The sequence below is a fragment of the Macaca nemestrina genome, chromosome 3 (genome assembly GCF_043159975.1).
Source record: "Macaca nemestrina isolate mMacNem1 chromosome 3, mMacNem.hap1, whole genome shotgun sequence".
Classification (NCBI taxonomy): domain Eukaryota; kingdom Metazoa; phylum Chordata; class Mammalia; order Primates; family Cercopithecidae; genus Macaca; species Macaca nemestrina.
In genome coordinates, this window is record NC_092127.1 from 75764270 (window position 1) to 76732241 (window position 967972).

Sequence of the window (967972 nt, forward strand, 5' to 3'; positions counted from 1 at the left end):
CAGCATGGTACTGGTATAAAAATAGGCACACAGACCAATGGAACAGATTAGAAAACCCAGAAATAAAGCCAAATACTCAAAGCCAACTGATCTCCACAAAGCAAATACAAGCATAAAGTGGGGAAAGAACACCATATTCAATATATGGTGCTGGGATAATTGGCAAGTCACATGTAGGAGAATGAAACTGGATCCTCATCTCTCACCTTATACAAAAATCAACTAAAGATGGATCAAAGACTTAAATCTAAGACCTGAAGCTATAAAATTTTTAGAAAATAACATTGGCAAAACCCTTCTAGACATTGGCTTAGGCGAAGATTTCATGACCAAGAACCCAAAAGCAAATGCAATAAAAACAAGATAAGTAGTTGGAATTTCATTAAACTAAAGAGCTTTTGCACAGCAAAAAGAACAGTCAGCAGAGTAAACAGACAACCCACAGAGTGGGAGAAAGTCTTCACAATCTATACATCTGACAGAGGACTAATATCCAGAATCTACAATGAACTCAAACAAATTAGCAAGAAAAGACAAACAATCCTATCAAAAAGTAGGCTAAGGACACGAATAGACAATTCTCAAAAGAAGATATACAAATGGCCAACAATCATGAAAAAATACTTGACAACACTAGTGATCAGGGAAATCCAAATCAAAACCACAATGTGATATCACCTTACTCCTGCAAGAATGGCCATAATCAAAAAATCAAAAAATAATAGATGTTGGCATGGATGCGATGAACAGGGAACACTTCTACACTGCTGGTGGGAATGTAAACTAGTACAGCCACTATGGAAAACAGTGTGGAGATTCCTTAAAGAAATAAGAGTAAAACTAGCATTTGATCCAGCAATCCCACTACTAGGTATCTACTCAGAGGAAAAGAAGTCATTATATGAAAGAGATGCTTCACACACATGTTTATAGCAGCACAATTTGCAAGTGCAAAAACGTGGAACCAACCCAAATGCCCATCAAATCAATGAGCAGATAAAGAAACTGTGGTACATATATAATGGAATACTACTCAGCCATAAAAGTGAATTAATGGCATTTGCAGCAACCTGGATGAGATTGGAGACTATTATTTTAAGTGAAGTAACTCAGGAATGGAAAACCAAACATCGTATATTCTCACTTAGATGTGGGAGCTAAGCTATGAGGATGCGAAAGCCTAAGAATGACACAATCGACTTTGAGGACTCATGGGGAAAGGGTGGAAAGGAATTGAGGGGTAAGAGACTACAAACTGTGTGCAGTGTATACTACTCAGGTGATAGGTGCACCAATATCTCACAAATCACCACTACAGAATTTACTCATGTAACCAAACACCACCTGTTCCTCAACAACCTATGGAAATAAAAAATTAAAAACAAACAAAACAACCCAAATGTAATGAGGGTGGAATAATCATCACCCTGCCCCTTTCAGGTGAGTAAACATGGCATGCAGCTGTTCACTGTATCTGAAAGTCTCACAGAAGAAATATAATGCCCTTGCCTCCTAGGCTGATTTGGAAACCATATTGGCAGACAAAGTTGCCTGGTCTCTGAGTCAATTACGTTGTGTAATAAAGTATATTGAATAAGTTCTGGTCAGTCAAGCTTCTGTTCATATAGCTGATGTAATTGCTTCCTAAGCTAAAAGCTATTTTTTGGCCAAGTAATTTAATTGTTCTGGGTCTCAGTTTCCTCAAATGAAAAAGAGGAAGTTGTGCCAGTTTGTAAGAGTCCTCAGCTCCATCGGTCCACACTAAGCTGCCTGAGAATGACAAGACCCAGGGTTTTTGTATTTTGTCCCTAATATTTAACATATGTTAATCATATTTTTATTTTCATTGTTTATCAGAAAATTTGACTTCAACTTTTTGAGTTGTAACCCGGTCTATTACATTTATATGCCCACTCTTACTTTCTATCAATTCATTTACAAAAACAAACTTGCTTAGAAAATTCAGTCATACAGAGCAAAGTTTTCTATCTTGATAGCATTCTGATTTGTTCTTTTTAATTCTTAAATATAATTTTCAAGAAATGTATTTTTTCCTTGGGCTGCCATAACAAAGTACCAGAAATTGGATGCCTTAAACAAGAAAAGTGCATCATCTCACAGTTCTAGAGTGGCTAGAAGTGCAAAAATCAAGGTGCTGGAAGGATTGGCTTCTGAGCTCTGTGAGATCTCTCCTAGTTCCCAGCAGCCTCGGGCACTCGTTGGCTGTAGATGGCCTTCTCCCTGTGTCTTTACATGTCTTTCCTTTATCCATGTCTATTTCTGTGCCCAAATTTCCCTCTTTTAATAAGGACGCCAGTCAGATTAAGGCCTACCCTAATGACCTCATCTTAATTTGATCACTGGCAAAGACCTTATTGCCAAATAAGATCACATCGTTTCAACCCATAAACAAGAAGGAAAAGAGGCAAAGTGATTCTAAATCACTGGTTACAATGTCTCCCTTTCCAAGTTTGACCTTTTAAAAATGATACTGCCACCTGAGGCTTCCAGTCCCACCATCTGCTTTCTTTTCATATTTGCATAATTCTCTCTCCTCTCCTCTTTTTTACCCTTTCCCCATCACTCTCTCTGTTTTCTCTGTACAATGTGAACATCTAAGAACTTGATGCAGACTTTTGAGCCCTCTGCTTTTTGTTTTTCAATTATCTCATTCATCAAATTAGCTTTAGCCACTGTGGATTATAACCTGCAGTTACTTGTTTAAAAGCAGGGACTTCTAGGAACATATGGTCCTTAAACTCAGGGAAGAGGGAAGGGGCTGTGAAGAAGAGAAACATCCACATCAGTGATGAGATGAATAGTGGCCAAGGAGAGGTGGGATTCCAAATCTGCAAGTCCATTAACCCAGGTTTGGACAATTGAGAAAATTCCCCATAAAACTGCTGATAAAATTTGTGCAATTCTTCCTGGTTGAGACAGGATACCCCCTCATCCCAGATCCTGGCTATTATCGTAGAGTAAAATTTGCCCTGGTCTGAAATGTATATTTATGCCAAGGTGCCACTGGTGCTTCTGAAATAGTCCCTCAACTTACCCCTAGCAATATATACATAGTACAAGAGCCAGGAAAGCCCACTAGAAAATTAATCTAAAGCTCCTGGATCTAGGACTAGTCAGCAATTAGCATCTCTGCGGTTGGTGCTTTTTAGCAAGAAAAATCTAATTGTGTTTTAATGGTTTCTGGGACTGCAATGTCATGAGTATTATTCCTTCTCTTTCAATCTACATTTATTACCATTGATTAAATGTGTTCTCCATATTTCCCTCTGTACATTCTTGCTTTATATGTATGTCTGTTCCAGATTGCATTCCAAGATTGTAAACTGCCATCATAGTGTTCCTCAAACCGTGGCATGCATAAAAATCATTGAGAAATTTATTTTTAAAAATGCATATATAGGTCCAGGCGCAGTGGCTCATGCCTGTAATCCTAGGACATTGAGAGATTGAGGCGGGTGGATCACCTGAGGTCAGGGGTTTGAGACTAGCCTCGCCGACACGGCAAAACCCCGTCTCTACTAAAAATACAAAAATTAGCTGGGCATGGTGGTGCATGGCTGTAATCCCAGCTGCTCAGGAGGCTGATACAGGAGGATCACTTGAACCTAGGAGGCAAAGATTGCAGTGAGCTGAGATCAGGCCACTGCACTCCAGCCTGGACAACAGAGTGAGATGGAAAAAAAAAAATCTTGTATAGGTTCACTATTTAAAGGGATTCTGAATCAAGATCTGGAAGAGGGATCTTAGAACCTGTATTTGTAACAAGTACCCTCTATGGTTCTGATACAGCTGATCCTTGGATCCCATTTTAAGAAACATAAACCAATAGGGTGGGAACTGATTCCTTTTAAGATGACATATCACTCATTCATGAGGATTGCTGCAGGCCGGTAGATATTTAACCAACTCTAGTTGTTGGCTGCTGATGTTAATTGTCTGCTAAGTACTTCTTATGGCCAAATTGCTGTACAGAAATTGAGTTTCACGTAGTCTATTAGGCACTAAGAAACAGAATAAAAGCCTGATGGATTTTCTTCGTGAATGGTAGAGATGAGCATCAATTCTTAAACAAGCCCGGAAAACACCCTCTTTTCTTTGATGCCCTGTAATTCCTTTATTACAACAGGTCTTGTGGATTGCTATTTTGTATGGATAACAACATACAGATGAAAAAGCATTTGTACATACAGAGATGTACTCATTTCTCCCTCTCTGTGGCCCATCACACTGTCACCTCTCTTCACATTTACCTGATGTCAATTGAGGAAGATGCATTTATTTTATCAATCAGAAAAATATTGCCCACAAAGAGAAGTACCTCATTAGGGCCAGAAGCACTGTGCCCTAGCTAAATAAATGTTCACCTAGTAGGCAAGGAAAACTGAGAAATACCAGCCCCTACTAGGGCTAAGGTTCCAGCATAGACAGAGCCCTAATTTTCATGCCTCCAGCAGACACTTCCTCTGACTCCCCTTGGGGAAGCATAGCACCCCACGCTCCCCTCATCCCATGACAGCCCTTATCTAGAACTGCATCATTGACAGCTCACTTGTCTGAATCTCATTCTCATTTCTCCTTGAGGGGTAGGAATTATGTCACAATCATCTGTGTATCCACAGCTCTTGGCAAACTGCCTGACCTAAAGTAGGCAATGAATCAATAAACTAACCTCCTGGAAAAGCAGAGCTAGTTCCCTTAAATGCTTCTAGGGAAATTCCTAGTTTCTGTGGTGGTGTTGGGTCCATACCAGAACTCACCTGGCAGCCCAGCCAGTTCCCAGTGTCTCCACCTTGCGTTGCATCTGCTTCACTAGATTTGTTCTAGAAGAAATGGCTGGAAAGAGATTTTTGTTTTTCATCGTCTTAAACTCCCAAATATAAAATGTCCAAGGTAAAGAGCAGGTTTAGAAACATGAAGGAGTGCTGCGTGTTGTGGGGTTGAAAACATTTTCATATCTGTCAAGATTCTGAATCTCACCCTTCACAACTGAAGTTACGTTTGGAAACCACATATAGATTTGTTCAAAAACCTACAAATATTTTTAAAAACATTTTCTCTTTTGTTTACCCACTGTTTCTCTTCTTATAATATATCTGTATTTTTATTTATTTGATAAAATATGAATCAGGTAAAAGTTGGAAGAGGAAATCTGATGATATGGCAGAGCTTATCATTCGCCATCTCCTAAAATGTGCCTAATGCATCTGGACACTGGAAGGAGGCAATAAGACATTTTCTCAACCCCACGAAGAAAATGGGGGGGAAAATTCTATCCCCTTAGAATCTTCATGCTCCATCTTCCCCATCCATGGCACTTGCAGCTGAGCCATTTTCTACCTTTGATGCATCCTTGGTAGAAAAAGAAAGTACGGCCTTTATAACTAAGAGTCTGTAAATAAAACAGAATCTAAGCTTTGAGGTATAACAGGAAATGGAATGATTTCATTTAAAATCTGATGACTCTAACACCTGGTGGTTTAAAGCACTGATGTATAAAGAAGGAGGCAAAACCTTTAAGAAACCAAAAAAAGAGAAACACTGTTGAATTTGCTCTTTGGTACAGATTCTCTCTTGATATTAATACTAAGAGTAGAGCACCAAGGTTTTCTCCTGCTTCCTGTTTACAAGATGAAGTGGCATCATGATTCAGGGCAGAAATTTTAGAATCAGACAAAACTAGATTTGAATGTTGCCTGGACTTGGAAAAGTGATTTCAGCTCTGAAAATCTCAATTCACTTATCCAGGAAAATGATTAAAATACCTCATGGAAATTGATTGTATGAATAACGTCTCTTTAGACAGCATATATAGGCTATGTAGAAAGAGCACTTAGCATAGTGCCTAGCTCATTATAAATGCTCGGCCAGAGTGGTGGCTCACGCCTGTAATCTTAGCACTTTGGGAGGCTGAGGCAGGTGGATTGCTTGAGCCCAAGAGTTTGAGACCAGCATGGGCAATATAACCTTACCCTGTCTCTGCTAAAAATAAAAAAAAATAGCTGGGCATGGTGACATATTTGTAGTCCCAGTTACTCGGGAGCCTGAGGTGGGAGGATCACTTGAGCCCAGAAAGTTGAGGCTGCAGTGAGCCAAAATTGCACCACTGCACTCCAGCCTTGACAACAGAGTCAGACCGTGTCTCAAATAAATAAAATAAAATAAAAATATTCCACAAAAGCAAGATATTATTAAATTTTGAACATAGGCAAAAGAGCACTCAGAATGGAGACTGGCCCCTGATTGCTGAACTGTCCTATTTTATTCTTACACATCCCTTCTCTTCCACTTCTCCAGGTCTTTGCATGAGTCTAGGTTATTGTATTTTTTCTTCTTAATTTCTCCTGTCATTTTTAGTATACTATTTTAACCCTATGAAGTTGCTGATATATTTTGTCATTTCAGACCTGCAAAAACAGCTGTTTCATAGGATCCAACCAAATATCTTTCCACAGGTTAAGAGTCATTGTCCATTGTTAGAACCTTTTCTAAATGAATAAACAGGCTGGGAAAATTATTTTCAGCAGACTCAAATCATATCATTATAATTGGTTCACCCACTGAACTTAAATGGACCCTAGGACACAGTACTTAGCTCATAAAAAATCTCTTTAATATAAGCTTTACATTAAAGCATCTGTGATTAGTTCCATTAAAAGACTCTTCTGTGATTCACAACAAGAATTTTACAACAAATTATATGCTATGTAACTGGGGATTTTAAAGATAACTTTTCTACATATAACCCAAAACTGTGTTCTTTTTTACCATCTATGAAATCAAGAAAGCATAGAAAGTGTGGTTACAGAAAATAAAAACTTCCTAGGCAACCACCTCACACAATACAAAAATAATCAAATGCTGGCAGAAATGGTCCCTGGGAAATAGTGGCTCATTTGTTTAGAGTTCTACTGTTATTAGCTTCTGGTGATCAGGGAGTGAGAAATGGAAAGTATGCCACAGAGAGTCATTAAGAACAACACACTAGATAGAGATAACCCATTTAGCTGACAAGCCACACAATGCAGTTTGAATTAAAAGCAAACAAACACACGAAAACCAAGAAAAAATGTAAAACCAGTAGAGAGCATGAAGACCCTGAAAATCCTGACAGATTCCTAAAGTCTCCACAAAGATTTCAGTGTTATTGTCCTAAACCAAGAAAAAATGCCAAATGTGCTTTTAAAAGCTATGAAAATGAAAAGAAGACAAATTCCGGGTGGAACCCGGCAATGTTAAAATCAGAGGTTTAAAATGCTTGAAGGGTCCCTGCCTCTGTGGCTTTAAACAACCAGATGCTTCTGCAGAGGCAGCACCTCCACAATCAGTCCTGATCCGAGTGCAGAGCCCAATCTGGAACCTTCCGGGCACTGCCAGAATTCCTGGAGATCATTCATTTGGCTTTCCTTGTGCTGTCACTTACTCAAAATAATAGAACCAGACTTTGACCTCTGAAGACTGAATTAATCATTATGTCCACTTTGAAAAGTTTTCTAAACGCTTGCTGAATGCAGAAACTGTACTGATGTTGAAAGAATCTGAGAGTGTGATGTGCCCATTACAGGCCCAGAGCAGAGTGGGGTCCCCTCTCTGAATGCACAGGATAGACTTGGGGGATGCTCAGCTACTCTCTCTGGGCTTTTGGCACTGTCATCATTGAGCAAAACCTGCTAAAGGGTTACAGCATCCTTGCTTTCTTACCCTTTCCCACACCTACAGCTTCTCATATTTGAGAGAAGGAAACTGATTGCATAAGCACGGAAGAATTTCCCAGTGGGGTTATTGAGATATGAAAGGGATGACCAGAATTTTTGCTTTCACGTACACACAAAAGTGTTGAGGTATATTCTTGATTAATAACAGCAAAGTCAGAGATGTGGATCATTTCAGGCTTAAAAAATGAAATGCTTTCAAATTATTAGATGTATTTAACTGATAAAAGCTAGAAAATCAAGTCAGAATTGTTTGCCGTCGAAGGAAGACTTTTACCTGAATTTATCTGATCAGTGCCTCATACCTTCTTGAATTTTTCTCTGTATGAGTAACCTTTTATGTTGCTTATCATAAAAATAATTGCTCCAAAAAGAAACATGGTTAAATCAACTATTTGATAAAATATATTTTATCTTCTCTGAATTCAACTTTTTACAATAAAACAGTCAGATCTGTTTATACAAACATGGCCATTTAAGACTAAATGAGTTCTTCACAATATTTTATTCACCCAAACCAGTTAGTTAATTGTATAGGTTTTAGTCAGAAGAAAGGCCAGTCACTATACAGCTGTGTCCCTTTGCAACACCAGGATCAAAAGGAATCCTCCTAGATGCAAATCCCCACACTCAGGCTTCTCTTCGCTCACACTCTCCTCGCCATTGGCCAGGTGACTGCAAGGCTGTCTCCCTCGACCCCTTCAGGTCTTTGCTAAGAGTCACTTTGGTGAGGCCTTCCCTGCCCACTTCTGTTCAAAACTTCAAGTCTACCCCTCTGCTCTGGTTCCTATTGTACTTCCCTGATTTGTTCATCTCAATGGGATCTTTGTCCTCTTCATTGTTATATATTTCATTCATTTTTTTAATGAAGATTTCTCCTTTCTGTAACGGGAGGCAGCTCTTGCCTCTTCTTTGTTGCTCTATTTTCAGGACCTAAAAGAGTGCCAGGCACATTGTGGGTGATAAATAAAGACTTATAAAATAACGGAAAGAGACACTTGTGTGATTGAAAGTTTGCTTTGCAGCCATCTCTGTAGTCACTCACTATGAATGGAATTAATTTATATATCTAGGAAAATATATCATAAAACGTCTCTGCAGGGCAAATCAAACGTGCCAAAACAAATAGTGGCAGTAAGTGTGATACATTATTTTGGGGTATTACGAAACCAAACACACAAAAGGGCAATCTCTGAAGAGGAAAAACACCACCAAAAAAGTCTGTTTGAGTAGAGAGACACATTCTCAAAAGTGCTTTGCAATGCTTAGAACAGGACAACAATAAATAGTGCGCATGCCTGGAATGATTATGAACGGGTGAGTTGGCTGCCTCTTACCGTGGATTTTTAGCTTTATAATGTTCTGCAGAGGTTGCCAAACATTATGAACTGAAACCAAAGTAAAGGTTCCCCTGAGCTGCTGACAGAGCTACCTGCCAAGAGTTTCATGTTTCTGAGCTGGAGGTGCAGTTGAACAGTGAAAGAGGCTTCCTGGAGCTAATGAGCCCTTTTGCAGGTGCTCTGCATTGCTGAGGCCATACAGAAGTCAATGCCCTGTCAGTGATTGCTCAAGGGAACTCTCTGGAATTTAATTGGGCTTTCTGATATTATCATAAGGCGCAGCTATTGGTGTGTCCCCAGGTGACCTGAGATGCCTGCTCGGTAGTTGTTGCTCCCTACTTTGGCACTTGCTAGAGGAGTGTTTACCATTTGTTAAGTTATAGAACAGAAAGGGCAGAAGAGGATTTAGTACAACACGTGATGGCAGCCCACAGTTGCTAACCTTCACCTCACAGGAGGTGTCCTTCATAAACTAATTCAACAGCGATGGCACAAGCAGCACCTATTCTGCCTCTGGATGGAGGACAAGGGTGATGCTATGGTTTCTTCCCTCTGCTTCCATTTTCATTTGCTGCTAGCTTTCTTCTCCCCTTATTGTAGGCTGGGGGTATATGGGTGGTCTAAATTCCATGACATTTTATTGCCCAGTCATTTGGTGAAGACTGTCCAGGGAGAATTGCTTTAGTGGCTGAGTCAGCAACATATAATGGAATTCTTCACTCCTGGCTAGATACTTCATTCTATTCTAATGATATGGAGGCAAGAAGGACTTCACAGATTAATTCACTTTCTCAAAAAAAAAAAAAAAAGTGCACCCTATTTTCTTTAGAAATGAGCATTTAGAATTTGCTCCTGCTGTAGGGAGGAGGAAGAGTGCAAAGGTTCAACCCCCGAGCTCTGCCTCTGAGCACTGCCTCGCCACCGAGTAGGTATGCACACTTGGTGAGTCAGGAAGCCCCTTCGTGTCTCAATTTTCTTGTCTATGAAAAAGAGATAATAAAAGTATCTACCACCCAGGATTGTAGAGAGAATTTAATGAAACCATGTACCTAAAGCATTTAAGATCATACCTGACACATAATCTTTCAATAAATCTTCACTGTTATAATTATTTCTGGTTACACATTATACAGAGAAAAATGCATTAAACTCTTCCTAACATGAATATGTGATAAATTTAGAGCATTGTATAATCTTCCAGACACCTCTCAAGTATCAGTGCTTATGAGACCAGGAGGAGATAAAGGATGATTATCCACAGTCTTAACTACATTTCAGCTGCAACCGGTCAACTCTATTTTCATCAGGCTTAAGAAGTAATTACCAAGCTGATGTTTGTTTCATCATCTCTATCTCCTTCTTGTCACCACCTGGTTCAGGTGCTGATCAGCAGTGCAACTTGTCTGGGAAAAGAGAAGAAACTAGGGAAAAGGAGAAGCCAGTAGCCTGGATGATCCCCAGCAAAGCAAAGGCTTCGAGTTAGTGAGTGGGATCAAGCCACACCTTCCCATCTCAGGACGTTGGTGATTTACCCGTGAGTTCAGGGTCTGCTTGGAGCCTGAGGAGCTGGCTCTTGAAGACCTACTGGCCAGTGATAAGAAGGTCCACGTTGTACTTTTCTACTGTTACAAACCTAGGCTGAGCCACAGAGAGTTAAAATGATGTTAGTAAATTTGAAAACTTCTGGGAATTCATTGCATCAGCAGCACTGGGCTTCAGCTTAGGTAGAGGTGGTGAGTAGCTACAAGACACAGTTGAAGGCACATTAGGAAGAAGATCATCTTCCTCTTTGTCTGCACCCCTCCCAAGCAACAAATCTCCACACTCTGGGCTGGTGATTTGGGCTGAGACAGTTGGTTGGCTGCCAAAATCCATATTCCTTTATTTCCAGAATAAAACAACAGCAACTAGCAAAGGGGGAGACCATGTGACTAAGTTCTCTCGGTGAACGATCAGCCCAGGTGGTTATGCTTCTCCCGGATCTGAGCTCTCAAGATAGCAGCTGGGCTTCTACACTCTCCTTCCCCTCCACTGCTGGCTGCATAGACCCAGAGGCCTCACCAGAGGGGCTTTGAATGACCACATAGAGGAAATCCGTCCAATAACCCAAATATCCACACTGGACTGTCAGGTGCACGAAAAATAAAATTCCATTGTGTTTGAATCTAGGATGACAGCTTAGCTTATCTTAACACCCTGCCTGAAATTTCACTTTTGAAAATATACTCCTTTGAATTAAGGCTTTTTTTTCTTTGTTCAGCCCCAATAAAAGAAATATCTATCTGGGATATATAAAATATTATACTTTCTTAGTAATTTGTTCTTAGATGATTCAATCAGATTTACTGAGAACTGATTACAGCATGGGTCAGGAAGGAGAGGACATTTGAAAAGGGAGGAATATATAAACAGAGAAGGGACCAGGACCCTGAAAGACTGGGCGAGAGTGACCTTTTTGTGTTTCACAACTTTGCATGAATGATGACAGACTTAATAAGGCCAAATTCAATCTTCCTCATGTTTACACGGATGGATGGGTTGGCTTCTCTCTCCTCCTAACTGAGGAAACAGCTCCCATGGGTGTTTGCTGTTCTCTGGGGCATGTTTCAGGGAGCTCCACTGTATGGTCTGGGCACCCACCATGTTCTGGCACATGTACACGATGTAATTTCTCCTCCAGGGGTTAACAGACCTCGGATGCTTACAGCTGGGCTTCCCACAGAGTGACGTGGAGCTCACATCTGGTAATCAAGCTCTGGGTCACTATGGCCATTGGATCCTACTGGACAAAGTGATGGTGGTGGATACTTTTCAGATGTGTAACCTGCTTCTAAATGAGTTTTGATCTTTGGACTAATTTGGGATTTGCTGCTCACTCTAATTTAAACTATTTCATTTTAGTTTAGTGGAACTATTTCAGTTTAGTAGAGTAGCATTTATTGGGCACTCACTATACGCTGGGCATTAGGAATTTTCTGGGGCATAGGTGGAATTGTTTTTCCTTTAAAATGAACTCTACCTCCACATACACATCTGGAGTTGCCCATATTCTGGGAGATTTGAGTTCAGAAGGCTGAGCCGACCTCCTTTACTGCAGGAGCTGGGGCTGAAAGAGAACATGAGCTATGGCAGAGAGGTAGAATAGAGATGCCTTCTTCCTCATCTTCTCTCCTATCCTTCTTCCCCAGTGAGAGACCACTGAACTCTCCGCAGCGTGTAGATTTTCATTCGCATTGGCTCCTAATACAAAATCCTGGATCAAACAACAAATCTTTGTTCTCTGCATAAGGTCTGGGACCATTATTGAGGAATCTGGGCCAGAAACAAATAAGACCTCTATTCATCAGTTTCCATTTGTCGCGGGACTCAGGTTGTTTCTGGGATAGCTCAGTTAACAGATCTTCCTTCGATAGGAAAGGGGATGATGGCATATGATCTGTTTACTCTATTCATTCCTAAGCCAAATAGGAAGACTAAAAAACATTGCTGTGCTGTCCTCCTGAAACTGAATTCTTATTTTAAAAATCTTCATGATCCACTCTCTTCATTTTGATGGTCATTAATTCCACTCATTTAATCTAAAAGAAGAAAATAAATCCTTAGTAAAGCACTATTGAAATAACCACCAGAGGCACTGAGAGAGGCAATCCACCAATTGCCTCATTTTGTCTAGAGACCTTCATTTTTAGCAACAGGAAGAAAGATTTCAAATGTGTTTGGTAGTAAGAATGGTATTTATATGTTCATTCCTCAAACTGCCAAAGAGAGGAGCTCTTGGCATGGGTGGGAAAGTCAGTACAAAGAAGTGGGGAAGGAGAAGGGATCCCAATTTTGGTTTCAAATCAATGCCTAATCCAATTTTTATTTACTAAAATGAAGCTGATACTTCCTCCTAAATCTTTTTTCCCATTTGGTTCAGAACTCAGCACAGGCGATGTGATCCGTTATCACTGTCAAACCCCATAGTAACCAGAATAGATAATTAAGAAAGACTATTCACATTGAAATCTGTCACAGGAATAGAAAAAAATATAAAAAAGAAAGAATGTTAACATCCTTATACTCAGGTTCAGATGTGGTTTATAAAAATTGGTTTCAAAATGTTTTTTGAAAGTGAACGTTCCAAATATGCACTTTAATTATTTGTTCAGTTTTTTTGTTGTTGTTGATTAAATTCAGGGTCACCAGTGGGTGAATTTCATAAGCAGTGACAAGGTGGAAGATTGATACATCAAATCAAAATTGTGATAATATTCAGAATCCCCGGTCTTGCAATAGGAAAGAGATTTTGTTAACGTGTGATTCACATATTTTGTTGATATGTCTGTGATTCAGGGGTTATTTTGTAGTTATCTGGAGGAAAAGAAAAACATTCATGCATTAATCAGGTTGTTTTTTTTTTCCAGATGGAATCTTACTCTGTTGCCCAGGCTGGAGTGCAGTGGCATGATCTCAGCTCCTTGAAACCTCCACTGCTCGGGTACAAGCAATTCTCCTGCCTCATCCTCCCAAGTAGCTGGGACTACAGGCACCCACCACCATGCCCAGCTAAGTTACAAAACTTAGTAGAGACAGGGTTTCACCATGTTGGCCAGGCTGGTCTCGAACTCCTGACCTCAAATGATCAGCCCCCTTCTGCCTCCCAAAGTGTGGGGATTACAGGCGTGAGCCACCATACCTGGTCAATCCGATTTTCTAAGTAAGTATTTAAGAACCAAAACAATTTCTAATGCAATATAATGCCCCAAATTGAACTTCAACCAAATGTAAATCAGCTCATTTGTAAAGTCTCCTTTTTAATACATACTAATTTAAAATATATACATATTTCACTGATTTTAATGTACAAATTAGTAAGTATTTTTTGCAAGATAAAGAACAAAACTATAAAGTTTCACAAACAGAAATGGATCTAATGGGTCATTTAGGGAGAAAGTAGTCTCTCGCTAAGAAGTTTTATTAGAGTAAAGCATTAGACGTGTATTAGTCCGTTTTCATGCTGCTGATAAAGACATACCCGAGATTGGGAAGAAAAATAGGTTTAACTGGACTTATAGTTCCACATGACTGAGGAGGCCTAGGAATCATGGCGGGAGGCAAAAGGCACTTCTAACATAGCAGTGCCAAGAGAAGATGAGAGGGATGCATACGCAGAAACCCGTGATAAACCCATCAGATCTCGTGAGACTTAGTCACTACCATGAGAACAGTGGTAGATAAACCGCCCCCTTGATTCAAATTATCTCCCACTAGGTCCTTCCCATAACACATGGGAATTACGGGAGTACAAGTCAAGATGAGATTTGAGTGGGGACGCAGAGCCAAACCATATCATTCTGCCCCTGGCCCCTCCAAATCTCATGTCCTTACATTTCAAAGCCAATCCCCCAAAGTTCCCCACAGTCTTATTTCAGCATTAACCCAAGAGTTCACAGTTCAAAGTCTCATCTGAGACAAGGCAAGTCCCTTCTACCTATGAACCTGTAAAATCAAAAGCAAGCTAGTTACTTCCTAGATACAATGCGGGTACAGGTATGGGGTAAATACAGCCATCCCAAATGGGAGAAAATGGCCAAAACAAAGGGGTTCCAGGACCCACACAATCCAAAATCCAGTGGGGCAGTCAAATTCTAAAGCTCTAAAATGATCTCCTTTGACTCCATGTCTCACATCCAGGTCATGCTGATGCAAGAGGTACGTTTTCATAGTCTTGGGCAGCTCCACCCCTGTAGCTTTGCAGTGTAGAGCCCCCTCCCGGCTGCTTTCATGGGCTGGCCCTGAGCGTCTGTGGCTTTTCCAGGCGCAGGGTGCAAGCTGTCAGTGGATCTACCATTCTGGGGTCTGGAGGACGGTGGTCCTCTTCTCACAGCTCCACTAGGCAGTGCACCAGTAGGGAGTCCATGTGGGGGCTCTGACTCCACATTTCCCTTCCACACTGCCCTAGCAGAGGTTCTCCATGAGGGCACATCTCCTGAACTTTTGCCTGGATGTCAAGGCGTTTCCATACATCTTCTGAAATCTAGGTGGAGGTTCCCAAACCTCAATTCTTGACTTCTGTGTGCCCGCAGGCTCAACGCCACGTGGAAGCTACCAAGGTTTGGGGCTTGCACCCTCTAAAACCATTGACTGAGCTGTACCTTGGCCCCTGTTAACAATGGCTAGAGCAACTGGGACACAAGGCACCAAGTCCCTAGGCTGCATACAGCATGGCAACCCTGAACCTGGCCCACAAAAGCATTTTTTCCTCCTAGACTTCCCGGTCTGTGATAGGAGGAGCTGCTCTGAAGACCTATGACATGCCCTGGAGACATTTTCTCCATCATCTTGGGGATTCACATTCAGCTTCTTGTTACTTATGCACATTTCTGCAGCCAGCTTCAATTTCTTCTCAAAAAATTGGTTTTTCTTTTCTAAGGCATCATCAGGCTGCAAATTTTCTGAACTTTCATGTTCTATTTCTCCTTTAAAATGGAATGCTTTGCTGCTTAGAAATTTCTTCTGCCACATACCCTAAATCATCTCTCTCAAGTTCAAAATTCCACAAATCTCTAGGGCAGGGGCAAAATGCCACCAATCTCTTGCGAAAATATAACAAGAGTCACCTTTGCTCCAGTTCCCATCAAGTTCCTCATCTCCATCTGAGACCACCTCAGCCTGGACCTTATTGTTGATATCACTATCAGCATTTTTGTCAAAGCCATTCAACAAGTCTCTAGGAGGTCCCAAATTTTTCCACATTTTCCTGTCTTCTTTTTAGCCCTCCAACCTCCAACTGTTCCAACCTCTGCCTGATACCCAGTTCCAAAGTCACTTCCACATTTTTGGGTGTCTTTTCAGCAATGCCCCGCTTTACTGGTACCAATTTACTGTAGTAGTCTGTTTTCACGCTGCCGATAAAGACATACCTGAGACTGGGAAGAAAAAGAGGTTTAAATGGACTTACATCTCCACATGGCTGGGGAGCCCTCAGAATCATGGTGGGAGGTGAAAGGCACTTCTTACATGGTGGCAGCAAGAGAAAATGAGAGAGATGTAAACCCAGAAACCCCTGATAAAACCATCAGATCTCTTGAGACTTATTCACTACCATGATAACAGTATGGGGAAAACTGCCCCCATGATTCAATTATCTCCCACTGGGTCCCTCCCACAACACGTGGGAATTGTGGGAGTACAATCCAAGATTAGATTTGGGTGGGGACACAGAGCCAAACCTGATCAGATGTATTATATAAATGTATTTTACTTATATTTTCTTATATTTTGAAATATTTACTATTTTGTTACTTGTACAAGTAATATATTTTCAAGGGAGAAAACTTGGAAAATACAGAAATACACAAAGAAAAAGCCTAAGAACTAATTGTTGTGCTCAAAGATGACTACGGTTCATCTAGCCTTTCTATTGTGTTTGTGTGTGTGTAGGTGTATGTGTGTATTTATACGTGCATTGTATGTGTTTACATCGGTGTGTGTATGTATATGTGTGTGTCTGTGTATATGCAAGTGTGTATGTATATGCGTATTTATGTATATGTGTACATGTATGTGTGGAGTATGTCTGTGTGTATACATGTGTATGGGTAGGGGTGTATGTGTGTATGTATATATATGTGTAGGTGTGTGTATGCATAGGTGTATGTGCATGTATATGTGTATTTGTGTGTGTGTGTATGTATGGGGGTGTGTGCATGTGTAGGTGTGTGTATATGTGTAGGTATAGATGTGTGCATGTATGTGTGTATATGTGTATGTATAGATGTGTGTATGTGTAGATGTGTGTATGTGTAGATGTAAGTGTGTGTATGTGTATATATGTGTAGGTGTGTGTATATGTGTACATATGTGTAGGTGTATGTGTATATATGTGTAGGTATGTGTATGTACATATGTGTAGGGTGTGTGTATATATGTGTAGGTGTGTGTGTGTGTGTGTGTGTGTGTTATGTGTATGTGGTGGTGGAGGTGTGTATCAGATGCTAAATGATACTTTTCCTGTTGACTCAGAGTCTGAAGCTTTTGTGGAGCCCTGAAGGTTAAGAATTCTAGGTGCTCAACCATTCCCCCTTGCAGGACAGGCTAAGAGTTTGTGAAACCAGTTTGACAACCCTAACTCATCAATCACATTGGAAGAACCTAGTAAAAAGAGGAAGGTAGGGGTAGAGCCGGACCAGGTGGTATGGAGTACTTTGCAGAGATTGCTGATGTCCTGTGAATTTCTCCTTCATGCCCCCAGCTAAGCCTGTAGAGCTTTGAGGAGGCCACATGCAAAGATAGGCATGTGTCCCCTGGGATTTGGGAAATTGAGATAGCCTGACTCAGGCCAGAGGAGTTCCAAGTGGCCTGTGGTGGCAGAGCAAAGAAAAGAGGCAGGTCTACTTTGGTATGGCCTGAGCTTCCAGATACTTACAGGTTAAGAACGCACAAGAGTCAAGTGGACAAAGCAGCTCAGGGTGACTGGTCCTGAGCTGGCCTGCGAAGGATTCGATATGAAGACACGGCGAGGAGAGGCTGCCCCAAACACGGAGTGTTGGTGAGCCAGCAGCCAGCCAAAGGCCTCCAGAGAGCCAGAGGGAGGAGGAGAAGAGGACGGGTGAGGGGTCCTGGTCAAATCTCTCTCTCTATCTCTCCTACACACACACACACACACACACACAAACACACGCACTCTCACATGGCAGTGAAGGTGACACTGTATCTCCGAATCCCCCTCACTTCATTTTTTTTTTTAAGACAGAATCTCACTCTGTTGCCAGGGTGGAGTACAGTGGCGCAATCTCGGCTCACTGCAACTTCTGCCTCCTGGGTTCAAGCAATTCTCCTGTCTCAGCCTCCCCAGTAGTTGGGACTACAGGCCATGCCACCCCACCCAGCTAATTTTTGTATTTTTAGTAGAGACGAGGTTTCACCATGTTGACCAGGATGGTCTCGATCTCCTGATCTCGTGATCTGGCCACCTCGGCCTCCCACAGTGCTGGGATTAGAGGCATGAACCACTGTGCCCGACCCACTTCATTTTTTGAAAACATTGATTATGCATATATGTTCTTACATGTGTTTCTCCTTTGCAAAGTAACATTCACTTCACCTATAGTAACACTCATTTAAAAATTTCAACTGTGTGTAAAGCCCATGTAGAAACACATTTCTGAATACCAGTTACCGCTTATAGTAATAACCCCTGTCCTTGGTAAATAGCAGTCTGTTTTCCAATAATCTTATTTTCAAGAAGTTTCGTCTTAATAACATCATCAGGCTTTTAACTTTCTTTTCAGGGTTGGTCAGGGCCTTCTTCTTAGACCACACTGCAGTTTCTGTGTCTCCCATCTGAACCCCTTAAATCCACTCCACCCAGGGCTTTGCTGAGCACATTTCTGCGTGGTTGTACATGGTCAAACACATAACATCCAAACTCCACAGTCTGGCATTCAAGAATCTCCATAGTTTAAGTTTTAAAAAAATCTTTTCAGATTTACCCAAAACTAGATCATTCGCCAAAACTAACTTCCTCCAGCAGCAAAGCTTCCCCGAACGTGCCTTACGTGCTCCCTCCTCCCTGGTTTTGCTCACGCAGTTTCTCATTTCTCCAGGCTCTCCCCACTATCCAGGAATGTTAGTTGAAAATTCTGGCATGAATGGAGACAGAAATGGAATGTACTTCAGGGAAATACCGAATTCTACTGAAGGTTATTTCAGTTTAGGTTAGAAAAAGTTTAAGCATATTTTTTAGGCAAAGAGGAAGAAATTGATGTTTTAAAGAGATAAAAGGATTAAGAGGAGGTGGGATAAGATGCTATTAAAAACATAGGTCAAGGAGACATTTCTAAATGTAGAAAATTTGGGGGTTAAAATATTTTGAGTATTGATGCCATGTATCTTGGTGAATAGAAGGGCACCCATTTTAGTAAGACACTTTACGAAAAAAGCACCAAAGGTTGGAGGCAGATCCAAAGACTGGTTTGAAACCAGACAAAAACCAGCCGAGCTGACTTTAGAGGGGTCAGTGATTAACCTTCAGGCATAATATTAGCCTGAATCCCAAGCACCTGTGAAAAGAAGCAAAGTTTTGGCATCAGCAAGAGTGTTTTCAATTCAGTGACTCCCTGGTATATACAAGGTGTTTCTACGTAAAAGTTACATGACTCTGACTTTAATTATTTATTCAAAAATTGATAAGTAGGCCGGGGATGGTGGTTCACAGTTTGCTTGAGCCCAGGAGTTAGAGGCTAACCAAAACCCCATCTCTACAAAAAAAAAAAAAAAAAAAAAAGTTAGCCAAGAATGGTGGTGGATGCCTGTAGTTTCAGCTACTCAGGAGGCTGAGTGAGGCAGGAGGATCACTTAAGCCCAGGATGTTGAGGCTGCAGTGACTATGCCACTGCACTTCAGCCTGGGCAACAGAGTGAGACCCCATCTCAAAATAAATAAATAAATAAATAGCTACTCCTCTACTTTCCCATCAGCTGTTAATGCCTCCAGTACATAAAAGGACTCAACCACACAGTATTGGTTTTGGCAATCCCACCCCTCTTCTATTAAGATCTAATTCTCGCTCTCAGAATTACCTGGCTGTACATAAAGATGGTTAACAAAATTTTCAGCATCCAACAGTATCTGGGAAAAAATGACTTAAGAGATAAAAGAATTGTCAATGCAAAGAGTTAAATGAACCAAGTCAGAGAATTATTTGAAGTTATCCAAAACCATTAAGGTCATTGGCGAGAAAAAGAAATAATCTATGTAAAAGGCAGATTGGTTAAAAGTCTTCAAAGCAAAGGTTTGGAAAGTTTGCATTCACGCTTTCATGTAACGTTTCAGTAAATAATTATTATTTACTATATTCCAAGTACTACGCTATGCCTTAGGGTACAAAGATGAAAACAGAGAAAGGATCTGATCTAAAAGAGCTGAATTCTGATTGGGAAAACAACAAAGTGAATATACTACAGTGAGATTGTTGCTGAGGTAGAGAGAAGCAAGAAAGAGCACCTTAGACGACCTCGCAGAGACAAAAAAACCTGTGGGGAGACCACACTCCAGGTGTTTCTTGGAAGGGCTTCCCACGGGACGAGGAAGAAACATTTCAGGGAGCAGGTGTGAGAACTGCAGTGGAGCCGCGGCAGCTGTGGAGGGGAGGCTGCTTGAGGCCACACCCCCCGCGGGTGGGGTTTGGGAGGTGGGGGATGGGGAAGGGGGGTGATGGAGATTAGCCCAGAGATCAACAGTGCTTGTAAATTATTATTTGCTTTTACAGTAAGAAAATAATACTTAAGTAACAAGGTATAAGTAAGATGCAATTATGTGATTATGTACCCCCAAAAGCTCCCAAGAAAGTCATTTTCTATAAGGGCAAAACTACGAATTGCCAGCCAGATGCAGTTATTACCATTTTCTTAGACATTTTACTGCCTTTCATTGCACTAATAGTTCCTAGTGTAATGGAGCAGTTACAAATGTGATCCTACCATTCTGGACCTATCTTTCTTACCGTGAGCCCTTGGACAAGTTACTCTACCTCTGTGTACATCACCAACCTCATCTGCAAAGTGGACACCAGAACCGCACTTACCTCTACAGGAGTGTTGTGTAAATGAAAATGCCAGCAAAGCGCTTAGAGCAATATATGGCTCGTAAGAGTCTCTCAAGAACTGTTAGCGATGTTTGAAAGAAGGAAGAACATCTAAACACATTTGAACTTAGTTTTTGTTTGTTTAATGGTTGAACTTCAATACAGTTTAACTTAAAGGTCACTATGAGAATACAACTATGTGTTAAAATCGCCGCCTGTTAAAGCTGGCAAAGGTTTTAGATTCAGCCAGTCCACAACTCCCTCCACAATTTACAGGTGAAACTGTGATCTAGAAAAGTTCAGCAGTGTTTCCAGTTGTAAAGCTCCGAGGCTCGGAAAGTTCCAGTATAGCGTGGCCCCCACTCCTAAGGCAAATGACTGATTGTCTGCTGCCCTCTAGTGGCAGACTTGGGAAATTATCTTCTGTACAGTAAGAAATGACACAATACCACAAGAGCCATTTATTTGCAGAAGGCTCACCAGGCGTGTTACAAAGTCTGTATATATTGTCTCTATAATGCAGTGAAAGTCAAAACTACTAGATGTTTTTATTTATATGTACAAGTAGCTGCATTTTTTCATACAAATCATGTAAGGTATTGCTCTTTGTGAGTATTCACAACTTTCCTATGTTTAACTCACCTCTCCAATTGTTTAAAACCAAAGTGTTGGTTATATATTAACAACATTTCACTGCCAGTATTGATTTCTGCTTTTATTTGATTATTTATAATAACTAGATCATCTACCCCTCCTTTAAATAGCATGTGATTAAAGAGAAGATGGAGAAGAAAGAAAAAGAAAGAAGAAATGAAGGAAGGAGGGAAAGAGGAAGAAAGGAAAGGGGAGAAAGGGAGGAAGGGAGAGAGGGAGGGAGGAAGGGGCAAGAAAGAAACTACATGGTACTTGATGAGTCTCCCTTTTTATAGAGACCTGGAGAACAACTATGAATAAATCCACGTGTTTACACAAACATATATAAATTACATTTTACACAAATGTGAGAACGTGCTCTGCCACCTCCTCTGGACCGACCTTACTCATATAAGACATATCATTTTTTTTTTTAGATGCTCTGTTGCCCAGGCTGTAGTGCAATGGTACGATCTCAGTTCACTGCAACCTCTGCCTCCCAGGTTCAAGCAATTCTCAGGCCTCAGCCTCCCAAGTAGCTAGGATTACAGGCGTGCACCATCACGCCCAGCTAATTTTTATATTTTTAGTAGAGACAGGGTTCCACCACATTGGCAAGGCTGGTCTCGAACTCCTGAGCTCAAGTGATCTGCCCTTCTCGGCCTCCCAAAGTGCTGCAATTACAGGCATGAGTCACGGCACTTGGGCCAAGACATATCTTGAAGATAACAGCTATACATGTTCCATTATGCATCCTGTTATAGATATGAAATTTGAATGTTTTTACTATGATTTTTTAAAAGGTACGATATCTTCCTTTTACATGGAGATGATCAATAAATTCCTTATAGTAGCATTGTTGAATCAAAGGAGTTTCTAAATATTTAATTCTAAAAGATGTTGTCTTTGTGCATTATTTTTCATTCCCTCGGGCCTACAAGTGCCCTGTTTTCCCACTCTTGGGCGAGAACTTGGTCTTATAAAAGTTGTAATTATTTCCAAATTGATAGGTTAAAAAGTTGCATCTTATTGTTTTGATTTATGATTTCTTTAATTATCGGTGAGACTGGAATATTTTCCCAGGTAAACAAGTCATTTGAATGTTTTTGTTTGCCTATGTGAACAGCTCGTTCATATTTTCTGCTTTTTTTTCTGTTAAGTTGTTGGCATATGAGACTTTTTTGGACAGTAAATTTATGCTTTTCTATTTATCTTTTAATTTAGCTTATAATATTCTTTCTGCATGAAAGTTAAAACACTTATATAGTCGAATGTATTATTTTTTTCCACCCATGATTTTTTTCTTGTCTACAAAGATCTTCCTAACCAAAGGTAATAAACCGTTTGCCTAAACTTTCTTTTACTACTTTTAGGGTTCTTTTTTTAAAAAAATTTACATGTAAATAATTGAGCTATCTATAAGGGATTTTGGTGAAGGTAATGCATAGGCATTCAGCTTTGTTTCCTGCCCCGAATTATTAGCCATTTGACCTAACACTATAGTGTCTAGGCTTCATTTGAAAAGCTGTATTTATTATGTGCCAAATTTCCATTGACTTTGGATCATTTATTTTTCTCTCTGGATTCCCCATCCTATTTCATTGCTCTCACTGTCTCTTGCTACTCTAGTACTAAACTGTTTTACAAATAGTGGCTTAAAGTATATTTTAATATCCGGTAGGGCTACTGAGTCAGGTGACAACATTCCTTTTTTTCTTACCCATAGAATCTTCTTGATTAATTCACACGCTTGTTTTTTTCTTCCTATCAACTCAAATTAAAAACCTATAAGCAATTTTATGGTGATCTTATTAAATTAAGAAATAAATTAAGAAGGAATTGATGTATTTAAATTGTTATATGCCTATATATATGTTAGTGCAAGTCCATCCATTTATGGAAGTAAAAACTTTAAACATTTTTAAATAGGCTCTTTCTAAATGTACAACCAGGCATTTATTCTCTATTGTAAATGATATATAAAAGTCTCTTCATTTTTATTTTTAATTTGGAGGAGCGTGTGTGTGTGTGTTAAGGAAGGTTAGACATGTTCTATGATGTGTTGAAAATAGTGACCAAATGTTTGACAGTAATTTGTCTTTCAGTTGATTCCTTTTGGCTTTCCTGATTCACAAACATCGTTTGCATATTGACAAGGTTTACCTCTTCTTTTTTTTTCATTTTTATACTTTATTTCTTGTTTTTTGTCAATTGTATTGAATTGATTAATACTTCCTTATTAAAGTTATGCCTTTAATACTTTGCCTTTAACGTTATGCCACTAAGGACATAGTGGACTTTATTGTCTTATTCTCAGTTTTAAAACAGAAATGCTCCCCATGTTCGTCATCAAGCAAGATGAATTTTGGTGTGAGGAGCATATGTCCCCTCCTTAGTTCCCGTAATTCAATTAAAAAAAAAGTTACAAGGCAAAAAGGCATGAAGTAGAAGGTATTCCTGATGAAGCACAAATTCTAGTTAAAATCAAAATCAATTGTGAACTACATCCTAAAAGTAAATTCTTTCTAATTGTATTATGTGACAAACAATAGAATCTTCAATTTGCTTTTCGTTTTTCTTAATATATTGATTTTGACCTTTTTACAAGAGAGAATTCATAAATACTCCCTAATTGATATCACCTTGTAAACAGATGAGCCAACAATTTACATCCCAACTTTAAAAGGAATGGTAGGCCAGGAATGGCTCACACCTGTCATCTTACCACTTTCAGAGGCTGAGGCAGGTGGATCACTTGAGTCCAGGAATCTGAGACCAGACTGGGTGACATGGTAAAACCCCATCTCTATTACAAAAAAAAAAACAAAACACACACACACACACACACACACACACACACACACACACACACACACAAAATAAAAATGAACAGTTTAATTGGTGATGCTGAGGGCCAGCACAAGGCAGGCAAGGGGAGAGATGTGGTTGTGTTTGGTGAGAAATCAGAGAAAAGGTTTTTTCTGTTGTTGCAAATTATTGCAAAAGCTACGCTAAAATGGTTGTAACTTAAGTTCTCTTAACATAACGTTATTTGATCATTGTAAAGGAAAATGCAATTCATACATACACATACACATACATAATTTGATTGCCTTCAGGAAGAATACATCCCTTCCTACTTTCTTAAAAGGACATGAAATGGATGCTAAATTTCACCAAATGCTTCTTGGCCATCTGTGGAAACATTGGTATGTGGTTTTCTCTCCTTTAATCTTCCAATGTGAGGAATTTCATTAATAGCTATTGCTAATGAACTATTTTTGCTTGGAATGAAACCATTTGTTTATAGTTTGTTTTTAAAATGCATTCTCAATTATATTATATTTTATTTGTAATTTTTGTAAAGAGATTCCTTAGTGAAATTGGTCTAAGAATTTTTGTTGTTGTGTTATTTCGAAGTTCTTTTGATGTAATTTGCCCAGTTTGGGTACCAATGATATACTTGCTGTGTTAAAACAATATAAACTAGGAATTTTTCTCCTGGGGCTCTCTGGTAGTTTCAGTATTAAAATTATCCGTGTGTTGAAAGTTTAAGAGAATCCATCTGTGACAGTACCTAGATCTCATTCTTTCTTGTGGGGTTAAATATTTGCTCACTCAAATTATTTTATGGTTATTGGGCTTTACCTTTATTATCTCTTCTGTGGTAGGTTTTAGTAATTATCATTTAAAAATCACCTCTCATTGAAGTTTTTATATTTACTTAGAAAAAATATAAGGTAACATTTTCTTACTATTATCTATTCTTTCCTCTCTAATTATCTCTCCTTTTTGTTTGTTTGTTTGTTTTTGTTTGTTTATTCATTTGTTTTGAGACAGAGTCTCGCTCTGTCACCCAGGCTGGATGGAGTGCAGTGGTATGATCATAGCTAACTGCAGCCTCAATTTCCTGGACTCAAGCAATCCTCCTGCCTCAGCCTTCCAAGTAGCTGGGACCACAGGTATGCATCCCCACACTTCATTAATTTTTAAATTATTTTGTAGAGATGGAATTTCACCACATTGCCCAGGCTGTTCTAGAACTTCTGGGCTCAAGCAGTCCTCCCACTTTGGCCTCCCAAAGTGCTGGGATTACAGGCATAAGCCACAGCACTCAGCCTCCATTCTCTTTTTTATCATTGCATATTTCTACTTTCTCTTTTACCTCTTGATGATGTTACTAGCCATTATCAATATTATTATTTCAAAAGTTAACTCTTAGATGTATTTTGCATTTTCAAATTTTTATTTTCTACATTAAAACCTTCATAAATTGAAGATTTCTATTTACGTCATTATATATAATACGTGGCATGTTCTCTTAAGCTTGCCATAGGCCAGCCCCTCTCTTCATTTTCTATGTTCAGACAATTCACCTATTATTTTCCTGTCTGGCCACTCTCAGCACAAGAATTAGAACCTAGTTTGAGGCTTTTAGTTTTCTTCTGACCTCTGTTTAGCCATATCTCATAGTTTCTAATATGTTTACTGTTCAGTTTTTTTTTGAAGCCACAGTGCAGGAGGATTGAGTAATGAAAAACTAGGAAAGCATATGTAGAAAAAAAGAAAAAGGAAAAGGAAAAGGAAAAGAGAGAAAGAGAGCATTAGTTAGGTGTAAAGACAGGATTCAGGGATAAATCTGTTTTTCTCGTAAGCTGTGCTCGTATGCTGGGAGAGAAAGCCAGTGGAGAACATCATCAGTGAGCACACAACGACAGACCAAGGCCACAGGAGACGGAGAGGGGACAGCAGGAATGTCTTTGTCCATTTGGGATGCTGTAAAAAATACCATAAACTGGACAGCTTATAAACGTAGACATTTATTTCTCACAGTTATGGAGACTGTGAAATCCAAGGTCAAGATGCCAGCAGATTTGGTGTCTGGTGAGGGCCAACTTTCTGGTTCATGGATGGCACCTTCTTACTGTGCCCTCACATGGCAGAAGTAACTAGCTAGCTCTCTGGGGTCTCTCTTATAAGGATGCTAATCCAAATCATGAAGATGAAACACTTCCAAAGGCCCCACCTCTTAATACCACCACGTTGGGGGTTGAGGATTTCAACATATGAATCACCTCCCAAAGGCCTCACTTCTTAATACTATCACATTGCAAGGGTGATTTTTTTTTTTTTTTTTTGAGACAGAGTCTCACTCTGTCGCCCAGGCTGGAGTGCAGTGGCGCGATCTTAGCTCACTGCAAGCTCCGCCTCTTGGGTTCATGACATTCTGCCTCAGCCTCCCGAGTAGCTGGGACTACAGGGGCATGCCACCATGCCTGGCTAATTTTTTTGTAGTTATAGTAGAGACGGGGTTTCACCGTGTTAGCTACGATGGTCTCCATCTCCTGACCTCGTGATCCGCCCGCCTTGGCCTCCCAAAGTGCTGGGATTACAGGCATGAGCCACTGTGCCCGGCCTGCAAGGGTGATTTTAACATACAAATTTTGAACATAATATTTAGACCATAGCAAGTACACAGGCCATAAATCCAGGAGACAAGAGAGCATTCTTTGTGAGAACAATGAGTCGTGGGGTTCATGTAAATACAGATGATTTTGGAGGTAGTAAGAGGAAAGGTGTTTGTGATGGCTAATTTACGTGTTAACTTGACTGGGTCATGGGGTGCCCAGATATTTGGTTAAACCCTATTCTGAGTATGTCTGTGAGTGTGTTTGTAGAATGAGATTAACATTTGAATGAGTGAACTGAGTAAAGCAGACTGCCCTCCCTAATACAGGTGGGCCTCATCCAATCAATTGAAGACCTATAGCGAACAATAAACAAAAAGAAAATAAAAGAAACTAAGAGGAAACTTCTGCTTGACTGCCCTGTGGCTGGGATATTAGTTTTTCTTGCCTTTGGACTCAAACAGAAGCACTGGCTCTTCTTGGGTCTCAAGCCTGCCTTCAGACTGAATCTCTATCAGCTCTCCTGGCTCTCCAGCTTGCTGACTGCAGATCTTGGGACTTCTCAACCTCCATCATCACGTGGAACAATTCCTTACAATAAATTTCTTTATATATATGTGCACATAAACACACACACATGCATGCATGCATGCACACACACACTATTGGTCCTGTTTTTCCAGAGAATCCTAGTATTGTAGTAATTTGTGCCCATTGACATCTACTTTCTTATAAGACAGAGTCAAGTTCATCTGCCAAATGTGAAGCAGATAAGGAAGAGAAAATGGAGTTGAGAAGCGAGAAAGAGATTTTTCAGAATAGTCAAGACAAAGTTACTGAATAAGGTCTGTTTCCTTGTATAAAAGGTATTTTTCCAGAAGAAGAAGAAATTTTTCCAGAAGAAAATTAATGTTTAATTAATTGTTAAATGATCAGTTCAATATGTCTCTGCTGCAATATTATGAATTCAAAGGGAAGGGTCTGTGTTTTTCAGAGATAGAGTGTTGTTTATTGTTGGTGCCATTTGCTTGAGTTCTTATCCCAGCTTTGTCATTTTCTATCTGCATGATTTGTTGCATGTTGTTCAATTTCTTTTCCCCTCAGTTTCCTTACCTAGATCTGTTTGATAGGATTGTGATGGGGATGAAAGAAGTGCATTGAATAGTAACTGGCAATAGTGAAAACTCAGCCAAAGTGATCCACTGGGAAGATTTTGGCCCAGTCTACCCTGAGCACTTAGCACAATGTTTAAAATCTAGTAGGTCTTGAATTGCATGCATTAGTGGATGGATGAAGTCTGTTATTCTGTGGCTCAGCCACTGTGGTTGATTGTTAGCAGCTGAGCATAGTTTTGGACCTATTCTACATTCTTCCCTGCATGTTGGGGGAAGAATCTCAGGTATACATTTTTTGGAATCCCTTTCCAGTGGGGTTATGTATTTGACTTTGCCAATGAAAGTTGTTTGCCCAAGATTTGAGAAGGAAAGAGAAGACAAATAATTATACCTTTGGGAGCAGCTGGGGAGAGGTGCATGGACTCTGGCAGAAGACACATGGAGTGTTTTTGCAGCCACATCTGGGCAATCTCCTAAGAAACATATGGTTTGCTGCTACGTGAGCCCTTCAGTGGCAGCTTGGATTCCTGATTTCTGCACTGGTGGATTTCTTCAAAGCAGTAGTAGCTCCTCTGTGTGAAAGGGAAATAAAGCTTCGACCCCCCAATTCACTATGCCACAAGGAAAAAAATTAAGTTGAAAGTGGAGTCAAGCAAGACACTGACTTTCCTTTTGTTTCTAAGCGGATAGCTACAATAAAAGGTTAAAAATCCCCACGGGTAGCTACTCTGTGTAAAGCACCAATTTACTGAGTGCCAAACGAATACATAATTGAGTATTCCCCTACCTTCGCCTTTTCCCTTGCAGCATGTGAATTTAGTAGTGTGATCATACCCTTCCTTTTCCCCCTCCAGCCTGCTTTTCCCCTTTCAATACTGAAGCCCTCAAAATTATTTTCAAAGAAGGCACAGACCTATCTCCCAGGCATGTCCTCAATTTCGGCAAAATAAACTTCCAAATTGATTGCGACCTGACTCAGATCCTTTTGGGTTTACACCTGCCTTCATTGTTGTGGCACTCCCAACACGGGTGTGAGTTTCTAATCCCCTGCATTAGATCCCTTCCTTCTTAAAATACCTAGAGGGCTTGCCTTTTTTTTTTTTTTTTTTTTTGGATTAAACCCAATTGTTATGGGATGAATTGTGTCCTCTCCTCCAAATTCATGTCAAAGCCCATAACACCCACTACTTCAGAATGTGACGCATCTGGAGATAGGAGTCTTCAAAAAGGTGATTAAGTTAAATGAGGCCATTAAGGTTGGCTGTAGTTCAGTATGATTGGCATCCTTATAAAATGCAGAAAATTGGACATACACAGAGACATACGAGATGTGGGCACACACAGACAGGAAAGTCCATATAAGGACAGCGAGAAGGTGGTGGTCTACAAGCCAAAGAGAGCGACCTCAGGAAAAAAAAAAAAAAATCTTGCCTGTACTTCAGTCTTAGACTTTTAGCTTCCAGGACTGTGAAAAAATGACTTTCTGTTGATTAAATCATCCAGTTTGTGCTATTTTATTATGGTAGCCCTAGGAAACTACTACATTAATCTGAACACAAATTGGATTGTTAGAACAATAGACTCGAAATTGTCCCCCTGACTCTTTGAGGAGAAAGGGTATACCATGGTGGTTCTCTAAGGCTCCAAGGTATCACCTATCTGTGAGTCACTTGAAAAATTCACACAAGGCACCTTTCATCCAGAAGTTGCTGCTGTACCAGTGCCATGTAAGTTCTGTAGCATAGCCTAGACGAGGTCTGAGTTCTGATCAACAGCCAGGAAAAATGGGCACAATGTGTATTTTTTGTGGATATCATGATTCAGTTGTTTCTGCACATCATAAAGACAGCCAAGGTGTCCACAGCCACCTCCAGTGAAGCCTAGGCCCTGCCCGCAATGCTCTGCAGCAGCTGTGGAGGGCTTGCTGGTAGTGGGGGCACAGCCATTCAGTAGGGAAGTTTGAGTGACTCTCTCCAATTCTGTAGTCAGTTTTGACAGACAAGGGGGAAAAAAAACACCTCAAAATTGAGAGTGTGGGGGAAGAAAAAGGAATGGAAACCAGAACTCAGTTATAAGGGCCTGTGATGGTTAATACTGAGCGTCAACTTGATTGGCTTGAAGGATGCAAAGTATTATTCCTGGGTGTGTCTGCGAAGGTGTTGCCAAAGGAGATTAACATTAGAGTCAGTGGGCTGGGAAAGTCAGACACACCCTCAATCTGGATGTGTACCATCTAATCGAGCCGTCAGCATGGCCAGTATATAAAGCAGACAGAAAAATGTGAAAAGACTAGACTGGCTTAGCCTCCCAGCCTACATCTTTCTCTCACACTGGATGCTTCCTGCCCTCTAACATTGGACTCTAAGTTCTTCAGCTTTGGGACTTGGACAGGCTTCCTTGCTCCTCAGCTTGCAGATGGCCTATAGTGGGACCTTGATATCGTGTGATTTAATACTCTTTAATAAACTCCCCATATATATATATATATATCTCCTATTAGTTCTGTCATTCTAGAGAACCCTGACTAATACAGGGCCCACTGAGGAAACAAAAAGAGATCCTGAAGAATCCTTCCTCTGAATGGGAAGTGAATCGAAGGGCTTAACTGACAACATCCCTGTGATTCCCTAATAGGAAAAGATTAACTGTATTTTCTAACCTAGAAGGGTAAGCTAATGCCTTTAACACCTACCCCGAGGCTGACTCCTACATAAAGAGGCAGAGGGTCACAAATGGGTCCACAATGAATGGACATCAAGGACACTTGGGTGACAGGGGCTCTTCTACACTAAAGAGTGACAGAGAGGCCAGGGCTGCCTGCCCTTCCCTGCCTGGAGCAGTGAGATACATCCAAGGCTAGTAGCAGTGTCTCCTATTTTACTGATGAGGAAATTGTTATCCAGTGGGTAAACCTTTACAAAGTCATGGAAGGGGGCTAGATAGAGCTGGACTGATTCCACTCCAGGTCTTACTATAAGATAACACACTTACCAATTTGTCACATTGCCTCACAGAAACATTTCATGAACTAAACAACTGAAGGTCTCCAGTGACTGAAGACATCTCTTGAATTATTACATGTACCACTGTCAAATGTCTCTGTTTACCATAGATGAAAGCTCCATCCAAAGTCTATTCATATGCACTGCTTACTTCATACTGTGGAGCTAATTTAAAGCCAGGGAGAACTTTTGTTTTTTCCAGAAAGCCTGAGTGTAACCCAATAGGAGTATTTTAATTTGTGTGCAGGACATCACCACCCCCATCCCCGCCACACAGATACCTAAAAGATTTTCTTACTTTGGTGATTCGTTCTATGATTGTAATTCTAGCTTCAATTCGATTAGAAGGAGAAATGATACCTTAACTGAAGGAAGGAGCATATAGTTTTTAAGCAGAGGTGGCAACCAAAGACATAGACTTTGAAACATTTTCTTTTAGAGCATGATGAAAGCAAGCAGTTCATTTTTATTCTGTTATTCAGGAAAACCTCATAGTGATTTTGGTTCTCACTAGACCTACGTTTAACTTGTCTTTATCTGATTTATTCATTTGCCTGACTACTTGCCCACGCCCAGACTCTTCATGCTGATATAAATCAAGTGACTCCACGAGCAAACTAATTTCAAATTCAATTCAAGCCTGTTTCAGAGTGCTTATATGTCTCACTTTCACCTCTTTATGACTAATACAAGTGATTTATGAGTTGTGCATAATCTTCTCTCAGTCTGGAAGTTTCCCCCACCCTACCTTTAAATATATTTCTGTAAAACGGCATATGAGTCACTAAAGTTCTTTTACAAAAATGGGTTTTGCATAGCAAATAATTAAACATGAGAAGACACTGAAACTTCTCTGATGCTTTGATTTCCTTAATGAAACCCAAAGTTACAGAAGCCCAGAGTTGCTCTAAGTAGAAAGTACAGTACATTAAACAAATGAGAGGGAGAGAGATGATCACACAGACACTCCTACTTTGGAATTATTTTTAACTTTAACTGTTTTCTTTGAAAAATGTCAAGTATAATTGGTATTTTAATTTCAGAAGACCTGTAAATCCACCAGGGATAGAAATCAGATCCAGTGAGCTTCCTGTCTCATACCAGGTAAGATTTGACTAAAACCTACTTTTTTTTTTTTTTTTTTTTGAGATGGAGTCTCGCTGTGTCTCCCAGGCTGGAGTGCAGTGGCCTGATCTTGGCTCACTGCAAGCTCCGCCTCCCGGGTTCACGCCATTCTCCCGCCTCAGCCTCCCAAGTAGCTGGGACTACAGGGGCCCGCCACCACGCCTGGCTAGTTTTTTGTATTTTTAGTAGAGACGGGGTTTCACCAGGTTAGCCAGGATAGTCTCGATCTCCTGACCTCGTGATCCGCCCGTCTCGGCCTCCCAAAGTGCTGGGATTACAGGCTTGAGCCACCGTGCCCGGATCATGTCTTGTTTTGTTTTTACTGTAAAAAATATTATAGCAACAGTAAAGGGATTTTTCAAAAAATGAAACAAAACTCTTCAAACACAACTGATTTTGATTTTGCATAGTCCTGCCCTGTCTTTATTTATATTAATATATCCATTTAATTTTAAATTCTCAGGTTCTAAGACAGAAAGAAAACTCCAGAGCCAACTGCTATTCCCAAAGGCAGAAAGTGTTTAGTGACAGCCATGGCCTCATGAGAGAGGACCAAACCAGTCTTGCTGTGCTGCCAATCGCACTTGCCCTTTCTCATCTCCTGCAAGTCTCCAAATTCCTATTTTCTTTCATTCAGTAGTGATCCAAAACAAAAATCCTTATTTTCTCCTTTTGCATAACAAGAACAATAAAAATTTCTTGAGGGCAGAGGCAAAATCTATTTATCCCAGTGCTTAATCCAGTGCCAGGCATATAGCATATTCAGCAACTAAATAAAAACCTTAAGAAAAAAAGCAATTTGTGTCTTTCTATTGGTTTCAAATCTAGCTCATCTTTTTAAAACCTCTTATTCTCCTGAAATCACAGATTCGTGATAAAGAAGAACAAATCACTGTTGCCACATTTAACACTTGTACATTTTATTTAATTAAATCAGCCATTGTACACATTGCAGCTATGTATTGTTAGTGTTGTATTTTTTTTCCATTAACTAATACATGCCCTCATAGATATATTCAATTAGTGTTATCACCATGGGAACAAGATGCTGATTCGTCAACTGAAAATTCACTTCTTCTCACAGTATTCAAGTTTTTGATAACACAGCAAAAATCAAAATCAAAAAAGGGTGAATAACCATTATGTTGTTACACAGACATCATCTGCACTGCAAATAACACAACAGAAATGCTTTTCTTGAGCTCCAGTGAAGGTTTTGACAAGAAGGCCATAGGGTGTCTCAAAAAGTTTCACCATCGGCCTCTCTTATTTTGGCTGCCAAAGAATGTTTCATTTCCTATCCAACTGCCAAAAAGTGCTAGCATTTGAGGCTTGGGAGATTTGGCTTGTGGGAAACCTCCCTCCCAGGAAATTTTTTCTCTTGGCAACATTACTTTAAATGATGAAGTGCCATTGTTTGTCGCATTTGTTTTTGACATTCGGAGCAATGAGTCATTTTTGCACAACAGGAAAAGACCAGATAATTGGAAAATGTTCAATCCCTGGAGGATAGACTCTGTCCTTTTTTATTTAAATTTCATCTTCATTGAATATACTTTTCTTTAACAAATGACTGATTCAAAATGTATACTGTTTATATGAATATATTTGTGAATATATATATGTTAAAATGCTACACAGCTTCAACCACTAGAGGAATAGGAAGAGGACATGGAAATTACTCAGATTGTTACAGTCCCTTCTTTGAGACAAACAAACAGAAGTGCACAAATGCACTTAAGAGTTTCCAAGGGAGTGTGGATTTCAAATAAATAAACCAAAGATTTTAACCAAAACCAAATTTTCAAGGATTTCTCAATCTCGTCTGCAAGCTGAAAAACAGACCTAGCTGGAAAGTGAAAAGTGCTCACTCAGGGTAAAAAGAATGGAAACAATTAATGTGATTAGAAGAGGGGTTTGACCGTGGTCTTGATTTTTAAATGCCACATGCAGGTATTAGAGAAGATATAAACCTGAAAAAAAAAAAAAAGAAAAGAAAAGAAACCACTCCAACATACTGAAGGAGTTTAACCTTTTATGTAGTGAGTAAATCTTGTTTCCAATGAATTATCTACAGTGCAGTGGCCAGAAGAAAGTACCACCAGTAAGACAGCGTGGTTTGCTAAAGCAGCAATGAAAACTGGAAAACTACAGTAGTTATAGCTTTTAAAATACCCTGCCAAAACTTGTCCAAAATCTAAAGACCTGAAGATGCTAGAATGCCACACAATGTAGCTGCTAGCAACTGAATACCCCATCGTTTCATTGTGTGGCCTCTGCTCCCTTCTCCCCTCCCTCAGAGTGGCTGTTGGAGAATCCTAAGCCATGGCTGGCCAGCACCAGCAATACTGTCTCAGGACAGTTCTGCAAGGCTGTTAACCCACCTTTAACTGGGAGCAGTGGCTACTCTGGAAGTTCTAAGGACATAATAGGTCTGAAGTGCTTCTTTTGCAGTAAAACTATATTATCACTCGATTGTGTTAGCAATATCTTAATTAACCATTGTTCAGCAATTTCTAGAGGCCTTTTATTCTGATGCCCAGTGTAGTTACAATAGGCAGTGGTTTTAATTTTAATATGTTGTTCATCTGAGCATTTCAACTATATACATTGTACATAGATATCCCTTGGAAGGATTCCTATATAGTGTCACTTGAAGAGGTCTGCAGGTGAAGTTCTTCTGATCAATGGATTTTCATGGATCTTGTGCAGAAGCAAAGAACAATGGAGGTGGCCAGTTCCCAGGTTAGCACAGACACAACAAAGTATTGGATACAGCATCCAGTATGAAGGATGCCATCTTTGGTCACAAATTAGCTTTATAGTTAAAGAGGATGGGGGAAAACTAAAACAAAATGCCGTATATTTGCTAACAGTGGAAATGTCGGGGTATCCCATTAATTAGGCCAGTTAGGTCACTCCTCTACTGAAACAGGAAGCTGCATATTGAGTGAATGTGTGGTTTCTGGTGTGAGAACTGGGCAGCCCCTCACTTGGCCTCTTGCTTCAAGTCCTCCTTGCAGAAATGCCGAAGGAGCTGCTGGAGATCGCGCTGGAGGTCGTCCTGGTCTAGTGCTTCTGGTACATCCTCCAGGTGCTCCAAGTCAATGCGTTTTCCATGCTGGTCCTTCACCACAGCCCTCTTCTGTGTAATGGCTTTACTCATTGTTGTCCTGGAGAAAAGCAGACAAGAGAGAATTACACTCTTTTCACTGCTAGAGGGCAGCTGTTAGGTATGAAAGTAACCATTACACCGAGTACTTAACGTATTACCTTTAGATATTTCCACACCAAACTATCAGCATAACAAACTATAGATATCTTTTTATGTCTTTCTTTTAAACACAGCTCCCCTCTCTAAAATGATTCGTGAGATTTTTTTAAAGAGTGTTTTGGAACAACGAGTATTTTTTAATTCTTTAAGAAAAATTTTAAATAAATGAAACCATGCTTTAATTTGATCTTCTTGAAAACTAGCCATAAAATCATTCATGGTTTGATTAAGTAGCCCTGACTTAATAGAGTTTGGTTCATTCTGAAATAGTACCACAAGTACCTTTTGACAGGCTAAAAAAAAAAAAAAAGTGTTTAATTTATTTGAAACACCTTAGCTGCCAGCTTAAACCTCACAGTCACACCCTCACCCAAACTTCCCAAAATCCTGTTTTCAGAGAACTTTTCTATGAGGCATCGGTCTTTAAAAACTAAAATATTAGTCTACCAATATATAAGAAGGTGGCTACCAACTAAAGATGATCTGCCCAGCTCTCTAAGGCTTCATCTGGAGATGGTGGGGGAGGAAAGGGAAAAGAGAAAAGCCACTGAGAGACAACTGCTTCCTCCGGATTCTCAGAGTCTCACGCTTGTTGCTCATTCTATGTATTTCTTGCCATTTAACAGTCTGTTGTTTACTTGCCTCCCTTATAGACTGGTGGTTACTATAACTCCTTTTCTTGAGACAGAGTCTAGCTCTGTCGCCCAGGCTGGAATTCATTGGTGCGATCTCAGTTCACTGCAACCTCTGCCTCTCGTGTTCAAGGGATTCTCCGGCCTCAGCCTCCTGAGTAGCTGGGACTACAGGTGCCCACCACCACATCCGGCTAATTTTTTGTATTTTTAGTAGAGACAGGGTTTTGTCATGTTGGCCAGGCAGGTCTCAAACTCCTGAGCTCAGATGATCTGTCCACCTTGGCCTCCCAAAGTGTTGGGATTACAGGTGTGAGCCACTGCATTGGGCCAAGAGCTATAACTTTTGTATAGTCATACTAATTTTAAGTCATACTTATATTTTCCTGTAACTGTACTTAAAAGTAATTATATTGTAATTTGCTCATTCTCAGCTCTTTTCACTTTCTTCTTCTTCTTCTTCTTCTTCTTCTTCTTCTTCTTCTTCTTCTTCTTCTTCTTCTTCTCCTTCTTCTTCTCCTCCTCTTCCTCCTCTTCCTCTTCTTTCTTCTTTCTTCTTCTTCTTCTTCTTTTTGTTTTTAGAGTAAAGTAAAAGCAAGTCTATTAGGCAAGGAAGGGAATAAAAAATGGCTACTCCATAGGCAGAGCAGCCTTCTTCACTATATACTTCTAAATGCAGGTTCTCATTCCACAAGTATTTGATGAATGTGTTTTATGGGCCAGACACTATTATTATAACAAATAAGGAAATTGAATCTTAGAGAATTTTAGCAATAGTCCAAATAAAAAATAACAGAGTTAGCATGAGTGGGGCTGAGAGTCAAAGATTCCAGAGCCTGAGTCCCCATAACCATACACCATGCATCTTCACTTAAAACCTCCGTAGGAAATGATCAGTTTTTGTAGCTTTACCCAGCATTTTCCTTATAGGTTCCCAGTGTTAAGAAGCTGGAAGTTCTGCCATTATCCAATACCTCTATGTATTTGTTACGATCATCCTGATTTTTAAAAAATAACTTACTTCAGCCAAAATACTTTCAGCTTTTTTTGGACATCCTTGTTTCCGTCTTCCTTCTTCCCTTACATTCTTCTACTCTCCCTTTTTCTTTAATACTATATGAATTGTTCTGCATCTGGAAGCAAACTTAAATTTGTTCTTGCTAATGAAAAGGTCAAATTTGATTCCAATGATTGAAATCTGATGTTTTCCTAAATATTCAGCAACCATTTTTTTTTCTTCAAAAAGGCACATTTCTAACTATTTCTGCTAAGAGTTAGTAGAAGCCCTTATAGCATTGATGCCAGGGGTTAAGCCTCCATTATAGGCCATTTCGTGATATTCTGTGCAGGCAAATGTAGGCCAATGTGTTTCTGAATATACACATGTATATGATGTCTTTAACAATGTATATAAAAAAGCATTGTACATCACAAATAGAGTTCCGTAACTAACTAGCTTCCACAACTAACTAGCTGTGGGAACTCTATGGAGTTGTCTATATTCCTGGCTTCAAAATCACCAGCCATAATTGAGAACTTTGGATTAATTGATCTCTAAATCTATTCCAGTTTGAAGAGCTCATGATGTTAGGGTATGTGTGGATTATGTGGTTTCATCTGAATAATTGAATAAAAGACTTAAAAGTTGAGAGTATAAAAGGCATTTTATCCTTAATTCACGTAGCATTTTTTAAGTTCTGTGAGAGCAATTACACTCTTTTAAATTCCTAGCTGCTGCTCTTTTCCCATTTGATTGGAGAGTGGAATTGTGACAGAACCTTTAATTTTGCTGTTCTAATTATTATGTTCTAAAGGCTTAAAATAGTTTTGTAGCATACTCTGAATGACAATCTTTCTCCCCTTTTCAATGAAGTGAAAAGCACGATGGTAACTTGGATTTCCATTGTGTCTTTTCACTGAGAAGCTGAGCACATTTTATTAATCTCAATACTTACAGTGCTGTTAGAGGACCAGTGAGAAGTGAGAGTAGATCTATGGAACAGTGCCCAACTTTATACATCAAATCCGTAACAGAGACCAGGGCAGACCAGTGTGCCTAAGAGTCAGCCCCCTTGTATAAGCATAAAAATGTACTGCTTACTGCTTTCATGACACTTGCTTAACTCACTAAAGCCCTAGGTTTCAGCATTGCTAGGTACATTCGTTTCATGGGTATCAAACTCATGCTTATGTTATTTGCCACTCACATGCAGAATCATACAGCAGCCGTTAAAAGAAACCACATACCATTCAAAGTAATGATTTACTAAGATTGAGCTGAATATAGCTGGTCACAAAATTAATTTGTGATCTATCAATTAGATTCTTCTTCCTATGCTCTCTGAATCTATCAACACAATGGAATACCAGCAGGCTGGCTTCAACTAAGTTGATGACTTGCTAAAACCCAAGGAGTCAGACTGTATAAGCTTGAGTCTCATTCTTGCTATGACTTAGTATTATGTTTAAAGTATCAAGAGGATACTACAGGGATGACACTTTGATAGATCCAGTACTTGACCAAAGCCTTATGATACAGGCAGTTCTCTATCCGCTTTAGGGTAGATGTAGGGATTCTCTCCTTCTTTTCTTAAAATTGGAAAAAATTTTATGGTGTTAGTTGGCAAAGCATCACCCCATGCTAACCCAAACCTTTTAATTATTGATCCATCCTCCTTCAGGATTTCATTCTCTACTAAACTGGGTAAGTGGACTTTCATGTGGCTACCTGTGTAACTCAAAGCCTGAAGTAAGAAGAAAAGAAAAGACAAAGCTCATCATAAACTACAGACTTTCAAACGATCTATTGCTTTGCTTTACTCATAGTCAGTATGAAAATATATACATGAAAGGATAAATAAATACAATTCCTAGAAGCAGATTTAAGTTTGGAGTTTTATTTAACAAGTCCTTCCAGTTTCTCTCATTTGTGTGGGAGATTTGTTATTTTACTTTACAAAAGCTGCTAACTAACATCCATATGGATTGACTTTCAATTTCCTCCTTGCTTCACCCAACTCCTTTCTACAGTGGAGATTTTAATGATAAATATAATAACCAGAGGCAAAAATAAGCAAACAAGGCCCAAACGGTATAACACAGATAATTCATTTTTGACCATTCAAGATTGCTAGTTGTCAAAATGTGAAAACTGAAAGTATTTTTAAAAGTTTGCTTTTAATACTCCAATGAATTCATATATGATTTCAATATATATTATGGGTATAGTAGAGGACACACATACAGCATTTAGTGTCAAAATGTTCCAATAGCGAAAGTACTTTGTAGATGTTTGCACATGCCCAGGATCCCTTAGTCAAAACTTTGGGACCAGATGTGTTTCAAAATTTAGATTTTTTTTCCCTTTTGGATTTTAGCAAGGTAATATAATGCATATGCAGTCACATGCTACATAATGACATTTTGGTTAAAAATGGACTGCATATATGACATGGTCCCATAACATTATAATGGAGCTAAAAAAATTCCTGTCACCTAGCAATGCTATAGCTGTTCTAACTTCATGGTGCAATGTATTACTCAGATGTTTGTGGTGATGCTGGTGTAAATAAACCTACTAAGCTGCCAATCATATAAAAGCATAGCACATACAATTATGTAGGGTACATAATACTTGATAATGATAATAAATGACTATGTTACTGGTTTATGTATGGTAAATACATTTACTATGTATAGCAAATACATAAATCAGTAACAGTCACTTTTCATTATCAAGTATTATAAAAGTGGTACTTTTTATCACTATTTTAGAGTGTACTCCTTTTACTTATTAAAAAACAGTTAATTATCAAGGAGCCTCAGGCAGGTCCTTCAGGAGGTATTGCAGAATAAGACACTGTTTTCTTAGGATATGACAACTCCATGTGTTATTGCTCCTGAAGACCTTCCAGTGGGACAATATGTGGAGGAGGAAGACAGTGATATTGATAATTCTGACCTTGTGTAGGCCTAGGCTAATGTACATATTTAGGTCTTTGTTTTTAGCAAAAAAAAAAAAAAAATTCTTAAAAAGTAGAAACAAATAATACATTTAAAAAATTAAAAGCAGAAAAAAGTGTATAGAACAAGGATATGAAGAAAAACAATTTTTAATGCACCTGTGCAACGTGTTCGCACCTTAACTTGTGTTATTACAAAAGAGTCAAAAGTTAAAATAAATGTAAAAGCTTATAAAGTCAAAGTTACAGTAAGTTAATTTATGATTGCAGAAAGAAGATTTTAAAAACTTAAAGGAAAATTTAAACATAGCCTAAGTGCACAGTGTTTATAAAGTCTACTGTAGTGTGTAGTAATGTCCTAGGCCTTCACATTCACTCGCCACTCAGTCACTGACTCACCCAAAGCAACTTCCAGTCCTGCAAGCTCCATGCGAAGTATGCTATACAAGTAGAACACTTTTAATCTTTTATTTTGTATATCTACTAAACCTTTTCTATTTTTAGATAGGAAAATACTTACCATTGTGTTATAATTGCTTACAGTATTCAGCACAGTAACATGCTGTGCAGGTTTGTAGCTTAGGAGCAATAGGTTATACCTTACAGCCTAGGTGTGTAGTAGGCTATGCCATCTAGGTTTGTGTAAGGACACTCTACAATGTTCACACAATGACAAAGGTGTCTAACGATGTACTTCCCAGCACCTATCCCTGTCAGTAAAACCCACTTATGCCTAGTGAACGCTAGGCATGTGGAAGTTATTTATATCCTACTGCTCAAGGTCATCACCAAGGTCTGATTTTTCACTCATGCAAAAATTTTAAAAATTGCAACCTCTGGCATAAGTGGGTTAAGCGATGCATGACTGTACTGTATAATACTAACACCCCAGAGGAGGTGAAGATGACATCCTGCAATCAAACGCATTTTTATATCACTAAACATTCACTCTAGGTAGAATAAAAAAGCTTCATGTCAGAATAGCTCTATGCCAATTTATTTCAAGTTTTACTTCCAAATTAACTTACAAAATTTGTTTTGGTTTTCAGAATTTGGGGATTTTAGTAAGAGTTTGTGGATCTGTTACTGTGGACCCATTTTCTAATTGTTGGAAACCAGAACTTAAATAATTGTAAATGCTTTTAAATTTTATGGACATGGAATATATCTGAATTTTCTTTAAGGTCTATCACAGATAATATCTGAAAAGATTGGCTAGCAAATATAATTTGCAATGTCTTTATTTCTTTCCCTTATTAATTGACAAAGCAAGACACTTCTGTGACTTTTAAACAAGATATATAATCATATCCCAGCTCCAGAGATTCTGAGTCTGATTCGGCAGAAGCAAATCCTAGTTATCCGGACTTCTAAAAGCTGTTAAGGTGACACCAGTGAACACCACAGTTTGAGGAAACATTGCTCTGCAAGTTATTCAAACAGGAGTTCTACCCTCTTGAATTATTCTGTACCTTTCCATGAATTCATGTATGGAATTACACAATGACAAACGATTTTCTTTTCAAATGCAAAGCAACATAAAACACACACACACAAAGACAAAATGATGATGCTTCTATACCTCTTCAAAGTCATCTTTGGCTGAAGGAAGATCAGTGGCTAAACTAGAATCCCCCAGATGTTTCTCCATCCTCTCTCCACGTACCACAGTTGTTTTAACAACTTTGCTGACTCTACGGCCTTCCACTGGCTCAGCCTGAAATTGTGAGGTACTGGACAAAATGCTGGGCTCACACAAAGTGACCTAATGATCGAAGGACACACAATAGACAATGTCTGATTGCCAAACGTAACTATGATGAATTTTTTCTATGTTAAAAAACAAAGGACAAAACTATAATGTTACATACTGGCTTTCCAAAAAACAGCAATGGGAAGCAGAGTTAGAAAAAAACAAACTATAACCTATTGGTAATATGTACATCATGACTGTATCTCCACAACACCAAAGCAAACTTAATTAGTTATTTGAACAAAAAGTTATCAGTTTTGTGAATAAGAAACTGCTCAGTGTAATACAGACATAATAATATGAAAAAACTCTTCTCACGTTTAAATAATTTCTTTTGGTATTATGAAGATAAAATTAGCCCCCAAAGGAGGAGCTCTAAAAGCTATGAGAAACTGAAAAGTAGATTTCTAGAGAATCTCATGTGTATAATATAAAATTTTGAGGATGTGAATGAATGGAAAATAGTGAGAATTTCACAAATTGTTGTCGAAGCAAGTAAATATGTCCCTGAAAGAGGGAAGTAAAACAGAAATAAATAGAAGTATAGATTGCCAGGTGCAGTGGCTCATGCCTGTAATCCCAGCACTTTGGGAGGCTGAGGCAGGTGGATCATTTGAGGTCAGGAGTTCAAGACAAGCCTGTCCAACATGGTGAAATGCTGTCTCTACTAAAAATACAAAAATTATCCAGGTGTGATGGTGGGTGCCTGTAATCCCAGCTACTCAGGAGGCTGAAGCAAGAGAATCGCTTGAACCCGGGGGTGGAGGTTGCAGTGAACTGAGATCATGCCACTGCACTCCAGCCTGAGTGACAGAGTGTAACTCTGTCTCAAAACAAAAAACAAAAAGCTAAAAGGATAAATCAAAGAGTTTCTAGATCCTGATTTTAGTAACTCTGCAATGCAGAAATCTGAATATCAAATATTTATCTAGAGTGACTTTCAGAAGGCTGGTGTGCCAAGCACAAGCCCCACAGTGCATTTCTACACAGTCTCTCCACAGCGTACTGCTTGCCCAGCAAATAGCATCGTATTCTTTCAAAATTTGACTTTTGGATTTCTGCAGTGGTCAACCATGAATTAAATAAAGAATAGATATTTTTAAAAAGACCAAACAAAAACAATGAGTATAATGCCTAGAAGTCTCCCTGATGGCTGTCTTAAAATCACACAGAATCATGAAAACAAAAACGGAACGTGCAACTAAAAGCAAACTGCCATATAAAAGGGATATGTGAGGAAAATGTGAATAAACAATCTCATTCATCTTTTTTGAGTTCTATTTTGTTCCTCTCCATAAAATGGGTTTTAGAGAATCAGGTTGTCTCACCTCTGACTGCTCGGTGTCACTCTTCAATACAACACGCTTTATAACTTTGGAATAGCCATCCCCTTCCTCAATGTTGACAGGTTCCTGTGGCATTCCCTGCACCGTAATCTCTTCTTTCTCTGTGCCTTCAGAGGATACGTACCGCCTAATGATTTTCCTAGTAACCTGAAATGTATTTCATTTGTGTATCTTATTTTTGTGTGACAGTACCATGGAATTGATACATTTTAAACAGGAAGTTTGTAATCAAGCCTGTTGGATTATACTAGACAATACCTTCTTTACCACGGTGTGTCCATGCTCATCAATGTATTCTTCTTCTGTGACTGTTTCTGGGGGTATTTCGGGCATATCGTCTCCCTAAACAGTTGAGAGAAAAGGGTCACTGCACTGTTTGGCACCAATTCTGAGGAACTACTCCCAAGTGCTTCTAATGTGAGGAATGTTAGAAAACCAAAGGCGATGTTGAGAAGCATTGCTGAGATACAAAATCCTGTCAACTAGTTTGTTTAAAAGAAAAATGCAGGTGGGTAATAACATGCTTAGGAGAGTATGACCAAAGTTAGATCAAACTTCAACAAAAATAGTTAAGCGAGAGGTGAGGTGGGTGGAAGTGAAGAAGCCAAGTCTTGCTCTTGCTTGGTGGCTCTCTTGGAGGAAAGCTCGAACCACTGAGTTTCTTTGCAAACAGAACTTATGAGCATTAAGGAGTCTGCTTTTGAATGGCCATGCACTACCTAAGGAACATGCCAAGCCTTCATTGATCCAGGCTGATCACTCTCTAAGGGTATGGGGACAGGACTGTCCCTGACGTGCAGTAATTTAACAGCGGGTACCTGAATAATCACTCGCCGGCGGACAACCCTGGTAGTTACCATCGCCTCCTCATCTGAGCTGGCCTCCAGCTCCCCTAATTCCTCTGTTAGCTCCTGGTGGAAGCATGGAAGCATTGCTTTGTTTAACATGCTAAGGAATGACTTCACTACTGGTTTCTTCTTTAGCTTACATTGTATTGTGAAACTTTTATTCACAGAGTCTTCGGTGGACACGTTGGTAGAAGTGAAAACAAGTATGTGCTGGTCTCAGACATCAACAAAAATAGAGTGTTTTGGTTTCTTTTGTTTTTTTGTTGTTCAATGAATGAAAAAAAATTCTGGAATTCTGAGAGTTATTGGAGAACCCATCTGTCAAAATCTCTCCAAAATAATAAGCAGCTTACTCACGTGACTTTTTTTACTTAAACTCCTAATAAAAAAGCCTGACTGTAAATATAGAACCTAAGCAGTTCAGTAAACACTTATGAGCCACTGACGCTTGTGCTTAGGCTTGGAATTATTCACCCAAAGGTATAGGAATATCCCCTGTTTCTAGCAGAACTTTTTGCAGGAAGTCAAAGTTTCCTGTAGCTATTATCAAACCAATAGTGCATCTCCCTGGCATCAAAAAAGGCAGACTCTGAATAATATTAGAATAATTTTGCGGGGAAGTTGAGATAAAGTGATCAATAGTATTTTAGGGCTCTGGCCAAAAGCCAGAGATAAAGCAAAAAACATAATTTTAGCTTAGCACATATTACCTTAGGAGTCATATATTGAATTACTGTTCCCTAAATAAATTTTGTTTTTAAAAAAGACAAAGCTCAAGTAGATCTACTTAACATACTGTAAAACTCAAGTTATATGTTTACATTTGTCTCTGCTAAAGGAAGACATGTAAATTCTAAACCAAATTATGTTTTAAATATAATCAGGAATCTACTGCCCAGAAATATGGTTGGCAAGAAAAGTGATTAAAATTGGATGCCCAAGTTAGGGTTATGAGAAATAAGGGTCCACACGGGAAACTTACAAGAAATGCCTGATACTCATCAAGAATAAGTCGAACAGGCCTGTATAAATTATGTGAAATTCAGAATGATTTACACAAATGTATTCCTTTAGTATAGATTAAACATATGTATTATCCAGATAATTGTTTCAAGTCTAACTTCACTAAGCCTATGGATTCTTAGGCTAAATTTGGTAACTTTTAGCCCAGATAACATGTATGAAACATTTTTAGTAGTACTCATTCAAGCCAAGAATTTGAGAGATGAATAATTCTATGCAAAAGCAAACTTGGAATAAAAATTCATTCATGGCATGAATTTATTATTTAAGAAAACTGCCAAAAATCAGGACACAGTTCTCATCCGCCTGGATCTTTCCTAATTTTAGTTATGATTTCAGACAATTCCTAGCAGCAGATCTCATTCTTACAGTGAACAAAAACACATGTGTGTCTTCAACCCAAAGATATGCTATTTCATTTTATTTTCCCCAAAATTTCAATTATTTCACTTAACTCTTCTTTTACTGCTAAGCTGCTCGAAAAACTCTTTGAAATATAAAGTGTTTTTGAATTCTATTACTTTTTAAAAGAAAAAACAATATCTAATTTAATTTATATTAAATTAAGTTTAATTCAAACAGATTCTCATACTTTTTTTGTGGCTGAGAATCCTCTTGGGAGTCATCTAAAAGGCAAATTCTTGTTCTCTCTCCCTACGCTGGGATTCATTCTAATTCAGGATTTCTGAGAAGGGATCAAGCTCTCCAATCAATTCTGAGGTATGTGAACTATATAGACCATATTTTGAGAATAAATGGTTGATTAATTTCTTTTTTTTATTTTTAAAATTTATTAATTAATTAATTAATTTTTTTGAGACGGAGTCTTGCTGTGTCGCCCAGGCTGGAGTGCAGTGGCTGGATCTCAGCTCACTGCAAGCTCCAGCTCCCAGGTTCACGCCATTCTCCTGCCTTAGCCTCCACAGTAGCTGGGACTACAGGTGCCTGCCACCACACCTGGCTAATTTTTTTGTATTTTTAGTAGAGACGGGGTTTCACCATGTTACCCAGGATGGTCTCGATCTCCTTATCTCATGATCCGCCCGCCTCGGCCTCCCAAAGTGCTGGGATTATAGGCATGAGCCACCGTGCCCGGCCAATGGTTGATTACTTTCTTAACATGGTCCCCACCCCTTTTCACAATTTTAAAACTCACTTAATGACAAAGGAAGCGCTATGAAATATGCCACTGTCAGGCATTTGTACATTTAGAAACTGCTGTAAGTTTAGGTACAATGTTTTTTTTCTCAGTCATTCCCAAAATAAATCTTAAAAAAAAAAATCTAACTTGGAAATCATCTTGCATCTAATGAGAAAAATTTATATTGGCAGCTAAACCCCACCCAATATCCACAGTCTGCGTGCTCATCACCTGACAGGCCAGAGATCTAACAAGCCTGCTGGTCCCAGCACATCCCATGGCAGACTTACCTGTTGCTGTTAATCTCTGCCACCAACTTTCATGCCCAACTTTACTAATTTTGAAAAGCTCCTCCAGATATATTGTTTCACCACCGTGTTCATTTTTCTTAGCAAAAGACTTTCCAGTGATAAGATCAGGGCTTATGATCAAATCACTAGCACTGGAACTGTGCACCATTTCTTCTAGATTAATCGACTCTCAGATTTTAAAAGGGATTGAGGATTTCCATGTGCCAGGTTAATTAATTTGGTTAACTTTTTTGTTTTGAAGTGAAAAAAATAAACCATCAGAGAAATGGAAACTGGAAGATTTGTAGCTTTGTTACAGGTGGGCGAGAAAGTGGAGAGGAATGTCTTACCTTTTCAAAAGCTGCATCTTCATCGAGTCTTTCACGGGTCTCTGGCTGGTTATCGGCAGACTCCACTATTACGAGGCTGGTTTTCCGCGGAGAGCTCTCCTCTCTGTGCTCTGAGGGCTCTTCGGGTTCTTGTATGATGGGAGAGCCTCCCCGCTCACTGGATGTTGGGGTCTGGAGGTACAGCCTGTCCTCCTCTGGAGGGGTGCTAACTTCCTCAGGTGTCTTGCTGGGAGAGCCAGGTACTGTCGTAGCCTTCTGAGTCTCTGATGCTTCTGTTCCTGGAGTTGTCACACTGGAATGAAAAAGTCAAATGAGACTTCAGGGACATTTGCATTTCACCTCCCGCTCAAGCAAGCAAATTGAAAGGTAAGATGGAGCTGGTTTTTCCATAGTCTATGAGAGTCAAAATAGTTTTTGTACATTTGGCCAAGAAAGGCATTTGAAGAAAAATAATCTGATGAGATATAGAGTTGTAGCTCATTGAGATCTAGCACTGGCAGAGAGTGATGTATCATTCTAAAGATGAAAATTATCCTAAAATGTATTACAGTTACCCAACCTCTACAATGTATGTAAGTTATAGTTTCATCTTTTCTTTTATAACTCAAGGTGATATTGAGGATGTGATGAATTTTACATAAGTATTTGTAGATAATAAGGCTTTTGAAGCAAGGATCAAAATTTGGCAGAATTAAATAAATCCCCATGTTAATATAGTTATCATAACTATAAATACAAGGAAATTCTTATTGTACCTCTGAAAAACTGTTTCATTTAATAATAGAGGCATCTGTTGACATGGAAACGTTTTTCATTGATAGTCTGGAGTTACTCCAGTATAACTTTGATAACCTCAACTGCTAAATAAGATTATTTGCCTTTTCTGTGCCTTCTTTTGGTATTTAGTGCAATCTATCACTCCATAGATATTAAATGCCTAAAATGTCTCTCTCTTATCCTCTCCTCTTCTTCCCATCTTTTCCTTAGTCCTTCTCCTTCTTACTTATATTTTCTTTATGCTCACCCTTAAAACCTACAGGTTGATGGGGCAAGGGTGGCTCAGTACAAGAAAAGATAATTTCATTACCCATTTCATCCTCTTCTCATGTCAGTGACCATAAAACTCACCAAATGACAAGTGAAATGCTTTGATACAATCTCATGACACCCTATTCTCAGACTTCAGGTTTAGGGATATGTTGGCCTTTCTCACAATTTGTTTTCTTTTTCTGGATAATCAATGTCAATTACACAACTCTTTCTTCCTTGGCTTCCATAAAGGCTGGAATTTAAATTCTGAGCTGAATTAGGCTCTGCAGCTTCCTTCAGCCAGAAGCTCTTCATAAGACTTATCTTTATTCCCACCCCAACTCTATTCCAACACATTTCAATAGTCTTTTATTCTATGTGGCTAGTTTGCATTGCATTTATATTTTTATGGCTAGTCCCCTCATATGCACCTCATGGTGCATTGGTTGAAATGCACCATTGGCTGTGGTAGCTACATCATCACTGATCACACTCCTAACCAGCAATGGCATGATGAGCTCCATATTTGAAGTGTTACAGAGAAAATGAGGTGCAGCAATATTATAAGTCATAGCTGTGTCATCTACAGGGAATTTTACAGTTTAGATGAAGCATTCATAAACACACTTTTGACCCTGTGAGATGAGTCAAGTGTGTATTATTACTATAATTTACAGATGTGGAAATGGAGATTCAAAGCACTTAAGGACTTGTTCAAAGTCACAGCTCTGGAAGTTGGTTCTTGTAGGTCTGTGCCCCAAAAACTGTCACAATTATGTCTCTTACATGTTAATGCTTTTGTTTTTCCTTTAGCTCTGGCACTTGTGATTGGTAGGGTCATTTTAAAATTATTTAAAAACTAGTCATGCTTATATATGCCTGGCATCCACATTAGCCTGTTTCTTTGGTATTACATTTGACAGGCCTTCTTTGGAAACTCACAAATATTCCTGCCGATATTCCAGAGATGACTCTTCAGGCAGGTCTTGCATTTTCCCTGAGAAATCTTGTTGAACTTGCTCCTTGTGAGTTTGGGGAAACAGTGCTGTTGCTGAGCTGTCCCCTTCAGTTTTGGGGATGCTATCCTGAAAAGTGGAATAACCAACAGAAATGTCTTCCTCTGAGACGATAGGAGGGTGATCGCAGGTCTCGCTTTCTTTAGAAAGAGCTTGTTCCTCTTTCTGCTTGTGCTGTGCAGTGCATAACTCCTCTTGAAGTACCGAGAACCCTAAAGGGAGAATTATTTAAGTATTTAGTTGAAGCTTACCTATATTGAATGGATATTTATTAAGTAACTACTATGTGTTACATCCTGAGATGGGCTGATGGATTACAAAGACGAAGAAGACACTGCGTCCGCCTTCAAGATACTGATCATGTAGAAGAGTCTATGCAAGTAAGAGTCAATTCCAATGCAGAGCAACTGGGTCATAGGTGCCAGTCAATGAGTGTGGGAGCACCTAACATGAGGTTAGAATTTGGAAAGAAAATACAGAGTGTGTTACATGCCAAGGAGACGTAATGGTAAGTGGGAATGGACTGAGATAGTCAAAGCACAGAATCTGAAGAGTAAGAAGAGTACAGTTAATAATCATCATAAAAAATAATAGCTAATACATACTGAAAATTTATTCTGTGTTAGGCACCGTTCCAAGTGCACTGCAAGTATTAACTTGATTAATCCTCACTCTAGCCTATGAGGATAGTACTCTTTTTACGTAGAGTCTTTTATGACAGGCTAAGGAATTTCATTATATCCAGGGAAATGAGGAGTCATTGAAAGATGTTTAGCAGAGGAGTGACTGGCATTCATCTATTGACTCACTTATTCAACAGATATATATTGAGCATCAACTACGTAGTATGTGCTCCTTAGATGCTGGATATATAGCAGTGAACAAGATAGAAAAAGCTTCTGTCCTCACTGAACTTGCATTTCTGCAGGTATATATTTATGATAAATATTGGGAGAAAAGCAAACCAGGATAAAGGCAGACGATAAATGGGGCTAGTATTTTAAATAGACTTGTCAGGAAAGGCTCTGCTTAGGAGGTGACATTTGAGCAGTGACCTAAATAAAGTGAGAAAAAGGTATATGTTGATCTGAGGAAAGAACATGCTAGGGTGGAGGAAGCAGAAAATACCAGGGCCCTGAAACAGGAGAATGCAGAGGAATGGCAAGGAGGCCAGGCGTGCAGGACCAGTGCAATAAGGAGAGAGGTGGGAGATGAGGACAAGCTGTGAGGCTCTTGCCCAACACTAAGATACATCATCATTCATATCCATGAGAAGTAAACTGCCACAGAAAAAAAAAAGTGAGGAGAAACAGCCAGTAAAGTAGAAAAAAAAGAAGAAGAAGAAGAAGAAGCGAGAATGTCATGAAATTTAAGTAAAGAAAATGTTTTAAGAAGAAAGGCTTCACTATTCATGCCAAATGTTACTCAGTGGCAAAGTAAGTTGAAGAATGAGAACTGCCTGCTAGACTTGACAATGAGGAAACAATAGGTGAATTTTATAAGATTGATTAGAGTGAATTACAGAGAGTTTTAGAGGGAATGGGAAGAGAGGAAGCAGAGACAAGAAATTCAGACTATTCCTTTAAGAGGTTTCCTATGAAATGGATGGAGTAACAGCAGTAAAACAGGGGGGACATATAGGGTAAAAGGAGTTATTTGCTTTGTTTTGTTTTTAAAGATGGGATCTATTAAAGCATGGTTTAATGCTGTTGGGTATGGTCTAGTGGTAGGAAGCCAAAATGGATACTTGCAGGAATGGAGTCCCTGATTGGGTAAAAGGAGATGAAATCTAGTATAAAACAAGAGATGATAGCTTTAGCAAAGTGAGGAAATTTTATCTATTTTAATAGGATGGAAGGTAGAGTAAGTACATGCATTGAGATGCACTCACATTGGTAGATTTGTGGTGGAAAAATATAGACATTTGCTTCTGATTATTCCTACATTTTCTAAGAAATAGGAAGCCTGGTCATCAGCTGGGTATAAATAAAGAAGAGAGACAGCGTTGGAGGTTTGAAGGAAGAAGATAACAAGTAAAATAGAGATAAGAGAGAGAGAAAAAAACAAAACAAAACAGTGTTAGAGACCACAAACGAATGAGAACAGGTTAGGGAAACTTTAATACTGAAAATGTGGTAGGGCCAATGGCTGGAGGTCCCCGAGGGTCTGAAGCACTGTCGGTGCAGAAGTAAAAGAGGAAATGTACAGTCATTGGTAGTGATATAGTCCTAGTTGTGAGCCTAGAAACACGTGGCTAAGGTAGCGTAAAAAAATACAAGTGTAAGAAGTGCCACCATGGAACTGAGGAAAGGGAATTCAATGGATCATTTTGTTATCTGTGAAATAACAAAGAATGAGCATGAAGTGGAGGTGGGAGGGTGTGTAAAACAGGGAGGAAAGCTTCAGGGTAGCAAGGAAAAGAACATATGATCACCATAGGCCACGGTCTCCCTTCTGAAAAACAAACAAACAAAAAAAGACAGTAGGTCCAGTGCCTCAATTAACCACACACAGACACAACATATACACACACACACACATAGACACACACACACAGTTTGACCTTCACTATGATCCAGTGTAATGGTCTGTTCAATTTCTGCATAACTATGACTGATGCGCTCCTGGAGAGGTTCCATGTTGGTCTCCATGAGATGAACAATATCCATTCGGTTGATCTTGGTGAGACATTCAATGAGGTTCGTATCTGACACATTAGAGAAAGAGCATTTATTACTTCTGAGAGGTACTCTTAGAAATCTCTTTCACTTAACTGCCTCACTCAATTTTTGATATCTGTACAGAAAAAAACAATCAAAGCCTAATTAAAAGTCTTTGTAAAAATAAGCCAACAGACAAAAGAGATATGCATATTAAAAAAAGTGGCACAGCATGGGCACAAGTCCTAAAAGTAGAATCGTCAGATAACATACAGGACACCCGCCATACCTGAATTTCAGATAAAAAACAAATACTTCTTTAGTATAAATATGCCCCAAATATCACATGGGACATGCTTATGCTAAAAATGTATTTGCTGACCACTTGAAACTTAAATTTCACTGGGCGTCCTTCTGTTTTTATTTGCTAAATCTGACAATCCTACTTAGAAGAATGTAAAGAAAAGGAATGATAAATATAGACTGGATGTTATTTATGAGTAAAGGAAGCAGAAACAGAAGGTAATGCACTACCAGTGAAACAATGCTAAATAAAGCAATTGTGTCCACTTATCAATATTTTAAAAATATTGCGGTTTGAATAACATTACTGTTAGAAGTGACAGCTGTTATTTAATGCTGTTCATACACATATTGTGCAAGAGTTTTTATGCAACATGCATGCTTTAGAAGTGACAGTAGCTTGTTCTCATTTGCTTACAGTAGTTCACTAAGTTCTCACTCAACATCATTGATAGATTCTTAGAAAACAATGTTCTGGTCACAAAAACATGGCCAAACTTCAAAATAAAACCCCAAATACTTCTAATATTAAACACTGAAGTGAAAGTGAGTTACACATACATTTAAGAAAGACTAGTAAACACAAATAAGATAATTATTCAATTTTTGAGGAACCAGTGAGTGATGGCGGTCATAGTGGTGGTGGGGTTCAATCAAGGAATAAATCTTCGCAAAGTGAAAATTGTAAGGAGCACCTCCTCCCACCATGCCGTTCGTAAACAAACAATAACAAATATGGTGGGCTCGTTGAGTACTTTCCTAAGGCATCATTTATTTCATGCACTTGTATAATTATCATACACTGTACACATTTTTATTTGACAATAATTTGTATTAATTCATTCATTCTTTTCCCAATCCCCTTATTCAGTTCAGGGTCTCAAGTGGCTGGAACTTAACCCAGCAGCTCAGAGCACTTTGCATGGGAACCAACCTGGGAGATGATGCCATCCCATTGCAGGGGGCACTCACACACACCCACACTCACTCAGACTGGGATAATGTAGAAACACCAGTGAAACTGATAAACACATCTTTGAGATGTGGGAGGAAACTGGAGTACTGGGGAAAAAGCCACACGGACATGGGGAGAATACATAAACTATACACAGACAGTGGCCTTGCTGGGAATTAATTCTTTTTTCTCATCAACGTTATAAGGAGATGACATTGAACAAAATGATATTACTCAAGGACCTGCTGTACTGTGGATTAATGGCATTTGCTTCTTTACTGTTTTACTGAATTTGCAAGATGCGGTTGTTGAGCAAGACATGTCCAACTTTAGCCCAATACACATATAGTTCCCCACTTACCTGTAGCGTGTTTCCCATCCCTCTCTAGCCAGTACTTCAACAGTGCATGACTCTGGTCTTGAAGAGAGTTGGGATTTTCAATTCGAATTTGATGAATTTGCTCCTCAGTGAAATCCAGTTCTCTTGCTAATTCTAGAAGATAAAATACTACTTTCTAAACACAGTAACTTCAAGGTTTCAGTCTCTACACCTTGTTTTGTGATTTTGTAAAATCACAAAATCATGATATGTTCATGATTGTGTTCTTTATATTGTGGTGTGAGTATTTGGGTTCTTTAATTTCTACATATTAGAAGTGACTCTTAAGTGCCTTTACTAATTGTGGATTTTTTTCCCTAAAACTGGGTATAGAATTGATCACTGCATAGTGAAAATAAGTATGAGGCAGTGATGATAAGATATGCATAATTCAGGCCCATTTGATTTCAAAATGCAAACGAGATCATTAATACTTGCTTAGGCTTTTAAGCAAGATAATGGAAAATAAATGAAGGATAACAAGAAAAAGAAAACATTTCTCCCTTTAATTAACATAAATGATGTTTTTGAGTATTATAAATCCTGTTTCTGGATACTTTGATAAATACTAGCTGTAGCTATATTATGGTGGTTGGATAAATGCCTGTCTTTGACTTCATGTCAGGTGAATAAGAGGTCGAGGAAGCATTAACTGATCCAGGGAAGAAGACACAAAGTTTTCCTTTGAATTCTACTATTAACATTCCATATAGGTTGGGTGGGCCCAGTAGCTCATGCCTGTAATCCTAGAACTTTAGGAGGCTGAGGTGGTAGGGATTGCTTGAGGCCAGAAGCTCAAGACTAGCCTGGGCAATATAGTGAGACCCCATTTCTACAAAAAATAATTTTAAAAAATTAGCTGGGTACGGTAGTGTTTGCCTAAGGTTCTAGCTACTCAGGAGGCTGGGCCAGGAGGATCACTTGAGCCTGCGAGTTTGAAGTTACAGTGAGCTATGATTGTGCCACTACACTCTGGCTTAGGCAACAGAGCATGATCCTGTCTCAATAAAATAAAACAAAACAAAACAAACAAAATAACAAACAAAAAAACCATTCCATATGGATGCTTATACATTATGGGGTGTGTGTATGTGTGTGTGGGTGTGTAAATGGGGTGACTTCTTTTGAAAGCAATTTGACAATATCTTTCAAAATTAAAAATATATGTACCTTCTTCCCAGCAATTCTACTTCTAATATGCCCTATAGATATACTCACAAAAATATACCAAAGCACAAGAATATTTACTGCCATCACCAGGAAACCACCTAAAGCCCATCAACAAAGGCCATTGATAAAATTATGGAACCTCCATATAGTGGAATTAAATACCCTCTTAAAAGAATGAAATACATATGCATATGTTAACACTATTTACGAGGAATATTATTCAGTAAAACTTTTCTTACTTTTAAATAATAGGCATAAATATAGGCACTGTATACTTTTTCTAAAAGCATGAGAAGGTATTAGCAGTTATTTCTGAGGCACACGGCTAGAAGACAGACGTAGGTGTGAGAGTCATATTTACTTTTCATTTTATGTCATTCTATATGGCGGTAGGATGTGAATTTTTACCAAATATATACATATTGCATTTACTATGTAGGTATGGATACAAAGATATTTAAAGAGCAAAATAAATAATTCTGAATGTTATCTAGTAAGTCAGTCAGGGATAGTTTGGTATCATTTTCTTCCCTAAATCCCCAAATTAGTTAAGTCTGATCAGTATGTAAGAATTACTTTAAGATTATTAAAAGTGAGAAAGTGGCCACTTCTCCTGTTTTCAGTCATGTACTCTAAATTATCAGTTATCTTTATGAGTATTATGGGCTCCTATTCATCACCAAATCTGAGTAATGGAAAGGAGAAGAATATTATTTTACAATGTTTGTCTCTTTGAAGTAGTCACAAGTGATATTAAAAAAAAAAAAAAAAAAAAGACTAAAACAAAAAAGCCAGACTGACAATGTTGTTTTAATAGGTTAAGTCACAGTTAGATGAAAATGTATAGTTTTTAAAACCTACAAATCATAATGTGTAAATAAAGTATATTGATTTTAGAATTAACTTTTCCTTAATAAATTATTAACATAAAAATTCTACACATAAACACTCTCATCTCTCAAAAATATTAGTGAAATATCTCATTCATGTGTGTTTTAACACTTACTCAAAGCAAATTTTAGTGTTGTTTACTATGAAGATTTTTGACATAAGGTATATAAAAGAAGGAGCCCTGGTTAAATCTCACATTAAATATGGTAAAAATTACATCTAAAAATTATTTTGAAACATAATAATCTCCCCCAAATTTAGATATTCACAACTGCCAAAGGAGGTTCCTGAAGGTGGGTATATTCTCTAAATCTTCTAATGGAAAGTTATATTATTCTAAATCTCAGAAATGATAAAAGGCCTGCCCTGGGCTGTATATACCATTAGCTGATGCAGAGCCCAGGTTTTCTAGTACTTAGTTCATTCTTCTTTTCATATATTCTTTCTCAAGAAAGCGACACTTTCTCAAGTGTCTCAAGAATGACACTTGACTGATGCATCTATGTCAGGTTTTGTTGAAAACCTGGGTCACATTCTTTTTACCTGTCCAGCTGAAGCCAAGGTGATCAGCAATATAAGCCAGCCTTTCCTCGATCCGTTCCTGCTCATCCTGTGGATCTGGAGAAGGTCAAAAACAGAATGGCCAAAGGTTGTCTATGACAGGAGAGGAACCACAGTACTGATTCATTCAAAGAAAGGAAGTCACTTCTCCAAATATTTGAAAGCACAAACTAGATAATACATTTCAGATCATATTGCATGTCTGATTTCCGGGGTGGAGTGGGGAATAGATCTAATATGAATCATGAAAACCATCTGCTTCCATATCTCTTTAATCAAGACTAGTTACTAGACATAATTATATAAGTTGCTGATTTCTACTAATCTTATGACTTTTCTTTTAAATTATTGGAGAGAATACTGCCCACCAAGAAGACCACCATCTTGTTCATGAAACACCAGAGAAATCATAAATGGGATGCAGAAGGGGAGCAATTGGCTAGGACCTCCTATTATTGCTTGTGGAGGGATAGATCATTTCCAGGTCATTTCTGAAAGGAAACACAGCAGGGATTCACAAGAGATGTTGATCATGAGTTGATCAGGCCATCCTGATTAGTATGGCCAGAAACAGCATTTGGTCCTGGTGACCTTGGAGAAACAGGGATAAAAGCATATGCATTTATATGTGTATATTGTATCTGTATGCATATATGTCTTTGGGGCAATGTTTCTGCCTTCTTGCTATTAAGCTTATATACTACTCACTCCTATAAACTATAATTTTCCCATTCATGTTTAACTCCCACTGATTGATGGGCAGCATTTTAGACCATGGTATAGGAAATTTTGTATAACCTCAATTTAAGAATGGCAGTCTTCATTGTAGAGATATTGGAAGAACACAGGCTACTTTTCAAAGCCATCTATGGTTTCCTTTTTCATAAGTCAAAGAGCCATCATCCCCTCACAGTCAACTTAAACTGTGCAAAGTTTGAGTTTTTGTTGTCTGCTGCATCTAATTAGAGTACATTCTCCATTCATCTACCACATAAATGAAAAGCATATTTTTACCTTAGGTTTGTTTGCTTAAAGTATTTACCAATGGTATCTGAAATCCAACCTTTCTGAATCAAAAACAGATCCACAACAATTAGAATTTCATGTTATGTGAAATCTTCTCAAGCAAATGGCTTCCTAATGATTACAAAATTGTAAGTACAAATTATTTTAAAGTATGCAAAGGTAAGAAGAAAAGCAATGAGTCTTCATACTATGAAACAAAATACAATATATTCATGTGCAAAAGTGCTTAATTTGAGTCTAAGCTCGGGACTTCAGAACAACAAAACTCAAAGCTCGCATGGCCTTATTACGTGCAGAGGCTAAAGAAAGGCAAGATCACTGTTGCCTGGTTATTATGTTTATGTTTTCCATAAGCATTCTCATTACTCAATCTTGAGATTGTTTTCTTAGACAAGAGTATACAAAGAAAGCACAAAACACAAAGGGCTTACACAAACACATTAGCCACTACAGAAAGCTTAAAGAAAATGAGACACAAATCATCAAATAAAACAACATACAAAAAAACTATATCAATTTTATGACATGCGTAGCACAGGGAATCCCAGTGGCTGGCAAATACCTTCAGCATGGTCATGGCCATTTTCATCAGGGATGCGTTCAATCAGAGTCTCAATAGACTCATCCCAAATGGGCCTTGTGTCAAAGATGTCCTCAGGAACTGAGTGCTCGGTCTCAACAGGTGGCAGATTTTCAATTACTGATACTTCCAGGGCACTACTACTTTCATCGTCTGAAACTAGTTCCTGCTCCCTCTCTGACTGTGTCAGCCTATCCACTAACTTGGAAGCCTCATCACTAATCTCCTCAAAGAATTCTATGGAATTTCTGTAAAGGTCAAAGAAATGCTCTTTACTTTCTTTTGTTGGGCTCATGCCACCCCTGCAGGAAGATGTGGTGCTTCTGCTCTTAACTGGCAATCGGGATGTAAGTATCTTTGGTCTTGTGGCCCCTTCTTCTGATTCTAACTCAAGTTCCTCTGCCCTCTCTCTGCTCTCTGTTTCTATCTCAGTGTAACTTCTGGTTTTTACTGGGCATTTGGTCTCTGAGTCCAAAGAACTAGCATCAGATTCAGATTTGCTTCTATTATCTGGTGCGATGCTTGTCATGTCCTGTCCCTGAGGAGCCACTGTCTCCTGGACAGGGGTGTCTAGATCTGACAGCTGCTGTTCAACTCTTTGGAGGGGTACTTTGACAGGGAGTTTGGACTTTGGTTTTGCTTCATCCTCATTATTTTCCTCATCTACACTGGATAGCAAATCTTCAGAAAGGGAACTCTCATACTCTGCAGATGGAGGTGCTGGGGTGTAAGTGGGCATAGTCCTTACAGGAATTTTGGATTTGCTTTCAGTAGAAGGCACATTCTCCATGGGTGCAGTAGGAATTTCAATTACTGATTTCTGTTCTTCTGGGGAAGAATCGGGAGAATCACCACCCCTATCTGAATAAACAGACCTGGTGACTGTGGAAAAATCTAACTGGACTTGTGCAACTGGTTCAGAAGAGTCGGGGCAGGATATCTGCTTTACACCAGACAGAGGAGGCATATCACCCGTTTGCATGGTGGGGAGGTCCTTGGTCCCTACACTAACAGCCTCTTTTGTCGGTGTTTCAGGGGAGGCTGAAATCCCCATTTGGGGGTTAAGTTGAGCATCTGAAGCAGGTATTTCCTCTACTTCTTCACTCAGGTCATCTGGAAGTAAGTCTCCCTCATCATCCACTGTTTCTTTTGATTCTGGAAGTGCTAGTGATTCAGTTGATGTCTCCAGCGGTAGGGGCTCAGCCCCAGTAGCCCCTTCTTTCACATCTTCAGAGAGAGTCTCTTCCCTGGATTCTTGACCAATTTGGAAAAAGTGAAAACTTTCATCTGCATACGACCTTTTGGTCATATCAATGGCACCACTTCGGGTCATTTCAAACAATTTTCCTTCCTGAAACAGAAATGGGTTTTGCTCACTTGTTGGGGTCCCCTCTTCAGTTGGGGTCCTAGCAGGAGTGGTGTCAGGGGTGGTACCCTGTGATTGTCTGTCTACCATCAAACCAAATATCTTTTGTTCTTCCTCTTTCACACGAGCCTCAAAAGCTTCATCATCTTCCCGAATTTCACTCCAAGAATCAGAATCCACATCAGTTTTTGTGATGATGACTTTGCTTATTTGTTCACCAACAACTGCTGTTGTAGCTGACATAGTAGGCTCGAAAGATGAAGAGGCATTATCTGATTGCATTTCCCACAAGGTACTTTCTTGTTGGGATTCCACTTTTATGTCCTGGACCTCAAAATTAGATTCTTTGCTTAAAACAGTTCCACTAGAGGAGCTTGCCACCACAACGTCTTCAACAGGGGATGTGATGGTAACAGAATACACTTCAGAAGAGTGAAAACTTGTGGTGTGATTTGCATCTGTTTGGGTTTTGCTTTCTTCACTAGAGAAAAAAGATTGGGAAGGGACATTTTCATAAGGGCTAGTTATTTGGCGATCATAGATTTCATCCGTCTCAGCTAGGTCGGACACAGGAACATCCATGGAAAATCTATCTGTTTGAGTAGTAATGGATGAGTCTTGAGTGGGGCAGTCCTTTGGTAAGTTCTCAAATGTTTCATCAGTTTTTGTGATTTCTGTTTTTTGAATAGAAGATGTGGTGGATATGTCTTCATCTAATTCTTTTCCTTCAGATACCAAACAATGAGGCAAAGAGGACGAAGGCGAAAAGCCTTCACTGGGGCAATCTACTCGTGGAGATTCTGCTCTAGAAACATCAAGCTCTTCTCCTTCTGTGTCTTTTTCATGACTGCCTTGGAGAGCTAATGATTCTTTATAGATGACTGGCTGTTCATCAATATCATCATCAGTTGGACTCTGCAGACCTGAAGAGACAGGAGCAGCTGAGCTGCTAGGACTCATGGCCTCACACCCATGGCCACCACAGATTTCTGGCTGATCAGTGTCTCTGTTTAGCTTATCAAAAGAATTATCTGCAGCTTCAGTGGAAACAGCGTGACTGTCTTCAGCTAAATGGGATTCAGAATCTTTTTCTCCTTCTGATTTACCTGGCTCTTCCTGAATCTCTTCATTCATCTTGAAAGTATATTGTTTGGAAACAATAGGCTGGAATTGTACTTCTTCTGGACTAGAATTGGAGTCCATGCTTGATGGAAGTGGTGAAGGAGGTTGCACTCGAATCACTGGTTCTGGTAAGAGGCCTGAGTCAGCACCTTTTTTTAGCTGTGTCAACTCAGGTTCACTTTCTGAGGAGGAAGACACCTTCCTGCTCTCTGAAGTTACTAACCCAGGGACACCACTTTCATCCTCCCCACTGCCTGTACATTTCGGTTCATCCACGTCTACTGAACAGTCTGCATCTGGGTCAGAGGATGAAGAGGATTCTTCTTGTTTGGGTTCTTTTTTGTAGTCCCTTTTCTGCTTTGCTTCTTGTTCAAGTTCATCGAACATTTTGATTTTGGTTACCATTTTAAACATCTCCTCTTCAGGTGTGAACCTCTTTTTCTCCCCGTTTTCTGAATCATCCTCCTCTGCACATTCATGAATCACAGCTGGTTTTGGTGTAGTTACATCTGAGGTTTTGGGTGTAACCTCATAGCTGACTTCTTCGGAGCTGGGAGTGTCGGGAGAAAGGGGACTCTTCCCTGAGCTCTCCATGAGCGATGTCTGCTCAAGACTGTCATCCTCAGCACTGCCGTCAGGGTCTCGGAGTAGCCGGGACCGCACAGAGGCTACTTCCATCAAGAGTTCTGTTTTGGCAACAGCTGCAGGAAGAGGAAAGTGACTTGGAAAAATTCCAGCCTTCATCTTTGGTTCAACAGGGCTGCTTTCCAGAGAGTCACGGCAAGGGGATTCTTTCAGAGGACTTGGCTCCAGAGAATCAGGGGTTTTGTGTGAAGAGTTATCTTCTAGCACAGGGCTGGCTTCCAGAGAGTCTTTGTGGCTCACTGCTAATGAGTCATCAGCCACAGCACTGAGGACTTCGCTATCTCGGCTAGGGAGTGCAAGTTCTAACCCTTGGGGACTTCTAATGACTCCCTGAGGCTTTGATTCAGTTCCTGTATCTGTCTTTACAGAAGCCTCAGGCAGCGGTGAGGCCTTTGTCTCATCTGAGGTGGCTGTGGATTCCTGAGCCTCACTATCAGCTTGTGTCTTGTGGTCTGAACTACCAAAGGTAGGTTGACCTTCATCACAGGCTGCCTCCTCAGTCAGTCCTGTGGGTGTCTCTTTAGCTAATGCTACACTACAGCTACCTGTGCAATCATCTTTTCTTTTAGCGCTTGTGTCTTTGGGAGAGCCTAGAGTGGCCTCTTTCTGAAAACCCTCAGTAGAGGTCTCCGAGCCCTCAGTGACTGTGGCACCTCGCTCTTCAGAGCCACTAGTAATGTCTTTGGTTGTGGGATGCTCTTTTTCTGAATGAATTTCTGTGGTGGTTTCTATCTTGGTGCTTTCCTTTGTTTCGCCAATTTGCTCCTCACTTTTCTTTGGTGAGAAAGAAAGGCTTTCTGGGCTTGTCTCAGGGGTCTCTGCTAGGCCCTCATGCTTATAGCTTTCTTCCGAACTAATCTGAGGGGTCCCCTCCATCAGACTGCCGCACGGAGAGCCGGCTACCCCCTCATTCTTTAGGCTTTCAGAACTGCCATCTAAAGCACCGCTTTGTAAAGACAGAGCTGGAAGGAACTCATCTTTCATGTAGTCGAGTGGAAATGTCGTATTGAAAGGACTAGTGAGTACTTGGTCTAAATGAAGCTGTGCCTTTTCTGTCTCCTCACTCAGGCAAAATTGTTGGTATTTGTCATTGTCTTCCAACTCTTGCTTAATGACCTCAGAGAAGTCAGTGGAGGTTTTCCTATCTGGGCTGATCTGGAGATCCATGTCTCCCTGCTCATCAGCCATCTTTTCTTTGGGGACTTCGCTCTCTCTGTGGCTTTCTCCTTCAGGTGCTGACTGAACAGGTTCAGGTATTTTGCGACTCAGAATTTTCTCCTTTTCTCCAGCTGCATCTTCTTTCTTAACTCCTATAGAGGAAGCACGAACTCCTCTTTTGGATTCCGTCGTGCCCGTTACCGGGAGTCTCTGGCCTCGTTTGATTGTCTGATTCTCTGTTTTCTGAGTTTCTCTCTGGGTTAGTATCGGCCCCTTTTCTTTTTCTATCCGAACTTTACCTTTCTCTTGTGGCTGCTTTTGTTTTGCTGATTTGTGCTCAAAGAGTCCAGTTTTATGTTTAGAAGGGTCCTGACCTGACTGGAAAGCCTTCATCAGCTCCCGAACAGACATGGTTTCTTCGATCCTCTCTGTTTTTGAAGTGGGGGATACAGGTGGTTGCTTTTCTGTTTTGCCAGAAGGTGACATAGGCAGGTGCTTTTCGGTTTTCCCAGCTGTTGATACAGGTTGGTGCTTGTCCGTTCTTCCGGACGGTGAAACAGGCAAGCGTTTTTCTGTTCTCCCAGGCGATACTGGCGGGTGTTTTTCTGTTCTCCCGGAGGGCGATACGGGTGGACGTTTGTCTGTTTTGCCTGAAGGTGAAACGGGTGGGTGTCTTTCTGTTTTTGTAGATGACACAGGGGAGTGCCTTTCAGTTTTAGTCGAGGGTGACACAGGTGAGTGTTTCTCAGTTTTACTCGAAGATGACATAGGTGAATGTCTTTCCGTTTTTGCAGAGGGAGACACAGGTGAGTGTTTCTCAGTTTTACTTGATGGTGATACTGGAGGGTACCTTTCAGTTTTGGCAGAAGAGGAAAGAGCAGAGTGTCTTTCTGTTTTAGAGGAGGGAGACCCTGGCGCATGTCTCTCTGTCTTCAGAGAGGGTGATGCCGCTGGATGTGTCCTGTGAGTGGTCTTTTTTGGCACGTCCTCCTTGCCTTTGACTCTGATGGGCAACTTGCTTCGACCTTTCTGTTCATCTTCCACTCGCTTCTGAAGGGCCTTTACTTTGTCCTTTATGGAACCAATGGGAGTTTCTTCTATCAAAGGAGATGTGGCCTTGACAGTGGGAAGAGGTTCAGGGGCTAAACCTGGGTCTTCATCTAATGACTCTTCTGAACTACCTTTTTTAAGTTCAGCTTTCTCTGCACTAGCTTGTAAACCTTCCTCTTTCTGTTTCTGCTTTTCTTTTAATTTCCTTCTTACTGGCTTCTTTATTCCCAAGCTTGGTTTTTGCTGTTTCTGTGTACTCTGTGTCTCATCTGGGGGTATGTCTTTCCCTTCCTTTTCAGAGCTCTTGCCAACAGCCAGAGCCTCACGTTTCTTCCCTGCCTTATCTTGAACTGTCTGTAGCTGCTCTGAGTCTTTCTCTACTTTTCCTTTTATCTCTTTATCTATTCTAACTTCTACACATGGATATTCAGTGATTTCTAAAGGTGCTTTTTGCCTAGCCTCTTCTATTTCCTCATCACTGACAATAACCCATTCCTCTTCCACTAATCCTCTCTCAGACCGAGAGCTCTGCACACTGCCTTCATCTCTTGTGCAGGTTCCACTTCTCAGGATTTCATTCACTTTCTCTAAGTCCTCTTTAACTCTTTCAACGATTTCAAAAGGCTCTCCTGGCTCTTCCTCAGCAGCCTTCACCAGCTCCTTCACTTTAATAGAACCTGCCTTATCAGACACATCTGTGGTCAAGATGGCGGTCATTTTGATCAAATCTTGTTTCATCTCAGAAACTTCAGAGAGCAAGTCCGGACTTGCTAGGACAGGAACTTCATTAACGAGGTGACTTTTCAGGACAGATGTTTCTGTAGATTCTGTCTCATCATCTTTGATGTGAATGAAAAACATTGAAAGTAAAATGGAAATCAAAAAATATATTGGCAAATGTAATCAGGACTGAAACGACACAGCGTCTTTTCCTGTGGTGGTGGTGGGAGGGGCAACAAAATGGGCTGGGAATGGTAGATCCACAAGGCCTCAGGGTACAAGAGCAAAGCAAGGCTAACGGAAAAAAAACAACTGAAAAGGAAAAATGAGCAGGAAATAACTTGCTTAATTTTTCTCACTTGTAGCACATCCACACATACAACAAAGCTAAAACAAGACATACGCACACAAAAAAAACACTACGTATCAAAACAAAGAACGCAGTGAAATTACACAGAGGTATCTCAAGATTGTTCAGACGTTACAGATCAATGTTGAAAAAAAAAAAACCATGAAAAAAAATAAGAAAAAAAGCATTAGAAATTGCAGAAAGTTGATTTCCTCTAGGAGAAAGCCAGTAGTAGCAAGCTCAGAAAAACATCTAATGATGTATATACATTTTTAATCATATAAAAATCTGAAATTCAGTATGTTTAGTTCTACCAATATACAAAGACTATATAAAATATATCTGAATCAGCTGCAAACCGGCATTTCATCTAAGGGAAATTCACACCTAACAATGAAACAAACAGTCTGGTGCTAAGAGGCATGGTCCTTTCCTTGGAGCAACCTCCTTGTTGAGACACAGAATGGAAAGACCAAGGAGGGAAATAAAGGAAAGGAAAGAAAAACAACAGAAACAACAATTGTGATTAAACTTATAAGTGAGTCCAAAGTTAAAATGTGATGCATGGCAACCCAAGTCAGAGACAGTCACACAGGACACACACACAGTTTATGTAAGCCAAGTTATTTCCATGCAAAGCAAAGGTGGAGTAAAACTGCTGGGAGAGGCGGCCTTGCTGAAACGCATGGGCAGGAGGATGGCAGGAATTTAGAACAGATATGTAAAATGTTACTGTGGCAAAGTGTACTTATTTCTCTACGAGTCCATGCATAAGCTGCTGAAGGTGGTATATTGGAGGCTTAGGTTGTGGGGGCTTATACCCATTAAAGGTAAGGAAGAAAACTCAGTAAACTCTTCTAAAATGTGCTCATAAAAAGACTTCAGGTAAGAGTCCCTTCCACAGAGCCCTTCTTTAGAGATCAGTTTATACATAGATGAAAATAATCTAATGATTATCTTTAAAAGAAAAGCAAACATGAGTCTGTATTTAAAACTTCTGAAACACTCAAAACACCTAGAAATCCTTCAGGAAAATCCATGGCATTATAGCAACATGGTAACATTTTTTATCTTTCTTTTCTTTCTTTCTTTTCTTTTTTTTTAACAATTGAGCCATATGGATGAATTAATTTTTAATTCTTACTAGTTTGTATCGGGGAGCAAAGTAAGAGGCCATTTAAATAAATGGAGTAGTTCTGAAGAAGAAAGTGAGAGAATAAAGTAAAATCACTTAAAAAAAGGAATCAATGAAGGCAATGTGACATGTCATATAAACAAAAGTGCCTTCTCCTGGGAGAATCTGTGTTTGTTGAGGAGATACAGTATGTGAATATGTGAATATTCCAGATCTGAATAATGCTTTAACATGAAGGTAAGCCTCATTCAAAGCAACTTCAAAAACCTGGTAGTAAATTACATTGTCCTAGGACTTTTTAAAAAAAGCCCTCAGATCATTGTATAGGACCAAATGAGCATATTGAACATGGTTCTAAGTTTTCTCATTTTAGGACTATACTCTGAAATACAGCAAATCAAAATAAACCCTGAAATAAAATTTACTGATATTCAATAAACTTTAAAAATCATATTTTTAAAAAGCATTTGGGGCACGAAAGCAGAAATCTGTAAAATTCAACTGGAGCTTCCACATAAGAAGCCAGAGAGTCACTAGAAACAGTCCAACAAACTAAAATGTTAATTGGCTATTACAAACCTGAAATGAGTTCTACGACAGCTCTTTTAAGGTCTGTAAAAAACAGTTCTCCCTACTAGATCAGGTTTGGGATTTGCATCATTATTTAAAATTAGCCCTATAATAATATGCTGTTGTGATTAGTAACTTTATCCAGGGGGTTTTAATTTTTGCATTCTTGGCCCTTCATTTTTGTTTATTTTTGTTTTGTTTTGTTTTGTTTTCAGAAAGTTTTCACAGAAGTCTGTTAGACCTCAGCTCTATAGACGTTGGTTACACTTCACCACAGTAAAAAGTGCAAGAGTGGGATGGGGGAAGGGGCAGGCATTGGATGGGGTTAGCTTCAGCTAAGAACTATTAGACAGTATCACTTTTGCAGGTGTATCCTACAAAAATAATGAGCTCTCTACAGAAGTCACTATTGCATTACATACAAAGTGATACTGTCATGTCAGTGCTTAAAAAATAATGAGATGACAATGTTATGCTAACAAATGGACAAAACGGTAGGGTGGGTTTCTAAACAAGCATAACAGCAATACCAGGGTTAACAAGGATGTCAAAAGAAAGTGAATGCTTAGATGAATAATCATTGCATTTTACTGCTAATTAGCTCGCAAATCAGGTATATTTGTAATTTAACTGGCCAAGCTGCTTTTATAAATATATTAATGATTAATAAGGATAATATAAAAATTTAATTACTATAGTGGTTAGTAATAGCAACTAGCTTGCATTTTAATTCATGCTTCTTTTTATGGTAGCCAGCTTTCAGACAAACTCAATTTTCTTTAAATTCTTACTTTTTTCTGATGTCATATCGATCTGAAAGAAAACATACATAAATTGAATGGTTACAAATACTGCCTTGGCTGATAGCCCCTGGTGTGCACAAAAAGCTCCTATCCGTAATTATACATGTTGGTGACACCATAGCTATAGGAAGGACAGAGTAATTTGCTACAGTTTTTCCTGACAGTCTCCATGATTCTTATCCTGACTTTGGAAAAAAAACTTCTGTTTTCTAGACACTACAGGTAGAAAGTCCTTTCTAGCATGTTAATCCTGGGAAGATATGACCCAGGCTGGTTTTGATGTTGGGATACATATTTATTAGGGAATAAGTCAGAAAAAGGGTGAAGTCAGTATTAAATAATAAGTTTCCATTTAGTGGAGAAAAAGGAAAGGATGAGAAACAGCAATGCTAGGGTGATATGTTCTACAGAAGTAGTTTCATTATCATTAATAATAAGTCAGCATTCCAGATACTGAAAAGAATATGAACTGGATCTATTGCCCTGAATAGTTCCAGAAAGTATTCAGTAGGAAAATCATCTAACAAAAAAAAGTGATTTGTGAACAGGGCAAAATTGGCTTCCCTATCATTTTTAACAGCTGTGGTGGTAGGGTCACTGAGTACAGGAAGGAAACGGAGTATGTGAAGCAAAGAGTGACTGTGCAGTTGAGGGAAAGAATGACTTCAGTCTTAAGTCGGTTGTGTATATGGCTATGTACGGCAGGACAGTGAGTCTATAATCACCCTTCTCACCCTGCTCCATTGCCAAGGTATCAGAAAAAAAGTGAATCCAGGGGCATCTTCTGAACTGATAAGGTCTTACATTTTAAGCTGGTAGGTATAAGTGTATTTATTATATATTTTTATATTTTTTATTTTGAATGCATTGGAATAACATTTAAAAAAAGAAAACTAGTATATTTGAAAACATTTACATAAAACTAATAACATATGCATCTGTCTGTCTTAGAAACAAATACATTATTTTAAGTTTTCCAATTATGTTTTTCATTTCTATTATAATATTTGGGCATTTGCAGATCTTTATAATGGAGACAAACACACATTTGCTTTAAATATTGAAGCAGGTTTAATTCATATAGCTATTTATTCAAGGTAACCTCTCTAAGACTTGCTTTCTTCATCTATAATGTAATATTTAATAACAAACACCTCATAGGTGGTTGTGAGAGATCAATATTGATGAGGCATGTGCAACACTTAGTAAAGATCCCACTTTATAAGAAATTCTTATTATTAGCATAGTTCTGCATTATAATATTATAGCCTAAGGAATCAACTATATGCCTCTTAAAGTTTTTTGGTCTCAGTGTTTATCAAACTCTTTGGTCTTAGGGCCCCTTTACACTCCCCAAAAGTACTGAGGAGTCTGAAAAACTTCTGATGGTGAGTGATATGTATAAACAGATACCTGTATTACAAATGAAGGCTAAGAAAATGCTAGAACCTAAGAGTATGCAAGCATACATTCCACTAATTGCCAGAGTGGCAATGTCATCACATGTAGTATAGACTCTGGAAGATTCCTCTATAGTTTGTGAGGATATAGAAGTTTAAAAGGCAAATAATGTCTTAGTACATTAAAAATGTAAATTTTACTAAATGTAGTCAATTAAAAATTAATTAATTAAAAATTAAGACATTAATAACATCTTAATATAAAAAGAGTTTCAACCACTAGATGTCTTCCGACTAAGAACCCCTGAGATAATGGTTTAGCTCTCAGTAGTTGGTGGAGAAAGATAGTGTTGCATAGAGACATGGCAACAGTTTATAGGGAAACTTTGCTGTTCCCTTAAGTTGCTCCACAAGATGAGAAAACAGAGGCTTAGAGAGGTTAAGTGAAATTGTGCCCCTTTAAATACTAAGAAGAACCGCCTACCCCTTCTAAGAACACAGGTTAACTATGTGCTCTTATTAGTGGTTACAGCAATGACACAGCCGTTAACAAATGACACTGTCATAAAATTACCTCTTCCTCCTGTTCTTGATCTGACTCTGATTCCTTTCCGCCCCAAGATGCCATGCAAGATGGAAAAAAGAGAGAAGGAAGAGTAGAGAGTATTTAGAAGAAAAGGAAAGAGTAAATAAATACCCTTTCAACAAGCATCAACAGGCAAGCATACAGTCAGCATACTCTTTTTTTCTTACTAACAGTTTATAGAAGACAGGCAGAAAAGAGGATTGGCTTAAATACAAAGTTTATAGATTCAAGAGACAAAAGAACCAATATTATAAATTTACTAATTTCAGATACTAGGTCACCACAGCAGTCTCAAAGTTTGATCTTAAATGAAGTGGATGGCATTTGTCTTTAGAAATAGTGATGATAATATCCCAATCATTACAGATATTGGTTGAAAATATTAAAAGCTACAAATAAGCGTGTATATTTATATATATGGTGAAAAATTTTCAATACACAGGTAATATTTAGAAGCGTTATTCTAACAAAGAGCTACTAAATTCTTTCTTTTCTTTCTTTCTTTTTTTTTAATAGAGACAGGGTCTTGCTATGTTGCTCAGGTTGGTCTTGAACTCCTAGACTTAAGCGATCCTCCTGCCTTGGTGTCCCAAAGTGCTGGGATTACAGGTGTGGGCCATGGTGCCCAGCCAAGAGCTACTAAATACTAAGGTATATTTTCAATATACAATCTCTGGCATTTTTTTTTCTTTTTGAGTTACAAATTAGAAAATTGTACTGGACTATCACAGCATTAATAGCTGTGTCCGCTATGTCTTGACTTAGAAATAAAATGTAATAATAAAGTTAATGCTTTCTCTTAGAGCACACTGAAAGCTCACTGAAATCAGCCAAAGCTCAGTCATCTTTCTGTAACACTCAGGTGGCTTGCCCGCAGCAGTACATATTTCTTTGTGGCTCTTATTGGCATACTGCCTCCGCTGACTCACTACTAATCAGCAATACAAACCCCAAAACACATTCTGCACCATCAAAATGCAATGAAATTATGCTCATTTGGGTTGACATACCCATTTCTATATTTTAATTCTTGGAATAAAATGTATATTTACATATATAAATAATATTTTATTTTATTCATTTAATAAAATGTTACAATGTCAAACCTAATGCTACGAGCTTTTCTCTATATGGTTGATCTCTATTTACAAAGAATAATTCATTAAGCAAATATAAAATTTGACAATTGTGGTGGGGAAAAAGAAATATGGGACATTTTTTGTTTTCTGATGTCAAGATTTAGGATTTTAAATATATCCCTACTTCCCCTCCAGGTCTCAGCAGCCACCACTCATCACCCTGCCCAACCTGTTATATAGACACTGACAACTTCTGCATCCACCTATAGATTGCCATGTGGGAGCTTCCTATTCAAAAGAAATATTGGTTAAAAAAAGTTTAAAAGAATGAAACATAAATTATCCACAACATTTAATTGATTTAGTTGTCTTCTTTGATTTCATCAGAGTATTCAAGGAATTATGTGATGGGGAGAGGTTTGAAAAGAAAATAATTCCTGTAGGTAGACTTGGGGTCAGAATTAATGTATTTTTTCTTTTCAACAATGTTTTAAATCTACTCCTCATAACATGGCGATATGTTTTTTACTAATCAACTATTTCTACTATTTTTTATTCTAACTAACAATTTACACAAGTTATGTTGCCTAATCTGCCCTTGAACTCCTAGGCTCAAGTGATCTTCTCACCTCAGCCTCCAGAGTAGCTGGGACTACAGATGTGCACCAACACACCAGTTTATACACTCCTAAAATATGATAAGTTAGAAAATTAATAATTACTTAGAAAAAATAAAATATCACGGGGCAGCTCTGAATTTAATAATATGTAAGCCACCTGTGAATTGGTAGTAAACAGAGGCTGATGAACTCTAATATTTTCATAGGGCCAAATGTGCTAGTATGGTTTCAGGAAAGCACATGAAAACAATAATGAAGAAAAGCCAATTAGTTTTAAAAATTTCTTCAAAAAGTTAAATCTGAAGTCACATTTTCTTACTTCCATGCCCATTGTGTATTAATAGAATTTTTGCATCAAAGTGCATTTAATGTGAAATCAGGTGGCACTATGATTTTTCTTAAGTGGAAATTGTAAATTTGACAGAGAATCAAACGTGATTATTACATGTGCTTTCATTCAGTCTTTGTTTGTATTCATTTTCTTGGTCAGTGCAAAAGTAATTGCTGTTTTTGCCATTACTTTTGCACTGACCTAATACAAGATTTAAAAATCAATTCCTACACTACCTGAATTGCACTATAGCAGATTTTACAATACCTTTGTATAAATCGGCAAAGTGATGTTTAAGTTGCAAATAGCTTGATGCACCAGGCCTCTTGTGGATTTTGGCTCCTTCATAAATGATAGTCGTCCGCAGGGTTCCTGAGTCGTATCGCGTACCTTGAACAAGACAGACATACATGCTTCACCCATATTTGACGTGCAGTATTTACTTTAACTAGATGATGCTTGAAAAGGGAAAGTAAAATTCATTTGTTAACGCTAGGTAAGAACTCTAAGGATTTCCTTTCTCTTTTCCTATTACCATTTGGAAAGCCTTTTTAAAAATCATTCAGCTTTCTTTTTCAGTCTTATTTAAGTACAGTAGACAAAAATTGCATATATTTAAGGTGTACAATGTGATGATTTGATATATGTGTACATTGTGAAATGATTAGCATATCAAACTAATTAACATATCAACCACCTCAACCCCCTTTGTGTGGTGACACTTGAGATCTCTCTTAGCAAATTTCAAGTATGTAATACATTACATACAATTAACTATAGTTCAATGCTGTACATTAGGTCTTCAGAACTTAGCTCTTAAAATAATTGTGGTAAAATATACATAACATACAATTTGCCATTTTTACTATTTTGAGGCAGAAAATTCAGTGGCATTAAGCACATTCACAAAGTTGTATAAGCACTACCTCTATCCAGAACGTTTTTCATCCTATGCAGAAACTGTCCCCATTGAACAACAGCTCCCCATTGCCCTCTTGCCCAGCCCCTAATAACCTCTATTCTACTTTCTGTCTCTATACGTTTGCCTATTCTAGGAACGTGTAGAAATGGAGCCATATAGTATTTATGTCTGCCTTACTTTACTCAGCATAATGTTTTCCAAGTTCATTCATATTGTATCATGTGTCAGAATTTCATTCCTTTTTTAAAAAATTGTAATAAATATATGTAACATAAAACTTATCATTTTAATAATTTTTAGGTGTCTAGTTTGGTGGCATTAAGTACATTCACATTATTGTATAATCATCACTACCTTCCATCTTTGGAACTTGTTAATCTTCCTAACTGAAATTCTAGTATCTATTAAACAATAATTCCCCATTCTCCCCTTCTCCTGTCTCTAGCAACTACTCTTCTACTTTCTATCTTTATTTCATTTCAAGGAGAGGTCAAAAAAATAAATTAAAAAAATACTTTCTCTCTTTATGAATTTGACTACCCTAGGTATCTCATATAAGTGAAACCATACAATATGTGTCCTTTTGTGTCTAGCTTATTTCATTTACCATATTGTAGCACAAATTAGAATTTCCTTCTTTTTAAAGGCTGAATAGTATTCCACTACATGTGTATACCACATTTTGTTTGTGGACGTTTGGACTTCTGGGTTGTTTCCATTCTGGCTACCATGGCTAACACTGCTAAGAACATTGGTGTGCAAGTAATTGAGTCTCTACTTTAAATTCTTGTCAGTGTACACTGAGAAGTGAATTGCTGAATCATATGCTAATTTTATATTTAACTTTTTGAGGAAAAACTGTAGTGTTTTCCAAAGTGGCTGCACTATTTTGCATTTCCACCAGCAATGTATTAGGGCCCCAAGTTGTCTACATCCTTCCTAACATTTGTTTATTTTCTTTTTGTTTGTTTTAATAATAGCCATCCTAATGGGTATGGAGTGGTATCTCTTCATAGTTTTGATTTGCATTTCCCTACACTGTTGAACATCTCTTCATGTGCTTATTGACCATCTGTGTATCTTCTTTGGATAAATGTCTACTGAAGCACTTTGCTCATTTTTTATTGGGTTGTTTGGAGAATGATTCTGCACACCAATGATATCAAACATTAGCTTAATTATATAGCTGTCTATGTTAAATGGATCTATTACCCCAAGCAGTTACTGCTTAATGTGGTGATCTGTAAGAATCTATCATCAGTCAGGCAAAACAATTGAACCAGAAATGGCACAATGAGAGAGACTCAGTAGAGATCTTTGGAAAACTCAATAAGAGGTTTGCAAACACATGTTTGGAAAGAAAATAAAGGGTTAAAATAAAAAGAGTCATTGCTGATGAACAATTGGAAATGAGTAGGTGAAGTAGGACTGGAAAAAAAAAAAGACAGAAGCCAGCCTATATCTGATAGGATTGAGCGTTAGGACCGCTAGATTAGCGAAATAAATTGTGAGAAACAAGAAAAATGAGCTTGGAAAATAAAGCAGAGTAGAATTATTACCTCCTTTTTATTTCCTGAATCTCTTATTCATTCATTTGTGATCCCTTATAGATTGGAATCTAAAATGAAACTTGCATATATCACCTCAAATCCCTAACTTGGATTAGGGATTTGTTGTCTCTGTTTAGAGATGCACACACATGTCTCCATGCTGTTTATTGAATGAATTTATGAAAATATATCAAGTCTATAGCTCTATCGGAGATAATTTCTTATTAGCTTAAGTGAGACCTGGGTCTTTTGAGAGATTTTATTATAAAAAGTTGCCACTTAGAACTCTTTTGATCTCCACACTTGTGAAGTTCACATATATTTTTAAATCTAAGCATAAATATTTAAAAGTTTTAATAGATAAATAGACTTTCCTTCAAATTTGGAAAATACTGATCACTGTGCCTAATTAATGAGTTGGCTATTATTTGTCCTGTTCTCATCCTTAAATATAGTCTATAAAAATTCAGGTTGACTTTGACCCTCAAAAATAAAAATGATTGGTTTCCCAGGGCAGTAAAACATTACAAATATGGTTAAAAAGAAAACTCTGAAGATGACTGAAAAGCAAAAGTTTTCTGTTACTAAAGAAGTCAAATTCTTCCTTGATCTTGAAAAAAAGACATCACGAAATTCCATATATGTATTACCTTGACAAATAGAGGAAGTCTATTTTCTTTGAAGGCAAAAAAACTGAATATATGATGCTGGCCACTTTTAGTTAATGGCACCAAGTTGCCGAAACAATCAACATAGATGGGTTTTCCTTCTAACACCTGAGTGAAAACAGAGAAATAACAATAAAGTAGCTGCAATTACAACTTGTTGTTTACACAAAGAAGTGGTAGTACTACTTGGAACTTCAAATTCTTATAATACACATACAACAATCTTTAAATTGACAACTGACATTCTATCTGTGGCACAGCATGTCCAGTGCTTTTTCTTCTTATTAGTAATGGGAATCATTAATGCATGGTAGCATATAATGTTCTCATTGTAAAAACTGTATCCCATTATTCCACAAACCCAAAATACATTTAAATCCTAAATTTAACTTAGGCTTGGGTAATTTTTTTTTTTTTTTTTTTGAGATGGAGTCTCACTCTGTTGCCCAGGCTGGAGTGCAGTGGTGTGATCCTGGCTCACTGCAACCTCTGCCTCCCGGGTTCAAGCAATTCTCCTGCCTCAGCCTCCTGAGTAGCTGGGATTACAGGCGTCTACCACCATGCTTGGTTAATTTTGTATTTTTGGTAGAGATGGGGTCTTGCCATGTTGGCTAGGTTGGTCTCAGACTGGTGACCTCAGGTGATCCACCCACCTCGGCCTCCCGAAGTGCTGGGATTACAGGCGTGAACCACCACGCCTGGCCTGCTTGGGTAACTTTTGGCATTGTAATGAGTCAGGTTACTGGACTTCAACACCCAAAGACCTACACTGATGGAAAATTCTGAAATAAGAAAAAGTAATGTAGAAAAGCACTAGACATCCTGCTTCAACATTTATGCAAAAGGATATACTTCCCAGACTGTTTTAGTTACTATTAAAAAATAAGGACAACAAGGAAAGCTAAAAACATCTAAAGTACTACAGTCACTTACATACTTTGAGTTTATCAATAACTCATAATTTTTCCTCAAATAATCTTTAAAGGAATCATCTTTTACCTTCTCACATACACCAATCAGTCCCACTGAATAGGTCCAAAATGACTAAAAATGGGAGATTTTGGATATTGACCTTCTAACTGATCAAGATGTGCACTGGTCTTTCACTTTTTAATTATTCTATTTATTAAATTATATTTGAAATGTAAGCTATTAATACAGGTATAACAGCATGGCATAAATTATTATTATTATTTTTGGTACAGTACCTCCACATCCCTGCTTCTGGCCACCTCAGCAAAATTTTCTTGTTGTTCAAGGGTCTTATCTACTTTATCATCAGTCATGCAGAAACATCTCAACCTGGCTTCAATTGGGTCATGTGACTTGGCAAACACTACAAATTTGGCCATATAAGGTACGCAGATAATTTCTCTATATACTTGTGATGCAAAAGTGACGGATTCCTGGATCTGTCGACAATCTATCAGCCAGAACCTAATAAAATAAATAAAGTCGGTTATCTAAAGTTCAAAGTATACCGTGTGAAAAATCAGTTCCTTCAATATGATCAAAGTAGTCAACAAATGCTTCTTGGAAATAAGGAAGTGAGAGAGGGAGATAATGAAAGAAAATCAAAGGAAAGCAAAAGCAAGACAGGAAAAAAAGGAAAGGTAGGAGGATAGATGGGAAGGCAGAAGGGAGTGAAGAGAAGACAGAAAGACATCAGGTTTTTAAGATCAACTATTAAATATTGTATTTCTAATTTTCTTTTTTGGAAACTCTTCTGAATATTCAATTTTCTGAACTATATATTTAGTGTTTTAGAATCCTTTAGTGGAGTGAGCTCAATAGCAGACAGAAGACAAGGATCTCACTGCACGGTTTTCTATTTTCCTTGATTCCCCCTCCCTAGCTGTCATTTCATTTCCTGAAACTCTTTTCAACAAAATCTATCCAGCTTTTCCTCCCCTCATTATTCTTTTCCAAGGAACTCTCTAATCACCAAAGTGGAATCAACCCAACCATTTTTAAAAAACTGCTCCAGAACTCCTAAGTATTGCTGAATATAATTCATAGAAGAAATTATTGGCTCTAATTAATGACTTGATGATTTCCAGCCTCAGCTAAGTCTGTGACATTGACTGGCAATTTTTTGCTCACTATAGTAACGTTACTAAATCTTATGACACTCTTTAAGCTTCACCCCTCACCACAGGCCGTAAGAGAGCTAACTTCACAAAGAAAGTCAAGGTCATTAGATGGAAATATTTTCATTTTGTTATTTTATACTTCCAAAGGGTTTTTTTTTTAGACGTTGTCGCACTCTGTCACCAGGCTGGAGTGCAGTGGCGCTATCTCGGCTCACTGCAACCTCCGCCTCCCGAGTTCAAGCAATTCTCCTGCCTCAGCCTCCTGAGTAGCTGGGACTACAGGTGTGCACCACCACGCCCAGCTAATTTTTGTATTTTTAGTAGAGATGGGGTTTCGCCATGTTGGCCAGGATGGTCTCAATCTCTTGACTTCGTGATCTGCCCACCTCAGCCTCCCAAAGTGCTGGGATTACAGGTGTGAGCCATCACACCCAGCCCTTCCAAAGTCTTATTCTATATTCTTATGCTTTAGAACATTTTGCCCATGATTACTGTCCTTCCCCGGCCCATTTCCCATAATTTGAAATTATCATTACTAACATTTTTTAATTTTGTTTTTTGATTTCTGCATCTTAAAGTCATGAAGTTTTCTTATGCTCTTACCCTCTCTTTCTTTCAAGTTCCTGACCCACCTGTCTTTTATTCTTACTATGCTAAAATATACATAACATAAAATTTACCATTTTAACAAATTTTAAGTGTACAATTCAGTAGCATTAAATACATTCACAATGTTGTGCAACCATCATCAATATCCATTTCCAGAACTTCTTCATCACCCCAAACAGAAACTGTACCCGTTAAATAACTTCCTATTTCCCCCTTACTTCAGTCCCTTTAAATCTCTATTAAACTTTCTTGTCTCTATAAAGTTGCCTATCCTATGTACCTCAAATAGGTGGACTCTTGCAATGTTAGCTCTTTTATGTCTGGCTTATTTCAATTAGCAGAATGTTTCTAATGTTCAGCATACTTCCTAGCTCATGGCGAGCACTTGGGTACCTTCCTCTTTCTACTGACCTAATTCTGTTCACTGTTTCTTCAATTGTTTGGTAGTTAAATTATTAGTAAAATAACATAATTCCTCCTCATTTTTTGGATACTTTAATTGGCTTTATTTTATTTACTTATTTTTTACATGTTCTCACAAAATAGCTGACTTTTTAAATGCAACTGCTTTTTTAAAAATTTTAATATTTATTTATTTATTTATTTTTGAGAGAGAGCCTCACTCTGTCCCCCAGGCTGGAGTGCAGTGGCGCGATCTCGGCTCACTGCAAGCTCCGCCTCCTGGGTTCAAGCTATTCTCCTGCCTTAGCCTCCCAAGTGGCTGAGACTACAGGTACGTGCCACCATGCCTGGCTAACTTTTTTGTATTTTTAGTAGAGATGGGGTTTCACCGTGTTAGCCAGGATGGTCTTGATCTCCTGACCTTGTGATCCACCTGCCTCGGCCTCCCAAAGTGCTGGGATTACAGGCATGAGCCACCATGCCTGGCCTTATTTTTTTATAGTATTTTTATTTTCATGTAGTTCTGGGGCTTTTGGTAATCTTTAAATTGCCAAATAAAAATTGTATATATTTATGGTGATTTATCACTTCTTATTCTACCCTGTAAGACCTTTCATAAAGTGTTGCCAACCAATAGTCCTACATTTTGTTTGTTGTTTTGTTTTGTTTTGCTTTGCTTTGTTTTGGTTTTTGTTTTGAGATTAAGTCTCTGTCACGCAGGCTGGAGTGCAGTGATACAATCATGGCTCACTGCAGCCTTGACCTCCCTGGGCTCAAGAGATCCTCCCACCTCAGCCTCCCTGGTTCCTGGGACTACAGGTGTGCGCCACCATGTCCAGCTAATTTTTGTTATCTCTTTTGTGAGAGACAGGGTTTCACCGTGTTGCCGAAGCTAGTCTTGAACTCCTGGGCTCAAGCGATCCACCTGCCTTGGCCTCCCAAGGTGCTGGGATTACAGGCATGAGCCACCAGGCCCAGCCTCAAGCATTATTTTTGAATTATAGACTACATGGATAATTGTTGCTATCCCTCACTACACCTTCTCATTCTATCTTTGCATCTTTGCTCATGTTATTCTTTTTTTCACTTTTATCTGCCTATTAGGTTCCAACACATGTCTCGAGTCACCTCTTCTCAGATACCCTCTCTAGCTATCCCAATTCGAACACCCTTCTCTCATTCTTTTACTCCCTCTGGTCTATACCTCTTATTCAGAACACGTCATCTTCCGGATTACAGTATAGATGCTAAATTGGCAAAACACATTGAAACACAGAACTGTAGACTCAATAGTTGAGTCTCTGGGTGGCTGGAACTATAAACATGTGCCACCACACCCAACTATTGCTATGCCATTACTTAACTATTCATGCACTTTTATCTTTTCTCCCTCACCCCAAATAGGAATGTACATTTTAATTACTCTCAACTTCAGTTTTCTCATCTGTAAAATGGGCATAACGTCTCTTGCCCTTCTTAAGTCACAAAGTTGTTGTAATGTCAAGTTAAAGAGCAGTAACAATGCTTATCAATCAATTAAAGACCAAACGAATGGGAATTAACTTTAATCAATTGAGTTAATGTGTGCATAAGCAATAAAACTAGATTGCTTCACCGTTTTAAAGATGCATAATACATAAATAAGAAATGTATATAAGAGCCACTGAAGCCTCTAAGCCTTTTAGAGAAACCATGGTGAGATTTGTGCTGCTATGATTCTGTTGGAAAAGTAGTTCAGGCTATTTTGCTGACAACAGGAAATTATCATTCCTAGGGACTTTGGAAGTAGAAAAAGCAGCAACTGCTACTGACCAAGAATCATACAGGCAAAGCAGACAATCACTTCTTTTCCTTAGATTTTAATAGGATTGGTAGTACTTTGTTACTGTATTATCACTATTCTATTTGCTGACAGATCTAGTTTAAAATATTAAAGCAAAGGCAGGCCATATTTAAAATCAAATGAAAAAATAACTTTCAAACAATAAAGAAACAAAACAAAACAAAGGGCGGTTTTTTTGGGAGGGAACATATCATAGGGGGCTTTTCTGTGCTATATAACGATACCTGGCAGACACGTTTGTTGTAAAGGAAACACATTCATTGACAAATGTTAATGGCGTAGTTCCTGTAATATCTTCCCACTGAGCAGGGGTGGTTCCACCTGAAATAATACGATTGTTGAAAAAAATCAGGCAAAACTCCAGACTCTAGATTCTAAAATAAAGTCTTTGTGGTTCTGTCTGTGTTCACCAGCCCAATCCAACCCCTCAAAATGACACATTGAAAACAAAATGACTAAAACCTACATGTGAAAAAATGACACATTGAAAACAAACAGCAGACTAACACTCAAGACACTAAGCTTTAGGGTAGTTATTTAAATAAGTGTTTATTAAGCCTTCTTTTTACTTCTATAATAAAAGCAAAAAGCTTTTATTATAATTGCTAGGCTCTGAAGATAATTTTGAATTGTATACAGTTGATTATTTTAAAATATCCTTTGACCAGCTAAGGAGCTGAACACTTTGTTAAAATAGTGAATATTTTAACTATTCTAACTAAATATTCTTTTGTTCCCATACTTCATATTTTAAGCAATTGTTTTCAAAAAATTTCCTCTCAGTGTGCAATAAAAGTTTGGCCCAAAAAAGTTTGTAAAATAGTAAGAGCTCAATAAATATTGCAAGGTAAATGAAAAAAATAAATGAATGACCCCTTTACATTGAAAAATTACCATGAAGGCTGATGGTGACTGCCTGTCTTTCATTTCTACTGAGAAATTAAGATCACATAGATAAGGACAAAATTTTAGTTCAATGGGCTGTAAGAGGAATATATGTTTGAAATGAAGGAAAGTCTTGACTCTAAAGTTTCTTAAAGAAGAGAACAAGTTATCAAAGAAAGGTTATGGAATTTTATTCCAGTAGGCCTTTAAAATACATACTCAGCATAACTATATGACACAGAAGAATACAAAAACTCAAATGTCTAGGTATTTAAACAATTAATACATTAAATTATTTGTTAATTTTCAAAATAATTTTAATTAAATTTCAGAAATGTTTATGAGAAACCTGTCTAAAGACATTGGGCTGGAATAAATAGAGTAGATGGTGTCTAGGCCCCTATAGTGTCTTTATTTAATCACTATAAGGGCAGGGCATATCACAGATATTCTTCTGCCTCACCTGTTTCACATCCATGACATTATATTGCACATTATAGAAGGTTAACCATATACCTATGGGGCAGGAATTATGGGAAAGATACCCAGAAATGATAGTAATAACCAAAACTGAGCAATTGGGAAAGAGATCATAAGTGAAGCATATGATTTCCTCCCACTCATTAGAGTATATATATTTTTAAATTTTGTCTTATTATTAAACTTATGGAATAATCTCGTGGTTCTCTATCATAACTACAAGAAACATATTAGTAAGAAGGGTGAATTAAAGAAAACAAAATAAAGGTGAACAGTCCACCAATACAAAAGAGACATGAAAAATATAATTCTAACAATACCAAAACATCCAGGGACGACTACTGTTCTTACTAATAATAGTACTAACATTTACTGAATATCAACACCATATAATTGTTGATAAATAGAGAAATTATCAGTTAAATTATTTAGCCCTAGAACACATTATTCATGTGAATTTTTTTGCCTCTCACTATTTGTAGTGGCATTGTTATGAAGAGACTACCAACGTTCTGGGAGTGTCTTTGGAGAGTTTGGTAGCTATCTGAAAGCGACTATACAACCACCAATTGAAAAGACCAAAAATCGGTTAATCATTGAAAATCTTTAAGTTGTTTGTCTAAAGTTAGTTCAATAGATCAATGATAAAGACATAACCAATTCCATAACATAATACTTTGGTTTGAACTATGGGGTATAATTACTCAAGACACTTTTTTTTTTCTTTTTTCCAGCAGATTTAGTGATCTCTTCAGTGAAGACTTGAAGCCTGAACTTTGGAGACATATGGGTATGGTTTCGAATCCCAACACCACGAAATATTTATAGTGCAAGTTATAGAACTTCTTTCAACCATGGTTTCCTTTTCAGCAAAATGGGGTTAAAGTTTCCTCACAGGGTTATTGTGGAAATTAGAATGACAACACATATAAATATCTAACAGTTTGGCATACAGACTTTATTTAGTAAATAATAGTTGTTTCCTTTCACCCTTCATTTCCCTAGTTAATTAAAATGTATTCCCTGAATTAATGCATGTGACCCTGCAGACATCTTATGACAAAGGTAATTTAATATTTACAATGATCTAAGTTTCTTTATTCAGAACTCTCTACTAACACAGTCATATGTGACTCACCTGTTATGCTGCATAGTAATCTTAAGGTTGGTGCATCTCCCCCAAAACCATTCAACATGACATCACTTGAAGCTTTGGGGACAGGAATGGTCATGGTAATTGGTTTGTGGAATTTTCTTCTTCTAGGTTCCAAAGTGACTATAGGGCTGAAGGTAGCTTTATTGCCTAGGATCTTCTTAACTAGCTCAGTGTGCATAGGTTGAGCCTTTTCAAAGTAAAAACATAAAAAACATATATATATATATATATATAATGAATCATTATATTTAATTTCAAATTTCTTACCCAATGTATTTTTTTAATCTTATAAATAAGCTTGGTGGATGTCAAATATGGCAATCATAAGTTCAGTATTATTACTAAGCACTCATATAAAATTTTCTAAGATCCACGATCTCTGATGGCAGCTCTTGCTTACCAAGAATAATCTGATTCTTTAACAATTTATTTCTCATTTAAAAGCTAATTTCTTTTCTCTCTTTTTTTTTTTTTTACAAGAAGAAAACATTTATAGCTAGAGATTAATTTTGGTTAATTGTCCAAATATAAGGTGAATTTTTAAATAGATTAGTAACCAATAAACATGGATTTTGACTTTAGCTCTACTATTAACACTACCTTCCTTTTTGGTATGATTATAAATCAAGGGTAACAGTCCTCGACAAAGCTAATTTTTAATCATTAGAATACAATCCTGTTAGGATCACTTGCCTCTAACACGGGCATACCTGCAGGCCTACGCGGATCCGCTTGGTGAGTGCCCCCTCTGGGAAGACGGCTTGCACCTGGGGCACCACTGTGCTGCTCAGCACACCTCCTTCTGGGCCAATCAGATTGCTGTCCTGTTTGATACGAGACACCACTGCAAAGTACTGTGGGAAGTCTCGGGTGATGATGCGGCAGATTCGTTTCTTTTCTAGGTCTTCCGGGCTATCCAGTACTGAGACAAGAAATGACCCACCTTCATTCATAAAGCAAAGATTTCCTTCTGACAGCATTCTAGCCAACTCATTGACTTGGTTCATAATGAACAGAAATGCCAGCACAACACATTTTTTGAAACAAGAGGAAAATTTAAAAAGCAAGGCTATCCTAACACCACCAGAAAACAAAAAATTGCAATATTTCAAGATCTGCCAATATTTAGCTTGCATGTTTCCTTTCTTTGTGAAAATCAGGACTTTCCAGGTCACTGAGAAAGAGAAACATTTAGTTCTAGGTGCAGCATTGCAGGGCCACCTTTGAAATGAGGGATGTGAGGGCAAATATGGAATGAAATGAACCTGTTCTATTCCTGGTTCATGTGATGGAGAGGAAGTTGCTTCTGGACTCCCTTTCTTTGCAAATTTCAAAGTTAGCTCAAAGCCAAGTTATCGTGGTTTTAAGAAGTAACATAGCCCTTTGGGTTTTCAGGGGAATAGTGCAGGAATAAAATCTATCTTGGAAGAGTAAGATTTATGTTTATGTGTTTACTCCAGTGGAAGGGTTGTGTCTGAGATACTCACTGTGGATATTAAAAAAAATCAGTGATTATGAATTCAGGGTTTCAATATTCCCCTGATGCCATTAACTTTTCAAATACATAATTTAACATCAAGAGGATGGGATCATGGGCTCTTTATAAATTGCATTCAGGGCAATACAAAAAAAATCAAACTAGTGTAAATGTAGAAAATTTGTACTATGTGGATCACTGAATTTTAACAGGCTATAGAAAGTTGTTTATTTTTAGAAATCATTTACAATTCATTATGAGGCAGGAATAGCAACTATGTTTTTCTTGACTATTGGGCATAGCTAGACAGTAAAAGTAAAAAGTCTCAGTATCTGATTACACATGATTGAAGACTGATGCACTGGCAAATACTAGCCTATATTTATTTTTTAAATTTCCAGACATACACAAATCTTTAACTTTCTATTAATAGATTAATTAATCTATTAACTTTCTATTAATACCCATGTAGAAAGCTCATTTTAAAATAAATAAAGAGTGGACCCCCATCCAAGGGCACGATGCCAATGCTCACTGGCAGTGTTATTGATAAGTAAATATCCCAGAGGAAAATATCCGAAACCTAAATGTCAGCAAAAGGAATGGTTCCAAGAAGTAGAAGCAGCTAAATATTGTAGGGAACAATTTTTATTAATAAAAACCCTGATCTTTTTACTTTGCTTAGAAGATACTGACTTAACACATCTAGAGGGAATAATTTCTTCCTCCATCCACCCCTTGGATAAGATAAGCCTGGCCTCTATTCTTATTCAAACCTTGGTAGGATGTAGAAAGAAATAGTAAAGAAGCTACGGTCAGGCTACTCTTTCCTATCCACGAGCCATATCTGAAACTAGTGCCAGAAGACTCAAGAACTTGATAAACAGCTATACTTGCTCTTGAGTATCTAGCTCTATACAAAACTTGGTATGTTCCTGACATGCAAGCAAAGAACTTGCCCTATTTCTGTAGTTACTTAAAGTTGAATGTGAATTCTACTATTAGGACTAGGACCTTTTCTCTGTGCAACTATAAGAGCTGCTTTCCTCTTTTCATACTGAATTATTACAACCTTGTACAGCCCAAGACAAATTTGAGATTTACAGCGATTGAAGTTCTAATGGAAAACTAAGTTCCTAAACTAGATGTGTATGTATGTGTATGCATTTCAACCCTGGCTAACTTCCTGTTTGAATTATAGGTAGAAGATTGAATGAACTTAATTTTCCTACCCCCTTAATAATAGAAAGTTTAAAAATTATAGTATTCTATAACATACTAGTTATGGGTAGATGTAAGTTTTCCAACAGAATAGCTTAACACTTTTTATCAGTATCTTAAATATCTAATGTTTCAAGTTAGGCATTTTTTTAAATAATGGATTTATTATCCAGTATCAGTTCATTTAGTTATGAAACAACAATATCTATTCTATCTCATTTTTGGCTCAAGTTTACACTAAAAATGGAAGCATGCTGCATCTCTTTAATGAGATGTTTAATATCTTAAAGGCTTTTATTTTCCTGAATGTAACCGGAATAAGATTAAGCAAAAGTATTGTGCATTCCAACTCATCATTACAGGAGCAAAGCAGATTACCTGCTGTAGTAAAATACCACAAGGGACACACACACACACACACACACACACACACACACACACACCCCTAGGTCATAAGAAAGAAATGAATCATTTTCATGCTTCCAGTTTAGATTTCTTTTAAAACGCTTCATCTGAAAGTACCTTCATCCATGCCATTAAGAATTTCATTCAACTCATCTTCAGTGTAGTCACAGAAATGCTCTTTCCAGCTGTCCCCATTCTCACTGCGCAGGACCACCAGTTCCCTTTCCTTTCCTCGAAGAGCCGCAAAGTGAGGGATCTCCACGATCACAGGCCTGACATAGCAATGCAGAACATTCAGTGTGGACAGGAGCTAACCAAGAGCAAGACAGGCACCTCGACTCTGTTGCAAAGTGACCTGGAATTCTTCTTTTGCTGGGGACAGGGACATAGTGGGCCATCCCCTGAAGCCCACAGGCTAGCAGATGGTCACACAGTAGCACTCCACCTCAGGGGCACCAATCCTCAGGTACATGCTGCTATCTTAAGCCAAATAATGTTTCCCTGTGAGTGCATGTGGCATTCTGGAACTTCTCCTTTGATAAATGTAAGTAGAACACATTTAACCAAAAGAAACGTACATGCATATCTATGATGTCTGCCAATCTCCTAAAACATTTTCGACAAGGTGTAAAATGACGAAATGGTTTAAGAGGAAAATGGCTTACACATTGCATAATTTGATGTGTCGTAAATGAGGAGATGTCAGAAAGTTGACTACTTGTGAACTAAAGAGCCATGCACTCATGGTTTTTGCTTATATTTCCTTCATTCAAGGAAACAATAGGCATGTGTACACAGTGTGGCCCTAATTGAGCCCCTCAGCAGACAGCCCAATTGTGTCCAATGCCTATTATATTCAGGATCCAGAGCATGCACTGCCCTATTATTTTTAGGTCACATTTGTTTTCAAAATATATAGAGGGTTTTGATTTTTGGGTCCAGGTTGCTTTGATACAGACTCCAAATTCATCATAACAACATCATAACTAGCACATAGTACAACTAGGCAGATCTCATGCTTAAACGAAAATGAAGGTCACAGCACTTTAAGGGGAAAGATATAAAAACATCACTCAAAAATAAAAGTCACATACCACAAGGGTCAGAAATGGTCCACTAAAGATAGGTTATACAGAATTTAAATCATAGAGAGGGACATGTCATGGGCACAATGACAAAAAAAGAGAAATCATATTGCAGAAGAAGGAGAAGAATGGGGGGCCAGCAGCCATCAATTTGTTTTAAGTCACTCCTACCCAAGGAATTTGGTTCCAGGAGGCCCCAGCTGAAGAATGCGGCTGACCAAACTTTCTCCCTCATTAAGTGGGGGAGGAGCCGTTGGCAGGTGAAGTTTACTGAGTACATCCAAAGCAGCAGTGAAAGAAAGAACATAGGTAAGCTTCAGGTATTGTTTTCTACAGAACCCCAGCGTCGCCAGCTGATCCACAGGGTGAACTTTGGTTTCACACTGCATTTGGTTCTGCCCCCTCCATTGGTCACAAAGAGCAAGGAACCGAGACCCAGAGTGTGCAATGGAGGCGCGTCTGTGCAAGGAGAGCACTTAGCTGTCCGGTCTGTCCCTAATTAGGTTCACCGCCAGGGCACTAGCCAAAAAGGGGGTAAAAATGCTCCACAAGAAAGACAAGCTGTTGGGAATATGATGAAAACTCTGCCCTGTACAGAGGCCAGATGTTTTCATGAATATTCCCCAACAGATCTGAAGATTATTAAAAAGCCTAAACTACCTGAGCATGAGGGGAACAGGGTCTGACACAGAATATGAAAAGAATCATTGGGGAATTACTCCAAACATAATGGCATTTTCTGATGCAACCCAGAACTTCACAGGCTCCTTGTAAAGCTCTGGTCTGTCTGATTGGAGGACATGAGAGGTGGTTGCTATAATTGGGAAATACAAACACACCCCTTTTCAGGTGTGTGAACATAATTTGGAGCAATCTGCTAATAGTTTGGTCCAAATTACAAAGCTTTAGAACATTTCCTGAGTTCTAAAGCAAGAAATCCTCTTCCCAGCATGACATCGGCAAAGTAAAAGAGTTCACAATTATTAGGATTTTCTCCCAGTATTTCAAGCACCAAGACTTAAATACAATTGATTTGTTTCAAAATATTTTGAAACTTGTCCCCCACCAAAACTTCATCCTTGTGTTAATTTCAGCTGTAGCTATTCATTTCTGGGCACATTGAAATGCCACTTAATATAACAGCAGCCGTACAAACAAACAGAAGAAAGAAGAAATGCTAAATTCTGCTCAAAATTGCCAAAATGAGCATGGTTGAAGTTAGTCTTGATGTATTTGTCTTAATATAAACTGTGACTAAATAGCCAATGTAATGATAAGGCTCAAGGTAGCAATTTTGATAGCTGGAAAAAAAAAATAACATTGATTAAATTTGTAGGTATTCTGTAAAGGCAACATTGCTTTCCAAAGTAAAGATAATGATTCTGTTTCATAACTACATGAGAATTTACATTTATGTTTGGAACAGAGCAGAATTTTTTCTTTGTGGCTTTACCACTTAATTCTCAGATGAGAAAAAAATACCTACCATCAGCTAAAATATTGGTTATTCACATTGGGGGTCTGGCAGCTATTATTACATCCAAAAAGAAGAAGTGGTATTCAACCTGAATGTTTAACTCATTAATGCCTTAAAATAAGAGGCGTGTAAGTGGAGTCAAGCATTGAGGTGCTACTTCCAATTTTAAAAATTTCACTGGTGCTGATCCTCTTTCAAAATGGTTTGACGTACCTTTTTCCATGCCATCCTAGTGATTTCATGTAGAGGACACAAGCTCATCGGTGACTAAGTGGGAGGTTTATCAGAAACCCTTACCCAAGGAACTGAGCACCAGAAGGTCCAACTTCGATCAGGCGACTGGCCAGGCCTTCTCCTTCCACCATTGGAGGCATTGTTGCCAGTCTGTGGCGCTTGACCAGTCGACAGGTGACTCGTGTTGGAGCAGTACATTTCCGAGGTGGAATAATGATCCGGAGCCCATTGTGTCTGCATCCTCGCATAGCACCACCTCGGGCATCCACCATAAAACTAACCAGGAAACTAAAAATTAAAATAGAAGATTAGATATGTTTGGAAATATTGGGCGCAGATGAACAAGCTTTGTCAAGTTGTTTTCCATAATGCTTTGTCTCAAAATCTCTCTTTTTTATTTAAATGCATGGTGGTAAAATGTTTGCTTTTAAAAGTTATTTTATTTTATACCAATGCCTTTAATTCTGTTTTGTTGTTATTCTAATTTTTATATTATTTTAATCTGTAGAGAAGAATTCTAATTTTTGCTGACAATGGTGATATTCAATATAAACTGTAAATTAAAAATAAGCCTAATTGATTTTGAAGGAAAATGGAATGAAATTACATAAAGAACAATTGACAAATTTCCTTTTGTTATAAATGGAAAGACTTCCGCTTCCTTACGTGTATATCCTGAAAAGTCTACATGTTGAAATAATACAAGGACAAAGCAGAGAGGAAAAACCAAATTGCAGTTTTTCTGCATCCTGTTCCAACATCATCTTACCCAGGATGTAGATTTTTAACTGATTATATTCTAAAGGAGGAGAAAAGCAAAATAATTAAATGTTTTTAATTGAACCAATTTGCTGGTTAAAATGTACTTTTTTACTTATTGAGTAGGAATCTCTCTGCCATACCATTCTAATTTAAACGAGGAGCGGGTGGATAAGGAACAAGTAGACTCCTCTATACACCATTTTTGAAGTGAAATTTCAGGCGTGGGAAACCCTGGGCTCATGCAGATGGAGGATATCCGTATCATCTGTATCATGATTTTTCTCAAACTGTAATAAATTGAATGTAAAAATTATAGCTAATAATTTAGAAATGTTAACAGCATCCCTATTAATTTTTCTCCTTTTCTTCTAGGCTAATGGTTCATGAAAAAGGAGAACTATAATCCAGGATGACTTGGTTTGTTTAAGTGTACCAAGAGAATGGGTTTGTCTTAACTTTGAAGTTGTTTCCTTTGGGATGGTCTTAGCAGATCCTGATTCAGGTTAATTTGAATGCTTGTCATTTGGTTAGTATTAACACTCATTAAAGTCTCCCAGGCACTTACCGTGTCAAGGAGCAAAAATTAAACAGCACGGCAACCTAAGGGTTGTGTACATGTATACAAAGACATACAAACTGTGTGTATGCTCTTTCACAAATTACATTAGCGTCTTTTCACATTTTCATTGCATTTGCAAGATCTTTACACCAAAATTGGAAGAGGAAAGCAACATATAGGTGTATCATGGCTCCGCTTATAATCTGCTCAGCACAGAACCAACTGGATTTGTCCCACCTAGATATTGCCTCCACGACAACATTTAAAACATTTGAAAGGTATTTTATCAAAGTAAGTTATGGGATATAAACACAAAACATTTATGTTATTTTTTAGATAAATGAAGAAAAATATCTTAGCATCTTCTTCAAAGCAGAACACACAACTTATTAAACATGCCATTAAACACAAATCCTGTTGCTAGTAATAAAAATGGGTGCGAAGGAGCCCAGAGTGCCTGTCTGAAGCACGTCATGCAGGATGAGACCACAAGAGGCAGCACAGTCCTTCCCACATGCAGGGGCCAGGCTAGACCTTCCATTCATACCTAGCCCGCTTAAGTTTTCAGGAAGGAGTAAAAACTAGGAAGTACAATCAACAGTTCAGTACTGAAGTGTTGATGTTTCTGGTCTTTACCAAAACATAATGAGAAAATATTTGCCACTTTTCTTATTACTAGTCTTCAAGTATGAATTCTTTAAAATTTTCTTTTTCATTTGACTTTTAAATGAACTATTTGTTGCTCAAAAGAATGAAAATACTGGTAACACTTCTAGACAGATATAAAGTTTTCCTTTCCATTTTATTGTTCTTATTTGAGTAGGATACTTAGATTGGTTTTTGTAAAAAAGTAGCAAAAAGTGACAAGTTTAAACTAGTGCTGCTTCCAAATTCATTGCAATATTTTTTACTCACTGATAATTAAGATTAATATTTCCTTTGTTTGTTTGTTTGTTTGTTTTTTTCATCTTTTGGTTACTGCCTCCATTGGTGCACAGACAGGAACTCAAACCTAGTAAGTAATTATTATAATACATCTGCTTGATGTTATCAATCCTCAGTACTATTTATACCTTTGAAGCCATTTAAGACGTTTCCACACTCATGTTGTGTGCTATAACCTCTCCACTACATTTATTCCATTGATGGCTTATGGCCTATATAACATGGAGCCTGGATCAAAGAACATGTAGAGTATCTTCTGGTGGCCCATTCTCTAAAGAGTGAATTGAAGTAGCTAAGTTCCTGACTGTAACAATGTTTAAGTAACTACAGGTTAGATTACTTGCCCTGATTGTGTCATTGACTGTGTCTCTTGAAACCCTCTTTTTGTTCTCACTTGCTCTATAGTTCCATTTCTATGCTCCTTTTCATGCAATATTTGTTAATCTCCTATTAAGTGTCAAGTGCCCTGCTAAGAACTGAGGATACAGAAAGAAAAGACATAGCAGCTGCTGCCAAAAAGTTTATGGTCTAAGCCCCAGATGTCACATGATGGTTTTGTCATTACTTGGAACTGCTTACTTTCCTGGTCACTGAGAAATGACTAAGTCCACACATAGGAGCCATAAAAGTGCCATAATAACAGTGAGCATGTTCTCCATATTTCTTCCTGTGTCCTCTAGAGCCTGGCACAGTGTGGATGGAACACTTAGCAGGCAGTCAATAAATAACTGTTGAATAAGCGAATGTACAACACAGTGAAAAGGGCAAGATGTGAGGAGCTGTATATATTTATATCTAAGGCTAACATAGGAGAAAATTTAATTCTTTAGTCTCTGGACAATCAGAGCAGTCAGAATTCATTCGAATCACTATATTCAGAGGTAGGAAAGCGGTTGGGAATGACTATCCTTAATGTTAAATATTCTTCTACAGGCGTATTCCTGCTCTAATATATATAGAGAGACCTAATAAATTGATTTCCTTTGATAGAGGACTGGTGGAAAATGAGAGTAAGCAAAAACCAGAAGTTTGAATTTAACAAAATAAACTGTTTTAATAGAAGTGAAAATTAGATGAAGAAAGACCAAAAATGGGAAAATCAAAATAAAAGCACTTAAAGCCTGAAGCTGCAAGCAGATAAATTTACCTATAAGAATCTCTATGTCATTGTAAATCTGGAAAGTAATATTTAAATATTGCACAAAAATCCAAAGCAAATTGGAAAAATTAAGGTGCCAATATGCATAATTCAGAGAAAAAATAATTTTTGTTTTCCTTGAGATAGGGTCTCACTCTATTACCCAGGCTAGAGTATAGTGGTGTTATCATAGCACACTGTAAACTCGATCTTTGGGGCTCAAGCGATTCTCCCATGTCAGCCTCCCGAGTAGCTGGGAATACAGGCAGCATCACTGCACCTGGCTAATGTTTGTTTTTTTGTTTTCAGAGATGGGGTCTCCCTATGTTGCTCAGGCTGGTTTTGAACTCCTAGGCTCAAGCAATCCTCCTGCCTTGGACTTTCAAAGTGCTGGGATTACAGGTATGAGCCACCATGCCCAGCCTAAATTACATTTTTAAAGAAAACAAGGCTTCATGTTTTTATCAAGTAACTAAAGGAAGAGACACAAACCAAAAAAAACCCACCAAGCTGTAGCGAGGAAATTTTCTTTAGAAGAGAAAGGGAAGAGAGAGAATAAAGTAAAACAGAAAGATGTCAAGAAAGAAATTAAAATATTGGAAGATATGAAAAAGCTAAATATTAATAGCCAAAATGAGTAAAACTGTTGATAAAATCTAGCATGAAAATACTCTAAACAAATTAGACTCAAATAATGCAATTGCCAAACAACTGATAAAAATGCTAAATTTACAAAATTGCATAAAAAAAGAAGTCTTTTCTTTAAATAAGAAGGAATAGGAAAAATAACTCAAGTTTATAGCTAGGTGCTGATGAAAAGTCTATTGACAATAGTCAGTATGCTTATCAGTTAATCCCAATAGTTGATAATATAAAATTAGGTAAGCATCTGAGTATTTTCATTAAAAATATCAGAATACTCAAAAGCGCCACTATTTGGACAGGTAGTAGAGTTAGGAGACAGGTATTCTACCACGTAAAACACAACTGCAAATAAGCAAAAAACAAATTGTAAGCAAACGTACTTTTATGTACCACAGGAAAATGAGAAAGGTTAGAAGGTGTGAGTCGCGAGATGCGTCGTTCACATACTAGAGTTGACTGAATCAATATGATTTTTCTCATGTTTGCAGGAGATTAAAAATGGGACAACATAATCCCTATAAACATTTGGAGATGAAAATAATTGAAGTAAAAACATATAATTAAATATGTTTAGAGGAGGTGGTAATAGAGATTGATGGCTCTGCCTGTCATCTATGAGCTTTAAGATTGAAGCCTCACCTGGCAATGAAAAATAATCCTGTTACCACTTAAGGTTGTGGTGAGAAATCTTGTGTGGGTAAAGCATACAGAATTCAATAAATGCCTGTTCCTATCATTTTCCTTTCTCTACACTTATAGGATTTTATGTATTTTAAATATCTTTAAAATAATACAATATACCACTTGAAAAATAAATGGGGAAACTAACCTTTACCTACAATGAACCTGAAACTATGCTAAGTAGTTTAATATGATGATGAAGTTTGTATTCGTTTATGAAGTTTACTTAAATAAGATATAAAAATACCATTATCACGAAGCACAGGAGAATGCAACAAGTACCGTGCTCTTCCCTGGGTCTAGATATATCTCTATCTTGAATTAATGTTGTAACCTCAGGTAAGTCACTAACGTCTTTAGGTTTCAGTTTTCTTATCCATAAAATGGGAGACTTCTACTAAATAGACTCCAAGTTGCCTTCCAGTATTGAAATTATATGCACAGTTTACTGTTAACTAGGTTGGGAAACCTACTTAAATCTTTCATTTCAGATGCACTGAAAGAATTCCTAATTGGAAAATAAACTGCTATTACTTCAGGAAATATATATTATTTTTGCTTTATGGTTAAAACAGCTGTTTTGCAGAAAATGTGTATACACACTGCACTAAACATTGACTTAAGACTGTACATATAAAAAATATCATGTAACACTTAGCTTTGATTGCATCTCTTACTCTCCAAATGAAATTCAGCAATCATGCAAAGTAGAAACTCTTAAAAATTTTCTAAATTGTGAGATACAATGTTATCACAATTTAAAAAGAATAAAAGCGAAAGCAACCATTATTATGCAGATGACTTGCCTACAAATACACAATTTGATTAGCTAAACAGTACATGCTTCAGAGGAGGGAGCAGAAAACCATGATCCAGTCTTTTGAGGACTACATCCTCCACCCCCAAAGTTACTACTCCTTTAGTTTTATTTTTAATTCATTGAGGACCATGGGATGGGAATGGGGAGGAAATTGCAGCATTCAGAGTTAGTTGAAAGAACAGGAAGAAAAAATCATCAGAGTGCTTCAGTGATCCTCATATACATAGCAAGAGGGCCTCAGATTAAATCCGATTTCTGAGGTACTGTGAGAAAAACCATAGCATGAGCTCTTTCTCCTCTGTAATTCCCTTAATTCCTTCCTAATCCTCCAAATTCTATAAACTTAAACATTGCTTGGATATGGCTTTGAAAAAAGTAGTTCAAATTTGTTAAAATCACCAAATAATTATTTATCAACCACTGTGTTCATGTATGGAAAGACAATAGCGTGCATTTGAGAAAAAGTATAAGGATGTATATAAAAGTTTTCAAAAATAAAAATATAAAACTGTATTTTTTATAGACTGATAATTTGTAGTACCATAATGGACGACTGTATAATAAAAATACTATAATTATCAGTCTAATAAGAACCTTTAAAAATAACGTTAAATAAATAACAGAATAATGGGTATCTTCAGAACACTGACTAGAGTCATTCTGCAGTACAATTTCTAAAATATCAAAAGGTTGCATTTATAGCAGTATTAGCAAGGAAATGCACTATTAATACACTTTCAGCCTTTGCCTCACCTAGAATATGGTACTTAAAATAAAACCCAGAACAACAAAAAACCCCTCTGCTAAGTGCCACTTAAAATCATAACCTTTAATAAAACCTTAAAATAGCTCAACCAATTTGCATAATTGTGGGGAACAACATTTTTCATCTCTATGTAGCACTTTTTCTCACAAAACAAGCTGGAGATGTGGAGACCCGTGACCAAGACAGGCAGTCCACAGTAAGTCTGGGACAGCCTCACTTTATCTCCACTGAAATTAAAAATACCACTTTCTCTTCATCACAGAGAAAGGGGAATTCAGCAATAGCCACAATTTGGAGAACATCAATCTTTGTATCTCTTTGGCTAGGTATCTTCACACTAAAGCATCCTGAGGCAAGGAATACGCAGAAGGAGATGGCAAAAGGGGGAGAGGAATAGGCAACATGTTCAGAGAAAGAATTATGCAGTAGTTCACCTGCTGTTGTCACGATCAAGACATGGAGAGGCGCGGCTGCAACAGAATAGATACTTTAGCATAGAGAAGGAACGGATAAAGTGAAATATAAGGAAGGAAATCAGAAGTAATTTATCATTTATACACCAATACAGTATTCATTGAAAACAAATGGAAATCCAAATGAGATATAGCTCGAGAAGAGCAAGGTATGGGGGCTTTGTGGCAACTCCCAGTTTAGGGAACTGGGGATGTTATAAAATCACTGGATAGGGGTTTGTAACCTTGGTCAACATCGGCTTGTGAGGGCGTTTAACAAAGTCTGGGTGTCCAAGAAGCTACAGAAACATCAAGGGTTATTATGATGAAAAACATAAAGTCTTTGATTTGATGAATACAGTTTTGATGCAAAAGTTTTTGTTTTATACATTTAATACTTTAAAAATAATGATAATAACTTTTTGGGCTATCACAGAAGAAATGCAAAAAGAAAAGGTACAATTTAAAGCATAGATCAACAACAAACACTAGCATAAACCATAAGGCAGGGTAGGTAATATCAATTACCTACTAGAGTATAGCAAAAAAAAACTACGCAAACAAAGTCTTGGTGCTTCTGTCAATACTTTATGTCCTGCTTTAGAGATTGCTGTCCTCCTCATTGGTCAAAATGTCTAATCCCACATTATAGTTCTACCTTTCACGCCTTTTCTACCTATGAGTCTGTTCTTCCGTAAAACCCTGCATAAGCTTTCACAAGATTCTCTTGTGTTTTCAACTCTAATGACATACAAAAGTATACATGCTTAATGGACCAGAAATCCAACCTTACTAAACACTTGTTTTGCTACTTATTATGCGAAAACTTTCTTCATCTAAAAGAATTTACCTTCGTGTATCTAAAGAAAACCCCTAGGGTGTTGTAAAATACATGAATAACTAACTTAACTGCCGTACATATTAGATAAACATTAATATTGTCAAGTGAGAGCCTTGACTTCCTTGCATTTCAAATATCCCATTATTTGAGAGAATATCTTCAAGATGATTTTTAAAATATACTGTATTTTTGGAGCAATTTTAGGTAAACAATAAAATTGCCTTCAACATGTTTTTATGAAAAGAAATTCTTTAAAAGACCACCTTATAGACCTCAAGTTAATGTAAGACTATGTAGGACATTTTAATGAATTGACATTTAATTGTTGGCATTTGACTGTAATTAAAAGACTACAAAAACTAAAGTCCTTTGGAATAACAATATTTAAGAAGACTTACAAAGCTAGCTACTGCTAAGAATTGTGCCTTACATCTTCTAATTCCTTATGCACTTATGAAATGAAGAACAATTGTAAAATTAAAATTCTTGCCCAAGATTATGTTGTTATGATCATGACTAGGATACTAGAAATAACTGTTGATCAGAGTCATTGCAAATGTGAAGACAACACTTTAAAATAAACAGCAAATATTAGTCTTTCTTTTGTCAGGTATGTGCTGTGTGTATTGAGCAGAACAGATTTTTTTAACACTGATACTGATTTTTTAATCACTGATACCTATTGTTCTCTAATCATGAACATTCATCATTGGAAACATAAAGTAGAGGTAAAATAAAATCACCAATACTGCTTGTTGGTAGAAACGGTGTCTTCTATTAATGTAAAATCCCTTTATTAAGTTTAAGAGAACATTATATGTACAAATCAGTGGCATGTGCATAAAAAGTTAACTTTATTATCACCTCTATCAAAATATCTGTTTTTTGGCTGGGCACGGGGGTTCATGCCTGTAATCCCAACACTTTGTGATGCCGAGGCAGGTGAATCACCTGAGGTCAAGTGTTCCAGACCAGCCTGGCTAACATGGCAAACGCTGTCTCTACCAAAAATACAAAAAATTAGCCGGGCATGGTAGTGCACGCCTATAGTACCAGCTATTCGGGAGGCTGTGGCAGGAGAACCACTTGAACTGGGAGGTGGAGGTTGCAGTGAGCCAAGATTGTGCCACCGCACTCCAGCCTGGGTGACGGCGTAAGACTTCGTCTCCTTTTTTTTTTTTTTTTTTTTCTCTTACATTTTGGGAAGATCTTGCAGTGGCTTAAGAATCCACCCAATTAATTAAAGAGAAACTAAGTTTTTCAAAAAATAAATGAAAGCTACTATTTAGGAACCTGATGTATAATGAATAAAATTACAAAAAATCTTGCCACATGACATGATATGATGAGTGTTACTCATATACATTAATATGGTGGTAGCTTTCAAATACCAGGACACTCAGAATCATTGAGCTTTCAATAGTAATAACCCATTCTGTTAGAGTCATCAAATGCATTGTGTTTGTTCAAACACTGGAGACACTAATAGAGAATAATTTGCCTGATTAAAAATAACAGTAAGTCAAACATTACTATTGTGAATTGGACCACATTGACGCTGCCATTTAGAGGAGTCATAATACATTTTCCTTAACTGATTTGCAATTTGTGAAAGATCTGGAACATGTGTATGAGGATTGTACACAACACTAATAGCTATAATCTACTGAGCACTTATTATTTCCAGGCAAAGTGCTAATTATTTAAAAAGCATTTAGTTATTAAAGCTCCCCTATGGGATCAATAATATAACACTCGTCTTATAGATATGGAAACTGAAACTCAGAGATTTTTATATAACTTATGCCTGATGTCACATATGAGTGTGACAGGATTTAATTCTGATAGGTCTGACTCCAAAGCACACTATTAACCACCATGTTTCTCTCTCTTTACAGATTAAGTGTCTTCTAACTTTCAATAACAACATATAGTGTGTTTCCTAAAGGCAGGGGCTAGATGTTACTTAGCTTTTTTCTTAGTACCTGGCACAATGTCAGGTACTTTGCAGAATTACACAAATGTGTGAAGAATGAATACATAAGTAAATAGAAGAAACAAAGAACATTTGAGAGAACCAGGTATACCTTAATTAACTAGCTCTCTCTAATAACCAAAGCCTTATTAAGCAAAGTTTTTCCTAACAGTTTATATAAAACATCTGTACTATTGGTGCTTGTAGAAAGTATCAATGCCAGGCCTCCAAAGTATTGGTCTGGGTTGAGGCCTGGGCACTAGTTTTTTTTTTTTTTTTTTTTTTTTGGAGATGGAGTCTCACTCTGTCACCCTGGCTGGAGTGCAGTGGTGCAGTCTAGGCTCACTGTAACCATCACCTCCTGGGTTCGAGTGATTCTCCTGCCACACCCTCCTGAGTAGCTGGGATTACAGGCGTGCATCACCACGCGCGGCTACTTTTTGTAATTTTAGTAGAGATGGGGTTTCACCATGTTGTTCAGGTTGGTCTCAAACCCCTGACCTCATGATCCGTCCACCTTGGCCTCCCAGAGTGCTGGGATTATAGGTGTGAGCCACTGCGCCTGGCCGGCACTAGTATTTTTTAAAGCTCCTAGATGATTCTAATGCGCAGCAAAAATTGAGAATTATCCAGAGTCAATATTAAATGCTTGAGATTCATAGGAAAACTGGTTTATTAAAGACTATGAATTTAAAGATCTTTATCTTAACACATAATTCATCTTTAACTACTGGATGCTGTTGGTTAATCGTAAGTAATGCACCATAATTACTTATAGGTGTATCTAGTTGTACACAATTGGGCTGTAATTGAGGTACTTAGACTATTTTACTGCCCTTCAGTAATGAAAGAACTTCTTTTAAAAGTTCCTTTTTCAAAATATAAATGATTTATTTTGAAAACTGAAGTATTGCCATGCACTGATTCTTTTGTAAATTCAGTTATTATTAGTCAATTAAATTTTACCTAAAACCATCTCATCACTTTGTAGGCTGCATATGAGCTTTAAAAACCTCATTATGATTTCTAGATTCTTATCTATGATCCTACAACACTCTACATCCAGGTCTCTTCCTTCTTACTTACCACTGTGAAGAAGTTCATCAGCAGAATGTAATGTTGTATGTTTTGAGTAACTTATAACTTTTTAAAAAAAAAAAAAGTAAGTAAATTTGAATGAAGTGTAATTTGTTTTTTATTCTCATGAATAAATCTTGTATCAGGAACTAGTCTCTACTTATTTAACAAGGAAAAGAGTATTAGGATTGTTTTCAATAACTATATAACTAATGTTATTGTATGAACCTTTACTTAGTATACGATTAGTTGAAGAAGTCTAAAAGTTTTAACTAAAATATCTTGGAACTCTTTCCTGAATAAAGAATATTTTAGAATAATAAAAATAAGAAAGAATCTACTTTTCAAAATAGTTCTGGGATTTATGGATAAGGATTTGAGGATAATAATTAAAACCAAAATATTTCATTTTGATATATAGAATATAAATATGGCTTAAAAATAATTAAATAAAAATAGAAATTTTACATATAATTATGATATTACTATATTATTGCCAACTACTAATATGTAAGGAAGAAATTGGAAGACTGTTACAATTTAAAACTCCTTAAGGAATTTATATTCCACATACTTGAACACCTTAAGAACAACTTTAAGTATGTTTGAAAGTATGACTCAAACTCCTATTTTTTAATGAGTTAATAAAAACAGGCAGCATTGCTTCAACAGTGATGTGTATACTCTCTGAATGACTTTAAAAAGATAACTGAGAACCTGACTGGTTGCATTCAAATTCCCTTTTTGTTTATATCCCTACTTCAAAAAATATATAAACTCCTCCTTATATTTGTGTGATTCAAGCTTCTGTAACATTATTTTAAAAGCATTAGAAAGGCATTTATTTCATTGAACCAATCAGTTAATCTTAATAAATAGAAACTTTCTAGAAATCAAATGATTCGGCCCCTCTTTTTAAGATGGCTTAAAGACAGTATGTGAATAGTAGGAAGGCCACCAGTATATTCCAGTTAGGCAGCAAGCTCTTTGACGCAATTCTACTAGTTGTTCTAAAACAATAGTCAGTTTTTTTTAATACTGAATTCAATCTTTTTTGCTGGTTTGTTGGTGTAGATATAGAGTCCATGGTGGATAAAGCAATGTTATTTACAAGTTTAAACAAAGGGCACCTCCACTGTAAAGCTAGCCACCAGCTAAAGCTACTGGACAAAGCTGTTATTTTCACTCCCATCTCTTTTTACCTCTTGATCAGGATACATAATATTGATTTACTCACCCTGAATGAATAGGACTGGAAGAAAGAGCCACGTTGTCTAAGTTCTCAGTGCCCCAGCTTAGGCGATAAGAATTCCTTTCTGCCTCCTTGGCTAGAGTTGACACCTAAACACAAAGAACACTGGATTGAATAAAAACACTTTGCTTCACTTAAAGTAAAATATAACGAAGTACAAAAAGTGGCATCACTGGAAAGTGGTATAACCTAGAAAAACTTCCACTTAAAAATAAAAAACCAATGTATTTACAATGAATCTTTTAAAATGCATTCTCTTTTAAACTGCATTATTTAAATAGATTATATAAGATTACATTCACGTAATTGTCTTTGAAGAGAGTAGGTATCCATCTATTTCCCTATACCCAATCCACCAAAAGTGATAAAATCATAACTAAAATTAAAATATTCCAGAATAAACTTTAAGCCTTTCTGACAGCTAACAATTTTAAATATTGAAAGATATAAGTTAACATTTACCATTCATCTTATACCTTAAATGCACCCTACCTCACTTTTTCCTTTAATGGAGATTTTATTTTAAAAATATAATGTTCATATATAATCTCCACAGAAAAATTCAATATAGCTGAAGAAATAAGCAGTATGCTTTTTCAGAAAAACACTGCTCATTGAAAAAATCTAGTGAACATTTTTCATGTTTTAGGAAAACCTTCAAATCTCTTATGCTAGCTTGTCAATTGAATTAAGAATGATTTTGGGGGGATTAAAAACTTTCTCAGGCCATTTCTAGCATCCAATAATGTTAAAAAGCTCTCCAGAAAGCAAAGACATGAAGGCAAAATGTCACATACCTGGTGACTGGGAATCACAACTGAGTCATCCATCACGGCACTGTCCCTCAGGTAGGAGGCATGGCTCAGAGTGTGAGACCTGTCGGAACTGAAGGATCGAAGGCTGGTAGGTTGGCAGGAGGCCATGGCATATACCAACAGCGGTAGTAGGGTTGGGATGACAAAATGATGAGCCGAGCAGGAGAGTGAAAAAAGCGTGCTATTAGCTAACAGCGCAACTTCCAGGGGGACACAAGTCTCTGTGTTGTCCTACCTTTTTGTCCAACAGCTGAACTAACACATCCTTTGACAGGCTCCTACCGCTCAATGGCAAGAGCACAAGGGAATCCAGAAGTTAAAATTTGATACTCCTAATCTGATTCATTTTCTTCCCAGAAATGTTTGAAACCAGCAATTGTAGTTTATTACTGCCAGTACAAGAAATTCACACAGGAAATAATTCCAGGATAGATTGCTTAAATCTGTGTTAAATGTCAATCTCCCTGCAACTAAGAAAAATATTAGAGGAAAGTAGACAGCCCTCAGAGAGAAGAACAAAATGAAAGCCCAGTTTCATTTTCGCTCATTATTTTCCATTCTCTCTCCATGCCTCTTTCTTCTCCTCTCTAAACTGTGAATGACTGAATGTTGGTGCATTCCCCTGGAAGGTACAGAGTGAAATGAACTGTGGCCAGATGCATGCTTCCTGCGGAAGTGGAGTTCCTCTTGTTTGTCTCTGGTGACTCCAACAATGTTATTATTTCAAACGAGAGCACTGTCCCCTTTGCATGTCCTGTGTGTGGTGAGTGAGGCACCAGAGTGTTGGTTGCCGTGGTGATGAGATGCATGAGCACAAGAAACCGTTTCTAAGCTCCAGCTCAGAACACAGACACACCTGCCAGCACAAAGACAAATTGCCAATGGCCACTGACCAAAAATGAGGTTTGGCTTCAAAATGGGATTTAGGCCTTGATAAACCATGCATTACATTTTCGAAAAATCTGAATTTCAAAGTTCTAAATTACATACTCAAATATAACAGGTAAAACTTGACATTTGCATAGATGCAATCTCATTCCTTTTAAATCACTTTGTAAAATCAGATGACAGATTGATATCTTAAATAAGTTATATTTTATACACTGTAGTTCAAGTATTAAAGATCTGTGTTCAAAGTATTAGCCCAAAGCCCATAAGGGAAAAAAAGAGATATGCAAGCTTTCACAATATTTATAAAAGCAAACTTTCATTTACTTTTAGCTAGTAGGTGTTTGGCCAGTGAAGCACTATAGAATTATGGACTAAATGTTAAATTAGCATATTTATTAGTATAAACAATCTTCATTTTGCAAGTATATTTAATTTTGTAAACCATGTACTATCCTATCTATGAGGTGTCAATATAGACCGCATCAATTGTCTTTGAGGAAATCATCACTTTGCAGGTAATTCATAGTAATCCAGGACCTCCTCCTTCTTATTTTACATGTAGGTATATTCCAAAAAAAAGTCTTAAAGGGTAAATGACAATACCCTTTAAGTATTGGGTATATAAAAAGAGTTGGTTGTCTGATCCTTGTGTTTATACATATATAAATCTGTGTTTACAATAAAACAAAATCTAAATATAACTTGAGAATTAACTATTTTATGTTATGTAGACTCTTGGAGAAGATTGAGGCTCTTGACAGAGCCTTAGAAATTTCATCAAGAGTTTTAGCTCCAGCATTTGGAGGCTACTTGTATTACAGATGGCTTTACATTTAGCTTTTGATGGGGGTTTAGATTACTGGGAAAAGTTATCTCAGCAAAAGCTTGTCTCGGTGGAATCGATGATTTTTTTTCCTGCTGTAAATCACAAAGATAGCTAAGATCCACTTGGATGTGTTTTGTACCAGGTGGCACTAGATCAGCAACTCTTAAATTCTATTCACCTTTATTTTGTTTTGAATTTGGCCAACGAAGGGAAAATAGTAGAGGAGCCAACCTGTTCTATTTCTAATATGGCTTGTCTATGGGCTCAACTGTTTTCTGGAATAGCAGAAACACCGGTCTCAAAGGGAAAATGAAAATCTAGCTTGAATGAGAACAAACTGAATGGTAAATAATGGTACCTCAAATAAAACCTTGTGACGTGGCTGCCAGATTGCAAAGGTCTAAGCTTTGAAAGAATGAATCAGGTCTCAACTGCCATTCTCAAGGAGTGACTATGGCTAAGTAGACAACTCTATTTCAGGAATGTGGTATTAAAGAACCCACTGGGCTATGAAAGTAGAGTCACACTTTGCAATCAGTATATCAGTCATACAAGTGAAAATCTGATATCAATTTAGTTGATACCTGAGTCTACCTCTCAATTGGTTTTGTACTGAGAGGAATAGAGAGGTGTTGGTGTTTTTTTTATCTTTCCTAAAACCCCGACAGGAAAGAAATACAGAGGGAGAAGAAGAGAAAGAAGGAGACAAAGTGATATATAACCACAAAAAATTGATGAGAGAGAGAAAGATATTAGGATATGTACACAGAGAGTGAGAAAAGTTGGACAGAGAGAGGAAGCAACAATGAATAAATCAAAACCATATATCGGAGTGTCTCTACCTTTCTATGGGTTGTATTCTAGCTTCCTCTACTTATTTATGCCTTCTGAAATACTAATTGGTTGTTTAATCAATGTGTATCATTTCTAACTGCTTTCTAAAAAATGATGTCGTATAATCTACTTAAATGAAATAAAGATGGACTATTCCAACACCGGAGAAGTTATTCTCTCTAAAAAAAATTCTCTCTAAAGTAATAATAACTGAAGAATTATTCTCACTAAAATATAACTGGCATGACAAAGGTCTGGAATAATTTAAGCCCTTGGATCAGAAATTGTTCACTCTGATTTAAGACATTAAAAACAGGTTTAAATATTTTCCAATACAGTTGCCAATTTTTCATTAAGTCAAGGGTTCTGCTATTCAGTTAATAAATGTATAATAACATAGCCATAGAAGTGTAAAGTTTTACTTGCTGTTCAACTAGGGGATGTGCTAGGGGTTTTGTTATGGTCTTAACTTATACTTTTTATTTTACTATGGTACAACTGCTTTATGGACACATAACAGGTGGTATGAAAGTGTAATTTTATTGAAAAGTATAATAATTACTATCTTGGTAAACTGTATTTATTAAACATTCAATTAATGGAGTGGCAAACTTTACTGAACAAGTAGAAATCCACAATTTTCAATAAATTTACTTTAAAATATGAAGAAGCCTCTGTGGTTCGTTGTTATTTAGTATTTTACATCAAATTTGGAAAGCATTTTTAATTTGTAAGCTACAATAAAACAGACACAAAATCCAACTAATCATAACTTGGTTGTATTTGTATTTAATGTACATTAAATTGTATGTATTTGAATTCTTCCATATCTCTACATATTTTAGGCATCAGAATATTTTTTCTATCTTCTCCAACTACACATAGGCTAATTGGGGTTGTCTGGGGGAAGCCGCGCTAATGTGTTATCAACCACAGGTGTAGCTGTGATTGTTGAAACAAAGCCATTCTTGGGTCATGTCACAGATTTTCATTTTAGTAATATATTCAACTCTTCTAGCTCAGCTAGTTATTCAGTTTAATATATAAAAATATTTATTTTAGAATAAATCCATAATTCTAGAACATAAGCACCCCCTGGCAACACACACACGCAGGTTGAGCAGTGAGCAGGGAAATGTGGATAAATCTAGGAAGGGCTTGTTTCCATGCTCTGTTAATACCTACCTGGGCATGGTGCTAGTGAAAGCAATTCAAATAAAGAAATAGTGCAAAGGAAAAAATGGTCACTGAGAAAAGGTAACTTATATTGAACTGCCTAAGCAAAATTAAAAATAAAAGAAGAAGACCATGAAAATGAGATGCTGCCTGTAATTCTATTTTGGAAATGGTGACTACATCTAGTGATCTAGAAATGCAAGTGGAGACCTGGAGAACACAGTATATCTTGTTTGCTTCATGTCCCCTGATCTTATGTGCTGAAAAGTATTGAGTTTAAGTAGGAGTATTCAAGCCATCCATCCTGTTTTATAGAAAGTATTATTCTAAATTCTTCCTCAATCTAAGTACTTTGAAAGAAGAAAAACAGATCAAATCAAGTACTTATTCTTAATAAGGGAGACCATGCTAAAAACAGAAGCTTTATTGTTGACTGTAATATGACTATTCATAGATTATCATTAATTTGTACAATGCCATAAACATTATACTTTATTCAAATTTGAAATCTTTTAAGAATCTCAGAGTATAAAGTCTAAATCTACCAGTGTATCAAGACAGCTTATGGAACTCCAGAGGGGTTCCTCCTTCTGGGAGCACCCTTTATCTGAGTTATTGAAGCCAAGGAGTCAATTTAATCTCCTTCCCCTTCTTCACCTAACTCGTGAAATTCATCATGAAATCTGACTAGTTTTGCCTCCTACACATGTCTCAAAAAGCTCTCAAATTTTTTATTTCTGAAATTCTCTCCATGACTATCACCAAGGTTAGAGTGCTAGTCCTCTCATGACACCTGCAGTTAATACAAGCACAATTGCTTCTCAGAATGGTTGCAATCTCCAGGTTTAGCCCTTTGAAACTCTCCTTTAAAATTCATCCTCTTTCTCACTGGCAGAAGGATCCACCTGCTATGCAAATATAATTCCCGTCCTCCACACTTACACTCCAGCAACACTGCACTCCCTTTTTTCTCATACACCCTGCGAGCCTTTGCTCAAGACCTTGTTAAGGCTTCAAACGCCCTCCCCACGTTTCCTCATCATTGTTACTCATCATTTGGTCTCAGTTTGGTTTCATCTGCTCCAGGAAGCTAGAGCCTCAGGGCTTCAGTGGCACTCTATGTGTACCACTAGCTTATGTCCTCTCCCATCTCATCAGGCTATGAAGTTAGCAAGCCTATCTTGCTAAAGAAAAAAAAAAGATAGTGGAAGAGGGCATTGGTGCTCGAGGAAAAAGCCCAAGAAAAGTTTGTTTTTGCTAATTATGCACTTAGACTTCATTACTCTTTAAGGTATTTATTTCTTAGACTCTATGCTGGATATTCATAAAATAGCTTACAATAGTACCAACTTTAAAACTATAAACCTGAGATTATTGGTTAGCAGAACACATTATACTACATGGACAAACTTACTCTTTTTTTTTTTTTTTTTTTTTTGTCTTAAGAGAGTGTCTTGCTATGTTGCCCAGGCTGGACTTGAATTCTGGGGCTCAAGTGATCTTCTAACCTCAGCCTCCCAAGTAGCTGAGACTACAGGTATGTGCCACTGCACCCAGCTATGACATCCACATTCAAGCCTAACTTATCAGTCATACTTTCGATGAGGAACCACAGAATGTCATTACCTAACTTGCACACACAAAAAAGTGCCAGTTGTACTAGTTAATAATAACAAAAAGTAACACTGATTATATATCTCAGAATATTATATAAACCTCCCGGATTTGTCTATTAACGCTAGGCTCCCTCAGATTTTGCTCCGATTGTTTCTTGTATCCAGGCTCTCGTGGGATTCTGTTCGGATTCTTTTTCATGAAAAGTCAGTTCCAGGCAGTTTTGTTCTGAATGTATTTTTTTTTTTTTTGTATTTCAATAAAACTTTATTTATTTATTTATTTTTATTATTATACTTTAAGTTCTAGGGTACATGTGCACAACGTGCAGGTTTGTTACATATGTATATATGTGCCATGTTGGTGTGCTGCACCCATCAACTTGTCAGCACCCATCAACTCATCATTTACATCAGGTATAACTCCCAATGCCATCCCTCCCCGCCTCCCCATAATTGGCCCCGGTGTGTGATGTTTCCCTTCCCATGTCCAAGTGATCTCATTGTTCAATTCCCACCTATGAGTGAGAACATGCAGTGTTTGGTTTTCTGTTCTTGCGATAGTTTGCTGAGAATGATGGTTTCCAGCTGATGGTTTCCATGTCTGAATGTATTTCTTTTTAATTCAGCCGCACAACATATTTTATTCACAGAAACTATGTTCCTAACAAAAAAGTGGGGGCAGGAGAGTATTCAAAGTGTCTGTGATGCCGCTCAGTATGTCTATAAGGCAAAATTGTTCTTTTAATTTGAGAAAAAAGTGGCCAGTGATGAAAAACGCCACATTTAAATGATGAGAGTTCTTATTTATGATGGTTTTGCTTCTTACTAGTTGTTTGATTTTACCAAGTTATTTGATCTCTCTAGGCCTCAGTTTTCTGTTCTTTAAATGGCCATATCTTAAAGTTGTTAGACAATGAAATAACATAACATTCTAAATGCTGAGATTAATAAGGTACCTATTAAATGCTCAATAATTGCATCTACATTTTTATCATCATCATAAAAAATATGTTGCAGATATTTCTGGCTGACATCAAGTATAAGCTTTACAAGATACCTGTCAGATCGTCCTCCCTCCAAGCTGTATCGCAGGTAATTCATACCATCCAGGAACTGACTGCTGGGTAGTGAGTCATCACCCAGTTCTTTTAGGTCCTCAGGCCTAAGGTATTCTCCCCCATCACCAGTCATTGTGTCATCACCTTGAAACAATCAGAGGAAGAAGCAGGATTATTTGCTGAATGTATGTCAACTACAAAATATGATCATGACTGTGAAATGCATCAACATCATTGCCTTGATATTGATGAAACTGCACTGCACACTAGAACACAGAACACCAGCAAACAACTATACAGTGCTAAAACTTAGAGAAATAACATTTGATTCATTTTCTTAGCACTTACCAAGAAGAAGTAATCACTTGAATTTTAATTCTTTTAATATTAAGTTTGGATATCCCTTGTTGTTTACTTCTAGGAGAAAAAACTTCTAAGATGAATTCTAATTATAGATTTATCAAAACATAGGCATAGTCTGCTTTAGGATTAAGCCTACAGTACTTTCAGAAAAAAATATTAGTTTTATTAACATTTCAGGAGACTACATCTATTCTTTTTCATGAAAAGGTGAAGGGGATGGTTGAATACAGAATCTGTCACATAATACAAGCACAGTGCAAGCTGCATATTATGGATCCCTTGCAAAAACCCAAAAAGATTATTTAAAAACCAAAAGTTGGCTGGCTGCAGTGGCTCAGGCCTGTAATCCCAACCCTTTGGGAGGCCGAGGCAGGTGGATCACCTGAGGTCAGCAGTTGGAGACCAGCCTGACCAATATAGTGAAACCCCATCTCTACTAAAAATACAAAAATTAGCCGGGCATGGTGGCGCATGCCTATAGTCCCAGTTATTTGGGAGGCTGACGCAGGAGAATTGCTTGAACCCAGGAGGTGGAGGTTGCAGTGAGCCGAGATTGCACCACTGCACTCCTGCCTGGGTGACAGAGTGAGACTCGCCTCAAAAAAAAAAAAAGTCTGCTTATATACTCTTTCTTTCCCCCAGATTCCTACCCCACCCCTACTCCCAAAAACTCCAGCACCAAATTCTGAATACTACTCAGGTTCGAGCATCCTGTCCCTCCTCAGAGTCTGTTTGCTTTTGCATTTCATCTTGCTTCTCCTAATTTGCCAGTTCTCACTGCGGTCTCTCAGCAGCCAAGATGGTCACAGGGAATAAACACAACTCAAAATAAGCTTTAACTTCTTGGTTCTTAAAAATGCACAAAACTCCTTAACAAAATAGGGCCTACATTTCAAATTTTCTTATTTCTCCCGTCTATCTTTCCCTCTTGTTACACCTTGGTAGGGTAAGGAAGGTTTATAAGGGTGAAGAAAGAAGAGGTGAGAAAGGTAAAGATAAAAGAAGAGAGTCTGGCTGGAATGACTCCGTGTCTGAAGGAGCAAGACACAGTGTTTGATCAGGTAGAACATGCCAATCAACTACAGGAACCCAGCCTTCCTCTCTCGTGTGAATAGAATCTTATTAGAAGATAGAAGGACATTTGAAGAGTATATTTTTAATCAAATATATCAAAATTTTATGACTCTGGTGACAAGACAAAAATTTAAAGCCTCTGATTGGTCAGGTACAGTAGTCCACATCTGTAATCCTGGCACTTTGGGAGGCTGAGGCAGGAGGATTGCTTGAGCTCAGAAGATTGAAACCAGCCTGGGCAACACCTAGACCTCATCTCTACTAAAAATTTTTAAAACTTAGCAGGACATGGTGTCATGTGCCTGTATTCCCAGCTACTTGGGAGGCTGAAGTGGGAGAATTGCTTGAGCCCAGAAAGTCGAGGCTACAGTGAGCCATGATCGCACCACTGCATTCCAGCCTGGGCAACAGAGTGAGACCCTGTCTCAAAAAACAAACAAACAAACAAACAAACAAACAACCACCTCTGATTACACTGAGTTCATGAGTGAATGTCCTTTACGTTCTCCCTTATTTTGCGCATGTTGATGGTTTTGTTATGATGCCATCTGCCTAAGACAGCTGCTAGGTTCAGTGCTACTTAAAGTGAATTTTTAGCATTTTTATGTACACCTATGGTGGCCCTAGGTATATAGCCAATGTCTTGATTATGTCTCAGTGAGAAATGACCCAAAGAAGCACAGTCCCTAAATGCTGAAAGCAGTGTCTAAATCCTATCCCAGTGTTGGCATTAGCTGGAAAGTCACCTCTCTGGGGACTCATCTTGTCAGTGCTATATAAAATTTCTCTCAAAGACAGTTAGTTGTATATAAATCATGCTATTCAGTAATACATACCAGCAGTAAAAGATGGAAAGTGAATGCAAGCAGAAATTAACAGAATGTGAAAAATCACTTGGAAAAAAATTACCCAGGTTGGTCTATAACTGGAAAATTCTGCATACAAATCAAAGCTTTAAATGTATTTAATGAGCCCCTGAAATACTTTTCTTGCTTCCCTTAGTGGGTGAGAAGATTTCTGCTAGTGCAAAGCTGGCCCACCCCTGCCTCCAAAGCCTCATCCCCTCCCATCTTCCTAGATACCTTGTCTGCTAGGCGCTTCATCTTCAACCTTCTCTCCTCTGTTACAGATTCTATGGAGGTCTTTCCCCTTCCATGGATAAAATATCCATATTTCTGCGATCTCTGAAATATGGTAGCTTCTTTCCCAAACTCTTAGACCTTCTTTATTTCACATTCTGACTCCTCTTTGTTAACAATTAAACTTATCAAGCAGATGTTTGCTAATTTCAGCAATTAATCAGTGGCTGAGAAGTGACTTATTTGGTAAACTATTCTCCTTGATTTCTCTGACACAAATCTCTCCTGGTCTTCCCCCTACATTTCTGAGTCTTTCTTCCCTGTCTCTACTTCTCTTAAATGTTGTTATTTTCCATCTGCCCCTTCTTCTTATTTAACATATTATCACATGGACTTAGAGGTCCACTAACTATACACAGACCTGTATTGGTCCCAGACCTCTCTCATGAACTTTGTGTCTATATTGCAATTGCCTTCTGGACTTCTCCATCTAAATTTTCTGTAAGCATCTCAGATTTAGCATGTCCACAGCAGAACCCATCTTCTTTACCCATCCCCTTGTCAATATGCTTCTCTTTGAAAATTCCCTACATAAGCAAATAGCACAACTACTTCCTTGCCCAAGCCAAGCGGAGAGAAAAGATGATTTAAAATAATATTCAGATTAAAAGCTTTAGCTCTTATTTGTTTGAATAGAGTGCCATTAGATTTGGAAAGAATTTTGTACAACTCAGACAGCTTTAAGACAATCATTATATACTTTCTTTGTTTCAACTTACTTATTCAATGTGAAAACAAAACAAAACCAAAGCAACCTTTAGTTTTTACATTATAGAACAAACCTAAAATGAATTTCTTTATTATTTCCTACACTTGGAATAACTTCCTTCCGATTGTTACCTATTTACTCACTGAATAGAATGATGATTCCCAGGTTAATGACTTAGCTTTTTCTTGTTGTTTTATTGTCCAATGTTTCCAAACAATTTTGTGAAAACTGTTTTGTACTAACTGTGAAGCATCAGTGTACTGCAGGCTTTTTATGTACAATTGATGTTTTGATACCCGGAAAACACAGATTCCTCAGTGACAGTGAGTGGTGTATTTAACCCCTGTAGGACACAGGTGACAACAGCACGGGACTAACTTAAATAAAGTGGAATGGCAGCCAGGCACAGTGGCTCACGCCTGTAATCCCAGCACTTTGGGAGGCCAAGCCAGGTGGATCACCTGAGATCAGGAGTTCGAGAGCAGCCTGAACAAAATGGTGAAAACCAGTCTCTACTAAAAATAACAAAATTAGCGTGGTGGCACACACCTGTAGTCACAGCTGCTCTGGGGCTAAAGGCAGGAGAACCTGGGAGATGGAGGTTGCAGTGAGCTAAGATCACACCACTGCACTCCAGCCTGGGTGACAGAGCAAGACTCCATCTCAAAAAAAAAAAAAAAAAAAAAAAAACGTGGAATGGCTCCCCTTCCTGACAACCTCACACAATGCTGGCATGGAGATTCTCTGAAACGTTACAGAACCCACTCCCTCTCAAGCAAGTGTTATTCCTGCTGAGACATGGAAAAAGGGCTGAAACCTGAGATGAAGAGCCCCACTAAGTGTTAAGTGTTCACAACAGAAGTGAGCGTATCAAAGGAGAAGGCGCCCCTATATCTCATCCCAACATTCAGCCAGTCTGGAGTTCTCTTGATTGCCAGTACACGTCATTCCAGAGTACTAGCAGAGATATATGTACAAGCCACCCACTCATGAATTCATGAGAATAAGGCATACATAAGTCACAATTCTATAGGCATTTTGCTTATACAGATGCCAAAATCTCCAAGCCCCACCTCATCATTTATGGCTGGGAAGCCGAGTCAGTGAAGACAGGGATCAACTCATGATCCTACGAAGACTTAGTGGATTACCTTCACATCTTTGGTTAAATCTGGATGCTATAATTCTCTTAGACTGAATTCCCATTTCTGTCTTTTCCTTGCATTTCACTGCCATATTCTTCCATAAGGATGATATTTATATCATGGCTGTGCTATTACAATACTTTTCATACTAGGTTTTGATTCCACACCCACCACTTAATAGCTGCGTGCCATTGAACAAACTACTTAATGTCTCTAGGCCTCATTCCCCCAAAATAAGCCTTTCCTTAACCGAAAAAAAAATATATATATATGGAACGATATCCACAGCCTGTGTCACAGGGATGGTATAAGGATTAAATGAGACATGTACCTAGCATTATGGAGGTTTTGTAAATGCTTTCTCTTTTCTTAGATTTCTGCTTCCTTCCAGGTTCTTCCCAAAAAACTCCTTCTATGTACCACTGCTGGTTAAATCTTTGTAAAAACAGGTTTAAATGTTTTCATCGTTAATTGAAATCTTTAAGGTATTGTGTTTCCCAGACTTTTCAGCAAAGAATTCAAACAGTCCACAGCTGAGCCCGGTATGTTTTCATGCATCAGCAAATCGAATGACTGAAGAATTCTGCCACTCTGTGTCTCTCTCTTGTACTTTCCTATCTCAAGATTTTCCCATACTGTTCCTTATCTAATCCCTAAAATCTATGCACCTGGTTATTACTCTCTCATTTCTCAGCACGTTCATGAGACGGTGTTAAGTATATGTAGCTCCTGATCTCCCCAAGTGGATATGAAAACCTGACAACACAGTGCCTTCCATTATGCTGCTTTTAATATACACATTATTTCTCTATATAGTCTCCTAAGGCCTGCCTCATGCTCACCTTTGATTCCACTGTGGCACCAGTTACAGAGCTTTCCACACAATAACATCACATTCATTATTTGTTAATTGGATTCATGAGTGGATATTGTGGATTACTTTAATATGTATACAGCAAGTTAGCCTGATAGGATACCTCAGTGTAAGAATATCTCAATGTAAAGTCTTACCTTATGATTTTTTTAATTTATTTATTATTATTATACTTTAAGTTGTAGGGTACATGTGCATAACGTGCAGGTTTGTTACATATGTATACTTGTGCCATGTTGGTGTGCTGCACCCATCAACTCGTCATTTACTTCAGGTATAACTCCCAATGCAATCCCTCCCCCCTCCCCCCTCTCCATGATAGGCCCCGGTGTGTGATGTTCCCCTTCCTGAGTCCAAGTGATCTCATTGTTCAGTTCCCACCTATGAGTGAGAACATGCGGTGTTTGGTTTTCTGTTCTTGTGATAGTTTGCTAAGAATGATGGTTTCCAGCTGCATCCATGTCCCTACATATGATTTTATCTTGAAGAACCTAAAGAAATGTCTTTAATATCCTTAAAAGCTATTAGTATTAAACATAGTGGCATTCTTAATGGTAAGAGTTTGAATACTCTTTTTGGGTATTGACATACTATTGCTACTAATAAAACAATAGACTGTAGAGAAAACAGGGATTAGCTAATAATTTTCAAACACATGTGGCTGCATTCTGTCCACGTGGATGATAGCAGGTTTCATAAAAACATATTAACTTCACAAAACATTAAAGGGTTGGCATTGGCAATGTCAACCAGCCAATTTCCTTCACACTAATTCTTTCTATGAAAAATTTACTTATCAATACTCAAACAGATCCTTTACATGAAAATTATTCAACTTGAATTTTCTTCTAGGAAAGAAATATTATTAAGTTTTGGCTATTTCTAAACATGGACTTCTCTTACCACAAAAGATAATCTTGGTCATTCACCAATATTCTTCACAAACCAAGAATTCTTATCACCAGTAATATTTAATATATAACATTTTAAATAATGAAAGTACAGAATGTTATAACTCATCTCATTTAATGCAATAGGCAGATCTGAGAGGCTATTTTGTATAAATTTCTTTTATAAACTCAATATTAAATACTTTAAATGAATTAACTAATAGAATTCCCCAGCAATTATTTTGTAAATAAAGGGCTATTTTTTAATTAAATAATCACTATTCAATTTATCTGATTTATAAATTTAAATTTTCACGTAATACAGTTGCTTAAAGTGGTACCACATGTACTTTGGAAACTTCTCACTAGATAAAATATCTTACATTATTCATTTTTCCTTATATGCCAAATTCACCCTAAACAATTTTTAAATGTTACTTTACTTCTATTCTTAGCTATATTTAAAAATCATATAACTATTAATATATTTTTAATCACACCTAAAATATATCATCAACCCAGAAGGTGATATAAACTGCATTTATTTCAAGTGGTCTAACTTAGTTATTATCATGTTCATGCTAGCTCAGTGTCGACTAACAAAAGAATTACTTTTCTCTAAATTTATATTCTAAGAAAAGATACTAGCTGTGGAAAATATTTATATAATGTTCACTAGATTATAATTATGTTAGCAGGTCTCAATAATAGTTGCAAAATCATTAACAGTACAAACAATTCATGACTTTAAGCTTCTAAGTTAATAAAATCTGCACACTCAAATGCACACATATACAATTCCACTCATATTACACATGCTATTTCAAAAGAAATAGATTAGTGTTAGGCACACAGATTTAAGCAAGTTGTTCTATCCAGTTAAGAAAAATTAAAAGCAAAGAAAAGTTTTCACTCCAAAAATTTCCTCCAAGGGTACCTGAATCACTAAGTGCCTCCCCATCAATAAAGTGGTCACCAAACTGTTTAAGAGCTGTTCAACATACAAGTAGAGATAAGAAAGATGATCCCACAAAACAAAATACGATATGCATATAGGAATGCTGAGAACTAGTTGGCAAGATAGAACACAAAATTATACTAAATATTTGGAACTGCTGGCTTTGGGAATACCTTTGAATTTACTCAAAATAATACATTGATCCAACATTTGTTCATTCTTGTCATAAATTCTTATAAAAGCTGAGAAAACTCAATACCTATTACCAATAGGTGATTCGACAGGTTGGTTCTAAATAAGGACATCTCAATGTGAAGTTTTATCTTATGATTTTATCTTGAAGAACCTAAAGAAACATCTTTAATATTTCTCTGTAAAAGCAATTAGTATTAAACCTAGTGCCATTCTTAATAGCAATAATTTTTCAAACATACATTTTCATGTATATATATGACAGTAATTTTTCAATCATGTACAGTGGATGACTCGCTGCACTATTGAAACTTGGTTGTGTGGTTTTTTTCTTTCTTTTTTCTATCTCCTCACAAAAAATGCTTTAAAAAATTGTATGTGCTGCTTTCATGATTTTTTAGTAGCAAATTTTTTTTTTTTGGTCCAAGTGGAATATTACATGGAAATTCAAAATACAAAATGAAGAAAAGTCAGCTACTCTAGTTGAAGTAGAGATAGGGAGCCGGACACCCTATTGGCCCATCTCCAGCTCTGGCCCAATGTCACACACCCATTCCAGACAGTCCCCACTGCTCCTTTTAGGAAAGCAGACTTCCCGGGACTTAGGAAGCCATTGCCTGAGATCATTTTTTATCAACTCTAAAATTATAGGGGGGATATTTTCTGACTTAAATAATACATTCTTCTGTTGAATTTGTACTACTTCCTGCTGTACTATTTTTAAACCTTCTCTAAGGCTCTTTTCCTCTGGGCTTAAAATATATTCCGTACCTATGAACCAACCAGAACGCAGAGCTCTCTTGGCTGAAGAAGAACACTCCTTGATGGAATATACTTTAAAGTCTTTACTTAAAGGCATTTGAATAAAAAAAGATTTTTAACATAATTCAAACATATTTAATAATAATTGTGTTAATATATAGCTATTTTAATACATGGCCAGTTTCCAGGTTTTCCCCTTTTCCAGTCATATTATTTAATAGCCATTAATTATAATGCTAGGAAAAAGAGATAATACCAGAAAAAAATATACTAATCAGAACTGCTCCTTGGCCCCCGCTGCCACGGCAAAAGTAAATGTATTGAAACAAAGGTGAAAAAGTGACTTTAAATGTTAAGATTCTGCCATCCACATAACCAGCTTGGTCTCTGAAAAAAAAAGGGTGACTTGCCCTTGTGTAAGAACATGACAGGTGTCATAGAAGATTGAATAGAAGTCTTACCCTCTTCATCAGAAACATCAAGAACCTCAGTCATCGTCTCAGGAACATTTAGTTTGTGTTTTTCTGTAATAGTCTGGAAAAACAAAAATCATTAATGTTCAAGTTGAAACCAAAAGTAAACAAAAGATGAAAAGCATCACATAGGAGGCCACGCTCAACAGCAGCAGCAAGCCATTGAGCCTTGACTACGGCATCTTTCCCATGTGTATATTTTGGAAATTTGCTTTCATGAAAACTCATTTGTTCTTTTTGAAGATAAATGATCATTTATGCCAGAGAAGTTGTACAAGAGACAGTTCATTATTTTGAGTTCTCATTTGAAAAATAAATTCTTTAGCAATTGTATTATTAATAATAATTAGTTGTATTGAGAAGGCAGATTGATGTTTTCAAAGCTTCCCTAAAATGAACTAAGCGATGTTTCCAGAAAAGCTTTAAAAAGAAGCAATGAACATACGCAATGTATTAGAAGGAAAGCCATTAGAAAAGAAGCTGTAAATAATGTGAAAGATATAAACTATTTGGGCAGAAAATATGACACATCTTTTCTGGGATCAGAGGATCAAATCATTTCTTTAATATTTCACTGGGTTACAGTTCTGGTTTGTTGCTTATTTGCCTTACGCAATAGCACTCCAAGGTTGTCAATCCACTGCCTTTCGTTCCTAATGTAAAGTGTAAGGTTAGGAGACAAGGAACTGAGTCTAGCTGCCTGGGTTCAAATTCTAACTTCATCACTTATTACTTATAAGGCTTTAGCAAGTCCCCTAACCTATCTGTGCCTCAATTTCCTCAACTATAAATAAAGGATAGAAAAGTACTTCATAAAATGGTTATGAAGATTAAATGATGTAATATATGCAAGAGCTCTAAAAATAGTGCTTGGCATATGGTGGCACTCCATAAATATTAGCTAGCATAATTTATTATGATTATTGTAACTCAGTATTAAATGCATCTTAAAAGTGAAGAGCCTCTGGACTTTTATAATCATTCATGCACTCAAGGAAAATTTTGAATGTCTACTGCATGCTTGGCACTATTTTAGACATTAAATGTATCAGTGATTTTTCAAAATAACAGAAGTAAGTTAGACATAGAGACAAATACTGCATAATCTCACTTATATGTGGAATCTAAAAAACTCATAGAAGCAGAGAATAGACACCTGGTGGTGACCAGGTGTTGGAGAAGGAAGGGGGAGGAGCATTTGGGAGATGTCGGTTAAAAGATACAAAATTTTAGTTAGGAGAAATAAATTCAAGAGATTTATTGTAAAACATGGAGACTACAGTTAATAACAATGTACTGTATACTTGAAAATTGCTGAGAGTAGATTTTAAGTGCTCTCATCACAAAAAAAAAGGATATGTATGTGGAGGTAATCGGTATGTTAATAAGCTTGATTTAGCCATTCCACAATGTGTGTGTGTGTGTGTATGTATGTATCAAAACATCACGTTGTATACCATAAATATGTACAATTTTTATTTGCCAACTAAAATAGATAAATAAAAGATGTATGTACCCCCCAAAAACATAAAAATCCAAATCTCATGATTTTGAGCATCACCTAAAGACTATTGAGTCTCAAATTCAAACCTTCAGTTTCTGTAGTGAAAATACATTAAGGGCATCAATTGACACTGTCATGGAAACTTTAAAAGAAAATGAATCCCTTGACATAAGAGTAACATCTTCAACTAAAGCCATCAAAGTACAAAAAATAGGTTGTCTAGTTGTTTAAGCTTTGACATAGACATTAGAGAATTGTTTGAATGGCTATAATGAACCTATCATCAATTATTTTCTTTCCAAAAGCAGTAGATAACTTCAAATATATTTACAAAGAAATTCACTGGTTAATCAAATTTCACTGAGCAACTCTGACTATATACATATATAATATCTGTGTGTTAAGGGGAAGTGATCATAATGTGATACTGCATGAGCTTTTTGGTGGCTCTTCATTTTCTTCAGAAAACTGACTAAACTGGCTCAGAAGAGCCCTGTGATTCAGTAAAGAGGGAGAGGTAGCAAGGCCTCATCTCTCATTCCATGCTACGATCGTGTTGAGCTGCCTTTATTTTGACAGGTCATGTTCTCTCATGCCTCTGACTTTTTCCACATATTCTCTCATTTACCAGAAATCTCCTTTCCCCTCTTCTCTTGGCTCACGTTAGATGTGACTTTCTTGGAGAAACATTCCCTGATCCTCCCCAGTGAATGTCTTTGTTTAACTGTGTTTATCTGCTGCTATGTACTCCTAGAGCATCGTGTGTGCTGTGTCATACACTACGCACTGTGTGTGCCCTCTCTGCTTATCTGCCTCCACACAAGAGTGTGAGTCATTTAAGAGGAAGATTGTTTCCACAGCACCTGAAACATAGCAGGAGCTTCTCAAAGTATATCAAAAACTTGGTAATATCAAATTATGCAAAAAATAAATTTAAAATCCACATCATGATGAAATGGATTGTCTTTGGGTGGAATTTTAGTTAAAAGACAGGAAGAAACAGAGAAAGTAAAGAAAGTCTCCTGCTACTCACATGAAGGCACCATTGGAGACAAGGGTTGTAAATTCAGCTTGCCTGCATATTTCTAGAGATGTTTAAATAGTTTTATTCAGTGTCTTATTCACTGAAAGCAAACTAAATGCTGCAGGAAAAACAAAAGTATCCATCCAAAAATCTGGAGAATAGTGGTGGTTGATAAATATTTGTTGAATGAACAAACTCAAAAAGACTATTATAATATACAATTTGATTATTACTTTATTATAAATTTTAATTTAGAAATTTAACACCAATAAATTATAGTCTATGTTCTGGATCAGTGGTATTCAACTATAGCTACATATTACAATTATTAGAAAAAATTTTAAAAATATTGTTGCTTGGGTCCCATCATGGACCAATTAAATCAAAATCCATAGGGATCGGGTCCACTATCATAGGGACCAGGGTATTTTTTAAAGGTTCCTTAGGTGGGTTTATTGTGTAGCTCAATTTGAGATTCATTTTCCTGTATTAGGGAAAGTGTATAAATTGCAGGAAAATGATTTGCATTTAAAATATAACATAGAGACTACCCTACTATGATACCTTATTCAACATTTTTTTTTCTTTTTTTTGAGATGTCGTTTCACTCTTGTTGCCCAGGCTGGAGTGCAATGGCGCGATCTCAACTCACTGCAACCTCCGTCTCCCAGGTTCAAGCGATTCTCCTGCCTCAGCCTCCCAAGTAGCTGGGATTACAGGTGTGCACCACCACGCCTGGCTCATTTTTATATTTGTAGTAGAGATGGGGCTTCACGATGTTGGCCAGGCTGGTCTCGAACTCTTGACCTCAGGTGATCTGCCTACCTCAGCCTCCCAAAGTGCTCGTATTACAGATGTGAGCTACTAAGGCTGGCTTTTATTCAACTTTTTGGGAATACTTAAAAATGTAAAGGATGTCTACTACATTAGACTGTATTAGAAAGTAAATTTTTGCAGAAATGTTTTAGAGTATTTGTCCTTCATAGTAAACATTTCATAAGGAGATAATTATCTGTTCGAAAACAATTGCTGGAGATACTTTTTAAATCATTAAGTTTCATTGCCTGGTCATCTCAGTTTCTATTTTCAGGTGCTGATAATGGGACTATATTTTCTTTGTACTTATTTGTAAGAGTGGAAATCATAATCTACTTCAGTTTGGTAACTGAATGCTATCAGAATTATCAGCAAATATATGCGGCAACAGAAAAAGTAATACACTTTGATCACATTGGTGACTGATATTTTTCTGTATAGATATTAAAAATGGCCTCTAATTACAGTGTCGTAAATATAATACCATTTATACATGAGAAGGTATTTGACCTTTAGAAGGCCATCAGTAAATATTTGTTGAATGGATGGCAAATAAGTAGTCCTACATATGTATAATGTAACAAGAAATGAATACATATTTTCCTTTTAAACAAAATGTCCTTTGAAAACTTGATTATTTAAACATAAACATGGTTTTATGCAACTACCTCTGAATAGTACATAGAGAACAGAGCTATAATGAAATTATCATGGACATCTCTTTCAGCCACAGAATCCAATAGACTATGGTCAAGATTAGAAACTACTTTAGAAGTTAAAATGAGTAGGATACTACGTACAAGATTAATGGGATATAATTAAATCAGATAATATGGCAAAAGAAATAGTATATAATAGACGGAAGAGAGATTTAATAATGAATTTATATTGTTAATCACGATATGAAAAATGTAGAAAATAAAGTAGGAGTTTTTAACATTCTGCTTTACAAATAGTAGTCAATATCTGATTTGTTCTATGCAAAAGAAACTGTGTGTTTAACTGATCTTCACTTAGCCAACCCTCACTCAGGCAATCCTCCTGGTCAACAATTGCATTTATATCACATAATCACTGAGCCACTACAGCATACTGAGTAATCTTGGTTATGATGCCACCTTTTAATGCTCACATCCATGGCTTCCATCAGTAAAGTTCAAGCTAAACTTGTTTTTGTTTCTAAACATATTTATACCAATCATACATATTAATATAACTTTAATAACTAAATTGAATATTATGTAAATACTGTTTTTTTTCTAGAAAAACTAGGGTAGATGCTTTTTAAAGTGCCACCACTCCTGGCTAATTTTTGTGTTGTTTTATAGAGACAGGGTTTTGCCATGTTGTCCAGGCTAGTCTCAAATGATCCACCATTTTGGGAGGCCAAGGCATCTGCCCACCTACCAGTCCCGAGTAGTCCCTGTTACTCTGGAAGCCGAGGTGGGAGGATCACCTGAGGTGCAGTGAACTGTGATAGCACCACTACACTCCAGCCTGGGCAACAGTGTGAGATCCTGTCTCCAAAAAAAGAAAGAACAGGAAACTACACAGGACATATAAATATCATATAAACATACACATTATAGCATGTAGATATACATAATATAATATGTATTGATATTGTTTGTGCAAGAATGGCAATTTGACTTCTAACCGATGACCTATATTTGCAGAACAATTTTGGCTCTGCCTCAAAAGGTGCCAAACGACTTTACAAGTATTTATTGTATTGCCATTTTTATGGGTCCTATTTTTAAAATTTTTAAATTTTTATGGATACATAGTTGTACATACTTACGGGGTACAAGTGATATTTTGATATAAATATAAGTATAATGATCAAATTAGGGTAATTGGGATATCCATCACCTCAAACATTTGCCATTTCTTTGAGCTGGGGAAATTCCAAATCCACTTCTCTAGTTATGTTGAAATACACATTTTAGTTAACTCTAGGTAGCCTGTTGTGCTGCCTAACACTAGATCTTACTCCTTCTATCTAACTGTATTTTTGTACCCATTAGACAACTCCTCTGTATCCCCTCCTCCCCTGATTTTCATGTGAACTGACCTGTGGCAACAGGTAAGATTTAGGACTTAGAATATTCACATTTTCTGCAGTTTACTTAAATATTCCCTAATGATCAAGTAATAACATAATATAATATTTTTATTTTACTAACTTATTCAGTAATTTATGGTCTGCATACCAATTATATGCAACATAAAACACAATCACTTTAAGATTATACAAATATTAGAGATAATTGATGATGGTTGATCGATTAGTTGAAGGGTGAGTCATATGTCACAGTTCTTCCAAGCTGCGTTAGTGAACTGGCCTTGCTGGCTTCTGTCGCCAGAAGTGTGTCTCTACCATTCTGATATCCATTCTGGCAAACATATAGTGATTGTAATCCCAGGAGAATGCTAAACTGTCTCATATTCCCTGCTGCATCTCACAAAGTAAAGTTAGAAAAGCAAAGGTTAAGGAAACAAACCACAATTCCAAAATGCCTCAGAAGTTTCTACAGAAGTGGTTTTTCCTTTACAAACTACTGTGTTACTCTGGTCTCTACACGATGACTTTATTCATACTTTGGGGTAAAGAACTCAAAAGGAAGAATAGGAAAGGAAACTTTCTTCGATCAAAAGGACTACATGGTTGCTCATATGGCACATCACACAAATCCAATACATGTTAAATTAATATGTCAGTTGTGCAGGTGTAATGCAACTGTTGCATTTAAGCAATAACAACATTAACATTTTTTAATTTAATTTAACTATTAAGTTGTCTATTGCACTATCATTAGTTTCAAATTATTTTTAGTGACTGTAGATTTTAGAAAATGATACTGAATGTGAAACTCCACAAAAATCAATAAAGAGCACTATTTAAGTGGTTTTCTTTCTGTTGAAAATTAGGTGAAAACAGTTTCTTCACAAAATTCCTATTAAGCTATTTTCAGCAAAACCAAAGTCAGTTATATCAGAGAGGTTAAGAACATGGGATTTAAAACCCGACAACCTAAATTTGAAGCTTAGATCTGCTCTCAATGCCTTACATATTTTAAAACTTAAATATTACTGTTTTTTAATATCATTAATAACACATTGTGTGGAAAAAATATTATGTGGGAAAAGAATGATTGAAAATCTCTTTCCAAAGAGAGGAAGTTTATTGTAAGAAGACTCTCAGAATAGATGAGAATAAGTCTATTCTTCCAATCCTTACCCCAAAATTCCATTTCACAAAACAATTAAGATCACAATTATAAGAGAAACCAATTCAAAGAGCAGCAGACAGTGAAGAGAGACCAGCATCAAAACATGTAACCACTAAAACTATCCATTTAGATAACAGAGTTACTTGTTGAATTCAAGTGGACAATGATTTCTTAGTGTCCTAACTGAAAGCAGAAATGCTGTTATGTTTTCTATTTTTATTGGCTTTTCATCTAGAAACTTGAATTCTAAGTATAGCGACTTCTGATGGAGCAATGCTCAGCTACAGAATGTAGAGAATAATAGTTACCAGAAAAGAAAGCTCACAGAGGGTTCTAAAAGGAATTTCCATCCCCCTGTCTTCTCCAGAGCTAGATGTGGTAGAGAGATGATCTTGTGTCTGATTTCTGACAAGGACACTGAGAACTTACTCAGAGACAGCAATTACAGTATTTAGAGACAAACCAGAGAAAGTTTATTTGCTCTTCTTTTTAAATAGAGATCTGTGAAGTCATTCACCTGAGTAATATCTATAAACCCAAGATCTCTTTGAAACCAGACATATAAGTTTCATAGTTCTGTTGTGTAAAATATGAATTTATTTTCTTACCAAGCCTGATTCTCATTCTCTACTCTCATGACACTGAAGTTGCTGGTGGGAAGGAGTAATGTTTTCACCACTGATAACTCTTTAGCACTTAGCACAGAATTTAGCACATATTTTATGCCCAGTAAATAATGAAGGAATAAATCAGTTAATGAAATGAATGGAAGCAAAGTAGGTACAAGATAACAAGAGATACAAGCTTGCCATCTAGTGATAACTTGGTAAAATGTTTATACATTATGTATAATGTTTATACATTATTCCCAGAGCAGGGAAAAAGTAATAAAGTTGAGATAAAACATGACTTCTAATGGCCGAACAGGTGTGCTTGGCCAATTTTGCCACTAGAGGCTTCATGTATTGTGATGTACACATTGTTTTAAAGATATCAGATGAAGTGGTATATATGTGTAGGCCCTTAATATGAAGATATTCCTGGTATAAGAAATCATAAAGTAAGAAAAAACTATTAAATATAGTGACCTACAAGTATGGTGCCAGGCAGTGACAAGACCGGTTTTTCTCTTATATAATTTATTAAAGCTATACTTTAAATCTTTAAAAATATTGTGGTGCACTGGCCAAAGGTTTTAAGATTCTGCCTCAGAAAACAAGCAGTGCCATTCTCTCCCATCTAAATTCAGTTTGTGTCTTGAAGCTCATTAATAAATCATAGGCCACTCTGCTTAAAACTGCACATTAAACCAACTGTATTCCATCACTTCGATGTATGTCAACAGGAACGTACTGTCAGCCTGAAGAACAAAATTCCTTTCTTTTTCCTCACATCTGTCAAAAAAAACAAGCATTTCAAACTCTATATGCATTTTTAGTTTGGAGCATTTACTAGAACCTCCTTCAGAATTATTTATTCATTTGTGGTCTTACTGTCTTTGAAGAGCTTCTCATGTCTTACTGTTCCTCTACTTTTTTACTTTACGAAGATAAATTAAAGGGCCATTCTTTAATTCATGCTTAAAGTAGAAAGTGAGTGAATGAATAAATCCAAATGTAACAGCACTTCCACTTTCAGGTAGGAGTCCCCTCTCAAGAGGCCTCCTTTAAACTTTGCTCCCACTGAATGGTACAGGAGCATTAGGACTCAGTATTATCATGGTCTTTACTCTTCTAGAGTTTCTCTAGCAGAGGCCAGTAATAATCACTGATTTGTCATGAAAAGTCAGCAGTGTATTCAAAACAGAGAAAATAAAAAATTTTAAAATATATGTTTTTACTATACAGGCACAATTTAGCTAGTAAGCACAAGGAATTCTCTTTTTGAATTAAAAAATAATAATCAGAAATAAGATGCAAAGTAAGGATGAACTGCTCTCACTGGGAGTTCATGTGATCCAGTCATGAGCACAGTGTTGGGAGGAGCAGGGTCTTTCCAGAGGCTGGCCTGACCTCCTGGCTAAGATAAGAAGTTTGCAGTGGAGTGTGGTACCGCTTTGCCAGCGGTAGGTGTCATACACAACTAAAGGAAAAGGGCAGAGGAGCCAGAAAGTAAGAAACCAGTCACAGAAAAAGGAATTAAATATTATAAAACTATATTCACACATTTTATAGGGATAGATGCTGAGTAAAGGAAGCTGAAGCCCTGTGTTCCTTGTGTGAATTCATTTACTTCTGCATACTCCTATGTATGTGCTACAATACATTCAACAAAAAGAAGTTCAAAACTAAAAGCCCCAAACATCTTGTGAGTGAAAAAGTACTGTACGTGTATTTAGTTTGAAAACGAAGATAACAGGGCTGAAGCTAATCAGTCACTTATACTCACTGTGGTGGTGGTGGTGACCTCCTCGGTCACAACCTTCAGGGTGTCGACCACGGAGATGTAGCCCAGACGCTTAGCAATCGCCAAGGCAGTGTTGCCATTCTGAGGAGAGAGTGAAAGAAAGAGAGTGAGAAATAAGAGAGAGGACTGCGATGTGAGCCAATGAGCTCACCCGCTGCTCTGCATGAGCCAGCATTTCCTTCCAAAACAAGGCACAGCTTAGGAAAATCACTAGTTTTTACCATTACGTCTAAATCTGTCTTTGTAATTTCTTCAGACTATAGCCCAGGTCACCATGGTAACACAACAAGCTTGCATCTGCTTGCTCTTTTTAATAAGAAGCACTTGACGCTTTAACCCTAAGGTTGTCAAGTATCTTCTACAAATATTGTATTGCGCTTAAGATAAGTGCCTCACGACGCCTCCAAAACCTGTTAGCAAGTACCAGGTACACTCATCCCTCATCAGAGGCCAGGCCATCTGCTGCAGGTAAGATGTTACCTTAGGGAACACGGTAACATATTTAGCTACAGCTGTGCAGAAACTCACTGTGCAGCAAAATAACACAAGCAAGCAATTCAGGCTGCATCCAACCCAGGCCACTCGGGATCCCAGTTCGTTTAATTGCACCGCTTAGTTTACATTTCAATGGCTCCACAACCCAATGAGCTTTGTTTAAGCCAGCAGCTCCCTTACTGTGCTCCCTTAAGAAGGCGAGGGGGGTCAATTCGTGCTCACATCTGAGAACCAGCTGTAAGCAGAGCACGTTCCAGCAGCCCAAGCGGAGGGCCCCCCTCTCCAGAGAGAGCCAAAGAGTCAGGCTGACTGCTTTTCCTCCCAGGGCAAGCACTTCTGGGGAAGTCACACTGACTTCTGGAAAGTCTGCCCAAAAATCTGGGGCTTTCCAGAGTCCAGGGGGCTTATTTAAAGAGGAGGAATCTGACCTCACTCAGCTCAGACACGAAGCCACCAGGTCAAGAGAGGAAAAAGAAGAAAGCGTGGTGAGGGGCAGTGGCGTCTGCCTTACCGCGGTGGTGGCGTTGGGCTTGGCCCCATGCTGGAGCAGGACGTTGATGATGTGCGTGTGACCCTGCTGCGCGGCCTGGTGCAAAGGCGTGTAGCCATTCTGTGGAGGACAGTGGCGGCGGGCCCAGCACCCGATTTGCAGAGGGAGAGGAAAATTAGGTTAGCCTTCATTGTGAATAGTCTTATTTACAACAAAACCATCACGGATGCTTTATTTGGAGCCCAAGATTATCAGCAGCCCATTTCTCAGCAGCAAACACTCCCTCACACCTTATGGTCTGCTAAGCAAAGAGAAGAGACCAGCTGATGAAACAAGCTTAACAGACTCCAAATGATAAGTATTAATACGTTTTAACCAGTTAGCATTAAAAAGGAGGGCTCCCTTAAGAAGGTGAAGGGGATGGGTGCAGTCGACTTCTGCTCACATCTAAGCTGGGAGGAGAGATTTAAAATAAGAAAGAGCATTATCCCTGTGATTTCTTCCCTGGGAAACAAGAGTAAAATTGTTTTTAACTGAAGGCTGCAGAGGGTCATATAAACCACTGCTTGTTCATCATGACTCTCCCAATTATTAACCTTTGGCTTAGCTTTAAGGATTCTAAATCATTGAAAGTAAATCTAAATCTTACATTCCTTTCCAAGAACAGCTTTTCTCCCCATTTCAGACATGATGAAACTGAAAATAAGAAAGTTAAGTAATTTCCCCACAATCGGGCGAGGTTCAGATCCTGTGCAGAAGACCATGACAGCCAATGGCTACCAGACAATGGCTATTATTTATTAAAATCCACCTGCTTCACTTCTCATAAAATGTTATCTATATGTTTCAGACCCAATTGTGCTGGGCTCTAAGTTCTGAGTGGCGCTTTCATACTCTAAGCTTTTAAGTGTACATATCCCTTTCATCCAATGTCACTGCTGCCCTGTAAGCAACATACATACTTGCTTGTCCTGTCTACTATATATGTGGGTGCTACATGATTTCTTCTATAAATTCACTGCACTCTGTCTGCCCATAGGAACATGCCCATATGTATCAGGGTCTACCTCAGTGTCTCTAAGTGTGGCACATCCTCAGCTTTGTCATGTTGGAAGTCTTACATATCCTTATAAATTCCTACAATGGGATGACCCCAGGAAACCTGAAAATATAAATCAATTACAGGGACTCCAAGAAGCCTTTGGCTATTACAGGGACTCTGCTGTCAAATCAAATAATCCATGGACGTTTAAGGAGAATACACTAGGTGACACTTCTTTTCGTAAAAATTCTTCCTTTTCATTGTGTTTACATCCATTAAATCCACTGAATTTAGTTCATCTCTTTAGTATCAGCCAAGTTAATTCATTCAACACCTTTTACTAATCACACACTATGTGCTAAATAACTTAGCATGTAAATTAATAAAATAATATATCACTATAATATATAAATAAATGTAAATTCTCTATAAATATATGTAAATTAATAATGCCAAAGCAACATTCTTGCCCTCAATAGATCAGTGGACATTGTGGCCACAAAAATGTTCCCCAGCCCTGATTTAATCTAACCTTTACCTGAAATCTCCAGTGAGGATATTTGCCAGGGAAGTCTGGAGCAATTCAAGTGTTTACATAAACATTTGGTTGATTCTTAATCCACTGTCATAGGCCCATCTGGCCAGGAGCTGTAGACCCAGTGCTACCAATTATTTGCAGACCCTTAATCCTCTCTAAGCCCCAGTTTTCTCATTTGAAAAATGAAAATGGCCAAGATTTCAAGTTTGATGAAGGATCAGACAAGTTGCTCTTGAATATGTTTTCTTTTCTAGCTTTGAAAATTTTAGCAAACACTTTCGTGTGTGTGTATGTTTTTTCTTTTTTTTCCTCATCGAAGAGCTCTATAATCTTCAGTGTCTTTATTTTCATGTGCTGTTCTAAACCCTCTTCACAAATTAAATATATGATTAACCAGGTCTGGTTTGTCCCAAGCTGCTGTAACAGGGTTTCATTCTAATTTTAAGCAATGAATAGTCTTATAAAACAAGTTCATTCTGCCAAATCTTTCATACCACATCATGAGAGTTTACAGAGTAAAGTTAATATATATGTTTACATTTTTAAAGCAATGAATCCATTTTTAGTAACTACAGCTACACATAAGATATGAGGAAGAAAACCTAATTCCTTTCCCAAAGATGCCATTTTCATGTGAAAAAAAAATCTGAAGAGTTTGTTAAAAGACTGTCTTTTGAGGTTTGTATCTATTTTCCTGAAGATATGTGGTTCCAAATGTAACAGTGCAAGCAACTCAGTTCACTTAAAAAACAAAACAAAAAAAAATGAAATGATAAAATGAGATTTTTCTTTCAATCAAATCTTCATTCAATGCAGGTCAAACTCCAGGGAGACCATTGATATTCTCTAGACAATATAGTGTTTGCCTTCTAAATATTATAACCATTTAAACAATGAAACATTTAAAAATATGATAAGCATTTTCAAGCCCTGCCAACATCTCGCTATACTGTTGCATTTGTTCATTTCAAGAGAATAGTTGGATTCCAACAAAAAATGTCTTTCCTGGAGTGCTTATATGCGAGCTGGCTCAGCAGAAAAGGCTTTAGGAGCTAATGCCTGAGAATTCATATTAGAGGTTTTAAATAAGTCTCAAAGTACAATTTCATGAGAACTTAAGAACTGGCCAGAAACTAGGCAGCAGCTATTCTTGCTAGAGTTAGGTTGTAGGTTTAAATCTTAAATGTTAATAGTATTATTTATAGTTTAAAAATCAGTTAATTTTAAATTAGCTATAAACATGCTTATGTATAGAAATGATTTTGTTTCTGCTTCTAATATAAAGACTGACTTATAAAACTTCTGTATATTTTTAATTTGTAGAATCTTGAATTGATGGCTTTGAAAAGTCCTGAATGTTCTCACACTAATTTACTTGAGCTCATTCAAATTGCTACAATTAGAAATTTCTGGGTCAGGCTTGGTGGCTCACACTTGTAATCCCAGCACTTTGGTTGGCCAAGGTAGGAGAATTTCGCTTGAGCCCAGGAGTTCGAGACCAGCCTAGGCAACATAGTGAAACTTCATCTCTATAAAAACTTTTAAAAATTAGCTGGGCATAGTGTCACGCACCTGTAGTCCTAGTCAGTACTGAGGCAAGAGAATCACTTGAGCCCAGGTTCTAGGCTGCAGTGAGCTCTGATCGTGCCATTGCATTCCAGCCTGGGCAACAGAGTAAGACCCTGTCTCAAAACAAAAAGAAAAATAAATTTCTGATATATGAACTTAAATAAATGTGCAAATAAATATTTCTTTGGATCAAAGAACTTGGAGCTGCAAGTTATATTATGCATAATGGCCACAGTTATAGTATGAACTTCTCTTCACCTTGAACCAAATTGAGGGCACTGAAGTGAGGTGTTATGTTCCAAGCTTGCTTTGCTGAACAGGACCTTTTGAATGCCACTGGGGAAACTATTGGGATCAAGTCAGCTCTGCATTATCCTTGAGAACTTCCAGCCCAGGCCTTATACATTATTGCCTCACTGAGCATGTCCACGTGATGTTCTGAATGTGACAGAGTTCATTAAAAATGAAAGGCATGCAGTCTAGGCTGCCTGTCTGTATTTCTTCATGAGAGGATAAGAGGTCAGGGGAGGGGGGCCGAGGTCCTCAAACAATGTAAAGGAAATCTGGCAGAACATCAAGATGTTCTAGCAGGCATCTATTGTATCCCTCAGTAAGTTGTTAAATTGATGTCAGCTACTTTAACTTTATAATAGAAATAGTTCTGAAGCTAACCTGCATGGCTGTCAAAGGTTATCAGAATGAAAATTCTCAAATAATTACAAAACTACATCACCTCTTCAAAATCACTTTAGAAGAACTAAAAAGGAAGAAAAAATACACTTGTAGCTTTGGTAAACTAGTGAAGCATCCAGATGGCTGAACCTTTTTGCTTATAGTAATTGAAAATGACCACAAGTACTTTACCTTGGTTTTTGCGTTAACATTTGCTCCCTGCTTCAGAAGAAAGTTCACCATTTTCACATTTCCATAGTGACAGGCCACAATTAAAGGTGTGTAGCCAAGCTGTAAATAATAATAAAAAGTTAAAAAAAGAAAAAGTAGAAACTTTACTACTCTAGTGGTTAACATCCCAGAGGAGAAGGACTGGGTAGAGTATCAGTTATTGTAGGATTCAATTTGACTAAAGATATTATTTAGCAGATTATACATGTACCCCTGACCACAAGGAACTTCATATCAGCGAGAGAGATCAGATGTGGGTGACTTAATCTGCAAAGAACTAAGAGAGGGGCACAAATAATATCTGAAAACAGCAAAGACAGAATGACTCTAATAGGAGATGCAGGAAATATGTAGCTACAGCAGGCTTAAAGAATGGGTAAGAATTTTATGGCTTAGAGACAGAAAATCCATTTCCAGACCAAGGGCATGGAGACAAGACAAGGAGGAACACGGCAACTCATGTGAACTAGCTAAAGCAGTAAGAGAGAGGGTAGACTTAAGGTTGCAAAAATTGGAGTCTTTCTTCAAAGGGTCCTGACCCCATGCTATCCACTGGACTTGATTCCAGCAAAAAATGGGGAGCCATCATAGATTTGTGCATAGGAGAGGGTTATGATTAGTTTACATTTCAGAACAGACTCTTGAGGAGGGAAGACCCTGGACATGCGGTGACCCGAATGGGGGCTACTGGGAGTCATCCCATCCCGAACCCGTCACAATATTGAGAACGATTTGCTTTACCTTTGTATGTGCATCCTGATCAGCTCCATGCTTGGTGAGAATATCAGCAACATTCACTTTATCTTCCTGGGCTGCAAGGTGTAAGGATGTGAGTCCGCTCTATAGAAAGAATGGAATCAAAGGGATACATTTGAAGAAGAAAATGCATTGCATCATCTGTAATATTATGAAAATACATTAAAAATATTGAAAAAATCCTGGAAAACTCATAGCCTCTTCCCAGAAACTGTATCTTCTGATATTTAAGGCAAATTCTCTAAATTAATGACATTTCATCTAAGACATGTCCTCCAAGTCAATCAACACATAAGGCAAATTATTTTCTATATTAGGTTCTTATATTATGATGTGAGACTTCAAACTAGCACAGCTAATAAGCTTTCAAATGATATTTATTTCAAATCCATCTGGATCTCCTGCTGTACCAACTTCTTTATTTAAATAACCGATCAACCAACTATTACACCTATAAGCATAATAATCATCTACAGTTTATCAACAAAATATTACATCATTGTAAAAAATGGACAGTTACAGGAAGTGAGTTCAGAAAAACCTTCTCTAGCACCCAAAGAGAGTATACTTTTCAGGAGGTTCTGTTAAACGTTACCTTAAAGTAACCTCATTATTTACAGAGCACCACAAACTGCCCAGTTTTATGCCACATGTTTGGTATACATACATCAAGTAATTATTTTGTTTATTTGAATATCCAATTAAAGTACAGTTATGAATTAATAATAAAAAAAGGAAGGCATGGAGAAAAGAGGGAAGAAAGTGGCTTATTCAGTCAATGCCACACTCGGGTAGCCTTACTACATCATTTACATGTTTAACAGGTGTGTTCTTGAGTATGTTTCATATGTCATGAAGTGTTCATATTCTAGGCACTTGAATACAGCAGTGAACAAAAGTTTCTGTCTCTATAGAGCTTACATTCTAGCCTACAGTATATTTATACTGTATATTTCTCTCCCCTCACTATTGTTCAAATGCCTACTATACTTATGCTCTTCCTGGACATCCTGCAGCTATAGACTGAGGTGGCTACCTGGACTCTGAGTCAGCACCTCTTCCCCACTTTACATCTGATTAAAATGGACCAGCCCTGTTGGCCACAACTTTTCAGGCCCACTCTCCTGCATTAGCACTTAGGCTGAGAAAGCTAAGCCATGTTCTTCAAAATTCATGATCTCCAGCCATGGTGCTCCTTCTGGAAATCAAAAAGTACATTGACCTTATTTCAAAAATGTAAGTGAAACCTACAGAGAGAAAACCATTCTACAACTTGAGAGGAGGCTTTTTCCTTGTGGGCCTGGGGCTTTTTAATCCTGAGAGCTCTGGGTGAGCTCAACTTTGAGTTTCATAAAACACAGGGTGAGATAGAAGGTGTATCATTTTCTATTAAAATTTTCATCTCTTCTAAACAAATATTATTTAATCCTAATGTATAAAAAATCTGAATATTAGGATAAAACAAGAATCTTATCTTAATTTTCTCCTTACTAAAATAACAAACATAAGAATATTTCTCTTTACAGAGATAGTCTGTTTAAAAATGTTATTGAAGTGATCATTACATGCAGTGATCATCAAATCTCAAAGATATTTTTGATGACTTTTTAAATATGTATGCTTCTTTCTACTCTATTTGCAGAATGGATTTTCTGCCATGCAAGATTACAAATTAACAACCAGCATGAAAATCTCTGCAGTTTATTGTGGTAAACTTGCATATCCAAATCAAAGGATGTAAACTGCAGTGAATATAGGTTTTTGTCCACAGTTGCTGCCTCATAACTCCCATAGCCCTTACTATAGTCTTTTGTTATAACGTTGTGCATTTTAGGCCTCAGGGGCAGGCCTCAGGAAACAAAATATCTCCCACCTTCCCTAGTCTCCTTTCGCTTTCCCCAAGGCTAGGCTCTAATCTTCTCCGCAGCATTCATGGGTCATAAGACCCTCCTGAGAGAGAGAGAGAGTCCCACCCTATACCCTGGGGGAATGAATGCTGACATCATGAAGCTTCCATAAAATCCCAGAGGACAGGGTTCAGGGAGCTTCTGGATAGCTGAACACAGGGAGCTTCCTTGTGCAGGGTGGTGCTCCCAGGGAGGGCATGGGAGCTGTGTACCTCCCCTCATGCCTTTCCCTATGTGTCTCTTCATCTTCATCCTTTGTAATAGCCTTTATAAGAAACTGTAAGCACTGTAAATGTAAGTGTTTCTGTGAGCTCTGTGAGCCACTCCAGTGAGTGAATGGAACTCAAAGGGAGTGTCCTGGGAACCCCAACTTGAAGCCAGTCGGTCAGAAGTTCAGAGGCCCAGACTTGTGATTAGTGTCAGTGCAGAGGGCAGTCTTGGGGACTGAGCCCTCAACTGAAGGGATCTAACACTCTCTCCAGATAAGACAGTGCTGGAACTGAATTGGAGGACACCCAGCTGGTGTGTGCTGCTCAGTATGTGGGGAAAACCTCTACACATTCGGTCCCAGAAGCCTTCTGTGTTGATGATTGTTGTGCGGTAGTGTGAGAACAGAGGAAAAACACTGTTTGAAAGGTTTCTGGGGGGGAAAAAAAAACTTTTCTAATAAATCAAGAAAATAGGAAGTGTTGAAGCAGTTCTTTTCAAAAAAAAGTAATTTATTTCCTAAGACACACTGGCGGACTCAACAACTGATCTTTTTTGGTTTTGTTTTATGATAGATGGTGATTGGATAATGATATCATTTCTATATTATAGTTCTTCACATGAAAATATGAAATTATTGTTCTTCATGTGAAATAATCATTTGGAGAATATGAAATTATTGATATCAGTTGGCCTTAAAAAGAAAAGAATATATGTTTTCTTCAGAAGCAATGGGAAAGTTTTTTATCAGTTTTGCTTCTCCTCTGAGATATTTTTATAGTTGCTTTATCTTATAATTCTAACCAAAAGGCAAGGTTATATGTTTTATATGTAAATTTTATATATTGTATTATTATTCAGATATATCTGCACAAACTTACTAAAGTTTTACTTTAGTGATAAATATACTATGTGTTTAGGACACCACTCAAATGTACTACTGAAATCATTGTTATAAAGATAACAAAATTACTTTGTGATTCAAAATTGAATGTTTTTCTTCATTGCTGAGTGTGCAACTCAAAAATACTCATTAAATATTTGTTAACTGCTAAAACTCTCTCAAAGAAAGTAATGTATTTAGAAGAATACCGTAAAGGAAGACGTAGTGAACTGATTTCAGATATGTACCTGTCATTTTTATACATTAAAAATAACACCATCAGAAACACTGTAAGATCCATTTCATGAACTATATGAATTTTAATCCTACTCACAATACTGCTGAATTGTTTATGGATTTCTTTGGCTTATTTTCAAATGAAGATTTATTTGTTATTAATAAACATATGCCCCCTTCATACACTAATATTAAATAAAATATTCTATGCTTCAAGATCAGATTTTTCTCCAACAGGGTAAATGACCACCTGAATGACATGACATCAATAGTCACAAGGACGTCCATGCCCTAGATTGTAATGATTGTCCATCTAATACACTGAATTTCACTATAAGGCTTTATCGTGTTCATTCTTGTAAAAATGCAACTATCCTTTGGAAGACTAACCCTATAATTTGCTCTCATTATACTTTAAAAAAGGATTTATGGGGACTTTTTATAAAGGCCAGAGAAGTAAGTAAGGGCAGGGGATGTACAGGAACACTTCCGAGTGACAAAGAAATAGACTAGGACTGCAGAAATATTCAAGGCAACCTGCCTGTTTCATAGCTCTTCCTAAAGGATGCATGCTACATAACCTATTTACGAATGTCGTTAAAACCAACTTATCACTGATACTTTAAAAGTAGCAATTAACAGTGACATGTAGAAAACACAGAGTATTTGTATATTTGTGGAAAGAGCTAAGAAACTTAATTTTCACTAAGCCCATATAACGTATTACAAAAAGCATCAAGACACCAAATGACAAACTAACTTAATAAACACAGTTTCCAATACTGTGTTTCTCAGCAGCTGGCTATAGCAGAGTATATGTATATAAGTGTAAGATAGAAAGTTAGATAGATCTATAGATCTTTATGTAGATGGATGGATAGATGTATCAAAAGACATATACTTGTAAAAAAAGTATATTTTTATATGTGAATTTTTTCCCTTGTATCTTTGACTGCCATTCTATTATAATTAATGTGGAGGTCTACAGAGGCCAGTCCATGGAGAAAGGCTAAAATGACTGATGTGCTTTATTAAAAAAACAAAAAAGATTTTCTCACCACCACTACCAAACCTCTCAAGCTAGGCTTACATCGACTCAAAAAATCTGTATTTTATTATGTTTCCTCTCTACTATCCAGAGGTGCCTCAGATGCCCAGCAAGACTAAAGAATGCCCTGGGTAGTGGACATGGGCCTTCCAGCTTAGAGGCAGTTGTTTAAGCTACAACCCCAGATGGAACCATTCTTCCTCTATATATATATATATATATATATATATATCTGAAATTTAGAATGAGGAGCAACAGACACTGGAGCAATTATAGTGATGTTAACATTGGGAGCTACAGGGTAGCCTCTTTAGACACACACAGAGATGCAAGGAAAGTGGGGCTATAGAGATGAATAGAACTGACTTGCATAGAAAAGTCAAGAAGCCAAAATGTTGCCATACAGAGAGTCTCTCTCCCTTGCTTCCTTACGGTTTTCTAATCTCTCATAAGGCTTGACTCCCTTCGTGTCCTTGGGATCTGTAAGATATCCCTGTTTCTTTTTAATATATTGCTCCTTTTTGTTCCAAACTATCTGTGATTGATTACTGTTTACATGCATCCAAAACACTCTTGATTGAAGCAAGAAATGACAGAATACCTTGGTTGACATGTGGATATTGGCGCCCTTATCCAGAAGCAAGGTAACCATATCTGTGTGCCCCTCCTGCGAGGCCAGATGGAGTGGAGTTACTCCTTGCTTTGTCACAATGTTTGTCTCTGCTCCATAGTTCAGGAGTGTGGAAGCTATCTGCATTTGATTCTTCTTGGCAGCAATATGTAAAGGAGTATAGCCATTCTAAAAAAGACAAAAATAAAACACATGCATATAGGGTAAGATTAACAATTGCTCTAATATGTATCTCTAAAGGAAATAAAAATCTCTAATCAACAGAAGAGTTAAAAGTGAGTTTACAGTTAATCCAAACTCTTAGTCATCCCATTTCCATTCAACAATAACCAAATCTCTACAATAAAAGTCACAAGGTACTCCATTCTACTGTAAGACAGATACAGACATCAAAGCTCCAAAGCTGAAAACTCTCTCCTTATAATATTGCTTCTCTCCTGAAGAGCAACATAGAGTAAGCCAGGTTTCTCTTCTACATGACCATCCTTTAAATATCTGGGGATGATTTTCATATCCACCTTTAGTGTTCTGTTTTCCAGGCTAATTTTCTCCATTTCTTCAACCATTCCTGATGGAAGTGCCATTTCTAGATCCCTCCTTATAAGGATGTTCTGTTCTGAGCTGATTCTAGTTTGTCAATATTGCTCTTGAATTGTATGTGCTATCTGGAACCAAGGCTACACTTCACATATGTTTATAACATAAAGAATCAAATGGAATTATTTCTATTATCTTATTATAACACTCCAACTAATACGCTTCTGTTTGGATTGTACTTTAAACTGGTTCAACAAATATTACTGAGTGCCTAGCATATGCCAAGCAGTGTGCTAGGTGTGGGAATACAATGGTGAACATGACATGATCCCTGTCTTTAATGGATTCAATTCTAATTTAAAATATATTCAACAACAAAATTAGCTTATATTAGTTTTGTGGTCCATTCAAATCCTAGATCTCCCCTTCTTCATAACTTGCTGCTTCAAAAGTAGAAATATGAGGCTACTCATTTCGGGTGGGAGTTTGTGGAGAGGGTCAGGATAACTATACTCTGCTTACAAGAACAAAACTCTAAACCCCATACTTAATTAAAAGAAAAAAAAATGTGGAACAACTGTAAGTCTGCAATATATATTGTTTCATTTCCTTTTCTTTATCAAATCTGGTAGAATTTTCCATTTGAAATGTGTGATAGAAATTAACAACAGCGTCTTTGCCATTAACTGTGGCTTTTCCCCTCAGCGACATGCTGAAGGGAAAGACAGCATAATGATCAAGCGCTTCTTGTGAGATTACCATGAGATGATTTATTTATGTATTTGTTGAGACAAGGTATGGCTCCATCACCTAGACTGGAGTGCAGTGGTGCCATCTCAGTCACTGCAACCTCCACCTCCTGGGCTCGTGATCCTCCCACCTCAGCCTCCTAAGTACCGAGGACTCCAGGCACACACCACTGTGACTAGCTAATTTTGTTTGTATTTTTGGTAGAGATGGGGTTTCACCATGTTGCCCAGGCTCATCTCAAACTCATGAGCTCAAGCAATCTGCCCACCTTGGCCCCCTAAAGTGCTGGGAGTACAGGCTTGAGCCTGTAATCAAACATGAGAGGTATTTTTATGTCATACTATTTCCTTAAAGCTAACTGCAAAGTGTACCAAAAAATAAAAAAGTGTTTTGAGAATTTAAATGTCTTTATGAGCCATCATCAAATCTTGATTCTCACACAACCCTACATTATCTACTCTGTCCCCATTTCTCTAAGCAAGAATAAGTCTCTTTCATTTTTGACAAATAATGTTTCTCCTGAAGCAACTGAAGGAAATTCAGCTTGGAAGCCTTTTCAGGGTTTGATCAGAGGTCCCGGATGCTTCAAAATATTGTATTTGTGTCCATAGACTCTATTGAAAAAAGGACACATAGATTTTTGTGGACCAAGTAAGTTTAGTCAACTTCTTTTTGCTACAATGTGTTTCTTTAGTCTCAATTACCCCCCCTGCCTACAGCATGGGCTCTACTAAGGTCAGGTAAAGGGACATTTTAGCAAAACAACATAAGCGACCATCAAAGAAGGTGTCAATTCTGGCAATGGAGGAGGTTTGTCTGGTAGATACTCAACATACAAGATCTGAAAAGCCCTCTTACTCCACAAAGAGGAAACATTTTGGGACTCAAATAATTGCAGCACTCCCAATAAAGACTAAGAGAAGGTTCTGGACTCTGGTGGAAAGAAGCAAAGTTCTCGTGGCCAAAGGACCATGCGTGTTGAGGAGAGGGGACATTATAATGAGCAGAAAGAGAGTCTAAAGTGGAGACTACCATGGGGATCTTACCATCTGGAGACCTCTAGGAGTTGCCCCAAAGATGAAGGGCTCATGTTCATTGACAGGCTGGGGCAGATAAGTGAAAGACACTAGAGAGGCATTCCCAGAATACCCATCCTACTGTGGACTCTGGAGTAGAGAAATGCTTTATGTCATCGTCTGAACTCAGTATATGCATGCCTAAGATTAAGGACCATACAAGGTAGAGGATAGAAATCAAGGCTATGCTTGTCTCTTTAGGAAAACCATACACATTAATTTATAATCTAGGTCTTCTCTTGCAAGTAGATTGAGAGTCCCTTGTGGAAAGAGAACACACGTTTTACAATTTTACCTCCCATTGAGTACCTACAATCCTTTCTTTGCACATCATAAGAGTTCAATGAAAGTACTCATGAGTACTGAAGAAGTCTTTTGTATCTACGTTGAGAATGGTCAGCCTGGAAAGCTAACGAAAAAAAAATGCTGCCATGTTAAGTGAGCAGGTATATTTTTATTCCATAGTTGCTCAATCTTCATTCTTTCATGCAAATTTATTGGGAACTCACATATGTTATTAAACACCTCATAGATATGCAAATGAATATGATATGAACACTACTCTAGTAGTGTGAAGAAAGACATAAAATATGTGTAGAATTGATGAGGTTGTAGAAAAAAGAGGAATAAGAACACTGTGGATAATTATGAACATTTGGCATCCTCTTTTGACAGTTCAAGTACTTTATTGTAAACTGTTTATTGGCATCAAAAAGATATAAATATATATAGATGTATAGGTATGTATGTGTACAAAGTTATATATGTATATTATATATAACATATTTATATATAAATATATATTATACAGAACATATTTTTGTATATATCCTATTTTATATTTATAATATGCATAATTTAAATAGGCATATGAGTATATATGTATATACTTGTATAATAGAATGGAATAAATCTCTTTCTATTGCTTTGGGACACAAAGGACCTAGTGGTTAAGAGCATCAGCTCTAAAGTCAGTCTGCCTGAGGTCAAACCCGGGTACAAGCTCTAACACATATTATTCAGATAACTTTGGAAAATTAACCTACTTAAATCTCACTTTCTCATCTGCAAAATGGAGATCATTAGAATACCAGTCTCATGGGGTTATTATGAGATATTGCTGTAAAGTGCTTGGCATAGTGTTTGGCAAATAAATGGTGGCAGTTGTTTTATTATGTTGTCTAATATAGCATACATATTTTCCCATTACGATCAATATTTTTTAAATAAACCCTGACGTGTTCTCAAAATAGGTGTGCTGAGTTAATGAACGAAAGGTGCAATGAGTACTTTATGCATTATACGACATTCATATATATTTTCAGTTTAATAAGGGGCCAACTAGAATGGTGGAAAATGTCCTGTCCGTAAGTACAAGTCTTAGTTGGAGCTGTTTCGGAATTTGGTGCTAGATGTACACCAAAAAGGAATCCCCCCCCCCGCCACCCCCGAGTCTAGGGACTTAGAGGGATCCATGCTACAGTTAACACAGGTAAAACATTTAAAAAAAAACAACAAAGAAACAAATAGAAGTTTGAAGTCTGAAAGAATGAGATTATAAAAGGACATTTTAATCACAGCATTTGGTTTATAGGAGAGAAGGGAAAACATGTTAATGACTTTATTTCTCATTTCTCAAAATTCAGACTTCATTCTCTAACACACAGAATGTTAGCAATAAGATTCATGTCTACTGGTTTACAGGCACATCCCCTGAATATTTGCTGACTCTTTAAAAATCTTAAAAAAGGTTTTCTAGACGCAACTGGTGGAAATACAAGGGGAAAAAAAGGGTCTCAATACCAAAACTACTAGCGCCAGAACTAGTCGCAGTTATACTATACCATGTGTTTAAAAGACAATTCTCATGTGTTTTCAGGTGATAGTTACACCCTATGTCTATATATCCTTTTCTGTGGTCCTCACCTTGGCAGTGGCATGAGGGGAAGCACCCTTCTCCAGTAACAGCAGCGCCACCTTCTGGTTGTCATAATGAGCAGCAACATGGAGCGGGGTAAGGCCATTCTGTAAAGGGTGTGTTTAAGTTTCAGCATTAATAAATTAGGGTTAGCTGCCCTGAAGCTACCAGGATGCCTGGAAACTGATGCTGATTACATTCATGTTAATGAATTAATATAGTCAATAGAAAAAAAGAATGAAAATAAAATCCCCAATAATTTTCATATTAAAAACATAACTAAAATTGAAAATGTGCATACCACCAGCAAAGGGCATCTTGATGGTCACAATGTATAAAGGTCTAAACTGCTATGTAAGAAAGACTACATTAACATTGCAGGGATCCTTCTTAATATAGAGACTTCTGGGGCTGTTGTGACAAGACTTTGAGGCACAGCTCAAAATGCTTTCTGAATCAGTGTGTACATGGACGGTCATGGAAGGCATCGCCACCATGTCTATTTGGTATAGTTTCATCAGGTGCTCTCACATTCCTTTCAGAGAAGTGAGAAAAATGTCTTTACAGATCTCCTAATCTATCACCTTGACTGCTACATAATTATAACGTATAGAAAATCTTTACCTTCCCTGCAGAATCTGCGGCAGCACGGCGTTGCAAGAGAAGTTTTGCCACGTCCAGGCTTCCATATTTGGCGGCTACATGCAAGGGAGTAAAACCCTTCTGAAAATGTGAGAAAAAGTAAAATCGTATTTATTATTGTAACGCCTCACAAAATATTTTTATCTGTTAACATATTAAGCAAACTATACTGATTCTTCATTTGGAAAAAATACTGGTAGCATTATATCTGTTAGCCATGAACAAGGACAAAGAAAAAGAATAAAATTTAACATACAAAAGTTTGGCTTGATAGACTGAACGAAAGAAATTTTATTTTAAGGGCTTGGAGACCGAAATCTGACTTTATAGGTTTGGGATTTTTAAAAGCCACTAGTGTCAGTAAACTGGCTCCAATTTGTGAATGGGGGAAAAAAATCTTTTTCCTGCCTCTAAAATTAATAGACTTGAAACAACAGCTGCCTTCTCTCCAACCCTCCTTCTCTTTCTTGCAATCCTTTTTGTAACACCTGAATTCCAAATTCATTTAAATTTTAGGATATTTTGGCAGCCATAGTAAAAACAAGTATTTGTGAATTAATTGACATATTTTCTGCAGAAATGGCAAGATAAATGGTCTATAGAACAAAAAACATGCACTATTATAAAGCAACTCCCATCCTGACTTGTCCCCTTTCCCAGAAGACTCACACTGCCTAGAAGACCAATTGCTTTTGTAAAACACATTCTACTTCTGGCATGATGTTGGGCTGATTAACACCAGAGTTTAAACACACCAAAGCTTTAAAGCTTTTTTTCAGAGGGCTGCTCTCCTACACATGTTGATATGTGTACATTCAGTGTCTTCCGTGCCTAACCAATGGCCTTACTCTGTAATTAGCAGTGTCTTATAAATACAGATAAGTCTCTGGACTAAGATCTCAAGGATGGCACAGTTCCTACACCATGATGTCAAATCCATCCTCTTGGCCAGACAGTTTAACCACATGCTCTTCTGGCACTACAGTGGGAGTAGGGGAATTCTAACACTGACCAGGGCCTGTAAAACACATAGCAAATATGGCTGGATTAGGTGCTGTAAGCTATGGCTTATCCTGGGACCATTTAAGCCCCCATCATAAATACAGAATATCCCCCAAGAAGCAATATTGCCCTTTCGGTGTCTCCAGACAAATTATTTTTAAATGAGATGACGTTTTTCTTTTTGCTTCTTTTTTGAACATTTGGTATTAATAAATTCTTGGAAGAGAGTGAATCTTCTGGTTTTTTCCAAGTGTGGGACAAAGGTAGGAAGTATTTCTTCTTTCTTGAATTGTCCATATAAACCAGCACTTGTGGTTAGAGCTCTCCTCCCCCCACTCAAGGCACACAATGATTAGGGTGATACTCAGGATGAAACAGAGTTCTTTGAGACTAACTACGTGATGAGGAAGAAAAAGTAAATTCCTTATCTTTAAAGTCTTGCTAGAATAGTGATCCAACTCTTATAAGTTTGGAAATGATTATTAGACAAAACTACATAAAATCTACTGTAGAATAACAAAACCAAAGTCAGAAGGCATCTCTTGAGTCATACATCTACCTTCTTCTTTTATGTTAATCTCACCAAGATTTCATTTACCCTCTGATATTTAGAAACACTTAAATGGCTTTAATAATGATGAATCAACCACTGTTCAGCCCTAGTCAGCTGAACTCTTAAAATGATGTTTGGCCAGGTGCAGTGGCTCACTCCTGTAATCCCAGCACTTTAGGAGGCCGAGGTGGGTGGGTCACGAGGTCAGGAGATCGAGACCATCCTGGCTAACACAGTGAAACCCCGTCTCTACTAAAAATACAAAAAAATTAGTCAGGCATGGTGGAAGGCACCTGTAGTCCCAGCTACTCAGGAGGGTGAGGCAGAAGAATCGCTTGAACCCGGGAGGCAGAGGTTGTATTGAGCCAAGATCATGCCATTGCCCTCCAGCCTGGGCGACAGAGCGAGACTCTGACTCAAAAAAAAAAAAATGCTGTTTAACATTTTATTCTATTTTATTGCCCTAATTTACCATGGATATAGTTATATTTTTTAAATCCTAAATATCTTTGAAAGATAAGACACTACGTTTTATTTTCTATTTCTGTATTTTATGTATCTTAATTTTGATGATTTACACCCTCCTCTGGTAAGACAATTACCGAATCTCTCGAGTTATTACTACATTTGTTGCTTAGTTTCTTTTTTTTTAAAAGAACTTTTAAAATCCTTTCAACTTTTCAGAGTTCAGAACTTCAATAATTGTCAATTTCTTATATCAAAGTACTTTTCACAGCCATAGGCAACCAGGTAAGTCATAACAGGCAACCAGATAAGCCATAAGAGCTAGTGGGCTGCTCCTACTTATAAGAGGACAGATGCCACATCACTAGCTCAGTTTATATTTGCAACTTTCCCTCTCCCTGGATGCAGTGCTTATGCCTACTGATTATGAGAGAATTGAAATTATCCTTTTGTTAATCTGAATCACTGTTATATTTGTGGGAATTATTTTGCTCCATGACAAATTCACGTGTGCTGGCTCAGTTTTGCTCTCATTAGCTGAGTATATTCATGTTTTATTCTAAGTCATCTCCACATTGTGAATGTCAAATAGCATGTATAAAGCATACGAAAAATTACTCTGCCTTGTCATGAAACTTGGAACATAAGTCAAATTCTTTGTTCAATGTCAATAACAACTAAGGAAGTGTGATTTTCCAGCTCAGCTCTGTTTAAACACTGTAAATACCCAGGCAAGAGTGTAGCTGGTAACGTTGGAAACTAATATGGGAATGAGAATGGCAAATAAGTGGTGGCTAATAGTAGGGTTGCAAAAATGCATAAGTAAAGTGAGCTTCGATCTGGTACTACAACTCACAACAAATATAGTACTGCCAATCTAATGTAGCACCCTCTTCCTCATTAGTATTACCAGTTCAATGTATATAGGAATTTCATTTATCTTTTTCTTAAGAACATATTATAGATTTTATAATAAAAAGAGAAGAAAAAGTAGTCCTTGCTTTATGAAAATCGTCTTAGAGTACTAGATACCTGTCCTAGAAACATTGGCATTAATTAGAATGAAATTTAGCACTCTTTATTGAAGACATATGGAATCTCACAATTCCCTTAAATCGTTTAGATAATGAATCTTTCTTTTTTTTTTTTTTTTTTTTTTTTGAGACAGAGTCTAGCTCTGTTGCCCAGGCTGGAGTGCAATGGCCGGATCTCAGCTCACTGCAAGCCCCGCCTCCCGGGTTCACGCCATTCTCCTGCCTCAGCCTCCCGAGTAGCTGGGAGTACAGGCGCCCGCCACCTCGCCCGGCTAATTTTTTTTGTATTTTAGTAGAGACGGGGTTTCACCGTGTTAGCCAGGATGGTCTCGATCTCCTGAACTCGTGATCCACCCGTCTCGGCCTCCCAAAGTGCTGGGATTACAGGCTTGAGCCACCGCGCCCGGCCTAGATAATGAATCTTAAATATGTAGAGAAAGAAGTAAGTCAAGGCCTAAGGAGATCTACGTTCTTGATTCTGTATGTGGTAGAGTAGAAAGACCATGACTTAGGAATCCTCTTGGTCCATGTTGTCATCATGTCATTCTCCTTACCTTGGTAGCTAAGGAGTGGGCTGCTCCTGCTTCCAATAGGACTGACGCCACATCCACCTGGCCCTCCCGGGCAGAGATGTGCAGTGGTGTGTACCCATTTGTAGTGGCTGCATCTGGATGAGCCATATGTTGTAGAAGCAGCTGGACAATTTCTGTTTTACCCAGGCGGGAGGCAATATGTAAAGGTGTCTGTTCCTCCTACAACTCAAGTCAAGTAAAAAGTTAGTGCCAGGCAGACAGAACTTCACTGGTGATATGTTTCACTCACATATATCATGATATCTTCTTGGAATCTCTAGGAACCCCACCCAAAAGAAATCATCACTGCTTTGACCATGGCATATTTTATATTTTGCTACAGCAGTGACCTGGTTGGTCACAAAGTACTCCCTTCAATTTTTAAAAAGTATATACTTCCATGAACTTCATCATTGCTTTCTGGGCATCCCAAAATATTTCTCAACTCATTAAGTCTTCAGGCCTCACTTATGTTTAAATATAAACTAACTGATGGTTTGGAATAAGAAGAAAATCTAGTCCAAAACTCCTAAAAACCCTTATTCTCATCCAAGAGTTTTCACTTAGAAGCAGGATTTATTCTGGGAACTCTATCAAGAGTAGAAGAACCAGGGATGCTGGAAAATCTTTGATTTTACTCCATTCAGCAAGCCAAGGATAGAAATGCTGGTCATTTTCTTCAAGGAGAAACGGTGCACAAAGGAGATATTGTAATCTGGTTTTAAAAGATGTTTCAGAAAATGCTGCAGATAGTTCTGGAACTTGCATCCAGAACTTAAAAAATGAAATGGGACTCTGGCAAAAAGCAAATAGGGTTAACTATTTGCCAAGTGCTTTCCATTTAAAAACAGAGGATGTAGCTGGGTCTAAGGGACAGGAAGGACATGTTCCAGAAGGCTCAAGAAAATCACCTGACTCTGATGTGTAGCTGGAAATAATGTTTTCAGTGTTTAGAGAACCAGGCCAAACCACTCTCTTGTAAAAAGAAACTTAAGTGTAACTTTAGCGATAAAAAGAGGTTTATCTTTACTATCTGCCAAAGGGTATGTCATAATAAAAGTGAGGAAGGGAAACCTTGGCTGACTTCCAGGGCTAACAATGAATGAAGAAAAGTATATAGAGGAAGGAAGATCTATCCAAAAACAGTCAGGATCTTAAAGTTATAAGAAAAAAGAAAGGGAGCTATAGTAAGAAATAAAATAGTACTGCATGAATTCCAAGGTAGTAAGAAGTAAATAAATAACAGTAATATGATTATTTTAAACTAGAATTGAACTTTTGTGAACATTTGCAATTGAAAAGCTATCTTCATGTATGATGCGTATGTGACCCGTCCCCCTAATAGAGTTAAAAGGAAAGCATGAAATGTATTATTAGATCATTTCCTAGATCAAGATTAAGAAAAAACAAACGAGTTCTCAAAGATTATCCAAGGTTACTCAACTATTAAAACAGAACTTGAATTCAGGGCATTGGATTCTAAAGACGTTTCTCTGCCTATACATTCTTTGGAAATAGATACTACAATAAGATGGCCACTAAGAGACCTGTCAGAACAAAGTGACTCTCAGTAAGAAAGCAGACTGATATCCCATTAGAAGATAAAATTTCTCTGCAATACAGAGGAAAAAAAAATAGAGGAATGGGGAGAAAAAACATTTTTTGTTTATAGATAAAATGAACATATTTTCATTTATAAAAATAAATGGTTAGCAAAACAAACAACAACTTAAAAACCAAGGAACTTGAGAATAGCTATGATGAACATTTGTTGTTTCCGGGGTTCCCTTCTCAGATCTCTGTCCTGCAAAATTTGATAGAGGTGGGTGAGTATTGCAAGCGACACACTCTAAGAGTAAGAGGGATAGTTGGAGCGATGATGACTCTTTAATCCATAGCTGAGAAGTGGCAATCATTGGCTAGAGGTAGCTACATAATTGGTTCATTATTAACCATTGATCCTTGGTTCTTAGGCTATATAGCAATTAAGTTCTTCCTTTAAAAAAAAAGTTAAAAAATAGGATGTCTTGCCTACTTTTTTCCATTTTTGGTAAAGTTCTCCCTGAAAGTGTAAAAGGAAAGAACATACAAATTTTGCAAATAAAATCTTTCAACCTGTAACCAGGGATATAAGACTTTTTGAGGTTTGGCCAATTATTTCCCTGCTGAATTGCAAAACTTGAATTTACTGCCTCAGGGTAATGTTAATTCAAACCAGGGAAAAGAATTGGGAAAGTGCAGAAGAAAAGATTCATGGGGAAAGCCTGATCACACAGACCTCTTCCAAAAATGAGAGGCAACAATTCCCTCATCATAAAGTATCACTGGCTGATGCAGCCTCGACTGGAAGTAGATGAGCTCTGCTTTGCCACTGCAATCTACCATTTTACTTTGTAGACTTGCTGAGTTCCAGCTCCCTTTACAAAGAGAAAACTAACACTGGCTGAGATAAAGTTCAAAAATTTGATTAAATTTCTGGGAACTAACAGGGTTCCCAGGAGCCACATCTCCTAGTATCTAACTAAAGTTCTAAATGAGCTAAGTTTCAAGGGAGTTTAAGTCTAGGACCCCTGGGATTGCTCGATCCCTAACGCAAATGCCAAGCCCTGTAATTCTGCCAATTGAACTAGCTCCCAGATGGTCAGGCTCTGGTGGCCCTCTCAGTAATGTCCATTGAGGACACTGGACAAGGAAGAACCTTCCTGAGAGCATAACCTGGGGTCAAACAAATTGGCTGACACAGGAACTGAGGCCACTGTGGCCCCTGCTCTCCAGTCTGTCCAGCAAAATGTGTCTTATGCTCTGAACTGGTGAATAGAGTGTGCTGCGTGCACTTTAAAAATCACAGATGTTATTATGAGTATATGGTTTTTCTTCTGTTAAATATTGTGAATAGGCAAAACATATGACTTAGCCCCATGATTATATATCCATGAAATATTATTTCTAAACTTGATTGAGAATATTGTGAACTATCTAGCGATCTTGACCTTGTAGCTCGATACAGTGGCTGGGCACAAATTTTTTTACTATCTCTTCTCTGGGAGAGGGTGAATTTTCGAGCAATGTTATTAGGTTTAGAGAGGAAGTTTTCAAAAGTGCGTGTGTGTGCGTGTGCACGCGTGTATGCACTGGAAAATCAAGAGGTAAAATAGCAGATACATGTTCATTTTTCTGCCCAATAACCCCTGCACCCTTCTTCTGGGACAGCCCTCCCTCATTTGGGGAAAATGGACATTCCATAATCCATGTGGTTCTAGAAGGGCTGCTGGTCTTCTTAACCCACCTCGTAAATGGGCCGCTTGAATGGGCATGAGCCCAAGCTTGATCTGATCTCCTGATCATAGTCATAAGCTCAGGGAGAGAATGTGACTAGTTAGAAACCAGTGGTTTGTTCAGGATGGGAGAGAAAAGGGCTCTCTTTACATTTGAAGTGGGAGGTAATGATGTTAGCAGAAAGAGTTTGGAGAAAGATGCAGAATCAGAGGAGAAATCTTTTCTTGTCTTAACTCTGTCACCACAGGTTTATCAGCAAAATCTTGAATTTCAGGACCCTAAGCCACCCTACAACACAGGATTGCTCTGGGTATCAAATGAGATACTGTGTGTTTAAATGTTTGGGGAATTCTAAAGCACCGTTCAAATGTTAACTAAATCAAAGAGTCCCAGGAACACATTAAAAGGATTAAGCGACAATAAAAAAAAACTCACGGTGAAAGTACGCCTTAAAATAGGACTTATGAACAGGAAAACCCTAACTCCTTCCTGCTTGAAACATAATCCCAAAATCGGGAGCCCTGACATTCCATGAGAGTTTGTTAAAGATGCAGAACTGAGTTACAATATGCATTCTAGCAGGGTCCCCAGGTAATTTGTATGCATATTGACCTTTAGGGAGCACTGCTTCACAAGGCTAAGATATTTTGTTTTGTTCACGATAGAAAATGCTATAGGGAAGGGATTTCGGTTGTAGCTTAGAATGGGAGGTAGAGCTGAAAAGAAAAAAAAATAACATCTGAAATTTGATATTTAAATTAGAAGGAATAAGGAATTAAGAGATATTTTTATATGTATACGATGATACTAAATGTAGTTGCAAAAGAGAAGTAAAAAAGTAGAATTGATGAAATCCGTGTGTAAAATTAACGAATTAATATTTCAAAAGACAGTCTATTGCCAGTGGTGCTTTTAAGGAAGAGGCTTCAGAGGGTATCCAAAAAAGATAAAAGTCTGTAATAATGGGTTATATCAATAGAGAAAAGTTTGGCAGAGATACACAAAAATGAATAAATTTCCATTAAAAGTAGAAGTTTTAATTTTAATAATAGATAAACATTAACGGGTTTTACTTTAAGAGAGAGAAATGGGAGACCCTTTCATTATTAAATATGAATTACAAAAAAATTTACAGGAACATCAACACAATTTCCAGTAAAGTACACAATACTCAGAGTGCACTGGTTGATCATAGAAATATTTTTTAAATAGCTGAATACAAGGTAACCTTAAAAGGAAACCAGAAAAATGTTATGGCAGGGGAAGTTCATGGTTGAATAAAGCTTTAAATAGATAAGAATATAACAGATCAATGATGATTACCAAAGAACATAAATTTCACTATGTGGACAATGGATAGAAAGGCAGATGAAAACCAAGACAAGAGTAATGTTAAGGCTGCCCGTGTATCACTGGATTCTGCATGAAGATCTGTGGAACCCGTTACAAGAAAATGTCTATTAAATTCATTGAATCAAAGAATGTTAAGAAAGTCTGGAAAGGAGTTTTGAGTTTCTGAGTCCAACCCTCATATTTTACTGATAAAGACTTAGAAGTGGCCCCAGGCTGGAAAGACAGCTGAATAGGAACAGCTCCGGTCTGCAGATCCCAGGGAGATCAGTGCAGAAGGCGGGTGATTTCTGCATTTCCAACTGAGGTACCTGCTCATCTCATTGGAACTGGTTAGACAGTGGATGCAGCCCATGGAGGACGAGCCAAAGCAGGGTGGGGTGTCGCCTCACCCAGGAAGCACAAGGGGTCAGAGAACTCCCTCCACTAGCCAAGGGAAGCCAAGAGGGACTGTGCCTTGAGAAATGGTACACTCTGGCCCAGACACTATGTTTTTCCCATGGTCTTCGCAACCTGCAGACCAGGAGATTCCCTTGGGTGCCTACATCACCAAGGCCCTGGGTTTCAAGCACAAAACAGGGAGGCCATTTGGGCAGACACCAAGCTAGCTGCAAGAGTTTTCTTTCATACCCCAGTGGTGCCTGGAATGCCAGTGAGACACAACCGTTCACTCCCCTGGAAAGAGAGCTGAAGCCAGGGAGCCAAGTGGTCTAGCTCAGCGGATCCCGCCCCAACAGAGCCCAGCAAGCTAAGATCCAGTGGCTTGAGATTCTCATTGCCAGCATAGAAGTCTGAAGTCAACCTGGGACGCTCCAGCTTGGTAGTGGGAAGGGCATTCGCCATTACAGAGGCTTGAGTAGGTGGATTTCCCCTCACAGTGTAAACAAAGCCACCGGAAGTTCAAAATGGGCAGTGCCCACCACTACTCTACAAAGCTGCTGTAGCCAGAATGCCTCTCTAGATTCCTCCTCTCTGCGCAGGGCATCTCTGAAAGAAAGGTAGCAGCTCCAGTTAGGGGCTTATCGATAAAACTCCCATCTCCCTGGGACAGAGCACCTGGGGGAAGGAGCAGCTGTGGGCACAGCTTCAGCAGACTCAAATGTTCCTGCCTGCCGGCTCTGAAGAGAGCAGAGGATCTCCCAGCACAGCACTCAAGCTCAGTTAAGAGACAGACTGCCTCCTCAAGTGGGTTCCTGACCCCTGTACCCCCTGACTGGGAGACACCTCCCAGCAGAGGTCAACAGACACCTCATACAGGAGAGCTGCGGCTGGCATCTGGCAGGTGCCCCTCTGGGACAAAGCTTCCAGAGGAAGGAACAGGCATCTATCTTTGCTGTTCTTCAGCCTCTGCTGGTGATACCCGGGCAAACAGGGTCTGGAGTGGACATCCAGCAAACTCCAGCAGACCTGCAGCAGAGGGACCTGACTGTTAGAATGAAAACCAACAAACAGAAAGGAATCGCATCAACATCAACAAAAAGGACGTCCACACAAGAACCCCATCCAAAGGTCACCAACATCAAAGACCAAAGGTAGATGAATCCATGAAGATGAGGAAAAACGAGTGCAAAAGGGCTGAAAATTCCAAAAACCAGAATGCCTCCTGCAAAGGATCACGCCCCTCACCAGTAAGGGAACAAAACTGGAGAATGAATTTGACGAATTGACAGAAGTAGGCTTCAGAAGATGGGTAATAACAAACTCCTCTGAGCTAAAGGAGCATGTTCTAACCCAACGCAAAGAAGCTAAGAACCTTGAAAAAAGCTTAGATGAATTGCTAACTAGAATAACCATTTTAGAGAAGAACATAAATGACCTGATGGAGCTGAAAAAGCAGAAGAACTTCATGAAGCATACACAAGTATCAACAGCTGAACCGATCAAGAGGAAGAAAGGATATCAGAGATCAAAGATCAACTTAATGAAATAAAGCATGAAGACAAGATTAGAGAAAAAAGAATGAAAAGGAACAAATAAAGCCTCCAAGAAATATGGGACTATGTGAAAAGACCAAACCTACATTTGATTGGTGTACCTGAAAGTGATGGGGAGAACGGAACCAAGTTAGAAAACACTCTTCAGGATATTATCCAGAACTTCTCCAACCTAGCAAGACAGGGCAACATTCAAATTCAGGACATACAGAGAACACCACAAAGATACTCCTCGAGAAGAGCAACCCCAAGACACATAATTCTCAGATTTACCAAGGTTGAAATGAAGGAAAAAGTGTTAAGGGCAGCCGGAGAGAAAGGTCGGGTCACCCACAAAGGGAAGCCCATCAGACTAATAGCAGATCTCTCTGCAGAAACCCTACCAGCCAGAGGAGAGTGGGAACCAATATTCAAAATCCTTAAAGAAAAGAATTTTCAACCCAGAATTTCATATCCAGCCAAACTGAGCTTCGTAAACAAAGGAGAAATAAAATCCTTTACAGACAAGCAAAGGCTGAGAGATTTTGTCACCACCAAGGCTGCCTTACAAGAGCTCCTGAAGGAAGCACTAAACATGGAAAGGAAAAACTGGTACCAGACACTGCAAAAACATACCAAACTGTAAAGACCATCAACACTATGAAGAAACTGCATCAACTAACAGGCAAAATAACCAACTGGCATCATAATGACAGGATCAAATTCACACATAACAATATTAACTTTAAATGTAAATGGGCTAAATGCCCCAATTAAAGACACAGACTGGCAAATTTGATAGTCAAGACCCCTCACTGTGCTGTATTCAGGAGACCCATCTCATGTGCGAAGACACACATAGGCTCAAAATAAAGGGATGGAGGAAGATTTACAAGCCAATGGAAAGAAAAAAAAAAGCAGGAGTTGCAATCCTAGTCTCTGAAAAAACACACTTTAAACCAACAAATATCAAAAAAGACAAAGAAGGGCATTATGTAATGGTAAATGGATCAATGCAACAAGAAGAGCTAACTATCCTAAATATATATGCACCCAATACAGGAGCACCCAGATTCATAAAGCAAGTTCTTAGAGACCTACAAAGAGACTTAGACGTCCACACAATACTAGTGGGAGATTTTAACGCTCCGCTGTCAATATTAGACAAATCAATGGGACAGAAAATTAACAAGGATATTCAGGACTTGAACTCAGCTCCGGATCAAGCCAACCTAACTCTCCATTCTACATCAACAGAACTCTCCATCCCACATCAACAGAATATACATGCTTCTCAGTACTATACCGCACTTATTCTAAAATTGACCACATAAATGGAAGTACAGCACTCCTCAGCAAATGCAAAAGAACAGAAATCATAACAAACAGTCTCCCTGACCACAGTACAATCAAATTAGAACTCAGGAGTAAGAAACTCACTCAAAACCACACAACTACATGGAAACTGAACAACCTGCTCCTGAATGACTAGTGAGTAAATAACGAAATGAAGGCGGAAATAAATAAGTTCTTTGAAACCAGTGAGAACAAAGACACAATGTACCAGAATCTCTGGGACACAGCCAAAGCAGTGTTTAGAGAAAAATCTATAGCACTAAATGCCCACAGGAGAAAGCGGGAAAGATCTAAAATTGACAACCTAACATCACAATTAAAAGAATTAGAGAAGCAAGAGCAAACAAATTCAAAAGCTAGCAGAAGACAAGAAATAAGACAAGACAAGAATAAGATCAGAACATAACTGAAGGAGATAGAGACAGGAAAAACCCTTCAAAAAAATCAATGAATCCAGGAGCTGGTTTTTCTGAAAAGATTAACAAAATAGATAGACCACTAGCCAGACTAATAAGGAAAAAAAGAAAGAAGAAAATAGACACAATCAAATATGATAGAGGGGATATCACCACTGATTCCACAGAAATACAAACTACCATCAGAGAATACTATAAACACCTCTACACAAATAGAAGCAATGGATAAATTTCTGGACACATACACCCTCCCAAGACTAAACCAGGAGAAAGTCGAGTCCCTGAATAGACCAATAACAAGTTCTGAAATTGAGACAGTAATTAACAGCCTACCAACCAAAAAAAGCCCAGGACCAGATGGATTCACAGCTGAATTCTACCAGAGGTACAAAGAGGAGCTGGTACCATTCCTTCTGAAACTATTCCAATCAATAGAAAAAGAGGGAATCCTCCCTAACTCATTTTATGAGGCCAACATCATCCTGATACCAAAACCTGGCAGAGACACAACAAAAAAAGAAAATTTCAGGCCAATATCCCTGATGAACATCAATGCGAAAATCCTCAATAAAAGACTGACAAACCAAATCCAGCAGCACATCAAAAAGTTTATCCACCATGATCAAGTCAGCTTCATCCCTGGGAGGCAAGGCTGGTTCAATGTACACAAATCAATAAACGTAAGCCATCACATAAACAGAATCAATGACAAAAATGACATGATAATCTCAATAGACGCAGAAAAAGGCTTTGATGAAATTCAACACCCCTTTATGCTAAAAACTCTCGATAAACTAGGTATTGATGGAACATATCTCAAAATAATAGGAGCCATTTATGACAAACCCACAGCCAATATCATACTGAATGGGCAAAAGCTGGAAGCACTCCCTTTGAAAAGCAGCACAAGACAAGAATGCCTTCTCTCACCACTCCTATTCAACATAGTATTGGAAGTTCTGGCCACGGCAATCAGGCAAGAGAAAGAAATAAAGGGTATTCAAATAAGAAGAGAGGAGGTCAAATTGTCTCTGCTTGCAGATGACATGATTATATATTTAGAAAACCCCATCATCTCAGCCCAAAGTCTCCTTAAGCTGATAAGCAACTTCAGCAAAGTCTCAGGATACAAAATGAATATGCAAATATCACAAGCATTCCTGTACGCCAATAATAGACAAACAGAGAGCCAAATCATGAGTGAACTCTCATTCACAATTGCTACAAAGAGAATAAAATACCTAGGAATACAACTTACAAAGGATGTGAAGGACCTCTTCAAGGAGAACTACAAACCACTGCTCAACGAAATAAGAGAACACACAATCCAATAGAAAAACATTCCATGCTCATGGATAAGAAGAACTAATACCATGAAAATGGCCATACTGCCCAAAGAAATTTATAGATTTAATGCTATCCCCATCAAGCTACCATTGACTTTCTTCACAGAATAAGAAAAAAACTACTTTAAACTTCACATGGAACCAAAAAGAGCCCAAATGGCCAAGGCAATCCTAAGCAAAAAGAACAAAGCTGGAGGCATCACGCTACCTGACTTCAAATTCTACTACAAGGCTACAGTAACCAAAACAGCATGGTACTGGTACCAAAACAGATATATAGACCAATGGAACAGAACAGAGGCCTCAAAATAATACCACACATCTACAACCATCTGATCTTTGACAAACCTCGCAAAAACAAGCAATGGGGAAAGGATTCCCTATTTAATAAATGGTGTTGGAAAAACTGGCTAGCCATATGCAGAAAACTAAAAGTGGACCCCTCTCTTACACCTTACACAAAAATTAACTCAAGATGGATTAAAGACTTAAATGTAAGACCTAAAACCATAAAAACCCTAGAAGCAAACCTAAGCAATTACCATTCAGGACATAGGCATGGGCAAAGACTTCATGACTAAAACACCAAAAGCCAGGGCAACAAAAACCAAAACTGACAAATGGGATCTAATTAAACTAAAGAGCTTCTGTACAGCAAAATAATCTATCATCAGAGTGAACAGGCAACCTACAGAAAGGGAGAAAATTTTTGCAATCACTCCATCTGACAAAGGGCTAATATCCAGAATCTACAAGGAACTTAAACAAATTTACAAGAAAAAACAAACAATCCCATTGAAAAGTGGGCAAAGGATATGAACAGACACTTCTCAAAAGAAGACATTTATGTGGCCAACAAACATGAAAAAAAGCTCATCATCACTGGCCACTAGAGAAATGCAAATAAAACTACAATGAAATACCATCTCACACCAGTTAGAATGGTGATCATTTAAAACATGAAACAACAGATGCTGGAGAGGACGTGGAGAAATAGGAATGCTTTTTTTTTCTTTCTTTTTTTTTCTTTTTTGAGATGGAGCTTCACTCTTGTTGCCCAGGCTGGAGTTCAATGGCACGATCTTAGCTCACTGCAACCTCCACCTCCTGGGTTTAAGCGATTCTCCTGCCTCAGCCTCCCGAGTAGCTGGGATTACAGGCATATGCCACCATGCCCAGCTAATTTTGTATTTTTAGTAGAGACAGGGTTTCTCCATGTTGGTCAGGCTGGTCTCAAACTCCCAACCTCAGGTGATCTGCCCACCTCAGCCTCCCAAGTGCTGGGATTAGAGGCATAAGCCACCACGCCCGGCAGAAATAGAAAAGCTTTTACACTGTTTGTGGGAGTGTAAATTAGTTCAACCATTGTGGAAGACAATGTGGCAATTACTCAAGGATCTAAAAACAGAAATACCATTTGACCCAGCAATCCCATTACTGGTATATATGTAAAGGATTATAAGTCATTCTACTATAAAGACACATGTACACATATGTTTATTGCAGCACCATTCACAATAGCAAAGACTTGGAACCAACTCAAATGCCCATCAATGATGGGCAAAGAAAATGTGGCACATATACATCATGGAATACTATGCAGCCATAAAAAAAGAATGAGTTCATGTCCTTTGCAGGGACATGGATGAAGCTGGAAACCATCATTCTCAGCAAACTAATACAAGAATAGAAAACCAAACACTGCATGTTCTCACTCATAAGTGGCAGCTGAACAATGAGAACACATGGCCACAAGGAGGGAAACATCACACACCAGAGCCTATCAGCGGATGGGGGGCTAGGGGAGGAATAGCATTAGAAGAAATACCTAATGTAGATGACGGGTTGATGGGTGCAGCAAACCACCATGGCACATGTATACCCATGGAACAAACCTGATTCTGCACATGTATCCCAGAACTTAAAGTATAATAATAATTTTTTTAAAAGACCTGGAAGTGAAGTGACTTGCCTGAAATCACTTACAATTTACATGACCGTAGCCAGATGCTTTCATTCTAATATAACACTGTATTATAGTGGTACGACTCAAACTGAAATGAGTTCTAACTTGGGTGTATCAAATATTGAAGAAGGAGGGAAATTGTTTAATGTAAGAATCTCAGTGATGCCAATGCAAAAGTTAAATAACAACATGGAAAAGGAAATACAAGATACAGTATTTTGACAGTGTATTCAATGTAAAGGAAGATGAGAAAATAAATTGGGGAGTAAGATTTTAAAAAAGAAAAAGAAGGAAAAAGCAACTTGTGAGGGAATTAGAAGCTATTAGAAACAGGGCAAGTCTGATCAAGCAATCTTCAATGCCCAAATTCTATTTTGGAGTAGTGGAAATACAGAATGTATAAATTTGTAAAATCAGAGTAGGAAGAAAAGTAAACATCATAAAAAGGAGGGAAGTCAAACAGATGAAGGGAAAACATTAAAACTTTGAGAATAACTTGCTTTTATGTAACTAGTGAGGGGTAACTGTGGAAATGTGATTGGTTTAGGTGGTAATAAATAAATTTTAATATGTATAATGTCTAAATACTATAGGTTACATTTTAAAATTCATGAAAATAAAGAGATATGAGAAAGTGCTTTCCGAGGTTAAAAAAAGTATTAAAATATTAGTCAATGCCGTATTTCTTAGATGAAAGTTGTACATTTTTTCAAATGTTAGTGTTTCTGAAATCCGGGTGCATTTTTCATTGCGTGTAATTGCTTATATAATGTTTCTCTTTTTTCCTGGAAAACTGCTATTGAATTGATCCTTTCACTTACAGTCCCTGGTATTTCCAAATCAAGGAACTGAAGGGCAACACCCTCTCTTAAGGTTGAAACTCATGCGCTGAGATAGAAGAGAACCTCAGGGCACCAGCACCTACCCTGGCTCTGGCATCAACAAGGGCACCATTTCTCAGGAGGCATCGGACCACTTCCACCTGCCCGGCTCGGGCTGCCATGTGTAGTGCCGTCTCCCCACGCTGCCAGGGAACAAAGATCGTTAAATCATAAATTAACCCACTGCTCTGGATGGTAAATAATAAAGTTGTCCCTTTTGTGAAATTCAGCAATATATCCAAGGATTTAAGAAACCTATGAAAAGGCATAGTCTGGAAAACATAGATTTGTATCTTCTCCTTTTTTTTTTTTTTTTTTTTTGAGACAAAGTTTCACTCTTGTTGCTCAGGTTGGAGCACAATGGCACCATCTCGGCTCACCACAACCTCCATCTCCCGGGTTCAAGCGATTCTCTTGCCTCAACCTCCTGAGTATCTGAGACTACAGGCGTGCACCACCACGCCCAGATAATTTTTGTATTTTTCTTCCCCATCTTTATAAGGAAAAACAAATGTTTATTTTATTTTTTTAAGTCCGTGACAAACTAGTAAATGTACCCGAACATCCAGGATACTCTGAGTTGTTTAACTTCACAATCAGCCAAGCATCCCTTTAAATTGATTTTGGTGATGAAATTATCTTTTACCCTAAAAACCTAAAATCTGTCACTGTCTCACTTAACTATGTGATCACAGCTTGAATCTATTTCAGTGAGAAACTCTACATGCTGAAGATCAACACGTTGCAAAACATTAACACCACCTGTACCATAAATAAATCACTTCTTTTCAAGATTCAAAATTTACTTCTGAAATAAACTATTATTTTGTATCTGATTTTTCTTTGTGTTATGAGACTAGACAAAAACGGATCAGATAAGAAATCTGATTTGCCCAGGAGGTCCCCTATTTAAGATTAATGAGCATATTTAATTATAGACAGTTATTTGAGAGAGCCACTGAAAGATGAATAAAGTGACTGTCAGCAGTGTCATCTGTTGAGGTAGGCCGTGCATCACGCCTCCAGTATCTTTGTTCTATACCAAAATATGACACACTTGTCAGGAAAGGGTGCTTTAGGTGTGGCATGAAGAACGAGGGTGTAAGAGAATTTTCTCTTCAAGAAGCCGGTTACTACTCTACTGTCTCTAAGAGAGAGGGCTTTAAAAATCAGCATATTTTAAAACTATGTAGTTCTAAAGAAGGCATGGTTTCATTCACTCAAGTAATTTTAAGATATTGAAATAAAAATTATTACAGATTGATTTACCACAACTGTTCTAGAAAATAAGGCTAATTTCAACCAAGTAAAGTAAACTATTCCAAATAAACTAAATTGATTTTAAATTTGGTTGTGCTAATGACAAACTCCAGTGAATTATTCTGATTCCTTGTAAAACAAACCCTTAAATCTAGAAACTTTAAGGTGAACTTTAATTTGGCACATAGTTCACAGTTAATTTTTTCTCAGTATTTTAGAGACCATTTCTTTTGAAGTTATGAGAAATTCATGTCAAATGATTTGATTGTGAAAGCACTAAATTTGATATCTACTCTAATTTTCTCTTCTTTGTTGATGACTCATTTATCCTCTAATGGGCTTATTTTCTGATGACAGATTTAGACTTTTGTAAAGTAAATGTATCTGGAGCATTTTGTTTTATAAAATGAATGCTAATATTTATCTTCGGATTTTAGATGTATGGCAAGATTTTTCCTCCCTGGACAACCATGATTTCTAACTTGTTTTCTCTATCATTTAAAACCTGTCTCTAAATAGATGAGGCTAAGATCTTCTAACTACAGTTGTCCCTCTGTATTGTTGAGGGATTGGTTCCAGGCCCCCTGCTTCCCCCACCAATACCAAAATACGTGGATGCTCAAGTCCTTTATATAAAATGGTGTAGTATTTGCATGTAACCTATGCACATAATCCTGTATAATTCAGCTCTGCATTAGTTATAATACCTAACAAAATGTAAATGCTATATAGTTGTTATACGGTACTTTTTAAAACTTTGTTATTTTTTATTGTATTTTTTATTTTTATTTTTTCAAATATTTTCAATCCAAGATTGATTAAATCCATGGATTTAGAACCCACAGATACAGAAGCTGCTGATACAGAGGGCTGATGGTATTCAAACAAAACAAAACAAGACTAGGTACAGGGGCTCAAGCCTGTAATCCCAGCACTTTGGGAGGTCAAGGCAGGAGTACTGCTTGAAGCCAAGCATTCAAGACCAGTGTGGGAGACATAGCAAGATCTCTTCTCTAAATAAATAAATAAATAAATTAGTCAGGCATGGTTGTGCATGGCTGTAGACCTAGCTACTCGGAAGGCTGAGGCAGGAGGATAGCCTGTGCCTCGGAGGTTGAGGCTGCAGTGAGCCATGATCTTGCCCACTGTACTCCAGCTTGGGTGACAGAGCAAGGTTGTGTCTCAGAAAAACAAAAACAATACTCCTCAAATCTTTATGTTATTTCTAGGTCTGATAAAAGGCTAGCAATTTTACTAATTTTGGTAGAAATTAAGATAATAATAAATTTCCTTATAAGAAGTTAAAAGTCAAAGAGGTCCCAGGAATTCCTACTTAATGACAAACTTTCATATTTATTATTTATTTATTTATTTAGAGACAAAGTCTCACTCTGTCCCCCAGGCTGGAGTGCAGTGGTGCAATGTCAGCTCACTGCAACCTCTGCCTCCTTGGTTCAAGTGATTCTCCTGCCTCAGCCTCCCAAGTAGCTGGGATTACAGGCATCCACCACCACGCTTGGCCTTCGTGTTAACTTTTTAAGCCAAGCTTTATCAATAAGAGGCTTTCAAAATCTGAAATGTTTCCAATACTGGCCAATATTTCTGAAACTTTATTTTATACTTAAGTTATTTTTTATGGGTTTTACACACTTGAAGTTGATCAGTTAAACATAGAATCTAATTTAAAGCACTAAAGCTTAAATTCAAACAAAGGTTATGTATAAACACACACATGGTCTCTCCACTTTATAATAACGGTCTTGTTTAATTCTTATCTAATGCCTCTGGCATAATAGACTTCTACTGTAAGTTGCCCTTAGTAGTCTTTTGATTTAATATTACCATTGTTTATATATAAGAGTAAATAAGAAAATGAACGTCAGGATACATTGTTTTAATAAATAACTTCCATTTCTTGATTGTCAGACACCCTATTTTATTTAATAGCCCTGTCTTTCTTATCTCAAGCTAATGAAATTTAAGGATTGGGGAAAATTTTTAAGCACAATATAATGTGTGAACTTTACCATTAGTCCACTGATTTCTTATGGGAAGGAAGATAAAACTTTGTAAGACCTTGCATTCTTTCTTGATAGTTGTTAAAATGCTTAAGTTTTCTATTCCTATAGTTATTGATGAATACTTTGGATTATGGATATGTCGTAATTGGCAGTTCGCATTCTAGATTTCAAAGTGTATTAATAAACCTTCTGGAAAAGGAGATTTTCAGTTAAAAAAAAAAATGTCTATACGTGATTGAGTTACTGGTACACCTCACACTTGGAGTGAATTCTCAGACAAAAACAAGAATAGCAAGAGAATGAGTATGCTCATGTCCAAAGCAGGTATTAAATTTCATGCCACTCTTCTCAGTTGTTAAAACTGACTCTGCTGACAGGGCTACATTGACTTCCACTTCGGGCGCATCAAGTTGAAAAGCATCGAAGCACAACAAACAGCATTGCATTCAAAAATGCAACATGATTTCAGGCAACACACAAAGGCTCCAAGGGTGGGGTATTTTAGGGTCAGGAAGTGACCAACTCTGACACAGCAAGCAGGCAGTCAGTGTTCACACGGTTTCTTCATCAACTTGCAAAGAATTTTGGATCCAGTAGCTATATCCTCATATTCTGAGAAAACACAACTTCACAGGCATCTCACTGTTAGAGAAAGTTAAATTCCTCTAAATGTAGGATTGCCAGATTTAGCAATTAAAAATATAGGACAGCCAGTTAAATTTTAATTCCAGACAAACAACAAATAATTATTTTACTATGTCTCAACTATTGCATGGGTCATATACAAAATTTATTTTTCATCTGAAATTTAAATTTAACTGAGAGTCCTATAATTTACCGGGCAGCCCTATCAATAGGTATCTGCTTCCTGAAGGATGTATCTTACAAAACATAACTAGAAAACACGGAAATTATATTGGCATATGCCCCTCAAGAATTTGTTTTGAGGGAGCTGAATGGAAAGATAATATAATGGACAAATGAACAGATAAAATGAAGAACTTTAAATAACCAACAGTTGGAAGCTAAAGTTTAATGTAACAATTGTCAAATTTGAGAGTCTTCAACAACCTGAAAAACATGTCAAAATTGCTTATTTCAATTAATATTTTATTTTTATTTGAAAATATACATGTACCCTATATAACTTTTTTTAATAGAAGGGAGTATATTATAACTCCATAACCATCTGAAGATTTGGAATTGCTCAGTGAAGAAGCAAAGTAAGAGTGGCCACAAATTCCACAACCATTTTATAGGGATTATTCTTTGAAGATTTTGTAAAAATCTCCCCTAAAAGAGGTTAATTTAGGCGATTGCAATCAAGCAATCCACAGAATATTCTTGTACATGTTATCATAATAATGTGACAACATATTGTAACATAATGTCACTATTGCTCCTCTAATCCCATAGGCATTGGAATGCAAATAAGAAAAGGTGGAGAAAACAAGGAAAAGGCGGGCAAGAACACAGAGGGTGTTTGTTTGTTTGTTTTCTTTTGTTGTTTGTTTTTTGTTTTCATGTTACTGGCCTGTATGTAAGTCTGTTCAGGTCTCAATTTAAAAAAGAAAAAAAAAGGTAGTCATCTCAAAAAAAAAAGGGGGGGATGATGATTACTTTTAAAGTTCCAAGAAGTGACTAGAAATTAAACTTACGTTGGCACATTGTGAAATTACTCTTATGTCTAATGGAGTAAATAAAGATTAGCATATAATATTATGACCTTAGGACCAATAAGCTATAATTAAGAAAACTTATAAATATAGGCTTTAAATTCTTCAATGATTTTATGCTCCAATTACTGAATAATATGAAGAGAGAGTATTAAATAATTTTTAAAATCAATTAAATTAACTCTCACAGTGGATTTCCTAGCCATCAGAAACTTCACTGTGGAAACGGTGTGTGAAACACAGAAAAAAAGAAATATGAGAGGGAATACAAATAAAAAATGAAATTGGACATTCTCTTTCACAACTTAAATGGAAAGAGATGCAAAAAATTAGCAACAAGTGCCAATCAATTGCTTTTGAAAACATAGCTCATTTTAATAATAAGCACTAATATTTATTTTGAGAGAGTTATTTCTGGTGCACACGTGAATCTCAATACTCTACTAGCCCTTCTTGAACTTCAAATACCTGCCTGCACCTTGTGCAAAGAAGTTCTCTCGCTCAGGAGAAAATTTGCGTTCAATGATTTGTCATGATACAATGACCAAAGTTTAAAGGGGAAAAATCCAAGAAAATGAGAGATACACAAAGAAATTAGAAGGGGAAATTCTAATTTAGATTACACAGAAAAATTCTGAGACATCCAGTACTTGTTGACTGAATGAAAGTGGTCTGGAGACCAACATTCATTCCAGGACACATGGTATAACTTTCAGCTAAGAGAAGCCTCCACTCTAGCAAATCAGATCAAATCAAAAGTAAAAATCAATGTAATGTTACAAAATGGGAAATCCATGTAACTGAAGAAGGAAGAGTTTGATACCAAGTAAAAGTCTCTGATATTGATCTATCTCTGGTTAATCTTTTGTTAAGATTAATTATGGTACTGATTTGATGTTTTTGTGAAAATTGCCTGGAATACAATTCCCTCAAGCAACTAGGTTGAGCCCTGAAAATTCTATTCCAACCAATTATCCATTCACTTTCAGAGGAGCTTTTAAAATGTATTTTGTTTTAATAAATGCATTTAAGAGGCATGTTCAATCCACCTACACCCAGAATCTTAAGCTGTCTCACTTCATAGCTTCCATTTTACCTCCTACCCTATCCAGGTTCTTTTCAGTGAAGTTCTGGCGATTATTTCAAAAATATGTTATTACAAGGGCCCTTCTCAAAGCCTGGTGGCTTACTTTGATGACGTACACACAAACACACGTACACACACCCACAGTCTCTGTTCCTCTCACTCTTCCTCCCTGGGGTTATTCTGACCCAAGCCATACTCACAATGTTAGTGACATCTGGAGAGGCTCCGTTCTGCAGCAGAAGGAGGACAATGTTCAAGTGGCCCATGAAGGCAGCCACATGTATTGGTGTGAGGCCAGACTGCGAAACAAAGCAACAGCAGTTTTACTCCTCTGCACCGGTGGGGCTTTGGGGCTTCTTCAGATAAATAAAACTTGAGTGAAGAGGACAGAAGATGAGAAAAAGGAAAGGGAGGAAGGAGTAAGAGAAGGAATGCTTTGTGACTAGCTAAAACATTTTTCTACCTCTGTTATAGCTTGGATTGAAGCCCCATATTTCACCAGCAGTTCCATGACTTTGATGCGGTTTTTCTTGCAGGCAATGTGCAGTGGAGTAAAACCATTCTGTGCAAAAGACAATCAAGTTAGTTGAAAACATGCAGAAACAATTCTCACACAACTCCATGCTGGCACATTGCAGGCAATAATATTACGTCATCACATAATGTTACCATTTCTTCATTCCCTGTAGGTGTTGGAATTTGGAAAGAAAAATGGTGATGTGTTCCTGTAGACACTGAACTTCACTTATGTGTGGTGGGCCTGTACATAATTCTGTTTGTGTGTTTATAGAGAAAACAAAAGTGAAGATAAATACATGGTCCTTCCCTTTAAAGAAAGACAAATAGACAAGCAATTATATTTTAGAAGTTCTAAGATGTTTTAAGGTATATTGATTGTCCTGGTTTGTAAATGACTTGAAGATGAATTGAAGATAAGCATATATTCTTCTGAAGGGTCATTTCTCAGAGCATAAGAATTATTCATCTACTTAAAAAATCTAAGAATATGCTGCCTTTCTAAGAAATATTTCAACTTTGCTACCACTTTCTTTATAAAGGGTGTATTTCAAGTCAGCAGAAATCATTATGTTGATCAGTTTTACATATAGAAGCTATATTTTTACATCATTTTTACAACATATATGCCTATCAGATAACTTTTATTGCATAAAGAAATGACTGTTAAGTTCCTGGATATTTTCAAGAAATGTATGGAGAATTTCTGGGATAAATGCAATGAGGTAGCTCTAGGAGTAAAGAAACGTGGGGAAGAAGCCTGTCAGGTACTTGCTAACTTGGCGAACTAGGCTAATGCCCAGGAATTGGGGCACATCAAGTAAAATTGTTAAATGGCCCCATGCTTACTCATCGTGTATTATATTTTTTTTATTTCAACAGTGTTCCTTTGTTACTTCTATTCTGACAGCTAACATTTTTGCATGTCCCAACATGGACCAATCATCAGTCAATGTTTTTACACACTAGCAGTTTTCAGGAAAGCATATGGTCTTACTTAAGCTGATGACTTCTTATTTTTCACAATAGAGTGACAAACATAATTAATCGGTTAAGTCATTTCCCCTGTTTATGAGCTATACAACATGCCAGATGTAAATAGCCACATGCACACGCAGCACTTAAAATATTTGCAATTAACAGGCTGTGATATTTTATAAGCTTATTGACCACTATCCAATTAAAAAATTAATGTTTTTGACTCCCTAGAGAAAATGAATGTTTTCACATAATTACATATAATCTGGAAAATATATTCAATTCCCATGGAATTATCCATAAATTGATTCCAATGGAGAAATTCTCATAAAAATCATATTTAATATTTGATGATTCTAATGAAGGTCTCTCAGCTTAAATATCGATTGTCTGAAGACCAATTTTCACAGACACAAACCATGTAAACACATAGAAAAAAGGATTTACTTTTAGTTTGAGAATTAGGAAAAAAGAGGCATAAATTAGTACATGTCTAATACTTCCAATGATTCTTGTTAGAAAATAAGTGAAGCAAGAAAGATTTATTCAATATTAAAACTGGGGAGACATAAAATTGCTCTAGGGACAGCCTCTTGCAGTTTTCTCTCCAGCAATTCCTGAAATGGTGTATATAAAATGCTCCCTGAAGCAATAACACACCAGGCATAATGTTTCTATTAGCCTATGGTTGAGTAATCAAGTCAACAAGGAAAATTTTCAAGTGAACTCTTCATAGGCTTACATTTTATACCCTCTTACATAGTCAAATATATTCACCATTAATTTTTTTCCAAAAAGAGATTAATAAATTCAACTTTTCACCCTCGTGTCCTAACTTTATCTAGAGGTATCTAGAATTTATTTTGTAATTTTCTATTTTTCAACTTCTATTTTCCATTTAAAACTGCTTATCACTCCAAAGGTTTCATATCTATCTGTTTGCAACTCACTAGTTTCAGAAATGTTACACTGGTGTTCTCTTAAATACATCTTTGCTCACCAGCATTTGCTAGCAAACTATAAAGGTATGAAGTAGACAGGCCGATTGTGAAGGGTGACAGATTTACCAGCATTAACTACATATCTGTAACCATGCATTGCTGGTGTATGCACGTTGGTCAATGAATGTGGGTTTGTTTGTCTCAATCTGTATTCAGTTAATGTGGACTGGGCCAAGTTTACCAGGGCTCTGGCATTCGGATTGGCTCTCTTGTCCAAAAGGAGTTTGGTTACGCGGTAGTGGCCACAGTGCGCAGCAACGTGGAGGGCTGTCAGGTAGTCTAGGGTGACATCATCAACAGGAGCCTTGTGCTGTAACAGGTGCTTCACACATTCCACGTGGTCTCCCTGGGCAGCCATGTGTAGTGGAGACAGCCCATTCTGCACATTAAGAGAAAACAAAATAATGTCAATTTTTTTTTTCATTATTTTCAGGTTCCAAAATATAGCAAAGTTGATTCTTGATTTCTAACACAGTTAGTGGCAGGGGAAAAAATAATTTCCATTTGACATCAGAATATACAGCAGACTATATTTGGCAGAGATGGGCACTAAGAGAACATTTAATTTCATACTTATACTACCATAGACAAAAATGCAAATTAGTATGTCTGTCATGAATGGTATGTGTGGCAATTTAGTGGCAATTTAGCCTGATTTTACAGTTATTAGGACAATATTAAATACAGAAAAATAAATAAGAGCTAATGCTTAACTTGATATCCAACTCCATGCATAGCAGTCTGCATTCATTTAATCTCTCTGCCTGCATTTCTTATAAATACAGAGGGAAGTGGGTGAATGAGAAGCAAGTTCATTTACAAGACGTCAGGGAGGTATGGAAACTTTGATCATCTTTTAGATCCATGTTGCTCTGAAATTTTACGATCCCTTTTTCCTATAGTATCAGGAGACTTGAATTGGACTTGGAGAAAACAGGCCGGTAAGAGCTAGAAGAGTGTGAGACAAATGTGGGCCATGTGCCAATGACCTCACAACTTTTACATTTGAGGGTAATCTAAATTTGTCTTCATTAATATGGACCAAAACAGCTTTAGTCTTAATTCTAGAATAACGTCAACAGCAGGAACACAAGAAAGCAGCGTAAAGCACTGTTTATCAGACTCAGTAAGACTCTCATTTCTTTAAAGCTAAATAAATAAACTTTCAGGAAACAGTATGTAAACTTAGGAAAAAACTAAATTTTAAAAAACAATTTGCCTATTAAAGAGATGGGACTATTGTCTTTTCTTAATAACCAATGCAAATATGACCACTAGAAAAAGGATTGTTGGCCAGGTATCCAGTTTGGCAGTAATTACATTCAACAAAGCAGAAACTGTATCTGGATAAGTTACCAGAAAAGGCCCCCTGCCCAATATTCTCAACAAGGAAGGTGATTTCAACAGTGAGGGACCAAAAAAAAAAAAAAACCATTAATTCTTAATTGTGGTAAAGTATATGTGACTAACAAATTATTCATATATTTTGAAATAATCTTCATTCATAATTATGCTTTCATATTTAGAAATTCATTAAATAAGTTTAGAAAAAGAGGAACAGGTTGATGAGAAGCCATTTATGCATTGAGGGGAAGATAACTGTCAAGGGCAAAGTGTAGAAGAAATTCAAGCCTTGATGAAGTTTGGACTAGATTGTTGCATGATTTTTTTGAAAAATTGCCATTCATTGATGCTGTTTTACCTATTTGAAAGTTATTTATATGGAAAACAAAATATTTATAATCTAATCTTTTGTTCATTTTACACATATTTACTTAGCACCTACTCAAGCCCTGCTCAAGTACTGTGGATACAGCAGGGAACACAACAGACAGGAAACCCCTGTCTTCAACAAGGTTACATTCTAGTGTGGGAGCCAGACATACAATTTCAAAATAATAAGAATTAAAGTATATAGTATGTTGGATGGCCATCAATGGAAAGGAGAAAACAAAAACACAGAATGGCCTAGGGAGTTTGTGTACATGAGTGCAATTTTGTTAGGATGTCCAGAAATGGCCTCACTGAGAAGGTGAGTTTTGATATGAAGGAAGTAAGAGAGCTAGTTTTGTTGACTTGGGGGAAAAACACTTGAGACTGAGAAAAGGCAACTGCAAACATATTGCATTGGGATTATAACTGGCATGATTGATATCAATAATCACTAAGGAGAAGAATGTGGTTTAAGGCGAGTGAAAGAGGAGGATGGATAAGGGGAGGAATTCAAAGAGGTAAGTGACTTTTACTCAGAGAGACATGGGGTGCTGTTGGAAGGTTTAGGGCAACATTACTCTTGCTGCTGTGCTGAGAATAGACTACATGGACAAAACACAAAAGAAGGGAAGTCAATTAGGGACCTCTTACAGTCCTCCAGGTAGGGTTGATGGTGACTTGGAACAGAGTGTTGGTAATGAGATTGCTGGCAAGCTGCTGACTTAGTGACACATTTTGAAGGAAGAGGTGACAGTGTTTGGTGACAGAATGTGGAAAATGAGAAAATGAAGAGTCCAACATGGCATGAGGTATTTGGCCTGAGACCTGAGAAACTGAAAAAATGAGACGGCCATTTGTTGAGATAAGAAAGCTAACAGGAAGATTAGGTTGAGGGGTGGGTAATTTTGAGCTTACTAAATTTGAGATGCCCAGGAGACATCCAAGTGGCAATGGTGAGCTGACATCTACATATGGAATTCTGAAGATACACACTCGTGGCACCAGCATACAGGTACTATTTAAAGATAGAACTGCATGAGATTTCATAGTAAGTGAGTGCCAATAGAGAAAAGATACAAAGACTGAGCTCTGGAGGTTCTAACGTTCAGAGACCTGAGAGATGAGGAGGAACTAGTAAAGGAGACTGAGAAGTGGCAGCTAGGAAAACAGAAGGAAAGTCAGAAGAATGTAATGTCCCAGAAGGCAAATAAAGAAAGTGTTTTGAGAAGACAGAACCAAGCAATCACACCATATGATAGTAACAGGAGAGAACGTAGACTACATGGGTTCCAAGTCATGTCACTGGATAGATATGGAGGTGAGAGTGTTTGGAAATTATCTTCCAATTGCTTCAATTCTCTCAGTGTTGTGGGAAATGAAGACAAGGAAAGAAGTCTAAGAATTCTGAAGAAAATATAGAATGGTCAGATAGCAGGGATTGACAGTGAATAGACTTAAAAAACAGAGCGTGATTGTCAGGCAGCATTACCAGCGCACTTGAGGTTAGCAATCATGAATGTAAAGTGAGCACAGTTAGTGTGGCTGGGCGTTTCCTGTAGCCACATTTGGTTGCATGAATATGAGTTGAATTTAATTGAGTGAAATGTAGGTAGTATGAATATGTAAGAGCGTAGCATAAATGACTATGAAATTTGTGCCTGGCAGAGGTAAGGGCATGATGTGAATGAGGAAGAGTGAAACTATGACTGAAAGTCCCAGCAGAATAAAAGAATTTCGGAATTGGGGTTCTGAAGAGAGTGAGCTGAAACACAGGAGGGGCTGGCAAGAGGGAAGTTAGACACAGAAATTGTAGAAGGTTTACAGTTACCAAACTGAGAGGCCAACTTAAAGAATTATCCACTGCTCTAATCAAAATCAGTCAAGTCACCAAGAATAAGAAGGGGTTGTGGTGAGGAGTCACAGTTTGCTGAGAGCTAGAATTGACAAGGAATGAGTGGGGTGACACTTAGATAGTTGCTTCAGAAGAAAGAATGGGTGATTTAAACCTAGGAGTTTTTATGGAAGGTAATATGGTTTGGCTGTGTCCCCACCCAAATGTCATCTTGAATTGTAGCTCCCATAATTCCCTTGTGTTGTGAGAGGGACCCAGTGGGAGACAATTGAATCATGGGGGAGGTTTCCCCCATACTATTCTCGTGGTAGTGAAGAAGTCTCACAAGATCTGATGGTTTTATAAGGGGAAAGCCCTTTCACTTGGTTCTCATTTTCTTCTCTTGTCTGCCACCATGTGAGATGTGCCTTTCACCTTCCGCCATGGTTGTGAAGCCTCCCAGCCTCATGATTGTGAGTTCCTCCCCAAGTGGAATTGTGAGTCCATTAAACTTCTTTGTAAATTGCCTAGTCTCAAGTATGTCTTTAGCAGTAGCGTGAAATGGACTAATACAGAAGGGGAGGAAGAATAGTCTAGCATTAAGCACCTATGCCATTCCCAGGAGAGCAGTATCCCCTCACTCTAACCTGATTAATTCATCTTCTCTGTGTTTTTTACCCTATACATATCTCTATTTTTTTATAATTATCTTTTTTTTTCTTTCATGCCCGCTAAATTCTGAGCTTCTTGCAGCTATAGATTGTGTATTATTCATCTTGATGGTGCCTTAGTGACCAGAACACTTGCCTGGCAAATTGTATCTACTCAGTATTATATAATACTTGGATGCATAAATACATGAATATAATTGTACACTCAGAGACACTTTATGCAGGATCCTTACATCTGAATGATACTTGATTATACAGGAAGGACATTAAAAAATTCCATCTAGGTAACCCACCATCTTCATCAGTGATATGACAATTACAAGCAAACTTTGCAGATAAGATTATTTTATGGTTTGTAAAGCCTATCTGCCTATTTTCAACTTGATATTGGTTTTTGTATTGGTTGTAACATGATTGGTCTGAAATTTTGTTATTTCCATTTAAATTTCAATGTTTCTTTATCAAAACTTTCCATAATTGTCTCTGCATTACCCAGCCCAAATTGCTGCATTTTAAAGACAGATCTATACAACATTCACAGTATAGGTGTGAGAATAAAAATAATGCGATAATTATTTCTCTTCTTCATATATTACTGATTTGAAGCCACTCTTTTATGGCATGTGGGCACATCTTTACAAACTGAGTTCATTCTACACATGTCTTAAACATATGGGCTAGTTTTGTTTCAAATGATTTCAATTATATATAAATTGAAAAATATTTGTTTGTGTCAATTGCCTTAGTTTCTTCAGCTTACCCTAGTAATAGCATTAGTTGATACCAACTCTGTGGTGGGGGGTATGAGGTGGAATGGAATAGGGAGAAAATATAAGAAGTGCTCTTTGTCTAAATTTGTGTTGTATTTAAGGATCCAAGGTTGCTGCATATCACATTAATCAGTTCTGCATGAATATCTTCAATTCGTGTCTCAAAATATTTTCTGATAACCCAATGTAGGGTTGGATAACAGAGAACTATACAATAATAAAAGCACTTAAAATACATTTGATATTGAAAAATCTTCAGCAAACCAACTCACAGTGTGGCGTTCATGTATATGGAATAGTGCTTCTCCCACATTTGAGCATATTGATAAAATGAGAATAAAAAGTGCTAGATGTAGTATGTCATAAAGAAAATATGCTTGTTTAATAGTTCTTTGTAGGTGGCCTATTGCAACTTGTGCTTTCCAAATCACCTCTACTAATCTTCAACATAATCAATCAATAGCACTGTTGAGTAATTATTTTTTATTAGTATTACCTAAGAGATAAAGAATGGATGAGCAAAAAGATTCATCTTGTGTTGCTAATTGTGCTGCTTTAAAAGATAATTTTATATATATTTCATAGTCATCTGAGAGGATTATAAAAATCTAGACTCAGAATCTAAGAGATATTCTCATTTATATTTAAAATACAGATGTATTCAGAATTCCATCTGCAGTAAGAATAACAGATAAAAATATAGAAAAAACTTGAAGGTACACATTCAATACATCTTAATGCATATATCTGTTTATTTTAATATTTTTAAGTGGTTTGATACATGTTCCTATTCCTAGCACACAATTATTAAAGAACTAGAAAATGCTTGGCTGATGCTTCGATTTAAAAAAGAATAGAGATAATATATCAAGTGACTTAAAGATTCCTTAGGATCCCATCTTACTCATAATGACTCACCTTAGTCCTTGCCAGCAAGGGAGCACCCCGTTCCAACAGAAGTTCCACCACTTGGTCATGCCCACTTCGTGCAGCACAGTGAAGTGGTGTCAACCCATCCTGCCAAAAGAATTGAAGAATTAGGCCCAAGTTCACTTTAAAAAAAAATCCAAATTTCATCTATTGCAACCATAAAGAGGGAGTTCCTAAACTCAATCCTGATCACTCAATAAATCTGTAATAGAACTGCAATTTGTTAAATGACCAGAAAGAAGATGAGTGACAGAGAAAACAAGTCAGAAAGACATCTTGACAGTGAACAAGAGAGAGAAAGGAAACGACAAAACAGAGACAGGGAGAAAGCAAGAGAGATCCCCTGTGTGGACGGAGGGTCAATGCAATGAAATTGGCTTCTGGTCATGTGTTTGCGTAATCAAGAAGATGGAAAAGCACAGTATGTGGCATTCGTTGAACTTTAAAACCCTACTCACTGGAACCGAAAATAGGGATTATATTAGGTTATACTGTTTTCATTTTGTTTGTTCTAATATACTTTTACCTAAAAATTTTTCTTAGTGTAATTTTTTCATATATGTTCTCTTTTGAATTGTCACCACTTACATAAGTTCTCCTAAAATGCTCCCTAATGCTTGTAAAAGTGAAAGGTCATTTTTTAGACTATTTTAAAGATTTTCACACATATATTTCAACATTTTGGAAATCACATAATTGCTTCCCAAAGATGAGCTTTATTATTAATAAATAGAACTCTAACTTAATCAAATAAAACATGGCAGAACTGTATGCTATCTTATTTATAAAACTTTCTGATCTTAACACTTCTGGGATAGCCTCTGATTCCAGAGCAATCCCCAACGCCTTCTGTCTTTTATATTTTATTTCTCTTTAGGGTGGCATGGCCAAAAAGCAGAGCGGGTGGGAAATGTGAGGCAAAATGTAATTAACGGTGGGCAAGAAGCGAGAGAGAAAATGAAATACTGAGTATGTAAATTTACTGGTGATTTGAGGCTGAAGGAAAAAAAAAAGATTGTCCCAAGGACAGAGGTGGAAAAGGTGGGTAAATCATAGAGAATGGATGATGAGCAGTTAAGAGGATTTCAGCAGTTTCTAATTTATCCAGAACTCGAATGGCCTCTTGTTTGTGTCTCTACTTTCAGGACCATCTCTCCAGGTTATGCTTTACTCCAAATAAAAATAATTCCTCTGAATTGCAACATTCTTTCTGACTCGACGCTGGGATTTCTGTGCAAGATGTCTTCTGTTTGTCCCTCCAGACCCAGCTCTACCCTTCTCTGCTCTGCTCTGTGTCCCAACACACTGGCCGTTCCAGGGGGCATCAGCGAGCTGTCTTGTCCTCTGGCTTCCAACTGGGTTTGGCCAATGCAGCAAGACATGAAAGGTACTTCGAGAGACCTCCCAAATTTGGCTGTGTGTCTTTACCAAAGTTGACCTTCCTGCCAAAGCAGCCTTTCCACACAATTCTCTCCTTTGAAGTTCTGGGGGCCTCCTGTACTTCTCACTTTTTAGGTCTAGCATTGGTATTGAGTACCGCTATTACTAGTCCCTGGGATTCTACACCATCCCTTGTCCCTTTCCTACAGACTACACAATATTATAAATAGACCCTTCAATAATCTCTAATCAAATGATCAAATTTGGGCCTCTGTTTATGGCTAGAATCTTGACTGATAATGATTCTTTGCTTTGTGAAATCCATTTAGCTAGTATGAAGATATTGAATGACCAAAACAGATTTTGCAGTTTTGGGTACCTAAGAATTAGCATGAAAAGACTGCCTTCTCAGAAAAAATTTTAAAAAGTATTTAACTACTGTAGGTGAAATGCTACATTATTGTAAAATTTGCCAGATAGGAACCTAAAAGAGTTGTTCCGGCAAAGTGATGACAATGATTACACTTTTGTATCCTGAAAAAAGCACCCTGTGGTGGAACTACAGAGCATTAGTTGCTACATAACTTACCTAACAATTAGATATAGCATAGTTTCTCAAATGTATTCTTGGTGAAGCTTTGTGGAGACCTAGGGTTTGAGAAATCCCACATGGTGAATAGAGGCATCATATGTAACAGTTCACTGTGTGGACTTCGGAACTGTGGAACCCTGCAGCGAATCTCAAATCGGCCACCATGGGTGAATCTCTCTAAGCTCAGCTTCCTGATACATAGAGTGGAGATGATGTTTCTCACCCTATTTAACTTGCAAGCCTTGTTTGAAAGATGAAGGAGGGAATGCCACCTTACATCTTTTTTAGAAAAGGCAGCATATTGCTTTCTGCAAATTACATGAAATAGTCTTTGTATAATCATGTTGAAACCTCTCAAATACTCTCAGAGTAACAACAGGAGCTTTATGGAGCACATTTAATATACCCACAAGAACATCAAGGAAAAATGAGGATTAAATTAGTTCTAAATCCTACATTTAATGATGCAAGGTGTCTGTCCTTATAAGATGTGTGAATGATGACATCAAATTCAAGTTACCCAACAGGCTCAATTTGATTAGATATTGAATATTTTCTACAAAGCACATTATCAAGTTAATGCCCCCAAAAAATTACTTTCAAGCTTTTGTATTCTAAAACCCTTTTACTTAAATTCTTAACTTTGTAGTTGCAGGTTATGGGTTTTTCCCCTTCCAGAGACCCCTTGTGTTTTCTCTGTTGTTTTTTTTTTTCTCTAGAATCAATTCATCACACTGATGTACTATCCACCATGATGTGAATAATTTTGATAAAGGTAGATCAATCAACACTGGAGGGATGCCACTTATGTAGTTTCTTTATCTTTTCATATTTCCCCCCCTTTCTGCTTAGGTCATTGTTTCAACAATGTGTCCTAAAGTTTGTGTATTCACATGGGTAGGCTCTGCTGATTACCAAGCTGTGTGTCCTAGGTCAAGTTACATAATTCTGCTGAAATGCATTTTTCCCTTTGGTAGTCTCATTTCTCAAATGAAGACCTCCATATATTCTCAACAATAAAATAATACATACTTTATAAGTTGTTAGGAAGATAAAATAAGATGATATTTGTAGAGTACTTAGCAGGGTGCCTAGAACAACACATTTATATGACAATTGACAGCCATTATTGTTATTGCTTTAATTATTACACCTAATAACAAGTAAGAAGGGTGTTTCCTTTTCCCTATATATTTTTTGTTCATCATCCTTTAATGTTTTTGTACACTTTTTATTGTTTGTATTGAAATATGTTTTTTAATATTTTAAACATAATCCTTATATGGGGTATCACCACATTTAAATAATAAAGAAGCTTAAAAACAACAACAAAAAATAATGCCTTAATAAAGCCTAAATTTATAATTTCATTTTAACTAGCTATAAAATTTATATTTTCACATTGAAATGAGGTCTTTCAGATACCAGCAAAAGGCTCTGGTGCAAATGTCTTAGAGTTTCACATTAGATAGTAGTCAATGATGAGAATGCCAACAATATGGAAAATGTCTCAATGATTGCCAAAATGGTGGTGAGAGCCAAGAAGTAACTGTGGGTAATATTTGTTTTTTAATTATCTGAAAGCCTCTATAGATCTTGCTATTCTCTAGATAATAAAAATCTTATGAATGAGAAAAATAATGAGAAGACCAAGGTAAGATCCTTGACAGAATATACTAAATTCAGAACATTTGTGGTTAATTTAAATGCTGGGGGAAATTGAGATGTCAATGACAAAAAGAAACAAAAACAAAAATAAAAGAAAACATAATACTTTAAAAACATTCCAGCCAGGCGCGGTGGCTCATACCTGTAATCCCAGCACTTTGGGAGGCCAAGGCGGGCAGATCACCTAAGGTCAGAGTTCGAGACCAGCCTGACCAACATGGAGAAATCCTGTCTCTATTAAAAATACAAAATTAACCAGGCAAATGCCTGTAATCCCAGCTACTCGGGAGGCTGAGGTAGGATAATTGCTTGAACCAGGGAGGTGGGGGTTGCGATGGGCCGAGATTGCACCACTGCATTCCAGCCCGGGCAACAAGAGAGAAAACTCCGTCTCAAAAAAAAAAAAAAAAACCATATATAGAAGTTTTCTTATATTATCTAAAAATATAGTCAAAACCAAATTAAACATTGATATAGTTTATCAATGCTTTGATTTAGGCGTCACCACCTCTCATCTTGAATTCTATTTCCCATAATCCCTATGTGTGATAGGAGGGACCCAATGGGAGGTAATTGAATAATGGGATGGTTGCCCTCATGCTATTCTTGTGACAGTGAGTTAGTTCTCATGAGAACTGATGGTTTTATAAGGGGCTGCCCCCTTCACTGGGCACTTATTTCTCTCTCCTGCCACCATGTGAAGAAGGATGTGTTTGTTTCAGCTTCCACCATGATTGTAAGTTTCCTGAGGCCTCCCCGGTCCTGCAGAACTGTGAGTCAATTAAATTTCTTTCCTTAATGAATTACCCAGTCTCGGGCAGTTCTTCATAGCAGCATGAGAACTAACTAATACAAATATTTTTTCCATTTTTAAATACTTTTCAAAAGGCAAAAGAAAAAGCAAAACATATTCATTTATTTTGGTAATCAAATATTATAGTTCCAGAATTGGCCTCCCAGTTCCAGCACACAGTCCTTGATTTCAGTATTTACCTCCTACTTGATTTTGCCTCTGATAAGAGAGATATAGGTCTGTTAGCTGTAGCCAGAATGAAAAGAACCCAGCAATACTTTTAAAATCCTCCTACTTACAGATGAAGACGTATTTCAACTTATGGGGGGAAAGTTTAGTGCTAAAAAATTTCAGTGCAACCCTATTCACAATAGCAAAAACTTGGAACCAAGTCAAATGCCCAGCAATGATAGACTGGATAAAGAAAAATGTGGCACATATACACCATGGAATACTATTCAGCCATAAAAAAAGGATGAGTTCATGTCCTTTGCAGGGACATGGATGAAGCTGGAAACCATCATTCCCAGCAAACTAACACAAGAACCGAAAACCAAACACCACATGTTCTCGATCATAAGTGGGAGTTGAACAATGAGAACACATGGACACAGGGAGGGGAACATCACACACCGGGGGCTGTTGGGGGATGGGGGTAGGAGAGGGATAGCATTAGGAAAAATACCTATTGTAGATGACGGGTTGATGGGTGCAGCAAACCACCATGGCACATGAATACCTATGTAACAAACCTGTATGTTCTGCATATGCACCCTAGAACCTAAAGTATAATAATAATAATAATAATAAAGTTCAGTGCAACCATTCAATATTGTAGCTAATCCTGGGGTGTGCTGGAACCAGTTCATATGAAATAAGGAGAGCTACTTTTTGCACACCTCTTCCCAATTCTACATTTAGTGATACCATGTTGCTAGCTCTAAACTGACCACTGTAGAAGTATTTATACCATGGAAACTAGCAAAGGCAATGCTACAAATCAAAGTTTTTGTTTTGTTTTGTTTTGTTTTGTATTTAAAGAACCTATTATTAAACTTTTACAAGAAGACTGCTAACTTAATTCCTTGAACTGTTGACTTGCATCTCTGTGAGTCTAGAAACCTACTCTGTCTTGTTAACTGTTGTATCTTCAGGGTTCACAACACCAAGTAGGAACTCAATAGTTATTTGTTTAAGGAATAAATGAATGGAATGTTTATACAATGTATACAATTAGAAAACCTATTTTATTCTTTTTAAATCCTTGAATGAAATTTAATTTATTTGCTGTATCTAAAGGCTGCACTATGACAGAACTAGTATAAGAATTCATTTAATTTCATTTCTTAGTACTATTTTTATGAAGATACACTGCCTATTTGGAGTTAGAATTTTTAATTGTATACCCAAATATATGTAAGCCCCACATATTAGAGTACTTTTATTAAGTAAATATTGTTGATTAATAAGAACAAAATCAACTATCTCAATAATGAGTGAATACTCCAAAAAGCATTAATAAAAGCAATGTGCATCCCCAAGACATTGGCCAAGATAAAAATTTTTTGCATTCCCAAAATGCTTTCTTTCCAGTGGTAATCTCATAAAGGCAGTATATAGGAAGAAATTATGTTAGTAAAGTATGCTTGTAATGTAATGCATTGGTAATGTTAGGAATTATGTTAGTAATGTAGTAATGTGCGAAAGCTCATTCCTTTAAATATAAAGAACAAGTAAGCAAACCATGCAACGTAACTCATACTGTTCCAAATTCTGTATACTCACAGTATGCTAAGGGAAAAAGGCATGCCTACTAAGCAAAAAGGAGAAACCACATAAAACTCTGATGCAAAGACACTGGACACCACAGCAAAGATTTGACAGAACGCAAACCTCGTCAGAACTCCCACGTGTTGTGACGTAGCCACTCTGGACCAAAAGCTTTAGAGAAGTGAGATTTAAAAAGCAAGGTTTCCTGAGGTCATTAAAAATCATAATTTATAGTCTGGGACTGGTATAGATTCTGGAAGCTTACAGATGATGAAGTTTATTAAACAAAAGTGTTTAATTAACAAAAGTGTTTAAGAGTTGCCCCCAGATTTGCAAGGAAACTAGATTTGATCCTTACTGCTGGCACTATGAAAACATGAAGTCTCAGCATTAAACAAAGTGAAGTTCAATACTATGGGACATATTCTATTTATCATCTTTCATAGGCTTTTTATACCACATATTAACATAGATTTTTTTATACTACATATTAACATTTTTGTATTATAGGCACATTTGAAGTTTTGCCGAAGTCTATGATTAACAAATCTACTCCAGATAATTAATACTGAAATACTCCTTACATGTTAAAGCAAGTAACTACATATTGTATAACGTCAGTAATATTATCAAATATTATGAAGAGCTAGGTAACTTACTCTGCCTTTTCAAAAACGGTAAATATAGCTAAGAGTTCATTCTCACACAACTTTATGAAGTAGGTGTGTTGTTATTAGCCTAAGTTCAGAGAAGGTAAGTAAACTGCCAATATAATACAACTTATTAATAGTAAAACTAGGATTTGAAATCAGGTAGTTTGCCTTCATTCTGTACTTTTAACAACTGCACTCTACTGTCTATCATGTTATCTATTTAGAGTGTATTGCAAACTTGAAATGATATTTTACCTAAGTTCAAAACAAATTAAGGATAGCACTTCTACCAAAATGACATAAATAAAGGTACAGTATACTAACTGTATGCTTTTCTCCATAATAGCAAATCCCCTGCTCAGGTCAGGATAGCATAGCCGCTTAAGAAAAAAGAATTAGGAATTGAATACTTAGAAGCCAAAGATTGTAAACATGTACTAAAATATTTTGTGTAAAAGCCACATTCTCAATCTCAGTGTATGGTAATTAGTTCGGGTTCTTGATACTTATAACTACCCAAAAGAGAGTTGTGTAAACCTAATCTTTGATCTTTGGTCCCAGAAAATCACTAAGCAAAAACTTCAAAACTATCTCATTGAGGGACCAACATTTCGCTTCTCTGGGCACTTATGAGCAAATATTAATTTCACTTTATGGTATGAACCCTTTAAATGTTGTATGAGATTTAAATCAATTCCAGTAAAGCAATTTCCTTGAAAACACATTGCCTATGTTAATGACCTGGTGTCTCGAGGTGCCTTCTATGAGGATTGAAAGAAATAATAATAGTAGAAAATTGAAAGAACAGAGACACTCACCCTAGTTTTGGCATCGATCTGACCGCCTCGATCCAGTAAGAGTTTCACCATGTTTGTATTTCCCCTTTTGGAAGCCACATGCAGAGGAGTGATTCCATTCTATACCACAGAAAGACCAAACAAGAGCTGTTGGGTATGACAGGGCATGATGGCGATGCCTTTGTGTTAAAGGCCACAAAGGAGGTTGTGACCTATGTGGTAATTTGATCCACAATTTCTACTCTTTCTATGTCTTTGATTTTTAAGGAACAAAAATCACACAAACCACAAAACAATATAGTTAGAGAATGAAAAACGGAATGAAACTGCATAACTAAGTTAGTCAATAACTACAAAATATGTATAGAATGTACAAGTTACAGTCAAGAGACAAAGGGACCACTTTAGTGTAATATGAACAAAAATTTAAAATCTACCTAAGATAGGGCCCTAGTGTAAAGTCTTTCTTTCTATAACATCCATGCACTTAAAGAGTCTGGAATCTTAAGTTTTATGCTGCTTAAAAATAGAATACAAATATTTTTATTAATATTCAATATAAAAATGATTCTTAAAAACATTTCTTTCAAGTTGGGCATGGTGGCTCATGCCTGTAATTCCAGCACTTTGGGAAGTTGAGGTGGGAGGATTCCTTGAAGCCAGGAGTTCAAGACCAGCCTGGGCTACATAGTAAGAGCTCATCACCACAAAAAATTTTTAAAAATTGGCCAGGCATGGTAGTGTGTGCCTATAGTCCTAGCTACTCAGGAGGCTGAGTCAGGAGGATTGCTTGAGCCCACGAATTCAGGGCTTCAGTGAGCCATGATCGTGCCCCTGCACTACACCCTGGGCAACAGATCCAGACCCTGTCTCTAAACAGCAACAACAACAAACAAACATCTCCTTCAGAATAATTCAGTAAGAAAAACAGCTTGAAAATAACAGAACATAGTTTCACTGCACATGACTTCTTAGTACAAAAACATTACACATACAAATTATATTTATTTATTTTATTGGCTATCACTTGTCATCATTATGGCAAGGATATGTACCTGATTTTTTTTGTGCTGTAATTTTTGAATATTCATATTCTGCATTAACTGTATATTAAGTATACTGATGTATACCACTATTATGTAAGTGAATTCTTTCTAATAAAAGCATACCATGAAACATGTAACAATGTGACACCTTTTATGTATTTTAGTAAGACTTCATGGGAACAAATTCTCAATTCATTAAAAACAATTCCCTATCAAATTGTGTGCCCCACAGTCATCATAAGACATTCTACTTATATATTTTATAGTTAACATTTTAACAGTTTAATTATTTATTGACATGACTTATCAGGATTCACGGCATGATCATTAAATATAACTGTTCATACTGGTCAGAATTAATGTCCTCTTTAACTATTGGAAATGATTTGTGCATGAATTTACAACATTCTTATTTTCTGCGTAAGCCAAGATGACTTCTTGTGATTTAAAGAAAGAAAATGAAAAATCTAATATCTCCAGCACAGACCCAGGTAAGGAAAAAGAAATAAAATCTTTAAGACAGCCATTGGTGTTCCTTTTTACTTTCTAAAGGTACTTATTTACTGCTATCTAGAATGAGAAACTATTTTAATCCATACCCTGGCTGTGAAGTCCACAGCAGCTCCCCGGTTTAGAAGAAGAGTTGCCACGTTGACATTTCCATAATGTGCAGCTATGTGCAAAGGGGTAAAACCACTCTATGAAAGCAAAGATATGATAGTCAGTATAGCGCTTCACTTTACTATGTTGCAGCCATTGTATTAGTGAAGAAAGTCACATGGTAATGGTCTACCTAACATATAAGCAATAATAAATGCTTTAGTAAGATCTTAAATCTTAACGTTATAAGGTGGTACATAACTAAACATATAAAAAGTAAATAAATATTCTACATTTATTGGCATAATATTCATGGCATATTTTTAATTATCTTAAATATTTATGAGATTTGTTGTTTATACAAAACAATGTTTCTTAAATTGGTCTTGCATATTAAAGAAAACCAGAATATGATTAAACAACATAAAGTTTCAGCCATAGGATTAACATATCAATGAATTTGGTTAATATCGTTTCAGAGAAGATTCAAAACCAGTGTTTTTGTTTTACTTTTGTTTTAAAAAAGCAGTATTGGTTGGCATTATAATTTTGGAAGCATGAAAGTATGTTGAAAAATTCTTACAAAGGATATAGAATTTGTTCCACATCATTTACACTGTCATGATATTCCTATACACTTTTACAACTGTGTAGCAAGATTATGTTATCATGATGAAATAATTAAAAAACAAAAAATAAACAATATACTTGGCATAAATAGGAATAAAAAAGGAAGAGAAAAGTTCAGCTCACTCCAATTTTGAATGTCAAACAGATTTTATCAATACAATAAAATGTAGTTTAACCAACCAGGTTAAATCAACTCAATGGGCATTACAGAACTGTTTACTCTCTGAGTCTGAAAATATCAAATGAAAAAAATATATTTCCTTTTCTTTCTTTTTCTGATGAAAATCTAGTTGAAAATTGTTGCCATTTTCACAATAGAAGCATATTAACTCTTTTCTTATTAAAGTACACAAAGATCTGATAATTTTTCTTACTCTCCATAAGTTTCACTACTTAACAAAAGATTATGGGAAAAATAGAAACTGTTATTTGCTATCACATTCTGCAGATTTTGGGTTACTTGGTATCACTCTCTTTTAGTTGAAGTGAATTGTTGACTGTATTGTTTTTAAGAAATATTTTCAAAATTACAACCATTTTTTTCTATTGAGTTGATACATAGGCTTTGGTGACTTTGTTTTAAAAACACCCTAATCAAGCATTCAGATACCTTAGGTAATGAAAATTTGTGCTATTACTGTAGCAACATTAACTACAAATAATTTCTCACTTAGAGAGAAGTAAGACACAAAATAAGAACAGTAACTATTAATCAAAATCCCACATCTATGATCAAGATATTTTTATTTTGCATTTACATCATGCCAATATTCACGTCAAAATGGAGGGGGAAATCAGCCCTCAACCTGGCTGTTATTTGATAAAATGTCAAATTTTTATATTTTAGGAAATAATTGACTAAATTTGTTTCATTTTTATCATGATATTTCCTGTCACTCAGACATATCCTGAGTGTGTGTCTATTATTGATGTCACAATTTAGTTTCAGAAAAACATACTGAGGCTGGCTGAATCATTTTCAAAGTCTTTAAATATAGTAATATCATTTGCAAAAATAAACTAACTTATTGTCTGATATAGCCTCACTGATCATTCATAATGATACCCAGGCTGTGAATCTTGGATCAGCACAAAACTCGTATCAGCCCTTCAGAGGAACTCTTCCCTGATTAACATGGAAGCAGGAGGCAGAGTTCACATTTCTACAGGATTAGACAAAGGGGTTTCTATTCTTTTTACTCTATTGTCTTCAAGGAAATATTTATAACTCAGTAAAAATTCACCCAAACTTTTGCTTTCACAATGTTTAGAGCCAATACCACTTTCAAAAATGTATATTAAATAATCATCAAAAAGCATCTAAGAAAGTAAAGGTATTGAAACTAGTTATTAAGATATCAATTTATATGGTTCTAGTTGTGAACAAGTTCACCAAGCAGTTGGGCTTTCTGTTGTCTCTGACCTAGGTTCCATACAAAGGCAGGGAACAAAGGAAATAACACAAATAATTCAAGTATACTCTGTGAGAATGCTCATAAGTCCACAACCTAGTCATCAAATGAGATGATAGTCTAAAGAATCCCCTCAGCAAAACAATAACGGATCTACATAAATAGTCACTTGTTTTTGAGTATAGGTTAATTTGTGTAATATACATCAACAATGTTTGTGTTAGTGTCTCTCTGTAGCAATGGCCAAGGAGAGACTACCAAATACATACATATACAAACACACCATACTGAGAGGCTTCTGAACTTAATGTTCTTATTGATTGAAGTGACTTATTTTGGAATGTGGAAAATATACGATTCTATGACAAGTATTTTAAGACTTAGAAGAAAAAGCAATTGGTCTGCTCTTGATACGTTCAATAATATTTATTATATAAAATGTGGTAAAGAAAAAGAGCATACAGGAAAAAAAGGGCAACTGCAATTAGATAAAAAGACAAAACACAGTGGCAGAGAAACCTCCCAAATTTTCACTTCGTAAAAACTCTAACCTGAGAATTCTCATTAAGGAAATAAAATCATATCTCTTCTTGACAATAAGTTAATAGTAAAGTTCACTCATTAAAATATATGTTAAGAAAGAGTTTCATTTCATTCTCTAATAACCTATTTAAATAGTTTTACTGATAAAATAATGCTTCTATTATATGTTACATTGAGTATCTTTGAATTATCAGTTTGCCTTCATTATGGGAAAGGTTTCCAAATTAATTTCCCATTAATGGAACTTGTAATCATTAGTATGAATTAGTGAGCATTTATTCTAATTGGGCAAAAACTAAAAATAAAGACAAGGTAAATTTTGGTATAACCACAATACTGTACCTCAGTTGTCCTATTCACCATCATCTGAAGCAGTGTTGTTTGGGAGAAAGAGGGAAGATATTACACAATGCAAAATTATGGTAACAGTCAATATGCTCACTGCAATTGGGTATACTGTTCCAACATGCCAAAATGCATTCTACTGAAAGAAGACATCCCCAAGCACTACACAATACAATTTTATCTTTTAAATTCTATTATTTGTGACTAAAAACAGAATAAGAAAGCAGATTTCTAAAAAGCTCAACCTTGTCTTTTAAAGAAAATTGTCTTGCATTTAATTTTTTTAGATGGTCCCCTTCTTTCTGAAATACCTCTGAAAGTCATTTATATCTTTTTATGACCAGAAATAATTTTGCATTATCACCATGGCCTACTTCTTTATCATCCCCCAGGAGGAGTCTGGCAGCCAAAGAGTTCCTTTCCACAAATGTGTTCAGCTTTTACCTTGGATTGTACGTCAGCATTGTGGTCATTCTGAAGAAGGAGTGCGGCAGATTTGGTGTCGTCTTTCCTAGCGGCAATATGCAGAGCTGGCAGTCTCACTTTCCCTTTGGTGTCATTTTCCAAGAGGATGGCCACTGCCTGGTTGTGTCCTTGCTGGAGTGCCACAGCTAGAGGAGTAAAGCCATCCTGGTAAAACAGAAGGTAAAAATTGTCGTTAACATCTTTAGATGCTAGAGATTTAGTTCTAAGCAATGATGGCTCTAATCTTTAATGATCAAGATTGACAACCAAATATTACTGGGAAGATTAGAAGCAGATTATAACCAGTTATCCATCATATTATGGAATACTTTAATCAAACGGCTTTCCTAATTTCTATTCTATACATTTTGAAAAACATCCGCATTCTTTAACAAACATACTACATACAGGATGTGCTCAAATGTATGGTTGCAATCGAAAAATAAAACTGAGAACCAATCCTAAATAATGCCTCTGTAGGTAAAGCAGAAAAGTGGGAAGGGTAGAAAGAATGGAGACCAAGTCTGACTGGGAATCGAAGATATGGTAACTGAGACAGGGAAATAAAATATATGATTGACTATGCAGGTTACTAAATATCACTGAATGGTTAAGGAAAACAGCCCCTAGGGATGGAGTTGTCTATTACCAATTCAATTTTGGAAGTTTAGGGAACAATACGATCTAAAACTCTGGCAAATTAGGCTAATTTATTAATTATGCCCTTAATAGTTGAATTTTATATTATTTTGACCATTTAGATATAAAATTACATGTGCTAGGTAATGTAGAAAAACCTGTTTTCAATTCTAAACTTAAGAAGACAGTAAAAAACCAGTAGCATGGGGAGTGAAAAGGTAGAGAAAACTTAGTAGTAGATAATCATGCTAGAAAACTTGGAAAGCTATATTTTTCTCTCTAGAAACAAGTATTCAGTTCTTGGAAGGGTGACAAGTACATCAAAAAATAATATATTTTAGGCTCTACTTATGTGAAAGAAAAAAAAAAAACACCCTTAATCCACAAAAGTTGGAAAACAAGTCTCAAAGTTAGAAGTTTCCATTCACATAGAGAAAAAAATATAGACAATAGAATGGTAAATTGAAAGACTGCATTCTAGGCCGGGCAGGGTGGCTCACATCTGTAATCCCAGCACTTTGGGAGGCCGAGGCGGGTAGATCACCTGAGGACAGGAGTTTGAGACGAGTCTGGCCAACATGGTGAAAAACTATCTCCTCTAAAAATACCAAAGAAAAAATTAGCTGGATGTGGTGGTGTGCACCTGTAATCCAAGCTACTTGGGAAGTTGAGGCAGGAGAATCGCTTGAACCCGAGACTGCACTCTAGAGACAATGGTAATTTATCACAATTTAACTACTCAATTTTTTTCCAATAATAATTGTTTTAAAGTCACTGCAGACTTTTGAGGAAAAAATAGTTTTCCTCAAGTGTATTGTATCATGTATGCAGTACCAGCAATAATAATTTTTTAATAATAGCTGATTTTTAAACATAACACATTAACAGAATGGAAGAGTAAAGCATGTAGTATCTTAAGATGAAAAATAGTAGCCTGAATTTAGAACTTTGTTTGGCACATATTAAATGCTCTGTGAATGAGAAAAGCACAGACTCATTATCACATACATATTTAAATGTATTATCTCCTGCAGCACTGTGATAGTTTATATTAAAAGAGTGTGAAATTAATTTTTTTCTTGGAGATGAGGCATTTGCTCACAGAACAGAATGTCGTTAAAAAGTTTTTGGCCTTTAATTTTGGTAACATTTAGGAAGAAGGAAGAGAGTAGAGAAATACTGTATAAAAATGGTAGTGGAGAGACTGAGAACTCCCTTCTGAGAATTTAACCTTGGATCTTCACCATGTAGATTTCACTCTAATCTATACTGCATGGGATAAGGCTAAACATTTGGAATGATTTGTTCAAGTACCTCAACTAAAAGGAAATGCATATGAAAGTTCAGTAGCTTCATTTTTCATCATTCATTTACCAATGCTAAGTGCCATAATTATGGGAAATTTAAATATTTCTTCTCAGTCATGAATTTCATTGCCACATTGAATAATCTCACAATTATTTGATTTTAAAGTGGTCATAATATCTTGATTAGTTATTAATTTTTGCAAATTAGCTACCAACCAGCTCAGGGCAAGTCCCTTCTTTAGGTATATTCACACATGTTCACATAAGACTGTAGATGGTATTTAGCAATATAACACAGGATATCAAATGGCAATCAACCATACAGCCCTGTAAAAACATTATTTTTTTTTTTTACAGAGTGATACACTAAAAAGGAATACGTAAAGATTTGTCCATGTGTGTTTTTTGATAACCATTAGTGCAGACAATGAGAGTTTAACCAATTAAACTTATATATTCAATAGGAAAAAAGCAATTTTAGCTATTTAAATGAGTTTCTAAAATGAAACAAATAATAGGTATATAATGTGTCTAAGCTAGAATTTAAAACCTCACATGATTTATCTGCAAAAGACACATTTCCTTGTGGAATCAGAGAGGATTTTAACTTTCTGGGGATCAAAGTATAACATAGCCCCTACTGATGCAATGTACATAAAAGGGTATTTTTGGAATCAAACGGGAAATGCTACAGAGGTCTAGACCAAAGGAGCCAGAAGCCATGAGACAGCTGGGAATGCCAGCAAGCTCAGTTTTCCTAAATCCTACACTAGAAACCTTAAGTCTATTTGGTAAATAGAAGCACTCTAGAGTAAAGGTTTCATCTGGTAAATGATTCTGCTTTCAAGAAAATCAAAATCAAATAAAACAAACATAGATGTCCTTATTTTGATATATTTCTCAGAGGCCCAGATGCAAAGATGCAGACTCATATTGTTACCTGAGCTCTGCCCGAAGATATTCACATGGTACTCATGGACAGAACTAGTGTCTGAGGAAAGAAAAGGTCCCAAATCATAAAAATCACACTATATCCAAGTGGCAAGAGTATAAAATCTGTGTGTATTGAATACAGAACTCAAAAACATTTCATACTGGGCAGTTGTGTTTTCCAGTCATAGGTAGGCAACATGGTCTCATTCATAGTGTTTTCTTGGATTTTTTTTTAAACTAATGAGAATAAGCTGTCAGAAAGTCGTTGCAATTGGCTCCATAAAAAGTTTTCTCCCAAAGGGACTGGAAAAGGATTTATTATATTTTAATAACCTCTCCTTCTAATGCAGCATAGAAGGGAGTTCATGTCCTAAAGACTTAATTGTCCAGAAAGGAAGCCACATTAAAAATTATCTTAAGATAGTTTCTGGGTAACAAGAATCCATCAGTCTTCTTTCAGTTCAGGCCAGGAGTTTTGAAATTTTATCAGTGGGGCCACAAAATATGAAATAGGAAAAGCCAAGCCCATATACTCTGGTTGAAAGAGGTAAGGAGAGACATGTCTCAGGCGAGCTCTCTTCCTCTCCTCTTGCATGTGGCCCACTCCCAACCTTTCAGTGGCCCGAAGCACAAGAGCTTCTGGAGCATCACTTGAAATCACTGCCCCAGACAGCCCTTGAACTTGCTGCTTAATCTGCCTACCTAAGCAAAAATGAGAAGGAAAATACAAAGCAGTTTCTACTTACTAGGTGAAATAATAAGTGCTTAGGAAAGAAAACTGATGTTCTCAAGGCCCCTGTCCACTCTCACTTATTAGGTCCAGATGTCCTGGAACTCTTTAAAACTAGACTGATTTTGAACATTCTATTCAATTGTTGCCATAATCAGTCACACAACCATGTTTCATAATTTGTGCTTCAATAAGGTACAGGGTGTTTTTTAGTGACATTCCTCATGAAACTGTGCTAACACAGATACTTATGAATTATTTCTGATGGTAAAAAAGTTGTTCCATTAAGGACTTATATTAGATCCTAACAAAGATAAAATATTGGTGCAAAGAGATGAGTAGAATTTACTGTAATTGAATTTTAGAATGGTACAAAGCTCCCAAAAGGCCAGAGGATGGAAAACTGATGGAGGCATGATTTTATGTAAGAATAAGTAGACACGAATCCAAAATGAAGGCATAAACTGATGGAACTCCGTGCACAAGCCTGAGTCATTTGTTCATAACCACTGTTGTGATTATAATAGTAACATGAACGTTCCTAGCATATTTCAGACAAAGTAATGGAGATTATTTACAGACTGATATAAAGAATATGGACATTAGGATCAAAGAATTCAAGACTTTAGGGCTGACAGTCTTACCTCTGTAGCAGTGCTCTGATTAGCTCCATTTTCCAACAAATATTTCACAACATCAATGTGATTCTCTTGGGCAGCCATGTATAAAGGAGTAAAGCCATTCTGAGGACAAGAAATAAAAAAAAGACATCTTCAATCATTTGTATAAGAGAGAACACGAGGAAGTAAACCTTCGACTTAGTGAAGCTATATAAAATACTTTCATACTGAAGAAATTATACACATTTTTACCATTATAAAGCTAGACAAAATTGCAGTGAACCAAGCACCATACACAATTCCTAAAGCAATGAGGAAAAAGAGTTAAGGAAGATAGTTTCCCTCATTTCCTGTCTTCATTTCAGTACCAGAGAGTCACATTTCTCATCTGCTAACACTATGTTAAAGATACTTAGTGGCCAGGCGCAGTGGTTCATGCCTATACTAGAACTTTGGGAGGCCGAGGCGGGTGGATCGTGAGGTCAGGAGCTTGAGACCAGTCTGGACAGTGATGAAACCCCATCTCTACTAAAACTACAAAAATTTGCCGGGCATGGTGGCACATGCCTGTAATCCCAGCTACTAGGGAGGCTGAGGCAGGAGAATCACTTGAATTCAGGAAGCGGAGGTTGCAGTGAGCCGAGATCCGGCCATTGCACTCCAGCCTGGGTGACAGAGTGAGACTCTGTCTCAAAAAAAAAAAAAAAAAAAGTAGATATCTTAGTGTCTTTAGCATATTTGGTATCTCAGTGTCTATATAATTCTATAACATACAGAATTATCACTATAGCATCTTTATAAAATAACATCTATATAATATCTTCTGTATTTATCATTCATAAACTATTTAAACAGACCATGGTTATCTTGAATATACACAGTTTAGTTAGCACCCTTAGTGAAGTAATTTACTACTCACAGCAGAATAGTCTAGGAGAGACTACAAATTTGATTGAGAATTTAAAAGTCTATATTTCAGTGTTCTGATTGAGGCAGCATGGTTTATATGGAACATCTTTATATTGCTTTTAAAAGCCATTTTGAAATTCTATCACTCATTCTCACATTCACTTTCTCAGTTATTTGCTAAAATACAGCCACTGGTGGCTAGACTATCGCTGAGCTACAGTGATAAATAAGACAGACACATGCACCCTAGTGGAGCACACACTATAGTAATATTATAACATTATTATAATCAGAGATTTTTAAAATTACTGAAATTGTATAATATGAATTTTAAATCAAATTTAAATGGGCAAATTTTCTTTTCATCAGAGCCTTAGGAATATGTAATGTCTCATTAAGGAAAAAATCTACAAAACCTTCTTGTGAAATAATTCATAAGCTCTCCAAACTATGTAGACCTTAAACATAGATGATTCCTTAAACTTTCCATGCATTAACAAGAATAAGTAAAAACACAGATCAGAGTTCAGAGATTTTTTAAAACTTAAGAGAAAACTTTTTTTTTCTTTTGAGATGGAGTCTCGCTCTGTTGCCCAGTTTGGAGTGCAGTGGCACAATCTTGGCTCACTGCAACCGCTGCCTCCCAGGTTCAAGCAATTCTCCTGCCTCAGGCTCCCGAGTAGCTGGGACTACAGGGAGAAAACATTTTTTAAAGATACTTTTTTGGAAATATAAGTTCTTCTGTATATATAGTATAAGTGTGGAAACATTATTTAAAATGGCCAACATCCAGCAAAATATAAAGAGAGAGTATACAAGTAGACCAAGTAGAGTGATTTTAAATTAGATTATAGAAGAAACTCTTCAGGCTCCAAATGTTGGAGGAAAATTTAGAACTAAAAAAGAAATATAAGAGGAATGAATTAACAATGTTGTAGGATTCAGGAATAACTTGCTAGCTGGATAGCATATTTAAAAAAAAACACACACAGCAAGCAGGTGAAATCTTGTGTATTTTAAGAACACTGAAGAGGTGGCGGAAGGATAGAATTAGAGATTCAAAGGAAGGGAAAGCCAGTGAGGATGGTAAAAACAATGAGTGGGTGTGGAATGGGGCTCTTTCATGACAAGCAAAAGGCAGGGATGAAAATAAAAGAAAAAGAACTTTTGATACAGTAAAACAATTTGCTAACATGCTTTTCTCTGACAGTCTTATAGAGAGATCAAGAGAAAGGGAATCAGACAGAGGTTGCCAGATCAGCAGGAGAAAGGAGATGTACTATGCTGAGGTCCCTGCCTGAGAAAGGACCCTGCCCTGGGTTCTGAGCTTTAGAGGGACCCCCTCTGGCTGGGCAGGGCAAAGAATCCTGAGGGCCAAGAGGACATGCTCACCATGACCCTACAGCTCCTCCATGACCAGAATCCCTGCCTAGGTGTTCCCAAGTGTGGCTCCAATGCTCACTCACACTTCTTCCTTGGGTTCATCCTCTCAAGTGTCCATTGGTATGCACACCCTTTGGGAGACAGAATGATGGCCCCCACATATGTCCACATCCTAATCTCTGGAACCTGTAAATGCTACCTAATTTGGCAAAAGGGACTCTGTAGATGTGATTAAGTTAAAAACAATTGAGACGAGGAGATTATCCTGGATTATCTAAACAGGCTCTGTGTAATCACTGGGGTCTTTACAAGAGCAAGACAGAAGGCAAAGAGGAGAGAAGATGCTACGCTGCTGGCTTTGGAGATGGAGGATGGGACCATGATCATAGAAAGAAGTGTTAGAAGTTGAGAAAGGCAAGGAAAGGGATTTTCACCTAGAGCCTCCGGAAGGAAACAGCAATGCCAACATCTTGGTTTTAGTCCTGTAAGACTAATTTCCAAAGCTAAAAAATAATAAATTTGTGCAGTTTCAAGCCATTGGTGTTGTAGTAATTTGTTACAGTGGCAACAGGTATATAATACACACCCTTCAAGCTGTTTGCTAGGGAAGGTAGAAGTGGGAGATGTACAAAGCTTGAATATGTGCAGGTTTGTGTGTCCACACCCTTACATGTGATGCTCCTGTCAGACAGATGGAGTCAGGGACAGGAGTAGAAAGGGGACTGGGTGGTAGGGCCCCAGGATTGGCACTGCCCTCATCACAGTCCTGTGTGCAACTCCAGGCATTCCAGGATATCTAACTTTGGACCTGTCATGATTAACCTGTCAAAATAGGAGACACTTAACCATTTTTTAGCTTGATATGTAGCTTTTAATTTTAAAAAATAAATTACAAGCGGGCCTCTTTGCATTCCTTGTCCTGGGACCTACAAAGAGATGAGCTAAAGTGGTAGAGGAGAAAAGGAGGGGAATATCAAGGCTTATAAAAAATATCAAGGGAGACTACTGGGTGTCTACCCAGAAGAAAAGAAGTCATTATATGAAAAAGATACTTGCACACGTGTTTATAGCAGCACAATTCACAATTGCAAAAATATGGAACCACCCCAAATGCCCATCAATCAATAAGTGGATAAAGAAATTGTGGTATGTATATATACCATGTACTAACACCCAGTCATAGAAAGGAATGAAATAAGGGCATTCGCAGCAACCTGGATGGAACTGGAGACCATTATTCTAAGTGAAGAAACTCAGGAATGGAAAACTAAACACCGTATGTTCTCACTCTTAGGGGGAGGTAAGCTATGAGGATACAAAGGCATAAGAATGATACAATGGACTTTGGGGACTTGGAGGAGAAGGGTGGGAAGGAGCTGAGTGATAAAGACTACAGATTGAGCACAGTGTATACTGCCCGGGTGATGGGTGGACCAAAATCTCAGAAATCACCACCAAAGAACTTATTCATGCAACCAAACACCACCTGTTCCCTTAAAACCTATAGAAATAAAAAATTAAAACAAAACAAAAACATCAAGGAAGAAAGTATCAAGTATATGGGGAGAAGGGTAGTGACAGACGAACATTCAAAATCTTGGTTAGAGCATTTCGCAAACATCACTTGAGTGCCTTGTGCCATGACCTTGGTGTGCTACAGCTTCCAGCAAAGTAGGGGAGCAAATGTGAAGAATGATAAAAATGAAAGTGACTTATTGAGCTTCTGTTATATCCACGGTAAAAAATGCTTTGAATAGATCTCCTTAAATTATAGTGTCCTGGTTTGTCTGGGACCGCTCAAGTTTATCATAGTATCCTGGAGTAATTATTAATAGTGCCTCAGTTTGGATGATAAATGACCTAATACTACATCTAATACTTAGAAGAGTGCTGCAACATTTGTACTAGCATTCTCATTCAAACTGAGGCAGCTGAGGCTCAAATACCTACATAATTAAGCCAAAGTCTTGCAGCTAATAAGTGATCTGGGAGTGACAGGCAGGTGGCAGTTTCTGAATAGTCTCTTCCCTGTAATGGTATTAGAACTCCATCCTGTGGATGAATTTTCCTCAGTCTGGCTGTGTGATAGAATCTCCTGTAAAAGTTTTTAAGAGTGCCTAGGTACCACTCTACCACCTCGTCCCTGCTGAATTGGAGTCTCCATGTGCAAAGCCCAAAAATGAGCATTTTTTTAAAAGCACATTTTTTAAATTGCCTTGAAAAGTTTGCTACAGGTGATGCAGAAAAGCTGAATGTATTTTGGTAGGGAGCACCATAATCACATTTGCATTTTAGAAAGTTCATTCTGGTGAAAACAGATGCCTTGGCTTGGGGTGCTAGGACACAAGAAAGGAAGTAGGTTGTCAATCAGCTCCTGCAGTACCCTTTGCAGTAGTGTACATAAAAGATGAAGGAAGCTTTGGTTCAGAGATTGGAGAGTTGTTTATTGTTACAAAACATGTGAAGTAAGGCAATAAAGATTTACTACAGGTCCTTAAAATGTGGAAATTATTCTCTCTTAACTTACTGGTATTTAACAACAAAAAATAGCCCACTGGAGAATGTAAAACATGCCTTTGGGTAATTAGGACAAGGCATGGCAGCACTTTAACACCACTCTACTGTAAACTTTATAGGAAAGCATTTATCATCACATATTAATAGCTTAAGAACATAACTGTATTGGCTTCTGCGTACATGCATCCAGGTGCTTTCCAACACCTTTTGTCTCTGTGTGTTTCTAAAAAGTCTCTGGTTGCATGTAGGTACGAAAATAGATGCATTTTCTCCTTTTTGGTATAAAAAAGTCAAAGATATCCACAGCCCAGGCTGATACTGGGTGGGTGAAATAAGAACAGCATTACCAGTTGTTATAGTAGTTCTGGTGTGACCAACAGGTGCCCCTAGCAACTGGTTATTAAATATTTTGAACATTACCCCTGTGTATAGAAATCTATGAATTATTTGTTATTCATTATATTTACTCAACAAAAATATGTTTGGTGCCGGGCGCGGTGGCTCACGCCTGTAATCCCAGCACTTTGGGAGGGCGGATCACAAGGTCAGGAGATCGAGACCACGGTGAAACCCCGTCTCTACTAAAAATACAAAAAATTAGCCGGGCACGGTTGTGGGCGCCTGTAGTCCCAGCTACTCGGGAGGCTGAGGCAGGAGAATGGCGTGAACCCGGGAGGCGGAGCTTGCAGTGAGCCGAGATCGCGCCACTGCACTCCAGCCTGGGCGACAGAGCGAGACTCCGTCTCAAAAAAAAAAAAAAAAAAAAAAAAATATATATATATATATATATATGTTTGGTGACTTTTCACTGCTATGCATTGTGTTCAGTTTTAACGATTCAGAGACAAAATGCAAGGTTCCTGTTTTAAGAATTCACAGCCCAGAGACTGAGATGGACAAGTTAGCAAAATTCTGTATTACAGTTTAGTGAACACCTATATAATTAGTTTTTTAAAAAATCATGTGTTGGATATAAAGAGAACACAGATGAAAGACCCATAATTCAACTAGATAAGGAAAGGATATCTGAAAGAAGTTACTGGGAGTAACACTGAAGACACAGAAGCAGGAAAGGTATTTGAAAGAGAAGGAACACCGTGCAATGAGACAACACAGAACATATGGAAACTTACAAATAATGCATTGTTACTGGGGAGAAGCAGCTGAGATAGGCAGGGATCAGTCCCTGTTTGCCTTGCTGAGGAGTCTGAATTTTATTCTGAAAGCCTTGCTAGGAATTGTTTTTTGTACAGGGGTTTGACACAGATACATTTGCTTTTTAAAGATATTACTTGGTGAGGAATGGGGAGGATATATTGGAAAACGGAGGCCAGACTATAGTCCAGAAGAGTGGAAAGCAGGTTTTTGTTAAATCCCAAGAAGTGAGAATTACAAGTATTAATATGATTTTAGTATTTTAAAAGGTAATTTACTCTTCATTTGTTTATACTCTGCTTCATGATTAGGAAGATTAGCAGTGCATTCCGTCTGTATTATTTATCAGTCATTGATAATAGTTCTCAGGTTTATTAAACAGCTATAATGCTTTTCTTCAAATATAGAAATCATGCTGTATTTTAGGGAATTCAAATACTTATTACAAAAATATCTTCCTATTTACATTAGTTATGTAACTATAAACCAGTAATCAGGTTTTAGCCAATGGTGAAAATTCCTTTTGGTAATTGGATTATCTTGGGAAATTGAATGTGCAAGAGCTAATATTTATATTTTTACATATCGGATGTAGATTTAATGAAGCTTTTGGAAAATCTTTAAAGCAAGTAAATTTATTGATATTCGTAAGTCATTTCAAAGAAATTATACAGAGAAAAATACTGTTAATATACAAGGTAATTAATGGTTTAGCACCAATGTTTTAGACAAGAACTTCAACTCTAAGAATTGTCATTACTATTAATTTTAAAGAATCTTAACTTTTCAGCCTTAATTTTCCTGGCACGCATAACTTTATTCTGCTCTTACACAAGTGAAGATTCATCACTTGGTTGACTTTAAAAAAAGTGATCATATAAAATTACTTTTATCTTAATATAAGGGTCAATGTTACTATTCCTTTTCAACAGTCTTTATAGCACCAGATTTGTTCTAAAAATTATTCCTAGGCATGGGGCTAGGTGTTCTGAAAGTAACAAACGTGAATACAATATTGTTCCTGCTCTCAAGAGTAAAAAAAAATGACAATTCACAGAATACATCTATATAGAATCATTTAAGGCTACAGACATACTATAATTTCGAAAAGAGAAACATGAATAAAATGCTGTTGGAATACTAAAGACTGAGCAATTAATTCTGTGAAGAAGGTATATTCTGGCCTATGCACACAGATCAGAGAGAACATTGGGAGGTCTAAATGAAATCAGGATGGCAGATACAGAGAAAGTGGAATGTTCGTTATTGTTCTTTTCTCTTCTTGCTCCATTGTCTCTCAAAAGATGTAGTGTCTGTATGGGAAGTATGAGTGTCTTTGCTGCAGACACATATTTCACTTGGGGGATTTTTCCCTCTAAACCTGAGTCTAATGAATAGTGAAAGAACAGTAAGAGAAATTACTAGTATGGGTAAAAGCCAAAGCAAGAATGCATCTTGAAAAGAATTCTTACAGGTCTTAAAATTAAAAAAAAAAAAAAACCTTCAAAGATCTCTTAGCCAGAACTTAATATAGAAAACTACAATTCATTATATTACCACTCAGCTAAAGATAGACCTTAGGTAATTTCATAGATGATGCATAAGCTAAATCACATTCTCTAAAATATATCACAAGAGTGGAAACTGATCATGGAAATTTCAAATGATTACACAAAATGTCTGTGTAAACTACTCATTTTATTTGTTCTTACTTTCAATCTTACATTGCTAAGCTTAGTAAATATATTTCAATGATTAAAAGAGACTGCCCTATTTTCCTAGATGAAAATGTTGTAGCATTTTCATCTAGGAAACAGATGTCACCATTTTACAGTTGAGGAATTTTTAACCCAGAGATTGAGTGACCACCAAGTAGACTGGCCAGTTACAGAGGTTAAGGAGAGAATAGGAGGTGAACAGATACAGCAAGTGCAGAGATATTGCAAACTCTTACCATATCTTCTTCATCTTTCAGGCCTCGACATAAGTGTTACTCTCTCTGAGAGGCTTTACTTAGTGCCCACAGAAATGCTTAGCACATAGTAGGTGTTCAATAAATATTTGTTACATAAATGAATAAAGTAAAACAGAATTCAAATACCTCTAGCCCTAGAAAAGCCTTCAGGTGAATTCAGCTCTGGTTAACATCTTCACTACAACCTTATGAGAAACTCTGCACAACGAAGCCACCACTCCACAGTGACTGTGATGATAATATTTATTGCTGTTTTAAGCTAACAATATCCCCACTAAGTTTGGGGATGATCTGTTATGCAGCAATAGTCAACTAACATAAAGTCTAATACAGTCCTACATAATCTGGCCCTCACCTACCCTACCAACCACATCTCTTACAACGTATATGCTTCCTTTCTGTTTGGAAAAGAAACTCATATCTTAGACATTTATTTGCAAATTTTGTAGTAATAAGAATGGTTACAGAAAGATCTGGCTTCAAATACCGTAAGTAGAATTCCTCTTTGGAAGAAGCACCCCATTTTTGCAGGCAGGTCAATGTCAAGATTTATGTTTCTTCATAGAGCAGAACTCTTCAGCAGCCTTAACCATGACATGCTAGGAGGATCTTCACAGACTCAGTTAGTACTGGTTGGGAAATACTACTCTAGTTCCCATCCCAGACACTATGCATCTTCTTCTTCCTCGGAATCAGCATTATGAGAGATTAGCGGGAAAACATCCCCAAATTGTCATCAAGCTTTAAGGTCAGGATGATTCAAATTATTTCCCTAAATATGCTGTGAATGCACAGCTGCAAAGGATGTAAAAAACCAATGGGTACTAATCGTTGTCACAAAGACAAAGACTACTTTGTGTACTCTGGGGGAGCATTTAAGGGAAAAGGACAAAATATATGATTATATACATGTTTAGTATTAATAGTTAAGAAGGCATCCTATTAATTAAAGTACATATACATTTTCGCAGATAATCTGAAGTTCACAATTCTTACCCAGGGTTAGGATATTATAAATTATTTTAACTACTTTCCTCTCTCCAAAGATGATTAAAAGATTAGTTCATAGTTAAACTATCCAATGACATTAAAATGACTAATGTCCTAAATCTTTCTAGGGAGGTTAAGTTTTATCAAGTGTTTTCTGTGTCATCCTGTTTTCTGTCCACAACTATGCTATTAGGCCACTTTTATGATGGGACTGTGGCTCACAGTTATTCACCCAAGGACACACCAAGTGGCAAGACTAAGATCTGAACCCTAAAGGGATCCAAACTCAGTATTCTCTTCACTCCCTCAGCTACCCTTTTTCAATAAGGATCAAAGTGCCTCAGACTCAAAAAGGTTGAGGCAGGAAAATCACTGAAACCAGGGAAGCAGAGGTTGCAGTGAGCCAAGATTGCACCACTGCACTCCAGCCTGAATGAGAAAGCAAGACCCTGTTGCAAAACAAAAAAAAAACATTGTTTCAGAGAACACCTGTACTTTTATCTAGTAATTGGACAATTAACTTTCTTCTACCTTCACCTAAGCTATGTACTAGGGATGAGCTGGAAAGCTCTGCCTTGTGACATTATGGAATTTCTATGACCTGCTTGATGAAGAATGTTCAAATGTTTTCTTAGGCATAGGAATTCTTCTGGTTTTTTATTTCCAGTGGGTAAGAAATTTGGGTAGTGTTAGTAAGAAGAGAGAAGTCTAAGCACTTTACATTTGTTATTTAATGCCAGCAGTCCATTGAAACAAATACTGTATCTTTATATGACTCAAGGAAATTAGCATTCACAGGGATTAAGAAGCATGCCTGAAGTTTCACATTACTTAAAACATGGAGCTGGGATTCGAACCCATGTTTAATTCCAAAACTCATGTTCTTTCAACTACACTGTTCTGCCATGTGTTTTAACAGCAAATTCCGCAGATGATATACCATGTCTGGTTATCGCCAGCAAACAGAAAGAAAATACTGTATTCCCTCTGGGTCTACCATGATCCCTGCTTTCAGTTTCTCATGGATAAATTATCAAGAAAGCATTTCAACTATTTTGCTTGTTTCCATTTAGTCACTCCAGCGCATCCTATACATGAACTTGAACTAATCTTCCTAAAATCTATTTTCAACAACCTACTTATCTATATTGTCATCTTACTGACTGTGACTGGAGATCAGTTTTCTTTTTTTTTTTTTTTTTTTTTTTTTGACTCGGAGTCTCACTCTGTCCCCCAGGCTGGAGTGCAGTGGCATGATCTCGGCTCACTGGAACCTCCGCCTCCCGGGTTCAAGCAATTCTCCTGCCTCAGCCTCTTGAGTAGCTGGGATTACAGGCCTGTGCCACCATGCCTGCTAATTTTTGTATTTTTAGTAGAGACAGGGTTTCACCACGTTGGCCAGAATGGTTTCAAACTCCTGACCTCAAGTGATCTGCCCACCTCTGCCTCCCAAAGTGCCGGTATTACAGATGTGAGCCACCGCACCCAGCCCTGGAGATCAGTTTTCATAGACAATAACTGAAGATCAAGACCTTTTATATCCTTTCCCCATTTTACTCAGTAAGTTATAATGAAAACAAACCTTTAATACATATTGTGATGTTGCTGCAGACCAACTTGTCTCACCACTATTTCTACACTCACCATGCTCAATTCTACCTCCTCACACTGTTGTTACTAATCTTCCCATCTACAAAGTCTTCCATTTCATTTTCCTGTCTGCAGACCTTATGTACGAGTCAATGCCTGGCTCCTGTCCTCTATGAGTTTTTCGTTAACAAAATCTAGGCTATTCCAAATCTTCCTCTCCAGTACATAGTCTGTTCCATATAATTTAGTACCAAATCATATAGTGTCTTCTGTTGTTTGCCTTTGTTTCTTATGTGTTCATCTTGACTTTGCATGTAGCCTATACACTTCTTGAAAGCAGCTTCTTCTCTTACACTTGATTGGAATCCTCCATAGGAATCAGCATCGTGCTGAGAACATAGTAAGTGTCCAATAAATAGCTGTTGATTGACTAAAAGTTTACTTTTAGCTTTATTTTCCTTTGTTCCTGACAATTATAGACGACTTAGATTTGTGCCTTTCTCCTTTATTCAACATTTAAATTTAATAGCTGAATTACCATTACCCCATTCTACAGAAAAGTTGAGATGGCTAGTCTCAACTTTATTGTAAGAGTAAATAATGTTTTTTTTACTCTCACATAACTCCAAAATATTTTTCTCTCTCTATTTCACTTTGCAAAAATGAGTAACTACCTTGCTAAACTGTTAAGCTATGATGGAATAATTCTGTTATGTCTTTGGATTTTTAAATAAAAAAATAAGAAAGCAAATGAATATTTTAAAAATCATAGAAAAAGTAAACAAATTTAAAAAGAAAACAAATATTTTTTTTTTAAAACAGAAAACATACGACTTTTTAAAAATGGAGTATCCAAGCTATAGACATGGGTAGTTGTAGGTGCCTACCCAGGATCCTCCTTCTTTCTTGGAAGTATCCTGTTTTTTCATTAGAGTACCTATGTTTCCCCACATAATTCCAGTAAAGTTCACGTAATTACAATAAAGCTGAACTTCTCTCCTTATCTTCTAGGCCCAGACAGGTTATCAAATGACTTAAGCCAATCAGCAGATTACGTTCTCTTGGTAATGCTGGTATAAGTTTGGTCAAGATAATTAAGTTGGTTCAATCAACCAAACTCGAATTCTCTTTTGGAAAACTAGGACAGACATGTTCCCTTCTTTTGACTCTGAACAAGAAAATGTGTGGTTCTGATCCTAGGACCACAAGGAAAGCCAGATGAGGATAAACTGGCACTGCAGAAATTATAGCAAAGAGGAAAAAAGATTCTGAGTCCTTGGTTATGAATAAGCCACCGGATGGACAGGAGGCAATCTTAGAGTTCATTATACCCATTTAAATTTTTTATTTATGAAAGCCAGGAAAACCCCCTTTTTGTTGTTTATCTAATGAGGAGCTGTGTTTCTTATTTGCGATTGAAGGTATCCTGGTTGGTATATCCTACTTTGGTATATACCAAAATATAGTTTGTACCACTGCCATTAGTTCATAAGGAAGCATTTTCCAGTAAATCTGAAGAGTATCATAAAACACATCACAGAAATAACAGTAAGAAAAACATTATTTAATATTATTATGGTTAAAATACATTATTTAGTGACCCTGAGACACATATGCAGAGAAAATCTAAAATAGATTTTCAAGCACGAGGTTAACCTACACAAAAGCAAGTGGATCATTTTCAGTAAGAAAGTAAATTTGCTCTTGCAAGTGATGAGATTTTAAAATACTTTTTTCTGTGTGAGGGGAAAACACAAAGTAAGATACACAGCAGTAGACTTTTCTTCATTGTTATTTTTGTATATATAACGCTTTTATTTAAGTTGTCAGTAGAAATGTTAAGTTTATGTTAGATTAAGTGCTGCTCACTATATCACATAAAATTTTATAATAATATATGTCTTTATTTTTATATGCATAATTAATTTAAATAATAAAAATTAAATTTTACAGTTGTACCCCATTTGTTATAAATGTAATGAAAATGTCTAAATGTCAGAGAAGAAACTTTAGTGTAAAGTTAATAAATATTTGAATATTGAAATTGGGTAGAAATTAATTCCCTGGTACATTTCCTTAAAGAAACATTTCTAGACTTTCAAATTATCTAACAACATAGATTACTAGATTCAGATCTTCAGTATGTAGTATAATTTGCTCAGCATGTAGCCAGTGCATTAAAATAGGTATACTGAGCAATTTAATACATGACCTAGTAACTTAGAAGCAAGAGAAAATGTGTTACCTCCAAAAGCAAAAATGCTGACTACTTTGTATAGGACTATGGCATCAAGAAAATTAAGTCAATAACAATCGCTATAGGGTGCTTTTATTTTCCCTCAACAGAAGAAAATCCATAAACCTGAAATAATTATTTTGCGTTAAGCTACAGTATTAACTTAATTGGTTATTGTTCTACCATTTTGAGGTTGATTCAATATAATAAGGATAAAAAAATGGCTTTCTAGATTAAACCACTCAGAATAAGCTATAACTCTTTTACTTATCTCAGGCATTATACCCCCCAAAATTATTTAAATGAATGACTACCAAATAGTTTTCTTATTTCTACTTAACTGTCTTTGAGAAAATAAAATGCTGCTCCAAGTTTTTAAAAACACATCTAACATCAAAACACTGTGTGATCTGGTTAGACCAGCTCATCTAAAGCCACACTTCCTATACTCCTGTCAATTGCAGCTAGTAGCCTTGGCTTTGTTAATAAATACAGAAGGTAGCAGTATAGCACTTTATATCACCTGAGATACACACCCAGAAAATCTAAATCTCCAATCAAATGAAGTTATTGCTTTCTTCATCAATGTCAGTCATTTTTTGGGGGGGAGGTCATTTAATGATTACTGTTAAACTGACAGATAACTTTGCAGGGCAATTCAAAAATTAAAACATGCCATCTGACACACATATAACAACACCTTCCAAGGGAATTCCAACTTTTTAAAAATTTTCCAAGTAAAAGGTTCATTTTTTTAATTCTAAAATAGTTGCTATGTTTTCTCAACAGTCGTCAGAATTATAATGCTATTCTCACTCTATGTCTGGTATTAACAGTTTTGGAAATAATCAAAGTCTTGTTTCATATCATATTACATGTATAATACCAATAAAGGTTAGAGCATTAGAACAAGACCTGGGGTTATAAATAGGTTTTATAATGTTTGAACAACAGAGCAATTTAAGCATAATGAAAGTCTTACTATAGAACTTGTCCATTACTAAGTGTGGGTTTTTGTCTGTGCTGACTTACCCTTATCCAAGATCTTTTAAAAGCTGCTAGGGAGTTAAAGCAGGCAGTGCGCCCAGACAGTGCGGAGATGGAGAAGAAAAATATACTACACAAAAGTGATATACTCAATGTTTAGCAGCTGCTTAACAAATTCTAATTCACAATTTGCCAAAGATAAAACCTCAAAGAATGAACATCTTCAACGCATTGACTCAAAACCTCACGTAGACAACACACGGAACCATTCAGTTCCATACTGACACTTAGTGTTCTTTAGAGCAGGTGTCCCCATGCCCCAGGCCATGAACCAGTACTGAAACTAGGCCGCACAGCAGAAGGTCAGTTGGGGGTGAGTGAGCATTACCGCCTGAGCTCCACCTCCTGTCAGATCAGAGATGGCATTGGATTCTCGCAGGTGCACGAACCCCCTCATGAACTGCCTGTGAAAGAGATCTAGGTTGTGCGCCCCTTATGAGAATCTGATGCCTGATGATTTGAGGCAGAACAGTTTTATCCTGAAACCATCCACTGCTCATGGATAAAATGTCTTCAACAAAATCGGTCCTTGATGGGCCGCTGCTTTGGAGTATTTAGTTATAATTTATATCTTGAAATGTATTCACATTCAAAAATTTAAGGCTACTTGAAACACTTTATATATATGTATGGTTAAAATATATATCTACAGTCAAGATAAGGCTACAAGTGCAACCCTGAACAAACTTTAGTTGTAGTCCTCTAGTGGTGGTAACCAGAACTCAGAATGAACGAGGTACAGTAATTTAACACTTTGGCAGCCATAGAAAAAAGGGAAATGTGATAGAAATGGGAGTTCTCATATTTTGAGAAAGGAGAACTTGCTTTTTTTTTCTGGTCATCTAGAATGATGATTTCATACAAAGGACAGAGAACACACAGTTGGGTGTCTACTGTACCTGTGGCTGCTCCTTGGAAGAATTCTCATATGTGTCAAGGGAAGAATCACTATTAAATGAAGGTAAGTTTTCATCAGAGGAATGATCTCTGATTAGCATATGATGTGGCAAGGTTGATTCATGCAAATCATGAAAATTGTAGAGTGTGATGCACCCTTACTGACACAGAGGCTGCCTCATTCCAACAAAGTCGTTCTATAGCTAGCCTTTCCTCTAAAAAAAAAAAAAAAAAAAAAAGTGTTTGAACGGCCTTAAAAATCTGGATGGATGGAATTCTTGATCCCAAAGTACAAAAGCTACAAATTGGGCCCCGATAACTTTAAGGGAAGGTGTTATTCCTCAAAGCTCTTACTTAAAAGGACCTAAGCATGCTCTGCCCACTCCTCATACTTCTGTTCAGAACCAGATTTTAAATAAAAATATCTTCTGATTGTTGTTCTTCCTGCTTCAAATTGGCTTCAAAATGTACCCCCAAAAACTGATGAGGATGATCTGTTGGATGTGTTTTCTGGAGCAAGACTGCACAAAACAATAATTATTGTGGCCTCTGAAATGATATTTATTATTGTGCTTTCAAATGATGATGCCCTAACAGGCCTAATTGCACTCATAAGGCCTTTCATTGGCAATCAACAGGATTCTTACATCTTTATCTTTCTTTTAGCTATGGCAAGTGAGTATTCACCAATTCTTCTAAGTACAGAATCAGGGTGTTTACACGTAAGCACCTTTAAAAGTCTAAAATTAGAATCAGATATGTCAATATATAGTGCTTCCCCTTCCTGGCGTTATAAGCTGTGCTACGCATAGGCTGTGAGAAAGTGCTTCTTGTCTGAGGCTGCTGAGAGTATTCTGTGGCTTGGCCTCAAACAGTTCTTGACTATAAAATCAGGAGGTAACAATAAACTGCCAAATAATGTATGAAGTTTTATACTGTTGTAGTCATTTTCTCAGTCAATTGAAAGATGATGATAAATATTAGTGATGAAATAGTTATGCCAGAAATGCTTGCTCCTACTGTAAGGTGGAAGATTAAGAATCTGCAACTTGAAATACCACAAGAAAATGATGACAGAGTAGCTCGATTTAACAGCTGGGAAAAAAAGGCTTTTCCTAAGTAGATAATCCTTTATTTCCAGCCTTTGAAATGTGCTAAATACTGAAATTAAAAATATTAGTTATGATAAAATAATAGAAGATAGAAAAATTGTAGATGAAGATAACACAAGAAAAAAAAGTGGGTTTTTTTGTTTTTGTTTTGTTTTTTTTAGTTTGACTGTTTAACTACCAAAAGTTAAGAAAGCAAAGTAAAGACTATATTGTTGCATCCTCAGAGCTAGAACAGTGCTTGGCATATGGTATATACTTAATGAATATATTCATTTTTTTCTGGCTGTTTGTAGCAAATCCTTTTTGTAATTATTCACATTCATGCCATGTGTTCCAAAACTATGTTATACCAAGGTAAAGGTAATATGCTGCTAATCACACAAGATGAAACTTTGGTACAATCTTTTCTCCACTCCCCACTCCAGAAAATAATAATCTCTCAGTCTCTCAATGGAGAATTAGCCATTTTGGGCAATAATGTCCTCAACTCCAATCAATTTATTTCATCAATAACTTAAGTAGATAATGCAAATATATCTAACAATTAGAAGAGTGGCTAACATTTATATTGCACTTATTACATGGACTATAAGTGTACTAACCCATTTAATCTCTGTATAAACCCTATGTAGTAAACACTATTATCCCTTCTTTACAGGTGGGGAATGGAGTCACTGAGAGGTTAAGTAATAAGCCCAAGGTCACAAATAGTGGATTAATGAAACATATTTCATTGCCTTTCCTCTCCTATTCAGAAGTAGAGTGGGATGTGCCCTGCTCCTGCATTTACCTCACTTAGTAATGTCTTTATTTTGCTTTCCCATGTTGTTTTTTATTTTAATGTGAAGGTTTTATTATATTATGTATGTTTCCTGCTATTCATGTCTGTCAGTTAATATGTTATTTAAACATAACATGCTTAAGGGGTATGATTTAAAAGACTGTACCCATTTATGTTCAGACAACATACAGGACAGTGTCCTGTACAATAAAATAGTTAATGAATATCTTTTGATGGCATTGTTGGTTCACATATGTTTCGATTCCTGCAAATCCACAATTCTAAAGGGCCACTTTTTGTAAGTGAAATAATATGTACTTTCACAGCAATATGATTTCATGGCATTCTAAAATTATTATACAAAAATTTCCCAGTGATTTGAAAAGAATAAAAAATATAGTTGAAGTTAGTCATGCAAGTACACTCTGATGCTTTAACCTGTGCCTCACGAGTCTAATTTCAGATAGGATATTTAAAGTCCTAACTTACCATGCTCATATATAAAAACTTACTGCTTAATACTCTTAGTAATAAATTTTTTACAGAATGATTCATGTCGACCTTTAGGCTGAAGAAAATCTTAGTCAAATACCATGACAAAACAACTCCGTGATGCATGGTATTGAATTTTATATGCAGCAGGCTCTTAATAAATTAGTGAATGTAATAAATATTTTATTAATTGATTTGTAGATTTTTCCAGATTGTCTATTTAAATAATCATAAATTCTGTATACAACAGCATTTTGTCTTTTCTTTTTCCATTTATATTCATAGTTCTCTTTCTTTTCTCATTGCATTGGCTAGGGATTGATTGCAGTGTCAAATAGTATCACAAACAGGAATCCTTTTCTTGTTACTGCCTTTAATGAGAATACTGATGTTCGCAGTGGTTTTTGGAATGTTTCCTCTGCAAGGAACCTGATATTCCTAGTTGGATAATTTTCAATAATTATTAAAATTTAATCTATTGATCTATTTAATCTGGAATTAACTTAAAAATTTTAAAACTAGCCAACTAGGAATATCAGGCTGATTCCAGAGGGCATATTTGAAGATTAAAATTTAAATTAAATCAATGTAAATTATATACATATATAAATGAATCACTTAAATATTAAAATATCAAATTAAAGATTTATATTATAGTGGAACACTACACTAACCCATGACCAATTAGCCCTTCTCAAGACTTATATTTGAGACAGCTGCCCACACAGTATTTGCCCAAATAGCAGGTGTTGCATGGAACTTTACATTTATAAAAACCTAGCCCATATAATCAAGAACATTAGATATCTTTTAAATAGCAATTTAAAGTTGGTTCTTCACATTTTTATACTAGTGACTTTAGCCTCACTGATACTTCATTCTAACTAAGGTATATTGTATTATAGATGCTTCAAAAATCATTTTACTATTGTGACACAAGCAAATGTAAACACAATACATTTTAGGTTTGTGATATTCCATTTAGAATTTTCCAGACTTAGAATTACCTTCTGAAAGTGATTTTCAAAAATAATATTTGGTTAAAACACATTTTATTAGTTGGACTTCTATTTTCACCATCCAGGCTATCTAAAATGAGAATCCCCATTCTTTTTCCCATTAGCCTGAAGCTTCAAGTGTCAGTAGGAGATCAATGTCTATACTATAGTGTTTTAACAATTAAATTACTTAAAGGTCTTTAGGCATCGTGTTTAGGGGAATGCAATTTCATATACTCAAATTGACAGCATTCTAAGGAGGTTGCAAAACAAGCCAGTCACACAAACCGACTTATGTTCTTCACTGTGCCAGAAAAAGGCAGCAGTGGGCATACAGAGTGGCTGGTTTTGCATGGCTGCACTAGTGCTGAATTTGGTCACAATGACAGCTAACAGTCATTGAGCTCTTAAAATTGCCAGGCATTAAAGGATGAGTTCGTGTCCTTTGTAGGGACATGGATGCAGCTGGAAACCATCACTCTCAGCAAACTTTCGCAAGAACAGAAAACCAAACACCGCATGTTCTCACTCATAGGTGGCAATTGAACAATGAGATCACTTGGACTCGGGAAGGGGAACATCACACACCGGGGCCTATTATGGGGAGGGGGGTGGGAGGAAGGATGGCATTGGGAGTTATACCTGATGTAAATGATGAGTTGATGGGTGCTGACGAGTTGATGGGTGCAGCACACCAACATGGCACATGTATACATATGTAACAAACCTGCACGTTGTACACATCTACCCTAGAACTTAAAGTATAATTTAAAAAAAAAAATTGCCAGGCATTGTTCTAAATGCCGAACATGAATTAATCTCACAACTGTTTGCTGAAGGTACTGTTATTATGATGCCCCTATCAGAGATGAGAACTCTAAGACACATTTACATGAGTTGAAAGCAGAAGAGCTGAAATTTGACCTCTGGGATTTGACCACCTAGCATCAGAATTTGCGTTCTTATCCATTTTACTATGCTGCCTAGCAATGTCAAAAGAGATCGCTGGCCATTTCAAAGTCTTAAGAACTTCTTCTTCATAGCTTTAAGAGTAGAAATAAAGAGTAGAAATAACCAGAGGATTCCAATTATTACACATAAATAGGTATTAATAGCTATAGTGAACTGTATTGTACATGCATACAAATTTATATTTACCATGTTTAGTCAATTATTGGGCTTTGCATATCTTCTCAATTAAGAAAGGAAATAAATACTAAAGAATAATATCTGAAAAAAAGTTATTAGTAATTGCACCAAGTACGAAAACTTTGAAAAAAATAAGATATAATACAGATTCCAATTTTCATCTTTCAAGAAGGATTATGTAATTAATCAAATTTTGGGGGTTTAAATCAAATCACTTTTGGTACATAGGTAGTTACCTAAACCCTCAGTTTCCTCTGCATAAAATGAAGAAAGCAATGCTGACATTTATGCAAATTATGTATTAAGCTATAATAAAATATTGTCAATAAATTCACTCATGCTTTTCAGGATTTTAGACGTATATAACTGGATAACTCCATTAAGGAACAATAAAGATGTAATTGTTTATAAAGCATGATAATATAGTATAAAGAGAATTTAACTGGGTAGAAATGAACAAAAAAATACTTCTGAGAAAGGCCATCGTACTTGAAAGTTGGGAATGGAGAATTAGGTTTGTTCTCTGTATACTTTTGCATTGTTTTGATTGCTTAAAATAGAATATATTCATGTTACTTGTGAAGTTAAGACAGACAGATGATAGATAGATAGATAGATAGATAGATAGATAGATAGATAGATAGACAGACAGACAGACATATATTTAAAACATATGGAGTATTTAGCCAGATATCAGAAGACATGAATTTGGATGAGACACGTGACCCTGTGAATTTCAAATTCCTGTAATAAGTGTTATGGACACAATGTCTGCAATAGCCCCTTCCAGTTATACACTGAAGTGATTTAGTTAAGAGTATAATATGTGAAGAATGCAAGAGGCCCACACTCTCCAAGTAAAGCAAAATATTTGCATTTATTTATGGAAAAGTTATCTTCAAAATAGTTAAAACACTGTCTACATTTTATTGCTTCTACACAACACACAATGCTAACCTAGAAGGTTGAGATCTTTCTTAAAAAACTTCGGAAAATAGGAAGAACACCAAAACATCCATCTTAGATGATGTTGTCTGTGGAGCCTTACTCCAAAATGCAATCAATGGCACATTACGAGAAAGAAGGAAAAGAGCTGTCACCTCTCAAGCCTTTGCACCTGGTCCAATTGTCAAATGTTAGTGAGTTATCAACAAGAATGATGCACAAATTATCATTAGCTCGATACATTGTGCTCACATTGATGCAAGAATCCCTTCCTAGTCTGGCAGATTATAATTGGCTGTGAATAGAAGTTTCAAATCTCTGATCTGACTATCTTGATACAGTTCAATGTATAGAATTTGGTTTATTCTTCATCTCTCTTCTCCATCAGTTAAGTTACCAGGCTTCTATCAACAGTCCTTATAGATTTTGTTGAGCAATACTTATTTCTACTGCTCTCCTCTGCTTCTTTCTGATATTCTTTATTTGAATGCAATATTCTTTATTTAAATGTAAATTTAGATTTGAATTATTTGAATGAAATTTAGATTTCCTTGTCCTCTTATTCCTTAGAATCAACACATCTAATAAATAGGGAGGGAAAGTAATTCAGGACCTAAAGAATCAACAAAAACTGATCCCGTGCTTCCCACAAAGGTAGTATAATAGCCTTCCCATGCTCATGAAGCTAACAATGAAAATAATAAATGTAACAACAGCAACTAACGTAGAGTGCCCCTATGTGCTAAGGACTGTGTTAAGCGCTTTACATAATAATTTCTTTCAACCCTCACAAAAACTCAGTTTTATGTACTGTAATTATTCCTTACCTGTTTTACAGATAAGCAGATTGAAGCACAGAAATGGGAAGTAACTTGTCCAAGGTCACAAGGCTAGTGAGTGATGGAAGCAGGATTTAAATCTAGTTTATCTGACTCTGGATTCTTGCTGCTAACCATTGCTAAACTCAAGACAGTCCAGGTTTAAATCAAATGCTGATATCACTGGACTTGATTAGCTCTCATTTTAATTCTTCCAAGCCTGCTATTTTTTACTCATTTTATGCTAAGGACCCTAAGTCCTCTGGTCAATTATTACAACTTTTTCAGTTTTTTGAACATATGCCTCAAATTTTCTTCATCTTATTTTCTTCAATGTGAAAATTGTCCCTAAAACATAAACCCTCTTCTATCTCTTGCTGGTAAAGGAAACCAAAATATTTTTTCCCCAAAATATGAGACAGAGCAGGGACCCCTTCTTAGGGACCTGCAGGCCCCCTAAGCATAGAAATAAAGGACAATCTTGAGTTCCTTCAAGGGAAATTCCAGGCACTAGCTAGCCCTGAGAAGTAAATAAGAAACCTGATGAGCAAGAACGTAATAGCAGCCAAGGAAGCTAGAATCATGAGATGTTTGGTGCTCCTATAGGCACAAAAGCTAACATCTTAACATATGTCTCTGAGTTCCTTTCTCAGAAACCCAGACCCACACCAAATAAACCTGCTGGCACAGAAGCCCCCAGTAAAGGAGAATGGGGGACTGAACTCTGGCCAACATCCTTTGTTTTACATTTCCTCCTGAGGGGCCTGAAAAAAGTCACACCCATGAACCCAGGTTAACATTCTTTTCTACTGACCCGACATTTTTAAACAAAGCTTCTCTTCCTTACCCAACTGCAAATTAGAAAATCTATTACCTATAAGTCCCCCGCTTCAAGATACCCTGACCTTTTAGGCCAAAACCAATGTGGAACCCCCATGTTTTGATTTACAGTTTTGCCTGTAACTTCTGCTTTCTGAAATTTACCACTGCCTTTAAAAATCCTTACCTGCAAGCCATCAGGGAGGTCAGGATTTAAGCATGAGCTGCCTGATCCTCCTTGCTAGGCACCCTGCCAATAAACACTTTCCTTTCTCCCACTGCAAACCTCGGTGTGGATGTCTGGCATTACTGTACAGGGTGAGTGGGCCCCAGTTTGGTTCGATAACAAATATTCTTCTTTGACATATTTTGAGATGGCCATTCAGAGGGCCTGCAAAAAGAAGTAGCCCTGCAAAGGGGCTAGATTTGCAACTGTAGAGAATCTGCATTGATGCAGCCAGGCTTTCTCTGCAGGCCCTCCCTTGTCCGGATCTAGAAAAAGTGAACTGAGTGTCTGCCATCTTCAAAGGTCTGAGAGAAACATTCACCATCTATTTTCTCCAAGGGCTACTACTACTGGTGAAGTTTCATCTGTATAACAAGACCTCCTTTGCTAGCCAGACCTCGTCTTCTCTCCCTCCCATAACTTGTTTTGCCATGCTCCAGGCCGCTATTCTTTCTGTATTCTCAAAATGGTACAAAAGTATCAATCATCTGGCCATTTATTTGAGTTGTTATAGTTTTGTATGGCTCCCGTGTACATTAATACACTTGTATTCCTTTTCTCCTATTAACCTGCATTTCTGTTAGTTGATTTTTAGCCAGTCTTCAGAGGATGAAGGGGAAGTATACCCTTTGCCCCTTCACTGGCTTCACTGCTCTGGCAGTCTCATTCGAGTCCACTGCTTTAATAACCACTTACATCAAATGATGTAATAACCACTTAGATTTCCTTTAGGAATGTATAACAAGCAGTTCAAATGGCATTCATGATCTCTTACTCTCCTCACCAAACCAAAAACAAAACCAGAAACAAAGTGGCTCATGCCTATAATCCCAGCACTTTGGGAGGTGGAGATGGAAGGATTGCTTGAACCCAGGAGTTCAAGACCAGTCTGGGCAAGATAGCAAGACCCTGTCTCCATAAAACATTTAAAAATTAGTTCAGCATGTTGGCGCGTGTTTGCAGTCCTAGCTACTCAGAAAGCTGAGGTGGGAGGGCTGGGAGTTTGAAGCTGCAGTGAGCTATTATCATGCCACTGCACTCCAACTGGGTGACAAAGTGAGATTCCATCTCAAAAAAATAAAATAAACAGAGAAATCTTTGTCTTTATCCACTGTTTTATATCATAGTGTTTCATTACCATCTATACTGTTAGGCAAGGGAGAGATCCCTTGACATTATCCTCTTCCTTACCTCCAAAGGCCATCATCATCAAGTGCTCTGAAACTGATCCTTAATCAGTCTTGCAACAGTCCCCTTTTCTCCATCATCCATTCCAAGCTAACATCGCCTCTTATACGGAGTAGATCATGACAACGGTCTCCAAATGATTGGCTTTGCGTTGCCCCTGACTCCCTTCAATTTGTTCTTCAAGCTGCACCAGGGTGATGTTTTCAGAATCCAAAACAGAATCCTGAGCTTGTTCCACCCCCAAGCCAGCCTCACATTGGGATTAGGATACATGTCTTAGAAGGAAAACCTTAATATGGCTCATAAAGTCTTGCAGGATCTGACTTTCTTCCTCAGGCTTCATTTCATACACTGCATTTCCCCTGGATGTTTCAGCTTCCAGATAGCCCATTTCTTTTAGGTTCTTGCATGTATGATTGCATTTGACCATAGCACATTTCATCCCCTGACCCCTGATGTGTGCATTAACACTTTCTTTTATAAAAGTAGTTCAGTTACCACTTCCTAGGTCTTCTTCCCCATGCCCCCTGCCCACCTCATCATTGTAGGCTTAGCAAATGTTCGAGGGCACACACTGGATGCTCAAATACTTGCTGAGTGTGTGAGTGTGTGAATTACTTCCAATCAGTTTCTACTGGAAAGTTTTAATTAGTGTCAAGTTTTTACTTTTTTTTTTTTTTTGGCTTTGTGATCCTTGCCTCAAAGGATTATCATTTTGGTTCCTGATGGTTTCACCTAACATCTTAGTTGTTGTGGAACATACACATTAATGCTGTAAGGTTCGAGGTAACAGGCAGAATGCTACAGTACTATTTTAACCATTTACTACTTGAGTAGCTTATCCTTCATTTTAACTCAGAAGGGGAGAAAAAGAAGTAACTCTTATCTAAAATTTGAAGTCTATTTCTATTAACAGAACTTGGAGACTATTTACTTTTCTCCCTACAAGTCTTAACTGACTACAAATTTAGTTCTTTTAAAATGCAATAACATTGAACTTGGATAGGCCTGTGTAGTGATAAGTAAATGAAACATCTACCAAAGATTTTAGATGTGATGATGTCTTCTATTATTCATTCAAATTTCAGAACAAAATGACAATCAGGATTCAGCCTTTCCATACAATCTGACCCAAGAAAATGAGCATAAAGGCAAAACATAATTGTATTAATTTTATTTCAAAAGTTAAAAAATCACTTTATTATAAATGAAAATATTGTCTTTTAGGATGTGTGAGAATGTGTGTGTGTGTGTGTGTGTGTGTGTGTGTGTGCATGCGCTTTGTAGAGTAGTAATTTTAATGTTGGAGTTCTACTGGAATAGGGAATAGTAATGTCTTTCTTGGCAATTTTTTTTTGAGATGGAGTCTCATTCTGTATCCCAGGCTGGGGTGCAGTGGAGCGATCTCGGCTCATTGCAACCTCCGCCTCCCAGCTTCAAGTGATTCCCCTGCCTCAGCCTCCTGAGTAACTGGGGTTACAGGCACCCACCACCAAGCCCAGCTAATTTTTGTATTTTTCGTAGAGATTCAGTTTCACCATGTTGGTCAAGCTGGTTTCGAACTCCCGACCTCAAGTGATCCGCCCACCTCAATCTCCCAAAGCGCTGGGATTACAAGCGTGAGCCACCGCACCCAGCCTGGGCAAAATTTTAAAGACATCAATTCTCATCTTTTTCCCAAGCATATTGAGGAATAGAGAACTGGAAAAAACATATTTCCTTTAACTTGGAGTGCTGAGGAGCACAGATGCCTCCGCAAATTTGTAATTACCCAGTGGCCTGATTTTCAGAGTCAAAAACACAAGTGTCCTGACTTCTTTTTTATCCCTTGTCAAATGCAAGTACCTGCTTTCATCTGAACTTCAAAGGATTTGTATTACAGATAGTAATACTCCCAATGGAAAAAGACAAGACGCTTATTAAGAAAGATACGCCATGGAATACTATGCAGCCATAAAAAGGAATAAGATCATGTTCCATGCAGGAACGTGGACGGAGCTGGAAGCTATTATCCTCAGCAAATTAACACATGAATAGAAAACTAAACACCACATATTCCCACTTATAAGTGAGAGCTGAACAATGAGAACGCGTGGACACAGGGAGGGGAACAACACACACTGGGGCCTGTCAGGGAGCAGGGGGAGAGAGAGCATCAGGAAAACTAGCTGATGCATTTTGGGTTTAATACCTAGGTGATGGGTTAATAGGTGCAGCGAACCACCATGGCACACGTTCACCTATGTAACAAACCTGCACGTTCTGCACATGTGTGCTGGAACTTTAAATTAAATTAAATTTTTAAAAAAGAGAAAGAAAGAACCATATGCATATATTTTGGGGGGAAAACCCTGAAACTAAAACCTGTTTAAAAAAATCTGTGACTATGGATCCTATTTTATACACTGTGTGTGTATGTGTGTGTGTGCATATGTGTGCATCTGTGTATGTGTGTGTCTCTGTGCATATGTCACAGAACAGAATGTTCCATTACAAGCTTTTGCTTTCAGAGCCAAGGATGGCTCTACGACCATATGGAAGCAATTCAAGGTAATGGGCATGCTGGCCAACTGTGTGGGCTTCCTTCCTCTTCACAGTTCAATTCCATTATCTGTGACAATGGGTTAGGGCCAATGAAGAAAAAACTCTTGGTAGCCACACCTGAAAAGACATTTATCATTGCATATAGTGGGTGTATGCACCCCCATAAATCTGGGGGTATAACCAATGGTGATATAATCTTACAACTGGCATTAATAGTCGTGGTCTGTAGAAATACAAAAGCTAATAAAATAATCATATAATCATGCTCAAGTTATAAATAGGAAAGCCTTCTTTTGAAACAATATTTTCAGGATTGAAAAAACAAAGAGTATTAATCACAAAACAGGCAAAAATAACCAATAAAAATAGAAATAAATTTTCATAAGATATGATATCAAAAACATCAAGTGAGAACATCTTATTTGAACTCACTTGACATTAAAATAAGATGAAAATGAAAAATATCTGTTTCTAGAGTCCTTATGAGAAGACGGAAACAAGAAATTCCAAGAACAAGTAGAAGAATGTAGAGACAGATAAGAAAAATGAATTGAAAAGGAAATCACCAAACAGTTTCAGAAATTATATTTAAGTCTTACACATGTTAAAAATTTTGTTTGATTGAAGAACAGTCTAAGAGGTGGATGGTTGAATGAAGCCCAGATTATGGATACACCCTCCCAGTACACCTGACTCTCTTTACTCACTAGTTGCCCAGCTTTGCGGAAGGCTCTTAGTTATAACAGCATCTAAGTGCCTAAAGAAGCAGGGTTTTGGACTTCCCTAGTTAAAGTAATTTAGTGGGAAAGACTGAGATATACCTAGGATTATTTGAAGGAAGGTGTCCGTACCAATGACCATAGGTTTGTGGCTCCATCACTAACTGTTATGAGACGTTGTTTTTCCTACCTGTGCCTCAAATTGTTCTATGTCCAAAATGAGACTATTCATTGCTGATTCACATAATTATAAATGAGATTAAATAAATAAAAATACAATTTAACATTAAGGGTCTGAATGCAAGATATTATTACTGGGCTGTAGTTTGGTGACAATGAAATTTCTCCAATGCAGACTGACTGCCCCAGACACAAACTTCTTGAGGAGCCTCGTGAGAACTTCTAGTCCTTCCCTTCTTCTAAAAAAAAGCCACATTTTCCTAAACGAATAGGAAATTTACCATACCCATTCTCCAAAATTTTGCTTAGCTTCTCATGTTTGATGATGGTGTCTAGTCCAGGATCCAGTTTGCCTTTTCTTCTCTTTATCATGTAACAATACACATTATATAAACCAATTTCCTTTGTAATAATAAAAAACAGATATTTTAAGACAATTTTGCCTTATTAGCGTGCTCCTTCTGATTAATGATTTTACATTTAGAGAACATATTCATAATTAGTAACTAAAGAAAAAATTCTCTTACATGAGAACTAAAAATTACATTTTTTTGTAGAGAAAATAATAATGGGGAAATCCTAAAGGCAGATTTCCTTGGTGGTAACAGCAGAATATTTTTCATTTTTTGAACATTTTGCAAGGTATTTATAGTTCATAAAAAATATTAAGTGAGAAATTCCATCTTAAACCTTTTACATAGATTCTACTTTAAGAAAATCAGCTTATTTGGACCTGAGTAGGCTCTGGGCTAGAAGAAAAATGAATTTTAAAAATTATTCTTTGAGATCTGTAGAGAAGGTAGAACTGTTATGGGAACTATGAGAACCAGTGTTGCCTGGGGATGAAGATTATGGGCAAGTAAATGAGCCACCTGAGTCTCCATTTGTCATCAATAATGATAAAGTAAAGGAAGATCAAAAGAGATAATGTACACAACACACTAGAGACAATGCCTGGCAGTCAATGTTATTACCTGTATTATTATTAATATTATTGTCTACTGTTAAGTGTGATTGGAATACACAACAAAGCTAAGATTTATACATAAAGAGTATACATGCATATTTTCATCCTCCAATCATATATGTGCAAGGTATTATGCAAAATCCTGAAACTATAAAGAAGTGTGAGAAAAAATTATCTGCTCCCAAGAAGTTTACCAGCTTGGAGAAATTATAGATGTATTTTTTTTTTTTTTGCAATCAGAGATAGGTAAATATCAATAGGCAAAATGTCAACAAAGAGTGCTACAAGTATTTAAAGAAACTCATGATTCTAAGAATACTTTTAAAAAATTTTCTAAGTAGAGTTTCTTTGATAACAATATAGAATTTGAACAATTTTTTTAAAGTCATGTCTCTGAGTCTAACAGACTTGCAGGTTATAAAAGTGATCAAATAAATGTCCCATACAGCTTAAATGGAAATCACCCCTACATCACTTATGTGGGATTATTTAGAGGGTGAGATGCCTACTAAAGATTTTCTGCAAGTGACTGTGTTTTCAGAAAGCAAATAATCATCTTCAAAGCAAATAACATTCCTCAACTCTATAATCTGACTTCTAACTCCATAATTCTGGCACCATGAATGAGACCTCCATGTCACTGAATCCAGGACACCACAGAACCAAGCCAGAGAGCTACATAGTCAGGGGCAATACTTAAAATCACACCAAGAACTGGCTCAGCAGGGGCCACACTGATACCACTGCTGAACAAAGAAACCAAAATAATTTTTTCAACTATTTCAACTAATTATTTCAACTAATAATTTTTTCAACTATTAATGATGGGCACATAAATTCAATACAGGAAATAATGTCATAGGCCTTATCAAAGGCTTAGAAAAACATTTAGAAAAATGTTCATTGTTACTAAATCAATTGTACTATATCATTTAAAGTACTGAAGTTGATCCAGCTGGTGTTCTGGAACTCTTAATGAACTAAGGACACCCTCTACCAAAATTGGCACCGTGTCATGTGGAGGTAAGCCTCACATGAATCTCATAGTTTATATGCAAAATGCAGAAAAATCCCTAAGTGTGTATTTCCCCATAACCTATAATTCGAAAAATTTTACTGAATATATTCCTTGAAGGTTTTTTCAGAAAATTTTTTATCTTCCTAATTCAAAAATAACTTTAGCAGTCTGTTTCCAAATAACTCGGAAGTTTGCCAAAGGCATAGTACTATGCAGCTGCCAATGTTCCTATAATTTCAGACTATTCTGCATTTCAATGGTTTAAATTATGTTCTTAGAAAGATGTGGAAGAAGGTATCACTTGAATACAAAATTCAGACATTATGTTGTACATTCAGGATCCCTACGTCCTTTTTCTGGTTCTCAAAAGGAAAAGACTGTTTAACTGCCATGAGCATGTCTCCCATCCATCCACTTGACACCCGATATTGTCACATAAAGAACCCTGTATCTTACGTAAGACAGTACTGAGAGAAATAACATCTGTGGAGGAACTCAAATCAGCCCTCAATGGCCCTGAAACCATCAGTTTTGGGATTGGCTCACACACAGGGGCAAAATAATCAACCCTCTTATATAATTTCATGTATTTTAATTTTAATCATTATATTATAAAATATTCTAAGTAATAATAATTTTTTTCAACTATTAATGATGGGTACATAAATTCAATACAGGAAATAATGTCATAGGCAGCATCAAAAGACTTAGAAAAACAATTAGAAAAATATTCTAAAATTTAATTTTTAATTTTTCTTACTCTAAAACGTCGCACAATATGAACGTCAGTTTGAAGCTATTTGTCAGAATCCTCTGTAATATAAATTTTAAATTGACCTAATAGTATAAATAACAAATGGGATTATTTTAACATCTTAATAATGATACCACCCTTCTTGTAAGATCTGTTATAATATGGCATGATTACGTCTTATAAAGAAAAGCCTCAATGACTCTGAAAGCAAGTTATGATTAAATGGTTTTAGCTTGTTCTCCTTGAAAAGCCTTCGAAGTATATATGTTTCCAACAACTACTGTGTAATAACTGGTATCATAGCTTTAACAAGCATTTACCTTGCAGCATTTACTACTAGTCAACTTTTATAACAACACTATGTTCGTCATTTTGAGAAAAGTAAAATACGCTCTTCACAGATTTTAACAGCACCGATGTGTAGGCGAATTTCCTGTCAAAGTTAGGAGAACCTCCAGTGAACAACTGAATTTAACCAGGCCTTCATTTTCATGCTTTATGAGTACATTATTGATTCAGTCATGTAGTTGAATCTATACCTTGTGAATCTTACTGCAATATCTTGCACCCAGTTTTCCCTCATGTTTGCTAAAGCAGTTCACAAATGTGGTCCCTGGACTAGTAACATTAGAATCATCTGAGAACTTGTAAAAAATGAAAATTATCAGGTTCCACTCCAGAACCGAATCAGAAACTCTAGGAACCTAGAAACATGGGTTTCAACACACCATGCAGGTGGTTATGATGCAGAGTAAAGTTTGAGAACCTCTGTCTAAAGCAAAAAGATGTTCTCTTGATATAAAGAAAGGTTTGCCAGCATTGGGATAGCTCAAAAAACTAAAAACAGAACTACCATTAGACCCAGCAATCCCACTACTGCTTTGGGTAACTACCCAAAGCAATACCACTTTTGGTATTTACCCAAAGGGAAAGAAATCGTTACATCAAAAAGACACCTTCACTCTTTTTTTATTATTATTATTATACTTTAAGTTCTAGGGTGCATGTGCACAACGTGCAGGTTCGTTACATAGGTATACGTGTGCCATGGTGGTTTGCTGCACCCATCAACCTGTCATCTACATTAGGTATTTCTCCTAATGCTATCCCTCCCCCAGCCCCCACCCTCCGACAGGTCCTGGCATGTGAAGTTCCCCGCCTTGTGTACATGTGTTCTCATTGTTCAACTCCCACCTATGAGTGAGAACATGTGACACCTGCACTCTTATGTTTATTGCAGCATTATTCACAGTAGCAAAGTCGTGCAATCAACCTAAGCATTCATCAATGGTTGACTGGATAAAGAAAATGTGGTACATATACACCATGGAATACTAGCCAGCTATAAAAGAGAATGAAATTACATCCTTTGCAGCAACATGGATGGAGCTGGGGACCATTATCCTACGTGAAATAACTCAGAAACAGGAAGTCAAATACAGCATGTTCTCATTTAGAAGTGAGAGCTAATGAGTTCACATGGACATAAAGATGGAAATAATAGACACGAGGGACTCTAAAAGTGGGGAGGGGGATAGGGGACTGAAGGTTGAAAAATTACCTATTGGGTACAATGTTCACTATTTGATTACATAATATATCCATGTAACAAATGTGCACATGTACCCCTTGAATCTAAACAAAATAAAGTTTAAAAAAGAAAAGTTTTGAATAACTTATGGTGGAGCAGTAGCTTCTGCAGGGACCTTTCTCTCCAAGCCTAAAATGCCATTATACTTTATAAAAATACAGATGTTCTTTACAGAAGGTACCAAATTATAAAAATTTCATCTAGTAAGGGTTTTAGACTAAGGCATATTCTCAATACATGTTAAAACATGGATATGCATCCAACTGAATGTTTGAGTTGTAAGGAAAAAAATGTGACTAATTAAAATAGCATGATATTACAAAGATAAAAATAATGTCTTATCTATCATAATTTCAACAGATTTTTCCCAAAATTAAAATCAAAGAAAATAGGGCTGATTTAACCATTGCCTTTTGTATTTTCTAGGTCCAGAACTTGTGCCATCTATAGAACTAGAGCCATGCCTAGGTAATGAATGAATGAACTATATAGTTAATACATATTCCTTCAAAGGCAAGCTGGTGAGGTTATCCCAAAGAACAGATGGAACAGAGCTGGCGTATTTTGCTAATACCCTCCATGATATAGTCTGTGTTATCAGAAAGGCAAAAGAGAAAACCCTAAAAATAGAGAGAATGAATTTTATCATAAAGATATATGTCTCAATCTCCACATGCATACATGGTATAATAGATATCAAGAGTAAAGTTTTGGGCAAAACAACGTTTTCTCCCCTTTTCCACCAGAAAAAAAAAAGGGGGAGGTGGATCAAGCTTATAGTATAATTTTGATTAAGTAATTATTGTGTAATTTTTTTCTTAATTTCATTTTAAAACCATACATTTCCTATTTATTATTAGTAAAGCTCACATTGGGGGTGTAAAGTGACCAAAGTAGTGTTATTCCCACCTTATAGCAGATTTTCCACTGGAATGTAAATCTTTCAAGAATATTTTCAATTTACGGAAAGAGAATACTTTTATAGAGTAACACCAAACTTGCATGAATAATTCATATTTCTCAGATGTCACTGTCATTCTGAAAAAAAGCACTTTATATTCTTTTGAAAAATACTTAGAGACGATGATAGACTTACATTTGTCAAGTGCTAAGTTACATTAAAAGGGAGATTATATGTTGAAAAAATAAACTTCATCATAAAAGTTAATAAAATAATTTGGCTAAAATAAATAACAAAGCACTTATAATAAATTTATCAGTAAAACAGCTAGTTAAACCCATTAAATCAATTTCACAAAACTGTTCTAATTTAAATGTATGTACATCAGGGAAAATCTGATGGAATACCTGAGACTGTGCATTAATATTGGCTCCTTCCTTAACAAGAACTTTGACAACTTCTGCTTGTCCAGCCAAAGATGCAATGTGAAGAGCGGTATTTCCCTTCTGTTTTGGAGAAACAAAATAGAAAATGTTCAAGGTTTCTGAATTTTGCAGAAATCAAAATGTGCAGGCATTTTCAACTTCGCTAATCACTTTAACCAACTAAAATCTGTTATTTTATCAAGATAGTAGGCCACTTATGAAGAGATTATTTTTTACCATCAAAAAAAAAAAAATTTTTGGCCACCTCATATAGTGTCTTCCTTTTCTATTTTCACAATATTGGTTAGTGTTAACACAGAATGACTGTTTTCAATGAATCAAAAATTTGCAGGGGGTGTGTGTGTATGTGTCAGTATCTCATGAGATTCATGCAATTTAATCAACAACTAAAGAATCCTACTGCAAAGAAATATTAACTAAAAAGAAAGTTTACTGAAACATTGAGTTTCTTTCACCTTGCAAAGAAACCTAGGAATTTTTAGTGGTAGAGAAACGAACGGCTTCTCTCTCTGCATCTTCCACAGCCATATTATCACAGTCAAGGCTTGGTCAGCAGGCTTGGCTCTGATTAGCACTGTATTTTTCCAAATAAAATTTTACCTTCAAGAGACAAAGATTGTTGCCATTGATGATAGTTTTTTAAATGTATGTTGTTTATGAAATGAATCGTTGACAAGTTCAAATATTTTTTAGCAAAAGCAGCATCAAGGAACAGTTTCTGGTTTACCAAGCATTCCGTGCATTTCTTTAAAAATGAGTCCAATTTCCTTACCAAACACATTATGATGATAAAATCTAATATTACCCTGATAATTCAATCCATGACCCAAAATCTCTTTTCTTATTAGAGTATAAAGGATTCTGCATAGTCTCATACCAAACTGAATATATACATTTAAAATTACTTGTTCAATTTCCATAGAGAAATTTCCCACATCAGTTTCTTTTTAAAAAATGAATTAACCATAGGAAAACAGGTGCTGCTGTCTACAAAGGATTATGTGAATCGCATCCTCTTTGTAAATCAAAGGGGGAAAGATAAAATTTTAGAAACCAGGTTTACAGATTTTTCAGACTCATGTCCCATAAGTCTTTAAATGAAACAATTCACTCTGCAGAGTTTAATGGAGAGGGTTTTAATTTTAATTCTGCAGGTTAAGAATCTTGGTATTCTAGCCAACCTCTGAAATGTACAAGAGGGAAAAGAAGCTTTAAGTGGGTGAGGTGTGGCGGTTCACGCCTATAATCCCAGCACTTTAGGAGGCTGAGGCAGGAGGATCGCTAGAGCCCAGGAAGGCAACATAGCAAGACCTCACCTATACTAAAAAAAATTTTTTTAATTAACTGGGCATGGTGGTGCACGCCTATAGTCTCAGCTACTCAGGCAGCTGAGGTGGGAGGGTAACTTGAGCCCAGGAGGTGGAGGTTGCAGTGAACCGTGATTGTACCACTGCACTACTGCCTGGGCAACAGAAAGAGACCTTGTCTAAAAAAATACATGAAAATGAAAAGCTTTAAATAATTCTCACTTTTCTAAGGAAAAAAATATTCTACCAGCATGAATATTACCTTAGTGGCAGAATCCACAGAGGATCCTCTTCCCAGCAGCTCCTGCACCAGCCCCACGTGGCCTTCCTTGGCAGCCAGATGGAGAGCGTTGAGTCCATTCTGAGAGAAGAAACAAACAAGGTTTTAAGAAGTGAAGTAATGAGGCAAACAGTGTCCTGCCAAGCATATAACCCAGAGAACAGACAGACTCTGATCACTTCTTTTTTTTTTTTCCTTTTTGCATTAGAATCTTGAATCTATTAATTTAGGAGAGACTAATTTCAGTGTTTTTGATTCAGAGAGGCAATAAGGTAAGTATTCATTAGAAACATGGATTTTGGCAACTACATTTCAACAAATTTTTTTTAAACTAAGAAATCTCTAAATTTTTTAAATGATTTAAAGGAACAATTTTATATCATTTATTGTATTGGTGCAAAATTAAATTCTGCCCACTTTCTGGAACATGTACAGCTTTAGATTTTTTCAGTCCTTTTGTATCTCAAAGCAGCACTCTGCTAAGTGCTATTCACACTTACGAAGATGTACTCCACACCTCCTAGGATTTATAGACAACAGTTATACCTTGATTAATATTATAACTAACTCACTCTAACTAGCTACTCAGTGACTCAAAATACTGACCAACAATTTGGAAGAAACTTAGAAGAAAATTAATATGATTTTAAAAATCAAGAACAAATTTTTAAGAGGAAAGTATTAAGTTAATTCAACCTGGAAAACAGAATAAATATTAGTTTCTTCATCTTCAAAACAAGGATTAAAGTCTTCAACTGACACAGTAGTAAAGCTTAAACAGAGCAATAGAAATAAAGTGACAATTTAGCAGCTGGTTCATGGTGCCAGTTATTAGCTTCCATAGCCTACTTGTCTTATACAGATGGTATTCTAATATTGATACTGAATAAATTAACATTTTTCCCATGCAAATTGAAATACACTGTTTTACACATATCATATAGACTCAAGTAATGCTACAAAATGTTATTTCATAATAATCTCAGAAGCTAATCATAAATGTTTTTGGATGTTGAAATGGAATATAGAAATTATTTACATTATGTAGATTGTTATAGAAGAGTACTTATCTAAGAATGACCATGAGTCATACTTGTAATGTAAAAAAGAAAAAGTTGTACTAAATATGAAGGTTATAGAAACTGTCCTTCTTCTTATATTGTAACATTTAATAGTAATAATAATAATATTTCATTTTTAATTCCTGACTACTGAGTTGAAGTCAGTCAATAAAATGATCTTATTATGATGCTACAGTCAGAGAACCAAGACAGTCTTGATATTCTTGATAGGGCCTCCAAATTTAGAGACAAAAGGCATGATAATGATATGTAATATGATCAGATTTATAGTTCAGAGATGTGCTATCTAACAGTCTTCTACTGAAATGTAAATTTATGAGGGAATAATTTTAACATTGTAATTTGGGGAAGCTGCATCACGGTATAGATTCACTTCCAGCGATGTTCTATATATCTATCAGTTTCACTATGTCAGACTCATTTCTAGCAATGGTTTAAGTATCTCTCAATTTTATATATACTGCATACCAAATGGGAAACAACAAAGCAGGCTACTGTTGATAAGTCATTGATATTGACTTTATGTAAGTTAATGTTGATAAAATAATACGAACTTAGTCTTTTGACACAATCGGCAAATATTTATTGAGTTCTTATTGTGAGCTTGATGCTGGGCTTTGCAGATCTGTGAGTTCCAGGCGTGATATCATCTTTGATACCACAACTTCAGAATAATGCTATTTCCATATAATACCATTAAAATGGCTAAAAATATCAGGTAGATTTTTTTAAAAGATGATAATGCTACATTGAAACAACCATGCGCACATTAATCCTAAAGAACAAAGTTATCTTTTTTGTTTAGCACTTCTATCAAATTTTATAAAGAGTATTTTAACATTTTGTTCATAATCAGATTTATAATAAGCTCTATTCACTATTTCTCTTGCTGATTTTATGAAATATTTTCTCCATTGACTGCCTTTGTATGAGCATATAAAGCTAGTGGATGACCCCAGGTAGAACAGATAGCCAATAAAAATGTTCATGGAACCATTTGAGTGTTTCTGATATATACAGAAAAACCACACAGGAGTCCATTTGGAGAAGTTAAGGAACAGATTCAAGAAGATACAGCTAAACTTACATGAAGGTTAAATGTTTGCATCATCATCCATCAAACTGTTTTTCACCTTATTATAAATTCATAATTAATACAAACTTATTTGTTAATCCGTAAGCATTTGCTAGGTGCCCACTAAGTGCTCAGCTCTCAGTGCTGGGTTCCAAGGGAGAAGTAAAGACACATTATGTAATTTTTGTCCCCATAAATATTTGGCCTCCAAATACTTATTATTAAACAACTGAAAATCAACTACACAGTAGCATATATTGTCAATGATTTAATTTTCAGATCTCTGGCTGCCCTGCTTTGCAAATGTTACATGTTGAATTAAGAGTTTCACAGTCTAAGTCTTTTGCATATCAGAAAAGTACAACTAACTTATATAACATTTTTAATTCTATGAAAATGTAAATATTTGAGAGAAGCCAACTGAAATATATGAGCTCTTGAAAGTTTTTGAAAGAGGTTAGAAGAAAGAGATAGAGAGAAAATGGGCATATCCAAAGGCAGTAATTGTGAAGGAAAGTGAAACTTGGCCTCTCAGTCCTCACCACCACTCTGAACGGACTTCAGTGTCAAGATTCCCCTAAGTCAAGAACTCTTCTCAAGATGAAATACGTGCCACAAATGTAGATACAAATAGTTGTGAAATATTACTACAATTTCACTGTGCCATTAGTATAAATGACAATGGCAAAAAAATAATTTAAAAAAATGACAATGGCAAAAGAAATAATCTATACAATGAAGAAAAAAATCAAATTAAAAATGAAAATGACACATTTACATGTTCTCTATCCATTCTCACTCCTTAACACCCATATATCTTTTATCTGCACTTTTCCCATCTCTTCCACAGTAGCTTCTCTAAACCAAGGGTACTTATTCACTGTGGTGGGGTTAAGGATGTATTTAGTTTTTTATGAAGATCAGGAAAAGCAAAGTACATGATGCACCAACTTTGTCAGACACAGTTTAACTGAACTGACTGTGTCCTTGGCTGGTCTCCACAGGTTCCTGATTTAACAAAGTAAATCAAACTATAGGTGATACAAGAAGATATTTGTTTTATTAGTTACTCTCAGGTCTTCAAGGGTTTCTTTTAAATTCCCAAATGATAATTTAATGTGGTATTTACTAAGCCTTCATTAATTTAAAAATATTTACAATGAGATTTGGAATTTGGCTGTTCAGGTTATTGGTTATTTCACAGTGAAAGAATAAGAACGCTTTGAAGATGTCACTCTATATAGTCTGCTTCGTGATCTCTACTTCATCCATAGTGGGGTCCCGTCTAGCACCTCTGGATAGTAAGTCCCTTTTTGGCCACTGATCTTTGCTCTCTGTCTAGCCCTATCAAGGGCTTTTTTTTTTTTTTTAAATAATACAATCCCTAAAATATAGGGAATGACACTGAATATGGTAGTGAATTAGCCTGAGAGAAGAAAAAACTGTAAAAATTGGTCTTCGGAATCTTACTAAAATCAAGAAAAATGAAGAGGTTATGAGTGCTGAGAAATATTTGATGAATGAAAGAATAAGAAATGTTAATGATGTAAGAATCACTATTACATTTTACATATATTATATTACAGCATATTTTATTATATTTTACAGATGATGACACTAAAATTCTCAGAAGTCAAGTGATTTGCCTCAAAGATCATTATAACTTATAAGAGGAAGAGCAAAAAATTCAAACTCAGATCTATCTGATTTCCAAACCCATGCTTTTTTATTTAAAATAATTAAATGCTAAACCAGTATTTCAGACTGTAGGTCATGATGCATAAACTGGTCATAAATTCAATCTAATGGACTGCTAATCAGCATGGTTCAAATCATGAAGTAGCATAAAGAAAAACAGAGTGCACTGTGGGTGGCAAGTATTGATTTTGAGGGGTTTCTGGTGAAACTTTTTATACACACACATCTGTGTGTGTGTGCACATGCAGGCATGCTCTGGGTTACAAAAAAGCTAAAGAAGTTTAGTCAAGACCTGAGACAGGAGGTCATCTTGGGGAAACTAGATAACCTTTTAGATCAAATAAATAAAACATTGGCACTCACAAAGATCACTTAAGGGAGGATAATGGATATTTAGAAATGGTTTTGTTGGACCTAGATGACAGGTTGATAGGTGCAGCAAACCACCATAGCACATGTATACCTATGTAACAAACCTGCACGTTCAGCACATGTATCCCAGAACTTAAAGTAAAATTTTTTAAAAAAGAAAAGAAATGGTTTTGTTGGTAGGCTTATTTGAGTTTTCTGAACTTAATTTTCATTTTAGATGGGTGTTGTGATGCAAATAAGAGGATTGACAATGGGATGGAGCAGAATTCTTCATTTTGAGAATATTGGCTAAATCATGTCCATATTTGGGGTTCTGAGAGGGACAGTGGCAGAGTGGGGAACACAGGCATTGGGCAACAGGAAATCTGAGCTCCCATGCTGGCTCTCCAGTCCTAACAATAGGATTTAAGGTTTCTTCAATAGTAAAAAGGGAAAATGTCCTACTCTGCCTACCTCAGATATTTCTTTAAGAGTATAAAATAGTGTAAGTTAATTCTGTTTGTAATGTATGAAGTAATAAACAAATGTAAGGTATTATTATTTCCTAGTTAGATGCAAACAGTAATACATGTATATATTCCTGCTCTCCCCATCCACAGCCCTGCCAATGTTCGTTCCATCACTAAGATTTGGCTAAATGTGATGAGATGAAATGAGCATTTTTGAGTTCAACATACGTTTACCTAGGCTAGCAAACGTATTAATGTATGCAAAAGTGATTTATCTTTTAAAAGTATTTTGAATTACAATAAAACCTAGGAAGCAGATGGGTAAAAGGAACTTGGTTTATTAGTAGTCACCCTTGTCAATAATTCAGACAGTTGCAATTTTACTACTGAACTCTATTTCAACTCTATGTATTTATTTATTTAATTTTTTGAGATGGAGTTTTGCTCTTATTGTCCAGGTTGGAACGCAGTGGTGCAGTCTCGACTCGCTGCAACCTCCGCCTCCCGGATTCAAGTGATTCTCCTGCCTCCGTCTCCCGAGTAGTTGGGATTACAGGCGCGTGCCACCACATCTGGCTAATTTTTTTCGTACTTTTAGTAGAGATGGGGTTTCACCCTGTTGGCCAGGATGGTCTCAAACTCCTGACCTCAGGTGATTCTCCTGCCTCGGCCTCCTAAAGTCCTGGGATTACAGGCGTGAGCCACCATACGCAGCCTCAACTCTCCTATGTAAATGCCATTTTCATGCAGTCTCTCATTTCTTTGGTTAAATTAATTTTATAAGATTATATAGGTAAATTATTTCTTTAATAGTTGGCTTAACATGTATAAAAACAAAACATTTATATAAGGCTCAAAGAAGAAAAATTATTTGAACTACTTGTTATAATAGTTATGGTTTAAAGGAATGTAAAAACTAAATTTAAAAGTGAGCAGCAAATCATTTAAATAATAGCTAAAACGTATCACAGTTTATTCTTCTGTGTAAGGTTCTGTTCTAAGCGCTTAATTGCATTAATTCATATAATCCTGAACTGAACATTTTGAATTATCAACTAGCTGGTGATTCTGGCTCAGAAACTGCACTTTGAGACCTCCTCCCCTTTATGTCTCCCTGGCCTCCGTAACACAAAAACCAATGGCCTCTGCATTATAATCCTATTTTATTTTCTTTAGACCTCAACTTCTCATTAGCTCTATTTTCTAATAGAAAATATCTCAGTCTCTAAAAATTATTTCTTTTAGGTTTGCAGATGTTTAATGTACAAATACATCAAAATTAGAAAAGAAAAACCATTAAAATGAATTCTAGAATGTTATGATGTCAAAATCATGCCAAGTTTAGCATTTAGAAGTGAACTCTAGGCAGGTGCAGTGACTCACGCTTATAATCCCAGCACTTTGGGAGGCCGAGGCGGGAGGATTGCTTGAGCCCAGGAGTTCAAGACCAGCCTTGGCAACATAGAGAGCCCTATCTCTATGAAAAATAAAAAATTAGCCGGACTCAGTGGTGTGCATCTGTAATCTCAGCTACTTGGGAAGCTGAGGCTGCACTCCAGCCTGGGTGACAGAGCAAAACCCCTTGCCTCAAAATAACTATATAGATAGATAAGTAAATAAATAAAAGTAAATGCTAAGTAAAAATGGAGGAAAGGGTTTAGAATGGTTTCTCCCTTAAGCTTTTTTTTTAAAGTAACAAAATTCTGTGTTTCTAAGATCAGATGACAAGTAATGAGAGTATAATTTCCAGAAGTTTTTAAAGATACAACCCAAAAGACTAGGTCTTAGTTCTGCATGTTTATCACTAACTCATTTACCATTTCAATGAACCCATCTTAAAAGAGGGCATTAAAAACCTGAACTTTCTCCTACTGACATAGAATTTATCAAGGTTGGCAAGCAGGGGAAGGAGTATGTACCATGAAACAAAAGAATTCTCTAGTGAGACACCCAGCAGTGGACATGCCTCCAGGCACCAAGGATGAGATCAGAATTGAGAAGAAAGAGGTGGCAGGACCTCGAAGGAAAGGAAGCAAAATGGGAGAGTAGAACTAAAGAAATTCCACAGCGGATTCCAGTGTGTGCCCTATCCTCCTGCTTCTAACGAGGCACAAGTGAAGAAACATTTTTTAACAAAATATTAAACTCAGATAAAACATGATACAGAGTTTTCAAATTAATAGACTAGGGGTAGCTTATATTCAATAAATAGTAACTAAATTCAAGTATTCACATACTAAAACATTTGTTGACTATTGTATGCTAACATTGTGCTAGAAACCAAGTCTATATTTCAATGTATCCATATAAAAGTTTGGTAATATTATTAGAGAATTACAATGACTTCTGATCTTCTCCACATTTTTTACAATTTTAATTAAAAACAAGCCAAATTTGGCATGGTGGATTCTGTGGGAAAGGAGAGGAGGGAGCATCAGACAATAAAAGCTTTGCCGAGTCTTCTAAATAACACCCTGGTACTCTGTTTTTCTTCATTATAAAATAATTCCTATAAATGGCATTTGGTATCAATTTCAGGTATGTCTGAGACACACAAGCTGGCTTAGTCACTTTCTCCTCTGAGCAATCATAAAATTTGGTTCTTTTCACCAATTTATTGTATTTGCATGTTTCCTGTTTATCTTCCCAACAAGACTTTTCATGGGAAATGGTCAAATTCTATTCATATTGGTAACCTCTACACCTAATATAGTACCTGGCACAAAAAAGGTGCACTTCAATAATATTTGTACAATAAATGGGCTAATTAATAATGTGTACAGTATGAAGGTAAACAGGAGTTTGCTTAATTCATCCAGGTACTCTACATTTTGTCAGCAAATGCAAGTCAGTGCATGAACAAGTCAGCTATAAATATATCCATCTTTGGAAACACAATCACGAGACATTCACTCTCTGAGGCCTGTATTGGTTACTATTAACACATACAAGAGGGAACTAGATTCTGAAGGAACGACTTAATTTAAATAGCCTTTGTTATTAAGGATCTCAGAGTTCTGTGATAATTTTTAAATTTTACATGTTTATTTTAGTGCCAATCTAAAAAACATTAATAGAAGCATATTCTGGATCATCTGGATAATCACATTTAATTAACATTTAGTAATTTTTTGTTCTTGGTCATGTTTCTAATTGTGTTGATTTCAATGAATCACTTAAAGGGAACATTCAAATTTTGATGCAGTTTTTCTCAAACTGAGGCACACAGATGTATTTTCTTATGGGACCAAAAAAAGTTCCCCCCCCCCCCCGATAAGTAGAAGAAATGCTGCCTTAAGAGATGGTTTGTAAACAGAACTTGATAATATGTGGGTCTTTCCATCTAGAAAGCAGAGTGGATGCGTAAGGAGGCATGACTAGAACCTTCCTAAGTATTAGAAGCTTTCCTGTGTCCCACGGGACTATAAATTATCAAAAAGAAATTATAACAATTTATTAAGAAACTTTATAGCCAAAATCAGTAGGAATATAGCCAAAATTAGTACTTGTCCAGAATTTGTCCATCCAGCTACTCTCATGTGGCTGAAATAATCATTTGTGGCTAGCCTAACTTTGTTAACCAAATTCTATCTAAATATAACCATCAGAGTCATAATTTGGTCTCCCAAATGAGTGTGCACAACACAATTGATTTTCATATGTATCACTTGAGGCCCCAATCATCTCCTTTTAAAGTAGAGAAGTATGTTGTGAAGATTATACATACGTACATATGTATATACACACACACTACATCACACACACACACACTACATCACACACACACACTGTAGCACAGTGATGAGGATGTAACAGGCATGCAATAAAGGTAACTATTATTTGATATAACACGTATTATTATTTCCCACTTCATGAGTGGATAATTTGAGATTCAGAATGATTTAAGTGGCTGGCCTAATGTCCAGGGCTCACTCATTCATTTATCAAATATTAATTGGACATCTATTATGTGTCAATCCTGGGTCTTGTTCTTTCCAGCACTGCTCCTGTCATTATACGACACTGAAGCTTAAATTCTAGTTTATAAATCATTCTTTGAAATTGGTTCATATATGTCAGCGATAGCCTCCCTCCCTGGTAAGTTTAATTTTAACCCTGTTTATATTTGTATACTCTGTGAGCTTTTCTTTTTAAACCCCTCAATTTTCCTGTGCTGCTAAAATTCCAAGTTCCCAGTTTGTGGGACTTGCTTTCCTGTCTGCATACTGCAAAATTGTTAGCTGGGGACACAATCAGTTAATAAGAAACGAGTGCCTTCTTTAAGACACAAAAATTTCACTAAAAGTAGAGTTGTTAAAAAGGGCCAAAGTGACCATCATTAGCTTGGCGTCCAAACTTATAATTCCAAGGGAACTTGAATAACAGATCTCTTGAAAAACTTCTGATGGTTACTTTGGAAGAGAAACTATATTCTCAACTTTCTGATAAATGGCTTTCTCTGCCTGCTTCCCTCCTCTAACTCCCATGGGCACTATTGCTGTCTTCCTTTATTCCTGAAAGGAAACATCACACTGCAAATTCTCTTTTTCCCAAGGGCAGTAACAGCCTTCACTGACTCCAGCAATGACTGCATACCCACTAAGGTGCAGGGATTTATTTCAAACTGTCCCCTCTGCCCGCTTGACCATGCATAAAGAGCTTTTTGTTTTTTTTTTTAAGTAATGACAGTTTAGGGGGTGGGGTGGGGTGTGGAATGGGGAATTGTCCTTATGCCCATGGTGTGCTTTATGGGCTCTTGCTCATCTGCATCTTGGTCTCTTTTATTCTACCCTGAAGACCTTTCATTTCTGAGGAAAAAGGTAAAAAACGAACTGAGTGTGGGGACTAAAAACAACTGCCACATGAGGCTCTACACTTACACATATGCAGGTTCATTCACAGACAGTTGCCCTGATCATGCCCACATCAATCTGACAACCACTGCTTAATTCTACACAATTTCCTTTTTTTCTAAGAAGAGAATCCCCAATTTGAAGAAGTTGCCATTTTAAAATAAGGTTTCCTTTTTCTTTTCTTCTATGTATTCCATAAGATAAGAGACCTTGAAAAGACTAGAGATCATAGGATTTGTTTACTTCTTTACAATCAGAGAGAGAGAGAGGAGGGGGGAGAGAGAGAGAGAGGAGATATCCAGGGGGGCAGAGAGGGATGGGTGGAAAGTACTGAGAAACCTCTACAGAGCGAGGAAAAGACTGTTTAGAATCTTTTTTCAGCCTTTTCGCCCTGGTTTTTCTTCATCTTCGTGGATTTATCTACCTTCAGTCTTTGATGTTGCTGACCTTCAAATGGGGTTTTGTGTGGACATCCTTTTTGATGAGGTTGATGCTATTTCTTTATGTTTGTTAGTTTTCCTTCTAACAGTCAGGCCCCTCTGCTGCAGGTCTGCTGGAATTTGCTGGAGGTCCACTCCAGATCCTTTGCCTGGGTATCACCAGCAGAGGCTGTAGAACAGCAAAGATTGCTGCCTGTTCCTTCCTCTGGAAGCTTCGTCCCAGAGGGGCACCTGCCAGATGCCAGCCAGAGCTCTCCTGTATGAGGTGTCTGTTGGCTCCTGCTGTAAGGTATCTCCCAGTCAAGAGGCAGGGGGGTCAGGGACCTCGCTGAGGAGGCAGTCTGTCCCTTAGCAGAGCTCGAGCACTGTGCTGAGAGATCCACTGCTCTCTTCAGAGCTGGCAGGCAGGAACATTTAAGTCTGCTGAAGCTGTGCCCTCCCTATTTAATAAATGGTGTTGAGAAAACTGGCTAGCCATATGCAGAAAACTGAAACTGAACCCCTTCCTTACACCTGATATAAAAATTAACTCAAAGTGGATTTAAAACTTAAGTGTAAGACCTAAAACCATAAGAACCCTAGAAGAAAACCTAGGCAATACCATTCAGGACATAGGCATGGACAAAGACTTCACGACTAAAATACTAAAAGCAATAGCAACAAAAGTCAAAATTGACAAATGGGATCTAATTAAACTAAAGAGCTTCTGCACAGTAAAAGAAACTTTCATCAGAGTGAACAGGCAACCTACAGAATGGGGAAAATATTTGCAATCTATTCATCTGACAAAGGGCTAATATCCAGAATCTACAAGAAACTAAAACAAATTTATAAGAAAAAAAAAATGCCATCAAAAAGTGGGCAAAGGTTATGAACAGACACTTCTCAAAAGAAAACATTTATATGGCCAACAAACATATAAAAAAAGCTTATTATCACTGGTCATTAAAGCAATGCAAATCAAAGCCACAATGAGATACAATCTCATGCCAGTTAGGATGGCTATCACTAAAAAATCAGGAAACAACAGATGCTGGAGAGGATTTGGAGAAATAGGAGCACTTTTACACTATTGGTGGGAGTGTAAATTAGTTCAACCATTGTGGAAGACAGTGTGGCAATTCCTCAAGGATCTAGAACCAGATATAGAACCAAACCATTTGACCCAGCAATCCCATTACTGGGTATACACTCAAAGGATTATAAATCATTCTACCATAAAGACACATGCACATGTATGTTTATTGCAGCACTATTCACAATAGCAAAGAGTTGGAACCAACCCAAACGCCCATCAATGATAGACTGGGCAAAGAAAATGTGGCACATATACACCATGGAATACTATGCAGCCATAAAAAAGGATGAGTTCATGTCCTTTGCAGGGACCTGGATGAAGCTGGAAACCATCATTCCCAGCAAATTAACACAGGAACAGACAACCAAATGCTGCATCTCACTCATAAGTGGGAGTTGAACAATAAGAACACATGGACACATGGAGGGAAACATCACACACCAGGGCCTGTTGGGGAGTGGGGGGCTAGGGGAGGGATAGCATTAGGAGAAATACCTAATGTAGATGATGGGTTGATGAGTGCAGTAAACCACCATGGCAAGTGTATACCTATATAACAAACCTTCACGTTCTGCACAGGAACCAGAACTTAAGGTATAATAATAATAATAATAAAAGAATCAATGGTCAGCAACAAAAACAGAATATGTGAACATGAGTTGGCAAAATCTCAACTACTGCAAAAGGGCTGGATGATTCTTAAAGGCACAAAGAAAATAACCAAGGAGAAAAATGATTAGGCAGGAATGGCAGCTTCACCTCATCTCACACACCACCTTGTGTTTGTAGTGCATACTGGAAGAATTGCAGCGAGTATAAATTCCCATTAAGATCTTTCCTCTGTTGGTCTCCAACAGCAAAAATCAAGATGGAACTCCTGAACTCTACAGACTCCTGGATAGATTCCCCCCACTTCTTTCTCCAGACAATCTCTACAACGTCACCATTGCTATCTGCTTGGGACTGTCTGAGCTAAACTTATCACGTCCTCTATCCTTGTTTGTGGTAGTCACCAACTCCACCATCATCCCTGAAAATCTTATCCCTCTCCGCCTCTGTATACCTCCTTTTCTGATTCTATCTCCTATCACTTCCCGTTTCCCAAAACTCCCACACTGATCCTTTAGAATGCATGGGTGTAGTCATTAGCAAAAAGTCTGGGCTAAATCTCTTCTCTAAATATCCCTTTTAAGCTTCTTGCTCTAACTAGAATCCAAAGACACTGCTTCCCTGAAGTCTACTCAAATGATGGATACTTGAGTAGAAGCAAGAAGCAAAATATAGCTCCCCCAAGTTCGGTGATTAATAGGAATATGGATTGATACTAATAGGAATTGATATTAATAGGAATATGGATTGATAGAAATATAGATCACTGACATTGGGGAAGCTATATTTTGCTTCTTGCTTCTCATCGCTCTTTTAAACTATTTTTCTTCCTCCTTTTTTTAAACCTCCTGATGTCATCAGCCTGTATCCTCTTGATGCCATCCCATGTCCCTTGAGAATTTTAGCTTCTAGCTCACTGCCACTTTCTCCTACATATACATAGGTGACTTTTCCAAAACTCCAGGTTTTCAGGTTCTTGAATTCCTCTCTGCCAATGATTTCTTCTTTTCTCTACCTTATCCACTCCCTTCCATGGTCACATTCTAGACATTTTCCTTTCCAATAATTGTAAACTTCCTCTAGTATTTCAATTTTAAACATCCAACCCTCTGAACACTACTTACTCTCTTGCTAATCCACTCATCCAACTCCAGCAATCCTTCAATCCTTAACAGTTAGAGTCTATTCATCTTTTCACGGTGCCCACTTACCTCCTCACTTGGCATGAATTTTATGCATAGTCTTTATCGTTATTTTATTCATTCCCTTATATGCATCCTCAGTTCCCTTGTGTTTCTCTAGTTCTGCCATATATGTTTAGCTAAACCACATTCCTGGCTATATATAACTCTCCATGTGATCCCACGTCTGAACGTAGCTGCAGAAGAACACACACACGCCACCTAGATTCGCTTTAAATTCCTGATCATGATGCTCAAGCAGACCCTTCATGCTGCCTGGCAATCATACTGTCTTACCCTCAATTGCTATCTCTCTTACTCTCCTGGATTATTTCACACCTTCTCCCTCTTCCACCTCCACCCTCTCCTCTCCTATCTTTACTCTCAGCTGATAACCTAGAATCATATTTCACTGAAAAAAAAAACAGAAGCAATTAGAACTTCCACCCCACATCCAGCTCCCAGCATGGCACCCACACTACTTCCTGCTCCTCTGCCCATACACCTTTCCTTTACCTTAACTATCCATGATTCTGGCAAAAGCCAGTCCCTCCACTTGTGCATCAGGCTCCATCCCCACTTCTCATCAAGGACACCATCCAGTAATTCTCCCATCTCTCTCTCTCTCTCTCAAATTATTGATTTTTCCTTCCCTGTTGATTATTTCTCCATCAACAAAACAAAGCTATTATTTCTTTCCTATTACAAAGAAATCTTTCTTAATTCCACTTCTTCTTCCAGCTACTTTTCTTATTCTTTTCTTTCTTATATAGAAAGAGCCCTTGAAGCAGTCCTTGGTCTGCCCGTCATCCATTGAATGAGCTCCAGTCCAGCTTTCACCCCTCCACTCCACCAAAATTGCTTTGATCAAGTCACCAGTTTCCATCACATTACTAAGGCTGTTGTTCAGTTCCTCAGCTTATTGGATCAACAGCATTTTACAGAGTTTATCATTTCATCCACCTGAAAATAGGTCTTCTAAGAAATCACATTCTTCGGGTTTTCTTCCTACATCCCTGGACACCCTTTCCCATTCTCCTTGGTGGCTTCTCATCTTCCTGACCTTTAAATATTGTAGTACTCCAGGGCCCGGTCCTTGAACCTATTCTATTTTCATAAACTCTCTCTCTTTTGGTGATCTCATGCAGTACCACGGTTTTGAATACTATCTATATACTGGGTATGCCAAAATGTATACTTCAGGCCAAAATCTTTTCTCCGGACTCTAGAAAACTCACATATACAACTGCCTACTCAATATCTTGGATATCACACAGACAAACCAAACTTAACATGTTCAAAACTGACCTGCTGAGTATTCCCTCAAACCTGCTCCTCACACAGTCTTACCCACCTCAGTTAATAAAACTTCAGCTCTCATTCTTTCCATTGTGACCTCAACCCTCATGTCTAATTCCTCTTTTGCCTTCATCCTACATTAACTCCATCAACAAAATCAGCTTTTGAAATGTATCTAGAATCCAGCCACTTCTCACCAATTCTCCTGCCTGTTGTCCTACTGTAAAACACCTCACTTCTCACCTAAAGTATCACAAAAGTGTTCCCTGCTTCTGTCCTTGTTCCCTTTCAGCTTGAGCGTTACTATTAAGACTCATCAGTGTATGTCACTCCTCTACTAAGAACCCTCTAATCACTTCTCTGCTCATTCGGAATTAAAGCCAAAGTTCTTAAAATAGCCCACAAGGCCTTACATGACCCGATGCTGCTTTCTGCTCTCCCCAACCTCCTCCTACGCTTCCTCTCCCTCATTCTACTCCAGGCAGGCTTGCTTCCTTGCTGGCCCTTGAACATGCCAACATGCTCCCTCTGTGGGGTTCTCTCACCTGTCAAGCCGTCTTCTAAAATGTGCTCCCTCCACAGTGTGCATGTCCTCCTTGCTCAATTTCTTCAGGTTTTCTTCTGCCCATCCCCTCTAAAGTGATGCACCACTCCCATTCCACTCCTCTCTCCTTCTCCCCGGCTCTATCTTCCTCCATATCACTCACTGCCTTTTCTCCTCTCAGGTTGTAGATTGCGAGCTTTATGAGAGCAGAGTTTTTGTCTCTCTGCACTACTCCATCCCCAGCACCTAGGACAGAGCCTGCCACTGAGTAAACACACAATACATGTTTGAGTAAGTAGATGAACAAATAGTGTGCCTGAGTCCAGCCTGGCAGAAAAAAAAAATACTGTGATTCTACTGTCCGAGATGAGCTAGGAAGAGTCGAGTGGCTGCTTGGAGTCAGGTATTAAAATCCATGTCGTTTAGCCATAGAAAGAGAGTGTTCAAGAGAATTTCCAGAATATAAAGTGTCCTGTTCCAATCTAAACCACTACAGTGGAGTACTTAAGAATACAGCCATAGAAATAATTTGCATGAAGCTACTCCCAGCATTTTTAAAATGAAAGAAGAGGCACATTTTTAAATCTTCATAAACCTGTCTAATTGTATATAGAATGAAATTTTGAGAGCTGGGGGCAAGTAGTTGATGAAAACTCTCTATTGGATTTACTTTACATTGAGCAAATATCAACAAGTAAACTAAAAATTCTAAGTACTCAAAATATTAGACAGGTGTTACTCAATTCTAACCTGAATCACCACTACCCAGTATAGAGCAAGGACCAGCACTGACGCATCAAAAGAGATTACAGGATGGTACAGAATCCAAAACCACATAACCAGAACCAGATGAAAAAACATCACCTTTTGCTTCTTCTAAATGAGGGGTCAATAATAAGCATTTAGCTATATAGTTATATTTTTGCATATATATTTGTGCCAAATTTAACTGGTTAGGAAACTGTACATAGTTCATTCCATGTTCCATTAATTCCATGAACTTAATTCTCCCCTATTCATTTTTGTTGTTTTTATAAGGTCCCAGGCTAATAGAATTGTTTTAGTATTTTTAAAGAGAAGTCTAAACCAGATGAACCCAAATGGCATTTGTGAAAAAGATTTTAGTTCCAGATAAATATTTTAGTTTAATGCAACCCAGATAAATAGTAACTTTACCAAATTGCTACTAATCATAATTTTTTAACTATTTGGTGATACAGGCTATGGCAATACCTTTTATGTTCTGTCCTGCTTGTGCGAATCAGTGCTACTTTTGCTAAAGCTTAGGTTGAGAATCAATATTTTAAAAATCACATTATTATAATAGGCATCATTTTCACTAGTATTTATTGAGTACTTGCTCTGCCAAGCTTTTTGCAAACATCTCACTTAATCATCAAAACTACCCTAAAACTTCAGTGTTGTTATGCTTACTCCAGTTGAGAAAACTCAGGCCTGCAGAAGTTGACAGCCAAGGGTCATTCACCTGGTAAGTGGGGAAAACTAGAATTTGGTTTCCAGCATCCACACTGTTAATGTGACTTCCAAATATGCTTCACAGTCTGAGTCATACTGTGTGAGCATATGCTAAAGTCATTGTTGGGTGTATCTTCTTGTTGCTAAAGGTCTGCTATTTGAGGAACACTAATATTGTTTTGAAAATGATGCTTCGACCTTGCCTTCTGTTTATAAAAAAGGAAACACAGGATTTAACTGATAATTTTGCACCTTTAAACTCCGATGGTAAAAGGCCAAGACCAAAAATCAGGGCATTTTAAGACCTGTTAATCACTGGTATCATATCTAGGATTGTATTAAATAAATGCTAAGTGATAGTCTTTCATTTTGAAGTCACTATAGTGAAATGAATAAATTGCATACATGGTGAAAGTATCTGAAACTACTGGGGTTTTTATTGGCTTGTAACTGGCTATAAACTTTTATTAAAATATTATACAGTTTATTTTTAAGGTCCGCATGTTAATCTTGTTTGTAACAGTATTAAATTATGCAGAATTACTAAATAGGTAATAGGTAAGAATGTAAGCCTTTATGAGTTTCAGAAATAAATTGAATGCTAAGATTTATTTTCTCTTCTAAATATACAAGAGATAACGTGGTAAATAGATGACTGGTGTAATCTTTTAAAGAAAATAAAAGTTAACCATATTTGTAATCATTTAAAAAAGAAAAATGAAAACGACATCCTTTTAGAGTATTTTCATGTGCCAAATTTATGAATTTTCTGCATATCATTTAAATGATTAAAAGCAAAATAGTATTTGGGAATTATACTTTAAACTTCTCATGGTAGTTGTGAAACCAATTTTATAAAGAAAAAACATTGATTCAAATTTCAGTTTAAGGAATCTTAGCACGCCAACACATGTGATATTTTTGGAAAGCTGGTGCAGCCCAGATTGCCTTTCATTGAGAAATACAACAGAGTACAGAAAGTCCTGGTTTCTATATTACATGTTGTAATGCTCCCTAGAAACTAAGGCTTAGTAGCAAACTGGAGGATACATTTTCTTTTCTTCTTTCATATGCCATATTAGCTTTGAATATTGTATATTTGGAAATAGCAATAGTTTGGCTGAATAGTTGTCTCTTTTACTTTTCTGGGTATTTGGAAATCATTTCCTGTTCTATATTGTATTTGAGTTTTAGCAGTAATCCTGGTGGTGGTGCTCTTTGACTTAAAAGATCTTTTAACTACGTATGAATAAAGTTCTTTTTATATTAGCAGTAGTAGATTAAAAATAAGTTTTCAACTTTAAGATAAAGGACATCACCACTGTATTACTTTGAAGGGCAGCTCCAAATAGCTACTCCAAAAGATATCCTGCAGCAGAAAAAAGCTTGGACATGGGAGACAGACAGATCCATGTGGCCCTGGGAATGTCACTTAACCACTGTGGGCCCAGTTTCTACATTTGTAAACTTGAGCTAATCCCTATCTCACAATATTTCATCTCAGTTGACTGATAAGACATCACATGTAAAGCCCCAGCACAAAGTCTAATACACAGTAGCTAAGTAGGTAACATTAGTCACTGTATTTCCCTAATCTTTATTTAATTAATATACTGTCTCGAATACTATTAATAAAAATACAGAACCAGCAAGCCCATCAGACCACATTTACTTTGGGGAATTTTTTTTTTTTTTTTTTTTTTTAATACGGAGTCTCACTCTGTCACCCAGGGTAGAGTCCAGTGGCGCAATCTTGGCTCACTGCAACCTCCACTTCCCTAGTTCAAGCAATTCCCCCACCTCAGCCTCCTGAGTAGCTGGAATTACAGGCGCATGCCGCCACGCCCAGCTAATTTTTTTGTGTCTTTAGTAGAGACAGGCTTTCACCATGTTGACCAGACAGGTCTCAAACTCCTGATCTCAGGCAATCCACCTGCCTCCTGGCCTCCCAAAGTGCTGGAATTACAGGTGTGAGCCACTGCACCCGGCCTGTTTTATTTATTTTATTTATTTATTTATTTATTTATTTATTTATTTTAAGAGACAGGGTCTTACTCTCTCACCCACTCAGGCTGAAGTGCAGTGGCACGATCATAGCTAACTGCAGCCTGGAACTCCTGGGCTCAAGCAATCCTGCCTCAGCCTCCCACTTTAATCCCAAAGTGCTAGGATTAGAGGTGTGAGTCACCACACCTGGCCTTGCATTTACTTTATAACTGGTGAGTTCGGGGAATTGAGGAGAATCAACCTCATATTTTGAGTGTAAGTCAATTTTAATTTGTATAATTCTTGGTTAATTATATACTGTAATTGTAATTAGAACACATGTACCTTAGAAACTCCTTTTACATTTCATAATTTAACTTACATTGCAACCCAGGGATATAAGCATTGAATGTATTGTTTTTATCCTGTTTTACAAGTTAGAAAAATGTCACTTTCTGAAGTGAACTGACTTCTTAAAAGTAGAGATGAAACTTGAATTTGAACCTGTGGGCTCTAAATTTTGTGTGGGCTTCATGACATCATGTTGCCTTCTCACAGAAATAAATGTTCTTTCCTTTTATAGTGACATGTTAGTGGATGGCTGGCCACTACAAGAGAAAGCTAACTCAAGAAGCTAAGATTGTCTATAAATATAAGAATTGAGTATTTACTGTTGAGAGATTATTGTTTCTCAAAATAATCCTAAGACCTTTCATACAATTAATGTATTTGTTATACTTTAGTGTGAAGTAGATTTGGTTTGAAATGAGCTTTACTTTCCTTGGGTTCTCTTTTTTGGCATTATTTATGATAAGTTTACCTAAATGAACTAACAGTTTCATTGCTTATTCTCTAGAATATTGCAAATTTAGAAAGTTAACAAATAGATATTTAGGGAGTGCATTTAATCTACTTAAAGAAACCTAAGTTTACATCAAAAGTATTAAATATTTCATATTCAACTTCATAAGTATTATATAGAATAAGTCTATATATCCATAGGGAGTTTGAATCCATAGGGAGTTCTTTCATTTCTTAAGGTAACTAATGTATCTAAAGTTCAAATTATTTGTCCAAAGAACACAAAAAACATATCAGATAAAATGATTCATAATGAAAAATAAGATGAAGGAATGTAGGCGCAACACACGAAGATTTTACATATTGGGATACAGTAATGTGGGTTTATTCCGTAAGTCAGTGTTAAGAACTATGTAACGTTCTTGAGATTTATCTTACCAAAGAATTAAAAGCTAAACCGTTACTGTTTCATAATGCTAGTAGAAGATACAAGTCTTCTGGGTCAGAAACAAAGGATGTTGTAATTCAGAGCAAAAGCAGTAGCCAAGTGTCAGCCTGTTGCTTATACCAGTTTCCTATCCCTTTCTTCCCGCATATCTAACAGAGTTGACACAAAGGACCAATGATGGATGCCCGTACCTGTGGGTTGTGTTAAAAGAGAACACTGACCTTGGGGGATTCATACAGGCCTGCTTTGTAGCTAGAGGGAGATATCACCTAATCCCTCAAGGTTGCTTATTGCAAACACCACCCTGAGAAATGGCCCAGATAAAAAGCAATCCCAAAGTCTTTTATTCTTGTTATTCCCAAGAGTATCTGCAGGACTGCTCAGGGCCACAGCAGAATACCTTTCCCAACATCAAGTAGCTTTCAACATGTTTTCATGATAAGAGACACACTTCCCTAAAATATGAGAAATATTGACATCAGTGACAATGCTCTTTATGCCAGTGACTCTGAAGAGGAAGGAGGGAAATCCTGTACCCTTTGCAAACGCCTGCAGATGATTTTGATAAAACCACCTCACTGATCTGGGCATTGGTGGCCATATAGGGTAGCCATAGAAGTTTGGGGAGGAAGGAAGTGTTGTAATCTTTTTATTTTATTTATCACTCAAGGCATTGTGTGGAGAATTGATCAGAGTAGACAAGACTGAAGACAGAACCCAATAAAAAGGCTTTTATGACAACTCTGTTAAGTACCTCAAGGTGATCCAAGCTTATACAATCTGGATACAGAAGGTGAAAAAGAGAGGAGTGCTGGGCTGGAGAGGGGGAAAATGAGGAACGGGAAACAGTTGGGTTGGAATGGCACATTGTTGAGGAAATCAGCAGGTAGGAATTAGGGAGTACAGTAAGTTTAAGGATAAGATACCAGGTTCAGTTTTTGAAAAGTTGTTATTGAAAGATTTATTAATTTCAATTGTCTATAAATTAAACATAACTGGGTTCAATATATACCAGGATGTAGAAAAAGGAATTTATATATAATTTAGAATCCAGTAGTGACATTTACCTCCTTTTCACTTAAAATTAGCCAGAATTTTTCACTTCGTAGTTAGGTCTCTGTCAAACACACACACACAAACACAACACAACATTTAGCATTAAAGTGAATACTGCAGTCCACTAGACACTTTAGTTCATGATGTAAAAATCTTAGCCAAAAATAGCACAAAAATGTCAACATTGGCACCAAATAATATCCAAAGTGTATAATACTCTCTAAAGTCCTTATCAAATGGGCACAATGAATGGACATATCATTTACAATAATAATTTCAAATTATTCTCATTATAAACCATATTTTAAAATTAATTAGGAGAAAATTTTATCCTCTTATTTCTCTATACTAAATTGTAATAATCAGTTTCCTCTGAGTAAAGTACATATAGTCAAGAAGGAAAGAAGCCAAGGTCTGGATTACTAGATGATAAATGAGAAGTAAAACATCATTCTTGGTCAAAATTTCAGCTAAAGGTGGCCCAAATCATTGCATAAACAAAATTGGCATTCAGTTGTTGTTTTTAATCTGTCTACTTTTTCAGCTACATATAGCTCTAGATACATCTGATGCTTGAAAAGTTGGTAAGGGGGCAAAAATGGGGTTTCAGAAGTCTGAGTCACTGATATTTTAGTATTTTTAATAAGACAAAAATAATCTTGGACTCTGAGAATGTACTGAGTGTTTCTTCGTTGCACAACACAGAGCCAGCTGTCATGTTCTTACCTGATTGCAGGTATTGATGTCTATGCCCCCCTTCAGATATTCCACGACTTTGTCCAGGTTGCCTGCTCTGGCAGCACGGAGGAAGCTCGCGTTGCTGTCAGACTGCGAGAAAAATAAAAGACCTTTAGTGAACTATTGATGACATAGAAATGTATCGAATACAGAAAGACAAGAATGTTTACACTGAAGTCAGAAAAGCTGTAGTTGGAAAAATTTCAATAATACTGAGTTTAAAACATTGAATAATCATTCACTATATAAGGTAGCAACCTCACAATGTTTCTAGAGAGTTGTTTAGGTACATTAAAAGTCAATATTTTAGGGTATAAAAGAACCATTAAAATGGAAATAATTATTACTGCTTTATTCTAAATCTTCAGCCACATTTGAAGACGTGTTGACGCTAGCCTCAAATACTGCTATTACTCATTCATTTTAGCTTCAAGATTCTAGTGACTTTATACTGAGCTAATGTCAAGTCAAAAAAGAATCAGAAAGCTAAAGAAATTAAAGCTACTGGGTTTTTCCTTTCTCTTTCTTTCCTGTTGGTTTTCAGATGCTTCTGAGAGAGAACACTGAGTATGGGTCACTTGGCAGTCATCTGGTCTCATTAGAAGGGAATAACAGAAAGCTCCAACCGTGCTTTGAGGAAAGAGGATAGCACTACTTGGCAGGTGTGGACTGGGCTGATGCAAATTTTGTGATCCCAGTGATTTTGGAAAAACATGATTCAATTTAAACCACCTGACATAATACCAGACTAAAATCTTTTGGTAAAGATGATCACTCTGGATGGAAACTGCTTTTTAAGTTTCTCATCTTCCCACACTCCCCTCAAAATTGGATGCTGGGAGACTCAGCTGAATTCTGCCTGTGGCAAATCCTAAGGAGAGTTGCTCCAGATGCACAGTTACAATCACGCGGCCCCTCTGGCTTGGTTATAAAGTCTGACTTTTAAACCATAACATAATAATGATGATAAACTTTTGCTGGGTTCCAAGACACCTGCATAACTGTTATAATTTTTTTGTGATACAATACCTGACTAAAAAGAAAGTGGTGGCATGAAAAGGGACATACTAGGAAGTGAGATGAAGGTTTGATGACTCTTAAACATTCTCCTCACTAGGCTACATTGCCTCCCTCCCTCAAAGAAAGTATTTGGCAAGAACCTCTTGGCACGCTCAGTCAGAGCTATTTATTATGATCCGTGATGATGTACAGAGATAGAAATGGAAGTATTTTCTCTGGGAGTTTCAAATATGGAATTACTTGCATGCTGTTAAAATGATTTACACATGGGAAGACTGAAAACCATAGAACTAAATTACCTCACTTTTAACCCAAACACCAAGTGGCTTATATGTTTATAAATGAGATAGATTATTTATTGAGTTGAAAGGTATGACTGAAATCTATACATCCAGAATTTATGCCCTGATTCTTTAGAACTGCATCATCTTATGATTAATATCACACTGCTCTTCACTCTTCATCCTTCCTGCAGGCTGCACCGATGGCAGAGTGCTCCAAGAATATCTGCAATGCTGCAGCAACTGAACTGTGACTCATTTTAAATGCCTATTCTATGAAATTTATTTTGCTGTTTGCGGCAAATGCTGAATTCCAGGAGGATTTCCTACCTTCAGGTTTGTTGTCACAGCACTTAAAAGTGAGCTATAATACTGTGTATTATGTTATGTTAATATCTCACAAGAAACATTCATTTTACTGTAAAACAACGAAAGTTAAATAGTATTGGGTTGCAGATATAAAACACGAACATATTATTCCTCTATATAAAGTTTTTCCAAAACAAATCTGTGTGCTATGTATTATATCAGAGGTTGTTCCTAGAAAGTACTTTCCAATTTGTACATAAAGCAGATGCTTATAGGTAACATTTACTGAGTGTTTAGTGGGTCAGGAACAGAGCTAAAGGAGTCACATGTATTATATCACAAATACAACAATACTATGAGAAAAAAACTATTCTTACGCCCATTTAATAGATGAGGAAAGAGATTCAGGAAGTTTCCAAAGTCACATATTTACACAAATTTATTTAATGGAAGACCTGAGATTTAATTTATGTTTATCAGTTCAGAGCTGTAAGTTTTATCTGCTATCCTATCCCACACCTTCAAAGTATCACGGTGGATATTACTACAGATTCCTAGCCTGTGAGCTCTAGGTTTATTTCATCTGCGTTAACCACAATTATGCCTTTGGTCTACATATTTACTCTGTAAATCATGGCACTTGCTAAATAAAGTGCCTCAGCTGGAGAGAAAATTCTTGACTTCCATCCCTACCCTCACAGCTATCACCCCTCTATATGCACCTAGAAAACTAACTCTGTTAAGTACCAACCTGAGACGAACTACTTAGAAACACATTCATCTGAGAATGAGGAAACAGGTGATAAAGAATGCTTTGCATTAAGAAGCCAATTGTCTGTCTCCCTGTAACATGCCTAACATGATTAAACTCAGCAAAAGATCAGGTTGCTCTATTGTTCCTATAAAAAAGAATGCTGTGAACAGGTGGAGCCAGAAGAAGAGCCTAACCCCGAAGGGATGAAGAGACACCTAGAAACACAACTGCAGAAGCCTAGAGCGGTGATGATGGTCTGATGGGGCCTCAGGTATTGCTGAGAAATATGTAATAGACCATCGTTGAATCTTCTCTGGGGATTGGACACGACATTGAGGATTGCTTTTGCCGTTATAGAGTAACGAAAAGTTTTTATAACTGGTTTTCTCTTTTCTGAACCAAACTTTTAAAAAGTGGATGCATGTCAAAGTTATAGCAAATCCTTAGAATTTTAGCAAACAATGCTCCCAGTGTCCTGAAGGGTCTGGGTCCTATGGAAATATAATATCCGAGCCATTCTGCCAAGGACCACTTCAGCAGTTGAGTCATAGGAGACTTTTGTATAAGTTGAATTCTCCAAGAACCGCTTTAAGGGATTTAGTTTCCCCCAAAATGAGAAAATGCATTAAATGGAAATATTATTATAAAATAGTCCAAGAATGTAAATTTCAAGGATGGAAATAAAATGAGGTTTTAAAAGTTATATATGAATATTGACATTATTGAAGCTCAAATTTATATACCTGCATAGAAATATATATTCTTCCCCCCTTCCACACAGACACAAGCACATCATACCCTACAATGAGGTCAATCTGTGATTAAGGCCCTTGACACAACTGCTTTGGATAAACAGTGGTTAGCCTGGTTATCTTCAATCAATACAGAGATGAAAGAGGATTCAAACATTCATGGAGAGAGATACAGCAATTTTTACCATGCTGTGTTTCCCAACTGATTATGATAAAAGCAAGGGTTTTGAAATCAAGTGTAAGTAGGAGGAAAAGCATGCTTTTAAAATAGACTGTTTCCTTTGCTCAACCAGGAGATTTCACACGTAAAAGCATAATAAAGAGAAAAATGAGGCAAAAGCAACTTCTTTGGGAGAAAGTCTCAGACAAATGTAAGACTATCCTCTCTCTGCTTTGCTGCTTATGTCCCTAGGACTCTCAAATCCTAAAACCAATTGTACTTACGCCCATAGTCAAACTCTGGACAAGGAATTCCACTGCTGAGCCCCACCTATTTTAATCTGCAACAGATGGATGTCATTAAAACTTGCCCCCTTTATAACCCTGGAGTGACATCTCAAGCCAAGAAAGAAAAATTTCGCATTAAATTCTTCTTGACACAGTTCTGTATGTTGTCTTGTATCTGAATGTTAGAAAAACAGAACAACTTTCTTAGCACCCAGCAGTGTGGACATGAAAGGCAGGGAGGAATGTGCATTCACAGAGCCACCTTATATCCCCAAGGAGTGCTGATCCAAAGGCTCTAGGGGCATATCCACAGGGCTCCATGAGCTTGCTACAAGTTTTTTAATTCTTTAATTCTGTGCTTATGTTTCAATAATAACCTAATAAAGAAGATATTAGCATATTCCAGGTCCTCTACAGGGGTACCCTATACGTGAGTATAACCATATAACTTCGGTATATGTCTTTGTGTTTGTAACTCAGTGCATAACAAGTGAAGTCCAAATGATATACAGATGCATAATAGACAGAGCATTTTGCTGTAGTACAGAGACAAGAATGGTCAGAGAATCTGCTCATCATACATGGCAGGACATGACGAGCCAAAAGCACCTGAGCAGCAGCAGTCAGTAGCATATTAACATACGCTCAGATGCTGTCTTCATATGGTCCAACTTGCACTGACCATTAGCAGTGAGTGTAATAGAAAATCCACAGTGAAACATTTTTTCAGTTTTTAATTTTAGCTTTTATTGGTTTGCGTACACAACTCTATCCCAATAGTAATTTCCTCTCCAAGCAAATAAAGAGAGCTTTCAAAGATTGTATTCTCTTAAAGCTATTCTCTGATAGCTTCAAGTTTTATTAGCTTGAAGTAGGTAACACCACCTTAAAGTTATTAAGAATAGTTTGTACAACATACTTACAAAAAAGGTATTTTTTATATTATTTTTACTGGAGTCAAATTCAGAAACTAATTAAATACAGAACTCTGAGGTTATATCTTTTTTATTACTAAACATAATATGTTAAATTTAGTTTTAGACATTTCCATTCATTGTATTAAATTGATGTCCTTTATTTGAATAATACTATAAAACTTACATAACTAGTTTTACTTAATTTGTCAAAGTTTCTTTTTTATAGTAGCACAAGAATTTAAGGAGTTTTATGTGGTTTTATGTTTTAATACTTAACACTATAATAAAAATAACACTGGAGGTCATAATTTTTATATACTTTAAAAGAAATCAATAGACTATTCAAGTTTGAGAACCACTTGTCTAAAAGGGTGGCCCAACCAGCAGTCCCTCCTAGCCTTAAAAGAGTGACACCAAACACCTCCCCTGTCACAGTCTCTGGCTTATGGTGTGCCCTGCACACATATTTGCTGACTGGTTAACCTTAAGTAAAGCACATGCTCCTTGTGGAATTTGAGGAATCTGCCTATTTTCTTAGGAAGCAGTCATTCCTTTGTAAAAACTGGGTCATTTACCTGGCTACTCTGAGATCTGCGTTTTTATAGCAATACAAAATAAATAAAACTTAGTAAAGTAACTCGAAGGGAACAACTTTAATAAGAATACCAGGAAAATAAGGGACATTTTTAGTATTTTAGGTCTCTTCCTAGGAATGTAGGATCAGTTAAAATCCATGTCTAGCAAACTGTGACTTGTCAGATCTTGGGTCATTGTATCTCTCAACTTCCTTATCAAAAAAAATGTACTTTATAGAATTGCTAAGGAAAAATATGATGATTTGAGCATGCTTAGCCCAATGACAGCACAGAGGATACTTACCGAGTTTGTTTTATATTAGCGGCTTTTCTTGTGAGGGATAAATGCAAAATAACAATAATAAATCAAATTATCGATGCACACATGTGACTTTCTTTAAATGTGAAGGTTCCTGGTGTTACTGTGTTGCCAGCAGGCCTAAGCCATACCAGAGTACTTAAAAATACACTGAGATGTACAGGTGTAAAGGGACAAAATGAACCAGAACTGGGTGTGGTCTGTCACCAGTGATGAAGATGCTGCAGAGAACTCTCTTTGTAATATCTGAATGCTTGTACTTGCAGATTTATAATTCTATCCAGGGACTGCTCTATTGTTTAATTAATTCAGCTCTTTCATTAGCTCACATTATTATTGCTATCTTGTCAAAACCAACAATTTGGGTTCAACCAAGAACCGCACGCTGGATATACTAGGATTTTTTTTAGAAAGAATTGCAGAAGTTATTTTCTTGCAGTCAGAACACATTAAGTGATATAAAACACTTTACACTGCAAAATCCCACTTGACAATTTCTGTTCGGCTGCTACCGATTTATAAACCATACATTTGTACACTCTGGCTCAAGCATGCAGGTTAACCTACATTTATAGTGTCCTTCAACAGTTCTTTAGATTGCTACTAAATAAAAATTTCTGAAAGGTCCTCTAATCTTCAGAGGGAGTAAATGCAACTTCCCAAAAGAGTGTTCTTAATCCAGTGGCCTTTGTGTTAAGAAAATTGGTTCAGACATAAAAGTGAACTCTACAAATGCTTCAGTTAGGGGAAGAAGGTAGAGTAAACTTAAGTGTTTATATTTTTACTTTTGAATGTTATTTAAGATAACTATTAACACAAAATTGAGAATTGGAATCACAACAATATCTAAGTTTAACTAAATAGATAAACTCCACCTAAATATTTTAAGCAAGAGATTATTTGAAATTTCATTTTTAAATAAAGACAGCAATTTTTCCCTTAACTTAGTATTACATTTTAACATTAATTTTTGCTAGCACACTAGATAAATTATATCACTTATCAATGCTTTCCCTAAGATACCAACTATGAAAAATAAGAACCACCTACAGCATACCAATTCTATCTCTTTCAAAGCACTAATTAAGATTATTTTGCAATGTTGTGTTGAGATTCATGAATTCCTTTCTAAAATTCTTATACTTTAAAGAGAGTAAAATTTGAATATTTTACAGCAGTGGGAATAGGAATGAATGAACCATATCTATATGCACCATTGATAGATCTCACAAAGATAATGCTAAGCAAAAGAAGTCAGACACAGAAAAGGACATATCTTTTATTCCATTTATTAAAGTTCAAAAATTGGCAAAACAAATCCATAGTGTTAGAAATCAGCAGTAGTTTCGGAAAGAGTCAGAAAGGGGCCTTTGGTTGCTGATAATGCTCTAATTCTACATTCTAGTTCTGGGTGCAGTTTAACAGGTATGTACACTTCCTACATAACAAGATGAGCATTTATAATTTACACATTTTTCTGTATGCTATAATTTAAAAAAATATTTACTTTAAAAGATGGTGACCCAGCCGGATGCGGTGGCTCACACCTGTAATTCCAGCACTTTGGGAGGCTGAGGAGGGTGGATTGCTTGAGGTCAGGAGTTTGAGACCAGCCTGAACAACATGGTGAAACCCCATCTCTACTAAAAATACAAAATTAGCCGGTCATGGTGGCAGACGCCTGTAATCCCAACTACTTGGGAGGCTGAGGCAGGGGAATCCACCAGATCCTGGAGGCAGAGGTTGCAGTCAGCCGAGATCGCCCCACTGCACTCCAGCCTGGGCAACAAGAGTGAAACTCTGTTTCAAAAAAAAAAAATGGTGACCCTAGTTTAGGCAACAGAATGAAAACCCATCTTTATAAAAAATTTAAAATTTAGCTAAATGTGGGTAGTCCTGAAAAATAAGTTATTCCTAATTTATAAACTGATGACAAAAATCACAGAGAAGTAAATAGATTTAATATTAGTATTTAAAAGCATTATCTTTTCTTCATACTGGAGGCAATTTTTAAATACAGACTATATTATGTGAGATTTTTAATGAAAATTGTATTGTATATTCATGTTACAGTGTAAGAGCCAATGCAGATTACTAAATACATAGAATTTGTTCTTTAGCTCAAAAGAATGCTTACTAAGAATCAAACTCTGGAGCATTTTTTATTAGTTGTTCTGATATTCATGAGGCTTTGTAATTACAAACATTACATAATTCTCTTTGATTATACATGAATTATACTCTTCACTTAGCATTAGTGAAGGTTATTCCACTTTTATTATCCTTGGTGTATATTGTATAAATAGCATTACTCCCCTGTTCTTCAACATGTTTACTACAAATTCAAGAAGACCAGATCTGGTTCAGAGATCTCAGTTGTTAAATTTTCTGGTATAAGTGAAGTAAGTTATCAGAGACAATTTTATACACTAAAAATTCTGAACACTCATTTTTTTATGGCATTTACTTTTCTGAAAATTGAATCAAAATATTAATAATGTGATGCTATCCTCCAGTAGATGAGAATTACTGCCAAAACAAAACAAACAAACAAAAAAAAAAAACTAGTAGGAACAAAAACCACAAACCAGAAAAGATATTTCTGATGAAATATCTTTGATAACTATTTGATAACTATTTTATACTTCACATTCTCTATGTGCTTTTAAAACTTTAGAAAGTGCTTATATATATGTATATATATACATACACACACATATGTGAGCGTAAATACATGCTCATTTTTTAAGAAATATTAAAGTGAAGATTTATGAAATCTGTAGCTGGTATTTCATGACATAATAGAAGTGTGACTTAAAAGGTAACTTTGTTGTGTTGATATTAGTTTGGCTTCATAAAATGTCTCCATAACTATGCCAGTTACTAAAATGTTTATGACAATGAAGCAACCAAAACTTTCACTAAAATGGGAACTTTAACAAAGATAGATGAAAACTTTCTTAGGTGTTTATTATTTTGTTGGTTTCTCATTGAAATTTATGGTGAATTTAAAATTTAAAGTTATTGTAAGGAACAAAATCAATAGTTTTTGATTACTTGTACTCCGGGCATGATAACTCTGAAATGCCTACAGAACTCAGAAGTTCCAACACTGAACACATGTATTTTCTGAATTTGAATAGGAACATGGTAAGTTTGTAGATGAAAATATTTGTGAGTTGTATCACAACATTTCCAAATTTCTGCTAAGAAAATCAGAGTGATAGGGAAATATTTTGCTACAGCTTTAGGTCAGATGTCAGATTAAATAACAGTTTGAGGTCCATGTTAAAACTTAACACACCTATCTAATGCTTCAGATTTTTTCAAGAAATAAGATACTCTTTGAGAGGCCTCAGCTACGCAGATTTAAGACATTACTGCTTCAGTTAGGTAAGCACCTTAGTTTCTTTAGCCATTAAACTCTGTAGCAAAAGTTAATATTCCTTCCTAAAGAGTCATATCATTCTAGAGAATAACATATGAACTAGAAGAATATGATTCCCTCATTTTTGTTACTGGTTCCTCTTGGTGTGGAGGTATCTTAAAACATCATAGTTGAATTCCACATACAACCTCTAACCATACTGGTTGAACAGATATATTTGAAAAGTTCTGCTTACTGTTTTATGTTCAAAATGCTGACAATGTAAAGGAAAGTAAAATATTATACAAGTCCTATGTTGACTATTATGGTTTCCAGATAATTTGCCCTAATATTTTTAATAACCAAAGTAACATGGAAATATGTACTTCTTCAGGCCAACAATGGAAATAATCAAATCTTAGAGCTCCACATTGGATGTTTAATAATGCCCACAGCATCTATATATGATTGAATTCTAAATAGTTCTCAGTTATTGCTTTAGGATCTCCAACTGGTATTAATTGTGCATAAAATAATGAAAAACTTATTTTTAAAACAATTTGTATCACAGACCTAATCTCTTTCCCAATTTTCGGCTAGCTAGATGGCTCTGTAAAAAATGTTCTGCCAGCTTCTAAAAGTCAACATGCCCCAAAATGAATACAGGCCCAAGCACGGAAGAGCTGAGAGAGTTTTTACATATCGTACACAAATTTCCAAAGGAATTTCCTTTTGGATCATCACTGGTCATCAAAAAAAGAGTTAGTTTTATAAATGAATTACAACCACCTATAACAACATTTGGGTCAAGGGAAAGGAGAGATAACTTTTGAGATCATTTGGTAACAGTAGTTTATTTAATTCTTTCTTTAAGAAATACTCTCTATACAAAACTCTTTTCATTTCCTAATCAGTATGTTAAAATATTACAGGATGTTTAGAGAAAAAGATGTATTAGAGTTCATCCCACTGCAATACTTAAGGATTAGGATACATGAACCTGAATTAGGTCTTAGCCTCCTTCAAGGCTTTTAGAACTGTCAGGATATGAAAAACAAACTCAACCAAGTGAAAAAAATCTTTCATCAATTTTTCATTATGCTACGCATCCTCATCCTACAGTGTTAATTTACTATTGCCCCCTTGAGGTAGGCACCACATTTTTAGCCCCATTGGTCTCCTTATTCTTCAGCTTCAGAGATCATCTGCTCTGAAGCAGACATCACTCAATCAGAAGCAGCTCCGTGACACAACACAGACGAGGTGCTGACCGCACCCCATGGGCTGCACACACTAAAAAGTAGATTGCTTGTTTAGCATTAAATTGTTCAGGACTGAACAAAAAATAGATTCTTAAAAGCTTCGCAATTACTTAGACTACGGAGATTATTTTAAAAGAACTTGCAAATATTTTTCTATCATGGTACATTTTGTCACACTGTTGATCTTACCATGGCCCCATGAAGATGCACATGGACACACAGGTTTTTCATTTGTAACAGTCTAATATATATACATATGTGATTGATTTTCCTAGGAGATATCACTTAATTATAGCTTAACCACTCTGTGGCCATCTGACTCTACTTGCCTAAATATCTCCCGCCTCAGCCTCCCAAAGTGCTGGGATTATAGGCGTGAGCCACCGTGCCTGGCCTAGTCCCTTTTATTAAACTGTTATTTAAGCTTGTTGTTGATAATTTAAAATGTCCAGAATAGACAAACATACAGAGATGAAAAGCAGGTAAGTGACTGCCTGGGGCCAAATGATGTCATGCGGAGGACAAGGGGGAGGGGGTAGAGAAATGGAGAATGACTACTAATGGTTACAAAGTTTCTTTTTTGAGTGATAAAGATGTTCTGAAATTTATTGTGGTGTTGGTTGCACAACTCTGTGAACATACTAAAAACCATTGGATAATATACTTTAAATGGGTGAATTGTATGATATATTGAATATATCTCCATAAAGCTGGGTGTTTTTTTGAGATGAAGTTTCACTCTTGTTGCGCAGGCTGGAGTGCAATGGCACAATCTCAGCTCACTGCAACCTCCACCTCCCGGGTTCAAGCGATTCTCCTGCCTCAACCTGCAGAGTAGCTGGGATTACAAGAGTGCACCACCAAGCCTGGCTAATTTTGTATTTTTAGTAGAGACAGGGTTTCTCCATGTTGGTCAGGCTGGTCTCGAACTCCCAACCTCAGATGATTCACCCGCCTCGGCCTCCCAAAGTGCTGGGATTACAGGCATGAGCCACCGTGCCTGGCCAAAGCTGGGTTTTTTATTTTTAAAAAGAGTTCACTGTCATCTGTAAGATGACAAAAGTCCATTTTTCTAATGTGTATATAATTTTTGAGAACTTACTCATTCACTCCATTCTCCAAAGTATGTGGGTCACAAATGGGAATGCACAGCTTTCAGCATCTTTTGCATATTTGTGACAATTTACATGGATACTAAGTGCAAATGGTGAGCTTCAGAAGGAAAAATTCCAATTCTAATAAGTCAGCATTATGCTAAAAGATACATATAAAGCCATTTTGCATCACTCCCATCATGCCAGCCCAGTGGTGCACAACAGTGTCAACAAATCTTTTTAACATAAAATTTTTTAAGAGACTAAAGAGTATGTAGTATGTGTACTGTATAAGAAGAAAATTGCTTCCCAGTTTATCTCACTGAGTTGACTTGATTAAATTACTGGAAAGATCTAGCTGTATCTATCTAAATATGTAAACATACTGGAAAAAAAATTATAGCTTTCAATTTGTCACGCGAAAATAAATCAGTCAAAAGCAGGTTATTTTATGATAAATAGTTGAAATAATTTAATCTGTCCTTAACAATGAGTTATTTAGCTGAGATGAGAATCAAAGAAATATTTTTGAAGTACCTACTATGTACCAGGCACTGTGTTAGATGCTAGAGATTGAATGTGGAAGAAATAAACATGATTCATTCCCTCAAAGATTTTATGATATTTGAAGTTTAAAAAAAAAAAAAAACTTTAGCTACAAGATAGACCAGGAACGGAAGTAGGAAAAGTAGATTCAGGGAGCTCCATGTAGAGGCAGTAGTCTAAGCAATAGGTGTTTGTTTGTTTGTTTGTTTGTTTTACAAACTTATTTTACTATTTACATTTAGAATAGAGATTGCAATATAGTGTTTGATAAAGATTCCTGCTGATAAGTCAGATGGAAAACATAGCCAGCCCAGGGAATAGCAAGTGCAATGTCATAGGGGCACGAAAGAACACAGTATGGAGAAAATTATAAATTCAGTATAAGTGAGTTAAAGATCATATTGGAAACAGGAAAGAAGTAAAATTCTAAAAGTAAAGTAGGGCCCAGACCATTAATGTTTTGTACGTCCTAAAAGGGAGAATGAGTATTACAAAGACAGGAAAAGGCAATATGAAAATGTCCATTTTAAAATTACCACTCTAGCATGTGATGAGGATAATGATGGAGGATGAGTTAGAGGGAAAAAGGCATGGTGTTCAAGGCAATCTTAAGCAAAAAGAACAAAGCTAGAGGCATCATGCCACCCAACTTCAAACTATACAACAGGAATACAGTAACCAACACAGCATGGTACTGGTACAAACACAGACACATAGACCAATGGCACAGAATAGAGAGCCCAGAAATAAGACTGCCTACCTACAACCATTTGATCTTTGACAAACCTGACAAAAACAAGCAATGGGGAAAAAAAGTGCCTATTTGATAAATGGTGTTGGAATAACTGGCTAGCTATTTGCAGAACACTGAAACTGGACCCCTTCCCTACACCATATACAAAAATTAACTCAAGATGGATGAAATACTTAAATGTAAAACATGAAACAATTAAAACCCTGGGAGACAACCTGGGCAATACCATTCAGGACACAGGAACAGATGATGATGTCATGATGAAGATGCCAAAACCAGTTGCAACAAAAGCAAAAACTGACAAATGGAATCTAATTAAACTAAAGAACTTCTGCACACCAAAATAAACTATCAACAGAGTAAACAGACAACCTACAGAATGGGAGAAAAATTTTGCAAACTATGCATCTCAGAAAGGTCTAATATCCAGCATCTATAAGAAACTTAAACAAATTTACAAGAAAAAACAACCCCATAAAAATGTGGGCAAAAGATATGAACAGACACTTTTCGAAGGAAGACATGCATGCAGCCAAGAATCGTATGAAAAAAAGCTTAAGGTCAGGGATCATTAGAGAAACGCAAACCAAATCCACAGTGATCTAAGATACCATCTAATGCCAGTCAGAATGGCTACAAAAAAAATAAAAAAATAACAGATGCTGGCAAGGTTGTGGCGAAAAAGAAATGTTTATACAGTGTTGGTGGGAGTATAGATTAGTTCAGACATTGTGGAAAGATGGTATGTGGATTCCGCAAAGACTGAAAGACAGAAATACCATTCAACCCAGCAATCCCATTACGGGGTATATACCCAAAGGAATATACATCATTCTGTTATAAAGACACGTGCAAGTGTATATTCATTGCAGCACTATTCACAATAGCAAAGACATGGAATCAATCCAAATGCCCATCAATGACAGATTGCATAGAGAAAATGTGGTACATATACACCATGGAATACTATGCAGGCATAAAAAAAGAATGATATCATGTCCTTTGCAGAAACATAGACGGAGCTGTAGGCCATTATCCTCAGCTAACTAATGCAGGAACAGAAAACCAAATACGACATGTTCTTACTTATATATGGGAGTTAAATGATGAGGACACATGGACACAGAGAGGGGAACAACACACACTGGGGCCTTTCACAGGGTGGAGTGTAGGAGGAGGGAGAGAATCAAGAAAAACAAGTAATGGTACTAGGCTTAATACCTCGGTGATGAAATAATCTGTACAACAAACCCCCGTGTCACAAATTCCTATGTAACAAACCTGCACTAGCACCCCTTAGCTTAAAATAAAGGTTAAAAAAAGAGCACGGCAATCATGAGAAAATTTGGGATACTATTTTGATAGTCCTGGTGAGCAGTGTCATCAGGGATGTGTGAAAACAAAGTATTAGTCATATACAGAAAAAAAAAAAAAAAAGCTGAAAACTTGGGGAAATTGACTTTGAAAACTTATCAAAAGAAGAAACTAGGGAAAAGTTGGAGACTTGTAGCTTTTGCATGTAGTAAGTGACACTTTCAATGAAGATCAATAATTTAGGGGAACAGAATACCCTAAAATTGGAAAGAAGAACACAGTTTGGTTTTGACCTGATTGAACTTGAAGTGCTGTCACTGTAAAGTAGGGAATTAAAAATGCAAGGCTAAAAAGTCCAAGAGAGGGGCATGGACTAAAGATAGAGGCCACAGAGTGACCTCTGGGAGATGGCCCAGTTTTTCTGTAGACACTGGATTCTGCTTCACTCCTTCCCATTTCTCTGCTCATGAATGTCCTAGGAATAAGGAAGGGCCTCTTGTAATGCCCCTGGAAGGGAATAATGCTGACCCATCAACATATTTAATGAAATGCCAGGCAGTGAGAATAAAATAAGAAATTGCAGTGCATACACGCACATGCACACACACACACACACACACACGACACACAAACACACACGAGACTGAAACAAAGTTTTGTACAGGAGTTTTCTCATGAGCTCAGAATACAAATATCATGCAGCTGACATGTTCCCATTTTTCCCATAAGACCAGGACACAACTGAAATGCCGCTTTATCCTCATTGGATGTGACCTGCTGTAACTTTCTAAATTTACCATTGTGCTATGAACTGTAATTGTCAGGAATGTTGGGCTATTCAATTTGAATTCTATGCAAGGTACACCATTTACATAATTTTACACTAAAATGTAAAAGATAGGATTGGCTGAAAATGTAAATATTTGATTAATTATAGTACATAGCACATGGAGTAGAAAAAAGATGAGTAAATCAAGTATTTGTAGCTTGCACTGCCTTTAAAAAAACTTAGCTTATATTACAAAATTCTTCTGTTGGAACTCTGTCAATAAAATCCTTGTAGTTATTACTGCATTTCAAAGAATATCTGAACTTCTTCTGAGGCAGCTTTCAAAACAAATTCTTGATTTGTTGGGGTAAGAGTACTGGCATCAACTCTAAAGAGAATTTTGAAAAGTAAGGAAATTCCTCATTTAAACATAACTAAAAACAAAAGCAAGGTTAGTTAATTCATCTCATGGAACTAAACTTTAGCCCAGATGCCCAAGATCTTCTTTTAAAAGAAAAGTCAGGCTTAAGCCAGGCTTAAGGAACAATGAAGAATTCTTTACTAGTTATCTTTTATTATTTGACTTCTACAGGAATTTGTATTAAGTGGGCCCTGTGAGTCTATTTCCTAGAGGCAAGGATAGCTTCTTCAGGACCCTGCCTTAAATCTACCCTCAAGTTTGACCAAGTCCATTTACTCCGGGGTCCCCAACACCCTGAGCATTCAATCATTTATAAACATGTGTTGACAATGAGTTATAAGCATAGCACTGTGCTAGATGTTGTGCATGGCTCAAGTGGGGTCCCAGATTTCTCTGTTTACATGTCTATATCCCCAATTGGCCTGGCCCTCCAAGGTAGAAATAGTCCATTACTTATTCACCTTTATTTCCACTGTCCAGCACAGTACCTGACACAGAATAGATGGAGAAGTATTTGTGGAAATGAAACAATATAAGGGAAGATGTTCAACAGGGTGAAACTGGCCAATAGGAATGTCAAGCAGCATTGATCGATATGAATTAAACTAGTGAAAATTTGTGGGATCAAGTAAATTTTTTGCAGACTTACTAAACTTTAACACTTGGTTTCAAACCTTGATTAGCAAAATTTATATCTGCTCTTATTAATTCACCTGAAACTCATTGCCTAAGATTAAAATTTTTTATCAAAGTTTCCTTTACCCTCTGGATGTGGTGACTCATGCCTGTAATCCTAGCACTTTGAGAGGCTGAAGCAAGAGGATCCCTTGGGCTCCAGGAGTTCGAGACCAGCTTGGACAACATAGTGAGACCCTGTCTCTATTTATTCATTTTTTTAAGTTTCTTTTATAGTTCTATCAAATATCCCCAATAAAATCAAAATGCTTAACTCTTTCTAAGGGTTAATGAGTAAAGTGTGTCTGTATCATTACTATCATATAGCTGAAGTCATGGATAACTAATGAATTTAGTAATATACTTGACTAGACAGGCTCTGCAGCTCGACATTCTCTAACTTTAATTAGGCTAACAGATAAATGACAATTATGACATTACTAAATAAATTAAATACAAAAAGAAACTAGATTCTTGCTGATACTAACTATATAGGAACACTAGTTTTTTTTTTTTTTAGAAATAAACTATAGGCCAAGTGTAGTGGCTCATGTCTGTAATTCCAGCACTTTGGCAGGCCAAAGTAGGCAGATGACCTGAGGTCAGGAGTTCGAGACCAGCCTGGCCAACATGGTGAAACCCCATCTCTACTACAAAAAATACATACATATATAAATTAGCTGGGTGTGGTGGTGGGTGCCTATAATCCCAGCTACTCAGTAGGCTGAAGCAGAATCACTGAAGAGAATTCTGAAGAGAATCACTTGAACCCAGGAGGCAAAGGTTACAGTGAGCCAAGATCGCGCCACTGCACTCCAGCTTGGGTGACAGAGCGAGACTCCATCTCAACAAAAGGAAAAAAAATAAAGAAATAAGAAACTATAATTTTACTCTTCTCTGTGAGGAAAAAGATTTTATATGAAGCAGTATATAAGCTTTAATTATGTATAAATTATCCATGAAAGGGGAATTACTGACTACTCAGTATTTTTTAATGTAAAACATGCGGTCATATATTTCAATATCCCCTGCAATTACAGTAAGATTAATTAACCTTCTAAATGAAAGAGATCATTGGTATGTCAAAATTATTCTGGCCAAGATACAAAGGAGAGAGGTTGTTTTCTTTATAATTACTGTGTATACAAAATGTATCTCTCTTCAGTCATAGGGAATCTATATATTTCATTTTACATATACATTTCTATACAAATATCTACCTGTAATATAATATAAACTAGTGTGTGTATGTGTGTGTGTGTGTGTGTGTGTGTGTAAGGAAAAAGAAAGAGAAAGGAAGTCATATATCCCATTTCCAGAACAAAATTTCACTTCACTTGAAGGTAGAAACCATGCCTTATAATTTTTAGAATACCCAAAACCTAATTCAGTGCCTAAAATAGATCAGTCAATAATGATGATTATTATAACAGAACCTTGGGGAGTACATTACCGTATCTTTTTTTTTTATGTAAAGCTAACAACAGTTAATATAAATACAGATTATGCTAGCTTTAATTACTCAAAAAGTAAACTTCAAAAATCACTTAAACAAGAGTTAGATTATTTTGGGATATATGAAAAGATAACAGAACTTTTTTCTGGCAAAGCAGTAAACTGTACCCAGAAAGACCTTGTTCATTAAGCAAATTTAACTTAGTTGAAATGCCAATTTAACACCATAGATATTTCATCTCTAACCTTGACTAAGAACAAGGTAGCAGGCTACCATTGTCTCAGTAATTAAAGGGCAACATTGTGAAACTATGAGATGTTAAGAATTTCAAATAAAAGGTGTTTAGGTTGTGCCATTTCTCACTGGCAACCTTCAGAATGGGAGCCCAGCATGTAATGTGCAGCGCGGTGAGAATTTGGGTCTCCCTTAAAATCCTGTGGCATTCCTACAAGATAGACTTCTCTTCAGCTGGAGATGCTCCACTTTTATTTGGTTTATTTTTTTCACATGTGATAATCGTAGGATATATTAGTAATTGAGTTTCCTCCACTGATAGTATCTTTTTCATAGATATAACTACTAATTTTGTACTAATAATGTAGTCATTACCAAGATTTGGTCTGACCAAAAGCCATTTCTTCTGATTATGGTTTGAAGTAAGAGAATTAATTACATAAGCTTTGATTGGGTTTATACTGGTTTTCACTATACCTTCTCTTAAGATAAACACTTGTTAAAAGGTGCATTGAGCAAGCAACGCAATTCTTCATTTTTACATGATTCATGTGTATTTATGCAGTTTCAGTGATTCCTCATTGAAATGTTTAGGTTTTTTCTTACACAACATGGACTGACATTAACATCAAATTAGGATTCTACGTGCCATCTAAACTTGCTTTTTCTTTTAAGTCATCCATCTACTCAAGAGACTCTACAATATGCAATTTGCTTTTGTGTGTATACCCTCTGGCTATTCAACTAGACTGTCAGCTCGTTGAGGGAATGAATGAGACCTTGCTCCTCTTTTTTTTTTGTTCTCATGCCTTTTACCACAATATTAATAGCTAACTTTACTAATATTCCAAGCACATTTATAATCTTATTTAATCTTCTTAAGCCTCCCAAACGAGAAAACTGAGGCCTTATAAGGTCAAATCATTCATCTGAGTATTTTGGGGTAAGAAGTGGGAAACCTGAAATTGGTAACTGGTAAATCTTACCACAGAGACACCATTCATTACCACCATTCATTCCTACTTCCCCAAGTTCCCCACAACAGTGCTAAATACCTTTCCACTGTTGGCTGACTTATAGGAGTGGCTGCTGCTTCCTGCCCTGGGATGAAGCTACTGCAGCCACATTCCTGGCTCAACGCTAATGTTCTGATCTCCCTTGATGCTCAATTCCCTTTTTTAGTTAGGGGCAGGGGCCAAAGTTTGAACCATGTGGCATTGCCACCTGTGGAATACCAAGATTTCTTTTCTTTAATGTTGCTAACCCAACAGCTGTGACTTTTAAGGGTATGGTTATATTATTTCAAAATTGTATCAATATTATACTCAGTAAGTGAATCTACAGCACTATCTCTATCAAAATTATCATGATGAACATGAAAAGAAAAACATTTTTTAAGCTTCACAGCAATGGTAGACTTCAAAGACAACATTTGTCCCTCTGTTTCTATAACAGCATGTAGACTGTTACTACCTCATATTGACATATCTCCCTGAGTGGGATTTACATCTGGACCCCTTCCAAGAGAGATGAAACCTCTCTCAGCTGTTCTTAATTAATCACCACACCTGATGTTTAAATGTTGCTTGCACCTTTAAGAAATTATAACATTTAATCTTTTCACAGTAAAAACTTAGTAGAAATGTACCCATAATAAGTTTTCTCCCCCAAATTGATTGAAGAGCTATTAAAGTATGGATTATTTAAAAAAAAAAAACTTGTTATAAAACCTAAAGAAACATAGAAATACTTATTTCATAAAAGTAGTTGTATAAAACTACAAAATGTCTATGTCCTTTCATGCCTTTTTTGCTCTTACAATCTCCCTTCTCTTAAAAAGGATATATATGTAAAATACAGCCTTCCCTAGCCTTTATATAATGGAAGTAGACAAATCTGTTTGTGTGTCACACACACATATATTTTTATATATGATGATTTCATTATGTATGATCATCATATATAATGTTCTACTATGAAAATGTGTACACAACACACATACATTTTAAATATATATATTATATATATATATGACATTTGAAAATGACTATAAAAGAAAACGAAATTATGGTCAGCAACCATAATCCCCTTGATCAAACTTAACACTGCATATTTTGATGTGTTTTCTTCAAGAATTTTTTACATTAAAGTTGGGCGTTGTGGCTCAAGCCTGTAATCCCAGCACTTTGGGAGGCCAAGGAAGGCAGATCATTTGAGCTCAGGAGTTCTAGGGCAACATGGTGAAACCCTGTCTCTACTAAATATACAAAAAATTAGCCAGGTGTGGTGGTGCACACCTGTAGTCCCAGCTGCTTGGGAGGCTGAGGCATAAGAATCGCTTGAGCCCGAGCGGCAGAGGGAGGATCGGATCATTCAGAACAATCTTGCTGTTCAAGCTGACTGCTCAACAGTGGAATGAAATTCTGACTTTTAAAAAATTTGGGGACACATTTTCATAACATTGTCATATAGTACCTTAGTCCTTGGATTTCCAGTGAAAATTGACAAGGTTAAACAATGAATAAAAGGACTCTATATAGGTACACAGTAATTATTAGTTTTTGGAAGTGAAACTTAAATTTGTTCTAAGTGCTATGGTTTAAAACTCCATTGTGATACAGCACAGACATTTTCTTACTTTTAAGGTGATGCATAAGAAATGCAGAAGGGCCCATTTGCTGGCAGAGCATCCTCCATTCCCACATGTCCCATGTGGTCTCAGCTACTGTAATTGCCACTAATTAGAATTTTGGTAATACATTGAATTAACCTGGATAAGAAGAAGCTTAATAAAATGTGAAGTTTCTTTTACTTTTATGCTCTTATGTGCTGATGTTACATATGCAGCCCCGACTCTTCAGTAAACTCAGCCTCTTACAACACAAAGCAGTGGTTATCACACTTAAGTGCACTTAAGGGTTACTTAGAGATTATGCTTAATCTTGTTAAATAAATATTCTTGGCTCTCACCTCTGAGATTTTAACTCAGGAGGTCTGGAGTAAAGCTCAGCGATCTACATCATTTAAAAACACACCAGGTGATTCTTCTGATGTGGTAGTTCACAGAATACACTTTGGGAGGTGCTGACATAAAGGATTAGCTAGACCTTTCATACTGTGTATTTATTACACAATCCCAAATACACGTTAGCCTATGTCATCATTAATCATCTAGTCTGTCAAAATGTATGCTGTAAGAATGCATAAGAAGCTCAATATCATAAGCCATTTTTTAAAAGAAATGATTGTCTATTATAGATGGTATAGACAAATCTGTGAAACGTATACCTTACCAATATAAAATTGTTCATTGTCTTTTATTCCTGAAAAATACTCTTTTTCTTTTGTAACTCTGGGGAAAAGTTCTTATTTAACAACCAGTGGTTTTCAAAAAGGAAAGATTTTCACAAATTTTTCTATGCACTTCTGTTTTACTAGGTATCTTAGAAGATGCTTTCTAATATCCTTCAGAAAGCCAATAATCTAGAAAGGTATAACACAAAAGTAGCAAATATAAAGATACTTCAGCTCTAGCTCAAAATTTGTGACTTGTGAGAGATCCAATTTAAGTACACAATGTGTTTATTTAATGGAGTTGCTGTACTAGAATATGGAAATTGCTACAGTGTCAAATAGAACCTATGATTTACTTCAAAGCCCCCTTCTGGAACTCATTGATGAATGAGGATGGTAAAGAATACAGAAAAAAAAAAAAAAAGAATGAAATTAAAATAAACTGTATGTCAGCAATACTTAAACTCATCAAAAACACAGTTTCAATTTATAATCTCTACTATTACACAGCTGGCTTTCACATAGCTTTAAGAAACAATTTATTAGCTCAAAGCCACCATTGAAATGATTATACTTCTGACAATCACTGTAATATTTTTACTACTTTTTTTTTGAGACAGCATCTTGCCCTGTCACCTAGGCTGGAGTGCAGTGGTGCAAACAGGGCTCACTGTACCCTCAGTCTCCTGGCCTGAAGAGTTCCTCCCAGCTCAGCCTCCCAAATAGCTGGGTCCACAGGTGCAAACCACCAAACTTAAAAAAAAAATTATAGAGACAGAGTCTCCCTGTGTTGCCCAGGTTGGTCTCAAACTCCTGGGCACAAATGATCCTCCTGCCTCAGCCTCCCAAAGTGCTGGAATTACACATATGAGCCACTGTGCCCAGCATATTTTTACTTCTTATAAGCAAGTATTAAAGAAAGGCACAAAAAAGTTTTACCATAGTGACATAAGCCCACACAAATATGATATCAAGGTCAGCTTTGAAAAATCAAACACCTAAAATTTTGATAATCAAATGTGATATAAAATGCTCAAGATTTCAGAACGAAGCTCTTAAATAAAAATAAAGAATGCAGGAAACAAGTCAATCTTTCTTGTGGCATAATAAGTTTTGACTAAAGGGGCATAAAATCCAAAACAGCAACTAAAAGTGAGTAAGAGGCACAGCAGATGTCTGTGTGGGAAGGAAGCAAAATACAGCTGAAAAGAGGACTCTCTCCCCAGAGTATTCCTAGCTCCATCATCACACAGGTGACCTTGAAAAAGCTACTATAGGGACAGTGGAACTAATCTTATTAAATACAGCAGAAGAGATATTATTTAAAAGTTATTACTTCTACATAGTTCATATAGTTATTACATAGTTCAAGTAAATAAAAATACTTGGTTTGTATATACCTCATTGTAAAAAAACATAATAAATAGATAATGCTTAACATTACAATGTAATCTTTCTTTCCTTCTTATTTTTTTTTTTTTTTTAAGACAGAGTCTCGCTCTGTCACCCAGGCTGGAGTGCAGTGGTGTAATCTTGGCTCACTGCAACCCCACCTCCTAGGCTCAAGTGATCCTCCCACCTCAGCCCCCTAGTAGCTGGAATTACAGACATGTGCCAGCACACCCAGTAACTTTTTTTTTTTTTTTTGGTAGAGGTGGGGTTTTGCCATGTTTCCCAGGGCGTCTTGAACTCCTGGGCTTAAGTGATCTTCCCACCTCAGCCTCCCAAAGTGCTGGTATTACAAGTGTGAGCCATGGAGCCCAGCCTACATTCACCAAATTTCTTTAAAATGTAACCATTGCATTTTATGTACAACTTGATATAGAGAATAACAATTCAAGAAAATATCTACTACTTTCTACAGCAAATATGTTTTATACATATATTTTATACCAATGCTATGGTTTGAATATTTGACTCTGCAAACCTCAAGTTGAAATTTGATCCCCAGTATTGGAGGCAGAGCCTAATAAAAGGTGTTTAGATGATGGGGGTGGACCCTCATTAACGGCTTAGTGCCATCCTGGTGATAAGGAGTGAGTTTTTGCCATATTAGTTCTTGTAAGAGTTCCCCTGATGGCTGGTCATTAACAAGAGCCTGGCACCTCCCCTTGGTTTCTGTACACACCAGCTCTCCTACCCTTTCCTCCATGAACGGAAGCTTCCTGAAGCCCTCACCAGAAGCAGGTGCTGGTGCCATGCTTCTTGAACAGCTTGCAGAACTGTGATCCAAATAAACCTCTTTTCTTTATAAATTACCCTGCTTCAGGTATTCTTCTGTAGCTACACAAAATAACTATGACAACCAGTAATGTGTGTAATTGCAGTAAGGGTACATTCCTTTTTTGAGCAGAAGGTTATAATTAAAACTTCTTAGTTACCAACGTCTTTACAGTTTTTAGAAGTGTTTTTGTGCTTCCATCACCTTTTCAATGTTGGCAGCCTCTGGTTTCATCTGGGGGCATGTCACCTGCAGTGGGAAAATGCCCATAAATAGATTTGCTACTTTGGGTGATTTCCTAGTCATTAATTCATTCATCTTTTTCCACAAATATTTACTGAGTACCTATTAGCTGGTAGGCACTTCAAAGAAAATAGAGCTTATGATATGCAGACTACAACCTAATTGATTCTCCTAAAACAGCCTTTGGTCAATGGCCTTTCACTAGTATATAGTTCAAATTCTAAATCTTGACTTATGAATCTCTTGACAATCTTAGCCTATGCGCCTCATCCAAGTGTTGGGGGTTCCACAAATGTCCAATAGAAATGATATTATAGCCACTTCTTCCCAGTCTTTCTAATGAGTCCAATACTGAGTATGCAAACTTACCGTAATGCTTCAGGACTTAACTTTTCTGGGACCCTCTGAGGCTGAGTTGTCATCCTGAAGTACTCTATAATCCCCTGTGCTTTCTCAGGACATGGGAACACAATATTCAAAGTCCTGCTTTGGCCATCCCTGGATTACACTCCTTCAAGCCAAGGTTGCATGTCCTACTCATCTTGGTAGGCTTGTGCCTGGCTCAATACATGCTTACTGAAGGCACAAGTGTACTTTCTTCCTAACAGGAACCCAGATTGTATTTTGCTTCCAAGATCTGCTTCAGGCTCCACCTTCTCCACTGGCAGGATGGATATTAAAAATATTTAACAACCAGTTCAGCTCAGGCACCAACCACTCCCAATGGACACTGGCCACAGCACTAGATGGGGGTGGTTCTGGAAGCCCCTTGCGAGTTCAGGCATTATTCTTTTGTTTGCTTCTTTAGAGGATGGGAGTAGGCTGGGAAATCCTGACGATGGGGTCCTGCTAGCCTCAGAAGGGGCAGCTTGGTGGGTTCATAGTAACAGCTGCTTAATTAGCCTGTGTGAAAGCAATTCAAGCTGTAAACAACTGGAACAGCTGATCTGCACCATATCAGCTAAATATTAGCTCTGTCCACGAGGTGTTCCCAGAGCACTGAGGCCTGCACTGATCCCCTCCTTCTTGGCCATCCTATAATGGCTCATTTCATCACTCATGTAGCCACTGAATTCTTTACTACCTTTTATAGTTGATTGATTACATGTGGGTAAGCCCTGTTTCTAAAACTAGATTGTAAGTTCCTAGAGAATGAAAGCTATGTCTTCTCTTCTTTCAATCTTTCTTTTTTTTTTTTTTTTTTTTTTTTTTTTTGAGACAGGGTCTCCCTGTCACCCAAGCTGGAGTGCAGTGGCATGATCAAAATTCATTGCAGCCTCTACCTCCCCAGGCTTGGGTGATCCTCCCACCTTAGCCTCCTGAATAGCTGGGACTGCAGGTGTGCACCACCACACCCAGCTTATTTTTGTATTTTTTGTAGAAACAGGGTCTCGCCACAATGCCCAGGCTTATTTTGAACTCCTGGGCTCCAGTGATCTGCCTGCCTCGGCCTCCCAAAGTGATGGCATTACAGATGCGACCCACCATGCCAGGCCTTTATCTTTAAATAAATCATCTAAAAATTGCATAACCATCTCTACATCATTTTGCATTTTTTGAAATGCTTTACCAGAGTAATTTCCATTATACTTTTGGCTCTTATTAGGGTTAATATCAAAAGTAACCACATTAACAAAATTTCCTTATCTTTTATAAAACTGTTACAGAAGATAATACTATACCATTTAAACTAATTTATATTCTTTTAGAGTTCAAAACTGAAGGAAAGTTTAACTCTTTTGACATACTGATATGCTTCATAGATAAGGAATCATCTCACTCATTCTCTCTCACACACACCCCTCTATTTTTTTATAATCTCCCCAAAATCCTTCAATAAAAACAAAAATACATCCTGAATCTGATTACAATCTCACCTCCATTGTTAACATCCTAATCCAATCCTCCACCCTTATTCACCTCAGGGCTGCAAACCTTGAAACCAGTTAAACTGGTCTCCCTTCTTTTTCTCTTGCTGCCTTCACAGCTCATCCTTCACCAAGGAAAGGGAGGGGGAAATGGAGGGAGGAAGAGATGGGGAGAAAGGGAGAGAGATTTTTCTCAAAGCATAAATGAAGTCCTACCATTTCCTGGTCTAGAGCTCTCCAGAGGCTTCCCACTGTGCTTCTAATGAAATCCCAAATCCTTTTCCAAGACTCAATTATGTTTAGAAAGAAATCAAACTTTTGCCAAGGTAGGCCCATGCTTGCCTGTCATACCTCATTGCCATCCATCCTCTTCTTTGATCACTACATTTCTGTCATGCTAACCATCCTTCTGTGCCTTAAACATGTGCCGAGTACATTCCCCTCTCAGTTAAGCACCATGCTTCCTCATCCCCCCATATATATGCTGAAAGTCTGTCTCCCAATATCACAGCAACTCTGTCTTGTCATCGTTAAATGGCCAGCATTCAAAACTGTACCTAGCTCAGTGAACATTTGCTGATTGACTTACTATCTTTTGAGTCAGCTAGCAGAAAAGTATTGAATTGTTTTCAAAATAAGACCAGAATTCATGTTCATGGTCTAAGGCAATAAGAACATTTATAGAATAATGAAAAAGCTCATATGAAAAACCTGAAATTCTCTACTACAATTGGGAAAAATTGTTAAAAACAAATGAACCAATAAAATAAGAATTTCTGAGAGTAAACTGGTAAAAAGAGAAGGATGTGATAATTTGAAAATCAGCTAGGATAGGTAACCTAAAAAATGTCTATATTAAAGCATCACATTTATGGTTTTGCTCTTGGGACAAAGCAAATTAATTTGTTATGCTAAAGAAACCACAATAGAAATACATGATCTCAATGTAAGAAAAATACAGAGTATACTTAGACCAATATGCAAATTTATAAATGATGTCATCACAAAAATACAAGCCAAAAGAAGACCATAAAACAAAGATACATTTTTTATGCTGTTCTCAATTGCACTTTATCAAAACATGGTCAAGAATCCTTCTCTCTGGAGCCTACTTGGACCCTACAAGGCCTTGCTGACTCCTGGTCAGAGCCACCCTAGGATCCAGGGCAGAGTCTGTAAGGCATCTCCAAGAGCTGCTTCTTTCACAAGTGAACTTGGAATACACCCACCAGTCATCTGCATACATGAACATGGAAAAATAATGAGATGATGCAGTTTTCCCCTCTGTGATTAAAAATTTAGAAGCATTACCAGGACTAAATAAAAATTTAAAAACAGCTGAATTTTGTTCTTAACTCTCTCCTGTCCTGCATGCTTCCTCTTTTTTGGAGCTGCCAAGACAATTGTGATAAGAGCAGATCTGTGGTCCTTTGAGGATTTACGTAAAAGGCAACCACATTTCAGAGGAAAACCCTGACATACGTTTGTGAGTCTTACGTTCTCATTTGGAAGACATAAAGTCCAACTTAAACTATCTAGAACCACATGTTTTGCTTAAGTCATGCTTGGTATTAAGTTAAACATTAACTTTTTTTTTTCTCCCTGGCCAAAGTGGAAAAATTCTGGCCAGAATGTCACTTCTGAAAGTAGAAAACAGGTCCACTTCCACCTCTACCACACCTTTCCAATGTCACGCCAATCATGATACGCTCCAGTCTATAAAACCTTTAGCAGAAGATTTTATTCAATGACTAACAGGTTATGTTAATTAATTCAGAGAAATGAGATTGTATATTTTTAAAAATACACTCATTTTTGTGGCCCTGAACTAATAGTAATGTTACTTTTTGTCCTCTCAGTTCAGAAAGCTGCATTAGAAGTGACTGCTCTGAGAAATCCGGAGAGGCTCTGCTGGGTGGATGTGGGTAGTGGAAACCATAATCCAGGAGAAACGTTACTGTTCTTGGTTACAAACCTCGCCTATGCGGTTGTCAACGACTGGTGATCTCCCTTCCCCGGGACTGCCTCCCTCCCCACCTTTCTATTACTTCGTTTTTGACTACGGTGACTTCCATGCCAGAACTACTGTTCTTTTTTTCACGACAGGGCTTTCTGTTCACTGCCAACTGCAAATATTTGCTCTTCATGTTGTTTTTGTTGATAAATTCTTAGTTTTGGTTTTAGTTTCACTATGGTCTGACAGAGTTTCAGTGCTAAGAAATAATGACATTGTTCCAGGTCAGAGTAAAAGCCAAAGAGAGCAGAGCACCATCTCCTATGCCTCAGACTCTGTTCTCACTCCTGGAAATAACAGGCAAGTACATAACAAGTACAAACGCCTCTGCTTCTCTTACTCAGAAATCCTACATATCTTAGTTTCATAGTTTCAGCCAAACCATGCAACCAGCTATTTATTTTCATGCAAGTAAATAACTTGCAATAAGGTCAAATTCCTGGAACTGAAAGATCAAAGATAAACTTTATTCTCCAGCAAATATGAAAATCCAAATATTTCAGAGATTCCTGGCCAAAAAATAAATAAATAAATAATCACAATAAGCCTTTGTACCCATTTTAAGGAACACTTCATGCCTATGAATTATTAAAATCTGAAAGTCAACTTATTTAATTGCTTAACGTTTAAGCCTTTTTACAAACTATTATTATCATAACAAGAAAAGCATTTAAGGACCTCTTCACTGAAGTTAGCCAAATATTAGAGATAAATACCTTTTTAGGCTGGAGCTGTGATACTAAGTGAGCGTATGCTTAAAAAAAATGCTCCGTGACTTAGTGAGAAACGAACTACACATGAATAAATAGGCGAAAGAATTTGACAGACTGAACGTGAGTGAATCTCTGCAATATTGCTGAAAGTCACTCTATAATAATACATATGTCCACCTTTGGACAAAATTCCAAATTAAAGAGACAGCGACATTGCTCATTCCCAAATGTCAGCTCAGAGTTAAAGACAACTGAGAAAAAACAAACATGTGGCATTGCATAACATGAAGAGGAAGCAACAGCATGCCACTTGATCAGAGGTAGTCAGGTGGTTTGATCACATTGGCTTTATTCTGTCAACTTCCTTCCAGGAAGTTTAGAGGTTTGACCAATGAGGTCTACTGTTGATTCTTATGCCACCATCCTCCCTTCCTCCTCCTTTGTGGCCTAAAACTTACCCACACCCCAGGTTCTTTGACGTCCTCACTGTTACAGCCATAGTAGTCTGGGGTTTTATCCAATTCCTGCATGTTTCCTTGTGCTCTTATGCTCTTATCCGCATGGCAAGAAGAGCAGAGGGCTGCATTCCCCATCTCAGCTCTACAGTTACTGCTGTCAGTGGGCCCGTCCTTGCCCTCTGCACTCTGTCCAGGGCTCCCAGGGGTACACTAATGTGGGCAATTCATCAAGATGATCCTTGGCTCCTCTGCTCAGTTCCCTTACACGCCCCTCACCAGTTCTCCCCATCTGCTGGCTGGCTTGCTGGTGTCAGAGAGAACTCAAAACCCCCGGCAACTGCAGGCTGCATTCAGTGACCATTTCCAGTGCAGGCGCTGCCAGTCTATTTTTACACCTACCAGGCCAGCTATGCATGTCAATGGAGTGAGGGGGGTGAGCCAGACAGAGAGCAGGGGAGGGGGCGGTGTTGTTTTGTTTTTCACCATGCAAGCAGCCTGCCTCACACATGGACTTAAGTTCCTGCTGGGTAAAATGTCTCTATATATGAGAATTTTTGCATTGCTCAATGAATGCTTTTGAATCTTTTTATTTCCCTCTTCTCTGTCTCTTATTCACGCAATACTAAATATTTCAACGAATCTGCTTTATCAGCAGAACAGATAAAAATTATTTTTGTAATTGCTTCAACCAAGTGGAAACTACTTGGCTTATGTACACTATCTTTCTCATTATTGTCACAGAAAACAATTAGCCATCCTTTTAGCATTCTTTTAACATGTAATATTCATTGGAAACATATCCATCAAATGGCTCACCTGACACCGGTATAGAAACTTTGGTTTTTATAATTGTGTAGTTTGTCATTATTCATGATTGTGCCACACCAGAGCAAACATGTTGATTCATTTATAATTCGTTTTAATTTTTAGTATTTTGAAAATGTTTTCCCCAGCTTTACAAACAATAATCAAGATGGCTTTCAACACCATCCAATCTTTGAAATCATATTACAGATTTTTGAAAGAAATTGTTTCCCACCGAGATGAGCATAGCAAATATACACTAGATATGCTGTATGAAGCTAATTATGATCAAAATCAAAGCTTTGTGATGGACTAATATGGATTAAGCTTTATTCCTCCATTAGGGTTTCCTCTAAAACTACATATGTATATTTAAAACTATATATTTATATATAAAATTTTATATATTATATACTTTAGCTAGTATACAGTTTATAAAACCATACAACATATATTAATATAAATATTATTATACATAATTATTTGAATATTAGTCCTATCCTTCCTCATGTGTTATCTGCATGTATATACAGCTTGTTTTGCAAATCATTTTAAACTACTCAATGCAAGGTCCAGACTTAGATTTTGTATTATGCATCCATATGCTATAAATTAAATATTAAATGTCTAAAAAAAGTATTGAATTGGAAGCAATTATTTGGGGAAAACAGGATGTGGAAGATATTTAGAAACTAACCATATTACATTTGATAGACTAGAATTTTCCTTTCCAATGTGTCATTTTCTTTTAAAAGCTAAAAACCATTTGCCATTAAAAAAAAAAAAATTTAAAATAACATTCCTGAAATACCTTTCTCAGATTTGAGTTCACAAATCCCTAAACACTCAAATCTGAGAAGGACATTTTTGTATTGTTGCTTTCCACAGGGCCCCACGCTGCTTTTTTGTCAATCTGGTTTTGAATAACTCTTCATTCCAGAGTTTATGAGCCTTAAGTATCTTGCTTATTATAAAGTTCCTATCCTTACAATCCAGTTTCTGAGGCATCGCCAGTATTCAGTGAAATTACTTTAACTTCCCAGCTATAGGTGAAGGCATCTCTTAAAATCATGTTTTAAAAATTACTGACTGAACCAACAATATTATGACAACAATAGAAGGGGGCACATTTCGCCATTCATGTTAAAGGAGCATAATCTAAACCTTTTAAATGTTAAAGTTTTAAGTGAAAGTATTCACAAAGATGATGCTTCAAAATCAGTAACAAGGTTAGACTGTTGGCCGGGATACAGCAAGCAAAGCCTTTCATGGTGCCTGAATAATTTTATATAGACTAATGATTCATCATAATATGGTAGTTTCTCATCAAATTTTCCACATATTTGAACCATGTACTGTAGAAATTAAGTAGGCTATAATGTTTAATGCTGTATTTATAAATTATTTTACAAAGATGTGGTTTTTAACTTTTTTGTCTCCTTCCATAAGGTTCTTAGAACCTGGAGAAGGTCTGCGGTAGACAAAGTCTTATAATAGGTGCTTCTTCTTGAATATATATGAACTATTTTATTCAGAATATAAACCCACAACAAAGAATGCCAACCAAGATTTTTCCAGCTATTGAAAGAGATGCACTCCCCCACACCCACTTTTGGAATTAGTGTACTATTTTAAAACATTCAATAGAATCTTCAAAATAGAATTATGTCCACTTAAAACACTGGTTGTAAATCCTAAAAATTACCTCTAGTCTCCTCACTTCATTCTGGAGCTGAGGTCTGAAACTCGTGCTTACACATGGTAAAGGAATATTTAACCACAGCAGATTTGGGAGATGCCTCTAGTGCTAGATGAATAATTTTGCTGTGCTTTAACAGCTCGAATTGTTTCCTGGCATCTTTCTGTCTCATTAATACATTACCCATTCCACCACCACGCCTTTAATTTTACTTCTTCCTCCAAGCATGCCTTCCCCCTCTCCACCAGTCCATGTTCACTGTCTCCTTCAAAGCTCATCTTAAAGCTTTCCTTTCTTCTGCAAGGCTTCATTACACCTTTGTTGTTAGTCCCTTAATTTGTGTTAATATCTTTTTGAATAAGGTTGCGACTACTATCAGCTCTCGCTCTTTACAAAATATGCCTGTTTTCTCTGACCGATGTCCTCACATACCTAAATATGCACCCTAGTATTAAATGTTTGTGAGGTAAATGAATAAAAGGCAGCCACAGATAGGGGCACAATTCATAATATCAATATTTAACTGGACTACACTGACCTAAACTTCTTTTTTTTTTTTTTTTCCAGATTAACAGGAACAGATTTAATAATTTTAAACATATTTAAGTATGACAAATATTTAATTTCTTTTCCAGAATTTCAATAAACCTCACTTTTGGCCTTTAAAAAAAAAAGGTTAACACCATTTGGGGTAAATCTTCCTAGAAAACAAGTTACAGTGCTTTGTTAAGAAGGAAAAAACCACAGAGACTATGAACGAACCAAGTAACATGCTGACAACTATTGGAAGACACTTTCCCTAAATGACTAGTTATTTATTTTCTTCTACCCCTCTTTCTTTTTCTACATCTCGGGGGAAATCATCTCATGCTTTCTCCAATAAAGAAACTTTCTGCTTGATGAATATAATATCCATACTCCTATGATTAACACTGCCCCAAATATGCCATGGAGTAATCCCTGAACCCCACTGCTGAAACTTAGTGACCAAACAGGGACGGGCCAAGGAAAGACAAATACAAACACCTGGGCTACTGTGATGGCTGAAATTTCCTATTTTCTGGCTGAACAGATTTAAATTATCAACCTGGAACCCGGAAAACATCGTAGTTGTGAAAACAGAATTTCCAATGAGCAGCTTCCTATGTGCGATCACTTCAAACTTTGCCGATGATTGGATACTTTCTAACAAAAAATAAAAGCGTAAGGAGTCTGCAGAAGAGGACCTTACTTCAGAAGTTAAAACATCTCTAGTTCTATCTTCCAGTGGTTAACTCAGAGTGACTGCCAGACAGGTTTGGCACAGAAGCTTGGGTGATGTGACAACCTATATACATAACATTTTGTCAAACTGAAGGAAAGCTTAGCAAATACAATGCAGCAGCATCCTTTAATAATCTGCCAGTAGACAGTCGGGATCTCTGTGGACATCTGACAAGGAATATGCTTTCTGCCAGGGCAGAACAATGTCACCACTGTTTTTCAAAAATGCTTCAAAGTCATTAGGGCAAATTACTCAGAAAGCAAATATTTGCATGTTTGACCACACTTAGAGCAGGATACTCGAATTTGATACATGACTTAGAAAGTGAAATTCAAAGCCTCCATGACGTGACATATTTGCAATATCTTCTTAAATTCTCAGGCACTTTTACTGTTATTATTTCATCTGTATTGCTGTGTTTCAAATCCATCATAAGAGAAAAGCGATTAAGGACTGAGAACAAAGGCTAGCTTCTCAGCTTTAATCTTCTGAAAGTTACTGCTGAAGTCCCTATGACAGCAAATCTAAAAATCATTCGCTGCAGTTTTAAGTTTCACCTTTTAAATAAGAAGTCATGATTACAGAACCATCAGGAAACTAACACCTTGGAGAAGAAATAACTGTCTCAGTTCCATAATTTAACCTAAAGGGTTAGATCACAATTCCTGAAGTGAAGTTTTGAAAAGATCTCTTAGCTAGGACTTACTAATCCCAGGTTTTGATTCCACTATGAATTTGTCTGTGTGGACTTTTATAACCTTTATCAAATCTGAGCTTCTGTTTTCTTGTTTTTGAAAAAAGAAAATCAGATTCGACGGTTGTTGGATCCCTTTCAGCTCTGAAGTTTTTCACTTCTGTGACACAGAATGTGTAACATTTGAACACACACCTAACGCAAGGCCACAGTTGAAGGTGGTCACCTATTGAGTCCATTTGCATGGGGAAGAAAAGGATAGGAATCACATGGTTTATCATTCTCTGGGCTGGCTTTGCTCAGTAGCGTTTCCCTGGCAGACTCACAAGGAGGATGAAAATACCTCTGTGGCATATGACAGACTCTTTGTTGATATCCAGGAGCTCTTTTTCAAGGTGAGGACCATTTCACTCTGATTCCACCTTTACTGAGTGTTAGCCTCACTTAAACCCTGCCACATCTTTTACGTGTCACAACTGTAAACTAACTGTCGCCTGGAAACATTCTTACTCTCCCAAACTGGCTTTGCAGGACAGCTTTATAGGATTTTGTAAGACAAGTCTTTGCAAATCAACTGTGTAAGCTCGTTTTATTTTCCTTCAAATGTTTTGATTGATTTATGCTTTTTTTTTTTTTTTTTTTTTGAGATGGAGTTTCGCTCTTGTTGCCCAGGCTGGAGTGCAATGGCATGATCTCGGCTCATTGCAACCTCTGCCTTCTGGGTTCAAGTGATTCTCCTGCCTCACCTTCCCAAGTAGCAGGGACTACAGGCGTGCACTAGCACGCCTGGCTAATTTTGTGTTTTTAGTAGAGACAGGGTTTCACCATGTTGGTCAGGCTGGTCTCAAACTCCTGACCTCAAGTGATCCACCTGCCTCAGCCTCCAAAAGTGCTGGGGTTGCAGATGTGAGCCAATGGGCCCAGCTGATCAATTTATTCTTAAAGGGCTAGTGCTATCATATTAAAAAGACTGAAAAAAAAATTGCCATGAGTCTTTAAAGTGGCAAATCAGAATGTTTCACTCAGAGTCATGGAATTAAATTTTTTTCTCTCCTCCAAGATCCAAGGGTTATTCAAGAATATCACACAAATTTAAAAAGGTCATGTAGAGTTTCTCTTAATCTAAACTATCATGTGCAAAAAAACTATCCTAACATGCTATTTAGTCAACACTTTATATTTTTCAGATGATCATTAATATGTAAGATTTATGTTACCTTCACTGAATTTAGAAATCTGCTTCAATTACTGTCTGTCCTTCTCCCCGTTTTTGACCATGGCAGCTACAATTCAAGACTGAGAGTTTCACTCAAATGCATTTATCTAATTAAATTAATGTTAGGTTATCCCTATTGCATGCAGAATTCTCGATGCCCACATAGTCACGTGAATCCAAGGACAAGTTCTCCTGTCTTTGGGAATTACTGACCTGTGGAAAGAAAATTGGAACATTCCGTGCAATAAGCAAGGCAGCATGCTATTTTCTTCCATGTTTGGGTACATTCAATACAATTTATTTGACTAAAAGTTAAACACATAATGATTTTTACAAATTGGCCCTGTTTATAGCTGATCAATCAGGAAAACTGTTGCGTAACTTATGGATCTACACTAAATTCCCTATATGGACATGCGGCATAACTTTTCTAATTGGGGTCAATATAAATGACTTTACTGTTTATGCTTTACACAGATTCATCAAAATGAATATCACCAAGTTATTCATGTGCCCACAAACAAGTTATTCATGTGCCCACAAACATCAATTAACCAATTTAATTTTACATTCCTTCCAGCTATTATTTTCATTCCAGACTGCTGCCTCTTGACTTCTGGTACATGAAGGACAACATTCTTTAATAAACAGTGCTAACAGCTCGTGTAGCTTTCTGAAGGCTACTCCACACAATGCCCAGCACAAAGTGGGCACTCAATAAATGTTGCTGACTGACATTAAAGAGATTATGAGGACGGAAGTGTAGGGTGGCCAAAGCAAGCCTAAGGGGCCACTTGACTAATTCTATGTTCTGTCATATCGGACTGTATTTTGAAATGCAACGTGAATAAAACAATTTAGCCATTGTGAACCCCGACTTATTTTGAAGACAAATATGTGTGTACAGAATCCCTCCAAACTGGTTAACTACTAAAGCAGGGGCTTCCCCACAGCTTTTTTGAAGAGACGGTCAAGTGATTAAAATGAAAAAGCAAGACGGGGGCTTCATTACAATCTGGCTATAATAGCTATTTTTTGAAGCCTAAGCCAGTGTATAAACACTTCTAGTAAGTTTCCATCTGGCAACCAGCTGATCGAGATAATCTGAAAAGTACTCAGTTAAGGTGATTTTAAAATGAATGGTGCATAGCATGAGAATTGATCAGTTAATGGGCAAAGTCTGGTGCCCAGAAGAACAACAGTCTTAGAAGAGGTGTGACTGTTCATGGTAGGTTGGAGAGAAGGCTGTCCAGCTATGTTCTATGTGTTGCATGGCATGGTTGTCCAGACCTATCTATCAAAGAGGACTCACATGCCACGGTAGTTAGACACACTGCTTGAGCATCTAGACAAGAAAAACGGGAGTATTGTATTAATGAGAATTTATAATCAACCCCCCCCCCAAATAATGTCTTACTATTAAGCAAATGCTGCCATGAAGCCCCAATGAACTATTCATGACTAAGGCTAGCAAATAAATATTCATTCATCCTTTCCTACTACTTATTTCTATTAGTATTTGGCCAGTGTTTTCCTTTGAAAGTTCACAGGCATTAAGCTACATATATTTATATGTTCAGTTTGTATACTCACCCTAGAGGTTCTAGAGAAATAACAACCTTTCATAAACTTTTTGGGCATCAACCCATGGATTTAAATGTTTTGATACATTTGTCATTACCAAAAGATTTCTTCAACTGTAACACAGAGTCCAGTTCTGTGTAATCCTATACTCAAATATTTAAATCTATTGGTTTCAAAATAGTTTAAAATCCTACTTTCCCTACAAAATACACACATATAACATTTGAAATTAAGCAGGAGACACAGACATTGAAAATACGCTTCCAGGCAGCACCCAGGCATTCATCAGTCAATAACAAACCTAAGTTCAAACTAAATATCTGATGCTGGTTCAACTAGCGCATATATGAGTATTTATTTTAGAATTACCAATTAAACTGGATTTATTATGAGGATAACTGATTTTCTTGTACTATGTTAAAACATGGAGTCAACTAGGCTCTTGCAGTTGTGTTGCACCAACATCAGAGAGTGACTGTAAAATATATTATTATTATTTTAAACAGCATGATGAGTGTGCATTTAGTCAAGAACAGTGGCACTACAATTATGGAATGATAAATAGACTAAATTCATTTTATGTCAAAGACGGAAAACTTAGATCTCCAAAAAGAACTTGAATTTCATTGTCCAACTTCATTCACTTGGGTTTTATTTCAGGATGTCTTTAGAGTAAATGTATCTATACACTTCAAGGTATAAAGAATTATTTATGACTCTTCACATATTATTCATACTGAAATAAATATCCTGAATATATATCATTTGTTTTCTCTGGAAAATGGGAGAACTATTTTCAAGTTTTCAATCTTGCCCTACTTTTCTTCTGAAAACAAAATCACTTTATAAGCAATCAAAAATTCTGGAAATAGGGTCATAAATATATTAGAAAGTCAATGCTGTTATTACATTCTTCTAAAATTATGTTAATGTGGTCTTATGTCCTCTAAGCTCCATTGCTATTAGCTACATGCAGCTAGAAATAAATTCTAGATGGACACTATCAGCTGTCATTTTGAACTTTGGTGCTCTCATCTGTACAATGATAAGCTATAGTAAATACACTCAGCTGATGTTTATATGTGTTTAATCTTTACAGTCAGAGGTTTATAAATCACACTTAGGTCCACATAAAATTAATCTTCTCTACCAGAAGATAAGAAAGGAAGGAAGAAGGAAAGAGGAAGAAGAAATAAATATGAATATGATTTAAAATGCAGATATATCTCTAAAAAACTAAGGGTTTTTTTCTTTAAGAGCAATTATTAAATAATATTTTTAAGAAAAAATGTTTTTCTTTTCTACTAGTTCTTTAGTATTTAAACATGCTCAGTGCTTTCCTAAGCCAATGCCCTTCTCAAACCTGCTCCTGGCCCAGTCTTCTCTGCCTCAGTGACCAGCAGCCCTATACACCTTGCTGCCCAAGCTGACAATCTTGAAGTGGTTGACATTACCCATACATCCAATCCTGCAAGGTCTACTTTTTTCCATCCCTTTGCCACTGTTTTAGCTCAGTGATTTATTTCCTGACTGAATTACTGTAACTGTCTCCTAAAGAGTTTACTGGTTTTAGCTTTGCTCTGTTTCAATCCATTTGCCATGTGCCTTAGCCAGGGAGATCTTTCCAAAGCTCAGACCTATTGAAGTAACTCCCTGTAATCTTCAAGACAAAAGCGAAAATCTAGGCCAGGTGCGGTGGCTCACGTATGCAATCCCAGCACTTTGGGCGGCCAAGGTGAGTGGATCACTTGAGGTCAGGAGTTTGAGACCAGCCTGGCCAGCCTGTAATCCCAGCACTTTGAGAGGCCAAGGTGGGTGGATCACATGAGGTCAGGAGTTTGAGACCAGCTTGGCCAGCATGGTGAAACCTCATCTCTACTAAAAATACAAAAATTAGCCAGGCCTGGTGGCACACACCTGTAATTCCAGCTACTCAAGAGGCTGAGGCAGGAGAATCATTTGAACCCGGGAGGCAGAGGTTGCAGTGAGCCAAGACTGCACCACTGCACTCCAAACTGGGTGACAGAATGAAACTCTGTCTCAAAAAAAAAAAAAAAAAAAAAAAAAAAAGCCAAACTCCAATACTTAATAATGTGGTATGGACTCCTATCTGAGCTGATCTTTCTTTACCCAGTTTTTGTTTTTTGTTTATTTGTTTATTTTGAGACAGGGTCTGGCTCTGCCACCCAGGCAGGAGTGCAGTGGCATTCATTGAAACCTCCACCTCCCCGGGTTCAAGCAGTTCTACCACCTGAGCCTCACAAGTAGCTGGGATTACACGCATGCACCACCACACCTGGCTAATTTTTGTATTTTTGGTAGAGACAGAGTTTCACCATGTTGCCCAGTATGGTCTCAAACTCCTGGACTCAAGCATTCCTCCCAAGTACTGGAATTACAGGTGCGAACCACCATTCCCAGCGTATTCCAGTTTTCATAATCTCATCTTTGCGTTCTCTCCCTTGAAATTTCTTCTGGACTTTTATTAATAACTATTCCCCACCTGGATCACCTCCCTCCCTCTCAGCATCTGCAAGACTCCTCTTGGAAGCCCTGCCTCATCAACAGGATTAGGAGCCTGCTGTGGACATACAGCCATCATGATGATTGTTACCCTATATTTTAATTGTCTTTTTATGACAGACACAATATTTTATTTGTCTGTTTGTCCCCAGTACTCCTGATAGTGCCCCTATACAGCAGGCACTCATAATTGATTATTGACAAAATGAGCAATAAAAAAAACTTCCTTCACATATTTAAAATATGAATGGTTTCTGCAAACATTTATTTCATTCTTCTCACAAATATTTATTCAGCACTATACGCAGGCCCAAACACAACATTTAAATAAAAAGAGACAAATGCGTATTATTACTGATGTACTCCCAGAAATACTTCAATGAATCTCTGAGAATAGCAATCTGCAGTCATTTACCAAATTACCATTAAAAGTGATTTTGTTTTGGTCACATTACTATTCTGTCAGTTCTTGTATGATTATATTTTCAGATGTTTGATTTTTGTCCAGGCGCTGAATCTGTTGGTAGCCATCTGAGCATGAGGAGGAATGAAAAGAACAAAAATGCCAGTGGCCACAAGAGCATCAGTAGCCACGAACCAGAAGATGGTTCATGAGGTAAGAGTAAGACTGTTGTTGATCACATCATGGATATTTCAGAATATCCATCAATGTGACTATAAACATATGGAGAGTAATCATTGCTAATGTCAGGGAAATATAATTATTGTTCTCTAGAGGTCCAGAAGGATTACTGTTATCATAAATGTCTACACACACACACACACACACACACACACCGAGCTCTATGGTTTGGCCATCATTCGCCTCTAAGCTATTACATGTAGTGAAAAGCTCTTTTCGTTCCACTCTTTCCACCTGTAGGGCTTCTCTGCATTCTTTCATTATAGGTTGCCCTTTTCCAGTGATGGATCCATCACTAGGTCCCTGCCTGACCGTGATATCTAATACTCCTCACAGCTGTCACCTCTGTGTGGCCATCACTTTACTGACATTGCCTTTAATCTATGACACTCACTTGCTGCTCCTCTCTCCACAGTTTTTCTTTATTTTTCATAGGTATCTTTACTTCTAACATGTCTTACCTTCAGAGCAAATGCTAACCTTTTAGAGACAATAGCCACCAATAATATGGCATCTCATAGATGCAAAAATGCCCCACAGTTATCAGCCTATAATAAATACTCATAGAAAGATGTGCATTTTCTACTTACGTTCATGACCAACAACCCATTCAAATACCTAGGTGGAGTTCTCCATTCTTTGCCACTATGAAACATCAGTAATTCAGATAAATGCTGTAGTAACTGTGCATCCTGAAGAAATGGGCACCATAAAACTTCGGTCATGCCACTTCTAATGTCTAAAATTAGAATTTCCAATTTTTAAGTTTCTATGGTTATAAAATTAATCTGACTTCATATTTTGATAACTCAAACTATAAGGCAAAGTTCTAATCTGATTTTGTCAAGTTTTACTAAATACAAAGTTCATGTTATATTTAGTAGACCAAGAAGTATGTCATGACAGTTTAATTTTGTCCTAAATTCTTCCTAAAAAAAGAATTATCAATAAAAGAGACTGTGGCTTTCATTAACCACTGACATTTTAAAATGTCAATTTTACTGAAATATGCCCTTTCTATTTTAATAACATTCGATTTTAGCTGATCTGGAGATCAAGTATTAAAAACCATCTCTGATAAGGTAGAAGGTAGTTTTTTTTTTTTTTCCTTGCTCTGGAACAAGGAGAACATAGTTCAGTTTATTATTATTCCACACTAAGATAAGGGGGGATTAATTTTCCTGTGGTATAAAGATGTCTTCCAGATCCTCGACCTCAAAACTGTTCAGCAGAGCAGAAGAGGCATTCAAAGAGCTCTATGCACTCCCAAACTTTTCATATTTGTTGTCAGTAATACCTCAGTAGCCCTCCTCTTTTATTTTACTTTAAATTTTGTCCTTGGGTTCTCTCTGTGGTTGCAGTGAGAGAGAGAGAGAGAAAGAGAGAGAGAGAGAGAGAGAGAGAGAGAAAGAAAGAAAGAAAGAAAGAAAGAAAGAAAGAAAGAAAGAAAGAAAGAAAGAAAGAGAAAGAAAGAAAGAAAGAGAAAAGAAAAGAAAGAAAGAAAGAGAAAGAAGGAAGGAAGGAAGGAAGGAAGGAAGGAAGGAAGGAAGGAAGGAAGGAAGGAAGGAAGGAAGGAAGGAAGGAAGAAAGGAAGGAAGGAAGGAAAGAAAGAAGGAAGGAAGGAAGGAAGGGGAAGGAAGGAAGGAAGGAAGGAAGGAAGGAAGGAAGGAAGGAAGGAAGGAAGGAAGGAAGGAAGGAAGGAAGGAAGGAGAAGGAAGGAAGGAAGGAAGGAAGGGGAAGGAAGGAAGGGGAAGGAAGGAAGGAAGGAAGGAAGGAAGGAAGGAAGGAAGGAAGGAAGGAAGGAAGGAAGGAAGGAAATAAAGAGACAACTTTCAGGAAATTTTAGAGTTACTTCCATTGCAGTTTAATAAACTAACTCCAAACTAGCCAATCATATCATACTTTGGGTCAGAAACTACCTCACCTCTCTTCTATTCCAACGAGAGTTCCTGTTGATGACATCTAAGACTTAGAAACTGGCCTTGATGCTATTTTGATCATTGGAGGTGCTAGTAGTATAGATGGTTTCAGCACTTGATAACTCTAGCTCTTCTGTCCTTCTTCCTGCGATCTTATTATTAGGGACCTTGCCGTAGTGTAAATCTTATCATAATTCTTCAGAGACTTCCCCCGCTATTTTGTTTGTCTGTTCCTTGAGAGGTTAGAAATATTTTTGTGTAACTTGGTGATACATATTTTTCATCCCAGCTACTCTTCTTTATAGCATTATAAGGTCAGTTGGAGAAGCACAGATTCCAGTCATGTGGGGTCTTACCTCTTCCTTCCTTCTTAAACCTCACTTTTTCCATCTGACAAAAGGGAGTTATAATCATTTCTACCTCATGATGTTGCTGAAAAGATTAAATAAGTCAATGCATCTTAAGTACTTAGGACAGTGTCCGGTATATAGCGTTGCACAGGAAGCTAACTATGATTATTTTTCCTCCACTCTATTCTTTTTTCTCTTTTTGAATCAGATGGGTCTAAGGTTTGTTTATTATCTGCCCTACAATTTAAGTTAAAAATACTACAAATCAGACATTACGTGGTAGTATAGCATAGTTTAGAGAAAAGGAATGGGCTTTGGAATCTGGCATCTGGGGTCTGTCACTTAATGTATTTATTTGCCATGAAATTTGGGGGGGAAATCTTTTTCAAGCATAATATTCAAGCATAATTTTCCTCCCCTAAAAAATGAGATTAAGAATATCTACCCCATTGTGAGAATTAAATAATACAATAAATAATTGTAAAAAGTCAAGTATAGCGTCTACATGCTCTTATTCTTCTCTGGATCAGTTTCTCATGCCTGGGTCCCCTGATAACATCTCACCTGCTGTCTTCATTCACCTCTAATTTCAGAATAAAAGGTCAAACTTTTTTCGGCTTCCATCTAATGTTGACTCATAGTGAAGTCATCTTCAGAAAACTAATTCCTGCTCTCCTATCTTACTAACCATTTAGGAATAAGTCCTTATACCTTCGCCTATATCTAGAAACAACCAATAATTAAGTTGCCCTCAAAATATAACTCCATTTTTCTCTTGCTGGTGTCAGTGAAGAGAATTAACTCTTACTTCTGAATTTGGCTTGGACCACCAAAACTCTAGTGCATCTCTCCAGCTGGAGGGCTGCCATGAGGAGGTTTGTAAGTATAATAGTACAACTCCCAAGGTAGAATCATCACAACGTTTTTCTTTCCCAATACTGAACCTTTGTCCCATAATCAATATCAGCAGGTAGTAACATGATGGCCAAGAACCAAAGGTCAGCCACTCTTTGCTTGATTCCCAAGTATTGATGGCTGCTGGAATTCCCCATTGCTGTATCCCCCTGCTGGAGTGAGAACCCCAATGTTGACTGTTTCCTACCTTGTGGATGAAGCAACTATGTGATATCACACCTGGATACACTACAGGACCCAGCATAATCTACTCTAGATCAGATCTCTTCACTCCACCCACGGATCTAATGTCAGATCCCAAATGTTCCTGCCAGAGCCATCTATCTCATGGGCTCTGTCTGGCTGAGAAGCTACCATCATGCCACAGGGTCCAGTTCCAGGGTACAAAGTAGTTCTATGGAATGATTCTATACCTTAAATTTCAGTACTTTTTAATCTAAAACATTTTCTATCAATTTCACATACTTATTTAAAGGATCTATCTCTTAGTCAAATTTTATTCAAATGATCATTCCCTTAAGTACATTTGAAGGACATACTGTAGTAAAACTGCAATACTGTAACTTCAATATGTTGAAAACTCCAAGAGAAAAAAGTGAAGGGAGAGACATTATTAAAACATATAAAAATGGAAATGCATTTTGATAAATACATATATGTAGAATACAGATAAATATGTCCACATACACACATATGTGCATATACATCATAATAATTCCAAGGATGAGTATTTTCAAATCATCTACTCCAAAATGAACTAATTAGAAAAATAAACCTCTAAAAAATCAAGTGGCATTATACCATATGGTCTGATAGTTGTGATACCTCTGAATAGTATTCTATTTTTTCTTTTATATGGTAAAAAATATTTTCCTAGTTGACTTTATGACTCTGTTCAGTCAAACTCTTGACCTATCCAGTCTATGGCATTAAATGATAATTGAGCTCAAAGAGGAAAGGGGAAAAAGCAGAAAAAAGCCTTTGAACCCTTAATCCTTTTGTCTATACATTTCACTCTCATATCTTGCCCGGATGTGTTTTGATCCATGAATCTTCAATGAAAATGCATGTGGTTTCACACAGAGAAAAACTGCTTCTTTAGGATATGTGGAATCACAAAGATCCTATTTAAATCTACTCTGCTTTAGTGTGCAGGAATGTTAGGGGGCTTTAAACTCAGTTACAACATACTGCTTGTTGCAACAGAATTGTGCCTTTGGTGTTCTGTTTTACAGGTTTGTCCCCACTTAGGAGCATAGAAAGTACTTTGACATGCCACAATCACTTAGACCAGTTTTTAAAAGTCTAAACGAGCCTCACACTTCTACTTCTTGTTTTACTTTTGCATTCCAACGATGTGCATGCTTTTTAGCAGCTTTCAAACAAGAGAAACCTACAAATATCAGGGATCAAATGTTTTATAAGTCATTGGAACACTGATATGTCTAACAAGGAGTAGAACCTAGATTTCAGTAATGCAGCCTGTTCCCAGACAATTCAGATGCCTGGGTCACTGGTGTGTAGTTTTCTCACTGCAGGAGCTTAAGTGACATTCATCAAAGTCAAGCCGAAAGAGAACAAGGCAAGTTACAGAGGCTATGCTTCAGGGCAGCTAAATGTGCCACCAATAGGCACTGAGTGTGAACAAGGCTCGAGATGAAGGGGAAAGGAAAACAGTGCAAATAGGAGTTATGAGAGAGGATTGCCAGCCTAAACTAGTAGACTTCATGTATCCCAGAGGAAAGTTTCAAGCTCTACAAAGACTAGAAATTTTGAATTGAAAACAGGAGGATTAGTAGTTAATAAAACTATTCATTAAAAACTGTTATAGTTTTTAAACATTTGTGTGACTTTAAGATGGAAACACAGTGCATTAACGTTTAAATATAAATGGTACAAAGGAAGACAAAAATATTTTTCCAGAAATTTTTTTTGTCTCATCCTTCATAACATCTTTAGTTTCCTTGTTAATTTACAAAATTCAAAATAGCCACAAACAAAGTGTTCAAAGCTCTGGTTCTGTTTCATTCTCAAATAACTGTTCACATATTGGTACAATCTATGTGTTGCCTAAGGAAACTTCTCTTCCTAGGTTTGACCCAGGAGACTAACTTGTGACAAATTCGAAGTTTAAGTTTAGGACACAAAAATAGTAATTGGATGTTTAAAATCAGTAGAGTATCTATTATGTCTTAGGCAAAGGTGATATGATATAGAATCCTATGGCTATTAGGTGTATAGTAAGCTTGTCAAATCCCATGACATCAGGGCATTAGGCTGTTCCGGGCTGGATACTGTTCTCATCTTGCACATTAAAACCTCAAAGTACATGGAGTACCTAAAGTTCTCCCAGGTATACACACTCAGTTGTCACTACACTGCTTAGTTATGTAAAGAACACACATGTAACATTAATACAGGCACTATCATGGTCTTTAATCACAGTTTGCTCAACTTGCACTATCATTATACATTTGACTAAAACCGAGAATTTAGTTTCGAAAGTGAACAGATATTACATATCTAAATATTTTACCAAGATAAATTGAAACAGACAAGTAAAATATTAAAGACAAAGAAAAGAGAAGAAAAAAGTTTCCTGAGTTTGGTCATTCCATAGCAAAGTTAATGACAATGAGAAATGGAGTGCCTTTTTAGGAGGGACCACAGGAGTGGTTCGTTAGTCATACGGGTTCTGTCTGTATGTGGAAAGCAGCTGCTGCTTATGAAAATTATTAGAGAATCAAGTGTGATAAATAAAAAACAAAGTTAGTTTTCTTCCTACTGAACCCTAGTTCAAAGTGGAAAATAGATCTCAGTTATAAATTATTAACACTGAAAGAGAAACAGCATATTATACAGACACCTGCACAGATTTATGGCATGTCTTAGTTGCAAAAAGAAGTGGAAGAATAGACAGTTAACTAAGTAATTCAAACTAAATAAAGTCATAATTTTGCAAAAGAGAAGGGAGATAGAAAGTGATCAATGAATGTCATTTGCAATTGTTATTTTCAATATCATGTAGTTAATATCACCAACAAATTTTTAAAAATCTACTTCCACCCATTACCTCAAAAAAGGGTCTTTTAAATTTATTTTACTCAAAAAGGAATCAAGAAGAAAACAGTAAAATAAGAAATGCATTGCATCAACGCCAATATCATATATCTCAAAAGTACAACATTCAGTATCATGCAGACATATGGTTAATAAAGACCAACTTCAGATATTTGAAAAATAGTACTATGAACAAAATAGTGTTCTGGTATTTTGGTTGTATCATTTAATATACTATATAGAAGCTCCTTGCATGTGCCATTTCCTCAAATAATAATTTATGTAAAACTTGCAGTCATAACGTTTAAAACAAAAAAAATTCTGTTTTGCACTTGTAATTCCATTTTATCTTTAGAATAAACACCTAAAAATGGCAATTTCATAACATAATCTTTTTTTCTAAATACATCTGGGAGTTGAATAGCCAGCAAAAGTCATTCCAAGTTATACAAAGCAATCGTGTCTCAACTTTTTCCCTTTATGATGACTTAAAACACAATGAGTTATTTTTTACAGAATTCTATAGTTGAAAACAATTTGCTAATACAATTTTTGAGAGCTTGAACACAAGTTAGATTGCTGATTGCCCTCATACTAGTTATAATTTCCATATTTCTTCTAGATTTGTTCATTGGAAGTCTACTATAAAAAAATCTGTCCCTTCTCCTCCACTTATTTACTTATTTATTCAATTATTTATTTCTATTAGTAAAGAACCAGGGCTATTTCTTTTATTCTATGAGTTATTATTTATTTTCATTAGTTATTTTGTTGCTCAAATTTCTCTGTATTCAGTCATTGGGAGCTGCTTCAGGTTGATATGCCCCACCATTTTCTGAGGCTGTTCTTACTCAAATCAGCCATTTTCTCAAGAAGTTATATTTTCTTCTGTTGCAAAATTATGTTTGGAAACCAAGATGTAGGCTAGGTTTGCTCAGTGTTACCGCAGTATCCTTGCTTCTAGGCCCTCTAAGTGAAGAGAAGTAGGAAATATGTCTGTATACACACAACACACAACTCTATGTATTTGTTTTTATATCTATCTGTCTATATATTAAGAACAACAAGTTCTGGCGGCTCACGCCTGTAATCCCAGCACTTTGGGAGGCCGAGGCAGATGAATCACAAGGTCAGGAGTTCGAGACCAGCCTGGGCAACATGGTGAAACCCCGTCTCTACTAAATATACAAAAAATTAGCTGGGCATAGTGGCAGGTGCCTGTAATCCCAGCTACTCGGGAGGCTAAGGCAGGAGAATCACTTTAACCCAGGAGCCAGAGGTTGCTGTGAGCCGAGATCGCGCCACTGCACTCCAGCCCTGGTGACAGAGTGAGATTCTGTCTCATAAAAAAATAAATAAATAACAACGAGTTCATATGATATTTTCATGGCCTTTGTTAATCCTTTTAGTAAGTATATTTCCTTTTGCCCTCTCACATAAAAAGGGGGACTATCTGGTGATATAATAAGTAATATCACTATGCACATAAGTGCTTTCAAAAACATCATTTCATTTTAATCCTTTGAATTACTCTGTTTCATACATGCGTGAGTTTAAATATAATTATCATTATTAACTCAGTTTACCGATGAGAAAACTGAGGCCAGGGATCAGACATCCAGAATTTGGTAGAGCTAAGATTTGAGTTAAGGACTCCAAACCCTAAATTTCATACTCTTTCCACTATACCCAAAGAGAAAGATCACATTTTTATTTATTGACTTTTTACATATAAAGTCTCTGCAATTAATGAAAATAAGCATCATCCTGCCACCACTTCAAACTTACCACATATAAAGCAATGTGTTTTTACTTCCCATCTGACTTTCACATGAAATTCGTATTTCTGTCAATGAGCATCATTTTTTAATATCATTGAAATATATAACTTTAAAGTTATTTTTATTCACTCTTCTCTTTTTTCTTTATTCCTAGTTGAGTACTGATAACCATCCTGTTTTCCTCCCTGCTGCTTTTCCGGTATGACAATTCCAATCCAAGCCCTGTTCATCTCTCTTGGATTACCATCACAGTCTTCTGGGTGACCCTGACACTTCACTTCCTTCTCATAATCTTTCTTCATCACAGAGAACCTTCTATATCTGCTTATTTTTTGCTTTACTGAGTTTAGCTACTTCTTTGCTCTGTAGGTGCTCCAACTTTATTTCCAACCCCTTCCTTCCACTTTGATCATGCCAAGCTGTTCACCAGCTTCTATGTTCAACCTCAAGATACCCTCTCCATCTAAGCCAACCCTACCACCTACCTATCCTCAAGTCCACAATCTCTCTTAAAAAGCAACAAGCTATTTCATATTACATGCTTATATAAAAACATCTCATGTACCCTATAAATAAACACATCTACTATGTACTAAAAAACAAAAAAAGAAAAAATTTAAGTTATGATACCTAATCTAGCTCTGTACTCTAATTTTTCCATTGCCATTAACCTCAAATATCTATCTAAAAGGGAAGTTACTTGACAGAAAATATTTTTTTACTCAGTAAATAATCTTTATCTCTCAATTTAAAATTTGGCTCATAGCAGTTATTCAACAAATAATTCTTCCATCCAAGGGACTGCAATACCCTGAATTATATATATTATATACATCTGAACCCACTTTGGAAATAGGGAGGATGCTTGATGGAAAAATGAAGCATGGCAAATGTTTATCTAAGACATGAAAGAAGATAAATAAAACAAGCATAATTAAAAAGAGCTTCTGTTTGATTGTAAGTGAAAATGTGATTAAAACTAAGAAGCATCATTCTCTGAATTTCCTGAGTCTTGCTCTGTCGCCCAGGCTGGAGTGCAATGGCCGGATCTCAGCTCACTGCAAGCTCCGCCTCCCGGATTTACGCCATTCTCCTGCCTCAGCCTCCGGAGTAACTGGGACTACAGGCGCCAGCCACCTCGTCCGGCTACTTTTTTTGTATTTTTTTTAGTAGAGACGGGTTTTCACCGTGTTAGCCAGGATGGTCTTGATCTCCTGACCTCGTGATCCGCCCGTCTCGGCCTCCCAAAGTGCTGGGATTACAGGCTTGAGCCACCGCGCCCGGCCTTTACAAACGTTTAAAGATCATTGGAGTGACTAAATTGTTTCAGATGCTCTTATACAACTTACTAAAGAATACATAACCCAGAAGGCCCTCATGTGAAGGCCAGTTACAGTGATTAATGGGCATTAGTCTTAATTATCAAGTTTCCTTCAATGGCAAAACATTTGTCATATCAGCATATTACAAAGTGTTCTTTTATCTTTTGGTTCTGTTTTCTAGTATGAAAGCTGAAAGTTCTAAAATATTGCCCCTTGTGTTGAAAGACTGAGTATGAGTGCTTTATGTTGTATACAAGGGCCCTTATATTCGATAAAGTGTTTGTAGTCAGAGAATTGGCATCTGCTACTGGGTCCTTTGTTGTCTCCCTTCTCCCCAGTAACGGTAACATGTGATTTCACAGATGGCTTTTCTCGCTCCCACCCACGCCCAGGCTTTGATTCCTGTCCCTTGGAGCCCACAGTGAAGACCCACGTTATGTAGGTGACCACCCTGAATGAAAGCTCCTCATTTCCTAAGTAACCTCTGTCCTCAAAGAAGTTACTGTTTCCAGGTAACCTGTTCCACTTACATTTTATTGGTTTCAGTCATTTTAGGTTGTGACACGGTTTAATTAAGCATTCTGGCCCAGTTTGAGGCAGGAGCCATAAATAAGGAAGTTTGTACTACTACCTCTAGAAGAACTCGGGAGATTTATTTTCACTAAGCTGTACAGTTGGAAGGTTTGTGAATTGCTGAGGTTTAAGCGTTTACTCTGGACACTTGTTTATTACAGCACCCTGCAATTTAAAGGCAGCTACTGTTACTGCCATCAGATCTTTGTAAAATGATTAATTAAACAATGATGATATTTCTCTGTGAATTTCTAACTCCTGATATTATCAGTGTACAGAGTACCTAAAAGAAAAGTGAGAATAAACTTCAGGATAAATCAACTGTGGTTCTCAGGGAACCACAATAAATGTCTTCCTTCAAAATGGCTCAGATCAGTACCTGAAATACAAAACAACCATACAGCTTTATATGATTACTTCATTTTGTATACAGTCTGTCTTAATAACTTCCATAAAATTTCATGCACCACAACCGGAACTATTTCCTTCCATTATTTCATAAGAAAACTTGTGTCATATAAACAAAAGTAGACAATCTCAACTCTAATATAATGGCACAACTAACATTTCATTCTTGTTTTTTTGTTTGTTTGTTTTTTTGTTTTTTTGAGACGGAGTCTCGCTCTGTCGCCCAGGCTGGAGTGCAATGGCACGATCTCGGCTCACTGCAAGCCCCGCCTCCCGGGTTTACGCCATTCTCCTGCCTCAGCCTCCCGAGTAGCTGGGACTACAGGCGCCAGCCACCTCGCCCGGCTACTTTTTTGTATTTTTTAGTAGAGACGGGGTTTCACCGTGTTAGCCAGGATGGTCTCGATCTCCTGACCTCGTAATCCGCCCGTCTCGGCCTCCCAAAGTGCTGGGATTACAGGCTTGAGCCACCGCGCCCGGCCTCATTCTTCTTATTTGTGAAAGTTCCTATCACCCTAGGAGGTCTATGAGCTCCTTGGGTAAAGGTACTCTGTCTAGGACATAGTGTCAGCTCAAAAAAAATTTTATCTTAAATAAAGAAAAACTTGGAAATTTTACCAACTCTCTTAATCATTTATAATAATAAAGGGAAGCAAAGAAACAATTAAAATGACACAGAAGCATAAAAACAGGAAGAATTCTAACAGATCTTATATCCTTGTTATTTTATAGATGTAAAAACTGAGGTCAGTTGTTTACCCAAGGTTATAGTGAGTAGACAGAATTAAGCACAGGTCTCCTGAATTTGTTTTTATGGAGCTTTAGACGTATCTGGTAAATATAATTTATTAACTTAGTAAACAGCTTTCTGGTATGTTGCCTGTTTTTTATAATCTTAGATCTCACATCCACCTCTTATCCTGCTGAATGTCTTGAAAGGGTTATTGGCTAAACTCGGTTTCAAATGCAAAAAAAAATTTGATCTTTATAATAAAAGTAGATTATTAGAATTCATGTTTGTGTGGTTAACATTATGTATGAAATAATAACATAGAGATTAAGTTTTTTCCCTAAAAAATAGCCTTTTGGAAAAACCATCATTAATTACATTCAAATACACAAAGAGAGGTCCTTTTCGGTCTTAATTGAAGGCTTTTTTTATAGACAAACTATAAACAAGTGAGTTAAAATTGGTAATTAATAAGTCTCTATGCAAAAATATATAAAAAGCCAAGAAATATAGGTTAATGTGAAATAACACCATTACTCTTAACCAAATAAATTGATTAGATTAAGATACACGTTTATAATGATTGTCATATCCCTGATTTTTTTTTAAAAGAGATGGGGGTCTGTCTATGCTGCCCGGCCTGGTCTTCAACTCCTGGCTTTAAGCCCTCCTCGCGTCTCAGCCTCCCAAAGTGCTGGGATTACAGACATGAGCCACCACACCCAGCCCACATATTCTCTTCCTTAATACTACTTACATTGTTTTCTATTGAGGTGTTCCCCCATGATAAGCAACATAATAAAGACATACAATGAAAGAACGTCTCTAGAAAAAGGCTAAGTTGGATATAAATGAATCTCTAATGGGAGATGAAAGAGTTTTCCCTGGCAAAGTTGCTAATGAAATAAAGGAACATGGAAGAAGTAATTCCAACTGTACATGCTAAAAAGTACATTTCAGAATTCTGTACAACTGAGTAAGGAATCCCTTTCTGACTGCTCTGGAAGTTGTGGTGAACCAGAAAGAGAGTAAGAGAGCAGTTGATAAAGGATTCATGCAAAAAACAAAAACAGAAACAGAACAACTAACCAACCAAATAAACAAAAGATCCTGACACTGTAAGAAGCTGATGAGTGAGTATTGAAAGAGAATATCTGAAGAATTAGGGGACATAACTCATCTATGAATTACTTATTCCTTCTTTCTTACTAAATTAATGTCATATTACATAATTTTGAAAAGATCTATCGAAGTCAAGTACAAAACACAAAAGGTAATTGTTGACTTGTGTTAGAAGTCCTAGAAGTGCTGACATCTCCAAAGGTTTGAGGCCTCCTAGGCTGCTAAGTTACCAATTAAATCCCTAGGACACTAACTTGAGTTCTTTCAAAACAGCACAACCTGTTTAAGACACAGTTTTAAATTCACAATGTAGTAGTCTTCCTTTAAAAACTTATCTTGGATAACTTCTCCACCTGCCCAAGCCTACATAAATGTCAGATACACACCATCTTATTTGCTGAAGATTATTCCATTAGGGCAAAGTTAGTCAAACTGCATATCATGAAGTCTTGCAACTTATCTCTTAAACAATTGTTTCCTCCTTTCTGTGCTCAGAATTAATTGGTTATTACATAAACCAATTAGTCTTATTAAACTTTCAGAAAGTTGCCAGGGTGTCTCCTATCTACACATGAAAAAATTAGAGTCATACTGATTATTAGAAGTAAATCTACGATTGCTTGAAATTTCAAGATGGAGTAGAGTAGGGGTTGGTGGCGGAATGGAAATGTTTATTCTAGTCATTTCCAACCCTGGTTGGAATCACCAAGGGAGCTTGAAAAGCATATGGATTATGGTCTCTTTTCCCTTCCAGTCTACCCCGGGATTCTGACTTATTATGAATGGGATAGAACCAGATGATTCTGTTGAGACTTTCCACAATAAACATTTAAAATCACAGCTCACCTTTGGAGCAAAAGGGGCACACTTAAATAGCTGATGACCTCACTAGCAATTTATGCAGAAATCCAGAATTTGAGAAATGTCTTCTGTATACTTTATTTTAGGATATAATGTCTCCATGACTGAGACTAAAAGTAAAAATTCTTTGTAAAGAAGAAATTATTTTGAGAAATACAAATAAAAAAGAGTGGCATAATGGAAAAATATAAATACAAGTAGATCATTAAATATGGCATGAGTAGAAGTCTTAACTTCCTTGTATTTTCACTGACTCTTACAATCTTTCTACAAAATATTTTCTGTATTCATTATGATGTCAAAATGTAGTGTAAATATCATTATTTTTAATCAATTGGTGACTAAGGGGACTAATTAAAAGTTTGATAATAAAGGTAATGAAGGAATTAATTCTGATTTTTTAAAAATTAAAACATTTATGTGAACACAGATTAATGTAATAAAATAGAAAAAAAAATTACTTTGAGTGTGTATAAGATTTTAGATTCCAAAACTAAGTCAACTCACTCATAGTAGCTTTTTTCAATTAAAATTTTCTTTTTCTTTCAACTGTCTTCTTAAAACTTACCTCAAGCCATACAATTGGGACTATTTTTGCCACAATTGCACAAATTTGACAGCTGTAACACTAAACTATTAGTCACCCATGCAATGGTCAAAAGAGGTTCTTTATAATTAAAAACTAATAAAAACTCAGCTTTATGATGCTGGTGAAGAGTGTCATTAATAACGCAAGCCACTTATTTAAAGATAATGATTCCAGTCAAGAAAGGATTCGTGAACTGATCTAAGAAAAGAAATCAAAGGAGTGATAAAGAAAAAGATAATGGGTTTTAAATAATAATAATAATTCCATGAAAGCTACCACATTTAAATAGATATGACTGAACATTTTTGTTTAGACTCAAAATGGGAAAAGCAAATCAACAAAACTTTTGAATTTTCACATATAAGTGGACACTAGGACATAAGAAGCGTATCTGTCCAGATAAAACTCAAGACAGCACCAATCTACTTTATGTTAATGTGGTTTCTGGAAATACTGACATACTAATGAAGGCGCTCTGGGAAGTTAACATAAAGACAATTCCATGTAGGTTTTAAAAACTGTTGACTGGGATTTCACACGTTTGTAGAGTTCTAGAATGTAACACATTACACAGTGCCATGTTATTCTGGTTGTGATTTGTATTTTTAATCACAGTGTATTTGGTTTGGTGTCCAGACATCTTTGTGCATACATGGTTCTTGACTAAGTGTTGCAATTTCCAGAATTGGACTTCCCTTCAGAAACAGGCTGCTGAGTGCCCAAGCAGAAGGCTCAAAAATGAGAGGGATGACTAGGCTGTCCAATCTCCTCCTACACTGCAGGCTTCACCCACAGACCACCAGGGAAAGCATGCTCAGTTTTACACTATGCTTCATGTTCATTTTCAACTCATTCTTATAACATAATTACAAAGTATAGAACACATTCCACTCTCAACTTGCAAATAAAACACTTTAAGAAAAAATACTAATATAACTTTTAAAAATCTTCATTTCTCCATGTCACATTACAACTCGATGAGAACTTTATTACATATACTCAATAAGTATTATCATTGCTATCAATTAAATAACCCGATGAACAAGAAGAATGTGGTGGGCGGGGAGATTCCCCCAAAGCCTATCCTAGAAAAAAGTCTTGTTCTCACCAAGATAATAACTGTGTACATTTTTAAAAGCAAATAACTAATCAGAACCTTTTTCTGTGAAATTAAATGAAAACAACTTGAAAGGAAGTTATTTTTTATTTTCTACTTAATCCCATGCAAAATCACCTATCAGTTTAACAAAAGTGGAGATGCAAATACATCTTGAAGTCCTAATAAAATTGTGACAAAAAATGATTATATATCATAGTCTATAATTGCCAGTAATTGACATCAATTTGAAGAGCAAATATTGACTTCTAATAGTTGATTTTCCAAGAAATCTCATGAAATATTTTGGTGCAATTTTGATAGAATCCCAACATGAATTTACATAATTTCCCCCTCAAATTCATCATTTAATTTATTATCACAGTATTTAAATTTCTTTCAGCTGTAGGAAGTTAATTTAGAGGTGAAGAAATTGAAGCATTTGGTGGAATAAACAATTTCCTTATAATCTACATCCAGTTTAGGTACAGACCAAGAAAGAATGTAACTTTTTCTTCTCCAATGAACTTTAGAGCCAGACAGACCTGGATTCAAATCCCAACTCTGCCACATGCTACTTGTGTATGACTGAGCAATTTCCTTGTTTGTGAAATCCAGAGAATAATACCTAATATACAGGACTGTTATCATGGTTAACAGCACAATGTGTGTAAAGTGTCACATACAGGACCACATGGGTACTCAATAAATGATCATAAATATTTTTTCAGAAAATATGAACTCTGGCATTTTAATAGTATAAATTAAAATAATAAAAAGAATTTCTTAAACATTAGGATGTTAAGAACTAGTCATACATTTGCCTTTTAAGTCATATGATTCCAGTGAGTGTTGTAGACATTATGATGGATTGGACAATGGTTTCTCCGTGCTGAGAAATGGTGAACATACTGATTTATTTGAAAATTTATGGTGATCATAAATTTAAATGAGAAATATTATTTAAATATATACTTTATGTTCTTATAAGTGTGAACTAAATGATGAGAACACATGGACACATAGAGGGGAACGACACACACACTGGGACTTATTGGAGGAGGGAGAGGATCAGGAAAAATCACTAATGGGTACTAAGCTTAATACCTGGGTGATGAAATAATCTGTACAACAAACCCCCATGATACACATTTACCTAGGAAACAAACCTGCACATCCTGAACATGTACCCCTGAACTTATAATAAGTTTTAAAATAAATAAAATAAATATATGCTTTACTTTCAAGAATAAATTTGTTTACTCATTCTCTAAAAATTATGTATTTTTCAAATTTTAAAAAACATAGAGTTTGGAAATAGTATCTGGTTGTGGAAAGAATATTACACTTGAAATCACTTTTTAGAACTAAGTCTCGCAAATTTGTGAAAACGCTGATAAATCACTTAACCATTTTTTTGCTGGCATCCTCCTCAATTCTAAAATTCTCAGATTCCAACATAAAAACTAGCAATCTGGACATACAAATAACTTACTTGTTAATATAAGCTAATAATTAGAATAGGGATATTCTGATTTTTGTAAAATGCCAGATTAATGTACTCTTCAGCAAACATACTATATTAGTTTAACTCATCTTAATATTTGTCTATTTGTTTAAAGCTTAGCTTTATTCTAGCTCTACACAGTATGACACAGATACAATAGATATTTGGTACTATACCATATTTAAATATTAGCTAATCAGAGTATAGCCCAAAGAAGTCTGAACATATTATTCTAAGATAAGTTCTGCTTATAATGAGGTTGAAAGTAGATCTCTTAGTATACATTGTTTTAATACCACACCATTGGCAACTTGGTACAGGGGTTATAGTCAAGTATGCAACATGTTTCAAGTTTACAAATAATTAAAATTAATTTTAAATGTTTTATGGAGGACAAAATAATAATACGAAGATTATTTTAATTAATGATACGTTTACAAAAGAATATTAAAATGAAGATTAAATGTGACTGCTTAATTGATTTTAATGTGCAATATCTTTACCTTAGTAAAAGTCCTTCAAAATCAGCTTATTTATTTTCTTTCAAGTCCCATAATTGGCTTTTATCTGCATTGGGGTGGATCTCATCTGAATTTTTCAAATAAACAGTTTCATTAGCAAGAGGCACTACAAATGGATATGAAAATGATATACTCAATCATCTGTACAACTAATGTTTTCCCTTATGATGATAAAGTGGCATCAGCAAATAAACGATGATAATTTTAAAATTACTTTCTGCAGATGGTATTCCAGAATGCCACTAATAGGCATCTTTTTTCATTTCTTCATGAACTATCATGAAGGTATGTACACCTTAAGGTATGATGTACACCTTAAGGTACGATGATGAGGTAAATTTTTCTTCTTTCAAAAAAAAAATTGAAAACTGATTCAGTGGGTATGTGTGTGTGGCGGGGTTGGGAGAGGGATTGTCGGTCTAGAAAATAAATATAATGTAGCTAAAAAGCACACCCACTCTTTTAGCAAGTTTGTTCTGCTGTGTAAATATCTGCAGTAGAAAAGGGAGGAAGAGCAATAGGTGCATATGAAAAAAGAGGAACAAGGACAAATACTAGCTATGCCTTTATTTTCCTAATTTACTCTGGTTCTAGCTTAGATATGATATCTACATGTGAAGACCAGATGATCCTGTCATATGACCACATTACTAACCAATGATCTTCCCTATGGTTCTGGATTCAAGCTAAAGCAATGCAGCATCCAAGCAACTGAGATTCTCAACAACAACTGGCACCTTTTATTATAACAGTACAGTTTATTTTTATTTTTAACACGGTTTGGAAAAGGAAAAACATTCAACTAGATACAGAAACAAACCAGAGTGAGATCAAGTGATTTTCCAGGTGTATGCATGGTACTCTAGCTAAGCAAAGTTGCTAGGTCACAGCTGAATGCTGACAAGGGCCCCTAGCCAAGAAATCATATACTGTGCTTTGGAGAACAAAAGATAAAAAAGATATAATCACAGAAAATTACTTTATACAATAATGTTCCATTTAGAGGATTAGAAACAGAACTGCAGTCGCTGTCAAGAAGGAAGTCAACCTCCACAACATTGCTAATAATACTTTTGATTCTACAAAAAAGAATTAATGCAATCTTGAAACAACACGGCCTTTTAAAGGTCAGACAAGCAGTATTAAAGTTTTCCCCAGAAGGAAAATCATTATATACTGCTAATTTTATTTCTGTAGCCTAATAAGAGTCATTTGATCTAGCTGGTGGTGAGATAAGTAGTAAACTGAAATGTAATGAATCCCCATGCAGTAAGATCTCAACTCAACGTGGGTTCTCAAGTGTCTTTCCAAAAATGAGGCAAAGACTACATCCCCCAAATTGAAAGGTAAACATATTTATTATGGAAAAAAAAAAGAGTCCATTGAGCATATGGATTATTAAGTATATGCATCCCCATTGCATCTCTAATCCCAGAGCTATGTTTAACAACAGTTTGTGTACAAACCACTATTTTAATGCTCTTCTAATGTGATATGCCATTTGTCATCTTCTGAAATTATTCAGTGACCTACTTTGTTAATTAAAACATTTACAGAGATCTTCCTTTATAGATCTAGATCACTGACTAAATGAGTATTTCAGTTCCATCAAGTTGTAAGATTATTTCTATTATAAAGGAAAACAGTATTTTAAGAGAAAGAAGCAATAGTTCAATGTAAAAGGAATCAACATTTCATCCTTTGTTTAACATTGGTTGTTTTGATTTCATTGCCATATTCAGAAAAGAAAATTAAAAGATTAATGATAGAAAACAAAAAATTAATTAAAATTTTTAAAATGCAGAGACACAGCTCACTGCACCAACATTCTTAGTGCAGCTTCGCTAAGAAGTGAAAACCTGGTGTAAACCTCCAGGAGGGAAAAGGAGAGCACATAAAATCTGTAGTTTATTCTTAACTAGAGGTCTACATCAAATATACAGTGAGAAGACACACTGCTAAAGATACAGTAGTAGAGATGAGGAACAAGAAGAGGAAAATACTTTAACCCTCCAACCATAAATCAACCCCTTCCTTCTTCTGTGCCCAGTACTCAGAGTTGCTTGAAGAGATAAAGCACCTAGTTTTCAGATTAAATAAAGATAATTGAGACAAAAAAAGAAAAATGAAGTGGAGGCATTTTTGCCTTGCTTGGTCAAAGCAAAGGGAATTCACCCTGCTCAAGCATCTCCTCCCAATGCAGCAAATTTAGGCATGAGCTCTAGGCTGCAAACTAAGCTTAGAAATGGTGCAGGGGAATGATGGAAGGAAGGGAGGATGAAATTGCCAGTTCGGAGGCTGATGGTGCTACACAGAGCTGCAGAGAAACAGGGTTAAAAGGATGCTCCTCATACCTTTCTTTTTCGTTCCATACGTTCTCTGGGGATTTTCCGTTGTTTTTTTCTGTCTCTCTCAAGATTTTTTTCCTTTTCATCCAGATCAGCCTCTCGAACTTTTTTAATAGAAGCAGCAGCGTGAGCCATTTTGCAGAGGAAATCAGCAGAAGCAGTAGCAGAGGATCAGTTTCCACTCCCTAGCAATCCAGGTGATTTTAGAGCTCTATGGAGATGTGATTTTCCCCACCAGGGCAATGGCTGGCAGCCAGAACACTCACAAGATAATCCACTCCGCCCCCGAGCTAGGTCATAATCTTGCTCCAGCCTCTGCAGCACCCATAACTCACTACAATGAACTAAGGTCCCAAACCGAGACCTCCAGCAGCATATACCTGCACGCACACAGGCATAGGTGTGCACCCACAGTCAGAAATGGTCCCGAGGGAAGGCGGAGCACTAGACTTCCAGCTCTTCAGCAGTTGGGTGGCTGCAAGTGCAGAGAAGCATCCTACTAGTTGAAAAAGCCATCCTTAGACACACATCACCAATTGGAACAGTCTTTGGGGACTCCTCCAGACAGTCTGTGTCTTCTGACTGGAGCCAGGAAGAGGCCACCTCTGTGAAACTGCTAGGGGGTGGGTAGTTTATTGCTGCTTCCAACCACACCTCTATGCAGGGTGAGAAGAAAATGGTGCAGTCTCGCTAAAGGACTCTCTCTGCTGCTGCTGCTGCTGCCGTGCTACTGCTGTTACTGCCGTTGCTACGGCTGCTCTGCTGTAGCACATGACATGAATTCCTGCCTTTTTCATCTCACAGCCCTTTCCTTCTCCCAGGTTCATTTAAAGTAAAGAATCGACGTTGCTGTTTTGGGAGAAGAGGAGCACAGTTGGAGTTACTTGCCACTGCCGTGGCAATACAGGGGTGAGCAGGTCTGGGAAGGGCTGGGAGTAGCCAGGTCCTCACTGTGCCATTTACAGATCCACGTGAGGCTGAATTAGGGAGCTGCATTAAGCAGAGAAAGGAGCTGTCAGTGAACACACAGTATAATCCGGGTTCAGCGAGGTTTTCCTGGGAGAAAGAGGGGGCAGTTCAAAAGAGGGAGAGGAAGGCAGGAATAAAGAAAGGGAAAGAGGAAAGCAGGCACCACCCAAGCCACTCTTTATCACTCAGAGAGGGCACACAGGTACTCATTATTAATTATCAAAGGCTTTTGTTAAATGCAAATTTACTTGAAAAGCAATGTGATGAAGTAAAGCAGGATTATTTCTGAATGTTCCTGTATATACACTGAACAGGGAAGCTCAATGAAAGAGGAAAAGAGGATACAAGCTGTTAACTCAAGAAGATGAAGTTCTCTATAGTATTCCAGTTATGTATACCGCCCCACTTTTATCAAGGTCCAATAGGATGGCAAGGATGGCACTCACTTCTCAGTTATTCACTCTTAGCTGGAGACAGAATCACACCACTATATTGTATATAGAGCACGATGGACGTTCCTTCCCAATACACACAACTGTTGCATTTTAGGAGAAGGGTTTTCACTACTATAATCATTGATAATAAAACAATATAATGAGTCTACATATATGCTATTGTTAGAAAAAGAGTAAAATAACATTAAAAGTGCTCTCCTAGAAAATGATATGTTTTTGTATCCTAACCCTGATGACATATCTGCTTCCACAAATGGAAAGCGTAAAGTCTCATTTCTTGCACTACATAAAGATAGTAAGAGAGCAACTCTTCTTGGGGGAAAATACTAACATGGATGGTACATGTTATAGTTTATATAACATAATTTGCAATTTTTCCTTTTACCTAAACTGAGTTGAAAGCAGCAAGATTAATAAAATATCCCATAAGCAAGCAAAATGCAGTCCACAGTAGTATAGAGAACCTAGCACTTAATCTGATTCAAAAGTCAGTCAAAGGAAACAGTAATCACCACGGCGTGGATCAGCGTTGTATTGTTGATACGATGGTCAGTCAACTTACAGACAGTAAAGGAGGGGAGAGAAGGAAGCAGTTTTTATCATATATGGGGAGTATTAGCTTTCTCTGATCTGAACAGCTGAAAATTCATGTTCCAAAAAAAACAAAAATAAAAACAAATCAGCTTCATATGTATCTAAGCCTTTCAAACTTCCTTGTCTGAAAAACCTTTTACATTTTTACAGAGAAATACACGTAGCCATTCAGGCTTTCTGGGAAGACAATGTGTGGATGTGGGGAGGATTCTTCTATCTCCTTGGCCAGGGGAGTCACTGTCTGCCACTTGACATAGCATACTTCAGACATTTTCTCCTCTGAAGTACTCTGGAGAATCAGCTGTTGTGGTGTCAAAGCAGTCATTAGGAAAGAAGATGGTTCGGGGAAAGCAGCAAGACTGGAGCACAGGGTGTTCTGAATGCCATCTGGCATTTTCTTCTCTTCTACTTTAAAAGAAATGTTTGCAACAAGCAAGTCTTACTTGATTCGTGGATGTCCATTTAGCTTAATAGCATGAGTCCCAAGGAAATGTGGCTGAGCCTCCTGCAGTGCTTTTCCTGTTGTGAGGGTGACTCCAGCTTCTTCTGGCGCAAGACCTTTCCACTGCCCCTTTAGAACCTGCTGATACACCACCAAAATATCCTCTCCTCTTCTAGAAATCTCATTAAGAAAGTGAAAAATCATAAGCACAGATAGAGAAGAAAGTGAGGAGTTCTGTTGTCCAAAAAAAAAACGTTTTATTTCATTGGCTTTTAATGAGCTCAATATAGACTGTCTTGTAAAATCAAACAGTTATTAATTACATTATGTTGTTTTCTGATGCCAGGAAAAGTATACAATTTTACATGTTTTTTAAACTTCAATTTAATAAGTAAAAAAAAAAAAGAAAAAATTAGGCATGGTTAACAGAGTCTTAGTCTCTAAGGCTCTTTTACTTTCTATAAACAAGTATGACAGCTCTTTTTATCTTCGTCTCATAAAGAAAAGGTAATGAACTAGGTGTTAGTTTGTTAGATGTTAGATTGACTGACATACACATTGCACAAAGCACTGTGATTGTCACATCTTTAAGAATCATAATTACACTACTTTGCTTATATTTTCTCATAATACCTTTAAGTGTGACACAGAAGCAAAGTCACCATGTTTTTATAGAAGAGGACACTAGAAGCCAAATGATTTTTTCCAGGTATCTTTCCTTGGGATGGCTCACAAGGACAGGAGGGCCAAGGTTCAGTGCTCTTAAATCAACCTACCTCGGAAAACGAACCCACTCAAAAAGCCCTCATTGAGGGCTTTTACTGTTCAAATAACAAAACAGGAAATCTGAGACAATTAATATAAATATTCGTAAATAAAATAAACTGATCACAAGTCTATTCTTACATGTGATTTTTATTTCTCTTTTCCTTAATTAAGGAACAGATTGCTCCCATAGGAGATAGTAGCGCATAATCCTTTTAAGAAAGCTAGGCAAATTAGACATTCCTACACAGTGATAACTATGCCTCTTTATAACTAACTTATTCAGTAGTGAGCTGTTGAGAAATTGATGTTTTTAAAATCTTTCCTTCTTGTATACTTGTGTTGCTCAAACTTACCTATGATTTCTATTTGAATGGAAAATAATGGGTATTAATTCTCTGAGGAAAGAGAGTAGCGCACACTCACCAGCTGACCTCTGCACAGACAAGGCACCAGGTTCCAATCCCAGGAGCTCACAGCCATTGAAATGATGCATGCACCACATTAAAAGGCTCTTCCTATCAAATCTCCAGCAGAGATATAATTCTGGCTGAGTTTTGAGCTTGTAACAAAAGCTGATTCCTTCCACAAAGCATCACGACCATCAATGGGATAAGCTTGTGTTGCCTTCAAAGGTAAGGAGCACACTGTCCGTTCACATTTAAACTTGAGAGCCAGCATAGACTGCCCTTCAGAGAGGGCATATTTTATTTTAAAGACAGGAGATAAAATGGCCATTTGTTGTCCTCACTGTCCAGCACTCCATTGATCAAATTCCAAAGAAAATCCTCTGCAGACATCAGGCATCAGTCAGGCAGCGTTCAATAATAACTGAGCTAGCCACATGCAACTTAATCTCCCCCTTCACTTTCCCTAGCCCTGCCCAGGAGAAGTAGCTATGCAATTGAACAGCATATATTGTCACTCTACCACAAATGTGGTGTGGGTGCTGAGTGGAAAGAGAAGCAGATGCACTACAAAGACAGCTAAAACATCACCTAATCAGGGAAAAAAAAAATGTGCTTGCTTGAACTATGTTTGAACTATGTGCCAAGAGTTCATTATTCTAATCAAGTTCGTGGTGTTAATCCATAGTTGAGGCTTCCTCTGTTTTTTTGGAACTAATGAGTGATCACGGTAAGGAAAATAAAACTGAATAAGTGAGTCCAATGGCATAGCACTCTGAATTTGTTTTACCTGAAGCCAAACGCAAAAGCCAATTTGATAATGCACAATTACCAAAGCAGAGCTTGCTTATAATATAATAGATCCTACTTTCTTGTGATAAGAATGTTTCTACAAGGAGATGATTTGGCTAAAAGGAGAATGCAAAAAAGGTGTCTTCCTTCTACTCCTGCCTGAGGAAAGGAAGCAAGGACACCAGCTCTAAATCAAAACAGGCGGTTTTCATAGGCTGAGAAGGAGATGTAGAAGTAGTCTCAAGACCCCCAAGTGTATGCCTCTCAAGCTCATAATGCTTCTGAGGTTTCACAGAAAATTTCTGGCTAGTTAACAGTGGCCAACAGACAAGGAATGAAAAGCTACCCTCTGGACACCCCTTGACATAAAGAAGATAGAGCCGCACAAAGTGTAGGTCATAAATAGTGACCATTCTGTTACCACAGACCTCCCTTTATTATGTCAGAGGAAGTCTGGGGATTACAGACAGCAGCCACACTGCAGTGGGCAGAGGGAAGGGAAAGGTACAGAGAAGGGAACATTGAAAAAGCCACAGTTCAGAAGCAAAAGACATTTCCATACACATCCTGTCTCCCCTGCGGCCTCCCAACCCCACTGCCCCCTCATTCACTCATTCCCAAATGGACAAAGATGAGTGTGCAACAGTGTAGCTTGTGGAGTCTGCCTGTGTAAATAGGCTGGATTTGCTAATTGTGAAAACTCTCCTGATGAAAATATCCCCTCCCTAGAACTTCCTAATCAAATTTATTTTCTGTGCTCTCTTTAACAGAAAATAAAGAAATTTATTCCAGAGTCAGAAAAGCCCCACAATGTTAAAATCATTCTTTTAATTTACTATAATAGTATCTTAAACTGAAAGCCTAGGGATTAAACTTAAAATTTGCCTTTTAAAGTATCCTTTGTTTAAAATAAAAACTTTCTCATTGTCCTCATCTTATTAGTATCTTCTTATCATATATAGTTACTAAAGGCCTACTATGAGCCAGTTATGAAGCACTGGGGATCTGGTAACAAAAATGACCAAACCCTTGTCCTCAAGGAGATGAAAATCCAGCCACGGAAGTGATTATTTTCAGCCTTCCTGGAACATCTCAGTCACTTTGTATAATCTACAGTGACTGCAATTACTAATATTCAGATCTGGCTAGAAAGCTACTTCAAAATCTTCAAACGCTTAGCCCAAGTTTCAAACTAATATCTTCAAATGTCTTCTCAGGGCTGCTTTCTTCTCATAAATGATGTTTTATTCTATTGCTCACAAGGTTTTTTCCCAAAAAATATACTGATATTGGATAAGAAATCCTCATAGTCTATTAAAGGACTGAAACATTACAGTTAATATCTAACTCTACTTATTGTTGTGTTTTAAAACACATATAACTTCCCCTTTTGGTTTGTAACAGCTTTTTATAAAAGCTCTGGGTATATTTCTTAGCCCTTTTACTTTGTTCAAATGAAAAGCACTGAATTGTAGTTAAAATGTGAAAATTCAATCTCAAGCCTGTTAACCCTCAATGTCACTGAGGATGTTTTTGTGTGCTTATTTGTGTCGTGCCTTTATCCATGAAGAAATTTGTTGTTTTCTTTAGGAATTATATTTTTACTTAGAAATTATATGTTAACAGCTTTAGCATCTCAAGGGAAACAAATTTATTGGTAACTTTGATCAATACCTGAAAGTTTTACATTTACACAATGTCACTTAGATGCACCATTTGGATAAACTGTTTGATAGAACATTTTAATTTGACTATTTGCAAAAGAAAAAGATTGATTTTTCTTGATTGGGACAAAGCTATTTTTAATTGCTATTCTTTATGTGACTCTAAGTCATATGTATCTTAAATTTTCACAAAATAATTTTGTATTTACATATAAATTAGTAATGCTTAAAAGCCTGTAAATGTAATTTTAAATGACTTGGCTATTATTCTATACTTTTTTTTTTTTTTTTTTTTTTTTGAGACGGAGTCTCACTGTGTCTCCCAGGCTGGAGTGCAGTGGCGTGATCTTGGTTCACTGCAGGCTCCGCCTCCCGGGTTCACGCCATTCTCCCGCCTCAGCCTCCCAAGTAGCTGAGACTACAGGCGCCCGCCACCACGCCCGGCTAGTTTTTTGTATTTTTAGTAGAGACGGGGTTTCACCATGTTAGCCAGGATAGTATTCTATACTTTTTATAGATCATGAATTATAGCCTTCTAATTCAGTATGGTTGGCCAGTAAATAATTAGCAAAAATATTTTCTTATTTTTCAAAATTAATAATAGAAAAATGGCAAAACGTAATCTTAGAGCATATCCAAATCAAATGTAGATGAAACATTCAATCAATGATGTGTCAGGTCTCCAGTTTCCCAACCCAAAGCCCTTATTGTTAAAACACAAACCTAAACACTTTCAGCAATTCCAACAACCAGTTCTATGGCCAGTAAAGTCCTGTGCAGCAGACACTACAATAAATATAAAATACTTGTAAAAACATGTTTCAATAACACAACCACTCAAAAAACAATCCACCTGCAGCTGCATTGTTGGCACCAGAAAATTGAAGTGCTACCATCTGGTCATTTTTCACCTGGAGAAAATCACTATTGTATCCATGGGTACTTGGCAATTTTTATGAAGTTGTAAACATCTGGATTATTACTGCTTCTGGATGCTGTAATATTTAACTCTTTTTTTCCCCCTCTGAAAGAGCTTCTATGATCCATTTTCATTTCTTTACCAACAGACATAAGATATGCTTGCACCTGTTGTTTAATTAACCTGCAAATAAAATCTGTTGCTAGGCATTCCTTGTTTCTTGCTTTAGGCATGTGATATGGTTTGACTGTGTCCCCACCCAAATCTCATCTTGAATTGTAGCTCCCATATCCCCATGTGTCATGGAAGGGACCCAGTGGGAGGTAATCGAATCTTGGGGGCAGGTTTCTCCCACGCTGTTCTCATGACAGTGAATAAGTCTCACAAGATCTCATGGTTTTATAAAGGGCAGTTCCCCTGCACACACTCTCTTGCCTGCCGCCAGGTAAGACGTGCCTTTGCTCCTCCTTCACCTTCCACCATGATTGTGAAGCCTCCCTAGCTATGTGGAACTGTGAGTCCATTAAATCTCCCTTTCCTTTATAAATTACCCAGTCTCTGGTATATATTTATTAGCAGCATGAGAATAGACTAATACAGCATAACCAGCACTTTTCATTTTATACCCACTCATGCAAACTCATATTCCATAAATATGGAAACCAAAGTATAAAATTAAATAAAATCTTCTTTAGAAACCACATTTTCAGTGGTAAAGCATGTTTGAGCTTTTTTGTGTGACATGGTCTTTGTATCACTTCTAAATCAGATCAACAATCAAAACACTAAGCACCTGTATGAACAGCATGTGTTTCCAGCTCATAGGAGCCAGGCATTCAGACAAACACTACTGCTGAAACAAACTAGAAATACTGGATAAAATATAAATAACTTCTTAAAAGCAACAAATAGCTGGGATGATAATAAGGAACTGCCAGGCAAAACTGAAGGAAAATGGAACCACAGAAAGATAAGCAAGCAGGGAAATTGCTTGTGTTTCCTGAGTGCATTTCCCTGCAAACTTGAGCTTTTATTTTGAAAACTTCCTAGGCAAGAGGACAGATATCAAAGGTCAATGTCTACACAAGGTGCACAGTCTAATAGGGAGCCCTCTTCACAGTCATCTGAGATCTCAAAAAGCAATACTCTAAGGGTAAGAGCAGAATAATAAATAACCAGCCCTTCAGCAGATTTATAACCTGGGTTTTATCGCTGAGACTTACAACAAAACTCAAGCTTCGAACTTGGTTTAAAATGCTCCACAAGTCACTTGTGACCACAAAGCCTGGCAGAAGTAAATGTCAAAGACAACCAGGTGTACAGCAGAAACAACAAAAAAGAGAAACAGGTCTAGAAAGACTTCAAATAACTGAGCTGTGAACAAGGCACTGTGAAACGAAAGAGATGGAGTAAGGGAAGCAGATATGGTTCCCTAAAGTAGTATCACTTAGTTGGGAAGTTAAGCAAACTGAATTCTTTGAGTACAGATTTATTTCATGGGTGTTTTTTGTTTTTTTCCACTACCTCTCCACCAAAACATACTACTTTGCATAAGAACAGATGATTATAAATGTTAGCAAATGAGAAACATAAGCATCAAATGAATGGCAGAAACAATATGTACTACAGGACTTCAGAAAGTTATACTCTTTGCTTAATACAAAGTTTTGATAATGATGTAATAAATCTTAACAGAGAATTGCAATTTGAAACATTTGAGAATTCAAAAGCATCACCAAAATCTGATAAATAAGATGTAATTGAAAGAACTCAAATACCATTTTTCTCACAAATTAAAAGCTTTTTATGAAAACCAAACTTGATGGTTCAGGTAGAAACTTTGGGCAATGTTTAACCCAACTAACTTTGTAAAATAAAAACATCTGTAGAGTGTTTTTTCTTTTTCTGTTTCAAGTCCTGTGATACACATAGCTTCAGTTCCATGTCTTCACAGAAAGGAGTAAATTCTCTCTCTCCCCTAATGTCTTGAAAAACAGAGTAGAAGCTGTCTCAGCAAACCTTTACTTAAGAAAATGTTTCCATTTTTCTCTATAAATGCTGACTGATGCCCACCATACACTAAAAGCTTGTAGCTTACTAGCCATTCTATAATATGTGTACATTCTTCTTCCACTAGTAAAGTTATATGCTCAGCAAGAGTCAAGTATGTTTATCCCAAACCTTTTGATCCTATTGTACTTGCTATTGCAATTACATAATTTAAATAAATCATATATTATCTAATAAAAATGAGTTCCAAAAATTGTTGCTTTACAAAAATTAAGATGAATGCTTTGTAAGAACTTGATAAAGAGGAATTTCTACAATATTGCTATTGAATTATGGGTGTGACTGAAATAAATCAAAAAGATTGGGGAGGAAGCTTCAAAAATATTTAGAAGTTCTACAATCAAATTGTTTTGCAAGTGTCTTTAATTACTGACTGCATTTAACAGATAATAAACCAGAGAATATAGGTGAGACAACGCCTACAAATAGGTATTGTTTATTTTTTAAAAGACAAAGCTAAACCCCAAATTCTGGAAACTTGTTAAATAAAATATAATTAAATAAAAGTTCTTGACATCAGATCATTGGTAAAAGAATGTCCAACTTACATGTTTCAAGTTGAAATAAAATGTTTAAACTATGCATATGTCAGTTTTTTCTCCACTTTAACCATCTTTTTTATTAACTAATCAAATAATGGTTTTGCTACTGCCATGAAATAAAGCTTCTTTGCGTGGTAAAGGGCCTCAAATTTGGGTTTTTGAATCCTAATTTGGGTTCTATGTTGGGTGCATTACTTCACCATTAGGGGCTTCAATCTCATTTCACATGAATGAAGACAATATCTACCCAACAGAACCAAGGGAAATAGCACATGTAAAACATCTGGTAAGAGATCAATAAATGGTAACTGCTATGATTATTGTTCTGAAACAAAACAAAACATGAATATAAAAGTGTAAGAGAATAAAGTAGACTTACAAGACCAAAACACGATGGATGGACTGGAAATAAGATAGAATCACCCCCAAAGATAGTGTGTGTGCAAAGAGATTGCTGATCACTTTGAATGGTCAGCATCGTTAATAAGCTCACACTTTTTATGACTATTTGGTAATGATAAAACCAACACTGGCTGGGTGCAGTGGCTCATGCCAGTAATCCCAGCACTTTGGGAGGCCAAAGTGGGTGGATCACCTGAGGTCAGGAGTTCAAGACCAGCGTGGCCAACATGGTAAAACTCGGTCTCTACTAAAAATACAAAAATTAGCTGGGCGTGGTGGCATGTGCCTGTAATCCCAGCTACTTGGGGGGCTGAGGCAGGAGAATCATTTAAACCTGGGAGACTGAGGTTGCAGTGAGCCGATATCACACTACTGCACTCCAACCTGGGCGACAGAGCAAAACTTCTTCTCAAGAAAAAAAACAAAAAAATCTAACACACAACTTGGAACACTTTGGAATGAGTCTTAAAATCAGTGAGCATGTGTGCTTGAGAAAGTATTTAATATCCCTGATAGAAGTATAGCTATTCATAGTCATTTTAGTTAATGGACTTCATTGTTAAAGATTTAGACCAGGCTTTAATCAGAATAAAGGGACGCCTCACAAAAGCTTTGTTTCGAATGGAAAAACACAACAAAGAACAATCACCATTTGACATCAAATTCCAAATGGAAGTCTCTGTAATAGGTTCTTTTAAAAATAGATTTATTACCAAAGCAGAGTAATAAATAGGCAGGAGATGGACTTTTATTTCACTCCTATAATTGATCCAGTTTTAGTTAAGGGCAGAAACTGGCCCAGTTACAGGAATAAAATATAAGAGTACACAGTCAACCAATCTGTCAGCTTGGCACACCTATGAAATATTGTGAAGAAAATTTGTTAGAATAAGCATCTTTCTCACTCATTAGATTGGAGATGAAATGTCACCTTTCCCAAACAAAACAAAACAAAAACAAACTAACAACACATACAACCACACGGTAGGAACTACAGTTATAATTGAAGACAAAATCCAGGAAGAGGAACTTCTGTAACTTGGGCATCATTCTGCTTATATATTTTCCATGCAGTGTCAGCATTAAGGATTATGACTGAACCCAAAAAGAGATGACTTTAAATGTAGAAGCGTATTTTTGGGTAAATCAGAGTGGAGAGTTTCAATTATCCTCCACACCTCTCTGGGCCTTCTGGAGAGGCAGCTTGGAGACCCTTCTCCAATTAAAGCGAGAGTGTATCTCACTTCCATACTGTAAAACTCTATCTTAAGAAAAGGATCTGCTGCTTAAAACAACCTGAAAACCACTGAAATAACCCATGTGAATTTTTTGCCATGTGTGTTCACAGAAACTAATGGAGGTTGGTAGCCCTCTGCTGGATGAAAGATATTAAATCCAGTTGCTCTGAAGTACTATCTGAGGAATTAAAAGTCTTCATAAGGTTTAGACGGCTACTTTAACACTTGTATATTTTTGTGTTTAGTGGATATTTTTCTGTTTTGCAGAAGAGTAAAAGAGAATGTTCTTTCTGTCAAGCCATACCACATAACAGTAAGCTAGAATAACTGAATACAAATTATAAATTTAAATACTATATAATTTTTTGAGTAAAAATAGGAATTGAAAGAAAGCTAGTAAAATTTAAGCTTCAGCAAAATATTTATAAGTTAGCAGTTGCCACGTCTCTCTCCCAAATCTCTAATGGGGTTAAGGATTTCTCTTAACTTCATTGTAGGTTAAACCAAAATATGTATAACCAATTTTTTTTAAAGTTTGTTTATGCAGTCTCACACTGTACACTAGTATACATTAAGTTAAATCTAGTCTTACCCATATTTGAGTAATATAATATGATCAGGTTTTTTGTTTAAGGTAAGAAAATTTCAAACATGATGGTAGAATTACAATAGACTATTCAATTTTTAAGTTGGATATACACACACAGTTTGTGAAGCATGTCAGATCATGGAACAATACTCCACAGAAATCGTTTCACAAATGAACCTTCATGCTTATAGCTGACCCAAATGGAAAACGATTTAATGTGTGTTTGACAGCAATAGTAAAATTAATGAGTCTCGAAATAGTTTCTTATAATCCTGGATCAATTTTTGGTTAATTTTATTCCGTATAGCTAATCTTTTCAAAATCCCATCTTTCTATTGTAGCAATTAAAACTGTCTCTTACTTTCCACCTTCTCTTTTCTCTTGTTACACGTCTGGCCTCTGTCACTGCTGCTTCCTAAATCAACTGATAAGGTCTTGCCTGGTCCACAGTCTCTTCAACTTTCCTATCCTCACCACCTGATACTGACTTCCAAATTTTGCTAAGAGATTAAGGAATTCTTTTACAATTCTCCAAAAGCAGGACCAATTTACTTTTGCATCTCAGTTCAGATAAAAAAGTTTAAGCTTTGATGTCAAATTTTAATTCCAACCTAGGTTAATTATATGCCTAAGACTTCAGAAGGGCTACCTACTCATAAAATTTGCCTGTGACCAACTGCTCATAATTTTACTAAATAGCCAAAATTCCTCTCCTCCTGAATTTCTATTCAGCTTCGCCTGTCTGCTAGGGCACCCCTGTCATGCACATTAGCTTCTCAATCTGATTGGATTATCACCTATTTCCTGGAGTCATTTTCTAGGGTTACCACAACCATCAGGCATGCTGAATTGAGTTACATCCTGTTTCTGCTGCTCACTGTCCATAACTAGATACTTCCAGGAGGAGTCCCAAGATACTATATTACCTAAATTATGTTCTTCATTGTTACCCGTCATTTCTTATTCCACTAATTTTAAATCCCACTCACTTTGTTTGCTATATTTTTATGATCCTGTGTTCTCTTTCAGTTTTTTCCCAATTATGCTTGTTTTTGTTGTCGTTGTTGCTTTTCTTTGAGATGGAATCTTGCTCTGTCACCAGGGCTGGAGTGCAGTGGCACAATCTCAGCTAATTGCAACCTCCACCTCCTGGGTTCAAGCGATTCTCGTGCCTCAGACTCCAAAGTACCTGGGACCACAGACGTGTGTTACCACACCCAGCTAATATTTTGTATTTTAAGTAGAGACAGACTTCCATCATGTTGGCCAGGCTGGTCTCAAACTCCTGACCTCAGGTGATCTGCCTGCCTCAGCCTCCGAAAGTGCTGGGATTACAGGCATAAGCTACTGTGCCCACCCCTCCCAATTATACATGTGTTCCACAATTCTCTTCTCTTCTTCAAAACAACCATCTATATTTGTAGAGCTCTTTTTATGATAACAAGTTTTTTTAAAAGGTTTTATTTTGTATAAACAAAAACTAATTACTTTGCTTTTTCACCTCATTTCCAGAGCAGACTTCCTACCATGTCTCCATCAAAAACACGGTGAAACCCAGTCTCTACTAAAAAATACCAAAAACTAGCCGGGCGAGGTGGCGGGCGCCTGTAGTCCCAGCTACTCGGGAGGCTGAAGCAGGAGAATGGCGTGAACCCGGGAGGCGGAGCTTGTAGTGAGCCGAGATCGTGCCACTGCGCTCCAGCTGGGCGACAGAGCGATACTCCGTCTCAAAAAAAAAAAAAAAAGTAGAGAAAGAAAAGAAGAAAACAACAACAGCAGCAACCCCAGCATCTAACTTTTGAACAAAAGATGTTAGCATTTCACCTAAGGAACAGGAACATTAAGTAGGAGTTATATTCTTACCTCACCACTGAAAAGAACAACAAGCTGGAGAATGATAATGTGGTCAATGGAGACTCAGCATTCGACCGGTTCCTATTACTTATCAAACCCTAGGTTTCCGAGGCCCTTGGTATTTTAAAAAATACTGCCTAAGTCAGGATTTTGTCTGTCTTCAGAAGGAAGGAATCAAAGGCATGGGGGAAAAAAGGGAACAAAAATCACAACTAATATTTTTTAACCTAAAACCCAAATATCAGTATTTTATTCTACATCGAAGCTTAAACATCTTACTCTTGTTTTATATTTAAGCAAATATTCAGATGTGTGTACATATTCCACTTCCTGAAAATGACTAATGGATATATTTAATACGTATACTCTATCAACTTTATATAGCTGACTTTTAAAACACTGACAATAAAAGCTTGTACTCCTAAATGTTGATGAAGCATTAAAGGTACAAATAATATTCAGTAATGCATTTCCAGAGATCTTATGTGCTTCAAAAGTACCAAAGCAGTCTTTTAACTGGATTTTGATTAGTGCTAAGCAGAATTCTAAATTATTTTAGTCATTAGTCATAAATCCATGACGATATATACTGGAGTGTCTTTTGACTACTTTCAAAAATTGCCATTAAAATATCACTGACATTCTTTTCCTTTATTTCAAAATATGTTTTTCACTTTAAAGAAATCTTCAGTCTTAGACAATACTATTTTTAAAACAGTTGATGTTTTTATATCATGAAGGCCATCAAACCCAGTCAATTTCTGGCCACCTAAGCAACTATTTCTCAGCATTTAATGCCAAGGCTTTTCTTATATGAATGTTTTTTAAAAAAATAGTGAAAGAGGATGAAAAGTTTCAAGTCATCATGACATAAGCCATATCATAGTATTTGCATTCCACATTAAGGACATCTTCATTTTATGCTAAGGATTATAGCAAATTAAGTTGCAAATAAATCTCTATTTATAATTTAATCACATCAGGAGTAGACAACACAGAATTACATTTATGTGAGCTTGATGAAACAGATAATATTTTAAATTAAAATATACCTGTTTTTCTAAGTAAATGAAATACTTAGGCAAATACAAGGAGGAAAAGCAATTCTGTGAAGAATGCACAAAATTAAATACCATGTTGTGTTAATTTTTGTCCTGTTTTCTTTTCCCCACCTCCCCTCCTCACTGTGTCATACTTTTCTATTGGCCCAAAGTGGGGAGAATAGATGGATAGGAAAGTAACTCGGTAAAGAGGAACCGAAAATGAAGTTAGTCCTGGAACAAAAGGTGAGAACAATAAAGAGGAGGATATCTAGAAATTCAGTTCCATCTAGGTATGTGATTAAGATACTAGGAAATATATTACTAAATTACTAGTGATCTCCATGCTGCCAAATCTCATAGAGATTTGACGGTCCCTATATTATCTGACTTTTTAACAGCACTTCACAGTTGGACATTCTTTCCTCTTTTGGAATTTTCTTTTCTTAGTTCTGGTACTCAACCTTCTCCTGTTCTTTTCATGGACTTTCTGCTTTGCTTCAGTTTTCTTTGAGGTGTCCCCCTTTACTATCGGAACTCAAATTCAGAACTGTCCTGGGGCTTCCTCTCTTCTTAGCCTATTCACGTGCCCTACCAGCAGCATCTGCTCCCATGTTGTAAATCTCATATTTGTGCTCAATCCAAAGTTCCTATCTCTGGCTCTAGCCTCTCCTCTGAGCTGCCCATTTGACATATCCACTTTGATGTCTCACATCCTATTTTTTTTTATTTTTTTCCCCCGAAACGTTTTTTTCTCCAGGCTTCCCCATCTCAGTGAATAGTACCCAGCCAAACACCTGGGAGTTGTCCACATTCAATCTATCCCCGAGTCTTATAAATTTTTCCACCAAAATATTTCTTCCATGTATACTTTTTTTCATCCCCACAGCCACCAGCCACCACTGCTGCTCATCGGACTATAACCATAACATCCTATCAGCTCCCCTACTTCTACTCCATTCCTCTGCCAGTCCTCTCAGTGCAGCAGTGTCAAATTACAGAATTGTTTTCACTTAGCCAATGCCCAAATAATTCCAATAAATTTCCACTAAACTTAGTAACAACTCCAAAGCCTTCATGAGCTGGACCCTCTTTGTTTCTCTCTCCTCACCATACGCCAGCGACACTGGCCTTCTTTCAGTCCCTATGTGCATCAGGGTCTTTCCCACTTCAGGGCTTGCATGTGTACTTCCCTCTGCCTGGAATGTTGTCCTCATTCTTGCATCTGACTCATCCTTCAAATCTCACCTTCAGTATAACTTGGTCATAGATGCCTCCTTTAATGCATTCCCAACTCAAGCCTAACTAGGTCTCCTTGTAAAACTCTCTTACACAAACCTGTGTTCTCTTTCATAGCATCTACCACAACTTCTAGTGATATAGGTAACTGGGTTCTTATTTGTTGAATTTTTTTTCTCTTCATAGGAACAAGTTCCTGGTGCCAAAAAACATTAACTGACATGTTATATGAGCTCTGTAACTTTTTCTTGCATAGATGAATGAATGCATGAATGTATGAAAGAATGAAAAATTTGTTGTTGCCAAGAACATTGGAAGGATATTAATAATTAAAAATGCTAAAGTTATATATTTCTAGAGTCCAGTTAACACCACTAATGCCTAGAATTTGACACATCCCTTGGGATCCACATTGAATTTCCTAGAGAAATTAAGGATATTTCCTTCTCACAGCTAGAAGAAATACTATCTCTGCAAAAAGTTACTCTGTATTTAGTTAATGCCTGATTTTTGGCACTATATCAAATTCATTCATTTGTGTAAAAAACTAATTATGATACATTTACATATATACATTTGGAAAGATATACATCAACATGTTATCAATAGTAATCTCTGTAATTAGGAAAAAATTTTTTTGTTGTTGATTTTATTCTATTTTTTAATTAATTAAGGTCTATAGTTCGCATCAGAGTCTACTCTTTATGTTGTACAGTTCTACGAGTTTGGACAAATATATAGTGTCACGTATTCCAGGATCTTACATCATTACAGGATCATACAGAATAGTTTTACCACCCTAAAAATTCTCTGTGCTTCATTTTCATCACTTCCCCTTCTCCCCACAAAAGTTCTGACAAACACTGATGTTTTTACTCTCTCTAAAGTGTTGCCTTTTCTAAAATGTTAAATAGTTGGAATCAAATGGTATGTAGCCTTTTCAGGTTTGTTTCTTCACCTAGCAATATGCCCTCACAGCTGCTCCATATTTTTTTGTGACTTGATAGTTCATTTGTCACTGAATAATATTTCATTGTAAACTGTAATACCACAGTTTATCCATTCATCTATTTAGGGATATCTTTGTTGCATCTGATTTTTCACACTTATGAATAAAGCTGCTGTAAACATTCAAGCGCAGATTTCTGTGTGCACCTAAGTTTTCATCTCATTTGAGTAAACACCTAGAAGTATGATCACTAGATTGTATGGTAAGACTGTGTTTAGCCTTGCTAAGACACTACCAAATTGATTTCCCAAGTGACTGCACCATTTTGCATTCTTAACAGCAGTGAATGAGAGTCTCTGTTATTCCACCTCTTCGCCAGCATTCAGTATTGTCAGTGTTTTGGATTTAGTAATTCTAATAGGTTTGTAGTGTAAAACAACATCTTGTTTTAATTTGTGATTTCCTAATGAGATATAATGTCCAGCATCTCTTCCTATGCATCTTTTGCCATCTGTATATCTTCTTTGATAAGGTGTCTGTTCAGATCACTTACATATGTTTAAATTGAATTGCTTGTTTTCTTATTGTTGAGTTTGAAGAGTTCTTTGTATATTTTGGCTACAGTTTCTTTATCAGATATGTGTTTTGCAAAGATTTTTTTTTCTCCTAGCCTGTGGTTTGTCTTTCTATTCTTTTAACTGTGTCTTTTGTAAAACAGAAGTTTTAAATTTTAAAGAAGCCCAACTTATCAATTTTTGTTTTTCTGAATTATCCTTTTGGTGCTGTATCTAAAAACTCATCATCAAACTCAAGGTCACCTAGATTTTCTGCTATGTTATCTTCTAGAGGTTTTATAGTTTTACATTTTACATTTAACTCTTGATCCATTTTGCATCACTTTTTGCAAAAAGTAGAATATCTGCCACTAGATTAACTTTTTGTTGCATGTGGGTATGCAATTATTCCGGCACCATTTGTTGAAAACACTCTCATTTCTCCATTGAATTGCCTTGTATCATTGTCAAAAATCAGTTCACTGTATTTGTGTGTATCTATTCTGGGCTCTCTATTATTTTCCATTGATCTATGTGTTTATTCTTTCACCAGTACCACACTGTGTTGATTATTATAGCTTTATATTGTCTTAAGTTGGGTAGTGTCAGCCCTCTGTTATTTTTCTTCCATATTGTGTTTATTATTCTGAGTCTTTTGCCTTTCCATATAAACTTTAGAATCAGTTTGTCAGTATCCACAAGACAACTTACTGGGGTTTTGATTGGGATTGTATTGAGTCTATAGATCAAGTTGAGAAGAAGTGAAATCTTAATAATATTGAGTCTTCTTATCTATGAACATGGAATATTTATTTAGATCTCCTTTGGTTTCCTTCATTATAGTTTTGTAGTTCTCCTCATATAGATCTTGTACATGTTTTATTAGAATTACATGTAAATGTTTCATTTTTTTGGTGCTAATGAAAATGGCATTGTGTTTTTAAATTCCAATTCCAATTGCCATTGATGGTATAAAGGAAATCAGTTGACTTTTGTTTATTAACCTTGTATCCTGTGATCCTACTATCATCAATATTAGTTCCAAGAGGTCTTTGTTATTGTTATTGTTGACCATTTGGGATTTTCTACATAGACAATTATGCCATCTGTGAACAAAGAGAGTTTTGTTTCTTTTTTCCCAATATATCTGTTATTTCCTATCTTGCGTTATTCTATTAGCTAAGCTTCCAGTATGATGTAGAATATGAGTAGTAAGAGAAAACATTTTTACTAGTTCCCAGTCTTAAGGGAAAAGCAGCTAGTTTGTCACCATTAAGTGTAATATTTGCTATAAGCCTTTTGTAGATGTTATTTATCAGGTTAAGGAAGTTCTCCTCAATTCCTAGTTTTCTGTGATTTTTTTATTTTTTGAGGAATGGGTGTTGGATTCTGTCTAATGCTTTTTCTACCTTCATTTATATGATCATATGATTTTTTTTTTCTTTAGCCTATTGATGTGAATTACCTTAATTGACTTGGAATGGTAAACCAGCCTTGTATACACAGAATAAATCTCACTTGATAATGGTATGTAAATCTTTCTGTTCAGTATTTTTGTATCTATTTTCATGACAGATATTGGTCTGTAGTTTTGCTTTCTTGACATGTCTTTATCAGGTTTTAGAATTAGGGATATACCAGCCTCATAGAATTAATTAGGAAGTCTTCTCTCTCCATTTTTTGGAAGACATTGTAGGGAATTGTTATCATATCTTCCTTAAATGTTTGGTAGAATTAATCAGTGAAACCATTTGAGCCTAGTGCTTTTTTTATTAGAAGGTTATTAATTATTGATTTGATTTCTGTCATAGATACAGGCTTACAGATTACCTATTTCTTTTTGTATAGGTTTTGGTAGATTGTACGTTTCAAGGTATTAGTCCATTTCATCTAGTTGTTGTGCATAATATTTATTTATTGCTCTTTTAATATCCATGGAATGAACAGTGATGATCTATCCCTTTTTGATTTCTGATATTAGTAATTTGTGTTTTCTTTCTTCTTTTCTTTGTTAGTTTGGCTAAAATTTTATCAACTTTATATATCTTTTCAAAGAATCAGCTTTTGGTTTCATTTATTTTACTCTATTGTTTTGTTTTCAATTTCATTGATATCTGCTGTAATTCTTACTTCTTTTCTTCTGTTTGCTTTAGGTTTACATAGTTCTTTTTCTTCTCTAGTTTTCTAAGATAAAAGCTTAGAATGATGGATTTTTAATCTTTCTTCTTTTCCAAAAAATTCATTCAATGCTATAAATTTCACTCAGTAGGCAAATATAAAAAGAAAGTGGAAACTCTGAAACATGCCTTGTCCAACATTATGTAAATAGCACTTATAAACCACAAAGATATGTTAGATTTTATTCATCATATATATACACATGCACATGTATGATTTGTGTGTGTATATATAGACATATATATATGTGTGTATGTGTGCGTGTGTGTGTGTATATATACACACACACGCACATATACACAACAGGAAAATATCTATAGCTATTTTAGGTTTTTACTTTGAGCTAATGGCTAACTCAAATTTCAAAGTTAGCTTTGTAAGAGCTAAAATAATTAACAGAGCTTAAATATTTGCAGTATTCTGATTTCCCTAAGTCTGGGCCTATAATTTCTCTTGATTGTATCTAAAATTAATAGTCCTTCAAACAGAGTCAGTCCTGGGCAAAAATTGGAAAGTTTTCATTTATACAGTGCTTCCTGAAATGAACATGTACCAAAAGCAGTAGCTTTTTATCTAACACTAGTCCATCCTAATTTATTTTCCCTTTGGTTTAGGAAATAGAGTAATCTTTGATAAGAAAACACACTTGCAAGCTGTATAAATTGGGTGCAATTTGCATACTAGAGTCTACCACTCTTACACAATAGCTCAAAGCAGTCAAATCTGCCATACAGAGTATAAACTAGGACTCACTCAGAAAAAAGGAATTATGTTGCTAAGTGACCTGAAGACAATCATAACCAATTTGCATGCATTCTATTAACTTAACCCCAGCACAGAGATCTATCAGGAAAAAAAAAAAAATCAGCTACACCTTTTTGTGGGAATAATTTAGGGGAGTGAATACCTGTCATCAAAGCACACTATCTGGCACAACTGGTGCAAAGGTCACATCGCATAGACTATTCCAGCATACAAAAGAGAGAATATGAGTGACTCACTTTAAGAAAATTCAATGATATAAAAAAGGAAAAGTGACACTGGACAACTCTGTAAATGACAGACATCCTAGCCCAAATCTGGAGCTGAAGGAGTGATAATATTTGCCATAGAAAGGTCCAAATAAAATAGCCCTTGATGGCTTTGGAAGCAACTAATATTGCTTTTGCCCAAGGCATATGGTACTTTACAATGAAGCAACATGTAATGGGGTAGGTTTAGTCAGGTCTTAGCTTGAATTTAAGCCCAGACATAGAAAAATTGGGTGGACTGGTAGCATGAGTCTTCCAGAGACCTATTTGCATGAGTATTGTGGCAAAATTGACTTACTGTTTCTTTTCTATGTTTCTACATACAGCATTGAAGGCTTATTCTTCAATAGATGGTCTCCCTTCTTGCTTTGATAAAATAATAATGATAACAACAATAATAATAATAGTAATAGTTGGACACATGGCTGCATATGTGCTCCTGAAGCCTACATTTCCTAGTCTCATCCAAAGCAAAATATGGTCATGTAACTATGTGATGATCAATAGAATTTTTTTTAAAAGGGTTATTTGCTGCTTTGGAAGTGCCCTTAAAGATAAAGCATAAATACTCCTACCCATTTTTTGTGATTATGCTGGACATAATGGTTAGAGCTTGAGCCATCAGCTCAGGCTGTGAGGTGGAAGCCTCAGGATAAGGATGGCAGAGAAGCAAGATAGAAGGCCACTGGATTCCTGAGCCCATGGAATACCTTACCAGCCCCAGGTTAGCGATGTCTGGATTTATTTTATGTGGGAGAGAAATGAACTACTATCTTATTTAAGTCACTGTGATTTTGGGGCTTCATTGGTTCCAGTGATTATTCAGTTATTTAACAAATCAATTAATCCTGATTGATGAGGAGACTGGGAGACTTTTTTAAACAGCTCATTCAAACGGAAGAAGGAGCAATTCATAAGGAGACCCATGCAGTGACAAGGTGTCCTTCATAAAATACCAAAGACTGGCTGTTGTCACAGGCACTGAACTCCTGGTCAGCTTCTGAGTGCTCCTCATATTTGAACCCTATAGGAATAATCAGGATGAACTTCGTAAGACGCTGGAGCACAGCTACACTACTTTGGCAGCCCCTCATCAGAGCACCATAGGGAAGAAAAGTTCTAATCAGACCATATGCACCTTTGTACCCCAGTGGAGCCTGGTGATACAGCAGAGAGACATGGAGTAAAAGGAAAGAGGTGCTCAAATTCCACATGGCAGCCAATGAAGTGGTTCACCAGACTCATTAGCACAGATGAGAGCCTGCAGTTAACTACTACAAACACACATTGACAAAAACTGTAAGACATAACATGAGCATGCATGGACATCCAGATGTAGAGTAGTAATGTATTTACACGAGAAACTAGTTCTCCTTTTCATATGATAAAGAATTCCATTTTTATAAAAGAATTATTATTATACTTATAAACAGAAAGGTATAAATCTGTTTCACTTATTCTAACCTAGATTCTCCCGAGTCCTCATAATCCAATTTGTGATTCTACATTTCCTCTACTGGGGATAACAATAGAATAATAGAAAGAAAGAATAAAGAGATAGGACATGCCAGAACATAGCAGTTCAAGATCTAAACACTTCCTATCTTTGTGCTGATACAAATCACAGGCAAACTCTCAGGCACCTAAATTCATCATTAAAATGGTTCCAAATCAAAAATGCATTTTATGTGCATTAAGTTTTACTCATATAGGTACAGTTTTAGAGTTCTTGGAGTATAAAACCAAAATTAAAAGCTGTAAGAAGAAAAAGGCACGAAAGGAAAAAAGGTAATATAATAAAGATATATTTTGAAGCATCAACAGAGTAGAAAAAAAATACAGCCTAAAAAAAGTCTCTTCTCCTAGAGAAAGAAAATCAATATAAACCTTAATGTTTCCTCCGTGAAAAATTCCTGAGTAATAACTGCATTCAAGTATCACTCAGCATCAGAGCCCTTCTTGCCACTGAGGAATCCCAATATTGGAAGAGGGTGGTTCTTACCTTCCATTTTTGAAGACCTAATGTTCTATTTCACAAGCCCCTGCCAATTAGAGTGTGCCACAGGATCTTAGCTGATGTGTAAATTACGCTTATCTTTTAAATTTCACCTGTTGCTTTGACTTTCCCAGTGATGCTATTCTTCAAAGACACCACTGGAGGCCAGTCATGCTACAGCATGCATTCTAGCCACACCCTAAATTTTTTTAAAAAACAAGACAAAAACCATGAACTAGTTACCAAAACAATGCTTTGTGACTAAACACAAATGAATATACACAAATCTAACTTAATTTTTAAAATGCAACATAAAGTAAAATTTTTGCTGGTGATGAAATACGGTTCTGACATTCCGAAAACTAAATATGTTTAGTAACTAAATGTGTTTTTATCTTGATTGCAGTGATGGCTTCATACATAAGTCAGAATTTATCAAATTGTACACTACACTAAATATGTACACTAAATATCTATGTCAATTACATCTTTTAAAAGCTGCTAAGAAGAAGATAACTGTAATCCACTGCAGTTTCAGTGTTTATACATGCACGAGCACACGCACACGCACACACACACACGTGCTGCACCCTCTTTTCCATCACATAAATTCCTTCTGGTTCTCTTAGTGCTGGATGTAATTGTTTTGAATCCATAATCAAATATCCCCTTCAGATAAGTATCAAAATTTGTATATAAGAACATGGCTCCTTTGAGAATGTCTCTTTTCTAATGGCTAACGTCTTTGTCTCAGAGATAGGTTGATAAGAAATGTCTTTATTTATTTATGAATCTGATGCTTAAGCATAACAGCACTCCCCAGTTTTTAAGAAATCACTTTCTCTTTTTTTAAAAAAAATCACAAAGCACTTCAATGGGATATGATTTACAGACATATTAAAATAAGCAGAAAAATTGCCTAATTTAATCTGCATTCACATCAACTCAGTTGAAATATTTACTCAATGTGTTGGCTGCATGTTCACTGAGAAGATTTATCATTAATAATTGAAAAAGAGAAACAAAAGCAACAGATTAAGGAAGGTCCAAGAAGGTTTATTCATTTATACAAGGTTCACAATCTAGTCCAATATAAACACTGGCCAAGTTAATTACGAATTTGGGACAGATTTTCAAGCAAAGAAGAGTTACGATGAGCTCCAAACTCAAAGTTCTTGGTTATCATAGAGCTGATATTGTGGTACAAACTCTACTAACATAAAAGGGAAGCAACAAATTCTGGTGAATTATTTAATGGAGAGCAGAAAACAAGGGCAAAGTTACGGTCTTATTTGGTGAAGGTTTGCTGTGTGCCTGCAATGATCCGGGCAGTGAGCTAATATATCACCTAGACAAACATGTGATATAAAGAGGAGAGGACAGCCGACTTTTATTTGAAGCTTTAATAAATGTGTTGGCATTATTACATAATAAACAGAGTTTCAAAAAGCAAATTAGCCGGGCGTGGTGGCTCACACCTGTAATTCCAACACTTTGGAAGGCCATGGTGGGCCAATCACTTGAGGTCAGGAGTTCGAGATCAGCCTGAGCAACATGGTGAAACTCTATCTCTACTAAAAATACCAAAAAATTAGCAGGTTGGTGGATGCCTGGAGGCTGAGGCAGGAGAATCACCTGGGAGGCAGGGTTTGCAGTGAGCCGAGATTACACCACTGCACTCCAGCCTGGGTGATAGAGCAAGGCTCCATCTCAAAAAAATAAATAAATAAAATAAAAATAAATACACAAAAAACAAATTACTTCTTATACAAATAATAGATTTGGGATTAGATATAGGAAATCAGGACATGTGTTTGTGGCTTAAACAGTAATTTAATAATCTGAAGGATTTGCTGAAACTTCTACAAGTACTCAATATAATGTCACAGAACAGCAGTCACCTGAACACCCTGTCACAAATTCTCATAGATTAAGATAACGTATGTATAATAATTGGTTACTGCCAGTTCTATAAATCTATAAAACTGCACTATAAGCATGTTAAGGCATTTTATGTTCTTATATAATATCCATGAAATCAAAAAGTTAAATGTCAGACTCAAGGTCAAAATAATTGGGACTAGAGTTTAGTCTATCTAATTCCCATTCCAGTGTTTTTTCCACTAGGCTCTTTAACCCTTGGAAAATTTATCTCCTTCTAATTTTTCAATTTTTAAAAGCATATTTATATATCTGTGTAGGAGATTTTGAAAGAAATTTCTAATTCCACTTGTCATGCAATCAATAAGATTATATAGCACACCAGAGAAATAACTAAAAGAACCATCACAAGCACATATTAATCACATATTATACATGGACAATATTCTATATACTTTATACTCATTACCTCATTTAATCTTTATAATAATCTGAGGTAGGTATTTTTAATATCCCTATTTTATAGGCAACTAAATGAAGATTACAGAATTAAGTTGCTCGAAATCAACATGTAGTAAGTAGCAAGAAATGGAGGAAACTAAAATACAGAAAGCATAGTGAATGACTTATTCAAAAAGGAATGGCTAATTGCCAGAGACTGGCAGAATCCAATCTCTCTAACCCAATGCTTCTCACACATTAGTGTGCATAGGAGTAATCTGTTGATGTAAATACAAATTCTGCTTCCATAGGTCGAAGCTGAGGTCTGAGAGTCTGCTTTTTACAAGCTCCTGGGTGATGCCCATGCTGCTGGTCCATGGACACTTTAATTAACAAGGACTTCTATCATTATTTCTGCCTATACACCAATTGACTTCTCACTAGTTCATCGGCCTTGTGTTTATATGGTTCAGTCCTTGAAGTCAGAAGCAAAGGCAAGCCTGAACTATATTAAGTGCTGTAATGTATGTTTGTTACATTGTGTAGTGTACAGATTGCAATTCTGTAGCCAGATGCCGTTCTAAAAAAAATCCAAATAGTCTCACCTTAATTTTCATCTTTGTGCATTACCACATTTAAAAAATAAATTTAAGAACACACACTGGCTGTATTCAAACAATCTCAGAAGAGAAAAAAATGACATTGAAAGTGGAAATATATGATTTTGTTTTATAAGGAAAATTCACAGTTTCTACCAATCTTCATATTAATGATTTTGGTTTTGTCTGTTATTACAACACATATGACTATAAATCCTTAAGTTTCATGCAGAATGTCCCAACGCCCAAAAAACGTTGGACTCCTGCACATTCTTACAATGTCCGAAAAGAAGATCTTTGTGAAATTCAGTGGTGGCTGTGACGTGTGTCTGACAGCGCGCAAACTCAGAGAGGTGGAGCCAAGAGATTAAAAGCACTTAATCTATAAAACAAGACTATAACCATCACAAAGCATTGTATAATCTTTAAACAAATTCCTAGAAACAAATCCTCATGCTCTGCAAATTCAGACAAATGTAATCCCCTTTCCATGCCTCAATTTTCTCATCTAAAAGTGGAGCTATCTATCTCAAAGGAATGGCACATAATAAGCACTGCATAATGTTAGCTACTGTTATTAAAAGCTAATTTTGATAATTTTCTGTAGTGTTGATCCATTTCATTTCTCTGTTTTAGAAAGTAGAACTGCAGACATTTGGACAGTTTTGCCTTTTAATCAACATTAAAATTTCTAATTGGTAGGACAATGAAAACTACTCTGGAAAAAATTTAATAATGATAAACACCGCAGAATTCACAAGATTTTTAACAAAAATACAGATCAAATATCACATCTCTTAAAGAGTGTGCCAATCCAAAATTTGATCAAAAGAAAGGTCTACTATTTAGTTAGTTTGTCTAAATTCCTGAGTTCAGAATTCAGGGTAATTTGGGATTATAATTATTGTCCTTCTTTCTTTGTAGCTTTCAGGAGCATTGAGGAAAGTCAAAATTTTAGGCTGTGTTGGCCTTGATATCAATATGATGCTAAAAATGACTGATAAGCAGTATTTTTAAAGCAGCAGGTGCAATCTGTGCTGAAGTATTACTGCCAAAATCAGGTTTTATGATATGGTTCAAAGATGGGCAGAATCTGTACCACAGATATTCAGAGCTTGATCAGGTGGCAGATGGAATTCTTAAGTTCATCATTTCTCTTTGCACCCATCCATCTGAGGGTCTCAATTCTTTGTCACTGATGTACCAGTGATATGCCCAGAAGTAGCCCTCAAATTGTCTTTGTTTATCAAACGTCAGAGGCATGTTTGAATCTTTCAGCCACAATTCTGTCATTGTCTCAAACTCAAATACCTAGGACAACCAGGCAGATTATAAAAGTATGGAAAGTGGAAATAATGGTAACCAGGTTGTATGTGCCCCGTCTAATGAGAGTAACTTCTATTTAGCTTCAAAACATTATATTAGAGTGGGAATGCTGGCCCAATATTATTAGTTCTGACTTTTATCATGAAGCTAGAATTTAAGACTTTTATATAAAATCTTCTGATTAAAATATTGGCAACTAAGTCAATTTTTAAAACATAATGCGAGATAAACGAGTATGCCTGTGGCTTGGTCTAAGTATTTTCTAATCCCCAGATTTCATGGTAGAGAATGCAATTTAAATAAATATGTATATATAAAAACAACTCCAAAAAATGACCAAACTCAAAGCTTTTAAGCTTTATAATGTCAGTTACTTGGGCCATTTAAGAACAGATAGTTCAGGGTTAATTTTCAAGAACCTCTTCCTAAGTAAAGTTCTAACATCTCACCCACCCATCCCTTAAAAAAAGAAGTCATCAGGAGGATATCTGTTTCATACCACTCTGTAGGTTTTCCATTTTAAAACTCAATTTAGCAAACTGTAATAATATTTTGAGATGCAAAAAAAATTAGATTTTAGAAAAGTAAGGAGTTGAGAGTAATACTTTATTTCATGAAATTACAGCTTATCAATAATTTGAGATTTTTATGAAATCTATATTCAAAGTTAGAAAGATTCTTAGAAAGAGATTTAACTGAGGAATCTCACTCTTTGGGAAAGTCTTTTGAGTTAGGAATTTCTGCATTAGTGAAAACCTTTCTATTCCCAAGATATGATCCCACAGACTTCCTTGTATGAGGACATCTGGCTCTAATACTATTAACTGTGCAAAGAACGGAAAACTGATTCCTTTCAACTTTTTTTTTTTTTTTTTTTTTTTTTTTTTTTGAGACTGAGTCTGGCTCTGTCGCCCAGGCTGGAGTGCAGTGGCCGGATCTCAGCTCACTGCAAGCTCCGCCTCCCGGGTTTACGCCATTCTCCTGCCTCAGCCTCCCGAGTAGCTGGGACCACAGGCGCCCGCCACTTCGCCCGGCTAGTTTTTTGTATTTTTTAGTAGAGACGGGGTTTCACCGGGTTAGCCAGGATGGTCTCGATCTCCTGACCTCGTGATCCGCCCGTCTCGGCCTCCCAAAGTGCTGGGATTACAGGCTTGAGCCACCGCGCCCAGCCACTCCGTTCAACTTTTACTCACTGTTTGATTTTACACACAAACAACAACAAAACACTTAATAAAAAAAATACTACATATTATTACATTTCAGAAAACCATTAGTGCTTCTGTAAGTCTAGAAGAAAAAATTATATGCCCTATGAACAAGAGGTTGTTTCATATATGTTTTTCATATTTTATTATTATTTTTTTTTTTTTCTGAGACAGATTTTCACTCTTATTGCCTAGGCTGGAGTGCAGTGGTGCGATCTTGGCTCACCACAACTTCCACCTCCCGGGTTCAAGCAATTCTCCTGCCTCAGCCTCCCGAGTAGCTGGGATGGTGGCATGTGCCACCACACACAGCCAATTTTGCATTTTTAGTAGAAACGGGGTTTCTCCATGTTGGTCAGGCTAGTCTCAAACTTCTAACCTCAGGTGATCCACCCGCCTCAGCCTCCCAAAGTGCTGGGATTACAGGCATGAGCCACCGCACCCGACCTTCATCTGCTTTTTTAATTGATGAAAAGCTCATTTCTACAATAAATACTAGCATCTTCCATAAATCATAGTAACATCTTAGATTATAAAGGGCTCTAGAGATTTTCAAAGCGTCTTCATGCTCGTTATCTCCTTTCAAATATCTTCTTCACAATGGTAAAGCAGAACAAAATTAGGAGGCACATTTTAGAGACAAAGAATCTAAAGTTTCACTTGCTAACATTCTTCAGTGCTTTGGTAATAATACAACATAACACAATGTGTTAAAAATTAAAGATAGAAAAGAATAGTGACTGATGACATATGGTCATGAAATGTTTACAGTTCCTCCCATCAAGAGGTAGAATCTATTTTCCACCATTGAATCTGGGCTGGCCTTGTGACTTTCTGAGACTAATAGAATGTGGTGAAGTGGCACTATGACTTCTAGAGGCTAGAAGTCCTAAGAGATCTCGCAGCTTCCATTTCACTTTTTTGGAATACTTCCCTGAGACCACCAGGTAAGAAAGCCAGTTGAGCGCACTGGAGTATGAGAGAATTTAAATTGTTGGTTTTAAACCATTAAGTGTTGGGGTGGTTTGTTTTGTTGTGATAATTAACTAGAGCAGAACTACGGCTCAAAAATATCAAATGACATGGTTAAATAGAGCTGGGACTCATGATAGGGAGAAGCAGTGTGAAAAGGGACACTGGAGCCAGAACGATCTGGATTCCAATTCACAGACCTGTCATTCAACTTCTCTGAGCCTCAGTTTACTCATCTGTAAAAATGTGGTTCTACTCATGTCTGTGCAACAATTGTGACAGTTAGATGAATTCATATATAAAGGCCCATCTATGAATAAATGTTAATTTCCTTTCCAGTTATTTGATTTCTGTTTCACTGTCTTGTAGAGACATAAAATGTCATTTTTCTAAACAACATTTTGTAAAAAAAAAAATAAAAAATAAAATTAATATTCTCAGGTTTTCAAGCTTTGTTACAAAAACCCCATTAAAATAAGACTACAGTCAAGTTTTTAGACATGTGAGGCCAATTGTTGGTAATGGAGCGCTCTGGAAATGTTCACTTTATATAGGTAAACACTTCCACTTTAAAGTTATGTTTCAAAATCAAAGATGATGCTCATGTTTTGTTTGCATAGACACGTATATTCTAAAACACTAAAACCTCCCCAGCTTGTCGCCTTGCCCATTCCTAAATGAACCGTGACTATTGCCAGTCACTAACAAAAGGACCTCAGCATAGCCAGGAAGGCACCTGTGAAAACTCCCAGTGACCCAAAGCTGTCCCTCAGGGCACTGCCTGCTCCTCTGTAAAACCCCAGAGCCTGAGGTTCCCATAACATTATTTCACCATGGTACTTCTGATTCTAATGAGGAGCATCAAGGGACACAGCAATTTATCAGCCTTAAATCTATCCAGTGAATAACACTTATGGATTGTTTATGATTTCTTACAAAAACAAATACCAGGCTGTTCTAGGAATTCTGGAAACACTTCAATTTTCAAAAACAGAAACAATAAAATCAGTCTGAAATGAAATCTTTTGAGGTTCAGAGGTTAAAATAATACATTGGGAAAACTTAGGCTCAGAATCTAGAATTTATTTATAATTCAGTTCTAAAACTTTTCAGCCTAGTTGCAAGACAATGAAGTGAATAAATTTTAAACAGTAATAACAGCCTTTCAAAATACATTAAATCTCCTGAAAAATAATATTACATGAGCAAGAAATAGTGCCTTAAAAAGTTACTATATATATAACTGTATAACTTGTAGTAAGTCAGGATCTGTGAGGAAACTAGGAAACCTATCATTTTTAAAAGTAAATAATTATTAAATAATATAAATATAACTTCGAGGTCTTGATTCTTTCCTCAAAGACCAAAAATTAAAGTGCCATTGAAAATTCTCTCTGTTTACCTCCACTTAAGAAATGAATACGTCATCTTTGTTTAATATTTTAATTGCTTGTTAATAATATTTGCTGCTTAAAGGAGAAAAACAATGAGTTTAGTATAATGGATAAGAACTTTAAATTTCTATAGATTAACATAACACAAATGAAAAAGGAAAAACAGTCTGGAATACTTTATTGGTAAGTTTGGAAAATTTTTAAACTTGGAACCTTTATAATTTGGTTCTAACCTATTTTCCACCCTCATCTCCCATGACTTTCCAATATACATCTTTTTTTAACAGCAACTAAACATTTTGCTAAACTAAAAACATGCCAGGATGTTCCACAACTCCTCAACTTTACCATGTGCTGCTCTCTCTGTTTGAAATACTCTTTCCTCTCTTCTTTTCCTGGAAACCTTGTACTCATCCTTCAAATCCCATTTCGGCATCATTGTCTCACTGATGCAGTTAGTTACACTGCTCACGGCACTGCACTCCTTTCTTTTTTTTTTTTTTTTTTTTTTTTTTTTTGAGACAGAGTCTTGCTCTGTCGCCCAGGCTGGGGTGCAGTGGCCGGATCTCAGCTCACTGCAAGCTCCGCCTCCCGGGTTTAGACCATTCTCCTGCCTCAGCCTCCCAAGTAGCTGGGACTACAGGCGCCCGCCACCTCGCCTGGCTAGTTTTTTGTATTTTTTAGTAGAGACGGGGTTTCACCGTGTTAGCCAGGATGGTCTCGATCTCCTGACCTCGTGATCCGCCCGTCTCGGCCTCCCAAAGTGCTGCACTCCTTTCTTTATAATGGCACTTAACACAATTTGTTTGTTGCTTATTTGCTTATAAATCTATGTGCATATTTGAATGTAAGCTTCCTGAAGTTAAAAAGTGTCTTGGTCATGTCTATATTCCTATCACCCAACGTAATACCTGCCATACACAGTGGTCCTTATCACGTGGTCTCTGCTGACCTCTGACCTCATTTCTGACCACTTTCTTGCTCCCTGCGCTCCAGACTTACTGGTCTCCCTACTCCTCCTCCAGCATGCCAAGCGAGTTCCCTTCTCAGGCGTTATATACTTGCTGTTTCTCTGTCAAGAATGGGCTTACACTGAGAGTAACAGAAGTAACTCCTTCTCTTCACTCCGGTCAAATCCCCTGCTGGAAGGAGCCTTCCCTAACTCCCCTAGTTTGAACAGCTCCCCATCATTCTCTGTTCCTTTCTGTGTTTCAGTTTTCTTCGTGTTTTTGTTTGTTTGTTTGTTTGTTTTGCCACTTGGCATTATCTACCTGTTGGCTTGTGTTAATTGTCTAGCCCCACGCACTTCCGCTGGAATATAGTTGCCACAAGGGCAGGGACTTTGTTTAATTCACAGCAGTGTCTCCAGCCCTAGAACAGGGCCTGCCAGAGAGTAGGCACTAAGTTAAGCTGTGGTCAGTAAATGAATGACGTATGTTTTTGTTGTGTTGCAACTGTATAAAAATATCTCTGAATATAAATAAAGACTGAACATAAATGGGATTTTGTTAAAGTAATATGGGAGTCAAATCTCTTTTCAAATGTTTAATTTTGTTGATTTTATGATAAAGAGTTTCATTGTACAAAAAAAACAAAAAAAGGGGAAGCTTGCAGATGTGAGTGCCTTTCATCAATGTCTGAGACAGTTACATTTAAAAGGCAGGCAAAGTGTAGTCAGGGTCTACATTAACAGGATGCAGTGGTTCCTAAATGTGTTCTGAGGCAATTTTAATATTTGTATTAAATATATGATTTCTGTTATACTCTTCTGATTAATGACCAGTTAATATATAACATTGGACCAGCTTTTGTGTCATATAAAAGGAAAAATCTTTTATAGTTTCTATAGTTTGTCAGTAAAGTAACTTACAGCTATGGGCACTCGAAGTTAAAAAGTGGTCACGCTAGGTCCTCTATTTTTTTCATCTTTTCCCTTTCCCTTCTAGATACATGCAGAGCTGCTAATGAACTGTTCCAGAAGAGAAGAATCTATTCCTGTTAAAAGAAAACTACGTAAAGGTTTTCTTAAAACCCCTAGTGACTGGTTTTAGTTTTGTATTTAAAATACAAATTCCAAATGGGCAACCATAGGTAACTTCTAGGTAGGCAATAAATACTGACACTGGGAATTTTTTAAATAAGTAAAAAAGACCTACAGAAATGTAAGTGCCACAGAAATCTATGAAGCATGAAGACTGGACATAAGGAATGAGATTGAGCCTGAGTAACTGTGGAAATAAAAACACATAATAAGTGCATCACAACAGATATGGGGACTGATCTAAAGTTGTATAGCCAGAGGTAGAAAAGGGACAAAGAGAAAGGTAAGAATCAAGAAACATATGTAAGTCACAATAAGTGAAGCAGCACAGAATAAATTCAAGTTATTAAATTACTAATCCAGGCATATTACATGCTACAAGAGCAACTATTTTCTATTCAGATTTTTTCCCAAGAAGGTTTATGACACTCTACTGAGCTGTCCTTTAAATTCCTTTTCTAAAGCCCAGATGTCGATATTATACTTTAGTATTATTTTAAAATTTCAAATCACATATTAATAATGTAACTGCACTTTGTATTTTACTTTTTTGAAAAAAATATGTACTGCATGCTCACTTGAACTGTCATTCATGCTTCCAGAGTTGATTCAAGCACTGCCCACTCTAGAAGACCTTTTACAGCACCCCATTCTCTCTCCACCCAATGCTGCATTAGCCTCTAGTTGTTGGGTTTGTAGGGTTTCCTCTATATCCTTCTTTCATTCCCTTTATCAGACTATCCAAAGCCTCTGCTTACTCTGTCTCCCCTCATGGGACTGCCGTCCTCTTGAGAAAAGGGACTTTGTCTTTGATCTCTGTACCGCACAGTTCTCGGCAATAAAAACTCAATAAAGAGGCAATGAACAAAAAGGCAAAAAGTTAACTACATTAAATGATTTTTGAAGAATAGTAGAAAAAGCTCTGAGTTCATTTAGAAATATGTTAGAAAAGCTCTGGGTTCATTTAAAAGTACATTGGAGCTACAATTTTGATGGCTTATGCCTTGTAGGTTAAGAGAAAAAGTCTTGCTGGGCGCGGTGGCTCACGCCTGTAATCCCAGCACTTTGGGAGGCCGAGGCAGGCGGATCACGAGGTCAGGAGATCGAGACCATCGTGAAACCCCGTCTCTGCTAAAAATACAAAAAAAAAACTAGCTAGGCGTGGTGGCACACGCCTGTAGTCCCAGGAGAATAGGGCAGGAGAATCGCTTGAACCGGGAGGTGGAGGTTGCAGTGAGCCAAGATGGCGCCACTGCACTCCAGCCTGGGCAACAGAGTTAGACTCCATCTCAAAAAAAAAAAAAAAAAAGAAAGAAAGAAAAAGTCTTAATATCTTTCCGCTCTTGGAATTCTACTCTATAAATACTTAAAAGACAATACACAAAATATGTCTGTACCAGCAAAATGAATAAACCAGTAATGCTGATCCGTTACTTCAGTCACCTTGGTGATTCTCAAATCAACTGAATTTGTGGGCATTTTTATAAACTGTACAACCTGAAAAATGTAAACAAATGGCCCTTTCTAGTGTCCAAATAGATCCAGTCATTGCAGATAATGAAAAAAACATTACAGGATTACAATGAGAACTATAATCTTAACAATAATCCTGGATTATTTGGATTATAACCCTTGCAACCCAAAGAATTTTAAACTAGTCATTTAAACACTGATAGTCTCATATTCCTTGTCCAAAAAGGGGCGAAGAACACCTGTTCTGTCTCTCGCAAAGGCTCATTGAGAGGCTAAAATGGCATAAGGACTTGGAAGTACTTTGTAAAATACTATGTGGATATTGTTATTCTTAATTACAGAAATTTAATTTAGCATCATAGAATGTTTATATCATAATCACTAAATACAAGGTAATGTGTTTCAAAGAAAATCATCTTGCTTAGCAGTTTTATTTGAGCAACTACAGAAAAAGGGAATTTTAGACCTTTACTTAAAAAGTAAAAAAAATCATTTTACTTAAAAAGTAAAAAATAGTTTCTCCCCCTTTACCCTTGGGAAAAACTATTTTTTACTTTCCAGAGGGAAAAAGGGGAAAAACTATTTTTAATTTCAGAAATCCAAAATATCTCCTTAATCATCTAAATGGGACTCTACTTGATGCTATAATATCTCCTCTAGTTCTAAAGCGAAGTCCTAAATGTGTTCAATTATGGATTTAATAGTGTTTCGTTTCCGTTTTTAAAAATAGCGTTATTTTCAATACCATTACACTGACAATTTTCAGTTGTTGCTTGAATACAGCAATCATAGTCACTCTCTTCCCATGGCAGAGGAAGCTAGCTGTCCACCAAAAATTCATGCTGCCTTTTCACAGAGAAGCATTGTTTTTGGAAAATGACTACTCCATGGAAGACTTCATTTTCCTGCCCCTTTTGCATTTGCTTTGAACATGTAACAGAATGTAAGCAAAAGAGATACACACCACTTTCAGGCCTGGCCTGTGACAATCTCCTGTACCATCCTGCACATTCTCAGTCCCTCAGTGGGCCAGCTGGATGTCAACTACTAACGAGATCTCAAAAGCCAATGGTTAGAAGCAGTCTCTATCAAGATGAATCTCTAAACACATCTTTATAAACTTAAGTCTCCGAGCAATCACATATAAAACATACAAGAGCTTCACCCCCTCACCTCACAATCATTCCACTAGACTTTATGTGAACAAAATTTAAGCATGTTTTGTGCTAAACCATGAAATTTTACACTTCTTATGTTATGGCAGCTATCAGCCATAACTCTTATGTCACCTAAACTTTGTATAAAAACTAAATATCTATTAGAAAGACATTCTCAGAAAAAAAAAATCTGTATTAATTGATTCAAAATAACCAGATATATAAAATAAAATATTTTAAATTCTTGTTGTTGGCTAGTTTAATAGGAGATTCAGATTTCTTGTTGCCTAAGCACAGTGTCACTATAAATGAATGCATCTATGTTGTGGTTTTGAACTTAAATGCCCACATGATTTTGATTGGCTCGGAGGACTTAATAGATTACACACTGAGTGGAATAAATAGTAACCCCTCTCTCTCACTCCTTATTCCCATCAGTGATGGGCCTGGATTTTACATCTGGAGGAAGATAAAGACCAGATGCAAGCCAATTCTGCTATCTAACTCAAGAGGAATTAAGAGATTACAGAGCCAGGTGCAGTGGCTGAAGCCTGTAATCCTAGCGCTTTGGAAGGGTGAAGTGGGAGGAGTATTTGAGCCCAAGAGTTTGAGACCAACATAGCAAGACCCTCCATCTCTTAAAAAAAAAAAAAAAAAAAAAAAAACCTTAAAAATTAGCCAGGCATGGTGGCGAGCACCTATAGTCCCAGCTACTCAGGCAGGCTAAGGCAGAAGACTCACTTGAGCCCAGATCAAGGTGACAATGAGCTATGATTGCATCACTGCACTCCAGCATAGGCAACGAAGTGAGACACTGTCTCTCAAAATAAAACAACAAAAGAAATTATACAGACATGTACAGTCCTCTCCAGATAGGGCCAAATGTATATATCAGGAAGTAACTCAGACTGCTTGCCCAAGCTGCCAGATACATTCACACCTTTATAAATGACTCTCAGACAGATTTTGTAATTTTAAGCAGGATCACTTTTACAAAGATGGCTTGATTTTATAGCAAAATTTACATATTTCCTTTCAGGAAATATAAAAATGAACACTAAATATATAAAATGTAAAGAAGAAAATACAAACACATTTTAGAAGGCATTTTTCTTTGTAAAATTCACAAGATGCTAAGTAATTAGTCAGACTATTTGAGCCACATTTTCTCTGTTCACTTTTAAAATATTCTAGTGTGAAGCTATTATCCACAATAGAGGGATACTCTCACATGTGTTTCAAATATTGAAGCTGAATTGGTTTTGCAAAAGTCCAGTTGACGAAATGGAAGGTAAAATTGTGCATTGAAACTAAACACATGTTTCATTAAGTTTTAGTAATTATGCATCTCATCATTAGCCATATAAAATTAATTATTAAATAAATTAGTAAAATGTATAGTCACTAAAAAATTTGAAAATATGATTCTATACAAGTAAGAAGGCATGCTTGGCTGGGTCAGGTGGCTCACACCTATGATCCCAAAATTCAGGGAAGAAGAAGCAAGAAGATAGCTTGAGCCCAGGAGTTTGAGACTATCTTGGGCAACATAGTGAGACCCCACTCTCCACAAAAAGGGGGAAAAAACAAGTTTGAAATAGTAAGGCATTTTTATACCAAATGAAGCTTGAGTTATTGTACACACTTACTGGATATTTAGATGCAAAATATAGACCATGCAAATTCAGTTCCAAGATAAAAATGTAATTTGGTAAGTAGTATTACCTATATGCAATAAAATCTTATTAACAGAACTAATTAAAAGAATGTATGTTTTCATGACCTGGTGCAGTGGCACATGCCTGTAATCCCAGCACTTTGGGAGGCCGAGATGGGTGGAATACCTGAGGTCAGGAGTTTGAGACCAGCCTATCAAACATCTTTACTAAAAACACAAAATTAGCTGAGTGTGGTGGTACACGCCTGCAATCCCAGCTACTCTGGAGGCTGAGGCAGGAAAATCACTTGACCCCAGGCAGCAGAGGTTGCAATGAGCTGAGATTGCACCATTGCATTCCAGCTCAGGTGACAAGCGTAAAACTCTATCTCAAAAAAAAAAGAATACGCGTTTTCATGTATTATTTATCCAACAAATATTTATTGAGTACTTAAAATATGTTGTCACCATACTAATGACTGTGTATGTAAGCATTTCAGTAAAGCTTAAAAAAAATAGCTTTGTATATTCAATCTTTACATTTCAAATCCCTGTCTATGGTATATCATCTAAACACCCTGATCCCAAAGCAGGAGAACAAGGCAAGAGTCTGCTAAGAATACTTGCCATGGCAGCAAAATTTTCCCCAGAAACTGGAAGGATAATAAAATTTTTGCATTAAAAAAACGGATCTTTCTTTCCATTAAGTATTAAGCTTCTTACTTTATTACTAAATGATTCCTAATGTCATACTACTAGAATCAAGACAGTTGAATTAGTGATTAACTCATTTAAAGAGAAGCCAGCTGTATTAATCGGAAGAAAATGTCCAGCCATTCTTGCTGGGCATCGAAGACGGTTAACCTGGAATGAAGTCAAGCTCTTTGAATAAACTAATGATTTAGAAGTACTCCTTTCAAAATTAAAGACCATCAATGTGCAAGAAGCTTCCTTGTGCACAGCTAATACTGAGTTTAAAAATGTAAGGTGGTAAGTGGTACTACCTATATGCAGTAAAATCTTATTAACAGAACTAATTAAAAGAAAAGATAGACTGAGTTAGTGAAAACACTCTATTACATTTTTTTAAAAAACCAAATTCTTTAAAATATACAAAATGATAGATTTCTGGAGTCTGATAAGAAAAACAGATATTTTGTAAGTAATACCTTTGAAGAGCTTGAAAATAGTTTTTCATATATATTATAGATTAAAATATTCTCTTACAATTTTGTTTGTAGTCTCAATACACTTGTAACTAATAGATTAATGTGTAGGTTACTATACTGTCCCTAATGGGCTTTCCTGTGTCTTTTTCCTATGCCCATCCTCTTCCTCTCCATTCTGCTATGTCCGCTCCAGTGCATCCAGGGTTTCACCTTCTTTCACAACTCCCATTGATCTTCTGTCCTAAGAAGCCTGATTCCAAACACAGTTCTACAGGGACAAAGGTATAGAGAACAAACTCAATAGGTTGCTCATCCACGAAACAACAGGTAACATGGCAGAGTTAGAAAAACTAGTAAGGAGGCCATGCCAGGAATGAATGCAACAAACTTCTTTGAATATATATTCAAACATTATATTTAGTATATATTCTTGAATGGAATGTATATATTCCATTCCATTTCCTAGTATGAAAAGAAGGTCTACCAGACAATGCACTTAACAAACTAAACTGTTTTCCCATCAATCAATTTAAGAGGCTTCCAGAGTTTTTATATTCTCTTTCATTATCTCTAAGTTTTAAAATCTTCTAGTGATAAAGAATAACAATGGAAAACACAGGTTGTGAAATGATAAACCGCTCTAAGAAACAAAACCAATTCCACTTCAGTAAGTCACACACAAATCTCTTCCTTGGGAGAACAATGTAGACTGCTTTGTTACAGAGATCATCTCAGAGCCCAGCTAACCACGTGATATGTTAATCATCCTCTAAAGTTACATCAGAGGGCCACAGCCTGGTTACTAAGAACTGCATCCTCCAGAATCAAGGCATTAAGAATGTCAGGGTGGGCAGAGTATGGTGACTCACGTCTGTAATCCCAGCACTGTGACAGGCCGAGGCAGGCGGATCACATTAGGTCAGGAATTCGAGACCAGCCTGGTCAACATGGCGAAACCCCGTCTCTACCAAAAATACAAAAATTAGTCATGTGTGGTGGCAGGTGCCTCTAGTCCTAGCTATTCGGGTAGCTGAGGCAAGAGAATCGCTTGAACCCGGGAGGCAGAGACTGCAGTGAGCTGAGATCGTGCCACCGCACTCCAGCCCAGGCAACACAGCAAGACTCCATCTCAAAAAAAAAAAAAAAATCTCAGGGCGATAACAGGTTCACTTTATTTAAATTAATAGATAAACTACTTTATGTTTTCATCTTTAATTAAGTTTCATTATTTTGCTTTATTGAATTTGGATAATTGTGGCACGCTGAGGAAAAAGTATAACAAGAAGAGAGCCCAGGTGCAATTTAAATGTTTATTTCCTCCAAAAAGATCACTTTCCATAATGACACATTGATTCAAATAAATGAGAAGAAGAGCAGGTATCAACGAAGAAGTTTAAAAAAGAAGAAATCAATTATATTTCCAAGCTTATTTACTTAAAAACATTTATTGCAATATGCCACATAGTGTGCCGAGCAGTAACAAAACCAAGGCACGTAAGTCATGTTCCCTGACTGCAGATAATTTAAAATCTAGAAGTGAAAACCAAACATGAAAACAAGTAAGTGCAATTTAAAGATGCTGAAATTAAAAATTTAAAGAACAATTCACAGGCAATTCTATCTGAATGAGTACCTATGGGGACAACCTCGAAGACAGCCTCACAGTACACGGCCAGAAGCAAGAAAGCACAAAACAACACTGAAAATTGCTCCCAGTTCATGTAGGTTAGAATCTCGAGTTCAAGGGAGTAGTGACAAAATCAAGCCATGATTGCATCCGGGAAATAATCGAGGCTAACGAAGAGCATAATAAAACACTAATTTAATAGATTCCAAGAAGAGTCGGTCAACTATACTGAAAAGGTACAAACTTTAATCTCGTAACTCTACTTAAATATATGGACAAGGTCATGTGAAAGGCACTGAACCATGAGGTAGGAGGTAGGACCCTGAAGGTCTTGTGCAGTTTCCACGTGTTTATTCTAAGAATTTTGGGAGCAAGTCAGCTTCTCTAGGTTTGAATTTTCCTTTTTCTAAAAAACATAAATGGGTTTAATGAAATCGTCTTCAACTTTTCATATTTGCAACTATCCTCTAAGATTCTCTCTTTGGGATTTAGAAATCTTATTTGTATATTAAAATATGAGTTTAAGAAGAAAGTAACTCTACTAGTTTGCATTATTTTTATGTGAATGGCTAAACCTAAAATACTCTCTGGCAGTTGGTTTTCCTAAGTGATTAAGTGCTCCTTTTTGAAACTTTGTTCAGAACATTTTTGGGTAAACGTTACAAAGTGGTGAGCAGCAGAGGCTCTGCAGTCAGCCTACTTGGGAGGTTTCAAATTTGGGTTCACCACCCAAATGAGTGAACTTGAGCACCTTCCTTAATCTTTCCTAACCTCAGTCTCCTCATCTTTAAAATGGCAATAATAACAGTATCTCATAGGACTGATGAGAAGAATCAAAACATATAAGTGGTGCTAATCCTATGAGATTTCAGGTTAATTTTGGAAAAAAATCATAATCTGTATGTATGATTTTTGACAGGTGGTTACCCCTAAGTCACCAGTAACTCACTGCTTCACTTGACCTTATTTCCCCTGACACCATGGCTACTATTGACGAGCAGCATCCAATATGCTGATAGAGTAATGTCATAGACAATCCTCAGCAACTCTGCCTTCTGGAAGGGCTGCTTTTGCCAATGACATCACAGCTTGTTAGCTCAATATGCCACTGGCATATGGGTTCACTTTAAGTGGTGATAATAAGTACCACTGGGCCATCAATTTACAGTCCATTTTGAGATCACATTACAAAGTGGCATAAGTCCTGGGCATGGCAGGAGTACTGCTGCTATTTTACTGTTCTTTAGCATGATTATGTATGTACTTGAAAAAGGAATCCCATAAAAAATGTGAACACGATCACCTAACAACTAACATGTTAAAACTGTAGCTTATAAACCACTTATATACTTTACTGGACATAATCAGAGGAAGTCATTATGATTCCTATTTTAAAGATAAACTGATATCCAATTGAGTTTCCCAAGGGCACCCAATGAGATGTGACCCTGGCTGTGTTTTGGCTTCCTATTTTACATATTTACTGCCTGAGCAGAAGTGGCATATACAGCCATCCTGGGTGGTGTCTGCTTTTTATGCAGGCATACATTCAAGATACCGGGGCAGGCCTGCTCTTCAGAAGCTTGGACTCAGGCTATTGTTCTGTGTAGTAGCCTGGATGGCCAGCTGCTGGCTTTGATTCTGTAGCCGGTTGTAAAAAATGAACAAGATTTGCACAGAGGCAAAGGAAAAAGCAGCTTTCGTTGAGGACAGCTTGAACTCAATAAATAGCTCCATTAGTTTAAGGTGGCAGATATGCACAGGGAAACAGAATTCACAAAGGCAGTGTTTCTTTCTGCCTTTACTAATTGGATCTAACTTCTTTCTGTAGTTACTGGTTAATAGGACTGGGCAGATGGTCTTTAGAACTGAAGCAATGTTAAAAAGGTTCATTTAGTCCATCCACCTGTTCTTAAGCTGAACCACTCTTAAAACAACGCAGATTTTAAAAATTATACTCCTTAAATTTTTTTTTTACCTGATTATAAAAGTCACATAAATTCATTGAAACTATTTTGGACTATACAGAAAGTTACTAAGAAAACAACTAAAACCACCTATAATTTAATATTCAAGATACGACCAATTTACATTTTATTGTTTTTCCACTCAATTTTTTATGTGTATGTTTTTATCATTATTAAAATTAACTTTCTTTTATCTTATTTCTTCTCTTAACATGATATGGTGAGAATCTTCCTATATTAAATTTATATTTAAATATTAACTTAAATGACTGCCTTTTTCTGTCCTATGGTATGCCAAAATATGTTTATCCATGTTCCTATGGTTTGAGAGTTAGGTTTATTTTGCTATTGATAAATAATGTTGCAATGATCATCTATTTACATAAGTTGTTGCTCATCTTCCTTCCTTCCTTCTTTCTTCCCTTCATTCTTTCCTTCTTTCTTCCCTTCCTTCTTTCCTTCTTTCTTCCCTTCCTTCTCTCCTTCCTTCCTTCTTTTTCCTTTCTTTAATGGTAAGTAGCTAAGAAAACCTCCAGCACGAGTAAAGTCAGATTCTATTATAGGTTTCTTGTAAAAACTGTACAGTTAGTGAATTTTTTCCTACAAAAACATGCAACATGGTCACTTATCAAATCTAATGGATTGTATGATATACCTCTTAATTTTCAGGGTTTTTTTTTTTTTTCTTTTTTTGAGACAGGGTCTCACTCTGTTGCCCAGGCTGGAGTGCAATGGTAGTATCACAGTTTACTGCAGCCTCAACCTCCCAGACTCAAGTGATCCTCCTGCCTCAGCTGCCTGAGTAGCTAAGACCATAGGTGTGCACCACCAGGCCTGGCTAAGTTTTGTATTTTTTATAAAGATAGGGTTTCAATATGTTTCCCAGGCTGGTCTCGAACTCCTGGGCTCAAGTAATCCTCTCACCTCAGCCCCACAGAGTGCTGGCATTACACTGTGCCTGGCCAAATAGATTACATATGTCAATGCTTAGAATAGGAAATCCTACAATGGACACAAAATCATTTTCTAATATTATCTTCTTTAAAAAGCTTGGTGGATCAATCTATGGTTTACTAAGCTTAGGTATTAGCCTGGTGCATGGCTTCAGTTTAGATAATATTGATACCAAAAGAAAACAGTAAATTGCTAAGAATATAATGCCTTAGCATGTTTGTCCAACCCTTGGCCCGCAGGCCGCACGCAGCCAAGGATGGATTTGAATGCAGCCCAACACAAGTTTGTAAACTTTCTTAAAACATTATGAGATTTTTTTGTGTTATTTTCAAGCTCATCAGCTATCATTAGTGTTACTATATTTTATGTGTGGCCCAAGACATTTATTTTTCTAATGCGGCTCCGGGAAGCCAAAAGATTGGACACCCCTATCTTAAAGCAATGTCTTTTTTGTTCATTTTTGTTTTCTCAAAATGTAGTATTCTTAGTACCAACAACAAAATCTCCTGGAATGCTTGTTTCAAAAGATTCCTGGACCTCACCCCAAATTACCAAATCACAATCTCAGTGGGGTCTGGGGTATCTATTTTGAGCAACATCCACTGATATTCTATCGCACACTAAAGTTTGAGAACAGCAGATGATTTTGTAACTAAAGTACACTAAGCTCTTGTTGCTAATTATCAACCTAAGGGTATTTAAACAGATAACCAGATCCAATACTATTTGGGAAAAGGAATGTTTTAATAATTATTTGTTGATAGGCTGCCGTTTCTTAGGTCAGAAGCATTGTAAGAAAATACCCATCCATAAAATATTCTGCCACTTAACAAAACTCTGAATCATTACTTACTGCTACTTGTTTAATTCAGATTAAAGAGGTAAATAATGCTTGTATGCCCAAGCTAAACCAGCTTCCTGTGTGCCTCAGGTTTCCTCTGGAATCTATGAGTTTCCCAACCCCACGTCTTTCTATTCCATCTGCTACATGCCACCGAAACCAGTGTGCAACGAGATGGCAGAGGCACAGGAGGTCGTAATGCATTTTCAGAGGTGATGTTGAGGACATCCTTTTGAAAAGCACAGAAAACATTACCAAGGTCTAAAATGAAAAGATGTTATCTTTTTAGACATAAAGACTGGAACTGGAGAGAACACCTATTCAAAGCCACATATATTTAAATGTATTAATCACACATAGGTACATTATTATATGGGGATATATAGGGTGACAGACATAAAAAGATACGAGTAAAAGAGAAGATTATTGCATATCAACACTATTCATCGTTCACAGTCATAGGTAGAAATTTAATTTGTTGAAATGTACTTCTCTACTCTTCTCAATTAATTACAGCTAATAATGAAATAATAATTAAGACGCTAAAGTAGTGCTTCTCAGACTTCAGTGTGTATACAAAGATCTTATTAAAATGCAGACTTTGATTCGTGAGGTTTGGGGTGCGGGCCAAGATCCTGCATTAGCTTCATTTCTAACAACTTACAGGCGATGCCAATGCTGCTCATCTGAGGACCACACAATCAAATAGCAAGATACTAAAATGCATTTTTAAATCTATGTCTATTTTGCCATATATTAAACATATTTTTCAACCCTGTTGTTTTAGGAGTAACATTTAGCACATGAGAAAAATATGCTAAAATATCTCATTACTTCATAAACGTATCTGAGTTCATGGCTAGAAATTATGAATTCATGGTAATGCTTTATAACAGCAATCGATACTCCTTTTCTCCTAGCCATGTGTTAGTCACTGGGTGTTCACAGAACTGGCCTCATTCATTCTCATCCTGGCCTTTGATCATCTACCTGGATACCTTTCTCTGCCAATCAAAATTTTACACATTTAAAGACAACTTAAATATTACTTCCTTCATGGAGTTTTTTTCTGGCAGCCTCAATAAAATGTAATTTCTTCTCCTTTTAAATCATCATACTTTTCAAATAGATAATGATTTTAAAACAGTGTCCTGTCCTTTGTACATCTACAGGGACTTGGCCATGTACTGCCTTTTCACTTCCTTTTGTATCAGCTGTTGATTCTCAAATCTAACTATACATTATGCATATGAGGAGACATATGAAAAAATACTGAGGCCATAGACCTCACTCCAGAACAATTAAGTCAGAACTTCTGAGGACCCAGAATTTTGTCAAGTTCCCCTGGGAATTCAAATGTGGAGCTACAGTTGAGAATTGCTGTCTTAGATGGTAGGTTCCCCAGGACTCATTTCAATTCAGTCAATATTTAATGAGGGTCTTGAACACAGTAGGCAATTAATAAATACACATCAAGTTGAACATTAAAAGTTGCCATACTTGTACACTGGCAAGAAAATGAAAGCACATCAATCAAAATATGTTATTATTCACAACACATTCTCTAATGATATATTACCAATAACAGAGCATATCTTTCACATAAAAAATTTTGAAATTGCTGACATTTTCCTCAACTCATCTGCCATCAAACATTCACTCTGTAGATTTTCCATAAGACTGAGTCCAATTTACTTTTCCTTTTTCAGAAAAGCACTTTTCTCCTCTCTTCAAGTTGAATGGATATTACAAATCATTAATGGAATTTTCAGCAGCAAACATACTGGAAATAATCAGCTGGCATCCAACGTGGGGCATACTTTTTGCTGCTGTCAAACAAAATTAATCACAAGCTTCCAGCATGCTGCGTAGAGGCGGCCTGGGCACCATTGGATGAGGTGTTTCCGTGGCATGGCAGTCGTCGATGATCAGCAGGAGAGTCAAGCTGTTTTCAGAAAACACAGCTATGGGTGGCTTCTTTCCCTTCTTTTCTTTCTTCTTTTTAATTTCTAAGGGAGAATCTCCTGGCAATGCACCTAGGAGATATTCTTGCCATGGAAACAAGAGAGTGTGCTGTTTTAAAAGCTGACTGTAGAAAGAAAAAAAAAAAAGCCATTCTTCTTGCTTTGTTCTACCTCTGGCCTGTAGTCTTCTGTAGAATACTTGGGAATTCTTTCTATGCTTCAGGCTGGCATCCTAGTTCCACCTGAATCACATAGGCAATCTAGGTAGATTGATTTCTCCTGACTGCACAATCCCAGTGCATCTATTCTCTATTCTAGTGTTCTTTTTTTATTTAGTAGCAGTCTAAATTGCATGTGTCCAGTCAAGAATCAGAGCTCCTTTAGTCATTATTTTTTTAAATAAATTAACTGAGCAACATTTATGTGTCAGGCGTTGTGCAAAACTCCAAGAATCAAAAGACACTGTCCCTCAGCCAGGCACGGTGGCTCACTACGGTAATCCCAGTACTTTGGGAGACCGAGACAGGTGGATCATCTGAGGTCAGGAGTTCGAGATCAGCCTGGCCAATATAGTGAAACCCCATCTCTACCAAAAATACAAAAACTAGCCAGGCATGGTGGTGGGCGCCTATAATCCCAGCTACTTGGGAGGCTGAGGCAGGAGAATCACTCAAATGCAGGAGGCGGAGGTTGCAGTGAGCTGAGATTGTACCACTGTACTCCAGCCTGGAGAGATGGAGCAAGACTTCACCTCAAAAAAAAAAAAAAAAAAAAAAATTGACACTGTCCTTGTGACAGAGTCGAGAAGATAACCTGGTCTACTAATGGCAAAATATAATTGTCGTACATTTTGTAATGAAAACAATTTGAGTAGAGACACTCTAATATTCAAATATCTACAATTATAGCACCCAATACACAATTTAAACACATAAAGTCTAAACACTTGCTGGGGAGACAAGACAGAAAAAAAAAATTATGCAACTGTCTATTTTAAGGGAAAAAGTCATCAAAACTGTTGTAATAATTTATTACACTCACATTTTGGCTGAGTATTGCATAAGGCATTGCTATTGCCTAAACAACTCGGAACCCTCTACACAAATTAACCGAGGTGCTCTCACAACCTGTCCTCCACCCAAACCTCTGCCTCTAAGAAAATAGTCACAGACTCCTTCCAACTTTGAGAATATCTCATGCTCACTTTATTTGAACCAATCCAGCAGGAAAAAAAATAGACTGGCATTTGAACTTTGTAGCATTCAAAAACCAGTGCCCCTCTCCACCCACCACCCCAAATTCCAACTGTATATGCTTCTCTGGTTTGCTTAAGTGACTGTTTATGTCTGGGTCTCTGATTCATCCCTACATGCTGGAGATGTCCTGGAAAGGGGATCTGGCTTGAGGACATAAAAATTGTTACAAAAGAAAAGTTTTATTGTCTCTCTTTTCCATACCAAGTAACACTGAAGTTATCATGAAGCCAGAGCTCCATCATTATATCTATAGGGTAATGGCAAAAGTGCTGGGGAGAGAAACACAGACAGAGGATGGCTGAGTTTTTAGATGCTTCCTTGATATGGTTTGGCTGTGTTCCCACCCAAATCTCATCTTGAATTGTAGTTCCCATAATCCCCATGTGTCGTGGGAGGGACCAGGTGGAGATAATTGAATCAAGCGAGCAGTTTCCCCCATCCTGTTCTCTTGATAGTGAGTGAGTTCTCATGAGATCTGACGGTTTTATAAGGGGCTTCCCCCTTTCACAGGGCACTCATTCTTCTGTCTCCTGCTGCCATGTGAAGAAGGATGTGTTTGCTTCCCTTTTCGCCATGATTATAAGTTTCCTGAGACCTTCCTACTACTCGAAACTGTGAGTTAATTAAACCTCTTTCTTTTATAAATTAGCCAGTCTAGAGTATGTCCTTATTAGCAGCATGTGAGAACGAACTAATACACCTACTCAAGGTACTTGCCCTCCTGTCTCATTTCTCTGGCCCTATGGTACAGATTTTAATCAAAATGGGAAAGGAGCAGGGTGTACCACTAAGCCTGGACCAGATTGTAAAGCCCTTATAGCAACTAAAAGGAAGCAATGAATCCTCCTGGGGTTGAGGGTAGTGTGTAGGGAACAGAACACTGCCTGTTAGCTGATCAAGGAAAGAATAAATCTGGCTTAAGGAGAAGGTGGATTTGAGTTGAGTCTCAGAAGAGAAGCAAGTATTATCTAGGCATCAAGGGTAGGTGACAGCCCAGGTAAGACACACTACATGGAGATGTTTATGAAGCCCTTCCTGATCTCTTGGTCTGAGTAGAGAACTACTACCATGCATTTCTGTAGCACTCTCTAACAATATGTATCATGGCCTTTAGCACAGTGAGTTCTAATTGCTGTTTATTATCTAGCCTACTGTCCCGTCCGCTGAATGAGGTTTGAAGTCCACTGTCACACGCGCCAGTGCTTGTCCCTATCCTGGCTGAAAAGGCATCAGGTCTAAACTTCTGTCAGCAACTATCGCAGTAAGTTTTGTTTTAAAATCAATGTGAAGTAATTAAATCATGTGCAGTCTATATTAGAGGCAGTAATTATTTTAGGACAATAGGATGGTTGTCATCTCAATATAAAATGAACCCAGACTTATTCTTAGGGCTTTATCTTGTCTGTTACTTTGTTCTAAGTAAATCTCACTAGACATTCTCGACTCATAACTTCTCTGGGGTGTAATTTTCTCCTTTATCCATCACCATTACTGTCATCAAGATTTGATGTTATGATGGATACTAAGGATTTACCAAGCAACTAAACACAAGCATTTTGAATGTCTCAGGGGCTTATTGTTTGGGGCAGAAAAGACGAAGGCAAAATCGGATATTAACGACATATACCATAAACTAATTTAATTAGTATTTAAGCATTTTCAAAAGACACAGTTCATTTAACGGCAGCCACAGGTGACATCAGGGAAGTCACACAAAGGAGTAAGGTTACTGGATCTCCGCTAGAAGAAAATGTAATATGGGCTGAACAAGCAGGAATAGTTGCTACCCAACAAAATAAAGGGTGTCTGATTAGTTGGTTCCAAAGTTATACTGATAGGACTTGTAGAGTAAACTGATAGGCTGTCTTCCTGTCAAACTTTTGGCTTTTATGATGGACCAAAACCAGGAAATTCAAGTAAGTACATTTTTGTTTGGATTCAAACTCGGAGTTGCCATGTCTAGTCAGAAGTAGAAGAAAAATTTCAAAGATGGGACAATGCATTTATACTTATTAATCCCAGAATAAATTATGCCAAGTAATTTTTGGTTAGAAAATCACTACTACCCTTCTAATTAGGACTCATAGTTTCACGATGCAGACTTTTTTTTTAAATGAGAAAGGTGGACAATGTTGGCATTCTAGGAATAGATCTCAGTAGAGTACAAAAAATAAAAAAATTAAAAGCTGATCAACTTCGTCTATAAGAAAGGAAAATATACCAAGAAACAAGAGAAGCAAATGGAGGAAGTTACATTTTAATTTAAGTCTGGAGAATATAAGATGTAACCTCTCTGAGCGGAAAGGCATGGATATAGACTTCAGTCTTTTCACCACTTTTCAATGTGGACCAACTCTACTATGGGTGAAATGGCAGGTTGAACAGGACGTCCCCCAGGACTTGGGATGAGGTTAACACAAGTGTTAACACAGAGGAGGATAATTCACAGCATGTTGTAAAGCTGGAAATCCCTATGCCTAGAAAACAAGAAGAAAGAAAGGAAGAGGTTCTCAGAGTCAAGCATGAGGAATAGGTAACTTCGGCAGCACACTACTGGTTGAATAGACTAATGCAGTCTTTGTGGGAGGCCAGAAGGAGGACCGAATAGAAACTGTGGTAAAGGTGCAAGTGGTGACTTAAGAGATATCACTGGATAGTTAAGAACTGAAAGAGCAATGACTCACATGTGCCCCTGAGGTTAAAGAGAAACATTACCCTTTCGTGGAAAAGTTTAGTATAAATTATGGTGCAATAAATGAGCAGCTCTTTCTTGTCCTATTTAGTTTCATTTGGTAGCAAAATACTCCATTTAAGGTATCAGTTAGCAGTGCCAAAGGCAAAAGGTATTCTTTGGCTTTTAAAAGACTGATTGCAACATGGAACTCTCATGACCTTCTGCTGATCTTCTTTGATTGGATTAGCCCATGCTTTCTTGAAGTACACTTCCTTTTCTCTCCGCCTTCATGACAAGGGTTGCTATTGCACACTGTCCACTGTAGCCTGTGCTGGAGACCTGCAAGATGGCCTGCTCTAATTTGGCTGATTTGGTAGTTCATGCCAACAAATTTTTAAATTCTGCCCTCCAGGTGGCAAGGCTGTTTTGTAACAAATTGCTCACTAATTAGGGCATAAATGTTCTTTTCTTCATTTCTCTCTGACCTTGTGCGTTCTCCTTTCCTCACTGCTTACCTGCCCCAGCAGCTCTCTCCTTTTTGTTCTACAGAATCTCTTCTGTGCTTACCTCACATTTTACTTCCAGGACTTTGATCCTCATTTCTAACTCTTGCTTTCTTGCTTGCTTTCTCTTTCTTTGTCTTACTTTCTCTTTCTTCCTTCCTTCCTTTCTCTCTCTTTATCCTTCTCTTTCTCTCTCTTTCTCTGTCTCTCCTCTCCTGTCCTCCTCTCCTCTCCTCTCTTTTCTTTTCATTTTTCTTTTCTTTTCATTTTTCTTTTCTTTTCATCAGACAGGGTCTCGCTCTGTTGCCCAGTGCAGTGGCCCTATCATGGCTTACTGCAGCCTCAACATCCCAGGCTCAAGCAATCCTCCCACTTCAGCTTCTAGAGTAGCTGGGACTATAGGCATGCACCACCACGCCCAGCTAATTTTGAAAACTTTTTGTAGAGATGAGGGTCTCACTGTGTTGCCCAGGCTTGTTTCAAACTCCTGGGCTCAAGCAATCCTCTTGCCTCAGCCTCCCAAAGTACTGAGATTATAGGCATGAGCTACCATGCCCAGCTCTAACTTCCTTAATCTGTTCAGTCTAACATCTCTTATTTGACTTCATACCTTTTCTGTTTCCCTAAACCAAAATGGCAGTTTATTATCTTTATTGTCTACAGTTTTTGACTCTTAGCCATGTCATTTTTCTCTCTGCAATGCAAATATACAATCATATGAGTCATTTCTAATCATTCTCTTTATCCTTATGTGATATCAACTCTACATCTGTAATCTAAAATATACATTTAAGTGCTTCACTGTACAATTTTCTAATCAAGTATTAAAATGGTGTTAGATTTTTTATTTGCTTTTCATTATATGTTTTAAAGTTGAAATTTTCTGAAGTTTGTATGGGATGCAAGTTTGTATGACATTCACAACATATTCAATGGTACAAACAAACAAGGGTAACATACACTTAAAGATCCTCCAAGGACTTCCGGTATCCAAATTATTTAAAATCAACAAAGTCACTATCTTCATAATTTATATCATCACTTACATGCAGCACATCTAGTTTAGACAAAACTAATTGTCTCAGTTTTTGTGTATCTTCGCAATTCTTTCATTGCGTAGGAGAAATTCACTCATAAGGGCAGGAAAAACTTAAAGACTTATGTGCTTATCAAGGCAATAATGATTGTTGCAAAGATGTGGCTGTCAACCTACATCTTTCCAACACTCAGGGTGAAACTAATGAGAAAGAAATAAAAATGCCATACAGAGAGATGATATGTTTTGGCTTTCTTTGGGAATCGCTACCCAAATGATCCCAGGAACTAGATAAATAAACTTTTAACAGCATGCTTAAGAAAAATGCCAGCATTACTGAGTGGCTCCAGAAACATAGTGACTGTGTGACCAGTATTAGCAAGAGTAAGCTTGCTCCACCTAACCAGAGAGAAACATATGACTAGTTATTTTCACCTTGGCCATGTAGCCTGGGTGAAGTTTTGGAATACTAGCAACCCTAGACTCATGCTTGGGGCCACATATGTAAAGTGCAACCTAAGAAGAATACTTCTTAAAATCTAATCCTGGCACTCATGTGTGGGGGGCATCATACCTAGGGGCAAAAACATGAGCATGTTCTTTTTCCAGTCCTCCCAAGAGCTCTTCTACTTTCTTTGTCTCCATCCTGAAGACCTCTTCTTAGCTTTCCCTGTAACTGTAGATGTCATTCCAAGACTCTGTCCTCCACCTGTGAGGGACTTCATTACTTGTGATTTCAACCTCACCATGCTGATGGTTCCTAAAACTCTCTGTCCTGACCTTCCTCCCAAGTGTTACACTTCAAATGCTTGCTGGACTTTTCCATCAGAAACTTTAGGACCTACATGTGAAAATCCAGACCCAGTATCTTCCCCGCTGTACCTGCTCCTCCTTTACCAGTAGCTAGATCAGTTGCTAGTACCACCAGCCACCAAATCACCAGCACTACACACCAACGGGATATCTTGGACTCTTGCTTCCCCTCCGCCCCCTCCATTTCACTCCCATGTCCACTCAGTGGCCTAAGCAGACTAATTTCCCTTTTCTCCCTACACATACGGCTATATCTTAGTTCATTTCCATATCATGTCTCCCCAGCACTACAGCTTCCTGGGTAAAATCTGTCTCCAGACTTTCCCATTCTCTGCAGTCTCCAGAGTGATGAAAAAACATCTCGCCGTGTTTTCCCACTTTTTTAAGACTTTCAAAGTCCCCTCTGGCTACATAGCATAAATTCCAAACTCATTAACATGAGATACAGTCATCTGACTCCTGCCAATGCCTTCAGCCTCATTTCTCACCTGTCCTGCTAATTTTTCACTTCATAAACTAGCAACAAAGAAACTCACATAATGCTTACTATTGCCAAGCCCGATTCTAAGCACTTTATGTATGCTAGCTCACAATTGTCACAGAAACCCTATTAGGAGGTCCTATAATTATCTCAGTGTTTACAGATGAGGCAACTGAGACACAGAGAAGCTCAGTTACTTGCCCGAAGTTACACACCTTACATACAGCAGAGCAGGTGGTCCCGTTCCAGAGTCCACGCTCTACTCAGTTTGCCCTTCTTCACTGGGTGTGCAGGGCTGCTTTCACCACCTCATGAGATGGCTCAGGCTCCACCTTCTCCCAGAAGTACTGTCAGTCACACCTATGCCTAGCTCACTCCTATTTATTCTTTAAAGCTCAACTCAGTCATCATAGCTTGCAGGAGTTCTTGCCTAGCCTTTTCTGTTCTCCTATGATAGGCTATGTATGTTTCCATATTGCAGTTATCACCTCATATAATAATCATCTACATATGTATTTGTCTGCCCTTATGAACCGTGAACTTCTTGAGACCAAGGAATAGGTCTCTGTCATTTTTGTATCTTGTATTTGGCACGGTGTCCAGTCATTAAAAGGCATTCAATAAATGTGCTAAGTGAAGAATAAACAAATACATAGATGAATAAAAGGCACCCACCAGTAACCCTTCGTAATAAGAGTACCATAGTAATTGAACTTCAAAGACTTACAGAATGACTCCAGCCCCTGCAGTCAGCTTGCAAAAACTGTAAGAGGCCTAAGAGTATGCTCACACTGCTCACACGCATGCCTGGGGGTTTTGGGGAGCTGGAGGGAGGTGGGGAGGGTACTTGAATCAAGGTAGAAAGAGACTAAAAATAAAACTACACACACACTGTTAAACCAAACATCTTTAGAGGACATCTGTGTTAATGGTTCAACAAACCCAAATATTGTTTCCTCATAATATTTTGATTTCAACTACCTTTTTTGTTTTAGTTCTAATTAAAGATGGTCTTAAGATCCGGCCACCGCACTCCAGCCTGGGTGACAGAGCGAGACTCCGTCTCAAAAAAAAAAAAAAAAAAAAAAAAGATGGTCTTAAAGTATTATAAAATATATACCTGAACCAGGTGAAGCCATCTAATTTCTGGGGACACCAGAGTAGTGACTATAGTAAAACAGTGCCCTTTCCACAAATCACAGCTGAACGACAGACCTAGATTGGGAGCACTGGTATGACAAGTTCTCATGAAGCAATTGATTAGTAAATATTGGGAAATTAGCTTTTGTGTAATAACATTGTAGATAGAAGCTCAGTGCCCCACTTGGTGTTAGAAACATCGCTTTTGCTCACTGCCAGGTTAACCACAAGTCTCCTTCATGCAGCTGATCGGGACATTGCTAAACCTGTACTCTCCCAAAATCAACACTGAAATTCTCTCTCCTGTGACTAGGTTTTGATTGCTCTTTCAGATGACCTGTAAGAAACATGAAAAACACTTTTCTAGGAATCAAATGACATGAGTTGTAGGCCCGTGCCTGCCACTAACTATGTACGTGATTCTGACCAAGGGTGCTTGACTTCTTCGGGTCTCCATTTCCTTATACAGAATAAGACAGTTAGATATGGAAATTTCAAGCTACTTTCAGCTCTAAAAGTTTATGCTCTAAAAAATAAAATTAGTATGAATCATACATTAAAGTCACTTGCATGCATACACACACAAAAGAGCAGTCACGTATATATTGATTTTGCAATAACAAAAATATTATATTTATTATACGCATACAGGTGATACCTATATATTCTTGTAGAATTTGAGAGGTGCTGTATTTGTTTAAATTTCAACTCTAACATTTTTGTTAGAAGTTCTACAGAACTTTCTAACAAGAAAATTAACTGTCATTTCATGACAAAGATCTTAAAAGTTAAAATCGACTTCCCAAAGATCGACACAGGTCATACTTTGCACAATCGTTTGGAGTTTCTTGGAGTAAGGGTGGTTGATACTTTTTCACAAAGCACACCACCACAAATCGAGTTCCCAGAGCGAGGTGGATAAGCAGGGCTGGCAGGTGGGGAGGGAAGGGGATTTCTGTCATGGGGAAACAAAAGGTGGCTATGTGCACTGTGGAATGCAGAGCCCCTCCTCCTTAATCCTGGCTGAATCCTGACTGGCACCACCTGCTGTTATGTGTGTGCTCACAGAACAATTGGCACCTGCGTATGGTAAATACGATTAAAACAGACACAAAAACCTATCATCATGGTAAGTCACACAGAGTGCTCTTGGGAGAGCTTAGTGTACACAGAGATGATGAGGTAGGTGGAAGGGATTTTTTCTGCTATTAAACTTGAAGCAAAATGTATTTATGTTATATTCTAAAGGGCTTCAAATTCCTAAGAAGAAAAATTAATGAGGCAAAATTTCTCTATTATCAATGCTCGAGATCTTTAACACCTGTAAACAATTCAGCAATTAAACTGGACTGTATCACTAAAATTTCCAAAAATGACTTCCACTGGGAGGAAAGTCATTTATACGTATCTATTAAAAAAAAAAAAAAGTTCTTTTATGTTTATGGAAAAATCAAATTTTAGTTTGATGTTTTAGGTCAACTCAAAAATAAAACATTATTTTGAAATCAGCTTTCCATAAATAATGTGGGATTTGAGACATCAAATAAAATAAAGAAGCAGGAAAGTGTTTTTTTTTTCATTGCAATCTAAATAAATTCAAATGTATTTAGTTGGAAAGTAGCAAGAATTTAAACAAAGTCTACTAAAAATAGTCCTGAGATCCATTTTCAGCCTCACTCCTAAATTCACACTAAGAGTTCAGTTTCATTATTTTAGAAATTCAAAATGTATTTGTATGAGATAAAATATCATTTTTCATAATTCAGCTCTTTGAAGTTTACATTTGCTGTTAATTCTCAAGTATTTTTCAAATTAAGTATAAAAATACCTACCTATAACTGCCAGCACACTAAAATAATCTGTTACTATTATCATGCATGTGTATTACTATTTATCAGCTTATTTGGTCTTCTGTCTTCTCCCAACTGAGAAAATGGCCACATAAAATATACTAAATGTTTTCTGATTGTGGCAAAAAGCAATTCTTTTTATAATGGAAAAGGGCAAATGCACATCATTAAAGAAATGCAAACCTTGACTAGACACAGAGAAGAAAGCAAACTCAAGTACCATATGTTTTCTGAGAAAGCAAAGCTGAAATCCAACTTTCCAAGAATTTCTTATTTTAATAATGATTGTTATCAAGTATTCTCTTATCCACAGTGTTGGCTGCAGGTATGATTTGAGAGCCCTAAATAAACGATAACCAAATGCTATCATTTAAAACACATAACAAATTTGGTGGTAACTTTTTCCATTGTTTAGCAACATCCAAAGAGAATATTTGACTCAAATACATACACACTCATACACAAAGATATGAATATATATTCTACTGGATATCTTTTTACTAAATGTCACATCCAATTTTAGAGTTTTAGATTCCAAATAGATATTACACTGTGGAGCATGAATTTTCAGTCAGCTATAACACAGACACTTGTCATCTGTCACCTAAATTGATATTAGCGCCTCATTTCCTCAAGGTCACTTTAGGGTCAACAGACATAATTCCTTGTCATCATGATAGGCCTAGGGAAAATAAGCAAATTAGTACAGTAATGTAGACAAAAAAGGCAAAATATTAATCCTATTATCAAATATCAGATAATTTACATAGCCTTAAATTATTGGACAAATAGTCAATAAATGTTTGCTAGACAGTTGTGCTTGAAAAGCTGCAAGGGATCATTCTCACATACGATAAACATTCGGTATACTGAAAGACATAGCCAGCCATATCTGCCTAAGTATTAATCACTTTGTGATGTAATTAGTTGTGTCAAAAATGTTCTAGGAGGTCCATGTGGAACCATATATTCTTAGTGTATTGAATTATTCAAAACTGTTTACTTCTGCAATTCATAAAGTATATAATAACCTCTACCTAAAATATGGCTCTTCTGGATGGTACAAAAAAGTACAGAAAATATCTTATATGAATATACTATAAAAGAGTGATATGTAGTCATATAGAAATATACAAAGAGCTATAGAGCCAGAAAATTTAAGAATTTAATGAGATCCATACTCACTGTCCATTGGTCACCTTGAAATAAACTTGAGACACCAATTCAAACAGTAAAAATTCTAAAATGCACATTATTATTACTTTCATTTTAAAATATTAAACTGAAATACATGTGATACTTAAATTATAGATTAGGCCATATCGTGCTGGTCTACATGACCCTTGACACCTGAGTTGGAACAAAAAACTGCCAATAGATCCTGACATAGAGAGTTAAAAATCTATGTTGGGGAAAAAGAAGCCTGTTTGAATATTTGGAAACTTAATTTATGGCTTCTAAATTAATAATCCTGCTTTAGACAAGAATCCAAACCCTGTACAGGACATGGCCTTAGGAATTCAGAATGAAGACAATTTATTATAAAAACTTTCTATGGCAACAGCAATATTCATTTTTTGAGTTGCTTTTTAAAATTTTTTTAATTTTTATTTTGTGTGAGTACATAGTAGTTGTATATGTTTATGGGTTACATGAGATATTTTGATACAGGCATACAATGTGTAATAATCACATCAGGGTAAACAGGGTATCTATCACCTCAAGCATTTATCCTTTGTGCTACAAACAATCCAATTATACTCTCAGTTATTTTTAAATGTACAATTATATTATTTTTTACTATAGTCATTCTGTTTTACTAGCTAATACTACATCCTATTCATTCTTTTTAACTATTTTTTGTGCGCATTAAACAACAGCAGTATTATTGAAGATACTTCAAATATCCAGGCAAATATAAATTGGAGTATGGTTATGACAGTTTATCTTTTTTAAAAAATACCCAAAGTTTATAAGCCATTTCCGAGAGCCTCATATCTAAAACTCACAATAATGTGTGTGTGTATGCGCGTATGTAATTTTTTAAAATTATTGATATTGTTATGTAAGCAACCTACAAAAATTATCTCCTGATAACCTTTTTGAAAAGAAAAGTTAATTGCTCTGCAAAGGAAAACATACTTCCTTTAGCTAATATTCTGCTCATTTGGACGAATTATAAATAAAGTTTAGCAAAAATAGTCATCCCTTAAAATTATTACTGGGAAAAAGCAATCAGGGGAGGAACTTTAGTCTCCCACCGGATGAGGGTCAGTGATTCAGAAAATTATTCCAACAGTAATTTTTTATCTGATCAAGGCATTTTGTTACAGTGAGTGTAAGTTCCCAACCACACCTAACCTGTTGCTAGCGCTCAAGAACTACCTTCACAAATCAAACATGGAAGCCACTTGGCACAGGGTCATCTGGAAGAGGTACCAAGGTTCCAGATGGAACAGACCTCCTACCCATTCAAAAAAAGAGTTTAATGCACTAGTTTCTAGACGGGCCAGTAAACAAATGCCTGATTGCCCCATGTAATAGGTCAATCAGTCCTACTGGTTCTTTAACAACTGGAAAGAGGTCCCTGCTGTGTAATGAGATTATGGAGCACATGATAGATTAGTGACCTTTTGAATTAGCACAAGCAACATGAACTTACTAACAAATTCCCCCTTATATTAGAGAGGCTATGCTAAGGGTGTCAGCCGTTTGACAAATACAGTTGAAGTGCAGATGGAAATACCAACTATAAAGCTTCATTCTTCAGTGTTCCACAGCTGAGTCTGAGAATTCACATCTGGCTTGAATATTCAGAAAGCATCTAACAATCTTAGTCAACAACTACATAAAAAAACTTTTCCAATTTGGATTTATACCTCTGTTTTAAACCATATTTGAAAAAAAAAATAGCTTTTTAGATTCCTTGACCAATTGACCAATCAGCGAAGGCATATGAGTGAAACAGGTTTGGGACATAAACAAAACTCCTATTTCTTTCATTCTAAATCCTATTTTAATTCTGTAAAAGATTGCGGCATTCACATAGCACAGGGGTTTGGAGATAAGCAGAGTGGTCAGTTTGACCTGGGATAGCTCGTTTAGGAGCTATGTAGATTCAAGCAAGAAGGGCTTTTTTAAACCCCTCTGGACATCAGTGTCATCCTTAATATGGAATCATGAACTATCTACTCATCAGGTTATTGTGAAGATAAAATTAGATAATTTATGTAGAACTCTATGTAGACTAGCATGTATATATACTAATCTCTCAATGAATATTAACTACTATTTATTATTATTATTGAAAAATGTTGTTCCAATGGGATGAACTGTTTTTTCTAATAAATAATTTTTTCTATAAATAAATTGTTCCATTTATTTAACAAAACATCATGTGTTCAAACAGGTTTGATTAAGGTAGACTTCATCACAATGCCACAGAAAACCCCTGTTTGACTGTCACTCTATTAATATCATTTCCCCTCATATGACCTTCTAAAAAGGATCAGAATTCCTTCACACATTAGGAGATAAGTGACTCTGGGATAATCGCAGTGTGTTAGTTTTGGTAATGTAGTTGGGTATGCACACATCCGGCAGTACTCTGCTGTGCTGTGTCAGTTTGATCAGCCACTCTCTTCAGTTAAGAATGAAATATATGCCTTTGACACTAAATGAAGATAACTGGCCTTTATAGGATAGTGGTGGCTAGATTAGCACTATGCCCTAAATAGCTAAGCATTCAAACCAAAACCCAGTCACCACTCATCCCCAAACCTCAGTATATGAACTTATTCTGAGTCTTGGAGTATAGTAATGTGTTACTCATGAACTTTATCAATGCTATTTAAATGCTCTTTTCAGAATAATCTAAAATTATGGAAACAAATGGCTAATTCACATTAAGGCTTTTCGTAGTCCCTACTATGAATCATAGGCTGTGTGGAAAGCGTTGCCAATTTCTGAATTCTCAAAGTACAGTCTCTGTACTTTGAGTACAAAGTGTTGGGACAGAGGAATGACCTATAAGAATGCCGTATGTACCATTATGATAACTCTTTCCTCTTCATACTGAACAGAACTGATGTTTATAAGCTACTTATACAGTCTCTCTTGAACACCTTTTCTACACAAATGATAATATGTGGTAGATCAAGCCAAGAATAAATCACGTAGACAATTATTAAACATACGTACTATAGTTCATGGCAACAACGTATACATAGATCAAACTCATATGTAGGGCTAGTCTTCTGAATTTGACTGACTTCACAGAACACTGAAATTATTTACTGTGTCAACTTTACAGAAAATACTATTTAAGCATGCCAAGCTGTAAACACTCTAATACAGGTTTAACTGAATGGGAGAACATTAAAACAGACTGCTATAATCTGAATGTTCATGTCCTCAAAATTCCTAAGTCGAAATCTAATCACCAATGCAATGGCTTTAGGAGCTGGGACCTTTGGAAGGTGATTTGGCAATGAGGGCAGAGTTTTCATGAATGGAATGAGTGCCCATATCAAAGATGCCCCAGAAGGCTGCCTTGCCTTTTCTACCATGTGAGGACACAGAGAGAAGGCATCATCTGTGAACCAGGAATGGGCCTTCACCAGACACCAAATCAGCTGATGGCTTGATCTTCAATTTCCTAGCCTCCAGAACTGTGAGAAATACATTTCTGTTGTTTTTAAACTACTCACTCTAAGACACTTTGTTTTATCAACCCAAAAGGACTAAGACAGACATTCACATTAATTTAATAGTAATACGAATATATCTAGCAGTTCTAATGGCATCTCTAAACTACTAAAATAATGGCAAGTATCTATACTTAATTTATTTCCTTCCTGATTCTCATTTTAAATTATTGGTCATTGGGTGTATTGCCACCCCTATGCACTTATTACAAGACAGTACTACAGAGTAAGAGAGAAAGGCATCCCACCACCATACCCTCTGAATTCTGGGCAAGTGTCTAGAACATCTCAAAAAGGGATTCTTTAGGGATAAGCATTATATAAAAAGAGGACCAAAATCTTGACAAAGAAAATACTAAATTTCTCATAAATAATTCTCCTAATGTTTTGAATTTCTTTACGTTTTCATTTTGTTTAAAACCTCCCACCTAAACTGGGCTCAATTGGCCACATAGAAATACTTATTGTTAAGAATGTTGTCAAATATTAGAATTACAGTAACCGTTATATTATTACATTAAAATACTTATAAAAAGGTACCACTCCCCATCTCTACTAAAAATACAAAAAACTAGCCAGGCGTGGTGGTGGGCGCCTGTAGTCCCAGCTACTTGGGAGGTTGAGGCAGGAGAATGGCGTGAACCCGGGAGGTGGAGCTTGCAGTGAGCTGAGATCTGGCCACTGCACTCCAACCTGGGTGACAGAGCGAGACTCCATCTCAAAAAAAAAAAAGGTACCACTTACTAGCACTGGGTGAAACATTCTAGAATGGTTCACAATTTCTTTTTGATTTCTTCCCATTTTTAGTATCGACAGAGACCCTAACGCTTAGCTCTGTTTCTATAGTTTTACTTCTAAAACACCCCTTTACGTATTTCTCTTTAACCATGTGTGTTCTTTGAAGTGGCAGTGGCTATAATTGTCCTTATTATGTAAGCAGGAAGTGAAAGGTGGCCAGAAGTGAAATGATTGGTCATGAGTCACTCTGTTTGCCAGTTAAAATGGACAAAGAAGACTGCACAGAAACTTGTGGCCAGGCCAGGAAATGAAAAGGAGGGGAAAGTCTCGAATTTCTTGTTCAAGGATCTGAAAATCCAATAGAAGATCCAGAGCAAACTCAAAGTTAGCCTGCAAAGTGGACTACCTTAGTAATGTTACACTAACATAACATCATGATCACCAATAAAATAATAACCCAAAGAGACAAACCAGTTTTTAGCTGCTATGCAAAGCATTATGAGTGCCTGTATAAGTGTTCTAGGTAATTGCAATCCGGGTTATCCATACCAGTATCTCTTTCAGGTGAAGGCAGAAGGTTGAATATTTAGATACTTTCAAAAATTGTCCCTACTAGATTCGAATGTCTTGTTAATTTGGAGGCTTACTTATTGGAATTTACTACTGATTGCAGAAATAATCGATAAACAGAGATATGGGGTAAATCTTCATAGGTAAAATGAGTGATTAAACATATATATCTAATAGGAGAAGGACACAGGCTCAGTCATCAAAACAAGATGGATTCCAAAATGCAACCTGGAGCTGGCCAAGGCTGAAAGCATAAGGACAACCATGTTAGAGTTCACTCATGATGGTTATGACTCTGCATTGCAACAAATCACCAACAGTTTCCTAATTTTTACTGTAACTTGGAATTATATGCCTGAGGCTGTTGAATCCAGATTGCCTGTGTATCCCCTTCCTTTATACTCACACATTAGCCATAACTTACGGCTCTGCACTACTGTTCACCCACTCATAGGGTTTACTCGTCTAACAAAATTACACTGATCTCTTGCCCTTCTCCAGACTCCTGTAGAGTTTCTTTTTGGCAACTGTACAACATATTTATATTTTACTTATAATATGTGTGAGTGTACCTATAATATTTCTCTAGATGGCTCATTACTTTTTTCTTAGATAGAAATGTCTGCTCAGATGATGAATTCCATGTAAGTATCAATCATTGGCTTTTAGCCCAGCCATGCCATAGCACCTAACACAGTGCTATACACTCAGCAAACCAATACCAATTGTTGAATTGGGGGAACTTTCGTATGTGTTCGGAAGAAACACCTAAATTAAACTGAGCAAAACAAGCTGATTCTTAGAAACTGAAGCTCATTAAGCAAATGCTAGAAATCAAGGTCTTTGTCTTAATGACTACAAACACAAATTCGTGTGTGGAAGAAGATGATAGCTGTCTGTGAGTTAACAGAAAAACATGAATAAAAACCAGGTCTCATGACTAAGAAGATGCTCACCCTGTAGATTTTGGTATATTATTATCTAGAACATATTTTCCCATCTCCCTGCAGCTTTTTAAAAATAACCCTCCCTACGGGTTGGGATGTAGGCATGAATTTCAAAGAAAAAGAAATACCCTATCATATTTATTTGGTCTCAAGTATATAAAAACTTTAAACTTTTTCTATCAAAAGATTGTCTCTTTTGGTAGCAATCCCATCTCTGTTCTATCTAGTAAAAGGAAATTGAAATGGTAACTTTATTTGTTGTGATATATCCGACCAGTGTCCAATGAGATAAAAATAGGCAGTGATTTTGTTTCTGCCTCCAACAGGAATTAGAACAGAATACAAGCAAGAAAGAAGTAAAGCTGTAAGCATATTTATAATTTAGCATGCTCTGAATTAGGACAAGAGAGAAACAAATACAGATTAAAATTTCAAGTTTATTTTAATGTGCAATCAAATGTCTCTTTAGAAACTTTATCAAGAAGGAAAAAGAAACCTCCAACACTTCAGAAAAGAGTATATGGAAAAGAACCGTTAATAGAACAACTACTGAGAATATCACACTAACACAATTTTCTCAAGAGAATAGTTAGAGCTAAAATGGTGAAAGTAGGGTGAACTTTTTAGGGTGGTTTAATTTAACACGCCTAAGCCACATGAAGGCAGCTGTTTACTGAAGTTTTGTTTCTTACATTTTTGTGAATTTTCAAAGTCCAATATGTTGTCTGCACAGGCTGATGGATACATCTACAACAACAAAGCACAAAATATAATGGAAGCAAAAGAAGTTTTCCTTCTTTTGGGAATGCTGCTTGGGAGAGTATCATAGACAGTCATGAAAGAAGTTACTTTTCCATGTTATTCCCATAGACAAGATTGAGCATTTTTGGAAATGTTATCAACTGATGCAAAATGACAGCAACATTGGAAGGAAGAATCAGGAGGATATCTTAGAAGAAAACCACAGAATCTTTGCAAGAGATACAGACAACTACTTTACACCTGGTTTCCACAGGAGAAATGGCTCAAAATATGTCATTAGTTGAACAGTAGGAAAAATGTCTATGGTCTCTTCAGCACCATCTGTATGTGGTCTCTGAGTCTCCAGTTTCTCATCTATGACACTGGGATAATAATATTCAATGAGTTATTTTGAAGATTAAATAAGATAGCATATGAAAGCAGTTCCAGATTCCAGACATAAGAGTAAGATTTTAAAAATGTTGTTCTCAATTTTCTTGTGTCATTGCTGCTGCCATCTAGACTTAAACAAATGTTGCTGTAAGAGCCAAGTAAGAAACTAACGCATCTAATCAAGATTAAAGATTTTTCTTTCTAAGATAACTCAACTGCATGACTGTTGACCACATTCTAACGCAATGGTTCTATTCATGTATTTATTTATCTATTTATTCATCTATTTATTTATTGAGACAGTCTCACTCTGTCACGCAGGCTGGAGTTCAGTGGCAAGATCATGGCTTACTATGACCTCACCCTCCGAGATTGGGTGTCCTTAGCAGTCCCCAGTAGCTGGGACTACTGGCATGTGCCACCATGCCTGGCTAATTTTTTATTTTTGTTTTTATTTTAGATACAGGGTCTTGCTATCTTGCCTAGTCTGGTCTCAAACTTCTGGGCTCAAGCAGTGCTCCCATCTCAGCCTCCAAAAGTGCTGGGGTTACAGGTGTGAGCCACTGCACCCAGCTAAGACGATGGCTCTAAACTTGAGTGTGCATAAGAAAGAGTTGGGAGCCTGTTAAAAATCCTCAAAGGTTTTAACACACAGCAGGTCTGAGGTGGGTCCTAAGAAGTGAATTATTTTAGCAGAAAACCCAGGTAATTCTGGTAGTTGTGGTCAGTAGACAGCACTTTGAAATATGCTGCTGTAAAAGGATAAATTAGTTATTACTAAGACATGAAATTATCAGTGAAAAAATTAATAAGATAAAGGGGAATAAATAGAAACAGAGAGGAAGACATTGAAAGAAAAATCACAGAATACCAGGTTATAAGGTATTTTTCTATCCAATAAAAATTTCCATCATCCCTGACAGATGGTCATTTTAAATACCTTCAGTGATGGGGAATTACTGTCTTCAGGCAACACATGCTATTTTGGGTTATAAGTTGGTATTTTATAAAGGGCAAATGGTTAAGTTATTTGAAAGACTGAAGAAATAGGGATATTGTTCAGAATAAATTATACATGGAAGCCTTTCTAGACATCAGTGAACTAGATAAGGCATCAACTTTAAATTCAAAATTAATTGACCACAATACTATTTGGACACCCAAATGTTGGATCTACTACCTGATTCCACTAAAAAGGGCATAGTTTCTTTGGCTGCTATAAAAATAAACCTTTTAATATGTACCTCATTCATATTTCTATGGTACAACATTTCAACCACACATCTGGTAACACTTTCATCTTTCATCTCTCTATTTAGGCAGTGGCACGTAAACAGCCATTCTGTGTGTGTGTGTGTGTGTGTGTGTGTGTGTGTGTGTGTGTGTACCTTCAAAATATTTTACAATGCTTATGAATATCTTAGTGATCCAGATCAAAGCATCTTTAATAAATATAAGGTATCCTATAAAGCCATTTTATCCTACTACTCTGTTGAAAATAATAGTGCCGATATTTTATTTTTATCTTCATATCATTATTCCACTAAATGGGGAACACAGTTACTAAACCATTTACTCATGTACTTGTTTTAGAAGAACTCACAGGCCTAGTGGTTTCAGATGGCTGTCACCTGTGATTGATGCTTGGGCATTACCATTTCCAAGTATGTAAATTACCAAAATCTTCTACAGTCTCTTTTAGTATAAATCCACTGCTATGTTATTGCTACAAACTGGAAAGTGTGTAGAGTTGCACACATAAATATGGTCTTGGATTATTGTAATATAATCTGTCAAAATGGTGGAATAGTGGAATAAGTTTTATAGTCTCATACCTGTAATGCCAGCAATTTGAGAGGATGAAAGAGAAGAATCGCTTGAACCAGGAGTTCAAGACCAGCCTGGGTACCTTAGGGAGACTCTGTCTCTACAAAAAGTGAAAAAAAAATAGCCAGCTGTGGTGGCACATGCCTGCAGTCCCAGCTACTTGGGAGGCTGAGGCAGGAAGATCACTTGAGCCAGGTGGGTTGATGCTGCAGTGAGCCATGATCACACCACTGTACTCCAGCCTGAGTGACAGAATGAGACCCTTCCTCAAAAAATATAAAAATTTTTATAGAGTTTTCTGGGATTTAGAGTAGGCTGAAAGCCGTCTTACATGGCTACATTTCACATAGTTCCCAATGCTTCTTTTTAGTCCTGGATTCCAGTTGAAAATTAGAATAGCCCCCATTTCCTCTTCGCCACTGAACCACCACTAAAACATCAATCCCAAATCTGCACCTTAGGCAATATCTGCTAGTATGAAATATCTTGGCCCTAAGAAAACTTTGTTGAAGTATCAGATGAAGGTTTTCATGACTACTTTAAAAACACTACCAGCTATAATTTATTTTCTTTGGGTACTAAAGAGTATCCAATAATAAACAAGTCTTTCTCTCTCTCTCCAAAGGTATCTTTGTGTTCAAGCTTGAGAATGAGAAAGGCAGCCACTGACCCACAGGAGTGGGCCTGGTACTATCAGCTAGGCCTCAGTGTTCTCCTATTTGATCACAAAAAATTTCTCAAAGCATCAACATCAGACAAGGCCACTCTGACCATGGCAGAAAAAAACCAAAACATCACCACTCCCATATCATGTCTGAACGCAGACAAAACAAAGACGTTGTCCAAGACACAAAATACCAAACATCTCCCTCTCTTGCCAAATGAGATTGCTGCTTCCTTACAACTATAGCTTTAGTAACACTCTAGCCTGTTCTCCTGTAGATAAGACTGGGATACACAATTATAGAATTGTTCCTGCTTTCTGGGAGTACCGCATCCCCAAAGTGAGCCACCACTCTCTTGAACCCTCTTTCAAATTATTCAACCAAAGCCCGTATCCTATGCATTCTTCCTGGCACCCGCTTACTGAGATGCCCCCACGGTTCCCCATGATGTGTATCCTCCTCACGACAATGAGTCATAAACCCATCATGTTCAACCACCAGTGTACTCCTCGTGGTTTCTGAGGGGAGAGCACTGACAAGCTCACTTACCGAAGCCAAAACAGACATTCTTCAGTAAAGCTCAAAGAATTGTTATCCTCAACACACTCAGTAAAATTCTGACATAAATGAATTCCTCCTTGAGCTTATTTTCTCACATTGTAGGTCTGGTGGCAAAAGATCCTTTAGCTCTGTCCCTCAGAAGAGGTACTTTTGGAAGGTACAGAACAAACAAGTAAATTACAGCCCATTTGTTACGTATTTACTAGAGACAGAGGCATGATTTCAAGGAATATGAGTCAGTAGGATAGATCCACACCCAGGCCATAGTGAGCTTGGTAGTCCGTAATCCTGGATACTTAAGTAGAATCCTACAGCAGATTCAATGTAAACCTCTAGTAGAAAAACAAACAACTAAATTGAAGTGATGTGACATTGACTTTACCCCAATTTTTGCTTTCTCAGGTTTTATGCTTATTAGGGATACTTATCTCTTTATCGTTAATGTCCTCATCAAGGCACGTTTAATGGTCTAGTGTTTAAATATGAAAATGTAAGTTTTCTGCTGTGCAAAATAATGTGAAACAATAATATAAAGACCTAAGGTACATTTATGTAAATGTCAATGATTTGTACAAGATAAAAAAGTTTCCAATTATAGCATATAACTTTTGACATTTTGAAAAATGACTACTAGTCTTTGCAAAGCACCAATATTGGATTCTGTCATTTCTGCCTCTCTCAAAAGTATAAACAGATTTTTCTCTTAAAAGGCTTATGCAATAAACAAATTCCATTTAAGAGAATAACATCTGAAAGTTATTGCCACTGACTATATGTTTTAAATACTGTTCAAATAATTATATATACATTATTTCTAATCCTCACAAAATATTCTATATATAATTATTCTCATTTTACAGATGAATCCCTGGATTCATTAAATGAGAAATTAAATGATGTGCTTCAAACACACAAAATTAAAGGGTAGAACTGAGATTCAGACCCACTTACGTCTGACTGACTAGGCAAGCTGAGGGGTGTGTGTGTGTTTATGTGTGTGCATACCCTAATCTATTATGTAATTACTATTTTTTTCAAGAGCAATTTCTTTTAGGTGAAACTCCTTTTAACACTCAATATTCATGATGCTTTAACACACACATTCAAAACTTGCTCTTTCATTTTGGTTGCAAGTTTGGAAAAAGACTTACTCCTAAAATAAATTTATTTGAGAAAATTCAGCTTAAAGATATGATAGTTACTACATGGGATGATTTTGTTGTCTCTTCCTCCTCAAAGACTTTAAAATGGCTTTGGTCATGTGAAGTTAGTATCATCATTCAGAGCTTAAAAATCTCAAGATTCATTCTCCACCCCTTCAATAGTCCTGAGTATATTGTTTCTAAAGCACTACAGGGACTTTAGAGAGAAAATATGGGATTTTGAAATGATAATGTGAATTTAAAATTCCTTTTTCTTTCTTTCTTTTTCCTTCTCTCGCTCTCTCTTGCTTGCTCGCTCTCTTTTCTATTTTCTTTTTCTTTTTCTATGTTGTTCAATTAGCTAACACTCTATAAAAATGCCCTCGAGGTCTAGAGGATCTGGAATGCTTAGGTACAAAAGGAAAAGGACATTCTACCAAGGTTCCTGCTTGCCCTGAATTATCCTTTTGCCTGTTATCAGATTGCATCACTATCTCTAGGCTATGATTAAAAAATCATCACATGCTTATTTTTATCAAATTGCAAGATACCATTCAAATATACTACTCCCTTGTTTGCTGATACAATGATCTTTTAAATATCAGAGGTTGCAAATTATTTAGAATTTTTAGATTACAAGACATTTAGTACACTAGACATCTAGAATTTTGAAACACAATGCAACTTCATTAGCAAAATGAAAAATATTCATTTGTTTGTGTTTATTATTTTTGTAATCTGCTTATTCAAAATCCAAAACCATCTAACGTTGAAAGCCATTTACATTACAATCATATCTAATATCCTGCCCATATTATTGCTCCAGGAAATAAATGCATTTTAGGAGAATTTATTTATAGAGCATCTCTTTCAGAGGTGAGGCTCAGGGAAGCTCTGTGAGGCTGCAACAGTTTACCAGAAGGAGTCAGGCCATAAAGAAAGAAGTGCTGGCATTGGGTGGGGCTGAATAGTTTGCATCTTTTCCCACTGTTTCTCCCTGCTGTCATTTCCATGAAAATCGAGGGTGTGGGAATGTATGCCACAGTAAGAAATCCTACAGACTGCTTTGTGTGCCCAAGAGCCCCCACCCCATAATATCTTTAGCTGTTTTTCTTAATCATTGAAAGAGCTATCACACTAATGTCTGGGAAAACTGCAGAGGAGCTAAGCAAGCCAAAGAAATATCATGCTGGGGATGATATTTCTCCTGTCACAGCAGTCTTTTCTCCTTAGGAGGACTACACTTAGCATGAAACCAAAAGGCGTTTGCTGTCTAGCCATCTCAGGATCATCACAGAGCAAACGCATCTGGCCAAAAATCTGCCTTTTGCTTCACAATCCACCTTGCTTAACACTCTTCCTTTTAAACACTAAAAATAAAACGACTCTCTCTACCCAGTTAACACCAGAAGTATCCATCAGTGGCCACAGTCCTCAGTAATCCACATGTGGAACACACCTTATCTCTATTCACTTCACCACGCTCCAGTGTATCCATTATGAGCCATGGCTTCTTTACTATTCTCAAAAAGCAGCAGTTTGCACCTGCCTCGTTAAAAAAGCAAGGCTTGGCACTGTTATCGTCTACAGTTACTCATAATGCTCCACGGTTTCCATAGCCTCTCTGATATTACACACTCACACATGTACACACATACATATTTATACACAGACGTTCCTAATTCTGGCGATTTACCTTCTTGGGTCTTTTTCTTCTCTGACTACTGCCGTTGAACTTCTCTCCACTGTCGCTTTTCTGAGCTGCATCTTCGTTCATCATTTTGAACAGTTTGGAAAGAAAATATCTCTGCCATCAAACCGTGCCGCCTGTACAGACCACTAGCGAGTATGCACTTACTGGAGGAAAGCAGGAGGAGGAGGAGGGGTGGGGAAGGGGCGCGCACTGGGAGGGTAAGGACGGTGACGTTGCCATGGCAGCAGCTGCCACAACTGTTTATCTGAATGCATTGTTAAATCTGATTCAACCAATTACCATCAGGAACCGGTTACAATGAAGAAAGCCTTGAAAAAAGAATGCCAGGGACTCGAATGATTTGGGGACTCTGCTGGTTGGTTTCTGACACACCCTTGATAGGATCAGCTCTCAACCCACACACAAAACCTGTACTTAATTTTCTTCCTACAGGTACTTCAACACGGAACAGATACAACGCATAATGAGAAAACCATAGCATTCTAGAATGTGTCTCTGAACCTGAAGAGGTACATTTAGCCAGTCAAGAGGCTACTTAAGGAAAAGGATTGGCTATTAATATCCTAAAGTGAATATAAGAAAGCTATGTTTTTCAGATGTTATTCACTTGGTTTAAAATACAATCTTTTAAAACTACGCTCAAGGATGACTTCTGTCATAAAGCCTTGAGAACAGCTTCTCCAGCCTCCAGATAATCCCAACCACTCTCTTCTCCTGTGCCTTCTCTTTCCAATGTAAGAGTACCTGTTACAATGTATTACACAACTGCACAGACACATAACTGTCTTTCCTGGATAGGCCAAGAGTTTTAGGTCAGGAGTGTGTGTGTGTGTGTGTGTGTGTGTGTGTGTGTGTGTGTGTGTCTGGGTAGGGGGAGAACTGAACTTCCCAGAACTGAGCATAATCCATGGCACATTAAAGGCAGTTAATCAAGGCTTGTTAAATATCTAAGACACTATCGGTAATACAAACATTAAAAACTAATGGAGTTACAATATTTTATAACTGATCTCAAAAGTTTTCTTAATCTAATTATGTCTATTGACTGATGAATAAAACACAATTGTCCTCTCAAGGACAATAAAGTTCTGGAATTCTTGATTTAAAAAATGGGGCTTCTTTTTATAGCAAGAAACCCAAATTCACTTATTGATTAAGGTGGCCATACTTGTATATTTAATAATATTAACTTGTAGGCTGGGCGTAGTGGCTCATGCCTGTAATCCCAGCACTTTGGGAGGCCAAGGCAGGTGGATCATGAGGTGAGGAGCTCAAAACCAGCCTGGCCAATGTGGTGAAACCCTGTCTCTACCAAAAATACAAAAAAAAAAAAAAATTAGCCGGGTGTAGGGAGGCTGGGGCAGGAGAATTGCTTGAACTCAGGAGGCGAAGGTTGCAGTGAGCCAAGATTGCCCCACTGCACTCCAGCCTGGGTTACAGATCAAGACTCTGTCTTGGAAAAAAAAAAAAAAAAATATATATATATATATAAACTTGTAGATGCAACCAGAACCTGATATATTTTGTACAAATGTACATATGTATATTCTAAACACTTGCCCTTATTCCCAGACAATGTACGTAAACTATAATACACAGCATACTTACAAGTAAAAATAGAGAAAGGATTAAACCAATGAGATAATGTATATAAATGCACTTTGAAATTGGAAGGTGCCTATGTAAATGTGTTGCTATTGCTAATATTATTATTATTACAAATAGACACAGTTTTCAACTCTGAAAGTGTACCTTAAGAAACGTTTATGTGAAAATGACTGTAGCAGTTGAGAACTCACCTTTCCATCATCAGGCACCGCAACAGAATTTCACCTTTTTTCCCCATTGCTGTTATGATCATTCTTTCTCTCTGCCTTACCACTCTAAGGCCCCTCCATGTCCTCATCTAGAGTCAACCTGTTTTGCTGCCCCTCACTCCCTCCACCCTCCTCCTGTTTCAGCAGACCCATTCCACCAATGCCATTCTCTCACCATTGCTTCAGTGATACCTTGGATCACACAGCCAGGCCAAAGAGGCAAAGGTTCTCTTTTTAAAAAAAATAACAAAACCCCAAAGGGCTTCTACAGAAGCTTCCAGAAGCCCAACTCCCACTGTGGTCAGAGCCCCCACTGAAATCCCCATGCCATTTCCTACTCCCCTACCACCTGCTCTCCCAACACCTCACTCATTCCCTCACCTCATCCCTCTAGATGACCCTTTCTTGACCTTCCTTGGGAGCAGCCTCAGCTTGGACACATTCAGTTACTCAATAAATATTTATTGAATGACTATCATGTGCCAGGAACTGAGTACTAGAGGCACATTGCCCTAATTACTGCGCATATCATGATAAACAAAACAGGCAACATTTCTGCAGTCATAGTGCTTACATTCTAACAGTGGAACTAGGTAGTAAACAAAAATAATAGTGACAAATGCTCTGGGGAAAAAAAGTAGAATAAGGAGTGATGAGAGACACATGTTAACTGTGCTTAGCACACAAGGTGCTAAGGAATGCTCTTTAGAAATCTGAATGAAGGGACCAAGCAAAACAATTATCTGAAGGAAGAATATTCTAGGCAAAGAGAATAGCAGTTCAAAGGTCCTGAGATGGGAACTTCTTGGCAAAAATGTTGAGGAAACTATTATACCACGAAAAGAAGAAGCAAAATGGAAGACCTTTATTGTAACTGGGTCTATAGGAGAGAGATGCTATTAATGTTCTTCTTTGTCAATTGAAGTCAGAACATGTTTTTCAATCAATGGGTTTGGTAGCCCAATTAGTAATAGAATCATTGCTTTTACATCACCTCTGCAATGCAAACTGAAAACAAATGTACTTCGTATTTCAACAGTTTATGAATTAGTAACTTCTGATTATGTTCTGACAGCCTTTGTAACAATGCCTCCTCTGTCAACATTCAAACATACGGTGCATGGTTGTAAATTCTCAGATTTTGGCTTCTCAGTTTGACGGTCTGCTTTACCCTGCTGCCTGCTTAGTGTGTATCTTAGTGTGTTGGTGCTGCTATAACAAAATCCCTGAGATGAGGTAATTTATAAATAATAGAAATTTATTTGTCACAGTTCTGAGGCTGGGAAGTTCCAAGGTGAAGGCACCGGCAGGCTCACTGTCTAGTGAGAGCCAGGTCTCTGCTTCCCGATGGCATATTGAACACTGTCCTCACATGGCAGAAGGAAAGAAAAGCAAAAAGGGCCTACCTATTTCCCTTCAGCCCTTTTATAGGGCCACATATCCCATTCACGAGGGCTCTACCCTCATGACTTAATCACCTCCTAACGGCCCAATCCCCCAACACCATCACAATGGGGGTTAAGTTTCAACATGATTTAGGAGGGGACACAAATATTCAAACCATAGCACTGTCGTTCTGAAATATTACTTAAACTTGTATACAATGCACTTCCTGTACAAAGTATTGTCCAAATACTATACCGTATAACATAGATGTAAACATCTAACATTCTGTATAAAATAAAAATCCCAGCCAGTAGCTAAACAGGTGCTGATAGTACTGTGTCAATTACAGCATCAGGGAGTAAATATCTCTCTGACATTTTCTATAAAATGTCAACAGAGCCAGGTGCGGTGGCTCATGCCTGTAATCCCAGCACTTTGGGAGGCCGAGGTGGGTGGATCACGAGGTTAGGAGATCAAGGCCAGCTTGACCAACATGGTGAAACCCCATTTCTACTAAAAACACAAAAATTAGCTGGACGTGGTGGTGAGTGCCTGTAATCCCAGCTAGTCGGGAGGCTGAGGCAGGAGAATCGCTTGAACCTGGGAGGCAGAGGTTGCAGCGAGCCAAGATTATGCCACTGCACTCCAGCTTGGGCGACAGAGCAAGACTCCATCTCAAAAAAAAAAAAAAGAAAAAAGAAAAGAAAGCGTCAGCAAGATGTTAAAAGTGTCTGGGCAGTCACCTTTCCTCGTCTGAAAGCTGTCCATCAATTTCCTTGTGCCTGTCTGCCGAGTATTCTTCACTTCCTATCCTAATAGTACATTTTCCAGTGGGCGTGTCCCTAACTGGACTCTAAGCTCCTTGAGGGTAGGATTAATATCTATCTTGGCATGCCACATAAAGCCTACTGCAGTGCACGGCATATAATAGGGGACTAGGAACTATTTTTAAATGCAGTAAAGAAACATTTTCAGTATTTACTATGAGTTTTTATTTACAATTAGACATCTAAAAGATTATTTTTTATTTCTTAGATTTTTCTTTCCCTTTATGTACTTTCTGATATCTGAGAGCTATAAATAATTTTAAATAAGATTTTTACAGATATTTGAGAAAATGGAGTTGCTGCAGACATGATAGCAATGATGATAATACCTTACATTTGCATTTTATAATTCGTAAAACCATTTTGGCCCCTAGAATGGAAGCTCCATGAGAACAGAGATCTTTGTTGTTCTCACTGATATGTTACAAGCACCTATAAGAGTTCCAGCATATGACAGATGCTCAATAAATACTAAGTGACTTTAAGGGATTCTCATAACCACACAAGAAGGTTAGTGTCGATCACAGTACAGGTGAGAAAACTGAAATAGAAAGTGGGTTTGGTGACTTGTCCAAAGTAAGAAAGTTAATAAGATATAGAGCTTAAGTTCAATAGACTTGAAGGCTGTTGTTCTTTTATTAAATCATGGCCAGCTTCAATGAAAAGCAGCCACTTAATAAAGTATAAGATGAACAAAGACTAAGATGGAAAATGCTGGGAACAGAAACCACTGTCAGATGACAATGACCCAAGTAGAAATATGAAGATGTCTTTATTGGTTTTATGTTAAGCGTATTTTAAAGGCATGGAGTTTTAGAGGTGATTATTCTAATTTTCATATGCCTATTCTATTTTATTAAACAACGAGAGTTAATAGTATTAAGAGCTCTAACATACTATTTAAATTCATAACATTATTTGAGTGTGGTAAAGTTCCCTGTGGTATAAACCTTTATGTCTTACAGGTAGATTATCTCCATTTGTGAGTCAGAGTTGTCTGTTGTTACAAACACATTTTTTCACAGAAACTATGTTAAAAAATCTCAGTTCTCTAAAGCCCTCAAAAGGCTTTCCCACTCACTATCACTTATTATAGAAAATCTTAACAACTTGGCAAAGATCCAATAGGGGACACCAAAGCATTTTTCTTTTCCTTTCGGGCACATAGCTAGACTACTGTTGTGGGTTGAACTGTATCCCTCTAAAAGATATGTTCAAGCCCTAATATCTAGCACCTGTAAATTGACCTTATTTGGAAATTGGTCTTTAAAGATGTAATCCTATTAAGATGAGGTCATAATGGACTAGGGTGGGCTAGCCCAATGACCATGTGTCCTTATAGGATGAGAAAAAAAATAGATGTAGAGACACACAGAGAAAAGATGGCCATGCAAAGACAGAGGCAGAAATTGGAGTGATGTAACTATAAGGCAAGGGATGTCAAGGATTGCCAGCAACCACTAGAAGCTAGGAAGAGGCAGGGGAGGATCCTTCGCCAGAGCCTTCAGAAGGAACATAGCCCTGAAGACTCCATTGTTTTGCACTTCTAGTCTGCATAACTGTGAGAGAATACAGTTCTGTTATTTTAAGCCACCCAGTTTGTAGTGCTTTGCTATAGCAACCCTAAGAAACTAGTACAGTCATATTTTCCATCCTCCCTTATAGTTGGTTGCAGTCTTGAGATTTAGTTCTAACCTGTAGAGTGTAGGTGGAAGTGTATGCCACATTCAAGCCTAGTTAATAAACCCTCCCATGAATAATCTCTATTCATCTGCTAGCTGAATACACAGGCAGAAAAAAACCTAGAAGGTGGAAGAGCAAAGATTTGGGAAAGGCTGAATCCCTGAATTACTGTGTGGAGCAGAGTACCTCTTATTCCCTTTTTTATTAAACCTCATAGGACACAAGTAACTTTTTCTCATGCAAGTCTAATCACTGAGATTATGGTGTTCTTTACGAAAACTGCTAGCCTATGGTAACTAACCATATCTACCCATGTTTTTAAGGGAATACATAGTTATATTTCCACTTTAGGATGTCTGTTATATGAATGACACTCCCATTGCACCAACATTCTTAACTATTGAAGATTGATCCTGTGTCCTGTATTGAAGGCACTAGTCTGGTAAGAAAGGGAACCAGAAGGAATTACAGGGAGATCAGAAGAGATGAGGAGAAAAATATTGTTTATTGGGGGTGGGTAGCAAAAAGGAATGCCTGCCAGATCTATAGAATCACAATCCCAGAGCAGCTTCTGTCTACTCTCCTTTTCCTCCTTCCACTTTTCCTCAATAAATCCTTTGTTTCCTTTTCTGTTGCCAAAAGTCATTGCTCTGACCCTGGTGGTCTCCCTTCTTGACTCACTGAGAATGTAAACACAGAATGCTTGCCTATCTTACAAACAAACACATGACTTTTTTGAGGTTCCCTAAGAATTCTTCTTGTTTCATTCTTTTTTATACTTTTGTTATCAGTGGGGGAAATATACGAATATAAAGATAACAAAGAGAAACTCCAGCTTGCCAAAATTCACAATAAAAAGACCCCTGGTCAACCAGGCACAGTGGCTCATGCCTGTAATCCCGGTGCTTTGGGGAGGGCAAAGCAGGAAGACCACTTAAGCCCAGGAATTCAAGACTAGCCTGGGCAACATAGTGAGACCCTGCCTCTATTTTTTTTAAAAGCCCCATGTATTTGTTGGAATGTACACAGAGTTGGGGTTAGATCTACTTCTGGGCCTGGGGACTGCTCTCTTCCAGTGCCTTCCCTGAATTGCCAAGGGTCTGTCCTAGTGTTAGTCAATACTTCTTCTTTTCCATAGAAGACCTGGAAGAACTCTATTTAGTAGTTCCACCTCCTTGGAAGCTAAAGTGAGGATCATGGGCCAGGCAAGAGGCCTTTTTTATTTATTTCTCCCAGTTCTTAGTAGTTACACCATCAGCATCAGCAAGAAGTACTTCCTCTCCCTCCTTGAGATCCTTTCGTTCCTCTCACCTACGTCTTTCTCCTCTCTATTTATTTATTCCTTTATTCATCCAACAGATTTTTGGAGGATCACTGACTATTACATGCTGGACCCCATGCTAGTTGCTGGGGCTTTGGCATGAACTAGATAATCTTTTTCCTTACAGAGTTTACAATCTAAAGCTAGAGATGGTCATAGAACTAGAAATACAGTAACAGCCTCTGTAGGAGATAAGGGTATTACAGAAGCATAAAACAGGGGCACCCAACCTAGTCTGAAAGAACAAGAAAAGTCTCTGAGAGAAAGTGACTTGTAAACTGAGAAGATCTGAGCTGTAAATAGAAATTATCTAAATGAAAAGGAAGGTGTAAGTGGGAGTTAAAGAATCATTTGAGCAAAAACAACAGCACTGGAGAATGCCCTCTGGTGGAAAAGACCATGACATTGGCAGAACTGAGATGAGGCCCACATAGTTGAATGGTAGCTTCCAGCCAGGCCTGCAGTAGTGACTCCATCCTAGGCCTAAAAGTTTCAGGAAGCATGCTTATCCATAGACTATCAGTGTCCCATGTAGGTATCTGTTACTGACCAAATGTTTGCGTCCCTGCAAAATGTACATGTTGAAATTCAAACCCCCAATGTGATGGTGTTGGGAGACAAGACCTTTGGGAAGTATATTAGTCAGAGTTCTCTAGAGAAATAGAACAAATAGGATGTATAAATAGATGAGGGGATTTATTATAGAAATTGGCTCATACTACTGCAGAGGCTGAGAAGTCCCACAATAAAACATCTGCAAACTGGAGAACCAAGAAAGCTGGTGGTGTAATTCAGGCTGAGGCCAAAGGCCTGAGACTCCAAGAACCAGAGAGAGGGTGGAGGGGCTGGTGTAAACCCTGGAGTCTGAAGGCCTAGAACTGGAAAGTCTGATGTCTGAGGGCAGGAAGAGATGGATGTCCCAACTGAAAAAGACAGAGAATTGATCCTTCATCTCTCTTTTTGTTCTATCTGCACCTTCAGTGGAGTAGATGGTGCTAGCCCACATCAGTGAGAGTGAATCTTCTTTACTCAGTGGACTGATTCAAATGCTTATCTCTTCCAAGAAACATTCTCACAGACACACTCAGAAATAATGTTTTACCAGCTATCTCGGTATTCCTTAACCCAGTCAAGCTGACACATAAAATTAACTATCAGAGGAGGTAATTAGGTCATAAGGGTGGACTGCTCATGAATGAGATTAGCGCCCTCAAGCAGAAACAGAAGAAAGATTATTTGTTTCTCAGCCATGTGAAGATGCAATGAGAAGACAGTCATCTACAAACCAGAAAGTGGGCCTGGGCCCTCACCAGACACTGACTCTGCCTGCACTTTGATCTTGGACTTTCCAGTCCTCAAACCTATGAGAAATAAATGTTTGTTGTTTAAGCTACCCAGTCTATAGTATTCTGTTACAGCAGCCTAAACTAATACAGTACCGACGTGTCATACCTAATCATAATTATATAGCTTGTGAACCGTGTAGTAAGATGGCCCTGTTAGCTTATGGAAAATATTTCCTAAAACTAGGATGTTATATACTGGTCATATGGCTAAAAAGGGGCGGATTTTGCAACCATGTAACATACTTCCTCTGAAGTTTCAGGGAATATGTTTGGCGATAGAAGAACCAGTCTTATGCCTAGGCAAGAAGAATTCCATGACCACAAGACTGAGCCCATCTCCCACGAAGAGCTGGAGAGATTTGAGCAGCCACACCCAGCAACATCCTCAGCCTGATATCACCAGTTGTCCCTTGGTAAAAGTATATCATGTGTGCTTATTGCAGCACATTTAAATGAAAACAGAGGGGGACATGGGAAGATGCCAGAGTTGAAGGGAGTAAAGAGCTCAATAGGCCACGTTAAGGATTCAGGATTTAGACCTAAAAGCCATCAAAGCCATTTAATGGTTTAAAGAGAGAAGTGAAATGATAAAATCTGAAGTTTTTGTAAAGAGCATTCCTTATAAAGCGTTACTGGATGGGAACTAAGCAGAGAATGGATGTGATGAGAGGTATCTAAAAGTCTATAACAGCAGTCCTGGAGAGAGAAGATGATGAGGGGTAGACAAATGCATTAGTCTGTCACCACTAAAAATGTTATATTCACAAGTCCTAGGAGGAAGTGAGAAACAAGAAGAGGACAGTGGGAAGGCATCTTGCCCAAACAGAGACTTCATCATCACAAAAGTCTCACATGGGGAAGGGCTCTCAAAGAAAAATTTGTGAAATCCATTTCATTTGACAAAGGAGGGAACAAGACCCAAAACGATTAGGGACTGCTCTCAAGCTAGCACAACTAGTTAGCATAGGGAAGACAGGACGCAGCACTCACGCCACCTCACTAAGTAGCCTTTACACCATGGTCATCTTCACACGGATGAGCTTTAAAAGCTGGCATTACATCTTACCTGCTATGATTTGAAATTAAGGAGCCATAAATTCTTGCTTAAGATGTAAGAGACCAGAGAGAAACGAGTCCACTAAACAACTACTCCCCTCAGTGAATGATTAAGGGAGGAAAGACCTTTGTGTCTGATGTATATATGGAGCGTGGCCTTCCTGAATTGCAACCAGCTCAATCAAGGCTTCACTGAGATGGATTTTAAAGAAGCAGCAGCAGCAATTGGTTAGGGACTGCTTGTTTTCGCTTTACGCCAGTCCAACATAAGGTTTACCAAAGGTAACTTGGTTGCAAAATTTACCCTGTCCAATCTAAAAAGAGAACTTTTGGAAATCATGACATACAATTTTAGCACCTCACTTCACCTGAGACAAATACTAAATTTAGCCTAGTGATTAATTATGTCTTCTTTTACATAAATATCAGCAACAATATTTTAGATGAAATGTAGAATTTCACAGAAGAATAACAAAATGTGGGTGAGCTCACCATGTACATGTTCCCGGCTAGGTCAGTTTTTTAGGACGCATTATCATCTGCTTGCTCTACTATACATTCAGTCTCTAGTGATATTAGTTCTTGAAAATAGCTGTTATAATTGGGTTTTCCTGTAAATGCAAATAAATAGCACATTGGGGCAGGTCATGTCCTTGAAACACATATTTTTTCAGGGGCAACTTAATTTTATTACTGTAAACATTTTCTATCTTAAACCAGCTTAAAAATAAGTTACGGCAAATTTTTTTCTTTTAACAATGAAGAAAAAGTCTGGGCCCATTGATAAAAAGTCAACAAATAACCTAGGGCCTCCATATTTAAGTCCATTATAAATGTAAATCATATTTTAAAAGATATGTACCCATGGTGGTGGTGAAATTTACAAGAACACAAAGAATCCCAATGTTAGAAGGTAACTTAGAAACCATTGCATCCAGCTCCTACCTCTTAGTAAGTAAGAAAATTGGAACCCCTAGGCTATGTTACCTACTCAAGGTTGCATATACCTTTGAACTAAATTCTCAGTTTTCTTATTCCTAATCCAGTGTTAATATATTCTAGTGGGGTGTCTTTTGGCTAAAATGAATTCAGGAGCCCCCACTCCTCAGCAAACACATAGGCCCAGCAATTGCTCGGTGCTCTGAGGAAAAAAATACATAAATCATTATCTACGAGGCAGAAATGTTTCAGATGCTTCAGGCATTACAAGTAGAAAGCTGAATAAGAGAAAACGATTTTTTGTTGTTATTGTGGTTTTGCAAAATGCTGCAAAATACCACAAGTTAAGATCAAGGGTTTGTATAATAGAATCTAAGTAGAAGAAGGCAAAAGAGGATTAACTTGGAGATGAGCCTGTTTTTCACATTACCCTTTGCCAGAGAAACTCAAGAATGGTGGAAACCAATGATAATATGAACATTAAAGCTTCAAGGAGCCTTTAAATAAATAGCTATAGTAAAAAAAAAAAAAAATAGATGGCAAAGGAAGTCAGTTTGCTATCTTTATCACTCTTGTGAATTAATTATTAATGACTGACCACTACAATTCCTTCCATTTAGGAAAAAAAAAATAACAGAAAGAGTGTATTACCTATTAGTGTTCTCTAACTTCTAATCTCCAACTTCTACCTACCATCCAGTCAGGAATGGTGGCATTCTAATTACCTATTACCTCACAAAATACCTCACAAACTTACTGTCTTAAACTAATATTATTTTTCTCACAAATTTGTGAGTCGGGGATTAAGGAAGGGCTCACCTGGCTGATTCATTCTGTTACATGCAGTGTCAGCTGGGGCAGCTCAGGCTGGAGGATCTACTCCTACCATGGCATCCTTACTCACATACTTGATTTCTTGGTGCTTGGTGCTCTCTCTCTTTCCATGTGGCACTTCATTCTTCAAGGCCTCTCCCCATGGCTTGGGTTTTCACTGTATGGTGATTTGAATGTAGTTGTATTCTTTTATTACAGTTGGCTTCCTAGAGGCCAGGAAATGGCAAGTGCCTATCCAATTAAGGGCTCTGCCATATTTTATTGGTCAAAGCAGTCACAGGGCCCTTCCGGGTTCAAGGGGTGAAGAAATCGACTCCGCCTCTTGTTGAGAGGTAGGTGGAAAGGTCACACTGCTGTAGAGCATATGGAAGGGGAGCCATCTTGGAAAATGTACTAGGCCACAGATGGCCAGTAAGTAAAGTAGGCCAGAGAGAGAGAAAGCAGACAGGCTGACTTTGCATACTATACTAGGGGGTCTTTTCCCAAAGGAACAGACTCTGCTAGCCAGAACTGCAGTGTTCTGCATTCCCTTTATTCATTTAAAAAAAAAAAAATTATCAATGAATTTCTGAAATGATTACATATTACTGGGTCAAACTCTATTATTTCCTCTCAAAGAAAAGTCTTTGTTGATCTTCGAAGATGAGTTTCATGTATCCTGCTTTCTGAATGTGAGCCACTGTCTAATCAATTCACCGGAATTCTTTCATATTAAACTACAGTGCAGCTTTTTTTGAACTTTCTCTCTTTAGCCTCTCTCTTTGCACTCTCCTTGGCCCCTCCTCTTCTACGTAACATCTATATGACCTCCTAACAGCCTTAAATTCTATACAAAAAAAGATAATTAAAAAACAAGCTTAAAAATGAAACAAAAATATATCATAACTTAGAACTGATTTGAACTAATGTCTATAAAGGGACACATGTAGTGCAAGCATATTTATTCTTTGTTAGCTTCAAACTCTATACTAGGAAAATGATTAAACACATAATAGAGTTGGAAGAAAGTTTATTAACTTGTTAACAACCTGCTACTGCAGTCTAGAATTTAGTCTTTATTTCTGATTTACATAAATATTGGATATTTTTTGGGCTGGGCCTTAACAAAACCTACATATCTGATAAATTCCCTTGTTCTTTTCTATTTAGGCCTTATTCATGTTTCTGGCTTACAGTAACACCAGAATAGAAAATATCTACTTTAATTATTTAATCTGCTTAACTACCAAGAACAAATTGTGACTTGGGCCTTGATAATGTGGTGATAATCAGACCTGGAGAGTATCCAAATTCAAGTAGGAAAAACAATCCTCCTCAAGAAATTTCATCAAGTCCTACACAAAAAAACTTAGGAACCAAAGTATGGTCAATCCTTCTATTTTGGTCACATTGACTATACAAATTACTACATAGTATCTGCTTGCCAGTTTATCTTGCATAAGTGTCAAAAAATAACTTTTGCAAGCCTGTTAATTTGCAAAAACGTTTAGAGTACAACAATAATAATACATTTAATGCTATACAGATTGAAATTGATGAAAGCAACTAAGTATATTAGTATTTCACAAATCTAATCAGTTGAGACCCAGAATATTAATGCCACACTTAGACCTTAAGCTGTTCTAATTAAAACTGTAGAAATCTAAGTAAAAATTTAGTTAAGTCCATTGATTTACAACATTTTCAATTTTACTTATGCCTAACCAAGTATAAGAGTATTTCCTGGGCCCATAAATCTGTCAGCCTAGAAAGTGTTGAATTGTGAAGGAACTGAGATCTTATCCTATTTGCAAGCTAACAAGTTAGTTTGCTACAATCTCATAGATTGTGGTAGAAGATATGAGACTCCCAGGTCAGAAACAAAGAGCTGTTATTATTATATACCACTGCAAGCAACATTAGCATCAGCATATTTGTGTCAGTTTCCCTTCTCCCAATTAAAGTAATGTGTACAGGCTAGATAGATGCCAGTACACTCAGCAGGCTGTGTACCAGAGAGAAACCCTGAGTTTAGGAAGCCTGAATCTTTTATCATGGGCAATAAGTATGTATGTACTTTGCTCCAGAGGGAACCTTTATCTTTATTATACTGGCTAGTAAGCATGCCAGCCTTTTGCTTCTCTGTGCTGCTTGCTATACCAACATCTTTGAAAAAAATAATCTAGAACAAAGACAGTCAGTGCCTCTGCTTACAAGATGTACAGAAATGCAAGAAATCTACAGAACATTATCTCAACAGAAAGTTTCAAAAAATACAGGTTATTTTGCAGTTGAGGCACAAAGTGTGAATTTGTCCTTTGTCACAGTCTAAATTTAAGTGAAAACTAGATGAATTTTCCCTCGAATTTCCTGCAGGCATACATATCTGTGTAGTAAGATGTAAGTTAGCTTAATTATAAACATTTGGAAGATTATCTGTAGTCTTACCCAAATCACTATGGTATACAATCAGAAGCAATGGCTGAAGGTCAACACACACAGATTTTAAGCCCCATGCTGTCCTTAACTGACAACAGGACTCACAACAAATCATATAACTTACTTGGTCCTCAGTTTCTGTATCTCTTCAAATGTGTGATTACTCTCTAATTTTTTTCCTAGATAATTTTCTTTTTTGTTTGTTTCAAGTCCTGGATGTGGCATCCAAACTCTCAGATAATTTTCTACATTTTTTTTTTTACTACTAAAAGTCCTTGAATGTATGAAGCTACATTTCAAAGTGGAAAAAATGACTCAAAGAGAGTTTTAAGGAGCAGATTAAATGGCCAGTGATTCAATATCAGGCAAAATGTAATGTAGCTGTCTTCGTTTTCAATTCCCTTTTCTTTTTCCACTAGAAAACACAGACATTGGAAGACATATGAGACTACGGTACCTAATATTCTCAAGGTCAAAAAATAGAGTTGAAAAATAATGAAGGAACAAAGAAATACTGACAGTAATTATGCAAATTATTTAGACCTGCAAAACAGTTTTGGCAGTTGTACAAATGCTATGGCATTTTACCCATTAATTTGGACAGAAATTTTAAAAATCTATGTTTGAACCTCTAGTAACTTTTCCCTTTCCTCTTTTCAATTTCTTACATCCAGTAAATAAAACATTTTGTTTTTTCTTTGGAAATACATCTTAGGTATTCCTTCCATTCTCTATTGCTCCATCCCTTTTTATCTTCTATCTGAATTATTTTTATCAACAGGATTTACTATCTCCCTGTCTTCATGTTTTCTCCTCCAATCTTATTTCCAGACAGTTGTATTTTTATTCTTCAAAAAAAAAGTTTTTAGTCTTCAGTATCTTCAGAATAAAGGTGAAACATTTCCAACTATTGCCCAAATGCATCTACACATTCCTGCCTTCAAGCATTTTACTCAAATATCTATAAAAGGAGATGGATAAATCAAAATACAATATGATCAAATTTTTATTAAGGATGAGTTACGAGAACTTCTAAGAGGAGCATCAAATCCTATTTTCCTGGGCTGGTGAAAAATTTCCAGATTAAAAAGTACCTATTTTGGCCGGGCATGGTGGTTCATGCCTTTAATCCCAGCACTTTGGGAGGCCGAGGCAGGTGGATCACGAGGTCAGGAGATCGAGACCATCCTGGCTAACATGGTGAAACCCTGTCTCTACTTAAAATACAAAAAATTAGCTGGGCGTGGTGGTGGGCGCCTGTAGTCCCAGCTACTCGGGAGGCTGAGGCAGAAGAATGGCGTGAACCCGGGAGGCTGAGATCATGCCACTGCACTCCAGCCTGGGAGACACAGCAAGATTCCATCTCAAAAAAAACAAAACAAAAAAAATTACCTATTTTATTTTCTTTCATCTCCCTAAAACCTACCCACCTCAAATCCCAAACTGACCATGAAGCTTTTTCTAAAAATGACAAACTACATAAAACTTTCCTTCTCTTTTGATCACTATGCCACTTCCTGTCTATATTAATCACACAAGCTAGTTCTCACTAACTGCTTAATATGCATCTGTATTTTCTTTCCAACTGGATAAATCCAGAGCACTCCCTTCCCAACCCACCTGCAGCACACACCAAAAAAAAAAAAAAAGTACCTTTTGATACAGATCATTTTATTCTGAGTGAAAGCCACGCTTGGTATCTGTTATTTCTTCCACAGACTCATAACATCTAGAATAGTAGAAAAGCCTATTTTTAAGAAAAAAAGTTTAAAAAAGGAAGGTAGATGTCAACCCAACTTAGAAAAACGATGAGGTTCTCAAGGTTTGAACACAAAGTTTGTTCCTAGAAATTTTATTATATATGGCTTGAGTTCCTAGATAGCCAACAAAAACATTTGTTCTCTGTAAAACAGTTTTCAATTATATCTAATCATTATTAACTACACTTAATGAATAATAATTATTATATCTATTTAATAATGTCTAAACTGTTGTTTTAAACATTTCTTCCATAGGAAAATGAATTTCATACTCCAGTAGCATTACCAAACTGCATTTCCCCATCATGGTAGCCTAAGCCAGGAAGTGGAGAAAAGAGAAGGATGTCATTAAGCGGAAAAGAATCAGGTAATTTACTCATTCTCTACATTTTCCCAGAAAGATTGTCAATATTTCTTCAGCAAACATTATTATGCACCTGCTAAGCGCCAGCTTCTCTTCTCCTTTCTACAGATAAAAAGATAATTTAGACATGATTCTTGCCCTCAAGGACATGCATAAAAAGGTACTCTCTTCTCACTGGAAAATGTGTTCCCACTTTCACTTAAACCTAGGACAGTTAAAACCACCCCCAGGAGGTTTCTTTATATTGGCTGCAGTCTTTTCTCATGAATATTTTCTTTCCAGTAATGCTAGTCACAAAGCAGACAGTGTGTATTTCTTGATCAATTGAATAGATTGCAGATAAATCAAGATTACTAGATTATTAGTTTAATTGAAAAACTACATCAGGTTATAAGCTAAATAAAAATAAAAACAAACAGCAGATTTCTCTTTTTTGACAATCTAAGGAACACTCATGACCCAGTAAAAAGTTATCTTGATTTCCCCTCTTGACATAATTACCATCCTTAAGGTGCTCCTATCAAGGTTCCTATCTCAAACTATCTTCAAGGTATTCCTTTTCCAATATTTAACCCAGGTCTTCCTGGGAGTCAAAGCTTCTTCCTCTTGAACTTTTTAGGTAATTCCCAGCAAATTACTCATTCTATTCCATTAGCTAACTGGGCATGGCAACATACAGAAAAATGAAGCAAGCAGGAAAAGAGCAGATCTACACACTGGGTCTGGAAACCTGGCTGGCAGTGGAGGCTCAGCCAGCAAGCCAAGACACATTGTTCAAGATAGTTAAGACAGCTCTACCTATAATTCAGAGAGCCAGGCATCTGTGTAGGAGTGAGACAATGTAGAAGGAGAGAAGCAAGGCAGGTGATTGCTGGAGGTTGTCAATATGGGGGTCAACTGCTAGTAACAAAGGGGCAGTTAGATCAGTTAAATAGAAACTATCCATTTGTTTTTTATCATAAAGAGTCGCATACATGGATGGGATTCTTTATAATATTGGATAAGGGCAGTAATAAAAGTGACAAATTCCATCTGAGCAACTTGCAGTTTAGATACTTTATACACACACACACACACACACACACACACACACACACTTCTTTCTCAAATTGTAACTATTATAAGAGAAATAAATCTCTTTTCTCCAAAACTATAACTAGGCATGTGATAATAACACGAACTTAGCATTTGATGTGTGAGGAGTTTGGTTTGGTTTTGAGTATTTCTGGGTTTCCTAGATTAAATTCCCTAGAGAGCGCTTTTCCCCTATCATGCCATAACAGACTTCCAGCTGTTTTCTCTGCTTTATTGGAGAAATAGAACATAAGAATCCCATTCCTGGATCAACCACTAATTGGATTATAACCATTTTCCTGCATTTCAGTGTCTTAATTTCTAAAATAAGAAGGTTACCCTACAGTTAAAACTTCTGAGGTTGTTGTCCTGGTACACACTCAGCCATTCTGTCCTCATGTAATACGAAATAGAGATGTTATCCTATGCTACACTGGTGGCAACATGGTATTCCTTGGATCCCTATTTATCAAGTTCCTAAGGCCAAATAATATGTAGTTTTGCAAATACAGGAGAGAGACCATTTAATTTTTCTCAAGTGTAATCCAACTTAAACGGCCGAATGTGGACAAATGGTGTAGTGCTTGTGATTCCACATGGACGCACATGCTTTTCCTGATACTGGAAGCTATTTTATGATATAGCGAATGTCAGCTGGAGCTTCTAAAGCTCACTCTAAAATTGGATTTCTCTAGAAAAACTCTGTTTTCCTGGGTAGAAGAATGTTTCATCTAAAAGCTTGATAGCAGATATTTTCAGAAAAGATTTATCTACAAGCACTTGAGTGAGTATTCTAACTCAGCCTAGGAGCCCTATCCTATCGGGGGAAAACACTACAGGGTGACTGTCTCTTTGAATAATAAATTTTAAAAATACAAGTTATTTAATTGTAAAAGAGTACTTTCCTTCTCTCTAAAGTGATTTTTTTTTTTTTTTTTTTTGAGACGGAGTCTCGCTCTGTTGCCCAGGCTGGAGTGCAGTGGCCGGATCTCGGCTCACTGCAAGCTCCGCCTCCCGGGTTCACGCCATTCTCCTGCCTCAGCCTCCCGAGTAGCTGGGACTACAGGGCCCGCCACCTTGCCCGGCTAGTTTTTTGTATTTTTTTTTTAGTAGAGATGGGGTTTCACTGTGTTAGCCAGGATGGTCTCGATCTGCTGACCTTGTGATCCGCCTGTCTCTGCCTCCCAAAGTGCTGGGATTACAGGCTTGAGCCACCGCGCCCAGCCTCCCTAAACTGATTTTTAAATCTTTCACTGGTATCACTGACTTTGAATAACAGAAGTAGCTGCTTTTGGGCAATACCTCAAAGTCATGTTACAGCCTTACTCATTGCTAAGTGAAAGATTTGAGGACCATATAATCATTCCTGAGACTCTGTTTCCAGAGTCCCTACACCAACAGTATCAGACTCAGAAGTTTAAGGGTTTACACTCTCAGCATGGAATCCCCCTGTAATAACAGTTAAAAGGGTGAAGGTGGGAATGAAGAACACCGGGCACTAGAAAAGGACTCAGAGGCAAGACAGTGTCCACTGCCTCACATTCTGTATTTTTAACCCATGCCCTTCCTTGACTCTCTACACAGTTCGTGCCCCAGGTCTGGGACAAGGCCATCTAACAACAGCTTTTCTATATTAGAAACCAATTCAAAAATTAGATCAACAAAAGAAGACATGAATCCAAAACATTCTATATCTCTTTCTTCCTCAAAAAACAAACAGGCTTATGATTTAAGTTGCATATATTTTTCAAACAGTGTGTACAGCCTTAGAGTGGTAGAGTAAGTAGAACTGTTATTAGAGTCAAAATAATGCTTTGGTTCATTTGTGCTAGCATTAGCATTCCTGTCAAGGATTTTGGGGATGTTTGGGTTTGAGAAGTTCTTTATGTCTAAAGCACTCAATTGGGCTCATCGATTAAGGTATAACTTGACCGCACAGTAATTACATCTAATTATGATTACCTCAAAACACACTATGATTAACTTGAGTGAATACAAATGTCTTGTTTTAGAAAGGAAAAAGACGGAAAGAAAGACGAAAAGCACACATAGAGTTTCCTGCAGGTTTTGCATACCCTTGCATTTGATATTAAGAATTTCTCTGTTTTATTCATCGTGTGTTCTCCATTTACTAAATAATAGGAGAAGGGGTGTTCAGATGGGATTTCTCAATTCTTGTTTAATGAGAAGCTTCTCCTAGCTACCTCCTGCTGAACCCTGCAGTTACATCTGTCCCATCCTGATAACAAAAGAACAAAAGAACAAACCACTGGTCTACTTAAGGTTTCATCAGTGATAACACTAAGTCATCAAGTCAAACAAGAATACCAAAAAAAATAGAAATGGGGTGGGAGGGAGGGAGATGAAATAATATCTTTACTTCAATTATACTTCCATGATTGAGTAAACCTCATTTTAAGTGCCTCTATCCCTTAGGAAGAAGTTTAGAGTCAAATCATCTCAGCTTACTAATAAGCAAGAAGTCAGCCCATCTGCCCATTATCCTGCAACAGTCCCCAAGGCATCCTCTCTGTCCTTAAATAAATAGATCTAAGGCAAGATGAATGAATGGTTCAGGGAAAGATAAATATCTCCAGAAAAATGCCATAAAGAGAAATTTTGAGCCAATTAATAAATTATTATAAAAGTAATTTTTTTCTAATGCATCTTAATAGGAGTCTCACAGATACTAATGTTGTATAGCTCTTCCCTCTGTTTGTTTTAAATTAAAATTTGTAATATATTTTAAAGAGTTTTTGGCAAACTTCAAATTAGAGTCACAAAGCTGGCAGACAATTCCAGTCAGCTGTTAAGTATTTTTCAAGCAAGCAAATATCTTAAATCTTAAAGAAAAATGACCATTCATTATCTTAGTGAAGCTTTCCAGGATGGTAATTTTACTATTCTCTTTGTCTCTCATAATGTCTATCACACTGATGGTCCACCAAAAAGTCTTTTTGCTTTCACCAAGCCCATTTTTCTTCCATCTCAATATAAAGCGGAAATGATCAACATCCCCCTCACTTAAAAATCTTTTCCCATTCTTAAAAGTGTCTATACAAGTCAGTTTTCAGCTCATCTTTTGAAATGTTTTAAACCTGTACTCATCTATGGCTTTCTTTTCCTTTCTTTCCTATTATTTGTATTATTTTTTAACATTCTTTAGTTTTACCTTTTAGTTCTTAAAGTACCTTGGCCATTCCCAACATAGAAATAATATAAGCCACACTCATCATGATGCAGATTTTTTTTTAAACAATGGCAGTGAATTACTGACCCATATTCAGCTTGTAACAGACTTTTCCTGCTCTTTTCCTCCATTTCTCGCACTGAGTCCAATCCCTTATTTACATTACAAAAGGCATCGTACTTTTCTGTATGGGATTTTTATTCTCTGCGTTTAAAACTACTTTACTTTTATTTCTATCTTTTGATATCTTGCCTAATTTGAGCATCAAGGACAAATCTGACAGACATATTCTAGACTCCTAATCATGTAGTCCCAAACCAGTCCTGTTGTTTGAAATCTCATCAGTAGGGAATTGAGCTGCGGAAAATTAGGTAGGTTCTTGTGTCAAACATTCTCCTTGTTAAACAGTTGATCCAGGTTAGAGATGATCACCTTGTTTAAGAAGATATCAAGTGAGTCACACATAAGATGTTTCATTCTCTAAATGGTTGAGCCTTCCCTAATATATTAGTTGATTTTTTTTACTGTTATATAAACAATTGACTCTTTTCTGATTTTGTGTTAGTTCTACAGATGAAACACATGCTTCATTTTCAATATTACCTTTCTATACACTATTATTTTATTGCCCTTTCATGGTATTTATAATTCACATAGTACACAAGATTTTTAATTTACATTTTTGTTTTAGATAATAAATATAATTATTAACTTTTCATGTGGAAAACTATATCTTATTAGCAAGTAAATTAAAAAGTAAAGCAGATGATACATTTCAATGTCAAATAGAACAACAAGAACCACGTAAAATTGCATGGATGTTAATCAAATGACCAGGTATTGATGTTTTATTGTTTCTCTCACAGAATTTAAGAAAAGGTCAACAGACATCCCCATAACTGTACCTCTTTAATCTGCCAGGGCATTTTGAGAGTGGTGTTTTTGGCCGTCAAGATAAGTCAGTCATTCTGAGGCGTGGATGGACAGAGAGCAAGCACTGGCAAGAACAAGAACAGGTGAACAGGTCGGGCTCTCTCTGTGGGTATAAACTCTGAGCAGTTCACTTCAACTCATTGGACCTTGGTGGGCCTCATACCCACTAATTACTGTCGTTTCTTAAGCCCTCAAGGTTCATTATTTTAAAGAACTCCTGCCACATTCATTTATAGCTATCTTTTAAAAATACCCAAATCTGGCTAGGCAGTGGCTCATGCCTGTAATCCCAGCACTTTGGGAGGATGAGGTGGGAGGATTGCTTTAGACCAGCATGGGCAACACAGCAAGACCCCATCTCTACAAAAAAATTAATAAATAAATAAAAATTAGCTAGGTGAAGTGGTGTGTGCCTATAGTTCCAGCTACTCAGGAGGCTGAGGCAGGAGAATTGCTGGACCCCAGGAGTTAGAGGAGGTAGTGAGTTGTAATCATGCCACTGACTCCAGCCTGGATGACAGAATGCCCCGTTTCTAAAAAAAAAAAAAAAAAAAAAAAAAAAAATTCTCCTATCATGAGTCCTTCCTTTAGAATAATTTTGCTTTTTTAAATATTATTTTTCTAAGAATTAATAACAAGTCATATATAATCCCCACTTACGTCATATGTTTAAACTGCCTGGAGTTTTTTCAGTTACTCTAAATCCAGCTTTTTATTTTAATCTTCTAAATCCACTCCATTGCATTGACACCAGATATGATCAGGTCTTTAGAAGCTGAGTTACACAAACAGAACACGTAGCAACATGTTATTCCAAGATATTAGCTTATATTAATATACAATGATTGAGTTGACTGAGTACTTCAATCCCCTACTTGAGGAGACTGTGTATATTGGGTTCACATACAGCAATATATAATGGAAGTAGGTGGTCTTCGGGGTATCTTTCCTGCAACCTGGGAGTTAGTGAATCATTTTTCCTCATTGTAGAAACTACACATTTTTCGTTGTCTCAAATAAAATCATTCTTCTCATTTATTTTAGGTTTCTTATCCCAAAACCTGCTTCAAAGCAAACATGTTAGCTTGGTAGGACAAGGTCAATTTATAAATTAAGCCCCTAAACAAAATAAAGGACCTCTTTTACTTGAGTTGTTGCAAAATAAATCTCCAGCCTTCCTTCATACCTCCAAACATAATTGGCTTTTCCTCCTTTGTTCCACTGTGTCCTTAGAACATGTCTCTATTGTAGTGCTTATATACCATCCTGCAATTATTTAGTGTGTCAGCTTCCTGACTACATAGTAAACATCATGAAACAGTCACCTTTGCGTTTATAATTTCCAGTGCCTAGCACAGTGCCTGCCACAAAATAGGTGCTTAATATGTTACATGAACGGGAGATAACAAATGTTCTCTGCATTTTTCTAACTTGCTGTGTTCTGACTGACCTCTGCACAGTCTCACCTGTTTTCCCCTCTGTTTAGAACCACATTTGTTTAGCTACCTTCTACACCTCCACCAGGTCTCATTCCAAAGGTCATTACCTCTGAGAAGCCTCTGTCCCACTGGGTCAGGTGCTTGCCTACTCTGTGCTTTCATAGTATTTTATATTCCCCCATCATGGCACTTGCTGCACTCTATTACAGTTGCTTAATTGCTCACATCCCCTACTAGATACAAGTAAATGTGCAAATTGTTTACCTTTGCCACTAAGGCAAAATCCACAGTGTGTGTTAAATAAATGTTTGTTTGATGGATTATCATAGTCACCTATTTTAATAGCTTTACCAGAGTAGAAGAACATTTGAAATAAATAAATGGTGAAGTCAGGGGATCCACATTTTACACCATCTTATTTTGCTATCTTTAACGTAAACAAAATTATGTCACTATGTTACATAACCTGATAGTGTACTGTAAACAAAAAAATCAATCATTTCATCCAAAATCACCATTTTTAAATAAAGCCACTAGTCTCCTTCCTCTATATGACCTTTGTTTTTGAGAAAATTTCAACAAATAGATCGATTTCTATTTATTTTCTATTTATTTATATTTATTTATATACCTCCCAATGAGGAGTTATGTTTAATTTTCTGCAAACAATAGGCCAGCAGGGCCTATTGTTATTTTATTTAAATATTTAAATTTGTGAACATGGAAGTGTGCCATAACATTCAATAGGGATAAAAGGAAATGGCTATAAGACACCTGGAGACATGAGCTCTTCCTTAGCTCTTGGCAACCTAATATAATGCTGCAGTCTCCAGGGCAGAAGCATATGGTTCCACTCCAGTAATGGTGGCCCCAGGAAGAAGATAGACACTGAGCTCAGTAGAAGAGTTGCAGGTAAACAGGCAGAGATCAGTTCTGAACAATCAGCAAAAATACTCACAGAACACTCTTGGCTCAGACTGACGCCACAGTAACTTTATTGAAGCATAACCTGCCTTTACGGATTCATTCCAGGGATCTGGAGATACTTACAGACTAGAGTCATTTTCAAACACAGGAGAGAGAGTGTATATTCTGTAACTTGTGAGTTAGCGATGGTACTGAACTTCTGAATATACACAAATAATGAGTCATAACTTCATTAATCATCCCACCCAAAAAATATCAAAATAGTTTGTTTATTCACACACCATAGAGGGATTTGCATATGCAAGATAGGCCAAGTCAAAAGGAGATAATCACTTACTTTCCAAGATACCAAGGACAATGAAGAGGATGTATCATCATCCAGCTTCAAGCATGCACAGGTGTTCCCCATATCCAGCACACCATCTTCACTAAAACAGATGGATTCCTCCACTCTCATCCCAGCCCTTTTTTCTTTGTGTCCAATCTCCTGGAAAAGCATCATAACTCTGGATCTCCCAGTTTCTCACCTCTCATCCCTTTAACCTTCTCCAGTCTGGCTTCCATCCCAACTACTGAAAAAAGCCACCATTTCCAAGGTTTCCAATAACCTCCTCTCAGCCAAATCAAATTGCTTCTTCCCTATACTAATCATTTTTTTATTTTTTTCCTTCAAAAGGCCAGTCAGCAGAGTTGACTATTATGAATAACTCCCTTCTTGATTACTCATCGTCCTGTACTCCCAGACATGATCCCATTCTCTCCAGCTACTTCAATCTATTCTCTTTGCATGCTATTAAATCTTTTCTATGTTGCACAGTTCAGCATTTGAGCCTTTTCTTACAAATAGTTGTCCTCAGAATTATCAATGCTCTCTGTCCACTGAAAATACCTCTGTAGGTCAAATTTTCCTACAAAACTTCAATCCAATGAAAGTTTTGATGTGATAAAAATCTCTGATGATCAGCTGTTGATCTCCAGTTAAAATGCTTTGTTGATATAGTTGAAGAGAAAAGAGGAGACACAGTTTCTGTTATCAAGGAATTTAAAATCATAGTTCTCTGGCACAGAAAGGATCTTCAGGATATATATCACAGCAATCTGTGGGCCGGATATGGCTTCGTTGTGTTTAGTTCAGTCCACATGGTTGGGGTTTGGGTTTTGCTAGAATTCACATTTAGAAGTCAGGAGATCTCATACAGAAATCTTCTTACTTCGTCTGAAAACTCAAATCTGTCAGTATTGTGCTCCCATTCTGACATGACAACAACAGATAGAGCTAAGTTGCAGTGGTCTCCTTTAAACAGCGCATTTGCTTTCCACATATTGAGTCCCAAGTGTCCGTGGCCACATATTACGGCACTTGTGTTGTTTCCTTATAGTAAAGAGGGAAAATAAATGTACCATATACCCTTTGTCTATCGAGTGCCAAAGTGCAAAATGACCAAGAAACCAAGCAATTCTTGGGCCCACCCAGTTTCATTTATTTACTTAACCTGCTGTTTCTGTTTTACATTTTATAAACTAGAAAATTAAAATGCCCATGAAAGTGAAGTAATCTATGTAAGTTCACCTTTATATCATTGCCTACTTCTTAAAGTGACATAGCTATCAGATATACCAACCATTCCTCTACATTAGTTATACTACCCATACCTCTACATCTCTCAAAAGCTGCTTTTTCACAAAACAATTTCTGATCTCAGAGTGAGACCCCCTTCCCCTCCACCCTCAGATCTCCTTAGCAATTTAAATTTATAAATTTCACAGAGAAAAAGAGAGAGGTACTCATTAGCCATTCACAAGAAGCCAAGAAACATAATGTACAAAGCTAATTACAACTGCATATGGAGAGAGTTGCATTCATTTTGAAGGAATGAAGGCATGATCGAAGAGAAGCCTTAGAAAGTGTCACAGAGATTAATTTTTAGCAAGGTTTTGAATAGAAGAAACATTATGTGCCAGGAATTTGGAGTTTATCCATAAGGCACAAAGAGAAATGTACATTTGTTTGGACAAAGTAAAGAATACTAGTGGAGATGGGCCTACCAGGAAATAAATGTGTGTATTTATTAAAGGGAGTAACAGAAAAGAAATGGAATATGGGGACACTCAGGCAGATTCCCCAAATCCACATATACAACCTTTCTTCCTCTGTCACAATTTTTACATCACAATGTATGCATTGTGTGGGGTAAGGGGCATCATTTGTGAAGGTAGCCACCTTGTACATGTTACCTTTTTAAAAACAAAAGAGCAGCAACATGTTTAGAGTGATGTCTATAGATAGATCATTGCTGTTTAAGGAAAATTCAGGCAAGGGGGCAAAAAAGATCAATATGACCAACTAGAAGACTATTAAGGAGAACTTTGTATATGAATTATGGATGTAAGAATTAGAAAAAAAGATGATCATGTTCAGAACTTTAGCTTTTTTACAATTATAATAGAAAAGAAAACTCTAGGCCGGGCGCGGTGGCTCAAGCCTGTAGTCCCAGCACTTTGGGAGGCCGAGACAGGCGGATCACGAGGTCAGGAGATCAAGACCATCCTGGCTAACATGGTGAAACCCCGTCTCTACTAAAAAATACAAAAAACTAGCCGGGCGCGGTGGCGGGCGCCTGTAGTCCCAGCTACTCGGGAGGCTGAGGCAGGAGAATGGCGGGAACCCGGGAGGCGGAGCTTGCAGTGAGCCGAGATCCGGCCACTGCACACTCCAGTCTGGGTGACAGGGCAAGACTCCGTCTCAAAAAAAAAAGAAAAAGAAAAAGAAAGAAAAGAGAACTCTAAGAGTAATGAATCAATGATATCCTACAAAAAGAGAGGCACCAAAAATACCATGAAATATTATATTTAAAAATTCACACATATAGGTAGTTTCAATATGTAAAGATAGACTTCTTTTTATTTATCTAAAAGAAAACATATGATGGAAAAGATAAATATTTAAATAACACATTTTTTCTACTTTTCACCACTATCACAGGGCCTGAAATTTTGTGACTAACAAATGCGTAGAAACAATAACCTAAATTGTGCTATCTTCTAGCCTCAAACAATAATTCATATATGGCATTCCTTGTATGCTCTTTGTAAGTGGGAAGTAGAAGTGTATTTAAATTTGCATAATGCCTTTGTAGTCTTTAAGGAACGAGTTATACAGTCCTTACAAAGACACAAGGGAACGATTTGTCCTTAAGTACTTTGCAATTATCCTGCTGGCCACAGGCCATGTGACTCTTGCTTAGTTACAAAACTTCTGGCAGGTATAGTTTGTTATGAGGAGTATTCCCTTGAGAGTCTTGGATTTTAAAAAAAAATAGTGTTTCATGTGTTTATTTTTGTAGATCAAGGAAAATTTTTTTTAATTGTTATTATACTTTAACTTCTAGGGAACGTGTGCACAGTGTGCAGGTTTGTTACATATGTATACATGTGCCATGTTGGTGTGCTGCACCCATTACTCGTCATTTACAGTAGGTATAGCTCCTAATGCTATCCCTACCGCGTATCCCCACCCCATGACAGGCCCCACTGTGTGATGTTTCCCTTCCTGTGTCCAGTTGCTGTCATTGTTCAGTTCCCACCTATGAGTGAGAACATGTGGCATTTGGATTTTTGTCCTTGCAATAGTTTGCTCAGAATGATGGTTTCCAGCTTCATCCACATCCCTACAAAGGACATGAACTCATTCGTTTTTATGGCTGCATAGTATTCCATGGTGTATATGTGCCACATTTTCTCAACCAAGTCTATCATTGATGGACATTTGGGTTGGTTCCAAGTCTTTGCTATTGTGAATAGTGCCACAATAAATGTAGGTGTGCATGTGTCTTTATAGCAGCATGACTTATAATCCTTTGGGCATATACCCAGTAATGGGATGGCTGGATCAAATGGTATTTCTAGTTCTAGATCAGATCAAGGAAAATTTTTGTATCCTTTAAAAATTTTTGTCTCTCTCAGTCCAATTGACAAACTAAGTAACTAGAGAGAGAAAAATTTTAATGAGGAAAAAGAAATCTAATATCCTAAAGTTCAGTAACAGGCTATTACCTGTGTCTATCTGAGAGAGTGACTAGTATACTAGTAATCTTTAAGAGCAAAATATTAACATATTCTATTCCTTATTAAACACTGCCTCTGTGATGGAGGAGCATACTCTTTTGATAAATATATAATTTCATGCTGTTAACAAGTTAAGGAATTTATATATATATATATTCTTTTTTGTTTTTTATTCTCTTTCTTGGTCTCTTTAAGCCTAATATGAGCATATGTACTGTACTAATGAACTAGAATATGTGTAACATTACCATAATGGAAAGTTTAAATTGAAGTCTACCTTTCACACAAAACAAATTTTGTAAGCCCTAGGAAGAAAGGGGCTTTATCTATTTCACTGTTGCCTTTCAAAATTATCTTCTTGTAGTGTAGAGGGGTCCCCAATAAGAATGTGTTCTTCAATGTGTTCCCCCCATCTGTGCATGTCTTCTACAGAAGGAGTTTTAAATAGATATGATTAAATCAAAAGAAATTATCTTCTTGTGAAGAAAATTCATTGATTATCTCTCAATTATTTATGAAGCATCCACTAAGTGTCAGGAACTGATTTAGGTGCTGTTGATGTTGCAATGAACAAAACAAAGACCCCACTGTCATAGAGCATATGGTGTAGTGCATTAACATGAAGACAGAAAACAACAATTAAATAAATGAAGATGAAATGTTGCCGGTGGAGATACAGGCAACATATGATAAGCAGATAGTGATAGCAGAGGTGGTGCTATCTCAGATGTCGTGGTCAGACACAATGCCTCTGAGAAATGGTATTTGTTCAGGGACCTGAAAGGAATCAGAGAGTCAGCCACAAGCATATCTATATAGAGCATTTCAGGCAGAGTAGACCTCTCTGCACCAAAGACCTAAGGATAGAGCATGCATGATGGGCATGAGAAAGATGGAGGAGGCCAAGGGAATGGACTAGGGTGGGAGGTGGAGACAGATGGGGCTGAGGTAGCTGGGGCTGCTCATGCAGGGACAGAATCTGGCTGGGTTAGATCATTGGTGGGGAGTTTGTGAAATGAAATGAGGGCTTAATATCTAAGTACAGAAAAAATAATGTGAAATGTAAGATGTGATCTGATTTCACTATAATCTTTAGCCTATAATGATGAACTGGCTCACTTCTCTTTTCCCTCTCATTCATACTCAACCTATTTTTAAAATATTTTATTTCATTTTAAGTTCCAGGATACATGTGCAGGACATGTAGATTTGGTACATACATAAACATGTGCCCTGGTAGTTGGCTGCACCTATCAACCCATCACCTAGGTATTAGGTCGCACATGTATTAGCTATTTATCCTCATCATACTCAACCTATTTTTGACTATTAGACACTCCAGAGGTATGTATGTGCAATTTAAAAAAAAAAATCAAACCAAACATTTAATACTTTGATAAAACCTCAATAATAGAGACATCTCCCCTTTTGCTGTAACTTCATTGTATTGATTGTGCTAACCTCTTGAAATTCAACAGCATTGCTCCCATCAGGATGATAAAACACAATGATGGGAATTTGGCTAATTTTTCAAGTCTCATCAGCGCATCACCCAGTCAATGAAAAGTGATATGAAGTCTCTGCTAAAAATAGTCCATGATTCTTATGACTCCAAATCTGCTGGCTTAAATTTTTCAAGGTAAGTGAATTAGAATGTCAGCAAGATTAATAGAATAGGTAGCAATTACATTTTTACTTTCTAAATTTCCCTATTATGGTAAGCTCTAAATGAATGAACTATACCATAAAATTCCATGTACACTCAGTGCCTAGTGGCAGGCAATGATCAAGTGCTTACAGGATGTGACTAAGATGCTAGACTTACCAAGAATGAGGCATTGGATAAATCTCTAAACTATTCTAAGTCACTGTGAAGGGTGAAGGGTTTGAACTAGAGCCCTGTCCAGTTGGAAAATGCGATTATCCTGGAATTGAGTACCAAATATGATATAGATAAGTAATGTCCAATTTCAGGAAGGGAAACTAGAATTGATTTTAATAGAAACAGTTTGCAATCTGGTAAAGGATGCATTTCATAAAAGATGGGAATTGTGTTGCTGAATTTGCTAAGAAATACTAGTCTCTACACTTATTTGTATTATCAAATACATATGTCCAGCAATACTCATTGGACAAATTGATAATTTGCCCAAATTTTCCTTCACAGGTAGGGTCTCTCCCTCTCTCTCTCTCTCTCTCTCTCTCTCTCTCTCTCTGTGTGTGTGTGTGTGTGTGTGTGTGTGTAGAAGCAAACTTGCTAGACCCCTAATCACCAAAGAATCCCCACATTTTTATGTCAAGGTTTACATATTAATATAAAATTACCCAAATGGAGGAAACATTTAAACCTCTGAAGGTTTAAAAAAGAGGGAAATGGATGATGAAGAAAGCCATCCTAGGACTGCCAGCTTCAAAGTGGGAAGCTCAAGGTAATGCTGTTTAAGCATTACTTTTGTTATTGTTAATATTTTAAAACATAGTTAATTCTTAAAACAATTTCATCTCTGTCTTCTTTCCATTTAGATTCCAAGCTCCTCAAAAGCTGTGCCTCAGATTACTTAATGCATATTTATATGTAACATGAATTAACTAACAAACACATAGAGAAGTACAGAGGTTTTCATAAATACATAATAAAGTATCTCATTCAATGAATCATAAATACTTGCATATATTTCAGAAGGTTATCTCCTTATAAAGACAGTGTCGGGGCTCAGAACACTACACCCCAAAATAAGGCTCTTTGGCATATATATACACACACGCACACACATATACTCATACATACATATATATATGTGGAAAATTCTTACTTAAAGCCATATTGTCTTGAAACAAGAGTGGAAAGTGAGAAACTACAATAGATCCATCACTGGAATAAGTGGTCAGTCATTTTGGCAAACTTGGTCTCAGCTTGATCCTTAGAGACCCATGAAGCTGTTAAAAACAACTCACACTAACGACCTAGCTGAGTAATGGGAGTATGCAAGGGAGAACAAACGTTATGCTCCAAGAGTATAGGGCACTCTGAATTCTCTGTGTATAAAAGCTTCTTTTCATTGGAATTCAAGAGAAAGAAAAAAAACCCTTCCCTCTCTGTGCTTTTGAAGGGTTTACATCACTGCTTCTCACATTCCAGTAATTTAGCAGAAACAGCTGTTCTGCTGTCCCAGGCAAGAAGCCATGAACTGCATTCCAAAGAATATGCTCCATGCTGTTATTATTTATTAATTAATGCTATAGCTCCTGCCTCATAACAAATGAATATTTGTGAAAAATTCTAAAAAGAAAGAAAAATCATTTATTTTCCCTGTTTCCTGAATGCAAAGCGATACCCTGATTTTATATCCTTATCCTCTAAATGGATTGTGACATTATTCTATTTTTCAAATACATTCATTAAGCTCTTTTCTTGTTTTGGTAGATTTTAATCAGGAAAAAATTATCATTAAGACTGCCTCAGGCTAGGCACCATAGCTCACGCCTATAAACCCAACATCTGAGGAGGCAAAGTGGGGAGATAGCTTGAGCACAGGAGTTAGAGATCAGCCTGCACAACCTGTCTCTACAAGAGACCCTGTCTCTACAAGAAATAAAAATAAAAAATAAATTAGCTGGGCGCAGTAGCATTTGCCTGTAGTCCCAGCTACTAGAAAGGCTGAGGTGGAAAAATGGTTTGAGACCAGGAGTTCAAGCCTGCAGTGAGCTGTGACTGCACCACTATATATTCCAGCCTTGGGCAACAGAGACAGACCCCATACCAAAAAAAAAAAAAAAAAACGAACACACAAAAACAAACTGCTTCATAAGTAAAAGAAGAGAATCTTCTTTGACTGTCAAAAATATTCACACTTAAAAATAGTGAAAATTAGAAATATTTTGCATATAACTTTTTAAAACGATAAGCATTTAACAAAATTTCTGCACAGCTGCTGTCAATCATGAAAAGTCTAACCAGTTACCCAGGACTTCCAAATCATAACAAGACCTATGTATCTTTCACATAATAAAAAATATCTAATCTTTGATGTTTGCCCCTTGTCTATATAGTTGCACTATGTTTATTAGATAATAGGTAATTCCTTCCTAGCTTAAGTTTAAAAAAAAAAAAAAACACCAATGTAAACATATTCAGATTATTTAGAAATACATACACTATTTTTCTGGATCTTTATAAAAAATAATTTGACTACTTCAGATTTTAAATGAGTGATCTAACTCATGAAGCAAACAGAAAAATGAGAGCTTTTCCCCTAAAACATAATGAAGTTTCAAAACCAGATTCTGGGAAGTACTGAAATTTTGTTGATTACCATTATAATTTTCTCATGTACAGATGGTATTTTTAATTGCTCAAAGTGATTGTTAATCTGTGTTCATAAACCATTTACCTCAATGGATTGAATCCATTCTTTCAAAAATATCTATAAACTAATACAAACAAAAAAAACAAAAAAAAAAGTTGTATTTACTTATTAGTCAAAAACAAATACAATTTTTTCTGGAATATTTTGTGTGTGTTTTATTATACCTGATTTATTTCTGTCCATATGATCAAAGGCTATCCAACAGCAAATAACAACATTTAACTGAAAGTATTTTGCTTAGAAGAATTGACTTGTATATGCCTAGGGCAAACTTTAAATACAAAAAAAGTTATGCTCACAATTCTATTTACAAGTGTGGTCAGAAAACACGCTCTGTGTTTCTATTTCATCCTATGTGTAGTGACAGAGAATCAGGAAGAACTTTTAATTAAATATTATTGAGAAGTATAAAAATGTTAATGGGATATTTTAAAATGTTAAAAACCACTGGCAGATTATTAACTAGCCTTTTTATACATATAACCTGAACATATCTATATCTTTACATGTAAGTATGTACATACCCCTTTTATTGTGACCTTAAATAAAAGCATTAAAATCTTATCATAAATGCTCAAAAAAGGAAGTTGCATAGTTGTTCTCCTCAAATGGTTAATTTGGGGAGGGATCCAATATTTGAGGAGATTCAGCTTTACCTTAGAATTAGGTGTCAAATGAGATAAAAAGTATATTGGATGATCACAGAGGATTATAGAATTAACACAAGAAATTGATATTGTTGCAAGAATCAGCAACCTTTCAGAAGCAGTAAGTCAAGTCTGTTTACTCATATCTCAAGGAATTAAAAGTGAAAGAATGACATCACCTGCAAATCAACCCTTCAAGAAGATCTGAAGGATGTTGTTACATCCCTTGGCTGAAGCATGATCAAAAACAACCAAGAGAAACACCACCCATGCTCAGGTTTCTGTGCCTCTGCAGGATGACAGGAGGAGAAACCATGCAGGTGCTAGAATTGGTATATTCTTTAGAGTTTTGCTTTTGGTTGATCCTGGCTATACCCTGAAAAGTCATGTCACATACCGTATTTGGCAAAAGTGCAAACAGATGCTAACCTTCAGTCTAAACTCTAGATTTCTGAACTAGCAAGCTGTCAAATAGTAAAGAAGATTTAATTTATCTTCCATTTACATAGCTTTTCTCCTAAGAGAGTATGACCAACTCCTATGACATTGATTCTTTACACAATGGTTCCTTTGAGATTTTGCTACCAAAGTAAAATCATTCATTTTAATTGTAAGCTGGTGTTTTGATTGATGGTCAAAGACTAATATCTCTCAAAATATGGCCCTTACTCCACGATAGACTTAATTTCAAATTTTCTCCAAGTCACAACCACTAGCTTTGTAAAATGACTTCCTGTCAAGTTGCCTGTGTTTTATATCATTAATTTCAGCCAGTTGCCTCAGGCTACAGAACAGTGGTTTGTCAGTTTAAACACACAGACATCAAGACTGACTGACAACTAAAGCTCTTTAAAAATCTAATGCACTAAACATTTCATCTTGTTATTTTTCAAGGGAAATATAATCGAAAATTGTGATGAATTCCCATTGCTTTCACACATGTTACTTTGAACTTTCTTTTTTGTATCTCATTAAGTTCACAAAAGGAGTTCTTCAGCAGTCTTTTGCTCTTACACCCACCACATCCAATTATTCAGAAAATGAATGTTTTCAATATCAGAGGATCAAGTATGATGGGTTATTTGACACTAAAATAAAGGTAAGGAGAAAAAGCTTTTCAGAGCAATTGGTATGAATCCCATTGCATCACATACCATTGGGCTCAGAGTGCCTACTTAATAGAAACCTCCATAAGAATTACATGCTGCAGCTGAAGTTCTACCTTCACTCGCCAAGTTTTTCTAATCCATTTTCAAGTGCACTTAAAACAATTGGCACATTAAAAATCTATACAAAATTCTGCGTGTGAACGATAGATGCAAATCCAAGGTTTGGATGGAACCCAAATAATATGGGTTTCCAAAAGATTTATAGTTGCAGCATACTTCACAAAGGGAGAGTCAGTTGACTAAATTATAGAGTCTGCAGAAAATGTATGATAGTTCTCATTTCTGCAATGTTGGTTTAGCTTTTCCTGTTTATGACAGGCCAAAGTAGAGGCTTCAGTCTTGCAGAACTTCTTCTTCAAAGAATAAATATCAAAGACATGCATGGAGCACTCTGGGCTTCATCTTTTTTTTTTTTTTTAATTAAAAAAAAATTCTGTAGAGCTTATATCATCAACCACAAGGTTCACAAAATAGATAAGTGGCCAAGTCAGAGTTTCTACACACACACAACATTTTTTGAAAGTGAAACATGTTTTTGGGAAAATTAAGCTATATAATGTACTCAAGGGATATAAAATAATTTTCATATGTAACTCAACAAAACACAAAGATAAACTCTTGCACAGAAAATACAGCAACATACATAAGAGGTCAAAGATTAGCTACCAAGCTTCTTGAAATAACTTTAAATTAAGAACTGTTTATTCACTGTAGGTGTTTATAACATTTTTACATGGGTATACCACATTTCTAAGTGTATATTGCATAAAAATGAAGTGAAGGGGATAGCAGATGATAGTGGTAATTCACCTTCGCCTGCTGAAGAAGGGATTCAGGCCAGGGTATGGAGAAGTGACCCCTCAAGCACTCCAAGCTGATGGGAGGTAGGGCAGTCAAGGATAACCCATGCTCCTCAGCCTCAGCCTCAGAGGGCAGGGGATAACAGCAGCAGCACAGTGGCTTCTTCACATCTTCTTGTCCTCAGTAGCTCTCTACAGCCTTTCCAGTAGAATGTGTCTCTACAAACCAGAATCAAGCTTCCTTTCTGCACCCCTGCCTTGGATTCATTTCCCTATTGTCTATTTTCATTCCTTTGTGTCTTGAAGGTAGCTCTTTAAAAAACGACAAAACTTATGTTGGGGGAGATGGGTTAACATTCTTGTCACAAGAGGTGAAGGGAGATATTACACAATCAACTTATGCCTTCATCAGCTTTTTAGCCCTATGCAAGGCTAAGGTTGCAGTTCAGTGAAGAATGTGAGACCTAGAGAAGAGCATCCCTGGAGCAGAGAAGAGATGGCAGGAGGGCTCAGAGTGGAGAGGATAGTTGCCAAAAATATGTGATGATTTTGCATTATAGCAAAACTGTCTTGCATCAATATTTGGCACACATGCACAAACTGCCAAGCAGAAACTTGGCGGGTGAAGAACCTATAAAAGTTTGTGCCTCCAGAGTACTGAAAGTGTCCATAAATGATTCTACGGGCCACATATTAGATGAAGTGTATACTTTTCTAAGGCCTTTTCAGTCTCTGCCTACTTTCTCCCAATGACAGGAAACTTGCCCTCTACTAGGAAATTTGAAAAAAACAGGTCAGGTGCAGTGGCTCATGTCTGTAATCCCAACAGTTTGGGAGGCCAAATTGGGAGCATTGTTTGAACCCAGGAATCTGATGTTGCAGTAAGCTATGAACAAGCCACTGCACTCCAGCCTGAGCAACAGAGTGAGACCTTATCTCAAGAAAAAAAAATTTTTTTGAAAAAAAAAAAAAAAAGCCACATGAGAATTTTCTCTGATGAGTCTCTCAAATGGTCTTACATCTTTCTTTCTGAAAAAGTTGGTGTATGTTCTGCCAATATTGCCTTTTAATGACCACATCATTATCTCCTTCATTAATCATTTTCTGGTCTCCCCAAATGTGCTATTTACTATTCATCAAACCTTGAGCAAAGCCTCTTAAATTTATGCTGAATTTTTTTCAACCCTTCAGGAAATAAATGAGCAAAAATTCATGTAAGTAGAAAACATGATGAGACAAAATATACCACAATTGAGAATTCAAAATCTATAAGGTTTTTATACTACTTTTAAATTACCTTGAGAAATGGCACCATATGTAACAATAATCATTAGACCATGAAGTTTGCATGGAAAATGGAACATGCTTCAATGTCATCCTATGACCCATATATTTTTTATTATTCATTAAGTTGAATTAAGGGCAGTAAGCAAAAAGGAAAACTAATACTAATATTTTGAATGGCCTCATGAACATATTAAGTCATAACACTTAGTTCAACAATTGAAGATTCGGTAGGCAGGGCATAGAGAGTTGCAAGGTAGATGTTCTTTAAGTTTGGACATATGGTCAGGAAAGCAAGACCCTTTGAAATGTCCTAATCACACTATTTAAAAATTGTCATACTATTTATTCAGGGTGCTAAGTCTATTCTCATTCTTAATCATAACCTTGAAGATTAGGTATTATTATATCTTCTCACAGATAGGAGAAAATGAAGACTTACGAAAGGTTAGGGATTTGCCCAAAGTTAGCCACTATTATGTGCCAGGGTTATTTCTAACAATATCTTTAAACCTGCTCTGTAAACAATAGATAAAAAGCTATATGATCCACATCTATATAGACAATGTCTCCCAAATCCAATAGATGAGACTGTTGGCTCCTATATATTAAGAACACTACATGACTGATACAGAACTAAATGCTTTATATATACTTTCTCACTATCTTTACAATAACTTGGAAAAAGATGGAGTTTGAGAAAGATAGTACACCCCTAGATACGCTGACAAAAAAAAAAAAAAAGATTCTGGGCCAGCAAAGCTGTGGATGAAATCATAGACCATGAATACATCCAACAGAAAAGCTTACCCTAAACAAACCAACCAGTATCCTTCAGAACAAAGCACAATGGTTTTAAGAGCTGGCTCTGTAGGTAGATCCGCATTTGAATTTTTACTCTGAGACTTAATAGACATGGTAGTCACGCAACCTTGGGTGAGTTTTTCAACCTCACTCTGCCTCAGTGTCCTAACCTGTAGAATGGGAATAATAATAGAATCCTCCTAGGGTTATCACAAGTCATAGCACCTTCATACGGTTATCATAAAGCTTGAGTGAGTTAATAGTGAAACTCTTACAACAGTGCCTAGTCCATACTTAATTATCAAAACATGTTGGCTTTTTTATCTTTTAGACTATGAGCTGCTTGATCTTTATTGATTGCCCAGCCATCCTAGGGAATCTTCAAAGATTTTCTGTTTTATTTTTCATTTCCATTTTATTTTTCATTTCATTTTGGGGTCTCCATAAAATAACATGCAACAGACAGGGAATGCTACTTATAGTCCATGCCTGATGCAGACCCATATTCAGCCAACCTAAAGCCAACTCTCTGGGCTTTAGTGCTCAACCTGTTAAAAATATGTAGTTATTTTAATTCCTTAAATTGAATCAAATTCCACATACAAGATTGGAATGAAACAGTTGCACAACCTTTTTCCCTCACTCAAAAGTTTAGGGCCTAAAACCAGAAAAAAATGCTGATTTTAAGTTCCACTAAGATGGTGATTTATGAAATCCTTAAACTAAATATTTTAAATACTTTTTGGAATAGGACAAAGCAGATATTTAGTAAACACAGAGGCTTTTGATTTTAAGACTAACTCCTGACCATTTCAACGTTTTGAGTGTATGTTTGAGGGGAAAAAAAATGTTTGAAACCACAATAGACCAAACATAAAGACAGTTTTAAAACAGTTTAAAAATATAATGTAAAGTTACCTTTAAGAAAAGCCACTGGCAAGGAAACACATATATGTTTTATGTCTCTTTATTTAGCAACTATAGATATATATAATGTTTGCAACAAGATGTTAAAAGTAGTTAACTCTGGGAGATTTTTAACTATTTGTTTTGTGCTTTCTAAACTGCCTACATTTTAGATAAGTATGAAGTACTATTATAATTAGAAAAATAGAGCTATTTTCATTTTGGAAAAGACATAAATACCAATAATATGTATACCAAAAATAATATTATAATTTTTGGAGTCCTCAAGTTTCTGCTCTGTGACAGAAATATGAAATGATACTTTTCCTTTTAAAATTATCAGTGTATGATAACCTTGAGAACCCTTGAGCCAGATGGAAATGATCTTTGACTAGGTAGGAACTATGAAATCAAAACACCTGGAAAAACAGGCTGCTAAATTACCACCCTGGTTCTGTAGATTACATACTCTGAACTAATCATAAATTAGAGTGCAGTTCATTGGGGCTATCAATTCCTTTCCAAAGTATGGGATTCCTGCCTTATGCTAGCTAGGATCACTTTAAAATACCACTGAGATAAACAATGTCTTTCACTTGTGAATTCCAACTGATTGCAGGGAAACTTTAAAGTCCTAGCAACACTGTTGCTATAGCAATGCAACCTGATTAGATATTCTTAGCAACCAGCCACAACTCACGCCCACAGAGCCCCTTCACTTATTCTAAGAAGAATAATGTTGACATTCCAATTTCTAAAATATACAGATCTCAGTGATAGGCATATGGATGAGAGGCCTGTGAGATCCAATGGAATAGCATGCTCATGAACGATGCACCCAGGTCTTGAATATGTCATATATGTATTTAATAAACACATATAAAAGTAGGTTCTGTATGGCTAGAAATTAAAGAAGGATTTCATTTGACTCTTGGAGTACATGTAAATAATGGCAGAATCCTTTAATTGTATATTGTTATAGCTAAAATTTTACACACTTCTCAAATTGCATATTTTTTCTGCTGAATTAACAGATATAGTGATAAAATTATACATTTGCAACAAACAGCAATGATTTGACATCTTGACTCTAAAGCTTTCATAAAAACTGGTGTCTCACTTGAAACACTGTAGGCACTAGCCATAGAAAGGGTATGGTTAATTAAGAGGGCATACAGCAGACATGTGGCCTTGATATTACGAATGCTTAAACCAGAGTTGATATAAGAAACTGATTGAGTTTATTCTCTGAAAGGAAAAATCTATCACATTCTCAACAGGATAAGCTATGAAGACTAGATTCTGGAGTTATTCCTAGGCAAATTTTAATCAGGAAGGTCAGATGCATGACCAAATCAATGAGGGCACAGAAAAGACAATTACAGCTCAGAAATCTGTCAACATGGCCCATGGTTCTGTAATTAAATAAAGGATGCTTTTCTATAACCCCAGGTCCTGAATCATTCTGTTTTGATAGGGAATAAAAACCAATTACCTTCTCCTCCTTCCTCTGAACGGCTGCATTTTAGTGGTAAATAATCCAATCTCTATATACATGCAGTTTCTGTTATAAATGGAGGATCAAGTGGAAAGGCATGAAAGTGAAAAACAACCAGGGCCAAAGATCATGATGTTTTTGTTGTTGCTTTTAAACATGATACAATTTGAGCCTTGGACATGGTATTATGAGAATAATTACCCTCAAATCAGCTACAGAATTAGGAAACCCTTCTGAGAGGATTCTTATTTTTTAAATATAAAATAAAGCTTCTATGTAAGAAATATGCATAAAATTGTTTGCACAATGCTTACCTAACAATTGAATGTGAAGGGTGGCAGACTATGCCACCCCAAAATTTGCCACCTTGGCATAAAGAATTATTTTGAGCTAAAGGCATTTAAAAAAACAGAAAGTGCAAGAAGGATCCCCATTTTTGTTCCTAAAAGCAGGAGATAAAATACCAATATGTAAGATGTCGTCTCTATACCGGAAGGAAATTGACATCCTTGTCACCAGAGACAGGGAGTCAAGACCCAGAAAAATCTGGACAAACCAACCTTGTTAAACTATCCCTTATTTTTTAGTTACCTTTTCACAATTAACTACTCTAGGCCAAGTTCTTTTGTCTTGTCACATTTTCACAATCCACTACTCTCTGTCCAATTCTGTATATAAGCATTCAACTCTAACTGCTTCTTTGGGTCTTCCTTTCCTTAGGAGAGCTCCCATGTCACATAAAAGTCACATTAAATAAATTTGTATGCTTTTCCCCTGTTAATCTGCCTTAAGTCAGTTTAATTCTCAGGCCCAAAGAACTCTTAAGAGGGCAGAGATAAAATTTCACCTCCCCTACAAATATATCCTAAAAAAATGATCACTAATGTCCACAAATATATGGCTAGAAGAACATTTGCCCCAGCTTAAACATTTTATCTCACCTGAATAACCTAAATGAAAACAATATAGATATATAAAAATGTGACATTAGCTAAATTGATTATGCTGTTTTGTATTATGAAATACAGCTCCACCATCCCCTTACTACGATCTTGAATTCCAAAACATGCAGAAAATCAAAAGTTTACATGTAACTTATTTACCAGCAAAACTTTTTCTGACCAGGACTCATTTGACACCAAAACCTAAGCTGAAGTGAGGCTAGTCATAGTTATTTTCTCACACAGTGTGATTATTCTTGTTCCACTAGAGGTATATTAATGTGTTTGATTACAGATTGCTGCCCTGCTGCCTCAGACACTGCTGAAAATGTTACCTAATGTATGTATTTAACCATGTTTCAAAGGTTCAAAAAATTCTAAGCTATCTATTACCACAGAGTTTTATATGAAGAATTGTGACATTTATATCTAGTGGGAAAGAAGACAGGTTAAAAACTGTGTACACCTGGCATTCTCTACCTAAAATACTCTGTTTGGGTATGGATTTATAAATCTCCTGAATTGGTTCCATCTACCATGTCTAAAGAGGACTCCTCCTTAGGCTCTCCATCACACCAGGCTGTTCATTTCCTTGCTAGCACTTGTCACAACCTTGATGGTCTCATTTGTTTCTTCCTTTGCATATCTAATGACTGTTTTCCCCAACTAGGATGTAAGAGGGCAAGGTCCTTAACTGTCTTGTTCACTTCAGTGTTCCCAGCATCTAGTGCAATGTCAGGTACATAGTCTACACTCAGTATGTATTTGTTGAATAAATAAATGGATGAATAAGTAAACAAATGAGGTTTTTAAAACATATACACATTAAAATATTTTTAATCCAATATTACATTTTGATAGGACTAGAGGTAACTCTTTTTTCATTTAGGCTTGTCTCTATGTTTGAAATGTTCTATGAGGGAAATATATTGGTTTTGTAGTAGAGAGAACAATTTTTAAGTGGATAGTGATTAAATTGATTGACATCACACCAAACACTTCTCTCAGGATACTTATATTTACAAAATTATACAATCTTACTGATATCAAGAATTTCTTCAAGTAAGAATCACACAATACAGTTCCCTCAAAAAGAGAAACCAGGCAAAATAAAAGCAAAAGGTAAAAGCCCCAGAAGTGGTTTCACATTTTCTTCAATTTTTTCACCCTTTCCCATGTGAGGATTATTCTCTTACTTGTTAACTTCTACCTAATTCCCAAACTAAAGTACTGGCATATTATACCACAAGCACGTGTGTGTGTGTGTGTGTGTGTGTGTGTACTCTCTCCATAATGGGGCCTTAGGAAACACAGGATCTAAAACCTTTGGGTTCATTAATGAAGATACAGTGAGAATTAAAAGCACATCCCTACTCCATAAAGATAAAACATTTTTCAAATATACAGTTAAGTATTTCCAAACGATTTACCACAGCACCGAGTTACTCTGCATTATTTTACAGAAGACACATACAGTCAAATGTTAAGAAATGCAAATCCTTTCCCAAGCCACTTATCATCAGGAGTGGTCTAACGCTGAGCCAGAGGATATGCCCTGTGGGTCCTCTGACCCAGCTGAAGTCTCCAGAATCATGGGATGTTCACGATCGGGAAATAGAGGATAAACATGTTTTTAAAAGGCAGGTTAGTTACTTTATGAAAAACCTTCTCACTATATTTTTCTTCGATCTCCAGACATATTTCAGGGCTCTAAATTTCCTGGTGTTTGCAGGTTTTTTGCATACTCTATTTTGTACTTAATGTATTTGTTTCAGATTAACAATTGGACCCATTGCCATAAATTTAAAAGTATTTCAACTAAAAAGGTATGGAGAATGAGAAAATACACAGTGAACACATAAAATTTTAAAATAGTGAATATATATTTAAAACAGTTTTTGAAACTTTTAGGCACTCTGTGGTTTTCAGAATATATTTAAACTAAAGAATAGCATGGATTTGCCATCATTTTGAGGAATCTACTTAATACCACATCCATCTCACTTAGTTCTTGCTCTGATTTCAATAGCATTCTGAAACAAACAGCTCAAAAAACAAAAACCTAAACTGAACAGTGTTCTCCTTTATCTGCATGTGTATAATTTAAAACTTTTGATTCAAGAATGGTGGAAGAACCAGTTCCTGACAGCCTTCCATGGATACTTCTGTGGATAGGTGTGCTATATTGTAACATGCTGTTTAGGACAAATTGAATTCTTTCTCTGAGGCACCGTGAGTGAAGCAGCTGATCAGCAGCTGCAATATTTTTTGCTTTATCTCCCTGCTCTTCTTTGTTAGCCCTGGTCACTGAGCCCTTTTCCCCAATGAACAGGCTGAGTCTGTGGGACAGCTGGACTGGACTGCTCCTATCCACCACCTAGACATGGAATACAGAATCACAGCCTCTTCTGCCTAGCATCAGCAAGGATTGTGTTTACTTTCAGTAATGGAGTGTCTGGGATATTAAATAATAAAATATCCCACAAATTATACAAAATGGAAAATGACCATTTTCCCCCTGTGTCCTCCAAATAGTATTTGGATACATTTATGTTTTACCTTTCTGCAGAAGAATCATCTCACTTTTTAATTCACATATGACACCACATACCAAAGGCTTATTTTAGGAACTCCAGCTTTGCACCAAACATAAGTTAAACTGAAATTCTTATATCATGTATCATATGTTAATTTCATGTAAGTAAATTTCAAAATTTGAGCCTATTGGCTTATAATCAGGGGTCACAAATACTCTTCCAAGTAGGAGAATTAAATTGCCTGTGGAAAACCTCCAGTGTGCACTAAAACTAAAATAACATTTCTATTGGCATATCAGAATTCTAGGGCTACACTTGCAAAAGCAAACAGATGGTAATCATGTGAGGCTTTTCTCTAACTACAAATGCAAGACTTATGTACAATAAACTCCACTCAATTGCCTTTAAAAGCTAATAAAGTGTAGCACACAAAGCTTTATATAATGTTTACAGTCCTATGCAGTCAGGAGATCCTGAAATTATAACCCTAGCTTATTTCCATTAAAAATGTAATTCAAAAGAAAAAACTCATTCAGTAAAAAAAATGGAAAAGTTTAATAAGTTAATGGTGTGGGTACCACTTTTTCCAGGTAAAACTACTGTAAAAGGTAAGAGTCAACACACTACAGGATGGTGGCTCCAAGGAGAAAAGTGTACGCTGTTGTTGAAACTGGAAGATTTCAGAGGAGGTGAACTGGAATGCTTGAGTTCGCTAGTTTGGAGTTATACAGTATTCAGAAACAGAATTCTGCAATTTCTGTATATTACATCTTTTTGCTGCCATATTTCTACCACAATACAACATTGTTTCATACTGAGTTTGCAATCCACTCCATTATTAGTTCTTCTTTTTTAAGAGTAGTCAAGTGCAAGTAGTGAGAAGGCTAATACATGTTTTAATTTTAGTTATGCCTATGCTTGTATAACATGGACTTATTTATTCACTTCTATTTGCTTCTGTTTTTAAATCTTAATTTTAGTTTAAGGTACAAATGTCCTTACCATCAGTAAATTCTGTATGTATATTCACTGTTTAGCAATCGAAGTCTTAAATTTAATGTGATGTGGTTCTAAGTCATATTTTCTCACATCGAAGTCTTTCAAGAGCTTTTTCTCTTCTGTAAGTAATAGTTTTATTCTGAGACAGGGAGAATAAAACACTTCCTATGAAGCACATGGGAAAAAAAACATACTCTGATGCCCTTAGAACATGGTATTTGGGTATCCTGTAATGGAACTGCTGATTATATACAGTTTCTGAGTGTAGTTGTCAGGCAAGGATAAATCTTTGGGCGCTCTGTGACCAGAACCACACTTAGCCACCTGCTCCTCCAGGACAGCACAGCGTGTGGCCATATGTGTGAAAACGCCATTCTGAAAAGCTGAAAGCTTACTCTTTTCCCCAGAGGACAAGATGAAGGTCAAAATATTATACTAACTGCTGCACAAAATACTCAAATCGGGCAACTCCATGTATTACATATTTTATCCATTTTTATTATAAGTTAAAATAAGTAACATTTGAGCAAAGTATGTACCCCCCCCCCAAAAAAAACTGATTTTTTAAAAAATACATCACTGTTTTGGAAAAGCAATGGATGCCATATCGATGATTTAAGACCATTTACTTTCTCAGGCAGAATAAAATGTTAGCTTTTTGGTTTCAAAAACGAGGATAAGAAGAGTAACCATTTTCCTTGTTCTAAATTTTCTGCTAATTGTTAACAATTTTTAAAGCATAAAAATTTCGGAGAAATGTGTTAGTCAGGTTCATAATGGATTCATGACAAAGTCCTACATGTTTGAAACCAAATGCAAGGAGATACATTGCCCCACCATGAGGCAGGATGAGGAAAAGGGAAAAGATAACACTAGACCAAAAGATGCTGAAATGAAGATGTTTTTAAGCAAAAATTTATTTAATTTTTAATTTAAAATTGTATTGCTATTTCTAAGTACATTAACCCAGTTACAAATAAATCTGTGAATTAAATAATATATAAAATTGCTGGATCAAAGAATATGTGTATTTGTAACTTCAATAGGTATTGCCAAATTGCCCTGTAGAAATCCTGTGCCCATTTATACTCTTACCAACAGTCTATGAGAAAAGAGTGTTTCTCCACATTTTCTAACAAAAGTTATTACCAAGACTTCTTATGTTTGCTAATCTGAAAGATAAATAATGATAGCTCAATGTATTTAAACTTGTTCTTCTCTTGTGAGTGAAGTTGTGCCTCCTTTCACATGTTGAAGAGGCACTTATATTTCCTTTCCCGTTAACTATTTTCTCATCTCTTTCACTTATTTTTATTGGCTCATCAGTCTTTGCCTTATTGAAAGTGGGAGCTTTTCCCTCCTTTTATGGATATATAATAATTTACATATTTATGATGTAGATGTGTTTGTTACGTATGTTGAATGTGTAATGATCAAGTCAGGTTGTTTGGGCTATCCATCTTCTCAACTGTTTATCATTTTTATGTGTTGTATGATTTCAAGTCCTTTCTTCTAGTTACTTAGAAATAGTTACTTTGAAATATACAGAATATTGTTGTGAAGAATAGTCTCCCTATGTGTTAGTCCATTCTGTGTTGCTATAAAGGAATACCTGAGAATGGTAATTTATAAAGAAAAAAGGTTTATTTGGCTCACAGTTGGTCTGCAGGCTGTATGCGAGGCATGGTACTGGCATCTGCTTCTGGTGAGGGCCTCAGGAAGCTTACAATCATAGTGGAAAGTGAAGGGGAGTCAGCATGTCATGTAGCAAAAGAGGGAGCAAGAGGGAAGAGGGGGAGGTGCCAAGCACTTTTAAACAACCAGATCTTGCATGAACTCATAAAGTGAGAACTCACTCATTACTGTGAGGAGAGCACCAAGACATTCATGAGAGGTCTACCACCACGACCCAAATGCCTCCCACTAGGCCCACCTCCAACACCGCAGATCACATTTCAATATGCGATTTGGAGGGGACACACATTCAAATCATATTACCCTAGTCTGCTATCAAACATTAAAATGTATTTCTTCTATCTAACTGTATGTTTGTACCCATAACCACTCTGTCTTCATCCTTTCTCCTCGCTACCCACCCCTCACAGGCTCTGGTATCTATTATTCTATTATCTATGTCCATGAGATCAACTGTTTTAGCTCCTACATATGAGTGAGGACATGTGGTATTTGTCTTTTTGTGCCTGACGTATTTCACTTAACCCAATGACCTCCAGTTCTGTCCATGCTGCAGCAAATAGCAAATACTCTTTTTATGGCTAAGTAGTATTCTATTGATTATATATATCACATTTTCTTTATCCATTCTTTCCTTGATGGGCACTTAGGCTGATTCCGAATCTTTGCTATTGTAAATACTGCTGTGATAAATATGCAGTGTGGGTACCCCTTTGATATACTGATTTTTTTTTCCTTTGGATGCATACCCAATGGTGGAATTGCTGGGTCATAGAGTAGTTCTATGTTTAGGTTTTTGAGTCATGTGAGCTTTTTATAAATTAGGTAAGTTAGCCCTGTCTATGATACAGTTGCAAATATTTCTCCCTGATTTCTTGATTACTTCTTAACTTTATTTATGTTGATCTTTGCATGATGCAGAAATTCTTGATTCATATGTAGTTGAATTCATCAGTCTTCTTTCTTATGGCTTATTGTTTTCATGCCTTAGTTAGAAAGCATTTACTCACTTCAAGGTTGTAAAAAGATTCTCTTATGGCTTATTAAAGTACAGTCATGTGCCACATGATGACATTTCAGTCAACGACGGACCGTACATATGGCAGTGGTCTTAAAGGTATAATGGAGCTGAAAAATTCCTATAACCTCGTGATGTCACAGCTGTGCATTATGTCATAGCACAACACATTACTCATGTGTTTGTGGTGATGCTGATGTAGACAAACCTGCATTGCCAGTTGTATGAAATCATAGCATCTACAATTAGGTACAGTACAAAAAACTTGATAATAAACTACTATGTAACTGGTTTATGTATTTACTGTACCATACTTTTGATTCTCATTTTAGAGTATTCCCCATCACTTATAGAAAAAGCAGTTAACTGTAAAATAGCTTCAGACAGGTCTGTCAGGAGGTATTCTAGAAGAAGGCATTGTTATCATAGGAGATGACAGCTCCATGTGTGTTACTGCCCTTGAAGACCTTCCAGTGGGACAAGATGTGGAGGCGGAAGGCAGCTATGTTGATGATCCTAATATTATGTAGGGCGAGGTTACTGTGGGTGTTTGGGTCTTTGTTTAAGAAAAAAAAAATTAAAAACAAAAAAAATAATTTTTTAAACAGAAAATAGTTTATAGAATTAGGATATAAAGAAAACAAAATGTATAATTGTACAATGAATCTGTGTTTTAAGCTAAATATTATTATAAAAGAGTCTAAAAGTTTTTAAAAAAACAAAAAGTTTATAAAGTCAGAAAGTTACAGTAAGCTAAGGTTAACTTACTATCGAAGAAAGAAAAGCTCTTCAATATAAATGTAGTGTAGCCTAAGTGCACAGTGTTTGTGAAGTCTACATTAGTGTACAATAATGTTTTAGGCCTCCACATTCACCCAGCACTCACTCACTGACTCACACACAGTGACTTCCAGTCCTGCAAGCTCCATTCATGGTCAGTGCCCTATACCGATGTATCATTATGTTTTATGTTGTATTTTTACTGTACCTTTTCCATGTTTAGATACATAAATACTGATCATTGTGTTATGATTGTTACAGTATTCAGTACTGCAACATGCTGCACAAATTTGTGGTCTAGGTGAAACAGGCTATACCATATAGCCTAGGCGTGTTGTAGGCAATATACCATCTAGGTTTGTCTAAGTACATTCTAAGGATACATTTGTCAGAACACATCCCTGTAGTTAAGGGACACATGACTGTGTTTCTTTTACACTTTCATTTCTCACATTTAAGTATTCAATTTACTACCATTTACTGTGGTGTAACACAAGATGAGTTTTTCAAACTGGACCAGAGACCCTACACTAATTATTGGTCTCTACAGACTTGGGATGTCACCTTAATCATATAGACAATCTTCATATGTATCCAGTCTATTTCTTGACTTTCTCTTCTGTTCCACTGATTTGTCTTTTTTCCTATTTCCATACTATATTCTACATTTTATAGTATTTAAAAATATTCAGCAAGGCCAGTTCCCTCATACATTACTCTCCTTTGCCAGTATTTTTTCAACAAATTTTTGATTCGTTATTTTTTTTCATTTGAGTATTGTCTAGTTCAAAAAAAGGAAAGAAAGAAATCTATAATATCTCAGGGAAGTCATGTTAAATATATAGATTAACTTAGGAAAAACTTACGCGATATTGAATTTATCTATGCAAAAACATGTCATGCCTATCTATTCATATCTTCTTTTGAGACTTTGCAATTATATAACAAATTGTTTCATAAAAGCTCACACATTGCTTGTTTTGTTTATACTCATGCATTTTACCTTTTCTGTTGCTGTTGCAATTAGGGATATAAAGAATTACAAAATAAGATTTCCATACTCAAAGAGGTCAAACTTTTACAATAAAACACAAAGGTCTCCAAAACCACTACAATATAATGTGTTGCCTGCCTGCAAAAACAGGCTCTGGGAGTGAGCCCATGGCAGATGGCTGCATAAAAGAATGTCACCTGAAGGATGAATAAGTGTCTCCCAAAAGACAAAGGGGCAAAGGCACATCAGATGGGCAAGAGTCTGTACAGAGTCACAGAGGTCTGAGAGAAAGAGGTGATTTGGTGAACTACAAATAGTTTCCCAGAGGAAATATGTCATAATCTTAGAGGAAGTGGGAGGAGATGAGACTGAAAAGATGGACAAGGACCCACTCACAAGAGAGCCTTAAGCCCTGTCAAGGTGTTTGGACTTTATCTCCATAGGTATTGAAGGGTTATTAACAGAGAAGTCCAAAATGCCCCAGAAAGGGCTAGCCTGGAAATTAGAAAAAAAAGAAGCCTATTTCAATTTTCAAGGTAGGAAATGACAAAGGTCTGTAGTATAGGTGGAGATCAAGAAATGGATGAGCAATGCTTAGGAGGTGGAATTTTTAAGACATAAGATAATTGAATGTGGAAATAAAAGGGAGGATTCGGTCTTTCTGGCTGGAGCATGTGCCTAGTCAGGACTGGAGAGATAACTACATGGAAATGCACATCTGGAGGCTGTTGAGATTCGCTGTCATAATCAAAATGCTCATTTTGTGATGGTTTATCTCATCGCCATTCACCCCAGGATGTAAGCAAGAGGGGAGAAGCCTGAGGACAGAAGCTTAGAAAAACTCAAACTCCTAACTGTCATATGGAAGGGAATCCTTGTTAGACTGACTGAGGAATGACCAGAACTCTAAGTGGAATTTACTCAGTGGGCTCCCAGAATCCAAAGGAGGGTCAAATTCATAACGAATGAGGCGTCACTAGAATCAAAGGCCAAATAATATTTGAATAATTTTCACTTAATTAGAAATATGGAGACACTGAAATGCTTTGAATTTTTTTGTGGGGGAAGGGAAGTCAAAGTTAAATATTTACTAATCTGACATATTCCCAGGATATTCAAAAATATGTCAGCCATTTGACTATAGTCTTTCCTTTGGTGGTTTTGCTTCATTATTTACTTTTTTATGATAAAGTTATTTTAATTCATCGTCAAGCACAAAGTTTCACCTTTTTTTTTTTGAGACAGAGTTTTGCTCTTGTTGCCCAGGCTGGAGTGCAGTGGTGGGATCTCGGCTCGCTGCAACCTCTGCTTCCCAGGTTCAAGCAATTCTCCTGCCTCAGCCTTCCGAGTAGCTGGGATTACAGGTGCCCGCCACCAATCCCATCCAATTTTTGTCTTTTTAGTAGAGCCACGGTTTTGCCATGTTGGTCAAGCTGGTCTCGAACTCCTGACAGGTGATCCACCCGCCTCAGCCTCCCAAAGTGCTGGGATTACAGGCGTGAACCACCGCATCCGACCTTACATTATTTTTTAAGGAAAAAGAGAAAGGAAGTGACAAAATCCAACGGAAAGAAAAAAACTGTTCAACATGCATCTGATATCTACTATCTCAGACATGAGCTCAAACTTTTGTAGGAATTATTCCTGTCATTCAAAAACAGGAAAATGGACAAAGATGTAGTTATTATCTGGTGATATTCTTCTTCACAGTGATGATGGTTTGGGTACGAGGATGATGATAATAAAATCAACAATTCTAATGTCATTGTTCAGTCATGACGACTATGACAAGGATCCACATGAAGGAAATGACAGTTTTGAGTTACTTTGCTGGTGCGTGATGTCATTCGCCTCTACTCTTTCGCCAAAAACTGTGCACAAATCTACTTTTCTCTGGTTACTCAACACTGAACTCTATCTACTGTGTTCAACTTTTCTAAACTTCTCATAATTTTTTTCATATCATTCTATGTCCCTGGAAAACTTGCAACTCACTTACCAGATTATCTTCCTCCATAAACATTGGCCAGTGTAGTAAAATGGGAGAAACACTGGACAATGAAGCACGAATCCCAGATTTTACTGGTGAAGGGTATCAGGATATGCCACCCCAAAATACGACACTTTGGGATGAGGATTATTTTGAGCTGACAGCAATTGGAAAACAATAGATGCATGAAGAGTTCTCTGCCCACCCTTGCCCACTTAAAAGCAGGACATAAACTTTCCTTTGTGAAGGTAGCATAAATTTCCCTTTGTGAATGAAGGTGTCCATCTCTCTGCACCAGGAAGAGGAGAGCAACTCTTATCACCAGAGACAGACAGCTGGCACCAAGATCAGTCTGCATAAGCAAACCTTACTAAAATAACCCTTATCTTCCATCAGTTTCACTCATATATTTCACAGTCACTTTCCCACAGTTTATCATCTCTCAGAGCCAACCTCCCTTTTCTTTATTAAAATGGTATATAAGCCCTGCAGTCTAACCATTTCTGTGGGGGTTCACTTCTTTTCTTTGAGTCATTTTACGTGAACTCCCATGCACATAAAATAAAACTTGTATTCCTTTTCTTCTGTTAATCTGTCTTTCATGAGTTAAATGTGTAGGCTCCTAGTCACTGAACTTAAGAGCATAGAGGAAAAGTTTTTTTTCCTCTCTGTCACTCTTAATTGCCACAACTTTACTATGTGTTACTGAACAAATTCCTTTAACTCTCTGATGTTCAATCATCTCTAAGACGTTCTATGTATCACCTTCTCAAATTAACTTTCCTATGATGCTTGCCAAGAAAAGTAAGACAATTCAGGGGGTTCAAATAAAATTAAAATCCTTGTCTAAAATATTTCCTCTATGATTGGAATTCTGAATATGGATAATATGGGCAGTTTTGTTTTTGTTTTTGTTTTTGTTTTAAGGAGGAGGAGGAACAGGGCTGGTGGGGTCGGTTGGGGGATTAGTATATTGCTGCAAATCACCACTAGTTTTGTATTCCAGAATTGTAGGGAACCAAAACAGTTTATAAAAGCACAAAATATTTCAAAAGTATATATACACTTCAGGAATTTTGTCCCCTCCCTGTCTCCGTCAGGTGAGAGGCAGAATGGCAGGCTTAGTTTTGTGGTGCCCCCATGGCTGTGGGAATCGTCAGTAAGTGATTTAATCTCTCTGATCTTCATTTCCTTAATGTAAAAAGAGCTCATGCTGGGCTTGTCTACTCTGCAGGGTGACTGTGAGACTCAAGTAAGATAATATATCCCAGGTTGCTTGACAAACTGTAAGGTGATGCACAAAAATAAAGCATTATATCATGGTTACTCTTTTGAAACTTCATTCCTTACCATTATTTTAGTTTTTTAAATTTTGGTAAAATATTCTCAATCATGAAGATATTACCTATTAGCATCTGTCTGTATTGCAGAGGAAAACTGGAGAGAAATAATGACAGGAAATGTTTTATTTTAATATTTAAAAGGGCACAAAGTGCACATGTATAGCATTTTGTATAATATATGTGTTGCAATGTTTAATATATTTAAATACATTATCCATATATAAGTATGGAGATGGGGCTATTCTTGCTAAACTTATAGTTATTTTTCCAATCTTTCCCATTTTGATTTGCAATTAAAACATAGACAAAAGGGAATATACACAGAAAGACTTTTCCAAATTAATTTAGAAGAGTGTTCATTTTCTGCAAGATGCAATTGGATATTTTTAAATTTTGAAAAAGGGTGCTGTGATCAAACATGTTTAGGCAATGCTGTGTACTATATGCTTATTTTAGAGATTCAAAATTCACAATGACATATGGAAGGTTCTCAGAAATCCCACAGCAGATGAATCTGGTTAACTTTATTTAACACACTTTCCGAAATTTATTTAACCATGACACTCTAATTTTTTTAACCAACCACCTATTAATATCTCATGAACCTCTAGAGTTCTGCATAATGCAATTTGGGAAACCTGATCAATGAGTATGTTTCAAATACGCAGCAGTCATTATAGAGTAAGACATCCAGCACCAACTCTAACTAGGCTCACTGAGTACTTTTCTTCTCATTCACTAACATTACTACTGAAAGTCATCCTGGAAACCCCTGGCAAATGCATTATGATGGATGCCACTATGTGACTGAGGTTGAATGAAAAGGCAGCGGACACTTCTGGCAAATGGTACTAAGTATTAACAGTTGTTAAAGACCATCACTCATTTTGGGCACCAAATCTCTTTTGAATTGTACCCTAAGGGCCCAGTGGGTGAGGGGAAAATTGCACCTACAAAAGGCAGACATAATTGACTTCTGCTTGAAAGAGTCCATTTGCCCTTGGCAAAACAGCCGAATGTACCTTGAAAATGGCAATTATTTATTGCCACTGGGTTATCTAAGATTTCTGAAAAACTTAGTGTGTCAGACACTGTCTTAACATCAGTCTTAACTAATGGACTTTTTATAATTCTGGTAGCTTTTGATAATAAAATGTGAGGAATTAAGACCATCTCATTTAGGAACAGATGCTCAAAAGATGACCTTTAAGGGTTACAATTTTCCACGTGCTTATGTAATTGGACAAAACAGTCAGCAAATGACACCAAAGTTTTGAGAAACTGACTCTACAATTAGAAAAAAGTAGCCCAAAATTCTATAATGTGTGTGTATGTGTGTGTGTGTGTGTGTATACACACATATATGTCTAAGTCATTTGTATATATATGTATATGTGTGTGTGTATATATATACACACACATGCCATGTTGTATACTACATACAATTTTTACTTGCCAGCTAAAAAAACAATTAGTTAATTAAATGAATGATAGTATGACCAAAATATTCATGCACATATATGCTGGAAGAAAAGAACAAATGCTACAAAACAGGGAGGTTCTGTGGAGTCTTTTTTAGGCATTTGACTAGAAATGAGCTACCAGGAGTAAAATACACAAAAGGGATTTGGTGGAGGCATCACCTCTGCATCTGAAAAGTTTCAAGGTGTAGTGAGGGTTGATATTGTTAGATATTTGTTAAGCATATTGCATATCAGTGGTTTTGGGGGGATAGAGGAGGAGGGGCAGATGGGAACAGAAATAAGAGGCATCACAGATTTGGTCAGTCAGAAATTTCACAAATTCAAGACATCCATTGTACATGGTGACCCTAGTTAATAACAACTTATTGTGTACTTGAAAATTACTAAAGAGAATAGGTTTTAAGTGTTGTCACCACACACAAAAATGATAAGTACGTGAAGCAATACATGTGTTAATTAGCTTGATTTAGCTATTCCACAGTGCATGCATATTTAACAATATCAGGTTGTGTACCATAAATATATACAATGTTTATTTGTCAATTTAAAAAAATAGAGTGAGATTAAAAGCCTTAAAAAAATCCACAGAGCAGGAACATATGTGCAGTTTGAAAAATACAGGAAAATAAACTTTATCATAATCTTAATTGGTGAAGATATACCAGACAAAGAGTGAAAAAACATTAGGAGAGAACTCTATAATTTATGTCAATTAAACTCATGGATATAGGGAGAAGGATGGTTACCAGAGGCTGGGAAGGGTAGTGGGGGTTTGGGGGTTGAGGCGGTAGAGATAGTTAATGTGTACAAAAATTACAAATAATGAATAAGGCTGGGCGCGGTGGCTCACGCCTGTAATCCCAGCACTTTAGGAGGCCGAGGCGGGCGGATTACCAGATCAGGAAATCGAGACCATCCTGGCTAACACAGTGAAACCCCGTCTCTACTAAAGAATACAAAAAATTAGCCGGGCGTAGTGGCGAGCGCCTATAGTCCCAGCTACTTGGGAGGCTGAGGCAGGAGAATGGTGTGAACTCGGGAGGCGGAGCTTGCAGTGAGCCAAGATTGTGCCACTGCACTCCAGCCTGGGTGACAGAGCAAGACTCCGCCTCAAAAAAATAAAAAATAAAATAATGAATAAGACCTACTATTTGGTGGCATAACAGGGTAACTATAGTCAATAATGACTTAATTATACATTTTAAAATAAAGAGTGTAATTGGATTGTTTGTAACTCAAAGGACAAATGCTTAAAGGGATGGATACTTCATTCTTCATGATGTGATTATTTCACATTGCATGCCTGTATCAAAACATCACAAGTACTCCATAAATAGACTATGTACCCACAAAACTTAAAAATAAAATGTTAAAAACAAATCAGCAAATAAATTCTATGTGAATTAAGATGAATGAAATGTAATGATGCAAGTAAAGTGAATGGCACAATAAAAGGTGCTGTTCCTATTGTATTCTATAAGCACAGTACATGTTTTATGTGCAAAACGAGTAAATATGTTTTCCTTTTAAAATATAGTTTTATTAGAGTGTAATTAATGCATAAAATTTGCATATATTTAAAGTGTACAACTTGATGATTTACACATTAGCCACCACCACAGTGAAGATAATGAACATACTCATCACTCCCAAGTTTCCTCATGCTCGTTTGTAAAGTGGCCCTCCCTGCTCCCATCCCTATTCCCAGGCACTCATTGATTTGCTTTCTGCCACTATGAATTAGTTTGCATTTTCTAAAATTTTTTATACAACACAGATTCATTTTATGTCTGTCTTCTTCACCTAGATCATTATTTTGAGATCCATCTATGTTATTGCATGTATTAATAGTTTATCCTTTTATCTATTCGCCAGTTGATAGACTTTTGGGTTGTTTTCAGTTTGGAGCTATTACAAATAAAGTTGCTATAAATATCTGCATAGAAGTCTTTGTGTGGGTTTATGCTTTTATTTCTCTATGTTGGAACAGCTAGGTATGGTATGTACATGTTTAACTTTTTAAGAAAACATTAAATTGTTGTCCAAAGTGCTTATACCATTTACATTCCCACCAGCAGCGTATGAGAGTTCCAAAGAATTTGGAATACTCACCAACATCCTATAAAAGCAAATTATACATCAAAAGCCTGATGTCTGCTAGAAAGAATAAAACTGGACCCCTACCTATCACCATACACAAAATGAAATTGAGATAGATTAAGAACTCAAATGTAAGATCTAAATCTATAAAAATCCCAGAAGAAAATCTAGGAAATGCCCTTCTGGACATTGTTCTTGGCAAATTTATAACAAAGTCCCAAAAAGCAACTGCAACAAAAACAAAAATTGATGAGTGGGATCTGATTAAACTAAAGAGCTTCTGCACAGCAAGAGAAACTATCAACAGAGTAAACAGACAACCTACAGAATGGGAGAAAATATTCACAAACTATGCATCTGACGGAGGTCTAATATCCAGAATCTGTAAGAAACTTAGTTCAACACACAAAAAGCAAAGGATATGAATACACTTCTCAAAAGGAGACATACAAGCAACCAACAAACATACGTAAAAGTGCTCAACATCATTCAAAATCAGAGAAATGCAAAAACCACAATGACACACCATCTCACACTAGTCAGAATGGATATGATTAAAAATTCAAAAAATATCAGATGTTGGCAAGACTACAGAGAAAAGGGAATGCTCATACACTGTTGGTGGGAATGTAAATTAGTGCAGCCACTGTGGAAAGCAGTTTGGAGATATCACAAAGAACTAAAAATAGAATTACCATTTGACCTAGCAATCCCATTACTGAATATATACCCGAAGGAAATTAAATCACTCTAACCAAAAGACACATGCACTTGTATGTATGTTCATCGCAGCACTATTCACAATAACAAAGACATAGATTCAACCTAGGTGCCCATCAGTGGTGGACTGGATAAAGAAAATGTGGTACATATACACCATGGAATACTATGCAGCCATAAAAAAAGGAATGAAGTTATGTCCTTTGCTGCAGCATGGCTGCAGTTAGAGGCCATTACCCCGAGCAAATTAACTCAGAAACAGAAAATCAAATACCGCATGTTCTCACTTATAAGTGGGAGCTAAACACTGGGTACACATGGACATAAAGATGGGAACAGACACTGAGGACTGGGAGGAGGAAAGAAGGGAGAGAAAGGGTTGAAAAACTGTTCATTGGGTACTACGCTCACTACCTGGGTGACAAGATCATTCATGCCCCAAACCTCAGCATCACACAATATACCCATGTAACAAGGCTGCACATGTACCCCTGAATCTAAAATAGAAGTTGAAATTTTTTAAAAATCCAAACGCCTGATGTCTATACCACAATGAATTTTTTAAACTACTGGAGATTGTCTCATAAAAACTTACATTCTGAGTACTTCAACTTCATTAGTACAGGAAACTCCCACAATACTTTTTAGCTTATTCTCCAATGAATTGTTGACCTACCTGAGACAGAAATGTTCGAATTTCATAAAAGATCACATTACTTTTCTTTCTGCTATTAGTTGCTACGAATCTGCCAATGAAGAAATTGTGTCCATCCATTTATTGCAATACGTGCCAAAAACATAGAAGTGTTCTTTCTTCAAGGGTTACAGAATCTGTAAAAATGTTGCTGTCTCCCAGATAAAATCAAAACAATGACAAGAAAATTAGTTGACTGTTGGCACCATAATTTTTCTTTGACAATTAAAAATATAAACAAATAAATCCCATACAAAAGAAAAAGTCAGGATTAATATCTGCTTTTATCAATGTAGTAGTATTCCATTCAGATCCAAACATCAGCATTCAAACCTGCTTGCTAAGCTAGCAATAGTGAAATGTTCCAGACTGTCAAATGAAAATATGTTTGTGTGGTTGGGTACTCTAAAGAATGCAGTTGCTGGCCGGGCATGGTGGCTCACTCCTGTAATCTCAGCACTTTGGGAGGCCAAGGAAGGCAGATTGCTTGAGGCCAAGAGTTCGAGACCAGCCTGGCCAACATGGGGAAACCCTGTCTCTACTTAAAATACAAAAATTAGCCAGGCATGGTGGTGCGCGCCTGTAATCCCGGCTACTCAGGAGACTGAGGCAGGAGAATTGCTTGAACCCAGGAGACGGAGGTTGCAGTGAGCCAAGATCGTGCCTCTGCACTCCAGCCTGGGTGATAGAATGAGTCCCTGTGTCAAAAAAAAAAAAAAAAAAAAAAATTGCAGTTGCCAATAGAATGTAAGTTTCATGCACCTGAAGCCTTCATCTTATTTCTCTTAATGATCCTAGCACTCACAATAATCTACGACATATAGAAGATATACACTGGCCGGGCACAGTGGCTCATGCTTGTAATCCCAGCACTTTGGGAGGCCGAGGTGGGTGGATCACGAGGTCAGGAGTTCAAGACCAGCCAGGCCAAGATGGTGAAACCCTGTCTCTACTAAAAATACCAAAAAAAAAAAAAAAATTAGCCGGGCAAAGTGGCGGGCACCTGTAATCCCAGCTACTCAGAAGGTTGAGGCAGAGAACTGCTTCAACCTGGGAGACGGAAGTTGCAGTGAGCCAAGATCGTGCTACTGCACTCCAGCCTGGGCGACAGAGCGAGACTGTCTCCAAAAAAAAAAGAGAAAGTATACACTCAATTTTTTTTTTTTTTTTTTTTTGGAGACAGGGTCTTGCTCTGTAACCCAGCCTGGAGTGCAGTCCCAAACACAGCTCACCATAGCCTCGACTTCTCAGCTTCAAGCATTCCTCCCACCTCAACCTCCTGAGTACCTGGGACTACAGGGGCACACCACCGTGTCCAGCTATTTTTTTTTTATTTTTTGTGGAGACAAGGTCTCCCTATGTTGCCCAGACTGGTCTCGAACTCATGGACTCAAGCAATCCTCCCGCCTCAGTCTCCTGAAGTGCTGGAATTACAGGTATGAGCCACCGTGCCAGGCCCCACACTAAATATTTGAAATAAATTAATGAAGGATATCAGGAAAAGGGCCAACTAATTCAAACTTTCAGAGATAACACATTTGAATAGGTTTGGCAATTATAGATACAACATTTAAAGAACAGATGTCAATTTTAAGAAATAAGCATCAGCATTTTTGCTTGGTATGGACTGAACTGTTTTCTCCCAAAATTTATATGTTAAACCCCTAACGCACAATGTGATGGTATTTGGAGATGGAATCCTTGAAAGGCGATTAAGTTTGGAGGAGGTCATGAGGGTGGAGCCCTCTTGATGAGATTCGTGCCCTTATAAGACGAGACCCCAAGAGCTTGTTTTTTGTTATTCCTCTCTTTGCCCTGTGAGAACACAGTGAGAAGCTAGAAAGAAAGCCCTTGTCAGAACCCAATCATACTGGCACCCACAACTCAAACTCTCCAGAACTGTGGGAAATAAATTTCTATTTTTTTAGGTCACCCAGTTTATGGTATTTTGTTATGGCAGCCTAAGCTGACTAATACAGATTTTGGTACCAAGAAATATCTAAAAATGTAGAAGTAGGAAAGGCACGGTGGCTCACGCCTGTAATCCCAGCACTTTGGGAGGCAAAGGCGGGTGGATCACCTGAGGTCAGGAGTTCAAGACCAGCCTGCCCAACATGGTGAAACACCACCTCTACTAAAAATACAAAAATTAGCCGGGCGTGGTGGCTCATGCCTGTAATCCCAGCTACTTGGGAAGCTGAGGCAGGAGAATTTCTTGAACCTGGGAGGCGGAGGTTACAGTGAGCTGAGATCATGCCACTGACTGGGTGACAGAGTGAAACTTCGTCTAAAAAAAAAATAGTAGAAGTAGCTTTGGAACTAGGTAATGAGTGGGTAGAAGCTATAGGAGTTTTGGGGTGCATAATAAAAATATGGACTTTATATGCAATTCTAGCAAAAGCCCAGAAATTAAAGAGGAGGGCAAGTTGGAGTGAAAAAGCGAAAGTTTCCATCTTCTCAGAGAATACATAAAATAATGTACAAAATGTAGAAATATAGACATTAAGGGCCATTCTGTGAGGTCTCAGATGGAAATGAGGAACATATTAATGGAAACTGGAGGAAAGGCAATCCTTTTTATATGGTGAAAAAAAAACCTTGGCTGAACCGTGTTCTAGTGTTCTGTAGAAGGTAAAACTTGCAGGTGATAAAACTGGATGTTTATCTGAAGGAATTTCTAAACAAAGTGTTGAAGGAGCAACTTCATTTTTCCTGACCGCTTCTGGTAAACTGAGAAAGGAAGGAGTTCAGTTGAGGAAGGAATTGAGCTTACATAACAAAATGCAGAAGGTTGGGGTATCACATTGAGCACCTTCTGCACCCCAAATACAGACACGAATGCAGCAAATGGGTGATACAGGGTTTTTAATATCATTGAACCAATGAAGGTCCCCAACACAAGGTTCTTGATTTCTTTTTTTTGAGACAGAGTCTCGCTCTGTTGCCCGGCTGGAATGCAGTGGCATGATCTCAGCTCACTGCAACCTCTGCCTCCCAGGTTCAAGCAATTCTGCCTCAGCTTCATGAGTAGCTGGGACTACAGGTGTGCACCACCATGCCCAGCTAATTTTTGTATTTTTAGTAGAGACGGGGTTTCACCATGTTGGCCAGGATGGTCCCCATTTCTTGACTTCATAATCGGCCCGCCTCAGGCTCCCAAAGTGCTGGGATTACAGGCGTGAGCCACCTCACCTTGCCCAGTAGGATTTCAAAGAAAGAAAATTAGGATGAATTTGGTTGTCATTTAAGAACATCCAGTTTGGAAGTTTGTTAGGCAGTCTTCCTTTAATCACATCTATAAAATACTTTCACAGCAACACTTAGAGTTTGATGGAATAACTGGAGACTACTTAGCCAACTGGATACATCAAAATGACCATTACACCAACCATGCACATGGAGGGTGGCGAGGAGGGAAAAGGAGAATCCTGGTGCTCTGAGCATATTCTGTCCTGGGATAAAGGTAGAAGATTTGCATGAACAAGCAGTGAGTCACGCCCTTTGTCTACTATACTCCTCATAATTGGTATCTTCTCTTTTTTTGAAATGCCTGTCATTTAAAAATGTGAAATGTTGATCTAGATGAGGGCTACAGAGATGATGAATTTCCATCTCTGTCTCTGAAACACACCCAGACATAGATATGTTACTCTCAGATACACCAAGACAAGTATTTTTAAAAACGCTCTGACAAACATGCTGGACATAAAACAGGAAAGAAGTGCCTGGGTTTAATCAGAGAATGGACTCAGAATGGGTGTCATCTATAATAATATCTGAGAGATGGGACTTTTATACCTTCACTATTAGTGAGAGACTCTGATCATGTCAGCCTTTTAATGGACTCCAAGTTACTGCATTGTCCATTTGGCTCAATGTCTGCATTATTATTATTATTTTATTACTATTGAGACAGGGTCTCACTCTGTCACCCAGGCTGGAGTTCAGTAGCACAGTCATGGCTCACTAGAGCCTCAAAGTCTTGGGCTCAAGCTGTCCTACCACCTCAGCCTCCTGAGTAACTGAGACTACGGGAACGTGCCACCATGCCCAGATAATTTTATTTTAATTTTTTTGTAGAGACGGGGTTTCACTATTTTCTCAGGCTGATCTTGAACTCCTGGCCTCAATCAATCTTCCTGCCTCAGGCTCCTAAAGCATTAGGATTACAGGCATGAGTCACTGTGCCCAGCCAATACCTGAATTTTTTTTTAATTATAAATTTAGTTTGCTACAATATCACAATTTCAACAATCCCTATTGAGTTATGAAATTAAATGTTAATTTTCTTAATTTAATCTTGGAAGGATACAGTCATGAACTGTCCAAAGTCAAAAAATATGTGTGTGCATGTTTTCTGTAATTTGTTGGTTTAGAAGCCTTTCTTATCCCACAGAACAACACTAAGCCAACTGTATATTGGCTTACATACCATTTATTACTACTAAACCTTCAGCTCCCTGACTTCCTGCCATTCTCTTTTAAGACCTCTGATGAATATCCACCATTTTGGGAGAGTTGACAAGATACACTATAAGGCTGCAGGATATTTTCTGAAACTATTAATTTAAAATTTGTCCCACTGTGTTGTTTCTTAACATCTGATAGTAGAGACTCACTTTACATAAGTATAATGAGAACATACTGCACGAGGCTGCTGCGCCTGTCAGAGACACCAGGGCTTATTTTTCTCTGCAGAATCAATTAGCTGCAATAAATATAAAACACCACTAAAAATAAAAGGAAATTTGGTAGATAAATATTATGGCTAAGAGGAGTCAATGAATCAGTAAGACCACATGTTTTATCATATGTTTGTGTCTACAGACTTCATTTTCAACAATTTTACGACATAATTGTCCTGTTGAAGCTATTATATGAGTTTCTGCTATATTATTAAATTGTCCTATTGAAGTAATTATATGAGTTTCAGCTATATTATATTATTATTAAAATTTTATATTAAGAATTTTTAACTTGGTAAACCAATAACCTCTTTGTGTCTCAGTTTTCTCGTTTAAAATATGAGCAGAACAAGATCTCTAGAATTACCTCTGAATTGTTTCTCAGCCTTTTGGCTAAAATCAAGTGTAGAATTACCTCTGTCCCAGCATTGGTTTTTATCTGCTTCAACAAGAACACAATTTAGAGATATATCTACACAAAATTAAAGCAGCATTTGTCTTCACAGAGAAAACAGAATCATTCCCACTGGACCTGAAACACCCAGAAAATCTGTGTCCTCCCATCAAACTATTAGGAGACCATCAGAATTGTTTTTACCATTTTGGTTACCCAGAAAAAGCTTACATATTGAGCCCTGGTTAAAAGTTATGAGTAGAAAAAAGACTCCAAACTCCTTCTACTAGTCTATCTACCTGTCTTCATGCACATAATTAAGCTAATATGCCTTTTCCATTTACCTAAAGGATTACTACTAGGTTCCATTAAAATAAAGTAAGTAAAAGAAGATTGTAAGTCATGAGGTATTGTACATATTTCAGGTGTTACTATTTAACAGAAAGAAGGGCTAAGATATATTCCAAATTATCAGTCACTGTTATACTCCCATCTCCATTCCTAAATCTGGGAACTGGAAGTGACTACATGGGACTGGCCTGTAGCAAACTGTTTCCTCTCCCTTTAGAGAACGTATACATTCTGCATTTCTTCTCAGCTCAACCCTTTTCTCTTTGCATTAATTTCCTAAGATCATCCTTTCTTTCACATCTCAGAACCCACTCCAGTGAGAGCTGAAATGGAACACAGTAACAAGTATAATTCCACTTAAGTAAGAAATAGACAACTCATTCAAAATACTTCAGCCATCATTCTGTAAGACATGCTCCTAACATGGTCACTAGAATAAAAGTACAAAGTCCATCGAGTATATTTGATTTCCAGTATTATGTTAATGCCGACAGCAAGGACTTTTCTGTTTCATTTAATGCTGCCTTCTAGTTGCTGGAATAGTAGATGCTCAATAAAAATCTGGTGAATTATGCTTCTTTCACAATTTCTAAAAGATTTCTTATTTCCTTAGCAGCTCCACTTACATAGCTATTATCACTGCAGTTCTGGTGTAAACCACTGACTCCTTCTCACCAGGACACTGAGGAAATGCTAGTGTACATACTTTATCCTGATTTGGAACGCATTTCTCTCCTTGGTCATGCTAGCTCTGCTCTAGCATCTGAGTCACCTCTCCTGCTTCTATATCTTATGCTGTTGCACACTAATACTGTCAGTTCTGGGGTCTGAAATGGTATACAGGAAATTCCCTATTTTAGTAAGTAATATATTCCTAAAAATTGTTACAAAGTTTAATGTCTGAAAGTTGGGCAATAGACATATATGTTATAGTTGTTTCTACAGAAATCTAACAGGGACAAAATAACTCCTGAAATACATTTTTTCCCAACACTGCTCTCACAGCGCCTAGCAATCCTGTTGGTGGGTATGACTTTCATGGGTATCGGGATTGCTGACCTGAGAGCAAGTTGGTCATTTCCTTGACCTGACACAAGCAATTAGTCCAGCATTCCCTTCTCCAAAGACTCGCCACCTGCCACTTGGGACCCTTCCTCCAAAGACCTGCCTTCTAACAAAGGCAGGTCAGGAATTCCGCCTCCAATCCGAATCTGGTTAGTACCTGAATCAACAAATAAAGCGTTGTTGTTTGTCTCCTGCCTGTGTCTCCCAGCCGGGCTGAGTATAGAGAACATTACCAGGCTGCACGGCCACCTGCTTCCAGCCCCGCACTGCCCATTCCACTTACCACCATCCCTCTGTCCCCACTGAGGAAGCTCTGGGGAAGAGGAAGTCTGAGCCAGGAAAGCAGATACCTGCCCTGAATGTCAGCCTAGTGTGAACAAGATAAGAGGATGAGAATATAGACCCACGCAGTATTTTGAAATTATTAGATAGCTCAAGATTGTTCAACCTGTAGCCCAGGATGGCTTTGAATGTGGCCCAACACAAATTCATAAACTTTCTTAAAACATTATGAAATTTTTTTGTGTTTTTTTTTTTTTAGCTCATCAGCTATCATTAGTGTATTTTATGTGTGGTCCAAGACAATTCTTCCAATGTGGCCTAGGGAAGTCAAAAGATTAGACACCACTGAAGTAGCTGATATGTAAAAATCGGAATTAGATATATGCCATGTGTATCAGTGTCTATCTAAGGTGTCAAAGTTAAGTGAAATGTGAACATAGAAGGTGCAACACTGCACAGTGTTGCCGTCTGCAAGCACTCAATGTTCACTCTAAACTACTACACCTACTCCATTACCTATTATGCTATTTCTCTAGCAATTTTGCCCCATTTGATATTTTACAAATCTAAAATACTGGAAATGCATAGCAATGAAACTCCTATGAAGTAAACACTCTGCTACTGCCTTCTATAAAAATGTCTCCTACAAAGATATCTGTTGTAGTTATACAGTGTAAAGGGCATCTTAGATGTGCTGAAGACTTTCCAAACTGGGTGTTACCAGGAAGATTCTACCCCTGAGTCAAAAGCCATTTCTTCTGTGCCTATGCTCCTTCTCTCACGATCAACAGTTCCCTACTGGAGTAATGTGAAAAAAAAAAACCCTCTGCTGGCTGCCCTCTGGGGTTTTCACAATTTGCCAGTGTTATGCACATGTGGGTTACCAGAACACACGGCTTCATATAAAACTAGCATTGTAGGCCGGGCGCGGTGGCTCAAGCCTGTAATCCCAGCACTTTGGGAGGCCGAGACGGGCGGATCACGAGGTCAGGAGATCGAGACCATCCTGGCTAACACAGTGAAACCCCGTCTCTACTAAAAAATACAAAAAACTAGCCGGGCGAGGTGGCGGGCGCCTGTAGTCCCAGCTACTCGGGAGGCTGAGGCAGGAGAGTGGTCTAAACCCAGGAGGCGGAGCTTGCAGTGAGCTGAGATCCGGTCACTGCACCCCAGCCTGGGCGACAGAGCAAGACTCTGTCTCAAAAAAAAAAAAAACTAGCATTGTAAACACCTCCAATTCTATGTTTATATTTTTATAGATGAACTTTCTAATGTGTCTTTAATGTTAAAAAGTACTTACATGTACAGAAATGACATACTCAACGAGAAAAAATTTTGGCTGTTCATATATAGAAGCTATAATTTATCACACAGGTCAATTACCAAAAAAATTAGAGAATTAAACTGAACTTACCTGGATTTTGAATTCTCTGATTCTATGAACCTAGACCACAGCGTACTAACCAGACATACTGTGCTCTAGGTTCATAGAATCAGAGAATATATATATGAATCATAATTTTATATATAATTGTATATATTTTATATTTATATATAATTTTATTTTTTATTTCCATAGATTTTTGGGGAACAAGTGGTGTTTGGGTCCATGAATAATTTCTTTAGTGGTGATTTCTGAGATTTTGGTGCACCCATTTCCTGAGCAGTGTACCCTGTACCCAATGTGTAGTCTTTTATCCCTCACCCCCATCTCGCCCTTTCCTCCAAGTCCCCAAAGTCCATTGCCACAGTATATATTTTTAATCAATGCCTACTGTCCCTGAATCTTCAGTCCCACATCCTGCCCTCCAGGGCAGAACCATGGAGCATAATCAGAAAGACTACCCGAAAACTTGAATAAGGAGACTAAAGGCAGACTTTCATATTACTAAATTAAAATACGGACATTGTCTTCTGAAGCTAGTAGCTTCAAAGAACTAACATTGAAACCAGCCAGGTCCCTATAGTATAACTAATGCCCTCATAAATCTTCAGATGAGAACCACTTGACAAATACGGAGCAGGACTGTGCTCAATACAAACTTTAAGAAGCAGCCTCTTTCTGTTAAAACACACAAAAGAGATGCAGAAGGGAAACACTCTACTATGAGAGAGACTTCCCTAGAAGTCTTTCTGCTCTCATTGCCTATTTTTCACCCTTAGAAGAAATGAGAGAAGTGGGGAAGCAAATAGACTCACAGCTAGCATTTGTAATGTGTTGGTGTAGGTGGGTGTTGTGTGGCAACTCAATTGTAATGCAAATCTTTTACCTGTGAAAATCAAACACGACAAGTTTGCTGACACACTCAACTGAGTAATACCTGGAACTATATCTCAGTTGAAGTGGTTTAGGTTGGGTATAGAATAGTATTTTAAAAGTGGATATTTTGAGGGAAGCCTTTAGGTAATTTAGTAGATAGGTTAGAAATACAGATATGTCTGTCTTCATAGCAGCAGATACAGATGAACAGTCCAGTTTTGAATGACATCACCATTATTTTGAAAGTAAGCTACATAAGAGTTTAATTGTAGAACCTAGATGATGGACTTATAAATATTCACTATATAATTATTTCAACTTTTCTGCATATTGTAACTTTTTTATAACAAAATGTTGAACCAGGTGGAGGGGCACTCAAGCCATAGAGAAGGAGTTAATCCACTGAGTTCAGTTTATCATGTACTACATTTGACTCCAACACACACTGGTAATGTAAATAAGCAGCCTCAGTCAAAAGATGATCTAAATGTTTTCCCAGGTTTGAATGCATGAGCTCACTTCTGACCATGAGAACGAACTTTAAGAGCAAAGCATTTTAGAAAATAGTCAATAACCTCTCATGATTGGGTAAACTTCTATGGCTCTACACATCCATTCATCTTTATTCTTTACACAGGAAGCCAGAGTCATAGTAAATAAGACCTGGGCTTTGAATTATAGCTCAGATCTCTACCCCACTGCTTACATACTGACTGATATGATTTGGCTGTGTCCCCACCCAAATCTCATCTTGGATTCCCACGTGTTATGGGAGGGACCTGGTGGGAGGTAATTGATCATGGGGGGAGGTCTTTTCCATGCTGTTCTCATGGTAGTAAGTCTCATGAGATCTGATGGTTATTATAAGGGGGAGTTTTCCTGCACAAGCTCTCTCTCTTTGCCTGTTCCCATCCATGTAAGACGTGACTTGCTCCTCCTTGCCTTCTTCCATGATTGTGAGGCTTCCTCAGCCATGTGGAACAATTAAACCCAATTTAAGTCCAATTAAACCTTTCTTTTGTAAATTGCCCAGTCTCAGGTATGTCATTATCAGCAGCGTGAAAACAGACCAGTACACTGACCAAACCTCCTGATCCTCTCCCCATACAATAAGAAAAACCAAGATACTAATTTCCATTTTATACAGTTGATATAAGTATTAAATAAATAGATTTTTATAATTCTAAGCACACTATGAACATAGCATAGGAAACTTTCGTTTATGATTCCACATTGGCCGAGCCTCTCCCAGGCAAAAATTTTGTATAGAACTTTTTAAGTTGCTTTTAGGCAGTGGAATGTCAAATTATCATCATTATTATTTTGTCAAGAATGATGAAAATATAGATAAATTCTGTTAACCAGACTCTGTCTTCATTAAATTCGTACATTTAACAGTAAAATATTGAGTTGCGGAATAATGACCCCAAAGTATCTAAAATTCCTGAAGTTTCTACCAAATCATGTAAGTGCAATGAAGAGAAGGAAAAGGGAAAGACAGCTGTCCACTCTCCTAAAACTCAGCTCCATCTCACCCAGCCTTCTATTTTATTCATCAAGCTATGGAGAAAGAGAAAACAGGAAGAGATAAATCTTATAAAAGGAGTTCAATTCTTTTTGTCTCATGCATTTTTTTTTTTTCTTTCCGAGATGGAGTTTCACTCTTGTTGCCCTGGCTGGTGTGCAATGGCGCAATCTCAGCTCACTGCAACCTCTGCCTCCCAGGTTCAAGCAATTCTCCTGCCTCAGCCTCACAAGTAGCTGGAATTACAGGCATGCGCCACCACACCCGGCTAATTTTGTTTTTTTTTAAGTAGAGACGGGGTTTCTCCATGTTGGTCAGGCTAGTCTCGATCTCCCAATCTCAGGTGATCCGCCCACCTTGGCCTCCCAAAGTGCTGGGATTATAGGCATGAGCCACCACGCCCGGCCTCTTTTCTTTTTTTTAACCCAATAATGTTAGAAGTCTATGCACTTCAGATAAACAGAGATTTAATGAACCCAAATGCTAATGGAGCATATTTATTTTTGTTACTACCTAAATAATTATTTTATAACATACATATGAATTAGAAAATAAGAAAGAATCTAATATGCTGAAGGCAATGAAATATGTAACGATGTGAGGAAATTTACCCATTATATTCAGAAATTCACGTTATTTTAAAATTCAGCATGACAGTTTTTCTTCAGGATAATAAAACAGAATTTTGGCTTTAAAGATGGCTAAAAATACCGCTAAGAGTTAATGAGAGAAATAAAAAATAGTTACTATTATATTATTAGTCTTGTTGGGGTGGCTAAAATGCAGTATGCATCAGATGCACTGGTTGCCATGGTGTGTATTGTTGCATTCTTCAAACAGAGCATAAAACAGTTCTGTAACCAATAACAAGGGTTGAAAGAATGAATTCTACTGCACAGATTGCAAAACAGCTTTTTCATCTCTCCTTTTTTCTTGAACCACCACAAGGAGCCACAAAATGTATACTAAATTATGGGAATTTTTAGAATTGCTTAACTGAAAGGTGTAAACAGTATGTTCTTAGTAGTACAATTTTGACTTTGACTAGTTTTAATGTCATTTTTTCCTATCTACAGGGCACGGCTTCCAACAGGGATTGATTGGTCACATAAGGGTCACAGATCACACCCGCAGTAACCTCTATCCTCTCTGAATCTTCGAAGGTCTCTTGTCAGCGCTCTTCAACTTTTCCTTTACGACATAGGCACTATAAGTTCCCCCTTAGCTTAAGATATTTTACCAAATAACTTCGAGAATTGTTTTAAATTTCTTGTACCAACTCAATTCTATTTTTCAAGAACACAGCAATAATTATGTGTTTTTAAAATTAGAAAGCTGCATTTGTTGAGAACAATTATCTGCTTATGCTACCTAGCAGATTTTTAGAATTGGCTAAATTCATATTCTTCATACAGATTAGATTACTCTGCCTTTTTGATTACTTTGTATTGATAATTCTACAGAATAATCTGACTTTTCAGCATTAGTCAAAGATGATAAGCATGTCTCAAAATTTAATGCTGGAGATTACTCACCTCTAACTACAGCCATAAAAAAACCATAAAATGGTTTATTTTAAAAAATAAAGTGAAATAAAACAAGATTTTCATAATTTAAAAAAAATTGTTTCCTTCTTTTAACTCCAGCATTTCCAAACTCTTTTTTTATTCACAGACCAAAAATCTATGTTTTGCAGAACACACTGAGAAATGCTGACTTTGCTGAAGCTTTTTTAAAACACTTAAACCTTGTGTCAGTTGAACTAGAAAGAATTAAAGGAAGGGTCACTGCTGTTTTCTGTTTCAAAATGAAAGTTTCACTGTTTCTGTAAACATCATGTTGATAGGGACTACTGTTGAAAGGGACAGAAACCCCTTCATACCCCCACACCTAGGAAGTTGTATCTTATGACCGTTGAATTAATACCGTTAGGGTCACAAAATCTGGCTCCCACATAACCTTGGAATTTTTGGATTTGTTTTAAAGAAAGAGGCATTACTTCAAATTCCAACTTCCTATCTCTAGCCCAAACTTCCTTTCTTTAGGCCTTCAAATATTGCAGCATCTTTTTTCTTTTCCACTAAAGTTGGTATCTTCCTACGCTTCTTTCTTAGGTACACCAGCAAAAGGATTAACTGCAATACTCCACTACCAGAACAGAATTCACTACCTTTTTGTCAAGCCAGTTCCTCCTTCTGATTTTATTACTCCTATTAAAAGAACCATCACACTACTAGTCCTCTCAACCTAAAGCTTTAGTCTGTCATTCTTTCCTTTATTTCTCATCCATGAAGGTACTAAATCCCATGGTTCCACCTCTGCAAGGTCCTCTTTCATTCCAGGTTATCGCCCTAATCCAGACCTTCTCCTATAAAACTCTTCAAACAGCCTCCTAACTGTTCTCAATCTACTTCTCTCCTACTCCTCTTCATCCTCTGTATTTCCGCTGGTTAGCTTTCATGAAGGCAACTGCGACATTTCTGTACATAAATCTCTGATATCTTGCCATTGCCTACTAATTCAAACACCAACTGGCATTCTGCCTAGGATTTCTACTCTGCAATTTCATATCCAAATTACTTGTCCAACTCATCCTTGCCTTAATCATATGCCAGTGAAGCCTTGAGCATACACTTCACTTGAGCACAGCCCTGCCACTTATCTGCGACGTTCTTCCTCCACACTCTTCCTTACATCTCCTTCCAGATCCATCTCAAATAGTTACACTTTCAGCCTGAGGCACGATGTAGTAAAATGATGAACACAAGTGTATACAAGCCGTGTAATCAGGCAGATCTTCGTTTATAACTCAACTCTGCCTCTTATCAGCTGTAAGCTCTTCCGGCAACCTCGCTAATCCTTACTGCCCTCACGTGTTGTTAAGCAGCTAATAATAAGCTTCCAATTTGCTACATATATTTTTCATAAGAATCAAATGAAAGACACGCTTGTTTATGGCACATAGGCATTACCATTATCATTGAAATCTTTCCCAATTTCCTATATTCTGAAATGATCTCTCTCAATTAAAAATTTCACAATTTAAAAATCGTACTTTATAATCAGCTCTAATAACAGAAATATATTCTGCCCTGAGCACCCCAAAGAAAAAGACTATACAGTCCCGTTAGTATTTGCTAGAGCACTTACACAATATTTTGATTAGAGCATTCAGTCCATATATGCTTAAATGAATTGAGGTGACATAGTTAAGAAGTGCTCTCATTTGCGATACGTTTTTCACAAGCAGAACTAAATATCCTTCTTCATTTGCCATTCACAGCCACAGCCCATCCAGAGTGGCCGCTGTGAAAACACTGGCTGCCGCGGGGGAGGTGTGGCCAGGGTTGCACACTCCATAGGGCCCGACGGAGCCCGGAACAGGCGGGAGTCCCACCCCCCACCGAGTTTGCGGCAGGAGTCCGCGCTCTCAGGCGCAGCTACAGCCACCCAATCACAGCTCCAAACCCAGGCATTCCTGCACTCTCAGGGGCCCGGTAAGCCCCTCCACGGGCAGGCTCAGAAGTGCCTGTTCCCACTCCCTGGCCTATCCCCACTCTCGGCGCCCCTTCCGGTGTGGAGCAAAGTTGTGGCCAAGCCCAGGTGCTGTGGCAACACAGCCAGGTGTGCACGTGCTCGGGGCAGGAATGACATGCCAGCTCCCTGCTGCCTTAGCCCCCTTTGGACTTTGGGCGCTGACGAGTGGGGAAGGAGGCCCGGGGAAGTGGCTAAGGGCAGCTCTGCCTGGGCCTGCGGGTGACCCTCAGCACAAACAGCCTAGGCACGTGGACTACATGTTGATGTGAGGAGGGAGACTGGGTGGAAAGGGGAGGGTTTCCGGAGAAATCCCACCTTCAAACCAGGGAGGGCCTAAAGCCTGGGGCCAGGCTGCCAGTTCCAGACAAAATCTGCCTGGGAAAGTGAGAACTTACGGTGCTTTTTCCAAGCCAGCCCATGGCTACCCATGGACCAATCAACACGCACTTCCTCCCTTCTGAGCCCGTAAGAACAGCCAGACTCAGCCAGACTCCACAGACGTTAGGACTATCAGCTGCAAGAGGAAGCTACCCACTTGGATGTCCTAGACTTGTCAGGACAATCTGCCTGCGGAAAGCAGCTACCCATTTCAGGTCTCCTGAGATCTGTTCTGTCACTCAATGAAGCTCCTCTCTGCCTTCCTCACCCTCCAGTTGTCCACGTACCTCATTCTTCCTAGACGTGGGACAAGAATTTGGGACCTGCCAAGAATTTGGGACCCGCCATTTGGCAAGCCTGAAAGAGCTGTAAGACAAACAGGGCTGAAACATGCCCCCTGCTCACCAGGTGGCAGGTGATGAGGAGAAAAGAACTGCAGCCCTTTGGGGAGCCCTAGGGGCTCTCTGAGCGAGGGCTGTGACACCCTCTTTGGGGCTCTGTGGTTCCTGGCATCTCCAAGCTTCCAGGCACAACCACGTTCCCAGGTACCCCCGTGGAAGCCGCTTGTGGTACAACTGGTCCAGCCACAGCCTCATATGGAGCTGGCACCTGTACTAGCACTTGGAGCTGTCTGCCTTGCTGCAGCCAGCACACCTGACTGTGCACAGTGGTCGGACCCCACACTCACTCACACACCCCTGGCCACTCTGCACCTGGCTCGCCCTTGGCAGGAGTAGGATCTGGGCTGGTAGCACAAGCCAAGCACGGCCCGCTGGGCCAAGTGGGCAGAACGAGCCTAGCAGGCCTGAGCAAAACTCAGGCAAAGGTGCCAGTGGCCACAGAGGTTTCCAGCTGGAAAAGCAACACCCAAAGGATCCTGTGACATTGTTATGCTATTATTATTTCTATTGTAAAATATGAATACCTGGTCCCTGAGGGCCGAATAACCTACTCAAGGTCACATGTTAGTGATCTACAGAGTCAAGATATGAGCCCACACAGTTGGCTCCAGTATCAGTACCCTGAGCTCACTCTATGGTCTCTTTAGAGTAAAAAGGTCAAATGACTATGCCAAATTCATCATTGTTGGGGCATTTTCAAATTGGTAAAATTATAGGCTTAGAAGCATTAAGTCACTGGGAAATTCTTTAATGGTATGGAAACAACCCAAATGCCCACTGAGAGGTAAACAGATAAATGTGGCATAGAAATACAGTAGAATATTATTCAACCTTAAAAAGGAAGGATATTCTGATACATACCACAATGTGGATGAACCATGAAGGCATTATACTAAGTGAAATAAGGCAGGCACAAAAGGACAAATACTATGACTCTGCTTACCTGATGTACTTGGAATGGATGTCTTTAGGAAAAAAAAAAAAAAAAGAAGCAAATACAGCATGAATACCACCTTACATTTCTACTATCAGTTTAAAAGTTCAGAGAGTTGGAAAGGAGAATGGTGGTTTCCAGGTGCTAAGAAAAGCGGGAAACTGGGTCTTACTATTCAATGTGTACAGAGTTTCAGTTTGGGAAAATGAAAAAATTCTAGATTGTGATGCTTGCAAAACAATGTGAATATACTTAATCCACTGTACACTTAAAAATAATTAAAATGGGAAGTTTTATGTTAAGTGTATGTTACCATGATACAAAAAAGTGGAACAAAATTACATTGAGAATTCCTAGAAAGAGAAATTTTTAAATGAAACTAATGGAAAACAAACTTTTTTTTTTTAAACAGAGTCTTGCTCTGTCACCCAGGCTGGAGTACAATGGTGAAATCTCCTCTGCCTCCCAGGTTCAAGCAATTCTCCTGCCTCAACCTCCCAAGTAGCTGGGATTACAGGTGCCCACCACCACACCCAGCTAATTTTTTGTGTTTTAGTAGAGATGGGGTTTCGCCATGTTGGCCAGACTGGTCTCAAACTCTTGACCTCAGGTGATCCACCCACGTCAGCCACCCAAAGTGCTTGGATTACAAGCATGAGCCACCGCACCCAGCCCAGAAAACAAACTTTTAGAAAGACTAATAATTATTTTTTCCCTGAATCTTATTTAAAAATTCATTCATTCCAGGGACATGGATGAAGATGGAAACCATCATCCTCAGCAAACTAACACAGGAACAGAAAAACAAACACTGCATATTCTCACTCATAAGTGGGAGTTGAACAATGAGAACACATGGACACAGAGAGGGGAACATCATATACCGGGGTCTGTAGGCAGGTGGAGGAAAAGGGAAGGGAAAGCATTAGGAAAAATACCTAATGCATGTGGGGCTTAAAACCTAGATGACAGGTTGATGGGTGCAGCAAACCACCATGGCACATGTATACCTATGTAACAAACCTGCATGTTCAGCACATGTATCCCAGAACTTAAAGTAAAAAATAAATAAATAAATATTTTAAATTCATTTACTCATGCTTATTAAATGTTTAAAGAAGAACTGAGTAAAGGTGGATATTAGAAATAATAATCACACTTAAAAGAAATTCATGAAAGACATTACACTTGATTTAAATTCACTTTTCAATTTTCTTTATATCTTAAAATTAACATAAAACATTTCCTAAAATTGAATTTCCCAAAGTACTTTCTAATTAGTTTGCACCCTGTTGGAATAAAATGTACCTTGATATTGTTAATTTCAACCATATTCTCTAAAGAAGAAAGGTAATTCATAATAAATAACTGAAAAGTAATTTTTTCCACACAGAAAACAGCCAAGCAATTTGACATCATCAACTCCCTCTTTTTTTAAGATTACAGTAAAAAGAAAGTTACATAAATACAATTTAATTCCTACCATAATTCCTTTTCATAAAAATCAGTAAACATGTGACCCAGTATAAACCATTCTTTTAGAAAGGCAAACCGCCGCTTCGTTTAAGAAAAGAAAACCAAATGAAAGAGTGGAACAAAGAATTCCTGCTTTCTAGTCTTCTGAATTAAATCTGGTTCAACAGGGACTTACAAGAACTTACGACTGACAAATCCCAGTACTAGATGCTAGGGATGCAAAGATAAGTGAGATCACCCTTTCTACCTGCTTTCAAGGAAATGAGTCTAAGGAGGATATAAACATGCACTTAAATACATCTCTGCATTGTGGGTAAAGATTCTAAGGGTAGACTTAATTGTGAAGGTAGATTCAAAGTAGAGCAGGGTCACAAAGGAGTCAGCACTAAGCAGTAATGTTTTGGGAGCTCTCCTAAAGGAAAAAAAAATGCAAGCCTCTCTGGTTTGGAATGGATGTCTTTAGGAAAAAAAAAAAAAAAAAGAAGCAAATACAGCATGAATACCACCTTACATTTCTACTATCAGTTTACATTTCATTTTAAAATTAATTAAGCAATTCTCATACACTACTGAATGAAACAACCCTATGATTATTCCCACATTGCAGATGAGGAATGTGCCTCTCAGAGAAGTAGTTAGCTAAAAATTCCACAACCAGGCTGGGTGCCGTGGCTCACGCCTGTAATCCCAGCACTTTGAGAGGCCAAGGTGGGAGGATCACCTGAGATCAGGAGTTCAAGACCAGCCTGACCAACATAGTGAAACCCCGTCTCTACTAAAAAGACAAAAATTAGCCTGGCGTGGTGGTGTGTGCCTGTAATCCCAGCTACTCAGGAGGCTGAGGCAGGAAAATCGCTTGAACCTGGGAGATGAAGGTTGCAGTGAGCCAGGATTGTGCCTCTGCACTCCAGCCTGGGCGACAGAGTGAGACTTTGTCTTTAAAAAAAAAAAATTCTACAGCCAGTAATACCTAGGGCTAATGTATGATAAACTCTTCTAATTCCTAAGCTGCTTTGTCACTGAAGCTGTTTCACACCAGCACGCTCACAAAAGGAAGATGCAGAGAATTTGTGGATTGCAGGGAAAAAAATGACATAAAATGAAAAAAATGTCAGAGCGTGTGTGAGCATATTCAATTTTCAAATTGAAAAAAAATACCAATTAAATATAAGATAGGAGCAACTACTTATGCAGCTGAGGCTTTCTGAATAACAACAATTAAACATTAACTAAAACCAGACACAGATTGGTCATATCCAAACGTACCCATAGATGGTACCCATCTATCACTTTTAAAGAATTCCCTCAAAAGGAATGAACTGGAGCTCTAATCTAATAATCTGATATTTTAAATTATACATCTGATTATCATAATACAGAGGAACTGCCTCGGACATCTGTTACCTGATTATTGTCAAAATTAAAGGGAAGCATTTGTGCAAAAAAGGAAGGGAATGGAGCACTGCAAGAAGGAGATTACTTGCTTCCAGTCCTGCTGTATATTATTTACAGAAGAAATAAAAATTAGAGTGGTTGATGGTATTTGCTTTCAATTCCTAGGTCACATTGGATAAAACTGTCAGCCAGCCCTCTCCTTTCTGTTTATTTCCTTCAGTTTAATTAAACCCATTTTTCTGTAAAATTGAATACATCAAACAGTGAAAATTATTTAAAGTTGTATATAATATTTTCCAAAATGTTTTTTAGGATCCAATTTGTTTTTTCTTTCAAGCAACCTTTCATATATACCTCAACTATACTTGATAAACAAAGTACTGAAGAGATTTTTTTTATTTGAAGGAAAAATTGGCATCTTCAAATTCACTCTAGCAAAAAATAAATAAAATTGTTGAAACAATCACCATGAACTTAGGAAATTATGATTCCTGATAAGTGAACATAAACATCAATAGAACACACTCATAGTTTATAGGTAGCTAAATGGAAGTTCCTAAGCAGTTGATTCCTTTAGCAAAAGATGACGTCAGACAGGTAAGTGCCAACAGATTTTTCTCAAAAGGGAAAAATGGGCATTTTCCAGACTTGATGAAAAGCAACGTGATATGTGAAAGGTATTGGGCTGACAGTGGGTAACAGTTCTAATACAGATTTATTTTTCACCAAATGTTTTACTTTGTTATCTCGAAACTATAGTTAACCCATTTGAAAATGAAAGCATCAATTTAGATAACCTGAAAAATTCTTTTCTATGTCATTTTCTCCCTTCTTTTGATAATCCTTCTTTCCTACTTTCAAGCAGGCATAGGCCACATCTGTGTTCACTTCTTTTTTTCTTTTTCTATACTTTTACCAGGGCAAAAATAGGAGCTAAATGAGGAGAGGAAAAAAAAAAAAAAAACAGAGAAGACATTTCTATGAAGAATGCAAGTTCTCTATAGAAAACTAGCTAGGGAAATTTAGACCAATTTGTTAATCTTTCTAAACTTCATTGCCTTTTCCTACAAAGTGAAATAATGAAATTTTCCTGATGATAAAGGAGATAATACATTTGCACTTCCTGATACATAGAAAGCACTTAATAAATTCTGAATGCTACTGAGATTGTTGATTTCCAGTGAGGAGATGGAAGAAGCAGCAGCTCTGGTCCAAGTTCAACTATATCATCTCTTCCTTCCTTTTACTTCATTTTTCCTCTCTTCACAGAAATCTTACAATTCCGTTTTTTGATGTGTGATTACAATTCCGTTTTTTGATTATTTAAGTGGAATACCAGGTAGTATGTTAATTTAGTAACAAAAGAAAGTAGGCCTTTTGGGTTAGGATTTGATGCTGTAGTTTATTCAATCCCTCTCACTCTTTACATTAGACACAGAAAATTAGCAGGGTCCCCTTTTAATGGAAAACATTTTCTTGCTAAATCTGTATTGCTTTCCAATTTAGGCCCTTGTCATTGTGTTCCCACAAATGACACAATTTAACAGTGCATGGGTGGATTCTCTAGAGACTGAGAAGGTTCATGAAAATATTCATAAGAGAGGTGTGTCATTTCCCCTCAGCACTACCCACTGCACCCAATTTAGAAAGACAAACTCCCAGCAGATGGGTCTCCTGGCCTCTTTCCAATACATAATTTAAATTGTTTTTCAAAGACACTACAAATCAAAAGCTGACTGATGCTGCAAACAATTTATGTGTTTCAGAGAATCAAGTGACAAGGTCAGTGTACAGCACTGCTTTAATTATTGTGCCTTTTAATGACTTGCTTTTTAAGGTGATAGCTTGTAGAATGAGTAGTTTGGGGTTTTCTTGTATTGTAATAAAACATTTCTTACTTTCAGCCATCTATCCAGTCAAATGGACTGTGACTAAGCCCTAACAACAGTGCAGTGGCCCATAAGAAATAAGTTCCAGGTTTTAATTCAGTTCCTTAATGGAGAACCAACTACTTTACACAACCCATCGCCCAAAGTATGACCATTTGGACTGAAGAAACAATAGCTAGAAGTGGCCTTGCATCTGCATTATTTAACATTTTAGTCACTATCCTAAATTAAAACACAAGGAACGTGCTTATTAAGTTTGCATAGAAAGCCAGGCTGGGAAGGAAGGCAGAGGATAGCATCTGAGAAAATACTTACCAGCTCTCTATGATCATGTCCATTTGGATCCTTTATCAAAAGCAACACAACTAAACTCGGTAAAGAGAGAACAGACAGCAGGATGGAAAGAGAAGATGGAACAGCGTTGAACTAATCAGAAGCTCTGCAGTCAAAGACTTAACTCTGCCATTTGCTACATACATGTACATCTTGAGCATATCACTTTGCTTTTATATCGTAGTATATCTTAATTTGCCAACTATAAAGAGTGATAAAAATGCCCTGCCACGCCTACTTGCTAGAGTTTTGTGAAAATCAAACTGCATCTTCTTAATTTTCAAAATAAAATTATGAAAGACATGCATTTCAATCTCTGAGGTTGAGGTTACGTTCCCTGGAAAAAGTCTTTTTGTTGTTGTTGTTGTTTTTACAATGCAAATGATTTCTTTTATTTCAATAGGTTTTGGAGTACAGGTGGTTTTTGGTTACACAGGTAAGTTCTTTAGTGGTGATTTCTGAGATTTTAAAGCACCTATCACCTGAGCAGTGTACACTGTTCCCAATATGCAGTCTTTTATCCCTTGCTCCCCTGCCAGCCTTAACCCTCAAGCCCCTAAAGCCCATTATGTCACTCTTAGGCCTTTGCATCCTCATAGCTTAGCTCTCACTCATAAGTGAGAATATACACTATTTGGTTTTCCATTCCTGAATTGCTTCTCTTAGAATTATGGCCTCCAGCTCCATCCAAGTTGCTGCAAAAGATATTGTTTCATTTATTTTTATGGCTGAGTAGTATGACCACTCATTGTTCAATGGACACTTAAGTTGGTTCCATATCTTTGCAATTGTGAATTGTGCTGCTATCAACATGTGTGTGCGTGTGTCTTTTTCAAATAATGACTTCTTTTTCTGGAGAAAGTCTTATTGGGGAAATTATATTTGTGGAAGGGTATTAGATTACTATCACACCCCATATTTGCTATTTGTACTGTCCTATGTATGTGACCACCTCTTAACCCTTCTCACCCAGGCCCTCCCGCAGCTTAACATAACACTTGTACACTGACAACTCCCAAACACTTATCACCAGGCCCAGGCTCTCCTCTAAACTTCAGTCTACCTGACATCCAAACTTAGATGTCTAAGAAGCATAGAAAATTTTAAATAATAATAGTAATAATTACAGTGATCACGTGGACACAGGGAAGGGAACATCACACACCGGGGCCTGTCAAGGGATGAGGGGCAAAGGGAGGGAGAGCATTAGGACAAATACCTAATGCATGCAGGGCTTAAAACCTGGATGACGGGTTGATAAGTGTTGCAAACCACTATGGCACATGTAGACCTATGTAACAAACCTGCACGTTTTGCACATCTATCCTGGAAGTTAAAGTAAAATAAAAAATAATAATAATTACAGTGATCACAATAGCATCTACAGTCTATTGGACACTGACTTTATACCAAGCACTATGCTACATACATTTTAAATATCAATGTATTCTTCTTGCCCTGGCAAGACCGCTCCTCCTCCCTTAACACTACCCTTGGCAGAATAGTAAAAGGGGCCCAGCAATCCTTGAGTGATTCTTGTACATCTCTTTGATAATGAGTAATTGCCGGAGATCGTTCAAGTAGGTGCATCTTAAAGTCAGATAATTATCTTGTGCTCACTTTTTTCTCAATCCACCATTGCCCCACTGGAATCATTTTCCCTGGGTGGATTTTAAGGTTATGTCCGAGTCTTTCATCATAGGGAACGCTGAGGAAATCACCCTATGACATCTGTTACTGCATCAGCCAGAAAGTTGTTTCTGAGGACCATGGCATGTGTAATTCCAAGCCCCTGTCCCTCCGCCCCTAATATGAAGCTCCTCAAGATAAACTTGTCTTTTTCTTAAAAGAAAAAAAAAATGTTCTTTCCCTGAAGGAACCGATGTATTTCTTCTTTCCAACCATAAAGTCTTCTAGCCTTTTATATATTCTTTTCACTTTGGCTGCCAGAAAATTCAAAACACTTTTCAAATAGCAAATACAATATGCCCTTATAGCCTACGTACTTATGTTCTATTTTCCACATTGGTCTTGGTTCCTCACACTAAGTTTGTATTATTTCTCAGAAAAATTATCTGAATCTTGGAAATAGGCAAATGAGATTCCTAGGTATGTTTTTAGTGCACTGCTGGGCTTGACTTTCTACTTAGTGGCTGTTTACAACTCAGTTGGGACAGAGGTTACCTTGTAGATTTTGTGCAGTAGAAATGCAAATAAAGTCTGTCTGGTGGAACCTAAGGTATGCTTTATGGCTCTGTTGGGCATTAACCAATTTTATATCTAATTCAGCAATAATAAATTGCAATAAATCTAATACAAATCAAGTGCTCTTTGGACCAGTTTTTAACATTTTGCTGGTTCTCTCATCAATTAATAAATAAAATCTGTGACATGTGTTCATTTTAAATTTTCATGAGTCAGATTGTTCCCTTTTTAAAAGTATGCTTTAAGATATTTTATGTAATCATGATTTTTATTTCCCATTTATATTTTCCCCTTGTATCTGTATTTTAAATTAATTTTTAGCTGATGAATAAAAATTGTATATATTTACGATGTGCAACATCACGTTTTGAAATATTATGCATTGTGGAATAGCTAAATCAAGCTAATTAACATATGCATTACCACATATACTTATCATTTTTTTAGTGGCACACTTAAAATCTATTTTCCTGATTTTCAAGGATACAATATATTGTTATTAGCTATAATCATCATATTCTACAAGTTCTAGATCCCTTGAACTTCTTCATTCTAACTGAAATTTTGTACCTTTGACCAAAATCTACCCACTCTCCCCACCATTAAATAAATATAGATATATATGTGTATATATAGTTATAAGCTGCCCTGAAACATTTGCAGAATAAACTCATGTAGAAATAAGTTAAAAGAAGTGGGCAGATCACAAGGTCGGGAGCTCGAGATGAGCTTGGCCAATATGATGAAACCCCATCTCTACTAAAAAATACAAAAATTAGCCGGGCATGGCAGAGTACACCTGTAATCCCAGCTACTTGGGAGGCTGAAGCAGGAGAATTGCTTCAACCTGGGAGGCGGAGATTGCAGTGAGCCGAGATAGTGCCATTGCACTCCAGCCTGGACAACAGAGTGAGACTCCATCCCAAGGAAAAAAAAAAAAAATTATATGTCTATAGATTAACAGTATTGTTACGTAAAACAGTATGACAGGGGCTTGCATCAAAAACTGTTTGGAATTAGATATTAGTCTTCTCATACTTATCACTAGTGAGAATAAAGTACTCCTACAGAGCTCAGCTTACATATGAGAAAATTATCAAATATAAAAGGAGATTGCCGAATAACTGTTATCCATATCTACCATGGACAGAACAAGAAGATATTGGCTCACTCTACAGCGCAAATCTGGGTTAGATGTAAGAATGAACATTCTATAAACAAGATGTCCTAAAATATTTTGAAAAAACTGGCTAGATACAGTTTGTTAGAGTTTTTCTCCTCCATGCTATCCAATTCCTATTCTACCGCTTCGGAGCTTTGGTCTCAAGCTCAGAACACCTTACCCCTTTTTCTCCCCTGTCCACTCTTTTCCTCCCTAGTCTTCATTTTCTTTAAGCCTTCCATGGAGAGTCTGAACTTGTAGAAACAGCACAAGGTGTCAACATTAAAGTCTGGGGTAAAATCAATGGCATAAATCAGAGAGGAAGGTGGAAGATAAGAATTAAAGAGAGAAATTTGGAAGTAAGGGAAAATTGGGGACTAGGTCAACCTAAATCAATGCCTATAGATAGGTAGTCAGCAAACAGCAGACTCTTCCTCAAGAGAAACGAGATGTTGCAAATCCAGGAAAAAGAGTGTTCAAGGAACATCTATGGGCTTTAAAACTAAGTGGAACTGCAAGTAATTCTCATTAACAGAGTTAGTGTGGATTCGAAAAGAGCCCCAGTGCCTGGGGTCTGAAGGGTTTAGATACCATCATTTATTAACTATAAATAAAGCCTTTGGAAAATACCTCCTAGAGCCTCACTGTTCTCATCAGTAGAATATAGGTAATCACACCTACCTTGCAAAATTCCGTTGAGGATTAGACAACGTATACAAGGCCCTCAGCATAGTTACTGGACTATACACAGGGCTAGCTAAATAATTCCGATGTGTAATTATTAGTAAGGAAGTGAGTCATTCTGAACTGAGACTTTGGGGATGAATCTGAGGCCAAGACACCAAAAGACCTTGTTTCTCTAGGGATCTACTACCAAATTAAAATGGTATAAACAATCAATAAAATCAGTATAAGTAGAGAAATGAATAACTATAGGGCATGTAAAAATATGAAATTCTCCAGAACAGACTGTTCAATGATTTAACCCTATGCTAAGCTCATGAAATAATGAAGAATTGTGTCCCTATATAGAAAAGGCAAATAATTTCTAATTTGGGATTCCCTCACATTGTAGTAAAAGCTGCTGTGAATGTTATAATGGTGGTTGCTATGGGCAACAGCAGTCACAATGTGGGAAAAGAGAAGGGAGAAGGAGAAAAAAAAGACAAAAAGCGATGATTCTACAGGGAATGTGCCTTTGCAAAAAAACTACATCCTCACCCCTTTATTCTTAATTGTGGTGGCAGGATAAATTTACCAGAGACAACTGGAAGAAAAAATCCGGCCCAGGGTTCCATGAACAATTCATTCTTCAACCAAAGACTGGCTCTTTTCTCTGGGAAGGCCATCATCTTCAGCCAAGGGTGTGGCATAGAGGAGATGAGATGGGAAATGGCACGTCCAGCTGGTTGGATGGGCCTTGACCATGGGCAGGTGACAGATGTCTCAGCCAGACTGACCCAACATCTGAAAGAAAGTCTGTGGCTGAGAAGATCAATGCATCTGAACATTATTCAGCAGTACCACCACCTCTTTGAACCCTGTGCAGTAAGTAATAGAGATCTCAGTTCAAGAATTATACTAACCTGCTAATAATTAATGGTTCATAGGAAAGTTCTTCAAATGAATAAGCAATTGAAAAAAAGCTCAATGTTTCTGAAAGTTACACATTCTATGACTGGGCAAATCTCCCTGGAATAAAAAAGGTGAGAGGTTGGGGAAAAAAGCATAAAAATCGTCTAATTTTACCAACTAATGGAAGTAATCAACTATCAAATACCAGGAAAAAAGATGTCTGTATGGTACATGAAATTGGTCAATCAGGAGATTTTTGTTTATGAGGGACAATGGATTCCACAATCTTCCTTGATATATTCACAGGCTTTTTGTCTTTTCAACTCAAACTGAGAGGGGAAATGATTAAATATTAAAATAAGCAAGCTGCTATCTCTCTGTTTCTGCCACCCACACTAACGATTTTGCATTCAAGATCTGTCTGAGTGTGATTAAAGAGCTAAAAATGAAGGATCCAGCTAAAATAAAAACTGATACAACGTCGAAAATATACGGATCTGACAGGATTTTTTCAAAGAAGACATTAAATCATTTAACACTTTTGACTTACTACAAATTTTTGCTATACCTCTGATAACTTTGTTTTCACACCTTTGGAAAAGTATACATCATTTCAGTAACCCTTTTCACAGATTTTTTTAAAGGATAACAGCCAGCTAATAATGGGCCACTTTTATCATTTAAGTTACTATTTTGATTATCAAACAATGGAAAAAGACTTCTGAAGCTCTAAACTAAATGGTGGTGAGGGAAAAGGTCATTACGCTGGGCTCTGCCGCTGCAAGTCTCGGTTCTGGCACACAAGTATGTAACTTGGGAAAGTAGTTTAACTTCCTTCAGCATCATTTTGCTCACTTGTAAAAGGAAAGATTTAGATTAGTTTAATCTTGACTTTTGGCTTCCAGCCCCAGGAAGGCACAAGAGCTAATCCAGTCTTTATGTCTGCCAAGGGGGAACCAAGATCATACACACAGTCTCACAAATCACGCCCTCCTCAATGGTGCAGATGACACTACATTTACTTCTTTACTTGGAACTCAGTATAATACCATTGTATTTCAGGATTAAAAATTAATAAGGACTTATTTCATCAAGGGTTCAACTGAGAAAATTTCTAAATTCTCTATAGAGAATATATTTTCTCCTACTACTCAGAACTGCTTAATGTGTCTTAAGGACACCCCAAAATCACTCTTATACCAAAGGAACCAGCAATTTGCTTGACATGCTACCCCCAAGGCCTTCATCAAGCTTTCTTACATTTATTGACAGTGCTCACTCAGGCTGAAAATGAGATTTGACCATTCTGAAAAGAGAGGGTCAGAAGGAGTAATACCATATTTAATAAGGTTTTACAGCATTTTATGCATTGTCAATCAAATGTCATAGATCAAGATTTTTTTAACATTTAAAACAACCTCCTAATAGGTTTTAAAAAGGCTTATATAGAATATCTCTTCTATATCCATAATCTTACATATGATTATGGTTGTGATATCTATATATAGACATCTTTAATTCTCTAAAAATCTATTCTAAGTACAAAAATGTTCACCATAACATTAATTAAAATGGAAAAATAAGAAACACTGATAAAGGAATATTTTCTGAGAACAGTTACAAACGTGAAGAAACTCTTATTATAGAATTAAGATAAAAGATTAATTTTTATATATGATTATAAATTTGGTTTTAAAAAGTATGTGTATACATACACTTATTCATTTGAAAAGAACTGGAAAGAAAAACAAAACATTAACAGTATTTACCATGATTAATTCAAATAATTTTCTAAATGTTCTGCTAATGTTATGAATTACTTTTATAATGAAAAATATATATATTAAGTTATGCTCGAATTGCATAAACAAAAATTATTTTAGTATATTTTAATTTTTTATGAGATCTAATCTTTTACAAGGGTTAGAAGATATCAATTTAATCAAACATTTATAATGTAATTTGGATTCATAGTATAAATGTTCACAAAGAGAAGGAAACATGTCAGTTTCTTCCTAAAGTATTTTGAATCCTAATTGATGCAGATAGTTAAATTATTATAACTGAAGATGTTTATAGATTTAGATTTTTTAAAGTTCTACACTTAACAATGTGAAAACATAGCCCTATTTAAATATGTTAAAAGTAAGTTTTTCTAAATTTGAAAGTGTCATTAAAATACTTTTATGTCCTGCAATGTTGGTTTCTATTAAAAAATTCTTTTATAATTTTATAAAATCACACAATAAGTATTCTTATAATATAAAATACATAAAATGTAGTTAAAATATAGAATTACATTGTTTGCTATAACCAGAATATTATAATCAATCAGAATGTGATTCAAAATATCATCAAGAATAGAGAACCCCAAAACAAATTCATACACCTACAGTGAATTCATTTTCAACAAAGGTGCCAAGAACATATATTAGAGAAATGACAGAATCTTTAATAAATGTTGCTGGGAAAGCTGGATATCAATATAGTAGAAGAATGTAGAAGAATGAAACTTGACTCCTATCTCTCGCCATATATGAAAATAAATTCAAAGTAGATTAAAGGCTTAAATCTCAGACCTCATACTACAAAACTACTATAAGAAAACATTAGAGAAACTTTCCAGTATGTTGGTCTGAACAAAATTTCTTGAGTAATGCCCCACAAGTACGGGCAACCAAATGGAATCACATCAAGTTAAAAACAATCAACAAAGTGAAGAGACGATCCACAGGATGGGAGAAAATTTTTGCAAACTACTCACCTTACAAGAGATTAATAACCAGAATACACAATGAGCTCAAACAACTCTATAGGAAAAAAATCTAATAATCTAATTTTAAATGGGCAAAATAATTGAATAGACATTTCTCAAAAGAAGACATACAAATGGCAAACAGGCATATGAAAAGGTGCGTGACATCATTGATCATCAGGGAAATGCAAATCGAAACTATAATGAGATATCCTCTCAACCAGGTTAAATGGTTTTTATCCAAAAGAGAGGCAATGACAAATGCTAGCAAGGATGTGGAGAAAAGGGAAGCCTAATACACTGTTGACAGAAATGTAAATTAGTATAATCACTACAGAGAATAGTTTGGAGGTTCCTCGTAAAACTAAAAATAGAGTTACCATATGATCCAGCAACCCCACTGCAGGGTATATGCCCCCAAAGAAAGGAAATCAGTATATTGAAGAGATATCTGCTCTCCCATGTTTGTTACAGTACTGTTCACAATAGCCAAGACTTGCAAGCAACCTAAGTGTCAATCAATAGATGAATGGACAAAGAAAATGTGGTACATATACAAAAAGAAGTACTATGCTGCCATTAAAAAAAGAATGAGATTCAGTCATTTGCAACAACCTGGATGGAACTGGAGGTCATTATGTTAAGTGAAATGTCATATACAGAAAGACAAACTTTTCAAGTGCTCACTTATTTGTGAATGCTAAAAATCAGAACAGTTGAACTCATGGAGACAGAGAGCAGAAGAATGGTTACCAACAGCTAGGAAGGGTAATGGGGGTGGGGGGGTGGGAAGTGGGGATGGTTAATGGGTACAAAAAATAATTTAATTGTATATTTTAAAAGAACTAAAAGAGTATATTTGGATTGTTTGTAACACAAAGGATAAATGCTTGAAGGGATAGACGCCTCACTTTTCATGATGTGATTATTGCTTATTGCATGCTTGTATCAAAGTATCTCATGTGCCCCATAAATGTATACACCAACTGTGTACCCACAAAAATTTTTAAAACCTTAAAAATTTTAAAAAGGAAATGTCACCTAGAAATAAAAGGGTGGCAAAAATTGAAAATGTCATGTTTTATTATAAATAACATAAGAATTCAACAATGGGATATAATCGAATAATAATATAATATAACCATTAACATAATGTATGACTCTATGCAATCATGGAAGTGGTTACAAGACATCAGTAACTATAAATAGTTGGCTACTGTAAATAATGGAAATAAAAACTCTAAAGGGTCACAAAAAATGAAATTCTCTTAGTATATTGGTGTTATTTTTATTAAATTTCCACTTTGTGTTTCAAAATAATGCTAGATGTCTTGAATTATAATTGCTTTATTCTTACAAATAATCATATTTTATAGAGACTTGGTTCAACTTCTATATTTTATCAATGTTATTATAACCTATATTTTTTCTTGAAGGGATTATGTAAGAACTTATCAAATGCTTTATTACTGCCATTTTATAGAAGCACCCATCAAGACTGAAAAATGTCATGAAGAGAAATAGTGATTTACTTGGGAAAAAAATTCAGCCTGCCCCTTCTCAAGACATCTGCTACTGTCCAAGAGCTACTCTACTGTGGTCCATGGATTATTTTTAATTATCAAAATTTTGAACCAATAAATTATTTCTGTAATTTCAAGAATGACTACAATCTAAGTAATCTTACTGAAGTCCACTCAACCTAAGAGCTGTAATTACCTTTGGTGCTATGCTGTTTTGACTATTAGAGGTGGGTAGGCAATAAAAGATGCATGAAACAGATTGAGTTCCCAGAAAAGAATGATTTTGCCTTGTATATTATAAGCAATAAAGGTGCAAATGGCTTTAATATCATCAAGATCATTAAAAATTAAGAGTCAACCAAGAAAAACCAACAAATATTTGGAAATATGCTTGGTTTTGAAAGAGAAAGAATTATATCAAAATACATTCTCATATTGCTTTCAGAGAAGGGCAAAGCTTGAAATCACTTAGAAGGCTGAACCATATCACCATGACAATTGAGTCAGAACTAACTGAATCTAAAGGAATCTGTCACTATCTATTTAAATATTAAGTGATGGAAATATTTTAAAAGTTAAGTGATGGAAAAAGTATATAATCAGTAAATATTCATGTATTAGCTGACAAAAACTGAGATATAAATAAATACAACACTTGATCACACAAGTGATGAGCAGGAATCTACTGGAGATTCCCAGAGAAAATAATTTCCCTTATATAGCTGAATGGCTCCATGCCAAAATTTAACTCTAATTAAGGTTTAGTGAAATCATGTCATTCTGCTCTTGCCACAAGTCAGTGATTCTTAAAAGCTTTTAAAAATACAGATACTAAAGTCCTCTCCCTATAGATTCTGACTTATTAAGCTTGGTGGCGGGGCTTAAGCATATGTTTTCTTAATAAATTCCTATTGAACACTTATGCGCTGTTGGTGGGAATATAGATTAGTTCAGACACTGTAGAGCAGTTTGGAGATTTCTAAAAGAACTTAAAACAGAGCTGACATTCGACCCAGCAATCCCATTACTGGGTACATACCCAAAGGAAAATAGATCAGTATACCAAAAAGACACATGCACTTTTATGTTCATGGCTGCACTATTCACAATAGCAAAGACATGGAGTCAACCTAGGTGCCCATCAACAGTGGATTGGATAAAGAAAATGTGGTACATATACACCATGGAATACTTCACAGATATAAAAAGAACAACATCATGTCCTTTGTAGCAACATGGATGGAGACGGAGCCCATAATCCTAAGTGAATCAGCATAGGCAAAGAAAATCAACTACTGCATGTTCTCACTTACAAGTGAGAGCTAAACATTGACCACTCATGGACATAGACACGGGAACAATAGACACTGCAGACTACTAGAGGGTAGAGAGAGGGAAGCATGGGTTGAAAAATTTACCAATTGAGTACTATCCTCACACCTGAGTGCAATATATCCACATAACAAACCTGCACGTGTTATCTAAAATAAAAGTTGGAAAAACAAAAACAAAGACAAAAATTAATAAAAACAAATAAATTTCCATTCTCTAAACGTAACCAAAGTCTGAAGACTATAGACTAGATTAGAGGTTTGTAACTCTGGTTGCACACTGTAGATCCTTTGGAAACTTGGAAAAATTCCTAGGCCCAGGCTCCATCCCAAATAAATTAGACAAATCAAATTAGAATCAAACAAATCAAGTGGGAATCTTTGGAATCCAAGTATCATTATATTTTAGAGGTCCTCAAGTCATTATAATGGGCAGAGAGGGTTGAGAACCACTGTGATTATTTTGACTTTTCACAAACTCAGCTCTGATCCTTATAATCATACTAGCAATTTTTATCTGAAAATCTTCAACACAATAATTTAAAGGAAGAGAAAACTGCTAACTAAAAGTGGACCATTGACACATGGTCCAACAGCCCTAAACACAATGGGGGAAATGTAGCATGCTTTTATTCTGTTTATATAAGTCATAGTCTGCAAAAAGCAAATGGTATTCTCCACCTATAGTGCGCACAGTTAAAGTCAAGGCCTGGTCTGTAATAGATTTTAATCTAAGGTATTTAGAACACATTAAAGAAATAAGGAACTTATTACACACGCACTTTTTCTTTCAGAAAAATATTCTATCCTATATTCAGAATCTTTATTTATGTAGCTTTGTTTGGGCAATTTTGAAATAAAGGTTCTATTTAGTAGTTATTTCTGAGATAGAAACAATAAATAATTGTTACTCTACACATAACTAAAAAAATCATACCTTATGTTCTCCTTTTCCTACCTATAATGAGAGTAGCATTCAATAGCTACATTGTTATTATTACATTGATATTTTTCTTAATCTAGAGATGCTTTCTTCCCACAGAATTCTTTGCAGCTAGATCAGACAAACACTTTCTATAGCCTGTCTGCCCAGACAAGGAAATAGCTTTTCTTATTGAGCTCTTCTGCAGTGACATTTTTATAATGGAATTTTGTCTGTAACCTATGTGTCTCTTTTAAGCCCACCAGTTTTAAAAAAAAAAAAAAAAAAGCAGTTATTTAAATAGTTTACATAAACTAATTTTTAATATAGTTTAAAAACTAAAATTACTACACAAGAATGACATGGAAATTGACTACTGTAAATACCTTACAAGTCTGGTTATTTGTAAAGTATCTGATTCAAGTCTTATGAAAAAACAAATAACTTTTCTAATCCGGGGTTTTATCTGTAAAATTGGAGTAATTATGCTATCTCTCAATTCCTCGTAGGGATATCATGAAGGTAAAAAGGGGAAAGGGAGATGAGGAAACTTGGCAAGCCAATATATAAAATAAATTATCTTATTACTATGAAAATGCTGTAGCTGAGGAAGACAATGGTAAAGTAAAATAGTTAATGTTAAGGATTATCACTAATTTATCATTTTAAAGAATAAATTTATTAAGAGAGCAGAGTTCGTCTATTTTAAATCCATTTAATTTTGGTCTTGAATTAAATACAGTCTAATTCAGGACATTGTGATGTGCCCAAAGTTTGAGACTAATAGTTTATTTTAAAATAAGGGAAGTTCTTGTTCTGATTCTTTAAAAAAACAAACAGCAACAGAAAAACAAAACAGTGATTACATTTGAGAGCCAGAAAAACTTCGTAAGGAAATAGAAACTTTTTATATGTGTCTGGTATAATAATCAGATCACTTATGTCTGTCATTTTGAGTGGCTTTGGAAATTGGATACCAAAAGATTAAAAAAAAAAAAAAAAAAGAGGCAGACACTAACGCTGCTCTACCTCTGGTTTAGAATCCACCCTGCATACATGTCATCTAGAGTCATCCCTTCTAGACAACTGGACCCCAAAAGGAGGCTGTGGACAATATATGAATATATGCAGGTCTTCCAGCCTAATGGCACCTCCCAATATTCCTGACACAGATGCGCTTTATGTTATCACAGTATGGTGTACTCAGAAGTTAGTCTGGGGGGTGCCATTCATCTCAGTTGTTTGGCTTGAATACACAAAGACTTTTGTCTCTACCTTGGCTATTTTAAATAAATTATTATTATTATCATTGCCACCACAGGAGACCACCATAATGACGGGCTCATCAGGGTTTCCACTATGTACATTGTTTTTCTGGTTTCAAGCTATCAGCTGCTTAACATTCAATTAGGCTAAGCCTTGGCCTCTGGATCACAGGAGCATTTGTCGTTGTGGACAGTTCTGAGGCAGATTTCAAGAAGGGAGTTTCTCAAATTGGGCTGACAAAAAAATACTTCTCATGGGCCCAACAAGTGTCTGGAGCTGGGCTTGACAATTCTCTCGATCTTCTTAAGGTCTATTAGCCCACATTTCTTGTACCTCCCCTCTTTAATCTTACTGCCAAGACTTTCACAGAAGCACCACTATTTATAAACATGAAAAATTTAGTATACATATATTCCTACATACCAATACATTTGAGGGAGGAATTCTGGTCATAAAAGGCAGTTCCAATACAGGAAGCGAGTATCTCAAGTAAAGTAAATTATTATATACCTTCCTATCACATGTGAGTGTTTCCCATAACCTGTTCACAAAGTTCCCAAAGCTTCATTTTTTAATCTTTACATCAATTCAATTAGGCAAACATTGATTAAAGCATTACAAATTTTAAAATAATTTCTAAAGCCCAAGGAGCATCCTCTTATCTGCGGGAGACAGGAAGAAAGCAGGGACTGCTTCATTCAGAAAATAACACACCTTATAATGGGGCCTGCTTTGTTTTTGTTTTCGTTTTCATAAAAAAAATCTGCTTCATTAAGGGTTAAGGTTCCACTCTGCATTTTCGTCTTTTTTTTTTGTAATAAGATAAGCTGTCTTATCTATTGGATACAATGTTCACTATTTGGGTAACGGATACACTAAAAGTCCAGACTTTATGCCACTACACAATATATGCATATAAGAAATCTGCTCTTGGATGGGTATGGTGGCTCATGCCTGTAATCCCAGCACTCTGGGAGGCCAAGGCCAGTGGATCACCTGAGATCAGGAGTTTGAGACCAGCCTGGCCAACATGATGAAATCCCGCCTTTACTAAAAATACAAAAAATTAGCCGGGCGTGTTGGTGGGCACCTGTAATCCCAGCTACTCAGGAGGCTGAGGCAGGAGAATCACTTGAACCCGGAAGGCGGAGGTTGCGGTAAGCCAAGATCGCGCCATCGCACTCCAGCCTGGGGGACAAGAGTAAGCCTTCGTCTCCAAAAAAAGAAAAAGAAATCTGCTCTTGTACCTCCAAAATAGATTTTTTTTAAATTTCAAATTTCAAAAGATAATCATTATCACTGAGAAGGAATAAACATTTCATCCATATCTTAATAATGCATCATAACATGGTATTCAGGTAGAGTCAACTCAAAAAGCGTAACAAAAAATTGATAACATGTGGTATTAAATCTGTAAAACAAGAGCAACAGTGCAGATAATTTAGAGGATACAATGATTTAAGAGACGACATCAATAAAAAAAAAAATCATATAATACATAGTAGAGGTAGTGCCTACCTCCCTAACCTTACATTAAGTTGAATTAATACCCAGAACACTTAACATCTTTACCCACTTCATTCTCTTCATTCAGTTTCAGTTTCTGAATCAGGACCCCAGGGAGTAGTGACTTAAGAATCATTTCCAACGAATATTTTAGGGATGCTCAATATTTACAGTAGTCTCCCTTATCCGAAGTTTCACTTCTGTGATTTATTACCATCAATCAATCAAGTTCTGAAAATATTAAGTGGAAAGAAATAAATAATTCATAAGTTTTAAACTGCATGCCATTTTGAGTAGTGTGATGAAATCTCACGCTGCTTAGGACATGAATTATCCTTTTGTCCCAGCAGATCCAGGCTGTCTATGCTGCCCGCCCATTAGTCACTCAGAAGCCTTCTCCATTATCAGATTGACTGTTTGGATGTGGCAGTGCTTCTTTTCAAGTCACCCTTATTTTACTTAATAGCGACCACAAAGCACAAGAGTAGTGATGCTGGCAATTCAGGTATGACAAAGAGAAGCCGTTGAGTGCTTCCTTTAAGTGAAAAGGTGAAAGTTCTCGACTTAAGGAAAAAAAATCATATGCTGAGATTGCTAAGGTCTACAAATGTTCTATCCATGGAATTGTGAAGAAGGAAAATGAAATTTGTGCTAGTTGTGCTGTCGTACCTCACACTGCAAAAAGTTACAGCCATAATGCATGATAAGTGCTTAGTTAAGATGAAAAAGACATTAAATTTGTAGGTAAAAGACAAATGGAAATGTGCTCCAATTGATGGCAATTGCTTGGTACTATCTGAAGTTTCTGGCATCCCCTGGGGGTTTTGAAATATATTCCCAAGAATCAGAGGAGACTACTGTATACAACGTGATGGCTCACCTCAGGGGCAAGAGCAGAAAAGAAATCAATGTTTTTTGTGGTTTGGGTTCCCATTACTTCCTGGCAGCAAGCACAGTAACTGGCACATAGTAGGTGATTGATAAGCACGCATTAAATAAGTCAATAAATGAATCCCTATACTTGCTATAAGAACATTTATTTAGAAAACAAGATGACATCCATCCAAGCTTCCAGAATAGGGATACTAGTCCTTCATTTTACCGCCTCTCCCAAACCCTACTAATTACCAAAGATTAGCACATAAATATTGGTAATTATATGCATAATATTTTATTATTCCTGGCATATTACTACATATAACATATTTGTTTTCAACAAGTAACATTCATGACACTGTAGACTAGAATCTCATCGTATCAGGCTTTCTGTATACCCGGGCGTAAACTGACAGTTCTTTAAGCAATCAAGTCCACAATAAATTCACATTCGTTTAAAAAAAAAAAACAAAACCTTTTTTTAACAATAAAATGTTTTATGGTTTAAAAGATTTTGAACTGAGAATTAAAAGACTAAGGTGTTAGTCTTCATTGCTATTAATGCTCTCATATCTACATGCCAAATGGAAATTTAGAACATTATCATCTCAAAGGTTCTAGTCCTTTCACTATTAACACTTTTGCCTTGAGCATAATCTTTAATTATACTAGAAGTAAAAGATGATTTGTGCAATCATTAGGCCTAGGTTACTTTGATGTCTAGTTTTTGGTCAGGAATGTAGCTTATTATTTTTCAGATTTTTATTGTAAAAGTAATAATTGACCTTTTTAAATTAAAAAAAGATAAAAAGTATGTAGATCACAGCAACTATTAGCATATTGAATATTTTCTTCCACAAATAGTTTAAGCTGTAGCTTGTTTGTCATGAACTTTATGTGATTTATATCAAAGAATAATTTTCATCCTATTTTTCACTTACATTGTCATTTCCATTTTATTGCCTCTTGTTAACATAGTTGTAATGTGAGCATAGTTACTCTAACTGTACACCTCTTGCCAAAGATTTACATATTTTACAATTACAAACACACAGTTTTTTATAAATTTGGCATTATTTCCCTATAACTGAGTCCTAGATATTGATTATTGACTGTATATTTTTTCAGGCTTTTAATATATATTTCCAAATTATTTTCCAAAATTATTATTCCAGTTTACACTTATATCAGCAAGCAAACTCCATTTATAATACTGTATGATGATTATTACAAAATGGAGAGACGTGCCAGATAATTCTCTAAACTTTGGCATTTCTAAAACCAAAACCTTTCTAATTTAAAAAGACCTTGTCAAAGAACATATTTTTATTTTGCTATTCTTACTTATTTAGAAATAAGTGTTGGTTAATGGTAAAATAAAATTAAATCTGTTGAGTAGTAAAACCCAGGAATTGCTAGAGAATTAGTGCTATTTTCTATTGAATGAAGCCCAAAAGCCACCATCTGTCTAACAATTTAGAGTTTGTAGTAGTGTGCTTATACTTGAACTTGAACTACGTAATGGATATGAGTTGTCACATTTCTGCTGCATAATCCCTTTCATTAAATACCTTATCTTATTGTTTCCACAAACAGCAAATGGTATAAATAGAGTCCAAATAACATCTTGCCTTGGTTCAGAAAATAACTTAATGAAAGTGCTTTTTGCCCGTTAACTCTGTAGAGGGAACTAATACCAGGACTGACATGTTATCGAAAAGGAAGGAAGGAAAGGAGGGAAGGAGAGAGGGAGGGAGGGAAGGAGAAATGAAGGGACAAAGGAAGAAGAAAGGGAAGGATACAGGGTGAGACACCAATATTCACTGGCAAATTTAATTCTATGAAAAAGGGATTAAATTGTTCACATAGTGATGACCATTAGGTACTAAAATCTTGTTTGAGTTTAAAATATAAACAGAAATCGTTCTGCATTTTTCTGAGTCTATAAAGTGCCAGTCTATCATATATTCTAAATTATTTCTTTTCTGCCTTTACATTTATAAGAAAGAAAGATGGGGGGCTGGGGGAGAGAGAGAGAAGAAATGAATAAATAATCTGTTTATGTGACTTCAACTGCCTAAAAAACTGAAAAACTGGGATTTTTGCACAATGTCAATAAAATCTCTGACTGATTTGTTTATTTTCACAATATATGAGATGCTTATTAAAACACCAAGTACCCGGTAATAATCCTCACCAAAATTCAGGAGTCAAGATTTAGTGCCGACAAGGCAAAAGAACTACCTCTGGCAGAGTAGAGAGTCAGGAAAGAGCAAGTCAATAATTAGACCTCCAGAGAATGTCAAAAGTTTAATTTCCTTAAAAGGAAATTAATATCTATCTGAAAGAGTCCTATGTGAGTAATGCTAATGGCAAAGCTCTGCAATTAATGCAAACCAAACATATGTAATCCTCTCCACAAACAAATAATGGGATTCTCCCAAAAATCGTGTAAGGACTGGAAGCCTTGGAAGTCTCTGGAGGCTTGGGAACAATAGGTAGGGCTGTCCTCATCATTAACATCTCCCTATTTCGAATATCATAAGAGACTCTGGCCTGTGCATCTTGCACAGAAGCAAACACCTGAAAACAGAACTTCACTTCTTTCTAGAATTATGCAAAATAGAAGCATGTATAACCATTTTTACAATATTCAAGCTATAAATTATGCTTTCCTAAAGAATGGATAAACTTACATTGCATTTCTAGACCTGCATCTGTGAATGCAGGACATAGTGGATATCCAGATTAATAATGAGAGGCAGGAGATTATAGCGCCTCCTGGAGGTAAGTTCTGGAATCAGACACACCTGGCTTTCAACCCCAGTGTCCCCACTTACGTATCCTTGAGCAAATTGGTCTACCTCTCTGGTCTGGGTTTCTTACTTGAAAAGTGGAGATTTATGGTATTGTTCATGGGATTAAATGAAACAGTAACTGCAGTGTATTTAGAATAGTGCTGGCATATCCTGCGGACTTTGTCAACAATTTCTGTAGTGATGCTGTTGCTGCTGTTATTATCATTACTAATATAATCTCCTAATCTCTCTTGACCCGGTCAAGTCACTTTACGTCTCTGTTTCTCCATTTCCTAACCTGTGAGATGAAAATGATAATACGCCCCTTACAGATTTGTAGGAGGGTCAGATGAGACAATATGAGGAAGCACATTAAAAGGCAAAAGGATTATTTTATATAACTATCTCTAAGAGATATTTTAGTTGAAGTAATTGTATGATAATAATTTTGCTCAATAATTTAGAACTTTGCATATATATTTTACATGTTCATCCTTTTATTTAACAAGATGCTCAAAGCTTAAAACACACATGTTAAGGAAGATAGGATTATATCATGGGATTACTCTTCCTTAACATGTACTAACGGCAGATAACAATAAAACATGTCATAATATGCTGCTCAGATACAAATTAGAGCTCAAAGAATGGTCTCTTTCATGGCTCTGCAGCTTCCCCAGAACAATAAAGACAACTCAAAAAGCAAAGATAACAGCTATATTCAGTGGTTTGTGGAGTTTGCTCATGCAATATTGTGAAAGCTAACTGTTAAATTTTCAATTTTGCAAGCCAGTTTTAATAGTTAAGTTATATAAACTTATAATTATACAAGTTATATTAAAAATAAAGAAAATGCACATTTTGAACATCACTCCCTATTTATATTTACTACATTTTACTGTTATCTATGCTTTGAGGCTATCATGTTTATCACATCTGTAAAGTGAAAATACTACATAATGGAGTGCTACTGTGCATCTGTCCCCAAATTCAGGTTCTGTGTTTTCACATTGGTAGACTGACATCAATCTTAGTGGGAATATTTGCATAACATAAATTTACAAGCACTATAAAGAAGGGTTTGGATTAGTGCTAAAGCTGAAAGAGATTTGAGTTCAATGAATATAATTTGTACAATGGTGAGAAACAGTCCAACGGTAGATCACATGTCAGATTTAATGATATTTGGTAAAGGGTTAATAAATTGGCATACAGTTCCATGTGTCAAATCATGGTTGAACTGCAGCCACAGGTTTGCTACAGATACAGGAGTTCAGCAAAAAGCAATGAAAGCAGTTTGTTATAATCAATTAGCTATTTATGATTTAAATAAAGAGTATTTTCTGTTTTCCTATTATTCGTAAAATATGTGCTCCCTCTACATAAATTGTGTGCATCCTTTATAAGTAAAGCTTATTAGAAATTTATGAATGTATACTTATGTACACCATGCCTTTGGATAGCTGGATGTAAAATGTTTACTAGCGCACCGCTGGTGATTTTTTTTAAACCCTTAGAAAGAGCTACCTTCAGGGAAAAAATAAACCGTAATCTTGAACAATAAAAAAGCAAACCAATCCTCATCCACTAGGTGGCAGTAACAAGCATGAAGAAAATAATCAGAAAAACAAATTAGAAAGAAAAGGAATTTACAAAGAAATTACTTCATCTGTTTTCTTTTCATTTGAATCATTAAATAACATTGGAAAAGAAATTGTCATCTTTTTAAAAACCTTTTTTATACCAGCTAGTTATCAAAATAACTCATGCTCAGTATAATTTTTTTTATCACAAATACCTTTTTATGTCAATAAATATAGATCTATAACATCATTTTTAACAACTAAGTAATATTCGGTTGTCTGAATGTTTTATAAAATATCAATTTCCTGATAATCAATGAACATCTCATTTGCTAGTGATTTTTCCCTACCATAAACAATACTTTGTTACACAACCAAATGCATTTCTGTACATTTGTTCAGTAATTTTCTTAGGATAAACTTCCAAGCATTAAATTACTGTCCAAGAGGCACACATTTTAAAATTTGATTCAACTTGCCAAATTTTCCTACTGAAATACTGTGCTAATTTTTACCTCCAAGAATGAGAATACATTATTTCACTCATGCTAGGTATTTTTATTTTTTAACCTTTCTTAATACAATAGGAAAATACTGTATGTAATTGTTTCCATTTACTTTCTATCAATTCCTTCATTTATTTACACATTTATTCAACAAATATTTGAGAGTCTACTACAGTCAAGCACTAAATAGGCACTGCGGGGGAAAAGGCATAGATTAGGTATCTGACCTCAAAAAGCTTATATTCAAATAGAGAGAGGCAGGTAAGAAGTGAAGCATGGAGTTACAGAGATGAGGGACATTAGACTGAAGACCCTAGTGAAAAGGAATCAGGTTTATAAAAATTGTGAAGAAAAGGTGAAAGCATTCCAAGCAGACCAAAAAGTGAATTATCTGCAAGATCGAACATCTAATTATATTTATGTTTATTGATCAATTGCATTTCTTCTCTTTTGAGTTGCCTACTTCTAAATTTCTTCATTTTTCTCATATTTATATTTTTCTTAATAATATTTCATTATATATTGAGAACAATAACCCTTTTTGCAATTATTTCTCCACTATAAAATTTGTCTTTTGTGTTGTGTGCATGCCATGTGAAACTTTTTAATTGTTACGAATGCTAATTGGGCATTCTTTTCCTGTTTGTTTCTTACCTTTGGCATCAAATTTAGAAAGGTTTGTTCCAGACTAAGATGACAATATCTTGTTTTACTAGTAGTTTTATCATTTTAATCTTTAATCCATCTCAGATTTATTTTTCTGTGTGGTACTCAAATACAGATCAACTATTTTTGTCCTAAATGGTTAGCAAGATATTCTAATGTCATTTAGAAAGATCTTTCCCCAACATGTTTGATTACATTTGAAAAAGAATGTGGAGTTAAACTCTTTTGTGTTGGCTCAGAATTTAAGCTGAGGCCCCAAACTGAGTTAATAAATCAGTAGCATCCACATTAGTTCCAAAAATAATCAATAGATCCATCATCTCCCCAGTAATTAAAAGATTATAAAACCCAGCTACTGAACATATTATAAACACCTATCCCATATTTTAAAAGCTTATAGATTCCTTAAGAGGACAATGTCTTTGCAGGAAATTTTAGGAGGAGAATGCTCTATTGGTGTTTTTCCTAAGTGAAGCCATGCAAGAAAAGGAGGGACCAAGTGAACCACTTTGGAGATGTTTGCAAGTTTTACTCACCTGGGGGAATACCAGTCCCTTCTTTCAAGATGAAACCAGTGAAACAATTCCAGCAGATATCTAGGCTGATGTCATCTTGACTTGACAGGCACAGCCAAAGAACACTGCTGCCTGCTGGGGCAAAAGGACCCCAAAAGTAAATGACTAGAGCTGTACCTCCTAGGGTAAAAGCTCAGGGGTGCGGGGGACTCTGAAAGTTAACAGGAGAAATTCCAGGGGAGATCTTCAAAGAACTCTAGCGGCATCAGAGAAGAGGCAGCATCTGAAGGCCTGAGATGAAGAGGACATTTGATAGCCAGGAAAGCACCAAAAGCAATAGGTGAAAATGCCTTTGCCTCTATCTCTCTACTCAGTAGCCTCATTCTCTCAACCCTAGAAAGTTGAAACATCTAAAAACAAGGAGAATATGGGGCAATCACAGGTGAGACCTGAGCTGAAAGGAGACAAAGCCATTAAACTGGCTATGACAGTAATGTTTTGATATATACGGCCTAGACTTTTTAATATCTGAAAATGAGACCATTTGATTACCAAAAACAGGGATTTAAAAGCTGTAAGATGACTTGAGATGATAGCCAGGGCCAGGAAAAAGAGATGGCAGAGCTTGTTTGAATGAAATGTTGGGTGAAAATAAAGTTTTCTGTGTGCAACCCCTTCATTGAATCAAGGCAGTTACTCATTTATGATACAATTGAATTTCCTTCTGGATTCTGTTCTGGCTCATTGATCTGTCTGTCTCTTCCTTCATCAGGGGCCGCTCAGCTTTAATTACCAATTCTTGTTATTTTTCATTATCCAAACATTAAAAAAAAAAAGTTCAACTTTAATCCAAACAGTTAAAATGTTCTATCAATTCTCACAAAAGAACGATATGTAGAAAGTAGACGTGTTCAAGATATAACTTGGAATCATGTATATACATATGGCTTCTCCAAAGTGCTGTTTTTTTATAAATAGGAAGGCAGCTGCCAGCCACTCAAGCAGCCTTACAGACTGCTAATGCCCAGGTACCCATGACAGGTGGCACGGACCTGATCCTCTGTGAGAAATTACCCACAGCCTACAAATACTTTTCTCCATCTCCCATCTTTCCCTACTCTGGTTTCTAATTTGGACAGAAAAATGAAGAAAGTGATAATTGTGGGTTTGCATATATACATTAGGAAGTGCATCTTACAAAATGGCAAGGTCAAGGAGGGAAGAGTGCTCAGAGCACTAAGTAGAATGAAATATTTTAAATCATGTCATAGGTTAATGACTATCTTAAGGTTCTCCTATTTGCCAAAATCTGTTCTCCAGAAATACGGAAAAGATGACATCTGCATTGTATTCATTGACATCAAAACAGCCTGTGTTGGGCTTCAATAATAATAATAGTAATCATTGTTCACTGCATGCATGCTTAGGTCTAGATGTTTAACACACATTTCATCCAAAGAAGAACACAGCAGTTACCAATGACATACAACATGTGGTAAATATTTTTAAATAAGTTTCAAAGTGATTATATAAATTGCTGAAGGTAACACAGTATTAGTGAGAATACCTGGCTGTGAACTCAAGCCTAAGGAACAGTCTTTGCCCCACATGCTTTCTGCTGCTTCCCACTAGCTCTCTGGTTAGTTAATAGAAACTGCACCCACTTATTTTCGTTTTATATATTAATGTTTTAAACTCTATTATATAACATCTATATTAAATATATACCTTCTAATGGTCTGAAAACAATACACTTAAAACTTTCAGTTGTGCAAATTTCAGTTGTCTTCTCTCTGCAACTTTGTTCCAGATGCCTGCATGCTTCGCTTTTTCATATTTTAAGCTTATGGAAATATAGGTAAATAATTCTAGTCATTTTGTGGCATAACTCAGAACAAATTGTAAGCACCTTAGGTGATAGCAGGATCCCAAAGCAAAGATTTCCATTCAAATTTTGGTCATAAGTCATCTCTTAATGAGGAATATAAAATGCCTAACCATAAAGTAACTACACTTCATAAAATCAGCCATTCATTGAAGGGCACAACATTAAAAATAATGGGGGTTAAATAACTGCTTAGTTATGGCTCCTACCCCCAAAGAGCATAAAATATTATGTGAATAAAATATGGACTCAACAAGCATGCAATACCCATTCACAAGAATGAATCATGCAAGAGAAAATAATACTGATTTGTTGTTTCTGCATCAGCTTCATACCAGAGTTAACTGGCAAAGGTTGTCTAGAAAATATGAGTTGAGCAGGGATCTTAAGAAAAGCTGTTATTCTTCCACTTAAAAGAATAATCAATCCACTGAGCACAATCACATAAGGAAGTGCATTTTAAAAGAAAGCAGATGTTTGAAGAACACCTTACTTTCTAGCTTTATAACTTTGGGGAAATTACATAATCTCTTCAGGTTTCAGTCAGCTTACCTCTGAAATAGAATTATCATACCTACCTCATAAGGTTGTATATGGATTCAAAACAACTGTCTGTGTAAGAACTTGGCATTGTACCTGTCACTGTTTAGTAGTTAATTTTAAGGAAAATTAGATTTTTACAGTTATGAATTCCAAAATTAGCTGATCTGATATGCTCCCCGTTTCCTGTATAAACTTAATTTATTTGTAAGTTAGAAATAGTTCATGGAGAGCTGCATCTGATTGATGAGAACACCACCACGTTTGCCTTCTAATTCTCCCCAAATTCCACCTTCCTCATTTGCTGATTTGATTTAAACACTTCTTTAAAGATCCATTAGCTGTCTGTGCCTTAATCAAATTATAGGCAGTCTTCAATTTACAAGAATCCTCACAGGCCCCAGCCATCTGCACCTCTGCTCTGACTTGGGCCGCACTTAGGACAGGCGGCAGGCTAACAGCATCACAGCTTGCTCACTCCCCAGTGCTCTGGCTTCTGAAAGCCGACCCCATCCTCCACCCCACCACAGGCGGGCATGGGGATGCAGGCTCTGCTGGCATGGGCTCCTTTCCAGAAAAGGCTCTGGTGTTTGTCTTCTGGGATATTCCTGTCTCCTGCTCACCAAGCCCCTCTCAAAGCCCAGGAAAGGCAACAAACCCCTCTCAAAGTTCAGGAAAGGCAACTGAGCTTCTGCAGGCTAAGCCCGGAAAATCACTAATTTAAAAACAACGTCTTTGTTCTGCTAAGATTATGAGCAGGATTACTTGCAGAGTGACAAGATCATTGCCTCCTCTCCTGAGTCCAGCTGACTCAGCTACACACTCACCCTATCCCAGTCACTGTTTCCTGAACCACCCGGGATTCAGGTATTTCTCTGCGCCAGTCTTGTCTCAAGGTAGCAGAGTATGTGGATGAGAGCATGCACTTTGAGGTCAGAGAAACATGGGTTCTAGGCAAGGCTCTGTCACTTCTGAGCTGTGTAACTTGGGAAAGGTGACATAATGACTTAAAGCTTCAGCTCCTCATCTGTAAAATGGGCATTATAAGACAACCATCACTCATTATAAAGACTATATGGTTATATTTTTCAAACTGGAGTCTGTTGAACTGAATTCATGGCAGGGGTGGTGTCCCGTGTCTGCCAATGTACTCGCGTTGAATTATTTCACCCAGTGACAAAGGAAATAAGCCTTTTTTGCAGTGATTATGTGGAATTAATAGATATTTTCGGTTTTGTCGAGGTTTCTCAGACTGATGTGTACAGATGCATTCTCAAGTCCGCTTCTTAGAATGACTGCTTGTGGTTACCAATCAGAAAAGGTAGCTCTGACCCAGCAATTTATTAAATAATTTTTGTAATGAGGCACTATGTCCATTTTTCCTTACATAATTGTTACTTTTAAAATCTTGATACTAAATGGTAGTCAGAAATATTATTTACTCTTTTTGGTTTTGAGAGGTGCAATTCACCAGTATTTCTGGTTCTCCTCCTTCTGGGCACAAGATGGGACAGCCCTTTCTTACACTTGCTTTGGCCAATGAAATGTGAGCCGAAGTAACATGCATCACTTCTAGGGAGAACCCTTTCACACTCAGAACACATTTTGTCATGTTTGTTCCTACTGCCAGGCCAGGCAGCATTATTTGAGATGGTGGAAGTTCTGCCAGGCTGTGCCCCAAATGAGGACAATGTGGAGCAGAGCCCCTGCCAACCCAAGATACATGTCGTATGAGGAAAAAATACACCTTTGTGATTATAAGCCACTAAGGTTAGGGGCTATTTGTTACTACAGCACAATGTAGCCCACTCTAACTGATACACAGTTGCTTAAATATTTTGTAATAACTCATAAATTCTTGCCTATCACACTCTTGGTCTAAGAAAGTCAGCTCTCAATACAACACTGCCTTTTTCAGCAAGGTACTTTTTCCTAAAAGATAATCAACTCTCAGAGGAAAAGCTACCTGAATTAGATCATATTTTTCCTTAAAGGTAAGGTATCATCCTCACCAGTCCACTGACTACCTCCCTCTCACATTTCCTCTTACGTTCTCTACAAGGCATGTATTTATTGTTATCAGCCTCAGCTCTCTTCATTGCAAACAAGCTAATCTTTTCATTTTTTTTTCTATGCTAAACTTTAACCTTGGAATCACGTACCAATTCTCATGTGCATACAACTAGCCTGCTCATCAAACCCTAGATAACCACCATTTAGAGGTCCCAATGGGGAAGGGGGGTGGGACAGAGGAGAATATGGACATAAAAGACAAAATTAGGGTTAATAAGCTCCTAAACTCTTAGGCGGTATCCATAAAAGTTACGGATACCTTTTATGTTCTATAGTATTGATTATATGTATTCATTATTAATAGTAACTTCCTATTATCCTGATCACAAAGAAGTAAATTGTTTACATTTTTAAAAATTCCTAATTAATGGACAGTTTAATTTACCCAAGTTAAAGAAAATATTGTGTTAGGTAGGTCTGTCAACTGCAAAATTCACTTCCTCAGTTTATTAACTGGAAATGAAAATATATGTACCATAGTCTGTGGGTAAGATCACAGTGAACAAATAGACAAGAGAATAGTACAAAGCAGCTAATACAATATATCATTTATGACTTAGGAAAAAGCCATAATAAACGGATGCATGCCAGGCCCTCCTGGACCAATAAGTGAAAGGCTTATCCAGTAAGGGGAAAGGATTTAATGGCTGATTGCTATGTGGATAACCTTTATACATGTGTTTTTTAGTCTTTGCTGGATATAAATATTAGTTCAATGGACTGAAAAATTCTGCAAAATAGAACTCAGGCTTCTCTAATTAAGGGCCACCAAAAACCATCTCCATTTTGTTTAGTCTGAAGTCATCTAAATTACATCTATCATACAAATTAAGTTTGCATCCATAAAGCTTGTTACTGAATACCAACTCTGCTTTCTTAATTAAAAATTATTAACAAGAGTGCCAGAAGATAAATTAAATTATATTCTCTCACAGTAATCTCTTTCCGCTATCCCTACCCTCTCCCCCAGATGTTTACAGCAAAACAAGGTAAAGGGGAAAGAGGAAAAAAATTGTAGGCTCGATTTTACTATGTTTTTGTGAAATATTGTTAATCTTGACATTGTCTACAAAAAGATAAGAAAATAAACATAAGGCTAAAGTCGATACAAATAAAACTTATTTATTTGCGAAATTATTAAAAAAGCATTTGTTATGTGTACACACACATCTGTAGTAAAATATACAATAAAATTAGAAGGGTTTAGAGCTAAATGGATCCTTAGATTTCTAATGTGACAGTTTTAAAGATAAGGAGACAGAACCATACAGACATTGAATTTAGGACTGAAATCCAGACCCTGTGACTTACAGTCGAGGCTTCCTCCACTATCACACAATGGCCACAGAGAAAATTAACAGCAAAGAGAAGAGTAACAGGAATCTGATTCTCCAACCACTCTAATTTTTTCCAGCAATTGTTCAATCTTTAGAGTAAATTGTTTATTGATGCTGCCTATATTTGCAAGCAATAGAAAGAAGGGATGGAGAGAGGTAGGGAGGGAAGATAGAAAGGAGGAAGGAAAGAAGCAAAAGAACTTACAGTTTATTATAAGAGAGAGTTCTCACAGAGAATACACTTGCCTTTCAAGTTTTACATTTGAAACATTAGCATCTATGATCTAGGATAAGAAGAACTAGCTATCTGTTGAAGCCCTATCTCATTGCTTAAATCTGTTTTCAGAGTGAGAGGTTCATTACCATATTTAGGCTCTGCCACGCCCCTGTTCACAAAAGTCTAGAGAAAAAGAAAGATTAAGGGCTGCAAAAATGGAGTAAGAGTGAAAGCAAGACCTTGTTAACCACAGCTTTCGTATTCAGAGAAGAAGCAAGCGATTGATGGTTACCAAGTTTAATCATTTATATGTTGGGCAAGTAAAACTAAGTTCCATTTAGCACTTTCATGTTGATAAGACTAGATTGCAGTTAATTTGTTAGGACTAATTTATAGAGAATTTTTTTTTCTTAATATATTCTATGAAGAAAAAGGAATACAAAAAGATAAGAAAATAAACATAAGGCTAAAGTCGATACAAATAAAACTTATTTATTTGGAAATTATAAGAAAAGCATTTGTTATGAAAAGGCACACTAGATATGCCACATATTCAGTTTCATTTCTCTTAGCTTTTATCTTTTTAATCTCAATAAATATTTCACAAAAGTCCTATATTATTGATGTAATTCCTTATATAGTATTGCTTTGGTCATTTATCCTCATTTTTCTCATAAGAGGTAGTATACTTTAGTAAGACTACCTAGGTTCAAATCCTGACCCCACCCCTTGCTTGTTGTGAGTTTGCCCAGTTTTCTCATCTACAAAATGGGCATAATTTCATTTAAAGATATAATACATAAAACTAAATCTCAAATACAAAGTGACTATTAATTGCTTTGAACATATACTTAACTTTCATTTGCTCGACAAATATTTATTGCTCTCTGACTTGGAACAGGAAAAGCATTAGGCACAAGCAAACAAAAATCAGGAAAACAACACAGCGCCACCGAGTGGAGCTTCCAGCTTACTGGAAAAGACAACCCTCAAACAGATTAATTTCAATATCAGCTTGTGCTGCAAAGGAGAATGATAGGATCCTATCTACCCTTCTAATATTTGGGTAACAGAGCTTGGGAACTAAAGAATCCTAGAAGTAGATAATATATTTTTTAAATAACTGAGTTACAAAAGTAATGTTGATTATAGAAATTAGGAAAATAAGGAAACAAAAGAAAACTTGTTTTATCAAACACACATAAACATAAAAACAACAATAATAGCTACCATTTGTGCCAGCTATCATTCTAAGCATTTTATAAATATTATAAGTATTTTATTTAATCTTTATAACAACCCTATGAAGTAGGTCCTATTATGTTCACTTTTAAATGAAGAAACTGAGGCAAACAGCAAACTTCTAACAAAATTTTGAAGTACAGCTTCCCAGTTTTTCCCTATGCATACATTTAAAAATATACACACATATATGTATATGTAATATGAAGTTTTAAAGATATCTATGTATTATATATCTATGTATAGGTCATATAATTTTTATATCTTTATATATCCTTTTATATAAAGATATATTTATAGAGATATATGTATATATTAAATATATGTTTTTAACTATATATAGTTTATATATGTTTAGTATATATTTACATATCTTTATATATCTTTATCTATAAAGATATATTTATAAAAGATATATGTATATATACAAAAATATATCTTTTTAACTAATTAGGTTCATACTGTTCATACTCTTTATAATATGTATATTATGTACAATATATTTAATATATAAATTTTTATACGTAATATATTTATATCTTTTATAAATGCCTACATTTATATATCCTTATATATACATATATAGCTATATGTGTATATATACCTATATAGGTTTACCTGTATACCTATATATAGGTATATATGTATATATGTATATAGCTATATATGTATATAGGTATATATGTATATAGGTATATGTGTACATAGGTATATATACCTATACAGGTATATATTTTTTACATAACTAAGTTACAAAAGTAATGTTGATTATAGAAATTAGGAAAATAAGGAAACAAAAGAAAATGAGTTTTATCAAACACACATAAAAATAAAAACAAAATTCATACATATATACCTATATACACATATAGGTATATATGTATGAATACACATATATATAGACATATAGGTATATATGTATATATACATATACACACACGTATACCTATATATCTTTTCTATATCTTTTACGAAAAGATATATAAATCTTTTTAACTAAATTAGGTTCACATAGTTAAATGTTCTTTTTTAATATCATTTTTTAGGCAGCAAAATAACATGAACGTTTTCTCATATTAACTATTCTTCTACCCATATGATTTTAATAGAGTACGGTATAAAGGAAGAATATGAACATCTTAAAGGTGCATTTAGTAAATTTTATGCCAAAGTAGCCAAACTCTTCTCACAATTTTTCAGTGTGTTTTCTCAACTTTAAAAATGCCAGAATCTTATCAACAACCTCATGAGGAACTTGAAAGTATTTGTCCCCTTCTCCCATTGATGTTGTTTTTAATAGAAATGTGAGCATTAGTGGCTGTGATTCAGAACATAAATAAATCATACTCTTTGACCGAGAATCCCTGTTCCGCTGTGCTTTCATCAAGAGAAAATAGATGCCTTAGGAACAAATCAATGTGCTTTAAGCTGCCTGAACTAAAAATTGTATTTTTTCACGCAAAAAAGAGTTTACAGATTTGCAATAAATTCCTTCATTTTGGGTCCTTTTGTTTAAAAATGTAAATACTAAGCTAGCATTGTAGTTGTGGTTCAGAGGTTTGTATGCTAAATAAAACCCTACAGCAGTTATTCAACAGCATGACATTGACGGCTATTCTAATTTTCTATACAATGCCTCTGGCATTTGGGAGAGTCTGAGAAATGCTAATAACATCACTTCTCATTATAACCAAATACAGCAGTGAAAGTGATCTCATGTCTGTAATTTTTAAAAAATAATTAGATCTTCCCTGTGTGTATTCAGATAGAGCCAAATTTTTTACCGTCACTAGCTCGTTTTGTTGTGTGTCCCTTGGTAGAATTTGTCCCACAAATGTTCCAAGTTAATTAGGTGATTTCTACAGTTCCTAGCACAGTTTTAGGTTTATAAGAGTATTTAAGAGTGGCTTCTCAAATTAATATGTATCTGACTTCCCTTTACCATTTTCTTAATAGCAAAATTAAGAAATTAAGCCAAAATTGGCTTACCAGGCAAATAAATATTTGGTATGAAAGTAAAATGCCTGGAATTGTGTTTTTGTTTGCTGCAGTGATTGCAGCAAATTACTAAGGCAGTGGAAACACGAAATGACATGGTGGAAGTTTATGACCTAGTAAAACTGTCAACGAACATACTGGGAATCTGTGTGAATAATTTATATACAAATATAAGTTTATTATAAAACTAACAACTGACAATGCTAAAATAAGAACTGCCATTTAAATATAATCAAAGGGATACCAAATGGTATTTTTCATTCGCAAAAGACTGACATTTTTGTTAATAACTGAAAGCATATTATGAGAGTTGAAACAACTCTGTGTTTTACATCATATTTTGTTCTTTATAATAATAGGTATAAATCGTACAGTTGCTACTTATAATAATAACTCATAAACAGGCAAACACCTGAGAAGTCTCAGGAAGAACACATGGAAAGATAACCTTCGTGGCTTCCAGGAAGGGCCACCAAGCCTGGGTAGCTGAAAGACAGATATAAGGAGGGAGAATTTTCACAGTATGCCTTTTTGCACTTCTTGAATTATGAGTCATTTTAATGAATGTCCAACTTTAAAATAAAATTGTAATTTTATAGAACGAACTGGCCAGGCGTGGTGGCTCACACCTGTAATCCCAGCACTTTGGGAGGCCAAGGTAGGAGGATCACCTGAGGTCAGGAGTTCAAGACAAGCCTGGCCAACATGGCAAACCCTGTCTCTACTAAAAATACAAAAAAATTAACTGGGCGTGGTGGCACACACCTGTAATCCCAGCTACTCGGGAGGCTGAGGCAGGAGAACCGCTTGAACCCAGGAGGCGGAGGCTGCAGTGAGCCGAGATCACACCACTGCACTCCAGCCTGGGCAACAAGAGTGAAACTCTCTCTCAAAATAAATAAATAAAAATAAAGAAAGAATGAACCAATTCCTGATACGTTTTAAAATTCGTACTTTCTTCTAAATTTGACTTCACTAATATGTCTATTAGCTTTCTCATTTCTAAGAGGCAAGCAAACTTAACAAAATAACCATGAAAATATTTCCATAAACCATTACGATTTTAAAATAAAATATTTTTTTTAAGTTTCACAAAATTTTAGCATACTAACTTTACAATAGTAGCTAGGGTACAAAACTATAAGGCACAAAAAAGAAAACCAACTCTGACAAACTTGTTTTCATATATGAATTATAAAAAAATTTCCAGCGAAAGGAAAAATGTAAATAATATTTTTATTTTAAAGATAAGAAAACAACTTTCACATTAATTCATTGAGTTCCTGCTATGCGGCAGATACTGTTCTAGATTCTGGAAATACAGTAGTCAACAGAACAGAAAAATTTTTGCCTTCATGGAGTTTACATCCTAGGGTAATATTTCAGTGATGAACTGTTAAAAGGGTACTGGAGACTAAAGTGGTAAACAGACCCATGTCTTAAATCTCCCATTTCTTCATTCTCCATTTATTTCAGCATTTTTCACTTATATCTTCATGCCTCCTCTAAATCTTTTCTTATCTCTGCTATCTAGAAGAAATCCACTAGGTGGCATTGTCTGATTGATCAGAATAAAAATTTACTTAGCCTGCCTCCACTGGAATGTATTCTTTCTGTTTGCTTTAATTTTGCTTTTAACTTGATCTTTGGGGTGACCAAAATACAGCTTAAAATATATAATTTTGGGGAAAACAAAAACTAGACAGAAAGATTAAATAAAAGTAGATTGCTGGAACATACCACCTTCTCTCATAAGACAGTTCAGGCATGATCTCAATCATACCCCAACACATACACTGGTGGATAGATTCTTCACCATGAATGAATAGAACTCCTGAAAAGAAATAGTATAGAACGATGGAAAAAAGAAGTCTGGAGAAGGAATCTAGAGACATGTGTTCAAGTCCTAGCTTCAGTTCACCTTTAATCCACTTAAGATGAGTGACCAGGGGTAACGCACCAAATCACCACAAACCTTAGTTTCTCATTAGAAACACATAGAATAATATGTCTTTACTCACCTGAGAGGGTCTTATAAAGAAGAAATGATTTAAACTCTGTGAAAGTGCTATTGTGGACACATGTAGTCACATAATTCTAACAAGATAGTTTGGCTAAGAGAAAATGCATGGTTTGGGGGATTATGAATATAGTAAATAGTATTTTTAAACTTATTTTTTTAACTTAGAGCCTAGTATGTAAAAATAAACTGTTCCAAGTGTTTTAAAATATTCATTCATACTCATAACAACACTATGAATGAGATTCTATTATTATTTTCATTCACAGCTGGGGAAACTGTTACAAAAAGATGGAATAACTTGCCCAAGGCCACGAAGACAGCTAATAAGTTGCAGAGGCCATCTTTTCTAAGGACCACCTCAATTCTATAAGCCATATCCATTAAATGAGCTATTTGAGGGGCTCTTGTACCACTGAAAACATCACAGCCAATAGACCTTTTGGGTAGGCTAGGCCTAAAGAATAGGAATTTCTTCTGAGCATAACAATAATGAATGTAACTGCTTCAGGCAAGGAAACCAAACTAATCAGACTGAAAAATGTCCAAGTCAAAAAAGGTAATAAGCGGGTGCAGTGGCTCACGCCTGTAATACCAACACTTTGGGAGGCCGAGGCAGGTGGATTACCTGAGGTCAGGAGTTGGAGACTGGCCAACATGGCAAAATCCAGTCTCTACCAAAACTACAAAAATTAGCCAGAGGTGGTGGCAGGTGCCTGTAATCCCAGCTACTCAGGAGGCTGAGGCATGAGAATCACTTGAACCCAGGAGGCAGGAGTTTGCAGTGAGCCAAGATTGCGCCACTGTACTCCAGCCTGGCAGAGAGAGCAAGACTCTGTCTCAAAAAAAAGACAATAATTGTGATTTTACAAAGAAATTCTATACCGACATATCTTGAGTACTTTTATAGCCGCTTCCATATAGAGACTGCCATCCAAAAGGTAAGTCATGGAAGGTGAGATTTTTGTCACCCATCACTACTTTACCCATCCCTTGAACCTCTGCTAGGATACTTGTAAGCTTTCAGAACCAAATTCAGATCTATTTTTTGGACAAAAATTTTAAAAGTGCTTAAAAACTATAAATAGGCCAGGCATGATGGCTCATGTCTATGATTCCAGCACTTTGGGAGGTTGAGGTGGGAGGATTGCTTGAGTTGAGTCCAAGACCAGCCTGGGCAACACAGTAAGACCTTGTCTCTGCGAAAAATAAAAATTTTTTAAATTAGCCAGGCATGATGGTGTATGCCTGTAGTCCCAACTTCTTGGGAGGCTGAGGTGGAGGATCGCTTGAGCCCTAGAGATTGAGACTGCAATGAGCTATGATCACGCCACTGCACTACAGCCTGGGCAACAGAGTGAGACCTTGTCTCAAAAAACAAACAAACAAACTAAAATTATAAATAAACTTTATTGGTATAGTTGTTTGGAACATGATCTGTGTAGACTATTGACCTCCATGTTGGTAAAATAGGAATAGTAATGGTACCTCATAAATTTGCACGAGTAAAATGAGTTTAAAAATGGATAATGCTGGCCAGGCGTGGTGGCTCACACCTGTAATCCCAGCACTTTGGGAGGCCGAGGCAAGCAGATCACAAGGTAAGGCGTTTGAGACCAGTCTGACCCACATAGTGAAACCCCATCTCTACTAAAAATACAAAAATTAGCCAGATGTGGTGGCACGTGCCTGTAATCCCAGCTACTCAGGAGGCTGAGGCAGGAGAATCGCTTGAACCCAGGAGGCGGAGGCTACAGTGAGCCAAGATCGCACCACTACACTCCAGCCTGAGTGACACAGTGAGACTCCGTCTCAAAAAAAAAAAAAAAAAGATAATGATTAGAATAATATCTAGCACATAGAAAGTGCTCAATAAATATTAATTATTAGTGTTATCATTGTTTCTACTTCTCACATCCCAGAGCTCTTTACACTTACTTCCCAAGTCATCAGCCATTTGGTTCTGTACAATACCGAAGCTCTTCCATTTACAAACTTTCAATTAACATAATTTCAGAGACAGACAAAGCAATGCTTCAGGAAAAAAGAATGCAGAAGCTGCCTCCACTATAGATGGTGGCAGTGGCCACTGACAGACTGTCATTCTGAGCTAGTGACAGATTAACTTAATAACAGTCTTTCTGAGACTAACCTGTCCCAGGAAAGATTAGCTTTCTCTATTTTCCATCACTGATGCTGCTTTGTAACTTTAAATTTTTAATTTCTGTTTGTCTTTCCTTGTCTCCTGCTGTGAATGACGGTTAAGTTCTTTGAGGGGTCTTATTGTATATTTCTATATTCTTGGTTGGTTTTGTTTGTTTGTTTGTTTGTTTGTTTGTTTGTTTTGAGACAAGGTCTCACTCTTTTGCCCAGGCTGGAATGCAGTGGCATGGTCTCGGCTCAACTGCAGCCTTTGCCTCCCAGGTTCAAGCAATTCTTTTGCTTCAGCCTCCCCAGTAGCTGGGATTACAGGTGTGTGCCACCACGCCCAACTAATTTTTGTATTTTTTATAGAGACGGGGTTTTGCCATGTTGCCCAGGCTGGTCTCAAACTGCCGAGCTCAAGCAATCCGCCTGCCTCGGCCTCCCAAAGTGCGAGGCCTATTTTTATATTCTTCACGGTATTAACTGTGCAAGACTCTCAAAGGCGATTTGTCGTTGTCATTGTTGTGCTTACTGTGTGCTTCCAAAATAACAGAACTGAGAAGACAAGGCACCAGACGGATGATCTCAAAGGCAAGTACCTGGCTCAGACATCTTTCTCCCAGAATTAAGCACTATGCCTGCTCCATCAGAAGTACTCAAAGAATAGTGATTCATATAAACCAAAGATTATATATTTGCCTTCACAGTTTTACACTTAGATTTTTGTTTAACTTTCACTTCTCAAAGCAGTAAATCTGAATGAAAGAAAATATATTTAAAATACAGTTTGGATCATGTCACATCTCAGTTAGAAGCCCTCCTGTGGCACCCCATCTAACTAGGAGTAAAGCCAAGAACTTATAAGGCACTATGTGTTCTAGCACCCAACTGCACCCTACACACACACACACACACACACACACACACACACACACACTTTCTCTGACTTCGGTTCCTACACTTCCTCCTTGCTTACCTACTGCAGCCACAGTGAATGCTTTGGTGCTCCTGAAACAACCAAAATACGTTAAAGACTTTGTACCCCATTATTCCCTACATCTGCAAGGTTCTTTCTTTCAATATGTAAAGTTTGTTTTCTTACTTCCTTCAGATCTCTATTCAAATGTCATCTAATCAGAACAAACTTCCTGTCTATCCTGTACAAAGAACATCCCCTCCTCAGCCCTTCCTATTCCCAGCAGTCTCATGTATTTTTCTTTGTAGCACTTATCATGAGTGTAATATATACATCACATATATATAGCATATATTTCGCTTTTCTGTCACCTCCCACTAGAATATAAACAACACGAAAGCAAGGATATTTTGTTTATTTTGTTCAGCGCTGCATCTCCAGTGACCAAAAATACTGCCTGACACATAGAGAATGCTCAATAGTTATTATAAATTAATTCTACCCTGTAAGCATGTGTTTAACAAAGTGTGAAGAAACAATTACAATAAAAACTGAGGAGAGGAAGCGGGGCTGAAAGAGGAAATGTGGCCGTGGAATCTAATAAATACCACTGAATTGACTAAAATGTTGAAACTATAGAAAAGTTGACTAAAAATTCAAATAGAAAGGAATTAGGAGACCGGAGGGAGAAGAAAAGAATGTTGAGAGAGTAATGTTCTGGATAAAATGAAAAGTAGAAAGATATGGAGCAACAGGGACTCATGAAGCCACAGACAGTGGGAATATTTCTCAAAGCTCAGCCGGATCCAACCTCAAACTCAAAGACAGAAACACCTTAACACAGCTCTACAGATGGTCACTAGCTTCCACTGAAAACTTCAATTACGGAAATCATCTTGCTTTACAAGACACTTAAATTCTATCTTGCACAAGTTTTTATTAAGAAGTTCTTCCAAATTCTGATCCCAAATCTTCTAATTTATTCTCTCATAAATTGGTCACAATTCTGTCTTCTGGGACTACACTAGGTGAATTTTCATAACTTGAAATATTTCAAAACAACTAACAGACTCCAACTCCCCGAACCCTTTCACAAATCTTCCTTTCTCTGGGCTCAATCTCCCGAGCATCTTTAACCATTCTCACATGACATCGTTTCCAGATGGTCATCCTTTTAGTCAATCTCCTTCAGCTCTATCACAAATTTGCAATTTGCTTCTCAAAAAAAAAAAAGAAACATTGCACAAGGTGAGGTGATTATGTTTACATTAATTATTTGCACCTTATTTTAGAAAATCACTTTCTACTTTTTTCAGAGTTCTTTCATATGAATTAGACCATCTAATCCTCACAGCTAGGTGGCTCTTTTTATCTTCAATTATAAAATTGGAAAAATTGAAAATCAGAAGGGTTAGGTGATATATCCAACACTACAGAGTGTGGGTCAGAAAGCAGAATATCTACCTCTGGTTTTGTTTTTATTTAATTTTTTATTTTGAAAAATTTCAGACATATATAAAAGCAGAGGGAGATTTGTAAAGTGAACACCTGTATTTCCATTCCCTAGATTTAACAATTAATAACATTGTCTTTACCTAATTTTGTGATACTTTGCTAAAGTATTTTAAAACAAATTCCAGGCATCCTGGCATTTCACCACAAATCCTTTAGTGTGCCTCTCTAAAATATACGTAAGTACATTTGTTTATGTAACCATGAACTGGTATGACAGCTAACAAAATTAACAACAATTTCTTTTCTTTTTTTTTTTTTTTTTTTTTTGAGACGGAGTCGTGCTTTGTCGCCCAGGCTGGAGTGCAGTGGTGCATCTCGGCTCACTGCAAGCTCTGCCTCCCGGGTTCACGCCATTCTCCTGCCTCAGCCTCCCAGTAGCTGGGACTATAGGCGCGCACCACCACGCCCGGCTAACGTTTTGTATTTTTAGTAGAGACAGGGTTTCACCGTGTTAGCCAGGATGGTCTCGATCTCCTGACCTTGTGATCCGCCCGCCTCGGCCTCCCAAAGTGCTGGGATTACAGGCGTGAGCCACCGCGCCCAGCGTTAACAATTTCTTAATATCAACTAATTCCCACTTAATATCCAAATTTCCCTGCTTATATCCAAAACACTTTTTGCAGTTAATTTATTCATGAATCATGCCCCATAACTTCTGATCCATTCTTACTTCTGCTATACCATGGAAATTATAACCAAACAGAAAAAGGTATAACAGAGACAAAGAAGAAACGGAAAGTTGATTTTGGTGGATCATTTAACTTTTACATTATTCTCAATATAGAAAAATATAGAATTTCAAAAGTAACACGAAGTTGATTCCTTTGATTAATTTCACTCATTTACATAGTGAAATTTTAATGTTTTCTGGTATTAAACTATTTTGAAAATGAATTGAAAGAGATCTTTGAAGAGTGAAATTATATGTAGTAATCTGGGAAATATTTTTAAGATAAAGATTTTCTTTCACATTGGCCTTACATTTTACTAAATCTGATTACAAAGAACTTAAGCTTTGGACTAACACTAAAACTTACACCCTTTACAGGAAAAAAAAGTCACAGCTGCAGAATGAAACCACCTTGTTTAAGATTATGTAACGTTTCAGCCAAATATGTCATTTTTATCACTATCATTGGGCTAGAGGTTGTCTCTTACACTTATTAAACAAGTTAACACTTGTTGATAAATGGCTAGTTCTTAAAAGTAGGAACATTATAATATCCTATGTTGTCTTTTTAAGTATGAATATATGGATTAAATTGAATCTTCAGTACATATGTTCTTTTTTTTTTTTTTTTTTGAGACGGTGTCTTGCTCTGTTCCCCAGGCTGGAGTGCAGTGGCACGATCTCGACTCACTGCAAGCTCCGCCTCCCGGGTTCACGCCATTCTCCTGCCTCAGCCTCCTGAGTAGCTGGGACTACAGGCGCCCACCACCGCGGCAGGCTAACTTTTTGTATTTTTAGTAGAGACGGGGTTTCACCGTGGTTTCGATCTCCTGACCTTGTGATCCGCAAGCCTCGGCCTCCTAAAGTGCTGGGATTACAGGCGTGAGCCACCGCGCCCGGCCCAGTACCTATGTTCTATTAAACAACAATTCTCAATATTTTAGAGTCATAAGATTTATTGTTTTATTTCATGTCAACTTCCAATTATAAGCAAAAATTAGCTCTACCTGTTTAAAATGTGCAATTCCTATTAAGATAGTTAGAGACATCTGGATTGGGGTTATAAATCAGCATAGGATACTGTTTGAAGGAGTTATCACATGATTCTCCAAGCATCAAGACCAACCTACAGTTACTTCAAGTGGGCAGGAGCCTTTATGGAACATATCAGGGTCGAAATCTTTGAAACGCCAGCCTGGCCAACATGGTAAAACCCTGTCTCAACTAAAAATACAAAATCATTAGCCAGGCATGGTGGCACATGGCTGGAATTCCAGTTACTTGGGAGGATGAGGCCCAAAAATCGCTTGAATCCAGGAGGCGGAGGTTGCAGTGAGCCGAGATTACACCACTGCACTCCAGTCTGGGTGAAAATGAGACTCTGCCCCCCACCAAAAAAAAAAAAAAAAAGGAAAGAAATAAATCTTTGAAATGTACATAAAATAAATAGAATCCAATCAAGCTTGTCATGAGTTTACAGCAAACCTACAGCTTCTCGAAAATCACAGATTTACGCTTTGAGTCTACAATAAAATGGGATTGAGGAGAAGACCTCAGTTTTGCAGGGTGTCCCTTATTTCCAACCACTAAGACTCCATTCTCCATGGCCCTGCTCTGCTCAACCACTTCCCCAAAAACTCCCTCTGATCATCTGCACCCAGCCTTTCTCCCTAGCCATGTGCAGAGTCAACTCTGGGTTTAAAAGCTCTTATCATCACTACAAGGAAAGAACTGAAGGAACCGTTAGAAATCATCAGACTTCCTGCCTATCTACAACTCTGATACCTTGAGGCCTCTGTGACCTTGTGTTCTGACCAAATTCTGGTAGTTCTTCTCAGTGCCTAGCTAATTTGTTTTCTCCTCTGAGACATTTTCTATATGTAAATGTCTTGAGGCTTCGCTTGTTATTTGTCTGTTGTCCTTTCCTCACTTTAGTCTTTTTTTTTTTTTTTCTCGAGATGGAGTCTTCTCTGTCACCCGGGCTGGAGTGCAATGGCATGATCTTGGCTCACTGCAACCTCTACCTCCTGGGTTCAAGAGATTCTCCTGCCTCAGCCTCCTGAGTAACTGGGATTACAGGCGTGCACCCCCACACCTGGCTAATTTTTTGCATTTTTAGTAGAGACGGGGTTTCACCATGTTGGCAAAGATGGCCTCGATCTCCTGACCTCGTGATCTGCCCACCTCAGCCTCCCAAAGTCCTGGGATTACAGGCGTGAGCCACTGCACCTGGCACCATCACTTTAAGTCTTATTCTTACTTTTTTTTTTTAACCATTTACAAAGTCAAATCCAGCCTTCCCTGTGTGTCCCTCATACTACAACTCCCCTGCCTGGGTACAGGTAGCACTCCTCAACAACACTTGAACATGTTCTTTTCTTTTCTTTGAGACAGTGTCTGGCTCTGTCGCCCAGGCTGGAGTGCAGTGGCATGATCTCGGCTCACCATAGCGTTGACCTCCTCGGGCTCAGGTGATTCTCCCACCTCAGCCTCCCAAGTAGCTGGGACTACAGGTGTGCACACCAAACCTGGCTAATTTTTGTATTTTTTGTAGAGACAGGGTCTCACCATGTTGCCCAGGCTAGTCTGAAACTCCTTGGCTCACACAGTCTGCACACCTCAGCCCCCAAAAAGTGCTGGGATTACAGACGTGAGCCACCAGACACAGCCTAAACATATTCAATGAGCAGGAAAATGGCTGTAAAAAAGGGAGCTTTCATTTCTGATCAGATCTTCCTCCTTTCATTCCTCTACCCTTTCAGCACACCCTATTCACCAACTCCATTATGTGAAATTGGAAGCAAAAAGTTCATTATTTCACAAGTGACAAGACAATCACTCAAAGACTATACTTTATGAATCAGAGATCCTATCACAGTCTCCTAACTGGGCAGTGTCTACTCCTCGTAACCTGGGCATAGGATAATTTTTCTTTCAACATCTGTATAGGCTACCACTTTCTAGGAAGAAGAGAGAACAAGTCAGCATGCCTGTCCTCGTGCAGAGAGGGGCGTCGTTAGGATTGGGGTCCTCAGAGAGACAGAACTAAGGCTGGATCTTCAGTGCAGATTGTGAGAGTGAGAACAACCATGGAGGCGACTGAATCTGGATGCAAGAATAATCCCTCATTCTAATCTGGACCTCATTTATCTCTGAATTCACCTAGAGACCAGTCATCTGAGGCATCTGAGGTCAAGAAATAGAAGATTTCTTAGGAAAAACTAAGCCTGGCCAGCTGGCTAGTGCCTATGTTGGCCATGACAGAAGCACAAAAGAAAGATTAATGCAGTGCTGCCCATGAACACAGTAACACAATGAATCCTCAAAATGGATGAAGATCGGTCACAACAAGCCAACAAGTTCAGGAGCTTCCCTGCCATAAAACTCTTTTCATTTCTTCACTTGTTCATAATCCTGAAGGCAATTTGCCTTTCTCATTGCAATTCCTTTTTAGAACAGATATTTACCTAATGAATAAATAAGATGTCAATCATTTTCAAGCTAATAAGAGAAGTATAGTATTGTAAATCATGGACTTCCTAAAAGCAGAAGTTGACTTTGACCAAAGAAAGGAGTCAAATAAATTTTAACTGGTAAGTACAAATTTACCTATTTACAGACTAATCTGAGTGTTGGTTGTCGTATTCTACCCTGAACTCAATTTAAAAAACTGAAGACGGAGGCTGGGCACGGTGGCTCACGCCTGTGATCCCAGCACTTTGGGAGCCTGAGGTAGGCAGATCAACTGAGGTTGGGAGTTCGAGACCAGCCTGGCTAACATGGTGAAGCCCTGTATCTACTAAAAATACAAAAATTAGCCCGGCGTGGTGGAGCATGCCTGTAGTCCCAGCTACTTGGGAGGCTGAGGCAGGAGAATCACTTGAACCCGGGAGGCGGAGGTTTCAGTGAGCTGAGATCATACCACTATACTCCAGCCTAGGCGACAGAGCGAGACTCTGTCTTAAAAAAAAAAAAAAAAAAAAACTAAAGATGGCATGAGTGGGTTAAACAACAGAAATGTATTTTCTCACAGTCTCACAATTCTGGGGGCTAAAAGTTCAAGACTGAAGTGTCAAGTAGGATTGGTTTCTTCTGAAGCCTCTCTCTTTGGCTTGCAGATGACTATGTCTTCCCTATATCCTCAGGTGGTCTTTCTTACAAACATGTGTGTGTCTTTGTCCTGTGAGTGTCTGAGTCTCAACTTCTTCTTCTTAGAAGGACACCAATCGTCTTGGATTAGGACCCACACTCATGATTTCATTTTAAATTAATCACCCCCTTTACAGACCCTAAACCAAGTACAGCCACATTCTAAGGTACTGAGGGTTAGGACTTCCACATATGAAATTCAGATAAGACACAGTTCAGCCAGTAACAATTACGATTGCCAAAAAATTCTACCTTAGATCTTTTAAGAAAAATGTGTATTTTTATGGTTGACAATGGAAATGTCTCAAAGTACCATACTACATAACTACATTCCACAGTACCATGCTGTTTTTTATAGTACTATACTATTTTTATAGTACCATACTATTTTTCTATTTAAGACATTTTCTAACTCTATCAGCTTAGAAAAATGAAAGACACTTCTTCTGGCAAGTATAATTACTTCAAAAGCGAGTTCAAAAAAATAAAGCAACCATTTTAATGTGAAGTCCAGTGTAGTAGTATTTTCTCTGTATTTGTATTATTTTTAAATGTACTTATAATCATAATTCTAAAATTTAATAAATAGGTTATCACAGATGATTTTACTCTTTGGTAAATGTTTCTTTTTATGACATTTCCGAAAGTGTACTTCTTTTTCATTTTTTTAAATAGAATGAACCTACTGGACTGTTAGAAAATCAGAAAGTGCTTATAAATTATACAGGCTAATGGCACAGCGAGGGTTTTCTTCATTAAATACAGAAAGTATCTAGAGACAGCTTTTTCTTGTTCTGGTTATTTAGTATGAGAAAGTTTATTGGTCTAGATAACAAAAGAGAGTATCTTTGAATTGTTTCAGGAACAAAGTCACATCTCCATACAATAGGTCAGAGAAATATGTACAAGTTACATATCACTTTGACATGTTTTGCCTGTTGCCATGATAGCAAGGAATGTTCCTCCAGTGAATGCAGTGGAGTTTATGACTATAGTTTAGTAAAAGACATGAGAATGACTATGATGTAACCAATGGTTACAAGATACTTGATTTTTTTTGACAAATCTGAAAAAATAGATTTTTCAGAAAAAACAAGGGCAGATGATGTACACATTTTTTCTGTTTTTTAGTGTTGTGATATCAGAGAAAGACTTGTGAATGTATCATCTCAACTTCTGAAAGCAGCAACAATGAGCAAAGGGAATATATATCATATCTCCTGATCCAGTGACATGTAGTGATGAGTAAGAAAACAGCCACTACTTGAAAGAGCAACAGATATAGAAATATCCCTGCTGGAAAATCCATTCCAAAGTCAAATCTGAGTCACGTAAGGATTTATAGTTGCTAAAGCACCATTTTCAAAATGGTAAAATCATAGCTATCATACCAATTAAGATGATATAAAGGATTTTATGTAGCTAATTAATTAATAAGAGGATCAGTAAGATATTAAAACTGGTTCAAAGGTGAATCTGATACATGTACATGTGATATGGTTTGGCTGTGTCCCCACCCAAATCTCACCTTGAATCCCCACATGCCAAAGGTGGGACCAGGTGGAGATATTTGAATCATGGGAGTGGTTCCCTCCCCCTGCCTATGCTATTCTCGTAATAGTAAGTAATTTCTCACCAGAGCGGATGGTTTTATAAAGGGCTTCCCCTTTGCTCAGTTCTCATTGTCCTTCCTGCTGCCATGTGTCTACTTCCCCTTTGGCCATGATTGTAAGTTTCCTGCGGCCTCCCCAGTCCTGTGGAACTGTGAGTCAATTAAACCTCTTTCCTTAATAAATTACCCAGTCTCAGGTATCTCCTTAGAGCAGCGTGAGAATGGACTAACACAATATGGACAGCCACATATATGCTAAATCTGAAACGGTTTTGCTAATAAATGTAAAGCTGGTTAGTATCTTACATGGCAGTAAAATATAATGTTTGGGATTACTTTTCTCTAGGACAGAAATTAATTCTATTTCTGCTTGACAAAGTGTATTAGCATTTCTATGGAAAAGATTCATTTGCCTTATCAGTTTTCTACAAATTAACATCTATCTCTACAAGTTATAAAACAGCCTAGAAACAGAATCAAATATGCAAACACTTATAGAATCAGATAATTCCTGGAGGTCTGTTGGACAACACCTAGCACTCCAGTGAACAGACATCCAGTGATTTCTTCTGCCCATTTCAGATCTTTGATATTTCATGCCGACATAATTGAATCAATCACTGACCTGTTCTTTGCCCTCATATTCCTGGCATGGTAGAACCTCAGACAATAGACATAAAAACTATCAACATGTGGGAGGACAGTTCATGACAAGAAAAGATCTTTTTTATTAGAAAAAGAAATATTTTACCAATTTTTTTTTTAATTTTTTTTTTTTTTTTTTTTTTTGAGACTGAGTCTGGCTCTGTCGCCCAGGCTGGAGTGCGGTGGCCGGATCTCAGCTCACTGCAAGCTCCGCCTCCCGGGTTCACGCCATTCTCCTGCCTCAGCCTCCCGAGTAGCTGGGACTACAGGCGTCCGCCACCTCGGCCGGCTAGTTTTTTGTATTTTGTAGTAGAGACGGAGTTTCACCGTGTTAGCCAGGATGGTCTCGATCTCCTGACCTCGTGATCCGCCCGTCTCGGCCTCCCAAAGTGCTGGGATTACAGGCTTGAGCCACCGCGCCCGGCCGTATCGTTCCAATTTTAGTATATGTGCTGCCGAAGCGAGCACACCAATTTTAAAGAGTAGACTCTGAGTTGCTCTTCAGAGAATGAACAACATGAAGATCTGCCTGATAACTTACTTCTTTGTATTCTCCCAGTCATTCTAAATTTGGACTGCACACCAAAATGACTGGAGGTGGCTTTCTGTTCTGTTTTGTTTTGCTTTGCTTTGTTTTGTTTAAATACAGTCTCCCTGACGCTACTGAAAACCTATTGAATCAGATTCTCCAGGCACAGAATCCAAGTCCCTGAACTTTTAAAATGACTCTGATAGAGGTTCCCCCCACTTTAGCCTGAGATGGGTCACTCTGTTGGCTAAAACATAAATGATTCAAGTAAGCTATTTCTGAAATTTTTGTATAGAGGTCTAGAACACAAACTATTAATGCCTGACTTTACTTATAAACATTCTATTAAAAGAAAAGTATCACCAAATTTTCTTTTCATGACTACTTAAGCTTTCTCCCTTTGCTGACCATAGTTCCATTCAACTGTGGAAGAATGGATTGATTACCAGAGAAACCCAGGAAAAAAAAAAACTCATTTCATGCTCTACAACTTTAATTAAACTACTTATAATTCTGTAACAGCTAACTCTTCTATACAATCTCCCAAAGTTCTTCCAAGTTCATTCCATTCAAGTAGGCCCAAAATGTTTATAGTATACTTACACATTTTGATTGTATGAATTAAAAATTTCAACGGCCGGGCGCGGTGGCTCAAGCCTGTAATCCCAGCACTTTGGGAGGCCGAGGCGGGTGGATCACGAGGTCAGGAGATCGAGACTATCCTGGCTAACATGGTGAAACCCCGTCTCTACTAAAAATACAAAAAACTAGCCGGGCGTGGTAGCGGGCGCCTGTAGTCCCAGCTACTTGGGAGGCTGAGGCGGGAGAATGGCGTGAACCCGGGGGGCGGAGCTTGCAGTGAGCCGAGATCGCGCCACTGCACTCCAGCCTGGGAGACACAGTGAGACTCCGTCTCAAAAAAAAAAAATTTCTTTGAGGTGCTTACTATCACTATCATTGGGAACTAGGAGGACTATGCCAAGTTTCATATTAGCAGGGACCTACAGATTGAAGCTATTATTTTTTTCAACCAAGTGAAATTTTTCTTCCAGGACATAATTTCTATAGTCAATAGGATCTACATTATGCAGATATATCTTTTGTATCAATGGTAAAAGGAAACATGCATATTTCTAAAAATGTTATGCAATGTACTGTAGCAGATAGAAAACAGATGGATGTTATTCTTCTAAGACAGTGGTTGCTGCACTTGAGAGACAAACTGAAGCATTTGACCCCAGTTTCAGGTTAATCTAGGTATTTTTTGCATTCTTTGCTCTTTTCTTTCTTGTACATTTCAAAAAAACTAGCTTTTATCATAAACTTAATAATGATTATTTTCACTACTGTAATTTACAGTGACCTTTGAAATCAGTAAGCTTTTAAAAATGTAGTTTCTAATTATAAAAGGTAATAAATGGCCAGGTGCGGTGGCTCACGCCTGTAATCCCAGCACTTTGGAAGGCCAAGGCGGGCAGATCATGAGGTCAGGAAATCAAGACCATCCTGGCTAACACGGTGAAACCCCGTCTCTACTAAAAATACAAAAAATTAGCCAGGCATGGTGGCAGGCACCTGTAGTCCCAGCTACTCAGAAGGCTGAGGCAGGAGAATGGCGTGAACTCTGGAAGTGGAGCTTGCAGTGAGCCAAGACTGCGCCACTGCACTCCAGCCTGGGCAACAGAGCGGGACTCTGTCTCAAAAGAAAAAACAAAAATGGTAATAAATATTTAATGTAAGAAAAATTTGAAATTAAATTATAAAGAAAAATTATATGTATCCAGATAAAAACCACTACTGTCATATATGTATTTCTTTTGCATTTTTCTATGCATATAAATAATAGAGTTGAGAGCATGTTGGATACATATTTTGACATCCTAAATTTTAAAATTATTGGTAGTGGACTTTTTTCCTGTCATTACAATTTCTTTAAAAACTACTTTTAAATGGCTACATAATATCTCATTTCATAGGTGTTTCATAATTTAACAATTTCCTTATTATTAAATATTTTATTGTTTTCTAAATGGGGCTATCATAATATTGATAAGTCAGCTTTTAAAAAGCTGTTTTCTCACCCAGGAGTAGCCAGAATATGTACTGGTTATCTCAGATGAAATGTTATCCATGAATATACAGCTCACATCTTTTGTTCTTTTTTTCTGAGATGGAGTCTCAGTCTGTCTCCCAGGCTATAGTGCAGTGGTGCGATCTCGGCTCGCTGCAGCTTCCGTCTCCCAGGTTCAAGCAATTCTCTGCCTCAGCCTCCCGAGTAGCTGGGATTACAGGCACCCACCACCATGCCCAGCTAATTTTTGTATTTTTAGTAGAGACAGCGTTTCACCACGTTGACCAGGTTGATCTTGAACTCCTGACCTCGTGATCCCCCCGCCTCAGCCTCCCAAAGTGCTGGGATTACAGACGTGAGCCACTGTGCCCAGGCAGCTCACATCTTTTAGAGATGTTTCAAGAAATCTAAAGGAGTCCTTAGTTTTAAAACGTCAGTATATCTTCACCTTTTTAACTACTTTAAAATCATTTTTATATATCAATCTCCATTTTTTACACTGGGACTTACAGAATTATCTTCCAAATCATTAAAACAGAGGTGCAACTAAAGTGTTTCACAACTGGAAGAATTATTGTTTTAAAATCTGTGCTGAATTTCAGAGATCATTTCCTCTTGGTTTGAATCAAATTCCAAGAATTTGGGCGTTTTATTATATTCCTTTCCAAATTCCTCCTTCCTCTCTATTCCAATATCTAAAACTTAACAACATAGTAAAAGTGACCAATACTATTTTTTACAACTTTACTCAAGAGATTGCTTAATGTTAATATTTTAGTTCCCATTTTGTTCATTTCACTGTTCAAATTTCAGCACTTGGCCCTTTGGGAGTACTTAAAATGAACATTCTAATTTTAGAGCAGTCATGAATTTTTTGCTTAATATCTAATTCATGTTTGTAAAAGACAGTCTTTCTTTCTTTTCAAAAATATCTAGCTCATGTTATTTTTCCCCAACTTTATGTATCACTTGTGCTTGTTATTTTGGGGGATTTCATTAGACAGGTGCTCATTAAAAAAAAAAAAAAAAAAAAAAAATACAGCAACATATAGAGCTTAACATTTTAGTTCGCAGATTCAGTACCCACTACATGCAGCACTCTACTAGGGCAATTCTTTTCCTGTTATATTTGAAAAAGGCAATGAAGCAACAACATTAAAAACATTTTAAAATAACTCTTCAATTTTATCCCTTAGAGCAATTTTCAAAGTCTTGGAATATAAATGTATTTAATTTCACTGATGTCAAGTTTAGTGCTATGTGTTGAGTGGGATTAGCTTTGAATCTAGTGCTACTAAATGTCAAAATATAAAAATGTTAAAGATAGAATAATGTGTCCACTACAGTATGCTGATTGATGAAACTGCACCTCTATTTTGGAAGTACATATCTTGTGACATTTAAATCTACACATGTCTAATAATAAATTCAAGGTATTTTTTGTAGCTAGAAAAAAAATCCTAGCATTATTAAGATACTATCTTTTCTTTTAAGACACAGTAAAAACAACTTATCTTTTATAATAATAGAAACAGAGGAGATAACCTAAAATAAGAACTTTATTTCCTCTTCTACTGTATCTTGGGTTTTGCTAGGTTGGTATCAGTGACAAGGAATATCAAAGAGTCATTTTCAATTAAAGCTGTTTTTCAGGTTTTGACCATAGCTAAATAGGTTAAATACAACATCAAGACTGAATTGTTTACATTGATTATTACATCAAGCTTCTAGGACCTTCCTTTTCCTATTCAAATAAGCTCTACATGAAACCTTTGCTTAAAATAATTGACTTACCCCATCTTTGACTCTGTCACACAAGGCTGAACAGTCTATGCTACTATCTCAAATATTTCCTAGCAGAACTACATTACTCAATGCACTGTCGTATATTTAAATCAAATCGCCTGTCTTTTACTTCTTTGTATCATTTTTCTACAGAGTATTGAGAACATTGCTGAAGGTAAAAGTTTTTCAACATTCAGCCTAGTTGGGCTGAATCAGATGAACAGGATTTCATTGTTGGTAAATATTCCTTGTCAATTATTTTGTTAAATGTGGCCCACGTGGATAGTAAAAAAAACCCAGCCACAGATTGAATGTGACACCGTGAGCCATATATAGGACCCTTGGGCTACATGAAGAGGCGGACTGAACAACCACTTAAGAAAATTACAGCGGTTAGTATGAGGATAACTAAAGTGAAGTTCAATACAGATCTGCTCAAAAAATGCTTTCTGTCCTAAAAACTCTCAAAGAAAGAGCCAGTCTTCCCTCTGTAAATCTGCAGTTAAAGGAAACCAAAGGTTCTAGAGACTGGTGTATGTGGGCACACCTAAGACGAGTTAGAGTAGCCCTACAATTTCAAGAATTACAATATTTGAATCAAAAGGAACTTTAGAAGTTATCCAGTTCTACTTCTTCATTTAACAACTCAGGAAACAGGTCCAAAGATGTTAGTCAGTTGTTCAATGCCATAATGCTAAACAGCACTGGAGCTGGTTACCAGCATCAGAAACTTCTTTCAGACCAGTTTTACTCCATCTGGTACCTGTCAGATGTCAGTTCCCAGACAAATATATTCAAAGACAAATGAATTAAAGCCTAGTTACTATAAATTCTAAGTAGTATCCATAGAAGACCATGCTATTTGACATTTGACAATGAAAAAGTAACAAACTTTTCTTAGCAGCCATGATATTAAACATTTAAAAAACAGGAAAAAATAGTGGATAATGCAAAAAAAAATAGAAAGGTATTTTAAATTCTCCCTTTAAGTTCTGAAAAAAATCAGAAGTCAAGTACAGTGGCATGTGTCTATAGTCCCAGCTACACTGGAGGCTGAGGCTAGAGGACAGCTTGAACCCAGGAGTTTGAGGTTGTAGTGTGCTATGATTGCACCTGTGAATTGCCACTGCACTCCAGCCTGAGCAATATGGCAAGACCCCATCTCTTTAAAAAATATTTAGAGGAATGGTACCTCACAATCCTCAAAATTATTTCTACTTTTAGAAATGTCAGATTATGGCTGGGCGCGGTGGCTCAAGCCTGTAATCCCAGCACTTTGGGAGGCCGAGGCGGGCGGATCACAAGGTCAGGAGATCGAGACCATCCTGGCTAACACCGTGAAACCTCGTCTCTACTAAAAAAAAATACAAAAAATTAGCCGGGCGTGGTGGCGGGCGCCTGTAGTCCCAGCTACTCGGGAGGCTGAGGCAGGAGAATGGCGTGAACCCGGGGGGCGGAGCCTGCAGTGAGCCGAGATCGCGCCACTGCACTCCAGCCTGGGGCACAGAGCAAGACTCCATCTCAAAAAAAAAAAAAAGAAAAAGAAAAAAAAAGAAATGTCAGATTATAGAACAGTAAAAAAAAAGAAGAAAAAAAAAAACCCTAAAGAAACCTAATGCACCATCCCGGCTAACACAGTGAAACCCCGTCTCTACTAAAAATATTTTAAAAATTAGCTGGGCGTGGTGGCGGGCGCCTGTAGTCCCAGCTACTCGGGAGGCTGAGGCAGGAGAATGGCGTGGACCCGGGTGGCGGAGCTTGCAGTGAGCCGAGATCGCGCCACTGCAGTCCAACCTGGGCAGCAGAGCCAGACTCAGTCTCAAAAAAAAAAAAAAAAAAAAGGAAATCTAATGCAGAAAATATTACTCATAAGTAAATAATACACAGAATCAGCCGAGTGCGTTGGCTCATGCCTGTAATCCCAGCACTTTGGGAGGCCGAGGCAGGAGAATTGCCCGAGCTCAGGAATTCAAGACCAGCCTGAGCAACATGGCAAAACCCCGTCTCTACAAAAAATACAAAAATTAGGCCGGGCGCGGTGGCTCACGCCTGTAATCCCAGCACTTTGGGAGGCCGAGGCGGGCGGATCACAAGGTCAGGAGATCAAGACCACGGTGAAACCCCGTCTCTACTAAAAATACAAAAAATTAGCCGGGCGCAGTGGCGGGCGCCTGTAGTCCCAGCTACTCGGGAGGCTGGGGCAGGAGAATGGCGTGAACCCAGGAGGCGGAGCTTGCAGTGAGCCAGGACCGCGCCACTGTACTCCAGCTTGGGCGACAGAGCGAGACTCCGTCTCAAAAAAAAAAAAAAAAAACAAAAATTAGAGGGCATGGCACATGCCTGTAGTCCCAGCTACTTGGAAGGCTGAGATGAGACGATTGTTTGAGCCAAGATCGCACCACTGCACTCCAGCCTGGGCAATAGAGTGAAACCCTGTCCCCAAAAAATAAAATAAAATAAAAATAAAGAAAGAAAAAGAAAATAATACATAAAATTATTCATTTGGACTAATCACCATTAAAAACACTCTAATAACATGATGTGTTTAAATAAATAAAATTCCCTGAATATTTTATCAGAGATCCATGAGCTATACAACAGCTTTTATTTAGGTTTAACTTTAAATATAAAATTTAACTATTTCCTATTTGGCATTCAAAACAATAAAAGTGGGAGGTGAGGCACAAGAGGGCATCCTTGATCTTCAAGTACATGTGTGTGCAATACGGTATAGTGAATATGAGGGTTCAACTAAAATAAGAATAGAACAGACCATCCTTGATGGCAGTATGAAAATACACACTATATAAGGAAAGTAAGCAAATAAATGGCTTATCTGTGCTGAACTGCACACTATTTATAACTAATATGGTAAATCCCGTGGAAATCCAAGATAATTTAAGATATTAATGTTCAATTTATAAGTAAAAGTAAAATGTATGTTTAAACAATCAAAGATCCTTAAAGACTGTTGTACTTTGTTCAGATTTTTAAAACATAGAAATAAAATGCATTTTGTCCCTTTAGTGTTACATTCTACATCCTCTGGTATATGTATAATATTTTGGAAACGTTTATTATTTCTTAACTGATTGGTTTTTTTGATAGGAAACACATTTTATTTGGCTGTAGGAAGGCAGTATATATGGACATTTCCCACTCTAATGTCATGAGATCATGTCTCTCCCTGAAACCATCTCAGTAGTTGTTGCCAGCACACAATATGTTTTATAAACATTGGTTAAAAAGAAGAATGAGTTGAGTCTTCTCATTAAACATTACAAATGCAGATTGACTTTGTGTCTTATAAAGGATTAGTGGATATTACATGCCATATAAATCAGAGGCAATATAGAGTGGTGAAAAAGAGTCCTGGGCTTAGAGGTGAGGGACACCAGTTCTAGACCTAATTTTGCCACTAACTGGAGAGAGGAAGAACTTTTACTCCTATAATACTTAAAATAATATCATTGGACCAAATGATCTGAAAAGGCCCTTCCCAAGAAACCTAAAATTCCATAATGTTATTATTCAACTCTAAGTATATAAATTATTATTCAACTCTAAATATAATAAATTATTATTCAACTCTAAGTATAATAAATTATTAATAGCTGCAAGAAAGAAAAGCTATAGTTAGGCTGACAGATTCACTAATCAAAGTGATATTTATTCTTGCATTAAGATGTTCCATTTTCATTAATGGCAGATATAATGCACTTAAAGTTCACTTTTGTATTTCTCAACTGGAACATTAGTTTGGCCACAGTTTGCTACATTTGCAAAACACTTAGTAAAATTAAAGCAAAGACATGACTATTTTATATGATAGGAGTTTGAATAAAACACTGGTTTATGAATTTTCTACTTGTTAGTTTTTGTTAAGGAAAATAAATTTGGTATTATATTTATTTCATTTGTCTTAGGAAAAATAAAGAAAATATTGAAAGTTCTATGTATCTCACATTGTTAATACTTAGGCACATTAAAAATAAATATATATGAACATTAGTATATACATTAATTATATTAAATTGGCCTTCATAAAATAAACTAATTGTTTTATTTCCTTACCTGACACGTTGGACTTCAACCGACATTAATGACCATCAATGAGCGAGTTTCTATAGAGTTTTTAATTTAAAATAATGCTTGTTTTTATAAACATTAAAAAATAGTTAACATTTACAAATAAAAATAGCTGTGATAAAGAGATAAAAGATGAGTAACACTAATGGAAGTACAAATTATAAAATAATAAATTGCTTTAATGCTATACCCTGCTCCATATAACAGCTACAAGTCTTCACTATCACCTATAAATCCATCTAATACAAAAGATGCTATTGCCAATTGTCAATATGGAGCTAAGACTGAAAGACAGTATTAGTATGCATATTCCAGTATACTAGGAAATTTATTCTAAGCTGAGAAAAGTTCTGCTTTAGTCAGGCCTAAAAGGGTATTTGCATGTGGAAAATGATAAATAAATCTTTATTAACTAAAAAGTGAAAGAAAATAGAAAATCCATAGAAAGCAGAAGTAATCAGGGGTCAATTAAAGCAGAGCATATTACCACCCCTGATTAGCTATATATAAACTCAAATAATTATGCAGATATAATAATATGCAAACATGAATTCCACGTTCCAGAAGTAGCCAAATAGACAACAGCCAAGCAAACAAACAAGTGGGAATTTAGAAAAACAAACTGTCATGGAAAATATTCAACAAATTTTCAAAAACAGAAAGCAAATAGCATGAAAATTAAAGGATACAAAAAATCATTTGCAATCCAAAACTATTCATTCTGTTGATATGCCAAATAACATTCAAAACACTTAAGAAGACAGCAGATTGCATCATTAATATTACTGTCATGCTTTTTAGTTTTATTTGTTAGAGTGTGGCATCATTCTCCTCTCTATTCTTCAAACAGGAAAAATAATATTCACTCGGACAATAAATGTAGCAGCCATGGTGAAGGCGATCATAGAAAACTGGTGTCCGGACTTGGGTGTTTCTGCCACATCTCCCGGCTACTGTCAAATAGCTTACATTCAGAGTGAGGGTGGGTGGGACAAATCTGGGAAGGTGACTTGATCATCTTTTTTGTTTTTTCACTAAATGAAAACTTGTTGATGTCACTTTCCCACTTATGTTCTTTCAGGTGCTTTCATAACCTGAATTATTTATGCAAGGATGGCATATGCATCAAGCTATCTTCATTCCACCCTCCCTGAACCCGGGCAGACTTCAACCATCACCTCGGGAGCACGCTAGTCCACTGAGCTTGGCTGAGCTCAGAGCCCTTCTCAAGACTTTTCCAGGAAGCTGCCCCTAATCAATCAGATGGCCTGTGCAATAAAACCCATTTAACCTCTTGAATAGGTGACTACTCAGAAGAATGCTTTGACTAAAAGCATAAGTAAAGAACTGACAGGTAAAGCAGGGTCAGAGAAGAAAGATTTTGATAGTGCCAGTCCAAGCAAGGGAAGCAATGAGCAGGCCCCAAATCTCCAGCACTCCAATCCTGGTAGCCAGATAATCTCTTTTATGCAGGTAGTGCTTTGAGGTACTAGGCTGATGCCATTGACAATCAAATTATATTATTTTTTCCCCTTCTTCTGGTCTCGTGCTTATGTAAAAATCTTTTGGTTAATATTTTGTTCCCACATAGTTTTATTGACCCATAAAATCAGAACACCAAATTAATTTGGCACAACTATTGAAATTTTATGTGACAATACATTGAAAGTCCATATTATACATCACTTCCTGTGAGGTTACTTAATGTGAATTCACCTCTAAGAGACTGCTCTCTTCTTAGTGCACTGAAAAACTTAGTTTCTGAGCCTGCAAAGTAAGGATTCAATGCTGAACCATGATAAATCCCCAAGATATGTATGTCATCTAATAATATATCTTAATATCCAAACAGTTGAGGTTTATTGTCAATGCCACTTCTTTCTCTTTAGATTTTCAACATGTAACACATGGAATAAAGGTTCCCTCGTGATCTGAGCTCCACATTTTTTTCTTTCCAATTTTACCTCCAATGTAGTCCTACGGTTTGTATCAGCCACAGGAATTCCAATCACGGCAGTGTTGGTGGTGGAGGATAAGTATATTGCTTCAGGACATCAAATCTAAAGTTATAAAGCAAAATCTCAAATAGGAGAATAAGCAACAACATTGGAAGTTGGGAGCATTAAAAGTCTGTAGAATTGACCAGGATGTAATATGAAAAGGAATGCGTTTTAGATCCAAGAGAGCTACCAATAAAGAGTCTGTGAGAAGCTCTTTTTCACTGTGGCGCTTGTCGCTTTAGCAGAAAGTTGGTAGCATAAAGTAGCTGTGTAGTTCTTGGAAACCACAACTCAAACGTATCTTATCCACAAACCCTGAGGTGTAGCTATCTGGAATGACTTGCTGCCCTGGAATTTGCATGTTACACACATCCCCCTGCCTTTGCATATGCTTTTCCTCATTTCCAGAACATCCATCGGTCTTTATTCAAACCATACCTCTCTGCTCCCATAGCATTTATAGCACTGGAATTTAAGTTGTCCCTATATATTTTCTTTATGATTCTAAGTTCCTTAAAATCAGGGCCCATCTTAATGCCACTGAAGTACCTATCACAGTACTTTATATATAATAAGGAGATATATAATTTGATCATTGAATTGCTTATTAAAATACATTGAATAGCAAATCCTGATGCTATTATATTGGTTGAATATATTCTCATAAATCCTCACCTATTCATTTATCTGACAAATGTGTATCAGAGTTTTGGGGTTTTGTTTGCTCTTTACTTTTTTAATGTGTCTGACCTTGTGCTAGGAATGGGAGCTATTAAAGTGACTCAATCCCAGCCATTAAGAAGAATGAGGTCTTGGTAGAAAGTTGACACTTTTACTCGTAGTAACATCGCTATCCAAACTGCTACCAAATGTACAGACTACAATTGTTTCACTGAAATACTTAAATAGTTAATAGATTAAAGGCAGGAATTGTATTTATGCATTGATCATTCAAGTTTTCACAGATCCGTTTCCTCTGCTTCATAACTGTAGTTTAGGTATAGAATTATGACGTACATGAAAGGTGATTTTGATTAATAACCCCATATTCTCCTATTTTCTATCACTGAGGCTCACAGTCCTGCTCAGTTATTAAGATGCTTTAGCATAGTGCATTTAGTGCAGCAACTTTCAATAACTGAAAAAGGCAGATTTTTGTCACTTATATCCATAAACTATTAGGTTTAATATTAGCCCATTTCCTCATCAGAACCATGTCAGAACACAAAAATCCTACAGATTCATGTGACAGGTGTATTAATTCAGGAACCATAACAATCAAAATTCAGAAGTAAATGGTGCTATTTGAGCTATAAAACAAACATATTTTTACTAGGTAGTTTAACAATAACTTTTTATCTTAAACTCACACAACAGTTTTTCTCAATGCAGCATCTAAATATCAATAATATATGACAATTAAAAACACTAAAGAGTTACACAGGAATAGAAAAGTTTTTGCATATATTAATTTTTTATGTTCCATGTATAAAATTCTGTGATAAAAGGCAAATGTTATAGTAAGTATATACTTGTATAATAATTATACTAAGCAAATTCATGTGCCCAGAAACAAAATTGCAAAGCCTCAATAATGAAAGCAAATGCAGGATTAAATCCCAAAATAAACTGAAGAAAAAATTTATTTATTTATTATTTATTTATCTATTGAAAGAGTCTTGTTCTGTTGCCCAGTCTGGAGTGCAGTGGCACAATCTCGACTCACTGCAGCCTCATCCTCCCAGGCTCAAGGGCTCCTCCCATCTCAGCCTTCTAAGTAGCTGGGACTACAGGTGTATGCTACCATGCCCGGCTAATTTTTTTTTATATGTTTTGTAGAGACGGGGATTCACCCCCTTGCCAAGGCTGGTGTTGAACTCCTGGACTCAAGAGATCCACCCAACTCGGCCTCCCAAAGTGTTGGGACTATGGGGATGAGCCACTGTGCCCGCCCAAATGAAAAAATAATTCATACTATCTTGCTACCAGTCTTTTAAGTTTAAAATAGACCCCATTATATATTTTTATTTGAAATTTATCCTTTACAAACATCTATTTAAAGTCTTATTTTTCTGTTGGGCCTCATGTTCTTGGTAAAGTGGTCTTTAGATCAAGTTTGACATACACAAATATCATTTCTCGGCCGGGCGCAGTGGCTCACGCCTGTAATCCCAGCACTTTGGGAGGCTGAGGCGGGCGGATCACAAGGTCAGGAGATTGAGACCACGGTGAAACCCCGTCTCTACTAAAAATACAAAAAAAAAAAAAAAAATTAGCCGGGTGCGGTGCAGGCGCCTGTAGTCCCAGCTACTCAGGAGGCTGAGGCAGGAGAATGGCGTGAACCCGGGAGGCGGAGCGTGCAGTGAGCCGAGATCGCGCCACTGCACTCCAGCCTGGGCGACAGAGCAAGACTACGTCTCAAAAAAAAAAAAAAAAAAAAAAAAAAACAAACCAAATATCATTTCTCTGTCTATCCCAGTACATTTGCTGAGCTCCCATCATGAACGCTGAGTCCCTGAGGATCTTGAAGTTAAGAAGATTCCTGCTCTAAGAAACATGTAAGTTGTATAAAGAACAATAACAACTAGGAAAAGCATGATAATCTAATTTCTGTAACTCAATTCAATTCAGTAGAACTCACAGTCTTATTATCCAGGGAAAATCAGAACATACAGGCCCTAAATTTAGTCATAAACTTTAGTCTAGATGTATTTTCCAGTAACTATTCAGGAGAAAGCGGTAGTCATGGGACTCAGCCCCAGAAGCAGCCGTCACTTGCCATTATATCAGCCTCTGCTGCATTAAGCTTTCCAAAAATAGAATTCACATCTTCAAATTCGTGTATTCCTTCAGGTATCCCCAACAGACTTTTTCCCCCAACAGACAAACATTATGTTCTTACCTTTGACAATCATTTCAACTGTGATACAGGAATTTGATTCTAAAAAATCAGGGGTAGGGTTGGCTCTTTCCAGCCCCTTCTAGCTCTAAATTTTAGGAAACAGTGGGTGCTTCTTCTTCCCAATGTGAAGCCACATGGGCTGGGTCCTTTTGTTTTCCTCAGATCACAGAAAGAAAAGTAAGCAAAGAAGGGAAAAATCTGATTTTAGTTCACTTTTTTTTTTTTTTTTTTTTTTTTTTGAGATGGAGTCTTGCTCTGTCACCTAGGCTGGAGTGCAGTGGCACCATCTCAGCTCACTGCAACCTCTGCCTCCAAGTTCGAGTGATTCTTCTATCTCAGCCTCCCAGGTAGCTGGGATTACGGGCAAGTGCCACCACACCTGGCTAATTTTTTTATATTTTTAGTAGAGACGGGGTTTCATCATGTTAGCCAGGCTGGTCTCCAACTCCTGGCCTCAAGTGATCCCCCCGCCTCGGCCTCCCAAAGTGCTGGAATTACAGGCGTAAGCCACGATGCCCAGCCAGATTTTAATTCACTTTAGATACATATGCACACGTAATTTTACCCTACATCAATTTTGTAAATGACTGATATAATAATAGTAACACAAATGGGTTTTTCATCATTATCTTAATATAAAACAATTATAGATGTATTTAGATACGTAAGTTACAGTTTGACTTCATGATGAAAAGCATGAGTTTTGGAGTCAGACAGGTGGATTTGAAGTCTACTTGAACCACCACTGATGTGACCCAAACAAGTTACAGAAGCCCCAGTGTCCACTTTCACAAAATGAGGATAATAAAAATCTACCTAAAAAGAAACCCGAAAATAATCTATCTCAAAGTATGATGTGCCTGAGTTCCTTAGTAGAAAGTAAGAACTATAGATGTTACTATTACTCAACAAAATATTCCCATCAAAAAAAAAAACAGGATAAATATCCATGAAAGTTCTCTAATATTAAATATATATATAGAAAAAATATTTCAAAGATGCTGTATTTATCTAAATTCCATGTCAAATTGACTCATTTTTATAAGTTTTGGATCTCTTTCAAACTCTAGTCCATGCACTATGTTATAACTTCTCTATGATTTCCAAATAGGGCTCTCAAGTTACTGAACAAAAATAAGTATATCTAAGAAGATATACTTTATGATGCATTCTAACAAGTTTATAGATGAGGCAATCTGTAAACTTGTACAAATGAGGGAAATAGAGGCTATAAAGAGATTTTTTAACCGTCCAGAGAATTCAAGGTGTTAAACTCATATACAGATTCCAAAACTTAACTGAGCAAAATTTAAGAACATATAGTTTCAAAATGTATTATTCAAAAATTAATGCTGATCAGAAGCACAGTATTAAGAAAGTTTAGAATAAGTAAAAGTACAAAGTAAACTCAATTGTTTTAACATTAAAATACATTGTGTACAGGAGGTTGAGGTGGTAGGATTGCTTGAGCCCAGGAGTTCAAGGCAAGCCTAGGTAACACAGAGAGACTGATAATATTGACTTTACATATTCAACAGGAAAAATAATTAAACTAGTCAAAATCCTTTACAATAAGCTCCATTTTGCCATAAAACTCTACATTACAGAAAGGGAATTAAGTACCCATTACTGGCCATTTACACAAATTTTAATATTCAAGTAATATTTAATATAGCACTACGCTATTATCAAATAATTTGGATGGTTAGAATGGGATTGATCCTAGCAACAATAGATATGAAAAACTTTGTACTCTACCACCTGAGCTAATATGAGTTTTTTTTACTGTTACATAGGCATCCTGAGCCTATATAATGTACCTTGTTGCAATCATCTACATATTATAACATAAAATTATAAATTTGGAAAAAAACTTAGAGACTTCAGGGGATTTTCAGTCTAGTGCTTCCCCCACCCCACCCTACCCCACCCCACCCCACCCCACCCCACCAACATTCATTACATCATGTTTTCCTAGATGTAGTCATTTGTAGAACCTGAAAATTATTTTTTAATATTTATTTACTTTAAAGACATGGTCTCACTATGTTGCCCAGGCTGGACTTGAACTCCTGGGCTCTAGCTATCCTCCCACCTCAGCCTCCCAAATAGCTGGGACCAGAACCTAAAAATTATTTAATTTACAAACACACATCTCTACTTCACTCTGGTCACCTGGCTGACTTCTTCCTAAAAATATCAAAATAAATTAGGCTGCTCACAAATTTGGTCTTCTAGAAACTATAGTGTGGGCTATCCTCTATCCAGCTCTCATAATTGTGTGATATTCTTCATGTTACTTTTCTAGGAATATATGTTTTTACTTTGGGATTCCCCACTTAAAAGATAAGAAAATGAGAGGGATAGGAAAGTCATAATATATACTGCCCCTTACCCCACTCAAAAAACGGCAACTAGATTTTCTTTTTTTTTTTTTTTTTTTTTTTTTTGAGGCGGAGTCTCGCTCTGTCGCCCAGGCTGGAGTGCAGTGGCGCGATCTCGGCTCACTGCAAGCTCCGCCTCCCGGGTTCCCGCCATTCTCCTGCCTCAGCCTCCCGAGTAGCTGGGACTACAGGCGCCGCCACCACGCCCGGCTAATTTTTTTGTATTTTTAGTGGAGACGGGGTTTCATTGTGTTAGCCAGGATGGTCTCGATCTCCTGACCTCGTGATCCGCCCGTCTCGGCCTCCCAAAGTGCTGGGATTACAGGCTTGAGCCACCGCGCCCAGCCGGCAACTAGATTTTCTTAAATTCAATACTACACGAGTGAAATTTTGCTTGGGAACTTTGAAGTAGGAATAAATGGCTTCTAAAGTAATATATTTTATCAGGGTATCAGGGTTTGGTCATCTTTTCATAGAAAATAAGTGTTCGGAAATAATTGGCCCACATACCCGGTTCCTCCTTTTTTCCAATTGTTGTCACTTAAAAAATATTCATCAGAAAGGGGAAAATTTGTTTTGAACTGCACTTGCTGTCCCTAAAGTGCCACATCAGCTTCTTAACAACAAAGAAGACATAATTATGAGCACAAGAATCAATTAAATAGATGTATTTTTAGCTAACTCACTTTTAAAACTTAAACTATTTTTCTAGCTAACTCAAATAATTCTCTAAATATCTTATGTACATAGCTTTTTTCTTTTTTTATCTGAATGACCTGACAAAATATATTATATAGAGAAACTTTAGCTTCTCCCTAGTGTCAATGACAACATAATAAGGGAAAACATAGCAACAGAGTTTAAAAATATATTGATAATGGCACCCAGGTGTGGGCATGCACCCATAGTCTTAGCTATTCAACAGGCTGAAGTGGAAGGATCTCTTAAGCCCAGGAGTTCAAGTACAGCTTGGGCAATGTAGTGAGATATATCATCTCTTCAAAAAAAAAAAAAAAAAAGCACACTGCTAGCCAACATGGTGAAATCTCATCTCTACTAAAAATATAAAAATTAGCCAGGTATGATGGCTTACGCCTGTAATCCCAGCTACTTGGGAGGCTGAGGCAGGAGAATTGCTTGAACCCGGGTGTCGGAGGCTGCAGTGAACCGAGATCGTGCCATTGCACTCCAGCCTGGTGACAGAGCAAGACTCCATCTAAAAAAACAAACAAACAAACAAACAAAAAAAACACAAAAAACAAAAAAAAAAGCAAATGGCAAATAATAAACAAAAGTCTTCAAATTATAAACCAAATGACTTGAGCTTCTGCCAATTATGATAAATTATTTTGGGACTACAAATGGGTATTAAAAACTTTTTAAAAGAAGGCTAAATATAGAATCCTCTTTCAACATTTTTTTAAACATTGCCTCTAAAATCTCTTAATAGTTGTCTTCCAAATATTATCCTCTTTCCAAGGTAAAAAAGACAAAAGATAATTAGTTCCTCTGGAAATCTCTATGTTTGCCTGATTGTACTGAGCAGAAATATGCATATTTGCAGATCTGCCAAGTGCAACCCATTTTGCTGGAGAATTCCCAGTGCATTGAATCTCTGCCAAAAACATAAGCTGGGTGTTGAAAGTTCCCTTTTATCTGTCTGCAGAATTTCACTTTCTCCCTCTGCTGGCTGCCACAGATCCCCTTTACAGATATTAGGTTTAGATGTGCAATGAAACACACATTTGTTCTCTTTAAGTTTTATGATAATGAATACTTCAGTACCCCTTTCTTATAAGTATTTCTCTTTAGAGCAGCTCTCAGTAACTGGAGTTCACCATTCCCTGTGCAACTGAATAAAGCTTTTCTGTGATAGGTCCTTCCTATAAGATTTGCAACTCTTACCATTATTTAAAGAACTCAGAAGCACTTCTAAAAACTGTAAGCATTTTACAATGTTTTCTTTGCACCACTGAACAGCCCCCGCTGAGGAAAGCAAAATGAAGAGGGCCAGATTCATGCTGCGGAGGGCATGATCTTTTCTGTGAGATCAGTATTTTCAGATTTAGTTCACTGATTAGGCTAAGCTCCTATTTCTTTATATGTTTTGCCTCTAAGCATGTAAACACAGACATTGGAGATCACTGTGATTCATATAAGTTTGTGGAAATTAATGCTTATTCTATTATTTATTTGTTTGCAAAATTTTAAACAATAAAGAATACGGTTGATAATAATTAACACAAATTTTACTGTTGTACCCTTCATTAATTCTATGACCATCATAGTAACTATAATAGAGAATTACTAGCATTTCTAGAATTACAATTAATGTGTATGAATTAAATGGAGAAATTGTGGGAAAGGAAGAAAAAAAATCTTTGCTTTGAAAAAAGTAAATAATGAATGAGCTCATTAGAACTTTGTTCACTTTTATCAGATATCAATACCTTCTACACAGTCTCTGCTATACATAGACTAACCACAAAATAAGGAATTGGTTCCAGGTAGGGTACAGAAACACTCGTCACAGAGTGAATACTTTTTCCCCAAAATTCAGTTCTTTTCTTTCAAAAAAACTCGTGCTACTTTGGTTTATTGTGCTTTCATTTTCATCTTTTTTCGTATAAGAACCAAGAAGAGTTTTAATGTAGATTATAAACCATTTTAACCCAAACAAAACAACAAAACAAAAAAAAGTAGGAAACAAAAGATAATTATTTTCTCTGGTCACAAGAACTCCATATAAAATACAGTTACAGTACAAGGATAAGATATCTATTAAGTTTAGATGAGAGAGAGACTAGAAATCTCCCATTTGATTTGATGGTTAGAAACACTTAATAAACGGATTAAGACGAACAAACTTAACTCTATCATTACTCCCATTTATATATGTTCTTCAGGAAAAAGTATTCCAGAAAATACCAAGCTTCAGTTATCTAAATTTAAGCAAATTATGTTACAATTATTGACCAGAACAAAGGGTGACTATTCCATCACTTCAGGAAATGGCTCAAAGATTACACCTAGTTTACACAAGTAGATGGGAAATTAACACCACTGAAGTATACAAAAGATTTTTGGCATCATATGCAAACAGAAATATACACTCATCAATAATCATGTTAATGCAAGGTATTCTATTCCCCAGTATCTAAAAAGTTTAGTCTTCGCTATTTTCTTCCAGTCGTCCCAGAGGTCCTCCTAGGCCTTGAAAACAACTGTTGTTTGTTTGTTTTTTTTTTGAGACGGAGTCTCGCTCTGTCGCCCGGGCTGGAGTGCAGTGGCCGGATCTCAGCTCACTGCAAGCTCCGCCTCCCGGGTTTACGCCACTCTCCTGCCTCAGCCTCCCGAGTAGCTGGACTACAGGCGCCCGCCACCTCGCCCGGCTAGTTTTTTGTATTTTTTTAAGCAGAGGCAGGGTTTCACCGGGTTAGCCAGGATAGTCTCGATCTCCTGACCTCGTGATCCACCCGTCTAGGCCTCCCAAAGTGCTGGGATTACAGGCTTGAGCCACCGCGCCCGGCCGAAAACAACTTTTGTTTTTTGTTTTTCTGTTTTTGTGGTTTTTTTTTTGAGACGGAGTCTCACTCTGTCGCCCAGGCTGGAGTGCAGTGGCCGGATCTCAGCTCACTGCAAGCTCCGCCTCCCGGGTTTACGTCATTCTCCTGCCTCAGCCTCCCGAGTAGCTGGGACTACAGGCGCCCGCCACCTCGCCCGGCTAGTTTTTTGTATTTTTTTTAGTAGAGACGGGGTTTCACCGTGTTAGCCAGGATGGTCTCGATTTCCTGACCTCGTGATCCGCCCGTCTCGGCCTCCCAAAGTGCTGGGATTACAGTCTTGAGCCACCGCGCCCGGCCCAAAAACAACTTTTAAAAACATGAGACAAAATTTTAAATCTGGTCCATCTCATTTCATACTTAACCCTTTTAATTATTCTCATTTCGTTTTGTGATTTGCTTCTACATGTGGTTCAGGGATATACAACAGAATAGAAGATGGCAGGGTCACTGGCCAGACTGAGTTGCTTCAACTTCAGCAGGAAATGAGTTTTGGAATGAAAGGGCCCCCCAATCCCAATCAATGAGCCAGACTTCCAAAGCCAGGAAAACCATGGGGAGTCCTCAGCCAGCCAGAGATCTTCCTATCTGACCTCGGTATTAATAGCTTTTGGTGGCATAAGTCCCAAGAGGCCTAAGTCCTGCAGAGACAGTCCTCTAATCATTATAGTATTTAGAGGGAAGGTTGTGAGGAAGTGACTAAAAAGGAAGCAGGTTCTAAGGATATAAACCTTCATTGGACTCTCAAAGCCACTTTTTTCTCAGTGAGCCATTGTAGGTATTTGACTTGAGTAGCACTCTTTGATTTTGAAGACCAGCCCTTTTCTTGCTATGTCTCTCCCAGTCTCAACTACATCTCATCCTAGCTGTCTGTTTGTTCAGTCTGACTTCACCAGCCTATTTTAGTCTTAAAATAAAATGATCTGGATCTGAATTTTGGCTCTGCCACATTTGCTGGTGATTCGCAGTATGAGTTTGACAAGTTACTTAACCTGTATGAGCCTCCATTTCATCAAATATAAAACCAAGTTACAATATCCACCTCATTGCATTGCTAAATATTAACAATAACTCAAGTTAAACTGCCCTCTTTAATTGTCTTTATCACTCTGTTAGCAAGTTCTTCATACTCCAGTTTAACCCTCTTTTAACCATTTCTTATTTTGGCTTTTCTACTTTATCAATACTCTGCTTTCCAACATAAAAAGTGTGGTTGAAAACTTCTATCCCATCTTTATGGATGTTTTCAGCCCTAGGCAAAGTCATACCCTAATGGAAAAGCAACATCCTGGCAACTCGTACTACATGCTTTCATGGCTGTTCAAGATCAAGGCAGTTAATCCTCCCTGCTACAGTCATATATCTATCCTTTGAGGATAATGAAGAACAGTTCTACTCATGAGCTTAGTGAAGGGCTCCACATTTACGAACTTTGGTAATCCTGATCAGCAAAATTAATTAAAAGGAGGGCTTGGCTTTTCAAATCCCAGATTTGCAATATATTTAGCAGTGGTTTTTGTTGAGCTTCCTTGATAAAATCAGTATCTACTATCACTAAAATTATCAATATAAGATAATTTATACTTTAGGTTAAAGTAGATACTAACCTGCCTATTTTAATTGTAAAGAAAAAAATTATCCTCAAACCACAGTTAATTTATCTTAAGAATTTCATGTTTCGCTGAAATTCGATATAGTTGTGATCACCTAGAATTGTACTTTTCAAACAATGTTTAATGGAGCCACCAGACTCAATGAGGATGTCTCCGGGGAACTTCCTGAAAGTGGGATGAGGAGGAGGGGAAAGAAGAGGGAAAAGTGGGTGGGTTCCATATCCCCCATGCCCACTGCAGTCAGAATAGTTCTCTTTGTTAATGCCAGATTTTATTTTTCAAAACGGTTTTGCAACTAAAAAAAAAAAAAATTTTAAGTACCTGAACTAAAAGATCCCTTCAGTCTTATAAAGAGCTCTATGCCCTCAAGTAAACACTCCTAAAAGTCACATGGGAAGCAGAAATTTAGAGTTTCTAGTTAAATGGACATATTAACCTTCTTCTAATTCAAAGTCAGCAAACTGAAGTCTTTCATCTTCAGGGCCTGTTTAACACTTTCAGTCTAACTCTACTGTCCAAAGAATGCGTAGCAGAGCAGAAAGAATGTGCCTACCTAAGGACACCTGGGTAAGGACAGCAGCCTCTCTTCAGTCATGGCAAAAAAGACATACATTTTGGAGTGCTAAAGTAATCCTTTCTTCAAGGTCAAAAAGTTTTTTTTTTAATACTTTAAGTTCTAGGGTACATGTGCACAACGTGCAGGTGTGCTGGCACATGTATACATATGTAAAAAGTGTCCTTAAATTTTGCCATGAAAATGCTGTCATTAGGACACAAACCAAAACTGAGGACCTAAGAAGAGTCAAACCTTTCTTATACCTTCCCTCAAAACAGATTATCCCTGATTTCTGATTTTTAGAGAGTAATATTCGTGTACTTAAAATGCTTATAAATTTAAGGAGTTTGATGATACTACAAATTCCCAGTCATCAGTACTTGCCTAATCTAATATTGATCTCTCTGTCTCTCATTCTCCACAAACAATACTTCAATCCTTGCCCTTTTCCTCAAATACTCACTAACAACTCTGGCCACATCTTCTTCACAGAGAAATTACAAACTTTTTCTTGACACCCCCTTCAGTTTTCCCTACCATATCTACAAACCTATCTGTATCTGTACGTATCCTACAGAGATTGCCTTAGCTGTGTTGATGTGCGTGTTGTCCTTCCCACTGGCTATAGGTAATTCCCGTTCCTAGACCACCTCCTCCATCACTTCCTTCCTTTTCAGAAACCCATACCTCCGATCTCTTTCTTTTTGCACTGTTCCCATTAAAATGTAAACATGTTTAAGATTCTCTCAACCCAACTTCCCTATCCAGACGCTGGATTCTCCGCACTTTCATTTCCTGACAAAATTTTCAAAAATCTATCTTTTTTGCTAACTGCATCCCCTTATCTCTTATTTACTCCTCAAACCACTCCGGTCTGGTTTCTGCCCTTGCTTCTCTACCGAAATTTCCCTTGCCAAAGTTACTCAGGACATTTACATATAAAACTCCTGCTGGTTTGTTGATGCATTTATCTTCTTTGACCTGTCAGCAACATTTGGCACTCACTACAAATCATTATTCTTCCCTTCTTTGTCAAGAAGTGGAATTGGTTCTTTTTCATATTATAATCACAGATCTTTCCTTCGAGCTTCTAAGATTCACCTATCCAACTTCTGACTTAGCTTTTATACCTGGAAGTCTCAAATGATGCAAAATGTATTGAAATATATTCATATAATAATATTAATTATATAATAAAGCAGAGTAATATCCGCCCTTTTAAAAATAGCCCAAGCTGGCCAGGCACAGTGACTCATGCCTATAATCCCAGCACTGTGGGAGGCTGAGGTGGGCAGATCACTTGAGCTCAGAAGCTCACGACCAGCCTGGGCAACATAGTCAGAACCCATCTCTACAAAAAAATTAAAAATTAGTCGGGCATGGTGGTGCATGTCTGTAGTTCCAGTTACTCAGCAGGCTGAGGTAGGAGGATCACTTGAGCCCGGAAGGTGGAGGCTGCAGTGAGCCATGATTGTACTACTGCACCCCAGCCTGGGTGACAGAGGGAGACCCTGTCTCAAAAAACAAAACAAAAAGAAAATAGCCCAAGCTGATTAATGCTGTCTCTTTATCAACATTAATAAAATTGTCTAATTCTCCTTTAGCACTCAAAAGAATAGCCACAAAGTACAGAAAATGTATGTTAAATAACTATCATTCGAAGAGGACAAATTTTTAAGTTATTCCCCCCTCCTTTTATCTTATCTTCAATAGTACATGACCTGGATTTTGTAAGGTCTTGAGGAAATTTCTAAGCAAAATGAGAAATGAGTTAAAAATTACAATTTTATTAAAAAGCTAAGTTGATTTCTCCTCTTTTGGCATTCTCGCATATCTTCTGTTCTTGGATTAAATTATTAAACTAGTACAAAGGCACCATATATGATTTATGGCACCTGAAACATCATGGATATTTGCATGATTGTCAATGTTAATGATGTCATACAACTCATCTAATAGTTCACCATGTAATTTTTTCCTCTGTAACCAAATGAGATGATTTTCACAATATTTCATAGATTCCTTCTAGAAAAGAAATGTATTCTTGTAGATGAGATTCATGACTTAAAAATACAAGCAGATTTCCCCAAATCGTGTATGCGATATAAATAGACTAATAATTTTTACATTCTATCATGTAAGTCTAATATTTTCTTCTTCCCTCCTTCCCCTTTATTTAAATGTAGAATCTGGAGAATTCTCCATATGGATGCAATCTGTTTGAATTATTTAGAATCAAATTACTTTATTGACAAGCTTATAGCAATCAATTTTATAAGTAATTATGAAGATAATGTTCTGATCACAGAAAACAAGTTCATAAGTTCTTAGAGAAAATAGATGACTTTGGTGAACAAATCTCAATGTGTTTATTATGTCTATTTATTCAAATTTCTTTCCTCCACCTCCCTTTTTCCAGCAACGAATATCTTGAGGAAGAGACAATCAATCTATTTACCAACAATTCCCAAACAATACCGATGATAATTGCCTAGACTACAGAAAGAAAAGTCTTACAGTATATTACATTTCTTATAATTACAAAATTGTTAATGCTATGACATCTTTAAATCTGTTTTCATAAAAATTGTTTTTACCAAAATAGTACTTAGTTACATGCTAACCTCCGTGTCTTTTTATAAGATTCTTTTAAAGTAATATTTAAAATACCAGAAGTACCTTTTGCAACATGGTGGTCATTTGAAATATCAATTCTTCATGTCTCTTTTCATTACTTACCTAAAAGGATAAAAAAGAGAAAATATTAGAAGTTTGAAACCATTTCAATTTATCATTAAGAACAGTTTCTATATTTCAAATCAAAATAAGTTTGTAGCAGGCACTGATAGAGTTCTTCATTTTAAAAAGTCACTATTATAAATGCAAAAGAGCAAAGCAAAAATATTTGAACATTTCAAGAGTTCAGTAAAGTAACCAAAACAGAATGTGATAAAAGATGAAAAATAGCCTATTAATATGTAAGAGAAATAGATTTTTTAAAACATGAGAATGTCCATTCAATCATAAGTAGATTCATAAGAATCTTGAGTGACTATGTTTACTTTCAGAGTCTGTCTAAATGCATGAAAAAGCATTGCCTGAAATTGCTGACCAAAGAGTATTAAATTGAATAAGCATTCCCTATCTAACAGTCAATGACAAAAACTAAGAAATGACAGATACGTGTGGCCTATCCCTTCTTCTTCCTTTTATAACTGCCATTTGTTAAACATCTACAATATGTCAGCAGCTACACTAGCCATCTCATATATCGTATCTATTTATCCTTCATGACAAGTCGTAAAATAGGAATTACTAAGTCTCCTTTACAGGTAAGAAAAACTAAACATCATAAAGTTTACATGACTTGACCAGCATTGCAAATGCCAGAGCCAGGATATATCCATCTCTAAAGTCTTCTTTTTTTATTATATTTTGCTGCTTCCTTTCAAAAGATTTGGTTTATTTACATGTTACACAATATCAAGAGATTGGACACGTTTTTAATGCCAAAATCTTGTTATATTACATCAGGTTATGCTAACTGCTCGCATTATTGTAGCACAATATATCAGACTTTCATGAGATTTTATTTCACCTCTGGTATCATTAAGCCACTAACATATGGCCATGCTTCTACTTTATTTTCTCTTATTCTTCAAAGCATATTGGAACTTTAACAGCCATTCACTGACATTCAAGCCCATGAATGGTTATGAAAACATGAAAGACTCAAATACTAAGTGTTAGAAATGATCCAGTGGCTTAGGATCCCTGGACCAATTACAGCAGAATCACTAAGCGTGCTTTTTCAGAAATCTCAGTGTTGAGTCGCACGTCAGTATACTTTTTAAAGACTACACTTTCTACAAACTCTCCAAGATGATCCCTCTGCATATTAAAGCATAGGAAAATATGGCAAGAATCACTGCCTTATACCAGTGGTTCCTAGACCAGCAGAATGAGCATCACGTGGAAACTCGTTAGAGATGCAAATTCTCAGGCCCCCCTCCACCTTCCAACAAGAAACTGGAAGTGGGGCCCAATACTATGTGTTTTAACAAGCCTTCCAGATAATTTTGATGCAGTTGGAAGTTTGAGGACCATAGCCCAATGTGAAACAATCCTGGATTTTCTTGGCCAGAGGGTTTTCACTATCTCACTTGTGAACTATTAATATTTTGAGCTATTATGATGGAGTCAAGGAAGTGTCATTCTTCAGTTTCCAGGAGGCTCTCTGAACTCCCGGGAATAGCCGTCTGGCACATACCATGTTCAACGCCCCCAGTCCTCTTTCTTCCCCTTATCTTACTTGATCTACTTTTTGTCTAGATTAAAATATCATAGTTTCAACAGATATGGTGTCCACATTCACATAAACCTTAATAGGAGCTATTAAAATTATAAACACGTATTCAGACACTGAAATCACAACCACCGTTTTTAAAATTTCCTTGGAATTGTGTATGTAACGACAGTTATCAGATAGGTACCATAATACTTCTTTGAAGAAAAATCTTCCCATAGTTCACTTTGTATGTGGTGAACAATCCTCTCTGTGTCTTAGTACAAATTCAGAAAGGACAACATTTAAGCATTCATAAGAACTTTCTATGAAAAAGACTAATCAAGGCCGGGCGCGGTGGCTCAAGCCTGTAATCCCAGCACTTTGGGAGGCCGAGAGGGGCGGATCACGAGGTCAGGAGATGGAGACGATCCTGGCTAACACGGCGAAACCCCGTCTCTACTAAAAAATACAAAAACCTAGCCGGGCAAGGTGGCAGGCGCCTGTAGTCCCAGCTACTCGGGAGGCTGAGGCAGGAGAATGGCGTAAACCCGGGAGGCGGAGCTTGCAGTGAGCTGAGATCCGGCCACTGCACTCCAGCCTGGGCGACACAGTGAGACTCCGTCTCAAAAAAATTAAAAAAAAAAAAAAAAAAAAATTAAAAGAAAAAGACTAATCAAATTGAAATAAGAACATAACCTCCAGGTGTCAAAAGAATAAAACAGGTTCACAAAAACCTGGCCCAATTAAAGTCCAAGGCATATAGACAGTAACATCACAGAATATTAATTGTGGACCAAGTTGCTTTCCAGCTCTTATATTAGTGAATGCGCTAACAGGAACCTGATTCAACATCTCACACAACAGTGTGGAACATAGGAAAATCAATGTTGTGCACGGCATGCTGAGCAAAGTGTTCCATCTGACATTTAGAACTGGTTGCACTCAGCTACTTTTAATTTTAGTCCCAATTTCAAGAGACTGCCAAAGACACAAAGCTACTGCTTAAAGTCCTTGCTTCCAGCTCCCATTGGGCTGATCTGTAGAGCCTTTGAATACTCAGTTCCACTGACAGAACACACATTATTTCCTTTTGAAACTGAAAAACCAGTTCCTGGGCTTTTGCATACATGTTTATTCTTCTCCAAGAAACTCAAGAGCGATTTAAGTGCTCTCCTCTTCACTGTGAGTCTGTAACTCTTCTCTCTTAATGATGCAGTGTCTTATGCTTAGCTCAGTTTAAAATGCACTTTCCTGGCTGCCTTCAGATTCACAATTCAATTTGATTCTCCTGGCCTCTGGCTGTTGAATAACTTTCGATGGTGAAATATATTACATCTCTTTTTCTTTTCTTCTTCTTCTTCTTCTTCTTTTTTTTTTTTTTTTTTTTTTTGAGACGGAGTCTCACTCTGTCACCCAGGCTGGAGTGCAGTGGCATGATCTTGGCTCACTGCAACCTCTGCCTCCTGGGTTTAAGCGATTCTCCTGCCTCAGCCTCCTTCCTGAGTAGCTGGGATTACAGGCACACGCCACCATGCCCAGCTAATTTTTGTATTTTTAGTAGAGATGGAGTTTCACCATGTTTGTCAGGCTGGTCTCAAACTCCTGACCTCATGATCCGCCTGCCTCAGCCTCCCAAAGTGCTGGGATTACAGGCATGAGCCACCGTGCCTGGCCTTTTTCTTCTTTTAAGGCAGAGATTTTGCTTTGAGGTTGCAAAGAAACAACACTGAAAACCATTTGTAACAAAAAATTAACTAGATACTTTCGGCATCAGTTTATCAGCATCTCTTTCCTCCCAAACTTTATAAAAAACTTCCTATAAAGATGAAAACTCACTCATTTTAACCCAGTACTTTTTTCTCCTAACTTTAACAAGCACTAAGATACTAAATAATAGATAACGTTGCTTTCCCTCATATTCTAGCCATTTTCTGGAATGTATGCTTCCATTTATACCTTATAGTTATCCAATTACAACTGCTAAAAACCCATATCTGAATAATTGAATGAATAGTTAGATGGCTGTTGAAATCCCAGGGGCTAAATGTGGTGACTCTAATACTCAAAAAAATGACTCCCTACAAAAAGGCATGCAGTGCTAACAGTGTATAAGGCATTATATAGGTGCCTTCCAATCTAGTTGGAGATGACATAATGAAACCAAAAAAGTTAATAATAAAAACTTATAACTTATAGTGCGTTTCCAAGTACCAAAAATTATATTGACTACATACATTATCTCAACTGGTATTCAAAACAACGTCATGAAAACCCTCCTATTATCTACATTCTGCAGACAAGGAAAGTGAGGCTCTTGCCCAACACCATATTGCTCATCAATGGCAGGAATGAAAACCAAATCTAGATTTTCCTGCTTCAAGAAGCCTTGGTCTTATCTGTAATTGGTTTTATAAATCAAGCAATGTAAATTAGAAGGCATATTGGTGGGTCAGGCATTAAAGGGCTTGGTGGAGGGTAGTCTTCACAGAGGTGATGAAACTTAAGCTGAGTTTTGACATAATTAAGAGGACAGAATAGAAATAGAAATTGGGGGAAGGAGAAAGATGGAAAGAGGGAGACTTGAAGGAAGGTGTTAAGTGGGGTTAATATTGGCTTAAGCAAATGTACAAAGCAGGATTTCTCAAGGTAAGTTCAAATAGTGAACATTGTACCCAATAGATAAACTTTAACCCCCTCCCCCTTGTTCCCCCTCCCCTACTTTTGAAGTCCCCAGTGTCTGTCAGGAAATACATTATTTATGCAGATCATCACTTACCATCTTTGACATAAATCATACTCCCCATGTGTGAACATTAAATAATGCTTCATCATAACCAAAAGCAATGTACAGACCATGTATGGATCCTAATCTGAACAAACCAATTGAAAAAAAAGGCAGGTTTGAGATAAGAGATATCAGGGAGATACGGGTATTAGATATTTGATACTAAACTATCTTAAAGAGGTGTAATAATGGCATGGTGGATATGGTTTTTTTAAATGTCTTGCTAGTTAGAGGCATAATAAAATATTTACAGGTAAAATGACATAATGTCTGGTGTTCACTTTAAAATGCTCTGGAAAAATGAAACCAAAAAAATGTGGGGTGGAAAATAGATGGAACAAAATCAGTAAAATGATGACAATTTTTGAAGCTAAGTGGATACATGAGATTCCTTATATTATTCTCCTTACTTTGGTCCACATTTGAAATTTTCCACAAAAGGCTTTTTTAAGAGCCTCATGAAATGTGGCCAGTAAGACAAAAACACCACCAAAATTTTGGTCTATACAGAGAGATGACCCCTCAAAATAGCTATATCATTCATTCACCCTGTGGTTTTTGAGTCTACAGTGTGCAGGGGGTTGTTCAAAGGTGAATGAGACACTGTTCCTGCACTCACAGATCTTATAATCATATAGGAGATGCAGGATGGAAAACTAATGACAGCAATCCAGAGTCATCATGGTGAGCAGATATGGACAAAGGACGTGATTAAGTTTAATATTTAGAAAACTTGCTCTGGCTACAGGGATGGATTGATGAAAAGCAGAGAAAATGAAGATGGGAAACTAAGATACTACCACTGAAACTGAAGAAGACGTGATGGATATTAGAAATGCAGAAGAAGTAATTTAATTCTTGTACTACTTATAATTTATTTCTAGTATTCATAAAATAGTTCAGGCTATTAGGTGCCTACGTTGTACCCAATCCTACAGAGAAAACCTTGTTTAGAATCCTCTCATCTATGCTAATGGCTAAGAAAATGGTGTTTTTATGGGGCCAGAGAGAGAAAAAAGAAGAAATTGTATATGCACGTTCATCTTAGTAATGATGTAAATAGCAACTAACAAATTGAGAAAACTATAAATAGTTTAAAATTATTTTGGATGTTACTAAGAAAATATGTAAATACACAAATTTAAGCAACCAGTTTAATTGAAAGGGAGCTCCTTTTTTCTGAGCTCCAACATGTGGTATTTGGAATCCTAATTACTAAGGTCACCTCTGTATTCTGTTAAAGAAATTATTTTCCTAACTTTCACTACAATTAAAATATGCATAAAGATATTCAAGTCTTTGTACTATTGCTTTCACTCATTTTTAAATAAAAACAATGAGATTACACCCACAGGAAAGTCTTCACAACCCCCATCAACCTGGATAGAGTTGAGAAAGGAAGCAGCACACAAGGGTTAGGAAATGCCTTTCCCTTCCCTAAGTGAGGTATTAGAAATGCTGAAAATACCCTCCATGGTGGTCATTTCTTTCAGTGTCTCTCAGTCGGAATGAAATATCTGAACTGACAGTTGTGGATCAGTGTCTGTAGGGCAACAATTTCATCATGGAGCTGACACATCCCAGAGAAAAACACCATCCTCTGCTTCCTCCTCTTTTATCTCCTGGTGTGTCAACTACAAAAAAAATTCTTTCTCTTGGAAAAAGGGCTGACTAAGTCATGAGCTAGTTATTTAGGTCTATGTTCATTAGACAGGAGAAAGAAGAAAATGAACTGTTTCATTTGTTTTTATTATTTTCAAGGTCTTTTTCTCGAGTGTGTTTTAAATTAATTTCCAAATATGGAATCTAGAATTTTTATTTGAAAGAGTAGTCAACACTGGTTTAAAAATGGTTGGCTTCAGTGGAGAAACCTTATAAACACTGTGTCAGCCAAGTGACCAGAGTTCACATCAACAGCACTGTCATGTTCACAGTGCTACTCTTGATATAATGTGATGAAAACGGCACTTTATTCTGTGATCAAAACATGTAATCTATGAGAAAATCATAGACAAATTTCAATAAAGGGATATCCCACAATGTACTTAACCAGTACTCCTCAAAACTGTCAAGAGCGTAAAAAACAAAGAAAGCCTATGAAGCTGTTACAGACAAGAGGAGACTAACAAGACACAACTACATAAATGTGGTATCCTAGAAGAGAAAAGGGGCATTTGGTTAAAAACTTTAAAAATCTCAATAAACTATGGACTTTACTTAATAATAACACAATAACTTTATTTAATAATAATTTGTTATTAATTACAATAAATATACCATGCTAATATGAAATGTTAACAAAGAAGAAATTAAGGAGAAAGGATAATCCCATAACTCTGTACTATTCACTCAATTTTTCTATAAATGTACAAATGTTCTAAAAAGTAGTCTATTAATAAAATAAAGATGGTTGGCTTCTCCTTTGATAAAATGTCAAAATATTTTCTCACCTTTTTGATTTATAGTTTATGTCCTATAAATTAATATTGATTTGATAGTAAATCTGTTTTTTTGAGATATTTGAGAAGAATATGCATATTTTCTTCACTACCACAAAATAGATCTCCCAGCCTCAAAAAGGAAATATACAGGAAACTAGTTCTTATTATTCTTGGAAATAACGGGAATAAAAAGCTCTTCCAGAGACAAGAGTGCTGACACCTTCTGGAGAGGCATTCTGCCGCTGCTAGCTGAAACGGTGAGCAAGGGGAATTGCAATGCCTTGGTATCTCAGGTCCTAAACAGATGTTCAAGCCACTGACCAAGCAGATGCACAGCATGGAGAGCTGAGCATCCATCTGGCCTCCCCCATAAAAAGACTGAACACCATCAGTGCATGGATATTTTTAGGGCTAGAAAGATCCTTAAGAGATGATCTGTTTTAATCCCTTCATTTTCACAGATGAGGAAATTTTAATGGCCAACTAATTTCTGATCGGCAATCCTCTTACTACCCTGAAGAAATGTGAAAAATAAAGAGGCTGATCCTAAGAGGTTAAAGAAAATCAGTTGCTTTTCTTCATAACGATGTATGCAAATGACTTCTGCTTGAGACAGATGATGTTTTCCATTTGAACTCCTATTGCGGAGAAGGGGAAAATGAAAAAAGTAACAAGGATGAAGACATGAACGAGAGGCATTGAACAAAGAAACGGAATATTGGCAGACTGGGTCAAAGAACCCCAGGCTCCCGGGAAAACCCAGGAGAGAGAAACTACTCCTGTCATGGGGGACCAGAAGCTATAGCTATGCCAGGTGTTTGAAGAGAGGCATGGTTTTAGTTTTGCCTGAATGAAAATGTAAAGAATTGGCCACTTCCTCAGTAACCAGTTATCAGAGAAAGTCAGAGAGAGAGTTTCTCTAACCTCGGCTGTAAGAGAAATATGACTTGTCAGATCACCAGCTGTAAAAGAAGCAGAGGGGAGAGTGTGCCAGGCAAGGAAAATGCAAAAAACAAATTCATGATTGAGGAGTTCTCGTCCCCTTTCATACAGAGGCTTCACTTTAATTGGCGTATCTGTATGTAGTTCACATGTTGAGCATCCGCACACTGGAGCTAAGTGGTTTGGTCTTTAAATAACAGCTTCACTATAAAGGTGGCGGCTCATTGGAAGGAGCAGGTAAGTAAGTGGCTGTGGCCGTGGTTCCAAGACTGAATAAAGGGAGAAGCCCTGAAGGTCTCAGGTTGGTGACAGGAGAAATGACAGCTAAAAAAACAGGCAGTCTGAGCCTGCCATTTACAGTGTTTATCCAAACCAGCCACATAGCAGCAGTAAAAACTTGATCAAGGCCGGGAGAGGTGACTCATGCCTGTAATCCCAGCATTTTTGGGAGGTTGAGACGGCGGATCACGAGGTCAGGAGATCGAGACCATCCTGGCTAACATGGTGAAACCCCATCTCTACTAAAAATACAAAAAATTAGCCGGGCGTGGTGGCGGGCGCCTGTAGTACCAGCTACTCCGGAGGCTGAAGCAGGAGAATCGCTTGAACCAGGAGGCGGAGCTTGCAGCGAGCTGAGATCGCGCCACTGCACTCCAGCCTGGACGACAGAGTAAGACTCCGTCTCAAAAAAAAAAAAAAAAAAAAAAAACTTGACCAAAAGCTCTTTAACATCGTTCCTTAGCATCTGAGGTCATGAATGAGACCTCAAAGGTGTCTTTCTCTACTTCAGAAAAGCATTATCAGCACTCACATTTATCTGTCCTTTCTACAAGGAAAAGGAAATCTCAATAAGCTGGAAGTTTTAATGCTACATTTCTCAATCCTTTTTTTCTCCCTTCGCTTTTTGTTCTGGTAAAAATGGTTTCTATTCTGTTTCCAGTGCACAGATTTTACCTCTCAGAATTGTTACTTGCTTAAATAAAGCAAAGGGCTTAACAACAGACTGAAGGTAGGAGTAATTAATGTTTACACTTGAGAATTTGCCCCTGATGAATAAACGACTATGCTCTAAACAGAACCTACAGCCCATAGTCTATATCACACATGGCAAAAGAAACAGCTTTTGAAGACATATACTGTAGCTCCTTCCTCCTGTGGCTGGAAAACAAAGTACAAACAGCTAAGCTCTCTCTAAATAACCAATGGACATAAATTAAGTCAGAGCTTTGCTCCAAGTCCAGCAATCCTGCTGACCCTTCCAAGTCTTCTAAAGTGAGCTCCTTTTTCTCTGTCAGAGACTTTGGGCGTAATGGCCTGGAACTGAAGCAGTAGGGTGGCGAGTGGTGAGAGAATGAGAACAAATGCTTTCATTATGCAGCTTGCTGTGGCAAAATGAGTTTGACTCACAAATGCAACACAATTGGGGCAATGTAGAGGCCACAATGCAGCAACACTGAATCACAGACAGTTTGAATGCTCTCGCTTTGACACATACTCTCAGTTGCCCAGTTTTCTGACATTACTGTCAACCAAGAAAACTTTTTTTGAGTTGCTTTTGTTCTTATTTTGATTTTGGAATTTATAAACCTCAGGAAAATAAACTCTCTAGTTTGGGGACAGATTTTGTGGGATGTTAGGCAGACTTTCAATGTAACCAAACAATGTAATGAAGTTGCTTATGAATTAAAAGTGTTCCTTTGGATTCTTGGCATGATTGTATCTCATCTGAAAAAAAGACAGAAGTGCCAGCATCTGCAAGCTCTGGGGCTATCTGAGCATAATAGCAAAATTGTGGCCTCAGTGGAGCGTTAAAAAAAAAAAAAATCTATTTAATTCCCCAGAGAACAGATAATGATAAATTTCTGCCACTCTGAGGAGAAATCCATGGCGTTCAGCACCTAAAAGATTGTAAAATTGTGGGGAAAATAATCCTGACGGTCACTAATGAATGAAAATTCCTTTTGCAAATCCTGCTCTGAATGATTATTTTTTCTTTTAAATTGAAAAATAGGCTTGCCTACCCAAGTCTATGAAAGGGACGATTAAAAGACTTTAGGGTGAGTGTATCAAGTTCTCCCTAAGTACTATATTGATGTCATCCACTGTGGTATTAGGCTAATATGTCTGGTTTTTTGGTGCCATCCGTATTTTTCAGACAAGTGGAATATGAGAGCAACAATTCTAAGTGGTTCAATGGTTATCACAACAAAAATTTCCATTAAGAATTTTCCATTAGGAAAATATGTTTAAGACTATTTAGGATAACTAAATTACTCTTAGGCCACTTACCAGCACATTGATGCTTCATCTCTAAGCATCTCCATTGGGAGAGGCTTTACAAAACTTCTGCACAAAATGTGTCTAATGCACCAGCATCCTGATGTCACCAGTTCATTAACTCTATCAGGCATTTGGCAATTTACTGGGAATTGTACCACTTATTAGTTATAGTCAAAGACGGGGGGGGGGGGAGGAAAGAAATACTGTACATCAAATCTGGCTTTCAGATCTTGCAACCCTGTCATATCTATGAGCTCTGCTATTCTAAAGCATGTTTCATTGATGTGACTCAAAGAAATCATAGCTAAAATATAACAAACTTCCGTCTTGTTTCTGCTCCCATAAAATCAAGCTGAAACAGCCAAGGGATGGTGGAAAAAGTGGAGCACTGAGTTCTAGGGGTGACAATACAAAAGAACATCATGCTCCCAATAAAAAATGACATAGATTCATGGCTCTTCAAGTATTTGCATTTTACCATGTTTTCTAGGCCCAGCTTTTAGGAAATTGTGGAACATTCTACAGCACACTGAGATAAATGTTTAGTTCCTCACAATAATATGTTACTAAATCTACAGCTTTCCATTATCGTCAACTCTTACATAGAACAGCAACATAATCAGCATTCATTTGTAAAGTACTTTCATAACTTAAAGTTTGAAAGTTTTCAAATTATAAAAATAATATATATGAATGTATACTACATATGTACATGTAACACCAAATACAAAAATTTTATGTCGATCAATAATTTTAATCTCCTTAAAAAGACTAGAGATTCCTTCTATTCATATAAATGAATGGAGCTCACCTCCACTAGACTGAATTTCTCAAGGACAGGAAGCCAGGCTTGTATTCACTTCCATATCACAGGGCCTATTACATGCCTAGCCCATAGTAAGTGCTCAAGAAATGAGAGAATTTGATTTTTTTTTAAAAAAAAGAAGAAGCCAACTAGGGCATTTTGAAATGGGACATCACAGAGTTTAGAGATGAAGAGTCGATGTGGTCAGCAAGCTTGTGTTTGCATCCTCATTTTCCCATTTCCTGTCTGTATGATCTTTTGTTTTGTTTTTTGAAACCGAGTGTTGCTCTGTTGCCTAGGCTAGAGTGCAGCGGCACCATCTCTGCTCACTGTATCCTCCGCCTCCTGGGTTCAAGCAATTCTTGTGCCTCACCCTCCCCAGTAGCTGGGACTACAGGTGCATGCTGCCACGCTGGGCTAATTTTTTTGTATTTTTAGTAGAGACAGGGTTTTGCCTTGTTGGCCAGGTTGGTCTCAAACTCCTGACCTCAAGTGATTGCCCACCTCAGCTCCCAAAGTGCTGGGATTACAGGTGTGAGCCGCCGCACCTGGCCTGCATGACTTTGAATAAGTAACTATATCTCTGTGGAGGTTTCCTCCATCTCTAAAAAGGGGAGAAGAACCTTGCAAGACCATTATGGAATACAGAATGTATGCAACATGCAGAGGTTGATAAATGGTCATTATTATGACAGTGTTTCCCGAAGTTGTTTATATTAGGTTAGTACAAAAGTAATTGCAGTTTTGCCATTAAAAGTAATGTCAAAAACAATTACATTAGCAAATTAAGATTTAAGGTGCTCGCTGGGTGTGGTGGCTCACACCTGTAATTCCAGCACTTTGAGAGGCTGAGGCAGAAGAACTGCTTGAGCTTAGGAGATTGAGACCAGTCTAGGCAACATAGAGAAACCTCATCTTTACGAAAAAATATTTTTTTAAAAATTAAATAGGTGTGGTGGCATGCACCTGGGGTCCCAGCCTACTTGGGATGCTGAGGTGGGAGGATCTCTTGGGCTTGGGAAGTTGAGGCTTCAGTGGGCCTAGGCAACAGAGTGAGCGACCCTGTCTAAAAAAATAAAAAGATTTAAAGTACATTATTATTATAATTTACAATAATAACAATATTCATACTTGTAGGTATAATGCACTTTCCCAAATACCTTATATGCTTTATCATATTAATCTAGTCAATAACCATATAAAGTAGTATTATCTTCATTTTACATATGAGAAAATTGAAATTAACATTCCCAGGATTGTTTATAAGATTGGAGCTAGAATATCAGAATGAGTTCTTAAGAAAACAAAAACAACTTAAAAAAAACTATTTATCTGAAATATAGTTGAAATAACTATTTGGGGTATATATTATCTGCTATAAAGGACTTGTAAAAAAAAAATATTTTTAGAACGTGCAAATGCATGAAGATTTACCCACTCCGCATCCTAAAGTCCATCCTAAAATCAACAGCTTAAGAAGCAAAATATGTGGAGTTTGATTGGTTTTGCAGACATCAAACTAATATCCCATATCCTATGACCTCAGGATTCAAAAAGGATAAACTAATAACAAGAACAAAAAGAACAATTATGCCTCAAAGTTTCACTTCAATATCCTTAGCATGGATATCAGTCTCATTGATTCTGAATCTTTACAGCTCTGACCATGTGAATATGAAACACTGCTATTTTCTAACAGCAGTACATCCAAGGTCTAGAGCTGGTAAACAGGACAATGTCAGCATTCGTAACAAGTCTGTATCTTTATAAAGTACTTTATATTCATAAAGAGCTTTCAAACACTTCAAAATTCTTCAAAATTCTGAGTTGGGTAATTGTTATGATCCTTAATAATTACAGAAGCTATCATTTGTCGAGTTTCTATAATAAGCAGGACATTATATACATGCATGCACACACATGCAGACACTTACTTCATTCTGATCCTCACAACAGCCCCATAAACTAGATATATTTATAGTTTACCAATGAAACAGCTGGGGCTGCTTGCCCAAGGGACTTACCCAAGATTAATAAAGGCAGTCTAATTCCAAGGGCAAATGTTCCTGCCATGCCAGGGCTATTTCCCCTTTTCTAGCTCATAACGCCAATCAAATTTTTGTGTACATAGCATTTGCATAATGGCCTCCTCCATTTCCATCCCTTTCTTCCCCCTGGAATCCAGAACTGTTTCACTGGCCCAGAGCCACCTAGAGCTCCCACAACCCATCTGAATCAGCCCTCCAGGATCATCAGGTGCTAAATATTTCTCCTACCCCAATTCCCACCTACCCACTACTATCATCAAAACTTACCGAGTCCATCTCTATATTCTTAATGTCTTTTTGAAATACAAATTATCCTTGTAACCATGGATGCTAGCACATTTTATTCTTCTGGGATAAGGTATTCATTCATACCTTTAGTAAATATTTATTGAGAACTTATTAGGTAATGCTTTCAGAAAACGAATGCTTTAATTCTAAGGACTGACTATAGAAATGAAGCTGTATTTATCTTCAGGCAAGTCTTTTGATACCACTTAAAGCATAATGACAGAAATCACTCTTTCTCCATGTGTAGTAATAGACAATACTTATCAAGGGTTTCCTCTTTCCTAATGCTATGCATGTATAACCTCATTTAAAACACAATTAAATGGTATTAATATTATTATTTTATATATGAGGAAACTGAGGCACAGTGGTGAGGCAGTTTGACAAATATAAGATGGCTAGTAAATGGTAGAATCAGGATTTGAACTTAGCTCTGCCTCCAGAGCTGCTACTTCTAACTACTAAGCTATATTACCTCTAGCTTTTTAAATAATTAGGGTATTTATAGATTCTAATTTGCCTTGGATAATTTTGATATAAGCTTGCTTTCTTCATGCATAACTAATAGCACTCCTTTTACTCTCAAAAGTATACTGTTTTGAAAAATAAATTATATTGTCACCCTGTCTCCAATAAAAAAAAAATTTATAACTTGACATGGCTGGAATAGAAAATAGCACAAGATCATTAATTTTGTAGATTTTATTGTAAGCAGATAAACAAATTATATCATGTATTCGCTGGGACACAAAGAAAGCATGGGAAGGAAGAAAAAAAAACGAAAGATGAGGAGTCATCAATCTTGATTTAAGAACAGGATCTGCTACTGGTTAGTTATGTGGCACGAGGCAAGTCATATAACCTCTGAGTCTCAATCTCATCTATTACATAGAGTTTAAAACACCAAATCCAGTGTTATGGTGAAATGTAAACGATATTACATAGGAAAATACCTGGAACAGTAACTTTACACCTGGAACATAAAAAGCTGTCAAAAAGATGGAAGATTAGTTATTCTTTGGAACACAGTTTCCCTTGGCCTGCACACTACATTGTTTTTCCACTGTAAATGAAAAGGAGTTCTTAAAAGGATTAAACAGTCTTTGGATAGGCACCTAACATCGCAGAGCCCATAGAAATGTACATCATAGGCGGGGTGCAGTGGCTCACACCTGTAATCCCAGCACTTTGGGAGGCCGAGGTGGGTGGATCACCTGAGGTCGGGAGTTCAAGACCAGCCTGACCAATATGCAGAAACCCTGTCTCTACTAAAAATACAAAATTAGCCGGGCATGGTGGCACATGCCTGTAATCCCAGCTACTAGGGAGGCTGAGACAGGAGAATAGCTTGAACCTGGGAGGCAGAGGTTGCGGTGAGTTGAGATCATGCTATTCCACTCCAGCCTGGGCAATAAGAGCAAAACTCCATCTTGAAAAAAAAAAAAAACCAGAAATGTATATCATAAATTCCTGCTACAAACTTTATTCTTCAGAGTTACTGCATTGGGAATTATGTATGAAAACAAATCCACTTCGAAATGCATTCCTTGAAGACCATGTAATATTCTACAGCCCAAATATCTGATCATTGTAGGTGGCCTCACATGTAGGTTGAAGTGGCAGAACCACACCATGCTCTTGAATACTATTTAATTTTATTCTAGAATCTGATACTTCAAAGACTGAGGAGCCAAGTTTCAAGGCTCATCTTGAGGGAACAGGAAAGGAAATCTCAGAGCAGCAAAGTACATAGAGAAAGCTCTTTCCCTTTCTCCCACTGTGAAAGAACAAAACTATTTGGCAAGAAATGTTATGTTTGTACCTCCTCGTACTGTTTTTAAAGGAAGAAAAAGAGGTAAAAGAGAATGGAGGGGTCTGAATGTGTTATAAGCCCCAATGCTATTAGTTTAACATTCCCTAAGCCTGTTTAATTGTTTCCTTCGTCTTTTGTTTAAGTAGTCTCTCCTCATAGCATGTCTTTGCTAGACAGTAATGAGGCAAAATGCTGAAGAATGATGTACTTTTTACTTACAAGCTATAAAAAGAAGAAACAAATTTACAACTGCACTCAAAAAAGAAAACATTACGGTCCCACAGACCTCTGCAACCCTGAGTCCTTGTATTGAGATTCATCCAGCACTGGCTAACATTATGTGGTAATTGTGTTTCCTCAAACTCAAATAATTCATGCCAATTACATAACTCACGCAACTCCCTATGGATTCAGCAATTCTCGAACAGCTGGGATATGAAGTAAAGACCATAAACTCAGCTCTTTTCAAGGAGAAATTACAACACAAACCTACTGGATTATGACATGCTTTATTAATAAAGAAAGTATCATGTTTTACTTTCATTTCTCACATTAATTTGTAAAGTAGAAATAATTCATCATGTTTAAAGAAAATAACTAGGAACCCAGCCAAAAAAAAAAGAACAAAGAAAAAAATAGAAAAATCTAAATTTTAAGAAAAGCACCAAAAAAAAAAGGTGAGTCATCTAAAATAAAGTGGAGAAAATGTTTATTCTTGTCTACACAGTGTACCTCTGCAGAATGAGCTAGCTTGTAGTCAGAAGGATGAGCATAGGCCATGTGGAGCATACATCCCTAAGTGTATATAATAGCCCATAGTATTCTGCCTATTGTAGAAACAACATCATGCATCACTCACCCCAAAGAGAAGAAAGGGCAATATCTCCCATAAAAGAGATGATGAATGGTAAGTACACCCTGTTCAAGAGAATTTAAGGTTTTGTTTTGTTTTTGTTTTTGTTTTTGTTTTTTGAATGAGTGATCCCAACAGCTATAGCACTCATAGAATTCGAGTACTGTAAGTGGTATTGTTTCTACTAAAAAAGCTGAACAAACTAGAGGAGAAATGTTTATTTTAAGAAAATCTTAAATAAATTGAGATTTTTAAGGAGAAATGTGTCATTTATAGAGAAACTAGAAATTATAATTCACAGTTTTGTAATTGCATTTGATATTAGTTGCTACGTGTATATAGTCTAAGGGAACCAATATAATATGGGGTTTGTGCTATGATTTCTTTTTTCTATCACTATTAACAAGCCTTACAGAAAACCCACCAGAGTTAACAAGGTTCAGTGTACTCAGGTCAGCATTCTGAATCATCCTCTTCTTTGTTTGGCTGTCCTGACATGATACATGTTGGTACCACAACAAGGACAGCTGACAACTGCTTTTCCTGTTTGAAAAGAGTTCACCATTCAACTTGGACCAAAAACATTTGTCATGTTGTAGGCAGTGGATTAACTGTAATCAGACCAAACTAGTGGTAGTGCCAGTGCCAGATTGAAATAATCTGGTAAAACAAAAGCTAGATTTGTCATTTTGAGCATTGCTAGGTTGTTTCTTTGGGGGTAGACAGGGGGAGAGTGGAATGTTATAAAATAGACATGACTCTCTCTATGTAGAGTCAAAAGAAAATACGAAAATTAAAAATTTTCAGAGCTGTTTCAAGCTCTTTACCATGCTAAAACTTGCCAGAAGTAGAGATGTTTTGATATTTTTATTGTATTTTAATATGCAAACCCTTGTTATTTTCAGAATACAAAAAAAATCTTCTTCATATATTTTTGTTTTTAAAAGGTTGTAGTAGTTATACAAAATATGAGCGTATTCTAACTTTGTGAACAGCTCACTTTAACTTTCTAGAAGTCATTTTTCATAGGGTATAGTGATTAGATAATCTCTAGAGTCCATTCTAACTTTGGAATATGATGACATTAAACATTTTATTAACCATTTCCACTTTCTATATAGCTAGACAAGTCCCCACCAACTGACTTTTTTTTAACTTGTGAATTGTTATCAAAGAGAGCTTATAAATCCTGTCAGTATGAGATATATCTATATATATATCAATAAAATCTACAGCTAAAATCATCTTTAAAAAACTAACAAGTAAAGGAAAAGATTACCTATCTTAGCTTTTGTTAAAATATAGTTTAGTTAATAGGCCTTATAGTACAGCTATGGTATCTGAGAAAAATTATTTTCAAACTCTGCAGGCTTTTTTTGAAACACTCAAAATGGCTTAAAATAAATTATCATGAAATGGTAAAACATTTGTCAAAACTTGGCCAAATACCAGTCAATGTAAAACATTTAATGAGTACTTACTGAGCATGTACTATGTGTCAAGAATGGAAAATTCTGGGGATATTAAACAATGTCTCTGGCCTCATGGACCTTACAGTCTAGTGAAGATAGACACAAATAAATTTATATTTAATCTTCTGGAATAAAAACAATAACCAACTGCTTTTTTTATTTGTACAACAGGAAAGAAGACCAATCTCTTTAGTCTGCTAATTCACGGAAACCTCTATGAAAACTCATAATTTAAAGTAACATTAAGAAGGATTTTTCACTCATACCTATCTGTACATGATTAAATACAAAAATTGCAGAGTGTATATGGTTTTAAAACAACAGGGAAATATGAAACACATATCTTTTATTCATATATTCAAAAATAATTATTGAGTGCTTACTACAGATGCTCCTCAAGTTACAATGAAACTATGTGCTGATAAACACATCATAAACTGAAAGTACCATAAGTCAAAAATGCATTTAATACACCTAACCTATCAAACAGCGTTGCTTAGCCTTGCCAATCTTAAAACGTGCTCAGAACTCAGAACACTGACATTCGCCTACAGTTGGGGAAAGATCAAAATTTTAAATTTGAGGTATGTTTTCTACTGAATCCGTCTAGCTTTGACATCACTGTAAAGTTGACAAATCATAAGTCAAAGCATTGTAAGTTGGGGACCATCTGTACATGACTTTGGTGGCTAAACATATTACTAACTAAAAAGATGAGAAAAGACAAATCCTTGGCCTCAACCAAGGAAAGAAAATATGCATGCAGATAACTATAATATAATTAGGTATCACAGGAGAGACATAAACCAGTGAGAAGTCAAAAGAGAAATCAATTATTTCATATTGGAGGAATTCAGGGAAGCCTCTTGGAAAAAAACCTACCATTTGAACAAGATCTTGAAGAATGTGTTAAATACTGGCAAAAAATTGCGAGAAGGCACTACAGGTTTCTGTGGGATGGCAACATCTAGGTCATTTCAGGTTATGTTTCTATTGACTGCCCTTTTTTGTGATTATAGGTCTCATTCCACTTCTTCACATGATTAGTAATTTTTTTTATCATATGGTGAACATGGTAGGGATTCTGGATTATGCGGTCTTCCTTTAAAGTGTGTTGAGCTTTTTTTTCTGGAAGGCAGTTAAATTATTGGTAGATCACTTTGGTTCCATCAGGATCAATTTTACATTCTTTTTTAGGAAAAGTCTATTTGTTTTTTGTCTGTTTGTTTATTTGTTTTGAGACGGAGTCTCACTCTGTCGCCCAGGCTGGAGTGCAATGGCATGATCTTGGCCCACTGCAACTTCCACCTCGCAGATTCAAGCAATTCTCCTGCCTCAGCCTCCTGAGTAACTTGAATTACAGGTGTGCGCTACCACACCCAGCTAATTTTTGTATTTTTAGGAGACACGGGTTTCACCATGTTGGTCAGGCTGGTCTTGAACTCCTGACCTCATGATCTGCCCACCTCGGCCTCCCAAAGTGCTGGGATTACAGGTGTGAGCCACCACACCCACCCAGTCTATTGGTTTTGAACTTGGACTTAGGGCATAGCTTACTCTGGAGTGCAGCCTTTTTGGTGTCTCAACAGAACACTTAAGGTACCTAATGTGGTATTTATATTCTAGCTGAGCCAGAACTTAAACATCTCCCAGCACAGTACAACCTCTGTATCACCATTCAGCCCTGTTACTGGCAATTTCTCCTAGGCCTCATGGAGTCTTGACCTATACATGTGCAGGTCAGCTTTTGGCAAATGATGTTGAACAGCAAGTCCCCAAACAGACTTCTGTGACTGCCATCCTCTCTAAGGACTGGCCTTGCAAATTCCAGCTGCCTCCGCATACTCAAACTCTAATCCCTACCTCCTCAGCCCAGTGAGACTGAGCTCTGCAGAGGCTCCATTTCCATGTGCCAGAGCAGAAAAGTGTTCCCAGACAGAAGCAAGGGCTTACCTCATGTATATATCTTCCTTTTAGATGTTCAAAAAATACCATCTCAGAGACAAACTTGGTAAGGAATAGATGAGTATCAATGTCAATGGAAGTTTGCGCTGCTTATTTAATTTTTTTTTTTTTTTTTGATGGAGTCTCGCTCTGTTGCCCAGGCTGGAGTGCAATGGTGCGATCTTGGCTCACTGCAACCTCCGCCTCCTGGGTTCAAGCGATTCTCCTGCCTCAGCCTCCCAAGTAACTGCGATTACAGGCACGCGCCTCCACGCCCAGTTAATTTTTATATTTTTAGTAGAGACGGGGTTTCAACACGTTGGCCAGGCTGGTCTCGAACTCCTGACCTCGTGATCCACCCGCCTCAGCCTCCCAAAGTGCTGGGATTACAAGCGTGAACCACTGCACCCGGCCCTGCTTATTTAATTTTTAAATAAAGAGTTGAGCATGATTATGGACAGGGAAGGAAGTCAGTGGGGAACGATTAAGTGAAGACAGAGGAAAAAAAAGGGCAAGTATTGAGACCAAAGACCCAAATAAAAATGCTTTAAAACTTAATAAAAGAATAATATATATTGTATTTTGATAGCAAACATGTCAATCTAGTGTTAATACTTCTATGTGCCTAGTACTATGCTGAGAGAAATGAGAGGAAGTATAACACATGGCTTCTGTTCTAAGAAGTTATAATCAAAAGAAGAATCAAAGCTCACATATCTGAAATAATAAAAGACTAATTCACACTAATCATATGAAAAAAGATCAAAGATACTAAAGGAAATTTGGAGGCTAGGGACACACCTGAGGGCTAGTGAAGCTGTGAAAATTATCATGAAAGACAGAAACATTAAGCTGATTTTGGATTAGAAAACAGAACAGAAAATGTTCCCAGCAGGAAAAAATATAAGCAAAATATATGTAAGCAAATATGAACACACTGTGTTTCTGTGACACTAAAAGCAGCTAGATTATAGGGTCATGAGAAAGGTAGTGTTGGAGAGCTAGAATGAGGCTAGAGCAGGGGAGAGAAACAATGGTCTGCAGGCCAAATGCAGCCTTCCACATATTTTTGGACAGAGGACAAACTATGAGCTAAGAATGGATTTTACATTTTTTGATGCCTGAAAAAAAACTAAAGGAGAATAATATTTCATGACATATGAAAATGATATGAAATTGAAATTTTAACACCTATAAAAAAGTTTTATTGGAACACAACCATTCTGATTTGTTTGCATGCTGTCTATGGCTGCTTTAGCTACAAGAGCACAGTTGAGTAACAACCGCAAGATCCACAAAACCAAAAATATTTCCTATCTAGCCCTTTACCAAAAGAGTCACCTGCTCTAAATAATCAAACTCCTGATCTATTCTATTACCCACAGGCCAAAAAGTAGAATAATTTAAATCTAAGTAGGCCAGTTTGTTTCATTTTGGAGATAACAAAACTACAGAAAAATTATAAAGATACAAATTTATTTTGTTATCTATCACTTATTTGAAAATCTTTTATCACAATCTCAAGCTTCTCTTAATTACTTATCAAAAGTGTTGATTGATCTAAGTCATATTTTCAGTCACTCAGAGGAATTTGTGCTATGAGACCAAATTTCGCTGCAGCCTTATTGAATAATTGTTTAAATCTCTATTTAAAAATATTGATAGTATAAGCTCACATTCTTTGTCTAGAACAATCAGACCCAGGTGTTGGTTGGTAAACTGAAAAAGAATTGAGAATCATTTTATATATATATGAATGGTATTTTTTATAAATATGTGTAATATAAACATTTTATTTTGATTAAAAGTATATTTATATGCCATTTCATTCATGAGTAAAGGCCAACGGCCTTTCTTTGATTGCATGACTGCAATATGGAGTTCTAAGTCCTCTTCCTTGCAAAACCCACGTCTCCAATGGATAGTCTATTCCAAATTTTAGCTTTTTTAAACTGGAGAGGGGAAAAAAGTCAAAGGAAATGTCAAGCTAAATGTAGGCAGTATGAATGCAGATTTCTTAAAGATTTTGATGAATTTCTTTCTAATCTTTTACAGTTTTCTGCCCCGTCCTGATTCACTTTTATCATTTTTACTAAGCATTCCATTTTTCATGGAAAGAATAACTTTTGTTTTCAAATATGTTTCATCTGCTCATATATTTAATTAAATTGCATAATTATAATCGTAAATGCAAATGAGAAGAAGCACACATGATCATAACCTATCTGTACATGCAACTCCTCAGGTTGGAACAAGACTGATCAAGTAGGCCGAGCGCGGTGGCTCATGCCTGTAATCCTAGCACTTTGGGAGGCCAAGGTGGGTGGATCACTTGAGGTCAGGAGTTCGAGACCAGCCTGGCCAACATGGCAAAACCTCATCTCTACTAAAAATACAAAAATTAGACAGGTGTAGTGGTGAGTGCCTATAATCCCAGCTACTCAGGAGGCTGAGGCAGGAGAATTGCTTGAACCTGGGAGATGGAGGTTGCAGTGAGCCGAGATCGCGCCCCTGCACTCCAGCCTGGGCAAGAGTAAAACTCCATCTCAAAAAAAAAACAAAAAACCTACATTAAATATTATCTGCCTAGTGATAAAATCAACAGAACCTAGGATTTGGCTTTCTTTAAAAAATATATTTATATTATTAATGCATTAAACCTGGTGTTTTGGCTTAACTTTAAATTGGATAATTCATTTTGCGGAGATAAATTTTCCCAAAGTTTCAATTAGATATGGCATCCTTTGATTCTGATCCTGAACCAACATTCTTATTTTTCTGAATCATTGAACAGCTGGCACATTCCGCCCCCTAGATCAGGTTTCCATCCATTCCAAGTTAGTAAACATCATTCAGAATTCAAAAATTTTTTTTAAAATGCATCTTAAACTAGTAATAATTTTTTTTAAAAGAGACTATGTCTCTATGTTGCCCAGGCTGAACTCAAACTCTGAGATCAAGCAATCCTCCCACCTCAGCCTCCCGAGGATCTGTGACTACGGGCACGTGCCACCCCTCCCGGCTAAATATTTCAACAACTTCAGAGACACTTAATTTTCCTGCTTTTGTAAACTGGCAATCTTGACTCTAACATTGCTAGGAATTACTTATCTATATTTGTCCTTAAATACAGGACTTTAAAAAAAAATCAAGGGCTGCTTATCTGCCCACGGACACCGCTGAGGAAACCTCGTTAAAGTCTCTCTTCCCAGGGCCGTCGTGTCTAAGTCAGAGACTCCTAAAGAGCCGGAACAGCTGCGGAAGCTCTTCACGGGAGGGCTGAGCTTTGAAACAACAGATGAGAGCCTGAGGAGCCCTTTTGAGCAGTGGAGAAGGCTCACAGATTGTGTGGTAAGGAGACATGCAAGCACCAAGCACTCTAGGGACTCTGGGTTTGTCACCTATGCCACTGTGGAGGAGGTAGATGCAGCCGTGAATGCAAAGCCACACAGGGTGGATGGGAGACTTGTGGAACCAAAGAAAGCGGTCTCAAGAGAAGATTCTCAAAAACCCGGTGCCCACTTAACTTGAAAAAGATGTTTGTTGGTGGCACTGAAGAACATCATCTAAAAGATTATTTTGAACAGTTTGAATAATCGAAGTGATGGAAATCATCACTGACTGAGGCAGTGGCTCATGTGTATGGGCAAAAAACTCGAGGACTGTGTTTGTGACTAGTTGTATTTTAGTTTCTGTTCTGCAGAAAGTGTAAAGCATTCCAACAGAGAGTTTTAATGTAGATTGCTTTTTTTACACCCATGCTGTTGATTCCTAAATGTAATAGTCTGATCATGATGCTGAATAAATGTGTCTTAAAAAAAAAAAAATCAAGGATCAAAGCTTCTAGAAAAAAAATGGCTTTGAATATTTAGCAGCTGACACGGCTAAACAACAGTATACAATTCCATTAGTTTTTTGTTTGTTTGAGACAGGGTTTCTCTCTGTTGCCCAGGCTGGAGTGCGGTGGCACAATCTCAGCTCACTGCAACCTCCACCTCCTGGGCTTAAGCGATCTCCCAGTCAGCCTCCCGAGTACCTGGGACCACAGGCGCATGCCACCATGCTTGGTTAATTTTTATATTTTTGGTAGAGTCGGGGTTTCACCACGTTGCCCAGACTGGCCTCGAACTCCTGAGCTCAAGTGATCTGCCCTCCTTGGCATCCCAAAGTGCTGGAATTACAGGCATGAGCCACCATCCCCAGCCCACTAGTTATTCTAAATTGTTCTATAGAAGATTCTTGATAATCTATGTTTATTTTATAGTAACATAAGAACTAAAATGTATAGTATATTTTCATTTTTATAAAAGAGTGAGAATTCAGTTTAGACGACAATATTAAGCAGTTATTTCTATGTAAGAAGCATAGTCATCATTTTTACTTTCTTCTTTTAGCTTATCTGTACATGCAATTTTAACAATAAACTTCTGTAACAAGAAGCAAGCAATTGAGGGATTCTTTAGGAAGAGACTCTATTATCCCATTTTCCTCTCACTCTACGACTCCAAGTGAAGGTGAAAGAGACCAGATGAGACCTTTCCTAATTCCATTCATCTCTGAGGGATTATAAGGAAGTTACCAACCCCTGGTCTAAGTAATCAAGCAGAGAAAAGAAGAAAAGGAAAAAAGGATCAGAGGACACAGAAGATTTTCTGGACAAACTTCTATCTGCTAATTAAATGGAAGGAGCAAGTTGGGGTTTTTTTGTTTTTCCTCTACCTCAATCAAAGACTATGAATCTTTCTTTTAACCTCTAGAGCTAACTTTTCTAATTAGTTTCCTAGAGGAAGAGGATGCTTTGCTATTGGCTTTTCACACTCTGTACAATGATACAAACTTGACATACCTCAGCTGATCCAGCAGAAAGAGCTCTAAAACTCAAAAGTTATGTCATCAGTAACTGTCAATGGATAGAAGTGTTTGCATGTACTTCTAGTTCCAATGCTCACTGACTTTGTAACAACTGGTATATTAACTACAATCAAACAAAATGAGGTATTCTTTACAAGAATTACATAAGCCCTTTCCAATAAATTTTCTGTAGTGATGAAAATACTCTATAATCTGTCTAGATAACTAGTTTGGGATGAGGTGAGAGGGAGGTAGAGATTACAAAAGGGCTTGGAGGAAACTTTTAAGCATAAAAGATGTGTTCATTCCTTTGAGTATAGGGATGATTTCAAATTTCATTTTAAATGTGTCAAAGTACATATGTTAAATATATACTGTTTACTTTTTACGTCTATAAAGCTGTGAGAGAGAGAGAGAGAGACAGAGAGAGAGAGTGTGTGTGTGTGTGTGTGTGTGTGTGTGTGTGTGTGTGTGTCCTACTGGGTTAAAAACATGAAGGCCATATCACTTTTGCTGAAGAGCTGCTTTATGGTGTGCAGCTAGAGTTTGCTTCGAGAACATAATCTTTGTTGATCCTGGAATTCAGAAATGTCAGACCATTGACGGAAGTCAAGGGAAACTAACATTAATGTCTCCTGGCTGGAGACACAGAAGAAGGAAGCAGGGGCCAGATCACATAGACACTGGGTAGATAAGTGCAAAGAATTCTTATTTAATTCTAAATAAGAATGTAATGGGACATCATTGGAGAATTTAGGAAAGGATTTTATTTTCAGAGTTCCCTTTGTGGTTGCTTTTAGTTATACTGTTCAAACTATACATATATGGTTCCAAAACTCAATACATATAAAACTATATCTAACGAAAGGCCCTCTGCACTAGTTATCTATTATGATGAAACAAATTATCCCCAAACATAATGGCTTAGAAACCCAAACATTTATTACTTCACGGTTTCTGTGGATGAGGGACTCAGGAAGCTGCAATCAACACATAGGCCAGGACTACAAGTATCTGAAGACTTGCCTGGGATAGATGATCTGCATCTAAGATGGGACACTAACATGGGCTGTTTTCTAGAAGCCTCCGTTCCTCAACACATAGACCTCTCCATAGAGCTGTGTGCAGGTCATACACCACGGCAGCTGGCTCCAGAGCTAGTGGTCCAAGAGAACAGGATGGAAGCCACAATATCATTTATGACTGAGCATCAGAAGTCAAACTTCATTATTTCAGCAATATCCTGTAGGTTCACAAGTCAGTCCCACTCAATGTTGGGGGGGACTCACATGAGAATTACATATCAAGAGTTTGGAATCCTTTTACTCCAACTCATCCCTAGTTTTTTGTTTTTCGTTTTGTTTTGTTTTCAGAAGAAAAAACAACATTTCATCTCTTATGCAACTTCCATCTCATTTTTATCTTTTCAAGTTTATTCAACTTTGAAGTTCTATTTCAAATTTGATATTTTTCCTGAGCTCCTTACATTGGTTAGAAAATATAAATTCCTCCTTCAATAAGCCCTTCCTAGCATTTTGTGCCTAGATATACCATTAAAAATAAGAATCAGGGCCGGGAACACTGGCTCACGCCTGTAATCCCAGCACTTTGGGAGGCCGAGGCAGGTGGATCACCTGAGGTCAGGAGTTTGAGACCTGCCTGGCCAACACAGTGAAACCCCCTTCTACTAAAAATACAAAAATTAACTGGGTGTGGTGGCACACACCTGTAATCCCAGCTACTCGGGAGGCTGAGGCAGGAGAATCGCTTGGAACTGGGAGGCAGAGGTGGCAGCGAGCCGAGATCGCACCATTGCACTCAGGCCTGGGCAACAAGAGTGAAACTCTATCTCAAAAAAAAAGAATGAAAAATTAAATTAAATTAAATAAATAAAAGAACCACAACAGAAAGAGAAAGTTTCAAGTAGGAGATGGTAATGAGTTTGGTTTTGAACATGCTGAGATTGAGGTATCAATTGGACAGCCAGATGAAGATTTCTCAGAGGCAAAAGGAGATAGATAGATAGATAGATAGATAGATAGATAGATAGATAGATAGATAAATAGATAGATGATATGAGTCTCAAGTTAGGAAAAAATCTAGACATTTAGAGTTTGAAGTCATCAATTTACATATAGGTTTCAAAGTCACAAGCTTACATGTAAACCTGGAGGGACTAACTAGGGTAGATGCATGGCATAAAGTGGTAAGATAGTCAGGACCCTGAGAATCCAACAAACAGGAGTCAAAGTTTGGTCATTCGTTCATTCAATGAGTAATTTTTTAGCAACCATGATTATGGATGGGAGGTAGAAATATATGGGAAGATTAGGTTAGTGCAAAAAGATAAATATAAGAACTGAAAAATATTTAACGATTTTAGCTAGGTGGAGAATCCAAGGTGGAGGTTTTACCTCCAGCATTAAAATGGAGGTAAAAGGTAAATTGCAGTGGGTGAGGAGGGAATGGGAGTTCAGTAAGTAGAAAAGAGAAGTGTAGATTCTGAGTCAGCTTTGTGATGGGTAACCTATGCAGTTACACAGGGCCCCAGTCCCCGTGAGTTGTTTAATACTCTGGGGTTGCCATCTTGAAATTCTTTAATAATTTTTGAACAAGTAACTATTCATTTTCATTTGTCCTGGGCTCTGAAAATTCTGTATCCTGTCCTTTGTAGCTCATATTTTAAAGAAGCTTCACTGAGCAAGAAAAGAGAGATATGGGGCGAGGTGCTGTGTCTCATGCCTGTAATCCCAGCGCTTTGAGAGGCTGAGATGTGAGGATCACTTGAGCCCTGGAGTTTGAGCCTGCAGTGAGCTATAATCATACCACAGCACTTCAGCCTGGATGACAGAGTAAGATGCTATCTCAAAAAGAGAGAGAGCATGAGAAAGAGAGAAAGGCAGTAGGCAATAGAACTGATGTGCAGACAGCCGAACATTCTCCTTTAATTATTGTGGTGGGCATTCTGGTTGCTGTTGACACTTTAGGAAGTCATTCTGGTTGTTGTTGACATTTTAGGATGAAAACGTCTTACAGGCTTAAGAATAGGAGGCAATGGGGGAAAGAGGTTGAAAATACAGAAGGGAGAGGAAATAGATGATAAAGTAAAATAGCAATGAGAAAGAATGAAATGAGAACTACAGAGCCCAGGTGAACACCTAATCCCTGAAACTAAAGGGGGAAATGTGAAGATGGGGGGGAAAGGAATAGAATTTTGTTCTGAACGTCTTATTTATCTCAATTAAGGGGGAGAAAGTCATCTGCTCAGAGGAAGGGAGAGGAGATTGTTGGGTAGAAAATTTGATAAGAAAAAGAACGCTTAACACCAGAAGGGAATGGGAGAGAATGTTCACCAAAAGCAGGTAAAAGGGTTGAAGGTTACACCCAACTAATATTTTAATATTTTACACAGAAGAATCTAAAAATAATTTTGTTGAGTATAAGAAGTTATATGGGGGCCAGGTACAGTGGCTCACACCTGTAATCCCAGCACTTTGGGAGGCCAAGGCAGGCGGACCACCTGACGTCAGGAGTTCGAGACCAGCCTGACCAACATGGAGAAACCCCGTCTCCACTAAAAATACAAAATTTGCCAGGGATGGTGGCGCATGCCTGTAATCCCAGCTACTTAGGAGGCTGAGGCCAGAGAATTGCTGGAACCTGGGAAGTGGAGATTGCGGTGAGCCAAGATTGCACCATTGCACTCCAGCCTGGGTAACAAGAGTGAAACTCTGTCTCAAAAAAAAAAAAAGTTACATGAAAAAAGGAGTTTTTATGTTCTATTAATAATTCCATTTATATAGCATAATAAAGGCTAGTCATTCTATGGTGATAACAAGCCAATCAGTGGTTGTCTTGGGTAGGGAGGGGCAGGAGGATACATTCACCACCTTGATTGTTATGATGGTTTTGCGGTTGTATATATGTCAAAATCTATCAAATTCTAGATATTAAATGTAATGCACAGAAATAAATAAAGCTATTAAAAATTATGGGTTGAGAAAGCAGTTCCATGTCATTTTCGGTACAGCTGCACTGCACTTTTTATCTATCAGTGCAACAAATTATCTCTACTAATGGAGACGGGGTACCTCGTGATCCTGGAACCTGCACTTTGTGGTATCTGATGTGCAGGTGCACAGGAAAATGAACATTAACCCTGTGTAGACCTGACACATGGATTGGGTGTAGTATTTCCCTGCAATTATAAAAATTACTTCTTCTTTGGCTGCAAGATGAGGATAAATTCTCTCCCTTACCAAATAACAGGCCTTGTGCAAACAGTGAGAATCAGGGAAAGAGCTCTAGCCTAGTCTTATACAAGCAACAAATGCCTTTCCATCACCTTTTGATGGCGATATATCCATCTCTACATCTGTTTTTTAAGACTTTCCTGTAGGGTCAGAGAAAGGGGTATATCCTATCTCAAAGAGCCTATGCCTGTGCCCTACATTCCACACATACTTCTTTTTTTTTTTTTTTTTGCTTTTTCCATCCCCGCAGTTTCCTACCCTCTTTATTTACCTCTGTAAATACTTCCTACATAAATAAAAACACCCTAATTTATCCTATTTTGAGTGTGCCAGCTGCTTTCTGCTGGAATCCACTGGGTAACCTCAAAATACTCCCACAGTATATGCAAAGTTACATTGATTTAAATTAAAATTTTAAAGTACATAGAAATCCCAAGCAGGATTTCCTATTTTAAAGAAGAGATACTGTGATTATTACTACAGTGAATCGCTTGAAGCTGTTTTGTACTCAGAATGTATGTTGACTTTCTATTTGTTCAAACTACAAACTTATCTGAATGAAAGCATTGAAAATGGATTGATTATATTCCTTCAAAACCTACATTAAATTGTTGGTAAGACATTGAATGTTCTATTGAAAAAAAAAAAAATCTCAACTATACCACGCATGGCAGCTCACAGCTGTAATACCAGCAGTTTGGGAAGCCAAGGTAGGAGGATCACTTGAGGCCAGGCGTTCAAGACCAACCTGGGAAACATGGTGAGACCCTGTCGCTACAAAAAAAAAAATAGAAAAATTAGCCAGGGAGGGTGATGCGCTCATCTGGTCTCAGCTACTTGGGAGGCTGAAGCGAGAAGATTGCTTGAGCCCGGGAGTTCGAGGTTACAGTGAGCTATGAACACACCACTGCACTCCAGCCTGAGCCAAGAGTAACACCCTGTCTCCTAAAACAAACAAACAAAAACACCACACACACACAAACATCCAGAAATATCCACAGAAATATCCAGGAAATACTTCACATTTGCTGTAACGATTACAGCAGAAATTTAAAGTAATTAGGGGCTGTGTGTGGTGGCTCACACTTATAATCCCAACACTTTGGGGGGCTGAGGCGGGAAGATCACTTGAGGGTAGGACTTCAAGATCTGCCTGCACAAAATATGAGATTCTCATCTCTACCAAAAAAAAAAAAATGTAATTAGCCTGGCGTGGTGGCACATGCCTGTAGTCCAAGTAACTCAAGAGGCTAAGCCAGGAGGATCACTTGAACCCAGGAGTTCAAGGGTGTAGTGAGCTATGATGGCTGCACTCCAGTCTGGGTGACAGAGCAAGACCCTGTCCCTAAAAGAAAAAAAACATAATTAGGCGGAGCACAGCGGTGTGAGCGTATAATGCCAACAGTTTGGGAGGCCCGGATGGGTGGACCACCTGAGGTCAGGAGCTTGAGACTAGCCTGGCCAACATGGCAAAACCCATCTCTACTAAAACTACAGGAATGTCAGGCATGGTGGTGCACACCTATAATCCCAGCTACTGAGGAGGCTAACACGACAATCCTTTGAACCCAGGAAGCGGAGGTTACAGTGAGCCAAGATCGCCTGGGCGACAGAGCCAGACTCAGTCTCAAAAAAAAAAAAAAAAAGAAAACAAGTAATTAGGGAATTGGTACATAATTTCTCAGAATGGCCTTCATTCATCTAAGCATTTTTGCCTAGAATATTAAAAACAAACTAGTGTTTCCACTGCTAGTCTCTCAGTTTCTCAGTCCATACTTCTGACTACCATCCGACAAATATTTGCTGAGCTACTAAGTACAAGGCATTGCTCTATGCCCTGGGGATGCAATCGATATAATTACTAACTCCTTCTAAAAACCTCCACTGATTAGAGAAGAAAATTCATATTCTTTCACCAAGCAAACATTTCTGACTTGAATTTTTATCCAGAGTCATTTCCCACCATTCCTTTAGGCCAATGGTTATCAAACATTTTGGTGTTAGGACCTATTCACACTTTTTTTTTGTTTTGAGATGGAGTCTTGCTCTGTCACACCCAGGCTGGAGTGCAGTGGTGTGATATGGGCTCACTGCAACCTCCGCCTCCCAGGTTCAAGCGATTCTCCTGCCTCAGCCTCCCAAGTAGCTAGGATTATAGGCACCTGCCAGCACACCCAGCTAATTTTTTGTATTTTTAGTAGATGGTCTCGAACTCCTGACCTCATGTAATCTGTCCGCCTCGGCTCAATAACTTAAAAGTGTGGGCCGGTTGCAGTGGCTCACACCTGTAATCCCAGCACTTTGGGAGGCTGAGGCGGGTGGATTACCTGAGGTCAGGAGTTCGAGACCAGCCTGACCAACATGGTGAAACCCCGTCTCTACTAAAAATACAAAAAATTAGCCAGGCATGGTAGCGGGCACCTGTAATCCCAGCTACTCAGGAGGCTGAGGCAGGAGAATCGCTTGAACCCAGGAGGCGGAGGCTGCAGTGAGCCAAGATGGCACCATTGAACTCCAGCCTGGGAGACAGTGTGAGACTCTGACTCAAAAAAAAAAAAAAATACAAATTATTGAGACCTCCCCAGGAGCTTTTGTGAGTGTGAATTGTATCTATCAATATTTACCATCTTCAAATTTAAAACTGGAAACTTTCTCAAATGTTTATTTATTAAATCAATTTCACACACCGAACATTCTCCAGGATCAATCATATATTATTCCACAAAGCAAGTTTTAATAAATTTAAAAGGAATGAAATCATACACAGTACATTCTCTAACCAAAGTGGAATAACATTAGAAACCGATAACAGAAGAAAATTTGGAAAATTAAAAAATAAGTGGAAATTAAACAAAATACTTCTAATAACCAATGGGTCAAAGAATAAGTCATAAGGGACATTACATAATATTCTGAGAAAAAATGAAAAAACAACATACTAAAACTTAAGAAATGCAGTGAAAGCAGCAGACACTTATAATGGTAAATGCCTATTTTATAAACAAAAACAAGATCTTAGGTCAATAACCTAACTTTTCAACTTAGAAAAATAGAAAAAGGAGAGCGACCTAAGCGCAAAGCAAGCAGAAAGAAGGAAATAATAAATATTAGGGCAGAAATAAACTAAATAAAGAATTCTTTTAAATCAACAAAACCAAAAGATGATTATTTGAAAAAGTCAACAAATTAACAAACTTTTATTTTAGATCAGTCAAGAAAAAAGAGAGAAAATTGAAATTACTCAAATCAGAAATGAAAGAGTAAACACTACTACCAATCTCACGAAGAATAAAAATGAATTATAAGTAAACACTATGAATAATTGCATTCCAACAAATGAGATAAACCAGATTAAATAGAAAAATTTCTAGAAAGATACAAGCAACCAAAGTAATAAAAGAAGAAATAGGGCCGGGCGCGGTGGCTCAAGCCTGTAATCCCAGCACTTTGGGAGGCCAAGACGGGCGGATCACGAGGTCAGGAGATCGAGACCATTCTGGCTACTATGGTGAAACCCCGTCTCCACCAAAAAATACAAAAAATTAGCCGGGTGCGGTGGCGGGCGCCTGTAGTCCCAGCTACTCAGGAGGCTGAGCCAGGAGAATGGCAGGAACCTGGGAGGCGGAGCTTGCAGTGAGCTGAGATCCGGCCACTGCACTCCAGCCTGGGCGACAGAGCGAGACTCCGTCTCAAAAAAAAAAAAAAAAAAGAAAAAATAGAAAATCTGAATACATGCATAACAACTAAAGAAGTTGATTCAGATATTTAAAAACAAAAAAACCTTCACACAAAGGAAAGCCCATGACCAGATGGCTTCACTGGTAAATTCTGCCAAATATTTAAAGAAGATAAAACACCAATTGTTGAGAAACTCTCCCAAAAAATAGAAGAGGAGGGAACACTCCCAAACTCACTCTATGATGTCTGTATCACCCTGATACTAAAAGCATAACAAAGAATTACAAGAAAAGGAAACTAAAGAACAATATCCCTTAAGAATTCAGATGCGCCGGGCGTGATGGCTCACGCCTATAATCCCAACACTTTGGGAGGCCAAGGTGGGTGGATCACCTGAGGTCGGGAGTTTGAGACCAACCTGACCAACATGGAGAAACTTCATTTCTATTAAAAATACAAAATTAGCCGGGAGTGGTGGTGCATGCCTGTAATCCCAGCTACTTGGGAGGCTGAGGCGGGAGAATTGCTTGAACCCAGGAGGCAGAGGCTGTGGTGAGCCGAGATCATGCCATTGCACTCCAGCCTGGGCAACAAGAGCAAAACTCTGTCTCAAAAAAAAAAAAAAATACAGATGCAAGACTGGACACGGTGGCTGACACTTATAGTCCCAGCACTTTAGGAAGCCAAAGCAGGAGGATCGCTTGAGCCCAGAAGATTGAGACCAGCCTAGGCAATGTAGCAAGATCCAGTCTCTACAAAAGAAATTTAAAAATTAGCTGGAGCATGGTGGTGTGCACCTGTGGTCCCAGTTACTAAGGAAGCTAAGGCAGGAGGATCCCTTGAGCCCGGGAGGTCAAGGCTACAGTGAACTACAATTGCACCTCTGCACTCCAGCCTGGGTAATAGAGTGAGACCTCTGTCTCAAAAAAAAAAAAAAAAAAAAAAAACAGATTCAAAAACCCTCAATAAAATACTAGCAAACCAAATCCAGTAGTACATAAAAAGGATTCTATATCACGACCGAGTAGAGTCTATCTCAGGAATACAAGGTCAGTTTAATATACAGAAATCAATTAACGTAATGTGTCATATCAACAGAATAAAAACAAAAACTACATAATCATTTCAATGATACAGAAAAATATTTAACAAAATCTAACACCCTTTCTTAGTAAAAACATTCAATAAGCTAGGAATAGCAAGGAAATTCCTGAACTTGATAAAGAGCATCTATGGAAAACCCACAACTAACATCATACTTAATGGTGAAAGCCTGCATGTTTTCAAAAAAGAGAAAAGAATGTCTGCTCTCACCACTACTTTTCAACTTTGTACTGGAGGCTCTAGCAATGGCATTTTGGCAAGAGAAAGAAATAAAAGGCATTCAGATGGGAAAAGAAGAAAGAAAACTATCTTTATTTGCAAATAACACAATTTTTTACAGAGAAAACTTTAAATAATCCACCTTTAAAAGATAAAAACTAAGGCCAGGTGTAGTAACTCATGCCTGTAATCCCAGCACTTTGGGAGGCCGAGGCAGGCAGATTGCCGGAGCTCAGGAAGTTCACGACCAGCCTGGGCAACACAGTGAAACCCTATCTCTACTAAAATACAAAAAAGTAGCTGGGCATAGCAGCATGCACCTATAGTCCCAGCCTCTTGGGAGGCTGAGGCAGGAGAACTGCTTGAACCCAGGAGGCGGAGGTTGCAGTGAGATGAGATTGCACTACTGCACTCCAGCCTGGGCAACAGAGCAAGATCCTGTCTCTAAAACAAAAAATAAAAAAAAAAAGCTAATAAATTCAGCAAGTTTGCAATATATAAGATCAATATACAAATATCAGTCTTATTCCTAAACACTTTGCAGTAAACAGCCCAAAATGGAAATTAATAAAACTATTCCATTTGTGATAGCATCAAAGGCAATCAAATATTTTTATTTGATTATTTTATTAAATATTTAAATTAGGAATAAATTGTAAAGAAGTACACTGAAAACTGCACAATATTGTTGAAAGAAATCAATGAAGACCTAAATAAATGGAAAGATAGTCCACATTTATGTATTGGAAGACTTCATATTGTATTGGTAATACTACCCAAAGTAATCTACAAATTCAGTACACTATCTAAATTCCAAAGCCTCTTTTGCTGAATGGACAAGCTGATCCTTAAAATTTACATAGAATTGTAAAGAACGTAGAATAATTAAAATAATCTTGAAAAAGAAGAACAAAGAACAAAGTTGGAGAACCTCACTTCCTGATTTCAAACTTACTACAGGAAAGTGTGATACTAGCATAGATAAACACATAGATAAGCAGAATAGTGTCCAGAAATAAACTTATGTGTCTATAGTTACTTGATTTTCAATAAAAAATTTCAGGCCGGGTGCGGTGGCTCACGCCTGTAATCCCAGCACTTTGGGAAGCCGAGGCAGGCAGATCACAAGGTCAGGAGATTGAGACCACAGTGAAACCCCATCTCTACTAAAAATACAAAAAAAAATTAGCCGGGCGTGGTGGCGGGTATCTGTAGTCCCAGCTACTCAGGAGGCTGAGGCAGGAGAACGGCGCAAACCCAGGAGGCAGAGCTTGCAGTGAGCCGAGATTGCACCACTGCACTCCAGCCTGGGTGACAGAGTGAGACTCCCTCTCAAAAAAAAAAAAAAAAAAAAAAAACTTCAAGAGCATTCACTAGGCAAATACAATCTTTCCAAGGAATAGCGTTGAGACAACTGAATATCCACATGCAAAAAAAGTGAATTTGGATCCCTCCCTCACACCATATTGAAAATTAAAGTGGAAAATGAATCAAAGGCCTAAATGTAATGACTTAACACCATAAAACTCTTAAACAAAAACATAGGTGTAACTTCATGGCCTGAACTAGGCAAGGGTTTCTTAGATATGATATCAAAGGTGCAAGCATTGGAGATGACTGCAGAATAATTTATTATTACTAAAAAATAATATGGCCAGGCGAGGTGGCTCATGCCTGTAATCCCAGCACTTTGGGAGGCCAAGGTAGGCTGATCACTTGAGGTCAGGAGTTCAAGACCAGTCTGCCTAACATAGTGAAACCCCATCTATAAATACAAAAATTAGCCAGGTGTGGTAGCAGGAGCCTGTAGTCCCAGCTACTAGGGAGGCTGAGGCAGCAGAATCACTTGAACCCAGGAGGTAGAGGTTGCAGTGAACCCAGAACTCGCCACTGCACTCCAGCCTGGGTGACAGAGCAACACTCTGTCTCAAGAAAACAAACAAACAAAATAGTAATAATAATATGCCAGGCACAGTGGCTGTAATCCGAGCACTTCAGAAGACCAAGGTGGGTGGATCACTTGAGTCCAGGAGTTCAAGATGAACCTTGCAAACATGGCGAAACCCTGTCTCTACTAAAAATACAAAAATTAGCCAGGCATGGTGGCACATGACTGTAGTCAGAGCTACTTAGGAGGCTGATGCATGAGAATCACTTCAACTTAGGAAGCAGAAATTGCAGTGAGCAGAGATCACACCACTGCCCTCCTGCCTGTGTGATAGACTGAGAATCTGTCTCAAATAATAAAATAATAATCATGATAATCATAATCACAGGCAACAAAAGAAAAATAAGTACATTGGGCTTTGTTAATATTAAAAATTTGTATGTCAAAAGATACTACTAAGAAATTGAGAGCTGGGTGTGGTGGCTTAAGCCTGTTACAATCCCAATACTTTCGGAGACTAAGGCAGGTGGATCACTTGAGCTCAGGAGTTCAAGGTCAGCCTGGGCAACCCGGCAAAAATCCACCTCTACTAAAAATTCCCCTCAAAAATTAGCCAGGTGTGGTGGCATGCACCTGTAGCCCAGCAACTTGCAAGGCTGAGGTGGGAGGATCACTGGAGCCCAGGTGGTGGAGGTTACAGTGAGCTAAGACCACGCCACTGCACTCCAGCTTGGGTGACATAGTGAGTCGAAAGAAAGAAAGAAAGAGAAAGAGAGAGAGAGAGAGAGAGAGGGAAGGAAGGAAGGAAGGAAGAAAGGAAGGGGAGAGAGAGAAAGAAAGGAGGGAGGGAGGGAGGGAAGGAAGGAAAGGATGGAAAGGATGGAAAGGAATGAAAGGAAGGAAAGGAAGGAAAGGAACGAAAGGAAGGAAGGGTGAGAAAGCGAGAAAGTGAGAGGGCGAGAGCGAGGGAGGAAGGAAGGAAGGAAGGAAGGAAGGAAGGAAGGAAGGAAGGAAGGAAGGAAGGAAGGAAGGAAGGAAGGAAGGAATAAATTGAGCCCAAGTGTGGTGGCTCATGCCTGTAATACCAGCACTTTAGGAGGCCAAGGCAGGAGAATCATTTAGGGCCAAGAGTTTGAGATCATTCTGGGTAACATAGTGAGACCTTGTCTCTACAAAAATAATAAAAAATTTAAAATTAGCTGGGCATGGTGGCCCATATCTGTAGTTCCAGCTTCTCAGGGAACTAAGCAGGGAGGGTTGCTTGAACCCAGAAATTGGAGATTGCAGTGAGCTATGATCGTGCCACTGCACTCCAGCCTAGGTGACAGAGTGAGACCCTGTCTCAAAAAAAAAATAATAAAATAAATAAAATAAATTGAAAAGACAACTCTTCGAGTGGGAGAAAACATTCGCAAATCATATTTCTGATAAAGACTTAGTATCCATAATATATAAAAACTCGTAATTCTATAATAAAAATGCAAATAGTTTAACTTAAAAATGCTCAATATTGGATATGTTAATTAGCTTGATTTAACCATTTACAATATATACATATATCAAAAATCACATTATACATTGTAAATATATCTCATTTTCATTTTGCCCATTATACACTAATTTTTTAAAATGAAAGAAATATAGAGTTAAAATAACAGAAAATAGGCCGGGCGCGGTGGCTCAAGCCTGTAATCCCAGCACTTTGGGAGGCCGAGACGGGCGGATCACGAGGTCAGGAAATCGAGACCATCCTGGCTAACACGGTGAAACCCCGTCTCTACTACTAAAAAATACAAAAAACTAGCCGGGCGAAGTGGCAGGTGCCTGTAGTCCCAGCTACTCGGGAGGCTGAGGCAGGAGAATGGCGTGAACCCGAGAGGAGGAGCTTGCAGTGAGCTGAGATCCGGCCACTGCACTCCAGCCTGGGTGACAGAACAAGACTCCGTCTCAAATAAATAAATAAATAAATAAATAAATAAATAAATAAATAAAAATTAACAGAAAATAAATAAATTTAAACAAATGAGCAATAAATTTGAATAGACATTCCTATGGTTTATACATCCTCCAAAACTTACATTGAAATTTAAGTGCTATAATGATGGTATTAAAAAGTGGGACCATTAAGAGGTGATTAGGCCATGAGGGCTCTGCCCTCAGAAGCAGATTAATGTTTTTATCACTGCAGTGGATTCATTATTGTGAGAGTGGGTTGTTATGAAAATGAGTTCGGCTCATTTACTCTGTGGTTGTCTCTTGCTCTTTCTCATGTACTGTCTTGCCCTTCCGCCTTCCACCATAAGGTGATGCAACATGAAGGCCCCACCAGATGCTGGCGCTATGCTCTTAGACTTCCTAGTCTCTGGAACTATGTGCCAAATAAATTTCTGTTCATTATGAATACCCAGTGTGTAGTAGTCTGTTATAGCAATGCAATACAGACTAAGACAAGCATTTATTCAAATAATATATAAAAATGACAAGCACATGAAAAAATGCTCTACATCATTTGTCATTAAAGAAATGCAAATCGGCCGGGCGCGGTGGCTCAAGCTTGTAATCCCAACACTTTGGGAGGCTGAGACGGGCGGATCACAAGGTCAGGAGATTGAGACCATCCTGGCTAACACGGTAAAACCCCTCCTCTACTAAAAAAATACAAAAAAACTAGCCGGGCGTGGTGGCGGGCGCCTGTAGTCCCAGCTACTCGGGAGGCTGAGGCGGGAGAATGGCGTAAACCCGGGAGGCGGAGCTTGCAGTGAGCTGAGATCCGGCCACTGCACTCCAGCCTGGGTGACAGAGCGAGACTCCGTCTCAAAAAAAAATAAAATAAAATAAATAAAAAAAAAAGAAGAAATGCAAATCAAAAACACAATGATATCAATGATATATCACTTCACACACAGAGGGTGGATAAAATCAAAATGTGAGATAATAACAAATGTTAACGAGGATATGCAGAAATTAGAACCCTCATATTATGCTGGTGGAAATGTAAAATGGTACAGCCTCTTTGGAAAACATTCTAGCAGTTCTTCAAATGGTAAAACATAGAGTTACTACATGACCCAGCAATTGAACTCATAGGTATGCACCCAAGAGAAATGAAAATGTTATGTCCACATGAAAATCTGTACACAAATATTTATAGTAACCTTCTTCTTAATAGTCAAAAAGTGGGAACAATCCAAATATCTGTCAACTGATAAATGAATAAACAAAATGTGCTATATTCAGTGGAATATTATTCAGCCACAAAAAGAAATGAAATAATTAGCCGGGCACGGTGGGTGGCTCACGCCTGTAATCCTCCACTTTGGGAGGCCGAGGCGGGCGGATCACCAGGTCAGGAGATCAAGACCATCCTGGCTAACACGGTGAAACCCCGTGTCTACTAAAAATACAAAAAATTAGCTGGGCATGGTGGCGGGCGCCTGTAGTCCCAGCTACTTGGGAGGCTGAGGCAGGAGAATGGCGTGAATATGGGAGGTGGAGCTTGCAGTGAGCCGAGATTGCCGCCACTGCACTCCAGTCTGGGCCACAGAGCGAGACTCCGTCTCAAAAAAAAGAAAAAAGAAAAAAAAAGAAAGAAAGAAAGAAATGAAATAATGATACATGACAACATGGATAAATCTAGAAAACATTATGCCAAGTGAAAAAAAAAAAAGACTTAAAAGGTCATGTATTGTATGATTCCATTTATATAAAATGCCCAGAAAAAGCAAATCCATAAAGGCAGAGTATATTAATGATTGCCAGAGATGAGGGAGTAGGGGGGAAAGGGGAGTTACTGCTAATAGAGTTTCTTTTTAGCATGATGAAAATCATAATAGATAGTAATGGTGGTTGTACAACTCTGTGAATATAGTAAAAGCCACTGAATTATACACTTTAAAGTGGTGAATTTTATTATGTATGTATTATATCTCAGTTTTTAAAAAAACGAAACCTATACAAAAATTATAAAAGACTAGGAGGAAAAAACATAAGGCATAAATGACAAGTGAAGAGTATTCACTAGAAAAATGCTACCAGAGCACAGACAAAAATCTGATCAAATATCTTAATATAATTCTTTTAAAAGTTTAAAAAGCAATAGCCTTTATAAAATAAGAGCACAAAGTAGAAATACAAGTGTTTAGGGAAGATAAGAGAATACTTTCAATGCAGATAAAACATAACCAGGTAGAGTTCAAGGAAAAAAAAAATGTAAGACCTCAAAAAAGAAGGTCATTATGAAAACAGAAAGAATTGCCTTACAGACAATACATAATAACATTTTTTAGAATGTATTCAAGAAGAAACTAGAAACAGAGCACTGCATCAGACTAGGAAATAGACCTATAGAAATACAAATAATTTTTGATTACGTGAAAAGTAAATGAAGTAATTTTGGAAACTTAGATTTATGTATAATTTATATTAAAAGATTTGATATAAGGAAACAATCAGACACGAGTAAGACTAATACACCAACACAAAAGATTATCAGTAGACAATGCAGAATTGTGAGAGAAAAGGAAAAAAAGAATCTGAGCAGGACCAACACAGAGTTTTTCTTCAGTCATAAATCACTTCCAAGAAAAAATTTAAAATTCACATCAGTAGCATTTCAAAATACCACCTTTAAAAAAAAAAAACAACACGAGAAAAAACATACAAAAAGTTTATGCCAATGTTAACATTGATTAATTAACTTTTCATTTCTGGGTAGTTACATGATTAGTAAACTTTATTATCTTCATTTTGCTTACTTTTGGTTTGTTAATGTTTTACCATTTTTCTGCAATAACCAAGTCTCACAATGAAAGAATAAAAAGTAACAATGCTGTCTCTTAGTTTGTTGTGAAAATATAACTATGCTTAAGGTACCTGAAAAATGCTCAACTTCATATTATTTTTATTACATAGTGTGGGTTTAGTCACTCACTCACTTTATTGTCATTAGTCTCATATAAGTGGTTCCTTCCCGTATGTTGACTAAGATCTTGGCCTTACTAAAACCTCTACTGTGATCCAGATTTTGAAGTTCTTACCTAGCAGTTGATAAGTAGCACCCATTGTATTATATTGATTTAAGGATTTTTTTCTTGTCTAGGATTTGCAGGAGATAGGAGGACATAAATTACAATCCCAAAGTAGATGCCCAGTAACTGATAATTAAGAGTATTCTGTACTCCAAAAGATATTTTCCTTTGCTGCACTGTATGCTGCACCTCAACTGAAAAGATAGCTATAGCTGCTGTGTGTGTAAGAAAAACTGTAGTGCTGGACTCTTATTAAAACAGAATGCTGCATATATGTAGCACAGTGAGCCACCAAGGTGGTGAAGTAAGGCTGTGTGTGTGTGTGTGTGTAATTAATCTTTATTACACACAAAACATTATTGAAAAATTGAAACTCACAGTGCTATAGAAAAAAACAGAGTACTTAATTTCTTTAAAACTTAGAGCAATGAATTTTTGGAATAAATACATAAAAAAAACCTAGTAGACCATCCTTACCAAAAATAGATCTTTATAAAGCTGCACAGAAATGTATGAAATTTATCCATCTTTAATTTTCAAGTATATATGGCTGGAGATAAATTTCAGGTATATAACAATATTTACATTTTTCTAATGGTTATATAATTAGATTAGCTACAGTAATTTCTATCAGCACATCTTTTATAAATTCTAACTGCAGCAAAATTTCATTCATGTGACTCACCATGTTCCCTACCTCCATACCACATGTTGTTTTCCCTAACTGTTTTGTAAGCAGTTTATTCATCTATTTTTCTAGATAAAACTTGCAGTAAGTAGAGTGAGATTATTAAAATAAATCTTTCTTTATATGGCATAGTAATGCTTTTAATATACTCAGAAATCTTTTTAAAAGAGGAAGTCTTTAAAACCTGAACAAACGTTTTAAAACCATAAACTTTATCATTGAGAACTTCTGCATTTGTGAGGTTGGTATTATATAAACCAAAATCACTGTCATTATAACAGAGCTTTCAAAAAGTTATGTGATAAAATAAAAGGTGAGAAGGTTAATTTCTTTACTGCAGTTTTTAAAACTGCCAACATTAAGTTTCATGACTTGTACTAGAGAAGACTGATTTCTAATGCTAAACCAGAGTTTTCTCCATTACTCTGACAGCAGATGAAGTGCTCACACCATTAGGTAAATTAGAGTACACATAATCCACATGTTGCACTAATGCTATTTCTAAGACCAATGAATCTCTGGTTTCTACTCTTAACAGCCACTCAAAGTGCCATCAGCATAGCACTCGTTGCTTTTGTATTATATCAAAACATAGTATGAGCTAATGAATTACCTTTGACCATGTAAACGTTTTTTTAAAATACTTTAAAAATCCTTACCAGCCAGGCACCGTGGCTCACACCTGTAATCTCAGCATTTTGGGAAGCCGGGGTGGGCGGATCGCCTGAGGTCAGGAGTTCCAGACCAGCCTGGTCAGCATGGTGAAACTCCGTCTCTACTAAAAATACAAAAGTTAGCTGGGCGTGGTGGCAGACGCCTGTAATCCCAGCTACTCGGGAAGCTGAGGCAGGAGAATCGCTTGAACTTGGGAGGCGGAGATTGCATCAGCGGAGATCACATCAGTGGAGATCATGCCATTGCACTCCAGCCTAGGCAACAGAGCAAGACTCCGTCTCCAAAAAAAAAAAAAAGAAGAAGAAGAAAAGACAAGACGGTGGCTCAAGCCTGTAATCCCAGCACTTTGGGAGGCCGAGACGGGCGGATCACGAGGTCAGGAGATCGAGACCATCCTGGCTAACACGGTGAAACCCCGTCTCTATTAAGAAATACAAAAAAATAGCCGGGCGAGGTGGCGGGCGCCTGTAGTCCCAGCTACTCGGGAGGCTGAGGCCGGAGAATGGCGTAAACCCGGGAGGCAGAGCTTGCAGTGAGCTGAGATCCGGCCACTGCACTCCAGCCTGGGTAACAGAGCGAGACTCCGTCTCAAAAAAAAAAAAAAGAAAAAAAAAAAAGAAAAGAAAAAATCCTTACCATTTAATGAAAATGTTACTAGTCTTTTCCGAAATGTCATATTGTCATAGTGATAAGAGATGGCACTGAGAATCAGTGGAACAAAATCTTTTTTGAATGCTAAATGAATAAATTGTATTCATGCATTAGCCAGAACCTTTATTTTGGTCCTTCTGTGTTATTTTGAACTGTTTTCTTCCTTCTACAAAAAATTTTTGGCTCTTCTCTGTAATACCCTACCTAATCTCTTTCTTCTTTCTATGACCTCTACATTTACACAATTTTTTGGTTGCATGTATTCCCAGGCTCTCAGAAATTCCTGACTGTATCATCTTTTATCTCTTAGTAATTCTTTGAATAATAGTATTTTATCTTTTAATTTTTTACCTTCTTTAGTTCACAAACAAGTCATTATTTTCCTCACAATACACAAAGTGGAATTGACTGGTTAGTCATCACTACATCAAAAAAAAATTAATAACAAAGATACCCTAAAGTTAGATGTTTTCTACAAAATTATGTAAGAATTTCTAAATTTTGTAATTTTTAAAATAATGCTGAAATCTAACCTTTGCATTTATTGGATCTTACATCGCATTAGAAACTGACTTCTAAATTTGGGAGTAATAAATAATTATTAAAATTTTTTAATAAGAATATTTGAAAGATAAATAAATTACCAACATCTCTACTACCCACACATAGTCACTATTTCTTCTTGTCTTTTTGTCTATTGACTCTTCAGATTTTCATATTTATAATCACACCGAGTAACTTAAAATTAAATATCACACTGAGTATAATCACACTGACTATAACTTAAATTAAAATATCTTAAAAATAATTTTTTCAAAGAAAAACAATACAGCAAGCTTGGGGGGAAGAAATAAGATAGTTTCCTAATCCTTTGTTCTAGACAGAAACATAAGCATAGATTAGAATAAATTGTAAAATGGCAAAGCATTTAATAGATTTCAAATACTTTACTTCATCACTAAGGGTACACAACATACTTTATGGATAAAGACTGCATTGATAGGAAAATTCAAACTCTGGAGTTTCCTGAATCCTCTAGAATAAATGACTTTCATTTCTTTTTTTTTTTTTTTTTTAAGAGAGAGAGTCTTGCTATGTTACCCAGGCTGGACTCAAACTTCTGCACTCCATCTCACCTCATCCTCTCAAGTAGCCAGGAATACAGGTGCATGCACACCCACCTTAATTTTTTCATTTATACAAAAAACATTTATCTCATGCCTTAAAAATGTTTTCCAAATCAAAGATATGAAATAATTGCAAAAAAAATAAGAGTACAATTATAAATTGTAAAAGCACACATTTGAGTATTTGATTGACTAATTTTATTGCCATCTAATATGAAGAGAACCCTTCTGAAAGGATTTGGATTCAAACCAGAGTCTATAAACTTTTTTTCACTAGTTTCCTTTCTCACTTTTTAAAAAATCTCATAAAAACAACTAGAACTCTGGAATACAGCTGCCCTTGTTAACATTCCAAAAATTAAAGCTCTGATCTGCCTTGTTCAGAAACACTCTAGAAATAACGAAGTCCAGCCTTCACACAGAAGATTAACATGTCAAAAAGTGTAGCTTAGAACTGTTCTCATGGGACGAACCATCTATATCTCTTTATCAAATCAAAGGGCAATAATTAGATGCTAAAAAATAACGAAGTAAATTTACTTTAAGGAAAGGTATTGTATCTTAAATCTGTCAAACACTGCTGCACTAAAGCTCTCCTTCCTATTTTTAAAATTGAACGCTCAGCAGTTTAATACGGTGGTGGAGGTAATGGTGATCACTAACTTTTACTGGGCTCTGAGTACATGCTGGATACTTTCTTTAACATCCTTTATTTCCCCTTCATTTTCACAACCACACTAGAGGTACTACTATCTTCACAATTTGTAGAAGAGGAAACCAAGGCAGAGAAGTTGAAGAACTTGCCCCAGGCACTCAGTGAGTAAGTGGCACATTATAGATTTGACTCCATGAGCCAAGGTTTGGACTCGGTGCCAGTTTTTGATGCTCTTAAAGAATAAGGAAAAGTCTTAGTTATGTTTTCCCACATAACTGTGACTCTCTCATAAACTGTGAGTTTCTCTCTCTCTCTCCCTCTATCTAGCCACATTTTTGTTTGCTTGCCTGTTTGTTTTCAACAAAGAAGAATTAGTGCAATTCATGCTTATTATAAAATATTGTCACACTGAAAGTGCCACATTTTAAAACATTACACCATGTAAGAGATAGAAGCCCTTTCAGGTCCCTTGAGACACTAACTATGTCACTAAATTTTATTTAATACTCTCAATACTCCCGTAGATACCCTATTTTATATATAAGCTCATGTAACTTGCTTCAAAGCAAATAGCCACTTGGTGCACAGCTGAGATTTTACACAGCTGAGTTTTAAACCCACATGTTATTTACTCCAAAGTCTACATCCTTAAGAAGGCTAAAGCATACTTATACTAGCATGCCTGTAGTAAAGAAGATATTTAGGACAAACTTCAGTAGATCAGAGCGATTGCATTTTTAGTTTGAGTCTCAATGAAAAATATAATTAGTCCGATACACATGGCTTTAGGAAGAATTCTGTATTCCTTAGAAATGGATTCAGGAATTCGAAATTCCTAGGAACTCCAACCCAGGAAGTAGCCCATAAGCAATTTCAACCTTTCCTTTCTCTAATAGGATAAAAACCCAAGAGCTTGAGTGTAGCCCAGCTAATTAGGTCTTTGTAAAACAATAGCCCTTTTCTTTAAATCTGTGGCTTCTCACCCAGATGATAAAAAGCAATTTTGGTTCAAGACTTACTTAATTGGTTTGCACCCTCACAGGGACCTCCTGGGCTTCTCCTGCATATCCCCACATCAGAGTGTAGAGGCAATTCTTTGCCTCTCAGCAAAGCACAGTTCTTCTAAGATTTATGCATGGCTTTCATGTTCACCCATTGAATTAAATCTAAAGGCTTTGCTTCTTTTAGCTTTAACTACCTTCCCTGAGGAAAGCACAGCTTTGGAAACTTGTACATGTCAAAGGAAGTTTGTTTACCCTTAGAAAAGTCCAGCAAAATTAACAGTGAAGCAATTCTTTTGTACCCTTTGGCAGCTCCTATGGCTAAGGGCCCCAAATTACAATAGCCCCAGTCACCCAACCCTGAAAAGCAAGACTTACAACCAAAAAAAAAAGAAGTAATATTAAAATCTTTCCACTTTAACTTTTAATATATTCCACTGGTATTCATTAAAACCACTAATTAAGCAAGCCTCTAATTTTGCAAATATTTCTTTATTTTGTAAAATAGATGGTGATACAATTTTAGACCCAAAAATACTAGTAATCGTTTTTTCCAACTGCTTCACTTTTCCAGATATTTAATTTAAAGCCCAGAGGGTTCAAGTGTCTTTTCCAGTTAGTGGCTGGGTAGGTCGAGTTAAATAATCTTCTCAGTTTTTTTCTAGTGGTCAAAGGTGGGCAGATCACGAGGTCAGGAGTTCGAGATCAGACTGACCGACATGGTGAAACCCCGTCTTTACTAAAAATACAAAAATTAGCCGGGCGTGGTGGCACGCACCTGTAATCCCAGCTACTCAGGAGGCTGAGGCAGGAGAATCGCTTGAACCGGGGAGGCAGAGGTTGCCTTGAGCCAAGATCACACCAGTGCATTCCAGCCTGGGCGACAGAGCAAGACTCCATCTCAAAAAGAAAGAGAAAGAAAAGGAAAGAAAAGAAAAGAAAAAAAAGAGAATTTTTTTTTAAAAAACTTCCAATAAAATCTTAGGTCCCATTAAATGGTAAATCTGGCTCCAAAGACTGTGTGGATGAGAAACTGACTAGAAAAGGAAGCACAGTAAATGGCACTTAATCAAATAAATGTTTTATTCTCAGTTGTAGAACACTGTAATAATGACACAATGGTATGAATCCTCCTTTCACTAGAGCTATCAGATTTGCTGGTACATACCATCCAATTGATGCAACAACTCCCCTTATTTAGTAGAGAATGGTCACTGTATTGCTGGCAGAGCAGTAATCAGCTAGTGTGTTCACATGAGTTAGAAAGCAAACAAACATCATGGAAACGAAGACAAGTTTAGTAAACAACTCAAACATCATCTTTCTATTATCGTTTTTCAGGTAATAAAGGTTATCAATTCAGGAAACAAATCTCTATGTGCTAACCCTCTTTAACAATCTAACTTGCAATCAGCCACATGAGAGGGGGCCCTAGACAGAAGCTGTGGCTTGGGTAAGCTGGTCACGGCTAAGTGGCAATGCAGCTGCCCCCATGCCTACTGCACACAGACTTGCTTGTGAACAGAAGCTTTATTAAAGATAATTCAGGAAGCAGAACTAAATTCTCTGGCTTCTAGCCATATAAGCTAGCAACAAATAAAGAGACAATTGAGGGATAAAAGCTTAGATACAGGACAGCTCTCCTCCCTGAGGGCTGGAGGCTTCCTGGACACAGGAGCAGCAGCGGAGACCAGGTAGATCAGTAAAACATACGCCTAACTGGGCTCAGCTCCTCTCATCCTTCCCAAATCCAGAAGGAGGTTTTGGAACAAGCACCAAATAAGAATACCAGGAATTTAAAAGACATAGTATTCTAATGTAAATATTGCAACAATCATAATTATCTTACGTAAAATACAATTAATTGAGAAAGTGCAACTAAGGAAAAAGCTAAGTTCTCTCTTTCGCGTTGCCCAGGAAGGGCCAAGTGATCGTTTAAACCTGCACTATTGCTCATCATTTACTCCCAAAGACCCCAGCATCATCAGGAATGCTGTGGTTGGTTATATACACTGGTTTTAATATACACCCTAAGGGCAGTTAAATCTCCTTTTGATGTAATCTTTTCTTGTGTCTGCCTCAGAGCAAGGTTTTGATGGAAAGTTCTAGGAAGAGTGCAGAGTGCCAAAGGACAAAGATTGAGGTAACCCCACCAACAAGTTGTATCACTGTTCTGAATTTTTGCTAATAAATGTTTGTAGGTACAGAAGAACTTGCTCTGAAACCTTGCTTTCATTGTTTCATTGAGACTTGTTTCACAAAGTTTTTATGGGAGGAGACCCATGTCCCCAGGCATTAACCAATAAAAGCTATTGAGAATATTTTTCAAACAAATCTGACAGTTGTTGAATGGTCAAATAGCTTGGGTGAAAGAGGAAAAGAGAAAGAAGGATTAGCTACCTACAATGTGAAGAGAAAGTCAAAAAAAGGGAAACTTTCAAGGTAGAAAACAAGAGAGCTAAATAGTCTCTGACTGATCTTTGTCCTCAAAGATGTTACTCACAGCAATAGTCCCAGACAGAATCATTCTGCCAAGTCGGTCTCCTCTCCTAACTTTCCCATTGCTTCAGTCAATGCATGAACTAAGAATGCGAAGAACAGAATCCTCCTGGGAAAATAAAGGACTTTGATATTATTTCCATTGCTACCACCAAATTGGCTCTAACAGATTAGACACAACTTTGGAAACCCAAGTTCAAATTTCTCTTCTCTCACTACAGATACCTTAACTCTCTGAACTATGGTTTTCTCACTCATCAATCAAAAAGTATTTAATAATATCTACCTTGCAAGGTTGATGTAAGGGCTTATAAAGGTAACGTATAAAAAGCACCTTGAAGAATGCCTAGCACCTAGTCTGTGCTCAAGATATAATAGTTCTATGTTTTACTAACCTTATTTTTGTGAGTAAAAATATTATCAGTAATATTATCAGCAATTATAATGTTATTGTCTGTAATAATATTGTCACTTACTAGGAGTTTATATTCAAGAAAACACTTCCTCTTTACAAAGGTTACTGGAACTGGTGAATCAGTGATGCCTTTAACTAATGCACTAAATTTCCTTGAAACAACAGTCATTTCCATGATCTGGAAGTAATAAATTTAAAATTTTGGTTTTCTTTACAATGTGACAAGAACATATATATGTGTGTGTGTGTGTATATATATATATATTGAAGCTAGGAACTATTCAATCTTACTTTTAGTGGAGAGAAGTAAATAAAGAGCTCAAAGGAGCACTTAGTTCTACTTCCTATTGAGTTAAGTCCTTGATACTCAAAGTATGGTCCTAGGACCAGCAAAATTAGCATTACTCAGGAGCTCATTGGAAACACAAAATCCGAGGTCCTACTTCAGTCCCACTGAATCAGAACCTGCATGTTAAGAAGATCCTGAAGGATTTGATTACTATGCACATTAAAATTTCAGGAGCACTGGATCCCTTAGTATCCAGACCCTTCCCCTGCATATTTTATGATACTTCAAGCCCAGCCAACTCAGATTGGTAGCATTCTCTTCCCCTGTTTCTAATCAGTAGGAGGTGACTCATCAGCAGGAGGTGAATCATTGCAGCATAGTAACATATTTCTTTTTAAACCCTGACTACAGGCTTGTAGAATGTGTGAAAGGCTTGGAATATCCATGATGCGGAATTCCGGGCAAGTATGTTCTTGTAAATGCAAACATGATATACAAGAAAATACTAGATGAGTATTTCCCAGTAGTTTTTCAATATGCCTCTGAAATCTTCATAAACACCTGTCCTTGGTGCTAGGGCCATTAAAAGAGAGAATACATTTGGCATAGTATGTTTATGGCGACTCTGAAGATAAACAACCTTACATAAACTGATGACTTGATATTGCCTAACTTTTAAAATTGTGAATGCTCAACAAGTCTTAGAATAGTTTTCTCCATTTCAGCCTTCAGGAGAACTGAATTTCATCCACATGGCTATTGTTAATTGTCTTTTAAAGTTTCTTTCAAAAACTGTTGTTTTCTCCTCCTACTGACAAAGAATCTTCTCGATCAAACTTTAATCAGGCTCTCCTTAGCTCTCTTCTCAACTAAGCCTCATCTTTGGCTCCATCTTTGCCAGACCTGCATAGCCCAGTTTTAGCAAGAATCTTGCTAAGTCAGTTTAGAAATTACCCCCTACTCTTGATATCTGATCAAATTCTTCACTCTCCATCCTTGATATTTGATTACCTTGCTCTGCCTTCTGCAAAGTTCCTGTTAAGTTGGTTTGGCAACAACCCCCTGATTGATGTCTCCTCAGTAATTTTCCAATGCTGAACCCCTAATTCTGCTCATTGGCTATAAATCTTCAATGGCTTTGCTATATTGAGAGTTGACCCCACCTTCTCTCCCCTATTATAACAGTTGTGATAGCTAGTCCAACTCCTGAATAAAGTCTTTCCTTACTATTGTAGCAAGTATCTGAGTAATAGTTTAAGAATACACTTTTTTGTTTTTTTGAGACAGAGTCTCGCTCTGTCACCCAGGCTGGAGTGCAGTGAAGTGATCTTGGCTCACTGTAACCTCTGCCTCCCGGGTTCAAGTGATTCTCCTACCTCAGCCTCCTGAGTAGCTGGGATTACAGGCGTGCCCCACCACGCTCAGCTAATTTTTGTATTTTTTTTAAAAAGGTAGAGATGGGGTTTCACCATGTTGGCCAGGCTGGTCTTGAACTCCTGACCTCAAGTGATCCGCCCGCCTCAGCCTCCCAAAGCACTGGGATTACAGGCGTGAGCCACTGCACCCGGCCAATAATACATTTTTTTTTTTTTTTTTTTTTTTTGAGACGGAGTCTTGCTCTGTCACCCAGGCTGTAGTGCAATGGCCGGATCTCAGCTCACTGCAAGCTCCTCCTCTCGGGTTCACACCATTCTCCTGCCTCAGCCTCCCGAGTAGCTGGGACTACAGGCACCCGCCACTTCGCCCGGCTAGTTTTTTGTATTTTTTAGTAGAGACGGGGTTTCACCGTGTTAGCCAGGATGGTCTCCATCTCCTGACCTCGTGATCCGCCCGTCTTGGCCTCCCAAAGTGCTGGGATTACAGGCTTGAGCCACCGCGCCCGGCCTCCAATAATACATTTTTTAAAAATTGTTTTTAAGAAGCATTCAGGGCATAGGCAAATTAGGAAGAAGTATAGCTTACCTGCAAAGAGCTGTAAGACATTGGGAAGAGTTGGTTTGAATAAAATTTATTTTATTAAAAGTATATTGAGGTGCGACTCCCTCTCTTGAGTGTGCCTGCATTCCCCTTCCTCAAGTGTGTACTTTCGCTTTGCAATAAATTGCTGTGCTTTCACTATTAAAAAAGTATCCTCAGGACTATTTAGCTTAACAAAAACAAGTTGTGTGAGGATGTAATTTCACTTAGAATACTAGGTATCGTCAAAAGAAAATCAGACATCTAAATGACAGTCCAAAAATGTAAAGTCCTAAGATATAATAATCTATTTCTATGTAGAGTCCAAATAGAAATGAACAAGCCAAACAGAAATGCAGAGATCACGAATTCACTCACCTCCTGGGCGCACCCACATCTAAACTTCACTCACCACTGCTCACGAAACATAAATTAAGTCCCAGAAATGGAATTATATGACACTCTTCTCATGTTTCTCCTAAGACCATTAAAATGACAGCAGGAACTTAAATACCAAAGGTGGGCAGCCCAAATCCAAAGGGGAGCACACTCCAGGTAACGCTGCCCCATCACACTGAGCAGTATCCAGACATGGACTCTGGAGCCAGCCTGCCTGATTCTGAACACTGGCTCTGTCACTCTCCAGATGTGAGACCTTGGATAAGTCACTTAACCTTCCTGCACCTCTACTTTTGTCATCTAGAATAGTACTTAAGTCACAGCATTGTTAATACATGTAATGAACTTAGGACAATACCTGGCATATAGTAAATACTAGAAATGTATTAGTTACGATCATTACAGGTATTTCTGCTATAACTTGATACACACATTCAGGGGGAAAAAGACTGTATTCCACAAAATTGTGCTCTAAAAATATAGGGCCAATTGGCAGCGGGGGAGGGGGTGCAGGGAAGAGAAAGTTACCTCTCAAAAACCTACGCAACCTGTTGCCAGTGTTCTACCATAATCAATAGCTATAGATTAGGCTGCCCAGGCAGGCAATTTAGCATAACTGAAAGTTGTTTCAGCAGACATTGACAATGAACAAAGACAAAAAGAGCAGAAGTGTTGGCAACACTTCAATATGAGCAGACTGGTGGACAGTGAGAGATTACAGATGAACACAGCTCTGGGCCAGCAGTGCTGCTGTCGAGGTGATCCCAGCAGGCAGTGCCACCCACCAGCAATCATAAACTGCACAAGGCCAGAGGTGAGTCCTTCTATAAATATATAGCCCCAGCTCCAGGCATTTAATTGTCACAAAAACAACAAAAAGTACTCCTATTAACAGTGCAATTTATCTTTTTGAAGGTCTACATCGAGAGAAAGAATATTAGGATGCTCATATTGCATCGTGTCATTGGAGCTTAATGTTTAGAAATAATAAACTAAAATGTTTTGTTGTCTGACTACATATGTCCTCAACTTTATTCTGTAACACCCAGTCAAAAAAAAAAAAAAAAAAGAAAAGAAAGATTTAAATAACCCAAATTAAATCATACCACCCTGCCTCCCATTCTACTCCATTCCTCCCACATTGAGCTCTCTCTGGAACAGCGTTTCTCCCATTCTCTTTCCTCACCCCAGCTCCCACCTCTGGACTACTAGTCCTCAGCCAAACCCTCAAACTACACATCTACTCTGAACTCACTATAATGTCTTCCTCCTGTAGTTCCAATGTTGGTCAATCATCTATCACACTCCCTTAAGCTAGAACCCTTAATGCCTTCTTAGAATACTACCTCTTACTCATTCAGACAGCCATTTAGTCACTAAGTCATGTGGATTTAACCTCCTCATTCTCACAGTACCAGCCCTCATCATCTCTCACCTGGAGGCTACAATAGTCTCCCGGCTTATGTCCCTGCCTCCCTGCCACCATCCATACTACTGTCAAAGTGATATCCCTAAAACAAGGCTATCGTATCACCACAGCATATCAGGCTTTCATTATCTGGCCTGCATTATCTTCAGTCTGCTCCTCTACCATGCACCTTAATCAAATTAAACTACTTAAAGTTCCTTAAACATGTCAGATTGTTTTGTCAATTTTTGGTCTTTCATTCACATATTTTCCTCCGAAAGATCCCTCCTGTATTTCTTTTTTTCTTTTTTTTTTTCTTTTTTTCTTTTTTTTGTTGTTGGTGTTGAGATGGAGTTTTGCTCTGTCGCCCAGGCTGGAGTGCAGTGGTACAATCTTGGCTCACTGCAAGCTCTGCCTCCCAGGTTCACACCATTCTCCTGCCTCAGACTCCCAAGTAGCTGGGACTACGGGCACCCACCACCACACCCAGCTAAGGTTTTTTTGTATTTTTTAGTAAAGACAGGGGTTTCACCGTGTTATCCAGGTTGGTCTCAATCTCCTGACCTTGTGATCCGCCCACCTCGGCCTCCCAAAGTGCTGGGATTACAGGCGTGAGCCACCACATCTGGCTATCCCTCCTGTATTTCTAAGCCACACAACCTTCAATCCTATAATCTATACAATTTTCTTCCTAGTAACCACCTACCAAGTTTATAAGATTCTGTTTAGGAATCATTTCCTCTGTGGTTTCTTTACAAATCCACACTCCTCACCCCTTCTCTATAGAAGTGCTCATTTTCTCCCTTGGGTCCCCATTCCTCCTCATACATAGTTCCATCATAGTCCCTATAACACGCTATTGTCCTTATTTTCTTACAGATACATCTCCCTATACTAGAATCTAGGCTTCTTGAGGACAGGAACTATAAATAATCATTTCAGTAACTCTTATGCCTAACGTTATTCCAAGCATGTAGTTGGAGATTATTAAACATTTGTTTATTGAGTGAATGAATGAATGAATGACTCTTATGTATGTTTAATGCATTTATTTCTACACCATCTTGTGGCCATTCCTAGACATGGCATCCTCTCCACAATTCTCAAACCTTGTGAATTAAGAAAATTTCCAATTTCTCCTACATTTCCCCCATTGTCAACTGTCCAAAATACTCATAAAGATGGAAGACTCAACAGATTAGCTAATTGATAATACTTAGCTAATTTTTTAATAACTGAAATTTAAGAACAATAAAGCTTAGGAAATCAACCTTTCTCAAGTTGTTCTGTATTTACTTAAAGGAAACAATTGTGTGAATATAGGTAAGACAAAAGCTGCTTTTTTTTTTTTAAAGAATTTCTTGGACCGGGCGTGGTGGCTCACGCCTATAATCCCAGCACTTTGGGAGGCCGAGGCGGGCAGATTACCTGAGGTCAGGAGTTTGAGACCAGCCTGACCAATATGGAGAAACCCCGTCTCTACTAAAAATACAAAATTAGCCGGGCGTGGTGGCACATGCCTGTAATGCCAGCTACTAGGGAGGCTGAGGCAAGAGAATCGCTTGAACCTGGGAGGCGGAAGTTGCGGTGAGCCGAGATCATGCCATTGCACCCCAGCCTGGGAAACAAGAGCGAAACCCCATCTCAGAAAAAAAAAAAAAAAGAATTTCTTTAAGGAAACTTCCTTTTATACACATAAATTTCCCTTTATACATATCAGAGACAAATAGGAGTCATTCTAAATCAAGAACATTTTAGGCTGAGCGTGGTGGCTCACACTTGTAATCACAGAACTTTGGAAGGCCAAGGCAGGAGGATCGCTTTGAGCCCAAAAGCTCAAGACCAGCCTGGCATCATAGCAAGACCTCATCTCTACGAATTAAAAAAAAAAAAAAGGCCAGGTGTGGTGGCTCACTCCTGTAATCCCAGCACTTTGGGATGCCATGGCAGGCAGATCAAGAGGTCAGGAGATGGAGACCATCCTGGCCAACATAGTGAAACCCTATCTCTACTAAAAGCACAAAAAACAGCAGGGCGTGGCAGCACATGCCTGTAATCCCAGCTACTCCGGAGGCCAAGGAGAATCCCTTGAACCAGGGAGTAGGAGGTTGCAGTGAACCGAGATTGCGCCACAGCACTCTAGCCTGGCGACAGAAAGAGACTCTGTCTAAAAAAAAAATTAAAAAAAAAAAAAAAAATTAGCAAGATGTGGTGGCACACATCTGCAGTTGAGGCTGTAGTGAGCCACGATCACACTACTGCACTCCAACCTGGGCAACAGAGTGAAACCCTGTCTCCAAAACAGCAACAAATTTCCAATAAGAAAGGTCCACAAAGTGACTTTAAATATTACGTGCACTCAAATGTTTTCTTTTAAAATCAATGAGCCTAGACGAAAATCTGTCTTTTCTCAAAATTCCTGCTTCATTATTTCTGATGCCTTCTTGATTGAGGCCATGTGTTATCTCGAGAACATTTTTTTCCTGTCAGTATTCCATTCCAATACTCTCACTTGGGATTCACCAAAGAAAAGGGTATTATTATCCAACAAGGAATGCATCAGAAGAATTTTAAATAGGATACGTATAAACATCTGTTCATTTAAGGAAATTCTAAATTAGGAAACATAGAAGAAATGTTTGTTGTTTTTTAAGACTCATATCTTACCCTAGATATTTAACTTCAAACATATTAAATAATTCATGCTATCCTAAGATTCTCTATTGATCAAGCCATGCAATTTACTAATTATTTCTTATGTGTTTAGCCTATACTAGAAATGTTGGGAAAGGGTGGACAGACATAAAAAGTATAAGAATTTCTTCAAAAAAGTAAGTTGGAAAGAGATTTTTTAAAAAGAAACATAAGCAATTTAGTAACAACCAAGTTCCTAATTTTAAATAATGACTTTTTTTTTTTTTTTTTTTTTTTGAGACGGAGTCTCGCTCCGTCACCCAGGCTGGAGTGCAGTGGCCGGATCTCAGCTCACTGCAAGCTCCGCCTCCCGGGTTCACGCCATTCTCCTGCCTCAGCCTCCCGAGTAGCTGGGACTACAGGCGCCCGCCACCTCGCCCGGCTAAGTTTTTGTATTTTTAGTAGAGACGGGGTTTCACTGTGTTAGCCAGGATGGTCTCGATCTCCTGACCTCGTGATCCGCCCGTCTCGGCCTCCCAAAGTGCTGGGATTACAGGCTTGAGCCACCGCGCCCGGCCAATAATGACTTTTAAGTACAATCTCAGAGATGTGATCTAGAGTACACAGAGAGCTATCTGGGTGGAAGTTGAGTTAGAAGATGAAGAATATGAAGAGTCAAGGGTTTGCTTTTCAGGAAAAATGTCTACTGGACAAAGGTGCATACAGGAATGAGCATGGTATGTTCCAAAACCATCATCTTTTCTAAAGTGCTATTACATGTTGGAGAATGTTGTAAAAAGTATAATACATATTAGAGCAATGGAGGAAGACAAATTCCAGTCTCTATCTAGTGTAAAATACAACAGATTTATGAACAACATTCCTTGGAAAGCAAACTAGAAGCAAAGGAAAACACCTGACAGATTTGACAAACTTATTCAGGGTGCTTAGGCTTCATCATAGGTTTATGGTAGCACTGTTGAAGAAGGGACAAGTAAAAGAAGTATTTTAAAGAAAAGTAATTGTGGCCAGGCACGGTGGCTGAGGCCTGTAATCCAACAATTTGGGAGGCCAAGGCAGGTGGATCACGAGGTCAGCAGTTCGAGATCAGCCTGGTCAACATGGTGAAACCTCGTCTCTACTAAAAATACAACAATTAGCTGGGTGTGGTTGCATGTGCCTGTAGTGCCAGCTACTCAGGAGGCTGAGGCAGGAGAATCACTTGAACCTGGGAGGTGGAAGTTGCAATGAGCTGAGACCATGCCATCGCATTCCAGCCTGGGTGACCGAGCGAGACTCCGTCTCAAAAAAAAAAAAAAAAAAAGAAAGAAAAGAAAAGTAATTGTACTTTAATATTCAACTCTGGCACATGAGGGAAGGTGAATCAAAACTGACACAAAGTTCCAGTGAAACCTAGCAGGTGGAGAAGAAAGTAGTTTTGAGGAGAATGTGATGAGTGTGGCCTTGAGGTGATGGTGGAATATTTGGGAAGATAGCCACAGAAGGTATGGGAGAAATGTTCTTCTCACTCCCAAAGTTTCCCCCATGTGGAGGGATTTCCAGAAGTGTCACCACCTTGGTCTCACTCCACCTCCTCACTCACTTCTCCCTCTGTGAGGTTGACTGGGGAACTTGGGAGCAAATGCTGGACATGGAAAGCACTGACATTTCCTCTCCTCCTTATCTTTGGATGGCAATTATTAACAAGGGGTGCATTCTCTTCTACTCCACCTTCCTTAAGTCTCAGAGTGGCCTATCTAATTTGAGATTCAGTATTAGGAAGTCCAGTTTCCACAACTATAAGCCACATTCTCTGGTTTCAGCTCTATTATTAATGAAGACAGCATTTTGGTCTTCATCTGTCTTACTCCTGGTGTATCCCTCAACTGGTTCCGACCTCAGGTATGGAGGACAAGTGCTATTTATTGGTTCCATAAAACCTCAGTAATGTCCTTCAAGTAACGAAATCATACATGGTGTTGCTGATTTCAGAAGTATCAATATATACATCAGAGTTGAAACTAAACTTTTTAAGGGTGAATGTAAAGAAATGAGCAGAAGATGGCGGAAAGATGAATGACCAAAGAAGAGTTACTGAAGCATTCTCGTTCATCCCAAGCAAAAAGATTAGCACAGGCAGGCCGGGCACGGTGGCTCACGTCCATAATCCCAGCACTTTGGGAGGCCGAGGTGGGTGGATCACGAGGTCAGGAGATCGAGACCATCCTGGCTAACACGGTGAAACCCCGTCTTTACTAAAAAATACAAAAAACTAGCCGGGCGAGGTGGCGTGGAGGGCGCCTGTAGTCCCAGCTACTTGGGAGGCTGAGGCAGGAGAATGGCCTAAACCCGGGAGGTGGAGCTTGCAGTGAGCTGAGATCCGGCCACTGCACTCCAGCCTGGGCGACAGAGCGAGACTCCGTCTCAAAAAAAAAAAAAAAAAAAGGGGGAGGAACTATGGGAAAAAAAAAAAACCCAAACAACTCTTAACCCCTATACTAGTCAAGGTTCTCCAGAGAAACAGAACTAATACAATGGATGGATAGACGAATGGGTGGGTGGGTGGATGGATGGATGGATGGATGGATGGATGGATGGATGGATGGACAAATTAGGTACATAGATAGATATCTAGATAGATAGATAGATAGAGAGAGAGAGAGAGAGAGAGAGAGAGAGATAGATAGAGAGAGAGAGAGAGAGAGAGAGAGAGAGATAGATAGATAGATAGATAGACAGACAGACAGATAGATGAAATTTCTTATGGAAACTGGTTCACATGATTATAGAGTTTGAGAAGTCCCACCATTATGCCATCTGCAAATTGATACCCTTCAGTCCAAGTTCAAAGGCCTGAGAAACAGGGGAGTTGATAGTGTAACTCTCAGTTTGAGGCTGAAGACCTGAGAATGAAAGTGGGGGTGAGGGATCCACTGGTATAAATCTTGAAATCCAAAGGCCCAAGAACCAGGAGCTCTAATGTCCAAGGATAAGAGAAGATAGATATCCCAGCTCAAGAAGAGAATTCACCCTTCCTCCACCTTTTTGTTCTATTCAGGTCCTCACCAGATTGGAAGATGCCCACCCATATTGCTGAGGGCAGATCTTTACTCAGTCTACTGATTCAAGTGCTAACCTCTTTTGGAAACACCCTTACAGGCACACCCAGAAATAATGTTCACCAGCTATCTGGGCATCCCTTAGACCACTCAAGTTGACATGTAAAGTTAACCATCACAACCCTGCTTGATTAAACCATCAAATCTGAATAAGAATTAGAAGAAGGGAACAAAAGATGAAGCTGGAAGGTAAGTTAAAGATAGATCTTTGAGACATTTAGGCATTTCTGGACAGCAATGAGGAAACTAAGTATTCTGAACAGATCTATGACTAGACATATGCTACTTTTCTTTAAGAACCCATATTAACTAGCCTTGACAGGTAAGAGATATCAAAGAAGAAGGAGAAAATAGAAATCCAGAAAGGAGTAGTAAACCAGGTATGTGCAGTGAAGAGAGCTGGGGGAGAGAGAGAATGTGAGAACTACTATAGAATTGATTGGGCTTACGCAAGTATTAATTGAAGTGGAGGAGACAAGAAAAGAAAAAGAGAATTTGAAGATTTCAAACTTTGAAAATTAAATAACACAAAGACTGGTATTTCTTTTAATATCATTATTTAAAGACATTTTAATATCATTAAAAGAAATAGAGATGTAACAAAGAGGTATTTGTAAGAGGATTGAGGGGAGTGGATATTAAGCTTGGTTTTGTCACATATATAAACACCCTACACCTACTGCCAAAATGTCCTCTATAAAAATAGCAGATTATGTTGTCAACTCTGAATGCTTGAATACATCAATTTGTCTTACATGTCACTTTTTTGGGACAGTGCCCCACTTTAACTTTGGCTTCCATACAGATGCTCCTGTAAATCCCTTACATGGTTCAATAAACATGGACTATGAAACTACATTCTATCCCACTGATGCCAAAACAAAACACTCCAGGATAAATGCAATTTTGCAGATTGTTTCACAGCCCAGCAGTTGCTATTTATGTTCAGAATCAGAAGACTGCTCCTTTCTATTACAAAACAGCATTCGCACATTCATCAAACTCTAACTCCATTCTTTTAGGGAAGGTGAGTCAAAGTCAAGGAAATGGGTTGACCTTTATTTTTCTACTTTAACTTATTTCAATTCAATTCAATGCAATTCAATTTAATAGGCATTTATTCCATGTCTATTTTTGCTAGGCACTAAGGATCAAAGGTGAGTAAGTCAAGACTCCTACCTTCAAGGAGCTCAAAGTCCAGCAGGTGAGACAACCAAAAACATAAGTAAATATAATAATAAAACATATAATAGAAGCATTATAAAATGCTATAAAAGCAGATTGGAGAAAACTATTTTTTCTTGTACTCACACAAAAAATTACAGAGTGGAAGTGACGTTTGAGAAGGAGAAGGAAGGAACTGACACTTTGAAGCTCTACTATGGCCTCAGTACTTTATGTCATTCTCTTTTTAAATGCATTTTTCTGGCCAGGTGTGGTGGCTCAAGCCTAGAATCCCAGCACTTTAGGAGGTCAAGGCAGGTGGATCACCTGAGGTTAGGAGTTTGAGACCAGCCTGGCCAACATGGTGAAACCCTGTCTCTACTAAAAATACAAAAAAATTAGCCAGGCATGGTGGTGTGCACCTGTAATCCTACCTACTCGGGAGGCTGAGGCAGGAGAATCGCTTGAACCCAGGAGGCGGAGGCTGCAGTGACCCGAGATCATGCCACTGCACTCCAGCCTCGGTGACAGAGTGAGACTCTGTCTCAAATAAATAAATTAATTAAAATAAAATAAAATAATCAATTTTTCTGATGAGGAGTCTAAGGCAAAGATGAGCTCTTAATCCAGGTTTGCCTTGCTCCAAATCTCATGTTCTTTCAGGTGAGTCATTGTGTGCTCAATGAATGACAGGCAGACACCACTCATGACTGAAGAAACAGGAACAAACATAGACCCACAAGTGCCAGCCATGTGTGAGAGAAGTAAGCAATGCAATGTGACTAGAGCAGGGAAGATGATGAGAATTCTGGCTACAGGTAAGTTTGGAAAAGTCAGCTAGAACTAGACTGTGAAGGGCCTTCTAGTTACTAGCAAGTAACCTAAATTAAAATCCTGTGGGCCAGCAATTTTCAAACCACCCTCTAAGGACAATGCCATACGAGAAGTTCTGCATTTATTTATTTTTGTATATATTGGAGGGGTTTGGATAGGCTTTATTTTAAGGGGGAAAAGGGGGTCAATTTCTAAAAATGATACTTAAAGAAGATACACAGTGGCAAATGGAAGGTCATGAGAGATATTTTAAAATGAGGTCATCCCATATGACTTTAGAAAGACAAACATGGTAGTTGTGCAGAGGACAGATCACCTAAGGAAACAATTTTTGGACTGAAGATCAGTTAGGAGGCTTCTGAAATAATACAACATAGAGTTTTTTTAGGGTCTCGATAGACATAGACTGTGGTAGCAGGATGGATTCAAGCATTAAAGAGAACTCGGTGACAAATTTGCTGTGGGGAGTAAGATATAAAGAAGAATCAAGAACGATTGAGATTTCTAGTTTGAACAACCGAGTAATGATACCATTGAGAGAGAGAAAAGGGGTAAGAGCAGCAAACTTAGAAGAAAACGACTAGTTGAGTTTTTGTTTTGTTTTGACATACTGAGTTTGCAGTGTCTGCAGGACACACAGAAGACATCACAAAGCAGCCGGATCTGTAGACCTGGAGTATCAGAGAGTGTAGGCTGAAGGTATTTGAGCAGAGACCATAATTTTGTCCCTGTATCCCTTCTCCTCTTCTTCCTTGAAGTTATTATACTCACAGTTTTTACAGAGTATGTGACTACTGATTGCCCAGCCTCTCTTGAAGCTACATATGGCCATGCAACTATATCCTCATCGATGTAATTTCAGCACAACGTTGTATACAAGTTCTTTACCACTTCCTCAGGAGGGAAGTCTTGACCTTCGTTTCCTGGATATTGGAACACAGACATGGTGCTGTTGAACTACTCTGGATTTTGTAGATAAGGATAACACATTAGGGGATGGTGGAGCAACAAGAGAGATGAAAACTGAGTTCTTTGATTACCTCATGGGCAAAACGACCTACCTACGTCTTTGTTACAGCAGCTTAGCCTCACTCTGACTGATGCAGTGATCATCAACATATACTGAAACATGAGGATGAATGAGATTATCCAGGAAAAGAAGAAAGGAAACTTAAAGGAGCACAATAATAAACAACCAATGTCTAAAAGGTGAGCAGAGGCCCTTTGATGAGACTGAAAAGAAAGAAGAACCACAGAGACAGGAAGAGATCAAGAGAGAGGAGAGGAGTGCTTCAAAAGGGAAGATCCATTTAGAAATATAAAATGGGGCAGAAGAAAACTAAGATGTAGATTAAAAAGAAGCTAATGAATTTCGTGACTTTGCCAGAACAATGTCAGTGAAGTAGTAGGGTGGACGAATGGCCTATTAAAAGTTAATAGGATTGGGTGCAGTGGCTCATGCCTGTAATCCTAGCACTTTGGGAGGCTAAGGAGGGCAGATCGATTGAGCCCAGAGTTGGAGGTCAGCCTGGGCAATGTGGCAAAACCGTGTCTCTACAAAAAATATCGAAAGTACTTAACGAGGTGTGGTGGGACGCTTGTAGTCCCAGCCACTTACGAGGCTGAGGTGGGAGGATACCTTGAGCCAGAGAGGCTACAGTGAGCCATAATTGTGCCACTGTGCTCCAGCTTGGGAGATAAAGTGAGACCCTATCTCAAAAAAAAGAAAGAAAGAAAGAAAGAAAGAAAGAAAGAAAGAAAGAAAGAAAGAAAGAAAGAAAGAAAGAAAGAAAGAAAGAAAGAAAGGAAGAAGAAGGAAGGAAGGAAGGAAGGAAGGAAGGAAGGAAGGAAGGAAGGAAGGAAGGAAGGAAGGAAGGAAGGAAGGAAGGAAGGAAGGAAGGAAGGAAGGAAGGAAGGAAGGAAGGAAGGAAGGAAGGAAGGAAGGAAGGAAGGAAGGAAGGAAGGAAGGAAGGAAGGAAGGAAGGAAGGAAGGAAGGAAGGAAAGAAAAAAATTTAATAGGAAGGAAAGAAGCAGATTCAGTTAGGAAAGACCACTGTTTCAAGAAGTAAGAAGAAATGGAGAAAAACATATACAGGTTTGCCCAAATTCCTAAGTGTGGGGCAAAGTAAAGCCATGGTAACTCAAAGGAATTAGAAACCAAATAAGAGGACATATTTACTGTCCTGGATCTGGTTGGGCATGCCCATCAGTCATAACACCAGAAATAAGGAAGGAAGTCAAGGTAAGTTTTGATCCTACCCCAGAACCACCAACATCAAGACAACATCGCAAGAAAATCACCAACATTTAAAAATAACTTGAGAATCTATATTTCTGTAAACTCTTTTTTAGTCAATATTTGTATGTTGACAGGCATTTTCAAACTAACATTGATGGTGCCTCTATTACATGATGGCAATATTAAACCCACACAGACACAAAGGAAGGGAAGTGAATGGCAGTTAATTTCCCAGAAGACACACAATTTCCATCTATCACATCCCTGCAGTTAGAACACTTCCATTCAATTTTCCCATCCCCAGGAGAGGGCTCCAGGTACCTGCCCTTCATTAATTGGTTACTATTCTCACACCTTCCTCTTAGGTCATCATTTTCTGGGATAATTGGTGTCTATGAAATCTCACTAGAGTCAGTTTCCTTCTACTAAGAAGCTTAAATTGCAACCTAAGGAAGAAATCTATTCTATATTTAACTAGCTTCGTCCCTGTTGTTTAAAAACTAGTTCTATTTGCATCCTGAAGTTATATATGCAGGGAAAAGGCAAAAAAACACCTAAGTACATAATGTTCATCAATATTTGAGCCCCAGCCTCAGAAAATGGATTATACTAGTTGATTACAATTTATTTATTCTAATAATTAGGCAATATATGTTGCGTTACTCCACATTCTTTTACTTGCTAGTGAAATTTTATACTTATATTTTAAGTTCAGATTTTACCAAAATAAAAATGTTTGATAAGTGTTTTGCAATTTTGTTAGCATAGAAGGATTTTTATGAACCAACGTCTACTCCTTTCTACAGATGTACTTCTTATTTAAGTTACGTTATCACAGTGGGGATACTATCATATAAACCAAGGCTGATAAAAGAAATTTCTCTCTGAAGTATATTGCTGTGCTTGGTGTAAAGATGACTTGAATACGTTATTATGTTATTCCTTATATTAGACAGCAAACTCCTTCTGATATCCCATGAGAGGAATTTCTCATTGATCCTGGTTCCAGGAATAGCTATGATTCATGTGAGCAACTGACATCATAATTTTATGGATACTAAAAATCAAATAACCTATTGCTTTCTTCACTGGCTCCTAGTAAGCTTAACACCAAACAATGTCCTCCCCCTAAAGATGCATAAAATTTTATGACAGATATTTTTAAGAACTAGGCTCACTCCTAAATCCATTTTACTTTCCAAACCTTGTCTTTCCTTTGCCTTAGGTATTTTACCTATTTTGATTTAGCTTTCTCCTTGTTCTAAATACATTTTTGTGAGTTTCTTAAATTTTAAGTAGAAAAAAGTGTACATGGATGGATCAAATGATGGATGACTGAAGAACACACCTGATATTGCTAAAATTTCCATCCTAAGTCACTCATTCGCAAACATTGGCACAGTTCCTGCTAAGGGAAAAGCCAGGCCTCATGAGGGGTACAGTTATGGCCCTTGCCTTCAAGAGCTTTACTTTGGGCAGATAAGCCATAACATGTAAGTAACAATGTATGATAAAATATAATCGTTGGCGTAGAAACGGACAAGGAAGGTGCAAAGAAAATCTTATCTGGCAAAGATTGCATTGCCAACCTATGCTAAGGGTTGTCCAATCATGAACCCAGGGGAGAAGGCTAAGGCCCTCTTCACACCATTGTCAGGAGCTGTCAGGTGAATCATATAAGTTATTAAGTACTATTGTAGACCACTTTACCTTCTCAAAATAGGGAAATGGTGAATACAACTTTTTAAGATATATTCCAGTCCTGTGATTCTGACATACTATTCATAATAGTAAATTTTTCCACATATCTTGAAAAACATTCAAAAGATTATCTTACTTTTTCAGAACAATTTTGTGTTGTGTAGCACAAAATTGTTGTATGCATATAATACTATTCTAAATATTTATTTATAGAACCAAAGTTTTCATAGAATTAGATTTTGAAAGTCAATTGTTTTAAAGTCCAAAAAAACCTAAGTTCTCCATAGGTAGAAGGAAGATTAAATAGGAGAGCTGTCATTTAGAAGATATTTAGAATCAGCTCCAATATGCTTTTTGTATTTATTTTTTCACAGTAACCTAGTTAAGTTTTAGAATGAAAAACTATAACACATTAAGGGCAACATTTCTCAAACATAATACATTGGTATTCCTTGAGGTAATCCATAAGCATTCTAAAAAAGAGAGAAAAAGAAAAAAAAATTCATTTTAAAACACACTTGGGAATCACAGACAATAAAAAGAATTCTCAGTACCTTTCCCATATGCTAATGTGTATTAAAGATGAAGGTGGGTGGAATGGCACATGCAATGTTTTTTAATCTTATCTACATCAGAACACTTTTTAACATAGAACACCTCCTAACATTGCTGGGCCACTGGAGTTTCAGTCTGGAAAATGTTCTCACAGCCTCTTCATACCGATGTTGGGAGTTCTCAGATAAATCAAATGTGAGCTCTTAATGGAGCTCTGGGTAATTGGGATGAAAACAGAAAGAGAGTTGAGGGAGAAGTGCTAATTTAATATAAATTTCTTTCTTTCTTTTTTTTTTTTTGAGACGGAGTCTCGCTCTGTCGCCCAGGCTGGAGTGCAGTGGCCGGATCTCAGCTCACTGCAAGCTCCGCCTCCCGGGTTTACGCCATTCTCCTGCCTCAGCCTCCCAAGTAGCTGGGACTACAGGCGCCCGCCACCTCACTTGGCTAGTTTTTTGTATTTTTTTAGTAGAGATGGGGTTTCACCGGGTTAGCCAGGATGGTCTCGATCTCCTGACCTCATGATCCGCCCGTCTCGGCCTCCCAAAGTGCTGGGATTACAGGCTTGAGCCACCGCGCCCGGCCTAATATAAATTTCTAGTACACAAAATCTTTTAGCAAATCTGAGTTGTACATCTCCATGAAGGCAAAATAACACCAAGTCCTCAAACATGTCCATCTCCTAATCCCTGGAACCCTTCAATGTCATTTTATATGGCAAACAGGACTTGGCATGTGTGATTAAATTAAGGATCTTGAGATGGGGAGGTTATCCTGGATTATCCAGGTGGACCCAATGTAATACAAGGCTCCTTATATGAGAAAGGCAAGAGAGTCAGAGAGGGAGAAGGTGATGTGACAACAGAACCAGAGATTGGAGTGGTGTGCTTTGAAGATGGTTGTCCCCAGGCAACTAGAGGAAAAGGCAAGAAAACAGATTCTCCCTAGAGCTTTCAGAGAGCCCACAGCCCTGCTGGCACCTCACGTTCAGCCTAGCGAAACTCATTTGGGATTTTTGATCTCTAGATTGTAAGATAATAAATGTGTGTTGTCTTAAATAGAGCTTTGTTACAGCAGCAACAAGAAACTAATATAATTGCTTAATAGATTAAGGCAGGGGTCCCCAATCCCGAGTCCGTGGCCCAATAGGAACCGGGTCGCACAGCAGGAGGTGAGCAGCCAGTGGGCCAGCAAGCTTTAGGTCTGAGCTCTACCTCCTGTCAGATCAGTGGTGGCATTAGATTCTCATAGGAGCACGAACCCTATTGTGAACTGCACATGCGAGGGATCTAAGTTGCCAGCTTCTTATGAAAAATCTCTAACTAATGCCTGATGATCTGAAGTGGAACAATTTCATCCCGAAGCCATTCTTCGCCCCCCAGTCCATGGAAAATATTGTCTTCCATGAAACCCGTCCCTTGTGCCAAAAAGGTTGGGGACCACTGGATTAAAGTAAAGGAATAACTCTTACGAATCATTACTCTATTTTTCAGAGGTTTAAACTATTGCTTTCTTCAGTGGGAATGTTATTTTAAGAGAAGCACCAGATATTTGTCAACATCGAAAATAATTTGGGTTGGGCGCGGTAGCTCACGCCTGTAATGACAGCACTTTGGGAGGCCGAGGCAGGTGGATCACGAGGTCATGAGATCGAGACCATCCTGGCTAACATGGTGAAACCCCGTCTCTACTGAAAAAAAAATACAAAAAAATTAGCCGGGCGTGGTGGCAGGCACCTGTAGTCCCAGCTACTCGGGAGGCTGAGGCAGGACAATGGTGTGAACCTGGGAAGCGGAGCTTGCAGTGAGACGAGATCGCACCACTGCACTCCAACCTGGACGACAGAGCGAGACTCTGTCTCAAAAAGAAAAAAAAAAACAGTAAGAGTTTATGAAGCAAACCTATACCTAAGAATGTAAGATAAGTCAGTAAGATAATGTCTTGTGGGTTTAATTCTCCAAACAAGGAAGCCAGGATAAAGCCCAACTTGTCAGGCCATTTGGGCATAATTTCCAAGAAATGGCAGCCTCTCACTCTTCATTCTACAAAATAAGAGAGAACCATCTCGCAGTCCACAGGTTTCCTTCTAATTCAATACACCTTCAGATCTGTTTGCATGCCAGATGTCTATCATCAGCTCAATATGTAATAATGTTACATAGCTCCTGAAAAAGAACTCAAGTCAAATAACTCTCCTTGTTGGAAGCTCAGACTCGCCTCAAATGTATTTTCCCTTGTTAGCATTTTTTCAACTTTTTATTAATGACCCATATTTACTGAACATACAACATGAAAGTCTTCAGACACCCAATCTGCAATTAAAATTTTAAAAAAGAAACTGAAAAGTTGTTCAGCCTTCTAAATATGCACTGTGAGTTTTCTTGTATCCACACTTGTTTAAAGACTAAGATCTTGTGGCTTTGTCTCTAAAAATAGTGCATCCAGTCTTCACTTCAGGCACTGAAGGACCAGCTCTGCTGTAAAGGGGCTTTTCATATGCATCTAGATTACAAGGTAACAGCAAAAGGAAGGGTGTAATTTCTTCTCTAAAACAGAAGAAACCAGCCCTGAAAGCATTTAAGAGGGCAGTTTTCAGGACTTCCAGAAGTGTTCCTTGTGTAGCCTATGGGGAAGGGAGGGTATTATTTTGGTGAAAAGCTGAAACATATGGATACTCAAGTATAACAGTAGGAAAGGTGTGAATTTAAACCCGCACTGTACTGTCTGCATTTTAAATGATGATGCTTCTAAGAAGCAACTGAATGAGCTTACCTTCTGCATCACACTCCCTGGGTTGGAATCCTGGCTTATGCTGTGTGACTTTGAGAAAATTACTTAACTTCTGTTTCCTTATCTGTAAAATGAGGATGATAGTACTAGACCCACCTTATAGGATTATTATTAGGATTAATTAATTTATGTAAAGTGCTTTGCACAGCACCGAGGCATATAAGACATTGTATATGTGTTAACTCTTATTGTTTTATCTTTGCATTTTTCCCTCCCTAAATGAATCCTAATGGTATTAGCTGTCAGCTATATTTTTCCTCTTTGGACACCCCAGGGGCTACATTATGGACCCTCTGGGTATATAAGCCCTTGGCCCTTATCCCCTCATCCAGCATTCCCAACCTAACCCAGAATCTGCCCCTTGATCCAGAAATGATTTTCTGGAGGACAGAATTAGCATCATTCCAGAACTTACAGTAGCACTTCAGCCTGCCACCTCCAAAATAACCTTCAAGCCAGGCAAATTGTTCCCCTCCTGAGGAAACTCCCAGAAATATTAAAGCTGAATGGAAGCTCTCTCTGAGGAATGAGCTGTATCACATATCACTGTATCTCCCTATTAACCACCTCACTCCTACCATGTCCTAAGCCAGTGTATAAGAGTCATCAGACAAAAATGCAGATTCCTAAGCCCATCCCAAGATTCGGATTCAGTAGCTGAATATGCAGTTGATCTACACACCACACTGGGAAAGCCTGTTCGTTCAAGCAGAGATGCTTGATCTAAAGCCTGCTGTTAGAGGAAGGACAGGGACCAGGACCATGTCTTACTCATCTTCGTACCTCCAGCATATAGCACAAGCCCTAGCATATAGTAGCTGCTTAATAAATTATTATCAAATGAATCACAACAAGTATTATCGAATGAATGGAAACAATAGGCCATAGCTCAACATACAGAATAGTACAAACCTGGCCAAGAAAGATTACAAATAGGCATTTTTAAGAGGTTTTTCCATGAAGGAGAAATGTGGTACAGAGAATGTGCAAGGCAAAATTTCAACTGTTGCTTATAATCCTTTTTTTTTTTTTTTTTTTTTTTTTTTTTTTTGAGACGGAGTCTTGCTCTGTCACCCAGGCTGGAGTGCAGTGGCCGGATCTCAGCTCACTGCAAGCTCCTCCTCTCGGGTTCACACCATTCTCCTGCCTCAGCCTCCCGAGTAGCTGGGACTACAGGTGCCTGCCACCTCGCCCGGCTAGTTTTTTTGTATTTTTTAGTAGAGACGGGGTTTCACCGTGTTAGCCGGGATCGTCTCTCGATCTCCTGGCCTCGTGATCCGCCCGTCTCGGCCTCCCAAAGTGCTGGGATTACAGGCTTGAGCCACCGCGCCCGGCCTATAATTCTTTTTAAAGTCATCCTTCAATCAAAAAATCTCTATGCCCAGGATAAAGAACAGACATGGATCATTATTGCCTTAAAGCTGGTCATTGAAATCTGAACTGACTTATCATGGATTAATTGTAAAACAATTGAAAAAATAAGCCACTTCCTTGTTCTTTGATGTTTTTCCTTTACACTTCACCTTTTATTTGAGAAGCAGTGCCATTTTGTGACAGTTTTTGATGCTCCAAATCTGAATTAATACACAGAATAGCATTCATTTTATCCAAACCACACCTTAATACTTTAGGAAAACCATTCAAATATGTCAAAATATTTGGCATCATCTACTCTTTAAAGACTCAGCACATATTCATAATAACCTTACATCAAAATAGACAGAAGGAATGCACTAGAATGACCAAAAATGTCTCTTGTTTTCCAGGCTGTCACTAAAATATGTGTATGCTCCTTCAGCAGATTTCATTGAAAAACAAAACAAAACAAAAAGCCTGATCCTAAGCATCAGGGAGACAATCGTTCTTTTCCAGTCTGCAGTGCTGACTCTATATTATCTTCAACACCTATTTTCAAATCACTTAACCTTTCTGCCTTCTGTATATTTTAAAACTGGGACCTGTGAATGAAAGAACAGTGTGTGTCAGCTATTACCTAGAAACGTAGGAAAAAGAAATGAGGTAATGCTGAGAAAGGCTAGCTTTATCCATCACATGGACAAAGTGTCACCAAACAAGGGGTGCAAAATGTCTTCACGGACAGATGGTGCTTCTGAGAATGGACAGATTACAAAACGAGGGGAGAAATGAACAGAAGAGAAGATGCCAGAAGTCCATAGAGGAAAGAGGAAAATTTGGCCATTATTTGACAGGGGAAAGTTGAAGACTAAAGCTAAGGCCTAAGATGTTACAAAGATGAAGAACCTATGAGAAACTGAAATACCAAAGGCACAGGAGAAACAGTAATTCTTATGAGTTACTAGAAAAGATAATTTGGCATATCAACCATAAAGCAAGTGCCATTTATTCTAAAGTAGTGTTTCATGGAAACAATAATTGTTCATAATTCTGTTTAGCTTTAATTCCCACAGTGGGTTTAGACAGAGTACTGGAAGTAATACAGATTTAGAGTTTTATCAGGATAACTTTTTTCTTTTTTTTTTCTTTGACATGGATAATAGACTCTTGCTCTGTCACCCAGGCTGGAGTGCAGTGGCATGATCTCGGCTCATGGCAACCTCTGCCTCCTGGGTTCAAGCTATTTTCCTGCCTCAGCCTCCCGAGTAGCTGGGATTACAGGCATGAGCCACCATGCCCAGCTAATTTTTTGTATTTTTAGTAGAGACGGGGCTTCACCATGTTGGCCAGGCTGGTCTTGAACTCCTGACCTCAGGTGATCCACCGACCTTGGCCTCCCAAACTGCTGGGATTACAGGCATAAGCCGCTGTGCCCGGCCTGTTAGAATAACTTTCTAATCCTAAAAATGAACTGGAAACCAAGGATGAGGTAGGAAGGCCAAGACAGAGAAGAAGAGGAACATTCACTCTAGTTCCACAACTCAGTTAAAGAAGTGCTGTCTGCATTCCACCTGAGCCTTTCCAGATTGGGACTGCCTGAAAAGCAGGCATTTCCCAGTATGCAGCAGGGCCTCTGTATTAGTCCATTCTCGCACTGCTGTAAAGATACTAACCGAGGCTGGATAATTTATAAATAAAAGAGGTTTAATTGACTCACAGCTCTGCATGACTGGGGAGGCCTCAGGAAACTTACAATCGTGGCAAAAGGGGAAGGGGAATCAGGCACTTTCTTCACAAAGTGGCAGGAGGGAGAGAGAGAATGAGGAAGTGCCGCACTTTAAAACCATCAGCTCTCATGAGAACTCGTTCACTATTATAAGAACAGCATAGGGGAAACTGCTCCCATGATCCACCTCCTACTATGTCCCTCCCTCAACATGTAGGGAGTACAATTCAAGATGAGATTTTGGTGGGGACAGAGCCAAACCATATCATTCCACCCCTAGCTCCTCCCAAATCTCATGTCATTTTCACATTTTGAAACCAATCATGCCTTCCCAACAGTCCCCCAAAGTCTTAACTCATCCCAGCATTCACTCAAAAGTCTAAGTCCAAAGTCTCATCTGAGACAAGGCAAGTCCCTTGTGCCTATGAGTCTGTAAAATCAAAAGCAAGTTAGTTACTTCCAAGATACAATGAGGTACAGGCGTTGGGTAAATGTTCCCATTCCAAATGGGATAAATTGGTCAAAAGAAAGGGGCCACAGGACCCACACAAATCCAAAACCCAGCCAGGCAGTCATTAAACCTTAAAGCTCCAAAATAACCTCCTTTAACTCCATGTCTCACATCCAGGGAATGCTGATGTAAGGGGTGGGCTTCCAAGGCCATGGGCAGCTCCACTCCTGTGGCTCTGCAGGGTATAACCCCTGAGGCTGCTTTCATGGGCTGACATTGAGTGCCTGTGCTTTTCCAGGCACACAGTGCAAGCTGTTGGTGGATCTACCATTCTTGGGTCTGGAGGACGGTGGCCCTCTTCTCACAGCTTCACTAGGCAGTGCTCCAGTGGGGACTCTGTGTGGGGTCTCCAAACCCACATTTCCTTTCTGCATTGCCCCAGCAGAGGTTCTCCATAAGGGCTCCACCACTGCAGCTGCAGCAGACTTTTGTGTGGACATCCAGGCATTTCCATACATTCTCTGAAATCGAGGCAGAGGTTCCCATACCTCAACTCTTGCCTCTATGTACCCACAGGCCCAACACCACATGGAAGTTGCCAAGGTTTGGGTCTTACACCCTCTGAAGCAACAGATTGAGCTGTACATGGGCCCCCTTTTAGCCACAGCTGGAACTGGAGCTGCTGGGATGCAGGGTGCCCTGTCCCAAGGCTGCACAGAGCAGAGCAGCCTTGGACCTGGCCCCTGAAACCATTTTATCCTCCTAGGCCTCTGCACCTGTGATGGGAGGGGCTGCTTTGAAGGTCTCTGACATGCCTTGGAGACATTTTCCCTATTTTCTTGGTGATTAACATTTGGCTCCTCGTTGCTTATGCAAATTTATGCATCTGGCTTGAATTTCTCCCCAGAAAATGGGTTTTTCTTTTCTACCATATGGTCAGGCAACAAATTTTCCAAACTTTTATGCTCTGTTTCCCTTTTAAACATAAGTTCCAATTTCAAGTCATCTCTTTGTGAGCACATATCATTGTGCACTTTCAGGAAAAACCAGGTCACCTCTTGAATGCTTTGCTGCTTAGAAATTTCTTCTGCCAGATACCCTAAATCATCTCTCTCAAGTTCAAAGTTTCACACATCTTTAGTGCAGGGGCAAAACGCCACCAGTCTCTTTGCTAAAGCATGGCAAGAGTGACCCTTACTCCAGTTCCCAGTAAGTTCCTTATCTCCATATGAGACCACCTCAGCCTGGACTTCATTGTCCATATCACTATCAGCATTTTGGTCAAAACCATTCAACAAGTCTCTAGGAAGTTCCAAACTTTGCTTCATCTTCCTGTCTTCTTCTGAGCCCTCCAAACTCTTTCAAACTCTGCCTGTTACCCAGTTCCAAAGTTACATCCACATTTTCAGGTTATCATTATAGCAGTGCCCCACTACCTTGGTACCAATTCTCTTTATTAGTCCTTTCTCACACTGCGATAAAGATTACCTGAGACTGGGTAATTTATAAATAAAAGATGTTCTGAATGGCTGGGGAAGCCTCAGGAAACTTACAATCATGGCAGAAGGAGAAGCAAGGCACTTTCTTCACACGGTGGCAAGAGGGAGAGAGCAAGGAAGTGTCACACTTTAAAACCATCAGCTCTCATGAGAACTCACTCACTATTATGAGAACAGCATGGGGAAAACTGCCCCCATGATCCAATTACCTCCCATTTGGTCCCTCCTTCAACATGTGGGGATTATAATTTGAGATGAGATTTGGGTGGGGACACAAAGCCAAACCATATCAGCCTCCCAGGATAGAAAGCCGTGACCCAGCAATTCCAGATAAGCCTCCATAAAGGCCAACAGAAGAATGATCTTTCACAGCAAAAAACTCAGGGCACCTAAGGTTTATTTATTTATTACTCCTGAAAACAGCCTAGGGAAAAAAAGTAATCTTCACTACTACTCAGATTGGGGAAAAATTAAGAAATGGAGAAAAGTGGCACTATTTATTGAACATCTATTTGCTAAGCCCTATCCAATAGAATTTGCATGTGCTATTCCACGTATCCCTCAAATTTTAGCAGAAAGTTCATTTTAATGAGCACTTACTCTATGCTAAGAACTTTACCAAGCATTTTGATAGTTTTTTAATTTAATCCTTAAAACACTCTGGAAATTGGTTATTATTCTCAGTATATTAATTAAGAAAATGAGGCTTTCAAAGAATAAATTGAAAGAAAGAAAAAAGAAAGGATAATTTCCCCATCATCATGTGATAAATAAGTAACCAACCAAGGGTTAAAATACAGGTTTGGCCTCTTATATTTATACTAAATTCATACACACAGAGAGAAAAAGTCTGATAATTATTTTTCCATTAAAATGTAACTATAAAATTATATAGTTTACTATTCATTGTAAATGCATAAGTATATGAGAAAATACAGTTGGAAAAAATGTAAACAAACCAAAAAAAGTAAATACTTTAAATAATAGATGACCAATTAAATTATAGTACAATAAAATGCTATGTGGTTATTAAAAAGAATAAGCCAACTGTATACTTTGGTTTATCAAATAGTTATGAAGGAAACTTCTTTGCAGAACAATTCCAAATAATAAGTATAAACAGAATGTAAGAATTTAAAAATCGTGGCTGGGCGCAGTGGCTCACGCCTGTAATCCCAGCACTTTGAGAGGCTGAGGTGGGTGGATCATGAGGTCAGGAGATCGAGACCATCCTGGCCAACACAGTGAAATCCCGTCTCTACTAAAAATACAAAAAATTAGCCAGGCGTGGTGGCGGGCACCTGTAGTCCCAGCTACTCGGGAGGCTGAGTCAGGAGAATGGCATGAATCCAGGAGGTGGAGCTTGCAGTGAACCGAGATTGCCAGACTGGGAAAGAGAGTGATACTCCATCTCAAAAAAAAACTAAAATAAAATAAAAATAAAAATTGTTTTGTAATCCCTAATGAAATAATGGACTCAATCATTAATAATCATTGCATGCCAAAAACATCAAGTGAAATGTTGATGGCAGATGAGGCTGACACCACCCAAATCCTCTCCTAAATCTTAGTACCACTCAAAGTGAAACATGAGACTGGTGGGCCTCCTGAGATGATACAGCAGGAAGAGCAGAACAAGCACCCCCTATGAAGGAGTCTTGGCAACATACTGAAAGTGAATCTAATCAAGACTCAAATATAAGGGATAGAGGAACAAGTTGAACCACACCTGAAGGAAACAACCAGTCAAATCCAGAAGGTGAGCTGGGCGTGGTGGCTCACGCCTGTAATCCCAGCACTTTGGGAGGCTGAGGCAGGTGGATCACAAGGTCAAGAGATCAAGACCATCCTGGTCAACATGGTGAAACCCCATCTCTACTAAAAAAAAAAATACAAAAATTAGCTGGGCGTGGTGGTGTGCGCCTGTAGTTCAGGAGGCTGAGGTAGGAGAATCACTTGAACCCAGGAGACAGAGGTTGCAGTGAGCAGAGATAACACCACTGCACTCTAGCTTGGTGACTGAGCAAGACTCCATCTCAAAAAAAACAAAAAACAAAAAACAATCCTCAAGGTGGGGCCTTCTACAGAACAGATAAGCCAGTTTCTCAATGAAGTAAGTGTCTGTTTTTTAAAAATCTAATTTTTTATAATGTCTGATTACTAAAGATCAAGAAAGACCTAAGACATGCCATATATGAACCTAATTTGACTCTTAAATAATGCAACTGCAAAAAGACATTTTGGAGGAAATCAGAGCAATTGGAAAATTGACTGGATATTGGATTATACTAAGATTACTGTTAATTTTCTGAGATGTGATAATGGCTTTGTAGTGTTTTTTTAAGTCCTTATAATATTAGAAATACATACAGAAGTATTTATGGGTGAAATTACATAATATCTAGGATTCATTTTAAAATACTTCCAAAAAAGGGGAGAGCTATAGATGGAACCAGATTGGCAAATGTATTTCTTATTATAGAAATTTTCTAACATACACAATAGAGGAGAAAATGATATAATGAATCTGCATGCACTTAACTTCAACATTTTGCCAATCTTGGTTCAAGCTATTCCTTCCACACATACTTTTTTCTTCTGGTGTATTTTAAAGTAAATCTCAAACGTCAGAGAACATATCATTTCAGTCATAAATATTTCCAGATGCTTCTCTAAGAACATTTTTTAAATATAACCACCAAGCCACTATCTCACCTGACAAAGTTAATAATTTTTAATATCATCTAATACATAGTAAGAATGTCAAAATATTGATATATGTGTTGAACTGGGTAATGGATACCTGGGGATCCATTATACGTTCTAGTTTTGTGTATGTCTGAACTTTTTCATAATGAAACATTTCTTTAAAGCGTAAGGCAACTTTGTATATACTGACAGAGAATAATCTTCTAGACATGTTAAATGAAAAAAAGGCACAGAATAGTATATATAGTATGTTACAATTTGTGTTTTAAAAGTTATATCTATGTATATATATAGTTATACAATATACTCGGAAGACACACATGGAATTAAAAACAGCAGTTGTCTCTCAGGAGGAGAACTGGAGCACCAGGGATAAAGAAAGATTTATTTATCCTTTTGTACCTTTCGAATTTGGGACAGTCTATTAAGTATTTTAAAACATAAATCATTCATAAATTAAAGGAAAAAATATACAGCCACCTAGGCGCATCGTATATCATCAAAACTAATCATTAAGTGTAAATGAGAGTATTCACTGCTTAAACTACTCTAATTTTGACCTATCAGATTTATCTTGCAAAAATTGCCCTGACAGTTCCAAAATCAGACATCTCCAGCCAGCTGTCTGTCCAATCCAATATTCTAATGCTCTAGATTTTAGAGCTACTGTGGTCTAAAGATTGGCATTTCAGCGTATTATTTCCTCCCCTTACCCACTACCTCATGTTTGGCTTATTCTGTTTAAAACTTTTTATAATTCTGTATTCCAAGGCTTTCTTCAGTAAAACTTCTAAGGAATTTCCTTCACTATCAGAACAACCAAGCCTCTTTCTGTTTCTCTTGTGGTTCAAACTGAAAGTAAGACCACCTTTCATACTGTCCCATGTCCAAATGAAGCTAGTCTTCCCATCCAGCTGCTACAGATCACTTTCTGTCCTTCCAACCTATCCTAGCTCCATGTCCTAACATATAGTACATACACTACCTGCTATCTGTCTTTAGGCGGACTTGTCTCTTTCCAACTTAAATTCTAAATACTTTAAACAGATGAGTGGTTAAACACAAGTATAGAGTTGTCTCTTTACAACAATTTAGATTTAACTGAAGCAGAATATTGGAGGTTATAAAGCAAGAATATGTATCATTTTAAAATATTTTTCTAAATTTCTCCTTTTCAATCCCAAATGGAAAAATGAAGCAATAGCGCATAACAGTAGAAGACCATGGAATGTTATTCTCTGTGTGAAATTTTAGAGCAACAATTATTTTTAGTAACATCTGGGCCAAATGTTCTTACAGGACTTAGTTTATTCTGAAATTGAATATCATACAATATCAGGATGAGGTATTTAAAATTCTGCAGTACTACTCTACAAATAACTTAACAATTTGAATGACTCTGCTTTTATCCATATCAACAAAGTTTTAGTAAGCACAGAGTATACAATATGAAGAAACAATAGTCTTTCCCGGGCAAAATAAAATAATTTTGTGACTGTAAAATGATGCAAAATCTATTTTTTTTCTTCCAACTTTTATTTTAGTTTTAGGGGTACATGTGCAGGTTTGGTATATAAGTAAATTGCGTCTTATAGGCCAGGTGCTGTGGCTCATGCCTGTAATCACAGCACTTTGGGAGGCCGAGGCAGGAGGATCACTTGAGGCCAGGATTTAGAAACCAGCCTGGTCAACATGGCGAAACCCCGTCTCTACTAAAAATACAAAAATTAGCCAGGTGTTGGTGGCTCACACCTGTAGTCCTAGCTACTCAAGAGGCTGAGACAGGAGAATTGCTTGAACATGGGAAGCAGAGGTTGCAGTGGCCTGAGATTGTGGCACTGCGCTACAGCCTGGGTGACATAATGAGACTGTCTCAAAAAAAAAAAAAAAATTGCATGTTACAGGGGTTTGGTGTATAGATTATTTTGTTACCCAGGTAATAACCATAGTAACCGAAAAGTATCAATCTTCACTCTCCTCCCACACTCCACCTTTAAGTAGACCCCAGTGTCTACTGTTCCCTTCTTTGTGTCCATGTGTATTTGTACTCCACGTTTAGCTTCCACCTACAAATAAGAACATCTGGTATTTGGTTTCCTGTTACTGTGTTAATTTGCTTAGGATAATGGCCTCCAGCTCCATCTATATTGCTGCAAAGAACATGATCTCATTCGTTTTAATGACTGTGTAGTATTCCATGTTGTGTTTGTACCACATTTTATTTACCCAGTCCACTGTTGATAGGTTTTCAGGTTGATTCCATGTCTTTGCTATTGTGAACAGCGCTGCAATGAACATATGTTTGCATATGACTTGATGGTAGAACAATTTATGTTTCTTTGGTTATATACTCAGTGATGAGATGCTGTGTCAAAGGATAGCTCTCTTTTAAGTTCTTTGAGAAATCTTCAAACTGCTTTCCATAGTGGCTGACCTAGTTTACATTCCCACCAGCAGTGTGTATAAGTGTTCACTTTTCTCCGCAACCTCACCAGCATCTATTATTTTTTACTTTTTCTTTTTTTTTGAGACCAAGTCTCACTCTGTTGCCCAGGCTGGAGTGCGGTGGCACGATCTCTGCTCACTGCAAGCTTCACCTCCTGGGTTCACGCCATTCTCCCGCCTCAGCCTTCCGAGTAGCTGGAACTAGGGGCGCCCACTGCCACGCCCAGCTAATTTTGTTTCTGTATTTTTAGTAGAGATGGGATTTCACCGTGTTAGCCAGAATGGTCTCAATCTCCTGACCTTGTGATCTATCTGCCTCGGCCTCCCAAAGTGCTGGGATTACAGGTGTGAGCCTTGACTTTTTCATAGTAGCCCTTCTAACTGGTGTGAGATGATATTTCATTGTGGTTTTGATTTACACATCTCTAATGATTAGTTTTGAGAATTTTTTTTCATATGCCTGTTGGCCGCCTGTGTGTCCTCTTTTGAGAAGTGTCTCTCCACGTCCTTTGCCCCTTCTTTTTCTTTTTTTTTTTGTAGAGATGGGCTTATACTATGTTGCCCAGGCTAGTCTAACTCCTGGTCTCAAAGCAATCCTTCTACCTTGGCCTCCCAAAGTGCTGGGATTATAGGCATGAGCCACTGCACCAGGCCTGAGGATGTAATAAATATAATTGTAAATGTATGTGTACCCAACACCAAAACACCCAGATATAAAGGGAGAAATAGACTCTAATACAGTAATAGTTCAGGACTTAAACACTCTACTCTCAGCATTGGACAGATTATCTAGACATAAATCCAACAAACAAACATTGGATTTAAACTGCACTGTATTTATTTATTTATGTATTTATGTATTTATTTATATTTTTGAGACAGAGTCCCACTCTGTCACCCAGGCTAGAATGCAGTGGCATGATCTCAGCTCACTGAAACCTCTGTCTCCTGAGTTCAAGCGATTCTTGTGCCTCAGCCCCACAAATACCTGGGATTACAGGCAAGCGCCAGCACGCCCAGCTAATTTTTGTTTTGCTTTTAGCAGAGATGGGGTTTCACCATACTGGCCAGCCTGTTCTTGAACTCCTGGCCTCAAGTGATCCATCTGCCTCCGCCTCCCAAAGAGCTGGAATTACAGGTGTGAACCACCACACCCAGCCTCCTTTGCCCATTTTTTGATAGGGTTGTTTGTTTTTTGCTTTAAGTGCCTTATAGATTCCAGGTATTAGACCTTTGCTGGATACATAGATCTTTGCTGGATACATAGTTTGCAAACCTCCATTCTGGAGGTTGTCTGTTTACTCTGTTAATAGTTTCCTTTGCTGTGCAAACATCATTTACTTTAATTAGGTCCCATTTGTCAATTTTGGTTTTATTGCAATTGTTTTTGGAATCTTTGTCATGACATCTTTGCCAGAGCCTGTGTCTAGAATTGCACTTTCTGTGTTCTGCTAGGGTTTTTATAGTTTCAGATTTTATATTTAAGTCCTTAATTTGGCCGGGCACGGTGACTCACGCTTATAATCCCAGCACTTTGGGAGGCCAAGGCAGGTGGATCACGAGGTCAGGAGTTCAAGACCAGCCTGGCCAAGGTGGTGAAACCCCCTCTCTACTAAAAATACAAAAATTAGCCAGGCGTGGTGGTGGGCACTTGTAATCCCAGCTACTCGGGAGGCCGAGGAAGAGAATTGCTTGAACTCGGGAGGCGGAGCTTGCAGTGAGCCGAGATTATGCCACTGCACTCCAGCCTGGGTGACAGAGCAAGACTCTGTCTCAAAAAAAAAAAAAAAAAAAAAAAAAAGTCCTTAATTCATCTTGAGTTGATTTTTGTATATGGTGAAAGAAAGGGGTCGTGTTTCAGTCTTCTGCATATGGCTAGCCGGTTATCCCAGCAGTGTTTATTGAATAGGGAATCCTTTCCCCAATGCCTATTTTTGTAGGCTTTGTTGAAGATCAGATGGTTGTAGGTTTGCAACTTTATTTCTGTGTTCTCTAACCTGTTCTATTAGCCTCTATGTCTGTCTTTGTACCAATACTATGCTGTTTTGGTTACTGTAGCCTGTGGTATAGTTTGAAGATGAGCAGGGTAATGCCCCCAGCTTTGTTCTTTTTGCTTAGGATTGCTTTGTTTATTCTGGCTCTTTTGTTATTCCATATGAATTTTAGAATAGCTTTTTCTAGTTCTGTAAAAAATAGTGTTGGCACTTAAATAGGAATAGTGTTGAATCCGTAAATTGATTTGGGCAGTGTGGCCATTTTAACAATATTGATTCTTCCTATCCATGAGCATGAAATGTTTTTCCATTCATTTGCTCTTTCGTATTGGTGATTATTTTCCAGAAACTGAAATTTGAGGACAGTGCAACAATGCTCTTTGTGTCTTCCTTGGCAGTAAATAGCAAGGATCTGGATGGAGAGTGGAGTAGTCACTTCAGAAGGGCCAGGTATAGAACTCGAGAATACTTCATCTCCTGCTCCTGTCTATACAAAATATCAAGTCCTTGAGGCAGATTCTTGGACGAAGCAACAGTTTGGTGACTTGTTAGGCTGGATGTCCCAGAAGCAAGAAGGTTGTATTTTAAGCCCTCACTTCCAAGTTCTAGTGGTCTCTTCTTCCTTGGTCCAATAGCTGCAAGAGCTGTGAGATTAGCATCTCTATGCTGCATCTGTTCAAGTTCCAAATGCTGTAACTCATTGGCGTTCTGCTTTAATCTCAGCTGTTCTGGATCTTCTTCATTAGAACGACTCTTGGCTGCCCTAAGTAACATTTCTGTTTCTTCTAAATCCTTTCTCTGCTTCTCCAATTGATCCAGCTTTTCAAGAAACTTGAGGTGTGTGTGACCTGGTATCACTACACAGGATGTAATTTTCACTTGCCTTGTAAGTAGTCATCCAATGCTGAGCAACTGCAGTCAGTTTTTCTAGAAGGCCTCGTAATTGTTCCTGTGTTGCATGGGAGATCAAGTTCACAGCATCAGAGTTAAGTTCTGTAATGTCATGCTTTTTACCAATGTCTAACATTATCTTTTGTAGAGCTCCAATAAAAAGAAATGGTTCATCTTTACATGACCGAATGAGTGTGCCAACCAATTCAGAGTTTGTTGCTAAGATACAGGCATTTTCTTCATTAAGTTTGACCCCTGACATGGAAGTCACATCATTGATGTCATCTTCATCCCTGAAGTATGTTGTTCCATTCTCTTTTATTTTTTTGAGTAGGAGATGCTTGAAGCGACAGAATTTTATTTCCTGGCAGAGTAATTTGCTTTAGAATGGAAGCTGGAAGAAACTGACTGGTAGGTATTACAGTGTTCACTGGCATCGTCTTCTATCCAGATTTCTAAATGGTCAATGCTGAGGAATGTGAAAGTGTGGTCACCTGTTTTTCATTGCCTCCTGAAGGCTGCTGAACTACTAGTTGCTTGACTTTAACTAACTATGGAATCCCAGCTGGTTGTGAAAGGACAGGGCCCAGCTGGGCAAGTTTGATTTGAATTGGAGTGCCAATAACAGGCTTGTCAGATGCGGTCCTGGCAGAAGTAACAACAGGTTTCACAGATGGAAGACAAAATAGCTGCACCTGAAGATTCTTCAGAAGTTACTGCTGGAAGGGACAGTGTTACTGCTGTTCCAGGGACAACTGGCTTTTCAGGTTGCAATGAGACCATTGTCACCGTGTTTGGTACAGATGTCACAAGTGGTTTTGAAGTCTGAAGCAAAACAGACTACACAACTCTGTAGAAATTTATAGTCAAAACAGTAACAACAGGTTATGAGATAGGCCTTAGACTTAAAAAGTCTAGACAGACTGGATTCTCGAATGACAAGTCACACATTTGGGGCAAGTTCATCATACCATCTATGAAACGTCCATAAATAAGTGAAGTATTAGTGCAGGGTCTTGCGTATGGAAAGTGCTCAGCATTTAGCAGTGATGGGGTTCAGGATGTGCTACCCCAAAATACGGCACTTTGGCATTTGAGGAAGCAGTAGAAGCAGAAAAGTTACTCGCTGACTTTCTCTTGCCTTTCTCCCCTGAAGTAAGCCAAAAAACAATTCTTTGACCTTCCTGTGAAATAAGTCATTAAGGCTCTCATGGAGAGGTGCCCACCCTATATCTGGAGGAAAGGAATGTTCTTATCTCCAAAGGCACAGGGACATAGAGACAAATCTGAACACACAGGTCTAGCTAAGTCCCCCAGTTTATTACCATTAGATCACACCTCCTTTGTCCAATCATACTTTTCCACAACTGTCTACTCTTCATCAACCCTAAGCACAAAAATGTACAAATGTACCTGTTTCTTTGGGTCTTCATTTCTGAAGGCTTTTATGTCATGTAAACATATTAATTAAATGAATTTGGTTTATGATTTTCTCTGGTTAATCTGTCTTTTGTTATAGGTGCCTCAGCCATGAACTTAGCAATGGATGAGGAAAAGAAATCTTTCCTTCCCTACAACAGTTGCTGTTGTAGTATTGGTAGTATTATTGATAGTATTATCATTACTTGTGATACTTCCTCAAAAAACCGTTTAATTGGATGAAAAGGACATAAACCAAATCGGAGCGGGTTAAGGGATAAGGGATCTAACTATGTCAACAAAATCTGATAATACTGGGTCTTGAATGATGAAATTTTCTTTCCAACTGAGGACACTGGATAGTCTTTTTGTTTTTTCTTTTTTTTAAATTTATTATTTGTTATTTTTTAAATTATACTTTAAGTTCTAGGGTACATGTGCACAACAGGCAGGTTTGTTACATATGTATACATGTGCCGTGTTAGTGTGCTGCACCCGTTAACTTGTTATTTACATTAGGTATATCTCCTCCCTCCCCCGACCCCATGACAGGTCCAGTGTGTGATGTTCCCCACCCTGTGTCCAAGTGTTCTTATTGTTCAATTCCCACCTATGAGTGAGAACATGTGGTATTTGGTTTTCTGTCCTTGTGATAGTTTGCTCAGAATGATGGTTTCCATCTTCATCCATGTTGCTACAAAGGACATGAACTCATCCTTTTTTATGGCTGCATAGTATTCCATAGTGTATATGTGCCACATTTTCTTAAGACAGTGGATAGTCTTTTTCTCAATATACACAGAACTGGTTTTTTACCAAATCATCTTAAAATCTGCATTATAATTACATTTTCTAGTGTAGTTGCTGTGCAATAGAATTCCATGGCTTCTTTTCCATCCTCAAAACAAAGAATAAAAATATGCTAAAGGCAGGGTACAGTGGCTCACACCTGTAATCCCAGCACTTTGGGAAGCTAAGGCAGGAGGATTGCTTGAAGCCAGGAGTTCAAGACCAGCCTGGACAACAGAACAACACCCTGTCTACACAAAAATAAAACTTAAAAAATTAACTTGTCATGGTTGTAGTCCTGTCACTCTCCTGTAGTCTTGTCATCTTAGTTACCCAGGAGGCTGAGGCAGGAAAATCGCTTGAGGCCAAGAGCGAGACTGCAGTAAGTTATGATCACACCACTGCCCTCCAGCCTGGGTGACAGAACAAGACCCTGTCTCCCGATCGATAAATAGATAGATAGATAGATAGATAGATAGATAGATAGATAGATAGATAGATGCTGAAGACCTACAACACATCCAAGGTCCAAAGACAATAAATGAACCCAATTTTTATAAGGAAACTCTCCATCTAAAGTTTAGGGTATAAATTAGGTTTAAAAAATTGTCCTTAAAAAAAAATCGGCATTAATCAAAACAGATTGAAGTATAGAAGCCTAAATCCATGATCAGAAAAATCCATCTATAACTTCCAGGGACCCCAAACAGTAATCTCAAATTTCACATTGAATCTGGCTAAGTCACTAGCACAGTAAACAGTAGCATCTGGCTCTCATGTGGGATGGTATATACAATGGGCTGATCCATAACTTTGGTCTACTTTGGACATTTAGATGGACGGGCTGAGAGCCCAGTGTGTTATAATAACCCTGAAAAACTTTTGGCTCTGGCTGTGAACGCATTAGCATTAACTTAAATTTGTTGCTTTGTTTACAAGAGATATTTGCTTGTGCTTTCTGCCTAAATGGAATCGGTTAAAGGCACCCAAGACCTCAAAGAGTGAAATTTACAATTAGTACAGCAGCTATTTACTTTACTGAACTTTGCTTTTTTTTTTTTTTTTTTTTTTTTTTTTTGCATTTCCTCTTAGTTACATCTTTTTGAAATAAATGATATCTTTATCTGAAGTTTCTATCTGTTCATATTAGGAGCATTAACAACTAATATCCCCTGCCTAATTTTTTCTTTCCTTCATAACCTGAAGCTTAAAATAAGTAACCATTTAAAGAGTTCCTTGAAGATGTCACCATTTAGAAATGTCACACATGCAGCCATTTGTTTCTGAGCTAGAGAGTGCTGGCTGTTTAGAACAGTGTCCCAATTATTCTTTTTGAAACCACTCAAAGCCACCAGAACTAATTTCTCCCAATATATCACTATAGTTTAATGTCTATAATAAAGAGATATCCCCACTCAACCAGTAGAAACTGACTATTGCATATCCAGGATATAATCAGAGGGCCCCTGTACTGAATCTGAGACTTCCAACAATTGTAATTAAACAACACCCAATCTAACTTTGTGTTTATTGCTTTTACAAATAGCATCAACACAGGTGAATTATCTATGATATTTATTCATATCTGCATTATTTTAAGCAAATACGTGGTAGTCTTACCCTTACCAAAATAAGACTGAATAATTAACAGATGGGCATTCTAATAACATTGTGGAACAGCATAATGTTGGATTACCTTTTAAATCTCATTATACTCATAAGCAAGAATTGCAATGTTCTATATATTTGTTCTATCATTCAATGAACAAGTATTTTTTTAAAATCTCTTGTGGGCCTAGCATTGATCTCAACAGGGAAAAAATTAATCTGAAATTTTATTTTGAATTAAACATCTTTTAAATGTTTTATATTTTGTTTTTATTTTTTCAGGTTTTTTTTTTTTTTTTTTTTTTTTTTTTGAGACAGGGTGATACTCTGTCACCCAGACTGGAGTGCAGGTTGTGATCTTGGCTCACTGCAACCTGTGCCTCCTGGTTTGAAGCCATCCTCCTACCTCACCCCTCCAAGTAGCTGGGGCCACAGGCACATGCCACCACCCCCAACTAATTTTTGTAGTTTTAGCAGAGACAAGGTTTCGTCATATTGGCCAAGCTGGTCTCGAACTCCCGACCTCAAGCAATCTGCCCGCCTCGGCCTCCCAAAGAGCTAGAATTTACAGGCATGAGCTACTATGCCTGGCCTTAAATGGTTTTTTTGTTGTTGCTTTTCTTTTTCTTCTTTTCTTTTTTTTTCTTTTTTTTTTTAAAGACGGCCTGTCGCCCAGGCTGGAGAGCAGTGGCGCAATCTTGGCTCCCGGATTCAAGAGATTCTCCTGCCTCAGCCTCTTGAGTAGCTGGGACTACAGGCACATGACACCAAGCCCGGCTAATTTTTGTTTGTTTTTTTTTTTAAGTAGAGACAGGGTTTCACAGTGTTAACCAGGATAGTCTCAATCTCGTGACCTTGTGATCCTCCCACCTCGGCTTCCCAAAGTGCTAGAATTATAGGCGTGAGCCACCGCGCCCAGCCCCTTAAATGGTTTTTAAATATGTCACCATTAATAGGTTTGTATAAAGAAAGAAAATTAGGCGCAGTGGCTCATGCCTGTAATCCCAGCACTTTGGGAGGCTGAGGCAGGTGGATCACTTGAGCCCAGGAGTTCAAGACCAGCCTGGGCAACAAGGTGAAACCCTGTGTCTACAAAAAATACAAAAGTTAGCTGGGTGTGGTGGCGTGCACCTGTGATCCCAGCTACTTGGTAGGGCTGAGATAGGAGGATGACTTGAGCCCAGGAGGTGGAGGTGGCATTAAGCCAAGATTGCACCAATGCACTCCAGCCTGGGTGACAGACAGACCCTGTCTCAAAAAAAAAAAAAAAAAAAAAAAAAAAATTATATGATTCAGAAAACCACCCAAATAGAATGAAGCTTCTAAATGTTCTCGTGGTATGTGGTTTGCCATAACTAAACAATAATCCCCTTTTTAATTAGGGTAGAAGACAGCATAGTGGTGCTTGTCTATAATCCCAGTTACTTAAAAGGCTGAGGTGAGAGGATCACTTGAGCCCAAGAGTTCAAGGTTACATGAGCTGTGATCACACCACTGCACTCCAGCCTGGGTGACAGACTGAGTCCCAGTATCAAAAAAAAAAAAAAAAAAAAAGGGTGGTCTACATTCTCAGAAAGCCAAGATTAGAAAACTGTAACAATCAGGTATTTGAGATTTCATCAGATGACCCACAAAGAATATAAACATGCTACTTTCCTAAGAAAATAGAACTTAATTTTCTCTGTAAAGATTTTCCAATCTGAACTAGGTGGGATGGTGCATGCCTGTAATCCCAGCTACTAGGGAAGCTAACACAGTAGGACCACTTGAGCCCAGGAGTTCCAGACTAGCCCTGACAACACAGCAAGACTCCATGTCCACAAAAAATTTTAAAATTATCCCGGCATAGCAGCATGCACCTGTAGTCCCAGCCACTTAGGAGTCTAAGGCTGAAGGATTGTTTGAGCCCAAGTTTAAGGTTACATGGGCTATGGTCACGCCCCTGCACTCCAGCCTGGGCAACAAAGAGAAACCCTATCTCCAAAAACAAACAGAAAAACAAAGGCAAAGCTAGGCACAGTGGCTCATGCCTGTAATCCCAGCTACTTGGGAGGTTAAGGCAGGAGGATTACTTGAGCCCAGGAATTGAGTCCAGCTTGGACAACACAGCAAGAACCTGTCTCTAATTAAAAAAAACAAAATTGACTTTCCAATCTATTGCAAGACATTCTTCAGGAAAGACAGTGAAATTACAGTCATTTTACTATGCTAATAATTACACAGCATTTTAAATAAAATAAAAAAGAACCAGAAATTGAAAAAAACACCTAATTTTTAAAGAAAATGTTCTCTCCTTAGGTTTCATGATTGCAGAAGGAGCACTGGACAGTCAGGCAATCTGGGTTCTGGTCCCAACTCTCACTCAACAGATGTGTAACTCTGGCCAGCTTTACCCTCTGTGAAATATGGCTGAACTATCAGCCCTAATAGGGTCTGGTCCAGCTCTAAGTCTGTAACTACAGGTGCCTTCCCTGAAAAGTAGAAATCTGGAGGAGTGTGGATAGCCCCTCTGCATTAAACATAGCTAGCCTAATGTGATGATAAAGACAGGAAGAGAATACAGGACATTAAACAGAGTTGTGTGAGTGAGATGGAAAAATGGATAATTTTCTTCCATTTCTTTTCACATTACTGTGTTAATCTTTAAAGAAAAGGAATTCTAAAACCCCATAACTGGGTATCTTCACCCTGAGAAGCAGGAAATGTGTGTCTGCAGAGAAATCAGGGCTCTTCGGTTTATGTGACGGAGGAATCCATGTGCCCAAGGATGGGCATCGTTTTATCACACTCCCCTTCAGAAAGAGTTTTAGGCATGTGGCCAAAAAAGGGGGTGTGGTCTAGGCAGGGACAGAGGGCCAGATCAGGAAGACTACCTCTGAAATCCTCACACCGTGCTCGCCTACACGAAATGGCTAACAAAATTACAAGCAGGGATGGAGACCCTTCCCAGGAAAAATCTAGCTTTACTCAACAATATGGAAGGAGGAGAAAGTAGGGTGGGATGGGAGGATCTTCCATTTTTCTATGTCTTCATTTTATATGGCTTGTACCTGTAACATACAGGGTTCAAAAGATGAATTGGAACTGTCTCTGTGGTGGTGTTTATGCAGTTCAGTGAAATAGAATGGGAGGGGAATCATCCATGTTCACAACACTATGGGTGGGGCACGCTCTCTTCTGTTGTTTGTTGTTCTATGACTTAAACCATATACTGCAAAAGGCTTAAAAAAAAAAGAAAAAGAAGGACAAAACCCATCTAAGCATATTTTCTTTGCATTCATACCATCATCTTTCTCACCCAAAAGTTTCTTCAATGCCTAAGTGTCTCTGGAATCAGCGTTTGGCCCCAAAGCCTATGGTTTGTGCAGAGATTCACAGAAAAGACCAGGTTCTGTTCCTTAAAAAAATAAAGATTTTCCAATGCTTAAAGACATAGCCTAATTATTTGCCTATTATCCCTCAAGGGGACACCATACACCTTGACCTAGAACTCTATCAAGTGTTCACAGAAAAGCGCCAGGGCAAATAAACAATCTGTTCTTCTAAATTCCCCTTTATATCTCCTTCCAACCACACATTTATTTTCAGTCTCTAAAACAAACTTAATGTTATATGCTCAGAAGGAAGAGAAGGATGTTGTCGAATTTATTCCTTTGCTCTCCAAAAAGGCCACACCTAAGACATCGTCAAGGTGAGAATCATTCCTGATGCATGCGGGTGGAAATATGGTGCTTGCTAAGAATAAAAAATAAAAACCAAACAAAAGAACAAACCAACAAACAAAAAAACAGTGCTCAGAAATCTGTATCTGTCACATTTCTCTCTACTCCTTAATTGGGCTTTCGATGCAGGAAAGGCAATTCACTAGCTGGGAAAGGGAGAAAGAACTCCATCATTCTTCCACTGCCAGCACCTGTTCTGCCAGCTGACACTATTTAATATAAATTTTGACCGTAAGAAAAAGGCAATATACTAATAGCACTGCTGTTTACCAAAAACTAATCAAATCTCGTCACTGCTGGTTCGCCCCCGCTTTCTCTCACACCACCCACTCACCCAGTGCAGAGAAGGGGTGGCAACCACTTTCTCCGGCACAGACACAGTCAGTGTCTTCACACAAGCAGTGATTCTGACCAAAAGAGCCACCACCCTCTTGCCCCTCTCCCTGCTTATCATACAGGGAGCACCAAGTCCACTCCGGGGCTGGGAATCTGAAATCAATTCACTTTAACCAGATCTCAAAAATCTGCCCTACGGTTAAAGAAAGAGAAAATGCAAATCAGAAAAACACATCACATGGAGAACAAACCAAAACCAGGGCTGGGGAACATTTGCACATCAGCGCTGCCTTTGAACTCCAGAATGGCATGGAAAGCGCCGCTGCCCAGCCCAGATCCAAGGAGGGGGTTTTACAAAGGCTTCCAGCACCCCCTATCAACACAAACACTTCCTCCCCGCTTCCAAAATGCTCTGAATAAAGACCTTCTTTAAGCACTTACTGGGAGCGGCAGCTTCTCTCTGCAATGTGCCTGTGAGTCACGCAGCAGGAGGGGCCCCGGAGCAGGGCAAGTCGGAGAGCCCCCAGCTTCCCTGCAAGCTGATGTCTATGAGACAGCAGCCCAGGAACCGACTTTCCCATTACAGCCTCAGACTGTAATCCATGTGCTTTCGGCGGGCCAGTCCCAGCTGCCCACAGAGCACCACATGATCTGCTCTGACATCAGATCAGCCAGACGTGACAGCCCATCCGCCAGCCTCTTCCACACTCATGGGTTGCATCATTTGGGTGCCTTTGGTTTGCATTTAAGCAGGTGGTACAGAGTAAGGAACTGTTGTTTTCTCACAAAATATTTTTTTTCTGGTGTCTTCTGTTCTCAAAGAAGGAAAAAAAAAAAGCAAGAAAAGCACTTGACTTTGTTGCAGCCTAAATATATCAGATATATGGGAAGTAACTGGAGTTCCACGCCTAGTTCAGGGAAGCTGAGGAACGAGCTACTGCCAAGATGCCAATGCTGTGGGAGTGATTTCATCTATAAATCACTACCACCACCATATCCCACCGCCTTTCAGTAGATCATCTTTTATATAAGAGTTTATATATATATATATATATATACACACACACATATATATGCTATATATATGTTTAAGTCATAAAATATTGGTAGGTGGGGTGTGTGTATGTGTGTGTTTTAAGCCAGTCACCACTGAGTTTAGTTCATGGACGATCTCAGGGAGGTAACCCTTAGACTCAGTGCAATATACAATAATTATATTTTGAGAGGATTCACACAAAGTCCAACAGAAATAGACGTACAGACCTAGACAGGCAGATAAGCAGACAGGAAGTCAGAACCATCCATTCAGGCTTACATTCATTCATTCAGTAATCATTTATTGATCACCTATTACATACCTAGTCCAAAAACAGATTATCAAATGGTGGAGGGGTTGGATATTTGTCACAGAGCTTCTAATTCTACTTCTGTGATAAGACAAGAAGTAAGAGCCTTATCAAGGATCCTTATAAAATGTTCTGTGGCTAATATGAATCTAAAGGCTGGTAACAAAATCACATTTTATCTTAATTTCATTAGGATAAATGGTAACCTTTAAGGTAAGAATACTCAAAATCATTAAGACTTTATGAAACAAAATCATAGCCCGCTTAGATAGCTGTGACCAGAAATGTAATTCTAAAATTACAGAAAATATGATGCTCCTGTAGCAGAGAGGAGAATTCACTTGCTCTGTCCCCTAGGCTGAAGTGCAGTGGCACAATCTTGGCTCACTGCACCCTGCCCCTCCTGGGTTCAAGTGATTGTCCTACCTCACCCTCCCAAGTAGCTGGGATTACAGGCATGTGCCACCACACTTGGCTAATTTTTGTAGTTTTAGTAGAGACGGGGTTTCACCATGTTGGCCAGGCTGGTCTCGAACTCCTGACTTCAGGTGATCCACCTTCCTTGGCCTCCCAAAGTGCTGGGATTACAAGCGTGAGCCACCGTGCCCAGCCAAGACACTTCTTAAGTAGAAAAATAAATATATAATTTTAGTTTTCCTTAGTTTAATAATTAGCTATTCCCTATAAAATAATCACAAAATATGCAAACCCTTGGTTTTCATTATTTTGTCTTTGTTCCTTATATTTAAAGTGAATTGTGCCATTTTATTATATGTTAACTAAGGCTATAATATCATTATTTGATATTGTAATCAACATAATAGTATTCACATGTTTTTTATTGAAATAATCCAATCTAATAATTATATAATCACTAATATCATAATAAATTTGCCATTTAATATATAATATTTAACTCATCTATTTGCTTTGTACCAAGTGTGTGATATTTCCCCCTGAGATGACCAGGATGCTTGTGACTGTGGAATTCAGTATGAGATTCCACGGGCACTTGATTTCCATTTGTTCTCCATTGGAAATAAGCTATATAAAGAATAAAACTGTTCAAGTCTACTACTGTTTCTACTGAAACAGAACATCTCTGACACCAGATATGTGGGTTTTTCACATCAAGAAATTTCCCAATTTTCTGCAGACACCAGCTGAGTGCCCTACAATTTAATTCAATTCTGGCACTGACTACCCAGAATTGACGCAGACACTACAGGTTAAGGACTCAGTCCCACAAGATTGCCCCCGACTTCAAATAAAAATCACAAATAGTAGGGACCCAGGTTACCCACACTTTCGTCCAACTTGGCTACAGTTTGGGGGTTCCCATGACTCCCTCCTTAGGTTTGATAATTTAACAGCTCACAGAACTCAGGGAAACACTGTACTTATTGTTACCAGTTTGTTATAAAGAATATTATAAAGTACACAAATGAACAGCCAGATGAAAAGGTATGTAAGGTGAGGTCTCGAAGTGTCCAGAGTGCAGGAGCTTCTGTCCCCATGGTGTTTGGTGTGCACCATCCTCCAAACATGTGGATACATTCACCAACTCAGAAGCTCTCTGAATCCTATTGCTAATGGTTTGTTTTTATGGAGGTTCCATTACATAGGTATGGTTGATTAAATTTGGCCATTGGAGATTGACTCAATCGTCAGCCCCCCTCCCCTCTATGGAGGTGTGGTGGATCTGAAAGTTTAAATTCTCTAATCACATGATTGGTTTCTCTGGCAAAGAGCTCCCATCCTGAAGCTATCTAGGGCAGGCCCCTGCCCCCACCAAGAGTCACCTCATTAGCATAAACTCAGGTTTGGTTGAAAGGGCCTTATGAATAGCAAATTATGCTCTTCTCACCTCATTATCTAGGAAATGACAAGGGTTTTATGAGCTCTGTGTCAGAAACTAGGGATGAATATTAATATATGTGTTTGTTTATATATCACAATATCAGAGTTAATTCTTCTATGCTCATTATTTAATTGAACACCTATCATGTTCAAGTCACTGAAAATGATACCAAAGTGCATGACCTTCAATGGGTTTATAATCTTGTTAGGGATATGCTGTTTCCACACAAATATCTGAAATATAGTTGATAAATCAAATACATAGAAAGTAATGCAGTTAAAGTAGACAAAGAAAGTGAACTCTCACAGGTGGTAGTGGCTTACACCTGTAATCTCAGCGCTTTGGGAGGCTGAGGTGGGTGGATCATTTGAGGTCAGGAGTTCAAGACCAGCCTGGCCAGCCAACATGGTGAAACTCCGTTTCTACGAAAAATAGTAGACTGAGACTCCATCATAAAAAAATAAAATTAAATTAAAAAAAAGGCCGGGCGCAGTGGCTCACACCTGTAATCCCAGCACTTTGGGAGGCCAAGGCGGGCGAATCATGAGGTCAGGAGATCGAGACCATCCTGGCTAACACGGTGAAACCCCGTCTCTACTACAAATACAAAAAATTAGCCAGGCATAGTGGCGGGCGCCTGTAGTCCCAGCTACTCAGGAAGCTGAGGCAGGGGAATGGCGTGAACCCAGGAGGCGGAGCTTGCAGTGAGCCGAGTTCGAGTCACTGCACTCCAGCCTGGGCGACAGAGCAAGACTCCGTCTCAAAAAAAAAACAAAGAAGTGTCTTTTTGTATTCAGTTTCTTGGAATTTTGCCGACCTCTCTAGCTAAAATTAACTGGCAATTTAAAAATAGCACTGTTCGGGTACCTACCAACACCCCCCATACATTGATCTTTTGCCACTATTTCTTACATTATGAGCTAAGTGAAGTGTGAAATGTGGCCTCCCCGACAAATTGTTCTTTCCAAAATCTATAGAGCTAACAAAGGTTTAATATTCAAAAGATTGTCACTACTCCTAAACTCTAGCACAGACTACCATCATCACTTGTCTCCTGGACTACAGCAACAGCTTCCACTTGTCCTCCATAAAGCAAACAGAATGTTCTCTCTCTTACTTAAAACTCTCTCAGCCTGGGCAACGTGATGAAACCCCGTCTCTACAAAAAATTTCAAAGTTAGCCTGGAGTGGTGGTACACGCCTGTAGTCCCAGCTACTCAGGAGGCTGAGGTGGGAGGATCCCCTGAGCCCAGGGAGGTTGAGGCTGCAATGAGCCATAATCATGCCACTGCACTCCAGCCTGGGTGACAGAGTGATACCCTGTCTCAAAAAACCAAACAAACAAACAAATAACACTCTCCAGTCATGTTCCATCTCATTTAATCATGGCCTCTAACACCCGTTAATAAAACTATATAGATGCTTCTCAAGTAGCTTCCTTCTCCAATAAATAACATACTGAACATTTCTGTCATTGGCTGAGTTAGTGTTCATCAGGTAATTAACATTTGTTTTCTGAAATTCATTTGTTTCCTTAGGAAAGACTATAAAAAAATGAGCTATTCAATTAAAGGATGCGATCTTATTTCAAAGTAATAGTGTTTAGGAAAGATACATAACTGCCTGCCCAAAGACTACAGCTCCCAAGCTCCCTTGCAACTCAGTGTGGCCTTCTGAGCAGAATTTCTCCTCTCTTGCTTCAAAGAACATTGCTTGCCCTAAACTTCTTTTGTTTCCTTTATGCAAGCTAGAACACAGATTTGCCTGTGACCTCACTTCAACCACACGGCTTTAACGGGGAATGGCAGAGCAAATGAATGGAAAAAAACTGGGCCACTAAATTACCACAGAAAGCAGAGTTGACCTTCTAACCTGGCCCACTCACTCATACTGCATTCTTGTCAGCATTGAGGCCTGTTTCTTTTAAGGGAAATCTGGCTGGGTGCAGTGGCTCATGCCTGTAATCCTAAACACTTTGGGAGGCCAAGATGGGAAGGCAACTTGAGCTCAGGAGTTTGAGACCAGCCTAGGCAACATGGCAAGACCCTGTCTCTGCGAAAAATAGAAAAATTAGCTGGGCATGGTGGTGCACACCTGTGGTCCCAGCTACTCAGGAGGCTGAGGCAGGAGAATGGGTTGAGCCTGCAAGGTCGAGGCTGCAGTGAGCCATGATCACGCCACTGTACTCCAGCCTTGGTGGCAGAGTGAGACCCTGTCTCAAAAACAAACAAACAAACAAATAAATAAATAAAATCTAATTTGGTAAGGGAAAAATAGTATAGAAAGTTGAAAATGATTCAATGATTACTATTCATTGGTATTCTGTCTTTTAAGAATTGCTTGTCCACATTGATTTTTTATTTTTACTAAATACTTAATATTTTTCTTGTCTATTCTGTTGAGCTTCATTGTTTGCCTTTCAATTCTGCTTTTGGGAAACATGTTGAAGTGTAATTTTTCCATTGTAATTTGTTCCACTGAAAGTTTCCATAATGACCAGATTTTTTTTTTTTTAAGACAGAGACAGGCTGGAGTGCAGTGGTGGGATCTCAGCTCACCACAATCTCCGCCTCCCAGGTTCAAGCGATTCTCCTGCCTCAGCCTCCCAAGTAGCTGGGACTACAGGTGCACGCCAGCATGCCCAGCTAATTTTTGTATTTTTAGTAGAGACAGGATTTCACTATGTTGGCCAGGCTGGTCTCGAACTCCTGACCTCGTGATCCACCCACCTCAGCCTCTCACAGTGCTGAGATTACAGGCGTGAGCCACCATGCCCAGCCAATGACCAGATTTTAAACTCTAAATACCATTCCTCACTAAAAAGAACCAGGGCTCTTTGGGGAAAAGGCTGATTTTAAATCTGAGGCAGAGAATGTATAAGATGAGCTTAGCACATTGTCGTATATCAGAAAGCAAGGAAATTACTGAAGAGAAGTGGGCTCATGTTAAAGGACAGGAGTCAACGTGGAGAGGCCCCCAAAGACCAACTTCATCAAAGCATCTTTTCTAGTTCCTGTGGCTATGTAAAAAGTAATGCCAAACTTAGTTTAAGACATTTATTTTTCTCACAAATCTGTAGTCTGGGAAGGGTTCAGGGGGTTAGCTGGTTTCTACTCCAATTAGCATCATTTGTGCACCTCAAAAGCTGGAGACTGAAATCTTCTGAGGGTTCATTCATTCACATGTCTGGTGCCTGAACCGGAACACTGAGGCATGGAATAATTAGGGCTCCTTAATCATTTCTGTGTACCTCTTATGTTGCTTTTCCTTATGGTCTTTTAACATGGTGGCTTCAGGGTAGTTAGATTTCACTAAACACATGTGCCCCAAGAGAGTGCCAGGCAGAAGCAATGGAGATGTGTCAATATCACATTATAGGAAGACCATGTGAGACTGAATACATTTGTGTATCCTGCTTTGGTAAATGTAATCTATCACAGCATCATAAATAATACTATAATTGATTGACACATTTGAATATATAAAAGTCCGAATGATACTCAACCCAGAATGAAAAGACATATTTGCCCCCTCATTGAGGTAATTATTATACCAATTCCTTACGTAAAAATTAGTCAAGAGAGAGTTAAGTATGAATTCTTTCTTTTCCAAATGGAACTCTATTTTGGAGTAACACATAGCTCTTTCTCTCTTTCTTTCTCTCTCTTTCTCTCTCTCTCTCTCTCTCTTTCTTTCTTTCTTTTTTTGAGATGGAGTCTCGCTCTGTCGCCCAGGCTGGAGTGCAGGGGTGCGATCTCAGCTCACTGCAACCTCCCCCTCCCGGGTTCATGCCATTCTCCTGCCTCAGCCTCCCGAGTAGCTGGGACTACAGGCACCCACCACTACACCCGGCTAATTTTTTGTATTTTTAGTAGAGACGGAGTTTTCACCGTGTTAGCCAGGATGGTCTCGATCTCCTGACCTCATGATCCGCCCCCCCTCAGCCTCCCAAAGTGCTGGGATTACAGGCGTGAGCTACCACGCCCAGCCGGAATAACACATAGCTCTAATTAATAAGGGGAACGTTATTAGAAGAATCTTAGTTAATGAAAACAAAAACACTAACAATTGGAAAAATCACAGTTTTGCAACTTGTAATGGAGTAACTGGTTCAGACAAGAGTCAGCAATGGGTGCCAAAAGCATTGAGTGTAAGGTTGATAAAGGCACTGGATACTAATCTGCTGCTGAGTTCTTAACACACAGAATATTTACTTGTCTCAAGGGGGCGTAACTTTATAATAGAGAGATCTGGTAATTTTCCCATTTACCATTAATCTAAAGATCGATCTTAGTATCATAAAAAGTAACACAACTAAGTATTATACAACTCTTGATATGATAGGATATAACGTACACAGCATCACCCATGAAATACACTTGACAAAAATGTTTTATCTGACATCAGTAACAACTTTAGATCAAAATTTCCAGTATCCAGGAAATACAGTAGAGAGTTAACTAAAATTTAAATGAAACCAGAAGGAAACAATCATATAAATCCAGAAGGTAGAATTCTACCAGAAAATTGACCAGTCTCTTCAGCAAGAAAATGTAACAAAACAACAACAACAAAAAAGTGCAAAGGGGCTGGGTGCAGTGATTCATGCCTGTAATCCCAGAACTTTGGGAGGCCGAGGGGGTGGATCACCTGAGGTCAGGATTTCGAGACCAGCCTGGCCAACATGGTGAAACCTCGTCTCTACTAAAAATACAAAAATTAGCCGGGCGTGGTAGCAGGTGCCTGTAATCCCAGCTACTCAGGAGGCTGAGGCAGGAGAATTGCTTAAACCTGGGAGGTAGAGGTTGCGGTGAGCTGAGATCACGCCATTGCACTCTGGCCTGGGCAACAAAGTGAGACTCCATCTTAAAAAAAAAAAAAAAAAAAAGGCGGGAAGGAACTAACAGAGAAATATGAGCCATAGCTTACCACATATTAAGAATCATGCAGGTCGTTGACTGGATCCTGATTTGAGCAACTTGGCTGGAAAACACACTGGGGCCAACAGAGGAAATCTGGATGTATACTGGTTATCAGAAGATAGCAGATAATTATTTCATTTTGTAGATGTGATCATGATAAAAGTATTGTGCTTAGTTAAGAAAAAATCCTTATTTGGCCAGGCACAGTGGCTCACGCCTGTAATCCTAGCATTTTGGGAGGCCAAGGCAGGTGGATCACCTGAGGTCAGGAGTTCAAGATCAGCCTGGCCAACATGATGAAACCCCATCTCTACTGGAAAAAAAAAAAAAAAAAAAAAAAAAAATATATATATATATATATATACACACACACACACACACACACACAATATATATACAAAAAAATTAAAATATCTTTATTTTAGAGATATTAAAGAACATAATGGTAAAGCAACATTATAATTTACCTCCAAATGCTTTAAAAAAAACAAAGTAAATATAACAACATGTTAGCAACTGGCAAACCTAGATAAGGAATATACGGGTATTTGTTGTACTATTTCTCTATTTATTTTAATATTTGAAATGTTGTACAGTAAAATGTAATAAAACAGAACAGTTCTCCCCAAATGCAGGGATTTTCTAGGTACTCAATTCTAATTTTTCTAAATTTTGTGTTTTTGGTTTTGTTTTTTTTTTTTAAATGTGGTCTCTGTCACCAGACTGGAGTGCAGTGGCGCGATCACGGCTCAGTGCAGCCTTGACTTTCCCAGGCTCAGGTGATCCTCCCACCTCAGTTGTTGTATTTTTAGTAGAGATGGAGTTTCACCATGTTGCCCAGACTGGTCTCGAACTCCTGGGCTCATGCTATCTGTCCGCCTCGGCCTCCTAAAGTCCTTGGATTACAGGTGTGAGCCACCGCGCCTGGCCTGGTTTTATTTATTTATTTCTAACCATTTAACATTTAATTTAAACTACCAGGACGTTTTTTTGGAGTGTTTTGTCTTTCTCCAGTTACCAAATGAATCGTCCTAGAAAATTTATTAAATAGCTTCTCTGCACCGGGTGCGGTGGCTCACACGTGTAATCCTAGCACTTTGGGAGGCTAAGGTGGGTGGATCACCTGAGGTCAAGAGTTCAAGAGTTCAAGACCAGCCTGACCAACATGGTGAAATACCGTATCTACTAAAAATTAAAAAATTAGCCAGGCGTGGTGGCACACGCCTGTAATCCCAGCTACTTGGGAGGCTGATGCAGGACAATCACTTGAATCCAGTGGGATGGAGGTTGCAGTGAGCCAAGATCACACCACTACACTCCAGTCTGGGCAACAGAGAAAGAATTTGTCTCAATAAATAAATAAATAAATAAATAAAGTGTATGCCCCCAGTTGTTACACCTCTTTTGTTTTCTATTCAGTTATTGATATATCAGAGTCTATCTCTGAAATAACTATTCCATTGATTTGTCTGTACCAGTGTCATTTTCATTTAATCATTATAGCCTATGTAGTGATGAACCAACCTTCTCTTTCTAATTTTCAAAGTCATTATTGTCTATTTATTTTTCTAGGTGATTTTTGGAATTTGCCCCCAGTCCCACAAAAATACCACAGGTGTTTTTGTCTTCTTGTTTTCTACTGAGTTTTCATTAAAATTGAATTCGGAAGAATTATCATCCCTACAATACTGACAACTAATACTTAATCCCATTTAAATTTTAAGAGCTGAAATTTGTATTTCTTCTTTGTATTGTGTTGTAATTTGCTTTCTTTAAATTCTCCAACCACACTGGTTTTAGTTCTGCTCTCTGGAGTGACATAATATTTGATTACTCCTTCTTTCACATAATGAGAGAGAGTAATTATGCTCCCACTTTATTCAGCCATTTCCTATTTGACATGATTTTTGCTCTCTTCATCATCCTGCTCACCCACTTCCGGATATGATCCACTTTGTCAATATTTCCTCTTGAAATATGGAACCCAGATCTAAGGACTCAAGACTCCAAATGTGTGTGGTCTGAGAATCACAAAGAAGTGGGATGATTATTTCCCTTACTCCGGACACTCAGCTGTTATTAATGCAGTGTAGATTCGTGTCCCCATGTCTTGGCAGTACTCTTCACTATTGGCTCACATTGAGCTTGCAGTCAACTAAAATCACTAGAACTTTCTCACTGACTGTTCTTAAAATAGACCTTCATTTTCTTGAACATAAGCACATGAATGCTAAATTATTTGAATATATATGGTTATACAAATCCTGATGAGATTTCATCTTTTCAATATTGGTTTACCATTTCAGCCCAATTAAAAATCCCAATTCTATGTTTCAAAGCATTAAAACTTAGTCATCTGCAAATTTAATAAACATGTCTTTTTTTGGCCTCACCCACAGTCTGACAAAGAGCAAAGGGCCAAGTCCTATAACAAAGCAACCAAATGCTGTTTCTGGGGGATTGCCCAAGGCCAGGTTGAAACAGTGGATTTTCAGCATTTCTTTATTAACTAGGAGACCTATGAAAGAAAAGACCAAGGTTTCTTTGATCTCATTTGCTCTTTGTGAACCCAAACTTATTCCTACTGATTTCTCCCTAATCTAAGTATTCACAAACTACCTATTTTAAAATATAGTCTAAATGTTGCTGACGACTAATGTGAAAGAAACCCAAGTGTACATCAAAATCCAAATTTTACCCCCTTTCTAAAAACATCAATAAAATTCACCATCACCCAGAACCTTTGCCATTCTCCAGCTCTCCTCAAAGAATAGTAACTGTTCTGTGCATTCTCATTGTTCTGCCATATTCTTCCTTACAACCTGAAACTGTGAACTCTTTATGAGACTTAAATGCACTTCTGTGAGGGTATCTGCATACGTGTTGGTCTCCTCAAGCAGATTTTTAGTTCCTTAAAAACAATACGAAGTCTCATTCAGTTCAATTCAACTGACACTTAATGAGTTTCAGGTATTTTAATAGCAACACTGATAGGAGACAGGAAGGCCCCTACAAAAGAATGACAGGAACAGAGTTGCAGCACAGCACAGTGTGCCTAGAGACTAGAAACAGTTCTACACTGCTTAACTGAGATGTATGGAGCAGCAGGAAATGAGGATGCAGAGGTAGTTAAAAGAGAGCTCCATCAGACAGGGCCTTGGAAGCCATGCTAATAAACACCAGCTTTATCCGATACAAGACAGTTAGAAACGGGCCACCCAAGACCCACATTATTCCCTTGAAGACTCCTTTTGTTTTCCCAGCACACTCTTAAACAAAGAAAAGAGGATTCCTCAAAAGACTAAAAATGGAACTGCCATAAGACCCAGCAACCTCACTGCTAAGTATACATCCAGAAGAAAGGAGATCAGTATATATATTTTTTCATTTTTTTCTTTTTTGAAACAAGGTCTCACTCTGTCACCTAGGCTGGAGTACAGTGGCGTCATCATGGCTCACTGCAGCCTCAGCCTCCCTGGGCCCAAGTAAACCTCCCACCTCAGCCTCCCCAAGCAGCTGGGACTACAGGCATGTGCCACCATGCCTGCCTATTTTTTTTATTTTTCGTAGAGACAGGGTCTTGCCATGTTTCCCAGGCAGGTCTCAAACTCCTGGGATCAAACAATCCTGCCTCAGCCTCCCAAAGTGCTGGGATTACAGGCATGGGCACCACACCTGGCCTGAAATCAGTATATTGAAGAGATATCTGCACTCCCATGTTTATTACAGTACTGTTCACAATAGCCAAGATTTGGAATCAACCTAAGTATTCATCAGTGGATGAATGGATAAAGAAAATGCAGTATATATAAGCACAGTGGAGTAGTATTCCAGCATAAGAAGAACGAAATCCCTGTCATTTGCAACAACATGGATGGAACTGGAGAACATTATGTTAAGTGAAATGAACCAGGCACAGAAAGACAAATTTCACATGTTCTCATTCATATGTGGGAGGTAAAAATTAAAACAATTAAATGGAGAGTAGAATGATCATTACCAGAGGCTAGGAAGGATAGCGTGAGGGGCGGAAATGTGGGGATGGTTAATGGGTGCAAAAATATATTTAGAGAGAATAAATAAGATCTAGTTTTGATAACACAATAGGATTACTATAATCAACAATAATTTATGGTATATGTTTAAATAACTAAAAGACAGGAATGTTGGAATGTTTCTAACACAAAGAAATGATGAATGCTTGAGGTAATGAATACCCTGGTTTCTCTGATGTGATCATTACACATTGTATGCCTGTATCAAAATATCACATACACCCCATAAATATATACACCTATTTTGTACCCACAATAATTAAAAGTTTAAAAATTTTTAAATGAAGATACAAAAATCTGCATGTGGCCGGGCACAGTGGCTCACGTCTATAATCCCAGCACTTTCGGAGGCCGAGGCAGGCAGATCACGAGGTCAGGACTTTGAGATCAGCCTGACCAACATGGTGAAACCCCATCTCTACTAAAAATACAAAAATTAGCTGGGAGTGGTGGCACGTGCCTATAATCCTAGCTACTCAGGAGGCAGAGGCAGGAGAATCGCTTGAACCCGGGAGGCAGAGGTTGCAGCGAGCCGAGATCGCGCCATTGCACTCCAGCCTGGGTGACAGAGCTAGACTTTGTCTCAAAAAAAAAAAGAAATTCTGCATGCCTATCTACTTTGTCACAGTCCCTACACCCTTGTTGTTTTACACCACCCCAGGAACATTGGCTCTTGAAGAAATGAACCCTTGTCTAGCTTATTTATGACAAGTGCCTAGATGGGTGCCTGGTGCATAGCGAGCACCAAAAAGGATCTGTTGACTGACTTGTTGGCCTGGCCCATTTTGGTTCACGTTACCTGGTACAAAGGTAGGCAACCAATAACAACTGCCTCAAACATCTTCTGGTTTCCTCTCACTTCATAAAAATGTATGAAGCTTAGTTATAAAATTTCATTTTTTTAAAGAATTTCCCATTTCTTTGGCACCTGCTTGTCTTTCAATATCCTCATGCTGCAATTATACGTGTCTTTCATTTGAATTTTTGAGGACTAATTTTCCTACAAACAGTGTTCTGACTCAGCCCAGCCCTCCTTTCCATGGCTACTTCGCATTCAGGGATGATCTGATCACACCCTTCCTCAGTGCTAGTCACTTGCACATCTCCAACCTATTCTTTCTGGGTGTTCAGAATAAAGTTCTGATTAACCGTTCTGATTGGTTCTTCACCATTCTGTGAGGCTAAATTGGCAGCAAAGTTAGTTGAGGCTCATCAAATGCTTTGTTTTCAGCAGAACAAGACTACCAGAAGTTACATCTACCAATTTTTGTGTCCAGGTTGCTTTTTTTTTTTTTTTTGAGAAGGGGTCACAATTCATCAGCCAGGCTAGAGTGCTGTGGCACAATCATGGCTCACGACAGCCTTGAACTCCTGGGCTCAAGCAATCCTGCCGCCTCGGCCTCCAGAGTGTCTAGTATTACAGGTGTGTGTGCCACCATGCCTGGCTAGTTTTTTTTGTTGTTGTTTTCAGAAAGACAGGGTCATGCTGTGTTGCCCGGGTGAGTCTTGAACTCCTGGCCTCAAGCAATCTCCTGCCTCACATGTTCCAATTTATATTTGCATTTATATTTGGAAAATATCATCCATGTCCTCTATATCGGTCTTGAATTCTTGGCTTCAAGCAATCCTCCCACCTCACATGTTACAGTTTATATTTAGAAAATATCATCCATGTCCTCGATATCTTCTGGCATTCTATATAACAAGCTCCCTCAATGAGTTACATTGTGTTTTGCTCTCTTGTTATCTATATGCAAATGCTCATCACTCTCGATTTCCTCATTTCTTGTCGAAGGAGGTAGCATCTTGAAATGCAGTGCTAATGCCACCATAGCCCTGTCCCTTCATACACTCATACATATGCCCATAAATAGAAAATCAAACAACTATCCCATCAGAGCTGCTTCTCTTGAACAAAGTATTGTTTTAAAAACTGTGAGATTGGTCATACGTCAATGATTATAAAAGCTACAATGTATATAAGAGGCTTCATTATACTATTGTCTCTATTATACTCTTTGGCTATAAGGGGCTTCATTATACTATTCTCTCTCTATTATACTATTTGGAAATTTCAATATTAAAAATATTTTTAACTCTTTGCAAAATTATCATTTTTTTTATTTATTCAACAAACATCCACTGATGAAACATGCTAAACAATACAGAGATGATTAAGACATAGTCTCTATATAGGGTTCTATATAGGGTTACTAAATAAAATACAAGAGGCCTGCCTTGTTGAATTTGAATTTAGATAAACAATAGTATATTTTTTAGTATAAGTATGTTCTGCAAGTAGAAATTCTGAAATCAGTTTCACAGGGTTGAGATCAAGATGTCGACAGGACTGTGCTCCCTCCAGAAGCTCTAGAGGGAGAATCTGCTCCTTGCCTCTTCCAGTTTCTGGTGGCAGCCAACATTCTTTGACTTGTGGCTGCATCCATTACTCCAGTCTTCAAGGCCTCCATTTTCAAATCTCGATCTACTCCTCCTTCCCCTAGCCTTCTCTTCTGTGCTTGTGTCAAACTGCCCTTCTGCCTGCCTCCTATAAAGACACTTGCCTATTGCTTATAAAGTAGGCTTTTAGGGCCCACCTGGATAATCCAGTATAATCTTGCCATATCAAGATCCTTAATCACATTTGCGAAGACCCTTTTCCAAGTAAGGTGTCATTTAAGGGTTCCTGGAATTAGGACCTGATACCTTTGAGGACCATTATTCAGGCTATTATGGATGCTATATAGATAACTAATACTACATATCTACTACTATGATAGATATTCTCCAGGGAATACTGGAGAAACTTGAAAGGAGATCAAAGAAGAGGCAGATGTCAAGACAGGCTTCCTAAATCAGTGGTGTCAGAGAATATAAATCACTAAAACAGCAATTATAACAATAGCCAGTAATCAGACCAATCAGAACAGACAGGCTACAAATAACCACTGCAGCCTACCTGTGAGTATCAGTTCAACATCAGTCTTGATAACAGATGTAATGTTGGATGCTTGCTAGACATATAGGGTTACCAAATAAAATACAAGATAATAAATAAGAAGTATCAACTGGATGACAAAAATCATTTGCACACAATTCCTAACATATCACCTGGGGAGGAATCATGGGCAGGAAGATTGCCCCATATAGTTTGAGGCATATCGTTTTAGTTTTTGTTTTTAACTCCTATGTTGTCTACATTGCACTTCAAAAAAAGTCTACATTGCCTGTCATTTCAATTATTTTTTTCAACTCAATTTGCACAAAATCGCTACTCAATTATTTACTTAATAATTTTAATTTTTTTCATAAAAGTAAGTTGCTTTGTACAAAAAAAGCACAGCAATATAAGGTTATATAAAGTAATAATTCTCTTCTCCTCCACCTAATCCCAGAGATAAGCACATCAACAGATACATCAAGGGCTTTATCTGTGAATACGTAAATTTGCATATATAAAATATAAATACATATATTGAAATCAACGGGAAGGAGCAAGCATTATGCTGCTGGTGGAAATGATAAAACAGTGCACCCTCTGCCCATTATGCTCCCAAGAAGCAGCAAGCTGCATGCTTCTTCCTTTTGTACTTTTTGGATCCAGTTCCACAGGAAATATCTCTAATTCATAAATTCTTAATTCCACAGTGGCATCCTAAAAGAGGACTGGCAAGAAGAGCAGCAATTCAAATATGAACAACAGCTTCCTCCAATCTCCCTCTAAACTTTTCACCCTGAAAGCTTCCTCGGTTGTCGCACAAACGCCTCAAATCTAAACCACCTAAAATTGAACTTGTCATCTTCCTCAAGAAACCTGCCACTCATCATGTTTCTCCATCTCACCTAGTGGCCCAAGCTGGAAACCAGGAAGTGACCCTTTTCCCCCACATCCTGTAACAACAAAAGTCACCAGATCCTGGAAAATATCACACAAATTTATAAATTTTTCTAATTACTGAATTATTGCAAAAAAAAAAAATCAAGAAGGGTCTCCCAGACCTTCACCTCACCCTCCTCTTAATCGTACTCTGTACTGCAGCTAGAGTTATCGTTCCAGAACATAAATTTCATTATGATACATCTTTCTTCAAGCACTTTAATGGATCTTCATTGCTCTCAAAATAGAGTCCTGAAGAGCGTTTATAACATCCTAGTTGAGAGCGCTCCTGCTATCTCTCTGCTTCATCTCTCACCCTCACAATCTTTTCTCAAACCACACTCATCTTTTTTTATTTTCCTAAGTTTGCATGCTAACCCATGCTAGAACTCTCTATGTACTGTTTTTTCCAAGAAAGACTTTTCTTTTTCTTTACTTAGCTGACTCCCATTCAATTCAAGGTTTTAACTTAGTTATCAGCTGCTCCAGGAAGCCTTGCCCTAATCCCCTTAGCCTAAGTTAGGGGTCTCTTTTTCTGTAACCACAGCATCCTGTGCCTTCTCGGTCATTTATTAACACTTAGCAATTATAATTGCCTGTTCACTTGCCTCCCACCACCACTAGACCACAGGATCAGTTCACCTTTGTATTATCAGGACCAAGCACAGTAATAAGGACGTGGTAGGATCTCAATAAATAGTTGTTAAGTAAGTAGAAAGAGTAATGCAGATCCTCAGGAGCAAGGTACTATGTATACATTTATCTTCAGGAAGGCAGTTCAGTGCATGGCTTCACTATAATGAACAAAATGATAGCATGATTTTTACAGCATTTTGTTGACTACTGAGAAATAATTTGCATTGAAGACACATGAATCCCACACACAAAAAATAAGCACATTCTCCCTGCCTCTGCAGGAAGGAAATCAGACTATGATTCAGTTGCCAATGTATGCCCTCCTCATTCTGAATTCACACAGAAGGCAGAAGCAGTAATGTCACTACAGAGTTAACTATCTTGGTGTCCTACATAATTCTGTCATAACCATAGTGCGATGAATAGTTTCTCAGCTTTGCAGGTTCAGAAGCTCAATTTTATTACTTCATTTGAAAAAGGGCCGGGCGCGGTGGCTCAAGCCTGTAATCCCAGCACTTTGGGAGGCCGAGACGGGCGGATCACGAGGTCAGGAGATCGAGACCATCCTGGCTAACACGGTGAAACCCCGTCTCTATTAAGAAATACAAAAAACTAGCCGGGCGAGGTGGCGGGCGCCTGTAGTCCCAGCTACTCGGGAGGCTGAGGCAGGAGGCCGGAGAATGGCGTAAACGTGGGAGGCGGAGCTTGCAGTGAGCTGAGATCCGGCCACTGCACTGCAGCCTGGGTGACAGAGCGAGACTCCGTCTCAAAAAAAAAAAAAAAAAAAAAAAAAGAAAATGAAAAGCGGCTGGGCGCGGTGGCTCCCGTATGTGATCCCAGCACTTTGGGATGCCGGGATGGGTGGATTTCCTGAGGTCAGGAGTTCGAGACCAGCCTGGCCAACATGGTGAAACCCCGTCTCTACTAAAAATACAAGGCAGGGCGCAGTGGCTCACGCCTGTAATCCCAGCACTTTGGGAGGCCGAGGCAGGCGGATTACGAGGTCAGGAGATCGAGACCACCCTGGCTAACACGGTGAAACCTCTTCTCTACTAAAAATACAAAAAATTAGCCAGGCCTTGTAGTCCCAGCTACTCGGGAGGCTGAGGCAGGAGAATGACGTCAACCCGGGAGGCGGAGCTTGCAGTGAGCCAAGAGATCGCGCCACTGCTCTCCAGCCTGGGAGACAGAACGAGACTCCGTCTCAAAAAACAAAAAACAAAAAACTAGCTGGCTGTGTTGGCGGGCGCCTGTAATCCCAGCTACTCGGGAGGCTGAGGCAGGAGAATGGCTTCAACCCAGGATGCGGAGGTTGCAGTGAGCCGAGATTGCGCCATTGCACTCCAGCCTGCGCCATTGCACTCCAGCCTGGGGAAGAAGAGCGAAACTCATCTCAAGAAAATAAAGGGGAGGGGAGGGGACCGGAGGAGAGGGGAGGGGAGGGGAGCACTGAGGCTGACTTTCTCAAAAGGGGTTCTTCATTTGAACACAGAGCACAAAAAATTGAGTGACTATTTATCAATTCTCCCAACAATAGCAAATAATTGGTACCATTCTAGATGCAGAGAGAAGTTAATTCATTACATGCAGTGAATACCTTACAGCTATGAGGACTTACTTCACTCCCAGAACTCCAGAGGGCCTGAATCATATGAAGTAAATTCCTGTGAGATATAAATATAGCATACACACACACACACACGCTAGATCGGTACTATATCTCACTACACCAGTGTATATACTACGTACATATACTAATGTAAAGGAAAATGCATGTCGGCAAAACTAGAATACAGTAACATTGCTAATCATAATGTAGGTTGAAAAAATGTAGTCTGAAGAGTGGAAGGGTTAGGTGTTTTTAAAGGATACTTTAGGCCAGGCGCCGTAGCTCACGCCTGCAATCCCAGCACTTTGGTAGGTCAAGGTGGGTGGATCACAAGATCAGGAGATCGAGACCAGCCTGGCCAATATGGTGAAACCCCGTCTCTACTAAAAATACGAAAAAAAAAAAAATTAGCAGGGCATGGTGGCACATGCCTGTAATCCCAGCTACTTGGGAGGCTGAAGCAGGAGAATTGCTTGAATACGGGAGGTGGAGGTTGCAGTGAGCTGAGATCGCGCCACTGCACTCCAGCCTGGGTGACAGAGCGAGACTCCATCTCAAAAAAAAAAAAAAAGAAAGGATATTTTAATTGACCTGTCATATCCTGCTGATTCAGCCTTCCTCCCTCGAGAGAGGCCAGGATATGAGCTCTTGGAGAGAAGGAACCACATTTGTCTTAACTCCAAATTTTGCTGAAATTTGAACTCCTAATAATTAACATTGTACATGGCATATACTCCATTTCATTGACCCAATGAATGGATGGATGAATAAGTTGTGTTATACTGCTTCCTAGCTTCTTTTCTATAGGTAGTTAATTGTACATGTGGTGTGTGGATTCTTGTTCATTCTTTCAACAAGAACCTATGTGAGTGAATTCTAGGCTAGGAACTGAGACAGGTTATGTATTATACAACAGAATTCATGTTATTAAGGATTAGTCTACTATTTTACACATATTACTTATTATTTAAAAAAACAAAATGTAGGCAGGACGCGGTGGCTCACTCCTGTAATTCCAGCACTTTGGGAGGCTGAGGCGGGCAGATCACCTGAGACTAAGAGTTACAAGACCAGCCTGGCCAAAAAGGTGAAACCCCATCTCTACTAAAAATACAAAAGTTAGCTAGAAATGGTGGCGTGCACCTGTAATCCCAGCTACTAGAATGGCTGAGGCAGGAGAATTGCTTGAACATGGGAAGCGGAGGTTGCAGTGAGCCAAGATCGTGCACTCCAGCCTGAATGACAGCGAGACTTCATCTCAAAAAAACAAAATAAAATAATAAAAATAAATGAATAAAAATTTTAAAAGAAAGGAAAAAGTATTGGAGAAGATGTAAAGTTGGAACTCCTGTAAACTGCTGGTAGAAATATAAAATGGTGCCACTACCCTAGAAAACAGTATGGAGGTTCCTCAAAAATTAAAAATTAAATTATGATATAATCCAGCCATTCCATTTATGGGCACATACCAGAAAGAACTGGAAGCAGGCACTCAAACAGGTATGTGTGTACCCATGTTCATGGCAGCATTATTCACAATAGCCATTTGCCCATTGACGCAACACAAGTGTCCTTCAATGGGCAAATAAATAAAATAAAATGTGGTATATATATACAATGGAATGTTATCCAGCTTTACAAAGGAAGGAAATTCTAACATCTGCTACCTTGTGGATGAATCTTGAAGACATTATACTAAGCAGAATAAGCCAGTCACAAAAGGGCAAATAAGGTATGGCTCCATTTATATGAGGTACCTAGAGTAGTCAAACTTGTAGAGACAGAAAGCAAATGGTGGTTGCCAGGGTCTGGGGGATAGGGAGTTATTTTTTAATGGGTATAGAATTTCAGTTTTGCAAGATGAAAAAAGATCTGAAGACAGATAGTGGTAATGGTTGCACAACACTGTGAATCTACTTAATGCCACTGAACTGTACACTTTAAAATGGTTAAAATGAGATCCATGCCAGGGGCACTAGGCACCATCAGACCTACCATGGACAAGCCAAGACAATGGTACCAACCTGAGTAAGTCAGATGGCCAGTCCTGGCACTACCACACCCTTGTGGTACACCAGTGGGGCTAAAGATACCATGCTATGCATGAGGATGTGACCGAATGGACTCTACTTTTACGCAAAGTTATCAAGCAGATGAGTCACAACTAATATAGGTACAATTGATCATGTTGCTCATAGAAAATCAATAATTGTAAAAACTATTTCTGTCATTCACACTGTCAGGTTCAAAAATGAACTGTAAAGAAATATTACTATCAAGTTTGGTTAAGCTAAATGCCAAGATTTATAAACTTGATGACTTAAGTTTCCTCGGCCAGAATATTACAGATGCTGTGGAAGCAGTACACCTTGATGAGCTTCCTACAGACATTCCAGGGACCAAAAGAAACTTTGACCTAGTCACACATGTTTCCTTGGTTGACCGTCCTGGCCATGATATTTTGATGGCTACTTTGTTGAATGGTACAGCAGTGATGGATGTGACCCTTCTGTTGATAGCTGGCAATGAATCTTGTCCTCAACCTCAGACTTTTCTGAATACCTGGCTGCCATAGATACTATGAAGGTGAAACATACTTTCATTCTATAAAATAAAATTAATTTGGTAAAAGAAAGTCAGGCTAAAGAACAGTATGAACAGATCCTTCAATTGTATTAATATAAAGTAGAGTAGCAGAAGAGCCTCCTATTATTTTCATATCTGCTCAGCTGAAATACAATCCTGAAGTTGTCCATGAGTACACAGTAAAGAAAATTCCAGCCAGGCACAATGGCTTACACCTGTAATCCCAACACTTGGGGAGGCCGAAGCGGGCGGATCACCTGAGGTCAGGAGTTCAAGACCAGCCTGACCAACATGGAGAAACCCCATCTATACTAAAAATACAAAAAAAAAAAAAAAAATTAATCGGGCATGGTGGCACATGCCTGTAATCCCAGCTACTCAGGAGGCTGAGGCAAAAGAATCACTTGAATCCGGGAGGTGGAGGTTGAGGTGAACTGAGATCATGCCATAGGACTCCAGCCTGGGCAACAAAAGCGAAAATCCATCTTAAAAAAAAGAAAAGAAAATTCCAGTACCTCCAAGAGACTTTACTTCAGAACCCCAACTTATTGTTGGGGTTCCTTTGATGTTAACAAACCTGGCTGTGATATTGATGATATCACCCGGGAGTACAACTGGTGGCAGTATTTTAAAAGGCGTATTAAAGGTGGTCCAGGAGACAGGAGTCAGACCTAGTATTGTTCCCAAAAATAGTGAAGGAAAACTTGTGTAAAACAATCATTTCCAAACTTGTAACACTTTTTGCAGAATACGATGATCCTCAGCACACTGCTCCAGGGAGTCTTACTGGAGTTGGAACAAAAATGTACCCAGTGTTGGCAGAATGGCAGGACAGGTGCTTGGTACAGTTGGAACTGTACCTAAGATCGTCACAGGACCGGAAATGTCCTATTTACTTTTTAGACAGCTTCTAGGTGTATGTATAGAAGAAGGCAAAAAAGCAGAAAAAGTACAAAAGCTGTCCATGAATGAAGTTCTTATAGTAAACACAGGATCTCTGTCTACAGGAAAAAGAGAGTGCAGTCAAAGATGATTTGGGTAAAATAGTTCTCACTAATTCTGTGTGCACAAAAGTAGGAGAAAAAATTGCCCTTAGCCAAAGAGTTGAGAAACATTAGCATTTAATTTGTTGAGATCAGATAGGAAGAGGAGTAGCCGTGAAGCCAACAGTAGATGACAAGTGCAGAATTACACTTAAATAACACAGTTGGGTGAAGTCAGAATTTCTCTTAGTAACCTGGGGGTGTATTTTCAAAGCAAAATGAGGGAATACCTTTCACAGCTCATTACCTTTGTAGAAACTGTCAGGTGATCCTCATGTTTTGTGATGAAAATTTAACTCCTTATACTTAAAGAGTAGGATATATAATTATGTCAAAAATGGTATGTTGATCAATTTAATATACATTTTAGCAGACATTGATCATTGTTAAACACTTTCAGATTTGTACTTCTATGCCGTTTTGAAATGAAATTGCTTGTTACAACAGGCCTTTGTTGTATCACACATACCACTGGACTTATTTGAAATAAAGTTTTATTTTAAAAAAAGAAAAGAAAAGAAAAGAAAAAAGGTGGCCAGGTGTGGTGGCTCATGCCTGTAGCCTTAGCACTTTGGGAGGCCAAAGTGAGAGGATTGCTTGAGGCCAGAAGTTTGAGACCAGCCTGAACAACATGGTGAGAACCCATCTCTATTTAAATTGAAAAAAAATTTAATAGTTAAAAAGGCAAGTTTTACAATATGTATGTGTACATATCTATATATGATATATAATATGCATGTCTATATATAATATATATTATATGCGTGTGTGTGTGTGTATATATATGTACACTTTTTTTTTTTAAAGGCAGAATTTCGCTCTTGTTGCCCAAGCTGGGGTGCAATGACACAATCTCGGCTCACCGCAACCTCCACCTCTTGGGTTCAAGCAATTCTCCTGCCTCAGCCTCCCAAGTAGCTGGGATTACAGCCATGCACCACCACGCCAAGCTAATTTTGTATTTTTAGTAGAGACGGGGTTTCTCCATGTTGGTCAGGCTGGTCTTGAACTCCCAACCTCAGGTGATCTGCCCACCTCAGCCTCCCAAAGTGCTAGGGTTACAGGTGTGAGCCACCACACCTGGCCATGATATGTATATTTTATCACAAATTTTTTTAAAATTCATCTCAGCCAGATGTTGTGGCTCATGCTTGCAGTTCCAGAACTTTGGGAGGCTGAGGAAGGTGGACCACTTGATCCCAGGAGTTGGAGACTAGCCTGGCCAACATGGTGAAATTCCAATTCTACAAAAAATACAAAAATTAGCTGGGCATGGTAGTGTACACCTGTAGTCCTAGCTACTCCCAGAGTCTGAACTGGGAGGATCGCCTGAGCTGGGGAGGTCGAGGATGCAGTGAGCCATGATCGCACCACTGCACTCCAGCCTGGGCAACAGAGTAAGAACCTGTCTCAAAAAAAAAAAAAATTAGCCGGGCATGGTGGCAGGCGCCTGTAATCCCAGCTACTCAGGAAGCTGAGGCAGGAGAATCACCTGAACCCGGGGGCAGAGGTTGCAGTGAGCCGAGATTGCATCACTGCACTCTAGCCTGGGTGACAGAGCAAGACTCCGTCTCGGAAAAATTTTTTTTAAAAAATTAATCTAGTTCTCCTTTCTCATCCTGTACCTGGATCTTGACATTTATCTAACTTTAGGGTCTGTAGGTCTTGTTCATCTTTCACTGAGAGAAATAGTTATACACTTTACCTGAGCACTGAGACTCCGTGAGCAACTGGGGCCACTCTTGGGTTACCTTTCCCTGGAATGAGGGCTGGTTATCATCATGTCAAGTCTCTGAGTAATATATCCAAACATGAATCTCCGAGGAATCTAGTTTAATTAGCTTTACACTGAAGTTAGAGTGGGGGTTAGGGATGGGTCACATTGGAGAGTGGTAATCTCAATCTCTCTTCTACATTTATTGGAAAATAACATCCACAGATAAGATGGCTTCTGGGATTGCTCTCTGTCCCTACTTCTATTATTGCAAAGTTTAGTCTCCAAAGGAATCCAAAAGAAATCCAATTACATTGTAGGGGAAAGAGAGAGAATTAAAAATTATGCAGCATGTACCAGATACTGCTATTGTTGCTTGACATTCATTACTTCATTTGATTTTCATAACAAACATGTTATCATCTTTGGACTAGGAGCCAAATCTAGTTATTTTCTGACTCTACAGTCCAGGCTCATTCTATTCTATTATGCTCGCAGTTGCCTAGAGTCCATTTCTGTCACTGCCTCCTCCTGGAAAGAGCTGTGTTACCCTAAAATCAAAAATCTATAGCCAAGCTTTTATGTTGGCAGGCAAATGAGACTCCTGGCAGCAAGTTTACCCTTTGATGAAAGCACTTGATACTGATTCCCTGTTAAAATAGTTTGGGGAGGAGAAAGAGAAGGGGGAATGGCAGAATAAGTGCTTCTTCATCTCTGCATTCAGCATCTCCCTTGGCTCAAAAAAGAAACAAAGCAACCAACTCATATAGACGAAAGAAATTAAACCTGATGCCTGAAAATCACTAAGTGTAAATTTAGGCTTACATATAGACCTTGTTGACTTAATCATACCTAAATTGCTTTTCCAGAAGTATTTGTCATGGGATTATTTTACTTTATTAGCTAGGAATAGACAAAGCAATAAACACATAAGATAACTACATACTCTGCTTCTATTAATCACTTAATCAGCTATCTCCCAACAAATGATCTGATTCTTCTTCCAAACGAGAAAACTTGTCTATCAAAATACTACTTTAAGGACATCAAATCCTTACAAATAAAATCTTAATACACATCAATTAATTTTGTAAGACATTCAAGTTAGAAATCTGAGCAAATAAACTAGTAACTGCATGAAAACTTTCCAAAGGATTTTCATAATCTTTTATAGCTTATCTTAAATTGAAATTCACATCTTGTCACAAAAGCACTTGAGAGTTCTGTGTGTGCATTGTAAAATGTCTTCTAACACAGTGGATGGGAGTAAAGTCAACAATTAGTTACTCTATAAACCAAATAAAATGTGATTATGGAGTGCTGAGGAGCTGCTTGTTACTCAATGGAGAAAATTATTGGCTGGGTGCGGTGGCTCACGCCTGCAATCCCAGCACTTTGGGAGGCCGAGGCAGGCAGATCACTTAAGTTCAGGAGTTCCAGATCAGTCTGGGCAACATGGTGAAACCCGATCTCTACCAAAAAAAACACAAATAATAATAATAATAATAGCCGGGCGTGGCGGCATACGCCTGTGGTCCCAGCTACTCAGGAGGCTGAGGTGGGAGAATCATTTGAACCTTGGAAGCAAAGGTTGCAGTGAGTCCAGATTGCACCACTGCCTTCCAGCATGGGTGACAGAGTAAGATCCTGTCTCAAAAAAAAAAAAAGACAAGAAAATTTTATTTCTATCTGAGCTTTAGTTTTCTTATTTATGAAAGATAGTATATAACAAAATCATCTCTTAGTACATTTCAGTCTTTAAGTTTCTATCATTTGGTTATTCAGTAATATGATAAACCAAAATATAAAATAATTCATATCTAATTGTTAGTATGTAATGACATAACGAGATAAAATTATTAACAAGGGTTTTCAGAGTAAATACCAATGGTAAAATCTACTTGTCTTATTACAACTTTTCTAAATTATTATTTGATAACTAATATGCCTTAATATCATTAAATTCTTTGAAAAATATAAATATTATTCTGGTCTTTCATATAAATAATTTAACATTAAAACTTTAATTTATTAAAGAAGCATGTTTAGATTTGCCTTTTTTTTTATTTGTACAAATTTATGGGGTATGTGTGCAATTCTGTTACATGCATAGGTGCATGTAACAATCTAATAATGGTCAAGTCAGAGCTTTTACAAACCTTATATTTACTTATTTACAACTTGTTTTAATTTCTTTGACAAAATGATTTAACAAATGGCATCACTAGATATAAAAATTTAATTTGAAGTTTCTCTTGCATTTTTAATATCTATAAGTTTTTAACAGTATAAATTGAAGTTCTCCTTGAAGTAAACCACATTCTTCTGGTTTTATTTTAAAATTTTGGATCAAAAGGAATTGTAAGTTTATATTATCCAAAAAAGAAAAAAGAAATGTAGTTTTGAGGTGGCAGATGGGAGGTTTAAAAATAATGCACTCATTTCCAAAAGATGCTATAATAAGCATGTTTCAGCTTTATAATAAAACAACAATAAAAGAAAGAGCATACCATGCAAATAAAACTCACATCTTCCTTTATAATAGGGCAAAACTTTATCCCTCTCCTTTCTTTGGGGTCTATGTTTTTCCATATTTCTGAAATAGTAGTAACTCATCTAAGCAGGGAAGATGGGAAATTATAGAATGTGTAGCATCTCTATGTTTCTTATATACCTTGTATCAGATGAAATTAGTTTCTTATAAACCTTGTATCTGACAAAATATTTTTCTGCTATAGTTAGCATAAAGCATTTACTTTTATGAGAACCACAGTAAACACCAAGCACCTAAAATGACAACCATCCTTCCCTAGTAACCATTTTATAGTTATCAACAATGCTGATCTTTGTAGACTGTGGATCCTTTTTAATACTGAAAGGATTCAAATTCCATGGCAATACTACTTGTACCATAAGAATGCTTTCAAATCCTTCAAATGTTTAGTTGTCACTAGGTTCAATTCTGATATCCTGCCTGATGCAAAATTTACATCATTGCCTACTAAACAAGGAACTAAATATAAGGCTGTGTTGTCGCAGGCGCGGTGGTTCACACCTGTAATCCCAGCACTTTGGGAGGCTGAGACGGGCGGATCGCCTGAGGTCAAGAGTTCGAGACCAGCCTGACCAACATGGAGAAACTCCGTCTCTACTAATAATACAAAATTACCCAGGTGTGGTGGCGCATGCCTGTAATCCCAGCTACTCAGGAGGCTGAGGCAGGAAAATCGCTTGAACCCAGGAGGCGGAGGTGGCGGTGAGCCGAGATGGCGCCATTGCATTCCAGCCTGGGCAACAAGAGCAAAACTCTGTCTCAAAAAAAAAAAAAAAAAAAAAAAAGGATGTGTTGAAGAACAAAATAAAATGTGGTTTATGTTATGTAAAAGTAGTTACCAGAGTCCACTAACATGCAGTCTATCTGTAATGTTATTAGGAACTTGTCTTTTAAAGAACCAGCATACATATATTCCCTTTATGTCTGTTACTCATAAAGATTAAAGTATTTGGGAATTTGCCAGGCGCGGTGGCTCACCCCTGTAATCCTAGCACTTTGGGAGGCCAAGGCGGGCGGATCACGAGGTCAGGAGATCGAGACCATCCTGGCTAACACGGTGAAACCCCGTCTCTACTAAAAATACAAAAAATTAACTGGGCGTGGTGGCGCGCGCCTGTAGTCCCAGCTACTCGGGAGGCTGAGGCAGGAGAATGGTGTGAACCCGGGAGGCGGAGCTTGCAGTGAGCCAAGATCGCGCCACTGCACTCCAGCCTGGGCGACAGAGCAACACTCTGTCTAAAAACAATAAAAATAAAAATAAAAAAATAAAGTATTTGGGAATTCTACCTAAGTAGATGTTAATAGTTTTACTTCTCTTATCTAACAAAGTATAGGATGCTTTAGAAGTAAGAGGCTTTCTTTACCTCCACCATGATTATCCAACATTTGTGATCTTGGTTCCTAAGAGGCTCCTAGAAAAAGGTGAAACCTTTTTACAAATATGTACCCCTATATATGCTGCTCAAAAATCTACAGCTTTACCTTGCTCCTTCAGACTCAAGAAAACTTTGAGGTCATCTGGGCAGTCCTCTCCAGTGTGGGAATCCCCTTTATGATATCCCTGACAGGGAGCTCACCAGTTTCTGCTTAAAGACTCCAAGCACAGGGTCCTCCCTGCTTCACAAGGTGTCCAATTCCTCTCTCAAATGTTAGAAAGTTCTTATTTTAAGGAGATATCTACTTCCTGCAGCCTCCACCCAGTAATCCAACTTCTGCCTTCTGAAGCCACATGAAATAAACTTAACTCCTCTTGTCAATAGAATTTTTCTTCAAATAAAGAGATGCAGATATTTTCACAATTCTTCCCATAACCTTGTGCACTATCTTTCTTGGACGTGCTCAAATTTATCAAAACCCTCTTTAAAATTGGGAGCTAGAAAGACTGCTCAAATACTCTGTAAGATTGAATGATACAGGGACATTTTACTTTCCTGAATTAGTCCTCATGTAACATTTCCCAGAAGAATAGCTACTTTTTATTTCTTCCCACCTTTGAAGCCCCTTAAGGAAGGAACAGTTGGGCAGGGTGTGATGGCTTATGCCTGTAATCCCAGCACTTTGGGAGGCCAAGGTGGGTGGATCGCTTAGTCCAAGAGTTCGAGACCAGCCCAGGCAACATGGTAAAGCCCTGTCTCCACTGAAAATACAAAAATTAGCTGGTGTGGTGGCATGCACATGTAATCCCAGCTACTTGGGAGGTTGAGGCCGGAGAATTGCTTGAACCCAGGGGGCAGAGGTTGCAGTGAGCCACGATCATGCCACAGCACTCCAGCCTGGGCGACAGAGCAAAACTCCATCCCCCCAAAAAAAAGGAAAAGAATAGTTAACGGGGCCCCTGACTAGGAAGAAAGACCTTCTATGAGTCCCCTCACTCTGCTAGAAATCTGGTCATCAGGCTCAGAAATCAACGAGGTAGACTTCAAGATCAATTGGTTGGAACCCTGATATTTCACGGAGACAATGTAGCACATTATCAAACACAGATTATTTTTATTGACTAGTGGTCATTTTAATAAACAAAGAATCCACTAATTCCTTCTTATAAATAGAAGTTAATTTAATATTTTATCACCTTTCTTATTTCCAAAAATGTCTAAATCAGTCTTCTCTTATTTATTCTCTTTTTTCCACAATGACAAACTATGTAGTCCACTATAGTAAGTTATCTCCACCATATAGAAGAGAAAATAAATCTAATCCTTTGGTATCTGGGGAGCTCCTCAGTGAATCCTTTGCTATCACCATCTTGGATAACTCTCTAATGCTGCTTCCAAAAAAGCAGTGGTTGCTCCCTTTTATAATCCCACCAACAAGGGTTCCAATTTCTCCACATTCTCACCAACACTGGTTATTTTCTGGTGTGTATTTTTTTGGTTTTGTTTTTATTTTAATAGTAGCCATCCTAACAGATATAAGGTGATATTTCATTTTGGTTTAGTTTCACATTTCTCCGATGCAGAGAGAGAGAGCTTTCGCCTTCAAGTCTTCCACCTTTTAGTTCATGTTCTCTCCCATCCTTTCTTCTTTCTTCTTCTCTAGCAGCGTACCTTCTCCCATCCCAACTGCTGTGGTCCCTAACACAGAGGTCAAGGGCACAGATTTACTAGAAAATACAGGAACTTGAGGATATATACTACATATCCCTGAGGGAAATCACTGGCCATCTTTAAATCACTGATTTAAAGCCATCAGTGGTCACTGTTGTCCTTATTAGTACTTGTTTCTTCTCCTCTCCATAATAAACTCAACTCTAAGTTAAGAAATATAAGTATGCTTAGTTTTGTGCTCCTACAGCCTGTTAAAAAAGTCTTTTTTTTCCAAGGCCTTTTTCTACCTCCTTGGTCTCAAATCATAACTTTGCCCCTGGTAGCCATGTGATCTGCTGATTTAGACGGTGTCCTCTGCGCTCTTCCTCTAAGAATTTCTAACAAGCCAGTCATCAGGTACCACTTTAGCTAAACCTTCATTTTGACCTTCCTATTCAGGATGCCTTTGTCCCAGCTACCTTTATTTCCAGTCTTCTAACACTTAAGGATTTTCTAGTAAGCTGAGAACCTCAGGCTTCAGCTCATCTAAGACTTGGGGATTTTTCCCTCAAATCTCTTTTGAGTCCTTTCTGAACTTTCCATTTTACCACAGTATAATAATTGTATAAGGTCACCCTCCATGCACAACAACTTCTTTATGAGAGTATTGTTTTCTTGCAAATAAGTATACATTACTTTTTCCTTAGAAGCAAATGTGATTTTTTTTTAAGTTGGTGAAAGGCACCAAACCATAATTTGTTACATAGAATCCATGCCCTAAACACTTTGAGGGAAATAAAAATACACAAAATATGGTTCCTGCCCTCAGAGAACTTATGCTGTATTTGAGATGATTAAGTATAAAATCTTAATAATTAAAAAAAAAATTGGGTAGCACATAATATGTGTCCTCTGTAATGACTCACTAATCATTAATGGTCATATAATGATCACACATGGAGGATGTTAGGAGACTGCGGCATTTGAGACAGGCTTTGCCTAACCTATTAAGATTTCAGCTAAGTTCACAACATGTGCAAATTCATGGAGAACACTCTATGGACAAAAAGGATAGGTGCCAGCAAATGCAGGGAGGCGAGATGCTTCAGATGTGGTCTGGATATGACAATCCAAGGGTCACACAGTAAGTACCCCCTTCCAACTGAACTGCCTACCCATGACAGTGGTCCTACTCATTCTTTACACAGAGGTGGCCACTGATTGGAACAGAGTGGGCCTGACTCAAGGGCAGCTTCTCCACAGCCTGGGACTTGACCCATGGAGTGGACTTACTCAAAGGACTTTTCCTCCTGGGGCAATGGAAATTAGTCCAGACTATCTCCCTCCAGAATTTATAGAGAATGCAGAGAGGATTGGTGAGAGGGAGAAAGGAAGCGAGCAACCCCTCAAGAAGACACCAGACAACAAAGCCTGGGTCCTGGGTATTTATAATAAACCCCTTTATCTTAAAATTATCTGAGTGAATCTCTTCCTGGCAAACAAAAAAAGCCTGATGTAACATATTTTAAGAACAAGTAATACACAAGTCTACCCTGAATAGAGGATTTATCGAGGGGAGTAGCAGAAGGTAATTTTGAAACAGTTCGAGGTCTTCGCATGTGAAGAACTTCGAATGTCAACTATATATTTTTGTCTTTTTCATCTAATCTATCCTTGATCTTAGCCAAAAGGCTGACAAGCGATTTTTAATCTAATCTTACTTTAATTTTGCCATTGCATATTTAACAAAACTTAAAACCAAAACAGTACCTACCAGATTAAATAGAAATAAATTAATTTGCAAGATATATATGTGACTCGAATAGCAGGAGGAAAAATGTTTGATTTTGGCCAGGCGTGATGACTCACACCTGTAATCCCAGCACTTTGGGAGGCCAAGGTGGGCGGATCACTTGATGCCAGGAGTTGGAGACCAGCCTGGCCAACATGGCGAATCCCCATCTCTACTAAAGATACAAAAATTAGCCAGACCTGAAGGTGCGTGTCTGTCATCCCAGCTATTGGGGAGGCTGAGACATGAGAATCATTTGAACCTGGGAGGTGGAGGCTGCACTGAGCCGAGATCGCAACACTGCACCTCAGCCTGCGCCACAGAGTGAGACTCCATCTCAAAAAAAAAAAAAAAAAAAGTGTGATTTTACTCTTATTTGTCACAGATGACCAAAGGCATTTACTATGCTGGTGGTGGCTGGGCACATTGGCTCACATCTGTAATCCTAACACTTTAGGAGGCTGAGGTGGGCAGGAGGTCAGGAGATTGAGACCATCCTGGCCAACACAGTGAAACCCCATCTCTACTAAAAATACAAAAATTAGCTGGCTGTGGTGGTGCACGCCAGTAATCCCAGCTACTCGGGAGGCTGAGGTAGGAGAATCACTTAAACTGGGAGGCGGAGGTTGCAGTGAGCCGAGATCACACCACTGCACTCCAGTCCAGGCGACAAAGCAAGACTCCATCTCAGAAAAAAAAAAAAAAAAAATTCTGGTGGTTAGTTGATAAAACAAGCTGATGCTTTCTAAATCTTTTCTTTTTTTCACACACCGAACGATGGAGATCTACACCCACACCTCATATTTCCATATGTTTTTACACACAGTCAAGGATGAATTTTGTTTTTTTGTTTTACTTTTTTTTTTTTTTTTTGAGACAGAGTCTCACTGTCGCCCAGGCTGGAATGCAGTGGCCGGATCTCGGCTTACTGCAAGCTCAGCCTCCTGGGTTCACACCATTCTCCCGCCTCAGCCTGGGATTACAGGTGCCCGCCACTATGCCCGTCTAATTTTTTGTATTTTTAGTAGGTTTCCCTCGGCCTCCCAAAGTGCTGGGATTACAGGCGTGAGCCACTGCGCCTGGCCCAGCCTGGTCTTAAACTCTTCGGCTCAAGCAATCTGCCTACCTTAGCCTCTTCAAGTGCTGGGATTATAGGCATGAGCCACCATTTCTGGCTCTACACTTTTAATTTAATGGATAAAAATGCAGAGCTAATCATCTTATTTTGCTTTATGAACAGATTTGATTGGATTTTATTTTATCCTTTCTGAAAATTTTCCAAATGGTGCACACTAATTCTCATGAAGATTCTCATTTGGTCTCACAGAAAAATATATTTCCTCTTAAGAGCAATTATAAGTGTGGATAGACAAAGCCAACAGTACTTTGTGGTTGAGCTGGAAAATGTTTACTCAGTTTGATGCTGTGGCCAATAAAACAAAACAAGAGGAAAATACTAGAAGTATGGGAACAGAGGGAGTCTTTAAAGTTATAATATATTATAGCAAGTCACTTTAATGTAGCTTTGGTGAAACAGCTGCTTGCTCTAGAGAAAATCCATTTGGAAGGTTCTGTGAGCTTGTGAGCTGTGAATGCAAATGATGGAAGAGTTTGTACATCTGGGTTGTTGGTGGGAATATTTAACCTTTTTCACTGCTTACTCTTGGTGCTTCTTTTGCTACCTCCCCTTGATCCTTAATATGTCTGCCTCAGTTTGGATTATTAACAACCCTTCCAATGACCCTCAATGAATGGCAGTAGTGGCTTTCTTTTTTTCTTTTTTTTGTTTATTTATTTATTTTCCTTTTTTTTTTTTTTTTTTTTTTGAGATGGAGTCTTGCTCTGTCGCCCAGGCTGGGGTGCAGTGGTGTGATCTCGGCTCACTGCAACCTCTGCCTCCTGGGTTCAAGTGATTCTCCTGCCTCAGCCTCCCGAGTAGCTGGGATTACAGGCACCGGCCATCCCGCTCAGCTAATTTCTGTATTTTTAGTAGAGATGGGGTTTTACCATGTTGGTCAGGCTAGTCTCGAACTCCTGACCTCGTGATCCACCCACCTCGGCCTCCCAAAGTGCTGGGATTACAAGCGTGAGCCCCCGCGCCCGACCTTTTTGTTTTTTTAAAGAGACAGGATCTTGCTCTGTTGCCCAGGCTGGAGTGTAGTGGGTGTGATCATAGCTCACAGTCACCTTGAACTTCTGAGCTCCAGCAATCCTCTTGCCTCAGCCCCACAAAGTGCTGGGATTAGGTGTGAGCCACTATGCCAGCCTGGTGTTGCTTTTATATTTTCTTTTTTTGAGACAGTCTCTTGCTTTGTTGTCCAGGCTGGAGTGCAGCGGCCTGATCTTGGCTCACTGCAGCCTCTGCCTCCTGGGTTCCAGCGATTCTCATGCCTCAGCCTCCCGAGTAGCTGCGATTACAGGCATGTGCCACCATGCCTGGTGAATTTTTATATTTATTTTGTAGTGATGGGGTTTTGCCTGTTGGCCAGGCTAGTCTCGAACTGCTGGCCTCAAGTGATCCGGCCACCTCAGTCTCCTAAATTGCTGGGATTGCAGGCATGAGCCACCGTGCCCAGCCTATTTTGAGATATCCTAGAAACTTTTTACAATGTTGACCAAAGCATTTTGGTTTACAAAATCCATCCTTCTACTTCTTGCTGACAGGTTTGATGGAAAAAAAAAAAAAAAAAAAAGCCGGGCGCGGTGGCTCACGCCTGTAATCCCAGCACTTTGGGAGGCCTAGGCAGGCAGATCACGAGGTCAGGAGATGGAGACCATCCTGGCTAACACGGTGAAACCCTGTCTCTACTAAAAATACAAAAAATTAGCCGGGCGTGGTGGCAGGCGCCTGTAGTTCCAGCTACTCCGGAGGCTGAGGCAGGAGAATGGCGTGCACCTGGGAGGTGGAGCTTGCAGTGAGCCGAGGTCGCGCCACTGCACTGCAGCCTGGGAGACAGAGTGAGACTCCTTCTCAAAAAAAAAAAAAAAAATTAGTCAGGAGTTGTGGCACGTGCCTGTAGTCCCAGTGTCTTGGAAGACTGAGGTGGGAGGATTGGTTAAGCCTGGGAGCTGTTATTAGCCATGATCACACCACTGTACTGCAAGTGAGACCTGGTCTCAAAAAAAAAAAAAAAACATATTAACTGCCATCGTTTATAGGAGTTTATGCTTTCAACATACTCATTTAAGTATGCCATATGTATTTGTAGAAGCACTGCTTATCACAAGACTGGAAACAACCAAAGTGTCCATCAGTAGGTAGCTGGTTACATAAATTAGTTTACTCATAACATGAATGGATACTAAGCAGGTAGTTTAGCTTTAGTTCATGTATTTTCACTATTGTATAGTATGTCAGAGTATGAGTATATACCACAGTACGTTTTAAAAATATATCAACATAAGTCAGGCCCGGTGGCTCCTGCCTGTAATCCCAGCACTTTGGGAAGCCAAGGCGGGAGGATCACGAGGTCAGGAGATCGAGACCATCCTGGCTACCACGGTGAAACCCCGTATCTACTACAAATACAAAAAATTAGCTGGCCATAGTGGCGGGCGCCTGAAGTCCCAGCTACTCCGGAGGCTGAGGCAGGAGAATGGCGTGAACGCTGGAAGCGGAGCTTGCGGTGAGCCCAGATCGCGCCACTGCACTCCAGCCAGGGCGACAGAGCGAGACTCTATCTCAATAAATAAATAAATAAATAAATAAATAAATAAAATAAAAATATATCAACATAAATAGATTTCATAACATAAGTTGAAGACAAAAAGCAAAACACCAAAATGCCAATAGTATGCTATCAAGAAATTTAAAAACATGAGAAACAATTATATTTATTGTTAGGTATACATTCATATGAAGTACAAGTTCAAAGAAATGCATGGGAATGATGAGAGTTGTTACCTGCAGAGTTAATGGAGGATACACTTGGAAAGAGATACTGGGTTAAACCACATGACACTGCCAATGTTTATGCATTTATGACATACGAAAACACCAATCTCATGTTCCAACCCAACATATAAGTAGTGTTCCCTTATGTCAAATAGGTTTTATGTCTTAAGCTAAGAGGTGAATACACACGTGTTCACATGAATGCATGTGGCTCCACAAACTCTGTGACCCTAGAAAAGTCCAGGCGAGGTGGCTCACGCCTGTAATCCCAGCACTTTGGGAGGGACAAGGCAGGGGGAATCATGAGTTCAGGAGCTCGAGACCAGCCTGGCCAACATAGTGAAACCCCGTCTCTACTAAAAATACAAAAATTAGTCAGGCATAGTGGTGCACACCTGTAGTCCCAGCTACTCAGGAGGCTGAAACAAGAGCATCGCTTGAACCTGAGAGGAGGAGGTTGTGGTGAGGTGAGATCGAGCCACTGCACTCCAGCCTGGGCAACAGAGTGAGATTCCATCTCAAAAAGAAAAAAGAAAAGAAAGGAAATGCTATTTATTCTGTTTTTTGTTTTGTTTTGTTTTGTTTGAGATGGAGTCTCACTCTTGTCACCCAGGCTGGAGAGCAGTGGTGCAATCTCAGCTCACTGCAACCTCCTCCTCCCAGATTCAAGAGATTCCCCTGCCTCAGCCTCCCAACCAGCTGGGATTACAGGTGCAAGCCACCACGCCCAGCTAATTTTTGTATTTTTGGTAGAGACAGGGTTTCATCATGTTGGCCAGACTGGTCTCGAACTCCTGACCTCAGGTGATCCGCCCACCTCGGGCTCCCAAAGTGCTGGAATTACAGGCGTGAGCCACTGAGCCCAGCCTTTAATCTGGTTTCTTCACCTGTAGCATGGTGAAGAATGCATATCTCACAGGGGTATACTAAGGATCAAATAAGTTAATATATGTAAAGGACTTAAAGAGTGCCTGGCACATAGGCAAGCACTATTTGATTCCATTACTATTGTTTGTATAGCTGTTTGTATGGTTGGAAAATATTTTATGGAAATATGTTTCAATTTCTTATGGAAAATGGTAAATAGAAACAAAAGTAGAGAGAATAGTATAATGAGATATAAACAAAATTGGAGAGAATAGTATAATGACTCAAATCATTTTGCCTTCACAATTAGCAAATCATGGCCAGTGTTTCACTTCTATTCCCATCCCCTTTCCAGAAACACATGAGATTATTTTGAAGAAAATCCTAGATTTTATCCATAAGCATTTCAATATATACCTTAAAATATAAAGACTTTTAAAAACTTAACCCTGTAATCCCAGCACTTTGGGAGGCACGAGGTCAGGAGTTCGAGACTAGCCTGGCCAATATGGTGAAACCCCGTCTCTACGAAAAATACAAAAACTAGCCGGGCATGGTGGCATGCACCTGTTATCCCAGCTACTCGGGAGGCTGAGGCAGGAGAACCACTTGAACCCCGGAGGTAGAAGTTGCGGTAAGCCAAGATTGCACCACTGCACTCCATCCTGGGCAACAGAGTGAGACCGTCTCAAAAAACAAAAACAAAAAACATAACGCAAATACTGTTATCACACTTTAAAAATTAACAATTTCTTAATATTATCAAAAATAGTCACTGTTAAAATTTGTTGCTTGTGCACCACTGCACTCCATCCTGGGCAACAGAGTGAGACCGTCTCAAAAAACAAAAACAAAAACAAAAACAAAAAAACATAACCCAAATACTGTTATCACACTTTAAAAATTAACAATTTCTTAATATTATCAAAAATAGTCACTGTTGGCCGGGCGCGGTGGCTCACGCCTGTAATCCTAGCACTTTGGGAGGCCGAGGCGGGCGGATCACAAGGTCAGGAGATCGAGACCACGGTGAAACCCCGTCTCTACTAAAAATACAAAAAATTAGCCGGGCGAGGTAGTGGGCGCCTGTAGTCCCAGCTACTCAAGAGGCTGAGGCAGGAGAATGGCGTGAACCCGGGAGGCGGAGCTTGCAGTGAGCCGAGATCGCGCCACTGCACTCCAGCCTGGGGGACAGAGCGAGACTCCGTCCTAAAAAAAAAAAAAAAAAAAAAAAAAGTCACTGTTAAAATTTGTTGCTTGTGTCATAAATAGTTATAAGTAAACTTTATGTTGCAATATTTATAAGTAGACGGCTTGATGAATTTTTATAAAGTGAACATACTTATGTAATAAGCACCTTGAAAAAAATTGAGTCTGTGTGTTTTTTATGATTTTTAAAAATCAGGGTGCAAATAAGGCCATGCTTTACAATTGATTGACAATCTCTTTCATAGTATTAATAATTGTTTAAACAGTTTTTAAATTAATATTAAAATAATGAAGAATATGAGCTTATTTCTGTTTTTTAGGCAATTTGGTTTTTTTTTTTTTTCTTTCTGAGAGAATATATAAAACACGATTAGTTACCATTGACAGTGGAAATGGAAGTCAGAAATTCAATAAGGAAAGTTTACTTTTCAGCTGGGTATGGTGGCTCATGCCTGTAATTCCAGCACTTTGGGAGGCTAAGGTGGGCAGATCACCTGAGGTCAGGAGTTCACGACCAGCCTGGCTAACATGGTAAAACCCCGTCTCTACTAAAAATGCAAAAATTAGCTGGGCATGGTGGCAGGCAGAGTTCCCCTAAGTTTGAGAGTTTGAGACCAGCCTGGGCAACATGGTGAAACCCCTTCCCTACAAAAAATTATCCAGGCGTGGTGATGCGCACCTGCAGTCCCAGCTACTTCATAGGCTGAGGCACAATAATCACTTGAGCCCAGGAGGTGGAGGTTGCAGTGAGCTGTGATCACACCACTGCACTCCAGCCTGAGTGAGGAGAGTAAGACCTTGTCTCAAAAAATAACAGTATTTTTTTAAAAAAGAAAATACTATCGAAAATTAAAAACGGGTTCAACTTATGGTCATTAAAGTGTAACAAACAGTTCTATAATTAATATGGTTACACTTTGTGTCCTCACCCAAATCTCATCTTGAATTGTAATCCCGATAACCCCCACATGTCAAGGGAGACCTGGTGGGAGATGGTTGGATCATGGGGGCAGTGTCCCTCATGCTGTTCTCACGATAGTGAGTGAGTTCTCACGACGTCGGATGGTTTTATGCATGTCTAACAGTTCCTCCTTCACACACTTGCTCTCTCTCCTCTTCCGCCATGATTGTAAGTTTCCTGATGCCTCCCCAGCCATTTGGAACTGTGAGTCAATTAAACCTCTTTCCTTTATAAATTACTCAGTCTCAGGTAGTATCTTTATAGCAGTGTGAGAACAGACTAATCCAATAATTATATGCTATTGTTCTATACATGAATCATATTATACATTAAATTAATATTATACTATACAGAGTTACCTATATTCTATAGTTAACTCAACACACAGATTCCTTTTAGAATTCACTTGTTTCTTTCATAATTGTAATTGTTTTCTACCATAATCACTGTGTCTTTGTTACTTAGGTTTCCAGCCCTTGGTCTAATTGAAACGAAAGCGTCATACTGGTGTGCCAGCAATAGAATTTAAAAATCTTTAGACTGGGATATTGTAGTTTTGCAGACCTTAATGGCATTGCCCTTGACTGGAGATGCACAAGCAAATTCATTTCCTGTCAGCCTTGCTAAGGATAATGGGCTTTCCCGGTGCTGCCGAGTTTTCACTGACTTCTTTTTTTTCTTTTTTTTAAGACAGAGTCTCAATCTGTCACCCAGGCTACAGTGCAGTCGTGCAATCTCGGCTCACTGCAACTCAGTCTCCCAAGTAACTGGGACTAGAAGCGTGTACTACCAGCTTGGCTAATGTTTGTATTTTTAGTAGAGACAAGGTTTCACCATGTTTCCCAGGCTGGTCGTGAACTCCTGACCTCAGGTGATCTGCCCACCGTGGCCTCCCAAAGTGCTGGGATTACAGGCGTGAGCCACTGCACCCAGCTCACCAGCTTCTATTGACAGTGCAGTGGAGGGGGCTCTGAGCACAATGACGTCTTCTGGCAGAGTTCCTGGGAAAGAAGAAAGAATGATGCCCTGCAAGAAACCCCTTGTATTTGGAAACCAGAACGTCAGGCTCTTCATAAAGGTTTTATTTTCCTCCTACTTTAGGATATCTTCAGGTGAAGGCAACAAGACAATTGAAAAGGCCTGAAATTAAAATGTGTGTGAATGCTTCCATAAAACATTTAGAGTACTCCACGTTCCAGAACTTTGAGGAAAGTGCCAAATCCAGTGATAATATCCGAGGAGTCCTCTCATACATTTGTATAATTGAGATCATTGTGTAGGTAAACAAGAATAAAATGAGAAATCTATGTACTTCTTTGTCAATAAGAATAAAGTGGCTTTTTTTAAAAGTAGAATTATCCAAAAAATTACTTATCCCACATATATAAGATGTACATTAAAAATTATACCCGGACTTCACCCAAAGAGTGGCTCGGCACTCCAGAAAACAGCACTAACAAATACGGGTTGCAGGATCACTCAAACTGAATGATGATATATTTAAAAGTTGCTTTTGCACCAACCTAATAGTAAACTCGCACAAGGACAGACTTCAATTCCTGACCACTTTGGTACAAATTAGATTTCCTAGATGTCCAATGTGATGTGAAGAATAGGTAGTTTAAGCTAGCTCAGCACGTCAGAAATCAGTGGAAAGTACTAGTACTGCCTATAAATCATGATGTTGAGAAGTCAGAAGTTATTACACATTTGATTTCCCCCAGACAAAAAAATTCAACGAACAAAGTAGTTGCAGCCAATGGTGTCCTGGGTGGTTATCTAACAGCCACTCCCACATTCCACATTCCCCTAAACACAAACACGAATAATCTAGGTAACAATCCTATTGCAGGCTGGTGTCCCTTGTCAAAAATGGGTTTGAATTGACACCGTTATTACAAGGGGCAAGCAAGGTACAGATATCAACCTACCTGCTTCAGAGCAGCGAGAGATGACAAACTCTTTAAGGAAAAGAACTGTGTGTTCTGTCTATCCCTGTCTCCCCAACCCTACATATGGATTTCATTGTATCCTCCACAGATGTTTGTTCAAGTGACAGTTAATCAGAAGTCACAGTTCAGGGCCAGGTGTAGTGGTTCACGCCTGTAATCCCAGCATTTTGGGAGGCCGAGGCAGGGGGATCTCTTGAGGTTAGGGGTTAAAGACCAGCCTGGCCAATTTAGTGAAACCCTGTCTCTACTAAAAATACAAAAATTGGCCAGGCTTGGTGGTAGGTGTCCGTAATCTCAGCTACTTCAAACCCAGCATAAAAACACTTGGATTGGCCGGGTGCGGTGGCTCATGCCTGTAATCCCAGCACTTTGGGAGGCCAAGGCAGGGGGATTACTTGAGGTCAGGAGTTCAAGACCAGCCTGGTCAACATGGCAAAACCCCATCTCTACTAAAAATACAAAAATTAGCCAGGTGTGGTCACGTGCACCTGTAATCCCAGCTACTCGGAAGGCCAAGGCAGGAAAATCACTTGAAACCAGGAAGCAGAGGTTGCAGTGAGCCGAGATCACCCACTGCACTCTAGCCTGGGAGGCAGAGCAAGACTCTTTCTCAAAAAAAAACTAAGTGAAATAAATAAACTATATATACCCACTTATATAATTTAATATATAAAGTTAAATAAAAGATTTTATTTCAATTTCCTAAGTATATATAAACTAGAAAGAAATAAACCTAAATCGGCCAGGTGCAGTGGCTCACGCCTGTAATCCCAGCACTCTGGGAGGCCAAGGTGGGTGGATCACCTGAGGTCAGGAGTTCGAGACTAGCCTGCCCAACATGGCAAAACCCAGTCTCTACTAAAAATACAAAAAATTAGCCGGGCGTGGTGCTGGGCACCTGTAATCCCAGCTACTCAGGAGGCTGAGGCAGGAGAATCGCTTCGACCTGGGAGGCGGAGGTTGCAGTGAGCGGAGATGGTGCCACTGCACTCCAGCCTGAGCGACAAGAGTGGAAACTCCATGTCAAAAAAAAAAAAAATAGCTGGGCATGGTGGTGGGTGCCTGTAATCCCAGCTACTCAGGAGGCAGAGGCAGGAGAATCGCTTGAACCCAGGCAGCAGACGTTGCAGTGAGCCAAGATCGCGCCATTGCACTCCAGCCTGGGAGACAAGAGCAAAATTCCATCTCAAAAAAAAAAAAAAAGAAAGAAACCTAAAACATGGTGATTATTTCTCAAATATAAAATTATAGATGTATTTTTTTAAACCACTTTGAATATTTTTCAGTATCTTTATTAGCAGGGTTTTTTAAAAATTTACTCGGTGAGCCAGTTCCCGCTGTGTGATTTTGCACATGAAAGCCTTACATATGTATATTGCCCATCAGCTGTAGCTCACCCTTCCAAACAAAACTGCGTATGGAAACAATTTAACTAAACTGAGAAGAATATATTATGCCAACATTCACTGAGCTATTTGTGTTACTCATATTATTTTTATTTTTCTCATAGTTTGAAAAATTAAAATCCTTTCAGTTTTTAGAAACAACTCATAGGAGATCTCATGATATAAATTTGGTTTGACTTTTTTGTTTCAGGGATGAGTAAAAGCTGCTCAGTTAATGAGAGGGCTGTGTGAAATGGGTGACTCTCAAACGAAAGCCATTCAGGGATTAAACAGAGTGAGAGGGATTCCTAGAAAGACCAAATTTATGGGATTCACAGCATTCCCTCTTTCCCTAGTTTTCTTCCGGAAACTTCCTAACTGTGTCCCTGATAGGTGCCTACTTAATGTGCAAATATATGTGCATGAAGTACATATTTAATGTGCAACTATTTTTATTACAATGCGATGGGAACTCTCAGACAAAGCTGTAAGTATTGAAGAGTAGTGGAATATGCCACCCCAAAATATGCCAATTTGGCACAAGGGTTATTCTGAGCTAAAGACACTTAAAGAACAGCAAGTGCAAGAAAGGTTCTGACCATTCCTATTTCTTCCTAAAAACAGGAAATAAAATTCCCATATGGAAGATGTGCTCCCTATTCCAGAAGGAAAGTAACATTTTTACCAGAGAGATGAGGAGTTAAGGCTGAGAAAAATCTGTACAAACCTTGTCAAACTCACTCTTCCCTTTCTAGTTCCTTTTCCACCATGAATTGTCCTAGCCCAAGCCTTTTTGTCTTATCACATTTTCAGAATTTACTGCTCTTTGTCCAATTCAGCAAATAAGCATTCGACTCTGCTTCTTTTGATATTCACTTCTATGTGAGAATTCTCATGTCATGTAAAGCTTATATTAAATACATTTGTATGTTTTTCTCTTTCCAATCTTTTGTTACAGGGAACCCAGCTAGGAACTTAGAAGGGTAGAAGGGAAAGGATGTTTTTCTTCCCTTACAGTATCCTTCACTACTTCCTCTTCCTTCACTTCCTTCTTAACCAGAACACTCCCCCAAATCCTACTCTTAGTTCTTTTCTCTCACTACATGTTCCCTAGACTGGTGCTTCTCAAAACATATTCCTTAGACCAATGGCATCAGCACCATCCGGGAACTTGTTAGAGTTGCAAATTATTGAGCGCTAACCAGACTGAATCAGAAACTCAAGGGTGGCCGGGCTGCAACATGTTTTAACAAACCCTCTAGGAGATTCTTACACATGCTAAAGTGTGGAAAACCACAACCTTCATGCAATCCTATCCGCCTCCAAGACTTCAGTCCTTATAGGCCTATGACTACTCAAACCTATATTCCTGGCTCTGACCAATTTTGTGAGCTTCAGACCTAATTTCTCATGTCTGCTAGGTCTCCCTATCTAAATACCCCCAGCATAACTCAAACTTAAAGTGATATACTTCATCTTCCTAAAAAACGCCCAGAGCAACCTCTACCCTACAACCTGCCCATTTTCCTACCTTCCCTTCTCAGTTAACGATACCCAACACTCACCTGGCCTATTAGCCTAGAAATCTTAAAATCTTAGAATTTTTGTTTGTTTGGGGTGTGTGTGTGTGTGTGAGAGAGAGAGAGAGAGATGGAGCCTAGCTCTGTCACCCAGGCTGGAGTGCAGCAGCCCGATCTCAGCTCACTGCAACCTCTGCCTCCTGGGTTCAAGCTATTCTCCTGTCTCGGCCTCCCAAGTATCTGGGATTACAGGCACATGCCACCACACCAAGCTAGTTTTTGTATTTTTAGTAGAGACAGGGTTTCACCATGTTGGCCAGGCTAGTCTCAAACTTCCGATCTCAAGTAATCCACCTGCCTCAGCCTCCAAAAGTGCTGGGATTGCAGGCATAAGCCACCGCCTTTGGTGAAATCTTAGGAATTATCCATTTTAATTGTCTTCCTCTTAACCGGCCCCTGCTGGTCACCAAGTTCTGATTCTACCTTATGAACATCTCTTTATGCCCTACTCTCTTTTTTCTTTCACTGTCTATACTGCAGATTATCAGTAACCGGCCTCTCCACCTCCAGTTGATCCAAACACAAAAGCAACCATCACACTCCTGCTATACAAAACCCACAAGGAGGGGGGAACCTGGTGGAGAGACTGTGTTGAATATCAGTACAAATTTCATGTTGAGTCTTTAAAAATTATTTTCCAGAGGTGATTATCTGTGAACCTGTTGCCCACAAGTATTATTATTCTTCAAAGCATCAGTCTTGTCCTGTTAAATCTCTTCTCAAAAACTTTCAAAATTTCCCACTGTCTATAAACAGTTCCAAATCTTTAACGTGACAGTAAGTTCTTAAGCCCCTGTCTCCTGCCATGATGTGGTGGTCTCTCACACTTTGACTCACACTCTTCCTTGGACTGAACTTGGCCTCCCATTTCCAGCCCTCTTTCTTTACCATTTCACTTGTTATCGTTTAAAGACAATTCAAATGCTGCCTGCCTACCAGAACTCGAATTGATCCTCTTTCTGCTGTCCATGGCAATATCTTTTTTTTTTTTTTTTTTTTTTTTTTTTGAGACGGAGTCTTGCTCTGCCGCCCAGGCTGGAGTGCAGTGGCCGGATCTCAGCTCACTGCAAGCTCCGCCTCCCGGGTTCACGCCATTCTCCTGCCTCAGCCTCCCGAGTAGCTGGGACTACAGGCGCCCGCCACCTCGCCCGGCTAGTTTTTTGTATATTTTAGTAGAGACGGGGTTTCACCATGTTAGCCAGGATGGTCTCGATCTCCTGACCTCGTGATCCGCCCGTCTCGGCCTCCCAAAGTGCTGGGATTACAGGCTTGAGCCACCGCGCCCGGCCCATGGCAATATCTTAAACCTCTATGAGAGCTTCATTTCTTCCAGGCTTATGGTATTTATTTATTTATTTATTTATGAGACAGAGTCTCGCTCTGTCGCCCAGGCTGGAGTGCAGTGGTGCAATCTCAGCTCACTGCAACCTCCGCCTCCCAGGTTCAAGTGATTCTCCTGCCTCAGCCTCCCGAGTAGCTGGGACTACAGGCACCCACTACCACCAGCTAATTTTTTGTATTTGTAGTAGAGATGGGGTTTCACCATGTTAGCCAGGATGGTTCTGATCTCCTGACCTCGTGATCCACCCGCCTCGGCCTCCCAAAGTGCTGTGATTGCTGGCGTGAGCCACCACACCCAGAGGTAGTTAGTTATTTATATCTTACAGTACATGGATAAAAGATCCTTCCTTAAGGGCGTGACTAGGGCTGCCATTTATTTTTGTCTCTTACCCCACTTACCACAGTAAAGATTTACGGCCAGGCGCAGTGGCTCAAGCCTGTAATCCCAGCACTTTGGGAGGCTGAAGCAGGCGGATCACGAGGTCAAGAGTTCAAGACCAGCCTGGCCAACATAGTGAAACCCCGTCTCTACTAAAAATACAAAAATCAGCTGGGCGTGGTGGCAGGCGCCTGTAGTTCCAGCTACTTGGGAGGCTGAGGCAGGAGAATCACTTGAACCCGGGAGGCGGAGGTTGCAGTGAGCTGAGATTGTACCACTGCACTCCAGCCTGGGTGACACAGTGAGACTCTATATCAAAAAATAAGTAAATAAATAAATAATAAAATAAAATAAAATTTACTTCAGCAGATAAAGATTTACTGGATGGATACTGATGGAATGAAAATACGTATTGTACCTATTACCACAAAAAGGGTGGGCTAATCAAGCCTAACTGTCTTGGCACAAGTTGAATGCATTAATGTGTCTATTTCTCGAAGCAGCATCTCTCAAATCTGGCTAACCGTGATAATTAATGGGAGAGATTTTCCCCCCAAAAAAGTGGATTCCCAAAATATTACCTAGGTAAAAACACAGAAAATTAGCAGTAATCTTTTAGGAAAGAGTCTAGGGGTAGGTAGGAGGAGAGAAGTTTTTACTTTTTACTTTGTTTTATACCTTCAATGCTATGTGAATTTTCCAAACCCATGCATGTTTTTGGCTTATGCCAATATGGGTTATCTGTATAAAGAAAACATGGGCCAATTTTGTGTTCTTGTTTATATTTTTCTGTGTTTTTTAAACTAATAATAAGACAGGGTCTCACTCCATCATCCAGGCTGGAGTTCAGTGGCATGATCACGGCTCACCGCAGCCTCAACTTCCTGGACTCAGGTGATCCTCCCACCTCAGCCACCTCAGTAGCTGGGACTGTAGGCATCCACCACCACACCTGGCTAATTTTTGCATTTTTTAGGAGATGGGGTTTCGCCATGTTGCCCAGGCTGGTCTCGAACCCCTGGGGCTCAAGTGATCTGCCCACCTCGACCTCCCAAAGTTTTGGGATTTCAGCTATGAGCCACCACACCTGACCACACTTTAAAAATTAATAAAACTAGGCTGGGCGTGGTGGCTCAAGCCTGTAATCCCAGCACTTTGGGAGGCCGAGATGGGCGGATCACGAGGTCAGGAGATCGACATCATCCTGGCTAACACGGTGAAACCCCGTCTCTACTAAAAAATACAAAAAACTAGCCGGGCAAGGTGGCAGGTGCCTGTAGTCCCAGCTACTCGGGAGGCTGAGGCAGGAGAATGGCGTTAACTCGGGAGGCGGAGCTTGCAGTGAGCTGAGATCCAGCCACTGCACTCCAGCCTGGGTGACAGAGCGTGACTCCGTCTCAAAAAAAAAATAAAATAAAATAAAAATAACTAACAAATCTAAATTAAAATACAGATCCTAAGTCCTCATTCTGGAGGTTCTCAGTTGGTACATATGCAGTGGGAATCTGTATGTCTGTTCAAAGCTTCCACATAATTCTTGTACAGCCTCAGAACACATGCTTCCCAGTACTGTCACCTCCTACCCCTTAAGTGGAGGTGACAGGATGGAGCAGCTCATTAATTTACAATGTAGCAGAAGAAGAAAGCAACTGCACCAACAGCTAATAAGATGGACTTGAAGGCATAACCTGCTTACAAAACCCATCCTACCGAGGGTACCAAAGGGACTCAACAGCAAGGGCCTCAACACTGCCCTCTTGAACACACACTTCTCCTAGGTAATGCTATACTAGTTAATAAGGCTGTTTGCCTTTAGTACCTTCTTTTCCCTTCAGACTATTTCTTGATATGCATTTAAGCCAGATTTCAGGAGAATAAAGTCTTGGCTGGCCAAAAGGGGAGGGTAATCCAGATGTGGATTTTTTCGCAGGTGTCCCAGGTGAGTCTCCAGTGAGGAATGGCTGAGTTGGGGCTCACAGGGTTCAGGATATGCTACTCCAAAATAAGGCACTGATAGGATTTGGCTGTGTTCCCACCCAAATCTCATCTTGAGTTGTAGTTCCCATAGTTCCCACGTGTTGTATAGAGGGACCTGGTGGAAGATAATTGAAGCATGGGGGTGGTTTCTCCCAGACTGTTCTCATACTAGTGAATAAGTCTCACGAGATCTGATGGCTTCATAAAGGGAAACCTCTTTCACTTGGTCCTCATTCTGTCTTGTCTGCCACCACGTAAGACACACCTTTTGCCTTCCACCATGATTGTGAGACCTCCCCAGCCACAAGGAACTGTGATGTGAGTGCATTAAACTTCTTTTTCTTTATAAATTACCCAGTCTTGGGTATGTCTTTATCAGCAGCGTGAAAATGGACTAATAGGCCGGGCGCGGTGGCTCAAGCCTGTAATCCCAGCACTTTGGGAGGCCGAGATGGGTGGATCCCGAGGTCAGGAGATCGAGACCATCCTGGCTAACACGGTGAAACCCCGTCTCTACTAAAAACTACAAAAAACTAGCCGGGCGTGGTGGCGGGCGCCTGTAGTCCCAGCTACTCGGGAGGCTGAGGCAGGAGAATGGCATAAACCTGGGAGGCGGAGCTTGCAGTGAGCTGAGATCTGGCCACTGCACTCCAGCCCAGGCGACAGAGCGAGACTCCGTCTCAAAAAAAAAAAAAAAAAAAAAAAAAAGAAAAGAAAATGGACTAATATAGGAACCTTGACACACTGAATATCTGAGGCTGAAGGACTCTGAGAAGCAGCATGTGCGAGAAGGATTTTCTGACCTTCTCCTGAAGCAGCTCATAAGAGCCCATCTGAAAGATGCCATCTCTATACCCAGAGGAAAGGAGCTTCCTTATTTCTGAAGACACAGGACACCAAGAAGAATCTGAACAAACAAGGCTTGTTAAGTTTCCCCAGCTTATTCCCATTAGATCATGCCCTTTGTCCTCCTATTATATTTCTCCATGACCCTCCACCCCTCATTAAGCTCAGCATAAAAACATTCCGTTCTAATTATTTATTTAGGTCTTCATTTCCCTATGAATGCTTCCTGTCACAAAAACTTATACTAAATAAATGTGACCGGGTGTGGTGGCTCATGCCTGTAATCCCAGCACTTTGGGAGGCTGAGGCAGGTGGATCACCTGAAGTCGGGGGTTCGAGACCAGCCTGACCAATGTGGAGAAACCCCATCTCTACTAAAAGTACAAAAAAATTAGCCAAGTGTGGTGGCACATGCCTGTAATCCCAGCTACTAGGGAGGCTGAGGCAGCAGATTCGCTTGAATCCAGGAGGCAGAGGTTGCAGTGAGCCAAGATCGCACCATTGCACTACAGCCTGGGCAACAAGAGCAAAACTCCATCCCCCAAAAAATAATAATAATAAATGAATAAATGTGTATGCTTTTCTTTTGTTAATCTGTCTTTTGTTACAGGGGCCCCAGCCACAAACTCAAAATGGAAGAAGGAAGAGACTTTTTTTCCTGCCCCGCAGTGCTCCCTGCATTGTCATTGTCATTCCTGGCAGAATCCCCTTGTTCTTCACACCCAAGGTCGAGTTATGGAGGTCTTTGCCGTGCTGAGGAGTTAGGACTGCATTCATAAAGAAGGTAGTTTTCCAAGTGCAGTCACAAGACTATCAGCATCAGTGTATCAGTGTGGGTCTGGAAAGGAAGAAATGCAGTTCTTGGCCCCCACCCTCAGTCTACCTAATCATAAAATCTAGTGATGCACTCAGAAATCTGTTTTAATGAGCCCACCAGGTGATTATAATGCACCTTTTTTTTCTTTTCTATTTAATGCACTTTTTTTTTTTTTTTTTTTTTTTTTTAGAGAGAGAGAGAATCTTGCTCTGTCACCCAGGCTGGAGTGCAATGGCACAATCTCAGCTCACTGCAACCTCCGCCTCCCAAGTTCAAGCGATTCTCCTGCTTCAGCCTCCTGAGTAGCTGGGATTACAGGCACATGCCACTATGCTCCGATAATTTTTGTATTTTTAGTAGAGACGGGGTTTCACCATGTTGGCAGGCTGGTCTCAAAGTCCTGATGTCAGGTGATGCACCCTCATCGGCCTCCCAAAGTGCTGGGATTACAGGCGGGTGCCACCACACTCAGCCTAATGCACATAAATCTGATGACCACTACTGAAATGTAAAGGTAGCGAACGATGGTTTAAAACAAAACAATGAAGGGCAGGCACGGTGGCTCACGCCTGTAATCCCAGCACTTTGGGAGGCTGAGGCGGACGGATCGTTTGAGGCCAGGAGTTCTCCCATCTCCAGGGTGGGAGAAGACCAACATTCCACCTGGTTTTCTGTCCATAAGAGGCCACCTCTAGATTTTCTTTTAGCAATGTTGAGTTAGTGCTACAAGCTGCTGTTCTTACGAACAGTATGAAGATTTAATTCTCTCTGAAGCATCAGCAGAAGTATTTTTGGCCCGGTGTGGCGGCTCATACCTGTAATCCCAGCACTTTGGGAGGCCAAGGTGGGCAGATCACCTGAAGTCAGGAGTTCAAGATCAGCCTGACCAACATGGCAAAACCCTGTCTCTACTAAAAAATACAAAAATTAGCTGGGCGTGGTGGTGTGTACCTGTAATTCCAGCTACTCAGGAGGCTGGGACAGGAGAATTGCTTGAAGCCAGGAGATGAAGGTTGCAGTGAGCAGAGATTACACCACTACACTCCAGCCTGGGCAACAGAGTGAGACCCTATCTCAAATAAAGAGGTATTTTCAAGAAGGGATGCCCCAAAGAGACACTACCATCCCAACAGAAGTCTGCACCAGTGACCTTCAGTGACCCCGCATTACAGCCCTCCACCATCTGCTCCCTACGCAGGTGCCTCCAGTTCTCTGCTGTTGTGTGTTCCCTAAGGGACTAGAACCCTCCTGATCATTGTCTGTAGTGAAAACTGCTCCCCTCTCACCTAAACAAGGGCATAGCAAATGAAGCATGGGCCCTTGGGATGCCTTCCGAACAAACAGCACAGAATCTGCAGAGACTCATCCAAATTCTGTATCCACATTCCCTGGAGCTCCTCACTGTGGCACACTCTGGGAGGCCTTAAACATCTCTGGAGTTGTGGGTCAGGGCTGCCTGAGAAGGGAAAGACCAACTGATAAGGATCTGCAGGGCTCATACAGAAATTAAATCAGTTTTGCTGTGATTCCATCTAGAACTTGATAAGGGGGGGAGAAGAAAACCCACAAGTGCAAAGGCTATTGTACTAATCCAGGAGAGTTGTATTAGTCAGGGCTCTCCAGATAAACAGAACCATTGGGACAGGATACATATAAAGAGAAAGAGGAAGAAGTTGAGTATGAGAAATTAGATCGCTTGATTATGAAGGCTGAGAAGCCCCACTATCTGCCATCTGCAAACTAGAGAGCCAGGAAAGCCAGTGGTATAAATTCCAGTCTAAGCCCAAAGGCCTGAGAACCAGGGGTGCCACTGGGGTAAATTCCAACTTAAGGGCAGAAGACAACTTATTTCCTGGCTCAAACAGGCAGAAGGCAGAAAGCAAAAAGGAAGAAATTCCTCTTTCCTCTGCCTTTTTCAAATCTCTCGATGGATTGGATGATACCTACCCACACTGGGGAGAGCCATCTACTGTACTTAATCCACCAATTTAAATGCCAATTTCATCTAGAAACTCCCTCACAAACTCAGAAATGATGTTTAATCTGGGCACTCCTTGGCCCAGTCCAGTTGACACATAGAATTAACTGTCACAAGAGTGATGGTTAAATTCTTCGGAATTATGCAGCATTGATGGGCACTGATGGAAAGGAATGATTCTATTTCAGAGGAAGAATGAAGAGGACATGACCAACTTCATAAAAGGTAAGAAAAACAGAAACCGGCCGGGCGCGGTGGCTCAAGCCTGTAATCCCAGCACTTTGGGAGGCCGAGACGGGCGGATCACGAGGTCAAGAGATCGAGACCATCCTGGCTAACACGGTGAAACCCCGTCTCTACTAAAAAATACAAAGAACTAGCCGGGCGAAGTGGCGGGTGCCTGTAGTCCCAGCTACTCGGGAGGCTGAGGCAGGAGAATGGCGTGAACCCGAGAGGAGGAGCTTGCAGTGAGCTGAGATCCGGCCACTGCACTCCAGCCTGGGTGACAGAGCAAGACTCCGTCTCAAAAAAAAAAAAAAAAAAAGAAAAAAAAAGAAAAACAGAAACCAAGGTTGACTCCAAGTCTTACTTTGTAAGTACAGTAGACTGATTGTATTAATGGCCTCAATTAAATGGGCTTCAGTATGTATACCCTTTAACCTATTATATAATTATATTTAGTCCTCCCCCACTCTGACTCTGCACTGGGCAATATGGTATGCTTTGGCCAGTGTGACACTGGCAAACTTGAAGAAAGCAGCAACTTGAAAAAGTTCTTGGGTCTTTCCAATCTCTTTTAGTTTTCTATGATCACCATGAGCATATTCCCCAAGCTTGCTTGAAAAAATGCCCAGGCTAGCCTGCTGGAGGGACATGAAAAACATATGCATGTATGAGACATATAAATAAGAACCCAGTTATCCAATCAAGCTCAACTTAACCCAGTCTATAGCCAGTTGCCCCCCAACAGGTGAAATCCTAGTCACGCTCAGCAGAGCCATGCAACCTCATAATGCACAAGTGAAACCAGCTGTCAATCATAATAAATGATTACTATTAAGTCAATGAGCTTTGGGGGTGATTTGTTAGACAGCATTATTGTAGCAACAAATAACTGAATTAATAACCCAAATGGTTCTCTTTTGACATACTTTGTGAACAAAGGCAGGTCATGTGCATAAAGAAAGATTAGCTCAGGTCCAAACCTTTTGAGATAATGACAAGACATCTGGGTATACATATCCATAAGTCAGATAGAAATGCAAGTCTGTAATTCAAATAAAATTTTTGACTGGCAACGTAAATTTGAGTCATCAGCATAAACTGATCTCTGAGAACACAAAGAATGAGTTTGTTTTTTTCGTTGTGGTTTTTTGTTTTTTTTTTTTTGTCAAGAGCGAAACAAGGAACTTTGGGAAACACCATTTTAAAAGTAAGTAGAAAAACAGGTGTTCTCTCCTGCTACAGGAGAAAATAAAATTACAATATATAATGAAAAAGCCGGGTGCGGTGGCTCATGCCTGTAGTCCTGCCATTTTGGGAGGCCTCGGTGGATGGATTGCTTGAGCCCAGAAGTTTGAGATCAGCCTGGGCAACATGGTGAAACTCCATTCCTACAAAAGATACAAAACTTAACTGGTGAAACTCCATTCCTACAAAAGATACAAAACTTAACTGGGCATGCGCCTGTAGTCCCAGCTACCTGGGAGGCTGAGATGGGAGCCCAGGAGGCGGAGGTTGTAGTGAGCTGAGATAGTGCCACTGCACTCCAGCCTGGGTGACATACTGAGACCTTGTCTCAAAAAAATAAAAAGAAAAATTAAAAAAAAAAAAAAAGAAAAAGACAATTCAAAGAAAGCAAGCATGAACAATAGTACCAAATGCTTCTGAGTTCAGTTGGGATGAGGACTGAAATGTATTTGCCTGTTAATTATGGAGTAATATCAATGTAAACATAAAGGACAATATATAAAGTGAAACACCCCCTCAAGCCCCATGACCTCTCCCGTTAAACAATAGCCACTCACAATAGCCACTCAACAAATTTTGCATGTCAACTTCGTCTTCCTATATTTCTTCTTCTTTCCCCTCTCCCTATCTCCTTCTCCCTTTGTTTTCTCCTTCACCTGCCTTTCTGGCCAGACTCTCTTCTTCCTCTGATTTTTTCCAGTAAAAGGCAGGAGGAGGTATTTCAGACTTGAGAGGGGATGAGAGAGATGGGAAAAGTTAACTCTGTAACAGGAATATTTGATTGCCTGAATCAGAAATCCCAGCCTTTTTGAGGCAATTACATCCTTTTTAAGTTAAAAAAACGAGTTACTCTTGCTATCTGCTAAATAAGAGTGGCCAAAAATACTATTAAATAGACATTTAACTTTTAACAACAGCATCTACATACTCATAACATACATTCAGAGAGATAACATTGTCTATAAACATCATTTGCCTGCTGCCCATTCACTTTCCCCATAGGCAAAGCCTAGCGGGCCTAGGGTACTGTCTGCACCACGTTTTATTTATTTATTTATTTATTTATTTATTTATTTATTTATTTATTTATTGAGATAGGGTCTTGCTCTGACACCCATTGCCAGGCTAGAGTGCAATGGCACGATCTCAGCTCACTGCAACTTTGACCTCCTGGGTTCAAGCAATTCTCCTGCTTCAGCCTCCTGAGTAGCTGGGACTACAGACACATGCCACCACACCCAGCTAATGTTTGTATTCTTAGTAGAGATGGGGTTTCACCAGGCTGGTCTCAAACTCCTGACCTCAAGTGATTTGCCCACCTCAGCCTCCCAAAGTGCTAGGATTACAAGCGTAAGCCACCATGCCTGGCAGAACATATTGTCTGCACCTCATTTTAGAAGTAAGATTAGGCCGGGTGCGGTGGCTCACGCCTGTAATCCCAGCACTTTGGGAGGCCGAGGCGGGTGGATCACAAGGTCAGGAGATCGAGACCATCCTGGCTAACACTGTGAAACCCCGTCTCTACTAAAAATGCAAAAAATTAGCCGGGCGAGGCGGCGGGCGCCTGTAGTCCCAGCTACTCGGGAGGCTGAGGCAGGAGAATGGCGTGAACCCGGGAGGCGGAGCTTGCAGTGAGCCGAGATCGCGCCACTGCACTCCAGCCTGGGCGACTAAGCGAGACTCTGTCTCAAAAAAAAAAAAAAAAAAAAAAAAAGAAGTAAGATTAAATTTAGCATTTTGATTCATACTGTCTTGAATTGCTCTTCAATTATTTTACTATAAATTTGATACCAAAAGTAGGCCTTAAGAAATACCTGGGGCCGGGCGCGGTGGCTCAAGCCTGTAATCCCAGCACTTTGGGAGGCCGAGACGGGCGGATCACGAGGTCAGGAGATTGAGACCATCCTGGCTAACAGGGTGAAACCCCGTCTCTACTACAAAATACAAAAAAACTAGCCAGGCGAGGTGGCAGGCGCCTGTAGTCCCAGCTATTCGGGAGGCTGAGGCAGGAGAATGGCGTGAATCCGGGAGGCGGAGCTTGCAGTGAGCCGAGATTGCGCCACTGCACTCCAGCCTGGGCGACAGAGCCAGACTCCGTCTCAAAAAAAAAAAAGAAAAGACAGAAAGAAATACCTAGGGAATTTAATTAAATGCTTCAATTTTGTTTGGAATATCCCTTAGTTTCTAGTTTTGTGGTAAGAAAGAGATGATGCTTTACATCGTAAGATATTCAAAATATATGAGCAAGGCCCGGCACGGTGGCTCACGCCTGTAATCCCAGCACTTTGGGAGGCCAAGGCAGGCGGATCACGAGGTCAGGAGATCGAGACCATCCTGGCTAACACAGCAAAATCCCATCTCTACTAAAAAGAGAAAAAATTAGCCGGGCATGGTGGTGGGTGCCTATAGTCCCAGCTACTCTGGAGGCTGAGGCAGGAGAATGGTATGAACCCGGGAGGCAGAGTTTGCAGTGAGCCAAGATCACACCACTGCACTCCAGCCTGGGCAACAGAGCAGACTCCATCTCAAAAAAAAAAAAAAAAAAAAAAAAAAAAAAAAAATATATATATATATATATGTATGTATATATATGTGATATTGTATAATTACATTAAAATTACATTGCATAATTATACTTTTAAAATCTGTGCCTAGCACAGGTAATAGTGATTGAATGGATATTTTTCTGTTATTTTGTAGAGTGATGGTTTGTGCAGTGGAAATGTGTGTTGTTTGTTTCCTGCTCAGCATCCATTCCCTCTTCTGATAAAGGCATCTGGATCAGGTTGGCTAACTCAATTCCTGCCTTGGGTGAGGGAAAAGACACAATCCAACCTGACCCACCAATGTACCCCATCTCATCAGGGCACAGTGATTGGTTTAGAGACACACAGATGTTGTAAATAACTCTGGTAAAATTAAAGTATGGGTTGAAACTGTTGAGTAAAGAGAATTACCTTTTCTGCTGGGCTTGAGGGTAGAGGGATATAAGCCTTGGGCTGCTGGACGCCACCTTGAAGAGAAAGCCCTTCAGAAAGTGAAGTCAATACCCAGAGTAGAAAGTCAAAAAATTAAAGGAGATTGAGTACAGATAATACCACTTGACCCTCAGGATCCAGCAATTTCTGAAGGCAGATATCCCTGGACTTTTCAATTACATAATCCAGTATAAGCTGAATTTTTCTCACTTGTAATTAAAGGATTGCTGACAAAGTAGTTAACTTTTGTGAATTTTTTTATTTTTGGTGGCAAAATAGTCTGCTTTACAAAAGTCAAATTTCAAAATGCATTCATGTATGCAACAATTTTTTTTTTTTTTTTTTTTTTTTTTTTTTTTGAGACAGAGTCTCGCTCTGTCACCAGGCTGGAGTGCAGTGGTGCGATCTCGATTCACTGCAGCCTCCGCCTCCCAGGTTCAAGCGATTCTTCTGCCTCAGTCTCCCAAAGAGCTGGGCCTATAGGCGCACACCACCATGCCAGGCTAATTTTTGTACTTTTAGTAGAGATGGGGTTTCACCATAAGAGCCAGGCTGGTCTCGAACTCCTGACCTCGTGATCTGCACACTTTGGCCTCCCAAAGTGGTGGGATTACAGGTGTGAACCACCGTGCCCGGCTGCAACAAATATTTATTAAGCACCTACTATGTGCTGGTGTATCACATTGTGTCAGTCACGCTGAGAGTAAGTTAACTAGGATTGACTGCATAGTGTTCTCAACTTGGGCACTATTAGCATTTTAGGTAAGATAATTCTTAGTTGTTGAGGATGAGTCCAAGTGTGGCCTCTGGTCAATATATGCCAGTACAGCCCCCTGTCACTGTCACTGTGACAAATGAAAAATGTCACACATTCTCGGAAGTTCCTCTAGGGGGCAGTACTTTGCTGATGTAGAACAGTGAAGTTGGGGGACAGACAGACCCTGACAACACAGAATTAAGAATTTTAGAGCTCTCAGACATATACTATCTAAAAGACATGCCAGAAGTCCTGATCAGAAAAAAAAGAGGGGGAAAAGTTGTTCCAGAACACTGTTATGTAGTATTAGAAGATAAAAGACAAGCAAGGGTTTTAATGAACTTAGAAGAGCTAAGTGAGTAGAAAGAAATGTTATAAAATATCACATGATTGGCCGGGCGCGGTGGCTCACGCCTGTAATCCCAACACTTTGGGAGGCCGAGGCAGGCAGATCATGAGGTCAGGAAATCGAGAACACGGTGAAACCCTGTCTCTGCTAAAAAACACAAAAACTTAGCCGGCCACAGTGGTGGGTGCCTGTAGTCCCAGCTACTCAGGAGGCTGAGGCAGGAGAACAGCGTGAACACGGGAGGTGGACCTTGCAGTGAGCCGAGATAGCGACACTGCACTCCAGCCCGGGCGACAGAGCGAGACTCCGTCTCAATAAATAAATAAATAAATATGCTTAATAAGCTATCGATTTGAAAAAAGACAATCACTCTAATAAGTATCAACTTGAAAGGAAAAAGCAAATTTCTCATGAGACACCTTAAAACAATGACTCTAAACCATGGTTACACATTGAAACTAGGTAGGCATTGGGGAGTGTTTTAAAATTATTATATGGTCCCACCCTAGATGAATTAAACCAGATTTTTGGGAATGGAAACTTCAGAAGTGGTTTTGGTTTTTCTGGGTTTTTTTGCTTTTTCTTTTTTTGAGACAGTCTTGCTTTGTTGCCCAGGTTGGAGTGCGGTGGCACAATCTCTGCTCACTGCAACCTCCCCTTCCTGAGTTCAAGCAATTCTCCTGCCTCAGCGTCCCGAATAACTGGGACTACAGGCACCTGCCATCACACCTGGCTAATTTTTTTGTATTTTTAGTAGAGACGGGGTTTTCATGTTGGCCAGACTGGTCTCGAACTTCTGACTTCAAGTGATCCACCCGCCTTGGCCTCCCAAAGTACCAGTATTACAGACGTGAGCCGCTGCACCCAGCCTGAGTTCAGGATTTTTTTAAGCTGCCCAGGTAAGTCCTATGATCATCCAAGTGGAGAACCACTGCCCCAAAATCTTCCTCCTTATTCGTGTGTGGATATGGGCTTCCCCCTGATGTCTGGGTGGTGCCCTATCAAGTTTCTTACACCACCCTGCAGTTCAGGACTAATACTGACTTCAGTCAAAAGATTTGTTAATAGTTCTGACCCTAAATCTAAGAATTTTGTTAGTCTTTCTTTTACCCATTCATTCTGCAGCCTGGGTTAAGCTGAATGGACATCAATATCCAGATTTTACAAGAAAGTAGACTATATATAAAGATATAAATTTATATATAAAAGATCTTCATAATTAAGGTTTCTGATCTAGATAAACAAAATATCATGATGATTTAAATGATTTATTATCACTCTATTTACAGACATGGCTCAAAGATATTAAGGTCCAAGTTCACAGAGCTCATAAACAATGTTGGCAAATTATAGTCACAGGCCTTCTGACTCCACACTCAGTGGACTTTTCATCACAGGTTGCCTCTGACCTGTGCTTAAAGAATAGAATGTTGGCTACTGTACATGGGATAAATTCAGCCAGCCAGTCTTAAACTACAAATTCCTGAGCCCCATTAAAGACCTAGAAAACGGTAATCTTGGGACCGGGCGCAGTGGCTCACGCCTGCAATCCTAGCACTTTGGTAGCCCGAGGTGGGCAGATCACCTGAGGTCAGGAGTTCAAGACCAGCCTGACCAACATGGAGAAACCCCGTCTCTACTAAAAATACAAAACTAGCTGGGCATGGTGGAGCATGCCTGTAATCCCAGCTACTCAGGAGGCTGAGACAGGAGAATCGCTTGAACCCGGGAGGTGGAGTTTGCAGTGAGCTGAGATGGTGCCACTGCACTCCAGCCTGAGCAACAAGAGCAAAACTCCATCTCAAAAAAAAAAAAAAAGGAAAAAGAAAAGAAAATGGTAAATTCTGGGAATGGGCCCAGGAGTCATTCCAGTTGATTCAGTTCCTTTAGGAAAAACTCAGTTAGACTTGCAGGTTCTCTGTAGAATGTCAGAAAGCAAAATATTTCCCGAGAGTCTGACATACCCTGGGTGTGGGTTAAGGGAACAAAATGTAGTAGAAAGCTTCGTGGGTAATCATAATCATGAGGACCACCTGTGCCAGCTCTGCCAGTCAGGAATCACCTGAATAACAGGGGATTGATAACTAGTTGGGCCAGGCGGTGGCTCATTCCTATAATTTCAGTTTACTGAGAGGTTGAGGTGGGAGGATTATTTTTGAGGCCAGGAGTTCCAGACCAGCCTGGGCAAGATGACAAGGCCCTATTTCTACAAAATAATTTTTTAAATTAGCCAGACATGGTGGTACCTGCTTGTAGTCCCAGCTACTTGACAGGCTGAGGCAGGAGGATTCCTTGAGCCCAGGAGGTCGAGGCTATAGTGAGCCATGATCACACCACTGCACTCCATCCTGACAGAGTGAGACTGTCAAACCAAAAAAAAATGGCCCGGCGCGGTGGCTCCTGCCTGTAATCCCAGCATTTTGGGAGTCCGAGGCGGGTGGATCACCTGAGGTCTGGAGTTCAAGCCTAGCCTGACCAACATGAAGAAACCCCGTCTCTACTAAAAATACAAAATTAGCCAGGGTGGTGGCGCATGCCTGTAATCCCAGCTACTCAGGAGGCTAAGGCAAGAGAATCACAATTGGACTCCAGCCTGGGCAAAAAGAGCAAAACTCCGTTTCAAAAAAAAAAAAACAGGTAACTTCTCAAGGAGACCAGTTACAAAATACAAAGGAAAGGAAATAAATAATATAAAGAAATTGGGTCGGGTGCCGTGGCTCACACCTGTAATCCCAGCACTTTGGGAGGCTGAGGCCGAGGCAGATGGATCACCTGAGGTCAGAAGTTCAAGACCAGCCTGGCCAAGATGGTGAAACCCCGTCTCTACTAAAAATACAAAAAAATTAGCTGGGCGTGGTGGCGGCCCCTGTAATCCCAACTACTCAGGAGGCTGAGGCAGAGAATTGCTTGAACCTAGGAGGCGGAGGTTGCAGTGAGCCGAGTGGCACCCTGCACTCCAGCCTGGACAACAGAGGTCAAAAAAAAAAAAAGCCGGAAGGAACATATGTGGGAATTATGTTAAACTTGAAGTGTGACTGAGATATGAGTGAGAGATCCAAAGAGAGATATAGGACAACCAGGAGGTACCATTCCCCAAATAAGCCAATGAAAATGCTATATATGGACCTTGGAAGAATTGTACTTAGAAACATAGATTTTGGAATACTCTGCATAAAAATAGTGATTAAAACATTAGTAAAAGACTGGGCGAGGTGGCTCACATCTGTAATCCCAGCACTTTGGGAGGCTGAGGCGGGCGGATCACCTAAGGTCGGGAGTTCGAGACCAGCCAGACCAACATGGAAAAACCCTGTCTCTACTAAAAATACAAAATTAGCCAGGCATGGTGGTGAATGCCTGTAATCCCAGCTACTCAGGAGGCTGAGGCAGGAGAATCACTTGAACCCAGGAGGCAAAGGTTGTGGTGAGCCGGTATTGCACCATTGCACTCTGGCCTGGGAAACAAGATGGAAACTCCGTCTTTAAAAAAAAAAAAAAAAATTAGTACTAGAAGAAATCAGGTCAGACGCGGTGGCTCATGCCTGTAATCCCAGCACTTTGGGAGGCCAAGGCAGGCAGATCACCTTAGGTCAGGAGTTTGAGACCAGCCTAACAAACATGGTAAAACCCCGTCTCTACTAAAAATACAAAAATTAGCCAGACGTAGAGGCGGGCGCCTATAATCCCAGCTACTCAGGAGGCTGAGGCAGGAGAATCACTTGAATCCGGGAAGAGGAGGTTGCAGTGAGCCAAGATCCCGCCATGCACTCCAGCCTGGTCGACAGAGCGAGACTCCATCTCAAAATAAATAAATAAATAAATAAACAAAAATAAAAGAAATCAGTAAATGCAAGAGGGTTGAGCATTAAAAAATCAAATTTTGGCCTGGCCAGCACTTTGGAAGACTGAGGTGGGTGGATCACGAGGTCAGGAGTTCGAGACCAGCCTGGGCAACATGGTGAAACCCCGTCTCTACTAAAAATACAAACATTAGCTGGACATGGTGGTGCACGCCTGTTATCCCAGCTACCCAGAGGCTGGGGCAGGAGAATCTCTGGAACCCAGGAGCTGGAGGCTACAGTGAGCCGAGATCATGCCACTGCACTACAGCCTGAGCGACAGAGAGAGATTCCATCTCATAAAAAAAAAAAAAAAAAAGGCTGGGCACAGTGGCTCACGCCTGTAATCCTAGCACTTTGGGAGGCCGAGGCAGGTGGTTCACTTGAAGTCAGGAGTTCGAGACCAGCCTGGTCAACATGGTGAAACCCCATCTCTACTAAAAATACAAAAATTAGCCAAGTATGGTGGCATGTGCTTCAAGTATCAGCTAACTCAGGCATCTAAGGCAGGAGAATGGCTTGAACCCGGGAGGCAAAGGTTGCAGTGAGCCAAGATCGCGCCACTGCACTCCAGGCTGGGCGACAGAGCGAGACACCATCTCAAAAAAAAAAAAAAAAAAGAGCCAGGCATAGTGTTTCACGCTTGTAATCCCAGCATTTTGGGAGGCCGAGGCGGGCAGATCACAAGGTCAGGAGATCGAGACCATCCTGGCTAACACGGCGAAACCCTGTCTCTACTAAAAAAAAAATACAAATTAGCCGGGCATGGTGGTGGGCACCTGAGTCCCAGCTACTCGGGAGGCTGAGGCAGGAGAATGGCGTGAACCAAGATCGCGCCACTGCACTCCAACCTGGGCGACAGAGGGAGACTCCTTCTCAAAGAAAAGGAAAAAAAAAAAAAATTAGCCAGGTGTGGTGGCTCATGCCTGTAGTCCCAGCTACTCAGGAGGCTGGGGTGAGAGAATCACCTGAGCCTGGGGGCGTCAAGGCTGTGTGGTGAGCCCACCGCGCCCAGCCCCCACTTTTATTTCTTAAATGATTATTCATCACATGTTCCAACAATGCTTCTAGGAGTTATTACTTTACACTGATCCAAATTAGCACTTTCTTCCCATCATTTGCAAGTTTAATTTTCCCCCAGTGAAACGTTGAATATAGAATTAAACTGTATCAAGTAATAGCATTTTCAAAAAGTAATGTTTTAACAGTAAATTATTGCCACTAGATGGCACCAGAAGCTCAGAAGCATAAACAAAAACAGTTTTCACGAAACACATTGAAATATTAAAAGCAAAATAAAGTGTAAGTTATAGTGTCAAAAATATTTAGAGGCCGGGCGTGGTGGCTCACGCCCATAATTCCAGCACTTTGGGAGGCCAAGGGAGGTGGATCACCTGAGGTCAAGAGTTCAAGACCAGCCGGGCCAACATGGTAAAACCCTCTCTCTACCAAAAATATAAAAATTAGCCAGGCATGGTGGCGCAGGCCTGTAGTCCCAGCTACTCTGGAGACTGAAGCAGGAGAATCGCTTGAACCCAGGAGGCAGAGGTTGCAGTGAGCCAAGATCACGCCACTGCACTCCAGCCTACGTGACAGAGTGCGACTCTGTCTAAAATAACAACAACAACAAAATTAGAAAAGCATTCACATGCCTTTACTTTTTAAAAATATTTTTAAATGATTTTTAAACATTGTCACTAAAAGTTTCAAACCCTTGAAAAAGTAAAAGAAATCAAGAGAATCGGGCCGGGCGCGGTGGCTCAAGCCTGTAATCCCAGCACTTTGGGAGGCCGAGACGGGCGGATCACGAGGTCAGGAGATCGAGACCATCCTGGCTAACATGGTGAAACCCCGTCTCTACTAAAAAATACAAAAAAAAAACTAGCCGGGCGAGGTGGCGGGCGCCTGTAGTCCCAGCTACTGGGGAGGCTGAGGCAGGAGAATGGCGGGAACCCGGGGGGCGGAGCTTGCAGTGAGCTGAGATCCGGCCACTGCACTCCAGCCTGGGCGGCAGAGCGAGACTCCGTCTCAAAAAAAAAAAAAAAAAGAAATCAAGAGAATCATATTATAAAGCCTTGTTGCAGTTTTAAAATAGAGGTTGCCGATTCACCAAATCATCTTGCTTTATTAAGAGTAGACATTTGAACTTACTAATTTTTCCTTTACCTAATATGTTTCCTTGCATTTATTTATGTTCCAATGACTTATTTAATCAAATATCAAGAAAACATTTGTTTTAACTTGAGTAATAAATTGAAATTCAAATAAATAGCCCTTTGAGGTCTGAGCTTTCAATATGGCAAAACACCAATTGCCTGGGGCATCTTAAACAAAGGTACATCTAAAATGTTGGAACTCTCCGCACCTTGGTAATTTACCTGAAATGTCTTTTCCCCATGCCCAGCAAATTCAAGACTCAACTCAGATGTTGGTATGGCTTTCTCTAGCACCACATCACCTGCAGAAAAGTTAATTATTCCTTCCTCTGCTTCTCTGTATTCCTACAACACTTGGTATAGCCAATGCAGTTAGATGAAATCAATAGTTCTTAAGAACTTACTATGTTATTCAGAACCTACCAGAGGCTCAGTTCCTTCTTTCAAAGAGTTTATAGGAGAATAGAGTGACATAAGGAAAAAAGGCAATTGCATGAAAAAATATGGTATTTTTCATGCAATGGTATGAGTATGGTAAGTGAAGACGCATAGTAGAGGAAGATTGTGTAGAGCATTGTGTACACATTTCTTAATGAAAGAAAGATTTCCAAGCGCTGTCTTTGCACTTAACTTGGAAGAGAACTCTATTTTTATTTTATTTTTATTTATTTATAATTTTTTTTTTTTTTTTTGAGATGGAGTCTCGCTCTCTCGCCCAGACTGGAGTGCAGTGGTGCAATCTGGACTCACTGCAACCTTTGCCTCCCGGGTTCAAGTGACTCTCCTGCCTCAGCTTCCCGAGCAGCTGGGACTACAGGCGTGTGCCACCACATTGGGCTAATTTTTTGCATTTTTAGTAGAGACGGGGTTTCACCGTGTTAGCCAGGATAGTCTCAATCTCCTGACCTCGTGATCGACCTGCCTCGGTCTCCCAAAGTGCTGGGATTACAGCGTGAGCCACGGTGCCTGGCGAGAACTTTATTTTTATTTATTGAGCACCAACTCAGAACATTGCATAAGATACCATGGAAAGACTTATAAAAGAAATAAATGGCACAGTTTCTAATTCAAGATATTTCAAGCATACTGGGAAAATAAAATATGTATGCCCAAAATTTCAGGACATTATAAAAACAACATACATTCAAATGTAATTAATTTACTATAAAAATGCGTGTGTTTACTTTATAAAGAAGGAACACATGGCCAGGTGCGGTGGTTCAAGCCTGTAATCTCAGTACTTTGGGAGGCTGTGGCAGGCGGATCACGCGGGGAGGAGTTTGAGACCAGCCTGGTCAACATGGTGAAACCCTGTCTCTACTAAAAAAATACAAAAATTAGCCGGGCATGGTGGTATATGCCTATAATCCCAGCTACTCAGGAGGCTGAAGCAGGAGAACTGCTTGAACCCAGGAGGTGGAGGTTGCAGTGAGCCAAGATTGCACCACCGCACTCCAGCTTAGGCGACAGAGCAACTCCGTCTCAAAAAAAAAAAAAAACCAGAAGGAATACATAGTAAACCCACTTAAAGGACTTTTGATTTAATATATTGAAAAATAAGAAATCCCATTAAGTCTCGAGGAAAGAGCCCACCTTTAAGAATATGGAATTTGAAAAATACTTTTCTCCCAATTCTATACAGAATTGAACGTAATTGGGGTGGGCAGGTGGGTGGGGGTGAAACCAAACAATCAGTCAACCATTGATTTATGGCCTTGAAAGCAGTGGTCAAGGAGCCTGGGGTAGGGGGTAACCATAATCTTGCCAAAGTTACTCAACCACATTAGATCTCAGTTTTTACATTTATAAAATGAGAAGCTCATATTAAGTGGACTCTAAGGATCCTTCCAGCCCTACTATGCTGTGATTTTTATAGTGTCAGCTACTGAAATTAAGTGGTTGAATTTAAAAGACATTACAGCTACGGAATCAGTAGGAACTTGGTAATGAATTGATATGGAGAAGATGAAGGAAAGAGAGAAAAATATATATATATGAACGCAGAAGCACTTTGAAAAGTACAAAGTCCTCTACAATGCATACAGCCATAATAATCATTATTAATCAAATATGTCCAAGTCCTGATGACTGGAGAATGCTGGAATGATGCCACTGAAGCAAATCAAAATCAGAAAATGGGAGGGTAAAAGAGAAAATGACTTGTTTTTCACATGCTAATTTACTCACCCCCGAAGCTATCGACATTATTGAGATGGGATTTACCACCAAGGAACAGAGCAAAGAGGATGCTTATTTTCATGCAACTTGTGTCTTTATTCTTATAGTCTGAAAACACTTCCTAGGAAGGTAAAGAAAATAGCTATTCAAATGTGGTAATTAGAAAGATTTGGGCCCAGCATGGTAGCTCACGCCTGTAATCCCAGCGCTTTGGAAGGGTGAGGCAGGAGGATCGCTTGAAGCCAAGAGTTTGAGACCGGCCTGAGCAAAAAAGAGAGATCTTGTCTCTACAAAAAATAAAATAAATTAGCCAGGCGCAGTGGTGCGTGCCTGTAGTCCCAGCTACTCAGGAGGCTGAGGCAGAAGAATCACTTGAGCCCAGGAATTTGAAGCTGCAGTGAGCTGTGATCACGCCCCTGCACTCCAATCTGGGTGACAGAGCAAGACCTTGTCTCTTAAAAAAAAGGCTATCTTGTAAAGACTGTTCTTTAGACCTAATCCATAGTATTTTTTGAATGAAAATCAAAAATAGAAAAACTAGGAAGAAATAACTTTTAATCAGAGAGTAAAATATATTTAGGCGTGTATTTCAAATCTAAAAAGGACCATAAGAAGATAGGTCACCTATAAAGGTCCTAAAAGATTTCTGCACTAGATAACTATGTCGCTATGTGGTTCGAAATTCTCCCTAGAATCACCCTCATGGGCACGAAGTTCCTCATCCCCAAAGTGGCCACTGCACGCATTGACAAGTTCACTAACTGGAGCAAGGAAAAAAGAGTTAGCCAGTATTTCTGTTAGCAGAGTTTGATGGAAAGGGGCATATCTGTGGAGTCACTACTACAGTATCTGTCACAGGGTTTGGAGAAGATTGATTAGAAAGCATTTCCTTCCAGGAGCGGTGGCTCACGCCTGTAATCCCAACAGCTTGGGAGGCTGAGGTGGGCAGATCACATGAGGTCGGGAGTTCAAGACCAGGCTGGCCAACACCGTGAAACCCCGTCTCTACTAAAAATACAAAAATTAGCCGGGCCTGGTGGCATCTGCTCGCCTATAATCCCAACTACTCAGGAGGCTGAGGCAGGAGAATCACTTGAACCTGGGAGGCGGAGGTTGTAGTGAGCCGAGATCAAGCCGCTGCACTCAGCCTGAGCAACAGAGTGAGACTCCATCTCAAAAAATAAATAAATAAATAAAAATAGACAGCGTTTCCTGATTGATGAGAAAATAATTCAGTTATGCTCATCTACTCCTGCTGAAAGATTATGCAGTGAGTTATGATGTACTTAATAAAAATAAAATAAAGAAATTTTAAAATTGACTATAAATAGGAAAAAAAATTCCATTTTTCTAATTTAATGTTAGAATGTGTATGTGAGCTTTTTTTACCTCGTTGCACTTCTGAGAGCAAGATGGGTCACCAGCAGCTGTACTGGAGCCACCCGCGAAAATTCGGCCAGGGTTCTCGCTCTTGTCGCGTGTGTTCAAACCAGCACAGTCTGATCCGGAAATATGGCCTCAATACGTGCCGCCAGTGTTTCCGTCAGTACGCGAAGGATATCGGTTTCATTAAGTTGGACTAAATGATCTTCCTTCAAAGGATTATCCAAGGCATCTACTCAGTGAAAAACCATGATAGTTCTTTGTACATAAAATAAACATTTGAAAAAACCAAAAAAAAAAAAAAAAAAACAGGCCGGGCGCGGTGGCTCAAGCCTGTAATCCCAGCACTTTGGGAGGCCGAGACGGGCGGATCACGAGGTCAGGAGATCGAGACCATCCTGGCTAACACGGTGAAACCCCGTCTCTACTAAAAAAAAAATACAAAAAACTAGCAGGGCGAGGTGGCGGGCGCCTGTAGTCCCAGCTACTCGGGAGGCTGAGGCAGGAGAATGGCGTAAACCCGGGAGGCGGAGCTTGCAGTGAGCTGAGATCCGGCCACTACACTCCTGCCTGGGCGACAGAGCCAGACTCCCTCTCAAAAAAAAAAAAAAAAAAAAAAAAAAAAAAAAAAAAAAAAAAAAAAAACAACAACAACAACAAAAAACAATGTGTATGTGACTCAGAAAAATACACCTAAAAAAAAAGTCCATCTTGGCTGGGCGCGGTGGCTCATGCTTGTAATCCCAGCACTTTGGGAGGCCAAGGCAGGAGGATCACCTGAGGTCAGGAGTTCAAGACCAGTCTGACAAACAGGGACAAACCCTACATCTACTTAAAAAAAAAATACAAAATTAGCCGGGTGTAGTGGTGCATGCCTGTAATCCCAGCTACTTGGAAGACTGAGGCAGGAGAATAGCTTGAACCCAAGAGGTGGAGGTTGCAGTGAGCCAGGACTGTGCCATTGCACTCCAGCCTGGGCAATAAGAGCGAGACTCCGTCTCAAAAAAAAAAAACAAAAAACAAAAAGAAAAATCCACCTTCAGAAGGATTACAACCCAAAATTAAGAAGGCTTTTACATTTCTTTTCTCCTTAACATACACCACTTCTCAATCCACAGCCTTTCTTTATTCCTGTTTTATAATGATACGACTACAAACACAAAAGATTCACCCTAAAATCTAGCAGGCAAAGCGTAGAGAAGTATAAGATATTCATGAGTCAAAAGCTCCATGATTTCAATTTACAAGAACTCATAATCCATGATTAACTGTCCAAAAGTTAGCTACTTTAAACTAATTCTCTAATTCCTCATCTATAAAACCAGAGATGATATTAGCTCTCACCTCGCAGGATTCTTATGAGATCAAATAAATTAATGCGTGTAAAATACCTGCAAATGTGCCTACCACATGGTGATTCATCAGTGTAGACTTTTGTTAATACTATTAGACAGTTACTGATAAGAAAAGTCACTGCTGTCAGCAGGGCGCAGTGGCTCACACCTGTAATCCCAGCACTTTGGGAGGCCGAGGCAGGTGGATCACCTGACTTTAGGAGTTCGAGACCAGCCTGGCCAACGTGGTGAAACCCCGTCTCTACTAAAAATAAAAAAATAGGCCAGGCGCGGTGGCTCACGCCCGTAATCCCAGCACTTTGGGAGGCCAAGGCAGGTGGATCACCTGAGGTCAGGAGTTTGAGACCAGCCTGGCCAACATGGCGAAACCTCATCTCTACTAAAAATACAAAAATTAGCCAGGCGTGGTGGCAAGCACCTATAATCCCAGCTACTTGGGAGGCTGAGGTGAGAGAATCTCTTGAACCTGGAAGGCGGTGGTTGCGGTGAGCCAAGATCGCGCCACTGCATTCCAGCCTGGGTGACAGAGTGAGACTCCGTCTCAAAAATAAAATAAAATAAAAAATAAAAAAATAAAAAAATTGGCCGGGCATGGTGGTGGACACCTGTAATCCCAGCTACTTGAGAGGCTGTGGCAGGAGAATCGCTCAAACCCGGGAGGTGGAGGTTATGCCATTGCACTCCAGCCTGGGTGACAAGAGCAAAACTCTGTCTCAAAAAAAAAAAAGAAGGAAAAGTCACTGCTGTCATTGAGAGACCTCAGGAAAGCGCTAGCCTAAACTGTCATCAATGAAATGATATAATTTGGGAATTACGGGGTGATGTAAGAACAATTTTTTTTTTTAAGTGATGGCACTCATGAATTCTAAGAAAATTTCCTAAGATCTAACTTTTCTTTTTCTTTTTCTTTTGAGATGGAGTCTCGTTCTGTTATCCAGGCTGGAATGCAATGCCACAATCGCAGCTCACTGCAACCTCTGCCTCCCGGGTTCAAGCTATTCTCCTGCCTCAGCCTCCTGAGTAGCTGGGATTACAGGTGCCCACCACCATGTAGGGCTAATTTTTGTATTTTTAGTAGAGATGGGGTTTCACTATATTGACCAGACTGGTCTCGAACTCCTGACCTCAGGTGATCCACCCACCTTGGCCTCCCAAAGTGTTGGGATTACAGGCGTGAGTCACAAGATTTAATTTTTCAATATTTTTCCAGCCAAGCTCAAAAAATCTCTTACTCAAGTGTTCATAATCATAAAGCTTTCATAGTTCCTCAGCTTCCATCACAGACAACTCCCTATGTACTTAACCAATTCTCCCAAGTAACATGCAGATTATTAATTTGGTTTGGCAAGTACTTGAATACCAGATAAACATTACTATTCTAGACACTGGAAAGACACAATCCCACCACTAATAAATTGATTGCCATTTTGGGTTATAAAGCAGTATCTTATAAATTATAGAGAATCTATTTCCCCAAAGTTTGATTAGTTAGTTCTATGTGAATTGATAACCAAATTATTTCTGAACCAACAATACTGAACTGGCGAAATCATAAACCCCAGCTAGATTTTGTATCCTATAATGCTCAACCTGAGAGAGCCAAGTGCTCCAACCCTCACATCCTGCCAAGTAGAAACCAGGAAAGGATAAATCTCCAAAGTATATGTTGTGACACACAATTCTACAGCATTCTGACACTGACTCCTACATTCAGGCTTCACTGTACTCTTCTTCACTGGCAAAGAAAAACCACAATTTGAGTTCATTCTATTTCACTACCGTTGTTAAATAAAAGAGAAAGCGTAATTCTTACTTTTTATTTATTTATTTATTTATTTTTTGAGACAGAGTTTTGCTCTGTCACTCAGGCTGGAGTGCAGTGGCACGATCTTGGCTCACTGCAACCTCCGCCTCCCAGGTTCAAGTGATTCTCTTGCCTCAGCCTCCCGAGTAGCTGGGATTACAGGCGCCTGCCACCTCATCCCAGCCTGGGGGACAGAGTGAGACTCTGTCTCAAAAAAATGAAAATAAAAATAAAAATAAATAAACATGCCCACCTTTGTTTTATAAACAAGAAATAATTTGTCTTTTTTTTTTTTTTTTTTTTTTTGAGAGGGAGTCTCACTCTGTCGCCCAGGCTGAAGTGCAGTGGCGCTATCTCGGCTCACTGCAAGCTCCGCCTTCTGGGTTCACGCCATTATCCTGCCTCAGCCTCCGGAGTAGCTGGGACTACAAGTGCCCACCAACATGCCCGGCTAATTTTTTTGTATTTTTAGTAGAGATGGGGGTTTCACCGTGTTAGCCAGGATGGTCTCGATCCCCTGACCTCGTGATCCGCCCACCTCAGCCTCCCAAAGTGCTGGGATTACAGGTATGAGCCACCGCGGGCCCGGCCAGTCTTTTTGTTTGTTTGTTTGAGACTGTGTCTCATGCTATTGCCCAAGCTGGAAGTGCTGTGGCCTGATCTTGGCCCACTGCAACCTCTGCCTCCTGGGTTCAAGTGATTCTCCTGCCTTAGTCTCCTGAGTAGCTGGGATTACAGGTGCCCGCCACCATGCCTGGGTAATTTTTGTATTTTTAGTACAGATGGGTTTTCGCCATGTTGGCCAGGCTGGTCTCAAACTCCTGGCCTTGAGTGATCCACCCACCTCGGCCTCCCAAAGTGCTGGGATTACAGGTATGAGCCACTGAACCCTAATGGCCTAATTTGTCATATAGATAAATATTGTCAAATAAATTATGTCAGAGCACATAGTGTATTATAGAGCGAAATTGAATAACATACTAGGTTGAAGGACTGGGCAACAGATCATTTTGCCCCGTATTATCCCCATGAGCCAGGCATACTATACATTCAGGCTGTTTTCTTTTTTTGTTGTTTTTTGTTTGCATTTTTTTTTTCTTGAGATGGGATCTTGCTATGTTGCCCAGGCTGGCCTTGAACTCCTAGGAATAAATGATCCTCCTGCCTCAAGTTGTCCTCTTAAATGTTCTGAGAGTTGCATGAAAGAAAGGGAGTAAATGGTTCTAAGTCAGGCTTCAGTTCTAGAAAACAAAGCCGAAACTCAATCCTTCCGACATTAGAAGAGCATTCCATCACTTGAGTCTAGGAGGTTGAGGCTGCCGTGAGCTATAATCAAGTCACTGTACTCCAGCCTGCACAGCAGAGCAAGACTCTGTTTTAATAATAATAATTATAAGGCTAGTCCAAGTGCAATGGTATTTTCAACTAATTAATTATAACCAGTTACAGATTTCTTTGTTCCTTCTCCACTCCCACTGCTTCACTTGACTAGCTTAAGGAAAAAAAAAAAGAAAACATTTATATTATTATTGGCATGATACAGAGCCAACTAACAATAGTTCCATGAAGCCCTTACCAGTTAACTAACTCATTGGAAAGGTCATAATTCAGTCTTTACACACATGTGTGGCAGGACAGTGGAACAAGTTAAATGACACAAGAAAGCAATGAGACATATCCAGAATGTGAAACGACATAGGACAATTAATCCAGTTTCTTTAATCAATTAATGATGGGGCCCAGGGGATTAGAGGGGGGCAGGATTGAGGTGGGGAAGCAGGGTGGGAAGTTGTTCTTGCCACAAGGCATATACAGTGGTCCACCATCAGACTTTAAACCCTGGCAAAATAAATATTAGCTACTTCTAAGATGATATGCCTTTAAGTCTTCATCTGGGATTTTCCTAACTGGTGGACTATTAGGATATAAGAGTTTGAGGTAAAAAAGTAAAACATCTTCATCTTTCTCCCTCCTCCCCGTCTCTATTTCTAGGGGTGACCACCGTTACTATGTAGAACGTGTTCTTCCAGTATTTCATCTCCTCAAAGCTCCACTCTTATCTTTACATGACCCCCTCACTCTCCTTTCTACTGCATCACTTTCTAGTAAGTTTTCTTGGGCAACTTTAGAGCAGGGATTATAAACTTAATATATATTGTGGCCTGGAGATGGGGGAACAGGGACCTTAAGTTGAGTTTGCAGGTGGCAGCCACATGAGAGTGCTCTAGCCAATGGCTGCCTGAGGGAGAAAGCAGGCTCAGTGAGTCCTGTTTCTTTGAGAGAAGCTAGAAATCTGTACTTTAATATGAAGACTTTTAGCCCCTGGAACTCATTAAAAGTTTTTAATATAATACACCCCCCCCCCAAAAAAATACTCATAACAATACAAACAACAAAAACAATGTGGACCCAACTCAGCTCACAAGCTAACAGTTCGCTACCTCTGCTTTTGATTTATAAGAAGCTTCGGGGCCGGGCGCGGTGGCTCAAGCCTGTAATCCCAGCACTTTGGGAGGCCGAGACGGGCGGATCACGAGGTCAGGAGATCGAGACCATCCTGGCTGACACAGTGAAACCCCGTCTCTACTAAAAAATACAAAAAAACTAGCCGGGCGAGGTGGCGGGCGCCTGTAGTCCCAGCTACTCCGGAGGCTGAGGCAGGAGAATGGCGTGAACCCGGGAGGCGGAGCTTGCAGTGAGCCAAGATCACGCCACTGCACTCCAGCCTGGGCGGCAGAGCAAGACTCTGTCTCAAAAAAAAAAAAAAAAAAAAAAGAAGCTTCGGATCGACCATAGGATGTTAGAACTGGAAAGGATGTTGGAAATCATCTGGTGCAAATATTTTATTTTATACAAAAGGAAACCAGGGCCCAGAAAGGGACTATGGCTTCCGTGCAGGTGAGCCAACGTTAACTGGGGACTAATTACTATGCCAGGCAGAGGACATGCAATAGTGATTTTCCTGTCCTCGAGCTGTTCCCAGTCTAGTGGAAAAGAGAACCTGTGAACAACTGGAAAGCTGTTTTATATATCCCCATGCAATAATAGAATTTTTTATTTTTTATTTATTTATTTTTTTTGAGACGGAGTCTCACTCTGGGCAACAGAGCAAGACTTTCTGGGCAACAGAAAGAGTCTCGCTCTATTGCCCAGGCTGGAGTGTAGTGGCGTAATCTTGGCTCACTGAAACCTCTGTCTCCTGGGTTCAAGTGATTCTCATGCCTCAGCCTCCCAAGTAGTTGGGATTACAGGCATGTGCCACCACGCCCAGCTAATTTTTGTATTTGTAGTAGAGATGGGGTTTCACTGTGTTGGCCAGGCTGGTCTTAAACTCCTGACCTAGAGTGATCCACATCCTTGGACTCCCAAAGTGCTAGGATTACAGTGGTGAGCCACCAGGCCCAGCCAGTTATTTCTTTATGATAAGCTAAACAAGGGGTGAGTTATTCATGTCTCCCCTTTTAGACAACACAGGGTAACTTCCTGACATTGCCATAGCATTTGTAAACCATCATGGTGCTAGTGGGAGTGTAGCAGTGAAGATGACCAGAGGTCATTCTCGTGGCCATCTTGGTTTTGGTGGGTTTTGGCTGGCTTCTTCACTGCAACCCATTTTTGTTTTGTTTTTGTTTTTGTTTTTGAGAAAGAGTCTTGCTCTGTTGCCCAGGCTGGAGTGCAATGATGCAATCTCGGCTCACTGCAACCTCCACCGCCTCCTGGGTTCAAGAGATTCTCCCACCTCAGCCTCCCTAGTAGCTGGGACTATAGGTGCCCGCCAGCACACCCGGCTAATTTTTGTATTTTTTTTAGTAGAGACGGGGTTTCACCATGTTGGTCATGCTGGTCTTGAACTCCTGACCTCGTGATCCGCCCGCCTCGGCCTCCCAAAGTCCTGGGATTACAGGCGTGAGCTACCGCGCCCGGCCAGACTGCAACCTGTTTTATCAGCACAGTCCTTATGACCTGTATCTTGTGCCAATATCCTATTTCACCCTGTGACTAGGAATGCCTTAATCTCCTGGGAATGCAGCCCAGCAGGCCTCAGCTTCATTTCACCCAACCCCTGTTCAAGATGGAGTTGCTGTGGTTCAAATGCCTCTGACAATACCATGTAACCTGGGTGTGTAGTAGGCTCTACCATCTAGGTTTGTGTAGGTACACTCTATGGTGTTTGCACAATTATGAAATTGCCTGACGATGCATTTCTGAGAATGTATTCCTGTTATTAAGTGACACATGACTGTATATGTATCCACCTATCTAGTCCGCTTAACTGTAATATCTATGGGTTTGGAGATTTCTCCAAAACTCTTTCTACCACCTGCCTGCACATTTATTCAAATATAAGCAAATGAAGCAAGACTCATTCTTTGAGTCCGGGAGAAGCACCTTGGTGAGGCTTTGGGAGGCATCAATGTGCTCTCCGAAGGAAATGGCCTGAGGCTAGAGGAAAATAATATGATGTGGAGACCTGGGAAGAGGGAGAGACTAGGCTTATTGTAAGGTTCCTTAACAGTATATTCATGAAATGAAGGGCAGCGGTCATAGAGACAGTCATAGCCAGTAGGTGTTGCTTAAAAGAGAGGGAGGCCAACGCAAAGGTTCACACTTGTAGTCCCAGCACATTGGGGAGCCTGAGGTGAGATGATCACCTGAGCCCAGGAGTTCAAGACCTGGCGACATCAAGCCTGGGCGGCATGAAGAAACCTCTTCTCTACAAAAAAATACAAAACTTAGCCAGGTATCGTGGCACATGCCTGTAGTCTTAGCTACTCAGTAGGCTGAGGCAGGAGGATCATTTGAACCTAGGAGTTGGAGGCCGCAGCAATTGCCACTGCACTGCAGCTGGGGCGACTGAGAGAGACTCTGTCTCAAACAAAGAAAGAGGTGGGGAGAGAAGAGCCAGGTGCAGTGGTTCAGGCCTGTAATCCCAGTGCTTTAGGAGATAGAAGTGGGAAGATTGCTTGAGCTAAGCCTGGCCAACATCACCATATCCCCGTCTCAACAAAAAGTTAAAAAAAAAAAAAATAGCCAGGCGTGGTGGCATATGTCTGTAGGCACAGCTACTAAATCAAGGCTGCAGTGGGCCAGGATTCTACCCTTGCACTCCAGCCAGTGAGAAAGAGGGAGATCCTGACTCTAAAAAATAAAAAACAAACAAACAAAAGCTGAGGAGGGGGAAAAAAGGACTGAACTAGAAAAAAGAGGCACTTGCTGCTTAACATTTAATGCCCCAGAGTTGCTCTCTTGCCTCCTCCTCGTCCCCAGCCCGGGTACCAGGTGAGTGGAGTGCTTGCCCTGCATAGGCATCTACTCACATGTCTCAAGGAGGGTTTATGGAGTTGAAGCAAATGGTAAAGAGCAGAGAGTGATATTAGTAATCCAGTGAGGACAAGGAGCCCAGAGTGAGCCTCCTAACACAGTGTCGGGTGTAGAATATGGACTCCCTTCTCCCTTGAATTTCTCATAAAAAAATCTCTAATTTCTGGGAGTGAGGATCAGGTGGTGCCGTGTGTATAAGAATTACTGGCTTCAGTGGTCATTTACCCTTGGTTAGTAAGTCCTGGGAATGCTAGCAAAAACACCAGAGCATGCTCCAAACTACTTTCTCCCTATTCTTTGTACTGACAGCAAAATCAACCACGAATATTTCACAGGCTACACTAAAAGGGTTTCCCAGCTGTGCTGCAACATCCCTTGTTGAGACTCCAGCACATCCTCCACATCCCCCATAAGAAATGGTGCAAAAATTTCCCCCACTTCTTAAGTCCTTAACACCTCCTTTGGGATTCTTTATGCAGCTGGATCTCACTTCCTACCTTAGAGATAAGATCTCTGCCATCTGGTGGGAACTCCCTCTACACCTTAGCATATCTCTGGGTGCATTCCTGTTCCTACATTTTTGTTAAAGCTGTTTCCTTCTGCTTCCCCCTTGCCCCTCTGATTCCATCCCTTCCCCCCTGCTACTTAATCCTTCTCATCCTTTAGGGCCTAATCTAATCCACAGCTCCTCCACAGTTTTCCCTGACATTTCCTGCCCACAATGATATCTTCTTTCTTTGAACTTAATGAAGTCTATTATAAAAAGTTCTAGAATCACCAAACTTGCAGTGCCTTAACTTGCCTTTTAGTCTAACCTCATGGATTTACATGTTTGCCTAGTTCTTTAGCTAGTTAATGGCTGAGCCAGGACTAGACTGCAGCTTTATGCTTTCCAGTGCTGTTAGATGTACTACTATATTTTAAAAATTCGGGGCCAAGTGTTTCTTCTCTTTCACAGGTCGCTTGCTGCTGGTATATGGCATTGTAAATGCTAGCAGTTTTCCTTCACGTTGCAAGCATGGTCACATTTTACACTGCCACATTTCCTTGGAGGGAGAGGTTGGGGTTGGTTTGGGGACTGGAGACAGTACCATGTAGCATAAGAATTTAGGGATAGAGAAGCAGGAAAACTGGGTTATGATGATGGCATTAAATAGCTACCAGAGAGGTGGCTGCTTCCTTCTTTGTTCTGTTTCTGTACCTTGTTAAATCTTCTAGGCCGAGCATGGTGGCACACGCCTGTAATCCTAGCACTTTGGAAGGCAGAGGCAGGTGGATCACCTGAGGTAAGAGTTCAACACCAGCCTGGCCAACACAGTGAAACCCCGTTTTACTAAAAATACAAAAATTAGCTGGGCATGGTGGTGCGTGCCTGTAATCCCAGCTACTCGGGAAGCTGAGGCAGCAGAACTGCTTGAACCCAGGCGGTGGAGGTTACAGTGAGCCAAGATCGCGCCACTGCACTCCAGCCTGGTGACAGAGCGAGACTCTTTCTCAAAAAAAAAAAAAAAAAAAAAAAAAAAGCCAGGCGCAGTGGCTCAAGCCTGTAATCCCAGCACTTTGGGAGGCCGAGACGGGCGGATCACGAGGTCAGGAGATCGAGACCATCCTGGCTAACCCGGTGAAACCCCGTCTCCACTAAAAAATACAAAACAACTAGCCGGGCGAGGTGGCGGGCGCCTGTAGTCCCAGCTGCTGGGGAGGCTGAGGCAGGAGAATGGCGTAAACCCAGGAGGCGGAGTTTGCAGTGAGCTGAGATCTGGCCACTGCACTCCAGCCTGGGTGACAGAGTGAGACTCCGTCTCAAAAAAAAAAAAAAAAAAAGTTACCTACAGCTAGATAATTCTGAAATTAGCAACTGTTATGTCCTATGATAAATCTCAATGTCTAAGATTTGCTTCATTATTATCTATCACTTTGCACAAACATCATCATACAATCCTAGGAAACATTGCTGTTCTCAATCCAGTAACTATTCAGTAGGGGACCATCTCTCTCATAAGCCCTCCAGGGTTGGTGACTGCTGACTCTAAAAATTTTGGAGTAAAGAGCTGATGAGTTTCCATGCGTTTTCTGAATATAACTTTCCTCCCAAAATTCCAAAGTTGGGTCCATAAACAAGTGCTTGCCATTAATATCTATGGATCTATTTTTATGCCTGAGTACAAATTCATTTAAGACATTTTTTCCCACCAGACACTTGAAACCCCTACATGCATGTTACTCTTGAGACTCAGACTTTTCCTCCCATACATTACCAATGATATCACTGGTAACATTACAGATGGTGATAACTGCTCAAGTAGCATAGAATAATGCATGCTTGATCAAAGATGATTTAAAATCATAGGTCAGGTCAGGCGCGGTGGCTCATGCCTGTAATCCCAGCACTTTGGGAGGCTGAGACAGGTGGAAAACCTGAGGTCAGCAGTTTGAGACTAGTCTGGCTAACATGGCGAAACCCTGTCTTTACTAATAATACAAAAATTAGATGGGCATGGTGGTGCACGCCTGCAATCCCTGCTGCTCAGGAGGCCAAGGCTGGAGAATTGCATGAACCTGGGAGGCAGAGGTTGCAGTGGGCTGGGATCACGCCATTGCACTCCAGCCTGGGTGACAAGAGCGAAACTCCATCTACCAAGAAAAAAAAAAGAATAAATAAAATCATAGGGCCATCCACTGACTTTATTTTAAAGGACAATCTCTATCTCCAGCTGCTGTTTACTAAGTTGAATATCTGCAATTCTTGTTTCCAATAATTCAAAGCATTTTAAAAGCATGGGTGTGTTTCAAAATGTCCTCCAATCAAGTGGTTTTCAATTGCCTTGCCTCAGGGGACCATAAAGTATGTATTTGAGTATCTTGAATTCATCCATTCTCAGAACACATCCAGCACAAAATTACACTGTGAGGAACTTTAGGCCCAACAGCTGCAGAAGTTAGAGGAAGGGAAATAAGGTCAAACAGGAATGTGCTGTCTGTGCGTAAAATTAGCATAGCCTTATAGGTTAGCCATAAGATAAACATAAAGCATGCTAGAAAAAAAGCAGGTTGGCCGGGCGCGGTGGCTCAAGCCTGTAATCCCAGCACTTTGGGAGGCCGAGACGGGTGGATCACGAGGTCAGGAGATCGAGACCATCCTGGATAACAGGGTGAAACCCCGTCTCTACTAAGAAATACAAAAAACTAGCCGGGCGAGGTGGCGGGCGCCTGTAGTCCCAGCTACTCCGGAGGCTGAGGCCGGAGAATGGCGTGAACCCGGGAGGCGGAGCTTGCAGTGAGCTGAGATCCGGCCACTGCACTCCAGCCTGGGCTACAGAGCGAGACTCCGTCTCAAAAAAAAAAAAAAAAAAAGAAAAAAAGCAGGTTAAGGTGAAAATAATATGTCATTGAGCTAGACCTCTCCAGGAATTAAGGACACCAGGTCACTCACATTGCTACAAGAAATACATTCCATTAGGCTTGTTATGAGGATGTTCTCTACATTTCCATAGCATGCTCGCAACAAGACTGGATTACATCTACCACTGCTTGCAGACCCTGAATTTGATTGTTTATTTGTGCCATATTTACTCTATAAAACCCACAATGACCATTTTAATTTGCTATATAACAATTATTACATGGTAAGCATGTTTGTCTGTATAGGCAGATTTGGTGATGTTCAGTTCCAGATTCTAAAACTTTGTTTTTTGCCTAGGGGAGCTCCTTGAAAGAGGAGCTCTTAGTGATCTACATCATACAATATTAATCACCACATTTTCCTGATGCACTGCAGATATTGAATCACTTGGAGTATGCCTTACAAAAAATGTATGCAAACAGCTTTTACTACATCTCAATAGCTAATGTAGAACTCATTATATTCTAGGATGATAGCCAAATCTTTTTATCAATGAAAAAAATTAGTAAATATACATCTGATGACATTTCAAGGCACTCTCGAATAGAAAACTATTAACCCATTGTGCTAGGATTATTTTGATAACCCCAGCAGTTATCACATATTCAGAAATTCTTACCAACTTCTCACTTTTATCTCACAATATTTCTCCTTTCCAACCCTAGGATACTGGAGGGTTAAAGTCTGGTATTTAATGTCTTCTGTTACTCCTGTCCTGTCACTCTTCCCCACCTTCTTTTAATTCTCAATATTCTTGATGTTCCAGAAAGTAAAACCAGAAATTAGAGAACCACCATTAAAATAAATCCGATCAGAACCAATTTGCTTAATTGTCAGAACTTAATATTTAACTTTCAATTTGAAAAATGAATCCACTCTTAAATGTAGTGCTTTCACAAAAAACTTCTCTTCCTTTTTCTTTCACAAGCTCAAGAGTTCCTAGGAGAACTCCACCCCCTACTCCCAACAAAAAGGTATTCAGCTAACCAATTATGCACATAAACCACCAATTTTCACATGTAAATATTCTTGTACATTATCATTTTACACATTTGAATGTGATTTTTACATTTAAAGTCCAGTGACAAGGCTTTGGAGATCTCAGCCTGTGGGCTATGGACAGATTAAGATTTCTTTCTAATGATCATTTCCTTTTGGTGCTAATGTGTTTGTTCCTTATTAGTGCCACTCACTGGCCTGGATTTAAGCCAGATTAAAATAAATTCCTTTGATTTGCCTGGTTTCAAAGACACAAAAGAATTTCCCACTTTGAAAATCCCCACAGAGTTTTGGGTAAAGAATGTGTCACCTCAGGATGTTGATACTCTTCATTATGACTAACGCTGTTAGGAATTCCTCAACCTTAAGAGATAAGGTTGATGTTGCTCCCTTCTGTTTTAGAAAAATGCAAAGGTAACGTCATCTGCTGTGAGTCTGATACCATTGTTAACTGTGCTTAATTCCTGAAATAATATAATACAAATTGAAATTTGTTTTAGGGATTTTGTAAATGCGTGACCACAGTTATAGCCTTAGTTCTACTGCTCAAAATTGGATATTTGAATACATTTCAAGTATTTGCAGAAAAATCACAAAAGCACGTCCTTTTTATCATTGAATATGTCAAGGAATAATTTTAATAAGCTTCATTCAGTTTTCCTATTATGCATGATTAAAGTGTAAGTTAATACATAATTCAAAAGTATTTTGAAGTTATTAAAATGAAGAAATTCCTTTAGATTAATATGTGTTCACTCTTTGTTTCTATTTTACAAATCTGCAGATGAAACCGAATATTATTTAACACTAAAACATGTAATAAGCTAAGGAGCACATCACCTGTATCACTTCAATACAAGAAAATAATGACAACTTTCTTTATCCAGAAAATTATGCATGTTAGGAGGAGGTCTGTATTCAAAAAGGCATTTTCTTTTTCTTTTCTTTTTTTCTTTTTTTTTTTTTTTTGATACAGCGTTTCACTCAGTTGCACAGGCTGCAGTGCAGTAGCGCGATCTCACCTCACTGCCACCTCCATCTGCCGTGTTCAAGCAATTTTCCTGCCTCAGCTTCCCGAGTAGCTAGGATCAAAAAGGCATTTTCTTTTTTTTTTTTTTTGAGACGGAGTCTCGCTCTGTCCCCCAGGCTGGAGTGCAGTGGCCGGATCTCAGCTCACTGCAAGCTCCACCTCCCGGGTTCACGCCATTCTCCTGCCTCAGCCTCCCGAGTAGCTGGGACTACAGGCGCCCGCCACCGCTCCCGGCTAATTTTTGTATTTTTTTAGTAGAGACGGGGTTTCACGTGTTAGCCAGGATGGTCTTGATCTCCTGACCTCATGATCCACCCACCTCGGCCTCCCAAAGTGCTGGGATTACAGGCTTGAGCCATCGCGCCTGGCCAAAAAAAGGCATTTTCTAACCCCCAAGTTAACTCTATCCCCACAATCCAAACAACATTTGAACTTTTTTTTGTTCATATCATATGTAAGCGCTAAGAAAGCAGTTTTAACAGAAATTAAACATATATAGTGTTCTCTTTAAATATATTTAGAAAATTACTCTTAAGGTTAATATAATTTTTCAATTGTTTTAATTCTTATACATTTTAATGATCAATAAAAGCTGGCCATACTTGCTAATTTAATTGCCATCCTAAATATATGCAATCCGGTCTAAGAACTTCCAATATCTCTTTAAGAGTCACTATAGAATTGAAAATATAGTGGATTCCTTTAAAGGGCTTATATAAGGGGATGGTAGGTGAGTGAGAGGACAGGATTATTGAAAGAAAAAAAAAAAAAAAAACCAAGAATGATTTAAAACAATTGAGTTCATGGAAACAGAATGAAAACTGGTTATCAGAGACCAGGGAGGGCAGTGTGGAAGGGAGAGATGCGGGGATGGTTAATGGATACAAACATATATTTAGATGGAATGAATAAGATCTAGTACTTGATAGCACAACGGGGTGACTACAGAAAACAATAAGTTATTGTAAATTTAAAAATAACTAAAAGAGCATAATTGGATTGTTTGTAACACAAAAGAAGGATAAACGCTGGAGGTGAATAGATACCCCATTTACCTTGATGTGATTATTACACATTGCATGCCTATATCAAAATATCTCATGTACTCCATAAATATATACACCTACTATGTGCCCACAAAAATTGAAAAGTAAGAAAATAAAAATAGATTTAAAAAAGAACGATAGCTTTTATGTCGGAACTTATATTTGATGTGTTTGTGTGATGTGTTTGTGTTGTGACCTGTATAATAGGTGAATGTATGTAATACTTTTACAATTAGTCAAGGAAGAAGTAACAATGAAGGAAGAAAAAGACTGATAAATTGCCTGCCTGCTTACGAATAATAAAGAAAAAATATTATAAACGGATTAAAAGGATTGCAGTCCAACTGAGAAAACATTACTGGATCACGTATGACACATAGAGAAAAAGGGCTTACAAGTCAATAGCGCGAAACATCAATAGAAAAGTGACAAAGACTGTCAACAGACATTCACAAATACGGAAATATAAATGGTTAATAAACTTAAAAAAATATGTTTAACCTGATGACAGATGAAGACATACATGTTAATACACTCAACTGTTTTTTGACAATTATATTGGGAAAGATAAAAATGAAAGAAAAAGCTTAATGTTGGCAAGTATTTGCTAAAGCAGGTACTCTCATATTCTGTAAGTGGGAATACAAATTTATGCCAAAACTGTAAAGGATAATTTGACAACATATATTAAAATTGAAGATGCTCTAGTATGATCCAGAAATTCTACTTTTATTTATTTATTTATTTATTTATTTTTTTGAGACAGAGTCTCGCTCTGCCGCCCAGGCTGGAGTGCAGTGGCCGGATCTCAGCTCACTGCAAGCTCCGCCTCCCGGGTTTACACCATTCTCGGGCCTCAGCCTCCTGAGTAGCTGGGACTACAGGCACCCGCCACCACGCCCGGCTAGTTTTTTTTTTTTGGATTTTTAGTAGAGACGGGGTTTCACTGTGTTAGCCAGGATGGTCTCGATCTCCTGACCTCGTGATCCGCCCGTCTCGGCCTCCCAAAGTGCTGGGATTACAGGCTTGAGCCACCGCGCCCGGCCCAGAAATTCTACTTTTAAAATCTTATCCTGGCAAGGCATAGTGGCTCATGCCTGTAATCCCGGCACTTTGAGAGGGTGAGGCGGGTGTCACCTGAGGTTAGGAGTTCGAGACCAGCCTGGCCATCATGGTAAAACCCCATCTCTACTAAAAATGCAAAAAATTAGCCTGGCGTGGTGGCACGCCCCTGTAATCCCAGCTACTCGGGTGGCTGAGGTGGGAGAATTGCTTGAACCCGGGAGGCGGAAGCTGCAGTGAGTGGAGATCATGCCACTGCACTCCAGCCTGGGCAAGAAAGCGAGACCCAGTCTCAAAAAAAAAAAAAAAAAAAATCTTATCCTAAGAAAATATTATAGGTAACGTGAAAAACTGGAAACAATGTAAATCTCCCAGAGTAGAATTATTCATGAGGTCTAATATTCTGTACCCATTAAGTCTATCTATGTGAGCTATTTTATCTGAGATGTTCAATTGGAAACAAAAGCTACAGAACAATTATACCCATATTAGATTGGTGCAAAAATAATCACAGTTTTTGCCATAGAAAGTAATGGCCAAAATGGCCGGGACTGGTGGCTCATGCCTGTAATCCCACCACTTTGGGAAGCCGAGGTGGGCAGATCATTTGAGGTCAGGAGTTCGAGACCAGCCTGGCCAACATGGCAAAACTCCGTCTCTACTAAAAAAAAAAAAAAAATTAGCCAGGCATGGTGGCACATGCCTGTAATCTCAGCTACTTGTGAGGCTGAGGCAGGAGAATTGGATGAACCGGGCAGGCAGAGGTTGTACTGAGCTGGATCCACCACTGCGGTACGGCCTGGGTGGAGAAAAAAAAAGAAAATAAAAGAGGCCAGGCACGGTGGCTCCCGCCTGTAATCCCAGCACTTTGGGAGGCCAAGGCCGTCAGATCACCTGAGGTCAGGAGTTCGAGACCAGCCTGGCTAACATGGTGAAACCCCGTTTCTACTAAAAATACAAAAAATTAGCTGGGTGTGGTGGCATGCACCTGTAATCCCAGTTACTCGGGAGGCTGAGGCAGGAGAATTGCTTGAACCCGGGAGGCAGAGGTTGCAGTGAGCCGAGATCGTGCCACAGCAACAAGAGCTAAACTCTGTCTCAAAGAAAAAAAAAAAAAAGGGAAAGAAAAGAGAGAGAAGAAGGAAAGAAGGAAAAAGGAAAGGAAGGAAGGAAGGAAGGAAGGAAGGAAGGAAGGAAGGAAGGAAGGAAGGAAGGAAGGAAGGAAGGAAGGAAAAAGAAAGAAAGAAAGAGAAAGAAAGAAAGAAGGAAAGAAAGAAAGAAAGAAAGAAAGAAAGAAAGAAAGAAAGAAAGAAAGAGAAAAGGAGGAGGAGGAGGAGGGATGGAGGGAGGGAAGAAGGAAAGAAGGAAAGGAGAGAAAGACCACAATTACTTTTGCACCAACCTAATTACATGTGTTAGTTTAAGCAATATACACATAAGGAAGTTATCTTTAGAGGAGAGAACTATAAAAGACGTATTTTCTTTTAACGTTAAAAACCAATATTGTAGAACTGAAAGAAAACATATAAATAATAATTAAAAGAATGCACAAAGCAAGTTATTCAGGAATCTACCGTAATGAAATTGTCAGGTATCAGCCAAAGTAAACTGCCGCACTTTCATGTTTCTGTCCCCAAAAAGGAAAGGTTATATAAAACACCATTAAAATGGTGAGCCTGTAGAAGAAGCTATTTCACTAATAACTCCATCATTGACTACACACTGTATTGAGCTAATATGGGAAAAGATTTGCTTTTACAGTCTGTGGAAGATTAAAATTCCATATTCTTCATGCCAAGTATCAGAGTCAACATTTGGGCCTTGGCCTGACTTGGTAATCCTGATGGATCTCAGAAGATGTGGAATGAGGACTAAAATCCCCTAAAACCTGTTTATAAATGGTTGTAATGGAAGTTTGGATTATCTGGCATTTCATTTTAGGGAACTTTTCTTCAGTCTTAGTTTTACTTTCTTTTAAAAAAGAAACAAAGTAAATCTGATTATGTTATTCCTCTATTTGCAAATCTATTATGGATAACCATTGTCTAAAATATAATGCTCAAACTCCTCCTTATCAAGGCAAACAAGGCCCTTCTGACAACCTACCTTAACCAGTCTTATCTAGGGTGTGTCTCCACTCACCTAACTCCATAGCCCTCCTAATACACACACACACACACACAGAATTCAGTGAAAAGTTTGAAGACACTGTGCCAACACAGTGAATTTCACCTCTGTGAAGCCTTCCCCAAGTCTGTGTAGCACTTATCATATTTTATTTTAGTATTTTATTTTGTTTTGAGACAGAGTCTCGCTGCCGCCCAGGCTGGAATGCAGTAGTGAACTGCTTGACCTGAGCTCAAGAGATCCTCCTGCCTCAACTTCCCAAGTAGCTGGGACTCAAGGTGCATGCCACCATGCCCAGCTAATTTAAAAAAAAAAATTTGGCTGGAAATGTTACCCAGACTGGTTTGAACGCCTGGTCTCAAGCAGTGCTCCCCTTCAGTCTCCCAAAGCGCAGGGATTACATGTGCAAGCCACCACTCCCAGCCCTGTTTTATTTAAGTTCATATTCTCTTCTCTAAACGGTTCAAATAAACGGGCCAAGTACTCAACATCTGGTAAGTGAAACAGTACTATATTATAATTGTTTATATCAATAAATCAGAAAAATGCTCTGAGAAGGGTTTTGAACCCAATGCCAATTTTATTGTGTTTGTTTGTTTGTTTTTAAGAAACAGCATGTCACTATGTTGCCCAGGCTGGTCTTTATCTCCTGAGCTCAAGCAATCCTCCCATTTCAACCACCCCAGTAGCTGAGGTTATAAGCATGAGCCACCACACCTTACGCTGAACCCAATGCCAATTTTAAAGATTCACAAACCAGTCATTTCAAATGAAGAATAATGAAGTCCAAGTGGAAAGAAAACAAACAAAGTTTTAGTTATACCCAAAACAGAAAATACCCAAAAGGAACACTTACACTAGGCGTCTGTATGGACACAGGCATAAAAGCACTGACTATGATGATGACAGACTGACTGCTCTGCCACCCTATCGCTAAAGTGGGCCCATCGATCCTGACCACACTGCTCAGGTCCAGCCCTAAGAGGCAGCATGGACAGAGCATGCTTTGCTTTGTCAGGATGGCTATGCAATGAAAATGCAGCTCTCTGAAGAGGGCCAAGTGAAGGGATGCTTGGGCTTGCTGGAAAGAAGCCTATTGGTTAGAGAAAAGCCTAGTGGAAATAGTCAGCTCACGGAATCGAAGGAAGTTGACCTAATCTCTTTCTCCTGAGAGTTTCTGCCTGGATGAAGAAGGCAAAACTGGATCTCTGCATATAGAAGCACATGATAAACAGTTGTTGCTAGAAAAACTGTGGTTGTAATATGGGATAATATCTATTAAGAGAATAATACTTTTGCTGGGCATGGTGGCTCCTACCAGTAATCCCAGCACTTTGGGAGCCTGAGGCAGGTGGATTGCTTTAGGCAAGGAGTTAGAGACCAGCCTGGGCAACATAGTGAGATCTCTGTTCCAAAAAAAAAAGTTAATTTTATTTTATTTTATTTTTTTTTTTTTTGAGACAGAGTTCACCCTGTCACCCAGGCTGGAGTGCAGTGGTGTAATCTCAGCTCACTGCAACCTCTGCCTCCCGGGTTCAAGTGATTCTTCTGCCTTAGCCTGCTGGGTAGCTAGGACTATGGGTCCCCACCACCACGCCTGGCTCATTTTTGTATTTTTTAGTAGAGATGGGGTTTCACCTGTTGGCCAGCCTGGTCTCGAACTTTTGACTTTAAGTGACCCGCCCACCTTGGCCTCCCAAACTGCTGAGATTACAGACGTGAGCCACTGTGCCGAGCCGCTACAATTTTTTTTTTTTTTTTTTTTTTGAGACGGAGTCTTGCTCTGCTGCTTTGTTAGTGACAGAGCGAAATGCCGAGATCGCAGCTCACTGAAACCTCCACCTCCCAGGTTCAAGCAATTCTCCTGCCTCAGCCTCCTGAGTAGCTGGGATTACAGGCGCATGCCACCACACCCGGCTAATTTTTTGTATTTTTAGTAGAGATGAGGTTTCACCATGTTGGCCAGGCTGGTCTTGAACTCCTGACCTCGTGATTTGCCCACCTTGGCCTCCCAATGTGCTGGAATTACAGGTGTGAGCCATCGCACCCAGCCCCCCAAAATTTTTTTAAGTCAGCCAGGCATGGTGACATGCACCTGTAGTCCCAGATGCTCTGAAGACTGAAGTAGGAGGATTGCTTGAGCCCAGGAATTAGAGGTTACAGTGAGCTATGATGATACCACTGCTCCAGGTTGGGAGACAGAGTAAGACCTTGTCTCTAAAAAAAATAAAAATAAAAATAAATAAATAAATAAATGTCAGGCCTCTGAGTCCAAGCTAAGCCATCATATCCCCAGTGACCTGCACGTATATATCCAGATGGCCTGAAGCAACTGAAGATCCACAGAAGTGAAAATAGCTTAACTGATGACATTCCACCATTGTGATTTGTGTCTACCCCACCCTAACTGATCAGTGTTCTTTATAATCTCCCCCACCCTTAAGAAGTTTCTTTGTAATTCTCCCCACCCTTGAGAATGTGCTTTGTGAGATCCACCCCCTGCCCCCAAAACATTGCTCTTTTTTTTTTTTTTTTTTTTTTTTTGAGACGGAGTCTTGCTCTGTCACCCAGGCTGGAGTGCAGTGGCCGGATCTCAGCTCACTGCAAGCTCCGCCTCCCGGGTTTACGCCGTTCTCCTGCCTCAGCCTCCCGCGTAGCTGGGACTACAGGCGCCCGCCACCTCGCCCGGCTAGTTTTTTTTTTTGTATTTTTTAGTAGAGACGGGGTTTCACCGTGTTAGCCGGGATCGTCTCTCGATCTCCTGGCCTTGTGATCCGCCCGTCTCGGCCTCCCAAAGTGCTGGGATTACAGGCTTGAGCCACCGCGCCCGGCCAAAACATTGCTCTTAACTCCACCGCCTATCCCAAAACCTACAAGAACTCATGATAATCCCACCACCTTTGCTGACTCCTTTTTCGGACTCAGCCCACCTGCACCCAGGTGAAATAAACATCCATGTTGCTCACACAAAGCCTGTTTGGTGATCTCTTCACACGGACACGTGAAACAATAATGCTAATAAAAAAAAAGAATAATACTTTTGACTCTTTGATAATGGTCATTTTTCTCTGCTTTTCTTTTTTTTTTTTTTTTTTTTTTTTTTGAGACGGAGTCTCAGGCTGTTGCCCAGGCTGGAGTGCAGTGGCGCGATCTCGGCTCACTGCAAGCTCCGCCTCCTCGGTTCACGCCATTCTCCTGCCTCAGCCTCCTGAGTAGCTAGGACTACAGGCGCCCGCCACCGCGCCCGGCTAATTTTTTGTATTTTTAGTAGAGACGGGGTTTCACTGTGGTCTCGATCTCCTGACCTTGTGATCCGCCCGCCTCGGCCTCCCAAAGTGCTGGGATTACAGGCTTGAGCCACCGCGCCCGGCTTTTCTCTGCTTTTCTTTTTTTTTTTTTTTTTGTCCCCCCTCATCAGAACAGAACTTTAACTAAAATACTGGCAGCTAACCACATTTAGAAAGACCAGATTGATGTGGCGAATTTGGAAATGGAAATAGGTTAGAAGAAGCTTCCTGCAACAAAGATTTTTAACTTTATTTTTATTTTATTTATTTATTTATTTATTGAGACAGGGTTCTACTCTGTTGCCCAGGCTAGAGTGCAGTGGCGTGATCACAGCTCACTGCACTCTTGACCTCTCAGGCTCAAGAGATCCTACCACCTCAGCCTCCAAGTAGCTGGGACTACAGACTGGCTAATTTTTTGTATTTTTAATAGAGATGGTTTTTTGCCATGTTGCCTAGCCTGGTCTTGGTCTTTAAATATTTCTTTCTTTTAGTATTAAAAGTTAGCTCTTCACTGACAAAGCTAAGAGCACAACACAGGTTTATCAGAGAGTGATAGGAGGGGAGGAATGAGGAAATTGCTCCTCCCTCCCCCATCTAAGGGAACATCAGGAAATTGGTAATTTAGCATAACATGGGTGGGCGGAGATCTCTTTTTGTTTCCCAGATGGAGTCTTGCTCTGTCACCCAGGTTGGAGTGCAGTGGTACAGTCTGGGCTCACTGCAACCTCCGCCTTCCCATTTCAAGTGAAACTCCTGCCTCAGTCTCCCAAGTAGCTGGGATTACAGGCGTGAGCCATCACGCCTGGCTAATTTTTGTATTTTTAGTAGAGACGAGGTTTCACCATGTTGGCCAGGCTGGTCTTGACTCCTCACCTCGTGATCCACCTGGCTCGGCCTCCCAAAGTGCTGGGATTACAGGCGTGAGCCACAGAGCCTGGCCTAGAAATATCTTTTAAAAGCATTCATGCCAGCCGGGCGTAGTGGCATGCTTCTAAGTGCTTCAAACCATTAAATATCCAGACAAACCAGACTTTTTTTTTGCCTATTCTAACTCTGTTTCTCTCCTTACATTGGACTCTTCTAGAATGTAGGAGGTTTTTTTGTTTGTTTGTTTGTTTTTGGGTTTTTTGGCAGTTTTTACGGTTTTATGTAAACACAAAACATGCATATGAGCTATCTATTCATTTTCTTTGCTGCGCAGCCTGGCATTGGGGTTGGTGACTCTGATGGCCAGCTGGGCGGAGCTTTCCATGATGGCTTTGAGGTTCTTGGTTTTTGTGAGCGATCTCAGCACAGTAAGATCTGTTGCACATCAGCAGCACTTCCAGCTCCTTGATATTGTGGACCAGGAACTTCCGGAAGCCACTGGCAGCATATGCTTTGTTTTTTTTGTTGTTGTTTGTTTGTGTTTAATTTTGTTGTTGTTGTTGCTCCCATAACCAATGTTGGACATCAAGATCTGGGCCTTGAACCTTCTATGAACCCTGTTGTCAATACCTCTGGGTTTCTCAGTTATGCTTCATTTTGACATATGGGTCTGACTGGTGCTGGATGAACTTCTTGGTTCTCTTTTTGATGATCTTGGGCTTCACAAGGGGTCTGATGCCGAGGAGGAGATGGCTGCCACCTCTGTAGGCAGCCCAGAGGAAGAGCTAGAATGTAGTTTTTAACTCACAATTCAGAACTCTCCTGAACCTACAGACTAGGTTAAAGTTCCTGCTAGCTACCTGCAGCATATAGCCCTTACTACTCTCATAGCACCTGTTAAGTAAGGAACTACTGAAATCACTTGCTTAATTACCTGATGTATGCTCCACCTGGGCAAGGATCTTACATGTCTTTTTTTTTTAGACAGAGTCTCGCTCTTGTTGTCCAGGCTGGAGTACAGTGGCGCAATCTCGGCTCACTGCAACCTCTGCCTTCCGGGTTCAAGCGATTCTCCGGCCTCAGTCTCCTGAGTAGCTTGGATTACAGGTGCCCACCACCACGCCTGGCTAATTTTTGTACTTTTTCAATAAAGACAGGGCTTCGTCATGTTGGCTAGGCTGGTCTCGAAATTCTGACCTCAGGTGATCCACCCACCTCGGCCTCCCAAAGTGCTGGGATTACAGATGTGAGCCACTGCGCCCAGCCTCATGCCTTATTCAATTGTGTATCCACAGTGCCTACTATAAACCTGGGCACAGGACAGATGCTCAGTAAATAATTGTGGAATTAATAAATGAGTATTCTCTTATACCTCAATGTTGCTAAATATTTACGTTAGATGAATGGTGTGGTAGTTTGTTCTATTGATGGACCCCAATGAACCAAATCTCCTGCTATTTACATCTTTGTGCCGTCCCTTCTTGAAACTGACACATTTTAACCAATAGGATACAGCTAAAGTTGCCCTGTTCCGGTTCCAGGCCTAAGTCTTAAGAAAACTTGAGCTTCCTCCTTTTGTACAAATGGAAGAAAATCCTCACAAACATAGTCCAACTCCTTCAACTACCAAGCTAGGAAGAAGCCCAAGTCTTCTATATGGTGAGGCCATGTGTAAGAGAACTAAGAACCCAGCTGGCAGCAAGAACTGAGGAACTCAGCTGAGCAAGAACTGAACCCCTTCTCCCACCAAACTCCACCAACTAGCACCAATGTCCCAGTCATGTGAATGGGCCACCTTCAAAGTGGATCATCCGACCCCAGTCAAGCTGCTCCAGCTGATGCCAAGTCCTGCATAAATCTCAGAACCAGGAGCGAATAAATGATAGCTATTGTTTTAAAGCACTGAACATGGGAATGGTTGTTATGCAGCAACTGATAATTGAGATAGAGGATAGGTGGATATTTACATTTCATAAAAATAAAATACAAACCATGTGCTCTATGTGCATGTATACCCAAAGATTTCCTGCAATGAAAGGCAGCAGATTTACAGAGAGAACTTATATATTTCCTGAACATACAATAGTCTAATATGTTATTAAACCAAGCATTATAGAGTGTTAGCATTTTTTCTTAGTTATGAAAAATAACTGTTTGCGAATATGAACGATTTACTATGTGCCCAGCACTTTGTATGCATAAATTCTCACAATAGCGATATGCTAAACATATTATCCCCACTTTATAGACAATGAAAATGAGAGTTAGAGAGGAAGTAACCAGGCCAAGGTCACATACTGAGCAAGATTCAGAGTCCAAATTTGAACTCAAACCATGCAACTTCAGAGCCCAAGGTCTTAATAACACTAGAGGGACTTTCTGAAAAAAAGCCACCACTACTTACCACTACTAAAACCAGTCATCAGAACAATGTAATTGTGCTCCTTCAAGGGAGAATTACTGTCACTATTTCTCTTTCTCTCCATTTCCATTCTCTTTCTCTCCAGCTTCAGCTGAGCTCCTCCAAGACTAGTGGTCTAGTGATGTGATCAGCAATCTCACTACATGACAGCCCCCCAACCAGAGTTTAGGAGAAAAATGATTCAGTCACGAAGGTGTTACCTCTAAAAAGGATTTGCAGAATGAGCATTAACCTTACCACACATGCAGCACCTACTGAAATAGTGCGATTGCAAGGAAATGCCTCTCAAACAAAACATCTCTTCCCTGAGCGGTAGATGTCTGAAATCCGCCATTGTGAAGGGGAATGAAAAATGATCTGCCACATATTTCTGTATACCTGATTCTCTGGAGTCAATTTCCTCATCTGTAATATTAGAGGACTGATTTGTTAAATTCTGTAAAACTTTATGGTTCTTTTTTTTTTTTTTTTTTGAGACAGAGTCTTGCTCTGTTGTCCAGACTGGAGTGTAGTGGAGCAATCTCGGCTCACAGCAACCTCCACCTCCCTGGTTCAAGCAATTCTCCTGCCTCAGCCTCCCAAGTAGCTGGTACTATATAGGCACATGCCGCCACACCTGGCTAATTTTTTGTATGTTAGTAGAGATGGGGTTTCACCGTGTTGCCCAGGCTGGTCTCAAACTCCTGAGCTCAGGCCATCTGCACACCTGGGCCTCCCAAAGTGTTGGGATTACAGGCGTGAGCCACCGCACCCAGCCCTGGTTCTATTTTTTAATTTAAATTTAAGATAAATTTAGCAGCTATTAGGTTATTAAGTTAGGCAAGGGATTATAAAAATATAGTGATTTAATTGAAAGGTACTTGTCATAGATGGGTTTTATTTCTGTTCTGAAACCTAAAAGAAAGGATAGGATTCTGGGAACATAGACTATGTAAGTTATAGTCTACATAAGTAGACTACAAATATAACAGACTATATAAAATAAACCAATCACAAAAAGACAAATACTGAATGATTCCACTTATATAAGGCACCTATATAGAAAAATTCATAGAAATATAAAGAATAGTAGTTACCATGGGCTGGGATGAGGAGGAAATGGAGAGCTGTTCAATGAGTACACAGTTTCAATTTTGTAAAATGAAAAATTTCTGGAGATTACTTGCAGAACAATGTGATTATACCTAATACTACTGAACTGTACACTTAGAAATGGTTGATGAATTCTATATTTTTTATCACAATTTAAAAAAATAAATAGAATATACACACCCCATGAATGGTACAGAGACTACTACTTCAGTGGCTTGGGGAAATGAGAGATTCATTGCTGTCATGTGAATGACATCAGTGTAACAAGAAAAGCCCCCTTGTGGGAAGATGGGTGGCAGCCCTTGAAGATGATGAATGTTGACAGGTAGAGACAGGAAGATGAAGAGATAAGCAAAATTGGGGAGGTGGAAGAAGCTGTAATGCATTGGGAGATAGGAAGGAACCCAGTCTGATTTAACACTTAAGCAATGTGCACAGAAAAGAAATGCTTAAAGAATCACATCCAGGGAATATTTTATTCTATTCTATTCTATTCTATTTTTTATTTTTATTTTTGAGACAGAGTATCTCTCTGCCACCCAGCCTGGAGTGCAGTGGCACAATCTCAGCTCACTGCAACCTCTGCCTCCCAGGCTCAAGCGATCCTCTCACCTCAGTATTTTTTGTAGAGACAGGGTTTCACTATGTTGCCCAAGCTGGACTCGAACTCCTGGGCTCAAAGGATCCACCCACCTCAGTCTCCCACAGTGCTGGGATTACAGGCATGAGCCACCTCACTCAGTCAGAATTTTAAATTCACTGAAGTTAGAGTTATATTTCCAGTGTGTATCATTTCTTCATAATTGAGGCAACATGTGCGTTTGCTCTAGGGAATGAACTTTTTATTGCTTCAATTTTAGATTGATAAGATCACATTATGATGTATCATTAGGAACAGCTAATAACAGTAATGATCTAATAAGTGTAATGCAATCTAAGACACTTCACAAATAAACAAAAATTAAACCAAACTGGGCAACATGCCCAGATTACTTCCTACACACACCAACAAAATACTACAAAAGTAAAAATGGAAACAAATGTCTCCCAAAAATGGTGGTTATTTTTGGGTAGTAAAACAATGGAACTTTTTTCTTTTTCTCTGTGTTACTTCTTATTTCTGTTTTAAAAATAAGCATGAACATCTTTTGATAATGGGAAAACATTTAATGATATAAATTATTATTATACATGGCATCAGAATACAAGAGAACCACTTCTTGAAATCCCAAAAGAAAAATGGTGAGGAACCCACCTCTATCTCACCAACTGGGGATTCCAGCTACTTGGTGGCAGGCAAATTGCCTTTCATTGATTTTATACACCCTAACAGGGCTCCTCACAGTCTACTTTCTCCAGTAAGTAGTTTTTGACTATTAATGACTCTGGACACAGGAAAAGGAAAGGGTCTAAGCCATCCCAGGAATACATTTTGGCCCTGAATTTAACTAGAAAGAGGGAATAGCAGAAATGCTCCCACTACTCACCATGCTAAAGATAATATTTTTCAGCACTTGTCGAGTCCCATCAGTGAGCCAGCTAAGGAGCTCAGTTCCTTCTCCAAAAGATTAGAAAGTAGGCATCTTGTTCTCTTAAGGAGAGACTGTGAGTAGGCTTAAAATTGAATTCACACTTTTCATCTCTAATGGAAATCAATGTTACTATTCCTTCTGTTTCCTTCCACAGATATACTATGCATATATATATATGCAAATATGTATGTTACACACACAGACACCACATCATATAATTAATCTCTGTTAGCCGGACGTGGTGGCTCACGCCTGCAATCCCAGCACTTCGGGAGGCCGAGGCGGGTGGATCACCTGAGGCCAGGAGTTTGAGACCAGCCTGGCCAACGTGGTGAAACCCCATCTCTACTAAAAATACAAACATTTGCCGGGTATGGTGGCGGGCGGCTGTATTCCCAGCTACTTGGGAGGCTGAGGCAGGAGAACTGCTTGAACCCAGGAGGCGGAGGTTGCACTGAGTTGAGATTGCACCATTGCACTCCAGGCTGGGCGACAGGGTGAGACTCCGTCTCAAAAAACACACAAACAAACAAACAAAATTGGTCTCTGTCTTCAGTTTATCCTTTTCTTTCCTATGCAATATATTTAACCTATAGCTATGGCGTTAATTCTTGTTGATCTGAGTCAAAGTTGAACTGTTTAATTGAATTGAAGAAAATTTCGTTAATTCATTCCACAAATGTTTAATTTGAGCTAGGTGCTGGGTCTGTATCAGTGAAAAAAACAGTTTTTGCAGAAGCTTGAAGTCTAATTTGCAGTCATGGTAAGTTATTAGTATAAAACTTATATAATTTATATTAAAAATGTGTACATGTATGAAATAACTAGAGTAAAATTACTCATGAACGAATGCTTTGTCACTAGTAGAGCCATGAGCTACATATGGAGCAGATACCGGGCCTCCAAATACCAGGGTAAAGAAGCAGAATTGGATAGGCTTTGGTTAAACCAGGATTTTACATGTGGAAGGCACTTCAGATATAATCATATCCCAGTTATTTATTCTTAGGTGAGGAATCCAAGTCTCAGGGAGATATAAATAACAGTGTTATTTATTTATTTTTTATGTATTATTATTATTTTTTTGAGACTGAGTCTCACTCTGTCACCCAGGCTGGAGTGCAGTCGCCTGATCGCGGCTCACTGCAACCTCAGTTCAAGCGATTCTCCTGTCTCAGCCTTCCGAGTAGCTGGGATTACAGGCACATGCCATCGTGCCCAGCTATTTTGTTGTTGTGGTTATTTTTACTTATTTATTTTTTATTTTTTTATTTTTTTGAGACGGAGTCTCGTTTTGTTGCCCAGGCTGGAGTGCAGTGGCAGGATCTTGGCTCACTGGAACCTCCACCTCCCGGGTTCAAGCAATTCTCTGCCTCAGCCTCTAGAATAGCTGGGATTACAGGCATCCACCACCATGCCCGGCTAATTTTTTTGTATTTTTGGTACAGACGGGGTTTCACCATCTTGGCCAGGCTGGTCTTAAACTCCTGACCTCATGATCCACTGGCCTCAGCCTCCCGAAGTGCTGAGATTACAGGCGTGAGCCACCACGCCCAGCCTGAAACACTGAGTGTTATTTAGAAGCAGAGATTCATGCTCTTTCTAGTCCAGGGTAGACCACATTGTTTGGTGTTGGTGAAGACCCAAGTAGATGACTTCTAAAAGTGCATCCCAACACTCAGTTGTGGGGCTGCATTCCATTTTGTAGAAAACACTGTAAGGACAGAACACCTCTTTGGGAGCAATCAATAGCAACATTGCAAAGAGTTTATGACCGTGAACTCAAGAACCTGACTACTACAATTAAAAATCCCTACTCCGGCTGAGCACAGGTCTGTGATTTCAGCACTTTAGGAGGCCAAGGTGGAAGGATTGCTTGAGGCCAGAAGTTGGAGACCAGCCTGGGCAACACAAGGAGACTCCCTTCGCTACAAAAAAAAAAAAGGAAGAAGTAAATAGCTGGGTATGATAATGTGGTGCCTGTAGCTACTTGGGAAGCAGGAGTGGCTGGGCCCAGTAGTTTGAGTAGTTTCAGGTTGCAGAGAGCTATGATCATGCCACTGCACTCCAGCCTGGGCAACAGAGCCAGACCCTGTTTCTAAAAAAAAAAAAAAAAAAAAAAAAAAAAAAAAAATCCCTACTCTGTCAGTTCCCATATCTGTAAAATAGGAATAAAATGGTATCCATTTTATAGTCATTGTGAGAGTAAAATGAGCTGATACACACAGTGGTGTGCTGGTAAATGTTTCACCAACCTGGGAATAAGAAAGCTTTGTAGCACTTACCAATTTCCTACCTGATTTCAAACCACCAACATGAGTCAACTAACTTATAGAATTCCTGATATTTTAACCATCAGCTCTTGTGAGCTGGTACTTACATACCACAAGATATGAAATATTTATGAAAATCCCTGAGCCAGGCATGGTGGTGCACACCTATTGTCCCAGCTACTTGAGAGCCTAAGGCTTGAGCCCAGGAATTGAAGGCTGATTGTGGAATTGAAGGTGCGATGATTGTGCCTGTGAACAGTCACATAGGCACTCCTCTAGCCCAGGCAACAAAGTGAGACCTTATTTCTGCACTTTGAGTGTTACATGCATACAAAACATGTAGATATTAGTTACTATACATACTTTTTTTTTTTTTTTTGAGACAAGGTCTCACTCTGTTGCCCAGGTTTAGTGCAGTGGCACAATCATGGCTCACTGCAGCTTCAAACTCCTAGGCTCAAGCAATCCTCCTACCTCACAGCCTCTGAAATAGCTGGGGACTACAGGCATGTGCCACCACACCCCACAATTTTTGTATTTTCTGTAGAGATGGGGTCCCATTTTGTTGCTCAGTCTGGTCTCAAACTCCTGAGCTCAAGTGATCTAGATCTACCCACCTCAGCCTCCCAAAGTGCTGGGATTACAGGCGTGAGCCACCATGCCCAGCCGGTCACTATATATACTACTAAAACATACATGACAGCATTTTCTCTGATTTTGGAATGTTCGAGTACACTATAATTTTCAAAATAACTAAATTCATAGTGATGCCCAGTGGTACCATTATCCCCAGGAGGCCCTAAATAAAAATATAAGCTAACTAAAACAGTATGTTTACTATGCAAATGCAGCTTCCAGACAGTTTCCTCCAATGCCTCTGCTTTTCCACCCTTAATTTCCTCTAGATAGAGTCTAGAGACATCATAAGTGTGTGACTGATTCCCATCTGAATGACATTATTAATTATATATTTTGGGGGACAAAGTTTCTATTTATTTCCTTATTTTATTTTTTTGGAGACGGAGTCTCACTCTGTCACCCAGGCTGGAGTGCAATGGCGCAATTTCGGCTTACAGCAACCTCCACCTCCCGGGTTCAAGCGAATCTCCTGCCTCAGCCTTCAAAGGAGGAGTAGCTGGGACTACAGGCGCTCACCACCACATCTGGCTAATTTTTGTATTTTTAGTAGAGATGGGGTTTCACCATGTTGGCTAGGCTGGTCTTGAACTCCTGATCTCAGGCAATCTGCCATCTCGACCTCCCTAAGTGCTGGGATTACAGGTGTGAGCCACTGCGCCTGGCCAGCAATTTTCAAACGTACAATATACAATATATTGTTATTAACTGTATTCACCATGATGTTCAATAGGTCTCCTGAACTTATTCTTTTCTTTCTTTTTTTTTTTTTTTTTTTTTGAGACAGAGTCTCGCTCTGTTTCCCAGGCTGCTGGAGTGCAGTGGTGTGATCTCAGCTCACTGCAACCTTTGCCTCCCTGGTTCAAGCGATTCTCATGCCTCAGCCTCCTGAGTAGCTGGGATTACAGGCACGCACAACCACACCCAGCTAATTTTTGTATTTTAGTACAGACAAGGTTTCACCATATTGGCCAGGCTTATTCTTCTTAAATTTCATGTCCTTTGACTAACATCTTTCCAATCCCTGCCCTCTCTGCCAGTCCCTACCCCTGATAACTAACATTCTACTCTTTGCTTCTATGTTTTTGACTTTTTAGATTTCATATATAAGTGAGATCATACAGTGTTTGTTCTTTTTTTTTTTTTTTTTTTGAGACGGAGTCTCGCTGTGTCGCCCAGGCTGGAGTGCAGTGGCCGGATCTCAGCTCACTGCAAGCTCTGCCTCCCGGGTTTTTACGCCATTCTCCTGCCTCAGCCTCCCGAGTAGCCGGGACTACAGGCGCCCGCCACCTCGCCCGGCTAGTTTTTTGTATTTTTTAGTAGAGACGGGGTTTCACCGTGTTAGCCAGGATGGTCTCGAACTCCTGACCTAGTGATCCGCCCGTCTCGGCCTCCCAAAGTGCTGGGATTACAGGCTTGAGCCACCGCGCCCGGCCCTCATACAGTGTTTGTTCTGTGCCTGGCTTATCTCACTTAACATAACGTCCTCTAGGTTCATTTGTATTACTGCAAATGACAGGATTTCCTTCTTTTTCGAAGGCTGAATAGTATTCTGTTGTGCATATATACCAGATTTTTTCTTTTCTTTTTCTTTCTTTTTTTTTTTTTTTTTTTTTTGAGACAGAGTCTCTCTCTGTAGCCCAGGCTGGAGTGCAGTGGTGTGATCTTGGCTCACTGCAACCTCCGCTCCCCGGGTTCAAGCGATTCTCCTGCCTCAGCCTCCCAAGTAGCTGGGACTACAGGCACGCGCCACCATGCCTGGATAATTTTTATATTTTTTAGTAGAGACGGGGTTTTGCCATGTTGGTCTCGAACTCCCAACTTCAGGTGATCCACCTGCCTGGGCTTCTTAAAGGGCTTGGATTACAGGCCTGAGCTACCGTGCCCGGCCCAGATTTTCTGTATCTAATCATCCACTGATGGACACTTAAACTGATTCCATATCTTGGCTTTGTGAATAATGCTGCAATGAACATAGGCATGCATCTATAACTTAATCATACTGATTTCATTTTCTTTGGATATATATCCAACAGTGAAATTGACAGATCATATGGTAGTTTTATTTTTAATTTTTTTCAGGAAACTTCATATTGTTTTCTATAATGACTGTTACTAATTTACATCCTAACCAACTGTTTATTAGGTTCCTGTTTGTTTGTTTGTTTGTTTTGAGCCAGGTCTCCTTTTGTCACCCAGGCTGGAGTATAGTGGGGCAAGCATGCCTCACTGTGGCCTTGACATTGAAACTCAAGCATTCCCACCCCCATCCCCTGGGCACCACATGCATGTGCCACCATGTGGGGTAATTTTTAAATTTTTTGTAGAAATGCAGTCCCACTATATTGCCCAGGCTGATCTCCAACTCCTGGGTTGATGTAGACCTCCAATCTCAGCCTCCAGAGTAGCTGGGACCACAGGTGTATGCCAAAAAAGTGCCAGGATTACAGGCTTGAGCCACCACACCCAACGAAGGGTTTCTTTTTCACTACAGTTCTATATCCTCACCAACAGCTGTTATTTTAAAATTTTTATTGATTCAATCTCCTTACTCATTATCAATCTGCTCAAATTTTCTGTGTGTGTGTATGTATATGTGTATGTGTGTGTGTGTATATATATATTTGTATTTTTTACTATTTATTTATTTATTTATTTTTTGGAGACAATTTTGCTCTGTTACGCAGGCTGGAGTTCAGTGGCACCATCTCAGCTGACTGCAGCCTCAACCCCCTGGGGCTCAGGAGACCCTCTCACCTCAACCTTCAGAGTAGCTGAGACCACAGGAGCAAGTCACCACGCCTGGCTAATTTTTTGTATTTTTAGTAGAGACAGGGTTTCGCCATTTTACCCACGCTGGTCTTGAACTCCTGGCCTCAAGCGATCATCCCACCTTACCTTCCCAAAGTGCTGGGATTACAAGCATGAGCCACTGCGCTAGCCTCAAATTTTTTCATGATTCAGGCTTAGTAGATTGTGTGTGTCTAAGAATGTATCAATTTCTTCTCGGTTATCAAATTTGTTTCTAGGTTCGAATATGTTGATCTATAATTGTCCATTGCAGTTTCACAAGACCCTTCGTAATTTTTTTTTTTTTTTTTTTTTGAGACAGAGTCTTGCTCTGTCGCCCCGGCTGGAGTGCAGTGGCGCGATCTCGGCTCACTGCAATCTCTGCCTCCCGGGTTCAAGCCATACTCCTGCCTCCGCCTCCCGAGTAGCTGGGACTACAGTCGCCCACGACCATGCCCGGCTGATTTTTGTATTTTTAGTAGAGACGGGGTTTCACCATATTGGACAGGTTGGTCTTGAATTCCTGACCTTGTGATCCGCCAGCCTTGGCCTCCCAAAGTGCTGGGATTGCAGGCATGAGCCACCGCACCCAGCCAATTCTTTGTATTCTTTTCGTTTTTGTTTTCTTTTGAGACGGAGTTTCGCTCTTGTTGCCCAGGCTGGAGTGCAATGTCGCGATCTTGGCTCACCGCAACCTCTGCCTCCCGCGTGCAAGCAATTCTGCCTCAGCCTCCTGAGTAGCTAGGATTAGAGGCATGCGCGACCACGCCCAGCTAATTTTTTGTATTTTTAGTAGAGACGGGGTATCTCCATGTTGGTCAAGCTGATCTCGAACTCACGATCTCAGGTGATCTGCCCGCCTCCGTCTTCCAACGTGCTGGGATTACAGGCCTGATTACCAGATTACAGGTGCCTAGCCGATCTGTTGTATTTCTATGGTATCAATTGTAATGTTTTCTCTTTCATTCTGATTTTATTTGGGCATCCTCTATTTTTTCCTAGTCTCACTAAAGGTTTGTAGATTTTGTTTATCTTTTCAAAAAACCAACCCTAGGTTTCATTGATCTTTTTTATCTTTCTTGTTTTATTTACTTATTTCTAGTCTTTCTTATTTCCTTCCTTCTACTAACTTTGGGCTTAATTTGTTCTTTTTCTGGTTCTTTAAGGTGTAATGTTAGGTTGTTCAATTTGTAATTTTATAAAAATTTACTTGGATGCATACCATAGGCTTTACTTATAATATTTCAATCTTTACAGCAACCATAATCTGTGATATTATTTTCAAGTGATGAAACTGAGGCTCAGAGAGGATTTAAAACTTTCCAAAGGCTATACATCTAGTCAATAATATTCAGTGTATTTGAACCTGATCTCTGCTAGCTAGATCTTATGTTCTCTTCAATATCACACATTATGCCATAATTAAGAGAGGGCTTTTCTCTAGTTCCATATAAAAATTTGAGTTAAACAACATAGAACATAGTATTTTAACCATAACTATACTGCATACTACAGCTAGTCTCTGAATTATATATGTATTATCTAATTTTATATATAAAATTCATAGTAAGCTGTGGATACATATTTATAAACACTGAACATTTTATTACATATTTTCCAATAAATTATTGATAATTCTGAAATTAAAAGTTTTACTTTGATTTCCATACCTTTTAAACTTACTTTTGCAATAAGAGAATTCTTAAAATAAGCTTAAATTTTAGTTCTGAAGCTATAAATACAGCGTTCATTCTGCAACTTGAAAATTTTGGAAATCTATTCCCTCAGAAAAATGGCAAGGTGGGGGTGGGAAAAAGAATAATACCGCATACACCTTGGAGACTCTATCTCCAATCCAAATGTTCATCTCACTTAGAGAGGTACAGAGAGTGAAAATATGTCTGAGGTAAGTCAACAGAATCATCTGCTTTCAAATAAACAGACACTATGTCTACAATGGCAGAGGAATATAATACCTACATTTTATTCATACCAGGATGCCTTTATACATACTCAGGCATAACTCGAAACATGATCTGTCCATCACCACCTCCCTGATACCTTATTCCACCACTCTCCTCTCCTATTCTGTCTGAGCTACAACTGGCTCTCTTCCTATTCCTAGAACACACCAAACTGGTTCCACTTTTTACCACTGGCATTTGCTTTAACATCTGCTGAAATGCTCTTTCCCCAGATGTGTGCTTCCTCCTTCGCAGACTTCAGATCTCTGCTTGACTGTCACTTATCAGGGAGGTGTTCTCTGACCACCAAATAGAAATCTACTCACCCCACCCCATGTGTTCTGCTCACCTACCTTGTTTTATCTTCTTCATAATCCTTCTTACTACCTGACATTTTAAATTTTTATTATTTATGTATATTTTTAAATTGTGATAAAATCACGTAACATAAAATTTGACATTTTCACATTTACACTGTTGTGCAACCAATCTTTGACAACTCTTTTCATCTTGCAAAACTGAAACTCTGTACCCATTAAACAACAACTTCCCATTCCCCCAGCCTGCGTCCCTTGGCTACCACATGTTTAGTAGAAACATGGTGAAACCCTGTTTCTACTAAAAATACAAAAACAGCCAGGCGTGGTGGCTCGCGTCTGTAGTCGTAGCTACTCTGGAGGCTGAGGCAGGAGAATCGCTTGAATCCAGGAGGCAGAGGTTGCAGTGAGCCGAGATGTCTTTGAGGCTCATCCATATTGTAGCATGTGTTAGAATTTGTTTCCTTTTTCTGTTTTTTGTTTTTGTTTTTTTTTTTGAGACAGAGTCTTGCTTTGTTGCCCAGGCTGGAGTGCAGTGATGCGATCTCGGCTCACAGGCAACCTCTGCCTCCTGTGTTCAAGCGATTCTCCTGCCTCAGCCTCCCAAGTAGCTGGGTCTACAGGCGCCTGCCACCATGCCCAGCTAATTTTTTTTGTATTTTAGTAGAGATAGGGTTTCACCTTGTTGCCCAGGCTCGCCTTGAACTCCTGAGCTCAGGCAATCCACCCGCCTCAGCCTCCCAAAGTGCTGGGATTACAGGCGTGAGCCACCGAACCTGGCCGAATGTGTTTCCTTTTTAAGGCTGAAGAATATTCCACTGTATGTATATGCCACATTTCGTTTATCCATTCTTCTGACGTTTGGCTTGCTTCTACTTTTTGACTATAATGCTGCTATGAACATGAGTGGACAAATATTTCTAGTTTTTTTTTTTTTTTTTTTTTTTTTTTGAGACGGAGTCTCGCTCTGTCGCCCAGGCTGGAGTGCAGTGGCACAATCTCAGCTCACTGCAAGCTCCGCTCCGCCTCCCGGGTTCACGCCATTCTCGTGCCTCAGCTTCCCAAGTAGCTGGGACTACAGGCGCACGCCACCATGCCCGGCTAATTTTTTTTTTGTAATTTTAGTAGAGACGGGGTTTCACCATGTTAGCCAGGATGGTCTCGAACTCCTGACCTCGTGATCCACCCGCCTCGGCCTCCCAAAGTGCTGGGATTACAGACGTGAGCCACCGCGCCCGTCCGTGGACAAATATTTCTTAGAGACCCTGTTTTCAATTCTGCTGTGTATATACCCAGAAGTATATTTATCCCTCTAGAAGTGGGATTCCTAGATCATAGAGCAATTCTATTTTTAATTTCTAAACAACATTCATGTTTTCCACAGTGGCTAAACTATTATACATTCCCATCAGTAGCGCACAAGGGTTCCAGTTTCTCCACGTCCTTTCCAATACTTGTAATTTTTTAGGTTGTTTTGTTTTGTTTTGATAGTAGCCATTCTAATGGGTATGGGATGGTGTGTGTGTGTGCGTGTGTGTGTGTGTATGTGTGTGTCTGTGTGTCTATATATTTATATCTTTATTTTCTTCCTTTATTTTACTAGAATGTAAACTCCATGAGGGCCAGGATTTTGTTTTTGTCACTGTTGCATTCCTAAAACTTTTAACCTGCCTGACACTTATTAGGCATCCAAAATATATTTGTCAAATGAATCAATAATCCCACATTTTCAAGATTTTTCTGGCCAGGCATGGTGGCTCACGCCTTTAATCCCAGCACTTTGGGAGGCCAAGCGGGGGCAGATCACCTGAAGTCAGGAGTTCAAGACCAGCCTAGCCAACATGGTGAGACCCTGTCTCTACAAAAAATACAAAAATTAACCAGGTATGGTGGCATGTGCCTGTAGTCCCAGCTACTCTGGAGGCTGAGGCATGAGAATCACTTGAACCCGGGAGGCAGAGGCTGCAGTAAGCTGGGATCGCACCACTGCACTCCAGCCTGGGTAACAGAATGAGACTCTGTCTCAAAAAAAAAAAAAAAAGATTATTCCTGTATTAGCATTAGTACTCAAACTGAAAAGGTGAGAGAACAGTTATTGTAGGAATTATGATACACAGCATGTCTAAGATTCCCTTCAATGTTTTAGGGTCTAAAATTAAAATCCTTTTCTTTACAGATATTTTAAAATGTAAACCCAGTATAATTTTAGTAATGTAATGCATATATCATATCAACTAAAGAATAAATTCCGTCAACGCACATTCTCATCAGTTGTCAAGAACCATATTTGCTTATTCCTGTGATCATTATCTAAATGTGACCTTTGTTGCTAGGTTCTAAAGAAATGCTCTTAGGTGGCAATGCTTTTGATCACCATAAAAACATTAACCAGGAAATTTATACCAAGTCCTTGACGAGACAGCTAATTAAAAAAAGATCTTGCTGGGGGCGGTGGCTCATGCCTGTAATCCCAGCACTTTGGAAGGCCAAGGGGGGCGGATCACCTAAGGTCAGGAGTTTGAGACCAGCCTGGACAATAGAAACCCCATCTCTACTAAAAATACAAAAGTTAGCCAGGCATGGTGGTGGTCACCTGTAATCCCAGCTACTCAGGAGGCTGAGGCAAGAGAATTGCTTGAACCTGGGAGATGGAGGCTGTAGTGTGCCAAGTTCGCACCACTGCACTCCAGCCTGGGTGACAGAGTGAGACTCTGTCCTTCCCTCCCCCCCAAAAAAAAATCTTGAGGAGCTAAGTGTGGTGGCTTGCACCCGTAATCCTAGCTACTCAGGAGGCTGAAGTGGGAGGATCACTTGAAGCAAGGAATTCAAGGAAAAGAACTTGAAAACTACTTCTCCTCCCTCCCACTGCGGTAATGAAACTGAACATAAGATTCAGTAAACAGGGGCAAGTAAACAGTAACTAAATTCCAGGTTCATGAGATCTATGATTCAATCTAGTTCCAGCTGTGTAGGTTTATCAGCTGTTGTTGACTGGTTACATATTTCTCTAATGTTTCCCAACCAAAACTTAGTTTTGTTGGATGGCATGAGCCCAGCCTCAATACATGGCATTCTTTTTTTTATTTCTTTTTTTTTTTTTTTTTTTTTTTTTTTTTTTTTTTTTTTTTTGAGACGGAGTCTCACGCTGTTGCCCAGGCTGGAGTGCAGTGGCGCGATCTCGGCTCACTGCAAGCTCCGCCTCCCGGGTTCCCGCCATTCTCCTGCCTCAGCCTCCTGAGTAGCTGGGACTACAGGCGCCCGCCACCGCGCCCGGCTAATTTTTTGTATTTTTAGTAGAGACGGGGTTTCACTGTGGTCTCGATCTCCTGACCTTGTGATCCGCCCGCCTCGGCCTCCCAAAGTGCTGGGATTACAGGCTTGAGCCACCGCGCCCGGCCTTCTTTTTTTTTATTTCTAGAGAACTTTTTTCTCTTTTTTTTTTCTTTTCCTTTTTCTTTTCTTGACACAGAGACTTGTCACCCAGACTGGAGTGCAGTGACGTGATCATGGCTCACTGCAGCCTCAAACTCCTGGGCTCAAGCGATCCTCCTGCATCAGCTTCCCGAGTAGATGGGACTACAGCCATGAGCCACCATACATGGCCTTTTCTAGGGGTAAGCACATGACCCAGTTTTCATAATTAGAAGAAAGGAAGTGTCTGCAAGATGGCTACTAAGAAAGATTTACCACCCTCATAAGAAAAGACCTTTTGCCACCACCTGACACCTTCCTCCAACATTGCTTTCTGCTTTGGACACCATTACATGAAGATGTGATTTTTGGAACTGTGGCAGCCATCTAATGACCAGAAGGGATGACAGTGCTATCACTTGAGGATGGCACAGTAGAAGGATCAGAGAAGGTTCAATCATCGATGACACTATTGAGCCACTGAGCCAACAATCCTGGGACTAACAACTTCTGGCCTCCTGTTAGGTAAACAGTGAATGCACTTATGATTTAAGCCACAGTTAGTGGAAACACCCTAAAGGTGTATGTGTATGTGCACGCGAGCACTCGTGTATGGGGGTATGTGTGCCTGTGTGTGTTTTAGGCAGGATCTTGCATCAAAGAGCTGTGACTTTGGACCACAACTTTATCATTTGCAGAGAGAGTTAGTGAGACAAGGAGATATTGTTATGTGGTCCAAATTCATATGCTTTGGGGGCTAGAGGTAAGGATGAGTTAAAAGAAAATACAATCACAAGATAAATTGCAAACTATCTTGGCTGGAGCTGTCTCTTTCTGCCTTGAAACAATTTAGAACAGAGCAAATGCAGACAGCTGTTTAGAAATGGCTCGAAAAATGTGACTGCAGAGTCAAAAGCCTGTGGATGTTTAATACAGTTAATAAAACATTTTATGAGGTTGTATATTTTCCTATTAAATTCGAGAAGGCTAACAAATGAAGTCTGATAATTATGCTTGTGAGATATGCAAATTACCTCTCTGCTCTTGCACTTCTCCTCTAGAAGAAACTCGCTTTTAAAGATTCCTCCAGCCGGGCGCGGTGGCTCAAGACTGTAATCCCAGCACTTTGGGAGGCCGAGATGGGCGGATCACGAGGTCAGGAGTTCGAGACCATCCTGGCTAACACGGTGAAACCCCGTCTCTACTAAAAAATACAAAAAACTAGCCGGGCGAGGTGGCGGGCGCCTGTAGTCCCGGCTACTCGGGAGGCTGAGGCAGGAGAATGGCGTAAAAACCCGGGAGGCAGAGCTTGCAGTGAGCTGAGATCCAGCCACTGCACTCCAGCCTGGGCGACACAGCGAGACTCCGTCTCAAAAAAAAAAAAAAAAAAAAGATTCCTCCAGATGCCATGACTTTGGGTTAGTGTGATCCCAGGTGACTCACTTACTCAAACAATAAATTGCTTTTGATATCTTTTCTTACCAATGCTTATGATGCCATTTTCATCACACCTGCATATGAGTTGCTAGCCAGACACAATAAATCGTGGCACTTTCATTTCAGGATTCACAATTTCATTATTACTTTCCCCTTTGAAAATAGCAATAACTTTAGAATCATTTCCTTTACTTTCTGCTTCTCCCACACTCCAAATTGGAAGCTCAGACCTTTTCCAGGTGTGTAGAGACAATGCCTTCTTCAGGGTAGCCAAACTCTTTTTCCTTTTTTCTTTTTTTTTTGAGATGGGGTCTCGCTCTGTCACCCAGGGTGGAGTGCAGTGGTGCAATCTCAGCTCACTGCAACCTCCGCCTCCTGGATTCGAGCAATTTTCCTGCCTTAGCCTCCCAAGTAGCTGGGACTATGGGCACATGCCACCACATCTCACTAATTTTTTGTGTGTTTTTAGTAGAGACAGGGTTTCACTATGTTGGCCAGGCTGGTCTTGAACTCCTGACCTCCAGTGATCCACCTGCCTCAGCCTCCCAAAGTGCTGGGATTATAGGCGTGAGCTACCGTGCCTGGCTAGGGCAGCCAAACTTTTAATAAGCTTCAAGATGATAAAGGAGTCTCCATTATCTTCGTCACAATAGCAACCTGCCTTCCAAGAAACACAAAGGAATTCTCTATCTCTGTCCCACCCCTTCTTTAGCATCCTTCCTCTCTCCTACCTTTCATGTATTCAACCCTGAGAGTGGCTGGCAAACACGGGCTTCTGAACCTTGGGGATTCAGGAATTCTATTTTCTCGGCAGCAAGAGAATAAAAGAAGCCAATAGATGCTGGTGGGGATGGAGTGGAGGATTTTCGTAAATACTGAGATCATTCCATAGTACTTTTCAAAAAAACAACAGCTAGGCAAAACTTCTGAATCAGGGAACCATTATACCCTTGATGGTCCTCTAATAGTCACAGCCAATGTAAGGTTTTTTTTTTTTTTTTTTAATGCATGATGACTTTTCCATTTGCCAACACAATCTCTAGGCAAGAAATATTTGAGTTATGTGTTACACAGTCAAGTGCTTTGAAATACCTTAATTATTAAAAGCACATTATAAAACCAAACTCTATGTTTTCCTTCTATGTAGTCCACACATGTAAGACTTTAATTTCAATTTTAAAAGGTTAAATCATTTATCGAGCACCTGTTATATTTCAGGCAATATGATAGGCATTGTTCTACTCTCAATACCTCAGAATGTGGCAATTAGGGAAATTTATGGCTGATTTCATTAGGAAGTGACAGGATCAGATGTATTAAATGTATACAAGAGAATTTGTAAATGGGAGAGACTGCAGAGAGTGATACCAATTAGGACACTATTATACCCAATTTGGTCCTGAACTTGGACAGAAAGAGTAAAATTGGAGAAAAGATGGAAAGAGGAAAAGAAACCAAAAACAGCACTTGAGGGTAGGCACCAAAGAGTGAGACTTTTACAGACATGTTATGTTTGAAGGACCCACAAGACATAAAGGAGGAGATTTATGGAAGTCAGATGAAAGTACCAGGTCAACAGAGGGGTTTACACTAAAGATACTGGTTGAGGAGACATCAACGCATGGTAGTAATGGAAGCTACAGGAGTGGATAATTGATCTGGGAAGAAGTATAAATATGTGAGATGAAAATCAGAGATGGAAAGTAGAACCCTGGTTGACATTAATGTTTAAAGAACAAGTGAAGGAAGAGGAAGGGATGGAGGAAAATGTTAAAGAACACTAGTAGGGGCCGGGCGCGGTGGCTCAAGCCTGTAATCCCAGCACTTTGGGAGGCCGAGACGGGCGGATCACGAGGTCAGGAGTTCAAGACCATCCGGGCTAACACGGTGAAACCCCGTCTCTACTAAAGATACAAAAAATTAGCCGGGCGTGGTGGCGGGCGCCTGTAGTCCCAGCTACTCGGGAGGCTGAGGCAGGAGAATGGCGTAAACCCGGGAGGCGGAGCTTGCAGTGAGCTGAGATCCGGCCACTGTACTCCAGCCTGGGTGACAGAGCGAGACTCCGTCTCACAAAAAAAAAAAAAAAAAAAAAGAACACTAGTAGGAAAATCATGAATAAGTCATGATAATAAGTACAGCTCTTTAGGATCCGACTGTTGACCAACTCACCAGTCTTATATCCTGCCACCTCCCTCAAAACTGTGCTCCAGCCAATCAGAACTTCTGATAACTCCCTAAAATGCCTAAAATGCAATATGCTTTCTACTTCCAAGCCTTTGCAATTCCCGTTTCCTCTGATATTCCCTTTCTATCTTAGGTTGCAAGCTCTTACTCTTCCTTCAATCACCAGCTTCTCTTTGAGGCCTTTGCTGAAGTCCCCAAGCAGAGGCCCCCACTGCTTTGAATTATACCTTCTTTATTGAAATCATCATATTCTATCTGCTTAGTTGGTTTTTCCACTATACCATAGTTCCCTGAGTACTGAGTGTTTTCATCTCTGTATTTGAGGTGTTTTCACCTCTGTACTTCCAGGCCCCAACGTGATACCTGGCATGAGGAGGTGGTATTACATGCACTGTTTAAGGACACAAGCTTTGATATCTAACACATGTGGATGTGAACCCCCTTTTCTGCCATTTGCTTGACTGCATGATCTTCAGCAAACTAAGCCTGGTTTCTTTAAATTAGAGTGATTATCGTCCTATCTCATCAAATGGATGGGAGGATGAAATAATACATGTAAAGAATTTGTCAAAGAGCTTGACACACACTCAAGCTCAGTTAGTATAAGCATCTTTATTTCAGAGGGAGTTTAATATAATTGTCGAATATATCAATAGTAATCTATAGTCTTAATGAGAAGAGCTTCAGGAAGGAGGAAATGATCAACAGAATAAAAACTGCTAAGAAGTAGGCCAGGCCCAGTGGCTCACGCCTATAATGCCAGCACTTTGGGAGGCCGAGGCAGGCAGATTACTTGAGGTCAGGAGTTCAAGACCAGCCTGGCCAACATGGTGAAACCATGTCTCTACAAAAAATAAACACTAGCTAAAGTGGTGGTGGGTGCCTGTAATCCCAGCTACTCAGGAGGCTAAGGCAGGAAATTTGCTTGAACCTGGGAAGTAGAGGTTGCAGTGAGCTGAGATCACGTCACTGCACTCCAGCCTGGGAGACAGAGCAAGACTCTGTCTCAAAAACAAAAAAATTAAGAGGTCTAATAGGATTAGTGCTATCCATTTCCTAAATAGTTAACTAATGCATCCTTGTCTCCCCATCAACTGGGTTTCTTTAACCTCACTGTCAGGCTCAGTCTTGCCCCAATCTCTATAACTAGAGAAGACAAAAGAATTGGGGAAAACAACACCACCTTCTAAACAGAGCAAAATCCTAGAATAGGCAGGAGAGAATGTGATCAAGGTCAGGATAATTCTTCCTCTGAAACAGGAAGGAAGAAGGCAAGAATATGTGAAAATGCAAATGTTTAGAAGTGGATGTGTGTTCCTGGTTCTCTTTTATAACTGAAGAAGGTGTCTATAAAAGAGGCATTCATGCATAAAACATTTTGTACTGTCAGATGAAAGAACTAAGTCAGCTATATAATCATCCAAGTTTTTATCAGAAAGATAAGATTTTCTAAGTTGGCATACAAGGTCTCGTCCATCTAGAAGTCTGATTTAGTCAACAGCCCTGGTACTCTTGTACATTTTAGCTTTTCATATTTACAAATATATATTTTCTTAAAGTAAATATTCATTGTTGTCTAAAAAACTGTCTAAGCACTTCTAGCAAAGCTATACAAATACTTAGTAACTATCTTGGATAGGTAATAGCACTAAAGCACATTGGCTTGTTAGATATTATGTTTAGCTCAGCGGTACAAATTCATAAAGTAAACATTTTTCCTTATCAACTGGCATTATGAAGTGATTAGTCCTTATAATTTTTTTTTTTTTTTTTTTTGAGACGGAGTCTCGCTCTGTCGCCCAGGCTGGAGTGCAGTGGCCGGATCTCAGCTCACTGCAAGCTCCGCCTCCCGGGTTTACGCCATTCTCCTGCCTCAGCCTCCCGAGTAGCTGGGACTACAGGCGCCCGCCACCTCGCCCAGCTAGTTTTTTTGTATTTTTAGTAGAGACGGGGTTTCACCATGTTAGCCAGGATGGTCTCGATCTCCTGACCTTGTGATCCGCCCGTCTCGGCCTCCCAAAGTGCTGGGATTACAGGCTTGAGCCACCGCGCCCGGCCTAGTCCTTATAATTTATATTAAATATGTCTATTACTCTGAAATCTACAAGCTCACACAATTTAAGGAATATCACAATACCATGCATCTATCATTTTCCTTCATGTTCATTATTATCTATCAGTCATTTCATTGGGCAGTCTCAGAAAGAGTTTGTTTGATTTGCTCAATTCCAAAATGAACTAAGGCAAAATAACCTTATGAAATTAAAGTGCAGACAGATAGCAGAAGAGAAATTCAGTATTCATAAAACTTGTAGGAAAATAGTTTAATAAGCGCATCTTTTAGGACAATCAGAAAAAAAGGTCACACAAGCCCAATATATATTAGATAATACACTGCAGAAAAATGACACGTTCCTTCTACATTTATTATGATAAGAGTAGAATAAAGGTTAATGGATTTGAAGAACTGCATTTCCAAGAGTCTGGTTTTAATACCAAGTGCCTGGCAAGATACCATTCATTATAAAAGAAAACTATTGAGATAAATAACTTGCATATTTGTCTAGTGAAATAAAGCATTTAAAAGAACAAAACTGTTTTTAGACCTGCTCAGGTAAAACAAAAGAATGTTTGCTTAATTTCATTAAAAGGAAAAATAAATTTCAGATGTAGCACTTGACAATCACCAGGTCTTCGTGTTTCCTCCAATTTCTTCAGGCTATGCGATGCCATTCTCAAGGAGCATGACTGATTCTTCTTAGGCTTCTTGTTGGGCTGCTAGTCTGTCTCCAATTTTCTAAATTTGGGTACATCTTTAAGGGATCTGATTCTGTCATATGTGATACAGAAGTGCCAGTCTTCTGCTCAAAGGGTTCTGTTTTCAGCCCAAACCCTAATCAAGAAATGACCTGTGAAGCGGTAACTTAAAATGTCCTTCTCATCACCCACAGCTCACTAAGCAATGATCATGGCCAAATACACATATTCAAGACAGAAGACACTGGCTAGAGAGACATTTTTATCAGGCTAACAGGTATGTATGGAAGTTTTACACTATAAAGCGAGAGAAGCAAAAACAGTCCCAAAATTAGATGAACAAACTTAGTACTTTAAGTTAAATGTAATCACATTAGCAGCAAGTAAGATTAATGTACAAATAATAATAATGGCCCTAAAACAAGGATGTTAGCAACCTCAGCATAGACATTGCAGAGAATTCCACAATGTGGAACTCAGAATGTGACCAGGCTACATATGGAGGAAAGAAAATACAGACAGGATTGAGACTTCCTAGTGAAGAGGCACAGAATTTCATACCCAAACCCCAGGGGATAGTATTAATAACATCAAAACCCCAGTGGATAGTATTAATAATTGCAGAGATCTGTTTAATTATTTGAATTCTTTGAATGTTGTTTCCTACAAATTCCATTATTACTTTCTTTTTTTTTTTTTTTTTTGAGACGGAGTCTTGCTGTGTCACCCAGGCTGGAGTGCAATGGCCAGATCTCGGCTCACTGCAAGCTCCGCCTCCCGGATTCACGCCATTCTCCTGCCTCAGCCTCCCGAGTAGCTGGGACTACAGGCACCCGCCACCTCGCCCGGCTAGTTTTTTTTTTTTTGTATTTTTTATTAGAGACGGGGTTTCACCGTGTTAGCCAGGATGGTCTCGATCTCCTGACCTCGTGATCCGCCCGTCTCGGCCTCCCAAAGTGCTGGGATTACAGGCTTGAGCCACTGCGCCCGGCCGAAATTCCATTATTACTTTCATAAAGACCTAAATTAAAGAACCTCTTCCAAGAATTGTCATAAAAAATATCTGGCAGCCAGGCACGGTGGCTCACGCCTGTAATCCCAACACTTTGGGAGGCCAAGGCGGGCGGATCACCTGAGGTCAGGAGTTTGAGACCAGCCTGGCCAACATGGTGAAACCACATCTGTACTAAAAATACAAAAATTAGCTGGGTGTGGTGGTGGGCGTCTGTAATCCCAGCTACTTGGGAGGCTGAGGCAGGAGAATTGCTTGAACCCAAGAGACGGAGGTTGTAGTGAACCGAAATCTCAGAATTGCACCCCAGCTTGGGCAACAAGAGTCAGACTCCGTCTCAAAAAGAAAAAAAAAAAAAAAACACCTGGCCTAATATCTGGATATTAGTCAAGATTCTGTGCACAGATGAGCCAAACCAGTTAAGCAATATCCATCATAATATTCATTTTTTTCTGAGTGTTCTACAAATTACATTCACACAAAGTATCTTAACAGAACTATGATTTTAAATCTAATACTGTTCAGACTTTGAAATAAATTATTCCTTCAATTTAAAACCCCGCATGCAGTGACAGTTCCAGAGGTTCTACTTAGGAAGGACTTAATGGAGGCAATCTGATTGGAAGACAGAGAGATTCTAGGGGGGCATGGCATGAAGTGATTTGTCTAGAGGTTAAATATATATATATATATATATATATATGTATTTTTGTTTGTTTGTTTGTTTTTGTTTTTGAGATGTAGTCTCATACTGTTGCCCAGGCTGGAGTGCAATGGCATGATCTCAGCTCACTGCAACCTCCACCTCCCGGGTTCAAACGATTCCCCTGCCTCAGCCTCCCAAGTAGCTGGGATTACAGGTGCCCGTCACCATACCCAGCTAAGTTTTGTATTTTTAGTAGAGACAAGGTTTCACCCTGTTGGCCAGGCTGGTCTCGAACTCCTGATCTGGTGATTCGCCCACCATGGCCTCCCAAAGTGCTGGGATTACAGGTATGAGCCACTGTGCCCAGTCCCAAACATATTGTTTTTATTAAATTGTATATTATAGAACTGATGAAAATGGCAATTTTTTAAAAGTTGTATTTGGATTTTAAATAAGATTGTGAAAATATGACATCCATGATTAGGTGATAACGATGACAACAACAATGATGACGATGACGATGATAATGATTTTATTGGGAAGTGGCTTTCATCTGGGGATGGGAGGAAGGTGGCTAATGGTGCCAACACCTTTCAGGGGTATTCATTCTCTACAGAATAAAGACCAAATTCTTTAGTAAACTGAAGGCCATCCATGATATTATACCAAATATCTTTTCTTTTTTATTTATTTTGAGACAGAATCTCTTTGTCACTTTGTCACCACTTTGGAGTGCAGTGGTACAATGTTGACTCACTGCAGCCTCTGCCTCCAGGTCCAAGTGATTCTCTTGCCTCAGACTCCTGTGTACCTGGGATCACAGGTGCCTGCCGCCACACCCGGCTAATTTTTGTATTTTTAGTAGAGACAGGGTTTCACCATGTTGGCCAAGCTAGTCTTGAACTCTCGACCTCAGGTGATCCACACGCTTCTGCCTCCCCCTGGGATTACAGGCATGAGCCACCATGCCCAGCCTACCAAATATGTTTTCAGTTTTATCTTTCACTAGTAACTCCTTGTCATTTACTCTTTAGTCCATTACTATTGATCACTAACAATTCTGCCTGGCCTCCAATATTTTCCCATCTCTCTGTGTCTCTTTATGCTGCTCCTTCTGGATCTGAAAAGCTCTTTATCCAATCTCTACCTATAAAAATTAAAGCCATTCTCCTATATCCCACTCAAATTTCAACTTTTTCATTAAACCTAATACGATTTCCTTCAACCAAAATAAATTTTTATCTGTCCTTCCATGGTATTTTATACACTATTATTGCCCTTATGATATTGTTTTTTATTTATTTATTTATTTTGAAACGGAGTTTCTCTCTTCTCGCCCAGGCTGGAGTGCAATGGCTCGATCTCAGCTCATTGCAACCTCCGCCTCTCGGATTCAAGCAATTCTCTGCCTTAGCCTCCCGAGTAGCTGGGACTACAGGCACCTGCCACCACGCCCGGCTAAGTTTTTTGTAATTTTAGTAGAGACGGGGTTTCACCACCTTGGTCAGGCTGGTCTTGAACTCCTGACCTCGTGATCCACCTGCCTCGGCCTTCCAAAGTGCTGGGATTACAGGCGTGAGCCACCGTGCCTGGCCCATCCTCTTCTATATGATTCTAAGATTCTTGAGAGCAGGGGTAGATCTAATGTCCTTCTCAGAAGAAAATTTAAAATATTCTGAGTGCTTTTCAAATGAACCATAACTTACAGAGTCATAACTTTGCTTTTAAAATATTTGAGGAATATGGCTGGGCACGGTGGCTCATGCCTGTAATCCCAACACTTTGGGAGGCTAAGGCAGGTGGGTCACCTGAGGTCAGGAGTTCGAGACCAGCCTGGCCAACATGGTGAAACCCCATCTCTACAAAATATCTTAAAATTAGCTGGATGTGGCATCGTGCACCTGTAATCCCAGCTACTCAGGAGGCTAGCGCAGGAGAATCACTTGAACCCAGGAGGTGGAGACTGCAGTGAGCCGAGATCGTGCCACTATACTCCAGCCTGTGTGACAGAGTGAGACCTTGTCTCAAAATAATAAATCAATGAAAAATCTGAAGAATGTATCTTTTAAAATTATTGCCAAGGGTTATATTCCAGGTGACATCTGAAATTATTAATTTAGTTTCTAATTTTTTTTTTTTTTTTTTTTTTGTTGTTGTTGAGACAGAGTATCGCTTTGTCGCCCAGGCTGGGGTGCAGTGGCCAGATCTCAGCTCACTGCAAGCTCCGCCTCCCGGGTTTACGCCATTCTCCTGCCTCAGCCTCCCGAGTAGCTGGGACTACAGGCGCCCACCACCTCGCCCGGCTAGTTTTTTGTATTTTTTAGTAGAGACGGGGTTTCACCATGTTAGCCAGGATAGTCTCGATCTCCTGACCTCGTGATCCGCCCGTCTCGGCCTCCCAAAGTGCTGGGATTACAGGCTTGAGCCACCGCGCCCGGCAGTTTCTAATTTTAACAGCTACCTTCTATAATGTCCAAATGAAATGTAAGGGAGGATTACATTATTAGTATGTCTTCTCTCAAGTGATAATTAAAACTGAAAATGTAATTGGTAATTTTTCTCTTCATGTTTGAAATGCCATAAAGTTTCATGGATTAAAGAGCAAATTATTACTAATAAGGGCCTTGCTCAGGCTGTCACTTGTTTGGTAGGTAATTTTGAGCAAGTTACTTACACTCTTTGTGCATCCACTTAACAAATCTGAAATCTAAAATATGGATTATCTGCTTTCCAATTTGCTACAGATATTAGTCATTAAGTGATTGTCAAGAATTAGACGGAAAAAAGGCTGGGCGCAGTGGCTCACGCCTGTAATCCCAGCACTTTGGGAAGCCGAGGCGGGCAGATCACAAGGTCAGGAGATCAAGACCATCCTAGCTAACATGGTGAAACCCCGTCTCTACTAAAAAATACAAAATATTAGCCGGGCGTGGTGGCTGGCGCCTGTAGTCCCAGTTACTCAGGAGGCTGAGGCAGGAGAATGGCGTGAACCCGGGAGGTGGTGCTTGCAGTGAGCCGAGATCGCACTCCAGCCTGGGTGACAGAGGGAGACTTCATCTCAAAAACAAACAAACAAACAAAAGAATTATAAGGAAGGAGGGAATCTGACAAGTGAACAGAAATGGTACTTGCTGGGGATAGGGGAGTTAAAAAACTACTTCTTGGGTACTATGCTCACTACCAGGGTGCCAGGATGAGTACTCCAAACCTTAGCATCATGCAATATTCCCATGTAACAAATCTGAACATGTACTCCTTGTATTTAAAATAAAAGTTGAAGGCCGGGCGCAGTGGCTCACGCCTGTAATCCCAGCACTTTGGGAGTCCGAGGCGGGCGGATCACAAGGTCAGGAGATCGACACCATCCTGGCTAACACAGTGAAACCCCGTCTCTACTAAAAATAGAAAAATTAGCTGGGCATGATGACAGGCACTACTACTCAGAGTCCCAGCTACTCGGAGGCTGAGGTAGGAGAATGGCGTGAACCCGGGAGGCGGAGCTTGCAGTGAGCCGAGATCCTGCCACTGCACTCCAGCCTGGGCGACTGAGCCAGACTCCGTCTCAAAAAAAAAAAGAAAAGAAGTTGAAATTTAAAAAAAAAAAAAATCATACTTGTTAATAACACCCTGAAGCTAAATAACCTAAAGTGAACTAAGGAAAGAACAGAGTTAAATGAAGAAAAGTTTTCAACTGAGGTGTAATCCCTACTTTGTTGCAAGATTATGAGGGTTATTTTCCTAATATGTTGACATCAGCATGTAATATTTAAAAGTAAAGGAGGCCGGGCGCGGTGGCTCACGCTTGTAATCTTAGCACTTTGGGAGGCCAAGACGGGCGAATCACGAGGTCAGGAGATCAAGACCATCCTGGCTAACACGGTGAAACCCTGTCTCTACTAAAAAATGCAAAAAATTAGCCAGGCATGGCGGCGGGCGCCTGTAGTCCCAGCTACTCGGGAGGCTGAGGCAGGAGAATGGCATGAACCCGGGAGGCAGAGCTTGTAGTGAGCTGAGATCGCGCCACTGCACTCCAGCCTGGGCAACAGAGCGAGACTCCGTCTCAAAAAAATAAATAAATAAAAGATAAAATAATAATAATAATAAAAGTAAAGGAAACAAACAAGATATTTGTAAAATATAAAGCTTGATTAGCAATTGTATACCTAAGACCAAAATTAATGTAATTCAATGTGTAACTTGGGATTCCTACATTGTTGAATGTAGTATTCAGAAGTGAGAGGGTGTAAAAGTAGTCTTTAATTCAGCAGTTTCATTTTATTTTTATTTTTTCCATCAGTTAACAGGGTAGAAAGAAAAAAATTTATTTTTATTTATTTATTTATTTTTGAGTCAGGGTCTTGCTCTGTCACCCAGGCTGGAATGCAGTGGTGTGATAACAGTTCACTACAGCCATGACCTCCAGAGCTCAAGCAATCCTCACACCTCAGTCTCCTGAACAGCTGATTTTTTTTTTTTTTTTACTTTTTGTAGAGATGAGGTCTCACTATGTTGCTCAGGCTGGTCTTGAACTCCTGGGCTCAAGCAATCCTTCTGTCTTGACCTCCCAAAGTGCTGAGATTATAGGCTTGAGCCACTACACCAGGCCTAAACCACCAGTTTCACTCCTGGGAATTTATCTGTCAGTACATGTGTTCAAAGACCCATATATACTCTTTTTTTTTTTTTTTTTTTTTTTTTAAAGACAGAGTCTCACTCTGTTGCCCAGACTGGAGTGCAGTGATACAATTATGGCTCACTGTACCCTCGACCTCCCAGGCTCAAGTGATCCTCCCACCTCAGCCTCCCAAGTAGCTGTGACTACAGGTGCTCATCACCACACCTGGCTAATTAAGAAAACATTTTTTGGCCGGGCGCGGTGGCTCAAGCCTGTAATCCCAGCACTTTGGGAGGCCGAGACGGGCGGATCACGAGGTCAGGAGATCGAGACCATCCTGGCTAACACGGTGAAACCCCGTCTCTACTAAAAAATACAAAAAACTAGCCGGGCGAGGTGGCGGGCACCTGTAGTCCCAGCTACTCGGGAGGCTGAGGCAGGAGAATGGTCTAAACCCGGGAGGCGGAGCTTGCAGTGAGCTGAGATGCGGCCACTGCACCCCAGCCTGGGCGACAGAGCAAGACTCGGTCTCAAAAAAAAAAAAAAAAAAGAAAACATTTTTTTTTTGTAGAGATGGTATCTCACTATGCTGTCCTGGTGGTCTTGGGCTCAAGAGATCCTCCCACCTCGGTCCCCTAAAGTGCTGGGATGACAGGTATGAGCCACCAGGCCTGGTCCTCACACATGTTCATAAAGATAAATGTACATGGTGTGCACTGTAGCAAAATGCTGGAAACAACCTAAATGCTCACTCATAAAGAGTGAAATGAATTATGATACATGCATATAATAAAATATGTAACTAAATAAAAAATGAAGTATATGTACCAAAATGGAATGATAACAAAAATACATTATTATTATTATTATTTGAGATGGAGTTTCTCTCTTGTTGCTCAGGGTGGAGTGCAGTGGCGCGATCTCGGCCCACTGCAACCTCCGCCTCCCAGGTTCAAGCAATTCTCCTGCCTTGGCCTCCCGAGTAGCTGGGATTACAGGCACCCACCACCACACCTAGCTAATTTTGTATTTTTAGTAGAGACAGGGTTTCACCATGTTGGTCAGGCTGGTCTCGAATTCCCGACCTCAGGTGATCCACCCACCTCAGCCTCCCAAAGTGCTGGGATTACAGGCGTGAGCCACCGCACCCGGCCTACCAAAATAAATTATTATTAAAAAGGCATGATGTCAAGCAATGTGGACAGTAGGCTCCCATTTACGTAAACAAAAGGAGGAGAGGAGGATTGCAGTGTTTTGTTTTGGAGTAAGGTTTATTTTTCCCACATATCCATCTATAAATATGTGATGTTATTACCACATTCTGTATAACTTCTTCAATTAAAAAAAAGTACAATAAAATCATGTTTACAGATTATTAGAGGCCAGGTGCAGTGCTGTAAGCCTATAGTACCATTTATTCAGAAGGCTGAGGCAGGTGGATCACTTGAGCCCAGCAGTTCAAGGCTGTGGTGCACTATGATCATGTCTATGAATCATCCCTGCACTCCGGCCTAGGCAATATAGTGAGGCCCCCATCTCTACCAAAAAAAACTATTAGAATAAAGGACATTGAGTTAACCAAGAGGCTTACGATATAAACAACTGAAATCAAAATTACATATTTTTTCACAATAGCATGTACACCTATAATATTTTATTATTTTGAAAGCACTTACACTAACACTATACCATTAGAGATTAATGATGGACCAATGAGGCCCAGTGTGGTGGTATACACCTGAAATCCCAGCACGTTGGGAGGCCAAGGTTGGAGGACTGCTTGAGGATAGAAGTTCGAGACCAGCCTGGTCAACATAGCAAGACCCTGTGTCTATATATAAAAAAGAAAAATAATAATAATAATGGACCTATGAGATGGAATTATGGTTATTGCCATTTAATACATTATAAAACTAAAGTTTATCAAAATTATATAATTTACTCAGAGTTACTCAGATAGGAATTAGGGGAGCTGTACAAGTCTCATTTCTGACCTCTGTGGCTAATCCTCAGGAAAATGGCTGTCCTTCCCTGTAGTGCTGTCCTTGGGGAAGGGAAGCGGCTAACATTTATCGTGCATTTATCATATAATAACAATAGCTAAAATTATTTAGTATAAAACAAATGCCAGGTATCGAGCAAAATGTATTTTGTGCATTTTATTATTTATGTATTCATTTATTTATTTTGAGATGGGAGTCTCGCTCTGTTGCCCAGGCTGGAGTGCAGTGGCGTGATCTCAGCTCACTGCAACCTCCACCTCCCATAGCTGCAAAGAGAAAGTGCAGGCCCTATGTGAGCAAGTCCCCTGGTCTCATGCCCTCCTCATTCAGTAGAAAAAAGTGTGGTTGGAAGGAGCCCAGAGTGAGAAGTTCTAGAGCCCAGAGCTTGTGTCTAAGGGTGGTACTATGTAACACTCTCCAAATTCAAAGCACAGAGCCCGAGGGCAAGGCGACTGAACAGTCAAAAAGAAGGTAAACAGCAAAAGTATAGCATTTGCATATAGTAATGTATGAAGATTTAAGTGAGGAAATATTTCCTGTGAAATGTTTGTAACTAGTTCTTATCACATCTGTGTTACCTCCTGATCCGATGACAAAAATAACGTGTTGAGTCTTGTTTGATACCAGCTTACTTGTGTTAACCTAGTTCTCACTCTGCGGTAGATCTATTTTCAAAGGTGGCCAATATCCCTCCCACATGCTATTTTTACAATATGATGTTAATAGCCATCTCTCCCATGGAATAGTGGGATGTATGTGCCCTCCCACGGAATCTAGGTGAAGCCATGAGACTGCCTCACCAAGAGTATGACAAAAGAAACCTGTGATTTCTAAGGCTAGGTCTTAAAGATGCCTTTTAATTCTGCCACAATTTCTTGGGACTTTTACCGTTGGAACCCAATCACCGCGCTGCAAGCAAGCCAAGATTCACACAGAGAGGACTTATATAGGTGTTCTAACCAACACCCTCAGGTAGCATTGGTCACCAGATGTGTGACTGAGCAAATTGTAGAAGATTATTGCTCCAGTCATGGAGTCACCTCCAGTCTTCTAGTCACCCCAGCTGATTCCTCATATCCTCACCAAGCCCTACCCAATTGCAGATTAATGAGCAAAACACATGATTATTGTTGTTTGAAGCCACTATGTTTGATGGGGTTTCTTATGTAGCAATAGATAACTGAAACTGTATTTATATATCCTTGCAATAAAAGCTAGGTTTACAGGCTAGTGAACTCAAGGCTATATGTGTCACTAGAAATAGATAATTAGCTCCTTAATATACCATAATCTACCCATATAATAACCCTTTATAAAAACATAAAATGCTAAACTTCTCCAAACCTTGAAGTGAACGAAGCTTAAAGTCCCTATTTATTTCTCTTCTTATTGTTCATATTCAACGTAGCTGATTTAGAAACTGTTTTTTTAAAGCCTCTGGGAACTCTCTGTATTCATCAAGTAGGGTATGAGATGAGATATATTATTTTTTCTTTTTTCCATTTGATTTTTTAATATAGTTTAATTGTATGAATTTCACTTTCATAAACAGTCTTCCTTCTAGAAATGAGTACTTGCCTTGTAGCTTCATATGTTTAAATAGGAAATGTATAAATAATACTTTTTTTTTCTTTCTTTTTTTTGAGATGTAGTCTCGCTCTCTCACCCAGGCTGAACTGCCCTGGCGCGATCTCAGCTCACTGCAAGCTCCGCCTCCCGGCTTCACGCCATTCTCCTGCCTCAGCCTCCTGAGTAGCTGGGACTACAGGCGCCCGCCCGGCTAATTTATTTTTGTATTTTTTAGTAGAGACACGGTTTCACCGTGTTAGCCAGGATGGTCTCAATCTCCTGACCTCGTGATCTGCCCGCCTCTGCCTCCCAAAGTGCTGGAATTACAGGCGTGAGCCACTGCGCCCGGCCTTTTTTGTTGTTGTTGTTACCTTTTTTTTTCATCAAACCTGTCAGCAGGAAGTAGAAGGATGGATTTTGTAAACCAAAATGCTTTCGTCACATTGTAAAAAGTTTCTAGGATATCTCAAAATAGGCTGGGCGCGGTGGTTCATGCCGGCAATCCCAGCACTTTGGGAGGCCAAGGTGGGTGGATTGTTCAAGGCCAGGAGTTCAAGACCAGCCTGGCCAATATGATGAAACCCCATCTCTACTACAAATACAAAAATTAGCCGGGCATGGTGCCATGTGCCTCTGGTCCCAGCTACTTGGGAGGCTGAGGCAGAAGGATTGCTTGAGCCCAGGAGGTGAAGATGAGAGTGAGCCAAGATCACACCACTGCCCTCCAGCCTGGGCAACAGAGCAAGACCCCATCTCAAAAAAAAAAAATTCTTTTAAAGCCAAGCTAAAAGCATAGTAATGCTGTTAAGATTTTCTGAATCTATATAACGCATACAGAAAATCTGAAAAGTTAAAAATATTGAAACCCAGAAGAGAAAGTCCAGAGATGGACTCGTGTCAACATGTAAAATGAATTTTGACAAAGATGAAAAGGCAATTTAATAGATAAAACATAATCTTTTCAGCCAGGTACGGTGACTCATGCCTGTAATCCCAGCACTTTGGGAGGCCAAGGTGGGAGAATCACCTGAAGTCAGGAGTTCAAGACCAGCCTGACCAACATGGTAAAACCCCATCTTTACTAAAAATACAAAATTAGCTGGTCACGGTGGCACATGCCTATAATCCCAGCTACTTGGGAGCCTGAGGCAAGAGAATCACTTGAACCCAGGAGACGGAGGTTGCAGTGAGCCAAGATCATGCCACTGCACTCCAGCCTGGGCAACAGAGTGAGACACTGTCTCAAAATAAAATAAATAAATAAATAACATAAAATAAAATAAAGAAAAGATAAGGATATCCGCTGGGCACAATGGCTAACACATGTAATCCCGGAACTTTGGGAGGCCAAGGCGGGTAGATAACCTGAGGTCAGGAGTTCAAGTCCAGCCAGATCAACATGCAGAAACCCCATCTCTACTAAAAATACAAAATTACCGGGCGTGGTGGCAGGCACCTGTAGTCCATGCTACTTGGGAGGCTGAGGCAGGAGAATCACTTGAACACAGAAGGTGGAGGTTGTGGTGAGCCAAGATCATGCCACTGCATGGGCAACAAGAGCGAGATTCCATCTCAAAAAGAAAAAAAGAAAGAGAAAATATAAGGGTGTCAAATAAGCACATGAAACGTGCTCAACATAATTAGTCATTAGGGAAATACAAATTAAATCCACAAAGAAGTGTCTCTACGCCCTTATTAGAATGACTAAAACAAAAAAATGCCAACATCACATGTTGGCAAGGATGCAGAACAGTAAGAACTCTAATTCATTGTTGGAAGGAATGTAAAAGCAACACAGTCACATTGGAAAATAGTTTGACAATTTCTTATTAAGTTAAATATATACTTACTATATAACTATATAATTCAAAAATTATATTCCCAGGTGCACATCCAAGAGAAATAAAAACATGGTTCACACACAAAAAACCCATACAAATTTTTTTTGTTTGTTTTTGAGGCGGAGTTTCACTCTTGTTGCCCAGACTGGAGTGCAATGGCGTGATCTCGGCTCACCACAACCTCCACCTCCCGGGTGCAAACGATTCTCCTGCCTCAGTTTCCCGAGTAGCTGGGATTACAGCCATGCGCCACCACGCCGTTAATTTTGTATTTTTAGTAGAGACGGGGTTTCTCCATGTTGGTCAGGCTGGTTTCGAACGCTCGACCTCTGGTGATCTGCCCGCCTTGGCCTTCCAAAGTGTTTTATATAGCAACTTCATTCATCACTGCCCCAACCTGGAAACAACCCAAATGTCCTTCATCTGGTGAATGGCTGAGCAGTGGTGCACCCATATGTTGGAATACTACTCAGCAATAAAAAGGAAGAAAATGTTTACACATGTAAGAACTTAGAGGGACCTGTTTACAGGCACTATGCTGATTGAAAAAAATCAATTTTAAATGGTTTTATTCTAGGTGATTTCATTCATCTGACATTCTTGGAAAGACAAAACTATGTGGACAGATAACAGATCAGTGGCTACCAGGAACTGAAGGTGGGAGGAGCCTTTGTTTGACTACAGCAGGATTAGCATGAGGGAAGGTTTCAAGGAGATAGAACTATTCTCTACCTAGATTGCGGTGATGGTTACATGACTCTAAGTATTTGTCAATACTCATTAAACTATATAAAAAGTGAATTTTACTATATGTAAATTAAAAAGCAAAATTTAAAAACCTAAATTGATAATGTCAATGTATAACTATATTTATTTATTGCCTCTGTCATCCCTTCACTCTCTAAAATAAATTATCCTGTACTGTAACTCAAATACTTTTTATAAAATAAAAATTAAAAATATAATATCTTGGCCGGGTGCACTGGCTCACACCTGTAATCCCAGCACTTTGGGAGGCCAAGGCGGGTGGATCACCTGAGGTTAGGAGTTCGAGACCAGCCTGGCCAACATAGTGAAACCCCATCTCTACTAAAAATACAAAAATTGGCCAGGCATGGTGGCATATGTCTGTAGTCCCAGCTACTTGGGAGTCTGAGGCAGAAGAATAGCTTGAATCTCAGAGGCAGAGGTTTCAGTGAGCCGAGACTACGCCCCACTGTACTCCAGCCTGGAGGATGAAGTGAGACTCTGTCTCAAAAACAAACAAACAAAACATACATACATATATATATATATATATATATATATATATATGCGCGAGCGTGTGTGTGTGTATGTGTGTGTGTATATGTATGTATGTAACATCCTGACAAAAATATACAAAGAATGTAATTAATAGTAGAAGAAACTGCCAGGTGCAATGGCACAGGCCTGTAGTCCTAGCAACCCAAGTGGCTAAGTCAGGAGGATTGCTTGAGCCCAGGCATTTGTTTGTTGTGTTCTTGTTTATTTATTTGTTTATTTTTTTTTGTTTTGTTTTGAGACAGTCTCACTCTGTTGCCCAGATTGGAGTGCAATGGCATGATCTTGGCTCACTGCAACCTCTGTCCCCTGGGTTAAAGCGATTCTCCTGCCTCAGCCTCCCAAGTAGCTGGGTTTACAGGCACCCACCACTACACCCGGCTAATTATTTTTGTATTTTTAGTAGAGACGGCGTTTCACCATGTTAGTCAGGCTGGTCTCGAACTCCTGACCTCAGGCAATCCACCCACCTCAGCCTCCCAAAGTGCTGGGATTACAGGCGTGAGCCACCACACCCAGCCTGTTGTGTTTTTCTTAGACAGGGTCTCACTGTCGCGCAGGCTGGAGTGCAGTGGCATGATCACGGCTCACTGCAATCTTGAACTCCCCGGCTCAAGCAATCATCCCACCTCAGCCTCCCAAGTAGCTAGGAGTACAGGCACCCACCACCACACCCAGCTAATTTTTGTATTTTTTGTAAAGATGGGGTTTTGCCGTGTTGCCCGGGCTGGTCTCAAATTCCTGGACCCCAGGCATTTGAGGCTATAATGCAGAATGACTGCACCTGTGAATAACCACTGCACCCTACTGCACTGCCCATACATAGCCTGGGCAGCACAGACAGACCCCGACTCTTTTTTTTTTTTTTTTTTTTTCGAGACAGAGTGCTAGGATTACAGGCGTGAGACACTGTGCCCGATGACCCCAACTCTTAAAAGAAAAATAAAAGAATGAAAAATCCTTTAAAAATGTAAACCTGGCCAGGCGCAGTGGCTCACACCTGTAATCCTAGCACTTTGGGAGGCTGAGGCAGGAGGATCACTTGAGCTGAGGAGTTTGAGACCAGCCTGGGCAACATAGTGAAATCTCATCTCTATTTATAATTAAAAATATATATATATATAAATGTAAACATATATGTGTATATATAGCCTGTTCAAAAAGATTCTCCATTAACCCATTCATTCTCAGAATTATTTTTCTCAGGACCATCATAGAAACAGCAGAAATAATTGAGGAGCTCCCACTGTAGGCAAAAAGTAACTGAAGGCTTTAGTCTCTCCTGTCAGCAACCACAATGCTGGAAAAATGTTCTTTTAGAGAACATAGAAATGAAAATGGAATTCAAGCTTTCTTTTTTTTTTTTTTAAGATGGAGTCTTGCTCTGTCATCCAGGCTGGATTGCAGTGGCACAATCTCAGTTCACTGCAACCTCCACCTCCCGGGTTCAAGTGATTCTCCTGCCTCAGCCTCCCAGGTAGCTGGGATTACAGGTGCCAGCCACTAAGCCCAGCTAATTTTTTTGTATTCGCAGTAGAGATGAGGTTTCACCTTTTTGGCCAGATTGGTCTCGGACTCCTGACCTCAGGTGATCTGCTCGCTTCAGTCTCCCAAAGTGCTGGGATTACAGGTGTGAGCCACCACGCCCAGGCCAAGCTATTCTCCTGATGGATTTGAGTAATGAAAATTACTTCAACTCTACTGTAAATACTATAGTTAAATCCAAGTAACTCAAAGCAGAACTCCATGAGAATAATTATAGATAGCTAGGAGTAACAGAGGAGCTCCTTTAATGGTCACAAATCCTGAAAATTAGAAGAGGAAGACAGTAAATAACAGTGATTGCAAAGTGAGGTATTATTAAGACCACATTTTAAATCCCTGAGTTCCAGTTTCCTAGCTATGAACTTGAGTATGTAGCTCAGTTTCTCTAAACCCATGTTTTCTTGTCTAGAAAATGGGAATAATATCTCCTTCATAGGATTGTTGTGAAAACTATGCCTCGCTCAGCACCATGCCTGGCTCACTGTAAATATTTCAGTATTACCACATGGGAGGTCTCAACGTTTCCGCAGCAAAGAATGAAGGAACACGAGCTTGGTGCCATAAATGATATGACACCAATACCCAGAGACCACAGGGAAGGACTGATGAAGAAACAAGAGAATGACACTGAAGTTTTCTGGCGCCAATGATAGACAATGATAGTCTTAACAGCTCTTCCAAGTCTCACAGCAATCAGTGCCATGATAATACCCATCAGAGTTTGTCAAAAAGATGGTAAGGTCCAGATAGCTGCTATCAATACATCTTTTCTTCTTTTCTTTTTTGAGACTGTTTTGCTCTGTCACCCAGGCTGGAGTGCAGTGGCTCAATCTCAGCTTACAGCAACATCTGCCTCCTGGGTTTAAGCGATTCTTCTGTCTCAGCCTCCTGAGTATCTGGGATTACAGGCGCCCGCCACCACACCCAGCTGATTTTTGTATTTTTAGAAGAGGCGGGATTTCACCATGTTGGCCAAGCTGGTCTCGAACTCCGGATCTCAGGTGATACTCCCACCTCTGCCTCCCAAAGTGCTGGGATTACAGGCATGAGCCACCGTGCCCAGCCTTCAATATATCTTATACTTCATAATCTCAGTAAGTACTCGTTTAGCTTTGATTTAAATTCTCTGGCAATGGCCGTAAGAGTCATATGGGTCCTTTAATGTATGTGACATATACAGACAAACTATTTAAAACTTCAGTTGCAAAACAACCATTTCTTCGTCTTTTCTTTTACAAAGTTAGAAAATGAATGAAGAATAAACATGGGCTGATGTCCATGAAATCTGTCTTTCTATTTTAATAACTAATTTGACTTACAAGTTGGAAAAAGTAGGTGAAAATTCTGTAACTTATTTATCCTGGATATAAAATACAGAAAAGATACCCCTTTTCTTACAAGAAGAAGAAGAAAAAAAGGGAAATACCTAATGCCTAAGAAGCCTGAAAAGATGGCGCATTGATAAAGTTATCTCTCCCTTAGCAGAATGAACTTAAAGGTCGTTTTTCCTTGTCCTTCTCATTTTTGGAAACCTAGATTTTAAGTACACTGTGTGAAGGTACTGGACCACTTTAGATATTTCATGCTACATCAGCATTATCCAAAAGCTTTAAAAAAACCTTTGTTCAAAATGTGAAGTTGTAAAAAATAACATATATAGCTTGTGATACGCAATTCTAATAATATATGAAATAATTAATGAGAACAGAAATATAGCAAATAAATGCAAACATGAATGCAATCCTACAGTGACATTTTAGGTACATACAAATTAGATATTATTTAGGCTCATTATTAGAGGAGTGATCAAAACAAAAATTGATAAATAACTATTTTGTCTAAATAACGTGGAAAGGACCCTATAAGTAATTCAAATTTTAAATAGTTTATTGCTTCAAATACCTACACCTGCTAATGGGTAGGGTTTTTGTCTTCTTCATTTCTTTATTTTTGGAGCATGAAACATTACTTTATGCTGAATAAATGTCTGTTGAATAAATGAATCCCCACACAGCATAGTTTCATCGAAATTAGTAGTTAAATATACTAATTTGCCAGTTATGTTTATATTCACCCAAAGCTTTTCTAAAATATTTTAATTTCTAAATTTCCATTATATAATTAATAGTATGACCAATAGATTTGTTGCAAAAATCCACATTAAAATCTTTACTCCTTTGGACTTCTGTGCTTTTTTCAATTACACTTATTCTGAATTTTTGCATGGTTCAGAAAGAGTAAAACAATTCCAATTTTAATTTAATTCCAATTCAATCCAGAATTGATTTGAAAAAGAATTATTAATGAACATGGAAAAACATGTCCAGGAAACAGTGACACAGTTAAAATACAATGTGAATGGGGCCCAAAACATTTCACCACTTAGTAGAACAACACGGTTATCCCTTCTGTTTTTCTATTTCTAATTTGCTCAAAATCACTTTCAGGCAAATGGTGATTCTGCAGCCAGAGGTTGTCAGTACTTCTGTTCCACCTGACTGGATGAATCAGGTAGACGAGAAGGACCAATAATTCCAGCAACCTATTTCTACATCCTATGCAAATTAATGCACCAATCACTAAAGCAGTGCTACTGTAAGGTCATATAAATGAAAGCCTGAACAGAGGACACCAGTCAATAACTTGAATGTTGCAGCACTATGTCATTTTACATAGTTTTTAATTATGAGTTTCTCTAAATAGAGTGTCTAGTCTGCAAAATAACAATGACCTTCCATACACATTTTTTCTATAACTATTTTCATACATATTATTTGCTAGATCAATAAAAGTGCTTTACAGAATAAGATTTCATAGAAATGTTTGAGTGCACGTATTCTATTTATTAACAAATTTTACTTCCTCAATGTTTATATATAAGTATGCATACACATATATTTAGCCAAACAAATATAAAAATAATTTTTTGCTTAAAATGTGATTTATATTGCAAATAACAATAATTTCACATTCATTCTTGAATGCATAACTATCACAAATACAGATTTAATGATATCTGCTATCACAATTCTTCCAGAAAATTAAAAAAAAGAATAGCTCCAAGTGCATTAAAAATGCGTTGTCATAAAATTAGAGTCCCAGATTCTATAAGGATTTAAAACCCTAACAATTTCTTTGGGATGCAGATTGCCACAAAAATTGTACACACTACTTTTTAGTCATTGCATTAAAAAATGCCCATAAACAAAAGTTGTCCCTAATATAACACTACCTACACATATTAAGATTCAAACGTGGCAAAGACCTTGTTAGGCATCAATTGATTTTACTGTCATGTTTTCATAAATCCTGGAGTCTCTTTTATTTTTCAAAATTTCCACACTGCCAGGGAGAAAGACCATTCTGTTGGGCATTATTTTCCTGCACAGATACTATTCATCAACCAATTTTAGCCCTATTTCTAAATAGGAATCCAATTGTCTTCGGTAAAGAGGTTTCCTATTTGCAGTCAATGAATCATATTCTCACACTCATACACCACCCTGAACACAGCAAGTGCACAATCGCTACTACTGTGATAACCTAAAGTGCTAGTGCTATAGTTTCTGGCAATGGTAGCAGCGGGGAAAAAAAATCTAGATACCAAATCACAGATCACAACCAGATGGAGTACTCCCTTGTTTTAATATTACCATACAAACAGAAAACAGGGCTTATTCAAACAGTCAAAGAAACGTGCATTCCTCCTTGCTGTGCTGGGGGAAGCTGTTTGTGTCTCTACAGACGTGGAGAGAACAGGAACACATGTTTTCTGTACTACATCGCTAATACAGGATACAGGGCTGCGGTTGTTGGGTGAAGCTCTGCCCGAAAGTTGAGAAATGGTGAGTAACCTCTAGACGAGGTTCCTGCTCTCCTATGGGTGGAAGTAAATGCTTCCAGCAATCCTTCTCAAGGTCCTCAGGGAGTTTGGGTCTGGGGTACCTTTCCCCCTGGGGCACCCTGGTTTCTTCTAACGGTATAGCTCTGCAGTGGGTCATGTGACGGCTGGGTGTGTGCCTCTGTGTAGTGTGGGAGGGATGAGTTTGCGGGGTGCGTGTGTGTGAGTGTGTGAGCGTTCAGAAGTTACACGTCTGGTTTTGGAAGACGTGTATTTTTCAAGGGCTATCTGCGTGTGTGTCTGTATGTGTGTCTGTGTGTGAAGTGAGACTGAGAAAAGAGGTTTAGAGAATGATCCTGGGCCGGGCGATGTAGCCAAGTCGGCTCGTGTCGGCCCCGCTCCTTGGGGAGCCTCTGCATTGGGGTTGAGGTCCCCGCCCTTGGGGGACGCGAGGACAATGGGGTGCCGGCGCCCCTCCCGCACTTTGTGCACCCACCTGACGAATCCGCGGCGGGTTCGGCGGGGTGGAGGCCCCGCCTTCCGGGGCCGGGGAGGTGGGAGAAGCCATCTTCCTGCGGCTCCGGGTTTCTTCCCCCTGTCACGCCTGGGTCTCCCGCGTCTCCTCGGTCTCCTCCGCGTCGGGCCTGCGGCCCGCGCCCTCCTGGAGACTCCGCAGCCGCCGCGCCCCGCGGACCCGCCCCGGCTCCTGCGCCGCAGAGTGGAAGGGGCGGCTGTGTCCTCCGCTCACCCAGCCGGAGTCCCTTCCCGCGCCACCTACATCCCGGCCGGCGGACTCCGGGCCGCGGCGGGCCGGGGTCGGACGCGACCTTGGCCGCGGGGCTGGGCCGGCAGCTGCCCCTTCCCAGCGCCGCGCCCGGCGCGTGTGGTCTGAACGTGCGAGCGGCTGGGCTTATTCTAGCGGCGGCGCCGGGAGAAAGGAGGCTGCTTCCCTAGCCGCTGCCGCTATCGCCAGGAGAGCGATGAGCTCATGGACAGCTCCCAGAAATATGTCTATATGCACCACTGACTGCCGGAGTTCGGGAGGTGGGTGGGGAGAAGGAGGCTCCTCCGCGGGCGCTCCCGCACCACTGGCGGACGTTCCCTTGGGAGGCCCCCGGCTGTTGGGGCGCGTCCAGCTCTTCCCTGCCCATCTCCACACTCACTCTCGGTTCTTTCCATTCATGTCATACACACTTTTCCTATCCGCACTCACTCTCCCCTGGCGTTGTGCTAAGGCACCCACCCACCCACCTCTAGCCTCCACGCGCACACATTCTTTGTTCTGCCAACTACTCCCTATTGATAAGGGGGCATTCATTTACGGAGTGAACGTGGTGTGAAATGCCACCGGGACCTCAGCCCCTGTCGGATGTGGACTGATGGATGAAGTGTCCCAAGCGGTGTGTCCTTCACGCTTTGGGCGTTTTCCCCTCTTTCAAGATCCAACCTCTTCCCTTCCCACCTTCTTCACTATGAGAAAGCATCTTCCAGCCACGTTCCAGGGTAGGGACTTGGCCCCATCCCTCACCAAGGGAGAGAGCACCTCTTTTGTAGCTCTGGGAAGAACTTAAAAGACGGACCAGGGTTTGCACACCTTTGCTCAATTGCTTGTGGCAGGAGTCATACATCCCGCACAGGGGCCGATCTTGTTTGCCTCACTGTTTCCCAGGGGTATAGAGCTTCCATGGATTTGCAAAGCACCTTCCAAACCTGATTACTGTCGAAAGAAATTCATTGGCTCAGCTGTCCCAACAAGGTGGAATTATGACTTTTTACAGATAAAATGACCTTCCTGAGATTGTTCCCTTTCTCAGGCATCATCAATTTCCCTTTCTTATAGATTTCCTTAGAAATATACACCTACCTTCAAAAACAAAACAAAGCAAAACTTTCCTTTATAGCAGCCTCCTTTCCCTAAGCTAGTGTTCCAGTTCTGTACGTCTCTTTTCAGCAAGAGCCTTTACAAAGTTTCAGTATCTCCTATTCCTCTCTTCACGTTCTCTACTGAACGTAGTCCATTCAGGCTTTCCTCCACCTGCGTCACCGAACTTTCTCCTGGCAAGGTTCCCAATGACTTCCATGCTGCGAAATCTAATGGTCAATTCTCAGTCCTCCTTTGGCTTGACCTCTAAATGTTTAAAAAAAGAAGAAAAAGAAAAGAAAGAAAGAGAGAGAGAGAGAAAGAAAGAAAAGAAAGAAAGAAAGAAAGAGAAAGAAAGAAAGAAAGAAAAGAAGAGAAGAGAAAAGCAAAGAAAAGAAAAAGAAAGAAAAGGAAAGAAAGCTAGCCCCTGGGCGCAGTGGCTCACGCCTGTAATCCCAGCACTTTGGGAGGCTAAGGCGGGAGGATTAACTGAGGTTGGGAGTTCGAGACCAGCCTGGCCAACATGGAGAAACCCCATCTTTACTAAAAATACAAAATTAGATGGGCGTGGTGGTGCATGCCTGTAATCCCAGCTACTCGGGAGGAAAATCACTTTTTTTTTTTTTTTTTTTTTTTTTTGAGACCTAGTTTCACTCTTGTTGCCCAGGCTGGAGTGCAATGGCTTGATCTCGGCTCACTTCAACCTCCGCCTCCTGGGTTCAAGCGGTTCTCCTGCCTCAGCCTCCCGAGTAGCTGGGATTACAGGCATGCGCCACCACACCCACCTAATTCTGTATTTTTAGTAGAAATGGAGTTTCTCCATGTTGATCAGGCTGGTCTCGAACTCCTGACCTCAGGTCATCCGCCCGCCTTGGCCTCCCAAAGTGCTGGGCTTACAAGTATGAGCCACCTCTCCCGGCTTAATTTTTGTATTTTTAGTGGAGACGAGGTTTCACCATATTGGCCAGGCTGGTCTCGAACTCCTGACCTTGTGATCCTCCCGCCTCTGCCTTCCAAAGTGCTGGGATTACAGGTGTAAGCTGCCTGCCCAGCTAAAAGTTGTTTTCTCATCTCTTCAAGCGTTCCTCCAAGTCTCCCAATGTGGCCATTTTCATTGGGGCAGTATAGCTTGATGGTTAAGATGGTGAACTGATGTCAGTAACTAGCACTGAGATGCTATCTACTTAACATTTCTTTTTTTTTTTTTTTTTTTTTTTTGAGACAGAGTCTCGCTCTGTCGCCCAGGCTGTAGTGCAGTGGCGCGATCTCGGGTCACTGCAGGCTCTGCCTCCCAGGTTCACGCCATTCTCCTGCCTCAGCCTCCCAAGTAGCTGGGACTACAGGCGCCTGCCACCTCGCCCGGCTAATTTTTTGTTATTTTTAGTAGAGACGGGGTTTCACTGCGTTAGCCAGGATGGTCTCAATCTCCTGACCTTGTGATCCACCCATCTCGGCCTCCCAAAGTGCTGGGATTACAGGCTTGAGCCACCGCGCCCGGCCTATCTACTTAACATTTCTAAAGGCCGAGCGTGGTGGCTCACACCTGTAATCCCAGCACTTTGGGAGGCCGAGACGGGTGGATCACAAGGTCAAGAGATCGAGACCATCCTGGCCAACATGGTGAAACCCTGTCTCTACTAAAAATACAAAAATTAGCCAGGCCTGATGGCGTGTGCCTGTGATCTCAGCTACTCTGGAGGCTGAGGCAGGAGAAACGCCTGAACCCGGGAGGCAGAGGTTGCAGTGAGCCAGGATTATGCCATTGCACTCCAGCCTGGCAACAGAGGGAGACTCCGTCTCAAAAAAAAAAATAAAGGTTTCCTTACCTGTGAAAAGGTTTCCTTACCTGTGAAAGGGAACTAATATTACTTACTTTGTAGGATCATTGTGAATAGTAAATGAGATAACATACATAGACATTGTAAATGCTCAATGTAAATAATGTAGTCATGACTACATTATTATGTAATATTATGTAATGATATATTACATAGATATTATGTAATGGTATCTACCTAAAAACAGGAGAATGAAGATAAAGGTGGTTAAAAAAGAAAACCTTTGGCAGGGCGCGGTGGCTCACGCCTGTAATCCCAGCACTTTGGGAGGCCGAGGCAGGTGGATCACGAGGTCAGGAGATAGAGACCATCCTGGCTAACAGTGAAACCCCGTCTCTACTAAAAATACAAAAAATTAGCCAGGCGAGGTGGCGGGCGCCTGTAGGGGACTACTCGGGAGGCTGAGGCAGGAGAATGGTGTGAACCCGGGAGGCGGAGCTTGCAGTGAACCAAGGTCCTGCCACTGCACTGCAGCCTGAGCAACGGAGCGAGACTCCGTCTCAAAAATTTAAAAAAAAAAAAAAAAAAAGAAAACCTTTATATCATATCAGAAAATCAAGAAAAACTTAGCGAGGCAAGTAAGTACCGGTAATACTGCTATGGCTCCTGAGTGTTCTGTATCATAACTGGGCACACAGAAATCTAAATTTATAGTCTTCAATCTCTCCAGTCCTGGGGTACATAATCCAAATTAATGAAAAAAAGAACATAACAATAAAAGAATTAACATTTTAAATAAATAATAGGTTGATATAGAGGCAGATGTTGAGATTGATAGATATGGATAGAGACATGATGCAATATTGTAAGTAGGAAAGTATTCTCTTTTTTCTTTCTTTCTTTTCTTTTTCTTTTTTTGAGAAACTGTCTCACTGTGTCACCCAGGCTGGAGTGCAGTGGCAAGATCTTGGCTCACTGCAGCCTCCATCTGCTCGACTCAAGCGAATCTCTTGTCTCAGTCCCCCAAGAAGCTGGGACCACAAGCACACACCACCATACCCCGCTAATTTTTGTATTTTTTTGTAAAGATGGGGTTTCACCATGTTGCCCAGGCTGATCTCAAACTCTTGGGCTCAAGCCATCTGCCCACCTTGGCTTCCCAAAATACTGGATTACAGGCATAAGCCACTGTGCCTGGCCAGTATTCCAATTTTTACTTTTACAGTTCTGGAGGCCAGAAGTCCAATATCAAGGTAACAATAGGGTTGGTTCCTTCTGAGGACTTTGAGAGAGAATCTGTTCTATGCTTTTTCCTTAGCTTCTGGTAGTTTACTGGAAAACTTTGGCATTCCTTGGCTTGTTGAGGTATAACTCAAGTCTCAGTCTCACTTGTCGCTTGCCACAACAGTGAAGAGTGCTCCAGGAAAGGCATCATTTGGGTTTACCAGGAAACTATGCAAAATGAGGACTACTTTAGTGGTCTCTGAAGCCCTCTTGAGTGGTGACTGTTTATCTTCCAATAGCCCTCCCTCTCTCTCAGACCCTGGAGTAAGCTCATCTTTGCTTATAACTGCTACCTCTAGACTCTTGTCCCTACAGCTTGCCCTAAAAAAATCCAGCTGCTTTGAAAATCATACTAGACCACCACAATTTCTCTTTGTTACAGACATTTACATTTCCTGAAGACCTTAAAAACCTTACTTTCTTTTTCTTCAGCAATATCCTTGTCATAATTCTTGTTAATGGTTTTTTGTTTTTTTGTTTTTTTGTTTTTTTTTGAGATGGAGTCTTGCTCTGTCGCCCAGGCTGGAGGGCAGTGGCGCGATCCCGGCTCCCTGCAAGCTCCACCTCTCGGGTTCAAGCCGTTCTCCTGCCTCAGCCTCCCGAGTAGCTGGGACTACAGGCGCCCGCCACCACGCTCGGCTAATTGTTTTGTATTTTTTAGTAAAGATGGGGTTTCACCGTGTAAGCCAGGATGGTCTTGATCTCCTGACCTCGTGATCCCCGCCTCGGCCTCCAAGAGTGCTGGGATTATAGGCGTGAGCCACCGCGCCCGGCTAATTCTTGTTAATTTTTAAAAATCAACATAGGCCAGGTGCAACAGCTCACACCTGTAATCCCAGCACTTTGGGAGGCCAAGGCAGGTGAATGATTTGATGTTAGGAGTTCGAGACCAGCCCGGCCAACATGGTAAAATCCTGTCTCAACTAAAAATACAAAAATTAACCTGGCATGGTGATGCATGCCTATAATCTTAGCTACTCAAGAGGCTGAGGCAGGAGAATGGCTTGAGCCCGGAAGGGAGAGGTTGCAGTGAGCCAAGATTATGCTGCTGCACTCCAGCCTGGGTGACAGCATGAGACTCTATCTCAAAAATAAAATAAAATAAAATATAAAATCCACATAGACAATTAGACAGTGCCCCTGTTAACCTGCAATGACTTGACCTCCACCCCACCCCAGATATCTACTGTCTACTCCCATGTTCGTACCCTAGGGTTTTCATTATTGATATTTGTCCCCTCTCTATGACCCCACTATCAAACATTCCATTCTCTGATCATCACTTACTTTCTTTCCAACTGACTTCCTATACTACCTGATCTCCAGTAATTCTGTAATCCCACTGAAACTTCCAACCCTTCAGCCCTACTATCTTCACACTATCCCTACTCTATTGCACGTCCCCCTCCTCCTCCTAACTCAATTTGGATTCCATGAACCACTATTATATTATTATAATCACTGCCTTGTATGTACTTCAACATGCCTCTTTCTTCCTCTGCCATGCTCATCTGGCAAAATGAAATCTCAGTTATATCCAGTGTTCCATCTACTCTAAGCCTGCACCCATGCAAAGTATACCTGGAGAAAAATGCTGAGAGGTCTCAGTGTTGCTGGATACTAATTGTAAGTGGGCCTTGTTGGTGTGTGGTAATCCTTCATCTTTCCTTAATAAATTAATTCTCCCACTTTCCAAGCCAATCATTAGCACATTAACAACTCTCTCCTCAAACTTCCAGTGCTACCCCTGAATTTTTTTTTTTTTTTTTCGAGACAGGGTCTCACTCTGTGGTTGCCCAGACTGAAGTGCAGTGGAGCAGTGTAGACTCAATGCAGCCTCCACTTCCTGGGTTCAAGCAATTCACATGCCTCAGCCTGTGGAGTAGCTGGAATCACAGGTGCACGTGACCATGCCTGGCTAATTTTTGTGTTTTTAGTAGAGACGGGGTTTCACCATGTTGGCCAGACTGGTCTTGAACTCCTGACCTCAAGCAGTCCACCTACTTCGGCCTCCCAAAATGCTAGGATTATAGGTGTGAGCCACCACTCCTGGCCTGGATTCTTCATTCTCAACTGATGACCTTGTTATTTCACCAAGAAAACAGAGGGAATGAAAGGGAGCTTCCGCATAGTTTCATCACCATTGTATTCATCTGCCCATATGCTGAATGATGCCTTTTATCGTCTTACCATGAATGAATTGTGCATGCTCTTATGAGAGGCCAAGCCCTCCACTTGGGCACTTGATCAGATCTCCTCAAATTTACTTGTGAACGTCATTCTTTTTTTTTTTTTTTTTGAGACAGAGTCTCACTCTGTCACCCAGGCTGGAGTGCAGTGGCGCGATCTCGGCTCACTGCAAGCTCCGCCTCTCAGGTTCACGCCATTCTCCTGCCTCAGCCTCCCAAGTAGCTGGGACTACAGGTGCCTGCCACCACACCAGGCTAATTTTTTGCATTTTTAATAGAGACGGGGTTTCACCATGTTAGCCAGGATGATCTTGATCTCCTGACCTCGTGATCCACCCGCCTCGACCTCCCAAAGTGCTGGGATTACAGGCGTGAGCCACCACGCTGGTATGAATGTCATTCTTATAAGTAGTCTCCCTCCTCTCTCTCCCTCTGGCTCTCACTTTCCCCTGTATCATCTATTTTCCCTCTCTACTGGCTCATTCCCATAAGCATACATCCCCATCCCTCTGTAATTCCATGCTTCTGCTCCACGTGTAGAAAATTTTTTCTGAAATGTTGTCTCCCAAAGTTCTGGGATAAGTATATACATTTTTAAGCACCCACTTATGGGTGGGGACATGCAATACTTGTCTTTCTGTGTCTGGGCTTGTTTCACTTAACGTAATGACCTCCAGTTCCATCTTTGTTGCTTTGGTCAATTTTGGTCAGTTCTTGTCTGACTTATCTTCAAAAAAATTTATTTGACATAAATTTCTTCACTTGACTTCCAGGACTCCACACACTGTCTTGGTTTTCCTTCTGCCCCATGGGCTGCTTTTTAAAAATCCATAATCCCAGCCCTTGGACCGCCCGGGCAACATGGCAAAACCTCATCTCTATAAAAAATACAAAAATTGGTCGGGTGCGGTGGCTCACACCTGTAATCCCAGCACTTTGGGAGGCCAAGGCAGGTGAATCACAAGGTCAAGAGTTTGAGATCAGCCTGGCCAATATGGTGAAACTCCATCTATACTAAAAATACAAAAATTGGGCCAGGCACGGTGGCTCACACCTGTAATCCCAGCACTTTGGGAGGCTGAGGCAGATGGATCACAAGGTCAGGAGTTCGAGACCAGCCTGGCCAACATAGTGAAACCCTCTCTATACTAAAAATACAAAAAATTAACCAGACGTGGTGGCAGAAGTCTTTAATCCCAGTTACTCAGGAGGCTGCGACGGGAGAATCACTTGAACCTGGGAGGCACATGTTGCAGTGAGCTGAGATCATGTCATTGCACTCCAGCCCAGGTGACAGTGCAAGACTTTGTCTCCAACAAACAAACAAACAACAACAACAAAATTAGCTGGGCATAGTGGCAAGCACCTGCAGTCCCAGCTACTTGGGAGGCTGAGGCAGGAGAATTGCTTGAACCCAGGAAGCAGAGGTTGCAGTGAGCCGAGAACGTGCCACTGCTCTCCAGCCTGGGTAACAGAGTGAGACTCCGTCTAAAAAAGAAAAAAAAAAAAAAAAAAATACAAAAATTAGCCAGGCGTGGTGGCACACACCTGTAGTCCCAGCTACTTGGGAGGCTGAGGCAGGAGGATCACTTGAACCAGTGAGATCAAGGCTGCAGTGAGCTGAGATCGTGCCACTGCACTTCACCCTGAGTGACAGTGCCTAAAATATGAGAGTTTTAAAATACAATGCAACCCTTCTCTGTCATGTATCCTACCTATGTATCCATCTACACAAATTCTCTAAACCTGCTCCATCTTCTTCATTCCCAGCCTAGATGGAGATTCTTACCATGAACCAAATCACTCAAGCTAGAAACTTTAGTGTCATCCTAGACCTCTCTACATCTCTCAGGTTCTATAATGATTCACCACATCCAGTGAATTCTAATATGGTAATCTCCGCTTCTTTTTTTTCTGTATCCTTGGCTTTAATCAAGGCTTTCAGCCACTCTTTCGGTGTTTTGTTTAGTTTCTTAATAATGACCCCACAGAGTTCTTCCTATCCTGGAACATCCAGCATAATTCACCCAGAGTAACTTACTTTTTAAAACCTCTCCTGTTTAAACAGCCCTGATGGCTTTCTATTGCTTCAGGATAAAATCTGCATTCCTTTGCTTTGAAATAAAAGCCCTTCTAAATATTGATATACTTTTTGCATTAGGGAAGATAGTCCTAAGACTGATAGTTATTTAAAAATTTAAAAGGCGCCGGGTGCGGTGGCTCAATCCTGTAATCCCAGCACTTTGGGAGGCCGAGGCAGGCGGATCACGAGGTCAGGAGATCGAGACCATCCTGGCTAATACAGTGAAACCCTGTCTCTACTAAAAAAATACAAAAAACTAGCTGGGCGAGGTGGCGGGTGCCTGTAGTCCCAGCTACACGGGAGGCTGAGGCAGGAGAATGGCGTGAATCTGGGAGGCAGAGCTTGCAGTGAGCTGTGATCCGGCCACTGCACTCCAGCCCCGGTGACAGAGCGAGACTCCGTCTCAAAAAAAAAAAAAAAATTTAAAAGGCTGGGTGTGGTGACTCATGCATGTAATCCCAGCGCTTTGGGGGGCTGAGGCGGAAGGATCACCTAAGGTCAGGAGTTCGAGACCAGCCTGACCAACATGGGTTGACCAACATGAAGAAATCCCGTCTCTACTAAAAATACAAAATTAGCTGGGCATGGTGGTGCATGCCTGTAATCCCAGCTACTCGGGAGGCTGAGGCAGGAGAATCGCTTGAACCTGGGAGGCGGAGGTTGCAGTGAGCCGAGATTGCACCATTGCACTCCAGCCTGGGCAAGAAGAGTGAAACTCCCTCTCAAAAAAAATTATAATAATAATGACCGGGCACAGTGGCTCACGCCTGTAATCCCAGCACTTTGGGAGGCCAAGGCGGGTGGATCATGAGGTCAGGAGTTCAAGATCAGCCTGGCCAACATGGTGAAACTCCGTCTCTACTAAAAACTACAAAAATTAGCCCAGCGTGGTGGCAGGCGCCTGTGGTTCCAACTACACAGGAGGCTGAGGCAGAAGAATCGCTTGAACCCGGGAGGTGGCGGTTGCAGTGAGCCACGATCGTGTCACTGCACTTTAGCCTGGGTGACAGGGCAAGACTCTGTCTCAAAAAAAAAAAAAAAATACAAAAATTAGCTGGGCATGGTGGTGCATGCCTGAAATCCCAGGTACATGGGAGGCTGAGGCAGGAGAATCGCTTGAATCTGGGAGACGGAGGTTGCAGTGAGCTGAGATCAGGCCTCTGCACTCCAGCCTGGGTGACAGAACAAGACCCTGTCTCAAAAAAATTAATTAATTAATAATAATAAAAATAATAATATAAAAATTAGCCAAGCATAGTGGTGGGTGCCCGTAATCCCAGCTACTCAGAAGGCTGAGGCAGGAGAATCATTTGAACCCGGGCTGCGAAGTTTGCAGTGAGCCAAGACCTTGCTATTGCACTCTAGCCTGGGTGACAGAGTGAGACTCTGTCTCAAAAAAAAAAAAAAAATTAAAAAGAGGCGGGGTGTAAGGACTCAGGCCTGTAGTTGTAACACTGTGAGAGTCTGAGGCGGGAGCATTACTTGAGGCCAAGAGTTTGAGACCGCCCTAGGCAACATAATGAGGCCTTACCTCTATTAAACATAAAAAAATGAGCCAGTGGGGTATGGTGGCTCACACCTGTAATTCAGCACTTTGGCAGGCCGATGAGGGTGCATCACCTGGGGTCAGTAGTTCAAGACCAGCCTGGCCAACACAGTGAAACCCTGTCCCTACTAAAAATACAAAAAAATTAGCCAGGTATGGTGGCAGCCACCTGTAATTCCAGCTACTCGGGAGGCTGAGGCAGGACCTGAACCTGGGAGGCCAGAACCTGGAAGGTGGAAGTTGTAATGAGCTGAGATCGCGCTATTGCACTCCAGCCTGGGTGACAGGAGGGACACTCCATATCAAAAAAACAATTAGCTGAGTGTGATGGTGCTTGCCTCCTGCTCCTAACTATGCAGGAGGCTAAGACTGAAGGATCGCTTGAGCCCAGGAGGTTGAGGCTGCAATGAGCTATGATCACCACTGCACTCCAGCCTCGGCAACAAAGCCAGACTCTGTCACAAAAAAAAGAAAAAATGGCCGAGTGTGGTGGCTCACGACTGTAATCCCAGCATTTTGGGAGGCCAAGGGGGTGAATCACCTGAGGTCAGGAGTTGGAGACCAGCCTGGCCAATATGGCGAAACCTCGTCTCTACTAAAAATACAAAAATTATCCGGGCTTGGTGGCATGTGACTGTAATCCTAGCTACTCAGAAAGCTGAGACAGGAGAATCGCGTGAACCCAGGTGTTGAAGGCTGTGATGACCTGAGATGCTGCCACTGCACTCTAGCCTCTGCAACAGGGTGAGACTCTGTCTCAACAAATAAAAAGAAATTTTATGGTTATATGTAGAATAATCTTTCAACATTTCTTCTTTCTTTCTTCCTTCCTTTTTTTTTTTTTTTTTTTTTGAGACAGAGTTTTGCTCTTCTTGCCCAGGTTGGAGTGCAAGGGTGCACTCTTGGCTTACTGAAACCTCTACCTCACCATGTTGACCAGGCTGGTCTACATGGTGGCCATGCACCCTAGCAAAGATTTTCATTGTAGCACTGGTTATAATAGATAAAACATAAATAAACAATAACAATCTGGAAGTCAGCTAAATATTCTAAAAGAGAGGAATACATACATTATGAAGCTTCCACATATTGGGATGTTTTATAGAATGTTATTCAACCATTCAAATAATATTTTAAGCAAATATTACTGGTTCTGTTGTTTGTATAATAAAATTATTTCAAGCTATCAGTTCCTCTCACAGAGGCCCCACTTTGATGACATCTCCAATCTTTTCCATAACTGACCTTTTGAGCTGATTTCCTTCTGCTGTTCATTCATGCTGTGTTCTTGCCATTCTCCCTCCTCAGAAGCCAGTCTTGCCTGTGACTCTAGCCTTACATATCCTGGGTTCCATCTGCCTAGAACGCCTTCACCTATCTTCTTCACCTGACTAGCATCTGTGCAAAACTGAAAGGGGTAATAAATCTCTTTTTTTAAAAAATTAATATTTATTTATTTGTTGTTATTATTTTTGAGATGGAGTCTTGCACTGTCACCCAGGCTGGAGTGCAGTGGCACGATCTTGGTTCACTACAACCTCCACCTCCCCGGTTCAAGTGATTCTCCTGCAATAGTCTCCCGAGTAGCTGGGATTACAGGCACCCGCCACCACACCCAGCTAATTGTTTGTGTTTTTAGTAAAGACGGCATTTCACCATGTTGGCCAGGCTGATGTTGAACTCCTGACCTTGTGACTCGCCCGCCTCAGCCTCCCAAAGTGCTGGGATTACAGGCATGAGCCACTGCGTCTGGCCTATTTATTTATTTTTGAGATAGAGTCTTGCTCTTGTCGCCAAGGCTGGAATGCAATGGTACAATCTCAGCTCACTGCAACCTCTGCCTCCTGGGATCAAGCGATTCTCCTGCCTCAGCCTCCTGAGTAGCTGGGATTACAGGAACCCACCACCATGCCCGGCTAATTTTTGTATTTTTAGTAGAGACGGGGTTTCGCCATGTTGGCCAGGCTGGTCTCGAACTCTTGACCTCATGATCTGCCTGCCTCAGCCTCCCTAAATGCTGGGATTACAGGCGTGAGCCACCCCGCCCGACTGGGTAACAAATTTCTAAAGAGAGTTGGGCCCACTCCAGGTCGGGCACGGTGGCTCATGCCTGTAATCCCAGCACTTTGGGAGGCCGATGCGGGCGGATCACGAGGTCAGGAGATCAAGATCATCTTGGCTAACATGGTGAAACCCCGTCTCTACTAAAAATACAAAAAGTTAGCTGGGAGTGGTGGCGGGTGCCTGTAGTCCCAGCTACACGGGAGGCTGAGGCAGGAGAATCGCTTGAACCCGGGAGATGGAGGTTGGAGTGAGCCGAGATCATGCCATTGCACTCCACCATGGGCAACAGAGTGAGACTCTGTTTAAAAAAAAAAAAAAAAAAAAGAGAATTGGGCCCACTCCCAAGTAAACATTTCAAATCAATATAAGTAAGGTCCAAAACAATCTTAAAACAAATCAACTAAAAGGGTAGGAGTTTCAGCTACACAGAACAAATCAATAGTCTGAAATTTAGATATTCTAGCTTAAATGGATCTTGAACAAAGTTTTATTCATATTAAATATAGACTGATTGTCAGGTGGCTGATGTTCAAGGCTTTTCACATTAAGACTCCATCCTTCCTTTCCAACTTTATTTCCTGTCTCTTCTCTACATAAACCTTACTTCAGCTGAATCAGTCTACTCAATCTTAAATAAAATCCCAAATTTATTCTATCTTCTGCCAAAAGCATGATTGGATTTTCCTATACTTTTGCTATTACCTCATCCTATGATAATTTATGAACACTCACTGTCTATAGCAACCAAATAATATACATAATACTTGTGTATTACTTATATAATATATATGTAGTACTTATATAATACACATACTTGTGCTATATTGTATAGTTATTATTATTATTATTTTATATATATTTTTTGAGACGGAGTCTTGCTCTGTCCCCAGGCTGGAGTGCAATGGTGCAACCTTGGCTTGCTGCAAACTCCACCTCCTAGATTCAAGCGATTCTCCTGCCCCAGCCTCCCAAGTAGCTGGGACTACAGGTGCACACCACCACGCCCAGCTAATTTTTGTGTTTTGTATTTAGTAGAGACGGGGTTTCACCATGTTGGCCAGGATGGTCTCGATCTCTTGATCTTGTAATCTTCCCGCCTCGCTCCCGAAGTGCTGGGATTACAGGTGTGAGCCACCACACCAGGCCTATTATTATTATTTTTGAGACGAAGTTTCACTCTTGTTGCCCAGGCTAGAGTGCAATGGCATGATCTCGGCTTACCACAACCTCCACCTCCTGGGTTCAAGTGATTCTCCTGCCTCAGCCTCCCTAGTAGTTGGGATTACAGGCACCCAGTACCATGCCTAGCTAATTTTTGTATTTTTAGTAGAGACAGGTTTTCTCCATGTTGGTCAGGCTGACCTTGAAATCCTGACCTCTGGCCGGGCGCGGTGGCTCAAGCCTGTAATCCCAGCACTTTGGGAGGCCGAGGCGGGCGGATCACAAGGTCAGGAGATCGAGACCATCCTGGCTAACACGGTGAAACCCCGTCTCTACTAAAAAATACAAAAACCTAGCCGGACGAGGTGGCGGGCGTCTGTAGTCCCAGCTACTCAGGAGGCTGAGGCAGGAGAATGGCGGGAACCCGGGAGGCGGAGCTTGCAGTGAGCCGAGATCGCGCCACTGCACTCCAGCCTGGGCAACAGCGTGAGACTCCGTCTCAAAAAAAAAAAAAAAAAAAAAAAAAGAAATCCTGACCTCAGGTGATCCACCCGCCTCTGTCTCCCAAAGTGCTGGGATTACAGACATGAGCCACCACTCCTGGCCTATTGTATAGTTATTTATCTTTTATGCATATGCCCTATTTCCCAGTAGCTATGTTATTAACATCTTCAAGTTGGCAGGGTGGGGGTATCATATGCTTGCTTACAACCTCAGCACATGTTCTATGAAAATCAGCATGAAATAAACGATAATTGTTTATGATTTGAGGAAATCACCACAAATGGAAAGAGCACTAGAACTGGCACATTTTTTTTACATAAGCGCTTTAAAAAGGAATTATTTTTCTCCTTTTTCAGTCATTTTTGGCTTTTTCTTTTTTTTTTTTTTTTTTTTTTTTTTTTTTTTTTTTTTGAGGCGGAGTCTCGCTCTGTCGCCCAGGCTGGAGTGCAGTGGCGCGATCTCGGCTCACTGCAAGCTCCGCCTCCCGGGTTCCCGCCATTCTCCTGCCTCAGCCTCCCGAGTAGCTGGGACTACAGGCGCCGCCACCACGCCCGGCTAATTTTTTTGTATTTTTAGTGGAGACGGGGTTTCATTGTGTTAGCCAGGATGGTCTCGATCTCCTGACCTCGTGATCCGCCCGTCTCGGCCTCCCAAAGTGCTGGGATTACAGGCTTGAGCCACCGCGCCCGGCCGGGTGGCTCACACTTGTAATCCCAGCACTTTGGGAGGCTGAGAAAGGCAGGTAGTTTGAGCCCAGAAGTTCAAGACTAGTCTGGGCAGCATAGTGAAATCCCATCCCTACTAAAAATACAAAAATTAGCTGGGCGTGGTACATGCCTGCAGTCCTAGCTATTCGGGAGACTGAGGTGGGAGGATCGCCTGAGCCCAGGGAGGTCGAGGCTTCAGTGAACCCTGATCATGCCCCTTCACTTCAGCCTGGGCAACAGAGTAAGACCCTGTCTCAAAAAGAAAAAAAAAGAAAGAAGTACACATAAAGTGAAAAATAAGTGTCCTTCACTCCCTATTCCTGTAGTCCCATGCCCCAGAGATAACTACTGTAAACTGCTTCTTTTTTATCCTTTCAAAACTCTTAGCACCTTTATTTGCAAAGACAAGTGCATTTTGGGGATTATGTTATACATGTTACTTGACAAGGTCCTTTTTTTTAACTTTACAATACAGCATGTTTCCATATCAGTAAATCGACTTCATTTTTATTATAATATTTGATACCCTACAAAAACCTTACATAATAAATATATAATAATTAAAATATTATATGAAACACGATGGCTCACATCTGTAATCTCAGCACTTTGGAAGGCCAAGCCCGGAGGATCACTGTGGCCCAGGAGTTTGAGATGAGCCTGGGCAACATAGCAAAACCCTGTCTCTACAAAAAATTTAAAAAATTAGCCAGGCATGGTGTCATACCACTGTGGTCCCAGCTATTCAGGAGGCCGAGGTGAGAGAATCACTTAAGCTCAGGAGATGGAAGCTGAAGTGAACCACGATTGCACCACTGCACTCCGAGAGAGACCCTGTCTCAAACAAAAGCAAAAACAGAAAATAACAACAACAAAACATATTATATGATGACGTAATATTGGTATAAAGAAACTATGGATCCCTGACATTTTTTATTGAATTGAGGTTTTTATTGAGATAATTGTAGATTTACATGCAGTAATAAGAAATAAGCAAAAACAGCAAGATCCCTTGCACACTTTGCCTAGTTATCCCCATGATAACATTTTACAAAGCTATAGTGTAATACCATTACCATGATGTTTACGTTATCAATCCACTAGTTTTATTCAGATTTTTCCAGTGTTACTTATACTTATTTGTCCCTACTTGTGAGTGTGTGTGTACTAACTTCTACACAATTTTACCACCTTTGTAGATTCGTGTATCCACCTACCACAGGCAAGTTATTCAACAGTTTCAACACCAGGAGGATCTCATGTGTTGCCCTTTTATAAACACTTCTCCTTAAACCCTGGCATCCACTTCATCTGCCATTTCTAAAATGTTGTCATTTCAGAGCTGCTACATAGGTGGATGCCAACGTGATCCCCATGGAGCTACCATAGCTAACGGTGCCTATGCCACCAGGAGCGTCTGACATGGGCATGGCCAAGGCTAACTGCTGGGTGTGGCTGCTGGTGCTCAGATTCCTGTTTGGGTGCCGCGTCCTTCAGATCCTACTCCCGTCCTTCTCTTTTATGGCCAGGGTGCAGCGCAAGGATGCAGAGCAGGAGTCACAGATGAGAGCAGAGATCCAGGATATGAAGCAAGAGTTATCCGCGGTCAACATGATGGTCAAGTTTGCCAGATCCGCCAGGCTGGAAAGAAAGATCAACAAGATGACGAATAAGCTCAAAACTCACGTGAAAGCATAGACAGCTCAATCAGGAATGATAAAATGGGTTCTAAGTGTTGCTTTCTACAAATTGCCAGCTACCGTGATCAGGCTATCAGACAGTCTTATGGGGTTATCCATTACTTGACAGGGTCTTGCTCTGTTGCCCAGGCTGGAGTGCAGTGGGCCATCTAGGCTCACTGTAGCCTCTGCCTCCAGGGTTCAAGTGACCCTCCCACTTCAGCCTCACAAGTAGCTGGGACTAAAGGTGCTTGCCACCACATCCGGATAATTTTTGTATTTTTTGTAAAGACAGGGTCTCGCCATGATGCCCAGGCTGGTTGCATTTTCTTCCTCTGTTTATTTATTTATTTATTTATTTATTTTTTGAGATGGAGTCTTGCTCTGTCGCCCAGGCTGGAGTGCAGTGGCACCATCTCAGCTCACTGCAAGCTCCGCCTCCCAGGTTCACGCCATTCTCCTGCCTCAGCCTCCCGAGTAGTTGGGACTACAGGCGCCCGCCACCATGCCCGGCTAATTTTTTGTATTTTTAGTAGAGACGGGATTTCACCGTGTTAGCCAGGATGGTCTCAATCTCCTGACCTCGTGACCTGCCTGCCTCGGCCTTCCAAAGTGCTGGGATTATAAGCATGAGCCACTGCACCAGCTCTTCCTCTGTTTACAATGGCATTTGTTGGACAAGCATTTGTGTAGTACTATCTACTTACTTGAAGCTGTTAATTTTTCATTAGTGTTTTGTAAATTTCTTCAATAGACTATAATGCATTGTTTTGTGCTCAAATTTTGTATTGTATTTAAAACATTCAAATGAAATGTATTTTATATAAGCATTTAATATTTATGCTCTGTTGAATGGAAAGAGGTAAAAAACAAATTTAGGAAGCCTGATTAAATTAATCTGAACTGAAACCTGTTTGGCCCATAAAGCATAACTCTGCTAAACCTATGTTTTATATACTTTTTTCTAATTAAAATTTTTGCAAGTGCTTGTGTGACTTTCTTCCCTACAGCCACTTATTTGCTATGAGGAATCTGGAACTGACAAGTGTTGTAGAGGATTTGTCCATTAACTGAGTAACCATAGCACAATAAAGCTAAATTCTATCACTAGTTTATAAAAGATCATATTTGTATTCTTGTATTCCCTCATGCTTGAATAAGTGGCTTGTTATTATTTTGGCTAAGTGCTGTGGTCCTTTAGTTTACTGTTATGCTGAAGACCACCAGAGTGGATTTCAGGTTCCACTTATTCAAGCTCACAGATACTACAGGCTTAGTCAGCACCAAATTTAGTTTCCAGAAAGGACACGGGACAGGGAACACAGCAGCAGCGCCATGGAGGACCTGGCACTAGTTTCCGGTGTCTCATCACCACACAGGATACATTTTGGTCACAAAGGATGAGAAGCCAAACTAAGGTGATTACAGCAGTATACGGAAGCTGCAGTGTTTATGGTCCCTTAGATAAAACTTAGCAGTTGGAGGACACATGCCTAACTCCTTTCATTTATGTATTTATTTATTTGCTTGTTTTGAGACAGAGTCTCGCTCTGTCGCCCAGACTGGAGTGCAGTGGCACAATCTTAGCCCACTGCAACCTCCGCCTCCTGGGTTCAATTGATTCTCCTGCCTCAGCCTCTCCAGTAGCTGGGATTACAGGCACATGCCACCATGCCCAGCTAATTTTTGTATCTTTAGTAGAGACAGGGTTTTACCATGTTGGCCAGGATGGTCTCAAACTCTGACCTCAGGTGATCCACTCGCTTCAGTCTCCCAAAGTGCTGGAATTACAGGCGTGAGCCACCGCTCCCGGCCCATTTTTAGTTAGCTGTTGTTTCGCGGTTAAACAACAAAAAATTGGCAGCCAGGTACATCATGCCCAGGGCCAGCTTTGCATCACTAATCAGTATGAAGTATTCCTGACAAGACCCTTATCTCCTAACCACATATCTCTTCCATTGTTACCAAAAGAATTTTGACAAATCTCACTGAGACTAGAGAAAAAGATTTATAATTTACAGCTGTTCATTGTTTCCAAAAACATTAATAGTCTGTGAAGATTAAGTAGGAAGATTAAATAAGGAAAACTCAAATGTCTTTTATGTTTTATATCCTTGTGTTTTTTTTGAAAATAGTATTTATTTTAATATAATTTTATTTTATTTTCTGAGATGGAGGCTCACTTTGCTGCCCAGGCTGGAGTGTAGTGGCATAATCTTAGCTCACTGCAACCTCTACCTCCCAGGTCCAAGTGATTCTCATGCCTCAGCCTCCCGAGTAGCTGGGATTACAGGCGCCCGCCACCATGCCTGGCTAATTTTTGTATTTGTAGTAGAGACGGGGTTTCACCATGTTGTCCAGGGTGGTCTCAAACTCCTGACCTCAAGTGATCCACCTGCCTCGGCCTCCCAAAGTGCTGGGATTACAGACATGAGGCACTGCACCTGGTCCCTAAAATAAATTTTTAAATTATCAAAGTAATATCTTGAAAATGTTATATAAATGGAATCAAAGAACATGTAACCATCTGAGATTGGCTTTTTTTGTTCAGTAAAATTCCCTGGCGATTCATTCTAGTTGTTGCATGCATCAGTGGTTCATTCCTTTTTATTGTAGAGTAGGATAAATTAGAATCCTTTTTTTTCCTTTAAAAAACAGGTCTTGCTATGTTGCCCAAGCTGAGTGCAATGGCTGTTCACAGGCACGATTGCACCACTCATCGGCATGAAAGTTTTGACCTACTTTCTTTCCAACCTGGGCCTGTTCACCTCTACCAAGGTAACCTGGTTGTCCCCTGCCCTCAGGAAGTCACCATGTTGATTCTGAACTTAGTGCAGACATCCTACTGGTTTAGCACACTGCAGCCCTCCTAGTCTCAAGGATTCTCCTTATTGTGATAGAAGATGCTGTGGTGTCTGGTATGAAGATTCTAATTTAGCCAGGCCTATCGTCCCAGCTACTATGTTAACCTCAGACACCACAGCATCTTCTTTTTTTTTTTTTTAGACAGAGTCTCGCTCTGTTGCCCAGACTGGAGTGCAGTGGCACAATCTCAGCTCACTGCAGCCTCCGCCTTCCAGGTTCAAGCGATTCTGTGGCCTCAGCTTCCTGAGTAGCTGGGACTACAGGTACGTGCCACCAGGCCCGGCTTATTTTTTGTCTTTTTAGTAGAGATGGGGTTTCACTATGTTAGTCAGGATGGTCTTGATCTCCTGACCTTGTGATCTGCCTGCCTCGGCCTCCCAAAGTGCTGGGATTACAGGCCTGAGCCACCGCTCCCGGCCACAGCATCTTCTATCACTATATATATATATATATGTTTATTTATTTATTTTTTGAGATGGAGTTCCACTCTTGTTGCCCAGGCTGGTGCAATGGCACGATCTTGGCTCACCGCAATCTCCACCTCCCAGGTTCAAGCGATTCTCCTGCCTCAGCCTCCCTAGTAGCTGGAATTACAGGCATGTACCACCACACCTGGCTAATTTTTTTGTAGTTTTAGTAGAGATGGGGTTGCTCCATGTTGGTCAGGCTGGTCTCGAACTCCTGACCTCAGGTGATCCACCCGCCTCAGTCTCCCAAAGTGCTGGGATTACAGGCGTGAGCCACCGTGCCCGGCCACCTATCACAATATATTTTAAGAAACTAAATAGAGGATGGGCATGGTGGCTCACGCCTGTAATCCTAACACTTTGTGAGATCAAGGCGGGCAGATTACCCTAGGTCAAGAGTTTGAGACCAGCCTGAACAATATGGAGAAAATCTGTCTCTACTAAAAATACAAAAAATTAGCCAGGCGTGTTTTCACATGCCTGTAATCCCAGCTACTCGGGAGGCTGAGGCAGGAGAATTGCTTGAACCTGGAAGGTGGAGGTTACAGTGAGCCAGGATGGCGCCATTGCACTCTAGCCTGGGCAACAATATCGAAACTGCATCTAAAACAAAAAAAAAGAAAGAAACAAAATACAAGTGACTTTAAGAGTCAAAGATTGCATTGAAATTAATATAGGCCTACTTTTGCATTCAGGAGTGTAATGATAACTTCATGAATATGGCCCTGGGTGAAGCCCAGGACAGTATTTCCAATAGGAAATGTATAAAGTTAGGAAATACCACTTTGTTTGTAAGTATTTTAATCATTTGGTCAACACTATTTATGTCGACCTTAAGGGACAAGAACAGTAATCCTAGATTGAATGAAACCTCTGGAAGAGGCTTCTGACCTTCTTCTCCACTGGGATAATTTCCATTTCCTCCAGGGCGGCATGCTTGGTACCTGAAGAGCCAAAGTGAAAACCAGCTACTTGAGTAGGTCAAAGGGTAAAGTACTGTTCTATGCTTCTATGGACTTGCTCTGGTGTTTAGAACAACCATATGATAGAATTTCTTTCTTTCAAAGTATTAGCTTTTGGTGAGATCATGGAGGGAATATGAGGAGAGAAAATAATGTTAGACATAGGTTTTTAGATGGGAAAATGTGTGTTTGACCTTTTATGATTTTTATAAATTAAAATATGATCTAAGGATCTGTAAATGGGAGCAGAATATTTATAGCCAACTAGGAAAATCTGAATAGCAAATTTCATTGGTTTGCAGATGGTACATAAATGTGACTTTGCAAAAATAGATCAGAGAGAACAGGAGAGAAATGGAGAGTAATTTATTGCAGTGACAAGGAAAACAATGTCTAGACCCCAAAACTAAACAATTATTTTCCTGTTTTGCTAAAAGTACTTTATATGTTAACTTTTAAGATAATTACCTCAATATTTTATTCAGTTGAACATGCAAGCAACATTTTAGTTTGTGTCATTTAAAGTTTCTTTTCTTATCTGTGCTTTAGTTTTTGAACAATGCAAATGGAGATATGAAGAATAATAATGCTGAAAGACCAGGATCAGGATAAAACATACCCCAGAAGTCAACTATTCAGGCCCATTAAGCATTTCAAACTCTGCGTGTCCAAAACCAACTTCAGCTGCTTCTCTGCGTTTTCACATGAAATCTAGAATTTTAGGGATTATCCTAAACTTCTTCTCTCCCTCCAACTTTCCCCACAATAGTCATTGAATTCTCCTTATACCAACTTCTTTTGTAGTACTTCCCTTCTCTATCTTTGCATTTGCCACTATTAAGACTCTCACCATCCCCCCGGTCCCACCCCCACTCATTTTAAAGATAGTCTAGGACTTTCTGAGTAGTCTTTCTGACTCTGATCCTGTGATGTACCCTAGAATGATCTTTCTAAAACAAAAATCTAACCAGGTGGCACCTCTCCTTCCACTCCAAGTATTCAGTAAACGCTTGGATTGGATACACTGGATTCAATAAAATCCAAATTCTTCAGCTTAATACACAAAGCTCTTCACAATCTAGTCCTGGCTTGTGGCTTCTGCCTCATGACCAGCCATTCCAGCACTACACACAGGGCCCTGAGTATGTCTTACTCTTCCCCACCACTTTGCCTTCAAATATCTTGCTCCTTATTATTCAAATGCTTTCCTTACTTTAATGAAACACAGCTCAAGATCCCTCTTCTGGGCTCTGCTACCCCCAGCCCCACCCCACACCAGTCAACTTTATTTATTTTTTTTATTTTTATTTATTTATTTTTTTGAGACGGAGTCTCGCTCTGTCGCCCGGGCTGGAGTGCAGTGGCCGGATCTCAGCTCACTGCAAGCTCGGCCTCCTGGGTTTACGCCATTCTCCTGCCTCAGCCTCCCGAGTAGCTGGGACTACAGGCGCCCGCCACCTCGCCCGGCTAGTTTTTTGTATTTTTTGGTAGAGACGGGGTTTCACCGTGTTAGCCAGGATGGTCTCGATCTCCTGACCTCGTGATCCGCCCGTCTCGGCCTCCCAAAGTGCTGGGATTACAGGCTTGAGCCACCGCACCCAGCCTATTTATTTTATTATTGATTAATTCATTTATTCATTCATTTATTTTTGAGACAGAGTCTCGCTCTGTCACCCAGGCTGGAGTGCAGTGACTTGATCTTGGCTCACTGCAAACTCCACCTCCCAGGTTCAAGCGATTCTCCTGCCTCAGCCTCTTGAGTAGCTGGGATTACAGATGCCCACCACCATGCCAAGCTAATTTTTGTATTTTTAGTAGAGACGCGGTTTCACCATGTTGGCCAGGCTGGTCTCGAACTCCTGACCTCGTGATCTGCCTTGGTCTCCCAAAGTGCTGGGATTACAGGCATGAGCCACCGTGCCGGGCCTTATTTATTTATTTTTATTTTTTTATTTTTAATTAGGAAGAGTATTTATTTCTGCTCCTTTCATGCATCTTATTGTTCAGGAAACAGTCTTATGTACATATCTGAAGTAATCTACCATCACACACTCTAGTTAAAGGCAAAGCACCATAGGAAAAGCTGATGAGCTGTCCAGAGTTCTCAGCTTATGGAACCTTGCTTCTTAATTTTATGTTAATTTCTGAAAATCAGAAATGTCAGCTCCAAAAAATGTTAAGGGGGTTGTAAAAAATAATTATTTGATACTATAGTTGTAGATATGGAGTAAGAAATGAAAAACTAAGAAGAAAATGCCACTAAACATAATTGGTATAGCAACAGGACAGCAGGAAAAAAAAATACTGTAATAAAATTGTCTCTTTAATACCAAGAAGAAATTCTAGTGCAAGCTTCAATACGCTTCCTGTTTTTTCACTAGATATTTCTTTTACTGCTGCTCTTCATTCTTTTCCACATGTCATACTGGAGGATTGGTACAGCCTTTAAAACTTCATTGACAGGAGCAAATCCAGTATCCTCATTACTGTTGTATATGTCCCATGTGCCTGAACACAACACAGACTAGCTTCTCATTATGTAAATATTTATCATATGGATAAAGGGGACTCTCCGAATAGTAAAGCAACAGTTGAGAATTAACAAGTCACAAATCTGCATAGTTCTTTTTTTTTTTTTTTTTTTTTGAGACGGAGTCTCGCTCTGTCGCCCAGGCTGGAGTGCAGTGGCCAGATCTCAGCTCACTGCAAGCTCCGCCTCCCGGGTTCCTGCCATTCTCCTGCCTCAGCCTCCCGAGCAGCTGGGACCACAGGCGCCGCCACCTCACCCGGCTAATTTTTTGTGTTTTTAGTAGAGACGCGGTTTCGCCGTGTTAGCCAGGATGGTCTCGATCTCCTGACCTTGTGATCCTTTCCCACATAAAAAGTGCCGTGGCTCTAAGACCTAAAGGCGCTCCTTCTGTACTACCACAATCCTTCTGATTTCTTCTCAAAGGCACTCTAACCCATCAAATAGCCTGGCAGTTTCATTCTCATGAATACTCTAGCCATGAAAAAATTTAATAGGACACATACGAATCCAATGAATAGAAGAAGAAATCTATTGAGTTTTGGGATATTTGATGCATTTGATGGGTCCAGGATTATGAAATTTAAACTTCCCATTGTAAACAGGAAGCTGGATGCAAGTCTTTGCATAATATATTGTCCATTTACTCTGTAGGCCAAGAAAGCTACTGGCCTCTGATACCCATATTCATCAGTCATAGAGCCAACACTTGGAAGTTCAACAATAACATCATAAGTTATTCCTCCAGTGATGAGGAAGTAAGACACCTTCACCAGAGCATACATAGTCATGGCCAATAGTATGTGCAGCCAGGGCGGCTTCTTCAGCTTCAGGTTGGGACACTTAAGTACTAAGAATGGGACACGGAACAAAGTCTCCATGTTGGTGGCAGCAAGCTATTTATTTATTTATTTATTTATTTATTTTTATTTTTGTTTTTTGAGACGGAGTCTCACTTAGTCTCCCAGAGTGGAGTGCAGTGGCATGATCTTGGCTCACTGCAAGCTCCTCCTCCTGGGTTCACACCATTCTCCTGCCTCAGCCTCCCTAGCAGCTGGGACTACAGGCGCCCGCCACCAAGCCTGGCTAACTTTTTGTATTTTTAGTGGAGACAGGGTTTCACTGTGCTAGCCAGGATGGTCTCGATCTCCTGACCTCGTGATCTGCCTGCCTCGACCTCCCAAAGTGCTGGGATTACAGGCATAAGCCATTGTGCCCGGCCTACGATTTTTTATTTTTAAGACAAGGTCTCGCTGTGTCACCCAGGATGGAGCACAGTGATGTGATAACGGCTCACTGCAGCCTAGACCACCTGGGCTAAAGCCATCCTCCCACATCAGCTTCCCAAGTAGCTGGGACTACAGCTGCATGTCACCAGTCCAGCTAATTTTAAAATTTTTTGGTAGAGTTTTGCCATGTTAAAAATTTATCTCTTTTATGTTCTTATTTTACCTATATTATGCATTCTTTCACTTAATAAATACTTATTGAGTACATACTATGTGTCAGGCATTGTAATATACTGTCACTCTACTGAGATGATTTACATGTATGCCCCCTACTTGAACTTAAATTCCCTAGATACAGATTCCATTTAAATACAGTATTGAATGGGTGAATGGATGATGGATGGATGGATGGATGGATGGATGGATGGATGGATGGATGGATGGATGGATGGATGGAGACTTTTGATAGTAGCTAACAGGATTCCTTACAAGCTCCAAAAAAAAATTTTTTTTTTTTGAGACGGAGTCTTGCTTTGTCGCCCAGGCTGGAGTGCAGTGTCACAATCTCAGCTCACTGCAACATCCGCCTCCCAGGTTCAAGCAATTCTCTGCCTTAGCCTCCTGAGTAGCTGGGATTACAGGAGCCCGCCACCACGCCCTGCTACTTTTCTTTTGTATTTTTAGTAGAGACGGGGTTTGACCATGATGGCCAGGCTGGTCTTGAACTCCTGACCTTGTGATCCACCCACCATGGCCTCTCAAAGTGCTGGAGTTATAGGCATGAGCCACCATGCCCGGCCTTCCAATATATATATATATATAAATATATATTGGAATATATATATAGAGAGGAATATATTGAGAGAGGAATATATATATAGGAAAATATATAGAGGAATATATATATAGAGGGAAATATATAGAGAGAGGAATATATATAGAGAGAAATATATATTTATTTATTTATTTTTTGAGACAGAGTCTCACTCCATTGCCCAGGCTGGAGTGCAATGGCGCGATCTGCAACCTCTGCCTCCCAGGTTCAAGCAATTCTCCTGCCTTTGCCTCCCAAGTAGCTAGGATTACAGGTACCCACCACCATACCCAGCTAATGTTTGGGGTTTTTTTGTATTTTTAGTAGAGAGAGGGTTTCATCATGTTGGCCAGGCTGGTCTTGAACTCCTGACCTCAAGTGATCCACCTGCCTCAGCCTCCCAAAATGCTGGAATTACAGGCGTGAGCCACTGCACCTGACCCAAAATATTTTTATATTAATTATTGTAGGCGGGGCGTGGTGGTTCATGTCTGTAATCCCAGCACTTTGGGAGGACAAGGCAGGCAGATTTTCTGAGGTCAGGAGTTGGAGACCAGCTTGGCCAACATGATAAAATCTCGTCTCTACTACAAATACAAAAATTAGCCAGACGTGGTGGTGCATGCCTGTAATCCCAGCTACTTGGGAGGCTGAGGCAGGAGAATTGCTTGAACCCTTCAAGTGGAGGTTGCAGTGAGCCAAGATCACACCATTGCACTCCAGTCTGGGAGACAGTGCGAGACTCTGACTCAGAAAAAAAGAAAAAAGAAATGTTCCTACGTACAATGATTTTTTGTTTGTTTGTTTTTTGAGACAGAGTCTCACTCTGCCACCCAGGCCAGGCTGGAGTGCAGTTGCACGACCTCGGCTCACTGCAATCTCTGCCTCCTGGGTTCAAGCGATTCTCCTGCCTCGGCCTCCTGAGTAGCTGTGATTACAAGCACTCGCCACCATGCCCGGCTACTTTTTTGTATTTTTAGTAGAGACAGGGTTTCACCATGTTGTCCAGGCTGTTCTTGAACTCTTGACTTCGTGATCCACCTGCCTTGGCCTCCCAAAGTGCCAGGATTACAGGCGTGAGCCACCACACCCGACCATATGAAGGAACATTTCTAAGCTATATTAGAACCTCTCTGCCTACTAAAAAACACCAGGACCATTTGGCCCTACTAAATGATTCTTTATTAATGTTCTTTGGAGGGCTTGAGTTTTCCTTTAAAATTTTTTGTTTCCTTCTGTGCTGACAGGAAATCACTTGTTGCTTAATTATCGTTGATATGCCACCTGAAGCAGCTGATTTTCCTCTAACACCATTCTGATCTGTTACAAGTTTGGAAGCCACATCATGAGAACTGCTGTAACTTTATGCAAAATGCAAACCAATAGATTCAGAATGAGGCCCTGAAGACTCTTATGAGATTGGTCTTGTCCAAGCACTTGAGAGTTGATTAAAGAAAAAAAAATTTATTTTATTTTATTTTATTTTTTTTTTATTTTTTATTTTTTTGAGACGGAGTCTCGCTCAGTCGCCCAGGCTGCAGTGCAGTGGCACAATCTCGGCTCACTGCAAGCTCCGCCTCCCGGGTTCCTGCCATTCTCTGGCCTCAGCCTCCCGAGTAGCTGGGACTACAGGCACCGCCACCATGCCCGGCTAATTTTTTGTATTTTTAGTAGAGACGGGGTTTCACCATGTTAGCCAGGATGGTCTCGATCTCCTGACCTCGTGATCCACCCGCCTCGGCCTCCCAAAGTGCTGGGATTACAGGCGTGAGCCACTGCGCCCGGCAAAAAAAATTTTTTTTTTAAAGAGAATAGTCTTGAATCTAGGGCACTGAACTTTATGATAACTATTTTTCCTACTCAGAATACTTCCTTACTTCCTGATTTTTTGGGCTCTTGACAAATCTGGCATTAATATATAAAATGTAGTACCATTTTAAAACCTAGAGTCCACAAAAGGCTAGGCCTTACGGTGGCTAATGCCTGTAATCCCAGCATTTTGGGAGACCAAGGTGTGAGAATCGCTTGAACCCAGGATTTCAAGACCAACCTGGGCAATGTAGCAAGATGTTATCTCTACTAAACATTAAAAACAAAAGCAAACAAACAAAATACACTAGCCAGGCATGGTGCTGCATGCCTGTAATTCTAGCTACTCCAGAGGCTAAAGCAGGAAGATCTCTTGAACAGGGGAGTTTGAGGTTGCAGTGACCTATGATCACACCAGTGCATTCAAGCCTGGGTGACAGAGCAAGACTTTGTCTCAAAAATAATAATTAAATAAAATCCACAAAAAGAGGAATTAATATTTGAACATATACCTATATAGTGATAAGATATGGTATTGTGAAAAGACACATTTTAAAATCTATTTGATTTAAATATCTGGCAGAACCTATGGTACTTTTTAGTAAATGAAAATAACATGAGCTTGGGAAACGGATAAACCCAGGTCCAAAGTTTTGTTCTGTCCGTTTGGGTGACCTTTGTGTAACTTAGCTATTTTCCCTTCATTTCGTCTATACAATCCTTAACCTGAAAAATGGAGAGAAAAACATTTTTTTTCCTTTCTTTTTTTTTGAGATAGAGTCTCTCTCTGTCGCCCAAGCTGGAGTGCAGTGGCGCAATCTCAGCTCACTGTAACCTCCACCTCCCGGGTTCAAGCGATTCTCCTGCCTCAGCCTCCCGAGTAGCTGGGATTACAGGCGCACACCACCATGCCAGGCTAATTTTTGTATTTTTAGTAGAGACAGCATTTCACCGTGTTAGCCAGGATGGTGTCGAACTCCTGACCTCATGATCCACCAGCCTCGGCCTCCCAAAGTGCTAGGATTACAGGTGTGAGCCGTCGTGCCCAGCCCAAAAACACTTTTTACTGAATTGTTTGCAAATAAATTAAGATAATAATTTAAGAGCAGTTGCTTATTTGGCACTTTTTATTGCAGAAATGAGCTAAAATAAGATAGGGTTATGTATCAGTCATTGAAGAGATAACACTAACCGTCTCAACAAAATCATTAATGTTTTACTGGGCAAATCTTGTGATCTTTTTCAAATGTATGCTATCAGTGCCCCTGTGACCTTTGCTAACCTGTGATTACAGCTTGGCTCACCTGTGATTACAGCTTTGCTCATCCTCCTGTTATGAGATCTCCTCTACTCTGAGTGGCAACAAACTCTTCTCTAGACCATCAGATTACTCTTGCAGAGGGTCTTGGGTTATCTTCCTCTGTGAAGCAAGCCAAAGAAATGATGTGACGTGGTTCCCAGCCTCTGACCACTGAGCTCCTCCACCCACTAACAACGTTTTGCTTTTTTTTTTTTTTTGAGATGGAGTCTCACTCTGTTGCCCAGGCTGGAGTGCAGTGGTGCAATGTCATCTCGTTCCAACCTCTGCCTCAAGGGTTCAAGCAATTCTCCTGCCTCAGCCTCCTGAGTAGCTGGGGTTACAGGCATGTGCCACTGTGGATAATCTGTATTTTCAGTAGAGATGGGGTTTCACCATGTTGGCCAGGCCGGTCTCGAACTCTTGACCTCAGGTGATCCACCCACCTTGGCCTCCCAAAGTGCTTAGATTACAAGCATAAGCCACATGCCCAGCCAACGACGTTTTATTTTTAAAACTCTGAGTGTGTCGTAAGCACTTTGTTGTATCCATTAACAAATTCAATCATATGAGACAGCATTTTCTTAATTAATTGACTTATTTTATATATATACACATATATATATATATATATATATATATTTTTTTTTTTTTTAAGAGATGGAGTCTCCCTCTGTCATCCAGATTGGAGTACAGTGACATGATAGATCATAGCTCACTGCAGCCTTGAACCCCTGGGTTGAAGCGATCCTCCTGCCTCAGCTTCCCCAGTAGCTGGGACTACAGGTGTGCACCACTGCACGCAGCTGACGGATACTATTATTATACATACTTAACAGATAAGAAAACTGAGGCAGAAGTTTGAGCCTGTGCTGTCCAATGTCATATCCATTAGCTCATGTAGCAATTGAGCTCTTGAATCGTGGCTTGTCTGGGCCGGGCGTGGTGGCTCACGCCTGTAATCTCAGCACTTTGGGAGGCTGAGGCGGGTGGATCACTTGAGGTCAGGAGTTCAAGACCAGCCTGGCCAACATGGTGAAACCCTGTTTCTACTAAAAGCACAAAAATTAGCCGGGTGTGGTGGCAGGTTCCTCTAATCCCAGCTACTCGGGAGGCTGAGGCACAAGAATCACTTGAACCCGGGAGGCAGAGATTGCAGTGACCCGAGATCTTACCACTGAGATCGTACCACTGCACTCCAGCCTGGGTGATGGAGTGAGACTCTGTCTCAAAAAAAAAAAAGAAAAAAGTGGCTTGTCCGAATCGTGATCTAAGTGTAAAGCACACACTGGATTTCAAAGACTTTAAACTATCTCATTAACGTTGGAGTACATTAATTACATGTTGAAATATTTTGGATATATTGGCTTAAGTGAAATACATTATTAAAATTAATTTCACCTGTTTCTTTTCACATTCTTTAATCTGGTTACTAGAAAATTTTAAATTAACCGGGCGCAGTGACTCATGCCTGTAATCCCAGCACTTTGGGAGGCTGAGACTGGTGGATCACGAGGTCAGGAGATCGAGATCATCCTGGCTAACACGGTGAAACCCCATCTCTACTAAAAATACAAAAAGTAGCTGGGTGTGGTGGCGGGCACCTGTAGTCCCAGCGACTTGGCAGGCTGAGACAGGAGAATGGCATGAACCCGGGAGGTGGAGCTTGCAGTGAGCTGAGATCGCGCCACTGCACTCCAGCCTGGGCAACAGAGCGAGACTCTGTCTCAAAAAAAAAAAAAGAAAATTTTCAATTAGGTTGGGCGTGTTGACTCATGCCTGTAATCCTAGCATTTTGGGAGGCTGAGGTGAGTGGATCACCTGAGGTTGGGAGTTCGAGACCAGCCTGACCAACATGGTGAAACCCCATCTCCACTAAAAATACAAAATTAGCTGGGCGTGGTACACTTGCCTGTAATCCCAGCTACTTGGGAGACTGAGGCAGGAGAATCGCTTGAACCCAGGAGGCAGAGGTTGCAGTGAGCCGGGATCATAGCATTGGACTCCAGCCTGGGCAACAAGAGCAAAACTCCACCTCAAAAAAAAAAAAAAAAGAAAGATTTTAATTATTTATGTGTCCCACATTATGCTTCTATGGGACACAGCTGGTTTAAGCAAGTTGCCCAAGGTCAACCTGCTAGTGTCAGAGGTAGAATTGGGACCAGGTGGTCTTGAAATATCAGCATTATAAATTAATGTTAACCATATATTAAAATATTTTAATAATGCAATTAACATATTCATAATTTAGTATGCAAGTTACATTATGGTAATTTCTATACCAGGTGTTTGGTAATTCTCATAGTACAGTTAGGCTTAACACATTATTTTAAAACAATTGGACATTTGGAACCTTTCAGCTTTCAAAGTTGAGGTTAAGAAGGAAATGAAGATAGGATGTCCTTATTACAAATCGTTGAGGTAATTTAGAGAGGAGAACATATCATTAATCTTTTGACATTATTTGTGTCCTAGTTTTCTTTTCTTTTTCTTTTTTTTTTTTTTTTTTTTTTTTTTTTTTGAGACGGAGTTTCACTCTTGTTGCCCAGGTTCAAGTGCAATGGCTCGATCTCGGCTCACCTCAACCTCCGCCGCCCAGGTTCAAGTGCTTCTCCTGCCTCAGCCTCCCTAGTAGCTGGGATTACAGGCACATACCACCATGCCCGGCTAATTTTGTATTTTTAGTAGAGAAGGGGTTTCTCCATGTTGGTCAGCCTGGTCTCAAACTCCCAACCTCAGGTGATCACCTACTTTGGCCTCCGAAAGTGCTGGGATTACAGGCGTGAGCCACCGCACCTGGCCTGTGTCTTCATTTTCAAAAAATTACTTTTATGAGGAATTAATCTTATGTGTAGCAGAGAAAAAAAAAAACAGGAAAAGCCCTTGTTTTAATAGAACACATATTCTGGCCATTGGGTGTGAGAGAACATCGATGTTAAACAAATAAATATACATCATGTCAGGTGGTTATAAGGGTTATGAAGAAAAACAAAGCAGAGTAAGAGGACTGAGAATAACAGGGGACTGAAGGAGGGGAATGGTGCTATTTTTAATAGGAGAATCTAAGAAGTCCTCTCTGACATGCTGACATTTGCACAGGACCTAAATGAAGTGATGGAGCAAGCCTTGCAGTTATTTTGGGGAAGAGCACTCCAGGCAGAGGACAAGCAGGTGCAAAGAACCTAAGGCAAGAACAAAAAGCTAATGTGGTGGGAGTGCTGTGATTGAGTAGAAGATGAGGTCAGAGGGATATGGGGTGGGGATGGATATACAGGCCTGATGGTCCACCAGAAGGACTTTAGACTTCCTTTTGATTGACATTGAAAGTCACTGGGGGTTGTAGAAGAGAGGAATGATTAAGTTCTGTCATACTCTGCCTGCTTTATTGAGAACAGGTTGTAGGGGTCAGGAATAGAAGTAGCAGTGCCAGTTAAGGTGCTATTGTAATGGTCCAGTTGAGCAAGCATGGTAGCTTAGACTATAATGGTACCAGTGTACAAGGTGAGAGAGGTCGGATTTGTGTTGTTTATGAAGGTAAGGCTGACAAAATCTGAAAATGGATGGGATGTGAGGCATGGGGAAAAGATAACCACTGGCCTGAATGCACATGACTATCTTATTTCATCTGTTCATTTGTTCATTTATCCTTTCATATATTTATTTATCAAGTATTTCTGCATGCTGGCAGAATGTCAGTAAATGTGGTACATGCTGGGATGATAAAAGCAGAGAAATCTTTCAGTTTAGTGGATTTTAGAAGCATATATTTCAAGAACATGTTTTTCTGATTGTACTATTCACTAAAGATATTTTTAAGAGAAAAATAAAATATAAAGAAAAATTAAAATCTCCACCAATGTATTACAATCTTGAAATATTTATTTATTTATTTCTCTGACAGGGTCTCACTCTGTCACCCAGGCTGGCATGCAGTGGCACCATCACAGTTCAGTGCAGCCTTGACCTCCCAGGCTCAGGTGATCGCCCCACCTCAGCCTCCTGAGTAGCTGGGATTACAGGTACACACCAGCACACTCAGCTAATTTTTGTATTTTTTGTAGAGATGGATTTTCGCCATGTTGGCCAGGCTGATCTCGAACTCCTGGGCTCAGGTGATCTGCCTACTCAGCCTAGTCTGCTAGGATTACAGACGTGAGCCACCACACCCAGCCAAAATCTTGAAATTTTAACATATATTCATTTCACTTTGAAATTCTTAACATATTATTTCTTTTATTTATAATGTATGTATTATCTAAGATATATGTAACATAACATAATTGGAATCATACTTTATATTGAGTTTTACACGTGATATTTTTATCCCTCAATATGGTTCTCTTAACATGTCATTTAAATTTTTGGTTTTTTTTTTTTTTTTTTTTAGACGGAGCCTTGCTCTGTCTCCCAGGCTAATTTTTGTATTTTTTTTTAGAGATGGCATTTTACCGTGTTGCCTAGGATGGTCTCAATCTCCTGACCTTGTGATCCGCCCACCTCAGCTTCCCAAAATGCTGGGATTACAGGCGTGAGCCACGGCACCCAGCATTTTGTTTTTCCTTGAGATGGAGTTTTCACTCTTGCTGCCCAAGTTGGAGTGCAATAGCACAATCTTGGCTCACTGCAACCTCTGCCTCCTGGGTTCAAGTGATTCTCCTGACTCAGCCTCCAGAATAGCTGGGATTACCAGCTGGGATGTGCCACCACGCTCAGCTAATTTTGGATTTTTAGTAGACATGGGGTTTCTCCATGTTGGTCAGGCTGGTCTCGAACTCCTGACCTCAGGTGATCCACCCGCCTGGGCCTCCCAAAGTGCTAGGATTACAGGCATGAGCCACCACACCCAGCCAACTGATTTTGTATTTTTAGTAGAGGTGGGGTTTCACCATATTGGTCAAGCTGGTCTTGAACTCTGACCTCAGGTGATCCACCTGCCTCAGCCTCCCAAAGTGCTGGGATTACAGACATGAGCCACCACCCCCGGCCTGATTTTACTTCTAAGGTAACACAAATCTTTTAAAAATCATAGGAATACAGAAAGATAAAAATTAGAAAAGCAGTTTACTCAGTCCCACCACTCAATCGCAGTCACTGCTAAACTCCTTGTGGATCTCGTTCCAGTAATTTTTTAATGCTCAGATTATTTTTATTTTTTTAAAAAAACTTCCTTGTATTTCTACTATAAATGCTATTTTGATTTTTTTTTTTTTTTTTTTTTTTTTTTTGAGACGGAGCCTCACTCTGTCGCCCAGGCTGGAGTGCAGTGGTGCGAACTCGGCTCACTGCAAGTTCTGCCTCTCGGGTTTACGCCATTCTCCTGCTTCAGCCTCCTGAGTAGCTGGGACTACAGGCGCCCGCCACCATGCCCGGCTAATTTTTTTTAAATTTTTTAGTAGAGACGAGGTTTCACTGTGCTAGCCAGGACGGTCTGGACCTCCTGATCTCGTGATCCGTCCGCCTTGGCCTCCCAAAGTCCTGGGATTATAGGCGTGAGCTACCGCACCCGGCCTATAAATACAATTTCGTATCCTGACTTACTCGCTTAAGGTTTCTCCCCATAAAGTTTTCATGAGCATACCTTTTTGATGACTATAAAAATTCTATGGAATAAATAAATAGATGAAGAAATAAAAGAAATCCTCAGCTGTAAAAGAAGGATGTAGATGGTGATAATGGTACCTTTCTTGGCAGTCAATTTAAGGATCAGTAATGGAGTGTTTAGCACAACATCTAGCACATCGTATGTACAATAGATGAGAGCCAGTTTTACTAACTCTCTTATCTAATTTCTTTCATCTGTTCATTTATTCATTTTCTGCAGAATTTACCTGGAATTTTTTTTTTTTTTTTTTTTTTTTTTTGAGACGGAGTCTCACTCTGTTGCCCAGGCTGGAGTGCAGTGGCCGGATCTCAGCTCACTGCAAGCTCCGCCTCCCGGGTTTACGCCATTCTCCTGCCTCAGCCTCCCGAGTAGCTGGGACTGCAGGCGCCCGCCACCTCGCCCGGCTAGTTTTTCGTATTTTTTAGTAGAGACGGGGTTTCACCGTGTTAGCCAGGATGGTCTCGATCTCCTGACCTCGTGATCCGCCCGTCTCGGCCTCCCAAAGTGCTGGGATTACAGGCTTGAGCCACCGCGCTCTGCCGAATTTACTTGGCTATTAATATGATCTATATTTGACTATTGTTGGCCCATCCATCACAGAGTTTAATTAAGTTGATCTGTCAAGCTAAGTGGATGTGTTACTCTTCCCTTAGCACTCCATGAAGTTCACTGCACAGACTTTCCCAAAGAGCTAAGGTGGGTTTACAGAAGCCTCCATGCCAGAGCCTCTATAGATTTTCCTTAACTAGTCACCTATCGTTCTGAGCATCTGTAATATCATCTTGGTGCTGCATCTGTCCTAACAGCCTTTCCAACTTGTTTGTCGGCTTTTCACCTTAAATATTGTTGAGCAATCATTTATGCATACTTTAAAATTAAAAATAATCTTTCATACGCAGTATCTGTTTACTTAAGAATGTTATAAATAGGCCGGACGTGGTGGCTCATGCCTGTAATCCCAGCACTTTGGGAGACTGAGGCGGGGAGATCACCTGAGGTCGTTAGTTCAAGTCCAGTCTGACCAACATGGAGAAACCCTGTCTTTACCAAAAATACAAAATTAGCCAGGCGTGGTGGTGCATGCCTGTAACCCCAGCTACTCAGGAGGCTGAGGCAGGAGAATCACCTGAACCCAGGAGGCAGAAGTTGTGGGGAGCTGAGATCACCCCATTGCACTACAGCCTGGACAAGAGCGAGACTCCATCTCAAAAAAAAAAAAAAAAAAAAAAGTAATCTAAGTGCTATAATCCAAGCAACAACACTAACTCCTAGTATATACCATTTTATATCTTTTTTTTTCTATGTGCATGTATGAATATATGTCCCTTGAACTTCACCTGTAGTTGTCCGTGTTGCTTGTCATAAAAAAATGGAGAAAACCCGAAGTTTTCATTTTGGAAAAAAACAAATGCGATATCCTTGAACTAAAGTTTCATATCTTTGTGATGTTTTCCTCAGAGGGGTTTAGGAAGCCTTACCTATTCAGTTTAGGGGACAGAAAACAAAGTAAGGGAAGGTTGACGCTAGATGTAAAAGGAAATGGAAAAAGAAAGTCAAGGTTAAAGGGGAAAGGACAGGTTTCAGAGGCACATATGTCTTCTCACTGGGTCCTCAGCTGCTGTTGCTTCTCATCTTGCATCTGGACCCTGCCCAATACCAAATGCCTGCCCTTTACCTCCCTCCTCCATCCTGCCCTTGAGACCCACATTAAGACATGCTAAGGCTCAACTCCCACTCTTCGGTACTAACCCTACAATAAAAATTCCCAAGACATTCCAGCTAGTGCTGATTTCTTAGGATTGCTAGTAATCAGTATTGCCTTAGGGAGCTTTCTTGTGTTTGGGCAACATTTTTGCCTCAATCAAAGATCAAAGAGATCTCTTGCCATAGTAATACACAATTTAAATGGTTTAATTATGTTTAATGTTCCACAGAATAACAAAACTATATATAGAATGTATACTTGATATTGGTATTCTATTTCTTTTTCCTCAGTGATTCTTGCTGTGATCTTTTTTTTTTTTTTTAATGTTACCATTTGTGCTGGTAAAACATGGGCTTTAACGTCAGATGAACTTGAAATCTTATACCTAACTTTACTTAACTTCATTAGTTGTAGGAACTTCATCGGACAATTTTACTTCTCTAAGTTTCAATTTCCTCAGGCAAAATGGGGCTAACAATACCTAACTCCAATTGTAAAAGGTAAATGAAATAATATATTCAAGAGGATTAATACGGTGCCAAGGAGATAGATTTTTAAGCCCTTGTTTCTTATCAGACCTAGAATGGTGTCTCTGGGGTATTTGTTGCAAGTGAATTAAATAGATGAGCACATAATAAACATGAGTTCAATTCTTTGCCAGCATAGGTATCTGAGAATTTTTGCAAGGGAGAGAGAACACTCCCTGGTCTTTCAATGCAGAAAAATGGTGCCCAGTGCTGTCATTCACTTCCTCATATCCCAGGTTTTGAGTGCATGGCAAAGAAAAAAAAAAGGACTGAGAATTTCAAAGAATGACCAGTAGAATCCAGACCCAGGAATTTTCCAGCATGCTGCCATAGAGCCAGCATGATTGAATTGACAGCAAAATTATATCAGACTTTGCGTCAGTCATTAGTGTCAGAGACTCAATATAAATCTTGGTTCCGGCAAAGAATTTAGAAAGGGAAAAATTGCCCTCATCCTAGAAGGAGCTTAAGATCCGGGAGAAGGAATCCATGCACATAGCATTGAATGCATATGAAGTGCTAAAGTTGGTCAGTATTTTTTAAAATTGTGATTTAGCAATGATGGTTTCCTCTTTAATGATGGGTTTACAGTAAGAATAATATTTCTGGAACAATGTAATATAAAACTTTTTCTCATTTTACCTCTTGTCACTAAAGAGTAGCTTAACTCCCACGTCACTAGCAAAATTCAGGGCACTGCATGTCTGCTCTTGTCTGTAGGCAGGGAAAGAGAGAAAGTGAGGTGATTTCAGGAGGAAGACACCCCTACCAAAAAGTGTCTTCCTATCCCTGAAATTACGTTTCAGAATCTTCTTGTAAAATGTTTATCACAGAGCCTGCACATATTAATTGTTCAATATAAGATGGCTGTTTCTATTACCATTATATTACACATAATAATAATATATATAGTCATTATTTTATCTCTACAACTTTGCAGTCCTGGAAAAGACCATACCTTAAGCTGTTTTAGACCATGTCATTCTGCTCAAAACCTTCCAATGGTTTCTCGTCTCCCTCAGAATCAAAATAAAATTTTTTTACAGTGAGCCCCAAGGCCCTATATTATCTGACCTCCAGCATTCTGGCCTCATCTCCTACCACCCACTCCCTTGTTCATGCCACACCATCTATGGTGAACTCCTTATTGCATCTCAACAAAGAAGGCACACTCACACCTCAGGACCTTTGCACTTGCTATCCTTGGGCCTGAAAGTCTTCCCTCAAACCCTACTACAAATAGCTCCCTATCTCACCTCCTTCAGGTCTTTGCTCAAATGCTATCTTCTAACCAAGACCACTCTAGGTTACTAAACTTGCAACATCACACACACCATTCCTTTGAACTCGCTATTACCCTTTCTGTTGCTGTTGTTGTTGCTGTTGTTGTTGCTGTTGTTGTTGTTGTTGCTGTTGTTGTTGTTGTTGTTGTTGTTTTGAGACGGAATCTCGCTCTGCCGCCCAGGCTGGAGGTGCAGTGGCACGATCTCTGCTCACTGCAAGCTCCGCCTCCTGAGTTAACGCCATTCTTCTGCCTCAGCCTCCCGAGTAGCTGGGACTACCGGCGCCCGCCACCACGCCCGGCTAATTTTTTTTTTGTATTTTTTTAGTAGAGACGGGGTTTCACCATGTTAGGCAGGGTAGTCTCGATCTCCTGACCTCGTGATCTGCCCGCCTCGGCCTCCCAAAGAGCTAGGATTACAGGTGTGAGCCACTGCACCCGGCTTTGTTTTTGAGACAGAGTCTTGCCCCGTCACCCAGGCTGGAGTGCAGTGGTGCAATCTTGGCTCACTGCAACCTCCACCTCCCGGGTTCAAGCCATTCTCCTGGCTCAGCCTCCCGAGTAGCTGGCACTACAGGCATGCACCACCACACCCGGCTTTTTTTTTTTTTTGTATTTTTAGTAAAGGCGGGTTTCACCATGTTTGCCAGGCTGGTCTCGAACTCCTGACCTCAGGTGATCCATCTGACTCGGCCTTCCAAAGTGCCAGGACTACAGGCATGAGCCACCGTGCCCAGCCTCCTGTTACCCTTTGTACTACTCAGGGCTCTCTTAGAGAGACAGAACTAATAGGAGATATATATATATATATATATATATATATATATATATATATATGAGTTTATTAAGTATTAACTTACACAATCACAAGGTCCCAGTATTAATCATCACACCCTTCCTCTTTTTTCCTCCATAGTCTGTATTATCATCTGATACAATCTATATGTATATATGTATTCATCTATTTATTGCTATCTCCTGACACTAGAGTAAAAGCTCAGTGAGAGTAGATCTATTATTTTGTTACTGATGCTTGGTCCCTGATTGTTGCAAGTTAAATATTGGCTGAATGAACAAATGATACCTCTATCTGGTAATGGAAGATTTCGGAAAGCATTTTAATAAAAATACAATCATGTGGGGGATATGAGAATCAGGGTGACACCACCCAAGGAGGTAAATGGCTCAGAATAGAGAAGTCCTAGAGGTCTGAAGTCAAATTTGTCTATTTTATCATTTTGTAGAGAGCCAACCCTCTTCACTGGGTCAGCAACAATACTGCATTAATTTTGGCAATTGAAGAAAACCTAAACCTCATCTCAGGAATTCTATTGCTTTTTAAAAACCCATTTGTGGCCAGTTCTCATTCATGTTAATAGATGTCTCCTTTTCCTTTAAGGGCAGCAAAGCCAAAAAAAGTTACTTCAAGGGCCCAGAAAGGAACAAGTAGCTAAATATAGACACATCATACTGTAAGAAATAAAGACTGTGTAAGTCTGCCAAAATAAGATCCCATCAATGAGGAACATATTATGTTGTTCCTGGTTTCAACCTTGACATAGGAAAGTTTAAGAAACAGATTTGTAATTCTCTATTGCTTATGTAATAATTAGAAATCTTAAGTGTTCTGGTATTTGAACTGTCCTTTGAAAGAGCAACCTGGATATTTAAAGGCAGGGACTACGTGACTCCAGACAAAAATATACTGTATCATACTGGAAGCTATGTATGCCTTCCCAGCTGCTGCAAGAACATTTGTCATGTGGTGACAGCATTCTTCTCACTTCTGATAGCTCACACACTGTCAAACTAGTATGCGTGCCCTTTGCTATAGTTTCTGTGTCTTTGTGAAGTCAGTTTTCAAGAACCTTTGAGGCCAGAACAACATAAGGAAGGTCTTAAGTCTCCTCTTACTTTTTCAGACAACTGCAAAGTTAAGGATAAAATCAGTAGAGAATACAAGTCAGTGATAGGTAGTTTGAGGCTAGCGGTATGATGAAACCAAACACTTTAGTTGTGTGCAGAGTCTCACAATGCTAGGATTAAACATTAGCTTTGGATAGTAAGTAAAGCAGCCGTTAAAAAATTGCTCTGGGGCTGGGCGTGGTGGCTCACGCCTGTAATCCTAGCACTTTGGGAGGCTGAGGCAGGCGGATCATGAGGTCAGGAGATTGAGACCATCCCGGCTAACAAGGTGAAACCCCATCTCTACTAAAAACACAAAAAAATTAGCCGGGTATGGTGGTGGGCACCTGTAGTTCCAGCTACTTGGGAGGCTGAGGCAGGAGAATGGCGTGAACCCGGGAGGTGGAGCTTGCAATGAGCCGAGATCGCGCCACTGCACTACTCCAGCCTGGGCAACAGAGCAAGACTCCGTTTCAAATATATATATATATATATATATAGCTCTGGAAAACTTTATTTTATTTATTCTATTTTATTTTTGAGACAGAGTCTTGCTCTGTCACCCAGGCTGGAGTGCAATGGTGCTATCTTGGCTCACTGCAACCTCCAACTCCCGGGTTCAAGCGATTCTCCTGCCTCAGCCTCCCTAGTAGTTGGGGCTACAGGCGCCCACCACCATGCCTGGCTAATTTTTGTATTTTTAGTAGAGACGGGGTTTTGCCATGTTGGTCAGGCTGGTCTCGAACTCCTGACCTCAGGTGATCCACCCGCCTCAGCCTCATAGCTCTCTCTTGATGTAATAAGTTAGACAGGAAGTGAATCTATTTTACAGGATGGTGGTATTTTTACATAGAAGCTGTAGAGGAAGAAAAATTAAGTGTAAACAGAGGGGAAGTACATTGGAGGCAGGCAATAGCTTAGCTCACAAGGGAATACGATGTGGGACTTAAGCAAGAAGAAGCCAAATGATACGCAATAATTTTTTCCACATAGCATCAGAGAAACACTAGAGCAGTGATCCTCAAAGTGTGTCAGCATCACCTGGGAACCTATTAGAGCTAGGAATGCTCAGTTGCAGTCCAGACCTATTGAATCAGAAACTCCTGGGGTGGAGTCAGCAGGCTTAGCAAGCCCTCCAGGTCATTCTGATGCATGCTAAAATTTGAAAACCACTGAACTAGTGTATTCTATGCCTTAGTGCAGTGGTTCTCCAGCATTAAAGAGTATTAGAATAATCACCTGGTGCTGGATCTACCTCTGATGCCACGTACAGAATAGATGCTTTAGAGCCGGGCGCAGTGGCTCATGCCTACAATCCCAGCACTTTGGGAGGCTGAGGTGGGAGGATAACTTGAACCTAGGAGTTCCAGACCAACCTGGGCAACATAGTGAGACCCCTTCTCTACAAAAAACTAAAAAATTAGCCAGGTATGGAGGAACATGTCTGTGTACTCCCAGCTACTTTGGAGGCTGAAGTAAGAGAATTGCTTGAGCCTGGGAGGTCAAAGGTACAAGCTGCAGTGAGATGTGACCACACCACTGCACTACAGCTTGGGTGACAGAGCAAGACCTTGTCTCAAAAAAAAAAAAAAAAAAAAAAGAATAGATGCTTCATCAATTCTTGTGGACTTGTGGAAGAAGGGACGGGAGAGAGAGAAGAAATATACTCCTATATATACAGCAAAGAACCAGAACTCACAACTTTTGTCACTCATCTCTTATGTTTATGTTTTCATTTTTACTATACTCCAACAAATTTACAGGAGAAAAAGTCATCTTCATTTCTAGTACAATTTACATTGCACAAAGTAAATGTACACAATAGATACTTTACTGAGTTGAAATCAGTGTATATGTACTATTTTGTGATATTTGATGTTTTTATTTTGTGTTTATTTCTTATTTGTGCTTTGTCTTTATAAAGGAGTGGAGGCTTTTGCCTTTTTTCACTTGGCTTATGTACACATTTCCATGTATCAGTTTATCTATATGCTTGTTGGGTTTTTTTTTTTTTTTTTTGACAGGATCTCACTCTGTCACCCAGGCTGGAGTTCAGTGGCGAGATCTTGGTTCACTGCAGCCTCCACCTGCCAGGCTCAAGCAGTCCTCCTACTTCAGCCTCTGGGAGTAGCTGGGACTACAGAGAGATGTGCACCACCATGCCTGGCTAATTTTTTTTTCTTTTTTTTTTTTGAGAGGGAATCCTCCTCTGTCCCCCAGGCTGGAGTGCAGTGGTGCAATCTCGGCTCATTGCAAGCCCTGCCTCGTGGGTTCACGCCATTCTCCTGCCTCAGCCTCCCGAGTAGCTGGGACTACAGACACCCACCAGCATGCCCAGCTCAATTTTTGTATTTTTAGTAGAGATGGGGTCTCATCATGTTAGCCAGGATGGTCTCCATCTCCTGACCTCGTAATCCGCCCACCTTGGCCTCCCAAAGTGCTGGGATTACAGGCGTGAGCCACCGCACACAGCCACTAATATTTGTATTTTTGTAGAGATGAGGTTTCACCATGTTGCCTAGTCTGGTCTCAAACTGTTAGACTCAAGGGATTGGCCTGCTTCGACCTCCCAAAGTGCTGGGATGACATGCGTGAGCCACTGCTTGTCATTTTTATGCTTTACTATTCTGCATGTTTCTTTTTCAGTGGCTCATTAAACAACTAAATTATGATATTTATGACAAGCAGTGGTAATAACATCTGAATCTTCTCTTGAAGACAGCATTGAGTGCCATTATGTGCTAAGTTCAGCTCAGATGACAAAGAAACAAAGGATCAGTCCCAGTTCTGTAGAGACAATAGTCACTTGAAGAAGTTAACAAGGACCACGTTAAGAAGAACCACAGAGCTTAAGTGATTAGAGAATAAGAAGTCAAGAAGTGGTCAGAAAGGGATGTCTCCCTGAAGAAAACTAAATTTTGGATAGACACTGGGAGGAAGTGATGGATACAGACTGGCAGAGAGTAGGAAAGACATTTCAAGTCTGTCTTTCTTTCTTTCTTTCTTTCTTTCTTTCTTTCTTTCTTTCTTTCTTTCTTTCTTTCTTTCTTTCTTTCTTTCTTTCTTTTTTGTTTGAGACAGAGTCTTGCTCTGTTGCCCAGGCTGGAGTGCAGTGGCATGATCTTGGCTCACTGCAACCTCCACCTCCCAGGTTCAAGTGGTTCTCCTGTCTCAGCCTTCTGAGTAGCTGGGATTTCAGGTGTGCACCACCATGCCTGGCTAGTTTTTGTATTTTTAGTAGAGACAGGGTTTCAATTTCACCATATTGGCCAGACTTGTCCCGAACTCCTGACCTCAGGTGATCTGTCCTCCTTGGCCTCCCAAAGTGCTGGATTACAGGCGTGAGCCCACCACGATGGGCCCCATTTCAGGTCTTTCTAAGGGCCTAAAGAAAGGAACTAGTGCCGGGTACAGTGACTCACGCCTGTAATCCCAGCACTTTGGGGGGCCGAGGTGGGTGGATCACAAAGTGAGGAGTTTGAGACCAATGTGGTGAAACCCTGTCTCTACTAAAAATACAAACATTAGCTGGGCGTGGTGGCAGACGCCTATAGTCCCAGCTACTCAGGAGACTGAGGCAGGAGAATCACTTGAACCTGGGAGGCAGAGGTTGCAGTGAGAAGAGATCACGCTACTGCACTCCAGCCTGGGTGACAGAGTAAGACTCTGTCTCAAAAAAAAAAAAAAACAAAAACAAAAACAAAGGAAATAGTTATTCATGTGCTGTGTGCTATCTGCCAATTAACTTGGCCTAAGAAGAAGGTCATGTTAGCGAATAACAAAAAATGAGGTTGGAGAGTTGACAGCAAGCGCAGAACCCTAAGTCTAGAGATACGGTAACCAATACACAGGAAAATAATATATTCACAAATGAGGAAGTGATGTGATTAAAAAACTACAGCATCATATGAAAAAAGCAAAAACAAAAACAAAAGCTGACACCCCAAATTAATATGTCTATAAGAAGTAAAATCCATGGGTTTATTTTATTGGCAATAGAAGCTATTTAAAGCAAGAATTTTTATAAATAAGATATGTGATAATTATTTACGCTATCTTTTTGTTTTTATTTTTTGAGACAGAGTCTTGCTGTGTTGCCCAGGCTGGAATGCAATGGCACAACCTTGGCTCACTGCAACTGCCGCCTCCCAGGTTCAAGCGATTCTCCTGCCTCAGCCTTCCACACAGAGGGGATTACAAGCAAGCACCATCACGCCCGGCTAATTTTTGTGTTTTTAGTAGAGACGGGGTTTCACCATGTTGTCCAGGCTGGTCAGGAACTCCTGACCTCAGGTGATCAGCCTACCTCAGCCTCCCAAAGTGCTGGGATTACAGGCGTGAGCCACCGCACCCAGCCTATTTATTTATTTATTTTTAAATTAAATTAAATTTTTTTTTAGTAGAGTCAGAGTTTCACCACATTGGCCAGGCTGGTCTTGAACTCCTGACCTCAGGCAATTCCCCTGCCCCAGCCTCCCAAAGTGCTGGGATTATAGGCATGAACCACTGTGCCCAGCCTATTTATTTATTTTTATTTTTATTCATTATTTTTTTGAGATGGAGTCTCGCCTTGTTGCCCAGGCTGGAGTGCAATGGCACGATCTTGGCTCATTGCAGCCTCCACCTCCTGGGTTTAAGCGATTCTTCTGCCTCAGCCTCCCAAGTAGCTGAGATTACAGGCGCTCACTACCACCCCCGGCTAATTTTTTGTATCTTTAGTAGAGATGGGGGTTTCACAATGTTGGCCAGGCTGGTCTTGAACTCCTAACCTTGTGATCCGTGCCCCCTTGGCCTTCCAAAGTGTTGGGATTACAGGCGTGAGCCACCGTGTCTGGCCTATAATAATTATTTACACTATTATGTCTTTCTTCTGTTGTCTGTGTACAAATGTGTTTTAGCAACTCTCTGCCCTATTTACCCCAGCATCACGGTGTAAAATAATTCTTTTTTTTTCTTTCTTTCTTTCTTTCTTTTCTGAGACAGAGTCTCTCTCTGTAGCCCAAGCTGGAGTGCAGTGGTGCAATCTCAGCTCACTGCAACCTCTGCCTCCAGGGCTCAAGAGATTATTGTGCCTCAGCCTCCCAAGTAGTTGGGACTACAGGTGTGTGCCACCAGGCCCAGCTAATTTTTTGTATTTTAGTAGAGATGGGGTTTCACCATGTTGCCCAGGGTGGTCTCACACTCCTGAGCTCACACGATCCACCCACCGTGTCTTCCCAAAGTGCCTGGCTGAGTGTAAAATCATTCTAATGTAAGTTACTTCTGCTAGAAAATAGCCCTTGACACATCAAATTCTTTTTTTCTAGGCAGGATGGAGTGCAATGGTGGGACAGCTCACTGCAGCCTCGACTTCCTGGGCTCAGGTGCTTCTCCCACCTTAGCCGCCTGAGTAGCTGGGACTACAGGCACATGCCACCATGCCCAGCTAATTTTTGTATTTTTTGGATTTTTTAGTAGAGATGGGGTTTCACCATGTTTCCAAGGCTGGTCTCAAACTCCTCCGCTCAAGCAATTCACCCGTCTGTGTCTCCCAAAGTGCTGTGGATTACGAGTGTAAACCACTGGGCTCAGCCAACACACCAAATTATTATTATTATTATTATTATTATTATTATTATTATTATTTTGACATGGAGTCTCACTCTGTCACCCAGGCTGGAGTGCCGCGGCATGATCTCGGCTCACTGCAACCTCTACCTCCCAGGTTCAAGAGATTCTGTCTCTCAAGTAGCTGGAATTACAGGTGCATGTAACCATGCCCGGTTAATTTTTGTATTTTTAGTAGAGACAGGGTTTCACCATGTTGGCCAGGCTGGCCTTGAACTCCTGACCTCAAGTGATCTACCCTCCTGGGCCTCCCAAAGTACTGGGATTACAGGCCTTAATCACCTCGCCCAGTCAACACACCAATTTCTTTTTCTTTCCTTTTTTTTTTTTTTTGAGATGGAGTCTCTCTCCATCACCCAGGCTGGAGTGCAATGGTGTGATCTCGGCTCACTGCAACCTCTGCCTCCCGGGTTCAAGTGATTCTCCTGCCTCAGTCTCCTGAGTAGCTGGGATAACAGCCATGTGCCACCAAGCCCGGCTAATTTTTGCATTTTTAGTAGACACAAAGTTTCACCATATTGGTCAGGCTGGTCTCAAACTCCTGACCTTGTGATCCGCCTGCCTCGGCCTCCCAAAGTGCTGGAATTACAGGCATGAGCCACCATGCCTGGGCCGACACACCAATTTCTATCATGCAAAAATAATTTAGATTTTCTTGAACAAATCCTAACACTGTATTTCTGTACTACGTTTCTGAACCCACTCCACTAGCACTGACCTGTAATGGCAGTACCACTTAACCCTAGTCAAACCAGTGAAGTCCGTGCTTGCTGTATTTTTTGCATCTGCTGTCAACTTCGTTTAAGGCAACTGCATCTAACTTCATATTTCATTGTCTTTAATTGAGACAGTAATAAAGCTGAATACAGCTCTAAAAAATTTTTGATATTTTAAATATGCCAAATATATCAAATAAAAGAGGAAATGTGATGCTATACTTTCCAGCACTGAGTTCTATTTTTTCTTTTTAATTTTAATATTCTACATGCATAAAAATCCATCTATAACTGAGCTATAATTGCTCACTCTGGGGTCCATATAATTCAGGGCTATCATGGTGAATTTAAATCAAGAGTGGAGTTGATGGATAGCAAATCAGTGCAGGAATTTTGCCAAGGCTTGATAGCCTAGGAAGTAATGATTTCAGAGTCAAATCTTTCCAAACCTGTCAAGAACTGTAAGAGCTAAGAAGAGCAATGTATTGAAAAGCAGAACCCATGGATTTACTTCAAAATGTTTAAGAGTCGGCACTAACATTTTGGCCAAAACTCTTTAAGTATTGGGAAATGAGGACAGGTTTGGGGGAGTAAGTAATTGGGATGCTGAGAAAGGAAGTATAAGGATAAAAACCAAAGAAAATCACTAGGTAGGTTCCTCCCTAGTGGATACATATGAGGCTTATATTTTCCTCTCTGTTCTCATTATTCCATTTCCTCTTGTGGCCCTGTAAGCCCATCAACTGGAGTCACAGGATAAATAGATATGTTCGTTTACCATAATCTCAACACTTTGGGAAGGCAAGGCCGGGGGATTGCTTGAACCCAGGAGCTTGAGACCAACCTGGGCAACATGGAGAGACCTTGCCTCTTAAAAAAAATAAACATATTATCAGCCAGGCGCGGTGGCTCACGCCTGTAATCCCAGCACTTTGGGAGGCCAAGGCGGGCAGATCACGAGGTCAGGAGATCCAGACCATCCTGGCTAACATGGTGAGATCCCGTCTCTACTAAAAATACAAAAAATTAGCCAGGCATGGTGGCGGGCGCCTGTAGTCCCAGCTACTCGGAATGCTGAGGCAGGAGAATCCCTTGAACCCGGGAGGCGGAGCTTGCAGTGAGCCGAGATCACACCACTGCACTCCAGCCTGGGCCAAAGTGTGAGACTCCGTCTCAAAAAAACAAAACAAAACAAAACACCATATTATTTGAGTGTAGCTGCATGTACCTGTAGTCCCAGCTACATAGGAGGCTGAGGTGGGAGGATCACTTGAACCTAGGAGGTTGAGGCTGCAATGAGCTATGATTGTACCACTGCACTACAGCCTGGGCAACAGAGCAAGACCACGTCTCAAAAAAAAAAAAAAAAAAAAAAAGGAAGAAAAGAAGCAAAGAAAAGAAAGGGAGGAGAGGGGAGGAAAGAGAATATGATATTTATTTTTTAAATTTAATTGTTTTTTGAGGTAGGGTCTTGCCCTGTTACGCAAGCTAGAGTACAGTGGAGTGATCACAGCTCACTGCATCCTCAGATTCCTGCTGCCTCAGCCTCCTGGGGAGGTGGGACTACAGGCACACACCACCATACCCAGCTAATTTTTTAATATTAAATTTTGTAGACATGAGGTTTCACTCTGCTGCTCAGTCTTTATTTAATTAAATTAATTAATTAATTATTAATTTTTTGAGACAGAGTCTCGCTCTATCATCTAGGCTGGAGTACAGTGGGGCGATCTTGGCTCCCTGCAACCTCCACCTCCCGAGTTCAAGGGATTCTTCTGCCTCAGCCTCCCAGGTAGCTGGGGCTACAGGCACCCGCCACCACAACCAGCTAATTTTTTGTATTTTTAGTAGAGAAGGGGTTTCACTGTATTAGCCAGGATGGTCTCGATCTCCTGACCTCATGATTCACCCGCCTTGGCCTTCCAAAGTGCTGGGATTACAGGTGTGAGCCACCGCGCCCAGCTTCTGTTGCTCAGTCTTTCTAAAACTCCTGGCCTCAAGCTTTTTTTTTTTTTTATGAGACAGTCTACTTAATTGAGAATATACACTCTTCCTTGATTCCTCAGTTTTCTTTTTTCTTTTTTTTTTTGAGATGGAATCTTGCTGTGTCACCCAGGCTAGAGTGCAGTGACACCATCTCGGCTCACTACAACCTCCACATGTCGAGTTGAAGCGATTCTCCTGCCTCGGCCTCTCCAGTAGCTGGGACTACAGGCATGCACCACCACACCTGACTAATTTTGTATTTTAAGTAGAGACGTGGATTCACCACATTGGTCAGGCTGGTCTCAAACTCCTGACCTCAGGTGATCTGTCCACCTCAGTCTCCCAAAGTGCTGGGATTACAGGTGTGAGCCACCGCACCTGGCCAACTCCTGATTTTTCACATTCTTCTCTGAGAGTGAACATCAAAGTACATTTGAGTGTAATGTAGGGTTTAAAAATGCACATTTTTCCTTTGAAATGACTGTTATGCATATTGTTGTCCAACTAAAGGAATATGGACCATTCTAATAATGGTGGGAAAATTGGCTCTGTTTGGGTTTAAAGAATACATTTTTCTAGCAAGACATATTTTCTCAGGATAAATTTGACTATTTGGTGTTTCTCCATGTTGCTGGCTTCAGCGCCTAACTCTGACATCTGGGATGACTCTGCTTGTTACACTTGTCCTGTGACTTTGGGCAAGTGAACTGAACATCTCTAAGTCTCTGTTTCTTTATTTCCTTCCTTCCTTCCTTCCTTCCTTCCTTCCTTCCTTCCTTCCTTCCTTCCTTCCTTCCTTCCTTCCTTCCTTCCTTCCTTCCTTCCTTTTTTTTTTTCAGCATCTTACCCTGTCACCAAGGCTGGAGTACAGTGGTATAATTACAGCTCACTGCAGACTCAAACTCTCTTGGCTCAGGTGATCCTCCCACCTCAGCCTCCCAAGTAGCAAGTAGCTGGGACTAGAGGCGTGTACCACCACGCCCGGATAATTTGTACGTGTTTTTGTAGAGACGGGGTCTCGCCATGTTGCCCAGGCTGGTCTTGAGCCCCTGGGCTCAAGTGATCCTCCCATCTTGGCCTTGTAAAGTGCTGGGTAAACGGACGTGAGTCACCATGCCCAGCCTGTTTCTCATCTGTAACAAGAAGGAATATTTATTTATTTATTTATTTATTTTTGAGACAGAGTCTCGCTCTGTCGCCCAAACTGGAGTGCAGTGGCCAGATCTCAGCTCACTGCAAGCTCCACCTTTCGGGTTCACACCATTCTCCTGCCTCAGCCTCCTGAGTAGCTGGGACTAAAGGCGCCCGCCACCTCGCCTGGCTAGTTTTTTTTTTGTATTTTTTAGTAGAGACGGGGTTTCACCGGGTTAGCTAGGATGGTCTCGATCTCCTGACCTTGTGATCCGCCTGTCTCAGCCTCCCAAAGTGCTGGGATTACAGGCTTGAGCCACCGCGCCTGGCAACAAGAAGGAATATTTATTAGATGGTGCTCATGTGTCTTTCTTGTACATGAAAGTTTTGATTCTATGATTATTCCTAGTGCAGTCCTCCCTTTCCAGAAAGAATCTGAACTTTTGGAAACATCAATAGAACTGTTTAACCTACAGCTGGGCACAGTGGATCACACCTGTCATCCCAGCACTTTGGGAGGCCGATCACCTCAGATCACCTGAGGTCAGGAGTTCGAGACCAATTTAGCCAACATGGCAAAACCCCGTCTCTACTAAAACCACAAAAATTAGGCAGGCGTGTTGACGGGTGCCTGTAATCTCAGCTACTAGGGAGGCTGAGGCAGAATCCCTTGAACCCAGGAGGCAGAAGTTGCAGTGAGCCAAGATCATACCACTGAACTCCAGCCTGGGTGACAGAGAGAGATTCTTTCTCCAAAAAAGATGTTTAGGCTAGTTAACCCATCCTCAGGTTCTCCATCTTCAAGAGAGAAGAGAGATTTTTATTTCTTATTTGAGTCACAACGGTAAGCATAAAGGATGACAATTATTTAATATTGTGATTCAATATTATAGATATTAAAGAAGTTTTCTAAATTGACTTTTGTTGTAGATTTGAGACTATGAGATTTGTTTGTCTCCTTTTCTTTTATTGGTTCTTTTTTTTTTTTTTTTGAGACGGAGTCTCGCTCTGTCGCCCAGACTGGAGTGCAGTGGCGTGATCTCGGCTCACTGCAAGCTCCGCCTCCCAGGTTCACGCCATTCTCCTGCCTCAGCCTCCCGAGTAGCTGGGACTACAGGCGCCCGCCACCACGCCCAGCTAATTTCTTTTTGTATTTTTAGTAGAGACGGGGTTTCACCGTGTTAGCCAGGATGGTCTCGATCTCCTGACCTCGTGATCCGCCCGCCTCGGCCTCCCAAAGTGCTGGGATTACAGGCTTGAGCCACCGCGCCCGGCCCTTTTATTGGTTCTTAATGGAAACTGTTTTTTGTTTGTTTTATTTTGTTTTTGTTTTTTTGAGATAGGGTCTCACTCTGTCACCTAGGCTGGAGTGCAGTGACACAATCTCAGCTCACTGCAACCTTCATCTCCCAGGATCAAACAATCTTCCTGCCTCAGCCTCCAAGTAGCTAGGACTGCAGGCCCACACCAACAAGTCTGGCTAATTTTTGAATTTTTTGTAGAGATGGGTTTTCACCATGTTGCCCAGGCTGGTCTTGAACTCCTGAGATAAAGCAATCTGCCCACTTCAGCTTCCCAAAGTGCTGGGGTTACAAATGTGAGCCACCCCAGGTGGCCTCTCATCTTTTAAAAAAATTTATTTTTATTTCTTTTGAGACAGGATCAATCAAGCTCTGTTGCCCAGGCTGGAGTGCAGTGGGTATTCACAGATGTGATCATTGAGGACTACAGCCTCAAACTTCTGGTTTCGACCAATTCTCCTGATTCAGCCTCCACATTAGCTGGGCCTACGGAAACGTACCAGCACTCCCGGCTTCAATTTTCATTGTTACAGCAATGAACATTTATAAAGCACTAGCTACATGCCAGATATTGTACTAAGTACATCATACCTATTAACTAAGTTAATTATCTGCACACTCTGCAAAACTAAACATTATCCAAATCTCTGTATTAAAAAATAGCTGGGGTGTCGGCTGGGCATGGTGGCTCACGCCTGTAATCCTAGTACTTTGGGAGGCCAAGGCGGGGCGGATCACGAGGTCAAGAGCTCGAGACCATCCTGACTAACATGGTGAAACCCCGTCTCTACTAAAAGTACAAAAAACTAGCCGGGTGTGGTGGTGGGTGCTTGTAGTCTCAGCTACTTGGGAGGCTGAGGCGGGAGAATGGCGTGAACCCGGGAGGCAGAGCTTGCCGTGAGCCGAGATTGCGCCACTGCACTCCAGCCTGGGCAACACAGCAAGACTCTGTCTCCAAAAAAAAAAAAAAAAAAAAATTAGCTGGTCATGGTGGTGGTGGCACCTGAAATCCTAACTATTCAGGAGACTGATGCAGGAGGACGCCTTGAGCCCAGGAGGTTGAGGCTGCAGTGAGGTGTGATTGCACCACTATACTCCAGCCTGAGTGACAGAGCGAGAACCTCTCTCAAAAAAAAAAATAAATAAAGTCAAGCAATAATGGATTCATTAACAAATTATGATGGGTACCCATAATGGCATACTAAACAGCTATTAAAAATAACCCAGCCTGGCTGGGCGTGGTAAAGGCTGTAATCCCAGCACTCTTTTTTTTTTTGAGACAGTGTTTCGCTCATGTTGTCCAGGCTGGAGTGCAATGGTGCGATCTCGGCTCACTACAACCTCTGCTCCCAGGTTCAAGTGATTCTCCTGCCTCAACCTCCTGAGTAGCTAGGATTACAGACATGTGCCACCACACCCGGCTAATTTTGTATTTTTAGTAGAGAAAGGGTTTCACCATGTTGGTCATGCAGATCTCGAACTCCCAACCTCAGGTGATCTGCCTGCCTGGGCCTCCCAAAGTGCTGGGATTATAGGCGTGAGCCACCTCGCCTGGCCAATCCCAGCACTCTTGAGTGCCAAGGTGAGAGGATAGGTTAAGCCCAGGAGTTCAAGACCAGTCTGGGCAACAAAGCAAGAGCCCATCTCTACAAATAATAACAGTAATCATCGTCATCATCGTGTCATCCAGCCTGGGCAACATACGGAGAGCCTCTCGGCCAAAAAATTTTAAAAATTAGCCTGGCATGTTGCATTTGTGCTCATAAGTCCTAGCTACTTGGGAGGCTGAAGTGGGAAGACCACTTGAGCCCAGGAAGTCAAGGCTGCAGTGAGCCATGATCATGTCACTGCACTCCAGCATGGGTGACAGAGAGAGGCCCTGTTTCAAAAACAAAATCAAAACCAAAAAGAATGCTATTTTAGAGAGAGACATAGGTGCAGTGGACTAGCAGTTGAGTGATTACTATCTGCCAAGAATGTATGAGACGGTAGATAATATTATCTCTATTTTACGGGTTAAAAACCTGACTTCGAGGGGATAATGCTTTTTGAAAGAAAAATGTTTACAGTGTACCCCTCAGTAAACAAAGGAAGTTATGAAACTGTAATAGCATGTATAGAATTTTGATGCCTTTCTTTTTTGTTCTTATGTTTTTTTCTAGTTTTTTTCCACAATAAATTTTTATTGAGTCATTGAAATGATAGGGAAAGTAATTTCTTTTTTTTTTTTTTTTTTTTTTGAGACGGAGTCTCGCTCTATCGCCCAGGCTGGAGTGCAGTGGCGCGATCTCGGCTCACTGCAAGCTCTGCCTCCCGGGTTCACGCCATTCTCCTGCCTCAGCCTCCCGAGTAGCTGGGACTACAGGCGCCGCCACCTCGCCCGGCTAATTTTTTTTTTTTTGTATTTTTAGTAGAGACGGGGTTTCATTGTGTTAGCCAGGATGGTCTTGATCTCCTGACCTAGTGATCCGCCCGTCTCGGCCTCCCAAAGTGCTGGGATTACAGGCTTGAGCCACCGCGCCCGGCCGTGATAGGGAAAGTAATTTCTAACTAGAATTTTCAGGTCATTATATTTTTATACTTTTGTCAGTACTTGAGATAATTTACAAGTATATTTTCATTCCTTCATTCAGCCTTTTTTTCCTTACTATTTATCAAACTTGGTGGCTTTTTTTTTTTTTTTTTAATTAGAGAGGGCAAGTAGAGTTGGTTTCCTTAGTAATGGTAGCTAAAGCTCCCAAACATTCTTTTCTGTTTTTTTCATTCTTTTCTTTTAAAACTGTTTGGATTTCCTGAGTAATAGATATGCATACTAATTACCAGTCCAATTTTATTTTAAGGGCTTGAAAATGATGACTGCAAAAATGGACTGATTCTAAGCTAAAACGAACCATTTGAGTGGGTTGCTGGTTCCTCCTGGAATTTTCATACACTTTTTCAACAGTGCACCTTAAGTTCAAGGGCCAGCGTCTTATTGTGTGGTTGTAAACAAAGGCTTTCATATGAAACTTGAAGATCGTATTTGAAAGATTCTTCAACTTTCCATTTGTCTACTTAAAATACATTAAATAAAATAATGCATTTTTACTAAAATATACAAACAGGACACAAATACTAAAATAAAAAAAGTTTCCATCTTTGCTTCAGTTCTTCATCAAAGCAACCACTGTTATAAACTTTGACTTCCTATGTGGTAAAGGAAAACAAAAGGGGACCACTGTTAATTTCCTATATTATTCTAAAATGTGTTTAATGTATATAACAGCACATATATGATATATACTTCTTAAAAGGAGATATATTCTCCTTAATATGTTTACCTAGATGGGCTAATACCACATGTACTGAATTGGAACATCTTTTTTCCACTTCAATCTTTTTTTTTTTTTTTTTTTTTTTTTAAGACAGAGTTTTGCTGTTTTGCCCAGGCTAGAGTTCAGTGGCAGGATCTCGGCTCACTGCAACCTCTGCCTCCCGGGTTCAACTGATTCTTCTGCCTCAGCCTCCTGAGTAGCTGGGATTATAGGCGCCCACCACCACGCCCGGCTAATTTTTCTATTTTTAGTAGAGACAGGGTTTCACCATGTTGGGGAGGCTGGTCTCGAACTCCTGACCCCAGGTAATCCGTCCGCCTCAGCCTCCCAAAAGTGCTAGGATTACAGGTATGAGCCTTGGCACCCAGCCTCTACTTCAATCATAACCACTGCTGAGTATTGTATTTCATTGTGTAAATATACCATCATGTAAATAGTCTTTTTTTGATGGATTTTTTGTTTTTTTCTTCTAGGAACAATCTTGTAATGAGCAAACCAATGACACCAAAGATCATCTAAATGTATGATTCTTTTGACATAAAGCATAAATCAGATACAACGAATCTATTCTGTTGAGTTCTTCCTTGGAAAGTGACTGAAGGAGGGGTTGCTAATAATAATCTGTTTCGTTGTGGTTTTTTTTTAGATGGAGTTTCACTCTTATTGCCCAGGCTGGAAGTATAATGGTGCGATCTCAGCTCACTGCAACCTCCTCTTCCTGAGTTCAAGTGATTCTCTTGCCTCAGCCTCCTGAGTAGCTGGGATTACAGGCATGCACCACCATGCCGGCTAATTTTTTTTTTTTTTTTTTTTTTTTTTGAGACGGAGTCTCGCTTTGTCACCCAGGCTGGAGTGCGGTGGCCGGATCTCAGCTCACTGCAAGCTCCGCCTCCCGGGTTTACCCCATTCTCCTGCCTCAGCCTCCCAAGTAGCTGGGACTACAGGCGCCCGCCACCGCGCCCGGCTAGTTTTTTGTATTTTTTAGTAAAGATGGGGTTTCACCGTGTTAGCCAGGATGGTCTCGATCTCCTGACCTCGTGATCCGCCCGTCTCGGCCTCCCAAAGTGCTGGGATTACAGGCTTGAGCCACCGCGCCCGGCCTTTTTTTTTTTTTTTTTTTTTGTATTTTTTAGTAGAGACAGGGTTTCACTGCATTAGCCAGGATGGTCTCGATCTCCTGACCTCGTGATCCGCCCGTCTCGGCCTCCCAAAGTGCTGGGATTACAGGCTTGAGCCACCGCGCCCGGCCCTCATGCCGGCTAATTTTTTAATATTTTTAGTAGACACGGGGTTTCACCATGATGGCCAGGCTGGTCTTGAACTCCTGACCCCAGGTGATCCACCCATCTCGGCCTCCCAAAGTGCTGGGATTACAGACGTGAGCCGCTGTGCCTGGCCATTTGTGTGTGTGTGTGTGTTTTAAGATAGACTCTCACTATATTGCCCAGGGTGGTCTTGAACTCCTGGGTTCCAGCAATTCTCCTGCCTCAGCTTCCTGAGTAGGATGCTACAGGAATGTGCCACCATACCTGGCCATCACATTTTTCCAATCAGTTCCAAGGCTGATATAATTTTAGTTTGTTTTTCAGAGAGAGAGTCACATTCTGTCATCCAGTGTGGAGTATAGTGGAACCATCATAGCTCACTGTAGCCTCCAACTACTAGACTAAGTAATCCTTCAGTCTCAGCCTCCCAAGTAGCTAGGACTACAGACATGTGTCACCACGTCTGGCTTTTTTTTTTTTTTTTTTTTTTTTTTTTTTTTTGAGACGGAGTCTTGCTGTCACCCAGGCTGGAGTGCAGTGGCGCGATCTCGACTCACTGCAACCTCCACCTCCTGGGTTCAAGCAATTCTCCTACCTCAGCCTCCCTAGTGGCTGGGACTACAGGCACGTGCCACCACACCTGGCTAATTTTTTGTATTTTTAGTAGAGACGGGCTTCACTGTGTTAGCCAGGATGGTCTCCATCTCCTGACCTCATGATCCACCTGCTTCAGCCTCCCAAAGTGCTGGGATTACAGGCATAAGCCACCGCACCCAGCCTGCCTGGTTAATTTTTTAAATAAGAGACCGGGTCTTCCTATGTTGCCCAGGCTTGTCTCAAACTCCTGGTCTCAAGCAATTCTCCTGCCTCTGCATCCTGAGTAGCTGGAACTACAGGAATGTGCCAACTTGCCCAGCTAATAATGTGTTTCTTATTTTTCCCCCTGACGTGCATCTTTGACTTGAAGTAATCTGTTTGTTGATTTGAGTGCAGTTACCCAGGTACATTTGTTTTGTAAAATTTCATAGATCTTTGGTACACTTTTTGTACAGTTTTTGGTATACATGATTTACTTCAATAAGAAGTTAAAAAGATACTTGTCGCCGGGCGCGGTGGCTCACGCCTGTAATCCCAGCACTTTGGGAGGCCGAGGCGGGCGGATCACAAGGTCAGGAGATCGAGACCACGGTGAAACCCCGTCTCTACTAAAAATACAAAAAATTAGCCGGGCGCGGTGGCGGGCGCCTATAGTCCCAGCTACTCAGGAGGCTGAGGCAGGAGAATGGCGTAAACTCAGGAGGCGGAGCTTGCAGTGAGCCGAGATCGCGCCACTGCACTCCAGCCTGGGCGACAGAGCGAGACTCCGTCTCAAAAAAAAAAAAATAAAATAAAAAAATAAAAAATAAAAAGATACTTGTCAATGCAATAGTTTTTTTGTAGGACTTAATTAAATGTTATGAAACATAAAGTGAGGGCCAGGGGTGGTGGCTCACGCCTGTAATCCCAACACTTTGGGAGGCCGAGGCGGGTGGATTACGATGTCAGGAGTTCGAGACCAGCCTGGCCAATATGGTGAAACTCCATCTCTACTAAAAATACAAAAATTAGCCGGGCATGGTGGCATGCGCCTGTAATCCCAGCTACTCGGGAGGCTGAGGCAGAAGAATCACTTGAACCCGGGAGGTGGAGTTTGCAGTGAGCCGAGATCGCGCCACTGCACTGCAGCCTGGGCAACAGAGGGAGACTCTGCTCAAAAACAAACAAACAAACAAAAACAAGCCTAAAGTGATTAGTTAGGTTACTTTTATTTTTAGCTCTGTGCTTTTGCATATTTAAATGACTATGTAATTGTTACAAATATATAACTGATTCATCCATCCATACAAATATCATTAATCATTTCCCTGTACAGCACGCACTGTGATATTCCTTTTTTCTTTTTTTGAGACAGTGTCAGGTCGGGCGTGGTGGCTCACGCCTGTAATCCAGCACAATGGGAGGTAGAGGCAGGCAGATCACCCGAGGCCAAGAGTTTGAGACCACCCTGGCCGACATGGACAAACCCTGTCTCTACCAAAAATTCAAACAATTAGCCAGGCATGATGGCGCCTGCCTGCAGTCCTGGCTACTCAGGAGGCTGAGGCGGCAGAATTGCTTGAGCCCAAAAGTTAGAGCTGCAGTGAGCTGTGATTGAGCCATTGCACTCCAACCTGGGTAACAGAGTGAGACCCTAATTCAAAAAAAAAAAAAAAAAAAATCTTCAGTTACATTTGTTGCCCAGGATGGCGTGCAATGGTGTGATCTTGGCTCACTGCAGCCTCAGCCTCCTGGGTTCAAGCCATTCTCCTGCCTCAGCCTCCCAAGTAGCTGGAATTACATGCGTGTGCCACCATGCCTGGCTAATTTTTGCATTTGTAGTAGAGACAGGTTTCGCCGTGTCGGCTAAGGTGGTCTCCAACTCCTGACCTCAAGTGATCTGCTCGCCTCGGCCTCCCAAAGTCCTGGGATTATAGGTGGGAGCCACCGTGCCTTGTCGAGATTAAATTGAATTATATAAAATAATCTTATGTATACCTTAATTCGTGGGCTGAGATTTGTGTTAGAACAGACGTAATGGAGTTTGTACTTTAAATAAAGCACCATAAAATGGACATTATTTGGCCATACTTATTAGATTCAAACTCAGTCAATTGCATAATACATTCACTAGTTAACTTCTGATTTTTTTCTTTTTTAGAGACAGAATTTTGCTCTTGTTGGTCAGGCTAGAGTGCAATGGCACGGTCTCGGCTCACTGCAATCTCCACCTCCTGGATTCAAGCGCATCTCCTGCCTCAGCCTCCCTCGTAGCTGGAATTACAGGTGTGCACCACCATGTCTGACTGATTTGTGTATTTTTAGCAGAGATGGGGTTTCGCCATGTTGGCCAGGCTGGTCTTGAACTCCTGACCTCAGGTGATCCGCCCACCTTGGCCTCCCAAAGTGCTGGGATTATAGGCGTGAGCCACCCCATTTGGCCTCACTAGTTAACTTCTAGGATATTATGATTTTTTTTTTTTTGAGACGGAGTCTCGCGCTGTGTCACCCAGGCTGGAGTGCAGTGGCGCGATCTCGGTTCACTGCAAGCTCCGCCTCCCAGGTTCACGCCATTCTCCTGCCTCAGCCTCCGAGTAGCTGGGACTACAGGCGCCCGTCACCACGCCCGGCTAGTTTTTTGTATTTTTAGTAGAGACGGGGTTTCACCATGTTAGCCAGGATGGTCTCGATCTCCTGACCTCGTGATCCACCCGCCTCGGCCTCCCAAAGTGCTGGGATTACAGGCTTGAGCCACCGCGCCCGGCGGATATTATGATTAATTTAAAAATATTCAGCCTTGCTGGGCGCGGTGGCTCACACTTGTAATCCCAGCACTTTGGGAGGCCGAGGCGGGTGGATCACGAGGTCAGGAGATCGAGACCATCCTGGCTAACACGGTGAAACCCCGGTCTCTACTAAAAATACAAAAAATTAGCTGGGCCTGGTGGCAGGCGCTTGTAGTCCCAACTACTCGAGAGGCTGAGGCAGTAGAATGGCGTGAACCAAGGAGGCGGAGCTTACAGTGAGTGGAGATGGCGCCACTGCACTCCAGCCTGGGTACAGGGACACTCCGTCTCAAAAAATATATATATATTCAGCCAATTTTAGTACATATTTTCTTGATATTAAAATAAAACTAGGCAGGTATATAATTCAGCAGTTACTTTTAAAATAATTCCACAAAATGTTCTTCAAGTATAGAAAAATAATAAACTCCTTACGTCTTGACAATTTTATATAGTCATACTGCAGGAAACAGGAAAATACAAATCCAGATCTATTTTGAGTCAAAAGATAACAAAGCATGAGGCTTATCAAATGGATTCGAGGACAAAATAACTTTTTTTTCTTTTTCTGACATCAGCTAAGCCTTGTGCAAAGATATAAGTTTTTGGTATTCCCAATTTATTCAGTAACTGTGAGTCAGCATGAGCTATTACAGTAAATACTGCCATTGATTCTAGTTGCAATGTGGTTCCTCCAGCTCACCACTGTCTAATCGAAATATGTGAGCTACATAAGCAATTAAAATTTTCTAGTAGCCACATACAAAATTAACCAGAAACAGGTGAAATTAATTTTAATAATATATTTAAATACAATATTATTTCAATACGTATTCAATATGAAAAAATTAATAATCTTTTCCAATTCTTCCAAAAAAATCTGTATTTTATACTGGTAGCACATCTCAATTCAGACAATGGTCCATAAAGTTTTATTTGTAAAAGCGATACTGAGATGTTGGAGGGTGATTAAATAAAATTGGTTTTGCTTTCTCAACAAGCAGATCTTCAGGAAAAAAATAAAATAAAATTGGTTTTGCAGTTAAAGAAGCAGATCCCACTGACATGTACAAGGATAGGTACAGAGCAGATACTTGAAAAAAAAAAGAAATGTGAATACTAAGAATAAGCAACTTGAAAACACAACCCACCTTTATGCAACTAAACATTTGCACTTGGGAGACATCATGAAGTACACATTCAAGTTAATTCAATTAAACAAATAGTAAGTAATTACTGTGTGCTAAGCACAGTAATTCAGTAAGAATTTACCAAAAACATGACAGGTTCAACGGGGACTTGGAAAGGTCATGAAGAAATATGATTTTACTTACAGAATGCATCTCATCTGGAGTGACGTTTGTCCTATCACACTATACTATAATTACACTGTATTCACTTGTCTGTCTTTACCAAGGGATTGTAAATTCAAGGGCAAGGACCTTTCCTCTGTATCTCTAATGTTTAAAGAGTCAGTGTCTGATATATACCAGGGACTACATAAACATTCTTTGAATTAAATGAATTAAAACATAAAAAAATGAGGCCGGGCGCGGTGGCTCACGCTTGTAATCCCAGCACTTTGGGAAGCCGAGGAGGGTTGATCACGAGGTCAGAAGTTCAAGCCCAGCCTGGCCAAGATGGTGAAACCCCGTCTCTACTAAAAATACAAAAATTAGCCGGGAGTGGCGGCGTGTGCCTTAGTCCCAGCTATGCGGGAGACTGAGGCAAGGAATTGCTTGAACCCTGGAGGAGGTTGCAGTGGGCCAAGATCATGCTACTGCATTCCAGCCTGGAAGCTCCATCTCAAAAAAGAAAGAAAAAATGAATGAACAGGGTTTCTCTTCCCTTGCATTTTTTGTTCCTGGGACTTGTCACTTTCTAATAAACTGTGTAATTTACTTACTTTTGTTTACTGTCTGTATCTGCTGCTGAACTATAAACTCCATGAGTGAGGGATCTTTGTTTTGTTCAATGTTTTCCAAGTGTTACAATGTCCAAACACAGATACTCAATAAATATTTGTTGAATGACCGTTTTAAAAACTGCTCATGGGAGGATTTCTGAAATGTTACTCGGTAACATCTCCATGTTGCCTTAAGACATTCCTCACTGACATCAATTGAATTCTTGAAACCTTAATTTACTCCTGATATTCTGATCTACTGAAGCATCTTTAGTCATAATCCTCATAATAGGGCTTAGCAACTATTTATACATCTTCCTTCTCCTCCATGAAAATGCATATGCTAGCTTTCCTTCGTGGAGAGAGAAAAACTTCATGGAGTGGGTGAGTGGGAACTTGCCATGGTACTTACTTTGGTAGCAATTAGCTGTCACTCCAACCAGTGAGATGGCCAATCTCCTTAAATATCTGGCTCATAGAAGTGAACAGATCCTGACTGTAGCCTCTCCACAATCCATGGAAGGGGGTGGCCAAATAAGACCCCCAATTTTGGATAAAGCTGACAGATCCAGGATTTGGTTTGCAGCCCAATGAAATTAACTCCATGGCTGTCCAGAGTACTTCCTTGAGATTTTGGTAAGAGAGTAAGATGCCAGTCCTGTATGGACCCAGTAAATTCAATTCTGGGAAGGCCTTAAATATTTCACTCCTGTGATTTTCCTGAATAAAATAACAGAGCTCAGTTCTGCCTAAGGTTGATTCCTGTATTTTTTCCTTCTTGTGCTCAGAGCACCTAGTATATTTTATTTTGTCTAACCAAAATAAAACATTTAACTTGATTTATGAAAAATAAACTCAATTCTTTTAAAATTTAACATTTTAATTAGAACCAATCTCTATGGTCTATTATTCAATGGAAGCTCAGATAGGCCAAGTGGAATGAATAGAACGAAATATTAAACATGTCTGTATAAATCAACATGAAAAGGTATTGAAGGTATTGCAAGTTACAAACTACTAAGTACAGGGAGAGTTCAGTATTAAACATTTCTCTAAATTTTATATATATTCATGTAGTGTTATTTTTGCAATTATGTTTTGGTTTTACAATATAAAAACAAAATCAACACATTTCCAAATAATGTTCAAAACACATTTATTTACTAAATCACCTGACATCGACATCTGAGATAATTTCAACAAAATGTTTTAAGAAAAAATTGTGGTATACATCGTATTTGTCTCTAGAAAAAGTGTCTTATTTACAAATTGAGGAACAAAGATATTTCTTTTAATTAAAAACACATTCATTATGCAGTGCTACCATAATAAAAGTGAATATCCCAAGAACAGCTCAAGTATCTTGTGAAGTATTAAGAGGTGAACTGTTTTTTTTTTCAATCATATTCAGAAAATCTTATGTGTTTACTTGCTTGTTGAGTCTTTGCCAGTCTAATCTTTTCGGCTTTGGTGATTAACTAAAGAGAAATAAATCAGAAATTAGAGTGCATTGGATACTAAAAAAAAAAATAAAAAAAACCAAAAAAAAAAAACCAAAAAACAAACACATACACACACACACACAAAACTACGACTAGAAAAAACTTCACAGCTATCAGCTTGAATGAAAATTTTTTAAAAACAGCAAGAAGATGACAAATGAGATAATTATGCTCAGGTCAAATCAATTACAAATCAAATCTGTTATTAAGGCTATTGACTATTTCCTATTTCTTATACCCTAACATAAACTGTTGAATATATTTAAGGAAGGCAAATGAAATTACACAGAATAAAGAAGAAGACTGTTTAAAATGTCTAAAATATTCCAAAAGCCTCCTTGATTAAAAAAAAGTTAAAATATTAAACTTTGGAGTAAATGCAAATCTTTTCCTCTTAAAAATACAGATTCTAATGGGTATTCATTTAAATAGCTTTAAAGTGTTTGGTACCATAATGGCCATTGGAAGGAATTTACTTTTAGATTCAACTAAAAATCTATTATTCATCATTGAGGTGAATTAAAATCCAAAGATGTTTAGAACTCTATCATACCCATGTTGCTGTTCACAAATTTTATAAATTCTGCCTTTACCTGCTGAGTATCAGTAATTTATACAGAAAATAATTCAAGTGTTTTAAAAGCCAAAGAGAAATAAGCTTCATTATGTCTCTAGTAGCTGTTATCTATTTTTACCAATTTGTTCAAAATGATAGGGCATACTACAAAGATTTACGCTAGCAAAATGACTAGGAGACATCCCTTTTGGCAGACTTTTCTTTAATCTTCTTGATCTTTTGTGAGACATCACTAATTTTATTTACTTGTGTTTAATATATTATTTTAGTTTAGTTTTTTTGAGATGGAGCCTCGCTCTGTTGCCCACGCTGGAGTGCAGTGGCACCATTTTGGCTCACTGCAACCACCGCCTCCGAAGTTCAAGTAATTCTCTTGCCTCTGCCTCCCAAGTAGCTGGGATTACATGTGTGTGCCACCTGGCTAATTTTTGTATTTTTAGTAGAGACAGGGTTTCAACATGTTGGCCAGGCTGGTCTCCAACTCCTGACCTCAAGTGATCCACCCGCCTCAGCCTCCCAAAGTGCTGGGATTACAGGCATGAGCCACTGCGCCCGGCCCCATAATATGAATATTAAGAGCCATAATTTTTTTACTTTTACTCAATTATGGGCCAAATACAATACTATTGTAGTATTTTCATTGGGCTGTCATGCCAGTAAGGTATTTATGTAACCTTTTGGCAGATTCACTGATGTTCTACTAGTTTTTTTCTAAGCAATTCCCATTAATTACTAAGATGCTCCTAGTACTCCAACTACACTGGTCTTCTAGTCCCTGACAGTCTTCCCTTATGGTCTGTACATTTTCTTTGCTTCTGCCTCAAAAGCGATACTTCTAAACTTTACTGGGGCTTACTCGCTCACTTCCCTACGGGTCTTGGCTGTAACATCACCTTTGCAGACAGCTTTCCAGACAACCTCAGCTGATATAACGCTCTCCTGCAATACACTGTTTTATTTTTCTGTGTAGCACTGGTCATCACCTAAACTATAGGGTTTATCTGTTGGCTTCATGAAAGTAGAGGACTTTGTGATTCATGACTTTACCCGAGGTTACAAGAGTGGTGCCTAACACAAGGCACTCAAAAAACATTAGTTGAATTAACTAGCAAACAAGTTGGCTAAACTAATTATGGTCTACTCCTTTTTTCCAACAAGCTTTGCACAGCACTTACTTTGTGTGGTAACCTCCATTTCATTTCACAAGAGTCAACTTGCTACTTCCATAGCTACTTAACAAACTGTGTTAACAACAATCCTGACATCATAACTGAGTTGTGTTCCAACTCAATTTAAGAAATTTCCTAGTCAAAGATGAGCTCTAAATTTTTAAAATGAAAAATAAATGATTTATTCCTAGTTTAAAAAATATATACAATCTAAATGAAATTTCACAGCAATTAGAAGGGTATTATTTAACAAAGTGACTTCATTTCAGTTACCAGTTCTGGATCAGTGATTTTAACATTTGAATAATCTCAAACAGGCTTTGAAATTAACACCTCGTATCCCTGAAAGAATCCTTGGGAAGCACAGGCGGCTTCCCCACCACAGCAAGTTCAGTCTCCTTTCAAGGAAACAAAATTCACAAAGACCAGTAAGACACCTCCCCACAAATCACAATAAATTCTGGGCAATGGAAGAAGGTTGATGAAAAATGCTTGCCTTTTAACTTAAAAAAAAAAATTTTTTTTTTTTAAATAAATATGACCCCAAATCAACAAGCTTAGATTACAGGAAATAGGACTTTTAAAGTGCTCACCTAACAAAAAAGGAAGTTCATCTTTTTCTTTTTTCTTACAGTTTTATAATATCATTTTGAGTGACAGAAAAATAAAATTACTGAAAGAGGGGCTTGCTTTTTTTTTTTTTTTTTTTTTGAGACGGAGTCTTGCTCTGTCGCCCAGGCTGGAGTGCAGTGGCCGGATCTCAGCTCACTGCAAGCCCCGCCTCCCGGGTTCATGCCATTCTCCTGCCTCAGCCTCCCCAGCAGCTGGGAATACAGGCGCCCGCCACCGTGTCCGGATAATTTTTTGTATTTTTAGTAGAGACGGGGTTTCACTGTGGTCTCGATCTCCTGACCTCGTGATCCACCCACCTGGCTGGGGCTTGCTTTAAATTATTTAAGCTTGTTTGTATTACCTACTGACTATCTTAGAGAAAGAGGAATAAAGCTTATCGTTGCTATAGGAAACACTATGCATAAAGTCTCTCCATCTTATCTGTGGAGCTTCCTATCTTTAGAAACTACATTCTAAATATGTTGTGGTTTTACCATTACGATAATCTTTCTATAATCATTTACCACCAAACTACAAGACATAGCAGCCAGAAATCAAGATTGTTAAAGTATCACTAGTTAAAAAGAAAAACTCTGAATTATAATTATGTATCCTTGTGAGAAAAATAATTTCACACATTTTGAAATCTAGAGAAATGACTTTTTCCTCCCAACCTAAAACATAGTATATACTCAGTAAATCTTTGTTAGGTAATAGCAAAGCTAAGATCATTTTATGACTACCTATACTGACTTTGGCATTAAATGTTCAAAGAAAGTTTAGTCTAAAAAAACAAAAATGAATTAATTACCTTTTCAGTGCCTCTTTTCTTTTCCCGAGGCTGATTAAGTTTTGCCTGTCGATCAACCAAAATCTTCTGCCAATACCTTTGTTCGTGATCACCTTAAAAACAAACAAAAACTCTGATGGATAAAAAGAAGAACACATCTGAAAAACCATATTCAAGGCATTACATTCTCAGTAACAGAACTAGGACAGTTTTTGATTATATTTAATGCCACTTTATACATATTACAGAATAGAAATAAAATTATTAGTTTCGTTAGGTGCGGTGGCTCAAACCTCTAATCCCAGCACTCTGGGAGGTCGAGGAGGCAGGATCACCAGAGGTCAGGAGTTCGACAACAGCCTGGCCAACATAGCAAAACCCCATCTCTACTAAAAATTGCCTGGTGCAGTGGCTCATGCCTGTAATCCCAGCACTTCAGGGGGCCAAGGCAAGCAGACCACCTGAGGTCGGGAGTTCAAGACAAGACCAGGCTGACCAACATGGAGAAACCCCGTCTCTACCAAAAACATAAAATTAGCTGGGCAAGGTGGCACATGCCTGTAATCCCAGCTAACCTGGGAGGCTGAGGCAGGAGAATCACTTGAAGCCAGGAGGCAGAGGTTGCACTGAGCTGAGATTATACCATTGCACTCCAGCCTGGGCAACAAGAGCGAAACTCTGTCTCAAAAAATAAAATAAAAATATAAAAATTAGCCAGGCGTGGTAACACACGCCTGTAATCCCAAGTACTCAGGAGGCTGAGGCAGGAGAATCACTTGAACCTGGGAGGTGGAGGTTGCGTTGAGTTGAGATCACACCACTGCACTCCAGCCTGAGCGACAGAGTGAGACCAAAAAAAAAACAACAACAACAAAAAACAAACAAACAAACAAAAAACAAAACTAGTTTCATTAGCCAAACTCAGAAAATGTTACCCACAATAAGGATGGTTACAAAAAAAAAACACTTCTATGAAGTTTTACCAGAAAGGATCTCGAGTTTCCAGCAGTGTTTCTTGCTAATTTCTGTATATGCATTTATTACTGCTTGAGCATCCTCAGGAGTTTTAAATCTAGCATGGCATTCTGTATCCCCTTCAAGCAAATCAACATAAAGAACTTCTGAGATTGCTGCCAAAGTATCCTGCATTAGAATTAAGTAGAAAGACAAATAAAATTTAAAATGTTTCACAATAATTCTAAAACTATTCCAATGGTTATGCCAGAATATATTATGTAAATAAAGCATTTTGCAGACTAATGAGGAGCAAATATCCTATATCAAACATTTCTTGTAAAGCATGTTCTTAAAAATAGATTTGAATAATATCAACTCTAACAATTTATTTTCCTTTATTTTCTTGAAATCACATCCTTAAAATCTGAACTAGAATGGGAATATTCTATAAGGACAACAGATTTGTAGAGCAGAAAGCAGAAATAGTGTCCCCCAATCCCCAAATCAGGAAGGGTTCACATCTGGGAGTAGTTAGTATAAGGAATAAAATTTAAAAAAAAAAAAAAAGGATTAAGGGAGGTTTGTTTTTACTCACCTGCAGAAAATCACTATGACTTTAAAATATGTGTACAAATCACTCAACTTTTAATAACAACTCATGAAAAACAGTTTTACTGAACCTAAGATACTAGGTTTCCAAATTGTTCAAGAGCTCTTACTTTCTGAAAAAAATACCTAAGCAACCTCTTCTAAACAAGTTGTGGTCACCCAGCAAGGAAAAGTTTTACCTACACTGCCTGCTGTGAGGGCAAATTAACCAGATTCCTGCATTCTTAATCAACTTTTTTTTTTTCCCCTCACAGCAGGTTTTACAGAGTATACAATGCATTTATGCAGGAATGTTACACTAATTCCTAATTCATCAACTTCCATTCACAAAGCTAAAGAAATAACTGGAGATTCCTAAATGGGGGAAAAAAATCTTTCTTATCTTGCCTCACTTTAGTTTTAACCTACATTTTCAGGACACAACTAATTTAGATTATGTTCAAATGTTGAATTTTTAGATGTTTGATTTATGGAAAGAATTGAGCAATACCTGGGAGTATTATTTCATCATAGAATAAGACAAGTTTATCAGTTAACAATAAAAAATATATAATAAAATCTATGAATTTCTAGAAGCCAGGGACCAGATCTTAACTCATCCCAACACTCAGCAAACTAGCACAAAACAGGCATTTGGTAACTGTTTGCCAAATTAAAAAAAAAAAAAAAAGAACTGCAGAGACATATACTTGCTAGTCCTTCCCACTTCTTTATCTAATTAATTAGTACCAAATTTAGATATAAAGCAAGTAAAAAATTCAGTATTGTTGAAATTTGAATGCATTCAGTACTAGTAATGAGTTTTATAACTGACTTCTGAGCATATTCAATTACTACAACTCAAAAGATATTTACTAAATATCCATTATAATGTCAGGCTAATCTCTTGATTTAAAACCCTCAGAATTTAAAACCCATAGAAGGACAAATTAGCCTAGTAATCACATGGGCAAGTCACAGACAGCTGTAACCACCATCACAGCTCAGTTTTTGTTTCAGCAAAATGTAAGTAACTACTAACTGGATTAATGCAGGGATTGATTTTATGATTTTGATGATCATAAATGATGAATTTGTAATTGATATAGTTACCATTTAAATAATAAAAGTTATTTAATGAGTGATTACAAATAACTGAGTAATTTTTTTTTTTTTTTTTTTTTTGAGACGGAGTCTTGCTCTGTCACCCAGGCTGGAGTGCAGTGGCCGGATCTCAGCTCACTGCAAGCTCTGCCTCCCGGGTTTACGCCATTCTCCTGCCTCAGCCTCCCGAGTAGCTGGGACTACAGGCGCCTGCCACCTCGCCCGGCTAATTTTTTGTATTTTTTAGTAGAGACGGGGTTTCACCGTGTTAGCCTGGATGGTCTCGATCTCCTGACCTCGTGATCCGCCCGTCTCGGCCTCCCAAAGTGCTGGGATTACAGGCTTGAGCCACCGCGCCCGGCTGTAATTTTTTTATTAAATGTTTTGCAATCTGATTAACCAGAGCGGTATTTACATCCCTCAATTTTCAGCTGTCTCCTGAAATGCAAGCTGGTAATAGCAATTTGGATTTGGCCAAATCCTTCACCAATATTGGAAAGAGAATCAAAATTTGTTTCTTAGTGACAGCTATAGGATTGTAGGACAGCATTTCAGATAAGGAGTGCTTACAGATAAACAACCACCTCAATGATATTCAAGTTAAAACCTGTGACTGATGAGTCTATGTAAAACCAAAACAATATACTAAGTGATGATGAATGTCAGTATAAGAAAATACTTAAAATATGTGGTATGTTACAGAGCATTTCACACTTTTTAAAAAGAAAAGGATTGACTTAAATGGGTCACAGGCAGGGTAAGGGTAAATAAGATACGGTACTCTCACATAAAAGTATATACTTACTTTTCCCTAATAGAAAGAAGTATTGCTACCAGTGTGGTATAAAAGGCTATAGAAGATAGACTGTACAAAACGAAAAAAAGATTATAAACCTGTGTGTACAGCAATTTGTAGCGTAAATTATATAGAACTATGGGTTTTTTGGCACATGTGTGAAAGATTTCTATAGGTCTTCAAAAATATTTTACACTTTTCTATAATTACAATTTTAAAGATAATCAGCACATAGGTAATACAAAAAAATAAATCCGTGCCAATAAAAATAAGCAAAAGTTACAATTTTCCTATAAAGAAGGATGTTTAAACTGTGCTTACTATAAAATGGACTCAGTGAGGAATTTCAGTCTCTAGTTTTTGCTTCAAAATTAAACCTAAGAGTTACCATGGAATTAAAACTGTACAGGTAGTTTACCATAGAGATACAAATTCTAATTTGATTTGTTTTATCTTCCATATTCAAAACATTATCACACAGGGAAGTTAAGACAAGAAAGGAACAAATACCCTACGGGCTCAAAATCATTACCCGGACTTGTTTCCTGCCAGGTAGAGGCTCTGTGCTAATGATCTTCACAATCACTCCACTCACGAACTGTGGTCCTGTTGCATTAACTTTCTCCTGGGTGGGACACTCTTCACTGTTGGCTGTTGATTAGAAGAGTTTTATAAAAAGACCAGCACTAAATCTCTTACACTTAACAATTTAATACTTGGGAGGACTATCTTAGAATAATTCCTGAGGCAGATTTAAATAATTTAAAACGTATTTAATTTTAAAATAAACAAAGTTTATTTTATATGTCATACTGCTTATTTCAAAATACCATGAAATAAAATCCAGAAAGGTTTATTATTCTACATGCAAACTGTTACTGCTAGAAGAGCACTGGTAAAGTCTTTAAGTTTGCCCCTTCTCCCTGCACAAAGGAACAGCAAATTTTAACTCAATAAAGTTAAAAAAAAATTATAGGATACTGTTTTAAATAATTATTCCAACGTGAGCATCATTTATTTTTACAAGAAATGATAATTTAAGATGTATCCTAATTTTGAATTCATAAGAATTTTGCTTTAACTTATTCCTGCTTGTGGTTCATACTACAGAATGAAATTACAGGTGAGAACTACAATCTTCATTCCTACAAACTTGTTCAGTCTACAAACTGCACTCATGTGCTTAAATGAAAACTGTAGAGAAAACTCAGGTTATTTTAAAAATTGTTTTAAATGAGCCTTTTAAATGTTCTTATATCAAGAGTAAATAACATATCTGGATAACTTAACAAATCAAGAATTGTTCTAATAATGACACAGAATAATCAAGTTTTTTAAAATTAAAGTTTATCTTGTAACAACTCAGAGATAGCATTTTCATACATAAGTACATTATAAGTCAAAACTGTACATTATAAGTCAAAACTATCAGTGATCTTTACTTTTTTCATTTTTCATTCCAGTCTTTTGAGGTACTCCACCGTCTGTTTCCATTTCTGACTCTGATTTTATTTGGGATATTGTTTTTTTTAAAGAAGCCATGCTAGCTTTTTGTAGCGCTAAATACTCTTTTTTCAAATCCATCCATTCGCTCCTGCAAGGAAAGAAATGAAATAGTGATTATAAGACAACTAAATATAAAAAAATATATAAAAACAAAATATAAAAAGTAAATATGGGAATATCTAAATATATACATTCACAATGACTTGGAGTAACTCCTCCACCCAACTTTCTTGTTTCTTTAAACACATATTCAAAATATTTCCTGGGTTCTAAAGACATTTAGCAAATAAGCTAAGGGAGTTCCTCTTCCCCCAATATTCAGATTAAACGTTTTAAGATTGCCAATTACATTTTTGAGTGTGTCTGAAGTATTTTAATTTATAAAAGTAACATTTTAGCATTGATTCCTTAACTAGTAACATTTACTAAATCAGTCATCTCTGTGGGAAAAGCGCGAGATTAAAGATTTGTTAAACTGCTTCCAATTTGAGAGATAACATTCCTTAGTATTTACTTGAATCAAAAAGAATTTCTAAGTAGAACAAAACACCCCATGGAAGCATTCTATTTATTTACATATATTTAACATGTAGATGTTTCTTCAAACAGCTAGAGTTCCTCCAGATAGAAACACAATGCCTCTCTTGGCTTAGTGGGAGCACTCATTGTTACCCTAATCTATGCCATCAAACAAGCAGATAGATTTTCCTTTTTTTTTTTTAAAGAGGAAGATATCTTGTGGTAATGGTTTTAGCTGTTAACATTGACATCTGTATACTTCAAAAAAAAAAAAAAAAAAAAAAAAGGATCCAGACCCACCCAGGATCATACATTCCCCAAGAGCTGATACATTAAAATAACAAAAGGCCCTTGTAATGATTCTCTGAGATAAAAAGGCAAAAGGAATTCAGGAGTTAAGAATAGTATAAATAGAAGTGGCTGAAGTCCCTGCCTTTTACCCTTCTGGAGGAGGACAGGAATCTTTGGGAACTAATTCAGGAAGGTAAGGAAATATTTTTCTTCAAAAGGTATGCCATTTTGTTTTCTTTCTCCTCAGCTTTAACTACTCTCAAGTCCAAAGAAGTTGTATGTGGGTGGGCTCCCTTCAACTTTAACATGGAAGTGCTTTCTGTGACTTTAAAATAAGTAAGTGCTTCCATGTTTTAGTAGGAGTGAATCCAACTTACTTCTCCAAAATAGAACATGCTAACTTCACTCTCCTTAAGAGGTTGAAGGGATCCCCTTTGCTTTAACATGGGGGTACCTGCTGTGTGAAACAAAAGTAAGTGCTTCCATGTTTCAGTGGAGGTGTCTCCAAGCCAGCACACCTTTTGTTAATTTTTTTTGTTACTGTGTTTCAAGCTTACTAAGCTTGTTACAGGTTAAAGGATTCTAAGTTTGTCCAAGACTGGGCTTCCCACCACTTAAACGTGGATGTACTTGCTTTGAAACTAAAGAAGTAAGTGCTTCCATGTTTTGGTGATGGTAAGTCTTCCTTTTACATTTTTATAAGGTTTTTAGAAAAGGATTTTATTCTCGTTTATTTAAGCTTTATTTTGTATTTTTAAGTCTGTTAAGGTGCCCCCTCTACTTTAACATGGAGGCACTTGCTGTGGTATGACAAAAATAAGTGCTTCCATGTTTGAGTGTGGTGGTTCCTACTTAATCAGCGATTGCGTTAACGCCCACATTGTGTGCAGTTCTTTGCTACAGGCCACTACTGTTGCTAATATGCAACTCTGTTGAACACAAATTGGAATTGCACTTTAGCAATGGTGATGGATTGTTAAGCCAATGACAGGATTTAAACCACAGACTTACTTTGATAGTACTCTTAATGGTATAACTTCTTCTCCCATTTTATGTCTCTCTTTATGTTTTTTCTTGTGTTTCCTTTTTGTTTTTAAGAGAGAGCTGTCTTTTAGATCTCCAGTATCCTTCTCCTCTTCAGTAGAGATTTCTATATCTTGAAATAAATAAAAAAGCCAGTTAAGACTTGCGGCTGTGAAATGGGTGAAACAGAAGCTTAATTTATCTAAATAAAACCTTGCAGTTTACCTCTATTTTCCTTGGAAGCTTCTGAAGGTTCCTTAATGATGTCTTTCTGAATAATTTTCTTTACTTTTGATCGCGGACCCAGGGACTCTGCATCTTCAGAGCTGCTTCTCTTCCTCTTGCCTGTTCTGACTTCAGGTAAGCTCGATGCTTCAACTCTGTCCCGCTTTTTCTTTTTCTTTGAGGATTGCTTTTGGGGTTCAGTAGACTCAATGTCAGAGCCCTCAGATGTGGGCCTGGATCTTTTCATTTTACTGATGCTGGTGTTGCTTGTGTCCATATTTTCCTCTTTGGCTTGGACATTGTCGTCTTCCTTTTTCATTCGGCCCTTCTTCTTCTTTTTCTTTTTCTTCTCTTCTGTAAAAGTGCCATCATTAGTTCATCTTACTTCAATTACATCTACTTAAATATTGAAAAATACTCACCCACAACTCTTAAGGCTGGAATGGGCTTATTTTTCACTGTTTTAGGAAATATGCCAGGTTTTCTTGGTGCTTCTTCTGGTGGGTTGTTAAGAAACTGAAATGATTGAAAAAAAGTTTTACTATTTTAATACTTGTTATATCTATACATTTTTTTTTTTCTAGGATCTGGACCTACCTCAATTGCCTTTGCTGCTTGTTCTTTTGTTTCAAATTCCACAAACGCAAATCCCTTTGGATCTCCAGTAGACTTATAATGTGGTATACTTATATAAACAACATTGCCACATTTCCCAAAGACTCTTTCAATCCAGCTGTGATTAACATTTTTGGGAAGTAACTCCTGTGATAAATTAAAAGCAATATTAAATAGTTTTTTGCAATGCTTATATTTTCAGAATGTCAATAAGTTTTTAACTTAATTACATTGCTTCTGTGCCAGTTTCTGACTGGGGACCCGGGCTCTTAAGCTTACCACATACACAGTGCGCTCATCCTCATCTTTTGGTCTTTCCCCCAGAGGTTTTTTCCTCCTGATTCTGGTGCCTTCCAAATCAAGCTTTAAAAGAGTATTATTACATTAATAAAACTATAATAAATTATAATAATGATCATTATGTTAATATTATTTATAAACTATAATTATATAGTAATGGCAGTCATTCTTAATTCTTACCTCTACGACAGCTGAACTTCTTAATGCTCTGGCAATTAACTTCCCATCAGTAGTCAATTTTTTCATTTTGTTAAAAGACACAAGTAGTGATATATCAACATCTAATGAAAATGAAAAAGTTAATAATTGTGTTAGTGTACACTATCAGCAGGATTAATTCAATCTGGTACAATTTAACCTGCCCCTCAGGCCGGGCTTGGTGGCTCATGCCTGTAATCCTAGTACTTTGGGAGGCCAAGGCGGGTGGATGGGGGAGTTAAAGATCAGCCTGGCAAAAAATTAGGCTGGGTGTAGTGGCACATGCCTGTAATGCCAGCTACTCTGGAGGCTGAGGCAGGAGAATCGTTTGAACCCAGGAGAAAGAGGTTGCAGTGAGCTGAGATCACACTGCACTCCAGCCTGGGAGACAGACTTTGTCCATTAACCATATTGTTGTGTGAGGGTCTAAATGGTATTGCATATTTGGCATACCTAAAATGACACATCTTAGTGTATGTAATTGCAGATTGAGATTTTATTGCTTAGCAACATCCAGACATTCAAAGAGGATGTCTGGATCCCATCCTATTAGAAACAAGCACATGGCTGGTCATTTGAAATTTATCAACTGGGGACAGTGGCTCAATGCCTCTTATCTCAGCAATTTAGAGGCGAAGGTAGATCTCTTGAGCTCAGGAGTTCGAGATCAGCAACATGGTGGGACCCCATATCTACTAAAAATGCCAGAAAAAGAAAAAGCAGGCCTGATGATGCTTGCCTGTGTTTTCAGCTACTGGGGAGGCTGATGTTGGAGGACAGCTTGGGTAGGGCTAGGGGGTGGAGGTGGGGGCAGAAGTTGGAGTGAGCAGACATGGAGCCAGTGCATTTCCTGCCTAGGGAAAAAAGATAGACCCTGCCTCAAAAAATGTGAAACAAAAAATAACATTGAGCTAGGTGAAATGCCTTCTTGTATGAACTAAAGTATAGCACTCTCATCTCAAGTTACACATGATAAATGGTTATTGAAGCAATTAAATCCCAAAATACTTACAAGCTTTGATATGAAACTGCTTATTTAATATAGCCTAAACTCTTACCAACAGTCTAAATATTTAGAAGACTGTCATTCACTAAATAAAAATTAAAACAGATGACAAGGAACATACTTGCAGAAACGAATACATACATTATAGAATATACTATTTTAGGCTGGGTGCAGTGGCTCACACCTGTAATCCCAGCATTTTGGGAGGCCGAGGTGGGCAGACCACGAGGTCAGGAGTTTGAGACCAGCCTGGCCAACATAGTAAAATCCCATCTCTACTAAAAATACAAAAATCAGACAGGCATGGTGGTGCGTGCCTGTAGCCCCACCTACTCAGGAGGCTGAGGCAGGAGAATCACTTGAACCCAGGAGGCAGAGGTTGCAGTGAGCTGAGATAATGCCACTGCACTTCAGCCTGGGCAACACAGCAAGACTCCATCTCAAAAAAATATATAGATATACTATTTTATAAATAAATTGAAAGGCAACCACATCTAAAAGTTGGTTCCTTTACTGAAGCAAACTTACATCCATCTCTAGATTTTTCTATCTGTTCTCGAAGAAATCTATCCTTGTGAAGATTTGCATCCCCAAACCAGAAGTCCACTTGCTTAGCAATATCTGCAAGCACCTGTTTAACTCGTGACCGTTTCTTTTTTTCAACTTCTTTTTTCTTTTCAGTGCTTTCTTCTTCCATTACGTTTTTTTGATTTCCACTTTCAGTTTCCATTCCTGTGAAATATAAGAAAAAGAGGTAAATATTTAAATAACCACAATAGCTAATATAGTTAAATATTTAGATTAGCCTTTATTTAATTGTCTGAGAGAATAATGGACTCACATTTGGCTGTGAGAAGACAAACAGAAAATTTATTTTTATATTTAATAAAGTAAATTAAAAAAATAATTTACCTCCGATGTTAGGGATCATGCTTTAGTTTTTTTGTACCTTTCATTTATTTTATTTTATTTTATTTTTTTGAGACGGAGTCTTGCTCTGTCCCCCAGGCTGGAGTGCAGTGGGGCCATCTCGGCTCACTGCCATCTCTGCCTCCCGGGTTCACGCCATTCTCCTGCCTCAGCCTCCTGAGTAGCTGGGACTACAGGCGCCCGCCACGGCGCCCGGCTAATTTTTTTTTTTTTTTTGTATTTTTAGTAGAGATGGGGTTTCACTGTGGTCTCGATCTCCTGACCTGGTGATCCGCCCGTCTTGGCCTCCCAAAGTGCTGGGATTACAGGCTTGAGCCACCGCGCCTGGCCCTAGGGCAGCAATTTCTACCCCCCTCCTTTCTCAAGTTCCTTTCAACATCTCTTCCCCTTTGCTCTGTCAGCTCCAGCCATACAGTCCTTCTTGCACTTCCTGAAGCTCACCCAGCAATGTCTAACAGGGGTTTTTAAACCTGTTCTGAGACACATATCCCCAGAGATAACAGAGCTTGCTCTCCTACTTCAAGTGTTTATTTAAATGTCACCTCAGTGAGGTCTCCTCCCACAACCATATTTAATAATGCAAATTTCTGGATACATACATGGTAACGCCCCTGCCTTATTTCTGTTCGTAGCATTTATCATGTTCTAAGATTACTATCACTACTATGCAATTTATTTCTTTATTGTTTATCCTTCCTAGAAGGTAAGATCAATGAAATCAGAGATTTTTGTCTGTTTTGTTTACTGATATATTGTCAGTCCCTGCCACACAGTCACTTAAAAATGTTTTGAATAAATTGTGCCTAGATTTTGTTGAATGAATTGAATCACTAGTGGTTATATGAGCAAAGGATTAATATCAGGCCTGGGATAATACAGGCTGCTTGAGAATAACCTCAGTCTCCCATAATACAGTCTTCTTGGAAATTGGAGAGACTAATGGGGAGTGTTATCTGTTTCCCATGTTGCACCTGGTTTGGAGCAGCTATTAGATGGCATGGAGGCCTTATGCTTGTATGACCAGAACAACAGATTGATAGGCAAAAGGGGTTAAAGCTTTTATGTGTTAAAGTGTCCTAAATACACCGTGGTCCTTTTCTAGGGAAGGCATACATGCCTGCTGTGGGTAAATGGGAGAAAAAAGTAAATGGCTTAGTGGCCTTTGGTGGGATGAAAAAGCTGCATCTACCCTATCTTTTGCCTTGTATCTTTCTTTGGTAAACAGTATTTGCATCTCTTGAGTCTGACTGCTGGTTAGAATCTCTAACTGCTAAAGTGATGCTGCTGATAGTAACAGAAATAGATAATGTGTTTCTTTTTCTTTTTTTTTTTTTTGAGATGGAGTCTCGCTCTGTCGCCCCGGCTGGAGTGCAGTGGCCGGATCTCAGCTCACTGCAAGCTCTGCCTCCCGGGTTTACACCATTCTCCTGCCTCAGCCTCCCGAGTAGCTGGGACTACAGGCGACCGCCACCTCGCCTGGCTAGTTTTTTGTATTTTTTAGTAGAGACAGGGTTTCACCGGGTTAGCCAGGATGGTCTCGATCTCCTGACCTGGTGATCCACCCGTCTCGGCCTCCCAAAGTGCTGGGATTACAGGCTTGAGCCACCGCGCCCGGCTGATAATGTGTTTCAAAGTGGTATCTAGGAAGAGGGTACAAAGCCCTTAATGCATTTTACCTCAAATCTCCAACTAAACATGCATACTCATCAAACTCAACAGAAGAACATTTTGGCATTTTAGGCTTCAGTAGATCCATCAAATACCAATTTTGAAATTATACAAGTAATGACATATTTAGGTGATGCTAGCTTAAGATATAAAACACAACTACGGGTTAATAATAGAAAAACAGTGAGGTGTCATTGAGTACCACACAACCATGTTCTTCACCTCATGCTCTTTACTTCAACCCATCTGGTCAGGCTTTCCTCCTCACCATTCTAGAGAAACTACAAACAAGTTCCTGAATGTGCTCCACTGTCTACTTGACCTGTCAGCAGCAAATGCAGTTGGTAACTCCCTTCTTGAAAATATTTTCTTCATATAGCTTCCAAACTGGTTTTCCTCCTTTTCAATTTCCTTTTGCAATCTCAGTTTCTCAATTTCCTTTTACCCTCTCTCTCCTACTGTGCCCTACACCTTTACATGATGCCTAAATTGGAGTCAGTCCTGGGCTTCCTTCTCGTTTACACAGTCATTGTTTCTGAGGATCTTGGCTTTAAGCTCGTTGGCTTTATGCTGAGGCTTTACAAATCTATCTTCTCTCATTAGCTCCCCATTCCAATATTCAACTGTCCACCTCACACCTCCACTAGTTTATCTAAAGGATATCTCAAAATAGGACTCTCAAATGCTAACAACCCCCTCCCACCAATTTTCCCTATCTCAGAAACACCAATTACAAAATTGCTGAAAAGGCAAAAGTCTTTTTTTTTTTTTTTTGAGACGGAGTCTCGCTCTGTCGCCCAGGCTGGAGTGCAGTGGCGCGATCTCGGCTCACTGCAAGCTCTGCCTCCCGGGTTCACGCCATTCTCCTGCCTCAGCCTCCCGAGTAGCTGGGACTACAGGCGCCCACAACCGCGCCCGGCTAATTTTTTGTATTTTTAGTAGAGACGGGGTTTCACCGTGGTCTCGATCTCCTGACCTTGTGATCCGCCCGCCTCGGCCTCCCAAAGTGCTGGGATTACAGGCGTGAGCCACCGTGCCCGGCGGCAAAAGTCTTAAAATCATTCTTTTTTTTTTTTTTGAGACAGAGTCTCAGACTCACTCTGTCACCCAGGCTGGAGTGCAAGGGCACCATCTTGGCTCATGCAACCTCCACTTCCTGGGTTCAAGTGATTCTCCTGACTCAGCCTCCCAAGCAGCTGGGACTACAGGCATGCACCACCATACCCGGCTTATTTTGTATTTTGAGTAGAGACGAGGTTTCACCATGTTGGTCAGGCTAGTCTTGAACTCCTGATCTCAGGTGATCCACCTGTGTTGGCCTCCCAAACTGCTGGGATTACAGGCCTGAGCCATCATGCCCGGCCTAAAATCATTCTTAATTTCCCTTTTCCTTACACCTCATGGTCAATTCATCAGTATTTCTGTTAGCTCTAACTTTAAAATATATTCCAAATATGAATAATTATCATTTCCTCCATCATAGGCACCTGGTCCAAGCTACTACTGTGTTGTCTGAACAACTACAAGAACTTTATTACTAGTCTGCTTGCTTCTAATCTTCTTCCCTTAGAATCAATTCTCCAGATAGAATTTATTATTTAAATATGTAAATCAGATCATGCCAATTCCTTACACAAACTCCTCCAAAGGTTTCATTTTTTTTTTTGAGATGGAGTCTCACTCTGTCAACCAGGCTGGAGTGCAGTGGCGCGATCTCGGTTCAGTGCAATCTCTGCCTCCGGGGTTCAAGCAATTCTCCTGCCTCAACCTCCCAAGTAGCTGGGACTACAGGCATGTGCCACCACGCCCGGTTAATTTTTTTTTTTTTGTATTTTTAGTAGAGACAGGGTTTCATCATGTTGGCCAGGCTGGTCTCGAACTCCTGACCTCAGGTGATCTGCCCGCCTCGGCCTCCTGAAGTGCTGAGATTATAGGCATGAGCCACCGTGCCCAGCCAGGTTTCTATTTTTTTTTTTTTTTTTTTCTGGAGACAGAGTCTCGCTCTGTTACCCAGGCTGGAGTGGAGTGGCACAATCTTGGCTCACTGCAACCTCCGCCTCTTGGGTTCAAGTGATTCTCTTGCCCCAAGTAGCTGGGATTACAGGCTTGCGCCATGATACCCGGCTAATTTTTGTAGAGATGGGGTTTCACTATGTTGGCCAGGCTAGTCTCGAACTCCTGATCTGAAGTGATCCACCTGCCTCCGCCTCCCAAAGTGCTGGGATTACAGGTGTGAGCTACCGCACCCAGCTCAAAGGTTTCTTATCATACTCAAAATAAAGTCCAAAAACCTTACTGTGATTGACTAGACCCTATATAATCTGGCCTGGGGATCTCTCTAACTTCATCTATCATAATTCTTGCCAACAGGCTCAGTCCAAACATAACCATCTTTTGGTTCTTTAAACATGCTAAGACCTTTCCCACTTCAGGGCCTTTGCCCTTGCTGCTCCCTTGACTTTCCCTATCATATCTGTATGGATTACTTCCTTGTACACTTAGGTCTCTGCAAACATCACTTCTTAAGAGAGACTTACTCTTTCCACTCAATCTAAAATATTCTCTCCCTGCTCACCTTAACTCTGTCCACCTCCTCAGTCACTATTTTTTATCCTTGTATCCTTTTGTCACTACCTGGAATTATTATTTCATTTTTTATTTTTTGAGATGGAGTCTCTGTTGTGCAGGATGGACTGTAGTGGCACGATCTTGGCTCACTACAACCTCCGCCTCACAGGTTCAAGTGATTGTCCTGCCTCAGCCTCCCAAGTAGCTGGGATTACAGGCAGCTGCCACCACACCTGGCTAATTTTTGTTTTTAGTAGAGATGGGGTTTCATCATTTTGGCTAGGCTGGTCTCGAACTCCTGACCTCAAGTCATCTGCCCATCTGGGCCTCTCAAAGTGCTGAGATTACAGGTGTGAGCTACCATGCCCGGCCTGAAATTTTATTGTCTATGTATCCCACCAGAATGTAGACACTATGAAGGCAGGAACTTTAACTTCATCAGTACCTAAGTATTTGTTGAATAAATAAACAGATTTAAAAGAACCTGTAAAATGTTAAGCATTTCAAATTCTTTGTAAGGTTGTGGAATGTAAATAAAATACAAATAGGCCAGGTGCAGTGATTCATGCCTATAATCCCAGCACTTTGGGAGGCTGAGCCAGGTGGATCACTTGAGTTCAGGAGTTCAAGACCAGCCTGGCCAACAAAATGAAACAAAGTCTCTACTAAAAATAACAAAATTATCTGGGTGTGGTGGCCCATGCCTGTATCCCAGCGACTCGGGAGGCTGAGGCAGGACAATGGCTTGAACCCAGGAGGCAGAGGTTGCAGTGATGCGAGATCGTACCACTGCACTCCAGTCTGGGAGACAGAATCAGTCTCCATCTCAAAAACAAACAAACAAACACACACAGTGTAGGCTATGATTATCACTACAGCAGGCTCTACTGCTGATTTTCTCTCTTGAAAAAACTAAGTTATAAAGGGCAGACTACCTGCTCTCCAATTCATTTCCTTGTCAAAGCCCTAAGGAAAAGTAGACAGAAATATATAGGCGCAGAAAGCCACAATTTTCCCAGAAACCAGACTTTCCTTATCATTCTCATCTCTCAGCCCAGAGACCCTCCTTCATTCTTTTCCTAAGGATTATTTTTGTGGCTTGAAGTATTTAAGTTCAGAATGATTTACCTTCGATTTAGATTAAATAGCAAGGAACATAAGATATGGTATAATTTAGCTTCTTTATACATTGACTGTAGAGAATCAGGAAGTTATAATACTTTCGTTAGTCTTGATCCTCAAAGTCCATACTTCTCAATGTCCTGTGATAACAGGTATGTGTATTGTCACTCCACACATTCCAAATCAAACTCATTGTCTTTCTTATCCACACCTGTTCTTTCTACCATCCTCAACTTATTTAAGGATGCCATATTCCACCAAGTTAACCAATCAAGCTACTTATTAGCTGTGTGGATTTTGAGGAAGTTACCCCATCTCTCTGCGGTCTATAAAATACGGATAAAAATCATACTCACATTATAAGGTTGTTAGCATTAGCCAAAATAATGTAAATAAAAGCACTTCAAATTGCTAAGATATAGAACACAAGTAACCATTATTCTATCCAAACTCTTGTTAAATCCTACCAGTTTGACTTTTGAAATGGCTCTCATCTCCATCCAGTGTTTTCTACAACTACTGCTACAACTGTCACTAGAATATGCCAATAGTTTATAAACTGTTCTGTAAGTCATCCATTGTCAGCAGAAGCCTATGTATAACCCATCTAAAATACAGACCTGGTTTTGTGATGCTTCTGTCAAAACTTGCAACATTAGAAATTCCTTAGCACCTTTCCATAACATAATATGCAGTTTAAGAAAACATTGTTTTTAAAAAAAAAAAAAAAAAAGTCACGACGCGGTGGCTCACGTTTGTAATCCCAGCACTTTGGGAGGCTGAGGCGGTGGATCACGAGGTCAGGAGATGGAGACCATTCTGGTTAACAAGGTGAGATCCCATCTCTACTAAAAATACAAAAAAAAAAAAAAAAAAAGAAAACAAATTAGCCGGATGTGGTGGCGGGCGCCTGTAGTCCCAGTTACTCGGGAGGCTGAGGCAGGAGAATGGCGTGAACCCGGGAGGCGGAGCTTGCAGTGAGCCAAGATTGTGCCACTGCACTCCAACCTGGGCAACAGAGCAAGACTCCAAAAAAAAAAAAAGTAACATTTTAGTTGCTTTAAATGCAGAATAAAAGCTACTGGGTAATAATACCAGTAATTTTATATACATTTTTGTAAATCCTCACAATCCCACTAGGTAGCAGTTTCTTCCATCTTCTTAATACAAAAACTCAAAAAAGTTATGACTTGGCCCAAGCTAGCTAAGTAAATTATCCCAGGTATGTTTGATCCCACATTGTCTACCTTTTGTTAGAATTTCCTGCAATTTATCACCATGGACTCTATGTTCTGACTCAGGAATTCTTAATCTGAAGTCCATGCAACTTTGTCTGGACAAGAATTCTTGTGGGCTCCGTTAAATTGTAAATAATACATTTTAAAGATAAGGTAAAATTAAGACTCTTGTACAAATATAAAATGGAATACATGGTAAAGATTTAAGCACAGTCATGGGTTGCTTAATGACAAGGACACATTCTGAGAAATGCATATTCAGGTGAGTAAGTACATCGTAGGGTATGTAGTTATTGTATGATGTACTCACCTACAAACCTAGGTAGTATCGCCTACTACACACCTATAATCTTACGGGACCACTGTCATACATGCGGTCAGTCGGTATGTGGTGCTGGACTGTAAATAAAGGAATCAGTTAAGTGTTAAAAACCAGTTCAAAGAAGAATTTAAAAAGCAGGTACGGCCGGGCGCGGTGGCTCAAGCCTGTAATCCTAGCACTTTGGGAGGCCGAGGTGGGCGGATCACAAGGTCAGGAGATCGAGACCATCCCGGTTAACACGGTGAAACCCCGTCTCTACTAACAAATACAAAAAACTAGCCGGGCGAGGTGGCGGGTGCCTGTAGTCCCAGCTACTCGGGAGGCTGAGGCAGGAGAATGGCGTAAACCCGGGAGGCAGAGCTTGCAGTGAGCTGAGATCCGGCCACTACACTCCAGCCTGGGCGACAGAGCCAGACTCCTTCTTAAAAAAAAAAAAAAAAAAAAAAAAAAAGCACGTACACAGGCAATAAGGAACGTTGAAATAAATATTAATAAATACTGCTCAGAATAATAATTAATTGCATCTTTACTGGACAAACTCATTTCCATGTTGTTGTAGCGGGTTACATGGTTGAAAAATAGTTCAAAGATCACGAAAGACAGATAACCTGGAAGACTGAGTTAGACAGGACACCAAGTCATTTGTGTGTGTTTGCTATTTAAAATTATTTCGTAATTTTTCCTGAGGAAATTATATGCGAAATGTTTGTTTGGAGACGGAGCCTCTCTCTGTCGCCCAGGCTGGAGTGCAGTGGCGCGATCCTGGCTCACTGTAATCTCCACTTCCCGAGTTCAAGATTCTCCCAACCCGGCCTCTTTTTTTTTTTTTTTTTTGAGACGGAGTCTCGCTCTGTCGCCCAGACTGGAGCGCAGTGGCGCGATCTCGGCTCACTGCAAGCTCCGCCTCCCGGGTTCACGCCATTCTCCTGCCTCAGCCTCCGGAGTAGCTGGGACTACAGGCGCCCGCCACCACGCCCGGCTAATTTCTTTTTGTATTTTTAGTAAAGACGGGGTTTCACCGTGTTAGCCAGGATGGTCTCGATCTCCTGACCTCGTGATCCGCCCACCTCGGCCTCCCAAAGTGCTGGGATCACAGGCTTGAGCCACCGCGCCCGGCCTTCCAACCCGGCCTCTTAAGGGACTACAGGCGTGCACCACCACTCCCCGCTAATTTTTGTGTTTTTAGTAGAGACGCGGTTTTGTCACATTGGCCAGGTTGGTCTCGAACCCCTGACCTCAAGTGATCCGCCCGTGTCGGCCTCCCAGAGTGCTGGGATTACAGGCGTGAGCCACGGTGCCCGGCCTCGCAAAATGTTTTAAAAGGTACATACATGTTTTCCTGAGAAGCTAATCCATAACTTTTATTAGGTTTTCAAAAGCGTTTCACAACAGGTTAAGAATCATTGTTCTAGTCACTGCTTACAATTCAAGTCCCTCAACACGTAGTGGCCTGTGTCTTCTGCTTTGTCTGAATCTTCTCGTCTAAATTTCCTTACTAAATTTTCAAGGCCCAGGTTAAATGGCATCTTACTCTTTGAGATGTTCCACCACCCTGTGTCCTCTAATTAACTGCCTCCTCATTTGTTTTCGCTTAAGTTTTTTTGCTAACGCACTCTGCACACCGTATCTAGCACTTGTCAGTTCCCTTCCATAACTGGATTTTTAACTCTTTGAGGACTATGGCAGAGTCCTGCAAAAGAAGATGATAATTTTAGAATATAAATCCTCACGTTCACTATCCTCTGGCAGCCACAAGTCAGCTCCAATCTGCGAAATACTGCATTGTCTTTACTGACTACTGCTTCTCTCGGCACCCGTACTTCCACAAGGACAACGTCATAGGCAGGGCGCGCCCCAAACCTCCCCATGCTGGGCCCCTATGCGCCCCTACTCTCTGAAAACGAGAACTACAAGTACTGCCAGAAGACTTTTGCGCGTGCGCATAGATAACTAGGTCAAGGAACTGATGGATGCGCAGGCGGGAGGCGGGGTAAGAAGGACGACAGATGATAGAGTGGACCGCAAGAAAAAGGACGGAGAGTTAATCAGACGTCGCCCAAGCTGTGCGACCCTATACGCCGCTTGTAACTTACTCCGTTCAACTCCCAAAATACAGGGTCAAGTACTGCGGCCTTCAGCCCTTTCCGTCTCCCGATCCTGATAGTCTTGCTTACTTTCGCGTCATAGGATGAGCGACAACCTTCGCCGGTCCCGCTCGAGAAAGACGGGCCCAAGGCAGTGCGCGCGCCACCTACGTCACAGGCGAGGTGGTTCCGGGAGGGCGGGGCATCGGAGAGCGCGGCCGGCTAAGAGCCTCGAAGCCAAGGAAGAATTTGATTGGCGGTTTGAAAACGGCGGTTTTTGGCTTGGGCGGAGGTGGACGGGCCAAGTTTTGGGTCCTCATCTGGTGAGGTCCCGCGTTAATGACGTCACATTCTTTCGCGGGAAAAATTCGAAAGTGGATTTTCTGTAATTTTGACAGGTGAGGTGAAGTGTTTCTCGGGCTTTCCTAGGAATGGCTTGAGCGATTTGGGGCGAAGGGACAAAAGACTCTGCTCCGTAAGAAGAGAACCGGGAAGGATGCTGTTTGGAACCAGGATTAGGGTGGTCGCAGTAACAGCTACTCGGACTGCTTGTAATAAGGGTTGCCTCTTCACCGCTTTTCCCAGGCCCTGCTTTGCAATTTCGAGTACGTATGAGGACCAAAGGGGACTTTGCTGTTCGTATTTAGGACTGATGAAGGATCGAGTCTCCATTGTCATTTGGTGACACAGGATTATGGTTATTAGAATCTTGGCAAATGATATGTGGGTTTCCTTTGTTTATTTGGACTGGATGGTTTCTTAACAATGTTGAATTCGTGATTCCAAAACTTTGTTATCTGAACTATTTAGAGGTTCAGGGTTAGGTTCAAAAAATCCTCCTTGTCTAAAAACAAAAGGAAAAACATCTTGTAATTAAATGAAAAATGGCTCATACTTTACTGAGAACACCGAGTTTTATGTATATGTATTGTATCTGTACATATCGTAGCACAAGGTATATATATGTGTGTGTATGTACGTATATCTGTATATGTATGTATGTATATAATTATCACAGAACATTTGGGATCTTTAAAAACTTCTTTGGAGATTAATCTTTCACCTGTTAGAAGTCGGTCAGCAGGTGAATTGGCTGGTAGACGTGGACAGATGAACACTTGGAAAAAAACTCTTTATCTTTGCATCTCACTTAAATATATGATGCTGTTATCTTAAATAATTTTTTCTGATTAATGCTAAGATAAGAAAGGGTGTTGACTTTCAGTGAAGAAGTATTAGAGCTCTTGTAGATTTTAAAAGATCCAGTTAGCTTTTTTTTTGAGGTTTTCTCCTGTAATCGAATTTAACCATCCTTTAAGAGTTTCCATCTTCCAAGTTCTTTTTAAACTATACCTTTCCAGAAGTAATATCTCAATTTAGGAAAATAATAGAGAATTTATCTTGCAATTGCGAAATAGCATATAAGTAATCCTAAATTAGTAAATATTGGGTTCCTAACATGTAAATTGTAATAATACTTATTCTTCAGGATTATGAGACTGATAAATACTATATGTAAAGTGTCTCGTCCAATTCCTGCTTGATACATAGTATGTAATCAATAAATAGTTATATAATATATATGATTACACACAATAATTAATTATATATTATATAACAGTAATATATTTATATATTATATAATTACATAATAATTATAATGTATATAATTAACATCATATAATGTATATAATGTAGTTTATAATATAGCACTTGGGAGGCTGGGAGGATTGCTTGAGCCCAGGAGTTTGAGGCTGCGGTGAGCTATGATTGCAACACTGCACTCCAGCCTAAGTGACAGAGAGAAACCCTGTCTCTATCAAAGAAAAAGAAAAGTTAAAAAGCAAACAAAAGCGAAACCTCCAAATAAAGCATTTAACAGTCTCTAGCATATGGTAGCACTGAATACATGGTAGCTATTAAACAGATCTGATATTAATGACTGCCACATGCCCAGCACTGTGTCTGTACCATGTATTCTCATCTATGTACACAGCATATCCAGCCCAGGAGTGGTTTTCTGGATCTCTCTTTTATCTTCTTGGCATTATTAGGCATCAGCAGTTTATGTGCGCTGGAGGGGAGGGAGATAAGATGTGAGAGTTATATTTCTTTTTTTTTTTTTTTTTTTTGAGATGGAGTCTCACTCTGTCATCCAGGCTGGAGTGCAGTGAAGCGATCTCTGCTCACAGCAACCTCCGCCTCTCGGGTTCAAGCAATTCTCCTGCCTCAGCCTCCTGAGTAGTTGGGACTACAGGCGCATGCCACCATGCCCAGCTAATTTTTGTATTTTTAGTAGAGACGGGGTTTCACCATGTTGGCCAGGCTGGTCTCGAGCTCCTGATGTCATGGTCCACCCGCCAGCGCCTCCCAAAGTGCTGAGATTACAGGCCTGAGCCACCATGCCTGGCCAGGTGTTATATTTCTGAAAGGCAGTCCTTCTGTAGGTTTGGTTTCTGTCCTGTGACCTGTGTCATGAAGCAAGTATGCATATCTCATTTGCATACCCCTTACCTATCCTTTCTCCAGATGACCTTGATTAGTCGAGGGAGGATGCCACTCACTTTCTTGCACTTCACTGCCCCCTCCCATTTATTATTATTATTTTTTGAGACAGATCTTTGCTCTTGTTGCCCAGGCTGGAGTGCAGTGGCATGATCTCGGCTCACTGCAGCCTCCACCTCCCGGGTTCAAGTGATTCTCCTGCCTCAGCCTCCCAAGTAGCTGGGATTTTAGGCGCGCACCACCACGCCCGGCTAATTTTCTATTTTTAGTAGAGACGGGGGTTTCACCATGTTGGCCAGGCTCGTCTTGAACTCCTGACCTCAGGTGATCCGCCTCTCTCGGCTTCCTGGAGTGCTGGGATTACAGGTGTGAGCCAACGTGCCCGGCCTGCACTTCACCCGGTAATTGTACTAGAGTTCCCTCATCAGACATTCAATTCTTGTTTGGAAATACCTTCACTGGCCTTCCCTTGACTAATGGTTATTTCAACTTACAGCTTAGGCTTTACTTCCTTGAAGAAGCCTTGTTTGATGATCCACACCAAGCTGGGTGACCAGCCTGTGCTTATTCCTGCCATATTTTATTAAATTTACTGTTTATCACCCCGCCATACTGAAATTCTTTGAGATGGAGGGTAGAGTTTCCATTTAAATATTTTAGCCTAGCATAATATCTGGCACATAGTAAGTACTGAATAAGTATATGTAACTTATAAATAATATGTAAGTGGCATATTTTATATGTCTAAAAGAGGAACTGAACTCAGATAACAAATTACAGCTTCTAGGTCTTTTAGGTCTGTATTCTCAAACTTGAGTGTCCATCAGCATCACTTGGAGGGCTTCTTAAAAGACAGACTGCTGGGCCCCCAACCCCAGACTTTCTGACTTAATCGGTCATTTCTTACTAGTTCCCAGATAATACTGTTGGTCCAGGGGTCACATCTTTAGAACCACTTCAGGGAAAAAAAAAGAAGGTATGTTTCTTGGGCATTTCTATTTACTTCTTCACTGATCACCATCAGTGATTTTAGATTTTCAAATTTGCCCACAAAAACAGTTTTCTCCAATAGCATAACATAACTACAGTAACTGTTGCAACAGTGTTGGAAAGATTTTTCCTTGCAGAGGTACTATATAATTGGTCCTAGATTCTGTGGTATATTGATGCTAAGAGTTGAAAGGAAAAATTTAAAACACAAGGGGGCCATCTTGTGGTGGCCATAGCAATTCAGAAAACTTTAAAAATTGAATTTGTGCTATAGGAAACCAAACATGTGGAGGACAAATTCGTGTTTTCTGATACATATTATGCATCTGGAAAAATGTTTGCAGACTACAAATTAGTTTATATATTTTAGTTAGTTTTTTCTTTACTTGTGAAAAAATTCTTGTTTCACAGCATGGTATCACTTTTACTGTGTCCTCAGTGATAGATAATTTTATTACACCTCTGTTTCCCTTGGTAGTTAGGTAGTCTTGGAACTGTGATTCATGCCTGTGGTCGGGAGTTTATTGAGAAAAATTTTATTTGTTATTTTTAAGAAATCAGGGTGGAAATTTTATGTCATTTTTAATTTTAGGTGGTATAAATAGTTGAATAAGTACTTCCTATTTTCTGGACCCAGCTGGTTTATAACTTAAGAAGAAATAATGGAAAGCCAAGAATTTATTGTAAGTTTGACCATTTTTCACAATTTGGTGAAATTCCTTTCCTCTCTCCCTTTCTTCCTTCTTTCTTTTGAAGGCGTTTCACAAACATATTGCTGTGTTGCCAGGTTTAGCAAAAACAAAACAAAAAAAACAAAAAACAGGCTACTCAGTTAAATTTGAATTTCAAATAAACAATGTATACCTTTTTTAACATTAGGATCCCAAATATTGCACAGTTTTTATCTGGTAACCCTATCTGTTACCTACTATTCATACTTGTTACACAAAATCATCACTTTTCAGCCTTTTGGCTAAGATCAAGTATTAGACAAAGTCCTTTGTAACATATTCTTTGGAAGTGTGAGACCGGGAAACAATTTCTTTCTCTTGAAGACCTGGCATTCCTCTTCTGTATAGATCAGCGGTTCTCACACTGTTTGATCTCGGGACTCTAACACTCTAGAAAATTATTGACCCCAAGTAACTTGTGTATATGGGGGTCTTACGTCTATTGATGTTTTTCATACTAGAAGTTAAAGCAGAAATGTAAAAAGTGTTTATGATTTGGCTTAACGGAAGACAACTGGATTCTCATGTTTGTTTCTTCTACATTCAGGTTGCAACTGAATCTTACAATATTGCATATACATAATCCTGGGAAACTTCATTCTGCACCCCTGAAGGAGTGAGGATGAAAAGACAGCATTATGAAAATAGTTTTGACTTCACAGATACTTGTAAAGGTCTTGGAGACCTCCAGGAGTCTCTGGACCAAACTTTGAGAACTGCACAGATTATTAGTACTGTGTAATCCAATAATTTTTTTCCCTTCCCACTGATGACTGGAGAGCTCAAATTACTTTCAGTGCTCATTTATCTTTTTTGTTTCTTCCTTGTATTTTTCCTGTCCTTTCTTCCTTCCCCTGCCATTTCTTCCCTTATTCCCCCCTTCTCCTTCTCTCTCTCCCTTCCTTCCCTTTTTATTTCATTTAATTAATGTTTAATGTTATTGTCATGCTATCTGTGTTTTTGTTTTTAAAATTTAAAAAATTGATATGGGTGTATGTGCCTTTTTTTGATGAAAGGTGCCTTAAATATATTTTGTATGTAGGAAGGATATATAAAATATATAACATTGAATATATATAAATGGAAACCATTTCTTTTGTATTTTTGGAAATAAGGTTCTATATACTCATCAAAAGATGAAGAAGTCAAAAGTGTGGCAAGATGGAATTCTGAAGATCACTCCCTTTGGAAACAAAGTGAGTACAAGGCAGTTGACTACAGGGTGCAAGAGCGAGGTTCTCGATTTTTGATTGAATATTTTGAAAATTGTACGTGATAAAATGTCAAATATATCCATACATTGAAATGATGTGAAAACAGATTTTCAAATGATCTCCATATCACAGTGGTTCATTTGTGCGTTCTAAAAATGTTCATTAATAGAATGCATAAGATCTGTTATCCAGTAGCACAGTACAGTGACTGTTGTTATTATTATTTTTTTGAGGCAGAGTCTCGCTCTGTCGTCCAGGCTGGAGTGCAGTGGCACGATCTTGGCTCACTGCAAACTCCGCCTCTCGGGTTCAAACGATTCTCCTGCCTCAGCCTCCCAAGTAGCTGGGACTGCAGGCACCTGCCACCACACCTGACTAATTTTTTTGTATTTTTATTAGAGACGGGATTTCACCATGTTGCCCAGGCTGGTCTCAAACTCCTGACCTCAGGTGATCTGCCTGCCTCAGCCTCCCAAAAGGCTGGGATTACAGGCGTGAGCCACTGTGCCCGGCTGAGTGACTATTGTTAATAATAATTTTTTGTGTATTTTCAAAATAACTCCAAGAGTGGAATTGGAATGCTCCTAACATAAATGATAAGGCCAGGCATCATGGCTCACACCTGTAATCCCACCACCTTGGGAGGCTGAGGCAGGAAGATTGCTTGAAACCTGGAGTTCAAGACCAGCCTGGGCAGCAAAGCAAGACTCTGGCTCTACATAAAAAATAAAAGTAAATAAAAAAATTTTACAAAAGTTATAAACTGCTTGTTATATACTAGGCATAATGCTTTAAAAGTATCAACTTACTTAATCTACGTAACTCTCCTACTAGTTAGGTACTCTTTTAATCTTTGTGTTACCGAAGATGAAACTGAGGTGCAGAGAGATGGAGTAGCTTGCCAAGGGTCAAAGCTGGAAGGTGGAGGAGCCACATATGAACCTAGGCTTTTTGTCCCCAGAGCCCATGTCCTAACCATTCTCCATTCTACTGTGTCTTTTTTTTTTTTTTTTTTTGAACCAGAGTCTGACTCTGTTGCCCAGGTTGGAGTGCAGTGGCAAGATCTCAGCTCACTGCAGCCTCCGCCTCCCACATTCAAGCAGCTCTGCCTCAGCCTCCTAAGTAGCTGGGACTACAGGTGCCACTACCACACCCGGCTAGTCTTTTGTATTTTTAGTAGAAATGGAGTTTCGCCATGTTGGTCAGGCTGGTCTCGAACTCCTGACCTCAGGTGATCCAAATATTACCAATTTTAAAAAAGAACCTTATTACAGTTGAGTCACTAATTTTACATAGGACACATTGACAATGTCTGTGGCCTCCTGAATGAAGCCCCTACTCCTCAGTCTAGCAATTAAATATAACCATATTCTGTTCTTATTTTACTTATCTGTCATTGTGAGGTTATCACTGAGGCAAACTTTTTAGTAGAGAAAAGGCTATCTACTATTTCTTTTTTTTGTTTTGTTTTGTTTTTGAGACTGAGTTTTACTCTTGTTGCCCAGACTGGAGTCCAGTGGTGCAATCTTGGCTCACCGTAACCTCCACCTCCCAGGTTCAAGCGATTCTCCTGCCTTAGCCTCCCAAGTAGCAGGGATTACAGGCATGCGCCACCATGCCTGGCTACTTTTGTATTTTTAGTGGAGACGGGGTTTCTCCATGTTGGTCTGGCTGTCTCGAACTGCTGAGGTCAGGTGATCTGCCCGCCTTGGCCTCCCGAAGTGCTGGGATTACAGGTGTAAGCCACTGCGCCTGGCCCTACTATTTCTTAATATTTAATTTGTTAAAACAGTAAATTAAAAAACTAATTTTGCTTAAGTCTTCAAGTTCAATTTATGTAATCCTATTAAATTTGTAAACCTAGTTGAGTTTAACAGTTACTTTCAGTAGGGTTTTCACTTAATGTTCAAGCAACTTAAGTTGAAAAAACTAAGTGGTTTTTTTTTTTCTTTTTTTAGACAGAGTCTTGCTCTGTTGCCCAGGCTGGAGTGCAGTGGCACAGTCTTGGCTCACTACAACCTCTGCATCCAAGGTTCAAGTGATTATCCTGCTTCAGCCTCCTGAGTAGCTGGGATTACAAACACCCACCACCATGCCTAGCTAATTTTTGTGTTTTTAGTAGAGATGGGGTTTTACCATGTTGGCCAGGCTGGTCTCGAACTCCTGACATCAAGTGATCCTCCCACCTCGGCCTCCTAAAATGCTGGTATTACAGGTGTGAGCCACTGTGCCTGGCAAAAGTAGCTTTTTAAAATTAAAAATAACACAAATATTTTATTAGTTTTTTTGTTTGTTTGTTTGTCTTTTGAAACAGAGTCTAACTCTGTCACTCAGGCTGGAGTGCAGTGGTGCAATCTCTGCTCTCTGTAACCTCCACCTCCTAGGGTTAAGCGATCCTCCCACCTCAGCATTCCAAGTAGCTGGAACCACAAGCACACACCACCTCACCTGGCAATTTTTACATTTTTTGTAGAGACAGGGTTTCACCATGTTGGCCAGGCTGGTCTCAAACTCCTGAGCTCAAGCCATCTTGGCCTCCCAAAGGGATTACAAGCATAAGCCACCGCGCCTGGCTCAAATATTTGAAATATCAGATTACCTAATGTCAGATTGGCCAATAACTAAAATCTATTCATGACTATAATTCAAAAGTATTGATATTTTTGGTTTGAATTACTTCATTTTGTCTATATCCAGTTCTAAATGTTTCAGGAGTTACAAGGTACTTTCACATTGAGTAAAAAACATGTTGTTACCCAAGTAAATTGGAGTTATCATATCAACAAACTGAGGCTGCCAGTAAGATTTTAGAGTGAGATTTGAGACCCAAGGCTATAGATAATCAGGATAACTTGAACACCATCACCAAGGGACATGTCGAACCCTGTGTTTAATTGTAGTAACAACAGGATCTCCAAGTCTATGCTCTTTGAAGGTGGTGGTCTCATGGTTGCTATCGCTATGTTCAAGTCATGTGATTAATTCTTCTAATTTAAATAGATGAATATTCAGGTCTGTGCATATCCATATGTTTTTTAAATATGTAAACTAGTTCATTCAGTGTCTGATGCTATTCTATATAACTTTTTCTTTTATATTCTGCCTTTTTCTTTAGATCTAGTGTCTTTAAAATCTTGTAGATATTTAAAAACCATCTGATTGGATTCTGCATATCCTTTGTGTTGTCTTCTGGTTCCAAATTATTATGGTCATGCTAGTGCTACTATCCAACTTTATCTTCAACTATAGCATACATTTGTTGAGTGCCCATTATATATCTCACACAAGTAGGTTATAGGAAAACAAGGTAAATTCAAGTTAGTCCCTGAAAGTTTCTGTGTTCTAGGCAAGTTAATTATCTCACTGTTTCCAATATAACGCCCTCATTCTTAAATGCAGGCTGTTGCTTATATTCTTCTCTTGCTGGTTATGCCTTTTCTCTATCTAAATTCTGTCAAAGTTATTCAACTTCCACTGAATAAGTCATCAACCTACCAACATATCGCTGGTGAACAGTGGGAAAAGTCAAGTAAGATAGGTGGATGCAGAGTAGAAGAGCAGTTAGCATCAAATGTCAAGTAGACCTCAGTTTCAATTCTGGCCCTTCGCTTATTAGATGTATAATTTTGGCGAAGTACTCTCAGTGCCTCTGTTCTTTCTTTGTAAAATGGGGAAAATGATGCTTCATAAAGTTGTCTTAAGGATTAAAATAAGAAACATGTAAAGACCTTAATAAAGTACCTGCCACATCCTAAGCACACAGTGAATGGTAGTTTGTTATTATAATTCTTGTCTTCAAGGGACTTTTATCTAATTTTTGACTAAGGGCATAAGGATTATAATATGTTTGTTTAGGATTCTATGAGATTACAAAGTAGAGACATTTAGATCTGTCTCTGGTTCAGGGAAGTCTTTCTAGATGAAGCATATATGTATATATTTTTTGTTCTGTTTTGTAAACAAAATTGCTAAGTTAAGGGGAAGGGAGCTGAATATTGTGTCCTAGTCCCAACAACCTGAATGTATGAAATGATATGAAACGTGGGGAACTATAAGCATTTAAATCTAGCTGAAATGAAGGCCCCATATTGGGAAATGATGCAGTATAAAGCTAAAGAAGTAGACAGGAACCATATCATGAAGAACTTTGTGTGCTCAGCCCTAGGAGCTAATGAAGAATTATGAGAACAAGAGTGACATATCATATTTGTATTTTATTTTATTTTATTTTTTTGAGACAAAGTCTTGCTCCGTCACCCAGGCTGGAGTGCAGTGGCACGATCTCGGCTCACTACAGCCTCTGCCTCCTGGGCACAAGTGATTCTTGGGCCTCAGCCTCCTGAGTAGCTGGGATTACAAGCATGTGCCACAACACCCAGCTAATTTTTGTATTTTTGGTAGAGACGGGTTTCACCATGTTGGCCAGGTTGGTCTCAAACTGCTGACCTCAGATGTTCCACCCGCCTTGGCCTCTTAAAGTGCTGGGATTACAGATGTGAGCCACCATGCCCGGCTATGTTTGTATTTTAGAAAGATTGGTTTGGCAGCAGTGTAAAAGTTGTGTGGGGTAAAAGTCAGATTGGGTTTCAGAGACTTATAGTAGAGGCTGTAGAATAATCTAGACAAAAAGTAATGGAGGTCTGACCAAGCAGACATTAGCAATGACGATGGAGAAAAAGAATGATTATAGATAAATTATGAAAATATAGCCTCTTAAATCTTGGATATAGAAGGTGAGAGGAGGATCCAGAATGACTTTTAGGTTTGTGTATTTATTTCGCAAGATGAAATATTTCAAAAAGAAAAATGAGTTAATGGGAACAATCAAGATTTTTAGTTCCATATTGAATATAACAAATTTGAGGCTGGGTACGGTGGCTCATGCCTGTGATCCTAGTACTTTGGGAGGCCAAGACGGGCAGATCACTTGAGGTCAGGAGTTTGAGACCAGACCAGCCTGATTAATGTGGTAAAACCCTGTCTCTACTAAAAATGTAAAAATTAGCCAGGCGTGGTGGCGGGTGCCTGTAATTCCAGCTACTCGAGAGGTTGAGGCCCGAGAATCGTTTGAATCCGGGAGGTGGAGGTTGCAGTGAGCTGAGATCATGCCACTGCACTCTAGCCTGGGTGATAGAGTGAGACTCAGTCTCAAAAAAAGAAAAAATAAATAAAATAAAATAAATAAATAAATTTGAAGTATCATAGAAACACTCACGTAATTAGCTGTAGAGATCTAGACCTCAGCAAGGAGTTCCTGACTACTAGTATAGATTGGAAGTCCTTGGCTTTTAGATGGTATTTGAAACTATTAGAGTGTATTCATTTATTCAACAAATATTTTTTGAGCATCCGAGTGAGTTACACACTGTTCTAACAAATACAGCAGGGAACAAAACAGATAAATCCCTGACTTCATGGAAATAACACGGAGGAGAGAGACCGCTAAATTAAATGAATATGTATGTCTAGTGAAAGGCAATAACAAGGACATTAGTGTGGTTGGAACGGAGTGAGCAAGGGCAAGAATGGAGATAAAGGGGATTATATAAGCCTCACTGGCTATGGAAAGAACTTTTGTTATTCTTAGGGAGCTGCAGAGACGTGGGAATGACTTGAGCAGGAACATAACATGATCTGATTTATATGGATGATAGTGCTCAGGGAGGGTGTATCAAATTAAAAGAATAGAGGGACAAGAATACCAATTTTTTTTAACAGCTTTATTGAGATATAATTCACACTTTACACACTTCGATTCACCCATTCAGTGATTTTTAGTATTTTCACAGTTTTGCAACCATCAGCACAATTTAAATTTGGCATATTTTTGTCACCACCAAAAGAAATCTCATACTCATTGGCAGCTACTACTCAGTACCCAGCCCCCAGCCCTACCCAAACACAAATCTACTTACTGTCTCTATAGATTTACCTATTCTGGACATTTTTGCATGAATGAAATTATGTAATAAGTAGTATTTTGTGAGTAAGTCTTATTTAGCATAATATTTTCAAGATTCTTCCATGTTGAAGCATGTATCTTCATATGTATTTTATTTTTTATTGCCATATAATTTTTTTTTTTTGAGACGGAGTTTCGCTCTTGTTGCCCAGGCTGGAGCGCAATGGCGTGATCTCAGCTCACCATAACATCCGCCTCCCTGGTTCAAGCGATTCTCCTGCCTCAGCCTCCTGAGTAGCTGGGATTACAGGCCTGTGCCACGAAGGCCAACTAAGTTTGTATTTTTAGTAGAGACGGGGTTTCTCCATGTTGGTCAGGCTGGTCTCGAACTCCCAACTTCAGGTGATCTGCCCATCTCAGCCTCCCAAAGTGCTGGGATTATAGGCGTGAGCCACCGCACCTGGCATGATTTTCTTTTTTTCAATAGACAGGGTCTTGCTCTGTCGCCCAGGCTGGATTGCAGTGGTGCAATCATAGTTCACTTTAGGCTCAAACAATCCCTCTGCCTTAACCTCCAAAGTAGTTGGGACTGTTTAGTCTTACACCACTGTGTCTGGCAAATAAAAAAAATTTTTTGGAGATAGAGTCTTGCTTTGTTCCCTGGATTGATCTTGAACTTCTGGTCTCAGGTAATCCTTGCATCTCAGCCTGCAGAGTACCTGGAGTAGCTGGGATTACATCACGAGCTGTGTACCGAGCCCAATACGTCATGTTTTATTTATCCATTCATAATGCAGTTGATATACTTTTGGGTTACTTCAACTTTTTGGCTATTATGCATAATGCTGCTATGAGCATTAATGTGCAGGTTTTTGTATAGACATATGTTTTTATTTCTCTTGGGTATATACCTAGGAGTGGAATTGCTGGGTCATGTGGGAATTTTGTTTAATCTTTCAAGTAATTGCCAGACTGTTTTCCAAAGTGATGGAAACACCAGTATTAAAGGGGCTAGTGGAAAAATTGCTATGAAAAAGGGCTAGAGACATAAGGGGAAAGCTAGAAAATGGTAATAACCTTAGCATCCTTTTTTCCCCCCTTAACCCTCACATTTAACAAGTTTTATTCATTATACCTTGTAAACAATTATCCTTCTGAATGCCAATACCTTATTTTAAGTGCTAATCATCTCCTTTATCCTGTATACCATCCCATTGCAATAATCTCTTGAAATGATCTTGTCTCCTGTTTGTCCCCTTTAATGTGTTTCAATTATATTTTCTTCCCAATTTTTTTTTTTTTTTTTAATTGAGATGGAGTCTCACTCTGTTGCCCAGGCTGGAATGCAGTGGCGTGATATCAGCTCACTGCAACCTCTGCCACCTGGGTTCAAGCAATTCTCCTGCCTCAGCTGGTATTTTTAGAAGAGACGGGGTTTTGCCATGTTGGCCAGGCTGGTCTGGAACTCCTGACCTCAGGTGATCCACCTGCCTTGGCCTCCCAAAGTGCTGAGATTACAGGTGTGAGCCACTGCACTCAGCCTCTTCCCAGTTTCATTCTAATATCCTCCTGGTAGCAATTAAGTTCTTGAATTTATTTATGTGTGCCTTTACTCTCTTACACAGACTGATGCATAATAAACATTCAAAATAGATGCATTTTCAAATCCAAGTTCAACAAATGTAATCCTTTCGTTATATGACTTATATAACAATTACTTATTTCCTCTTGAGGATATTTAAGAAAAGCATAATTGTGTTGTTCCTTTTTAACCTTTATTTTGTTTTTATACAGGCAATTTTATATGATGACAAAGGAGCATGTTTGGAGAGTGTGTTTCTTAAATGCCTTGAGGTATTTTAGTGTGTTTATCTTATTTTTAAGTTATTATTTAAAAATCTCTTTAAGTCCTTTATGAATATTGTTAATGTAGTCATAATACTAATAATTATAGTTAGTATTTGTTGAACATTATAACTAGACTTTGTGCTAAAACCTTTTAGATATGTTTCCTTTAATCTCTACAACTGATTTTTTATAATCTAAAAAAAAAAAAAAAACCTGATTTTTATAGATTAAGAGTGCAGTGCAGAAAGGTTAAGTAACTTGCTCATGTTCATAGAGTTACAGTGGTAGGAAGGCTGAGATTTGATCCCAGGAGGTGATTCTAAAGTCTAATTCTACTACATGATTTTTCCATAGGCAGAGGTCTACTGTGGGAAATTTTTTGTGACATATTCTCATTTAAGTATAATATTCTCTCACCTAAAAACAGAACTACCATTCAACCCAAGAGAACTATAACTAGGTATATACCCAAAGGAATATAAGTTGTTCTGCCATAAAGACACATGCATGTGTATGTTCGTTGTAGCACTATTCATAGTATCAAAGACACGGAATCAACCTAAATGCCCATCAGTGATAGACTGGATAAAGAAAACGAGATACAAATATACCATGATGTACAGCCATAAAAAAGAATGAGATCATGTTCCTTTACAGGAATATGAATGGAGCTGGAGGCCATTATCCTTAGCAAACTAATGCAGGAACATAGAAGACCAAATATTACATGTTCTCACATGTAAGTGGGAGCTAAATGATGAGAATGCATGGACACAGAGGGGAACAACAGACACTGGGGCCTACTGAAGGACGCAGATAGGGTAGGAGGAGGAAGAGGATCAGAAAAAAATAATGGGTACTAGGCTTAATACTTGGGTGATGAAGTAATCTGTATAATAAACCCCCATGACACAAGTTTACCTGTATAACAAACCTGCACATGTACCCCTGAACTTAAAAGTTAAAAATAAGTATGTAAATAAGGTATTCTATCAAATATGTAGTTTGTGTTTTTCCTCTCAAAGAGGAAAAAGCATAGAAAGAGAACTAAAGGCATATTTTAGTGAAGAATTAGGATATTAAAGTTGGTCATTCTGGGTTCATTTCCCAGTTCTAAATACTTCCTGGCCCACCTAAATTCTATATCTAACTTCCCTGATGTAAAATGTAGATCACAGACAGGCATTACTTACAGGGTCGGTCTGAAGGTTAGAAATAACTTTTGTAGAATGCCTAGCAGTTTTAGTTAGTATAGTGATTCTTTTTTTTTTTTTTTTTTTGAGATGGAGTCTCCCTCTGTTGCCCAGGCTGGAGTGTAGTGGCACAATCTCGGCTCACTGCAGCCTCTGCCTCCTGGGTTCAAGTGATTCTCCTTCCTCAGCCTCCCGAGTAGCTGAGATTACAGGTGTGCGCCACCATACCCAACTAATTTTTTGTATTTTTAGTAGAGATGGGGTTTTACCATGTTGACTGGGCTGGTCTTGAACTCCTGAACTCAAGTGATCCACGTGCCTTGGCCTCCTAAAGTGCTGGGATTACAGGCATGAGCCACCACACCTGGCCTAGTACAGTGATTCTAAATGTGTTAAAATGCATACTATGATGATGATGATGTTTAATTTTGGCCATAGGATTTAATTCGTTTTGAAATTTTACATGACATCAGTAGTGGTTATGATACTTTTATATATTTTTAGAAGGGTCTAGGAGAATCAGTATCTTAGTATATGGTTTGATTGGTGGTAACTACTATTATTTCATCTTAAAAATCATTTCGGGCCAGGCGCGCTGGCTCACGCCTGTAATTCCATCACTTTGGGAGGCCAAGGCGGGCGGATCACCTGACGTCAGGAGTTCAGGACCAGCCTGACCAACATGGAGAAACTCCTTCTCTACTAAAAATACACAAAATTAGCTGGACGTGGTGGCGCATGCCTGCAATCCTAGCTACTCAGGAGGCTGAGGTAGGGGAATCACTTGAACCCGGGAGGCGGAAGTTCAGTGAGCTGAGATTGCACTGTTGCACTCCACACTGGGCAATAAGAGCAAAACTCCGTCTCAAAAAAAAAAAAAAAAAAAAATCATTTCATTAGTAAAATATTAATCTGATACAGATTTTTTGTATTTTCAAATTAGGTTGATAATTTTTTATTTTTATTTTTGAGATGGGGTTTCGCTCTTGTTGCCCAGGCTAGAGTGCAATGGCGTGATCTCACCTCACCACAACCTCCGCCTCCTGGGTTCAAGTGATTCTCCTGCCTCAGCCTCCCAAGTGACTGGGATTACAGGCATGCACCACCACACCCTGCTAATTTTTTTTTGTATTATTAGTGGAGACAGGGTTTCACCATGTTGGTCAGGCTGGTCTCAAACTCCCAACCTCAGGTGATCCGCCCGCCTTGGTCTCCCAAAGTGCTGGGATTACAAGCATGAGCCACTGTGCCTAGCGATAATCTTATTTTTATGCTGCAGTCAGAGGTGGTGGCAAGTACTACATTTACTCATTAATGTGATTAAAATGCATTTTTAGAATATGATTATTTAAGCAACTGTAATGATTTATAATAATGTTTAATTTGTGATAATTATGAGTATCTTATTCATTTAAAGATATATAGTTGGTAATAACTCTAATTTTTGAAAAGTTACACTTAGTTGTATGGATTCTAAGTGAATTGCTTGAGAGGAGGCATTTTTTTCTCATCTTTGTATCCCTAGTATGTAACAAGGGGCCTCATGTAAGTCCCCAGTATGTAATATTTATTTACTAATTTAATTTTGTTTTTAGAGACATTGTCTCACTCTGTCATCCAGGCTGGAGTACAGTAGTGTGATCATAGCTTACCGCAGCCTCAAACTCCTGGGCTCAAGGGATCCTTCCACCTCAGCCTTTCAAGTAGCTGACACTATAGCAACATGCCACCATGCCTGGCTAATTTTTTTTTTTTTTTTTTTTTTTTTGAGACAGAGTCTCACTCTGTCACCTAGGCTAGAGAGCAGTGTTGTGATAACCGCTCACTGCAGTCTTGACCTCCTAGGCTCAAATCATCCTCCCACCCCATCCCCCCAAATAGCTGGGACTATAGGTGCATGCCACCATACATGGCTAATTTTTTAAAAAGTTTTTTGTAGAGACGGGTCTTGCTATGTTGACTAGGGTGGTCTTGACCTCCTGGCTTCAAGCATTCCCCCTGTCTTGGTGTCTGAAGTGCTGGGATTACAGGCATAAGCCATCCCATCCAGTCCGGGCTAATTTAAAATAAAATTTTTTTGTAGGGACAGGATCTGAATATTTTGTTCAGGCTGGTCTCATACTCTTGGCTTCAAGCAATCCTCTTGCCTTGGTCTCCCAAAGTCTTGCGATTACAGGTGTGAGCTACCACACCTAGCTCTAATATGTGTTGTTGAATAAACAAATTAGAGAAATTTAAAAATTATATTATTGTCCTTTTTTGTGCTTATTGATAGTTAACGAGTACATAATAAAAAATAATTGAAGACTTTAGTTACTGATTTATTCATTCAACACCTATTTATTGAATACCCATTGTGTCTTAGTGCTAGTGAGCATCCTGGAATACATAGATAATCAAATAATTAGATGTATGTGATTTTGACATTTATTCTTTTAGGTGAAACCTGGAGATGACTTAGAAAGTGATCGATACTTAATCACAGTTGAAGAGGTTAAAGTTGCTGGAGCCATAGGTATTGTTAAGCAGAATGTCAATAAAGAAGCACCAGAGTTAAATTCAAGGAGATTTATATCCTCTGGCCGATCTCGTGGATGTCAGCCCTCTGGCTTAAAAAGGAAGTTTACTGTAAGTTTTACTGTGGAAAATAATACATCAAAATATATTTATTAAATTGTCTCAAAAAGTAGTGAATTTCGAAGTTATCGTACTCTGTCGTTCAAAGGGCACTTCATAGTATACTTAGGTAGAAAGGAAATAAACCCTACTTTGAAAAATCTTATTACAAATGAATGTACTTTAACAAACTTTAAATCTGAAATATTACTTTACCTTAGGCAAAGCAGAAACGCTCCTTCGTCTTTTTTTTTTTTCTTAGCCAGTTCACTTCACATTTTCTTTATGGGTAATGGTACAGCTAACAGTTATTTTAATATTTTCAGGATTTTCAAGGACCACGTCAGGTTCCGAAGAAAATGGTTATTACAGAAAGTGGTGAATCAGCTGCATCACATGACGCTAAGAAACCTGGCTCCACTATTTTTTCTCCATTCTACAGCATGCCTCCTTTGTTTCCTACTGTTGGCAATAAAGATGTAAATAATATACTGGCAGACCCTGAGAACATTGTGACTTACAAGAAGAGAGAGAGAAATGCCATGGATTTTTCTTCAGTTTTTTCTCCATCCTTCCAGATTAACCCAGAAGTGCTGTGTGAAGAAAAGTATTTTTGCTCTCCTATCAATTCTGGAAATAAGCTTTCAGACTCTTTACTGACCAATGAGCCTGTGAAAAGAGATAGTTTAGCATCTCACTGTTCAGGAGTTTCACAAAACATCAGAAGCAAAGCACAGATATTAGCTCTTCTGAAGTCTGAATCATCTAGTACATGTGAGGAACTAAATTCTGAGATGACAGAGCATTTTCCTCAAAAACAACCACAGGGAAGTTTAAAAATTGCTACTAAACCGAAGCACCTAATTCAACAGGAAGAGTGTGCTGAGATGAAGAGCACAGAAAATTTATACTACCAGTATCAATCAGAAAATACCATGAGAAATAAAAGCCGGTGGGCCATGTATTTATCCTCACAGAGTTCACCTATACGTTCTACTGTAGATGGGAATGATACAGAAAGGAAAACCAAGGCCCAGGAAGATGATATAAATTATAATTTGAAAGTCCTTTCATTACAAAAAAATACACAGTTCTTTGAAACATGTGTTGAAGAGGGGAAAAAGTATAATGTAGACAAGTCAGTCGGTAATAATGATCAATCCTGGAATCAGGAAGTAAAATTAGAAATTCCTTCATTCAGTGAAAGCAATAGCTTACAGATTACCTGTAGCAGTGCAGAAAATGATAGTACATTGTCAGAATCTGACATTCAAGAAGATAATAAAATATCTTTTAATCAAAATGACAAGGTCTGCATTAAAGGATCAGTTCTCATTAAAGAAAATGCTCAGGAGGTAAATACATGTGGAACACCAGAAAAGGAGTATGAACAATCAGAGTCATCTCTGCCAGAACTGAAACATCTCCAAGTTGAATTTAGTAATAATTCTAGAATCTCTGATGACATTACAGACGTGATTTCTGAAAGTAAAATGGATAATGAAAGTCTTAATAGTATTCATGAATCACTGAGTAATGTAACACAACCATTTTTGGAGGTAACTTTTAATCTGAACAATTTTGAGACCAGTGACACTGAGGAGGAATCACAGGAAAGCAACAAAATTTCCCAGGATTCAGAGAGTTGGGTAAAGGACATTTTGGTTAATGATGGCAATTCATGTGTTCAGAAGAGGTCTGAGAATACAAACTGTGAAGAGATTGAGGGTAAACATTTGCCACTCTTAACATCTGTTAGTGGCAAACCTACAGTGACATTTCCTGTTAAAGAGACTCTGCCATCACAGTTTTGTGATAAAACTTATGTGGGTTTTGACATGAGAATTTGTAAAGCTGAAAACACTAGAAAAGAAATAGAGGAGCATAGTGACACATTGAGCAATTTTGAATCTTTCAAGTGGACTGATGCTGTACACATAGATAATAAAGAAGATTCTAATAAACCTATTCAAGAAGTCAGAAATAACTATGATTTTGCTTTACTCCCAAATAAATCTAAAGGTATAAACATGAATTTACATATTCTTCATATTCAAAATCAGATTGCTGAAAACAGTAATCTATTTTCAGAAGATGCTCAACCTCAGCATTTTATTTTGGGAAATGACTTAGACAAAAATGTTGAACATGTTTTACCCTCAACTTCTAGTAGTGACAACAGTGTCCAACTATTAAATACCAATCAGAATCACTCTGAATGTATTGAACTTGATAAATCAAATACCCACATTTCCAATTCTTTGTTTTACCCACTGGGAAAAAAGCATCTTATTTCCAAAGACACAGAAGCACATATATCTGAACCTGAAGATTTGGGAAAGATGAGAAGTCCACCCCCTGACCATGTTGAGGTTGAAACTGCCAGAGAAGGCAAACAATACTGGAATCCTAGAAATTCTTCAGAACTTTCTGGATTAGTAAATACCATTTCTATTTTAAAGTCACTATCTGAACACAGTACTGCTTTAGACAGTTTGGAAATATTGAGAAAGAAAAATACTGTCTTTCAGCAAGGAACTCAACAGACATATGAGCCAGATAGCAGTCCTGAAGGTTAGAATTGTGTGTCTATTTTGGATTGTTTTCTTTATAGCTCAAAGAGCTATAAAGAAAGAAGATAATAGCTCTGGGTGCTACATTAAAGAATTATATAATGTTTAAATAGGTAACACATGTACTTTGTAAAACCAATGTTAATAGAGAATAATACCAATGAAAAGTCCCCATCCAACCACATCCCTCAGTCTACCCTTCAGAATTAGCTACAGTTTTCGTCTAAGATATCCTTCCATAAATATTCTATGCATGTATAAGCATATATTGGCACATTTAAGTTAATATATGTCAAAAATGTACATATATATGTATGTATATGTGTGTATATGTCTATTTTTTTTTTTTGAGACAGTCTCACTCTGTCACCCAGGCCGGAGTGACTCACTGCAGCCTCTGCCTCCCAAGTAGTTGGGATTACAGGCATGCACCACCATGCTTAGCTAATTACATCTATTCTTATTATTCATTTTTGGACAGGTACTAGGGAATACATTTTTTTTTAAAAGTGAGTTCATATTGATACGTCTAATTCCAATCCTGTACCACAGAGTTCTTTTCCCTCTTTCCTCTGTTCCATAATTGTGTCTGTCTTTTTTTTTTTTTTAAGGACAGAGTTTCACTCTTGTTACCCAGGCTGGAGTGCAATGGTACGATCTCAGCTCACTGCATCCTCCACCTCCTGGGTTCAAGCGATTCTCCTGCCTCAGTTTTACAGATACTTCAAAGTTCTCTTTATAGGAGTTAATCATTTCTCATTCCCATGAGTAATGTATGAGACTGGGTGTTTCTCCACAGCCTTGCCAATAGTGTATTCCCCAGCTTTTGAATGTTTGCCAATCTGATAGATGAGAAATGGCTTTTCAGTGTATTTTTTATTTTATTTATTTTTATTTTTATTATTTTTATTTTTGAGACGGAGTTTCACTCTTGTCCAGGCTGAAGTGCAGTGACGTGATCTCAGCTCACTGCAAACTCTGCCTCCCAGGTTCAAGTGATTCTCCTGCCTCAGCTGGGATTACAGGTGTGTCTACCACACCTGGCTAATTGTGTATTTTTAGTAGAGATGGTTTCACCATGTTGGTCAAGCTGGTCTCAAACTTCTGACCTCAAGTGATCCACCCACATCGGCCTCCCAAAGTGCTGGCATTACAGGCATGAGCCACCACTTCTGACCTTTTCAGTGTTATTTTAAATTTGTGTTTTTACTACTACAGGTGAAATTGAGCATCTTATATTTAAACATCATTTGTATATATTTTTCCATGAACTATCTTTTCTGTCTACCCTTTTGTCCAGCTTTTTAATAGATGTTGGCTTTTTAATTCTTGATTTGTAGAGTTCTTTATACATTAGAGATATTAGCCCTTTATGATATATGTTGTAAATGTTTTCTTTCAGTATGTGATTGATCTTTTGACTTTCCTTATGGTACACTGGCAACAGCATTGTATTTTAAAGAATATGATAGTAAATAATATACATTTGAATGTAAATGAACAGTGCACTACTTTCAAAAGGTAAAATTGAACTTTGAGTATCTCATGTGATTCTTGAGAAAAATATACATAACTTATTGTACCTACTAAAATGGTTATTTGAAATGTAGTTAAGTTTGAAGATAATTGTTAGTTTGTTTTCTAAAATATTAAAAGTAAGTAGCCGGACATGGTGGCTCATGCCTGTAGTCCCAGCACTTTGGGAGGCCGAGGTGGGTGGGTCACCTGAGGTCGGGAGTTCGAGACCAGTCTGGCCAACATGATGAAACCCTGTCTCTACTAAAAATACAAAAAATTAGATGGGCATTGTGGCAGGCACCTGTAATCGCAGCTACTCGGGAGGCTGAGGCAGGAGAATAATTTGAACCCGGTAGGTAGAGGTTGCAGTGAGCCGAAATTGCGCCATTGCACTTCTGGGCAACAAGAGTGAAACTCCCATCTCAAAAAAAAAAAAAAAAAAAAAAAAAGTAAAAAGCTTTAATGAAAAATAAATATGAGTAGATAAAGTTATATGATACCATATAAGAACATAAAGTTCTAGTGTGAAGATTTAGGGATTATAGAATTTAGTTTTGAAGGCCAGGTGGTGGCTCACACCTATAATCCCAGCACTCTGGGAGGCTGAGGTGGGCAGATCACCAGAGGTCAGGAGTTCAAGATTAGCCTGGCCAACATGGTGAAACCCCATCTCTAATAAAATATATAAAAATTAGTCGGGTGTGGTGGTGGGGACCTGTAATCTTAGCTACTGGGAGGCTGAGGCAGGAGAATACCTTGAACCTATGAGGTGGAAGTTGCAGTGAGTAGAGATTGTGTCACTGCACTTTAGCCTGGGTGACAGAGCAAGACTCCATCTGAAAAAAAAAACACATTAGTTTGGGAAACCAACTTGTTTCTCTCATCAAGTTGGAAAGAAAATTACAGTTGATTCTGATGATTTGCAATAGTTCTGTGAAGTCACTGCAAACACATAATTAGTCAACAGTAAACCTTGCTCCTATGGGAAATACAGGGTTAGGTTCCTGCAAGCCTGTGGTCAGAACATTTTCATTAATTTGTGAATACATAACCTTGTTTTATGTATGTTTCTGCTTAAAGAACCTTATTTAATATATATTATTGATTCATTAACATTGAACTCATAGCCAACAGCCATGTAACTTACCTGTAAAAAACTTACCTAACACACTCATAAGGAATATAACAGTCTTCTTGCCCTTGGGAACACTAGACGGCACTATTCTTAGGGGACTTTTTTTTTTTTTTTTTTACAAAGAGTCTCAGTTTATTGCCTGGGCTGGAGTGCAGTGGGGCGATCTTGGCTCACTGCAACCTCCGCCTCCTGGGTTCAAGTAATTCTTCCACTTCAGCCTCCTGAAGAGCTGGGACTACAGGCGTGTGCCACCATACCCAGCTAATTTTTATTTTTTTATTAGAGATGGGGTTTGGCTATGTTGGCCAGGCTGGTTTGAACTGACCTCAGGTGATCCGCCCACCTCAGCCTCCCAAAGTGCTGGGATTATAGACGTGAGCCACGGCACCTGGCCTCTTTGGGGACATTTTAAGTAGTGAAGTTACCAATAAATAGCACAAAAATGAAAAATGTGGCACCAAATGGCCATGAAAAAGATAATTGTTTACAACATAAGCTAAAACAAGAAGCCAGAGTGTTGCCTTGAGAACATGCGTTTCAGGCAATTCGTTTTTTGCTGCTTTATGTATGTCTGCAAATGACCATGAAAGTATAGCAAATACTGATTTAGGGGTTACAAATAAACTTTAGGGAGTAGGTAGAATCCATGAGTAATGATCGACTAAATTCGCTTTTTTGATATAAATGTATTTCTCTAAAAAGAATTAAGTTGGTTGCTTGAGACAGTTTGAGAAGATTGAATCACGAGGGTATAACGTACTTTTATGACGTTTAAAGCAAAATTAGAGAAGAATAACTTTTGCTACCAATTTAGAATGTGTGAAAGTGTTAAAATTCTAAATTTTTTGTGAGATAATTGTATATAGCTTAGAAATGTTAATTTAGAATGTTTTTCTGGAGCAAAGGCAGTAAAGGAAAACAACATCAATTTTCATCCAGTGTTTTTAAAAAACTTTTTAGAAATGTCAAGTTCCAAAATTATTGTTTATTTTATTTTATTCTGAATTTTAGCAGGAAAATAATGAAATCATAAATAGCAATAGCCTAAAAATGAAGTTTACACTAGTTATAGCTATGATTTTTTGCCGTAATTATCACTTAAAATTAGTCTTTTTGTGATTTTAGAAGAGAGAGATGATTGAATATGTACTTTTTTTAAGAAAAAAAATTCTATTTTTAAATGGATACCTGATAAGGTGGCAAAACTAGCCACTCTGCACTCCTTTCCATTCTGCAGACTTGCCAAGTTTTCTGCTGTTTTGTATTCAGCCTTTTACTCGAACACTTTTACCCTTGTCATAGCTGAATTTTTTCTTCAAGTCTCAACTTAAATGTTACTTCCCATGAGAAACTTTTCCAATTCCTGTATCAAAAATTGTTCTGTATCATATCACTGTTCAATGAGATACCCTTTTGTATCATAATCTGAATTTATCTGGCTTAGTTATTTGTCTTTTGTGTCTCTCTTTTTTCAAGGAATTTTTTTTTTGTCATGTTCACTGCTATGTCCCTAGTGCTTGGCACACTGCACTTAGAAAATAATTGTTGAGTGAATTTTTTAGAATATAGAATTTTTTTCTTAAGCCATAGTAAAAATGGGTTTAAGATAGACTAGAAATAGCATGAAGTGCTGTTTTTTTTTTCTTTTGTTTGAGACATGGTCTCACTGTCACCCAGGCTGGAGTGCAGTGGCGCAACCTTAGTTCACTGGAACCTCTACCTCCTGAGTTCAAGTGATTCTCCTGCCTCAGCTTCCCGAGTAGCTGGGATTACAGTTGTGCACCACCATGTCTGGTTAATTTTTGTATTTTTAGTAGAGACAAGGTCTCACCATGTTGGCCACACTGGTCTTGAAATCCTGGCCTCAAGTGATCTGCCTGCCTTGGCCTCCTAAAGCACTGGGATTACAGCCTTGAGCCACCATGCCTGACTCGGTTTTTCTTGTCTATGTTTGCACATAGCAACAGTATATTGGGAGTCTTGACTTTCTTGTTCCTCATAGTTGTCCAGTACTTCATTTTTAGCATTTTTAGCATAGGTTATTAACTATTGGGTTAGTTTTTATTTTTTAATTAGTGTAAAAAAGGAGTACAAGGAAACATTCCTACTATTGACTTAGAAAGTAAAAAGGCTTTCATTCTAAATATTTTTAAATTTTTATTATAAAAATGTTTTAGTCTAAACAACAGTACAGTGAATCCTCAAATGCTAGTTTCTAAATTGAACAATTAACCAAAATCGTCTGATCTTAAAATTTAAGTTATATTCCTTGCTTCAGATTTAGGAATAAGTTAAATTTTAGAGTACTGCTATATATAACAATGATATGATTATTTCTTTTCTCCATTACAGTGAGGAAACCCTTTATTACAGTAGTTTCACCAAAGTCTCCTCATCTGCACAAGGATTCTCAACAGGTACAGGTTTTTTCTCTAAGAGTATGTTCTTTTATTTTGATAAGAACTTTCTATAATTTGTAATAGAATTATAGTAATACAGTCCCAGGCTATCTTGGTTCATGACTCCTCCTGTATCTAATTTTTTCATTGCCTTCCTCAGCCAGAAGAAATACCTAACAGTTGCATTTATTATGTAGTTAGTAGTATTAAGCAACTCAAGTATTTCCTATGTTAGCATTTTGTTTGTTAAAAAACATAGTTACATGGCTCGGTGTGGGGGCTCACGCTTGTAATCCCAGCACTTTGGGAGGCCGAGGCAGGCAGATCCTGAGGTCAGGAGTTTGAGATCAGTCTAGCCAATGTGGTGAAACCCCATCTCTACTAAAAATACAAAAATTAGCCAGGCATGGTGGCATGTGCCTATAATCTCAGCTACTCAGGAGGCTGAGGCAGGAGAATCACTTGAACCCGGGAGGCGGAGGTTGCAGTGAGCCGAGATCGCACCATTGTACTCCAGCCTGGGCAATAAGAGTGAGACTCCATCTCAAAAAAACAAAAACAAAAACAAAAAAAACCCCACAGTTACTAATGGAATGTGTACCTCTGTTGGGCACTATATGACTTCTCAAACCTTGGAATAGATTAGGTAACACCACCTTATTTCTTGTTACACATTGATTTTCTCGTGATAATTGCTTTTTATCATAGCAGTTTCTCAGAACTCAGCTTCACAAAGGCGCGATGTCATTGAAAGAAATGTAGCAAGATCTGATATAGAAACAGACCTGGAGTTAGTAGTTCATTAGGTGTCAGACAGATGTCAGGTGACACTGTTTCCCTACATGTAAAACACCTTGTGGAGTTCCCGTGAGTTCATTGTGCCACCTCAGAGTACCTTGTTGCACAGTTTGGGAACCATGGTAGTTATATAAAAAATAATAGCTCTAATTAGGATGAATTGAAATTCTAGGATAAATCATCTAGAGGACTGTTTCTAACTCAATGGGGATGCCATTAGCACTTCTGGAGGGTCATTTCTTTCATTATATGGCACTGGTCTTTCTACAGACATGTTTGGAACAAAAGCAAGTAGAATGTTTCAGTTGCCTCCTTTTTATTTTTGTTTTTATTTTTTTTGAGCTTCAGTCTCTCTCTTTCGCCCAGGCTGGAGTGCAGTGGCACGATCTTGGCTCACTGCAGCCTCTACCTCCCAGTTTCAAGTGATTCTTCTGCCCCAGCCTCCCAAATAGCTGGGATTACAGGTGTGCACCACCACTCCCAGCTAATTTTTGTATTTTTAGTAGAGACGGAGTTTCACCATGTTGGCCAGGCTGGTCTCCAACTCCTGACCTCAAGTGATCCACCTGCCTCAGGCTGCCAAAGTGCTGGGATTACAGGCATGAGCCACTAGGCCCGGCCTCACTTGCTTCCTTTTTATATCTTTCTTTATTTTCTATGTTACTGGTCCTTTTTTCCCCTTTTAATAATCTTGATTTTTTTCTTTTTAAATATAGAAAACAGTGAAGAGAAAAATAAAACTTACCCTATTTCTCAGAATATTTATTAATGTTTCCAGATTTTTTTGTGTGTCCAGTTAAAAAAAATGATTAGATTGATGTATATAAATAGTTTTATATCCTTTCCCCTTAATATCGTCATATTACCTCACATTATTAATAATTCTTCTTAAACATATGTTTTAAAAGTTATTTACCATCCATCCTATGGCTGTCTTGTGCTTTGGACAAACAGTTCTCTGTTTTGGGCATTTAAATAATTTCCAGCATTTTGCTATTATAAGTAACCCTTTAATAAATGTTTTTACACATAAATCATTGTTTGCATTTTAAGTTTTTCCTTAGATTTGATTCCAGAAGTAGAAGTAATTATTTGGAAGGCTAGGAACAACTTTCTTTCTTGGGTTCTTGATATTTTGTTTTTTTTTCTTTTCTTTCTTTTTTTTGAGACAGAGTCTTGCTCTATTGCTCAGGCTGGAATGCAGTGGTGTGATCTCGGCTCACTGCAATCTCTGCCTCCTGGGTTCAAGCGATTCTCCTGCCTTAGCTTCCTGGGTAGCTGGGACTACAGGCACACGCCACCATGCGCCAGCTAATTTTTGTATTTTTAGTAGAGAGGGGGTTTTGCCATGTTTGCCAGGCTGGTCTCGAACTCCTGACTTCAGGTAATCCGCCTGCCTTGGCCTCCCAAAGTGCTGAGATTACAGGCATGAGCCACCGTGCCTGGCCATGATATTTTCAAATATAAAAATTTTAATGTTTTACAATTAGAATATTTATTTTACTTCATTTTTACTAGTACCCTTCCGAGCTTTTTAAATTCTTGCTAAGTGACAATACTGTTTTATCAGGATTTTACTTTTTATGTATTTATTTTTTTCTAAAACAGGTTATTGCTCTGTTGCCCAGGCTGGACTGTAGTAGTGTGATTGGCTCCTGCAGCCTTGACCTCCTGGGCTCAAGCAGTTCTCCTGTCTCAGCCTCCTGAGTAGCTGGGACTACAGGTGCATGCCAGCACATAACTAACTTTTGTATTTTTTGTAGAGATGGGATTTCACTATGTTCCCCAGGCTAGTCTCAAACTTGTGGGCTCAAGCAGTCCTCCAACCCCAGCCTCTAAAGTGTTGGGATTAGAGGTGTGAGCCACAATGCCTGGCCAGTTTTTATTTCATATTAGTGATGGTGTTCTAGTATTTCTTTTTTTTGTCTTTTTGAGACGGAGTCTCACTCTTGTCGCCCAGACTGTAGTGCAGTGGCGCAATCTTGGCCCACTACAACCTCCTCCTCCCGGGTTCAAGCGATTCTCCTGCCTCAGCCTCCTGAGTAGCTGGGATGCACCACCACACCCAGCTAATTTTTGTGTTTTTAGTAGAGACAGGGTTTCACCATGTTGGCCAGGTTAGTCTTGAACTCTTGACCTCAGGTGATCCGCCCATCTCAGCCTCCCAAAGTGCTGGGATTACAGGCGTGAGCCACCACGCCCGGCCCTAGTATTTCTTAAGTCTAACCGAAATTTGTATTTTTGTTTTCTAAATTATTATTGCCTATTGGTTTATCTTAAATTAATATTCTCTTCCTAAGGTACTAAAAGAAGATGAAGTTGAACTAAGTGAACCACTTCAGTCTTTGCAGGTAAGTTATTTAAAATATAAATTAGCCACTAGAAGCGGTGGCTTACGCCTGTAATCCCAGCACTTCGAGAGGCTGAGGCGGGTGGATCATGAGGTCAGGAGATCGAGACCATCCTGGCTAACATGGTGAAACCCTGTCTCTACCAAACTACAAAAAATTAGTTGGGCGTGGTGGCAAGTACCTGTAGTCCCAGCTACTCGGAAGGCTGAGGCAGGAGAATGGCGTGAACCTGGGAGGCAGAGCTTACAGTGAGCCGATATGACACCACTGCACTCCAGCCTGGGCAACACAGTGAGACTCCGTATCAAAAAAAAAAAAAATTTGCCAAATTATATTTGTATATATAGGTATGGCGTGTAATTTTAAGTTTATAAATAAATTTAAGTTTGTATTATATATTGTCAGTTTTTGAAATCATTTGTAGTGATATTCATTTAGTATAAATGTACTATATGATCAATATAATTTGGTTAAATAACAAATTATTTACCATGAAGTTAGTTTGCAGATTTGCAAACATTACCAAACCTATGAGTCATTGACAATTACCCCTACAGCTCTGTTGCCTAAAACAGAACAAAATAAAAAGAAAACACCTGTATTATGGTTACTTGCCATTTTTCATTCTTATGTAACAACATTACACATATAAAATTATAAACAATTGGCAACTACAAAATTTAGCTTACAAATGATCACATTTTTGTCTTTTTTTCACTTGAAAAAATAAGGTTTAATTTTTTTTTTTTTTTGAGACAGAGTTTCACTCTTGTCACCCAGGCAGGAGTACAATGGCACGATCTCAGCTCACTGCAACCTCCACCTCCCAGGTTCAAGCAATTCTTCTCCCTCAGCCTCCTGAGTAGCTGGGATGACAGGCATGCACCACCATGCCTCGCTAATTTTGTATTTTTTTAGTAGAGATGGGGTTTCTCCATGTTGGTCAGGCTGCTCTCGAACTCCCCACCTCAGGCAATCTGCCTGCCTCGGCCTCCCAAAGTGCTGGGTTTACAGGCGTGAGCCACCACGCCCGGCCTAGGTTTAAAATTTTTTAAGGACAGGTATCACAAAGTGTGAAGTACAGATAACACTATCACTATTTTTTCCCTTAGAATGAGTTGCCACTTAAATATCACATATTTTTTAAAAGTCTGTTGAAACTAGGAGCAGTGGCCTGTGCCTTTGATCCCAGTTACTTAGGAGGCTGAGGCAGGAGGATCATTTGAGCTGAGGAGATAGAGTCCAGCCTGGACCCCATAATGTGACATAGTGTTATCCCCCTCTTCTTAACAAGACAATAAAAATATGCTGTCATCCCATAGTAATGAAAAGGTCTCAATAATCTTTTGCAATAAAAATTATTTAAATCTGTTTTTAGCTTTAAAATAGGAGTACATTAGTATTTTTGTGATGGCTCTTTTTTTTTCTTTTTTCAGATGGGTTCTTACTCTGTCACCCAGACTAGAGTGCAGTGGCACAGTCACAGCTCACTGCAGCCTTGACCTCCAGTGCTCAAGCCATCCTCCTCCAGCCTCCCAAGTAGCTGGGACCACAGGTGCACAGTACTATGGCTGGATAATTATTTTTTATTTTTTTATTTTGTAGAAATGGAGTCTGACTATATTGTTCAGGCTGGTCTCAAACTCCTGGCCTCAAGTGATCCTCCAACCTCCGCCTCTCAAATGCTGGGATTATAGGCATGTTCCCAGCTTAATTTAATGGCTCTTCTTACTACAACTCTCTGAAACAACCTCTTTATGTATGTTAGTGATAGAAGGAACTTTGAAAACAGGATGTTCTTTGAAGATACCCTTAATGCCACTTCTGCTTCATTTTTAAAAGTATAATGAACTACACATTGCAAAAGAACTATTCCAGCAGAGAAGGTAGTATGCTAATTAATTCTGAAAACTGTATATTGGAAAATTGTAATTCTGGCTTGGCATAGTGGCTCACACCAGTAATCCCAACACTTTGGGAAGCCAAGACGGGAGTATCATTTGAGGCCAGGAGTTTGAGACCAGTCTGGACAATACAACGAGACTCCATCTCTAAAAAATTTTTTTAAAATAAAAATAATTAGGTAGCATGGTGGCACATGCCTGTAGTCCCAGTTACTCAGGAGATTGAAGCAGGAGGATTACTTGATCCTAGAGGTCAAGGCTGCAGTGAGCAACGATTGTGCCACTGCAGTCCAGCCTGGGTGACAGAACAAGACCCTGTCTCTAAAAAAAAAAGGAAAAGAAAATTCTAATTCTGAAATATAGGTTGAATATTTTTAAGAGCTAATTGTTTATTTGAAGAAATATACTAGTTTACCTCTTCAGTCTATTGGGAAAGTGTTCTTTCTCTGCATTTGTTAAACATTTAAACTATTGCTTTTGTAGTTGAATTCATTTTCTTTGTCCAAGTCATATGAAAAGTTATGGTTATTTTGTATATTACTTGATGAACTAAAAATGACTTGTTGCCGTTGTCAGTATCATGTGTTTTGTGATTGCTAGGAGATGATTCATTCTTCAAATAGTCAATTGCACTTTTTCAATTTTTCTTCCTTTCATTTCTTGCTAATTTTAAAATAGGTGATCTGCATTAACATAGTATTAGGTTTGACAGGTGATTTATTATGTACCTGGCATTTTTTTCTTTTTTTTTTTTTTGAGATGGAGTTTTGCTTTTGTTGTCCGGGCTAGACAATAGCGTGATCTCAGCTCACCAGAATCTCCGCCTCAAGGGTTCAAGCAATTCTCCTGCCTCAGCCTCCCGAGTAGCTGGGATTACGGGCACATGCCACCACGCCTGGCTAATTTTGTATTTTTAGTAGAGACAGGGTTTCTCCATGTTGGTCAGGCTGGTCTTGAACTCCCGACCTGAGGTGATCCGCCTGCCTTGGCCTCCCAAAGTGCTGGGATTACAGGCGTAAGACACTGCACCCGGCTGTACCTGGCATTTTTTTCTAGTGTTCAAAGATTTAATTAAAAATTTAAAATCAGAATTTTCTAACATGCTAAGTTTTAAAATTAATTTGCATAGTGACTTACCTGCTAAAGTACCCCTTTGCCAGGGAGAGATAGCTTGTATGTGTGTGTAGAGAGAAGCAAGATAGAGATGGCAAGTGTGTTTTCACAGGGCAAACTTGTTTTGTAATTATTTTCCCATTAAAATCATGAACCACCTGTGAAACTATTCTAGCTAACTAGATAACTTACTGGTATTTTATCCTAGTTCTCTTCCTTGGGAAGTAAAGAAGAGACTGCTTTTCTAGCTGTTATTCCTAAACAAATAAAGAGAAAAACCTGTGACCCTAAGGTAAAATTTGTGAAGAACATCAATTTCTTTTTTTTTTTTTTTTTTTTTTTTTTTTTGAGACGGAGTCTCGCTGTGTCCCCCAGGCTGGAATACAGTGGCGCGATCTCGGCTCACTGCGAGCTTCGCCTCCCGGGTTCACGCCATTCTCCTGCCTCAGCCTCCTGAGTAGCTGGGACTACAGGCGCCCACTACCGCGCCCGGCTAATTTTTTGTATTTTTAGTAGAGACGGGGTTTCACCGTGGTCTCGATCTCCTGACCTTGTGATCCGCCCGCCTCGGCCTCCCAGAGTGCTGGGATTACAGGCGTGAGCCACCGCGCCCGGCCCAATTTCTTTAACCAACTATATTTTCTTCTCTTTTTTCTTTCTTTTTAAAAAAAAAAACAAACAACAACTAAACTATCAGAGTTTTCACAGGCAGAAGGTTAGTAGCATAATAAATGGTTTTAAGAACAAGAAAAACTATTTAATGACTCCTGATCCCCTTTTTGGTCTTGAACTTTCTCTATACTACTAATGAACTAATAATATAGTGTTTAGATTATCCCTCCATACATGGGATACACTGGGGGTTGGACACAAAGCCATGTAGAGTACAATTAATGAATACTCCGTGGGGAAAAAAATGAGTATCTTTATACCCTTTAACTTATTATAGTCTATTCTACCACTTATACTTCTGAGTATATAGAAGTATATATAACCAAGCTCTAAGTAGTGCTACCTATTCTATGTCAAAAATTAACAAAGACGACAGCATAAAAATGGATGGGTTTTGTAAATAGCAGTTCTACTACTAAAACCCAACACACCTCTGGAAAAGATCTACATGGCAGCATAGAAGGAAAGGTACCTATTTTGGCCAGGCATGGTGGCTCACACCTGTAATCCCAGTACTTTGGGAGGCCAAGGCGGGTGGATCACTTGAAGCCAGGAGTTCAAGACCAACCTGGCCAACATGGCAAAACCTTGTCTCTACTAAAAATACAAAAACTAGCCAGGTGTGGTGGTACACACCTGTAGTCCCAGATATTCTGGAGGCTGAGGCATGAGAATCACTTGAACTTGGGAGGTGGAGGTTGCAGTGAGCCAACATTGTGCCACTGCGCTCCAGCCTGGGTGAGAGAACGAAACGCTGTCTCCAAAAAAAAAAAAAAAAAAAAAAAAAAAGGAAAGCAATGTACCTGTTTCCTTGTGGGGAGTATACATTACCCATCAGACAAAGCAGAAGCAGAAACATATAGAATCTTTAACAGTTGAGACTCATTTTTATTACAATGTTTATTTTTAAGTTCAGAAGAGTATTTTCCACCAAAGTCCTATTAAAGGGCATTTAAATTAGATTTTTCTTTCAAATGTGTGATGTACAGTTCTTCATTTTTTAATAAGAGTATATTCAATTATATATTACTGTCATTTTGTTAAAAATGAATTAATCCTTTATCTACATTCCTTTGACTCTCTTAACAGTCTTATTTTTCCACATTTCGGGTAGGCTTTACTTTGTATGGAGTAAAAATCCTAGAACCCCCCAGGGGGCAGCAGAGAAAGCCATTTGAAGCCTGAAAACAGACTGAGTGAAAGAACCTCTCTAAGGAACATGTCTGCATTGGAATCACACTCTCAGGCCTTTGCTCTCAGAGCAGTAGGATGTCACATCTTTCTACTGAGAGGCAGAGAGTCCACCACCCATCCTGCAGTTGAGCCTGATATTTTACAAAACCCCTAAGTAAAGAGAAATGCTGTTTGCATTCTTTCTCATTCTTCCCTGTTACTGGCTGTTTATTGATTGCTTCCTGTATACCAAGTACACTGTTAAATATAGGTGGTACCTAGATGAAGCAAAAAGTCTCTGCTCTCAAGGGACTTACAGTACAGTTAGTATAGAAATAAGGAGAAACTTCATTGTAGTATGAAGTTGAAAGTCTATAACATGCAGTATTGTATGTAATGCATAGTTGTGTAATATATAATGGAAGCATAGAGAAACAACTAAATATTTCTGGCTTAGCCATTATTATACTCATCTTTATGCTTATAATAAAGTTATACTTATTCACTTTTTCCCCCTCATTGGCTATGAATCATACTTTTTTTTTTTTTTTTTTTTTTTTTAAGACGGAGTCTCTCTCTGTCACCCAGGCTGGAGTGCAGTGGTGCGAAGTTGGCTCACTGCAACCTCCGCCTCCTTGGTTCAAGCAATTCTCTGGCCTCAGCCTCCCGAGTGGCTGGGATATAGGCACCTACCACCACGCCTGGCTAATTTTTTATATTTTTAGTAGAGATAGTGTTAGTCAGGCTGATCTTTAACTCCTGACCTCAAGTGATCTACCCACCTTGGCCTCCCAAAGTGCAGGAATTACAGACGTGAGCCACCATGCCCAGCCTAAATCATACTTTTTAATGTTGAAGTTAAATGCAGTTAAATCAATGCCCTTTGAATTTGTCACCCATACATATGTTTTAGGATAATAGGAGAATTTCCTGGTTTTCAGCATTAGTTCCTGGTAATTATTTATGTGTAATAAAAAGTGAATTATGTATTATGTTCTGTGTGTTTACTTTGTGAATATATGTGTCAATATGTAGTTATGCAGTTCTTATTTTTAATGATTTATCTGTAGCCTGTTGAGTTTCAAGGACATCAAGTAAAAGGATCAGCTACTAGTGGTGTAATGGTCAGAGGACGCAGCTCACAGCTGGGATGCAGTCAGTTTCCAGATAGCACTGAGTATGAAAACTTTATGACAGAGACACCAGAGTTACCTAGCACATGTATGCAGATTGACTTCTTGCAGGTAAAAATATTTTTATAGTTGCATTTTGCCAAATCATTTTCTTTATGTTAATACTACATTTTGTAAAAATAGCATAGTTGTTTGTACAGTTATAAGTTAAAAAGGAGTACAGTAAATTGACAAGAAGCATAATATCTCAAGTAAAACTAAATAACAAAAGTATTTTACTTGAAAGATACATTACCTTTTTAGGATTGGGAGTTTAATAGATTGTCACTTCAGAGAAGACTAGGAATTCATGACAAAAGCAAATAGGTAGATTACACAGAGAAATACTCATCTGTTTAACGTCTATTTCCCTTTTTATTAAAACAATACATATTAGAAGAAATTAAAAAAGCATAGTAAGCATAATACATACAGCAAATAAGTAAATCACCACAAAGTAAACATACTCATATAACCTCCACCTTTAACGAATAGAGCATTATCAGCACCCAAGAAGCTCTCCTTCTGTCCCTTTTCAATCACTACCCTTTTCCCTAAGATATCCACTGTCTTGACTTATAACCATCTATTAGTTTTGCTTTAAAACTTTATATAAATAGAATCATACACAGTGTATTCTTTGTGTCTGCCCTCTTTTGTTTAATATTGCAATTTTGAAATTCATTTATGTTGTTGCCTGTGGCTATAATTTATTCATTTTAATTGCTGGTGTAGTATTCTGTTGTATAAATGTATCCCAATTTATCCATTCTTCAGATGTTCATGTTATTTGTGTTTAGGGACTATTACATATACTGCTGCTGTGAACATTCAAGTACCATCATGAACATGTACATATACACACACACGTGACATACTTCTGTTGGTTATATTACCCAGGAGTAGCATCACTGAGTCACTGGATAGGATATATTTACTTTTAGTACAGAATGCCAAACTGGTTTCCAAAGTGGCATTTATAATTTACATCTCCATTAGGAGTGTATGAGAGTCCCCATCACTCTACATCTTTACCAACACTTGATGCTGACTGTTTTTGGTTTTCAATTTTAGCTGTTCTGGTGGGTATATACTGGTACTTCACTTGTAATTTTAATTTGCATTTTCCTGCCTGATAGTGAGGTTGGGACCTTTTTTGTGTGCCTATTGGCCATCTCTTTATTCTCTTTGGTGTAGTGCCTATTCGGCTTTCTTCCTTTTTTTTTTTTTTTTGAGACACAGTTTTACTCTTGTTGCCCAGGCTGGAGTGCAATGGTGTGATCTCGACTCACCGCAACTTCTGCCTCCTGGGTTCAAACGATTCTCCTGCCTCAGCCTCCCGAGTACCTGGGATTACAGGCATGTGCCACTTCGCCCGGCTAATTTTGTATTTTTAGTAGACATGGGGTTTCTCCTCCTGGTCAGGCTGGTCTCAAACTCCCGACCTCAGGTGATCTGCCTGCCTCAGCCTCTCAAAATACTGGGATTACAAGCATGAGCCACCACGCCTGGCCTCTTCCTCATTTTTTAATTGATGTGCTTATCTTTTAAAAACTTTCTGGAATTCTTTATATAATTGGATACATACTCAGTTGTATGCTTTGCAAATATCTTTCCTGACCCTTACGTACCTTTTCACTCTTAATGGTATGTTTGATGAATCAAAGTTTGTCTTTTTTTGTTGTTTATTGAAACAGAGTCTTAACTCTTACCCAGGCTGGACTGCAGTGCATGAACATGGCTCACTGCAGCCTCAATTTCTTGGAATCAAGCAATCCTCCTGCCTCAGACTCTCGAGTAGCTGGGACTACATGTTCCCACCACTATGCCCAGCTAATTTTTTTTGTTGTTGTTGTTAGACAAGGTCTTGCTCTGTCACCCAGGCTGGAGTACAGTGGCGTGATCTCAGCTCACGGCAACCTCTGCCTCCTAGGTTCAAGCAATTCTCCTGCCTCAGCTTCCCGAGTAGCTGGGACTACAGGCATGCGCCACCATGCCTGGCTAATTTTTTGTATTTTTCATATGTTGCATATACATTTAGAACTAGCTTAACAATTTGCTATGTTGGCCAGGCTGTTATCAAACTCCTAGTCTCAAGTGATCTGCCTGCCTCGGCCTCCCAAAGGTCTGGGATTACAGGCATGAGCCACCACTCCCGGCTGCCTAGCTAATTTTTAAATTTTTTTTTTAAGAGATGGGGTTTCACCAGGTTGCTGCTGGTTTTGAACTCCTGGGCTCAAACAATCCTCCTGCCTCAGCTTCCCAAATTGTTGGGAGTTGATGGGTTTAAGACAAATCTTGGAGTTAGAATCATGGATGTTACTGGATTAAATGTAAGGAGTAGGGTGAAAGAAAGGGAGAAGAAAAACAATTGGGCAGACTGAGGCAATTTTCATTGAGTAAAGCAAGATGGGGAACTGTATTAGTTTGCTAGGGTTGCCATAACAAAATACCACAGGCTAGATGACTTAAACAACAGAACTTAATTTTCATACAGTCTGAAAGCTGGAAGTCCAAGATCAAGGTTCCAGCCAATTCTGTTTCTCATGAGCCTCTCTTCATGGCTTACAGATAGCTGCCTTCTCCCTATGTTCTTATGTGTCCTTTTTTTGTGTGCATTTGGAGAGAGAGAAAGAGAGAGAGAAATCTTGGTTGTCTCTCTTTGTAAGGAAACTAATTCAGTTGCGTAAGGGCCCCACCCTTATGACCTCATTTAACCCTAGTTATCTCCTAAAGGCCATGTCTTCAAATATAATCACATTGGAGGTTAAGGCTTCAACATATACTTTTTTGTGGGTACGTAATTCTCTCTGTAGCAGGGAGGAGCAGGTTTGGTGAATACATAGGAATAAATAAAGAATACCTGTGAAACCATCAAATAGAGATACTATGTAAGAAGTTGGGTACATGGGTCTGATTTAGAGGAGATATTTGTGCAGTCATTTGCACAAAGAAAAGTTTAGAGCAATAAGAATGGGTGGGTTCATTTAAAGAGAGCATAGAGAGAGAAGAGAATGGGTTTTATTTGTATCAAGAATTGGGATGGAGTTAGTTATGTGAATTATTATTGAGACACCCAATAAAATGAGAACAGAAATATGTCCATTTCATTTAGCAATGGTGACCTTGGCAAGAATAATTTCAATGAAATAGGGTAAGAATTAGTTTATAGTCATTTAAAGAGTGAATGAGGCCTGGCGTGGTGGCTCACACCTGTAATCCCAGCCCTTTGGGAGGCCGAGTCGGGTGGATCACCTGAGGTCAGAAGTTTGAGACCAGCCTGGCCAACATGGTGAAACCCTGTCTCTACAGAAAACACAAAAATTAGCTGTAGTCCCAGCTAGTCAGGAGCCTGAGGCACAGGAATTGCTTGTACCTGGTAGGTAGAGGTTGCAGCAAGCCGAGATCATGCCACTACACTACAGCTGGGCAACAGAGTGAGACTCAGTCTCAAAAAACAACAACAACAACAAATAAAAGGAATGAATGAGAGGTAAGAAAGTGGAGACCATGTATGTAGCAAACTCATTAAAAGATAAGCATATTTAATCAGTCACTCATTTGACAAATATTTCTTGAACAATGCCTGTATGTTACACTGTTCTTGGTCTAGAGATAGTCTTATGAATAAGGCACAATCTTTCCCTCACAGAACTTACATTCTGGTTAAAGGAAACAGAAAATAAATATACAGCACCTCAGAGTGTCTTAAGTGCTCTGAAGAATGACACTGGTATGTAGGGGGATAGGGAGTACACATGGGATGGAGTTCTATTTTAGGCAAGGTAAGCCTCTCTGATAAGATGACACTGGAGTCGAGATCTGAATGAAGAGAGGGAGAGAGCCATGCAGATATCCAGGGGAAAGGCATTCCAGGCACAGGGAATAGCAAGAGCAAAGGTTTTGGGGCAGAAGAATGATGGCTGGTGTGTAGAACAGCAAGGAGGCTGCCATGGAGTGAGTGAGGGGGAGGGTGATAGGCAGTGAGGTTAACCAGGAGGTAAGGGGCTGATCAGGTAGGGCTGCATAGGACTTTGTAAGAGCTGCCTCATACTTTAAGAGAGATTGGGAGCATTGGAGGGTTTTGATCAGAGGAGTGAAATATTCAAACTTACATTTTAGAAAGAACGTTGGCAAGTTTGTGGAGAGGGTAGTAGGGGAACAGAACGGAATAGTGTACTCAGTAAGTATTGCCTGTTACTGTTATTTTTATTTATTTTTATTTTTTTTATTTTATTTTTTTGAGACGGAGTCTCGCTCTGTTGCCCAGGCTGGAGTGCAGTGGCGCGATCTCAGTTCACTGCAAGCTCTGCCTCCCGGGTTCTCGCCATTCTCCTGCCTCAGCCTCCCAAGTAGCTGGGACTACAGGTGCCCGCCACCTCGCCCGGCTAGTTTTTTGTATTTTTAGTAGAGACGGGGTTTCACCGTGTTAACCAGGATGGTCTCGATCTCCTGACCTCGTGATCCGCCCGTCTCGGCCTAAAGAGGCAATATAGTCTAGACTGGCTAGATTTGAACTCCCTTATAAGCTTGATGAATAAAGCAAATTTAAGTGCTAAACTGCTCTTTTTCTCACTTCCCTCAGTTGTAAAATAAGGAAAATAAGAGTACCCACCTCATATGGTTGTGATAAGGATTAAACAAGTTAAAAATATATAGTGTTGGCATATAGTAAGAACTCAGAAATATAATAAAACTATTTTTATGGTGATGATTGTAATTTCCCATTTGTCTGTCTTCCACTGAACTGAACTCCTTGAGTCCAGGGATCATGAGTATTTTTTCACATCTTTATTTCCTAGCACAGCACCCAGAACCCAGTAGCCAATCAAGAAAATGCTGTAAAATGTATATATAAGCTTATAAACTTTGAATCTTTATTGTCTTTTTTTTTTTTGAGAAGGAGTCTTGCTCTATTGCCCAGGTTGGAGTGTAATGGTGTGATGTCAGCTCACTGCAACCTTGCCTCCCAGGTTCAAGCGGTTCCCCTGTCTCAGCCTCACGAGTAGCTGGGATTACAGGAGCACGCCGCCATGCCTGGCTAGTTTTTTGTATTTTAGTAGAGACAGGGTTTCACTGTGTTGCCCAGGCGGGTCTCGAACGCCTGACCTCAGGTGATCCACCCGTCTCAGCCTCCCAAAGTGCTGGGATTACAGGAGTGAGCCACTGTGCCTGGCTATTGTCATTTATTAAGGAAAATATCATATACTCATTAACATACTCATTTTAGCAAGTTCAAATCATTTACAAGAGTATGAAGGTATAAGTAAAAGAGCTCTTCCCCCAATTCCATTCCCATCTAAAACCACTCTAACAATAAGGTATGTATTCTTCCAAATTTTGTTCTTTTATTCTGTGCTTATACAAATATATATATTGTATATATATTTGATCATCATATTAGATTTTAAGATGATTAATTTCTGGAAGAAGCAGCAGCAAAATTAAATGCTGTTCTAACAAGAATAACATATGAACTGTATAGCTGGGATATATTTTAAAATTTCACTTCATTTTGGAGCAATGTCTTGAAGTTTAGATCAACTATGGACTTGAGGACATAAGAGAAAACTGTTCAGTCCTTGAGTCTGCAGGGATTTAGACCTTCACAGCTGTAAACATTAGGTCTAATTTGGCCCGAGCCCCTTAGAATGGCAATTGATCTTCAGGACCAAATCCTAATAACCCAGACCAGTACAAATCAAAATCTGACCCACTTCAAATAAATCTGAAAGATTTTTTGCTCTGTATTTTACTGTTATTCTTGTTGATTTTAGTAAATTTATTCCGTCCTTTTTGGAAGAAGTTTTATAGTTGTTGCCCCCACCATAGCTCTACATAATGTGCTTTAAATCATTATTTTTATAATATAGATCACTAGAATTCATTCAAACTAAAGAAAAAAATCAGAAGATTTTGGTCTGTAGTTTTGATTCTTCTTTCTGTATAGGTGACATCACCAGAACAAAACGTCTCTACGTTGAGCCCTATTTCTACCGTTTCTTTGAACTCAAGAGATGAAGACTTCATGGTAGAATTCTCTGAGACGTCCCTGAAAGCAAGAACTTTACCTGATGATCTTCATTTTCTCAACTTGGAGGGTAGTCGTTACCATATTGTTCTAATATCTGTCTATTCATTTAAGAGATGAAATTTTTTATTTGAGAGATTATTACACTAAATATATCTTAGAACCAGATTCAGTGTCATACGCCTTGAAGCCTTTCCATAACTTTTCTTCCTTTGAACTTTTTCTATCATAGCTATTCCAGGTACAATATTCCCTTCTAGCTATCTAGTTCCTTCTTGTTTCTCCTCCCAACTTTGTCAACACAGAGCCCTGAAAGTATTTTCTACCATTGTCAGTACTTCTCACAGCTGTAACTGCAGCATCTGACCCCTTTACAGCCCCTTCCTGTTCCAGAGGAATGACTGATTGCAAATGTCTCATCAACACCATTGATTGACCTTAGCATAACCTCTTAGTTTCTCTTTTTGCTTTGGGATCCTGAACTCTTCAACTGCTGTTCCACACTTGCATTCCTAGGACTCTGGATTTTCATATATTTTGGCCTTTCACTATGAGTCAGCTTCTGCTTTTTGATGAATATAATACTATTCTCTAGGATCCCTTTCACTAAAATTTCTTTTCTTCTCTCTTTTCTTATAATCTTATCAATATATCTTCCCCTGATTCTGAATTTATGTTGGGTGAGGGGTGAGTTGTAGATGATTTTTTTGATTTTGGATGGATGATACAAAAAATTTTGTAATGTGAATTGGTAGTTGGGTTAGAGAAGGTTTTATGGGTGTGCTTGGTAGAAGACAACAAGGTAGAGAAGAATCAAATACACGGGAGTGGGTATTCAAGAACAAGTGATATGGTGATGAACAGTAGATGATTTTCACAGTTATACCATGAATCTTTTAGTTTAATGGATTTTTAACTTTTCTGTCAGTGTTACTTGATGGACTTGTTAGAATTACAGCATAGCACTTTATAAAAGAATATTCATTGGCTCACCTACTGCTCTGCTACTTTCCAGATGATCTCCAGAGTGTATTTCCAACAAAACAAAAACTCTGTCAGGAAGGTACATTATTATAAAATAGGTATCCATAGTATTGTCAGATAAAAACTATCAGCTTGCATAATTCTGATGCAGTATTATTCATTTGTTTATATATTCAACAAATATTTATTGCTTCTTAGATTTTTAGGAATATATCACTAAAGCTGCTAACACACAGAAAGAATCATTAGAATCATTAAACTCTTTCAGACAGAATTTGCCATGAGTTTACCAGAATTCTACTCTTATCAAACACCATTAGATCAAAGTAAAGCTAAAATCTTTTTTACTCTGAAGGGTAACATAATTCATGAGTGTAAAAATATCTAAAGGAAGTTACAATCACATAGTCATATAAGTGAACCATGAATTTCAGTCTCTGGAGAAAGAATGAAAGTAGATATAAAAAACTAGTCCAGGTTCTTATCCTGACTCTGCCACTTTGTAGTTATGCTACCTCTAAGCCTTTGTAATCTCATTTGTAAAGTGAGAATGATGCATTTTTTGGTTGTTGTTAGCTTTAAAGTGCTTTGAAAATGTTAAGTGCTATATAAACATAATTTAGTAATTAGGAAAAAAATCATTAGTTAAGGAGGAGAAGAAAAAGAGGGACTTCATCAACCCTAAAAATGTTTCAGTATATATGAATTAAGCTTTGAAATCTTTATTTTTTGAGATTAAAACCATTAATTTTTTTTAAGGAAATAAAATAATATGATTTTTTTTTTTTCAGGGCAAGTTGCTACTTTTTGCTTTTGTACACCCACTGTTTTCTAGAGCCTAGGTGATAACTAGTAGAACATTTTTATTTAATTAGCATTTTGTTTTTTCAGGGATGAAAAAATCCAGTTCTCTGGAGAATGAGAACCTTCAAAGGCTTTCATTAGTAAGTAGAACCCAGGTTCCACTTATTACTTTGCCACCTACTGATGGGCCAGCTGACTTAGACTCTCATTTGTGTGTGATCAACTCTAACACATACAAGTCTTCTGGTTCCCCCATGCTCAACTTGTGTGAAAAGTCAGCAGTTCTTTCTTTTAGCATTGAGCCTGAGGACCAAAATGAAACCTCTTTCTCTGAAGAATCTGGGGAAGTGACTCCAGGGGATGTTTCACTTCTCAATAATATATCTACTCAGAGCAAGTGGCTGAAATATCAAAACACATCCCAATGCAACGTGACTACTCCAGACAGAGTTGATAAGAGAATAACTGATGGCTTTTTTGCTGAGGCTGTTTCTGGGATGCATTTTAGAGACATAAGTAAAAGACAGGGTGATGTTGTCAATGAAAGCTCTTTGAACTCTGTGCATTTGCAAATGATAAAAGGCATGCTCTATCAACAGCAGCAGGATTTTAGCAGCCAAGAATTGGTTTCCAGAAAGAAAGTACTTTCTCTGAATTTAAAGCAGACTTCTAAGACAGAGGAAATTAAAAATGTATTAGGAGAGTCTACCTGCTACAACTATAGTGTAAAGGATTTACAGGTGAGGAAATGTACCAGTCTTGTACATTTTTCCAATAGTTATTGTCTGAATTTCAACAAAAGAATTAACAAAATATACTGCATAGGAGCAATTTGAACAGATGGCTTTTTTTGATCCTAACTCTGAGCTGCAGTCACATCATCTTTTACTTAAAATCTCTCGTAATAGTAGTGAACATTGAATGAAATGATTTATTTGAAAGTATCTGGTACAGTGTCTGGTACATTATCAATACTTAATAAGTGATAGCTCCTATTTTTGTTTCCATCACTACTACCATTACAATGATTGTTTTTACTTTTGACTGTCAATTGTGTTTGCTGATTAAGTCATCATTAGGGTAAAGGTGCATCTTATTTCACGTTAATTGTGAATAATCCTTATTATAGTCATAAACAGAAATAAAGATACATAATGATCCATTCACATCAGTTAAACTTTTCCTAGCAAAAAATATATAAAAACTTATTAAGGGGCAGATAAGAAAAATTACTCTTATTTAGGGTTAAAAATGCCATTTGTAGGTATTCTTGCTGTATTTGTTTTCTCATTTAAAATTTGAAAGTAATTTTCAAGAATCCTAGAAATCAAAAGAATTAATTAAAAAAATAAGTCTATGAAAAATAATTTACTTTTTAGTAAACGGTATTTTTCTGGAGTTGCTATGATAACTTGAATTATTCCATTGCAGGAGATAAGTGGCTCTGAGCTATGTTTTCCAAGTGGGCAGAAAATAAAATCTGCTTATCTTCCCCAAAGGCAAATTCACATACCAGCTGTTTTTCAGTCTCCTGCTCATTATAAGCAGACTTTCACATCTTGCCTCATAGGTATGGCTGTTGAGTTTTTATTGTATTACGATTGCTGCTTCATGTAAGTAGTAGAATTGTGAGAGTATGATACATTATATTGTGAATTTTCATACTAAGTATCTCATTCAAGATTTGTTATTTTTCATGTGTTCTAGTTTTTGAACAGTAACTTTTATTCTAATTTCAGATCAAAACTGAGTTTTAAAAGTGGGAGATGACAATCTTCTTTTTTTTTTTTTTTTTTTGAGACAGGATCTCACTCTGTTGCCCAGGCTGGAGTACAGTGGAGCAGTCTTGGGTCACTGCAACCTTGCCTTCCAGACTCAAGCAATCCTCCCGCTTCAGCCTCCCCAGTAGCTGGAACCACAAGTGCACACCACCATACCCAGCTAATTTTTTTTTTTTTTTTTTGAGATGGAGTCTCGCTCTGTCCCACAGGCTGGAGCGTAGTGGCCCCATCTCGGCTCACTGAAGCTCTGCCTCCCAGGTTCATGCCATTCTCCTGCCTCAGCGTCCGGAGTAGCTGGAACTACAGGCGCCTGCCACCATGCCCGGCTAATTTTTTTGTGTGTTTTTAGTAGAGACGGGGTTTCACCGTGTTAGCCAGGATGGTCTCGATCTCCTGACCTCGTGATCCGCCCGCCTCAGCCTCCCAAAGTGCTGGGATTACAGGCGTGAGCCACCGCACCCGGCCAACCCAGCTAATTTTTGTATTTTTAGCAGAAATGAGGTTTCACCATGTGGCTCAGACTGGTCTTGAACCCCTGGGCTCAAGCAGTCTACTCACCTTGGCCTCCCAAAGTGCTTTGATTACAGGCATGAGCCACCACACTTGGCCAATATTATCTTTTACAAGTTAAGAGTTTTTCTTTCTTTCTTTTTTTTTTTTTTAAGTAGAAGTGTTAAATTTAGCAGAAAATAACTTTTAAAAATGGAAATTCGTATTAGGTATGACTGTTTAAAGGCTATTCAAATTTAGCTACAAACAGCACATGTAATACAAACAAAATTATTTTGTATTTAATTTTCTGCTCTGTCTCTTTTTTTTTGTAGAACATCTAAATATATTGCTGTTTGCGTTAGCACAAAACTTGCACAAAGCTCTTTCAAAAGTTGACATATCATTTTACACATCATTGAAGGGAGAGAAACTGAAAAACGTAGAAAATAATGTGCCATCCTGCCATCATAGTCAACCTGCAAAACTTGTCATGGTTAAAAAGGAAGGTCCAAATAAGGTATTCTTGCTTCCCCTCCCCCTACCATACCAAATACTTCTCTTATAAAGGGTTTAGGTACCTATTACTTCATGATAAGCTTAAAGAGTGAGTCTTAAGAGCTTTCTATTTGAGGTGTTAGTACCTAACACACATTAAATTCTCAAAGTTTTATTGAAAGAATGATCTGTGCTCTAGGATACAAAAATATGAGTTAAAATTAACCTTCAAGTTGCTTAGGAACTTTTTGTGTAGTATTTTAATTTTATTTTTATTATTATTATTTTTTTAGAGACAGGGTCTCACTGTTGCCCAGGCTGGAGTGCAGTGCCTTGATCATAGCTCGCTGCAGCCTTAAACTTCTGGGCTCAAGCCATCCTCCTGCCTTGGCCTCCCAAAGTGCTAGGATTACAGGCATAAAAGCCACTGTGCCCACCTGAAAATTTTACATACTTCTGTAATTGATAAAATAGGAGGAATATGCCTAAGTTATAGTGAGACCACTGAGAAGGGGGATGTGTTTCAACCTGAGAGCTTAGAGATTTCAGAAATGAGCCTGAAAGAAATGAAGGTTGAAACTAGTCTACCATGTAATCCCCAGTACAAGTAACAGATAAGCCCAGAGGAATAGAAAAGTATGCTGACTTAATTTATATTGTTAATAATATATTATGGAGGGAGTCAGGTTAATAAAACGTAGGTTGATTGATGACTTATACTCACTGTAGAACTGTGCTTTCATTCATAATACAATTTGCTTCCACCGTTTGCATATCCCACTTTATTGTTAGCTAAGTGTATAAATTTGGATTTAAATTTAGGCGTCAAAAGCCAAAATTCGTAAATAGTGGTATAACTGTGGACTAAAATATAGCTACTAAAAGTCTTTGTTTTCTTTTTAAGATTATTTGATGACATAGTTTCATGCTCATACTATGTTGTTGGGTACAAAGGGTAGGTTACGGAGTAGAAAATGTATCATCTGAGTTTTGTTTAAAAAATTTTACGTGTGTTTGTTCTTGTTGGGTTGTGGTGTGTGTGTACTTATGTGAATGAGAAAAAAAGATAGAAAGAAATGGATAAGATATTCAGTGTTTCTGGGCAGCTTTCAGGTTGTTGATAGTGAACATTTTAAATCAGAAAAACAAATTTTCAAATAAGCTTTTACTCTCAGAATAATGTAATCTTTTGATAAAGAGAAAGTAAATGGAAAAGCAGGTGGTTTTAAATTAATAATAAAGTTAAGTTGTATAGTGACTAATTTACTGGAGTACAGTAATGCCAAGCAGTTTGCATAGAAACCTTGACAAACACAAAAATAATCGAAAAGTAAAAGCTTTTTTTTCACTAAATGTTGATCTTTTTTCTTTCGCCTTAGGGTCGTCTCTTTTATACATGTGATGGACCCAAAGCTGATCGATGTAAATTCTTTAAATGGCTTGAGGACGTGACTCCAGGATATTTAACACAGGAAGGAGCTCGACCTGGCATGGTTTTAAGTGATATTAAGAGTATTGGCTTGTACTTAAGAAGTAAAAAGATACCACTCTATGAGGAATGCCAGCTTTTGTTGAGGTATGTTTTATAGTACCAAGCGATTGCCTGTGATTATATAAGAGAACGACAGCCTTCACAGAACTATCATCAGTTTTAAAAGAGATTAAGATAGGAAAACTATTTAAAAGATGGAATACCTCAGTTTCTAAACCTGCAAAATGGGAATAAGTCTTTTTTTTGTTTGTTTGTTTGAGACGGAGTCTCGTTCTGTCGCCCAGGCTGGAGTGCAGTGGCCGAATCTCAGCTCACTGCAAGCTCTGCCTCCCGGGTTTACGCCATTCTCCTGCCTCAGCCACCCGAATTGCTGGGACTAAAGGCACCCGCCACTTCGCCCGGCTAGTTTTTTTTTTTGTATTTTTTAGTAGAGACGGGGTTTCACCATGTTAGCCAGGATGGTCTCGATCTCCTGACCTCGTGATCCGCCCGTCTTGGCCTCCCAAAGTGCTGGGATTACAGGCTTGAGCCACCACGCCCGGCCGTCTCTTTTTTTTTAATTATATAGTGACAAGATCTTGCTCTGTTGCCCAGGCTGGAGTGCAGTGGTGTGATCCTTAGCCCACTGCAGCCTTGAACTCTTGGGCTCCAGCTCTCCACCCGGCCCAGCCTCCTGAGTAGCTAGGACTTCAGGCCTATGCCACCACACCCAGCTAATTTGAATTTTTGTAGAGCTGGAGTCTTGCTATGTTGCCCAGGCTGGTTTCGAACTCCTGGACTGAAATGATCCTCCCACCTCAGCCTCCCGAAGTGCTGGAATTAGAGGCGTGAGCTACTATGCTCGGCCAGGGAATAAGTCTTTAAAGTTATTTCGGCTCCTTCTAAACATCAAACAGTGTGAGCAATATCAGTATAACTAGCAGGGTGCTATTTTTCTAACTTATTTTATGTATAGTTGGGGCTATTTTCCACAATCCTAAGGGAAACCCTATCCAAAAAATTATAGGAATAATTTTTAGCAGTGTGGCATAATAAATAACTGATTGTTTGCATGTCTGACCTACATAGCTTATAGGATAATAGAATGCTACTTTTTGGAAGTATGTCTTTTATAAAAGTTTAGATTATTCAAAATAAATATAAAGACCATTTGCATGGTGATTTAATAGTAACATTTTTATTGGGAGCCGATATATGCCAGGCCCTCTTGTAACTAGGCACTTCACAGGAATTTTTTTTTTTTTTTTTTTTTTTTGAGACGGAGTCTCACTGCCTCCCAGGCTGGAGTGCAGTGGTGCGGTCTTGGCTCACTGCAGCTCTGCCTCCTGGGTTCACGCCATTCTCCTGCCTCAGCCTCCTGAGTAGCTGGGACTACAGGCGCCCGCCACCATGCCCAGCTAATTTTTTGTATTTTTAATAGGGACGGGGTTTCACCGTGTTAGCCAGGATGGTCTTGATCTCCTGACCTTGTGATCCGCCTGCCTTGGCCTCCCAAAGTGCTGGGGTTACAGGCGTGAGCCACCGCACCCGGCCTCACATGAGTTATTTTATGTAATTATTATAATAGCCTGTAAGATGGAGATATGGGAATAAGTTATTCCCATTTTATAGTTTGGAAAATGAAGTTCCTCAAAAAAAAAAAAAATAGAACTATCGTGATCCAGCAATCCCAATCTTGGGTATGTATCCAAAAGAAAGGAAATAAGTATATCAAAGAGATACCTGCACTTTCATATTTATTTCAGCAGTAGTCACAATAGCCAAGATACGGAATCAACCTAAGTGTCTGTCAGAGGATGAATGGATAAAAAAAATGTGGTATATAAACACACACGCACACACACACACAATGGGATCTTACTCAGGCATAAAAAAGACTGAAATCCTGTAATTTGCAACAATTGGAGGTCATTATGTTAAGTGAAATTAGCCAAAGGCCAGGCATGGTCTCACGCCTGTAATCCCAGAACTTTGGGAGGCCAAGGTGGGCGAATCACTTGAACACAGGAGTTCAAGACCAGCTTGGGCAACATGATGAAACCTTGTCTCTTGAAACCTGGTCTCTACAAAAAATAAAAAAATTAGCCAGGTGTGGTAGCCTGCACCTGTAGTCCCAGCTACTTGGGAGTCTGAAACAGGATAAGCCCAGGAGGTGGAGGTTGCGCTGAGCCAAGGTCATGCCACTGCACTTCCAGCCTGGGCAACAAAGCCAGACTCTGTCTCAATCAGTATCAAAAAAAAAAAAAAAAAAAAAAAAAAGAAGCCAGATACCAAAAGACAAATATTGCATGTTCTTACTCATATGTGGAGCTAAAAAAGGAGATCTTATGGAAGTAAGAGAGTAGAATGGTGGTTACCAGAAGCTGGGAAGAAAAGGGGGTGGGAAATGAAGAGAGGTTGGTTAAAATGTAAAAAAAAAAGAAAAAGGAATACAGTAGGGAAATTATAGTTAATAATTTATTGTATATTCAGAATAACTACAAGAGAAGAATTGTAATGTTCCCAACACAAAGAAAAGATCAGTGTTTGAAGTGATGAATGTCCCAGTTTCCCTGATTTGATTTGATCATTACACAATGTGTAAAGATACCAGGAGATCTCATGTACTCCTAAAGTATGTGTAACTATTACATACCAATAAAACAAATTAAATTTAAAGATTTTAAAAAGCACATGAGGTGTTCTATCTTTCAGATACTTTTCTATCTCAGTCTCTTCTAAAACTGATGACAGTTCTGTGAGAGTTGTTATTGTCTTACTTTGATAGAATATATTTATATTTTGTATACATGTATGAAAGTAGGTACACATATAAAACCTGGTTCTTTTCATACTGTATTTTAAAGATTTTCAAAAAACTTGCACCTTAATATTATTACAATTCATTTTTATTTTTTATTACCTTTCAGAAAAGGATTTGATTTTCAAAGAAAACAGTATGGCAAACTAAAGAAGTTTACTACTGTAAATCCTGAGTTTTATAATGAACCAAAAACCAAACTTTATCTTAAGCTGAGTCGGAAGGAAAGTTCTTCAGCTTATAGCAAAAGTGAGTTGACCTGATCATACTGGTGATTCAATCTAGCCTTCTATCTCCATTACATACAACTGTATAAGTTGTTTATATTAAAGAATTTTATATTAAATTTTGAAAGTATAATAGTACTATGTATTATATATAAACTAATTGTATAATAAATTAGACCATTTCTAAAAAACATATTTTAAGATGTTAGGGCTTTTTAAAAACTTCATTAAAAGGGATACCAAAAACATTTAATTAGTTCTTGGAATCATATAAGTAAGTATATTGAGTCAACTGTGCCCTGATTTAATGTCAAAAATAAACCGAAAATACGTAATAATAAGTTTGTTGATGCTTCTTTTATTGTCTATGTAATTTGGCAACATTGAACCCCAAATTTTGTATATTTGGAAATAAAATCCTTTAAACATTTTTCCCCCCCGAGACAGAGTCTCACTCTGTTGCCAAGGCTGGAGTGCAGTAGCGTGATCTAGGCTCACTGCAACCTCTGCCTCCTGGGTTCAAGTGATTATTCTGCCTCAGCCTCCCGAGTAGCTGGGATTATTGGTGCACGCCACCAAGTTCAGCTAATTTTTGTATTTTTAGTAGAGATGCTTTCACCATGTTGGCCAACCTGGTCTTGAACTCCTGGCCTCAGGTGGTCCACCCACCTTGGCTACCATGGGATTATAGACATAAACCACCATGCCCGGCCAGCATTGAGTGTTTTTAAAGGACCTTAGGTGCACTAAGTTGGATTAATCATTATTTGTGATTTTGTGACCTACTCTTAGTCATTGGTCCTCACATAGCTCACTTTCATTTAGTTATTTACTTAGTTATTTAAAATAATATAATAAGCATTTGTGAGCCCACAAACCAAATCAAAATCTAGTACCTTTATACCAACCTACATTTAAGTTAACCCCACTACCTCATCTGGTCTCTCCAAACTCAAGGTAATTATCATTTTGATCCTTGCACACACCAACATTTTTCTTTCCTTTGTGTATATATTTATGTAAATGAATTCCTAAAGAGCTAAATAAAATTTTTAGTTTTTTTAGACCTTACTAAAATGATGTCATTCTGTATATAATCTTTTGGAATTTATCTTTTTTTGGTTAGTATGTTGCTACAATTTATCCATGTTGTTGTTCTTAAATCTAGTCTAGATTATTTGTTTTGACTGTTGTATAATATTTTGTAAACATGCTATAGTTTATTGTTTTCATTGTTTGGGTTTCTAAGTTTTACCACTGTGAACAGGGTGTTGTGAATATTCTTGTACAGTCTTGTAGATATGTACAGGTTTCTTTTGAATATTACTCTAGGAATAAAAATGCTGCATTACAGCATATGAAGATACTTCACACATCTTTAGATTGTAGTGCCAAATTGATTTCCAAAGTGGCTCTATCAGTTTGTATTCAACCTGAGTATAAGAGATCTTATAGAGCAACTCATTCAAATGAGTGTAAGATGATTGCATTGTGGTTTTAGCTTACATTTCTCTGCTCACCAGTGATGTTAAAATACTCTTCATGTGTTTATTAGTTACATGTGTTTCTTCTTAGCCATTTTACTATTGGGTTCTTTATAACCTTCTTTTATTTATAGAAGTTCTTTATGTATTCTTCATATTAATTCTTTGTTGATTATGTATATTGTGAATATCTGCTCCTCAGATCATGTCTTTTCACTTACTTTAAGATATCTTTAGATAAATAAAAATCTTAATTTTAGAATAGTCATATTTATTGTAATCTTTTCTTTTTGACAGTGCTTTTTATATCTTATCTTAAAAATCTTTTCCTATGCTGAGTTCTAAAATTACTCACCTATATTTTCTACTAAATGTTTTACAGTTTGGTTTTTGACATTTAAATCTTTATTATTAATTTCCATAATTTTTTGAGGGAAGAGGTGGTGTTTGGTTACATGAATAAGTTCTGTAGTAGTGATTTCTGAGATTTTGCTACACCTATCACCTGATCAGTATACACTGTACCAAATTTGTAGTCTTTTATCCTTCACCGCCCCACTTACCCTTCCCCCTGAGTCCCCAAAGTCCATTGTATTATTCTTATGCCTTTTCACCCTCATAACTTAGCTCTCACTTACGATTAGAGCATACGATGTTTGATTTTCCATTCGTGAGTTACTTCACTTAGAATTATCTCCAGTTCCATCCAGGTTGTTGCAAATGCCATTATTTGTGCCGTTTTATGACTGAATAGTATTCCATGGTGTGTGTGTGTGTGTGTCGGGGGTGTGTGTGTGTGTGTATCTATCTATATCACAATTTCTTTATCCACTCGTTGATCGATGGTCATTTGGGCTGGTTTCATATTTTCGTAATTGCGAATTGTGCTGCTATAAATGTGTAAGTATCTTTTTTGTGCAATGACTTCTTTTCCTCTGAATAGATACCCAGCAGTGGGATTGTTGGATCAAATGGTTGTTCTACTTTTAGTTCTTTAAGGAATCTCCACACTGTTTTCCACTGGTTGTACTCGATTACATTTCCACTAGCAGTGTAAAAGTGTTCCCTTTTCACCACATCCCTGCCAACAACTATTAATTTTGATTTTTTTGATTATGGCCATTCTTGCAGGAGTAAGGCAGTATTGCCTTGTGGTTTTGATTTGCATTTCCCTGATCATTAGTGATGTTGAGCATTTTTTCATGTTTGTTGGCCATTTGTATATCTTCTTTTGAGAATTGTCTATTCATATCCTTAGCCCACTTTTTGATGGCATCATTTGATTTTTTCTTGCTGATTTGTTTGAGTTTCTTGTAGATTCTGAGTGTTACTCATTTGTCAGATGTATAGATTGTGAAGATTTTCTCCCACTCTGTGGGTTGTCTGTTTACCCTGATGATTGTTTCTTTTGCTGTGCAGAAGCTTTTTACTAATAGTTTAATTAAGTTCCATCTATCTTTTTTTTTTTTTTTTTTTTTTTTTAGATGGAGTCTCGCTTTGTCCCCAGCCTGGACTGCAGTGGCACAATCTCGGCTCACTGCAAGCTCCGCCTCCTGGATTCACACCATTTTCTAGCCTCAGCCTCCCGAGTAGCTGGAACTACAGGCGCCCGCCAACACGCCCGGCTAATTTTTTGTATTTTTAGTAGAGACGGGGTTTCACCGTGTTAGCCAGGATGGTCTCGATCTCCTGACCTCGTGATCCGCCCGCCTCGGCTTCCCAAAGTGCTGAGATTACAGGCGTGAGCTATCGCGCCCGACCTATCTTTGTTTTTATTGTATTTGCTTTTGGGTTCTTGGTCATGAAGTCTTAGCCTAAGCCAGTGTCAGAAGGATTTTTCTGATGTTCTAGATGTTGAGTTGATTTTTGTATAAGGCAAGAGGCGAGGATCCAGTTTCATTCCTCTACATGTGGCTTGCCAATTATCCCAGCACCATTTGTTGAATAGGGGTTTTTTTCCCCCACTCTATGTTTTTGTTTGTTTTGTCAAAGATCAGTTGGCTCTAAGTATTTGGTTTTATTTCTGGGCTCTCTATTCTGTTCTGTTGATCTATGTGCCTATTTTTATACCAGTACCATGCTGTTTTGGTGGCTATGAGATTTAAATCTTCAGTCCACTTGAAGTTGACTCTTTTTTTCTTTCGTATATGGTGTGAAGTAGGGATCCGGTTTCATCTTTTCTTTTTAATTACCAATTTTGCTAGAATAGTAACCATTTTTTATTGATTAGTCTCTTTTCCTCACTGGTCTGAAATGCTACGTCTGTCATATAATCAGGTTTAAAGTAACTGTGTGTGTTCTGGAATCCCTATTTTATACTGTAGGTTAATTTGTATATTGTTGTGCCAGTTCCAGATTGCCTTAATTACCATAGCTTCATAAATCCGGATATCAAATTGTGCAAGTTCCCCTCTGTGTTCTTAGATGTGGCCTGGCTGTTCTTGGTCCTTTACTTTTTCATATATATTTTAGAATCATCTTATCAAGTTTCATGAAAAACTTGTTGGGATCTTGATTGGAATTGTACCTATAAAGTTGAGAAGGGATGCCATCTTTAAAGTACCAAGATTTAGAGCTGAGTATGGTGGCTCACACCTGAAATCCCAACACTTTGGGAGGCCAAGACAGGAGGATAGCTTGAACTCAGGAGTTTGGAGACCAGCCTGGGCAACATAGTGAGACCTTGTCTCAAAAAAAAAAAAAAAAAAAAATTAAGGTTTAATACCATGTACTTGCTATATCTCTCTGTTTATTTAAATTTTTTTGTGACATCTTATAATAAAGTTTTGCAAATTTCCCTGTGGAAGTTTTGAATATTTTTATCTTAAATTTATTCATATTCTCTGATACCACTGTATTATTTGTGTTTTTGTTCTTCTGACCAGTCTTGCCTGAGGTTTGTCTTATTTTGTTATTTTTTTCGAAGAACTGACTTGGTTTTATTGATCAGAAGATCAGCAATGTATTTTTGTTTTATTTTTATTGTTGTTGTTGGCTTCCTCTCTAATTTTTATGATTTCTTCTATTTTGTTTAGGATAGTAGCCTCTTCTTTTTTACACATCTTAAGTTGATACTTAGCTAATTTTGAGGCTTTTCTCTTCTCTAATACACTTATTAGGGCTGTAAGTTTTCCTTAAAGTACCACTCTATTTTTTTTTTTTTTTGAAATGTAGTCTGGCTCTGTTGCCCAGGCTGAGTGCAGTGGCACAATCGTGGCTCACTGCAACCTCCACCTCCTGGGTTCAAGCAAATCTTCTGCCTCAGCTTCCCATACTCCCGTACTGGGACTATAGGCACCCACCACCACACCCAGCTAACTTTTTGTATTTTTAGTAGAGATAGGGTTTCACCATGTTGGTCAGGCTGGTCTTGAACTCCTCACCTCAAGTGATCTGCCTGCCTAGGCTCCCAAAGTGTTGAGTTTACAGATGTGAGCCTCCGCGCCTGGCCTACCACTCTATTTTTGCTGAAGTATTTTTTTCATTATAATTCAGTTTGTTTTAAATTTCCCATTATGATTTCTTTTTTAACCTGTGAGTCATTTAGCATTTGTTTTAATATTCAAAAATGTAGGGAATTTCTAGTTTAACTTTTTATTAACTTCTGACTTAAATATGTAATGGGTAGACATTTTTATTTTTACATTATTCTTTAAAATTTATTAAATTTATATATGTATGTATGTATGTTTGAGACAAGTCTTGCTCTGTTGCCCAGGATGGAGTGCAGTGGCACGATCTCAGCTCACTGCAACCTCCGTCTCCCAGGTTCAAGCAATTCTCCTGTCTCAGCCTCCCAAGTAGCTGGGATTACAGGCACCCACCACAACACCCACTACATTTTTTTAGTTTTAGTAGAGATAGGTTTTCACCATGTTGGCCAGGCTAGTCTCAAACTCCTAGCCTCAAGTAATCTGCCCGCTTCAGCCTCCCAAAGTGTTGGGATTACAGGCGTGAACCACCGCAGCTGGCCTACTAAGGTTTTTGTACACTTGATCCTAGCCAAAAGACTGAGGAGCGATATTTTTAAGGCTGTTTTTAATGGCATAGTACAAGAGAAATGCATTTTCTCTAATTGTTGAATACAGAACTCTTTTTTTTTCTTTTTTTTTTTTGAGACGGAGTCTCGCTGTGTCTCCCAGGCTGGAGTGCAGTGGCGCGATCTCGGCTCACTGCAAGCTCCGCCCCCTGGGTTCACGCCATTCTCCCGACTCAGCCTCCCAAGTAGCTGGGACTACAGGCGCCCGCTACCACGCCCGGCTAATTTTTTTGTATTTTTAGTAGAGACGGGGTTTCACCGTGTTAGCCAGGATAGTCTCGATCTCCTGACCTCGTGATCCACCCGCCTCGGCCTCCCAAAGTGCTGGGATTACAGGCTTGAGCCACCGCGCCCGGCCTGAATACAGAACTCTTTAATGGTCAGATCAAGCTTATTAATTGTCTTGTCCAGATCTTCTATATAGTCTTGCCAACTTTTTGTGGCAGTTATCTAAGTAATTAAGGGAGATGAGTTGAAAATTTGTGGTGCACTCTCTCCCTGCTATTTATTACATTTTGCATCTTATATGTTAGGGCTATTTTATTTGGTACATATATATTTTAAATTATTATTAACCTCGGGGTAAACATATTATGTAGAGATGATCCTCTCCTTCTCTAATAATTTTTTCTTAAAAGTCTGTTAATATAGGTATGCTAAGTTTATTTTGACTAGTATTAGTTTCATAAGTCTTTTTTCATTTTTTAATCTTTGTTTGTTCTTATATTTCAGGTGTTCCTTATAAACAGCATATGTCTCAATTTTAAAGATGTGACTTGTAAATAGAATAAGACCAATAGTTGACTTTATTATAATAATTGATACCTGGATATGTTTCTTTAATCTTAAATTATTTTTGTTTATTCTAATTTTACTATGCTTTTTAAAATCATTTCTTCTTATTATTATTATTTTTTTGAGACAGAGTCTCGCTCTGTCGCCCAGGCTGGAGTACAGTGGCTGGATCTCAGCTCACTACAAGCTCCGCCTCCCGGGTTCACGCGATTCTCCTGGCTCAGCCTCCCGAGTAGCTGGGACTACAAGCGCCGGCCACCTCGCCCGGTTAGTTTTTTGTATTTTTTAGTAGAGACAGGGTTTCACCGTATTAGCCAGGATGGCCTTGATCTACTAAGTGATCTACACTTGTGACCTCGTGATCCGCCCGTCTCGGCCTCCCAAAGTGCTGGGATTACAGGCTTGAGCCACCGCGCCTGGCCTCATTTCTTATTTTTAAAAAATAAATCGATATTTAAATCTTATCCCTGCTCCCAATAAAACAGATACTTAGAAAACACCCACATCCCTTGGTTCTTCCCCTGATCCGTTTCCTTACTCTTCCCCCTCCTGCCCCCAGTTGACAAAATCTAGACTAGTGCTACTCAAGGTAGAGTCTGTAGGCTGATTCTGGTCCACAAACTTACTGGTTCCCAAAGAGAGCTGAGGAGCAGCTCCAGAATGTAGATCACCTATATCATTAGCATGCTGTTTAGTTTAGCTGTATTTTGTTTTATTTGTAGCAAGCTTTCTGAATGAAGGAAGCATTATGTTGATTTGTTGAATTATATTCTAGCACAAGCTTCTTGTTACAGACCGGTAACTGTTCAGGACAGCCTGCTTTGAGTAGTTCTAGTCTAAATCTTGAAACACTGGGTCAGCATACATCTATTTTCTATCTTTTTTGGATGATAATTTGGCTACATATAAAATTTTAGGTTCTAAGTTCTTTTCCTTTAATGCTTTCAACCTACAAAAACGGCACTTTCAAATATTTTAATCCAACATTTAATATACTTAGTTATCATCTTGTATTTCTTATTGTTGAAAAGTCTGATGGCACTGTGATTTGCTTTTTTTTTTTTTTTTTTTTTTTTGAGACGTAGTCTTGCTCTGTTGCCAGGCTAGAGTGCAGTGGTGTGATCTCGGCTCACTGCAACCTCCGCCTCCTGAATGATGAGGTGATTCTCTTGCCTCAGCCTCACGATTAACGGACTACAGGCACACGCCACCACATGCAGCTAACTTTTGTATTTTTAGTAGAGATGGGGTTTCACCATTTTGGCCAGGATGGTCTCCATCTCTTGATCTTGTAATCCGCCCGCCTTGGCCTCCCAAAGTGCTGGGATTATAGGCATGAGCCACTGTGCCTGGCTTTTTTTTTTTTTTTAAGACAGAGTTTCACTCTCGTTACCCAGGCTGGAGTGCAGTGGTGCAATCTGGGCTCACTGCAACCTCCACCTCCTGGGTTCAAGTGGTTCTCCTGCCTCAGCCTCCCAAGTAGCTGGGATTACAGATGTCTACCACTATACCTAGCTAATTTTTTTTTTATTTTTAGTAGAGACAGTGTTTCACCATGTTGGCCAGGCTGGTCTCAAACTCTTAACCTCAGGTGATCCACCCACCTCGGCCTCCCAAAGTGCTAAGATTACAAGTGTGAGCCACCACGCCTGGCTGGCACTCTGATTGTTATTTCTTTATGTGTTATGTGCTCTTTCTGGCTGGGAGTTTTAGAATTTTCTCGATTACTTTGATAGTCTTGTATTTCTCTACACAGTGTCTAACTGGGTTTTTCCTGATTTCTCCTTTTGGGCACATTATGGACCTTTTAAATCTAAAGTTCATTATCTTTTTTTATACTTCTGGGAAATGAATCTTAATTATTTCTTCAAATAATCTTTCTTTTTTATCTCTTTATTCTTTCCCTCTTTTCTAGATCTTTTATTATTTAAATGTTAGCACTTCTGAATCTGTCTTCCAAATCTCTTAGTTTTTCCTTTATATTTCCTGAATTTTTGTCCTTTCTTCCTTCTGGGAAATATCATCAATATGATTATCTGAATTGGCTATTGATTCCTCAAATGTATTCATCCTGCTATTTATCAATTATATTTTTCCAACCTAATATTTGTGTTCGTTTCTTTTTCCTGTTTTTTGTTTTTTTGTTTGTTTGTTTTGTTTAATTTTTGAGACAGGGTCTCATTCTGTCACCCAGGCTGGAGTAGAGCAATCATGGCTCACTGCAGCATTGACCTCTTAGGCCCTAGTGATCCTCCCACCTCAGCCATCTGAGTAGCTGGGACTATAGGTTCAAGCCACTATACCCAGCTAATGTTTTAATTTTTTTGTAGTGATGGGGTCTTGCTATGTTGTCCTGGCACATCTTGAACTCTTGGGCTTAAGTGATCCCCCTGACTCAGCCTCCTAAAGTGTTGGGATTGTAGGCGTGAGCCATTGTGCCTGGCCTGTTTTCCTGTATGTATGTACATATGTATTTATTTATTGAGATGAGTTCTCACTGTTTTGCCTAGGCTGGTCTCAAACTCTGGGGCTCAAGCAATTCTGTCATCTCAGCCTCCCAAGTAGCTAGGACTACAGTTGTGTGCCACTGCACTCAGCTGTTATTATTTTACATTGTTACTATCTTCCTTTACCTCTTTTTTTTTTTTTTTTAAGTCTTTGTGTTCCTTGAATGTCTTAATATTTTGGCCTGTGAACTCATTTTCCCCTGGCGGTATCAGCTTTTCTTTCTGGCAGTACATGTTGGGGAAGGCCCATTCCAGTCTGGTCAGCTCGAAGGAGCTCAGGGAGTTGAGGGTGTAACTGAGCTATGGGGTGGAGAGCCCCAGGCACTAGAAAACCACAGTTACCCACAGAATGATCCCTAAAGTGAAATCTAAAACCTCTGATTAAAAGGAAAATGCAACATTAAGATGTATCATTTCTTAGATTGTAAAATTCTTTAGCCCTAGGGGTTTGAAGGTGAAGTAGAGACTGCCTGTGATCAGTGAGTTACCATCTGTTTTTCTCCACACTTTATGGCATAGGGCTTGCATTGCCGCCCTGATTTTTTTTTTTTTTTTTTCCTCCAGAGGATTTCTGGACCAGAAGTATAAATTGCCTTATGGATAGGTAGGCCCTATGTGTCCCAGTACAATTGGGGATGGGGAAGAAGATGGGATGGGAAGCAAGAACAGAACCCCAGGAGGTTCCTCACCCTCTTTGATCCCCTCCTCCTCTACAGGCCTTCTGCACTTGGCCAAAATCACTTCAGGTACACAAACCCCGGTTCAAAACAGGCCCTCCAACTTGAGATTTTCCGTGGTTTTCTCCACTTCTCTCTCTGTTCCCCACAGAAAGGAAGCCAACAATCATACTAATTCAGCATCTTAGATGACACCAGAATCAGGAATCTCCTATGTCTTTATTTTTAATTCAAAAGTTTTTTTGAGCATTGTTTTGCATGTTTTGAATTATGTTATTAATTTAGTAAGTAAAAAGAATTTATAATGTGACCTTTGAAGGAAACTTTTGTGCAGGAACATTATGTATGTTTTTATTTTTTAAATGTATATCACATAGAAGACATTCATGAAGTGGTTGGATTTTTAGAAATTAAACGTTTGAGATCATTTTTTAAAAATTAAAAATCTCCAAACCAGCATTTGAGGAAAAAAAGAAAAAAATTAACAAGTAATACATAAATAGATACAATGAAAAATCAAGGTATAAAGAAATATATACAGTTAAAAGTGAAAGTCTTACTTTAATACCTTTCATTTTCATTCCTTATAGGTTATCATTTTGAAATGCATATGATTAAATAATTACTAGATATATTCAGTCTTAAGGTTCTCTTTAGTTTATTTTCTTCACTGGAATCTCTCATTCCTATTTGCAGCAGGGAAAGTTTAAGATGAATCCAATTTGATAGATTTTGTCCAATAAATTTCAGACTCATTTGGGTATTGAAATCTTAGTCGCTGCCCAGTTTAGTCTCTCTTTCAGGGCTTCCACACCTTTCTCATTTCTAAAAACCCTATTCCTCCCTGTGCCTACTTTTAATATCACAAGATACACATGCTAATTACTAAGTAGTTGCTAGAGAGGAGGAAGGTCCGCTTTCCTGAAAGAGGCTTGTTAGTGAAAATGGGATAGTATATTGCTTTTTTGTGATTATTTCTCAGCTTGCTAGAACTGCTTATATCCTTATTGATCTGATCTTTGGCACTATTCCAATTGCTGATGCCCTGGCAGTTGGTTTTCTCAGCCTGAACTGAGTCCAATATTACTTTTTTTGTAGTGTGTTAAGTGGTTGCTGTGGTCTAAATGTGTCCCCCCGCCCTCCACTCCCCCCGCCAAATACATATTTTGAAATTTGATTGCCAGTGTATTAAGAGCTGGGACCTTTGGGAGATGATTAAGTCATGTGGGCACTGCATAACTTAGTCCTGCATGGGATTAGTGACCTTATAAGAGAGGTTAAAGGGAGTACCTTGGCCCCTTTGCACCAGTGAGAGTGAGCCTTCACTGGTTATTCACTGGTGCTCTGCTGGCACCTTGATCTTGGACTTTTTAGCTTCCAGAACTGCTATGAGAAATAAATTTCTACTATTTGTGAATTACTAATTTAAGATATTTTGTTATAGCAGCCTGAACGGACTAATACAATAGTCTTATGGGCTAGCCCATGTCCTGCCTTCTTAGGAGTTCTGTGGGTTCATGCAAAACCTAGGGATTTCCATTGTAGCAAACTCATCTTCCCATGTGATGTCTCTGCCCTGCTTCTTCCTCACCCTGTAATTCTGCCATCTCTTTAGTCTTTTTCTGTGTGATTCAAGAGGTACTGTATTAATTGCAGAATCTGATGTTGGTTCTTTTGTTCAGGAGCACTCCCAACCTTTAGGTTGATAGTTGATGAATATCTTTCCAGAGCTTTACTTCTCATCATGTGTACGTATATGTGTACTATAGATGTATGTACACACATGTGCAAATATATATAATTTTTAAAAATATAGAACCATTCTGTATGTGTCTGTGTAGTGTTTAAAAATGTTTGTCTTCACACCAACATGGCTCATGTATACATATGTAACAAACATGCACGTTGTGCACATGTACCCTAGAACTTAAAGTATAATTAAAAAAAAAAAGTTTGTCTTTTCAGATGATCTTTGGGTGGTTTCAAAAACCCTAGACTTTGAGCTGGATACTTTTATTGCATGTAGTGCTTTCTTTGGACCATCGTCTATCAATGAGATAGAAATACTGCCTTTGAAAGGCTATTTCCCTTCCAACTGGCCCACTAACAGTGAGTATTACTATGTTCATTTTAGTTTATATTTAAAAAGAATGATAGACAAGATGCACTGTTTGATTAAAGCCAATAAAAAGCACCCAACTCTAGTTTCTACTATTGTGTACAGTGTGTTCCTGAAAATGTGTATGAAAGTTGAATATATAGATATTTCTGTGAGGAAGAATGGTATGTGGGGGATTGTTTTGTTCTAATTTTCTAATTAGATTGTTCTGATTTTCTGTTTTCCATACATTTATATGAAGTAATTGAGGAAAAAAAGCAAGAAAGTGTTTAAAAATTATACAAATACTACTGTATGGCACAAATGATATGTTGATTAAAGGAAACTGCTGGCTGTGAAGTTGTGCTACAATGTACTAACTCAAAACAGGTGTTCTTGTTCATTTGTTGATATATGGAAGTCCAAATATGATTTAAATTATGCAATTTATGGGTACCCATTATAAAATGAATGAGCAGATAGCATAGTAATTTAATGAATATAAGTTTGGGATCTGTGTATGTGTGTTTAAGGGTTTGTTTTATGTCATGTGCTTAATTCAGTAGCCAAACTCTGAGTTATGTGAACATTTAACACAGAGTTTTTATGGGCCATTTTATTTACGTCGAATGTTTATTTTTTGTATCCTCTGTACAGTGATTGTCCATGCGTTATTAGTTTGTAATGCTAGCACAGAACTGACTACTTTGAAAAACATTCAGGACTACTTTAATCCAGCTACTCTACCTCTAACACAGTACCTGTTAACAATGTAAGTCAATTTTTACCTTTGAGTCATTGGTATTAAAAAATGGTAACCAGAAGTAAAGATGAAAATTCAATAAAAGTACATTATATAAATGTTGCCAATAAAATTGTAATTATTTTTCAGACTACAACATTACTCTCTGTCAGTAGTTAAAAAGAGAAAAGGGACGGGGCACAGTGGCTCATGCCTGTAATCCCAGCACTTTGGGAGGCCGAGGTGGGCAGATCACCTGAGGTCAGGAGTTTGAGACCAGCCTGACCAACATGGAGAAACCCTATCTCTACTAAAAATACAAAATTAGCTGGGCATACTGGCTCATGCCTGTAATCCCAGCTACTCAGGAGGCTGAGGCAGGAGAATTGCTTGAACCTGGGAGGTGGAGGTTGTGGTGAGCCAAGATCGCACCATTGCACCCCAGCCTGAGCAACAAGAGTGAAACTCTATCTCAAAAAAGAAAGAGAGAGAAAAGGAAATATGCAGTATTTTTCATCTATTTATTAAGGTTTGAGCTAATAAATGTTACTGTAAATTTTTTCACTTTGTCAGGAGATAATTTAAGGATCATTTTGGTATTTATTTTATTTTTTATTGTCTGTATTTTTATATCACAAATTATTTAACATTTAAAGGAATCATTTTACAGCTTGAATCCAGTGTGTATATTACTACTGATTTTATTCTCGATATAGCCATATCTCATTTTCAATTTCTCAAGCACCATGTCCCTTTTTTAAAAAAATGGAAGTGATATTATATTAAATGCATTAAAAATGATAGGAAAAGTCCAGTTTTCAATTTGGAATATTATTATCTATCTGTGATGTTTTATTTTTCTCACTATAATGAAGTCCTAGGTAAAAAAATAAATATCCGGCCGGGCGCGGTGGCTCAAGCCTGTAATCCCAGCACTTTGGGAGGCCGAGACGGGCGGATCACGAGGTCAGGAGATCGAGACCATCCTGGCTAACACGGTGAAACCCCGTCTCTACTAAAAATACAAAAAAAAACTAGCCGGGCGAGGTGGCGGGCGCCTGTAGTCCCAGCTACTCAGGAGGCTGAGGCAGGAGAATGGCGCAAACCCGGGAGGCGGAGCTTGCAGTGAGCTGAGATCCGGCCACTGCACTCCAGCCCGGGCTACAGAGCAAGACTCCGTCTCAAAAAAAAAAAATAAATATCCTTATGATTTAATTACGTTATTTATCCAATTTGAAATGAATTTTCATAGAAATAGAATTAAGACCAATTCATATGATGTAGTTTTACCTGAAATGAGGGCTAGATTAATTATCTAAGTCAGGTTTGTATAATAGAGCATGGGTTTTAAAGTCAGTCCACCACTTATTTGTGGTGTGGTATTGGGGGGAAAAATTCAATATTCTCGTATCTGTATTTGGGATAATTAACTAATTAACTACTTCCTAGTGTTGTGAAGATTTCATCAAGTAATATGTAAAATGCTCAGCAAAGTGTCAGCACGTAGTAAGTATTCAACAAATGTTAGTTCTCTTCTACCCTCCTCAATATTGGAGTATGTATCCATTTACAGTATATATCCACTTACTGTTTGTTTCCATAAAAAACTGTTCTCTGTAATGCTTACAAAGTGATGGCTAAGTTATGAATTGTTCTACTCATCTTTTTCAAATGTCTCTATTTTTAAAAATTGTTTATTTGCTTCATTTTTATTAGGTCTTCGCCAACTGTAGTTAGTAACAAAAGAGTCAGTAATAGAAAATTTATCCCACCAGCCTTCACAAACGTCAACACAAAATTTGAACTACTCAGCCTAGGAGCAACATTGAAGTTAGCTAGTGAGTTGATTCAGGTATACAAGTTAAACAAAGATCAAGCTACAGCTCTAATTCAAATAGCTCAAATGATGGCATCACATGAAAGTATTGAAGAACTGAAGGAACTGCAAGCTCATACCCTCCCTATCACTATCATACATGGTAAGAAGCAAGAAATAAAATAATTGTAATTGTTTTCTTTCTTTGTTTTTGAGATGGAGTCTCGCTCTGTCGCCCAGGCTGGAGTGCAGTGGCCGGATCTCAGCTCACCGCAAGCTCCACCTCCCGGGTTTACGCCATTCTCCTGCCTCAGCCTCCCGAGTAGCTGGGACTACAGGCGCCCGCCACCTCGCCCAGCTAGTTTTTTGTATTTTTTAGTAGGGACGGGGTTTCACCGTGTTAGCCAGGATGGTCTTGATCTCCTGACCTCGTGATCCACCCGTCTCGGCCTCCCAAAGTGCTGGGATTACAGGCTTGAGCCACCGCACCCAGCCTAATTGTTTTCTATCTGTAAGCTTTTGTGACTCAGTCTGCTCCTTTATAATTTTCTAGTCAAATGAGGTTCAAGAATAACTCTAAGCAGACTTTTTAACCTGTACCCACTTTGGTAAACTGTTAGATGAGAACAGAACTGACTACCCTAAAAAAGGAGACTTATTAGTGTATCTGATAAATGAGTAGCATTATTAGCTTATGGTCAAAATAACCAGATTTGATTTAGATGTTTACATGTTGCTGTCCTATAGTAAACTTAACTTGATTAGCAAAACCTTTTGTTTATTCCTAGTCAGCTCACTCTTCTATCCTTTATATCAGTGATTACAAACCTTAATTCTTCTCATAACCTCATTCTTGCCCTTTCTCTTGATCTTGCCTCTAAAAGAGGAAATGGAGGTCATAACAGAAACTGCTTTCAATGTCCTGCCTTCCTTCTCCAATTTACCTAATTTTGGAGCTGTTCTTACTGCTTGGTTCTGTCATAGCAAAGGCGATTTACTTCCTCCTACTTACAGTAAATAGTTCTATCTGGATTCTGTTGCCTCAGTAGCACATTTTCTCTCATAGACCTCTACACCAAAGCTAATCCTACTTTTTTTGTCCTATTTTGAGGAATTATATCATATCCACCCTGTTGACCAAATCAAACCTGAGAGTCATCCTAGATTATTCTCTCAAGATTAAGTGACTCTCTCTTAATCCTCCTCTTATTCTGTCACTATTCATCTCCTGACATCAGCTTAGTCACTAAGATGTGTTCCTTCTAGATTCTGTCTTTCATATTGAGTATCTCTTCTCCAGTTTACTTGTATCCCCTCAATCAAAGCCTTCATCATACCTCCATATAGCCTAGTGGGTAAGAGTGTGGACTCTAGAGTTAGAATCCTGAATTTACATTCTGACTCTATCATTTGTTAGCTGTATGATTTTGGGCAGGTTATATATCTCTTAATCTTTAATTTCCTACTCTGCAAAATGGAGATCATAATAGCATTCACCTCATAGGGTTGGAGGATTAAATGAGTTAACATATGTAAAGGGCTTAGAACAGTGCTTGGCACGTGGGAGGCGCTCAGTAAAGTTAACATTTATTATTGTTGTAATTATCTCACAAACTTTCTAATTGATCTACCATTAGTTGTGCCTTACTTCATATTTTCATTCAAGTTGTTTTTTTAAAACACAATCTGATTAAGTCAAACTCATTGCTTGGCCTCACACCTGTAATCCCAGCACTTTGGGAGGTCAAGGAGGGTAGCTCGCTTAAGCTCAGGAGTTCAAGATCAGCCTGGGCAACATGGCAGAACCCTGTTTCTACAAAAACATTTAAAAATTAGCTGGACATGGAGGCATGAACGTGTAGTCCCAGCTACTTGGGAGGTTGTGGTGGGAGGATGGCTTGAACATGGAAGGCAGAGGTCGCAGTGAGTCAAGATTGCACCACTGCACTCCAGCCTGGGCAACGAAGCCAGACCCTGTCTCAAAAAAAACAAAACAAAACAAAACAAAAAAAACAACCATTGCTGAAAATCTTTAGATGACATCTGCTGGACTCTGAGGTAAGATTCAAACTTTGTTTAGCTATAGCAAACAGAGCTTTTGTGATTTACCTTACTAGTTCCCGTGCCTACCTTATCAGCCTCATCTCTTACCTATTTGGTAGAGGTTATATAGAAAAGTTACTTTAACAGCTGCATGCTTTGTCATGGCTCTGCCTGGAACGGCCCTTTCTCTAAGCAGTCTGGATATCTTATTCTGGAAGTCTTAGTTCTACTTCTTAATTTTAGGAAGTACTCACATCTCCATCAAAGCAGGGATAGATTTTCTTCCTTCTGTGATCCAAAATAATATTACTTACCATATTATTTCTAATTATTACTTTACTTGTTTATAATTTTAAGTAGGCGATGGTCTCATTAAAAGTGGAAGTATTTTGGTTATCTATTTATCCCCTGTGCTTTGCACATAGTGAGCACTCAGTGTTTTTCGAGCACATTAATTAATTAAATGGAGGAGGGAGAGATGGATGAAATATTTGTTATGCCTATAGAAATTTATGTTTGACCAGGCACAGAGGCTCACACCTGTAATTCCAGCACTTTGGGAGGCCAAGGCAGGTGGATCACTTGAGTTCAAGAGTTTGAGACCAGCCTGCCAATATGGTGAAACCGTGGCTCTACTAAAAATACAAAAATTAGCCAGGTGTGGTGATGCATGCCGGTAATCCCAGCTGCTTGGGAGGATGAGACAGGAGAATCATTTGAATCTGGGAGGCGGAGGTTACAGTGAGCTGAGATTGTGCCATTGCACTCCAGCCTGGGTGACAGAGTGAGACTCTGTCTCAAAAAAGAAAAGAAAAAAGAAATTTATTTATTTTATGCTTTTTATTTTTTCTTCTTCTTTTAAAATAATTAGGTGTGTTTGGAGCAGGAAAGAGTTATTTGCTGGCAGTGGTGATTTTGTTCTTTGTACAGCTGTTTGAAAAGAGTGAAGCTCCCACCGTTGGAAATGCAAGGCCATGGAAACTTCTAATTTCTTCTTCTACTAATGTGGCTGTTGACAGAGTACTTCTTGGGTAGGCATGACAAGTGCATTTAAGTAGCTATTGTTTTGGGATATTGTTGAGAGAGGCAACCCACTGTGGGCCCTGAGTGTCCATGTACTCTTGCTGGTTATGCCAAGAATGCAAGACATTTGTCTCTGACCCAGGAGCCAGCATCTGTGAAACAGTAACAGGCTAACTAATTAGTTTGTAAGTAGGATAAAATAAAAACCAAAACTGGAAATTTTGGCACAGTGATACTCATGCAAAAATTCAAGTTCAGCCAAGAACATGTAGGGCTAGAGATGTATTGTTGGGGGAGGCAGTCTGCCAGCAGCCCTGAGCATCCCTGCTGGGATGCCAAGGATACAAGTCCCTGACCATTCTTACCCAAAACCTTTCTCACATTTTGTTTGCAATAAGCAACTTTGACTGATGAAGTAATGTCTCCCTCCAGGACAAAGAGCAGGCTTGCTTATTACTTGTTGTAAGATATTGGATCCCCAGCCTCAGTGTTCTTGCCCTACTCCTCAACCCACGGCATGTGCAGGCATCTACCTGGATGCTGTTTGTCTCCTCATGTGACTTGGGAGCCAAGGGAAACCAATGCAGATATGTTGATAATTATATGCTTCCTGTGCCATAAGTAAAAGTCCTTTGTCTCTGACCTAGGAGTCTTGGGTCTATTACCTTAGAAGTAGGTTAAAATCAGGCTGGGCGTGGTGGCTCACGCCTGTAATCCCAGCACTTTGGGAGGCCAACGTGGGCAGATCACTTGATGTCAGAAGTTCAACACCAGCTTGGCCAACATCGTGAAATCCCGTCTTTACTAAAAATACCAAAAAACAGCCCGGTGTGGTGCCAGGTGCCTGTAATCCCAGTCACTCAGGAGACTGAGGCAGGAGAATTGCTTGAACTCAGAAGGCAGAGGCTGCAGCGAGCTGAGACTGTACCACTGCACTCCAGCCTGGGTGACAGAGGGAGACTGTCTCAAAAAAAAAATAAAAATAAATAAATAAATAAATAAAAAGAAGTAGGCTAGAATCAAATTCCAGAATCAGTAGTTATAGATTAGTCTCTTGTTCATCTGCCTATATGAACACATCATAGTAAAATGGCTTAACAATTTAAGTATATTATGTTTTTTATTTCAATAAGAGGAATGCAAAGAAGACAATAATCTGTTTTGAAGGTAATTTTTGTGATTGCATAAGACTTTATTAAAAATGCAAAGAATATTACAATATTTCACCAATATTCCAATGTTTAATGATCTGAATTTTAACATAAATGGCAGTTTGGTTAGGAGAAACAGTCATTATTTCTAAGCCTAGGCATTTTAAAAATTAATTTTCATAATTATACAAGTGAATGTTTATGGTAGAACATATGCAGACTACACAGATGTTTTATTATATTTATTTACAGATTTTTAAATACACACTCATACATTTTGTTTTCCAAATTTGAGACTCAATAGTATGTGTTGTTTGTGTCCTGCTTTTTTTACTTAAAAAGTTGGCTCATGCCTGTATTCCCAATACTTTGGGAGGCTGAAGTGAGCAGATCACTTGTGGCCAAGAGTTCAAGACTAGCCTGGCGAACATGGTGAATCCCCATCTCTACCAAAAATATAAAAATTAGCTGGGAATGGTGGGACATGCCTGTAATTCCAGCTACTCGGGCAGCTGAGGCACAAGAATCACTTGAACCCGGGAGGTGGAGGTTGCAGTGTGCCAAGATCACACCACTGCACTTCAACCTGGGTGACTAAAAAAAAAATCTTAGAAAACATAATTTTTTATAACTCTATTATATTCAATGATTTTCTTATGCCATACTTTAAGCAATTTTTGATCAGTAAATTATTTCCAAATTCTTGCCAGTATGAATTATATTATGACAAAGATCCTTAAACATAAAACTCTGTATCCATTTCTGATTCTTTCCTTAGGAAAATAATCCTAAGCCTAGAATAAAAGATATGAAAACTTTTAAGCTTCTAAATATACTTTTCAAAATTTCCCTTCAGAAAGATTCTTCCAGTATACACTCTTATAAGCAATTTAAAAGAGTGGCTGAGGACGTTGTGTGTGTTTGTTTGTTTTTAATAAAGACAATGAAGAGTTACCTGGAGACTACACAGGAAGGAACTTTAGATTGCTTAGCCCAAGATGAAAATTTAACTGTAGACTGTTAGAAAACAAAACAATATTAAAAACAAACAAACAAACAAAAAAACAAGAAGTTAGAATGAGGAGGGAAGGTAAGTACTCAATACTAAAAGTTAACAGGAAACTTATAAAAGAGATTCTTTAATGCTTAAATCTCTGATAAGGACCTGAGAAATGTGAATCTCTAATTAGGATCTATGCCTCAACTGCTTATAGTCTGGTTTCATACATTTCTTCACACTGAAATAACCTTTTCATTGTGTGCTTGAACAGACCTTGTTTTCCTATTGTAGTGGATAGAACAGTTTCTTGAGAAGAAATGAAAGAGCATGGGGTGAATAGTACTTTGAGGAGACAATAGTACTTTGTTATTATAGATTTAACCAAACTTGCATTGAAAAAAAAATCGTAAGCTAGTATTTCAGCCCGTTAAGTTGCTATTATTCTTCAAGCTGAAGACTATGAAAAATGTGAAAATTGAAATCTATTCATATATTGATACTAATTTGTTTCGTAATTATTTTGGAAAATTGTTTTTAGAGATCTATAGTTTAGTTCTCCAGGTCTTTACGTTCCCATTTTGAGGTGGTAGAAGTTTTAGAAAGTTGAGTATTCACTGAGTTCCAGCTGTGTTCCCAGCATAGTGCTAGAGCTGTAAGATATAAAAGGAAAGTGTAGGTGAGGGGTCATTCCTCACAAAGCCCTAACTAAGGGGTAATGTATGTAGAGGACCAGTCATTACCTTTGGATGTAGACAGAGTTGCCTGGGTTTGAATCATGATACCTCACCTCTGAGCTTGTGTCCTCATCTCTAAGAGGAGATGTCATCTAGAGCTGTAGTGAGTGTTAAACAATGTGACATATGTAAAGAGGCTCTTCCTAACAAATCTTGGTGCTAAGTATATGGTAGCTATTGCTTTCTATATTGTGTCTTTAGAGGCAATTTTATTTGTGATAAATACTAACATTGGCTTTTTATGAACATTTAATGAGCCTTCAAGATGGAATAATGCATATTTTTTAATTCTCTAGAAAATGCATTATATTTAAAAAACCAACTACATTGCGTTTACTTTGAGTTTAGGTATTTCACATTAAATTTTATAACTAAAATATACTGTTACACAAAATTAGTTGTAATAACACAGTTATTATATAAAACTTTATTTTGTATTCTGTTTCCTAAATAATCAGAATCTATATTGTTTTCTTATTTAAAGGCTTCTCAGTCTTGGATTTGAAAACTTTATCAGAGTTGGGAGTGTTAGGAAGATTGCCAAACCAATTTTACCTTATAGGTAAGAATGCAAAATTCCAGAAGTCACAGAATGGTCAGAGGGAAGTATGGTACTTTTATATGACTCTTACCTTAAATTTGATTTTTGAAGAATGGAGAAAGGCTTATCTTTTCTTGGTTAACTTAGAAAATTCGTATTTTGCTTTACTGTGATGTTACGAAAAATGAAATAAAGAGGAGTGTTTTTAATATAATTATTTAGCCTGCATGCTGGCTCAGAAAATGAAAGTGAACAGTTAAAAGAACTACATGCACTAATGAAAGAAGACCTGACTCCTACGGAAAGAGTCTGTGTGAGAAAAAGCATTGAGCAGCATAAACTGGGGACAAATAGAACCCTGCTGAAGCAGGTAAGAAGTAGCTTCAGTTTGTTTCTTGATTTATGTATACCATTCAGATTCTCTTGTTTCTGTTGATGAAATAATATTTCCTTTAAATAAAACAAACTGCCATGATAGTTTAGATTCTACTGAGGTGCATGCATGTGGATCCTTGGATATAGTCTACCCAGTGTATATTTTATGTTTGCTTCAAAGCATTCTTCAAATTCGTGAATAGATCCAACTCACCATGACTGAGTCATCCTTTCTCCTTCTCCCTGTTTACTTTCTTTTTATAGGCTTGAAGAGGAAAGTATAGAGGTGGGAATAGATTCCTTGCAAGTTAAATGAAATTGGTTATATTCTAGGAGAAACAGTGATGGAGAGGGTCTGACCCTGAGCAAAATATCCAAATGAAATTTGTCGCTCATGCTCTCCAAGAAAGCCAAGACCTTTAGTGTTTGTATATATCCAAAAATCCAGGAGGCTCAGATACTAGCTTCCAGGTATTGGGAGCCAAGACTAAGCACACAAGATTCCAGGCTGTAACAGGTAGCACCATCTTCTTTATCAAGTTTTGATCCAGGGAAGCCTGGGCATCAGCTGTTGGAAGAGAGAAATCAATCAGCAGCTTCCTCCTGTGAAAGGAGAGCATGGGGAAAAGCAATGGGGATGGAGTAAAAGAAAGTTGTTGGCTTCTTGGGCCACTTGCACATTGGCAACTTTCTGCTAGAGAGTTGAGAAAATCAGTCTACTTGGCACCCTGTATTAATCAGCTATTGCTGAAATAATGAGGGTTGACAAACTCAGTCTTAGTACTTTAAGACAACAGCTTATGACTCTACAGGTCAAGTGGTGTCGCTTGGCCTGAGGCTACGGATCAAGTCTCTCATTCTGAGAACAGTTGCTATGGCATGAACAGATGGCAGAAGTGCAAGAGGGCAGGACAGATCACAGAAACACATTTAAGGCTTCAGTTCATATTATGTCTGCTGACATTCCATTTGCTGTAACAGGTCACATGGCCAAGCCTAACATCAGTGAGGCAAGGAAATATACTCCCCTACTTCTCTGGTGGGAAGCACTGCCAAGTAACATGGCAAAGGGTGTGGATATGTAATAATAATTTCCTAGAGCAGGAAGGAGAAACTGGAAATAATAACTAAATCTGTAACAAGTTTTGGTTCTGGAAGTCCTCAGAAAACTTCAGACTAACTTTCTGTTATTTGAATTTTAGAGTTAACTCTGTACTCTCTTCTTAACCAAATCCAGAAAGGCTTAGTTTGGCTGTGTTCAATTAATACAAATTAGTCATTTATTTAAACTACTTACCACTTTACTAACCCAACATAACAATGATACATAAGAATAATGTATCATTGTTAACGATTTCTTGGCTGATTTTCTGAATGAAAGCTCAGTTACCATGATCTATTGCTCATTGGTATCACCTATTCACAAATGAAAACTATTTTAGAGGAATTATTTTTTTAGATGTTTTCTCTGACATATTTCTAAGGTCCAGTCAGGCATTCAGACCTGACACCTTTTTTTTTTTTTTTTTTTTTTTGAGCCAGAGTCACTCTGTCGCCCAGGCTGCAGGCTGGAGTGCAGTGGCACAGTCTCAGCTCACTGCAACCTCCACCTCCTGGGTTCAAGCAATTCTCTTGCCTCAGCATCCTGAGTAGCTGGGACTACAGGCACGTGCCACCACACCTGGCTAATTTTTGTATTTTTAGTAGAGACGGGGGGTTTCACAATGTTGGCCAGGCTAGTCTCAAACTCCTGACCTTAAGTGATCCTCCCACCTCCGCCTCCCAAAGTGCTGGGATTACAGGCATGAGCCACCACACCCAGAAGACCTGACTCATTTCTAAAGTGACATGTCTTCACAATAAAACTAATTTTTAAAAATGCTTCATAGTTAATTAATACTTGTTAGGTCAGTAACAAAATCTTTTCTGCTGTTAGAATCTCAGCAACGTAATAATAAATTAAAAGATAATATAATTTTTTAAAGAAAACTTAAAACTTTAGGTCTTTGTATTAGACATTTCTTTAAATTTAAAAACTTCCTGACACAGAACTTTAGAGTTCTCATTCTAAGATTGTTTTGTAGATACAGTTGCCAGAAATTAAATAAAATGAATAATATTTCAGAGTGGCACTGAAGCTTGATCATTTTTAAAGCACTGAATGTTTAAATACCGTGGAATTTCTGATATAAATATGGCTTTAAGATTTTTGTTTTTGTTTTTAACAAAAGAAGAAAACCTAACTGATACAGGGCTATTGTGTGTGGTGAGTATTATTTATTATTAAAGAAAATAAGGCAGTTGTAATGTTTTCTTGTTTTGTAGGATCTGTGGAGGCAATATTTAATTTGTAAAGTATATTTTTTGTCACTTTGTTGAAAAAAGATATGGTCAGTTGGTATGAACTGCCCTTGCTATCAAGAAGTATAATTTTATAGATCTTCAGATTGTTAGAAGAGAATAAGTACAATCATATATCATTTAACAATGGAATTACATTCTGAGAAATGTATTGTTTTACAGTTTTGTCATTGTGTGAACGTCATAGTGTACTTACACAAACCTAGATGGTATAGCCTACTACACACCTAAGCCGCATCGTATAGCCTGTTGCTCCTCAGCTACAAATCTGTACAGCATGTTACTGTACTGTATACTGTAGGCAATTAATTGTAACACAATGGTATATCTGTATCTAAACAGAAAATGTACTGTGAAAATATGGTATAAAAGATTTAAAATGGTACACCTGTATAGGGAGGGAGGGAAGGAGAAATTGGAAATAATAACCACAAAGTTTTGGTTCTAGAAGTCCTCAGAAAACTATGTATATTATAGCTTTTTAATGGTTAACTTTATAGTTAAATTACCATGAATAGAGCTTGCAGGACTGGAAGTCACTGTGGTTGAGTCAGTGAGTGAGTGGTGAGTGAATGTGGAGGCCTAGGACACTGCTGTACACTACTGTAGACTTAAAAACAAGTTTTGATTTTTTTGAGACAGAATCTTGCTCTGTCCAGGCTGGAGTGCAGTCTGCGATCTCAGCTCACTGCAACCTCCGCTTCCCGGGTTCAAGCGATTCTTCTGCCTCAGCCTCCCGAGTAGCTGGGATTACAGACACCTGCCACCATGCCCGGCTAAGTTTTGCATTTTTATTAGAGATGGGGTTTCACCATGTTGGCCAGGCTGGTCTCAAACCCCTGACCTTCAGCGATCCACCTGCTTCAGCCTCCCAAAGTGCTGGGATTACAGGTGTGAGCCACCACGCCTGGCCTACTGTAGACTTTGTAAACACTGTACAGTTAAGCTACCCCAAATTTATTTAAAAATGTTTTCTTTCTTCAATAATAAATTAGCTTATTATAATATTTTTACTTTATAAACTTTAAAATTTTAAAAAACTGATTCTTTTGTAATAACGCAGCTTGAAACACAAACATTTTGTATATACAAAAATATTCCATAAGCTTTATTTAAAATTTTTCTTTTTTTATCTTTAAAACTGTTTTTTTCTTTTATTGTTTAAAACTAAGATACAAATACACACATTATTCTAGGCCTACCCAGGGTCAGGATCAGCAGTATCACTGTCTTCCCCCTCTACATCTTGTCCCACTAGAAAGTTTTTAGGGGCAATAGGACACATGGGGCTGTCAGGGCTTATGATAACAATACCTTCTTCTGGATACCTCCTGAAGGACGTCCCTGAAACTGTTTTATAGACAACTTTTTTTTAAAAAAATAAGTAGGAGTACATTCTAAAATAATAATAAAAGTGTGCTATAGTAAATGTATAAACCACTAAAATAGTCATTTATTATCAAGTATGAACTGTACATAATTGTATGTGCTATAGTTTTATATGACTGGCAGTACAGTAGGTTTGTTTACACCAGGATCACCATAAACACATGCATAATGCATTGTGCTGTGACAGTTGTGATGTCACTAGGGGCTGGGAATTTTTCAGCTCCATTATAATTTTATGAGACCATCATCATATATCTGGTCCATCATTGACCGAAACATCACATTGTTATGTGGCACATGACTGTATATGTATATGTACATGTATGTGTATGTGTTTGTGTTTATACACACATATGTATATGTACACAAACATACGTGTGTATATGTGTATGTACACATATGTGTATAGATAGCAGGCTACTAGGTCAATGACTACATCGATTTAGAAAATTCATAGATTTCCCTATTGTTTACATTTAACTTTCGAGATTAAAAATCAGCTTTTATGAAGCTTTTTGCCTTCAGAGTAATGCCATGTTGCTATAATGTGTAACTTACAAGATTCAAATATATTCACAGGCTACGAGTACATTTTATTTACTGTTGTTTAAAATTAGTCATCTTTACATTTTTAAATAAATAAAAACTAATGTGCTTGAAGGTTAAGCAAAGAATATTTCGTTAACATATTCAATGTTTTTTGTGAAGAACTTTGGCCTGTGTTGATATAATGTATGTTGTCTAACCTCATCTAGACAATAAAATATGTGCGTCATCCTTGATATTTTACAAATGCTTGATATTGTGATACTTCCCTTCTGAATATCAAAATATGTCTTTTATTTGTTCTTGTTAATGGGCTTGTGGCTTAAGTAACCTACATTTGTTGATTTCCATTTTGCATGTAGGAATAATAAAAATATGGAGATATGATGACCTAAGATTTCTGATGGCTAGGAATTAAATTAGGACTAGCTCACTCTCTAATTTTAGCCTACAAGTTCTTTGGTAAATACATTCTCTTATTTTCTTTTAATAGTTGTTAATTAATAACATTTTTGTTGTAATAAAGGTTCGAGTAGTTGGAGTTACCTGTGCAGCCTGCCCATTCCCATGCATGAATGATCTTAAATTTCCTGTAGTTGTGTTGGATGAGTGTAGTCAGATAACCGAACCGGCCTCTCTCCTTCCCATTGCAAGGTAACCTAAAATATTATTTTCCTGGGGTAGCACCTGTAATCCTAGCACTTTATGAGGCTGAGGCAGCTGGATTGTTTGAGTCTAGGAGTTTGAGACCAGCTTGGGCAACATGGCAAATCCCCATTTCTACAGAAAATACAAAATTAGCTGGGCATGGTAGTGTGTGCCTAAAGTCCCAGCAACTTGGGAGGCTGAGGTGGGAGGATTGCTTGAGCCCAGGAGGTCAAGGCTTCAGTGAGCAGGGATCGCACGACTGCAGTCTAGCCTGGGTGACACAGAGTGAAACCCCGTCTCAAAAAAAAGAAAAGAAAAAAGAAAAAATAATAATACTGAAGCATGAAAGGATTAAATAACCTGCTGGGTATCTAAAATATAATGGAGTTGAGATTTAGATATAGGTTTGTTTATAAAACTTTGATTTTTCCCCACTATATCCTACTCCTATTTAGGAGAACATTTAGCCCCTGAGAACCCAATTTACTTAATTTCTAAGACAACGGTTTAAGCTAAATGACTCCTAAGAAAGACTTTAATTTTAAGAGTTTATGGATTCTAAAAACTAGCATTTCCCAAATATGCTCTGTGAAATATTAATTCCATGCAGAGGCAAGGGGCACCTACTAGCTTTTATGTGCGGGGAGGGTAACTAAATTATATAAAGGATTCTTTATTGCGTAACTTTTCAAAGCCTTTAATGTGCTTAATAGAACTACTAAGCTTTATTAGTACTCAGGATATTTCATGGCATTTGAATATTTCGAAGTACAATTTTGGCAAACAGTGTAATAAATGATGTTAATGCACTCTTTTTAATTGCTTAGATTAATTTTTGAAATTCTGTTTTAGGTTCGAGTGTGAAAAGCTGATTCTTGTTGGAGATCCCAAACAGCTACCTCCTACTATTCAGGGTTCTGATGCAGCTCATGAAAATGGATTGGAACAAACTCTTTTTGATCGACTTTGCTTAATGGTACATACTGCTAAATTCTTACAGAATTATCATTTATTGATTCTACATTGTGTGTATGTGTTGGTAGAGAATGAAAATATTAGAAGATTTAGTCCTGCCTTAAAATAATGTATAATTGGAGTTGTCTGGAAAATATTAATCTTAAATACAAGTGGAACCCTGCAATTTAAGTACCTTTTTTTTTTTTTTTTTTTTTTTTTTTGAGACGGAGTCTCACTCTGTCGCCCAGGCTGGAGTGCAGTGGCCGGATCTCAGCTCACCGCAAGCTCCGCCTCCCGGGTTTACGCCATTCTTCTGCCTCAGCCTCCCCAGTAGCTGGGACTTACAGGCGCCTGCCACCTCGCCCGGCTAGTTTTTTGTATCTTTTAGTAGAGACGGGGTTTCACCGTGTTAGCCAGGATGGTCTTGATCTCCTGACCTCGTGATCCGCCCGCCTCGGCCTCCCAAAATGCTGGGATTACAGGCTTGAGCCACCGCGCCCGGCCAGTACCTTTTATAAAAAGAAATGTTTCCCTATTTACTTGAGTAGTGGGTAGGAGTATATAGCTTTTGCTCTAAAACCAAAAAAACCTGTAATGTCTCTATTATCTACATGGAGCACTACTTCACATTGTAAATAATTTTTAAATTAATTATTAACATTTTTTAATTGGGGTGGAATTTACTGTCTTAGTCTATTTTGTGCTAGTATAACAGAACAACCTGAGACTGGGTAATGTATGAAGAACAGAGATTTATTTCTTATAGTTTCAGAGGCTGAGATGTCTAAGACCTAGGGACCTGCATTTGGCAGGGACTTTCTTGCTTCATTGTCATCCTGTGGTGGCGGGCAGAAGAGCAAGAGAGTGGGAGAGGCCAAACTCATCCTTTTATGAGGAAGCCACTCATGTGATAATGGCATTAATCCATTAACCCACACACATATACCAGGAATGGCATTAATCCATTCACAAATCCATCTTTTTATGAGGAACCCACTCATGTGATAATGGCATTAATCTGTGAGGATTACAAAGAATCCTCATGGCCTAATCACCTTTTGAAAGTCCCACCTCTCAACACTGTTGCATGGGGATGAAGTTTCCAACACAGGAAATTTGAGGGACACGTTCAAACCATTGCATTCATCTAGCATAAAACTATTTTTTAAATTTCTTAAAAAAATTTTTTTTTTCTTTACAGCATGTGGTTTATATAGCAGAAACTATTTTAAAGTGAACAGTCTAGTAGCATTTAGTACATTCACAGTTTCTTGTGTAACCACTACCTCTGTCTGGTTTCAAAATGTTTTCATCACTTCAAAATAAAATCCATACCCATTTAGCAGTTAACTGCCCATTTCCTCTTCCCTACAGCTTCTGGCAGACACCAGCCTGTTTTCTCTCTGTATGGATTTATTTATTCTGGATATTTTATATAAATGGAATCATACAATATGAGACATTTTGTGTCTCTCTTCTTTCATTTTTTGAGGTTCATTTATGTTGTAGCATGTATCGGTACTATATTATTATTACTTTAAAGTACATTCATAATGTTGTACAACCATCACTTGTCCATTTCCAGAATTTTTTCATTATCCCAAACAGAAACTTTGAACCATTAAGCAATAATTTCCCATTTCCTCTTCCCTCAGCCCCTAGTAACCTCTGTTCTATTTTCTAGCTCTATGAATTTGCCTATTCTAGGTGCCTCCTTTGAGTAGAGTCATACAGTATTTGTCATTTTACATCTGTCTGATTTACTTAGCATAATGTGTTCAGAGTTCATCCTTGTTGTAGCATGTATCAGAATTTCATTCCTTTATAAGGCTAAATAATATTCCATTGCATGTATGTACTACATTTCTGTTGATAGATAGTTGGGTTGTTTTCACCTTTTGGCTCTTGTGAATAATCTCTTGTTCAAATCCCTGCTTTCAGTTCAGTACATACCCAGAAGTATAATTGTTGGGTCATATGATAATTGTATGTTTAAATTTTTGAGGAACCACCAAACTTTTTTCTATAGTAGCTGCATCATTTTACTCTCCCAACAGCAGTTGCACAAGGGTTCTGATTTATCCACATTCTCACCAATACTTCTTGTTGGTTTTTGAGTATCATAGCCATCCTAATGGATGTGAAGGGGTATCTTATTGTGGTTTCCCTAAAGACTAATAATCTTGAGCTTCTTTTCATGAGCTTATTGGCCATTTTTATATCCTCTTTGAAGAAATGCCTATTCAAGTCCTTTGCCTATTTTTTAATTGGGTTGTTTTGGTTTTTTTGTTGTTGCATTATAGGTTTTTTTTTTTTTAATATATTCTAGAAATTAGTCTCTTTTCAAATATATGCTTTGCAACTTTTTTTCCATTTTGTTGGTTGTCTTTTCACTTTCCTAATAGTGTTTTTTGATGCACAAGAGTTCTTAGTTTGATGAAGTTCAATTTACCTATTTTTAAAAATTCTGTTGCTTGTGCTTTTAGTGTTATATCTATGAAATTGTTGCCAAATCCAATGTCATGAAAATTCTCCCCAATATTTTCTTCTAAGAATTTTATAATTTTAGCTCTTTTTTTTTTTTTTTTGAGACGGAGTCTTGCTCTGTCGCCCAGGCTGGGGTGCAGTGGCCGGATCTCAGCTCACTGCAAGCTCCACCTCCCGGGTTTACGCCATTCTCCTGCCTCAGCCTCCTGAGTAGCTGGGACTACAGGCGCCCGCCACCTTGCCCAGCTAGTTTTTTTTTTTTTTTTGTATATTTTAGTAGAGATGGGGTTTCACCGTGTTAGCCAGGATGGTCTCGATCTCCTGACCTCGTGATCCACCCGTCTCGGCCTCCCAAAGTGCTGGGATTACAGGCTTGAGCCACCGCGCCCGGCCCAATTTTAGCTCTTATGTTGAGGTCTTTGATCCATTTTGAGTTAATTTTTGTATATGGTATAAGGGTCCAATTTCATTCTTTTGCATGTGGATATATCATTTTCCCAATGTGTGGAAAAGACTCTCCTTTTTTCCCATGTAATTGTCTTGGAACCCTCATCAAAAATCAGTTGAGCACATACACAAGGGTTTATTTCTGGACTTTCTATTCTATTCCATTGGTCATTGGCTTGTAGATGCTACCTTCTTGCTGTGTCCTTACATGGCAGAGAGAGAAAGAGAGAACACTGTTTCTATACAAACTATACAACTATATAAACACTATGTTTGTATAGTTGCCATTCTTGTTTCATTTTCTGGTGTTCATGCTTGGATATCAGATACTCTCTCAGATTTGTATTCTCTGTTTTCTCAGTACCCTGGAATTATGGTGATGTCCCATCAAAGTGATAGGACAGCTGAGGCCCAAGAGTATCCCCGGGAAAGGGACACAGTTCTTGAGCCTTCAATTCTAGTAAAAACTGCCAAGTTCACTTTCCCTTTTTCATTATTCTTAGGAACCATTGCCATCATATGAATTCTGGCTCACTGTGCTGCTTTTTCCCCTTCCACCCCAGAATCTTTTTTCTTTCTTGATGACAAGTACTTTTTAAAGTTTATGGCATTTGGTTGGCTGTAAACCTTTCTTTGTTGCATAATTGCTGCATTATCATTGCTGCTGTTTTTGTATTTTTTGTACCTTTATATATTGGAGAATGGATTCTATAAGGCAGCTTTATTCTACCTTAATTAAGAAGTTCCCCCTTAGATTGAATTTCAAGTTGCATTGCGGGTCGGAGTTAGCTCAAGCGGTTACCTCCTCTTGCTGGACTTTCTAACTGTCAAGTTGCATTGAATTTTGAGTTGAATTGTATTCCGTTTTATGAAGAAGGAAGCTTTCAGTTGTCTTGAGCTGTTAATTGCAATTTAATTGCAAAACTTTCCACCTCATCTGTGACAAGTCAGTGTCCAACCTCTTTTGTATCAGACATTTTCAATGGCTTTGTAAAAAAAAATCTTAACTAAAAAAAAAAATTATCTTAAAAAAGGGCTGGGCATGGTGGCTCCGGCCTGTAACTCCCAGCACTTTGGGAGACTGAGGTGGGAGTATCACTTAAGGCCACAAGTTTGACACCAGCTCTGGCACCAGAGTAAGATCCTGCCTCTACCAAAAAAATTTTTAAAATAAAAAGTTATTTAAATTCTTAAAACATTTTTGAATAGGTGATATGGTCATATGGTTCAAAACTCAAGTGGAACCAAAAAACATGGAGATAGTGAAGACTTCTCCTCCTGTCCCCCAATCATTCATTCTCTCTCCTTCAAAGAAACTGTCATCACTTTCTTGTACCTTTCTTGTGATATTTTATGCCTGTAAGCAAATATAGAGCATTTTCCCTCCCCATTTTAACAAATGGTAGTGTACTCTGCATACTGTTCTGCCCTTTTTCGTGTACCTATTGTCAATGCCTTTTAAAATATGAAGTGGGTTTTTTTTAATTTGGGGGAATTCTAAAACGGCAAATAAGAGATGGACAAAAAAGTGAGTTAGTCATAGAGTAGAATAAAAAAACAGTTATTATGAATGAGCTAGATCCATATGGATACTTCTCAGAAATATAGTGGATATTGAAAGAAGCAAAGCACAAAGGGATAATTATAATAAAATGCCATTTATGAGAATTTCAAAAGCACATAATATATATTATTTATAGATTCATACCAATACAGTAAACATATAAAAACATGTATGACGAGTCCACAAAACAAAATCAGGACTGGGGTTATTTCTGGGAAAGGTGGTAGAGGAAAGCAATGAAGGAGGATGTTTAGCTATATATGTCATATTTTATCTAACAAAAGAGAGAGCCAAAACAAAAATGACTTAATATGGCTAATGTCAAGTCTGGATGGTAAGTTCATGGATGTAATATTATTTCTTTGCTTTCTGTATATTTGAACTAGTTCACAATTATTAAAAGTAAAAGAAATAAAAGTAATCACTATTCATTATAGAAAGTGTAGAAACTACAGACAAGAGAAAAGGCAAGCTGGGTGTGATGGTTCGTGCCTATAATCTATAATCTCAGCTGCTTGGGAGGCTGAGGTGAGAGGGTCATTTGAGTCCAGGAGTTTGAGGCTGCAATGAGCTATGTCTCACCACTGTATTCCAGCCTGGGCAGCAGAGCAGGATCCTGTATCTTAAAAAAAAAAAAAAGAAAAAAGAAAAAAAAGAAAAAAAAAAGAAAGAAAAGAAAAGAAAAAAATAGATAAATTCGGGTGGGGTGTCAGGCATCTGTAGTCCCAGCTACTCAGGAAGCTGAGGCAGAAGGATCGTGTGAGCCCCAGGAATTTGAGGCCAGCCTAAGCAACAGCGAGACCCTGTCTCAGAAAAGAAAGAAAAAAGGTAAAAACAAAACAAAAACATCTGTAATAACTTCACTGCCCTTAAGAGAAAACTCTCTGTAATGTTTTAGTATTTTTCCTTCCATCTTTTATCCTAGGGTTATATGCCTATATCAAATATATGTATTTATACATAGTTGAAACCATACCATAAATATAACTTCTATCTTGCCTTTTTAAACTTTGCATAATAGTAAATCATCTCCCCTTGTTACTACTAGCTTTGTATCATTACTGTTGTCATAAATATGTTGATCACTAAGTATTATGTAGTGTGGATATACCATAATTTAGTCATTTCTCTAACATTTGAGCAGCTCACTGCAACCTCCACCTCCTGGGTTCAAGTGATTCTCCTACCTCAGCCTCCCGAGTAGCTGGGATTACAGGCGCCCGCCATCATGCTTGGCTAATTTTTGTATTTTTAGTAGAGATGGGGTTTTACCATGTTTGCCAGGCAGGTCTCGAACTCCTGACCTCAGGTGATCTACCCACCTTGGCCTCCCAAAGTGCTGGAATTACAGGCGTTGAACCATTGCGCCCGGCTTGAGCATTATTTTTCTTTCAGCATTTTTATACTTGACACTTTTGTCAGCAGTTTCATGTGCTTGCTGACTTAGACTTATAAACGTAGACAAATTTATGCCCCAAAGAGTACTAGGATTTTTTTTTTGCCATAGAAGATTCTTCTCCATTTGGTCATTAATCCTGCATTGAATTATACATGTATTATTGTTAGAGCACCTTGTAGCTATTCAATTCTAACAATACTACAGAACTTTTTGCTCGAATAGCCCTAAAGTAGATAGGACTTGGATTTTATGATGCATTAATAAAATCTGTAACTTCTTTGAAGATTCAGAATGAAAAATGGCTTTTACTCAATGAGGGAAGTTAATGAGAATCTACAACACCTAATTTTTTAAGAGATTCTTTTCAATTTAGTGTTAGACCAAATCCAGATATATTATAAAAGCATAATGTTGGCCAAGCGTGATGGCTCACACCTGTAATCCCAGCACTTTGGGAGGTCAAGGCGGGTGGATCACTTGAGTTCAAGACCAGCTTGGCCAACATGGGGAAACCCAGTCTCTACAAAAATACAAAAATTAGCCAGGTGTGATGGCAGATGCCTGTAATTCCAGCTACTCGGGAGGCTGTGGCGGAAGAATCACTTGAACCCAGGAGGTGGAGGCTACAGTGAGCCAAGATCATGCCATTGCACTCCAGCATGGGCAACAGAGCGAGACTCCATCTCAAAAAAAAAAAACCACCATAATGTTAGGAGCCAAACTTACTAGATAAGTCTAAAGTTGACATCTTTTATATTTTCTAATTTTTCTAATTTAATATGAACATATTTTTAGTAATTAAAAAATATATTTTTATTTTTTGTAATTAATTACAAAAAATTACATTTTTTTGTAATTCATCTCCTAAGACCATACATAATATAGCAATATTTTTAATTTTAAAAACATAATGTTCTTTCCATAGAAGAATAAAAAAGTTATGTGTTCTTACTTTTCTTCTTTTAAATTTCTTAGGGTCACAAGCCAATTCTATTGAGAACTCAATACCGTTGTCATCCTGCAATCAGTGCTATTGCTAATGATCTGTTTTACAAAGGAACCCTCATGAATGGTGTAACAGAAATAGAGAGGAGCCCTTTATTGGAATGGCTACCAACCCTGTGTTTTTATAATGTTAAAGGACTAGAACAGGTAAATGACATTAATGTTGATGAGAGTCAACATGGTTTAGGTTCCTTGTTTAATTTTGTTGTTGTTTGTATGATTTTACTTGGTTTTGCCATAGCCTTTCTGGGAAATATAATTTAGGATCTGTTTCTTACTCCAGATAGAAAGAGATAACAGCTTTCATAATGTGGCAGAAGCTACTTTTACACTGAAGCTGATTCAATCACTGATTGCAAGTGGAATAGTAGGCTCTATGATTGGCGTGATAACATTATACAAATCCCAGATGTACAAGGTTGGTATTATGTATTACAGCATTTGTCATATATTAAATATTACAATTACATGTTACCACATTTGATATTACATTTATAGTAGTCGGTTTGGTGCCTGAAAAACTTTTGGTACTGTAATTAATGTATTAAAAAAGAAACATTCTGATTTTTTTCTAGTCTGGCTTTTTTTCTGTGTAATTAAATGTAAACCTAACAAGGTTTAATTAAATTTAGTTTACCGCTGTTGGGGCAAAAATGCAAAAAAACAAATTAGAGGAAAGAAAATATGGTGTATGCTTTGTAGACAGATGGGATTGAATCTCAGTTATCCAAAATGTTCTTTTATTATTAGTACATTTTATCACTAAATCAAGGATAGATACCAAATATTAATGTACACATAAGCCAATTACTTCTAACTAGATTTTTCTTTTTTCTTTTAGTATTTTTTGATCTGTTTCATTATTAGTTTATCAGCTCCAAATTAGCATATCCAAATGAGTTACGCAGCAATAGATAAATCACTTTTGATTTTGTGTTGTAATTAATATTGTCATCTAGTCATTTATCTATCATTTTAGAAACTAGCCAAATCTATGTGAGTCATAAAAGAAAAATGAAAATTATTTACTGTTAGTTAAATTATAGTGGTTGCTTTGAGCAGGTTCAGAAGCTTAAGTTCTTCACAATTTCTCACCACATGATTGCTATCTTTTCCTCCACAGCTTTGTCATTTACTCAGTGCTGTGGACTTTGGCCATCCTGATATTAAAACTGTGCAGGTGTCCACAGTAGATGCTTTTCAGGGAGCTGAAAAGGAGATCATTATTCTGTCCTGTGTAAGGACAAGACAAGTAGGATTCATTGATTCAGAAAAAAGAATGAATGTTGCATTGACTAGAGGAAAGAGGCATTTGTTGATTGTGGGAAATTTAGCCTGTTTGAGGAAAAATCGACTGTGGGGACGAGTGATCCAACACTGCGAAGGTAAAATAAAAATGTGTTTAATTCATGCGTATCAAGTTCAAACTGACTTTTATGGGTTAATGCTTGGGGTGCTTCAAGCAGGAGCAGTTCTGAATTTGTCACTGGGGGAAGTAACTGACATGATGACATTGGGACCTCTGTAAAATAAAGAATAGTTGTCTCATGTCGTATGTTTTTTTAAGGAAGGAAAGATGGATTGCAAGATGCAAACCAGTATGAACCACAGCTGAACCATCTCCTTAAAGATTATTTTGAAAAACAAGCAGAAGAAAAACAGAAGAAAAAGAGTGAAAAAGAGAAATCTAAAGATAAATCTCATTCACAAAAAGACATGATGTAAATATTTTGTATTTATGTAAAGTCAGACTCATTTTATGTTCTATATTTTTTATATATTTATTACTCTAAACCCTCTTATTAAAAATACTTTATGATATTTAAATAACATAGTAAACACATGTAAAAATTTTGTTCTTCAAAAAAGTGTACAAAAGGTAGTATAAAATCCTAATAAAAATAAGCTTTTTTCTAAGAAGAATGATTTCTGTTTTCTAAAGAAATGAATTTTACAAGGGGCAGGGTATGGAGAATACCTGTATACTTCAATAATAGTGAATGTCTCCAGAGCTCATCTGTTGGAACATATCTACACAATCAGATATACCAACACCTTTCTAAACTTTATCAGAATATTTTTTAAAAGATTATAAGACCCCCCATTTTATAAATAAAAACATATTCACAAATATGTTTTTATGTTTAAAAGTTTTGAAAAGTACACAAAAGAAGAAAGAAAAACACTAAAAGTTTACACCTGGAGATAGCAGTGTTCAACACCTGGCCATGGCTGGTGCCTTGCACCTATACCTGATATAATAGGTGCTTAATAAGTATCCATTGGAAGAATGAACAGATGAAAGAAAGATTACCTTTGGTTCATTTTCTTCTAGTCTTTTTCCTCTGCATTTGTTTGCATAGTAGGTATTGATATATATATGGGTTACAACTTTTTATTATAAAAATAATACATTCTTGTAGAAAATTTACAAAATATAAGAAAGTATACAACAGAAAACAAAAATCACCTAGAAATACACTACCCGGAGATAATCACTAACATATTCCTTTAGTCTTTTTTCTATGCTTATATTCTATGTGTATATACGTAGTTAAGTTTTAAACCATTTGTGTCCACATTGATTCTTAGACATTATTAACAAAAGAGCATTTATACATCCTGGAAAGAAAAATGACAAGGGCTTGATTATAATTAATATCAATGCAATATTTTTACCAATTAAAAAAAATCTTAGTGACCGAAGTCACTCAATATTCATTTCAAAGATGCAGGAAAATTCAAATATTTTGTGACCCAAGTCACTCAATATTCATTTCGAAGATGCAGGAAATATTCATTTCAAAGATGCAGGAATTATTTCATAATAAAAAGAAAATGACCAGTCAGTCTCTATGGAACTCTTAGGAAAAAAAATAAATTCAGTAACAAAACTTGTGGTTTAATAATTCTCCAAGCCTTTTCCCAAATGTGTTAGTTACTACTTGCAACAATAGTTGCTTTTTTAAGTGTTCATCCAGACTGAAGTGAAAGATGTGACTTCCAACAGATCCTTACAAAGCAGAGGAATAGTTGAAGGAAGTATTACAGAACCACGTTTTACCCACGAACTGTACAATCTAACTGACAACATACATTTAAACTGGATTCCTGAGTTTTGCGGCCCAGACCTCCCTATTTTTTATTTCTTAATTTTGAGTTGTTGGCCAGCTGGAGCTAGGTCTCAAGTAATTTATTTTCCCCAAAAAGAGTATATAGATGATATATCTTTTGAGGTTTTGTATATCTGAGGATATATTTCTTTTACATACAGTTATGAGAGCTATATAAACACTATGTAAATTGCCCTTGGCTTCACTTACTGTTCATTTGGATGATAATTGAACTTCTTTCTCAGATCTACAGTTGGATGACTGACTGATTTTGCACAATTCCTAGTCTAAATCCTACTAGCTTTTATCTAGAACTGCTCAATCTTCTGCACTTGTGCCTGTGCTGTCATTAATTGCTCCCTTCCCTTCATCTCTCATTTTGTCAGTTTTCCAGAAATTTCCATTTCTACCATGATATAGGGACAGGTCTTGATGGTGTAGAGTAAGACTTCTCAACTTTGGCATTTTTAACGTTTTTGGACCAGATAATTCTTTCTTATGGGGGGCTGTCCTGTGCCCTTTAGCAGCATCCCTGGCCTCTGCCCATGAGATGCCAGTGGCACCTTACCCCAAAGTTGTGACAGTTAAAAATGCCTCCAGACATTGCCAAATATTCTGATGTAGAGGGTAGGTTCAGCATTCCAGCAATCTCAAAAAGCAGTAACTGCACTTGAAAGTATAGCTGCCTTATTTTTTGGTAGTTATAAATCTTGTATTTTTGATATTTAATAAAGGAGAGAAGGGTCTTATTTTTAAGTGAGCATGCCTACTCTGTTTTTAATGCCATTATACATGTACTGTATCAATTTTATATTTTCAACCCAGGGATATCATTGTAGCAGTTCATTACTATTCCTCCCAACTTGTGACAATAGGTCAGCTAGGAGTGTCAAATATTTATCTTACGTGTTTTCATAGTTATTTTAATGTGACAGAGGCCACTGGAACCTTTTTTTTTTTTTAATTATTATTTTTATTTTTTTTGAGACAGAGTCGTGCTCTGTTGCCCGGGCTGGAGTGCAGTGGTATGATCTCAGCTCACTGCAACCTCCGCCTCCCAGCTTCAAGCGATTCTTCTGCCTCGGCCTCCCAAGTAGCTGGGATTACAGGTGCCCACCACCATGCCCGGCTAATTTTTGTATTTTTAGTACAGATGGGGTTTCACCATGTTGGTCAGGCTGGTCTCGAACTCCTAACCTCAGGTGATCTGCCCACCTCAGCCTCCCAAAGTGCTGGGATTACAGGCATGAGCCACCGTGCCTGGGTCCTTTTTAAACAGGAACACATCGAAATCTTTAAAAGAACTTCCCATTCAACAACATTCCTCTTGTTTAGAACATAAGAAGTTAGTATAAATGTTATGGTGTAGAAGGTGGCAAAGAGATGGCTAATACACTATGCTACTATTTTTGCTAAGGGATTAGCTCTATCTTATAACTACATAGCTATTATTTCCCTTTTTCTAATTTATAGCATATTGTAACAGAAAACTAAAACTCAATTAATAGAAAATGTTGGTTTTTGCAGAACCATTCTTTCTATTCTTTCTAGCCCACCTGCATAGCTCACTAGGTTAAGCACTCTTTTCCACCAGGCACTTTAGAAAAGAAAAAGTAATGGTGGTGCGGGGGAAGAAATGGAAATAGTTTAGTCTCTGTTTCCATGCTGCCCCCATTCCCTTAGTTTAGGACGGAGATTCCCACCTGGGCGAGAAGATGGAGAGGCTTTCTTTCACTCTGGGTGGACCTTACTCCACAGTGGATATGGTATTAATAGTTTTGTCTCTGGTTTTAATCTTTACCATTCTGGATTGGGTCACAGACTGTCATCCCAAAGTGTAATGTCAGCTGCAGCAGGCCTGGTTTATATTAATAAAACATTCTTCTGATTGGGTGATGTTGATCATTGTGGAGTTGTTTTTGGCTCCATGATATATTTTGAGTGGAAACATACTATCTGAACCCTGAATATTAATATGGTCTTTATATGTATTTTCAGTAAGAAAAAGATAACAATATTTGACATTAAAAAAAAAAATCCCTAAAGCCCAGGCTAACACATTCTTTATCTTTTTCATCTCAAATTCCAAGGTTGGATAGACATGAATTGAACTTTAAGAAGCATCCCATTCAATAACAATCAAAATATTAAAATTTCTTAGGATTTTACAAGATACTCAAAGTAATAAGCCAGTTTTACAATGATAGCCATCAAACATCTATACATAACAATAATCTTAAAACAATGTCTCCCAACTTGTGTTCATTAAATGATAGGATATTAAAATGTAAAGATTTTAATTTATAGAATGTCTATTAGTTTATGTATCACAAATTGAAATAGAATGAAATTTCTAGGCTTTAATCTACTCATCATTAATTGCTTACTTTATATAGTATGTGTGTTGGATTTTTTTTATTTTTGAAGATTTTTTCACAAACATCTCATTTACCCCAGTGGGGGGATAGGTATTTTCCCCATTCTGTAAATGATTTAGCCAAGGATCAGAAAAATTGAAGTAATCCATCTAATCTACCATGAGTAGTACAAGGCAGGGCTGGAACCCAAGCTAATCCAATTCTGAGGCTAGGCTATTTGCACCACCTGCATTGTATGTCACTTTATCAAAGGATAAAAGACCAAAAATTTTACAATCCTCTTTGATCCAACTAGACTCGTCTCCTGATCATTTACCTTAGTTAATTTAGTATGAAACCATTTATTAACAATGTGTTTTTGTTTGTTTGTTTTTTGAGATAGATGGGGTTTCACCATGTTGGCCAGGCTGGTCTCGAACTCCTGACCTCAGGTGATCCGCCCCCACCTGGCCTCTCAAAGTGCTGGGATTACAGGGGTGAGCCACTGTGCCTGGCCTATTTGTTGGACAATCTATACCTTCCTGGTAAATATAATTTTTACTAGAGAAATGGGTTTGTTGATTTCTCTTTGAATGTCTACATTTGCTACTATAAGATGTAGTTTGCTACTTAATGCAAGAGAAATATTATTAACGAAAACGTATTTATAGCTGAAATGGTGATTCTTAAAATTCTTATAATTCTCAAAAGTAGGTGAAAAAATAATATACTTTGCTTTCCTCTGTAGCCAGCTCCTGTCCTTATTCAAAATTTGAATTGTGAAAAATTACAGGTTGCTTGAGGTTATGAAGCTTAGTTTAAAACTTCAAAATAAAACATAACTTTTGGTATTGCTCTTTTATATTTGAACAAAAGACATTTTATTTGGGATGCCAAAGCAAACCCAAAATTCTGCTTGCTCTTGACTATGGTTTAATTTAAAGACAGCTGTGAAATATCTTTATACTAATTAGATTTGTTTATATTAAATAAGAATGAACTGGAAGTTGGTGATTTACTCGACAGATATTGGACCTTGAAAATTAAATAATTGCTCTAAAAACATTAGATCAACACTGATTTGAAATCCCTGCTTTGTAATTAGCCATGAGTGAAATGTGTGTTTAGTTCAAGTTGTGTGTTTGGTTTACATTAGCATGACTTGATTATAAAGCAAAGGAAAAATACTAACCAAATATCTCCGCAGTCCTCTAAGTTTCTGTCATCCTGAAACACAAGTTAGTTTGATTTTTAAAAAATCTAGTCCTGATAATAAATGAAGATGTATGTGTGCATGCTTGCATGTGTGGAAAATCAGGAAGCAGTCACCTTGCAGGCTAAAGAACTGGTAGAGAAAATTTCCTAAGTGAAAGTTTTAGGGTACCTATGGTAGCCAGCCTCTTTAAAGACAGATATAGTTCATTACATTGGATGAATTATGATGGATTTATGGCTTCTTGGAATAGAACTAATTATTTCTTTGGTGCCATTAAAGTCAGTGCATTCATTGAGCATCTGCTCTGTGGCTGGCCCTTTGTGCACAACAGGCATATGCAGCTTGTTATATGTGTTAGGCCAGGCATGGAGTGCAAGGCTAGTTATGTACCACTCCACCCCGACATGGGGCAAAGTAGAGCTCTTCCTGATGGAAAAACTTAGGGGCATACTTGAAGCAAGAAAATTGGGCTCCTTTCCCTATTCTTTTGGAATATATACTTCTAAATAAGAGCTAACATGACCATGATGCCATCAGGAGCTCAATACTTTGTCTCCTACATCCTTAGGTTCTTTATATCTAGAGTCAATATCAGGCTATGGGGTATGAAGTAGAAGTTAGATCTTTGAAGACCAGGTAAGTCATAGAGAGGTAGAAGAATAGTTGTGAATGGAAGGGAGTAACTGGTGGAGAAGACAACATGGTTAACAAATTCTGAAGTATAAAAAGATCCCACATCCTTCAGCGCAGCTGACATCTCCCACAGGTTTGTGACTCCTTTTAGGTATTATGAGCCCTATCCAGTGTTGTGAATGGATGATGATGACCTTTCTGAGTAACATGGTGACATCACATAAGAACAAAATTAGAGCATAAGGTAAAGTGTAATGAACAGCAAGCAGTCCAGGGTCATTTGATGAGTCTAGACATTGTTGTATGAGACCAGACATTGTTATGTGCACTATGTATGTTGCCTAGGTAAGCTGACTGAATATAAGGGACCAAGGACAAAATAGTCAACATATTGGTAAAGGAATCACATACATAACTTTAGTGCCAATGGCTCTTAAGAATCATGTTTTGCATTTATAATTTGGGATCAGCACCAGTACAGTAGGTGCTCAGTAACTATAGAATGTTATAAAAATCTAGAATGGGCAGGGCATGGTAGCTCATGTGTGTAATCTTAGCACTTTGGGAGGCCAAGGTGGGTGGATCACTTGAACTCAGAAATTCAAGACCAGCCTGGCCAACATGGTGAAACCCTGTCTCTACTAAAAATACAAAAATTAGCTGTATGTGGTGGTGTGTGCCTGTAGTTCTAGCTACTCAGGAGGCTGAGGCAGGAGAATCACTTGAACCCAGGAGGTGAAGGTTGCAGTGAGCCAAGACTGCGCCACTGCACTCCAGCCTAGGTGGACAGAGTGAGACTCCCTCTCAAAAAAAAAAAAAAAAGGCCAGGCGTGGTGGTGTGTGCCTGTAGTCCCAGCTGTTCAGGAGGCTGAGGTGGGAGGATCACTTGAGCTCAGGTGGTGGAAGCTTCAGGGAGCTGAGATCACACCACTGCACTCCAGCCTGGGCACCAGCCAGAGTGAGACTCTGTCTCAAAAAAATATATATATATATATCCAGATGATCTGTTTTCTTTCGTATTTTGCATACTTTAAATGTTTTAAAATGAATCAAACTGTGTTTATTTCTCTTACCTTCTAGTATGTGCTCTCATGTATGCCTTATTTTTTCTTTGAGACAGTGTCTCTGTCACCCTGGTTGGAGTGCAGTGGTGTGATCAAACTCCTGGGCTCAAGTGATCTCCCCACCTTGGCTTCCCAAAGTGCTGGGATTACAGGCATGGGTCACCATGCCTGGTCAGTGCCTAATTTATATGCTTGAAGCATGAATACCTCATTCTGCTTTCTGTTTTTATTCATTATGGCACATCTATTCTCTTTCCCCTTATTTTTGTTTAATTCTATTTATATACTTTTGAATAGACAATAACATTGCCATGGTTTGTTCAAGAGGAACAAAAGGGAATACACCCCAAAATCTCCCCTGCTCCTGTGTCCTCCAGCCTCCCAGGTTTCCTCCCCAGAATCAACCAATGCTATAAGATCCCTATATTTCCTTGCAGAAATACCTTACTAACATACAGGTAAATGCATATAAATATCTCCCCAGCCACCATCTTTTATTTTTTTTAATTTATTTTGTTTTTATTTTTTACAGACAGGGTCTTGCTCTGTCCCTCAGGCTGGAGTGCAGTGGCATGATCTTAGCTCACTACAGCCTCAACCTCCTAGCCTCAAGTGGTCCTCCCAACTTAGACTTCCCAGTAGCTAGGATGACAAGTGCATGCCAGGCTAATTTTTTTTTGTATTTTTTTGTTGGGACAGGGTCTCACTGTGTTGCCTTTGCTGGGGCTCAAGAGATTCTCTTGCCTCAGCATCACAAATGCTGGGATTATAGGTGTGAGATGCCAGGTCTCACTTTTTTTTTTAAAGATGGGGCTTCATTTCATCATCCAGGATGCAGTGCAGTGGCACAAACATAGCTCACTATAACCTTTTTGTAGAGAAGGGGCCTCAATATGTTGCCCAGGCTAGGCTTGAACTTGTGGCCTTAAGGAAGCCTCCTGCCTTGGCCTCCCAAACTCCTGGGATTATAGGCATGAGCCACTGTACTCAGCCTGGTCTCCCTCTTTTACATGGTAGACTACTATGTAAGAAATTTTGTATACCTTGCCTTTTTCACTGAACAATATATCTTAGAGTTCATTCCATGTTGTCTATACTTAAAAAAAATCATCTGAGATTTATTATCACCCTAAATTACTCCAACATGCTGCTGACCATGACCTCTCCCTCACTCCCACACACACCTTCTGGCTTCATGATCTCTCATTTCTTGACTCGTTACTATTCTGACATTCTATTAGTTTCCTTATCTTTTCCTCTCTGTCCAGACACCATCCTGCTTAAGCATTCTCAACTGCCTTGGCAAATTAGTGGCTTGCTGCAGTTTTTTTTCCAGCTGATAAAACTCTATAGATTTATTCAAACATCCTTTTCCATTTTCTTACACCTGGGCTTCTGGGTGCTCTAGAGGAAATTATTCTAACGTGCAGATGGGTGCCACAACACATTTATGATAACTGATCTCACATGTCCCATATGCCCAGAAGTTATACGCCCCTAAGCTCTTCAACTCATTATCTTCAGTCACTCTTCCCACCAGAATGATTTTTCTAACATTGCAGATATGATCACTTTAGAAATATTTTTTATCGCATCTCATCACCTATAATATTGTTTCTCAACATGTGATCATTGGTCAACCTGTGTCAGAACCACTGACTTCAAAGTCATTTATCCTAAGAAATATGTTTTTGTTTTTAAAAACTACTTGTATTGAGGTATGTAAAATATGCGTAATTTAAGTGTACATCTTGATGAATTTTGACAAATGTATGTACACCTTTATAACCACCACCAAAATCGAGAACATTTCCATTACCTGCAAAGTTCCCTTGGGCCCCTTTGGGGTGAGTCAATCTCTCCTCCCCAAGATAACCACTAATCCACTCTCCAGAGACTACTTTTACCTGTGTTAAAACTTTGTATACCCTTTTCACAAGATGGTGCCGAATGCGAAGAAGGAAGCTCCTGCCCCACCTAAAGCCAAAGGAAGCTCCTGCCCCTCCTTTTGGCGAAGTCTTTGAAGACCAAAAGACGGGGTTGAAGGGTGTCCACGGCCACACACACACACACACACACACACACACACACACACACAAAAAGATCCGTACATCACCCACCTTCTGGCCGCCCAAGATACTGCAACTCTGGAGGCAGCCCAAATATCATCGGAAGAACGCCCCCAGGAGAAACAAGCTGGACCACTAAGCTGTCATCAGGTTTCTGCTTACCACTGAGTCTGCCAAATGAAGACCACATAAGATGTTCACTAGTTTATTTTCTTCTGTTACCAAGACTGCCAAGTTTGACTATCTAGGAATCAAGGTAATATTAAGAGAGAGACAAAAGGAGTTCTTTCTGTCTTATTTTTCTTTTCTTTTTTTCTTTTTTTTTTTTTTGAGACGGAGTCTCTCTCTGTCGCCCAGCCTGGAGTACAGTGGCACGATCTCCACTCACTGCAAGCTCCGCTTCCCAGGTTGACGCCATTCTCCTGCATCAGCCTCCTGACTAGCTGGGACTACAGGCGTCCTCCACCACGCCCGGCTAATTTTTTGTATTTTTTCAGTAGAGAAGGGGTTTCACTGTGTTAGCCTGGATGCTCTTGATCTCCTGACCTCGTGATCCGCCCATCTCGGCCTCCCAAAGTGCTGGGATTACAGGCGTGAGTCACAGTGCCCGGCCCTATCTGTTATTTTTCATTGGTTTGGGAGTTTGGAGCTTGTTAGATTCAGTTGTGAGTGATAGAAAACCCAAAATAACAATGCCCTCAACAATTAGAAGTTTATTTCTCCCATGCAAATAAGTTGGGAAGGAAGCAATGGAGAACTGATAGGGTGTCGCTGTTCCACCATCTCCAGGCTGTGTACCTCTTCCTCATGACCCAAGATGGAAATCCGTATATTATATCCATATTCTAAGCAGCAGGGCAAAGGAAAAGCAAGGGAGGAGGGCATGCCCCTGCCCTTAAGGACATGAAGTTGCATGTGCCACTTCTGTTTGCGTCTCATTGGCTAAAATTGAGTTGCACTGACCTCTCCTAGCCACAAGGAAAGTGAGAAATGTAGTCTTTAACTATAGGCAGCCAAATGCCCAGCTAAAAATGGGGATCTAACTACTATAAAAGAAGGAGAAAATGACTAGTTGAGCACCACTGGCTGTCTTTTCTGTAGCACTGTCACATTAAAGACATTCCCATTCAATCTTGTTGGGATATATCTATCTCATTGCATGTCTTGAAGATTTCAGGAGGTGGTGTTCCCATCGTCAGTTCATGGGGTAAGTCCCAACTCTGGTGTGGAGCTTATGGATCTAAGGACAGGCATCTGTGGGGACATAGGGATTCTCCGTGCTCAATAATAATGTGAGATGTTAGTGCCCTGTTTACATTTATGTTTCTGATCGTGTTGGCTCCACGGAGTGCTTTAATAGCCAATAAGAAAAAAAATGGCAACTTACTATGTACATTATTAGTCAACACTTAATGACAGCCAAATAACACTGTACAAACAAAGATTTCTTGGTATTTCAAAAAAAAGGTGGGTGGGGAATGGTAGGCATATCACACAATATACCTGGTGCCATACTAAAGGTATCCAAACTTGAAACTTCACAGTGGCAGGTTATATGAAATTTGTGTTGTGTCTTCAGGTGATTAAAAAAAAAAAATGACATCTATCCCGTTAAGTTGATGTTGATTTGGATGGAATTGCCTTTATAGTTGTACTTATATTTATAAATTTTGTTGGTTGTCATCGCTTTGTAAGAGATAAAAACAAGGAATTTATAGTAAGATTTCTATTTGGCCATCTTTAGGTAACACTATAATAACAATAGCACTGTCTGCATTGATGAGGTCATAGAGAATCTTTTCCCTTTCAGAAGGGTCAACACATTCCTTAAGGAAAGCACATAACCCTGAAATTGTCAAGCCTGGGTATACAGTGTGACAGGACTAGACTGCAGTTGTGATCTGGGTGATCTTAGGCAAGTTTCCTCATTTGTGAAAATGGTAATGACAATAATGTCCTCATTGGGATTTGTGCGAAGACAAAATTAAACAATATATTCAAGGTTGGTAGGTGGTATGGTGCCTGGCTCATTGTAGGTTTGCTTCCCCTCTTCAAGAAGCAGTCCCTATATCCTCCAAGTTTCCAAAAGGTATAAGCTGCAAATAAACATCTAAAAAATGTGCTCCAGAGAAACACTGAATCCTTTGGTCACCCAATGCAACCTAAAAATATGGAGAAAGACTAAGTAGAGAAAAAACTGCAAAAGAAATCTTTCCTTTAGAGGATAACTTTGTCAAGAGCAGTGCTGAGCACTTTGCCAAGAGCACTCTTGTCAAGAGCACTGACACAGCCTTGCCATAGCCATAGACTATACACTGTCCAATAAGGAGAAGGAGGAAAAAGTGATTGTCTTCATCTCTATGAATGCTATCTTGACCTAACTTTTAACTTGGTTCTCCACACCGATTAAATTACCTGGGCCAGTAAAGAAAAATCACTTTGTGTTCTGCAGTTACAGATTTATTTCTTCTTAAATATCAAATTAAAGAGAAATTCCAATGCCAGCAAGCTGTGATTGAAATAGCTATCTAGATATTCTTTCCTGGCCAAATGCTTGGAACCAAGAGATTACTACTGACTTCTTAGGAGGCTGTATCCATATGTTTCTAATTATTACTTTAAACATTCTATGTGGTTTATTTCACCTCTATTTTATTAGGGAGAAAAAAGCACTTTGAATTTTTGGGTGAGAGGGAAGGAAAATGTTTTTATTTATTTATTTTTTTTGAGATGGAGTTTCACTCTGCCATCCAGCTGGAGTGTAGTGGCATGATCTTGGCTCACTGCAACCTGGCCACCTTCTGGGTTCAAGTGATCCTCCTGCCTCAGCCTCCTGAGTAGCTAGGATTACAGGCAAGAGCCACTACACCCACCTAATTTTTGTATTTTCAGTAGAGACGGGATTTCATCATGTTGGCCAGGCAGGTCTCGAACTCCTGATCTCAAGTGATCCACCTGCCTCAGCCTCCTAAATTGCTGGGATTACAGGTGTGAGCCACTGCACCGGCCAGAAAAGGCCTTTATTTCAATGAAGCACTACTCCTTTTTCAGAGACAGTCCCTCTGAGTTGCTCAGGCTGTAGTACAGTTGCACCATCTGGCTCAGTGCATCCAGGAACTCTTGGATTCAATTAATCTTCCCGCTTCCACCTCCCAAAGTGCTAAGATTGTAGGCATGAGCCACTACGCCCAGCCGGAAACACTTAACATTTTTGATGCCAATTTTATGAGACACTGAGAGCCAAAGGAAGACTCAGAGAAGAAACCAAAATACCATGTCACTTTTTGGGTGGCCAGCAATTTATCTTAAGAAACAACACACTGAAACCTAATACAATGTCCTTAAACCTCTGATCATTTGTTTTCTGAGAATATTGTTGGTCTCAAATCCAACGTAACTCAAATTATTTGAAGTATAAGAGTAAGACTAGGCCTGGTGCACTGGCTCACACCTGTAATCCCAACACTTTGGTAGGCTGAGGTGGACAGATCTCTTGAGCTCACGAGTTTGAGACCAGCTTGGACAGCATGGCAAAACCCCGTCTCTGCAAAAAATACAAAAATTAGCTGGGCATGGTGGCACACCCCTGTAATCCCAGCTACTCAAGAGGCTAAGGTGGGAGGATCACCTGAGCCAGGGAAGTCGAGGCTGCAGTGAGTGAGCCGTGATCATGACATTGCACTCCAGCCTGCATGACAGAAGCGAGACCCTGTCTCAATGCATAACTAACTAACTAACTAAATAAGAATAGAGCTTACCACATTCATGCAAATAATAAAATTAGAATTTTCTCCACCTTTTGGTGGCATATTAGACTCTCCCCAGCTGGGAAATTTGAAAACGAAACAGAACAAAGTGAAAGCTGTCTTCTATTTAGGATATCAATAGGGTTTGGCTTTCGGTTAATATTGACATGGAGTTTTATTTTTTATTTCTAGTCTATTTTGTGTTTTCAAAATTTCTTAGTAGACTTTTACCATATAGCCTTTTACCATATATCTTTTGATTTTTTTGTACATTATTTTATTGTGAGATTAACCTTTTTCTTCAAGAGAAAATGAAACCTCAAATCCTCAAAAATAAAAACCCTGGAGAAAAAGAGAATTTGCTGAAAAGAATGCCATTATCCTCTTGCAAATCCTTTCCTTTCTCTTATTCTCAGTCCTGCTGTCTCATGCACTTGACAATAACACAACATAGTTTCAGTGTGGTGATTGCTGCTATAAAAATGCAGTTAAATAGAAACTCACAGTAGCGTCCTTCAGGGTAAAGATGGCTTCTGTCACAGAGAAAGCCAAAAGCCTAACAGCATATGAAAGCAAAACTCAGAATCAAATATTTTCCAAATCCTGATTATTTTTAAAACAGTAGCCATAGATGCCATATTTCCAAGCACAAATTGAAAAAAGGAGGAAAATTTTTAATTACAGCTGAGGGCAGGTCAAGAAGAAACACATTTAAAAAAGATTAGACACAAAGAATTTCCTGCTGGCAAGTGTTATTAAATAAGGGAGTGTATTACTTTGAGACTTTTTTTTTTTTTTAATCTGGCTGGGCACGGTGGATCATGCCTGTAATCCCAGCACTTTGGGAAGCTGAAGCAGACTGATCACTTGAGCCCAGGAGTTTGAGTCCAGCCTGGACAACATGGTGAAACCCCGTCTCTACTAAAAATACAAAAATTAGCCGGGCATGGTGGTGCTGTCTGTAGTTACAGCTACTCTGGAGGCTGAGGTGGGTGAATCGCTTGAACCTGGAAGGAGGAAGTTGCATTGAGTGGGATGATGCCACTGCACTCCAACCTGGGCAACAGAGCAAGACCCTGTCTCAAAACAAACAAACAAACAAACAAACAAAAAATCAAGTCTTTCTTTAGAAATCCACCAGAACCCTATGATGAGGTCTCATCTCTCTGAAAGTTATGTGATGGAGCATTGAGGAGCTTTCCTTTCTCTGTTCAAGCCCAGCAATTTTGATTTAACGAGAATACTGAAATTGCAATGTATGTTCCTCTCCTCTAAACAGTGTTTCCACTGATAGTTCAAGAATAAGTTTTAAACGTTTGTCTTAAAATTACAGTATCCCATGTCAATGCAAATGGCTCAACTCCTGGGGCCTCAATTTTAACTGTGGATGAGTTCTATGATATAACTTACCCCACTTCAGACATCTCTGAACTGAAATTTCCTTCCAATGTTTGACAGAGACTACAAAAGAAAAGGCATTCTCCAGAAGGCCGGCATTTAAAAAAATAACAATTTCTGATTATGAATGTTCCAGTATTTACCTAGAACAGACAGAGATAAAAACTTAACTTACCACTACTCAGTAGAAAAAAAGATAACCACTATGAATATATTTTTCACTCTAGGATGTATGAGCTTATATGTCTGTCCAATCATTTAGATACAAATATCTATAAATTGGGGTCATACTAAACATTATGAGATTTAAAAATTAAATATCCATCAGAAATATAATTTTAATGTCTGCATGACATTTTGTTATTGTAGCAATTATATGTAAATATATTTACTACCAACATTTTGTAGTAAATTATTGTATAATTTATTATTAGTCTCTACTGTTGATAAATGTGAGAAACTTAAATTCGTTCCAATTAACAGGTAAAGTGGTAAAATGGTAAGTCCTTAAGTTAACTTAGATCCTTGGGAAAGCATAGTAATTTGTTGATGAAGTTAAGGACAAGTAAAGTGGGAAAGAGATGAAAATGGTGAGCGGAAATAGAAATTTGGGAGTCTGGACCCATGAGCTAAGGCTTAAAGCAAATGACACTGAACACCCCTCTGTCCCCGCCCAACATTTTACACACATGACATCTAGCTAAAAATTAACATAAAATACCAATTCGGATGATAATTAAAATGTACCGGGGAACGACAAGCAGTCTGGAGAATGAATCTGAACGTGGCTCTGGGTGCGTGAAGAAAACATCTGTACAGACATGGTGTGATACACAAAGCCTGGACCCACTAAGTGCATCTGATTCCTTTTGAGCTTGGAGACCAAGTCCTTTTCCCCAGCCTATTGGGTCTTGGCGTCACTTCTAGCTGATTTGCTAAATCCTCAAAACAAAACAAAACTCGTGGGGCTTAAATATGGTTGTTCTCAAACTTGGCAACCATTAGAACCCGAGGGGAGGTGTTTTGTGTTTGTTTATTTCAGCTTTTGAAACTGCAGGTGAGGACGCGGCTGGGCACCGTGCGTTTGTAACCCGAGCCGCAGGTGAAGCTTCCCAGACGGCGTCCCCGGACCGACCTCGAGGCGACCCCAAACCCACTGTCCCCCGGTGGCCGACTGTCCTGGGAGCTTCCCCACGGCCCCGAAACCCCGCAGTGCTCTCCCTATACCCTCTAGACGGCCGCGCCCCACCAGGAGGCGCCCCGACTTCGCCGCGCGCCCGCGGTGAATCGGCTGCCCTCGGGTGGGCCCGGCCCTCCCGGACCCGGGCGCTTCCTGAAAACGCTCAGGTGCGGCAGGAAGGGAGAGCAACCCCGAGAGGCGCAGCGGGCTGTAGGGGGCGCCTCCTGCACACCCATCAGCGCTCGGGCTCCCTCAGACACCGCCCTCGCAAAAGATCTTGTTTTGTGTTTTGTTTTAAAAGTCGTCTCCGCCCCCGTGCTGCATGAAGGCGTAAATGAGGGAGGGGGTGGGAGGGGAGGGAGGGGGTGGGAGGGGAGGGAGAGGAGGGAGGGGGTGGGAGGGGAGGGAGGGGGTGGGAGGGGAGGGAGGGGGTAGGAGGGGAGGGAGGGGGAAACGGAGAAAAGAGGCGCTGGCGGACTGAATACCTTCTTTAAATTACTGCTGACACCTCGGTTCCAGGCCCCTAAAATCTCAATCAACAATCTATTAGAACTCAACAGGAGTAAAACTAAATCCTCGTTTAAGTGTATTTATCCGATCTCCTTTCTCTCTTTCAAATGCTAAATCCATTTCAGCATATGCCCCCTTCTTTCTCTCGCCTTTCTCTCAAGACTGGCAGCCCATACCACTCTTGTAAATATGAAAGATGCTAATCATATGACATATCACGTCTCCGTCGGAGCCGGAATAAAGCCTTCAGATTTGGGATCATTGCCTCCAGACAACAGCTTCATCAGCCGGAAAGTTGGTTTTTTTTCTCCTTTCCTTCAACCCTCAATCCCTTCTTTGTCTGGAGGAAAATGCAGCCGACTCGAGCCACCCAGGCCATATGGTTCACTCTGTATTTTCTTAGTTGAATTCTGAATTGTTTCTGTGACTTGCGAATTTTTTTTGGAAGTACGTGTAAAGACATAGAAGAGCTACTTGTGCAGGGAGCGCTGCCCCGGCGCGCCGCGGCCGCCCCCTCCCGGCCTGGAGACCCGGCCCTGGCTCCTCCACCGAGAGCGGTACCAGCAACTGCGTTATCGCAAGGTCGTTTCTACCAGGCAGGCCACAGCTGTCTGGTTCGCGCCTGGTGCTAACGCTGCGCCTCCCTAGGCGCCTGGCACTCTGTAGGCGCTCGAGAAATACTGCAGGGGGGAAGAAAGAATGGATAAATCAGCAATAAGGGTCGACCCCCAATGTTTTAGGTTCTAAAGTATATCTTTAGATTCCTGAAAATAAACCATACTCCCGTCTCCCAACACTATTGCATTGCATTGTTTCATTGTTTACATACAAGTATCCTTTTTTGATAGATAAAACCTTTTTTTTTTTTTTTTTTTTTTTTTTTTGAGATAGGGACTCACTCTGTCGCCCAGGCTGGAGTGCAGTGGTCTCATTGCAACCTCCCGTTTCCGGGCTCAAGTGATTCTCCCACCTCCGCCTCGCGAGTAGCTGGGATTACAGGAACGTACTACCACGCCTGGCTAATTTTTTTTTTTTTTTTTTTTTTTTTTTGAGACGGGGATTTGCCCCGTTTCTCAGGCTGGCTTCGAACTGCTGAGCTCAGGCGATCTCGGCCTCCCAATCCCAAAGCTGGGATTAAAGGCGTGAGCCACAGCGTGCCCGACCCGTAAAACGATTTTCAATACCTTTTGAATGTAAGCTCTATGGGGGTAGGAATGTGCGTCTTGTGCATCGCAGTGTTTCCTGGGCCTACTACAGTGTTTGACACACATTGGGTGTTCCTTAAGTGTAGTTTGAATATAGGGAGGAGAAATGATTCAATGAATCAATTAAAGTAATAAACTGATATCCTTTTCTCAAAAGGTACAGATTAAGGAACCGTCTCTGCTAAAGATTCGAACTTATTTACCTCAACATCACTCTTTTAATTTGTATCAGCAACAATAAAAAATGCATTTATTTCCAGAAGAGAATTAAGTTTTGTTTTATTTTGGGTGTTTTTTTTCCTTAGTGGGGAAAGGAGAGGGAAAATCAGCTTTCAAGATCTTTATCCATTTCTCAAAGTTTTGTGTTTTCCAGGTTCGGGACGGTCGCCGGGAGGGAGCAGGCTGCCAAATTTCCTTGCTCGGTGTCTAACTCCTTACACAAATCCCAAAGGGCCCTTTCACCAAATCATTAAATTCTACAGAGGTGGTCAAGCTCGCACTGCTTTTCATGAAACGGAGAAAGAAAAGGGTCCTTGAAGTTTAGAAGATGCCCAAGGAAAACTCCTTGAATGACATCAAAAGAATGAGTTTCCATAGCTGTTGAAGCACGAGGGCAGTGTATCCGTACAAAGGGGGATCGGGGCACTGGGACGGGCCCACCGCTCTGTCCCAGGACAATTGGGTCACTGAAATAGGGAATTAATTACCATTGGAGAGTGGGCAGCCCATTCACCACTGGCTGAGTTTTATTAAACGCCAATATAAATAACAAAACAACTCTTGTGGCTGCACTATTCCTACACGCCAAAGGAAGGATTATGCTGGGGATTAACATCTTAAAGTCTATGAGACTTTCTGACTCAAGGCTCGGAGCTGGTAATCGTGTTTGTCTCCTGGTTCAGCGATTAGTGCTCTCTTTCTTGCACTTTCCCCTGGATAGCCAATGTCCCTTTTTGCAGGCACAGAAGGGTGGGATAGAGGTTCTCTCCCTAGTGGGCCCCCAGCTCTCCATTCACGCGCTGGCTGTTCTTTTCCCCTTACCTGAAGAAAACAATCAGAAAGCTGGCATGGATTGGCAAAATCTCCTACGGTAATTTCTTTCCTTCGTGGGAAAGAAGAGGGACACTTGGGTAGCGGGTTGCATTAGGGGTAAGAAGTTTGCGGAGCTTTGCCTTCCCCAGAGCAGGTGGGGACAGGGTATAGCGTCTGCGAAGAAGGAAGTGAGCCTCCTAGCACCTGCGGGGCCGATTCTGCGCTAGCAAGCTGACCTTGTGTGTCAAGCCGAATCCCGGAAGGTTTGACTTGGAGGCACCAGAGTACGTCGTGCGAGCTTGGGACCAGGGTCTCTAGAGTGGGGCTTGGGGCCTGGAGGATGATCTTCCCTGCCTTCTGTCTGCTCTGGCGGATGCCGATTCCCCGGACGCTATGAAAATACTGAAGGGGAGGGGCTGGCGCAGTGAAGCGCAGCTCAGTGACCTGGCCGGGACCTCTCCAGGGCTAGGTTCAAGCCGATTCCTCCCCCGAGAGGATTCAAGGGGAAAACGTGAGGGAGACCGAGAACACCTTGTGGGATGCAGTAACTGGGGATCGGGGCGAATTTACATTGTTTTCCCCTTGGCTTCCTTGGCTCCCGGATAGGGACCGTCAGAAACTCTGAATTCACACTCATTCCCAGCGCTCACCACTATCAATAACGAATCCTAGCGTTGTAAGGGGTGCTCTGCGGAGAAAGCTAATTGTTCCCATCCCAGGCTCTCCTGCTCTGGAAGCTGCGTTTCTAGCCTGCAGCGAAGAACTAGAGACAGTTGATGTAAAAGATGTTTAGGATTTACCAACTTTTTCCCGCCATCTTTCCATCTTTCTGAGAACTCACTCGGAGGATTAGGATTTGGGTTACAAAGCCCCCTTGTCAGGTACTTCATCTTGTTATTTTAGCAGAGCGCAGACAATCCTGTGAATTAGGGCACAGGCTCGCTGGATAGCCAAACCTTGGCTTTTGTCTTCTCAGGGAAGGGCGCCCTCCTTCGCGCCCCCGACAGTCACCTGCAACAGCAAGGGACTAGCGCGGCGACCATTTGTCCTCTTTCGCCACTTGTGAGGTCGAAGTGTGGAGGGGATGTAGCCTATGGCTCCACAGCAACACCTACCCTAAACTTTAGGGCTTTTGGGTCGTCTCAAAGTTCAAGCTTCTTAGAAGCAACAAAGGCTTTCTAAAGATCCCCACCCTGTCACCCCTCCCCTTACTTCACTTTTCTCTCACTGCACGCACTCAGCCCCCTTTCTTTCTGAGGTTTAGGGATGAGTTTAAATCATTGTGCTCCCATTTCTTGATAACTGCCTGCTTTGAGCTTTTGTTCTCTTAAAGTAGGATTCCGCACTGAAAGAAGGGCTGAAGATGAACAGTTTGACCCCTTAGGACAGTTCATGCAATGGACAGGAGCGGCCCTCGGTCACCATCCTGGCTGATGCTATTCACTCACTCCCCTCCCCCTTCACATAACATTTCAGCCTCGTTTCATCTGGACAATCTTTTAGACCACACAAGTGCCTCTTGAATTTATTTAAGTTAAAAGAGTGCTAGAAGAGTACAGCTAAGGATATTTGGCATTAGTTATGCCTTCGCAAAGCTGAGTACAAATGGAAATTGCTTTCTTTTTCCGGCAAAACTAAGCAAAATGCTGAACAAATACAATTCTGCTATCTAGGCAACTGTGAGTAGGAATGGTTGGTCTTTGGATTGCATGAGGTTGTCCTTGGGTGTTTCTCTTCTTTTTAAAAATGATATTTTTCACAGTAAGAAATATTTTCAGAAATGCTTTGTGATCAAGTGTGAATCAGCTCTTGAAGGCTAAAGTACAAACACACAACCAAAAATCTTAAGAGTTCCAGGATATATAGAGGGCGTTTTTTTGTTTTTGTTTTTTACAGATGTACTTTTAAAAATTGTTGTATACTTTTTTTTTTTTTTTTTTACATTTTACTTTCTGGGATATACATGTGCGGAATGTGCAGGTTTGTTTCAACATGTGCTATAGTGCTTTGCTGCACGTATCAACCTATAATCTAGGTTGTTTTTTTTTTTTTTTTTTTGAGACGGAGTCTCGCTCTGTCACCCAGGCTGGAGTGCAATGGCGCAATCTCGGCTCACTGCAACCTCCGCCTCCTGGGTTCACATCATTCTCCTGCCTCAGCCTCCCGAGTAGCTGGGACTATAGGCGCTCGCCACTACGCCCGGCTAATTTTTTGTGTTCTTTAGTAAGACAGGGTTTCACTGTGATAGCCAGGATGGTCTCGATCTTCTGACCTCGTAATCCACCCGCCTCGGCCTCCTAAAGTGCTAGGATTACAGGCGTGAGCCACCGCGCCCGGCCTATAATCTAGGTTTTAAGTCCCCGCATGCATTAGGTATTGGTCCTAATGCTCTCCCTCCCCTCGCCCCCCAGCCCCACCCCCCGACAGGTCTCGTATGTGATGTTCCCCTCCCTGTGTCCACATGTTCTCATTTACAGATGTATTTTTTTTAATAGTAATTGGACATACATCACTGCATATGCCTAAAGAAGCCCTCGTTTAAAAAAATAAAATTCTATAAACCCGATGATGTCTTTACATTTAATGATTAGAAATTGATTTATAGCAATGTTTGAATATGTACACAATCCTAAGTTTCTTGCCATCGTTGGAATGGTTTTTCCTTTTGCAGGAAACTTCCAGAATATGAAGCGTGCAGTTTACCTTAATACAATTTTACCATTACTAAGCATCTGTATAGGATATACTTAAATATGCATTATTAACTTATCACTCACAGACAGTATAGAAGATTTGGATTTTGTCAAAGGAAAACATGTACCCTTTCAGTGAGTCATAAAAACATAAAATCCTGGGAGAATATAAAAACTGGAGAGTCAGATGTTCAAATACTGTTAACAATCAACTAAAGAAATCCATTGTGTGTTTCACTGGCACTAAGCATCAGACCCAGCTTGATCTCATTGTTATTTGGGGTTATACGAGGCTCACCAAGTTTCCCTTTAAGTCTCTACTTAACTAGATTCCAATTCTGTTCTTCCCCCAAATGTATTTTATCATTAAATCAACCTAGCACTCCCTAGCTAAACCAAAAGTTTAAAGCAAACTGTCCAAAGACAGGTATCTCCACTGACACTAAAATAAATCTTCCTTTGTTTTCATTACATTAATCTATTTTGGCTTGTATTTCTTTGCAACTCCTGTGAAGCGATATAGGTATCTAACGACTGAAAAACCAAGGTTCCTCCTATCATTCATTGGTATTTGTTTTTAAAAGTCTTTGATCATTTCCTCAGAACCTAGCTTTCTTGTCCTTTAATTTTATTCAAATTTACAAACAAAAATTCTGTGTCTGCTCCCACGTGTTCCTTCGGTCCCTACTGGGCTAGACAAGTCCACACCCTTGGCAGGTTTTCTTTTAGGGGGACTATGAGAAGAGTATTTGCTTGTTTGCTATCAGTGATAATTGCCTATAAATTAATGTTCATGTGTACAGCAACAAAGGAAAGCACTTGTAGCACAATTTGTGCTTGGTCAAACTTTTTATGAAGTTCTGATTCTGAAGGTTCATGATACAGAGACAGAAACCCAAAGATGTGTGAGACGCAGGTGCTGTGTGCTAGAAACACTGAAAGTGTCTCCCTTTTCTTTTCATTTCTGCACTTCTAACACGTGAAATTAAGCTGTTCTAAAATAATTGAGGCGGAAACTGGTAAATGATGCTTTTGTATTTTGGGAATTTGCTTTAAAAAGGGAGAACGTGAAAACACAAACATCAAAGAGCAAAGTGGAAATCATGATAGTTTTCAAATAATTCCAAGATAGAGGGAAGCCGAAGGTTGAAGAACTGCAATGGGTAATGCTCCTTTTCACAGGTTTCTAATTTTCACTTTCTTTACTTTGTGCCTTCCAGTCCTCCTTGTTATCTCCCTGAAGAAAACATTAAACAAATTAAAGCCATGCCAAAATACTAACAGCCAATTTAACCACCCCATCTTTGGAATACAGTTTGTTTCTAAGTCCTACAAACCGAGGGAGACAGAAACCAGAAGACAGTATTCTCTTTCTCTTCTACTCTTCCACTCCTAACACTCCAACTGTGCCTTGCCTAAAGTTAATTTGCAAAGGGGATCTCAAGGGACCCCACTCCAGTCTACTGAAGTCCGGATCCATCCCCACGTGGACAAAAGGGTGGGCATGAACGTGGGGAAAGTGGGGAGGGCTGACGAGCAATTCAGAACAAGTTTCCTCCGAGGTCCAGTCGCCCTTCAGCTCTTTTTTCTTATTGAAAAACAGAAGAATTGGGAAGATGGGCCCCTTGTCCCTACAACGCCCCCCAGCGCGGAGCAGAGGTCACGGAAATGTCAGCGCAGCGCATTTGCTTGCAGGAGCAGCAGCTCTGCCGCTCCTCCAGCTCGGTTCGCTGCCACCCACGCGGGAAGCCTCCTTGCTGTCCCTCTAGGCTATAAACTGGGTAAACCCCCGCAAAACCTGTATCAGTGCCCGGAGCCTCAGTTTGCCGTATGTAAAACGAAGGGGATCCTTTCAGCTCTAACAAGTGAGTGGTTTTATTCTCACATCCCTAAAAGCTCATCAACTGCTACACTATCCGACCTCCCCTCCCAGGAGACGCCTGTTTGAATCCCCAGTGTCCTCTCCCTTCACTCTCCCACGCCAGTTTCGACGGACCCCAAACACACTTGTCCACGAGGCGTCCACAGCTCGCCATCCACGCCCTTCTCCTCTCCTAACCAAATGAATCCTTTTAAAAATCGTTTACTATTTGATACAGCCCCTAAGAGGCTTTGCCAAGAGACGCCCGGCAGCACCACAGGGCTAACTGCTTTCCCCGGGATTCTGACCCCCATTAACTAATTCCTAGTTTCCATCACCCAGGAGCTAGGAGGGCCGGCAGCGCCGGGTGCGGTGCCTGCGCGCGCGCCGGGCGGGGGGAGCCTCGGCTGCAGCGAGGACGAAGGCGGGGGCGGTAGCACGGGTCCCCCCATCCGCCCCCAGCGCTCGGGCCCCTAATGAGCCGCTGAAAGGGAGCGGGCTCCGGTGCGCGTGGCTCGCAGGCCTCCCGGAGTCCGGGGCGCCCTGATTGGCCAGCTGCGCCTCGCGACCTCCATTCATTAATAAATTAGCGGCACGCTCCAGCCGAGCGCGAGCCACCAATCACAATGGACAGCGGCGGCGACAACAGCCGCAGCTTGAGCCTCTGCGGCCGCTGCGGCTTCGCCAGCTCCGGCCGCAGCCTGGAACTCCAACAGGAGCTTTAGAACCATTTTATGCTGATTAGATAAAGGGGGAAAAGAGAGGCGGGGGTGGTGGGAGGAGGAGGATGGATGGCAGGGCCAAGGGAGGGGGAAACGCAGTGAAGAAAGAGAAAGAAATGAATGATGATAATGCAATGAAAAGAATAAGCCAGGGGAGGGAAAAGCGGGGGAGAAGGGGGGCAGGACTGACAGGAGGAGGAGGCGGTGGCGGGGAAGGGGGGGCCCGGGGCAGATCTGATTGTTTTCTTGGTGGTATATAAGGGGTTTTAAGGAGAGTCGTGTGCCAGACACGCAGCCACTGAACCACAAGCAGCTTCGCTTTAACTGGAGTGCCTGGGAGTCGCGTGCCAGGAGCCGCACGGCCAGGGACTGACTGACAGACAGACACGCACCACCACCACAACACACAAGATCCGGGCGGGCCGCCGCCGCCGCCGCCGCCGCCGCCGCCGGGGCTCTTGGCAAACTCGCCGGTCGCAGAGGTCCCCCGCGGAGCTGCGCCACAGTAGCGCCAGGCTTGCAGCTTTCACCCCCGGCGAAGGACGCGGCGCTGCGCTCGCGGCTGCACTGAGATTCCCGGCACACGCCAAAGTCACAGCAACGCTGAGGCACAGTTAGAGCCAACTAAGTAAGTATTCGAGACACGGCTTCCAACTTCGCAGGTGGCTTCCCAGCACTCAGTCCAACCACACCCGCACGCCCTCTGGTCCGCGCAGAATCTTTGTCGCGGAGGCCGCAGTCCCTTCTCGGCGGGAACGCAGGTCGGCCCGCGGAGGGCAGGACCTGGCTGACTGGCTGCAGGATCACAGCGAGAGCTAGCGGCGCTCCTGACCTTGGCCCGGGTTTCTTTACCTGCGCCATTCGGAGCTGGTCTTCTCGGGTGCGCGCCCGAGCACGCCCCTGTGACACGAAGATCGCGCCTCTGTTTCTTTCCTTACGCCTCACTGCCTTTTTCTCCTTCCCCTCTCTCTTTGGTAGGATGTTCGTCAAATCCGAGACCTTGGAGTTGAAGGAGGAAGAGGACGTGTTGGTGCTGCTCGGTTCGGCCTCCCCCGCCTTGGCGGCCCTGACCCCGCTGTCATCCAGCGCCGACGAAGAAGAGGAGGAGGAGCCGGGCGCGTCAGGCGGGGCGCGTCGGCAGCGCGGGGCTGAGGCCGGGCAGGGGGCGCGGGGCGGCGCGGCTGCGGGTGCGGAGGGCTGCCGGCCCGCACGGCTGCTGGGTCTGGTGCACGATTGCAAACGGCGCCCCTCTCGGGCGCGGGCCATCTCCCGAGGCGCCAAGACCGCCGAGACGGTGCAGCGCATCAAGAAGACCCGTAGACTGAAGGCCAACAACCGCGAGCGAAACCGCATGCACAACCTCAACGCGGCACTGGACGCGCTGCGCGAGGTGCTCCCCACGTTCCCAGAGGACGCCAAGCTCACCAAGATCGAGACCCTGCGCTTCGCCCACAACTACATCTGGGCGCTCACCGAGACCCTGCGCCTGGCGGATCACTGCGGGGGCGGCGGCGGAGGCCTGCCGGGGGCGCTCTTCTCCGAGGCAGTGTTGCTGAGCCCGGGAGGCGCCAGCGCCACCCTGAGCAGCAGCGGAGACAGCCCCTCGCCCGCCTCCACGTGGAGTTGCACCAACAGCCCCGCGCCGTCCTCCTCCGCGTCCTCCAACTCCACCTCCCCCTACAGCTGCACTTTATCGCCCGCCAGCCCGGCCGGGTCAGACATGGACTATTGGCAGCCCCCACCTCCCGACAAGCACCGCTATGCACCTCACCTCCCCATAGCCAGGGATTGTATCTAGAGCTGCCGTTTCTGTTACCCACGTCAGGCCTTAGTGGGTTCCCTTTCCTGTCCCCAGTCAAGCCCTCCTCCCTTACCCTGCCCCCTCCCTTCTATGCCCTGGAAACCTTCTCACTTCACAGGGCAGGTGTAGTCGTTCTGATTCCCCGGTTGTTTCTTGCATTTCTTGGCTTTGTGTATCCTTCATTCAGACGGGCTCTGATTTATTGAAGGTGTGATGGAGCTTATTGTCAAAGCCAAGGGTGGCGTTTTGGGGGCGCTTCTTGAGACGAAAAAGACGCTGGGAAGAGATGATGGTGGCATATCTAAACAGTTTGCAGAGCGGACTGACGCTCCTCCCCTTTCTCTGTAACGCCGGAGGACTTGGTGCAGTTCGTGTGAATCTCACAGGGAGAATGCAACTGGTTCCTGTGATCTCTTCACCTTTGCTTCTACATAGAGATGTTAATGTCGAGTAGAAAGAAATGTGTCTTAGCATCTGAATGATTTTACTGGTAATAATATTATCCACAGATTTGCAATGGCTGGCATCTGCTTTATTCCCATTGCTGTCTGCAGGCTGTGGGAATTTCACCTGTCAAACCAAACTTTCCCTCTCTGATGTGCACTTTGTTCTGTTTCCCAGATTCGTCACAATGCCTATTGTCCCGTCCTTCTCTTTCCTTTTTCTTCCCTATTTTGCCATCTGTCTCTTATGATTTATAAGGGGGAAAAAACTTGTTTTGTTAGAGGGGCAGGTTAGAAGTCATTGTATAATTTGTAGGCTTTGTAATGATTGAATGCAAGCGTGGAAATTTAGGCTGAACTCTCTATCAAAAGGAAAAATGTGGAGGAAAAGGGAAAAATCAGGAGGGAGGATTGCTTCATGCATTATTTATCTCGACCTTTTAGGGAAGAAGGAACTCCCCCATTCTTTCGAGAGATTAAAAATAAATCAACAGTCTGAAAACCTAAGCAGACACGGAGCATTATCCGGATCAGCCACACACGTGTTCCCTTCTATTTATTATAAAGAAATTTTTCATGGGAAAATATGTATTTTTTTGTATATTCTACAGAGTTTATTCTAGTATGTATTTACGTATTGAAGAACAAGAAAGTTGTTCTTGTGATTAAACTATAAATAAAGTATCTAATTTTCATAAGTTTGTGTGTTGTATTCTAACTTTTTCTTGCTTATGTGATTGTTGGATGCCGAATGAGTTGTGTGTTTTTGAAATTCTCCCCATGTCAAATTGAATGTAGTACTTGTATTTTTTGGCAATGCTTTGTGTAGAATTTCATTAAGAAATCACAAAAAGCTGAATCATATTTGAGACACTAATATTGAAATGAGTGTAACTCTATTTTTAAGACAAGCACACATTTTTAAGAAATAAATTTCTGAGCAAACAAGCAAAAAAGGGGAGAAGAATTTAAATGATAATTAAGTCATGATAAGCTCCAAACTTCCGAAAACCTTGATTTGAAAAAAAGTGAAGTTGAAATTTCTTGGTGGAGTGTGTGGAAATTTGGTTTTTGTACAATTTGTTTGGCTTCATTTCTCATCTGTAAACTGAAGGGATGGGACGTGACCTCCAAGGGTGCTGCCTTTCCAGCTCTAACATCTGTGATGTAACAGTATGTATAAATTCATTATTAGAAGATTTCCTATTAGGCATTTTAACAAGTTAGTTGCTTTTAAAAGCAGGCTCCCAGAATAAAGCAGACATTTAGAATGAACTGGAATTGAAAACATATAAAGAAATAGCTCCACTTTCCAATATTTGTTAAAGTTATTACATAGTCAAAACTTCTTCAAAGAGAAAGCAAAAATGGTTTAACTTGCATCTCAATCTCCAAAGCAGAAATGAATGATCTTTGATTGGCTTTGGGTCAAAAATGACCAAATGAAGGTTGACCACATTCTAGGTTTAATCCCCTTGGGGAAGAGTGTCTATGATAACACAAGCTAAAAAAGGTCACAATAAATCTTGGTTGTTCACAGCATCCCCCTCCCCACGAATGTCTTACCTGCATCTGATTTGGGCTATATACTCCACTCTTCTGCACAATGCAATAATAATTTATCCTGAGGTGTCTATCTGAAACTACTCCTCTCTAATAACTCCATTTTAATCAAAGGCAGAACTAACTCAGGGTTTTGGTTTCATTTTTATAGCCAAGCATGAGAGACCTTTTGGTAAATCCCTTTTAATTTAAAGATTGTGTTACTCTTAGCTGCTCTTTGAATGTCTGACATAGGGAGAAAGTGACATTTCTCTTATATTCACATTTATGTTTCTAGTGTTTAAAAAGCCAAGCCAGCAAGCAAAGGAACTGTAATATGATAGTTTGAAAACATCAGTTTTGGTGCTGAACAACGCATCTTCTGGTGATACATTTAAGGACACATGGTGCTTCCTTTGGAAACTTGCCAAAGAAATAGTTCATGACAAAATCTCAGATGCAGCTACTCCTGCGACTATGGGAAACCTTCTCAATTGATGAAGCCATCCCATAAAAAGATGACCCTAATGGCTCAGGTGGAGAGGCAGGGATGGATAGATGATTCAATAATCCTAGCTCTGAGCAAGGCTCATACAACTAATACAGACTTCACTCTTGACCTAGCCGACTCTAGACACTTCTTCCAAGTCCAGAGTCTTGTTCAACTTCTCAAAGCTGGAGCTTGGAGGTCTCCATGTACACACAAGCAGACACATCCTAAATGCCAGGGCTTTCCTCTACCATTTGCAATTCACACTCAGGCTTTCCCTTCCCCGTCTAGAACACACCTATTTTACACTAAATTGGTGCAATTATTTTTTATGGCGTCTAATCATCTTAAGCGGGTAAGAATGATGTACTGACTGCCTCGGCACCGAGATTCTCTCCCCTAACCCGTTGCAACCTTCACGGCCTGTGGCCTGAGGCCCAGCCGTTCTTTTCCCTTCCTAGTAGGAATGAGTACAATTAGAGGGTCGAAGCCGCTGCTTCTGCAGGAGGCAACAAGGTCGTTTTTCCATTTGATTCATTTCCCTCCCGACACTGTGACCGCACTGTGATGAGCTGCATCTGTGTGCACCAAGTAGGTCTGCAGGCCTCGGAGCCACGCCATTTTATTTCTGGTGGCTCTGACGAGAGACACTTCAACCAACACTGTGGAGATTTTCTTTCGGTGACAGTCACAGACTCCCAGTGTTGCTAGATCTTTCCAACGCCAGTTAGTGCGCTGCGGCGCGTTCCTAAGTGCGGAGAGGCGCGAAGGTGGGTGCTGTTCTCATTGGAGCGTCGCTTTAGCGCGGCCAGAGTTCCGGGATTGGCTGTATTTATTTGTTCTAAAGTGCTTAGGCCTTGTTACAGCTCATTTTGCCTCCACTAGATTTTAAATACATCCATCTGAGCGCCAAGAAGGAGAAAAAAAGGTAGGGAGGCGGACTGCCAACCGCTGGGACTGCCACAGGAGCCGGACCTAGGCTCAGCTGGAGGCAGGAGGAGGGGCTGAGGCTTCCCGGGCCCGCAGCACCTGGACCAGAACTGGGTGGGCTCCCCAGGTGTCCCAGCTGAGGCGCAGGCCCTGGGCGGCTTTGGCCGGGGGGGGGGGGGGGGGGGGGAGGAAGGGCCCATTCGGCACTTCCCAAAGCCTAGTCCTATGGCCCAGGAAGGGCTTTTAGGCCCAAGGCCGGCTTCAGCCGCCCACCCGCCAGTCTGGGTCACAGGCTGCTAAAGGGCTTGGCTTGAGGGCGAGGCTGAGAGCTGCGGCTTTCCCACCCGCTGGGTACACCCCCCTGCACTGCACACCCTTGGGCCGGTTGTGACTTCTGGGCACCGACACCTGGAACCGGTTAAAAGCGCCTCCTCCTCACCGCCAGCCTTGGTCTCCCCCGAGCCCCCTCGGGCTCCCAAGCGAGCTTTGAATGTATTAATTAAATAAAGTGGGCAGCTCTTGAATCGCGCCAATGCAGGGCGCTCCCGGGAGCGTGAAAGTCCTGGCCTCCGAATCCGCAAAATAAATGTGTGAAAAGAGAATTAGTGAAATTAGGTTAGACCAATAAAACGTGAGGGCTCCAATACCCCCCCTTTCTCGCTCCCCCAGCCTGGGGCTAGAAGGGCTATCTGGTCTGATCTATTGTTTCCTGCCCTGACAGGGGGTTCATTGTGTGATAAATAATTCCCCCTCCATTTTCTTTTATTCTTTTAAAAAAATGGGAATTTGCATAATCAGTGCTTTGATGTGGCCAGAAATCGGAGGTTTGGTCTCCCCAAGTCTGCTATTGGTAGCGAAGCAACAAAGCTAGATTCAGATCTTTCACTTCGCTGACAGTGTGTGGGGCAGATTGTCAGAAATAGCAGCGTTAAGCTGCTGGCTTCTTTTTTAAGGACCACTTTAATGATTAAACTTAAGGAATGTCCAAAAAAGGAGGGATGAAAGGCCAGCTTTCTCATCACCCCACAGACACCCCCCCCCACCCCCGCCCTCCGTGCTTCTTATTGTTCTTGTTCTCTGCAGTTTCTTTTCCAAAGCGCTTGGTTTGGGGGATGGTGCATCTTCCTTGGGGCCGCCCCACGTGGCTCAGAGTGGGCACCGGCAGGGGTCCCCCTGGGCCAAGGAGGGGCCAGGTCTGCAGGAGCGGTTCTCCTCGCCCCCCACGCGTTTTTCCTTCCCCAGTTTGATTTTTCCAGCCGAGATGGGGTTCATTTTACGGAGGACGTTGAAGTGAGTCGCTCTTTAGTCCCCGAGTGAAATGAGTGGGGGTTGGGGGGTTCCCTGGGAACGCAGCTTGGAGGCAGTTTCAGATGGTCCCCGACAGGAGAGGCGAGCAAAGAAATTCAGTCATCCGGAAAGCAGAACGCGAAAGCCAGTGTGGCCGGACCTATTATTTCCCTGCAAGGTGGCGTGAGTCGGGAGGATAGAGTGGGAAAGAATCCTGATGGTGTGTGCGTTACAACAAATGACTTTTTTCCCCTTCTCGGTGCCAGGGTCGGGGGAGGGGAGATAGGGGTGGTTCTGTCTGCTTTCGCTCGCATTCTCTGCTTCTCCAGCTGCTCAGAGCGCGAAGGGGGAAATGCCAACTTGGATTACTGACTGAGAACACCGCATGAAAGGCCAGGCCTCCCTGATCACCCGGACAGGCGCCGGCTTCGCGCTCCAGCCTGTAGAGGTGTCAACCGCGTGAGAGATGCTCGGTCTCCCGGGATCCAAATTGGAGATGGAATCAGAGATGGAAGGGGGAAAGGAGGAGGATCCTTGAAACACCTGGCGCCCACGGTCCCACTCCTTCTCCTCCTCAGCCCCGCATCTCACCGAACTGACCCCGGGCCATTCTTCAGATATCCCAGCAGCTTTTGGATCGCAGAGCTTCAGCGGTAGTTAGCTCATCGTCAATTCTCTTTTTTCTCGGTTATCTTTGCTTTTACTTTTCAAGGCTGTAACTATGTAAGCATTCGGTTTTCTGCATATTCACTTTCTTACAAAACAAAAGTTATATATTTCTTAGGAAATAAAAGAACCAGGGATTCACAGTTCTTCCCAATGGAAACATATTTTTAAGGCTCGACTTTGGGGGCAGCTGTTTAGATTCGTGTAACCTGGTAGACTCTACTTACTGCACATGGAAGTCCAGCCATGCAAGAAAGCAAGAGGCAACATGTTAAAGTTATTTCCAAAGGACGCATCTCCTAGAGTAGCCTGTTTGGACTGCAGCTGGCTTTTTAAAGATTCAATACGGAGTGTATATCTTCTCTGATAGATCTGGTCGAATTGTACAGCAGGTTGTGTCATCAGTGTTTGTCTCCATTTCTTTCTAATAATTCCATTATCACCTTCTCTTTGTTTCCATCTGCACTCAAATCCTCGATTTCACTAACACTCCTTTTTGCTCCATAACTAAAGGCATACGTGGAGACATTAAACAATGGAGCAAAGAACCAAAACCTTTCACCTATCTTATCTGATGTAGAAAGGATTAAATAAAGGTGCTGAAGTCCATGTAAAATGGAAACAGGAAGCCTTAAAATATGGAGAGAGCTGGGGATGGTTTCCATGGCAGCAGCTTGCAATAAAGCCTAATTCCAAGTGACAAAGAGGTCATCTTCCTTTTCAAACGTGTTTATGATCCCTTTGTGTATTGTATTTTGGCATAAAAGCTTCTCCGCACCGTCAGGGCTCCGCGGGCAGCTCTATGACTCTCAAGGGGGTTTATTGCCTCCTTGGCATAAGAATAGCCAAAAGAAGCCAAACTAGTGCCAGTGTGACAAAAGAGTAACCCCACAGGCTTGCCATTGCTTTCTTTCCCTTTTTTTTTTTTTTTGCAATACATAAATCTTGCTATGCATTGAAGTAATCAAACACGAAGGATTCTGAGATAAGTTTAGTTTAATCTTGTTTTTTTTTTCTTCAAATTTTTACATCTACTGAAACATCATATATAAACCAATACAAGAAGGTTGATTTAATATGAGGATATGATTTATTTTTGCGTTACTTTCCAGATAATTTTGGGAAAGAAGTCAAGTGAGATAAAACATTGAACATACCTGTGAAACTAACTAAAGACTAGCTATAAACTTCAGATAATCATTGTATCAATGAATTAATACTTTTTTTCATATCACAGTGCCCAGACTGATCAAAAAGATGTTTTTAAAAATCAAACCTATCTAGGCCAGGTGTGGTGGCTAACGTCTGTAACCCCAGAACGCTGGGAGGCCAAGGCGGCAGGATCACTTGAGGCTGGGAGTTCGAGACCAGCCTGGCCAACATGTTGAAACCCCCTCTCTACGAAAAACACAAAAATTAGCGAGGCTGGTGGCACATGCCTGTAATCCCAGCTACTCGGGAGGCTGAGGCAGGAGAATCACTTGAACCCTGGAGGCAGAAGTTGCAGTGAGATGAGATCCCACTACTGGACTCCAGCCTGGGCGACAGAATGAGACCCTGTTTCAAAATAAATAAATAAGGGCCCGGCGTGGTGGCTCAAGCCTGTAATCCCAGGACTTTGGGAGGCAAGCAGATCATCTGAGGTCAGGAGTTCGAGACCAGCCTGGCCAACATGGTGAAACCCAGTCTCTACTAAAAAAGTACAAAAATTAGCCAGGCGTGGTGGCACACACCTGTAATCTCAGCTACTCGAGAGGCTGAGGCAGGAGAATCGCTTGAACCCGGAAGGCAGAGGTTGCAGTGAGCTGAAATCTTACCGCTGCACTCCAGCCTGGACAACAAGAGTGAAAACTCCATCTCAAAAATAATAATAATAATAAATAAAAAATAAGAAAGATAGTTAAAAAAATCCTATCTAAGTTAATAATGTTTCCCCTAACCCTCAAAATTACCATGGCAACCGCTTGGAAGCAGACAAGAAAAAAACATAATTTTGCTGGAAAAACAGTAAAGAACTCAGAAGTTCTGAGTTCACATCCAACGTTTCTCTTGAATTAGGATATGATTTTGGACTGTATCTCTGTGTGACATCGGGCATGTGCACGCACAAACACATCCTGTAGAGTTTTTCATGGTATCTGCAATAGAAACTCCTTCCTATAATTTTCAGTAGATGTAGGAGACTCCATCTGACATATTCAGTTATTATTCTGTAAGCAAACAATTTTTAAAGTGGTTCAGTTCTCCTTGAGTAGAACTGTTCTGGCATCTTAGGCTTTTCTGTTCTACATTGGGGAGAGTTTTCTAAACGTCCAAGAGTTTTCAGAACCATTTTGTTTTGAACTATAGGAGGTGAAGCTGAACTGATGAAGGCACTGGCCAGTGGTACACTCCTCACCTCCACATTACTGTGTATCTTACCTACACTTTCATAACACATGCATGGTGTGGTAATTACCATAATACCTTACAAAGCAGATTGGAGAACATATCTGTGGTGTCAATGACTGGATATAGTTCTCCAGGTAATCAGGTAATTGCTGCCTCTGCTTATTTCTTTTCTTCTTTTTTTGAGACAGGGTCTCACTCTGTCACCCAGGTTAGAGGGTAATGGCACGATCCTGGGTCACTGTAGCCTCTGGCTCCTGGGGTCGAGCGTTTCTTCCATGTTAGCCTCCTGAGTAGCTGGGACTTCAGGCATACACTACCACACCTAGCTACATTTTTAAATTTTTCATAGAGATGAGGCCTCCCCTATGTTTCCCAGTAGGCTCAAGCGACCCTCCCACTTCAGCTTCCTAAAGTGCTGGGATTATAGGCGTGGTTACTGCTCCAGCCCGCTTCTCTTTTTCCTTTGAGATGGAGTCGCCAAGGCTGGAGTGCGGTGACAAGATCTTGGTTCATTGCAGTCTCCGCCTCCCAGGTTCAAGGGATTCTTATGCCTCATCTTTCCAAGTATCTGGGATTACAGGCACATGCCAGCACACCTGGCTATTTTCAGTAGATGGGGTTTCACCATGTTGGCCAAGGCTGGTCTCAAACTCCCGGCCTCAAGTGATTCGCCCGCCTCAGCCTCCCAGAGTGCTGGGATTACCAGCATGAGCTGTGGTGCCTGGCCTGCTTCTTTAACTTTCTAAGGAAGAAAGTCAAAGGGTCAATTTTCTTCAATACCCTTTTTTTTTTTTCTCCCTACCCCAGCAAAGTGAGTGAAACTCCCCAAGGGCATTTTGATTCTAATGTTACCATACTTTTGGTAAGGGACTAGAAAGACAGTATTCATAAACACTGAGCTTCTTCACCCTTTTGTATTCATGACACACTTTCAAATTCTAGAGATTTTTCTTAGCAAATTGGAAAGGATTACAAGTCTCAAGACAACATTAAACAAGGCAACAATGATTACACCATGCACTGTCTCACTGGCATCTCACAGAATCTATTAACATTCATAATCATCGGATTATTCACTTCGTTGTCCTTTTGCACTATATTACTGTGTAAATAGAACTATTTCTTGTCCTACAGTGATCTGCTCTACACGGTAGGCAATATTTTTACAAGTTCCAGGAAACACAATTTCTTTTGCACTATATTTAGACTCTTATTTAAAGCTTGAAGAGGTCTGGTGTGGTGCCTCACACCTGTAATCCCAGCATGTTGGGAGGCTGAGGTGGGAGGATTGCTGGAGGAGTTCGAGACCAGCCCAGGCTATTTAGGGAGACCTTGTCTCTCTAAAAAAAATTAGCCAGCATGGTGGTGTATGCCTGTAGTCCCAACTCTTCAGGAGGCTGAGGTGGGAGGATTGCTTGAGCTCAAGAGGTCAAGGCTGCAGTGAACTGTAATCGCACCACTGCACTCCAGTCTGGGTGACAGAGTGAGAACATTTCTCAAAATAAAAATAAATAAATAAATAAATAAACAAAAGAAAGCTTGCTATTTCCTTTCATTCCATGATGTTCAGTTAATTGTGTTTCACCTGACAAAACACTACTGCTGGATATTGTGGAGGATGTTCCTTGTCTTTGCCATATCTGACTCTCTAATCCTTTTGGGCATGCTCAGACCATTTATAACTGAGCTTGTCTCTATCTCCCTCTTGCCTTAAGATAGTAAGGCCAAAATATCAAAGCTAGTTGGGCTCCTGAGTGACCACATAAAGAGCAGTGGTCATCATGAGTCACCGACACTCACAGTGGATGTTGCATGAGAGAGAAAAACCTGAGTGAAGCCACTTAGATTCAGTGGTTGGTTGTTATTGCATCATAATTTAGCCTACCCTGATTAATATGGTTGTATATTTATTCAGGGAGTATATAACTTATTTGTAGCAACAAAATTAAAAAAGAGTCTTATACATTGACTAAAACTTGGTAGCCCACTTTTGAAGAATTTGAAGATTCTGTTATTTTAAAAGTCATTTTTATTTTTATTTTGGGCCGTATAAGAATGTTTTAATGCCTTAAAATCTTCAGCTGTTCCAAAAGTGATTTTAAAAAACCATCTTGGCCGGGCGCGGTGGCTCAAGCCTGTAATCCCAGCACTTTGGGAGGCCCAGACGGGCGGATCACGAGGTCAGGAGATCGAGACCATCCTGGCTAACACGGTGAAACCCCATCTCTACTAAAAATACAAAAAACTAGCTGGGCGAGGTGGCGGGCGCCTGTAGTCCCAGCTACTCGGGAGGCTGAGGCAGGAGAATGGCGTAAAAACCCAGGAGGCGGAGCTTGCAGAGAGCTGAGATCCGGCCACTGCACTCCAGCCCGGGCGACACAGCGAGACTCCATCTCAAAAAATAAATAAATAAATAGATAAAAAACCATCTTAACCATTTTAAGTGTGCAGTTTAGTAGTGTTAAGTATATTCATATTGCTGTGCAACAAATCTTCAGAACTTTTTCATCTTGCAAAACTGAAATTCTATACTCATTAAACAACAGCTCTCATTTCTTCTTCCCTCCAGCTCCTGGAAATACTATTCATATTTATTTTCAAAGCATGTAGGACCCCTGCCCTCGTTTTTCTCTATCTCATTTTAATTAACTTTAATTTGAATTGCCCACACTATTATTATAGAAGTAAGCATGTATAAAGTTCTATCATTCACAACTAGTTCTTCTGCTACCTTTCAGGACATAATTAACAAAATGGAGCTGTACTCTCCTTTCCATAGCGTTATTGACTGATGCAAAATTGCGGTCAGTTTTGCAAGAGAGCACCCATTATCTTGGTACCTACTCCTCCTGAATGAAGAGTAGATGGCTTGACAGAGTCCTGCAGGTAATTATGTTTTTTGCCCCATTTTTTTCCAGAATGGGCCAGAGGTAGTTCAATGGGTCTAGAGGCCAGTTTGAAGAGTAGATTGATTCCTGAGCCCATGAATAAAATTCACTGTGATGTACAATTTGATCCTGTTGGTACCCAAGCTTAAAAAGACAATGTGATTAAACCACACATTAAATTGAAGTACTATAACTAGCTTACTAACTTAGAGTATGTGATGGGGTTTTTTCGTTTTGGAGAAGCCAGAGCATTGGACTAAGTGGTTAGGGTCCTTTCTGTTACTGAGTGGCTATATAACTGTGAGTAGGTCTCTTAGCTTGGTATAGTAGGCCTAAGGTTAGAAAAACTGTTTATGGTTATACCAGGTATTTCCAAACTCTATTCTAGCTTCACTTTTCAATGTCTTTTTTAAAATAAAGTCCAATAGGTTTGCTTTTAGAAACACTTTTAGACAAAATCTAACAGATTCATCCTGATATATTTTTGGAAAGATTTTACTTTTCAAAGAGTCCATATTAATTTTGAAAAATACTTGGAAAAACCACATTTTAACTTTTTTTTTTTTATAACTATGCCTTTAAAAATGAAAACTGGAAGCTTGAAGAAGGCAACTGAAAAGTCCTTCAAGCTAGGCTAATATTTAGCACTGACATCTGAGACTGGCCATGTGCTTTGGATTTGATTTTGTTTTTCATTCAGCACTTGTACTGAACAGAGGTCAATCATTTTAGGTGGTGAGGAGAAGTAAATTTTTGATAAAGGTTTCTCTCTTTTAAGCTGCTTCCAAGCAGGGGATGATAATTTCTTTTGTTCAGAGAGTTGTAATCTTTCATCTGCCTCATTTCTCCCTGATCTTTAAAGGTGTCTCTTGATTTGGACATCATGGATCTATAAACACATCACACAATAATTTAAAATTGTTCCTCTTGGGGGGAAAACAGATTAAGTCTCAGCTCCCCATGAATAGCTCTGCTCTCTTTTTTAATAAAGAAGAGTTAGACTGGACCAGTGCCGCTGGCATATTTACCTTCATGAGCTAAAAAAAAAAAAAAAAAGTTAATTACTGCTCGGAGCAAGAGCAAGTTAGTCTGGCTGTCCTGAGCTGTCTTTTATTAGTTGTCCCCTTCATTAATTTCCCTCACTGCATTTGCTGCTAATAGCTGCTTGGTCCCCCTTAGCTCAAAGCCGCATCTGTGCCACTGAGCAGAAAAGTAGGAGCCTGGCCAAAGGGGGGTAGTGATGGAGTGAGGGAGACGCTATTTACAAATCAGCTCTTATTAACATGATGGTCTGGTGCGCTGAAGAGGGAAGATGGTGGCCTCAGAGCAGAGAGCTGTAGAGCAGAGTTAGTGAAATCTGAAGGAACCAGCACCAAGCATGGTGGTTTGGATTTGTACTTCTCTCCTATGAACTAGTGTTCCCTTAGAGCCAACTCAGAATAACAACTTTCTTTCCCCCAAGGCCTGGATGTGTACTACTCTGTCACTGAACTTCATGAAAAGTTCCAAAAGTATCGATCTTTAGCAAGGAGGTTTAATTTTCCCCATATGATACAAAGACTCTGAGAGATCCAAGTCAATAAATGATCTTTTTTCTTTTACAAGCTTATAATTTATTTTTAGATATGAATTCAGTTAGAGACCATGTTGTGAATACATATATAATTTTTAAATTCTTGTTCCATTTATGATGTACATTAATTCGATGATGCTCAGCTATCTTTATTTTTCTCACACTTACCACAAAGCAGCATACTATCTTACTAATTTATTTTATTTACATTATCTTCCCTCATTAGAATGTAAACTCCAGGAGGACAGGTGTGTGTGTCATGTGTGGGCCTGCTCACCCTTTGCTCAGTGTTGCTATCTCCAGCATCTGTAACATGCCTCTGATCCAGGCTGAAAGGGAAGGTAACTCTCTCTTCTTTGGTAGCAACATTAAACAATAAGGTCATGTAAGTTTTCTTTCTCGAATCCCCTTTTCAGGAAAAACCTAAATAAGTTCTGAACAAAGATTACTCAAAGGAATTTTGCAAGCATTATGTTCCATTTATTGCTATGTTGTGATTTTTCCTTTTTCTCTCTAAGAAAGATCAACAGCGATCGTGGTGAGATTTACTTGAGAATTGCTACAATGTATCATTTAATCTTTTTGTGAATAGAGGGAAAAAGTTATTAATATATTTTGAGTATTAAGGGGACTTTAAGCTTACGAAGAGTAATTTGACTAAGATAATAAGACTAAGATAATAAGATAAGATAAAAAGTATACATAATAAGTATAAAAATAAGTATAAGATAATAAGATAATAACTAATATAATAATAAGATAAGGCTAAGAGTCTCCCAGGATAAAGTCACCACTTATTCAAAACATCTGCTGTGCATAGGACTCCTGACTAGATGATGGTTTCAGAGTAAAAGAGGTGCATCTGTTGGAACAAAGGGACTTTTGCTGGGACAACTGATAGAGGGGAGAGCAAGAATTCCTTCCAAGTGAACAAAGTTCTGTCTCCCAAAAAAGTCAATGTCTAACCTCTTGCCTAAACGATACTGATCTAAACGATACTAAACATTTACAATGAAAGGGACAGGTTTGAGTTTTGGCTCCCTCTGTGTAATTCTGAATAAGTTCCTTAGTCTGTCTGGGCTCTTGGTTCTACACCTGTAAGCTCTATCTTTGATCACAGAATATTTAGACAGTTCCCAGTTTTTCTCTAATAATAACAGCATTGTAGCTAAACTTTGCATTCACATTTATTTTCTTACAATGAAAGAGTGCCCAGAAATAACAAATCATGTGTCTTTTTATGGACATGAAAGTATGTTCCCAATACATTGTTAGGTTGAAAACAGCAGATTAGGTCAGGCGTGGTGGCTCATGCCCGTAATCCCAACGCTTTGGGAGGCCAAAGCAGGAGGATTTCTTGAGCTCAGGAGTTCATGACCAGCCTGGACAGCATAGTGAGACCTTGTCTTTGCAAGACTTTTTTTTTTTTTTTTTAAATTAGCCAGGTGCGGTCACATGTACCTGTATTCCCAGCTACTCCAGAAGCTGAGGCACGAGGATCACTTGAGCTCAGGAGTTTGAGGCTGCAGTGAGCTATGATCACACCACTGTACTCCAGCCTGGGTAATAGAGTGAGACTCTATCTCAAAAAAAAAAAAAAAAAAAGCAGATTATAGGAATGTGTGTAAAATGATTATCAAATAATAGCTGTAATAACAGCTAACATTCATTGTGCTTACATGTTAGGACCATTGCTAAGTCATTTACATAGATTATTTTGTTAAAACTTCATAATAACCCTCTGATATAGCTACTATTATTATTTCTATTTTATAGAAGAAGACATTCAAACTTTAAATATTAATAGCAGTAGTCCTGGTGGTTGAATCATGACTATTTTAAAATTTATAATTATTGTTTATTTGATACTTTCTATTTTTCAACTTTGAACACATATCACTTGTGATAGTGTGGTGAAATATATGTAACATTTACCATTTTAACCACCTTTAAGTACAATTCAGTGGCATTAAGTAAATTCACAATCTTATGCAGTTATCAGCTTGCCTACTTACAGAACTTGTTCACCATCCTAAACAGAAAGTTTGTTCCCATTAAACAATTCCCCATTCTCCCCAGTCCCCAGCTCCTGGAAACTTCTCTTCTACTTTCTGTCTCTGTGAATTTGCCTTTTCTAGGTGGCTCATATCAGTGGAATCATGCAATATTTTCCTTTTGTGTCTGGCCTTTTTCACTTAGCATATTTTAGAGATTCATTCAACTTGTAGCATGTGTCAGAATTTCATTCCTTTTAAAGGCTCAATAATATTCCATTGAAAGTCTATACCACATTTTGCTCATCCATTCACCTGTTCATGTGAATATATACATATTGGTTTTCAAATAGGAAAACAATATTTTTATTTTTATTTTTTTAAAGATGGAGTCTTGCTTTGTCACCCAGGCTAGAGTGCAGTAACACAAACTCGGCTCACTGCAACCTCCGCCTCCCAGGTTCAAGTGATTCTCCTAACTCAACCTCCCAAATAGCTGGGACTACAGGCGCATGCCACCATACTTGGCTATTTTTTTGTACTTTTAGTAGAGACAGGGTTTCACCACGTTAACCAGGATGGTCTCGATCTCCTGACCTCATAATCTGCCCACCTCGGCCTCCCAAAGTGCTGGGATTACAGGTGTGAGCCAATCGCTCCTGGCCAGGAAAACAGTATTTTAATTAAATTCAATAACATTTCTTCCCCCCAGGTAAGACTGCTATAAGGTTTAAATGATACAATGTATGTATCGTTGGAAAAGTATAAAATACTTTTTGAATAGTGGTAATTATTTTCAACAATGGTTTCTCTTAAACGTCTCACTCTTTCAAGTCTTGGGAAACATCAGAAAGACACATTTTCTAGTTCTTTGAAGGTGGTGGAGTTACTCTGTGGCAGATGGACCACATCAGATAATGGCTACTTGCCTCTTTGTTTCTAGGCCCTTCATTTGCATAAATGGTTCAGGTTTTCTCAACAATAATTTTTGAACTATCCTCTCATAGAAGAGCTGTTTGGACTGGCAAACCGAATCCAGCAGCACATTAAAAAGCTTATCCACCATGATCAATTTGACTTCATCCCTGGGATGCAAGGCTGGTTCAACATATGCAAATCAATAAATGTAATCCATCACATAAACAGAACCGATAACAAAAATCACATGATTATCTCAAAAGATGCAGAAAAGGCCTCTGATAAAATTCGACACAGGCCTTCATGCTAAAAACATTCAAGGCCAGGTACGGTGGCTCATGCTTGTAACCCCAGCACTTTGGGAGGCCAAGGGGAGTGGATCAACCTGAGGTCAGGAGTTCAAGACCAGCCTGACCAACATGGAGAAACCCCCTCTCTACTAAAAATACAAAATTAGCTGGGCATGGTGGCACATGCCTGTAATCCCAGCTACTCAGAATGCTGAGGCAGGAGAATCGCTTGAACCCAGGAGGTGGAGGTTGTGGTGAGCTGAGAACATACCATTGCACTCCAGCCTGGACATCAAAAGTGAAACTAAAACAAACAAACAAACAAAACAAAAAAAAAACCCCACACTCAATAAACTAGGTATTCATGGAACATATCTCAAAGTAATATGAGCTATTTATGACAAATCCACAGCCAATATCATATTGAATGGGCAAAAGCTGGAAGCATTCCATTTGAAAACTGGCACAAGACAAGAATGCTCTCTCTCACCACTCCTATTCAACATAGTATTGGAAGTTCTGGCCAGGGCAATCAGGCAACAGAAAGAAATAAAGGGTATTCAGATAGGAAGAGAGGAGGTCAAATTGTCTCTGCTTGCAGATGACATGATTGTATATTTAGAAAACCCCATCATCTCAGCAGCCCCAAAACTCCTTAAGCTGATAAGCAACTTCAGCAAAGCCTCAGGATACAAAATCAATGTGCAAAAATCACAAGCATTCTTATACACCAGTAACAGACAAACAGAGAGCCAAATCATGAGTGAACTCCCATTCACAATTGCTTCAAAGAGAATAAAATACCTAGGAATACAACTTACAAGGGATGTGAAGGACCTCTTCAAGGAGAACTACAAACCATTGTGTACTTTTGAGATGAAAGGACACAAACAAATGGGAAACATTCCATGCTCATGGTTAGGAATAATCAATATCGTGAAAATGGCCATACTGCGCAAGGTAATTTATAGATTCAATGCCATCCTCATCAAGCTACCATTGACTTTCTTCACAGAATTAGAAAAAACTATTTTAAATTTAAAGTGCAACCAAAAAGGAGCCTGAATAGCCAAGATAATCCTAAGTAAAAACAACAAAGCTGGAGGCATCACGCTACCTGACTTCAAACTATACTACCAGGCTACAGTAACCAAAACAGCATTGGTACTGGTACCAAAACAGAGATACAAACCAATGGAACAGAACAGAGGCCTCAGAAATAACACCACACATCTACAACCATCTGATCTTTGACAAACCTAACAAAAACAAGGAATGGGGAAAGGATTCCCTATTTAATAAATGGTGTTGGGAAAACTGGCTAGCCATATGCAGAAAACTGAAACTGGACCCCTTCCTTATACCTTATACAAAAATTAACTCAAGATAGATTAAAGACTTAAACGTAAGGCCTAAAACCATAAAAACCCTAGGGGAAACCTAGGCAATACCATTCAGGACGTAGGCATGGGCAAAGACTTCATGACTAAAACACCAAAAGCAATGACAGCAAAAGCCAAAATTGGCAAATGGGATCTAATTAAAGAGCTTCTGCACAGCAAAAGAAACTATTATCAGAGTGAACAGGCAACCTACAGAATGAGAGAAAATTTTTGCAATCTATCCATCTGACAATGGGGTAATATCCAGAATCTATAAGCAACTTAAACAAATTTACAAGAAAAAACAAACAACCCTATCAAAAAGTGGGTGAAGGATATGAACTGACACTTCTCAAAAGAAGACATTTACTTGACCAACAAACTTATGAAAAAGAACTCATCATCACTGGTCATTAGAGAAATGCAAATCAAAACCACGATAAGATACCACTCCATGACAGTTAGAATGGAGATCATTAAAAAGTCAGGAAACATGCTGGGCACGGTGGCTCATGCCTGTAATCTGCCTGGGAGCCTCAGGAGGGCAGATTGCCTGATGTCAAGAGTTTGAGACTAGCCTGACCAACATGGTGAAACCCCATCTCTACTAAAAATACAAAAATCAGTCGGGCATGGTGGTGGGCACCTGTAATCCCAGCTACTTGGGAGGCTGAGGCAGGAGAATCACTTGAACCTGGGAGGTAGAGGTTGCAGTGAGCCGAGACCAGGCCATTGCACTTCAGCCTGGGCAACAAGAGAGAAACTCTGTCTCAAAAAAAAAAAAAAAAAAAAAAAGTCAGGAAAAACCAGATGCTGGAGAGGATTTGGAGAAATAGGCACACTTTTACACTGTTGGTGGGAGTGTAAATTAGTTCAACCATTGTGGAAGACAGTGTGATGATTCCTAAGGATCTAGAACCAGAAATATCATTTAACCCAGCAATCCCATTACTGGATATATACCCAAAGTATTACAAATCATTCTACTATAAAGACACATACACACATATGTTTATTGCGGCACTGTTCACAATAGCAAAGGCTTGGAACCAACCCAAATGCCCATCAATGATAGACTGGATAAAGAAAATGTGGCACATATACAACACAGAATACTGTGCAGCCATAAAAAAGAATGAGTTCATGTCCTTTCCAGGGACATGGATGAAGCTGGAAACCATTGTTCTGAGCAAACTAACACAGGAACAGAAAACCAAACACTGCATGTTCTCACTCATAAGTGGGAGTTGAACAATGAAAACATATGGACACAATGAGGTAAACATTGCACAACAGTGTGGGGTGGGGAGCAAGGGGAGGGGTAGCATTAGGAGAAATACCTAATGTAGATGACAGGTTGATGAGTGCAGCAAACCACCATGGCACATGTATACCTATGCAAGAAACCTGCACATTCTGCACATGTATCCCAGAACTTAAAGTATAATAATAATTTTTTTAAAAAAGAAGAGCTGCTTGGGGCACGGGGCTATGTTATTCTACACTAGTATTACAAATTGATTTTCTTTTTTTTTTTTTTTTTTTTTTTTTTGAGACGGAGTCTTGCTCTGTCACCCAGGCTGGAGTGCAGTGGTGGCCGGATCTCAGCTCACTGCAAGCTCCACCTCCCGGGTTCACGCCATTCTCCTGCCTCAGCCTCCCAAGTAGCTGGGACTACAGACGCCCGCCACCTCACCCGGCTAGTTTTTTTGTATTTTTAGTAGAGACGGGGTTTCACCGTGTTAGCCAGGATGGTCTCGATCTCCTGACCTCGTGATCCACCCGTCTCGGCCTCCCAAAGTGCTGGGATTACAGGCTTGAGCCACCGCGCCCGGCCACAAATTGATTTTCTTTAGGGATGCCGCAGTGAAAGGATTGCTTGGAGCCAGGAGTTCGAGACCAACCTCAGCAACAAAGTGAGACCCTGCCTCTATAAAAAAGCAAAAAAATTTAGTCAGATGTGATGGCATGTGTCTGTACTCCCAGCAACTTGGGAGGCTGAGGTGGGAGGATAGGTTTAGTACAAAAGTTCGAGGCTGCAGTGAGGTGTGATTACACCACTGCACTCCAGCCTGGGCAAAAGAGCAAGACCCTGTCTCCAAACTAAGTAAATAGGCTGGGTGCAGTGGCTCATGCCTGTAATCCCAGCACTCTGAGAGGCTGAGGTGGGCAGATCACTTGAGGTGAGGAGTTTGAGACCAGCCTGGCCAACATGGCGAAACCCTGTCTCTACTGAAAAAAACAAAAAAACAAAAGTTAGCCAGGTGTGGTGGTGTGTGCCTGCAGTCCCAGCCACTTAGGAAGGTGATGCAGGAGAATTGCTTGAACCTGACAGGAGGTTGCAGTGAGCCGAGATCATTCCACTGCACTCTAGCCTGGGTGATAGAGCGAGACTCTGTCCCCAAAAACAAACAAACAAAAAAAAAACAAAAAACAGTAAATAAACATTTGAAAAAGATTTTCTTTTGTAGAAAGAAATGTTTCCTATGTTTCTTAAGACTTAGTAACCACTGACTTTTCTCAAAATTGATAAATCAGTAGCAAACACTATATTAACAGCAATGTTATCGGAATGCTGTAGAGCTATTAGACCCCTAGGAGTTTTAGAAATCATGAAGGATGGAATTTGAATTGAGAAGCAGTTGAAACAATTGGCCAGGCCTATGGGTAGGGAGAACCCCCGCAGCTGACCTGGGTTTTGACTAGATTAAGCAGATGATCATGAGGTCATAAGATGTAAGATAGGTGAGTTGCAACAATATTTGGTTGGAACAATGAGGATATGGTAGAGAGAAGCCTGGCAATGGCACTGGACTAAAGCCAGGGAGCTTAGGGCACTAGAGTGTCCAAGATGGCTGCAGGGAAAGCAGGGGGAGGGTACTAACTGGGGAAAGACACTGAAGACAGACATTACATTTCCTCTGCTTTGCAATTTGTCCATGGACGGATGACTCAGGTAACCTCGTGGCTTGTACGCTGCTGCAGTGAGGCATGCCGTTGAGGCAAGGAGAGGATCATATTGAATTTGGAGTCCACAGATAGAAATTTGATTCCAAATTTAATTATAGATTTGGGCAGCCATTCTAGCCCCAGTCTTATTTCAAGCTCCAGAAAGTGAGTTTGGTAACCTCTGACTCATTTTCTGTCTCATCAGATTACTTGCCTTTTTTGGGAGGATACTATCTTGTGTCAGGTATTATGCAAGACAAGGGAGCTATAACAATAGTCGAACATGATTCTTGCCCTCCTGTGGGAGAGACTGATCAAGCAACCTAATGATTACAGAAATGTGAAGTATTATTTTAGAAAAACAACATGCAGGAATACAGAGGAAAAGCACTTAGCACCTTCTTAACTGAGAGCAGGGTATGTTTGGTTAGAGAATATTGTCAAATGAACAGATGCTTGAGTTTATTCTGAATGTTAGGAAGGATGTGAGTTGAGGGTCCAAGATAATTACATAAAGTTTGGATTTATCACTGAAGAGGTGGCATTTAAGTTACAGGTATAGATCATATTACCCAAGGAAAGTGTAACAACCTATAAAATGCCAATAGTTAAGAAAAAAGGAGAGTAAGAGAAGCTTGAAAAGAAGAAGCCAGAAGAGTAAAAGAAAAACCAGAAGAGAGTTGTCAGAAAGAGAAGGTAAGCCGAGCATGGTCCACAACATCAAATGCTACAAAAGTCAAGTCAAATAAACATTGAAAATGTTAATTTTGTTTTTCAACCTGGGGCTCACTGAAGAGCCAAGCAAAGGGGGTTTCTGGGGTGCTGGAGGTGAGGGCATATTGCAGTGAGTGGAGGAGTGAGTAGAAGGGGAGAGCTAAGACAAGGAGGATAAAGAATTCTTACAGAGTATTAAATGAAGCAAAGAAGAGCATGGTGATGGAAATTGAGTGAAAAGCTAATTTTTTCTCTTTTTCATTTATTTCTAAGATAGTAGTAGTTCGAGTAAATTGACAGAAAAACGGAAGACAATGGTAGAGAGGAAGGAGTTGAAGCTAGAGAAGGAAAAACTTACACATATGTTTCTTACTAAAATGAAATGGTACTGTACCTACTGTTTTGCAATATTTTTTCAATCACCTTGCATTTTAGTAAATTTAAAATTTTATCTATATTTCAAAACGTCCCTGAACATTTGTGGCAGAATTTTAAAGAAAATATTTTTGTTTATCACTCATTAAATAAAAAGGGAACATAGAGAAAACCTGAAAGATGACAATTATCCACAGTATCACCACTCCAAAAGATTATCTTAGCAATTTTGCATGTTCATTTTTTTCTAGTTTTCACATACATAAAGACTAGGCTTGTTGTGTGTAAATGTTTTATATAGTTCAAATTATGCTCTGTATACAATTTTGTATTTGACTTTTAATAGTTAACATTATTTATAAATATTTTTCATGGTATTGCTTTTTTTTTTTTTTTTGAGACAGTCTTCCTATGTTGGCCAGGCTGGTCTTGCACTCTTGGGCTCAGGTGATCCTTCCGCCTCAGCCTTCCAAATAGCTGGTATTACAGGCATGTACCACCATGGCCAGCCATGTATATATATGTATTTATGTCAACTTGTATTTTAGAATCAGGTCTTACATGTGCAGGTTTGTTACAAAGTTACATTACATAATGCTGAGGTTTGAAGTACAAATGAATCTGTCACCCAGGTAGTGAGCATAGTACATAGTAGGTAGTTTTTCCAACCCTTAACATCCTCTCTCTTCCTAACCTCTTGTATTCCCCAGTGTCTATTGTTTCCACTTTTATGTCCATGAGTACCCAACATTTAGCTCCCACTTATAAGTGAGAACATGTGGTATTCAACTTTCTGTTCCTGCATTCATTCACTTAGGATAATTTTAGTTTCCAGCTGCAGCCATGTTGCTGTGAAGGACAGGATTTCATTCTTTTTTATGGCTGGGTAGTATTCCATGGTGTATATGTTCCACATTTTCTCTATCCAGTCCACCATTGACTGGCACCTGGGTTGATTCCATGTCTTTGCTATGCTGAATAGCACTGTGATGAATATAAAGGTACTTGTATCTTTTTGGTAGAATGATTTCTTTTCCTTGTGTATTAGTACATTTTCATGCTGCTATAAAGACATACCCAAGACTGGGCAATTTACAAAAGTAAGAGATTTAATGGACTCACAATTCTGTGTGGCTAGGGAGGCCTCACAATCATGGCAGAAGACAAAAGGCACATCTCACATGGCAGCAGACAAGAGAAGAGTGAGAGCAAAGTGGACGGGGTTTCCCCTTATAAAACCATCAGATCTCCTGAGACTTATTCACTACCATGAAACCAGTATGGGGGAAACTGCCCCCATGATTCAATTATCTTCCACTGGGTCCTTCCCACAACATGAAGGACTTATGCGAGCTATAATTCAAGATGAGATTTGGGTGGGGACACAGCCAAACCATATCATCTTGGTTATGTCCCACTGCTGGGTTGGATGGTATTTCAGCTTGCAGTTCTTTGAGAAATCTCCAAACTGCTCTCCACAGTGGCTGAACTAATGTACGTTCCCACCAACAATGTATGTGTTCCCTTTTCTCTGCAGCCTTGCCAACATCAGTTGTTTTTTGACTTTCTAACAAAAGTCATTCTGACTGGTGTGAGATGGTATCTCATTGTGGTTTTGATTTGCATTTCTCTGATGATTCATGATGATGAACATTTTCTCATATGCTTGTTGGCCACTTGTATGTTTTCTTTTGAGAAGTGTCTGTTCATGTCCTTTCCCCACTTTTTAATGGAGTTGTTTGTTTTTTGCTTATTGATTTGTTTAAGTTCCTTATAGATTCTGGATATTAGACCTTTGTTGGATGCGTAGTTTGCAAATATCTTCTCCCATTCTGTAGGTGGTCTGTTTACTCCCTTACTGTGAAGAAGCTCTTCAGCTTAATTAGGTCCCATTTGTCAGTTTTTGTTGCTTTTGAGGTCTTAGCTGTAAATGCTTTGCCAGGGCTGATATCAAGAAGGATAGTTCCTAAGTTTTCTTATACATTTTTTATAGTTTGAGGGATCACACTTCAGTTGTTAATCCATCTTGAGTTAATTTTTGTAGATGGTGATATGTAGGGGTCCAATAAATGGTGATCTGTAGGGGTCTGATATGGTTTGTCTGTGTCCCCACCCAAATCTCATCTTGAATTCCCACATATTGTGGGAAGGACCTGATAGGAGGTAATTGAATCATGGGAGCAGGTCTTTCTCATGCTGTTCTCATAATAGTGAATAAGTCTCATGAGATCTGCTGGTTTTATAAGGGGGAGTTTCCATACACAAGCTTTCTTCTCTTGTGTGCTGCCATGTGAGATATGCCTTTCACCTTCCACCATGATTTTGAGGCCTCCCCAGCCAGGCGGAACTGTAAGTCCATTACACCTCTTTTTCTTCTCAGTTTTGGGTATGTCTTTATCAGCAGTGTGAAAATGGACTAATACAGTAAATTGGTGCCAGTAGAGTGAGGCACTGCTGAAAAGATACCTGAAAATGTGGAAGCAACTTTGAAACTGGGTAACACGCAGAGGTTGGAAGAGGTTGGAGGGCTCAGAAGAAGATAGGAAAATGTGGGAAAGTCTGGAACTTCCTAGAGACTTTTTGAATGGCTTTGACCAAAAGGCTGATAGTGATATAGACAATGAAATCCAGGCCGAGGTAGTCTCAGATGGAGATGAGAAACTTGTTGGGAACTGGAGTAAGCGTGACTCTTGTTATGTTTTAGCAAAGAGATTGGCAGTATTTTGTCCCTGCCGTAGACATTTGTGGAACTTTGAACTTGAAAGAGATGATTTAGGATATCTGGCAGAAGAAACGTCTAAGCAGCAAAGCATGCAAGAGGTGACTTGGGTGCTGTTAAAGGCATTTAGTTTTATAAGGAAAACAGAGCATAAAATTTTGGAAAATTTGCATCCTGACAATGTGATAGAAAAGAAAATCCCATTTTCTGAGGAGAAATTCAAGCTGGCTGCAGAAATTTGCATAAGTAATGAGGAGATGAATGTTAATCCCCAAAACAATGGGGAAGATGTCTCCAGGGCATGTCAGAGGTCTTCATGGCAGCCCTTCCCATTACAGGCCTTGAGACCGAGGAGGAAAAAATGGTTCTGTGGGCTGGGCCCAGGACCCCTCTGCTGTGTGCAGTCTAGGGACTTGCTGCCCAGCATCCCAGCTGCTCTAGCCGTGACTAAAAGGGGCAAAGGTGCAGCTTGGGCTGTGGCTTCAGAGGGTGCAAGCCACAAGCCTTGGCAGCTTCCACATAGTTGAGCCTGTTAATATACAGAAGTCAAGAATTGAGGTTGTGGAACCTCCACCTAGGTTTCAGAGGATGTATTGAAATGCCCAGATGTTCAGGCAGAAGTTTGCTGCAGGGGTGGGGCAGTCATGAAGAACCTCTGCTAAGGGAGTGTAGAAAGGAAATGTGGGGTGGGAGCCCCCACACAGACAGAATCCCCACTGGGGTGCTGCCTAGAGGAGATGTGAGAAAAGGGCTACCATCCTCCAGACCCCAGAATAGTAGATCCACCAACAACTTGCATTGTGTGCCTGGAAAAGCCACAGACACTGAATACCAGCATGTGAAAGCAATTGGGAGGGAGGCTGTACCCTGCAAAGCCTCAGGGACAGAACTTCCCTAGTCTATGGGAACCCACCTCTTACAGTAGCATGATGTGGATGCGAGACATGGAGTCAAAGGAGATCATTTTGGAACTTTAAGATTTGACTGCCCCATTAGATTCTGGACTTCCATGGGGCCTGTAGCACCTTTGTTTTGGCCAATTTCTCCCATTTGAAATTACTGTATTTACCCAATACCTGTACCCCTATTGTATCCAGGAAGTAACTAATTGGCTTTTGATTTTACAGGCTCACAGGCAGAAGGGACTTGCCTTGTCACAGATGAGACTTTGAACTGTGGACTTTCGAGTTAATGCTGAAATGAGTTAAGATTTTGGGAGACTGTTGGGAAGGCATGATTGGTTTTGAAATATGAGGACATGAGATTTGGGAGAGGCCAAGGGTGGAAGGATATGGTTTAGCTGTGTCCCCACTCAAATCTTATCTTGAATTTTTTTGTTTTTTTTGGAGACGGAATCTCATTCTGTTGCCCAGGCTGGAGTGCAGTGGTGTGATCTCGACTCACTGCAAGCTCTGCCTCTCAGGTTCACGCCATTCTCTTGCCTCAGCCTCCTGAGTAGCTGGGACTACAGGTGCCCGCCATCACACCTGGCTAATTTTTTGTATTTTTAGTAGAGATGGGGTTTCACCATGTTAGTCAGGATGGTCTTGATATCCTGACCTCGTGATCCACCCACCTCGGCCTCCCAAAGTGCTGGGATTACAGGCGTGAGCCACCATGCCCGGCCCACATCTTGAATTTTTACATGTTGTGACAGGGATGTGGTGGGAGGTAATTGAATCATGGAATCAGGTCTTTCCCATGCTGTTCTCATTTTAGTGAACAATCTCACTAGATATGATGGTATTATTAAGAGGAGTTTCCCTGCGCAAGCTTTCTTCTTTTGTCTGCCACCATGTGAGACATGCCTTTCAACTTCTGCCATGATTGTGAGGCCTCCCCAGCCATGTGAATCTGTAAGTCCATTAAACCTCTTTTTCTTCCCAGTCTTGGGTGTGTCTTTATCAGAAGTTTGAAAAAGGACTAATACAGGGTCCAATTTCATTCTCTGTATGTGGCTAGCCAGCTATCCCAGCACCATTTATTGAACAAGGAGTTCTTTCCCCCTGGCTTATTTTTGTCATCTTTGTTCAAGATCAGATAGCTGTGGGTATGTGGTTTTATTTCTGGGTTCTCTATTCTTTTCCATTGGTCTATGTGTCTGTTTTTGCACCAGTACCATGCTGCATTGGTTACTGTAGCTTTGTTGTATAGTTTGAAGTTGGGTAATGTGATGCTTCTGGCTTTGTTTTTTTTGCTTAGGATTATTTTGCCAGCCATTATTTTAAATGGTAGACTATCAGCAAGTTGCCATACTATAGCTTTTACTTTTCTCCTGGGGTTTGACATTTAGGCTTCAAAATTTTCACTGTCCTAAATTCTGCAGGTATGTCCTTGTACTTAAAATTATTTCATTTTTAAATATTCTTTTTTTTTTTTTTTTTTGAGATAGAGTCTTGTTCTGTTGCCTAAGCTGGAGTGCAGTAGCGTGATCATGGGTCACTGCAGCCTTGACCTCTTGGACTTAAGTGATCCTCTCACCTTAGCCTCCCAAGCAGATGGGACTACAAGTGCATGCACCACCATGCCTGACTAATTTTTTATTTTTTGTAGAGATGGGGTCTTGCTATGTTGCCTAGACTGACCTCTAACTCCTGTCCTCAAGTGGCCTCCCAAATTAAATATTCTTTATGTTTAGAATTATTCCACTTGACAAGATTCTGAGAAGTTAAATCAGTGGATCAGATAATGAACACTTAAGCCTTTTGATACGTATTTTCAAGTTATTATCCAAAAGGATTGTATAAATTTCTATTTTCATCTTTTATGATTAGATAATTCATTACCATATTAGGAAATCATCACTAACCTGAAAAGTGGAAAATATAAAAATATTTTAATATCCTGCATTAATATTTGCAATATTATTTAAGTTAAATATTTTGCCATGTTGTTTATTAATTAATTATATTGTCTCTTACATGAATTGTTTTCTTACCTATTAATTACTAGGGTCTTATTTAGCATTTCTTTTTGACTTGAATAAATTTTTTCTACCAAAAAGGAAGGAATATTTTGCCTGTTCTGTTCTCTAGTGTTTTACTTGCCTTTTAATTTTGTTGGATGCTTTGGTGTACATACTTGGAACTATTGATTTAATGACATTTGATCTCTACTATTGTTTTAGGCTTAGAAATTCCTCTCCCCCTACTCCATCTGGAATAGTTTTCATTTCTGTATTTTTTTCTGTTTTGTTGTTATTTCTTTAATCTCTAATGAATTAATATAATATATACTTTAAGATCAAGTCTTAAGTAGAATTTTCCTAAATAGCTTACCAATTGGCCAATGACATCTTTACTGTATTATCAATTCAATTTTTTATTGTCTTTATCATGTGTTAAATTGTTATTCTAACTTTGGTGCTATTTGTTCTACTTATCTCTTTGTTTATTATTGAACAGCAGCAAGTTGTGTTAATAAAGCTTTTAGAGATATTTTAATTTCTGATAGGTTTTGTTTTTCTCTCTTACACTTTAAAAAACATTTAATCTACTGTTCTTGTTTACTTTTTCAGGTGGAATTTAATAATTTGTCAAGTTTCAAAAGCAAAAGTCTTGCTGTTTTAGTATGAAAGATTCCATCCTATACATAAATTTGGGAAATGAATCAAATATAAGGGACTGAAAGGCTGATCTAAACTGACTAAAGTTAAAGAGGGAACATTCTGGCTCCTTCTAGGGATAAAATTTAGTTTCATATGCAACTTGATTGGGGCTCACATAGTTTTCTCTCCCATCTCTCAAGAACACCTCTTTATGCATGGCCGCTTTCTTGTCATACTTTACCTTTGTGGCTTCAAGATAGCTGCCAGGATACATAACGCCAGGTGCTAATTCATGGAAGTGAGTATCTCCCTTTCTAATTGCTCCAGTAGAAGTCCAGAAATTGATTCTTGTGGTTCTGGCTGCCCTCAAACTGGGCATGAGCCTAATCCTGAAATGGATGCTGTGTTCAGACAGATAGGAAACATTGATTGACTTAAGCCGGTTAGAGTCACCCCTGTAGCTGGGGATGGATGTGGAATAGATACTGTGGTCCCCTTCAGGGCTGATTTACCCCTCTCCCAGATGTTGGGAATGTTAGCTGCTGATGGTTTATTGCTGGGCTGGCTCTGAGAATTCCCTGCAGCTGTAGAGAATTCTAACCCAAAGTCACACCCTTCCCAGGGGGTAGCCTGAAGCCAACAACTGGCTGAAGTGGGGACACAAAATCTTGCTTCCTTGCCTCATTATTGAGTTAACTCTGAGGGCTCATGCCATTTTCATAGTTCCCCAAAGAATCAGTCAAGACCTCAATTGCAGCGACATTGCTACTGCCTCAGCGTGTTCCTCCATGATTCTGCCCTCCTTACGTTCTGAATGGTGTATTTGCTGAGGTCACTCTCCAATAAGCCTTCTGCATGCAACTTGTCTCAGAATCTGTCCTTAAGGAACACAAGGTAAGAGGATGATCAATCATACCTAAAATACTTGGCCAAGAATAGAGGAGGAGATATCTCAAAGGAACTCTAGGTACTGTTGGTATAGTTAGAATGGGAAGAAATAAATTCAAAGGATGCCACAAACTAATGTTCACTAGAAGAAGGATACACTTTACAACACACAATATTCTCATTTAGTACTATATTATGGCTTTTCAGTTGCTCAATTATCTTAATGCAATTCACAATATTAACAAATATTTTTATTAAGGTGTTTTCTGTTTCTCTATGTAATATATTCTGTAAATTATTAGTTAATTGATTTTTTTTTGAGATGGAGTCTCACTCTGTTGTCCAGGCTGCTGGAGTGCAGCAGTGCAATCTCTGCTCACTGCAACCTCTGCCTCCTGGGTTCAAGTGAGTCTCCTGCCTCAGTCTCCCTAATGGCTGGGATTACAGGCACCCAACACCACACCTAGCTTGTTTTGTATTTTTAGTAGAGATGGGGTTTTACCATGTTGCCCAGGCTGGGCTCGAACCCCTGATCTCAAGTGATCCACCCACCTCGGCCTCCCAAAGTGCTGGGATTCAGGTGCGAGCCACTGCACTCAGCCTCCAAAATACTAATTTTTCCTAAAACATTTTAGGGACACATCTATTTAATGTAGCAGCCTATGCCTTTGTGACATTTTTTTTTTCAGGGGGCGGGGGGAAATTCTAAAACTCCATTTATGATTTTTCAAATGGTAATATGAGTTAAGAATGAGACTAAAATTTCTCTTAGATAGGCTCATTTGATGTAGATAGATATTCTGAGTTGCCAAGAAACCAAGAAACGCCTTCAGGGATTTGTTCACTCACCGTATACTAGATGGTTATTTTGATTCCCTCTCTTTAAAAAACATCCAACTAGAAAAATGCAAGCTAGCAACACAGGAGCCGATACTGTCAACAATGGAGAGAATAATTCCATGTGTCCAGGAGGCTGTGTACTGTGTGTTATTCGTTGAAAGTGTCTGGAAAAGGCTATTCCTCCCCCATGAACTTCCCAATGGGCCTCAGTTGTGTCACTAGGCACTGCGAAATTAATTCTGTTGAGGCAAAGTTTGGGCTAGAGGAGTCAATTCCACCCACTGGTGCCCCAATCCCCTCCTCTCTCATTCTGTTTAACAAATCATCAACCCGTAGTTGCTTGAAATGGTCACCAGGAACTCCCATTCCTAGAATGGCAGGGGAGTTTTAATGCCAACAAATGTGAGTGTATGCTAGTGAGCCTGGCTAAGTTGCACGGGAGACTTAAAAAGCACTTTGCCAGTTTCAGGGCTTCTTAAGTTTTTTTCAAGAGCAACAGAAGTCCCACCACATTTTCACCTGTTCTTGCAGGTGATGGCAATGCATTTGGTAAAGTACAGGAGGTAAAATCATGAACAGTGCTCTGTGTGAGAGGCTTTTCCTGCATTGGTTACCTAATCTTTGGAAAAGCCTTATGACTAGGTGTTCTTATTCTTATTTTCATTTTACATGGGAAGAAACTGAAGCTAAGGAGGGTTACACAAGTTATCCAAGGTTACACAGACAGGTAGTGGTGTCCCTGGGAAGTTGGGTGTATGTGGAAATTTCAAGTTGAACAGTGTTGCAGATGAACTCCGTGTTAAATTGTGTATTTCTCAAAACCGGGCATTAATTCTTTTCTGTCAATTGTTGTCACGTCTGGGCAGGAGGGACCTTACCAATTTATATCGCTAATTAGTAGGTATCTAAATGCCTAAAAGAATACCAAACTAATCCCCTCTTTCCTTTGCTACATGTAAAGAAACATGTAACATGAGAACTTTAACTGCGGGGATAAGGTACATGCGGGCCTACTGACATATTTAATTTGGACTTTATATTCAGAGACAAGTAAACAGCTTTATTTATTTATTTATTTATTTATTTATTTATTTATTTATTTTTAGAGACAGGGTCTTGCTCCATCACTGAAGCTGGAGTTCAGTGGCACAATATCGGCTCACTGCAACCTCTGCTACCTGAGTTCAATCAATCCTCCCTTCTCAACCTCCCAAGTAGCTGGAGCTACAGGCACATGGCATCACACCCAGATAATTTTTGTGTTTTTTGTAGAGACACAGTTTCACCACGTTGCCCAGGCTGATGTGGAACTCCTGAGCTCAAGCAATCCACCTGCCTCAGACTCCCAAAGTGCTGGGATTACCGGCATGAGCCAGCCCGCCCGGCCAACTTTTTCTAATAGCAAGTATGAGCTCTTCGAGTCTTACTGTGTTCCAACCATCTTGACCTAAATCAAAGTCCTGTCTAGTGATAGGAAGCAGCCGAAAACATGCTATCAGGATAGCTGTGACCATTATGCCATCTGCCTAGCATTTTACAGCACATAGTCAATAATCATAATAACAATAATGAAATGCTATTTATTGAGCACTTACCTTGTACAAGATTTTAGACTAAGGGCTTTATCAGCATTGTTTATTTAATCCTTGGAAAAACCTTATGAGTAGGTATTATTACTTTTTTATTTCATATGGGAAGAAAATGAAACTAAGGAAGTTTAACTAACTTGTCCAATGTCACACAGACAGGTACCAGCAGAAGGGGATTTGCACCCTAGCCTGAATTACTTTGGAGCCTTAGCTGTAATCACTATGCTAAATAGAAGTATGAGTTCGAAGAGAAATATTGCAATAATAATCTTATGGTGCATGTGACTAAATTTCATGGGACTAGCCTAGATGTTTTCTTTACAGTAAATCTTACACTGGATGGTCTAAGGCAAGTGGAAGTCATTAGTTCCATTCACAAATATCTCAGTTTTTCTCTTAAGCATATAGTAGAATTTACCTTCTTTTACCTTTACCTTTAGAATTGTTGGCCAAATGGCTTACTTTGATTATAAATTGTGAGTGAAAGTGACACTTGTCACATTAATAGTGACAGTATCAGTGACCCTTGTCACTTTTAGGGAGAAGCTTTTAAAAACCAGTGCATGAACATTCTGCTTCTAACCGTGATGGAATAATAGGTACCACATTTACCCTCTGGCCATAAGCAAATAGAAAGCTGTATAAAATATATGAAACAGTTTTTTTCAACCTTTGGAAAATAGGCAGCACAGGACAAGAATCCCTAAAAGGAGAGAAACCAATGAGAGGTACCCAATGACTGTCCTAGCTTGAAAGGACACAGCAGAGAGGGGAGGAGCATGAACAGAGCCTGGTGGTCTAGCTAAAATGAAGAGACAGAATTTGGAGCTTGGGGAAGCCTCTGCAGCTGGAATATGTGAGGCAGAGGAGGGAGCTGCTCAAGGAGAGAGGTCAGAAGATCTGTAGGGGGGTTCTCATGAGTTTTTAGCTGAGTACTAATTTGCACATGCACCTGTGGAAACTACCGAAGAAGGAGAAGATATCACGAGAAATGAGTGGGCAGAAAACCCCCCAGCACTTACACAGAGTTAGGAACAGTTTGTGTTCACATATGCCAAAGGAAAAAAAAATCCTAAAAATAGAATGTTGAGTAAAGTTCCACAAAAGTGGGAGAAAATTAACTCTAGACTAAAAGCTGTTTTGGATTGGACCTAACAAAGCTTATAAGCAAGCCTCAAGCATATTAAACAGATTCCAAGGAACTTTACTTCATCCACAAACCTAGTTCCCAAATATTTAAAATAATACAAAAAAAATCCAACACCAAACAACATAAAATACTCAATATTTGGCATCTAGTAAAAAATGACCAGGAATTCAAAGAAGCAGGAAAATGTTACTCACAAAAGAGAGAAAAATCTATCAGAAGGAACAAATGTAGGAATGACATTTGATAATAAAATTGGTAGACAAGGCATGAAAACAACTGTTATAACAATTCAAGATGGTAGAAGAAAGGATGAACATGAGGAGAAGAAAAATGAAATGTATTAAAAATTCAAAATAAAAGTTAAAGTGGTAAAACACAAAGTATCTGGAAAAATGCCTAGGGAAGATAAAGAGCAGATGATACGGCATAGAAGAAAACAGTTAATAAACTTGAAGACACTTTCCAAACTAATACAGAGAAAAGCAGCAGTAATAGTGAGCTATAAGGCAATATCAGGAAACCAAACATATGTATGATTTGGAGTCCATATAAAAGATGGACAGAAAGAAAAAACATTATAGCACTAATGACCATAAATTTGATGAAATCTATAAAACCAACCATCCCAGTAGTTCAATAAATCTGAAGCAAAAAAATATAATTTATATATATAAAATATATATAATATATATAAAATATATATAATATATATAAAATATATATAATTTATATATAAAATATATATAATTTATATATATAATATATGTAATTTATATATATAAAATATATATAATTTATATATAATACATATAATTTATATATATAAATAAATAATTTATATATAAAATATATATAATTTATATGTATAAAATAGATATAATTTATATATAACATATACATACTTTTATATATAAGTTATATAATATATAATAGATATAAACTTTTATATATACTTTTTATATATAACTTTATATATATAAATAAAATATATAAATATATAAACAAAATATATATATAAACTTTTATGTATATATAAAAAAGTACGCTGAAGTATACAAAATGATCAAATTTCTAAAAATCAGTGATAAAAGATAAGGTTTTCAAAGTAGTGAGAGAAAAAAAGTAGTCAGAGAAACAAAAGTGAGAAAGACAACAGACTTCTCATCAGAAATAATGCATCCAGACATCTTTAATATGGAATGACATATTTTAAAAAAACTCCACCTAGAATTCTATATCCAGCAAATATCTTTTAGAAATGAAATTCAAATAAGGACTTATATAAACATGTAAAAGCCAAGGTAATTCATTGGCAGCAGATCACTTCTTCCTTGAAAGGAAGCCCTTCAAGGCAGAATGAAAACGATACAAGATGGACATATGAATCTACAAAAACAAATGAAGAGTGCCAGAAATGATAAACATTTGGGAAAATACAAAATACGTTTATTTAAAAATATTTTTGAAGGATAATTGACTATTTAAGGCAAAATAATAAGAATATATTATGAATTTATACATAGAAGTAAAATATATGACAATGATAGCACAAAAGCCAGGTGTAGGAGGAAGAAAACAAAGTATATTCTTTTAAGGTTTTTATACAATAGGTGAAATAGTATATTACTTGAAGGTAGGCCACGTATAATATCAACCTTAAAGCAATTGCTTGAAAAAACAAAGAATAGTTAACAGGCCAACAAAGAAGATAAAGTGGAATTAATAAAAACATGATTAACAGAAAAGATGCTAAGGAAAGAAAAATAAAGAAACAAAGAACTCTACAACAACAACAACAACAACAACAATAAAACCCCAAACCCCACATAAAGCAGTGGTAGATTTAAATACAACTTTATTGACAATTCAAGTGAATGTAAATGGTCTAAATAGTTCAGTTAAAAGGCAGAAATTGTCATATTGGATAAAAAAGCAAAATCCAACTGCATGCTGCCTACTTTCAATATAAAGATAAAAGTAATAAAAGTAAAAATCTAGACAAACATGTACTCTGTGGACACAATCAAAAGAAAGTTGAAGTGGCTGTATTAACATAGTTATACATTGTTTTAAGATGTTGGTTTTATTATTATCCTGGTGTGCTGAGGCTAACAAGTTAGGAGATGATTGCCATTGAAAAGATAGTTTGCTATTCATAGTTCCCAAGAGGAAGGGCATGCCAAACAGCAAGGGCATGTGAAGGAGCACCAAGTTGGTCAGGAGACAGAGGGAGTGAGGGGGACACATGGGCAAGAGCCTTTTTGTGGTTCTTACTGGAGAGGCAAAGCAAGGCAGTATAAGCAGGCTTAGGATTTTGGCTGGTTTGAATAGTTTCAGTGGGCTCTAGGATAAAAGGGCTGTCTCTTGTTGTCTAGTATCTGACCCTGGGGTGATTAGGTGAAAGGAATAGTGACTGTGCGTGTGAAGACCAAAAAAGGAGATGGTTGATGTTAGGGGATCTGGATTTGTTGATCTGTATTTGAATTGTTCACACAATTCCTCTAGGAATTGGCTATCCCTGGGAGGGACAGTCTTTCCAGTGTCAGCAAGGCCCACATGTCAGAGCATCAGAAATACAGAAAATTGGCCAGGCATGGTGACTCACACCTGTAATCCTACCACTTTGAGAGGCCATGGTGGGCAGATTGCCTGAGATCAGGAGTTTGAATCACCCTGGGCAACATGGTAAAACCTCGTCTTTATGAAAATACAAAAAATTAGCCAGGCATGGTGGCGGGTGCCTATAGTCCCAGCTATTTGGGAGGCTGAGGCACGAGAATCGCTTGATCCTGAGAGGTGGAGGTTGCAGTGAGCTGAGAACTTGCCACTGCACTCCAGCCTGGGCAACAGGGCAAGACTCTGTCTCCAAAAGAAAAAAAAAAAAGAAACGAAAAAAGCAAAAAGAATGATCAATACATATTAATAAGTATATTTCAGAGCAAAGAATATTAAAGAGAGATAATGAAGGCCATTCATATTGATAAATGGGTGAATTCATCAAGAGGATATAACATTCTAAATATATACTCTTAACCAAGTTTCAAAGCAATAACTGATAGAAGTAGACATAGCCACAATGGAGATTTCAATACCTCTATTTTAATATTTAATAGAAAAAGATTGGAAGTCACTAAGGATATAGAATACTTGGAAATCACTACCAATTAAATTTAGTTAACATTTCTAGAACACTCCAACCAACAACAGCAGAATACATATTCTTTTCCAGTGCTCAAGGCACATTTACCACAATAGATCATATTTTGGTTCCTAAAACAAGTCTCAATAAATTTAAAAAATTGAAATAATTTAATGTATATTCTCTTACCACGACAAAATTTTATTAGAAATCAGTCACAGAAAGATATTTGGAAAATTCCTATTTGAGAATTAATAATAGACATAGAAAGTCAATGGTCCAAGAGGAAAATGGGTTGAGCTGAATTATAACATATCAAAATGTGTGAGATATGACTAAAAATTGATTAGAAGAAAATTCATAGCATTACAAACTACTTTAAAGAAGAAAAACATTTAAAATTAATTATCTAATCATTTTATGATTATTCCCCAACTAAGCAGAAAGAAGGAAAAAAATGAGTATAATCACTTTATGATTACACCCCAACTAAGCAGAAAGAAGGAAGTAATGAGAGACAAAATCAATGAAATAGAAAACAAAATAAAACAGAAGTAATTAATATAACAAAAGAGCCCAAAATTACTTTTTTGAGACACTTAATTGCTAAACTTCACATCACACTGATGAGCAAAACTGAGAAGACAGAGATTGCCAATATCAAGAATGTGAGAATGGACATTCCTAAAACCCTGCAGACATAAAAAAGTAGGGGACAATTATGAGCAACTTCATACCAATAAATCTGACAAATTAGACAAAATTTACATGTTCAGTAAATTATCTAAGTTAACTACAAAAGATATGGATAATCTAAGTAGTCATATATCTTCTTAAAGGTATTAAATGTGTATTTAAAAGCCTTCCTATGACAAATATACAAAACAATAAACAAACAGCACAACAACAAAAAAGCTTCAGGCAGTTGGTTTTACTCATGAGTTCTTACAAACATTTAAGAAAATGAAATATTATTAAATCTACACAAACATACCCTCCCAAAAAAGAGAATAAAATTTATCTCAACTCATTTTGTGAGGCTAGGATTATTTGTTTTTTACACATTTGTTGTTGTTGTTGTTTGTTGGTTGGTTTTTTTGAGATACAGTCTCACTCTGTTGCCCATGTTGGAGTGCAGTGGCACGATCTCGGCTCACTGCAGCCTTCGCCTCCCAGGTTCAAAAGATTCTCCTGCCTCAGCTCCTGAGTAGCTGGGATTACAGGTGCCCACCACCACACCTAGCTAATTTTTGTATCTTTAGTAGAGTCAGAGTTTCACCATGTTGGCCAGGCTGGTCTTGAACTCCTGACCTTAGGTGATCTACCCTCCTCGGCCTCCCAAAGTGCTGGGATTACAAGCATGAGCCACCGTGCCTGGCAATTTTTTTTTTTTTTTCCTTTAATAGATTTTGGGATGCAAGCGGATTTTTGTTACATGGATAAATTATACGGTAGTAAATTCTGAGATTTTAGAGCACATCACCCGAGTAGTGTACATAGTACCTAGAGTGTAGTTTTTTATCCCTGCCCCCCCCCCCACCTTCTGCCTTCTGAGTCTCTGAAGTCTATTATATCACTCTGTATGCCTTTGCATACTCAAAGCGTAGCTCCCACTTATAAGTGAGAAATGCTGTTTTTGGTTTTTCACTCCTGTGTTACTTCACTTAGATTAATGGCCTCCAGCACCATCTAAGTTGTAGCAAGAGACATTATTTCATTTCTTTTAATGGCTGAGTAGTATTTCATGGTGTATATATATACTACATTTTATTTATTCACTCTTTAGTTGATGGGCATTTAGGTTGGTTCCACATCTTTGCAATTGTGAATTGTGTTGCTATAAACATATGTGTGCAAGTATCTTTTTCATATAATTACTTCTTTTCCTTTGGCTAGATACCCAGTAGTGGGATTGCTGGATCAAATGGTAGTTCTACTTCTTAGTTCTTTAGGGAATCTCCATACTGTTCTCTATAGAGGTTGTACTGATTTACATTCTCACCAGAACTGTATACGCTTTTCCTTTTTCCCAGATCCATGCCAACATCTATTGCTTTTTTTGCTTTTCAGTAATGGCCTTTCTTGCAGGAGTAAGGTGGTATCTCACTGTGATTTTAATTTGAATTTCCCTGATGATTAGTGATATTAAGCATTTTTCCTATGTTTGTTGGCCATTTGTATATTTTCTTTTGAGAAATGCCTAATCATGTGCTTTGTCCACTTTTTAATGGGATTATTTGTTTTTTCTTGCTGATTTGTTTGAGTTCCTTATAGATTCTGGATATAAGTCCTTTGTAAGATGCAGAGTTTACAAATATTTTCTCCCATTCTGTGGATTGTCTGTTTACTCTGCTGATTATTTCTTTCGCAGTGCAGAAGCTTTTTAGTTTCATTAGATCCCATTTATTTATTTTGATTTTTGTCACATTTGCTTTTGGGGTCTTAGTCATGAAGTCTTTCCCTAGGCTGATGTCTAGAAGAATTTTCTCAATGTTGTCTTCTAGAATTTTAATAGTTTCAGTTCTTATATTTAAGTCTTTGATCCATCTTGAGTTGATTTTTAGATAAGGTGAGAGGTAGGGATCCCATTTCATTCGTCTTCATGTGACTTGCCAGTTTTCCCAGCAACATTTGTTAAATAGCATGTCCATTCCCTAATTTATGTTTTTGTATGCTTTGTTGAAGATTAGTTGACTGTACACATTTGACTTTATTTCTGGGTTCTCTATTCTGTTCCATTGGTCTATGTGCCTACTCTTATATCAGTACTATACTGTTTTGGTAACTACAGAGGCTAGGATTATTCTGATAATAAAAGCAAACAAAGGCATTACAATAAAAGAAACATGTTATTAAAGAGTTAGTTTTTAATATATTGCATTTATCAAATAGATAATTAAATAAATAAAAGGACAAATACTTCTGTTAAATATTGACTGAAAACAGCTTACCAAGATTTTGGTAAATTGAATCCAATAATACGTATATAAAATCTTCAAGACAAATAAGTTTTATTCCAAGAATGCAAAGTTGGTTCAACATTTAAATATTAACTAATATAATTAATCATATTAACAAACCAAAAAAGAAAATTCATTTGGTCACAATAGGCATTAAATAATAATTTGATAAAAGCCAACATTAATTCATTATGAATGCTCCCAGCAAACTAGGAGTAGAAGAAAATTATTTTGGCAATCGGATAAAGGATATCTACAAAAAAACTACAGCTATTATAGTTAGTGGTGAAAGACTGTATGATTTTCCTCTAAGTTTTGGAATAAAGCGGGGATGTTTTCTCTCATCACTTCTATTCAATGTTGTATTGGAGTTCCTAGCCAGTGCTATATGGCAAGAAATGTTAGGTTGGTGCAAAAATAATTACAGGTTTTGCCATTATGAGTAATTAAAAGTAATGGCAATAACTGCATTTACTTTTGCACCAACCTAATATAAATAAAGGGCTAAAGATTGGAAAAAAGAAGTGAAACTAATTCACTGAAAACATGATTATCTATATGTAAAATTTTAAGGAATCTACAAAAAGCTACTAGAACTAATAATTTAATTTAGTGAAAGCAAAGGATACACGTTCATTATACAAAAGTCAGTCACTCGAATGATAAGAGCTTGTGTCTGTTTTTCTACAATTTCAGCTCTTTCTCTACAGAAGATAAGACTCTCACTCAGGGCAACCTTAGTACATTTGAGGCTCAGTATCTGCTTCTGAAGCCAGGAGACAGAATCCTTGAGTTCATCGTTTTCTTTCATCACTTTGTCCACTGAACTTAGGAGCAACCAACCAGCTTCACTATGTTCCTTGGTTCTCTACATATGGTCAAAAGTGCTATGTATAGAGTCACCCAAAATGTCACTGTGGTCCTCCAGTAAAAGTAAGGGCTTATGGAGATCAGGTAATTAATGGAGTTTTAGTTCAGGTCCAACTTACCCTGGGTCCAGTGGATGCCTGGACTCATCCTATGGTCATATCCCCACTGCCAGAATGCATAATTGGCATAGACATACTTAGCAGCTGGCAGAACCCCCAAATTGGCTCCCTGACTAGTAGGGTGAAGGCTATTATGGTGGAAAAGGCCAAATGGAGGCCACTAAAGCTGCCTCTACCTAGAAAAATAGTAAATAAAAAACAATATTGCATCCCTGGAGAGACTGGAAATTAGTGCCACTATCAAGGACTTGAAAGATGCAGGGGTGGTAATTCCCACCACATCCCTGTTCAACTCTCCCATTTGGCCTGTGCAGAAGACAGATGGATCTTGGAGAATGACAGTGGATTATCATAAGCTTAACCAAGGGGCGACTCCAATTGCAGCTGCTGTTTCATTGCTTGAGCAATTAACACATCTCCTGGTACCTACTCTGCAGCCATTGACTTGACGAATGCCTTTTTCTCCATTCCTCTTTGTAAGGCCCACCAGAAGCAATTTGCCTTCAGCTGGCAAGGCCAGCAATACACCTTTACTGTTCTACTTCAGGGGTATACCAACTCTCCTGCTTTGTGTCATAATCTTATTCAGAGAGACCTTGATCACTTTTTGCTTTCACAAGGTATCACTCTAGTTCATTACATTGATGACGTTATGCTGATTGGATCCAGTGAGCAAGAAGTAGCAAATACACTGGACTTATTGGTGAGACATTACGTGTCAGAAGATGGGAAACAAATCCAACTAGAATTCAGGGACCTTCTACCTCAGTAAAAGGGGGTCCAGTGGTGTGCAGTCCAGTGGTGTCGGCTTGTCAAAATATTCTTTCTAAGGTGAATGATAAGTTGCTGCATTTGGCCCTCGTACAACCAAGAAAGAGGCACAATGCCTAGTGGGCCCATTTGGATTTTGGAGGCAACACATTTTTCATCTGGATGTGTTTCTCCAACCCATTTATCAAGCGACCTGAAAGGCTGCCAGTTTTGAGTGGGGTCCAGAACAAGAGAAGGTTCTGCAACAGGTCCAGGCTGCTGTGCAAGCTGCTCTGCCACTTGGGCCATATGACCCAGCAGATCCAATGGTGCTTGAGGTGGCAGTGGCAGATAGGGATGCTGTTTGGAGCCTTGGGTAGGACCCTATAGGGGAATCATAGTGGAGGCCTCTAGGATTTTGGAGCAAGGCCCTGCCATCTTCTGTAGATACTACTCTCCTTTTGAGTAACAGCTCTTGGCCTGTTACTGGGCTTTGGTGAAAACTGAACATTTGACTATGGGTCATCAAGTCACCATGTGACCTGAACTGCCTGTCATGAACTGGATGCTTTCTGACCCATCTAGCCATAAAGTGGGTTGTGCCGAGCATCATTCCATCATCAAATGGAAGTGGTATATACATGATTAGGCTCGAGCAGGTCCTGAAGGCACAAGTAAGTTACATGAGGAAGTGACTCAAATGACTGTGGTCTCCATTCCTGCCTTCTCTTCCCCACCCTGCACCAATGGCCTCATGGGGAGTTCCCTATGATCAGTTGACAGAGGAAGAGAAGACTAGGACCTGCTTCACAGATGGTTCTGCACAATAGGCAGGCACCACCTGAAAGTGGATAGCTGGAGCATTACAGCCCCATTCTAGGACATCTCTGAAGGACAGCGGTGAAGGGAAATCTTCCCAGAGGGCAGAACTTTGAGCAGTGCACCAAATGGCCAGATGTACAATAATATACTGATTCATGGGCTATAGCCAATGGTTTGGCTGGATGGTCAGGGTTGGAAGAAGCATGATTAAAAAATTGGTGACAAAGAAATTTGGGAAAGGGATACATGGATGGACTTTTCTGAGTAGTCAAAAACTGTGAAGATATTTGTATTCCACGTGAGTGCTCACCAACAGGTGACCTCAGCAGAGGAGGATTTTAATAATCAAGTAGATAGGATGACCCGTTCTGTGGACACCACTCTGCCTCTTTCCCCAGTCACCCCTGTTGTTGCCCAATGGGCCCATGAACAAAGCGGCCATGGTGGCAGGGACGGATGGTTATGCATGGGCTCAGCAACATGGGCTTCCACTCACCAAGGCTGACCTGGCTACTGCCATTGCTGAGTGCTCAATTTGCCAGCAGCAGAGACCAACACTGAGACCTCGATATGGCACCATTCCTCAGAGTGATCAGCCATCTACCTGGTGGCAGGTCAAGTATATTGGACCTCTTCCATCATGGAAAGGGCAGAGGTTTGTTTATCTGTCACTGGGATAGACGCTTACCCCGGATATGGGTTTGCCTATCCTGAACACAATGCTTCTGCCAAGACTACCATCCATGGACTCACAGAATGCCTTATCCACCATCATGGTATTCCACACAGCATTGCCTCTGACCAAGACACTCACTTTATGGCTAAAGAAGTGTGGCAGTGGGCTCATGCTCATGGAATTCACTGGTCTTATCATGTTCCCCATCATCCTGAAGCAGCTGGATTGACAGAACGGTGGAGTGGCCTTTTGAAGTCACAACTACAGTGCCAACTAGGTGACAATACTTTACAGGGCTGGGGCAAAGTTCTCCAGAAGGCCATGTATGCTCTGAATCAGCGTCCAATATATGGTACTTTTTCTACCATAGCCAGAATTCATGGGTCCAGGAATCAAGGGGTGGAAGTGAAAGTGGCACCACTCACCATAACCCCTAGTGATCCACTAGCAAAATTTTTGCTTCCTGTTCCCACGACATTACGTTCCGCTAGCCTAGAGGTCTTACTTCCAGAGGGAGGAATCCTGCCACCAGGAGACACATTAAACAACGATTCCATTAAACTGGAAGTTAAGATTGCCACCTGGACACTTTGCGCTCCTCCTACCTTTAAGTCAACAGGCTAAGAAGAGAGTTACAGTGTTGGCTGGAGTAATTGATGAGGACTATCAAGATGAAATCAGTCTACTACTCCACAATGGAGGTAAGGAAGAGTATGCATACAATGCAGGAGATCCACTAGGGCATCTCTTAGTATTACTATGCCCTGTGATTAAGGTCAATGGGAAACTACAACAGCCCAATCCAGGCAGGACTACAAATGGCCCAGACCACTCAGGAATGAAGGTTTGGGTCATTCCACCAGGAAAAAAACTACTACCTGCTGAGGTGCTTGCTGAAGGCAAAGGGAACACAGAAAGGGCAGTAGAAGAAGGTTGTCATCAATACCGGCTATGACCACATGACCAGGTGCAGAAATGGGGACTGTAATTGTCATGAGTACTCCTTCTTTTGCTAAAAACATGTTTGTGCATGTATACGTGTGTACTAGGAAAATATCCTTATTTTGTTTCTTTTTCCTTTATCCTGTGACATAAGATTTATTGATTTCATATTAGCATTTAAGTATTGTTAACCTTATGTAATAGTATTTAGGTTGGGGATTGGTATGTTTCCGGTTGTACGACGGCATAATTATGACCTTATTATTGTCTTTATTTGAAGATTATGTATGATCTCAGGAGATGTGTATGGGTTCAAGTTGACAAGGGGTGGACTTGCGATGGTTAATACTGAGTGTCAACTTGTTTGGATTGAAGGATACAAAGTATTGATCCTGAGTGTGTCTGTGAGGGTGTTACCAAAAGAGATTAACATTAAAGTCAGTGGGCTGGGGACGGCAGATCCACCCTTAATCTGGTGGGCACAATCTAATCAGCTGCCAGTGACTATAAAGCAGGAAGAAAAATGTGAAAAGGAGAGACGGGCCTAGCCTCCCTGCCTACATCTTTCTCCCATGTTGGATGCTTCCTGCCCTCAAACATTGGACCCCAAGTTCTTCAGTTTTGAGACTGGCTCCCCTTGCTCCTCAGCTTGCAGACGGCCTATTGTGGGACTTTGTAATCATGTAAGTTAATACTTACGAAACTCTCTTTTATGTGTGTGTTTGGAGACACATATATGTAAAACCATATATATATATATATGTGGTTTTCCACACAGCATTGCATATATATACAATTTAGTTCTGTCCCTGTAGGGAACCCTAATACATTAAGTTAACTCTCCCTCCCCATACCTGATGTAAATGATGAGTTGATGGGTGCAGCACACCAACATGGCACAAGTATACATATGTAACAAACCTGCACGTTATGCACATGTACCCTACAACTTAAAGTACAATAATAATAAATAAATTTAAAAAAAAAACAAAAAAAACCTCTCCCTCCCCTCCACGCACCTAGTGCTTTAAATCACGCCATTGTCTCCTAATTTATAGTTGCTGACAAGAGGTCTTTTGTAGTTTTTGTCTTTTTTCCTCTGTAAGTTATAGCTCCTCCACCCTACCCTGTTTCCATGCGTGGCTACGGTGAAGATTTTGTCTTAGTATTTGGTTTCAGCAGTTTGACTATGGTATGTCTAGGTGTGGCTTCTTTTGATATTTATATTTTGGGGAGATTTTCTGTGTTTGTTAGATCTGTGAATTTTTGTCTTTTGTTAATTTTGGAAAATTCTCAGAATTTATCTCTTTAAATATTTCCTCTGCTCCATTCTCTATCTTTTCATCTTCTGGTAATCCAATTACATATGTTTAGTTATTTTAATATTGCTATGCAGATTTTGGAAGCTCTTATTCTTTTTTAAAACTCTTTTGCTCTTTACATTCCAGTTTAAATAATATTTGCTGATCTATTTCTTATTTGACAAATATTTAGTGAGCACCTATCATATACCAAGAACTATAACTTTCATCCTCTGTATAAGGATTACAACCTTGCACAGAACAGATAAAACTTCATTTCCGTGGTAGTTACTTTTCAGTTGAGAAATGGAAAGCAATACAATAAATTAAAAAATATATAGACTGGTGAACGAAATAAAGGAAAGAAACAAAAGACTCTAATGCTAAGAAGAATTAATAAAAAATGAAAAATATAAAAATGTTCAACATGTCATTAAAATACTACCATGTTTGGATGAAATGAGTATATTCTTTTGTGCTGTAAAAGCCATCTTAAGATATGTACCCTAGAATTTAAAGTGTAATTAAAAAAGCCATCTTAAGATCATATTTATTTAAAAAAATTTATTTTAGATTCAGAGGTATGTGTGCAGTTTTGTTATATAAATAAGTTTCATATCACAGGGGTTTGGTGTATAGATTATTTAATCAGCCAGGTAATAGGCATAGTATCCAACAGGTAATCCCTCTTCCCACCTTCCACTCTCAAGTAGGTGCCATGACTGTTGTTGCCTTCTACGTGTCCATGTTTACTCAATGTTTAGCTCTCACTTAGAAGTAAGAATATGGGGTATTTGGTTTTCTGTTCCTGCATTAGTTTACTTGGGTTATGGCCTCAAGCTCCATCCATGTTGCTGCAAAGAACATGATCTCATTCTTTTTTATGGCTGCA

At 38.7% G+C, this 967972-nt stretch overlaps 6 protein-coding genes, 2 long non-coding RNA genes and 2 pseudogenes across 75 annotated transcripts; 6 read left to right on the top strand and 4 right to left on the bottom strand.

Annotated features, from left to right (window-relative positions):
- Positions 1-32821: 32821 nt before the first annotated feature.
- Positions 32822-731189, bottom strand: LOC105486421 (ankyrin 2). Of its 50 annotated transcripts, XM_071093131.1 has the most exons (52): positions 602080-602261; positions 513597-513656; positions 241487-241588; positions 220296-220394; positions 218688-218786; positions 186404-186502; positions 182130-182315; positions 181683-181706; positions 178755-178853; positions 177131-177229; positions 169445-169543; positions 163723-163920; positions 161510-161608; positions 161247-161345; positions 155047-155145; positions 142481-142678; positions 138855-138953; positions 138239-138337; positions 133920-134117; positions 129022-129120; positions 128242-128340; positions 124250-124348; positions 123226-123324; positions 114249-114321; positions 112813-112866; positions 105681-105825; positions 99263-99365; positions 98451-98554; positions 93303-93338; positions 86616-86840; positions 85013-85111; positions 83874-84028; positions 81364-81575; positions 80636-80840; positions 78357-78453; positions 74394-74622; positions 73168-73293; positions 70313-70435; positions 68004-68036; positions 66018-66039; positions 57094-63291; positions 55488-55562; positions 52866-52997; positions 51150-51293; positions 48513-48798; positions 46542-46833; positions 43708-43800; positions 43148-43231; positions 42872-43036; positions 41373-41555; positions 38481-38572; positions 32822-35095 (listed from the first exon to the last, which is right to left on the bottom strand). In XM_071093131.1, the coding sequence occupies exons 2-52, from the start codon at positions 513615-513617 to the stop codon at positions 34912-34914; spliced, it is 12381 nt and encodes a 4126-aa protein (XP_070949232.1). In that variant the 5' UTR covers positions 513618-513656; positions 602080-602261; the 3' UTR covers positions 32822-34911. The 50 variants fall into 50 exon arrangements, with proteins under 50 accessions (XP_070949232.1, XP_070949230.1, XP_070949228.1 ...); XM_071093129.1 differs by lacking the exons at positions 513597-513656; positions 602080-602261 and adding an exon at positions 730947-731189; XM_071093127.1 differs by lacking the exons at positions 513597-513656; positions 602080-602261 and adding an exon at positions 368201-368671.
- LOC139362339 (uncharacterized) lies at positions 299673-301882 on the top strand. The gene is made up of 3 exons (XR_011621077.1): positions 299673-299727; positions 299926-300013; positions 301273-301882. It is a non-coding gene; the product is annotated as an uncharacterized lncRNA (long non-coding RNA).
- Positions 373673-411275, top strand: LOC105486225 (uncharacterized). 5 transcript variants are annotated; one of them, XR_003019041.2, is made up of 6 exons: positions 373673-373809; positions 383861-383972; positions 389155-389249; positions 397076-397236; positions 409477-409657; positions 411141-411275. It is a non-coding gene; the product is annotated as an uncharacterized lncRNA (long non-coding RNA). The 5 variants fall into 5 exon arrangements; XR_003019046.2 differs by lacking the exon at positions 409477-409657 and adding an exon at positions 400764-400931 and having other exon boundaries at positions 411141-411250; XR_003019048.2 differs by lacking the exons at positions 409477-409657; positions 411141-411275 and adding exons at positions 397899-398026; positions 398121-398224.
- Positions 584871-602219, bottom strand: LOC105486422 (transcription initiation factor TFIID subunit 4B pseudogene; annotated as a pseudogene).
- LOC139362119 (eukaryotic translation initiation factor 2 subunit 3 pseudogene) lies at positions 621402-623732 on the top strand (annotated as a pseudogene).
- Positions 666957-667252, top strand: LOC112427460 (small ribosomal subunit protein uS14-like). The gene has a single exon (XM_071093122.1). The coding sequence runs from the start codon at positions 666986-666988 to the stop codon at positions 667154-667156; it is 171 nt and encodes a 56-aa protein (XP_070949223.1). The 5' UTR covers positions 666957-666985; the 3' UTR covers positions 667157-667252.
- A 13601-nt stretch (positions 731190-744790) lies between the features above and the next one.
- Positions 744791-755017, bottom strand: LOC105486223 (oligosaccharyltransferase complex subunit OSTC-like). 2 transcript variants are annotated; one of them, XM_071092658.1, is made up of 2 exons: positions 754578-755008; positions 744791-744914 (listed from the first exon to the last, which is right to left on the bottom strand). In XM_071092658.1, the coding sequence occupies exons 1-2, from the start codon at positions 755006-755008 to the stop codon at positions 744809-744811; spliced, it is 537 nt and encodes a 178-aa protein (XP_070948759.1). In that variant the 3' UTR covers positions 744791-744808. The 2 variants fall into 2 exon arrangements, with proteins under 2 accessions (XP_070948759.1, XP_070948760.1); XM_071092659.1 differs by lacking the exon at positions 744791-744914 and having other exon boundaries at positions 754559-755017.
- A 37007-nt stretch (positions 755018-792024) lies between these two features.
- On the bottom strand, positions 792025-814738 carry LOC105486228 (La ribonucleoprotein 7, transcriptional regulator). Of its 6 annotated transcripts, none has more exons than XM_011748971.3 (14): positions 814605-814726; positions 812500-812588; positions 805192-805395; positions 803640-803740; positions 803439-803522; positions 803142-803306; positions 802967-803060; positions 802545-802898; positions 802308-802452; positions 800423-800574; positions 799513-799631; positions 796519-796678; positions 795557-795648; positions 792025-792363 (listed from the first exon to the last, which is right to left on the bottom strand). In XM_011748971.3, exons 3-14 carry the CDS (start codon positions 805391-805393, stop codon positions 792283-792285), a joined length of 1749 nt encoding a protein of 582 aa, XP_011747273.2. In that variant the 5' UTR covers positions 805394-805395; positions 812500-812588; positions 814605-814726; the 3' UTR covers positions 792025-792282. The 6 variants fall into 6 exon arrangements, with proteins under 6 accessions (XP_011747273.2, XP_070949280.1, XP_070949281.1 ...); XM_071093179.1 differs by lacking the exon at positions 812500-812588 and adding an exon at positions 811705-811799 and having other exon boundaries at positions 814605-814716; XM_071093180.1 differs by lacking the exon at positions 812500-812588 and having other exon boundaries at positions 802545-802895; positions 814605-814738.
- A 28-nt stretch (positions 814739-814766) lies between these two features.
- LOC105486227 (zinc finger GRF-type containing 1) lies at positions 814767-899237 on the top strand. Of its 9 annotated transcripts, none has more exons than XM_011748967.3 (28): positions 814767-815200; positions 818683-818773; positions 819937-820017; positions 827732-827791; positions 831418-831606; positions 831921-834168; positions 839173-839237; positions 842318-842368; positions 845594-845677; positions 848301-848474; positions 854353-854503; positions 856309-856961; positions 857653-857791; positions 858827-859011; positions 860369-860565; positions 863391-863530; positions 874976-875119; positions 875766-875880; positions 877567-877829; positions 880581-880740; positions 884102-884179; positions 884381-884528; positions 889356-889483; positions 890330-890453; positions 897307-897483; positions 897620-897754; positions 898460-898721; positions 898904-899237. In XM_011748967.3, exons 2-28 carry the CDS (start codon positions 818753-818755, stop codon positions 899059-899061), a joined length of 6330 nt encoding a protein of 2109 aa, XP_011747269.2. In that variant the 5' UTR covers positions 814767-815200; positions 818683-818752; the 3' UTR covers positions 899062-899237. The 9 variants fall into 9 exon arrangements, 8 of the variants coding, with proteins under 8 accessions (XP_011747269.2, XP_011747262.2, XP_011747267.2 ...); XM_011748960.3 differs by lacking the exon at positions 845594-845677 and having other exon boundaries at positions 814767-814918; positions 815025-815200; XM_011748965.3 differs by lacking the exon at positions 845594-845677 and having other exon boundaries at positions 856309-856361; positions 856821-856961; positions 898904-899236.
- A 23136-nt stretch (positions 899238-922373) lies between these two features.
- Positions 922374-924054, top strand: LOC105486229 (neurogenin 2). The gene is made up of 2 exons (XM_011748975.2): positions 922374-922763; positions 923114-924054. Exon 2 carries the CDS (start codon positions 923115-923117, stop codon positions 923931-923933), a length of 819 nt encoding a protein of 272 aa, XP_011747277.1. The 5' UTR covers positions 922374-922763; position 923114; the 3' UTR covers positions 923934-924054.
- Positions 924055-967972: the final 43918 nt, after the last annotated feature.

Coding starts and splice junctions, on each gene's coding strand:
- LOC105486227 (XM_011748967.3), top strand. CDS start 818,753: ATGGAAAGCCAAGAATTTATT. Junction 831,607..831,920: donor GCTTAAAAAGGAAGTTTACT/GTAAGTTTTACT, acceptor TAATATTTTCAG/GATTTTCAAGGACCACGTCA. Junction 854,504..856,308: donor TCATTTTCTCAACTTGGAGG/GTAGTCGTTACC, acceptor TTGTTTTTTCAG/GGATGAAAAAATCCAGTTCT.
- LOC105486223 (XM_071092658.1), bottom strand. CDS start 755,008: ATGGAGACTTTGTTCCGTGTCCCATTCTTAGTACTTAAGTGTCCCAAC. Junction 744,915..754,577: donor TTCATGAGAATGAAACTGCC/AGGCTATTTGAT, acceptor TTTTTTTTTGAG/ACGGAGTCTCACGCTGTTGC.
- LOC112427460 (XM_071093122.1), top strand. CDS start 666,986: ATGGGTCACCAGCAGCTGTACTGGAGCCACCCGCGAAAATTCGGCCAG.
- LOC105486228 (XM_011748969.2), bottom strand. CDS start 805,393: ATGGAAACTGAAAGTGGAAATCAAAAAAACGTAATGGAAGAAGAAAGC. Junction 803,307..803,438: donor ATGAGCGCACTGTGTATGTG/GTAAGCTTAAGA, acceptor AATTTATCACAG/GAGTTACTTCCCAAAAATGT. Junction 792,364..795,556: donor AGAAAAGAGGCACTGAAAAG/GTAATTAATTCA, acceptor ATTTCTCTTTAG/TTAATCACCAAAGCCGAAAA.
- LOC105486229 (XM_011748975.2), top strand. CDS start 923,115: ATGTTCGTCAAATCCGAGACCTTGGAGTTGAAGGAGGAAGAGGACGTG.
- LOC105486421 (XM_071093123.1), bottom strand. CDS start 269,710: ATGGGGAATGCAGCCCTCTGCTCTTCTTGCCATGCGGATAAGAGCATA. Junction 163,921..169,444: donor CCTTGCTGGCAAGGACTAAG/GTGAGTCATTAT, acceptor CTTAATGTGCAG/AATGGGCTGTCTCCACTACA. Junction 134,118..138,238: donor CCCCTCATGCCACTGCCAAG/GTGAGGACCACA, acceptor TGTCTTTTTTAG/AATGGCTATACTCCTTTACA.